Source organism: Aedes albopictus, chromosome 3 (assembly GCF_035046485.1).
Source record: "Aedes albopictus strain Foshan chromosome 3, AalbF5, whole genome shotgun sequence".
Lineage (NCBI taxonomy): Eukaryota > Metazoa > Arthropoda > Insecta > Diptera > Culicidae > Aedes > Aedes albopictus.
The window spans coordinates 309,244,408-310,155,377 of NC_085138.1; the positions used below are offsets into that span (position 1 = coordinate 309,244,408).

The 910,970-nt window shown below is 40.5% G+C and overlaps 10 protein-coding genes and 1 long non-coding RNA gene across 18 annotated transcripts in view; 5 read left to right on the forward strand and 6 right to left on the reverse strand.

Annotated features, from left to right (window-relative positions):
• Window positions 1-94,262: 94,262 nt before the first annotated feature.
• LOC134291461 (arginyl-tRNA--protein transferase 1-like) lies at window positions 94,263-97,228 on the forward strand. 2 transcript variants are annotated; one of them, XM_062859219.1, is made up of 6 exons: window positions 94,263-94,494; window positions 94,629-95,302; window positions 95,709-95,852; window positions 96,267-96,448; window positions 96,549-96,858; window positions 96,972-97,228. In XM_062859219.1, the coding sequence occupies exons 1-6, from the start codon at window positions 94,410-94,412 to the stop codon at window positions 97,068-97,070; spliced, it is 1,494 nt and encodes a 497-aa protein (XP_062715203.1). In that variant the 5' UTR covers window positions 94,263-94,409; the 3' UTR covers window positions 97,071-97,228. The 2 variants fall into 2 exon arrangements, with proteins under 2 accessions (XP_062715203.1, XP_062715202.1); XM_062859218.1 differs by lacking the exon at window positions 95,709-95,852 and adding an exon at window positions 95,954-96,103 and having other exon boundaries at window positions 94,265-94,494.
• A 5,639-nt stretch (window positions 97,229-102,867) lies between these two features.
• On the reverse strand, window positions 102,868-123,581 carry LOC134284127 (protein lin-54 homolog). The gene is made up of 6 exons (XM_062842431.1): window positions 123,041-123,581; window positions 122,745-122,893; window positions 120,453-121,510; window positions 119,707-120,222; window positions 104,437-104,582; window positions 102,868-103,449 (listed from the first exon to the last, which is right to left on the reverse strand). The coding sequence occupies exons 1-6, from the start codon at window positions 123,048-123,050 to the stop codon at window positions 102,941-102,943; spliced, it is 2,388 nt and encodes a 795-aa protein (XP_062698415.1). The 5' UTR covers window positions 123,051-123,581; the 3' UTR covers window positions 102,868-102,940.
• Window positions 123,582-127,298: 3,717 nt separating this feature from the next.
• LOC109431050 (zinc finger protein GLI4) lies at window positions 127,299-174,652 on the reverse strand. Its single transcript, XM_019707186.3, has 2 exons — window positions 173,722-174,652; window positions 127,299-129,394 (listed from the first exon to the last, which is right to left on the reverse strand). Exons 1-2 carry the CDS (start codon window positions 174,209-174,211, stop codon window positions 128,196-128,198), a joined length of 1,689 nt encoding a protein of 562 aa, XP_019562731.3. The 5' UTR covers window positions 174,212-174,652; the 3' UTR covers window positions 127,299-128,195.
• An 8,497-nt stretch (window positions 174,653-183,149) lies between these two features.
• Window positions 183,150-184,049, forward strand: LOC109407800 (pre-mRNA-splicing factor Syf2). The gene has a single exon (XM_019680960.3). It carries the CDS (start codon window positions 183,246-183,248, stop codon window positions 183,969-183,971), a length of 726 nt encoding a protein of 241 aa, XP_019536505.1. The 5' UTR covers window positions 183,150-183,245; the 3' UTR covers window positions 183,972-184,049.
• Window positions 184,050-186,811: 2,762 nt separating this feature from the next.
• Window positions 186,812-189,471, forward strand: LOC109431048 (activator of 90 kDa heat shock protein ATPase homolog 1). The gene is made up of 3 exons (XM_029865662.2): window positions 186,812-187,910; window positions 187,976-188,111; window positions 188,688-189,471. The coding sequence occupies exons 1-3, from the start codon at window positions 187,144-187,146 to the stop codon at window positions 188,820-188,822; spliced, it is 1,038 nt and encodes a 345-aa protein (XP_029721522.2). The 5' UTR covers window positions 186,812-187,143; the 3' UTR covers window positions 188,823-189,471.
• Window positions 189,472-222,943: 33,472 nt separating this feature from the next.
• LOC109431029 (muscarinic acetylcholine receptor DM1-like) lies at window positions 222,944-716,651 on the forward strand. 2 transcript variants are annotated; one of them, XM_062842432.1, is made up of 6 exons: window positions 222,944-224,822; window positions 306,356-311,595; window positions 573,657-574,630; window positions 688,369-688,546; window positions 712,036-712,223; window positions 712,424-716,651. In XM_062842432.1, exons 3-6 carry the CDS (start codon window positions 573,735-573,737, stop codon window positions 713,226-713,228), a joined length of 2,067 nt encoding a protein of 688 aa, XP_062698416.1. In that variant the 5' UTR covers window positions 222,944-224,822; window positions 306,356-311,595; window positions 573,657-573,734; the 3' UTR covers window positions 713,229-716,651. The 2 variants fall into 2 exon arrangements, with proteins under 2 accessions (XP_062698416.1, XP_062698417.1); XM_062842433.1 differs by having other exon boundaries at window positions 712,036-712,172.
• On the reverse strand, window positions 542,197-545,647 carry LOC134284125 (uncharacterized). The gene is made up of 2 exons (XM_062842429.1): window positions 545,515-545,647; window positions 542,197-545,397 (listed from the first exon to the last, which is right to left on the reverse strand). Exons 1-2 carry the CDS (start codon window positions 545,621-545,623, stop codon window positions 542,462-542,464), a joined length of 3,045 nt encoding a protein of 1,014 aa, XP_062698413.1. The 5' UTR covers window positions 545,624-545,647; the 3' UTR covers window positions 542,197-542,461.
• LOC134291463 (uncharacterized) lies at window positions 673,435-675,016 on the reverse strand. Its single transcript, XM_062859226.1, has 2 exons — window positions 673,680-675,016; window positions 673,435-673,581 (listed from the first exon to the last, which is right to left on the reverse strand). The coding sequence occupies exon 1, from the start codon at window positions 675,002-675,004 to the stop codon at window positions 673,736-673,738; it is 1,269 nt and encodes a 422-aa protein (XP_062715210.1). The 5' UTR covers window positions 675,005-675,016; the 3' UTR covers window positions 673,435-673,581; window positions 673,680-673,735.
• On the forward strand, window positions 692,107-694,197 carry LOC134284126 (uncharacterized). Its single transcript, XR_009995630.1, has 2 exons — window positions 692,107-693,693; window positions 693,780-694,197. It is a non-coding gene; the product is annotated as an uncharacterized LOC134284126 (long non-coding RNA).
• A 28,041-nt stretch (window positions 716,652-744,692) lies between the features above and the next one.
• On the reverse strand, window positions 744,693-764,941 carry LOC109407806 (uncharacterized). 3 transcript variants are annotated; one of them, XM_062842439.1, is made up of 4 exons: window positions 764,797-764,914; window positions 764,522-764,572; window positions 746,666-746,832; window positions 744,693-746,607 (listed from the first exon to the last, which is right to left on the reverse strand). In XM_062842439.1, exons 1-4 carry the CDS (start codon window positions 764,807-764,809, stop codon window positions 746,374-746,376), a joined length of 465 nt encoding a protein of 154 aa, XP_062698423.1. In that variant the 5' UTR covers window positions 764,810-764,914; the 3' UTR covers window positions 744,693-746,373. The 3 variants fall into 3 exon arrangements, with proteins under 3 accessions (XP_062698423.1, XP_062698424.1, XP_062698422.1); XM_062842440.1 differs by having other exon boundaries at window positions 764,522-764,569; window positions 764,797-764,913; XM_062842438.1 differs by having other exon boundaries at window positions 764,522-764,941.
• A 25,063-nt stretch (window positions 764,942-790,004) lies between these two features.
• The window catches only part of LOC109431043 (serum response factor homolog A), a 783,489-nt gene continuing 662,523 nt past the window's right edge, over window positions 790,005-910,970 (reverse strand). The window contains exons 2-5 of one of the 4 annotated variants that reach the window (XM_062842465.1): window positions 872,749-873,221; window positions 817,552-817,627; window positions 817,174-817,488; window positions 790,005-791,193 (exon numbers count right to left, since the gene is read on the reverse strand). In XM_062842465.1, the coding sequence (XP_062698449.1) occupies window positions 790,961-791,193; window positions 817,174-817,488; window positions 817,552-817,627; window positions 872,749-872,796 (672 nt within the window). In that variant the 5' untranslated portion in view covers window positions 872,797-873,221 and the 3' untranslated portion in view covers window positions 790,005-790,960. Of the gene's footprint in view, window positions 791,194-817,173; window positions 817,628-872,748; window positions 873,222-910,970 lie in introns of all 4 variants that reach the window. The other 3 variants (XM_062842463.1, XM_062842462.1, XM_062842461.1) reach the window with 3 other exon arrangements.

Here is a 910,970-nt window from a genome sequence, read left to right on the forward strand (position 1 = left end):
AAAAGTATTGCAACACTCAGTTTAATATTGCATCACCTTGCAACTTAAAAATAAGTAAATTCATGCTGCTATATATCAAAATCCTATATTTTGCAAAGATACAATCTTCAGAAAAGTTGTTCGGAAGTTCGTTGACATCATAAAGACAAAACAGTTAGGTTCGCAATTCTACCGCTAGGTGACGCTAGTGAGCATGTAAAAATGAGCATTTTTAAACAGCTCTATGACGTGCTCCCGATAAGAGAGAAGGTGCAAGTCTTCCGCAAAGTTGTTCAGAAGGTCATTTGCATCTGGGAGGGATACAGTTTAGTTCAAAGTTCTTCCGCTAGGTGAAGCTAGTGAGTATGTGAATTTGAACATGTTTAACAAGTTCTACTTCGCGATCCTGATAAGATAAAAAATAATAAACAATCCTGGATCATTTGAATATAAAATAAATCAGACCTAAATAAATTAAATTAGACCTGATTCACTAGAATATGAAGTGAATCACTAGAATATGAAGTAAATCGGACCTGAATCACTTGAATATGCAGTGAATCAGATCATAATTACCTGAATATGAGGTGGATCAGACCCGAATGACTTGAATATGATGTAAACCAAACCTAAATCACATTAATATGAAGTGATTTGGACTTGAATCACTTGAATATGAAGAAAATCAAAACTGAATCATTTGAACATGGAGAGCACCACACTTTTATTTATGAAGCAAACGACCATCCGAACCACTACCGAAGACTAGCCTTTTCTATCTTATATGGATCACAAAATAGAGCTGGTTAACCGTAGTGTGGCCAGCAAAAAAACACCCGTAGAATGCCGCCAGGGTACCCGGGTACCCACGAAACTGAAATGATCATATCTCCGTCAATTTTCTACCGATTTTAATTTTTTTGGCTCATTCGACTCACAAACTCATTATCTATCGATATAGTATTTGGTTAAACCGGTCCGATCACCGTGGGTGTCGGGAAATCCGGATTTCCGGGTTTATTTTTTATACAAAACAATGCTTGGAATTTTCGGTAGGTTAGTGGCGATATCGGTATCAATCATCCTAAAATTGCTTCAGCAAATAGTATCTGACCAGCCTGCAATTATAAAATGTGTTGACTTTATGGCTGAATTTTCGGATCAGGCTTCCCGTGGGGCCTGATGGGGCTGGCAATGGCCACTATACGGTATCCTAGGCTCAACAATGTGGGATTTAATATGGTGTAATGCTCCCGAAAATCCGGATTTTCCGAAAACTACAGTCATCCGATCGGCGCAACCACATATTTTCTAGATAGATAATGAGTTTCTGAGTTAAATGAGCCAAAAAAATTAAAATCGGTGAAAAATTGACGGAAATATGATCATTTCAGTTTCGTGGGTACCCGGGTACCCTGCCGGCATTCCACGTAATAAAAAAATAGCGGCCCCATCCCTCCGACCCTCCTTACTTGGAAATTCGGTCAACCCCGTTAATAGATATATATTCACGAGTTCTAAGATCTGGCAGAGTTTCAACTTCCTATTCTCAATAATCATAAAAATATCGAGAATTGAAATCGAAAAAAGTACCCGGCTACCCTGCTGGCAACATAAGGGTTAAAATGATTATCTTCACATACCTACTAGTACCACCTAGCGGCCGAATTGCGAACAAAACTGCATGTCTCTATGATATCGACGACTTTGAACCACTTTACCGAAGACTTGAACTTTTTATCTTATGGGGATCGCGAGATAGAGCTAATTAAAAGTGCTTATTTACACATACCACTAGAGACACCTAATGACAGAATAGCGAATCAAACTGATTGTCCTTATGATGTGAACAAACTTCTGAACCACTTTGCCACTTTGATCGTAAAAAAAAATTGGTTAAAACGCTCATTTCAGCTCGATTCATTCATTCCCTATGCTGAAATGCCCAAGGCAAATGACAATATTTTGCCATATCTTTTCGAAATATTAATCGATTTTCATAATTTTTGGAGGAAAGGTCTTTTATCCGAAAAGGTTTCAATGGACTTTGACACACAAAAAAAATAGGACAAACTCTTTCCCAACTTACTCTATGGCAGACAGCATTTGTTCTTGCGATACATTAATGTATTTCCTTAGAAATTTTCAGTGAAGCTCTTGAAAGTGCATAGTCGATTGCCCATAGAAGTTTTGGTATTGGGGATATCCTTGACTTATATTTAAATAAAATGTTTATACTTATTAGAAAATAGTTTTTGACTTTTGATTTGTTTTGAATCCGTATTTGATACCAGATCAAATCCTTGTACTGTTTATCTTGTAACTCATTGTGATGGTCAAAAATCCTTTCAAATTCGTCATATCATATATCTTAGGCATTTGTCTCTGATACCTATAAAAATAACTAACTGATTCTAAATGTTTTAACGTTATTCCCCTCCGTAAATGAATTTTCTCTAAACTTGATTGCCAGTTTTTGTTGCTGATTGAAAATTGGATATGTACCATGACGTTATCGCAATTTGCAACAAATGATCAATTTCAAATGTTACCTTTCATTACGGCAGACGAGCAGGACTTTGCCGGCTCCTAATTATCCGGAACATCGTAACCATTTTCTCCGGTTGCAAATCGCGATTTAATGTTTCCATAAAACCGGATACCTCAGCTCCATCGGGGCCTGCTCCTTTTGTTCATCATCAGCTCTCCCGCCTGTCACCCTCTACTTCGCATCACGTACATATGACAACCAATACTCTGTCACAGGCCGTAGCTCCACTTGCGGGAGCCCCGAAAGGACAAATCCAACGGATTCGCGTTCGGTTGTCGTTTTAATAACGGCAAGCAATAAAACCGAGGTAGTCCTTTTTACAGCCTTTTCCACGATATTTCATATTTTACTTCCAATTACTTCGGTTCCCTGCTTCAACAGTTTCAGCAGCCAGGAACGAAAAGAAAAAAACGACGATATTCCATTGTTAGTGGTGTCTTATGTCGACCCGGAGTTCGGTGTCGGGAATCGGTACTATATCTGCCATACACTGACTGCTGCAAAAAGGTTCCTTCGTCTGACCGAGCGAGTGAGCATCCTGGTGAATTTAAAGGCTAACCTAAAAAAACGGGAATAGCGCTCGACTTGAGTCAAGCATTCCCGGTGGTGTTATTTTTTACTCCGGTCGAGTGCCACCACTCCGTTCGAAATGACAATGCCCTCTATCGCTCTAGCTAACAACTACTAGGTGGTGTTAGACTGATTCGCAATATTGTAATAATTTAAAAAGTTGTCGTCCTATAGTTATCAGGCTAAAGACTACAATACGACATTCTATCTACAGTAGCGTTCGGCAATTTTGAATCGATGTTCGCAACATCGATGTTTTTGTTCAGATTAAACGATTTTTTGAATCGATGTTGAAGCCCCACGAAATCGACCGAATCGATTTTTTACATTCGATTTATCTTTCGATTCAAAAATATAAAATTTCTTGTTTTACCATTAAAAAATTTACATAAAGTCGAGGTAAAATGTACATGAAATCGAAGTACATAAAATCGAGGGTCCACTAAATCGAGGTGTACCTGTGTATCTCGGGTAATCTTGGGCAATCCCTCACAGGATTCTAAGTGAATCTTTCTTGGAGGAATCCTTCTTATGGACTAGAGAATCTCTTTCAGGGTTCTAGCGCAGCCTTCTCAGCATTCCCATCTTTTTTTTTTTTTTTTTGAGAATCCCTCTCAGGATTCTAGATGAATTTCTCTAATGTGGAAGATCCCCTCTTAGGAAGCCTTTCAATACTGCAGGCGAATTTCTCTCAGGGTTCTGGAAGAATCCGCCAGGGAGTTTTAGGAATATCCGTCTAAGCATTCTGGGAGAATCCCGAGAAAAAAATTCTCTCTGGATTCTGAGGCAATCCATGTTGGTAGAACCACGTGAGACACACGCATACTACTACACAAATCTCCTGTAAATTTTGTTTGCATCATTCAGGAACGTGTACACTAACAAACGTCAAAGCGATCGAACTCTAGCACCTCCGGCGGAAGGATCGCGGAAATCAAACGAAATTTAGATTTATCTCTAAATACATGTACCAAGGCATTTCGAAGAGTGTTACGTCTGTTTCTCTGTGATTCTAGGGAATCTATCTCTAGATTATAAGGGAATTCGTTTCAGGGTTTTGGGGTATTCCCTACCAAGGGTGATATCCCCTTCAGAATTATGAGTAATTTCTAGATGATCTGGGTTGATCCCTTTAAGAATTCTGGAAGACCCTCAGTTAGGATCCCAGTCAGAATTCGGAGGATTTTTTTAGCATTCTCAGGAACTCCTCTCAGAATTTTTGGAGAATCATACTCGGCATTCTCAGACTTGTGGCGAAATCCCTCTCTGAGTTCTGTGGTATCCTTCTCAGGATTCTGCGTAAGATCATTTTAAGATTCTGGGGGAATGTCACTAAGTAGGGATTCTGGGTGAATTTCTCTCAAGATTCTGGGGAATTTGTCTCATGATTCTGGAGAAATCCTTGGGATTCTGGGGCTATATTTTTCAAGATTCTAGGGCACTTTCTTTCAGAATTATCAATTATTGAAGTATCTCTCACGAGGTTCTGGACAGAGTTCTATAGAGAAATTGGGATTTTGAAGAATCCCTCATAAAGATTTTGTGACTCCTCTTAGGGTTCGGAAGAAAGCCTTCTCAGCATTTTACGAGAATTCCAATAGAATTCTGTTTTTTGTATTCTGATGCAGTTGCTCCCAGAAATCCCTTTCAAAATTCTGGGAAAATTCCTAACTTGATTGTAGGAAGATTCTGTTAAGATACTGACTGGTGTAATAATTTAAAGTATTCTAGAGTAGACCTGTTCACTTTGAAACTTTTTTTCTCCGATTCTCCGTGACACATCAAATTATCAATCCACATGCAAGAACAAGTCTTCAGTCCAAAATTGAGCTAAATTGATAAAGATTTAGAGGTGTATCAAATCGATTTTGTGTTTTTTTAGCCGTTTTCACAGAAATTTACTCAGAAATTCACAAAATTACTCCGAAAAGGTACCGGAGATACCGTTAGGATATAGTTGGGACAATACTCTACAACTTTGCCGATGACACTATGGTGTTTAAATTGCGTATTTCGAAGTAATTCAACAATTTTAGTTAAAAATCACGAAAAAACACGATATTTTTGCGATTTTACATATAAAAATCATGTAATTTTACATTATTTTACGTGACTAGCTTAATTAGCTATTACTCCAATGTGTAACGAACATTTCGTCCATACATCATTTTAGTGTAGGAATTCGTTTTCATTGACTAATTATCAAAAGTATGTCACGTTGATACTAAAAATCGCACAGAGTTACCAGCACGAATTAAAACAAAGTTACCCATGATTAAGACGTCATGCCTTCGTATTCTAATGTCTTTCGATTTAAGTATCACGCAATCTCCCAAAAAATAATGATCGGACCTGCCAATTAAGCCCATTCCAGGAGTAGCTAGATATTTGGTTTACTTGTTGACAATAAATCGTGTCGACGAGATCAGCTGGGCAAAATATTGAGCATCTGTTTGATAACGATCAATTTAGCTAAAACAATCCAATACGATGATGGAACTGCTTCTGGATGCAACATTTTTCAGACAACTGTGGGTGGAGCTTACTTGTATCTATCTACCCACAAATCAATACAACTACACGATGAAGGGAAACTTCAATCCTACTATGCACTCTACGGTTTCGAAACAAGGCTATGATGCCAAATTGCAATGGGATGCGGTGCGTAGTTTCATTAACTTATAGCTGGATCGAGACGCAAAAAAAAATCCTATTCCAGGACTCGAACCCTGAATCTTCGAATCGACAATCTCATGCTCAACCATCTGCACCAATTTGAAACTAATGCAGATGAAACAAAGAAGTGTAATGACGTTTTAATCATGGGTAACTTTGTTTCATTTTGTGCTGGCAACTCTGTACAATTTTTAGTATCAACGTGACATACTTTTGATAATTAGTCAATGAAAACGAATTCCTACACTAAAATGATGTATGGACGAAATGTTCGTAACACATTGGAGCAATAGCTCATTAAATTAGTCACGTAAAACAATAGGGGTACTCACTAAACAGATTAAATTGCTGCGTAAGCCATGATTTTCTGCTTATTTGAAATGTTTCATAATTTTGCGAATGAAATAATCAAAGCTTGCCTTGGTGATCGCGACGTTTAGTCAGTTTAATCAGTTTACGCTGTTAAGTGAATCCCCCTAATGTAAAATTACACGACTTTTACATGAAACATCGTAAAAATATTGTATTTTTTCATGATTTTTCAATTAAAATTGTTGAATAACTTTGAAATACGTAATTCAAAACACCGTAGTGTCTTCGGCAAAGTTGTAAAATATTGTTCTAACTATATTTTAACGGTATTTTTGGTACATTTTCGGTGCAATTTTCTGGATATTTGAGTACATTTTCGTGAAAATACTCGAAAAAACACAAAATCGATTTGATACACCTCTAAACCTTTATCAATTTGGCTCAATTTTGGACTGAAGCCTTGTTTTTGTATGTGGATTGATAATTTGATGTGACACGGGTAGGTAAAAAAAAGTGGACAGGTCTATTCTAGAGGAATCACTCTCAGAGTTCGGGGACAATTCCTTTCAGAAGTTTAGGGGAGTCCTTTAAAAGATTGGGCAATGCCTTTTAGGAATCTGCGGTAATTTTTCTGTTTTATGTGGGAATACCTTTCAGAATTCCATAGAATCCTTCTCAGGATGCTGGAGAAGTCCATTCTAGAAGTTTTCGTAATCCCTTACAGGGAGAATCCTCATCAGCTGTTCGAAAAAAAAAACCCTCTCAGGTTTCTAGATACATTTCTCTCAGGAATCTGGAAGAACCCCTCTTTAGATCCCTCTCAGGATTCTGGATGAATTACTCGTAGAATTTTAGAGAATACCTTTCGGGATTATGGCAGACTTATTCGCAGCATTCTAAACGATTTCACCCAGAATTTGAGGGAAATTCTGGGAGAATACTTAAAGGATTCTGGAGGAATACTTCTCAAGTTTCTGGGGGAATCCTGTCTTTCAGAATTCTGTGAGAGTATATCTCAGGTTTCTTTGGCAAACTCGCCCAGTATTTTGAGGGAACCTTTCTCAGAATTCTGGAATCCTTCTTAGGGTTCTAGGCTACGCTTTTTAGGATTCTGGGTCATTTCTTTTGAGCTTCTTGGGGAATTCATCTTAAAAATCCTAAAATCTTTTTTGTATCTTCCTCACAAATCTAGATGAATTAATCTCAAGAATGCGAAAGAAACGCTCTTGGAATTCCTCTCATGATTTAGGGAGGATTCATCTTAGGATTCTATGATAATCCTATTTACGAATCTGGAACATTTTGAGAGAATCCCAAGGAAAAGCTTCTCTTAGGATTCTGAGACTATCTATCACAGGGTTCTGGGAGAATACCTTTCGGGACTCTGAGACAGTCCGTCTCATAGATGTAAAGTAATCTCTCTCAGGATTCCTCAGGATTCCATAGAATTCAGAGTGAATCCCTTCCAAGATACCGGAAGAGTCTTGTTTTCTTTTCTAGATAATGTCGCTCAGGGTTCTGGTGTAATCATTTTCAGCATTCTGAAGAAATCTCTGTAATAACTCTAGAGGAACTCCTTTCAGAATTCTGGAGGAGTCTCTTTAATTATTCTAAGTTAAAGCGAGGCAGGCCAAGTCCCAGTTGGGACGTAGAGCCATAAAGAAACCTGTAGAAACCTCTAGAGGAATTTCCGGATAAATCTCTTAAGTAATTTGTGAAGGAATCCCTATTGCAATCGCCAAAGAAACCCCTAGAAAGACTCCTAAACAAGTCTCTGGACTAATTCCTAGAAGAATCATTAGAGCAGATCTTATTGAAATCTTTAATGAAAAATAACTGTCAGGATTTTAGATTAACTTCCTTCAGATATCCACGGAGGAATGTCTGAACAAAAGTTTAGGAGAATATCTGAAGCTATTCCTGGAGGAATCCTAGCAGCAATGCACATTGGGCAAAATCAAGCCCAAAGGTGGAAAAAATTAATAACTTCCTTACTACAAGACACTATGTGAGCATCAATGGCTTATTCGAAAGCAAATTTTCTCAAGAATTGGTTTGTGGATGATTCATGTACGGACAACTTCTCTGAAGCGAGTCATAGCGCCCGTTTTACCCCAGTTCCCCCTAAAATTTGTGAATTTCTGTTATTTTACGGCACTTGTTATGATTGGAATGATTATTTCGCTGGGATACCATCGCCCCACTCCCATTGAGTAACGTTACATACAAAAAGTTATTAAAATGTTGGAATTTTAGGGTGTTGTGGGGTCAATTAGGCAATGGTATATTTTCAAGGTAGAAATTCATTTTATATTTTTATTTATGATTTTTTACATGACAATAACTAAATAAATGATCGAACACACATGGTTTATTCCTAAAGAAACCATTTTTGGCGAGTTTGATCTCAAATTATTGGTTATATTTAAGTTCTCCCGCATTCAAATATGAGTAGTTCCCATCCTTATACCACCGATTCCAAACATTTCCAAACGATGAGCCATTGCTTATATACTCCAAAAATATCCTAAATGTTGTTTGCGCATAGCCCCATAGACGGGAGGTGACGGCATCATATAGTTTTAGAGCTTAGTTTACCCAAACTCCCCTATAAACTTATTTTTATTGCATTTAAATTAAAACAACTTTAACTTGAAACTTCTATGCATGATATGAGTTAATATTGATGAAGAGCTAACCAGTAATATCATTGCATCCTATGAAATTTGGAAATTTAGGGCACAATTGGGTTAAATGAAAAAAAAAAAAAGCAATCAAAATGACCATATAAGTTGACAAATAACTTGTTTGAAAGGTAATATCCATACGAGTTCATTAATGACTGATTGATGCACAGGTAGAACACATATAGCCGAAGCGCTAAACGCGCGAGTATTGAGCAAAACCATGCTGAGAGTGATGGGTTCGATTTTTTTGTCGATTCAGGGTTTGGCATTATTGAAATTCCCTTGACATAATGTCAAATGAACGACTGCATTTCCTCAAAATTGATGTGTGTATCAACATATTGACTTGATTTTTCGTATACGGATAATACTGGCCGTCAATTTTAATGTGGATTGATTAAAAATTGTATGAGGTATGTCGAAAAACAACCCGTGCAAAGAAAGAATTGAGTGTATGTAATGTAGGGTGCAAGACTTTTTGACAGGGTGTCCGATTTTGCACAGTACGTACAGCAAAGTATCTAGCCGAATACAAAAAAATCAAGTCAATACCAACATCTTAAGGAATTTATATCTAACCTGAAAAGTTTGGTTTTTTGTGCAATTGAACTTGATTAATTACTAAACTTTTCTTTTGCATTGACCATATCCATAACTGATCTTCGTTAGCGAACAATAGAGACTCACAAAAAGTATTGCAATAGTATTGAATCACCCTATCGAAGTGAATATCTCTAAAACCAGAACACCTACAAAAAAAACCGCTTTCAGAAAAGTTGTTGCCTTTGGGCTTCTGAATAACGTTGATTAAGACAGCATCTTTTTAAGGTATTGGAGATATCATGGTGAGTAAATGCGATACAATATTGTTGTAATACATTTTTTGAGTGTATACTTATGACGGGTAGTGTACTTGGCTAAGTGGAATAAGACTGTCATATTATTAGTGTATAGCAAACAAAATAAATACCTATTTGATGATTAAGTTGCTATTTTTTTTTTTTTTTTTTTTTTTTTTTTTTTTTTTTTTTTTTTTTTTTTTTTTTTTTTTTTTTTTTTACTTATTCGTTTATTTGGAAGGCTCGGGCGCCACATGGGCATAACTGAGCCGAAATCTTTTGTTTTTTTTACAATGGTTATACATTTTACAATTTATTACTGCCTTAAAACTATGTTAGTTTGGGAAGCCGAAGTACTCGCGGCTGTTTCGAGGTTAAGGATTGAAGAAAAAAAAATGGGAAGGACGGATTTATGGGTTTAAAACTAAATTATTTGCTAACTTATACTAAAACTTTGATGGGACAAATTGTCCATATCTGTAACGGAACCAAAAAGAAAGAACTTTATCGGTAGAAAACGACAAGAAGAGGACAAACGGAAGGGGGTGACGACAGACAGGGGCGAACAACAAAACCAAAAGGCGGACAACGAAAACAAGGAACGTACTACATCAAACTCTGACATCAACACGTTTCAAAAACTGGTAAATCAGGTTCATGTATTCCAAATCAAGTCCTGCCAACACTTCTCTAACGGGTTTCTGTTGTTTTCCTCGGACCCGGAGAATTTCATGTAGCTCAGATCTGACCTCACGATACTCATTGCATCCCCACACGACATGTTCGATATCCTGGTAAGCCACGCCACAGACACAGAGATTGCTTTCTGAGAGCCCAACACGGAAGGTATGTGCGTTCAACAAATAGTGGTTGGACATCAACCGACACATTACACGAATGAAATCGCGGCTCAAATCCAACCCTTTGAACCATGGCTTCTTCGACACCTGTGGAATGATGGAGTGCAACCATCTACCCATCTCTCCATCTCTTCATTTGTGTTGCCAGCTGATCAAGGTCTCCTGACGGGCCAATTCAAAAAATTCGTCGAAGGCGATTTGACGCTCATAAATATCGCCTTCGCTAGCGCCCACCTTAGCCAGAGAGTCCGCTTTCTCATTGCCCGGAATTGAGCAATGTGAAGGGACCCAAGCTATGGTGATGATGTATGAGCGTTTGGACAAAGCACTCAAGACTTGGCGTATTCCTTTCAGGAAGTACGCTGAGTGCTTCATCGGTTTCATTGACCGAACAGCCTCCAGAGAGCTTAGACTGTCGGTAAAAATGAAGAAGTGCTCAGGTGGGAGAGTGCGAATGTACTCTAAGGTGTAGTATATAGCCGCTAGCTCAGCAATATATACCGAACATGGCTTTTGAAGCATAAAGGTGGCGCTATGAAATTCGTTGTAGACACCGAATCCAGTCGAATCATCGGTTTTGGAACCATCTGTGAAGAACTGTCTGGCCCCGCTAACATGCCCGAACTTACTTGCAAAAATTTGTGGAATACCTATGGAACGAAAAGATTCCGGTATACCGGTGATCTCATCCTTCATAGAGAGATCAAAATCCACAGAGGAGCTGTCGAAGTCTGAGAAGTTGTCACGATTGGTGTTAACCGGAGATGGGCTTACCTCCAGCGTCATGTACCAGTAGTACACACTCATAAAACGAGTTTGGGGATTCTGTTCGAGCAGCTTTTCGAAGTTTTCTATGACTAACGGATTCACAACCTCGCATCGGATGAGGAACCGGAACGACAACTCCGCAAAGCGGTCTGTCAGAGGCTGTACACCAGCAAGTACCTCTAAACTCATTGTGTGAGTCGAGTTCATGCAACCTAACGCGATCCGAAGGCAACGGTACTGAACCCGTTGAAGCTTCAGCAAGTGTGTTTTCGCCGCGGATTGAAAACAGAAGCTACCGTATTCTAAAACTGATAGAATGGTTGTTTGGTACAGCCTGATCAGATCTTCCGGGTGTGCTCCCCACCATGTTCCGGTAATAGTTCGCATAAAGTTGATTCGTTTATGGCATTTCTGTATCAGATACACAATGTGCTTCCCCCAGGTGCATTTGGAGTCGAACCAGACGCCGAGGTATTGTGAAGACATGCTATGAGTGATTGTCTTACCCATCAGAACGAGCGGAAACTTTGCCGGTTTGTGTTTTTTAGAAAAGACAACCATCTCAGTTTTCTCCGGAGAGAACTCGATACCCAGCTTGAGAGCCCAAGTAGACAAATTGTCCAAAGTATCCTGTAGTGGTCCTTGCAGATCGACTGCTATTGATCCCGTTACAGAGACAACACAGTCATCCGCAAGCTGCCTTAACGTGCAGTTTTCCATGAGACAATCATCTATGTCTCTAACATAAAAGTTGTAAAGAAGGGGGCTTAGACATGAACCCTGGGGGAGGCTCATGTAGCTAATTCGTGAAACTGTCAAGTCACCATGAGCGAAACTCATCTGCTTCTCAAACAGCAAATTATACAAAAAGTTGTTAAGAATTGGGGAAAGGCCACAGTCGTGTAGTTTGTCGGAAAGAACATCGACACAAACTGAATCAAAAGCACCCTTAATATCCAAAAACACTGAGCCCATTTGCTGCTTTTGAGCAAAGGCAAGCTGAATTTCTGAAGAAAGCAACGCAAGACAGTCGTTCGTACCTTTGCCTCTGCGGAAACCAAACTGTGTGTCTGACAACATGCCATTCGATTCAACCCATTTGTCCAGTCGAAAGAGAATCATCTTCTCCAACAGCTTCCGTAGACAAGACAACATCGCGATTGGACGGTACGAATTATGATCCGACGCGGGTTTCCCGGGTTTTTGAACAGCTATCACCCTCACTTGTCTCCAATCATCCGGAACGATGTTGTTATCCAGGAACTGATTGAACAAGTTCAACAAGCGCCTCTTAGCGACGTCGGGGAGGTTTTTAAGCAAGTTGAACTTGATTCGATCCATTCCTGGAGCGGAATTGTTACATGAAAGAAGAGCAAGTGAGAATTCAATCATTGAAAACGGCCTATCCATGTCGTCCCTATCGTCGGAAACATCACGAATTATTCGCTCCACGGGCACGGAATCTGGACAAACTTTTTTTGCGAACTTGAGGATCCATCGAGGAGAGCTTTCTCGATCCTCGTTGACCGACGACGCGTTACGCATTCTTCTACCGACGTTCCAAAGAGTTCTCATCGAAGTCTCGCGCGACAAACCCTCGACGAACCGACGCCAGTAACCGCTTTTCTTCGCCTTGATCAAGTTCTTGAACTTGCTTTCAAGGGAAGCGAACCGCTTGAAGTTTTCGACCGAACCGCGTTTCCGAAACTCTTTGAACGCCGCGGATTTCTCGCGATATATTTCTGTACACTCACTATCCCACCACGGATTGGGGGGTTTCCTGCGAACCGACGGACCTGGCACTGGTCGACGTTGTGCCTGACGCGCACTACTGATGATCAGTTCTGATAGAAACTGATACTCTTCCCGCGGTGAAAGGACTTCTACCGATTGTTCACCGTCGATAATTGCTTCTGCGTACTTCTCCCAGTCAATGTGCTTGGTGAGATCGTAGGCGATGTCGATAGATGGAGGTTGATGTGACCCATTGGAAATAGAAACAACAATCGGCAGATGATCACTACCATGAGGATAACCTTCCATGTACACTCCAGCGATAGTGAGCTCGAACAGATTGAGAGGTCTAATCGGCTGTTTCTAGGGCTGCCATCTTGAGCTGGAGGTGCCACTCGTGTAACTTCTCCGGTATTCAAAATTGTCATGTTGAAGTCGTCGCAGAGGTCATATATCAACGTTGAACGGCTGTCATCGTACAGTTCCCCCCAGCCTGTACCATGGGAGTTGAAATCTCCCATGAGCAGCCGAGGCTCGGGCATAACCGAGCAGATGTGGGCGAGATCCCTGCGAAATATTGCAGTTCTCGGTGGAAGATATATGGAGGCAACACTGAGGGTTTTACCTCGGATAGTCACCTCACATGCGACGGCTTCAATGCCTGTCATCGGATGAAAATCGACTCTGTAAAATGAGTGCTGCTTCTTGATCCCTAGAAGCACCCCTCCGTAAGAGTCGGATCGATCAAGGCGAATGATATTATAATCGGGAAAAGGTAAGGTTACATCAGGTGTCAGCCATGTTTCGGATAGTGCAAAAACATCGCATTGTAAATTGTAAACTAAAAATTTAAAAACGTCTAATTTCGGTGTAATACTACGACAGTTCCAGTGTAGAACCGACATCGTATCTTCGACCTCGGTGGTTAAATTAGCCATCGAAAGATACGATTGTCGCATGGAGGGGCATTTTAGAAGCCAACTGCTTCAAAAGAGGGGTCACGCAAGGAAGAAGTCCTTTTACAATGTTCTTCACGGAGTCTGAAGCATTGAAGAAGCTGAGGATGATGTCTACAATGCCAGAGAGCGTAAACAATGGCGCACCCTGAGGTTGCTCCTGGTGCTCCGAATGCTGTCTTTCCGGTTGAGAATTCGAAAAACGTGGGACATCTGGGATTTTAGATGTTCCCGGGAGTGATGGAAAGTCTCGTTCGTCCTGGATTTTGAATCCCGGAGGGGAACGTTTTGTGGCTTTCTTACCACTCTTCAAATTTGTCATGGTGGGTTGGGGGTCGCTGCTAGGCAGATTCCGAGGTTTTTTGGTGGGTCTCTGGAGCCTCATCCGTTTCCTCGTTTCACCCTTGAAAACAAAGGGAACCCCGTCCCCGACCTCAGAGTCAGAGCCCTGATCATCGAGAGATAAAGACGAGTAGATGTTACGGGATTCAACGGTCGGGGCAGCTTTTTTCAGCATTTCGGCGTAGCTTCGCCGTGATCGCTGCTGCAACGATCGTTTTTGATGTTTTTTCTGCTGTATGTACCTTGGGCAATCAATCAGATCATGTGGACGGTCGCTGCCACAATAAACACACTTGGGCGGCGTTTTACACGCACCGTCCACATGTCTCTCCCCGCATGTTGCACAGCGAGGTTTATTGCTGCAGTACTGGGCGGTGTGGCCCAGCTGCTTGCAATTGATGCAATTCATTACCTTCGGTACATACAGCCTCACAGGAAGCCGAAGTTTGCCAATCACCAGCAGATCTGGTAATGCAGATCCGGAGAAGGTCACAGAAAATTCTTCAGATGGTGTGTAAACCTTCTTCTCGCCCTCCTGGGACACCGAATGCAGTTGCCGGCAATCCAGTATCTGGACAGGAGGAAGAGAAGGGTTATGGAAACGACCACAGCCTTGCATGATCGTTTCGCAGGTCAAAGATGCGTCGGCGACCTTCCCCGAAATCTCTATCGACGCGCTTGGTAGGTAAACGAAGTACTCAAGTGTAAACAACTCGCAGGCAACAATCTCATTAGCGTGTTTTCGGTCGCCTACTGTCACCCGAAGCTTAGCTGTACCGACCATGTCAATGGAGACAACGGAAGAATACCGCTTAGTCAGATCCTTGCTGATTTGAACGGTGTTCAAACGTTTGCCTTTAGGTCGGAAGAAAACAACATATGGCCCGCCAAAGTCGGGAGGGTAGGCCTTGAGGCGGGGGGACGTCGAAACAGATTTACTGTTGGTGTCCATTGCAGAAGCACCAGGGTGAAGGGAAACAAAGGGATTAGCATTTACATCGCCTTGTTGGCTTGAGCAGTCCGATGCCAATAACGAAGCTTCGTTGATGCGGTACGATGTTCCCCCGCCATCATCATCATCGCCCATTGTGGTAGCTAACTACCACCACGGGTCACTCAAAAATCTTAAACTACCACTATCACAGGGACGAGAAATAATCAAAAAACAAGGGACAAAATTAACCCTACAGGAAAAGTGAGAAAAAACTGCTTATGTACCAAATTAAATCTAATCAAAGAGTCAGTGGAGAGGGGGGAACAACGAGAGGTAACTTTATGTACTTATCTTTGTGCACTCTGTTTAGCCACAGGCTCGACGACGACAGGTCCAAGCGATCGGATGGCCCGCACAGGGAGGAAGCGAGGTGCTGCTGAGCGTCCGACGCTGCGCTGGTGTGCGGCGGTTGAACGCTCTCTGCTCTTCTCTCGGTGGGCTGCTGCTGTCGACGACGATGAGCTTGGGTACTCACTGGAAGAAGCCGATCACGGCCGCGCATCGGCGAGCGGCGCGGTGTGCGGGGGGTGCTGCACTGATGTGCTCGATAATCGGTCAATGCGCCACGTGATAAAATGAAAACGTGAACTTTACTTAAACTAAACGAACTTTTGCGGCAAAAATTGTGGCCTAGCCAACCGCACGCGTCCCACTAGGGATTTTCACTTCAACACTTGATCACTCGGAAAACTAGCACTGGAAAAAGCCACCGATCTGGATAGTATCGGGAGACAAACCAGACGAACGAAAAGTTGCGACTGTCTCGCACGAACGCTCGCCAAAGAGTGAAAGTTGCTATTTCGTTAACAAAAATATATCGAATGCATTTTGGAGACATTTTACTACAATGTGTTACTACTATAACCCCCATAAAGTCTATCGGCAAGCAGCAGTTTGCATATTCTCAAATTCACGCTACAGCTTTTCACCATGAAATGCTTGGAATGGTGAATAATGGAAGTGTGCGTATTGATTATAAATTTCTTCATCTTCAATATCAAAATTTTGAGAAATAAACAGCAGCATATTTTGCCCCATTATCCCCCAAACGTCCTATTTATATCATCTTTCATGCATACTCATTGGAATCAGAATGTTATAATATGAATGATATATTATATTAACTGCAATGGAACAATTTAACGCATATACTTTTAGGGAAATTTGGGTGAAACAGGCTTTACACCCCGCTGAAGCAATGTCGTAAGTACAAGAATCATTCGTATAGAAATTATCTGCCAAACAAGCTATTTATCAACTTATATGGTCATTCAAGCTTTTTGAATGTTTTTTTTTTTTCATTTAACCCCATTGTACCCTAAATTTCCAAATTTCATAGGATGCAGAGATATTACTGATTGGCTCTTCATCAATATTAACTCATATCATGCATAGAAGTTTCAAGTTAAAGTTGTTTTAATTTAAAAGCAATAAAAAATAAGTTTATAGGGGAGTTTGGGTAAACTAAGCTCTAAAACTATATGATGCCGTCACCTCCCGTCTATGGGGCTATGCGCAAACAACATTTAGGATATTTTTGGAGTATATAAGCAATGGCTCATTGTTTGGAAATGTTTGGAATCGGTGGTATAAGGATGGGAACTACTCATATTTGAATGCGGGAAAACTTAAATATAACCAATAATTTGAGAGCAAACTCGCCAAAAATGGTTTCTTTAGGAGTAAACCATGTGTGTTCGATCATTTATTTAGTTATTGTCTTGTAAAAAATCATAAATAAAAATATAAAATGAATTTCTACCTTGAAAATATACCATTGCCTAATTGACCCCACAACACCCTAAAATTCCAACATTTTAATAACTTTTTGTATGTAACGTTACTCAATGGGAGTGGGGCGATGGTATCCCAGCGAAATAATCATTCAAATCATAACAAGTGCCGTAAAATAACAGAAATTCACAAATTTTAGGGGGAACTGGGGTGAAACGGGCGCTATGACTCGATTCAGAGAAGTTGCCCGTACATGAATCATCCAATTCTTGAGTAAATTTGCTTTCGAATAAGCCATTGATGCTCACATAGTGTCTTGTATTAAGAAAGTTATTAATTTTTTCCACCTTTGGGCTTGATTTTGCCCAATGTGCAATGGTTTGAGACTTTCTACCATGAAATCCATGAGAATTCTAGGCAAATATTTCTAGCAGAATCTCTGCAGGGACTCCGAAAGAAATTACATGAGAAACTTATGAAACAATACTAAAAGATATTCCTGTTGCGACACTAGAGGAAATCCTGGAGGAATCCCAACGGCAAAGAAATTCTCGCCGAATCACCGGAAATATCACTGCAGGAATTTCTGAAGAAATCTTAATAAAAATTCCTGATCCTAAGAAAATTACTAGAAAACATCCTAGGTAAATCAGCGAAGTAATTAGCGAAGGAGTTATTGCAGAAATTCCTTCGGAAATGTCTGAATACATCCTTATTGAAGTTCCTGCAGATATTCCTGGAAAAAGTCCCGCAAGATGAAACGCAACAAGAACTAGGAAAATCCCTAGAGAATTTCCTGGATAAATACACGAAGTAGTTAAAGGACGAATTATTGGAACAATCCTTACTGAAATTTGTGAATACATCCCAGCTGGAGGAATCCCAACAGAAGTTCCAAAAGAGATCCCCAGAAAAACTTCTGAAGGTATTGCACTATTACAAGAGGGTCTTCAGGACATCGCACATTAGTACTGCCATGGACCAAAATTTAAAAAAAAATAATTAATGAATTTGTATAATATATATATAGATCAATTATGATTCCAAGAATGCAGAAAAGCCATTTTATAGTAGTTCTTGTTGCATATTTTGTCCGAGAGCGTGAGTACTGTATGAGTACGTGATAAATTACATGACTTTTGAGGTGTAAACCGTGTCTTAGAATAGCAAAACCAAGTAGACCTTCATGGTTTCCAATACAGAGTATCAGAATAGATGTTTATCTTTCAAGTTCAAAACACCCAAAAGAGAAACTGGATGGATTTGAACCAATAGGGATATGGGTGATAGGTACATAATTTTGCCAAAAGAGTATACATAATAAAGGCTCTATACTATTTCCCGGAAAGACATTTCCCGGAAACCCCATTTCCCGGAAAGACATTCTCCGGAATGCTCCATTTCCCGGAATACCCCATTTCCCGGAAAGGAAATTCAAGGAAAACCAGAGACTTCAGAAGATATTTTAGAATCTTTAAACATGATCTGGTTTTTTGTTTCTTATTACGACTAATTTTATCAGTAGATGATCAATTTCCAGAAAATCGAGCCTTAAAACAATTTTATATGTTTTTTTTTTCAAGATTGTAGAACTTAATAAATGAATGGAAATCAAATTCTCGTTTCAGTTCACTTAACAAAGTAGAGCCAGCATCGTTGTGAGCCGAATGGACATATTTTGACTGGCATTCAATAATAAATTGTTTTCCCTTTTCGTCAAAGGCTGTACTAGGTGCATTTATATAGTTGAACACTGCTAAATGCATAAGAGATTTTCCTTTCTTCAATTTACAGGCTGTTCTTTCTAACGATGTAACGTTACAGAATTGGTTCGCGCCCAATTTATTAATTCCATCTGGGTTTTGAGCGTCTTTAAAAATGGGTTGTTCCTTCGACCTGAAAGAACAACACATTTTTAAGAGAAGAAAAAATAGCAGATAGAGTTAATAGTTTGACCGCCAATCACATATGCAATGTTGTAACTAGAAAGAACAGCCTTTTAAATAAAAAAGGACAAATCTCCTATATAGAAAGCAGCACGTTCAAATAAAACACATGGTAATATTTTCCCTTCTTCTAGTTATAGGCTGTTCTTTCAAGGCCTGTTTTTCGATTGCTTTTGTTTCAATCTAGCACAATGAACATTTAGCGTAGTAATAATCTGGCCAAATGTAGTTTCGGTCTAATAAGCGACACCATTACCTCAGTTGTCATTTGAAAGGCCCTTACTGAAAGCTACATCTCAAGTGTAGTTGTGCAAATCGCCCTTAAACCAAATGAGTCATTGGGCAAAAAGTTGAAGTTGGGCTCTTGTCATTCACAGTTTTAAGGTTTAGTATCAAGAAGGTAAAGAACATATGGTCGGCGTTAAGTCAGAGGGGACCAAGTAACAAAATTGACGAAAATTAGTTTTTAAGGCATTTGATTAAGAATTACTTTAGCTACTTGGAACATTCACCCGATTTTCTTAATGTTACAATTAACGAGAGTTATGGCACAATTTTCTTTTGATTGAACTGCGAAAATCGATAATAGTGTGCAGTCAGAGTGGACCAAATGCTAGATGTCAACAGAATTGAAAAAATAAGTATTGGAAAAATCCAATAATCAAAATAGTTTATCATCAAAACATAACACGTTTCCAAATCGTATGACTCCCTAACGCATTTTCTGATGATTTTACAGATCATCGTGTTGAAGCATATTGTGGCCTTTCGCGTGCAGACAGAGTGGACCATGTGTCTCTAAGAAAAATAGTTGAAATTACCTTATTCTTCGTAATCCTTTCCAAATCAAAATATGTTTGTTTAGTAGCTGTTGGGCATCATATTGAAATTCTGTTATTCTGTTATAATCAACGCACCCCCGAGCCGTGGCCAATCTGCGTTGTTTCGCTGGGCGATACGTCTACCAGTAGACTTGTATCTGCCCTATGCTAAACCGATTAGCATATCAAGTCCTTTCCACTGATGAGTAGGCTCGAATGTCCCGCCCCTCCCTATAACCCATAGGGGGAAATAAGGAGTTTCCAGTTTCAAGTATTGTATTGATTATGACACCAACTCTTTCTATTCCTTGGTAAAAAAAAAAAAAAAAAAAAAAAAAAAAAAAAAAAAAAAAAAAAAAAAAAAAAAAAAAAAAAAAAAAAAAAAAAAATCACTAGACTTGTTTTATCAGACTACTATTAATAATGAACATAATTAAGATACAAGTTTGCATACACAATTGTAAAAGCAGTGTTAGATACTTTAAAGTGAATTGAAAAATGTAAATAAGATAAATTGTAAACTATTCCGCGGCGACACGAATGCTTCAACAGTGTCATAAATAAACGCGCAAACAAACAAATAAGTGATATTGAAGTATGCATATTACATTATCTATTAGCAAAGTCGTAGAAAGAGTTGGGCGCCTGATTATAAAATTGTTGTACTTATCTTGTGTGTTTCGGACAAGTCCCGTTTGTGTTGGCCATTGGGACACTTCTTGCTTCAAAACGGTCGTTTCTGGAATGGAAAGAGAATAATTGGCCGCACAACTCCGCAAATGGGCGGCCCGCACATATTAGTATAATGTTGCAATGATTGAAAATAGTAGAGTATAATTGTTAATCTATATGAATACTGCTACTAGTTCAGGTTTCTCACCCTCCACGATTCTCTAGATACTGTTATAGCGTGTTTGTTGTTAATTTGTTGATAAGTGAAGCCTCCAGTACTTCAAAATTCAATGTAGCGAAGATCTTGAGCGGATAGCATTCATTGATAATGATAGTGATTATTTTAATATAATATGGCTTAACAAAAATTACTATTCAATTATTTTAAATCGGATTCGTCAATAAAATTATTGTTCATAAAATAATTAACCATGCGAATATCGAACTACACAAACTAAAAAGTGTTATTATATTTTACCAATGATTTCATCCTAATCTTGACCCTAACATAGTTATGCGCTTAGTGGACAATTAACAAAAATAGTGTTGTTTCGACAATAGTCACATACTATGCCCTACGACATTGACGATTCTATTGTCTATGGCTCACCTATTTAGCGCCACCCAGCAGGGACTTGGTCTGGTACCCAATTCAGTATATCCGCTCCACGTAATGTACAGTACCTCTTTCGATTTGTGATATATTACGCGGAACATTACTCTCTTCATTCGGATAGCGGCTATGTAACCCATTGGATTAAAAACCTCCATCAAACATGAAGCGATTAATCGGAGACTGAAGACTCTATACCAAATTTGGCTCAGAGACAGGTAATCAGTGAAGTCAGTTTTTCTCGTTTGTCAGAGACGATTGATACGTATTAAGACAAACTTTCCACTGCATCTGCCAGCAATAATCGGTGATCGATCAACATTTCGAGTACCTACCCCAATTTACACAAGTATGCCAAGGATCACCGCTAATGCTTTACAATACAGTTGGAAAAACTAGAGCAACACCTGGCCACAATGATGCATAAAGCACTAAAGCGGACCGGAAGTTTCGGTGAGCCAGCCCCACCTAGCTGTTGGGCATCATATTGAAATGTACTAATACCCGTTTCATGAAGAAATAGATTTTACCGGTTATTTAAGAATTGTGTACTTGGTTCACTCTGTCTAAACGAATTTTTGAAAAACGCCGGTCTTCTGAATAAATTATTATGAACTGTGTAACTGCAATATTTAAAAAACGTACCGAACTATGAAAATACGTTCAAAAGTTGTTAGCTATTAAATGTTCAAGTTAAGAATTCTTAAATAGCTCATTAATGGACTACCCTTCACGTGATATTGAACTGTTGTACTTGGTTCACTCTGACTGAACATAAAAATTGAAAATGGTAATCAACAGTGTAATAACAGAAATATCAAATTTCAAACTTCTGCTCACATTTTACATCAATCCTATCAACTATTGTCCTACTTGTGCATTATTTTTTCATCAAATATGTACAAACTTGAGAGTGAACTGTAGTTGGTTGTAGATTTTCTAAAAATCGTTCAGTCAGAGTGGACTAAGTACAATAAATTACATAGAAATTTCTCGGTTTCAAGCTTTTTTTACGTTTTTTCGCGATAAATACAGAGCGATGCTTTGATGAATAGTTATTAAGATTTATGGCAAAAATTCAAGAATATCTGTTGAAAAACTCAAAACTTATAGAGTTGCAAACTTTTAAGTCGTTTTTCTAGAAATTAGATTAAAGACACATGGTCCTCTCTGACTTAACGCCGACCATATGAGAGAAACAATAAGAGAGTATAGAGTGAGAGCTACAGATAAATTTAATACAGTATACTCTTCTTTGAATTAGTCATTCAAGTTTAGACTTTCCCATTTTTGAAAATTTTCATTTCAACATTTTATTTTTGTGCGCGTCTGCTGTGTAGGTTTCAGAGGTGTTGTCGAAGGACGAGCCGACTTTTTCATTGCTTGAGCTAATATTGATTAAACTGCAATCCACCTATAGAGCTCGCAAATAGTATGTAAACTTTAAACCAAGAGTATGCAGGTTATAAACTATGCGAAAAATGCATCCGCTACCATTTTACATGACCTTAATATCATTCAATCAATCTTATTAGCCATCATATGATCAACTTTGAGTACGAGAATCATTCTGAGAGGTTTGTAGCTGCCAATATTTGTGTGCAGGATGTCTTAGAAGTTATCCGTTATTTTTTTTATAAAAATTGAATTACACTAATTATAACTAAACTACAAAAAGTATATATTTTATAGAAGCTGAAAATTTTGAGGAATTATTTCAAGAAAAAAAACTTTGAGAAAGTTTTAAGAAAGTTTAGCACTTCAGTTCTCGTAGCAGCAAAATAAATATAACACGTATTTTCGAATTTCGATGTCCTTCGTTCGATTACAGACTGCAATATGTTTTTCTTTATTTTGCACAAACATGTTTCATAAAATGTCTTATGAAAGATTAAATGAGATAAAATTTTGTAACAAAATATCATTATAAAAACTTCGTACAATCCATCCGATATTACGGATTTTGATTCGTTGTTTGCAAATTTCAAATTTCCAGTTTCTCGAAATCACGAGCTGGTCTATCGGACAGCGACCCGATCCGGGAGGCCATTATCATAGACCGTGCTCGCGCGATGATGTTACACTCGACAGCGTCTCAATTCATCCGTGAACCAATTTTGTCCTATTTTTCCTTTTTTTCCACCCGAAAAATACATTTACCACCAACAACGACGGGCGACTAACATGGGCTTCAAGTGGGGACTAAAACGACGAAGCTGACGACGGACGGCCATTGGTGGCCCGTCGAACGAATGCATTAAACTTGTCCATCTTATCAGAGTCAGGCGCGGCGAAATGCGCCTGCTTGCGCCTCACAGGCAATTGCAATGTCCCCTTTCCTCCAACACCCCCAACACTACATACTCTAACTAATGGGACCCAGCCGATTTCCACTTCGTTGCGCGAAAAAGTACTCCGTTTCCCTTCATTTACTTATTTACTTGTCAAAACTTTTTTCGTCGTCGCGAACCGTTCTCGCTTGACAGCTTCTGCTTCTTTCGCGTTCCAAGTTCGGGTCTTTCTCCTCTCCTGCTGCTAGCTGCTGCTACTCTATTGATATTATTTAATGAAGGATGTCGATTTAAGCGCTAGCTTCCGCTTGGGTTCGATGGGCTCCGCGCCGGTTGTTCGCTCTAGAATAGTGCAGCGGTATAGCGAAAATACGGGGGGTAAAATGCGTTTTCAATCTGTTTCTGGTTCTACCGATTAATATGCATGTAGAGAAAGTGAAAGTAGATTGAAAGAAGCAACCTGCGAGGAAAGCGACTGACCAGGGACTGAACCAAGGACCTTCTGCATACAAATCGGAAGTGGTAGGCATAAGACCATCAATCCTGTCTGTGAAAATGTACCTCTAGAATCCTCATGATAAAATAAAAATTGTGGATCGTTTAACCCTACTGTCCCCTACTCCTCCCTCGCAACCAAAACCATTTCGCTCCCACAACACATAACGCCCATCGACATCGGCCCTGCACCACAACCGGTCACGGTCAGAGAGAAAAGGCTAGATATTACACACACGTACCAAGTAAGCACATATTTGGAAGAGTTTACTGCTGCTGCCGCTGCTTACTGAGTGGTTTCGGCTGCCTGGCTGCATTCGGGTATTGCCGTCAGTACAGTGGCAGCGAGGGTGGGCAACAAATTTAACACCTTTATCGATGGAATATTGATTTTTACATGGTTGGAGTACCTACATGCAGCACGGGCACATTCGATTCGGCGGCTGCACCTATCACTAACCATATTTCAAGTGGGTCCTCGCGCCGTGTGTTGAGGAGGGCACACAAGTGGAACAATGTACTGAAGAGATGTGGCGGGACGGATATAGATGTCCAGAGAGGTAAGAAAGAATGACCTTTGCAATGATTGAGAATGTTACTGAAACTTAAGGAAAGAAGTTAAGCTTTTGCTTTTTCTTGTGGATTAGTTTTGAGTGTCATTATGATGTAATGCAATTCAAATCTGCTGTGGCAGATATGCGGATTAAAATATTTTAGGTCATCCGAACCGTCATGGAATTTAATCCTTCAAGACTACAACAACAATAATACTTGTTTGCGCAACAAACAATAGCATTGCATTACCTGACAGAATCAATGGATATCTCAAGGCCACTCCAGGATATTTTTAAAATTGTCCATGTCAGGATTGAACTCGATAACTGTTTGGAGGACTTTAGATTCTCATGAGTAGGTTATCTACCTGTTATGAAAAAATACCATAAAACCATCATGACTTCTTTTGTCGTAACATAGCTTCGACGTTGCAGTACTAAAAAGCAAAATTGTGCCATGAATCATGATCCACATACGCTAGAATCATGACTTAAGCCTTATTCATGAAACTACTACTGTCTGGGGGGTTTCTCATCAATTTTTTGACTTCTGTGATAACTCGAAAAACCACTGAATTTTCATTTCCTAGCTACATTTCACATTAATCACACTTTTTTCATTCAACTGTTGTGCAGCAGGCGACCATGTCATGAACTTGTATGCATAAGTAGCGAAGTCGTGTGCGAAATGCGACTGTGATAATAATGAATTTTGGCCGAGTTTAACTGGGTACAAGTGTCGCAATACTTGTCATTTATGGGTTCTACTGGCAAGATGTGACAAAACGAATCATAAAACATAACGTCATAAAGTTATGACGAATGTACCCTCGAATCATGACAAAAATTTATGAAATCATAAAGCATAAAAGTAGAAAATTGAGTCATATGCGTTATATCAGCAATATCGGTTGACTAACGGTACTGCGCCACCGTCACAGTCACGTTAGGCCGACCAATATCTTGTGGACAGGCAACGACTTGAAGTTGATCCGCACTCTAGATCACTATCATTGCAACAACTGATGCGATATTTTGGTGGTTTTAACCAAAAGTCATTTTTTATAATGCCTCAACATATAATACATGTTAATGTGTTCTACATATTCAAATATCATCCTGATAATTGAAGCATAAATTTTCAAAAGGACGTATCTAACTTTTTTACTAACCTGAGTAAATTCATGAACAATGTTGATGATCATTTCACTAAAATAGTTTTATATAAAAAGACTTTTCATAAGTTTTTTCGTGCTTTACGTCACCAGGGATATAGCACGCACTAGGTAAGAAACAAAACCTACTCATTCCATATCAGTTTCGCAATGAATTTTGACAAAAATATACATACACCGGGCTGGTTACAGATACGTCATGCCAGATACGTCGCTTTTGTATGGTGCCTGTTTGGTGTATCTGTTACTTTGGATTTTGGCTAGATACGTCGTTTGGGTTTCTCATATGTCAAAACGGTGTATCTATCAGCAAAGTTGTAAACATCAAAAAAGTTAGATACGTTCTTTCGAAAAATATACTTAGTTAAACAAATAAAGCAATAAATGATCAAACGATGATGTGGTCCCCACATGCAGCTGAAAACCCGGATTTGTTTACATTAGCGAGTTACGTCGGATTGAAAAGTTATGCTTGAATTAATTTCCAATTTTAAATGCATCAGTAATTCCTAACACCATCACAGTCAGTTCAATTGTGATGGAAGAAGTGACGACTCAAAACCAGAGTTGTTAATAGTCATCGGAGTTGAAGGAAAATCACTGACAACAATGGGTAATAACAAGTTTTCGTCACTGAGCCAGCACTGCTTGAATATTTTCGTTCAAACACTCTCAGTCAGTTTGGCACGGTAAAGGCTGGGTATGCTGTGCAATTCATATCCCATTGTGATCCACTAGCCTCTGCCCAGCAACTCCTATCCCTACCTCCTCGTGGTACCGACCGGAAACTATGTAAAACCTTAGGAAAGATCGGGTAACCAACCCCGGTGGGAACATTGGTCATAGACTGCCAGGGAAGGGGGGTTTGCTTCGGCAAACTTGAGCGTCTGTTCTTCAGGAGGAGCGGCTCACAACAGCGTCTGATCTCCATGTTAGGGGCGGCTGATCTACGTCCGAGTGCCAGGGAAGGACTCTAAGCTCAACTTTGAACTATGGTTCTCCGGAAAATAAGGGGTTGGTATCAGGCCCTACGAGCCAGCCGTAAAAAAAAACCATTGTAACGGAAAATCAGCAACAGAATAATACGAACCGAGACCAACGGCAACAATCCCAGCGAACAAAAAGGACTTGCGATTGGAAACTCGGTACGTGGAACTGCCGATCTCTCAACTTCATTGGGAGCACCCGCATTTTCGCCGATCTACTGAAGAACCGCGGGTTCGGCATCGTAGCGCTGCAGGAGGTGTGTTGGACAGGATCCATGGTGCGAACGTTTAGAGGTAATCATACCATCTACCAGAGCTGCGGCAACACACGCGAGCTGGGAACAGCTTTCATCGTGATGGGTGCTATGCAGAGGCGCGTGATCGGTTGGTGGCCGATCGACGAAAGGGCCGATTCTTCAACTTCAGCATAATAAACGTGCACAGCCCACACTCCGGAAGTACTGATGATGACAAGGACGCATTTTACGCACAGCTCGAGTACGATCGCTGCTCAAGCCACGACGTCAAGATCATCATAGGAGATTCAAACGCTCAGGTAGGCCAAGAGGAGGAATTCAGACCGACGATTGGTAAGTTCAGCGCCCACCAGCAGACGAACGAAAACGGCCTACGACTCATTGATTTCACCGTATCCAAAAATATGGCCATACGTAGCACCTTTTTCCAACACAGCCTCTCTTATCGTTACACCTGGAGATCACTACAGCAGACGGAATCTCAAATCGACCACGTTCTGATTGACGGACGGCACTTCTCCGACATAATCGACGTCAGGACCTATCGTGGCGCCAACATCGACTCCGACCACTATCTGGAGTGGAAGGAAGGGGTAATCTGCCCCATTCACAAGAAAGGCGACCATTTGGAATGAGAGAACTTCAGGGCGATCACTATTTTGAATGCTGCCTACAAAGTGCTATCCCAGATCATCTTCCGTCGTATGTCACCTAAAACGAATGAGTTCGTGGGAAGTTATCAAGCCGGCTTCATCGACGGCCGGTCTACAACCAAATCTTTACCGAACGGCAAATCCTCCAGAAATGCCGTGAATACCAGGTCCCAACGCATCACCTGTTCATCGACATCAAAGCGGCATACGACAGTATCGACCGCGCAGAGCTATGGAGAATCATGGACGAAAACGGCTTTCCTGGGAAGCTGACTAGACTGATTAAAGCAACGATGGACGGTGTGCAAAACAGCGTAAGGGTTTCGGGTGAACTAGCCAGTTCATTTGAATCTCGCCGGGGACTGCGACAAAGTGATGGACTCTCATGCCTACTCTTCAACATCGCTTCACAAAATCCGGACAATTGGTGTGCTATGCGGACGACATGGACATTATTGCCAGAACATTTGGAACGGTGGCAGAGCTGTACACCCGCCTGAAACGCGAAGCAGCACAGGTCGGACTGGTGGTGAATGCCTCAAAAATAAAGTACATGTTGGTAGGCGGAACCGAACACGACCAGATCCGTCTGGGTAGTAATGTTACGATAGACGGGGATACTTTCGAGGTGGTGGAGGAATTCGTCTACCTCGGATCCTTACTGACGGCTGACAACAACGTGAACCGTGAACTCCAGAAGAAACTGCGGTGGAAATAGATTCACCCACGCACCAAATGCACCATGTGCAAAACGCTAATAAGACCGGTGATCCTCTACGGGCAGGAGACATGGACCATGCTGGAGGAGGACGATCTTCGGCGGTGTGCAGGAAAACGGTGTGTGGCGGAGAAGGATGAACCACGAGCTCGCTGCACTTTACGGCGAACCCAGCATCCAGAAGGTGGCCAAAGCCGGAAGTATACGGTGGGCAGGGCATGTTGCAAGAATGCCGGACAACAAACAACCCTGCAAAGCTGGTGTTTGCAACTGATCCGGTTGGCACAAGAAGGCGTGGAGCGCAGAGAGCACGATGGAGGATGAACAAATTTAAAATACAACATGTATGTATGTATGTATGTATGTATGTATGTATGTATGTATGTATCAGAGGCGACGCGTGGTCTAATGGGGGACCTGTTCAACATTGGGAATAAATTCGAAATTGGTATTCGACACACTTCTGGAAGAGAGCTGGTATTTATGCAGTATTGAGAATTACAAAATTTGTACATATTTAATATGTATTCCAAAACTGAAAGTGGTGCACTTTCTGAATAATCACCAAATCTCAGATTTGTTGATGCCAAAATAAATTCGTGTCCGTTCGATCACCAACGTCAATCGTTTGAGCTTTTCATGGTACATACAGTCGGAAGAAAACTTTCGTCAAACAACAAAATATAGGAATTAATCCGTCACATGGCCATTATGTTGCTGTGCTGTCCGTTTGACATGATTGACGAAACATACAATCATCAAACTAAGTTAAAATTAAGAAAGATTCTGAGAAGAGTCTTGACCGATCTAATCCTTATGATCATCTGGGTTTATTTGGTTAAATTTTAAAGCCATTCAAAATTAGTTTTTCAGTTTAAAAATAAGAAACTGTGGTGCCATTAGTAAACTTACGCGTACAAATCCTTCCAATTTGAAACCAAACTATTACGGCACCGATTTATTCCATTCTTTTAGCTCACATCCAAAAAATACAAATATAAGAAACAAACAAACAGTGCTTCAATCTTTTGTTCTGAGTAGGATAAAAACGGTAGCATAATTCGTCGGTGGCATAATGCTTAATGAGGGAACCAATACCCTATTACAATTGAAAATAAACTGATCCAGCTATAGTTTTCTTGCCAAATATGATGTGCGCAGTCGCGAAACAGAATATAATTAAATGTATGTTGTCCAATCAATACAAACTAGATCGGCTAGGACATGTTTAATAAGAACTGCATTTATGTAGGTTACACAATGATCGCCAAATGAAAGCACAATCAGCTTCGTAGTAGGCACTTCCCAGCCAGCACGCTTGGTTGGTTGGTGCGCAAGCCACGCGCATTGAAAGCTAGCACTGATTACGGTGAGAAGCCTCTCTTTTTTCTTCGTTTTTCTCTCTCGTTCAAGCCGGTGGGTTGAACACGATGAGAGACACCGACGCCCGGCTGCATGCAAGTTTACCGCGCTTTTTTACGCAACACGGTAAGAGTGGCTCACACAGCGATATGCTGGTTTCGCAAAAATGGTTCTGTTGGAATTTAGTTGTCATCGTAGAGCGTTTTTTTGATTTTTGGACAAAAACATTACTACATTGATATAATATAACGATTTTTGTTGAAATCCGTTTTCTGCGGAAGCTCGGCGCAAGCATTGTCATGTGTGATTTAGAACTCAATCGTATGCAAATCATTTTTAGCGTTAAACAAAAACACGCACGAGAGCCTCGTAGCACTTGACAGCAAACGTTGTTCAAAGTCTCTCGTAGAACGGGTTGATCCCATACACTTACACCTCCAGTCGTATATGAACATCCGGCATATTGCAGTGTGTTGGGGCGTTTTTATATGAGAGCTAGTTCAACAGAAGAAGTTGAACACTACGGTGTGGTGTGCTTGTTTTGCTTCTCGTTCGCTTCACGGTGGGTGGCTGGGCGACTGTTTTCTAGTAGTGGGATGGATGGTACGGTTATCCCTCGATTTTGTGTTCCAACAGGGATGCATAATGTATTAAAATCTTGTAAAAATGTATATTTTTTTTTAGTTTCTGTGTTAATATAAAGATTAATCCACATAATTTAGGTTTAATTAAAATTGCAGGCTGGTAGAGTAAAATGATTCTAGATTATTTTCTTTCAAATCGAATACCTGTGCAATGAACAGGTTGAACACGCCGACGAGACGCCTCTGGTATGTATGTATATGAAAAAATGTAAAACACAAGCTGTAATAACCTAAACTGTTTAAATTATAATGCTACAGCAGCTCAAATGATAACCTTTGCGACAGTTTCAGATTCCTTTCTATCCAGACAAAGAGCATTTCTATAGAACATCTTTCTAATGTTCAACACTACTCAACCTGCATAATTTGAAGGATCAAAACATTGACAAAAACCATGCTTATGTGTATAGCGATGTGGAGTAACAGTGTAATGCGATACATGTCAGTGCCAGCTCACTTCAATATAATGCATTCTTCTTTCTCTCGGTTGTTTACATCTCATCAGGCTATAATTCTCGTTCACACATTCCGACGGTTCTCTTGCATTATGCAAGATATTAATTTTTGCCCAAACCGTTCAAGGAAGTACGTTTTAACTAGTGGTGTGAAATATTATCACCTTCACTTAGGATTCTTGAATTCTTCCCTGGTTCCAACGACTATCACGATAATAAATCCGAAAGCGCAGCAGAAGTATGATACAAGTTTAACTTTTGTCAATGTTGATGCGACTAGAACGGTGATGATCCACAATATTTGCTTTACATTTGTTGGTGTGAAGATGTGATACTAAAAAGTCAATCAATCCTCAAATTATTCAATTCCATATGCATATCATGTCATAGTAAGTAAAGCAACTGGGAGAATTATGTAGAAATGTTATATTCCAGCTTCACATAGCAGTACGGTGCCACTGAAAGGACGGTAAATACGAGATCCATCAAACTATCGCAGACGGGAGAGGTATACGGTTTATCATACCTAGTACTTATGAGAGTTGAGAATCAGCAATACAGTAAGAGCCTCAAAGCATATGCATGCGGGTTCAAAAACATGGCCGAAAAACAACGTTCATCCTTTCCTCTGGTTCTGATAAAGTAGACACCCGAAAAAGGGAGCAGAGAGCACATTTTCTAACAAATGAAAAGAACGTTTGGCATAATGCACTCGCATAGCTACACGTCGAACGGATAAGACTGCATTCTGTTGTTGTTTTTTTTATTTTTACCGTGGCAAAACGACGCCCATGATGATGGTTATGGATGCGCACTAAAACACAACTCCTGCTCGTCTCCTGTGTTGATATGAATGAAGACACAACGAGATCAAAAATTGCTGCAATGAACTACCACCTTCAACCCAGGCACATTGACGCACTATGGTGTATGGGCTGGACAAAAAATGAAAATAAACTAAATTTACAACAGTTTGACGGACCTACACTGACTCCACTTTGTTAAAGATTCCATCACTGCAAGTTAAAATCGCAATTCTCATAAATATCGTTTTGGAATGGGAAACTAATTTTGTCCATCTGATAACCCGAAAACCTCCAACACTGCGACGTCGTTGACGCTGGGGCCAAAGCGTTGTTGTTTCATTGTTGTTAGACAACGCAGCACAAGCGAACACGGACAAAATCATGACGGCGGGGGGCTCTCATCACACAAGCCGAGGAAGGTCGACTGAAAGAGAACCTCGAAGGATGAGGAGGAGGAATCCCACCCGGTGACTGCTTGCGCCTGGTCTGGTGCAGTGCAACAAACGATGCAGCCGAGGCGTCGTCGTCATCGGCGGCGGCGGTGGCGGCAGCGGCGTTGTCCGTGTGTGTAGGAACACAGGAAAGAAACATTTGAATTAAAGTAGAGAGATAATTGTTTCTACATGATTTCACACGATAAATGCGCGCTGGTTGCGTTACCGAGCCGGGCCAAGCCGGGCCTGGCATTAATCATATGCATGATGGTAGCAACAGAAAACGTGCCGGTGAACGCGGCGATGTGGTAGCAGGCAACAACGGAGGCAATGGCACCACCACCGTGTACTATACGCACACCGGATTTAACCGGCCGAAAAGTCAAACGGGAGACGATGGAAGTATTTTATCTCTTCTGTTGTATGTTTTGAACAAACCGTAAATGCTTGTAAAAATCGGTACGACACGTTAGTTGAATTGAGTGGGGTGAAACACGTTCAGATATAGGTGAACTACATGACCCGAACAGCGATAAGGAAAGCTTTTAGGAAGTGGAACCTGAATACTGTCTTTTGAGCGTTCGTAGCCTAACGTGTCTCATGATCCTTCTGATGGCTAACCACAACTTCCTACCACTTGACGATCAACGAGGATATAATTGTGTAGAAAAATGATGGTGCTACTCTTTGGCTATTGTCGTTTTCGTTGTTGAACATCGCTAGTGATTTGATCAGATCACAGTTGCAACCGCAACCCGACTCAGATTTGCATGTCTGGCTTCAGGCGTTTGCTCAAAGCAGCCGTCAATAACTAGCAGCCTTAGTCAAATCTTTTCTCTCTGTACTTTAGTGATACACTGATTCCAGTGCAGTGATAAAAAAGAAGAGGTTAGCGGCAAGGTTGTTAATCGATAAATTATCGTTATCACCGATAAAGATAACTGTGTTTAACGTTATCGCACACTGCGATGATGATAAATTATCGCAAGATTTATCGATGTTCGATAATTCAACGCTAGTTAACTGAAGTTAACTTTGTAAGTTTCGATCATAGCAATCTTCGTCGAATATGTTTGACATCAACATCGGAAAGGGTCATCATCGGACATTTCATCGAGCATCCACCAACGATTCCATCAAGAATTTTGCGCTATCCCATATTCCTGGCAGGATAATTCATTGGGAATTTGTCGTCATTTTGGGAATTTCTCCAGTGATTCCTTCGGGAAACCCACCTGGGAGTATTTCACTAGATTCCATCGCAAAATCAGCAACGGATACCATCGAAATCTACTGGCATGCAAATTCCCATGCCATCGAAAGTTCTGCCAGGGACATCTTTGGATAGTTCTCTAGCGATTCAATTCCGGGCATTCCTTCAAAAATTCAATTGGGAATTTCATCTGGAATCCCTCCAAGGATGGACAATATTTTCGAGGATTCCTTCGGCTGCAACCCATCACAAGATTAAACAACAGATTTTTCTTCCGGATGATTACATGTTGATACGTAGCAGATTACAATACGTTGACGTCCTTTAGATTATGATTTGGGAAGTTTTATTTGACTCACAAAGTAGCAGTAGCACAGGCAAGGTTTAGGACCGTGCACAGAAATGGCGCCAAGAAGGGGTTTTACTAACTTCTGCAAAAGGCGGAGACGCGCCTAGTGTATGACCCCCCCCCCCCCTGCTTAAGGTTCATTCTTAAGTCATATAGACGGATGGGAACATTTATTGACTAAATTAAAAAATCTACGCAAACGTTTTTGAAGAAGTAGGCCTTGCCAAGTAGGCCTTGAAAAGCTGACAGGCGCCCGTGGAGAAAAGTTTTCACCTCATTCTACACCAAGCTCTCCTACTGTTCACGTCTACTATTAATAAATCGTTACTTGTTACTGTTCAAGTCGGTGTTATCTGTTCAACCCAACCGCCCCAGTCCTTCCTATTACAATAGGTTATGGGCTCGTCAAAGGAAGGAATCCCGCAGCTGACCGGGCCGAATTACGAAAACTGGCGTTTCCGGGTCAAGCTACATTTGGATGCAGTGGAAGTTTCCTCGGTGCTAACGGGAGAAGCCCCAGCTGTAGGCGATGCGACAAGAGCGAAATGGGAGCAGACGGACAGGAAGGCCAAGTCGGTGCTGGTAGGATTCGTTGCGGATGAAATTCTCGAAGTTGTCCGGGAGAAGGAAACGGCGTCTGAAATGTGGAAGGCTCTGGAAGAAACCTTTGCGAAGCGGTCTGTTTCAAGCCAAACGTTGCTGAGGAAGCAGTTGGCCCGGCTGCGCAAGAAGGAGGGAACGTCCATGCGAGTCCATTTCAACGTGTTCGATGACCTAGTCCGGCAACTCAAGTCCGCTGGAGCCAAGATGGAGGAAGGTGATTTAGTAGCCCAATTATTCCTCACTCTGCCCGATAGCTATGATCCCCTGGTGACGGCACTCGAGAATCTGGCGGAGAAGGACCTGAAGCTGGAGACAGTCAAGCAGCGGCTGCTGGCTGAAGAAAGCAAGCGGGCAGACCGCCTGGATGACTCGGGTGAAGATATCGGAGCGGCGTTCGTAGGAGGTACTAAGAAGAACTCCTGGAAGAACCCAAAGAAGTTTGCTGGGAAGTGCCACCGGTGCGGAAAAACCGGGCATATGAAGAAAGACTGCCGTGTGAAGAAACCGGAAGGTAATGCAAACGCTGCTGTTGGTAGTAAGGCGGTCACGTTCATGGCAAACGGCGACGGTAAGAAGATCGAAGCTGGGAAGATCCGATTTTGCGTTGACTCGGGGTGCAGCGATCACCTCGTGAACGATGGGAGTCATCTGAAGTCCATGCGAAAATTGAAGGATCCATTCGTTATCGATGTGGCCAAGAACGATGTGACGCTGGTCGGAAAGTATGCCGGAGAAATAAAAGGTATGTCGAACAAAGGAATTGAATTCCATATTCAGAACGTTGTGCTCCTACCGGATTTGCGAGAAAACCTACTCTCGGTCAAGAAGCTCTCGCAGGCTGGAGTTGATGTTTTATTCACTGGTCGTGAAGGTCCTGATCGTGCAGAGTTCAGGAAGGACGGAAATCTGATTGGAGTGGCGTATCTTCGTGGCAACTTGTACCAGCTAGAATTGAACGTTGGATCGAAGGGTCAAGCCAACATCAGCGTGGCCGAAACGAGTAAGTTGTGGCATCGCCGCTTGGGACATGCAAGCCAACAAGCCATGAACACTCTCATGAAGCATGGAATGACCACCGGATTTGTTGAGAAGCTTGAAGGAATCGGATTCTGCGATACGTGTGTGATGGCAAAGCAATGTCGGGAACCGTTCGACGGCGTAAGGGAGCGTGGCACTCGTCCCCTGGAGCGAATCCATTCCGATGTGTGTGGCCCCATAGATCCGCCAGCCTGGGACGGATCGCGATACTTCGTATCGTTTATAGATGACTGGACACACTTTGCCGTAATCTACATGATCAAGCGCAAGTCAGAGGTATTTCGTTGTTTCAAGGATAATGAAGCTATGGCCACCACCCAGTGGCAGTCACGAATCAGCAAGCTCACAGTGGATCAAGGCCGTGAATATTTTTCGACTGAGCAACGGGACTACTACAAGAAGCGAGGCATTCAAGTTCAACCTACGGTGGCGTACTCCCCACAGCAAAACGGGGTTGCTGAACGATTCAACCGGACTTTGGTTGAGAAGGTAAGATCCATGCTCATAGATTCGAAGGTTCCGAAGAATATGTGGTCAGAAGCGGCCCTGACTGCGACGTATCTGCTGAATCGATGTTCTACGATGGGATTGGCCGGAAACGTAACTCCAGCCGAAAGATGGACGAGTGTGAAACCGGACCTCAGCAAGGTAAAGATTTTTGGATGCAAAGCAATGGCGTGGATCCCGGCTCAGCAGAGGAAGAAGTTGGACCCCAAGAGTCGCCAGACGATAATGATTGGTTATGCTCCGAATGGATACAGGCTTTGGGACAGAGCTGCAAGAAAACTTGTGATTGCAAGAGACGTCAAATTCAATGAAGAATGTTTTCCGTATGATGAGCAACCTGATGAAGCTAGCCAAGTTCCCCTGGTGATCCCTGCCCTGTGTGAGCCAGAAAGGGAAGCGTGCGATCCAATTGAAGAAGTTCCTCGTGAAGTAGCTGGTGACGACCCTGGTAACGAATCCGATGATGAAGCTATTTTTGAAGAGTTGGTAGAGGAAGAAAACCCTGGGGCGCTCCCTTCGCAACAAAGAAGTGACGACTGTCCAGAGTCAACCACTAGGCGCAGCGAACGGGAGCGCAGGCTCCCAGGTAAGTTATTAGATTTTCTAACGGGATTCAGAGCAACCTCTGCTGTAGGACTTTACGATACTTCAGATCCACCTCAATGCTACGATGAGATCGAGAACCGTGACGACCGGGACCACTGGCTGGCGGCGGTGCGTGATGAGCTGCAATCAATGGACAGCAACCAGGTATGGCGGCTAGTGAGATGTCTTGCTGGAGTGAAACCGTTACATCCAAAGTGGGTATTCTGCCGTAAAGAAGATGCTGATGGAAACCATGTGAGGCACAAGGCTAGACTAGCCGTAAAAGGATTCCTCCAGAAGCCCGGGCTCGATTATCATGAAACCTATGCCCCGGTAGCCAAGCTGACGACGATTCGAGTGGCTTTAGCTGTTGCGTTGCAGAGAGGACTAATCGTACACCAGATGGATGTGAAGACGGCTTTTCTGCACGGCGATCTTCAAGAGGACATTTATATGGCAGTACCTGACGGTGTCGAAGCGGATCCTGGAACAGTGTGCAAGCTACAGAAGTCGCTATACGGGTTGAAGCAGGCTCCCAAGTGCTGGAACGAGAAGCTGAACCAAATACTATTGAAGCTCGGATTCAAAAGATCACAGCATGACTATTGCTTGTATACCCGCGTCGACGAGAGGGGGAATGATGATGTCTACATAGTCATATACGTCGACGATTTGCTGATCATGGGAGCACGGATCAAAACGATAGAAGCTGTGAAGAAAAAGTTGTCCCAGTTTTTCAAGATGACGGATTGCGGCATGGTCCAACACTTCCTTGGAATGAAAATCGTTTATGACCAGGAGTCGGGCAAGATGAACTTTTCACAAGAAGCAAGTATAGACAAGGTTCTGAAGAAGTTTCAAATGCAAGATTGCAATCCAACAAGAACGCCGATGGAGAAAGGGCTTCAGCTCGTTCGCAGTAAAAGAGAAGCCATAGAAGAGCCGTACCGGGAAGTCTTAGGCAGTTTAATGTATATTATGATGTCAACTCGGCCGGACATTTGTTTCCCTCTTGGATATTTGGGACGATACCAGCAGCATCCTGAGCAAACCCACTGGACGGCGTTGAAGCGAGTGGTGCGGTACATGAAAGGCACCAAGGGAACGTTTTTGAAGTACCAACGGAACAAGGATACCGAGCCATTGGTTGGATTTGCCGATGCGGACTGGGCTACTGATACCTCGGATCGAAAGTCGGTGAGTGGATTCTTGTTTCAGGTCTACGGGAACACGGTATCGTGGTCAAGCAAGAAGCAGACGTCAGTGGCTACCTCGTCCAGTGAAGCTGAATACATAGCCTTGAGCGCGGGCGTAGCAGAAGCGATTTGGCTATCCGGACTCTTGGCTGACCTTGGCGTGAAGATTGCGAAACCTGTGACGATCTATGAGGACAACCGTGGGTGCATCGGGATGGCCCAAAATCTGGAGTGCAAACGGGCCAAACATATCGATATCAAGCATCACTTTATCCGTGACCACATCGCATCTGGACGCATATTGGTGGAACCCATTCGAACCGATGATCAGTTGGCAGACATTTTTACAAAAGCGTTGGACACCGGAAGATTCGAACATCTACGTCGGAACATTGGACTCCACGATCGAGAGGGGGTGAAGAAGTAGGCCTTGCCAAGTAGGCCTTGAAAAGCTGACAGGCGCCCGTGGAGAAAAGTTTTCACCTCATTCTACACCAAGCTCTCCTACTGTTCACGTCTACTATTAATAAATCGTTACTTGTTACTGTTCAAGTCGGTGTTATCTGTTCAACCCAACCGCCCCAGTCCTTCCTATTACAATAGTTTTTTTTACATGACTTTCGACAGTTAACTCGATAATTTTCGATAAATTATCGAAGATTCGATAACGATAACGATAATGTAACGCACTCTTTTTCGTTAACGACGGTTTATCGAAAAACTGTTATCGGGGTCGTAGTTGGCGATAAATTATCGACGATAATTCATCGTTTAACAACCTTGGTTAGCGGCACCATCCACGTCTTTGCAATCAATGGATCACTAAAATAACTAAAAGAGCCGCCATGGAATGAACAGATAGCGCCACCGCAGCCTTTTATGTTTGACATAACTCCACTGCTGTCACAGTGGTAATGTCCATATACGAAGGCGCCTCTGTTTAGATGCGGTGAAAGCTAGAAAATCTGCCTTCATTGATTTATTGTTAAAAAGGAAGGAATATTAGTAGGCAACCTTTTCTGTTTGGTAATCGCTTTTACCTCTGCATCTTCACAAAGGTCACTGTAGGTAAGGCTTGTTGGATCACAGGATTCACTTTGATAACACTAGTTTACAGCATTTTTGAACTCGGCAAGCTGATGATCATTTTTGGTGTAGAATCATGCCCTGAGTTCGAAAACGCGAAAGAAAAAAATTACAGTAGAGCGGAAATTTTTTCGACTTTCCATACAAGGTTGATGATTTGAAATCGATTTTTGTTCTATTTTTAAGCAAAGTCGCTCACTTCACACATCTTATTCTCCGCAATCAATGCTCCGATTGAGCTGATTTTTTTACTGTAAGTCGCCTACATATGATATGTCAAATAAACGTTTAGAAAGAATTTTTAAATTGTTTTTTTCCTATTGAAAAAAAAATACATTTCTTCATATATTTTTGGAAATTTGGCTAAAATTTAAGGAGATCGTCCGAGTTTTAGGCCAATATCTTGAATTTCATCAATCTGACGCAAAACCTGCATTCAGATGATCGAATGGTATTGTATTCAGCTTTTAATTTTTGGAAAAAGATTTGTAATTGGTTGAACAAAACGCAAGATATTTGAATTTTAGTAAATTCCGTATTTTTAAAAGTTGTAAAACGTGATATTGAGCTAAAACTCAAAAACCGCTCTACTAAAAATATTTTGAAGCACGGTTTCGAAATCAGTGCTAAATTGTACTTCAAAAACTTTGGTCGTTGACAGAAGTTCACGACTTTCGTTTTATTTTGTAAACTAGTGTAATTGATCAGACTATGCTAGACAATACTATAAATTTAGTTCTACTGCTGTTTTTGGTTGTGCTGTGATTGTGAAGAGTTTAGTCTTGTCTAGTTTGGGTAGTGACTACGGTGAGGATAGCTCAGATCAATCTTCAGCATAAAAGAACAGCAATTAGCAATCTTTGTAGATGTACGCTTACGCAAAATGATACAGCCCAAGTGGCTTTAGTTCAAGAACCTAACCAAAGTTAGGTTCTTGAACTAAAGTAAGTGGAATTTCTATCCAGATAACCTTAGGAACCCGATAATTGCTACTTTCAGTAAAAATGAATTGGCAAACTCGCGTGTCATGCTTCGAGCATGTGTGCTTGTCAACAACGCAATCGTTGCTCCACTCATCTCTGAACTAACCATTAGAGGTGTATGTGCTAGCTAGCACAAATAATGTATCTGTTGGAAACCTCAAAAGGAAATACGTCTATTGCTCGGTTTATTTACTGCATGATGAACCATTCCCTACGGATTCTTTCAGAAAAGTCATCGCATGCTGCACTTCAAAAGGCCTTCAGCTGATTGTTGATAGTGATGCTAATGCTCACCATATCATCTGGGGCAGCTCAGACATTACCTTGAGAGGTTCCTCTTCAATAATAGAATACTTAAGTAGTATAGAGCTTGTATTTAGCATAGGCAACCGCCTAACCTATCTAGGAGTATGTGCACAGGACGAAAGACTTCCGGCCCCTGACCTTCAAGAGATTGAGGAGGAGGTTGGCCGGTTGAAAAACAACAAAGCCGCTGGAGCAGATCAACTACCAAGCGAGCTTCTAAAATACGGTGGAGAAGCACTGGTGAGAGCACTACACTGGGTCATTACCAAGATTTGGGAGGAGGAAGTATTACCGGAGGAATGGATGGAAGGTATCGTGTGTCCCATCTACAAAAAGGGCGACAAGTTGGATTGCGGGAACTACCGCGCGATCACACTACTGAGCGCTGCCTACAAGATACTCTCTCAAGTTTTATGCCGCCGACTATCACCGATTGCAAGAGAGTTCGTGGGGCAATATCAGGCTGGATTTATGGGTGAACGCGCTACAACGGACCAGATGTTCGCCATCCGCCAGGTGTTGCAGAAATGCCGCGAATACAACGTGCCCACACATCACTTGTTCATCGATTTCAAATCGGCGTATGATACAATCGATCGAGAACAGCTATGGCAGATTATGCACGAATACGGATTCCCGGATAAACTGATACGGTTGATCAAGGCGACGATGGATCGAGTGATGTGCGTAGTTCGAGTATCAGGGACACTCTCGAGTCCCTTCGAATCTCGCAGAGGGTTACGGCAAGGTGATGGTCTTTCGTGCTTGCTGTTCAACATTGCTTTGGAGGGTGTAATAAGAAGAGCGGGGATAAACACGAGTGGGACGATTTTCACGAAGTCCGTTCAGCTGCTTGGCTTCGCCGATGATATTGATATTATTGCTCGTAAATTTGAGACGATGGCGGAAACGTACATCCGACTAAAGAGTGAAGCCAGGCAAATCGGATTAGTCATTAATGTGTCGAAGACAAAGTACATGATGGCAAAGGGCTCCAGGGAGGAATCAGCGCGCCCGCCACCCCGAATTTATATCGACGGTGATGAAATCGAGGCGGTTGAAGAATTCGTGTACTTGGGCTCACTGGTGACCGACGACAACGACACCAGCAGAGAAATTCAGAGGCGCATTGTGGCAGGGAATCGTGCCTACTTTGGACTCCGCAGAACTCTCTCTCTCTTCTTGGCGTAACGTCCTCATTGGGACAAAGCCTGCATCTCAGCTTAGTGTTCTATGAGCACTTCCACAGTTATTAACTGAGAGCTTCCTCTGCCAATGACCATTTTGCATGCGTATATCGTGTGGCAGGCACGAAGATACTCTATGCCCAAGGAAGTCAAGGAAATTTCCTTTACGAAAAGATCCTGGACCGACCGGGAATCGAACCCGTCACCCTCAGCATGGTCATGCTGAATATCCGTGCGTTTACCGCCTCGGCTATATGGGCCCTCCGCAGAACTCTACGATCGAATAAAGTTCGCCGTAACACGAAGTTAACCATCTACAAAACGTTGATTAGACCGGTCGTCCTCTATGGGCACGAAACATGGACCCTACGTGCAGAGGACCAACGCGCCCTTGGAGTTTTCGAACGGAAGGTGTTGCGTACCATCTACGGCGGAGTGCAGATGGAAGACGGGACTTGGAGAAGGCGAATGAACCACGAGCTGCATCAGCTGCTGGGAGAACCAACCATCGTCCATACCGCGAAAATCGGGAGGCTACGGTGGGCGGGTCACGTCATCAGGATGTCGGATAGCAACCCGACTAAAATGGTTCTCGAGAGTCATCCGACCGGTACAAGAAGACGTGGAGCGCAGCGAGCTAGGTGGGTCGACCAAGTGGAGGACGATCTGCGGACCCTACGCAGAGTGCGGAACTGGAGACAAACAGCCATGGACCGAGTGGAATGGAGGCGGCTACTATGTACAGCAGAGGCCACCCCGGCCTTAGCCTGACCGGTAAGGTAAGGTAACCGCCTAACCTTCATGGCATCTGCTAGACAGGAAGTGCTAGACATAACGCTCTGCTCTAGCAGAATCAGTCACGAGTCATGTGTCGCATCAAAAATCTCTATCTGATCACCACTACATATTTTTTGACTATTTAAATGTTACTTCGCGAACCTTGCGTTTCAGGAATCCTCCGTCAACTTCTTTACTTATTTGGTTGCAGCCAAATTTTATGGATGCTCAAAATCCATTGACACTCCAAGTGATTTAGATAATGCCGTTGGTACTACAACAGCCTTCATCATTGAAGCTTTTGAAGAAGTTTGCCCTCAGCGGTCTGTGAAGACCACAAGAGGAACCCCTTGGTGGAACTCTGATCTAGCGAAGCTCAGGAAACAATGTAGAAAGAGTTGGAACAGACGTCGTTCGGTTCAGTAGGAGGCTTTCAGGTCGACTCGCAAGGCCTACCAGAAAGCTCTTCGGCCTGCTAAACGATCCGGCTGGAGAAATCTTTGTACAAATGTTTCCAATTTGAGGGAAGTCAATCGGTTGAACAAAATCTTTTGAGAGTGTGAGTGCGCGTCCAATAGATTTGCGTGGATTTGCTGATGTTGATATTCTTCTTTGCGGCTGCGCACACGCATAACTCTAACGGCGCCCTTATGATTCTCTGGGTTCTGGTCGGAATATCATAACTCTAGAATCGATTGAGTGAGCAATAAATAGCTTTGTTCCTTTCAAATCTCCTGGAGCAGATGGAATACATTCTAGATTGCTTCAGAAGGGATTTGATTTTTCAAACATGTTTCAAAAAAAAAACTATAGTTTTGCTACAAGGTATATTCCAAAATGTCTTATATCTTTGCGGAATATTACACTAGTTTACAAAATAAAATGAAAGTCGTGAACTTCTGTCAACGACCAAAATTTTTGAAGCACAATTTAGCGCTGATTTCGAAACCTTGCTTCAAAAAATTTGAAGTAGAACAGCTTTTGAGTTTTAGCTCAATATCAAGTTTTACATATTTTAAAAATACGGAATTTACTAAAATTCAAGTATCTTGCGTTTTGCTCAACCAATTTTAAATCTTTTTCCATAAATTGAAAGCTGAATATAATACCATTCGATCATCTGAATGCAGGTTTTGCGTCAGATTGATGAAATTCAAGATATTGACAAGTTTTGGGGACGATCTCCTTGAAGTTTAGCAAAATTTCCAAAAATATATGGCGAAATGTATTTTTTCAACAGGAAAAAATCAATTTAAAAATTATTTCTCAACGTTTATTTGACATATCATATGTAGACGAGTTACAGTAAAAAAAATCAGCTCAATCGGATCATTGATTACGGAGAATGAGGTGTGTGAAATGAGCAACTTTGCTTAAAAATAGAACAACAAGCAATTTCAAATCATCAACCTTGTATGGAATGTCGAAAAAATTTCCGCTCTACTGTAATTTTTTTCCTACTCGTTTTCGAACTCAGGGCATGATTCTACACCAAAAATGATCATCAGCTTACCGAGTTCAAAAATGCTGTAAACTAGTGTTACCGTAAAGTTTATTCCGAAAGTGGATCGTGCGTCGTATGAAGAAGCAAAAGGTTTCAGACCTATCAGTCTGACCTCTTTCCTTCTAAAATGCTTAGAATGCATTGTGGACCATCACATCCGTGATGTTCATCTGGCCAACCAGGGTGTCCACTCATTAGTCAAAATAAAATTCTCTGAGTTTTCCAGGTTTTTCCAGGGAGGAATTTTAAAAGTTTATAATTCAAAAATTAGCACCAATTTTATAAAATTAACGCTGAATTCTTCCAAGAACTTTTCAGTTAAACTCTTTCGAAATTAAAACATAAATCGAAGAAATTTCTTTAGTATTTCCCCTGAAAATTTCTTTTAAAAAGAAACGACTTTCAAACATTTAACTTATTAGGTAAAAACCATTCAGAAGCAATTTCACAGATTATATGAACATTAAATTTCTTACGCAGTTTTCAATTGGACTCGCATGTCTGTTCTCTGTGCTGGTAGTGTAGAAATGTTGAGATTTCTAAATTTTATCCATAATTCTTTCCCGGATTGCTATCGCAATTTCATTCTTTCGAAGCTGGTCACAGAATTCTTCCCACGAGTTCTTTGCTGAATTTGTCGAAGGTTTTGGAGGTTTGTCGAAGTTTTTTTCTAGCTTTCTCCAATTTTTCATCAAGTTTTTTTACGTATTTACTCCCAATAATAGCTTTTTACAGTGCGTTTCCAGTGTTCTTGGGATATCTACCAGAGTTCCTCCCAGGATTTCAGCAGGAGTTTTCACGGGGTCTCTGTTGCAGTGCCTCCTAAGACTTACTCCAGATGTTTTTGTGAAATATTTCCAGAATTTCTAGCTGGATTTCTAACCTTCAAAACTGTATTCAAAGTGCCTTCAGTAATTTTTCTTAGTATGAGTTTTTTCTCGTGACTTTTGCGAGTTTTTTTGTAAAAGCACTTCCAGAGTTTCAGACATTTTTCTTGGATTTCCTCGCGAGATTTCGCCCGTAGTTTCTCCTGGGATTTCTCTTAGAGATATTCAGAGTGTCTTCTTCAAATTCCTTAATTTTTTGAGCCGGGATTACTCTCAGAACTATCAAAATGTATCAGTTTTTCTCAGGATTCCTTCCAAAGCTCCTCTCGAGATTTCTTCAATAACTCTTAGCGATGTTTTTCGCCTAGGAGACATTTCTAAAAACTCTGCAAGAACTGCGGGAGCAACTATCAAAGTAATTCCAAAATGAGCATCCAGAATTTCGGGACATTTTCTGTTGGGGGTTCCGAATAGAGCTCTGGGAGTAATCACGAGAAAATCTGTAAAACAAGTCTCAGGTGTATTACTGCAAAAAAATACGTTACGAGAAAAAGTTCTGGAAGAAATCCAAGAAGAACTTCATGAGAAATATTAGCTATAACTCCTGTAGATATCCCAGAAGCCACTCCGGAATCAAATTCGGAAGAGGAGAAGTGGAATTCCAGGGTGAATTTCGAAAAACTCTGAGAGATATACCAGGACCAACGCCGGAAGTAATCTTCTGAGAGAAGTCCCAGAAAAACTCAGAGAGAAATCTTTTGTGGCATTTCGAAACAAATCCAGCAAGACTTTTGGAAACATCCCAGTTGACACTCTAGTAGAAATCCAGAGAGAATCTCTGGAAGAAAGCTCACGGGAATTTCTTGAAAAAAAAATACAGGGGAAGCATAGGAAGAAATCTCGGGGGAAACACCTTAAGAAATCCTTGGAAAATCTCTATTAGAAATCGCTGGAATAAGGATCTTGTAGCAACTCTGGGAAAAAGTTCAAGAAGATCCCCTGGGGAAGTCCCAAGAGGAACACAGGAAGGAATCCCCGAGAAACCCCAAGATATACCCTTAGAGAAACTCTTGTGATTGGGGTAAAACGCAGGAGAAATTCTGAGAAAAATCGCACGAGGGGTTCTATGACCAATACCGCTAAGAAATTCTTGAAGGGAATTATGAAGGATCCCCGTAAAAAACGCCAGTATAAATCATCCCAATGTTTTTTTATTTTTTTATCGAAGTAAAATTTCCCTGAGTATTCAAGATATTTTCCGAGCATTCCTGTTAAATAAAATTTCCTGAGGATTCCCGGTTTTCCAGGTAGTAGATACCCTGCCAACGTGCCTCTCCATGTCAAACAACATGCCTCTCCAATCTGGAAAGTCTACTGTGACTCTTTTACACAAGGTTATTCACGATATTGAGATGTCATTCGCTCAAAAGCAATTCTGTTTAGGTGTTTCCATAGATATCAAGAATGATTTTAACAATGACCTTTCGATGCCATATTGGAAGCCGCACGGAATCATGGTATATCTCCAATGATTTCCAATTGGATTCACCAAATGCTAAAAACCAAAATCTCTTCTCGACATTGCGTCTAGATATTAGGAAATTGTGTGTTTGTGGATGTCCCCAAGGGGGAGTCTTAACGCCGCTTTTGTGGAATCTCGTAGCAGATACGCTACTGAGGCAACTCAATAATTACGGTTTTCCTACTTATGGTTCTGCCGACGACAACCTAACATTGTTAGTTGGTATGTGTATCATCACCCTTTTCGACCTGATGCAAAGCGCCCGTAAGGTAGTTGAGGGTCGGTGTCGCCAATATGGCCTTTCAGTTAATCCGAGTAAAACATCTATTGTTCTTTTTACGGAAAGGCGAAACCGTAATAAAGTTCGACCTTTGCGTCTCTTTGGTTCTGAAATCGATGTGACTGAACAGGTAAAGTACGTTGGAGTCATTCTTGATTCCAAGCTTTCCTGGACACCTGAGTTGAGTTCAGAGTCAAGAAAGCTTGTATGGGCTTAAGGAATTGCCGGCGAACCTTTGGTACAATTTGGGGTCTTAAACCCAAGTATATCAGATGGATTTACACAACTGTTGTTCGACCAATATTGATTTATGGATGTCTTGTGTGGTGGAAGAAAGGCGAAGTGAGAACGATCCAATCAAAATTAGGCCATCTACAAAGGATGTGTGCTTAATGGCGATATATGGAGCGTTCCCAAGGCAGTGCTCGAAGTTCGCTTTGAGTGACCATACGGAAAACAAGCGAAAGAGGACATTTAGACCAAATTCGGTTGAAAAAGGAGGACATTTGTATAAAAAGGAGGACACTTATTCAAGCAGCAGTAAATACAAAACAAATTTTCCATTAAAAAGTCACTTTTTTGTATTTGACTTATAATGCATTTAACTGACTAGCATTTTTTCAAGAGTATCCAGATTATTCAATAAGCTGAATCGGTCGGATCTGAATATTAATTGAAATCTTAAATGACAGCATTTCTAGTAAACCTACTGCTACTATTTTTAAAATGCATTTTATTTCTTATGTCCTTCTTCGAGCTGTCATTCTATTCTATTGAGTAATGATAGATAAATGAAAATTAAAACTACGTATGTGTTTATTTGATAAGCAAAACAAAAATATAGGAGCACAATAAAATTGTGTTATTTTCATAAAAATAATCTCTTTGAATTAGGCAAATAGCTTTATTTCAACCGTTAAACTACCCAATTATCTGTTTTCCGCTGTATAACAGTCGAATTGAAGCAGCAAACGTTGAATAATAAGTAAGCAATCTAGAACAAATCATAAACAAATTCACAGCTGCTATAAAACCATCTTATAGTCTAGTAGTTTTATAGTCCTGGAATGAAGAACTTTTCACTTGGAATAGTTTTACCAAAGATACTATAAAATCGTTGCTTTTACTGCACTCTATTCGAACTTCTGGAGGTTTGCCCAGGTTGATTACTATAATTTTATTAAAAGGAGGACATTCCCGAGGGAAAGGAGGACATTTTATTTTTGATCAAAAAGAAGGACATGTCCTCCTTTAGGATATCAGATGGTCACCCTTGTTAAGGCCCCTATAATCATAGTTGTAAAGGCGTGGGTATTAGTATGGTACACGCTTGTATGGAAAAAATAAATCCTCGCTCCAGTCGACTTTTTAGATCCCATTTAGGTCCCATATGAACTGTACAAAATTTCAGCGCAATCGGTGAAACTATAATTTAGCGCAAGCGGTTCAAAGTTTTCATAGGATTTACTATGGGAAAAGTTACACTTTCAGATAAAAAATCCCAGAGGGCGTCCCTTGTCTCCTCAATTCAAATCGATCAATGTTTCTTGTAGAAAAATCAATAATGAAACTTTCCTTCGAAGACCACAATACAGTTGGATGCTTGTGGAAAAAGTTATTGATTTATTACCGATTAGTGATCCAACGATCGGTTTTTTATTTTGTTTTATTAGCAGCACTGCTGCTGCTGTTGTTGCATGGGGTGGCGGGAGGCATCACCACCCCCAGAAACAGCAGCAGCCAAGGCAGCAGCTACAGTGCTGCTAATAAAACAAAACAAAAAGCCGTTCATTGGATCACTAATCGATAATAAATCAATAACTTTTTCCACAAGCATCCAATTGTTTTGCGGTCTTCGAAGGAAAGTTTCATTATTGATTTTTCTACAAGAAACATTGATCGATTTGAATTGAGGAGACAAGGGACGCCCTCTGGGATTTTTTATCTGAAAGTGTAACTTTTCCCATAGTAAATCCTATGAAAACTTTGAACCGCTTGCGCTAAATTATAGTTTCACCGATTGCACTGAAATTTTGCACAGTTCATATGGGACCTAAATGGGATCTAAAAAGTCAACTGGAGCGAGGATTTGATATTTGTCCCATACTAGTGGGTATTCAGTATGACCATGCTGAGGATTCCCGGTTAGTCCAAAGGAAATTTCCTTGACTTCCTTGGGCAAAGAGTATCTTCGTACCTGGCATACAATTTTTTTTCCTCATCTGTAGAGCCTTTTAACCACTGCGTCCTTTATTTAGGAATATTGTGGTATGACCCATATTTAATTTGGTGCTAGTCAAGTATCCTGTCACAATTGAGCTGTGATGGACAATGGTTGATGTAACACCTGATCCCAACTAGGCACAACTCGTTTTATAAAGTTTATTACCCTGTTGGGATTACTTCTCCAAATTTCCAAGGGCTCTACCGTATGCGTGATAATGTTTGCACCATCGTTAAATAAAATTCCAGTTTTACTTGTGAAGACAATGTATTGGTTTTATTTGCAGGCATTTAAGCTATAACTCATATCATAGTAGACTGTGAATAAAAAGTGTTGATTTTCTTAGTTTAACACTTGCATAATGACTAAGTGGCAACCTAGCTCGTGATTTGTCCACGCGCAAACGTCGAAAAGTATCCGTGGTAGAGTCAAAGTCAATATTAACAATTTTTGAATTTATTTTTTTATTTTGACATTGCCTAATGGTGTAGTCATTGACACACAAACAAAAGTTATGATAACTATTGATTCTGGAATTTGGTACGGATCGATAGTTTTTCGGAAATCGAAAAAAACGGAGGTTGCGTTCGAGCAAATTCAAGACTTTCTTATATGGCGCTACTCGTAGCTCCTGGATGCCATTGGTAACAATGTAAGTTTTTTTTCTATGGTCGAAGGATCATAAAGGCCACCGTAATTTTCCTTTTCGATATGCCATGCCGTTAAGTCGCTGATTTAGCGTTTCTTTGCCATTTTTCTCATTCAGCGCATATAATTCACCCAAATCTTATTTTTGGTGGCAGCGATAGCTTTCTTAATCCATGTTAACCTTGGACGACCAGTGGACACCTTCGGGAATAGTTGCCCTTGCTTTTTTTCGGTCTAAGATCGTTTGACGGTTCTCCTGAACACTCCTGAAATGTATTTTTTAACATTTGCGCGTGGACAAGTCCCGACTACCGCTGCTACCCCTTCATGGTGCAAACTTTAAACTTAAGAAATCGGATTTTTTTTACCCGCAACCTACTGTGATATGAGTTAGAGCTTACGTGCATGCAATAAAAACCAAGACATTGTGTGTACAGCTGACATGGGTACCTTATTTGTACGATGGTGCAAACATTATCACGCATACGGTAGAAACCCTTTACCAAATATCGCCAATCTGTGATGGTACAGCACTCCGCAGTTGCAGAGTAAATGCTCGGCAGTTTCGTTTTCCGTTTGACAGAAACGACACTCGGAGGATTGGATTTTTCCAATCTTACTTAGATGATATTTACTCGGGCAGTGGCCAGTCATCAGACCAGTAATTACCCTGAGATCTCTTTTGTTTAGATTCAGTATGGACCTGGCTTTTTCTGCACTGGGTTTTATGAACCTTTTTGCTTGCTTGGATGTATCCGTGGCATTCCAATTAGATTCTACCGTGGACATTTCCCAAGTTTTTAGTTTCATCCGAAGAGCACACTCAGGAACTCCACAGAAAGGTTCAGGGCCTACAAAGCTTGATGCCGCACCCTGTCTAGCTAAATTGTCGGCGTTTTCATTTCCCAGAATTCCACAATGCACAATGGTTTATTTTCCCATTTTCACGCTCTTAATTAATAGCTCGGAAGGTTGACGAGATAGAGCAATGGTGTCTTCGGCAAAGTTGACGGGAATGACCAGCGCCATCTTTTGACAGTTAGAGTTTTCGGATCAATCCCCCTAAAAGTGAGATACAAAATTATTTTTTTTAATTGTTGAGATAGAGGGTTGACGTCTTCGGCAAAGTTGTAGCATTTTTGATTACAAACAACTTTCCTGAAGACGTCAATGTTGTAATTTTTACTTCAATGGAGATAGAGGCCTGTGTTTGAAAGTTAACCCCAAAAACACGTTTTTTAAGTAAAACATACATTTGTTGAATTTTGAGACCTGTACAATGTTCTGCAAAGTTGCATGAATCAATAAAATACGCAACTTTGCCGAAGACATCAAAGCTGTAAGAATTAAACGAGACGAGTTATAGATGAATTTATGATTTTTTTCATCCACTTTTAGGGATAAATATCTTTCTTAGGGGCAAAAAGGTGCAGCTGAGGATACCCTTATCAGAAAGTACATCTATAGAGCTTTCAAATAAGGGCCAGTTTGTTCGTCCACGATCGTCTACTGAGGAGATATAGCCATAATAAAAAATCTCCTTACTACGATTTAATTGCAATCAAATCTACTTTGACAGAAAAATTCATGGCTACTATGATGAAATAAAAATTAAACCAACTTTCGTCTTATCTTAATAAAAGTTCATTGTGTTGACTTTCTTCATATAAAATTTCAAATTGCTTTACAGAAGAACTCTGTTGGCTCTGTGAGAGCGTATTAAACCCCGGTAAATCCTAATATTTTATTCAATGAATGGGATTTGTACTAAATAGTGGAAATCTTATAAAAAGGCAGTGGAAAACGTTTTTTAGAACAATTTTGGTATTTAAAACATTCAGGACTGTTGTGGAAATTCGCTTAGAGAAGACTATATATTATTTGATCATAGTAGCCATGAATTTTTCTGTCAACGTAGATTTGAATGAAGTTAAATCGTAGTAAGGACATTTTTTATTATGGTCATATCTCCTCAGTAGACGATCCTGGACGGACAAACTGACCCTTATTTGAAAGCTCTATAGATGTACTTTCTGATAAGGGTATCCTCAGCTGCACCTTTTTGCCCCTAAGAAAGATATTTATCCCTAAAAGTGGATGAAAAAAATCATAAGTTCATCTATAACTCGTCTCATTTAATTCTTACAGCTTTGATGTCTTCGGCAAAGTTGCGTATTTTATTGATACAACTTTGTAGAACATTATATGGGTCTAAAAATTCAACAAATGTATGTTTTACTTGAAAAACGTGTTTTTGGGGTTAACTTTCAAACACAGGCCTCTATCTCCATTGGAGTAATATTTACAACATTGACGTCTGCAGGAAAGTTGTTTAAAATTAAAAATGCTACAACTTTGCCGAAGACGTCAACCCTCTATCTCAACAATTAAAAAAAAAAAAATTGTATCTCACTTTTAGGGGGATTGATCTGAAAACTCTAACTGTCAAAAGATGGCGCTGGTCATTCCCGTCAACTTTGCCGAAGACACCATTGCTCTATCTCGTCAATCCTTCGAGCTATTAATTAAGAGCGTGAAAATGGGAAAATAAACCATTGTGCAATGACCGGGCACCCAGTATAAAGTTACCTCGTTCCTACTGGCCAATTGCTTCAAAGAAATAATGCATTCCCACACTAGCTTTGATTGACACGTGAAAGCTTTTAGCGCATTTAGAGCCGCCTGACTGTCCGAAAAAATACAGATCTTGGCAAACCTTTAATTTCTTTTCAGACAAATGTTGGCACACTCTAGAATGGCTTGAACTTCCGCTTGAAATACAGTGGGACTGCATCCCATTGGTATAGCCTTACTGATACCGGGGCCAAAAACACCAGCTCCAGTATTTTCCCCCATCTTGGACCCATCAGTATAAAATACAATAGAACCTGGACGTAAACTTGGCCCACCAGCATCCCAAACATAGCGACATGGTTTCACCACTTTGAAGGGAACATCATAGTTGGTCTTCGTTATCATCCAATCTTCTACTGTTTTATGTCCATGTTTAATTTGAAGTCTTTGATGATCCTCAAATGTCCAGCAAGATCCCCGTCTAGGACTTTATTGTAACGTATAAACTGCAGGGCACTTTTTGCCGCTTGTAGTTTAACAAATTGATGCAATGACAGTAAATTAAGAAGGGCATCCAAAGCAACTGATGGAGTGCTTTTCATTGCTCCAGTCATAGATATACATGCAAGTCTTTGTAACTTACTTAGCTTTTTTTGACAGGTTGCCTCATTTGTTTTGGGCCACCAAACAATTGAAGCATAAGTAATCTTAGGCCGGACTATTGCAGCATAGATCCAGTGAATCATGTTAGGTCTAAGACCCCAGGTTTTTCCTAAGGCTTTGCTGCAGACCCAAAGGGCATTGGTACCCTTGGTTAAAACATTGTTTAAATGAGAATTCCAATTCAGTCTTTTGTCCAAAGTTACCCCAAGATGTTTAACTTCTTCTGAGAACTGAATTTGAACTCCATCTAAAAAAGGTTCAGTAAGATTTATTTTTAACCTTCTAGTAAAAGGTACAATTACAGTTTTTGAAGGGTTTACGTTTAATCCCTCCTCTCGGCACCATTTGATGGTAACATTCAACGCAGATTGTAGCCGACTAGATATTGTGTCGTCATATTTTCCACGTATCAGAATAGCTACATCATCTGCGTATCCAATAACTTCAAAGCCTTGATTGATGAGTTTTTTAAGGAGTTCGTCCACTACCAAAGACCACAATAAGGGCGATAGTACTCCTCCTTGAGGACAGCCCTTCACAGATCTTACTGATAGTTGCGCACCTCCAAGAACGGAAGAAATCTCTCGATCTCTAAGCATCGATATTATCCATTCAATAATGCATTTATCCAAGCCCCTTGCTTCCATTGCAGAACGCATTGAGCTGTAGGATGCGTTATCAAATGCTCCTTCAATGTCGAGAAAAGTAACCACGGCAACCTTGGCTTGAAACGATTTCTCAATTTTGCCGACTAGCGACTGTAGCGCTGTTATAGTAGATTTGCCTGTTTGATAAGCAAATTGAAACTTGCTTAGAGGCATTTCTACTAAGCTGGTAGACTTGACAAAGTCATCCACTATTTTCTCCATGGTCTTTAACAGAACACAAGAAAGACTTATGGGTCTGAAGGCTTTTGGAGTTGTTTTGTCCCGTTTGCCAGCTTTTGGGATAAAAACAACACGAACCTTCCGCCATGCCTTAGGTATGTAAGCTAAAGTAATACTGGCTCTGAATATTTCGGTTAAGAGCGGACAAATCGCCTCTTTTCCATGTTGAAGTAAAGCTGGGAAAATTCCATCTTTCCCGGCATATTTGAAAGGTTGAAAAGAACTCAATGCCCATTCGACCCTCGACGGTGTGAAGATTTCACAAGCTTTTCGATAGGCATTGGTCGACCACGCATGTCTTGCCTTGTCCGAGTCCTGTTCTTCATCCGAATAAGGAATCGATCCTGGGAAGTGAGTTCTCATCATTACTTCCAATGTTTCAGAAGAATCAACAGTAAAACTGCCATCTTCCTTTTTAAGATTTCCAAGACCATTTGAATGGTCTTTCGAAAGGACTTTATGAAGCCTTGCAGCCGTAGGAGCGTTATTGATGTCTTCACATACCCGTCTCCAGTCCTTCCGTTTGGCTAGTCGCAATTCTCTGTTGTATTCTGTAAGGGCTTGTTTATACTGAACCCAATCAGATGTAACTTTTGCTCTATTTAACAACCGTCTTGATTTCTTCCTCAGATCTGCCAGCTTATCATTCCACCAAGGGACATCCCTGTTGGATGACCTCTCTCGGATTGGGCAACTAGCATGATATGATGAAATCATTTTATCAATAATCTCATCAGAGGCATTTTCCAACTGTGAAACAGACAAGATCTGCTCACCCTTATATGAATTTCCATTCATTAAATAAAAGCGATAGAGGTCCCAGTTAGTTTTCTTTGGGTTTCTATAGCTTTCAATTAAATTTGATCCGGCATACGATAGACACATGCAAAGTGGGCATTGCCAGAGAAAGCTCTCAGTTAAAAACTATAGAAGTGTTCATAGAACACTAAACTGAGAAGCAGGCTTTTCCCCAGTAGTGGGGACGTTACGCCAAAAAGAAGAAGTATAATAGCCAAGTATTATAAAACAGAACTCACCTCTTAATATGGACAACCGGCTTTCCGCTGTTGTCAATCTCCGTCTCCCACCTAGTGCCGCGCTTAGTAGGCAGCAGACAGAACGCACAAGAGATACGACCGCGACGGTGGTGAAGCTCACTTTCTGGATGCTCTTTGCACGCACGCGGAGGGCGTCGAATCTGGTGCGTCCGTTTACCGGAATGAATCTCAGCTCCCGGTGGCTCTAATAAGCACAACACCTCAACTGCTTCAGCCGGCTCGGATCAGAACGCAGAACGCGAAAGAACGCGACCACATACACGCACACCACTCGCGGCGAGAAACGAACAACACGCACTCCTCCCCTGGTTTCGTACGCACAATCCGGTGATGGGCTATGGTGGCCGGGAGCTCGCAAGTCGCGAAATGAAAAACCGCAGCAAATCAATCGGCTGATTGCGGGGTAGAGAGATCAATCTTCTTCTCGGCAGGGTCGCGCGGCTCTCGGAGGAACGCAATTTTATGTATATCTTCTGATCGATAGAATATGTATGTACACACGCACAAACCGGGAATCAATACTTGCGGCTCTAGCTTCGTAGCAACTATATAGAACTCTTCTTTCCAGCTTTCTCGCTATTCGAATTCGGTGTTGTTGTTTTTAGTTGAAAATGGAAACGAACTTCGTTGAAACAACAACAACAACAACACTATTTTGATTGCTTCTTGTTCTTGTTTCACTACTATTACCTTTGCTACTTTTCTTCGACTTTGATTCACTTTTTTCTCTTTTCTGATTCTTCACTGTCTGATCATGAGACTTGCTGATATTTTCTCACTTCTAGTCTATCTTTCATAGACTTTCAATGTCAAACTGTAACACTGTTCATTTTCTGCGGGTTGCCACAATTAGAATAGTTTATGATTTTTTTCTCCTTGAGATACAATGTTCTGCAACAAAATTCTACGATTCACTGAACATCGGACTTTTGCTGGGAATTTGGACGCCGGTTATCGGGAATCTGCAAAGAAGTTTAGTTGTCAATCAATGTAACACATATTGCAGGAATATTTGATAAGTAGTTATTTCTCAAATTTGTTTGCTAGGCCTGTTTCAACATGGTGATCTGAACCATCAACCAAGCTGATCTACTTCGGAGTCGTATGATAAAGTATCCACGTTTTTCAACGTATTTGTTCGTACCGTGCCATTCCCTAGTACCGTGACCTTAAGGATGCTCTTCACTTCAAAGAGCCCTGTAGAAGTCAATAATCCATGTTTCTTGATTTTTCAAACGCTATATTATTGCTCAATGTGTGTATTATGTATAATAAATATGACTAATGGAATTCCAAATGTTGTCCATTGTTAAAATCAAAATTGTAAAACATAGCATTGTTCCTAATACCGTGTATGAGAAACGCATACATTGGTGGTCCTTTGAATCATCGCTATATCAATTATACTAAGTTTATCTTAAAATAACCTGTGCGTCAAACGTTGCCTAGGGGTTTGTGCAATTGATTCATAAAGTAAAAAATATCAATAATATTTTCAGTTGGCAAGTTTAAGCCGAAACACGATATTTGGAACACAAAAGGAATCATGCCCTAATACCGTGTATTGGTACATTGCACTCACGTTCTGTAAATATTTTTAATTGCTTGTTTTTGTAAATATGTGCCACATTTATCACACCTAACGTGAAAAGGTTTAATATGCTCATGATTGAACTAGTTACTCAGTTAAAAAATAATACACTTAGTAAAATATCTGAGTTTTTTGTCAAATACACGGTATCAGGAAACACACGGTGTTATGGCAAGGCACGATATATGAGCTTCATGACTAATTTCATTCGATCTAAGGATTTCTCCAGCAACTTAAAGAATTTTCCCATAAAAATACCAAAAATGAACTCCTTTGAAAACCTCACGATTACTAAAATGAACTTTTGAAGGATTCCAATAATAGGGAACTTTAGAGGACTTTCAGAAGCAACTTCTGTAATATTTCCAAAAAAGCTCCTAAAACATTTCCAGAAGGAATTCCAGGAGAGGAGTTTCCAGAAGGCATTCTTGGAGGAATTCCAGAAGGAAATCTTGAAGCAGTTAAGAAATCAAGTTATAGAAGAATTCCAGAAGAAACTCTTGCAGTAATACCGAATCGAACTCCTGCTGTAAATCTAAGAGGAATTCCTACAGGAACCTCAGAAGCACCTCCGGAAAAATCTACTGGAAGAATCCCAGAAGAAGTTTATGAAGGAATGCCAGAAGGATTTAATTGAAGAATCCCAGATAACTCCTGATAGAATTTCAGAAGAAAAATTGAAGGAATCCCGTGAAGAAATTCTGGGGCTTGTTCTGGGGTAGGCCTAGAACAAACTCCTTCAGAAACCTTAAAATTAATTTATAAAGAAATGTTGTAAAACAATCGTCAAAGAATTCCCGTAGGAACTTCTGAAGAAGCTCCGGAGAAACTCTTGGAGGAACGTCAAAAGGAACAGTTGGGAAAATTTCAGTAGGGAATAAAGGAGAAAATTAAAAAGAATCTATTGGGCAAAACCCACAATGAATTCCTTTACAAATCCCAACTCTTGAAAAAATCCACAAAGAAACTCCAGGAAAAGAGACATCTTATTTAATACCAGAAGAAACCTGAGAAAATAGTATAAGCAACACATAGAAAATCCCAAGGATCAGCAAATCTTTTAGGTATCCTTAAGCTTGAGATTGATTTGACCATTGAATCCTCGCTCTAGTCGGCTTTTTGGACTTCAATTAGGTCCCATATGAACGGTGCATAATTTCAGCAGAAGCAGTGAAACTATATTTAGCGTTCCTGCGAAGACAGCAAAACGGTTACATGCCAGTGAAAAAAGTTATTTAATTACTACCTTCTAATGATCCGATGAATAGCTCACTGTGAATATACTTGAGTTCAATATATAGAGCAGAGGGAGAAAGTAAATAGAAAGGCACAAAGAAGAAGAAAAGGGACGTCACTGGGATTTAGGGGGCTATTTTATAACTCGAGTCGACCGTAATTTCATGTGACTCGATAGTTGTCGAATTATACAAAACGAGTTAGTCGATGGATGTCGAGTAAATAGTCTAGCACAACGAATGCTCGACTCACTAAAACGACTCGATGAAAACGGTCGGCCACTTGTCATCGCACAGTAATCAGTGCCTGCTGCGCACAGCGATCAGACAGCTGATGTGAAATTTTGAATTTTTACCAACAACATGGCTTTGTGCGCGTTGGGATTTTTTTTTGCATTTTATTAGTAAAACTACTCTAGAATATTCATTGGAATCCGTTTTAAGGTCTGAGGTCACGCTCCTCGTGAGAGAGAGAGGATTCTTCGATTTTGGGAACTTCAATCGTAATATCTCGAATATGAAGCCAAATATTACAATTTCCACAAGACAATCTCTTCAAAATATATTTTAGAATATTCAGTGAAAATTTCATGATCTTAGACTTAGCCAAATTTAAATTTATTAGAAAAGAGTAAACTGTTGTCAAAAGCTGTTTTCGCCACCTTGACACTTGTTTCTAATATTTGAAGTAGTTAGAGGCATTTGATCGCAAAATCGTCCCGACAATCTCTGAGGATATTTCTTATGATCATTTTAGTCCAAAAAAAAGTACGCTAACTATGGTACATTTTTAGTAGTCTACATTTCATTTCAGTAAAAATCTAAAAATTGTGATGAAACTTCTCTCATATGAGAGAAATTATTTTCTCATTTTCTCCGCTCGTAACAGACAAACAAGAGCACATGGAATTGTGGTGGGGTTCAGGGTTACCAGGATTGGTCATGCGCATAACACGCATAGTTGCATTTCTAACAATAATATTTACATATTACATATAGTTATTTATTTCGCTTTAGAATATTTTTCATCTTTCTAAAGTAACGACCAAAATGGAACTGAGCCTGCTTTAGTTTTCTATGAGAACTTCCTCGGTTATTGGTTGAGAGCTTACTTTGCCAATCGATCATTTTTCGTTTGTGAGGAATTCACTCTATAACCAAGGAAGTCCAGAATATATTATCCAATGAGAAAAGATCCTGGCTCGACCGAAAAAAGTTTTATTCCAATCTCGTACTTCGTTTAGCCAAAGATGGCAACCCTATGTTGCTCACAATGATGATCCTCTGTATGTTGCTCTGCGTTTGCTCCCACGGTGCGTTTAGTGGAACACGCTTTGACTGCTCGAATATATACCAAATACACAACTTACTAAAACTAAATAATATATCAAGTTCGTTAGAAGTCACTTATGATTTTCCTGTTCAGATACACTGAGCAATACCCTAAATTTATGCCCCATGGTATGTAGCCACTTCCAAATGTTAACCGAATTTTGTCATGCGTCAATCAATTTGGATAATATTTGAGTTCACAGAGCTTGCTCGAGGATTCTTGAAAAATTTGAGAGTATTCCTCGATTTTTTGTGATTAATTAGGAATTCTAATGAATATCGGAGTTTGCTGAACTTATTCAAGGATTCTTGAAGAATGTTAGGAGATTTCCTCGATTTTACGATAACTGAGAAATTCAGATGAATGTTTGAGTTCACTAAGCTTGCTCGCGGCTGCTTGAAGAGTTTTAGAGTATTACTCGATATTTTGTGATTATTTGGGAATTCTAATGAATATTTGAGTTTGCTGAGCTTATTCGAGGATTCTTGAAGAGTTTTAGAGTCCTCCTCGATATTTTATGATTATTTGGGAATTTTAATGAATATTTGAGTTTGCTGAGCTTATTCGAGGATTTTTGAAGAGTTTTAGAGTTTTCCTCGATATTTTATGATTATTTGGGAATTCTTATGAATATTTGAGTTTGCTTAGCTTATTCGAGGATTTTTGAAGAGTTTTAGAGTATTCTTTGATATTTTGTAATTATTTGGGAATTCTAATGAATATTTGAGTTTGCTGAGCTTATTCGAAGATTCTTGAAGAGTTTTAGAGTATTCCTCGATATTTTGTTATTATTTAGGAATACTTATGAATATCTGAGTTTGCTGAGCTTATTCAAGGATTCTTGAAGAATGTTAGGAGTTTTCCTCGATTTTACGATAACTGAGAAATTCAGATGAATGTTTGAGTTCACTAAGCTTGCTCGAGATTTCTTGAAGAGTTTCAGAGTATTCCTCGATATTATGCGATTATTCGGGAATTCTTATGAATATTTGAGTTTGCTGAGCTTATTCGAGGATTCTTGAAGAGTTTTAGAGTATTCCTCGATTTGTTGTTATTATTTGAGAACTCTACAGAATATTTGAGTTTGCTGAGCTAATTCGAGGATTCTTGAAGAGTTTTAGAGTATTCCTCGATATTTTATGATTATTTGGGAATTCTAATGAATATATGAGTTTGCTGAGCTTATTCGAGGATTCTCGAAGAGTTTTAGAGTATTCCTCGATTTGTTGTTATTATTTGGGAATTCTAATGAATATTTGAGTTTGCCGAGCTTATTCGAGGATTTTTGAAGAGTTTTAGAGTCTTCCTCGATATTTTATGATTATTTGGGAATTCTAATGAATATTTGAGTTTGCTGAGCTTAGTCGAGGATTTTTGAAGAGTTTTAGAGTATTCTTTGATATTTTGTGATTATTTGGGAATTCTAATGAATATTTGAGTTTGCTGAGCTTATTCGAGGATTCTTGAAGAGTTTTAGAGTATTCCTCGATATTTTGTTATTATTTAGGAATACTTATGAATATCTGAGTTTGCTGAGCTTATTCAAGGATTCTTGAAGAATGTTAGGAGTTTTCCTCGATTTTACGATAACTGAGAAATTCAGATGAATGTTTGAGTTCACTAAGCTTGCTCGCGGCTTCTTGAAGAGTTTTAGAGTATTCCTCGATATTATGTGATTATTTGGGAATTTTAATGAATATTTGAGTTTGCTGAGCTTATTCGAGGATTTTTGAAGAGTTTTAGAGTCTTCCTCGATATTTTATGATTATTTGGGAATTCTAATGAATATTTGAGTTTGCTGAGCTTATTCGAGGATTTTTGAAGAGTTTTAGAGTATTCTTTGATATTTTGTGATTATTTGGGAATTCTAATGAATATTTGAGTTTGCTGAGCTTATTCGAGGATTCTTGAAGAGTTTTAGAGTATTCCTCGATTTGTTGTTATTATTTGAGAACTCTACAGAATATTTGAGTTTGCTGAGCTAATTCGAGGATTCTTGAAGAGTTTTAGAGTATTCCTCGATATTTTATGATTATTTGGGAATTCTAATGAATATATGAGTTTGCTGAGCTTATTCGAGGATTCTTGAAGAGTTTTAGAGTATTCCTCGATTTGTTGTTATTATTTGGGAATTCTAATGAATATTTGAGTTTGCCGAGCTTATTCGAGGATTTTTGAAGAGTTTTAGAGTCTTCCTCGATATTTTATGATTATTTGGGAATTCTAATGAATATTTGAGTTTGCTGAGCTTATTCGAGGATTTTTGAAGAGTTTTAGAGTATTCTTTGATATTTTGTGATTATTTGGGAATTCTAATGAATATTTGAGTTTGCTGAGCTTATTCAAGGATTCTTGAAGAATGTTAGGAGATTTCCTCGATTTTACGATAACTGAGAAATTCAGATGAATGTTTGAGTTCACTAAGCTTGCTCGCGGCTGCTTGAAGAGTTTTAGAGTATTCCTCGATATTTTGTGATTATTTGGGAATTCTAATGAATATTTGAGTTTGCTGAGCTTATTCGAGGATTCTTGAAGAGTTTTAGAGTCCTCCTCGATATTTTATGATTATTTGGGAATTTTAATGAATATTTGAGTTTGCTGAGCTTATTCGAGGATTTTTGAAGAGTTTTAGAGTATTCTTTGATATTTTGTAATTATTTGGGAATTCTAATGAATATTTGAGTTTGCTGAGCTTATTCGAAGATTCTTGAAGAGTTTTAGAGTATTCCTCGATATTTTGTTATTATTTAGGAATACTTATGAATATCTGAGTTTGCTGAGCTTATTCAAGGATTCTTGAAGAATGTTAGGAGTTTTCCTCGATTTTACGATAACTGAGAAATTCAGATGAATGTTTGAGTTCACTAAGCTTGCTCGAGATTTTTTGAAGAGTTTCAGAGTATTCCTCGATATTATGCGATTATTCAGGAATTCTTATGAATATTTGAGTTTGCTGAGCTTATTCGAGGATTCTTGAAGAGTTTTAGAGTATTCCTCGATATTTTATGATTATTTGGGAATTCTAATGAATATTTGAGTTTGCTGAGCTTATTCGAGGATTTTTGAAGAGTTTTAGAGTCTTCCTCGATATTTTATGATTATTTGGGAATTCTAATGAATATTTGAGTTTGCTGAGCTTATTCGAGGATTCTTGAAGAGTTTTAGAGTATTCCTCGATTTGTTGTTATTATTTGGGAATTCTAATGAATATTTGAGTTTGCCGAGCTTATTCGAGGATTTTTGAAGAGTTTTAGAGTCTTCCTCGATATTTTATGATTATTTGGGAATTCTAATGAATATTTGAGTTTGCTGAGCTTATTCGAGGATTTTTGAAGAGTTTTAGAGTCTTCCTCGATATTTTATGATTATTTGGGAATTCTAATGAATATTTGAGTTTGCTGAGCTTATTCGAGGATTTTTGAAGAGTTTTAGAGTCTTCCTCGATATTTTATGATTATTTGGGAATTCTAATGAATATTTGAGTTTGCTGAGCTTATTCGAGGATTTTTGAAGAGTTTTAGAGTATTCTTTGATATTTTGTGATTATTTGGGAATTCTAATTAATATTTGAGTTTGCTGAGCTTATTCGAGGATTTTTGAAGAGTTTTAGAGTATTCCTCGATATTTTGTTATTATTTAGGAATACTTATGAATATCTGAGTTTGCTGAGCTTATTCAAGGATTCTTGAAGAATGTTAGGAGTTTTCCTCAATTTTACGATAACTGAGAAATTCAGATGAATGTTTGAGTTCACTAAGCTTGCTCGCGGCTTCTTGAAGAGTTTTAGAGTATTCCTCGATATTATGTGATTATTTGGGAATTCTAATGAATATTTGAGTTTGCTGAGCTTATTCGAGGATTCTTGAAGAGTTTTAGAGTATTCCTCGATATTTTGTGGTTATTTGGGAATTCTAATGAATATTTGAGTTTGCCGAGCTTATTCGAGGACTTTTGAAGAGTTTTAGAGTCTTCCTCGATATTTTATGATTATTTGGGAATTCTAATGAATATTTAAGTTTGCTGAGCTAATTCGAGGATTTTTGAAGAGTTTTAGAGTATTCCTCGATATTTTGTGATTTTTTGGGAATTCTAATGAATATTTGAGTTTGCTGAGCTTATTCGAGGATTCTTGAAGAGTTTTAGAGTATTCCTCGATATTTTGTGGTTATTTGGGAATTCTAATGAATATTTGAGTTTGCCGAGCTTATTCGAGGATTTTTGAAGAGTTTTAGAGTATTCTTTGATATTTTGTGATTATTTGGGAATTCTAATGAATATTTGAGTTTGCTGAGCTTATTCGAGGATTCTTGAAGATTTTTAGAGTATTCCTCGATATTTTGTGATTATTTGGGAATTCTAATGAATATTTGAGTTTGCTGAGCTTATTCGAGGATTTTTGAAGAGTTTTAGAGTATTCTTTGATATTTTGTGATTATTTGGGAATTCTAATGAATATTTGAGTTTGCTGAGCTTATTCGAGGATTTTTGAAGAGTTTTAGAGTATTCCTCGATATTTTGTTATTATTTAGGAATACTTATAAATATCTGAGTTTGCTGAGCTTATTCAAGGATTCTTGAAGAATGTTAGGAGTTTTCCTCGATTTTACGATAACTGAGAAATTCAGATGAATGTTTGAGTTCACTAAGCTTGCTCGCGGCTTCTTGAAGAGTTTTAGAGTATTCCTCGATATTATGTGATTATTTGGGAATTCTAATGAATATTTGAGTTTGCTGAGCTTATTCGAGGATTCTTGAAGAGTTTTAGAGTATTCCTCGATTTGTTGTATCTATTTGGGAACTATAATGAATATTTGAGTTTGCTGAGCTTATTCGAGGATTCTTGAAGAGTTTTAGAGTATTCCTCGATATTTTGTGGTTATTTGAGAATTCTAATGAATATTTGAGTTTGCTGAGCTTATTTGAGGATTCTTGAAGAATGTTAGGAGTTTTCCTCGATTTTACGATAACTGAGAAATTCAGATGAATGTTTGAGTTCACTGAGCTTGCTCGAGGCTTCTTGAAGAGTTTTAGAGTATTCCTCGATATTATGTGATTATTTGGGAATTTTAATGAATATTTGAGTTTGCTGAGCTTATTCGAGGATTTTTGAAGAGTTTTAGAGTATTCTTTGATATTTTGTGATTATTTGGGAATTCTAATGAATATTTGAGTTTGCTGAGCTTATTCGAGGATTCTTGAAGAGTTTTAGAGTATTCCTCGATTTGTTGTAATTATTTGGGAACTATAATGAATATTTGAATTTGCTGAGCTAATTCGAGGATTCTTGAAGAGTTTTAGAGTATTCCTCGATATTTTGTGATTATTTGGGAATTTTAATGAATATTTGAGTTTGCTGAGCTTATTCGAGCATTCTTGAAGAGTTTTAGAGTATTCCTCGATTTTTTGTTATTATTTGGGAATTCTAATGAATACTTGAGTTTTCTGAGCTTATTCGAGGATTCTTGCAGAGTTTTAGAGTATTCCTCGATATTTTGTGATTATTTAGGAATTCTAATGAATATTTGAGTTTGCTGAGCTTATTCGAGGATTATTGAAGAATGTTAGGAGTTTTCCTCGATTTTACGATAACTGATGAATTCAGATGAATATTTTTGAAGAATTTTAGAGTATTCCTCGAATTTTGTGATTATTTGGAAATACTAATGAATATCTGACTTAGCTAAGATTATTCGAGGATTATTGAAGAATTGAAGAGTATTCCTCGATATTATGTGGTTATTTAGGAATTTTAATGAATATCTGAATTGCTGAATATTCGAGGATTTTTGGAGAATTTGAGAGTATTCTTCGATTTATTGTGATTATTTGGGAATTCTAATGAATATCTGAGTTTACTCAGCTTAGCTTACTGAGGATTCTGGAAGAATGTTAGAGTTTTGCTCGGTTTTACGATAACTTAGGATTTCAGCCAAATATTTGAGATCACTGAGCTTACTCCAGGATTCTTGAAGAATTTGGGAATATTTCTCGATTTTTTGTGATTATTTAAGAATTCTAATGAATATTTGAGTTCAGTAAGCTTGCTCGAGAATTCTTGAATAATTTGCGAGTAATTCTTGATTTTTTTGTGATTATTTTGGAATTTTGATGATTATCTGAGTTTGCTGAGAATATTCGAGGGTTATTGACAAATTTTAGATAATTCCTCAATTTTACGATAACCGAGGAATTCAGATGAATATTTGTGTTCACTGAGCTTGCTCAAGGATTTTTAAAGAATTTGAGTGTATTTTTTGATTTCTTGTGATTATTTGGGAATTCTAATGAATACTTGAGTTCACTGAGCTTGCTCGCGGATTTTTGAAGAATTTGAGAGCATTCCTGCATTTTTTATGATAACTTAGGAATTGTAATGAATATCTGAGTTTGCTGAGATTGAATTCAAATAATTACCAGAATTCCCAGATCATCATAAAAATCAACAAATATTCCCAAATTCTTCAAGAACCCTCAAGCAAGTTCATTGAAATCAAATATTCAACAAAATTCCCAGATCATCATAAAAATCAACAAATATTCACGAATTCTTCATCAAACCCTCGAGTAAAATCATTCAACTCAACTATTCACCCAAATTCCCAGATCATCATAAAAAATTTACAAATATTCAAAAATACTTCAAGAACCCTCGAGTAAAATCATTCAACTCAACTTTTCACCGAAATTCCCAGGTCATCATAAAAATCAACAAATATTCACAAATACTTCAACAAACCCTCGAGAAAATCATTCAACTCAAGTATTCACCAAAATTCCCAGGTCATCATAAAAATCAACAAATATTCACAAATACTTCATGAACCCTCGAGCAAGCTCATTGAACTCAAATATTTACCAGAATTCCCAGGTCATTATAAAAATCAACAAATATTCACAAATACTTCAACAAACCCTCGAGTAAAATCATTCAACTCAACTATTCACCGAAATTCCCAGGTCATCATAAAAATCAACAAATATTCACAAATACTTCAAAAAACGGTCGAGCAGTCTGATTGAACCCAAATATTCACCAGAATTCCCAGGTCATCATAAAAATTAGCAAATATTCACGAATACTTCATGAACCCTCGAACAAGCTCACTGAACTCGAATATTCACCAGAATTCCCAGGTCATTATAAAAATCAACAAATATTCACAAATACTTCAACCAACCCTCGAGTAAAATCATTCAACTCAACTATTCACCGAAATTCCCAGGTCATTATAAAAATCAACAAATATTCACAAATACTTCAACAAACCCTCGAGTAAAATCATTCAACTCAACTATTCACTGAAATTCCCAGGACATCATAAAAATCATCAATTATTCACAAATACTTCAAAAACTCTCGAGCAAGCTCATTGAAATCAAATATACACCAGAATTCCCAGATCATCATAAAAATCAACAAATATTCATAAATACTTCATGAACCCTCGAGCAAGCTCATTGAACTCAAATATTTACCAGAATTCCCAGATCATCATAAAAATCCACAAATATTCACAAATACTTCAACAAACCCTCGAGAAAATCATTCAACTCAAGTATTCACCGTAATTCCCAGGTCATCATAAAAATTAACGAATATTCACAAATACTTCAAAAAACGGTCGAGCAGTCTGATTGAACCCAAATATTCACCGAAATTCCCAGGTCATCATAAAAATTAACAAATATTCACAAATACTTCATGATTCCTCGAGCAACCTCATTGAACTCAAATATTTACCAGAATTTCCAGGTCATCATAAAAATTAACAAATATTCACAAATACTTCATAAACCCTCGAGCAACCTCATTGAACTCAAATATTCACCAGAACTCCCAAGTCACCATAAAAATCAACAAATATTCACAAATTCGTCAAGAACCCTCGAGCAAGCTCATTTAACTCAAATATTCACCAGAATTCCCAGGTCATCATAAAAATTAACAAATATTCACAAATACTTCATGATTCCTCGAGCAACCTCATTGAACACAAATATTCACCAGAATTCCCAGATCATCATAAAAATCAACAAATATTCACAAATACTTCAACAAACCCTCGAGAAAATCATTCAACTCAAGTATTCACCGAAATTCCCAGGTCATCATAAAAATTAACAAATATTCACAAATACTTCATGAACCCTCGAGCAACCTCATTGAACTCAAATATTCACCAGAATTCCCAGATCATCATAAAAATCAACAAATATTCACAAATACTTCAAAAAACGGTTGAGCAGTCTGATTGAACCCAAATATTCACCAGAATTCCCAGGTCTTCATAAAAATCAACAAATATTCACAAATACTTCATGAACCCTCGAGCAACCTCATTGAACACAAATATTCACCAGAATTCCCAGGTCATCATAAAAAATAACAAATATTCACAAATACTTCATAAACCCTCGAGCAACCTCATTGAACTCAAATATTCACCAGAATTCCCAGGTCATCATAAAAATTAACAAATATTCACAAATTCGTCAAGAACCCTCGAGCAAGCTCATTGAACTCAAATATTCACCAGAATTCCCAGGTCATCATAAAAATTAACAAATATTCACAAATACTTCATGAACCCTCGAGCAACCTCATTGAACTCAAATATTCACCAGAATTCCCAGATCATCATAAAAATCTACAAATATTCACAAATACTTCAACAAACCCTCGAGAAAATCATTCAACTCAAGTATTCACCGAAATTCCCAGGTCATCATAAAAATTAACAATTATTCACAAATACTTCAAAAACTCTCGAGCAAGCTCATTGAAATCAAATATACACCAGAATTCCCAGATCATCATAAAAATCAACAAATATTCATAAATACTTCATGAACCCTCGAGCAAGCTCATTGAACTCAAATATTTACCAGAATTCCCAGATCATCATAAAAATCCACAAATATTCACAAATACTTCAACAAACCCTCGAGAAAATCATTGAACTCAAGTATTCACCAAAATTCCCAGGTCATCATAAAAATTAACGAATATTCACAAATACTTCAAAAAACGGTCGAGCAGTCTGATTGAACCCAAATATTCACCGAAATTCCCAGGTCATCATAAAAATTAACAAATATTCACAAATACTTCATGATTCCTCGAGCAACCTCATTGAACTCAAATATTTACCAGAATTTCCAGGTCATCATAATTCCCAGAATTCCCAGGTCATCATAAAAATTAACAAATATTCACAAATACTTCATGAACCCTCGAGCAACCTCATTGAACACAAATATTCACCAGAATTCCCAGGTCATCATAAAAATTAACAAATATTCACAAATACTTCAACAAACCCTCGAGAAAATTCAACTCAAGTATTCACCAAAATTCCCAGGTCATCATAAAAATCAACAAATATTCACAAATACTTCATGAACCCTCGAGCAAGCTCATTGAACTCAAATATTTACCAGAATTCCCAGGTCATTATAAAAATCAACAAATATTCACAAATACTTCAACAAACCCTCGAGTAAAATCATTCAACTCAACTATTCACCGAAATTCCCAGGTCATTATAAAAATCAACAAATATTCACAAATACTTCAACAAACCCTCGAGTAAAATCATTCAACTCAACTATTCACCGAAATTCCCAGGTCATCATAAAAATCAACAAATATTCACAAATACTTCAAAAAACGGTCGAGCAGTCTGATTGAACCCAAATATTCACCAGAATTCCCAGGTCATCATAAAAATTAACAAATATTCACAAATACTTCATGAACCCTCGAGCAACCTCATTGAACACAAATATTCACCAGAATTCCCAGGTCATCATAAAAATTAACAAATATTCACAAATACTTCATAAACCCTCGAGCAACCTCATTAAACTCAAATATTCACCAGAATTCCCAGATCATCATAAAAATCAACAAATATTCACAAATACTTCATGAACCCTCGAGCAACCTCATTGAACACAAATATTCACCAGAATTCCATACTAACTATCCTTGCCCTGATATTTTCATTACTTTTCATTACTATAAAGCAGCTTATTTTTCTTATTTTTTCTTTACCTAACGTATGTACACTGGAACACGGCCTGCTTCTCAGCTTACTGTTTTATGAGCCCTGCCACAGTTATCATTACAATTATTTTCTTCAGAATGTATGTTATTCAAATACGTCGAATACAACTATTCACTTGCTTGAATAATTATACAAAACTTACATATAAATGTTATAAGAAAACCTGATTACCAAGAGCCAAATAGAAACCAGAGTTATGATACTGATTCATGTCGTAACATTTTAGGGATTCCTTCCACACAATCTTGGCCACCCTGCCACCCTTGATCAGGCGGAAAAGTTTTCCTCTCTGAGAGAACTACAACGTGCTTCCTAAACGACAACACGTGACAATATCAATTTTTTAACGGACGAGCTTGACCTCAGACCTTAAACCCTCCATCAGTCGCGCCAAAAAGAGATACACGAGTGATCGCATCGGGTATTCAGTACACGGCATACGCTTTAAATTATGGTTGCAGTACTAAATAACATATTGGTGTATTAGGCAAAAATGTCCAGCTGGTTATGAGTGTTTGGTAGCTTGGTTGGTAGTGGACATGTAGAACCGACCAACCCGATCTGGTCCTGTCGCGAGTGTTGGAATGACCCCCGCGGAAACCTTGGCATTCAGTCAAGGCCGCCTTGGTCAGGACACCAGAGCTAGGCATGCGGCGGCTCTTTCTTGATGATTCATCATATCCATCATCTTAGCGAACCAACGGCCACCCTGGTGAACCCGTGGCCACCGGAATGTGCCCTGGATGAGCTAACTTGGAAGAAATTTTGACCATAGTGCCAAAACTAGGCATGCGAAGGCCCTATATTCACCATTTTTCATATATGTACACCATCTTATTATTCATAAAAAGGATTAATGACCTCCCTGGCCAACCCGTGGCCACCGGAATATGCTCTGGAGGAGCCTGCTCCGAGGACGCTTTAGCCATAGCGCCAGATCTTCTATCTTTTTATGTTAATCCTGTGTTTAGGTGATCAAAACCTGATTCTTCGCCTGCAGGCATCTAAAAAAAGTGAAACCAGGAATTGTGTCGGAATAAACCAATTACACTCAAGGAATTCCTCCAGAATTCCTCCAAAAATTTCTCTAGGAATTCCTACAGACTAGGAATTCCTACATAATTCCTCTAGAAATTCCTCCGGCAACTCCTCTGAGAATTCCTCTGGAAATTCCTCTAGGAATTCCTCTAGGAATTCCTCCAGGAATTGTTCTAGGAATTCCTTCAGGAACTCCTCTAGGAATTCCTCCAGAAACTCCTCTAGGAATTCCTCAAGGAACTCCTCTAGGAATTCCTCAAGAAACTCCTCTAGAAATTTCTCCAGGAATTCCTCCAGAAATTCCTCCAGGAATTCCGCCAGGAATTCCTCCAGGAATTCCTCCAGCAATTCCTCTAGGAATTCCTCCAGAAAATCCTCTAGGAATTCCTCCAGAAATTCCTCTAGGAATTCCTCCAGAAATTCCTCTAGGAATTCCTCCAGAAATCCCCCTAGGAATTCCTCCAGAAATTCCTCTAGGAATTCCCACAGAAATTCCTCTAGGAATTCCTCCAGGAATTCCTCTAGCAACTCCTCCAGGAATTCCTCCAGAAATTCCTCTACGAATTTCTCCAAAAATTCCTCTAGAAATTCCTTTTGGAATTTCTCCAGAAATTCCTCTAAGAGTTTCCCAGAAATTCCTCTGAGAATTTATCCAGAAATTCCTCAAGAAATTTCTCCAGAAATTGATCTAGGAATTTCTCCAGAAATTCCTCTACGAATTTCTCCAGAAATTCATCTAGGAATTTCTCCAGAAGTTCCTCTAGAAATAAAACCAGGAATTTCTCTAGGAATTTCTCCAGAAATTCCTCTAGGAAAATCTTCAGAAATTCCTCTAGAAATTTCCCCAGAAATTTCTCCAGAATTTCCTCTAGAAATTTCACCAGGAATTCCTCAAGGAATTTCTCCAGAAATTCCTCTACGAATTTCCCAGAAACTCCTCTAAGAATTCTCAGAAATTCCTCTACGAATTTCTCCAAAAATTCCTCTAGCAATTCCTTTTGGAATTTCTCCAGAAATTCCTCTAAGAGTTTCCCAGAAATTCCTCTGAGAATTTATCCAGAAATTCCTCAAGAAATTTCTCCAGAAATTGATCTAGGAATTTCTCCAGAAATTCCTCTACGAATTTCTCCAGAAATTCATCTAGGAATTTCTCCAGAAGTTCCTCTAGAAATTAAACCAGGAATTTCTCTAGGAATTTCTCCAGAAATTTCTCTAGGAAAATCTTCAGAAATTCCTCTAGAAATTTCCCCAGAAATTTCTCCAGAAATTCCTCTAGGAATTTCTCCAGAAATTCCTCTAGGAATTTTTCCAGAAATTCCTCTAAGAATTTCTCCAGAAATTCCTCTAGAAATTTCTCCAAAAATTCCTTTACAAATTTCCCCAGAAATTCCTCTAGAAATTTCACCAAGAATTCCTCAGGGAATTTCTCCAGAAAATCCTCCACGAATTTCCCACAAATTCCCCTAAGAATTTCCCACAAATTCCTCTAGGAATTTCTCCAAAAATTCATCTAGGAATTTCTCCAGAAGTTCCTCTAGAAATTTAACCAGGAATTCCTCTAGGAATTTCTCCAGAAATTCCTCTAGGAAAATCTTCAGAAATTCCTCTAGGAATTTCCTCAGAAATTTCTCCAGAAATTCCTCTAGGAACTTCTCCAGAAATTCCTTTAGGAATTTCTCCAGAAATTCAGGAATTTCTCCAGAAATTCAGGAATTTCTCCAAAAATTCCTCAAGAAATTTCTCCAGAAATTCCTCAAGAAATTTCTCCAGAAATTCCTCTAGGAATTTCTCCAGAAATTCCTCTAAGAATTTCCCAGATATTCCTCTGAGAATTCCTCAGATATTCCTCTGAGAATTATTCCAGAAATTCCCCAAGAAATTTCTGAAGAAATTCTTCTAGGAATTTCTCCAGAAATTCCTCTAGGAATTTCTCCAAAAAATTCCTCTAAGAATGTCTCCAAAATTCCTCCAGAATTCCTCAAGGAATTTCTCCAGAAATTCCTCTACGAATTTCCCAGAAACTCCTCTAAGAATTCTCAGAAATTCCTCTATGAATTTCTTCAAAAATGTCTCTAGGAATTTAACCAGGAATTTCTCTAGGAATTTCTCCAGAAATTTCGCTACGAATTTCCCAGAAATTCCTCTAGGAGTTTCCTCAGAAATTCCCTTGGGAATTTTTCCAGTAATTCCTCTGGGAATTGCCCCAGACATTCTTCTAGTCATTTCTCCAGAAATTCCTCTAGGAATTCCTCCAGAAATCTCTTTCGGTATTTCTCCAGCAATTCCTGTATAATATCCTCTAGGAATTACTCCAAAAATTCCTTTAGGAATTCCTCTAGTAATTCCTCCGGAAATTCCTCCAGGAATTCCTCCGAAAGTTCCTCTAGGAATTCCTCTGGAAATTTCGCTAGGAATTCTTCCGGAAATTCGTACAGTAATTTATCCACAAATTCCTCTAGGAATTCCTCCAGAACTCCTCAAGGAATTCCTCTTCTAAATCTTCTAGAGATTCCTCCCAAATTCCTCCAGAATTCTTCCAGAAATTCCTCCAGGAATTCCAACATCATTCCTCAAGGAATTCCTCCGTTAAATTCTCTAGGAATTCCTCCAAATATTCCTCTAGATATTCCTCTGGAAATTTCTCTGGAAAATTTTCTAGGAATTCCTCTGGAAATTTCTCTGGGAATTCCTCCTGGAATATCTCTAGGAATTCCCCTAGGAATTCCTCCAGAGGAATATTCGGAAGAATTCCTAGAGGAATTTCTGGAGAAATTCTGGATGAAATTCCTCCAGAAATTCCTCCGAGAATTCCTCCAGGAATTCCTCCAGAAGTTCCGCCGGAAATTTCTGCAGGAATTCCTCCGGAAATTCCTGCAGGAATTCCTCTTAAAATTCTTCAAGGAAGTCCTCCAGAAATTCCTCCAGAAATTCCTCTGGGCATTTCTCAAGAAATTCTTCTAGGAATTTCTCCGAAAATTCCTAGAGGAATTTCTAGAGAAATTCCAAGATGAATTTCTAGAGAAATTCCAAGATGAATTTCTGGAAGAGTTTCTAGAGGATTTTCTGAAGGAATTCCTAGAAGAATTCCTGGAGGAATTCCTAGAGGAATTCCTGGAGGAATTCCTTGAGGCATTCCTGGAGGAATTCCTAGAGGAATTCCTGGAGGAATTCCTAGAGGAATTGCTGGAGGAATTCCCAGAGGAATTGCCGGAGGAATTCCCAGAGGAATTCCTCCAGGATTTCCTCTAGGAATTCGTCCAGGAATTCCTCCGGAAATTTCTCCAGGAATTCCTCTTGAAATTCCTTCAGAAATTCCTCTAGAAATTCCTCCAGAAATTCATCTTTGAATTTCTCTAGAAATTCCTCCAGGAATTTTCGGAGAAATTCTTAGAAGAACTTCTGGAGAATTGCTTAGTGGAATTTCTGGAGGAATTTCCAGAGTAATTTCTGGAGGAATTTCCAGAGAAATTTCTGAAGAAATTCCTACTGGAATATCTGGAGGAATTACTGAAGGAATTTCAAAAGGCATTCCTTGAAGAATTTCTAGAGAAATTCCTGGAGGAATTTGTGGAGGAATTCCTGCAGGAATTTCCGGCGGAACTTCTGGAGGAATTCCTGGAAGAATTTCCGGAAGATTTCCTGAAGGAATTTTTAGAGGAATTCTCGGAAGAATTTCCGGAGGAATTTCTGGAGGAATTTCTGGAGGAATTTCCGGAGGAATTCCTGGAGGTTTTTCCGGAGGAATTCCTGGAGGAATTGCTGCAGGAAAATCCGGAGGTATTCCTCAAGGTATTTCTCCAAAAATTCCTCCAGGGTTTTGTCCAGATTTCCTCCAGAAATTTCTCAAGGAATTCTCCCGAATATTCCTCTGGAGGAATTCCTAGGGGTATATCTAGAGATATTCCAGGAGGAATTCCTAGAGAAATTTCCAAAGAAATTTCCAGAGGAATTCCTAGAGAAGTTTCCAGAGAAATTTCCAGAGGAATTTCTAGAGGAATTTTCAGAGGAATTCCTAGAGAATTTAACGGAGGAATTCCTTGACGAATTTTGTAGGAATTCCTGGAGGAATTTCTGGAAGAATTCTGAAGATCTCTAGAAGAATTTGAGGAGGGATTCCTTGAGGAATTCTGGAGGAATTCCTAGAGGAATATGTGGACAAATTACTGGAGGAATTTCCGGAGGAATTATACAGGCATTCCTAAAGGAATTGCTGGAGAAATACCGAAAGAAATTTCTGGAGGAATTCCTAGAGGAATTTCTGGAGAAATGACTAGAAGAATGTCTGGAACATCTCCTAGAGGAATTTCTGGGAAAATTCCTAAAGGAATTTCTGAGGAAATTCCTAGAGGAATTTCTAGAGGGTTTCCTGGTTAAATTTCTAGAGGAATTTCTGGATAAATTCCTAGAGGATTTTTTGGAGAAATTTCTCGAGGAATTTCTGAAGAAGAGGAATTGCTGGAGGAATTCCCAGAGGAATTGCTGGAGGAATTCCCAGAGGAATAGCTGGAGGAATTCCCAGAGGAATTGCCGGAGGAATTCCCAGAGGAATTCCTCCAGGATTTCCTCTAGGAATTCGTCCAGGAATTCCTCCGGAAATTTCTCCAGGAATTCCTCTTGAAATTCCTTCAGAAATTCCTCTAGAAATTCCTCCAGAAATTCATCTTTGAATTTCTCTAGAAATTCCTCCAGGAATTTTCGGAGAAATTCCTAGAAGAACTTCTGGAGAATTGCTTAGTGGAATTTCTGGAGGAATTTCCAGAGTAATTTCTGGAGGAATTTCCAGAGAAATTTCTGAAGAAATTCCTACTGGAATATCTGGAGGAATTACTGAAGGAATTTCAAAAGGCATTCCTTGAAGAATTTCTAGAGAAATTCCTGGAGGAATTTGTGGAGGAATTCCTGCAGGAATTTCCGGCGGAACTTCTGGAGGAATTCCTGGAAGAATTTCCGGAAGATTTCCTGAAGGAATTTTTAGAGGAATTCTCGGAAGAATTTCCGGAGGAATTTCTGGAGGAATTTCTGGAGGAATTTCCGGAGGAATTCCTGGAGGAATTGCTGCAGGAAAATCCGGAGGTATTCCTCAAGGTATTTCTCCAAAAATTCCTCCAGGGTTTTGTCCAGATTTCCTCCAGAAATTTCTCAAGGAATTCTCCCGAATATTCCTCTGGAGGAATTCCTAGGGGTATATCTAGAGATATTCCAGGAGGAATTCCTAGAGAAATTTCCAAAGAAATTTCCAGAGGAATTCCTAGAGAAGTCTCCAGAGAAATTTCCAGAGGAATTTCTAGAGGAATTTTCAGAGGAATTCCTAGAGAATTTAACGGAGGAATTCCTTGACGAATTTTGTAGGAATTCCTGGAGGAATTTCTGGAAGAATTCTGAAGAAATCTCTAGAAGAATTTGAGGAGGGATTCCTAGAGGAATTCTGGAGGAATTCCTAGAGGAATATGTGGACAAATTACTGGAGGAGTTTCCGGAGGAATTATACAGGCATTCCTAAAGGAATTGCTGGAGAAATACCGAAAGAAATTTCTGGAGGAATTCCTAGAGGAATTTCTGGAGAAATGACTAGAAGAATGTCTGGAACATCTCCCAGAGGAATTTCTGGGAAAATTCCTAAAGGAATTTCTGAGGAAATTCCTAGAGGAATTTCTAGAGGGTTTCCTGGTTAAATTTCTAGAGGAATTTCTGGATAAATTCCTAGAGGATTTTTTGGAGAAATTTCTCGAGGAATTTCTGAAGAAATTCCTAGAGGAATTTCTGGAGAAATTTCTGGAGGAATTTCTGGAGAAATTCCCAGAGGAATTTCTGGAGAAATTCCCAGAGAAATTTCTGGAGAAATTCCCAGAGGAATTTCTGGAGAAATTCCCAGAGAAATTTCTGGAGAAATTCCTAGAGGAATTTCTGGAGAAATTCCTTGAGGAATTTCTGGAGAAATTCCTAGAGGAATTTTGGGAGAAATTCCTAGAGGAATTTCTGGAGATATTCCTAGAGGAATTTCTGGAAAAAAATCCTAGAGGAATTTCTGAACAAATTCCTAGAGGAAGTCTGGAGATATTTTTGGATGAATTTCTGGTGAAATTTCTGGAGAAATTTCTGGAGAAATTCCTAGAGAAATTTCTGGAGAAATTCCTAGAGGAATTTCTGGAGAAATTCCTAGAGGAATTTCTGGAGAAATATCTTGGGGAATTTCTGCATAAATTCTTAGAGGAATTTCTGGGAAATTCTTAGAGGAATTTCGGGAGGGTTAAATTTCTTGGGGAATTTCTGGATAAATTCTTAGAGGAATTTCTGGGAAATTCTTAGAGAAATTTCTGTAGAAATTCCTAGTGGAATTCCTCGTGAAATTTCTAGAGGAATGTCTGGAGAAATTCCTAGAGGAATTTGTGGAGAAATTCCTAGAGGAATTTCTGAAAAAATTTCTTGAGGAATTCCTGGTGGAATTTTTAGAGAAATTTCTGGAGAAATTCGTAGAGGAATTTCTGGAGAAATTCTTAGAGGAATTTCTGGAGAAATTTCTTGGGGAATTTCTGGATAAATTCTTAGAGGAATTTCTGGGAAATTCTTAGAGAAATTTCTGGAGAAATTCCTAGAGGAATTCCTGGTTAAATTTCTAGAGGAATGTCTGGAGAAATTTGTAGAGGAATTTTTGGAGAAATTCCTAGAGGAATTTCTGGAGAAATTTCTCGAGGAATTTTTGAATGAATTCCTAGAGGAATTTTTGGAGAAATTTCTGGAGGAATTTCTGGAGAAATTTCTGGAGGAATTTCTGGAGAAATTCCTAGAGGAATTTCTGGAGAAATTTTTAGAGGAATTTCTGGAGAAATTACTACAAGAATTTTTGGAGAATTTTCAAAAGGAATTTCTGGAGAAATTCCTAGAGCAATTTCTGGAGAAATTCTTAGAGGAATTTCTGGATAAATTCCTAGAGGATTTTTTGGAGAAATTTCTCGAGGAATTTCTGAAGAAATTCCTAGAGGAATTTCTGGAGAAATTTCTGGAGGAATTTCTGGAGAAATTCCCAGAGGAATTTCTGGAGAAATTCCCAGAGAAATTTCTGGAGAAATTCCTAGAGGAATTTCTGAAGAAATTCCTTGAGGAATTTCTGTAGAAATTCCTAGAGGGATTTCTGGAGAAATTCCTAGAGGAATTTCTGGAGAAATTTCTAGAGGAATTTCTGAAGAAATTCCTAGAGGAAGTCTGGAGATATTTTTGGATGAATTTCTGGAGAAATTTCTGGAGAAATTTCTGGAGAAATTCCTAGAGAAATTTCTGGAGAAATTCCTAGAGGAATTTCTGGAGAAATTCCTAGAGGAATTTCTGGAGAAATATCTTGGGGAATTTCTGCATAAATTCTTAGAGGAATTTCTGGGAAATTCTTAGAGGAATTCCTGGTTAAATTTCTTGGGGAATTTCTGGATAAATTCTTAGAGGAATTTCTGGGAAATTCTTAGAGAAATTTCTGTAGAAATTCCTAGTGGAATTCCTCGTGAAATTTCTAGAGGAATGCCTGGAGAAATTCCTTGAGGAATTTGTGGAGAAATTCCTAGAGGAATTTCTGAAAAAATTTCTTGAGGAATTCCTGGTGGAATTTTTAGAGAAATTTCTGGAGAAATTCGTAGAGGAATTTCTGGAGAAATTCCTAAAGGAATTTCTGGAGAAATTCTTAGAGGAATTTCTGGAGAAATTTCTTGGGGAATTTCTGGATAAATTCTTAGAAGAATTTCTGGGAAATTCTTAGAGAAATTTCTGGAGAAATTCCTAGAGGAATTCCTGGTTAAATTTCTAGAGGAATGTCTGGAGAATTTTGTAGAGGAATTTTTGGAGAAATTTCTAGGGGAATTTCTGGAGAAATTTCTCGAGGAATTTTTGAATGAATTCCTAGAGGAATTTTTGGAGAAATTTCTGGAGGAATTTCTGGAGAAATTTCTGGAGGAATTTCTGGAGAAATTCCTAGAGGAATTTCTGGAGAAATTTTTAGAGGAATTTCTGGAGAAATTACTAGAAGAATTTTTGGAGAATTTTCAAAAGGAATTTCTGGAGAAATTCCTAGAGCAATTTCTGGAGAAATTCTTAGAGGAATTTCTGGAGAAATTCCTAGAGGAATTTCTGGAGAAATTCCTAGAGGAATTTTGGGAGAAATTCCTAGAGGAATTTCTGGAGATATTCCTAGAGGAATTTCTGGAAAAAAATCCTAGAGGAATTTCTGAACAAATTCCTAGAGGAATTTCTGAACATATTCCTAGAGGAATTTCTGGATAAATTCCTAGAGGATTTTCTGGACAAATTTCTAGAGGAATTTCTGGAGAAATTCCTGGAGGAATTTTTGGAGAAATTCTTAGAGGAATTTTTGGAGAAATTCCTAGAAATTCTGAAGGATTTCCTACTGGAATTTCTGGAGTAATTACTAGAGGAATTCCTGTAGGAATTCCCAAAGGAATTCCTGGAGAAATTCCTTGAAGAATTTCTAGAGGAATTCCTGGAGGAATTGCCGGAGGAATTCCTGGAGGAATTTTCGCTGGAATTCCTAGAGGAAATTCCGGAGGAATTCCTGGAGGAATTTCTGGAGGACCAGAAAGGAAAATTCATGAAAATAGAGCCGTCGCATGCGTAGTTCTGGCTCCATGGCCTGAACGTCCTCGAAACAGATTTCTCCAGGTCACATTCTTATGGCCACGGGATGACCACAGTCGCCTGGCCATTGGTCCTTTCTATGGATGATGGATGTCACAAAAGTTCAGCTTATTATATGTAGTGGCTTGATTGCCCTAACAGCGGGGAGGAAAAAAAAGTTAATTAACATAAACAATCAAGAAGATAGACCGTCGCATGCCTAGTTTTGGCGTTCACGAAGAAATCACCTTCAGGACGCATTTCGATTGGCCAGGGAGGACATTGGACCTTTTTACGGTAATCAAGATGATGGATATGAAAAAGCATGAAGATAGAGCCGTCGCATGCCTAAATTTGGCACCATGGTCCAAAGGTCCTCGGAACAGGTTCCTCCAGGATATATTTCAGTGGCCACGGGTTGGTAAGGAAGACCATTAGACCTTTTAATGGTTACTAAAATGATGGATATGAAAAATCATGAAGAAAGAGCCGTCGCATTTCTAGTTTTGACCGTATGGCCAAAACGTCCTCGAAATAGGCTTTTGTAGAGCACATTCCGGTGGCCATGGGTTGACCAATGGTTGGCCAGGGAGGCCATTTGACGTTTTACGGTGACCAAGAAGATGAATATAAAAAAAATCATGTAGACAGAGCCTTCGCATGCCTGGTTTTGGTGCCCTGACCGAAATGTTCCCGATCCAGGTGTAATTTCGATGCCCGCAACAGGACCAGATTGGGTTGGCCGGTTCCACATGACCACTACCAGACACGCATCACCCAGCTGGATATGTTTGCCGCAGACACCAACATTCAACGACGCGGCCGCTCGTAAAAAGCTTGTGTAAACAAAATTCCTCTCAAAACTGTCAAAATCGCGAATCGACCACAATGAGGTACAGATACAGGTGGCGCAGATAAACATTGCAAACCACTAGTTGTCTCTTTTGTTCTACCGCTGATCTTATGCAACTCAATTAGTGACGTCACTAATTGAGTTGCATTTGATCAGCGGTAGAACAAAAGAGACAACTAGTGGTTCGCAATGTTTATCTGCGCCACCTGTATCTGTACCTCATTGAATCGACCACTCTTCTGCTGTCGACTGTCGAGCTAGTCGGTTTCTGTGATCGCTTTTCTGCTCGACTCGACAGTGATAGCAGGCGACCCGATTTAATCGACTCGAGTTATAAAATATCCCCCTTAACCCAGAACCACAGACAAACAGACGTAACACTCTTCAAAACGGTTTGGCACATGCATTTAACGATCAATTCAAATTTCATTTGATTTGCGCGATCGTTCCACCAGAGGCGCTAGTGTTCGATCGCTTTGACTTTTGCCAGTGTACACGTTGCTGAATGATGCAAACGTTAATTACAGGCAATTTGTGTAGTAGATTGCGTATCAGCATAACGTCACATCAAAATACATCATGGCCGATAGTGTCGCACGCGGTACTACCAACAGGTGGCACTGTGCTCATGAAAATGACATCGGGCAAAAGTTTTTGATGAATTTCCTCTAAGAGTTACGTCTGTTTGTCTGCGCCACAACCTTCAGCATCGGTAGCCTCTAGACCACTAAGCCTGTTAGAAGCTCTTTTGATATCAAAACAAAAACACGTTATCGAATTTCAAATAAATTGGCTACTTTAGCGGTGTTGAGATAATTCTATATTCTGAATCTGCATGCCAAACTGAGCCGAAATCCACATTTTCATGAACTTTGGATCGGAAAAAAATCGCGACCATGATGCCGCTGATAATATCCCCTCCAGACAAGCAAGGCCTACTGAGTTTTTTACCAAACTATCACAGGACCTACGTTACCTAAGGGAATTCTAGATATATTTTTAGAGGAATCCCAGAAGGTATCCACTTTGGAATCCTAGAAGTTCTTCTGGCGAAATGCCAGGCGATAACACAGAAAAACTCCAATAGATAACATAAAGAAATCTCAAAATAAACTTCTTCAGGAATCGCCATAAAAATACATCATAAAAATTCTAAGCAACGACCAATAAGAATTCCAAGGAATGTAATCCCTGAAATATTTTTGGAGGATTTTCAGAAGAAGCCCTTGGAATAGTCTTAAAAAACTTCTAGAGGTATCGCTAAAGATAATCTAGATGAATCCAATGAGATTTCCTAAAGGTATCCAACGAGAATCTCTTGTATGAATCCCAGTAGGAATAATCGAAGAAACTCCTAGATGAATTCCCTGGAAACTCCAAGAAGAATCCCTGGAAGAGTGGAAGACCTTGGTGAAAAAGAAGAATTCTTGGTGAATTGTTTCATTTTCATTTCATTTTTCATTTTCATTTTGCAGCATTTGGTGGGGCAATGAGAGCGCAAGTCAGTCCAAAGCCGATGATAAGGAGGGGTAATGGCTGAATAGTCTTTGCTGACCACATAAACGCCATGGGATAGGAAAAGGGTATTTTGGTGTAGGATTAGGGTGTTGGTACAGACTTGACAATATCAATGCTATTCAGATGCAAAATGATTTTAAGGCTCAATAGTGAATTGCATACCTTCCAAAACAAAAAAAAAAAAACAGAAATCCACAAAATGCCAAACATGTCATAGAAAGAAAAAGCGCCCGATTGTTTATTTTGTCAATTATAATCAACGGAAACTTCTACCCTCTCCGACTCGCCAGTCACCCCGGAAAAAATGTCCCTTCAGTTCTGTATTATTACCAATTAAGCCTTTAATCGAATTGTCCGCATGGTCTTGTAGTACCCCTACTAGGTAAGAATCAGTCATTGCCATACATATTAAATGCTAGACATGACCCCATGGATAGCATTTGCATATGTAAAAGCTTTGCTAATGTGACTTTCCTATTAGGCAATTCTCTCATCTCAAGTTTGTCTTCAAAACCTTGTCAAGCTTAGAAAATTGAAGTTAATAATCAATACATTACAAGGTAAGAATTCACATAGAATGAGATCATTCATTCGCACTACAACACCATAGAAGATAATATCACATTGGCTGATTACAGTACAAATGCGAAAAACCTCCCTTTTCCCCCTATCCGCAACCCGGGAACGCGCCCTGTTGGATTTCGAAAGCCTCGGAGAATATTACAAACTTTCAATGGCATTCCTACATACTAACCCACATTGCCCATTCAGAGGTCTGACTGGGCCTATTACCCTCCCTCAGTTTGTAATATTCTCACCAACTTGGAATTATATTTTCCCGGCACATAAATGACTTCGACAATGTTCGCTATACTATGCAGCAGCATAATCAGTATAACTATATCAGATGACTTGAAGCACTGATTTTTACAGAATTGTGCCATTGATTATACATTCAGGTATTCCAATCATTACTGTAAAGCACATTGGTCACATGCCTGAAATCAAAGCTTCCTGGAAGATATAATCCAAGCCCAGGGAAAAAAAAGAATTCTTGGTGAATTCTTGCACATTTACTTTTCGGGCCATATGGGCCCCATTATAGCAATGATAGTTCATAATCTACCCCTATACAATATTCAATCGCTCTGTCTAACCTGCATTGAAACGCGTGATTGAACAACTGCGCGATTGCAACGAGCTGCCGAGCAGACAAAGAAAACTATCGAATTATCAGGAATCAGTGCAGGAACCGGCGGCTGAGCAACGCCGAAGATCAAGTACTGTGATGTGATGAACTAATGCACATCACCATCATCATCATCATCATGATCATGATCACATCCAGAAAAGAAAAAGATGATAAATTATACAAATACTCGCTCTCGCCGCAATTCACTTTACACTTGAAAGCGCAGAACGTATTGTATGTGATGTCTCTTTCCATTTCATATGTGCGGCCCGGCCATTCGTTGATGGAACCGGGTTGTCCGGTCACAGGAGAATATTCGTCACACTACTCTGCGACTTAGAAGGGCAGAAAAGCGAAAACATAGAGAACACGATCGCTTGTTTGTTGCTAGGAGGATACGCTGTACAATGTGTAGTAGGTATCAATCTCTTCTCCTAAATTCGATGGTAGGGAATCGCGCTACTTGGGCGGTGGCTTCTATATTCGTCTGTTTTCCACTATAACTCAGTCAATCTTGAACCAATTGACACAATTCTTGGAATGCGGTGAGATAGGTATAGTATCTACCCGTGTACAAAATTTCAAGTCAATCGGTTCAAAATTGACCGAGTTACAGTGGAAAACAGACGAAAATAACAGACGAAGAAAACCACCGCCCAAGTAGCGCGATACCCTATCTGCTTTTATCCGGAAATTCATCACGTCGAGAATGCTTCGTCATCGAAATCCGATCGGAAAGGATGATGTTTTAATATTCAGATAAACTATTTAAGATCAGTTATTCATAAGGATGGTCCCATAGCAATCTAGAGGGTATAGGAGAATCTTTGATTTGGTGTGTAAGTTTGAGATGTATAGGAAAACAGTAGTGTCCAAAATTGGTAAAAAAAATGTTACGTGATTTATAGATGCTCCCATAAGAATTCAGCATCCAAGTTGATTGACTACTAACAGTTAAGCAAATATGAATCTCCCCACTAAACTTGTTAAAAAAGTTAATTAGGAAAGGACAAGATCATCTTTAGGGTAGAAATTATCTTCGTCATATGCGCTAGTTCCCGTCGTATTAAATGAAAAATAGTTGCATAAATAACAAGTTGCAAAATGAAGATTTCTTCAGCTCGAGTCCAACGAGGCTTGCCGATACGACAAGTGCTGAGAGCATTGAGTTTTGTAACGAGTTGCATACCATTTTTTTTTTGGTATTGCGAAAAATGCTGTTTGAATGGGATTTTTAGGAAACATATTTCTACAGAATGAACTATGAATGAGTATCATTCCTCATCAACTATATTTAACTAAACTAGCACTCCTAGTAAACGTCGTACTGCCTGCCTAATATATTTTCTGACATCCATTTCCATACAGAAGTCCCTTGCAAAAAGGGTTGCAACAATGAAAGAATTTTGTAAATCCGAGGACCCGTTCTTACGACAAATTGTGACATACAAACGCCATTCCACTTTTGTTTATAGATGTGTATAGATATGTAGTTCTAGTTCATCCTGTTATTCTTTACACACGTGAAAATGCACTACAAATGAATGTTGATGACAGTGTCGAAAAGTTCTACTTTTCAACACAAGTATTGATTCATTTTAGAGATAAGGAAAAACATTGTTTGCAAAATCATAACTGCGTTTTCAGTTGCTTTACTGATAACCCTTGTTTTCGAGATCTTTGGTAGATTCCTTCGCTGGCCTTACCCAAAACAACAAATATACTAGTTGGATCACTTCTAAGATTTTTAGCCCAGTTATTCAATATGCATTGCTGATTCCTTGTCATTGGCGCCCAGGTAACCACTAAGCATTTGAATAAGCCGTGTATCAGCCCGTATTATGCATTTAAACTGCTTGCTGCCCTACATAAGCAGTTCGAATGCATAACTGCCTTGAGTTAGCATAAGCTGTGCTGCTCAAAAGCTTTTGGCTTTTAATTAGCATTTCAACTGCTTGAAGTGTTTTCACTTGGGAGCAATCAGAATGCTTTTCAACTGCTCTTTAAATGCTAGGAGCAAAAAGGTTGGGATATATGTTACGCATTTGGCAACACATGTTGCCTCTCTCTTACAGAGCCTATGCTTCTATTTACAAATTTGTACATCTTATTTGTTCCTTCATTTTCCCCTTCGCATCCAAAAGCACCAAAGAAAACATTACTGCAGCTGGATTGGATTGGGAACTTGTCCATCAAAAAATCACCAATTATTTATCATTTCATCGGAAAATGTGTGCCGAATAGGTGGATGCTTTGGTGGATCATAGGATTGTTTGAAAGAGGGAAGAATGAATCATATTCACCAGATATTTAAAAGAAGGGATCGTAATGCTCTGTCATAATGAAATAACTCAATGAAAACAAGTTTGGATGTTGAATCTGAAGTTGTTATCGAATCATTCTTTATATTGGCGATTAAATCAACGCACGCCACCGGAACAGCTTTAGCATCGTGGATCAGGAGCAACAGAATCAGAAGCAGATATGACTCATCAATCTCCGGATCGTAAGTTCAAACCTACATCACTACAAAAATCATCAAAAAAGTACCACTTAGCACCGGCTGAAATATGAAAGGACGATGAAGCGGGGAAGCAGGCTTAGAGAACGAGAAGCGGACGTCAATCTAATTTTGTTTTTTTTTTTGCTCGACGAAGCGTTACGCTTCTTTGACATTTCGTCACGACGTTCCTGAAGGGATAGCACTAAGACAGCCCGTTATTTTGCCAAAACCTGCTGTGAGGTAGCACTATAGGCGCATATACGGCTAGTAAGCATTAAACACCTTGTCGTAAAGGCTACTATAATGCCGAAGGAATGCTATTTTAAATGCTCACTGGTTACTTGGGCGGAGCCAGCATTTTCTTTCTTCTTACTCACTCTCCTAAACGTACACGAGAAAGAGAAAGCTGGAAGAGGAGGCAGTTTGCCCCCTCTTTCATCTCGCTCTTTCGCTTGCATGTTTGGGAGAGTGAGCAAGAAAAAAGAAAAAGCTGGCTCCGCTAATGTTCCTTGTAGGATGTTTGGTGCAGTGAATATCTATCGAGAGTTTAGGTAGACTTCTACCATCATTTTTGCGATTACCTGGGGGATTCCTTTTGAAAACAAGACTGAAGTAAATCAAAAACAAAATTGTTGGCGCCTCGGTATACTTTCCACTAGATTCGCCGTGGGCCTTTCTTGTTCTTAATTATTCATAAAACAGGTAATGAATTTCAAATTGAAAATAGACTTTTGGAAGTGACGCGGTGCACTTTTTTCAAGGCTTTGTGGTGCACCAAGTGCACCAAACCTCTGTATATGAATTAATTTGAAAGTTCCTCCAGGCAAAACCTAAAAATCAATAAATGATGTCACCGTAATTCTTAAACACATTCAAGACAAAAAATTGTTGAGCATACGTAATTTTTCACTTTGTGTGTGTTTTTGTGCAGTTCGTATGTGACAATTTAAAAAAAAATCCTTAAAATTCAAATTTCATCAAAAAGTAAATCGTGAATAACTCTTAAAGGGAAAGAAAAAAATGCCGTACTGTCTTTGGCCAAGTTTTTCCTCATAAAATTTCCTATCTTTTTTTTTTAAATTTGCATTAGATTTAGATACTTGGGTAAAATGCATAGTATATCGAAAAATGACAAATTTTAGTAAATTCTAAAATTCAGTATCAAAAAGTTACCTGCACATGTGTTGTGTATCTGTACACACAAATCTCAATATGAGATTGAGAAAAGTTCGCTGTGGGCACATGAAAATTCTTTGAGCTTGAGACTCGTGATGTTGGTGCACATCACATTAGCATTGCGAGTCTCAATCAGACGTCTCAATGAGATAGGCTTGAGATCACCTGTCAGTAACCAAAAACCGTTGAGTAAAAATTATTCCGGGAGAAAAGCCTGGAGATTCGTAACTGAGAGTCCTGAATCCTATATTACGTTATTTGTACTAATCTGTTATTGTATTTTGCAGTTGCATGCGCTGTTGCGAAAGTTCATTTCTTGCAGCTGTGGGACCGTTCATAAACCACGTAGACTTTTTGGGGGGAGGGGGGGTCTGGCCAAAGTCTACGCCCCATACAAATTTCAAAATGTTTGTATGGATAAAAGTCTACGAGGGGAGAGGGGGGTCTGAGATGACCAAAATTTGGTCTACGTGGTTTATGAACAGCCCCTGTAATCTGAGGTTACTGACATAACCGAGGTTAAATTGGTTAAATTTACTTAGCGCCGAAAATTCTATTTTCCATCAATATTCAATTCAATGTACTTAAATGTATTATACTCAAAATGCAATATACTTTTAGAATAGACGTTAACTATTCCAATAAATCTGTTACGACAATTTCATTCTTGAGAGTGTGGAAGAGTTTTGACACTTTTAATAAATGCCTAAATTTGCTGCTATTTATGCATTCGCATGGATTCCGGAAGTCAACCTGGACATTACAGTTTCAATTGTGGACTAGCGTCATTCAGTTGCTCAGGACATTGCGAGTGCTACGAAGTGAGAATTAAATTTTCAACTTTCGAAAGGCTGTTCTTTTCCATCGGGCTAAGAACTACCTAAGAACAACCTCATAAGTTCGACGGAAACCAAAACAATGACCAGGACACGGTCAGGCATCAGCCCGTTCGTGACCCGCTGAAGTTGGATTGAAGTCAATACAGCTTCGTTTAATTCCCGGCACTTGGATTTAGCCCATCTTCATCCTGACAAAAGTTCTTCGAGAAATTCCTCCGGAAGTGAATCTCCCACAAACTAACTCCTGAAAGAGCAGTTGAATGAATTCCCAAAAAGTATCCCTTGAAGGGACTGCATGAATCAGTTAAGAATGACGTTTGAAAAACATACAGAGAAGCTCCTGACAAAACTTGTTATTTCCAGAGGATTTTCCGCGGCAGTAATAACTTTAGGAACTCATACGATGGCTGGTGGAGCTACTGAAGGTCTTTTAACGGGAAGTTCTCTTTTAGAAATCATGGAGGAATTTATGAGGAAATCCAGCATTAAGAAAAAAGATATACATTATACATTAAGGGTCAAAGGTTTGAAGCACTTCCAAAAACGAATTTCTTAACCCGTTTGGCTTGAAACGAAAGATAGTGGTTACTAGAATTGTAGTCTGTAGAAATATTTGCGCCTTGGCCATTTTAGCACCAATGGCATTCAAACCTGATTACGAAAGGAAATCGCAAGGAGCATACATTCTATACATAAGCACGCTCGGATTGCTCAAATTTTATGATTTTCAATCTAGATTAGCAAAGTAAGGGACCAGTTATCCCGATATTCCGGAATCGATTTCGGTAGGAAATGAGAGGGGGCATTTCTACAGCAGCTTTTGTCGCCTGGTAGCTGAGCATTCATGATTTGTCTATCAAAATACCTATAGGAACTGCTTGGAGATTTCTTTAGAAATTTGTCCGATAATTTCTCTAGGGATATTTAGGTACTGCTCAAAGAATTATACCGAAAAATAACCTCTCGTGTAAATTTTATTACACAAAATTATTTTGGAATTATTGTCGAAAGGGCAATAAAGCAAAAACAAAAAACAAAAATTTCAACTGGAATTCTTTCGAAACAAAGATTCCTCAGGTAACTCGTTTAGAATGTATTTCTATAGAAATTTCTCCAGTATTTTCTCTAGAATCCTGCGATTTCTACGGGATTTGTTTTTTTTTTTACAGAAAAGCGGTTTTTGGAGGAGGAATGGATTCAGCAAGAATTCCTTCAAAGATTGCTGTTAACAAAATTCTATAGAAATCCCCCAAATGATTCTCTCAAGAAGTCCTCCAGGATTCTTCTTCCGTGGGATTTCTCCAGGAATTCCTCTACAAATTGCTCAAAAGATTCTTTCACGGGTATCTCTAGAAGATCCTTTAGATATTTCTCCAGCGATTCCTTAAAAAAATCATAAACAGAATCCTCTAGAAATTGCTTTACAGTTTCTTTCAGGTAGTTATACAGATATACCTCAATGTATTCATTCAGAAAGGTCTCCTCAAATTTTTCCAGGACAACTCCACATTTTTTTCACCGAAGTTAAATATAGGTATTCTGAAATAGATTTTGTTGTGGAAACTACCGATTCCATAGTAAAATTACTAACCGTACCTACGATTCTCAACCGACAACAAAATCTGTTAAGGTAGCTGAAATATGCTTGAAATTAGAATGCATTGTAGTAAATTCAACCAAAAGCATAGTCGTCTCAACAACAAAACATTGTTAATTTTTCCAGGACACGCATTTTACAACACAGTATGATTAAAAATAAAATGCTCATTTGTCAAATTAAGATTATTTTTGGTAATGTTAACTGCACTGCTAGTTAAGTTGACAGTGTTTTAGTGGAATTAACTGGAAAATGTTGTCGGTTGAGAATCATAGGTACGGTTAGTAATTTTTCTATGGAATCGGTAGTTTCCACAACAAAATTTATTTCAGTGTAGGCATTGATTAATACACTCAGCGAAGTAAACTACCGAAATTCATCAAAATACCTTATGAAATTTAACCATAACTGTAAAGTATGGATGATATAAGAATACCTTATGAAAATTTAACATGCTTATTATGACCTAATTACATAAGATAAACCTACACACTAAGATTCAGATGTTCCAGCTCAGTAATTTTTTCACTGAGTTCAGTATTTTTTCCATCTTTTTACTGAGTTTTCAACAGCAGATTTATTTCGGTACACTCGGTAATCGTATTTACCGTTCACCAGTAACGATATTTACCGTGCTTTAGTAACTTTTGACAGTTTGTGAGCTGAGCTCGGTAACTCATTTACAGAATATCCGCACCGAGCGTACCGAGTTAAATCTGCTGTTGAGAACTCAGTAAAAAGATGGGGAAAATACCGAGCTGATCTTAGTGTGTATGAAAAGAGCAGAAAAATTACAAAATGATGCAGACTGGAATCGATCCATGAACGTCGAGATCACTGAGCTCGTGCCCAACCCACGCGGCTATCGACGCTTGAGAATATCGTGTTGCTAAATGTGTATAAAAGCCAAACTGTGAGTCGATTCTGCGTCATAGACCGACCTTATAAAAATCGTTCTAGCCGTTATGAATTGTTTAAAGGCCATTTCATAAGTTAGACCTTATGATAATCTTAGGTTTATTTGCCTGAGTGTACTAATGACAGAACTGCCGACCATTCTGAAATGAACCATGGAGAAGAGAACATCGTTGGTTGATTACTTTCTACAACATCAGAAGTGGAACCACCAACGGTCTTCAGAATCAATTCTTTCATGAGAAACCAGTGAAGTGAAATCGAAAAAGCGAAATCCAATCTAGGGGTTGGGAATCTCGTCCGATACGGAGGAACTGCAAGAATTCTCGCGAAGCCTGAAAGACGGAAAGTTAAGTCGATTCAAATCTGCGTATTCCATTCTAGGGGATGGGATTTTCGCTAACGGAGAAGCTTTTGAGAACAATCCAAAGAAAGGAAGTGTAAGAGATAGAAAATTTACTCATAGAAACACTTTCAAGCCTTTGAAAAAATAACAAGTTGTTGCTAAAGAAGTCAACATTCTGGAGTGACCTTGGAGAACAGAACAGCGTTGTTTGATTTTTTTCTACAGATTCTTTCAGGAATTCCTCCAACGGGGATAGGGATACTCACCTGCAAAGAGTTACACTCACTTGAGTGTAGCTCTTTGCAAGTGAATATTTCTATGGAATTCCTCCAGAAATTCCACTAGATTTATTTGGAGAGCTTCTTCGAGGAATTTGTTCAGGAATTCCTCCAGAGATTCCATCAAACAATTCAATTGCTTCACAGCTTCCTCCGGAAGTGCCATCAGGGATTCCTTCTGGGATTCTTTCAACAAGTTCTCCTGAAATTCCTCAAGATGGACATTCCACCAGAAACGTTTCAGGAGCTCATCCAAGAATTTCTACAGGAATTTCTTCACGTAGGTATTTCGCCAAAGACAGCCACGGAAATTACTCCGCGGGCATGAAATCCAGACATTTGTTTAGAATTTTCTCCAAGGGTTCGTTCAGGAATTTCTTTAGAGATGATTCTCTCTGGAATTTCTTCTGGAATTCCTCTAGGAATTATTCCTTGGAATTTCTCCCCTGAAACGCTTAAGCTTAGAAGAATTTCCTTCAGCAATTGATGAACTTAAGTGAGATTTTTTTTTCAGGGTTTCGTCCAGAAATTCCTCTGGTGCTCCATCTGAAAATCATCCATAGATTTTCTCTGTATTTCCTTAAGACATTGTGACCAGCAATTATTCCTAAGCATTTCCCCAGGAATCCGTCCAAAAATTTCCCAAGAAACTGTATTTGGAATTGCTGTAGACTCAGTGTAGAGGTATGTATCCCCAAGAGTTCTTGCAAGGATTCCTACAGGAAATCCTTCGGGGATTCCTAATAAAATACCTTCAGGAATTCTTGTAGGAATCTACGAATTTATGCACGAATCATTCATAAGGTTTCTACAAAAAATCCTCTAGAAATTCCTTAGGGAATTCTGCCAGAGATTCCAGTAGAAATTTCACTAGATTCTTTCGAGAATTCCTAAGGAATTCTACCGAGAATCCTTGAGGGATTCCTTCAGTAATTTCTTCAAAAACTCTCAAGAATCTTCCTGAAATTTCCTTGAAAATTCCTGCAGGAATTTATTTACGAATTCCTCCTGAAATTAGGGAGTTTTTGCAGGAATTATTACACAGGTTTCTGCCAAAATTTCTGTAGAAATTCTGCCAGAGATTCCTACAGGATTTCTGCCAGAAATTCTTGCAGGAATTCTGCCGGAGACTCTTTCAAGAATTCCTACAGAGATTCTTTCGGAAGTTTATCCGCATTTTCTTGCAGTGATTCCTCTTAGAATTACTTCAAAAATTTCTCCAGGAGTTTCTTCTGAGGTTTTTGCAGGAATTCTCCACGTAAACTCTTAGAAATTCCTTAAGAAATTCCCCCAAAAATGATTTCTTGGAATTCATTCAGGAATTTGTGTGGAAATTGGAGTTCGCTGCATAAATTTCTTCGGAGTATTCTTCCAGGAATTCCTCCAAGGGAACTCCTCCAAGAATTATTCCTTGTCATTCCTCCAGGAATCCTACGGGACATTGTTCAACTAATTATTCTATGATTTCCTCCAGAGCCCCAGAGAGAGCCTTACGAGAATTCTTCTAAGGATTGAAAATCTCCCAGAAAATCTTTCTAAAATTTTTGTAGGGTTTTCTTCAGAAATTATTCCAAAAATTATTTCACCGATTGCTTCAGGGATTTTTGGCCATGAGTCCCTTGAGAAATTCCCAAGAAACTCTTCTTTGAATTGCTCCAGAGGTATTGCCATGACAGCCGTGTGCAGCATAGTAGTCCCATGTTTTATGGGAATCCCTATTAACATGGGACAACTATGCTGCACACGGCAGATGAGTTCTTGTAGATATGCTTTAAGTGACTTCTTGAGAAATCGCTTCAGGGATTCCCTCAAAAATTATTCAAGATTTAGCTCTGAAACTTCTGCAGGGCTTCCTACAAGAAATCCTCAGTGATTCCATCATAAATTCACCCTGAGATGTCTTCAAAAAACCCCCGAGATTTTTGCTAGGAATGCCTACAGAATCTGTTTCGGGGATTCCTTCAGAAGTTGAACCTTTTAATAAATTTCAAACTATCAAATTAATATTGAAAATATTTTGAATATTGGAGCAAAGCTTTGAATTGCTTTGTCTGTTGTGATTTCATCCGGAATTGAATCCAATTGAATTACAGAAAATAATCACAAATTTTATAAAGAATAAAGCAGGGAAATAATTATATTTTCACTTTGGAGCTAACCCGTCTCCAGTAACTTCTAAAATAATAGGACCCTCATAACGAACCCGGTTCCCATTCACATGTTACGCCAGAAACCGAAACACAAGCAAACAGACCGAGAAAGAGGATGGTGAAACAAGAAACAAGAAAATTACCCTCCACTGACTGTCGGTTACCTTTTTAGCTGGTGCTTCTTCTGCGTTTTCTGCTGCCGATGATGATTGCTGCAAGTATGACCAAGTCTCGAAAAAAATGCACCACTAAATGCCAGAGGACGACTTTTCCCCCACTGCACTGCACTTCAGGCGGACAATAGCCTAGATTGCTTCCACACTCTTCCCAGCAAAACACCCGGATTTCCAAAAGTCACCAACCCTTGGTAACGCAAAGCCGACCGCGGAAATCAATTTGTTCACTTTTTTTTTTCTCGAGTCGGAGGAAACTCTTCCGGGAAACGTTCACTGGAGAAACTGCGAATTTCACGAAAAATTCACCGGAACAACGACGGGACCGCGGATCGCGACGATACACCAATTCCAACACGGAAGGAGGAAAAAGTCGCTTCTTGTTCTCTCCACTGTATGTATATCTGGGGATGGCGACAACCGATGGCGATGATGATGATGGATTCCGTCGATCGCACAAAAGAAAATGAACCAACGTACTTCACAGTTCCCGAACGAAAGCTCGTCTAGCTGCGGCGGCTGGCCTCTCGGTTTTGGTGTTGGGAAAACTGCTTGCTTGCTGCGGAGCGGACAGAGAAAGGGAAAACAAGCAAAAAGTAAAACAACAATAATTTTCCCGTGCGTCAAACACAAACGTTTGACGCTTTGTTTGTGCGAGCTGTCAAACGGTGCCCGGTGGAAAATTGCATTCGTCTGATGCAAATGATTCGGTGGCTTGAGGTAGAAATAAGTTCGAAAAATTTGCTTGCGAAATAGTTTGCTTGTTTGCACTGAAAGAAAAACAGGTATTTTAATAATCCGAGCATAATTTTTCAAATCGACGTATCTAACTTTTTCACTGAGCTGAGTAAATTCATATATACACACTTAATCTTCTCTTCGCTGTTCGGTAAAATATGGCGCATTTAGTTCACCACTGGACTATCGCACTAGTTTTCACGAGTGCGAAAACGCTAATAAAAGTGCGCGATTGCATCAAATCAACTCGGTGTCGAGATAAGAACTGTAACACGAAAAAACTATAGACACTATACACGCAGAAAAATAAATTGTAAACACAATTGAATTCCAGTTCAAATCAACCGATTTTTCAGTTTACTATAGCGACAAGCTGATTTCTAGTTTAAACTGAACTTGTTCTATTGTTTGATAATACAAATATTTTCATTTGTCGAAATTTTTGACAGTTTGTTAAAATAAACAGAGATATGGTTTTTTAAACATGAAATAATGGATTGATTCAAACGACTGCACTTTTGCCACTAACAAACCCGGAATGTTATTGTGTAGGTGACGGCAGCAACTGCGGCAGCTCGGAAATCTATTTTTAGACCGTCGGTAAGCGGATGGGGAGGAGAACGACTAAAAAAGACAAAAAAGGCGAAACCGATCAACTTTTTGTGGATGCTGTCGTGAGTACTTGCGCGTTATTCATCACGGCCAAAGCTGCACTTGGAAGTTGGCGTGATGGATTTGCTGCACCTTCTTCGTTGTGCCGATGTTGGGGTAAGCATTTTATAGATGTGTGAGTGCTTTTGGACCATGTTTATGGTTTTTATTTTGTTGAAACAAATGAAATTTTTGACATTACATGAAATGATGGTAATCGGTTGTTTTTATTGATAAACTCTAAATGAAAACAATTAAATATAACTTTGGAATAAGTAAATTCTCAGTTTGAAAATCAACCATGCGTTTTATTGTTTTGAACAAGCGCCATTTTTCTGCGTGTAGATTCCATAGACTCGCGGAGGCGAAGACAACTGTAGCCAAACGAACTGTCAGTTCGTGTAGCCAAACGAGCATGACGTCACGATTTCAATAGCAACAATGGATTGCGTGACGTCATATTCGCTCGGTACACTCTAAATTCACGGCAAAACACACTGAAATCGTATTCCTCAACCATATCTCCGCGAGTCTATGGAATCTATAGTGTCTATAGAAAAAACTCAGTGAAAACAAGTACCGAACTATCGGTTCAAAGTATATAAATATGTACCAAGGTAAGAGATTCCCGTAAATGTCAAAAATGAGACTCACCAACACATCTGCGTTAGTTATGAAAAGTTGGTGTTTTTACACTAAAATGTCATTATTTCAGCAAAGTTTGTGAAGTTTTGTTAGTTTGGATGTTTCTAAATGCTGAAAAAATATGTTTAGAATCAATTAAAAAAAAATTTGTTACCGATTTTCAAATGGCGATATTTTCTGTTTTATTGCATGGAGGTCACATTTAATCCAGTCAGATGCAATTAAATAATAGCATCTAAGATAGGAGTGCTTAATTTCTTAAGAAAGTTTGCTAAATAGTGATGTGCCCATACAAATCAGCGCAAACTTCATAACTATTTTTTGCTTTTTTCCTTTTCTCACTAATCCGTGAATATTAGCGGGAATCTCTTACCTTGGTATTTAGATACTTTGCTATCGGTTAACACTAACTTTTACTGTACTGCCAGTAAGCACAAAATTTCAACGAATCAGAGCGTGGTCGCAGACGTCATAATCGAAAACTTTGGATCAGCTAGCAGCTAGCATCATCCAAATTTTGCGACTTCAGCCAAGACTTCAGCATCCTGCGGGAAAAGTACTTTTTAATACAAAATTCAGCGCCCTGGTCAGCGGCAAAGGTAGGTCTTCCCAGGTCTTCCTTCGGAACAGCTCGACGAGACTATTGTCATTCAAGCAAACAGACAACAAAAGGAAAGATTGTCCAGTTCCGGGTCTAGAAATCCCGAAAAACGATGGATGTATTTTTTTAATCTTCCCCAGCGCACTACGTCCGACGTTAGGTTTCACGAATGGGTTTGGAGTAAAATCGATTGTCGCGTCTGGGGAAACTTCGGGCTTCAACCGCGACGACAATGCCATCCGCCCATTTCAAAATCTACTCCTGATGCTTTGGAAATAATCCTCGTCGATAATTTTAGCAACACACAAGTCTGAACAAAAAAGTCATAACAAAAAACAAAACCATCGCAAAGGCGAATGTTTTCGAGTTTTCGTAAAAGTTTGCGAAAAGTTACCAAAAAACGTTGTAAATTTAGTTATTTCCCACGTAAATAGTAATCGTTATTAGCGAAAAATGTTCACAATACTGGATTTTTACGGGAAGCAATCGAACTACAGCTGTGGTTACTGTAAGCAACCCACGTCCTGCCAGTCCCACGGTGAGTATGAGGATTCTCAATGCTTCGCTTCATCTCAGTCCTTTGTCGTATGAATCATCATCCCTTTTCTGGATGTCGGCTTCTGCCCTTTTTGAGTACATTTTAGTTTGCTAATTCCCGATTTCCTTTTCCAGGAATGTGGGCCCACACCATGACTTGCCAGGACTACCAGGATCTGATTGACCGCGGTTGGCGTCGGTCCGGATGCTACTGCTACAAGCCGGAAATGAACACCACCTGCTGCCCGTCGTACACGATCAAGTGCGATGCGATGAACTTCCGGTTGAACAAATCGCACAAGAAGATCATCAAGCGGGTCAATAAGTTCCTCAAAGATGGCATCAAGGGGAAGGATGAAGACACGGCGGAGGGGTCGGACGGAGGAAGTCACGGTACTGCCGACGACGGTGGCTGTGGCGGAGATTTGGAAATGGGAGACGTGGCTCGTAATCCAAGGAAAGAACTAGATCTGAACAAAGTTAGAGTGCTGAAAGCGAAAGAAGACGAAGGCAGTGAGCCTCCACAGGATGTGGTTGATGGATTATGTTTGGCAAAGGACCCCACCGTTGGAAGCAGTTCCAATTTGTCCACCAGATCATCGACGGGTGGCGGAAGCGGACAGCCACCGAAGAAGGCGAAGCTGCTGCGGATCGAACGGAAGCGCGAGAAACTGATACAAAAGGGACTGAATGCGGAGGAGATTGAACAAAAGATGAAGGAGGCCAAGGGAAAGAACGTCGAGAAAAGTCTGGAGGATTTCCTCGACGAAGAACCGAAGGACGGCGAACAGGCAGCTCATCGGTTAAAGGTAAGTTTGTTATGTTGCTGATTTTCTTCTACTAGGTATTCAATTATGACAGGCAATCAACACCTAGGAATCCAGAGCGTTTTGAGGGAATGTCATCAACTTTCGGGTGCTGAACCACTTGTGCAGCGGCTATTTTGAGCTATTTTTTCGGTATACATAATTCACTCAATTTCAACAGAAAAATAAACTTTGTTATAGCAGCTGCTCATGGATGGTGGAATAAGTGTACCTACATGTTCTTTTATTTTCATGTTTTTAACAGAATATTTCACTAAGGTAACAATCTTTCCCCACCGTACTCTAATAAATAGTAGTTTCTTCTATAAACATTACTTGAACTAAAATTGTAAACTCGTATCTGCCATACAATGTAATGTTTATTTTGTTGTCTATTCTCCACTTCCAGGTAAAACTAGTACCATCTCACGAAGGAGCAACTGATTTGGTGTACGCTCTCTACTGTTCCTATCAGATGAAGATCCACAATGATCCTGCCTCGAAGCTGAAAATGGATCGTTATAAACGATTCCTAGTGAAATCTCCACTGAAGGTGATTAGTTGCCAACTAGCCTTTAAAATGATATTGCTTTGTTTTTCTTTCTTTCTTCCTCACTATTACTCCCTGTGAATCCATGAAAATCAAAACGCCAGCTCGTAACCGTCTGTACCAAAGCCAGTGAATTCAAACGAACTCTCGAAGCCTCTTTTGCCGTGTACAAGAAGTACCAAGCCCAGGTGCACAACGATCCACCCAAAATGATTGACGAATATCTGGACTTTCTGGTCAAGTCCCCGCTCCAGGTACGACTCATCGTCCCCGTCAAGGCTGCCTCTCCTACTTTCATTTTGTTGCAATTGTTTTCCTCCTACTGTCTGGTCTGGTCTAACATCAATTGGCTTTCCCTGCTAATGCATCGTTCTACATGGCGACCGTTATTCACTTCAATTTCATTTGCATTTTCAGTTTACTACGGGTTCAAACTCGCCAAACTGTGGCTTCGGATCGTTTCACCAGCAGTACTGGTTGGATGACCGCCTGATCGCCGTAGCAGTGATCGACGTTCTACCGAGTTGCGTCAGTTCGGTCTACTTTTTCTACGACCCCGAGTACAGATTTCTGTCCCTGGGTACATATGCATCCCTAAGGTATGTATCACTCGCTAAATAACACACACACCCGTATCTGAACGATCTAAGTTCACGTCAAAATCTCACTTCTATTCGCTGCTTTCGAACATCCCCACAGAGAACTTGCCTTTACGCGTAAACTGCACCAACACACGCCCAGTATTGCCAACTACTACATGGGATTCTACATTCACTCGTGCCCCAAGATGCGCTACAAGAGCAATCTGTATCCGTCGTATCTGCTGTGTCCGGAGGTGTACAGCTGGCATCCTTTGGATGCCCGAGTGAGGCAAAAGTTAGACCAAAGCAAGTACTCTCGACTAAACGAGGATCCCAAAGCCGTCGACGCGAATGCGATACAACCGGAAGACATCGAGGAAGTGCTCATTCTGCATGGCAGTTCCTATCGACGGTATTCTCTGTACATGGTAAGAAGCTAGGGAGCCCAAAAAGTTTGGAACCCATGCCACTTGGCCATTTTAGTCCCCGAATCAAAGTACTCAACGCACGTTTGAAAAAGGATGTATGTTTATGCTTTCAGAAAATGGTTGGCCTAAAGCACCCGGACGAAAACACGCGCACCTATGCTAAACTGGTTGGGAAAGTTTGCTCAGCGCGGATGCTCCTTTACGAAGGGTGAGGCGTCCCGAGTGAGTCTTGAGCCTGAACATTATCAAAAAAGCGTTGTAAGGAATCAGAATCTTCAATTTTACCGCGCTGTATTGCATGTGCTACTAGCAAACAATTCATTCGATACCGCTATTTATTATTATAAATATAATTGTATCGTTATCCGATGATGTTCAGCTTTCTTTTCATGTGATAATTTCACAATCATAAGAAAATAGGTATCCGTCGTTATACAGCTCTAAATGTAAGCCCAGATATAAGTGCTAGAAAATTGTCTTCTTCTACGGTATTTAACGGCGTAATCGGTACAATCTACGACTAACGAATGTCTTTCTGCTGATTGCATCGCTCCAACACGCGCGAAACGACGAACACTTTGGAAACCTTTTCTATGTATCAGCCAATACCTCAGCATGACCCGCCAAGGGTTCGACGCATTACCCGTGTCAACACTGCAGGAGATAGAAACAACCATCCGTAGCATAAAATCGAACAAGACGCCGGAGGTCGATCGCATATCAGCCGAGATGCTCAAAGCTGACCCCGTAGTATCCACACAACTGCTGCATCAATTATTATGGGAAACCGCGACATTTCCAATCGAAAACGCTTTCGACCGTCTCAATAACGGAAACATGTGAGAAGCCCTCAGGCGCAAGGGTGTCTCTGACAAAATCGTCGGCCCCATCGAAGCACAGTACAGGGCATTTTCGTGCAGAGTAGCTGCACGGTGTTTTGTCCGATTCCATCCGGGTCGTTGCTGGAGTGAGGCAAAGATGTGTACTATCATCGCTACTGTTCCTCATCGTAATCGACGAGATCCTGGTAGGTGCGATTGACCATGAACCAAATCGTGGATTGCTGTGGCAGCCCGCTACCATGGAACACCTAAATGACTTCTAATGACTAAAGACGTTGCTCTCCTAGCTCAACGGCGCTCTGATATGCAGAGCAAGCTCGATGATCTTGCCAATCGCTCCTTAGCGGCAGGTCTTACAATCAACGTCAACAAGACCAAATCGTTGGATGTACACACGGTCAACTCTTCCAGCTTTACGGTAGCTGGGCAATCAGTGGAGAATGTTGAAAGCTTGATGACGGCCAAATGACGGCCGATGGCGGTACCAAGATCGACATAGGTGCACGGATCAATAAGGCGAGGGCTGCTTTTGCGAGTTTCAGGAACGTATGGAAAAAACAACCAGATTAGTCGACGCACCAAAATCCGAATTTTCAACTCGAACATGAAAACTGTGCTGCAATACGCCAGTGAAACCTGGTGTGTATCAGTGGAGAACATTCAATATCTGCAGGTCTTCATCAAGAGATGCCTACGGTATGTAATTTGTGCCCTCACAATCGGAACTCCAACGTGGAACTCCATCGCCAATGTCATCAAAAGCCGATAGCGATAGAAATTCGGGAGCGAAAGTGGAAGTGGTCACACTCTACGCAGGGGCGTAGAGCAGCAGGACATCACAGTAGAGGCAAAGCCAGAGGCTCATGGCGCAGCCTAAACAACGAAAACAAGCAAGTCGACAGAAATATGACCTGGCCACAGGTCAAGGCGATGGCTGGCAATCACCCAGGATGGAGACACATAACATAAGTGGAACTCTGACTCAAAAAGTTGATGCCTTTTCGATTTCGTACACTGGTCTGCAGGGCATCGAAATGTCAAATGCGTTACAACATTATTGCTATACTATTTTTCAGCAAGTATACCATTTTTCATTGCTGCGAAGTAAAACAAAGACCTCATAGATCTTTACTGGCAGCACGTGGAGATCCAAAATAGGATATGAATTGCGCTGAAACCTTGTAAACGCAAGTCAAAAATACAGAGCTGTGAAAGACATTTTCCACGAGGTGAGTGTAATTTACATTCACCTCGTGGAGAGTTGCCTTCGCAACTCCCTCACGACTTCGGTATGCGTGTGCGACCCCTACTGTATTCGGCAAACTTTTAGACAAAACTACAAGGCAAAAGTCGTCCATACATCGTTTTTTGATTGCACGCTTCTGAGTTGAGAAAAAAGCAAGTGAGTGTAACTCATTGCAAGTGAGTGATCCCATCCTTCCGGATGATCCTAGATATATTTGGGAGTATAGGGGTAGGCGGGGCATTATGGACACCCTAAGGTTTTTGCCAACTTTACCTGGCAAGATGTCAAAAAAGTTTAGTTTTTTGATACATGTATCCTTTTAAAGTCTATTTAGCATCTATTCCATAAGAATGCTCACGAAGAAAAATGATTTATCCACTTTAAAAAATGTTACGAAAAATGTTAGTTTTTCATGACCGTCTTCAAGCATACGGGGCAGAATGGACACCCCCATGGGGCAATATGGACACCATGAGACTTTTACGAATTTCGTACATTATTTACACCTATAAAGTCATTTCATTACAAAACAACTATTTTGGTTGAATAATACGCCGAAGTAGTTCATTTTTGTTCAGTTAATTTAAATTCAGGCTGTTTTGGATAAAGCTTCGTTTTTGTCGTCATGTACAGCTGTGCCTAGAACAACTATTTTCCACTGCTGTCGTTTTTTGACCAATTTGTTTCACCCTATGTCTACTATAGTGAACATTTAACCGGAAATGTACCGAAATCGAAGAATTTGGTTGGTTTGTGATTTAGCTTATATTTTTCCTTTGCCGCTTCTTTCAAAAAGGTGAGTGTCCATTTTGCCCCGGCAGCAGAAGATGATGATGATGATGATGATTGTGTACCCACCATCAGCGCAAGGATTACCTATGGCTGCAGAGTCATACCTGAACGGAATGATCTACCTGATGGTTTGTTGTAGCAGGGTAAGCTAAATTCACTGGAGACCTTCGGAAAACAACATGATAATTGTTATCTCGTGACAAAGTCTGGCCACCCACGAACATTTGCCCGGAAACCAGTTCATTTAAATTCCTTAGGCTACCCCTCCGAAATCCCCATATATGTCATGTTCAAATATAAAAAGTAATAATAAGGAACGAACTCACCGGGTAATCCTGACCAGCTGGTTTTCTATGTTTGGCTTTGGTCTCAGCATGCAAACGGTCCAACCATATTCAGGGTCTGTTCCAATTGGCGAATTAAAATTAAGTTTTACTTAAATTTGACAGTTCGACACTTTAACTTGACAGTTCTCCTAAGGAAATAATTATCGAACTGTCAAGTTTAAGTAAAAATTAATTTTAATTCTCCAATTGAAACAGACCCTCAATGTGCACTCGTCCCCACCACTCGCTGATTCTCCGATCGTCCATCGAAGAATCCGAAAAAAACACATAAGCAAGAATACCCGACGCACTGAAAAACAATCTCTTGGATTTCCGAACTCGGAATAACGACGAACACGAGCACCACGATGCGGTCAATGTGGTCTCTTGCTACCGAGCCATCGTCGACCGTTTACACAAAGTGCGAACAAAAAACACAAAGAAAAATACGAAAACGCGGGAACGACGAAATGCGGCATGTTTCAGCCTCCGCGCCCTGCTTGTCACTTGCCCCGGCAGCAGAAGATATTTCCAAACTTGATTTTTGATATAATAAAGAAGAAAATATAAACATGTTAAGTATGTAGATACAGCAAAACTACTTGCATGTGTTCTAGAAATATCAGGTTTTAATCGACCTGCAATAAATTAATCACTAAATCTTATTTTAGATAGTGTGAAAATTATAATTTCCATGCACAAAAAACGGAGGACGCAACTTTTTCGTGTAAAATCAAGTATAATTTTAATTTCGAATGTTTCTTTCCTGAAACTACGTTTTAGACAAATGGACTATATTCTCCATTCATTAAAAGTTCAAAAAAGTTCGCATATTTCAAAATATTGAGGGTGTCCATTCTGCCCCGGGTGTCCATAATGCCCCGCCTACCCCTAACTTTCAGATTTTAAAGCAGCGTACGATTCAATGGAAATAAATTAGCTTTGACAGACAATGTCAGTACATGGTTTTCCGGCGAAACTAATATGGCTGACACGCGAAACACTGGATGGATCAAAATTAAGTATTCGGATCGACGAAGTCTACCTCGTTTGTGACCTTTGATGGATTGAAGTAGGGTGATGCTCTTTCAAACTTACAGTTTTACAGCGAGTGATTACAGGAGGTCGTGCATACTCGAGAAATAGCACTACCATCACACAGTCGCACATGCTTCTTGGCTTTGGGTACGATATTGATCTCATCGGCATAATGATCGTGCAGCAGTGGAGTAAGCTTATGCCCCTCTGAAGAGGAAGACAGCGAGGATAGATTTGGCGATAAACTCGACCAACACGGAGTAGATACATGATTGCGGATCGAGACAGAGACAAGCCCTGTGCTCAAGTAACCACGTTGTTGAAGCTATACGTACCTATTGTACCTATATATAAAGCGCATATATTGGCATGCATTGCCCTACAATAACCATTAAGGCTCAAGCATTCGTCATCATTTTTCGGAAAATAAAAAGCAGTTTTCTAGCTGCAAATCAAAACATCAAACAATGAAAATATATTCACTGCATTCTATTCCTCATGTGGAGTACAGTGAATATATTTTCATAGCAAAGACTTTTGTTTTGAACGAAAAAACTGCTTTCAAATGTTTGATGATGACGATGATTTCAATGACGAATTGTTCCACATTAAAGTTGAATCTAAGTGGCAAGTGGCGTCACTATTGCTGACTTGAGGCGAATCACGAGCTGTACAAAAATCGAATAATACAGGACAGACTCTAGTGGGCTGCACACTTTAGTACAAATGTCGAAAGACTGAATAGAGAAAATAATATTCAGCAGGGAATCGGGGTAGAGGTAGAGATCGGGGACTTCACGAGCGGTAAGCTCAGTTATAATATGCATCTCTTAAAAACTCTATTCAACTTCCAACTCCAAATCTATGAAGTGGTCCAAGTTCTTGAACATTTTCTCAAGTACATAGCTAATCAACTTTTGCTTTTCATTCACGCTGATCATAAGGATCTAGCCAGATGTCGTTTAATGGAAAGTTTTTCCAATCCCAGATATTTACGGCCGGTTATGCTGTTTTTTTTAGTAGGTATTAAAAGAAATTTTTAACATCATATTTAGTGGAATGAGTTCCTGAAAAACATTTTTTTTACAAAATTCCCTCGCATTTCGAACATGAACAGTGAATTTAAAACTCGTACTCACCTTGCCCCACTGATGGAAAAATACCACATTTATCCCTTCGTAGACATGGAATTTCTCTCTTAAAACCATCTCCTGTTTATCATTCTTCTTTTATTATCTTTTATTAACATTCTGTTTGTAGTGAGGTTAGCAGTAATTAATTATTATAGTCGAATACTTCGATACATACATTTATCTGTACACTTTCAACCAAAGCATATTGACTATGAAACGCATTTCGAATTGTTATTTTGTACACTATGTTATATACAACTCCAGATTTTGAAAAATCCTTATCAGCGTCCATCACTAAACTTTTTAGAAGAATTCACTTTTTGGTAATTTATCATAATTGCGAAACGTACAGCCATGCCGCTTTGTATAAAGCGGCTATTTCGACTAGCCTTAAAATACGCATGTTTATGTTGTATAAAAATATGAACAACAAAAGCAAAGGGAAATAAATATTACGTCTGGGTGAACCAGGATATCCACGAATCATTCTTTTAAATATTTATTGCTTACGCATAATGCTTTCTAGGACCAACTTTTGGTTCAACAACAACCAGCTACTCATTACGCGTGCCACCACAATGGCATCAGTAGTAATTAATTATTCTAATGCAATTAACTCTATATCAGTACCGTACAGTATTCACAATATTCTTTTAATGGGCTATTTTAAAGCATAAATATGTGCACTTACCAAGACAGCTAACTTTAGCTGTCCGATTTACTGGAAAACTCGATAATCTCCACCAGACAGCGACCGAACTCCTCCAGGATCATCCGCTCGGCCGTTCGAATGTTACATCCTCGCTTTTGACACTCGTCCGCTTGCGCAATCATGCATTGGACCGTTGCTTCGATAACGTCCGGAGTCATAAAATTGTACGGCTGCTTCGACGGTGGCAACTGTGTGAGATCAGGTTCGTCCGAATTGGTACGTTTTATGCCGGCAACTGCCACCGTTGCTGTTCCGGCCGATATCGATGGTTTGGTTTCGACAAATGCACCACCACCACCACCAACAGCTCCAATAGGTTTGATATCACTTGGTCCACCTAAAATCATGTCGGTTTGACTGACCTCTGCCATGCTGTCGTCGCCGGATAGATGCTCCAAGATACCTCCTGTTCCACCAGCAACGACTCCCCCCACGCTATCGACACCAGTCAGAGACGTTGCGTATTCGTACTCTTTTGCGTATTGCTCGGTGTTGCGACAACCTATAGGGCCACCGAGCGCGATAACAGAGATACACACGGGAGAGAATAAAAATAAAATAATAAAAAATGAAAACGTTTGAGCCTGGGCGGGCGATTCACTGATGTGCTGTTTAGACATAGGCAGCTTTAGAGGTGCGGTAATGGGGGATATGTTCAATATATTGCCTGGAGATAATCTAATGAAGTTCGTATGCATTGAAAAAATGTTATTCTAGAAAAACACTCCTTAGTCAATGATAAACATGATTTGAATTTTCGTAAACGTATAGTATTGACTCCAGGTGAACAAAAAAATTGTGCCGATACTCTCTAATCTGTGTAGGTAGAGTCTTGTACAATTTGGGCAGGTTTACCTATTTTCAGCACATGCCACTCAAACCATTTGATTTGAATTTTTTCTAGGGTTAGATACTGTATGTATCTCACCATGTGCCAAAAAAGCAAGTGCCCAAAATAGATACACCTGCCTAAATGACACAAGACCATATATATTCAAATTACTTGCATTCAGTACGTTGGAGCCGTCCATTAATTACGTAAGGGTTTATGGGGGGAGGGGGGGTTTGAAAAATCTTACGCGCCATACACAAATTTTTAGGTTCTCGTACAAAAAGTCTTACAAGGGGGGGAGGGGGTGTCGAAAAATCGCAAAAATTCCCTTACGTAATTAATGAACAGCCCCTTGCAATAATTATTGCATCCACATTCTACCCCCTCCCTTCTAGAAACGCCCGCGTGTAGACGGCTTTTGCTGTGTGCTTGTTTACACCGTTTGTGTATGCTCGCTCGCTCGCTCTATGCATACGCATAGCTAGCGCAGCGAGTGCTAAGTGTATAATAGGTAGATAGATAGCAAAGCGGTAGAGGCAATAACGATAGAATGCAGCAGCGCACGACACAAACTCAAAGATATGCTTTGCTTTCATTGTGCGTCGATAATTTAATAAAATAAAGATGCTGCAATCACAGCTGCAGCACCGCACTTACCTATGCACTTGCAGTTGGCCGAGCAGGCAATTTTCGCCTCGTAGCACTCACAGTAGTTCTTCAGGCAGCCGGACCGTTTGCAGTTGCAGCCCTTGGTATGCAGGCGAAGGGCGTCCTCGTCGGCACTGACGGCGCCGATTTTCGGCCTGGAAGCGACACGAAAAGATTTCATTTAGCACAAGTGAGACTCGGAAACGGTTAGCAGAGCAAGAGAAATGACGCGCTAATCACGTGGGCAAACAAATCGTTGACAAGTGAAACTGATGGGTTGAGATTGAAATTGGCTTACTTTGATGCGTTTTTTTGTATTGAAAAAGTGATTATTAGCCTGGGACAGAAAAACACTGTAATGTTTTATTCGATTAAAACATAAAGAAACATTTTATTTGCGATTATAATGGTTTTACATGTTCACACGCGTTGTTGTTCTGTCTTCAATCCGACTGTGTTATCCTTCTGTCAAAATATATAAACCTGACGACGAGGGGTGGCCGAATGGAACATACATATATCACACCCCCGCACTAAATCAATGTTACAAAATGTTTAATAAAAAGAAAGAAATTCTACCACGAATAAGAGTTCTGTAGGTATTGATGTAGAGTCTCAAATACTGAAATCTGAAAGAAATAGACTTGCGTTAGTCATTCATTTACTCAATACTCTGCCTACGTAGTCTCTAAATTTCCAGAAACCTCGTTCAAAACCCACTAATTCTAGTCCATCATCACTATTATCACTTACTCCCCCGTCCTCAACTATATCTGAACTTGGTCGATCAACTGACTCTGCCCCATTCTCTGTATCACATAAACCTGCCACCCTCGTTCCCCCACTATGCGGCTCCGGTATGAGTGGCGGATCCATGAAGGACTCTTGCGCTTCTTCGAAGCCCTCCTCCTCCAGAATCGGGTTTGACAGTTCAAGATCTTCACATCTCTCGGTGGGTATGCTCTCGACTTCCCGCGATCGCTTCACTGGTGCTCGGTAGCACCTCGTAACCGTCTGTCGCGTGACCGGTTCATGTTCCTTCATGCCTCTCGGAACCGGTTCTTGGTGCTCCGTTTCGTTCTGAACCACCTTATCCTCTCTTGTGTCTGGTATCATCTGGTTGACATGCCGCTTTATTTCTCTACCTGTAGCCCCCAGCTTCACTAGGTAGTTTCGTCGTCCAAATAACTTGATTACAACAGCCGGTTTCCACGTTGCTTTGTTGGGATTTGAGTAATCTCGAACCATTACCCTATCACCGCAGCCGAATACAGCTTCCCTGGAACCGCGGTACGTATGTATTTGGTCTGTCTGATGCTTCAGTATTTTCGATTTGACTTCCTTTTCCATCTTCGACATGGGTTTCGTTTTCGTCGGTTTTGCAAGGTTTAATGCTGTGCGCATTTGACGTCCTGTCATCATCTCAGCTGGCGAGACTCCTGTAGTACAGTGCCTTGCCGATCGGTATCCCATCAAGAAGTTTGCAACTACCTCTCTAATATTTCGCCTTCCTTCGGTCAGACTTTTCAAAAGTGATGCCTTGAATGTTTTCACTGCATTCTCTGCTTGGCCGTTGGTTGCTGGATGTCCCGGACTTGTTAAATGTAGTTGAATTCCGTTCGCGGCTAGAAAGTTCCTGAATTTTCCAGCTGTGAACTGAGTCCCATTGTCACAAACGATCTCATCCATGATCCCAAATCTGCTGATACAATCGATTAGCTTATCCAACACAAACTCTGTATCGCATTTGGTCGTAGGAAATACTTCCACCCATTTGGATAGCGCATCTACCACTATTAAAAAGCTCATACCGTTCACTGGGCCTGCAAAATCTAGGTGCACCCTACTCCAAACAGATTGGGGTGGTTTCCATGGAATCAATCTTGCTTTCTCAGGAGAAGGTTTGTTGGATAAACACGCTGAACAGTTTTTGATGTAGCTTTCCAATAGGGCACTGCATGAAATTCTCTCCTTCTCTTTCACTCTTACAGAAATTTTGTAAACAACAAGGCCAAGAAACGTCAAAATCCCATACAAAATCAAAACAGTGCAGTGCCCTATTCTTCATCTATGTTTGGCCACCACACAGAACTTCTCAATACCGACTTACTTTTGACAACTCCCAAATGTGACCGATGAAGTTGAGCAAACACAATTTTTCTTAAGCTGCTCGGGATGACTAACCTTATTCCCCGCATAACTAGCCCATTTTCCACGGAAAGTTCGTCTTTGAATCTTCGATAAGGACTATCCTTTTCAATTGGTTTGCCTGTTTTCAGGTTCTGTAGAACGATCGTCAATTCTTTGTCATCCTTCATCGCTTCGCGCACAACATCACAATTCACCATCTTTTCTTCGCCACTGTTCAAAAAGTTCAAAAAGCTATCATCCTCCTTCCAAAGCTTCCACGATTCGAATGGAACTCGTGACGGATAGTCTGCTATATTGTTCTGCGAGCTCACGTGTTCAATTTTATAGCTGAAGCCGGCCAGAAAATTTGCCCATCTTTGCATCCTACTCGCAGCGATTTGTGGTATTCCTTTTGTTGGGTTCAGAATTGACAAGAGGGGTTTGTGATCAGTCCTTATAGTGAAAGTGTTTCCGATCAAATAGTGGAAAAATTTGTTCAAACCATACACGATTGCCAAACCCTCGCGATCTATGACACTATAGTTCCGCTCCGCCGAGTGGAGAATTCTCGAAGCATAAGCTATCGGTCGTTCCCGCTCCTTTTCTTTCTGCAACAAGACAGCGGAAACTCCATTCATCGACGCATCGCATACCAACACAAGTTCTGCCTCTGGGTTGAAGTGAGCTAGCATAACATCTTGACAAATCTCCCTTTTAGCTTTCGCAAATGCTTCCACACACTCCTGCGTCCAAACAAACTTTTCGCCCTTTCGTAAAAGACGGTAAAGAGGACTCATCATCTCGGCCATACCATTTACAAACTTCGCATAATGGTTCACGAGTCCAGCAAAAGCGCGAACCTCTTGAACATTTTCTGGCTGTTTGGCTTCCTGAATAGCTTTGACTCGATCCTCGGTTTTACGAAGACCATCTGGTCCAATCACATGGCCCACGTATGTTACCTCACTCTTGAAAAATTGACACTTTGCCTGATTCAGTTTTAGTCCTGCCTTCTCCAAAACATCTAGTACTCTTGCCAGATTCGCCAAATGTTCCTCATCATCTTTCCCCGTCACCAACACATCATCCAAAAAATTTTGAACTCCAGGAATTCCACATAACAATTTCTCCAATTCTCGTTGTACTATTCCAGATGCAGGACGGACGCCGAATGGCAGCCTGTTCATTTTATAAACCCCCTTGTTGGTGGAAATCGCACACACTTCTCGAGATTCTTCGTCCAACAGAAATTGGTTGTAACATTTCGACAAGTCTAGCTTAGTGAACTTCTGACCACCGTTTAGCTTGCTAAAAACTTCTTCCACTGTTGGCAACGGGTGAATTACGTCTTTCACACTTTGATTAACCGTCGATTTGTAGTCACCACAGAGTCTTACACTACCGTCACCTTTGAGCACCGGCACCAATGGTGTTCCCCAACTCGAATTGTCACATTTGCTGATAATTCCGTCTTTCTCCATTTCATCCAACTCCGCTGATACTTTGTCCACAAGTCTATAAGCAACTGGCCTCGGTTTTCTAAACACTGGCTGCGCGTTTTCCTCCAACTCGATATTTACTGTACAATGTTTGTACGTGCCCAACCCCGGACTAAACATATCCCGATGACGAGCAATTAAACCTTGTAGACGCTCCTGAGTGGAGTACTCCTTACTGTTTAGAGAAAATATGCGCAGTTGGAACTGACTAACGAAATTTCTTCCCAGAAGAGGTGGTCCTCCGTTCTCTATCACGGCAATCGTCAGTGCACTCGATAATCCCCTATACTTAACCACTGGTTGCACGATACCCTCCACTGTGAGTTTTTCACCACTGTACCCCTTGAGTTGTATCGCTGTATTGCACAATTTGTACTGAAGGAAATGTTCACGATAAAAGGCCCACGAAACGACTGACACCGAGGCTCCTGTGTCAAGCTGCATCTCAAATTCTCTATCACCAATCTCGACAGTCAGCAACACTGGTGAATCAGATCCTTGTACCTCACTCACTGAGTAAACAGCACCAAAATTGCACTTACTGATAAAGTTTTGCTGCATCGTCACCTCATCCGACTCCTCATGGTCATCCTGTTCCTTCTGGTGACCCACGAAGAAATTCCGCTGCTGCGAACATGCTGCTTGCAGATGGCCGCGCTTGTGACATTTCTTGCACACGTACTCCTTAAAACGGCAATCGCGTCTGTAGTGACCTGGTTTGTTGCACGCCAAGCAGAGTCCCGTCGTCATTCCTCGTTTTGCTGCTCCTTGCTTACTATTCGGTCCTGACTTGGTTCGGTCGATCTGGAACACTCCTGTTGCTCTGGGAGAATCCGGCTCGTACTTTACTGCTATTTCGTACGCTCGTTCGAATGTCAACGACTCGTCTTCTTCGCAGATCCTATCGTACGCTTTACCTTGCAATCCGTCGATGAATTTCAGCAACAAACTGTGCTGCAGGTGGTTACCCATCTTGCAATTCGAGGCCAGGTTCTTCAAGCGAGCGGCCCAATCATTCAGCGACTCATCTTCTTCCCTCTTTGCACGCAAAAAATATCGCCGTTCCTTGTGTACTACTACCGGCGGTGTGAAATGTTTGGATAGTAGCGCACACAACTCGTCATACGTCTTCGAAGCTGGAGCATCCGGCGTACACTGATCACGAAGAAGCTTGTAGGTTTTGGCTTCGCAGTGGTTTATCAAAACCGCCCTTTTCATATCCGGCTGCACTCCGTTAGCAGCAAAATATTGCTCCAGCTGCTCCTTGTACAGCTCCCATTCCTCACTGCCGCAGTCGAAATTACGGAACGCTGGCCCTTGCGCCATCCTTTTTCCGTCGTTTTTCACTCGATTACGCGCGTTACGATCGACAACTCGTCGCCAATGTAATGTTTTATTCGATTAAAACATAAAGAAACATTTTATTTGCGATTATAATGGTTTTACATGTTCACACGCGTTGTTGTTCTGTCTTCAATCCGACTGTGTTATCCTTCTGTCAAAATATATAAACCTGACGACGAGGGGTGGCCGAATGGAACATACATATATCACAAACACATTTTACTCTTGTGCACTTTTTAGGATCCATTCTAGTCAACCATGCAATATTTCAGCTGGATCGGAGGTTTTTCGTCAGATTGATGAAATTCAAGATATTGACTATTTTAAGGGGCGATCTCCTTAATGTTTAGCAAAATTTCCAAAACTAGGGTATTGGTTCCCTTATTAAGCATGTGGTTCCCATTTTCATCCCACGAAAAACAAAGGATTGAAGCGCTGTTTGTTTTGTTTCTTATTTTTGTATTTTTTGTTAGTAGTGAGCACCCATGAAAACAAAAAGAACGGAGTCAATCGGTGCCGTAATCGCTTGTTTTCGAATAGGATGAAAATGGGAGCATGAGATTACTGATGGCACACATACCCTATATGAAAAAAAATATTTTTTTCAATAAAAAAATAAAAAAAATCTTTCTCAACGTTCATTCGTTTTATCATATATAGACGAGTTACAGTAAAAAAAATCAGCTCAATCGGAGCATTGATTACGTAGAATGAGATGAATGAAGTGAGCGACTTTGCTAAAAAAAAGAACAAAAATCGATTTCAAATCATCAACTTTGTGTGGAAAGTCGAAAAAATAATCCGCTCTACTGTAATTGTTTTCCTTCTCGTTTTCAAACTGAGGGCATGATACTATACCAAAAATGATCATCAGCTTACCGAGTTCAAAAATGCTGTAAACTAGTGTAATATATAGTTAGCTATAGTTTTTCATTTTTTTTTGTCGTATAATTGTGTACCGTAATCCGGGGTCAAATTGATCAATTCAATACAACTTTTGCGGTTAACATTAGTGACAATTCAAATATTGCCAAAAGAATTCCTGTAAAATCAGTACCCAGTGGATCTCCATGAAACCATGTGACAAAATATTGTTCAACTAGGGTGACAATGGGTATTATCGGCAGGTTTGTTCTCTTCGTCATGAGGGGTTTTTGTCAGCCAAATTGCCTGAAACTTGGCCATTTAATTCAGCTTAGTTGGGAAGAATTTTATATCAACTCTGAGTTCAATAGGTTTCAAAAAACACCCAAAGACGAAGAGAACAAAACGGCCGAGAATAGGTAATTTCCCCTAAATGAAATTTATAAAAATTAAAAAAAAAAATGAAGATGCCACTTTGGGGCGAAATTGATCAGTATACAATTAAGCATCGGTTAAAAAGAAAAAAATCCTTATCCGCTTAATTTTGCTCTTCTAAACCCGAATAACGCGTCAAAACGCTTACAACTAGTGAATTTGACACCTAAAATGAAACCTAAAGTTTGAAATTTCCCCCCTTAACGCCTAAAGGTAGGCAATTTTCTTTGAAATAAGTCATTTCTGTTACAATAAATTACTTTTTCGTCAAAAAAAGAACTTTTTTTAACATATTCATATTCAGAATAGCTTCATAACATTCCAACCAATGTTCCATAAAAATGTTAAAACAAAAAAGCACGGGTAGTCTTAGTGGCAATCGATTGTTTAGAAGCAATGATTTCAGCTAAGTGAGAAATACACTGCAAATTCATAAAAAAAATATGGCAAAACTAACTTTTTTTCTAAACAAATAAAAGTCTAAACTCATCTCTAGACATCTATGAACTAGATGCGGTAAGAAGTTTGAGATCATTGCGACGCTTAGAAGTTCCTGGTATGCAATTACAAATAATCAATTTCACCCCGCTGATCAATTTGACCCCGGTTTACGGTAGCAGTCTATTATGTAATTCAATGTTAACAAGGATTTACTAAAAAGAAAATCGCGTTAAGTACTGTTCCTTTGAATTCCACTAAGAATTTGCATCCTTTGGCAGATACGTATTTCGACCTCAACTGTAAGGTCGTCTTCAGTGTCTTGTACTTGACTCGAGTCAAGTACAAGACACTGAAGACGACTTTACAGTTGAGGTCGAAATACGTATCTGCCAAAGGATGCAAATTCTTAGTGGAATTCAAAGGAACAGTACTTAACGCGATTTTCTTTTTATTTACAGATATTCCCCTAACAAGCCCAGCTTAATCATCATCAAGGATTTACAATAAAAGATGTTTTTTGGGCTATGTATAATATTCTGGACACCAATTTGGCAAAAAGTCTTCAGGCATTAAAAAAAAGCAATGAAAAGTTAAATGATTCAAATGATCTATGGTGACTTAGGGTATTATCGGCAGGTTTGTTCTCATGGGGGGTTTTTGTCGGCCGAATTTCCTGAAACTTGGTCATATAATTCAGTTTGGTTGGAAAGGATTTGAGGCCAATTCTGAGTTCAACAGATTTCAAAAAACCAAAACCTTCCATGACGAAAAGAACAAAACTGTCGAAAATACAAAAGTTCCCCTATTTGTTATTTAACGAAAACACGACACTATCCAGCACTTTCGACAAAGCGAAGGGCCAGTAACAGAACCGAAAGGCTTTCTTCAAGAATTCTTTCGTAAACACCTCCTGAATATTTCCTTTTTAAATCAACTATTAAAAGAATTTCTTTCAAAAAAAAAAATATCGGGAATTTTTACCAATATTAGCATAGACTTAGTCCAAGGATTCCTTCAGGAATTGTCCCACGAATTACTTTAAGAATTACTTCAAAAATTATTCAACCCTTTCCCGACCAAGGTGTCTGTAGAGCATCAGAACTTTCAACCCTTTTATCTTTGAAACTAATGAAGTTTATTGAATGCTTTCAATTTTAAATCATTATTTCACATGTTATTCTCTATCTTATGGCATCAAACTAAGTATGCAAATTTGATGTTTTTGTTAAAGAAAATAGCCACGTGAACCTATTTTTTTTTTCGACAAAAAAATAATGACAAAGTTATCCATGGAATCAAATATTTTTTTTAAAATTTAGTTGTAGTTTTGAAACTCTAGAATTTCATTTTATTTGGACAGCTTACGTCTTTCCAAATCAGAGAACACCAAAACTATTAAAATATTTTTAGGGATGCAAATTATTTAAAAAAGTTTCAGTCCAGAGTTTTTAGTTCAGAGATTTGCTTTTTAAAATAAGGAAGAATCCTCGGTGAACTCCTAATGAAATCCATAGATTTCAAGAGAAAATTTCAGAAGAAATTGGCTAAAAAATCGTCCGGGTTTTCCGCTAGAGATATTCAAGAATTAAACAGGAAATTCTATTGGAAATGAAGTCAGAATTCCATCAGGAACTCCCTTTAAAATTTCTTCTGCATTTTCTATTATAATTTTCTCTTTCAGAGTTTTGTGGAAAATTATTTAGGGAGGTCACTAGAGCCACCCCTTGCAGTCTCGTTAGAACAAGTTATTGTTAATTATTCCTTCTTTATGGTGATAACATGCATCTTATCCTGAGGTTGCTGCAGGGATTCACTAGAAATTCTCTTTGGATTTCGCAAAACAAAAACTGCACCACCGATTGTGCTACAAATTTTACTAGAAATTTCATAATAATTTCAGCTATAAATTGTTCTTGAAATTTCTCTATGAAGAATGGCATGTATTTCAACTAAATCTGGAATCTTATGCCTCGAAAACACTCGTGAAAAACATGTTATATATTTTATGTTTTTTACGCTAGGATTTCAAATCTATTATGAATAAGTTTAGTGGATTTCAACATTTTTCCTAGCTCTGCTTACTGTTATGGATGCAAATTCTTCGCCAACGACATTAATATCTTCATTTACTTATTTGTAAGGACGATTATTTTTTTTTTTAGATTTTTTCAATGTTATATGGGCGAAAATATATGCTCTATCTAAAGGGCCCCCACAACACTGTGGCCCCGGGCCCCCACATTTGTAAATCCGGCCTTGACTGCATCTCATTGCAATTTGGCATCATAGCCTTGTTTCGAAACCGCAGAGTGCATAGTAAGAATGAAGTTTCCCTTCATCGTGTAATTGTGTTGATTTGTGGGTAGACACAGCTAATCGCGTTCGGTAATTTTTTATGTTTGCCCCAACCCGTCATAACACCCTTTTAAAAAACTTTGATTTTTAAAGAAAAATGCCTAAAACTTTTGAACCAAAAGAGATAACGACCATCTCAGCGCACGAAACGACGCGTCTTCAGTAACAAGTGTTTTTTGGACGACTTTGATGAAAAATCGAAACTGAAAGTTAACGCCAGAAAACCGGTTTTTCTTGATCACCCTAAGCTTATTCAGAAAAATACCTCTAGATCGGTCAATTTCAAAGCTACATAAAAGGTGTCTTCAGCAAACTTGCTCAAAATTAATAGATCTACAACCGCCTACAACTTTCCCGAAGAATGTATATAATTATTCTTGCAAATAAAAAATTTTGGTTCCCAATTGAAAATATGGAACACCCTAATTTTCGTGTATATTGAAAAGAAGGCCTTATTTTTAGGAACAACTTTGTAGAAGACCATATTAATCTACAAAATCATTTGAAGGCGCTGAATGCATCTTTCCGCGTAAATCTGTTTCGTGGACCATCGTGTGCATCGCAACAGAGGCAGGCTCAGAGACTCATGGCAGCCTCAACAAAATAAACTAAAACGTTATGGTCCCCTAACCCCTCAATGATGACCCATTTTTTAAAAAATAAATTAACATAATATTAACATATAAAATGTAAAATAACATATATATTAATAAGGATAGATCTCACCGAATGAAATTGTCCAAAACATTGTGCCAACTTTTTCAAATTGTATCCACATTTATTCAATGCATAACGCACACTAATCACAGTAAGCCGGACGTTTTGAACTGCTCAATGCTCTTCATGCTCTTCAATGCGTAATGCAACAACGAGCTGTTGACATGGCAACACTAGTTGCATCCCGGCAAAGAATGACGGTTCAATTTTCACCATTTTTTCAAATCCTTTCGTTTATCCCTTCAATTGACATAGACATTCACAAGACATTCGATAAAAATTCCTTCTTGTTGGTATGCATTCATTCACGATTTTGTCACTATAGGTAATATTTAAAAGCCGCAATTGGTCACATTCATGGTCATATCACGCCACTTAAAAACAGCTCCAACAACGCGTTACAACAGAAAAACCCAAAAACAAAAATATTCGATTAGGCACCGTTTCTCTTCTTTTTCAATTCACGTCGTCTTCCTGCACTAAAATTCAACACGCACCTGCCACTCCTGTAGCTTCAAAACGCATTTCCAGGTTATACCTACTCTGTTCGAAGCACTCCACGATTATATATTATGCAACCGTCATATAACGGTGATCGCGATAATTGACGACACTTTCCAAACTCGCACTATGTTCATTGCTATCTCTAGAAATGGCATACTTCAAGCAAATTCCGGCTTAACCCATATCCGCCCAGCGTCCTATTTATAGGACAGATGCCCCGAACGCCCAGCGTCCTATAAATAGGACAGTCCTTTGGATGTGAATATCTCCATAATTATGCAAAATTTTAGAATACTTTCTTCAGAGAAGATGTTCTCCACACCCATACCTTGCTCATAGTGGACAATATAGTATGTGACTGGTTCACTAGGTGGCGTAAACGATGCTGCAAAGAATGCATATTGTCACGATCTGTGAGCATCATTTTCAATGCGAAAAGAAAAGTTATTTCCATGGAATCTTGACAATGGTTAATAATTTACAGTTCATTTCTTCGGCAGAGTTGTTAATCACACATTCCTTAGGATGTGGAGGTGGTAGCAAGGATATTTAAATTCAAGATGGCGGCTTAGGTTCCAAGATGGCGGTCAAAACTCCAGAATATATGCTCTTTAACGACAATGCTGCTTCGGATACTATGTAATATGGGTATCTATCGATCGGGCTTCACAAGTAGAACTCAAAAATGAATATCCGACGCCATTTTGAAATCAAAGATGGCGGACCATATCCAATTTGGCGGCCATGAAATGGCAGTTTGATCTATAATACCATGCAATATGAGTATCTATCGATCGGGCTTGATGAGAAGAAGTCAAAAATCGTTATTTTACGCCATTTTGAAATCCAAGATGGCGGACCATATCCAATATGGCGGCCACGGAATGGTAGTTTGAGCTATGATACCATGCAATATGGGTATCGATCGATCGGGCATGATGAGTAGAAGTAAAAAAACAATATTTAACGCCATTTTGAAATCCAAGATGGCGGACCATATGGTAGTTTGATCTATAATACCATACAATAGGGGTATCGATCGATCGGGTTTCATGAGTAGAAGTCAAAATCGATATTTAGCCCTATTTCGAAATCAAAGATGGCGGATCATATCCAAGATGACGCCCATGGAATGGCAGTTTGAGCTATGATACCATGCAATATGGGTATCTATCGATCGGGCTTCATGAGTAGAACTCAAAAATGAATATCCGACACCATTTTGAAACCCAAGATGGTGGACCATACCCAAGTTAGTGGCCACGGAATGGTAGTTTGAGCTATAATACCATGCAATATGCGTATCTAAAGGGTAGATGGTAGGAAAGCGGGTGGGATAGAAGGTGAAGCAGATGGTCGGGTAGAGGGTTTGCGTGAATGATAGAGTAGAGGGAGTGGAGTAGAAGATCATAGAGACATCTCCTATGGTTCTTGCAGAAATGTCTGCTCAGCTTCTGGCCGGCATTCCTGTTATGATCTCTCTAACATATACATCAGGTATTCTTTACGGGATTCCTTCAGGAATAACTTCAGGGATTTCTGCCAGAATTGCTTTAGAAAATCCTGAAAGTATTCTTTCAGAAATTTTACCCAGCCGGGATCCTCGCTAGGGATTTATACAGCAATTCCTCCCGGGATTTCTTCCGTGATTATTTCAGGGATGACTACCAAGCCTTCAGTTGAGATTCCCTTAGAACTCTACCAGATATGACTCTCAGAATTCCTTCTGCATATCCTCCCGGGATTCATTCTGGGATTTCACATTATCTTTTCGATATAACTTGTCAGTGCCCAGAATAACAACAGAAATAAAATTCACATATTGTTCACGAATAAACAATCATGGAGTAGTACAAACATAAGTGGAGAAGCCGTGTCGAGTATATCTGGTTGAAATTTTATATCAAAACTTGGAATGATGATGAACCTGGTCGTGTTAGTAGAATACCTGTAAATACGAGACACCGAAGACGACCATATAGTTGAGGTCGAAATACGTATCTGTCAAAGGCGACAAAATAAATGGAACATTACTTAACACGATTTTCTTTTTTAAATATAAAAAAACTTCTGAAAAGTTTACGTATGGTGAGTACGTAAAGAGAGTTTGTGGGGTGCTGAAGGAAAAACTCAATTACTCTATTAGAAATCATTATCTGTGTAAAATCTAACTTCTAAAGTACTTTAACGTTTGCTTATGCCACACATAGTGAGCTCTCTTTATTTGATTTGTTGAAAAAAAAATGAGAAAAGTTGAACACTGCAGTCGAAACTACATGAAATTACAAGAACCATGCATTGCATACTTTTAGGCGTTTATCGGGTTATATTTCTGCCCCAATTTATAAGTCCTTTTTCTATTCTTTTTGAGTGGTTATCATCTCTCTCACTTGTTTAGAGCTGCATTTTATCTAAACGGATCAGAATATAACGATAGCGTAGAAGTTGTGCAGAAGTAGAACTCAAGAAAATTATCAGATATTGAGGACCTACAATGAAGAATTTTTTTGGAACTACACCATAGACTTCCATTTTTTTCATCAAATCATGCTTATTTTATTGGAACTTGACCTTTGATAGCAAATTTATTTGAAGATTTAAATTGTGAGACACCTTGGGCGTTAACGGGTTAATAACCTAATCTTTCACGTAAGAAACTAATTTCGGGTGGCATACTCCCGCCGAATCATGAATTTCACGGCGGCAGAGCATCTACTCTATACATGCGGAAGTACTTAAGTTTTTCAGCCGAGTCGAACACCAGCAAAAGCGCGACGTCCTACAAAATCCCTACAAACCAAATGCTCCATTGAAACTTCACTGATCTTCCTTTTCCTTGCCATTTCATCGGCCGAAACAAATACGGATCCGAAGAAAAACGTGACAGCCAACATTTTAATGACTTTATGTATGTAACGTTACTTAATGGAGTTGGGGTGATAGTATCCCAGTGAAAAAAATCGTTAAAATCTTAACCAATGCCGTATAATAGCAGAAACTCTCAAATTTCAGGGGGAACTGGGGTAAAACGGGCTCTATAACTCGCTCCAGAGTAGTTGCCCGTACATAAATCATCCACCAACCAATTCTTGAGAAAATTTGCTTTCGAATTAGACATAGGGTCTTGTATTAAGAAAGTTATGATTTTTTTCCACCTTTGGGCTTGATTTTACCCAATGTGCAACGGCTTGATACTGACTCGCACTCCAGAGCACTATCATAGCAACTGAACTGATATTTTGGCGATTGTAGTCAAAACTCAAAATGTTTAACGACCAACATACAAATCTTGTTATTCTAGTACCACACATTCAAATTTTCATCACTTTAGGTGTTTATTCTGATTTTTAAACGAATTTTAAAGATGGCCTATCAGTGATATCTACCCGCCATCGCAATCAGTCCAGTTGTGATGGGAAAAGAAAGGTGACGGTGACCCGGTGATTCAACAGAGCATACGCTGACTTGGATCGCAGTCAGCCTATCAAAATCGGCGGTTTGCCTACCATTGATAGTGACAGAGAGCAACTCTGGAAGGAAGTAATGACTGCAATCGTTTGTATGCACATCAGACCGATTATACCTCTTCGTCTGCACATACTCATGCGGATGTCGGAGTGTTGGTGAGATATGGTTGGCAGGGGCTTCACACATTGGTGCGTGGATTGTGGATTGTGGACGCATCAACCCTCGAAGCCCTCATCCACTTTTTGAAAGATGCCAACCTGTATCAACATATATAATATGTACTGTTTCTTAGCTCGTAGATAATTTTATTTGTGTAATTATGAATGCAAATATCGGTACAGAGATGAACTAGCCACCGGCTAAAAATCTCTATAATAAAGAAAAAAAAAATGTATAAGGTACACCGGGGCAAGTTGAAACGGGTGGGGCAAGATGAAACGCGAAGTTTTGAAATAGATTTCAATAAAAGTTGGAAATTTATCCTTCGCAATAAGATTGTTTGAATCAAAAACTATGTGTTATGGCAATCAAATTGTTTATCATCAATAGAAAACATCATGTTAACCCGCTGTTTCACCTTGCCCCACCCGTTTCAACTTGCCCCGGTGTACCTTATGTAAAGAGGAAGGAGAAAGTATATAGAAGGATACAAAATAGGAGGAAAGGGACAGGCCATGGATTGAACTCAAGACCTTCTTTCATTTTCATTATGCAGCATTTGGTGGAGCAATGGGAGCGCAAGTCAGGCCAAAGCCGATGATAAGGAGGGGTAATAGCTGAATAGTCTTTGCTGACCACACAAACGCTATGGGATCATAACAGTGCAGTGGCGTCGCGTAACCTCACTTTTTACCTGTGCACCGACCCTAAAACTTGCAATTGCAGGAGATTTATGATCAAAATCTTAATAGAAATGAGTGAAAGCAGTTATTCTCGTCATATTCTAATTATTACAAGCAAATTTGTTCAAAAAATTCAAGAATTTATACTTGGTGCACAGGTAAAAAGTGAGGTTACGCGACGCCACTGTAACAGTGTATTTTGGTATGGGAGTGTTGATACAGACTTGACAATATCAGTGCTATTCGGATGCAAAATACTTTTAAGGCTCAATAGTGAATATCATACCTTCCAAAATCAAAAAACAATCATCCACAAAATGACAAGCATGTCATAGAGAAAGGAGCGTCCGCTTGTTTATTTTGTTAATATTTAATAACAATCGGAGTTATTAGCTTCCACTGCCTATTTGCATGTGTATAACGTGTGACAAGCATGAAGAAACTCTATGCACAAGGAAGTCAATTAAATTTCCATTACGAAAAGTTCCTGGACCAACCGGAAATCGAATCCATCAACCTAAACATGGTTATGCTGAACACTTGGCTGATACATCTGATGATTATGCCAAATGGCTTCATGTCAAACGACTTTACATCAAATAGGGTATCCCCCTTGGTATCCACTATTTATATGATTCAAACATAAAAGCAAAATAATGTCAATGCCATTCAATACTTACTTGAACGCGCTGGGATTCCGTTCCAGCGTAGCCCGAATCGCCTTCTGCCGTTCCTCCTCGTTGTCCAGATTGTTGTAGCAATCCCGACAATTGCAGTTGTAGCAAAACTCCCCGTTCGCGAAACAATCACAGTACAGTTTCAAGCACTGCGACTTGGTACAATTGCACGGTCGCTTCTTGTAGGCTTCATCGGGGAACATTGTCCCCACCGCGGGCCCTTTCCGCGTTTCATCTTCCGATCCACTAACCGACTCGCGCTTGACGGAAATTATGGTGGGGTTGCTGCTATTAAGGGACGACGAACCGCTTAGACTGGGTTTAAGCTGATGGGACACACTATTGGCACTGGAGGGAACCATGACAATTTTCGTTTTGGACCCACCAGCCATTACGGTCGTTCCGCTCAGTTGGTTCAGCTGCGATGCCGTTAGATTGGTGACGGCTTCGGTGGATTTACCATCATCTTTGCGCACCACCGCAATATATCGAGTAGATTCCGGATCCCGTCGGAGAACGCTGTGAAAGAACGACAGTAATGTGTGAGTTTGAAGAAATTCTCGATATTTCAACCACTGATCATTTGATTTTTCGTATACCGTCTTGCCCTGCTGATTCGACTTCATTAACGGCATTATTTTCAAAACTGTATTAAATATCAGAGATATTCCCCACGATTGGTCGATCATTGTCGAAAAAACGGGTTATTACGGTACTAGACACTCTCGGAATGATTAAGTTCAACTTACCTAGACTGACTGCTGCTGGCAGACAGGACCCTTCTGACAACTGTTTGCGATCCCGAGGGCAGCACTCTGGTTTGTTGCCCAGACGGAGCAGCACGTACGGCCGTTACGTTCCCATTGCTGACGACATAGGTCTTGTTGTTCTGTACAATTATTTTCGAACCAGCTGGGGCAGCGGTGCCGGACTTGCTCATAACTTGAACCACCTTATGGCCGGAGGAGGACGCGCTGCCCGCAGAGCTGGAATTCTGGTTCAGGAATCTAACGTACTGGATACCTTTACCGGGGATATTTATTGCTTGAATTTGGCCAGTTTTTTGCCCCACTTGGATGGCACTTTGGGGCAGAACGACCTTTTGACTCGGTTTAGCGAGCGTTTCGATGCGTTGCACTTGGCCGGCCGTTGTGGTAGTTCCAGGAGATTGCTTCAGCCGAACAATTGTGGAATTGTTTGAAGTGGAGGCTCCCCCGGGGAGGACCTTGACTGGAGATTTGATTGCAGAAGAAATTCCGGTTGGTTTGGGCTTTTCCACTTGAACCATGTGTTTTTTGTTGTTGAGCAAGCCCAATTGATGAGCTTCGGCAACGGTGAGAGTTTTGGTGGTGGAAGTACCCGAAGGGCCCATTTTGGTGTGAATTACAACATGCGTTGCGGGCCTCGTAACGGTTTTGGGTCTGTTCAAAGCGCCACCTGCTGTCGTGGTGGAGGTCGCTGTTGCTGGGACGACCCGTCGGATCATGGTTTGAGTTTGAACTTTGGGCTGCATAACGACCCCACTCTCGCTTTTGACTAAATGATACGTAGATGTGGTGCTAGCGGCGGCAGTTGGTGATTTCGCATTGTTGAGTAACTTTACCGGCGCTGCTGTAGGCGTTGTTTGTTTCTGTATATAGACGACTTTTCCAGCAGCGTTTGTGGCTCTAACGAAATTTGCCGGTCTCGGGGCTATTCTTGTTAAAGTTGTTGGCGTAGCTATAGGTTTGTTGTTGATTACTCGTTTAACTGTTATATTAGGGCTTGTAATCATTGTTTTTGGTTGGGGTGGTTCTTCAAATGATTCCTGAAATTGAAAAAAAAAGATATTTCTATGTTTAGTAGACACATTCATTGAATTCAAGGTCTGAGCAACATCTCCACACACATGCCTCCTGGAGCCCTGAGTGTCTGTTCACCAGGTTAGAAGTGGTTCACAATAGCGTTTGCACAGAGAAACAAATGTCACACTCCGCTCACTTCCCATCGAATACCTTTTTAACGATTTATTCAAATATTCGGTAGTTGGCAATTGGCCACTAGCGGCATTGGTATAGTTTTTGCTTCTGTTTGACTTTTGCTCACTACCGCCACCTAGTGGTGGTCCGGCCAAGTACAGTACGATTAGCATTGGGCGGTTGGAAATGTTACGTCTGTTTCTATGTAGCGTTTGTTCCGGTTCAAAACCATGCATGCTATCAACTGCACAGAAATTTTTAAGAACTGATACAGCGTACACAGCGATTTGACCTTCCCATAAGTAAGGCCCTATCAGCCAGCACACAGAAGGTCAGGCCGTCATGGGACCTCCATCTGCTCGACCTTCCGAGGACAGCTTTCCAACGGATACAACCCAGTAGACCGACGCCACGACAGCAACGCTATCAGGATGTTCTCCCCGCTGCCACTTAATCGCTGTAAGGGGGGCACCGGTATGACCTACGTAGCCGACTCCGATCTCTTGGATCACCTCTTGTATAGCGTCTAAACAAGCTATGTGCCACCTAAACGAGTCCATGTGCCACCTCCTCTGTAGCACATGTTTACAAAGGTGCTTAAGGACAGACTTGATAGAGTCCCAAAATGGCCGACTTTGGCACCTCCTCACGATTTTGAGGGCATAAGTCTCTTCGTAAACAAAACCAACGCTTCCTATTCTAAGCATTATTACAAGTGACCAAGAACAGAATAACAAAATGCATTGTTGTTTAAAGCTTGCTTCTTGAGAATCATGCGTTTGAAACGAAGTTTTTCGACATATGCTAGACTATAACTCATAAGTTATATGGAGACAACTTATGAGAAAAATGCAAAAAAAATAAGTTTTTCAATTCTTCTCATACAAATGTCAATCGCAAACGCAATCACTCGCTCCCAAATTTTGCAAAGTTATTTTGAACACTAAAATAAATCGGAAAAGCTTTGTTCCAAAAAAGGGACCTTGTCCCAGTCTAGCATTCAAAGTCGTATGAAGGAGAGGGTTAAATACAGTATTTACCATATCACATCACATTATATGAACTTTTGCTGTAACGTCTCACCTCAGATTTGATGTAAACGGTCTCTTCCTCAATCTCTTCCTCGCCGCCAGAGTATTCCACTAAATCATCTGATCCAACCAAGGTTCCCTCGTCTAAAGAATCGATACCAAGCTCCTCCATTGTTTGATTATCGAACGTGTACTCCTCATCTGAAATCGTTAATTTCGTCAGTTTATTCAAATCGTATTGTTGAAATGCCTAGATTTCGAAAGTATTCAAAAATGAATGCACACGGAAATCACTCTTTCAATGCACTGTTTTGAAATCAAACTGCCATGACAGCATTGAATACTCACCAACTTCCATTTTTGCCAGTGCTAACGCCTTCCTAAGTTTGATATCAAGACGCACTCCAAAATAAACCGTTTGACGCAATGGATTCAATTACACAAGTTACACCATTCGGTTTCGATAAATTGCCTCCGGAATTCGGAATAACGTTGTCCGCGATCCTTCTGTCGCTCGGGACAGTCAGGAAAAACAAAAACACCCCCTGCAATTTCCTACTCCTTTTGGGCGGTCGATAGCAAGGCTCGCAGAACTCGCCGCGAATCCAACTGGAAAAATCTGTCAGCGCTTGGTGTAGTCGTTTTTTTCGGCCGAATTTTCCACTCCCGCAAATCGATGCCGTTTCACAATTCGAGTGGAGTTTTTCACTTTAACTTCAACCTAATGGCTGGGAATGACACTTTTTGCCTAATTTCAACGCTGTTTGGTGGCAATTTTAGCAAAAATTCATACTAGCAAATAAAAATTTCAAAATCAAATTTATATTTTCTTCGTTTTGCTGCGCTTTTGGCTCCTATTTCTTATTGGTAGAGCTGACAGATAACCAATGCTGCCAACCGCAGCAAGGGGAGCGTCCGCGTCTTGTTACGGCGCAGGGGCGTCGTCGTCAGACGTTTGCAGACGAATGACGGTAGGGTGGACCTTTGGGAAGTATCGTAGAATTTTGTCCGTGAAAACTCGCAGCTTTTATGGCATGAACTGCCTATGATCGCATAACTGTCCCATATGAATAGGGAACCCAGCAAATATGGGACTGATATGCGATCATAGGCAGTGAAGTACGCAGCACAGAAAAAAACTGTTGTGTAATATCACAAACGCATTTGTGGTTTGCGTGGAGTTTGTGGTAATATTACATCTGCTGCAACCCGATCAATACGTCGGTTGCATGAATATTACATCGGACGATGTACACATAAGAACAAAAGATTTTACATCAAAACGATGTAATCGTACATAGGACTCGTGATTATGTACATTAATTATTTAGTACATCGGAATGAATTATTTACATCGGGAGGGTTGCAGTTATTTTTTGCTGTCAGGGTTAGATAAGGAAAGAACTCAAGAAACAACATTAGTTTGACACTAATGAAAAATCCATCGAGTCAAACAAGATGTTTGACATTGGTTTCTTTTTGGACAAATATTTGACCCTGTGTACTATGGAACAAGTATACCCAAATAACAATTCAATACTGAATTATTGACTACTTATAACAATCGAAAAATCAGCATTTTTGACCATTTTTTTAGATCCCAAAGGAAACCTACTCTATTTTGCTCAATAACTCAAAAACGAGTAGAGATATCGCAATTCTAAGCACATTTTCAACCCCTTGCTTAGGGTCCTAAAATCACCGGTTTTAGTAGAATAGCGTATTTTGTCCCACACCATTTTTGACAACTTTAGGCCCCTTGAGGGACCACTCTAAGAGCCGATGCACACGAGCGGCGCGTCCACGCAGCGTGCACGCAAGTGCGTCCTGAGTTACACACAATCAAATGGGAGGATGCACACGAGAACGCAACGCTACCGCACCGCAACCGCGCCGCACCGTGTGCGGCACGCAATGTCAACGCATGCCCCACAGGAACGCTGCGGCGACGCAGCGTGAATTCACGCAGCGTCAATTAACGCTCGTGTGCATCGGCTCTTAGCCTTGAGATATGGACTTCAAATTTTGACAAGATCATTTTTTAGCTAAAGCGATCATTTTCCACTAACGAACTTATAACATTTTCATTTTTTTTTCAAAATAAGGGAGGGCCCATATAGCCGAGGCGGTAAACGCACGGGTATTCAGCATGACCATGCTGAGGGTGACGGGTTCGATTCCCGGTCGGTCCAGGATCTTTTCGTAAAGCAAATTTCCTTGACTTCCTTGGGCATAGAGTATCTTCGTGCCTGCCACACGATATACGCATGCAAAATGGTCATTGGCAGAGGAAGCTCTCAGTTAATAACTGTGGAAGTGCTCATAGAACACTAAGCTGAGAAGCAGGCTTTGTCCCAATGAGGACGTTACGCCAAGAAGAGAGAGAGAGAGAGAGAGAGAGAGAGAGGACGGCCTACTGGAGACCCCAATAACTGCATAAATTATCCGAAAATTCTCTCCAGAATTTCCATGAGATTACCTTCAGGAGTTCTTTAAGGGATTTTTTGTTTTCAGAAGACCCTTGGTGATCCTCCAAAAAATACGCGAGAATTCCTCCTGGAGATCCTCGGGAATTCCTTCAAGAAATCCTCGGGCATTCCTACAGGAGATGCTCAGGAATTCCTCTATCAGTTATTCTGGAGTACATGCTGGCAATTTCTACAGAAGTTCGCGAGAGTTTATCTTAGAGCTCCCAGGGAATTTCTTCAGGATTTCCCGGGAACTCCTCCAAAAGATTCTCGGAAAATATTTCTGGAGATTCTTGGGAATTCCTTCAGACGCTCCTCAGAAATTCCTCCAAATCACGGGAATTCCTCCAGAAGATCCTCGGGAATTCCTTTTGTAGTTTCTCAGGAATTCCTCCAGAAGTTCCTTGGTAACTCCTTCAGAAGTTCCTTGGGAATTCCTACATAAGTTTCCTGAGAATTTCTTCAGGAGTTTCCCGAGAATTCCACCAGGAGTTTCTCGGGAATTCCTCTAGGTGTTAATCGGGAAATCCTCCAGGAGTCCACCGGGAGCTCCTCTAGGAATAATTATTCTTCCATGAGTTCCTAGGGATTTTTATTATCTGTATTAACGAGAATTTTAACCCTAGGCTAGTTCATCTCGGAACCCACGCTTTACTTCTCTTTCGAAGGAGGAACTCACATTTCGTGAGTTTGTCGGGAGTGGGATTCGATGCCAGGTCCTCGGCGTGATAGTCAAGTGTTCTAACCATCACACCCGGTCCGCTCCAGGGAATTCTTATAGAAGATTTGTGGGAGTTCCTCCAAGAGTTTGTGGAGTTCCTCCAGAAGATCGTCGGGAATTCCTTCTAGAGATCTTCGAGAATTCTCCCGGGAATTCCTTAAAGAATTCATAGGAAATTCATCCATAATTTTCCAGAGAATTTTTCAAGAATTCCTTATAATTCTTTCGGGAGTTCATAGGACATTATGCCAGGAATTACTCGGGAATTCTGCCAGGAGTTCCTCGGAAATTGTGCTAGGAGTTCTTCGAAAATTCCTACAGACATTTGTAAGGAATTCCTCTACGACTTCATCGGGAATCCCTCCAGTAGATCCTCGAGAATTCCTGCAGGATTTCTTCCAGAATATTTTCGGAAATTCCTGTAGTATTTCCTCGGGAAATTCTCCCGGAGATCTTCGGGGATTTGCTCTAAGAGTTCCTCGGGAATCCCTCCAAGAGTTCCATGAAAATTTCTTCGGAGTTCCTCGAAGTTTTTTCGTCAGCTCCTTAGGAATTCCTTTAGGTTCCACAGTAAACTACTCCAGGAGTAAAGGAATTCCCGATGAAACCCTAAAGAAGAACTCCTAAAGGAATGCTCGAGAAGCTTCTGGAGGAATTCCCGAGGAACTCCAGGAGGAATTCCCGAGAATCTCTTGAAGAGATTTCCGAGGAACAGTAAGAAAAAACTTCGAGGAACTCGTGGAAGAATCTACGACGAACTCTTGGATAAATGTCCAAAGAACTTCTAGAAGAATTCCCGGGGATCTCCTGGAGAAATTCCCAAGGAACTCCTGGATAAATTTTCGAAAAATTCTTGGAGAAATTCCCGAGGAACTCCAGGAAGAATTCCCAAGGAACTGGAGGTAGAATTGCCGAGAAACTCCTGGAGGAATTTCGAGGAATGCAAGCAGGAATTTCCTAGGAGCTGCCGGAGAAGTTCCAGAGGATCTCTTTGAGGAATTTCCGAGGAACTCCTGAAGAAATTCTCAGCTAACTCCTGAAGGAATTTGCGAGAAACTCCTAGAGGAATTCTCCACTGATACACGCCAGGTTTTACTGGCGTACAACACCACAGGTTTCACGTTTGATTAAAACATTTGGATTTCGTCCCGTCCACATGAGAGATTCACTTCCCTTCTTGGGAACCAATTATCGCTGACTGGCTGTGGCGAAGCACACTGTAAGTTAAAATTAAGTGTCTTACTAGGTGGAATTCCTGAGGGTTCCCGATGTCTTTTCCGACAGTTTCAAATTCCCATCTGTTCATTTTGGAGTTCAAGAAGTTTCCAGCAACGATCGACAGTGTGAATATGAATTTAACCGGTCAAGGCATCCAATGGGCATTTCTTTCAAAAATAATACAGCAAAACGTAAGCGATTATTTTACATATTTTTCTTGGAACATATTCTCACTGAGCTTTTATAATAAAATATATATAGGTACGTCGTACACTTGTAATGGGACATGTTATTCTACAATTAGAAGACTTAAATCGCAACAATCAGCTTTCCATCTACATACAAAACACTGCCCTCCTGATTCGATCGGTAATAATCAATCCGTTTGGATCGCTCGTCAATTTCATAGCTTTCGGTTTCTTTGTCAAAAATCTCATAAAAAACAATAAATAGTTCTTTTCTCTCATCTGAAACTTTTTACTTTACGTGATATACATAGCGAAATATGTATATATAAATAAGCATTATCGGTAATTATGGTAAAAGGTTTGCTACCCACACGGAGTGGTAGCCTAACCATCTCTTTAGGCGCATCGTTATGTTAAAATTATACAGCGTGGGTGAGCGACAATTCTATCCGACCAAAAAAAAATAATAATAATTAAAAATCTATCAAAGCGAAACGATTAGGCGAGAAGAACTTAGAAATAAAGATACACAGACTCATCACAGGGCAAAGTTCACGGAGCACGTTCAGTATAGGTACATACCTACTTCTCCCCGCTTCCCTCATATAAATTTTCTTTGGATTATCTTACAATAGTAATTTTTAGTAACGGTTCGAAAGCTAAAACGTGGTTAGAAAAAAAAAAAGAGATTGAAGAGATCGAACTTTTTGTGCCGAAGCCTGCAACGGGAAACTGTACAATAGGAGACGGCAAATGTTTTCCAAGTGGTATCACATCTCCCGAAATGACCTTTCTCGGAATGCTGTATTCTGGATTAACACTTTCCGGAATGTACCAATTCTGAGAAATGTGATACCACCAGCCGTACCATATCGTGCCAAAGTTTTCACTTCGTAGACCCCTTCCGATTACTGGTAATTTCCGTAAGCCTCGGCGGCGAGGGTGAACGGGATGCTATGGTCGATATCTCCCGGCAGATGCGAAATCATCGGTATCCGGAGAAGAGGGTATCCTGCCGAAGTCACTGGAGGCGAACAGGATGACGACGACGACGATTCCGGAGACGTGATGGTGGACGAGGGTTCACTGGTGGTGTTTGTGGTGGGTAGAGCTTCCCCGGTGTACGGACCGAGGAATGTGCCGGAATCTTCGGTGGCTAGTTGCATCAGAGCTAGGGCGCCCTGCAGTTTGCGATTGGTTTCCTCCGGCCGGTGCTGTTGCGGCTGGACTTGAGGGATGATTGGCGATTGATCGTTGAGAGGACGAGCGCAGTCCTTGCTGGCTACCATCAGCACCGTTGGACGCATCTGGTTGGGATTGACGGTTATTGCCGGAGCGTTCGTCGTTTGTAAAATGGGGTTGCTGCTTTCCTGGTTCAGTTGCTGTTTCAGAGCGGCCGTCGAGGTAGTACTGGACAACACCTGCTGTGATATAATGCTTGGTTCTAGGGGTTTGGCCAAATCCTCTTGCCATGCATCTCGAAGCCACTTTTTCTTTGGATTGAACGTCGAACGCGCCGGAATTCCACCAGCCTCATCACCAGATTCATCCTCCTCCTGGCTGGTCGGTTCCTGCCACTGGATCAACTTGGGAATGTTTGGTTTGGTTTTAGCTGTTAGAGGGCTAGCCGTCAGTCCCATGCCGGCATTCATGTCCAACTCGCACATCAGTCCTTTGCGGCTCTTAAATGGCGACCGCGGCGTTATCGGCGACTGGAACCCATTCCCGTTGGCCACGTAATTCTCGTTATTCGTCGCTGAATCTGACTGATTCTCGTTCTCATTGTGGGTATTGTGATTCGGCCGCTTCGGTGTCTTCCGCGTTGGAGTACGATCTTCCCGTTCCAGCCGATACTTTTCCAGCCACTTGAGCACTTCGGCGTTCTGCTCCGGGACGGTTTGGATTACAAAGTCATCGCACCGTTTTAGGGTGTCGTACGGATGATCTGGGCAGTGTCGATTGGCATGAGTGAATCGCATCTGGCAGTTGGCCGCAGCGCAGATGAAGGGGCGTTCCCCGGTGTGCAACCGTTGGTGGGTTTTCAGCTGGCCACTCTGGGTGAAGGCTCGGGTGCAGCCCGGGTAATCGCACTGGTAGGGTCGTTCGCCTGCAATTGATGGAGAAGAATGAAAAGAATAAGTAAAATGTTAAGCTGATATGATCAACAATGCGCCATTCAAAAAATAAATGTGTTAAATCCACAAAAGTGTGAAAGCAAATTTAAGCTTTTTGGTTTACCACAAACTGAAATCTGCATATCTTATTCTACATTAGCTTAGCTTAGGGTGAGCTAGGCATCCGTAGAAAGCAGTTGATCACAGAAGATAACTAGAGAAAGATAAAGGAGCGAAAGAACGCGATAGAGCGAGCGAAAACACGAGGAGCCAAAGCCGTAGCCCGATACCGCTATTCACCTCACGAGAAGGAAGTGAAACGCTCATGTAGACGAAACAAAAGAGCGTGGGCGGACGGACTCCCTAGCCGACGAAGCCGAGAAAGCTGCAAACAACAGCGACATCCGTCTCATCTACGATGTTATTGACCGACCCGCATGACCAGTTGAAACATTGGTTCGAGCACTTTGGAAACCTCAGCATGATCCGCCAAGGGTTCGATGCATTACCTGTGTCAACACCGAAGCTCCATCAGTGCAGAAGATAGAACCAGCCTACCGTAGCATGAAAACGAACAGGGCTTCAGAGGTCGATTGCATATCAGATGAGATGCTCAAAGCTGACCCGTAGTATCAATTTGTGCATTATTCTGCAACATATGGGAAACCGCGACATTTCCGGCTGACTGAATGCAAGGCGTCTTAGTAAAGGTGCCCAAAAAGAATGACCTGACTGTATGCGATAATTGGCGGTGTATCTTGTTGCCGTGCATCGTTGTCAAATTCCTCTGCAAAGTGATCCTTGGCCGGATACAGGAGATGATTTACGCAACTCTCTAACGGCAACGAGCAGGATTCCGTGCCAGACGATCCTGTGTGGCCCATATTGTCACGCTCCGTATCATCCTGGAGCAAATCAATTAATTCCAAGGGTCTCTCTACCTGGTGTTCATTGATTACGAAACAGCTTCCGACCGTCTTAATCACGAAAACATGTGGGAAGCCCTCAGATGCAAGGGTGTCTCTGAGAAAATCAGCCGCCTTATTGAAGCACAATACAGGGCATTTTCGTGCGCACAACGGTGTCTTATCCAATCCCATCCGGGTCATTGCTGGAGTGAGGCAAGGATGTATACTATCACCGCTCCTGTTCCTCATGGTAATCGACAAGATCCTGGTCCGATATATTGGAACCCAAATAGCGGTCGATGGTGGCACCAAGATCGACATAGGTGCACGGATCAAGAAGGCGAGGGCTGCTTTTGCGAGATGATGGCTCATCATGTTCCTAGACAGGAAAAAAGCGAAGGATTATGATGTAGAACATCTACGTAACAAGAGGCCAGCGACTAACTGATGTTCTCCTCATAATGTCAAAGAGTTTTAACATGACCACTTCTCAGACTTCGGCAGTACCTCTGTGGATTTTGATCTCTTTATAAAGGATGTGATCACCGGTATACCAGAATCTTTTCGTTCCGTAGATATTCCACAATTTTTTGCAAGTAATTTTGTGCATATTAGTGATGACAGACAGTTCTTCACAGATGGTTCAAAAGCCGATGATTCGACTGGATTCGGTGTCTACAACGAATTTCATAGCACCACCTTCATGCTTCAAAAACCATGTTCTGTATACGTTGCGGAGCTAGAGGCTTAGAGTACATTATTAGCTCTCTTCCACCTGAGTATTACTTCATTTTTGCCGATAGTCTAAGCTCCCTGGAGGTTGTTCGGTCATTGAAACTGATGAATCACTCAGCGTACTTCCTAAATGGAATACGTCTAGTCCTAAGTGCTTTGTCTAAACGCTCATACACCATCACCATAGCTCGGGTCGCTTCACATTGCTCAATTCGGGGCAATGAGAAAGCGAACTCTCTGACTAAGGTGGCTTACCAGGATATCGAACATGTCGTGTGGGGATGCAATGAGTATCGTGAGGTCAGATCTGAGCTGCATGATATTCTCCGGGTCCGAGGAAAACAACAGAAACCTGATAAATATCGGTTTTTTTCTGGTTTTCTTGTAGAGCTAATCTAACCGCACAAGTTTTTCAAATGCCATATTCTGAGGTTGAGCTTCTAAAATGAGCTGGATGTGGTTGAATTTAGATGTGTCAAAATGACATTTTCAGCACTGCCCTAAACTAACATAGTATTTAAAGCAGTAAACAAAATAAAAAATTTAAAACCAATGTAATAAAATGAACAAATGATTTCGGCTCAGTTATGCCTATGTGGCGCCCAAGCCTTCCAAATAAACAAATAAGAAAAAACCGTACTTATACGTCTCGTTGAAAATGTGAATTGCGCCGTAGATTAGGCCGTAGATAAATAAAATTAAATATCTTTAAAAATCAATGTTGGAAGTTATTGTTCAACGAGGATAAGTAATTTTCATATTTACGGGTTTCTACGTGCTAAATTCTTTGTCACAAAAGAAGAAAACAGGAATAAGAGTGAAGCGAAGAGCTTGGGCAAAACACCGGTCTCATACGTTACGGACCAATGAACGCTTTTTTTTTACAACGAACAACTATCCCTTTTTTTATTCATTGACAATCTCCCGTTCGAAGAAAGTCGGCTTGGCTTGCCTACCAGAGAAAACGAAAATTTCGATTTAATCTAAAATCCGAAGGGCTTCAATTGCAGCTTATACCTGTTCAATCTATACTTTGGCCGCTATTGTATTCCACGTAGGATCCAGAATACAAAATCCGGCCGCTCTGGTCTCATTCTCCCGTGCGCCCTTTCGCTACTCTGAAAAGGCATCTCCCTATTTATTTCTTTAGCCTCCTTCCTAACCCCTACCAAGGAAGCTGGGGTTGCAAAAAATAATGAAAAATCTACATCCCTTTTAGGGTGAAAACTACCGGTGTGCCATGCACCTTTTACCTACCTACCTACCTATACCAGTTTTTAAAACGTCGTCATCGTCATGGAACACGTGCAAGGATATGCCCATATTGTTACTTCTTCTTGGCAATCTGTGTAACAAAAGCGATCCAGTTTGCGTTCCAAAGCGTAGAATGCGAACAACGTGTTTCCAAGATTTCCAACGTGAAACACCGGGAGTGTTCTTTGTCGGAATGTGGTGCGTCATGTTCGATCCTGTTAGATCGATGTTTGTGCCTAAATTTTCGCTTGAACTCGTCGAGGCATAGAGATGATAAGCCACAACACACCACCAAGAACTGCTCAGTTGTTTATGTTTGGGCGGCAAATTTTAGGGAACGGGTTTTTGGCGTGGCGCGCGCGAAAGCGCAAAGCAATCAACGCAGTGGCGGCGGTGGCGGAGGCGGAGGCGTCGAAGTCTTGAGGACGTGGACGAAAGCTTTTAAAAATTTAAATCGCTCTCAACACGCGCCCCATTTCAAGCTATGGGGTACCTGGGCAAAGGCTTTACCGTAACCGGGACGACGTGACCCGAATGCATGAGGACTGAGAAGGAGTTCAAATAACCCCGCTTCAGCTAGGTATGCATGAAACATTCAACCGGTTCTTCTGTTTTTGTGAAGAATCTTCTTGATTTCTTTGGTTTCAAACAATATACATATTTTCGAATAGGAATAGTCTTCCCATGGCTTAGTTATGATTTGAGTCTTATTTTGGAAGGCTAAAATTAGGATATCTACCTAGATTTTCTCTTTGCTTCCTGCTTCTAGTTTTAGTTTTGCGCAATCGGCCATTTACCTATACACAGCGTGCAGTTGTTATTTTCAGATTGTTTTTAGTGGACATTTGAATGGTAGATATATGAGGTTTGTCCTATTCTGTCCTAATAATATTTGATGATTAGGGTGACTTCCTTTTTTGCTTTTGTGAAAAAATAGGACAATCTTCGTAACTTAATCATGTACACTGCATTGGAAAAAACTGATTGATTTTTGTTACACAATAATGTTTAACCCGATTTTTTTTTTATCTTGATCTAAATATCATTTTTCGTCATTTTTAAAACCGAATGCACCATGTTTTAAAATTATTCTTAATTTGTGATTTTGTAAATTTTGGTTTTTGATTATTCTAATTTTTTTTTTTTGAACATTCCTACACTTTTATATATTTTCTGGAAGCCTATTTGGGATACCTTTTTTAACCGTTATGAGTCCGACAAACTTTTTGCTTTTTTCCACACCGTGCTTTTAAAATAGGCGCTGGGTACCCGGGTACCCTGTCGGCCACATAAGGGTTTAGACGAAAACACTTTGATATTTTGTGATTATTGTTGGAATATATATTTTTATTTTATTTTTCCATGAATAATTTTATTTTCCGTGTAATTCTAAGAAAAATCATTTTAGAGTGTATTCAACTACACCAAACTATTTTACTATAAGGTAATGATTGGGAAAAAAATTAAATATGGTTATCGTTGCGATGAAATATAAAATAAAGAAAGACATATGAAAAGTGGCCGAAACATCAATTTTTCAATGATTTAAAATGGTTTAAATAACTTAGGGTCTGTTCCAATTGGAGAATTAAAATTAATATTCACTTAAACTTGACAGTTCAATAATTATTTCCTTAGGAGAACTGTCAAGTTTAAGTGTCGAGCTGTCAAATTTATGTAAACAATAATTTTAATTCATTAATAAGGTAAAAGCTGTTTACTTTTCCACTGAATGCTTCCAGTTGGCGCCAGCAGTAAAAATTGCATACAAGAACTTTTATAGCATCTAGTTTCCAGCGCTGACAGCCCGGTGGCGACACCATCACTTGTATTCAATGCATCGTCTGTGCTACTCTCGGTTATCAACTATCTCAAATTTTCACCTCAAGCTCACGGAAGCATGGTAGTCAAGAACTGTCAAATCGTATGGAAAAATCGCGAAAAACGTTGATTGTTTGAAAACGGGATAGTTTTGTGGAAATTTAGTGAATAGAAATCAATAATGGTTTGAAATGGCAACGTTTTGTGTTTACTTCATGTTCCGGAACAGTTTCTTCACCGAGAACATTAGATTTCACTACCACACAAAAAAGTGCCATCTGTGATATTTTTAGCTTGGAATGTCGATCTATTTTAGCAGACCCTTAAAAAGACTCCAAAAGCCATTTGGAGATATACAGAACAGTCATCAATATCAGCCAAAAATATAAAAGTTTTGATTGTCCAGGAAAGAAACATACACAAAAATGACCAAACTATACCCGTCTGAAGGCAGGGTTGAGTATTAGAGAGTTAACGTTAGACTAAAAATCTTCGCCTGAATTCAGGAGAAACTCGAAAACTACAGAATGGCGAGACAAAAGTTCCTGCTTAAGGACAAACGTCTTGAAATCCCGCTTCAATAGTGCATCAGAACTTCAGACGCACAAATCTTAAGAAGCAAGCTTCAAACAACAGTGCATTTTATTATTCTGTTCTTGCTCACTTGTATTAAGCTTCAAATAAGAAGATCAGGTCTGCTGGTTTTGTTTACGAAGAAATTTGTGCGCTCGAAATCGTGAGTAGGGGCCAAAGTCGGCCATATTGGCGGCCATTTTAGGATTTTTACAAGTCTGTCCTTAATGTGTTTTTTTATTTCTGCTGATATTTCTTGAAGATATTCTGAAGAATTTTCCACGAAGTGAAAGTGTAGAAATTTCATTCGGAATTTTGAAGAATTTTTCGATATCTATTATTTGGTTTTATGTACTTAACAAACTTGCGAGCTATTTCAATAATAAGCAAATATTGACTAATTAACTACGGTCTGTGTTTCGTCAGAATAATACGATTGGGTTCTTGAGAGATTCTCTTCCTTAATTTGTGATGTAATTTATTGCGAATTCCTGACAAAATCCATAAATTATTTGAGAAAATCACAAGAGAAATTTGTTGAAATACACTAAGAAAAAATTGAATAAAATTTCGCCTGGGATTTACACCAAAGATTTTCTAGTAATTTCATAAGACATTGGCAATAAAGTCTAGTCAGAAAATTCAGGAAGCTATCCTGGTTTTGCACTAAAATTTCTTCTACAGTTTCTATTAGCATATTCGCAAGAAATAGCACTAAACAATGTTCATTGTTCCATGAAGTTTTTCCAGAAATTGGTTCCAGAATTAAGGCGAAACTGGAAGCATTTCCTCTTTTTTTGGTTTTTGATTTTTTATTAAATAACGAGCAATATTTCCAAAATCGGGTTTCGTACATATGTACTGCCCCACTCGCAAAATAGTCCCATATCAATAGGAAACCCAGCAAAGACGGGACTGTTATGCGAGTGGCGGCAGTGTACATGTGAGAAAACACAAAAAAAATCCTAATGAAAAATAAGTATTTTTTTATTTTTGCAAAAATCTTGTTCAAAAATGGTTTCTGCAAAAACGAAAAACACTAGGAAAAAATAATGATAATCCAGCAACTCCTCCAGAAATTGCACCAGGGATTCCGCTCGCAGGGCTGTTACAAAAGTGTCGATTTAGAAACCGCAAAATCCGCGCCTAGCCATTTGAAATCCGCACCGAGATCATCGAATCCGCGCCATACAAAACTTATGGTTTTGATTACTCAAATTCATAAAAAGCTAGAATTTTTCAGAAAAAATCAATGACTTTTGTTGGTGAAGAGCATTTATTTTGATAAATTGATTTTTAACTATTAGGCCGGAACAAATTTCATTTTCTTCTTTTGTCACTTTGCCCGTTGACTCGTCAAGGAGGGGTGAATGATAAAATTAAAGTGACCAGACGTCTATGACTTTGGATGACAACATCTAAATCATGAGCATGCTGCAAACATACTAGTTTTTTTTTAATTGGAATAACAAGTTTTGGATCAATAGTTGTTTGGTTGATTATCAATCAGGGTGTCTATTATTTTACGAAAAAGGAGCATTCTTGGCGAAACTTCTGAAATAATTTATAATCAACATTATGGTAGAAGTCCTGAAACCCCAAAATATCATTTGAGAGAATTGCAAGAAAATTTTCAGATTGTTTTTTTTTTTAATTCACGGAACTTTCTAAGTAAAGATACAAATGGAGTAATACAAGTGAAATTTATTGATTAATTTTATTCCCAAGGGTGATATTTATGGATAAGGAAACATTTCATAAATGAATGTCTGGCAAATGCTCTGTAATTTGAGGAAAAGATATGTAGAAATGTATTATTTCATTGGAAAATGAATGATAAGAGTTTCTGGCCATATAACACCCTTGAAAATTCGGTAAGAATTTTAGCAAGAATGTCCTCAGTTCTAGTTCCGAAAACTTCAAATTGTAAACACAATTGAATATTACTTCAAATCAACCGATTTTTCAGTTTGCTATAGCGACAAACTGATTTCTAGTTTAAACTGAACTGTTCCATTGTTTGATAATACAAATATTTTCATTTGCCGAAATTTTTGACAGTTTGTTAGAACAAACAGAAATTTTGTAGTTGCAACATAAAATAATAGATTGTTTTAAACGACTGCACTTTTGCCATCAACAAAGCCGGAAAGTGATTGTGTTGGTGACGGTAGCTCCTGCGGCAGCTCGAAAATCTATTTTTAGACACTCGGCAAGCGAATGGAAGCGAGAACGAATAAAAAAGGCAAAAAATCGAAACCGACTAACTTTTTGTGGATGCTGTCTTGAGTGCCTGCGCGTTATCCATCACGGCCAAAACTGCACTTGGAAGTGGGAGTGATGGATATGCTACACTTTCTTGGTTGTGGCGATGTTGGGGTAAGAATTTTAAAGATGTGTGAGTGCTTCCGGGCCATGTTTATGGTCCCCATTTTGTTGAAACAAATGAAGATTTTAACGCTAAATGGAATGATGGGAATTGGTTGTTTTGATAGATAAACTCTAAGTAAGAACAAAGAAATATAACTTAGGAATAAGTAAATGCTCAGTTTGAAGTGTTTTATTGTTTAAAACAGGTCTCATTTTTCTGCGTGTATAACGTTGAACATATGGATGTAGAAATCGTCCACGCGCCAGAGGCCGTTTTTTAAGGATATAATTTTATTTCAATTGCTTTCAATCACCTTCAACCAAATTTTATTTTCAAAATAGTACTTTTATGGCTGGATAAGGTCTTCAGGAGTTCGTTGGTTCGTCGGACAAGAACGAAAAAAATATTAACTTATAAATTAAGAGACATTTTCTGAAAATTAAATTACAGGTATGTTCCGTTTTTATCAACACGGTCCGCGATTTTCAGTTGACAAAAACGGAATAGTGATAAAAACGGAATAATTTTCTTTGACAAAATATTTTGCAACATTTTTATACAAATTGGACGATTTCCTGTAGAACACATTCCAAAAGTAAAAATGTACAGTTTATAATGAAATTTAATTGTTTTTGATGTCTTTTAGCACATCTTGGTTACACAGTTCAAATTACAGTTTTCTGACTGTGACGTCGGCAAGAGGTTTTCACCACCATCTTAAAAGATTCCTATGAAAGTTTCAACTAGGATACAACTTGATAATTCATGGGCTACAACTCGTAGCGGTGAGTCTACGCCGAATGAAGCATTCGCCTCCACTAGTCTCGTTCCTGGGCCAATCGTTTCCAGTCACCATAAACGTTTAGAGCCATTAGGTCCTCTTCAACTGCAAAAAGCCACCATGTGCGCGGCCTACCACGAAGCCGACGGCCCCTACACTGAGCCAACTCTCCTGATCACAGTTATATGTCAATCATATATTACTGCACTATTGGAATATCATATGAATCTGATATAAGGTTGAAAATGGGAAGTGAGAGTTATATGCGACGCATGTGGTATGACTCTCAGGTCACCATGATACTGTTATATGTCATGCATTTTGCTTCTATCATGCGGGCTGGGTGCGCCAATGTATATGCAACTCCAATAATATCCTTCTTATTTTGAAAAAAAGTTTCCTCGGCTGGAGCGGGAATCGAACTCACAACGCCTATATGACCGATGCCGCTAGCCGCACGACCACAAAGCTCACTTACTGGAATTGCGGAATTCTGCAAAACGTGTTCCACTTTATCTGCCAATGTTGCTTTTCTACCCGGCCAAAGTTATATGCACAGCTGATGTATCGATCGTGTTATGTGCATATAACTCCGATATGCGCAAGTGTCATTTAGTTTCATTAGAAGGCTTTTCAATCGGAACTGTTTTTGATATGATAGGTATAACGATTCATTTGAAGTGAACGTGTCAGACTAGGGGTAAAATGTATGTGTAGCGTCTGATGAAATAGGCTCTTAGAATTATTTCGGTGTACCTGGTTCTCTGCCGAATATGGGTTTAGCTTGTCGTTCCTTCGGCATACGAGCTACGTGCGCAGCCCACCGCAGCCTGCCATGTTTTATTCGCTTCACTAGGATACTTTAAGGATTCACTAGGATACTTTTAGAAAATCTTCAGGAAATTTTCTAAGCAATCACTTGTATTTTCTCCAGAATATTTTATTCTCCAAGAAGTTCCTCCAGAATTCTTGTAGGTTACCTTGTACCATGCCGCTTGTTTATCTTTTGGAATTCGATAGGGGGTCCTCCATAAATGACGTAGCATTTTTTAGACGATTTTTGACATCCCCTCTCTCATTGCTTATTTTCCCATACCTAAAACATGGCTCGTAGCATAAACCCCCTTCTCCTAAAACGCTACGTCATTTATGAACGGCCCCTAAGAATTTGTAGAGAAAAGAGGTTGTGCTCCTTATGATTTCTTCAGAAATTTCTTCTCGGATCAGCTTTGATGTCTCTTTTTAAATTTCTCCTGGAGTTTCTTTGGGGATCCCTTCAATCATTCCACCAGGAATTGGAATTTATTAACCATACTTAGGCATTATGTTGCGAACAGCTCGCTGACGTTGTGTACGGTTTGTGTCTTGAATGGCCCTAATGCACAAGGTGGGTTAAGAAAACCATTCTGGGATTTAACCTAGATCCTAGTTTTTCAATTCATCCAAGAGTTGCTTTGAAAATTCACCACGATTTTACTTTTGAAAGATGGGAGTTTTTCCGTTTCTTCAAAATTTCCTACGGGAATTCTTCCAAGACTGCTTCCTGAAATCCCACTAGGACTTTTTTCTGGTATTTCTCCAGGGGTTCTTTCTGGGATTCCTTCAACAGCAGTTTTTTCTAGAATTTCATCAGAAGTTCTATCTTGGATTCTTTTAAGATTTTCTCATGATATTTTTTGACTTTGTTTTGGTATTTATGCGTAATAGAAACATCTACACCTACTGGAACTTTCACAGATTTTCCAATACGATTCTATCTTTCATCTTTGTTATTTCCTCATGATTACTAGATGAACCAGCATTGAGCTGAAAATCTCGTTAATAAAGATAATATTGCAATAATAATTATCTCCGATTTCTTACTGCGTTTGCTGGGAATCTCCCAGAAGTTTGGTCCAGTAATCTTCCAGGAGTTCTTACCTAAAATCCCCCAGAAGTTTCTTCAGGGATGATGTTCTGTATAGAAATCTCCGGGGAGTTATTCCTGAGGATCCTCCAGAAGTTCCTTGTGGGAATCCTTGAGAAATTCCTTCTAGGAATCCTGTATAAATTCTTTCAAAAAATCAGCCAATTGTTCCTCGAGGAATATTTTCAGAATTCATGGAACTTCTGTAGGATTTTTTGATTTTTTATTTCTTCTTGGAATCCTTCAGGAGTTGCTGGAGAAATCCCCAGATCGTTTTCCAAGATCCTAGACTCCTCCTTCTTTGAGAAACTTATTTCTGAAAGATTTAACTCCTAATTCCCCTAAAGGAGCTTCAGAATTATTTCCTGACGGTTTTTAAGAAGAAATCCATTAAGGAATATAGAGGGGTACAAGAATAGCTAGTAGAAATTACTGAAGAAAATCAAAATTGCATTTTTGGAGCAAACGAAAGATGAAATCTTTATTTCACTTAAAAAGTCTTGTAAAAAAGATTGTAGTGTAAAAATTCAGGCAAGGACAGGCAAAGAAAGCCCTAAACTGTTCTCGAAGAACACTTGAAGTGCAGGCAAAGTTCCAGTTGGTACGTAGAGCTGTAAAGAAGAAGAATAATAAGAAAAAGAAGATAGGAGAAGAAGGATGTTCTTGGAGGAATACTCAGATGGACATCCTGGAGCAATCCTTGGAAGGGACATCAATTGTGCCCTAACACAACAGGCTAATGAAATAAAAAAAAGGTTCGATTATCTATGGTGATGTTTTTGCTATTGCCGGATAATCAAATCCGTCTTTTGATGGTTTTATATTCACACTCCATCTATTATTGATCTATCATAATTAGCAACTTTTGTTACACTTGTAAAATGATTGAACCATTTTACAAAGCGACATAATTGTTGATGATGATATTGATAATCACGTGTTACCTCCTGCCACCTCCTGTCAGACTTTCATTAATGAAATTGGCTCGGTTTAATTTTTGTATTGGACTATTGGTTTAATTTTTCTCATTTTCAAATAAGAAGGAAAATTATGCTTGAGAGAAAGCATGAATTAACATTATTTATAGCTGATTTTGAAATGTGTTGAAAGCTACTGTGGCGTATACGTCTTCTATGTCATCATTGGTAGTTGTTTCAAATTCATTCATTGTATTCATTGCATTCATGCATTGCCTCAAGATTAATGTTAAGCTTCAAATAACTCGTATTCGAGGGAACAAATTTGACCAAAAATTTAGTGTTGACAAAAACGGAATGAAATGTTGACGAAATCGGATAGTGACAAAAACGGATAGTGATAATAACGGATAGTGACAAAAACGGAACATACCTGTATTTGACAAATGATAATTTTTAGAAAATATTATGTTTTAAACATGAAATTGTTCTTAAGTACTTAGTATTTGTACCTAAGGTTTATATGCCTTCATCGACAAAAAATTGTTTTGTAAAATGTTCAAAAAGTGTTAAGTTTTTTATTAATTTATCTTAAATCCAGCTTTTCTTTTCTGGGTGTTTGAAGGTTTTCAGCAGGCTACCTTACCGGGGCCGCGCTGCCTACATTGCGTTGAAGGGGCTGCCTTCTTAGGTATAGCTGACGCAATACAGCATTTCATACTCAGCCGCTGGATGCCAGAACAGACGCTGTTTGAGCCGCACCTCCTTGGTGAACAGACGCTCGGGACGTACCTCCTCAATCTAGCTGAAGTCAGAAGGACAACAGTGCCCAGGCTGCACTACCAGCTAAGCACACAACTCTTAGCTGGCGGTCTTTGTCATCGTTTGACCCGTGGAAGCATGAGGTAGGAACTTGTGAGGACTAATTTATCTTAAATACGGTTTCTAATATGTAGCACCTTTTTTAGTTTTTGTTTCCTAAACATTTGAAATTATTTTTAAAATATTTTTCAAACATGGGCGTATTAAAGAGTACATATTTCTTCGTGGTTTACATGTGTTTAAAAGTTTTTATTTTAGTTCGTTTTGCTCTGAAAATTAGAGGAAAACATGATTTTGTCTAGAAATTGTTAACAGAAGGTGAATATTTTGACAAAAAAAAATAAAGATCCTGTATGTATCTAGCACTCCAAGCTAGAGACTATTAACTATGTTTTTACACAAGTACAAAAGTAACTCTAATTTGATTTTTTTTTCTAATTGCGTTGAGTTCCTTGTCTAAACGTTTAATGTAAGTGCATTTGAAAACCATTTCCGCAAAATCCGCGCCGAATTAGCAAATCGTGCGAAATCCGCGCGAAACGCAAAAACCGCGAAAAACGCAAAATTCGTGTCACCTGTAACAGCCCTGAAATTCTCTTTGGAGTCTTATTTACTTGACAGTATGCGGCAGTAAAAAATGCGAAAGGATTTTATTTTATTATTTCTGTAATTCCCCATGCAATTATAGCTTAAATTCCTACAAAAAATCCTGCTGTGAGTTTTTCTATGGGAATCCCTATTAACATGGGACAACTATGCTTCACAATTCACTGGATAAGTTTGAAGTTTGTTGAACACCGAACACGCAAGTTGTGTATTTTTCTTTCTCCATTCTGTGTCCGAATGTTTCGGTGTTTCCGGGTCTCTTCCTCCTTTCCAGTGAAGCGAGAAGTTAGGAATCGACGTTAGTGGTTCATAAATTCTTACAGGAATTCTGTCGGTATTCTTTCAGAAAGATGAAATGTACCAGGAAGACTTGCTGGGATTCCTCGGGAATCTCTGCAAAAATCCAGGAACGGAATACTCGGTTGGAAAGGTCTCTCATAAAGAATTTTCGATCAGGCAAAGGGGATTTGTTCAAAGATTTATCCATGGATTCCTCCAAGTGTTTTCCTCGACATTTCTTCGACGATTTCGCCTAGAGTACGTTCGAGAATTCTATGTGTGATTTCTACAGGCATTTTTCAAAAGATTTCTGCACCAATTCCGCTTAGAAATTCCCCTAGGATGCCTGCGCAAGGTTTTCTCCAAAAGTTGCTCATGTGGTACTTCTCCCAAGGATTCCTCTAGGAATTCCTGCTGGAATTTATCCAAAAATAGAAGTACTAGAATTGAAGTAATGAGCCGAAATTTTTGTATGGTGAGAAGGTCAATTTTCCGTTCTTGCAATTTAATAGTGGAAAAAGTGTAGGTATTATGATTCTTTGCCTTTTCTTTGATGCTGTTTGAGCAAAACTTTGGGTAACTGTGTTGTTTAAGTTGCAAGACATGGAGATAACAACAAAGTCTAAACATTCTTGTTGGCATACCTTTAGAGATTTTTGCAAGGATTAATTTTCATATTTTTCCTGTGATTCCTCCAAGGATTTCTTCAGAGATTTCTTTAAGAATTGCCATAGAAATTTCTCTCACGATTCTTCTAGAGATTTTTTTTCAAGGGTTTCATTAGAAACGTCCCAAACCCTAAAGATTTCTCTAGAAATTTTTGTTAGGGTTTCTCAAGCATTTTCGGCTGGGAATCATTGGTTGAATTTAGATATGTCGAAATGACATTTTCGGGGCCGGATCACAACGTCCGAGGCCATACAGTCCCGGACATTAGGTCGTGTTTTTTTTTTTGCGAAATAGCGTCCAAAAGTTAGGATGCGTCATAATATCCTATGTGCCTTCTTTCATTGGACTTCGTGGCGTATCTGCAAGTTCGGACGTTATGCCCCGAAAAAATGCGCCATAAAGTCCTGGGATGGCCTCGGACGTTATGATACTGCGCCGACATTTTCAGCACTGATTACGACATATGAATAGAACAAATTCAAACTGTCATTTTGGAAACTATACGAAAAAGTAGATTGCGGTCCGGGTTCCAAATGTCAGAAGTTCACTTTTGAATTTGCCCGACGTACGTCCGACGAACGGTTTAGGAGAAAAATCGATTTTCGCGTGTCAAAAATTCCGATTTCCAACTGCACGAACAATACAACGTCGAGAGTAACAAAGAAGTGTTCATTCTTAGACTACTTCTAGATAACAGCACATGCTAATTTTTGTTCTCTTACGACGGGGAATGATGTCAAGCCCGAAATAGACGTGAACTTGATGGGAACAGAATTCGAGGGACAATTCTCGGATACTTATTCAAAACGACGTATCAACATAGGATTTGCGTGTATTATACGTCGTTTTGAAAAAGTATCCGAGAATTATTCAATCTTATTATTTTAAGGAAATTGTAGTTCTTTCACAATAACTGTATACATGATATTGAAGCTAATTCATGAATTACTAATTGATACCAAATTGGCCATTAGGCATTAGGCGTGGTGCAAGAATAAACTCGATCATTATTGGTCGGTACTTTAGCTAGACGAGAATTAAATGAAAACCCTATCTTTTACTACCAAGTCAATAACAACTTTTAATCTAGAAATTAATTCCTGATCGGAAAACATTTTTGTTAGAAGTTTATGTCTTCCTATGTATCTACAAACAGCGCAAGGTAAGGTCTCTCATGGCACCTCCGTCCGGTATGCTTCTTTAGGGCACTTTCTGAAGTTAAAAACCAATTCAGCTGTTCCTGCGGTAATTTCCCTGGAAGGTTGATTTAATTTGGTAATTTCGCATCTGGTAACTCTCCAGCCATCAGAGTTTCCAATACGATATGCGTATGTTTCTTTTCACGAATGCCGGCACTCTACTCGCTGTTCCGAATGTATTGGTATTCCATTTTGGTCCCCTTCATTTTCGCCGGGCTTTACCTCGGCATTCGGCTCGGCCGGACCACGGGGCTAGAGAGGAGGGTTCAATAAAGAGTGGCACCGTAACATACGACGATGGATGACGAACACGACGAGGAAGAAGCAAGCAACAGGCTGTTGTTACTGCTGGCTGGCTGGCTGGTGTTTACGTCGATTCTTCAATCGGTCATTCTTCTACCACTCTTTTTCGTCTTCAGCAGCATACACACAGGCCGGGCCACATCGTGCAAATGCAGTAGATTCATTAAATGGCTTAAATCGCTCTCTTCTGGCCTCTGTTCCCTCCGTCCTCTACCACTCACACACGCACACACACGCTTCGCCTTGGTCCATGGTTGCCAAGTACAACACGAGTTCTCTATTTTCCTCTCGTCTTAACCTTCCGGCGGCGGCGTGGCGTGGCTTCGGGCTAGGATCTTGAATTGGTTGGCTTGGCTTTATCCCCCGTGCATGTTCGGGTTAATTTTTGCGCTTGTAATTTTGTTCTGTGCGGTTTCGCTGACCATAGGTTTTGTGGAGCTTTCCACGCTCTTGCTCTACCGCTCTTTCGGCTTATTAAATACATACATTGGCTTTAATTTACTCTTTCACTATGCGAATTTATTCTTACTTGTTCTACACCGTAGTCGTCTTTTCTGCCATGAATCGGCTTGTTTTATTGTTCCAACTGAAGCGAGGAAAATGCCCATACTAGCCTGACCATTCGCCCAGGAATCGTAGCAGAAATTATGGGTTTCTTTCAGAATAGCGAACTGTGTTGATAAGTGCAACTTGGCGCGATACGCGTCAGAAGTTGGTGGCTTAACAACTCTCAATCATGGCACAGTGATTCAATGAATAATTTAACAGCGCTCTTCCAGTCCGGTGATCCCGATTCACCCGTTGATCGGATTAACATCCCCTGCATTCACCGTGGTCACATTTTATAGAAAAAAAAAAACACGCATAACGTAACAAAAATTCAGCCACCAAACAACAACCGGGTATTTAACTGCTTTCGTGTCCCCGTTTTCTCTTACCCACTTCAAATCTAACAAGAAATATATGCGCGTATCTGGATTGGATGATGGAAAAGCCAAAGAGCCAACAACACAACTAGGAAGGCGCGCACAGAGAAGAAAACCGAAATTTCGCAACCCATCATTGGCAAATTAAAGCCGAGCGGATGTAAATGGAGATTGGAGTGAAATGGTAGAAGCTACGTTTCGGTGAAAGAAAGCGGACAGAAAGAGAGAAGCGGGGTAACGGAAGGAAAGGAACGTGAAAACACAGATCGCGTAAGCCTTGGCCAGAAAAAACGGTGCGAATGGTGCAGGTAGACCAAGGAAACGATTTTACCGGAGATGGAAATGGTTTCTAGAATGGTTGAGAGCCATTCCAGGGAATACTTGTTTCTTTTTTAAATTTAATTTGCAACGTTAAACCCCTTTTTGTTGAATACAAAACCTCAAAATTTAACATTACGTGAAATACTCAAAAATGCTGAACGATTTATAATCCTACTAGGGGTTTATGTAAATAAAATTGACTGAAAATTGGTTGTATAATTTAGCTTGGTTGGGAAAGAGTTGATGCCAACTTTATGTTCAACAGGTTTATCAAATTTTCCGTGACGCAGAGAACAAAACTGCCGAAAATACTTAAGTTCCCCTGTATAATTATCATGTAGTAAATATTTTGTAACAGGTATCGATATACAGGCGTACCTCGATAGTACGTACCCTCGATACTGCGTACCCTCGATAGTACGTACACCAAAATTTAGTTAATTTTTAATCTACAAAAATGAGTTCGAATCATTAGTAGACGTATAGCAGAGACTCCGATACTATGAATTTGTGTTATGCAGACTTCTATAACACGGATTTTGATTAATTAGTTTTAAAATGTAGCGAAATGGAAGGCATGAACGAATACGTTTGATGTAATGATTGCAGTATTCTTCGCTTTACAGAGATATTTTCTGCCAGTCATATTATCTAGCATCATTACTCTGGCGTTACATCCCAACTGGGGAGGACTGCTTCTCAGCTTAGTGGTCTATAAGCACTCGCACAGTTATTAACTAAACGCTTTCTTTATCAATAGAACGTTGTAATAAAATAAAAAGGCACATGATGGTTCTATTTTGTGTGGTAATAACAAAAACTAAATTTCTCGGCGATGAATTATCTACGATTACTTATCCAAACCATTGATTTCAGTTCACTTACTTGTTATTTTTTATTTCGTTTTCCAACAATTAACTTTTTTGCGATATGTATAAAATATTTGAAAGTTTTCCACGAGTATGTAGATTCAAACAACTTTGAGTATCGTAGGGCACTGCAACCGCGATTGCTAAGAAAAATGTTCTTAGTTTTTGACGTTTCGTGGCTTTGTTGTTTACGATTCGGACTTTGAAAAAAACTTCAGCTTACGGATTAAAAAAAAATTCGCCAGTTTATCATGAGTGGTTGGATTCAATTCAAAATATGGGATATGCGTGCGTGTGCTGTTTTATAACTTGATGGGTGGCATGGTGGCTCACCTCACGAAGTTTCTTCTGGGATTCCACAAGAATTCCATCCAGGACTTCCCTCGTGGTTTGTCCACAAATTTGTTCCAGAGCTTTCTTCTGGGATTACGTAAGCTCTTAATGAGATTCTTCCGGAAGTTAGTTTAGGATTCATTCAGAAGTTCCCTCTGGGGTTTTCCAGGAGTTTATTTTTTTCTGAGATTCCTTATGAGGTTCCGTCTGGAGTTCTGCCAAAGCTCTTGCTAGGATTCCAGGAAGTTTCCCGAGATTTTTCCAGAGATTCCTGGATTTCGATCAAACGATCAACGATCAAATCTGACTATGCATGTCAGAGGGCCCATATAGCCGAGGCGGTAAACGCACGGGTGTTCAGCATGACCATGCTGAGGGTGACGGGTTCGATTCCCGGTCGGTCCAGGATCTTTTCGTAAAGGAAATTTCCTTGACTTCCTTGGGCATAGAGTATTTTCGTGCCTGCCACACGATATACACATGCAAAATGGTCATTGGCAGAGGAAGCTCTCAGTTAATAACTGTGGAAGTGCTCATAGAACACTAAGCTGAGAAGCAGGCTTTGTCCCAGTGAGGACGTTACGCCAAGAAGAGAGAGAGATGTCAATGGATGCTACTCCGTGATTGATCTGAGCTGGTACCAATTGCACTGAGATCCAAATGAATAAGGGCTGGGACACTCCACTTATTCTCAAAGTTCAATTCTAGCAGCTCATACATTTTGGATCAATAACGGCGCCGGCCACGTCCTTATAGTCAGTTGGGAAGGGAAAGGAATGTTAGTGTGCTGGTTGTTGCTACTAAAGACCGAGATCACCTCTGCATCCCCACAATCAGCACGGAATGGGGTATTTGTTAGATGGAAAGGATGGGAGATCTGGGAGTCACCGTTGGGTCGGTGATGCGATCCATGGATAGGGGGTTATTTATAGTGTTCGTAAGATGATAGATTGTGTGGTGAATGAGGTGAATAAGGTCAAGCGGCACAGCACGCTTTGATTGCATAACTTGTAGGCGTTATATACACTGTGCTGTGAGTGGAAATTGGAAGGGAGGGAAACGACTTTTTTCCAATTCGTTTCTGGTTCTAGCGATGGCTATGAACATATGAATATACATGAGTTGTATATGTAGAGAAGTGAGAGAGAGAGAGGAAATGGGTAGAAAGATTCAAAGTAGGATGAAAGGGACGGGCCAGGGATTGAACCCATGACCTTCTGCATACGAATCAGAAGCGGTAGCCACTAGACCACCAAGCCCGTCTTTTTCCAGAGATTCCTGGATTTCTGTAGAAATTAATTCCGAGATTCCTTCAGCATTACTCCTTCTAGGATTACCTTAGTAATTTTTCCTGAAACTCTTCCAAGTATTCTTTCCGTGGTTCCTCCGCAAACTTATTCTAGAATCCCTCTAGGATTTATGTGATTCTTCAGGGAGCTATAACTAAGTTGCTTCTTCCTGTGTTTATTCAAGGAAATCCTACAGGAACTACATGAGGAATTCCATAAACAAAATACTACAAAGAATTCATAATAAACTCCAGGAGAATTTTCATTACAAACATCTGAAAGAATTCCAGAAGAGTCTGCAGGAATTCTTGAGGGAGCTCTTGGTAGAAACCTAAAAAGAGTCCCTAGATGATTCCTGGAAAGAGTTCTCGAAGAAATCCCGGAATCAGTTTCTGAAAGAAGAAGCTCTAAGAGGAATCCCTCAAGAAGTTCCTGAAAAATAATTCCTGACAGTCACCCAGTAGAAATTCCCGGAGGAATCCCGGAAGGAATTTCCGAAAGAATCCTGGAAAAATCCCAGAAAGATTACCTGGTGAAATTATTGTAGGAGTCCCAGAAGAAATACTTGATTCAGAAGTAGCTCCCGAAAAAAAAAACCGGAAGAAGTTCCTGGAGGGATCTCGGAGAGGCTTAGAGGAATACTGAATGAAGTTCTTGTCAGGGATCTTATAGGGTTTCTGGAAGGGTTTCAGAAGGAATTCCTGAAGAATTCCCAGAAGATACTCCGGGAAGAATCTTGTATGATATTCCAGGAATAAATCCTTACGGATTGTTGCAAGGAATTTTTGAAGAAATCTCGGTAAGAACTCCCACAAAAAATCTGGGTGACGTTGCTAGAATTTACAGGAATACCATCTGGAAGCCCAAAAGAGACATCCTAAAAGAAACTATTCGGAGAATCTCGGATGAAATTCCTGGAGGATTCCGGGGACTCCTTGAGAAATTCTGAAAGAAATCTCTTGAAGTTCGAAACGTAAACAAGAAGGTCACAAAACGTCAAAAAATTCTTTAGCCATCGCGGCTTGCATTGCCCTATAGGCTGTACTAATTCAATTATTGTTTCGCTTTCTGGCTTGCTTTAGGGATTTTTTCAAGATTCAAGTTTCTTTCAATTCCGAAATTCCTCTAGGTGTTGGTTCCGAGATTTCTCCAGGAATTCTTAATGAATTCTTCCAGGAGATTCTTCTGCGATTCCTATTAAGATTCCTGGGTCTCTTTCAGAGATTTCTCCAGAGATTCCTTCCGAAACTTCACCAAGAATTTCTTCTGTAATACTTTCGGGACTTCCAGGATTTCTTCAGGAATTTCTTTCAGAATACCTACAGGAATTTCGTTCCGGGATTTCTTCATGAATTTATTCCAAAATTCCTCCAGAAATGCATTCCGAGATTCCTACAGGAATTCTTTCTAAGATTCATCAAGTAATTGTTCCATGAATTCCTCCAAGAGTTCCGGGATTCCTTCAAGAGTCCCGGGATACCTCTAGGAATCCCTTCTCTTAAAAAAAAAATAAACTCTTAGAGGAGTCCTAGAAGGAGCGATGTTCAGAAGATTTTGAAAATATCACGGCAATAAATATTGCAGGAGAAAATACATTTAGAACGTTTCTATAATAAGATATAACTGATCTAGATCGATATGATTATATCTACACCAGTTTAGATGGTTCTAAAAGACAACTCAAATAAAATCAATATAAGTTCCCAGGGACGAGATGCCTCTACGAAGCATCCCCAGAGTGTGCCCAGAAGATTTTTCCAATAAAGATAGGATCCTAAACAAGCAAAATTACGTAATTAATAAACGGACCCTTAGGCCACATGTAATTATTTGGCAATCCTGGCGTTCTAGAAATAACATTCTTTGATTTAAAAATGAAATTAGAAATAAAAATTTGTGATTCGATAGTACGTACGTTTCGATAGTACGTACACTAAACGAAGCGGTGGTGTACGTACTATCGAGGTATGCCTGTACTGATACTACACAGCTGTCTGGGCTGATCGGGAAAAGAAATGATGATCCACTTCTTACGGTGGTGAGGCAGATTACTTGAGTGACTGTACTTACTTACTTAGACGGCATATATGTATAAGACATACGTAATAGTCCACTATTCAGGTGACCCATAATTCATGGTTTTATGCGACGCCTAGGAATGAATGGTTAGGAGGCTCTAATAAAAAACCTAATCGCAAACGGAATCTGTGCAGTACCAGGGCACCCACCACAGTATTATGCTCTTACTGTGCTAATCGAAGCAATGGCGCAGTGGACCTTGTATTCTTCGAGACAATCAGCTACCTTAGTCCCAAACTTGAGGCTGAATAAGGGCGAGATTATGAAGATATCATCAATTAGTTTCAATTTTCATTCAATTTCACCTTATGCCTATAAAGTTTCGCATTATGCGATTTACACATAAACGCCTCTGGAGACACCGACGTGGATTTATTACTGCTGTTATTTTTCGTGGTATGATTATAAAGAGTTCCATCTTGCCTAGTTTGGGTAGTAGCCCCAGCATATCAATCTTCAGCATAAAAGAACACCAACGTTCAATCTTTGCAGGCTTACGCAAAATGGGGCATCCCAAGAAGCTTTAGTCGAAGAACCTTACTCTCGTAAGGGCAATTTCTATCAAGGAAACCTTGTGAACCTGGTGTTTGCTATTTACAGCAAAAATAAAATACCAAATCCGCGTGTCATGCCTCGAGCATGTGTGCTTGTCAACAACGGAATCGATGCTGCACTCTTCTCTAAACTAATCACCAGAGATGTATGTGCTTTTTAAATTGATGTATCTGTTGGAAACCTCAGCAGAAAATACGTTTATTGTTCGGTTTATTCGGTTTATTTACCGCATGATGAACCATCCTCTATGGATGCTTTTAGGCAAGTCCTCGCATACTGCACTTCAAAAGGCCTTCCGCTAATTGTTGGCAGTGATGCTAATGCTCACCATATCGTCTAGGGCAGCTCAGACATTAACTCGAGAGGCTCCAGGTTGATGGAGTACTTAAGTAGTACAGATCTTGGATTACTTAGCGGTTGCCTGCCTAAACATCGTGGTATACGCCAGAAAGAAAGTGTGAGACTTTCCTCTATTAGAATTAGTCACGAGATGACCAATTGGCATGTGACAGATGAAGAATCTCCATCTGACCATCGCTACATCTTCTCAACACTTGAATGTTATTTAGCAAGGTTCGTTGCAGAAATCCCTGGTCAAACCAACTGAGATCTCTTTAACCCTAAAAGGGATACCTGGGGTCCATTGGACCCCAGGCGTCTTTCAGAGCTCGCCTTTGATGGAACACACTCAGCGAGGTGACAAAACTGAGGCCATGAAGGTATCCCTTTTAGGGTTAACGAATTGATTGCGGCAAAATTTCTTAGATACTCATCACTCCAAGTGATTTAGATGATGACGTTGATACTACAACGGCCTTCATCGTGGAATCTTTCGAAGAAGCTTGCCCTCTGCGATCTGTAAAAAATACCCTTTGGTGGAACTCTGACCTGGCGAAGCTCAGAAAACAATGTAGAAAGAGTTGGAACAGAATTAGATTCGGCTGGACCGGAGACTTTTAGGTCTGCTCGCAAGGCCTACCAGCTCTCCGATCTGCCTCACGATCCGGCTGGAAAAACCATTGTACAAATGTTTTCAGTTTGAGTGAAGTCAGTCGGTTGAACAAAATACTTGTAAAATCTAAAGTTTTCCGAGTGAACGAACTTCGTTTGCCAAATGGTGATTTCACTTCCTCTGATGAGGAAGTTTTGTAATGTTTATTCAGTACACCTGCAAAACAACTACTTGTTTGCAGTTTTGCTACATGGTATATTCCCAAATCTTGGTGGGATATTACGTGTACAAGCCAATTGGTTGTAAATGCTGGACCGAAGGTAATTTCTTCGCCGCAATAAAACGGCAATCACAAGGCCAGCAGTGTGTGGCTATTCGTGGGGGGGAATTTTCTTCTGCTATCTTCACTCTATTCTAGAGCACAGTTTAGCACTATCACAGCGCGGCGGTTATCGAATGTTTCACGGAATCTGCTTTCCCACTTTGTAACTAAAGTCGCGGATAAGCACTACTTTCGGACTTGGAACGATAGAACTTCGATTTTGGTTTAACACGCACGCTGTATATTCACAACCATAAGGCTCGGTAGGTTGGATTGAACTGAGGTTTATTGCTCAATATAACGATCGATCGCATCGATCGGTCGGGTGGCTATCTACCTACATATAGACAGTGGTCATCTTCTCTTCTCTCCTTTCTCTACTGGGCAATCATTGTATGCGAGTCTGACCATTGGTCACTACATCGGTAGTAAGTATATAGGAAATACATTCACAATTTGTTATTAGGGCGATCAGTTATTTGATAGAGCTCACGGAATTCAATTGGGGTTTACGTGGAGATTCTACATTCCGGCCACCTTTGAAATGGCCTATTTCAACACATTCGCACTACTTAAAACTCTAACACTGCTGCATCCAGTTGCTCAGGCGGGAGAGGATCGGTTCGACTCTCTGTTGACATCTTCGATCGGATTGTCGGGTTGTTGCGGATTGACGATCGAAGCTTGGATGATACGTGCTCGGCCGGAGTAACCAGTGTGCAGAGATAGAGTGCGATGACCTGATTGCAAATGATATGAGCCTCGAGCTAGTTTAGTACTGCTCTACTGATGATCTGCAACAGGTGTGTCGGACTGACTTGTATCGGTTCTGATGGGCAGCAGGGCAATCCGTGCGACGGGCCGCATGACGTTGTCTGAGGATGCAGTCTTCAGCGTGACCACTCTGACGATGCCGTCCTTCCCTGGATGGACCTTGACAATTTTGCCGAGGGGCCATTGAGCGGGCGGAAGGCAATCTTCTTTGACCACGACGAGTTGTCCAGGTTTGATGACAGTCGATAGTTTGCAGCCTTGAACAGCCCTGGACTGCAACTGCTGCAGGTATTCCGGGTACCATCGTGCCCAGATTCGTTGGAGGTGGCGCTGGGTTTGCTCGAAATGGTCGAGCCGGTTTTCGGGAACGTCGGTTAACGTTTTTTCGGGAACAGCTTGGAGATTGGAACCCACCAGGAAGTGACCAGGCGTCAGGGCTTCCAGGTCTGACGGTTCCGACGATAGTGGTGTGACAGGACGGGAGTTGAGGCACATTTCTACCTGAGCGAGCAAGGTGAGCATGTCCTCGTACGACAAACTGGAGTTGCCGATTTCCTTGAGGAGGTGGGTCTTCGCGGACTTCACTGCGGCCTCCCAGAGACCTCCGAAATGGGGGGCGCGAGGCGGGATAAACTTCCAGCGGATTTCGTTGTCTGCGCACCACGAGAGGATTTGGTTTCGATCTGTTTCGTCCAGCTTCAGCATACGGTACACTCGATGAAGGGCGTGTGATGCTCCCTTGAAGGTGGTCGCATTGTCGGAGTGGAGCTCGGAAATCTTTCCCCTTCGAGCCACCAGGCGGCGTAGTGCGGCAAGGAATGCAGCGGATGTCAGATCACTCACGAGCTCGATATGGACGGCCCGTGTGGAAAAGCAGATGAAGATGGCCACATACACTTTCGTTGGACCACGCTTCCTGACCGGTGACTTGACGTAAAGCGGTCCGCAGTAATCTACGCCACAGACGGAGAACGGGCGCGTTGGAGAAACGCGAGAAGCTGGCAGATCAGCGACGGATTGCTGGATTAGCTCCGGTTTGCTTCGAAAGCAGGTTATACACTGGTGGTAAACGCTTCTAGTTAGGTTTCGTCCGCCCAGGATCCAGAATCTCTGGCGAAGACTCGCCAGCATGAGTTGTGGACCAGCGTGGAGCAGAGTTCTGTGACATTGGACGGTGACTAGTCTGGCCAACGGATGCTTGGCACTGAGGACGATGGGGTGCTTGGCGCTTTCGGGTAGTTCGGCATTGCTGAGGCGTCCACCAACGCGGATCAATCCGAACTCATCGACGTAGGCCTTCAACCACTTCAACGGACTGGATTTGGATACGAGCACACCAGCGGACAGATCGGAGTGCTCATTGGGGAAACTTTCGCGTTGTGCCAAACGAACAATGATTCGATCAGCGGAGTGGAGCTCATCGGAGTTGAGTGGCTGAGGGGGCGTTAATTGGTTTCGGGGTGCAACCAGACTCGTTTGGTCTCGCCGGCGGGTGATTGCACGGTCTCGGAGGGTTTGGAGGTAACGTAAGCACCATGCAACGGTACGGCGGAGTTTGGAAAAACTGGAATACCTGGAGAACAACTCTTCGGCGAACGTGATCTGGACGGATGTCATGGCGACTACTGGAGCTTTACGGACTTCTTGGACGAATTCTGGAGGTTCTGCGGCAGGAAGAGCTCCGGCTGGCCATTGTTCTGGAGAAAGCTTCAGCCACGCCGGGCCAGTCCACCATCTTTCTTTGGTGAGTAGATCGGACGGGTCCAATCCTCGGGAAATGTCGTCAGCAGGATTGTCCGCACCTGCTACGTGGTTCCACTTGTCGATAGGAGTGGCTGCTTGAATTTGGCTCACACGGTTGGCTACGAACGTTTTCCAACGTCCGGGGGATGATCGAAGCCACTGGATTACTGTAGTGGAATCTGACCAAAAATAGGCGGGTGGGACGGTCTTGAGTGCCGAAGCGACTTTCTGGTACAACTGCGTGGAGAGATGGGCTGCGCACAGCTCCAGTCTTGCTATAGTATGGCGGGCAGCGAGGGGTGAAAGTTTCGACTTCGAGACTAGGAGTTTCACGCGCACTTCATGGGCGGATTGGGCGCGGACGTAGCAACACGTCCCGTAGGCCTTGTCGGACGCATCAGCAAAAAAGTGAAGCTCGATACTGACTGCGTCGCTGACGGAAGCAAATCGTGGGACTCTGACTTCACGGAGGAGATCAATGGTCGTGTGGAACTCTTTCCACTCTTGTTGCAGCTTCGGAGGTAGCGGTTGATCCCATTCGTAGCGCTCGTTGTTGGGAGTTTTTAGCGCCCATAACCGTTGCATGAACAGCTTTGCCTTGGTGACGGTGGGTCCCACTAGCCCCAGCGGGTCAAAGATTTGGGCTACGTAGGACATAACCTTGCGCTTGGTGAGAACGGGAGCTGGAAGGGGTAACTGGACCTTGAATCGAAATATGTCGCTTTCCGGTTCCCAAATAAGCCCAAGCGTGCTAACGGACTGCGGATCTTGGAGGTCATGCCACGGCTGTACTGATCGGTCTTCGGGAGGGATGTCTTCCAGTACTTCGACGGAGTTCGAAGCCCACTTCTTCATTGGCAGTCCTGCAGAGTCCAACATAGCGGAAACTTCTCGTCGAATGCGGATGGCGGACTCGACGTCGTCGGCGCCGGACAGGAAATCGTCGACGTAAAAATCCTTGGAGACTGGCTCTGCAGCGGAGGGGAACTGGTTGCCCGCATCACTCGCCAATTTTTGGAGAGTTTTCGTGGCGAGATAGGGGGCGGAAGCTGTGCCGTAAGTAACGGTCTGCAGCTGGTACGAGGCTATGGGCTGGGTCGCATCACTGCGCCATTTGATCCGCTGGAGGGGTTGGTCGTCGTCGTGGAGGCGAACTTGCCGGTACATTTTCTCGATGTCACCATTCAGGGCGATGCGGTGGAAGCAGAACCGAATAACGAGAGCTAGCAGATCATCTTGTACGACCGGACCGACGAGGAGGGTGTCGTTGAGGGAGTGGCCCGATGTCGTTTTACATGAGGCGTCAAATACTACCCTCGTCTTCGTGGTGGTGCTCGACAATTTAAAGACGGGGTGATGCGGAAGGTAGCAGTGCGGAATAGTGTTGTCTACCGGTTCGTCGAGCCGCTTCATATGCCCAAGGCGCTCGTATTCCTCCATGAACTGGTGATAGGCGGATTTTACATTGGAGTCTCGTTCGAGGCGACGTTCTAAACCGAGGAATCGGCGATCGGCAATGGATTCGGAATCTCCCAAAACGATCTCCGGATTGTCTGTTCTGGGAAGGCGGACGACGTATCGTCCCGCTGGATCTCTGGACGTGGTTGCAGCATAAAACTCCTCGCAAGCCTTCTCGGTCGTGGAGTGAACGGATTGTTTGGGAATTGTTTCGATCTCCCAAAAACGTTGGAGAGTGGAATCTAGCAGGGCATCAGTGCTAGACAGCTGACAGGCTACCGAATCCGTGGAATCTTGGGAAGTCGAACCACATAAAGTCCAACCGAAGCGCGTTTCGATGAGATACGGTAGGCCACGTCCTAGAGAAAGCTTCTTGCCAGTGTGCAGGTCCCAGTAGACTTCACCGCCGATGACGAGGTCGATTTTGTTCGGAACATGGAATTGCGGATCGGCTAACTCGACCTTTGGAAGCTTCCAAGACGAAAGCTTGACGTGGATGGTGGGCAAGTTGGTAGTAGGGTGGTCGATGACTAGGAATCGGAGCTGGGTGGAAAACGATCCAATTCGGGAACGGACTGTGGCGCTCACTGCTCGCTTCAACTTACAATGGGACTGGCCGATTCCGGCAACGGACACATCGGCCTCGGATTGGGGAATAGCAAGCAGATTAGCCAGCTCCGACGAGATGAAATTCGACATCGACCCGGAATCTAACAGAGCTCTGGCTTCAAATGACTTGCCATGAACATCGACGACGTGAAGAGCGACTGTCTGGAGGAGAACGGTACTGGCCTGGGATTGAACCGACATGCTTACTTGTTGGGAGGTGGAAGCCGGTCCTGGGGCCGTAGTGGATGGAACAGACAGCGCTTCGTGGGATTTCGACATCATAGCTGGGGCGGACGAACTTTTACCAGGCTGGGATGGATCGTGGAGCAACGTATGGTGCCGATCGCGACAGGAACGGCAGGAGAACTTCGAGGTGCAACTTCTGGCTTGGTGACCGGTTCGGAAACAGTTCCAGCATAGCTTGCGCTGGGAAACCAGATCTCTTCTCTGGCTGACGGGCATCTTGGCGAAGGATTGACACTGGAACAGAAAATGCCGGTCGGAACAGGCGAAGCAGGATGGGGCATTCGGCTTGGCATCGGAAGCAACCACGTTGGCTGCAAATTTGGATGGAAACTGCCTTTTCGGAGGGGGAACAACGCCGGCCACCTTTGCTGGAACCGGCTGGGAACGCTGGGAGATGTCGGATGCCACGGACTTCAGGATCCGTACTCGCTGATACAGGAACTCGACAAGATCGTTATATTTGACGTCTTCTTCTTGGCTGGTCTTTTCCTCCCACGCTCGGAGGGTTGATGGATCAAGCTTGTAGGACAATAGGTTGACTAGAGGAGTGTCCCAGTGTTGGACGGGTTCGTTCAGCTTTGCGAGAGCCTTCACATGCCGCTGAAACTCATCTACAAGCTCCTGGAGGCTGTCGGCGGACTCCTTTTTGACCGCCGGGAGGTCGTAAATACTACGGAAAAGCTGCTTTTTAAGAAAACGTCGGTTATCATACCTTTTTAGTAGAGCATCCCACACGGCAGCGTAGTTGTCGGCCTCGATGTCTACGCTCTCGAACGGCTTTCGTGCCTCGCCTTCGAGGGACTGGATCAGGTATTGCAGTTTCGCAACGGTGGGAATGTCTGCATTCGAGTGCACCATCGATGCGTAGGTGTCCCGAAAGGATAGCCACTTCGAGAAATCCCCGGAAAACTTGGGGAGATCTATCTGTGGCAGCCTAAGATGGAAGGTACCGTGAACTGGTGCTTCTGGCTGATGAACCGTCGCGTTGAGCACAGTTTGGTTGAGGTCTACTGCTCGATTGGACAGCAGAAAACCTTTCGCCGCACAATAACGACCTTCAAAAACCACTCTTTCTGCCAGATGTTCTTCAAGGCGCTCTGCCGTATCATGCTTCTCAATTTCACCTTGCACTTTTAGGAAGTCCCGGTACACTCTGTCCAGATTTTCGAGCCGTACCGGAATCTGGCAACTGTCACGATCTGCGTCGAAGTTCGTCACAAATTGTTCGACACTGTTACACGTCATGAGCAGGGCCTTTCGCACGATTCCCAAATCGGCCAGTTTCTTCTCCACTTTTTTGTCCGGCATTTTTGCACCGATCTAGAACGATCGCGGATCGAAAACGGTTTGCTCCTTCCCGACGCGGACGCAACGAATTTCTCCTTCCCGACGCGGACGAAACGATTTTGCTCCTTCCCGTTGCGGACGGACTACGCGGATTACGACACGGATCGGTGCAACACTGTCACTTGGTTCACTGCGGGTATCACCACCGCTGCCTTGCTGCCGAACAAGGACAATTTTACGCAATTTTGATTGCAACCGCACTTCAACTTTGTCCACTCTTCAAAAATGTTGGACCAGTCTAAGCCCAGCAGACTTTGCTTCTACCCAAGCCGCACTGACCCACAATGCCTTTCTAGGCGCCAATCCACACACTATTGTCCCCAACGGGGATCGTACAATTGCTAAGCAAAGCAATGGAGAGATGGCTATTCACTTTGCCCCAATCAATTGGAATCGGGCGCGCACAAAATTCCACACCGCACTTGGCGCAACCACAAGCCACGAATGGCGCAACTTCACGGCCTCTTTGCCGACTTTCGGAGTGGTCACTCTGACCAGAAAACTGCACTAAAGCCCCACACTGAACCTTCTGACCGGGGAGTCCTTCGATCCGGCTCGAAGGACCAAAATGTACAAGCCAATTGGTTGTAAATGCTGGACCGAAGGTAATTTCTTCGCCGCAATAAAACGGCAATCACAAGGCCAGCAGTGTGTGGCTATTCGTGGGGGGGAATTTTCTTCTGCTATCTTCACTCTATTCTAGAGCACAGTTTAGCACTATCACAGCGCGGCGGTTATCGAATGTTTCACGGAATCTGCTTTCCCACTTTGTAACTAAAGTCGCGGATAAGCACTACTTTCGGACTTGGAACGATAGAACTTCGATTTTGGTTTAACACGCACGCTGTATATTCACAACCATAAGGCTCGGTAGGTTGGATTGAACTGAGGTTTATTGCTCAATATAACGATCGATCGCATCGATCGGTCGGGTGGCTATCTACCTACATATAGACAGTGGTCATCTTCTCTTCTCTCCTTTCTCTACTGGGCAATCATTGTATGCGAGTCTGACCATTGGTCACTACATCGGTAGTAAGTATATAGGAAATACATTCACAATTTGTTATTAGGGCGATCAGTTATTTGATAGAGCTCACGGAATTCAATTGGGGTTTACGTGGAGATTCTACATTACGGTTTAGTTGATTTCGAAAGTGGGTCGTGCGTCGTATGAAAAAGCAAAGAGTTTCAGACCTATCAGCATCAGTTTGATATCTTTTCGTCTGAAATGCTTAGAACGCATTGCCAATCATCACATCCGTGATGTTCATATGGTCAACGTGCCTCTTCATGTGAACCAACATGCTTACCAATCTGGAAAGTCTACTGTGACTCTTTTACACAAAGTTGTTTACGATATCGAGAAGGCATTCGCTCAAAAGAAATCCTGCTTGGGTGTTTTCTTAGATATCGAGGGTGCCTTTGACAACGTGCCTTTCGATGCCATATTGGAAGCCGCACGGGGTCATGGTATATCTCCAATGATTTCCAATTGGATTCACCAAATGCTCAAAAACCGACATCTCTTCTCGACATTGCGTCAAGCGGCGATTAGGAAATTGAGTGTTTGTGGATGCCCCCAAGGGGGAGTCTTATCACCACTTTTGTGGAATCTCGTAGCAGATACGCTACAGTGCGAGAAATAAGTATAAAGACAGAGCCATTTTCCATACAAAATAATCATGTTTAGGGATCAAAATCTCTTTTTCTAGCGATTCGATTGTTGTGGAATTTTGTCTGCAACCTTAGAATAACTAGAATTTTGGCTATAAATAGAAATCATCATCCATGAAAACGTTTATATCGACTTTTAAGATTCAAATAAATATAAAGACACGTATTTCCATATAAAAATGTGTCTTTATATTTATTTGAATCTGGAAAGTCGATATAAACGTTTTCATGGATGATGATTTCTATTTCTAGCCAAAATTCTAGTTATTTTAAGGTTGCAAACAAAATTCCATAACAATCGAATCGCTAGAAAAAGAGATTTTGATCCCTAAACATGATTATTTTGTATGGAAAACGGCTCTGTCTTTATACTTATTTCTCGCACTGTATTGGGGCAATTCAATAATAGCGGTTTTCCTACTTATGGTTTTGCCGACGACTACCTAACATTGTTAGTCGGTATGTGCATCAGCACCCTTTTCGACTTGATGCAAAACGCTTTTCAGGTAGTTGAGGGTTGGTGTCGCCAATATGGCCTTTCGGTAAATCCGAGTAAAACATCTATTGTTCTTTTCACGGAAAAGCGAAACCGTAATGATGTTCGACCTTTACGTCTCTTTGATTTTGAAATCAATGTGACTGAACAGGTAAAGTACGTTGAAGTCATTCTTGATTCCAAGCTTTCCTGGACACCTCATGTTGAGTTCAAAATCAAGAAGGTTTGTATGGCCTTCGGGCAATACCGGCGAACCTTTGGTACAACTTGGGGTCTAAAACCCAAGTATATCAAATGGATTTACACAACTGTTGTTCGTCCAATATTGGCTTATGGATGTCTTGTGTGGTGGCAAAAGGGCGAAATGAGAACGGTTCAAGCAGTCCAAGGCGCTGTCTGGAGCGTTATCTTCAACTCCTACGGCAGCGCTCGAAATTCTCTTTGACGTTGCCCCACTACACATTCATCTCAAACAAGAAGCACTTTCTTGCACTTACCGTCTATGGGTACTCGGTTTACTAGAGGAAACTCCTGTAAACCGCAGATCAACACACACCTCGTTGTTTCCACTTTTGGTGAATTGGGACAAAGTTGTCCTTGCTCCAAATGATCTTACAATTTCTTGTAATTTTCCATATAGGACATTTTCCACGAAATTCCCTTCCCGGGAAGAGTGGACATCTGGTTATCTGGAGAGGAGTATTTCAGACGGCACCGTATGTTACACTGCTGGCTCCCTTCTCGAAGGTCGATCAGGTGCTGGTGTTTATTCCCGTGAGCTAAGGCTGTATCAGTCTTATTCACTCGGTAGACACTGCACCGTTTTTCAGGCCGAAATCTTTGCTCTTATGTGCGGAGTGCAATCAGCACTTCAGCAGCATGTAATGGGCAAAGTACCCAGACAACCAGTAAACGTATAAGATGTTGCATAAGATGATAAAGTGGAGGCCATATGCATGCATGCCTTCATTTAGGCGCATGTAAAATGTACGCATATCGCCTCCACTTTAGCATCTTATACAACAATTTTATACGATCACTGGTTGACTGGGTAATATACTTCTGTTCAGATAGGCAGGCTGCTATTAAAGCACTTGCTTCGGCCAACTCCAGATCGAAGATAATTATCCCTTGTCGAACTCAAATCGAGGAGCTGAATTCAGCCAGAGGCGTCTCGTCGGCGTGTTCAACCAGTTCATTGTACAGGTATTCGATTTGGAAGAAAATAATTAGGAATTGTTTCACCATCCCTTTGTCATTTTAAATTAACCTAAATTGTATGGATTTAATTTTATATTATCACAGAACTTGAAAAAAAATGTTTTTACAAGACTTCCATACATTGCATCTCCGTTGGAACAAAAAATCTGGTGCGTACCACCCATCCCACCACTATAAGACAGTCGTCCAACCACCCACCGTGAAGCGGCCGAGAAGCAAAACAAGCACACCGCACCGTAGTTCAACTTTTTCTGTTGAACAAGCTCTCATATATGAACGCCCCAACACACTGCAATAGGTCGGATGTTCGTATACGGCTGGAGGTGTAAATGTGTGAGATCAACCCGTTCTACAGGCGAATTTGAACAACGTTTGCTATCACATGCTGAGAGTCTCTCGTGCGCGTTTTTGTTTGACGCTAAAAATGATTCGCATAGGATTGAGTTTAAACTCATTTAAATCGCACATGACAATGCTTCCGCAGAAAACGGATTTCAGCAGAAAAACGTTTAATTACGTGAATGTCGTCATTTTCTTATCCCAAAATCAAAAAGCGCTCTATGATTACAACTTAATTCTAACAGAACCATTTTTGCTAAACCGACATACCGCTGTGTGAGCCACTCTTACCGTGTTGCGTCAAAAAGCGCGGTAAACTTGCATGCAGCTTGGCGTCGGTGTCTCTCATCGTGTTCAACCGTTCAACCCACCGGTTTGAACGAGAGAGAAAAAACGAAGGAAAAAGCGGAAAAAGAGAGTTTTTCTCACCGTAATGCTTTCAATGCGAGTGGCTTGCGCATCAACCAACCATGCGTACCTGCTGCTGAAGCTGAATGTGCTTTCATTTGGCGTGTTTTGCGTACATTATTCAGTGTTAAAATGCAATTTAATTAATTAGTTAAATTGTTATTAAACTTTTCCTAGCCGGGCTAGCTTGTATTGATCAACATATATTTAGTTATGTTCTGCTCCGCGAATGCGCTAAGAAAAAGCCACGCTTCAATATTTTTTGGCAAGAAATTTGAAGTGCTACCCATTTTCATTCTACACATCACTTGTTTTCTGATATAATGCGTTTAGGAGCGTAAGATTAGTAATGGTACTGAGACCCCAGTCCCTTAATTTTCAAACAGAACTGAAAAACTTACTTTGATCAGCTTTAACATTGAACCAAATTAACCCAGATGATTGTAAGGATTAGATTGAATAAGGTCTATTTCGGAATCTTTTTCATTATCTGGAAAAGTAGTTTTATGGTTGTATGTTTCGTTGATCACGTCAGACGGACATTCAAGCACCACAACATGGTGGCCATGCGAAGGATTTGTTGTTTGACAACAGCTTCCTTCCAGTAGTGGGAAGGGAAATAACCCCAAATTTTAAATATGTACCCGTATGTACCATGATAAGCTTAAACGATTGACGTCGGTAATCGAAAGGCCACGAATTCATTTTGACTCCAACAAATCTGCGATTATTCAGAAGAAAAGTGCACCACTTTCAGTTTTGAAATGCATTATAATATATAATTCTCATCTCTCATACCTGTTCTTCAACATAAGTGTACCAAATTCCAATTTTGAATATATCCTCAATGTTGAACAGGTCCCCTATTAGACCACGCGTCGCCTCTGAATTCAGCAAACGCTGTTCACCTTCTATGGGTACCTGGTCATTCTTCCATCGCTGAAAGTTAAATGGTTGATGAGTTAGCTCGCACTGCAGCATCAAATGACTTCATTTGCCTTATTGGCTAGCTATTCCGATATCGAAGTGTTGGGTTAAGCTTCGGATTGACACCTGGGCTGCCAGTCGGCACAAACAATATTGGAATAGTTTGGAGTCATGTCGTCATACAAAATTGTATTGTACTGAGCCATCTCCAGGAGTGGCGAAGTATCTAACAAATCTGTCTAAGCAGAGTTGCAGCATGCTGGTCAAAGCATTGACTGGCCACTACCGACTTAGCTATCACATTGCGAATATTCAGCAAGCTGATTCATTTCAAATTTCCCAAATGGAGGGCAACGTGCCTCTGGAGCCGACCTACTGATACCTAATACCTGATGAGCACTGTCATAGATATTAACTGAGAGCTTGCTCTGCCAATGATTATTCTGTATGTGTTATGTGTATCGTGTGGCAGGTGCGGATATATACACTTGGCTAACATACGAAAAGTTTGTAGATCGAGTGGGAATCGAATCCGTCCCCTTAAGAATTAAATTACTACTTCGATTTCACAACGTTTGTTGGATACCAAGCAACATGAATGCTGAGTTTGATCACTTGCTAAAGCGTTCAACACTGATCTCAATCTCAAGATGATAATTGCTACGCATTCCACTGACTCTGCGTTCAAAGTTAGAACTCATTTTACTCTGCCAATGACAGGAAATCCTACGAGATGTTTATATACCGCTCATTCACATACCCTCAATTTGCAGCCTCTGCGTACATACGCCGATGCGCATAACTCCGAGCCTCTGTGTTCGTCCGTGATCGGCGAGAAATTCGCCTAGGCAAAACCGAAATCATACACACAAGAGGGAAGCTTTTCAAGAAATTATAACACCCGAAAAGGCGAATTAAAAATACATGGAAAATAAACAATGAAATAAAAAAAACGTAGCAGTAGCAGCAACAACAACAACAACCATCCAGCAATCACAATTGGACTCATCAGAAGCCGAAAACTTATTTAAAAGCATCTACATGTGTGGTACCTACTCCGTCTTTTTCACGTTCGTCCGTTTTAGCTCGTTCGAAAACGTGGTATGAGGAGCGAGGGGCTTTTCCGTGAGTTGTTGCTATAGATTTTTTTTAACATAATCCGGCTAGTTGTAATGAGCTTTAATTGTCCGGTATTGTTTGAAATTATATCTCGCAAAGAAGTTTGTTATTGCAGATCAAGCTGAGTTTTTTTTAATAGTATAGTTTTGGAACGAACATTTGTTGCATAAAAGTTGTTACAAATAAGTGAAGTGAAAATCTAGTTGAATAATGTTCCGTTTAATTTCAACTAGGTATGTGTTGGAACTTGGCTGGAATCACGAGACACTGCAAACGAGGAGTTGAGATTGGAATGCGTATCTGCCATAGGATGCAAACATATAGTTGAAAATAAACGGTACAGTATTCAACTCTATTTCTTTCACGCCCAGGATTATCATCATCATTGTTACAAATAGAATGAGCTTTTCGAAATCAATTTTTCAATTGAAAATCGATATACACCCTCAGTGTACCAGTAGCCGCTCGTGTTCCAATAGCTGCTTACGAGAGTAGATATGAAGTTAACCTGAAACATAATGATTTTATCACGGATACTCAAAATATGCGCGCTGAATTACATTTGTACGAAGAAGATTGCACATATGAATGCCAATAAACATCAGTTTAATGACAGGTGAGCGGCTATTGGAACACTGGCTACTGGTACATTGACAGTAGTTGACTGTTATATAACAACTATTGAGATAATTAGTTAGAATTAGAACTACAGTAGCACAGATTCGACATAGTTGTGTCTAACATACATTTTCCAACCTTGAATAGATTTCAGCTAGGTTCAATAGTTACATTGTTCAGTAGTTTGGCAAGTCTTTAATTATGCTTTGCGTAGCGTTTACAGAGCGGAAACTAGCGATCTTCTCCAGTTCATAAGTTTTCGCTTCCTGTGTGCTTCTGACGAGCTTACTGCTATTGATCTCCTCGATCAGCTGGTATACTGTATTGGTGCGATCGTTCGGTTCTCTCGCCTAAACTAAAGTAAGACGGAAAATTTTGCCCAGAAAAAAGTGATTTCCTTTAGGTACCTCAACAGAAGATCGCTTCCTCTTTCTTCGACGTAAATGTTTCGCGTTGTCGTTGTTCTACAGCGCGGGTACACGACGAACCACGCGCCCGATCAACGGAGCTCAAGCTCTTTCTCATTCATCTACCGGCGAGGCAAGGCTGGTCCCAAGCCGTCGAGCAATGGGGATTTTAAAACCACTTTGGTTTGTCGATCGATAGCAAACCCGTGTGGGCCGGCACGGCATACTTCTTCTTGACGTAAGAAAAGTGGCTGACGGATGGACGCGCGAGAAGGAAATTATTCCATTCCGCGGAGCCATCATCATCATCATAGGCCTCAGCTCAGTCCCGAAAAAAAAGCATACAAACACATATATGAAGAACACGTACACAAACATAGGCAGTTCAGTGGAAGAGAAGCAGAAGACTACGACGTTAGGATCGTGTGGATATTAGCTGATTTTTAATAGCTACCGGTGTTACGCCGTCCGTCGATCGATGGCCCATCGCAGCAGATGGAGAAGTTCAGATGAGGACCCTAGAATAACATTTGATGTTGGCTTAAGTATAAAATAGTAACCGTGTATTTATTCCTCAAATATCAATGAAGTTAACGCATTTTGATATCCTCCTATAAAGTTCTCCAACGAAGAAAAAACTTCCGATCAATATGCCTTTGATCTTACCAACTTTGGATCAACATTTAAGATCTAAGGGGTCCGAATTTGTGACCCTTTTCGCGTGTAACTCCAGCACTTTCAGCGATCTTCTTTGGCGAATCTTTGTTGTTCAAATTTGAGCGGCTTTGCTGTGATCGTTGTTGCTGCGTGCGATCATCATCATCATTTTCGTTGTCGTTTGAATGTGTATATAGGAAAGCCTCTAACAAACAACAGTTGTTCTGGTGCCGGATCAGGGACGGCAATCATGATTGGCTTGGTGACGCGGCGCGAATACGATGCCGATGCGTTCGTTTGATGAGTGTTGTACGCGTATAAAGCGTGAGAAGGGTGGGAGCTTTTTAAATTAAAGGTGGTTTAAATTGATTTTTGGTGTTGATGTTGTTGCTGGTGAGCATGTGCTGATGGCGGTCGATGAAAGCTGAATGATTCGCTATAAATATTTTGCGAATGGAAAGCAGAATCGGGAACAAGTTGCAAACAGCGTAGCATGAACAGGGCCCATATAGCCACAGTTGTAAAGACGTGGGTATTCAGCTTTACCATACTGTGGATAAAGGGTTCGACTCCCTGTTCGACTTCCTTGGGCAGTATCTTTGCGCCTGTCACACGATATACACGGCATGCAAAATGGTCATTGGCAGAGGAAGTTCTCAGTTTATAACTGTGGAACGCTCATAGAATCCTAAGCAGAGAAGTAGGCTTTGTCCCAGTGGGGACGTTAAGCCAAGAAGAAGAACACACTATTTGCTGCTTCGAATTTAAAACGGGTGTTCAGGTCTGTCATTATTCTAAATGTTCTAGAAATGATGTCCATATGAAACGCAAAGCAGACAAACTAGCCGGTTTCCGTAAAAGTCGTACTTTTGGCTGTTAAATCCGGTGCAAAGTAAGAATCTGTTACTTTGTTATAGTTCCCGGTAAGATTCAAAGGAGCTGAACAGCTCTCCCGGAATCGTTCGACCTTTTTTGACTATCCTATTTTTGCAGGTACAAATAGTTTCAGGCCATTTAAAAAGTTGTAAGTTCAAGAAAGCCTCACAAAAAAAAAACAATAAAAAGAAAACGACCCTTGTGCAACGACAGGTCTCGGGATCGTTAGAAGGACCCATTCATCCATGAACCTAAGAAAAGAAAACCCACATCTTCTTGTGTTTTTACTTCTTCCGACTTACATATGTAGTAGGTAGGTAGGTAGTAGCAGGTAGCTATACATATGACCATCGTACGGGTAACCACCGATGATGACCGCAGCCGGACCAAACGAAGGAGGAAACGCAAAAAAAGAAGGAATCAACCGAAAACCGACCGTCGACCGACCATGTATTTACGACGAAAACCTACGGAAAAGACAACCAAGCCACTAAAAAGGAGGCGAAGTGTTGTCGAAAAGAAGCGAATAATTCCAAAAATTGGGGCCCCTCTATTTTGGCTTCCACCGCACCGTAGCGGCGATGAAGCAGGTGTTTAAAACCTGCTGCGGCTGGCCATCAGTAGTGCAGATGAGGGCAGCTTTTGTTCTTCGTCGGTCTGATATCAGGAGGCTTCGGTATCGGGAAGATTTTTTTCTGTTTTCGTGCATTTAATCAGCAATCAAGGTTGTGGGTACCGCTGTAATAAGTAGGGTTTCTATTGTGGATACCTGCAGAACATGTATACATACGACAAATGTTGTAAATTAACCCTTCAATAGTCGCCCGTTAAAAAAAAGCTCGAATGTTGTTCCATCTTTTCTGGAGTTCCTTCCAAGGAATTTCCAAGATTAATTAAGAGTTCTTTCTGGGATTTTCTCGAGAGTTTCTACAAAGATTTATCCTTCTAACAATTTCAACAGTATTTTTTACGGTGTTCCTCCAGAAGATTCATTTAGAAATTGCTTCCAAGATTCACTCCTTCATTTTAGAAATTCTTCAAAAGTTTCTTCTGAGATTTCTCTTTTTGAAAATTATTCAAGGTAGGTATTCTTTCCTGAATCAATCTAGAAATTTCTTCGGTGATTTCTCAAGGAGTTTCTTGCGGGATTTCTCTAGAAGTTTCTTCAGGGTTTTTTTTTCGAGATACTTATATCAAATCATATCGGGATTCCTACAAGAACTTCTTCAGGAGTTCCTTCCATATTTCCTCAGAATTTTCTCCGGAGTTACACCAGGAATTCATTGTGGGATCCCTCCAGGAATACGACTCCAAATTTCTTGCAGAATTTCTCCACAAGTTATTTCTGGGATTACTCCAAATACCGCAGCGCGATCCTTATGAATCTGCGCGCTGGACACGTTGAATTCCGATGTTCCAAGATAGATTTTGCTGATAAGGTGTCCATATAATAGAAGCGTTTTCAAGTATAGGACGCATCAGAGCACAATAGAGAGTTTTCCACAGTTCGGGGAACTTCCGTTGCTCAAACGATAAGTTGAATATACGACATAGAGGAGCTGCTAGAGCACCAATACTCTTTCGTAAAACCACAGCTGGTATTCCATCAGGTCCAGGTCAGGAGGAGCTCTTTAGTTTCCTAGAAGCGACGATGGTCATGTCCGTTGTAAACCTGAAGGTATCCAGATCAGCAACGTCTCTTGATCGATTTGAGACAGCAGTTTCCGCTTCTTCACATTCTAAGAAAACCGACGCAAAGTAGCTGGCAAATAATTCGCAGGAATCTTTCAATGAAGTTGATTCGGCATTATCTAGGAATACATTTTGCGGAATTGAAAAGTTTCTCCTTCTAGTATTCACAAAGCCCCAGAACCTTTTAGGATCTCTGCAAAAGCCAAACTGTACTCGTAGTACTTGTGACTTGTACAGGATTGCATACGAATCACTAGGCTTGTTGATTGTCCACTGAGCGATGCTTACGAGAAGCCTCTGTTTGGCGTGATTTCGTTTCAACCTTAGCAGTTCTGTTGTGCTCCAAACTGGGTTGACAGGTCGTCTTTTCACAGGAGGATTGTCACTGAGCCATGCACAGATAGTGTGGCAAAAACGCTCTACCATTTCATTCACATCGGCGACGGAAACGGCTCGTCATTTTCTACAAATTTCAAGCCCGTTTGTTGAGAAAATTCAAGAATTTACATTCGTTGAACAGGTAGATTTGAGGTTAGGGAATAGCCACTGAGGTTAACATCCGGAGGATACAAATAAAGTTGATAACGGACAACAAGACGGTTAGTACGGCGAGGGCATGACAAAATTTCAGTCTTTCTTCATATCTAGAATACAAGGCTTATACAATTATAAAGAAAAAGAGATGTAGTATTTTAGTACATATTCATCAAGTAGGCTAAGGTCAGAATTCAATTCACTACTAGTTGAGCTGTCAAGAAGAACGAAGACAACCCACCACAGACTTCTTTCGATATTCTTCTAGGAGTATATTCTGAAATTTCGACAGATTCTTCTGGGATTCGTCCGGAAGCTCATTCTGCTATTATCTCAGGTATTTTTAATAGTAACTACTAGCTTTCCCGGCAAACTTTGTCTTGCCAATCTTGTGGTGGATTGTCAGACTGCGCTCATTTAGCACCACACTCTAGATTGATTTCATTTCGATCATGTTGATTTTCTTCCCAGATCATCAAAAATCAGCACTTTTTCAATTTTCTTACTGTTTTTGATGATTTTTGTAACTTTTACTATTTATAAACACAGCCACCATGAGTACGAATCAAACCATGCAAGAGTCATCCTGATCGGTTCACCCGTTCGTGGGTTTTGTTGCCTCAAAGGAACTTCAAACTCATTTATATATATACTAGCTGTCCCGGCAAACTTTGTCTTGCCGTCTTGTGGTGGTTTGACAACTGTTGAGCTCAAAATAGCACCGCACTCTAGATTGATTTAATTTCGGTCGTGTTTTTTTCCCTTCCCAGCTCATGGGAAGTCAGTACTTTATTAATTTGGTTACTTTTCTAGTTGTTTTTCGTATCTTTTTGTACATAGACACAGCTACCAAGAATAGGAACCGAACAGTGCAAGAGTCATGCTGATCGGTCCACCCGTTCTTGAGTTTTGTTGCCTAAAAGGAACTTCAAACTCATTTTTATATATATAGATAGATAGATTCTCTATCAGTTTAGTTTTGTGGGCTTCGCGGCCGTGCGATCATAGGCGTCAGCCGTCTAGGTTTTTCGTAAGTCTCGGAGTGCAGGTTCGATTCCCGCTTCAGTCGGTGAAAACTTTTCGTCAAACGGAAAATTCTCCACTGCACCATTGGGTATTTCGTGTGCTGTCCGTTGTCTCATGTTTGTGATAGTTCAGTCTGTGCAACCTCTGGTTGAAGAAAGTGTAGTATTTTTTTATGAAATCCCTTTTTTGAGATTCAGTATGGAATTACTCCAGAATCTACGCAAGGAATTGTTCCATGAGTGTCTTTTAAATTGTTGCACGAGATTCTTGAGAAATTCTTCCAATGGTGGCTGGCGTTTTTGGATGAACAATTTTGCTCATGCTCCCTTATTTTTTTTACTTTATTTTTGAGGATTTTTCTGTATGGTTTTTTGAAGATTTCGATGAAAATATCACAAAAAATTAGAAATTACGACAGCACATCAATAGTTTTGAATAAAAACGGGTGGTACCGATTATCTTGGCTATTCTGATTGATATTTGTCAAGAACTCTTTCAAGAGCTAAAAATTCCTAATGAAATTTCATTGTAAATCTACCCAGATTTTTTTTACGAAATTCCGTTCAGGATTTATCTCTACGATTCTTCCTCGAATTCTTTCCCGGATTCCTGCTTGGATTTTTATCACAATTTCAACCCTATTTTTTTCGCAGTTTTTCACAGATTTCTTTTCGCGATTTCTGACTTGAATTTATCAAAGGTATTTTCTCTTTAGATTTTCCATATTTTTTCTGGCTTTATCCGGTTCTCCCAAGTCTTCGTCCAGAAGTTTTTAACGTATTTATTGCCATAAATAGTTCCTTCCGATATTTTTTTTCGGTGTTCATTCGGAATTTCGCAGACTAGTTTTCGGAATTTCATCCATTTCGGAGTTTTTACCAATATGCTTTCAGAATTTCTCGCTGGATTCCTCCGAAGAGCCTTCCAAAATGAATCCAAATTACCTTCAGGAATTTCTCTCAGTGGTTTTCCCGAATAACTTTCCAACAGTTTCTCTCGCGATTTTTGTGAGATTCTAGCAGAAGTTATTCCAGGGATTTCTTTCAAAGAGGTTTCCGATTATCTTTCTCTTGGAATTCCTCAGAAGATTTCTCTCCTTCCGGGATTTTTGTTGAAGATTTTCAGAGTTCCTTCCTGAATTTCCTTGGGTTTACGCATTCGACATTTTTCTAAGATGCCCCAGATTTTTCCAGGATTTCACCCGTTTAAATTCCTCTCAAGATTATAATAATAGGTCTTGCGGAGTTTCTCGCAAGATTTTCTCTTGATTTCTTCCGAAGTTTCTCCGGATATTTCTTACAGCGACTTTCGTAAATTATCCCAACCAACATTTCGAAAACAAAAACTTCTGGAAAAATACCAGCAAGTGCCATGGGAGCAAAAGAAATTTCGTGACAATTCCCGTCAGGGATTCCAGAAGGAGTTCTGAGAATAATCTCGTGAGAATCTGTAAAAAATAGGTTCAGGAGAATCAAAAAAGCTGGAAAAGGCTCGGGACCACGGAAAGAAATAACCGGGAGAAACACCGAGAGAAATCTCAAGTGAAACTTCAAAAGAAATCCCGCGAGAACCTTCACGAAATATCCCAACTAATAGTAGTAATCCGATCCGGGATTAGGTCTAGAATAGAGCTCACAGGAATTTATCAAAGAATTTGAAATATCCAGTACTTGAAAGAATCCTGGAAATGACAGATTTCGATCTGCCATTTTTCTTGTCTTTTAATGTTTGTAGTGTATCAGAAATACATTACCGACATTGAACGGCCAGGCTAGCGTTATTGGATAATACATAATGAAAAACGGGGACATCTCGTACCAACCGTCCCGTATGTTTACAAATAATATGGCTCCGTTTCGATGGAAGTGACTGTGCTAAGAAAGTTATTGTACACTCCATTGCTGCTTGGTCCTTTGGGGATGGAACATAGGAATTTACTCCTCATGCTCTGGTTCATTTGACCGCTCTCTGTGTGCGTTCGGTTTAACTTGCATGTAGTAAAAGCTCATGTTCGAAAAAAAGTAATCGCTGCATATTCATTCATACTGCAAATAATAAAGTTCGCTACTTTTTTATTCATACGAACAAATGTTTCGTTTTTAATCTGTGCATGATTTCTCTGAATATTAAAGATTCAGATATTCCCTGAACATTCCAGGGTTTTCCCTGTTAAATAAAATTCCCTTTCAGATTGCCTGCTTCCAGGTTTTTCCAAGTAGGAGACACCCTGTTTGACAGTTTACCACTTCAGTGGCATTCGTGTCTATTTCAACTAGGTATTTTATTTACACATGGAATTAGATTCCGTTATGTAGGTGGCCATTTTTGGTAAACTGTAAGAAAACTGCCCCATGTTGCGTGTTGTTCGCTAGGATTTCTAGTAGAGCCCAACCTTTCTTCTTCATTTCCCATGAATATCTCTACTCTAGTAAAGCCAACATCTTTGGAGTCGTCGGTGTAAAATTTTACGAATTCGCATTTTCGGTCAAGTAATTTTTCCATTTTCATGTTAAAAGCTTTGTGAATTTATTATGGAAACCATGTTCAGCCAACATCCTCAGAACAGCCTTCATATTACAGAACAATGATAAAGGAGATTAAGTGTTTTGTCGCTGTATTTCTTATTCTATTAAATGCAAGATTAGCATGAGACAGAATAGGACATTTCACTCCTGTAGACTTTTTTAGTTCCATTTTGGTCCCATATCAACTGTGCAAAATTTCAGCTCGATCGGAGAAACTATATTTTAGCGACAGCCATTTTAAGTTTTCATACAATTTACTATGAGGAAAATCACTTTTTTTTTTTAATATGAAATTCGGTGCACAACTATTAAAGTTTATAATTTGCTCCAGATTCACATGGAAATTTTTAAAGTTTTTTTCGATCACTTAAGAGATTTTGCTTGGCAGTTATCGAAAATCAAACTAAAAGTCCTTTCTACATTTTGCAGACCTGTTCTAATACAAAATATGATCGTTTTTCAAATTCTGATAAACCATTATTCATTTTTCAAGAGACATTTTTCCAATTATGTATTATAATACATTGCATTCACCAACCATTTTGTCTTTGCTTCAAATATCATCTTCAAAACCCTCAAAGATAAAATATAGAACAATAGTACCTATGCACTAAGTAGATGAGGAATCACGCTGGAAAGAACATTTAGAAAAGATATGCAACTTATTGCGCAATTATTAGCAAAGATAATTCAATTAGGATATCACACTGTTTTCGCGATCAGAGCATGTCAGCTACTGGGTCCACTATTGGTTAAAATACCCTACCCTTTTTCCGGGGCTTGAAATTCCTACGTATTAATACCAGTAAAAAAAAAGAAAACTGCAATTACCTGTGTGCGTTCGCAGGTGCGCTTGAAGGGATTTCTCCCTCGGGAAAACCCGATTGCAGTAGCGGCACTTGATGGCCGACGGAGAGATCGAGCCCTCCACCATTAGGGTGGTCAGCGCTTCGGATCTCGGTCGGCCCCGTTTGTTTTCCGACTTTTCCGCCGAGCTGCTGCCACTGCCGGAATGGTGCTTCCAGCTGCTGTTGTTGCTCCCATGGGAGGTGGTCGGCGTTCCCGCTAGGGACTTGGCCACGACCACATCCGGCGAGCTGCACGTCGACGGTGGACTGGTTAGCGTATCGTGGCCCGACATCGGCCAATATCCGCCGCCGTTAGGCCACTGATGCTGATGCTGTTGCTGCTGCTGCAGATGTTTATTATCACCCGGTGTTCCGTGTGGGAAGTGCGAACCCAGAACCGTTTGATTACTGGCAGGCGGAGGGCTGCCAAAGTAAGGCGAAGAAATGGTTTTGATTCGTTTCGGCGTATCCATCTTGTGCACTGGCTTATCCACTAACTCTTGATTCTTCTTTGCTCGATACCCCACAAACTTCTTCGCGAAATTCCCAAAACACGCACGAAAAAGCCGATTATCCTATCAATCACCACAAAATTCAACTTTATTCCAATTTAATCCAGTGTCGCGGTTCAGTTACTTTTCACTTCACACCCGATAGCTTGCTTTCCGCACTGAATTCCGACACAAACGCGCAGCGACAATACGAATTCAAACAAAAAGACGCCTTGGCTGGCATCCATTTAATTTTTTTTAAACCACATAGCTTGCACTCGACTCGACTCGACAGAGCACCGAAAACGCGTGATCTGCTTCGCTTCGCTTGCGATGAAACTCTGCGCAACAAGCTCGCGAAGCCCAGCTCAACAACACAACGGGAGATTATTTTGAATGAACACGAAGTTGCAGCAACAACAACTTCGGGTTATGCTTTGTCTGTGTGCGTGAGATGTTTTGGTTTCGCGCTCAAAAACGAAAGAGGATTTTTGACAAGAAAGCTGGCTTGAAATTGTGTTGCGAACGTACTCCTCACCGTACCGTCAAAAAGGCGAGCTTTAACCTGCCACACAAAAATCGATTAAATAAATGATCCGACCGAACTTCTGAAAAACGTCAAACAAAATCCAATCTCAACTTTAAAGGCACAAATTTGACGAAAGCATCGAATCACGCTGCATTAAAATTTGATTGTTCTGGCTTTGCTTACTTGCTAAGAGGCAGATAATCCAAATCGTCCAAATCAGGCATTTTGCTTACAACTTCTTAAGATTGGTGCTGTGGAAAACGTGGGTATACCCTATAGGGATCCAAGTCGGCCATTGTGCCAACCTTTTTTATACTCTGATCTTTAAAGACTAAGGTTATAAGTTCACAAATTAATATTTGACAAGTAAAGAACTAAAGAAACAACATCTGTTTGACACTAATGAAAATTCGATCGAGTCAAACGAGATGTTTGAGCATTTGGTTTTTTTTTTTTGACAAAATTTGACCCTTTGTACTGGGTTCTTTAGTGAGGTGTGCGGACTCAACTATTTTGGTCATTCAATTTGAGCACGTACGTTTTCTTCCAGTGCTCCCCGTTGTTGAGTTGCTTATCTCTATAGAGGTAATCACGTTCAAATGTATGCGTGCCTTTTTTGTAGATGTAGTTGTGAAACTGCGAGGAAAATATTTGCACTCTTGCCCCGGACGTTAGTTTTATCATTATTTACCCGTTTTACCCAATTCGATTGGGTAATATTTGCATATGCAATCTGAATAGCCTTTCAATCGCCGTGCACTTTTGTGAGAGGAAAAACTTGCGCTAGTGTTCGTGTGTTGAAATGTCACTTATCTCTATGGAGATTTATTTCAAAGTGCACGCATAAACTACTCCACACAAAGTTTAAACAGATGAATATCAGCAAAAGTTACAATCAAACAGAATCAAACGTATATATTCAGCTGATTTGGTCCTATATGGGCTTGGAAGAATTATTTGCAAATATTGGACAAGTTTTACACATAATTTTCAAATAAATAAACGTTAGAAGAACATTTTCGAATCTGATGGCAAAGTTTGTGTGTCATTTAACTTTTCACTTGTTTTAGCGTGACTAAGCAAACCAGGCACACTCTGATCATTCTGGAGGTTTGGCAGCAGCCTGGCTGCTGTCAAATTTCAGTTCGCAATCCTCAGCTAATACCTAGATTGAGTTTAAATATCTTAGGTTTAAATAAGGGCGAAAGTAAAAATGATCAGTTTCTCTGCATCGGCCCTCTTTTTTTACCCTTCTTACACCCATAAGAAGGGTATAAATACCGCTTGGAAAACCGACTTTCGATCCGAGGCCCGCAGGGCCGAGTCACATATACCAATCAACTCAGCTCGACGATTTGAGCAAATGTCTGTATGTGCGTGTGTGTGTATGTGTGTGTGTGTGTATGTATGTTACAAAAAAATGTCACTCACGTTTCTCAGCCGTCTGTTGACCGATTTGAGTTCTCTTGGAAGCAAATGAAAGCTACTACATCCTAGTAGAACGCTATTGAATTTTATTTTGATTGGACGTTCGGTTACCGAGATATCTTTCAAAGAGTGCTAGGGAGTAGTACAACTTAATTATTTTAGATATTTTTGACAAAGTGTATCACCATAAATTTCTCAGCCGTCTATCAACCGATTTGGGTTCTTAAGGCCCCAAACGAAAGCTACTACATCCTAGTAGAACGCTATTGATTTTTTTTTTTGATTGGACGTTCGGTTACCGCGATATCTTTCAAAGAGTGCTAGGGAGTAGTACAACTTAATTATTTTAGATATTTTTGACAAAGTGTATCACCATAAATTTCTCAGCCGTCTATCAACCGATTTAGGTTCTTAAGGCCCCAAACGAAAGCTACTACATCCTAATTATTGAATTTTTTTTTTGATTGGACGTTCGGTTACCGAGATATCTTTCAAAGAGTGCTAGGGAGTAGTACAACTTAATTATTTTAGATATTTTTGACAAAGTGTATCACCATAAATTTCTCAGCCGTCTATCAACCGAATCGGGTTCTTAAGGCTCGAAACGAAAGCTACTGCACCCTAGAAGAACGCTTTTGAATTTCATTCCGATTGGACATTTTGTTACCGAGATATCTTTCGGGGAGTACTTTGGAGTAATACAACTTAACTTTTTAAGAGGTCTTTGACAAAATGCTTCATAATAAATGAATCAGCCGTGTGTCAATCGATTTGAGTTCTCTCAGCATCAAATGAAAGCTACAGCATCCAAGTAGTATGCTACTAAATTTCATGCCGTTTGGACATTTTGTTTCTGAGATATCTTTCCACGAGTACTAAGGAGTAATGAAATTTACGCTTTTGAGAGATTTTTGATAAAATGTATCATAATACATTTCTCAGCCGTTTGTCAACAGATTTTTTATGATCATATTTGGTTACACAAGTTAGTTATACATGAAAATGCAATTGCATCAAATACATAAAAGCTACTATCTCTTTGTAATATTTGAGCTTAATAAACAGTAGCAAAAATATCACGGAATGTATGTAGGAAAAGCCTTTTTTTTATGATCACATTTGGTTTCTCAAGGAGCTCTGCATGAAAATGCAATTGCATCAAATACATAAAAGCTACTATCTCTTTGTAATATTTGAGCTTAATAAACAGTAGCAAAAATATCATTGAATGTATGTAGGAAAAGCCTTTTTTTGTATGATCAAATTTGGTTTCTCAAGGAGCTCTGCATGAAAATGCAATTGCATCAAATACATAAAAGCTACTATCTCTTTTTACCCTTCTTACACCCATAAGAAGGGTATAAATACCGCTTGGAAAACCGACTTTCGATCCGAGGCCCGCAGGGCCGAGTCACATATACCAATCAACTCAGCTCGACGAATTGAGCAAATGTCTGTATGTGCGTGTGTGTGTATGTGTGTGTGTGTGTGTGTGTGTGTGTATGTATGTTACAAAAAAATGTCACTCACGGTTCTCAGCCGTCTGTTGACCGATTTGAGTTCTCTTGGAAGCAAATGAAAGCTACTACATCCTAGTAGAACGCTATTGAATTTTATTTTGATAGGACGTTCGGTTACCGAGATATCTTTCAAAGAGTGCTAGGGAGTAGTACAACTTAATTATTTTAGATATTTTTGACAAAGTGTATCACCATAAATTTCTCAGCCGTCTATCAACCGATTTGGGTTCTTAAGGCCCCAAACGAAAGCTACTACATCCTAGTAGAACGCTATTGATTTTTTTTTTTATTGGACGTTCGATTACCGAGATATCTTTCAAAGAGTGCTAGGGAGTAGTACAACTTAATTATTTTAGATATTTTTGACAAAGTGTATCACCATAAATTTCTCAGCCGTCTATCAATCGAATCGGGTTCTTAAGGCTCGAAACGAAAGCTACTGCACCCTAGAAGAACGCTTTTGAATTTCATTCCGATTGGACATTTTGTAACCGAGATATCTTTCGGGGAGTACTTTGGAGTAATACAACTTAACTTTTTAAGAGGTCTTTGACAAAATGTTTCATAATAAATGAATCAGCCGTGTGTCAATCGATTTGAGTTCTCTCAGCATCAAATGAAAGCTACAGCATCCAAGTAGTATGCTATTAAATTTCATGCCGTTTGGACATTTTGTTTCTGAGATATCTTTCCACGAGTACTAAGGAGTAATGAAATTTACGCTTTTGAGAGATTTTTGATAAAATGTATCATAATACATTTCTCAGCCGTTTGTCAACAGATTTTTTATGATCATATTTGGTTACACAAGTTAGTTTTACATGAAAATGCAATTGCATCAAATACATAAAAGCTACTATCTCTTTGTAATATTTGAGCTTAATAAACAGTAGCAAAAATATCACGGAATGTATGTAGGAAAAGCCTTTTTACCCTTCTTACACCCATAAGAAGGGTATAAATACCGCTTGGAAAACCGACTTTCGATCCGAGGCCCGCAGGGCCGAGTCACATATACCAATCAACTCAGCTCGACGAATTGAGCAAATGTCTGTATGTGCGTGTGTGTGTATGTGTGTGTGTGTGTGTGTATGTATGTTACAAAAAATGTCACTCACGTTTCTCAGCCGTCTGTTGACCGATTTGAGTTCTCTTGGAAGCAAATGAAAGCTACTACATCCTAGTAGAACGCTATTGAATTTTATTTTGATTGGACGTTCGGTTACCGAGATATCTTTCAAAGAGTGCTAGGGAGTAGTACAACTTAATTATTTTAGATATTTTTGACAAAGTGTATCACCATAAATTTCTCAGCCGTCTATCAACCGATTTGGGTTCTTAAGGCCCCAAACGAAAGCTACTACATCCTAGTAGAACGCTATTGAATTTTTTTTTGATTGGACGTTCGGTTACCGCGATATCTTTCAAAGAGTGCTAGGGAGTAGTACAACTTAATTATTTTAGATATTTTTGACAAAGTGTATCACCATAAATTTCTCAGCCGTCTATCAACCGATTTAGGTTCTTAAGGCCCCAAACGAAAGCTACTACATCCTAGTAGAACGCTATTGAATTTTTTTTTTGATTGGACGTTCGGTTACCGAGATATCTTTCAAAGAGTGCTAGGGAGTAGTACAACTTAATTATTTTAGATATTTTTGACAAAGTGTATCACCATAAATTTCTCAGCCGTCTATCAACCGAATCGGGTTCTTAAGGCTCGAAACGAAAGCTACTGCACCCTAGAAGAACGCTTTTGAATTTCATTCCGATTGGACATTTTGTAACCGAGATATCTTTCGGGGAGTACTTTGGAGTAATACATTTTAACTTTTTAAGAGGTCTTTGACAAAATGCTTCATAATAAATGAATCAGCCGTGTGTCAATCGATTTGAGTTCTCTCAGCATCAAATGAAAGCTACAGTATCCAAGTAGTATGCTATTAAATTTCATGCCGTTTGGACATTTTGTTTCTGAGATATCTTTCCACGAGTACTAAGGAGTAATGAAATTTACGCTTTTGAGAGATTTTTGATAAAATGTATCATAATACATTTCTCAGCCGTTTGTCAACAGATTTTTTATGATCATATTTGGTTACACAAGTTAGTTATACATGAAAATGCAATTGCATCAAATACATAAAAGCTACTATCTCTTTGTAATATTTGAGCTTAATAAACAGTAGCAAAAATATCACGGAATGTATGTAGGAAAAGCCTTTTTACCCTTCTTACACCCATAAGAAGGGTATAAATATCGCTCGAAAAACCGACTTTCGATCCGAGGCCCGGAGGGCCGAGTCTCATATACCAATGAACTCAGCTCGACGAACTGAGCAAATGTCTGTATGTGTGTGTGTATGTGCGTTACAAAAAAAAGTCACGCACGTTTCTCAGTCGTCTTTCAACCGATTTGAGTTCTCTTGGAAGCAAATGAAAGCTACTACATCCTAGTAGAACGCTATTGAATTTTTTTTCGATTGGACGTTTGGTTACCGAGATATCTCTCGAAGAGTACTTATGAGTCATACTTCTAAACTTTTTAAGATTTTTGACCAAGTGTATCATAATAAATGTTTCGACCGTTTGTCAATCGATTTGGGTTCTCTTGACACCAAATGAAAGCTACAGCATCCTGGTAGATCGCCCAGAAATTTTATTTCGATTGGACATTTGGTTACAGAGATATCTTTCGAAGAGTACTTCAGATTTATACAACTAAACCTTTTGAGATTTTTGACCAAAAGTATCATAATAAATATCTTAGCCGTCTGTCAACCGATTTCGGTTATCCTGGCACCAAATAAAAGCTACAACATTCTAGTAGAACCCTATACAATTTCATTAGGATTGGACATTTGGTTACCGAGATATCTTTCAAAGAGTACTTGGGAGTAATACAGGTTAACTTTTTGAGAGATGTTTGACCAAGGGTAAGGGTACCATAATAAATATCTCAGCCGCCTGTCAACCGATTTGGGTTCTCTAAGCACCAAATGAAAGCTACAATATGCTTGTATAAGGCCCTGAAATTTTATTTCGATTCGACATTCGATTACTGAGATATCTTACGAAGAGTATTTCAATAAATTCTTTTTTTATTATATTCTCTTGTTATCGTGCATTTCTTTTTGACCAGTCTATGGGAAATTATTTTTCAATAAATGATGCTGACCTCATACAAAGTGTATACTAGCAGGTTATTGTTTTCAACAAAATTATAAATAACAAATTACAAATACACAGGAATTTTATGGAAACTAACAATATGTTTAATGAAAGCTTTGAAGAACCAGACAGCCAAAATAACTAGCTAATGCCAAAACTTATTAACTTAGTAGATATATCATTTTTGTCGTTTTTACACCATAATCATGAATACCAAGTACTTCGGAGCTAATTTAATTGACTGATTTAGACAAAGTGTATCTCGCTGATTTTCTTACCCATTTGTTAATCGATTCAAGATCTTTTAGCAGTTAATAAAAGATACAAAATTCCAGAATATGTAAGCTATTTTTTAAACATTCCATACAAGACTCTAGGAAGTGTCTGGCATTTCTGGTAGTTTAGTCCATGGTCCATGATGCTATTTTGGAAACCAATCCACTAGATGCCAAATCCACAATATTTTCTAGAACTTTTGGTCAATTCCACAAAACAAATATGTTAAATACAAATAATACAACAATAATTTTAATAAGTGTAAGAAGGGTTCTGTGCACCATAGGTGGATTAAATCGGGTTTTTCAAATTAATGTTGCAAGATGCAAGTATGGTTTCATGTTTTGCCCATAAAACGCTAGGTTGCGATGCAATTTTGCGTCCAAGTGTTAACAAGTCTACATTGAGTTAATATAAGGGCGAAGTAACATGAGCGAGTTCCCTTCACCGACTCTCTCTTCTTCAAATTAAAATGACAAGATGCAAGTATGGTTGCACTTTTTGGTCATAATTCGCTAGGTTGCTATGCAATCTAGCGTCTAAGTGTAAAAAAGTTCGATTGAATTTGCATCTTGTCACTTTAATTTGCAGAAGCGAGAGTCGATGATGAGAAATCGAGCATGTTATACCGCATTTAGTTCACCACTGGACTGCGCACTGAGTATTCATAAGTGTGAAAACGTAAATAAAACTGCGCGATTGCATCAAATCAAATTGATGTCTTCGGCGCACTATTTTCTTCGAAGTATGCTGAATAAGTGCTCTGAAGACACCTAGCCGATTGGATGCAATCGCGCACTTTTATTTGCATTTTCGCACTCGTGAAAACTAGTGCGATAGTCCAGTGGTGAACTAATGCGCTATACTTTCGCCTAACTTTCGCCCTTTATTTAAACTTAACTTAGAAGTTTAATCGAACCTGCAGGAACCCCCTCACCCCTCTAAGAATCTACGTAGTATATAAACAGATTTTAGGAGTGTTCATAATCTGCATGCCCCCTCGGCAGCAACCGATCTTCAACATCATTAAATATAACGAAACAATCATTACTGGCGTTCGATTTGAATGGGTCGAATCTACATAGGAATTACAGCAAACATACGACCTATTCAAATTGAACGCCAGATTATTCTGGAGCTCGATTTGAATAGGTCGTATGTGCTTTTGTCGATATAAAATTCGATCAGTTTATTTTAGTTATTGTAGCAATATGGAAAATATTTTTGAGACTTTTAATGATGGAATGGAAAGCTTATTTTGTGAGGATTCTGCTGTATGTATCAACTTTGTTCAATTTCAACGGTTTTCGCTACAATAAGCGAATCCAACTGATCGAATTTTTAATCGACGAAAGCACATACCTAGACTAACATTTGAAAAGGGCCTATCTGCTTTTTGTAAACAAACATGTTTTTGTCTCTGTTGGGCCCTTCTGCATCCACCCACGCACATCAGCACCCTTAACAGATAGCTTGGAAAACAATCTTTCTGATAAGGGTGTTGATGTGCGTGGGTGGATGCAGATGGGCCCTACAGAGACAAAAACATGTTTGTTTACGCAAAGCAGATAGGCCCTTTTCAAATGTTCGTCCAGATACGACCTATAGAGATAAGTGACATTTCAGCACACGAACACTAGCGCAAATTTTTCCTCACACAAAAGTGCACGCCGATTGAAAGGCTACTCAGATTGCATATGCAAATATTACCCAATCGATTTGGGTAAAACGGGTAAATAATGATAAAACTAACGTCCGGGGCAAGAGTGCAAATATTTTCCTCGCAGTTTCACAACTACATCTACAAAAAAGGCACGCATACATTTGAAGGTGATTACCTTTATTCAAATCGAGCTCCAGTATTGTTCTTCCATTTTGTAACGTGCGGTGTTTTGTAAAAGTTAGGCTAGAAATATCGATTTTTTTTAACTTTTACGAATCGACCAATACTAATCTGGATCGCGTTCGCATTATCTACGATTGACAGTTAATATGTTTTTGTTTTTATTTTAGTGGAAATCAACGACGGAGTTAGTTAATTATTCGGAATTTCCACGATTTTTACGTGATTTTCTTCAAATCGGCGATCGAGATGGCTTCAACGGTCGTGTCGGACTCTACGGATCAACCCACAGCATCAACGGCACCGAAAAGTTTTGCGGAAAAACATGCCGAACGGATGGAACGTCTGAAAAAACTTCACATGCAGCGGAATGAAGCCAGGAACTCCAACCACCAGGAAGTAATCGCCGAAGACGAACGGAAGAAGCTGCCAGCAAACTGGGAGGCAAGGAAACGGCAAGCAGATTGGCTTATCGACGATAGCAAGGCGAAGGCCGAAGCGGAAGCCAAAGGTTTGGACTACAATCGGGTGAAATTGATGAAGGTGTCGGCAGCGGAGGCGGAGCGCTTCGACAAGCTGAGAGCAAAGAAAAAGAACGCCGATCCGGGATTTTCCGATTACGAAGCTCAAACGGCCCGGCAGTACAATCGTCTGGTCAAGAACATGGAACCTAGGGATCTGGCCAAGTACGAAGAGCAGAAGGAAAAGTATGGCGATGCATTCTACGGGGGCCCAAATGTGGTGCTTCAAGGACTGCACAAGGACACTCCGGTGGCGATCGATAAGATGGTCAAAGATTTGGAGCAACAGATCGACAAGCGAAAGAAGTTCTCGCGCAGGAGGACACACAACGACGACGCAGACATTGATTACATCAACGAGAAAAATGCCCGGTTCAACAAGAAGCTGGAACGATTCTACGGGGAACATACGGCCGAGATCAAGCAGAACCTGGAACGGGGAACTGCTATTTAAGGGTGTGGGTGAGTTTTTACAATTAATTTTAATGATTATGGATAAATAAATGTGGTGAATATTTGCTTTGAAATAAAATTACATATTTAAAAATTGAAAGAAGACCTTGTAAGTAAAACGTATGCTCGTACAGTAGACGTTCGATAACTGTAACACGTTTCACTTACTGAATGAAATTCGATAACTGCAACAACTGACAGACGTCAAAGAACTGTCAGCAACTGCAAAATGCAGCCAATGTGCATTTCGACACTGATTTTTCATTTGGGCCTAACTGACATTTTCAAGTTCTCTTTATCGTTCCTCTCTTTGTGTTATCATAGAATGTGTTGCAGTTGAAACCCATTTTTCTCCATATCCGTCGGACCTAACTTCGGAAGTGGTGCGCTGTATAGCGGACCAGGTTTGCTATACAGCGCACCACTTCCGATGTTAGGTCCGACGCACGGATTTGGAGAAAAATCCAACTTCGCTAGTCGAAAACTCCGATTTTCAACTAAATTGGCTTCTTTAGCGGTGTTGAGATAATTCCATATTCTGAATCTGCATGCAAAACTGAGCCGAAATCCAAATTTTCATGAATTTTGGCGCCCGGGAACCTATTTAAAAATCAATTTGAAGTTTGTATGGGAGCGATTTGTCGAATCACCCCTCGTCGCATTTTGTACTGGGTGGAGCTGTCAAACAGTTACCCAGCTGTCAAAAGGTGATTTCAAAAAATATCTTTGAAATTGATTTTAGGTACCAAAATAAAGTTCTAAAAATCCGAAAAAAAAACATAGTGGCTCAGAAAAAGGTGCTCTTTCGTATAAAATAAAAAAATCGATACATTTTTCTTAATTTAAAAACCCAATTGAGAATATTGAGTTCAATTGAGTTTTCCAAAGATATTTTGGTTGAAATGCAAAGAAGACGACTACATGTTGCTATAGAAACAAAAAGAATAATTATTTTGTTTGTTTTGATGAAGTTATTAGCGAAAGAGAGAGTCGACGAAGAAAAATCAACCAAGTCAGTTAGGCCCTTATGAAAAATCATTGTCGATTTAAAAACATCGCGTTGCTGTTGACATTTCATTTTGACGGACAGCGGAGCGATAACTGCAAAATTGTTGCACTTAGCGGACTTGCAGGTAAAAAGCATTGCAGTTAAGCGTTTGCACCGATCGAACGTCCACTGTAATCAGCTGATTTTAAATGGTCTTCTGGTTATGCATATATGATTTCCGTAAAAGATTATTTTCAGAAAATCATGCCAAAAGAGTGAAGACAAAACAGGCCAAACATGTCTAAAGGTCCAATCAGCAGAAGAGAGGCTCTCTTTGGTTTCCCTCTCTTTCGTTAATATCTCAGCTGTTTATTTGTATTATGATTGTCTCCTTGCATTGAACGATGGTCGAAACAATCGTCTTTTGATTTGTACTGCACAAATAGTTGAAAAGTGTACCATTACATTGCAATAATTGAAAGAGAAAGTGGCTCTTTAAAGAGAGCCTCTCAAATGCAGATAGGACCTATTGAAATGTTTGGCCTGAAAAGTGCACACTCAGAAAAAATCTAAACTAAATAGTATAAATCCCACTCTAATTCCATTTCGCCTGGTTGACCCCAAGCTTAGTTTATATGCAGGCTATACTGGCCTAGTATAACTTTGATAAAAACAAATTTTAGTATAAGTTGTAAAAATTTATGCTAGTTTAACCTGGATTTATCGAGAATTTGCTTAGATTGCTGCTTTTTGTTTTCAATAGAAAAAATGAAAAAAAAAATTAAGAATAAATTAAATTGGCAAAATTTTATTTGAATAGATTTAGGAATAAATATTCAATATTTTCGGCAATCTTGGTAATCATTCGCCGGTTTCTCGCGCCCGGTGATGTCCAGTGTTCTGACCGTCCCCGTTGCGCTGCTTATCCATTAACACCAACAGCCGGCAGTGGTCCTATGATTCGCGGAATTTGTTTCCGCCGCGTCCGAGTTTTACTTGGCGTCGAAAAGGAACGTTTCCGGTTTGGACGGGGCTCAATTGCTTCTCGCTGCCCTACGTGGGGGTTCACCAGCACTGCCGCCACCGTTGCGGAATCCACCATCACGGAGAGAATCATCCATCGCAGTTTCCTTCGTGTCCACTGATGCCGTTACCTGTACCCGGAGCTGCACACGCAAACTGATGCTAGAACTAGTTCCACTTTTTGAAGTTTCCGGCGGGCGATGATGGGGAAGCAGCCTCGGAAGCAGCAACACATTCCCATCGTTGTGCATTCAGTGAAGGAATCTGTCTGGTTTTGCCCTGCTGAACGATGTGTCCTAGAAAACATTGAATTTCAACCTGTTGTCGTCCGGTAACAATATTATTGATTTCAACACTTACCTCTGCACCCGCGGACCATCCTTAGAAAAAGTTTTTCAACGGAAAATGCTGGAAAGCAGCTGGAGTCTTGGCTGAAGTGGAGTTTCCCAACATGGCTGATCTCGGGCTAATTAAAACGCGTGAAAAAATAGTCTCATCTAAATCTGGCTTAGTTTAAATTATTAAATGCCGTCAGTATACTTTTTAAACTGATATGTGTTTAAAGGCCGCGAATGACAAAAATGATTAAATTTTAAACAGATCAGGATTACCTACTATTATTTCGCACATTCCATAGAATCATTTCGGCTTGTAACCGTTTTTAATTGTTATGCTTGATATATTTTCCACTGGGTAGAGAAATGTCATCTTTTCGATCTTTTTCTTTTCGTCTGTTTTGACTTTTCGTATACTTTTCGTGAACGTGACTGACCAGTTTGACAGTTCGCGGGACCCCCAGCGACAGCGAGAATCGATTTCCCGAAAGTTGCCGAACAGTCTAGAATCATTCCTTGTTGAGGACAGCGGTGTTTTTCTTCCGTCGTCGTCTTTGATAGCAGCAGCAGCAGTCATTTTTGCAGAAAAAATCATTGAGCAAACATCGGCGTTAAAAATAACTTCCTTTTGGTGAAGTGGTGGTCCATTTGGGTGTATTCGAAATTCGAAAGGAAATTGCATCAAGAAAAACGAATTTGCTGGATTTTTTGGCTGTGATACGCCTGGAAAAGTGCCGTCGCCTGGTCTGCCAGACTAACCTCAAAAATTGATTTTTTTTTCTGGAAGATTTCGCCAGGTGAAATTTCTTGCGTTCCTCATCTGGAAAATGGCCAAGTGGGGCGAAGGAGACCCTCGTTGGATTGTTGAGGAGCGGCCCGATGCCACAAACGTCAACAACTGGCACTGGACAGAGAAAAACGCCACACCATGGTCCAAGGACAAGCTGAAAGCCCTGCTGCAGGACTTTGTCATCAGCAGTTCCGGACAGGAGTGCAAAATTGTGGAAATCGAGAAAATGGATGGCGAAGCCACGGCCAATAACCGAAAAGGGAAGCTCATATTCTTCTATGAGTGGAACATTGTTCTCAAATGGAAGGGCACCGTTGACGACGAGGACGTGGCCGGCAAGGTTTCCATCCCGAATCTTTCGGAGGAGAACGATGTAGACGAGGTGGAACTGACGGTTTCCGTGGACGAATCCAACAGTGCCTCGGAGAAGCTGAAAGTGTTCATGTACAACGTCGGACGGGACCAGCTGCGGAAGCAACTGGACACGTACATCAAAGAATTGAAGAGGGACTTTGCCAAAGGCCTTATTCTGCCAAAGAAGGGCACCGAGCAGGATGGGGCCAATGTGGTGAAGCCGGACAAGGAAACCGTCTATGCCAGCGGTTTCAACAAACAAAAAATCGAACTGCAAACTGTGATTAGCGAACCGAAGAACGTCGGCTGCAAGCTGGACGTGAAAACACTGGAAACCGTTGAGCGGTTTCAGTGCCAGGCGAACGAACTGTACGAGGCGCTCACCCGAACGGACATGGTGACCGCTTTTACGCGGGGTCACGTCAAACTGGATCTGTTCAAGGGTGGAGAGTAAGTTTGATGGAGATAATTCCGATTGGTAAGTTGTCAATTTTGATGTTATCTTCTTTTTCTAGGTTCGTACTATTTGGAGGAAACGTCAGCGGAAAGTATGATGAAATTATTCCAAACAAAAAGATAACTCAAACGTGGCGGTTGAAGCAGTGGCCTGCCGGACATTATTCTAACGTTGTGATGGAACTGGAGCAGAAGGTAAGCTGATAGATTAGCATTACGGATCACCCGTTCTGTGAGTAAAAGTCCTCCAAACAGGGAACCCCAATCTAAGTTGTCGATTCGTGATGAGGGATAAATGTTTGGGAGCCATGTAACTGCATGGTCAATGCTCATGTAGCTGCATGTAGATCATATAGCTTCATTCCTTCCCACTATCTAAAACTCCTTTGCGTGAGAGCCATAAAAATGCAAAGGTTGTCTCGGTTCCTTAGTAACAACGAATGTCACACTAACATTCCTATCCTTCCCAGATATCCGTAAGGACGTGACCGGCGCCGTTATTTGAATAATAAAGTAGTTTAGAATCCTTGAAGTTATGTCTATTGAGAATGATGCCTCACTGGGGCAAAGTCAGCTTCTAGTGTTATATAAACACTTCCACGTTTATTACCTGTAATTTTCATTACAAAAAGTTTATAAACTGAGAACCCTTCACTCTTAGCATGCTCTTGCTGATTTACCAACTAGTTTACTGCTTCGTCTGTGTAGCACCTGTTATCATCAGAAGTTGTAATTTACACAATTTCAACTTATCGCACCGTCTCGTTACAGGAGGACCACACCGAGCTGAAACTCACCCAAACACTCATCCCAACGGCCGAATTCGAGGCCACGAGGGCCAACTGGAACCGTTACTACTGGGACAGTATTCGATCCGCGTTCGGATTCGGTAGTTTTCTGTACTAACCACTACACCACCGAGTGCCGCCCGCCGGAAGTAAGTACTGACTGCTGAGTGAGCTGAACAAAAACAAACGAACGTAGGTCGGTGATCCGAGCAAAGTCATTCACACGGAGTAACACAACAACACAATTGTTTTTACACTAAACAAAGCATCAAAGTTAGAGGTCTATCAGCGTTTTTTGGGATCGTTGGAAAATTGAAAGTTTGCTAAAAAAAAAAATGGGGGAAAGATTGCTGTTCTTCTGGAATGATTCTAAACGCGCAGGACGGCGCTTCGAGGTTCGGATGGTTGTTCTTGACTTTCCCGGCTTCTTAAAATTCGGTACTTTAGCACGAATCGGCACAACGCAAGTGAAGTAGATTATTCTCCGTTTATTGTTTAGTTTACAACGTTAATTTATGACTTAGCAAAGCAGTAAAAAACTACTTTTAGTCTGGAAAGTAAAATTTGAATTCTTTTTTCTTTTGTCTTGCTGGTACAAACGGTCCGAGCGACTATAAGCCTTTTGCAGACTCTGATTGAGCGTTTTTGCGTTTTACAAACAAAGTGAGATAACCTAAACTCCTAGGATAATACCCAAACCTTAAGCGCTACGTTATTGTCGCTTCTTTGGAGAAAGAAAGTGAGAATAAACATTCGACAAAAGAAAACTAGATGATTCGTTTTATGAAAGAAATGCCACTACTTTTTAATCAATTGGGCCCGCGCTCTGAATGAATATATTACTAATGTTTGCGCTTACGGCACACAGTGGGACGAAATCAAAAAAAGTGGGACATGGGCATTTACTCAGAAACTATTTGAATTAGCGTTATGTGGTCTTCTACAATGTTTCTTCATTTTACAAGTACTTTATTTTGATGTAATAAAATTTTACTTAAGGGTGGTATACACTTAGATAAAAAAATTAACTTTTTTATTTTACGTCAAAATTGAAAAATGTCTAAGAAAATATTGTAGATAATGTATTCAGAAGAAACTTTGTCGAAGACCAAAAAATTCTATCTCGCAGTTTAATAAAGTTATAGGGCAAAAATGGTGTATATGTCCCTTAAAATTGATTTTTCGAAATATCTTATTAGAATGAATTTTCCCAGTTTTCCAATGTTCGGCAAAGTTGTAGATACTGCAAAAATACACATTTTTTCTGAAGACAGCAAATGGTTATCTTTTCGTTTAAAAGACTTAGGAATGTTTTTCTTACTTTTTTATACCAACTTTAGGGGGATAGATCATACAGAATAGCGGCTATTAGCAGCTAATTTCCACGCTATGTTTTGCATGAACTTACACCCTTTCGATACATATGCAAATCACAACGGGATCGAGCGGGATTCACTACACTTTTTCAAGTTATGTATCGTAAGATTTTAACACAAATACCCCACTTAAAAAACAGTATGTTTAAAAGATTTTTTCATTTTATTTTTTTTATTTTGCCTTTGATCTGCAAAGTTGTAGATGCTCAAAAATACACGGTTTTACCAAATAGAACAGATTGCAGAGCTCGATTATGTAAAAAACATCAAATCCTGAGAACTAATAGGAATAAAGACAAATTAAAAAAACAGTTATTTGGAGATAATATTTTTTCTACTACCGCGGTTGGCACAAGAAGGTGTAGATCACAGAGAGCACGATGGGCGGGCCAGGTGGAGCGTGACCTAGCGAGCATTAGGCGCGACCGAGGATGAGAGTGGCAGCCACAAACCGAGTATTGTGACGTACTATTGTTGATTATGTCTTGTCTTAAATGTGATGTTGAACAAATAAATGTATGTATGTATGTATCACTTTTCTCCTTAAAATCAACCTTAAACTAAACAGTAAACAGCTCTGACCTTTGAATATTAGATTGGTATGAAATCACTTTCAAAAATTACACTCTGACACTCACTGACTGACCTCGATATATCTAAAACCAAAACACGTACAAAAATACCGCCTCCAAAAAAGTTGTTGCTTATTTGGGCTGAATAACTTTGCTGAAGACAGCATCTTTGTAAGTCCTCAGGATTTGGAGATATTGAGGTCAGTCAATGTGATGCAATATTGCTGCAATATTTTTTGTAGGTCTATACTTATGCCGGGTAGTGTATTTCTATGTATCTACAACTTTACTAATCAAATACAAAATATAAAAAAAATGTTTTGAAATCATCTTTCAAACATACTGTTTGTTAAGTGGGGTATTTGTGTTAAAATCTCAAGATACATAAATTGAAAAAGTGTAGTGAATCCCGCTCGATCCCGTTATGTTTTGCATATGTATCGAAAGAGTGTAAGTTCATGCAAAACATAACGTGGAAATTAGCTGCTAATAGCCGCTATTCTGTATGATCTATCCCCCTAAAGTTGGTATAAAAAAGTAAGAAAAACATTCCTAAGTCTTTTAAACGAAAAGATAACCATTTGCTGTCTTCAGAAAAAATGTGTATTTTTGCAGTATCTACAACTTTGCCGAACATTGGAAAACTGGGAAAATTTATTCTAAAAAGATATTTCGAAAAATCGATTTTAAGGGACATATACACCATTTTTGCCCTATAACTTTGTTAAACTGCGAGATAGAATTTTTTGGTCTTCGACAAAGTTTCTTCTGAATACATTATCTACAATGTTTTCTTAGACAGTTTTCAATTTTTACGTAAAATAAAAAAGTTAATTTTTTTATCCAATTGTATACCACCCTTAAGTGAAATTTTATTACATCAAAATAAAGTACTTGTAAAATGGAGAAACATTGTAGAAGAACACATAACGCTAAATCCAATAGTTTCTGAGTAAATACCCATGTCCCACTTTTTTTGATTTCGTCCCACTGTGCGGCAGTGCGAATATAGATTCGGATCACTACTTAGTCGCTGCATGCATGCGCTCAAAACTTTCGACAGTTATTATTATGTTTCCAGTTCAAAACCGAATTAGCGACATTTTTTCTTTGACTTCCACTGCTTTTGCCTTTCGTTAAACACAATGTCGGAAGTGGGGCGCTGTATTGTACACCTGGTGCTCTATACAGCGCCCCACTTCCGACATTGTGTTTAACGCAAGGCAAAAGCAGCGGAAGTCAAAGAAAAAATGTCGCTAATTCGGTTTTGAACTGGAAACATAATACCACGCACGCGTCGAAGTCGGACGCCGCGGCTGAACATCGAGCAGCTGCGTAACGTAGAAGTGGCTCAAGACTACGCGCAGCAGCTAGCTGTGATGCAGCTGCACTTGAAGATGGCTGGAGGGACATGCTATCCGCCATAGGTATTACCTTGGCTACAGCATTAGGCATCGCGTCTCCGAATCACAGAAAAACGACTGGTACGACGGCGAATCTGGACAGTTGAAAAACGAGAAGAATGCTAACATGGGCGAGAAAGTTGTACGAGGGCGAATGTGGCACGTTATACATTGTTGGAAATAAAAACACATGCGAGGCTTTGTTCTCCAAACCCAGGCACTGACTGATATCGCTACCAGCTCAGTACCTACCTACCTTACCTTGTTGGCTACAAAGTAACTTTACTCCAATGCCGAGCGTATAGTAGAGCACCATTTTCGTCGGTCTTGGGCTTGGGCGATGTTCCTCCAGTTTCCCCGAACGTGTAGGGATCGTAGATCTTCTTCAACCGCGTGCAGCCTGCGAGTTCGCGGCCGCGCACGAAGTCGCCTACCTCTACCGGGTTCTCTGCTGAATTTTGTTTTCGCTATTCTTTCTTCCGACATTCGCACTACGTGTCCAGCTCACTGAAGTCTGCCGTATTTTATACGTTTCACAATATTCGCATCTTCGTACACTTGGTACAACTCGTGATTCATGCGTCTGTGCCACACTCCATTTTCTTGTTTCCCACCGAGAATTGCCCGCAGCACTTTGCGCTCAAAAACTCCAAAAGCTTTTCGGTCTACCTCCTTTAACGTCCACGCTTCGTGACCGTAGAGGGCAACCGGAAGAATGAGCGTCTTATACAGAGCGAATTTTGTTTGCTTTTGCAAGTTACGGGACCTAAGCTGGCTACGCAATCCGTAAAAGGGCCTATTCGCAGCTGCAATACGCCTTTTCACTTCACGGAAAACGTCATTGTCACATGTCACAAATAAACAAATTCTTCAACAACTTCAAACACTTCCCCATTAATCACTACCTCAACACTAACACCACTAGGCCTGCTTCTGTCTCTACCCGCTATCATGTACTTCGTCTTGGTAGAGTTAATCGCCAAGCCTATCCTCGCTGTCTCTCTCTTCAGAGGAGCATAAGCTTCCTCCACTGCCCTACGATCGATGCCGATGAGATCAATATCGTCCGCAAAACCGAGGAGCATGTGCGACCGTGTGATGATAGAGCCATTCCTCTGCACGCCTGACCTCCTAATCGCTCCTTCGAGTGCAATGTTGAACAATAAATTTGAAAGAGCATCCCTCTGCTTCAATCCATCCAAGGTCACAAACGACGTAGATACTTCGTCCGCGATCCGAATACTTGATTTTGATCCATCCAGCGTTGCGCGTATCAGCCTAATTAGTTTCGCCGGAAAACCATGTTCTGACCTTATCTGCCAAAGCTCATTTCTTTTCACTGAATCGTACGCTGCTTTAAAATCAATGAACAGGTGGTGAGTCTGCAAGTTATATTCCCGAAATTTATCTAGGATCATCCGCAGGCTAAACATTTGATCCGTCGTTGATCGGCCCTCACGAAAACCAGCCTGGTGTTTGCCGACGAAGGACTCCTCCAGAGGTCGCAGTCTGTTGAACAGGACACGCGACAGTATCTTATACGCCGAATTTAAAAGGGTAATCCCTATGTAATTGGCACACTCCAGTCTGTGCCCTTTCTTGTAGATTGGGCATATGAGGCCATCCAACCTACTAATGGGCAATTCTTCATCCTCCCAAATCTTTATAATAATCTGGTGGATTTATTGATGTAGCTGCTCGCTTCCGTGCTTAAGAAGTTCGACCGGGATTTCGTCCTTCCCAGCAGCCTTGCTGTTTTTCAGCTCCTTAATGGCCTTTTTAACCTCATCCCATGTTGAAGGTTCCACTGCTTGACTGTCATCCATTATGTTAATCCTGTTCCTGGGTGCTCCTTCGCTGCTACCATTCAACAAATCTTCGAAGTGCTCCTTCCACCTGGCTGCCACCATTGTTTTGTCTGTCAGCAAATTTCCTTGCCGGTCATTGCACATGGTGGGCACTGGCGCAGTCATTAAGACAAGACATAATCAATAAACCGCGCGCCATTGACAGTTGCATAAAACCTCCGCATATCGTTCCTGTCCATACTTTCATGCGCTTCAGCAATAACACTCTCTTCGTGTTGCCGTTTTTTCCTGCGGTGGATTCGTTTCTCTTCTGCTCTTGCAACCCTGTGCCGCTCTCTGTTCTGCCGGGTACCGGCGGCTAGCATTCGACTTCTGGCGGCATTCTTTTCGTTCGTCACTCGTTGGCAGTCCTCGTCAAACCAACCATTACGTTGGCGTCGCTGAGCAGTACCAATCACCTCTTGCGCTGTTGTCACTGCTTCGTGGATAATTCCTCATAAGCTGTTGACATCTCCAGATCCGTTGGTCTCTCCTATCCTCTCGTCTAGCTTCTGATGATACTGTGCAGCAACCCCTTCGGCTGACAAGCGCTGGATATTGAAACGCATCGTTCTGTTGTTTCTTGAACTCGTGACGCTGGATAATCGCGCCCGAAATTTAGCGGCTACAAGATAATGCTCAGTGTCTCTCCTTTATTCAATCTACAATTTATTTCCATTTACCTACCAGTTGATACCTAGCCCTTCACTGAGCTGTGTGATGCACCTCCAAGAATGTACCTACCATTCAACATAGATTAAAGTGACCAGATTTATTTTGCATTGATCCGGGACAGTTACAATTACAATAATACAATTTAAATAATACAAATTAAAAGTTTTTCAGTGCTTCAGTGACCGTATTTCCTAAAAAAAAAAAAAACAAAAAAATATATCAAAATACAGGTTGCAGACGTAACAAATAGAAGAGTAAAAAATTTGTAAATTTTCATACAATGCTGAATTATTTATGAACTTGATTGACACATTTATCAAATATAGATAGTGCAAAGCAAAGCTCCAAATTGAAAATGTACAATCAAAATTCTTAGGGAGATTTCTTTTGGTATTATTTTGGAGATGATCCTTGTGAATGAATTTACAACTTTTTTTGTTATTTTCTGACATTTATCTTTAAAAATTTCAACGTTTTTGTGATTTTCTGAAATTTATCATTAAAAATTTCAAGAGATTTTTTCTTTGAATGCATGAAGAGAGCAATTTCTGTTCAAAAATTGAAAGAAATTGCTGGAGGAATTTCAAGGGAAGAGCTTTGGACAAAATTGTAACTTTTCTCTGGAAATTCCTTTATGATTTCTGAAAAATACTCTGGGAAATTTATTGACGGATATCCTGGAGAAACCTTTAAAATGCATAAAAATCCCTGCAAAGAATAGCTAGTAAAAACATTGGAAATAAAATCTTAGGGATTCTTTTCAGGCATTTCTAGATAGAGAGCTGGAGGAGTTCTCGAAGGAACCCTTAAAAAAATTCTGGAAAAATCCTGTGAGAATTTCAAACAACTTTGCTCAAGAAAATCTTGATGGGACTATAGCAACGTTTCTCGAGAATTTTCAATAAGGATTTTTTTAGTATTTTGCTTGAAAATTCATATCTAACGCAGTTGCGCTTTTTTTATTGAAACTTTTCAGGCATAACTCAAAAAAAAATATCAAAATAATCTTTGGAAAATTCATGTTTGCTTAAAAATTTCTTCTATTTTTTACACGATTCCAGCAGCATTTGGCTGCTCTTGGGATTTTATCTGACGGGATCTGTATTATTCAAATAACGCCCTGAGGGTTGCTGTTGGGTGGGTGTATGCATCGATATCTGTGGGAATACTTTAAGGCATAGTTTCCCAAACTGTGAGTCGCGACCCCCTAGGGGGGTCGCCAGCCTTCATCCAGGGGGTCGCGAGGGACTGTAGAAAATTGTACTGAAACAGACAGCAAATGAGGAAATTTCTATGGTGGGTCGCGAAAAGTATATCTGCTGGCAATAGGGGGTCGCGAACCCTGAAAGTTTGGGAACCTATGCTTTAAGGAATATTTTTTGAAAAAAAAGGGTGATTGAACGTTCTGGCGAAACGTCTTTAAATTCACTTTCAGAGAGCAGAAGATTTGAACGAAATGCGTAAAAAATTAGCATTAAGGAAAGCTCACAAAAAAAAAAGAAATCAAACAAAATGAGCCACGTTGATTTATGAATAAATAAGTACATATTTTCTATTCTTTAGATTTTTTCGAAGTTTAATTTTAAGAAGAACAGAAGCAGTTCAAGAAAAACTTTTTTTAACGATTATTGAAATCCGGGACTTTTCCGGGACACTTTACAATGCGGGACGACTAGCATAAATGCGGGACTGTCCCGCACAATCCGGGACGTCTGGTCACTTTAACATAGATAGGTGCCTACTCTTCAACATCGCTCTGGAAAGTGTGATGCGACGAGCCGGGCTCAACAGCCGGGGAACGATTTTCACAAAATCCGGTCAATTTGTGTGCTTTGCGGACGACATGGACATTATCGCTAGAACATTTAGAACGGTGGCAGAGCTGTACAACCCGCCTGAAACGCGAAGCAGCAAAGGTCGGATTGGTGGTGAATGCCTCAAAAACAAAGTACATGCTGGTAGGCGGAACCGAACACGACCGGAACCGTCTGGGTAGTAATGTTACGATAGACGGGGATACTTTCGAGGTGGTGGAGGAATTCGTCTACCTCGGATCCTTACTGACGGCTGACAACAACGTGAGCCGTGAAATTCGAAGGCGCATCATCAGCAGAAGTCGGGCCTACTACGGGCTCCAGAAGAAACTGCGGTCGAAAAAGATTCACCCACGCACCAAATGCACCATGTACAAAACGCTAATAAGATAAGGTGATCCTCTACGGGCACGAGACATGGACCATGCTCGAGGAGGACCTACAAGCACTCGGAGTTTTCGATCTTCGGCGGTGTGGAGGAGAACGGTGTGTGGCGGCGAAGGGTGAACCATCGCTCGCTGCACTTTACGGCGAACCCAGCATCCAGAAGGTGGCCAACGCCGGAAGGATACGGTGGGCAGGGCATGTTGCAAGAATGCCGGACAACAACCCTGCAAAGCTGGTGTTTGCAACTGATCCGGTTGGCACAAGAAGGCGTGGAGCGCAGAGAGCACGATGGGCGGACCAGGTGGAGCGTGACTTGGCGAGCATTGGGCGCGACCGAGGATGGAGAGCGGCAGCCACAAACCGAGTATTGTGCCGTACTATTGTTGATTATGTCTTGTCTTAATGATGTTGAACAAATAAATGTATGTAGGTGCGTAACAGGCGGAACTCAGTCTTCCGGAGGAAGAAGCGCCAGCACGAAGAACTAGATCTCAGAGCGGTGGAGGAGCTCTACTGCACTAAGGACACACGAAAGTTCTACGAGAAGCTGAACCACTCGCGCAGAGGCTGGGCCACAAGCAGACATGTGCCGAGACAATCACGGGATTTTTTTCACAAGCGAGGTGGTCGAGAGGTGGCGGCTGCATTATGATGAGCACATCAATGGCGACGTTTTCAAGCACCGAAAATGGTGTGGATTCAGGAGGAAGTTAGCCGATTGAAAAACAACAAAGCTGCTGGAGCAGATCAACTACCAAGCGAGCTTTTAAATTACGGTGGAGAAGCACTGGTGAGAGCACTACACTGGGTCATTACCAAGATTTGGGAGGAGGAAGTATTACCGGAAGAATGAATTGAAAGTATCGTGTGTCCCATCTACAAAAAGGGCGACAAGTTGGATTGCGGGAACTACCGCGCGATCACAGTACTGAGCGCTGCCTACATGATACTCTCTCAAATTTTATGCCGCTGTCTATCACCGATTGCAGGAGAGTTCGTGGGGCAATATCAGGCTGGATTTATGGGTGAACGCGCTACAACGGACCAGATGTTCGCCATCCGCCAGGTGTTGCAGAAATGCCGCGAATACAACGTGCCCACACATCACTTGTTCATCGATATTTTAAAAGACACGCAGAGCCGTAGCGTAGCCCCACGACAATTGGTGGTTGTTAATTTTTTTAAGTTTGTAGTTATTCATTTTTTTTTTCCAAAATTTAATATAGTTGTCTTTTGGTGTTTCGAAAAAAAAAAAACAAATTGTCGCTCTTTTTTTTATTTTCTTAGAATAGGGGTAGGCGGGGCTATATGGACACCCATGCCAACTTTACCTGGTAAGATGTCAAAAAAGTTTAGTTTTTTGATACATGTATCCTTTTAAAGTCTATTTAGCATCTATTGCATAAGAATGCTCACGAAGAAAAACGATTTATCCACTTCAAAAAATGTTATGAAGAATATTAGTTTTTCATGACCGTCTTCAAGCATACGGAGCAGAATGGACACCCCCATGGGGCAATATGGACACCATGAGACTTTTACGAATTTCGTACATTATTTACACCTATAAAGTCATTTCATTACAAAACAACTATTATAGATGAATAATACGCCGCAGTAGTTCATTTTTGTTCAGTTAATTTAAATTCAGGCTGTTTTGGATAAAGCTTCGTTTTTGTCGGCATGTACAGCTGTGCCTAGAACAACTATTGTCCACTGCTGTCGTTTTTTGACCAATTTGTTTCACCCTATGTCTACTATATTGAACATTTAACCGAAAATATACTGAAATCGAAGAATTTGGTTGGTTTGTGATTTAGGTTATATTTTTCCCGTGCCGCTTCTTTCAAAAAGGTGAGTGTCCATTTTGCCCCGGCAGCAGTCGATATTTCCAAACTTGATTTTTGATATAATAAAGAAGAAAATATAAACATGTTTAGCATGTAGATACAGCAATACTACTTGCATGTGTTCTAGAAATATCAGGTTTTAATCGACCTGCAATAAATTAATCACTAAATCTTATTTGAGATGGTGTGAAAATTATAATTTCCATGCACAAAAAAGGAGGACGCAACTTTTTCGTGTAAAATCAAGTATAATTTTAATTTTGAATGTTTCTTTCCTAAAACTACGTTTTAGACAAATGGACTATATTCTCCATTCATTAATAATTCAAAAAAGTTCGCATATTTCAAAATATTGAGGGTGTCCATTCTGCCCCGGGTGTATTGTCCCGCCTACCTCTACTTTTCATTCGGGTTTTTCTTTTGGAGTTCAATGGATGTCACCCATTTTTTTTCCAAAATTATTTTCTCTTGAACGAATATAAGTGCAAACATATTTTGCATTTCAAGAACTTCACTAAGACCAACACAATAATGGGAATCGAAATAAATGATGAATACATTTCTTCAAGATATCTTACAGATTTTTTTCTTTTCTGGGTTTTTGTACAACTAAATATTGTTTAAAAAAAACTCAATTGATTTTCAGGAGTTTTCAGGAAACCTCATACGATTTATTTTACAAACTTTCAGCGATTAGCTCAATTGGTTTTACCAGAATTTTCCAATAACTTAACCAGAGGTTTCTTCTGAAGTTTTATGAAAATATTTCCCAGAAGATCTATAAGAAAATTTTCAGTAATCATTAGACAATAGACACGATAACCCAACAAACATTTTTTGCTGTATTAGGGTAGAATAAACCACTCTTAAGCAAAGCTTATCTTAAGAAACTGCTATACAGCTGGTTCTGTTCTTGAGAAATACCAGGAGGTATTCCCGAAGAAATGTCTATATGAGTTTTTGTTGGAATCTGTGGAAGAATTCCTGATGGAATTACTGAATCAAATTATGCAGGAATCTCTGAAGGAATTCTGCTGGAATATCCGGTTCATATGAAAATTCAGTAGACATTTCTGTAAGAATTTCCAACGGAATTTCTGTAGTAGAAAGGAATCTCTGCAGGATTTTGTATAAAAATTACTGAAGGGTTTCAAAGTTATCCTTATAGATATTTTTGTATGAATCTTCATGGGAAGAAAACTCTGGAAATTTTCTAAAGAAACTTATTTAAGATTTTCCAGGAGAAGCCCAGGAAAAAATGTTAAAAAGAAGTATTGAGACAGAGATAAATGAAAAATTATTGAAGGAATCTGTGGGTGTGGGGGAATTTCTGAGGCTATCCGTGAAGAAAATTTACAAATTGTTCACTGAAAGAGTTTTTGGAAGAATATCTGTTGAAACTCCTTGACATAACTAAGGTAAAATAATCTAAAAAAATCCTTAGACAAATATAAGGAGGAATCGTTTGACTAATTTTTGAAAAAAAAAATCTAGATAACTTCCTGAATTTCTAAAGGAATAAAATAAATACTTCAATGAATGCGAAGAAAATCATCGGAAGTAATCTCAAAACATCCCCATTGAGAATGTTTAGGAATTTTAAGAAAGAAACTAGAATTTTGAAAATGGTTTCTCTAAATAAAATAATAGATAAACTCCCTGCTAATATCATGATAAATGCTCAGAATAAACTGATTTTTTGAGAATACTGAAAAATGTAAAAAACATATTATCAATATCAAATATTATAAATAGTGAAATCTTGATAACATTCCAGAAAACATAAACATCATCCCGTTGAACACGAATGTTAACTCATCTGGTAAAGTATTCTTTATAATTAGCATCATCCAGTTTCCTTCTAGCCTTAGGTCTTTTCGGCGCCCCTCTGAGGTTGGCGCCCTTGGCGGGGGCCAACCTGGCCAACCCCACGCTACGGCTCTGAAGACACGGACACATTTCATGCATTCCAGTGAGCTTTGAAGCTCTTTGAAGGAAGCACGACACTAGACAACGGACTAGCATGCAACGCCCAGTGGCACAGCCGAAAACTTTTCCTGACAGCTGCGGCGGGAATCGAACCCGCGCTCCTCAGCACGATGCGACTAAAGGCTTGGTGACCTTAGCCGCACGACCACGAAGCCACAATTTCAAATCGACGTATGATACAATCGATCGAGGCCAGCTATGGGAGATTATGCACGAATACAGACTCCCGGATAACCTGATACGATTGATCAAGGCGACGATGGATCGAGTGATGTGCGTAGTTCGAGTATTAGGGACACTCTCAAGTCCCTTTGAATTTCGCAGAGGGCTACGGCAAGGTGTTGGTCTTTCGTGCTTGCTGTTCAACATTGCTTTAGAGGGTGTAATTAGGAGAGCGGGGATAAGCTCGAGTGGGACGATTTTCACGAAGTCCGTTCAGCTGCTTGGTTTCGCTGATGATGTTGATATTATAGCTCGTAAATTTGAGACGATAGCGGAAACGTACATCCGACTAAAGAGTGAAGCCAGGTGAATAGGATTAGGCATCGATGTGTCGTAGACAAAGTACATGATGGCAAAGGCCTCCTGGAGAGAATCAGCGCACCCGCCACCCCGAATTTCTTTCGACGGTGCTGAAATCGAGGCGGTAGATGAATTCGTGTACTTGGGCTCACTGGTGACCAAGCCGATAACGACAGCAGTCGAGAAATTCAGAGACGTATTGTGGCAGGAAATCGAGCTTACTTTGGATTCTCGAGAACTATACGATCGAACAAAGTTGTCCGCCATATAAAGTTACATATCTACAAAACGCTGATTAGACCGGTAGTCCTCTATGGGCACGAAACATGGGCTCTACGTGCAGAGGACCAACGCGTCCTTGGAGTTCTCAAATGGAAGGTGTTGCGTACCATCTACGAGGGAGTGCAGATGGAAGACGGGACTTGGAGAAGGCGAATGAACCACGAGCTGCATCAGCTGCCGAGAGAACCAACCATCGTCCATACCGCGAAAATCTGGAGGCTACGGTGGGTGGGTCACGTCATCTGGATGTCGGATAGCAACCCGACTAAAATGGTTCTCGAGAGCCATCCGACCGGTACAAGAAGACGTGGTGCGCAGCGAGCTAGGTGGGTTGACCAAGTGGAGGACGATCCGCGGATCCTTCGCAGAGCGCGGAACTGGAGACGCACAGCTATGGACCGAGTAGAATGGAGACGACACGGTACAGCAGGGGACACTCAGGCCTAAGTCTCACCGGTAAGGTAAGGTAAAAGTGTAAAACGAAATTGCTCAGACTCTTATGAACAAGAACAACCTTTGAATTTCCATGCAAGCGCCACAACGGATTCGAGAAATATGACCCCATCACAGGGAACGATTTCATTGATCTTAATTATGGAATAGACAATTTCTATGCAACTTTGTGAGCTTCACAAACACTTCATTATCAGCATGGAGAAAACGCCACCTAAATAAAATAAACAGATTGCACATCAAGAAAAACTTGTTTACTTTATTTAAAACTAACTCACCTCCATGCGACAGGTTTCAATGGCAAAAAGCCGTTTAGAGTATGAGAAGAGTTTCCTTCGTCAGTATCTCCCACGCGGCTACGCGTTGATGATCATGGATGGTGGCGGCGATGAGGATGATAAACCATCATCCTCCACCCCCTCAAGAAAACACACGGGAAAGGCGCTGTCCATAAACTACGTAGACTCATTTTGGGCAATCTCAGACCCCCCTCCCCCTCCGTAGACTTTTGTTCATACAAAATTTTCGAAATTTGTAGGGAGCGTAGACTTTGGCCAGACCCCCCCGTCCCCCCTAAGAGTCTACGTAGTTTATGGACAGGCCCAAAGAAAGATGATGGCAGAGCGGTGCGGTGGAGGAACGCTGTGCGCGGAGGAAGGGCAAAAAGGCATGACTTTATTCAAAAATTATGCATCACAACGAGGTCGGTTGCAGTCTCATCTTTTGCACTCATCTTATATCTCGGTGGTGTAACTGGGTGACACGCTGCTGACTGCTTGCCCTGCTGCAGCCAGGTGTCCATGTCCTATATCTTATACCTACTTTCAGCAGGTGATGTCGGGTAAGCACTTCTAAATACATTAAAGAAAACCATGGGAGAGAAAGACTAGCCAAATCGGGCGAAGGAGAACCCTGAAGAGCGATGAGCGATTCGTGGGTCTGGTGGAGGAACAGGTGGCTCTCTGGTGGCGTGAAAGGGTTCAAGGGGGTGGACGTTGGCGTTGGCATACCATCGTGCCATGCCGCCATGCCATTGCCAGGTGAGAAGGAAATCTTTACTTATTACATCGTTAAAGCAAACAGAAAGGAAATCTTCAGAGAGTGAGAGCCTCGCCATGATGATAGGGCAGGGTGCATTACGTCCACATTACCCACCGTTTGAAATGTTACCTTTAACTTATTTATATATCTATACTACTCAAGTACCGTGAATCGCGATGACATTGGGCCTAGGGGGTGATGTTTAGTATTTTATGCAATTCAGCATCATAATTTCTATTTTATATTACTCATTTTGGTATCATAATGACCGCTTTTCCGAACTTGTTCATTATGCAACTGAAATGAGTTGCGTAATGTAAAATAGTTGCATAATGTTTACAATGCATCTCTTTAGCACTATGAACATTATGCAACTCAAATGAGTTGTATAATGAAATGAATTATAAAACTAGTTATAAAATGTTGTATGGAACTCGTTGCAAAAATCGGTTTCTTCAGCACTCTTCATATTTATTCAACTCGGCAAGCCTTGTTGGATAAATGTACGACTCGTGCTGAAAAAATAAACTTTTTGCAACTCTTTACATAAATAACTATATTGTATGGTTTTTTATGCGGATCCGTACAAACCCTAAAGGCCGATTTCTTCACCCTGGCTGAAGCGTTGAACCAGGTTTAACTATATGGGTAAGCCTGGCTTACCGGTTAAGCCGAGGTGAAGAAGTTGACCCTAAGTGATTAATTGGAGTCATCAAAATGTACGTTACGCCAAAAGGGTCTGGTCTGGGAGTTTCAATTTGTCCTTTAAAATCTCAATTCTAAGCGTGACGTATACCATAACAAAACAGATGCTCTCATAAATAAAAATATTGTGTTTGCAATTTTGGTCCAATGTCACCCCCTACTGACGCTACCGTTTTGTGTAGGTAGGGAATTGTTGATCCTACGTCATTGTAGAAAAATGAAAAAAAATATGCGGTAGAATTTCAATTATTTCGCTACTTTCTAAAGTGATCAATGACGCGAATGACCGGCGAGGTTAAAGCGTCTTTAATAAAAAAAAAAAAAAAAAAAAAAAAAAGTGATCAAATTCACTCCTATGTGCGGCATACTGAAAGATAGATGAATTTAGGCGATGGGATTCGGTTTGTGGGGCGTGTTTGATGTACGCCGACGATGGTTGTGGCAAGAAGACTGTCTGAAATCGTTTGACTTGTATTAGATAAGTTGGTAATGAAATGTTTGCTGCTCGTACCGACACGGGCGGTTCTGCAAGGCAGTTGTTTCTGCAGTTGTAGGTACTGTTTGTTGGCTGATTGAATCATGACGCTGAAGCATAAACAAACTTACTGTTTCTTAACAGAAATGCTTCAGTTTTCCACTGCACTTTCCTAGAACCACCTTTCACATAGTGATTATGAACCACATGCTTGTGGTTGTGGAACGGGGTGCAACGGATCGCAGAACAAAAACAAAACAGTAAAAACGGTTACCATCAGTGTGTTTTTCAATGCCCACAGAAGTTCAAATCAAAAATGAACCCCGTTGGTTTGCATGACGTGTCGTTCAAACCAACGAGGGCAGACGGTACTTATTGAGAACAAGCAAACTTCACGAATTCTTCTAACTCTGCAATACATGGCAGTACATTTTTTTTTGCCACAAAGTGCCAATAGATAGGAATTATATGCCATATAGCATCATTAGCAATTTGTAAAACCAGCGAAGTGGAGGCGCATGGTTGTTTGTTTTTGTTCGTCAGAGCTTAGAGAACACTGTATGTCGCGCGCCGCGATTACAGCTCGCTGCAGTAAGGACACATTCTACGCGAGAAGCGTGTGCAATTTGAAGTCACGTATAAGAACAGGAAAAGGAAAAATATTAGGATCCCTCGTGGATCCAAGTCCAGCTTGAGCAGTAGATCAGCTGGTGACGAGGGCGATGAGATTGATAGAAGATGTGCGATTGTACAGATAGAAGGTTGTAATGATTTCTTGTCTTGTTGAGTGAATAAAAAATATTTAACAAGTTATCAAAATTTCCTATACTCTCATGTTTGGTACTGTACAGTGTACACCTAATTTAAATCACGAAGCGGCGTGATAGTCATTTTGTTCATTTTTATCCACAGTCTCTCTATTTATTGGACCGTCATTCGGCATCATAGCTAACAGAATGATGATGATGAAGTTTTACCATTCATTATAGGACGGTAATAACTTAACTCGACATTAGTTGGCTGTCCTGTCCACCCAATGTGAATATCATTTGATAATATTTCAGAATATGTAATCAACATTCCATTTTATCTGGTCTACCTATTTCTCAAACTTGCTTTAACGTTGAACAATTCGTCATTGAAATCATCGTCATCATCAAACATTTGAAAGCAGTTTTTTCGTCCAAAACAACAGTTTTTGCGATGAAAATGTATTCACAGTAATTCACATGACGAATGGAATGCAGTGAATACATTTTCATGGTCATTGTTTTGATCTAGAGCGAAAAAACTGCTTTTCATTTTCTGAAAAATGATGACGGATGCTTGAGCCTTAACGGATTTGGGATCACTTGGCAGCAAATAAATGTCAGAATTTATATGTACTGTGATTGTTATTTTTATCTCGAAAGAATATGTTGTTCATTTAACAAAAACGTTACAGAGACGGAGCGCAAAAAGTGAAATCTTCATTTAAATGGCTCAACTTTGGCTCTCCAGAACTCTTACATTTCTCAACCAAACAACAACAGTTGTGTTTCATTCGGAAAAATGATATGATAATGTCTTAGAACAGCACTTTGCTGATTACGTATTCTTTCATTACATTAAATTTACATTCAAAAATAACCCAAATGCACAATTAAAGGGTGGTACGGTCAAAATTTGATCACACCATTTTAACATTTTTTTAGCCTCTGCCCAGCAACTCCTATCCCTACATCCTCGAGATACCGACCGGAAACTATGAGCAACCTTAGGGAAGATCGGGTAACCAACCCCGGTGGGAACTTTGGTCGTAGTCTGACAGGGAAGGGGGGGGGGGGGTTGCTTCTGCAAACCTAAAAGTCTGTTCTCCAGAAGGAGCGGCTCACAACAGCGTCTGATCCCCATGTTAGGGGGCGGCTCTGAAGGACTCTGAGCTCAACTGTGCACTATATGGTCCTCTGGAAAGTTGGGGGTTGGTGTCAGGCCCTACGAGCCAGCCGTAAAAACCATCGTAACGGAAAATCAGCAACAGAATCATACGAACCGAGATTAACGGCAACTACCCCAGCGAACAAAAAGGACTTGCGATTGGAAACGCGGTACGTGGAACTGCCGATCTCTCAACTTCATTCGGAGCACCCGCGTACTCGCCGATATACTGAAGGACCGCGGGTTCGGCATCGTAGCGCTGTAGGAGGTGTGTTCGACAGGATCCATGGTGCGAACGTTTAGGAGGTACCTAAGAAACAGAGAAAGCTGAATAACAACTCTTATACAGCTAAAATGTTCTTCAACTTCAGCATAATAAACGTGCACAGCCCACACTCCGGAAGCACTGATGATGACAAGGACGTATTTTACGCGCAGCTCGAACGCGAGTACGATCGCTGCTCAAGCTACGACGTCAAGATCATCATAGGAGATTCAAACACACAGGTAGGCGAGGAGGAGGAATTCAGACCGACGATTGGTAAGTTCAGCGCCCACCAGCAGACGAACGAAAACGGCCTACGACTCATTGATTTCGCCGCCTCCAAAAATATGGCCATACGTAGCACCTTTTTCCAACACAGCCTTTCTTTTCGTTACATCTGGAGATCACCACAGCAGACGGAATCTCAAATCGACCTCGTTCTGATTGACGGACAGCACTTCTCCGACATTATCGACGTCAGGACCTATCGTGGCGCCAACTTCGACTCCGACCACTATCTGGTGATGGTCAAACTGCGCCCGAAACTCTCCGTCATCAACAATGTACGGTACCGGCGACCGCCACGGTACAACCTAGAAACAACCGGTTGTCGCCTCAGCATACGCGCAGAATCTCGAGGCCGCGTTGCCAGACGAGGGCGGGCTCGATGAGGCCCCTCTAGAGGACTGCTGGAGTACAGTGAAAGCAGACATCAACGACGCAGCCGAGAGCACCATCGGGTACGTGGAATGGAATCGACGGAACGAATGGTTCGCGAAGAGTGCAGAACGGTTTTGAAGCAGAAGAACGCAGCGCGGGCGGTAATGCTGCAGCAAGGGACTCGACAGAACGTAGAACGTTACAAACAGAAGTGGAAACAGCAGACCCGCCTCTTTCGGGAGAAAAAGCGCCGCCTGGAAAAGCGGAGTGTGAAGAAATGGAACTGCTGTGCCGTTCCCAAGAAACACGAAAGTTCTATCAAAAGCTCAACGCATCCAGCAACAGCTTCGTGCCGCAAGCCGAAATCTGCAGGGATAAGGACGGGAGCCTCCTGACGGACAAACATGAGGTGATCGAAAGGTGGAAGCAGCACTTCGAGGAGCACCTGAATGGCGAAGAGAATGTAGGCACGGAGGACCAAGGCAGCGGAGGAAATGACTATGTTGGTGCAGCAGAGGACGGGAACGAACCAACTCCCACGCTGAGGGAAGTTAAGGATGCCATTCACCAGCTCAAAAACAACAAAGCGGCTGGTAAGGACGGTATCGCAGCAGAACTCATCAAGATGGGCCCGAAAAAGTTGGCCACCGGTCTGCACCAGCTAGTAGTCAAGATCTGGGAAACCGAACAGCTACCGGAGGAGTGGAAGGAAGGGATAATCTGTCCCAGTGGAAGTCGTGCCTACCATGGGCTCCAGAAGAAACTGCGGTCATAAAAGATTCACCCTGCACCAAATGTATCATGTACAAGACGCTAATAATACCGGCGGTCCTCTACGGACACGAGACATGGACGATGCTCGAGGAGGACTCGGGGTTTCGAGTGACGCGTGCTAAGGACGATCTCCAAGAATGCTGAACAACAACCCTGCAAAGTTGGTGTTTTCTAACCATTCGGTTAGTACAAAAAGGCGTGGTGTGCAGGGAGCACGATGGGCGGACCAGGTGGAGCGTGATCTGGCAAGCGTTGGGCGTGACCGACGTTGTGGAACTGCAGCTGCAAATCGAGTGAGTATTATGGCGGCATATTGTTGATTCAGTGTTATCATGAATTTGATGTAGAACTAAATAAATGAAATGAACAGTGTCCGAAATTTAACATGAACACCCTTTAATAAAAACCCAAATGCATCCAATTCCGACTGCAGGAAACGTTAGTTGCCCTTTACAGCTTAATTCTAGCACCACTTCTTTATAGGTACTCGGATCGAACATCATGGAGGCGCATGGTAGTTTGTTTCCTTAACGATGAAGATTATGAAGAGCTAAGCTGCACTCATGCTCGCTCGAGTCGAGTGTGACAGGCGGAAGAAGCTTGTTGTTAAAAGTCCCCTTCAAAGTCAGCCTGCCAGTATCTACATGGCGAACGCGACCGGAATGGGTTGGGTTGTAAATGAAGCGTTAAATCTCGTATGTGGCATCGAGTGGGCCTCCACCTACAGAGAGATGAAAGCACCCTGCAGTGCTGTTCCCGATTACGACCCGACCTTCTTTCCAAGGAAAAGTAACTGGAGACCTGCACACATATCTAGCTACCCTACCTGTCGACAGCAGAGTGGGTGGTCAGGGTGAGCAAATCTTATGGATGCTGCCTTACTACCAGCCAGACGCAGACAGCCAACAGCAAGCTAAGGAAACACAGCTGGCAAATGGGTGATGGTGGGTTCCTGCAGGAGGGATGATTCTGGCGGGGATCATAAATATGGCTCCGACAAGCGAAACGCGAAAATTTGTTATGATAGCGGGTGGTACCCACTACTGCTCGGAATACCTGAAAGGTATTTGGACGAAGTTGAAGGCATTCCGTTTCGATCTCATGTTTTTATATCAGCGGATTATGTTTTATGTGTGGATTGTTACGCTATACCTGCAATCCAGACTATTTTTCACTCAATAAAACCTGTTTGGAATTTGCCAATTTGGCTACACATTGTTTAATCGTTCATCGTTATAGCATTATAATTTTATTGAGAATGTTTTTCATTCATTTTTTATGTTACGGATATTGAGAAATTATCATTTCTATCTTTTAGCAACCAAACTGGAAGTAATTCATCATTGCTCGTTGATGTACCTCACTGCGTTTGAGATTTATTTATCTCTCGAACTTCGATACAATGTCAGCCAGTTTTATATTTCATCTACAACCGACAGACGGTTGTGCTCTAGAAAGGCAGGTGAGCGTACAAACGTACTCACCAATAATTGATTTCAAGCGCAAAGTTTCGAAAAGGTCATCAATTTTGTCTAAATTTATCGATTCGACCTACACTCTGCGTTCAAGTATGGCACTAGCCCTCATCAATCGTGCAATTTGACGTTTGTCAGCGCAGAATTTCTAAGGTCAAGGGCATTTGATTTGTACATTCTTGTTGACATCAACGGCCAATGGAAACTGGAAAAAATAGTGCCTACGAAGTAGGCAATGAACCTAAATACGTAACAAATAGTGCACCTGGCAGTGAGCGGGTGAATTCGTCAGCTTAGCGCTGAGCTCTTGAGATTATGGTCAAGAACAACTTGAACCAAACTTATGTGTCTGTGACAGATTTTGGGCCCCGATATGCTTCAGCATGTCTCAATTTTATCTATACTTTATTTTTAGATTAAAATATGCGAATTTTGCGATTTATTTGAAAATTTCTCAAGCGAATATCCTTGAGTTTTTTCGGGAATTTCTTTGAAAAATTTTTCTGCATTTTTCTTCAGAATTCCTATGACAATTACTTTGGAAATTTGTTCACTAATTTCATTGAGAAGTCCTCCAGCATTTCGTATAGAAATATCTCTGGCATTGTCCTTAAAAACCCGTACGAAAAATATTTGAAAATTTCTCGAACGATGCTTTTGGGTAACCCTTCAGAAATTCTTTCAGCATATCATTTGAAAGATCATCCAGATTATTTTTTTGTGAATTCTTGCGGAAATTAATATTGAGATATCTTCTACGAATTCAATGGAATCTTTTCTTTTAGGATTTTTTTGGCAGCTTTCAAAAGCATTCGATCGGCATTTTTTTTTAATTTCTGGCAACTTCTATGGAAATTTCCTCAGCAATTCCATTGGGAATTTCTCAGGCAGTTTGTCGGATTTTTTTTCGGATTTTTTCTAGGACAATCCTATAAGCATTCCTTCGGAAGTTCTTTCGGCTATTTTTTTGAAAATCGTAATTCCTTTGTGAATTCTTCTGAAATTTCCAATGAAGATTTTCTGAATTTAGAAAGAAATAATATGATGAATTTCATGTGGGTCATGGGTCTCCAGTTAACCTAGTGGCTATGGATCGCCAATCCGGAAAGGGAAGTTCGATTCCCGTTCCGGTCGGGAAAATTTTCTCAACTCCCTGGGCATAGTGTATCATTGTACTTGCGATGGCAGGCAAAGAATGCCCTTCAAAGAACACTAAGTTGAAGCAAGGCAGGCCAAGTCCCAGTTGGGACGTAGAGCCATTAAGAAGAAGAAGAAGAAGAAGAAGAAGAAGAAGAAGAAGAAGAAGAGGAATATGATGAATTTCAGAGAGGGACTGCCGAAGGAATTCCCAAAGAATAATTGGAAAAGGATTTTTTAACATAATTTCCTGTAAAATTTCCAAAAAGATAGCGTTTAGAATTTATAGATAAATTGCCAAACATTCTCATGTAATGATGATTACTTTAAACTTTCAAAGCAGCAAAATAAGGGTGTTGCGATGAATGGCCCATATAGCCGAGGCGGTTAACGCACGGGTATTCAGCATGACCATGCTGAGGGTGACGGGTTCGATTCCCGTTCGGTCCAGGATCTTTTCGTAAAGGAAATTTCCTTGACTTCCTTGGGCATAGAGCAGTGGTGCTCAGGCTGGAGGATACCGCGGACCAAATTTGCAATTCGGGATCGACCTGCGGGCCGCATAAAACATCGATGCACAAAAACAATAAAAAGAACAATTCTAAAGCAATTTTATTAAAAATCTGAACTGTTCAAAACTTACGTAAGGGTCAAACTTTTTTAATCTATTGCCCTTAGTGAAGTTCAATTTAGATTCATAAGTTTGGTTGAGAAAAACGTTTGAGCTTCAAATTGAAATTCATACAAACAATTTAGAAGTTGCCTTGAAGCGAAGACGGCTAATAACAAGACAGACATCTACCCTCTTGCTCCATATACCTTGGAAGCTACAAGCACACTAGCGCCACGAACGACTTCAGGGAACAACATCATGAATAAGTGTGCATACGATGTTACCATTTCCGTGTACGTATTTGCATGTACACGCACACAATCATATTTTAATGTTCCTGTGAATCGTTGAGGGCGTTTCAACCATGTCGCCTAAAACAGGGTGGGAGCTGTCTGTCTTGTTATTAGCCGTCTTCGCTTGAAGCCACTTCAAGAACTTGTCAAGCAGCTTTTACAAGAATTTCTTTTGAATCGCTCCAAAAAGGTTTGCTGAAATTTTCTCCTGAAATTTCTTGTAGAGTTGCTCCAGAAGGTTTTCGAGAAATTTCTTGAAGTTTCTTTTAGTTTTTCTAGAATTCTCTTGGAACACCTCCAAGAACTACTCTTAGATTTGCCTTTGGAACTGCCCTGAAGTTACTTCAGGAATTCCTCCTTAATCGTTTCTAAGAATTTCTCCTAGAATAGCTTCCGGATTTTTCCGAAAATTTTCCAGGAGTTTCTTGAAGATTTTGATAAATTCTTCCCATAAGTCTCTTCTATAGTTGATGAAATACTTCATCATAAAATTTCTTCAAAAATTAGATTTTTAACAATTGTTTCCGGAAGTTTCTTTTGTGTCTTGATGCAGTTGGTCCTGAAATCTTGTTTGTAGTTACTCCTGAAAATTCTTTTTTTGTTGCTCGAGGAATTTATTCTAAAGTTGTTTAAGAAATTTCTGTTAGAGTGGCACCAGAACATTTTTCTAGGATATGCTCCTATAATTTCCATGCAGTATTGCCACAACTTTCTCAGGTTTATTTTCTCCAGGATGATTTGAGTTTCTCCATATATTTCGCTTAGAGTTGCTTAAAATGTTTCTCCAATAATGTTTCCTGGAGTTTCTCCAAAAATGTATCAAAAAGTTTCTCCAAAAGGGCACAGAAAACGCTTTATGAATCTCGCCTGAGATTTTTTTTCTTCAAGTTTGTTCAGGAGTTTCGCTTGGATAATTCAAATTGAATTCGCAAGTTTTGTTTCGAAAAATGTGTGGGTCGTATAATAGGAATTTAAACAAACAGTGAAAATCAAACAATATTGGCAACCAAGTTGAGATTTGTTGAGAATTTTGAGAAAAACTTCGTGCTTTGTGTTTTTATGTTCTTCGGAAAGGCGAAATGTGAAATATTTGCTCAGCGTTGCATTGACTGCGCTTAAAAACTGCAACTAATTTTTAAATTATTCAAGATTACATTTTTAACAAACTTTCATTTGATTCGTACCACTTTTACCTGAAAAAAAAACTATAAGCTAGCTTCGTGACTTAGCTGAAATGCCGAAATATTTCGGAGTTGCAATTTCGAATCTTACCAGAACGGTTTATTCTCTTTGTTTATTTATCATTTAATTTGTGTTCAACACTGTGAAAATTGATCAGCCTTTTTTTGCTTGTTTGATTTCTTAATAAATTTAACGATTTTTTTCAAATAATTTTTCCAATATTTCGATTCGTCTTAAAGTACTCCGCGGGCCGCATCTTAAGGCTTGGAGGGCCGCATGCGGCCCGCGGGCCACAGGATGAGCACCACTGGCATAGAGTATCTTCGTGCCTGCCACACGATATAAGGAGTGTATCGGAAATTAACTATAAACATTCAGGATGCTCTATCTCGAAGCATGTTTGGTCTTATCATTTCGGTTCTTCTATCAAATCTTCACAATACAGTCAAGTTTAGAACAGCCTGAAAAAAATTGAAAAATGTTTAGCATTATTGAAAATATTGTAGAATGAATACATCTCACAAATTAAAGTTTTGGACAAATTGTTGTTTTTTAAAGATTTTTCAGCGTTTCAATAACCTGTAGCGAATAAAACTTGTACGGCGAAAAATCCAAAAAATATTAATTATTGTTAGCAGTTATGTACACATAACATATCACCGAACACCATCTTAAAAAAAATATTTATGATCGAAAAACCCTCAACATTTAAATAATGACCTATTCTAAAAAAACACTATTTTTTTGTCGAACTTTGACAGTCTGTTTTTAATTTCTTCAAAGGTTATACAATTCCGTTCTCTACTAAAGCTACCTCGTCGTTAAGTTTAAAAACATTTTCAATTAAAAAAAATTGAATCATCAATTTGATGTATTTTTTATTTGCGTAATCGTGCTTTGAATGAGCATCAAAAAATAGGGTCCCTGAAAAATGACCTTTTTTCATTTTTAAAAATTGCGCTAAAATGGAATCGAATTTTTTCTTGAAAAAAATTTTTTACCTATATTATGAGCAATCTGGGAAAGAATATATTTGCGCTAATATATTTAAAAAAATCAAAAAAATTTCCATTTTTTCCGCAATTTCAAATTTTTAAGAGGTGTCCAAAATTTCAAGATCATGCGTTTAAACTTTGAGATTGATGACCATGTAAAATAATTATTTTTACAAAAGCAAAAGTGCCATTCCTTTTTCTGATGATTTATATAGAACCTCCAAAAATAAAATTATTTATAACTTGAATAAATTATTTTTTAGGATATTTTGAACATATATAGTTAATTTCCGATACAGTCCTTACGCATGCAAAATGGTCATTGGCAGAGGAAGCTCTCAGTTAATAACTGTGGAAGTGCTCATAGAACACTAAACTGAGAAGCAGGCTTTGTCCCAGTGAGGACGTTACGCCAAGAAGAAGAAGATGAATGCTGAAAGCGAATTGAAAATTAGTAATTTATTTAATAAGATTTTATAGTACTAAGCATTTCTACTTCTCACAACTACTCTTAATAAAAAAAAAATTTACACTTCGTTGAGTGGTAACCGAAAACACATATTTCCTGAATTATACATAATTTGTTGTGAAGATTATATAGTTCGAAACATTCAAATTTCTCACAATCGCTACAAGAAAGAGTACTTATACATAAATTTCTGAAGATTTTGTAGTTCTAAGTTTTCAAACTCTTACTATTATTCTGGAAAAAGTATTCTAATGAATACTTAATTGTCTATCAGCAATACAATATAGAGGTTGTCGTGATGAATGTGAAATTCAAACTAAAAATACAAATTTCTTGTATTACACGTAATTTTGTGAAGATTCAGTAGTTTTTAAAAATCAAACAAATTAAAATGGTCCTCACACGCACGTGACTGTTTTCATAAAATAATAAATACGCAAAGTCACAAACATGTAAAGTTTGAACCGAAAATACAAATGTCCTGTGTTATACGTAATTTTATGAAGATTTTATAGTCTTGACATTGAGCATCTCCAGATATAATTTTGCTTCACTAATACGGGCAGCTCAGCATCAACATATGTGTGGAAACCACTTTACATCTGGAGTGACTCCAGGAATACTGCGTTTTTCAAAGTACTTGCTCCGAGTTTTTGAGTTCTCAAAAATACAACTTTACAATGCCGCCGAAAACCCCCTAAAACACCCTCGGGCCCCCTGCAAAGCACATGAGGCTCTCCGAGTCCTTAAAACGCCCCGTTATGCCTATGAATCTTTCTCCCCTGAATCTTCCATCAAAAGCCCTCTGAAACTCCACATAGCATCACTTTAAATGTCCTTGCCACTCGCCCTTTTTATACTTCTTTTGAAGTATTAGCTCTCAAGTTAAAATTCACAAATATACAAATAATATGGCTACAGGGGGAAGGGTGACACTAGTTTTGCCAAGCCGAAATATCCCAAATAAAGCTGTAAAAAAAACGAAATGGTTTTACCGGATTTTTTCAGCAATTCTTCCAGAGAGGTTTTCTAAAAGTTTTTCAGAAAATTTTACGAGGAATCTCTTTAGAAATTAGTCTTAATGTTATATTTCACCGGAAATTTCTCCAAGTATTCCATTACAAAATCTTCCCTGGATTGCTTTTGAATTTTTTCAAGGATTCTAACAGGACATTTCCAGGCAATCCTTTACTAATTATTTCAGGGAATTTGGAAACTTTCTGCAGTGATTGTTTCAGACATTATTTCAAGGCTACCTTCAGAAGCTCTTTTAGAAAATATTCTATGGAGAATCCAAGAAAAAAAAAATTTGATTTTTTTCAGAAATTCTACTAGATGCTTCTCAAAAAAATCTCCATTGTCATTTTGAGAAAACTTCCAATTGATTTCCCCAGTAATTCTTACATTGCATTGAATCTTCAATCCCTCCACTGTTTCTTTTGGAAAAAGTATAGAATTAGTCTATCTTAAAATACACTTCAATAAAAACCAAAAATAAAAAATTTCTCCTCCGTTTCCTTGAAACAAATCTTCCAGAATTTATTTAACAAATTCTACAAGGACTTTCTCTACAAATTCCACTTGACATTCCTTCAGGAATTCTTCCAGGGATTCTACTACATATACAGGGTGTCTACTACCTGGAAAAACCTGGAAAACCGGGAATCCTCAGGGAATTTTATTTAACAGGGAAAAACCTGGAATACTCAGGGAATATCTTGAGTACTCAGGGAAATTTTACTCCGATAAAAAAAAAAACATTGGGTCGTATGAATAAGTAAAAATCCATATAGAAATTTCGCTACAAGGATTTTTTCCAGAAATTCCGTCAGGGTTTCTTTCTGGAACATCTTTAGAATTACCTCCTGGAATGTCTCTCAGGAATTCTTATAAAATTCCTTCCGCATTTTTGTCGCTGTTTTTCTTGGTATTCCATTTTGATTTTTTTCCGGAAAGGTATACTTTCGGATTCCTTCCAGGATTCCTGAACTCCAACCGATTTCTCCTGGCGTTTTTCACGGGGATTCTATTTCAAGAGATTTCTTTCATTTTTTTTCCTGTGATATCTTCAAACAATTGCTTTGGGCTTTCTTCGAGATGTTCTTCCTGGTCTCCTACAGGAATTTCTTAAAAGTTCTCGCGAGGTTTATTTTGATGTTTTACCTGGGATTTCTCTCGGAGTATCTCCTGGAACTTTTCTCAGAAGATTCCTTCCGATGTAGGTCGTAAGATGCCTCTCAGAGTTTTTTTTCTGAATTTACCTTGGATTTTTTTTCCAGAGTGCCTTCTGGGATTTCCACAGGAGTTATTGCTGATATTTCTCATTGAATTCTTCTCTTGCATTTTTTCAGAGCCAGGATGTTCCTTGTAGTTGTACCAGATTTCTGGCAGTGATCCACCTGAGATTTTTTTTTTACAGATATTCTCTGCATTATTCCCAAATTTCTTCCAGTAATCTTTACCAGAAATTATCCCGAGATTCTGGAAACTCCTTTAGGGATTTCTCCAAAAAATATTGCTGGGATTCTTCTACGGGTTTTCCTCAGAATGTCTCCTGAGATAACTTACGAAATACCTTATAGAAAGTTCCTGGAGAAATATTCAAGGGGATTCAAATAAAATCTTGCGAAAAAACTCCGCAAAGTGTTATTGAAGGAATCTCGACAGGAACTTCAGGAGAAACCGGAGATAAAATGAGACATCTCGAAAAAAAGTTCTAGGTAATAGTAATCCCGAGAAGAAATATTAAGGAGGAATTCTGAATACCTCATTATTATTATTATTACTATTTATTAACGACACTTTACCATTATTATGGCATTCGTGTCATTGAATACCTCATGGAATCCTGAAAGTAGCTACGGACTAAGTTCCGTGAGGAAAACAGGAGAAATATCTGAAAACTATCGGTAAAAATCCCGATATGGGATAGCTATCCCGGAAAACCATTAAAAAGACACGGACACTGGCTTCAGCCGTCGGCTGTACCGATTGAACGATACTTAACACGGAGCGGCTACGGATAAGAAGCTATTCTCGTGAAAAATTTCATCGCTTGGAGTGGGAATCGAACCCTCATCCATCCGGACTTTAACCGCATGGCTACGAGGCTCAACCAATGACATTCTTGAAAAAACTTTGAATAGTATTGGATGGATCTTCAGGAGGAATCCAGCGAGAATCTCTGGAAGTATATCGGAAAACTTTTGAAAGTAATATCGGGACGTACTCAAACAGATACCTCGTGAAAGAATCTTGCGGAAAGCCGCTCAGAATTCTTAAAAGATTTTTGAAGAGCAGGGGAACTTACGTATTTTCGGCAGTTTTGTTCTCTTTGTCATGGATTTTTTTTTGAAACCTATGTTTCAGCTGTTGAATTCAGAGTTGGCATCAAATCCTTCCCAACCAAGCTGAATATGATCAAGTTTCAGGCAATTTGGCCAACATAAATCCCTCATGACGAAGAGAACCAACCTGCCGATGATACCCTAAGTCACCCTTTATATAATTTTTAGAAAATTTGGATTATTTTTTGAATTATAAACTTTTAAAATTTTATCTGGAAAAACCTGGAAAACTCAGGGAATTTCATTTTGAGTTATAAGTAGACACCCTGATATAACATTTCCTCTGGGAATTCCTCAAGAAACTCCTCTATGGATTCCTAAAGATTTTTATTACAAGAACTCCTATAGAAAATCCTTAATGGATTGCTTCCGGAATTGCTTCATGGATAGTTAGTATTTTTTCTTTGGATTCTGTTTGAAATTTCTCTAGTGGTTTCTCAAAAAAAAATCATACAGAAACTCCCAAGTTTCTTTAGATGTTCCTTCTCAGATTCTTGCATGTTTGTTTTATTGATCGGAGCAGTAATTCCTGCAGAAATTAATACAGAGATTCCCTAATGAATTTCTCTGGATGGTCCTCTATGTATTTTCTTAGAATTTTTTTCAGACTTATTTTAGGAAATTATTGTTGGATACCTTTGGGAATTTCTGGTTGGATTCTTTCAGGAATTAATTTAAAAATTCCTCCAGAAATATTTTCTAGGAATTTCTACATGAATTTCTAGTGAAATTTGTACGTATATAATTTGATGTTTAACCGGATCGTCATTCCGAGTACGGGAGCGAAAAAACCATTTCGTGTGCAATTCCTTCGTTCGATGCTAGTCGGCAAGAGTCCACATTGCCCGCGTCATTGTGCTCATGTTGTTCATCGTCATTCTGAGTACGGGAGGGAAAAAACAGTTCGTATACAATCGCGTCGTACAATGCTAGTATCCGAGTGATTGTTTTTCAGTTCGTCGGGTATTCGCGTTTTTGTATTTTTTTTTTCGGTTTATCCTTCGCTGTACGACCGTAGAATCAGCGAGTGGTGTGAACGATTGAAAATTTAATATAGTTAGGACGGCATTTTAAACCATTTGGATGCTGAGACCGAAGGCAAACACAGAAAACCAGTTGAACAGGATTACCCGGTGAGTTCGTTCCTTATTGTTACCTTTTATATTTGAACACGATATATTTAAATACATGGGGTTTTCGGAGGGGTAGCTTAAGGAAGCTAAATTAACTGGTTAGCTCAAAGTTGTAAGATTTGCTCCAGATCTAAGCCCGGATTTGGACTCAGTGGTCCAAAATCCGTCGGAGACATATAAATTTGCTCTTGAGACTGACCAATAGTTAATATTTGTTTCGCTGTGGAATTAGTCCTCAAGTTAAAATTCAAAAATATAAAGAATAAACAAATTATGTAAGTCCAAGGATTTTTTTTTAGAAATTCCCCATTCATTCGATTTTTTTCTAAGGATTTCTTCAGAAATTCCCACAAACTTTGCTTCACGGAATAGGACAGATCAGTGAGTACTAGATTTGTAGTAATGAGCTGAATTAGAGTATGGTGAGAAGGTCAATTCTTCGTTTCTGCACTGAAATGGTGCAAAAAGCGTGGGTAGTATGAATCCTTGCCTAATTTGATGCTGTTTGAGCAAAACTTTGGGCAACAGTGTTGTTGGTTTCTCCATTTCTTGCAACATAAGCAACATAGTTATCTAAAGATTTGCTCAAACAGCATCAAATTAGGCAACAAATCATATCCACGTTTTTTGTACCATTTCATTGCAGAAACAGAGAGCTGATCTTCTCACCATACTAAAATTCAGCTCATTACGACAAATCTAGTACTACACCGAACGTGCCCCACAGGACTTGTTCGGAAGTTTTCTTCAGGGATTGCTGAAATTCCAGAGTGTTCCTTTAGAAATTTCACAATTAATTGTTGATGATGAACCTGGGCTTGTTAGGAGAATATCTGTAAGTAAAAAAAATAATCGTGTCAAGTACTGTTCCTTCGAATTCCGCTAATAATTTGCATCCTTTGACAGATACGTATTTCAACCTCAACTGTAAGGTCGTCTTCAGTGGCTTGTACTTGACTCGACTCAAGTACAAGACACTGAAGACGACCTTACAGTTGAGGTCGAAATACGTATCTGTGAAAGGATGCAAATTCTTAGTGAAATTCAAAGGAACAGCACTTAACACGATTTTCTTTTTACTTACAATTAATTGTTTAACCTTCGAGCGATCGCGCTGTTGTATTTTGTACAACACGCTGTCTCGCTTTTTGTATTCAGCATCAGCGTGATGCTGGTGACGGTAGCCAACCACGCGAATTACGGAAGGTTAAACATAATCACGGGTTGCTTAACAAATTCTTACATGACATTCTTCAGAAACAACTGAATGATAAAGAAATTCGTCCATGGATTCCTTCAGAATTTCCTTTAGGAATTTATTTTGACATTTCTCCAGGACATCTTTTAGAAAATCTCCCAAAGATTATATTCAGAAATTCTTCCGGGGGTCTTCCGGAAAAACTTCCATTTTTATCCTGAAATTCATCTAAGAATTGGTTTGATAAATTCCCAAGGATTCCTTTAGAAACTCCCATAGGAAATCCTTCGCGGATTCTTTTAATAAACTTTCCTACACAGAAAGAAATCATGTAAATTAAACAGCACGTAAACTAAGGATAGACTGAAAATTATACCAGAAACTTGAAAATTACAGCCATTTGCCGTGAGATGATGCAGTTCGCTCAGTAATCAGCCAATCACAATCATGCGTATTGTTTACAGATTTTGAGACATCTACGCTTGCAATTTACATGCAGTAACGTCAACGAGGACAGCCACGCTCAGTCGTCAGCCAATCGGAATGTTTTTTCGTCTGTCTCGATGCGGCGACGGCTCTCTCCCTATGAGGCCGCAGCGGTACAACAGTTTGTTCGTTTATGGTGGAACGTGCTTGTCTTCGATTATAATTACCGTCACTTCAGTTTAGTGTGACAGCCTAGAGGGATTAGGCGTGGATTCTCACTCGAAAGATCTGAGATCGATTCTCGTGTCGAGTTTTTTAAGATTCTCTGAAAACTCGGTGCTATAATTAGCACTTTCTCATCAATCTGCAGTGTAATTTAAAGATCACACATAAATTTCTATCGAACACGATGGAGGTCAATTTGTTACATTCAGTTCGTCATAAATTTACAGAGTTTGTTCGTACTGTGAATGGAAGAATTTCTGAAGGAATTTCTAGAAGAATTTTTGAAGGCCTTGCAGAAATTTCTCATGAAATTCACGTAATCCATGGAAGATTTGTTGAAGATATTTTCAAACAGAAATTTCGAGAAGAATCCCTAGTGAAGTTTCTGATGGAATCTTCGGAGGCATTTCTGAAGAAATCCCTGAAGAAAATTTCAGAATGAATTCCTCCGAAAATGTCTTTAGATTTGTTTTACAGAAATTGCTCTAGATGTTTCTCAAAAAAAAATCGAAAAATGTCATTTTGCGATAACTTCCCATTGATTTCTCCAGTAATTCATCCATTGATTTTTTTTCCTGTGTTGGGGTCATGATACCACTCCGACCATTTATTTGATCTATTGTGGGTGATCCTCTTTGTTTTTGCCGTACTGGAAGTATTCGTCCCTACTTAGAAGGGATTATCCTCCCAGTAGTTGGCGTGTCCATTGATCTATTGATTCCTTTATATAATCTTTAATCCCTTCACTTCTTCTTTTGAAAAATATTTCTAATCAGAATTCTTCAGAAATATCTACACCGTTTCCATTAAAAAAATCTTTCTGGGTTTCTTTAACAAATTCTTCATGGGATTTCTCTACAAACTCCACTTGACATTCCTTCAGAAATTCTTCCAGAGATTTTATTGTAATATTTTCCAAAAAAATCTTTAAAAATTCGTTTAAAGTTCTAAAAATTCGTAAACAAATGCATTCAATTTGGAAAAATTGCTTCTTTTTGCAAGTGAGAAAAGGCAGATTTAAAAAGTGCGAATTGGTTTGATCAGATTTTGTGCTTCTCAAGTTTGTTTGCAAAATTGCAATGGGATTTCTTGATGTTTCATCTTAAAAAGTTGTTCTAGAGACTCCTGGGAAATATTCGGGGATTCTTTCATAAACTCGTCTACGGACTCCTTCAAAAATTCCTCAAGAAATTTTTCTAGAGATTTCTTCAGATTTTTTTCCAAGGATCCCTTTAGAAAATCCTTCATGGATTGCTTCCGAAATTGCTTCATGGATATTTAGAAATTTTTCTTTGGATTCTGTTCGAAATTTCTCTAGTGGTTTCTCAAAAAAAGATCAAGAGTTCATACAGAAACTCCCAAGTTTCTAAGGAGATTTTTGAACAAATTCTAGCATATTTATTTATTGGTTGAAGCAGGAATTCCTGCAGAAGTTAATACAGAGATTTCCTAATGAATTTCTCAGATATCCATTACAAAACCTCCCAAGGATTGCTTTTGATTTTTTTTTCGATGATTCGAACAGGACATTTTTCAGGGATTCTTTTTCAGATTCTTTCAGGGATTCAATCGGAAACTTTCTTCAGTGATTTCTTCAGAACTTCCTCCAGGGCATCTTTCATAAATTTCTCTAGAGTTTGTTCTAGAAAATTATCCATGAATTATTTTACAAATTCCTCCGAAAATTTCTTTAGACTTTTTTCTGAAATTCCTCTGTATGTTTCTCAAAAAATCTCCATCCAATGTCATTTTGAGAAAACTTTCCATTGATTTCTCCAGTAATTCCTCCATTGATTCCTTTTGATGACCTTCAATCCCTTCACTGCTTCTTTTGAAAATATTTTTGTTCGGAATTCTTCAGAAATTTCTCCACCGTTTCCTTAAACCTTTTTCCAGGGCAGACACGAATGCCACTACCAAACGTGGTAAAGTGTCTTTAATAAATAATAATAATAATAATAATTTTTCCAGGGATTGTATTACAATATTTTCCAAAAAATTCTCAATTAATTCGTCCAAAGTTTTCTTAAGAAGCTGTTCTAGAGATTCATGAAAAAAAAAAATAATCGGGAATTCTTTCATAAAATAGTCATCAGAAATTCCTCTAGGAATTCTTCAAGAAACTCCCGTAGAGATTTTTCTCCAAGAACTCTTATAGAAAATCATTCATGGATTGCTTTCGAATTTTCTTCAGGGATACGTTGGATTCTGTTTGAAATTTCTCTGGTGGTTTCTAAAAAAATCAGAAGTTCAAACAGAAATTCCCGAATTTCTTTACAGATTTCTCCACAGATTCTCATAGATTTATTTTAGTGGTTCAAGCAGAAATTTCTCCAGGAATTCCTGCAAAAGTTAATACAGAGATTCCCTAATGAATTGCTCCGGATATTTATATATGTATTTCCTTAGAATTTTGTTTTCCAGACTTACCTTTATGAATTTCTCGTCGGATTCTTTCAAGAATTTATTTAGAATTTCTCTAGAATTGTTTTTTCTAAGAATTTCTACATGAATTTTACAGACAAATTTTACACCCGAGTCTCTCCTATTAGACGCTGCCACCCACTTTACGCCTAATAGGAGACCCGACTGTATTAGAGATTAATTTTTCGTCAAGAAACTCCGCCAGGAATTCTTTCAGATATCTCTCCAGAAATATACAAATTCCTTCAGAATTATATCCAGACTCAGTTATTTGGCATTTTCTTGAGTTATGATGAGCTATTTTTGAGTGGTGGTTAGATATTCTTTCGTTTAGAAGCAAAGTATTTATCATATTATTTTGCTATTTGACCGAGAAAGCATTACATAGCGTAACCAATATAATTTGGACTCCCATGTATTTTAGATCCTCTGGGTCCTATCAACAAGCTTTTCACAGCTTTCATGAAAAGATGACAACATTTTTTAGAATCGTTCGCAAGATTTCACTGCTATTCATGGAAAACCATCATTTCCTCACAGAAAGTATAATTATTTTTCTTGAAATTGAATTTAGTCAACATCGTCATCCGCGCGAGTGTCGTAAAATTTTTACAATAAGAGAATGTGGTACTGTGGGATTTTTCAGATGTATACAAAAACGGTCCCGTATAGACCCGTTTAGCATGACATCACTGCCCTTCTGGTATGGAAACCCCTGCAAAGTGCCTTGGTAAGTGTAACACTACCACCATCTTAAAATCTCACTTTTACAATATCAACATCTGAGTTTTGATTGGATCATGAGATACGGAAATTCACAGCGCCCTTCTCGGTGAGCTTTGTGGAATAACATTGCGAATGATGAGACGCGAAACCTGGCAATGATTTTCACCATCATCACTCAATTTGAATTTAGGCATCGAAAGCTTTCGCATAGGATATCGCGCTCTTCCGCTCTCCGGTTTGATGGCGCGTGCGTGACGCGCCCCGATTTCATTGAAAGAGGACTCGCTCACACACGTGCTCTTATGGGGATGGATGCTGGATGCTGTGTGCTGTGATGTCCTTTCGTTCGGTCGCGCGCTGGGTCCATGAATGGATGGATGGTGGCTGTGTTTTTTTTTTCTACAATGAAAGCTTGTGACAGGGGAGTCTGGAGAGATTTCCGAAAGCTGCTCTCAATTTAGGAGATTTTCGTTCTGGAACTGACGGACTGCTGGGTTGTTACTGCCGAGAGTGGAGCAGCTTCGATTAGTCCCGGACGAGACTTGGTTCAGATCTACTGTGCCAAAACCTGTGCAGCGCGGTGCGAGTGCGTTTTTTTGGGGACTTCCCTGCACGCCCTACCAGGGGCCACCCCGATAACCACACCGGTGTGCTTGGTGCCGTCGCGTCTCATCCCGTGTTCCTCCCCAGAGCAGATGCGTGCAGAAATCGTGACAAGAAGATGTAGTGCTGGGTACCTTGTGCTGCAGCTCTAGGAAAGCATTGCGTTACGTACATAACTATATGCGAAATTGGATTGGAAGTGGATTCCTGGATGGTCCATTCGTAGTAAGTGGGATTTACGTTCAAGTGGAAGGATACGTGAAGCACCTAGAAAAGCAAACACACAGTGAAATTGTAATGGATTTCTGGCTGGGTTGACTTGTGAAAATCTGTTGGAGCTAGAGTGAGGGTGGGACCCACATTACGGTGGTACATCACTCGGTGAATTAAGGAAGAAGAAAACTCAGAGTGACGGTAAAGACCAACGAGATATATCTTGGTGAATGTTTAATGTAGTGGAACAAAGTTGGCTCGTTTCTAGCTTTTTTTCCGGAAAATGTCTAGCAGTAAAAGCCAAAGTGAATGTGTGTAGAAGAGATTTTAACGAAATCGTGGTCTCATCCTTCTGTGAGACTCGTCCGTCACGGTAGGACGTCGGAGGTGTGCAGTGGGGATATTCTGGTGGAAAATAACAGTGAGAGTGAACAGAGGGTAAATTTGCTCAAAGTTTATGCTGAAAGAAGAAGCTGTAGATAAAACCCAAAGTGTGTGAATTATTTGCACACACTGCCCTTAATTACCAGAAAAGATGCCGAACCACAAGTGAGAAACTATCAGAGTATTCAACAAAAGGATTCCGGAAATGAATCGCCTGAGATTAAAGAACCGAAATCCTCGTCTGCTCCAGTCCGGATAATGAGTCAGTGTAAGTGTCAAGAGAGCTCTTCCAGCAAATTTAAAATCAATTCCCTCGATAAAGCACATCGATACACTGGCTGGCCAGCCACACATAGACAGATCTGTTATCTGCTAGCTTCCGTCGCGCGACGGGAACCCATCCTACCTCACTCGACGGAATGTCTGTGTCAACGGGAGGGCGGTTGACGTTCCTCACCGCAAACAGCACACTGCGAAGCTGTGAACGAACAGTCAGTGGTATCCTTTCCGTCATCGACCGACGCTTCGCATATCCTTTCGCATTCATCGCAGGCAATTTTTCCCATTTTGCACAAACACGCTTGTTTTACCTTGACCTCGATTTGTTAACCTTTGTAGTTAGACTTCGGCCGGAAAAGTAAGATGTTGTTGATTGTTGACTCGTTGGTTAATAGGGATAATGAATTTTCATGGTTCGATAAATAATGAAGAGCTACAGTAATGAAAGTAATGAAGACATGCATGACCATTGGCATCATTGGCAAAATCAGATACTTTACATCATATTTAGGGTTATTTACTTTTTTAATTCGTAACACTCTAAAACTGAAGTTTTTAGCACAAACAAACATACGTTTCACTCCACCCACTTCCCATCGTTTCCCTTTTTAACGGACTATTCAAATATTCCGTAGTTCGCAAATCTCTCCCTCATTGCTCTCGCATCGTTTTTGCTCCTGTTTGGCGATTGCTCAGCGTAATTAACAGTGGGTGATTAAGCTTTTGTGACGATGATTTTAATCGCATTTTGTTCCAAGTGATACGTCTATCTGTCTGTGTTTTAAGCTTATATATATATTTTTTGGAATAAACTTTTCATTTGACGGAAGCTATGCTTGAAATAATTAAAATTTACCAGAAATTCTCATTTTTCTTAAAAAAAAGCTTGTTCTTGACATTGTTTGATAGTTATCCATGTTTAAACAATTTTCTAAAGATACATTTTATTCACAACATTTGTAGGCAATAAAAATATCCGCAAAAGAACTTTAAAAGATTTGAAATTGGTCAAATAGTTGAAAAGTAACTGGGCCCTATAGCTAAAATTTTAAGTAAAATAGAAGAAAAAATAACAGAAATTAAAAAAAAATCACAATTTGCATGATTTTGAAAAGTAATGATGTCTAAAATATTAAAATAATTAAATATATTAAAGAAGACTATGAAAAAAAAAATAAAAAGATATATGCGAAAAGCTTGAACATCGATTAAACATGTTTTTATTACTCGAAAGCTCCACGTTTGCGTGTTTGCACCACCTCAAAATCTTAATATTTGTGACTCAAACTCCAAGGTTTCTCTTTCTATGTGCTTTGATTCCCATTTCAGTTTTCGAATTTATTTTAAAACAAGCCGTAAAGTACCTATGGAATAATTAAAATATATTTAAGCCGCTCTTTTAAAGCTGCGTCTATACTTTACTCATATGTTTATGCACCATGTTGGGATGTAAGTTCATTTGAATTTATTGCCTTTATTGTTATAGTGTGTCCTAAAATTGCAGGTTGTCCTCTGTGAAGACTGCAAGAGAGATACTCTTAAATAGAACTCTGATCTGTTCAAGCTCAAGAAACGATGCGATAAGAGAGGTTGTGACATACTTTTTTTTCGGTTGAATCAAAAGCTTTTAAGTGTTATGATGGCTTAAATACAAGAGAGTTCTCCGGTATTCTGAACAATCTGTCTGTAAAAAAATCTGTACATATCCTACCAGATTAAGCAAAGCCATTCAAAACATCTTCGGATAAATCAGTCTTTTTGTATAGTTACTAACCTCTAGCATCCGCTGAGTATTGTAGCTATACAGGGGATGGCCAAAATGTTTGGGATAGGCAACTTTTTTTTCTCTCACAAAAAAGTTCAACAAGCTATAACTTTTCATAGAGCGCATCAAAAAATCTCAAATTTTGACTGTTTATCAACCTATTATGTGGTCACCATTGGTACAAATTTGGGCTCGATTGATTAATATTTCGCAAAGTTAGAACCGTTCGCGTAAAACACCATTTTTCGGACAACTCATATCTCGGAAACCAGTGAACCGAATTGAATGAAATTTTGAACGTACACTAACAATATGCAAATGCTTCACAAACTATTAAAACATAGGTACTTTTTAAACGTTGAAAAATGTTATCATGGATTGACACTTTTTGGATTTTTCTCGAAAAAATGTATTTTTTTTACATCAATAGGGGTACTCACCAAACAGATTAAATTGCTACGTAAGCCATGATTTTCTGCTTATTTGAAATGTTTCATGATTTTGCGAATGAAATAATCAAAGATTGCCCTGGTGATCGCGACGTTTAATCAATTTAAGTGGTTTACGCTGTTTAGTGAATCCCCCTAATGTCAATAAATTTTAGTGTTGATATCCAAAGATTTTCCACTTCTGTTCTCAAGTTATCTCTGATCAGATATATTAGAGCCTATTAAGATTGAAGGAAGAACGCATTTAGTAATTTTTATGTGGTACTAGCTGGCCCGGCAAACTTTGTCTTGCCCATTTGCGGTGGTTTGACAACTGTTAAGGTCATTGCAGCACCGCACTCTAGATTGGTTTCATTATAAACTTGGATCGTATACGATCGAGTTGAATTTTTTTCCCAGCTCATAAAAAATCAGCACTTTATCAATTTTCTTACCTTTTTAGTTTATTTTCGTAACTTTTTCTACACATAAACAATGCCTCCATGAATACAAATCGAACCGTGCAAGAGTCATGTTGATCGGTTCGTCCGTTTGTGAGTTTTGTTGCCTCTATTGAACTTCGAACTCATTTTTATATATAACTAGCTGTCCCGGCAAACTCTGTCTTGCCAATCTTGTGGTGGTTTGACAGCTTTTGAGCTAATTTAAGCACCGCACTCTAGATTGGTTTGATTTCGATCATGTTAATTTTCTTCCCAGTTCATAAAAATCAGTACTTAATCAATTTTCTAACTTTTGGAGTTGATTTTCGTAACTTTTTATACATATAAACACAGCCACCATGGATACGAATCGAAACGTGCAAGGGTCATGCTGATCAGTTCGGCCAATCGTGAGTTTTGTTGCCTCAAAGGGGCTGCAAACTCATTTATATATATAAAGATTGTAAATTTGACTTATTTTCCTATATATGGGTAAAAATTTCAATCTGGTATAACTTAATTCGCCGTGAGAAAATATTACATTTTATAACGTCGTAATAAGTATAAATATATTGTTGATAAACGTTTAAAAATTCATTCAATTCGGTTCACTGGTTTCCGAGATATGACAGTTCAAAAATTGGTTGTCTAAATAATAGTGTTTTACCCGATCGGTTCTAACTTCGCGAAAAACTAATCAATCGAGCCCAAATTTGTACCAATGATGCACATATAATATGTTGACAAACAGTCAAAATTTGAGATTTTTTGATGCACTCTATGAAAAGTTACAGCATGTTGAATTTTTTTGTGACAGAAAAAAAGTTGCCTATCCCAAATATTTTGGCCATCCCCTGTAGAATCGATTTAGTGGGAATCTAAAAGCTCCATAAGCAAATGGGCTCTCTCCTATTGTTCTCTAGAGGGATTTGAGTATTTAAAACATATTTTGAATAACTACTCTTTTGTAGTTCTTCTATTGAGTATTTTTATGGCGTGATATTACTCTATAGTCTGAAGGAATTCCAGATCAGGTGAATGGGTTATACATGAATGTTCCAGTCGACCAAAAAAATTCAAGGACACCACAAAGTCCTCTAATAACGGTTTTGTTTTGGGTTTGTGCGTTCAGCCGTTTGACTGTGATCGTAGTCACGACTAACATAAGTTAATTTAACTTTGATAACACAGCGAAACAAAAATTAACTATTGGTCTGTCTCAAGAGCAAACTTATGTGTCTCCGACGGATTTTGGGCCGCTGAATCCGAATCTGGGCTCAGATTTGTTCCAGCACGTCACAATTTTGTGCTATACCTCCATTTATAGGGTAAAATATACGATGTTAGGCTTTTTGACTGTAATCCATTAAGCATGGAAATATTTTTTTGAGCAATTAAAAGGTAAATTGGCCAATTAACATTTGTCAGAGACACATAAGTTTGCTCTTGAGACAAAAAATGTTGCGCTGTGTGATTAGTGCTAATTTTTCATGTTCTCAAGCTGATTTTACACATTTAATATTGTGCTATGCGACGAGTTTGTATCGATATATTCTTAAAATGAAAAAGAAAAATAAATACATACATTTACAAAAATTACATTTACAAATTTACAAAACTGGAGCGGACCTGGTGTGATGGTTAGAACACTTGACTGTCACACCGAGGACCTGGGATCGAATCCCACTCCCAACAAACTCGCAAAATGTGAGTTCTTCCTTCGGAAGGGAAGTAAGGCGTGGGTCCCGATATGAACTAGCCTAGGGCTAAAAATCTCGTTAATACAGATAAAAAAATCCAACTTTTTTCCTTATTTTTACGCACCTCAACATATATAACCCCTTAACCTAGTTCAATCTTAAATTCTTAAAATGCATGGCCGATTAACACATCCACAATGTTCGTCTAGCTAACATGCCTATTCATGTGAACTTACACGCCTCTCAATTCAAACGTTGTTCGCCCTTGTTCAAACGTTGTTTTACTGAATTTCGAGGATGCTAGATAACGTACCTTTCAATGTCATATTGAAAGTCACATGGCGTCACAAGCTACCTCCAAACCTTCAATGATCTACGCTTATGCGTTTTACAGTGTCCTCTTCATGGCACTGATTAGGTTTTTACTTTTCAGCACTGTGTATAACTGAGAATTGGGTTGTTTAATGAATACAATTTGGGGTGTCGGGCTGAAAATCTCCCCGTTATAACATTAAGCAAGTCGCACTAATTCGTGGTTAACACAGTCTCAAGCCGCTGTTAAGAAAATTGCCTTCTTCCCGTCCGTTACCAAAGCAAAGAGATTTGCGACTAATGCGAGGTATGCACTTCAAATGGAATCGCTCAAGTAATTTTCGTTCAGTGCATTATTTTTCCGTGACCGGAATGGTCAAGCAATTTAACACAGCAAGCCCCATTTGATTTGACGTTTCGTTTCAGCTCCGTACTAGGATCCGGAATAAAGCGACGCTTTCTCATTTCTTGAGCGATTTCTTGCCTGAATTTTCCACGCATCGAAATAGGCCAAGAAATTTCTTGCGATCTGCGTACTACCCATAATAGGGAACTGCACGCCGCGGTTGCTAGGGAAAATTCTTTTAAGTCCTTGACGTTTCGTGGCCTTGTTGTTTACGATTTGGACTTAGAAAAATTTTGCTGGTTTTACTGAGGTGCACCCAGGTGGGCAGGGTGGCTTTGATTGAAATTATCAACGCGTGGTTCGTGGGTGGCGGAATGCGCGCGTTCGGGCTCCTACTTGCAAGATTATGAAACCTGACTTGACTACAGTTATGAAGTTCAGCAATTTGTAAGGCATGATTAGCTGATGTCAGGATGAATCATTGACCACATGGTCACCACTGGCCACTCCGGGAACTTCCGGGATGACCCGAAACAACCTGGAGAACCGGTGATAGGGGTCAATTACGTTTATTTAGCAAAACATGATGAAAAACACCACGGCTCTTTTTTTATGATTTTTCGTCAATTCACTTGTGACTGCATAGCAATACTGGCCATGGTTCCCATGTGCCACTTTCGAAACTTCCGGGATGCCCTGAAGAACCGACATTAGAGAATAATCATATTCTAACAGAAAAATGTGTCATGCGACGGATCTTTCTTCATGAATTTTCATAGATATGTTTGAGGTTGTATCGATGCTAGACATGGCCCCCATTATTGGCCACTTCTGGAACATCCAGGTACCCCGACGGAAACGACAACAAAAGCTAATTACGATCATACAACAAAACATGTAATGTGACCATCATGATTTTTAATTCCTATGTATGTGGTCGTATCAAAAGTGGCCACACTCTTGGTTGACCATTTCTGAAACTTTCTGGGGCGCCCTGAGGGAACCGATGGCCAGAATCAATTAGGTTCATTCAGCGACGGTTTCATCATGTTTTTCGAGAATATGCTTGTGGTTACTGCTAAAACTTAGAGAATGCCCTCAAGAGACTGATGGCATATTGAACAAACGCGTTCATATGACAAAATGTGGTGTGTAACGCATCTTGGCTAGGTCCAGAGAAATATCTGACAGGATAAAATAATGCCTGATGGAACTTCCGAAGGATTCCCTGGCGTAATTCCTGGAGGAATCCCTTTCAAAATGTTTGAAGGCATCCTCAACGGAATTTCTTGAGAAACGTCCGTCTGGGAATTCCTCCGGGTTCTCCTCCTCCAATTCTTCCAGGAGTTTCTCTAAGAGTTCATCCTAAATTGTTTCCTTAAGTAAGTATGAGAGTTTCTTCCAAAACATCTCCGGGAATTTCTTCTGTAATTCCGCACAAAGTCCTTCCTGGAACTCCTCTGGGAGTTTCTTCTTAAGTTCCTCTGGAATTCCCCCCGGCAGTCCCTTTTAAATTACACCAGGAGTTTCACGTAGAATTTCACTGTGAGTTTGTCATAATTTCCCCCGAGAGTTTATGCTGAAATTCTTCCACAGGCAGTTTCTCATGAAATTCCTCCGGGAATTTCCCCAGGAATTCCTACGGAAGATGCTTGTAGAATTTCTTTAGTTCATTCTAGAATATCTCTGGAAGTTCCTTCTGAAATTCCTCCGAGAGTTCATCCTGGAATTCTTCCGGGAGTTCACTCTGAAGTTCACGCGGAAACTCCAACGGTAGTTCGACCTAGAATTTATCTGTGAGTTCGCCATAGTATTCCTTCAGAGTACCATCCGGGAGTTTCCTCCTAGAATTCCTCTTGAAATTCCTCATGGAACTTCCTGGATCCCAAAAATGCTTCAGGAGTTTATCACAGAATTGCTCGGATGTTCCTCTTGAAAAACGTCCGGGAGTTCCTTCAGGAAATCTTCCGGAAGTTCCTCTGGAAGTTCGTCCTGCAATTTCTCCTAAAGTTGTTTCTGGAATTCTTTCTGGAAATTCTTCTGGAATCCTTCTAGGAGTATCTCTGGAGTTAATCTGAGAATTCCTCCCAAAATTCCTCCTTTCTTACCGAAATTTCTCTGAAGGGTCACTTTGAAACACCTTCTGAAATTCCCACAGGAGTTGCTCGTGAAATTTCTCATTAAATTTCACAGGGGACTCTACTTTTATTTCTTAGGGGGGTTTGCCTTAGAATATCTCTAGGAGTTTCTCCTAAAACTCTGCGACTTCCTATTGAAATTCCTTCTGGAGTTCCTCCTCCTCTGAGAGTTCACGCTGGAGCCCCTACGAGAGTTCATCCTAAAATCCTCCGGGAGTAAGTCATAGTATTACTTCGGATTCTCCACTTGAATACTCTCCACGAGTATCCTCCTGGTACCTCTATGAGAGTTCCTCGAAGATCCTGGAATTTCTCTATGAGTTCGTTATATTATGTCTTCGGATGTTCCTCTTGAATACCCTCCTGGAATTTCTTCGAGAGTTCCTCATGAAATGTTACCAGGAGTCCCTTCTGAAATTTCTCTAGGAATTCCTTCTGGCAGATCCTCCTGGAAATCATCAGATAGTTCCTCCTAGAATTCCTGCGGAAATCCTTTCGGTAGTTTCTCCTGAAACTACTTCGTGAGTTCATCCTAGAATTTCACAGGGAGTTTCTCATGATATTCCTGCGAGAGTTCATGCTGGAATTTCTTCGGAAGTTCCTTCTTGAGTTTCTTAGGTTATTTTTTTGAAATTCCTTCAGGATTTCCTCGAGGAATTCCTGCGGGAGCTGCTCGTGGAATTTCTCCTAGAAAGTCAACGGAAGTTTCTCCTGAAATTCCCACGGGAGTTTGACCTGGAATTTCCGTAGAAGTTCCCCTGGGATTTCCTCCCAAAATTCCTATGGCGATTTCTCCTAGAATTCCTTTGGTAGTCCTTCCTGTAATAGCATCGAGAGTTCGTAAGAGTATTTCTTTAAAATGTTCCTCTGATTGTTCGGATCCTGGTGGCCACTCTAGCTACACCAAAGTTAAGGAACTTCTGGGAGATTCCCTGGTCTTGTTCCTGGAGAAATCCCTATCAAAAGTCGTTAAAAATAATTTGTGGCGCTAGTGATTTCTGATAGATGCTGTGCCAGTTATTTTTCCAGAAGCTCCACCATGTATCATTCCATGAGTTTCGTAAAGGATTGTGCGTAGTGTTTCACCAGGGATTTTTCTGAAGATTCACTAGTAATTTATCTTGAATTCCACCACTGACTGCTCCAGAAGTTCAGCTAGAAGTTCTTCCAGAAATTTCTCCAACAGTTCCGGAGGGTATTCTTCGTGGTGTTTATCAGGGATTTTTCCTGGAAATCCATCAGGGGTTGCTCTTAGAGTGCTGCTTCATTCCCCCAACAGCGGGGGTAAAAAAAAGAGTACTGCAGGTGATTACTGCTGCAATTCCTCTCAAAATTTCTTTAGAAATTCCGCCATACAGGAACTCCGCTAAGAAATTCATACAGGAACTCCGCTAAGGACTCCTCTAAAATTTACGCAAATTACTGCTCTTGAATTCCATCTGGGTTTTTTTTTTTAAAGAGATTCATCTAGGAGTTCCGCAAGGGCAATGCACTGCATCTGAATTATCTCTGCCAGATATTTATTCAACAATTCCAACAGAGATTTCCTCAATATATTAGTCAGAGATTCCTCAAACATTTTGCCAGACGTTTCTCAAGAAATTCCGTTGAGGATGCCTTCAAACATTTTGAAAGGGATTCCTCCAGGAATTACGCCAGGGAATCCTCCGGAAGTTCCATCAGGCATTTCAAAGGAATGAAGGAATTTCAAAAGGATAACCTAAGAAACTCAAGAAGGAACTCCCGAAGAAATTCCAGCATAAACTCTCGCAGGAATATCATGAGAAACTCCCTGTGAAATTATAGGATGAACTCACGAAGTAGTTTCAGGAGGAACTACCGAAAGGATTTCCGCAGGAATTCTAGGAGGAACTATCTGATGATTTCCAGGAGGATCTGCCAGAAGGAATTCCTAGAGAAATTTCAGAAGGGACTCCTGGTAACATTTCATGAGGAACTCTCGAAGGAATTCCAGGAGGGTATTCAAGAGGAACATCCGAAGACATAATATAACGAACTCATAGAGAAATTCCAGGATCTTCGAACTCTCATAGAGGTACCAGGAGGATACTCGTGGAGAGTATTCAAGTGGAGAATCCGAAGTAATACTATGACTTACTCCCGGAGGATTTTAGGATGAACTCTCGTAGGGGCTCCAGCGTGAACTCTCAGAGGAGGAGGAACTCCAGAAGGAATTTCAATAGGAAGTCGCAGAGTTTTAGGAGAAACTCCTAGAGATATTCTAAGGCAAACCCCCCTAAGAAATAAAAGTAGAGTCCCCTGTGAAATTTAATGAGAAATTTCACGAGCAACTCCTGTGGGAATTTCAGAAGGTGTTTCAAAGTGACCCTTCAGAGAAATTTCGGTAAGAAAGGAGGAATTTTGGGAGGAATTCTCAGATTAACTCCAGAGATACTCCTAGAAGGATTCCAGAAGAATTTCCAGAAAGAATTCCAGAAACAACTTTAGGAGAAATTGCAGGACGAACTTCCAGAGGAACTTCCGGAAGATTTCCTGAAGGAACTCCCGGACGTTTTTCAAGAGGAACATCCGAGCAATTCTGTGATAAACTCCTGAAGCATTTTTGGGATCCAGGAAGTTCCATGAGGAATTTCAAGAGGAATTCTAGGAGGAAACTCCCGGATGGTACTCTGAAGGAATACTATGGCGAACTCACAGATAAATTCTAGGTCGAACTACCGTTGGAGTTTCCGCGTGAACTTCAGAGTGAACTCCCGGAAGAATTCCAGGATGAACTCTCGGAGGAATTTCAGAAGGAACTTCCAGAGATATTCTAGAATGAACTAAAGAAATTCTACAAGCATCTTCCGTAGGAATTCCTGGGGAAATTCCCGGAGGAATTTCATGAGAAACTGCCTGTGGAAGAATTTCAGCATAAACTCTCGGGGGAAATTATGACAAACTCACAGTGAAATTCTACGTGAAACTCCTGGTGTAATTTAAAAGGGACTGCCGGGGGGAATTCCAGAGGAACTTAAGAAGAAACTCCCAGAGGAGTTCCAGGAAGGACTTTGTGCGGAATTACAGAAGAAATTCCCGGAGAAGTTTTGGAAGAAACTCTCATACTTACTTAAGGAAACAATTTAGGATGAACTCTTAGAGAAACTCCTGGAAGAATTGGAGGAGGAGAACCCGGAGGAATTCCCAGACGGACGTTTCTCAAGAAATTCCGTTGAGGATGCCTTCAAACATTTTGAAAGGGATTCCTCCAGGAATTACGCCAGGGAATCCTTCGGAAGTTCCATCAGGCATTATTTTATCCTGTCAGATATTTCTCTGGACCTAGCCAAGATGCGTTACACACCACATTTTGTCATATGAACGCGTTTGTTCAATATGCCATCAGTCTCTTGAGGGCATTCTCTAAGTTTTAGCAGTAACCACAAGCATATTCTCGAAAAACATGATGAAACCGTCGCTGAATGAACCTAATTGATTCTGGCCATCGGTTCCCTCAGGGCGCCCCAGAAAGTTTCAGAAATGGTCAACCAAGAGTGTGGCCACTTTTGATACGACCACATACATAGGAATTAAAAATCATGATGGTCACATTACATGTTTTGTTGTATGATCGTAATTAGCTTTTGTTGTCGTTTCCGTCGGGGTACCTGGATGTTCCAGAAGTGGCCAATAATGGGGGCCATGTCTAGCATCGATACAACCTCAAACATATCTATGAAAATTCATGAAGAAAGATCCGTCGCATGACACATTTTTCTGTTAGAATATGATTATTCTCTAATGTCGGTTCTTCAGGGCATCCCGGAAGTTTCGAAAGTGGCACATGGGAACCATGGCCAGTATTGCTATGCAGTCACAAGTGAATTGACGAAAAATCATAAAAAAAGAGCCGTGGTGTTTTTCATCATGTTTTGCTAAATAAACGTAATTGACCCCTATCACCGGTTCTCCAGGTTGTTTCGGGTCATCCCGGAAGTTCCCGGAGTGGCCAGTGGTGACCATGTGGTCAATGATTCATCCTGACATCAGCTAATCATGCCTTACAAATTGCTGAACTTCATAACTGTAGTCAAGTCAGGTTTCATAATCTTGCAAGTAGGAGCCCGAACGCGCGCATTCCGCCACCCACGAACCACGCGTTGATAATTTCAATCAAAGCCACCCTGCCCACCTGGGTGCACCTCAGTAAAACCAGCAAAATTTTTCTAAGTCCAAATCGTAAACAACAAGGCCACGAAACGTCAAGGACTTAAAAGAATTTTCCCTAGCAACCGCGGCGTGCAGTTCCCTATTACTGACTCTAAGCCAAGATTGACGCAATCGACGCAATGGTCGTAATCAATATTGTTAATCGATAAATTATCGACAGCTGATAGCAAAGCCTGGACCCTTTCCCAACTTTCCCCCTACTAGGACCAATACTCACGATGGACTAGACGATGTCGTCAACTTGAGCAAAGTGTGTAGTAATTAGCATTGGGTCGTAGTAGTTTTTAAAAATACTGTTTTAAACTTTTCCCATCGCACTGGTGTTTTGATCGAATGGAAGCTCCAAAGATGATTTGATAATTGAACAATATTTCAATAATCGAAAATCTCCGAGGTCACTGGACAACATTCAGAGATAAAAAAGGGTGTCTATGTCTATGTTAACGCCTTCAGAGTACTATTCTTGAGAAATATACAAAGAGCAAAAAGAAAAAAAAGTGTGTCGTAGCTAATTTTTAAAGAAAAATTATTCGGAGACAGCTACCAGAGCTAGCGTTTTTAGCCGATATGGGCAACAAGTTTTTCTGACAGCTTCCCCAAACAATAATCAGATAATATCCTCAGTTATTTTATAATACATTCTGAAAATTATTTCAAGCTGATTACCAATAGTGTCAATAACCGATGTTAGTCATTGACAGCACCAGCATCATTTCCAAATAACTCTCATAAGGTACCCCGGGGCAAGTGAGAATCGGGGGCAAGTGTGACCTATAGCTAGTATTTTTTTTATTATTTATTTTTAAGATTAACATTCTTCATGGAAAACATAGGTATCACACCTACGGATACTTTGAATACAAAAAATGTTATTGTTCTAACCATAAAGAGATCATATACGTTATTGTTGTTCATATGTAATTTTCAATTCACTAGGTGAGATTAACGTGCTCTACTACATTCGTCGTTCAAAAATAGATTTGTTATTCTACAAATACTTTTTCGGTTTCAGGATAGTGTTTGGAGTTCTTGCAAATTATTTCAAGCGAAAAAACTGTATTTTATTTTTATTTATTGCCTGTAGTTTACTGCTCTCACTTGCCCCAGTGCATTTCGCTATCTGGGGCAAGTGGGACCTATGAGAATAAACAAACACAATTTTATGGGTTCATCTCGCCTTGTCCAGCCAAAGATGACATTAGCACGAAAGTCAATAAAAATTGACGCGTTAAGTAATCTACTGTTGAATTATACTTTATTACCTCTATTTAGATGATGAAATTCTTGTTAAAAAGGTAAAACCTTGGGTAAAACAAAAAAAAATCAAAAGCATACATTTATTATGTTTTTCTCTAAATATCTTCCATTATTTTTTCACTTAACGCTGCATAATTAATTCTTCTGAGCATTCAGGAACCGTCAATAAAAAAATTAAATAGGGAAATAGCCTTTTCAAAATTCATGATTAAAAAAAATATTTAAAAATCGTAAGATTATGTAAAGGAGAAGATATTGCTAAAAATCTCGAAAGCCCAGATTTACTATTGGCGAGATTCATCAACTATATTGATCTCAAGTTTCGAAATCTTTTGTCTCTTCACTTTACGGCGCTTTTTGTATAAAAAAAAAATCAATTTATTTTGCATGAGCTACTAGAGTTGATTCAAGTTTTCTTTTTCCGCAGCGATTTGTTATGTGTTACGTAATTTATGCACGATATCATAACCCTCTTCTTATATTAATCCCTAAACATAGTAATTCATATATGTAAGAGATTTATGACTTATGCTACCTTATTTGATGCAACTTATATTAGGCCCTTTGAACAAAAACTCTGAATAGGTCCCACTTGCCCCATGAAACGCAGTAAATGAAGATCTGCTACACTTTTCATTATATGCATAATATATGGAATGTAAAAATTTAGAAACAGTTTTAATGCACGTTAATAAGTACAAATATACCAACAACGTCTTTTGGGTCCATTGGAATTATTAAGGAATTTGTGTTCTGAAAGTTTTGGCATGACAAAACCAAATTAGCACTTTTTTAGGTCCCACTTGCCCCGGGGTACCTTACATGCTCTCATATTAGTGTTAGATAACACTTTTTGAGCTTCCATTCGATATTGTAAAGAAATTTGTCAAACTCTATTTGTCAAAATATAGTCAATAATGTATCAAATTGTGTTTCTAATTTCGCTAGTCGTCTTCTGCATATCTGTGATCATCTCAGTCCAAAGTAATATTATATTCATCGCAACCCTTCACAATGTCAACCGTCCTAAGTCCTAACTAAATTCCTGCTTTTTTGATCAGTGAAATAATACCGTCTAAGATATAAAAACAAAAAAGTTCAGTCAACTGATTTTTGTCAAAAATAAAAATGATAATGATTATTTGTCAACTTTTATAAATTCACAAAACCCATAAACATAAGAAATACAAATATAAACTCCTATAATCAGCAGTTTTATCTTTACCTAATCAGTCCAATTTTCTATTTGTAATGAATTTAATCTGTAAGGCTGTAAGTCAATTTATCCTAGCGTCCCCTGTCCTGTGTACTAACGAATTCAAGTAAAGAATGATGAGTGTAACGCAGAGACCTCCTCTACCCACTCTTGCGTTACGTTAAATTTAACAATTATTGTTAAATTTGAGAAAATTCAAAGAATGCAAAGATTAGGTCTATGCCAGCTGAATTATAATTTGTTTTTGACTTGTGATAAATGCACGACGGATACTCCTTTGGTTCCCATTAGCACTTACGGCGATTCCTTCACTTGCGCTTAACTCGTAAACTAGATATATCTAGCTCAAAGTCCAAGCGGTGGTGAATGAACTGGCGCTAAGGTGCTAATGGGTTAAGCCCTCCCATCGCGTCAAGATCGAATATCCAGGGGGAGGGTTAATCGATAAATTATCGTTATCGCCGTTAAAGTTAACGTGTTTTATCGTCGATAACTATAACGTCTTCAGGCGGAAGCGTCATCGGCGATACAGTTAACTGAGGAGATACAATTATGAAATATATATAATAGATCTGTTCGCTTTGAAACTTTTTTTCTCCGATTCTCCGTGACACATCAAATTATCAATCCACATGCAAAAACAAGTCTTCAGTCCAAAATTGAGCCAAATTGATAAAGATTTAAAGGTGTATCAAATCGATTTTGTGTTTTTTAGCCGTTTTCACAGAAATTTGCTCAGAAATTCTCAAAATTGCTCAGCTGGGCGAAATATTGAGCATCTGTTTGATAACGATCAATTTAGCTAAAACAATTCAATACGATGGTGGAACTGCTTCTGGATGCAACATTTTGGAGCTTGGTGGAGTGGAGCTTACTTGCTATCTATCTACCCACAAATCAACACAACTACACGATCAAGAGAAACTTCATTCTTACTATGCACTCTACGGTTTCGAAACAAGGCTATGATGCCAAATTGCAATGACATGCAGTGCGTAGTTTCATTAACTTATAGCTGGATCGTGACGCAAAACAATCTTATTCCAGGACTCGAACCTTGAATCTTCGAATCGACAATCTCATGCTCAACCATCTGCATCAATTCGAAACTGATGCAGATGAGACAAAGAATTGTAATGACGTTTTAATCATGGGTAACTTTGTTTTATTTTGTGCTGGCAACTCTGTACAATTTTTAGTATCAACGTGGCAAACTTTTAATAATTAGTCAATGAAAACAAATTCCTACACTAAAATGATGTATGGACGAAATGTTCGTAACACATTGGAGCAATAGCTCATTAAATTAGTCACGTAAAACAATGTAAAATTACATGACTTTTACATGAAAAATCGTAAAAATATTATATTTGTTCGTGATTTTTTAACGAAAACTGTTGAGTAACCTTGAAATACGCAATTTTAACACCGTAGTGTTTTCGGCAAAGTTGTAGAGTATTGTTCTAACTATATGTTAACGGTATTTTTGGTACCTTTTTGGTGCAAATTTCTGGATATTGGAGTACATTTTCGTGAAAATGCTCGAAAAAACACAAAATCGATTTGATACACCTCTAAACCTTTATCATTTTGGCTCATTTTTGGACTGAAGACTTGTTTTTGCATGTGGATTGATAATTTGATGTGACACGGGTAGGTAAGAAAAAGTGAACAGGTCTAATACATAACTGTGGAGGCTATTGACTCGGTAACGTTTCCGAAAAATTTGCTCCGCAAACTGTGCGTTGTTGTTGACATCACTAGGGTAACTAGATGTATCGCAAAATTATCGAAGGTGCGTTGATCTTCGCGTTGATTCATCGTTTGATTATCGTTATCGAGAGATTATCGGGCAACCTTCATCGTTATCGAAATTGCGTTAAGTTAACTGTCGATAATTTATCGGTTAACAACTTTGGTCGAGTTGTACTCACAATTGAAGAAATACTTGTTGAATTGGGTCCTTTGGGGGTATCCGGATTACTTCATAATCGAATTCTTCGCCTCAAAATTTTTGGAGTCCGGGAACTATTTTTAAAATGCATCTAAAGTTTGTATGGGGAAATTTTTTTGTTCGGGTCGAACTGTCATTTTATCGATTGAACTGTCATTCTATCCACGAAAATAAAAACTGTTTTGTTGATTTGGCCATCAAAACAAAGGTATTGGAATCCAACAAAATAACGCAATACTCAGAAAAATGCGCTCTTTTGATTAGGCTATAGAAAATAGCAATATTTTATTCATTAAACAACCTAATTGAATGAGGTTTTCAGCTACATTCTTTAAAAAATATTTTAGATATTTGAAAAACCATTTTGGAATTTCTAATGGTGATATTTCTAATAAATTTCCTTCATAATTTCTCGTGAATACCTGGGCAAGGACTCTTAATAGATGAAAGATCCTGGATACTTTTGAAATCAAGGCATAAATTTCCTAAATAGAGGAGTACGTGCCTCTGGAGATGACCTACTGATACCTGAAGGTGTGAATTAATGGATCTGCTGTTTTAGTGTAGTTAGGATTTTTTGAAGTTCGAAAATAGTACAAAAACACTAAGTTGATTTGACCTCCTAATTTCAATGGATTTAGCTGCAATCTTTATCAGTGTCTTCTTTTAATATGCCAATCAAAACATGGGGAGGGGATGGACTTGAGAATCAAAGAACATTTTTGAAAAAAAGAGGACGGGTCTATGGTAGACCCTACCTGATACGCGAAGTAGCAAAGTTTGGACTGGTGGTGAATGCGTTAAAAACAAAGTACATACTAGCAGACGGAGCCTTGGACGGAGCCGAACACAACCGGATTCGTTTAGGAACTAACGTTACTATAGATAAGAGTGAGGTTTTTGGAAAATTGAAATTATGTGACATCTAACATAGATCCACGATGAATATTACTCTTTTTTCCTAAAAGTCTTTCATATATCCTCATACATCTTCGAAGACATCATTTCAATCCAACAAACCGTTTCCGAGTAATAATATTTTTGAAAACATTTTCAGATACAAGCTCATACATGAGCAAAATTTCATTTGTATTGAAAAAAAGGTCGCGTCTACGCGATTCGTACGTTGAGCGAAAAAACGCTCTAAGTAGAAAAGAAATTATCAACCATGCGTCTCCATTTGGAGTCAACTGATGACCAAGGTCTGCAAATCTGCTCATTTCATCTTATTTTCCACGTGGACTGCATTGATCATGGGATTAAATAATTAATATTGGACCAGATAATAATTTTCTTGTATGATACTACTCCCAAAGAACAGTCAAGATCTGCTGAAAACAGCTGTAGTTGTACGAAACACATACTTACAGCAATATTATCACACATACCTTCAGCCACAGAACGAACAAAATGTGTGAGGAGAACAATTCACATTGCTATCAAACCAAGTATTAAACCTAACGCACATACCCAAACACTTACCCACTAGACAAAGTTGTGCCGCCTCCATGATAGTATTCATTATCAATTAGATTCCCCGAATATCGGGGGGAGGTCATAAATCGCTGAGTCTGGTTCGGTCGTACCTAGTCGTGAATCTTATTTCATGCCAAACCAACAACCCAGGCAGGAGGTCAAATTTACGAGTATCGTCTTTCGGTGGTCGTGAAGTAAAGCGTGTGCCATGACGACGAGGGCCGACTGATTTGCAACGATTTATATCACCTCCTGCTGCTGTGGTGCAGTCATCAGTGTCGTCGACATGACCGATGGACTAACAGTAGGAACTTTGATTGTCGATTTTTTTTCTGGCGACAGAGAGATCTTGACCTGCTTCATTTGTGATGTCTACTTTAGTAAACAGTAAGAAAATCAGCAGGAGCGTCTGATGATCCATATTCTGAAATTTTATTGCCCTCCTGAGATGACGGATTCCTACACAGCTCTGGACGTGAGTCGTCTCAGATTTTGGTATCGTTTTACGCTGTTGTTGTAGTAATTGCTTCGCGCTCCGACTCCGACGGCTGTCTGTATCCAATCCCGCAAACGGGGAGTCTGATGATGACTGTCACTCAGTTATACCAAAGTCTCGAAATCTCACGAAAGCTCTTTGCCAAATGTAAAGCTACGATTCTCACCATTTTTATCGGTTGGGTGAGAGAGCGAGAGCGTGAGATAAGAACCAAGTGAGCAACGTTTTTCCTCTATTTCCCATGATTTTGACAGATCTTAATACGGGATGGGTGAAGCCGAATGGGGGTGTACTGGGAAAATTCGGTGTTTTTCTCCAATACTCCTCACTTACTCCCTTCCACAGGGTGTGGGATGAAAACAAAAAATAAATTTTTGATAAATGAAAAATAGCAATGGCAGCAGATTCCGCACTTCAAAATCGGAATTTCGTTGCATAATTTGGCGCAATTTGTCATGGGAATGTCGTGCGTCTTGCGTCGGGAATACGATAGCTTTCAATTATGCTCGTTGCTCATTGCTTGCGAAGTCGAAAAAGTTTCGGGAGATTGTCATAATTGTTGTAATTTGATTTGCTGTTTGATTTACGCGCGATGGTGCCTTATTATGAAATGCAATTTGTCTTTGAAGCGCAGCACTTAGCATATCAAAGGATGAGTAATTCGCGATAATTAAATTTGTTTCTTTTCTGAAGTTTCATAAATATTGTTTTAGTTGTCCTATGTACCATAGATTCATTCGATCTGAATATGATACTTTCTCTTGGAAGTTCTACTTTCCCAACCAAAAGCTACAAATTCATATGAAGAGATTTTTTTCAGAAATGTTAGAACAAAACTGAGAAAGTAGCTCTAACGCAGAATGTTTCGTAGTGAGCAACTATATATCTGTTAGGGGCCATGCACAAATTACGTCACGCTTTTAGGAGGATGGGGGGTGGGGGTGTTAAACAACGTGACGACTCATACAAAAAGTTTTGAAGTCTCATACAAAAAGTGTGACTTAGAGAGGAGGGGATTGAAAATGGTCGATTTTTGCGTGACATAATTTGTGTAACACCCTTTAGGGTGGCCCACTCTCAAATGCAAAACATAAAGTTCGAAAGTTCAAATGCCAAGCCTTACCTTCTGAATAGATTGTTTTGGACTCCCAGAAGCTATGTTCAAAATTTTAGCGAAATCGATTAAGTCTAAGGGGGCGCTCAACGAGCTCGAAGTTTGAATGAGAAAACTTGTCCAAAAGTATGCGAAACCTTAAGTTTTTGATTTTTGCCGCTAAGTGGCGCTATAAGCGTTCAATTAATAAAAATTTTCATGTAGGTGACTATATGCAAAACAATTTTGTTGAAGGCCACGAAGTGATCCGACGCCTATTGACGCCTATTTTGCTCCACACCGCTTATTCGATACATTACCAGATTCTATGTTTTCGCCGAAAATTTGAGCTGAATTGGTTGAGAATTGAGAGTGTACAAGCCCTTCAAAGTTTGTATGGGAATTACTATGGGAAAACGTCATTTTTTATTCAACTGACCGTAGCATTTGCATAAGTGCCCTAGAGTGTTAGTTGACCTTTGATACTCCTGGGCTACTCTATCAGCTGAGGCGTTCCACGGAGTCATGTCAGTCGATCCTGAGCGACCATTTCAAAAATATCTGAAACTTTGCACAGTTTTTCAATTTCATCTAAATCGCCATTTTTCGATATCAAATTTTTATTTTGAATCACGACTAACTTTTCAAAAGGGTGTATGCGAAAATAGTTCAAAAATATTCTAAAAGCTGCACAGCAAAAACGGATTGTTCGATTGTTATGAATTTTTCAGCAAAGTTAGATAACTAAATGATGATTCCTAACAAAATATACACTGTGAAAAATTTATTTTTTTACTTTAAAAAAATATGATCTTTGTCACAAAAACTCAAATATCTCAAAACCCTATCTTTTTACCAACGTCAATTTTTTAGGGAAAATGGCCCATTATATCAGCTATCTACCATAAAATTTTGGTGATGGTAAACTGATAAACAAAAAAGTTATAACATTTCAAACATTTCACAGTTTTTACATTTAGTAACAAAAAAAAATTTTTTTTCTGTGTAAATTATTTCGAGAATTATATGTTGATGCTGATTTTATTGTTAAGGCTACCGCCTGAATTAAACAAGTTGTTTTCATGATATTTTTGTTTGATTATTCATAATTACTATAGTATCTATTTGAAACTTAGACGCGATCCAGTGTTGTGATCAAAAATATTGAGAGTGTCATACTTTTTATTGTACGTGACTGGTGAAAAGTTACCTTGATAGCGTTGAAAAGCTGTTGATCATAAGAAAAATGGAATTAAACTTATTTTTAAGACGAAAGCTGCATAATAAAAGTTTTATATATTCGCGTATACGTCTAGTTGATCTGCAAAAAAATTACCTCTTAGAGAACAGACTTTATGATCGGAAGAATGCGAGTAACTTCAACAACAACAAATGCATGAGAGGTACATACCACAGACAAACAGACGAAACGCCTAGAATAATATTCGTGAAAATCCATCGCCCAGTTCCCACTACCACCACCTGGTGGAAATGTTTCACGAAACACTGCGTTGTGCAATATCGTCATCAGAAGGCGCTAGTGTGAAACGTCAAACGCAAAGAAAAACGATGGGCACTCTTCTGGTTATGAAAGCCACAACCAAGATTCAAAATGATCGTTAAAGGCGTGGTCAATGAAAATTTCGTCAGTGTTACGTTTGTTTGTCTGTATACATACCATGACAATGCTCACGAAAAAGCAAAAAAAAATACTACCGCTATGGATATTAAAAATGTTATAGTAAATTTTTTCTTCAGCCAAGTAAACAACACCAAACTAGTCAGTTAAAACTAATAAGTGATTTTGTTTATTATAATCTAACGAACAACATGAACAATCGCTTTCTCAAAGGTCTTCAACTCAACGCTCTCTTGTAGACCGTTTGATGAAAAAAAAATGTTCAAAAGAGTTACGAAATCTCACCGAAAGCACCATAGATAAACTGGTTATGCCCAAATTGAATACAAATTTACGCATTTGCACGTCCTGCCGTCTAGACTTTGACAGACGAGCCATCTGTATATCATCGGTAAAGCAGGGCGCAGGAAGTTCGAAAACGACAACAACTGAGAAATTGCCAGAAGTGCTAAGTGCAGAGAGTCATGCCACCATACCATCAGCGACATTTGTTTAAACAATATAATCACGCCCCTTTTCAAAAATGCTTTGAAATATACTTCAACATCTATACCCATTTCAATATTTTTAACGTTGCAAAACACGCTTTCAACATTCATCTTGAAGAAGAGGGAAAACACTTGTCCTCAAATGTAACAGCAAATTAATGAATAAACGACTAATGTGCGGAGGGCGTGATAAAATCGGAACATTACTGTACATATAATATACATAATACATAATAAAAACAGCTTGTTTTACTCACGCAAGGCCATTAACAATAAAATCAGCATCAAACTGCGATTTCCGGCCGAAATAATTTACACTAAAAAAAATTATTACTAAATGTGAAAATTGTGAAATGTTTGAATTGTCAAAACTTTTTTGTTTATTAGTTTATTATCACCAAATTTTTATGGTAGATTGCTAATCTGCCGTAATTCTGCAAAGTGACGTAAGCGACATTGATAGTTTTGGCCCATTTTTTGGTTATTATGCATAAAACTCTTGCTCATCCTTTAAGTTTCTTTCCAAAGATGATAGATTACGATTAGATCTTGCATTCTAATACAGCAGGAATACCACAGTGTTATTCTCACCCCAGATATTATAAATAATATACCAAAAAATATCGAAATTTTGAATGGCGCTTACGTCACTTTTCAGAATTACTGCAGTAATACAATGGACCGGTTTCCTTAAAAAATTACGTTGGTAAAAAGATAGGGTTTTGAGATATTTGAGTTTTTGTGACAAAAATGATATTTTTTAATGTTAAAAAAATATTTTTTTTCACAGTGTATATTTTCTTAGAAATCACCATTTAGTTATCTAACTTTGCTGAACAATAAAATCAGCATCAAACTGCGATTTCTGACCGAAATAATTTACACAGAAAAAAATATTTACCAAATGTGAAAATAGTGAAATGTTTGAAATGTTATAACTTTTTTGTTTATTAGTTTACCATCACCAAATTTTTATGGTAGATTGTTAATACAATGGACCGTCTTTCCCAAAAAAATTACGATGGTAAAAAGATAGGGTTTTGAGATATTTGAGTTTTTGTGACAAAAATGATATTTTTTAATATTAAAAAAGATGTTTTTTCACAGTGTATATTTTCTTAGGAATCACCATTTAGTTATCTAACTTTGCTGAAAAATTCATAGCAATCGAACGAACCATTTTGGCTGTGCAGATTTTTGAATATTTTTGAACCATTTTCACATACACCCTTTTAAAAAGTTAGTCGTGATTCAAAATAAAAATTTGATATCGAAAAATGGCGATTTAAATGGAACTGAAAACTGTGCAAAGTTTCAGTTCAATAGAAAATCATGAATTAAAAAATTTCCTTAATTTTGATGCTGTTGCTTGGAATCGCTCAGCTACAACTTTGTCGAAGACCACATTTAAATCGGACGTCTTATTAATTAGTTATCGATTTTTATCCAATTGGAGAAACTTGAACAGTGATCGTTCAGCTTCCCAGCAGGCAACATTGCTGTACATGGCGCCAAAGATAGCACACATAAATCATGGCTACTATGTTTCAAGGCAAATTGCAGTGATGCCCGTCGAATAGCGTCCGATTTGAATGTGGTCTTCGGTAATTAGGAAATTTCCAAAAGTTCTTGGCAGTGATATTTTATCGGCGTAGCAGCTTTTTTGGAAATCAAAAGCTATTTTGTTTCAGTGTCCGACGTTTCGATGTATTCAATACCTTCTTCAAGGGTTCTTGGGATGACCGGTTATCGAACCTCCCAGGGACGTTTCAAGGGGTTTCAAAAGTTTTTTTTCTGGAGAGGCCTCGGGAGTCTAAGGGCGTTCAGGTGTATTTCAAAGGGATTATAGGTGTACCTTGATTTAGTGGACCCTCGATTGTATTAATTAAAGACCCTCGATTTTATGTACTTCGATTTTATGTACATTTTACCTTGATTTTATGTACCGTAAAATGGGGTAACTTTAATTGTTTTTCAGCAAATTTTCACAATATTTTTCCATGTAGCAGTATTTCCCCGAATTTTATATTTTTAAAACAAGTACTGGAGTATCAGTTATCAATTGCAATTGAAAGATTTGTTAATGTGAAATATTTTGGGTAACTTTTAGTTTTTCATATGAGCGATGATCAGATTTTCATTTTGGGGTAACTTTGGTAATGCCCTGAAAAACTCATCAAATCTTAAAAAAAACAACAGATTGAAATCTTATGTGTTTGAACATGATGAGAGAAGGGTTGTGCAATATATCAGATAGAATTTTTATATCAAAACATTGATTTTTTTTTACTAAATTCTGCATATAAAAATGAGTTTGTGGAGTACTGAGTGCAAAACACAATAAATTAAGCTATCTAAAATTATTATCTTTGTTATAATATATGCTTAACGGTACATCAACATATGATTACATGCTATTCATGGTGAGTTTTCTTTTTTTGGGTAGTTTTTTAATGTTTTTGTACGCGCCCAACGCGTGCAGAACAGAGAGGTACCATTCATCAATACTCAGCGACGTGCCTCCAACGAGGCGCTTTCTTACACAATGCACTTCGCATGGGCGGGGCCTAATTTGCAGCGTGCTCTGCGCTGACCGGTTGCCAAGACGATGGCAGGATCTATATAAACAATGGCAATTTTCATGTTTCTATCAGTATCAATAAATCCATTGACGCGTACGGATCGCACAAAAAGTGTTTTTCTCTAACCAGTGCCGAAAAGTGGTGGCTAGTTCGATCGAAGCGAGGATCGGCTGGCGTTATTCCCTTCCTTCCACCCCGAGACGGTGGCGAGTGTGTGTGTGCTCCTTGTTCCGAGTCGGCGCTGGCGTGCAGAGCGGTGGACGTGTTGGATCCTGTTCGTCGTCGTTTGGATTGTGGTTCGCTTCCATCGATCGAGGCGATTGATGTGCGGCGGTACGGCTGCACGGAGGCGTCGTCGTTGTAAGCTGTCGTGCTTGCTAATTGTGGGTGCCCGGGAGTTGACACCAAGAGTTATTCATCAATTTTCCCTTTTCCTCGTTCGGTGTCACTTCTGGCATCCGGTGGCAAGCAAGGCACGACGGTTTCGACGGCTAGCTGAATCGGGTGTTTCGGCATTCGAGCCGTGGTCCTTCGGCGGAGAGAACGACGCGCTGATGGCAGTGAAGTTCACTGCTGTCGGCACTTCATCGACGTCGGCTGGCGACCGTGGCGAGCACAGTCGTCGGTATCTGGTGGTTGCAACGAGCGCAGCTGTCAGCATCGAGTGTCGGTGGCTTGGGTAAGTCGTTGGTGCTGCAATATCAGGTGAGTGCAACGAACCTACCTCCAGTGAGTGTGTACCCAACATTTGGTCCGGACCGAGCCGGATAGAGCCAGTGAAGATACAGTCCATTGATATCTCTGAGAAAGTTGATTCCAATTTTGAGCGAGATCGTGTCTGTGTTCCCTCCATCCTCGAGAGTTCCGTGTTTCTAGTTAAGAGAGTTGTGTCCTTCCGAGTATTCGTGAGCGTTTCAACGAGGACTTTTTGTCAAGCGAGCTCGGGTTATCCGTGAATCGTAGTGCAGTGGTACCCAGAGAATGTGAAGTGTGAGAGTCCTATGATACAAACTGCAGTAAAAAAGCTTTGAAAGCCCTTTTAGTGAACTTTAGTGATTGGTTAAGCGAAAACGAACTATATTGAGAAGTTAAGTGATAGCCCAGTGTAGCAAGTGAGAGTGTGAGGACGATGGAGAGCTTGAAGCGGATGATCCACCAGCGCGGCCAGGTGCAGACGCAAGTGACAGCGATTGTTGGAAAGCTGTTGGAAGCTGCTGAAAACCCTGGGATGGTGAGCCCTTTTCAGTTGAAGGCATTTGAGAGGCAGCTGGAGCTGCATTACGCGGAGTATTTAGCGATGCATGATTTGGTCATGGATGAGTGTCCGAGTACACAATACGAGGATCAAGATAGGTCGTTCGATGAGTTTGATGAGCTGCATACGGACGCGCTAGTGAAGCTGAACCAGCTTAAGGATTTGTCCCGTGCCGAGCTGCGTAACAGCCCTAAGGAGATCGAGAGACGTCGTGGCCGAGTATTCGAGAGATCTGAGGTGAACAGTGTGCCAGTTTCCAGACCTTCAACGATGACAGAGACCAGTTCATCACCAAGAGTGTTCCACCCAGCGACAGCTAGTCCAATTGAGAAAGAGTGTGAGATCGGTGCAGGCCAGCATAGCAATCAAAAGTGTCCTTCCTTCTTGAGTGTGAGTGTGGATCAACGGATTTCCAAGGTGAAGCAATCCGGACTGTGTTTCGACTGCCAACGGAAGGGTAGCCAGATTGGAGCTTGTACATCGGAGGCGTCGTGTTCCAAGAGGCACCAATCGGAGTTGCATTTTGAGAAATCAACCCCACCAGAGCCAGATAAGCAAAGTCCCAGCGTAGCGTTCGAGAAGTCAGAGGTGAAAACGGTAGTAGAGTCTGCCGATCCAGAGGAACCTGTGCATGCAGCGTGCTCCAGTGTTCAGCATTATTCCAAACACGTGCTTTTGACGACGGCGTTGATGATTGTAGCTTCAGAGAGAGGAGGTGTCTATGAGGTGCGTAACGGTGTAGATTCCGAGTTTCAGATCACTTTGGTATCGGAGTCTGAAAAGAAGAAGAAGTTGCTGGGGCTGCTGAGGTGTCCTGCTGATTTGCCGGTTGTGGGAGTAGGAGGAGTCAAGTGTCAGGTTCGGCATTGTGTGAACATCACATTTACGCGAGCTTTGGACTGCTCGGGGACAATGAGCGTGACAGGAGAGATCCCATCCGTACCGGTGATCGTCCCAGAGTGGAGGATTCCCACCGATATCGTGTTAGCCGATCCAAAATTTAAGGAGCTGAGAAATGTGGACCTGTTCAAGCGGGCCATCTACGTGACGTGTGCCAGCAATGAGAGCCTTCTACGGGAGAGCTTACAGCGAAGCTTCAAACAAGTTGAGTTTGCGGATAATAAGGCATCAGAGAGTGAAGAGCAGGAGATTGCCGAACCCTTGTGTAGAACGTGCAAACGAGACGTGAATGAGCAAGTCGTCGACCAACCACAGTTTCGAGAGTTTGTCAATGAGCAAGGAGACTGCCAGGCGATAGCGATGAAAGAGTTCCTGTTGAGCCGTAGTGATCAGTCAAGCCGATCCAAGATGGAAGAATCGTGCCAAATCTTCGTGATGGTGTTCGAGGATGTCAACCATGTGATTCGTGAGAAAGACGATGTGGTCCACCGACCGACCAATCGCCCACGGCCTGCCGTACTGGAGCTTGCAAGTATCAGCACAGATGTGATTGACAGCGGAGTGAGGTCTGGTGAATGGTCCGCCAAGGATTGTCTAGTAATCGACCCAAGAGGAGGTCCGAATAAGATGCGAGAGAGTGTGGTTCAGAGGGAGGAAGAAGAAACAGGAGAGTCAGGAGCGTCGGGGAGTCCGTGGTGTGAGCGGTTCTTGTTCCGGAGGAGTCAAACCCCTATGCATTCCTACAAGAGGGTGACAAAGCCAAGCATCCAGCAGTTGATGAAGGAGTTGAGATGGAACGAGAGTCTTGAAGCCGGTTTGTTCCGACAATCACTGGTGCAGCTTCGCGAGATCGAACATCGGCTGTGGTCGGACGGTCAGGTTAAGCTTCTGTGGATGAGAGAGAGTCCGGATCCACTTCTGGAGAGAGGTCATTCTTTAGCTGAGGTTGGTCCTGGAAGTCTGGTGTATGAGGTATGCAGCAGAATTTTGCTGTATTGTTTCGACGCGTGGTGGAGCGATCACCCGAATCTACAGGCTGCCGACTGTGAGCTCCGGTACATTGAAGAAGCGGTGTTTGGTGATTTAGTGGAGTGTGGGCGTTCCCAACGAGTATCTGTGCAAGGTGCTTGGGACATGAAGAGACTATGTAGTGTGAACTGTTTGTGTTTTTGGGCTGAAAGAACAGTTGAGTATTCGTTATCGCTGATTTCAAGGGCAAAATGAACAAGAAGTGTGAAAGACGGGTACCATTATGCTATCGATGAGGGACGATCTACTGGGTCGAATATGGAGGTTTGGTTTTTTCGTTGCACTATACCCAGAAAGAGTGTGATCGCAGCTGCTGGCATGGATATGGAGACGTTTATCCGGCCACCAAGACCATTACCCATCACCAATTTCCACGAGCCAACGATTTCTGCTTTGGAATTACATTCCAACCGGCGGGAGTATGTACGCGCCCAACGCGTGCAGAACAGAGAGGTACCATTCATCAATACTCAGCGACGTGCCTCCAACGAGGCGCTTTCTTACACAATGCACTTCGCATGGGCGGGGCCTAATTTGCAGCGTGCTCTGCGCTGACCGGTTGCCAAGACGATGGCAGGATCTATATAAACAATGGCAATTTTCATGTTTCTATCAGTATCAATAAATCCATTGACGCGTACGGATCGCACAAAAAGTGTTTTTCTCTAACCAGTGCCGAAAAGTGGTGGCTAGTTCGATCGAAGCGAGGATCGGCTGGCGTTATTCCCTTCCTTCCACCCCGAGACGGTGGCGAGTGTGTGTGTGCTCCTTGTTCCGAGTCGGCGCTGGCGTGCAGAGCGGTGGACGTGTTGGATCCTGTTCGTCGTCGTTTGGATTGTGGTTCGCTTCCATCGATCGAGGCGATTGATGTGCGGCGGTACGGCTGCACGGAGGCGTCGTCGTTGTAAGCTGTCGTGCTTGCTAATTGTGGGTGCCCGGGAGTTGACACCAAGAGTTATTCATCAATTTTCCCTTTTCCTCGTTCGGTGTCACTTCTGGCATCCGGTGGCAAGCAAGGCACGACGGTTTCGACGGCTAGCTGAATCGGGTGTTTCGGCATTCGAGCCGTGGTCCTTCGGCGGAGAGAACGACGCGCTGATGGCAGTGAAGTTCACTGCTGTCGGCACTTCATCGACGTCGGCTGGCGACCGTGGCGAGCACAGTCGTCGGTATCTGGTGGTTGCAACGAGCGCAGCTGTCAGCATCGAGTGTCGGTGGCTTGGGTAAGTCGTTGGTGCTGCAATATCAGGTGAGTGCAACGAACCTACCTCCAGTGAGTGTGTACCCAACAGTTTTATTAACAAATTTTGAACAGCACATATTTATCTACATCAAATTACTAGGGCATTGCATACTTTTAGGCGCTTATCAATGTATGGAAATTAAAATCCCAATTTACAAAATTGCTTCCATTTCGTAAAAACACACTTCGTTAAGAGATTCAAGGCCAGATTCGGAATCTACTATGATGAATCTATCGAGAATAGGAGTTCATTCATTGAAAAAATTGTTGTAACGATACGAAGATTGTTTGAAGGGGTTGATAAACGAAAAAAATATTAACAATTTTTATTTGTTGTCCAAAAAGTTGTATAAAAACTAGGTTTTAATAAAAATACGTCTAAGATGAACTTTCATATGTATAGAATTGATTTACGTTTGCCTATTTCTTAACTGGTTGAGGGCATCATAGTTATAAGATAAACTATACAATGCCTGCCGCACTATCAAAGTTACCCGGATTATCAAAGATACCCCGTTTTACGGTACTTTTTTCAATGGGAAAATTTTTAATATCCAATTATAGTTTAAAAATTGCAGGTTGTATTATGATGCAGGGGTTTTCATCCTTTTGGCACGCGGAGCACTTCATATCAATATTTTATGGAGCACCCATCAGTAAATTGATTCCGAACTCCAACATTCCCAACATCCAAAAAATTCTAGTTTGATGAATCAAACCAAGTTCGAAAAAAGCTGATGATCTTGGCCATGAGGGTCAAAGCATACATTATGACATGCTTAGTTTTATATATTTACCTTAATCTCATACTTCCCTTTCTGACTTATTTTTGTATAAAATCTCGCTTTGTCGATGATCACGATGAGCGGAGCATATAAGGCGAATTTTTCACGGATCTCTTAGCAATGACAACATTTTCGGAGGATTCATGCAAACTACCCATACGCCAGACTTTCCCTTCAAGCTTTCTAACAAACTTCTTTCATGATTTCTTATGACTTTCTCACGTAGAATTATAACTTATACCTCATATTTTTGGTAGATGCCTTATACTATATTTGGCGTGTACTCCGCTTGTCTGAATTCCATAATTTGTAGCAAATGCCATAGAAAGGTCGTTGTAATGATTCGGCAGATTACTGCCTGGATGTGTGATAAATTATCTCCAGTGTTGTCATGGTAAAAGCAGAGCCAGTTAGTCAAGGTTACCCGATTTCAGCGCTCCTTCACTGGTACATTTCCATGGATGAGTTCCTGGAGGAATCTCTGATGGCACCACTTGGGCAATTCCTGAAGGAACTGATGAAACAACTTCTGAAAGAATCCATGGAGCAACTTTTGAATAAAGCCCTGCTGAAATTTCAGAAATGATTCTAGCTATATTGAAGAAATCTTTAAAAATGCTTCCAAAAGTATCGCTGAAGACATTTCGGAAGCAATATATATAAAAAAATCTGAAAAGAATTTCTGAAACAAAAAAGAGCAGGAATGTTTTAAGAATAATTTTATTTCATTTATTTAGTATTACATCAAATTCAAGATAAAACTGAATCAACAATATTTCTTCATAATACACGGTTCGTGGCTGCCGTTCTCCATCCATGGGTGGATTTTTTGAAGAAATTCCAGGAGGAATAGCTGAAGAAACTCCCGGAAACCCCTGGTGGAATACCTTATAAAACGTCTTGACATATTTTTGGAAAAAATAATCCTAGAGAAATCCCCTAATAAAAACCTTAAAGAATTCCTTGGAGATCCTATAAAGAAATTGCTAGAGGTACGCTAGAAGGAAATCCTGGAGGAATTCCTGAGAATGTACATACAATTCTGATGAAATCTCTTCCAGCCTTTTCGTTGAAATCGTTATAAGAATCTTCGAAAATTTTTGAAGAAAAAACTGGAGGAGTGCATTTTTTAAGACTTTCTTAAAAAAAATCATTTGAGTAATTTCTGGAAAAGAAATGTTTTGAAGGGATATCTAAAGGAACGTGAAGAAATTTTGGAAGTTTCATTAATAATCTCTTGTAGAATTTCTAAAGCAATGCTTGGAGAAAATTCTTTAGATAGCTTCTGAGAAAATTTTGAAGGAATTCTGAATTTCTGATTCTTAGTGTTATCAGTGAATCATTTTCAAAAAAATCCATGGAGTATTTTGGAAAAAGTTCATGGAAGGTTTTATGTAGACTGTTTCAGAAATTATAAATAAACTTTGTTTATTAAATGAAATGAACTGTTCTAATGATTTTTTTTCCAATTTCTCCATATTTTTATATTTCCTTCAATTGTCTTGATATTTCAAAGTCGAGTTCTCTAACAAATAACTTAATTTTTCAAATTTGCATTTGCACAAAGGTGTTTTTTTTAATGATTTCAACATTATTTATCACTAAATACCAAAAATTATCTAAATTTTTATCACATTCGCTTTCTCAACAAGTTGTCTAAGAAATGCCTTTATCAATATTTGGGGAAAATCGAAAAAGGCATTTCCACGACATTTTTTCGGAGATCAAGTTTCGTATTTTTTAAGGTTTTCCACTGAACATAAGAACTACCACACAGTTTCTTAGCTTTCCTGAACGCATTTAATCTAAACAAACTTATTTTTTCGGCTCATTCAATCCTTTAGATGGCAAATATTGTCATAGCATAAAAACGAATGCAGTAAGTAGTAATTAAGACATTCGTTTGCTTAACGTTTGTTACTACTGGTGTTGTTGAGAAATTTGAAACAAAAAAATGTGTTGAGAAGGCCCGAAATGGTGGTTCATGATCAAATGTTCCAGTAAAATTACTCTTACCAATCGAGAAATATCTTTTATTATCGATGCAGCAACTTTTATTGTGTTTGGAAATTAAATATTTTATCTGTGAGATTTTTTTCTTTTCTACTATGCTACATTTTTTAACAACTTTGTGCTACTGCAAATTTCAATTATCTTGTTTACAGAGCTCTAATTTTTAACTTTTACCAGAAACATCAACAAAATTTGTATTATTTGCTTCGTTAGCATGTTTACTATAAGAACTTAGAAGAAAAATTTTTGGGCATTGTGCTCAAATTGAAACGGAAGTTAATCGTTAGTGTATTTATAAATTCTGAAACAGTTTATAGATGAATGCTTTGGACGGTTTCTGATGAAAAATTCCATGAAAAAACTGAAGAAATTCGTAGATGAATTTCTGGAACAATCTGTGCAAGATGTTTTAAAAGGAATTCTAGAATATTTTAAAGGAATCCACGCAACATTTTTGAGAGCTGACCGTGCAAGTCTTTCTTGAGGAGTTTTTGAGAAAAAATATAGATGACATTCTAAAATCCCAGGGAACCCCTGGGAGAATTAGGAAGATCGTTTGAGAGAATGCTTAAAAAAATTTCAGAAGGATTTTTCGGAAAAAAGATCTAGAAAAGTTCTGGGAAAACATTCTGCAGAAACTCTTACACAACTTTCTTGTACAAACTTCTGGAGGAATTCTAAGTGAAATTTATGGACAAACTTGAAGCTACAGTGGAAATTTCTGGTGGACTCCTTCGAATAATTTTCAAAGCATCCCCAGTACATTTTTTGGTAACTTTTGAAACATTTTTTTTTATCTTTTGAAACAATTTCTGAAAATCTTGTGAATAGTTTCTGAAGGCATCGCTGAAAGTTTTGTTAATCATTAGGAGCCGTCCCGGATAAAAACTAACCATAGGGTATTTGGTGAAAACCATTCCTGTACCATACAGTGTACCAGCTACAATATAGTGTATTGTAATGGAATGGTTCGCTAAAAGCTTTGCACATTGGTAGCTATTATACATTTACATCCGATCTTTATGTAACAATATATTATACTGTTTTTCTTACGTTTGAACCATTCACTATTCCGAAACAATATTTTTCCGTGCATTTTTTATTTTTTATTCAGTTTATGATTTTTTCCGTGCTTTGTTTTGTTGATATCCGTGACATTTTTGTTGCAAAGGAAATGAAGGAGAAAAAAGTGAATAAGTTGAAACATCTATTTAAAGTCAATAAAATGTTTAAATAAAGTGGTAAACCAGGTGTCCTAAGGACTGCATATCCAAGAGATATGGTGGGCTAGGTATGTAGAGTGCGATGAGAGGAATACGAATGTAGGTCAACCCGGAAAGACGCAGGCCAGATTACCGTAAATCAGTGGATGAGTTCAACACTATTCTTTCTCTTCTTCTCTCATGTGAAATTGCCTTGTACAACAACCGAATTAAATGCGATTTATCTTTGACATTTTTAACATAAGGACTGGACTAGACACTGAAACGACTTCTGAAATAAGTTCGTCTTCACTTTTTAACCTAGTTGAATCGAACTTGACAGTTTTCTCATGAGTTGTTATGTACACATTTCATAGTTCAGTCAAATTGGAGCCTCAATATTGCAATAATGGTTAAGCACGCTGTAATGATACTTATGTACCTCGTCGCCCACTTCATGCAACTACATTAGTGGTCTAATAACACTTAGCGCGCTAGGCATACTTCCATCATGCCGCTCAAAGTGTTGCCAGAAATAATGCTTAGTTTGCAAAACCCGGTTATCTGGCTGGTGGGACATGGGAGCTTAAGCTTCAACTGTTAATGCAATCAGAGGCTACTCAGACTTAGACGAGTTTAGGTTAGTTTGGCTAGAACTGCCATTATCGAAGGAACATGACGAGATAATATAACATTATATGGTTTATCTAATGTAAAACAATACAACATAACAAAAGAGAACCATTCCAAAACCATGATTAAATTTATAACCAGTAGTGAAATTACAATTAAAAACAATATATTTACGGTACATTTTATTGTTTGAAACCATACGTGTACCATACAATGTACGGTATATTAAAGCCCACGTATCAGTATTTCGAACAATTCATTTACAATAAAATGTATGGTTTTGTAAAAAAATATATATGGAGAAAAATATTTTTTTATATTGTTACGATACTTAACAACCCGTATAGTATATTGTAAAAATCTCATTTACAATTCACTGTATGGTGTCTAACATTACATCTTATTGTTTTTGTATTTTTTATTTTTACAGTGGTGTTTATTGTAACAATATGGTTCTAAATAGTACTGTTACAATACAACATTCGGTTTTTCTACTGTATTTTTTATTCGGGGTAGTTATCAATATGACCCCGGTTATGAAACCAAGCATAACGGACGAATTCAAGGCCAGCGAGGTTGCGGCAGCAGTGGCGAAATTATTCGGCTCCAAAAGGTCAAAGGAATCTCTAGAGAAATTTTGTGAATATATAAATGTCTGGAAGAATTAAATGTCTCTGAACGAATTTTTGAAAGAATTTCTGCTCAAATTCATGGGTATTTTTGATAAAAAAAAATCTGAGGAATTTCAGAAGCAAATCATGCAGGATGCTTTGGAAGAATTTTTTGTGGAATCTATTGAATAGAAGGAATTTCTAAACAAATCCCTGAAGAAAAATTCCAAATGAATCCATGGAAGATTTGTTTTAAAGAATCGGCGAGGGAATACTCGTAGAAATTCCCGAAAAAAAAATTAGGAAAAATTTTTATAAGAATTTCTGAATACATTTTTGGTAGAATTTCTAAAGGAATCTCCAAATAATTCTTCAAACGGATGTCTAGAGAAATTGCTGAATAAATATCCAATGGAACTTCTGAAGTAATCCCTGAGTGAATTTCAAACAATCTCTGAAATGAGATGTGTTAAACTGATGGAAGAATTGCTGAAGCAATGCGTACCAGATTGCGTGAAAGATGTTTTGTGACACTTTTGGAGAAGAATAATCTGTAACATGATGATTTGATTTAAGAAGTTTTCTTCGGAGACCATCGTAATGAAGCTGAAAATTCTGGGTTCACTTATAAAAGTATGTAAAGGCTTTTTCCTAAGTATCTGCAGGGATCTGACTAAGAAAGATTCTTGATCCACCAGGGTTTCCTGCAGAAGTGCCTTCAATACCTGAAGAAACTCCTGGAAGAAACCCTGTATGGAGCTCCTCCATGAATCACTGAAGGCACTTCTGCATGAAACCCTGGTGGATCAAGAATCTTTCCTAGTCAGATCCCTGCAGAAACTCCAAGAAAAATCCTTGATTGGAATTTTAGAGAAATCCTAGAAGGAATTTCTGGGTGAATACCAGAAGGAATTCCAGGAGGAATCCCTGATGAAATTACAGGAAGAATCGCTGAAGAAATTCCAAGCGGATTCGCCAAAGCAATTCCAGAAGGAATCCCAGAGAGAATTCCAGAAGGAAACCTCGAAAGAATTCCAGGAGAAATCTCCGAAGGAATCTTGGAAGAATCTCCGAAGGAATTTCAGGAAGAATCTCCGATGGAATCCCCGGAAGTATTCCAGGAGAAATATACGATGGAATTCAGGAGAAATCTCCGAAGGAATTCCTGGAAAAATCTCCGAAGCAACTGCAAAAGGAACCTTCGAAAGAATTCCAGGAGGAATCCCCAAAGAAATTGCGGGAGGAATCCTTGAAAGAATGAAATAACAAACAGGAGGAATTCTTATAGAAACTCAATGGGAAATCCTCCAATGAAATCCAGAAGATATGTCTGATTATTAAAGACTAAATACATCCTTGATGGAACTTCTAGAAAGAAAAATCCCTGAAGGAGCTTCTGCAGAAATTCCGGAAGGAACTTCTGGAGAAATCTCTGATGCAACCGCTGAAAGCATCTAAAATTTTCAAAAGAACTCTAGGAGCGATCCCTAGAAGAACTCCTGGAAGAGTCACAGGAGCAACTTTTGGAGGCATCCTTGAAGGAACTCCTGAACTAATCTCTGAAGAAACTTCTAGAGAATTCCCTGAAAATCCTGGAGGCATCCTTCAATCCTCCTGCAGTAATCTCTGCAGGAAATTCTGGAGAGATCCATGAAGGAACTGCTGGAGAGATCTCTGAAGGCAAGAATGCTTTCAATCACCTGGCAATCGTTTAACTCAATTACCTATTACCTACTCACTCACCTATTGTTACTAAGCAATTGAATTTTTCAATCATTTATTACGAGTAGGTAACACTAGCGTTCGCACGCCGTAAATATGAGAGTTAAAACATGGTATTCTTGGCAATAATTGTAGGAAAAACACTATCCTACAAGTTTCCCGAATATCACATTGTAGTAGCAAGCAGTGCAGAAAATGTCAGTTCGACATGTCTAAATTCAACCACATCAGCTCATTTTAGAAGCTCAACCTGAGTACATGGCATATGAAAAACTTTTTTTTTTATCTGTATTATCGAGATTTTAGCCCTGGGCTAGTTCATCTCGGGACCCACGCTTTAGTTCCCTTCCGAAGGAAGAACTTTTTTGAATATTTATGGTAAATGTCACGGACTACCTTCGAAAAATACCAATTGATATTCACCATGGATATCAGGTATGTCAAAATGACATTTTCAGCACTGGTAACAAGCTTCTGAATTGAATTATAGAATAATGAGTTAAACGATTGTCAGATGAGTGAATGCATCCTTGTCTGAAGGAATCCCAGAAGGAACGCCAGTATTGGAATTTTAGAGGAATTCCTGAAGAAATTCAAGGAGGAATCTCTGGAGGACCTTCTGCACGATGAACTCCTGGAGGAATCTCTGATGCAACTTCTAGAAGCATTTCTGGATCCTCCTGGAGAATCTCTGTAGAACTACTGGTGATATCTCTAATCTTTGAAGGAACTCCTAGATTAATCCCTGAAGTGATTAGTTAGATTTGGAATAAGTTAAAAAATGCGTGTATTTCTAACACGCAGGTGAAAAATAAAGCCTGTAAAAATCGTAATTGCTATAGCAAGTGAAATTTTATATTATTATTATTCGTAATAGCTTAAATTTATTTTTTCAAATTAGAATGATAGTCTGTAGGGGAGACTGAGGAGACTTGATCCCTGGGGAGACCTGTTCCCCCCATATTTGCTCGGAATAAAAACATTTTTCTCCTAGCATAATTTTTCCAAAACTACTATGTTTTGGCTACAAGTGATTTCGATTGTACATTGCATTATTTTTTAACGGCTGATGGTTTGTTTGCAGTTCTTCAGAATTTTTTTATTCGATTCCGAAAAATTTCAATAACTTTGTGAAAATCGAACCAAATCGTGTCAAAATTTCACAGCACATAGTTTAAATAAAATACTTTAAAATTTATTTATCCAAATAAGGCTGTTGTTAACATATTTTAATTAATTCAGCTTAGTACACACAACAGTGACATGGGTAGACTTGATCCCTCGAGGATTACACACACATTATATAAGTGAAAAATAAAATTCTATTCGAAAGCCTCTATTTACTTGGAATTGTAGTCTATTCAATGATAAAATGTGTCAGATAATTATTACTTTAGTACAAACTAAGAAAGGGGGATCAAGTCTCCCCTTTTTGAAAATACGGCATATCCCTAAAAAGTTAATTAAATCTTACAATTTTAAACACTCCATATTCATCGAAAATACAAGAAAGCTCTTAAAGAAAATGAATAGGAAGACTCTGGAATTATTTTCCCTTTAAATAAACCATGTGCTCAAAGGGGGATCAAGTGTTACTCATTTTTGGAAAATACATCATAAGACATGCCTCCATAAAAACACAGTTTTGAACACTTTAACAATAATTCAAAGGCCTTCTGTTGTGTATTAACTTGCAATAGATGTTTACATGCCATTTTGTACGGAAATCGGATCTAGTTTTGTGTTTTTTCTTAAAGTTTCATGTAAATTAAGAAAAAGGGACCAAGTCTCCCTAGTCTCCCCTATACACAGTGTAGATACACAGAACACCTAGTTTAAGTGTCGATGAATGTAATAATTGTTTGAGATGATCATTTGTTGAATCCCGTTATAAATCGTCATGTACCAGATACATAGGAGGAATGAAGATTTTTTTCTCAGTGTAGAAAAAATGCAAATAATCATTAAACTTATTCATGTAACCGGCTCATCTCGCGAACCAACATCGTTCAGATGTAATTATTCTGCACATTTCCATGCCATATCACAAAGCATTTGGACGATTTATTCCACACGTCAAAGGGATGAAATTCATTACCACTCTTTTTTGCAATTCCTACGAAATGAATTTAGAATTAGTTCCTCTCTGAATGGTATAATTGCTACGTCCCATTGCCAGATTCGTATGCAAATTTTTCGGTGTTATTCAGGTTCACCACCTGACGACGCGATGATTTGACCGCGCCTGTTTGGTTGGTGGGCGATCCAGCCAGCCATCCAGCGGCTTGGCAGGGCAAGTCCAACAAAACTTTTTATGAATTACCTACGAATCCAGTGTAATGGAAATCTTGGCTAAAAGAAGGGATTGAAACTGTGCTGTACCTATCGCGCAGGTGAACAAAAAACTGGAATTAAAGGACGAACTTTATCACTGCATGTGCCAATTTCGAGACAGTTCAACTGCTAACCTTTCGGTTGTTTTCTCTGCAACAACGGTCTGTCGATTCATGGAAGGTTTTGCCTGGGAATATTTTCAGGCATTTGGAGTTTTTGAGTTGCTTGCTGTGTCTAAAATCGGATGAGCGTGGGCGAGCTTTTTGCTCTAGGGCATAAACTGGAATGTATTTTATATCAATTATGGTAAATTGTGGAATCTTCGAACAAAAATACAAACGTAAGAGAAACAAAACAAACAGAAGTGCTTCAATTCTCCATTTTAAGTACCTAGTATGAAAACGGAAGCACTTTGCTTAAAAAGGGAATCAATATCTTAGGTATAATTTAATTAAAAATTATTAGAATTTAACCAGACATATGCGGAACCACAATATCTTCTCTTTAATTTTTGTGGCACGTACGGAGCCTCCCATATAGAAGCCGCTGTAAGCGCATGGGTGTTCAGCATGACCATGCTCTGAGGGCGATTCCCGGTCGATCCAAGAACTCATGTAAAAAAGTCATAGGCAGACGAATCTCTCAGTTAGTAACTGTAGATGTGCTTGAGAAGCAGGCTTTGCCCCAGTTGGAAAGTTAGGCCGAGAAGCAGAGGAATACGGATCCTCCCATCATCGTGAAGCAACCTTCCTCACGCCTTCTATGTAGTCTTTGTACTCTCCGTTTGTGTTGTTCAGTAATTTTTTGCATCCAATACATTGGATACATCTATCTACACATGGGATCTTCCGGATCTACCGTTTCCATCGAATGTTCCTGGCACGTAATTTGTTTTTAATACCTCTGACACCAGCCAACCTTCCTCACACCAACAATAGAATAAAAATAAAGCATTGCAAAGACGGAAAAGATAACCGCCTATCATCCTTCGCTTTTATTTCGTTTCGCCCGAACTTGGATAAATTAAACCCGCACATACAATAGAAGGGATTTGGTTGTTTTTTTTTCTTAGGCGGTGTATTTCCCACAGTGGAAAACCGTTCATGCCGGTATTTGGCAGGTGGGATTGGAAAAAGGGTGTGAGCTACATATTTTATTTTTTTACTCTTTGTGCACATCGAACAAGGAAATTTGCTTGAAAATTGATTTTTAATAAAAAGGCTTGGTGCATTTTCATCATGGGAAAGTGTTGAGGGTCGGCTTAAGGGAGGTGTTTTTGCACGAGTAACAAGAAAATGGCAAACATAAAACAAATGAGCATAACATTTCATTGTAGTCGCGAAGGTTAGCAACCTAACTCAATGCTAAACAAAGCCCCATAATGTTTTCATGATAATTTAATTTGAACGTTATATATTTTTTAATCATGCCTCAACCTTTAAGCTCGCATTAAATTTCCAACAACGCATTTTCCCAAACAAATAAACACTCCGCAAAGCACACATTCGCATAATTAAGACATTCTTTTGACTTGCGGATTACCAAACAAATTGTGCGCCCACCAACCAGTCTCCCACCACACGACGGGCTGATGGCGAACATCGCGGGTGCGCGCGGTGGTGGGTTACCTACACACATGTCCAAAACTCTGCACAACAAACAACAAAACGCCTTCGTGAAATTCAACGAAAGTTTCTATTTTTGAAGCATCAAATCTGCTCACAGCCATGAAACCGCAGACTCCACCTAAACGTGAGCCAACGGCAACAACAACGCAACGGTGAGAGCCAGTGACGTTACGACTAAGCAGTACCTACCTACACTCCCGATCAAAAGTTTGGGGTCACCCCCTCAAAAACATGTCATTTTTATAGGCCCATATCTCCTCTAATTCAAAGCCCGAGGTCACATTCAAAAGATAATTAGTCAAAGTAACTTTGAACATGATTTATGTGAAACTTTTACAAAAAATTTTGTGTGTAAATTGAAGCTACCCGGATAAAAAATTACCATTTATCACATGGTAAATATTATTAACATATGACTGGTTTTATCGTTCACAATAAAACACATAGTAGATATATTGTTACTTTTTACAATAGAAATCAAACCCATATAGTTCGTACAATAAGTGAACATTAGCTTTATTAGTGACTAATTGATTCGATTGTTTTTCAATAGTTCTATTGACGATCTTGCGCCAAATACGACGCACAGGCAAATAAAATTGTCCCACCACAAAATATGCACACCGGTTTCAGCATACATTGGTTGATGTCGCCGCTACAGTTTTCCAGTAACGCAGCGTTATTTTGGGGTGGTGTTTCGACTAATCGGTTTGTTTATGCACTGTTTCCTTTGTTGTTGGATGTGTGAACATTGTGCTGTCAAAGATTGAAAATTTGCACGATCGTCGCGAAATCCTTGCAAAGCTCAATATAATAATTTAATGTTACTATCAGTAAAAATTAATTTAATTTGTTTTTAAATAGTTGCAAAAGTGCCTGCAAAGTTCTCATGGACTTCTTATTAAAAAAGAGTTTATTAGAATCATTGACAACACTTAAAAACAATTCGCAACAAATAAATAACAATAAATATTATTGTTGCTTGGATCATGTTTGTATAATCAAATACAAAATCACTTGACATATTTTCTATAGTTTTCGTTTAAAATTTGAATACAATAGATGTTTCGCTTAAGCTTCAACGACTGACAGATGTCAAGCCGTGTTGGCAGAGGAAGCTCTCAATGAATAACTGAGGAAGTACTTATAGAAAACTAGCTGAAATGAAAATCAGGTTTTAGCCAAGTGAGGATGTTACGACAAGAAAAAGATGAACAATGATTTTTCTAATGTTTTCCAATAAATTAAAGGAATCTAGTAAATAGTAAACTATCATTGATAACAATACAAATACAATTAGTTTAATGGGGTCAATTGAACCGATGCTAAAATAAACATGCAATAATATTTGTTGTTATGTAAACAGATTTCGCCTTTGAAAAACCAGAGAATTCATATTTCTCGCTAACATTTTTCCCCAGCATTTACAGATACTAATGGCCACATGAATTGTGATCGATTTATGGTATGGATCATCTGACTTGTGATATTTGGCAGTTATTTGAAAAGATTGAAGATAGATCTTGTCAACAGCTGCCAAGCAATACATACCAGACAGACATCAGAGTGTTTGATTCTTATCCTAAAATGTGCATATCATTCTGGCGGCCGTTAGTGCTCGTAAATGCTGGATATAAATGTTTGCGGAAAATATAAATTCTATGGATTTTCAAAAGCGAAAACTGCTTACAAACAACAACAAATATTATTGTATTTTTATTGTAACAACGATTCATTTGACGCCATTCAATTAATGGTATTTGTATTGTAAGAACAATGAAAAAACATTAAGATATATTGTTTTCTTTTGAAAATTGGCCTAAAAATGTCTCATAAAAACACAATACATTCTATTGTTTTTCGCGAAAAAGTGTATGAAAATTTTCTCAAAATTTTATGGTTAAGATACATAACGACCACCATTTTTTATTGTAAAAGTGCCATTTACCATTCGCCGAATGGTATAGAACAATAGGGATGATGGTGAGTGTGCTGTGTAAATTACAATACGTTTAATGGTGAATATTTTTCGAAAAAATGGTGTTGTAACAATAAAATTTATCGTATTTTTATGATATTTTTTATCAGGGTAAAGTTGCCAAATTGTCTAAAAAATGAATATAAGTTTACGGCAGTGTCGCTGGAAATTGGGTCGACCAAATTTTAAGATGAGTACGGTAAAATAAGCTATTTTATATTATCTTTCAACTGCTTTTTGACGAACTTGGCTAAAAAATCTAGGAAAAAAGTTATTAAGTAAATTAACTCTTGATGTCATCGACCAAAAGTTTGCGGTCACCCCTCAATATGATGTATCAGCCAAAAGTTTGAGGTCACTATCGTGAAACATGGAAAAGTGATTTGTTGATATCTTTGTCATGTTAAGTTCAATTTAAATTTATTTTGGCTTATTTCAAAGATAATTAACTATATTTACGTTTGATACCTTTAATTTAACGTATTCGACGATTTTAATATATAAAAATGTTATGGAAAATCAACGCATTTCACCACATTTCAAAAAATGAGGCAATTTAACGTTAAGTTTTAGTATGCAAATTTTAACATATATGTGTGGTTCAATGTCTGTGCAGTAAGTACCATTTATTATTTTTCAAGAAAGCAAAAAAGAATTAAAATTGAACGAAAGATGACAAAGATATCAACAAATCACTTTTCCATGTTTTACGATAGTGACCCCAAACTTTTGGCCGATACATCATTTTGAGGGGTGACCCCAAACTTTTCGTCGATGACATCCAGTGTTAATTTACTTAATAACTTTTTTCCTAGATTTTTTAGCTAAGTTCGATAAGGAGCAGCCAATAAAGCTAATAAAAAGTGGGTTAGATACATTACCGCTCTCATCTTAAAATTTGGTCGACCCAACTTCCAGCAACACTGCCGTAAACTTATATTCATTTTTTTAGACAATTTGGCAACTTTAGCTTTAATTTACACACAAAAATTTTTGTTAATATTTTACATAAATGATGTTCAAAGTTACTTTGACTTATTATTTTTTGAATGAGACCCCGGTTTTTTTTTTTTAAATCGGACGCAAATTGGCGGAGATATGGGCCTAAAAATTACATGTTTTTGAGGAGGTGACCCCAAACTTTTGATCGCGAGTGTACATACAAAGTTGAACATTTTCACCTGTCCTGTTTATCAGGCCCAACCAGTCAAGTCGAGAAACTGATTGGCCTGGGGCTGATGAAATTGAAGGCTTCTTTTAGCTAGGCTTGCTTGCTGTATTTGGAAAACGTAGGTAACTAACTGACAAAATGTGCCGCACGTGTTGACATTTATTAATTCAGAAGCAGTAATATGTTTAAGATACATTTGTGAACCGAATTTTTATTTCTAGTTAGTGTTTAGACATACGATGTTCTTTGTAGAGGCTCAATAATTATTAAAATGTTTGTTCCATCCTTAATTACATTTCTTTTTATTAATTTAGTGCACCATCTTAGCAAATATAATACTGAGACAACAGTCTACGGCTTACAACTCGGGAGACAACTGCTTATCTTCAACCTCGGGAACGTCTTGATATTAACCCATTAATGTCCAAGATGCCCCGGGTAGGGGTGAAATACTGACGATCAAAACATGATATTGGTTTGATTGATATAAGAGATAAAAGATCTGAAAATGTATATTTATCTATATACAGGGGATAGACAAAATGATCGGGACAGGCAAAACTTTCACTTTTCAACAAATGTTCAACTAGCTGTAACTTTTCGAAAACTGCATCAAATATTCTCAAATTTTTACTGTAAGTTCATCAACTAGTTGTGCAATAGTGGTCCAAATTTGGAAAAGATCGGGCTATTCTCTTTGAAGTTATAAAGATTCTTGAAAAAGGTATAATTATCCGATAGCCAACTTTGAGCTGTTATATCTCCGGATTCAATGAACCGAATGCAATGAAATTTTGACCATTTATGACTTATATTGAGCTATTAAAAACCTTTGACTTCAACATTGTTTCAAAAATCAAGATGCAACACATTTATATATAAACCAATTAGAGGTAAAACAAATTTACCTCTAATTGGTATAAATGTGTTTTGAAGGAAAGTAACAACATAGCCACCAATAAACTGAAAATATTATGGGATGCATAATAAAAAAAGACCAATTTACTGAAAAATCGTGAAATAAATGAAATCGTTATAACTTTTGCACTTGTTAAAAATTTCAAGTTGAGTTGAACGTTTTTCAGAGTTCATTGTATAAGTCATAAATAGTCAAAATTTCATTGCATTCGGTTCATTGAATCCGGAGATATAACAGCTCAAAGTTGGCTATTGTATAATTATACTTTTTTCAAGAATATTGATAACTTCGTGGAGAATAGTCCGATCTTTTCCAAATTTGGACCGCTGATACACAACTACTTAATGAACTTATAGTTACGAGAATATTTGATGCACTTTTCGAAAAGTTACAGCTACCGTCTACCCCCCTTGGTTTGACCGCATCTAATCTGAACACTTTTTAATTTGACCCCCGCTGATCTGCACATCGTTCAAACTAAAAATGGCTCAAACGTCATTCCGCTCATGGAACGGGGTGAAACGGAACGCAGAACCAAAACAAAACAGCAAAAAGGGTTACCATCAGTGTGTTTTTCGATATCTACAGGGTAACTAGAAGTTCAAATTAAAAATTAACCCCGTTGGTTTGCATGAGGTGTCGTTCAAACCAACGGGGGTAGACGGTAGTTCAACATTTTTTGAAAAGTGAAAATTTTGCCTGTCCCGATCATTTTGTCTATCCCCTGTATATATAAAAATGCAGTGGCATACGTATGGGACAGCGCACAACTTGCGAACGGAAGGTCCAATTTTAGTCGTCTTAGTTTTAATCTGTTAGTTTTCACCCAAGGAAGGTTTATGAGGCCAAAAACATGAAAAATTGAGAGTTTTCGAAAATCGATTTTCCATACCATTTTGAATGGGAACTTGAATTTGGCTAGGGACTTGAAACGTCAAAAAACGCAACAATGTCAAAATTTGATATTTTAAGATCAACAAAAAAGCTTGCTGTCATTGGTTAGATCTTACAAGATCTAAATATGATATGATGATGACGTTCCAGGAGTAGAATTTTAACACTATTTTCAGTTTATTTTTTATCTCTTATATCAATCAAACCAGTATCACTTTTCGTTCTTCATATCAAAATATGCGATTATTGAGCTCTTTTCCTCTACCTTTCATGGTGTAGTTAACAATAAATCTTCAACATCTGATAATGTTTCATGCTCTATTTTAGCACAACTTTTATACTATCGTTGTATTCTGATCCATATAGTTGCAATGCATCTATAATGAGCAAAAGAGAGGATAACTACTTAAGAATAATGAGAAAACGACTATAAGATGACACCAGGGTTCCAAAGATATCTAAGTGCAGCTAAGAGTCTATTTCTCTCTGTTTCTCTTACTCTCCTACTCTAATTTGCATGCTGGAGGAAGATTCCCTGTAGAATCGTAGGAGGAATCCCTGACAATCATAGAAGAAATCCCTGAAGTAATTTCGGACGAAATCCCATACAGAATCTCTGATGGGATCCTTAAAGAAATCATGGAAAAAATCCGGTTTTGGCAGAAATCCCTGAAAGAAGAATTGAAGATATCCCGGGAGGAATTATAAGTTCTTCGAGGAATGCCAATAAAACGGAAACAGTCTTTGAATGGATCCCAGCAGGATTCCTGTCACGAATACCTAATCTCGCCAAGATTCCCTGAAGGAATGCATGAACTTGAACATTTGAAAGAATCCTATCAAGATTTTCTAAAGCAATCACGGCAGAAATCCCGGAAGAATTCTCTAGAGGAATTTCGGGAGGAATACCTGGAAGAACCCTGAGAAGAATCTCGGTTGGAAGCTCAGCAGAAATCCCTGAAAGAATCACAGAAGTTATCCCGGGAGGAATTATTGGAAGTCCCGGGAAGAATCTTTCAAGGAATGCCAGCAGGAAAATCAGCACGTATACCTAAAGGAACTCTAATAGGATTATCTGAATAATTCTCCTGCGAAACATACCTGTTAAGTTTACCAGCAGGAATTCCTGAAAGAATCCTTTTAGGATTTTCCAAGGGAATCCCAGCAAAAATCCCTGAAATAATTCCCGAAGGAATCTCATAAAGAATACCTAATGGAATCTTCAGAGGAATCACGACAGGAATCCCGTCTAGAAGCTGAGCAGGAATCCTTGATAAAACCATAAAAGAAATCCAGGAAAATGTCCATGAAAAAACTCGAGCACAATTTTTGAAGGAATCTCATCAGGTATTAGGCCAGAATACTTAAGAGAGTCCCACCAATATTGCCTGAAGATATCTCGACAGAAATCTATATTCTTTCAATTTTCTAAGTATTCCTGATGGTTTCTCTAAAAAAATCACATCTCATCTACCCAAACCCTCTGCCAAACCGTCTATCCTACCGTCTGTCCTATCGTTTACCCTAGCCTTTAACCTAACCCTCTACTCAACGATATACCCTAACCATCTACTCTTCCCTAACCCTCTACTTTACCCTAACCCTCTACCCTATCTTTTCACCCAACCCTCTAACCTATCATCCATCCTACCCTCTGCCCTGCCGTCTACCCTAACCCTCTTCCCTACTCTTTTTCCTACCCTCTACCCTAACCCGCTACCTACCACAGATAGCAGACGTTCATGCTTACAATTGAAATGTGTGTAAACCCTTTCAACCGTAATTTTAATGAGGAAACCTTACTGGCAACCATTTTGAGATGGCGCAACGATCGCATTCATAGCGCTAGAGTGCAAATGACAAACGCAAGCTTAGCAGTCCCTGTCAGATAGCAATGACTGCAGCAATCCGTTGTTTAAATGAAAGCAGTGACCACCCAAGTAACAATTTCAATTCCTTTTAGATTTGATTATTTTTATGGAAGCTTTATCACAGCATGACCAATTCATGGAACATTTGTAGTTGTTTTTATCAAGAGAAAACAATCTTCGTTCGTTTGCGGTTTTTAAGTTGTCTTCAAGTTAATTTTGAAATTCGCGCATAAAACAACTGAATTTACAAGAGCATTAAATCTTATAATAAGTTTTAAGGCGTATTTGAAGTTATTTTCAACACATAACATCAACATATTTTATTAAAAGTTTATTCAAGTGCATTTCATCTGACTAATCCTCCTTTAAAAACTTCTTGAAGCCTTCTATTCTTGAGGTAGAGCCATTACTCTGGAACAAGAACTATGCGAAATAATAATAAGATAACGAACTATTTTTCAATCCATATAATGAATGTAACAAATTGGTTGAAAAACCGCGTTTCCATGCAAATATAAACACATAAACATGTTTGCTCACTGATAATTTAGCCATTCTTGTGCTAAAAAGTAATCTTGTCAACGAAATAATGATTTTACGGCCAATCAAAAATGCGAGTAGTTGGCTGCTGTCGTCCTGCCTTCAACCAGTTCCTCACACAGGCCACAGCTGTGCGAATCGAAAATGAAATGGGTACTTACTGTGACTCTGCTCAAGCTGATGCCAAATAGCGTAATTTTAGTAAGTTGCACTTCATTATTAATTGCAAAAATACAGGGAAACAAAATAGAATTGGCAAATATTGACGCGAAACACCGCGAAATGTACAGAGACAACTTTCTAGCATCGAAAACGTAAACAATCAATTGTCAAAGGCTGTTACTCTTGAATAAAACGAAAAAGTTTCATTTGAGACGAACAAATCTGCCTTAAGATCATAACTAGTCAAAACAATCTTCAATAAAGGCTGTAGCTTTCATGCAAGGTGACTTGGTTCCATCATTGTTTTGAGGGGCTTTGGATTAAAAGTAATAACAATTGATGGCGGCTGCATGAGTTTTGTTCGCATGGAACGGCAGCCATGTTTAGATAGAATTGAAAAAGTGGCGTAGCCTTTTGTTTTTATAGGAAATTTATATCTTCGTATATTAATGATTGATATTATTTTTGGGGCGCTTTGTTATTTTCGTATGTTTTGGGCGGCATATCAACGAAAAAGTGGGTATGGCACGGACAATTTTGATTCCCTGTCATCAATGATCTGTCAGGCAATTTTAATGCTTTAGTCATTTCAATTTGATTAAAATTGATTCGCAGTTCAATTAACATTTCATCCATGAAACAAAACTTGTTTGCATCTGCATAATGCTTAGGTAAAAGATTTCATTTATTATGCACTATTGACACTTTTGAGAAGGACAGCTAAAAGATCAACATGCCTCAAGCTATTCTTGTTAAAGTTTCATGAAGTTCTTATAATCAATCATCAGTGCAAGTACATAAATACAACTAGTTTCAAAGCAGTCTTCAAAAGCAGCTTTGAAGATCTCCTGAAGAGTGGGCCAGATTAGTCTTATGGATGTTTTATGCCTAATTTATCTCAGATTTGCAGAACAAAGAGCTTTATTGCTAAGTTTTATTATTCTATCTTAGAAATTTCTTCAGGATTGTCACAAAAGTATAATTGTTACTTGGGCAAGGTAGATGATTTTTACAGTTTTTACACAAAATTTTGTTCTCTAGGATAAATATCTGTCATCTGTGACCTTACCTTGCCAATACCACTTGATCTGCAAGCACTTGTGTGCAAATTTTACACACTTGCAAGCAAGCACTAGCAGATAGTTAGCCAGACAGACAGATAGAAAGACCAGAAAGACAATTCAAGGCTGTTCTAAACAAGTAATAATTACTTTCACGAACTGTGCTTGACCAGATAAACACCTTTTTTGAAAATAAAAAATAATCCTTTTGAACGGGGACTTGGACTTGAAACGTCAGAAAACGCAGTAGACAAGACAAAGTTTGCCGGAGACAGCTAGTTAGCAATAATTGTTAAGATTTCAGTGGAATACATTTATGTTACATTGGAAATGAAGCTCATAAATCGTGATAATCTCACGCAGTTCTACCAACAGGTGGCAGTGTTCTAATGAAAAAAGACAAAAATGTTTGATGAATTTCCTCTAAGTGTTACGTCTGTTTGTCTGTGGTGGGAATATTTGGCAAGGGGAAGAAGTCTGGACTCTAAAAATGGTGACCAAAATAATTAAGATGGTGCTCTAAAATCCAAGATGGCGGCTTGAAATCCAAGATGGTAGCTGATAAATGTCAATTTCTCATTATTAAAAATAAATAATTATAATTTACTCTATAGATTAACGGTTACGTAGTTTCAGGCTTCAAGAAACGAGTTTTATTATTCACTCGATGTTTCGACACGGGAATAGTGTCTGCCTCAGGGGTTAATAACGTTAATATTTATTTTCTCCCTGAGAAAGACATTATCTCCGTGTCGAAACGTCGGGTGAATAATTAAACTCGTTTTTAAGCCAAAGACTGCGTAGCCGTTAATCAATACAGTCAAGATTACAGTCGATATCTAACAGCATTATAATTTAATTAGTTCCGATTACAAGGCCGTTTGAACGACGCATTCCTACAAACGATAAGCATGATCACACTTTGACAGTTTCGCACATCTCTATATGTAGGATTACCAGCTGCCTTATTGTTCTTGAGCTGTTGAAAGGCGTCTTCAACTTCACTCAGTGAGGTATTTTGTTAGTTTCCGTAACGTTGCAGACATTGTTCATTTCTTCCACTGCCTTGATTCTTAATACCTGTGGTCTCTGCAGGTGTTTGTCGAAGTGCTGCTTCCAGTCTTCGATCACCTCGCGTTGGTCTGTCATGATGCTCCCAACCTTATCCCAGCAGATTTCGGCTTGCGACACGAAGCCGTTGATTAAAGTGAAGTTGAAGAATCGCCCCTTGTTCCTGAACATGCACATTCCTTTGTCGATCAGCCACCAACCGATCACGCATTACTGCGTATCGCCCATCACGATGAAAGCTGTTGCCAGCTGGCGTGTAGGTATGCGGGTGCTCCCGATTTAGTTGAGAGATCTGCAGTTTAACGTGCGATTGGAAGGCACGCCCTTTTTCCTCGCTGGTGTCTTTTTCATTTGTTTCAATCGAGGTCTTTGTTTGTATTACTCTGTCGCATAATTTTAATAAAAATGTGCTCAAATGTATAGGCTACAAATGAATTGTCTGTTAGAACTTTTAGTGTTTTAAATTATGTTAAAAACGTTTCGTTTTTTATTAACAAAATTCACTCTAGACCAACATGTGGAAGAAGCGGAGCAACGATTGCAGACGTCAGCTTCTTCCGTCTCACCTAGGCGTAATTGAATTTATTTATGGAAACTTTCCCCGTTAACGGATAGTAGGGAGTCAACTGTTACTGGTAAATGATTTCATGAATGATTAAAAGTACACCTTGGAGGGCCGAGTTGTTACGCCGTTCGTTTTATTAATAGCTGGCTGTGTCACGGTTATAAAAATAGCAAAAACATGCATAGCGGTGGGGTGCTTTGGGGGCAAAAACTGCATGCCCGCCTAAGGCGCTGCGCTATGGCTCCGATTATACTTAGGGAGGAGAAACAAATTCTCACAGCTTCAAGGGGGTGATAACTAGGAAATGTTTGGGAAATACTGCCTTTGATTGAGCCAAAAGTTTTTTGCCCAAAACTAAAGATAATCAAAAATATAGGGTAATATTGTTGAACGGTTAGTACCGGTATTTTGGTTTTCGTTTGTTTTTCCGTGCATAATTCCACTTAAGTTGAAAAATATCCAGTGAACGTCTAGATCTACTTATCCCTTATACTGCCCATTGAATTTGTATTCCCTTAAATTCCATTTTCTAAGAGAAAATAGAACATTTGTATGGGAAGTCTCTAACCCAAATGTTGAACGCTTCCTTAAGCTAGCTCATCCTAATGTTGGACGGTTCTCGCCAATTGTTGAACGGTTGAAGCTTTGTTCTTAATTGATGACGTATAACCCGACATCAACCTATCATTCACCTGTTTTTATTTTGGCCACCAAACCCAACATAGACACGACAGTTACCCGATGTGGGTCCAAAAGTGGTCCAACATTTGATAAAAATTGCCCCGACTTTGACCCGACATCCGATATTTTTTTCACCCTGGCGGATTTTTTCCGTTTTTTTTTGTGTTTTGTGCCCAGCTAGTCCGAGCTAGTGACAGTTCATTTAAATGACAAAGAATCGCACATTTGAAGAGAGCTCTAGTGGACTGAAATCGGTTTAAAGATAACTAGATGCAAAAATGGCTGAAAAGATTTGATTAGAAGCGAAAACGACAGAAGAAAAGTACGCCTTTTAAAGCCTCTGAAACTCTTCTGGAAACCCATGGGACCCACTCAACCCCCAAGAACACTCATGGAACGACCCTGAAATCCCTTGAAAACCTTTGGATTGCTCCTGAGCCTCCTGGAACGCCTTGAAATACTCCTGGGACCCCCTAACACTCTGAATTCCTCTTTGAACACCTCTGAAACGCCCTATTGAAAACCACTGGAATCTTTCTGAAGCCCACTGGAACACCCCTAGAACATCCCTGGAACGCCTTTGAAACCCCACGAAATGTACGGTTAGGTAAACTGAAAAAAAAATCTAGCAGTCATGCTAACATCGTAGGTTATGCCAGTGTTCAACAATTGGATCATGCATGCATAATGATAGTGTGATAAGAAAAATTTTTTTTTCAAATTAAATTACAATGAAAATGTGATTTTAAACAATGTTAAACTGGTAATGACATACTTCCAGTTCTTGTAACTATGGTGTGCCTTTGATATTTGTGGTCGATTTGCCCGCAAAGCTTAGTTCGTAACAGCAATTTCTTAAAATTAATCTTAAGAATTGTGCAGTTTGCGTGTCATCAGCGGTACAAAATTTTCAATCATTTTTTTTGACGAAAAATATGTATAATTTTGTAACTTAATTAGAGCAATATCGTGACCCACATGTATATGCATCTACATCATACGTTTACGTTGGATGAAAATTACTTAAGTAAGATTTATAATAAAATATTCAGAAACTGTTCAACATTTGGGTAGTGTTCAACAATTAGCGAATTACCCTATATAAATTTCTAAAACTCAAAAACCGGGTGCTAGCTAAACCTGTTTTTCCTAATTTGGATTGTGAAATAGGATTGCAAATAGAAATGCATATGTTTTGCGGAAAAGTATTCAAGAAAGGTACCGAATGAGCGGTTCCAAGCAACAGCATCAAAATTAAGGAAATTTTTTAATTCATGATTTTCTATTGAACTGAAACTTTGTACAGTTTTTCAGTTCCATCTAAATCGCCATTTTTCGATATCAAATTTTTATTTTGAATCACGACTAACTTTTCAAAAGGGTGTATGTGAAAATGGTTCAAAAATATTCAAAAACCTGCACAGCCAAAATGGTTCATTCGATTGCTATGAATTTTTCAACAAAGTTAGATAACTAAATGATGATTCCTAAGAAAATATACACTGTGAAAAAACATCTTTTTTAACATTAGAAAATATCATTTTTGTCACAAAAACTCAAATATCACAAAACCCTATCTTTTTACCAACGTAATTTTTTTAGGGAAGACGCTCCATTGTATTAGCAATCTACCATAAAAATTTGATGATGGTAAACTAATAAACAAAAAAGTTATAACATTTCAAACATTTCACAATTTTCACATTTGATAAATATTTTTTTCTGTGTAAATTATTTCGGTCAGAAATCGCAGTTTGATGTTGATTTTATTTTTCAGCAAAGTTAGATAACTAAATGGCGATTCCTAAGAAAATATACACTGTGAAAAAAAATCTTTTTTAACATTAAAAAATATCATTTTTGTCACAAAAACTCAAATATCTCAAAACCCTATCTTTTTACCAACGTATTTTTTTAGGGAAAACGGTCCATTGTATTAGCATAGCAATCTACCATAAAAATTTAGTGATGATAAACTAATAAACAAAAAAGTTATGACAATTCAAACATTTCACAATTTTCACATTTAGTAATAATTTTTTTTTAGTGTAAATTATTTCGGCCGGAAATCGCAGTTTGATGCTGATTTTATTGTTAATGGCCTTGCGTGAGTAAAACAAGCTGTTTTTATTATGTATTATGTATATTATATGTACAGTAATGTTCCGATTTTATCACGCCCTCCGCGCATTAGTCGTTTATTCATTAATTTGCTGTTACATTTGAGGACAAGTGATTTCCCTCTTCTTCAAGATGAATGTTGAAAGCGTGTTTTGCAACGTTAAAAATATTGCAATGGGTATAGATGTTGAAGTATATTTCAAAGCATTTTTGAAAAGGGGCGTGATTAAATTGTTTAAACAGATGTCGCTGATGGTACGGTGGTATGACTCTCTGCACTTAGTACTTCTGGAAATTTCTCAGTTGTTGTTGTTTTCGAACTTCCTGCGCCCTGCTTTACCGATGATATACAGATGGCTCGTTTGTCAAAGTCTATGGTGCTTTCGGTGAGATTTCGTAACTCTTTTGAACATTTTTTTTCATCAAACGGTCTACAAAAGAGAGCGTTGAGTTGAAGACCTTTGAGAAAGCGACTGTTCATGTTGTTCGTTAGATTACACTAGTTTACAGCATTTTTGAACTCGGTAAGCTGATGATCGTTTTTGGTGTAGAATCATGCCCTGAGTTCAAAAACGCGAAGGAAAAAAATTACAGTAGAGCGGAAATTTTTTCGACTTTCCATACAAGGTTGATGATTTGAAATCGATTTTTGATCTATTTTTAACAAAATTCGCTCACTTCACACATCTCATTCTCCAGAATCAATGCTCCGATTGAGCTGAATTATTTACTGTAACTCGCCTACATATGTTATGTCAAATGAAGGTTAAGAAAGAATTTTTAAATTGTTTTTTTCTTATTGAAAAAAATACATTTCTTCACATATTTTTGGAAAATTTGCGTCCCCAAAACTTGCCAATATCTTGACTTTGATCAATCTGACGCAAAACCTGGACTCAGATGATCAAATGGTATTATATTCAGCTTTAAATTTATGAAAAAAGATTTAAAATTGGTTGAACAAAACGCAAGATATTTGAATTTGATTAAATTCCATATTTTAAAAAATTGTAATACTCGACATTGAGTTGAAACTCAAAAACTGTTCTACTTTAAATTATTTTGAGCACGGTTTCGAAATCAGCGCTAAATTATGCTACAAAAATTTTGATCGTAGACAGAAGTTCACGACTTTCGTTTTATTTTGTGAACTAGTGTTATAATAAACAAAATCACTTATAAGTTTTATCTGACTAGTTTGGTGTTGTTTGCTTGGCTGAAGAAAAAAATTACTATAAAATTTTTAATATTTATAGTGGTAGTATTTTTTTGCTTTTTCGTGAGCATTGTCATGGTATGTATACAGACAAACAAACGTAACACTGACGAAATTGTCATTGACCACGCCTTTAACAATCATTTTGAATCTTGGTTGTGGCTTTCATAATCAGAAGAGTGCCCATCGTTTTTCTTTGCGTTTGACGTTTCACACTAGCGCCTTTTGATGACGATATTGCACAACGCAGTGTTTCGTAAAACATTTCCACCAGGTGTTGGTAGTGTGAACTGGGCGATGAATTTTCACGAAAATTGTTCTAGGCGTTTCGTCTGTTTGTCTGTGGTATGTACCTCTCATGCATTTGTTGCTGTTGAAGTTACTCTCATTCTTCCGATCATAAAGTCTGTTCTCTAAGAGGTATTTTTTTTTTTTTGCAGAAACTAGACGTATACGCGTATATAAAACTTATATTATACAGCTTTCGTCTTAAAAATAAGTTTAATTCCATTTTTCTTATAATTAACAGCTTTTCAACACTATCAAGGGATTTTTTCAGCAGTCGCGTACAATAAAAAGTATGACACTCTCAATATTTTTGATCACAACACTGGATCGCGTCTAAGTTTCAAATAGATACTATAGTAATTATGAATATTCAAACAAAAATATCATGAAAACAACTTGTTTAATTCAGGCGGTAGCCTTTACAATAAAATCAGCATCAAAATATAATTCTCAAAATAATTTACACAGAAAAAAAAATTTTTTTTGTTACTAAATGTAAAAATTGTGAAATGTTTGAAATGTCATAACTTTTTTGTTTATCAGTTTACCATCACCAAAATTTTATGGTAGATAGCTGATGTAATGAGCCATTTGCCCTAAAAAATTGACGTTGGTAAAAAGATAGGGTTTTGAGATATTTGAGTTTTTGTGACAAAGATCATATTTTTTTAAAGTAAAAAAATATTTTTTTACAGTGTATATTTTCTAAGGAATCATCATTTAGTTATCTAACTTTGCTGAAAAATTCATAACAATCGAACAATCCGTTTTTGCTGTACAGCTTTTAGAATATTTTTGAACTATTTTCGCATACACCCTTTTGAAAAGTTAGTCGTGAGTGAATATGAAGGTTTGATATTGAAAAATGGCGATTTAGATGAAATTGAAAAACTGTGCAAAGTTTCAGATATTTTTGAAATGGTCGCTCAGGATCGACTGACATGACTCCGTGGAATTCCTCGAATACGAAACGATACTGAAATACAATTTCATGCAATTCTGGACGTTCTCGTCGCCTGCCGGTCAGATTCAATTGTTCGTAGGAAGACAGGAAACACACAGACATCCCCCCTAGCCCCCATAGTCAAGCCCATTGAAAAGCACTCATCCCGTGGGGAGACCACCAGCACTGAAACAACGGAAGCTTTCAGCGGAATTAAAATTCTATCGGTACAAATCACTCTTTTGTTGAGCGAAGAAGTAGAAGCTGCGGCAAACCGGACCGTAATTCCAAAAGTGATTTTCTTGTCATCGTCAAACTCACTTCGTCTAACTCCTTCTTCCTGTTCTCTGTTGTGTGGCTTAGTTCGATAGAAGAAGGGGGCGGGTATGTCACGGTGTGAACAGGTTCTGCGGAAAGAAAACCAAGATTGTTCTCTTTGGCGGCGGAGGAGATCCGTGTGCTGGACCGCACACAAGGGAAGAGTCCGAAATCGAAGTCAGCGAGCCGTAAAAGTATCCATCCGCCCGCCGCGCCGGTCACTCGTCCTTCTTGCTTGCTGGGTGGGGGAGTACCCACTTCAGTTGCCTTCCGCTTGGCTGTTGGCAGCCGGGTGGCCCGCCATCAGAGTCGAAGCCATTCGAGACAAGAGCTCTCGTTTCAGCACAAAACATAACAATTTTCCTCAATGGGGTTCGTTCGGACTCTCGGTTGGTAACTCTCCCGGGTCAGGATTTTTTTACGTGGGCTCTCTTTGATAACCGCACGGTATTATGAGGGGACAGGTTTATGGTGGGGGTGGTTGGGCCGTGCTTACACCTTCGAGCGAAGCTACTTACGGTGAGAGAGCGAAAAATGGACGACAGGGAGCAGAGTAGGTAATAGCGCTGAAAAAGTCGGTCCCTGGCACACATTATCTCCAAGCAGTATTATCTGTTATGTCATAAAAAAGAGGAATGCGGAGTGAAATACCGTCGCACGTAGTCTCCGTAGAACGACAGCGCTACGTGTGGACCCATCGGAATCTGATGGTGGATAATTGAATATCAATATTTAACTGCTCTCAATCATCATAAAGCCAAGATTAGACGTCGAACCGTAGGTGACAGCACCTGATTGGATTGAAAATTATGGGAATGTTTTGCGAAGTTCACTTTTAAAAGAATGACCCTTTTCATTGAGATTAATGTTGATACAGGAATATGGTACAAAATGCACTGTTGTGATCACTATTATTGACAAGATATATTTACATAAGAAATCCTTCTACAAGTCTGGCCAGCAAAACCACGACAGGAACTATTTCAATTTTCCAACGTCTGGTTTTTTTTGCTTCCATTTAAGGATTTCTGGACATTTTATTATCTAGACATTCAGAATAGTGGATAAGTTAATCCCAAGCCCTATTCATTGGTTCTCTGTGCATTTTTGATTGCTCCGGCCAATCACGGAATAGCAACTACGAATTTTGCGGTTATCTATGCTCATGCTCATTCTATTGTGTATGTAGGTATTAATTTTCCCTTTTCATGCATAAAAAAAGTATTTGTATGGAATGGGCGAAGGCTAGATCAGAGGCAAAGACTAGTGCTGATGATTCCAAATTATAGGTGGATGCGGATGACTCTGGAAGTAAAAATTTATATTGAATTTCTGCCATAAAAGATCTTTATATAAATTCCGTTAGGGATTCTTTCTGGAACTTTTTTGGAGGGGGACTCCTAGGAAGCCTTCCAGGATATTTCAAAAGATTCCCTGTTTGCGACATTTTGCTTTAAAATCCACCTTAAATTCATCCTGAAGATTCTTCCAGATTCCTACCGGACTTTTCCTAAGATTCCAGAAATTTGTTTCCGGAATTCCTTCTTGAGAATCTTTCATCAGCGTTCCTGAATTTCGACAATTTCGCCAACTGTTTTTCACAGCTACCTTTCATAGTTATAGTCCCTTGCGTTTTTTCTTGCAGAGTTCTTCCTGCGTTTTGTCTGAGATTTTTTTTTGGGACTTTTCCGGAGTTTATCTTGGGATTTCTAAAGGAGCTTCTGGGAGGCTCACAAAGGAGTTTCTCCTATGGTTTCTGCAGGAATTTATCCCGGAAGTTCTTACAGAGGTTTACCGGGTGTTGCTCCCGGAGTCCCTCGTGAAATTTCTCTCGGAATTACAGGAGCATTTTCTTCAATTGTGTCTTTGTCGTCTAGGGTTCTCCCGAGATTCTCGCGGGATTTCTGTTGGACTTTAGTTTGTTCAGAACTTATCCTGAACATTCCCCCAAGATTTCATTTTGGGATTTCTACAGTGGTGGGTTTTTCAGTAGTTTATTCCCAGGGGGCGACACATCATAATAATGTATTTTTCCTTCTGCATCCGACACTTGGATATGTGATGTTCATCTTGCAGTAGAGTATTAAATAAGTGTAAAAGTAACGTGATGTGAGTTCTTTTCTATACGACAGTGAAAATTTTCCCTGCCCACGAAGAAGGTCAAGAAGCATGCTGACCCTGAGGTGTTGTTTAAGGGAGTCTCAGGAAAGCTTCCCTCTGAGCTTGTCGGCAGTTAGAAGTGAAAGAATTGGTCTCCCTTTAAAGAATGAAGAACTTAATATTTGCTTAGATTACTCGTTTTCGACGTTTTGACCCTTTCGACTTTTTGTCAACCGACGCTTTGTCATTCCATGTTTTATTTTTCGACGTTTTGTCCCTAAACCCCCTCGGTTTATCCAGGCTTGTCCTCGTTGAAATTGTTGTCCCAGGATTGGTGCCAGTGTTCTTCCCGTAATCCCTATCGATAATGTTGACTGGGTTTTTCAGGAGTTCTTCGGAGTATTTTTCTTGGAATATTTCCTAGTATAGCCTAGGAGATTTCTTGTAAGGAATTCCTGGGGAAAAATTAAAAAAAAACTCCGTTGGAATTACGCAAGGAGCTCCAAGAATGACATAATGGAGAAATTTTGAGTGGATTTTCGAAACATTTGAGACCAATTTTCGGAGCTGCTGGAACAGAAACCTGGTGCAATACTTCAATATAAACACAGAACATTCTTTCGGGAAACCCCTGTAAGAACTTCTGCAAAAGTCTCGTTAAAACCCCGTGAAAACTGTTAGGTAAAACGATTTCCCGGGAAAACACTAAGACAAATCTTTGTAGGAATTTGGAGAATATTTATCAAGGGTCTCCGGAAAGGAGACCCCGAGAACCTGAGGAAGAAATCCCAGGTAGCATTCCTGAAAAACTCCTGCGGAAATCTTAGGAGGAACTCTGGTAGAAATCCCAGGGGCAATTCTCAAAACTCCCGGAAGGATTAACGGAAAATCTCGGAGGGGCCCTTAAAGCCATTTCGGGGAAACCTCTGGAAGGGATCATTGGAGCAACTCCTGAAAAATTCGAAAATTCAGAAACTCCAATATACCTCCACGAACTCAAGGAAGAGCTCCTTGGAGAAATCGCGGGAAAACCCAATAAAATACCTTGTAAGAATTTGAACAAGAAATTGCTGTAAAAATTCAAGGAGAAATCACGGAAATAATTTAAGGAGTAATCCTGGATAGAGTTTCATGCGAAATCCTTAGATGAATCTTGGAACGAACTCTGAATGGATTTCCATGCTAATCCTCGAACAAATTTCTAAGAGAAGTCCAAATCACTGATTTTCGACTTCCTGAGTATGGTGTTTCCATTGTGCTTACCACACAATACACAAATTGATTCAATGACAGGCACAGAAAGCCCCTGACATCTAGAGTATACTTATTTATGTTTTTATGGCTTAGCGTCATGACATTTTATTTATGAACATAGTTGTAACTTTGTCGTTAATGGCACAAATTTCCCAAATAAAGGGGAACGTTCCAAGTAACAGTTTTGATTTTATCGAAGTTTTTTTTAGCGATTTCAAAACTCTAACCATAAAACCATTGATGCCGACTTGAAAATCCTCTCGAGCTCTTATATACCTGCTATGGCCCACGTTATGGCTAGTTGGCCCAGTCGATCTACGGGACTTCATATGCAAATCGGCTTAGGATTTCAGGTTGTATCATAGTTTTATCCCCGATACAACCTTCTATATAAATTCAACTTCTGAATTGTCAAATATTTGTTTTGCACTATCAATGTTCGATCGTGAGAATAAATTATGCTTGGATGTTTATCCAGCCATCAATTGGAAAGATCTAGAATTCAGATTTGTTTTCTTATTTAATACGTGTAGACAAAAAATAAGTGCGCTACACAAACAGTGCATTAATTGGAAGTCAAATGCATTTAATTTACTCACTGGAGGTGGGTGCAAAAAAGGTTTTTTCAACATAGCGGAGTTTCAAAGATATTATTTAATTTTTCTGAAAATTAAATGACGGAAACGTGTTGAATCGTTAAGTTTGATCTCAAGCTGATGTACGTGAAATCATAAAATTGAGTAATGATTTTTCTATATTTACATAAATTATCCCGGTTAGGAGACATATTTTTTCTGATAAAACTCTGTATTCCTGATGTTTTCTCCAATAGGGCTAACCCTCCTGAGATGGTTAAAAATGAGTTCATGATAGAACTAACGGTTTTATCACAGCATTTCTTGGTCTATGTTAAGGCCACGAAATCTTTTGTTGGTTGTAAGCATTGCCTCACAGTTTGTATATTTGTTTACAAAAAAATCTCTCCGACAAAAACCGCAAATGCAAGTTTTATTGAAATAGTACCTATATAATAAGTGATAAAACTAATTCATGACTACTTGCAAGTCTTTGATTGAAGATGTTTATAGCAGAATTTATATGATAGTTTTATGGAATGCCAAAGGTGCAACGTAAAAAACTACCACATAAAACTAATATAAAACAACTAGCTTTTTTCACGTGATCGTATAAAACCGGGATAAAACATAAATAAACCTTCAAGGCATGCTGATTGTTACTTGGAGTGCCTCTGGAGCCGACTTTTGTCGTAAGGCTGCTGACAAACATGACTTTATTCTTATGGGGACAGGTTGTATTGATAATGGTGATGGAAACCATCCTTTGCGTTATACACTGAAATCGCTCTTTATGGGCTGGCGTGCATAAATTATAAAGGGCATAAAAAGAAGGATTTTTTCCATAAATTTTGTCAGGGATCAATAAGGTCAGAAGAACACAGAGTCAAATATTTGACAAGGAAAAAACTCAAGAAACAACATTAGCTTGACACTAATGAAAATTCGATCGAGTCAAACAAGATGCTTGAGCATTGGTTTCTTTTTGGACAAATATTTGACCCTGTGTACTAACACTAACACTCTAACAGCTTAAGGAAACTTAGTTCGCGAGGACAGGTTTTGCTCCTTGGCGTTTACGATGCGGTCAAGGAAATTTCCAGAAAGTACTCAGAGAGAGTCCAAAAAAGGGGGTTCTAAGGGACTACAGGGGCGTTTCAGGGGATTTCAGAAGTCTTTAAGGGCGTTCCGAAAGGTTTCGTTGGCGTTTCAATGGTATTAAGAGGGATTCAATGACGTTTCAAGGGGCTTTAAAGGTGATTCAAGGGGATTTCAGGAACTTTTAAAAGGGCGTTACAAGGGTTTTCAGGGGAGTTTCCAGGCATTTCAGAGAGTTTCAGGGCGTTTAAGGATGTCACGAAAACCGATAATCGGTTCATTATATTTTTACTCTTGAAATTTTGACTTCGTCATATCTTATCGGCATTTTAAATCGATAACGGAGATTTCAAGAGCGTTTAAATGCGATAACTGAGGTTACAGAAGCTTTCTAGGCATTTCGGGGTGTTTCAAGGTTTTTTTTTCTGAAGAGGTCTCGGAAGCTTGTGAGCGTTTAAGGGTATTTCAAAGAAATTACGGGGAATACAGGAGCGTTCCAATACAGCGGCTTTTCGCTGATTGCAACTTGCTTACTTTGCAACAAACCAATGCCATTCTCTAATTGCAACATCATTTTAACACTAAAGTGCAGCAAAATGCATTGACATCATGAATGACAGCATATAAAATTATTTGACACTTGATTGCTTTTTAGTTGCAAAAATTAGTCAAATTTTGCAATTAGCGGACTTAAAACCAAAAAGCATTCCAACAAGCGGGATTGTAACGAACGAACGGCCGCTTTAATATTAAGCGCCCCAGAGACCAATTGGAGCCAGCTTGGAACCCTGTGAGAATCCCTAAACCTCCTGAAATGTACGGGTACTTCCTGAAACCCCCAAGACCCCCCCAAAATTCCCTGGAGACCCCTTGGAAGACTCTGAGACCCCCTAGAACAACACGGAAATCCCCTGAGACCTCATGAAACCCTCTGAGATCTTCTGAAATGACCCTGACTTCTGAGACTTCCAGGTACCCACTCAAAAACATGGGACCCCTAAAATGCCACGGAGACCTCCTGATGCGTCATTGAGATACCCTGGAACTTTAGTGAAACTTCTGCGATCTCTTAAAATGCCTCTGCAATACTCTGAAACGCCTCTGAGAACCTCTGGAACATTTCTGAAACTCCATGAGACCCCTTGAATCGTACGCTTCATGAGACCCCATGGAATCCTTCCGAGACCCCAGAAACGCCCCTGAGACCCCTTGAGATCCCCAGAGTCCCATGGAATCCCGTGAAACCTCCTGACACTCCCTTGAGAACAAGCTCATTAGAATGCCAAGATGGCCGCCACAATAATAGATTTTTGCACCTACTAATGATTTTGAGCGCACAAATATCACGTCGGAGCGAGCCAAGTAGTGAGCAAGAACAAAATAAAAATTATTCTATATTTAGAAGATTGGTTTTTGAGATTTGTGCATTTAAGATTGTGACTCAAAGGCGTTTGTCCTTGTTATCCCTGGAACCACTTGGAACCCCCTGAAACGTTCCGCTCCGTATCGTAATTGTTACATTTTCATTACTGATTCTGAATAACTCTTCTTCTTTTTTTGCTGGGCATAACAAAAGGTGCATAAAATAGTAATCATAGCTTCATGAATTTTGAAAACAGTCATGTATCCGGCAACTATTTTTTCTCGAGCTGAACCTTTTTCCATTTGAATCGGTAGGTGTTATCACTTGACCATACCATTGAAATACGGAAAATAATGATAAACTTTATCGTTGAGTAAACCATCAGTTTGAAAAAAAGTACATTGACAACATCTTCTCCAGGTGAAAAAAGTTCTGAGCCAGAAGGCTAGCGTCCTCGACAACATTCGCACTGAGTGTCCTTCTGCATTCACCACGCAATGACAATCCTTGTTATCGGGAAGAAAACATTTTCATTAACTTGTTTTCCCCAGAGTTTTGCTTTTTTGCGATGTTTCACATCAACTACTGTCTGTTGCACAAACGGATATGGAATTGGTACTCCGGAACTTACCGCTTGTTGACCATTTATAACACTCACTGTTCTGTACATCCAAAGAAGGGAGCCAGCCTGAAGGCAAATTCAGTTGGACTTGTTCCGGTCAGTCAGCGTTGTGCCGATTAGAGCAAATCAAAAGCCTAGGTATGGGTGCCACATGGCCCTGCTGAAATTAAGTCTGCTACGTGCCGCAGTAAACTGAGCGGAGGGGCCTTGACTAGTGGTGTGGTGCTGTGGTGAGTCTCCTAGTTCTAGCACAACATCATAGAGGTAATTGAAGCAGGAGTTACTCGTTTTCCGGAGGGGAGTTTCGATGTTAGGTGTTCCGGGAATCCATTGAATGAGGATTTACTTCGGAAAAGCTTCTAATTAGTGTTGGAAAGTGTGACCATTAGAATGCAAATTGAAATTCACTTGCGAAGGGCCCATTGTTGCTGCTGGGCTGTGACACTGTAATTAGGTGGAAATGAGCATTGATTCATAGAGTTATATTTTTCTCAATTTAGCTGTAAGTTGGCCAACACATTTGCAACATTGATTGGAAAACACAATGGATTCAATTCAAACCCAATTAAATCCAATCTACGTCAAATAAGTGAGCATTGTACAATAATCTGTTGGCTTTATAGCAAATACTTAGATTCAAATTTGTTGCCAAAACTTCATTGCGCGTTAAAGTTCTAACAATGTATATATCTTTCTGTTTATCAACACCCAAAAAAAAAGAACGAAATGGGCTGCATAATTTGAATTTTCGACCCAATTTTCCTCCAAAAAATCAACCACAAACAGACCACTAGAAAAACGATTCGCATAATAATAGACTGCCGGCAAATATTCGCCTCTTTTCTTGCGAACCAACCATTTGCTCTGCTTCTACAGCTCCGATTCAGTGGTGCTTACATGGAGGTTTCTCAGGATCCATCTCTTCGTACCGTACGACCATATGTATACTCAACCATTTACACTCCCGATCAAAAGTTTGGGGTCACCTCCTCAAAAACATGTCATTTTTTTAGGCCCATATCTTCGCCAATTTGTGTCCGATTTCAAAAACCTAGGTCACATTCAAAAGATGATAAGTCAAAGAAACTTTGAACATGATTGAAAAGAAACTTTTTCAAAAAAATATGTATGTAAACTTATCCCAAAAAAGCCAAATTTTCTAAAAAATAAATATAAACTTACGGCAGTGTCGCTGGAAATTGGGTCGACCAAATTTTAAGATGAGAGCGGTAATATGGCCCATTTTCTATTAGCTTTCAACTGCTTTTTACAGAACTTAGCTAAAAAATCTGGAAAAAAAAGTTATTAAGTAAATTATCCTTGATGTCATCGACCAAAAGTTTGGGGTTACCCTTCAAAATGATGTATCGGCCAAAAGTTTGGGGTCACTATCATAAAACATGGAAAAGTGATTTGTTGATATATTTGTCATCTTTCATTCAATTTTAATTCTTCTTGGCTTATTTGAAACACAATGAATAATACTTACTGCATAGAAATTGAACCACACATATTTGTTGAAATTTACATACTTAAACTTAATGTAAAGTTGCCTCATTTTTTGAAATGTGGTGAAATGTGTTAACTTTACATAACATTTTTATATACAAAAATCGTTAAATACGTTAAGTTAAAGACATCAAACGTAAATTTAGTTAATTATCTTTGAAATGAGCCAAAAATAATTAAAATTGAACTATAGATGACGAAGATATTACCAAATCACTTTTCCACGTTTTATGAAAGTGACCCCAAACTTGTGGCCGATGACATGTAGAGTTAATTTACTAAATAACTTTTTGCCTTTCTCGTACACTAAGTGTACTGGAAAGGCTATATGTTCACTCCAAAAATGACTTTTTGATAGAAGGCTCGGAGTATCGAGTCACATATACCAATCAACTCAGCTCGACGAATTGAGATGATGTCTGTATGTGTGTATGTATGTGTGTATGTGTGTGTGTATGTGTGTGTGTGTGTACAAATAAACTCACATCACTTTTTGGCAGTAAACCTCAACCGATTTTATCGACCGACGGTTCATTCGGCGGGGAATCTGGTCTTATTGTTTCCTATTGAAAATGGTTCGGATCGGTCCAGCCGTTCCGGAGTTATGGCCATTTAGGTGTTCCGGAACGGTACCCCAGGAAGGGACCAGATATGAAAACGCATCAAACCTATGCATGCGACATATCAAACCATGGCATTTTCGATAACCTGGTGAGCGGTAAGCAGAAAAATAGTCCAAGACCATATCTGAACCGGTAGTGTTCCGGAACCGTTTCCGGGTGTCCCGCCGGAAGTGGCCAAATATACAATTGAACCAAACCCATGCATGCGACACATCAAACCACGGCATTTTCGATGACCCGATGGACAATGAGCAGAAAAATCATCTCAGACCATATCTGAACCGGTAGTGTTCCGGAACCGGTAGTGTTCCGGAACCGGTAGTGTTCCGGAACCGGTTCTAGGCGATCCACTGGAAGTGGCCAAAAATACAATTGAACCAAATCCATGCATGCGACACGTCAAACCACGGCATTTTCGATGACCTGATGGACAATAAACAGGAAAACATTCCCAGACCATATCTGAACCGGTAGTGTTCCGGAACCGGTTCTAGGCGTCCCGCTGGAAGTGGCCAAATATACAAGTAAACCAAACCCATGCATGCGACACATACAACCACGGCATTTTCGATAACCTGATGAGCGGTAAGCAGGAAAATAGTCTCAGACCATAACTGAACCGGTAGTGTTCCGGAACCGGTTCTAGCCGTCCCGCTAGAAGTGGCCAAATATACAATTGAACCAAACCCATACATGCAACACATCAAATCACGGCATTTTCGATTACCTGATGGACAATGAGCAGGAAAATGATCTCAGACCGTATCTGAACCAGTAGTGTTCCAGAACCGGTTCCAAAGTTCCCGCCGAAGTGGTCAAATCTGAAAGAGAAACAAACCCGTGCATGCGTCACATCAAATAGCGGCTTTTTAGATTACCTAATGCAACCAGGCCAGCAAGTGTTTCGGAATCGGTTTTGAGTAGCCGGAAGAGGCCAAATATAAAAGTTAACCTAATCCAGGCATGTGACACATCAAATCGTGGCTTTTGCGATAACATGATGAACAGTTAGCCAGAAAATAGCCTTAGATCACACTAGAGACAACTGGTAGTGTTCCGGAATTGGTTCTGAGAGTCCCGTCGAAATTGTCAAACCCTGCATGTGACACCTTCAATTTGCAACGTTTTTGGTTAACCGATGAACAGTTAACAATACAATAATGTTAGACCATATTTGGTTCAGCCGGTAGTTATCCGGAATCAGATCCGGGTAGTAAAATGTAAAATTCAACCAAACCCATGGATGCGGTACATCAAATCACGACCAGTCTTGACGACATTCGACACTTTTTACTACCTTCATTTCGCTACCGCAGTCGTGTGTCAGCTTGCTTTGTTACATTCGTGCGCTACCGTTACCTCTTACACACAACACGAGCATTAGAACGAAGATCAATAAACATAAGAAAGGGCCAAATTAATGTCATCTGACACGATGACATTTGTCTCATTCTAGCTTTACGCATAGGTTTTCACCCAATTCCGATTATGAATGTTAATATTAGTTTATTCTTGCATGTTGTATTGAATGCGACACATAGATGGGCAATATATTATGGAAGAAGACAGGAATAACAAAAGCCGAACCGTCTCCTGATGCCGCTATCGTCGTGAAGTGCATTCGTTTGACATTTTTGTTTCGAACAGTAGTTTGATTGCTTGTGTTGCGAATGTCGGAGACAAAGGAGGACCAATATCGACGAAAAGGTTCAAATGACTGTGATCTCTAACAAGACTGATCACGACTAATCGACAACCTGATGGAAAAATAGGGTCAGACCACATTAGATTCCCGGTAGTGTTGCGGGTTCAGCTGTGGCTTCGAAAGTGATTAGAAGTAAAAGTGAATCAAACCCGATAAATCAAATCGCGGTGATTAGGTGAAGGTGAAGAATTAGCAATGAAATAATCTCAGACCATAATTGGTAGTGTCATGGAATCAGATCCGGGTATACCACCGGAAATTACCAAATATAAAAATGAACTAAATACATACGGCACATCAGATCGCAGATTTTTTGATAATCTCATGAACGGTTAGCAAGAAAATAGCCTTAGATCACATTACAGACTAGCTGTTGTGTAGCAGAACCAATGTTCATGTGAAAAATTAAATCGTGGCTTTGTTTAATGGCCTGATAAACGTTAGGTATGAACAACAGTGACGAATAGGTCTAAGTTCTCATATATGATAGAGAATAAAATATAGACAAATCTAAAGCGATCTCATCAAATCGTACCATTCCAGATTCCTAAGGTATAAATTTATAGCAGGATGGGTCAACGTTGAATGGAAATATAAGAATTTGATCGCGTCAACAGAAGATGGCGGCTGTTTTAATGAATTTTGAGCTCTAGAACTATGTAAAATAAGTGTATTTGGTATGGGAAATATGTTCGGAGTCCACCAGAGTATCCAAGATAGTGGTCCAAAATCCAAAGAATGCCGGTCTTCGTCCAAAACGGGTAACCAGAAAACCATAAACGATAAGCCAAAATTCAATACGGTGATTATTTTATGTAATTTTAGGTGCAGAATCCAAAAATGACCACCAGAACATCCAAGATGGTGTCTCAATGTGCAAGATGGCGCTTAGTTTAGTTGGGGTAGATATCCGGAGTCAAAAAATGATGACCGAAATTTTACGGCTTCATAACACTTGTTTGGTTTGAATTTTGGATAGTTGTCTTATATTTTCTGAATATTGGATGTTCTGCTAATATAAAATGTATCCATATTGAGTAGATTTAGCAAGCAGTTTCCATTTTATATTTATGTCAATGTCATCAACACGTCGCTTGAGTTTTGTTGAAAGGATATTTTAAAGCACGAGAAAGGCACCATCACCGCTAGGTGGATTAATTAGGGTTTTGACGTAGGACTACGTCTCTCTTTTCTATACCGGGTGTCATTCTAAATTTTCAGAAATCGGCCGCGTTACGTTTGAAGTGGAGATTTTGAGCGTTAATAACTCAGCCATTTCTCGTTGAATTTTCAAAATTTTGGCTCCAATCGATTGGAAATCTTTACACCAATTATGTCCAATAATAATATTTGCTGTTTTTCAATAACAAACTATTGAAAAATTGGGAAAAGTGAACCCATGTTTATTCCAGCCAATCACGATCGAGCACATTTTGGATGCTCCCGTCGAATATAAAAGCTACTGCTTCTTCGCATCTTCCCTCATTTGCCTTTGTCGTCTCGAGGTGAACGCATCGAACGAGAGCTGCCCACTTTCTTCGTTTGTGTTTTCGCTCATTATTCTTTGACGGCCGTGTCGGTTCGGTGTCGGTGGTTGTTGGCAAGGGTGCTGTTGCACATTCACCTTCTAACCGTCTAACGCGGCAGACCAAGGAAGTGTTTCAACATCGGATTGATCGACGGTGGTGGCAGAGGCAGCAGCAAAATCCGGAATCGCACCCACGGCAGCAAGCGGCGGGCCAATTTTCGACGGCTTCCAGCGAACAGCACGGAGAAATCCAACACGCATTGCGTGGCATGATGAATTGATTTCAGTTTCTTCCTAAAACCGTCCATAGTTCAAACGGTTCTTTGCAGGACCATCGAAAATGCTTTCTAGTGAGTTAATTCGATAAATTTCCTCCATCGACCGAAAAAGTGTGATCAAAACAAATAGTGAAAGATTGAATTCTTGGTGGTGGTTCAGCAACAGTGAAGGCGATCACTAATCTCATCCACGGCAGCAAGCGGCGGGCCAATTTTCGACGGCGTTCAGCATTCAGCACGGGGAAATCTAACACGCATTGCGTGGCATGATAAATTCATGTCAATTTTCTGTCTAAAATCGTCCAATATTCAAACGGTTCTTTTCAGGACCATAGAAAATTATTCCTCAAGAGTTGTGAATCAGATAATTATTTCATTCCATCGCTCGGTAGAAGTGTGGTGCAACCGAAAAGTGAAAAATTGTATGCTTGGTGGCCTCGCAACAATAATGATGCCGGCCACTAATGATTCCACCAGGAATTTAGCAACGTTTTATCATATCCAGACCATTTTTCGTGAAACATTGTTTAATTTAACCATTTTTCGAATTAAAATAATCTAAATCTTCCAATATTTTGGTTACTTTATTCGTTAAATGAAACTTTTCTCATTTCTCGGTTGATTAATCGTTTGATGCGTCTGGAGCATGAGGGGCGGGTCATGCAAACGAAATTAATTGAAAAGCCAGCCGAATGGGAGGAGCTTCATCTGCAAATCTAGGGGCATAAAACCTGTTCCCTTCGATTTCTTTCGTCATTATCGTTGGATCAGTCAGGCAGGGTAGATGTCACATTCACAGCTGAGCAGTGGCACATCAACCCAGCCGCAGCTCTCGGCTATCGTGCGGATAGCACCAGGAATCTCATCCATGGCAGAAAGCGGCGTACCAGTTTTCGGTGGCATCCTGTATTTAGCAAGGAGAAAACCAACACGCAATGCGTGACATGATGTTTTCATGCACTTTCGTTCCTAAAATCGTCAATTAATCAAACGGTCCTTTTCAGGACCACCGAAAATAATTCCTCAAGAGTTGTAAATCAGATAATTTCATTTCATTAATCGAGAAAAGTGTGGTTCAATCGAAAAATGAAAAATTGAATTCCGGCCACTAATCGTTCCACCCAGAATTTAGCAACGCATTGTCCTATCAGAACCAATTTTTCGTGAAACATTGGGGAGCGTCCAGAAATTACGTCACGTTTAAAGGGGGGGGGGGGGTCAGCAAAGTGTGACAACCCATACAAAAATTTCAGAGGTCCCATACAAAAAGTGTGACATAGGGATGAGGAGGGGTTGAAAATGACTAATTTTTGTGTGCCGTAATTTAAGGACGATCCCTTGTTTAATTCTTGCATTTTTCGAATTAAAATGAACGAAATCTTTTTATATTTTGGTTACTTTATTTGTTAAATGAAAATTTCTCTCATTTCTTGGTTGAAAATCGTTTGAAGCGTCCGAAGCATGCGGGGCGGGTCATGCAATCGAAATAAACTGGAAAGCCAGCCGAATGGGAGGAGCTTCATCTGCTAATCTAGGGGCATAAAAGCTGTTCCCTCTGATTTCTTTCGTCATTTTCATTGGATCAGTCAGGGAGGGTGGAGGTGGATATGACGTCCACGGCTGCGCAGCAGCACGTCAACTGCGACGAGTGATAGCACCAGAAATCTCATCCACTGATCACGGCTGCGGTGGGCCCGGCAATGGAAGCTACCTCCGCAGCTGGGTAGCTGCGCACCAACCCAGCGACGACTCTCGACTATCTATCTGATAGAACCAGGAATCTCATTCACGGCAGCAGGCGGATGCAGTTTTCGATGGCTTCCCGCATTCAGTGCGGATAATTTTCAATTGTCTTTCTAAAATCAACCGTTATTTGAACGGACCTTTTCAGGACCAGAGATAATTATTCCTTAAGAGTTATGAATCGGATAATTTTCGGATATATTTCAACGATCGGTAAAAGTGTAGTGCATTCGAAAAGTGAATGGTTGAATGCTTGGTGGCTCAGTAACAGCAAAATCGGTCACTAATCTTTCTACCCGAAATTTGGCAACGCGTTATCTTATTCGTACAATTGTACCTGAGACATTGTTTCTTTCTAATATTTATCGAACTAAAATGATCTTAACTATTCAATACTTCAATTAGTTTATCCGTTCGATTAGAAATTGTCTCAAAGAACGGTTGCAGTCGTTTGAAGCGTCTGACACAATGTGGGCGGGTCATGCAAACGGAACAAACTGGGAAACCCGCCGAATAGGAGGAGCTTCATCTGCTAATCTAGGGGCATAAAAGCTGTTTCCTTAGTTATCATTCGTCATTTTCCATGGATCAGTCAAGGACAGTGGAGATGCCACCTCCCAGCTAGGCAGCAGCACACCAACTCAGCGGTGACTCTCGGCTACCGTGGTGGCAGCACCAGGAATCTCACCCACGACAGCAAACGGCCGCATTCAGTATGGGTAAAATCGCATAGCGAGATGAATTCATGCAATGTCTTGCCAAAATCTTCCGTTTTATAAATGGTCTTTTCCAGGATCAGCGAAAATGGTTCCTCAAGAGTTATGATTCGGATAATTAATAGTGACAGACTGAAAGCTTGGTAGTTCAGTAATAGTGAAGTCGGCCACTAATATGTTCTTCCTGGATGAAAACAACGTATTGTCAAAAGAGTTTCACGTTAAACTTTCGTTGAAAAGATCTATCTAACGCCGTTCTATTATCTAATAATTTTATCCGCTCGATGGAAATTCTCTCGTAGAACAGTAATTTAACCATTTCTCTTCAAAACGAAATATCTCTTGAACTAGTCAACATCTTTCCAAGTAACCGAACCAGCTGAATAACAGCTTCTTGAGCTAAAGTTAGCTTAAGAGTGATTTGTTTTACTCTTATACAGCAAAAGTGTATGTTGGGTTGTGAATGCGTTCAGCGAAAGCGATCACACAACAACTTTACTCAACACATCAGTCCACCATTTGTATTATCATAACAACAAACATTGTATTATGGAAATATAAAAGTCGGAATCTCGTTCCAGCCTTTGTCCTACGTCAACATTGCGGTTATGTCTCAGACATAACCCACTCCTAGTTTTTTTTCTAGATTTTTTAGCTAAGTTCTGTAAAAAGCAGTTGAAAGCTAATAGGAAATGGGTTATATTACCGCTCTCATCTTAAAATTTGGTTGACCCAATTTCCAACGACACTGCCGCAAGTTTATATTATTTTTTTTAGAAAATTTGGCAACTTTGGGTTAAGTTTACATACACATTTTTTTTGAAAAAGTTTCTTTTAAATCATGTTCAAAGTTTCTTTGACTTATTATCTTTTGAATGTGACCTGGGGTTTTGAAATCGGACGCAAATCGGTGGAGATATGGGCCTAAAAAAATGACATGTTTTTGAGGGGGTGACCCCAAACTTTTGATCGGGAGTGTATTCCTACAGAATCACATTGCATGCGTTCTTATTCTATCGCATCGGTTAGAGGTTGACTGTGCTGTATGTTTAATGTGTTTGGAAAGTCGATGACATAAGCCGAGCACCAGTCAGTGTGCATGGAAATTTTCCTTCGGCTGGCTCTGTTGTTGGGTGTTGAGCTGGGTGGGTTTGTATGTTCGTTCCTGCTTTTCATTTGTTCGTTGGATGGCTGGCTGGTTGGCGGGTGGTTTCAATAGTAGGTGCTGCGAAGCCAAATGGAAGACGATCGAAAGCTCATTTAAATAATTCGATAAATCATCACCACTCACTCATGCCGCTGCTGCGGTAATGTAAGGAAAAGTACATACTGGTTGCTTGCTGTAGTTATCATTAGATAAAGATGGAAAGCAGACGATTTCAGATGTTTTGGAATCGTGTGTGATGATTTGTGATATTTGCTACGCAAGGGTGTGTTTATTTTTGGTTGTATACTTATGATTATGTACCTTTCTGCTTAAAAGACATCGACACGATTTTTTATTGGTTTGAATTCCTGTTTGTTTATATTGCTTATTTTGAATTATGTATATGAGTACTATATTTGTAACTTTGTTTTCTTTCTTATTTTCACTCTATTTACAATGTTAATTTATTTGGGGTTTATCCCTTCCTGATTGTATTTCTTACTTCTTTTGTCATTTTTATCTCCAGAACCAAGTGTAACATTCTCTATAGATTGTGATGGTAACTCATTTAGTTGTATAGCTTTGGAAACAGGAATCTGAATCTATGCATGATTTTTTCCCTTGTTACATTTCGTTTCATTTTTCATGAACACGATAATTCCACTGAACATCATTCCCACAATGTATTTGGCCTGGACGAAACGGTTTCCAAATCATGGGAAAGAAAGAAAATCCACCCGCCAGTAAGTGTATCGAATTCCATTCATCCTACCCAGTCAAGTTGTCCTTTCTTCCACCCGATTGAGCACACCGCTGAAATCATTGATAGGTTACCCCGTGAAACGTTGACCCGAACGATTCTGCCTATGCAAACCTGGGAGAGCACAGTTGGAGAAGATGAGCTTTGTGAACCCGAGTCGTTTGGCCGCGAGGTTCAGCAGATTATGATTACATAGCTACGTACAATCATCAATCTATCTACATTCATCTATACATCCACCCAAGTGGGTGAAGGAAGCTGATGATGCGGATGGTGGACATTGAGATATTCGATCCTTTTTTGCTTTGCCTTCACCATGCAGCAAAACCGCCAGACGGTTACAGTATCCAGCCATTTTATCGATTCGCCTAAACCGTTCAAGATATGGTTATGTGAAGATGCCCACAGCCGCATCGTCCCGTCGTCGCTAGAAAAAGGCTCACAAAAATGGCAACTTAATGTTGCAGCTGGTGCCACCGCGCACTGCCAAGACCAACAAGTTGAGAATGAATGAATATTTAAACTTGGCTCTCTTGTCATGAAACATGCATGGTCCTTCGGACCACGGTCAACTGCGCGTCCCTTGTCACTGCTGCTATTTGTCTCGTTGCACGAGTAGATGGGAATTTCATGATGTGGTTAAAATGGAACAACGGCGAGATGTCCAAGTGACACAGTAAAAAAAACAACATGAAAAGGTTTCAAAAATTTCACATAATTAGTGTTAACTTTTAACTTTTATGCAAAAATGTGAATGATCATAGTGCGAATGTATATAGCATGTCCCATACTACAACGAAAGTTTGAAAGTGTCTTTCATGATCGTTAATAATATTCAATTGATCAAAAAATTCGATCTCTTAGTATCAGTAAGTGGTAATATTATCAGCTTTGCGCCGAAAATATTAGAGTTAGAAAAACACTAATCTATAAGTTTGACGAATATCATATTTATGTATTGGGTTCTGAACTGCGTTATAGACAAATGCGCCAAACAATTGCCAAGTGATCAAAAACATTAGCAGTCACATCACTAAATCATATAAAACATCAGTTTGTGTCTACTTGCCGCTCGGGAAGTTTATGATGCATATGGAAAACTTAGGTCAAACGATAGACACTCATTTATTACTTAAAAAGGACAATTTAATGCATCATATGGTTTGGTTCATCAAACATTCGTTGTTCTACGGCATTAGTAATAGAGTGGGTTGCCCGTGTAGCTGCCGGCTTAGAATAGCACTACGGACCACCTGTTCCGGGGGTAAAAGTCCACCAAACAGGTAACCCCAATCCAAGGTGTCAGGCGACCCGTGCTGAGGGATGAATGGTTGAGGGGGTTTAAAAGATGCTCGATCTTTAACGGAGCCCGTAGCGTGGGTAGATCGCCTTTTTGGGTTGCGTTGCGGTGATAGATCTACCAAACCGAAATCTAGTGTCGTCCTATTTTTCAATTTTGGAATATGTGTTCTGGTTATTCAAGGAATTATAGTATTTAGTCCTTACTACTGATGTTTTGGTGACTTCCAGTTTTTGAATAAAACTGAGTTTACCAACTTTACTTTGCATATAGTTAAAAACCTCACCATCTGAGGCTAAACTCAATGCAAAGGAAATCAAATTGGGTTAGGGATCCATGTATGTACTAACTCTTCGAAGACTGGAAAGTGCTAGTACGCAAGGAACATACTAGAATCCTTATTACTGAACACATGTTCCATTATTGGAATGATATTGCTGCTAATGTTAAAACCCGGGTCCTAAACTTCCTACTGGGGAGAATTTAGCAGTAAAACAAGGGTGATGCTAGGTTTCCGATGCATGGCCAATATCAGTACTCTTGTTTTGTTTTCTAAGAAAACCAAACAAAAACTGTATCAAAATCGATACTTTATTGCCCCTCAATGGCAATTGAGTAATGCGACATGCACTACACTAAGGATACGGGTAATGTCACAATAGATCTAAAAACTGGTCGCAGTGACAAACCCGAACAGGAATAAAAAAAAATAAAAAAAATAGAGTGGGTCAACGTTGTATTGTAAATTTTAAATTTGATCTTATCAACTCGGATACAAAGCTTTTTCAATTCAGATTAGCGTCCAAAGCAACTGTGCAAAATTTGAGAGCAACTGGTTGCGTCCCCGTATTCCGCATTACGATTGACATTTCTATGGGATTTAGTATGGGGAAACTTACTTTGTCACATTTTTCTCTAAGGGGCTTATACTTTTCTTAAACTTTACTACCGATGATGTTTTTTTTTACTTAGCATTTATTTATTAAGCTCATTCGCACTAGGCATCACGGAGCCGTATAACTGTATTAATTAATTACATTTTAATTAAGTGTATATCCTTGTTCTATCAATTCATTAATCCTTCTGGTCTCCTCTTCAATATACTGTTGTCGAAGAACGGGGTCGTCGATGTGTGAATACGAACCACGTCGGTATCGCGATGGTGCGGGAGCGGGGGGAACATCAAAATCACCAACGTTGCTATCACTTTCGCTGGATAAGGATAGAGGCGGTGCGATACGTTTGGATGCGTTGGTACTAGCTGTGTCTGAGTCGACCGATCGCTGTCGCTTGGGATCTGGTTTATTGTTTTCATGTTTTTTGTTTTGCCCTTACCACTGATCTCCGGTTTGGAGAGAGATGGCCATTGTTTTTCAGCGAGCGTTGATGGAACTTATGCCTCGTTAGATTTTTTTCACTGCGCCGGCTGTTTGTTCGCTGTGGATGCTACCGCTTCAGAGCACCGCAGTTTTGGGTGATCTTTAACACCACAATTGCGGCAGGTGCGTGTTTGCGACGGATAAGAAACATACGTTGTTTCATCGGCCACCGTGATATATGATGGAATGGGTTGGGTCAGCTGCATACGTACCACACGTACTCCGTTGCTGAGTCCAGGAAAGTAGCTTCTCCAGACGTCGTTCCGTATGGAGATCACCTCGCCATACTGCTGCATATGGGTAGTGATCGTGTGGTTTTCGATCTCCTCCGGTAGGTCATGTAGACGAACGTCGACAGCGCAGCTATCGATGTAAATCGGCAGTGGAATTGGAAGTCGCTTCCCTTCACAATTCATTAAGTGCTTCAAGTGGTACTTTGATGTAATGTTGACTGCTGCTTCTTCACTTTGCATTGTCATATAAATAACATGCCGCACGATGTGGGGTTGGATGCTCTTTACTAGCGTCATATCCAACTCCAACTCACAATCCAAAAACTGTTTTAAATCGGCGATGCTTGGCCGTTTCGGAAGAACTGATGTGTCCAGCACAACACAATTTTTCCTTGCAAGCATGATGTTAGATTGAAATAAAACGTAAAAGAACCGAACGCGTGTGGTCTCGCTGAGAGATGGATAGCAACTGCCCCGATGATGTTGAAGTATAGCCTTGGGTGGGCTGAAAAACTTTGGAAGATCCCAAAGCGATCAAACCGTTGTTACACAAGTTATAGCGTTCAGATCGTCTGTTGGTGCTTAACATTTAACAATTCTAGACTCCCTCCCACTCTCACGTATCAACGTTTGTGTCAGTAGGAAAAAAAATTAAAAAAATATTGTGTGAAGCCAAACTTAGCGCAAGATCTCCTCCCGCTCCTTAGTATTACGTAAAATTCAAACGGCTCTAAACGACATTCTGCTCTAACTCAGTCAACTAATTTAATCGACTTAATGTGTTGACACTACTGAAAATTTGATCGAGTCAATCAATATGTTTGAGCTATGGTTTCATTCAAGGATGGGTATATTCGCCTCCATCGCCATTCATATTCACTCCTCTTTGTTGAAGCGAATCGAGAAAGATGCAGCAAGCCGATTGTCGTGATCAAACACGCAACCCCATCATCAGCGAGAAGCGAAGCGCAAGCTGTTTGACATGGATATTCGTTGCCGATCGTCGCAGTTTGGATCGCAAGCGAATGAATGAATGGCGAATGCTGGTGAGCGATCGAAGCGGCTATTATCATAATTAGAAGAGAATTTTTGCATGTAATGCATACGTTTTTAGTGTATTGTTGTTGAAATGCTAGATTAGCAAAGAAAATAATAAACATTGTTTGAAAACTTCAAATATTCGTACGCGCAATATCACTCACGAATCGCATCACCGCTCGATCGCTTGCGATGCGAATGTGGACGAATGTTTAAATTCCATGTGTGGCTTCCCACCGTTCGCCGGTGTTCGCTGTCGTCGCTGATAATAAGCAAACACACAAACTTAAGGTGAAACGGGATGCCGTGTTATTTTTCCTATCTTGCCTCTCTTTCTAACAATTTGCCTCGCGATTTTGAAGATGGTAATCTCGAGTTCTATCGCACTAAAGATGCTGAAAAACAATCAGCATATGCACTCCAAGTGAGCATACACAGTGATAGGTTTTTGTTGCAAAATATGAAGTAGAATCTGAGATTACCATCTTAGTAGCAACAGAGCAATGGCGGATATTTCCCCGACCGTCCCGTCCGCCCTTAAGCGACAAAGTAGAAAAGTAGAAATCAGGAACCCTGGTTTCATTTTTGATAAATGTTTGACCCTGTGTACTAACAGCTTAAGATATTGTGAGTGGAATTCTGTTTTATGTACTGTCAAAAAATATCAGCTTTAAAGTTCAATTTTAAAGTTTGTAGTTTTTTTTAGATTTTGTATTGTTTGGTATTTTCTCATTTGACAATGATTTGCTGATTACCAAAGATTTTTCATCAGGTTGAGTTTTTTTTTCCTTTTCTGTTTACCGTTCATCGATACCGGCAGTAATATAAAAACAAAACAACGGCAGCACCAATACCATCAGACGCCGCGCCAACGGCAGTCAAGCAGACGCTTGATGGTTTTCGCTTCCCCACGAAAATATTTATGAGCAGTCATGCTGAGGCGGGTGATTGCGAAAAATGTCAAATATTTTCAACTGCTAATAACTAACTTGTTTTAATAAATAATTTAAATCGATTTGCACAAATAGCTAGAGTACACTCCTAGCTTTGTGAGGCATGTAGGGTCAAGTGGGGTAAAATGCCATTTTTCAAACTTTCATCGTTTTCAATCATGATTAGCCTCATTTGTTAGGCTTTCAAAGTGGTAACAGCAACTAGACAATATTTGCTCGATACTTCAGCAAAAATATTCACTAAATTATTGCATTTTCATTGATTTTTAGCGATTTATAAAACTGATTCGTAAAACGGAAGTGGTGCAAAAAGACCATCTGCCATGGGGTAAGATGCCACTTCATGAAAACATTAAACAATTACGTCCATCAGTTTTCGGGCATTTCCGACTCCTTTTCCCCCCTATGTCCCGCTTTTTTCGTATACTCAATAAATGGAGTGTTACCCCCCTCCCCGCAAAATGATGATCGCAATATTTGAATGACCTCTAACATGGAAAGCGTAGACATCAACAACCATGCGTCTCCATGCGTGCCTCAATCTCGTTGGAAACACTTGACTGGTAATAAAATCAGCAGAAAACCTTAATTGCAAGGAAAACCGGAAGTTGCCAATTTTCATTGGGAAATCAAAAGATTTTTCGTGGGTTTCGTGGCCTAGCTTCTAGATGAATGTTCGATGCAAACATATCTTGACACCATTCACCAATAGTAATGATCAAGTCCCATTCAGGAATGATTTTATGAGTTGGGCCATTTTACCCCATCTTGGCATTTTGGGCTTTGTTCCCCTAAAGAAGTTTGTCTTGAAGCGGTTTGAAATGCAGAAAAATGCGAAAACGGGAGAAACAGAAATTTCTGTCGTCGTTGTGCTCCAGTACTGGCGCTCTCGCGCTTGGAAACCGTTTTGAGGAAGAAGGCTGCAGGAAAAAAAAAATGTTATAACATTTATTTTTCGAACAGTTGAGCTTGAAAATGCCCACACCGAATATACGAGTTTCCATCAAGAGATCAATGCCCTGTCTCCATCAGACAAACATGAGGACCAAGAAGAGTGTTAGCTCCAGTTTATGATCCTGTACGAGGTTCGAGCTGCTCGAGAGCTGGAACGAGAAGTTTGGTCATTATGAAGTTTGTATTTTTCGGCTTTCAGTCACAGAAAAGCGTTAATTAGATCATTGCCAACGTTTCGATCCTGTGGTTGGGATCTTCATCAGGGCTCGATGTGAATCAACTTGTTTTAGATTCGCATTGATCACACGGCGGAATGTCGTTATTTGTTCTGTACCTCACTTGATTCATTGGACCCTAACACCTCAATTGAAAAGGTGGGTGGGTATACAGCATTGGCGAATCTAGCTTTTTCTTTTTTCTCACTCATCCTCCTTGATGAACACGAGAAAGAGCGGGAAGCAAATGGGTGCCGCGCGAGAACTCCTTGAAAGGAGATGCCGATGGAGTGGTCTGGAGACGTTGCAGGACAGTGATTACCAGCGTGCATGGGACATCCTTGATGAAAGGTTTGGCAACAAGCGACTAATCCTGGAATCGCACCTTCTGGGCCTCTTAAACATGAAGATGGCCGAAAAGTCATCGAAGGACTTCCGGAGGCTCATCGATGAATGCACCCGCCACGTGGAGAACCTCAGCAAGCTTGGTCAACCGCTTTCAGGAATGTCGGAGCTGCTCGTGGTTACTATACTTACTCGCACATTGGATGACCAGACCCGTGAGTTGTGGGAAGCTTCAATTGACCAGAAGGAGCTTCCAGAATACGCGAGTTAACGTCGGAGCCAGCTGACTTGGCCGAATTTCATCGATCGTTTGCGACTGGGGCATGGAGCATCGTCAGCGGTAATCGAGTGTGGTCGATCGGACTCCGACCACGAGGTGCTGTGATGGCATTCTTGGCCACATCGGAATGAAGTGTAATTATAAGTAAAGCAGGGTTGAATAAAGTAGTCTTAGTTTAGTGTTTAAGTAAGTTGTGTCTTTTTTAAATAGAACTTCCCGAGGCCAAACTTCGAACTCGCGCAGACGATCGAATTCCTTAAGCAACGCTGTGTCATCCTGGAGAGGTGCGAGGATAGTTCAACCGCTTTATTTACGAAACCCAAGTTCTTCAACCGGGAGTCGCCTGGATTCAATTTTGTGCCTACAAAGTCATCCTATGCAGTTTTCGTGTCATCGACGTATGTGTGCGATTTATGTTCTGGATAGCACCAGAATCGTGCAGCAGCCGGAGCATACTTACCAGCAGTTCGTAAGGACATTACCTAAAGGTCACCAACAACCAGTAACCACTACAATTGAAACTACGTTCCAACGGGCGGGAGTATGTTCGCGAACATAATATGTACGTTTCCAACGAGGGCAGCATCATGCTATGCTGCGCGACCAACACCAACCATCGCATCGGAACCATTCTCGAGCATCATCACGAAGTACACACACTCACCCGAGCCGATGGAACAATAGCGAGCGACCAACAGCGAGAGAGTGAGTTCCGTGAGATCATACCGTAAGAGCAGCAGCGAACGCCGCCGCCGCAGACTTCGTCATCATCATCGTCATCATCGACTCTCGTCGCCCTGTATCCAGCATGGTGATGATGGTTCGTTTCACACACGTCACGTGGGTTCTCCGCGCGCGTAGAACCTTCCACGTGATTCGCGAATACTGGAAATAGAGTATATAAGCGCGACCCATTCGCGGTTGCAAGTCAGTTGAAAATAAATATCAAGTGAGAAAGTGCTTGGACAACGCGTAGTGAAGTGACCCAAGAGTAAATAGTTAGTAGTAAGAGAAATAAAGTAGTAAAAGTGATCCAGTGTTATTTCTTCCAAACCGAAGCCCCATTTCTCTACTGCTGTGCCATAGCCAAGGACAGTCCAGTGCTTCGCCTAAATTGCTGAACAGATATTTTCTGGCATTCAATCGGGAATTCCTTCACTGATTCTTCCTGGAATTCCTGTAGGGATTGCTGCTGGGAATGTTTATGGATTTTTTCCACGGTTTAATCTTTGGATTCTATCAGGAATTATTCCAGGATTCCTTTTAGGTTTTCTCCCGGGATTCCTTTAGAATTTCCTCTTAGAACTTCTTTCAAAGATTTTTGCTTATATTTTTACCTAGGGTTTTCTTTTGGGATCTCTCCTAAGATTAATTCAGTTGCCCTTTCAAATACTTTTCTTGGCGTTCTTCAACCCTCGATTGATGGCACAGTTGTATATTGTACAACACGATGGAAAAATCTTTCTTCTTGTACTCAGCATTAGCGTGTTGCTGGTGGTGGAATCAATGAATACCTTTATTGTCGAGACTTTCAGCCGGTGGCTGGTTCATCTCCGTAGTGAAAGGTTAAAAGATTTCTTCTGTGATTCCTTCCGACATTTTCCAATAGGTTCTATCAGTATTACTTCGGGGGTTCCTCTCGGGACTCCTTCCGGCATTCTTTCAAGTATTCCTCCCGAGACTCATTTATGGTTCCCTTCTGGTTTTAGAAGGATTTCTCCTTGGATTTTTTCAAATATTCTACCAGGGATTTTTCATTGTTACCTTCCAAGATTATTTTATGGATTTCTTCGGATTTTTTCTTGAATTCAATTCAACGATTTCAGCTGGGTTGCTTTCGAGCATTCTTGCATTGATCATTCCTGTGTTTTATTCAGGAATTTCTCCTGGGATTGCTTTCTCAGGAACCCTTCAATTTCTCTCGCGATTCTTGAACGGAATATTTTCGAGATAGCGGCAGGGCATTCTTCAAAATTCTTGCTGGGGTTTCTCCCGGGATTCCGTTCAGAATTCTTTCCGGGATTTGTTCAGGAATTTTTCCCGGGGTTCCTTCATTCTTTTTTCCCAGGATTTCCGCATTGATATCTCCAATATTTCCTTCCAGATTCATTCAAGAATTCTTCCCGGAAATCCTTTATGAATTGACCCGAGATTCTTCCAGCGATCTCTTCAGGGGCATCTTCAGGGACTCCTCCAGGATACCTTGGAAGATTCTTTCAGTGATTACTACCAGATTGATTTAGAGATTTCGTTTGGTGTTGATTTAGAGATTTCGTTTGGTGTTTATTTAGAGATTATTTCAGAATTTCTCCTGTGTTCTCTCAGGATTCCTTCCGGTACTTTTCCCGAGTTTCCTTCGCGAATTTTTATTTTTTTTTGAATGGTAGTTATTTCCTTTTCTCGTTTAGAGTTGTTTGTATCTATATACGGATGATAATGTAACAGTAGTGTAAAAGTTGTGCTGAAATAGTATTTGAGAAGATTAACAGATGTTGAGGATCTACATTGAAAATTTTTGTTTGGATCTGCACAATAGATTTAATTTTTTCCTGAAATCTTGTTTAATTTAGTGGAATTCAACTATTGATAACTAATTTATTTGAAGATTTTAAGTTGTGAGACAACTTGGGCGTTGACGGGCTAATATGCAAGGTATGCTGCAGGTATTCTATATTAGTTGTAAAAATATGTTTCCAGAAGTTTTCACCGTTGATATTTTAAGAGCTCTGAATCTTCATCTCTCAAATTTATCAAACATAATAGAATTTTACTTAGGAATTTAATATAGGGTTTATTGAAATTATACTGCAGATGCTCCAGTCACTTTTTCCGTCTATATATCATATGCATTTCCCTGATGTTGCAGAGTAAAACAACTTTAATGATGGTAGGATGCAGAAATCATTGAAGAAGGCTTCAACCTACACGAGAACTGAGATCTACAGTTTTCTAGGCTAAGTGCAATTTTAGTGTTTGTTAGTTTTTGGTACTGTTCTGAGAAGACATGAAAAGCACATTATTTTCAACCTAGGTATCTTCCCACAAACCATACGATCAAAACATGTTTTCGCTCCGGTTCCGTACAGCAAGTCAATTAACTTTTTATTTCCGGTTTTCCATTTCCAGGTCGCAAGCAAACGGAAGCATCACATCGGGGGGCAGTAAAACAGTTCCACGCGAGGCATTTAAAACCGTTTCCGGCAAACAGCTTAAGTTCTCTGGTAGAAGTAGACTAGGCACCGTAGAGATACTCAACTATTAAAAAAGCCCAGAGCCTCGTAAAACTGCAGCAGCAGTAAAGTGTTTTACCATCAGGATACAGATCGAAATGAATGCAATCAAAAGCGTTGGAGCACGTGGAAATGTCACTACGATGAATCGCAGTTAGTATTATTTGTATGGCAGCGGACAAAAACTAGGTTATGTTGTTCATAGAAAAAACCCATATGACTAGTAACGAGTGTTTCAACGATTCGCAGCAGAAGAATGGCAAAAATTGAAATACTGAGTGGTTGTGAGCGAAAAATTTCAACTGCTATCAATCAACTGAATATTGGATGGTGATAGGAACGCATTTTTTTTATTCTGAAAACGGTTATGGTTTTTTTGATCTCCGCATTCTGCGTCATGTTATTTCCATTGAAAACTAGGGGTGGGTAATGTCTGAGACATAACCGCATTGTTGACGTAGGACAAAGGCTGGCATGAGGTTCCGACTTTTATATATTGAAATGGGCCCTTTAATTTGAAGTCTTAAATCAGCTGATTTTTCGTGTCATTGTTGTCCGACCTTCGTAAATAAATGCATAACGAATTTATCACATAACGTCGGTTTCCTGCAATAGGGGCACAACTCAAAATATGTCATTTTTGAGATTTTGATGGCAAATGATGAAAAACTATGTAAAATTTCATCTCACAAAGACCCGTCCCAAAATTCGATGAGAAACGCGAGATTTGGGCATTTTCACCAATTTTCCGCAGTAAGGGCACAAATCAAAATCAGTCAATTTTTTCAATAGTCGTTGAAAAATAGTTGTCAAAAATTCATGAAACAGATAGTCCTTCAACCCTTTTTCAATGATACAACAATCAAAATTTGTTGACTTTTGTCAAATGATGAGAGAAATAAGTGAATTTGCAGGAGGTGCTTCATGATTGCCAATTTTCAAACGCTTATTCTGAAAATTCACATTTTTTGAGTTGTGCCCCTATTGCAGGAAACCGACGATAAAAGGCCTACACAATGTATGCTGGCAAAATTCAAATCGGCGGAGTGATGTGTTGTTACCTATGTGATCCATTTCACTCAACGCATTCATAAGATGTTAATTAGTTAAACCTTCCGTAACTCGCGCGGTTGGCCATCACTTGAGGGTTGAGTATTATTTTATTTTGAAGATAAATGTTCAACCGTAGTTTGAAAGAATTTTCGTCGAAAGGAAAGAATGATTATAATATTGAAAGGCGTTAAGCCATAGCTTCCCAAACATCATATTGCGATCGCAACAATCATTAAAATAACTAAAATTGCCGCTATGAAATGAACAGATGGAGCCACCGTAGCCATGTGTATTTGACACAACTCAATTGCTGTTAACGAAATTTTAGATAATTTTGATTGCAGTTTCATGAAATATTCTAGATTCAACAATACGTTGTATAGTTACGCGAACAACAATTAGAGGCCGGCTATACTGTTGCTAAGTTTTCAGTCTGTCGCTTTTAATTATCCGATTCATAACTCTGGAGAAATAATTTTCACTGGTCCTGAAAAGGACCTTTTAAATAACAGGAGATTTCGGCAAGACAATTGAAAATTATCCGCACTGAATGCTGGAAGCCATCGAAAACTGCCATCGCTTACTGCCGTGGATGAGATTCCTGGTTCTTCTTCTTCTTCTTCTTCTTCTTGGCGTAACGTCCTCACTGGGACAAAGCCTGCTTCTCAGCTTAGTGTTCTATGAGCACTTCCAAAGTAATTAACTGAGAGCTTCCTCTGCCAATGACCATTTTGCATGTGTATATCGTGTGGCAGGCACGAAGATACTCTATGCCCAAGGAAGTCAAGGAAATTTCCTTTACGAAAAGATCCTGGACCAACCGGGAATCGAACCCGTTACCCTCAGCATGGTCATGCTGAATACCCGTGCGTTTACCGCCTCGGCTATATGGGCCCTGTTCCATATAGCCTGAGATTCCTGGTTCCAGATTCTAGAGATTCCTGGTTCTATCAGCTAAATAGCCGAGAGTCATCGCAGGATTGGTGCGCAGCTGCGGAGGTGACATCCATTCCCTTTGACTGATTCAACGAAAATGACGGAAGAAAACAGAGGTCACTGCTTTTATTCCCCTTGATTAGTAGATTAGGCTCCTCCCATTTGGCTGGCTTTCCAGTTTATTTCGTTTGCATGACCCGCCCCGAATGCTCCAGACGCATCAAGCAACTAACCAACCGAGAAATGAGCAAACCACCAGCGGGTAACCAAACGATCAACTTTTAAGCGCAAACCGACATTCGGTTCTTCAGATTTGTGCTCTAGAAAATTCTAGGTGTGGCTTCGTCATATATTCACCTTCGAACATTTTCGAAAAATGTTTAAACTTAATTTTAATTAAACAATGTTTCACGCAAAATAGTTCGGATAGAATAATGCGTTGTTAAATTCCGGGTGGAACCATTAGGCCATTAGTGACCGGTTTCATCATTATTGCTGGGCCACCAAGTATTCAATCTTTCACTTCTCAATTGCACCACACTTTTCTCGTTCGATGGAATGAAATTAGCTGATTCACAAACTCTTAAGGAATAATTAACGGTGGTCCTGAACAAGACCGTTTGATTAATTGACGATTTTAGGAACGAAATGGCATGAATTCACCATGTCACGCAATGCGTGTTGGTTTTCTCCGTGCTGAATGATAAACGCCACCGAAAACTGGACCGCCGTGGATTACAATAATGACCAGTTTCACTATTGCTGGCAACGATGCTCTGTCTTTTGCTTTTTGGTTGCACTACATCTCGATCGATGTTGGAAATTATCCAATTAACTCTTGAGGAATCATTTTCGATGGTCCTGAAAAGGACCGGTTTGAATAATGGACGATTTTGATGCATTCACCATGGCATGCAATGCATGTTGGTTTTCGCTGCGGAGTGCGGAGAATGCTGGACGCCGTCGAAAATTGGCCCACCGCCGCTGCCATGGATGCGATTCCAAGTGCTATCATCAGCACGATATCCGAGAGTAGTCGCTGGGTTGTTGTGCTGCTGCCTTGCTGGAGGTGACATCCACCTCCAACCTCCTTGACTGATCCAACGAAAATGACGAAAGAAAACAGAGAACACTGCTTTTATACCCCTAGATTGGCAGATGAAGCTCCTCCCATTCGGCTGGCTTTTCAGTTAATTTCGTTTGCATGACCCGCCCCTTATGCTCCAGACGCATCAAACGATTAATCAACCGAGAAATGAGAAAATTTCCATTGAACGAATAATGTAACCAAAATATTAGATGATTTGGAAAATGTTAGAATTGAAACATTTTTCACGCAAAATGGTCCGGATATGATAATGCGTTGCCAAAGTCCGGGTGGAACAATTAGACGTCATAATTGTTGCTGGCTGAGTCACCAAGCATTCAAAATCATTCACTTTTCGGTTGTACTACACTTTTCCCGTTCGTTGGAATGGAATTATCCGATTCACAGCTCTTGAAAAATCATTTTCGATGGTCCTTAAATTAGGAGGAAAATTAAATGAATTCACTATGCCACTATGCGTGTTTGTTTTCTCCGCACTAAATGCTGAACGCCACCGAAAACTGGCCCGCCGCTTGCTGCCGTGCATGCGATTAATGACCGGCTTTGCTTTTGCTGAGAAACGCCGCTCTGTCCTTGCTTTGCACTAGGTTCACCTTTCTCGATCGAGGGTGGAAATTCATCCAATTAACTCTTGAGAAATCTTTTTCGATAGTCCTGAAAAGAACCGTTTGAATAATGGACGATTTTGATGAATTTACAATGCCACGCAATTCGTGTTGATTTTCTCCGCGCTCAACGCTAGACGCAATCGAAAACTGGCCCGCCGCTTGCTGTTGTGAATGAGATTCCTGGTGCTATCAGTACGATAGCCAAGTGTCGTCGCTGAGTCGATGTGCCGCTGCCCAGCTCGAGGTGTCACCTCGACGGTGGTCGAAATGGAACTGACGATCAGCTCTCGCATGATCGCATTCCTTCCTGCATCGTAGTTGCCCCCACGATGCGCACCAATCAGAGAGCGTTGGTATACTGAACGAGAAAATTTGTCCGCTACCCATATTTATAGATTTCAGCGATTTCAATGTCTAACTTTAAAACAACTTTTCAACTATTTATCAATGATTTTTAGGTTCACCGAATATTACAAATTGAACGCGGGAGTTTCATCTCTCGGATAACGGGATTTGTTTATCATTTCGTTCAGTGGGAAAGGTACTGTGAGCGTTTAAAATCTTTCACTCAAACGTAACGCTCTTGGTTTCATAAATTTTGAAATGACACCGGGTATAGAAAACAGAGACGTAGTCCTACGTCAAAAACCTCCATTGAGTGTAATTTAATCTGTAAATGATGGTGTACCCAGGTATTGAACTTTCCCCGGTAAAGTTGCGGTGATTGCATAAATTATGATCCAATGCAATTTTAATGAGTACCGAGAAGAGGAAAACTCGATTTTCATTCGATGAGTGGAAAAGAACTATCGTCGCCAGAGAATTGAAAACTGACATCGGTTTGCAGATTAGAATTGGATACCGGCGTTGTATCAACGGACGACCCTAGGACATAGGCAGTGCACTGGGAAGTTGTACGATGCATCCAGATCCACTGGCCACCGGATGGCGTAATAGTTGGAATCCAAACGGTGGTGGTGAACTCGTGATGACATTGACCGGTGGTGGTTGGAGAATTACGGGAGATAAATAATTTATAGCCGAATGCGAGTTGATGGACAGTGACGGACGAGAATATTTCTGTTGACCGGAAGCTGGCGATAATCGCGTGCGCGCGCGCTACCAATAACAGATTGGAACAAAAACTGCCAACGACAGCTGAAAATGACCAAGCCAAATTTCATTTTGGTCGCAGTCGGAAGTGAAGTGACATCCGCCGTCGTCGTGTGAACCGTTGTGAGTGTGAATGTGCGTCGCTTAGAGGCCGCATCAGAGAGGCTTCGGCTTGGAACGGTGGTGTGGTGGTCTGACTGTATCTGCTATCCGGATCGGAATTGGAGATTCATTGACAGTGGGGCATAATGGGTAGAGTACAGCCAAAATGGATCCACAACCACAGGGAGCAGTCACGTACGATTGTTATATGATAAGGTAAGTGGTGGCGCGTCCGCCGTGGTGAAGAGGAGCGTTGTTTTATTTTCTGGGTTGATTATGGTGGCTCTGCTAGCCGGAGGCTCGACAGCAAGGATTTATCGTTCTGTTGATTGAATTTATCCAAATGTGTGAAGTTCAATGAACCAGCAATGGTAGATATCAAATGATTTAAAGCTCGCTGGAAGAGGAAATGATGATGCCACAAATAGATATCCGACAGTTAAATTGGGTTTACATGGTAGTGGCATAACATGTAGTTCACAAATATATAATTCGTATTTAGAAATCGTTAATTAGGCTTCTTATTTCTCATCAGCGATTTAGGGACGCGGTGAAAATTCGTTGACCTGACCCCACAGGTTTTGTTTTAAAAAACAAAATCACATGTCATATAACATCTGAAACTTAGTTTTACTTAACAAATCCTTGTGTTTATCGTACATCATTTTTTCGTGATTTTATGTAGGTTCAGCCGCAGAAGTTTTCATATACCATATATTCAAGTTCAGATTCTGAAATGAGCTGGAGGTGGTTGAATTTTACTTGCCATATCGAACAGACTAAGGCTTGAGTGTCCGCTGCTGTACGTCTGCTGTTGAGTCGTCTACATTCTACTCGGTCCATGGCTGTGCGTCTCCAGTTTCGCACTCTGCGTAGGGTCCGCTAATCGTCCTCCACTTGATCGATCCACCTAGCTCGCTGCGCACCATGTCTTCTTGCACCGGAAAGATGGGTCTCGACAACTATTTTAATCGGATTGTTATCCAAAATCCTCATAACGTGACGTGTCTACTGTAGCCTCCTGGTTTTGGCGCTGTGGACGATGGCTGGTTCTCTCGCAGCTGCTGCAGCTCGTGGCTCATTTGCCTTCTCCAAGTCCCGTTTTCCATCTGCACTCCGCCGTAGATGGTACGCAACACCTTCCGTTCAAAAACTCCAAGGGCGTGTTGGTCCTCTGCACGTGGGGTCCATGTTTCGTGCCCATAGATGACTACCGGTCTAATCAGCGTTTTGTAGATACATAGTTAACTTAGTGTTACGGCGAACTTTATTCGGTTGTAGAGTTCTGCGGAGTCCAAAGTAAGCACGATTTCCAGCCACAATGCGCCTCTGAATTTCTCTGCTGGTGTTGTTGTCGGCGATCACCAGTGAGCCTAAGTACACGAATTCTTCAACCGCCTCGATTTCATCACCTTCGATATAAATTCGGGGTGGCGGGCGCGAAGATTCCTCCCTGGAGCCCTTTGCCATCATGTACTTTGTCTTCGACACATTAATGACTAACCCGATTCGCCTGGCTTGACTCTTTAGTCGGATGTACGTTTCCACCATCCTCTCAAATTTACGAGCAATAATATCAATATCATCAGCGAAACCAAGCAGCTGAACGGACTTCGTGAAAATCGTTTCATTTGGGTTTATCCTCGCTCTCCTAATTACACCCTCTAAAAGCAATGTTGAACAGCAATCACGAAAGACCATCACCTTGCCGTAACCCTCTGCGAGATTCGAAGGGACTCGAGAGTGCCCCTGATACTCGAACTACGCACATCACTCGATCCATCGTTGCCTTGATCAATTGTATCAGTTTATCCAAGAATCCGTATTCGTGCATAATCTGCCATAGATGATCTTGATCGATTGTATCATACGGCGATTAAAAATCGATGAACAAGTAATGTGTGGGCACGTTGTATTCGCGGCATTTCTGTAACACCTGGCGGATGGCGAACATCTGACCTGTTGTAGCGTGTTCACCCTGAATCCAGCCTGATATCGTCCCACGAACTCTCTTGCAATCGGTGATAGACCGCGGCATAAGATTTGAGAGAGTTTCTTGTAGGCAGCGCTCAGTAGAGTTATCGCACGATAGTTCCAGCAGTCCAACTTATCGCTCTTTTTGTTGATGGGACACACGATACCTCCAATCCATTGCTCCGGTAATACATCCTCCTCCCAAATCTTGGTAATGACCCACTTCAATGCTCTCACCAGTGTTTCGCCGCCATATTTTAGAAGCTCGCTTGGTAGTTGATCTGCTCCAGTGACTTTGATGTTTTTCAATCGTCCAACCTCCTCCTCCTCATTCTCTTGGAGGTTAGGAGCTGGGAATCTTTCGTCCTGCGCACGTACTCCTAAATCTGATACCACGCCACCCTTGGTGCTTGCAACGTCGCCATTGAGGTGCTCATTTGAATGCTGCCGCTACCTCTCGACCACCTCACGCTTGCTCGTAAGAAGATTCCCGTGATTGTCTTGGCACATGTCGGCTTGTGGCACAAAGCTTCTGCGCAAGCGGTTCAGCTTCTCGTAGAACTTCCATGTGTCCTTAGCGCGGTACAGCTCTTTGATCATCGCTTCGCAATCTCGTTCAACAGATGCTGTTTGATGCCAAACCTTTTTGGTCAGACCTGTGCGCCGCCGCGCCATGCCGCCGCCGCCGACACTTTTTGTCCCACGCCGACGCCGACCGAGGTATCGGCGGCGTGCCATACGCCGCTGTTTGTCACTCTGCCGATTTTCATTTTTCGCGCCGGTGCACACTGTTGCGGCTGGCCCAAAAACGTGATCGAAATTGTTTTGACCATGAAAACATGATTTTTGATCTTTGGTGTCTTCGGCAAAGTTTTTCTATAAAATAAGCCCTAATTTATGGAAACATCAGTTTTGTGATCAATCCCCCTAAAAGTGAGAAACGATTTCTATCTTTTTTATTTGTAAACTAAAAAAATATGTTTGCTCAGAGAAGTTGTAGACAATTTTACTAGAAACAACTTTGCCGAACATACAAAATTTCTATCTTTTGATTTGTATGTACATATGAGGCGTTTTTTATGAAGCACCCCTAAAAATCAGCTTATTGCTTATATAGTGATTCTGTGAAAACGTTTTTGCGTGTTCATGTGGAAAAATAATGTAAGAAAAGCACTGAGTACATTTTTTGATATGTTGATCTTTTTACAATAACACATTTTATTATGATAGTCATATCTTATATGTGAATTTTAATGTACAGGCGAAATCAGGCTAAAACTGGCTATATTTGCAATAGATAAAACTCGTTCCATATTTTCAAATGTGAAATTCCTTGTCTGCCAAAACGTGCGAAAGTTAACAAATGGGTATGTCAAACATAAGCATTTTTTAAAGTGAAATTTTCAATAACATGATACATATGAGAGATTGATATATACTTTCTTCGCAAAAGTTACGCGTTTTAATAAGGCAAAACATATGCTAGAACATTTGGAAATCGTGAAAAATTTATAGAAAAAGTTATAAGCAAAAAACTGATTTTTAGGGGTGCTATATAAAAAACGCCTCATATGTACATACTAGCGTGGTTCAAAAAATCGTTTTTGCTCCACACCGCTTATTCGATTTATAACCAGATCCTATGCCTTCTCACAAAATTTGAGCTCATTTGGTTGAAAATTGAGACTGCACAAGCCCTTCAAAGTTTGTATGGGAATTACTATGGAAAAACGATGTTTTTCATTCAATCGACCGTAACATTTCCCCAAGTGCCCAAGAGGGTTAGTTGACCCTTGGTACTCCTGGGCGACTCTATCAGCTACAACTTTCCCGAAGACTGCATTCAAATCGCATGCCTCATTAATTAGTTACCGATTTTTATCCAGAATCAAAATCTTTACTGATGATGGTTAAACTACTCGGTGGGCATCACTGCATTTTGCAGTGAAACATAGTAGCCATGATTTCAGTGTGCTATCTTTGGCGCCATATGCAGCAATGTTGCCTGCTAGGAAGCTGGAGGATCACTGTCTAAGTTTCTCCAGTTGGGTGCAAATCGATAACTAATTAATGAGGCGTCCGATTTGAATGCGGTCTTCGGCAAAGTTGTAGCTGATAGAGTAGCCTAGGAGTACCAAGGGCCAACTAACCCTCTGGGGCACTTGGGAAAATGTTACGGTCGATTGAATGAAAAACATCATTTCCCCATAGTAATTCCCATACAAACTTTGTGCAGTCTCAATTTTCAACCTAATGAGCTCAAATTTTGTGAGAAGGCATAGAATATGGTTATAAATCGAATAAGCGGTGTGGAGCAAAAACGATTTTTTGAACCACGCTAGTACATACAAATCAAAAGATAAAAATTTTGTATGTTCGGCAAAGTTGTTTCTAGTAAAATTGTCTACGACTTCTCTGAACAAACATATTTTTTTAGTTTACAAATGAAAAAGATAGAAATCGTTTCTCACTTTTAGGGGGATTGATCACAAAACTGATATTTCCATAAATTAGGGCTTTTTTTATAGAAAAACTTTGCCGAAGGCACCAAAGATCAAAAATCATGTTTTCATGGTCAAAACAATTTCTATCACGTTTTTATGCCATCCGCAACAGTGTGGCGGTGATCAGTGCACGAACAAAATTAAGTTTACATAAAGTTTAGATAAAAATATAAAAGATCAATTTTCTCATTAGATCATGAGCGAAAGCGAAAATCGACTATTCATATTTGGTTACTTTTGCAGTTATAGACGCTCGTCAAAACCATTCTCTAGAAGATTACCATGCGATTATCCAAAAACGTATCGCATTTTAGAAATAATACTATTATGAAAAAAAAAATCAGTCACTAAAGTCATGTCCTTGTGATATATAATTTGAAAACAGCACGTTCCAGCAATTTGAATTTGGTCATTAAACTTTGGTATGTAAGTGTTCTTGGTAAACGACTGGAATTATGTTGATCGGATGAATTTGGCACTCTCAGTCTTGAAAATCAAACGACGGGCAGAATAAAATAAATCGTTTGATTTTCAAGACTGAGAGTGCTAAATTCATTCGATTTGGTATGTAAGTTTATTTTTTTCTTTCTATTGTTTTAGACAAACTTTGCAGAAAACAGACTGAAGAAAATCAAATAGAATTTTTTCATAATTTACCATCCACATCTCTCCAGAAGTTTCTTTAAAGATTCTTCCAGAAGTATTCAGTGATTCCTCCAAAAGATCCACCAGGGATACCTCCAGAAAATTGTTCAGGGATGCCTCCAGAGGCATTTTCAGATTATCTCTCAGGAAGATCTCGACAGGTGTACCTTCAGGGAAAACTCCAGGAGTTCCTTCAGGATTCAGCGATGCCTTCTAGAGATACATCAGAGATTCATTTAGAAGATCCTTCAGGAATTCCCATAGGAGATTCTTAGAGATTAGTGCGAGAGTTCCTACAGGAATTTCTTTAGGGATTAGTCCGGGAGTTTCTTCAGAGATTCCCCCAGGAAATCCTCCAGGCAAGGGATTTGTTCTGACATTCTGTAGGGATCGCTCAAGGAGATCCTTCAGGGATCACTCCGGGAGTTTGTTCAGGAATCTCCCTAAAAACTTCAGGAGGGTTCAGGGATGAATCCAGGAGTTCATTAGCATTTCCTGCTCCTAAGCTCCAAGTTCCCTAAGCTATTTAAACAGGAATTCACTCAAGTATCCTTCCAGAAGTTCCTTCAGTGATTCTTTCAGGAGAATTCATAAATTCAGAAATTTATTCTGAGATTGTAATACAAGAGTTCTTTTTAAGATTCTTTCAGGATATCCTTCAGGATATCCTCGAGAAATTCCTTTAGGGATTCTTCCAGAAGTTCTTCCAGGGATCGCTCCTGCACAGAAAAAAATATGTAATTAAAATTCAGCGAGAAATCATGCACATAAAGGGAATGCTAGAGTTAGTGCATTTTTACATGAGATATAATGTAAAATTACATTACCATCGTGTAAATTTCCGCCAACCATCGCGTAAACCATCATGGACTCCAACCGGTTACGTGACTATTAGCGGAAATTTACACGATTGTAAGTATTTTTACATGATATTTCATGTAAATATGCACTAACTTTAGCACAGTCTTCAAAGATCATCATTGCGAGCGCGAGTTTTGAAAAGCATGCTTTGAAACCCATCCTTTCTTTGGGATCAATTCAAATCTTCGCATTTTATTGCTCCTGTGCTCACTTGATCGAAAATAATGCATCATTGATTCAAATCATTTGACCTTTATTGAACGCGTAGATGCGAAATGTTTGAAGTAAACAGGATAAATGTATGTCTTGATGTATGTACTATTTTGGACACCAAGATAACTGAATGAATGTTTTCCAACTCATTTGACCTCAGGGGCGTCAGTTGATCCGAATTAAATGCTGGGTATCCCTAAAAAGGATCAGCAAGGGACAAAATGCAAGTAAATGGATTGCCCCGCTGACACGCCAATCCTTAGGTATTGGAACGACAACATAACTAGACATAGACATCGGCTGTGCAGTGTGCACAGGCACACTGTTCCTTCACCAGTCCGCTTTTCAGAAATATAGTTTATTTTGTCATTGATGATTTGGGGAACTTCACGCCGATTCCACACCGAGTTGGTGCGGCGCCGTGTCGCACAGGCCTACTTTTAATGAACTATTGTTTTTGTGTCCAATATTTGAATCACTTGTAAGATGCCGGACCTGAATCTGGTTAAAACCCAAAATTTAATGTGTGTTGAGTGACGTGATGAAAACTGGCCAATTTACTGAACTAGAGTTACTTGTTTGGGATGTGAAATTAATTCTGGGATCATAGGAGCAACAAACTAAACTGTGTTCAGCCAAAGACCAATTTTAACATAGACTTTAGTAGAAGGGTTGGACCTTATCAGAAAGACCGATGTGGGTGCATTGGGTGCTGGAAGAAGCGATGGCGTTAGATAAAATCTATCGTCAGACAAGTTAAAGCGGAAGGGTTCCGGATTTTTTTTTAATCGTTCTAAATCTTGTTCGTTCGTTCGTGACATAATTGCAAGACAAATTACATGATTTATTGAATATACAATTTGTCAGATTTCAACTAGGAACTAAGCAATGAGCACTGTCGGTGGAAGTGAACGTCGCCTTGACATCTTTTCAAGCCATGCTTCATGACATCCGCTGTGAGATGCATATTCTGGAAATTAAAAAACAAATTAGAGTATCTTTACATTAAATATTAGAATTTAAGAAGAAATTAAATCCAAAATTCGACTACCACCGTAACGACTGACAGACAGATGACGACAAACATTTTCGCTCGCGGCAACCCTTTGTGAGCTCTGCTTGGAATGTGAGCCGTTGCTAGGCCTACCTTGCATGTTTGTTACCGCTCGTGGGCTCGTGGCTAGCCCTCCCAGTAGAAGGAGTCAACGAAAGATTTAGATCAATGATGCAGAATTTTCACGAAATGATAGGAGCAAATCAATGCATTGATGATTTGAGAAAGTGGGAGCATGCATTCTCTTGCTCCTGGTTTTTTGAATCAAAGCAACACAATGCAAAGGAAATTTTGAAGACTGTCTTTAGCATTCCTTTTATGTGCATGATTTCTCGCTGAGTTTTACATGAATATTTTTTTCTGTGTGGGGTTCTTTCAGATTGTAGATTGAGATTGGGATTTTTCCAGAAGGACTCACGGATTCCTCTAGAAGTTATAACAGAGATTTCTCCAGAAGCTCATTCAGGAATTCCTACAGGAGTTGTTTCAGCGATTTTTGTAGGAGTTGCTTCAAAAATTTCTTTAGGTTTATAATAAAGGCATATCTCCAGGATATTCTTGAGGGATCTTTCATGGAGTTTCTACCAGTATTCCCCTAGAATGGCCTTCTGAAGTTCCTCAAGGAATTCTTTAGGGGATACATCCTGCAAATTCTTTCCCCTTCCCGGGAAGATTCTCTTTGGGAGATTTCGCTGCAAATCCTTCGATGATTCCGTCTGGAAATCCTTCGGAGCTTCCTACCGGAATCCCTTCGGGAATTCCCCTTAAAATTCCTGCAGGAATTCTCCTGTAATTTCTTCGGGGATTTCTGCTGAATATCCTTCAGAGGTTCCCCTGGACTTCCTTCGAGGTTTCCTCTTGGAATCACTTCGGAGATTCATCCTAGAACTTCTCCTGGAATTCTTTCGGTGATTTCACTTGGATTTCCTTCGTGGATTCTTCCTATATTTTCTTTCTAGGTTTCCTCCTAGACTTCCTCCGAGGATTCCTCCTGGAATTTCTTCGGGGTTTCCTCCTGGAATTTCTTTTTCCCTTAGACTTTCTTTGAAGATTCCTCCTGCAATTACTTCGGGGATTCTTCCTGGAATTCCTTCGTGCATTCCTTCTAGAATTCGTTCGGGGAATCTTCCAGGGCTTCTTTCCAGGATTCTTCCAAGGATTCCTTCGGCGAATCCTCCAGGAATGCATTCGGGGATTTCTCCTAGAATTCCTTCCGGGATATTCCTCCTTGAATCCTTCAAAGATTCCTGGAATATATTCGGGGATTCCTTTTGAAATTTCTTCGGGGATCCCTTTTGGAATTCCTTCGGGGATTCCTCCTGGAATTAATGAGATTCCTCCTAGAATTCCTTCGGAGATTCCTGGAATCCTTCAGATATTCCTCCTTGAATTCTTTTGGGGATTCCTTTTGGAATTCCTTCGGGAATTCCTCCTAGAATTCCTTCGGGGATTTCTCCTGGAATTCCTATGAGGATTCCTCCTAGAACTCCTTCGGGAACTCCTCCTCAAATGCCTTCGTGGATTCCTCCTAAAATTCCTCTTGAAACTGATTCAGGGGATCCTCATAGAATTCCTTCGTGGATTTCTCCATAAGCTCTTCGAGGATTCGCCCTGGATATTTTTCAATGGATCCTCCTAGAAATCCTTTGAGGATTTCTTATCGAATTCCTTTAAAAATTCATTCATTCATTCATTCATGGATTCCACCTGAACTTCTTTCAGGGGTTCCTCTTAATATTTTGTCGTGGAATTTCTTTGATGATCCCTCTTAGAATTCTTTCGGAGATTCCTGCTCGAATTTCTTTAGAAATTTCTCATGGAATTCCTCTTGGAACTTTGGAATTTCTTTCTTGCATTGCATTGGTGATGTCTCCTAGAATTCCTCCGCAAATTCCTAATGGGATTCGGGGATTCTTCCTAGAATTCCTTCTTGAATTTACTCGAGGATTTCTCCTATGGAGGTTCTTCTTAAAATTCCTTCGGGATTTCCAATTGAAAAACCTTTGAGGATTTCGCTGGAATTTCTTCGGATATTCTTCCTGGAATTACTTCTGTGTTCCCTCCTTGGATTCCTGCAGGTATTTCTCCTGCAATTACTTCGGGGATTTCTTCGGTGATTCCTTCTGGAACTACTTCGAGGATTCCTCCTTTCTAGAGTTCCTTTGGGGATTTTTCCTGGAATTCCTTGGGCGATTTCTCCAGGACTCCCTTAGGCTTTTTTACTTGGAATTTCATGGTGATTCCTCTTCGAATTTCTTCGGATATTCCTCATGGAAATCCTTCGAAAATTCCTCCTGGAATTTCTTCGAAGATTCTTTCTAGGATTCTTTTAAGGATACCTCTTGGAATTCCTTCGGGGATTCCTTTTAGAATTCCTTCGGAGGTTTCTCCTGGGGGTCCTTCCTTCGAGGATTCCTATTAAAACTCCTTTGGGAATTCCTCCTAATGTTCCTTTTGGAATTGTTTCGGGATTCCCTCTTGGAGTTTCTTTGACGATTCCTCTTCGAATTTCTTGGGGAATTCTTTCTAGAATTCCTTTGGGGATTCCTGCTGGAGTTTCTTCGGGGATTCATTCTACAATTGCTTCGAGGATTCTTCATGGAATTATTTTGGCAATTTCTTCCAGAATTCTCTCAGGGATTTCTCCTGGAATTCCTTCGGAGATTCCTCCTGGATATTTTCCGTTTATTCCCCCTAGAAATCCATTGGGGGATTCTATTTCAAATTCCCTTGGAAATTCCCACTGGATTCTTTGTGTGATTGCTGCAAAGATTTGTGCTTGAATTTCATTGGGATTCCTCCTGGATATTTTTCGTTCATTCCTCCTAGAACTCCTTAAGGGATTCCTCCTCGAATTCCTTCAGAAATTCCCGCTGGAATTCCTTCGGGGATTCCTCCAGGTATGCATTTGGGCATTCCTGCTCTAATTCCCTTGAGATTCCTGTTTTTATGGGAAATTCTCTTTGAATTCCTTTGAGAATTCTTCCTGGATTTCCGTCTGAAATTCCTCGAAAATTCCAATCAGGGATTTCTTCAGAAGTTTCTGCGAGGATCTCTCTAAGAGAGATTTTTAAACAACCGGTTTCATACAACAGTTCCTGCAGCGATTAGTCCCGAAGTTTCTTCATGGATTCCTTCACATGTTTCTTGAGGGCTTCACCTGGATTTCCTTCTAAGATTCCTCCCTGAAATCATTCGGGGATTCGCAAGGGTAAATAGTGCGACCTAATTATCTAATTTGATAGCTTCTGAAGGTTCTAAGAAAACAAAAAAAAACTGTAGCGATGGAGTAATGCAACATGGACTACACCAAGAATACGGGTAATGTCATGATAGGTCTTATCACTGGCTGCAGTGATAAACTCGAACATAAATAAAAAAGTATTCATTCTAACGTAATAAGTTTTGTCATCAATAGTCATGAAAATGCTCAGACTACAAATTTTAGAGCCTCATGCAAATTTCTTTGCTCTACCAATGTTGATATTATGTTCAAATTTTGGTCACTCCGATTCACGCCGCCACCGCCGAAAGCTGCCACCGGCTAAAAATGGCCCTCCCGCCGCCGAGCAAAATATAGTCGGCGCACAGGTCTTCCTTGGTGAGCAGAGTAGACACTCGGGTCATACCTCCTCAATCTATCAGAAGTCAGAAATAAAAGATATCAAGAAGCCACACTTCGAATTTCCAAGAGCAAAAATTTGAAGAGCCAAATGACGGATTGCACTGAAAAGTTTATCGATTGGTCACCACCAGCGGCTGAGCAATCGATCAACTTTTCCGCGCTGTGCGACATTTGATTATTCAGATTTGTGCTTATGAAATTTAAGGGTTCAAGGTGATTGGCTTCGTTCTATAATCACCAGAAGGACATCAGTGCCCAGGCTGCTCTACCAGCCAAGCACACAACTCTTAGCTGGCGGTTTTTGTCATCGATTGACCCGTGGACCCGTGGGGGTCTCCAGTTAGCCCAGTGGTTAAGGCTATGGATCGCCAATCCGGAGACGGCGGGTTCGATTCCCGTTCCGGTCGGGAAAATTTTCTCGACTCCCTGGGCATAGTGTCATTGTGCTTGCCTCACAATATACAAATTCATGCAATGGCTGGCAAAGAAAGCCCTGTGGTTGAAGTACACACCGCTGGTGATCGATTTGTGCATAAAAATCTTATGATTTCTAAAATTGAGTTGGCCGAAACGTTATGTATAATTGAGTTTTAGGTGCGTTATCACCTAAAATTATCAACAATCGAAATAAATAAGATTCAACTGTGACTTAAACTCCAAAAAAGGAAATAGACGTTTCTGAGTCATTTTATTTATTTTTTCCTGGCAGATTCAATCATTAATGCAAAAAAAAAAAAACGATTGAAGAATTCAGAAATCGTACAGAAAACTTTTCCTGGAGCTTCTAAAACAGTTTATAATTATTAATTGACGAAACAGTTTGTCCTATCAGGAGAAAGATATGTTACTTCTACATCACAGTCCCGGTGGAGTTCACCTTTTCGAAAAATATGTAGATAGTTCTAACTCTGACCATGTTTAAATCTGTTTCAACTCCAACTACCAGGAGTGATACATCACACAAGCTTCTTTTGCATCCCACAGTAACATGTTCAAAGGAAAAAGCTCATCCATATGTCCGTTCATTTCCCTCGTGAGCAGTGAATCCGAGACTGAGGATATAGTTTGTTACACGGTTGCAAAAAAACATCTCTTTTATTTATGCAAGGCGAGCAAATCCCAAATTAGTCAACCCATTAGTCATCCGGGTGATGTGTCGGCTGTAGCCGGTTGTGCTTACTTGTGGGTATTTCTGCTTGATCTGCTTATTGTGCGTTTAGCACTAAATTGATTTCCGAAAAAACTTCATCGACTTCCGCTGCTTTTCCTATGCGTTAAACATAACGTCGGAAGTAGTGCGCTGTATAGAAAACCAGATTTACTGTACAGCGCACTACTTCCGACGTTATGTTTAACGCATAGGAAAGGCAGCGGAAGTCGATGAAGTTTTTTCGGAAATCAATTTAGTGCTAAACGCACAATATTGCAGTAGTGTTTGCTGCCTACCTATTTGAACACAACAAAAAGGCGAAATTGCCAGCAACAAGCTGCAAAAGTCGCCCGAATTGAAATATATTACTCATTTCAGCACACACCGCACGACACTTGTGGGCTAGAAATCTCTAAAACCAGAAAACATGCTGACAAGCATTTACTATAGCAAAGAAAGGCTATGCACATGAGAATGAAAAAAATATAGTCTATACTGTAGCATGTATGAAATGAAAATGAAATGTCACAAAGTAGAAGGAAAAAATCCAACAGCAATGAGAAATATCACATACATAGGGGGAATCGGTATAAAATACACCTTGGTGATATTTTTCTGTTTCTTGCATATGCGAACAATATAATAAAAGACTGCGCAATTTGAACTGTTCGGTGTTGATATCTGGTTACTCCAAACTTTTTTTTGCTACATAAAGATTAGGTTGGAACTTGGAACAAAAAAATGAAGTACAAAACACAGCAATGTCCATCTTTTATCTAAACATGGAATTAGTTTGGATAATGATCTATCATATATCCAAAGAAAAGCGACATTTCAATGCTTTACTTTACCTAACACGGTGTGTCTGGTAGAAGAAATTTATTACAAAAAAATAGGCATCGCTAATTTTTACGTTACGTGAAAGTTGACGCTTCTAGCTTTCATACAAGCCCAACATCGAAATATTCCATCGGGGGAACTTTTTCATACAAAAATTGGGTATGTTTGTTAAGTAGAAATAGGGATTAATTTGGAACCGTTCATTTTGTATGGGGAAAAACAGTATTCTGAAAAAGTTGTTCGAGATCCCTCGGTGGATTTTTTTGAGGGACCGTGCAAATGAAAGCTGAAAGCCTCTATTTTTGAATAGCGAAAAATTTGACGATGCCTATTTTTTGTTATAAACCTTTCCCATACACACGCCGTGCTAAGCGTTGGATTTTACCCAGATCCCTCCCACACTGCCACGTCCACGCCCGCGCCCGCGGCAACCACTGCACGCGTGGAGAACACCACGATGATGGCGAAAATGGTGGCGTTGACGCTTGTGTACGTGTGTTTGCACCACCGACCGACCGTTGCGCGTTGCTTGTGGGGAAATGGTTCATTTTTCTCAGAAGATCAAAACCATCTGGCGAATTTCTTTTTTCTTCTTCAATCTTCTACTGTTTTTCAAGCTTTTGCAAGTTTTGCTGTTGCGATTGTTGGTTTCTTCAAGGGGGATGCGAGATTTTGCTTGGAATATATGTAGAGGGGAATGCTGTGGCTTGCAAGAGTTGACACTACATACATGAAGCTACCAGCGGAAATTGAGTGGGATATTACTATCACAAGCTGGTTCATGAGCTTACGCAATGAAAATTTTTACCTTTTTTAGTATGAGCTATTTGCTAGTTTTTTTTTTTTCTTCAAGCAATGTTGTATCTTCCCATTGCTCAACATACACCTTAACAGGAGACCTAGGTAATATGGGATGGGTGACCGCCTCCTATAGGCAAAGTGGAAGGCGGGACTACACCCCGACCTACTAAACACATTCCCATTGCCGCCAAACTCTACGTGTCTCCGGGACCACCAAGAAGGCATTGTTTCTGTAAGTGGCTGTTGCAAATCTCACCATCAAGGATAGTTGCGTAGACATGCAGAAACGAACATCGAAGACACACTTATTGGTGAAATTTACCAAGGAAGCTGACGATTTGCCAACATCCCGGGTGGTCTTACCACTCTCTTTGTCCTCAGAAAGCGGACAGGGTCAACCACCACGCCTGCACCAACTGCTTTGCTATTATCAAGAACTGATACTGCGAGCACCGCGATTTGACCTTCTGAAAGCTAAGGCCCTATCAACTTTGCACACAGAAGCACTTGCCGACATGGAGCCTCTATCTGTTCCGGCCCTTACCGGGACCCTTTCCATCCGCAGGCTGGATTCGAGATCAGTTGACAGACGCTACGACAGCAACTCTTCCATGATGTTCTCCACGCGGCCATCGTTGTAAGGGTTCAGTTGGACCGCATAGCACCGAAATGACCTATGTAGCCGACTCCAAAGCCCTGGACCACTTCTTGTTTAGCTAATCCTCGAGTCCACGTGCCACGTCCTTTGTAGTTCCGAGACGATTTGGGTGATAGACGATGAACGGCCTTCCAGGTAAGCGTGTCCCACGCGTGCTTCTATTTGACCATGGAGACCAACCTGACAGTCCAACGTATGCCTCTTGTGCCGTGCATTTTGATACACTCTATGTCCTTCCCGATAAGGATACTGATTGGCATCATACCAGTGATGAAGCAGAGTTCATCGTGTGACACGATACGATACGCGCTCGCAACCCTCAGACACATCAGCCTATAAGTTCTATTCCAGCTTACCGGGTAGCTGGCGATAATTAACGCCGTGGCCCACGCCGGGCTGCGTAATGTCGTCAGCAAAGCCGACGCTCTCCACTCCTACCGGGAACTTTAGACTTAACACCTCGTCGTATATGACACCCCATTACATCGAACCCAGAATGAAACCTTGCGGGACTCTTGAGGCTATCCCAGACGCAGAATCGCATCGGCAATAGCCGCCCAACTGGCGCTATCCCGGGTAGAGCTTAATGGTAAAAGAATAGCAAATTTTACCATTAAAACAGAATGTTTGAATGGCAAAATGTGTTATTTGTTTGTTCGAAATAAGAGTTAAAATAACAAAAATAATAACAAAATTTTGGTAGCAGAAAAACTTAAAAATAACTTATTTTGCCATTGTAATAACAAAGTAATGGTAAAGCATGCGGATTAAATTGAAGAACAAAATAAGTTATTATTGAGATATTGATAACAAAATAAGATCCAAATTAACTGTTAACGGTGAATAACAAAATATGACATTTATGAGTTATTGATAACAGAATAAGAACAAATTTAACTGTTTATGTGGCGATCAAAATAATGGGAGGTTTAGTTGTTCAAATTCAATTTTAAAATAATGGTAGATTCAGTTATTACTTCAAAGTAGCAGAAGAAAGATAAAGAGCTATTTCTTTTTATTACTTCAATAAAATTTAATTTAAAATTTAATGTAAAAACAGTTTTATTTTGTGGAAATTAAAAACTCAAAACGAAACGAACTTAAAAATCAAATTCACTTTGATGAACGTAGCCACCGTTGCGTCGAAAAAGATAGATACGTCGTTTTACAAATTATACTTTTTAATTGTTTGAGTTCTAAATTAACATAAATTGATGTGCATCAAATAGAATCCATTGAGAATCAAACACACAGCTGAGAATCCGGATTTGTTAACTTTTGCGAGATACGTCGAATTGAAAAGTTATGCTTGAAATATACAATATAATAGTTGATGGTATATGAAGAGTAAAATATGTTATGGTGCCTAATGTTTATAAATAGTTTCTCACAATATCAAAATAATGGCAAATTTAGTTAGGAATGTAAATTATTTTATTGTTTTGATATTTTATACAATTCATTATAAAAGGTGCTAAATTGCAAGTTTTACCATGATAGTATTTTTTGTTATTGATGTGTTATTTAGCATTATTCATGAATAACATATCAATGACAAGATTTGCTATGATTGTATATTTTGCTATTGATTTGCCATTTTAAGTTTTTCATAATAACAGAAGAATGGCAAAACGAGATATGATGGCAAAACCAGTTATTATTTTGTCCTTTGTTTGCCATTAGCCTCTACCCGGGATTAAACGCGTTCCTTCCCGAGCAGAAGGGCATACCTTACAAATACCATGCGAAAAGTAACATGTGCTCTAATACCGAAAATTGTTATTGCTGCGGTGTTCTACGAAATGTTATGAGAACATCACAATAACAGTTGGGGGTATTTGTGCAGAGATTGGTATTGATGTAGTATTTATTGGTTTAGCAGTGAAAATAACCGAAGAACAAATTTGCTATTATGTCATGAAGTCATCGAATAAATGAAACATTTAATAACAAGAAATGTTATTAGTTTGTTATTCAATAACTTCAGGATAACAAATACAGCACTTGAAATTTTAGGTATGCATTCATTATTGAAATAACAAGTCTTGTTATTTCCTAGGTGTTATTTATACTAAATTTTGGTTATCCGTTTGTTTTTCCATTCTATTGAGGAGGATGAACTTTTCGAGCATCTTCCCCGCCGTGTCGATCAAGCATAGTGGTTTATATGCCGACGGTCCTCCAGGTGGTTTCCCCTCCTTTGGCAATAGAACCGGCTCTGCTTCTTCCATACTTATGGGAAAACTCCCTCGTCCAGGCATTTCTGCATAGCAGACCTGTACATCTCGGGAGCCTCTGCAATAGCTACTTTTGAGGCCAGGTTCGGAACTCCGTCCGGACCTGGGGCCTTACCTACGCTAAGGGACTTTGTTATCCCCGCAAGTTCCATATAGGTGATCCTTCCCTCATCGCCAGCCCCAGTCCCCATTGGTCCTACGAAAGGAGGCCAAGGACTAGGATCATGACGTGGAAAAAGCTCCTCGATGATCCGCTCCAACATCCCTGGAGATTGCTCTGTATTTGCCACTACACCTCTCGCCTTGGTCATCACGATCCTGTAGGCATCATCCTACGGATTCGCATAAGCACTCCGACAGAGACCCTCAAAGCCGGCCTTTTTGCTTGCCCTTGTCTCGATCTTCAGCGCGATCTCGATCTTTAGCAGCGACGAGCACCACCCGTCGTTCGTTTCGCTCTTCCTCAGTTCGTGCTCGCCGCATCCGCCGCCTAGCCCGTAGGCAGGCGCGGCGCAGATCCGCAATTGCTTGAGTCGACCAGTAAGCCAGTTGTCTTCCATTTCTAGGGTGGACTGCTCAGGCAGGGTCGCAGCGCTCGCACGCAAGAGCACCGCTTCCTGCTCGTCACCGTCAAACCAAGTGGGTTTCGCTCACGGCGGAACGCCTCCCCTAATAGCCCTTCATCGAAGCATGATGTCTTCCACCTGCGAGGGCTTGGCCTTGGCCTAGCCACCTCTTTCTCTACCTGCTGTCTGCTGTTATTGTAGCCGATGCTGTAGTGATGGGCTGCAAAACGGTGAGTCGATAAGGAGAGAGTCCAACATAGCTCTGATCCTCACAAGTTCATACTTCATGCTTCCACGGGTGAAACGATGATAAAGTCCGCCAACTAAGAGTTGTGTGGTGTGGTGTGATGCGGCTCGAACAGCGTCTGTTCTGGCATCCAGCGGCTAAATATCTAACGCTATATCGCGTAAGCTATACCTAAGGTGGCAGCCCCACCAACGCGATGTAGGCAGCGCGACCCCGGTAAGGTAGCCTGTCGAAGCCTTACACCACCACGAAAAATGAAGATAACACAAGAAAATGCGAAAGATACTTTCGGAAACCGACCCTGCAACGAAATAAGGACTATGATTGGAATCTCGGTACCTGGAACGTCAGGACCTTAAATGAACCTGGACGAGTGAGCCTTTTGGCTTCTGAATTGCAGAAAGTTGGTGTGTGTGTGTGTTGCTGCTATTCAGGAAGTGCGGTGGCCCAAATCTAGTGAACGTGAATTCAGGGCGGTGGGTCCCGTCGCCAACACATCATTCAAATATAACATCTATCACAGCGGCAGCGATAAAGCAGAACATGGGGTTTTTTTTTTTTTTTTTTTTTTTTTTTTTCGGGAACACTACCCGACGTTTATTTTCAATATCTAGAAAGTACAATATTTCTAAAAACTATATACAATTTCACAGTTTTACAATAGGTACATATATTTCTTAAACTGCAAACAAAATAGTTGCTTATTATTCCATCTTTTTACACTGATTTTCCGTATAAGATCTTCAACGGAGCCATTTGAGTAGTTTTTTGTACAGTAATTAATAGTTTCCGTAACTAACCACAACGCTGCTTTATATTTACAATTATTCGGTTTAATACCAAACTGCAATAAGTCCATCGCATCTGCTACATTAATTTTGAATTTTGACTTCAACACATTATTTAACCAGACCCATACTTTTCCAGATCCCGAACAAATCTTGATCCTATGATCAACAGTGTCGATTCTTCCACAAGAATCACAAGTTGGTGAATCAATCCCTCTCACTCTATGCTTGTATAGCTTTGAGTTGCATGGAATAATGTCCCTAAATACACAAAATAATGTTGATTTTGATTCACTGCATATAAAATTCTGGCTAAAGTTCTCATAAAAAGTTTCCCATTGAAAATTTTGATTTTTTTCCTGTTGCTTTATTTTAATATTTTGCTTCAAAATTAGGTAATCATAAATCTGTTTACTTGATTTCAAATTCTGTTCTTCAAGCGTGACCGAGAGTTTTATCCACTCTCGCGTATTTAAAGTTAAATTTTTGTTCATAGCTTGTTGTATCATAAAATTATCAATTTCCCCGTTTTGCCCGGATAACAAAATGTTTTTAATGAAAAGTGCCTTTGTTTTCGATTCCACACAAGTCAAAGAAAGACCGCCCTTGTAGATCGGCGCATACAACTCCTTTCGCTCCACTTTATAAAAAAATCCTTTCCATATAAAATCCCCACATTTCTTCCTCAGTTGTGCAATGTGTTTATTTTCTGGCGGAATAAGTTGCGCAACATACCACAATTTTGACAGTATGTAGGTATTCAAAATCCACACTTTTTGTACAATGTTCAGCCTTCTATTGTACTGTAGGGATAAACTGTAGTTAATATTTTCAATCAATTCAACGTAGTTCAAATCTACCATTTTCCTATAATCTTCGACAAAACGCACTCCCAAAATCTTCACGTCTCTGGCTTCGCTTATTAGCTGAGGACCAAGCGGACAATTGTTTAATCTTAAAAAGTGGGATTTACTGAAGTTTATTTTGATTTTTGAATATATGCTGAAATAATTTATCAGTTCCAACGCAATGCTGAACTCCTCATCATTTCTTATGAAAATGTTCAAATCATCAGCATATGCAACGATTCTAATGAAAATATTGTCAACTAGTACACCTTGAATATGTTTGTCAATCATTCTTAGCAAAGGTTCGATGTATAGGGCAAACAAAGCCATGCTCAAAGGGCATCCTTGTCGAACTGAACATTCGATAGAGAACGAATTTGTCAAAAATCCATTGAACAACACTTTAGAGCTCGCATTTTTATACAATTTTTCCAGACACTCAATAAATCTGTCGGGAAAAGCAAACTTTTTCAGAATCTCCCAGAGATACCGGTGATCCACTCGGTCAAAAGCCTTTTCCAGGTCCACGGACAGCAAGATCCCCTTGAATTTTCTAGACTTGTTTGCTTTTATGATAATATTTCTCAACAGTGATAAATTATTTACACATGAACTATTTTCAATGCTGGCTGATTGACCGGGCCCTAACAGTTTTTCCATCATAGGTTTTAACCGGTTAAATAGGATTTTTGTGAAAATTTTATAGTCATTATTGAGCATGCTTATGGGTCTTCTGTTAGCTAACTCTAAGTTATCGCCTTTTTTCGGAATCAAAGCTATTATTCCAGAAGTGAATAAACCAGGTGGATAGTCACCTCCAATAAGGTAAGAGTTGTATAACGATACCAAATCATTTTTCAGTAAATCAAAAAAGGTTACGTAAAACTCATAGTTGATTCCGTCTGGGCCAGGCGAACTGTTTTTAGATGCTTCATTAACTACTTGCTCAATTTCAGCAATTTCAATTGGTTTAACCAATTGCTGTCTATCATTTTCGTCCAGTTGTCTATTGAGATAATCTAAGGTGTTTCCGCAACCGCAATGTGAGTTGTCATTTTTATACTTCTCGGAAAAATATTCGAAAATTGCTTCTTTTAATCTTGCCGGATTTGAAGTAATCTCACCATTCAACTTCAATTTTAATAATTTGGAATTGGAAGATCTATTGATGAACGATGTAACGTGGAAAAATGATAGCTTTTCATCTGAGTGCAAAGAGTGTGCTTTTAACTTTTTTCTGAACCTATTCAGTCGTTTCTGTTCCAAGCTCATAAGTTTGGACTTCGCTAAAGTCAACTCTTCTCTCGCATCCAAATTTAAAGCTTGATATTGTGCTGCCTCGTTGAAGCACTTGTAGTAGAAACTTTTCTCACGAGTAATTTGCTGATTCAAGGCAAAAGATTCGCCTTTAAAAAATCTTTTTATCCCACTTTTCAAATCATTGTTCCACCAAAAACTGATGTGTTGAAACGAATTTCTGTTTCTTAGCTGAGCATAATATGTTTTAAATTTGTCTTGGATGTCTTCGATCGCTATGAGGCTTGAATTTATCTTCCAATATCCTCTGCCAAAAAAGTTCATATTTTTAACGTCTGTTATTTCTAACGTCATAACAACACTGAAGTGGTCGGAGAACGGAACTGCAATTGTTTCGATCTTCCTGACATTTTTGATGAACGCTTCTGAGCCATAAATTCGGTCAAGTCGGGATTTCGAATCTCCTCTTACAAAGGTAAAAACGCGATGCGAGTTTTTTGAAAGTTCAACGTCTAAAAGCTGAAGTTCGGCAATCATCTTCTTCAACCCATTGCAAATATTTTTTACGGCACCTGTCGAATCCTTCTTATCAGTTATGCAATTGAAATCTCCGAGAACCACGTTCTCTTTAAACTCGCCCAAATGAATCATCATTTCATCAGTGAACAGCAGATCCCTTTCTTTTTTATACTTTGACCCAGAGTGCGCGTAAACATCAATGTAATTTATCCCGTCGATCACTAAAGATGTGATCCGACCATTAGTGTTCATCACCAGGTTCGTGAACTGAATATTGGTGCGTATCAAAATCCCCGTACCTTTCCCATCTTCACTTATGTTTACCACCGCTGTATGTGTTGGCAGAAAGGAAAAATTTTCAAACGCTACCTCTTGCATGAACACAACGTCGAGATCGTTGTTCCACACAAACTCCTTTAGCAAGTGTTGTTTAACCCGACAGCTAATCGCATTCAAATTGATTGTAGCTATTTTTCTAATATACGGCATGATCACTCTACCAACGTTACGTTAACGAGTGCGCTGACTGACTGTACAGCGTGCAATGCAATTGAACAAAACGAAATCGTGCCCGGAGGGTTTACCACCACCGCACCGTGGTGAGTTCCCTCAAAAGCATTCACTAGAGTGACCACGTGAACCACTCCTGCTCGCACTCGATGAATTTCCTGTATGCTGTTTCTTTTTTCTCCCACGCCCCCTACCTTTACCCTTCTCCACGTCTGAGCTATCGTTTTCTGATGTTGATGCTGGTGGTCGTTTCACGCCGTTTTCCTCCGTGTGTGCGCGTGATGTATCACCCGTCTCCATCGAACTGATTTGGCCTCCGCTGCTAGTGTGCGTCACTTGCACATCGAGACCCTTTTGTCTCACCGATTCCTTTTCTACCGCCTGGCTTGCGGCCACGTTTTCAGCAGCCGCCTGATCTGTACTCGTTGTCATGATTTCGATTGTCTTTTCCTTTTCCGTTTCCTCCGGGCTCGTCTTCGAACTAGGGTGTTTCGGGACTTTGAATACCGTCATAGACGATGACGGTCCGCTTTCATTTACACTGGAACTCGTTGCTACTCGCAGATTCGCTGCCACCTGACTGTACAGTCGACTGTTGGCTGGACCAGAGACACCTTGTTCAGCCAGCTTGGGACAGTTGGCCTTATTATGTCCCTCCGCCTTGCAGAAGAAACACTTGTTTTTCAAACCTTCATAATAGAGCCTCGCGCGAAAGTGGCCGATGTACAAGTTCGCCGGGAGCTCTTTTTCAATTTCGATGTGCACTCCCCTCACGCCACTGAACACTTGGTAACCATATTCTGCAGGATACCTCTCGCGCACATGTTGCCGAATCCGTCCGAATTGACCAAGCACTGCCGCAATATCTTTGTCCTCCGTTTCAGGGGGCAAATTAAAGATTCGAACATACTTGAATTGTCTGCTCGCCATTTCGAGATGTATCCGTGTCTTTCCTCCATCCGCGTATTCGAACGAGTATTGCTCTTCCATGGTGCTGCTGAACCGATTGAAGCTGGTTTCATCGATGAATTTTACGTAGAACCGTTGGTCATTTTCATCTTTGTACACAGAGTGTACATCTGTAGCCGGAATTTTCAAGACGCGCATCAAGAACCGGAGGACATCCAAATGAATCGGCAGCTTTGCCGATTGCGCAAACACCAGTTTCATCGTGTTCTTTCTCGTTTCCATTTTATCTATTCGCTGAATAGATTCCGCTTTAACAAAAGAAAAAAAAATCACACAAAGTGTGAGCAAAACGTTTATAACTTGACCAGCACTGACGAGTACGTGTTCACTCTACCGCGTCCGAGTATAAACTGAGGTAGCCTGTCGAAGCCTTACACCACCACGAAAAATGAAGATAACACAAGAAAATGCGAAAGATACTTTCGGAAACCGACCCGGCAACGAAATAAGGACTATGATTGGAATCTCGGTACCTGGAACGTCAGGACCTTAAATGAACCTGGACGAGTGAGCCTTTTGGCTTCTGAATTGCAGAAAGTTGGTGTGTGTGTGTGTTGCTGCTATTCAGGAAGTGCGGTGGCCCAAATCTAGTGAACGTGAATTCAGGGCGGTGGGTCCCGTCGCCAACACATCATTCAAATATAACATCTATCACAGCGGCAGCGATAAAGCAGAACATGGGGTTGGATTCATAGTGATCGGAAAACAGATGAACCAAGTCATAAGGTGAAAGCCGATCAACGAGCGGATCTGTGTATTGAAGATTCGAGGCAAATTCTTCAACTACAGCCTGATCAATGTTTATGTGCCGACAAATGACAAAACCGATGACGTGAAGGATGCGTTTTACGAATACCTTGACAGAGCAATGGAGAATGCCCAAAACATGACGTTAATATTGTCATCGGTGACGCCAACGCGCAGGTCGGAAGAAAGGACTTTTTCCGTCCAATCATCGGTACGGAGAGCCTTCACTCCGTCACAAACGACAACGGCCTGAGATTAGTTAACTTTGCTGCTGCCAGGGGGATGGCCATTAATAGCACCTACTTTGTACGCAAGAATATCCACAAGCACACTTTGAGACACCCAAATGGCGAAGTTTGCAACCAAATCGACCATGTGCTGGTTAGTTAGTTTTTATTTTTAACCAAAATTTAGAAAGAGGGAAAAGCCCCTTTGAGTGATTTCTTTGACCATGTGCTGGTAGATGGCCGACACTTCTCGGACGTCATTGATGTTAGAACTTTTAGGGGTCCCAACATCGACTCAGATCACTACCTCGTAGTTAGTAAGATTCGAGCTCGGTTATCAACCGTGTCGGACTTGAAGAACCGGCGTTTCAACATTCAGCGTTTTTCAGCAGACGGTATGGTAGCTGACTATCACCAGATGCTGAACGAGCGGATAAGTGATAATCTCAACACTCTGTGGGAGTCTATCCACGGAGCGATGAGTACGGCAGCGCGGGAGGTGATAGGCACTGCTCAAAGACGACCAAGGAACGGGTGGTTCAACGAGGAGTGTCAGAGGGTAACGGATGAGAAGAATGCCGCCAGAAGCCGGATGCTGGTGTCTGGGACCCGGCAGAGCAGGGAGCGACATAGGGAAGCGAGGGCAGCCGAAAAACGAATTCACCACAGAAAGAAAAAACTCCATGAGGAAAATGTGATTGCTCAGGCGCAAGGAAGTATGGAGCAGAATGATATGCGGAGGTTTTACGAAACTGTCAATGGCGTGCGGAGAAAAACAGCACCTTCCATCGTCATGTGCAACGACCGTGAAGGAAACTTGCTGACAGACAAAACAATGGTGGCTGCCAGGTGGGAAGAGCACTTCGAGGAGTTGTTGAACGGTGGGAATGGAAGAGCGATAAACATAATTCGAATCGACGACGACGGACAACGCTAGACGAGGTCAAGACAGCCATTAGAGGGCTGAAGAACAATGAGGCTGCTGGGAAGGACGAACTCCCGGTCGAGCTTCTCAAGCACGGTAGTGAGCAGCTGACTACTGGTAGCCAGTAGTGTCTCTAGCAGGATTTGGCCCCTTTGGTAAAACGGCTTCCCCATTCCAGTCACCCGGTATAACCACCGGCTTTCGCCCTGTCAACACGGTCGTCATACAGTTTCAGCTTCTGCGTAAACTTCTCGGTCGACCACCGCGGAGGCGCTCAACAGCTACAGAAGAACTTGCCTACGGCAGAAAATCCCTAAATAAAAGAGAAGAAAAAAAAAACTACAGAAGAAGACCCCGTTCACATTGGCGAAGTACTAGACACCATATCCTAAACGGGGTATTTACCCGTAGTCCATATCGCTGCATTTTTCCAGATCCATCCGAGACCCAATTGCCGTTACCGGCGAGTGCTCGGCATGGGTTCGCTATGATGGCGATATCCTCTCAGAATCTGCCTGACAATGCAGGTGCTGGGCTGCGCCTCAGTGGTTCAGGTTTGTCAGCTGTGGTTCTTCTGAAGGCCGGGCACCTTGGACCACCCGTTGGGAACTTGTTGTTTACGGATTTCCCGGAACAAATCAAACGCGTGGGTGAACTCTTGCAGCCTTGTGCCTTAGAGCCTTCGCCGCTGCATCGCCTACAAATTTAGCTCTTTTCAGAGCCTTGGCAGTTCCATGACTTGTGTTCCAGACACCTGAAGCAAGCCTCCGGTGGCTCTTGCCAGGTTAGTTGACTAACTGACTTGAGCTACCCCTACTTTAACGGACTTGTTAGCATCCGCCACAGAAGCTGTATCATGGCCACCTGTGTTCCTGCCGGGCCCTTCCGCAGCCTAATGACTGAGGTGGTTACCTGCACTTCGTACTAATGCAGCAGTGCCGTGACGAGCTCTTCCGCGTCAGTGATCTTGTCTAAGTTTTTTTTACCTTCGGAGTCGCCACCGCTGCAAGAGCTCTTATTTCAACGCCCTCGCCAAGGACCTCTTCCGTCAGATTTTTGTAGGTGCGCTCCTTGTCGTGCTTGAGCTCGTGGATCATTTAACCTGTACAAGTACGTCAGCTCATCTTCTTTCTCTTCTTCCGCTCTACAATGATCCAGGGGGCGTCCTCTCCTTGACCCGCCCTAACTTGTGGTTGTTGAGGACCTATCAATGGTTGCAGCCCCCTGTTCCCTTCCATCCGGGACGGTCAGTCCTTTCAGGCCCACTCTTCCCAGCTTTCTGGAACGTCTGGTTGGGGTCAAACTTTTCGTTATTACTGCTGAATTTCTGGGCCAACGACAGCCTATACATGCGGGCGCCGCCTGGTAGCTTCCCATCTGACGGCTGCCTCACACGCTTCTGCGAATGCTTACCAAAAGCAATCGCTTCCGCCACACTTTTTGTGCTACCCGCGAAAGTAAAGGCTTTGGAAGCTTCGGCTTCATGGGTTCAGCTGCTGCCGCAGTTTCCATGATTTTTTCATGGTCTTGCCTGGTTGACTTTCGGAGCCTCAACAGGGCCTGCTTGAGGTCCTTGTTAGGCTTTGAGGATGTAGAGCTCATCAAGCTGCTGTGCAGCCACCTCCACCGCAGAGAGTCCATCTCGCTTTTTGTTGGTGACCCTCATCAACCACGCTCCACGTACTACGTGCGCAACTGATTCCTAACATCTCCGATCTCCTTAAAGGAGACTTTGCTAACCCACTCCTTACGAAGGGGTAAATCTTTCCACTACCGCTATCTACGCTACTATATATTTTTATTTGAATTATTGCTCATTGAATCCTACGAGTAGCACGAGAAAAGAGGTCCGCCGTGCCAGATCCCTTCTTTAACGCGGTAAGAAACACATTATTGTAGGAGGTACTCAGATACCCCACAGGTCCCGTTAACGATCGAGCATCTTTTTAACTCTCTCCATCATTCATTCTTCGGCACAGCCCGTTTGACACCTTGAATTGGGGTTACTGTTTGCGGGTTCTTACCACCGGAACAGATTATCTGTAGTTCTATACTTAGCCGGCAACTACACGGCTGACTCGCAGAAGGTGGAGTTCGTCAATTCCCAGGACTCTTGTCATCGCTGCCCCAATCTAGGTACTGTCCCTGAGGTGTTGTCTAAGTGCTGTCTAGGTCGCTGCCTCTATGTCGATCTAGGTGCTGTCTGCTGCCGCATTTGGCTACTATGTAAGATATTGGAAGCTTTCAACGTTCTCCACTTCGTTCGATTATGATGATGAACAGTAGCGGTGGTAGAATGCATCCATGCCTCACTGTAGACCTGGCTAAAGCCATGAGGTAGAATGAAGATGGCCCTATTGTTTGTCATTTACTGTGTGACCAGACCATAATGCGTTTCGTCAACTTAATGTAATCAAACAGTTAACAATTTCAATGTCCAAAATTTGAAGCCCTCTGGCTTTTCTTTCCAGCACGATACAAGAAAGGTCCAAAAACGAACATTTCAACCGAAAATCCTGACTGAAAAACACTGAGGTGGAAATTGTAACCTAGCGGTGTGCTAGGTTAGCGCTCCCAACCTCCCACCAAAAGGGATTTCTGTCGGAGATGCAAGTTACGTAAAAGCAAAAGCCGCTTCTGTTCCCAAAAAATACACCAACGCATAGGTATACATACGAACCACCGTCTGATTTTTTATCCCTTTTTTCCCATGTAGCGTTTTGCTGCGTTCGAATCGGAGCATCTAAAACTGTTGAAGCCACGTGTCCGACCAGCTTTTTCCATTTACTGTGAAGGGTGGTTGGTTGGTTGGTTGGTTGGTTGGTTGGTGGTGGTCCTGCTCGATGGTTTGGTTACTGGTTGCCGAGTTTCAGCTGCCAGAGATGTGTAACCTGGTACGACGATTTATGTGTGGGAAAGGTTATGCTGTTCGGATATACAGTGTCTCATGATTTTGGCAGTTACATTACAACTTCTGTCCACAGGAGGTTGACGGTGTAACGGAAATGGGGGCGATGGCAACCAGAGGATTGTTTACGAGTCACGGTTCAGGGAACCCATTACACAATTCAAAATGCTTGCTTATTCGGATCCCGACACGAGCAGAGATTTGATTGTTTTTATACCGAATATCTAGATATGATTTATGACGGCTGGTGATATGTCTCGACTCGCAACCTTCGCTTTGAAGTATGCTTTAGCGATATATCTTTGTATGGATTTCAATTACTTTGCTGTCTCATCCATGTCAGTAGAAATTCGTGGAAATAATAAATTGTGCTGATTTTTCGTTGTTTTTCCTACGATCATCAATTTCCGCGAAATGAAATTACGAAAGAAACAAAAAAATAACGCTCACTGATAGAACATGGCTCGGCCCGTAGCCTTTCCGTAGATTGAAAAACTTGCTAAAATAACGTTGGAAACTTGTGCGGTGCCCTACATCAAGGCAACTTTTACCCCGACGCCGCCAACACCACCCAAAATTTTCGGAAGCAACAATGGATCATGTTTTGCTTGGCATGATTACACGATGGAATACGAGGTTGGAAGGTTTGGTTCGCCCCAAGAACAAGAACTTTTGATCAAACTTAAAAGTTTTACCTCAGCTGACACACAGTCAGTGGGAAGCAGCTGCGAAAGAACCGCGGGTGCTTTGCTTGCCAAAACCGCATGTGGCGCCGGGCTTTGCTGTGTTCATTTTAGTGGTTCTCAAAGTACGCTCTACTTGGGAACAGGAAACTTAGCTTTAAGCTTAGTTTCCTGCTCCCAAATAGAGCGCTCCTGAAAATTCTTCCTTTTTCCGTAAGTAATTTTGACATTTGTTTAACTGACAGCATTTTTACGAAACGATGCTGCAAGAAGGATGTGAAGAAAGGGCCGAAAAGGTTGTTTTCGATTTGGACTTAGAGAAATTTCGTTCGTTTCCTCAGAAAATGTTGTTGAAATTGAAATGTACTTTTTCGCGCGCGCCTGTGGGGAAAATGATTCAATTTTGTTTGGGTGGCCTTCTGGGGAAAATCTAGATAGTGAGATTCCAACGGAGTTGCGAAGGAAAATGCCTGTGATGAGTCTTCTGGCACTCCGTACGAAGGTTTTTATTTGGGATTTCGCAGAAAATCCTTTTGAAATTCTTCCAGGTGTTCCAACGGAAAATACACCAGGAGTTCGCCGAGGATTCTCATAAAATGTTTCTGAAATTTTCATTAGAAGTTCTACAAAAAATCCCTCCATGTGTTCCTTTTAATGCTTTTCCCCCAGGATTTAATAGCATGGGATCTTCTAGGAGTTCCTTCAAGGTTTTCTCCAGAGGTGATTTCTAAGATTCTACCAGGAGTTTTTTCGAACCATCCTCCAATAATTTCAACCGGGATTTTTTTTTTCCGGGGTTCACCCAGACATTTTTCGGAGATTACCGCAACAATTCTTTTCAGGATTTCTCCAGGAATTGCTTATTTGATTTATCTGAGAAATCCTTCCTCCAGCAATTTCTCCTTCTTCCGGCATTCTTCCAGAAGCTCCTTCTAGGTCTCCTCTAGGAGTAACTTTATCAGTTCCTCTCCTAGTTACTTCTGATATATCTCTAGGATTTTCATTTAAGATTCCACCAGGAGTGGCATCAGGGAGATTTCTCCAATAATTTCTCCAGAGATTCCTCCGGAGATTCCTACTCCACTGGAGATTTCTCCAATAATTCCTTCAAAGATTCCTCCAGAAATTCCTACGGAGATTCCTCCGGAGATTACTCCAGGTATTCCTCCGGAGATTCCTCCAGGAATTCCTCCGGAAATTCCTCCAGGAATTCCTCCGAAGATTCCTCCAGGAATTCCTCCGGATATTCCTTATTTATTTATTTATTCATTTGGGTTTCAATCAACAGGCTTATGTAGCCCCAATGATTGTTTGCATTAAACTAACAAAATACAATACATTTTAATTATAACAATTAACACTTTGTAGTACAACATTCATCATAAATTTAGCATGAACTAACAATTACAATTACATAGCTTTATAAACAACTAAAATAACACAATTACAACGATAATCTACTTAGAATGCAGAAACTCAGTTGACATGGCTGAGTGGTCGCCAGGCTTCGTTAGAGCGCTCCTTGAACTCACGGCATCTTACTCCTTTGGGCCAGTTATAAACTTGAGGCGAGGGGTTCCAACGTTTCGAATTGATGACGAGCTTGTACGAAACAAAATCCAACGAAGACTTTTCCTTCCATGGTGAGACTAAACATTTTAGCGAGATTATGTCATCTTTCCCTAACGTGTTGATTATCATTCCTTTCACTTCGTCATCGGATACATCATTTGCAATGTTTGAAATGAACAGTGATTTATCAAGTTCCCGGTCGGTAGCTGCACTGGAGAACATTTTCGGTGACACGACTGACGAAGTTTGTACTCGCGAGCTCTCTGCTACAGGATGATCGCTTTCATCGGTCTGCTCAATTGGGTTTTTAAATTAAGAAAAATTTAATGATTTAATTGATTTTATACGAAAAGCACCTTTTTTTGAACCACCATGATTTTTTTCAGATTTTTAGAACTTCATTTTGGTACCTAAAATCGCTTTCGAAGAGATTTTTCGAAATCACCTTTTGACAGCTGGCCAACTGCTTGACAGCTCCGCCCAGTACAAAATGCGACGAGGGGTGATTCGACAAATCGCTCCCATACAAACTTCAAACTGATTTTTAAATAGATTCTCGGGCACCAAAATTCACGAAAATTTGGATTTCGGCTCAGTTTTGCATGCAGGTTCTAAATATGGAATTATCTCAACACCGCTAAAGAAGCCAATTGTAGACGGTGGCGTGCGAGGCGACGTGTCAAAAGATTCGATTCGTTGCACGATTGCATTCATCAATATTTGCATTTTTTTCATCTCATGCTTGATACATTCCAGTTCATTCTTATCCGGCTTCTCGTGATCCTGCATGTGTATGCGCGAGCATCTGGATTCGAACTCGTTACGGCATCTGTGGCATACCCAAAAAATGCTCTTGTTGAGGCAAGCAAGTTCCTCTTGACCAGAAAGTCCCACACAAACGGCATGATAGCGGATAGAGCGATTGCAAAACGCACTGCATGAAACGACTGGATCATTGTGTGTGTCGCTAGTATTGCATTCATGACAGGGCGTCGAATTCATAATGCGGTATTTCGATCCCTGCTAGACAATAACAAAAAAGCTGCTGCTATCTGTAGCTAACGCCGCACTCGAAACAGATGATAATAGATGCTTGTGAACAATAGCAGCGACGGAGCAATTTCTTGTGCCTTGCCTGGTGAAGTTTATCCCGATCGTGAATTATTTTGCAAATTAACGGACTTCGACGGCTTTTGGTTGCAAATAAAACTATCCATAAAAACAAACATCAGCTTATAATCACGACTGGATAGCACAACTACGAAAACAGTGACCAAAACACCTCTAAAATATGCTTTTATCACGAGCTTCCACAAAACAAACCACAGCAAACGAGCGAGCAACAACGCTTTTTGTTGCTGATTCCTCCAGGAATTGATGGAAGAATCTCCGGAAGAAATCCTGGAGGAATCCCGGAGGAATTCCTGGAATAATTTCCTGGGGGAATCTCCGGAGGAAGTTTTAAAAGAATATACGGAGGAATTCCTGAAGGAATCTCCGGAGGAATTATTGGAGGAATCTCCGGAGGAATTATTGGAGAAATCTCAGAAGAAATTTCTGGAGGAATTTCTCGAGGAACATTCGGAGAAATTTCGGGAGGAATCTCCGAAGAAATTTCTGAAGAAATTTCTTGAGGAATCCCCGGAGGAATTCCTTGAGGAATCTCCGGATGAATTCCTGGAGGAATCTCCGAGGGAATTCCTGCAGAAATCTCCGGAGAAATTCCTGAAGGAATCTCCGGAAATTATTGGAGGAATAATTGGAGAAATCTCAGAAGGAATTTCTGGGGATTTGCTCTAGAAGATCCTCTGGTGATTGATCCAGAAGTTCCTGAGGGGACTCCTCCGGGAAATTCCTCCAGGAACATCTCCGGGGATTCCCGGGAAAATCCTGCAGGAATTCTGGAAGAATTGAACGGGAATCCCAGAGGAACTCCTGGAACATTTCCCGGAGAATTCCTGGTGGAATTATTCGTGAACTTCTGGTGAAATTCTCGAAGTATTTTTAGATGAGTTCCTGAGAATTTTTAATTTAGAACGGACTTGAATGAAAAAAAAGGAAATAATATCCAATGCAGAAATCAATGTAGCAGCCAATTGAAAACCCCAAAATAAATTGAAAAAAATCCATTTGTAATTACAAAATTGCCAACAAAATAATAATCTCTCTCTCTCTTCTTGGCGTAACGTCCTCATTGGGACAAAGCCTGCTTCTCAGCTTAGTGTCCTATGAGCACTTCCACAGTTATTAACTTAACTTAACAAAATATATAATAATAAACTATAAAAGTTGCATGAACGAATCAAAAAGTGCATGATTAAATAAAAATTTCTCATAAATTATTGATTGTTGTGCAATAAAAAATGTAACAATTAAAAAAAAACTGAAGAAGAACTGTATTTTTTGCTCAAAACTATACGTCGAATTTCACGGGAAATCACTTGCTGTCCGAACTAGTTAACGCTCATCGGACTTTTTAAAAGGCTAACATCTTTGTTCGCATTTTACCCGGCAATTTTTTGCATCCGTTATTTTAATTTTTTTATTGACTGTTTCTGATTTTGTTATAGAAAATGGTCACTCTTTTAAGAGTCGTTTATAGTTTATCCAACCAATGTAGAAATTTGGAAAAATTTGGAGAAAATTAAGGCGTCTGCAAATATTTAATTTGTCATTGTGTCAATGACTCCATTTTCATTAGAAAAAATGTTTTCAAGCAACAACTTTTCAATACTTGAAAATATTATTTTTTCGTTTTTATTTTTTTCTTCCTTATTTATTTTTGTCCCCCTCGTACCCAATGAGAGGTCCTGGACATAAAAGAAAAATAATATTTGCATCGGCCTCATAAAGTACCCGAATCAAATTAAATTTTGAAATATATTTTCATAGGAATCTGCAAAATGTTCGAAAAAATGCAAACAAAATGAACGAAAGTTCTAATAACTCTAAAAAATTCAAGACTAAAAATTTTCTTAGAAATGCTCAAAAAATGTGATGGAACAAACCTTTTTCTGAAAATAAGCATGGATGAGGGATTTGGGATTTTTTTTTATTATCGTACAAATTGGGCCGAGGGGTATCAGATTTTCATGAAGATTTTTCCACAGGCTGGGCTCATGAATACATATATGAACAAAAAAAAAATGAGAAAAATTCAAGGTCGCCTATTTTCCCGGAAAACACAGGTGGAAATTCTTTGTTTTCCCCTGGCACTAACTTTGAAAAATCATAACTCAAGAACGAAGCATTATAGAAACAAAGTTTTTTTTAATGAAAATGAAATTTTCTCAGGAATCAAAAAAAAAATATGAAGTGGAAAAAGTTTTCCACAACATTTTCCACCATTGAGAAAATTCAAAAAGAAAAGCCGGAAAAACTATTCCCGAGCTCGCGGAAAATTTTCAAAAAAATATTTTTGAGAAGGTAATTTTATAAGCTTTGATCGCTGAAATTTTTGGAATGGACTTTTTTTTCTTTCTTTTTTCAATTTTATGAAAAATAACCATGTACGCATATATTATATGGTAATTTTTCACATAATTGGCCATAACTCAAGAACGAAAAACAAGTGCATTCCAAAAATTTTTGCCATCAAAGCTTATGAAACTATCTTCTCAAAAAATTTTTTTTTTTGAAAATTTCCCGCGAGTTCGGGCATAGTTTTTCAGGGTTTTCTTTATGAATTCCCTCAACGGTGGAAAATTTTGTGGAAAACTTTTTACTTTTCAAAGAAAATTTGCTCTCATTTTCTAAAAAAAAAACTTTGTTTCTACGATGCTTCGTTCTTGAGTTATGATTTTTCAAAGAAAAGGCTTATATGAAACATTTGGACATTTTTCAACAAAATTGGCCATAACTCAAAAACGAAAAAAAAGTGCATTCCAAAAATTTCAGCAATTAGTATTATAGGGTTATAATACCCAATCCCGCCTTTAGACGGGATATAGTTTGAACTTTTTTGTAATTTTTGTTTCGTGGAAAATCATTTTTTTATTTTTTTGGCTGATATTTAGGACTGTTCAGTATATCTTTAAATGGTTGTTGGTGTACTTTAGAGCGTATTTACATTTTATAAAAATCATTGAAAAATTGATTTTTAAGTCACCTTTTAGAAGTCATTGTTTATTTTGTAATGAATCGCTACAATATGTTAATTTAAAATTTTTCTCAAATCATTCTATCCTTGTTTAATAGTTTAAGAGTATCGAATACACTCTTAAATTATTTTCCTTAAAATTACACGGGAAATAAAATTTTCTGTGAAAAAAAATAAAATAATAATATTTTAACAATAATCATAAAATCTCAAAATGTTTTCATCTCAAAAAAACCGGTCACCAAATTGGCTTCCAGGAAAAATATAAAAGTGTGGGGATGTTCAAAAATAAAATTAGAAAAATCAAAAACTTAAATTCACGAAATCGAAAATTAAAAAGAATCATCTTCCAAAACATGTTTCAATCGATTTTAGATGACGAAAAATGATATTTAGATAAAATCAAAAAATTGGGTATTAGAGCGTTAAAGCTTATGAAATAACCTTCTCAAAAATTTTTTTTTAAATTTGTTTACGAGTTCATGCATTGTTTTCACGGCTTTTCTTTACGAATTTTCTCAACTGTGGAAAACTTTTTCCAGTTCGTATTTTTTTTATTTCTGAGAAAATTTGCTGGAATTTTCTAAAAAAATTGTTTCTATGATACTTCGTTCTTGAGTTATGATTTTGCAAAGTAAGAAGTGTCAGGCGAAAGCATAGAACTTGCACCTGAGTTTTGCGAAAAAATAGGCAACCCTGAAATTTTCTTATTTTTTTTGTTCATATATCCATGAGCCCTGCCTGTTAAAAAAGTTTTATGAAAATCTGGGACCCTTCGGCCCAATCCCGTACGGTAATAAAAAAAAATGCCCATTTCTAAAAAAAACTTCCAGGATGCACACATGAAAAATTACTGGAAAAAACTGAAATATTTTTTGTGGGCTTACCTCAAGGAAGCTTTGGACATTCTTATCAGAAATTTCATAAAAAGTTTCTAAAAAAATTCTCTTACAATTTCCAGCAAGGTGCTGGCAAAAGAATCCGTAAATATTAATATATGGACAATTTTTATAGTGTTTTTTTTTTCATAAATACTTTGAGTGAAATTTGTGGGAATATTTACGGGTTGATTATATACAATTTCTTGGGCTAAAAGTGTACCTTTTGAATTATCTAAAAGGTTAGTTCCAAGAGCAATCCATATATATTCTAGGAAAGATTTTGATAAGATTTTAACGAGTTTATAAATAAATGCCTAACTAATTTTTTTAATAATTTACTGACGGATATTACATTATGTTTGAAACGAAGAACAGAGGATAGTAAGTTAGTTCTAGTTGCCTCAAGGAAGTCATGACAAAATTCTCTCTGTAACTTGATGATTGCTTGATGATTGTAACTTGATGATTGCTGTGTACCTCAAATACCTTGTCGTTAAGGGCGTTTTGTCTGGTTTCGTTGGTTTTAGGAACGTTTCAAAGGGCTTTAAGGTGAATATATAACGAAGCCACCCCTAGAATTTTCAAAAGCACAAATCTGAAGAACCCAATGTCTGACCACGCTGAAAAGTTGATCGATTGGTCACCCGCTGGTGGTGACCAATCGATCAACTTTTCATCGCAATCCATCATTCGGTTCTTCAGATTTGTGCTCTTGAAAATTCTAGGGGTGGCTTCGTTATATATTCACCTTAAAGAGGGGAGAAGGGCGTGTATACTTCAGGTGCCTTTGAAAGGCATTACAAGGGATTTCAGGGGTGTTTCAAGGCATTGTAGAGAATTTCAGGGGATTTTAGGAACATTTTAGGGGAATTCCTAGAGGTTTATGAGCGTTTGATAGCCATTCCGGGTTTTTTTCAAGGGATTTTCAGGTTTGTTTTGGGGGGTTTCCGGAGCATTTTAATTCTCCTTGTTCATTAGGGTAATTTTTGACGCAAAACATACACTACGTCAGCGAGCTGTTCACAACGTGATGCATTGCGTTATGTTAAAATACACATTAATTATAAAAAAAAAACGTGATGCATTAGGAAAGTTAAAGGCGTTCCAAGGACTGTCAGGGTCATTAAAATTTATAATGTTGATCTCAATAGTATTTCGATGAGATTACGAAAGTTTCACGGGCGTTTCGAGTTATTTTATGTCAGGGTTGTATCAGGGGGTCTCTTTAAATCAAAGCGGTGTCAGAGGCATTTGGAATGCATTTGGGAGATTTCAAGGCAGAGATGCCAGATATACAGATTTTTCTGTATTATACAGATTTTTGACTTGCTATACAGACAAAATACAGGGTACAGAAAAATACAGATTTTTAAAATGTGATACAGATTTTTCCAGAAAGCATAAAATTTGAATTTATTTTCAATAAATCTAATGTAAACTTTATAAATTTTTGCTTCAACTTTGAGGAATTTAAAAAATGTACATTGTCACACATATTTTAGAAAAATAAATACCAGTTAAAATAAAAAAAAATCAAAAACTATTACATTTTTGTTAGTTTCTATTGAAATCTTGGACTCTCGGTGTCTGCTAAACCCTCAAATATGGCGATACAGAAAAATCCGTATTGATACAGATTTTTGAAATCTGGCATCTCTGTTTCAAGGGAATTTCAATGAGATTATGGAAGTATCAGAAACATTTCAAGGCATTTCAGGAACGTTTCAAAGCATGTCAAGGGATTTTGTGAAAAGGTTTCTTTTAAAAATCCTTTGAAATCAGCTGAATCCCTCAAAGTTTGCCTTGTCTAGGAAACCCCGTAAAATCCCCTTGGATCCCATGTAACGCGCCTGAGACCCTTCGAAACCCCCGAAAAGGTTTCCTTAACACCTCTGAAAACCGCTGAAACTCCTTCCTGAAATGCCTCCGAAATTTTCTAAAACGGCCGTGGACCTGCACCTGAGACTCTCCGAAACAAACGAAACGGTACATGTAACGCCTCTTAAACCCGCCAAAAATCCTCCGAAGCTTCCTTAAATGCCCCCGAAATTCCCCTGAAACCCCCTCAGACCCTATGTAACGCACATAAGACCCTTCAAAATCCCCGAAAGCGCCTGCGTAACAACTTTAAAATCCGCAAAAAATCCTCTCAAGCTTCCGGAAATACCTTCGATATCCTCTTAAAACCCCCCGGACCTCATGTAACGCACCTGAGACCCACTGGAACTTCTCTTTGACCCCCTTACATCCCTTGAAACACCTATGAGGGACTCTGGAATGCCTCCGGGAGGCCTCCGAATCCCCTTAAGTCTCCTGATAGGACCCGGAACCCCCTTAAACACATCTTAGACCTCCTGGTACCCTCTGAAACTCCTGGGGCCCCTTGAAATGCCCTTGAATTCTCCTGGCACCCCACTGAAATCCCTTAGGATCCCCCAAAAACGCCCTTGCAACCTCCCTTTACTCTCCTTATAAACGCCCCGTGGCCGTTGTTGCCATAGTTATCGTCATTATTATATTTCATTATGCACACTATTGGTTCAGAGTAGCTCTTCCTCTTTTTATGCAGAGTATTAAAAAGGTACATAGCTTTAAAGTGCATGAAAATAACCTGCATAAAAGATGTTTAAGTGTACTGTAATTGCGCTAACGCTAAGTTAACGATCAAACGATCAAATCTGACTATACATGTCAATGGTTGCTCCTCCGTGATTGATCTGAGCTGGTACCAATTGCACTGAGATCCAAATGAATAAAGGCTGAGACACTCCACTTATTCTCAAAGTGCAATTTCAGCAGCTCATACATTTTTGATCAATAACGGCGCCGGCCACGTCCTTACAGTCAGTTGGGAAGGGAAAAGAATGTTGGAGTATGCTGGTTGTTGTTACTAAAGACCGAGAGCACCACCTCTGCATGCCCACAACCAGCACGGACTGGGGTATTATTTGTTAGACGGAAAAGATGGGAGATCTGGGAGTCACCGTTGGGTCGGTGATGCGATCCATGGATTAGGGATGTTCGTAAGGTGATAGATTGTATGGTGAATACTATGAAGGACAAGCGGCACAGTTCGCTTTGGTTGCATAACTTGTAGGCGTTATTTACACTGTGCTGGGGAAGTTGGAAGGAAGGGAAACGATTTATTGCAATTTGTTTCTGGTTCTAGCAATGGCTATGAACATATGAATATACATGAGTTGTATATGTAGAGAAGAGAAGGAAAGAGAGCGAAAGCGGATAGAAAGATACTAAGTAGGATGAAAGGGACGGGCCAGGGATTAAACCCATGACCTTCAGCATACGAATCAGAAACGGTAGCCACTAGACCACCAAGCCCGTCTTGCGCTAACGCTAAGTTGTTCAAAATCTGGATGTTTCTCAAGGAAACATTTGATTATTATTAGCTTTATATTTTACTGGAATTTAAATTTTTGAAAAAGGTTTAATTTAGTTTCCGGAGCACTGTTGCACGGAGGAGTGTAGACCTCTGAAGGGGAGCATCCATTAAGTACGTCACGCTAAAATTGGGATTTTTCGACCCCCCCTCCCCCCTTCGTACGGGTTTTTCCTATACTTAATACATTGCTTGTCACACTTTCACAAACCCCCCCTCCCCCCTAGGACCGTGACGTACTTAATGGATGACCCCAAGAAGGAGAACGAATAGCTTATAATTCTTGGCGTGTTCTTAATTTTGCAGTATTTTTTCTTCTTCAATTCTTTCGATTATCCAAAGCGCACCTTGCAATAATCCCATTGTGGAACCCCTGTTCTACGCGCGATTCTGGCTGCCATGTGTTCAGAAAAAAAAAGCAACCGGAGAAACATTTCCTCACATGTGCAGCACACGTCCGTCCATCCATCCACGTGCACGGCTCGGCGGGCTGCCTCGACAAAGTAATTAGGGAAGTTTTCCTATATTGATCCACGTGTGAGTGAGCAGAGCATGTATGCATGTTCCTGTGGGTGTGCAGAGCCAGTATGTGCGCACTCACTACCGCCATCTGTCAGAGAGCTTCTGGCCTGACATGAGATTAATCTGTGGATGAACAATTTGTGTGCGCTTTGGTGCTTTGTGTTTTGTGCACTCGGTCGGCCCCGGTATAGAGTGTCTTCTCTAGGCCATTAGTGGGCTATTGTCGCTGCAGCTAAAACTTATGAACACCAAATTTTACTATACACTTTGACGAATAGTTAACCAAAATTAATTATATTCCTTAGATATTTTTTTTTAATTTGAGAAACTTGACATCTAGTTTATGTCAGATCGCGTTTCGAACGGGGTTACTGTTTGAAGAATATAATTTATTACTTACGCTTATTACTTTAAATTGATTTCTTATTATTTTTCTTATTCTTACAAAGATTGTAGTAATCTAATAACTCAGTAGCGTCCTGTGAAATAATTTCAAAACTTTGTATCGCACCCAGAACAGAAGAATAATCATTGATTCCCCACAGCAAATTCATCCTAGTTTCAACAGTTGCGACAGCACTACATTGTGTTGCCCACAGCACGGGTCCGTGGTCCGGAAGGGAGGTTACCATCCCTGGCCTGTGGTGTGCCTGTGACCCGAACTCTCTCTCGCCGTGTTCATGTGTTCATGTCCGTCCATGCATATGCAGATGAATAATAGATTATAATATGGTCTAAGTTTGATTATGAAATACGATGTACGGTTGGGGAATTTCGCTGCCTGTTAATAATGTTTCGCCGCTGTACCGAGAGAGAGGATGATCGTTGGTTGTTAGGAGAGGGCAGCAACTGCTGCTGCTGCGAGCTGTTTGAGAACACGCCAACTGAGGGGGTGGGGCTACTACTCGGGGAGTCATTAGGATTATATTAATGAACAGAATAAGCTGAGATTTAGTGCAGCATGTATGTTGATGCGAAACATCGCTTATTTTGTGCTTGAAAATTGTTTATAGCGTAGTTTTGCGTAACATTTACAGAGTTATGAGTTTGGATTCTGGCAACTAGCTTTCGAAATAGCAAAAGGATGTTTCGTATGAATTCAAACATGCCATCACTGCTCTTTATAATAGTAATATTACAATTTAAGTCCAAACATTGAACATCGTTGGTGAGGTGGGAGACATTGCATTAACCTTCGCGTATCCAACGTCTATTTCGGATGATTTTCGAATCTTGAATCAGCTATGAAAAACGCATTCCCGAACCGATTTTTTTGAAGTCAATTGCATTCGCTCCAGGTTTGTCCAAATTGTCAAGGACTACCATACGGAATTGGTTCACCCATCCGTTCCGGAGTTATTCCAGATTCCGTTGGGGTCATGACCGACCGGAAAATGACACATTAATGCATTTTACTCTGAATCTATAGTTATTTTGGAAATTTGCACATATTATACGCCAGAAATACAGAAACTATATAACTGCAAGGAACCATTGACTTGGAATGACATAATCAAGCAGTCTCATGAACCGGATATGTCCCGGGTGCCCCCAGGGATGTGGCCAAAGTGGCCATACTAGCAACATTGTCAGAATCATTCATGGGGCACCTCGAACTTCATGATTTGTCGAAACATAAAGGAAAATAGTCCTTCCATGCTCCTAAGACCCCTCGGGAACGGCCTGGCCATACCCGGAATGTTCCGGGTGCCCCCTAGGATGTGACAAAAGTGGCCATTTCCACAATGTTATCGAAATCAACCGTGCGACACCTCTAACTTCATGATTTGTTGAAACCTAAAGGAAAATAGCCCTTCTAGACCCTTATGGCCACTTGGGACTGGTCTGGCCATACCCGGAAGATTCCGGATGCCCTCATGGAAGTGGTCATTTCTCAAACATAGTCAAAATCAGCCGTGTGACACCTCAAACTTCATGATTTGTCGAAACATGAAGGATAATCGTTCTTTTAGGCTCTCATGACCCCTTAGAGTGGTTCTGGCCAGACCCAAAATATTCCGGATGTCCCCAGGAGAGTGGCCAAATTGTCCATTTCCGCAACGTTGATCAAATCAATCGTGCGGCACCTCAAATTTCATGGTTTGTCAAAATGTGAAAGAAAATAGTCCTTCTAAGCTCTTATGAGCCCTCGGGAACGACCTGGCCATACCCGGAATGTTCCGGGTGCCCCAGGGATGTGACAAAAGTGGCCATTTCCACATTGTTATCAAAATCAGCCGTGTGACACATCTAACTTCATGATTTGTTGAAACATAAAGGAAAACAGTCCTTCTAGGCCCTTATGGTCCCTTGAGACTGGTCTGGCCATACCCGAAATGTTCCGGATACCCTCGGGAAAGTGGTCATTTCTCAAACATTGTCAAAATCAGCCTTGTGACACCTCAAACATCATGATTTGTCGAAATATAAAGGATAACAGTCCATTTAGGTTCCCATGACTCCTTAGAGTGGTTCTGGCCACACCCGAAATGTTCCGGATGCCTCCAGGAAAGCGGTCAAAATGGCCATTTCCACAACGTTGGTGAAATCAATCGTGCGACACCTCAAACTTTATGATTTGTCCAAACATGGAGGGTCCTTCTAGGCTCTTATGACCCTTCGGAAACGACCTGGCCATACCCAGAATGTTCCGGGTGCCCCCAGGAATGTGACAAAAGTGGCAATTTCCATAACATTGCAAAATCATCCATGCCACACCTCAAACTTCATGATGTTAAAGCATAAAAAATAGTCCATCTAGGCCCTTATGGCCCCTTGGGGTGGGATTGGTCTGGCCACACCCGATCTATTCCGGAAGGCCGCAAGGAAGTGGTCATTTCTGAAACATTGTCAAAATCAGCCGTACGACACCTCAAATTTCATGATATGTCGAAACATGAAGGAAAGCAGTCCTTGTAGGTTCCCATGACGTCCAGGATACACCCGAAATGTTTCGGATGTCCTCACTCTTTCAACTTTGATCAAATCAATCGTACTACACCTCAAACTTCAAGATTTTCCGAAACGTGAAGGAAAATAGTACTTTCAGGCTCCCATGCTCCGCCATATCAACAATGTTATCAAAATTAACCGTGCGATTTCTAACTTCATAACTCGATGAAGCGATGAAGCCATTCTGGAGAACTTCAAGCATTTGAAACTTAACCCTAAATGTGCGAGATGCCATCTTTACAGTGCTGTAGTTTTTTTTCGAAAAATAAAATATAATAAAGAAGACTGAGAGCAATGAGTATTCGGGATCAATCTGGTTGCATAGAATATGCTTCGAAGAATTGACAAAAATGGTGATTACAATGTTGAGAGCATCAATCGTGAAATTGAGATATAAGATTTTTGAGACATGAATAGAATGTTGTATTTGAACATGCATGGTCTGAACTTTGATTATATTCAGGATGCCGGGTAAATTACATAACTTCAAAAATAATGTTAATTGTTAAACTTTTAAATTTTCATATTTCAACCGTTTGCAACATTCATTTTTCTTTGCTAGCCCAGCTGTTGCAACAAAATTTTTGCATAATTCCGCTTGTTCCATGTTCTCTACAAATTGCCTTGAGACATGAGGAACATTTAGTATGAATTTTCACATCCTTGGATCGGCATTAGTAAAAAACCTTTTTTTTTTTTTTTCGAACGGATATGAATCTGAAATCAGGATGCAAAACCCTCTCCTGAAAACCCTTATAAAGTTAGCACAACATCACATTAGTAGTATAAGAATGGGTTTAGCATGCAATGTTTGAACACTTATACCGTATTCAGTTCACCACTGGTCTGCGCACTTACTCTTCATAAGTGCGAAAACATAAATAAAAATGCGCGTTTGCATCAAATCAATTTGATGTCTTCGGCGCACTATTTCTACGATCTATGCTGAATAAGTGCTCTGAAGCCACGGAATTGATTTATTTGCGTTTTCACACTTGGGAAAACTAGTGCGATAGTCCAGTGGTGAACTAAATGCGCTATATAACAATTGGACAAATTATCATTACTCGAAAGCATAAAAAAGTCTTTGTCAACGGAAGATAGTTACCATACATTTCCTCATAACTTTTCAGATATGTTGTGGAGCCTCGTAGCCGTGCGGTTAGGGTCACCAAGCTTATAATCGCACCATACTATGGGGTGAGGGTTCGATTCCCGCTTCGGGCGTTGAAACTTTTTGTGAGAATAGTTTCTTCCCCGTTTCCACTGGTGCATGCTCCGTTGTCCGTTGTCTAATGTTAAGTTTAAAACAGTCCGTACAGCCGTAAGCTGAAGACGTTGTCCGTGTCTTTTTAAGCGGAAATTTTATCGATTACATTGCTTGACAAACCGAAAGGTTTTTATCGTTGTTTTGCGTGTTCAAGGGTCAACTCCTTTGCAAGCCAGTCCAGAAATTTACGTTTTCTGGTTTTATCGTTGCGGTAGTAATTAGGGTTGGCTGCTGTGAACAGAAAGTATGCATTCCATTCTGCGTTTACATGCGGCACCACCTTTCAACTTATTACAAACCAGAACCACATTCGGCTTTGGCGTCGATAGTCTAAGCGTCAAATAGTCTAAGGTCTTCAGGATGATTATTCTCATAGCACCATGCACTTTGAGATGTCGCAAAATTGATTTCGACACGTTGTGGTAAGGCGCTGTCCATAAACTACGTAGACTAAATTTTGGCAATCTCAGATCCCCCCTCCCTATCGTAGACTTTCGTCCATACAAAATTTTCGAAATTTGTATGGACCGTAGACTTTGACCAGACCCCCACGTCCCCCCTCCAAGTCTATGGAGTTTATGGACAGGCCATAATACCTAAGGTAATGTTATCCTCGACCATTTCTTCACGGGGCATACAGGACATTTCTAACAAACAAGGGATCAAGAATCACTATGTTCTTTTATGTTTGACAAATCGTGAAGGGCCCACCCGCACCCCTGCTATGCCATTGCCAGTGATTGCGCAAAGAATTGCGTCCAAAAATTTAAAGTTAATTTCTTCAGGTAATTCTGTAGGACTGTATGAAACATTTGCTTTGTAAATCAGAGATGACATGATCTAGGAATTATTATAGAAATTCATTCATTAACTCTTGAGAAATGGACAAACAACCACTATGGCGATAACTGGTACACTCAGCCTAGCTCCCTTAGACAGACTGCTGTTAGGTATAATCATCATAAATTTTCAAATCTAATCAGAACAGATATCCGTTCCGAATCATTCACTTCGAAGCCTTGAATATTTCACACCTTTGCATATTAAAACGAATGCAAAATTCATTTCCTCAAGTGAGATGGAAGGCCGGTATCTCAACTTCCATCAATCTGACTGCACCAGTCGGCCGGCCGGATATTTAGCGAGAGGAAAGGTAATTTTCCAGTAAGGGGGCGTTCATAAGTTAAGCCGAATTCCGGGAAGGGAAGGAACGGGGTTCAGTAAAATGTGATGACCCATACGAACATTTCTTAGGCCGATGAATATGGTGAGAAGGACAGTTGGGCTCGAAACATTCAATTTTGAGTAACGCCATTTAGGAACGTTTCCTTCGTAGATCCTGGCTTGCGCCCCGGTGAAAGCTATGTACCTTGCACCCAGTATTAAGACCGGGCGACAGTAGTTAAAACTCAATTAATTATTTACAAGCTACTGGTTAGCAAGCAGTTCACGAAGCAATTTGCTCGACGCGACATGATGTTCCTTTTGACTGGCGGCGGCTGGCTGGTTCTCCGTCGTCGTCGTCGTCGTCATCGTCATCGTCGTCGCAGACGCTTACAAAGTCACAAAAGCAACCACCACCGCCATCAGTTCCCAGGGTGATAAAGTAAATTTGCTCGAAAGCATTCTTCAAACAACGTGGCAACCGCGATACAACGCCACGTCGCCGCCGCCGATTTGGTTGGAACCTCTGATGAGCTTGCCTCCGGCGAAAAGCTTTCAAAGCCTTTGGTTGCTCGGTTAATACACGCGGTGGGGAAAAAGGGCTACAGCTACCAAAGAAGCCGGTAAGTATGTACCTAAAAGTACTTTTAGTTGTGGAAACGGTTGTTACATCTCCTTGGCTGGACGCAATGAACTGCTGCCCGAAGCTAATTAAAAATATATCACTTTGTACTTTGGGCTTTTCTGTTTGACACTCACTTTGATGTTGGCATTGTAGACTCCTGTAGATAGGAGGGGAATGATCTTGTGCTAGCTGGAATTCAGAGAAATCGTCAAAGTTTTTTATTCATCTTAACAGGATTGTGTTTGATTATTTTTCCGTGGGCTGCTATTGTGAACATGATTATTAGGGTGTAACGTTTTTCGAAGTTCTCAAAAATTTATGTTATGTTATGTTATGTTATGTACGAGAAATTGTCATGGTTTAATCATTTACCTGGTTACCACTCTGACTTCTCGACAAGACTGACGCAATCCTCCAACAGTCGAGCGTTGTCCTGGCCTCGTTTTTGCGACTGCTGAGGAATATGAAAGGACGGTTAGTTAGACATCTCTTCTAGACCACTTCTCAGGCCTAGGTGTCAAGGGGATATGGGTGTTGTTCTAGGTGTTGTTAGTGGAAGGGTACTCCAAAGGATGCGGTTGGTCAACGTTCAGGTACACCATTATTAGACTGCTCCGAAATAGTTATCTGCCCAAAACGTCCTGGTTTCCTCGTCATCTTAATGGCATTTATTCGTATTACTTGATTTTTCGGTTGAGAATCTGAAATATTACATAATATTAACATTGACGTCGAATAAGCTACATATTAGTGATACGCTTGCCACAGTTATATATTTTTACAATCTAATTTGCATCATACAATAAATTAACCTGAATCCTGCAGGAATAAATTATTGATTAGCAGCAAAATTGAAACAAAAATATTACATAAACATCAGAAAAGTGCATCAAACTTTGATCTTGAAATATTTGTAAACTACTGCCTGATTACTTTAGGCAGGAAAATTTCAAGATCAAAATTTGATTTGGTAGATCTTACGCCGCAACGCACCATTCTGAGGTGATCTACCCACGTTACGGGATATAAATATCATACAACTCCCTAGGTGGGCCAAAATACCTGCCCGGTGCAAAATACCTCCACTACCCTAATAATCTTTAGCTACTTCTACATTCTGCAGGTGTTCGATGTGACACCTATGTACCTGCCTAGATTTCTACAGGTGTTTCAACCAACACTATCGACTATCACAACATATACAAATACTTACTTACTTACTTTCAGTCCTGGGCACCCACGGTGATGCAGAGGGCCGAATTGAAAGATTTCCATCCTGGGCGATTGCCAGCCATCGCTTTGACCTGTGGCCAGGTCAAATTTCTGTCGACTTGCTTGATTTCGTTATTGAAACTGCGCCGCCATGAGCCTCTGGTTCTGCCTCTGCTGCGATGTCCTGTTGGGTTCCAGTCTAACGCTTGTTTGCAGATTTCGTTTCCGCCCCTGCGTAAAGTGTGGCCAACCCACTTCCACTTTCGCTCCCGGATTTCTATCGCTATCGGCTTTTGATGACATTGACGATGGAGCTCCACGTTGGAGATCCAATTGTGAGGCCACCATGCACGAATTATATACCGCAGGCATCTATTGATGAAGACCTGCAGCCGTTGAGTGTTCTCCACTGATACACACCAGGATTCACTGGCGTATAGCAGCACTGATTTCACGTTTGAGTTGAAAATTCGGATTTTGGTGCGTCGACTAATCCTAATTGCTTTTCCATACATTTCTTAAACTCGCAAAAGCAGCCCTCGACTTCTTGATCCGTGCACCTATGTCGATCTTGGTGCCGCCATCGGCCGCCATTTGGCTACCAAGATATTGGAAGCTTTCAATATTCTCCACTGATTGCCCAGCTACCGTAAAGCTGGGAGGGTTGATCGTGTTAACATCCAACGATTTGGTCTTGTTGACGTTGATGGTAATCGCTGAGGAGCGATTGGCAAGATCATCGAGCTTGCTCTGCATATCAGAGCCCCGTTGAGCTAGGAGAGCAACGTCATCAGCCAGTTCGAAGTCATTTAGGTGCTCCATAGTAATGGGTTGCCACAGCAATCCACGATTTGGTTCACGGTCAATCGCACCTACCAGGATCTCGTCGATTACGATCAGGAACAGTAGCGGTGATAGTATACATCCTTGCCTCACTCCAGCAACGACCCGGATGGGATCGGACAGAACACCGTTGTGCAGTACTCTGCACGAAAATGCTCTGTACTGTGCTTCAATGTGGCCGATGAGGGCTTCCCACATGTTTCCGTGATTGAGACGGTCGAAAGCTTTTTCGTAATCAATGCACACCATGTAGAGAGATTCTTGGAATTCATTGATTTGCTCCAGAATGATACGGAGCGTGACAATATGGTCCACACAGGATCGTCTGGCACGAAATCCTGCTTGCTGCCGTCGGAGAGTTGCGTCAATCTTCTCCTGTATCCGGTTAAGGATCACTTTGCAAAGGACTTTGAGAACGATACACTGTAACATGATGCCCCGCCAATTATCGCATACAGTCAGGTCACCCTTTTTGGGTACCTTTACTAAGATTTTTTTTTCTGTTCGGGTGAGCCACTGCGACCAGTATTTAGATCTTTTGTGGCATTACCCGTATCCTTAGTATTTAGTGCATGTCGTACTACTCCATTGTCATTGAGAGGCAATGAAGCATCGATTTCTGTACAGTTCCTGTTTTGTTATCCCAGAGGTGCAAGAAATCGATTGCGATGAAAAGGTCCCGTTATCATAGAGATTTTAATCTCAGTGAAAGAGCGCCCCTTTTCAAACACAATCCATTTGAACTCTGAGAAAAACAAAACGGTGGTACATACTGATATTTATCCATGCATCGGAACTCTAGCCCCATCCATGTCTTGCTTCTAGTTTAGTCCCAGGACAACAAAGAAAAACCCGGGACTTTAGGCTAGTTGCAAAACTCTGTCAAATTAGAGAATGTGTTCTGCAATAAGAATGCACGTGAGTCCTTGAATTACCAGAACATTACAGTCCTTGATAGGTTAGTACGCAATTAGATACGTAAAGCATGTTTGTTTTCCTAACATCAAGTGTAGTCTCGGGTTGGCAAAGTCCGATTCTTTAACTATCAGCAAGGCAGAATAAATGCAGTTTTAGAAACTGTCACCAGTAACAAGGACTTTGTACCATGAATCCATATTACCAAAACACATTACCCCAACTTGACAAACCGGATGTCACTAGGGTTCGGTTTGGTAGATCTTGAACCGTAACGCAACACAAAAATGCGATCTACCTACGTTACGGGCTCCGTTAAAGATCGAGCATATTTTAAACCCCCTTAACCATTCATCCATAAGCACGGGTCGCCTGACACCTTGGATTGGGGTTCCCTGTTTAGTGGACTTTTACCCCGGAACAGGTGGTCCGTAGTGTTATTCTTAGCCAATTGAGACAACCGCTACCGACACTACACAGCTATCTAGGCTGATCGGGAAAAGAAGTTAACATTGATGGTTTACTTCATATGGACCCGAACAGCCGGCACCTTTACTAAGATGCCTTGCATCCAGTCGGCCAGAAATGTCGCGGTTTCTCATATATTGCAGAATAATTGATGCGGTAGTTGTGCGGATACTACGGGGTCAGCTTTGAGCATCTCAGCTGATATGCGATCGACCCCTGGGGCCCTGTTCGATTTCATGCTACGGATGGCTGTTTCTATCTCCTGCACTGATGGAGCTTCGGTGTTGACACGGGTAATGCGTCAAACTCTTGGCGGATCATGCTGAGGTGTTGATGGCGTGACCGACACTTGAAAAAAGTTTCCAAAGTACCGTCAAGCAGGCTTGTCCGCACTGAACGCAAGAAAATTCTGCTCTTTTGATTTAAACCACTAAAACCATCGAATTTATGTAATCTTCCTATCGTACCCGATAGAAGGATGTTGAAATTACCTAAATTTCATTTTGAACTGTCAAAAAACCGCACTGCAGTGCCACACGGTGCGCGCAAAGAGAATTTCACCCGGGTGAATTCACCCCAGTGAATTTCTCTTTGCGCGCTCAGTGCGGCACTGCGGTGCGATTTTTTGACAGTTCGAAATGTCATTTAGGATATTCAAACATCCTTCTATCAGGTAGGATAAGAAGATTGCATAAACACGATGGTTTTTGTGGTTTAAATCAAAAGAGAAGAATTTTCATGCGCTCAGTGTGGACAAGCCTGCCGTCACCATTCACCGTGGATCTAAGAGGATTCGGGGCAAATAAGGGCTGTCATTTGACACCAGTCTTACAAACATTGTTGGTGCCGCTTTTAGTTGCCTTCATTATAGGTTAAAATTAAAGCAATATCCACAGAAGTAGAAAAAAATTCAAAATATTTGGTTATATAGTACGATTAGTAAAGGGTAGTAGGGTCGCCTAATTCCGTGGTAGGTCACCATTCACCGTGGTAGTAGGGACCCATTCACCGTGTATGAGAAATTTTATTCTACTTTGTTTAAAAATCATCAAAACAACCCAGCCAAGGGAATTTTCTTCGTTTAAATTCATTTCAAGTAATAACTTGCAAGATTTTATTAGAAAAACGAATATTCAAATTTTCAATTTTTTTTAGATATATGGGACAATATGGGGCACGGTGAACGGAGACCATTGATTTTTAGGGTACCCGTTTACCGTGCCTTTTTGTTTCAATTAAAAAGTACGAGTAATCGTAGTTTCTTGTTAAACTTACTTCCGTAATGCAAAATACATATCTGATATGTGAATTTAATTGCTTCTTGGTGGAATAAAAACGTTACTATATTTGGTTTATCGCTTAAATCACCTTAACGCAGTTTTCGTTTTTTCACTATGAATGCAGTGAACGAGCAGAAACCCGCCTCATGTAAACACACTTTAGTGTCAAAATGATACTTTTAAATGTTTCTAATGAGCGTTTTGACATGGTAACAATACATTAGTGTTGTAATGGTGAAATTGAAGGGAAATTGTCATATCATTCATTCATAATATGGAAATAATGAAAACATATTCTAAGGCACACGGTGAATGGAGCCCCCACGGTGAATGGCGCCTTGACGGTACTCTAACCAGCGTTTCAACTGGTCAGTCGGGTCGGTCAGTAACTGTCCAGACGTGTCTTTCATGGGCATCGTAGCATTTATCTTAGTCCCACTAAGGCGACGTGAAACATCGTAGAGGAGACGGATGTCGCCTGTGTTTGCGGCTTTCTCGCCTTCGTCGGTTAGGGAGTCTTTTGTCCCACGGTATTTTGTTCCGTCTACATGAGCGTTTCACTTCCTTCTCGAGAGCCGAATAGCGCTGACGGGCTACGGCTTTGGCTCCTCGTGTTTTCGCTCGCTCTATCGCGCCTCTGGCGTTCCTTCACTGCTCTATCTTCCTCCTGGTATCATCTGTGATCCATTGCTTTCTCCGGATGCGTAGCTCACCCAAATTATTCTCGCCGGTGGCGATGAAGACGTTCTTGATGGTGCTTCATTGATCTTCTACGCTTCCACCTTCTGGAATATTCGCAGCACGGTTCTCTAGCTCCTCGACGAAGGATTTTTTTCACCGCAGCGTTTTCCAGTCGATGTGTGTTGAACCGGCGCCCGTTTTTCTCCTCCTGTCGATGGATCCTAGCAATGCGCAGTCGGATCACGCCGATTAGGAGATGATGGTCGGACGCAATGTCGGCGCTACGTTTGTTCTGCACATCAAGAAGGCTCCGTCTCCAATTTGGGCTGATGCAGATGTGGTCGATTTGATTTTCCGTGACGGCATCACGGGAAACCCATGTCACTTTGAGCACTGGCCGGTGAGTAAAGAATGATCCCCCAATCACCATGTCATTGTGGTCACAAAACTCTGCAAACAGCTCTCCGTTTTCGCTCATCTCTCCCAGACCATGGCGTCCCATGACGTGCTCATAGTCACAACTCGGACGGAACCAAACTTCGCGTCGAAGGCGCCCATGAGGATCTTGTTATCACCTTTCGGAATCTTGTCCATGACAGCATTCAAATAACTGTAAAAGTTCTCTTTATCTTGCAATTCGGCAGCATCGGTTGGCGCGTAACATTGGATCATAGTGTTCTGAATCTGGCTACAATTATCCTCTTATTAATAGGTTCCCACTTCATGAGCGCAACGTGGGCGTGAGCACTGAGCAGGAAACCAACTCCACGGTGGCGAGGAGCGTGTTCGCAAAAAAAACTTCTTGCACTTCGCTGGAAATTCCTCTTAGGCTATATTTTGAATCAGGTTTGTTGTCATATTTCATCAAATAAAGGGTTCATAGGTTCTTGCTCAAGCAAATTCGAAATGATTAACCACCTCCACTTATTCTTCCGCTTCTTTGTCTTAATATCGCGTACCAAGAAAATCCCACGTCTTTGCCTTTCATCCCTCTAAGCCTTCCGACGCACACAATGGCGCGGGTAATAATTTTCCATTAATTTCTCAGCGCCATTATTTAATTTCTATGATAATGAGCCCGTCCATCAGTCAAGTGCAAGGCGAATCCATTTCAGGCCATGAACGGACCGCGCTCGCGGGTCATAAAACCGATGCCGGTGCTGTGGTGGTGGATGGGACATCCCATCGCCCGGAATATGTACCATCAGGTCAGCCAGTGCCAGCCAGTAGTAGTGGTTTACGACCAGGGCCATCGCAGCCCGCCGTCGTCATTAGACCAAGGCCACATGAGACAACCAAAGCATTGCCTGCCTGCTGCCTTCGGGCATTTATCAGCAACAGCCAGAGCCAGAGCGGTGCGGTGTCTTCATCATCATCAGCACCATCGCATCGCATCGTGGTCCGACATGATGTTACTGCTGTTGTGGCTCTGTTGGGCCAGCTGTTCTGCATCCACGAAGCGGAGCAGGAAGTGCTGGAATTCCACACCAAGTCACCAGCATGATGGTTAAGTGCAACCAGAACCGAATCAAACTAACACAGCGCTAGAGAGAGACCGTAGGGGTAGATGAATGGGGGTCTTTTGTGTTTGAAAGAATCAAGGATCACTTGGCCGGCCTCTTGCCAATGCTGTTGGATCTGGCTGCGTGCGACACGCCCAACAGAATAGTCATTAATTGTTGTCCTCGGTTGTTGGTCTTTATGAGAAGCTATGCGTGTGGATCAAAATGAGACAACCTAGGCATGTTTGTAGTACAGACAATTCATACACTGGCGATGTTCACCTAAATTACAAATTTATCGGTCGTTTTGAATTTGTTAAGTTGTAATCGTCATAAACAGTGACACCAAGAATTGCAACATATTCTAGGTTTTCAACGTGATTTAATAAAAATTATCAAAGTTATCTACTGTACCTCGGATGTTAGATTTAACCGTAAATGTCAAGTCTATTTGTCTGTGCCCCAGCAGTATAATCCGTTCATGCGTCCTCCAGGATCATGGCAGTGATGTGACACGCGTAAACTCTTCTATTTCCAGCTCTGCTTGCTACTCTTGCTCAAGAGCAGGAACAATAGAGGCGTGGTTGCAATAATTTAACCTTCCGAAGGTGCTCAAAAAAAGTTACGTTTAAGGTGTTCGGGTCATATTGACCCGGATTTGGTACAATGATTTCACAGTCATTTCTAAATAAAATAATAAAGTTTTTGTACTCAAAAATATCGTTAGGGCTTCAATTTTGTGGATCCGGCTCTAAACTAAGGTTCGGTTGGATGTGGCCACTTGGAACCGACGCCAGAGGGACCATGGTTTGGCCATTTCGCAGGAGGGTATTTTTCGCAATAAGTTATGCGAAATGCAGCTGATTTGAATGTTTGGAGCGCTAAATGCACCGGAAAAAGCAGCATCAAACTGCCTCAACCACTAAGCTAACTGACCAGATGAGTTTTGGCTATCAGGTGGCCACGGGACTAAATCTTGAGGCCTCGGAACGGCTTCCCGGAGACCCCCGATAGGTGACCATTTTACAAATATGGTGAATCCATGCCGTGCGACATATCAAAAGTTGCAGAATTTTATGGAGAATACATCAGTGACCATGTCAGAAGCCAGAAGCAAGACTGGCCACTTGGTGGTCCCGGAACCGATTCCCGGGACCCCTGAAATGTGGCCAATTCTCGCAGTTTATATGAGCTTGCCGTATGGCACATCGAAATTCGCAGAATTTCATTGACAATTCACCAGTCATCAAATCAGCAACTGAAGACAACATTGTCCGCTTGGTGATCTCAGAACCGGTTCCCAGGGCCGGTTCCAAGGCCCCCGGAAATGTGGTCGATTCTCGATATTTTTTTACTATGCCGTGCGACATATCTAAATTTACAGAATTTTGTTGCGAATATATCAGTGGCCACATCTGATACGAAAAGCAGGATTGGCCACTTAGTGGTCCTGGAACAGGTTCCCGGTAACCGGTTCCCAGGACTCCGAAAATGTGGCCAATTCTCGCAGTTTGTATGACCTTGCCGTATGGCACATCAAAATTCTCAGAACATCATGTGTAGGTAATTCATCAGTCATCAAACAAGCAACAGGAAACAATATTGTCCACTTGGTGGTCCCGGAGCAAGGACCCCCAAAGTGTGATCAATTCTCGAATTTTTTTTACCATGCCGTGCAAATTTTTCAGAATTTTGATGCGAATGTGTCAGTGCCCACATCAGGCACGAAAAGCAGGATTGGCCACTTAGTGGTCCCGGAACAGGTTCTCGGGACCGGTTTTCAAAACCCCGGAAATGTGGTCAATTCTTGAATTTTCCATAATCATGTTGTCTGATGCATCGAAATTTGCAGAATTTTGATGCGAATCCATCAGTGCTCACATCAGATATCAGAGGCAGGATTAGCCCCTTGGTGGTCCCGGAACCGGTTCCAGGACCCCGGAAATGTGGCCAATTCTCGCAGTTTGTAGGACCTTGCCATATGGCATATCGAAATTTGCAGAATTTCATGAATAATTCATTAGTCATCAAACCAGCAACTGAAAACAACATTGTTCGATAGGCGGTCCCGGAACCGGTTCCCAGGGCCGGTTCCGAGGACCCCGGAAATGAGGTGAGCCACTTGGAGGTTGCGGATCTGGTTCCGGAGGCTCCGGAAATGGTGTCAACTCTCACATTTTGTACGGCCATCCCATGTGGCACATCAAAACTCGCAGAATTTCATAGATAATTCATCAGTTATCAAACCAGCAACTGAAGATAACGTTATCCACCTGGTGGTTCCAGAACAGGTTCCCGGGACCGGTTTTCAAAATCCCGGAAATGTGATCAATTCATGCATTTTCTATGATCATATTGACTGATGTATCAAAATTTGCAGAATTTTGATGTTCACATCAGATATCAGAGGCAGGATTAGCCACTTGGTGGTCCCGGAACTGGTTCCCAGGACCCCGGAATTGTGGCCAATTTTCGCAGTTTGTATAACCTTCCCTGTTCCCTGTTCCCTGGCCCTGTTCCCTGGCCTCCTAGCATTATGCCAGTTCTCGCATTTTCAATAACCATGCCGTCCGATATACCACAATTTCCAGACTCTTTGGAGAATGCATAAGTTTTCGAGCCAGCTACGGGAAGTAACATGGTTCACTTGGTAGTCCCAGAATATGTGGACCCCGGATATGTAATAAATTATTTTATTGACTATGGTAATACCACAGAAAAACAGACGTAACACCTTGAACGATTTTCATGGAAATCCATCGCCCAGTTCACACTACCATCACCTGGTGGAAAAGTTGCACGAATCACTGTGTTGTGGAATATCGTCAACAGAAGGCGCTAATGTGAAACGTCAAACGCATAGAAAAACGATGCGCGCGCCTCTGGTTGTGAAAGCCACAACTATGAAAATTTGCCTATGTTCCCCTATGTTGTTTTGCCTATGTTCCCCTCGTTCTCCACATTGACCTGCAACCTGGAGCGCCATTCTCACCAAAAAATAGGACACTACCAACACTGAATATCCCGAGCAGCTATCTCATTGGTTCCTTGTGTGAGTGAAGCTGATTTGGCGATACTGGTGTAGCAACTGCTGGCGATTAATCAAGCTCAAGCTCATGGCACATCAAAATGTTCAGACTTTCATCAATATTCAGAATGTAAAAGAAAGTTAGCATGTTAGTACTACATGGAAATATTCGCCACGACCGGATCTAGACAGTAATGTAACGAAATACAGGGATACCTTCGAGGAGGTGGATAAATTCGTCTACATCGGATCTTTACTGACAGCTGTCAACAAAATTAGTCGTGCAATTCGAACGCGTACCATCAGTGTAAGTAGCTGCGGTCTAAAAGGTTCACTCACGCACCAAATGTACCATGAACAAAACGCCAATAGGACCGGTGGTCCTCTATGGACACGAGACACGGACCATGCTTGAGTGGAACCTGCAAGTATTTGGAGTTTCGATCGTTGCGTACTAATCTTCGGCGGTGTGAAGTGGCGGTAAAGGATGAATCACGAGCTCGTTGCACTGTACGGCGAACCCAGAATTCAGAAGGTGGACAAAGCCGGAAGTATACGATGAGCAGGCCATATTGCAAGAATGCTGGACAACAACCCTGCAAATTTGGTGATCGGGTTTGCACAAAAATTGACAACATTTCTCCGAGAACCGGTTCCGGGACCATCAGGTGGACAATGATGTTTCCAGTTGTTCGATAATTGATGAACTATCTATGAAATTACATATATTATATATAATATTATATATTATATATATAAGTCTCACGGCACATTCCAGGTGTCCAGGGAACCAGGTTTCGAACCATCTAGTGGCCAATTCTGTTTTTGGCATTCAACTTGGCCACTGATGTATTCGCATCAAAATTCTGCAACTCTTGATAGATCGGACAGCGTGATCAAAGACATTGCGGGAATTGAGCACTTTTCCGGGGTCCTGGTAATCGCTTCCGCGACTACTAGGTGGACAATGTTGTTTCCCGTAGTTTGCTTGAAAACTGATGAATTCATTATATAATTCTGAGAATTTTGATGTGCCGCACGAGATGGTCATACAAAATGCGAGAATTGGCCACATTCTCGGGGTCCTGGGAACAGGTTCCAGGACCACCAAGTGGCTAATTCTGCCTCTGATACCTGATGTGAGCATCCAAATTCTGCACATTTCGATGCATCGGACAGCATGATCATAGAAAATGCAATAATTGACCTCATTGCCGAGGTCTTGAGAACCGGTCCCAGGAACCTGTTCCGAAACCACCAGGTAGATAATGTTGTCTTCAGTTGCTGGTTTGATAACTGATGAATTATCTATGAAATTCTGAGAATTTTGATGTGCCACATGAGATGGTCATACACAATGCGAGAACTGGCCACATTTCCGGGGCCTCCGGATCCGGGTCCGGGACCTCCAAGTGGCCATTCCTGCTTTTCGTATCTGATGTGGCCACTGATATATTCGCATCGAAATTCTGAAAAATTCGCACGGCATGGTAATAAAATTCGAGAATTGATCACACTTTGGGGGTCCTTGGAAACGGGCCTGGGAACCGGCTCCGGGACCACCAAGTGGACAATGTTGTTTCCTGTTGCTTGTTTGATGACTGATGAATTACCGACACATGATGTTCTGAGAACTTTGATGTGCCATACGGCAAGGTCATACAAACTGTGAGAATTGGCCACATTTTCGGAGTCCTGGGAACCGGTTACTGGGAACCTGTTCCAGGACCACTAAGTGGCCAATCCTGCTTTTCGTATGAGATGTGGCCACTGATATATTCGCAACAAAATTCTGTTAATTTAGATATGTCGCACGGCATAGTAAAAAAATATCGAGAATCGACCACATTTCCGGGGGCCTTGGAACCGGCCCTGGGAACCGGTTCCGAGATCACCAAGCGGACAATGTTGTCTGCAGTTGCTGGTTTGATGACTGGTGAATTGTCAATGAAATTCTGCGAATTTCGATGTGCCATACGGCAAGCTCATATAAACTGTGAGAATTGGCCACATTTCCGGGGTCCCGGGAATCGGTTCCGGGACCACCAAGTGGCCAGTCTTGCTTCTGGCTTCTGACATGGTCATTGATGTATTCTCCATAAAATTCTGCAACTTTTGATATGTCGCACGGCATGGATTCACCATATTTGTAAAATGGTCACCTATCGGGGGTCTCCGGGAAGCCGTTCCGAGGCCTCAAGATTTAGTCCCGTGGCCACCTGATAGCCAAAACTCATCTGGTCAGTTAGCTTAGTGGTTGGGGCAGTTTGATGCTGCTTTTTCCGGTGCATTTAGCACTCCAAACATTCAAATCAGCTGCATTTCGCATAACTTATTGCGAAAAATACCCTCCTGCGAAATGGCCAAACCATGGTCCCTCTGGCGTCGGTTCCAAGTGGCCACATCCAACCGAACCTTAGTTTAGAGCCGGATCCACAAAATTGAAGCCCTAACGATATTTTTGAGTACAAAAACTTTATTATTTTATTGAGAAATGACTGTGAAATCGTTGTACCAAATCCGGGTCAATATGACCCGAACACCTTAAACGTAACTTTTTTTGTCCAGCCCTTCAGAAACGGCCAAAATTATCGGTCAAAATTTTAAAAATAAGTTTTTGGCAAAAGATTTAAAGTCACAAAGTTTCAAAGCCATAGCAAATCAGGATCAAAAGATATTGCGCCTGAAAAGTGCGATCCGGGTCATATTGACCCGAACACCGTAGCAAGGTTAAAACTTGATGCCTCGTCTAATACCACTTGGTGACGTGTATTAATAAGATACACACATGGTGTTGTATTTACGGATTGTGCTGCAAATAGAAGTGAGTGTATAAATACGACGGGTTGCATTGCAGCTCAAGGATGGCTAACACCATTCCAGAGAAGCATATCGCTGTGCTATGGTTTTACTGATATTTAGAAGCTATGGCTTTTAATTAAATGCTTTAAATTACTTTATGCAATTCAGTATTATAATTTCTATTTTATACAACTAATTTCGGCATCATAAAATTAAAATGAGTTGCATTATGAAAAATAGTTGCATAATGTTCATAATGCAACTGAAATGAGTTGCATTATGAAAGCCTCGTTGAATAAATGTATGACTCGTGGTGAAAAAAAATCAACTTTTTGCAACTAGTTTCAAACATAAATAACTATATTCGAACAGATTTAAAATCCAAATATGGCATTTAAGACCAAGCCCACTCATGGGCTCCATCAAGCGTTTTAACGTTAAGTAGAGCCCCGAACAAAGAAGCGAACCGCACCGGGCGCTGCTTATTAGGGCTCGAAAGCGAAAAGTTTACGTACGGTTCGTAGCAGGGTTTAGAATATAGAGACACGCAAAGTACGGTCTCTATCCGTAGGCTCGTGCGCTCTCTCGCGTTTAGCTCTCTGGGTAGCGTAAAGAGGAGACGAAAGAACATGAGTATGGATTTGTTGCCAGGTATATACATAGTTTCTAGAGAATGATTTTCTTGTTTTGTATAGGTAGGGATTTATTTTAGTTTGCATCAAATATTTGAAATTTTCAACCAATTAACCCTTCGTTACACGAATAACACAACAAATTGTCTGACATACAATTGTGATAGAGTGACAATACAAACGCAGAAAAATAATAGGTTTAAATTGACAAGCTTTGCGTAAGTATGTTATGAATAAAGTTTTCGCTCCTTCGCCAATTTTAGGATCATGCATATCGAAAATGTATTGATTTTCTCTTAAAAATAGTTACGATTGCTCATGATCGCACCTTTAGTTTTTGATTCGGCCGATCGTTTCGAAACTAATATTTGAAGAAATGTATATGTATATCTACGGCTGGTCCGATTTGGGTCGTCTAAGTTTTGTTCTGTTAGTTTTCACCCAAGGAAAGTTTATGAGGCCTAAAACATGGGAAAATTGAGAGTTTTTGAAAATCGGGTTTTCATACATTTTGAACGGGGATTTGGTCGCTTGGCTAGAGACTTGAAACGTCAAAAACGCAGTAGGCAAGACAAAGTTTGCCGGGGTTAGCTAGTAGATATATAGATAAACCACCCACTGATGACCACCATTTTCAAAAACAGCAATTAAACAAAACTCTTTTGCCTTTTTGAAATATACACGACAAAACGAAACGCGAGGCACAGCTCTTTCAAAGCGGGGGATCTCAGCCCGGAAAGTGAAGAAAGAAAACCTTGTGGTCACTTATTACCGTCAAATGGTATCTTTTCGGGTTAGAAAATACGCACATCTTCTCACTGGAATCTGCGACGGATGACGATAATTTTGAAACTTGTCGGAACGAACTTCGCAAGTTATTTATTTGGACATTTTTCTAAATGTGCGAAACTAAGCTTTACCTGCTGCGTAGAAAACCCGGCTCAAACATGTACGTGTTAAAACAGCAAAACTCACTGAATCTATATATATAAAAATGAGTTTGAAGTTCCTTTGAGGCAACAAAACTTACGAACGGGTGAACCGATCAGGATGACTCTTGCAGGGTTTGATTCGTATTCATGGTGGCTGTGTTTATAAGTAGTAAAAATTGTGAAATACATCTAAAAAAGTAAGAAAATTGATAAAAACCTGATTTTTTTATGAACTGGGAAGAAAATCAACACGATCGCAATAAAACCAATCTAGAGTGCCGTGCTGCAATGAACCCAACAGTTGTCAAACCACCACAGCATGGCAAGACAAAGTTTGCCGGGACAGCTAGTTAAATATAAATTTAAAAATATAAATTAAATAAACGAACGAGACATTAGGAAGAAAGTGTGCGAAATAGGTAACTTCACCGTCCACGCATCATTCCTCCCCTGTAAATTCGAGAAGTACCTTGCCGAAATAAAATATTCTGTACTCCAAGTATTTCAAAGAATCATCTTTGCGCGTAAATACAACGCAGTAGACCAGGCCGCTTTGATGCATGTGGTCGGCGTTAAGTCAGAGAGGACCATGTGTCTTTTACTTAATTTCTAGAAAAACGACTTTAAAGTTTGCAACTCTATAAGTTTTGAGTTTTTCAACAAATGCTCTTGAATTTTTGCCATAAATCTTAATAACTATTCATCACAGCATCGCTCTGGCTTGATCGCGAAAAAACGTAAAATAAAGCTTGAAACCGATAAATTGCTAAGTGATTGATTGTACTTAGTCCACTCTGATTGAACGGTTTTTGGAAAATCTTCAATCAACTACAGTTCACACTCAAGTTTTAACATATTTGATGAAAAAATAATGCACAAGTAGGACAACAGTTAATAGGAGTGTATAATGTGAGCAGGAAGTTTGAAATTTGATATTTCTGTCATTACACTGTTGATTACTATTTTCAATTTTTATGTTCAGTCAGAGTGGACCAAGTACAACACTTCAGTATCACATAAAGGGTAGTCAATTAATGAGCTTTTCAAGAATTCTTAACTTGAAAATTCAATAGCTAACAACTTTTGAATGTATTTTCATGGTTCGGTACGTTTTTGAAATATTGTAGTAACACAGTTCATAACAATTTATTCAGAGGACTGGCATTTTTCAAAAATTCGTTCAGACAGAGTGAACCAAGTACACAATTCTTAAATAATCGTTAAAATCAATTTCTTCATGAAACGGGTATTGGTACATTTCAATATGATGCCCAACAGCTACTAAACAAACATATTTTGATTTGGAAAGGATTACGAAGAATAAGGTAATTTCAACTATTTTTCTTAGAGACACATGGTCCACTCTGTCTGCATGCGAAATGCCATAATATGCTTCAACACGATTATCTGTAAAATATGATGTTGACCATAATAAAATGGAATTTTACGTGCTTTCTTGATCAATAATCATCCGAAAATGCGTGAGGGAGTCAGACGATTTGGAAACGTATCACATTTTGATGATAAACTATTTTATTTATTGGATTTTAACCAATTCATATTTTTTCAACTCTTTTGACATCAAGCATATGGTCCACTCTGACTGCACACTATTATCGATTTTTGCAGTTCAATCAAAAGAAAATTGTGCTATAACTCTCGTTAATTATAACATTAAGAAAATTGGGTGAATGTTTCAAGTAGCTTAAGTCATTCTTAATCAAATGCCCTAAAAATTTAATTTTCGTCAATTTTGTTACTTGGTCCCCTCTGACTTAACGCCGACCATGTGATCTCTGATATGCTGCAAGCATCAGTATTGACAAGAAAAGTAACACGATTGCTTTCCAGGGTGATTCCGCGTATGTATGAGATTAGTAGATAAGAGTAGTTACGATTTTTCAAAGATGCATTGACTGTACCTAACTCAACTCAGATATCATAGAAACACTACAGTTATTTCTTTTTGTAAAAACTAAATCATACCGATAAAAATCTTAAAAAATGTAGTCGAGCTGCCAAGCTTCACCAATTAAAATAGGCGGTGTACATGACTGCCATATTGTAGGTTCCTCGTTATAGAAAAAGCAAGGCGTTGGATGTTGAAATACAACAGTTGTTGTATAAAGTGCCAAAAAGGAGAGTGGGCTCATTATGTACTTTGACAAATACGCAGTCTACTTCAAGCGCATTGAATCTGCTTCCAACAAAATATTCATATACCAGCATCCAAAAGATCGCAATATATATTAAGATTTGCGAGTGATGCTTTGTAACTAAAAGGTTGTGACTGAGTATAGAATTAGCTGATGTTAAAATACACGTTAATGAAAAAAGGTTGCGCAAACTTATCGCAGACTGTTAGAAGACACTACTATGACCAGGATTCAAAAATCTTGACCTACGCGAAGTTATAAATGTGTTGGAAATGCAAGGGATGTAATTATTCAATAAACCTAATTATTAAAAAAGATGCCCATAATCTCAAATTCAGATAAATTTCTTGCGAGAAAGGCAACATGAATATTGAAGAGATGGATATTATTTTAGATAAAAATTCAACCTACAAGTCATACAGTAAGCAACAAACATATAATTTAAAAAAAGATTGCTTGACTTCCGGGATTAAATACAATCATAAATTATTGAGAAAATGATATCTTTAAACGCACCAAAACTGGTACAAATCTTCAAGGGAATTATTTATTTGAATTCAATTTTTACTAACAGTTTTCAGTCTTATCCAAAACCCCTTCTTTCAAAATATGAGCACAAATTATTACACTGCATTATTAGCACATTATGAGCACATTATTATACTGAATACAGAAGTGCAAAAAACCGATGGTACGGATAGAATAGAGACCACCGGTGCGCAAAGGCGACCGATCATTATTTTACTCACATGGAAACGAACGACCGGTGCGAAAATGGTTTGATAACGAAATTAAAAATCGTTAACGACGTGCTGTTGCGTGTGTAGTATGAAGCCCACGGGTGGGCTTGGTCTAAAGATTGATGTTAAATTCTCAAGGTGTGTAGATTCGAGAAATTGGACTTCGTCTTGTTAATCAAAAATTTTGCAACGGAATACCCGTAATTTTTTGTTTCGCCATCAGCGTGGCCATGAAACCTTGTATACAATTTTTTGGGTAAGAAAAACGCCTTTTGTATGCAGGTTCGCCATTTTGAATCTAGCCTTACTTATGAGAAGGGCCTATGAAAAATGCACATGATATCTTCAAAAAAGTGTATCTCGAAAACGGTTTGTCCGATCGGTTTGGTGTCTTCGGCGAAGCTTTAGACAATTGTTGGTGCTATATGGAAAAAATATGTATAGTAAAAAAAAGTTTGGTTTTTGTGTTTTGAACTAAAATATAGATTTTTCCTTAAAAGTTACATGTCAATAATTTTTTAATTATCCTCATGTTATAGCTGACTGAAAATGCTATCTAGTGCAGAGTGGGTTGTTCTGGAGAAAAATAGGTTACAATGAAAAATTAAAAAAATACGATTTTCAAAAAAGCTATTAATAAAAATCAAAAAAGTTTGTCACCCTAATTTTATGAAAGTACATCAAGTTTGCAAGCAAAAAGTACTTCGGTAACATTTTTTTTAAGATGCACCGTTCAGAAGATATTACTGATTTAATATTGATTTTTTTTACAACCTAATAAGTTTCAGCCCTTTTCGAATGTACTCCGTGTTTGTCCAGTTTCAAAAGTATTATTTTCGGAAAGATTGGAAAATTTTGAGTTAAAATGACACTTGACACAGCTTAAACATTTTATGTGGTGGGGCAGCAGTGACGGATGTCCTGGGGCCTGACGCACCCCCCCCCGCTTGCGAGTCAGCCGCGTAGTTGCCGGCTAAGAATAGGACTACTAACCCCAATTCAAGGTGTCAAGCGACCCGTGCCGAGGAATGAGTGATCGAGGGGGTGAAAAAGATGCTCGATCTTTAACGGAGCCTGTGGGGCACCTGGGCACCCCCCACAGTAAGCTGTCCCTTACCGCGTTAATGCAGAGCTCTGGCGTGGTGGACATTCTTTCTCGTGCGACTCGTGGGAATTAAATATGAGTACTAACGAACAAATTCAAAAACAAGGTGTAGCAGGTAGTAGTGGTGCGATCAACCCCTTCGCAAGAAGCGGGTTGATGCGGTCTCCAACAAGGAGAAGCGAGGAGTCAGGTGCTGGAAGCTGCTTACGCAGCTCGAGCGTGGGAGCTCCTGTCCACTCCACGGCAAGCCAGCCGGCGGAGGTCATGGACGGAGCATGGTTGCTGAGGGCCATCAGCCAAGTATCAGGAAAAGGACGGCCCGCATTGGAGGTAGCTGAGCAGCAGCTTGGCAAAATTATCGACTTCGCGACAACTAAGTCGAATATAAGCAAGGACCTGAAAACGGCCTTGCTTCGGCTTAAAGCGACTGTCGATGAGGCCAAGCAGGAGCACGCGGTCGCGTTGCTGGCTGCAGCAGCGGCGGAACCCGCAAAGGAGAAAGCGTCTAAGTTTACACAAACGGAGGCCTTCTCCTTCGCGGGTAGTCCGAAGAAAGTGGAAGCGAATGCTCGCGACAAAAGCGACAAGCATTCGCAGAAGCGGGCGAGGCAGCCGTCAGGTGAGGAGCTGTCTGGCGGCGCCCGCAAGGCCAGGCGTATAATAACCCCGAAAGCCGGTGGTAACGCTGGAATGTCGGACCCCAGCCAGGGTTCCCGGAAAGCTGGGAAGGGTGGGCCTGAAAAGGCCGCACAGTGGGACCATTCTGAAAAAAGACGATCAAAACCTCTAAGAGCCATTAGGTGACATTTTAGCATATGGGTGTCCTTGGAAGATATGTTCAGAAAAATCTTCTCTATTTTTATGCATATTCACTGTATGGTAAAACTGTAGGGTGAACCCGAGCAAAAAAATAGTTTTTCAAAATATTTTTTTAGAGGGTAGATGTCTTCAGCAAAGTTGTAGAACAAGTAATTTCAAGTAACTTTGTTGAAGGCACCATATAGCTTGGACTTCATTTTTGGGGGAAAATATGAAAGTTTTGAAAAACAACCTCAAAATCAGTTTTTTGAACTTTGCCATGATTATGTATATCGTAAAATTTCAACGCGATGTGTTCTACAAGTTTGTAGGTACTACTGAAATACACTATCTTGCCGAAGACACCAACTCTGTAAAATTGAAAATTGCTCCAGTAAACCAATTTTTTTGAATTTTTTTCACTATTTTCACTATTGAATATTTTTTGAATAGGCACTTTTTGGCAGCCCTGCTATCAAAATTTCAAAGCTTTATTATGTCCAGAATAGACCAAAAGTGACTTAACAATCGGGTCTGATAAGGCACTTTGATTTCTGATGCTATTTTAATAGTCATTTTTCAAAGAAAATATTCACAAATTTCATACAAATCATTTAATACAAACTGAAAACTCACGAATACTTTTCAACATTAATATTTGTTAATCCAAATTGTATTCTTGTTGAAATAGTCTACATTTCTAACACTGTGGTTGACTTTACATTGAATACCCGACAAAAAATATCGCTTTTTAAATTTTTAGATGAGTTTTTAACACCAATCAAAAACTGTGTTTGCTATTCTCATAAAAAAGGCGAATATATAATGAACGCCTCTACAAGTTTTGTGTTGAAAATAAAAAATAAAATAAAACGAGTGAAACATTGTTACATCACATTGAAATAGCCAGTATCTGTTAGCGATATTCGAGGTTGTAAATCTTTCGTCATGATGAAAATTCTTCACAGATATTTTATTGAATTTGGTTATGCTATTTGATGCTCTTTAAAATTTATTTTTTCCAGTTTTCAAGAACTGCATCCGTTAGGTCGATTCATGTCCTTGATGTTCAAAATTCCTTCGTCGTAGACATATTACCTTGGTTCAACCCTCGATGAATCCGCATCAAGATCACGGCTCGATTATCGATACTTTTCCGGAGGAGCCATTAGTTTTATGTTTATATTATAACGATTTTTTGAAAAGATAAAAAGGTTTTGTGCCTTTTATGAGAAAGATTTCGTAGATGAGGAAATCACTCAAAGAGGCTTTTCCCTCTTTCAAAATTTGTAGTTCAAAATAAATAACACTAACAATTGAAATAGCCTACACTCCCGTGCAAAAGTTTGGGGTCACCCCCTTAAAAACATGGAAATGTTTTTCGATCATATCTCAGTCATCTTTCATTTAATCCACTCGTTCTCAGGCTCTATCGAAAGATAATGAGTTAGATTTGATTCGTAGGTACTCTTCACAAATTTTATATGAAATTTTTAGTACAAAAAGTTTACCTAAACTTACGTGTTTTTCCTAAATCTGTACAAAAAATTGTTTTCCGTGTAATTCAAAATTGGGTCGACCAAATTTTAAAATTAAAGTTGCATTAGAACCCTATTTCTATCCTCTTTGAGAGCCATTCATTGGATTTTTGCGGAAAAAATCATATCATAATTTAAATTATCGAGTTAGGTTTACAAGTCACCGTGCAAAAGTTTGGGGTCACCTTCCAAATGAAGTCTGAGTCGGATTTTTGTTCAAATCGTCATTTTTTTTGGTGCATATTCAATTCTTTCTTTGATAGTTGAATGGCATAACTCATTATCTTTCGATAGAGCCTGAGAACGAGTGGATTGAATGAAAGATGACTGAGATATGACCGAAAAACATTTCTATGTTTTTGAGGGGGTGACCCCAAACTTTTGCACGGGAGTGTACATTTATTAAACTGTTTTTTTAATTCAGAATTAATACTCGGATGAACTAAAAATAATATCGAAAGGTTATATGAGATTTGTGAATGTTTTCTTTGAAAATGACTATTTAAATAGCATCAGATATCAAAGTGCCTTATCAGACCCGATTGTTAAGTCACTTTTGGTCTATTCTGGACATAATAAAGCTTTGAAATTTTGATAGCAGGGCTGCCAAAAAGTGCCTATTCAAAAAATATTCAATAGTGAAAATAGTGAAGAAAAATCAAAAAAATTGGTTTACTGGAGCAATTTTCAATTTTACAGAGTTGGTGTCTCCGGCAAGTTAGTGTATTTCAGTAGTACCTACAAACTTGTAGAACATATCGCGTTGAAATTTTACGATCTAATCATGGAAAAGTTCAAAAAACTGATTTTGAGGTTGTTTTTCAAAACTTTCATATTTTCCCCCAAAAATGAAGTCCAAGCTATATGGTGCCTTCAGCAAAGTTACTTGAAATTACTTGTTCTACAACTTTGCTGAAGACATCTACCCTCTAAAAAATATTTAAAAAAAAATATTTTTTTGCTCGGGTTCACCCTACAGTTTTACCATACAATGTATATGCACAAAAATAGAGAAGATTTTTCTGAACACATCTTTCAAAGACACCTATATGCTAAAATGTCATCTAACGGCTCTTAGAGGTTTTGATCGTCTTTTTTCAGAATGATCCCACTGTGGGCCGGCCCGTCCCGGAATGATGGGAACAAGGGGTTGCGACCAATGGTGGGCCCTCAGCAGCCACAGAGCAGGGCGATCCAAGGAGAGGACCCTCCTTGGACAAAGGTAGAGCGGAAGAGGAAGAAGAAGGGGAATCCGCAGGCAGAAGTGCAGGTCGCCAAGCCAAGGCGTAGGAAGGCAGGTGCCAGGCGCGAAAAAGGTGACGCTATCGTCATCAAGACCGAACAGTCGAAATACTCGGACGTCTTGAAGGCGATGAGGTGCGACGCCAAGCTCGAGGGTCTTGGAGCCGACGTACGCAGTATCAGACGTACTCGTACGGGCGAAATGATCCTGGAGCTTAAGCGCGAGAAGGATCACAAGGGCGCCGCCTACAAGAGGCTGGCAGAAGAGGTCCTTGGTGATGGAGTGGAGGTGAGGGCTCTTACGCATGAGGCGACTCTGAAGGTCAAAGACCTAGACGAGATCACCGAAGCGGAAGAGCTCGTCACGGCACTGCGGCAACAGTGCGATGTTCAGGTGGCCGCCACAGCCGTCAGGCTGCGGAAGGGGCCAGCAGGGACACAGATAGCTCTGGTTCAGCTACCTGTGGCGGACGTTAAAAAGTCCGTTAAAGTAGGGAGTATTAAGGTGGGCTGGTGTGTATGTCACCTGACATTCCACGAGCCACCTGAGGTTTGCTTCAGGCCCCGACAGGCGCAAACTGTGTAGGCGATGCGGCGCTGAAGGTCATAAGGCCCAAAGCTGCACGAGTCCGCCCATCTGCATGATCTGTACCGGGAAAACCTCGAAAAACAGATATGCGATGGGTGGTCCAGGGTGCCCGGCCTTTAAGAAAGCCGCAGTGAGCAACAAATCACAGTGCAGGTAACGCAGCTGAACCTGAACCACTGTGATGCGGCTCAGCAACTGCTTTGTCAGGCGGTTTCTGAGTGGGAGACGGATATCGCCATCATTTCGGACCCATACCGAGTACCCGCCGGCAACGGCAACTGGGCCTCGGATGGGACCAGGAAAATGGCGGCGATATGGACGACGGGTAAATACCCCGTGCAGGAGTTGGTGTCTACTACCTATGAGGGCTTCGTGGTCGCCAAAGTAAACGGGGTCTTCTTCTGTAGCTGTTATGCGCCTCCGCGGTGGCCGATCGAGCGGTTCACGCAAATGCTGGACCGCTTAACGACCGTGCTAACAGGGCGAAGGCCGGTGGTAATAGCGGGTGACTTTAATGCCTGGGCTGTGGAATGGGGAAGCCGTTTCACGAACCAGCGGGGTCAGATCCTGCTAGAAACACTGGCCATCTTAGATGTCGACTTGGCTAACGTCGGTACCAAGAGTACCTATAGTCGAAATGGAGCGGAGTCAATTATTGACGTGACCTTTTGTAGTCCTGGCCTAACAAGTAGTCCGAACTGGAGAGTAGATGATGGCTACACTCACAGCGACCACCTGGCGGTTCGCTACAGTATCGACTACAACAACAGCAGACAGCGGATAGAAGAAGAGGCGGCTAGGCCAAGGCCAAGCCCTCGTAGGTGGAAGACATCATACTTCGACGAAGAGGTATTTAGGGAAGCGCTCCGCCGTGAGCGAAACTTACTCGGTTTAGACGGCGACGAGCTGGTAGCGGTGCTCTCACGTGCGTGTGATGCGACCATGCCTAGGCGAGTCCACCCTAGAAATGGGAGGCCACCGGCTTACTGGTGGACCGACGCGATTGCGGACCTGCGCCGCGCCTGCCTACGGGCTAGGCGGCGGATGCAGCGAGCACGATCAGAGGAAGAGCGAAACGAACGGCGGGTGGTGTTCGCCGCTGCAAAAGCCGCGCTCAAGACCGAGATAAGAGCAAGCAAGAAGGCCTGCTTTGAGGGTCTCTGTCAGAGTGCCAATACGAACCCGTGGGGTGATGCCTACAGGATCGTTATGGCCAAGACGAGAGGTGTGATGGCTCCTACAGAGCAATCTCCAGAGATGTTGGAGGGGATCATTGGAGGACTTTTTCCGCGTCATGATCCTAGTCCTTGGCCTCCTTTCGTAGGACAGCCGGGGACTGGGGCTGGCGATGAGGAAAGGGTCACCGATGTGGAACTTGCGGGGATAGCTAAGTCCCTTAGCGTAGGTAAGGCCCCAGGTCCGGACGGAGTTCCGAACCTGGCCTTAAAAGTAGCTATTGCAGAAGCTCCCGAGTTGTTCAGGTCTGCTATGCAGAAATGCCTGGACGAGGGAGTTTTCCCAGAAGCTTGGAAGAGGCAGAGCCTGGTACTATTGCCAAAGGCGGGGAAACCACCCGGAGACCCGTCGGCATATAGACCAATATGCTTGATTGACACGGCGGGGAAGGTGCTCGAAAAGATCATCCTCAATAGAATGTTGAAGTTCACTGAGGGCGTAAATGGTCTCTCGAGCAACCAGTATGGCTTCCGGAAGGGGAGGTCCACCGTAGACGCTATCTTGTCGGTTACAAAAACCGCCGAGAAAGCACTCGAGCCTAAGAGGAGGGGAATTCGCTTCTGCGGGGTAGTGACTCTGGATGTAAGGAATGCATTTAATAGCGCCAGTTGGGCTGCTATTGCCGATGCGCTCCTGCGTCTGGGGATACCGGAGTACTTGTACAAGATTCTCGGAAGCTACTTCCAGAATCGCGTACTAGTTTACGACACGGAGGTGGGTCGGAAGTGCTTTCACATAACCTCAGGAGTCCCGCAAGGTTCCATCCTGGGTCCGGTGTTATGGAATGTCATGTACGACGAGGTGTTGAGGTTAGAGTACCCAGTGGGAGTGGTGATCGTTGGATTTGCCGACGATATTACGCTCGAAGTCTACGGTGAAACGATCGAGGAGGTGAAGTTGACTACCGACCACTCGATCAAAGTTGTGGAGGCGTGGATGCGGTCCAGAAAACTGGAGCTGGCTCACCACAAGACAGAGGTGACGGTTGTGAACAACATGCAGTCGGCGCAGCAGACGGAGATCAGTGTAGGAGAGTGCACTATCCTGTCGAAGCGCTCTGTCAAGCACTTGGGCGTGATGATCGACGATAAGCTTACCTTCGGTAGCCACGTCGACTATGCCTGTAAAAGAGCCTCCACAGCTATTGCGGCACTGTCCCGGATGATGTCCAATAGCTCAGCGGTGTACGCCAGTAAGCGCAAGCTTCTGGCTAGTGTTGCTACGTCCATACTTAGGTATGGCGGCCCGGCGTGGGGTACCGCGCTAAGTACTGAATGCTACCGACGGAAGCTGGAAAGTACTTACAGGCTTATGTGTCTGAGGGTTGCAAGCGCGTACCGTACCGTGTCACACGACGCTCTCTGTGTCATTACTGGTATGGTGCCCATCAGCATTCTTATCAGTGAGGATATGGAGTGCTTCGAAATGCGCGGCACAAGAGGCATACGCAAGACTGTCAGGATGGCCTCTATGGTCAAATGGCAGCGCGCGTGGGACAGTTCCACCAAAGGAAGGTGGACCCATAGGTTGATACCGAGGGTAGATAGTTGGATTAATAGGCGCCATGGGGAAGTTTCATTCCACCTGACACAGGTCCTTACAGGTCATGGTTGCTTCCGACAGTATCTACACCGTTTCGGGCATGCGGATTCTCCCGAATGCCCAGTGTGCAATGGTTTAGAGGAAACGGCGGAACACGTTTTGTTCGTGTGCCCGCGTTTCCGCACAATGCGTGACCGCATGCTTGCCACATGCGGGGAGGACACAACTCCGGACAACTTGGTCCAGAGAATGTGTAGGGATGAGATTAGCTGGAATGCCGTTTCAACGGCTATCACCCATATCGTCTGGGAGCTACAAAGGAGGTGGCGCGTGGACTCGGAGAATGGCTAGTCCAGATGCAGTACAAGAGGTGGTCCAGGGGTTCGAAGTCGGCTTCGTAGGTCATACCGGTGCCCTGCGGTCGAGATCGACCCTTACAGCGATTAAGTGGCCGCGGAGAGGAAGTCCCGGTAGCGGTGCTGTCGTGGCGTCAGTCTACTGGGTTGGATCTGAGCCCGCGGTTGGAAAGGGGTCCCCGGCAAGGGTCGGGGTAGGTGAGACCCTGCTGTCTGCAACCTACGGATGCAGCTGATAAGGCCTGAAGGGTAGTGATACCCTTGCCTTCAGCAGGTCAGATCGGGTTGCATGTGGGCATCAGTTCTTGATGCCCGCTCAGCAGTAGGGCGCGGGCGGGGTTGACCCTGCCCGCCTTCCGAGGACAAAGGGAGTGGCGAGGACCACTCGGGAAACTGGCTAAGCGCCAGCAGGCTACCGTGATGGACTCTCCAAAGCGAGTCATCGATGTTCGTTGCTGCTAGGCTACGGCAGCTAACCTTGAGGGTGCGATATGCACTAGCCCCTCTCTGAAGCAATACCTTCTTGGTGGTTCCGGAGAGACGTAGGGTTTGGCGACCATAGGAATGTGTTTTAGTGGGTCGAGGAGAGAGTAGTCCTGGCTTCTACCGGCATTGTAGAAGACGGCCTCAACCCCACACTACCCTAACCTTCCTGTTAGGGTGTCTGTTGAGCAGATTTATCCCCCTTTGGTTTAGAAGGAAAAAAAAAAACATTTTTGTGAAATTCTATGCCTTAAAAGTATTTGATTGTAAAATGTATATACCTGGAATGAATAAAGAGTGTGGCGGTTGTTGATTGAGGTATCAGTCGGCAGCCGTCTAGTTTGATGGAAGGTGACTACTGCGTTCTTTTTATTTATGATTAAGAAACGGTCATTGACGGAGCTAGCCTCGTTATGGCCAGCGTGGCCATAGTGGACTAGTTCCAACAAAGACCATGTTTACAATCACCAACTTTTCCAATCTTTCCGAAAAAAATACTTTTGAAACTGGAGAAACACGGAGTATATCCGAAAAGGGTCAAAACTGCATCTGAGCGGTTCCATATCATTTCAGCAACGAGTAATTTTCATATATCTTTATTTGGATGAAACCTTGCATACAAGTCTTTGGGGGAGAAAAACGCCGTTTTGCATACTTGGTTCGCCATTTTAAATCTAGCCTTACTTATGAGAAGGGCCTATGAAAAATGCACATGATATCTTCAAAAAAGTGTATCTCGAAAACGGTTTGTCCGATCGGTTTGGTGTCTTCGGCGAAGTTTTAGACAATTGTTGGTGCTATATGGAGAAAATATGCATGGTAAAAAAATATGTTTGGTTTTTGTGATTTGAACTAAAATAAAGTTTTTCCCTCAAAAGTGACATGTCAATATTTTTTTTATTATCCTTATGTTATAGCTGACTGAAAATGCTACCTAGTGCACAGTGGGTTGTTCTGGAGAAAAATAGGTTACAATGAAAAAAAAAATGTTTTAAAAAATTTCGGTTTTCAAAAAAAGCTATTAAGTAAAGTCAAAAAAGTTTGTCGCCCTAATTTTATGAAAGTACATCAAATTTGCAAGAAAAAAGTACTTCGGTAACATTTTTCTAAGATGCACCATTTAGAAGATATTACTAATTTAATATTGATTTTTTTGATAACTTAATAAGTTTTAGCCCTTTTCGGATGTACTCCGTGTTTCTCCAGTTTCAAAAGTATTTTTTTCGGAAAGATTGGAAAATTTTGAGTTAAAATGACACTGACAGCATTCTATGATTTATACCCGTGAGCTGTATAATAATGTCTGACTCGGTTCTGAATTCATCCAGTATCTACTAGGGAAAACCAAACAGTAAATGCAGAAAGGTTGCTAGAAGCATAGTGATTTCATAGTAATTTCAGCTAATAATCCAGTGTTTTTGAACTAGATCCAGTGTTGTTTGATAACATAATAATTGTAAAGGAAAGTGTAACACGTTTTGGTGCAAAGGTAAGTTTTAAATACACATTTTAATTATATGTGTTGTGATATTTTCGTTCAAAACTAACAATTGGAAAATATTTTCTATGTTACAGATTACAAAATGAGTAAAATCAGATGTATTCGTCCATTCAAAGACATTCAGTGTTCGAAAGAGCTGCGATATCTCACGGATGGTATCATCCAAAAACTGAAGTCAATTGGATTTTCCACACTGAACACCAAGGATTTTCGTATTTGTTCGTCTTGCCGTCTACATATTGATTCAAGAGCTCACCTCACCCAAAACGAAGAACAAAGCGTAGCCGGTGGCTCAAGGATGCCAACTGTTCAGACCATACCTGTTGTACCTGATTCCAGGCCAAAGAGATTTTGTTAGCGTTAAGACAGGAAATAAGAGATTAGCTGTTCAGAAAAGATTGTTAATGATGACATTAAGAGAAGCTTTTAATCGCTTTAATGAAGTGTACGTCAATGTAAAAATAGGGTTTTCATCATTTGCAAGCCTCCGGCCAAGGCAATGTAAACTATTGACTATCACAGGAACACATAATGTTTGCGTTTGCACTACGCATGAAAATGTCAATTTAATTCTACATAGCTTAAAAATATACAATGTCTTGAATGATCTTAAAACATTAACGAATAGATTACTTTGCGAAAATAAGACAACTCATTGCCATCTACGAAGATGTAAAAACTGCCCAGATACCTCAGTTTTAGAAGAAAGTTTATTGAAACAACTGGAAGAAAACTTTGTTGAAAAGCTTTCATTCGAACAATGGGTTACCACTGACAGATGTGATTTAGAAACTATTGTAAAGCAAACCGATGACTTTGTTACATTTTTCAGCTCAAAATTAGAAAGTTTGATTCCGCATGATTTTGTAAAAACCGAACAATCCAATTTTTTGAAAACTACAAAACAAAACTTGCAAGATGGTGAATTTTTGGCTATTTGTGACTTTTCTGAAAATTACAGCTTCGTTTTGCAGGATGAAGTTCAATCACACCATTGGAACGTGCAACAGGCCACAATCCATCCTTTCGTAATATATTATACTGAAAATAGGCAAATTAAACATTTTAGCTTCATTATAATTTCAGAAGAACTAAGACATGATTCAGTCGCTGTTAATTTGTTTATTGATAAAATGATGAACTTTTTACAAATTGATCAAAATAAAAACATGAAAAAAATTTATTTTATGTCAGATGGTGCTGCTTCACAGTATAAAAACCGAAAAAACTTTTCTAGCCTTTGTAAGTTTAAGTCAAAGTATGGTATTGACGCTGAATGGCATTTCTTCGCAACATCGCACGGAAAAGGTCCATGCGATGCTATTGGAGGTACGATAAAACGCATGGCTACCAGAGCAAGTTTAGCCAAAGAACGCGAACACCCGATAAAGACTGCAAGAGAGTTGTTTAATTGGGCAAACAAACGAAAAGAAGAAGAACTTACAAAGTTGTCATTTTGTTATTCTACTACAGAAGAATACGAAAATATGTCTTTGCAGCTAAATAATCAATATAATAATGCAAAAACAATTCAAGGAACTCAAAAATTCCACTCATTTCTTCCTCTATCAGAAAATACAATAAAGGCAAAGCTTTATTCAAACTGCCCTGACAATGATGCCAAAATATTCGATATTGTTAAGAAAGTTGTGTAAACAATAATTTAATAAAAATACAGGAATAAAAATAAACTGATGTACAAAGTATAATGTTATTTTTTATTGCGCACAAATACCACCCCTGAAAAATAAGCCTTATTCGCTCTTTTGAATCTTGCTAATTGAGGAGCTTGCGATATGCAAGAGTTGAATGCACATTTTCAACACAATACACCAAAAACCACTGGAAGAAATCATTGTTCCTGATAGTGGGATTTTGTAACTTGTTTTTCAAAATACTTTTAAGGCAGAGAATTTCACTCAAATCTTTAAGCTCTCAGTGTCATTTTAACTCAAAATTTTCCAATCTTTCCGAAAAAAATACTTTTGAAACTGGAGAAACACGGAGTAGGGTAATTCGCCAATTGTTGAACGGTTAGTACTGGTATTTTGGTTTTCGTTCGTTTTTCTGTGCATAATTCCACTTTAGTTGAAAAATATCAAGTGAACGTCTAGATCTACTCATCCCTTATACTGCTCATTGAATTTAAATTCCCTTAAATTCCATTTTCTAAGAGAAAATAGAACATTTGTATGGGAAGTCTGTAACCCAAATGTTGAACGCTTCCTTAAGCTAGCTCATCCTAATGTTGGACGGTTCTCGCCAATTGTTGAACGGTTGAAGCTTTGTTCGAAATTTTTTAAAACATTTTTTTTTCATTGTAACCTATTTTTCTCCAGAACAACCCACTGTGCACTAGGTAGCATTTTTAGTCAGCTATAACATAAGGATAATAAAAAAATATATTGACATGTCACTTTTGAGGGAAAAACTATATTCTAGTTCAAATCACAAAAACCAAACATATTTTTTTACCGTGCATATTTTCTCCATATAGCACCAACAATTGTCTAAAACTTCGCCGAAGACACCAAACCGATCGGACAAACCGTTTTCGAGATACACTTTTTTGAAGATATCATGTGCATTTTTCATAGGCCCTTCTCATAAGTAAGGCTAGATTAAAAATGGCGAACCAAGTATGCAAAACGGCGTTTTTGTTCCCCAAAAACTTGTATGCAAGGTTCCATGCAAATCAAAAAATACAAAAAATAAAAACTGGAAAAATTTCCCACTTGTTCGTGGAATCGCTCATCTTAAAAAATGTTACCAAAGTACTTTTTGCTTGCAAATTTGATGTACTTTCATAAAATTAGGGTGACAAACTTTTTTGACTTTTCTTAATAGCTTTTTTGAAAATCGTATTTTTTTTTTATTTTTTTTATCATTGCGGCCTATTTTTCTCCAGAACAACCCATTGTGCACTAGATAGCATTTTCAGTCAGCTATAACATGAGGATAATTAAAAAATTATTGACATGTAACTTTTAAGGAAAAATCTATATTTTAGTTCAAAACAAAACACCAAAACACCGAGGCCATTAAATATCAGTGTTTTATGATTTCCACAGTGTTGCATCACAACAACTATACTTTTTTTTAGTATTTTAACGAAAGTTTTACTATTTTTACATAACATATCAAAAAATCAGAAATGTCTTTCAAGTCGTTTTTTAGCCGCCTTTCTTTTGAAAATTTCAAGTTTTGTGCTTATATGCGTTTGGAACGATCGAATCTATGACAAAAGGTCGAAAAACAAAAGATCGAATGACAAAAGGTCGAATGGGACAAAAGGTTAAATAGACTAAAGACAAATTGGAAAAAATGAAAAAGTGATCAGAATTTGACAGAAAAACAACAACAAAAATTCCGATAAAACAAAACCAGTGATATCAACATTATTCAACAACTTCAAAAATAAAATCATAATTAAAAGATAGAAAAATGTCAACTAAAACTTGCAATAGCTTATATGTGGCAATTCATTACCGCATTCCAATTCGGTATGATTAAATGATAGAAAGTAATGTTATTCATTAAAGTTAATTGATGAAAACAATAGAAGGATGAATCATAGATTGAAATATTACACCGTTCAACACTAAATTTTGTTATGGGATGAGAAAAAAAATAACAGGGGTTTGGGACTCCAGAAGTGTCATAGTGAAAGATTTTTTTAAAAATATTGGACCGGGCCTTCACAGTTTAAGACCGAAGTTTGTATGGAGAACTTGGGATGTTCAATTGATATGCGCGTTAGAACGGGCAGTGCATATATTTAGGCGTTAGACAATAACGAAACAAACCTGAATACCGAAAACGCCTAAATATATGCACCATTCGTTCTTATGCGCGTGTCACTCAAGTTCTCCATACAACTTTCGGTCTTGAACTGTGAAGGATCGGTCCAATATTTTTCAAAAATTCTTTCACTATGGCACTTCTGGGGTCCCAAACCCATGTTATTTTTTTTCTAATTTTGTGAAATTTTGTCGAGCAGTGTTATCATTTGATAATCCAGCATGAACTCTTGTCATTACAGCAATTCAATAAAGCCAAACAGTCTATGAACTAGAGAAGGCCAAATCTCTAAGTATTATGTGAGCACACAGAATGATCTACCTATCAATTCAAGAGAAGATTATCACTAAGCACAAATGGGCAATATTTTTTTCTGCAGTTCAGTTAGAAAGAACAGCTATTGAATAAAAGAAAGCAAAACTTCTGATTGAAAAATAAGTACCTAAAGAGTCTCAATAATTATTTCAGTAATAAAGGTTAAAAGAAGAGCATATAAATAAAAGAAGAAAAATTCCTGAACAAAAAAAAAAAATAACTAAATTACCATTCAATACTACATTAAAACAGCTTGACAGCTTATGAACGAAAGAAGGAAAGAAGGAAAAGTTAGTGGCTGAATCGCATATGATTTCTAAAACATAACTATAATGTTTCTCTCAATGAGCGAAAACAAAGACTCATCAAATAATTTTGTCTTATAAGTGGGACGCACTAGCTGGTAATTTGGTCTACTGATTTTTTTGTTCATTCGTCTTTTTATCCATTCGACCTTTTGTCCAGTGCCGGATTTGGACTTCTGGAGACCCGGGGCAAACCCTATAAAGTGGGCCCCCAAAAACAACATTTTGGAGAAATACATTTACATTTTTTTTAAATCCTGTGTATTATCCGTATTTTTTCAATTACTCTACTGTTTTGTTCATTGAAATAACCAAATTTTCATTTGTTTTCAATTATATTGTTTGTATTATTGTTGTTGAAAATGTTCAGGCCAAATATTAAATCATTCTGATGTTTAAAAAAAAAAGCTTTCCCAGTTCTGCAATCCCTCAAAATTTTGACAAATTATTTAAGGACAGACTTGTTAGAATCCCAAAATGGCCCCCACAATGGCCGACTTTGGCACCTACTCGCGATTTCGAGGGCACAAATCTCTTCATTAACAAAACTAGTGCACCTGATCTTCTTATATTAAGCTTATTACAAGTGAGCAAGAACAGAATAATAAAATGCACTGTTGTTTGAAGCTTGCTTCTTTAGATCGTCTTGAGCATCTGAAGTTCTGATACACTGTTGAAGCGGGATTTCAAGACGTTTGTCCTTAAATAGATGAAAAATTAATCGTTTTTTTATGTTTTGACTAAAATAAAAAAAAAAAATCAGATTTACAACGTAAATGTCATATTGTTTGAAAAAAAAAATATCCAAATTTATGCATGTTTTCGAGCTTAGCGTTCAGTTGAAAACCTAAATACGTAAAGCAATTTTATTAGGAATTACAAAATTGTACGACTATTCCATGATTCAAATTGAATACAGATAGATCTCTTAGAGGCAACTGTAGTTATAAATACCAAAAAGTTCTGTGAAACCCAACATAAAGTTATGTAAAATGAAATGTTCCGAGATGTTTTTGGGCATAGTTTCCAAACTATCACCAGGAATCATTACATTCTGTTGCCCATAATAGCATCTCTGTCCTCAGCTAACTGATGCAGATGGGTGTTGAACAGTTGTTTCAAAATATAAATCGGAAGACATATGTATAGTGATTATAAAATTATTGATTAAATTGTGGAGGTTTTTGGTTCCGACTGTGATGGAATGTAATGTGAAATGAACTTTTCATTCTCTACAAAATACAAATGCTGGTATTTAATCTTGTCCGACGTTTCAGTCACATTTGGGACCTTCCTCAGAGACTCCAACATTCGTTCGATTGAACTTTATCTTTCTCGTACTCTATAGAGACGCTTCTGTGTAGTAATTTCAAGTTATTGCATTGAAAAATGTGTAGTTGTTCAATACTACACCATACATCATAAATTTTGGTTTTCGATTTATTCTCAAGTGAAAATTTAGTTAATTGTCAATCAATAAACTGGGTTTCCTTTAAGAACCCAATTCTAACTACCACAGGACATGTATAAAATATAAACGTCTATCATAGTGCCCTTCGTGTGGTTTCGTTGAAAACAAATACATAGTACTTCAAGATTTTCGGGGGCCCACCTAATTGGGGGGCCCGGGGCACTTGCCCCCTTTGCCCCCCTTAAATCCGGGCCTGCTTTTGTCCCATTCGACGTTTCGTCCATTCGACCTTTTGTCCATTCGATCTTTTATCCCATTTGACCTTTAGTCCATTCGACCTTTTGTCCCATTGGACCTTTTGTCCCTTCGACCTTTTGTCCATTCGACCTTCTGTCCTAAAGCCGGAATGATCATGCGTCTCCATCACTTTCAAAATGCCGTTTTCTTGAAGCGTTCCTCCAGCAGTTTCTTCTGGTAATGCATCAAACGTTTCTTCTGTGATTTTTCAGTTCTTTCTGAGATTTCTTGAGAAATTTATTGGAGTCTTTCATGGATTCCTCCAGAAGCTCCATCGAGAATTCCCTCAGGAGTTCTTTTACGAGTACCTCCTTGTGCTCCTTCTGGGACTTCTCCAAGATTGACCAGAAGTTGTTTCTGAGATTTATTCAAGAGTTCCTACAAAGATTCCTCTTTCTGGGCATTTCAACCGTGATTTCTTCCGTTGAAGTTCCTTTCAGAATTCACTTCTTCCTTTTATGATTTCTTTAAGAGCTTCTGGGATTTTCAAGAAATTACTTGAGTTTTCAGAGAACTTCCGGAGTGACTCTGGAAAACTTCAACGTTATTTTATATCAGTGATTCATATTTTCTCAGGGGACTATCCAGGGTTCCTTCATAAGCTCCCTCTGTGATACTTCTGATAGCTTTTTTCCCTGAAATTCCTGAAAAGTTTCTATCTGGGATGCAGCCAGGGGAACTATGAATCTTCCAGGAATTATTTTTGTGATACCTCCAGGAATTCCTGGAGATTTCTATAAAGGTTCTTTCAGGGAATGGGATTATCTTTGGAATGTCTACAGAAGTACTTTTTCCGAGATTCTCAGAAGGAAATACTGGAGAGCTGGAATCCCAGAAGAAAGTATGGGTGAAATTCATGAAGGAATTCTAGAAGGAGTTTCTGGAGTATTCCTGATAAAAGCTAAGGAAAAATCCCGCAAGAAATTCTAGGTGGAATGCAGGAAAGGAATCTCCTGGATCAATCCCCGAAAGAACTCTTGGAGACATCCCAGAAGGAACTCTTCGAGGAATTACAGAATGAACTATTTGAGGAATCCAGGAAAAAAAACTGTAATAATCCCGGGAGGAGTTCCTGAAGAAATCTCGGAATTTTCAAAGGTGGATTCTCAGAAGAAACTTCTTGAAAAATCCCAGTATACTATTGAAGGAATCCAAAAACGAAAGAGTGAATTCCGGAAGAAATCATGATTGGAATTCCATGAAGGATGAATTTTGAAGGATCTCTTGGATAAATCCCAGAAGCAACTTCTGGTCAATCTTGGAAAATTTTGAAGGAATCCTTAAAGAAACTTCGGGAGATATTCGTAAAGGAACTTTGAGGGAAGCCTCGGAGGATCTTCTGGAGGAATCCAAGACAGACTCTAAGAAACTCCTTGATGAATCTTAGAAATAGTCCCTTGAAAAATCACAGAAGAAACTTTTGAAGCATTATCAGAAGGAACTGCTAGAGGAAATCTTAAAAAAATAAATCATAAGAAACTTCTTGACCAATCCAATAAGAAACTTCTTGTTGATTCTCCGATTTAATTCCTGGAGGAAAACTAGAATAAACTGCCGGAGAAAATTTTAACAGTAACTCCTGGGGGTCCCTTGAAAAAATCTTAGAAAGAACTCTTAAACCAATCTCTGAAGGCACTTCTGGAGGAGTTCCAATAGGAGCTTCTGAATGAATCTTAGATAGAACTCTAGGAAGATTCTGAGAAGAAACTTCCGAGGAAAATCAGAAGGAATGTATGGAGAAATTCAGAAGGAACATCTGTAGGAATGCCACATAGGGGCTGTAGGGGCCCACATAGCCGAGGCGGTAAACGCACGGGTATTCAGCATGACCATGCTGAGGGTGACGGGTTCGATTCCCGGTCGGTCCAGGATCTTTTCGTGAAGGAAATTTCCTTGACTTCCTTGGGCATAGAGTATCTTCGTGCCTGCCACACGATATACACATGCAAAATGGTCATTGGCAGAGGAAGCTCTCAGTTAATAACTGTGGAAGTGCTCATAGAACACTAAGCTGAGAAGCAGGCTTTGTCCCAGTGAGGACGTTACGCCAAGAAGAGGAGAGGAGAGGAGGATCTGTAGGAATGCATGAATCAATTCTTGGAGGATTATCACTCTTCATCAGGCGAATTCGCTGGTATCATTTACCTAACTGAAGTTCACCCAGTAGCCCACTGCTGTGTGTTCATGAAAAAATAAACGGCATTTTTAAAGTGATGGAGCCGCATGGTCATTCCATACGTACACAGCAAAAAAAAATATAAAAATTTAATAGCACGTAAATTGAAGATCAACTGTAAATTGCGAGCATGTAAAGTCAACCGCTACAGATCAGACAGCATGTTTACAGATTTTAAAGCATATTCGCTAGAAACTTACATGCATCTGCTATAAATCATCCAAGCCACTCTCCGTCATCAGCTAATCGAACGGCTGCTTGCCTACTTGTATATGTATGTCGGTTATCCCCGTTATCTAGGTTATCCCAGTACTCTCTGAGAACACACAGACTTAGTGAACACACGACCGAAGAGAGTCGGCAATACGTTATTTATGGTAGAAGCTGTTTAACTTTGACTGTATGCTCTTCAACAAGTTGAGATAGCCAAGAATGCTCCGACGAAGGATCCGAGTTCGATTCTTGTTCGGAACTCGTTTTACTTTTCATGTTCTAACAGACACCTGCAATGTTATTTTGAGTTCACACAAGAATTTCCATCACATTTGACAGCGTCCTTTTGTTACATTCGATTCGTCATAATTTTACAGGTTTTGTTCGTACTGTGTATATAAGCACAAAAAATAAAATTTTCAAAAAGAGCAGCTCAAAAACGGAAAAGAATATAAAAACTTATATTTTGACCATTATTGCATATTAAAGTTAACTTACTTTGTTTCGCGATATTTCTTCTTAACTTTAGAACTAACAATCTTTTCATTCGTTTAATAGTTATTTATGTAACGAGTTGCAAAAAGTTGATTTTTTCAGCACGAGTCGTACATTTATCCAACGAGGCTTGCCGAGTTGGATAAATATGAAGAGTGCTGAAAAAGTCGAGTTTTGCAACGAGTTCCATACAAAATTTTATGCAATGATTTTTCCATAATGCAACTCAAATGAGTTGCATTATGAACATTATACAATTATTTTTCATTATGCAACTCATTTCAGTTGCATAATAAACTAGTTTGAAAAAAAAAATGCTCATTATGATACCGAAATGAGTTAAATAAAATATAAATTATGATGCAGAATTGCATAAAAAGATTTAAAATGGTCAATTGGTTTAAAAGTTATTACGAGTCTATTCTTTTTTCATTGAATGGCTGTAAAAATAAATACATATATTTAAGCATAGTACCTACTTTAATGCCTTGTAAGCTAAAACCATTTAAAACTTGTGGTGGTGTATAGAGTCATTATTAGTTGTCTAGTTCATTTATTCATTGCTCAATCGCGTGTAACGCTTTACGAAGCCGAAATTCATACTTTGTATTTATTTACATACAATTTTCTGACTTTCTGAGGTACTCAAGGTTAGTACTGGGAGGAGGCCAGGGTACTCGTGGCTGCTCGAGGTTAGTGGGTCACAAAATTTTAAGAAAAGGCATGGTGAGGATAAGGCATCAGGGTTCTCTGTAGCACATCCGGGAGGTATCTTGGCGTTTTGTGTTTTTGGGCTGGTCTTTTGTAGAAGCGCACAGTTTAGATAGGATAAATGGTTTTTACACTAGGTAGATTACCGAAAACCCACTAAAAAGAACTAAAATTGCAAAGCAGCCGAACGTGTCCCAACTCCATAGGGGGCTGTTCTGCTGCTCGCGTGGTCAGTGTTCGTCTTTTGCTCATTATCCGCACCAGCCTCCTTTGATCCAAATTAAACCAATGGAAAAACCCATTTTCACTCGATCCTCTCCGACAAAAGGCCCGCCGCGCGCTATGTTTACCCGCTGACTGGCGCATTTAGCGCTGACATGTCCAAATTGGTTATATGAATATTTTCGAGCACATACCTACTTTTTTCCCTCTCCGTCTCTGGGAGCTTTTTGTATCGGTCGGGACGGGATCTATTTCATTTGGAATGGTTTCTCGCGCTTTTTCCGTTGCTTGCTTTTGGTTTGTTCGCTTTTTATTTATATTTACCCGTTGTCCCCAGAGACCACCACGAGGATATGATGGCAATGTCGACGTCGTTGAACGCGTGCTGCGCTCAGCGGCAGAGACCAACAACAAACCACAACCGGGTGTTTGTGTAGGAGAAAATGGTTCAAAATGTCTCCAAATTATCAGAAAGGAAAAGATGAAAACATAACAGTTTAAAACCTACTAATCCGGTTATGGTAAAACCAGAAAGAAACCACCAAACAATCAGAGCCGACTCCAAAACAGATCTTACCAGTGAACAATACAATGCTCGTAAGTACAATGGATCACGGAATTCATTTGAAATTTTAAAAATGAATCCAAGTTGTCTATTAGCTTTAAAAATAATGTCGGTATAATGTCCCACGCTATGTCTGAACTAGCAGATTATGAAAGTTAAATGTACATCGGGTTTCTTTCCATAGAATATCAGAATTCATGCATATTATCATATGCAGAAGCTTTTAAAATATTTCATCGGGGAAATTTTGATTTTTTCATCTTTTTAGCTGTTTTTCATACAAATTTGTATAAAATTCTCATTTTCGGCCAATTTCCCTCCCATACAAAATGTATGGAAAAATTTTCACCGATAGAATATTTTGAAACCTTCTGCAAATGAAAATATAGCTTGAATACTGATGTTTGGTGGAAAGAAACCTGATGTACATTCGATTTTTATAATCTGCTGGTTCAGACATAGCGTGTGTCCGCGAAAAGTGAGTGCGTAGTCCAATGTAATACCCAAATCTTTGACTCGGCGAACACGTTCCAATTGAAGACCGACAATAGTGTAAGGAAACATTAAGGGCTTGGCCTTACGACTGTACGAAATAACGTTACATTTACTAATACTAAGAGTGAGATAATTCCTAAAGCACCATCCTTCGAACTTATCGATCAGTTTCTGTAGATTCCAGCAATCCTCGAGGCCTCTGATCACCATGAGGATCTTTACATCGTCTGCATAAAATAAGCGAAATCCAGGTGGAAGCAGCATTTCAGCTTCATTTATAAAAATGATGAAGAGCAATGGCCCAAGATTAGTCGCTTGTGGAACTCCGGATAAATTGGTGAAAACTGCAGATCGAGCGGATCCAATTTCAACACACAGTGCGCGGTCGGTGAGATATGAGCTAAACCAGCAGACGAAGGGCGATGACATACCGATTTTTTCAGCCTAGCTAGTAGAATGCCGTGATCTTCTCTGTCAAAGGCAGCTTTGAGATCGGTATGTACAGCATCTACTTGAAGTCCAGAATCCATATTACGGAGACAAGTTGTAACAAAGTCTACTAAATTTGTCGATACGGAGCGTTTAGGGAAAAATTCATGTTGATACTGGGATATATAGCTCTGGCAACTAGCAAAAAGTGAATCATTGATGATTATTTCAAAGACCTTAGAGCAAGCGCAAAACGATGTGATACCGCGATAATTTTCGACGTTTGATTTGTCTCCTTTTTTGAAAACCGGAAATATTACGGAATCTTTCCAAGCAGTGGGAAATTTGCACGGCTGCAAAGATGCATTGAAAAACACAGTCAGAGGGTGGATGAAAGCTTCAGCACATTTTACAATCAGGCTTGACGGAATGCCATTCGGACCCGCTGAGTAGGAAGTTATCAATTTTCCAATGACAGATTCGACATGACGGGATGTTATGCTAAAAGTGTTGAAATCGATTACGTATAATGGTGTGTCCTGAAGAGCATCAGAGATCTCCTGAGATGATGCTTATTCGTTTTTAAAAACTTGCTTAAATTGGGTAGCAAAGAGGTTGCATTTCTCAAGAGAGGTTCTTGTGGTTTCGTTGCCTAAAAACATTTCAACGGGAAGTCCATTTTGTTTTCTTTTTGAATCCACACCCAAGCAACACACATGTTATATAAAAGTTACGACAGCGCAAGTTTTGGTTGTATAGATGTTTATTTTACGTTATTTCAACACAATGTTAGAATTACGTAAAATAAACTTCTATACAACCAAAACTTGCGCTATCGTAACTCTATTATAACATGTGTGTTACTTGGGCAAATGGTCAGAAACGCTTGGGGTTACGAGGTAGATCTTCCTGTGTGCGAATCACATATCGTTTGTAGAGAAAACGATTGTACAATCGGCATCGCTGACTAGCTTTGTTGAACAGGGATGGAACCACTTACTTGTACGCAGATACGCCCATTTGCTATTCTCTCAGCTTAGAAGCCTGCAATCAAAAAACAGTGTGGAGTAATCAGGGCCGGATTTACAAATGTAGGGGCCCGGGGCCACAGTGCTGTGGGTGCCCTTTAGAGTTTAGACTACTAGCTGTCCCGGCAAACGTTGTCTTGTGGTGGTTTGAATACTGTTGAGCTCATAACGTCACCGCACTCTATATTGATTTAATTTTGATCATGCTGAATTTGTTCCCTATTCATAAAGAATCAGTATTTTTACAATCTTCATACCTTTTGAATGATTTTCGTAACTTTTTCTACATATAAACTCAGCCACCATGATTACGAATCAAGCCCTGCGAAATTCAAAGAGAATTTCTAGTGAATCCCGGGGCCCTGGTCCCCCTGCCTCCCCCCCTAAATCCGGCACTGGGAGTAATTTTACTTTGTAGTTTTATCTAAAAGTTTGTCGAACAAAGTAAGGGTCGCACACGTATACCAAAATCGTGGCAGAGCTATGAATGCAACTCTCCACGGAGTGAGTGTAATTTACATTCATCGTGTGGAGAGTCGCCTTCATTGCTCTCTTACGGCTTCAATATGCGTTTGCGACCCTTACTCTATTCGGCGAACTGTTAGATAAAACGGCAGGGTTAAAGTCCTACATTCATTGTTTTTTTTTTTGTTTCTGAGGCTTCTGAGCTGAGATAATAGCAAGTGAGTGTATCTGAGCACAAGTGAGTGTTTTTATCCCAGTATCTACGTAAAGCTTTTGAAAGCCGGTTTACGAATAGGCAGACGAGGCGGTACGCAGTCGATGATAGCACGATTTACTACTTCGTAGAAGAATTCTACTGCACTGTCGATGCAATCCGATGTTTTGATGAAACTCCAGTCAATTGCTTGAATCGCTGCGCTTAGAGCTACGTAGTCAGCACGTCGAAAATCCAACCCTGAAAGATCTGCAATGTCTTCGAAACGAACAGCTTGACTCAACTTCACAGAGACCTGCAATGCTGGGTGAGCTTGGTCGAGGGTAGTTAAGGTGAAGGTTGCTTGAGATCACAACAAATATACTGTCCCCTCTCGAAACATCCACCCAACCACCCACTCAAGATAAACAAATAAGGTGGTGCACATTGCACAATAAGTTGGACAAAATACACAAAAAAAATACTTCTACCAGTTTGAATTAATGCAACTAGGAAGCACAATTTGGACACATTTGAATTTTTGAATACTCATTATTGACTTTACCAGCTAATCGACATGATTTGTTATAAAAAAAAAAAACATATTTGGATCTATTTATAATTATCTTTTTGGCCAGTATTACTTACGTTCATCACACTATGCGCCGTTTATTTACGCTTTGATTTGACAGTTCTATCCTCTCTCCTCTCGAGACTCTACTCTCTTACCGCAGGCAACTACCGTGATACGGGGTGACGGTAGTCAATGTAAAGCAAATCGTATACAGCAATAAAAATCTGTTTCATCTTTATATCGCGCTTGAATGAATTTCAAGAACGACATTTTATTTATTTTTTAATGGATATGCATATAGACTATCCTTTTTCACTAAAATGTAGACAGTGGTTTGACTAATTTCACGCCGCGCTGTACAACAGCACTCAGTGTACGGTAGGCTTCTCAGTTCTAGCGAACCGCGTTCGAAGATGCATCGAATTTGAGACCACAAAAATGAAAATTTCGTGATTTTTCCACGTGAAACAAGCAATCAGACGAAAGAGGGGACAACTTTAAATATTCGATCAAGTTTCTAGAGTGCTGGGTGATTTGGAAGTGCCTTAAAAAGTGCTTTTTAGAATAGGTGTGTCGTGCCCGTCGGTGAAAAAAAAAGTGAGGTGCCAGCTACATATTTGCACGAAATTGTAAATTTATTGTAATGACACGATAAAAATGCTTCGCAACCTATATACAATTGAGTTACCTACCTTGAGTAGTAATCTCGGTAGGCTTTGAGCAGGTAGATAGCATTTTAATGATTTTTTGCATCAATATCCGTTCTCATCGAGCACTGTGGTGGGGGGAGAGAGGCTGGGAGGCAAGCGACGGCCATGCTGGCTGCCATTTTTGTACTCCAGCAACTATGTCCTTAATGGTTCGATGGCATCCGAGACAGCAGGCCCGGATTTAAGGGAGGGCAAAGGGGGCATATGCTCCGGGCCCCCGATTAGGGGGGCCCTCAAGAATCCTGAAGCACTACATATTTTGTTCAACAAAATTATATAAAATGCACTTCAACAGACGATTAAATTTTATACAGGTCGGACTCGTTTATCCGGAGTTGACTTCCAAAGCTTCTCAAACATACAGGGGATGGCCAAAATGTTTGGGATAGGCAACTTTTTTTTCTCTCACAAAAAAATCAACAAGCTATAACTTTTCAAAGAGCGCATCAAAAAATCTCAAATTTTGACTGTTTGTCAACCTATTATATGTGCATCATTGGTACAAATTTGGGCTCGATTGATTAATTTTTCGCAAAGTTAGAACCGTTCGCGTAAAACACTATTTTTCAGACAACTCATTTTTGAGGTGTCATATCTCGGAAACCAGTGAACCGAATTGAATGAAATTTTGAACGTACACTAACAATATGTAAATGCTTTACAAACTATTAAAACATAGGTACTTTTTAAGCGTTGAAAAAAGTTATCATGGATTGACACTTTTTGGATTTTTCTCGAAAAAATGTATTTTTTTTACATCAATGTCAATAAATTTAAGTGTTGATATCCAAAGATTTTCCACTTGTGTTCTCAAGTTATCTCTAATCAGATATATTAGCGCCTATTTAGATTGAAGGAAGAACACATTTAGTAATTTTTGTGTGGTATTGTCAATTTGACTTATTTTCCTCTATATGGGTAAAAATTTCAATCCATGATAACTTAATTCGCCGTGAGAAAATATTATATTTTATAACGTCGTATTAAGTATCAATATATTGTTGATAAACGTTAAAAAAATCATTCAATTCGGTTCACTGGTTTCCGAGATATGGCAGTTCAAAAATTAGTTGTCTAAATAATAGTGTTTTACGCGAACGGTTCTAACTTTGCGAAAAATTAATCAATCGAGGCCAAATTTGTACTTATGATGCACATATAATAGGTTGACAAACAGTCAAAATTTGAGATTTTTTGATGCACTCTATGAAAAGTTACAGCATGTTGATTTTTTTTTTGTGGGAGAAAAAAAGTTGCCTATCCCAAACATTTTGGCCATCCCCTGTATAACTCAGGAACGGAATTATTTATAACGTTGAAATTTTGACATTTTGTCAAGCTATATTTGATTAGTAATTAGTCAAAATTTCATCTTTGTACTACATTCCGTTCCTGAGATATATGTTTAGGAAGTTTCGGTATCCAACTCCGGATAATCGAGTTTGACCTGTAGATGTCCTAGAGCTGTTATAAATGGGGTTTTTTTAAGGCATTCAGATAATTTCATACCCTACATTTTCACTTGAAAAGTGTCATAATTTTTGATAATTTTATATCAAAATCCTATGCTTCATCATGTTTGGTGCAAACATATTTTGCTCTTTCGATTATAGTAGGGTATGAGTGCGATCATAATTCCACGCTCCCATATTCATCCTATTCGAAAACATGCGATTACGGCACCGATTGATTCCGTTCTTTTTGTTTTCATACTCACTTCTAACAAAAAATACAAAAATAAGAAACAAAACAAACAGGATTGAATCCTTTGTTTTTCGTAGGATGAAAATGGGAGCCACATGCTTAGGAAGTTGACCAGTACCCTATGTGACAGGAAAAAATGTGAAGGTGTTTTTCAACTTCAAACCTTTTTTTCATCTATTTAACGCTAAACAGTCTCTGTTTTCTGAAATTTTTTTGATTTTTTTTTCGTTTTTGTCACTACCTTTACAAGACAGCGCTTGAAACTCAAGACAATCAACGTTTTCAAACCATAATATCATCAAATGTATGTACTAATTTCAATTAAACCACATGGCTCTGGATTAGTATGGCTTGGGTTTTCATCTCATTATGTATATTTAAAAAATGTAGTAAACTATATTATCCATTTTGTCTAATGACAATTGGCGCGCAGTTTATTGATACTCACTTTTCCAACTTACAGTATTACAAGTTAGAAATCAAATATATTTATTTTTATTTTTATAGTTGACATATTCACAGTTTTGTTTTTAGGGGCCCACTTTATAAAGTTTGCCCCGGGCCTCCCGAAGCCAAAATCCGGCACTGCGAAACAGTACAATTACGAGGCTCATTCGCCAGCACGAGGTCGAGTAGTCCACCATAACAATTAGCCACATGGTTGATCTGGGTTAAGCCATGAAGACAGAATCCATTCAGCAAGGAAGAGCAGGCTGCAGACATGTTCGAGTTTATAGCATCTACTGAAGGCAATCCATCATCAGAAGTTGACCAAGTAAGACCGGATTGGTTGTAGTCTCCGAATTGCAGAATTTGGTCCGAGAGTGTAATGTTGAAAATAATCGTTCCTAACGAGCTAACGTGGTTATTGATGTCCAAGAGGTTGAATTTCCGGTCTGGTGGTAGATACACGCCAAGGTGAAAGCAACTAGAAGCGATTTTGATCCTAATCCACAGATGCTCAAGTGTATTGCAGACAATTGAAGGATCTAAGCAGCAAGACCGACGTGTGGAGACCGCGATAATTGAGTACTAGTTAATAATTGAGTACTAGTTCCGTTACTTTGAAATCGGGATGGAAAATATGTTTTGATTCGTAACTGAAATTAAAAAAAAAAACCCAGATTAATCCACCTAGTGGTGATAGTGCCTTTCTCGTCGAATATCTACTCAACATTTTTTCCGGCCATAAGCTGAAGTGTTCCTGAATACTGATAATTCTCTAGAACGGAATAAATCTCTTTTTCTTTTTTTGTCACAGTGCTCGTTAACTCGTCAATGCGGGGTGGAGTTGATAAATAATAAATGAATTTAATGAAAACATTTTTAAAAAATTAAGCAAAACCGCTTAACTCATCGGTTTTGATAAAAAAAAATCTGGAAGACTCTAATTTCACTTTAAAATTGAAAAAAATATTGGTTTACTTATTTGTGCACTTCTTCAAAATGTTGAATTCCGACCAAAATTTCCAAGGGGGACCCCTCTGGACTTAAGAGAAAATCAAAATTTGCATGAGTGTAATCAGTTTCGTACCTTTTAATTCCGCCCTATGTTGCCTATCCTTTGACAGATACGCGTATTTCGACTACCACTTGTAATCTTCCTCAGTGTCAGTTATCCAGTGGATAACTGACACTGAGGAAGATTACAAGTGGTAGTCGAAATACGCGTATCTGTCAAATGATAAGCAACATAGGGCGGAATTAAAAGGTACGAAACTGATTGCACTCATTCAAAGAGGGTATTCTGCTTAGAGGGTTCGAAAAGTCGGTACAAGGTCAAAATTTGCGTCAGCCTTATTCAGAAAAGCAAGAATTTTATCAAAGCCATAATTGAATTTAGAAACTTATTGATGGCCCATATTCCGACGCTATGTTAAACTTTTAGACCGAGCTGAAAATATCAATTCTCTCAGTTGACTGCTTGACCACCTTCACTAGCACTGGATGCCGATCATTATCAAGACATTTCGGAAAATTTTATTTTATTATCATTAGTTATAAGATTTATGTCAAATTTGACAAAAAAAGTGCAAGCAAGCGAAATTTCCCCTATTAAAGCCCATTCAAATTTCAACCGTGTTACAGAGCGCGAGGGCTCAACCAGTTGCATCAAAATTGTTCGCAGTAATTTTAGACGCAAAAGGGGATTGGTGCTATAAAATATAAATTTTTCCATACAACGTTGATCCATCCTACTGTATAATGACGCCTCAGGAATCTGAAATGATGTAATTTGACAAGATCGCTAAAATTTTTATCAAGATTTTGTTCTTTTACACATATTTATCGCTTGCATCAATTTTGTTCAGCTGCGTAATTTCAGCAATGGATCGAATCCTGATTCTGCAATACTGCTGGTAATCTTAAGTATGGTCAGAGACTATTTTCTTGCTGCCCGTTTATCCGGTTAACGAACTTTTTGAATGATTTGATGTTGTGCATGCATGGGTTTGGTTTAGTTTTTCAATTGGTCACTTCCGACGGGACACCTGGAACCGGTTCCGGAACACAACCGGTTTAGATACGGTATGAAACTATTTTCCTGCTTACCGTTCATCTGGTTATCGAAAAAGCCGCTCTTCGATGTGTCACATGCCTGGGTTTGGTTCACCTTTTTAATTGGCCACTTCCAGCAGGACATCCGGAACCGGTTCCGGAATACAATTAGGTCAGGTATGATCTGAAACTATTTTCTTGCGTATCGTTTATCTGGTTATCGAAAAAGCCGCTCTTTGATGTGTTGCATGCCTAGGTTTGATACACTTTTTCAATTGGCCACATCCGGCAGGACATCCGGAACAGGTTCCGGAACAGAACCGGATCAAACATGGTCTGAAATTATTTTCCTGCTTACCGTTCATCTGGTTATCGAAAAAGCCGCTCTTTGATGTGTCGCATGCCTGGGTTTGGTACACTTTTTTAATTGGCCACTTCCGGCAGGACATCCGGAACCGGTTCCAGAACACTACCGGTTAAAACATGGTCTGAAACTATTTTCCTGCTTACCGTTTATCTGGTTATCGAAAAAGCCGCTCTTCGATGTGTCACATGCCTGGGTTTGGTTCACCTTTTTAATTGGCCACTTCCAGCAGGACATCCGGAACCGGTTCCGGAATACAATTAGGTCAGGTATGGTCTGAAACTATATTCTTGCTTATCGTTTATCTATTTATCGAAAAAGCCGCTCTTTGATGTGTCGCATGCCTAGGTTTGATACACTTTTTTAATTGGCCACTTCCGGCAGGACATCCGGAACAGGTTCCGGAACAGAACCGGATCAAACATGGTCTGAAATTATTTTCCTGCTTACCGTTCATCTGGTTATCGAAAAAGCCGCTCTTTGATGTGTCGCATGCCTGGGTTTGGTTCACTTTTTTAACTGGCCTCTTCCGGCAGGACATCCGGAACCGGTTCCGGAACACTACCGGTTCAAACGAGGTTTGAAACTATTTTCCTGCTTACCGTTTATCTGGTTATCGAAAAAGCCGCTCTTTGACGTGTCGCATGCATGGGTTATGTTCACTTTCTTATTTGGTCACTTCCGGCGGGACACCCGGAACCGGTTCCGGAACACTACCGGTTCAGATATATTCGAAGACTATTTTCCTACTTCCCGTTCATCAGATTATCGAAAATGCCGTGGTTTGATGGGTCGCATGCATGGGTTTGTTGCATTTTCATATCTGGCCCCTTCCTGGGGTACCGGTCCGGAACACCTAAATGGCCATAACTCCGGAACGGCTGGACCGATCTGAACCATTTTCAATAGGAAACAATGGGACAATGTACCCCGTCGAATGAACCATCGGTCGTTGAAATCGGTTCATATTTACTATCTAAAAATGAGGTGACCTTTTTGTACACATACACACACACACATACATACACACACACACATACATACACACAGACATCATCTCAACTCGTCGAGCTGAGTCGATTGGTATATAACACTTGACCCCTCCGGGGGCTCTATCAATTTTTCGTTTTTGGAGTGAACATATAGCCTTTCGGTACACCTTGGTGTACGAGAAAGGCAAAAAACAAAAAGTGTTGAAAATACATCTTATATCTTTCGTATAAAGGTATTCCTTACAACTTACGAGATATTCTGCAAATTTCGATATACCCCATGGCATGGTCAAAAAATTCGAGAACTGACCACATTTCTGAGGTCCTCGGAACCGGTTCCAGGACCACCAAGTGGACAATGTTGACTTGTTGCTGGTTGATGACTGATGAATTTTCTATGAAATTTTGCGAATTTTGATGTGTCGGTCATACACACTGTGAGAATTGGCTACAATGCCGGGGTCCTGGGAACCTGTTCCGGGACCACCAAGTGGCCAATCCAGCTTCTGGCTTCTGACATAGTCACTGATGTATTCTCCAAAAAATTCTGCAACTTTTGATATGTCGCACGGCATGGATTCACCATATTTGTAAAATGTCCACCTATCGGGGGTCTCCGGGAAACCGTTCCGGGGCCTCAAGATTTAGTCCCGTGGCCACCTGATAGCCAAAACTCATCTGGTCAGTTGGTTTAGTGATTGCGACAGTTTGGTGCTGCTCTTTCCGGTGCATTTAAGTCTCCATGTATTCAAATCAGCTGCATTTTGCATAATTTATTGCGAAAAATCCGCTCTTGCGAAAATGGCCAAACCATGATCCCTTTGGCGTCGGTTCCATGTGACCACATCCAACCAAACCTTAGTTTTGAACCGGAACCACAAAATTTAAGCCCTAACAATAATTTTAAGTACAAATACTGTATTATTTTACTGGGAAATGACTGTGAAATCGTTGTACCAAATCCGGGTCAATGACCCGAACACCTTAAACGTAACTTTTTTTTTTGTCCAGCCCATGAGAAACGGTTAATATTATTGGTCAAAATTTTAAAGGTAAGTTTTTGCCAAAAGATTAAAAGTCACAAAGTTTCAACGCAATAGCAAATCAGGATCAAAAGATATTGTGCCTGAAATGTGTGATTTGGGTCATACTGACCCGAACACCGTAGGAAGGTTAACCACACAGCAAACAGTATTGAATTTTCAAACTTTACATCACGATTGACACGAAAACGATTTACCGCTGTCGCACTTATCGTTTTGCGATTGCGTTTAAACTTTTGGGCTAGTTCTTTCCGCAACGCAAAACAGATTATCATTATACTCAGAAATTGAGGGCGGATCGGTGAAAAGGAAACAAACTGGAATTCTTTAACACTGGAAGCCATTGCAATTGGCACCCCCTAGGAAAAAAACCTAAATACACCAATGATCGACGTCAACAAGACTAAATCGTTGGATATGAACACTCAATGGCTGCAGGTCTTCATCAATAGATGGATGCGGTATATTACTCGTACATGGAGGCCTTATATTTGGATCTTCAACGAGGAGCTCCATCGTCGATGCCATCAAAAATAGTAATATCACAGACAAACATACGTAACTCTTCGATCAATTTTTGATCCAGTAGGTGGTGGTATTGAGCACACGTCAAACTTGAACAAAAACGATGCGAGCTCAAATTTTTAAATAGTTCGATAAATAGATGTACGACAGCCGGGGAACGTGGCGTAGTGGCCACACGTTCACTTCATAGGTGGATGGTCATGGGTTTGATCCCAGTCCGACACTTGCAATTTTTCGTCAATTGCTCTTTCCCCCAGAGAGCGGCTGACACTTGACCCACTTCTGAGCATATCAGGCCAAACATTTCAATAGGTCCTATCTGCATTTGAGAGGCTCTCTTTGTTCAATTTCTCTTTCAATTATTGCAATGTAATGGCACACTTTTTCAACTATTTTTGCAGTACAAATCAAAAGACGATTGTTTTGACCATCGTTCAATGCAAGGAGACAATCATTATACAAAGAAACAGCTGAGATATTAACGAAAGAGAGGGAAACCAAAGAGAGCCTCTCTTCTGCAGATTGGACCTTTAGACATGTTTGGCCTGATATGCTCTAATATCCCGGATAGATATGTGATACGAGCACTCGTGTGTTAGACGTACAATGGTACGCAGTGTCAAGAAAATTGTAACAAGACTGACATGAACGGAGAGAATTTTCAGTGTGGCACTCATTTCAAGCGCAATGAATTAACTACATCGGCTGTTTTCCTACTCTCCGGCATCGACCAATGTGGCGCTAGCTTCTATGCGCGAAAAATCGCTAAAAGTAAATCGCAAAAATATTGTATGGCGAATACAATCTAAAGGAAAATTTCTCGACGTGGAACACATTATTCGAAAAAATATTTGGTAGTGGTTGTGCACAATGATGACCACTATTAAGGCTACCAAATATTTTTTCGGGAAAAGCTTTCTATTTCAAGTAATTCGAGTTTAGATGCATTTCGCCATACAGAATTAAATTGATTTACTCCTGCTGATCAACTGTGGCTGCGCGCAAAGCGGGTAGTCCATTGTACAGTGATTCCAGTATCACATGTGCGTCATTAATAACGGATCCGGAAACCCGATATACAGCTAACGGCAACACATAATCGGACTGAAAAAGAAACAAGAGCCACACATCAACATTCATGCTCATCACTGTACCATGGACAGGGTAGAAAAGTGACAGCAGCGCAAAGGCAGCCAGTTCGATATAGTCGAATTAGAATACATTTAGGCGCTGTACAAAGTGTAAATGCAGCTGACAGTTGGAATCGCTCACGCAATACCTTAGTGGACAAAAGAGCCGTAAATTAGGTAAAGTGACTGAAGAATAGGGAACGTCCATCTATTGCGCCACGCAAAAAACAACCATTTTCGACCCCTCCCCCCTCTGTCACATTTTTTGTATGGGATCTCTGAAATTTTTGTATGGGTCGTGACACTTTGCTGAACCGTCCTCCCCTTCAAAGCGTGACATAATTTATGGACGAAGGAAACTATAACAGTGTTACGTCTGTTTGTCTGTGTTAATTTTTAAGGGCGTTACGGATGGGAAACGGAAGTAAAAAGTTGTGAATTTCGGTGTATTGTAAACAGCAAGCTTTAGTGAGAGAATCACCCAAGTAACAATACGAACAATAATAATAATAAGCATGCCAGCTTAACAAGTGTTCTACGAAAGCGCCGACAGTTGAATAAGGGCATGTGTTGAAAGAAAGAGCCGATAAATATTTTAAACAGTTTAAATAGCATTTCTGTTCATCTGATTTAAGTAAATTGAACAACTGATCGAACAAAAGTTTAAGAAATGTTGTTTAGGAATTTCCATCTGTAGCCTAATAATGTTCTAATCATGTACGAAGACAAGCTGTTTCCGACGTATTAGATGCCATTATTCCACATATTATTCACAGAGGAACAAGTAGCTTATAAAAAAGGTTAACAAGAGTAGCTTAATCGTTCTGTTCAGCTGCTGATTAGCAGTCTCCTGAATTGCCATTGTTCGCTATGTTTGCAGCTGTTTAAAAATATTCATATGAGAAATATGTAAAATGAAACATCTGTTTGCTTATTTATTTATAGAGCGATATTGAAGAAACGTTTAAGAAACTTTTTACAGCATTTGTTCAATCAAATATAAAAAAATTGAAATTGTTGCCAAATTTTGATTGTGTTGTGGTGGAATAATTGTCGTAGAAAGCTTGAAAATTTGCTTTAATTGTTTCTAAAACTTTTATTAGACGATTATACAAAAATACATCATACAAATTGATTCAATAAACGTTGAAGAGAGGTTTCTGATATATTTGTAAATAGCAAACGGGTTGAACGTTGAAGAACAGCCGTATAATGAAGCAACATAAACATAACATAACATAACATTTACAATGCTTATAGAACGGCTGATGTTGAACAGATTCTCCATTTCTGGGCTAACAAGAGTTAAACAACAGTTTTATCTCAAATCAACCAAATATAGTTCGACTTAAGGCTTAACAACGTAGATTTGAGAAATATTTCTTAAACATATATTTGTTTCTTGGGCACGAAAAGAATCTTGGAAACACATTGCGGTCAAGAAGGCGAATGTTTAACTTATTGGGTGGGAAACTGTGATGCTGTTTCGATTTGCATCATTCTTCCCTACCCAAGACCGGTTGGGTCTCCTCTCGTTTTCCGGACAGCGAGCGCAGTTTTCATGATGACGAAAGATATCACGACGTGGCAGTAGCGGTCGGTGCGGTTGGCGGCGCTGGTCCTGACGGTGGCGGTGGCGGCACGGCGTATGGAAATGAAGCTTCGCGTGGAACGTGACAGCTGGGAAGAAATGCGAAAATATTGCTTTCGTGCCTGACGGGGCAAGTGTCCTGGCTGCCCCCTGCAGTGCCTTCGGTCTCGATTTGCGCTCGCGTTCCACGTCTGATGTTGGGGAGGGACTGCAACCGGATTGGGGCCTTTCATCGGGGCGGTTCTCATGCAAACGATGCAACTAAGCGATCCTTTGTCCATTTGCACTTGTTGTGTTTGTATCGTGTTATTTTAGGGGCGTCAAATTTATGACCTCTGTTCCGAGCGAAGAATTGTGTCCTTCCTCTCGCAATACAGGTTGCCAGCTTTTTTGCGTTGTGGTGGTGGAAATATACAATGTGAAAACTATGGGGAATGATCATTTCCAGTTTTTGTCATATCCCACGCCGGTGGATCTAAAATGAAAATGTGTGTACAGAGCTAGGAGTGGCATTTTGGACTCGGCGTTCTCGATGGAAAGTGTCATCCCTTATGAATTCCGGTGGATGATGCTATTTTGAGAGGAATCTCCGGGAACGGTCGGTGCTACGTCGGAATAAAATTTATTTTAATGCGAAAATGACGTTGAATTTATATTTAAATTGCGTTGTACCAATTTTCAGCAAGGATGGCGTTACGGTTGGCGGAGTAATTTCGGATGCAGATTATTATTGAATTAAACAATGGAGGCGGGGCCGGTAGGAATGGAAATATTGAAACAATGTAAAAGTCTGAAAGCTGTAGGTACCAGTTCAGTGCATAGATTGGATGAAGAAGCACAGCAAGATATGTATTTTAAATTTATACATAGAACTTAAAGGTCTCCATTTAGCCCATTGGTTACGCCTTCGGATCGACAATGCAGAGACGGCAGGTTAAATTCTCGGAATGTTTTATTGTGCTTAACATACTCTACAATAAATTGCTGCAGATTTAGAAAACCTTTAGATTGTGACAAGCACAATATAGTTGAAACGGCAAACGCGTGGGTATTCAGCAACACTTAGCTGAGGGTGATGGGCTCGATCCCCAATCCGTCCAGAAACTTTTCGTAATGGAGTTTTAGTTGACTACTAGACATGGAGTATTTTTGTGCTTGCCACACGATATACAAATTCAAAACTGGCCATTGTCAAAGCTAGTTCCTAGTTTAAAATTGCGAACAATTTCACAATTTCTATTACTTTCACCAAGAAAAAGGAGAAGCAAAACACAAAGAAAAACATACGTAGATGCTGGAGAACGTACACACTTAGAAATTCTGAAATTTCCATGAAACGGAATCACCAAAAAACGTAAATGTTTTCAAGACTGAATCACAAATTGAACTCAATTTTACGCGCATCATGTAAGTGCTGGTTGGTTAGCAAATCCGTTTCACTAGAAACGTAGAATTAGTATCACGTTCATCAGCCACCTTCCAACTCGGTGAAATAGCCGAGAGGTAAGAGATGTGGCTCACAATCAGCAGATCCGGAGTTCGAATCCCATGCATGACAATATTTTACTTTTCTATGTTTTATCTGTCAAATCGGTTCTAGCGATTGCTAGACGCTAAGAAAAATTAAGTTTTATTTTGGGGTGTCTTGAAAGACGTAAATTTACATGTTATAACCTCTAAATTTGTGTTTTTGAAGATGCTCGTATATGTCAGGTTCAGGACACTTAAAATTACATGATATTTTCTAGGTGTGTAGCTTAGAAATTATTCCGAGAAGCAGTCAAAACATGTCAAGAAAAAGCTACAAGATTAAAATGTGTGGCAATTTATGCAGTTCAAAAATCAGCTGAGCAATTATGCTGACGTTAGAACGGTTAGTGAAATTATATTCGTTGGAAAGTCTATACAATTTCTTTTCCCTCGCGTAGGTCATCCTCTCAAGGCTGAGTACATATAATATAGTTTAATGAAGCGTACTGTAGAGAACGGTACCATAGGGCAACGAGCAAGTACAACTATAGTGTAGTTCTCTGCGACAACCACCAGTGGGCAACATGGTAGTACAAGTCCACCGCACACTACCACTCAAACTGACAATGTGGACTACAATGGCGCAGTTTTTCTCCTACAAGTGACGGGAAAATGGCTTTTCATTCATTTAAACACGAACGTGACTGGAGTGTGAACTCGTCCGCTCGCTGCGCACTTCATCTCCCGCATGATGACATGGCAGCAGGCTGCACAGCTGAGCTGGTTGGGTTGGATTGCGGTTGGAGCCCGGTTGGCCACATGTTCTTTCCATTGCAACAACGCTTTGGGGGCACTCCGTTGACAATCTTATGCAGCGATTCTTAGACAGCGCGATGTGATTTTTTACACTTTCGGTGTATTTATAGCGCCCGGGGGCATAGAGCTCGTGCAATCTCCGGGTGGCATTGAAAGTCTGTCATGAGAGGATGTACTTGCGCTGCTGGAGCTGAGCAGTTTTGGAGTGCTAACCGGGATAATTTTGAACTCAAGGAGGGGTTTTGCGTGCTTTTTATAATAAAATTAGTTTATACACTAGGCACAGAAGTATTTCATACTTAATAAGAATATACTTACACGTTATTGCTGTCGAAGTAAATAACTCACTAGGGGTCCAGAGTAAGCACATTATGTAGCCCATATAGCTCAAGTGGTAAACCCGAAGCTATTCAGTACTGCCACACATTTAAAAACATGTAGCTTTGTGTCAAGCCGGAGCCGCCCGTGGCGTAGTGGCTACACTTTCACTTCATAAGTGGATGGTCATGAGTTCGATCCCAGCCCCGGCACTTGAATTTTTTCGTCAGTTGTTCTTCCTCCCGAGAGCGGTTGACACTTGAACCTCTTCTGAGCATATGCTCTAACGGGCCCAGAAACTTTGATATAGGCTAACGGCTACTCATAATGGACCTCCAATCGGACTGGAAAAGGAACAAGAGTCACATATCAACATTCTCGTGCTCATCATTCTGTGGGATATGGACTACCCTATTATTACCCTGATGATTGAGAGTTCATGTGAGAGTCGCTCGTGGATATCATATGTTACCTTTATCCACCCCTGCGTTTAACGATACTCTTGAGAGACAACCATCATCGGCTCTCACTCTCACATTCTCTCGCTCTCCGGTTTGGTCTACAGAGGCACGTGAATACACACGAAGTAGACTCTGCCTCTTTACTTCTCGGACCATCGGACGGACAGGACGTCAGTGTAAGTAGCTCCCCGAATACGCGGAACCTAACCCTCCGTTCTTCAGCCGAAGAATGGAAAGGTGACGCCACACATTCTACCTTGGATAGGGTAGAAAAGTGACAGCAGTGCAAAGTCAATCAGTTCGATATATGTAGTAGAATTAGAATAAAATACATTTAGGCGCTGTACTCATTGGTTTAACTCACTTTTCACAACTACTACAATTCTCAAGAACTTTTTTTTCGAAAATCATGAATATAAAATTTGAAAATCTTTAGCGCGATCAAAACTGCACTCAAGGAATTCAAAGGATCCACTACGATAAGTGATGATGATTAGTAAAGTAAAGTAGTGGTTTTCCTACAATTATTACCAAAGACGCCATATTCGCATTCACGCCGTGTAAGTGTTAGTAACACCTACTGATACTAAATGGCCGATTTTTTCGATCATTCAAACGATAACATAGTACTCAGTCATCATACGTCGTATGCATCACATAAAAAGTAGCCGTTCGAAAGAAAAACTTAAATTTGCCCTTTAAAAAGGGCGCTTCAACTTCCGCTATTCATGCAAATGAGTTCCAATTCATCACATTGAGATTTTTCTTTTTTTTTCTTTCTCTTTTCAGGTAACAAAATAAGTGCTTCTCGGTTTTAGTAGGTACCTACTTCGATTTATTTGATGTCGCTGAAACAATCCTTACAAGTTACACGACGCAGAAAATATCGAGACGTATGCAACATATTTCTAGTATGCTGCATGCTGGTATGGATTGGTCCTGTTTTTCCAATCTTTTGATCGGTAACTTTTCGTTTCCTAGTTAATGCAGCACTAGGCCATTGTGTCTGAATTTTCACAACGGTTCCATGACATTTACCGGAATAAACGGATCATTCCGTGAACTCATTTCGCCGAAATGTGTATCCGGAGAACTGTTCTCTATTCTATTTTATTATTTTATTCTAGTGCTTGCACAGCCAGTATTGAAAAGCATCCTGGAAATATCAAAACTTCTTTCGATATTTTCTTGTCAGCATTAATATTTGCAGCATGTCAGAGACGTGATACAAATATTATACGGCCAGGCCTACTGGGCAGAGGGTTGGAAGATAATTCAAAAACTTAAGGTGAATATATAACGAAGCCACCCCTCGAATTTACAAGAGCACAAATCTGAAGAACCAAATGTCTCACCACGCTGAAAAGTTGATCGATTGGTTACCCGCTAGTGGTGACCAATCGATCAACTTTTCAGCACAATCCATCATTTGGTTCTTCAGATTTGTGCTCTTGAAAATTCGAGGAGTGGCTTCGTTATATATTCACCTTAAGGCAATCAGGTTATCCACTTATGAATAACATGATTGACAAACCTTTTGAATTGAATGAAGGAAGAAACGGGGACAACCGTACCAACCGTTTCGTTTAGGGGTATGCTGCCCCTATTCGCATAACAGTCCCATGTTTGCTGGGTTTCCTATTCACATGGGACTGTTGTGTGAATGGGGGCAGTATGGTGTTTGGACAATCGTTGGGGGTGGTGCTGCTAAGAAGGTTAGTGCACACCCCGTTTTAGTTGACGTCTTTTCTCCTGGGATGGGGCACAGGCATTTCTCCATGTGTCCTGGCTTCAAAGCCTAGGCTTAAGCGCCATTACTCGCTCTCTGAAACGAGATAAAAATATAATGATCCCTTCCCCAAAAGTACAGAAAAATAATTTCTGAAATGAAAAGTTTATTAGCAGTAAACATTAAAACAGACGCAAACATAGGTTAAGTTATGTCACATCTTCATCCTGTTATGTTCAAATAATTCTGTCTGCTCTAATTACTGACTTATATTAGGCAGGAAAACAGCAAGATTCAAATTTAGGTTTAAATGTTATGAAGGATAGTGATTTTATATTTGGTTGTTTTATTTGTAACTAGCTGTCCCGGCAAACTTTGTCTTGCCAAGCTGTGATGGTTTGATAATTGTTGAGGTCATTGCGGCACAGCACTCTAGATTTGTTTTATTTCGATCATGTTGATTTTCTTCCCAGTTCATCGAAAACCAGTACTTTATCAGTGTTCTTACTTTCTTAGTTGATTTTTGTAATTTTTATTCCTTATAAACACAGCCATCATGAATACGAATCGAACCGTGCCAGAATCATGCTGATCGATTCACCCGTTCGTGAGTTTTGTTGCCTCAAAGGCACTTCGAACTCATTTTTATATATGTAGATAAATAGATAAATATAATCTGAACAATCTCACCCAAGTATGTCCTAGTTGGTGCGGATATCATCGCTGGAACATTTACCCAACTGTCCGCTTCAAATCCGTCACCATCTCTTATCAGGAGTAACATTTCTATTTTTAATCACATTTGATACCCGACTTGCATCATATTTTAAGGAGAAACATCAGAGAGTACAAATATAGCTGCTACAATGGCCGACCGGACCCCTACTCACGTTTTCAAGAGCACCAATCTTAAAAATTCGTAAACAAATGCGCTCGATTTGGGAAAGCTGCCTCTTTTTGCAAGTGAGCAAAGCCAGGATAAACAAATGCAGCTTGATTCGATGCTTCGTTTGTTAGATTTGTGCCTCTAAAGTTTGTATGCAAAATTGCAATGGGATTTTTTGATGTTTCACCATAAACTATCACGCTTTTCTCATTTGTAAAGTCATATTTTTCTTCTTATTCTTATTTTCAACACTACCACACACAACTCAAAAAGGTTTTCAATTTCACGAGCAAAACCAAATTAAATTTTCTTCATTATTCACGCACACCACCGGTGCACCGGTGCGATTGGCGCATATTCCAGATATGTAATGCTCTCTGGGGCCAACATGCCGGTTTGTGTATCCGGAAAACTGTTCTCGTTATAAACTGTTTCCAGAACTCACTAAATGTCTAAATTGGCACTGTTTGCTACACGAGTTTCTTAGAATGGCGCACTTTTTATGACATATTTCGCCTGTCATTACATGAATTAGTATATTATTTGGCAAGTACTATAAGGCACGGGAATCCAACCCGTCATACCTGTACTAGTATTAGACAACCTTGCCCACTAAATTAATTAGATATCTAATGCATCGAACATTATGAATTGTACTCTTCCCTGGAAGCTTGCGTCCTGGCTAGTACTGTAGATTACCCGTTGGACTCATGCTCCCCAGTGGGTAGGAGGGTCAACTCAACTTGCTCTTGGTTTACCCTCCGTTTTCTTTGTAGTCCAAGTATGATACGGGGAGACCGTGAAAGTAACGGAATCCCACTTGTCCGCCTCTACACATCCTTTCAACAATGTTGAGTGGTAGCCCGATCCTGTTGTGGTTCAGCGCTCGCGTGAGGTCCTCACTAGAGTGACTGGAAGGGAGAGTGGCGTCAGTGTCAAAATTGGAACAGCGATGATCTGTCAAATCCATACAAATTCCCGTTCCAAACGAGCAGGAGACCTGTCAAAATTGGAACATGACGCCACTCTCCCTTCCAGTCACTCTAGTCCTCACCAGTCAGCTGCGCATCCTCGGCGTCTCACACAGAAAAAAATATGTAATTAAAATTCAGCGAGAAATCATGCACATAAAGGGAATGCTAGAGATAGTGCACTTTTACATGAGATATAATGTAAAAATACATTACCATCGTGTAAATTTCCGTCAACCATCGCGTAAACCATCATGGACTCCAACCGGTTACGTGACTATTAGCGGAAATTTACACGATTGTAACGTAATTTTACATGATATCTCGTGTAAATATGCGCTAACTCTAGCATTCCCTTTATGTGCATGATTTCTCGCTGAATTTTACATTAATATTTTTTTCTGTGCACGCTGTTCCTGTTGAACCTCCTGTCGCCTGATTACAAAACAGTCACGGCGGCGCATATAAGGGTTGCACAGAAGTCACTGTGACTTACTGCGCAACCATTACCTGTGCTGCCGTAACTGTTTTGTGACCATGTATGTTCCTTTTCTGTAGGGTCCCCCTTAGAGCCGCTATCCCTCGCTGCAAATAAAGTAGTCGCCAATGATCCTGGTGGTTATCAATGCAAGATGGGGGAGGCCACCCGAGGGTTGGCCCAGGACCTCATGGCAACTGAACTCAGAGACCGATCAGCGTTCATCAGGAGTGTTCATATGACCTTAGGCAAGCCTCAGCTGGGTACATGTCAGGAACATACCTTAAGGCCACGCCACGGTTTTATGGGGCTCCGGGTCATTTGGCCGAATGCCGTTTGGCCGAATTCCGTTTGGCCGAAAAATGTATTATGAATTCAAGTGAGCATACCACTGATCTCCACATCAGTATAACTTGAAACAACAGCCTGTGATTTAAAGTAGGAAAAATCTCTGAGAAATAAAACAACAGTTTCAACGCCAACTTATTCCTCAATGGTAGAACTAGAAAGAATAGCCTATGATTAAAAGAAGGAAATATTTCTGATGATCATATTGGCAGCTAGTATGTTAAGGAGTGTATCGGAAAGTAGTTGAAAATGTTCAGGATGCTCTATCTCGAAGCTGGGTTGGTCTTTTCATTTCGGTTCTTCTATGAAATCTTCACAATATAGTTAAGTTTAGAACAGCTTGGAAAAATTTGGAAAATGTTTTGTATTATTGATAATATGGTTAAATGAATACATCTCACAAAATAAAAATCTGCACAAAATGCAATTTTGTTAAGATTTTTCAACATTTCAAAAATGTGTAGTGAATAAAATTTGTACGATAAAAAATCTGGAAAATATTGATGCTTGTTAACAGTTATGTACACATAACATATCATTCAACACTGACTTTCAAAATTCATATTTTTGATAGAAAAATCTCCTATATCTACAAAATGGTCCATTCCAAAAAACGTATATATTTTGGTCAAACTTTGAAGCTCTCCTTTTAATATCTTAAAAGGTTATATATTTCCATTTTTTGCTCTAACTTACTCGTCCATAAAATAGAAAACATACCCTATTTGAAAAAAAAATGCGAATTTTTCATTTTATGTATTTTTATTTGCGTAAACATGATTTGGAGAGGCATATAAAAAAGGGGTTCCTCAAAAATGGCCTTTTTTCGTTTTTAAGAATTGTGCTTAAATGCAGTGGAGATTTTTATTGAAAAAAATAATTTGCCTATATCATGAGGATTCTGAAGCTTATTATATTTGCACAAAAAAGTTAACAATTTTCGAACATTATCGAACTTTTTTCGCAATTTCAATTTTTAAGAAGGTGTGCAAAAATTTAAAAACATGTGTTCAGTAATCTAGGTTAAAACCCCAGTTAAAAGCACATTTTTAGAAAATTATTAAAGCCATTTCTTTTTTCAAGGATTTATACAGTATCTCCAAAAATAAAATTACTTAAAAGTTGTATTAAACTATTTTTGAGGCTATTGTAAACATTTTCAACTACTTTACGATACACTCCTTACCCGGAGTTTGTCTTCACCTCTGAATTTATTTGATCATAATTCGGCCAAACGGCATTCGACGAAACGACCCTTTCGGCCAGATGGCGTTCGGCAAAACTGAATTCGGCCAAATGACCGGACACCGATACAATTTCGTCGCTACTAGCTCACTTGTGCATAGTTACTTAAGCATGTACCATCTCAGTTACCTACTATAATTACAAAGTATGACCAGTATACCATAGTATGGAACTTACTGGTGTCGTTCCTGATGTGCCCGAGGCACTCCTAGCCAGTGTTGGTAAAAACTCAAATTCTCAATGCTTGAGTTGTTTCACGCGCGATTCTTGACTCGCCAAACTCACTGCCGAAAAAATCATGCATGAGTTGACTCGCGAATTCACTCATTGCGTTATTTCTTTGTTTTCTTATTATTTACATCGAAGTTTTTAGGATTGTATGATAGAACAAAAGCAAACCTATCGTACTACAACATTGGATGTCGTTCAAATTGATTTGGATTCGTTTTACAAGCAAACGAGATTTCGGCGCTTGACTCGTGAGAGAGAGATTTTGCATGAAAATCTCGCGCGTGAGAAAATGATTCAGAATCGCGCGCGAGTTTACTCACGCAGGAGCGGTTCATGAGTGAGCTTTGAGTGTGATTTTACCAACACTGCTCCTAGCTGGACTGCGTACTTTGGAAGCGATGCCATGTCGCTTATATAGAGTTGCTTCCGGATGTGTGGAATTTCTGAAGAGGCCCAGCAGAGCCAACATCTAGGCGTCCGCCATGCTTAGGCTTACTCTGCTTGAGCAATCCGTATGCCCCGGTGCTCGGTCACCTCCTGGTGCCAAAGATAGTAAGTCCACACTGGTGTGTGGATATGGTTCGCTAGGAAGACCCCTAGGCTGCCACCTGAATCATCGCTTATCTACGATATCAGGTATAGGCAGTAGAAGGCATTCAATTAATAAATGCGTCAACAAATTTGGCTGCATGGCAGCAACGCTCGTTCGTAGAGTAGTGGTGCCACTCCAGAAGAAAATATACCAGTTTTCCAGGACCTTATTCAAGGATTTCTTTCAGAAGTTCCGTCAGAAGATTTTACTGAAGTTAATTCATGGATTTCTGTAGTAATTCCTTCTGATATTTCTCATTGATTTTCATCTTGGATTCCTCAAGGACGTTCTTCAGATATGCCTCCAGGATTTTCCTTCAGGGGTTTCTCCTGGAGTTCATTCAGAAATTCCTCCAGAAAGTACTTCAATGATTCCTCCAGGAGTTTCTTCAGGATTGTCTTTAGCGATACTTGCCAGAATTTCATCAGCCAATCCTTTAGCAGTTGCTTCAGTGATTCGTCCAGGATTGTTTCTAGGAATTCCTAGAGATATTTTTCCTGGAATTCTTTAGGAAATTTTCTTTTGAAGATTTGGTGTATTTCTTATTTCTTGAAATATTTCTTCAGGAACTTCTTCATGGATTTTTCCACGGACTCTTCAGTGATTCCTGCAGATAAAGGCATTCATGATATATCCTGGAATTCTGTGTGGTTTTTTTTTTCGGAATTCCTAATCTTCCTTTTACATCACGTTGGCAGCAGCTCGCTAACGTAGTGTATGGTTTGGGTAAAAAACGATCCTAATGCCAAAGGAGGGTTAAGGGGTTTATTCATAAACTCCATCATGGATTCCTTCAGAAACTCATTAAGTGATTTCTCCAAGAGTTCTTCGGGTATCCCCCCCATTTTTTCAGGAATACGAAATTGCAAAAATTCCTCCTGGAATTTCATCAGAGTTTTTTTTTCCTGGAATCCCTTGAAGAATTTCTTCCGGAATTATTTATGAGATTTCTTTTGAAAATTTAGGATTTTTTTTCTCAAATTCCTTCAACGATTTCTGCTGGAATTCTTTGAGGGATTTTTCACGGAATTCCTTCAGAAATTCCTCCTGATTTTTGAGGGATTCCTTCAGAAATTGTTCCAGGAGTTTCTTCAGGGTTTCCTAATGAAGTTCATCCGTATCGCTGGATTAACTATCTTTTGTGATTTCTCTAGAAGTTTCAGCAGAGGTTCCTCCAGGAGTTCCTTCTGTGATTCTTTCAGCAGTTCCTTATGTATTTTTTCCTGAAATTCTTTCAGTGATTCATCCAGAAGTTTCACAGGAACCCCTTTAGGGATTCTCCCAAGAGCTTCTTTAGGAGTTCCTCCAAGAGCATTTTTTCCTGAATTATTGCAGCACCCTTTAGGAATTCCTTCTCGAGTACACTTAGGGATTCTTCTTTGAGGATTCCTCTAGAAGTCCCTGTAGGAATTCCTTTAGCTTCTTCGGGGTTTACCATGAGATTTGCTTCGGGATTTATTTAGGTAAAGTCAGTTTGCCTGTAGCATTTGGCCTTTGAACGATTTACCTCCTTTGCAGTGTACAGAAACAATTTCTGGCGCATACGGATACGTCTTTCGAACTACATATCCGAATAAACAGAATTTTCTGCACAATATCGCCGTACAGTTGCATAGCCTCGGCTTCCGTTAATTGCTTTGATTCCGAAGTTTCCGGAGCATAGGCCAGTACTTTCGTCGTCACTGGAATAAAAAAAATCGAACAGAATACTTTGAGAACTTCTTTGAATATATATAGTAACTTCGTGCCTGCCACACGATTTGCACCGGACGTTCAGTGAATAACTACGAAAGTGCTCATAGAAGAAGCTGAGAAGCAAGTTTTTTTCAGTTGAGACATTACATTACGTCAAGAAGAAGAGCAAGATTTGAAGAATTCATGTTCAATACATTCCGTACTACTGAAAATTTGCCTTTCTATGTGCTCTGTTCACGATATGAAGTATACTACTACCAACCGCCACCGGTAGGGATATAGTGCAGTATTTAACCAACGATGATGTGAACGCGCGGTATGAAAACGGGTAGGTATCAGAAATAAAAACGGTTTACTTTACTACTCACCGACTTACTACTGACTGGTGGGGATAGTCTAAGCTATTAGAGGGAATCACAAAACTTTGTAAACCAATGATTAAAAATCATTCTGATTAAACGTCACGATAACCAGGGCAATTTTTGATAATTGCATTCACAATTTCATGAAAATTTCAATAATCAGATAATCATAACTTACGAATTATTTATTTTGTTTAGTGAATCCCCTGATTGATTTACAATTACCAAATTTTCCATTGATTTTTAAATAAATATTCAATTTTCATTTATGCCCATGATTTTCTTTGGGAAACATTTTTTTGGAATATAAATAGTTGTTTAAAGTCGTGGGATTTAACATTTAACGTTAAAACTTTGTTTCAAAAAATGGCAATTCGGGCAAATGATGTTTTGGGAAAATGTTACAAAATCTCGGATGATGTGTTTTATATGTAGGTATGCATTATAGTTATTATGATAAATACCAGATATTTTCTCAGAAAGTATCGTAGTGCAAGTATATTTTGGTTAGACATGCTTATGTCAGAACACACCAAGGAACACACATATTTTCTCAACAACCAGGCGTAGAATGATTTAGTTAACACGTGTACTACAATCTAAATTTGTCATAACTAGTAATTTCTTGTTCTTATCTGCTGCAGGTAATCAAATGTCACACTTTGCGCTGCTAAACACCGCGTTGAAGTCTAAGTACGGAAACGCAAATGAGTAAAGATCTCAAGTTCAGACAGCAGCACCTCCACACCGTAATCAGCATCATCGTGTCGTCGTCGTCATCCACCAAGCCAAGCGCACACGCCAAACAGTAATTTAAAACATTCTAAAAAACACCCACCACCCATGCAACCGGGCGGGCGGCTTCTGAGAAGAGACACGGCTGCAGCGCAGCGTCGTCGTCGTCGTTGTCGTCGTCGTCAGTTTCGCGCGAGCACCGGAGAATGTCTTTGGTGTGCGCTTGTGCTTTTCTTACAATTCCGGGAATTTTGCATGCGATGGCAGCGAAATGCGGTGCGTGGTGCTCTCGTTTCGTATTCGGACCATTTCGCGAGAACTTGGCTTCAGTGGAACATCGATCGGTGTGTATGTGTGTGACGACAGTGTGCTTTGACTCCGGTGTTACCTAGAAAAACGTATGGTTTGGTGTGTGTTTGTGTGTGTCTGAAGAGATGGAAAATTGAGTTCTATTTTGGATGGTAAAGTCGGAGTATGGTGTAGTTCTAAGAAACTTAAAAGTGTTAGTTTTAATTAGGGCGGTAGGTAAATATTTTCTGCTTGAAAGTAAGTTCAATATTTGACTTAGTATCCATATAAAAACTTCCTTATCTCAACATGAATAATTTGGCTAAATTTCACTCAGTGTGATGTGTCAGTGTGGTATCATATAAATGGGATACATTCTTACAGGAATTTCATTTATTTAGGTTACATCAAATTCATGATAATACTGAATCAACAATTTGCCGCCATAATACTCGATTTGCAGCTGCAGCTCTCCAACGTTGGTCACGCCCAACACTCGCCAGATCACGTTCCACCTGGTCCGCCCATCGTGCTCTCTGCGCTCCACGCCTTCTTGTACCAACCGGATGGTTAGCAAACACCAACTTTGCAGGGTTGTTGTCCGGCATTCTTGCAACATGCCCTGCCCACCGTATCCTTCCGGCTTTGGCCACTTTCTGGATGCTGGGTTCGCCGTAAAGTGCAGCGAGCTCGTGGTTCATCCTTCTCCGCCACACACCGTTCTCCTGCACGCCGCCGAAAATCGTCCTTAGCACGCCTTGCTCGAAAACTCCGAGTGCTTGCAGGTCCTCCTCGAGTATCGTCCATGTCTCGTGTCCGTAGAAAACCACCGGTCTTATTAACGTGTTGTGCATGGTACATTTGGTGCGGGGATGAATCTTTTTTGACCGCAGTTTCTTCTGGAGCCCATAGAAGGCACCCCAAGTAACAATCAGCATGCTTTGAAGATTGATTCATGTTATATCCTGGTTTTTTAGGAGCATGTGAAAAAGTTAGTTGTTCTATACTAGTTTTATGTGGTAGTTTTTTACTTTGCACCTTTGGTATTTCATAAAACTATGATATAACTTCTGCTATAAACATCGTCATTTAAAGACTTGCAAGTGGTCATGAATTGGTTTTATCACTAATTATATGCCATTTTAATAAAACTTGCATTTGCGGTTGTTGTCGGAGAGATTTCTTTTTGTAAACAAATAAACAAAACTGTGAGGCACCGCTTAGAACCAACAAAAGATTTCGTGGCCGTATCATAGACCAAGAAATGCTGTGATAAGACCGTTAGTTCTATCATAAGCTCAGTTATGACCACCTTAAGAGGGTTAGCCCTATTGGAGAAATCATCAGGAACGCAGAGTTTTATCAGAAAAATATGTCGCCTAGCCTTGATAATTTATGTAAATACAGAGAACTCATTACTCAATTTTATGATTTCACGTATAGCGCTTAAGATCAAACTTAACGATTCAACACGTTTCCGTGATATTATTTTCAGAAAAAATCCATAATGTTTTTAAAACTCCTCTATGATGAAAAAACCATTTTCACGCCCAATTCCCCCGAGTATATTAAATGTATTTAACTTCCTATTAATGAAAAATTTGTGTGGCGCACTTATTTTTGTCATTATCACAGTCACATTCACCACAAATTACTCCTGGCATGTCTCCTAACACGAATGTCAATTCCAGATCGGCATCTTTCCAATTCATGGCTGGATAAACAACCAAGTATAATAATTTATTCTGACGATCGAACCTTGATAGAGAAAAATAATCAAAACAAATATTTGACAAGTCAGAATATGGTTTTATTTGGAAGGTTGATAAAACTATGATACAACCCGAAATCCTAAGCCGGTTTGCATACAAAGTCCTGTAGATCATAATAAGGCTGGGCCAAATAGCCAGATCGTGGACTTTTGGAGGCATAAAGAAGCTCGCGAGTATTTTCAAGTCGGCATCAATGGTTTTATGGTTAGGGTTTTTGAATCGCAAAAAAAATTTGATAAAATCAAAATTGTTACTTGGGACGGCTTCCACTGATGATGCGCCTTCGTTTACAGTTCTGCCACCATTCCAAACTCGTCGCATAACACCTTCCAGGGCGATGTTGAATAGTAGGCAGGAAAGTCCATCACCTTGCCGTAGTCCCCGTCGAGATTCGAATGAACTGGATAGTTCACCCGAAATTCTTATGCTGTTCTGCACACCGACCATTGTTGCTCTTATCAGTCTGGTAAAGCTTCCCGGGAAAGCTGTTCTCGTCCACGATTTTCCATAGCTCTGTGCGGTTGATACTGTCGTATGCCGCTTTGAAGTCGATGAACAGGTGGTGCGTTGGGACCAGGTATTCACGACATTTCTGGAGGATTTGCCGTACGGTGAAGATCTGGTCCGTTGTCGATGAAACCGGCTTGGTAACTTCCCACGAACTCATTTACTTTAGGTGAAAGAGGACGGAAGATGATCTGGAATAGCACTTTAAAGGCGGCATTCAAAATAGTGATCGCTCGAAAGTTCTCACACATTAACTTGTCGCCTTTCTTGTGGATGGGACAGATTATCCCTTCCTTGCTCTCGGCTGCGTCGTTGATGGCTGCTTTCACTGTACTCCAGCAGTCCTCTAGAGGGGCCTCATCGAGCTCGCCCTCATCTGGCAACGCGGCCTCGAGATTCTGCGCGTATGCTGAGGCGACATCCGGTTGCTTCAGTCGCTCTAGGTTGTACGGTGGCGGTCGCCGGTATCGTACATTGTTGATGACGGAGAGTTTTGGCAAATATACTATATTAACAATATAGGTCACTTCGTGTTTTCACATACAACGACATGGAGACGCCGTTTACGAATGATTACAGCACCACCTGTTGTCAGAAAAAGTCAATAATTGTATTTTGATCAATTTTTGTTTACCGTGCAAGGTGACATTTCTCGAAAAAAGATGTTAGGGGTGTCAAAGTTTTTTGTTCCCAAATAATCGGTTAATAAATAATCGATTTACAATATACACAAACAAAATAATATTTCATTAGATGACATCTACGAATACATCTGTAGAAGAATTTGAATGCTCCCTCATTGTAACGTCACCGTTTCACTACGAAATTTAAAGTTTTCACCCTCAAAATTAACTTATATTTTGTCCTGGTGGTTGCTATTTTCCTTTGACAATGGCTTTTAATATCATCTTTCTTAATGTCCATGCTGACATACATACATCGGATTGGATAGCTTACAAAAAACCGGAAGATCACCAACCAAGTGCACGTCAAATTTCTTGTGGCAGAGTGCAAAACATTGAATCCAAGGGTACACAAGCTAATGGACCGATGCACGAATTTAATAATTTCAACGTTTGAGCGTTCCGTGCTTACACAAAAAGAGTTCCGGGACCGGACCTGTGAATAGAACCCGCCAAATTTATTTTCGATTAATTTCGTTGTTCTTCCGAAGTGAGTTTATTCGAATACTGATTGTTTTATCCGGACCAATCGACTTTGTTGTTGGATGTGTGAACATTGTGCTGTCAAAGATTGAACATTTACACGATCGTCGCGAAATCCTTGTAAATGTCATTACAGTCCGGATTCGCTGGTTGGGTCACGACTGCGCCCCGATTAGCGAATCGTGTTCGTTCGTTGGAGCAACTGACAACTGATGAAAATGCTCTAGACACACGCAAGCGACGAGAAATACGTCACGAAACACTCACATACTCGCACAAACGTTCTGTATACAAGAGCTGCGATGCGACGGCGATCAAACGTCAAACTCGTTTTGACATCGATTTGGACATTGACAGCGTTTTTAGTTGGGTTTTACCCCAAACAGTGAACATTCAACCATCGAGACAGCCCATCTAACGAGCCTCCAACGAACGAATCGGCACTGTATTTTTAAATATACAGTTATGGCGTCATGGGCTTCTGGGTGAACTTCAGTTAGTAAAAATATTCTGGCAAATTCGCCTGCTGCAGAGTGATAATCCTCCATAAATTTAGTCAGGCAGTCCTTCAGATGTTCTTTCTGAATTCCTTCTGATTTTCTAACGTAAGTTCCTTCTCAGTTTTCTCTTTTCCTTTGCTAACCGGAAAAATCCGCATTTATCCGTTGCTAACCGTCGTTAACCGCGTCTAACTGCACCTGCGGCTCAGTTAGCAGCGATTAGCGACGGTTAGGAACGGATAAACATATACGGATTTTCCAATTAGAAAAGGATATGTCATTCTCCTTGGTTTCCTTCTAGAGTTTTTTTTTCTGAGATTCATTCAGGAGCTCTTTTTGAAATTCCTCCAAGTGTGCCTTCACAGATCGATTTAAAGTTTTTTTTTCTTAAATTTCTCCAGAGGTTCCTTCGAGGGACCCCCTGAGTTCCTACTGAAATTACTCCAGAAATTTCTTCTGATGTTTCTTAAAGAATTAATTCTATAGGGTATTGGTTCCCTTCTCAAGCATGTGGCTCCCATTTTCATCCTACGAAAAACAAAGGATTGAAGCGCTGTTTGTTTTGTTTCTGATTTTTGTATTTTTTGTTAGAAGTGAGCACCCATGAAAACAAAAAGAACGGAATCAATCGGTGCCGTAATTGCTTGTTTTCGAATAGGATGGATATGGGAGCGTGAGATTAATGATGGAACACATACCCTAGGAATCTTCAAGAATTCTCTTCTAGGATTCATCAAAAAGTTCCTTATAGGATTTCCTTATAGGAGTTTCTTGGAATCCTGCAGGAGCTCCTTCAACGATTCCCTCAGGAGTTGTTTTTTTCACGAATACCTCCCGGAGTTCCTTCTGGAATTCCTCCAAAATTTTCCAAGAACGACCAGAAGTTGTTTCAAGGATTTATCCAAAAGTTCCTTCAAAAATTCCTCCTTCTGGGAATTTCAACCGGGATTTCTACCAGTATTCTCCCAAAAGTTCCTTCTGGAATTCGCTCCATCCGTCGATTTTCACCGAGTCTTCTGGGATTTTTCAAGGAATTTCTTTTAAAATTCCGGAGAAATTCCAAAGTCACCTTGTAAAACTCTGACGCGATTTTATATGAACAATTTAATAAATATTTTTCGAGGGATCTTTCCAGGATTCCTTCAGAAGTTCCCTCTTTGAAGTATCAGAAATCCTCCAGCAATTATTTTCGAGATTCCTTCCGAGATTTCTATAAATTTGGAATGTCGTCAGAAGTACTTTTTTCCGGGAGTAATGAGTTGGTTTGTTGTATGGTGAGATGCTAAACTCTCCGTTTCTGCATTGAAACGGTGCAAACTCATGGGTATTATGATTCTTAGCCTAGTTTGATGCTGCTTGAGTAAAACTTTGGGGAACTATGTTGTTGAAGTTGCAATAAATGAGAATACAACAACACAGTTACACAAAGTTTTGCTCAAACAGCATCAAATCTTCCAAGCAGTCATAAAATCCTTCCTTTTTTGTTACCATTATTGCAGTTACCATTTTATTGCAGTAACGGAGAATTTACTTTCTCATTATAAAAAAATCAGCTTATCACTACAAATCTAGTATTTCACTGACTGCGTTTTATTTATGGAGATATGTTATCTCAGATAAAGGGCTGTTTGCAGTTCAGAAGGAATTTCTCGGCCTATCTTGAAAATCGGCCTATCATGGGAAATTCCTTGCCTGAATCGCCCAAGAAACCATTTTTCTTTCATCGCAGTACACAGTTGCGAAGAAATGACAATAGGGCACTGCATTGTTTTGATTTTGTATGGCATTGTGGTGTTTCTTGGCCTTGTTGTTTACAAAATTTCTGTAAGAGTGAAAGAGAAGGAATGAATTTCATGCAGTTCCCTATTCAAATGGCAGCCACCGTTGAAAGTTTCTGCCAGGAATCGCTCAAGAAGTTTTTTGAGCGATTCCTTTTGAACTCGAAGCTGCGCTTAAAAAAAATGTTGGAAGATGGAGGAAGAACGCTGGAACGCTTTCCCTGCAATTCCGAAAGAAGTTCCTAAAATAATTCCAGAATAATTTCTAGGATGAATCCCCCAAGAGCTTCTGGAAAAATCTTGGAGAAAAAAAAATCCAGAGTACAGTTCTTAAAGGGATCCCACAAGGAAATTCTTGTGTAATTTTTGGAGAAAATATCGTTCATAACTCGCTAACGGAAAGTTCGATTTGGGTCGTCTGTGTTTTAAGCCTGGAACACATAGCGTCCGTTCCGTCGAGGTTTGCGTTTTTTTGACAGTTTTCCCATGGGAAATGTGTCAAACTACTGTCACGCATACGCAAACGTATGCATTGTGTGGGGCACTTTAGTCTCTGTTAAGAACGTTTATCGGCTCAAATTTACTTCTCATCTGTAACTTCGCATGTCGCGCAAGTGGCGACTTCGATTTGGTGCTGCGACGATAATATACGCCAGAAATTGTTCAAGAAGAGAGAATGAGCCATTTTACGAAGTGACAACAATGTTGATGATGATATTGATTTTCACGGGTTGTTGGACGCTAGCTCCTGTCAAAATTCATTTATAAAATCGGCTCGTAAAATGGACTAGTAAATTTGTTCTAATTTGAGTAGTTGAAAAAAATCGATTAATGTTTAATCGATTATTTCAGAAGAAATGGGCATCCCCACCATGCAATGACAGTTCGACTGAATAAACGTCATTCGGATAGCGCATGCATTTAGTGTGTAGTAGTACCTCTTCTGACGCTTGGTGGCGCCACATTCACTTAAAAGGTGTCGCCAAAAAATCGAAAGAGTGACCTATATTGTTAATATAGTATATTTGGTTTTGGGCGCAGTTTGACCATCACCAGATAGTGGTCGGAGTCGATGTTGGCGCCACGATAGGTCTTGATGTCGATAATGAGCATGAGCATGAGCATGATTGACCGCCCGCGGTTGCTCCTCTGTTATTGCAAGGACAACTGCATTTACACAAAGAACCAACAGATGATGCTTGGGATTAGCTTTCTCTTCATTGTGTAAATGCTGGAATCCCAATACTTTTCAATAAGCAATACCAGCGCCGGCCGCGTCCGAATGCAGCTCAATTGAGGATAGGGAAGGAAGTGATGACGTGATTCTCGCTTAGGCCAATAACCGAAGAATTCTCTGCGTTACTACTAGAAATCACTAGGAGTTTGGACGGGGGAAATGGAGATGTGTTGAGGATTTTGTCGTGGTAAACGAATGTAATGTTTTGATTCGCGATTAATAATGCGCTCGCGAAGAAATAACCTTCTAAACCTTGGACGACGAACGCGATATTTTGTGCCTGAAAACTCACCCTACACAAGTTATTCATTCGCAACTAAGGAGAACACAATGCTAAACACCGACGCATCTGTAGTTTGCGTTTCCGCGCGAGACAATGCTGAACGCGATCAATTCACAAATATTAACAAAATAACACGAGATAAATAAATCAGAAAGATCTTACCGCATGGTTCGCCGTCTATCTTTTACCGACCCTCTCTTTTTCCAGAAATTCATGCAACCTTTATTTGAGTCAAAACATTTATTCATTTGGACTAAAATATTACAAATGTCGACACCGAAGATGACGAACCATTCAAATTTTTGTGTTCATGCAAAAAATGAAAGGAAATTATTATTTTTTTTTTTCTATTTCGTTTATTTGAGAGGCTCAACTGTTTACTTAAAACTCTACAGAGCCAATTACAATTTTAATAACATTTGTTATTCTATAAAACTTCAATGAAAATCAGTAGAACGTTCTACGAGCGACCTTTTTTCTTGGTAATGACCCAGAATTGGAGTTCGAACTCGCAAACTGTGCCCGCCGATCCTTCGCTGTCTTATTCTCGATGGCTTCCTTTATCGCATAGGCAGCTTCTTCCAACTTCTTCATGTTCTCCTTACGCCGTATTTCCTTTTCCGATGCTGATTCTGTCTCACAAATACTTGTATGTTGTTGTCCAGCTTCTTCCGTGTCGGTTGAGTGATCGAGGTATTCTTCGTCCAGGACTTCGATTACTCCATCATCTAGTGCTTCCGTTGACTGCTGTTCCCTTGGCTGTTCCGTTGATATTTCTTGGTTTCCAGATACGACCGCGGCATATGAGGTAGTCGGGTTTTCCTGCGTTTTACCGTTCTGCTTCCTCTTCCGAGGTTTCCATTGAGGGCAAGCATCTCTCCGATGCCCCGTCTTCGACACACAAAACATGTGTCCTTCAGCCCGTCGTAAAAAACTTTAGCATTCCGACCCACGACATCAATTGATGGGGGGATATCCTTTTCAACATTCATGTACACTCCTCTGACTCCTGTACACAAATGATCGAGGCCCAAATCCGTGGGAAATTTCTCCCGCACCACACGATCCACCTTTCCAAATGCTCCGAGAACCGACGACAGTTTATCATCTGGCAGTTCTGGCGGCAAATCAAATACACGAATGTACTGCGTATTGGTACCCGCCACAGCCATGCATATCTCAACCGATCTTCCACTTGTGTAAACGAAATTCTGTGGTTTCGCATTCTTCCGCAATGAGTCCATCAATAGCATCATGGGATGAAAACTTTATGAACACGGATCGCTCGTTGGCAGTTTTGTAAGCTGATTCCATCAGCATTACATCCGTCTCCAATTGTTTGATGAAGCCGGCAATTTCGAGCCACGAAGGTCGTGGGCTTCCCGCGGGGAATCGAAATTGGACGGTGTTTTCAATTATCACATCGCCCATACCGATATTTGGATGCCGTTCTAATAGCACCGAAAGCGTAACCGGCAAACGAAACGAGTGTGAATAACCGACAAACAAAAAGTATCTCTAAACGGCACGCGCCGATAACAAAGAAATTCCGCACAACAGAGCGCACATTTGCCTCCGCCTATACTTGACGACGGCTGCGATCGAACTGTGAAATTATTTATTATCAACTAAGTGTGCATTTGGAACTAAAGCCGACACATGACGTGACGAACTTTTCAATATTTGTTAGATAAATACACAAAAACCAGAGCTGCAGCATTTTCAGCTAAATGGCCTCGAAATTACACTGAACTGCTATAACAACACACGGGTACGACGATGTGCACATTCAAATTGTCGACAACAACGCGGCCGATCCGAATGAAAAAAGCGGCACTTCCTTTGCCTCCAAAAACACACTAAACCGCCTCGTACGAAGATGACCACGCACACAGGACGACGACGCGATGCAACGACGAACCAAGACGGACTCTCATGCAACCTTTACTATTGAGTCAAAACATTTATTCATTTTGACTAAAATATTACAAATGTCGACAAACCATTCAAATTTGTGTGTAAATGCAAAAATGAAAGAAACATATTTATTATCAACTGAATGTGCATTGGGTACTAACGCCGACACATGACGTGACGAACTTTTCAATATTTGTTAGATAAATACACAAAAACAAGAGCAGAATTGTATAAATCCTTTAGCATCAATTATTATGATAAAATGGAAAGAGCTCACCAATAAACATCCTTCGAAGTGTCCAAAGCGTATGTGCTACAGCATCTTCCACTAACTGGCCTCTTCTCCGAAATCACACTGAACCGCTACAACTACACACGGGTACGACGATGTGAACATTCAAATTGACGACGACGACGCAGCCGGTCCGAACAAAAAAAGGGGCTTTTTCATTTTGCCTTAAAAATCACACTAAACCGCCCCGTACGAAGATTAGCACAGCCAAATCGGCGACGACGACGACGCGGCAGGCCCAAATGAAAGAAATGGCCTCTTCACTTTGCCTCCAAAATCACGAAGATGAGCATAGTCAAAGTCAAATAGACGACGACGACGACGTACACGCAGATGATCCGAATGAAAACGCGGCCTGTACACTTTGCCTCCAAAAACTCACTAAATCGCCCCGTACGAAGATGAGCAGTCAAATAGACGACGACGTGCACGCGGACGATCCGAATGAAAATGCGGCCTGTACACTTTGCCTCCAAAAACTCACTAAACCTCCCCGTACGAAGATGATCACAGTCAAATAGACGACGACGACGACGCGCACGCGGACGATCCGAATGAAAACGCGGCCTGTACACTTTGCCTCCGATAGGTCTTGACGTCGATAATGTCGGAGAAGTGCCGTCCGTCAATCAGAACGTGGTCGATTTGAGATTCGGTCTGCTGTGGTGATCTCCAGGTGTAACGATAAGGGAGGCTGTGTTGGAAAAAGGTGCTACGTATGGCCATATTTTTGGAGGCGGCGAAATCAATGAGTCGTAGGCCGTTTTCGTTCGTTTGCTGGTGGGCGCTGAACTTACCAATCGTCGGTCTGAATTCCTCCTCCTGGCCTACCTGAGCGTTAAAATCTCCTATAATGATCTTGACGTCGTGGCTTGGGCAGCGATCGTACTCGCAATCGAGCTGCGCGTAAAATGCGTCCTTGTCATCATCAGTACTTCCGGAGTGTGGGCTGTGCACGTTTATTATGCTGAAGTTGAAGAATCGGCCCTTGATCCTCAACCTACACATTCTTTCGTCGATCGACCACCAACCGATCACGCCTGCATATCACCCATCACGATGAAAGCTGTTCCCAGCTCGCGTGTGTTGCCGCAGCTCTGGTAGATGGTATGATTACCTCTAAACGTTCGCACCATAGAGCCTGTCCAACACACCTCCTGCAGCGCTACGATGCCGAACCCGCGGTCCTTCAGTAGATCGGCGAGTATGCGGGTGCTCCCAATGAAGTTGAGAGATCGGCAGTTCCACGTACCGAGTTTCCAATCGAAAGTCCTTTTTGTTCGCTGGGGTCGTTGCCGTTGGTCTCGGTTCGTGTTATTCTGTTGCTGATTTTTCGTTACAATGGTTTTTTACGGCTGGCTCGTAGGGCCTGACACCAACCCCCTACTTTCCGGAGGACCATAGTGCACAGTTGAGCTTAGAGTCCTTCCCTGGCACTCGGACGTAGATCAGCCGCCCCTAACATGGGGATCAGACGCTGTTGTGAGCCGCTCCTCCTGGAGAACAGACGCTCAGGTTTGCCGAAGCAAACCCCCCTTCCCTGGCAGCCTATGAACAAAGTTCCCACCGGGGTTGGTTACCTGATCTTCCTTAAGGTTGCTCAGTTTCCGACCGGTACCACGAGGAGGTAGGGATGGAAGTTGCTGGGCAGAGGCTAGTGGATCACAATGGGATCTGAATGGCGCACCATACCCAGCCTTTACCTTGCCAATTTTTCCACAATTTGCTACATAAATTCTTCCTGTAAGTACTCCAGGATTTCCTACAGAAATTCTCGGAGGAATCCCTGGAAGAATATTTTCTTGTGGCATTTCTGAAGGTTTCCTGAAGAATCTAGGAGGTATTCATTAAGGAATTTCTCGAGGATTATTTGGATGAATTCTCGAAGGCATTTCTTGAAAAAAATCCATGGAGGTATTTCTAGGGCTTCTTGGAGGAACTTTTGACAGAAGTTTTAGAGCACTGGTGAAATTCTTGGGGAAATTCCTGTAGGCATTTTTGGAGGAATTTCTGGAGGTATTCCTGGAAGAATTCTTGGAGTAATCCCAGGAGTATTTTCTTGAGAAATTACTAATGGTATCCTGAATGATCCTGGAGGTATTCATGGAGGAATTTCTGGAGGGATTCTTGAAAAAAAAAAAAATCTTTAAAAATCACTGAGGGAATTCCAGGAAAAAAAATCTTTGAGGAATTCCTGAAGAAGTTCTTTGAGGATTTCCTGAAGTAATTTCAGTAGGAATGCATTGAACAATTTCTTCACGAATTCCTGGCGGAATTTCTGAGAGTGATCTCGGAATAATCCCTGGAGTATTTTTTGAAAGAGCCGCTGGAGGATTTCTAGCAGGTTTCTGGAGGAATTCTTTGAGGAATTTCTGGAGAAGTTCCTAGAGGGATTCTTGGAGAAATTCGAGAAATTTTCTTGAAATTTCTTGAAAAGTTTCTGGAGGAATTCTTGGAGGAATTATTGGTAGAAATTCTCGGATTTTTTGGAGGAGCTACATCGGTAAAGTAAAGAGATACAAAGTAGAACGTGTAGAGCTGTGGAGCGGACCTGGTGTGATGGTTAGAACATTTGACTATCACGCCGAGGACCTGGAATCGAATCCCACTCCCGACAAATTCACAAAATGTGGGTTCTTCCTTCGGAAGGGAAGTAAAGCGTGAGTCCCGAGATGAACTAGCCTAGGGCTAAAAATTTCGTTAATACAGTAAAAAAAAAACGTGTAGAGCTTGAGGGTATTAATTTTTAGGAATAGTGGATGACCTAGATCACCAAGTGAATGTTTCTGAGTTATCAGAATTACACTCTGAGACTCTAAGAGTAGTAGACTACATATTCCGCGAGTATTCGCTACAATAAAAATATCCTTTGGGAAGGGCCCATATAGCCGAGGCGGTAAACGCACGGGTATTCAGCATGACCATGCTGAGGGTGACGGGTTCGATTCCCGGTCGGTCCAGGATCTTTTCGTAAAGGAAATTTCCTTGACTTCCTTGGGCATAGAGTATCTTCGTGCCTGCCACACGATATACACATGCAAAATGGTCATTGGCAGAGGAAGCTCTCAGTTAAAAACTGTGGAAGTGCTCATTGAACACTAAGCTGAGAAGCAGGCTTTGTCCCAGTGAGGACGTTACGCCAAGAAGAAGAAGAAGAAGAAAAATATCCTTTGATTTACAGATGTTGCGTCCCATACTTAAAAATACATTGATTCCATTTGTATGCCAGTGGGCACCCAAACACATAGAGATATTGCAACAGACGCAATCGTGAAAGAATTATGCCGATAGAGGGAAGAGAAACGAGAGTAAAGCCTGTAGACATTGAAAGTCCTACAAAATAGTTTGGAAAGCCTGGAATATCCCATGAATGTACCAAAATCATTATAGTTATGCACTGAGGCGCCATCAGGAATTTACACTACATTCCACGAATATTTTTTTACAATTGGGTTTTTAAATTAAGAAAAATTTATTGATTTTTCGATTTTATACGAAAGAGCACCTTTTTCTGAGCCACTATGATTTTTTTCAGATTTTTAGAACCTTATTTTGGTACCTAAAATCAATTTCAAAGAAATTTTTTGAAATCACCTTTTGACAGCTGGGCAACTGTTTGACAGCTCCGCCCAGTACAAACTGCAACAAGGGGTGATTCGACAAATCGCTCCCATACAAACTTCAAATTGATTTTTAAATCGGTTCCCGGGCTCCGAAGTTCATGAAAATTTGGATTTCGGCTCAGTTTGACGTGCAGATTCAGAATATCGAATTATCTCAAAACCGTTAAAGAAGCCTATTAAAGCATGATACAGCTATTATAGAAATTGTAACCCAAACTTCAAAGTGTATTGGAGGCCAATCGTATTTCACGGAATGTACAACTTCAGCATTGCGTGGTCTAATGGACATCAACGGGACTATATTTCTTAAAAAGAGTAAATACAAACGATGGCTTGTGAGTGTAGAATTAGCATAAATTTTAACATATCAATAAAAACCAAAAAAAAATGATGGTAGATCCAGTAGATCTTAAGAAAATGAATTTCAGAGTAGTTTGGATAACCTAGATCACCCATTTCATGTACCATAGATTTTCTAGGGGTGCTTTGAGGCTTTTTGAGTAGCATTCATCGTGCATAAAAATTGGTTTAGAATGTTGGATTTGTGACACAAACTTTGGAGTACTTTTTAGGCTTTGGAATAGCTCTGGGATGAAAACTTAAACAATCTATGATGGATAGTAAAACACGACATGTCAAGGATCAGTCAAAACTATTGATGATTAGTAAAACGATGAAACGTGAGCAAAAAGCATACCATAAAGGAACGTATTTTTAGCTACCAGCAAAAGAGGTAGGGTGCAAAGGGGAGAAATACTATGTATTTCTTAGCACAACTATTCCCCTTGACTATAAAAAAGACTCCAAGGCAATAGTAGTTTACGCAACAAGGTGCAGATTGAAGATTTTTACGAGTTGTACATCTATCCAACGAGGCTTGCCGAGTTGGATAATTACGACGAGTACTGTAAAATCGAGCTCTGCACCGAGTTGCGTACAACGTTTTTTTTTGCAATTTCATAAATAACCGCTTGAGGATAGTTTTTCACAAAACTGTTTCATAAAGCTGTAGACTGATGTTCATAACTATGGCCATTAAGAAAGTCTGCTCATAGCAGGTTATACTGTGCAGTTGTCCTTTTTTTTTTTTTCAAAACTGCGTCCAGAAAGAGAAGAAGTTGATCATAACTGAAAACAGTGCTGTTATGGTTCACTACGCAACGCAAATCAGTGCTGTAATGAACCATTACAGCACTGCTAATTTGGGGTGGAAGAGTAGGCCTTTTCCTGGGAGATTTGCGCGAGGTGAAACAGCCTATTGCGATGAGAAATTGCAAAAAATGTTTAAAGACAAGGAAGGTATTCAATTCTACCAAAAAAGGATCGTCCCGGATGTTTACGGATTAACCCTTCAGGACGTGCGCCGTTGTGAAAAGTACAACACTAGCAAAAATTCTCGCTCGTTGTAAGCGCGAACGCGATGCAGCTTTATTTCAGGCACTTTGCACTTCAAACAGCAAACTTCCGGCAAAGAATCTTCCGAATCTAGGAGCTCTCACATCGCAGTTTACTTTTCGCGCCGATCAGCTCACTCCCAGCAAGGAATCTTCTGAATCTAACCTCATTCACGTCACTATTGGCTTTTTACGTCGAAAACATTGCTCTTAGTGAGTATCTCCTGAATATAATCGTACTCATGCTGCACTTCACTTTTCACGTCGAACAAATAATTTTTAACAGGGAATAAGGTACACCGGGGCAAGTTGAAACGGATGGGGCAAGATGAAACAGCGGGTTAACATGATGTTTTCTAATGATGATAAACAATTTGATTGCCTTAACACATAGTTTTTGATTCAAACAATCTTTTAGCGAAGGACAAATTTCCAAATTGTACTGAAATCTATTTCAAAACTTCCCGTTTCAACTTGCCCCGGTGAACCTTATTCTAAATCTAGTCACGCTGAAGTTCACTCCCGACAAGAAATCTGCATTCACGACAATGTTGACTTTTCTCGTCGAACAATAAACTCCCGGCAAGGAATTTCCAAAATATAGCTGCGAAGATACAGATACAGATTTCAACAAACTGGAATTTCGAATGAGAGTAATCGGTTTCGTACCTTTTAATTCCGCCCTAATTGCTTATCCTTTGACAGATACGCGTATTTCGACTACCACTTGTAATCTTCCTCAGTGTCAGTTATTCAGTGGAAGATTAAAAGTGGTAGTCGAAATACGCGTATCTGTCAAAGGATAAGCAATTAGGGCGGAATTAAAAGGTACGAAACTGATTACACTCATTCGAAGATCGTATTCTGCTTAGAGGGTTCGAAAAGTCGGTACAAGAAACTGGCAATGTCTGGACGTAGACAGCCTTTTCGCAAATCTTTGATTTAACGAAAACTTAATCAGAAAGCCGTAAAGTATTTGTCAAAGGCCATTCTAATTCGTATCTCTGTAATCGCGGTCTCTAATGCCACTAGAGCTTTGGCCAAATTGGTTTTTAACCACCGCTTTCCCAGCTTTAGAAAGGCGGCTTCGGCCAACAAGAGTAGCCGGTCCCCAAACCACCGCAATGCCCGGTTCTCGAAAGTCAAATCTCACACACTACGAAACCAAAATTAATGGCGTGGAAAGAGGCGACACAGGGCAAACTTCTAGCCAGGGGGCCAAGGAGACATTTACGATCTTATTTTTCTCCGCCAAACACCCGTCGGTCATTTTTCCCACATCGCATCGGAATGGCGGCGGCGGCGGACGGACAGCGCACTAGTTGAGTCCTTGCCAACAACGAACGTTGTTGCCATCTTCTTCATCAACATAATCATTGCCATTTGATGGGTCTCGGGCACTTGGTCCGGTATGCACAGCAAAAAAAGTATTACCATTTGTGTCATTTAAGCTGTTCATCGTCTTTATTGAGAAAACAACTTGTCGATGAATAAAAAAAACTTCGAATGAGATTCGAAGTCTTGTCCGTTAGATGCCCGGCTCCTCTATGTCATTTCACAAATTCACTTGAATTGTTAAGTTTTTCGAGTTATTTTTCTCTGTGCCTTCAGTCCGTCTCATGGAGCTTGCCAGGACACATAATCATGCTTCGAAACTGATATGCCATGGCTCTGCTGTTTGGGACCAACAAGGACGACGCCGACGACGACGGGAAAAGGGGCTGACATAATAATGTCCTTCAGATGGTTATTGGCTGCCGTCGTCCTCGTCGGGTTGACCCTGCCCCTGCCAAGAAGGTAACCACTTTTCAAGGGGCATGGATATGTCATACCAGGTGGAAAGCTCACCTGCTACGGCGACTTTCAACTTGTACTACTTCCATCTCATCAGCTTCATCGCATGACTTATTGCATCTGGTGGTTACGATGGATTGCGGTCGGAAATATAGGTTTAATGAAATTCTTAGAGCAACTTATGCAATTTGTATGATGGTTATCAGATTCAGTTTGGATTTGAGATGAATTTAAATTGAATTGGGAATGGATTCACTTTGAATTCAGATTGGCTTTGGATTCCATTAGGATTGAATTTGTGATTGAATCAGAATTCGAAATGGAATGTATGAAGGTTGGATTCAGACGACATTCTTGATCACCAATGTTCATTTGTCTTATCTCGCACTGGACAGATTCGCCCAACAATTTGTGCAATTTTCCAATGAATCCAAACACGAAGGCCACTAATATTCAGCTGACCATGAGACCATGGGCTGCAACTGGAATGCACATAATCAACAAAGGCTCCACAGGACTGCTGCACAGCACATGTAAAGCTAATATGAGAGAGAACCCTTCCGATAGCCTCGTCCGTACAACAAAGCCAAACCGCACCACCAATAGCTTACGCCCGGGGGACGACACTGACTGTGCTTCACCAATTAATTCGATATTGTTGAACTCGTAACATGCACTTATCATTCATTTCCAGATGACAGAACGCTGGCTGGCTGCACCATAAATCACGGCTCTCGCTTCCATGAGTTCCCACGTACTCTATAACCGAACGACGACCCACGGATGAGATGATGTTCTGGTGGTCGGTCGGTGGTGGGAACAAGGATGATGTTGTTGGTTGTCGCGGAGTAGGTTTGGATGTCGTGTCGTCGATGGAACGACAGCAGCCACCAAAGGCACGACGACGACGATGATGACAACAGCTGGCTTAGATTTGACACGTTTCACAGTGATCTGAACAAGAATCTATCTAATGGCAGAGGTCTTCAAAGGCGGCGTGCGGGAATTGTCGTTCTAATTTGCCTTCTAAAGCCGTTAGCGTCGTTGTCGTCATCGACGTGCCTGGGTGGGTCTGTCGACGTTTCGATGAAAAATTGATGCCGGCTTCCGGCTAAAAAATGGAGATGCCACGATGGGTGGTATAACGACACATTAGTTGGTTGTTTAGGGGATTGTAGGGTCTGACTCTGAGCATTAAGTATTGGGTTCGGGAGAACATAGCAAGCGTTGAGTTTGATAGGCAGTTAGACTCGGAGAGTGACAGCGAAAAGAACGATAATAAACATGTATGTCAAAGATTGGATATTATTCTAAACAGTAAGAACTTGGTATCCCTAAATATTCCGAGTACCTAGTATTCTACAGGGATGTTTTCATACTCAGCGAACTTTACCATGACCAACCCTTACTTGAACCCTTACTTACGGTTTTCCTGAGCAAAAATTTAGAAAATTTGTAGGCAAACATAGGGAAGTGGAATCATCTCGGCTGAGCTTCTATTTGGGGCATTTTTCTGCTAAAACGTAGTCAATTTTGAACGAATTGACAAATTGTTTGGAAGGCAGTGAGATACGTATAAAATCTAGCCGTGTACAAAATTTCAAGTCAATTGATTTTGAATTGACTGAGTTATAGCGAAAAATTACAAAAAGCCGCTGCCTTAGTGGCTCGGTACCCTATCTCCCTGCTTTTCTCATCAGATCTGTGTAATTTAGGGGTGGAGGTGGTAAGCCGGACAGGTGAGGAAAAATGGACATTTTCCATGGGTTTTGTAGGCGTTTATGGGGGTTTTCGAAGGTCTCACGCACGATACATGGGGTCCGAGGGGCTTAAGGGGGATTTTAGAGGCATTTCAGGAAATTTCAGAACATTTTCGGCGGGATTCAGAGGCATTACGAAAGCGTTACGGAGGAGTTCTCGGGGGTTACAGAGCCTCTCAAGTGCGTTACATAGGGTCCGAGGGGGTTTAAGGGGGGTGTGGGAGGCATTTCAGGAAATTTCAGAGCATTTTCGGCAAGATTCGGAGGCGTTACGGAGGAGTTTCCGTGGGTTTCGGACTGTTTCAGGTGCGTTACGTAAAGACCGAGGCGGTTTCAGGGGGATCTTGGAGGCGTTTCAGGAAGTTTCAGAGAATTTTAGAAACCTCATCACGATGTCTTTTGAAACGCTCCTGAAATAACCTTGAAACCCCCTGGTACGACCCTGACCCAAAAAGCCTCGAAACGCCAGGAGGAATTGCCCTTGAAGCCCCTTGCCCTGAACCCCCCTTAATACTATTGAAATGCCCCTGAGTTTCCCGTAATCCCATGAAATCTTGACAGAATGCCTTTGAAAGGATCCTTGAAACACCCCCTTAACCGTTATGTGGCCGGCAAACTTTTTGCTTTTTTCTACACCGTGTATTTTCAATGGGTGCTGGGTACCCGGGTACCCTGCCGGCCACATAAGGGTTAAAACGCCCTTGAAGTTCCATGGAACCCCCATTTTTGGGCTCTCTGGGAACTTTCTGAAAACCCCCTTAGCCCTACCTCAAACGCCCAAGAGCAAGACCTTTTCTCGCGAACTAGATTCCCTCCTAAAAGCCCAAACTTATTTTATGCACAAATTCCCCTGTTTTTATGCATATTTTAATTTATGCACATTTTTAATTTATGCACCCCCCATACCCCGTAACGTGGGTAGATCACCTTAGAATGGTGCGTTGCGGTGTAAGATCTACCAAATCAAATTTTGATCTTGATATTTACCGTATTTTTAAATATTCCAAGATCAAAGTTTGATGCTCTTTTCCTTGTGTTTTGTAGTATTTGTGCTAATTAACATTTTATTTCAGCAGTATCTAGGTAAATGTATCGTACGATATAAATAATATTTTTAAAATATGTAACTGTGGCGAGCGTATCACTAATATGTAGCTTATTCGACGTACGATGTTAATATTATTTTATATTTCAGATTATCAACCGAAGAATCTAGTAATTCAACCAAATGCCAACAAGATGACAATGATGAATTGGGCAGACAACTGATTCGAAGCAGTCTAACAATGGTGTGCCTGAACGTTAACCAAGCGTATCCTTTGGAGTTTACCCTGCCACTAACAACACCCAAATTCCCGTGACACCTACCCAGGTAACCACTAAGCATTTGAATAAGCCGTGTATCAGCCCGTATTACGCATTTAAACTGCTTGCTGCCCTACATAAGCAGTTCGAATGCATAGCTGCCTTGAGTTAGCATAAGCTGTGCTGCTCAAATGCTTTCGGCTGTTAATTAGCATTTCAACTGCTTGAAGTAGTTTCACTTGGGAGCATACAGAATGATTTTCAACTGCTCTTTAAATGCTAGGAGCAAAAAGGTTGGGAGATATGTTACGCATTTGGCAAGACATTTTGTCTCTCTCTTACAGAGCCTATGCTTCTGTTTACAAATTTGTGCATCTTATTAGTTTCTTCATTTTCCCCTACTCATCCAAAAGCACCAAAGAAAACATTACTGCAGCTGGATTGGATTGGGAACTTCATTTCGTCGGAAAATATGTGACGAATAGGTGGATGCTTTGGTGGATCATAGGATTGTTTGAAAGAGGGAAGAAACAATCTTATTCCACAGATATTTAAAAGAAGGGATCGTAATGCTCTACTAAAATGAAATATCTCAATGAAAACAAGTGTTGGATGTTGAATCTGAAGCTGTTATCCAATCATTCTTTATATCAACGCACGCCACCGGGACAGCTTTAGCATCGTGGATCAGGAGCAACAGATTCCGAAGCAGATATGATTAGTCAATCTCCGGATCGTAAGTTCAAACCTACATCACTACAAAAATCAGCAAAAAAAGTACCACCTAGCACCGGCTGGAATATGGAAGGACGATGAAGCGGGAAGCAGGCTGGGAGAACGAGAAGCAGACGTCAATCTATTTTTGTTTTTTTTTGCTCGACGAGGCGTTACGCTTCTTTGACATTTCGTCACGACGTTCCTGAAGGGATAGCACTAAGACAGCCCGTTATTTTGCCAAAACCTGCTGTGAGGTAGCACTATAAGCGCATATACGGCTAATTAGCATTAAACGCCTTGTCGTAAAGGCTACTATAATGCTGATGGAATGCTATTTTAAATGCTTACTGGTTACTTGGGTAGGCCTGAGAGATCGTAGAGTTGTCTACATTTTTCATAGGTGTCCAAAACTAACCATCCTTCCCCATTCCTCAGCAGTCGCAAGGACGTGGCCAGGACAGTGCTCGACTATTGGAGGATTGCGTCAGTCTTGTCTGGCCCATATAGCCGAGGCGGTAAACGCACGGGTATTCAGCATGACCATGCTGAGGGTGACGGGTTCGATTCCCGGTCGGTCCAGGATCTTTTCGTAAAGGAAATTTCCTTGACTTCCTTGGGCATAGAGTATCTTCGTGCCTGCCACACGATATACACATGCAAAATGGTCATTGGCAGAGGAAGCTCTCAGTTAATAACTGTGGAAGTGCTCATAGAACACTAAGCTGAGAAGCAGGCTTTGTCCCAGTGAGGACGTTACGCCAAGAAGAGAGAGTCAGTCTTGTCTAAGAGTCAGAGATTAGTCCCAAATTGTGCTTTGGTTCGGACGGGAAGGAAGCAACCCTTATAACAGTGGTCTAGGACTGTACCACCTACGAATTTGTGCGACTCGCTTAATGCTAATGCTAATGCTAATTTTTAATTTATGCACCCCCCAGCCATGTGCATTAATTGATTGCCATTTGGTTGGAAATAAACAGTTTTGTGGTGGTTGGCGAAAGGATCGTAGCATAGTAAGTCAATCAATACCCAAAAAGGTGGCTTTCACCACACGCACGAGAAAGATTACACGAACTTGCGAAATTGTGGAAACGACCGACTGATGGGCAGAATTTATCCCTCTACAATTGGCTTTTCGGTCCGGAAAATTATGAGCGGGGTGATTCTATTACATCCGACGTTTCGGCCCTTGGTTTGGGCCTTCTTCAGGGAGGTTATAGGGGTACCGCTACTTGTATGTCGCCGGTTGCTTGGCGTAGCGTTGTCGGATTTGGCAGATTTAGTCTTGTGTTGGCTATTTGTGGGTAGATGGTGAGGGTGTAGTTATTTAAACTTGGATTTACCACTGCGCCGAACACTAACATGGCGTCTAGACACTGAATACACTGAATGAGTATTCAGTGTCTAGACGCCATGTTAGTGTTCGGCGCAGTGGTAAATCCAAGTTTAAATAACTACACCCTCACCATCTACCCACAAATAGCCAACACAAGACTAAATCTGCCAAATCCGACAACGCTACGCCAAGCAACCGGCGACATACAAGTAGCGGTACCCCTATAACCTCCCTGAAGAAGGCCCAAACCAAGGGCCGAAACGTCGGATGTAATAGAATCACCCCGCTCATAATTTTCCGGACCGAAAAGCCAATTGTAGAGGGATAAATTCCGAACTTGCGAAACATGCTGAAAATCAATGTTTTCGGATCAAAAGTATGTGTGCTACTACATAACGCATTAGAAAGTGACCAAAAAAGGTTAAACTTTATAACGAGTGCCATCTGATATTTTCAATTTCTATTTAGTGTTGAACGCCATCGTAATACATTTGAGAGAAGTCGCTTTGATTTCATTCGATGCTTTTTATCCAAATATTTCAGCTGTCAATTACTAATTCCTATAGGGATCCCGGATCGTGTTATTTATGCTTGTTTTGTTTCCTGGAGGAATCCCCAGAGGAATTCCTGGAGGAATTCCTGGAGGAATCCCCGGGGGAATTCCTGGAGGAATCCCCGGGGGAATTCCTGGAGGAATCCCCGGGGGAATTCCTGGAGGAATCCCCGGGGGAATTCCTGGAGGAATCCCCGGGGGAATTCCTGGAGGAATCCCCGGGGGAATTCCTGGAGGAATCCCCGGGGGAATTCCTGGAGGAATCCCCGGGGGAATTCCTGGAGGAATCCCCGGGGGAATTCCTGGAGGAATCCCCGGGGGAATTCCTGGAGGAATCCCCGGGGGAATTCCTGGAGGAATCCCCGGGGGAATTCCTGGAGGAATCCCCGGGGGAATTCCTGGAGGAATCCCCGGGGGAATTCCTGGAGGAATCCCCGGGGGAATTCCTGGAGGAATCCCCGGGGGAATTCCTGGAGGAATCCCCGGGGGAATTCCTGGAGGAATCCCCGGAGGAATTCCTGGAGGAATCCCCGGGGGAATTCCTGGAGGAATCCCCGGGGGAATTCCTGGAGGAATCCCCGGGGGAATTCCTGGAGGAATCCCCGGGGGAATTCCTGGAGGAATCCCCGGGGGAATTCCTGGAGGAATCCCCGGGGGAATTCCTGGAGGAATCCCCGGGGGAATTCCTGGAGGAATCCCCGGGGGAATTCCTGGAGGAATCCCCGGGGGAATTCCTGGAGGAATCCCCGGGGGAATTCCTGGAGGAATCCCCGGGGGAATTCCTGGAGGAATCCCCGGGGGAATTCCTGGAGGAATCCCCGGGGGAATTCCTGGAGGAATCCCCGGGGGAATTCCTGGAGGAATCCCCGGGGGAATTCCTGGAGGAATCCCCGGGGGAATTCCTGGAGGAATCCCCGGGGGAATTCCTGGAGGAATCCCCGGGGGAATTCCTGGAGGAATCCCCGGGGGAATTCCTGGAGGAATCCCCGGGGGAATTCCTGGAGGAATCCCCGGGGGAATTCCTGGAGGAATCCCCGGGGGAATTCCTGGAGGAATCCCCGGGGGAATTCCTGGAGGAATCCCCGGGGGAATTCCTGGAGGAATCCCCGGGGGAATTCCTGGAGGAATCCCCGGGGGAATTCCTGGAGGAATCCCCGGGGGAATTCCTGGAGGAATCCCCGGGGGAATTCCTGGAGGAATCCCCGGGGGAATTCCTCCGGAGATTCCTCCAGGAATTCCTCCGGAGATTCCTCCAGGAATTCCTCCAGGAATTCCCCCGGGGATTCCTCCAGGAATTCCCCCGGGGATTCCTCCAGGAATTCCCCCGGGGATTCCTCCAGGAATTCCCCCGGGGATTCCTCCAGGAATTCCTCCGGGGATTCCTCCAGGAATTCCTCCGGGGATTTCTCCAGGAATTCCTCCGGGGATTCCTCCAGGAATTCCTCCGGCGATTCCTCCAGGAATTCCTCCGGGGATTCCTCCAGGAACTCCGCCGGGGATTCCTCCAGAAATTTCTCCCAGGAATTCTTCCAGAATGAACTTTTGGTGGAACCCAAGAAGAATGTCGGATGGAGTTCTTTGAGGGATCATAGAAAGAGCTTGTAGAATCACAGAAATCCTTAAAAAAGAAATCTGGAGAACTATGGATGAAATTTCTGGAGGAATCCCATGAAAACTTTCTGAGGTTACTTGAAAGAATTCAAGGAGGAATTTCGGGATGAATTCCTAGATAAATTTCGGTAGAATTTCTAGAGGAACCAAGGATATCCTAGAAGAATTGCAGTCCTTAAGAAAACCGGAAAGAATCTTTGGAGGAATCGCTTGAGTTTTTCCTAGACGAATCCTTGCAATAACTCCTGTAGGAATCTCATTTGGAACTTCTAAAGGAATCCTTAATAAATCACCGGAATAATCTTATAAAGAACTCCCTGACGATTCCAGAAGAATCTTCTGGAGGAGTTCTTGAATTTATTTGTGGACAATCCCCGACGGGATTTCTGGATCAATCCCGGATAGAATTTTTGGAGGGTACTATAATGGAATTACAGAAAGAGATGCGAAGGGGTGCCACCAGCAAGTCACACCAGCACACTTTCCCACGCATGCGAACCCCATATTTTGAATTCAAGCTTTAAATTGAATTGAAAGCTGATGAAACTTTTTCGAAAAGTCCAAATCGTAAACAACAAGGCCAAAAACGTCAAAGATTTTAGTTATATTTTTTTAAATGTGTGCTTGCTGTATTTATAGAATGAGATGTTCAATAAGACTTCTCACTATCGGTTGAATTAAATTAAATACAAATACAAATGTATATTTCCTTTCGCTTCTTGGAGACACCATGGTTGTACTGTATCTGGAACCGAATACGTTTAAGATTTCATTTTCCTACCCAAATAGACCAATTGAATGGAGAGTAAGAGCATCATACGAGAAAGCCTATTTCCGGCATGTTCCGGCGTCTTCTGATCGAATTCACATTTTTACCGTTTGCATAGAGGGTGTATGGGTGTGTGTGTAGCTGTGTGTGACGCCACAGCACACAAAAGTCAATGTAACCGGCTCCGTAGAACTACATGTTCCGTACCAGCCAGACATACAGCCAGCATTACAAACCACTTCTGCAACCATGAGGATAGGACGACACGATGTAAGCAAATGACATGCTGCATCCGACTGATAGTGTCCTTTCAACAGTCGGTCTCTCTTCACGGAATGTGGATTCAACACACTGACTGTAATATAAACACGGTATATGCTGGTTCCGGGTTTTCCCTGTAAATGTTTGGTGCTGCGTTGGATAGAATTGAGAGTACCTCCACGTCCATAAAAGGGAAGTTTGCTTCATTCGAAACCCTTCAAGTTTATGTAATTTTTAAATTCATTAACATGATCTTTTGAAGTATGCAAAATTAAATTTTAATTAGTTGTAGTGCATTTTTTACTTACATACACAGACAATCAACCTACTATTGTTTCTTGTACTGCATGGATAGCTGGAAATTCTCTCTTGGTAAAACTGTACACCTAGCACAGCCTACATTTACCGAAGCGAGTGCCCCATAAAGAAAGAAGTTGTTGCAGTTTCGTAACATGATTCCGTCGTCCGTCGGAAAGGGAAACCAATCCCCCACGTCCCCATCCCATTCGTTGTGCTGTTTTTCCTCCGTCCCTGTGTTTGTATGTCTCTGACAAACTCCAAAACCTAGCACAGCTATTGGAAACTGCATCTCTCGGTGGCGGTGGCGGCGACGTGGGCGGCTGGAAAAGTTACGGCCAACAGAAAAACAATGCCTTCGCTAATGAACAGTTTTATCGAGCGAGAAATGTTGGTCGGAAATGAATATTGGCATATCCATGGAAATGTGGTTGCTGCACGGGAACCGGAAAACTTCCTGCGATACGGCTGATGGTTTTTGTGTGGTTTATGTCTAGTGGCAAGACGGGGGTGCCTTTGGGTTCGACACTACATAGACGCAATTGAACTATACGATCTCAATTTAGAGGTTAAGCGATAAGCTGCAGATAGGGTGTTTTATATCAGACTTTAAAGAGGTGTGATTTTTTTATAATACAAGATTTTGTCTTTATTAACCTTCACGTACCCGACTCCGAACATCTCATTTTGAAAATGCTGGCATTTCATCAATTTTCATCCATTTTTTTGAAGTCACCCTCAATCGATCATAAATTGGTGCAAGTTTATTACACCCAAGTGGCCATGCAATATCCGGAACCATTCCGGAGATATTCCAGATTGTACTGGGGTCAGGGAGGGTGCTGAAATGGCTGAAAATGATTATTCCGTGTGTTATTGTGTTTGAACCATCGATTCTCAGTTGAATTTTCATTGCTAACAATAAAACACAACTGCAAAAATCAGATTTGAATAAGATGACCCATCCGGATAACCGTGACAGGTTCCGCGGGGGCCTTATTGGGGACACTTCTGGTTTTCATCCAACACATGCCGTGCGACATATCAAACTTCATGATTTCAAACGACTGAGTCAGAAACGATACCCTGAAGTCTGTATCAACTAATATGGCCACCCCGGAACATCTAAAATAGGTTCCACGGGGGTGACATTGGGGACATTTCTGGTTTGCAACAAAAACATGCCGTGCGACATATTAAACTTCATGATTTAAAGAGATTCGGGCAGAAAAAAATTGACTGAAGTATGTAGCAACTAATATGGCCGCTCCGGAACACTTGAAACAGGTTCCGCGGGAGCCTCTCAAACACAATAACACACGAAATAATCACTTTCAGCCATTTGGCAAAATAAAATCCCTGCCCCACCCCCTGACCCCAGTACAATCTGGAATATCTCCGGAATTGTTCCGGATATTACATGGGAACGTCCATAAATTACGCCACGCTTTGAGGGGGGAGGGGGGGGGGGTTCATCAAAGTGTGACGACAAAAAGTGTGACATAGGGGGGAGGGGGGTTTGGAAATGGTCAAGTTTTGCGTGACATAATTTATGGACGCTCCCCATGACCACTTGAGTGTAATAAACTTGCACCAATTTATGATCGATTAAGGGCGACTTCAAAAAAATAGGATGAAATTTGACGAAATGTCAGCATTTTCAAAACGAGTTGTCGAGGGGCGGGTATGTGAAGGTTAACGTGGATTTTTGCCCTAGGTGAGTTCGCCGCAAAAGACTACAAGATTTTCGAAAATTCAAGTTTTAAGTGTGCATTCCTATGAAAAATCTCCAAAGATATAAAAATAGGATGTACAGTAGGGTAGCCCACACTTATATGAAATACAAAAAATTTAAAAACGCCAAGTCTTACCTCCTGAATCGGTTGTTTTAGACTCCCAGAAGCTACGTTCAAAACTTGAGCAATATCAGTTAAGCCTAAGGAGGCGCTCAAAGTGCTTGAAGTTTGCAGCTTCAGCAGGTAGTTTGTAAAGCTTTGAATGCTCTATGGATAAGTAAAAAAAAAACTTTTGGTAAAAAGTGGGGACTGAAGCCGAAAGAGGTCCTTTGGATTTATACGGCAATTGTAAGACCCAGAGTTACCTATGCGTCACTGGTCTGGTGGCCAAAAACTAATGAAGGAATGGCTCAAAAGAAGTATTGTGAAGTATGTGAAGCACACCATCTAAAGCGCTAGACACTTTACTTCATTTACTTCCATTGCATCAATTTGTTCAAGTAGAAGCTGCAAAGAGTGTTTTGAATGTGAAAAGATCCACAAACCTCTTTGAAGGTGACCTGAAAGGACATCGTAGTATCTTGAAAATTGCATCATGTCAGATAGCCAAACAGCTCTGAATGCTCTGAAATCAGCATCGTGCACCTCTAAACATGTTTGGGAATGTAAACAATCACTCCAACAGTTAGCTTGCCGTAATCAGGTAAAACTGTTCTGGGTTCCAGGGCACTGTGGTATTGTAGAGAACGAGCAAGCCGATATGCTAGCAAGAATTGGTTCATCTGATCAATTCATAGGGCCAGAACAATTTCGTGGGATAGCGGGATGTACTCTCAGAATGTTTCTAAGTTTCTCATAGTTTTCTTGCTGGCCTGCTAGCAGGTCATTGTCCGAGCCGGTATCATCTGAAGCTAATTGGAAAACTTCAAGATGATCCATGTCGCTTTTGCGGCATAGATACAGAAGACTCGGAACATTTGTTATGCCGTTGTCCGGCCATTGTGATCAGAAGAATTAGGTCCTTCGACAAAGGGCTGATAGAACCCTTAGAGGTCTGGAGAACAAACCCTAATACGGTGGTACAATTCATTCGAAGTGTTGCACCGTGTTGGGATAACGCTTCCAGTCAAGGAGTGACGATTACTAATACCAATGGTAATGTGTCAACTTGACAAAGCTTAATAAAAATGGGGCATAGGTCACAATAGATCTATCAACAGGTCGCAGTGACTTAAATACCAAACAAGGAATTTTTTTTTGTTTTTATTTTTGTGTATTTTAACTAGTTGCTAATTCTACACTCAAACAAGGAATTAAAAAAAGTGCTTGAAGTTTGTATGGGAAAACGTGGTCAAATGTAGGGGTAGGCGGGGCAATATGGACACCCTAAGGTATTTGCCAACTTTACCTGGCAAGATGTCAAAAAAGTTTAGTTTTTTGATACATGTATCCTTTTAAAGTCTATTTAGCATCTATTGCATAAGAATGTTCACGAAGAAAAATGATTTATCCACTTCAAAAAATGTTTTGAAAAATGTTAGTTTTTCATGACCGTCTTCAAGCATACGGGGCAGAATGGACACCCCCATGGGGCAATATGGACACCATGAGACTTTTACGAATTTCGTACATTATTTACACCTACAAAGTCATTCCATTACAAAACAACTATTATGGATGAATAATACGCCGAAGTAGTTCATTTTTGTTCAGTTAATTAAAATTCAGGCTGTTTTGGATAAAGCTTCGTTTTTGTCGGCATGTACAGCTGTGCCTAAAACAACTATTTTCCACTTCTGTCGTTTTTTGACCAATTTCTTTCACCCTATGTCTACTATAGTGAACATATTACCGAAAATATACTGAAATCGAAGAATTTGGTTGGTTTGTGATTTAGGTTATATTTTTTTCTTGCCGCTTCTTGAGTGTCCATTTTGCCCCGTCAGCAGAAGATATTTCCAAACTTGAATTTTGATATAATAAAGAAGAAAATATAAACATGTTAAGCATGTAGATACAGCAAAACTACTTGCATGTGTTCTAGAAATATCAGGTTTTAATTGACCTGCAATAAATTAATCACTAAATCTTATTTTAGATGGTGTGAAAATTATAATTTCCATGCACAAAAAACGGAGGACGCAACTTTTTCGTGTAAAATCATGTATAATTTTAATTTCGAATGTTTATTTCCTGAAACTACGTTTTAGACAAGTGGACTATATTCTCCATTCATTAAAAGTTCAAAAAAGTTCGCATATTTCAAAATATTGACGGTGTCCATTCTGCCCCGGGTGTCCATATTGCCCCGCCTACCCCTATACATAAATCTTAAGTTTTCGATTTATGCCGCTACGTGGCGCTGTAAGCGTTTAATGATAAAACCCTTTGGTGTTATTGTAGGTGACTATATAACAGACAACTTTGTCGAAGACTGCAAAGTGATCCAACGCCTGTGAGTAGAATTATACTGTGGAAATCTCTAATAGCGGTTCCGGAACTGTCTAACCGCTCAGTAAATTGTTTCCGCCGCACCGACTTAAATCCACAAATTCCTCCCTCTTCCGTTCCTCGCTGACTGACTGAGCGTCCCAATAACACTCTAATCTTCGAACACTCAAAATATATAACTGCTTACTCAGTTTCAAGATGTATACACTGTAGCACGCAAATTGCGGCTAGAGTTTTCCCGTCTTCTGCTTCGTTCCCTGGCTCCGAAAACAGACGGCTTAAGCGCCACCTCCGAAGAGGACCGTCTGTCGAGTTTTGTTTGCCCGGCAAGAAACCCAACCTCAGGGCGGGTTTGTTTTATAAGAGACCAAATAGCGATTTAGGGACGATACAGAAAACTCAAAAGTACGGCTAATCGAGATATCTCACTTATAGAGGTCGCCTTAAGCGATTCTCAAAATATGGTTGATGCTAACCGTCGTTCTACCGACTCACAAAGACACCACTCACGAGTATCATCATTGGAAGAACTCACCAATTCAAATTTCCCTGTTAGCTTCGGACACGTGAGTGGAGAGACTGATTTCCCAGGCAGTCTACCCTGGCGTACAAAAATAACTAAAAAACAGGTAGAACGACGCGAACGTGAGAAATCTCGAAGACCAAAAAAACTGTTACATCTGGGAAAGCACTAACATTCTACAAAAACAGCATTTGAAGGTAACAAAAACTAACGAAACATTTATTCAAATTTGATAACCTAGGTTTATTAACGCATGTTCCTTTCCATGCTATCTCGCTTTTCCTTCTTCCTAGCTTTCCCTACGTGTGTGCGGTCTAAATTTGTTCCTAATCTGGTTCAATCGACGTTTATCGAAACGATTCTTCTCCGAGCTCGGTTAGTGTGTGGAGTATTCTAACGCATGCGCATGGTTAATTAGATTGGCTTTGTCCAAAGTATCTAAATACCCAAGGTAAGAGATTCCCGCAAATGTCAATAATGAGACTCACCAACACATCTGCGTTAGTTATGAAAAGTTGGCGTTTTTACACTAAAATGTCATTATTTCAGCAAAGTTTGTGAAGTTTAATTAGTTTGGATGTTTCTAAATGCTGAAAAAATATGTTTAGAACAAATTAAAAAATTTTTGTCATCGATTTTCAAATGGCGATATTTTCTGTTTTATAGCATGGAGGTCATTTTTAATTCAGTGAGATGCAATTAAATAACTGCTTCTATGATGGGAGTGCTTAATTTCTTAAGAAAGTTAGCTAAATAGTGATGCGCCCATACAAATCAGCGCAAATTTCATAACTATTTTTTGCTTTTTTCCTTTTCTCACTAATCCATGAATTTTAGCGGGAATCTCTTACCTTGGTATTTAGATACTTTGGGCTTTGTCTACTCACGGTACCTTTTTAGCTGCTCATCAATGCCGTCGACAAAACAGAAGCGACGGCGTGGCGGTCGACGGACGGCTTGGTAAAGAAGCACGCTATTCTTACCGCATCCTCCGGTGGTATTGCGCCGCTACCTCCAAATACGTGCGACGCGCGGCGGTTCGAAAAGTGCGCCTTTCTCGCTGCCGGTCGCTAAATGGACCGGATCACCGGCGCAGTTGCTTCTCGGTGTCGATGACGATGGGGGTCGTCGATGGCTTCGTCGGTAAGGTGACTACCACATGGCCGACGTAGAAAAACGTGGGTTTCGGCCGCCTCCGGTGGGTGAATGTTCTGATCACCGAAAAGTTGCTTGATGGCGTACTGACGATGGGGGTCGTCTGTGGCTCGGTGGGTACGGTGTCTACCTCATGAATACCGAACAAAAACGTGGTTTGGCCGCTCTGTCGGAACGGTTGTTCCCTTCCGGCTTTCTCCTCAAACCGGGATTTTTGACGCTGCGACGTGGGGTCGAGAGCGCGTTTGGCGAAAAAGGTGCGGTGTGCCGAGCTTTTGGCCGTGGATCGTTAGATCGAAATCCTGAATAAAAAGCCGTCGAACGGCTGTTCGACGCGTTTAACAAAAAGTTTACTCCACACAACAAAAAATATCAATTACCTTTTTCTATTCACTAACACGCACACACAAACTACTTGACCGCACTTAACCTTTGGCTTAGGTTATTGAACTGGCTAACTAACGGAAAGGAACAAAAGTAACATTAATTTAATCTAAAGACTTCTCACATTTTAAATCACATACTTAATTAAACACACCGCGACACAAGAACTTTAACACGCACTCTCGCCTCTTCCACGGTCCAGGTCAAAATGGACGAGTAGAAGTTCTGTAGGTCCTCAGATAAGGTCGGATCCCAAGACTTCGTGGCCGGAAATACGTAAAATTACCGAAGTAATTTTACGATCTTTTCAAACGACAATTCTCATCAACCACGAATGAGAACCGAATAAATTGCTATCTCTTTCACTTTCATACTCATCTGAATGATCTGTATCGCTCTATCTATTTTTAAATACCCGATCTATTTTTGACGAGAGAGTTCGGGCTTGAACATTGAACCTCGAGATTGTTCGGGTTTCGTGGTGTAGTGGATAGAACGGCAGGAATTGTATTTACATGTATTAGACTTGAGTGAAGGCGTCTTGCCTGCAAGTTGTATGCGGTTTTGAAGTGCATGTCATTTCGAATGGTGACATTGAATATCGCAAAACATTTATAGTGAACTTTGGAATTTAGTACATTTGACAATGAAAACAATAAATTTGAATAAAAAATAAATTAACACGGATAATAAATTAACATTGAAGAAACATGAAAATACAATTAATTTATTATACAATTTATGTACATTTTCTATACATTTTATATTATATATTGAATAAATCCTAAAATGATATTTACAAAAAAGTGACCATGCTACAACAACTTGCCTACCAGGGATGCCATATATACAGATTTATCTGTATTGTACAGATTTTTGAGCAAGAGGGACTATTTTATTTTTGTATGGGATACAGATTTTTTACACAAATTTTTGAAAATTGTGATACAGATTTTTCAAAAAATCATCTGCCATTCCTGCCTGCAAGGTACCACATCTTCTTTTTTCTATAAAATGTTTTTCATTTGGAATTTGCAGTTTTTTCCCTTGAACTTGTTTGTAATTTGGTAGTTAATAATCCTAGCGCAACGGCTCACCTCAGACCGAGTATGCCTATTAGCTTAATATTATATGAACACAAGCAAAGTTATACTGGGAGTCTTCTTTGCCAACTTGTCACTTTGCTTTCCATATCATGTGGCAAGCAAAATATTTCCGTCTCGAAATCTGTATGCCCAAAGAAGTCATGAATATTCTAATTACGAATAGATCTTGTATCGACCAGGGATCAAAACCGTCCTCTTCAGCATGGTCTCGCTGAATACCCGCGTTTTCACCAAATTGGCAATATGGACAACAGCCTCCAACTTTGTCGTATTCATTTATTATTTCCTAAATATTAGAATTTTTATACTTTTTTCTGTCAGGCTTTATTTTCCATAATCTTCTCCCTGTCTGCCTCCGGATTATTTTCTCTATTTACACATCCGGGTACTCGGCTGAACTTCCGGAACTGTGTTACATTTCCCTCGCTATATTTCTTCTGTGAATCATATTGAATCTTCTACTATCAATTTCTAATGCACCACTACTGGATTTTTCTGGTACTTTTCTGATGACTAGCTAGACCAGTTACGATTCATCTTTTCATTTTTATTATTTTTCTTATATAGGGTGCCTGTACCAATTAACAGGAAAAATATAGAAACGGAGCCAAAACTACTTTTAGTATTTATTAAAGCGTGTGCCAATGATAGGAACCTTGTACCAGTTATGGCTACATTTGTTAATTTCGGTTCCTTTTCGTACTATTTGCATGCATTCCTTAGGGGATTAGCCATAATTGGTACACTATGGCGAAAAAGGGTGCAAGGAACCCGAAAATTTAAGGAAAATGATTTATTCCTACCATAATTTGAGCAAAATGTGGAGTTTAAATGAGTGCAACCATCTTTTGTAAACGTGATCTGTTGTTCATATTTTTTTTCTTGTTGATTTACATCGTTAAAGGGTGAAAATCAACTATGGCGAATAATTGGTACTATAGCCATAATTGGAGCACTTACCCTACATTCAAACATATGTTACAATCAATTTTCGTCCATATATCGTAATTATTGGTTCATTGTCCTTTACAAATGTTACTGCTAATGAGAATATCAATTTTATTGACATTGCTTTCATTCACATCCTTTCCAAGCATTCAGAGAAGAATTCCTCCTAATCATTCCAAATTCATTTGATGTTTTCTAAATAAATTCTATCATCATTTTGCCAAAAAGATATCCATCACCTTAACCTTTTTTTGACTTCCTTTTTTTCACAATCTTGCGCAGTGCAAATTTCATATTGCAAATAGATTCGTTGTTGCTTTATTTTATTTCTCTCTCTACCTTCATTAACCTTCATCCAGCCAACGTACATTTTCCACCTTCGGAAAAGCACAAAAATAGTCATAACTTTTTTGTTTTTCGATGGATTTTGATGAAATTTTCACAACTTCCCGAAAAACTCTTCTAGTTTCTGATGCCGGGGACATGGGTACCTGGTCCACATGGTTCCGGAGTTATTCCGGATTGTCTTGGGGTACCAAAATTGGCCACATACTTTGCGCAAAATATATCTCAAGATCCCGATGAGATAGAAGTATAGTGTCTTCGGCGAATTTGTTCAGCAGGTTAAGAACTAACTGGCAACGGCGACTTTGATTCGTGATTCGGCCGCTAGGCGGCGCCAGTGTCAAAAATGTTCAAACCCTCATATCTCAGAAACCTGATAAGATAGAATGATACTGTCTTCGGCAAAATTCTTCAGCAAGCTCAGAACTATCTGATAGTAAAGTCTTTGGTTTGGGATTTATCCGCTAGGTGGCGCCTTGTGTCTGAAAAGTTCAAACACGTATATCTCGATACCCTAATGAGGTACAAGCATGCCGTTTTCAGCAAAGTTGATCAGCAGGCTAAGAACTATCTGGCAATGGTGTCTTTGGTTCGAGAATCGTCCGCTAGGTGGCGCCAGGGTAAAAAAATGTTCAAACTTCTATATCTCAGAATCCTGATAAGATAGAATGATGCCATCTTCAACAAAGTTCATCAGCAAGCTAAAAACTGTCTGATAGTTGAGTCTTTGATTTGTGATTTATTCGTTAGGTGGCACCGTGTGTATTATATTTAAACACGTGTGTCTCGTTACTGTTATATGCTAAAAACATGGCGTATTCTGTAAAATTGTTGGGCAGGTTGAGCACTATCCGAGAATGGTGACGCTAGGGGACACTAGCAATTAAAACATTCAAACAATTTTATCTCAAAAATCGGAAAACGTCCAGCAAACGAGACGGGCTTGGTGGCACGCTATGTCTGAACCAGCGGATTATAAAAATTGAATGTACATCGGGTTTCTTTCCATAAAACATCAGTATTCAAGCTATATTTTCATTTGCAGAAGGTTTCAAAATATTCTATCGGGGAAATTTTGATTTTTCCATCTTTTTGGCCGTTTTTCATACAAATTTGCTTGAAATCCTCATTTTCGGTCAATTTCTCTCTCATACAAAATGTATGAAAAAATTTTCACCGATAGAATATTTTGAAACCGGGTTACGTACAAAAGGCTGAAACACGAAAGGCTGAAGTAACAAAAGGCTGAATTACGAAAGGCTGAATCACAAAAGGCTGAAAATGTCAAAAGGCTGAAATAACATAAGGCTGAAATAATGATTCGACTAGTTTTCAAACGGCGAGCCTAAAGGCAGTCATACGAGCCTAAAGGCAACACTAACATCACAGACAAACAGACATAACACTCTAATTATTCATATCGTACACTGATATAACCCAAGTAACACACTTGTCACCGAAGAGTCACGGCGGCGCAGGTTTTTGTTACGCAGAAGTCACTGTGACTTACTTCTAACAAATAAACACTTACTTGCTAGAAGTGAGTCACAGTGACTTCTGCACAACAAAAACCTGCGCCGCCGTGACTCTTCGGTGACAAGAGTGTTACTTGGGAATGATCTTTATAAAAATTTGCTAGTTGGCCGACCCCTCAGCCCTGACACTCACATTGGTTTTGCTTGAGTTTTACATTTGACGCACACTACCTCTCATTGGTTGATGGTTCATTGGACGAACATGCTTCCGTTACTATGTTCGAAATCGGAAAGCGTTAGGACTGTTTTTCCGCGCTAAAGTATGCATTATTGATCGCCTACATAACTATGACAGTATTTCTCCAAAGAATAGCATATATTTAAAAGAAGGAAAAATCTCTGATCACATTGTTGGCAGCTGTAATGGCAACCAATCTCCATAACAGCATGACTCGAAAGAATAGCTCATGCTCAAAGAAGGAAAAATCTCCAATTGAAATACCATCAGTCATTTTTTGTGTTAGTTGGTATGCACTCTTCACTAAGCACATTCTATGACGAGGACTCATATATGTAGCCGATCTGGTTAGCGAACGAGTAGTCATGCTAAGGGTGATGGGTTCGATTCTCCCTCGGGCCAGAAACTTTTTGTAATGGAAAATTCCTTGACAACCGCGGGCATAAAGTATCTTCCTGTCTGTCACACGATATATGTACCAATGCAAAGTGGTCATTGGCAGAGAAGGCTCTCAATTAATAACTGTTGAAATGCGTATATAAGCTGAAAGCAGGCTTTGTCTCAGTTGGGACGTTACGTCAGAAAAAAAAGAAGAAGAAGTACTATAACTCATTTCCTGCATTTTTGCAATTTCAGCCTTTTGTGCATTCAGCCTTTTGAAATTCAGCCTTATGTTACTTTCAGCCTTTCGTGTTCAGCCTTTTGTGCATTCAGCCTTTTGAAATTCAGCCTTTTGTTAGCATCCCTTTGAAACCTTGTGCAAATGAAAATATAGCTTGAATACTGATGTTTTATGGAAAGAAACCCGATGTACATTCAATTTTTATAATCCGCTGGTTCAGACATAGCGTGGGTGGTCTAGTGGCTACCGCTTCTGATTCGTATGCAGAAGGTCATGGGTTCAATCCCTGGCCCGTCCTTTTCATCCTACTTTGTATCATTCTATCCACTTTCTCTCGCTCTTTCTTCTCTACATATACAACTCATGTATATTCATATGTTCATAGCCATCGCTAGAACCAGAAACGAATTGAAAAAAGTCGTTTCCCTCCCTTCCAACTTCCACTCACAGCACAGTGTATATATAACGCCTATAAGTTATGCAACCAAAGCGTGCTGTGCCGCTTGACCTTATTCACCTTATTCACCACACCAATCTATCACGAACACTATAAATAACCCTATCCATGGATCGCATAACCGACCCAACGGTGACTCCCAGATCTCCCATCCTTTCCGACGCACTCCGTGCGGGTTGTGGGGACGCAGAGTGCTCTCGGTATCTAGTAGCAACAACCAGTACACTCTAATGAAGCGCCCTGTACCGTCCAGGGGCTGCATTAAACACTACACGGAATGTGATATCTTTCATTTCATTACAGTCCGACACAGTTTTAATAAACTATATTGAAGTATCACAAACCCTCACTTATCTTATATTACAACGGTTCACTTTTTCTTATATTACCTTAACATTTTCTGTATTTCTTCACCGAACTACTAGAGACACTTCCAGCTTCTTCTTGACCCGACTACTCCGCCCTACCTACAGCCTTTATTTGGACAGTATCTAGAGGTGTCCCACATGGGAGCTCAAGACTTATCCGATGTGCTGCCTGCGTTAACGTTGTCACCGAACTCTCGATAACTGACTCTCAACAACTGACCCCGACTGAAGCCAAAGCCTCCGTATTTATAGCCTAAATTTCCTAGCAATACCCGAACCAGCTTGGGCGTGTCTAAAATTCCTACGATCATTCTCGTCTTGCCGAAGATGTCATGATAATTCCTAACAATGCCCGAACCAACTTGGGCGTATCCAAAACCCTACCAAATGAAAATACTAATAAGTCCAAAACCTAGACCTCTACCTATCCTACTTGTCCTCATCGTGATTAAAATCCTTCTCTTCTTGAAAACATCACGACTCTTCTATCTTGGGCGTATCCCAAGCCCTACCAAGAATATTAATATCAACGAAAAACTTAAATCTCCTAACCACGCCTGACTTGGGCGTGTTCGCACAAAACCTACTGAGAATCTTTACACCAAGGCCTACATCTTCTAGCCCCGCCTCACTTGAGCGTATACAAGGCTTGGGTGTGTGAAAGAATTGAACCAACCATCGACGTCATTATCACTCTCCCCATCATCATCATCGTCACCATCATCATCCTCATCGTCTTTGGAATTTGGCACCAAATTCTCCAAAAACAAAGCACCCGCTTTGTTATTGAAGTGTACCTTACTTGGACACAGTGAACCCTAGCCGGCCCCCGGCCGCGGATGTTGGTTGAAATTATACCCCCACATTCTTTTCTTTCAGTTCACTCGAAGTCAAAACAAATCGAGTGCAAAACAAGTCCGGCGCCGTATGCCGCCAATACGGTGTCTCAATTTCAGAACATTCCAGCTAAGGTTCACCTGAGTTCAGAACCTTACCCGGCCAATTCGGCGCCTTGATTTCGAAACAAAAATAAACAATCTTTGTTCCAGCGCGATCAATATGATGTCGCGGTTCTATATCATTCTTTCGGGTTTATTACCCATCGTTGTCCCAAGCGTAATTGAAATTGCATCACACCGACCGGACCTAACGCAGTGCAACACGATCGCACCCGGCCACCACCGGACGATGATGGGTTATAAAAACTAGGTCAGTAACGAATGGTGCGATTTTCGTTGCTTCCAATATGCCGCGCGTGAGGTAGGTAGACCCTACGATGAAAATTGAATCTAAAATCCCCCGGGCAGCTGTTGGGAATGTGGGGTGAAAATGCATTTTTGTTTCAGTTGAATTGACTTTGAATATCGGAGTGCGTGGGAATATTTAGGTCTATGCACTAACATTCCTTTCCCTTCCCAGCTGACTATAAGGACTTGGCCGGCGCCGTTATTGATCAAATATGCATGACCCAGATAACCACATATCGTATAAAGATGTTGATACGTAATCGCATTTCATTTTAGTGAAAGTCAACATCGTACAAATTGATTAACTTTGTTAGAAGAACGACACAACTAATTGCATAAAGATCATTATTGCGATTCGATAACGATGATTCACGTTGGAAATAAAATACATCATAAAAACCGCGATATGAAATCACTACAAGTACTAAGAATGAATAGCTCATATATCAAGGCTGAAGGGTTATATACGAAATCACAGCCTCTTAGTGAAAATTATAAGCCAAACGTACCGCGGCGATTATTACGATTGAAGTTTATCACGAACCATCACTGGCGAAGAAAGTTAGCGCACTGGATAAAATTCAGCCCCCTTTAAAAAATATGTACATTTGGGAGATGCAGGACACTCGGTAGTCGGGATCAATCCGAGTAAAAGTTAGCTGCATTCTTACACAATTGATGTAGCACACATTCTGCGAGCGAATTCGTATGTAGGAATTTGGTTCCTGCTTACCTTCTAATCAACAGCGCACCCTCAACAAGACTTTGCTCCAGGACGATGCACCTAGTGTTTTTTACAGCTAAACTTACACTTGCTTACACTTACTCGACACTTGCAGCGACCACTAGCAAGTGATGCACTTGCCCATCAATAATTTTGGGAGCAGAACGGACAACGACAATCAGATAATTTACTTTTCGCGGCGGCGGCGGCGGCGACGACGACGACGACGACTGGGTGCACGCGATGTAAATATTGTGTTGACAACAAAAGCTGCCGTAAATATCGCAATCTAAAATCGTTGCAAGTTGCATATAACTGACAGATCATATATGTTTGTATAACACAAGTATGGAAAGTATCGACCAAAATCGCAATAACTTAGAAAAATTTGCCTCCCAGTGAATGTGAACAAACAAGGCAAATGCAACGGGCTGAGAAGCTAAAGTTTATCTTGGTCAAAACTCGCACCTCATTCATGAATGTTAAGTTGGCAGGGTGGTATGGTGTCAGACTTATAATCTCAAGGTTCCATGTTCGAGGCTTGTTATAATATTTTATTTTTTTTTTGTAAATGGATATCGTATGTAAATCTTATAATGCCATTTTATATCAGCAGTCTTGGAAATCGTATTACTAATCGGAAGACGTCGAATAAAGTCATCTGAAGTACGTATATCGCCTCCACTTTGGTACGCATATAGCATTTTTGTGCACTTCATACGATTGAATTGGTTCATATAAGGCGATATATAACACAAATTATACAGATCAAAATGTTTACTGGGGAGCTGCTCAAATTGCACTTTGAGAATAAGTGGAATGTCCCAGCCCCTTATTCAGTTGGATCTCAGTGCAACTGGTACCAGTTCAGATCAATCACGGAGGAGCAACCATTGACATGTATAGTCAGAATTGATCGATCGTTGATCAAAATCGGAAAACGTCCAGCAAATTGTTCCGAAAGTTAAGAGGAAGTAAGACGTACAGTGTCGGACAAAACAATAAGACCACCACCCATTTTTCATACAAAATGGTCAAGTTTAACGATGTGATACTCGGTTTCCAGTGAACCGATTTGACTGAAATTTTGACAGTCACCATGCAGTTACGTGAATTTTGATTTGTATTTAATTGGTTGAGTTCTGTTCACTACATCAAAAGTTACAGATATACGAAGCAACAAAATAATAGGACCACTTTCAGATTGCCATTACCAAAGGATATATGTGAGTGTCTGATAGTTGATGATTGATAAGCAAGTACTAAAATTAAGGATGCCATTTAAACTTGGGGACGTTTATATTGAATTGACCACAAATAACCATCATAAAAAATTGATGTTAGAATTTTGTCGCACCGTATATCTGTAACTTTGAAAGTAGTGAACAGAACTCAATCAATTAAATACAAATCAAAATTCCCGCAATTTAATGTCGGCTGTCAAAATTTCAGCCAAATCGGTTTACTAGAAACCGAGTACCATATCGTCAAACTTGACCATTTTGTATGAAATAGGACCGGTGGTCTTATTGTTTTGTCCGACACTGTATCTGGCGTCCTTGGTTCTGATATTATTCGAAAGTTTCCGACTAATATTAAGAAAATACTTGTATGAACACCCTAATGAACAAGAAATATTCCATTTCCAGCATAGTTGCTCAGCAAGCTAAGAACCATTTGGCAGGATAGTAGACGGTCGAGTACGGTGGTACAAGAGGCAATACTCTAACACCGTCTTTGACCCCTTGCAGACAAGTTTTGTCACCCTACAATATTGCTTTTTTTGCTCCGTTTTTTCTTCCGGGAATGTCTCCGGGAATTTCTACAGGAACTCATTCGGGAATTTTTCCAGGAATTCCTCCAGAAATTTATCCAAGAATTCTACTGGGAATTCCCCAAGAACTTCCTCCAGCAATTTCTTCTGGAAATCTTTCGGGAATTCCTCTAGGACATCCTCCAGAAGTTCCTCCGGGAAATCCTCTAGGAAATCCTCCAGGAATTCCTCCGGGGATTCCTCCGGAAATTTCCCTAGGATTTCCTCTAGGACTCCCATCAGGAGTCGGCAATTTCTGCAGGAATTCTCCGGAGAATTTTTCCAGGAATTCCTCCGGATTTTTTTTTCCAAGATTTTCTCCGGAAATTTCACTGAGAATTTCCCCAAGAATTCGTCCATGAATGCCTCCGGGAATTCCTCCACGAACTCCTCCGGGATTTTTTTCAGGATTTCCTCCAGTATGTTATTTAGGAATTTCTCTAAGAATTTCTCTAGGATTTTTTCCAGGAATATATCCGGGAATTTTCTAAGGAAAACTTTCGGTTTTTATTCAAGAAAATTCTCTGGGAATTTCTCCAGGAATCTCTTCCGGAAGTCTTCCGTGATTTTATTTTCTCACAAATCCCTCTGAGAATTTCTCCCAGAATTCCTCTAGGACTTCCTTTACGAATACCTCCGGGAAATCATTCTGTAATTCCTCCGGCAATTTATCCAGGAAATCCTCCAGGAATTCTTTTGGGAATTTCTTCTGTAAATCTTCCCGAAAATCCTCCAGGAATTCCTCCGGGGACTCTTCTGAAATACCTCCGGGAATTTTTAAATGAAATCTTCGTGATTTTCTCAGGAAATCCTCTGGGAATTTCTCAAAGTATTCCACAAAAAATGCCTCTAGGATTTCATCCAGGAATTCTTTTGGATATTTCTCTAGGAATTCCTCCGGTAATTTCTTCAGCAATTCCTCTGGAAAACTCTTCAGGGAATCCTTCTTCCTGGTGGATTCCCCGACGGAATTTCCTGGACGAATCTCTGGAGGAATCCCCGGGAGAAATCATGAAGAAATATCCAAAATAATTCCTGGAAATAATCCCGGAAAAAGTCCTGCAGAAATAACTGAAGGAATGCTTGGGAATCACCGGAGAAATTGCTGATGGAAGTCATTGAAGAACTCCCGGAGAAATTCTTCAAGGGAGTCGTAAAGAAATTCCTAGTGGAATTCCAAGAAAAATTTTGGAAGGGTTTCCTGAAGAAATTCCTAGTGAAATTTCTGGAGAAATTCCAGGGAAAATTTCTAGAGACATCCGCGGAGGAATTTCCAGAGAAATTCCCGGCGGATTACCTGGAGAAAACAAAGAAGGAATTCCTGGAGAAATTCCCAGAGGAATTCCTGGAGAAGTTCGCAGAGCGTTTTCTGAAAAAGTCACGGAAGACTTCCTGAAGAAAGACTTCCTGGAGAAATTTTCAGTGGATTTTTTTTGAAAAAAAACGGAAGTGTTCCTGAAGAAATTTCTGGGGGAATTCCCGCAGGAATTCCTGGAAGAATTTTAGGAGGATTTCCCGGACAATTTCTTGAAGAAATTTCCGAAGCTATTCCCGGAAACATTCTCGGAGATATTCCTAGAGGAACTTCTAGAAAAATTCTCGGAGAAATCCAGTCTAGAGAAATTCTTTAAGGAATTTCTGAGAAAAATCTTGAATTCATGGAGTAATTTCCGGAGGAACTCATCGAGGTATTCCTGTGGAAATTCTCGGAGGAAATCCGGAGGAATTCTTGGAAAACTCCTGGAGAAATTCCCAGAAGGAGTTCTTGATATCCTAGAAGACATCCTGGAAAATTTTCCAGAAGAACTCCCGGAGAAATTCTTGGGAAAAAACCCGGAAGAGTTCCTGTAGAAATTCCCAGAGACATTCCCGGAACTAAACGGAGCAATACTGTGGGGTGACAAAATTTGTCTACAGGGGGTCAAAAATGGTGTAGCGATTAACCTAACGAATAAATCACGAATCAAAGACTCAACTATCAGACAGTTTTTAGCTTGCTGAAGAACTTTGTTGAAGACGGCATCATTCTATCTTATCAGGATTCTGAGATATAGAAGTTTGAACATTTTTTTACCCTGGCGACACCTAGCGGACGATTCTCGAACCAAAGACACCATTGCCAGATAGTTCTTAGCCTGCTGATCAACTTTGCTGAAAACGGCATGCTTGTACCTCAATAGGGTATCGAGATATACGTTAGCGTGGTTCAAAAAATCGTTTTTGCTCCACACCGCTTATTCGATTCCTCACCAGATTATATGCCTTCTCCCAAAATTTGAGCTCATTTGGTTGAAAATTGAGACTGCACAAGCCCTTCAAAGTTTGTATGGGAATTACTATGGGGAAACGATGTTTTTCATTCAACCCACCGTAGCTTTTCCCCAAGTGCCCTAGTGGGTTAATCGACCCTTGGTAATCCTAGGCTATTCTATCAGCTACAACTTTGCCGAAAACCGCATACAAATCGGACGCCTCATTAATTAGTTATCGATTTGTATCCAACTGGGCAAACTTTAACAGTGATCCTCCAGCCTCCCAGCAGGCAACATTGCTGCATATGGCGCCAAAGATAGCACACTGAAATCATGGCTACTATGTTTAACTGCAAAATGCAGTGATGCCCACCGAATAGTTTAATTATCATGAGTAAAGATTAGGATTCTGGATAAAAATCGATAACTAATTAATGAGGCGTTCGATTTGTATGCGGTTTTCGGCAAAGTTGTAGCTGATAGAATAGCCTAGGATTACGAAGGGTCGATTAACCCACTAGGGCACTTGGGGAAAAGCTACGGTGGATTGAATGAAAAATATCGTTTTTCCATAGTAATTCCCATACAAACTTTGAAGGGCTTGTGCAGTCTCAATTTTCAACCAAATGAGCTCAAATTTTGGGAGAAGGCATATAATCTGGATAGGAATCGAATAAGCGGTGTGGAGCAAAAACGATTTTTTGAACCACGCTAATATACGTGTTTGAATTTTTCAGACACAAGGTGCCACCTAGCGGATAAATCCCAAACCAAAGACTTTACTATCAGATAGTTCTGAGCTTGCTGAAGAATTTTGCCGAAGACAGCATCATTCTATCTTATCAGGTTTCTGAGATATGAGGGTTTGAACATTTTTGACACTGGCGCCGCCTAGCGGCCGAATCACGAATCAAAGTCGCCGTTGCCAGTTAGTTCTTAACCTGCTGAACAAATTCGCCGAAGACACTATACTTCTATCTCATCGGGATCTTGAGATATATTTTGCGCAAAGTATGTGGCCAATTTTGGTACCCCAAGACAATCCGGAATAACTTCGGAACCATGTGGACCAGGCACCCATGTCCCCGGGATCAGAAACTAGAAGAGTTTTTCGGGAAGTTGTGAAAATTTCATCAAAATCCATCGAAAAACAAAAAAGTTATGACTATTTTTGTGCTTTTCCGAAGGTGGAAAATGTACGTTGGCTGGATGAAGGTTAACGAGAATTTTAACTCGGGGCTAGTTCATATAGGGACCCATGCTTTACTTCCCTTCCGAAGGAAGAACTCACATTTTGAGAGTTTATTTAGAGTGAGATGCGATCCCAGGCCCTCAGAGTGATAATCACGGGCCTTAACAATCACGCCAGGTCCCATACGGTCTCCAGGACCAACATGCCGCTCTCCGGGAGCAGTGATATGCATTGCATCATCATCATTTCGGTCTCCGGGACCACTGCACATTTCTCTAAAATGCACAAGTCGCATCAGCTATCAAAACTCTTCACTGTTTACCGCCGCAACTGCCGTTTTTAGCGGCGTCGGTGGTGTAGTGGTAAGCGTGGTTGCCTCTCACCCCAGTCGGTCTAGGTTCAATCCTAGTCGACGCCGTCGGTATTTCTGAGACAAAAATATCTGATCACGCCTTCCCTCGGATAGGAAGTAAAGCCGTAGGTCCCGGCCCATGTGTTGATGGGTTCGATATGTAGGGTGTCAGGTGTGTGTGGATGTCTCCCTGACCGTCCGTGTTTAGGCTTAGTACCAGAAATAGGCGGACGTTAAACTAGAGCTGATGCCGAACGGTGTCGGCTCGCCAGAAATAAGAAGAAGAGAAGAACTGCCGTTTCCATCGTCTTCGTATTAAAACTCTCAAACAAAAATTACGGAAATCAGCACTACTGTGCATTTACCCACCAAAATATTCGAACTTTCACTATTGGCACCTCTTCCGCTTTTTCTTCGTGACCATTTGAAGGTTCGAAAGCAAGCCACTGGCTTATTCGACCTGACCTAACCTGCCCAGTCAATCTTCCAGCCACCAAACAATGTTGATTCCGACGCCGGTAAAGGTGCACATCGTAATCTCTTTCTAATCACCAATTCAATCGCCAATCCTCGTCGCCACTGTGGGAATCTCTAAGGTACCCCAATAGCGGTTCCGGAACTGTCTAACCGAACAGTAAATTGTTTCCGCCGCACCGACTTAAGTCCACAAATTCTTTCCTCTTCCGTTCCTCACTGACTGACTGAGCGTCCCAATAACACTCTAATCTTCGGACACTCAAAATATATAACTGCTTACCCAGTATCAAGATGTGTTCACCTTGCCTACCAGGTATGTATACCTGCAAGGTACCACAATACCATAGGCAGTGTGAGGCGAAGTATTGAGATTCCATTATTGATATTATTCCTTTATACTTACACTCCCGATCAAAAGTTTGGGGTCACCCCCTCAAAAACATGTCATTTTTTAGGCCCATATCTCTGCCAATTTGCGTCCGATTTCAAAACCCTAGGTTTCATTCAAAAGATAATAAGTCAAAGAAGCTTTTAACATGATTTAAAAAAAAATACTTTTTCAAAAAATTTTGTATGTAAACTTATCCCGAAGTTGCCAAATTTCCTAAAAAATGAATATAAACTAACGGCAGTGTCGCTGGAAATTGGGTCGACCAAATTTTAAAATGAGAGCGGTAATATGACCCATTTTCTATTAGCTTTCAACTGCTTTTTACAGAACTTAGATAAAAAATCAAGAAAAAAGTTATTAAGTAAAGTAACTCTTCATATCATCGACCAAAAGTTTGATGTATCAGCCAAAAGTTTGGGGTCACTTTCGTAAAACGTGGAAAAGTGATTTGGTGATATCTTCGTCATCTATAGTTCAATTTTGATTATTTTTGGCTCATTTCAAAGATAATTAACTAAATTTACGTTTGATGTCTTTAACTCAATATATTTAACGATTTTTGTATATAAAAATGTTATGTAAAGTTAACACATTTCACCACACTTCAAAAAATGAGGCAACCTTACGTTAAGTTTTAGTATGTAAATTTCAACAAATATGTGTGGTTCAATGTCTATGCAGTAAATATCATTCATTTGGTTTCAAATAAGCCAAGAAGAATTAAAATTGAATGAAAGATGACAAAGATATCAACAAATCACTATTCCATGTTTTACGATAGTGACCCCAAACTTTTGGCCGATGCATCAATTTGAGGGGTGACTCAAACTTTTGGTCCATGACATGAAGAGTTAATTTACTTAATAACTTTTTTTTCTAGATTTTTTAGCTAAATTCTGTAAAAAGCAGTTGAAAGCTAATATAAAATGGGTTATATTACCGCTCACATCTTAAAATTTGGTCGATCCAATTTCCAGCAACACTGCCGTAAGTTTAAATTCATTTTTTAGAAAATTTGGAAACTCTGGGTGAAGTTTACATACAAAATTTTCTGAAAAAGTGTTTTTTTTAAATCATGTTCAAAGTTTCTTTGACTTATTATCTTTTGAATGAGATCTATGATTTTGAAATCGGACGCAAATTAGCGAAGATATGGACCTTAAAAAATGACATGTTTTTGAGGGGGTGACCCCAAACTTTTGATCGGAAGTGTATGACATACAGGAATCACTGTACAATTGCGTTTGAAATGAGTGCTGTTAGGGCCAATCCCTGTTCACTCGCGACACTTGTTCGGTTAGCGGTAGAAAAGTAATAAAAAACGGTGATACACTAATCACTACGTATATTTAGCAATAATAACACCGTTGTTAATTAAGTGGACTGTATATTAACGCGTGACCACACGGTCGATCTGCGACAGTAATACCGATATCGGCGATGATCAGAATATAACTAAACTGTCTCACCGCAGCAGCCGCACAGGGATGCTGCGAGAGATTATCACTGCTCACGAGAATCTGCATAGGTGCAAATGATCGTGGTAACTCATGAGGGTATGCTACAGTGGCGGACAAATTAATTTTATACAATTCCTAACAAGTGCCATACTGAAAATTCTCTCAGTTCAAGTTAGTCTTGTCAAAATTTTCTTGACACTGCGTACCGTTGTACAGGAAACACACTCGTATCACATGTCTGTCCGGGGTATTACATGCACTGGAAAAACAATCATAATGTCTCTTCTTACTTTACCTAGGGCAATAGGCGTCGTATCACTTTGCGGTCTTCGACAAAGTTAGTTGGCATATATCTGCAACCTGTTTTCTCTGAATCCATCTAAAATCAAGAATTGCAGACTGAAAAAAACACTCCAAATATGCTTCCTACGAATCCGGGATGTGAAAGAATAAACAATGCATTACGATTACACAAATAATAATCAAGGATCTGCTAAATTGCACATAACATGCCAATCAAGCTCCAATATGTATCTATCTTATTGAAGTCAAGCCATGAATCAAGCAGCTCAATAGTAGTATGTACATCGATGGGTAATAGGAAAACCGACCTAGAGAGATAGAATCTGCGATAGTTTTTTTTTTATCATTTTGCTACTTTTCCGACAATTCCACGTCCGTATCGTGTACCATCACCTGAACCTGGTTCAGGTAGTTATGTCTGTCAGTTTGAGCTTGATTGAGCTTTTGTTTTAACGGGTCAGCTTTTTGCGTTTTGTCATCAACAGATAGCAACAGTGGCAGTGCACCGAGCAGCACAATGTTCGACTGGACTGTTATTTTTCAATTTGACAAATCGAGAATATTCTTTCAACGGGACGTAAATTTAGTTCTTCATTAGATTCGTGAAATGATTCCAAAAGTTCCGACAAATGGAAGACTTACCCGAAAATGTAATGGAAAAGGATAACTGCGTGTTGAACAACAATAAATTCATTTAGGGTCTGTTGGAAAGTATCTCCGTGAATCATCACCCAACACAGCTGGAGAAGCTAGCAACTATTTCTCATAGTTTGAAATTAGAACAAAACGAGAGAGCACAGAGGTCCGATATACTGGATCGAACAATGAAAATAGCCTCTGAGAGTGATTAAAATTGCTTTCCACAAAGAAAGCAATTCTAAACTTTTATCGGTTCAACGAAAAGGCAAATAGGATACTCATTGCTAACTTTTGATCGAAGAGGTTATATGAAAAAGAGATGATATGAAAAAGTCATACATATGTGGTTGAACTATATCGCTAGTTGGTATTTACCTTCATAATGATTCTCGTTTTCACTGATATGAGTAGAGTACCTATTTATATGACTCAACATTAACTCTGCTCACTAGTTCGTTGTCAGTAAGATTCGAGAGTGGATCATTCATTTATTTGGCGTTCCATTACAAATATACTTACCTTACCGATCAGGCTAAAGGCTGGGGTGGCCTATGCTGTACATAGTAGCCGTCTCCATTCTACTCGGTCCATGGCTGTTTGTCTCCAGTTCGGCACTCTGCGTAGGGTCCGCAGATCGTCCTCCACTTGGTCGACCCACCTAGCTCGCTGCGCACCACGTCTTCTTGTATCGGTCGGATGACTCTCGAGAATCATTTTAGTCGGGCTGCTATCCGACATCCTGATGACGTGACCCGCCCACCGTAGCCTCCCGATTTTCGCGGTATGGACGATGGTTGGTTCTCTCAGCAGCTGATGCAGCTCGTGGTTCATTCGCCTTCTCCAAGTCCCGTATTCCATCTGCACTCCGCCGTAGATGGTACGCAACACCTTCCGTTCGAAAACTCCAAGGGCGCGTTGGTCCTCTGCACGTAGGGTCCATGTTTCGTGCCCATAGAGGACGACCGGTCTAATCAGCGTTTTGTAGATGGTTAACTTCGTGTTACGGCGAACTTTATTCGATCGTAGAGTTCTGCGGAGTCCAAAGTAAGAACGATTTCCTGCCACAATGCGCCTCTGAATTTCTCTGCTGGTGTCGTTGTCGGTGGTGACCGGTGAGCCCAAGTACACGAATTCTTCAACCGCCTCGATTTCATCACCGTCGATATAAATTCGGGGTGGCGGGCGCGGTGATTCCTCCCTGGAGCCCTTTGCCATAATGTACTTTGTCTTCGACACATTAATGACTAATCCGATTCGCCTGACTTCACTCTTTAGTCGGATGTACGTTTCCGCCATCGTCTCAAATTTACGAGCAATAATATTAATATCATCAGCGAAACCAAGCAGCTGAATGGACTTCGTGAAAATCGTCCCACTCGTGTTTATCCCCGCTCTCCTTATTACACCCTCTAAAGCAATGTTGAACAGCAAGCACGAAAGACCATCACCTTGCCGTAACCCTCTGCGAGATTCGAAGGGACTCGAGAGTGTCCCTGATACTCGAACTACGCACATCACTCGATCCATCGTCGCCTTGATCAATCGTATCAGTTTATCCGGGAATCCGTATTCGTGCATAATCTGCCATAGCTGTTCTCGATCGATTGTATCATACGCCGATTTGAAATCGATGAAGAGGTGATGTGTGGGCACGTTGTATTCGTGGCATTTCGGCAACACCTGGCGGATGACGAACATCTGGTCCGTTGTAGTGCGTTCACCCATAAATCCAGTCTGATATTGCCCCACGAACTCTCTTGCAATCGGTGATAGACGGCGGCATAAAATTTGAGAGAGTATCTTGTAGGCAGAGCTCAGTAGTGTGATCGCGCGGTAGTTCCCGCAATCCAACTTGTCGCCCTTTTTGTAGATGGGACACACGATACCTTCCATCCATTCCTCCGGTAATACTTCCTCCTCCCAAATCTTGGTAATGACCCAGTGTAGTGCTCTTACCAGTGCTCCTCCACCGTACTTTAGAAGCTGACTTGGTAGTTGATCTGCTCCAGCGGCTTTGTTGTTTTTCAACCGGCCAACCTTCTCCTCAATCTCTTGGAGGTCAGGGGCCGGAAGTCTTTCGTCCTGTGCACATACTCCAAGATCTGTTACCACGCCACCTTCGGTACTTGCAACGTTGCCATTGAGGTGCTCATCGTAATGCTGCCGCCACCTCTCGACCACCTCACGCTCGCTCGTGAGAATATTCCCGTGATTATCTCGGCATATGTCGGCTTGTGGCACAAAGCCTCTCCGCGAGCGGTTCAGCTTCTCGTAGAACTTTCATGTGTTCTTAGCGCGGTACAGCTCTTCCATCGCTTCGCGTTCTCGTTCTTCCTGCTGGCGCTTCTTCATCCGGAAGACTGAGTTCTGGCTGTTCCGCGCCTGTCTGTAACGTGCCTCATTTGCTCCTGTACGGTTTTGCAGCATTCTCCCCATGCTGCATTCTTCTCGTTTTTCAACTGTTCACATTCGCCGTCGTACCAGTCGTTTCTGTGATTAGAAGTCGCGAAGCCTAGTGCTGTAGCCGAGGTACTACCTATGGCGGATCGGATGTTCCTCCAGTTATCTTCAAGTGTAGTTGCGCCAAGCTGCTCTTCCGTTGGTAGGGCCACTACTAACTGCTGCGCGTACTCTTGAGCCACTTCTACGTTACGCAGCTGCGCGGCGTTCGACTTCGACGCATGGTGATAACAGTCGAAAGTTTTGAGCGCATGCATACAGCGACTAAGTAGTGATCCGAATCTATATTCGCACTGCGGTATGTGCGGACGTTGGTTATATCCGAGAAGAATTTACCGTCGATTGGAACGTGGTCGATTTGGTTTTCTGTTTGATGGTCGGGTGATCTCCAGGTGGCTTTGTGGATATCTTTGCGGGGGAAGAAGGTGCTTCGGACTACCATACCACGGGAGGCTGCAAAGTTTACGCATCGCTGGCCGTTATCATTCGATACGGCGTGCATTACATGCTTCCTACATGCGCGTTCATGTCGCCGACAACGATTTTCACGTCACGCGGCGAGCAACCATCGTATGTTTGCTCTAACTACGCGTAGAACGCTTCTTTCTCGTCACCGGGTCTCCCTTCGTGTGGGCAGTGGACGTTGATGATGCTGTAGTTGAAGAAATGGCCCTTAACTCTCAACATGCACATCCTTGCGTTGATCGGCTGCCACCCGATCACACGTTGTCGCATCTTGCCCAACACTATAAATCCTGTTCCCAGTTCATTGGTGGTGCCACAGTTTTGGTAGAAGGTAGCCGCTCGATGCCCGCTTTTCCACACTTTCTGTCCAGTCCAACAAAGCTCCTGCAACGCCACGATGTCGAAGGTGCGGGGATATAGTTCGTCGTAAATTATCCTCTCACATCCGGCGAAACCTAGTGACTTACAATTTCATGTTCCAAGTTTCCAATCGTAGTCCTTATTTCGTCGCGTGGGTCTATGCCGATTGTATCGAGTCGTATTTTCTCCTATGTTATTCGCAATGGGGATTTTTACGGGTGGCTTATTGGGCCTACGCCAAAACTCCTGTCTCGCCGGAGGGCCATCGTGCCAGTTCTGTTTAACGTCCCAACCAACACTGGGACGACCACGCTGATGGGGCTACCACCTTGGATCTAGCTGGGCGTGGTGCAGCGTTTCTTACTCAGCCGCTGGATGCCAGAACAGACGCTGTTTGAGCCGCACTTCCTTGGTGAACAGACGCTCGGGTCGTACCTCCTCAATCTAGCTGAAGTCAGAAGGACAACTGTGCCCAGGCTGCACTACCAGCTAAGCAAAAAACTCTTAGCTGGCGGTCTTTGTCATCGCTTGAGCAGTGGAAGCATGAGGTAGGAACTTGTGAGGACCAGAGCTCTGTTGGGCGCTCTCCTTATCGACTCACCGTTTTGCAGCCTAGCAGCTGCCGGTGTACTCCGTAGAAAGCCAGAACAGTCATGAAATGCACCGCGCTGTAAGTGAAGCTGACTACGGTTACAGCGCCGTGCAATTGGCATAGGACAAGTACCAACTGAACTGCGATATCATGATCGTTGACGAGATGACCTAACGTGGAATGAAACTGTTCAAGCACATCGATGAGCAGTGCGGCATCAAACACGTGGCTGGTGGGCGATGATATCATTTCGGAAGCAGAAGGTTTCATGGTAGCCATCCAGGACCGGGTTATTGCCACGAAAAACAATCGGCGATTTAAATTGGATGCAGACTTAGAAGGCCGCTGTCCCTGTACTTAGGAAGTGCAATCAGTTAAAGAAGAGATCGAGTATGTTATTCAGCATTATCTCAATTATCGCAGCGATGTTGCCAAGATTGCGCACTAACAGCTTCCTGTGAAACACAATTTAGTTTCGATTGTTCTTTCGGCGACTAGTATTATCCTCAAATCTCCTCAAAAAAAAAAAAAAAAAAAAATGCGAGCGAGAGGGCTGGGAATCACACCAGTGAGCATTCGCTTATGAATCGAAACTGTTGCTACTACACCGGAGACCATGGCAATACTCACAAAGTGGTTTTCTAGCATTCGCAGTTCCTATGGCTAGTAGTCAAGTCATGCTTCAATACTGAAGGGAGCTCTACTTTCCTGCAAAATATATAACTCAATTCACAGCGCAACAAAAGCACTTGGGGCGTTAAAATGGACCCATTTGGGTTGTCACTAGCATTCGCAACGACGAAAACAGTACACGATGATCAGGGGATGGGTAATCTAATTCGATAATGAAAAAAAGCTTCTCGGTTGCTGTGCGTATATAGTACTAGATGATGCTGGAGGCTCGCCTTCCCTTCCATACCATCTATGAAACAACCAGCTGTGAAAATTCCGACAGAGATTCTATTTAGGTTGAGCAGGAGGGATCCCCTTTTAGGCAAGTGACCAAAACCAGACAGCTTAATTCGTAGTGACGGCTACTTTTGCAGTCACAACAACGAGAATATGTTCAGTTTCACAGCGAGGGACTTCCTACCATGCACGCGTCGAAAGATAAACAGCTCCAGAATGGCACAACGAAAAAAAGTTAATTATTCACAAAATTATGATTATTATTTATGCTGGGCGGGCGGGCACTTCCTGCTTGTGTTGCCCTCCTTCATATGCGGTTTTGTTGCTGCTTTTCTACCCAGCGGCATTTTTCCTGGAACCATCTGTAGAATGATTTTGTTTCGGTCAACTTATTTTGCTGTCGTCGGGATGGTTGCGGTTGGCGGTTGACGCTCGATCATGGCCAAGTTTATCGTTACATGTCTGGGAAGGGGAACCCATTTTCAAAGCAGCACTTATTTGAAATGGCACGTGTCTGAGCGACTGTGTGTTTTCTTTTTTATCGAACCATGGTTAATTTAATTTGGGGCACGCAAAATAATGAGAAAGAAAGCATGTATTTTTATAGCTTGTCTTTCGTGGAACACGATGAGGAATTAATTTATACCCCATGAATATGAAGTAGTGCTCGGAATGGCAGCATATTTTCAGCAATCTGGTTAATAGAACATTGACACGAAAATTGAAAAATGAATGGTTTTTTCGATTGATTGTAATTCGGTGTTTGGAATTCGGGAGCGCTGAGGTGGCAATTGCTGGCGGTAAGTTAATTGCAAGCCAAAGTGGAACTTCCGAAGCATTTCATTTTCGAGTTATGATGGTTCTAAGTACGCCCTCGGCAACATCATGCTTGGGCGTGCTGTCAACATGGGCGTAGCCAGAGGGGTGCAGGGAAGAGGCGTGCCCGTTCCCCTGGCCGCCTGATTTTTTAATCCGAGCCAACTCAAAGATTATCAATAATTAAGAATTCCAGAAAAAAATATCTCAAAAAATAAACTTTTATAAAAATTGAGGTTTTTAACAATTTCTCAGGCATTTCTCCAGGAATTAAACAAGGAATTCCATAATAAATTTTGTCAGCAATTCGTCCAAGAATTTCTCAAGAAAATACTTCAGGGATTCCTTCAGAAATTCTTCAAAGATTTTCTCTAGGAACACCTTCTGGAATTTCACCAGGAATTCCTCTAAGAAGTCTTCCAGATCATCCTCCAGGAACTGCTGAGCTTCTTGAGGGATTTTTTCACGAATTTCCCAGGAATTCCTTGAGAAATTCCTTCGGGGATTTCTTCAGAAATTCCTCCAGAAACTCCACGAAATGCTTTCAGAGATTTTCCCAGGGATTCCTCCAGAAAATTCTTTGAAGATTCATCCAGGAAATCCTCCAGAAGTTCCTGTAATACCTTCAGAAATTTTTCAGGAAATTCCTCTGGAGATTCCCCTAGAAGTTCATCCAGTAATTCTTTCAAGAATCATGGATTCCTCCAGCAATTCCCACAAGAATGCCTCTAGGAATTTCTCCAGGATTTTATCAAAAAAATTTCCAGAAACTCCACCAGGAATTACCCCAGGAATTTTCTTCAGGAAGTCCTTCAAATATTTCTCCAGGAATTGCTCCTGGAGATCCTTCAGAAATTATGTCAGCAATTCCTCTAGGGATTCCACCAGGAATATCTTCAGAGATTCCTCCAGAAATTTCTCAAGGATTCCTCCAGATAATCCTTCGAAGATTCCTCCTGGAAATCTTCCAGAAGTTCCTCCAAGGGTTCTTCTAGTTAATTCGCTAGGAAAACCTTCAGAAGCTCTTCCAGGAAATTCTCCAGGAATACCTTTAGGACTTTTTAAGGGATTTCTCTAGGTATTCCTGCATGAATTCCTCTGAAGATTCCTCCAGGGATTTCACAAATTTCTTCAGGGATTCCCTCAGCGTTTCTTATGGTTTTTTATTTTCAAAAATGTAAAAATAATAGAAATAGAAATATCCCAGAGTTTCTGCTAGAAATTCATCCAGTATTTTTTTTCAAAGAATTCCTCTAGAGATTCCTCAAACAATTCCCAGAGGAATGCCTATAGAAACTCCTCTAGATATTCCTCCAGGATTTTATCCAGGAATTTTCCAAGGAGCTTCTCCAGAAAATACCCAAGAAATTTCTACAGAAATTCCTCCAGGAATTGCTCCTGGACATCCTTCACAAATTATATCAACAATTCCTTCAGGAATTTCGCCAGGATTTTTTTTGGGATTTCTTCAGAGATTCTTTCAAGAAATTCCCCAGGAATATTTCCAGGAATTTTTCAGGAATTCTTCCAAACATTCTTCCAGAGATTCCTTCATGAATTGCTTCAGGAATTGCTTCAGGGATTCCTCCAGAGATTTCCCCACGAATATCTCCAGGGATATTCGCAGAGATTCCTCCAGGGAATCCTCTAGAAATTCCACGAAGGAGTTTTCCTTGAAATCCTCTTGGAATTTGTCAAGGGATTTTTTCAGAAATTTCCAGCAATTCCTCCCAGAAATCCCCTGGAGACTTCTTCAGGAATTCTTCTAGCGATTGCTCCAAGAATTCATCCCAAGAAATTTCTCCAGGAACTCCGGCTAGGTCTTATACTAGAATTCCCCCAGGAATTACACCCGGAAATTGTTCAGAGTTTCTCCAGGCATTTCTCCAGGATTCAAGCTAGAGATTTTTCCAGGAATTGCTTCGGGGATTCCTCCAGGAAAGTCCTTCAGGGATTTCTCCAAGAATTCCTCCAGGGAATTTTCCAGAAATTTATCTAGGTATTCCTCCTATAATTTATACAAGAGTTTCTCCAGATATACTTTCAAAAATTCTTCCAGGAGTTTCTCCGGGAATTTCACCGGGATTTTACACGGCTTTCTCCAGGCACCAGGGATTCATCCAGGTTTTACTTCAGGGATTTATCCAAGAAGTCTCCCAGGGATTGCTCTGGGAATCCCTCAAGTGCTTTCTTCAAAAATTCCTCTCAGTTTCTCTTCAAAAATTCATTCAGGAGTTCCTTCGGAAATATCAGAAATCCTTTAAACATCTTTTCAGGGATGTACCCATGAACTTCTACAGGATTACCTGATGTTTCATTTTAATTATTTCAAGAATTTGTGGAGGAATTCCTCCTGCGAATAGTTTTGGAAGATAATTTTAAAAGGACTCATACAGGAACCAGGAAATTCTAGGTTAGACTTCAAAAAAGTTCGTAATTTCCAAAAGATTTCAGCTTTATTTTGTTATGGAAGTTTGGAGAAATTTATAAAATAAAAATCAAAGCAAAATACTACACGAGTAAATAAAAATCCCTAATCTTCCAGACAAGGGCGTAGCCAGGGGGGGGGGGGGGACAGGGGGGCAGGAGGAGCAGGGGGGGCGTGGCCCCTCCCTGACCGAGCAACTATATTCTAACTTAACCGAAAAACTTAAATGATCGGATCTGTTTTTGACTAGTAAAATTCTCCTGCATCCTCGTATTTGTTTAATGTATGCAAGAATTCTTCGGAAATTCTTGGAGGAATATCTTCGAGAATTTCTGAGGGTATTCCTTCGGAAATACCTGGAGGAATTCCTTTGGAAATTCCTGAAGGAATTCCATCCAAAATTCCTGGATGAATACCTTCGCAAATTCCTGGTAGAATTCCATCGAAAATTCCTGAAGAAATTCCTTCGGAAATTCCTGAAGAAATTCCTTCGGAAATTCCTGGAGGAATTCCATCGGAAATTCATTGGACAGTTCCTTGGGAAAATCTTGGATGAATACCTTCGGAGATTCCTGGAGGAATTCTTTCAGAAATCCATGGAGAAATTCGTGAGGAAATCCTTAGGTGAATTCCTTACGAAATTCCTGGATAAAATAATTCCAAACTTCCTGGAGGAATTCTTTCGGAAATTGCTGGACGAATGTCATTGAAAATTCCTGGAGGAATTCCTTCGGAAAGTCGTGAAGGAACTTTTTCGGAAATACTTTTTGGGTTTTTTTTTTTGAAATTCTTGCAGGAATTCCTTCGGAAATTCCTAGCGGAATTCCTGGAGGAATTCCTTCGGAAATTCCAGGAGGAATTGCTTCGGAATTTCCTGCAGGAATTCTTTTAGAAATTTCGGGAGGAATTCCTTTGGAAATTGCTGGACGAATTCCTGGACGAATGTCATTGAAAATTCCTGGAGGAATTCCTTCGGAAAGTCGTAGAGAAACTTTTTCGGAAATACTTTTTGGATTTTTTTTGGAAATTCTTGCAGGAATTCCTTCGGAAATTCCTAGCGGAATTCCTGGAGGAATTCTTTCGGAAACTCCGGGAGGAATTCCTTCGGAAATTCTTGGACAAAATTCATTGGAAATTCCAGTAGGTCCTTCGGAAGTTCCTGCAATAATTTCTTCGGCAATTACTGGAAATTGCTGGACGAATTCTTTTGGAAATTCCTGAAGGAATTCCTTTGGAAATTCCTGGAGGAATTCCTTTAGCTATTCCTGGAGGATTTTTTTTTTCGGAAATTCTTTTTTGATTATTTTTTGGGAATTTCTGGAAGAATATCTTCGGAAATTCCAAGCAGAATTCCTTCGGAAAATCCTGAAGGAATTCTTTCGGAAATTCCGGGAGGAATTCCTTCGGAAATTCCATGAGGAATTCCTTGAAAAAAATCCTGGAGGAATTCTTTCAGAAATTTCGGGAGGAATTCCTTCGGAAATTTCTGGACGAATTCCTTTGGAGATTCCCGGAGGAATTCATTCGGAAATTCCAGGAGAAATTCCCTTAGGAATTCCTGGAGGAATTATTTCGGAAATTCCTGAAGGAATTCCATCGGAAATTGCTGGACGAATTCCATTGGAAATTCCTGGAGGAATTCCTTCCAAAATTCTTGGAGGAATCCCTTCGCAAAATCCTGGAAGAATTCCTTCGAAAATTTCTGGAGAAATTCCATCGGAAATTCCTGAAGGACTTCGTTCGGAAATTACTGGAGGAATTCCATCGAAAATTCCTTGGCGAGATCCTTCGGAAAATATTGGATGGATACTTTCGGAAATTTCTGGAGGAATTCTTTCAGAAATTTCGGGAGGAATTCCTTCGGAAATTGCTGGACGAATTCCTTTGGAGATTCCTGGAGGAATTCATTCGGAAATTCCAGAAGGAATTTCTTTAGGAATTCCTGGAGGGCTTCTTTCGGAAATTCCGGGAGGAATTGCTTCGGAAATTCCTGAAGCAATTTCTTGAAAAAATCCTGGAGGAATTCTTTAAAAAATTCCTGAAGGAATTCCTTCGGACATTCCTGAAGGAATTCGTTCGGAAATTCCTGAAGGAATTCCTTCGGAAATTTCTGGAGGAATTCATGCGGAAATTCTTTGAGGAGTTCCCTCGAAAAATCTTGGATGAATACCTCCGGAAATTTCTGGAGGAAATATTTTGGAAATCTATAGAGAAATTCCTGAGAAAATCCTTGGATGAATTCCTTACTACATTCCTGGAAAAACATCATTCTAAACTTCTTAGAGGAATGCGAGAATTACTGGACGAATTCCTTTGGAAATTTCAGGAGGAATTCCTTCGGAAATTGCTGGAATAATTTCTTCGGAAATTACTGGAAGAATTCCTTCGGAAATTCTTGGAGAATTTTTTTCGGAAAGTCTTTTTGGATTTTATTTTTGGAAATTCCAAGAGGAATTCCCTCGAAAATTCATGGTGGAATTCCATTACAAGTTCCGTTAGGAATTCCTTCAAAAATTCCTGGAGGAATTCTGTCGGAAATTGCGGGAGGAATTCCTTCGGAAATTGCTGGACGAATTCATTTGAAGATTCATGGAGGAATTCCTTTGGATATTCCTGGATGAATTCCTTTGGAAATTCCTCCGGAAATTCCTGGAGAAACTCTTTTGGAAATTCCTGAAGGATTTTTTTTTTGATATTCCAGGAAGAATTCCTTTAGAAATTCCAGGAGAAATTCTGTCAGAAATTCCTGGAAAAATTCCTATGGAAATTTCCAAAGGAGTTTCTCCATGAACTTCGGATGTAATTTTGCGTATTTCCGGGAGAATTCCTCCAGGCATTTCCGTGGCAATTCTTCCAGGAATTTCCGAGGGAAATCCTCCAGGAACTTTCGGAGAAATTTCTCCAGGAAACTTCGGAATAAATCCTCCACAAGTTTCAATAGGAAATACTCTAGGAATTTCCGAAGGAATCCCTCCAGGAATTTCCGAAGGAATTCTTCCAGGAATTTTCAAGGGAATTCCATGATTTTTCGAAGGAATTCCTCCATGAATTGCCGAACAAATTCCTCCAAGAATTTTGCCAAGGAATTTCTAAAGGATTTTCCGAAGGAATGCCGCCATGAATTTCCGATGGAATTCCTCCAGAAATTTTCCGACGGAATTCCTCTACGAATTTCCGAAGAAATTCCTCGAGGAATTTCCGGAGGAATTCCTCCAAGAATTTTCGAAGAAATTCTTCTAGGAATTTTCAAAGGAATTCCTTTTGGAATTTTTAAAGGATGTCCTCCTGGAATTCCCGAAGAAATTCCTCCATGAATGTCCGAAGGAATTCCTCCATGAATTTCCGAATGAATCCCTCCAGGAATTTTGCGAAGGAATTTTCCGAAGGAATTCCTACATGAATTTCCAAAGAAATTCCTCCAGAAATTTTCCGACGGAATCCCTCCATGAATTTCCGAAGAAATTCCACGAGGAATTTCCGGAAGAATTCCTCCAGGAAATACCGAAGGAATTCCTCCAGGAATTTTGCGAAGGAAATACTAAAGCATTTTCAGAAGGAGTTCCTCCATGAATTTCCGAAGGAATTGCTCCAGAAATTTTCCGAAGGAATTCATTCACGAATTTCTGAAGAAATTCATCCATGAATTGTCAAAGGAATTCCTCCAGGAATTTCCTGACAAATTCCTCCATGAATTTCCGGATGAATTTCTCCAGAAATTTCCGGAGGAAATCCTCCAGGAATTTCCGAAGGAGATCCTCCAGGATTTTTCAAAGAAATTCTTTCTGCAATTTCCGAAGAAATTCCTCCTGGAATTTCCGAAGGAATTCCTCCATAAATTTCCGAAGGAATTCTTTCATAAATTTCCGAAGGAATTCCTTCATTAATTTTCGAAGGAAATCTCCCAGCAATTTCCGAAGGAATTCCTCCTGGAATTTCCGAGGGAATTCCTGCAGTAATTTCCGGTAGAATTCCTCCAGGGATTTTCAAAGGAATTTCACCTGGAATTTTCCTGGAATTCCACCAGGAATTTTTGAAAGAATTTCTCCAGGAATTCCTTCACGAATTTCCGAAGGAGTTCCTCCATAAATTTCAGAAGGAATTCCTCGAGGACTTTTGCGAAGGAATCGCTCAAGGATTTTCTGAAGGAATTCCTCCACGAATTTCCGAAGGAATTCCTCCAGAAATTTCAGGAAGGAATTTCTCCAGGTATTTCCGAAGGAATTACTCCAGGAATTTCCGGAGAAATTCCTCCAGGAATTCCCGAAGGAAATCCTCCACGAATTCTCGAAGGAATTTTTGACGGTTGTCCTCAAAAAATTTCCTTAGGATTTTCTCACATAATCCCCAAACGTGTTTCTTAAGGAATGTTTCAAGAAGTTTCTCAAGTTTTCGTAGGAGTTTCGCAATACATTTTGGAAGGAATGAGGAATTTCCGAAGAAACTTCTCAAGGATCTTTCGCTGGAATTCCTTGAGGAATTTCGTAAAGATTTATAAAAAAAGCCGAAAAAAATCCTCAACGAACATATCAAACAATTTCTCACGAAATTTCCGAAGGTATTCCATAAGACATTTCAGACATATGTCAAAAAATTTCCAAACGAACTCCTTTAACAATTTCCGAATTTTCCTTATCAAGACATTTTCAAAGGAATTCTTCAAAGAATTTCCGAATGAGTTCCTCTAGGAAATAAAAAATCACAAAAAGCATTTCTTCAGGAATTTCCGAAATATTTTTTTAAGGAAGTTTTAAAAGATTTTAAAAAAAAAATCCTTATGGAATTTTTAGTGGGTTTTTTTCAATATTTTTGAAAAAAATGCTACAGGAATTTGGGAAGGAATTCTCACAGAAATTTCCGGATGAATTCTTCCAAGAATTTTTGAAGGTATTCCTCAAGGAGTTTTCGGAAGAATTCCTCGCGAAAACTCCGAAGGAGTTTCTCAAGGAGTTTTCTAAATCTATTTCAAAGAAATTCCTCAAGGAATTCCCGAAGAATCTTCCAAAGGAAATCGTATAAGAACTCTCGAAGGAATGTCTTATGGAATTTTTTAAGAAGCTTTAGAAATGAAGGAATTCCTCAAGAAATTTCTGAAGAATTTGTCAAGGAATTTCCGATGGAATTCGTCAAGGATTTTCGAAATAAATTTCTGAAATTATTTTTTAATTGATTCCTTTAAAAATTTCCGAATGCATTCCTCAAACAACTTCCAAAGATATTCCTCCAGGAATTTCTGAAGGAATTCCTTTAGAAATTTTCAAAGAATTTTTTTCGGCAATTCCGAAGGAATTCATTAAAGGATTTTTCGAAGAAATTTCTCCAAAAAATTCTTAGGGTATTCCTCAAGGAAAAGAATCTTAGTTTGATTGAAATTTTTGAAAGAATTCCCGGAGAAATTCTTAAAGTATTTTCTGGAGCTTCTCAAACGGATTTCTGGTGGAATTAAGAAAGATATTTGTAAAGAATTACTGGGGAAATTCTCAAAAGAATGCATGGTGAAATTCGTAATAAAACTTCTGGAGGAATTATTTAAGAAATTTCTGAAGGTCTCTCTCTCTCTCTTCTTGGCGTAACGTCCTCATTGGGACAAAGCCTGCTTCTCAGCTTAGTGTTCTATGAGCACTTCCACAGTTATTAACTGAGAGCTTCCTCTGCCAATGACCATTTTGCATGCGTATATCGTGTGGCAAGCACGAAGATACTCTATGCCCAAGGAAGTCAAGGAAATTTCCATTACGAAAAGATCCTGGACCGACCGGGAATCGAACCCGTCACCCTCAGCATGGTCATGCTGAATACCCGTGCGTTTACCGCCTCGGCTATATGGGCCCATTTCTGAAGGTATTCCCAACGGAATTACTGCAAGTTTTCCGAAGGTAATTTCTGCTGGAATATCTACATTAAAATATCCTGGAAAAATATTAAAGAAATTTCTGGAGAAACTGCTGGATAAATTCAAGTTCATGATGGCATTTGTTGAGAAATTCCTGAAGCAATATTCCTCAAGATTCCTCAAGATTCCTCAGGTTTATAATCATATATGATCCTTCCATTGAACTATTCCTGTTAATTACCCATATTTCATACTTTACTTTTATTTTTTATTAAATGATGAAGTATTTGAAATCCTTGTTACTGCAAAGTGGTTTTCAGTGAAAGGGTACTCGCCCCCCCTGGCCGAAAAGCTGGCTACGCCCTTGCTTCCAGAAATTGGTCATCGCTACCAGCATCACGGTGATTTGTGTAGATCAGGCGAGCTTTTTATAGCGTATTGAACAACATGCAATAGTTTGACAGCTGGAGGATTTATTAATGCTTTTCGAATATTCTGTTCTAAAATTCAATTCCATCGTGCTGCGTTTAGGTTTTAAAACTAAAAGGTACAAATTTGCTAAGGGTGCTTGCCGCCCCTCCCCCTGACCGAAAAGCGGGCTACGCCCTTGACTGTCAATTATTACCGAGTTGTATAAATTGAATGCCACGGAATGCCGTGGACATTTAATAGGGTACTTGTTCCCTTATTAAGGCGAAACTGGAAGCATTTCCTCATTATTTTGTTTTTTTGATTTTTTATAAAATAACGAAGCAATATTTTCAAAATCGGTTTCGTGCTTCGCTATTTTATGAAAAATCAAAAACCAAAAAGTGAGGAAATGGATCCAGTTTCGCCTGAAGCATGTGGCTCCCATTTTCATCCTATGTAAAACAAAGGATTGAAGCGCTGTTTGTTTTGTTTCTTATTTTTTGTATTTTTTCTTAGAAGTGACTTCCCATGAAAACAAAAAGAACGGAATCAATCGGTGCCGTAATCGCTTGTTTTCGAATAGGATGAATATGGGAGCGTGAGATTAATAATGGCCCACATACCCTATTAAATTGATAAATCCTTCCGGTCTGATTATTGTGCTACCCAAGCACAAGCTCCGTCCGGCAGTAAATGGCTCATCCCTTTAAACATGGACCTACGCTTTGCAGTGGATTTCATCAGTCATTAGCTATCGTCTAGGGATAAAAAAGTCTCCCCGTAAGCCATAACATTCCATCCTAGCAATTAATGCGGAATTTATCATTTAATTATCAGCTTATCTTCCGGTACCCATCATAATTACGCGATGCTCATCGTCACCACTTGGTTTAGTAGGGATATAAATTCACGAAATGGCGAGCAGGAGAGTATTGGTGAGTCTAATGAAAAGTTCGTGCCCACATGTAAGTTTATTGAAACCTCCAAAAACTCGAAGTTGACTAAAAAGATAAGACGGTTTGATCATAAAGCCTCCAGCTCGGCAGCTGCCAATGACTTGGGGTTTATTAAAAATCGCTCGCATCCTTCCGCATCGTATTTCCTGCGCCGTACCGATAGGACTGTCTGTCGAAGCCATCTTTCATGGCATGGCCTCGGTCTCTGTTTGTGAGGACACAGAATATAAGAAAATAAAAATCATCTCAGACTATACGGAAAATGATTATTTTTTTTTTCAGTCGGCTTTGTTTGGACTCACTGACCAAAAAGAGAAGCAAGAAGATTGTGATTTTCCGGCGCTCCAAAGATTTTTCTCTGTTAGTGCCGGAAAAGGCCTCTAGGCATTTGTGATGTTTTTCTTGGAAATGACGGAACAAAAGGAAGCGAGGCGCAAAATTTCGTTTGGCAATATTTAATCGATTAGGTATGGGCAAATCCGCAGTAAATACAGGCACTCCGGTAGCTATGAATTGCGTTCTAGCACGTTGTTGCTTTTCTCGTTTCGAGGGTAAGGTTGTGTCGTTTTAAGTCTGCTGACACGAGGCAGACAAATTTCTGGGAACTAGAAACATTGAAATACGGAACAACAGGCACAAAAGTGCATCGTCATGTTTTTATACCTGCAGGGAAATTAAATGAACTGGATTGTCCTCTTAAAAACTTTGCTTATGCCGTTATCTAAAGCGCCTATCGATGAACAGTGGGAAAAAATAGGTGTAAAACGCGAATAAAATCAATATCTTTGCTCGGAGTGGATGGCTCCTTCAGGAATTATTTCTGGTATTTTATTACAAATTCCTCAAAAGATTCACCCAAAAATTTCTTCAGAAATTCCTCAAGGATTTTTTCCATTCCTCTGGGAATTCGTGCAGGGATGAGTCTAAAAATTTCTCAAGAAATTCCGCTAGAAATTCCTTTAGAGGTTTCTCCAGGACTTCCTCTGAAGATTCTTTCAGAAATTTCTACAGGCATTTCTCTAGGATATCCTCCAGGGATCTTTCCAAGAATCCCTACAACATTCATCCAGGGTTTCCACAATGCATTCCTTCGGAACTCCTCCAGGTATTTCTCCAGAGATTCCAGTAATTGTTTCCGTGATTCTTCCAAGAATTCCACCAGAAATTTCTGCAAAAAACAATCCAGGAATTCTTTAACGGATTCCCATAAAAAAATTCAGATACTGCTACAGGAATTCCTCCAAAGATTTCTCTATGAATAACTTCAGGGAATCCTCCAAGAATTCCACCAAAAATTCTCCTAGGCATTCTTTCAGGGATTCCTCCTAGGATTCTTGCAGAGATTTCTCCAGGAATTTCTTCAGGGGTTCATTAAGGAATTTCACCAGTAATTAAACATGGGATGCCATCATAAATTAGGTAAGCATTTCATCCAAGAAATTCTTCAGGAAATCTTTCAGGGATTCCTTCAGAAATTTTTCAGAAACTTGTCTAGGAATACCTTCTGGATTTTATTTCAAGAATTCCTCCAAGAATTCTTCCGGTTTTTCCTCCAGGAATTGCTCCAGGAGTTCCGCTAAAAATTCACCCAGGAACTTTTTCAGGGATTTTCCAGGGATTTCTCCACGAATTTCTCCAAGGATCCTCCAGAAATTGTTCTAGAAATCCCTCCACGATTTTCTCAGGGGATTTTTTCAGAAATTTCTTCCAGAGCTCCTGTAGGGATTCCCCCAGAAAGTCATCCAGTAATTGTTGCAAAAATTCTTCCAGATATTCGTCCAGGAATTTCTTCAAGGATTCCTCCAGCAATTTCCAAAGGAAAATCTGAAGAAATTTCTCCAGGAATTCCTCCAGGTTTTTCCAGAAATTTCTCAAGGAACTCCTACTGGAATTCCTTCAGGAAGTCCTCCAGGAATTACTCCAAGAATTTCTTCAGGAATTCCTCCAGCAATTTCTCTAGGGATTGATCAAGGAATCGCTCCTGGACATCCTTCAGGAATTATGTCAACAATTTCTCCAGGATTTTTTTTTCTAGAAAAGCTTCTGAGGATTTTTCCAGAAAATCTTCTGAGGATTTTTCCAGAAAATCTTCCAGGAAACTCTTCAGGAATACCCTCAGGAACTTTTCAAGGATTTCTCCGCGAATTTCTTCTGAGATTCCTTCATGCATTGTTTCAGGGATTCCTCCAGGAAATTCTCCAGCAGTTCCTCTTAGGATTCTTCCAGCAAACCCTCTTGGGATTTCTTCAGAAATTCTTCCAGGAAATTTCATGGGGAATACCCTAAGAAATTTTCCAGGGATTCCTCCGGGTATTCCTACAGGAATTTCTATCAAGATTCCCCCAGGGACTTCCTTACAAATGAGGGGGTTAGAAGCAAAGGGGTGTAAGTGACAAAAACCTACTTTCTAGTAAATGAGGTTTAAAGTTTTTCATCAATTTTCAGCTCATACAAAATGTATGGAGTTTAAAAATTGACCCGATTTTCTCCGATTTTTTGTAATTTTTCTAATCATCGTAAAAATAATCTTAAAAACGTTCCAGAAAGCTCTATCAGGAATGCCTTCGAGGATTTTACCAGGAATACCTCCATAAATTCCACCAGGATTTTTAGAAATACATAGATAAATAATAGAATAGAAATAGAAATCTCCCAGAATTCCTCTAAAAATTCGTCCAGTTATTCTGTCAAGAATTCCTGTAGTGATTCCTCCAGGAAATCCATCATTGATTCCTCCAGAAATTCCCAGGCATACCTCCAGGATTTTATCCAGGAATTTCTCCAGGAACTCTCCCAGGAAATCCTCCAGGAATTACCACAGGAATTTCTTCAGAAATTCCTCCAGGAATTGCTCCTGGACATCCTTCAAAAAATATGTCAGGAATTCCTTTAGGCAATTCTCCAGGAAATTCTCCTGAGATTCTATCAGAAATTGCTTCAGGGATTCCTCCAGAGATTCCTCCATGAATTTTTCCAGGGATTTTCTCAGGGATTCCTCCAGCAGAATGCTTTCCTCTAAGAATGGTTTCAGGAAATTCTCTAGGGATTCATTCAGAAACTCTTCCAGGAAATTCTCCAGAAATACCTACGGGAATTTTCAGGGATTCCTTCAGGTATTTCTGCAGGAATTCCTCCGGGGATTTCTTCACAAATTTCTTCAAGGGTTCCCCCAGGGATTTCTTCAGGAATTCCATCGAGGATTTCTTCAGAAATGCCTCCAGAATTTCCGCTACAAATTCCTCTAGGAATTTCTCAAGGGATTTTTTTAGAAATAGAAAAATAACAGAAATCGCATAGAATTCCTCTGGAGAGTCCTCTAGATGTTCATCCAGTAATTCTTTCAAGAATTCCTCTAGAGATTCCTCCAGCAATTCCCACAGGAATACATCTAGAAATTCCTTCATTCATTATATTCATTATCCAGGAATATCTCCAGCAAATGTCCCAGAAATATTTTCGGAGATTCTTCCGGGAAATTCTCCAGGAATACTCTCAGGAATTTTTCAGGGATTCCCCCAGACATTCCTCCAGGAATTTCTCCAGAGATTCCTCCAGGGGTTTCTCCACGAATTTCTCCAGGGATATTCCCAGAGGTTTCAACAGGGAATCCTCCAGAAATTCATTTCAGGGGTTCTTCCAGAAAGTCCTCCTGGAAATTCTCAAGGAATTTTTTCAGAAATTTCTCCAGCAATTCCTCCCAGAGCTGCACTGGAGATTTTTCCAGGAATTTTTCAAGAGATTGCTTCAATAGTTCATCTTAGAAATGTCTCAAGGTATTTCTCCAGGAATTCCCGCTGGGTCTCATCCAAGAATTCCTCTAGGAATTAAGCCAGGAATTTGTTCAGAAGTTTCTCCAAGCATTCCTTCACGATTCTCTCTAGAGATTTTTTTCCAGGGATTGCCTCACGGATTCCTTCAGGAATTTCTCCAAGAATTCCTCCAAGGATTCCTTCTGAAGATTTCCTCTATGAATTCCTCAAGAGATTTCTTATGAAATTTTTTCTAGGCATTCTTCGCAGAATTCCTCCACGAATTTCTTCAGAATTTCCTCCAAGGAATCATCCAGAAATTTATCTAGGATTTCCTCATGAGATCTCTTCAGGAATTTCACTAGGTATTCATCCCATAATTTATCCAGGAATTTTTTTTTTTTTTTTTACTTATTCGTTTATTTGGAAGGCTCGGGCGCCACATGGGCATAACTGAGCCGAAATCTTTTGTTTTTTTACAATGGTTATACATTTTACAATTTATTACTGCCTTAAAACTATGTTAGTTTGGGAAGCCGAAGTACTCGCGGCTTTTTCGAGGTTAAGGATTGAAGAAAAAAAAAAATGGGAAGGACGGATTTATGGGTTTAAAACTAAATTATTTGCTAACTTATACTAAAACTTTGATGGGACAAATTGTCCATATCTGTAACGGAACCAAAAAGAAAGGACTTTATCGGTAGAAAACGACAAGAAGAGGACAAACGGAAGGGGGTGACGACAGACAGGGGCGAACAACAAAACCAAAAGGCGGACAACGAAAACAAGGAACGTACTACATCAAACTCTGACATCAACACGTTTCAAAAACTGGTAAATCAGGTTCATGTATTCCAAATCAAGTCCTGCCAACACTTCTCTAACGGGTTTCTGTTGTTTTCCTCGGACCCGGAGAATTTCATGCAGCTCAGATCTGACCTCACGATACTCATTGCATCCCCACACGACATGTTCGATATCCTGGTAAGCCACGCCACAGACACAGAGATTGCTTTCTGAGAGCCCAACACGGAAGGTATGTGCGTTCAACAAATAGTGGTTGGACATCAACCGACACATTACACGAATGAAATCGCGGCTCAAATCCAACCCTTTGAACCATGGCTTCTTCGACACCTGTGGAATGATGGAGTGCAACCATCTACCCATCTCTCCATCTCTCCATTTGTGTTGCCAGCTGATCAAGGTCTCCTGACGGGCCAATTCAAAAAATTCGTCGAAGGCGATTTGACGCTCATAAATATCGCCTTCGCTAGCGCCCACCTTAGCCAGAGAGTCCGCTTTCTCATTGCCCGGAATTGAGCAATGTGAAGGGACCCAAGCTATGGTGATGATGTATGAGCGTTTGGACAAAGCACTCAAGACTTGGCGTATTCCTTTCAGGAAGTACGCTGAGTGCTTCATCGGTTTCATTGACCGAACAGCCTCCAGAGAGCTTAGACTGTCGGTAAAAATGAAGTAGTGCTCAGGTGGGAGAGTGCGAATGTACTCTAAGGTGTAGTATATAGCCGCTAGCTCAGCAATATATACCGAACATGGCTTTTGAAGCATAAAGGTGGCGCTATGAAATTCGTTGTAGACACCGAATCCAGTCGAATCATCGGTTTTGGAACCATCTGTGAAGAACTGTCTGGCCCCGCTAACATGCCCGAACTTACTTGCAAAAATTTGTGGAATACCTATGGAACGAAAAGATTCCGGTATACCGGTGATCTCATCCTTCATAGAGAGATCAAAATCCACAGAGGAGCTGTCGAAGTCTGAGAAGTTGTCACGATTGGTGTTAACCGGAGATGGGCTTACCTCCAGCGTCATGTACCAGTAGTACACACTCATAAAACGAGTTTGGGGATTCTGTTCGAGCAGCTTTTCGAAGTTTTCTATGACCAACGGATTCACAACCTCGCATCGGATGAGGAACCGGAACGACAACTCCGCAAAGCGGTCTGTCAGAGGCTGTACACCAGCAAGTACCTCTAAACTCATTGTGTGAGTCGAGTTCATGCAACCTAACGCGATCCGAAGGCAACGGTACTGAACCCGTTGAATCTTCAGTAAGTGTGTTTTCGCCGCGGCTTGAAAACAGAAGCTACCGTATTCTAAAACCGATAGAATGGTTGTTTGGTACAGCCTGATCAGATCTTCCGGGTGTGCTCCCCACCATGTTCCGGTAATAGTTCGCATAAAGTTGATTCGTTTTTGGCATTTCTGTATCAGATACACAATGTGCTTCCCCCAGGTGCATTTGGAGTCGAACCAGACGCCGAGGTATTGTGAAGACATGCTATGAGTGATTGTCTTACCCATCAGAACGAGCGGAAACTTTGCCGGTTTGTGTTTTTTAGAAAAGACAACCATCTCAGTTTTCTCCGGAGAGAACTCGATACCCAGCTTGAGAGCCCAAGTAGACAAATTGTCCAAAGTATCCTGTAGTGGTCCTTGCAGATCGACTGCTATTGATCCCGTTACAGAGACAACACAGTCATCCGCAAGCTGCCTTAACGTGCAGTTTTTCATGAGACAATCATCTATGTCTCTAACATAAAAGTTGTAAAGAAGGGGGCTTAGACATGAACCCTGGGGGAGGCCCATGTAGCTAATTCGTGAAACTGTCAAGTCACCATGAGCGAAACTCATCTGCTTCTCAAACAGCAAATTATACAAAAAGTTGTTAAGAATTGGGGAAAGGCCACAGTCGTGTAGTTTGTCGGAAAGAACATCGACACAAACTGAATCAAAAGCACCCTTAATATCCAAAAACACTGAGCCCATTTGCTGCTTTTGAGCAAAGGCAAGCTGAATTGCTGAAGAAAGCAACGCAAGACAGTCGTTCGTACCTTTGCCTCTGCGGAAACCAAACTGTGTGTCTGACAACATGCCATTCGATTCAACCCATTTGTCCAGTCGAAAGAGAATCAACTTCTCCAACAGCTTCCGTAGACAAGACAACATCGCGATTGGACGGTACGAATTATGATCCGACGCGGGTTTCCCGGGTTTTTGAACAGCTATCACCCTCACTTGTCTCCAATCATCCGGAACGATGTTGTTATCCAGGAACTGATTGAACAAGTTCAACAAGCGCCTCTTAGCGACGTCGGGGAGGTTTTTAAGCAAGTTGAACTTGATTCGATCCATTCCTGGAGCGGAATTGTTACATGAAAGAAGAGCAAGTGAGAATTCAATCATTGAAAACGGCCTATCCATGTCGTCCCTATCGTCGGAAACATCACGAATTATTCGCTCCACGGGCACGGAATCTGGACAAACTTTTTTTGCGAACTTGAGGATCCATCGAGGAGAGCTTTCTCGATCCTCGTTGACCGACGACGCGTTACGCATTCTTCTACCGACGTTCCAAAGAGTTCTCATCGAAGTCTCGCGCGACAAACCCTCGACGAACCGACGCCAGTAACCGCTTTTCTTCGCCTTGATCAAGTTCTTGAACTTGCTTTCAAAGGAAGCGAACCGCTTGAAGTTTTCGACCGAACCGCGTTTCCGAAACTCTTTGAACGCCGCGGATTTCTCGCGATATATTTCTGTACACTCACTATCCCACCACGGATTGGGGGGTTTCCTGCGAACCGACGGACCTGGCACTGGTCGACGTTGTGCCTGACGCGCACTACTGATGATCAGTTCTGATAGAAACTGATACTCTTCCCGCGGTGGAAGGACTTCTACCGATTGTTCACCGTCGATAATTGCTTCTGCGTACTTCTCCCAGTCAATGTGCTTGGTGAGATCGTAGGCGATGTCGATAGATGGAGGTTGATGTGACCCATTGGAAATAGAAACAACAATCGGCAGATGATCACTACCATGAGGATCCTGGATAACCTTCCATGTACACTCCAGCGATAGTGAGCTTGAACAGATTGAGAGGTCTAATCGGCTGTTTCTAGGGCTGCCATCTTGAGCTGGAGGTGCCACTCGTGTAACTTCTCCGGTATTCAAAATTGTCATGTTGAAGTCGTCGCAGAGGTCGTATATCAACGTTGAACGGCTGTCATCGTACAGTTCCCCCCAGCCTGTACCATGGGAGTTGAAATCTCCCATGAGCAGCCGAGGCTCGGGCATAACCGAGCAGATGTGGGCGAGATCCCTGCGAAATATTGCAGTTCTCGGTGGAAGATATATGGAGGCAACACTGAGGGTTTTACCTCGGATAGTCACCTCACATGCGACGGCTTCAATGCCTGTCATCGGATGAAAATCGACTCTGTAAAATGAGTGCTGCTTCTTGATCCCTAGAAGCACCCCTCCGTAAGAGTCGGATCGATCAAGGCGAATGATATTATAATCGGGAAAAGGTAAGGTTACATCAGGTGTCAGCCATGTTTCGGATAGTGCAAAAACATCGCATTGTAAATTGTAAACTAAAAATTTAAAAACGTCTAATTTCGGTGTAATACTACGACAGTTCCAGTGTAGAACCGAAATCGTATCTTCGACCTCGGTGGTTAAATTAGCCATCGAAAGATACGATTGTCGCAAGGAGGGGCATTTTAGAAGCCAACTGCTTCAAAAGAGGGGTCACGCAAGGAAGAAGTCCTTTTACAATGTTCTTCACGGAGTCTGAAGCATTGAAGAAGCTGAGGATGATGTCTACAATGCCAGAGAGCGTAAACAATGGCGCACCCTGAGGTTGCTCCTGGTGCTCCGAATGCTGTCTTTCCGGTTGAGAATTCGAAAAACGTGGGACATCTGGGATTTTAGATGTTCCCGGGAGTGATGGAAAGTCTCGTTCGTCCTGGATTTTGAATCCCGGAGGGGAACGTTTTGTGGCTTTCTTACCACTCTTCAAATTTGTCATGGTGGGTTGGGGGTCGCTGCTAGGCAGATTCCGAGGTTTTTTGGTGGGTCTCTGGAGCCTCATCCGTTTCCTCGTTTCACCCTTGAAAACAAAGGGAACCCCGTCCCCGACCTCAGAGTCAGAGCCCTGATCATCGAGAGATAAAGACGAGTAGATGTTACGGGATTCAACGGTCGGGGCAGCTTTTTTCAGCATTTCGGCGTAGCTTCGCCGTGATCGCTGCTGCAACGATCGTTTTTGATGTTTTTTCTGCTGTATGTACCTTGGGCAATCAATCAGATCATGTGGACGGTCGCTGCCACAATAAACACACTTGGGCGGCGTTTTACACGCACCGTCCACATGTCTCTCCCCGCATGTTGCACAGCGAGGTTTATTGCTGCAGTACTGGGCGGTGTGGCCCAGCTGCTTGCAATTGATGCAATTCATTACCTTCGGTACATACAGCCTCACAGGTAGCCGAAGTTTGCCAATCACCAGCAGATCTGGTAATGCAGATCCGGAGAAGGTCACAGAAAATTCTTCAGATGGTGTGTAAACCTTCTTCTCGCCCTCCTGGGACACCGAATGCAGTTGCCGGCAATCCAGTATCTGGACAGGAGGAAGAGAAGGGTTATGGAAACGACCACAGCCTTGCATGATCGTTTCGCAGGTCAAAGATGCGTCGGCGACCTTCCCCGAAATCTCTATCGACGCGCTTGGTAGGTAAACGAAGTACTCAAGTGTAAACAACTCGCAGGCCACAATCTCATTAGCGTGTTTTCGGTCGCCTACTGTCACCCGAAGCTTAGCTGTACCGACCATGTCAATGGAGACAACGGAAGAATACCGCTTAGTCAGATCCTTGCTGATTTGAACGGTGTTCAAACGTTTGCCTTTGGGTCGGAAGAAAACAACATATGGCCCGCCAAAGTCGGGAGGGTAGGCCTTGAGGCGGGGGGACGTCGAAACAGATTTACTGTTGGTGTCCATTGCAGAAGCACCAGGGTGAAGGGAGACAAAGGGATTAGCATTTACATCGCCTTGTTGGCTCGAGCAGTCCGATGCCAATAACGAAGCTTCGTTGATGCGGTACGATGTTCCCCCGCCATCATCATCATCGCCCATTGTGGTAGCTAACTACCACCACGGGTCACTCAAAAATCTTAAACTACCACTATCACAGGGACGAGAAATAATCAAAAAACAAGGGACAAAATTAACGCTACAGGAAAAGTGAGAAAAAAACTGCTTATGTACCAAATTAAATCTAATCAAAGAGTCAGTGGAGAGGGGGGAACAACGAGAGGTAACTTTATGTACTTATCTTTGTGCACTCTGTTTAGCCACAGGCTCGACGACGACAGGTCCAAGCGATCGGATGGCCCGCACAGGGAGGAAGCGAGCTGCTGCTGAGCGCCCGTCGCTGCGCTGGTGTGCGGCGGTTGAACGCTCTCTGCTCTTCTCTCGGTGGGCTGCTGCTGTCGACGACGATGAGCTTGGGTACTCACTGGAAGAAGCCGATCATGGCCGCGCGAGCGGCGCGGTGTGCGGGGGGTGCTGCACTGATGTGCTCGATAATCGGTCAATGCGCCACGTGATAAAATGAAAACGTGAACTTTACTCAAACTAAACGAACTTTTGCGGCAAAAATTGTGGCCTTCCTTCGGAAGGGAAGTAAAGCGTGGGTCCCGCGATGAACTAGCCTAGGGCTAAAACTCTCGTTAATACAGATAAAAAAAAACCTTCACCTGATCCAGAAGCTCAAAGAATAGCTTCTGTACTAGTGCCTGATTTCTGGAAAACAATATGAATGTGGATAGCTTCAGCTGGTTACAATGATTCCTTGAAAACCATTGAGTGGGTCGGAAACTAAATCTTGATCCACACGGGAAAAGTGCTGTGCAAGCACTGCAAATATCAGCACCTCCCGTTCCTCCCACGCGCACCCCCATTCACTCATGCAAAAATGTTCTATGTAGTAACATTTAGTAGAGGGTAGCCAGCTCTATCTGTTGGTAGGAAAAGATTACAATAATAACTGTAAACATGCCCAGAAAGGACGGAAGTGGCCGAAGGCTAAAACCACCGCAGCGTTCTCTCGACATGGCGGTCTAGAAATGTCTAGTCCAGCATTGTCATCCACACAGTAGTTTGCTATTTATTCACAATTTATTGCATCACATTGCGATGTTTCTGCCATCTGTTTGCGATTAAGATGCTATTTCTGTTATACACATTGTACAGCACATGTCAGAGTTTTTTTTTTATCATGGCATGCTAGTTGAAAATTTTCTCCAAGACGGTATATTTCAGGATTAATATTTTCTAATACCGCTAATACTACTAATTTTTATCGAAGCTGTCCCGCCCCTAGGGCCTAGCCAACCGCACGCGTCCCACTAGGGATTTTCACTTCAACACTTGATCACTCGGAAAACTAGCACTGGAAAAAGCCACCGAACTGGATAGTATCGGGAGACAAACCGGACGAACGAAAAGTTGCGACTGTCTCGCACGAACGCTCGCCAAAGAGTGATCCAGGAATTTCTCCAGGTATATTTCCATAAATTCTTCCTGGGATTCTTTCGGAAATTGCTCCAGGGATTCCTTATGGCTTCGGCTAGGTATTCCTGTAGGAATTGCTCCATGGTTTCATCTAGGGTTTTCTTCGGAGATTTTTTCAGGAAGTCTTCCAGGGATTGCTGCGGGGATTGCTCAAGTGATTTCTTTTGAAATTCCTCTCAGGTTCTCTTCAATAGTTCATTTAGGAATTCCTTCGGAAATTTCAGAAGTCCTTCAATCGTCTTTCCAGGGATGTACCCAATAATTTCTTAAGGATTAACTGATGATTTATTTGATTTTTTTTTCAAGAATTTCTGAAGAAATTCCTCCTGCGAACAGAATGGGAAGATAATTCAAAAAGGACGCATATAGGAATCAGGAAAATCTTGGTTAGTCCTCAAAAGAGTTCGTAATTTCCAAAAGAATTCAGCTATAATTTGTTCTGAATGTTTTGTAGATATTAACAACAAATCAGAGCAAAATAATGCATGAGTAAATTAAAATTCCTTATCTTCTACAAATTGGTCACCGCTACCAGCACCACCTTTTTTTTTCTATCTGTATTAACGAGATTTTTAGCCCTGGGCTAGTTCATTTCGGGACCCACGCTTTACTTCCCTTCCGAAGGAAGAACTCACATTTTGCGAGTTTGTCGGGAGTGGGATTCGATCCCAGGTCCTCGGCGTGATAGTCAAGTGTTCTAACCATCACACCAGGTCCGCTCCACAGCACCACGTTGATTTGTGAAGATCAGTGAAACTTTGGACAGTTTTTCGCTATAACGCAGTCAATTGACACAATTTTTAGAACGCATTGATACGGATAGTTTGTAGCCATGCACACAATTAAAAGTCAATTGGTTTTGAATCGACTGAGTTATGTATAGCAAAAACTACCCAAAATATCAGCCCCTGCCCAAGATCAAGTGGCTCGGTACCCTATGTATTTTATTTGAAACTTTCCGTATTCGGCACTCAATCTATTTCGATCCTGCATATGCTAAGCAAAGTGGCAAAATTGTTTCCTTACTGTAACGCTCACCCACCTCACCAACGAACGATGTCACAGTATGTACCACCAACGCAACCTACTCGGTATGACCTCCGGGTCCAGGAATGTCTACTGCTTACACTTACTTTTCCGCTTTTATCCTTAAATTTAATTTATTAGCATAGTAAATGTGCTGCTAGTCTATTTTGCCTGCTCTGCTGCGCACTCGAGTCTCGGTGGTTAGGTGACCCAACACCACCATAGTTAGCAAGCAGCACTTCCCTAATGCATCTCGTTTATTATTCGTAATTTGCAGTTCCCACCGTCGTCGCACCGCACCGTGTCATCAGCCAGCAGCCAGCTGGGGAGTAACCGTCCTGGAACAGAAGCGCTTGTTATCTGCCTTCACACGCCCACGCTCAAACAAGTAGCGATGCTGGGCAGTTCTCCAGTATGACCGTTTTTTTTTTATTACGGCACTGCGATATGGATTGCAACGACAGCAGTACCGACACATTTTCCAACCCTGTGATCTCTCGCTTTTGCCACTTTTTCCATTTCATTACACCTAATTCGATTTCGCTGGTCGTCGTCGGTAGCCCTCGCAACTTTCTGAAACGCCCGCCCGCCCGATGAGTCCGACGCGTTGGCAACCGGGTGGGTTACAGGGAAATCAGCGTGTTACATCCCGCCGGACACATCTCGACTAGACGTGCTAGGTGCGAGCAAATTTTCACACGTCGATAAATGTACTTTTCCTTTATGAGTGTACAACAGAGAGTCCCTTCAAGTGCTTAGGCAAACCGAAAAGTTACCAGAGAGGTGTGAAAGGAAGGGGTATCTACACCAGGCCCGTACGCAGAAAAGGCGACAAGGGAGGGGTTTTATACTATTTTTGCAAAGAGCGGAGGGCGCCTAGTATATGGAACATCGGCAATGGAAGGGGTTTAACCCCCAAAATTCCTCCCTTGTGCACGGACTTGATCCACACCATTGACAAACGACGATCATTTAGATTGTAGTAATTGCCACTCAAAGTGCTTGCAAGATAATCACTTTCAAATAAATCGAATGACTCCTCCAGTGCAGTGTGGGGCAGTCTGTTAAATAACTCAATTCAACAATACGATTCTTCTCCAAGGAAGCAAGTCAAACAATTCGCAATGGAGCTGTCGCTACGTATCTACACTAAGTCCTCGGAAATAAAAGGGCGCTGTCCATAAACTACGTAAACTCATTTTTGGTCATCTCAGACCCCCCCTCTTCTTTCCCCCATCGTAGACTTTCGTCCATACAAAATTTGTATGGACTGTTGACTTTGGTCAAATCCCCCTCCCCCCCCCCCCCATTAGAGTCTACGTAGTTTATGGATAGGCCCAAGGGTATCAGTGTCCGAGAAGTTCTCTGATCTGGAAAGTATGACAGTCACCGATGTGATAAGTTAACTCAGGGGAAATGCTTCAAGCAATTGCACGTAATGATATTGTGGGGTGTGACAGTCGTAAACCAATAGCTGTCCATTAACCTTTTTTCTATAGATACATGTGGAAGTGCTCAAAGAACACTAAGTTGAAGCGAGGCAGGCCAAGTCCCAGTGGGAACGTAGAGCCATATAGAAGAAGAAGAAAAAGTTTTGGGCCAGTTTCTATATTTTTCCTGTAAAGTATGAAAACTTATCAATCATTTGACATATCGATGACATTCGACGGTCTTCTTCTTATTTTTGTAGAAATAGTTCTTCTTAGGTAGTGCGATAACTGGTACAGGCACCCTAAATACATTTACGACAAAGTTGTTTTTTATGCCAAATTCTTGGTTAAAGTCTTCAAAGAATTGCTATAAAAGTTGTGAAAATGCTGTTTTTTGTATGCAGAGATTGTTGCTTGTTGCCGTTCTTTTCAATGGGTTCTTTTCAACTACAAAACTACACTTCTCTAATTTTTTGATATGTTCCATAACAATATCTCTTCTTTCAAATGCTGGCAAGAAGTAGTTGATGATGATCTCTCGTTGGTGAGAAATTGAAACTGAAAAAGTTACAACTAGAAACACGGATTTTTTAAGTCAATTCAAAAAAGTTTCTCTAGTTCGGTCAAGGGAAAAGCTAAATAAAAACTAAAAGGTAAATTCAAACTTACCTTACCGACCAGGCTAAGGCCGGGGTGGCCTCTGCTGTACATAGTAGTCATCTCCATTCCATTCGGTTCATGGCTGTTTGTCTCCAGTTCCGCACTCTGCGTAGGGTCCGCAGATCGTCCTCCACTTGGTCGCCCCACCTAGCTCGCTGCGCTCCACGTTTTCTTGTACCGGTCGGATGACTCTCGAGAACCATTTTAGTCGGGTTGCTATCCGACATCCTGATGACGTGACCCGGCCACCGTAGCCTTCCGATTTTCGCGGTATGGACGATGGTTGGTTCTCTCAGCAGCTGATGCAGCTCGTGGTTCATTCGCCTTCTCGAAGTCCCGTCTTCCATCTGCACTCCGCCGTAGATGGTATGCAACACCTTCCGTTCGAAAACTCCAAGGGCGCGTTGGTCCTCTGCACGTAGGGTCCATGTTTCGTGTCCATAAAGGACGACCGGTCTTATCAGCGTTTTGTAGATAATTAACTTCGTGTTATGGTGAACTTTATTCTATCGTAGAGTTTTGCGGAGTCCAAAGTAAGCACGATTTTCTACCACAATGCGCCTCTGAAATTCTCTGCTGGTGTCGTTATCGGCGGTCACCAGTGAGCCCATGCATACGAATTCTTCAACCGCCTCGATATAAATTCGGGGTGGCGAGCGCGGAGATTCCTCCCTGGAGCCCTTTTACCATCATGTACTTTGTCTTCGACACATTAATGACTAATCCGAGTCACGTGGCTTCACTCTTTAGTCGGATGTACGTTTCCGCCATCGTATCAAATTTACGAGCAATGATATCAATATCATCAGCGAAACCAAGCAGCTGACCGGACTTAGTGAAAATCGTCCCACTCGTGTTTATCCCCGCCTTGATCAATCGTATCAGTTTATCCGGGAATCCGTATTCGTGCATAATCTGCCATAGCTGTTCTCGATCGATTGTATCATACGCCGATTTGAAATTGATGAACAAGTGATGTGTGGGCACGTTGTATTCGCGGCATTTCTGCAACACCTGGCGGATGGCGAACATCTGGTCCGTTGTAGCGCGTTCACCCATAAATTCAGTCTGATATTGCCCCACGAACTCTCTTGCAATCGGTGATAGACGGCGGCATAAAATTTGAGAGAGTATCTTGTAGGCAGCGCTCAGTAGTTCGATCGCGCGGTAGTTCCCGCAATCCAACTTGTCGCCCTTTTTGTAGATGGGACACACGATACCTTCCATCCATTCCTCCGGTAATACTTCCTCCTCCCAAATCTTGGTAATGACCCAGTGTAGTGCTCTCACCAGTGCTTCTCCACCGTATTTTAGAAGCTCGCTTGGTAGTTGATCTGCTCCAGCGGCTTTGTTGTTTACGCATCGCTGGCCGTTATCATTCGATACGGCGTGCAGACTGTTTCGCCCGATTACCGGTCTGTACTTTTTGTCGCCGACAACGATTTTCACGTCACGCGGCGAGCAACCATCGTATGTTTGCTCTAACTGCGCGAAGAACGCTTCTTTGTCGTCATCGGGTCTCCCTTCGTGTGGGCAGTGGACGTTGATGATGCTGTAGTTGAAGAAACGGCCCTTAACTCTCAACATGCACATCCTTGCGTTGATCGGCTGCCACCCGATCACACGTTGTCGCATCTTGCCCAACACTATAAATCCTGTTCGCAGTTCATTGGTGGTGCCACAGCATTGATAGAAGGTAGCCACTCGGTGCCCACACTTTCTGTCCAGTCCAACAAAGTTTCTGCAACGCCACGATGTCGAAGTTGCGGGTATGTAGTTCGTCGTAGATTATCCTGTTACATCCTGCGAAACCTAGTGACTTGCAATTCCATGTTCCAAGTTTCTAATCGTAGTCCTTATTTCGTCGCGTGGGTCTTTGCCGATTGTATCGAGTCGTATTTTCTCCTATGTTATTCGCAATGGGGATTTTTACAGGTGGCTTATTGGGCCTACGCCAACACTCCTGACTCGCCGGAGGGCCATCGTGCCAGTTCTGTTTAACGTCCCAACCAACACTGGGACGACCACGCTGATGGGGCTACCACCTTGGATCTAGCTGGGCGTGGTGCAGCGTTTCTTACTCAGCCGCTGGATGCCAGAACAGACGCTGTTTGAGCCGCACCTCCTTGGTGAACAGACACTCGGACCGTACCTCCTCAATCTAGCTGAAGTCAGAAGGAAAACAGTGCCCAGGCTGCACTACCAGCAAAGCACAAAACACTTAGCTGGCGGTCTTTGTCATCGCTTGACCCGTGGAAGCATGAGGTAGGAACTTGTGAGGACCAGAGCTATATTGGACGCTCTCCTTATCGACTCACCGTTTTGCAGCCCTACCTGTTTTACTTATTAATGATGAATTTATCGAATATGTAGATAGAGCTACAAACTTAGGAATTATATTTCAAAATAATCTTGAATGGAACTTTCAAGTTAATTCACAATGCGGTAAAATATATGCTGGTCTTCGCCACTTGAAACTTACTGCTTCAATGCTTCCGGTTACTACCAAGTTAAAGTTGTTCAAGTCGCTAATATTGCCTCATTTCGCGTATGGTCTTGAATTGATTTTAAATGTTACTGTTGCTAGTTATAATCGCCTTAGAGTTGCTCTGAACCACTGCGTACGATGGATTTATAATCTCAGTAGATATGCAAGTGTAACGCATTTACAGCGCCATCTTTTAAGCTGCTCTTTCTCTAACTATTTTAAACTACGCTGCTGGCTGTCACATTTTTTCGCCTCGGTGAAGTTTTAATTCTGTCGGCCATAGTTCTTGATTTATCATAATTTCGAAAGAAACGCATGAAGAAGTGTGTTAGTGATACAAAACATAATGTCTGTAATTAGTACGTGGCTCAGAGTTCGAAGGAAAGTTAATGTTAGAAAAATGATCGAGAAAAAAATATTCTCTAAAATAGGGGGAGCGGCTCAAGCTCTGGGGCGCTGACAATGATGCCAGTGGATAGCGTTCATTTAGTTGAAGTGGCGTGATAGCTTCCAGAGCTCAGCCGCTGCTGCAAGAGCAATTTGGATCATCTCCGCAAATTGATGTGGTTGTGTGAGCATATTGGGGTGATAAGTTCGTGGTCAGTGGTCGTGATCAGTAGCAGTCGCACTACATCGGAGGATTACGGGTGAGATTGTTCTGATTATATTTTTACAACAAAAATTCGGCCTGTCTCGAGGACGACATCATATTCATCTAATTCCATTTGTTTTGAGTTCGAAGAAACTCAATGATGCTGTAGAGCAAAAATCGGAAGTAGGGATTTGCATTTTATCACAATTGAACATTTACGCCATAAGAAGGGCATCATTTATTTAAGTTTTGAATAATTATTCCTAATACTTTCTGTTTCAGCGATAAAGGTAAATTATTTTATTGACGTATTTGTTGTGTTTTTCGCCCATTACATCTCATCCAAATTCCAACATAACTTAATCATCCTAAATTCCAGACCATCCCAGTTCCAAAATACTATTTCCATTCTATTTACGAGAGCGTCGGTGAGTCGCTGGCATCTCGATAAATAGATATCATCCCTTCCCTATTATCCCTTCCCATCCACATAACGTGTTTCTTATCGTTTCAGAGAGCAATCAATGGCGCTTAAGTCTAGGCTTGTTAGCCAGGACACATGGTCCAAATGCCTGTGCCCCATCCCGGAAGCATGGAGTGACAAAATTTCTTAGCTATGTCACTCCCAACGTTGGTGTTAAAAATCACTTACACTCACATCAACACATCAACATAATCAACTCAAATACACTTACACAATCTGAGTCTTGCCGCATCACTCGCTTATAGTGAATCCCCAATCAACCCTTTCCAAATATCCAACTCCTTGACACCTATGGGGGCGCCGGTGAGTCGCTGGCCTTTCATAAAGTAGGTGTCATATCATCACATCCTTTCCTATCCTCGTAACGGAGAAGATGGGCGTGGCCGGCAATGGAAGTTTTCATGTCTTTTTTACTTCAATCTCTGATTGGATAGCTGTTCCTTCCCAAATAGCATTCCATAAGCAATTAGAATAGGAGTATTAAAGTTTTAACATGACAACTTTCAGTATGCAATCTACGAATTACTCCGTTACAACGCAACGCAACGCAACGCTATTTTAAACTACGCTGCTATACTTCTTTGTTTAGAATAATTCATCATGGACTTCAATACCTAGCTGATAAGCTGCAACCTTTTAGGAGCAATCGTGTAAGACATTATGTTCAATTGCATCACAACTCGTCACACTATGGCAATACCTTTTTTGTACGTGCTATCATTCTATGGGATCAGCTTCCTAACGAAATTAAAGTTTTGCGAGCTGCAGCAAGTTTTCGTCGTGAGTGTTTGAGCTGGCTCAATGAGGGGAATTGAAGAGAACGAGGCAACTAATCAACAAAGTAGAGTATAGTTTAAATTTGTTTTTTTTTAACATTTATATTGAAATGAATTAGCTTGAGTATATGACAGTGGTTGAACAACATTAGGATACCGATTGTAGTATTTTATAAGGGTGAACCCTTACGCTACAAGTATTTATTATTTATTTGTTATTATTTATTTTATCACTATCTTCGTCATGGACGCACAGATTGTTTGATTATCCTATATTCCTAATACTATTCTTAAATTCTAATTTTGACATGTTGAAATCAAAGTTAACACTAACCACATTAAAAGCACTTAAGCACGCACAAAAAGGACTATTTTGACCATAATTTGTCCTATGCAGAGGAATTGTCAAAAGAGATGAGCTACGGAATCGTCGTGGTGGGACGTTCAACGGAATTTCACCAAGAAGAGCTGGACAATCAATATTTCCACTGAAGAGGTCGAAGACAAATAGCCGCTGAAGCTTCACTCTTCGCGCCGCTAACGTTTCCAAATTTATGAGCTGACAACGCTCCGGATAACTTGGGAGGCTAGCTGGATCTGTCCATGGAAGATGTCGTAATGCGAACCGCAAAAATTTACGTTGTACACGCTCAATCCTTAACATTTGCGTCGCATGATACGGTGTCCAGACAGGAGCCGCGTACTCCAGAATGCTTCGAACCAATGCGCAGAACAAAGTTTTAAGTGCGTAGACATCAGTGAACTCCGATGCATGTCAACGAATGAAGCCTAACGCTGACCATGCTTTAGCAGTGACTATTGAGATGTGCTCGTTGAACCTGACTTTTGAATCAATGAACACTCCGAGGTCGTTTATGGAATGAACACGCACAACTGGGGTTGATCCGATGGAATACTGGTTAGTAACCGAAGCGTGGCGGCGAGTAAAGGATATAACTTTGCATTTGCTTTCATTGATGAGCATTCCGTTGTCACCGCACCACACAAGTAGCGCGTCTAAATCTGCCTGCATTGCCACACAGTCTAACTGTGACATGATAACACGGAACAATTTCAGGTCATCGGCAAAAGACAACTTACCCGATGAAATCACCTGGTACAGGTCATTCACAAAAATAATAAACAATAAAGGGCCTAAAACGCTGCCTTGAGGCACTCCAGAGGGGATACCAAATTTGCAGGAGCGCACTGAATTGACAGAAACGCATGCTGAACGATCAGATAGATAAGAAAACAGCCATTTCGTCACCCAGTCGGGAAATCCAAGGTAGGTCATCTTTTCCACGATTAAGCAATGCGGAACCATGTCGAAAGCCTTCGCAAAATCTATGTAGATCGAATCGACTTGACTATAGGACTCCATCTCACGCGACAGTTGAGTGACATAACACATCAAGTTTGTGGTGGTCGACCGGTTCCGTACAAATCCATGCTGGCAATCGGACACGAGTGGCAAGGCGGCAGTGAATAGCACGTTGTGGACCAGTTTTTCGAGGACTTTACTCAAGCAGCATAATAGTGTGACCCCACGATAATTCTCGATACGATTGGAACTTCCTGATTTGTGGATTGGCACTATAACGCCGTTTTTCCACGCGGACGGGAACTTCATTTGGGAAAGCGAGCGGTTGAAAATGTCCGTAATTGGGACCGCAAGCGTATTAGCGCAGTTCCTAAACAATAAAGGAGGAAGACCGTCAGCGCCTGGTCCTTTTTTTGACGTCAAGATCTTCGAGAGCGCTGATAACTTCTTCAACAGATAGCCGCATAGCTGGAAGGCGGATGTCAAAAGACGGTAGGTTCGCAAATCTGTCATGACGTGACACTGGCGATACACGGGAGAACACAGATTCAAAAAATGTTGCGAAAAGGTCGGCTGCCTCTGCGCTAGTATAGGCTTTGCATCCTTTGTATTCCATATTCGTAGGTATGCGATTATTGGATCGCTGCCGCTTAATGAAGCTCCAGAAGGAAGAGGGGTCCTGCTTCACGCGGGATTGTATCTTTGCCAAATAACTATTGTACGAGAATTCCAGAAGAGAACTGTACCTGCCCTCCAGGTCACGGAGGAAGCTTCTGTCATCGGCAGATTTTGAGGTAAAGTAGCGCGTGCGTGCCTTCCGTAGAACGTTGCGGAGATTACGCAGCTCAGGAGTCCACCACGGTTTGCTGTAAAATGATTGTCGTGTGCGTGGAACGAAGTTGTCAAGGATCTCGAGAAGCTTGTCGTAGAAAGACGTTAGCGCTTCATCAACTGAACTATCAATATTTACCTCCCATGTGACAGAGGATAAAGAAGAGTTCAGCATAGCAAAGTCACAGCGGTGGAAGTTGAAGCTGGCAGATGCTGTTTCGTCGATTACTGTTGGCATATCACTCATAGCACTGAAAAGCACAACGAGCGGCTTGTGATAATTGTCGACCTTCATTAATGGAACTGGCGACTCGATGAACTCGAAATGATCCGGTTGATTAACGAACGCTAAGTCTAGAAGGTGACCGTCTACGTTGACTACGTTGTTGATTTGCAGCAGGCCTGTAGCTAATACCGATTCAACAAGTGTGATTTCTTGTTCGGACGATGCGTTCGATGGGACGTAGCCGTTGATATCTTCGTCCAGCTGCCAACTGAGATTAGGGAGATTGTAGTCTCCTAGCGACATCATGATATCCTGACCAGACATGTTGTCAGCAATCTGCTGAACCGTTAATGAATAGGCGGCGTATAAATCAGGGTTTGATCTCGGTGGAATGTAAACAGCTACGACGTAAAGCCAACAGTCATGCAGCCTAATTCGTACACCGACTTGTTCGACCACGAAACATTTACGCACTGCAAGTGAATTCTAACTGCGATAAGCACTCCTCCTCCTCTGAGGAACTGGCTTGACAGCTCGCTTCGATCACATCGAAAAATAGAAAATTCCGATGAGAGCTCAGAGTTGGCGATGTCTGGTCTAAGCCAAGTTTCCGTGAAAACGATGATATCAAAATCGCAACTTGACAATGCTAATCGAAGTTCCGAGGTTTTAGTGCGCAAACCTCTGACGTTCTGATAGTATACGGATAACGAAATTTGGCCACTTTCAGCAGCAGATGAGCAGCTTCGCAGTGGCTGATTCGCAGCAGAGGTAGATGCAGCATCACAACGAGAGCCGACGTCGGGTTGCCTAGCGTTGCTCTGATAATCGTTTGAGCTGCAAGCGGATGAGACATCAGCGAAAGGACTGTTTCTATTTCGTTCGTACTTGCCTGGGTGCAGCGGCTGGAAGACCTCTAATCCGTTTCCAGACACAGGGCCAGAGCGACTTGGATGGCAGGATACAACGGCATGATGAGGAGAAGAAACGGGCGCGACTGTGCTGGAGGGACTAGAGGCTTCCTCGGTACTTCGTTGCATGCGCCCTGGGTACGGAGATTGTAGCGAACGTTGCGTAGGGGGATCACTTGAATTTCCGATGCGATATATGGGTCCTTGAAACGTGGTATTGGAAGCGGAAGTATCTTCAACGCAGGAATGCGATCGATTTGATTCGTACTTGCCTTGATTCAGAGGCCGGAAGACCTCTAATCCGTTTCCAAACACAGGGCCAGAGCGACTTGGATGGCAGGAAACAACGGCGTGGCGAGGAACAGTAGGAACGGGCGCGACTGTGATGGAGGGACTAGAGGCTTCCTTGGTGCTTCGTTGCATGCGCTCTGGGAACGGAGATTGTGACGGTTGTGTTGCAAGACTACTCGAATATTCTATATGAGCTGGGTGCCCGTGGATGCGGCAACTGAAAGCGGAAGTATCTTCAGCGCGGATATATGTTTTATTTGATTCGTACTTGCCTGAGAATGTCGGGCGGGAGACCCCTAGTCCACTTCCAAACACAGGACCAGGGCGACTATGATGGCTGGAACACTTGAATTGACTACTTGAAACAGCAGGATTACACGCGACTGTGTTGGAAGGACTAGTGGCTCCCTGAAATGCGTTACAGCGTGCGCCCTGGTGTCAACACTCTGCGTTATTCGTGGAACGAGTAGCTTGAAGTGGCGTTACATCGTATGTAATCCGGTGAGACCACGATTGTAGGCGTTTGAGGAGCGAGGTCGGGCATCCAGTAATTTGATGAGCGATTGTCTTCGAACTCTCTAAAGAGAATTCATCTCGGCCAAGTGGATGGATCTAGAGCTGCCGATCGATACTTCGGGTCAACACCAACTTTGAAGGAGACAAAGTTAAGCGCATTCACGTCAGTTCCCCGTTTGACGAGCGGTATAGCCTTCACATCCTCACAATGTAGACAATCTCTGGTAACTTTCTCAACAGCATCTGCTTTGACTGAAGGATGCAGTCGCGAAAGGTAAATCCAGAATTTCGCGGTCGGTTGTGGTACTGTAGCGACGAACACTTCATCGGTTGCTTTTGTGCCCCCAAGAAGTGGCTTACTCGGTTGAGGATCATCATCAGTGCGGCGACGCTTGCGACTACGGCTTGGAGCGGGGGTGGGAAGCGATGGAGGTTGTAGCTCAAATCGACTAGTAAGCTGCGCAATCTGCTCAGTATGCTCCTCAAGTTTATTTTGCAGAGCAGCATACGCGGCTTCTTGATCCCGAAGCACTGAATTTATCGTTTCCCGAGTGACGAAACAACGTTACGGAAACGAATTATTTTCATCAACTTGCTGCATTCATCGCACATCCAATGCATGTTGGGAGCATCAGATGCTGCTTTGATTAAGTCCCTTTCCAAGGTCGTACATTTTACATGCACTACGTGGTCACAGAAACCCATGCACGAAACAACATCGTCGGTGCGTTTGATGGTCTTTGCACAACGGTCACAGGCGGAGGACATGTCGACGACGGTGATGAGCGCAAAGGCAACACGAAAACAAGCCAACACAGAGCCGAAAAACAGCAACAAACGGGTACTTGTTTAGAGTGTGCGAAGAAAACAATATGCACACGCAGATGAACACGTTGTTTACAGTCGATATGGTTGGAAAAAATGATAAATTTATCAAAATTCACAACAGTCCCGCGGTAGCTTTCACAACTATTCGATAGACAGGAACTTAAGACACAATACGAAACTGAATACTAAGTTTGTCAAACGATAAAACACTGGTAAAAAACGAATTTAAAACTGCGTCGAAGTGGAGCGTACTAAGACGGCGATTTTCGAATGACGTTTTTGACAAATAAATAAATAAATAAATAAAATAAATAGATTTTACCTAAATGGATTCGACCTAAATATGGAGGGGTACAGCTAAGAACCGAGAGTCAGTATTAATGTATTTGTAATGTAATGCTTAAAAATTGAATGAAATCTTATGTAAACCACCAGTAATTTAATCAAGTATGAATCCTGGAGCTCCACGAGAAATTCAACCAGAAACCCTACCAAGATTCAGAACAATACTTAAGAATTTGACCATTAATTTCTTTGGAAATTACTCATAAAATATCACCAAGACTTCTTCTTAGATTTCCTCCATGAATTTCTTCAGAAATCCATCCATGATTAACATCAATGGCCAAGTTTGGGATGATGTAACTATGGTTTTATTTGATGCATTGAGCTCAATTTTTGACACGGAACTACATATATATGCTGAATTTTACGAATAGGAAATACAAAATGTTTTCGTTTATAGGTCTGGGGTTTCAAAATGTGTAAAAGTAATCGGTCAGTGGTACCTCCTTGTTTTTCACGCGTGCCGCTGTTCGATCACTTTTGTACATTTTGAACGCAATGTCACGTCCAGACCTATGAACGAAAACATTGTGTATTTCTTATACGTAAAATTTAGCATATTTGTAGTTTCAAAAATTAGGCTCAATGTATCAAAGAAAACCATAGTAACATCATCTCAAACTTAACCATTTTATTTGAAAATCGGCGTTTGTCCGATCAATTATGCACCACAGTGTACAATAGTTGCTAAAGTTAGACAAGGGTGAAAAAATACTTATATATATGAAGTAGGAGGAAAGGGACATGCTAAAGGTGCTTACGAATAACAAAAGGTAGACGCAAGACTACTAAGTGTATCAATTAGATTACGGGGTGGGGGTATAATTATGCTTTAAAATAGAAATGATATGCATAACAATAACTGTTCATTATGAAAACATCAAGCCCTTCGCCGTTACACATCAATCCTATTCATATAGCATTAATTAACTCGGCAAAAGCTAATCCCTTTCAATAAATTATGTAGTGCAGCGTGCAGCAATTTCCTAGTGCTTCATCCTGCCGGTTTATGCCCTCAAAATGTCTTCTGTAGTGTCTATTCGGTGGAAAGCTTCGTGCACCATTATCGTAGTGTAGTGGGATTACCTAGTTGCACCCATCCAAATGCACATACGTGCCAGGTCAACCGGGGCCAATTTCAAGCTACGGCAGGCACCACTGCTACCCACCCTAACTTTAAAACGTCGATGGCAATGTTCATTAATCATTATTGAATTATTGAGCCGATCACACTGCTGCACTCGTGGTTTGCGTGAAAAAGCCCAATGGCGGGTTAATCCTTTTTCCTAAGGGAAAATGTTTTTCTTGTATTTTATAAAAGAACAAAAAAAATGAATTCCATGCGTGTCATAACGTTACCACTTTGAGGAAAATGACATGCAAATTATGGTAGCAGATGAAAAAAAAAGGATGATGGTAGCAGATATACTCGATAAAGGTTACCGTTTATGTAACCCTAGGGGATATAATTGCAGAATTATAGGTTAAAGTTCGGAGAATCTGCTATTAATAATGCGTTTTTTTCTGGTTTCGTTTCAGGTAACATACAACTGGATGCGAGTGACACGTTTTACGAGTGGTGAGTTTCAGCTCGTTTAAATTTTCCTGAGTTTCAGCAAAAATTAGCTTCATTTTGATGAATTAGCTCGCAACCATCGTCATAATTGGATGCTGTCGTCCGGTTTGAGTCAACGAATTTTCGCGGCTTTAGCGTAGAATGTGAACGGTTTGCGTGTGTCATCATAAAGGTAGCTCATTGTTAACATTTCGTTCAAATCCGGCCAATTTTCAGTTGATCCTATTTGTCGGGATTATGTTCACTCTTGCAATGAACGATGAGCTGCTGGGTGGTCGTAGCTACAGCGCTAGAGAGAGGACAGAGGATTGAAACTGATGACGTACAACCAGCAATTGTTGCTTGCTAAACGAAACCCCTTCATAATGAAATTGACCTCTGACCTTAGGCAAACTAAACTATCTGTTGTCATGCATTTGAAACTATAGTATACTTGAGTGTATCATGGTTCTACATACAATTTATAGAATGAACTCATTAATACGTAATTCAAATCAACTTTAAACTTTATCGCTAATCGAAGAATTTACGTAACGCATTTCCATTACTTATGCTAATTAACCACCGACCTCCTTCACGGCTCACCACGATGCGCTGATCGCTCTTCATCTATAACAGGATGAAGCTTTTATAGAAACAGTAATCCCCATTCACCGCATCAACTTAATGAGATAACAAAGGGAATTTCTATTACCACCGCACTTTCAATGAGTCACACGCGACGAACCACTTGCATCCACCGGAGACTGATGATGACGACGGCGACGGTGACGGCAAAGCACGGAGACATCATCAGCGCTCTCAACTCCATCTGCCGTGTCTTTGCATCTCTCAGCACGTCACCGCATCCGCATCCGCCAGTAGTGCACCAGCACACTACTGTTCGTGTGAAAGGATTTCCCATTTTCCTTCCTTGCTTCCCTTGAAATCATCACACCCACAGCCGCCCGCACAGCTCGATTGAATAGAGTAGTCGCCGAGGAACCTCACACCAGCAGCAGCAGCAGCTGCGCGCGTAGCACTTTCGTCTTGCATGTCGTTGCTGCAGGTCGCTGCCGGAGCACGTTATCGCAAAAGTGCAGCTCAGCTGCCACGGGTTCAGGGATATATTTTAATGGACCCTTGCCACGGACGGATTCCGCCTCGTGGATCGTGGTCCTCCGGGTTCCCCACATTCCCCCTCCTTAGGAAAAGTGCCATTTCAATTAACAATATCCGCTCACTCGAAGACGGAATCGATTGGCGAAAGCATAATCTGAAAGATAATGTTGAGCACGTTTACTCTGCGGAAGGTTCACAAAAAAATGAGTCGGGGTTTGGTTGCATTCAAAGTCCTTCCTTAAAAAGGCTGATTTAGAGCATACGGATGACTTGTTCGTTCCGTTGCAGCTTGCACGAAGCTAATCGGAGAAAGATGAACTGCTCATAGTTGATGTGCTCAAATTAATTAAGTCATAAAAAACTCACTTTTATCTCGCTTAGGAAAGTCAAAACTCGATGCAGTTGGCTCCACTGTTCTTTGGACAAGTTCTTCTGAAAATGGCAATACGAGCCGTTGCAAAAGCAGTGGCACTATGAAAAGCGCTGAGACACGATGGCAGCTGTATTATGCTCGTACAACATTGTTACCCTGTCATCTATCACAAAGACGTCGGCTGACGACAAGCTTCATCTTTCTCCAGAGAATAGAGTTACGAAATATACGTATGCAAATCAGCACCTGAGATTACTTCAAACGCACTGATAGTATTTCGTAGGTTTTCTACTACGAAAAAAACCTTCATTTTGTGCAATTCGCGTCGTACTTTCGCGCTGTGTACACAACAAACCATCTGTTGACGGAAGTTATATGCAACCTAAAGCAATTAAACTGTACTCATTAGTGCTACACCAAAAACAGATCTTCCAGTGCTATATTTTTACGTACACTTAAACTTCATATTATGCCATGGGCCAGGGGGTGCACACATAAAAAATGTGCATAAATTAACTCAGAGGAAACTTAGTTAGTAAGAACTGGTCTAGCTCCCAGGCATTTGAGATGAGGCCAAGGGGATTTTTAGGAAGCTACCTGAGACCCCAAAGAAAGGGGTTTCAAGGAGCTGCAGAAGCATTTCAGAGGGTTATTTTAGGGGATTTCAGGAGTCTTTTACGGGCGTTCCAACCGGTTGGGTACGCGTTTAAATGATAGTACACTAGAACTTCTTTTTATGCACATGGCTGGAACTGCATAAATTAAAAATGTGCATAAATTAAAAAAAAGACATAAAAAGAGGGAAAATTATGCATAAATTAAGCTTGGGCTTTAACTAGGGCTTTAATTAGAGAATCTAGTTCACAAGAACAGGTCTTGCTCCTGGGCAGATAAGATGGGGCTAAGGGGGTTTCCAGAAAGTTCCCAGAGAGCCCAAAAAGGGGGTTCCAAGGGGCTTCAGGGGCGTTTTAAGGGGTTGTTTCGGGGGATTTGAGGAGCTTTCTGAGGGTATTCTGTCAAGATTTTTTTCGTGTTTTCATGGGATTACGAGGAATTCTGAGGTATTTCAATAGTATTAAGTTGGTTTCAGGGGCGTTCCAAGGGGCTTTAGGGGCAATTCATGAGATCTCAGGAGCCTTTAAAGGGCGTTGCAAGAGGTTTGAGGGGCGTTTTAAGGTATTTCAGAGTTTGCTCTGAAACTTCTTAAAATGCCTCAAAAATCCCCCTTAAACTCCCCGGGGACCCCATGTAACGCACCCGAGAGGCTTCGAAACCCCTAAGAACTTCTCCGTAACGCTTTCGTAACGCCCCTGAATCCACCGAAAATTCTCTGACACGTCTTGAAATGCCTCCAAAATCCCCCTAAAACCCCCTCGGACCCCGTGTAACGCACCTGAAAGGCTCCGAACCTCCCGAAAACTCCTCCGTAACGCTTCCGTAACGCCTCTGAATCCCACCGAAGAGGCTCTGAAACGTCCTGAAATGCCTCCAAAATCCCCCTTAAACCCTCTCGGACCCCATGTAACGCACCTGAGAGGCTTCAAACCCCCGAAAACTTATCCGTAACGCTTTCGTAACGCCTCTTAATCTCGCAGAAAATGCTCTGAAACATCCTGAAATGCCTTCAAAATCCCCCTGAAACCCCCTCGGACCCCATGTAACGCACCTGAGAGGCCCCAAAGCCCCCGAAACTCCTCCGTAACGCTTTCGTAACGCCTCTTAATCACGCCGAAAATAGTCTGAAACATTCTGAAATGCCTCCAAAATACCCCTTAAACCCCCTCGGACCCCATGTAACGCACCTGAGAGGCCCCAAAGCCCCCGAAACTCCTCCGTAGTGCTTTCGTAACGCCTCTTAATCACGCCAAAAATGGTCTGAAACATTCTGAAATGCATCCAAAATGTCCCTTAAACCCCCTCAGACCCCATGTAACGCACCTGAGAGGCTTCGAACCCCACGAAAACTCCTCGTAACACTTAAGTAACGCCTCTGCATCCCGCCAAAATTGCTCAGAAACGTCTTGAAATGCCTCCAAAACCCCCCTCAAACTCCCTCGGACCCCATGTAACGCACCTGAGAAACTTCAAACACCCCAAAACTCCTCCGTAACGCTTCCATAACGCCTCTGAATCACGCCGAAAATAATCTGAAACATCCTAAAATGCCTCAAAAAATCCCCATAAACCAAAACCCCTAAAAGCGCCTCCGTAACACCTCTGAAACCAGCCTAAAAGTCTCTAAGACTTCCTGAAATAACTCCGAAACCCCCTTAAGACCCACTCGAACCCCATGTAACGCATATGAGACCTTCGGAAACACCCAAAAATGAACCTGTAACTTTGCTGTGCTCTCCTCTATAAACACCCCTTGGCCGCCGTTGCAATAGTTCCCGTCATTATGAAATATTCTTATGCACAATATTGGCTCTGAGTAGCTTTCCCTCTTTTTATGCAGGGCATAAAAAAGGTGCATAAATTAAGGACAAGGTATTTGGAGTACATTGCTCAAAATTTCTAAGGCACCGTTTTGTAGAACCGTTTAACGGATTTGGATGAAAATGCATCACGCTAATTGTTCAGTGGTTGTCAACAGCGTGATGCATTTTCATCCAAATCCGTTCAACGGTTCTAAAAAACGGTGCTCTAGAAATTTTGAGCAATGTACTCCAAATACTTTGTCCTTAAAAGTGCATAAAAATAACATGCATAAAAAGAGGTTTAAGTGTACAAGGACTTCAGGGGCGTTCCAATCGTATACCGGGGGTGTCAGGGATGTTTCGAGGGGGTTTAAAGGCGATTCAGGAAGTCTCAGGAGCAGGGATGAGATCACACATTTGCAAAAAGTTACATTCACTTGTTATTTTCTCAGTTCACAATCATTCTTATAAACAGTATTTGGAGGACTTGTATGTCGTAGTTATATCTGAATGTTTACTTAACAATGAAAGGGTCGCACTCACATAGTACAGCCGCGAGAGAGCTTTGAAGGCAACTTTCACGCCGTCTAGAGTTGTACATATTTGTTACATTTTGTTGTCTGCTACGTACATCCTTCAACAAAGTTTTAGGTTAAATAAATATGAAAAAGTCTTCTATAGGGTCTGGGACCATTTGGGCAGGAGCACCTATTTTGGGCACTTGCTGCTATAACTCAGTCAATTTTAAACCGATTGACTTGATATTTGAGACACGATCGATACGCACAGTATCTAGCTATGCGCAAAAATTCAGATCAATCGGTTTGAAATTGACTGAGTTAAAACAGTTAGTGCCCAAAATAGGTGCTTCTGCCCAACTGGTCCCAGACCCTACGTTGTATTTTGATAGTATGTTTCTGAACCAAGTCAACATAGCAATAAATGATCCTGGTTGCAAATAAACAATCCCATCCCTGCTCAGAAGCCTTTAAAGAAAGTTTTGAGGATTTTCAGGGACATTTCAAAGAGTTTCAGAAGGTTTCCGGGACGTGTCGAAGGTGCTTCGAGATGTTTTAAGGGTTGATAGTATTCCTGGAGCATTTCAAGGATTATCAGGGGCGTTTCAGGGTGGCTTCAGGGATCCTGGAATGCCTTCCATGGGATTTCAAAAGCATTTCATATTGATTACGGGGATTTTGATAGGATTATGAGATTTTCAGGGGCGTTTCGAGGAATTTCAGGGGTACTTCAAATGGGTTCTTAAGCTGAAACCTTCTGGAGCTCCAAAAAAATTCCCCTGAAACCACCGTGGACCCCTTGACACCAGGGATTGTTGGCATTCACAGTCCGTTGCGAAAAAAGCCAATGCTTCACACAATCTCAAGTGCTGGTCTCCCGTTTTTGCCGAGAGACAGCGATGTATGAGTGAGAGCTTTCGTAACTGTGCGAGAGACAAATCACAGCACTAGCTCTACGGAGAATCAAGTTTTATGTTCGTATGGGAGCGATTTGTCGAGTCACCCTTCGTCCCATTTTGTACTGGGCAGAGCTGTCAAGCAATTGCCCACTGCCCAGCTGTCAAAAGGTGATTTAAAAAAATATCTTTGAAATTGATTTTAGGTACCAAAATAAAGTTCTGAAAATGTGAATACAATTATAGTAGTTCAGAAAAAGGTGCTCTTTCGTATTAAATAAATTCAGTTTCCAAAATTTAAAAACCTAATTGTCGATGTTCTCGATGAGGTTGAAGTATTGAAGTTGTCAAGAACAGCCGTAAATCTTATATTTTCTAACTTAATAATTGCCTTAGTAAAAAGAATACAACACTCAATATTAGAGTGTATACAAGGTGCGTTGCACTCAAATTATGATTTTATCCCGCGGTGCATGGCGTAAGCCCAAAAAGTCAATTTAGCACGCGCAATGTTTCAACCTGAGCTCCACTAACCTAAACCGTCCCCATAAAACCCCCTCTGAGAGACCTCGGAACTCCCTTGAGACTCACTGAAGTGCATTGCCATCCCCTGAAACCCCGTGAAACTTCCTGGAACCCGACTAATAGCCCCTAAAACCCCTGAAGCGCCTCTGAGGACTCCTGGTAAACGCTTTTGAGACTTCCAATTACCCCCTGAAATTACTCTGGAACTTTCCTTAAAGTCCCTGGAATCCCCTCAAAAGCCCCTTGGAACACCTTGAAGCACTCCAAGAACCTATTGGTGCCCCATGAGACTTTTGGAAATGCCTCTGAGGCTACAAGGTATGTCTCTGAAATTCCCTTGGAACCCATGAAACGCTTCCGAGATCCCGACAAACTCTCTTGAAACCCAAATGGCACACTCCAGAGACCTCCAGTTAGCAACCTGGGACATCCCTGAAACCGTAGGACCCCTTAAAAAGCCCCTGAGACCCTCTGAAGTTCCCACAAATCTCCTGGTATCCCATAAGACCCGCGTGAAACGCCCCTGAGACCTCCAGGTACCTCCTGAAATTCTCTTGGACCCCCTGAAACCTCCTGGTACTCCCTGAGACCAGCCTAAAACTTTCCTGAGACCTCCAGTTACCGCCTGAAACTCCATTGGACCCACTGAAATGCCCATAGAACACCTTTGCAACCCCAGGAACATCCTTGATTCCTCTAAAGTGCTCTATTACCTGGAATAATCCCAGAAACTCCTAGGGAGTACCTGAAAAGCCCCTTTTTTTCCTTCTAAACCATAGGGGGATAATCTGCTCAACAGACACCCTAACAGAAGGTTAGGGTAGTGTAGGTCTGACAGGCCGTCTTCTACAACAAAAGTAAAATCCAGGACTACTCTCTCCTCGTACCCACTAAACCATTCCTATGGTCGCCAAACCCTACGTCTCTCCGGAACCACCAAGAAGGTATTGCTTCAGAGAGAGGCTAGTGCACATCGCACCCACAAGGTTAGCTGCGTAGCCTGCAGCAACGAACATCGATGACTCGCTTTGGAGGAGTCCATCACGGTAGCATGCTGGCGCTTAGCCAGTTTCCCGAGTGGTCCTCGCCACTCCCTTTGTCCTCGGAAGGCGGGCAGAGTCAACCCCGCCCGCGCCCTACTGCTGAGCGGACATCAAGAACTGATGCCCACATGCAACCCGATCTGACCTGCCCGCAAAGGAAGGGTATCACTACCCTTCAGGCCCTATCAGATGCATCCGTAGGTTGCTGACGGCAGGGTCTCCACCTGCCCCGACCCTTGCCGGGGACCCCTTTCCAACCGCGGGCTTGGATCCAACCCAGTAGACCGACGCCACGACAGCACCGCTACCGGGACTTCCTCTCCGCGGCCACTTAATCGCTGTAAGGGTCGATCTCGACCGCAGGGCACCGGTATGACCTACGAAGCCGACTCCGAACCCCTGGACTACCTCTTGTACTGCATCTGGACTAGCCATTCTCCGAGTCCACGCGCCACCTCCTCTGTAGTTCCCAGACGATATGGGTGATAGCCGTTGAAACGGCGTTCCAGCCAAACTCATCCCTACACATCCTCTGGACCAAGTTGTCCGGAGTTGTGTCCTCTCCGCATGTGGCAAGCATGCGGTCACGCATTGTGCGAAAACGCGGGCACACGAACAAAACGTGTTCCGCCGTTTCCTCTAAACCATTGCACACTGGGCATTTGGGAGAATCCGCATGCCCGAAACGGTGTAGATACTGTCGGAAGCAACCATGACCTGTAAGGACCTGTGTCAGGTGGAATGTAACTTCCCCATGGCGCCTATTAATCCAACTGTCTACCCTCGGTATCAACCTATGGGTCCACCTTCCTTTGGTGGAACTGTCCCACGCGCGCTGCCATTTGACCATAGAGGCCATCCTAGCAGTCCTGCGTATGCCTCTTGTGCCGCGCATTTCGAAGCACTCCATGTCCTCACTGATAAGAATGCTGATAGGCACCATACCAGTAATGACACAGAGAGCGGCGTGTGACACGGTACGGTACGCGCTCGCAACCCTCAGGCACATAAGCCTGTAAGTACTTTCCAGCTTCCGTCGGTAGCATTTAGTACTTAGCGCGGTGCCCCACGCCGGGCCGCCATACCTAAGTATGGACGTAGCAACACTAGCCAGAAGCTTGCGCTTACTGGCGTACACCGCAGAGCTATTGGACATCATCCGGGACAGTGCCGCAATAGCTGTGGAGGCTCTTTTACAGGCATAATCGACGTGGCTACCGAAGGTAAGCTTATTGTCGATCATCACGCCCAAGTGTTTGACGGAGCGCTTTGACAGGATAGTACACTCTCCTACACTGATCTCCGTCTGCTGCTCCGACTTCAACCGTCACCTCTGTCTTGTGGTGAGCCAGCTCCAGTTTCCTGGACCGCATCCACGCCTTCACAACCTTGATCGAGTGGTTGGTAGTCAACTTTACCTTCTCGATCGTTTCACCGTAGACTTCGAGCGTAATGTCGTCGGCAAATCCGACAATCACCACTCCCACTGGATACTCTAACCTCAACACCTCGTCGTACATGACATTCCATAACACCGGACCCAGGATGGAACCTTGCGGGACTCCTGAGGTTATGTGAAAGCACTTCCGACCCACCTCCGTGTCGTAGACTAGTATAGCCTAGCCCGTAGGCAGGCCTGAAAAGCCCCTAAGACCACTAAAGCGTATCCCTTTGAACCTCCAGGTACCCCATGAGAACGTCTGAAAATTGGTACCATCTGAGACCCTGATACGCCCTTGGAATGCACCTGAGATCTCTTGGTACACCCTGAAACCGCTTGAAATGCCTCTGAGACCCTCTAGAACTCCACTGGAACCCCTTAGACTCCTTGAAGTGCCCCATAAACTCTCCTGAGACTTTCTTATACACAGATTTTAAAGCATATTCGCTTTAAATTTACATGCATCTGCTATAAATCATGCCAGCCACTCTCCGTCATCAGCTAAACGAACGGCGGCTCGCAGTTGTGGCGATTTCCCCGTTGTCTCTCTCAGTACTCTCTGCAGCTGCCGAAGCATGTCGAGAAATCGTGCATTATGGTAGAAGCAGTTTAACTTTGACTGTCTACTACTCAACAAGCTGAGATAGCTGAGAGAGCTCGGGCGTGCTACTCACACCCTAAGAATCTGTGTGAAGAATTAGCTTAAGTTAAAATTCACAAATAAAAAGAAAAAAAAAACCAAGAATCTGAGTTCAATTCTCGCTCGGGGCTCAATTTTACTTTATATTTTCTAATAGATATCTGCAATGTAATTTTAAGATCGCACAAAAATTTCCATCATATATAGCGCATTTAGTTCACCACTGGACTATCGCACTAGTTTTCACGAGTGCGAAAACGCAAATAGAAGTGCGCGATTGCATCCAATCAACTTGGTGTCTTCAGAGCACTTATTCAGCATACATCGAAGAAATAGTGCGCCGAAGACATCAATTTGATTTGATGCAATTGCGCAGTTTTATTTACGTTTTCGCACTTATGAAGACTCAGTGTGCAGTCCAGAGGTAAACTAAATGCGGTATATGACGGAGTCCTTTGATTACATTCGATCCGTCATAATTTTACAGGGTTTTTTCGAACTGTGTGATCGGGGCGGTTGTGCGATAGTCGTGTTCGTTGTTGCATCGGCATAATTCTATCTCGCATCTTATAGAACAGATCTATGCAGGCATCGCAGATCCAGATGATGTTACACGACAGGGCGCACAAGTCGGTTTCGGTGACACCAACACAGGCGGCATGAAACGTTTTGGCACATTTACCTTCGCAAACTGTAACCAAATCACTGTTGTCGATAGAATGTGATCACTTCTCGCAGGTTTCAGCCATTATGGATGTCGAACTAGGCACACAATTTTTAGTAATTTGCGCAGAATGCTCGATACAGTCTGTCTGAATTTGCACTTCACTTAAATTTCCCGGCGCTTATGCTCAAACACGTTAGATTATCCGGTATTTTAGGCGGTCAAATATGCACTACTGGACGTTCGAAAACGGGGACCTCAAAACAATGCGACTACATAAGCACAGACGTTACTATGTATTACTGTTAATATAATGCTAATTAATTGCTTGTACGCATTTGGCTTATCAGCATCATTAATGCAATGCAAGGGCTTTTATGTTTTGAAAATGATGATAATACGCTAACCAAGGATCGGTAAATTCGCCTCACTCCATTCATATTCACTCCTCTTTGCTGAAGCGAATCGAGAAAGATGCAGCAAACGGATAGTCGTGATCAAACACGCAACCCCATCACCAGTGGGAAGCGATGCGCAAGCTGGTTGACATGGATATTCGTGGCCGATCGTCGCAGTTTGGATCGCAAGCGAATGAATGAATGGCGAATGGTGACGAATGCTGGTGAGCGATCGAAGCGGCTATTATCATAACTAGAAGAGAATTTCTGCATGTAATGCATACGTTTTTAGTGTATTGTTGTTGAAATGCTAGATTAGCAAAGAAAATAATAAACACTTTTTGAAAACTTCAAATATTCGTACGCGCAATATCACTCACGAATAGCATCACCTCTCCATCGCTTGTGATGCGAATGTGGACGAATGATTAAATTCCATGTATGGCTTCCCACCGTTTGCCGGTGTTTGCTGTCGTCGCTGACAAGCAAACACACAAACTAAAGCGAGAACCGCTCGCTGCTGACTGTATTCGAGTGTGGAAGAAGATGAAAAGTGGAAATCAGGAACCCTGACGCTAACATGCATTATCAGTGCTGAATCAACGCTTTTTTTCCTGTGTTGGGGACATGATACCACTGCGACCATTTATTTGATCTATAGTGGTGTGATCCTCTTTGTTTTTGCCGTACTGGAAGTATTCGTCCCTATTTAGAAGGGATTATCCTCCCAGTAGTTGGCGTGTGTCCCAATCAGGTACTATATTTCTAATGAAATTCAGCACCCTTTTGGGATTGCAGACCCATATTTCCCACGGCGCCAACAGGCCCTTATCAAGGTATTGGCAGCGCTTACGATAAAAAGCAGCACATTCGCACAGTAAATGCTCAGAGCTTTCGCTCTCTAATTTGCGAAACCGGCACTTATCATCTTACACTTTCCCAATTGTTTTGAGGTGAGATTTACAAGGACAGTGACCTGTAATTAACCCAGTAAAAGTACTTAAATCATGTTTATTCAGGTTTATTAACCTTAATGTTCTATTAGCATCCCGCAATATGAATCGTTTCGATTGACGACAATCCGGTGTACCAGCCCAGGTAAATTTCACTTTTTCCCTTTCTAAGTTCTTTAATTCCATTTTAAGGGCACAAGGGGCTATTCCGAAGAATGGCTTGGGCCCAGTAAACTGAGTGGATGACCCAATTTTTGCTAACTGATCAGCTTTTTCATTTCATTCTATTCCGCAATGACCAGGAACCCAAAAAAGATTGACCTTATTGCGACAGGACAATTGCTGCAGCAGCTTGGTACATTCCCACACTAGACTTGACGTAGGGCGGGTGGGGGTAAGACGGACCGGGTGGGTAAGACGGACCACTGACTAGTTCTGTCACTTAAGAGCTGAAATTTGGTTTTCTTTTACGATTAACTCAATCTTCTTATCAGTTGATGATTATTGAACCACTCCATCAGAGAATACATATGTCAAAAGTGCAAAAACTAAACAATTATTTACCTGGCTACACGCTTTTGTAATGGGATCTAATTTTGAGGCGGCAATAAATAAGCTTTTTTAACATTAAATTGCTAAGTTTTCGCATATTATTTTGAGTTTCCCAGTTGTTTTAAACTGTTCCGTCCTATACACAACGAAATTCAGGTAAATTTCATGGCTTATGGATAGCGATGGTGGAATAAATATTTTGCGTTGCGTGGGGGTAAGACGGTCCGCCTTGAGGGTGGGTAAGACAGATAGTGTTGGGGCTACTTTGATAGTGCCATGAGAAACACATTAAAACCCACACATTGTTCACATATTGAAATCTATGAAGTACAAAAATGATTGTGGAAGCCGTGTAAAGCATTTTATATTGATTTTTTGTTTAAAAAATCATTACATTTGAATTTTTGTTGTTGGAACAGTTTTCACTTCGTAAAATTACCAAACCATTGCATACTGTTAGGCGTTTACCAGTGTATGGATGTATTCAATTTACAAAATGGACTTTAATTTGCAAAAACATGTTTCTCTAAGAGATTCAAAGCCAAATTTAGATTCTACTATGATTAATCTACCGAATATAAACGGCCATGAACATCATTCAACACAATTAATGGCTTATTAGTTAATTTTCCAAACGTGTCCATCTTACCCACCCTACCGGTCCGTCTTACCCACACTGTTGAAAAACATACATTTGGAGATCACTTTTCAATTATCTCAAAAGTCATGGAAAACCAAATTTTATTGCAAAATCGACTTACAGACTGTAAAGCACCTTAGTTGAAGTAAATAGTATGGAGATAAAAATTTAATTATCTCATTGTTTACACTGTCAAAATAGAGTGTTTCCTAAGCATGTCCGTCTTACCCCCACTCCCTATATACTTTGGACTTCAACGCATTTAGCGGTGCTTTACTATCTGAACAAATACAAATGTTTGCATTTCTGTAGCGCCTTTTGAGACAGATGTCGGCACATTCCAAAACTGCATAAATTTCAGCTTGGAAAACTGTTGGCCAGGTTCCCAATGGTAATGACAGATTAACTCCAGGGCCAAATAGGGGTAGGCGGGGCATTATGGACACCCGGGGCAGAATGGACACCCTCAATATTTTGGAATATGCGAACTTTTTTGAACTTTTAAAGAATGGAGAATATAGTCCATTTGTCTAAAACTTAGTTTCAGGAAAGAAACATTCGAAATTAAAATTATACTTGATTTTACACGAAAAAGTTGCGTCCTCCGTTTTTTGTGCATGGAAATTATAATTTTCACACCATCTAAAATAAGGTTTAGTGATTAATTTATTGCAGGCCGATTAAAACCTGATATTTCTAGAACACATGCAAGTAGTTTTGCTGTATGCACATGCTTAACATGTTTATATTTTCTTCTTTATTATATCAAAAATCAAGTTTGGAAATATCTTCTGCTGCCGGGGCAAAATGGACACTCACCTTTTTGAAAAATGCGGCAAGGGAAAAATATAACCTAAATCACAAACCAATCAAATTCTTCGATTTCAGTATATTTTCGGTTAAAAGTTCACTATAGTAGACATAGGGTGAAACAAATTGGTCAAAAAACGACAGCAGCGGAAAATAGTTGTTCTAGGCACAGCTGTACATGCCGTCAAAAACGAAGCTTTATCCAAAACAGCCTGAAATTAAATTAACTGAACAAAAATTAACTACTTTGGCGTATTATTCATCCATAATAGTTGTTTCGTAATGAAATTACTTTATAGGTGTACATAATGTACGAAATTCGTAAAAGTCTCATGGTGTCCAAAATGCCCCATGGGGGTGTCCATTCTGCCCCGTATGCTTGAAGACGGTCATGAAAAACAAACATTTTTCATAACATTTTTTGAAGTGGATAAATGATTTTTCTTCGTGAGCATTCTTATGCAATAGATGCTAAATAGACTTTAAAAGGATACATGTATCAAAAAACTAAACTTTTTTGACATCTTGCCAGGTAAAATTGGCAAAAACCTTAGGGTGTCCATATTGCCCCGCCTACCCATACTCCTTTTTTTTTAGTTTTTATTTTTGTGTATAAACTTAGATGCTAATTCTACACTCACCAAATACTCCCGTCCCTACCATGTTATCCTGTTTTGACCCATCTGTGAAGAAAATGGTAGAGCCAGGTTGAAAGTGTGGTTCTCCTATTTCCTAATCCTGACGAGTCACATCAGGAACATAGAATAGATGATCGAAAAAGTTACGTTTCAACATATAATCTTCATTCCTTGAGTATATTGGATTTATTTTGAAAGTTTTTAATATGCTCATATGTCCCTTTAGATCACTTTCAGTGAATCTACAGGACCTTCTCAGCCTCAGAGCATTTTTAACCGCATCCATTTGTATATACTCATGTAATTGAGGAAGATTTAACATAGTGTCTAAAGCTTTAGACGGAGTGCTACGCATTGCCCCACATAGTGAAGCAGTAGCAAGTCTTTGAAGCTTGTTCAACTTTGTTTGAGTAGTGGCTTGTTTGGTTTTTTCCCACCAAATAATAGATGCTACGAAATAATCGGTTTCACAATGACCGTATAAATCCAAAGTATCATCTTTGGTTTTAAACCCCATTTTCTACCAAAAGTTCTCTTGCAGCCCCAGAAAGCATTTCTTGCTTTATCTAACTGTTGTTCAACATGTTTGTTCCAACAAAGCTTGCTATCTAAAATTACTCCTAAGTATTTAACCTCCGTACCAAGAGACAGCATAGTATCTCCTAGTTTTAGCTCTGTCATAGACATTTCGCGTCGTCTAGTAAACGGTACAATTGTTGTTTTTGTAGGATTGATATTTAGCCCTCATTTTTACACCACGTCAAAGTATAATTCAACGCTGCTTGCATTCGATCACAAATAATCTTATCAAATTTTCTACGAACAATAATGATAATATCATCCGCAAATCCAATTACTGATGCTGTAGTTTTACAAGAAGATCATCAACAACTAGAGACCAGAGGAGGGGAGAGATTAATCCCCCTTGGGGACAGCCCTGAACAGCTGTTACCTTTACAACTGTATCTCCAAGATGTGCTGATATTTCTCTTTTCGACAGCCTCTCTTCTATCCAATCAATAATACTTTGGGAGAACCCATGATTTCTCATTGAAGTTTTCATTGATGCAAAACTTGCATTGTCGAATGCTCCTTCTACATCCAAAAATGCTGCCAAGAGTATTTCTTTCGTGTCGAAGGTTTTTTCAACCTTAGTAACCAATGAATGAAGAGCTGATATTGTCGATTTGCCAGTCTGCAGCGCTTGAAAATTGAAGCGTTTTACCTCAGACGAATCAAAATTTGCTCTTCTTTGACCGGCGCTTTTCAACCCAAAGCGGTAGCAATATGCCTTCATGGGCTAACATGCTTCTGAAGCAAGTGGGAGCGGGAGTAATAAAAAATATGAGTGAGAGTGAGGAACGACGATTCAGCGCCGTGCGGCTCTCTGAATCTCTCTCTTCGCCGGTGTATACGCCAATGAATCTACTTGATTTTTATCTCGTTATTACAGTGCAAATGACATAAACTCGAATTAAATCGATTATAATAGTCACGTCCTTCATTCTCTTATGGACAAATTGATTGTTTTTACAAGTTTTGAGCAAAACATAAACTTGCTGAATCATTTACGCATCTTCACTGGTACGCATCTTGACTGGTAACGATTATTTCTCACTTGCTGCGGTGAGGAGCAAGTGAGAAATAATCGATACCAGTCAATATGCTTCACCAGCCAACCGACCGATGAGGAATAGTGGTCGCGGTTGGTGCGGTTTCTCTTTGCTCCCTGTGCGCGTTCGTTCGTAGGGATGGTTGGCGCTGATGGCTGATCGTACCATTCATATTCACTCAATTTCAAGCACTGCCAGTCTGATATGCGAATTGAGCTCTAGTTAAAGGTTTGTCCTTGAGTATCTCCACTTTAATGTACTCATCTATAAGTTTTTCCACTAGTTTTAAGAAAACAGATGTAAGACTAATTGGCCGAAATGATTTGGCGACGATTTGTCTTTTTTGTTATTCTTAGGTATACATACAACTCGAACTTGTCTCCATTTTGTAGGAATATACCTTAAGAGAAAGCTGCCTTTAAACAGCTTCATTAAAATTGGAATTACCTTGCTCTTTTGCAGATGTACAGGGAAAATTCCGTCTAAACCAGGAGATTTGAAGGGATCAAAAGAATCTAATGCCCATTCAATTCTAGTATATGTATGTAAATATATGATTTGCTAGATCTGTGGCCTCCGAATCGGACATTCCTGATCCGTTTGGTAAGCTACAGTAAGTGTTATTTTGATCTCTGGTTTGAACAGAGAGTGTAGGAAGAGATCCTGGAAAATGAGTTTTCATCATTAATTCCAGTGTTTCCTTTGAATTTACAGTGAAAGAACCATCTTTCTTTTTGAGTGTTCCAAGACCATTGGTAAGATCTTTAGAGAGCGCTTTTTGAAGTCTTGCCGTTTCAGGAGTACTTTCTATGCCTTCGCACATATGTCTCCAATTTTTCCGCTTTGATCTTCTTATTTCTATATTGTAGTTGTTAAGGCCTTTCTGTACATGGACCAATAAGAAATACGTTTAGCTCGATTGAATTGTTTCCGAGCATTTTTTCTAAGTTTTTCGAGTCTATCATTCCACCAGGGAACTTCTCTAGTGGTAGAGCGCACCTTTGCTGGACAGCTTTCGCTGTAAGCCTCTGTTATTAATGCAGTTAAGCAGTCTGCTGCTTTTTCAAGTTCATAAGATGTATCAATGTTGAAAGAAGTTAATTCATTTTGACGTTGTAATCGAGTACTGTAAAGTTCCCAATCTGTTTTTCGGGGATCTCTAAACGTTTCCCTTTGTAAATGCCTTGCACCGAATTCGAATAGAATTTGTCTATGATCTGACATGGATATTTCATCAGATACTTGCCATTTTTCTATACTGTTCGATAGTTTTGAATTCCAGAGAGTTAAATCTAATACTTCTTATAGCATTAATAAATGTAGGAGAATTACCCCAGTTACAAATGTCAATATTGTTTTGAGGTACATCTTCAACATCGCCAGGAAAATAAGCGCACGCTACATAAATTAATGCTTTTCCTTTCGCAGTTGGTACCTCTAGTAAAATTGCAGCAATGTCCCTTCCGATGAATTCTGTAATAGGTGTATATTTGACATTGCTGTTTACAAGAATTGCTCTTGTAAAAGCGCCACATCAATTTTGCGCTTCATAAACGTTTTACTTAAGATTGCTGAAGCTGCCTTTGCGTAATGAAGGTTTTCTTGAATAAACTTTATGCTTCTTTAAGTCATTGAGCTGTTTGTTTGTTTGTTTTAATGGTCCACAGGCAGTTTTCCGCCTTTGTTTTGTATTGTGTCTTGCGGGGCAGAATTTGGCGGTATACCAAAGAATCTCCCCCCCCCCCTTAGTAGAGTCCTGAAAAGAATCGATGGACGTTTTGGGGCATTTATCACTCTTATTTTCACACTTTGAAGAGCTGCAAAATACCTTTGTCGCCATCATTGCTTCCTTGCTTTCGATTCTGCAAGCTGGTTGGTTAGGGTCAGCCATTTCAGAGTCTTCTTCTTTTGTACCTTTTCCATGATCATGTATGGGCTGCACTTCGTTTGCCCTAATAGTTTCTCCGATAGGACCTTCCTCTGCGGCCGTTTGCTCACCTTCAGTGCCCTCTGCCTTCGAATTTCGTTTTCTTAAATAGGCCACTCCAAATTTGTAGTCTATTGTAAACTTGCAGTTTTCCAGAGACTTCAAGGAAACATCATCTACAGTGAAAACGAGTTCCACGTGATGTTGTTTTACCACGTATCTCTTAAGAACCCTCCAAGCATCAACTACAAGGCCTTCATTCTGGCTTTCCACAAAGGTGAGGATTTCGTCGTTTGTATCCTGTTCGCTTCGTGGGAAAAATCCTACTAATACTTCGGGCCTGGGTATATCTTTCTCCTCAACTGCAATAAGGCATGCATTCTCCCAAGGTTGGATTAGGGAAATTTTAGCCTTTAACCAATTGGCTGTTTCTTGGTTCTTGCAGATGACGATCATATGCCCTGGTCGGAACAAACAGTTGCCAAACTTTGGTTTAACTCGCTCCTTTCTTTGCGCAGCAACACTTTTCAGTATTTCATTTTGCGCCATCGTTAGTTGTTGAGTACTGAGTTCTATATTAGGAAAACCTTCAGGGAGAATGCCAATTCTAATATAGTTCGTCACCTCTGAGTATAACGGTTTATGAGGTCCACTGCCTACAGCTGCCTCTGAGTGACAAGCAGGGTGCGGAGACTGAAACATGCCGCATTTCGTCTCTACCGCGTTTTTGCATTTTTCATTGTGTTTTCGTTCGTACTTGAGTGGAACGCTGATGGAAGAGTGAACGGTCGTCAGTGACAAGCAGGGCGCGGAGGCTGAAACTAACCGCATTTCGTCGTTCCCGCGTTTTCGTATTTTTCTTTGTGTTTTTTGTTTGCACTTTGTGTAAACGATCGACGATGGCTCGGTGGCAAGAGACCACATTGCCCGCGTCGTGGTGCTCGTGTTCGTCGTTATTCCGAGTACGGAAATGCTAGTATCCAAGAGATTGTTTTTCAGTGCGTCGGGTATTCTCGCTTATGTATTTTTTTTTCGGATTCTTCGATGGACGATCGGAGAATCAGCGAGTGGTGTGAACGAGTGCACATTTAATATGGTTTGGACCGTTTGCATGCTGAGACCAAAGCCAAACATAGAAAACCAGCTGGTCAGGATTACCTGGTGAGTTCGTTCCATATTATTACTTTTTATATTTGAACATGACATATATGGGAATTTCGGAGGGGTAGCCTAAGGAAGTTAAATGAACTGGTTTCCGGGCAAATGTTCGTGGGGTGGCCAGACTTTGTCACGAGATAACAATTATCATGTTGTTTTCCGAAGGTCTCCAGTGAATTTAGCTTACCCTGCTACAACAAACCATCAGGTAGATCATTCCGTTCCGGAATGACTCTGCAGCCATAGGTAATCCTTGCGCTGATGGTGGGTACACAATCATCATCATCATCATCATCATCCACTGCCTACAGCTGCCTCTTTAGGATCTAGCGACAGGTTATCCTTTTTAGCTTGTTCTAGTCGACCTTGAATTGAGGACCTTACTTGATAAGTGTGTCCTCTATCAATCTGACTAGCAAGCCTTTTTGGAGGATTTGTGTCGCTAGAAGTAGATTCGCTCAGGTCAGCGTTCCTGCGACGTTTAATTGGATCGGGCTGAGGAACACGGAAAGGCTTCTCTGCTAAGACTCGGGCCTCATCGCGGCTATGCCCGTGATCAACAAGGTACCTAAACCTCTTTCTTCGAGCCAGAGGTTGTGGCAGAAGCATCTGGCTTCTTTTCCACTGTATTTTTACGAAGAGGTTCTTCAGCAGAATCCTTCACTATTGATGATGACAATAAAGTGACGTTTATTCCATCGTCGTAATCATCGTCATCTACAAACATATCTATCAATGCTTACAAGTACTAGCAATGCTTATGGTTATTTGGGTATGTCAATCAATTAACGACCATCGACCGTGCATAATGAAAACAACATACAATACATTTGAGCATAAATTAAGGATGTATTTAGGTTAAAACCAGTTCGGGCTACGGAGTTTGAACTACTTTCCTTGTATCCATCAACATTTTGTCTGTGAAGGTTCACAGTCGAGGACGAAAAATGGTCTACATTTACGATGTTTTCTGATGACATTTGTTATGCTGAGAAATTTAAATTTACCATGATAGTTTTTGTTGAAACAGTTACATTTTCGCCGATTGATAGTATGAAAAGTTCGAAAAATGGCCATCTTGTACTTGAAAATATTTTCTGTTTGTTGTGCTTCTTTTTGCTTAAACTATAAATATCCAATTAAGTCAATTGATTCACAATTCAATAGCTTTCACAATGTACACAAAAATACCAAACACACAATGTGGTGTCGTTTTTCATTGCAAAATCAACGGCCACTGTACCATACTTACATCGTACTTCGTTGCGGTGAGAGCAAACAGCCACACACCTTTCTGCCAAAATTTGTTACTTTTCAACTCGAAACCCACTTTCTCGTGTAAACCATGAACCATAACCAGCGTAACATTTCATGCACTGTACAATGGTTTCATTTTTCAAAACACCGCAGCATTCGCCCTATCTTTGAAAATGAAATTTCAGATAACGATGCTGTTCAGCGCGAAGAAAAAACACAGGTCCTAAATAAAATTTGCTTTTGCAGTATGCAGCGGCAATGAGAAAAAACACATGCAGTTTATTGTTTTCCCACTGATCTGCAGTAGTGGATACGCTCGACACTACATGGAATTGGTTTTATGAAAAAAGTTATTCCGTTTCGATATCCCGTTCGATTGGATAAATGGAATGTAATTTAATTTCGATTTCCCAGGTTGTTCGTGTTCTCGCGATTCAGACGGTGGATTTTTTTCTCTGGACATTTTGAAATCGACCGTTGGCGTTCAGTGAAAATACTGTGGTTGTAGTGTCGTTTCTGCCTTCGAGGTATGCTGCAAGAAAACTTTAAATATTTTTTTGATATTCCACATGTTTTGTAACATTTGAGTTTATCAGAATTATTTAATTATCTCCCTTTCAAATTGTTTCCTACGCGTAAACGAATCAATGCTTGAGTTTTAATTGGAATATAACCGCACGTTACTTGATGTAGATCAAGGAAGCTTCTCATACGGAGCTTACATAAATTGGCAGTGAGATTTCTCACCATTCATACTGACGTTACTACGCTCCCCGCATTCGTGCTTCATCCTACCTGTGTAGATTGAAACCATTCCCACGCAGTTGCTGTAGGTAATGCAATCATCACTCGCCATTGGCAGCACGGAAAATATCGCATTTCACATCCTTCTGATAAATCTCGAGAAGCTCTTCATGTTTCCCACTCGAAAACATCATCAACTTTTACACCCCCACGATAACGTGTATGTCCTTGTTATACATTGCAGTGGTTCCCTGGGAATTTTTATGTGACTTCAATCTAAGAAATAGATCGATTAGAAATTAAGCATCGTAAAATCCTTAAAACATTTTTTATTATTAGGTTTTTTATCAGCACAAAAATGCAGTATTTGAAGTTTATTCTTAGAAATTGACTCGATTGTTAGTTACTTTCATCGTAACGTAACAATTTTCCCGTAAAATCACCATTACCAACCACTCCGCAGCACAGCAGAAACAACCACAGTTCGATTCCATGGTTGAATGGTCTCCGTCATGCCGTTTCTACCGACTACAAGTAATATAATCACATCCATGATTGCGATACAACCTCATTAGAGTGTGCGAACTCGAAAATCGATCCTTGATTGCCTGTGCCTATCAACCGGGTCGAGGTGGCGGCAACCATTGCATTGTAGCCAACCCAACAGAGCGTCGGATGGATCTAATGGGTTGATGATGGTGGTGGCGGCCATTCTGTTGGGCTTGGTCACAGATTCCCGCGTTCCGGTAGGTACCTACCGACATTTGGAGCAAGGGTGCTCATTACGATTCCGTAGGGAGCCCCCTGGAATGCAGGGTGTTGATCACGATAATGGCACTGGGCTATGGGGAACTGTATGGTGTCTGATTGCAAGTTATTTGTTAGCTGTTACCCATGCGCTTTGACTGGGAAAACTTCCAATTCCAATGATGTAAGTTCAACAAAGGTAGATGGTAAGTTGTACTGCTTCTATCAGGCAGTCAGTGCGAGAGAAGAGTTTAGTAACCGCAGCACCGAGTCCCAGCCGAGATAATTGGTTTCGAATTTCAATCAAAACTCACAACATAGCACTGAACGGCGAATGTGCCGAGTCGACCTGCATTGATGGCGAAACTGTGCTTAGTAATAGAACTGCCATTTCATGACTACCTGTTATACAACAATGTGGTGTAAACTGACTGTATTGCAATAATAATGATTCATCCACACATCATCACATGCTGTACCTAAGAATTTTCAATTAACCTTCCATTTTGCTAGAAAATGGACTCTCACTAACTATGTACAACTTTTCTAACGCATTGTGTTTCTTTAACAATGTTGCTTTCTGCAAGCAACACAAGTAGTTTTTTGTTCGTTTGAATGCACCTCTCGAACTTTACTATGAAATTGGAGCCTAATTTCGTTTGATCAGCACATTTTATTGCCGCTTTAACAAAAGATATGTTGACAACAATGCCTGTCAGTGGGTTGCCAAAAATAGAAGCCCCTGCCCAAGTGACTAGGTTCCCTACAAAATGTAAGGAGATTCAAAATCAACCCAATTTTATCCGATTTATTGTAATTTTTCTAAACGATATAGAAACAATCTTCAAAAAGTTCTAAAAAACTAAAAATCTGAAGATTTTTAAAGAAAGTATCTTGTATGGCAGGCAATATATGGATGTTGCCTCAGAGAGACATTTTTATCATGTTTGGCAAGGATGGAATCATTCATTTACAATCATTTACATTCACCTGCTGTTAACTCCCTTCAGAAACCTAGCAGCAAAAATCAATGTATGGAACACTTTTTCATTTTTGTTTTACCTGAAACTTTGTTGAATAATATATTAGCGTAGAATCAGTAGTTAAGTCCCTAATAAATGACCACGTGGTTTATGGACAGCCCCTTTGCGGTATGCGGGACCATACTTAATATTTTGGTTAAATTTTCTGATGGAACCAAATGCAAAAAAAAAACTCGGGGCTAGTTCCTGTCTTCAGTTTAGATTCCCAAAAGGGATTTTTAGCAGAGTAATGGAGAATATTAGGGTAGAATGATCGAGGATGTAGGATGCTCTAGAAAAAGTTCTAAGAAAACATGGAAGCTCTCCCAGGATATGTCTCTAGAAAAAAAAAACATGAAAATCCCAGGAGAAATCGATTAAGACAAATTCGGTAGAAGGTTTGGTACGTGCAAAAGTTTCTTATTTCTTTTGCTGATAAGAAATTTCGTAAAATTCTATGTTCGTCCTTTTGTTTTTTATTTTTTGCCTTTCTCGTACACCAAGGTGTACCGGAAGGCTATACGTTCACTCCAAAAACGAAAATTTGATAGAGCCCCAGGGGGGGTCAAGTGTTATATACCAATCGACTCAGCTCGACGAGTTGAGATGATGTCTGTGTGTATGTATGTGTGTGTGTATGTATGTGTGTGTATGTATGTGTGTGTGTGTACAAAAAGGGCACCTCATTTTTAGATAGTAAATATGAACCGATTTCAACGACCGATGGTTCATTCGACGGGGTACATTGTTCCATTGTTTCCTATTGAAAATGGTTCAGATCGGTCCAGCCGTTCCGGAGTTATGACCATTTAGGTGTTCCGGACCGGTACCCCGGGAAGGGACCAGATATGAAAGTGCAACAAACCCATGCATGCGACCCATCAAACCACAGCATTTTCGATTATCTGATGAACGGGAAGTAGGAAAATAGTCTCTGACTATATCTGAACCAGTAGTGTTCCGGAACCGGTTCCGGGTGTCCCGCCGGAAGTGCCCAAATAAGAAAGTGAACATAATCCATGCATGCGACACGTCAAATAGCGGCTTTTTCGATAACCAGTTGAATGGTAAGCAGGAAAATAGTTTCAGACCATGTTTGAACCGGTAGTGTTCCGGAACCGGTTCCGGATGTCCTGTCGGAAGTGGCCAATTAAAAAAGTGAACCAAACCCAGGCATGCGACACATCAAAGAGCGGCTTTTTCGATGACTAGATGAACGGTAAGCAGGAAAATAGTTTCGAACCATGTTTGAACCGGTAGTATTCCGGAACCGGTTCCGGATGTCCTGCCGGAAGTGGCCAATTAAAAAAGTGTACCAAACCCAGGCATGCGACACATCAAAGAGCGGCTTTTTCGATAACCAGATGAACGGTAAGCAGGAAAATAGTTTCAGACCATGTTTGGTCCGGTTGTGTTCCGGATGTCCTGCCGGAAGTGGCCAATTAAAAAAGTGTACCAAACCTAGGCATGCGACACATCAAAAAGCGGCTTTTTCGATAATCAGATGAACCGTAAGCAGGAAAATAGTTTCAGACTACATATATCTGAACCGGTTGTGTTCCGCAACCGGTTCCAGGTGTCCCGCTGGAAGTGGTCAATTAAAAAAGTGAACAAAACCCATGCATCCGACACATCAAAAAGCAGCTTTTTCGATAACCAGATGAACGGTAAGCAAGAAAATAGTTTCAGACCATATCTGAACTAATTGTATTCCGGAACCGGTTCTGGATTTCCTGCCGGAAGTGGCCAATTAAAAAGGTGAACCAAACTCAGGCATGTGACACATCGAAGAGCGGCTTTTTCGATAACCAGATGAACAATGAACAGGAAAATAGTTTCATACCGTATCTAAACCGGTTTTGTTCCGGAACCGGTTTCAGGTGTCCCGTCGGAAGTGACCAATCAAAAAACTAAACCAAACCCATGCATGCGAAACATCAAATCATCAAAAATGTTTGATAACCAGATAAACGGGCAGCAAGAAAATAGTCTCTGACCACACTTAAGATTACCAGCAGTGTTGCAGAATCAGGATTGGATCCATTGCTGGAATTACGCAGGTGAACAAAATCGATGCAAGCGATTAATATGTGTAAAAGAACAAAATCTTGATAAAAATTTAAGCGATCTTGTCAAATTACACCATTTTAGATTCCTGAGGATCAACGTTGTATGGAAAAATTTATATTTTATAGCACCAATCCCCTTTTTCGTCTAAAATTACTGCGAACAATTTAGATGCAACTGGTTGAGCCCACGCGCTCTGTAACCCGGTTGAAATTTGAATGGGTTTAATATGGGAAATTTTGCATGCTTGCACTTTTTTTTGTCAAATTTTACATGAATCTCATAACTAATGATAATAAAATATAGGCTAAAGTGCGCAGAAAAAAAATTGCCGAAATGTCTTGATAATGATCGGCATCCAGTGCTAGTGAAGGTGGTCAAGCAGTCAACTGAGAGATTTGATATTTTTCAGCTCGGCCTATACGTTTAACATAGCGTCGGAATATGAGCCATCAATAAGTTTCCAAATTCAATTATGGCTTTGATAAAATTCTTGCTTTTCTGAATAAGGCTGACACAAATTTCGATTTTCTCTTAAGTCCAGAGGGGTCCCCCCTTGGAAATTTTGGTTGGAATTCAACATTTTGAAGAAGGGCACGAATAAATAAACCAATTAATTTCTCAATTTTAAAGTGAAATTAGAGTCTTCCAGAAGTTTTTTTTATCAAAACCGATGAGAATCGATTAAGCGGTTTCGCTTAATTGTTTAAGAATTTTATTAAATACAGGGGATGGCCAAAATGTTTGGATAGGCAACTTTTTTTTCTCTCACAAAAAGTTGAACTTTTTGGTGTTTTACCAGAACGGTTCTAACTTCGCGAAAAATTGATCAATCGAGCCCAAATTTGTACCAATGATGCACACATAGTAGGTTGACAAACAGTCAAAATTTGAGATTTTTTGATGCACTCTATGAAAAGTTACAGCATGTTGAATTTTTTTGTGGGAGAAAAAAAGTTGCCTATCCCAAACATTTTGGCCATCCCCTGTAAATACATTTATTATTTATCAGCTCCACCCATTGACCACCATTGACGAGTCAACGAGCACAGTGACAAAAGAAGAAAATGAGATTTATTCCGTTCTAGAGTATTCTCAGGATTCAGGAACACTTCGGCTTATGGCCGGAAAAAATGTTGAGTACATATTCGACGAGAAAGGCACTATGACCACTAGGTGGATTAATCTGGGTTTTTAAATCGTTAAATTTCTAAAATATGTTCAGGTGAAGACATCGTTGCAGGAGTTTGCTGCGGAATTCTTCAAGTATTTCAAGTGGGAACTATGGAAAGTAGGAATTCATACCGATATTTTTTGACGAATTTCTTCAAATACCTTCAGGTGTGAATTGAAAATGTCAAAAGGTTTTTGCCCTGGGCTGAAAGTCTCGTTAATAAAGATAATAATAATAAATCTCAAAAGGTTAGATGAGCACTACAAACTCTAACATTTCTGTGTGCGCATCCTACTTTTATACTTAATTTCGGCAAAAAAGACGTTTGTTAGCTGCAGCATGGATTTCATCAGATTATTCACCAACATACTCAGGGCTGGTGGTATTACGTGGGACTTTGTTTTTCTTCAACTGTTGTTACAGAATGTTCAGCCCTATGTTAGTTGATTTCGGAACCCATAGTCTCAAATCGAAAGACCTGAAGGTGGAATTCACATTTTACAAGTCTTTTGGGAGTGGTATTTGATCCCTAGCCCTCGGCGAAAAAGGCATACACTTTAACCATCACACCAGGTTCATTATTGTCCAAATCTATCTGGTAGAATTTTTGGCCATATATCTAGAGATGATTGTGTGTTATTTTTCGAATTTCAAGTTTGCGGATGCCTTCATATTTGATGAGTATGCACACATTTCTTAAGTATTCTTTTCAATTTCTACATGAGTTTTACTGGGCATTTTCTAATGAATTAAATCATCTATCAATTTTAGGTTTAGATTTAAGGCTTTCTCCAGAAGGTATGCCATTCAACAAAGCTTGAATGGTAAACATCTGGCTGACGTTTCCTTATCATTGCTTCAGGTTTCTGATAAACAATCGGCATGAGAGCATCTTATAGCATAGTCACATTATTGATGTGCTGTTGTTAAGTCAATGGAGCTATCTTATTGGGTTTTTGGTGTAATTATTCAAATTTTCAATATTAGGGTCTGGGACCATTTGGGCAGGAGCACTTATTTTGGGCACTTGCTGCTGTAACTCAGCCAATTTTGAACCGATTGACTTGATTTTTGAGATACGATCAGATACGCACAGTATCTAGCAGTGTGCAGAAATTCAAGTCAATCGGTTCGAAATTGATCGAGTTATAGCAGCAAGTGCCCAAAATAGGTGCTCCTGCCCAAATGGTCCCAGACCCTATGTCGCGAAAAATTGTTAAAAAATGAATGACACTGTAGCAAAAGAAGCAAGGGGATGACAATCTTTATGGAAATGCAATTCGCGCCACCGCAAACACGCAGTATCAATTCGCACAAAATTGATGTAACTGCAAAATTCCGCGGAACTTTTTCGAAAGTTTCGTTTCGTAAAATACCGAGTGAATTCGGATTTCGTATCGATCTCACGAAACATTTTTGAATTTCGTTTCGTTTCGTACCGCATCGTATCAGAAATTCTATATTTCGTTTCGTTTCGTTTCGCCTTGAAAAAATCCCATACCGCATACCCTTACTATGGGCTATGAAAACAACGTTTCACTGTTGATTTTTCCATTTGTTTCTTTTATTTACATGACTTTTTCGTTGACTACTTTTTGATGTGCACATTCTTTATGTTAGTTCAAGTGGTTAAGCATTAAAAACATATCGCCTAACTGAATTCCATGGAATTCCGCAAATTTTCGTATTCATAAGAAATTACTCATGAATTTAACAGGTCTTTCTACAGCAGTTTTTTCCCAAGAATATCCACCGAGCAATTGGTACAAACAGTTTTTGAAATAGAAATTTCTCTCAGGGATTCCCTTCACTGTTGCAAGATCTTTTGCCAGTATTTCTTCCGAGATGTATAAGACGGATTGCCAAAAATTACGCTTGCCGTTCCATTTCGCTTCCGTCAGAAACAAAAACCTCTTAGCGCTTTCACGAGTTTTTGCTCTTTGATATCAAATAAAAAAAAATAAACATGTTGCACAGACATTGATGCGCCGGTACGTGGCTGTCTCGAATCATTCGCTAAACTCCAACATGCTGCCGGCCAGTTTCCCATTGCTGCAAAGTCTGTCTGGCTGCCGGCAGAGTGCTCGACGTTGTGTAGGAGTCAGTATATCGGAAAAACTTCGGAAATGAGAAAGGAAGACTCGTCTCAATAAAGTTTAATTAAAAATTATCTCCCATTACCACTTGTCTGGGCGGGTGATGGTGTTGTGACTATACTCATACATAAGTACGGCGGCGATGAACGAATCTTCTAGTGTAACGGGACCACACCCCCCTCACTTTCAAAATTGCAACGGAACGCGTTTACTTAATTCGCACTCGCTGTCTTAAAGATATGTCATCATTTCAATAGATTCACCAACACTTGTTAACACTACACCACTTTATTCTTCTTCTTAACAAAAATAATGTCTTACAAGAAAAACCCGACTAACTGACTCATTGACTAAATGCACTGAAAACTGAAACACCTGCTAACAGCCTAAACTAAACTGACTACAGAAACTTCTAGGAAAAAAAATAATATGACGAGACCAGCAGTGGCAGCAGCCCCGATCCTTCGATCTGCAACCCTTTATATAGGGGTCCTCTCCCTAACCATCAACTCTTATTCTCCTGATCAAAGATTCTCCAGGACTCTCCCCATACCAAAGAGAAATTAATTTCCCAATGCCCCCATGCGTAATTGATTTTTAATTACGCTCCTTTCTAATATTTGCATCTCCCCCATCCGTGAGAGCAATTCTAATCTCTCCCCTACACGGATGATCAATTTTCCCTATGCCCCCCATTTCGCCATCTCACATCTGCGAGATTAATTGAGCCTCCAGATCGAATGGCCAATTTATTCTCACCTCTGAGATTCGGACCTCCCAACAACTCTCCCCAAAACAGAATACAGAAAGGCTAAATCTCCGACGCATCATAGCATCCCCCATCCACATTCTCACATCTGTGAGACCATACCAAAATTCTGAGGAGAGCGAAATTACTCGCGAATTCAATCTCAAAATTTCTTCCCTTAGTGGCTGAGTCATCAAGGGCCACACCAACCATCATCATCCCCGAACTTGATTTTTCATGAACGCACCGGGCGATCGTAAATTTATAGTGTTTACTTTTCTTCGTCACCCGTCTTAGTTTTACGATCACTCATGCGTTAGAGTTTTCACGCCTTCTAAGCATGGATGCGTGGACGGTCGTCCATAAACATAATTTTACGATCCAATTATGATCGTCGTCTGTGATTACCTTTCTCTTTCGGGGAAGGTTATGCATTTCCAAGTTTTTTCTTGTTGCAAAAACAATCAGATCATTCTTCTCAACCCATTTTACGATCATCCCTTCATTTCCATATCGGCTTGAGGTTGCTGCATAATCAGCAAAAATCCTCTGCGTGTGAAGTCTTGTATAATTTACGACCCGAAAGAAAAAACCTGTAGTTCTAGCCTCCCGTCGTTAGCGATCGGATTTCTAGGCAATTGTTTATTTCATCAAGACAACCCTGTAGGTACTTGAATTTCGTCACCCCGAATACAGGCAGAGAAGGCTTCAACATATGTTGAAAACCATGCCCAATGTTTATGCCATAAATTAAAAGCCGAGATCCCAAAATGTTGGTTTCCCTTTCTCGAGTCATTCTTGAATTCCTGACTCTTCTCCTTCTGGGCGCTTTCCGTCCGTGTTTCTAACAATTGGTGTCATTGTGCTCCACACATCGTGTGGGCTCAAGAAATCTTTTTCCTTTGGCATTCTTCATATCCCTTATTTCGTCATGAGCGAAAAATGCAAAATTGTTGCAATTGATTGGGGAAAAGGGTGACGTATGCCCCATTCCCGAAAAATGGCAAAAATTATCATCTTGGCAATAAATTGCTGAATCTCAATTCAGCGGTTTGTTGCATTCCCTTACTTTTCCCGCAAAAAAATTAAGAAATTTCTTAAAATTTCTTAATTTTTTAAAATGTTGGTCCTGTTTCTGGTCCTATGAGGTTTTTTCGTTTTTCGAATAAGAGTTGATTTACATACTGCTTTGCTTCTGCTTATAAATATTATATTTATAGTGCTCTTGTTTTGTTTCTATTGAATCTGATTCGATAATATCCTTGGCTGACCATTTTCTAGCTAATGTTAATCCTTACAAGTTTTAAAACTAGATTATTATTCTTCTTCTTTCCTAATATTTTTTTTTTATTTAACTAGACTCATACCTGTGATTCAAATGGCAACTGTTGACTCCGTATTCCGCTACCTCCTTCGCCTCGGAATTGTGATATAAATTACACTGCTTTTTGATGAATCTCGATGTCTCGATGTTGTTGATCATGGCTGAGTCTTTCAGTGAGTCATTAGGGCAAAAACCAAGCATCTCCTTCTCGTTGCGTCGTTGTGTTTTTCGCTGATTATCATTAACTGTTGTGCGATCCCCATACTGCTTCTTTGATTTCTTCTTATGGTTGATCTCATTTGTTACGATATTTTCTCCTTGTCTGGGACTTCAATTCTACGTGATTCTTGAAACTTCTGCTTATTTCTGTTTATACCATGAGAAAAATCTTGTGCCCACTTGCTTTAACAGCTGTTCCATTGAAAACAGGATGTTCACGCATACTGTCCTTTTGATTCCAATTAATAGTCTTAAAATCATTGTGATGAAAAACGTATTTTGTTGGTTGTGTTTTTTTTTTCGGTATATCGATAATTGGTTCTTGCTGCCTTAGGATGCTGTTGAAATTTGCGTATGTGACGACAGCTTGAAAAATGTGGCTTTTTCTGCTGAAATGTTTGTTGTATCTGTCGTTTATGAATTTAATGTCATCCTTCCTCTAATTGGTTGTGTTGTTGATACTTGTTCAGCTAAGAACATTTTGACTATTTCTTTGGCGGAAATTGTTCGTTGCTAGTGGCAATTGCAACTTTTGGAGTTATGCTACTGTTGAACCATCCTTTATTACATGCCAGCTACAAGAATCTTGATGTTTTCTCGCCCGAAAATTGGTATTACATGAAATGGTTGATGTGTTTGGAAAAAATCATCTGATTTGTTTTAAAGTATTTGCGATCATTTTTCGTCCCAAGAGGTTGAAAACCGCGTATTGACTCTTTCTGCAAGACTTTGCTTTGACTGTAGAAGATATGCTCCGTTGACCCTGATGTTTGATGTTTGATGCTCAGTTTACCCTTCTGACCAACCTAATCGACTCGCCAATCATGAACTCGTTGTTGATGCTGGAACTTTTCTTTCAATTACCGTACATCCCTGTTAATACGGTTCCAATGGCTCGTTGACCTCTGATTGATGATTTCTGGAACTTTTTCTTTCATATATCATACATCCATGTTTGTATGGTTGAAACTTGTTGCCTTTGAATTATTGTCTTATTATTCACACTTCCTAATGGCCTACGTTTTCTCTTGATTCTTATTCATCTAAAAGCTTCAAACGACTATTTTGGTTATTGATTATGAGCACTTTACAATTGATTTATTTTTATTGAACACACGTTTTAATGAATGGTTATGAAAAAAAATTTCCAACAAATTCCCTTAATTGACAAAAACCATGCTAATTGAAATTTTCATCCCCCAGCATAAATGGAAAAAAAATAATTCTCCAACATTTAAAATTGTTGGAAATAAAATAAATATCCCTTTCTTAAGATTTTTGTAAAATTCTTATTTAACACAGTTTATTAAAAAGTTTTCAACTTTAACATTTTTAACATTTAAAAATTACTTTCGCAAAAATAATCCCCACGTCCCTATATTTTTTTATGTGACGATATTTTCTAATTTTGTACTTTTCGGTAAAAGAGAACTTAGCTCTTACAATTGATCCTGAAAAAAAATATATATGTTGATGAGTCTGCTGATTTCTTACCCACATTCGTTCTTAAACATCCACTGCACGATCGCTTCTTCTTCATCCCGTGTTCGTCGCCTTTGATCTTTTACATCTATCTCTTCTCTAGAACGTGTTTGTTGTTTGTACTGTTGAATAAGAAAATTGTGCTTTTCTATGCATCTTCCTTCTGTAGATAAATAAACCATTTATTAGATTTTATTTTTGATTTTAGCACTTTTTCCTATTTTTCCCTTAATACATTGATTTCAGGCCATAAATTATCGATTCAATCATTGATGCATGTTCGAAGTAAATCTTTTTATATATTCTTGTTACTCTTATTATTCTTTTTTTTTTTTTTTTATTGAAAATATTTGGAATAGGCAAGATTGACAGTCTTTTTCTTATCTTTGGGGGCAATATTTGGCTGTATATTTTTTTTTTTTTTCATTCAAGAACTTCATCGTACTGTTACAGTACCGTACCTTGATGAAATCAAGAAGTTGTTTTTTTTTTCTGGCGATAACTGGGTATACTAAACCTTTACCATTGCGTATTCATTTGGAATTGTTTCTTGTTTCATGGTCATGTTATTCATTCAAGAACTATTTGTATCACTGGATACAGTACCTTGACGAATCAGGAATGTTTTAATTCCTGGTGGTAGCTTGGTTTACCAGACCAGACCATCTTTTTTTTTTTATTATTATTATTATTATTTTTTCTGGACCTTAGGTATTGCTCGGTTATTTTTTTTTCCATGGCTCATTTGATATTCATTCAAGAACTATTTGTATCATTGGATACAGTACCTTGATGAATCAGGAATGCCTCATTCCTGGTGGTAGCTTGGTTTACCAGACCCTGCCATTTTCGTTTATTCTTGTACTTATTCTCATTTTTCTTATATTTGTGGATGTTTCATGCTTCATGGCATGCTCATTTTATTTATTATTATTGTCTTATTCATTCAAGAACTTTTCAGTATCGTAAGATACAGTACCTTGATGAATCAGGAATGTTGTATTCCTGGTGGTAGCTTGGTTTACCAATCGTTTGTCATTCTGTACCTTGGCAATGTGGAAAAACAAAACTGTCCATTTTCGTACTTTTCATTCTCAAACAGCTCGTGTCTATACCCTGCGCATTCATTCTGGTGTGCACCAACCTTGTCCAATCATTTCTTCCAACAAACAAACTTAAATAATTTGATAAAACTTTTTCATGATTTAGAATGTGGCATCATGGTACAGAATGTTACTTCTATTCGGAAATATATTCCTCAGATTCATTTGATCTTAATTCAGTGTTTTTATATTCATCCACATCATAGGTCCAATTATCTATCATGAATTCTTTAACGTCAATTTCCGATGACAGTTCTTCTTGCCATATTAAATCTTCATCTTCATCTATATCCATTGGTATGCCTTGGTCGAATTGGTTTTTTTACGAATTAGCATTTTTCTGCTCTTCCAATTTTAACGGTGTCGTATCAGCCTCTGATTCTGAGTTTATATTTCGTTGTTCATTTTCTTGCCTTTCCAGATCTAAATTTTGATTATTTGAAATTTCATCGCATTGTGTAGCTTTTGATATGATTTTTTTAATTTGTCTGTCAATTTTGCCAACATGCTTTGGTACATTTATGATAGGAATTATTGATCCATTTTCAATAAATGCTTCCATAACTTCATCTACCTCTTTAAAAAAATTTACACATGCATCAATGTTTTTTATTCTGTTTGAACATTTCTTGCAAATTTTCCTAGTAACCATGTCACTAAGATACGATCCTTTCCCTAGATACCCCACAATCAGATTATTGAGTAATAAATCCGTTTGTATATCTATAAGGCCTCTTTTTTGTCTAAAACACAATCTACAAATGGATAACGCGTTCAAAGCAAATATGCGATCGGTTGGAGTACTCATTTTTTTTTAAAACACTTACCTGATAAATACCCTTTGTGGTGTACCTAAAAATGTTTTGTTTTTTTTTTTTGTTGGTTTTAATATTATTTATTTTTAATATTCTTGTATATATACAATATTTAGTTTTAATTAGATCAATGTCTTTGTTATTAACACGGAAAACAAATATTCCCAAATTAGAATCTTTATGTATTAGCTGTAGTAAAACTGAATAATATTGAGAGAGAAAATTATTATAGTTATAAAAATATATTATGATATACAGTTATTAATATAAATTTAGATAGTTATTTTGTGTTATAGTTAATAAAATTTTATATAAGAAAGTTAAACGATTATTATTATTAGTATTTATTTGGGACACTTTACCACCCCTGTGGCATTCGTGTCCGGAGTTAAATGATGGTTAAGGGTAAATAAATTATGTTAAACGATTAATGTATATATATTTGGTTTTTTTTTTTTTTTTTTTTTTTTTTTTTTTTTTTTTTTTTTTTTTTTTTTTTTTTTTTAATATAATATAGTTATTTCTGCAATTGTTTAGGATAAAGACGAACCAGCCAAGGGCTGAAAGTCTCTTTAATATTGCTGTGTGCCTTCAAAATGCAAATATCAAATGCGGGAGCACCAAATGCGGTAAGATTTTCTAACAAGTAACCCGATGTCAGCGGGAGCATTTGAAACCTAGGTTGGTGATATTGACTATGGTTGCTAAGTTGCCTTTGGTAACACTGTGTTACCGCGTTTGAAGCGCATTTGGGCACCGTTTGCATCTTGAACGCACACTGCAATAAAGACAAATCAGTCAATCAAATTATTTCTGCAACGATATTTTTATTATACAATTATCTTTCATTACGTAACTTACTTCAGTTTTACGCTATGGGTATGTCTATATTGGGTTAGATTTTCAAATTTTAAAATATGAATGCCTAATCGTTATATTTTCGCAAACGATTATTGTGTATTTTTTCTAATTTTTTTCCATTTTTTATTATTGTGGTTTGCTCACTCGGCAGGTCTACAACTTCATACGGGCCTTTCCACAATTCTTGCAGTTTTTTTCCTGCTCCAATTGGGTTGGTTTTTACTAAAACTAATTCTCCCCACATCGGCTGCCAATTATTAGTTTGTCGGTCGTAAATTTAGAAGCAACAAGATTTTCTTTGGCCTTGCCATGAACATTTTTGAAGTTTGCTTTCAATTCTTCCGAGTAGTCTGCATAATTTGGTTCATTGTTATTTGAACAATAAACTGAATTTGGGATTCTCGCTTTTCTCCCGTAAAGTAATTCATATGGGGAATAGCCTGTCGAAGAATTGATTGTCGTATTATACTCGAACGAAAAAAATGGTAGTAATTCGTCCCAAATTAACGGATTACTTACAATGTACTGTCTGAGGTAAATTTTCAATTCCCGGTTCGATCGTTCCACTAAATTAGCTTGTGGATGATATGCACTCGTGGTAATCTTTTTAATTTTTAAAATTTTGCACACATTTTTCATTAATGAACTTACAAAGTTTGAACCGTTATCGGTGACTAATTCTAATGGAGTACCGAAACGACAAATAAAATTTTCAACAAATGCTTTCGCAACTGTGTAACTTTCCTGATTTTTCATTGGCACCACTGTTAAAAATCTTGTCAAATCATCTTGTATTACTAAACCATACCTATTATTTTCTTCGGACACTGGTAAAACCACAATATCCATATAGATTTTCTGAAATGGTTCTTCTGAAGTTGTTGTAATTTTCATTGGTATTCGATTTGCCGGCCATATTTTATTTTTCTGGCATGAGTCGCATTGTCTAACATAGTTTTGAATATCTCTTTTCATATTTTCCCAAATAAATAATGGTCTTAAACGTTTAAGCATTCTTTCGCTTCCAACATGTCCTCCAAGTGGGGCATCATGGAATTCTTTCAGGACTGTTGCTCTATTTTCTGGTTCCACAAACATTCTGTCTGAATCAGAACTATACAAATGAAAAACTTTATTAAACTTTTTTGCAATATGGCATAATATGTCAAAATCTTGCGACGATTTTATTTTTCTGAAAGAGATTATTTGAATATTAGTACCAGAATTGGAAAAATCCACATTATTTCGTAGGATATTTCTCAAAGTATTGAATAACTTTCTAGATTCTAAAGCAGATTGTTTAGAACCATTTAGTATAATTCCCCATATCTTATCTTTTGGCATGGAAATTACTTCGCCTGAAAGAAAATCTTTAAATCCATGTGGTAGATCAATTAATTCCTGCAACTCTTTGAATGCAGTTCTGCTATTTAGAATTGCTATTGTAGCATCCACCTCGTTCAATTTCATTTTATTTTTATTAAATTTGAGCAAATTATAATCAACTTCTGAGTCAAAAATTTCTTCCTCATCTTTATTTTGCTCCACCTCTAATGAATCATCAAAATTAATATCAATGTTCATTAAGTCGTTAAATGCCGTATCATCGTCATTGCTTTGCATCTGGTTTTGATTTTGATTATCATCAGATTTTTCTTTGTCATCAGGCTTCTCTGCATCACATTTGTTTTCTGATAATTGTGTTGGAGGATGAACAATACTATTCTGGTTTTGGCATCTCTTTTGGAATCGTGTCAAAACTCCAATTAAATTAGACTCTTGTTTTGGTGCTTTTTCATCATTGTATTGTTGAGAATTGGTTTCCTTCTCAACTTTTGGCTGTTCAAGCCTGGATAAGAAATCTGCCACGACATTTTCTTTACCTTGCTTGTATCTGATTTCACAATTTAGTCCCTGGATTTTCAACCTTAGTTTAGAAAGGGTTGAAGAATTTTCTTTTAGTCTCCATATGGCAATTAATGGTCTATGATCCGTGTACACAATAAATTTTTGATTGAAAACAAAATGTTTAAAATATTCAATAGCCCATACAATTGCAAGCAATTCTTTTTCAATTATATAGTACCGAAGCTCGGCTCCAATTAATGCTCTACTCGCATAAGCAATTGGATGATCAGTTGTTTTCTCATTTGAGAGAACTGCTCCAATAGCATAGTCACTCGCATCTGTGGTAATAACGAAAGTATTCTGATAATTTGGACGCACTAATATTGGTTCCGATATTAAACATTCTTTTAACTGATTGAATGCTACATCACATTCGTCCGTCCATCTAAATTTTACATTTTTCTTAAGCAGATTGTTCAACGGTTTCCGCTTATCTGCCATATTAGGAATGAATTTTCCATAAAAATTTACCGTTCCTAAAAATGATCGAACACCTTTAATTGTTTTTGGTTTTTCCATCTTCTGAATAGTTTTAATATTCTCATCTGTAGGTCTAATTCCATTCTTATCAATGATATGGCCTAAGTATTTTATCTCTGTTTTGAGAATATTGCATTTCTCAGGCTCTATTTTCAAATTATTCCTTTTAAGAGCTTCTAGAACTTTACATAAATTCTCATTATGTTCCTGAATTGTTTTTCCAAAAATAACAATATCATCCAGATACACAAAAGCTTTGACTGGTTGAATTTCGTATAAAATTGTATTCATTAATTTTTGAAAAGTTGATGGACTGTTTTTCAAACCCATTGGCATGCGATTGAATTCAAAGTGTCCCTTAGATGTTGAAAATGCTGTTTTAGAAGCATCTTTTGGGTTAATAGGAATTTGATAGAATCCTGACTTAAGATCGATTGAAGAAAAATATTGGCTATCTCCAATGTTATCTAAAATTTCATTGATTAGTGGAATCGGAAACACATATTGTTTTGTTATCGTATTTAGTGCTCTGAAATCTACTACAATTCGATATCGCTTGTTACCATTAGCGTCATCCTTTTTGGGCACACATAAAACTGGAGCATTCCACGGACTCTTGCTTGGTTTGATTATCTTTAATTTCAGCATCTCATCAATTTGTTCATCAATGTGCCTTTTTGTGGACTCTGGCATTCTATATTGCCTTTTATTTATTGGTATATTCGTCGTTGTTTCTATTTCATGAGTTGCCATGTTCGTGTAAGTTAAGTCATCGCCTTCTATGAAAAACAGATTATTGTAGCGTTTTATGATACATTTGATTTCATCCAACAACCCATTGTTAAGGTGTTTCAAATCCACAATGCTTAGTATTTTGTTCATTCGTTCTTGACCTTTTAACATTTGGCAGCTTTTGTGTTCCAATAAATCATAATCTCTACCACTATCCAAATCCAATTCCCTTGTGACTTGATAATCCTCTTCTTCGTTTTGTAAATCCATGCTGTTAAAATTTTGGATTTTATAATTCTCATGTCTGCATTAAAATTTATTGCATTTCGCTTAGCCATTGTTTCCACTTCCGATTGCGTGTTGTTAAAGAAAGAGATTTCATTATTGCGATTATATTGACGATTTCTTAGATTGTCACTGATCAGTTCTTCCTGTTGGTTATTGCTGTCTCCACATTTTTTTAATGCAATATAGTCAAAATTTTGACTAACAAAGACAGTGTGCTGTTTTATGAAATCTGCACCAATTATTCCCGAAACTGGGAGATTTTCAACGACGTAAAATTTGGTATCAAAAACGGAATTTCCCACAAGTAGTTGCAGTTTTGCTGATCCTATCGATGAAATAGAAGTGTTACAAATACCTGTTATTAAGATTTTGTCCTTTCGATTTATGTTATAGACGCCGCACGCATACAAACACTTTTTTAAAATCAGGTTTCTGCATGCTCCTGTATCGAGAAGATAGTTTACATGACAATTTGGTCTGTTTAATGTGGCAATTTTCAAATGGAACTGCTTTTTTCTCGTAAAAATAATAGATAGAATTTCATAAGGCTGTTGAAATTCTGAAAGCATTTTTGCTTCATTATTTTGATCTCTTGATGTGTAAATGCTGGGGCCAACTGGCTCTTTGTTGTAATAATAATTGCGTTGAATTGGGTTGCGCCCGTTTCTAAATTTTCTTTGTGTATGGGGTTTTCGGACGCTTGTATTATTAAAAGCCCCATAAGTTAGTTTTTTTGATCATATCTTTGGTTTCCATATCTGCCATTATATGATCTATTAAAGTTTTGTGGATTGTATCTTCGTTCTTGATTTGCAGATGATAATTGTTGATAATTATTGTTTCGGTTTCGATTTTCATTTACTTCATTGCTAAAATTTCTAAAATTATTATTTTGTCTCAATTGATGGTATGAATTGTTATTAAAATTCACTTTAGAGTTCATGTTTCCTTGAAATCTGTTGTCGTTTCTAAGATTTTGTTGCGAATTATTGAAATTTCTTCGGAATGCATTAGATTCCATTTGTCCGTTCGTTCTCTGCCAAGGTTTACTGGTCTGATAATTCGAGGGATTCTGCCTCGAGTAATATTGACCCGAAAAATTAATGTTACGAAGCCTTTTTCCTATATCTTCCATTTGTTCACATTCAACAAATTCTTCTTCCAAAAACAGCAGAAGATCGGCAAAAGATGATCCGCGCTGTGTTTTAGCGAGCAGTTTGAGATGAGAGCTCCTTAGACCACTAAGAAAATGGATTTTCAAGCTTTTTTCCGCAAACGATGGTTGAAGTTGTCCTGGTGGTTCAATTGATCTTATTGCTTCCAGTATTTTGAAACCTCGTTCTTTGTAGCTTTTGAAAGATTCCTGAAACCCTTGTTCCAGTTTTTCAATTTTCTGCAATATTTCTTCTGCAGTAAGTTTTGCTGAAAATTCCCGAATTAAATTTCGTTTCACTTCCAACCAGGATGGGCCTTGAATTCGGCTTGTATATGCCGTTGCCTTTCTTTTCAATTTGAGTAGCACTATGTTTATGAGTGGTGCATGATTAGCATTGGCAGGAAATTGATTTGCAAAAAATTCAATCTGATACAAAAATGGATTCAATTCTTCAGGCGAACCATTGAATTCCGGAATGCACTGGAAAGCTAGTTGCATTGGAAAATGGTAATTAACTGCTGCAGAAATGCCTGGCTGAAGTGGTAAATTTGAGCTGCCTGCTGCAGAATTTGCTAATAAAACATGTTTGTATTTATCATTCAGTAAATTGGCAAAATCTTGATGTGAAATATTTTGTGGATTGTAATTTTTTTGTTCGCTAGGGCTATCAGTCTGTTTTGAATCCTCTTTATCTGTATGAGTCGAAATGTTAGATATTCCTTTTGCTCCTTCATTATCTTCATTATTTTGTACGTTTGTTTCAGATGTGACTTTTAATATTTTGTTGTTATTCAAAATCATCAACGCCTCCTCAACTTTTCCTTTCACTCTTTTATATTGTTCTGAATATTTAGTCTTTTGTGCTTCATCCATTTTATTAACATTCTTTTTGAAGATTTTATCAAATTCTTCAAACCATCCTGTAAAATAAGATATTTTTTCTTCCGTATTTTCGGCAGATCTTGGCCTGTTAATACTTTTCTTAATATTCGACAATTCTTCGGAAATAAAAGTTTCAATAGTCTCCATATTCGACATATTTGCAAATTTTTAAGATTCTTTTCGTGGAGAAAAAAAATAAGGGAAGATTAAAGCTTAGACAAAATACATAGATTAGATAAATTATTACTCACCAAAAGCAAACTAGTGATTGACGCATTTTAAACACTCACAGTAGTCCGTGTTTCTAATAAATAACAAGGATGTCACTTTATTACTTCAAATTGTTCTTACACAGTACAATTGTTCTTATACCAACTTAAAAAAATGTTTCTTGATTTGTTTTGAAAGTTTCTTCTTGATGAGTCTTTTACTTTAACGTGTTGTAAACTATTACCACTGTTGTTTTAATTGTACGTAGTCCGGTTTTTTTTATTATTTGCACAGTTTCGCACACCAATAAAAAGGTAAAACCACCTTGAAAGGCCTAAAGAGAGTTTAAAAAGAATTTATTCACTTTTTATTCGCGCCTAAACAGTTCCTTAAATTGCACAGTTTTGCACCAGTCAAAAATGACGCACCAAATTTCATCTAAATCTGAAATTCTTTTTCGCTGTCACCAACTGTAACGGGACCACACCCCCCTCACTTTCAAAATTGCAACGGAACGCGTTTACTTAATTCGCACTCGCTGTCTTAAAGATATGTCATCATTTCAATAGATTCACCAACACTTGTTAACACTACACCACTTTATTCTTCTTCTTAACAAAAATAATGTCTTACAAGAAAAACCCGACTAACTGACTCATTGACTAAATGCACTGAAAACTGAAACACCTGCTAACAGCCTAAACTAAACTGACTACAGAAACTTCTAGGAAAAAAAATAATATGACGAGACCAGCAGTGGCAGCAGCCCCGATCCTTCGATCTGCAACCCTTTATATAGGGGTCCTCTCCCTAACCATCAACTCTTATTCTCCTGATCAAAGATTCTCCAGGACTCTCCCCATACCAAAGAGAAATTAATTTCCCAATGCCCCCATGCGTAATTGATTTTTAATTACGCTCCTTTCTAATATTTGCATCTCCCCCATCCGTGAGAGCAATTCTAATCTCTCCCCTACACGGATGATCAATTTTCCCTATGCCCCCCATTTCGCCATCTCACATCTGCGAGATTAATTGAGCCTCCAGATCGAATGGCCAATTTATTCTCACCTCTGAGATTCGGACCTCCCAACAACTCTCCCCAAAACAGAATACAGAAAGGCTAAATCTCCGACGCATCATAGCATCCCCCATCCACATTCTCACATCTGTGAGACCATACCAAAATTCTGAGGAGAGCGAAATTACTCGCGAATTCAATCTCAAAATTTCTTCCCTTAGTGGCTGAGTCATCAAGGGCCACACCAACCATCATCATCCCCGAACTTGATTTTTCATGAACGCACCGGGCGATCGTAAATTTATAGTGTTTACTTTTCTTCGTCACCCGTCTTAGTTTTACGATCACTCATGCGTTAGAGTTTTCACGCCTTCTAAGCATGGATGCGTGGACGGTCGTCCATAAACATAATTTTACGATCCAATTATGATCGTCGTCTGTGATTACCTTTCTCTTTCGGGGAAGGTTATGCATTTCCAAGTTTTTTCTTGTTGCAAAAACAATCAGATCATTCTTCTCAACCCATTTTACGATCATCCCTTCATTTCCATATCGGCTTGAGGTTGCTGCATAATCAGCAAAAATCCTCTGCGTGTGAAGTCTTGTATAATTTACGACCCGAAAGAAAAAACCTGTAGTTCTAGCCTCCCGTCGTTAGCGATCGGATTTCTAGGCAATTGTTTATTTCATCAAGACAACCCTGTAGGTACTTGAATTTCGTCACCCCGAATACAGGCAGAGAAGGCTTCAACATATGTTGAAAACCATGCCCAATGTTTATGCCATAAATTAAAAGCCGAGATCCCAAAATGTTGGTTTCCCTTTCTCGAGTCATTCTTGAATTCCTGACTCTTCTCCTTCTGGGCGCTTTCCGTCCGTGTTTCTAACAATTGGTGTCATTGTGCTCCACACATCGTGTGGGCTCAAGAAATCTTTTTCCTTTGGCATTCTTCATATCCCTTATTTCGTCATGAGCGAAAAATGCAAAATTGTTGCAATTGATTGGGGAAAAGGGTGACGTATGCCCCATTCCCGAAAAATGGCAAAAATTATCATCTTGGCAATAAATTGCTGAATCTCAATTCAGCGGTTTGTTGCACTAGTGAGAACTGGAGGATGGGCATCTCTGTAGTAGGGTGGTTTTCGATAATTAGGTTAATCGAAAGAAGCGATCCAAATGCAAGGTAGCAGATCCCTAAAAATCGATGTGATCGATACAAAATTCTGTTTTTTTTTTTCGGAAAAAAATCAACATATTCAAAGACGACACTGGTTCCAACAGTGCCGGATGAACTTGCAATCGACAAGTAGCAGGTTCTGTTCGGAGCGCTGATGATTCTCGTTTCGATTTCCCGTTCTAAGGAACGGGCTTGCTGCGGAAAGCAATCTAGATGGGTGTGGCCGCTGCCAGTCAGTGCGGTATGATTGAAATTGATAAATCAAATTTCCGCTTGTTTGCTCCCGTATTGCTTATTTCTTTCTCGAAAAGAGGGAGCTTGTTCGAGAGGGGAAAGCATCCGTCGTAGTGGTAAGAGTGTACGAAGAATGTACGCCTTCTTTACGCAGAAACACTTGTACTGTTCAGAGTCCCTACACACAGTACAGTCTTTCAAGGAATCTTATTGAGTTGAGCTTTATGAGGATTTGTTTTGCGGTGAAAGCGGCGACTTTTATCAGGGAAGGAATTTCTCAGGAAATTGTGGTATATTTTTGGTAACTGATAATGTTACAAAGAAAATTTATGTGTTGATATTTTGCGAATCAGCAATTAAGGAATGGTGAAAATTGTAAGAATAGCAGCGATATGAGGGAAATTCTCAGAGGCATTCCCGGAGGAATTCCCAGAGGTATTACTGGAAGAATGATGGCATGCATTTCCCAAATGGAGGAGAACGCGCCTCTGGTGCCGAACTACCGATACCTCAAAGGAGTTTCCGGAGGAATTCCTAGAGGAACTTCCGGAGGAACTCCCAGAGGAATTTCCGGAGGAATTCCTAGAGAAATTTCCGGAGGAATTCCTAGAGGAATTTCTGGAGGAATTCCTAGAGGAATTTCCGGAGGTATTCCTAGAGGAATTTCCGGAGGTATTCCTAGAGGAATTTCCGGAGGTATTCCTAGAGGAATTTCCGGAGGAATTCCTAGAGGAATTTCCGGAGGAATTCCTAGAGGAATTTCCGGAGGTATTCCTAGAGGAATTTCCGGAGGTATTCCTAGAGGAATGTCCGGAGGAATTTCTAGAGGAATTTTCGGAGGTATTCCTAGAGGAATTTCCGGAGGTATTCGTAGAGGAATTTCCGGAGGAATTCCTTTGGGAATTTTCGAAGAAATTCTTAGGGGAATTTCCGAAGGCATTCCTAGAGGAATTTCCGGAGAAATTCCCTAAGGAATTTCTGGAGGAATTCCCAGAAAATTTTCGGATGAATTTGCGGAGGAATTCCTAGAGGATTTTCCGTAGGAATTTCTAGAGGAATTTCCGGAGGAATTCCTAGAGGAATTTCCGGAGGAATTCCTAGGGGAATTTCCGGAGGAATTCCTAGGGGAATTTCCGTAGGAATTCCTAGGAGAATTTCCGGAGGAATTCCTAGAGGAATTTCCGGAGGAATTCCTAGAGAAATTTCCGGAGGAATTCCAATTTACGGAGGAATTGTTAGAGGAATTTCTGGAGGAATTTCCGGAGAAATTCTTGGAGCAATTTCCGGAGGAATTCTTGGAACAATTTCCGGAGGAATTCCTGGAGCAATTTCCGGAGGAATTCCTGGAGCAATTCCCGGAGGAATTCCTGGAGCAATTTCCGGAGGAATTCCTAGGGGAATTTCCGGAGGAATTCCTAGGGGAATTTCCGGAGGAATTCCTAGGGGAATTTCCGTAGGAATTCCTAGGAGAATTTCCGGAGGTATTCCTAGAGGAATTTCCGGAGGAATTCCTAGAGAAATTTCCGGAGGAATTCCAATTTACGGAGGAATTGTTAGAGGAATTTCTGTAGGAATTTCCGGAGAAATTCTTGGAGCAATTTCCGGAGGAATTCCTGGAGAAATTCCTGGAGGAATTTCCGGAGGAATTTCCGGAGGAATTCCTGGAGGAATTTCCGGAGGAATTCCTGGAGGAATTTCCGGAAAAATTCCTGGGGGAATTTCCGGAGGAATTCCTGGGGGAATTTCCGGAGGAATTCCTGGGGGAATTTCCGGAGGAATTCCTGGAGGAATTTCCGGAGGAATTCCTGGAGCAATTTCCGGAGGAATTTCTGGAGCAATTTCCGGAGGAATTCCTGGAGTAATTTCCGGAGGAATTCCTGGAGCAATTTCCGGAGGAATTCCTGGAGGAATCTCCGGAGGCATTCCTGCAGGAATTTCCGGAGGAATTTCTGGAGGAATTTCCGGAGGAATTCCTGGAGAAATTTCCAGAGCAATTCCTGGAGGAATTTCCGGAGGAATTCCTGGAGGAATTTCCGGAGGAATTCCTGGAGGAATTTCCGGAGGAATTCCTGGAGGAATTTCCGGAGGAATTACTGGAGGAATTTTCGGAGGAATTCCTGGAGGAATTTCCCCAGGAATTCCTGGAGGAATTTCCCCAGGAATTCCTGGAGGAATTTCCGGAGGAATTCCTGGAGGAATTTCCGGAGGAATTCCTGGAGGAATTTCCGGAGGAATTCCTGGAGGAATTTCCGGAGGAATTCCTGGAGGAATTTCCGGAGGAATTCCTGGAGGAATTTCCGGAGGAATTCCTGGAGGAATTTCCGGAGGAATTCCTGGAGGAATTTCCGGAGGAATTCCTGGAGGAATTTCCGGAGGAATTCCTGGAGGAATTTCCGGAGGAATTCCTGGAGGAATTTCCGGAGGAATTCCTGGAGGAATTTCCGGAGGAATTCCTGGAGGAATTTCCGGAGGAATTCCTGGAGGAATTTCCGGAGGAATTCCTGGAGGAATTTCCGGAGGAATTCCTGGAGGAATTTCCGGAGGAATTCCTGGAGGAATTTCTGGAGGAATTCCTGGAGGAATTTCCGGAGGAATTCCTGGAGGAATTTCCGGAGGAATTCCTGGAGGAATTTCCGGAGGAATTCCTGGAGGAATTTCCGGAGGAATTCCTGGAGGAATTTCCGGAGGAATTCCTGGAGGAATTTCCGGAGGAATTCCTGGAGGAATTTCCGGAGGAATTCCTGGAGGAATTTCCGGAGGAATTCCTGGAGGAATTTCCGGAGGAATTCCTAGAGGAATTTCCGGATGAATTCCTAGAGGAATTTCCGGAGGAATTCCTAGAGGAATTTCCGAAGGAATTCCTAGAGGAATTTCCGGAGGAATTCCTAAAGGAATTTCCGGAGGAATTCCTAGAGGAATTTCCGGAGGAATTCCTAGAGAAATTTCTGGAGGAATTTCTAGAGGGATTTCCGGAGGGATTCCTAGAGGAATTTCCGGAGAAATTCCTAGAGGAATTTGCGGAGTAGATCCTAGAGGAATTTGTTGAGTAATTCCTAGAGGAATTTCCGGAGGAATTCCTAGAAGAATTTCTGGAGGAATTCCTAGAGGAATTTCCGGAGGAATTCCTAGAGGAATTTCCGGAGGAATTCCTAGAGGAATTTCCGGAGGAATTCCTAGAGGAATTTCCGGAGGAATTTCCGGAGGAATTCCTAGAGGAATTTCCGAAGGAATTCCTAGAGGAATTTCCGAAGGAATTCCTAGAGGAATTTCGGGAGGAATTCCTAGAGGAATTTCCGGAGGAATTCCTAGAGGAATTTCCGGAGGAATTCCTAGAGGAATTTCCGGAGGAATTCCTAGAGGAATTTCCGGAGGAATTCCTAGAGGAATTTCCGGAGGAATTCCTAGAGGAATTTCCGGAGGAATTCCTAGAGGAATTTCCGGAGGAATTCCTAGAGGAATTTCCGGAGGAATTCCTAGAGGAATTTCCGGAAGAATTCCTAGAGGAATTTCCGGAGGAATTCCTAGAGGAATTTCCGTAGGAATTCCTAGAGGAATTTCCGGAGGAATTCCTAGAGGAATTTCCGGAGGAATTCCTAGAGGAATTTCCGGAGGAATTCCTAGAGGAATTTCCGGAGGAATTCCTAGAGGAATTTCCGGAGGAATTCCTAGAGGAATTTCCGGAGGAATTCCTAGAGGAATTTCCGGAGGAATTCCTAGAGGAATTTCCGGAGGAATTCCTAGAGGAATTTCCGGAGGAATTCCTAGAGGAATTTCCGGAGGAATTCCTAGACTAATATCCGGAGGAGTTCCTAGAGGAATTTCCGGAGGGGTTCCTACGGGAATTTCCCTAGGGATTCCTACGGGAATTTCCGTAGGCAATGCTACGGGAATTCCCGAAGGAATTTTTAGAGGAATTTCCGGATGAATTCCTAGTGGAATTTCCGAAGGAATCCCTACGGAATTTCCGAAGGAATTCCTACGGGAACTTTCGAAGGAATGCCTTGAGAAATATCCAGAGGAATTCCTGGAGGAATTTCCGGAGGAATTCCTGGAGGAATTTCCGGAGGAATTCCTGGAGGAATTTCCGGAGGAATTCCTGGAGGAATTTCCGGAGGAATTCCTGGAGGATTTTCCGGAGGAATTCCTGGAGGATTTTCCGGAGAAATTCCTGGAGGAGTTTCCGGAGGAATTCCTAGAGGAATTTCCGGAGGAATTCCTAGAGGAATTTCCGGAGGAATTCCTAGAGGAATTTCCGGAGGAATTCCTAGAGGAATTTCCGGAGGAATTCCTGGAGGAATTTCCGGAGGAATTCCTGGAGGAATTTCCGGAGGAATTCCTGGAGGAATTTCCGGAGGAATTCCTGGAGGAATTTCCGGAGGAATTCCTGGAGGAATTTCCGGAGGAATTCCTGGAGGAATTTCCGGAGGAATTCCTGGAGGAATTTCCGGAGGAATTCCTGGAGGAATTTCCGGAGGAATTCCTGGAGGAATTTCCGGAGGAATTCCTGGAGGAATTTCCGGAGGAATTCCTGGAGGAATTTCCGGAGGAATTCCTGGAGGAATTTCCGGAGGAATTCCTGGAGGAATTTCCGGAGGAATTCCTGGAGGAATTTCCGGAGGAATTCCTGGAGGAATTTCCGGGGGAATTCCTGGAGGAATTTCCGGAGGAATTCCTGGAGGAATTTCCGGAGGAATTCCTGGAGGAATTTCCGGAGGAATTCCTGGAGGAATTTCCGGAGGAATTCCTGGAGGAATTTCCGGAGGAATTCCTGGAGGAATTTCCGGAGGAATTCCTGGAGGAATTTCCGGAGGAATTCCTGGAGGAATTTCCGGAGGAATTCCTGGAGGAATTTCCGGAGGAATTCCTGGAGGAATTTCCGGAGGAATTCCTGGAGGAATTTCCGGAGGAATTCCTGGGGGAATTTCCGGAGGAATTCCTGGAGGAATTTCCGGAGGAATTCCTGGAGGAATTTCCGGAGGAATTCCTGGGGGAATTTCCGGAGGAATTCCTAGAAGAATTTCCGGAGGAGTTCCTAGAGGAATTTCCGGAGGAGTTTCGAGAGGAATTTCCGGAGGAATTCCTGGAGGAATTTCCGAAGGAATTCCTGGAGGAATTTCAGGAGGAATTCCTGGAGGAATTTCAGGAGGAATTCCTGGAGGAATTTCCGGAGGAATCCCTGGAGGAATTTCCGGAGGAATTCCTGGAGGAATTTCCGGAGGAATTCCTAGAGGAATTTCCGGAGGAATTCCTAGAAGAATTTCCGGAGGAATTCCTAGAGGAATTTCCGGAGGAATTCCTAAAGGAATTTCCGGAGGAATTCTAAGAAAAATTTCCGGAGGAATTCATATAGCGGCATTTCCTTGAGGAATTTCCGGAGGAATTACTAGAGGAATTTCCGGAGGAATTCCTAGAGGAATTTCCGTAGGAATTCCAAGAGGAATTTCCGTAGGAATTCCTAGAGGAATTCCCGTAGGAATTCCTAGAAGAATTTCCGTAGGAATTCCTAGAGGAATTTCCGTAGGAATTCCTAGAGGAATTTCCGTAGGAATTCCTAGAGGAATTTCCGTAGGAATTCCTAGAGGAATTTCCGTAGGAATTCCTAGAGGAATTTCCGTAGGAATTCCTAGAGGAATTTCCGTAGGAATTCCTAGAGGAATTTCCGTAGGAATTCCTAGAGGAATTTCCGTAGGAATTCCTAGAGGAATTTCCGTAGGAATTCCTAGTGGAATTTCCGTAGGAATTCCTAGAGGAATTTCCGTAGGAATTCCTAGAGGAATTTCCGTAGGAATTCTCCTAGAGGAATTTCCGTAGGAATTCCTAGAGGAATTTCCGTAGGAATTCCTAGAGGAATTTCCGTAGGAATTCCTAGAGGAATTTCCGTAGGAATTCCTAGAGGAATTTCCGTAGGAATTCCTAGAGGAATTTCCGTAGGAATTCCTAGAGGAATTTCCGTAGGAATTCCTAGAGGAATTTCCGTAGGAATTCCTAGAGGAATTTCCGTAGGAATTTCTAGAGGAATTTCCGTAGGAATTCCTAGAGGAATTTCCGTAGGAATTCCTAGAGGAATTTCCGTATGAATTCCTAGAGGAATTTCCGTAGGAATTCCTAGAGGAATTTCCGTAAGAATTCCTAGAGGAATATCCGTAGGTATTCCTTGAGGAATTTTCGTAGGATTTCCTAGAGGAATTTCCGTGGGAATTCCTAGAATAATTTTCTCAGGAATTCCTAGAGAAATTTTCCTAGGAATTCCTGGAGGAATTTCCCTAGGATTTCCTAGAGGAATTTCCCTAGGAATTCATATAGAAATTTCCCTAGGAATTCCTAGAGGAATTTCCCTAGGAATTTTTAGAGGAATTAGCGTAGGGATTTCCGTAGGAATTCGTAGAGGGATTCCCGTAGGAACTCGTAGTGGAATTTCAGAAGGAATTCCCAGAAACTTCCGTAGGAATTCCTAGAGGAGTTTGCGGAAGAATTCCAAGAGAAAATCCGTGAGGAATGCCTAGAGGAATGCCTTGAGGAATTCCCTGAGGAATTTCTAGAGAAATTCACTAAGGATTACCCGGAGGAACTCCCAGGGGCCGTCCATATACCACGTGGACAGCTTGGAGGGGGGAGGGGGTTAGCGAAATGTCCACGCTTGTCCACGGAGAGGGGGGTAGGGGTTCGTAAAATGTCCACGTGGACAACATTGACATATAAATTAGGAAACAATTATCTACAAACGAAACAAATTATGACGCATTTTTTATGAGATTCTCTTCAACAGTTCTTTCATACATTTTATTTTATTTTTCATTGTCTTTTAGTTCTAAGTTACTTCTTCAAGGGAAAAAAAATCATGGAATTGGTTCACAGACTAATTTGTTTTAAATTATCAGAATTTCTAATTACTTAGTTTTCTTCATTGAGGAATATTCTGGAGATTTAAAATGGAGGGTAGACCATGCAAATGTTGGTGTTTCAGTCAGAAAATTTTCATTGAAGTTCTGTCTGGATTTTTCGAAGTTTCATATCAAATTTTTAAACTACTTTAAAGTTTAAAAATACATGTAGGGATTTGCAGGCTCATCTCAAAATAAAAATATTTGTAGGATGTTTTTATTGGATATTAAAGTCTGAACCTCAGCAATACAATATAGGGGCTGTAAATCATGTTTTTTTTTATAAGAACCTACGAAGATTATGTAACTTATCTCAACAAAAATCTGAGATTTAAAATTACCTTATCTCAACAAAACAATCAGACAATCATATATTGAACAAACATTCTTAAAAACATAGTCTTCAACCAGAGGCTGTACACACTAAACATTGAACAATCACTAACATTAGGCGATGGACGTTACACGAAAAATACCCAATAAAGAATTTTCCGTTTGACGAATATTTTTCACTAACTGGAGCAAGAATCGAGCCCACACTCTCACAAACATTAAGCTGAATAAAAAACAATGTTGAAAACTTGAAGGTACCTATTTTGTGCTACTTGTTTGTATTCTATGTAAAGCTATATAATACTTGTGTTTTATAAAGTTTTCGATTTTATTTATGACATTGTTTACGAAAAAACTATTAAAAAAAAACTTTTTAAAATCACCTTTTCCATTTATTTTAGAATTATGAGAAAAAAAACTTTTTTCGGATGTCCACGTGGACATTGGGGGAGGGGGGTAGGGGTCAATGAAAAGTCCACGCTTGTCCACGGGGAGGGGGGAGGGGGTCAAAAACCATGAATTTTCTGTCCACGTGGTATATGGACGCCCCCCCAGAGGAAATCCTGGAAGAATTTCCGAATAAATTTCCGGAGAAATTTCTGGAAGAATTCCCGGAGGAATTCCCGGTTGAATTCTTAGAGGAATTTCCAGGGAAATTTTCGAAGGAATTTTCGGAGGAAATTGCAGAAGAGTTCCCGAAGGAATTTCCGAAGAATTTCCCGGAGGATTCCTGGAATAATTCCCGGAATATCGGGGTAATTTTTTTTTCGTTTTCGTATTCAATGTTGTTAATGTGATCAAATTCATAAATCTGCTTTTCGATAAGAACTTACACGTTGCTGCAGATATGCTAACACGAATGGCAAAAAGTGCATGCACATTTCAATTATCGCACCAAACTTTCACTATAGTAAGAAGATTTATCAAGTAAATTTTCCCCATAAATCGTCGGCATGAAAGTTTTACATCTCTCGTCCGAATTGTTTGTCGTTCGTTTGGGAGGCGGATGAACGTGCGAGAGGGCACAAGGAAATGTAACGGAAAATGTCATCCCTGCTGCACTCTGCACTTGCACTAGGAGATGCAATGCAGTATCAAGAGCAAGCGTCGTGAAATATTGGACGCAAAGCCTCGGGAAACTTTTGCTCAGATTTTGTGTTTGACTATTGTCTCTTGAAGTGCAATCGCCCTGGGATGCGGGAATGATTCCTAGTTGGTAGTTTGACCGAATGTGGGAAGTGCTTTATGGTCGCGGTTAACCAGAGTAAGATTTGTTGGATGCAAATATCATTTGTGTTACAAAACAGTAATTGAAGTGCATCGCATACACCAATCAATAAAAAAAAAGAATCTTTCTAAATTGTTTTAAAGTTGATCAAATATAGACAAAACTTATTAGAACACAAAACAACAGTTTTGGCTTTGCTAAACTTTTTGAAGATTTAAATGTTCTTCTTCTTCTTCTTCTTCTTCTTTATGGCTCTATGCCCCCATTGGGACTTGGCCTGCCTCGCTTCAACTCAGTGTTCTTTGAGTACTTTAACAGTTCTTAATTTAAGGGCTTTCTTTGCCTGCCATTGCATGAATTTGTATATTGTGAGGCAGTACAATGATACGCTATGCTCAGGGAGTACTCTCCGTCTCCGGCTTGGCGATCCATAGCCTTAACCACTAGGCTTACTGGAGACCTCCTGAAGACATAGATGTGACCTTTTAACATACCATGTTTTTGAGCGGTTAACTCCAAATTTTTGATCAGGAGAAAGATGAAAACCGCCTTCATATGACAAACCTGATAGACGTTACATATGTTTCCTTATCAATAGAACCCTTTTTCAAACGTCAATCCTAGTTCCAATAAAAGTCTCACTCAACAATACCAGGCAGAAAGGGAAAATGTGTCAACAGAACCACGCGCCAAAGTTCGAAAACGAAACATGACATTTGAGCGAGCGATGTACCTACCTACGTGGAAAGCTGACTCGAACCAACAACGGAAATGAAATTTAGATCTCTTTCCTTTCTTCGTTTCAACTCAGCGACGACGACGATGCACCGACCGACGACGGGCGATCTGTGCAGAAGCAGCAGAAATCCAACTCGAGCGGTGGACCAGCCGGAATGTAAACTAAGCTATTTTGTATCGATAGCAAATCGAATATTTCCTTTCTTGCGCTGGAGTGAGCCTTAATGCTGAGCTAGACCCTGCCTTGCTTTTACCAACCGAAGAGTTTCGAATTCAATTCGAAAAGTTATCCGGGCGCAGGGTGATATCTACGTATAGCTAGCTAGCTAACTTTAAAGGAAAAGGGTCCGAACGTATTATGTAGCAGCTGGAGACGAAAGGAAATCAACGCCGGATGTTCGCCGCGTTGTGAATGGTGATGGGGAGTCATGCGGGTGGAAGTAGGAGGGCAGAGATGAGGTTTTTTTCTTTCTCAGACCATAAGGTGCTGTGACCAGTGCTGAAATAGTTATTTATGTAACGAGTTGCAAAAAGTTGATTTCTTCAGCACGAGTCGTACATTTATCCAACGAGGCTTGCCGAGTTGGATAAATACGAAGAGTGCTGAATTTCAATTTCATGCAATTTCATAAATTACCGCTTGTGGTTAGTTTTAACAAAACTTGCCCATCTAATTGCTCACTGATTTTCATAGCCTTGTTTAAGAAAATCTGATCATAGCAGGTAATACTGTGTAGTTGTCACAATTTTCAAAACTGCGCCCAGAAAGCGCCAAGAAGTTGATGAAACCTGAAAACAGTGCTGTAATGGTTCAATACGCAACGCAAATCAGTGCTGTAATGAACCATTACAGCAATGTTTATTTGGTGCGGGAAATTAGTCCTTTTCCTGTCAGATTTGCGTGAGGTAAAACAGCCTATTACGATGAGAAATTGCAAAAAAAAATTTATGCAATGATTATTTTTATAATGCAACTCATTTGAGTTGCATAATGTTCATAATGCAACTCAAATAAGTTGCATTATGTTCATTATACAACTATTTTTCATTATGCAACTCATTTCAGTTGCATAATGAACCAGTTCGAAAAAAATGGCCATTATGATACCAAAATGAGATAGATAAAATATAAATTATGATACTGAATTTCATAAATGTAATTTCGTCATATCCATGTTCAACCAACTACGGCTCATTTTAGAAGCTGAACCTAAGAATATGGTATTTGAAAAACTTGTGCGGCTAGACCAGTTCTACAAGAAAGTCATGGAAAAACAGTTATTTTTCGAACATTTAAGGTAAATGTCACGGACTACCATCCGAAAATCCAATTGATATTCACCATGAAAAGCATTTGGCATTTTTCTAAGACCTACCTGTAGTTCGTGACATTTACGTAAAACATTCAAAAACAGAGCATATTTTCCGTGACTTTCTTGTAGATCTGGTCTAGCCACACAAGTTTTAATATACCATATTCTCAGGTTCAGCTTCTAAAATGAGCTGTTGGTGGTTGAATATGTATATGACAAAATGACATTTTCAGCACTGGCTGTGACTGTGCACTAGGTTGTCCCAAAATTGCACATGGTCAAAAAGCTTGGGGGCTCACCCTGCAAATGATAGCTAAGGGTATTAGAAACAAACTTTTGTATGACGGCAACTTTCAGAAATGACGTTTAGAGGTCGCCCCGGTGAGATTTTTGAAAAATGGCCATTTTTCGTAATAAATTTCATACACATATTTTTAACCGTACAAATATTGGCAATACCCACTATTTTTATATTTTTTACAGCTTGATATGGATCCAAACTTCTTGGAAAAAATGATTAACGACATGTTTTGCAGGTAACTTTTTGATACTAAATTTTTGAATTTACTAAAATTTGTCATTTTTTGATATACTGTGAATTTTACCCATCATAAAAACTATCTGCACCTAATGCTAATTTTAAACATTTTCCATAAAAAGATAGGAAATTTTATGGGGAAAAACTTTGAGGAAGACAGCATTGCGTTTTTTCTATCCGTTTTAGAATTATTCACGATTTACTACTTGGTGAAATTTGAATTTTTAGGTATTTTTCTAAAAATGTCAAACAAGAACTTCTTAAAAAGACATACAAAGTAAAAAATCTCGTATGCTCAACAAGTTTTGCCTTGATTGTGTTTAGGAATTATGGTGGCATAATTAATTGAATTTTTGTCTCCGTTGACAAATCCATTTTCTTTGATACAGAAAGGTACCTACTAACGAGAAACTTTATCATTAGATACCATTTTGAGATGCCTCAGTAGGCCATGGCATTTTTAACGGTGATGTACTGACAACGGTTTATACGAGCATAATACACAATCAAACGCACGGCACATTTTCTATATCATTTAGAAGGTGATACATTCCGCATAACATGCCGATTTTGTTTTTCAATGATGCTATTCAAATCGTTCAAAGACATGAATAAAACGTTCTAGTAGTCCCTATCATTTTGATCAACATATAGGATGATAAAAATGACGTCATTTGTTTACGTCTGTTCGGGTTCGTTTGGAAGTTGACCATCAATGTTAACTTCTTTTCCCGATCAGCCTAGATAGCTGTGTAGTGTCGGTAGCGGTTGTCTCAATTGGCTAAGAATAACATTACGGATCGCCTGATCCAGTGGTAAGAGTCCACTAAACAGGTGACCCCTAATTCATGGTGTTATGCGGCTTTATGCTTACCGTGCCAAAGAATGAATGGTTAGGGGGGTCTAATAAAAACCTAACCACAAACGGAGCCTGTGGAGAGTTAGGGCGTCCTCCACAGTATTACGCCCTTACTGCGCTAACCGGAGCAATGGTGCAGTGGACCTTGCCTTTCTCCGAGATAATCAGTTGCCCTTCTTAAGTCTCAAATTTGAGGCTAAATAAGGGCGGGGTTATTCAAATGTTGTTAATTAGCTTACATTACTACCTATATGGGTTCGCTTATTGCGTTTTCGCCATTGGCGTTTTTCAATTGACACCGATTTGGTTCGTCGTTGATGTTTCCTTTTTGTGCTGTGATTGTGAAGAGTGTAATCCTGTCTAGTTTGGGTAGTGGCTACGGCAAGGAAACGTCAGATCAATTTTCAGCGTAAAAAGCGTATGTAGCCCAAGTGGATCTACTTCAAAAAGTTGATTTTCGTAGGGTAACTTCTGTATAGGTTACCTTGTGAACCCAGCTTTGCTTTTTTCATTATAGATGAAGTGTCGTGCCTCGAGCATGCTATATTTTAGAATAACGTTATCAGTATGTTTCAACCTTTCCTTGTGGATGCCTTCAAGCAAGCCTTGTTTTCAGCATCTTTTCGCTGATATTTGGCATCTGAAGTAGCTCAAACATTGATTTGAGATGCTTCAGTTTGATGGAATACTTAGGTAGTACGGTTCATGGTTAACTTAACATAGAATTGCACCTAACTCAACTCTGCATGAGCAGAATTTGTCATGAGTTGACTGATTGACATGTGTCAGATGAGGAATCTCCATTTGACATTCTTTGCACTTTTGAGTGTTCCTTCGCATACTTTGCGTATTCAGGCGTCCCTGCTCAACAAACTAGGGAACCTAATTGGTTGCGATCACATTTTATGGATAACTCGCTTCCATTGCTACTCCAAGAGAGTTTCATTGTGGTTTTGTTATTAAAACGCCCTTCATTGTGGTATACCATAACTACTGCTTTGAAAGAAGCTTGTCCTCTGCGGTCTGTGCGGACCGCAAGAGGTATTCCTGAATGGAACTCGGACCTGTTCAAGTTCTAAATATCTTCGGATAAACCAGTCTTTTGTATAGCTACGAACCTTTGCTTCTACCCCGAGAATTGTAGCTATAGAATCGATTTAGTGTGCACTAAAAAGCTCTGCTTACTTCAAATCTCCTGGACCAAATGGGGGTTTGTCCTATTTTTCTCCAGAGGGATTTGAGTTTTTCAAACATGTTTTGAACTCTTGTAGTTTTCTACTGGGTATTTTCATGGCGTGAAATTACTCTGTAGTTTTATCCCGAAAGGGTGCGTGCGTTGTAAAAAGAATGAATAAATTCCAGATTCATCTGGTTACCTCGTTCTTTCTGAAATGCTTGAAACGCATTGTCGATTATCACATCTGTGATGTTCGTCTGGCTAGCATACCTGTTCATGTGAACTCACATGTATCCCAATTTGGGATGTCCACAGTGACTCTTTTACACAAAGTTGTATACGTTTTCAAGAAAGCACTCGCTCAAACGTAGTTTTTGCTTGGGTGATTTCTTGAATATTGATGCTTTTGATGACGTGCCTTTCTATGTCATATTGAAAGTCGCATGACGTCGCAAGCTACCTCCAATGAGCTATAGGCTCTTTTTACGCTTATGCGTTTTACAGTGTCCTTTTCAGGGCACTGATTAACCCCGTTGAGGTATGGGCTATGAGCTCTCGTTGCGCTTAGGCGTTCATTCCCTCTTCTAGGGCACCCCTTCCTATTTCATCACCTTTCCCTTTCCCAATTCCCATCCCTTGTCCCAATCTCCCTCAGGTAAATGATGAAATAGGCTCATATGTATGGCGATGGCACAAATGTCCCAAATGGAGGATAACGTGCCTCTGGAGCCGGCCTTCTGATACCTGATGCTCAACAAGTTTTGCCTTGATTGTGTTTAGGAATTATGGTGGCATAATTTATTGAATTTTTGTTTCCGTTGACAAATCCATTTTCTTTGATACAGAAAGGTACTTACCTACTAACGAGAAACTTTATCATTAGATACCATTTTGAGATACCTCAGTAGGCCATGGCATTTTTAACGGTGATGTACTGACAATGGTTTATACGAGAATAATACACAATCAAATGCACGGCACATTTTCTATATTATTTAGAAGGTGATACATTCCGCAAAACATGCCGATTTTGTTTTTCAATGATGCTATTCAAATCGTTCAAAGACATGAATAAAACGTTCTAGTAGTCCCTATCATTTTGATCAACATATAGGATGATAAAAATGACGTCATTTGTTTACGTCCAAAACTGTTGTTTACCAATAATAGCCTACCTTGTCTTATTGTATGCCGTGTATGTATGTGTTATGGTAATCAAATTGTTCTAACCTTGGATAACATTACGTTAACTCACTGGTTCATCCCATCCCACCCGTTTCAAGTTGCCTCGGTGTATCTTATTTTCGGTGTTGATAAGATAGTTTAAGTCAGTAAATATAGAAAAGACATGCTCTGCTTTTTAGAATGTCTTGAATTGGAACTTAGTATCTTAAAATTGATAATCATACGTAAGGTGTTCGTAATCGCGATTTGAATTTGGTATGGATCAACGTATTCGCCTTTATTTATTTTGCCACTGTTTCCAGGGCTGTTTCATTGTCCAGGACTCATACGTCTTCGTGTAGAAAAATAATTGAGAATATCGACAGGAAAGTAAGTTAAACGTGAAAATATGGCTTACCATTTTGTGGAGAATATCTTTAAAAAATCAATAGAGTAAAGTGGGGCAAAAGTTCGAGTGGGGCAAGAGTTTCTTTTGAAGTTTTTGAGCTCAATTTAAATTATTTCTTTTGGGTGTCAAGGTTGTTCGAAGCCTTTTTGAAATAGAGTCTTTCACTCCAAAAATTATGAAAATTGATCAATATTTCGAAAAGTTATGATTAAATGTTGGTTTTTGATCAAAAAACTGTAATATGCGATGGTCCTTCCAACGCATGGAATGGAATTGTAATGAAATCGAATTCGATATTTTATTTTGGGGCGTAACTAGGTATATTTTGAAGATGCTTTAGCATGTATAACTTTTTGAAAAAAAGATTTGTAAATCATATTTTACACATAGTGGGACAAAAGTTCGAATTGTGGGGCAAAAGTTCGAGTCATGTGGCAACTCTAGGTAAAAAACTCAAATTCTGCAAAATGTCTATATTATCTCTAAAAATGATGGAATTAGTAAGAAAATTTGATCAGAGTTGAAAAAAATGTTGTTTTATCTGAATTTAGCGGAAAACTACTAATTTTTGGTGTAGTAAATTTAACCCTGATTTGGGTAAAATTCAGATCGAACTTTAAAGTGTATTCCAGTTCCAACATCAAATATTAATTGGTTTCAGATATTCCTATTATCAAAGTGTCAAAATAGTGTGCTATGGTTAGCAACATTCCACAAACACTAGATTCGAACTTTTGCCCCAGTGGTGGGGCAAGAGTTCGAATAAGAGACACACATACAAAAAGTATTGTAACTTAAAATTGAAAAGTCATTTGGCGTAACTTTGTTCAGCAAAGTTTTAGCTCATGGATGGTAGAATCACCAGATGGTATTCATTTATTTATGTCTGCTTTGGTTTTTTGAAAAATATTGAATTTTCAACTAGGGTCGAACTTTTGCCCCACCTTACTCTAGGCAGTGCGAAGCTTGTCAAAAGAGCTAGCTTTTAAGAAATCTTTGCTAGTTAATTTCTATATGAAGGGATTGAATAACAAAATAACAAAAAAATAAAAATCAATTAATGATGTCACCATAATTCCATAACACAATCAAGACAAAAACTTGTTGAGCATACGTGATTTTTTACTTTCTATGTGTTTTTAAGAAGTTCTTATGTGACATTTTTAGAAAAATACCTTAAAATTCAAATTTCACCAAATAGTAAATCGTGAATAACTCTAAAACGGATAGAAAAAACGCCATGCTGTCTTCGACAAAGTTTTTCCTCATAAAATTTCCTATCTTTTTATGGAAATTGTTTAAAATTAGCATTAGGTTTAGATACTTTTTATGATGGGTAAACCGAAAATGACAAATTTTAGTAAATTCAAAAATTCAGTTTCAAAATGTTACCTGCAAAACATGTCGTTAATCATTTTTTTCAAGAAGTTTGGATACAGCTTGATATGTGAAAAAAAATAAAAATAGTGGGTATTGCCAATTTACGTACGGTAAAAAAATATTTTTATGCAATTTATTACGAAAAATGGCCATTTTTCAAAAATCTCGCCGGGGCGACCTCTAAACGTCATTTCTGAAAGTTGCCGTCATACAAAAGTTTGTTTCTAACACCCTTAGCTATCATTTGCAGGGTGAGCCCTCAAGCTTTTTGACCGTGTGCAAATTTGGGACAACCTTACTGTGCACTATGAGAAATATCATAGTTAAGGTGATTAAAATTCAAAAGCATAATTCATATTTTGCTCATATATACGACGGGCTTAGTGGTCTAGTGGCTGCTGCTTCTTATTCGTATGCAGAAGGTCCTAGGTTCAATCACTGACTGACTCGTCCTTTCCTCCTACTTTGTCTCTTTCGATATACCGTAAAACGGGGTATCTTTGAAAATGCGACAGGCATTGTATAGTTTATCTTATAACTATGATTCCTTCAACCAGTTAAGAAAAAGGCAAACATTGTTCAATTCTATACATATGAAAGTTCATCTTAGACGTTTTTTTATTAAAACCTAGTTTATATAGAACTTTTTGGACAAAAAATTAAAATTGTTAATATTTTTGTCATTTATCAACCCCTTCAAACAATCTACTATACGACTTCGTTACAACTATTTTTTTCAATAAATGGACTCTTATTCTCGTTAGAATTATCATAGTAGATTCCAAATCTGGCCTTGAGTCTCTTAACGAAGTGTGTTTTTACGAAATGGAAATAACTTTGTAAATTGAGACAAAAATCCCCATACCTCGACAAATGCCTAAAAGTATGTAATACCCTTGTAATTTCATGTTGATAAATCTGTGTTGTTCAAAATTTGGTAATAAAACATTCAAAAACTACAAAAAAAAAAAAATAACCATGAATAGCATATAATCATATGTTGATGCACCGTTGAACATTTACTTTTACAAAGATAATGATTTTTGATAGCTAAATTCACTGTGTTTTTCACTCAGTACTTCGCGATGTTTTGTTATAAAATCTATCTGATATATTCCATAAGGCTTCTGTGATTTTTCAAGTTTTGATGTGTTTTTCAGGGTACTATCAAAGTTACCCCAAAATGAAAATTTGATTCTCGCTCATATGGAAAACTAAAAGTCACCCAAAATATTTAAGATTAATAAATCTTTCAATTGCAATTGATAATTGATACCCCAGTACTTGTTTTGAAAATATAAAACCAGGGAGAATACTGTTACATGGAGAAATATTAAGAAACTTCGCTAAAAACTATCAATGTTACCCCGTTTTACAGTACTTTCTCCTTTCTCTCTACATACACAACTCATATAGATTCACATTTTCATAGCCATCGCTAGAACAGAAACTGGTTGAAAAAGTTCAGAGTAATAAATGCGCATAATAGTAATTTCAACCGTTAGTCGTTTTTTAGTGTATACAGTGTCGGACAAAATAATAAGACCACCAGCAGATGAAAACTTCCGATAACTGCACCAACTGCCAATTCAAATTAAATTCATGCGACACCTGGCGGCGAGCACCAGCAACAACTTGACAGGTGATTGCGCATGCATTCCCGCATCGTAAATAAACAATCCAACTTCACTCGTCGAAAAACTGCGGTCAGTGCCAAATCCGTGCGACATAAAAATAAGACCTCCTCCTTGTTCTGACTTATTCCATAACAAATTTCGCTGATTCCTTGAGATTGATTGGTTGGTAAGATTTAATTACGTTACTTTGTCATAATTAAAACGACATTTGATTTTTTTATTTTGGTATTTTTACGATTATTTCTAAAATATATCAGAAATTGACCGGAAAAACATGGGTCGGAATTATCACTGCACGGATCAGCAACGGAAGTGGATCAAGCAGCAAGCCATGGCTAGAAAATCGCAGCGAGAGATTGCCGGGATACTAGGACGGTCAAAAACTTTTGTGTTCAATGCCATAAATACTGACAAAACACGGGTGTCATCGGGACGTCCCCGGAAGACTACAAGTAAGGATGACGGCCACATCAAACGGCTTTCTAACATCGATCCGTTCAAGTCGGCAACGAAGATTAGAGATGAGCTGGACTTATCCGTGAGCACCAGGACAGTTCAGAGACGGCTTGTCGAGAAGCAGCTCATCGGTCGAAGCCCCCGAAAAGTTCCGATGCTCACCCGAAAACACCTCCAAGCCAGAATCAAAATCGCGATGAATCATCTGGAGTGGGTTGGCCCCGAAAATGGGAAGAAATGGCGGAATATACTGTGGTCAGATTAAACAAAAGTTAATTTGATTGGTTCTGACGGAAAACGCTGGGTTCGACGACCGACGGATTGTGCATTCCGGCCACAGTACACAACTAAAACATTCAAGCACGGTGGTGGAAAAATCATGGTGTGGGGATGCTTCTCTTGGTACGGAATCGACCCAATTTTCTGGATCAAGAAGATCATGGACCAGTACCTCTACGCTGAGATCATGGAAACCGTTATGCTACCATATGCGGAGTGGGAAATGCCATTGAAATGGCAATTCATGCAGGACAATGATCCCAAACATACTGCCCGGATCGTTAAAAAATGGTTTGCGGACAACAACGTTGACGTCATGCAATGGCCGGCGCAGTCGCCCGATCTCAACCCAATCGAGAACCTTTGGCAGATCGTCAAGAAGTCCGTAAAACCAGCCAAATCCAAAAATAAAGAGGAACTGTGGGACAGAATCCAACAGGCCTGGTATGCCATTCCTGCCAGCACCTGCAGAACCTTGGTGGAGTCAATGCCGCGCAGAGTACGAGAAGTAATCCGTAACAATGGATACACTACCAAACACTGATGATAGCCGCTGTAGGAACCGGGTTTCTGAATGAATTTGTTACTGGTCTTATTTTATTGTCGCTTGTTTTCTTGACATAACAGTGCTTGAAAGGCAGTTTGGTTTGTTTCAACGTTTTTATAATTATGTTTATGTTCCGTATATTTGAGAAAGGCAATAAATTAAGTTTTTATTCACATAATACACAGTTTTAATGATAATTACACCTGGCAGCTCAACGAAACATGGTTCATGAGGAAGTGGTCTTATTATTTTGTCCGACACTGTATGTAGAGAGCAGGGAGAAAGTATAAAGAAAGATTTAAAGTAGGAGGAAAGGGTGGACGTTCCAGAGGTTGAACAAATCAGAAGCGGTATCCACTAAACCACTAAGTCAACCGTTTCTGTGTCCGAATTGAATTTTTAACCATATTCATAATAGGCAATAGCGCGATCAGCGGCTTCTTTTTCTTTATGGCTTAACGAACCCACTGGGACTTGGCCTGCCTCGCTTCAACTTAGTGTTCTTTAAGCATTTCCACAGATTTTGATTGAAAGGCTTTCTTTGCCTGCCATTGCATGAATTTGTATATTGTGAGGCAAACACAATGATACACTACCCGAACAGGAATGAATAACAGACACATAACTGGAGAATATCAAAATTAGGTATCATACCAAGACGAGGTATTGGTCGGTTATCCAGGTATTGAAAATAACTTGTTTTGGTATTTTGTAGGTATTGATACAATACCTCAATGATATTGGTATGGTGTTGAGGACTGCTTGAGGTATTATTCAATTATGGAAAAAACGCTATTTGTATGGAAAAATCGCCGATTATTATTTAGGTATTGCCATACCTGAAGTCATTATTCACGCGTTATGCACAGAATACACACAAGTTATTATTTTAGGTATTTTACCTCTTATGCAGGGCTACTTGATATCTCATTCAGGTTGTAGGTTTTCCATACCTCAGTTAGTAATTCTTCAGCTGTTTTCTCCTGCTCGGGTAAGGTCCACCGAGCAAGTTGAAACTGGTGGGGCAAAAAAAAAAATAAAAGCTTACTTATGTGAACTTTCAAGTTCCAAAATTATTTAAAAATAAATATGCTTAGAAGGTTAAAGAGCATCCTCCTACACGCTGCTTAGCTCATATAGTACCCTCTTATCTGAGCTCCTGGTTCGGATCAGGTACGTGAAGGCTATACGTGTTTCAACTCAATAAGTTCAAGACTAGGTTTTTTTTATCGTACTGGAATATTGTTATCAAGAACGATGATGATAATGATGTCCTAAGTTCATCAGCAAAAAAAGAGTAATCCGGGCCAGACTAGAACATTATTAATTAGCTTCTGTTTTCGATATAACAACCCTTTTCTCTTTCCTTTTAACCGGTGTCGACAAGGCCGCACAGAAAAAAAACACTTCTTAGGAGCAAAATAGAGAAACGTGGAAACCACGCGGTGGAGTCCGTTCTTTGTTTTGCCACTTCATGGGACTAGGGTTTTTTTTCCTTTTCGTTTGGATCAAGCTGACGGCGGTTTTCCGGAAATTTTCCGGAGGAAACCATGTCGGGCGGACACAATCAATGACCGCCATCAGGAACCTGTTTGGGAAAGGTAGGATATTGTTCACGGTACGTTGCGTTGCAAGTTTGTGCCGTGGGTCGCGAATTTAAGCGGAAGACTGTTAGGGGTTTCACGAGAAGAGTATTGGAACATCGCTTCTGGTGAAGAGATAATTAATACTGGAACATGTATTGAGACATTGAACCACCTCCATAATGTTCAAGTCAATTGACAGCAGTTATCAGTATTCCAGTACCCTGCCAAAAGACCTGTACGCGGAACGATGTTACATCATAGAAAAAAAGCAATAAAAGACTCAATTTCTGCCAATTTGATGACAAACGACAACGCTTTTATATTGACATTGACCACGTACCAGATGACGCAAGACGCATCTGCGCCCTCTCCCCCTCCATTCCTATCACTCGTCCATCACATCCCGTGGTGGAGCAAAAGAACCAGACCTTGAACCATTTTTCCGGGAAACGATGGCACTTCTTGGCCGCAGCAGCGAAGCAAAGACGGCGGAAAAAAGTCAAAGTGTTGATGGGAAAAGTTTCTTAATTTATTTTTCGCTACACTCCAGTTGCTGTGCTATCGGACATGTTTCCTCACGCTGCTGGTGTTGCTCCAGCTGCTTCGGGGAACACTACTTATTCCGATCGGATCCAGATGTTGGCAATGGGATAGTGATGGGTCTTTTTTTCTCATTGCGCCCATTATGGGCGACCAAAGGATGCTTTACGGCCCAAAGGTGGGCCACAAAAAGAGTTGACGGTCACGTTTGAATTCATTATCTCCTGTTTTTTTTGTAGTGGATGAAACGGAAGTTGTTCCTTTCTTGTAAATGGCTGAGCAACATATGATAGTATAATGACCGAGTATTCTTTTAGATTATTTACAACATGTTTTCAAATGGTACAAGTTTGAACAAAACTGGAGTATTGAACGATTCATCGATTGTGCTACTTCCAAGAGCATGGCCATTCGTAGCACCTTCAGGTTAAGGATGCCATTTACCTGCTCAAAACCAACAAAGCAGCTGGTAAGGCAGCTGAACTCATCAAGATGGGCCCAGAAAAGTTGGCCACCTGTCTGCATCGGCTGATAGTTAGGATATGGGAAACCGAACCGCTACGGGAGGAGTGGAAGGAAGGGGTTATCTGCCCCATTCACAAGAAAGGCGACCATTTGGAATGTGAGAACTCCAGGGCGATCACCTTTTTGAATGCTGCCTACAAAGTGCTTTCGTAGATCATCTTCCGTCGTCTGTCCCCTAAAACGAATGAGTTCGTGGGAAGTTATCAAGCCGGCTTCATCGATGGCCGGTCGACAACGGACCAGATCTTTACCGTACGGCAAATCCTCCAGAAATGCCGTGAATACCAGGTCCCAACGCACCACCTGTTCATCGACTTCAAGGCGGCATACGACAGTATCGACCGCGCAGAGCTATGGAGAATCATGGACGAAAACAGTTTTTCTGGGAAGCTGACTAGACTGATTAAAGCAAAGACGGACGGTGTGCAAAACTGCGTAAGGGTTTCGGGTGAACTATCCAGTTCATTCGAATCTCGCCGGGGACTGTGACAAGGTGATGGACTCTCATGCTTACTTTTCAACATCGCTCTGGAAGGTGTGATGCGACGAGCCGGGGAACGATTTTCACAAAATCCGGACATTTTGTGTGCTTTGCGGACGACATGGACATTATCGCCAGAATATTTGGAACGGTGGCAGAACTGTACACCCGCCTGAAACGCGAAGCAGCAAAGGTCGGACTGGTGGCGAATGCCTCAAAAACAAAGTACATGCTGGAAGGCGAAACCGCACAACCGGATCCGTCTGGGTAGTAATGTTACGATAGACGGGGATACTTTCGAGGTGATGGAGGAATTCATCTACCTCGAATCCTTACTGACGGCTGACAACAACGTGGGTCGTGAAATTCGGAGGCGCATCATCAGCGGAATCTACGGGCACTCGGAGTTTTTAGCGACGCGTTTTAAGGACGATCTTCGGTGGTGTGCAGGAGAACGGTGTGTGGCGGAGAAGGATGAATCACGAGCTCGCTACACTTTACGGCGAACCCAGCATCCAGAAAGTGGTCAAAGCCGGAAGAATAAGGTGGGCAAGGCATGTTGCAAGAATGCCGGACAACAACCCTGCAAAGCTGGTGTTTGCTACTGATGCGGTTGACACAAGAAGGCGTGGAGCGCAGAGAGCACGATGGGCGGACCAGGTGGAGCGTGACCTGGCGAGTATTGGGCGCGACCGAGGATGGGGAGCGGCAGCCACAAACCGAGTATTGTGACATAGGGTTTGTGTTCCATCAGTAATCTCACGCTCCCAATTCTTCCCAATCCTATTCGAAAACAAGCGATTACGGCACCGATTGATTCCGTTCTTTTTGTTTTCATGCGTGCTCACTCCTAACAAAAAATAAAAAATAAGAAACAAAACAAACAGCGCTTCATTCCTTTGTTTTTCGTAGGATGAAAATGGGAGCCACATGCTTAATAAGGGAACCAATACCCTACTATTGTTGATTATGTCTTGTCTTAAATGTAATGTTGAACAAATAAATGTATGTATGGATGCCTATGAATTGCTGAACAACTATGCTAAAGACCACACCTTCGCAGAAGTGAAGTATAATGCAGGATTTGGTACAGATGGGGTTTCAACCCTTTCAAAGCTGAAGTTGAATAGTTGATGTTTCCAACTGTAAAAATATTGGAATAAGAATGGCCACACTTTTAATCACACTAACTTACAACAAATTTTCAACACAGTTGCTTAAGAATCGAACTAATTATCCTTTTCTCCCTTTATCCCATTCCAGAACGCCGCTCCAGTCAGCGTTCACCGACGAACCGACCGACACCACCGGAAGCAGTAGTTTGCGTCCCACCAATCGGCGATGGCCTACTACGACACGAGGACGACGGTGGACAGTTTGCTGCTGTCCCGGTACAGCACCGTCACGAGCATTCCGGGTAGCACCGGAACGATGGCCTCTGTTGAGGACCTGTTCTTCAATTTCACCCCGACAGCGACGGCTTCGACATCGCTGGCGACGGCACTCGGCGGCAGTACAACCGGGAGCCCCGGAGGCAATGAAACCGAATCCATCGCGGAAATCGAACCCACCTACTCGCTGGTGCAGATCATCATCCTCGGCATCATCGCCACGGTGCTTAGTATACTGACGGTGGCCGGCAACGTGATGGTGATGATCTCGTTCAAGATCGACAAACAGCTACAAACAATCAGCAACTATTTTTTATTCTCGCTTGCCATTGCGGACTTTGCGATCGGACTGATCTCGATGCCACTGTTCTCGGTAACGACCCTACTGGGCTACTGGCCCCTGGGTCCCCACATATGTGACACGTGGCTAGCGTTGGACTACCTGGCGTCGAATGCGTCCGTGCTGAATCTGCTCATCATTAGCTTTGATAGGTACTTTAGCGTAACTAGGCCTCTAACATATCGAGCGAAGCGTACAACGACCCGGGCTGCGATCATGATCGGGGCCGCCTGGGGCATCAGTTTACTGCTGTGGCCTCCGTGGATCTACAGCTGGCCCTACATCGAGGGCAAGCGGACCGTACCGGAGAAGGAGTGCTACATCCAGTTCATCGAGACCAATCATTACATTACGTTTGGGACGGCCATCGCCGCTTTCTACGTACCGGTGACGGTTATGTGCTTCCTCTACTATCGGATATGGCGGGAAACGAAAAAGCGACAAAAGGACCTGAAGAACCTGACCGGGGACCGGAAGAAGGATTCCTCCAAGCGGTCCAACTCGAGGTAAGTGATTGTTTTCGGGTGGGGCAGAAAGGGGGGAGTGGGAGCGTTGTTTGAATAATTCAGTTCGTTCGGTTCACTCAAGCGGAAGCGATTCGCAATAAATGTAGAAATGGGTGCACTTTTGTGCTGGTTCTAGTCCAGGGGTTTTCAACTTGGATGAGTTCATAATCCAGCTGAATATTATATCTAGTGTGTTATCAAGTTTCTTAGCCTCCACTATTAATTTTATCTGTATTGTTTACAATAGTTTACATATAGCTACATCATATTAAAAAATCTGAGGAAAACGTGATTATGGATGTGAACTAAAATGAAAATGGAAATGAGTATGTTTCAAATTTGGAGTAGATTAAAAACCACTGATCCACCAGATAGTAACAGATTGCCTTCTGGGCAAGAATTGTTTTCTGTTCGTTTATTTTCCGCTCCGTGCCACCACAGCAATTGGTATCCTCGACTACCATAACCACTATCTCACCATAGTTGTTACTTGTTACATTTTAATGCGCCTCTTTGTTTTCAAATTGTAAAACACCCCAGATCGGGTGAATGCGGTGTTAAAAATGCGATAAAAATCGCTTTTATTTCCCAGAGGCTGCTGGTTGCACTCTTGTTGGACAAAACAACTATACCTACAAACACATCTAGCGGCTACAAAGTTTAGTTTTGTGCTACCAACTTGTTGGATCGGATGCAGGGCAGAGTTTATTCGGAACAAATATATTCCTAGCATAAATACTTGCTTCAGGTTTACTTGGTAGGGGATGGACCTGTGTGGCGTTGTTTGGCTTGTTTAGCTTGAAGTCATGCTCAGACAGGCGGAGCAAAGAATTCTCCGATATGCTTAGTCCGTAAATTGCTGAAAATTATGGGGGAAGAACTCAAGGTGGAATCTTTTATACTAATCTTGCTTAGTTATCGTATGAAGTGAATTATTGAAAGTCGCTGGATAAACAAATGGCCCAGAAAATTTTGAATAAGAGAAGCTCTCTGCGCAGATCAAATATTGCTTTTTGCCTTTCTCGTACATGAAGTATACTGGAAAGTCTATATGTTCACTCTAAAAAGTCTTTATGATGGAAGGCTCGGAGAGTTGAGTCACATATTTATACCAAGCGACTCAGCTTGACGAATGGAGGTGATGTTTGTGTGTGCTATGTTTTTGGCAGTAAACCTCAACCGATTTCGATGACCGAAGATTCATTCGACGGGGAATCCGGTCCCATTGTTTCCTATTTAAAATGGTTTGGATCTGTCCAGACGCTCCGGAGCTATTGCTATCTAGGTGTTCCGAGCTGATGCCCCAGAAAGAGGCTAAATATGAAAATACTGCAATCCCATGCATGCGACACATCCAAACGTGGCCTTTTCGATAACCTGATGAACGGTAAGCAGCACAATAGTCTCAGAAAGTATTTGAAGCGGTAGTGTTCCGGAACCGGTTCCGGGTGTCTCACCGGAAGTGGGCAAATATAAAAATAAACCAAACCCATGCATGCGACACACCACATCGCGGCTTTTTCGATAACCTGATGAATGGTTAGCAGGTAAGAGGTCTCAGACCACAGTAGAAACTGCCAGTAGGGTTCCGGAATCGGTTTCTGGTGACCTGCCGGAAGTGGTCATATATAAAAATTAACCAAACCGATGAACGATTAGCAAGAAAATAGTTTAAGACCACATTAAGGACAACTGTTAGTATTCCGGAACCGGTTCCAGGTGTCCTATCTGAAGTAGTCAAATGTAAATAAGAACCGAACCCATTCATGTGATACATCAAGTGGCTTTTAAGGTGAATATATAACGAAGCCACACCTCGAATTTTCAAGAGCACAAATCTGATGAACCGAATGTCGGTTTGCGCTGAAAAGTTGATCGATTGGTTACCCGCTGGTGGTGACCAAACGATCAATTTTTCAGCGAAAACCAACATTCGGTTCTTCAGATTTGTGCTCTTGAAAATTTGAGGTGTGGCTTCGTTATATATTCACCTTAAGAAAACCTGTTGAACGGTTAACAAAAAAAAATCAGATCATATTTGAGAAAACCAGTAGTGTCCCGGAAATGGTTCCGGGTGTCCCGCCGGAAGTGATCAAATGTAGAAGGCAACCAAACCCATACATGCGGCACATACATTAGCGGCTTTTTCGATAACCTGGAGAAAGGTCAGCAAGAAAATAGTCTCAGACCACATCTCAGACTGCAAGTAGTGTCCCGGAACCAAATATAAATGTGAACCAAACCTGTACATGCCACACATCAAATAGTAGGTACAGGTATCAGTAGGTCGGCTCCAGAGACACGTTCTACTCCATTTGGGAAATTTGTGCCATCGCTATGAACACGAGCCTATTCATCATTTACCTGCGGGAGAAGGGAAGGAAAAAAGGATGGGACAGGGGAAAGGACAGGTAAGGGAATAGGATCGTCATACACGCATAAGCGTACCACAGTGGGTTCACATAGCGTCCTGAAAAGGACGCTGTAATAACGCAAAAGCGTATCACAATGGGTTCAAACAGCGCCCTGAAAAATGCACTGTGATAACGCATAAAGCGTAAAGAGGGCCTATAGCTCTTTTCCACAGCGGGTCAAGAACAACAGAACGTCCTGAAGATTCAGATTTCTGAAGTCAGTTTCACTTAATAAGTGTTTTCCGAGTACTCGGAAATGCAGTTGCGCAACAACTGGACAGTTACATATCAAATGATACGAAGTTCCATAATCGGATTCACAGCTATCACATGCAAATGAATCAGCTTGCTGAATATTCGCCATATGATAGCTGAGTCGGCAGTGGCCAGTCAGTGCTTTGACCAGCATGCTGCAATTCTGCTTTTACAGATTAGTTAGATACTTCGCCACCCCTAGAGTGAGCCAATACAATACAATACAATTTGTTTGACGACACGACTCCAAACTATTTCAATACTGTTTGTGCTGAGTGGCAGCCCAGGTGTCAATCTGAAGCTTTACCCAACACTTGGATACTGGAATAGCTGGCTCAGGGCCAATGAAGTCATGTGATGTTTCAGTGCGAGCTAACTCATCAGCCAATTCATTTCCAGGTACTCATACAAGGTCATCGTATGCTGAATTCAGCTCCTCGATTTGAGTTCGACAAGCAATAACTAGCTTCGATCTTGAGTTGGCCGAAGCAAGTGCTTTAATAGCAGCTTGGCTATCTGAACATTAGTATATTACTTTGCCCATTACGTGCTGTTGAAGTGCTGATTGCACTCCGCACACAAGAGTAAAGATTTCGGCCCTAGTTTCGGCCTGAAGAACGGTACAGTGTCTACCAAGTGAGTAAGACTGATGCAGCCCTAGTTGCGAGAATAAGCACCAGCATCTGCTCGACCTTCGAGAAGGGAGCCATCAGTGTAACATACGATGCCATCTGAAATACTTCTCTCCAGATATCCAGATGTCCACTCTTCTCGGGAAGAGAATTTCGTGGAAAATGTCCTATATGGAAAATTACAAGCAATTGTAAGATCACTTGGAGCAAGGACTACTTTGTCCCAATTCATCAAAAGTGGAAACAACGAGGTGTGTGTTGAACTGCGGTTCACAGAATCACAGGAGTTTCGTCTAGTAAACCGAGTACCCATTGGCGGTAAGTGCAAGAAAGTGCTTCTTGTTTGAGATGAATGTGTAGTGGGGCAACGCCAAAGAGAACTTCGAGCGCTGCCGTGGGAGTTGAAGAGAACGCTCCAGACATCGCCATTAAGCACATCCTTTGGAGATGGCCTAATTTGATTGGACCATTCTCACTTCGCCCTTTTGCCACCACACAAGACATCCATAAGCCAATATTGGACGAACAACAGTTGTGTAAATCCTTTTGATATACTTGGGTTTTAGACCCCAAGTTGTACCAAAGGTTCGCTGGCATTTCCCGAAGGCCATACAAGCTTTCTTAATTCTGAACTCAACATGAGGTGTCCAGGAAAGCTTGGAATCAAGAATGACTCCAACGTACTTTACCTGTTCAGTCACATTGATTTCAGAATCAAAGAGACGCAAAGATCGAACACCATTACGGTTTCGCTTTTCCGTGAAAAGAACAATAGATGTTTTACTCGGATTTACCGTAAGGCCATATTGGCGACACCAACCCTCAACTACCTGAAAAAGCGTTTTGCATCAGGTCGAAAAGGGTGCTGATGCACATACCGACTAATAATGTTAGGTAGTCGTCGGCAAAACCATAATTAGGAAAACCGCTATTATTGAGTTGCCTCAAGAGCGTATCTGCTACGAGATTCCACAAAAGTGGTGATAAGACTCCCCCTTGGGGCATCCACAGACACTCAATTTCCTAATCACCACTTGACGCAATGTCGAGAAGAGATGTCGGTTTTTGAGCATTTGGTGAGTCCAATTGGAAATCATTGGAGATATACCATGACCCCGTGCGGCTTCCAATATGGCATCGAAAGGCACGTTGTCAAAGGCACCCTCGATATCTAAGAAAACACCCAAACAGGATTTCTTTTGAGCGAATGCCTTCTCGATATCGTAAACAACTTTGTGTAAAAGGGTCACAGTGGACTTTCCAGATTGGTAAGCATGTTGGTTCACATGAAGAGGCACATTGGCCAGATGAACATCACGGATGTGATGATCGACAATGCGTTTTAAGCATTTCAGAAGAAAAGAGGTCAAACTGATAGGTCTGAAACTCTTTGCTTCTTCATACGACGCACGACCCACTTTCGGAATAAGCTTTACCGTAATATCCCGCCAGGATTTAGGAATATACCCTGTAGCAAAACTACAAACATGTAGTTTTTTCAAAACATGTTTGAAATAATCAAATCCCTTCTGAAACAAAATCTGATAAAGCCTATCTGTCCCAGGAGATTTGAAAGGAGCAAAGCTATTTAGTGCCCATTTAATCGATTCTATAGTTATGATACTCCGAGCCGAAGCTAACGAATTATAACACAAGAAGACATCAGGTTTATCCGAAGATGTAATATCCACACATCCGGGGAAGTGAGTACCGAATAAACATTCCAAAACTTCCTCATCAGAGGAAGTGAAATCACCATTTGGCAAATGAAGTTCGTTCACTTAAAAATCCTTAGATTTTGCAAGGATTTTGTTCAACCGATTGGCTTCACTCAAACTGGAAACATTTGTACAAAAGTTTTTCCAGCCGGATCGTTCAGCAGACCGAAGAGCTTTCTGGTAGGCCTTGCGAGCCGACCTGAAAGCCTCCGATCCAGCTGAACGTCGTCTGTTCCAACTCTTTCTACATTGTTTCCTGACATTTACCAGATCAGAGTTCCACCAAGGGGTTAACTTGTGGTCTTCACAGACCGCAGAGGACAAGCTTCTTCAAAAGCTTCCATGTTGAAGGCCGTTGTAATATCAACGGCATCATCTAAATGACTTGGAGTGTCAATGGATGGTGTGTATCCATGAAATTTTGCTGCAACCAAATCGGTAAAGAGATCCCAGTTGTGTGATATTACAACGGCCTTCAACATGGAACGCGCTACAACGGACCAGATGTTCGCCATCCGCCAGGTGTTGCAGAAATGCCGCGAATACAACGTGCCCACACATCACTTGTTCATCGATTTCAAATCGGCGTATGATACAATCGATCGAGAACAGCTATGGCAGATTATGCACGAATACGGATTCCCGGATAAACTGATACGGTTGATCAAGGCGACGATGGATCGAGTGATGTGCGTAGTTCGAGTATCAGGGACACTCTCGAGTCCCTTCGAATCTCGCAGAGGGTTACGGCAAGGTGATGGTCTTTCGTGCTTGCTGTTCAACATTGCTTTGGAGGGTGTAATAAGAAGTGCGGGGATAAACACGAGTGGGACGATTTTCATGAAGTCCGTTCAGCTGCTTGGTTTCGCCGATGATATTGATATTATTGCTCGTAAATTTGAGACGATGGCGGAAACGTACATCCGACTAAAGAGGGAAGCCAGGCGAATCGGATTAGTCATTAATGTGTCGAAGACAAAGTACATGATGGCAAAGGGCTCCAGGGAGGAATCACCGCGCCCGCCACCCCGAATTCATATCGACGGTGATGAAATCGAGGCGGTTGAAGAATTCGTGTACTTGGGCTCACTGGTGACCGACGACAACGACACCAGCAGAGAAATTCAGAGGCGCATTGTGGCAGGAAATCGTGCCTACTTTGGACTCCGCAGAACTCTACGGTCGAATAAAGTTCGCCGTAAAACGAAGTTAACCATCTACAAAACGTTGATTAGACCGGTCGTCCTCTATGGGCACGAAACATTGACCCTACGTGCAGAGGACCAACGCGCCCTTGGAGTTTTCGAACGGAAGGTGTTGCGTACCATCTACGGCGGAGTGCAGATGGAAGACGGGACTTGATGGAAGACGGGAGAAGGCGAATGAACCACGAGCTGCATCAGCTGCTGGGAGAACCAACCATCGTCCATACCGCGAAAATCGGGAGGCTACGGTGGGCGGGTCACGTCATCAGGATGTCGGATAGCAACCCGACTAAAATGGTTCTCGAGAGTCATCCGACCGGTACAAGAAGACGTGGAGCGCAGCGAGCTAGGTGGGTCGACCAAGTGGAGGACGATCTGCGGACCCTACGCAGAGTGCGGAACTGGAGACAAACAGCCATGGACCGAGTGGAATGGAGACAGCTACTATGTACAGCAGAGGCCACCCCGGCCTTAGCCTGGCCGGTAAGGTTAGTAAGCGTTTACTAAACAAAAAAGTAAATGTGGCCATTCGTCTTAATTCTTGTATCTTGAAGTGTATCTTGTTGCATTGGTGCCATAAGGATGAAGAGAACGAAATTGAGGGTTTGAGCGTAAAAATAACAAGCCTGCTAGTAAGAAAACTTTTTTTCGGAGAAGAGGGAGAATGTGGGGTATGAACAAAGCTGAGTAGCATTCCCCATGCGTGTATTTCCCCTAGCAAGCATCAGTGACAGCCAGCACCATGACGGGGTCGTCGTCAGTGTGATGCTGCCCAATAACAATCACTCATTTTACAAGCACCTTTACGACGAATTGATTCAGCATGATGCTGAATAACATTTGGATAATTTTCAGGCACAACCTTTGTTCGGGTTTTGTTCACACAAATTTGGAGAAACTTTAAAGCATAGTGTTGTGTACCGACTGAACTGTTTGTTGTTTAATCGTTTTACAACTATATAGTAAAGCTGTTATTCAGCTTTAACAAAAATGATTAAAAATTTAAAAAATGCAAAAATTTTCAATTCCTCGAGAAGTTTATGATTGGAACTTAATGCTGTGAACAAATATTGTGAAATAATAACTACACATAAATTTACCTGAATCCAGATTCGAACTCGAGACCCGTCGATTGCCAGCCGCATGCCTTCCTATCTGCGCCATCCTAGAGATGATGAATTGCAGCGCTCAAATCAAAACATAAACTTCACGTGGTTTAATAATGATCAGACTTTGACTCCTATTCAGCAGTGGTGAATTAGCACAACATTATGGTTAACGACTGAACAACAGATTAATTCAGCTGTTGATCAGGAAAAAAACACGTGTTTTTCATCATGTACTCTGAGTCGAAGTATGATGAAACGAAAGCGCTTATGCGACTTGTGAAAAACACATTATACAGATACATGTCCTAATTTCTACATGTACTTAACAAGAAGCAGAAAAAAGTCTTGTTAAACTATGTTGTAAAGGAATTACTGCGAGTCGAATAAAAATCTTATTAAACGTTTGAAAAGTGTTTTAAATTATCATTGTTAATACCAATACGAAAAGTTGAACATTGGCTACTTTTTCAATTGAAATAGCATTTGTACAGTAATGTGTACAGCGTAATTTTAGTTCAGCTAAAATTACTATTATAAAGCAACAATTCAGCATGCATGCTTGTTTGCGGCTGGCGATTGTTTGTTGGGCTGCCTCATTGACGAGTGGACTGTTGGCGAAGCAAGTCGCCATCACCGTGAGGTTCCGTATTATGCCAAGTGATTCTACTGCAGTTTGCTAAGATGGCTGGGAATGGATTGTTCCAGTGAGTTGCCCGGCATTCACAAGTTGGTTGACCGGGGATTCCTGAAACGCAAAGTTTGCGAAGTAACATTCAAGTGTACAAAAAAGATGTAGCGATGGTCAGATAAAGATTCTTCATCTGACACATGCCAATTGGTCAGCTCGTGACTAATTCTGCTAGAGCAAAGCGTTATGTACAACACTTCCTCCTAGCGCAGTAAGGGCAAAATACTGTGTAGGGTGCCCTGGTACTTGATTTGGTTCCGGGTATAATTCCAGGCAGGCTCGGATTAAGGATTGTGGGGGCCCGGGGCCCGAACGGATATGGGGACCCTTTGGAGAGATGGGAAATTTTTTTTCTTTAGTTTCGAGCAGTACTTTTGCAATCCCATGAAAAAGGTACTCACACTCGCACGCAGGGTGCTGAAAGCGAGAGCTGACAGGGAAAAATTTCCTTTCAATTTTCTGTAGTTGAGTGTTTTCACCCGTGGTATAGGCGTATAGGGTTCTCACTCTCACAAGCCACCGCTTGAGATGAATGGCCTGTCAGCATGAGTGGTGTGTGTCCTTGGCCTCCTTTCGTAGGACAGCCGGGGACTGGGACTGGCGATGAGAAGAGGGTCACCGTTGTGTAACTTGCGGAGATAGCAAAGTCCCTTAGCGTGGGTAAGGCCCAGCCCTGTCGTCCTCCTTAGTCACGGTTAGTCGACGACTAAGGGGCTTTATTTTTAAGTCAAAAAAGATTTTTCTCAAAATAACCATGTAAAATGGTTAATGTGATTTTTACCACCATCCACGTGGTGCACATCTTTCAAAAAAATATCACTTCACTTCACTTCACGACCACCTTCTCAGGAAGCAAAATTTAATAAAACGTTATTTTTGACCATTTTGGGTGTTCAGTGTTAACGCCCTGACCGTACCAGATTGAGTATAAATGGGATTTGGCAATAGTCGGTACCCACGACCACCCCCTCAGGAAGCAAATTTTAATAAAACGTTATTTTTGACCATTTTGGGTGTTCAGTGTTAACGCCCTGACCGTACCAGATTGAGTGTAAATGGGATTTGGCAATAGTCGGTACCCACGACCACCCCCTCAGGGAGCAAAATTTAATAAAACGTTATTTTTGACCATTTTGGGTGTTCAGTGTTAACGCCCTGACCGTACCAGATTGAGTGTAAATGGGATTTGGCAATAGTCGGTACCCACGACCACCCCCTCAGGAAGCAAATTTTAATAAAACGTTATTTTTGACCATTTTGGGTGTTCAGTGTTAACGCCCTGACCGTACCAGATTGAGTGTAAATGGGATTTGGCAATAGTCGGTACCCACGACCACCCCCTCAGGGAGCAAAATTTAATAAAACGTTATTTTTGACCATTTTGGGTGTTCAGTGTTAACGCCCTGACCGTACCAGATTGAGTGTAAATGGGATTTGGCAATAGTCGGTACCCAAGACCACCCCCTCAGGTAGCAAAAAATAATAAAACGTCATTTGAGAGCATTTTGGGCAATTCAAATTGACAAAAAAATTTGATCAGCCCTGTCGTCCTCCTTAGTCACGGTTAGTCGACGACTAAGGGGCTTTATTTTTAAGTCAAAAAAGATTTTTCTCAAAATAACCATGTAAAATGGTTAATGTGATTTTTACCACCATCCACGTGGTGCACATCTTTCAAAAAAATATCACTTCACTTCACTTCACGACCACCTTCTCAGGAAGCAAAATTTAATAAAACGTTATTTTTGACCATTTTGGGTGTTCAGTGTTAACGCCCTGACCGTACCAGATTGAGTGTAAATGGGATTTGGCAATAGTCGGTACCCACGACCACCCCCTCAGGAAGCAAAATTTAATAAAACGTTATTTTTGACCATTTTGGGTGTTCAGTGTTAACGCCCTGACCGTACCAGATTGAGTGTAAATGGGATTTGGCAATAGTCGGTACCCACGACCACCCCCTCAGGGAGCAAAATTTAATAAAACGTTATTTTTGACCATTTTGGGTGTTCAGTGTTAACGCCCTGACCGTACCAGATTGAGTATAAATGGGATTTGGCAATAGTCGGTACCCACGACCACCCCCTCAGGAAGCAAAATTTAATAAAACGTTATTTTTGACCATTTTGGGTGTTCAGTGTTAACGCCCTGACCGTACCAGATTGAGTATAAATGGGATTTGGCAATAGTCGGTACCCACGACCACCCCCTCAGGAAGCAAATTTTAATAAAACGTTATTTTTGACCATTTTGGGTGTTCAGTGTTAACGCCCTGACCGTACCAGATTGAGTGTAAATGGGATTTGGCAATAGTCGGTACCCACGACCACCCCCTCAGGAAGCAAATTTTAATAAAACGTTATTTTTGACCATTTTGGGTGTTCAGTGTTAACGCCCTGACCGTACCAGATTGAGTGTAAATGGGATTTGGCAATAGTCGGTACCCACGACCACCCCCTCAGGGAGCAAAATTTAATAAAACGTTATTTTTGACCATTTTGGGTGTTCAGTGTTAACGCCCTGACCGTACCAGATTGAGTGTAAATGGGATTTGGCAATAGTCGGTACCCAAGACCACCCCCTCAGGTAGCAAAAAATAATAAAACGTCATTTGAGAGCATTTTGGGCAATTCAAATTGACAAAAAAATTTGATCAGCCCTGTCGTCCTCCTTAGTCACGGTTAGTCGACGACTAAGGGGCTTTATTTTTAAGTCAAAAAAGATTTTTCTCAAAATAACCATGTAAAATGGTTAATGTGATTTTTACCACCATCCACGTGGTGCACATCTTTCAAAAAAATATCACTTCACTTCACTTCACGACCACCTTCTCAGGAAGCAAAATTTAATAAAACGTTATTTTTGACCATTTTGGGTGTTCAGTGTTAACGCCCTGACCGTACCAGATTGAGTGTAAATGGGATTTGGCAATAGTCGGTACCCACGACCACCCCCTCAGGAAGCAAAATTTAATAAAACGTTATTTTTGACCATTTTGGGTGTTCAGTGTTAACGCCCTGACCGTACCAGATTGAGTGTAAATGGGATTTGGCAATAGTCGGTACCCACGACCACCCCCTCAGGGAGCAAAATTTAATAAAACGTTATTTTTGACCATTTTGGGTGTTCAGTGTTAACGCCCTGACCGTACCAGATTGAGTATAAATGGGATTTGGCAATAGTCGGTACCCACGACCACCCCCTCAGGAAGCAAAATTTAATAAAACGTTATTTTTGACCATTTTGGGTGTTCAGTGTTAACGCCCTGACCGTACCAGATTGAGTATAAATGGGATTTGGCAATAGTCGGTACCCACGACCACCCCCTCAGGAAGCAAATTTTAATAAAACGTTATTTTTGACCATTTTGGGTGTTCAGTGTTAACGCCCTGACCGTACCAGATTGAGTGTAAATGGGATTTGGCAATAGTCGGTACCCACGACCACCCCCTCAGGGAGCAAAATTTAATAAAACGTTATTTTTGACCATTTTGGGTGTTCAGTGTTAACGCCCTGACCGTACCAGATTGAGTGTAAATGGGATTTGGCAATAGTCGGTACCCACGACCACCCCCTCAGGAAGCAAATTTTAATAAAACGTTATTTTTGACCATTTTGGGTGTTCAGTGTTAACGCCCTGACCGTACCAGATTGAGTGTAAATGGGATTTGGCAATAGTCGGTACCCAAGACCACCCCCTCAGGTAGCAAAAAATAATAAAACGTCATTTGAGAGCATTTTGGGCAATTCAAATTGACAAAAAAATTTGATCAGCCCTGTCGTCCTCCTTAGTCACGGTTAGTCGACGACTAAGGGGCTTTATTTTTAAGTCAAAAAAGATTTTTCTCAAAATAACCATGTAAAATGGTTAATGTGATTTTTACCACCATCCACGTGGTGCACATCTTTCAAAAAAATATCACTTCACTTCACTTCACGACCACCTTCTCAGGAAGCAAAATTTAATAAAACGTTATTTTTGACCATTTTGGGTGTTCAGTGTTAACGCCCTGACCGTACCAGATTGAGTGTAAATGGGATTTGGCAATAGTCGGTACCCACGACCACCCCCTCAGGAAGCAAAATTTAATAAAACGTTATTTTTGACCATTTTGGGTGTTCAGTGTTAACGCCCTGACCGTACCAGATTGAGTGTAAATGGGATTTGGCAATAGTCGGTACCCACGACCACCCCCTCAGGGAGCAAAATTTAATAAAACGTTATTTTTGACCATTTTGGGTGTTCAGTGTTAACGCCCTGACCGTACCAGATTGAGTATAAATGGGATTTGGCAATAGTCGGTACCCACGACCACCCCCTCAGGAAGCAAAATTTAATAAAACGTTATTTTTGACCATTTTGGGTGTTCAGTGTTAACGCCCTGACCGTACCAGATTGAGTATAAATGGGATTTGGCAATAGTCGGTACCCACGACCACCCCCTCAGGAAGCAAATTTTAATAAAACGTTATTTTTGACCATTTTGGGTGTTCAGTGTTAACGCCCTGACCGTACCAGATTGAGTGTAAATGGGATTTGGCAATAGTCGGTACCCACGACCACCCCCTCAGGGAGCAAAATTTAATAAAACGTTATTTTTGACCATTTTGGGTGTTCAGTGTTAACGCCCTGACCGTACCAGATTGAGTGTAAATGGGATTTGGCAATAGTCGGTACCCACGACCACCCCCTCAGGAAGCAAATTTTAATAAAACGTTATTTTTGACCATTTTGGGTGTTCAGTGTTAACGCCCTGACCGTACCAGATTGAGTGTAAATGGGATTTGGCAATAGTCGGTACCCACGACCACCCCCTCAGGGAGCAAAATTTAATAAAACGTTATTTTTGACCATTTTGGGTGTTCAGTGTTAACGCCCTGACCGTACCAGATTGAGTGTAAATGGGATTTGGCAATAGTCGGTACCCAAGACCACCCCCTCAGGTAGCAAAAAATAATAAAACGTCATTTGAGAGCATTTTGGGCAATTCAAATTGACAAAAAAATTTGATCAGCCCTGTCGTCCTCCTTAGTCACGGTTAGTCGACGACTAAGGGGCTTTATTTTTAAGTCAAAAAAGATTTTTCTCAAAATAACCATGTAAAATGGTTAATGTGATTTTTACCACCATCCACGTGGTGCACATCTTTCAAAAAAATATCACTTCACTTCACTTCACGACCACCTTCTCAGGAAGCAAAATTTAATAAAACGTTATTTTTGACCATTTTGGGTGTTCAGTGTTAACGCCCTGACCGTACCAGATTGAGTGTAAATGGGATTTGGCAATAGTCGGTACCCACGACCACCCCCTCAGGAAGCAAAATTTAATAAAACGTTATTTTTGACCATTTTGGGTGTTCAGTGTTAACGCCCTGACCGTACCAGATTGAGTGTAAATGGGATTTGGCAATAGTCGGTACCCACGACCACCCCCTCAGGGAGCAAAATTTAATAAAACGTTATTTTTGACCATTTTGGGTGTTCAGTGTTAACGCCCTGACCGTACCAGATTGAGTATAAATGGGATTTGGCAATAGTCGGTACCCACGACCACCCCCTCAGGAAGCAAAATTTAATAAAACGTTATTTTTGACCATTTTGGGTGTTCAGTGTTAACGCCCTGACCGTACCAGATTGAGTATAAATGGGATTTGGCAATAGTCGGTACCCACGACCACCCCCTCAGGAAGCAAATTTTAATAAAACGTTATTTTTGACCATTTTGGGTGTTCAGTGTTAACGCCCTGACCGTACCAGATTGAGTGTAAATGGGATTTGGCAATAGTCGGTACCCACGACCACCCCCTCAGGGAGCAAAATTTAATAAAACGTTATTTTTGACCATTTTGGGTGTTCAGTGTTAACGCCCTGACCGTACCAGATTGAGTGTAAATGGGATTTGGCAATAGTCGGTACCCACGACCACCCCCTCAGGAAGCAAATTTTAATAAAACGTTATTTTTGACCATTTTGGGTGTTCAGTGTTAACGCCCTGACCGTACCAGATTGAGTGTAAATGGGATTTGGCAATAGTCGGTACCCACGACCACCCCCTCAGGGAGCAAAATTTAATAAAACGTTATTTTTGACCATTTTGGGTGTTCAGTGTTAACGCCCTGACCGTACCAGATTGAGTGTAAATGGGATTTGGCAATAGTCGGTACCCACGACCACCCCCTCAGGAAGCAAATTTTAATAAAACGTTATTTTTGACCATTTTGGGTGTTCAGTGTTAACGCCCTGACCGTACCAGATTGAGTGTAAATGGGATTTGGCAATAGTCGGTACCCACGACCACCCCCTCAGGGAGCAAAATTTAATAAAACGTTATTTTTGACCATTTTGGGTGTTCAGTGTTAACGCCCTGACCGTACCAGATTGAGTGTAAATGGGATTTGGCAATAGTCGGTACCCAAGACCACCCCCTCAGGTAGCAAAAAATAATAAAACGTCATTTGAGAGCATTTTGGGCAATTCAAATTGACAAAAAAATTTGATCAGCCCTGTCGTCCTCCTTAGTCACGGTTAGTCGACGACTAAGGGGCTTTATTTTTAAGTCAAAAAAGATTTTTCTCAAAATAACCATGTAAAATGGTTAATGTGATTTTTACCACCATCCACGTGGTGCACATCTTTCAAAAAAATATCACTTCACTTCACTTCACGACCACCTTCTCAGGAAGCAAAATTTAATAAAACGTTATTTTTGACCATTTTGGGTGTTCAGTGTTAACGCCCTGACCGTACCAGATTGAGTGTAAATGGGATTTGGCAATAGTCGGTACCCACGACCACCCCCTCAGGAAGCAAAATTTAATAAAACGTTATTTTTGACCATTTTGGGTGTTCAGTGTTAACGCCCTGACCGTACCAGATTGAGTGTAAATGGGATTTGGCAATAGTCGGTACCCACGACCACCCCCTCAGGGAGCAAAATTTAATAAAACGTTATTTTTGACCATTTTGGGTGTTCAGTGTTAACGCCCTGACCGTACCAGATTGAGTATAAATGGGATTTGGCAATAGTCGGTACCCACGACCACCCCCTCAGGAAGCAAAATTTAATAAAACGTTATTTTTGACCATTTTGGGTGTTCAGTGTTAACGCCCTGACCGTACCAGATTGAGTATAAATGGGATTTGGCAATAGTCGGTACCCACGACCACCCCCTCAGGAAGCAAATTTTAATAAAACGTTATTTTTGACCATTTTGGGTGTTCAGTGTTAACGCCCTGACCGTACCAGATTGAGTGTAAATGGGATTTGGCAATAGTCGGTACCCACGACCACCCCCTCAGGGAGCAAAATTTAATAAAACGTTATTTTTGACCATTTTGGGTGTTCAGTGTTAACGCCCTGACCGTACCAGATTGAGTGTAAATGGGATTTGGCAATAGTCGGTACCCACGACCACCCCCTCAGGAAGCAAATTTTAATAAAACGTTATTTTTGACCATTTTGGGTGTTCAGTGTTAACGCCCTGACCGTACCAGATTGAGTGTAAATGGGATTTGGCAATAGTCGGTACCCACGACCACCCCCTCAGGGAGCAAAATTTAATAAAACGTTATTTTTGACCATTTTGGGTGTTCAGTGTTAACGCCCTGACCGTACCAGATTGAGTGTAAATGGGATTTGGCAATAGTCGGTACCCACGACCACCCCCTCAGGAAGCAAATTTTAATAAAACGTTATTTTTGACCATTTTGGGTGTTCAGTGTTAACGCCCTGACCGTACCAGATTGAGTGTAAATGGGATTTGGCAATAGTCGGTACCCACGACCACCCCCTCAGGGAGCAAAATTTAATAAAACGTTATTTTTGACCATTTTGGGTGTTCAGTGTTAACGCCCTGACCGTACCAGATTGAGTGTAAATGGGATTTGGCAATAGTCGGTACCCAAGACCACCCCCTCAGGTAGCAAAAAATAATAAAACGTCATTTGAGAGCATTTTGGGCAATTCAAATTGACAAAAAAATTTGATCAGCCCTGTCGTCCTCCTTAGTCACGGTTAGTCGACGACTAAGGGGCTTTATTTTTAAGTCAAAAAAGATTTTTCTCAAAATAACCATGTAAAATGGTTAATGTGATTTTTACCACCATCCACGTGGTGCACATCTTTCAAAAAAATATCACTTCACTTCACTTCACGACCACCTTCTCAGGAAGCAAAATTTAATAAAACGTTATTTTTGACCATTTTGGGTGTTCAGTGTTAACGCCCTGACCGTACCAGATTGAGTGTAAATGGGATTTGGCAATAGTCGGTACCCACGACCACCCCCTCAGGAAGCAAAATTTAATAAAACGTTATTTTTGACCATTTTGGGTGTTCAGTGTTAACGCCCTGACCGTACCAGATTGAGTGTAAATGGGATTTGGCAATAGTCGGTACCCACGACCACCCCCTCAGGGAGCAAAATTTAATAAAACGTTATTTTTGACCATTTTGGGTGTTCAGTGTTAACGCCCTGACCGTACCAGATTGAGTATAAATGGGATTTGGCAATAGTCGGTACCCACGACCACCCCCTCAGGAAGCAAAATTTAATAAAACGTTATTTTTGACCATTTTGGGTGTTCAGTGTTAACGCCCTGACCGTACCAGATTGAGTATAAATGGGATTTGGCAATAGTCGGTACCCACGACCACCCCCTCAGGAAGCAAATTTTAATAAAACGTTATTTTTGACCATTTTGGGTGTTCAGTGTTAACGCCCTGACCGTACCAGATTGAGTGTAAATGGGATTTGGCAATAGTCGGTACCCACGACCACCCCCTCAGGGAGCAAAATTTAATAAAACGTTATTTTTGACCATTTTGGGTGTTCAGTGTTAACGCCCTGACCGTACCAGATTGAGTGTAAATGGGATTTGGCAATAGTCGGTACCCACGACCACCCCCTCAGGAAGCAAATTTTAATAAAACGTTATTTTTGACCATTTTGGGTGTTCAGTGTTAACGCCCTGACCGTACCAGATTGAGTGTAAATGGGATTTGGCAATAGTCGGTACCCACGACCACCCCCTCAGGGAGCAAAATTTAATAAAACGTTATTTTTGACCATTTTGGGTGTTCAGTGTTAACGCCCTGACCGTACCAGATTGAGTGTAAATGGGATTTGGCAATAGTCGGTACCCACGACCACCCCCTCAGGAAGCAAATTTTAATAAAACGTTATTTTTGACCATTTTGGGTGTTCAGTGTTAACGCCCTGACCGTACCAGATTGAGTGTAAATGGGATTTGGCAATAGTCGGTACCCACGACCACCCCCTCAGGGAGCAAAATTTAATAAAACGTTATTTTTGACCATTTTGGGTGTTCAGTGTTAACGCCCTGACCGTACCAGATTGAGTGTAAATGGGATTTGGCAATAGTCGGTACCCAAGACCACCCCCTCAGGTAGCAAAAAATAATAAAACGTCATTTGAGAGCATTTTGGGCAATTCAAATTGACAAAAAAATTTGATCAGCCCTGTCGTCCTCCTTAGTCACGGTTAGTCGACGACTAAGGGGCTTTATTTTTAAGTCAAAAAAGATTTTTCTCAAAATAACCATGTAAAATGGTTAATGTGATTTTTACCACCATCCACGTGGTGCACATCTTTCAAAAAAATATCACTTCACTTCACTTCACGACCACCTTCTCAGGAAGCAAAATTTAATAAAACGTTATTTTTGACCATTTTGGGTGTTCAGTGTTAACGCCCTGACCGTACCAGATTGAGTGTAAATGGGATTTGGCAATAGTCGGTACCCACGACCACCCCCTCAGGAAGCAAAATTTAATAAAACGTTATTTTTGACCATTTTGGGTGTTCAGTGTTAACGCCCTGACCGTACCAGATTGAGTATAAATGGGATTTGGCAATAGTCGGTACCCACGACCACCCCCTCAGGAAGCAAATTTTAATAAAACGTTATTTTTGACCATTTTGGGTGTTCAGTGTTAACGCCCTGACCGTACCAGATTGAGTGTAAATGGGATTTGGCAATAGTCGGTACCCACGACCACCCCCTCAGGGAGCAAAATTTAATAAAACGTTATTTTTGACCATTTTGGGTGTTCAGTGTTAACGCCCTGACCGTACCAGATTGAGTGTAAATGGGATTTGGCAATAGTCGGTACCCACGACCACCCCCTCAGGAAGCAAATTTTAATAAAACGTTATTTTTGACCATTTTGGGTGTTCAGTGTTAACGCCCTGACCGTACCAGATTGAGTGTAAATGGGATTTGGCAATAGTCGGTACCCACGACCACCCCCTCAGGGAGCAAAATTTAATAAAACGTTATTTTTGACCATTTTGGGTGTTCAGTGTTAACGCCCTGACCGTACCAGATTGAGTGTAAATGGGATTTGGCAATAGTCGGTACCCACGACCACCCCCTCAGGAAGCAAATTTTAATAAAACGTTATTTTTGACCATTTTGGGTGTTCAGTGTTAACGCCCTGACCGTACCAGATTGAGTGTAAATGGGATTTGGCAATAGTCGGTACCCACGACCACCCCCTCAGGGAGCAAAATTTAATAAAACGTTATTTTTGACCATTTTGGGTGTTCAGTGTTAACGCCCTGACCGTACCAGATTGAGTGTAAATGGGATTTGGCAATAGTCGGTACCCAAGACCACCCCCTCAGGTAGCAAAAAATAATAAAACGTCATTTGAGAGCATTTTGGGCAATTCAAATTGACAAAAAAATTTGATCAGCCCTGTCGTCCTCCTTAGTCACGGTTAGTCGACGACTAAGGGGCTTTATTTTTAAGTCAAAAAAGATTTTTCTCAAAATAACCATGTAAAATGGTTAATGTGATTTTTACCACCATCCACGTGGTGCACATCTTTCAAAAAAATATCACTTCACTTCACTTCACGACCACCTTCTCAGGAAGCAAAATTTAATAAAACGTTATTTTTGACCATTTTGGGTGTTCAGTGTTAACGCCCTGACCGTACCAGATTGAGTGTAAATGGGATTTGGCAATAGTCGGTACCCACGACCACCCCCTCAGGAAGCAAAATTTAATAAAACGTTATTTTTGACCATTTTGGGTGTTCAGTGTTAACGCCCTGACCGTACCAGATTGAGTGTAAATGGGATTTGGCAATAGTCGGTACCCACGACCACCCCCTCAGGGAGCAAAATTTAATAAAACGTTATTTTTGACCATTTTGGGTGTTCAGTGTTAACGCCCTGACCGTACCAGATTGAGTATAAATGGGATTTGGCAATAGTCGGTACCCACGACCACCCCCTCAGGAAGCAAAATTTAATAAAACGTTATTTTTGACCATTTTGGGTGTTCAGTGTTAACGCCCTGACCGTACCAGATTGAGTATAAATGGGATTTGGCAATAGTCGGTACCCACGACCACCCCCTCAGGAAGCAAATTTTAATAAAACGTTATTTTTGACCATTTTGGGTGTTCAGTGTTAACGCCCTGACCGTACCAGATTGAGTGTAAATGGGATTTGGCAATAGTCGGTACCCACGACCACCCCCTCAGGGAGCAAAATTTAATAAAACGTTATTTTTGACCATTTTGGGTGTTCAGTGTTAACGCCCTGACCGTACCAGATTGAGTGTAAATGGGATTTGGCAATAGTCGGTACCCACGACCACCCCCTCAGGAAGCAAATTTTAATAAAACGTTATTTTTGACCATTTTGGGTGTTCAGTGTTAACGCCCTGACCGTACCAGATTGAGTGTAAATGGGATTTGGCAATAGTCGGTACCCACGACCACCCCCTCAGGGAGCAAAATTTAATAAAACGTTATTTTTGACCATTTTGGGTGTTCAGTGTTAACGCCCTGACCGTACCAGATTGAGTGTAAATGGGATTTGGCAATAGTCGGTACCCAAGACCACCCCCTCAGGTAGCAAAAAATAATAAAACGTCATTTGAGAGCATTTTGGGCAATTCAAATTGACAAAAAAATTTGATCAGCCCTGTCGTCCTCCTTAGTCACGGTTAGTCGACGACTAAGGGGCTTTATTTTTAAGTCAAAAAAGATTTTTCTCAAAATAACCATGTAAAATGGTTAATGTGATTTTTACCACCATCCACGTGGTGCACATCTTTCAAAAAAATATCACTTCACTTCACTTCACGACCACCTTCTCAGGAAGCAAAATTTAATAAAACGTTATTTTTGACCATTTTGGGTGTTCAGTGTTAACGCCCTGACCGTACCAGATTGAGTGTAAATGGGATTTGGCAATAGTCGGTACCCACGACCACCCCCTCAGGAAGCAAAATTTAATAAAACGTTATTTTTGACCATTTTGGGTGTTCAGTGTTAACGCCCTGACCGTACCAGATTGAGTGTAAATGGGATTTGGCAATAGTCGGTACCCACGACCACCCCCTCAGGGAGCAAAATTTAATAAAACGTTATTTTTGACCATTTTGGGTGTTCAGTGTTAACGCCCTGACCGTACCAGATTGAGTATAAATGGGATTTGGCAATAGTCGGTACCCACGACCACCCCCTCAGGAAGCAAAATTTAATAAAACGTTATTTTTGACCATTTTGGGTGTTCAGTGTTAACGCCCTGACCGTACCAGATTGAGTATAAATGGGATTTGGCAATAGTCGGTACCCACGACCACCCCCTCAGGAAGCAAAATTTAATAAAACGTTATTTTTGACCATTTTGGGTGTTCAGTGTTAACGCCCTGGCCGTACCAGATTGAGTGTAAATGGGATTTGGCAATAGTCGGTACCCACGACCACCCCCTCAGGGAGCAAAATTTAATAAAACGTTATTTTTGACCATTTTGGGTGTTCAGTGTTAACGCCCTGACCGTACCAGATTGAGTGTAAATGGGATTTGGCAATAGTCGGTACCCACGACCACCCCCTCAGGAAGCAAATTTTAATAAAACGTTATTTTTGACCATTTTGGGTGTTCAGTGTTAACGCCCTGACCGTACCAGATTGAGTGTAAATGGGATTTGGCAATAGTCGGTACCCACGACCACCCCCTCAGGGAGCAAAATTTAATAAAACGTTATTTTTGACCATTTTGGGTGTTCAGTGTTAACGCCCTGACCGTACCAGATTGAGTGTAAATGGGATTTGGCAATAGTCGGTACCCACGACCACCCCCTCAGGAAGCAAATTTTAATAAAACGTTATTTTTGACCATTTTGGGTGTTCAGTGTTAACGCCCTGACCGTACCAGATTGAGTGTAAATGGGATTTGGCAATAGTCGGTACCCACGACCACCCCCTCAGGGAGCAAAATTTAATAAAACGTTATTTTTGACCATTTTGGGTGTTCAGTGTTAACGCCCTGACCGTACCAGATTGAGTGTAAATGGGATTTGGCAATAGTCGGTACCCACGACCACCCCCTCAGGGAGCAAAATTTAATAAAACGTTATTTTTGACCATTTTGGGTGTTCAGTGTTAACGCCCTGACCGTACCAGATTGAGTGTAAATGGGATTTGGCAATAGTCGGTACCCAAGACCACCCCCTCAGGTAGCAAAAAATAATAAAACGTCATTTGAGAGCATTTTGGGCAATTCAAATTGACAAAAAAATTTGATCAGCCCTGTCGTCCTCCTTAGTCACGGTTAGTCGACGACTAAGGGGCTTTATTTTTAAGTCAAAAAAGATTTTTCTCAAAATAACCATGTAAAATGGTTAATGTGATTTTTACCACCATCCACGTGGTGCACATCTTTCAAAAAAATATCACTTCACTTCACTTCACGACCACCTTCTCAGGAAGCAAAATTTAATAAAACGTTATTTTTGACCATTTTGGGTGTTCAGTGTTAACGCCCTGACCGTACCAGATTGAGTGTAAATGGGATTTGGCAATAGTCGGTACCCACGACCACCCCCTCAGGAAGCAAAATTTAATAAAACGTTATTTTTGACCATTTTGGGTGTTCAGTGTTAACGCCCTGACCGTACCAGATTGAGTGTAAATGGGATTTGGCAATAGTCGGTACCCACGACCACCCCCTCAGGGAGCAAAATTTAATAAAACGTTATTTTTGACCATTTTGGGTGTTCAGTGTTAACGCCCTGACCGTACCAGATTGAGTGTAAATGGGATTTGGCAATAGTCGGTACCCACGACCACCCCCTCAGGAAGCAAATTTTAATAAAACGTTATTTTTGACCATTTTGGGTGTTCAGTGTTAACGCCCTGACCGTACCAGATTGAGTGTAAATGGGATTTGGCAATAGTCGGTACCCACGACCACCCCCTCAGGGAGCAAAATTTAATAAAACGTTATTTTTGACCATTTTGGGTGTTCAGTGTTAACGCCCTGACCGTACCAGATTGAGTGTAAATGGGATTTGGCAATAGTCGGTACCCACGACCACCCCCTCAGGGAGCAAAATTTAATAAAACGTTATTTTTGACCATTTTGGGTGTTCAGTGTTAACGCCCTGACCGTACCAGATTGAGTGTAAATGGGATTTGGCAATAGTCGGTACCCAAGACCACCCCCTCAGGTAGCAAAAAATAATAAAACGTCATTTGAGAGCATTTTGGGCAATTCAAATTGACAAAAAAATTTGATCAGCCCTGTCGTCCTCCTTAGTCACGGTTAGTCGACGACTAAGGGGCTTTATTTTTAAGTCAAAAAAGATTTTTCTCAAAATAACCATGTAAAATGGTTAATGTGATTTTTACCACCATCCACGTGGTGCACATCTTTCAAAAAAATATCACTTCACTTCACTTCACGACCACCTTCTCAGGAAGCAAAATTTAATAAAACGTTATTTTTGACCATTTTGGGTGTTCAGTGTTAACGCCCTGACCGTACCAGATTGAGTGTAAATGGGATTTGGCAATAGTCGGTACCCACGACCACCCCCTCAGGAAGCAAAATTTAATAAAACGTTATTTTTGACCATTTTGGGTGTTCAGTGTTAACGCCCTGACCGTACCAGATTGAGTGTAAATGGGATTTGGCAATAGTCGGTACCCACGACCACCCCCTCAGGGAGCAAAATTTAATAAAACGTTATTTTTGACCATTTTGGGTGTTCAGTGTTAACGCCCTGACCGTACCAGATTGAGTGTAAATGGGATTTGGCAATAGTCGGTACCCACGACCACCCCCTCAGGAAGCAAATTTTAATAAAACGTTATTTTTGACCATTTTGGGTGTTCAGTGTTAACGCCCTGACCGTACCAGATTGAGTGTAAATGGGATTTGGCAATAGTCGGTACCCACGACCACCCCCTCAGGGAGCAAAATTTAATAAAACGTTATTTTTGACCATTTTGGGTGTTCAGTGTTAACGCCCTGACCGTACCAGATTGAGTGTAAATGGGATTTGGCAATAGTCGGTACCCAAGACCACCCCCTCAGGTAGCAAAAAATAATAAAACGTCATTTGAGAGCATTTTGGGCAATTCAAATTGACAAAAAAATTTGATCAGCCCTGTCGTCCTCCTTAGTCACGGTTAGTCGACGACTAAGGGGCTTTATTTTTAAGTCAAAAAAGATTTTTCTCAAAATAACCATGTAAAATGGTTAATGTGATTTTTACCACCATCCACGTGGTGCACATCTTTCAAAAAAATATCACTTCACTTCACTTCACGACCACCTTCTCAGGAAGCAAAATTTAATAAAACGTTATTTTTGACCATTTTGGGTGTTCAGTGTTAACGCCCTGACCGTACCAGATTGAGTGTAAATGGGATTTGGCAATAGTCGGTACCCACGACCACCCCCTCAGGAAGCAAAATTTAATAAAACGTTATTTTTGACCATTTTGGGTGTTCAGTGTTAACGCCCTGACCGTACCAGATTGAGTGTAAATGGGATTTGGCAATAGTCGGTACCCACGACCACCCCCTCAGGGAGCAAAATTTAATAAAACGTTATTTTTGACCATTTTGGGTGTTCAGTGTTAACGCCCTGACCGTACCAGATTGAGTGTAAATGGGATTTGGCAATAGTCGGTACCCACGACCACCCCCTCAGGGAGCAAAATTTAATAAAACGTTATTTTTGACCATTTTGGGTGTTCAGTGTTAACGCCCTGACCGTACCAGATTGAGTATAAATGGGATTTGGCAATAGTCGGTACCCACGACCACCCCCTCAGGAAGCAAAATTTAATAAAACGTTATTTTTGACCATTTTGGGTGTTCAGTGTTAACGCCCTGACCGTACCAGATTGAGTACAAATGGGATTTGGCAATAGTCGGTACCCACGACCACCCCCTCAGGAAGCAAATTTTAATAAAACGTTATTTTTGACCATTTTGGGTGTTCAGTGTTAACGCCCTGACCGTACCAGATTGAGTGTAAATGGGATTTGGCAAAAGTCGGTACCCACGACCACCCCCTCAGGAAGCAAATTTTAATAAAACGTTATTTTTGACCATTTTGGGTGTTCAGTGTTAACGCCCTGACCGTACCAGATTGAGTGTAAATGGGATTTGGCAATAGTCGGTACCCACGACCACCCCCTCAGGGAGCAAAATTTAATAAAACGTTATTTTTGACCATTTTGGGTGTTCAGTGTTAACGCCCTGACCGTACCAGATTGAGTGTAAATGGGATTTGGCAATAGTCGGTACCCACGACCACCCCCTCAGGAAGCAAATTTTAATAAAACGTTATTTTTGACCATTTTGGGTGTTCAGTGTTAACGCCCTGACCGTACCAGATTGAGTGTAAATGGGATTTGGCAATAGTCGGTACCCACGACCACCCCCTCAGGGAGCAAAATTTAATAAAACGTTATTTTTGACCATTTTGGGTGTTCAGTGTTAACGCCCTGACCGTACCAGATTGAGTGTAAATGGGATTTGGCAATAGTCGGTACCCAAGACCACCCCCTCAGGTAGCAAAAAATAATAAAACGTCATTTGAGAGCATTTTGGGCAATTCAAATTGACAAAAAAATTTGATCAGCCCTGTCGTCCTCCTTAGTCACGGTTAGTCGACGACTAAGGGGCTTTATTTTTAAGTCAAAAAAGATTTTTCTCAAAATAACCATGTAAAATGGTTAATGTGATTTTTACCACCATCCACGTGGTGCACATCTTTCAAAAAAATATCACTTCACTTCACTTCACGACCACCTTCTCAGGAAGCAAAATTTAATAAAACGTTATTTTTGACCATTTTGGGTGTTCAGTGTTAACGCCCTGACCGTACCAGATTGAGTGTAAATGGGATTTGGCAATAGTCGGTACCCACGACCACCCCCTCAGGAAGCAAAATTTAATAAAACGTTATTTTTGACCATTTTGGGTGTTCAGTGTTAACGCCCTGACCGTACCAGATTGAGTGTAAATGGGATTTGGCAATAGTCGGTACCCACGACCACCCCCTCAGGGAGCAAAATTTAATAAAACGTTATTTTTGACCATTTTGGGTGTTCAGTGTTAACGCCCTGACCGTACCAGATTGAGTATAAATGGGATTTGGCAATAGTCGGTACCCACGACCACCCCCTCAGGAAGCAAAATTTAATAAAACGTTATTTTTGACCATTTTGGGTGTTCAGTGTTAACGCCCTGACCGTACCAGATTGAGTATAAATGGGATTTGGCAATAGTCGGTACCCACGACCACCCCCTCAGGAAGCAAATTTTAATAAAACGTTATTTTTGACCATTTTGGGTGTTCAGTGTTAACGCCCTGACCGTACCAGATTGAGTGTAAATGGGATTTGGCAATAGTCGGTACCCACGACCACCCCCTCAGGGAGCAAAATTTAATAAAACGTTATTTTTGACCATTTTGGGTGTTCAGTGTTAACGCCCTGACCGTACCAGATTGAGTGTAAATGGGATTTGGCAATAGTCGGTACCCACGACCACCCCCTCAGGAAGCAAATTTTAATAAAACGTTATTTTTGACCATTTTGGGTGTTCAGTGTTAACGCCCTGACCGTACCAGATTGAGTGTAAATGGGATTTGGCAATAGTCGGTACCCACGACCACCCCCTCAGGGAGCAAAATTTAATAAAACGTTATTTTTGACCATTTTGGGTGTTCAGTGTTAACGCCCTGACCGTACCAGATTGAGTGTAAATGGGATTTGGCAATAGTCGGTACCCAAGACCACCCCCTCAGGTAGCAAAAAATAATAAAACGTCATTTGAGAGCATTTTGGGCAATTCAAATTGACAAAAAAATTTGATCAGCCCTGTCGTCCTCCTTAGTCACGGTTAGTCGACGACTAAGGGGCTTTATTTTTAAGTCAAAAAAGATTTTTCTCAAAATAACCATGTAAAATGGTTAATGTGATTTTTACCACCATCCACGTGGTGCACATCTTTCAAAAAAATATCACTTCACTTCACTTCACGACCACCTTCTCAGGAAGCAAAATTTAATAAAACGTTATTTTTGACCATTTTGGGTGTTCAGTGTTAACGCCCTGACCGTACCAGATTGAGTGTAAATGGGATTTGGCAATAGTCGGTACCCACGACCACCCCCTCAGGAAGCAAAATTTAATAAAACGTTATTTTTGACCATTTTGGGTGTTCAGTGTTAACGCCCTGACCGTACCAGATTGAGTGTAAATGGGATTTGGCAATAGTCGGTACCCACGACCACCCCCTCAGGGAGCAAAATTTAATAAAACGTTATTTTTGACCATTTTGGGTGTTCAGTGTTAACGCCCTGACCGTACCAGATTGAGTATAAATGGGATTTGGCAATAGTCGGTACCCACGACCACCCCCTCAGGAAGCAAAATTTAATAAAACGTTATTTTTGACCATTTTGGGTGTTCAGTGTTAACGCCCTGACCGTACCAGATTGAGTATAAATGGGATTTGGCAATAGTCGGTACCCACGACCACCCCCTCAGGAAGCAAATTTTAATAAAACGTTATTTTTGACCATTTTGGGTGTTCAGTGTTAACGCCCTGACCGTACCAGATTGAGTGTAAATGGGATTTGGCAATAGTCGGTACCCACGACCACCCCCTCAGGAAGCAAATTTTAATAAAACGTTATTTTTGACCATTTTGGGTGTTCAGTGTTAACGCCCTGACCGTACCAGATTGAGTGTAAATGGGATTTGGCAATAGTCGGTACCCACGACCACCCCCTCAGGGAGCAAAATTTAATAAAACGTTATTTTTGACCATTTTGGGTGTTCAGTGTTAACGCCCTGACCGTACCAGATTGAGTGTAAATGGGATTTGGCAATAGTCGGTACCCACGACCACCCCCTCAGGAAGCAAATTTTAATAAAACGTTATTTTTGACCATTTTGGGTGTTCAGTGTTAACGCCCTGACCGTACCAGATTGAGTGTAAATGGGATTTGGCAATAGTCGGTACCCACGACCACCCCCTCAGGGAGCAAAATTTAATAAAACGTTATTTTTGACCATTTTGGGTGTTCAGTGTTAACGCCCTGACCGTACCAGATTGAGTGTAAATGGGATTTGGCAATAGTCGGTACCCACGACCACCCCCTCAGGAAGCAAATTTTAATAAAACGTTATTTTTGACCATTTTGGGTGTTCAGTGTTAACGCCCTGACCGTACCAGATTGAGTGTAAATGGGATTTGGCAATAGTCGGTACCCACGACCACCCCCTCAGGGAGCAAAATTTAATAAAACGTTATTTTTGACCATTTTGGGTGTTCAGTGTTAACGCCCTGACCGTACCAGATTGAGTGTAAATGGGATTTGGCAATAGTCGGTACCCAAGACCACCCCCTCAGGTAGCAAAAAATAATAAAACGTCATTTGAGAGCATTTTGGGCAATTCAAATTGACAAAAAAATTTGATCAGCCCTGTCGTCCTCCTTAGTCACGGTTAGTCGACGACTAAGGGGCTTTATTTTTAAGTCAAAAAAGATTTTTCTCAAAATAACCATGTAAAATGGTTAATGTGATTTTTACCACCATCCACGTGGTGCACATCTTTCAAAAAAATATCACTTCACTTCACTTCACGACCACCTTCTCAGGAAGCAAAATTTAATAAAACGTTATTTTTGACCATTTTGGGTGTTCAGTGTTAACGCCCTGACCGTACCAGATTGAGTGTAAATGGGATTTGGCAATAGTCGGTACCCACGACCACCCCCTCAGGAAGCAAAATTTAATAAAACGTTATTTTTGACCATTTTGGGTGTTCAGTGTTAACGCCCTGACCGTACCAGATTGAGTGTAAATGGGATTTGGCAATAGTCGGTACCCACGACCACCCCCTCAGGAAGCAAATTTTAATAAAACGTTATTTTTGACCATTTTGGGTGTTCAGTGTTAACGCCCTGACCGTACCAGATTGAGTGTAAATGGGATTTGGCAATAGTCGGTACCCACGACCACCCCCTCAGGAAGCAAATTTTAATAAAACGTTATTTTTGACCATTTTGGGTGTTCAGTGTTAACGCCCTGACCGTACCAGATTGAGTGTAAATGGGATTTGGCAATAGTCGGTACCCACGACCACCCCCTCAGGGAGCAAAATTTAATAAAACGTTATTTTTGACCATTTTGGGTGTTCAGTGTTAACGCCCTGACCGTACCAGATTGAGTGTAAATGGGATTTGGCAATAGTCGGTACCCACGACCACCCCCTCAGGAAGCAAATTTTAATAAAACGTTATTTTTGACCATTTTGGGTGTTCAGTGTTAACGCCCTGACCGTACCAGATTGAGTGTAAATGGGATTTGGCAATAGTCGGTACCCACGACCACCCCCTCAGGGAGCAAAATTTAATAAAACGTTATTTTTGACCATTTTGGGTGTTCAGTGTTAACGCCCTGACCGTACCAGATTGAGTGTAAATGGGATTTGGCAATAGTCGGTACCCAAGACCACCCCCTCAGGTAGCAAAAAATAATAAAACGTCATTTGAGAGCATTTTGGGCAATTCAAATTGACAAAAAAATTTGATCAGCCCTGTCGTCCTCCTTAGTCACGGTTAGTCGACGACTAAGGGGCTTTATTTTTAAGTCAAAAAAGATTTTTCTCAAAATAACCATGTAAAATGGTTAATGTGATTTTTACCACCATCCACGTGGTGCACATCTTTCAAAAAAATATCACTTCACTTCACTTCACGACCACCTTCTCAGGAAGCAAAATTTAATAAAACGTTATTTTTGACCATTTTGGGTGTTCAGTGTTAACGCCCTGACCGTACCAGATTGAGTGTAAATGGGATTTGGCAATAGTCGGTACCCACGACCACCCCCTCAGGAAGCAAAATTTAATAAAACGTTATTTTTGACCATTTTGGGTGTTCAGTGTTAACGCCCTGACCGTACCAGATTGAGTGTAAATGGGATTTGGCAATAGTCGGTACCCACGACCACCCCCTCAGGGAGCAAAATTTAATAAAACGTTATTTTTGACCATTTTGGGTGTTCAGTGTTAACGCCCTGACCGTACCAGATTGAGTATAAATGGGATTTGGCAATAGTCGGTACCCACGACCACCCCCTCAGGAAGCAAAATTTAATAAAACGTTATTTTTGACCATTTTGGGTGTTCAGTGTTAACGCCCTGACCGTACCAGATTGAGTATAAATGGGATTTGGCAATAGTCGGTACCCACGACCACCCCCTCAGGAAGCAAATTTTAATAAAACGTTATTTTTGACCATTTTGGGTGTTCAGTGTTAACGCCCTGACCGTACCAGATTGAGTGTAAATGGGATTTGGCAATAGTCGGTACCCACGACCACCCCCTCAGGAAGCAAATTTTAATAAAACGTTATTTTTGACCATTTTGGGTGTTCAGTGTTAACGCCCTGACCGTACCAGATTGAGTGTAAATGGGATTTGGCAATAGTCGGTACCCACGACCACCCCCTCAGGGAGCAAAATTTAATAAAACGTTATTTTTGACCATTTTGGGTGTTCAGTGTTAACGCCCTGACCGTACCAGATTGAGTGTAAATGGGATTTGGCAATAGTCGGTACCCACGACCACCCCCTCAGGAAGCAAATTTTAATAAAACGTTATTTTTGACCATTTTGGGTGTTCAGTGTTAACGCCCTGACCGTACCAGATTGAGTGTAAATGGGATTTGGCAATAGTCGGTACCCACGACCACCCCCTCAGGGAGCAAAATTTAATAAAACGTTATTTTTGACCATTTTGGGTGTTCAGTGTTAACGCCCTGACCGTACCAGATTGAGTGTAAATGGGATTTGGCAATAGTCGGTACCCACGACCACCCCCTCAGGAAGCAAATTTTAATAAAACGTTATTTTTGACCATTTTGGGTGTTCAGTGTTAACGCCCTGACCGTACCAGATTGAGTGTAAATGGGATTTGGCAATAGTCGGTACCCACGACCACCCCCTCAGGGAGCAAAATTTAATAAAACGTTATTTTTGACCATTTTGGGTGTTCAGTGTTAACGCCCTGACCGTACCAGATTGAGTGTAAATGGGATTTGGCAATAGTCGGTACCCAAGACCACCCCCTCAGGTAGCAAAAAATAATAAAACGTCATTTGAGAGCATTTTGGGCAATTCAAATTGACAAAAAAATTTGATCAGCCCTGTCGTCCTCCTTAGTCACGGTTAGTCGACGACTAAGGGGCTTTATTTTTAAGTCAAAAAAGATTTTTCTCAAAATAACCATGTAAAATGGTTAATGTGATTTTTACCACCATCCACGTGGTGCACATCTTTCAAAAAAATATCACTTCACTTCACTGAACTGAACTGAAACATAAGTATATTATATATAGTAAAATCACACCCTGCGTACTCCCCATACATGCTCATGTTACGTTTGCGATACTGTCGCTTGATTGGATATATTTCTCTTTATCTTATAACATGTATACGGTTGATTTCTTGTGCATACATTTTGGCGTTTTAAATTCACCGAGAAAATTGTCTACTCAGTGACTGAGTTGGTCTTACTCTGAAATCACCACTGAGTAGAATTTTTTCTCGGTGTTTGTTTCTTCGTGGCCGTAATTTCCAATCAGAAAAAATGTGCACATTTGCATTGTTCCAGTTTATACAAGTCCGTGACAAATAAAAAAAAACAGTTGGAAACTGCAGCACACACTTATTCTGGGGTAATACGCACCAGTTAAGGAAGATGCGTCCAAATGCATATAAAAGGGCATTAATTTATTGTTTTATTGCATTTATTGCAAAAAACTTGCATTCTAAGCGATCTCAAACAAAACTTCAGCTTTAATATAGCTCAGCTTTGGAAAATAACGTTTTTTGTGAAGACCACCATTACGGCTTCGTATATGTATGCGGGGCAGTATGCACCCATGCTCGGGGTAAAATGCACTACAACAATGGGGCAAGACGCACCACAACATTGGGCAAAATGCACTGTCGAATTTATAAATCTTTTCCCTTTTTAGAGAAAATGCATGTTTTCTGAGGTTTTAAGACGAATAATAGCTCAATTTCGTTTTCGTTTACTTACAAAGCAATCATAGATATTATTACAGCTTGTTTTCTATAGGTGCGTTTTGCCCCATCACATGGAGTGCATATTGCCACAACCAAGAGTAAAAAATAAAATTGTTTAAAATATATAATTCACGTACATTACTGTTTAAGTTTTTCTTCTTACGCTTAGTATTACCACAGACAGACGTTCTAGCTCGAACAAATTTATTCAAATTTTCTATGTAATTTTTCACTAACGACACCTAGGCAACCGATTGCCACAGTGCAGTTGACAGTTTGAGAAACCACGTGCTTCCAGCCGCTTACTTACCACCCAATTCACCACCCACCGAAAAATAAAATCAAAACAAACACTGTCAAAATCATTCCGACATTTGCGTCACATTCACAAAGATTTTCCAATGCGAGTGAAGTTCATCCAAATGCAGTTTTATTCAAGCAAATCTATGTAAAAAAATGTAATAATGTATAAAATAGTTTTAAAGAGTCCTGTGCTAATTTGGGCAAAAGATTTTAGACATTATATAAAAGTTATTCACTCTGCACAAATTATGTGGAATTATTATTAGCGTGCAACACGTGCGGTCTTTTCCTGCCATCCGGCTGGAGGACGACCGTGGTGACAGTTGTTGGTCGAAACGCACATGTGAGGCAGCGATTGAGTATGAACGTCGCTAACGCCATCTGTTCGCTGATTGCCACTTGGAAATTTGTGGCGGCCATGTTTTTTACACAAGCTGTTGAGTCAAACTTGAACGTCTGTCTGCGGTATTACCCTCAATTAACTTAATAAATACAACAGCTTAAGGTATTTGGTCTGTTTTCACCATCAAATCGTCCGACAAACGATCGTGAAAATTACATCAGAAACCTGCTTTTTGATTTTATTCATTTTTCTCACTAAGTACGTAACGTAGATATGTAAAATTTTCCATGTGCTCTTTTATAAGGACGTTCTATTAGACTGACAAGGTTTCAAAGCTCCAAAACCAATAATTCCTGAAAAATCAAGGGGGTGCGTTTGCCTCGACAGTGCATATTACCCCAGATGCCCCCAAGCACAGTGCAACATATTTCTTGAACATTTGTTCAAGAAATGTTACACTAATTGACAATAATTGGGCAGTGTCAAAGTTCGTAATATTTATTCGGGTAAATAGTACGCAAATTTGGGCTGTTTTGGATAAAGCTGTGGCTTTGCCCGCATGTGCCTAAAACAATTTTGGCATTCGATTTGAATAGGTTGAATCTGCATAGAAATAACAGCACCTTTTCAGCGCCAGAATTATTTAAGAAATACTTAACTACCAATTACCGAAGTTAATGGCTTAAATTTTTACTCTCGATTCTGAACTGCTTGGCCAAAGTTTTGGAAGGTCTACTACATGACTTGGTGTACCCAGTAGTTCAACCTGCGATATCGAAATTTCAGCATGGATTCGTGAAAAAACGCTCGACCATATCGAACTTAATGGCATTCACCAGCACCGCTACCAACACCATCGAGAAGCGGCATCAAGTTGATACTATTTATGTTGACTTCTCCAAGGCTTTTGACAAGGTTCCACACGATCTCGCCGTCGCAAAGCTGAGAAAACTAGGGCTTCCTTCATGGATAGTCACCTGGATTGATTCGTATTTGTCCTCCAGAAAGACCTTTGTCAAGATCCGCAATACCAGATCCGACGTTTTTGATATTCCTTCGGGTGTACCACAAGGAAGCCTCTTAGGGCCTCTAATTTTCATTCTATTTATAAATGACGTGTGTGACCATTTGTGTTCCTGCAAGCTGTTGTATGCTGATGACCTAAAAATTTATCGCATAGTCAAATCAGTGCTGGATTGCTGTGCTCTTCAGTCTGATATTGACAGATTGACATCGTGGTGTCGAATGAATGGAATGCAGACAAATCCATCAAAATGCAAAGTCATCACCTACACCCGAAAACATGAACCGATACGGTTTGAGTACTCTATGGACTCTGCGATGCTGCAGAGAGTTTACTCCATCAAGGACCTTGGAATAACTCTAGATAGCAAACTGAAGTTTAATAAGCACATTTCCAAGACCAATGCCAAGGCCAATTCAATGCTTGGATTCTTGCGCCGTAATACCGCTGATTTCGATGACATCTACGCCCTAAAAGTATTGTATTGTTCGCTGGTTCGCAGCGGCCTTGAATATGGAGTTCAAATCTGGGTCCCGTATCGCGGTGTTCACGAACTACGAATCGAAAATGTTCAGAAACGGTTCGTCCGATTTGCATTACGCCGACTGCCCTGGATTGATGCCCGAAACCTACCACCGTATGAACACAAGTGCGTTCTAATTGGACTGCAGACTCTAACGGAACGACAAACTTTCCTGCGGAGAATGTTTATTTTTGACATGCTGACCAACCGCATCGACTGTAGCTGCTTGCTCCAAAGAATCAGTTTCCGTGCACCCAACCGAAAACTCCGCGTTGCTAGCCTTTTGTGGATTCCCGGACATAGAACTGATTATGGACGTAATAATCCTCTGGACAGGTCTTGTAAATTGTTTAATGCTGTTTATGACGAATTTGATTTTAAGGTTAGTATCAGGTATCAGGTATCAGAAATTCCTCCAAAATATTTAAAAAAATTCTCTTAGGGATTTCAGAAGGTATCTTCAGGAGTTTTTATGGGATTTCTAGAGACAATTCTACAATGACTGCTTAAAAATTCCTTGATTTTCAAATAATTCTTCAGCAATTCTTGTGATGTTTCTGGAAGAACTTCTGAATAATCACTGGAGGAATGTCTGAATAAATTCTCAAGGGATCTCTAAAAACGTCCCAGAAAATTTTTCTTATAGAACCACTAGAGCAATTTCTAGAAAAAAAAATCATTTTAAGTATTTTTTGCAGAAATCACTGAGGATATCTTGGAGAAACCCTGGGAAGAATTTCTGAAGCAATCCCTTAAGGATTTGTAAAGAAGTTTTTAGAAGAACTTCTGAAGTACTTTTTGGAAGAACTTTTGAAACAATCTCTTGCTGAAATTGCTGAAGAAATCTCTGAAATTCTGAAGAAGTCTCTGGAGACAAAAATATCTTTCCAAAGGAATTTCAAAAGGAAAGCCAGCAGAAATTTCTGAAAGTTATTCTGAGCAGTTCCGTGAACTCTCCTCCATAAGCGTAACTAGGCCATAGCTCTAGGGGGGGCCAAGGCCATGTCAATATAGATTTTTCATACTAAAAAGATACTATTCGCCTGTATTGCGCGATTTTTTATACGGAATGAATTATTCTGGACGGGGCCAGGCCCCCCCTGGCCACCCCCTATTTACGCCAATGCTCTCCTCTGAAGTGTCAGTACGTATTAGTACACTTCAGCGAAACTCCACACTCGGGGCAAGAGTAGTGAAGAAATCTTCAGTTGAACCCCTGCAGAAACCATAACAAATGCTTTTGAATCATTCTCCGGAAGAGCATTTGAAGAAATCCCAGGTAAATTCTTAATTATATTTATAGGAAAATTCCTGGAGAAATCATTTATTGAAATTGTTGGAGAATTTCCTGAAAGTACAGTGTCGTTTCGGTTTTATCACTAAACGTTTTAATCACTACTCGCCCAAATTCACGGTTTTCTGTTCGATTATATCACGATTTTCATTTCGTTTTTATCACACTTGTTTTAAAACATTCCGAAATCAATGTAAAATCAATACAGCATTGTCCAGTCCACCAAAATAGTTAAAAAGTATAAGCTACGACTTATACATTTTGCAGCTAAACGATTTTGGATAAAAAAAAATGCATTTATGTCTCGTTTCGCTAAATTCACGGTTTCGTTTTTATCAAGGTAAATTTTTTTTTGACCGTGATAAAACCGAAAAACCACTGTATTCCTGAAGAAATCTGTGAGCGAGTTTCAAAAAAAAAATCAAATACCTGAAGAAACTGCGTTGTGAAGCATCTGCAAATATCCCTAGAAAAAACTCTTGAGCTATTTATAAAGGAATTTCTGTTTAAATTCCTAGCAAATATTTATTTGCTTTATTTATCCTTAAAGAAAATGCCTTAAAGAAAAGTCTGAGGTAATGCAATATTTGGAGGGAATCCTGAAGGAATCTCTGTATGAACTCCTGCAGGAATCTCTTATCGTACAGATTCCTGGTAAAATCTATGGAGGATTTTTCAAGGAAAACCATGGGAAACTTTTCTAGAGGAGTTTTTGGGAAATTTCTAGAGGATCCTCTAACGACAACTCCGAAGGAATTTCTAAGGGAAATTCTGAAGCGATAAAAGGAAGATGATCTAAAGTACTTTCAAAAGAAATCTTTGAAAGATTTTCCGAATGTAATTCTTGGTGGATTTTTACAGAAATCCACGGAGTAATATCGGAAGGACTCCGGGGAAGATTTATTTCTGGTAGCCTGCAGATAACTTTGGAGAAAATTCTAAAGAAAACTAAGATTTTTTGAAGGAATCAATGCGGAAGGACAACATTTCGAAAAAAATGGCACAGGTAACTTTTCTTATATCTTCAGCCGTACACAATTTCGTAAAAAAATCACATGAGCTGTCACTAATGACAGTATAATAGACTCTATCGCCTTCCAAAATATTAAAGCTCCTTTTTTCTTTCACGACAAGGTATTGGAGCATAAACAAAATTTTAAATATCATGAAGGAAGTTTTTTTTTGTAAGCGCAACAATATCGAAAAAATCAATGAAATGATACTTATATACTTAAAAATGGAAGAAAAATTCCAAATTCCCAATTCCGTAAAAGAGTTTCTTCACACCTTCTCTGGAGCGCTAAATCTTTGATTATTACTAAAGGCAATTTTACACATGAAAAACCACATAAAGTGATATTTTTTTATATTTGGGAGAGTGGATGAAAAATATTTGATATCACAGTAGTTTTTACAGATATAAAAGTGTAAAACCATACAGGTGATTCAGAGTACATTTTAATATCATAAATGAGACTTTTTTACGCGTCTATAAGTGTAAAAAATGCAATATTGACAAAGTTAATTTTGCTGATATTTGAAAGGACGTAAATCATCTAAAATCACATAGGCAATTCTCCAATATTAGACAGAGCGCAAGAAAAAAAATCCAATTTCACAAAAGTTCATACAACTATTTGAGAGCAAAACAATAAAAAAACATTTTTTTCTTACATACCTAAACCAGGGCAGCGAACTTTTACGCAAGGGAGTGGTTTTGGGGGTTAACCCGTCATATTATCCAAGTTCCATATAGTAGGTGCCCCTCTGCATTTTATTGAAAATACGAAAAAAAATCCTCTTTTGCCGCCTTTTCTGAGCACTAAAATTTTCAAAATCACTAAGGCGATTTTCTCAAAAGCTGTTTCAGAAATTATAAATACACAAACGATAGACTGTCATTTCAATGTGAGCTTAATAATCAAAAAAGTTAGCTCTTATTATAGTAAACATTTTAACGAAGCAAATAATATCAACTTTGTTGATGTTGTTGTACAAGTAAAAAATAGAGCTCTGTAAATTATATGATTAAAATGTGAAGTTGCACAAACTGGTCAAAAAATGTAGCATAATGGGAAAGAAAAAAAAAAACGCGTAAAAAAAATATTCAACTTCCAAACACAATGAAAGTTACTGTATCGATAAGAAAGATATTTATAGATTGGTAAAAGAAATTTTCACTGGAATATTTGATCAAGAACCATCATTACAAATCTTCTTAATGAAAACAATTTTATTTGAAATTTCTCAACAACACGGGTAGCAACGAACGTTAAGCATACGAATGTCTTAACTACTGCTTATTGCATTTGTTTTTATGATATGACAAGCTTTGTCATCGGAAGGGTCGAATGAGCTAAAACAATAAAATAGTTCAAACTGAATGCGTTCAGAAAAGATAAGAAACTGTATGGTAGTTCTGATGTTCCCTCTTAGACCTTAAAAAATAAGAAATTTTATGTCAGAAAAAAATGTTGTGCAAACGTCTTTATCGATTTTTTCCAGGATGAACGCATTTCCTAGACAACTTATTATGAAAGCGAATATAATAAAAAGTAAGACAATTACTGGTATTTTGTGATACATTATGTTGAAATCATTACAAAAACACCTTTGTACCAATGCAAATTGGGCGAAAGAAGTTCATTGTTGGAGAAATCGACTGTTCTTCAACATATCATGTCAATTGGAAGGACATAAAAAATAGGAGCACAATTTGTTGCATTCTGGAAGAATTTGGCGAAAATCACCAGAACAGTTTATTTTATTCAATAAACAAAAAATATTTATAATTTCTTAAACAGTCTGTACATAAGGTGACGAAGGGTTTTATTAGCAAGTTTGTTCTCTTCGTCATGGGGCGTATTTGTCGGTCAGATTGCCTGAAATTTGGGCATGTAACTCAGCTTGGTTTGGAAGGATTCGAGGTCATCATTGAGTTCAACAGGTTTCAAAAAACCCTAAGACGAAGAAAATAAAACTGCCGAAAATACGTAAGTTCCCCAAGTTGTTTTTCTTATTTGCGAGGGCGCTCATACTCAAATCTATATAATTTGCCGCCATAATACCATATGTCCCAGTTGCAGCTATCCACCGTCAGCACCCTAGCCGCCCATCGTACTCTCGATATTCCAAGGATTTTTGAACCAAGCGAATCAGTAGCGCACACTAATTTCGCCGTGCTTTTTCGGCATTCTCAGAGTGCAACGAGCTCGTGGTTCATCTTTCGCCGCCACACACCGTTCTCCTGCATGCCGCCAAAGATCGTCCTTAGCACTTGTTGCGCAAAGATCCCAAGTGGTTGCAGGACCTCCTCGTCCTCGAGCATGGTCCAAGTCTCATGCCTGTATAGCTCCACTAATATTATTAGCACCGTTTATGGTACATTTGGTGCATATTTGTTGAACGCAGTTTCTTCCAAAGACATTCGTAGGAACGACTTCCACTGATGATGCGCCTTCGTATATTGTTCGACCGAGGTATACCACTTCCGCCCTATACCCAATATTATTATCAAAAAAAAAATTTAATAATTGCTATATTGTTAAGATATTGTATCGCTTTATATATTTCCTGTCAGCATACTATACACTTAAAATAGTAATTATTGTGTTTAGCAACATTTCTATCGGATTTGCAATCGCTGGCGCCCTTATCAACTGTGTTGTGTAGCAGCGCCCACCCCACCATCAAACGACTAAGAAGCTCGAATTTTACGACGACAGGGCTGGTAAGGCCCCAGGTCCGGACGGAGTTCCAAACCTGGCCATAAAAGTAGCTATTGCAAGGGCTCCCGAGATGTTCAGGTTTGCTATGCAGAAATTCCTGGACCAGCGGGTTTTCCCAGAAGTATGGAAGATGCAGATCCTGGTTCTTTTGCAAAGGTGGGAAAACCACTCGGAGATTTGTCGGCATATAGACCAATATGCTTGATCGACACAGCGGGGAAGGTGCTCCAGCTCCAGTCCTAATACTAATCATAGTAAACAAATCTGTTCGTGGCATACGAAAAAACATATTCAGTTAGATGACTGGATGGTTAAAGTTAATCGAATTTGGCATTGTTTCATGTGAGTAATGCACTTTTACTATAAAGCATTGAGTTGTTCTTCCAGCTTCCAGCTTCCTAAGGATATTCTCGTATTCCAATTACCTCGCAACCTCAAAACTAATGCTAACAACTGTCGCTATCTACATGTAAGTACACCGCGAAAAACTTCTCTTGGCTCTAGTAGCTAGAAACGGAAAGCATCCTTTTCCACTGACTGTATTCTATTCTATTCGAGAGAACCAACCCTCCTACACACATTCGCACGTGTTGTCATTGTCCGGAAATCCGCATCGGGTTCCGGCTTTCCGCTTCGTTTTACAATTTTACCGCGCGAGCACTGTCTACATCAAAAACTTTTCAATCGCTGCCGCTGGCTGTGCAACGTTGGTTGCTACTAGCTGTAGTGTTCCTCCTAGAAATGGTCCACATGTGAACAAAACCGGAGAGCGGCTATGTCAGTTTCCAACCGAATGTCCTTATCTCGTGACATGTCAACTCGCAATGGATGGATGCTGATGACTGGATGGATGGGTGAAACTTTGGGAGACAATCGTTCTCAGTCCCCGCTGGCAGTGTTCCGAGTTTCGGTTGCCAAGTTGGTTGGTGGCTTTGGTGAGGAACAAAGTATATGCTGTATATTGCCTTATGGGAAAAGGAGGTATGCAACAGTTTAATGATCCACAGTATCTTTGAGCACCGCACATTTTTGACAGTTAAAATAATTATCCATCCTTTTTGCCAGTTTAAAAAGAAGCATTCCTAATTTAAATGTGAAAACATGGATTTGGATCCTAGTTTGGATCCATAAACAAATAGTAATAAAAAATATCTGAAAATTTCACTCAAACCAGGACTGCTTCAGTCATAAGGTGCACCGGGGCAAGATGAAACGCAAAGTTTTGACATAGATTTCAATACAATTTGGAAATTTATCTTTTGTTAAAAGATTGTTTGAATCAAAAACTATGTTTTATGGCAAACAAATTGTTTATCATCATTAGAAAACATCATGTTAATCCGCTGTTTCATTTTGCCCCACCCGTTTCAACTTGCCCCGGTGTACCTTATGTAGTTTGGTATTGGTACATATTTGGATGTGTATGAGTATGATTTAGTTGTTTATTGATATAGCAATCTACGTTGTTAAAAATCATACTTATGGAATTATGGATACGTGTAACGTTCTTATTCATCTGCCGGGTACGTAATTCAACAACTGTTTTATTAGTCGAGCAGTTTCAAAGATTCAAAGTGGCTGGGTGAATCGTTGGGCAAGGCTTGTTGCGAAAATGCCAGTCAACAAAGTCGGTGTTTGCTAATCATCCGAATCGTACAAGAAGGCGTGGAGCGCAGAGAGCACGAAGATCGGACCAAATGGAGCGTGATTTGGCTAGCGTTGGGCGTGACCGACGTTGGAGCTGGGATGCCGATTCACGATGATTTCGTGAATATTCAACGCAGATGCTGTTCTAAACTTTGACAACATAAATAGAAAAGAAAAGCAACACCAGCAATAGTACACACGGATTTATTTTTGGCTCCCACTTAAGTTATACCTTTTATATAACTATTATCATAACTGTTGGTTTCGAATATTTAAATCAACATTGTGCAGTTTTTTAATGAATTAAATCTACTACACATATGAATGTTTTTGTACAATTCTAGAGTATTAATGGACAAATTTTTAGAGAATATCTCGAAGAAATATCTCAAGATATCATAAGCAAAAATGCCACATAATTTAATTTGGAAACATTGTCCTGAAACTGTTATGGAAAATTTTGCAGAAAATTCTAATGAAAGATTCGTACTACATTTCACTGAAGTCGCAATTGTGAAACCCACATGAGGTGGTGACTTTGTTTCCAGTAGCAGTTTCTAAGATCTTGTTTTAAATTAAATGTATTACTAAACTTCTTGTAGGTTTCATGATTTTTCGAGAAGAATTATTCAAATACTCCAAAAAGTTTGCATTCATTTAATTGTATAATTTTTTTTAGAAATTTAATATTGACACTTAAGTTTTTTTTTGGTAGTAGCGCTAAAATGCTTTAATAGAGAGCAACATACGGAGCTAAAAGAATAATTTCTTGAAAGTTCCTTCTTCTTGGGGTTATTTTCTTCTAAGAAAAGCAAATCTTCAAATTTTACAAAGGTGTAGAATTTCTCCATACAATTCTTTTTTTTTTTCAAAAAATCTTCCGACATACCAACAAAGATAGGGCCCATATAGCCGAGGCGGTAAACGCACGGGTATTCAGCATGACCATGCTGAGGGTGACGGGTTCGATTCCCGGTCGGTCCAGGATCTTTTCGTAAAGGAAATTTCCTTGACTTCCTTGGGCATAGAGTATCTTCGTGCCTGCCACACGATATACACATGCAAAATGGTCATTGGCAGAGGAAGCTCTCAGTTAATAACTGTGGAAGTGCTCATAGAACACTAAGCTGAGAAGCAGGCTTTGTCCCAGTGAGGACGTTACGCAAGAAGAGAGAGAGAGATACCAACAAAAAAAATGTTCACGTGTAGCTCTAAAAATTTTTTCAGATTTTTTCTATTTTTTTTTTATTTTTGTTTTTAGGATCTTTTCAATTCAATTCTGGAATTTCGATAGGAAACTGACCAAATAAATACCTCCTGTTTCCTTCAGGATTTGCCTGATTTTTTAAATTAACAATTCCAATGAATGTTTCCCAGATTTTATACAGGAATTTGTCAGTGGATTCTTAGGTTCCTTCATGGGAGCTTTCATTTAAGATATTGCTTTGAAAATAAACAAATGGTGAAAATAAAATTATATGCCTGGACCCAGACAACCAGTAATCGTTTAAGATGTTCCATAAGATGATAAAGTGGAGGCCATATGTGTGCATGCCTCCATTTAGGCGCATGTAAAATGTACGCATATCGCCTCCACTTCAACATCTTATTCAACATCTTATACGATCACTGGTTGACTGGGGAGCTAATCCTAGAGAGAAATTCTTAAATAATTATTTGATAAATTTTAAAAACAAAAACTTCAAGCAAGTCTTACAAATAAATCTGAAGAGGTCTTCCTAGGAGCATCAGAAGGATCGCAGAATAATTTTCAGAGAGAATTCTTGGTGGATTTTTGGAGAAATCCTCATAAGAATTTCTTAAGGAGTCGCGGAAGAAATTTCAGAAAGAGAGGCCTTTAGTGGAAGATTCCACCAAGACATTTCTCAGAAGATTTTTTGAAGAAATTTTTGGAGGAAATATTTTGAGCAAATCCATATGAAAGCTTGTATGGAATCCTCAGGATGTTATGGAGGAATTTCGTGGGGAATCCGGAATGAGCTTTTGGAAAGTTAACTTTTCAAGGAACTTCTTGGAGGAATTTCTTAAATATTCCTTGAAGCAATTTATGACGATTTTTTTAATGAATCTCTGGGAGAATTCTCACACAATTATAAAGTAATCCATACATTATATTTTGGAGAAGTTTCAAGATGAATGTTTTATAAATTTCCCGGGAAAGTTTATGCAGGAAACTTTGAAGGAACTAAAAAGATTTTGAAGGATGTTTTAAATTAATCTTCGGAAGATTTCTCTTTAAATAATATCGTCGGGGCAACTTCTGAAGGAATTCTTGACAAAAAAAATGGAGCAGTCTTCTAAAGAATTTGGGAGGTGGACCCTTACATTCAGACATTGAAAGAAATACACGCAAGAATTTGTGAAGCAATCTTAGAATGATTTTTTCAAGAAGAAATTGTTACAAAAAGTGTGATAGGTGAGCATGACTCTGGAGGATTCTTTGGAATTTTTGGAAAATCCTTGGATAAATTTCTGAAGGGTTCCTCGATCAATCACACGACACGACGCGGAAACAGGACATAACACTTTTTGTTCTTACAAATAACGAAAAAAGGATATAAATTTACCTTTTTTAACGACCGGTTTCGGGTTTGTTGTCACCCATCATCAGGACGATGTCCAACTGATTACTAAGTAAAACTAATACAGCTTCATACTTGGAACAGTATACGTCAAACACGTTGGTGGTGGGTCATTTAATTTTTCGTTTCGTCAAGTGGAATAGTGTAGATGTTATTGGAGCTTCGTCTTCATTCATCAACGGCTGCTCCGCAGTCGCAATGTACATCGACTCCCATGCGTTGAGGTGTGAGACTTTCCTCACACACTTTTTCAGTTTAGCGTGATCCCAGTTTACTGAATGGTTAAGTTCTGTTGTGTGTGCTGCTACGCTCGAATCATGGGCCCTCTGATTTTCAACCGCGTTTCTGTGTTCCCTCAGACGTGTTTTGAATTTTCGTCGAGTTTGCCCAATGTAAACAGCTGGGCAGCTTTTACATGGAATTTCGTAGATTCCGGACAGATCTTCCTTGGGAACTTTATCCTTCAGGGAGCAAAGACGGTCCTTCAGAGTATTACTACTTTTATAAACTGTTTTAAATCCATGGTGTTTTAGAGTTTTCTGGATTGTGTTAGTCACCTTCGGGTAGAAGGGTAAGCTAACCCTTTGAAGCTCTTCGCGATCTGGTTCCTCGATCACAGGAATTTATGTAGGGAATCGCGCCACTTGGGCGGTGGCATCTATATTCGTCTGTTTTCCACTATAAATCAGTCAAATTTAAACCAATTGACACAGCTTTTGGAATGTGGTGGGATAGGTATAGTATCTACCCGTGTACAACATTTCAAGTCAATCGGTTCAAAATTGGCTGAGTTATAGTGGAAAACAGACGAATATAGAAGCCACCGCCCAAGTGGCCCGATACCCTACAAATAATCGGTGAACTCTCAAGACGATTGTTTACAAGAACTCTCGGTGAATTTTCTTAAGAATTTTTTTAAGAATTCCTAATTTCTGCGAAAATTATTGGAGGAACGCCTGTAGATATTCTCGCGCAAATCGACTGAGAAATTTCATTACGTATCAACTGGAAATTTCTGCTGTAATTTTCAAACTAACTTTCCAATAAATTCTTAGAGAAATTTCTGAAAAAAAATCTGGAGAAATCCTCGAATTTCTTGAACTTAATTGCCAGAGACCTTCAGGGTATTTACTCGAGTAAAGCATAGATATTTTTTTTTGAAAGATTCTATTAATTCAAAAGATAAACATTGAAGATATTACTATTCCTAGCGCTATTCCTGGAGCGAACATTTTTGAGTACACCCTTGAGAAATTTCAGAAGAGGTCTCCTTAGCAATTCCAGAAGAAATCTAAGAATATTTTCTGAAATAAATGCTTCTAGGATTTTTTTAGAGGATTTGTCATAATCATTATTGGAATATAGACATTAAAAGGAATCTTCCTAAAGAACTGGCCGTAATAATTTCAGGAATCTAGAAATACTCTCATGGTAAATGTCTGAAGGATTTTTCAAAGAAATTGTTAAGCTTTTTATTTAAATCTGAGAGAAAGTTTCTAGAAGAAACATTTTAAGCCAGCCCCAGAAAAACTTGTAGGGGGGTTCTCAGGAATCTCTGAAGAGAGTTTTAGGGGAATCCGTGATTTAACTCCTGCTGAAGCAACGTTTTGAGGACTTCTGAGGAGCTTCTCGTAGAAATTTATTGGATATTCCTCGGGGATATTTATGCCCAATTTTTCGGATGTATTTTTGGGAGGTATATAACAAAACTTGTAGAGAAATCATCAGAGAAGTTTTAAGATGAAAGTTTCGATTTATCGGTAGAATTGATCGAGGGTTATGGATTATGCGAGAATGGACAAATCATCGAAGAAGTTTTTAATTTTATGTCGTTGGGGCCACTTCCGGAAAAATCATTAAAAGAGTTTCTGAAGACTGGAGGAGTTCTCACAAAAGAATTTGAGAAGAATACTTGTAGGCATTTTGGAACCAAACCCAGATAAATTTCTGAAGGAGAAATTGTTGGAGGAATCTCGAAATAAAATCTGAAGAATGAACACGGCTCTGGAGGATTCTTTGGAAGAAATTGATGATTGTTTAAGAGAATTTGGGGAAATCCTCTGAGAAATTTCTGATGAACTACTAAAATGTATCGTCGAAGATTTGTTTGAGGAATCTATGGGTAAATATTCGGCAAACTCTTATACACTTAATTTTAAATGCCGAATCTCGGTTTAACAATGCCGAGATTTGCACATCCGAGTTGTCAGTTAAATGTTTTCATGAGATCTCAGCTTATAAATGCCGAGAATCAGTATAACATGCCTTGTTGCCATCTGACACTTTGTTTGCTGAATCTCGGTTAAAATTCAGAAACCGAGAATTGCACAGCCGAGCTCGGGAAATAAAACTGTGTAGTTTAGAGGAGACCTCTGCGCTATGTGGCGGCTCCATACAAACAGGTGGCCAAAAATATTTTCGCGTCAATTTCATAATGTCTTGCTCTTATTCGTAAGGTTTATGCCTGAAAAATATAAAAAAAAAACATGTTGAACAGGTTCTTTTAATACGACAGTTTCAAACATCATGAAATTATAAGGGCATTGCATTTTAGGCGTTTAAGGATTTCTGTTACTATTTACAAAATGCATTCCAATTCGTGAAAACGCGCTTCGCGAGAGATCCAAGACCAGATTTAGACAGCACTATGATTGATCTACCGAGGAAAGTGGCCATGACAAACAAATTTTTCCTCAGATGTTTTTAATGGCCAATTTGGAAATTTTATATAGCAATATCTCAATCATCGCCGACAACTTGATTGGAATTGTAGAATAGCAGCTAGTAGCAGCCAAATTTGATTTCAATGTCTCCTAAACAAAGACATACAAGTAGTCTCGAAGCGAAACTTTTTTTTTGTATGGAACGGTTTGTATGGGGAAAATTTGATTTTTTCAATGTAGCACCAATTAACACTTTTACAATCAGGTTTATAAACAACCTTCAAGAATCTACTAGAAAGTTCAACTTTTTTAATTTAAGCCGAAGATATGCGAATTTGAACATTTAATTCATTTTATCAGAAAATGCCAATGGTCTCATTCAGCTGCCAATATCTCGATAAGTATAGGGATTAGCAAACTACAGTCAGGTTTTTTTACGCGGTCGCGTAAATGAAAACTCCATACATAAAAAAAATTCATCGTCTTATTTTTGCATGATCCGTCGAGAAATGGTGAAACTTTTTTTGAGAGTTTTTTTTACGCGGTACGTATCCCACGCTTAAAAAAAACCTGACTGTAATATTCTGGGGTTTACTGGTCCAAGTGGTGGACTTCCAACTATATGCTGAAAGTCTCTATAATAAAGTCTCTATAAATCAATCAATCAATCAATCAATCAATCAATCAATCAATCAACTTTCAACTACCGAAACTAAATCTGAAATTGAATAAAGTCGATTTTCGATTTTTGGCCACCTGAATCCCCTTTGTGCTCTGTGGAGTTTTTGAAGTAACTATTTAAAGAATCTAATATAATTTCTGGAGATATCCGGACAAATTCTCGGAGCAACTTTTATGAGAATCATCTTGAAATTTCCGCTGTTTTTCTAAAAATAACTTCTCAACGAATCCGTGAATAATTTCTTGAAAAATTCCTGAGAAATCTCCGAAAAAACTATTAAACAGAATTGCCGGAGGAATCTTCTGAGCATTAGATTGGATAAAACATATTTCACTATCCCTTGGAGCAGTGTCAAGTGCTCGACAATTTAAAGTATGGAAGTCTCGCTGAAATAGTCTTAGCTGTCCGAAGATAAGCATGGTAGTGGAATTAAAAGAAATTTGCTCGTCCTAGTTTTTTTTTTCATTATTCATAATTTTTCTTCTGCCAAAGTTCGTTTTTAGAGTTAAAACTAGAATTTAAAAAAAATACAAATTTCCAAAGATTTTTTGTTGAAAAAAATCAGAATGAAATGAAATTCTGGAACAGTCCATGGAAGAATTTTCAAACATAAATGGCGATTTCCCAGGAAGAATTACCGAAGGAATTAGAAAAAAATGAGTAGTCTTTAAAGAAATTCCTGAAAATATTTTCGAAAAAAAATAATTGGAAAACCTTGTAAAAATTCAAGAAGAAATCCTGGCAGACATTCTGGATAAATTTTCACTTAAATCTGGTGTAAAAAAATCGGAAGTAGTTCTTGGAGAAAACTCTGAAGAAATCTTGGAAGGCATTTTCGGAAATATCTATGGAACCTTGTTAAACTATTCGAGAAAATGTTCGAAAACTTAATGAGAGAATACTTAGATAAATTGATGAGGAAAAACTCAAATGAATACTTAAAAAATCTCTTTTTGCTGGAAAAGCCAAATTAATCAGTTGTTTGAGTGTTTCTGAAAAGTTATTTTTTTTGTTAATTCTTGAAAATTTTGTTTCGATTTACGGAATTGTTAATGATAATTACATTTAATTGAGATAGGTTTTACATGAATCGCTAGTAGAAACATTTCTATGTTTTCATGGCAATTTTAAAATACTCAATTCATTACAAAATCAAACCAATATGTCAGCTTATATTCACCGGAAACCACAACAACCACTGGAGTTTCCACTTGAATCGCATCGTGATTCTGAATGTATGATTGATTGATTAATTGATCTGAATGTAAAATTCACGAGTACTGGGGGATGTCTTATGTAGACTGTCTCTTAACCTTCACATACCCGCACCTTGACATCTCATTTTCAAAATGCTGGCATTTCGTCAATTTTCAGCCGATTTTTTTGAAGTCGCCCTGAATCGATCATAATTTGGTGCTAGTTTATTATACTCAAGTGGCCATGCAATATCCGGAACCATTCCGGAGATATTCCGGATTGTACTGGGGTCAGGGTGGGTGCCAAAATGGCAAAAAGTGATTATTTCGTGGGTTATTGTATTTGAATCATCAATTTTCAGCGTACTTTTTGTTGCGAGCAATGAAACACAACTGCAATAACCAGATTTGCATAAGTTGACCGATCCGGACCACCGTGACAGGTTCCGCGGGGGCCTCATTGGGGACACTTTTGGTTTTCAACCAAAACATGTCATGCGACGTATCAAACTCCATGATTTCGAGAGAATGAGACAGAAAAGGTACACTGAAGTATGTATCAACTGATATGGCCGCTCCGGAACACCTGGAACAGGTTCCGCGGGGGCCTCATTGGGGACACTTCTGTTTTTCAACCAAAACAAGTCGTGCGACGTATCAAACTTCCAGATTTCGAGAGAATGAGACAGAAAAAGTAGACTGAAGTATGTATCAACTCATATGGCCGCTCCGGAACACCTGGAACAGGTTCCGCGGGGGCCTCATTGGGGACACTACTGTTTTTCCAACCAAAACAAGTCGTGCGACGTATCAAACTTCATGATTTCGGGAGAATGAGACAGAAAAGGTAGACTGAAGTATGTATCAACTCATATGGCCGCTCCGGAACACCTGGAACAGGTTCCGCGGGGGCCTCATTAGGGACACTACTGTTTTTCCAACCAAAACAAGTCGTGCGACGTATCAAACTTCCAGATTTCGAGAGAATGGGACAGAAAAAGTAGACTGAAGTATGTATCAACTTATATGGCCGCTCCGGAACACCTGGAACAGGTTCCGCGGGGGCCTCATTGGGGACACTACTGTTTTTCCAACCAAAACAAGTCGTGCGACGTATCAAACTTCATGATTTCGGGAGAATGATACAGAAAAGGTAGACTGAAGTATGTATCAACTCATATGGCCGCTCCGGAACACCTGGAACAGGTTCCGTGGGGGCCTCTTTGGGGACACTTCTGTTTTTTAGCCAAAACAAGTCATGCGACGTATCAAACTTCCAGATTTCAAGAGAATGAGACAAAAAAAGTAGACTGAAGTATGTATCAACTCATATGGCTGCTCCGGAATACCTGCAACAGGTTCCGCGGGGGCCTCATTGGGGACACTACTGTTTTTCCAACCAAAACAAGTCGTGCGACGTATCAAACTTCCAGATTCCAAGAGAATGAGACAGAAAAAGTAGACTGAAGTATGTATCAACTCATATGGCCACTCCGGAACACCTGGAACAGGTTCCCACCCTGACCCCAGTACAATCCGGAATATCTCCGGAATGGTTCCGGATATTGCATGGCCACTTGAGTATAATAAACTAGCACCAAATTATGATCGATTGAGGGTGACTTCAAAAAAAATCGGCTGAAAATTGACGAAATGCCAGCATTTTGAAAATGAGATGTCAAGGTGCGGGTATGTGAAGGTTAACTGAAAACTACTTCAAATGTTTGGGTAACTTGAGGATAGAAAATGTGAAATTTTTAAAGTTTCTTATCCATGTATTTATTAGAATTTGTGCCAACAATTGAACTGTTTGTCTGACAAACCAAATTTATTTACTTTTTAGTTTTCTAAAGTCTTCACATAATTTGGAATGTCTTCAACAGGGATGCCATATATACAGATTTATCTGTATTATACATAGTTTTGAGCACCCGTACAGATTTCGTTTAATACGCAATACATATTTTTGAGCTAGAGGGGTCATTTCATTTTTGTATGGGATACAGATTTTTCACCCTTATTTTGTATGAGATACAGATTTTTGAAAAGTGCGATACAGATTTTTCAAAAAAATCATCTAGCATCCCTGGTCTTCGACGTGTTTTCAGAAAAAAAAAAGTCTTCAGAGAACTTGAAATGTCTTCCAATTGATGATATGTCTCCAAATCTGACTCTCCTGCGTTGCAGAGCTTCAGCTATAAATCTAGTATTATGGCGACAAATGGTTGATGCAATGTTAAATATCACGAATTTTATGTTAAACTCCATAAATGAATGCCTTCGTAACTCCAACTATTTAATAATCTGATATCCAACTCCAACAGACAATCGTCTGTAGTGTGAGAAGTATCACCACAAATCAACCATTTAGCATCCATGTTCCAATGTCTCGTTCCGTAACCCACCCTTGGTACTTGCAGTATCTCAAGGTATTGTGTAGGGATCTGCACACTTCCCAGGCTGATCACTAGGACGTGGAACATTGTCTTCGCCTGACCAAATTATACATTTTTCATTGGGGTGATGTGTATGCTATGACTTCAATCTACAGCCTGTCACTATCTTCCCCCTTCAAAGATGATGAAGCAACATGTCATGTCCGCGTCGCAGCAACAGCAGCAGTGGGAGGCCTCACGTCCTAAAGAAGAGGAACGACGTTTGTTTGTCAACGATTTTATTATGCTGTCGATAGTGACATTCAGAAGTTGCAGGCAAAACTGGAGCAAAAAGCTTTCCTTCGTTACCAACCCCCTTAAGTTATTGAGCGCTGGCGGACGCTGTGTTTTGCATCCCTCCCCAGGCTGTTAAGTCATTCAAATCGAAAGCGGGCAGATGGGAAACGAGGGAATCCTGCATCGTCTTCGGGGGGAAGCGAACGTTCAGAGCTTGGAAGATGAATCCATCGCATCGGACGGAGATGGTCAACATATGTGGAATCCTTTGGACACACAAATTTCCTATGAATAATAAGCATTCTGCCAGCACAAACACAATCGTTCGTAAACATTCTTGGGGTGATCGGGGAGGATAGTGGTGACTTGGAGGACGGAGGGTTTACTGAAGATTGGCAGCATAAAATGTTGACTGTGAGTCAAAGAAAGTTACGGACTTATCATAGCGTAAACGAGCAGAGTTTGACCGGGGATATTGAATACAAACAATCAACAGTTTGGTACGTGCAAGTTTATTTATTTTCCGGAAGATGGGAACGTGGTTTCTTGCTACAAAAAGTTACTTGAGTATGAGATAAAGCTCAGTAATAATAATTTTGATGTAAGAATAGAAATAATCTTTGTTCGTTTTATAATAATAGATAACTAAAATTTAAAACACGTAATATTAAAAATTTTCTCCAGATGTATCTCTATAATTACAAATTTATCTTTTATAAGATCTCACCAATAGCCCGCTTATCATACGATTTAATTATTTTGATACATTCTCAGCCAACCACATATCGTAAATCATTGTATGGAAAAAATTGTATATTTTCATATATTGAATCAGAATTGTATAATCATTTGTATATTTGTTGACAATGATTGCGTAAAATCGCATTTCATGCCAAATTAAATTTCAATCGCGATCGCACAGAATCGGATAGAATCGTGAAAAAAAAACATACATTCTTAGTGTCAAGCTGCAAGTTCGCTAAAATCGTATTATGATTTCTTTGAATCGTGGAAATCATCGCTTCACATCGTATATGAATCTGCTAAATCGAGCTTGCTACCTAAAGGTATGATGATAATCGGTGAAATCGTATACAACCATAACAATGTTGTATATTGATCGTTTGCGACACACTTGCGTCATATACGAAGTGAACGAAATCGTAGAATTCGTATATTCATTTTTACAGTCGCATATGATTGTTACTGCACTTTTAATAGTCGAATCTTAATCTCGGAAATCGTAAATGGTTTTGTTTACATATTTGTACGATGGAGAAAAAGAGTTTATGGTTGTTGTTTTCACATTCCAACCATGGTAGCAATAATTTCAACCAAATACAGTGATAGACATTCGTTTAGCCGAGGCCAAAAAAATTTCAAAAAAGTGTCAGGAAACTCATACAAAAGATTTTATGATAAAACTTTTTATCGTAGTGATAGTATATCTAGTACTGTTTTATAAAAATGTGATACATCACACTTACATATACACTGAAACAAAAACGAGCGTAAAAACCCTTCAAATGTCATTTTTTGCCTAGACATTCGTTTAGCCGAATTGTACAATTTTTAGAATTCCATAATAAAAAACTAACAAATTTCGAAAACTATACAACAAAATTATTTTGTATGGTGACCTGCATTATGTATCGACTTGTAAATCATGAATTAGATTGTTTTTGGAAGTGTTGCCATATTAATATTGCATGCATCTCATATAAATATGTCATAATATCGTAAATGTTTCCAAATTGATATTTGATGTAGTTATTTTTATCGGAAGTGATTCAAAAGAATCTAATGAAAGTTTAATGACCAAAGCAGGTTGAAAATTTACGAAAAACGATGTTTTTGGAAGAAAAAAATAACACAAACCATCAAAAAATCACGTATTTAAGTATTGTTTTGATGAAATATGATGGTTTCGCTTGCATAAATCACAGCGTTTACTACTATTACGTCTTCTAATAGCTCCCAATATCTTCTAGACTGTATTCTGGCTGGTATAACATACATTGGACGGCTCACATTTCGAGAAATGGCACCGAAAGTATTTAAATTTCTTTTTTTTAAACTACTTGTTTCATAATTTAGACATTCTTTTCAAATAAATCATGTTAAAAATGAATGTGGTTCACTACTAAGACTCATTTATAATATATTTATCCAGATTGAATGAAAAAAAGCCAATTGTTTGACCATATCTTGCATTTTTGTATGAGCATCAACTTTTAAATAGATAGGGTACAAACATTCTGATACTTCTTGCAGTTCTTTCTTTTAGAAGTCTTCTAACTCATTTGGTAATGCTAGTATCAAACAGATATACTCCACAGGCATTAGGGCGCGTCTTTATTTCAATGCAGAACTATATATTTTAGCTTTTATCAATCCCATTTTAAAGTTTTAACAACCAAAAACCAATATACTTAATTTTTTCATAACATTTTATGCAATAATTTGAACATTTCTAACAATAATTCTGTGCCATATTTTCAAAACTGCTAATCTAGCTTACGTTTGAGTGCTTACAGAAATCATTTTTCTTAAATAAATTTGTTTATCGTCGCTTCTCCTTATCGGGTCATTTTTTTAAATATTTCTCTGAATTTCACAAATAAATAAACTTTTAAGGTCAATTATCTTGCTAACACGTCATAAACTAAATGCCTTGGAGTATATGCTTGAAATATACTCACAAAATTGCAAAAAATCAATTGAAAACCAATTTTTCATTTACCTCGGCTAAACGAATGTCTAGGCAAAACATGACATTTGAAGGGTTTTTACCCTCGTTTTTGTTTCAGTGTATATGTAACTGTGATGTATCACATTTTTATAGAGCACTACTAGATATACTATCACTACGATAAAAAAGTTTTATCATAAAATCTTTTATATGAGTTTCCTGACACTTTTTTTGGTCTCGGCTAAACGAATGTCTATCACTGTATATATGGGTCATTCCACGCCAAGTGACCGACCGCTTGCAATCGACCATCACGGATTTGAACCAAATTTGGCTGAAACATTTGTTTAGATGGAAAAAGAAAAAATCCAAATTTTGGTGCCGATCGGATCACCCCTCGGTCCGTGGCAGCACCCCTCGTTTTGGCCGATATGAAAATTATCCTCTCTTTCTTTTATTTTTATCATTGAAACGATTGCACCTACACATTTTCGACCTTCGGCTTTTTTAAAGGAAATCGTTCATGGAATCCAGGAAAAATATTATTTTTTTAATACAGTATTGCCAGATATCATATTTTTCAATTTTAAAACTAAAAATCGATTTTTCTCAAAATACGTATATTTTGATTTTAAAAATTTTGATTCCATCGTGTTTATCAGACGTTTTTCTATCGAAAAAGCTTAAATCCCCAAAGTAATTTGCGTCGTTCCTGAAATATAGCGTTTTTAAGAAAAAATATTCATTTTTTCATATAAAGTATCATATAAAGTCAGGTGCAGTTTATAAATTTCATAAAAAAAAAACATTGTTTGATGCCATATAATCACGTTTTGTGCTGATTTGAACAACATCGAGTATAAAAAGGATTAAAAAATTGTGACAGTGCACCTTTTTTATTATACCATGAAACCTAACCTTCAAGTGTTTGACAATGTACAGGTTATTCTGAAAATGCGCACCATGTGTGTTGCAAGATGTGTGAGCAAGATAAAAACAATACACATCTTCTATAACGACCCTGTTGTTGACCTTTTCTTCACAGACAAACAGACGTAACACCTAGAAAAATTTTCGCGAAAATCCATCGCCTAGTTCACACTAGGTGAAACGTCTAACGCTTAGAAAAATGATGTGCGCACCTCTGGTTGTGAAAGCTACAACTATAAAGGTTTAAAAAGATCGTTAAAACCGCGGTCGTTGGAATTTTTTCCAATGTTACGTCTGTTTGTCTGTTTTTTTCTTGTTTATGGTCCTATCTGACAAAATGACCCGATAATTGACAGTTATTGTTAGTTTGATAGTTAGCAATAAAAAATTGGTTTATTGGAAAAGATGAGGATAAATTGTTAAAATATAAAATGTATCTATTGTGAAATTCATTTCAATTGTCATTTTATTCATTTCAACGATGTTGTAGATGGTTGCCACACATGTCATTTTTATTGTAAACATCTAATTCACACAAAAGCTTTCGTAAATAGATGACACCAAATAAAAACAAATGATTTTATACATAACGAGCACATTTGGCAACACTGCATGAGTGCATAGATGGCAACACAATTCATAATTGCTACTCCATGGCTAATCGCAGCGAACGATTGTCGCTATAGTTTGTGTGTTTGCTTATCAGCGACGACAGCAGCCACTTCGATCACTCACCAGCATTCTTCACCATTCGCCATTCATTCATTCGCTTGCGATCAAAACTGCGACGAACGGCAACGAGTATCCATGTCAAGCATACGCGCCAACTTGTGACGTAGTTGGGGGGGCGAGGCCTCTCAAAATCAACCAAATTCGTAAAATTTCGACGCAGTTCATCTAGTTTACGCATATTTACGTGAAAACTAGTGCATTGAGCTAAAAAAAAGTTGAATTTTGTCCAATTTTGGAGAGCTTCGACCCCCCACTCGGTCCCAAGTTGGCGCCTATGATGTCAAGCAACTTGCGCATGGCTTTCCACTGGTGATGGGATTGCGTGCTTGATCACGACAATCCGTTTGCTGCATCTTTCTCGATTCGATTCAGCAAAAAGGAGTGAATATGAATGGAGTGAGGCGAATATACTGATCCTTAATATGATACTATACATTGTCGATCTGGGAAGTGATTTATCGGAATTAACATTCGCGTACAACCGATCTCTTTTCCATGCAAAAAAAGCCTAAGAAAAGTAGGCTCTAGGGAGCAAAAGCCACTAATCCATTTCACTCAGAAATTTTTGTTCATTCTTCGCCACGAAGAACAAACAAAAACTCATACCATATGCAATCACATCAATAGACAACACAATACTCAACACTGTTCTTCACTTCTCTGCCTGGGACAATAAAGGACATGATCTATTATTCTGAAATCTAGTAAGAGTAAACGCAATACTAAGCGTCCCCGCACCTATTGTTTGCGTTTCCGCTAAATACTAGCTTACTTGACAACACTGCCGTAAAAATCAATCAAAAGATATTTTTACTGGGATTTTTATAAGGAGTTGGACCTTCGAATATAAAATAAAAATACTGAAGTCTGAGCTACCAGTTGCGCGACGATGCGTAGTATCTAATATTATCTAATTCCAAAGGATATCATACTTTATATTTTATCATATTCCATATTTTCAGGTTCAGCTTCTGAAATTAGCTGTGGGTCATTGAATGTAGTTATATCGAAATGACATTTTCAGCACTGTTGCTTATAAATACACTCATCAAATATTTTCCTTAATATATTTTACGTCGATGTTGCCAAATGTACTAAACCTAAATTAAAAAAAATACTTTTGGCTTGTTAATTAGATTTCACACTAATGTTCTAGTAAAATTAAGATTTCTACAATAAATATTACATATTTGGCAGCATTTCTGTTCAGATAATGTTAAAATATATGAAATTTATTTAGAATTGATGATCTCAATCTCAGATACATTTTTTTAGTTCAACAGGTTATGCTAGTCCATTACGATAGACTCATAATTGATGAACTGGCAACACTGTAACATTTTTTTAATCCTTTTTATACTTGATATTTTTCAAATCAACACAAAACGTCTTTGTATGGCATCGAACAATTTTTTTTGCGAAATTCATAAACTGCACCTGATTTTATATGATACTCTATATGAAAAAATGAATATTTTTTCTTAAAAACGCTATATCTTAGGAACGACGCAAATTACTTTGGGGAGTTAAGCTTTTTCGATAGAAAAACGTCTGATAAACACGATGGAATTAAAATTTTTAAAATCAAAATATACGTATTTTGAGAAAAATCGATTTTTAGTTTTAAAATTGAAAAATATGATATCTGGCAACACTGTACCAAAAAAATAATATTTTTTCTGGATTCCCTGAAGGATTTCCTTTAAAAAAGCCGAAGGTCGAAAATGTGTAGGTGCAATCGTTTCAATGATAAAAATAAAAGAAAGAGAGGATAATTTTCATATCGGCCAAAACGAGGGGTGCTGCCACGGACCGAGGGGTGATCCGATCGGCACCAAAATTTGGATTTTTTCTTTTTCCATCTAAACAAATGTTTCAGCCAAATTTGGTTCAAATCCGTGATGGTCGGTTGCAAGTTTTCACATTTTCTCGGTCACTTCATATGGAATGACCCATACTATTTATATACAGCAGATGACTTACAATAAGTGATGTATTTATTCCAACAACGATGTGTATTCCGGGCCTCTTGCACGGCACCACTTTTAGTGCCACTCAATGCACAACAACAACAATGTTCCCACCACAAGTCTCGCACCGTATCATGTTAATTTTTATTCGTTTCATGCCATTCACTTTGAACTCTCTTTCAACTTGGCAATATAGCCAATAGAGATAACGCGCAGTTCTCAATCGAAGGACCTAAGTTCGATTCCCACTGAACACCAATTTTTTTTTTATTTGAAAATCTTGAGTCGTATATTGGTACTATCAATCGTAATAAGATCATTCATAATCGTATATTTAGACGGATAAAATCGGCGAAATCGTAGATTTTTTTCGAGAAATCGTAAATTATGTTGGATGGAATCGCAGTAATCGTATATATCCCAAGTAACCATGACGCTGCATATAGAGCAATAATTTCGCTTTATAGTGTATTATATGACATGCGATGTAAAGTTGTTTTGTCATATAGATACCATTAAAGTAGGTTTAAAGTCGAAAGTGGCGCTACTATTGTTGATTTGAAGCAAGCTTTACTGTGGTGATTGCTAAAGCATAAAAAATGCTTGTACCATATAGCTAATGCAATGAAATAGTATGGAATGTATACTTAAGGCATCATGTCAACAAAAGAAAAAAAAAGTATTTTTTTCATTTTTCGGTCTATTTTTATCTTCTCATACCTGTTCCGATACTCTCACTCTGATGTTTTTTATTCTAATTCGGGAATTGAACCTAGATTGCTGAAACTGGACTGCGATGAAACTCGGACGCGCTAACGCTGTGCTACGACTACCATGCATTTTGCACCCGGAAAAATGTGCAACATAAAGTAACGTATACTCAGCTCGTGCTTTATTGATTTGTGTTTTCAGCAGCTCTAAGAAATTGTGCTAGGGTCTGAATCAGTTATCTTACTCTCCCAAATTCATTCGAAAACAAGCGATTGTAGAACCAATTGATTCCACAAACGAAGATAATATAAAGATATAAATTCTGCTCTTATTGTTTTCATACGTGCTCACTTCTACCATTTATTTTATGAAATCGGGGCACTATATGTTAATTAAGGATACCAACACCTCAACTCCACATAATTTTTGTTCCCTCGGCATCTGATTGTCTTTATGTCCCAACCAGAATTAAAAAAAAACATACACAATATAAATTTTCAGCAACATCTGAGCATGATAATCCAAGTTCTACGCAGCAATCCATGAAAATTAGGGTTTGTTTTTCTTTTCTTTTTAAATGGTTGTGTTTTTAAAAAGGTTGTACAGATTTTTTTTCGAACTGATGTTTTTTTCTGTTTACAACTATGAAAGCATTAGTTAAAGCATATATAAAGTAATAAATCCTTGCATTATTGATTGCCATAAAGCTTTTAACATGATAATGCAATGAAGAATTAAACAACGTCCCTATAGAACTATGCCGAACTGTCAAAATCCCATAATGCTTCAATGCTTTCATAATGTAGATTAAACGCTTTATTACTTGACAGGTGTAGAATAAAAGTTATCTCGCATTAGCTAAACTATAATACGATTGAATTAATGTTATGATATAATGCTTGTGGTTACTTGGGATGTTTCGATATGGCCTCCACTTTAGTATGTATATGCCTGTTTCGTGCATTGAATACGATTTCTTTGGTTCTATATATGTGTGACTATTTCAGTTGCAATTTCGATATAGCAACCAAATTGCTGGCTGGGATTTTCATGTACTTCTCCGAAATGTTGCATTTGAAGAATTGTAAATTGCTGACACGATAAACGTTGACAAAAACAACGTTCTAGCCTAGTCGAGTAAAGTTTCATTCAGTGAAGTGCCTGTCGAACCTGCACGTCCCATTATGCCGTGTGAGCCGGTAAAGTGCATTGCACTTTCTGTTGGTTGAATCGGACCTGAACCACCAATTGAACCACGTAACCAATCGTGCAAATTTATTATCTCCGGGCAGAATGTACAAATTTATTTAATTGAATTTTGTTTAATTATCTACGTGACACTCAAGGGTGCAATGTAACTCGGACCTCGGACTCCGCTCCGGTACGCGTACGCTCTCCGTAATCGCGTGGGTGGATGCAGTTTAGTTTAGCCACCCACCCATCGAAAAAGCAGGACCCCACTGCACTTGTGCAAGCTTTTGATGTAGGAAGTTGCATCCCCGGAATGGAAGTACTCAGCTGTTTCGAATTCCACGAATGGTCAAATTCTGCTATATATATTTGACCTGAGGGAATGTGCGGTAGAATTGCGCGGTGCGTAGTTGGAATGGGGATACGATATGTACACACCACATACACATGAATGTAAATGGATGAATTTTATCTACGATCTTGCGGGGCAAATAATCATGTGAGCCGGATGAGAGAGTCATACTGGGGTGTCATTCATGGGGATGAGATGGGTTTCTAATTAATTACTTCGAGAATTATACTATTCGGACGATGCTCTTGGATTAGATTTGCTCTGATCTAGATGAAAAAGATATACGGTTGAACAAAACACAGCACTACATACATATTTGAAATAATGTTGGGATATATTTCGTTCTCAAGATATGTATGCAGTATACCTCAACCCTTTATAAGGCAGTGACAACTCTATTGCTACCGACATTTTTTTTTGCTTGACAACAATTTGTATCACTCACTTACCCATGTATCCTAAGCACCCCTGGGGGATCATAGGACCAACGTAAAGGATCTGCATCATGGGCTTTGACCCTAGCTCAGGTTAGACTCCGATCGACTTCCTTGATTGCCTTGTTTAGGCTCCATCACTACGAGTTTCTGGGTCTGCCTCTGTCGTGATGTTTTGCTGGATTCCAATGCACTTACTGACTTTAAGTCCTGAGCATCAATGGTGGTGTAGAGGGCCGAATTGAAAGATCTTCATCCTGGGCGATTGCCAGCCATCATCGCCTTGATCTGTGGCCAGGTCAAATTTCTGTCGACTTTCTTTATTTCCTTTTTGAGGCTGCCCTGCCATCAGCCTCTGGGTCTGCCTCTGCTGCAATGTTCTGCAGGGTTCCAATCTAACGCTTGCTTGCAGATTTTGTTTCCGCCCATGCGTAGAGTGTGGTCGACCCACCTCCACTTTCGCACCCGAATTTCTGTCGCGATCGGCTTTTGATGCCATCGACAATGGAGCTCCACGTTGGAGATCCAATTGTGAGGCCACCATGCACGAATTATATACCGCAGGCATCTATTGATGAAGACCTGCAGCCGTTGCGTGTTCTCCACTGATACACACCAGGTTTCACTAGAGTATAGCAGCAAAGATTTTGGTGCGTCGACTAATCTGGTTGTTTTCCATACATTTCTTTAACTCGCAAAAGCAGCCCTCGCCTTCTTGATCCGTGCACCTATGTTGATCTTGATGCCACCATCGGCCACCATTTGGCTACCAAGACATTGGAAGCTTTCAACATTCTCCACTGATTGCCCAGCTATCGTAAAGCTGGAAGAATTGACCGTATTTACATCCTACGATTTGGTCTTGTTGACGTTGATGGTAAGACCTGCCGCCAATGATGCAAATTATCACCTTACGAATGCTCAATCAACTTATCAATTGTATTTTTATCGCTTGCGATTGAACTGTACACTGCTCAGCGATGATCAGAAGCAAAGAGGTGATAAAATGAACATGATGTAGGGTCTTTTACCATTTGAGCAGGTGTACCTATTTTGGGCACTTGCCGCTATAACTAAGTCAATTTCAAACCGATTGACTTTAAATTTTGTATAGAGTTAGGCACGTACAGTATCTAACTCTGTACAAAAATTCAAGTCAATCGGTTTGAAATTGACTTAGTTATAGCGGCAAGTGCCCAAAATAGGTACACCTGCCCAAATGGTACAAAACCTTAACTCACAAACGACTTTGCGCACATCTGTCAGTGCCGTCATATGCTCACCCGAACAGCCGAACAACACCGAATGGGTTGGTTTTAGAAGCTACGGCACGAACGCTCGACACGCACACAAAAGCAACATTCGCATGTACCGACACCACACCAATAACGTTTCCAGCCTACGATGCTTCGCGATAAACTGATCAAAAAGCATCGAAAGCGATGAAAAGGCAGGCTTGGCTGGAACGCAAAAGATCAATGGCGAAAAGGAGCAGCCAACAATGCTGATCAGCATCGAGTCTGTTCAAGTGCCATTCGTACGGGAGGTTGGTTTGATAAAGCGAGGAAGGGTGAAAACGTATTCGTTGTCGAAAGCGAATCGCATCATTTCGCGAATGTTTTCACCAAATAGCAAGCTTGGCTTCAAATGTCTTGAACGAGGACAGAAATCGTGGGACTGCATAGGTCCTGACAGGAGCAAGCTTTGCAGGCGTTGTGAAGGCCATAAGGTGCAAGGCTGCACAAACCCTCCTAGAGAATCCGTAAACAACAAGCACTCGAGGGTAGCCCAAGGTGCCCAAGGAGCTGTTTCTCGGGCCCTAAGGTGCCCTAACCGTTAAGGAGGACCCCGGCCTTGTCCTGGGCTCTTTCGATGTTCGTCAAGGAGGGAAGACTCCAGCGAGACGCGAAGATCGCACCATTACGACAAGCCGATCTACTACCGATCCACCAGCCATTTTTCGACCAACATTCCCCCACCTCAAGCGTCAATCCGTCGGCAGACAGGCGCTCGTCCATCGGCATCGAGTCTACGCAGAGCTCCTCCAAAAGCAGCAGTACCGGTACGTCCCCAAAACCCATAATAAAACTACCCACTCTACCGTTTAAACCACAATAGTTACACCCACACCACAGAAACAATAGACATCCGTCGATTTTCAGTAAATACTAGCTGTACCCGGCAAACGTTGTCTTGCCTACTGCCTTTTTTATATATATATATATATATATATATATATATATATATATATATATATATATATATATATATATATATATATATATATATATATATATATATAGATATATAGATCTTACTCTCCATTCAAATTTGCATACATTTCCCTTAATACAAGTATGGTGACAGTGTCTACACGTTGGTCGCGGAGCCCCTCCGATTTACCAATAGTAAGCCGACCTTGAGACCCAGTTCTAAGGATCGCTTAGTACTGCAGATTTACCGTGAGTTTTACCCGAGTAACATCTCCTAAAGAGCAACAAATTTTGATAGGCTACAGTGCAGGTATCGCAGCTTAACATGAACCCTCTAGGACAGGGGTTTTCAGACCTTTTGAATCGCGGTGCACTTTTTGAAAATAAATCGCTCCGCGGTGCACATGTTTATTATTGTTATAAAAGGCAACTTGTAAAAAAAACTCGTATTTTTCGTAGCGACTGCAGGTGCATACATTCGTCGTTAACATTTTTTTTCCAAATTGACTTTTCATTCGTTTAGCGGAGCATAGTGAAGTGACACAGCATTTCGATCGACTTGGAATATTTCTTGCTGAGAATATTTCTAACAAATCAAACAAGATCTTTATAAACGTTGAGTGAAATCCAGAAAAGTTTCCCAGTAAAATTCCTTCCAAGTTAGTGGCATTTTGTTTTCAGGGAATAAAAATGAGAACTTCGGATTTTGATGACCCCTGTATAATTTTTGATACACGTTTTCCCAAGACTTTAACTGGATATCTGAAAAATTCCTTGCAAGACACTTAGAAATTTCATTTTCAGAACTTTGGCATATTATTGCCAAGATTTTTGATAAATTCACTCTAAGCGCTATTGTCAATTCAGGCGAAGCTCCTTTGATAATCATAAAAACGTTGTCACTAAATTTTCGGTCAACCGATTTTTGGAGCAGTGAAAGATTTCTTCTCTGGTATTAGGCAAGGACTCAGAAATATTAGTAAGATTTCTTCTGAGTTATTTAATGAATTCCTTGAAAATTCCTTGTATGATACTTATGAGGAGAGTTTTTGTAGACTTGTTCCATGATTCTTCGCGTATATCCTCCAAGATTTTTGATGGATTCAATTCGGCGTGGGAATAAATTTACTCTCAATCCGTTGAAGCACCTTTCAATAGTTTAGCCATGGACCCCTTGTTTTAATGATTTCGAAAACAGGTAATCAATTTGAATATGCAAGAATTTTCTGAAGTGTCGCGGTGCACTTGTCATGGCTATGCGGTGCACCAAGTGCACCGCGGTGCACGATTTGAAAACCCCTGCTCTAGGATGCAGCCCGGTAACTACTGTATTAGGTAGACGCAGAGTGGAAACGAATACCGCTATCATAGCGGACCTATTCTGAGTATCCGTTGATAACGGCAACTGGGTTACGGATGGGTCCAAAATGGTGACGATATGGACGTGTAATAACCCCGTCCGTCCAGGAGTTGACTTCTGTATCTTATGAGGGCTTCGTTGTTGCCAAAGTTTTTTAGACGATATGCGTCTCCTCGGTGGTAGATTGAGCAGTTCACGCAGCTGCTGAACTTTTGATGGCTGAGCTGACAGGACAAAGGCCAGTAGTAATAGCAGATGTGGGTCCAGATCCTGCTGGAAACACTACTGGTCATGCTAAATGTTGATCTGACTGATGTCGGTACCGAACGGAGCAGAGTCGATCATCTACGTTACTTTTTGTAGTCCTGGCTCCTGGTGGTATCAGGAGGGTAGATGATGCGTACACTCATAGCGACCACCTGGCGGTCGCAACAGTATCGACTACTATAACAGCAGGCAGCGGACAGATGAAGGGATGGCTAGACGAAGGTCAAGTTCTCGCAAATGGACGACATCGTATTTCAAAGTCGAGGTAGTCAAGAAGGTGCTTTGCCGTGATCGAGTAATGAAGCAGTGATCATTTTGTGTAGTCTCCATGGATACTAAAGAGGATCATCGAGACGGGGCTGGGGCGGATGATAATGAGAGATTCCCTGTTTAGGGATTTGCAAGGAGGGGGTGGAAGCTCAGGTAAAATATTATCTCCTGGGCGCCCATTAAAACACCACCCCCGGCGAAGACTGCTATTTAGCACTGTAGTTGAAGGAAATGCCAATTCCGAACCCGTAGCTTCCGGGAAGGTAAGCCCAGCTCCCTGAGGGGATCTAAACGCTCAGGTACACAGTTAGAATTAAAATGTAAATTTAAGTTTATTTTCATGCACATAGTTGGAGCATGAAAATAAACTTAAAAATACATCGCGTTTGTAAATTTAAACGAACTCAAACCAAAGGATGGTCGTGTAAATTTAAATGACGTTTATTTTTACATAAACCACATCACGCGCCACTTGTGTTGTTTGGTTCCATTCCCAATCGTTCCTATGATTCAGAGGTTTTTCCTTCTTTCGGCGATCGGAGGCAGCAGAAATATAAACACATACTAGATCATGTCAAGAATCATCGAAAGTAGTTTATTGAATTGAAATGCTTTTTCCATTTTAACAACAATATTATCTCATATATGTAATCGGAAGTTAGCAAGTCAACACAACCGCAGTTTCACGCCGAGGTGGTGGTTATCGAGGATGACGGCGATGGCACTCTGCTGCGTTGCGGGTTGCTGGAATAACACAGGTTGTTTGTTAATTTTCAACCACAGTAGCTAAGTTCACGTACCACATTCGGTACCAACTTATTAAACTGAACTTACCTGCAGATCTGCGGTCGTTGAATCCATGTAATCGTAGCACTAAAACGAAGAATAGTCAAAAACTTGGACCAGCTTTTCTCCCACGATTTCTACGCGCCGGCCATTTCTTACTACTGGCGGTTGTGAATTTGATTTTACACGTTGATTGAAATTTGTGGTTTTATTCGTTGAAAATTAAATGCAAATAAATGTATTCTTAAGGAAGATGATGAATTTTGTATGCATTTTCGTGTTCCAAATATGTGCAGTTATTTTAACTCAATTTGAAATTCTTATCGTGTTTCAATCAATGTAAATTCCAATGCTTCGTGATTTACAAGCCATTGAAATTTCACCAGTTTTTGCTGTGTAGGCCAGGAGGAGGAATTCAGACCGACGATTGGAAAGTTCAGCGCCCACCAGCTGACGAACGAAAATGGCCTACGCCTCATCGATTTCGCGCCTCCAACAACATGGCCATTCGTAGCACCTTCTTCCAGCACAGCCTCCCGTATCGTTACACCTGAAGATCACCACAACAAACGGAATAGCAAATCGACCACGTTCTGATTGATGGACGGCACTTCTCCGACATTATCAACGTCAGAACCTATCGTGGCGCTAATATCGACTCTGATCACTACCTGGTGATGGTTAAACTGCGCCCAAAACTCTCCGTCATTAACAATGTATAGTATCGGCGGCCGCCCCAGTACGATCTAGAGCGACTGAAGCAACCTGATGTCGCCACCGCATACGCGCAGAATCTAGAGGCAGCGTTGCCGGACGAGGGTGTGCTCGATGTGGCCCCTCTAGAGGACTGCTGGAGTACAGTCAAAGTAGCCATCAACAACGCAGCCGAGAGCACTATCGGGTACGTAGAACAGAATTGACGAAACGATTGGTTCGACGGGGAGTGCAGTGTGATTCTGGAGGAGAAGGATGCAGCGCGGGTGGTAATGCTGCAGCATGGAACCCGACAGAATGTGGAGCGATACAGACAGAAGCGGAAGCAGCAGACCCGTCTCTTCCGGGAGAAAAAACGCCGCCTGGAAGAAGCGGAGTGCGAGGAAATGGAACTGCTGTGCCGTTCCCGCAACGGCTACGTGCTGCAAGCCGAAATTTGCAGGGATAAGGACGGGAGCCTCCTGACGGACAAACGTGAGGTGATCGAAAGGTGGAAGCAGCACTTCAACGAGCACCTGAATGGTGAAGAGAATGTAGGCACGGAGGACCAAGGCAGCGGAGGAAATGACTATGTTGGTGCAGCAGAGGACGGGAACGAATCAACTCCCACGCTGAGGAAAGTTAAGGATGCCATCCATCAGCTCAAAACCAACTAAGCGGCTGGTATGGACGGTATCGCAGCAGAACTCGTCAAGATGGGCCCGGAAAAGTTGGCCACCTGTCTGCACCAGTTTGAGACTAACTGAGGCTTACAAACTGCTCAATCGACCCAGTGGCTAAACCAAGACTCCCGGATAACTAGCTCAGTAGCATGAGACCCCTAGAGCTGGGTCTACAGGGTCGACATGCTACTGGGTAATTCGGAGGGGCTACGCGGAACAACGGGTGCAGAAACTATGGTATTTCTTTGGGCTATGACAGAGTGTGTGTGTATGGAGATATAAAGGCAAATTTATTGAAAGTTACTATGTTGGTACTAATCAATTTATTTGGGCTATGGCGGGTTGTGGTTGATGAAAATCGTTGGGTACGTACCGGTGTGCTGGCGAGCGCTCACTGACGGCTGACGGTTAGCCCGAGGAGCTCTCTCACGGTCGGTGAGTGTGACCAGAGAGCCTGGTCTTTTACTGTTAGGCGTAAACCGGTGAACCGATCTAGGCCGAATCGTGTGGACTGTGAGGGGCGATTCCGTGACAGTACCAAAATGGTAGTTCAAAAGGTCCTGTTGGAATGATCCGGAATAAAGGCACTGGTATCACAGAGACCATTTAATGTGGCATACCTGAATGAACTTAGGCTGGACTCAAGCACTATACTCGTTCACTGAACTTCTTACAAAAAGCCACTTTTAAATAAAACTCACTTGTGTCTCACACGAACGCCGAATTGAAAGTGATCATGGCGATCAGCTCAAGTCTTAAAATGCCCTCCAGTCCATGCCTTCCCTTACTTACCTTACCAGTCAGGCTAAGGCCGGGGTGGCCTCTGCTGTACATAGTAGCCGCCTCCATTCCACTCGGTCCATGGCTGTTTGTCTCCAGTTCCGCACTCTACGTAGGGTCCGCAGATCGTCCTCCACTTGGTCGACCCACCTAGCTCGCTGCGCTCCACGTCTTCTTGTACTGGTCGGATGATTCTCGAGAACCATTTTAGTCGGGTTGCTATCCGACATCCTGATGACGTGACCCGCCCACCGTAGCCTCCCGATTTTCGCGGTATGGACGATGGTTGGTTCTCCCAGCAGCTGATGCAGCTCGTGGTTCATTCGCCTTCTCCACGTCCCGTCTTCCATCTGCACTCCGCCGTAGATGGTACGCAACACCTTCCGTTCGAAAACTCCAAGGGCGCGTTGGTCCTCTGCACGTAGGGTCCATGTTTCGTGCCCATAGAGGACGACCGGTCTAATCAACGTTTTGTAGATGGTTAACTTCGTGTTACGGCGAACTTTATTCGATCGTAGAGTTCTGCGGAGTCCAAAGTAGGCACGATTTCCTGCCACAATGCGCCTCTGAATTTCTCTGCTGGTGTCGTTGTCGTCGGTCACCAGTGAGCCCAAGTACACGAATTCTTCAACCGCCTCGATTTCATCACCGTCGATATGAATTCGGGGTGGCGGGTGCGGTGATTCCTCCCTGGAGCCCTTTGCCATCATGTACTTTGTCTTCGACACATTAATGACTAATCCGATTCGCCTGGCTTCCCTCTTTAGTCGGATGTACGTTTCCGCCATCGTCTCAAATTTACGAGCAATAATATCAATATCATCGGCGAAACCAAGCAGCTGAACGGACTTCGTGAAAATCGTCCCACTCGTGTTTATTCCCGCTCTTCTTATTACACCCTCCAAAGCAATGTTGAACAGCAAGCACGAAAGACCATCACCTTGCCGTAACCCTCTGCGAGATTCGAAGGGACTCGAGAGTGTCCCTGATACTCGAACTACGCACATCACTCGATCCATCGTCGCCTTGATCAACCGTATCAGTTTATCCGGCAATCCGTATTCGTGCATAATCTGCCATAGCTGTTCTCGATCGATTGTATCATACGCCGATTTGAAATCGATGAACAAGTGATGTGTGGGCACGTTGTATTCGCGGCATTTCTGCAACACCTGGCGGATGGTGAACATCTGGTCCGTTGTAGCGCGTTCACCCATGAATCCAGCCTGATATTGCCCCACGAACTCTCTTGCAATCGGTGATAGACGGCGGCATAAAATTTGGGAGAGTATCTTGTAGGCAGCGCTCAGTAGTGTGATCGCGCGGTAGTTTCCGCAATCCAACTTGTCGCCCTTTTTGTAGATGGGACACACGATACCTTCCATCCATTCCTCCGGTAATACTTCCTCCTCCCAAATCTTGGTAATGACCCAGTGTAGTGCTCTCACCAGTGCTTCTCCACAGTATTTTAGAAGCTCGCTTGGTAGTTGATCTGCTCCAGCGGCTTTGTTGTTTTTCAACCGGCCAACCTCCTCCTCAATCTCTTGAAGGTCAGGGGCCGGAAGTCTTTCGTCCTGTGCACATACTCCTAGATCTGTTACCACGCCACCTTCGGTACTTGCAACGTCGCCATTGAGGTGCTCATCGTAATGCTGCCGCCACCTCTCGACCACCTCACGCTCGCTCGTGAGAATATTCCCGTGATTATCTCGGCACATGTCGGCTTGTGGCACAAAGCCTCTGCGCGAGCGGTTCAGCTTCTCGTAGAACTTTCGTGTGTCCTTAGCGCGGTACAGCTCTTCCATCGCTTCGCGATCTCGTTCTTCCTGCTGGCGCTTCTTCATCCGGAAGACTGAGTTCTGCCTGTTCCGCGCCTGTTTGTAACGTGCCTCATTCGCTCTCGTACGGTGTTGCAGCATTCTCGCCCATGCTGCATTCTTCTCGTTTTTCAACTGTTCACATTCGTTCACATTCACATTCTGTGATTCGGAGTCGCGAAGCCTAGTGCTGTAGCCGAGGTACTACCTATGGCGGATCGGATGTCCCTCCAGCCATCTTCAAGTGTAGCTGCGCCAAGCTGCTCTTCCGTTGGTAGGGCCACTGCTAACTGCTGCGCGTAGTCTTGAGCCACTTCTACGTTACGAAGTTGCTCGATGTTGAGCCGCGGCGTTCGACTTCGACGCGTGGTGATAACTGTCGAAAGTTTTGAGCGCATGCATACAGCGACTAAGTAGTGATCCGAATCTATATTCGCACTGCGGTATGTGCGGACGTTGGTTATATCCGAGAAGAATTTACCGTCGATTAGAACGTGGTCGATTTGGTTTTCTGTTTGGTGGTCGGGTGATCTCCAGGTGGCTTTGTGGATATCTTTGCGGGGAAAGAAGGTGCTTCGGACTACCATACCACGGGAGGCTGCAAAGTTTACACATCGCTGGCCGTTATCGTTCGATACGGCGTGCAGGCTGTTTCGCCCGATTACCGGTCTGTACATTTCCTCCCTTCCTACCTGCGCGTTCATGTCGCCGACAACGATTTTCACGTCACGCGGCGAGCAACCATCGTATGTTTGCTCTAATTGCGCGTAGAACGCTTCTTTCTCGTCATCGGGTCTCCCTTCGTGTGGGCAGTGGACGTTGATGATGCTGTAGTTGAAGAAACGGCCCTTAACTCTCAACATGCACATCCTTGCGTTGATCGGCTGCCACCCGATCACACGTTGTCGCATCTTGCCCAACACTATAAATCCTGTTCCCAGTTCATTGGTGGTGCCACAGCTTTGGTAGAAGGTAGCCGCTCGATGCCCGCTTTTCCACACTTTCTGTCCAGTCCAGCAAAGTTCCTGCAACGCCACGATGTCGAAGTTGCGGGGATGTAGTTCGTCGTAGATTATCCTGTCACATCCTGCGAAACCTAGTGACTTGCAATTCCATGTTCCAAGTTTCCAATCGTAGTCCTTATTTCGTCGCGTGGGTCTTTGCCGATTGTATCGAGTCGTATTTTCTCCTATGTTATTCGCAATGGGGATTTTTACGGGTGGCTTATTGGGCCTACGCCAACACTCCTGTCTCGCCGGAGGGCCATCGTGCCAGTTCTGTTTAACGTCCCAACCAACACTGGGACGACCACGCTGATGGGGCTACCACCTTGGATCTAGCTGGGCGTGGTGCAGCGTTTCTTACTCAGCCGCTGGATGCCAGAACAGACGCTGTTTGAGCCGCACCTCCTTGGTGAACAGACACTCGGATCGTACCTCCTCAATCTAGCTGAAGTCAGAAGGACAACAGTGCCCAGGCTGCGCTACCAGCTAAGCACACAACTCTTAGCTGGCGGTCTTTGTCATCGTTTGACCCGTGGAAGCATGAGGTAGGAACTTGTGAGGACCAGAGCTATATTGGACGCTCTCCTTATCGACTCACCGTTTTGCCTTCCCATTGTTCCTTAATCGTTACTCCATGTTTCCTATCCTTGGTAGCAGCACCACCCATTATGCTACCGGTTTACCTACTTTTACTGCCACAGTTGATTTTTGCCCGCCTCCCATTTTTGCCATAGTTTATTCAAATTACATTTAACATTTAGCTTACAACATATTTCTACTACCTAATACAGTTTACAATTTTAGTCTACCTCTAACCAATTCTATTTATTCCAAACACTATAGTTTCCTCAACAATACGCACAAATTAAAAATAATATTGGGATAATTGTAACTGAACGGTTACAAGTTAGAAGTCAAGATCTGGGAAACCGAACAGCTACCGGAGGAGTGGAAGGAAGGGATAATCTGTCCCATCCACAAGAAAGGCGACAAGTTAATGTGAGAGAACTTTCGAGCGATCACCATTTTGAATGCTGCCCCAAGTAACCATGACGCTGCATATAGAGCAATAATTTCGCTTTATAGTGTATTATATGACATGCGATGTAAAGTTGTTTTGTCATATAGATACCATTAAAGTAGGTTTAAAGTCGAAAGTGGCGCTACTATTGTTGATTTGAAGCAAGCTTTACTGTGGTGATTGCTAAAGCATAAAAAATGCTTGTACCATATAGCTAATGCAATGAAATAGTATGGAATGTATACTTAAGGCATCATGTCAACAAAAGAAAAAAAAAGTATTTTTTTCATTTTTCGGTCTATTTTTATCTTCTCATACCTGTTCCGATACTCTCACTCTGATGTTTTTTATTCTAATTCGGGAATTGAACCTAGATTGCTGAAACTGGACTGCGATGAAACTCGGACGCGCTAACGCTGTGCTACGACTACCATGCATTTTGCACCCGGAAAAATGTGCAACATAAAGTAACGTATACTCAGCTCGTGCTTTATTGATTTGTGTTTTCAGCAGCTCTAAGAAATTGTGCTAGGGTCTGAATCAGTTATCTTACTCTCCCAAATTCATTCGAAAACAAGCGATTGTAGAACCAATTGATTCCACAAACGAAGATAATATAAAGATATAAATTCTGCTCTTATTGTTTTCATACGTGCTCACTTCTACCATTTATTTTATGAAATCGGGGCACTATATGTTAATTAAGGAAACCAACACCTCAACTCCACATAATTTTTGTTCCCTCGGCATCTGATTGTCTTTATGTCCCAACCAGAATAAAAAAAAAACATACACAATATAAATTTTCAGCAACATCTGAGCATGATAATCCAAGTTCTACGCAGCAATCCATGAAAATTAGGGTTTGTTTTTCTTTTCTTTTTAAATGGTTGTGTTTTTAAAAAGGTTGTACAGATTTTTTTTCGAACTGATGTTTTTTTCTGTTTACAACTATGAAAGCATTAGTTAAAGCATATATAAAGTAATAAATCCTTGCATTATTGATTGCCATAAAGCTTTTAACATGGTAATGCAATGAAGCATTAAACAACGTCCCTATAGAACTATGCCGAACTGTCAAAATCCCCTAATGCTTCAATGCTTTCATAATGTAGATTAAACGCTTTATTACTTGACAGGTGTAGAATAAAAGTTATCTCGCATTAGCTAAACTATAATACGATTGAATTAATGTTATGATCAGTGCTGTCATGCTAAAATCAGAGCTGGTTACCCAAGTTTTCAAAATAGCTGCGCCCCTTATGATGCTACGCCCCCATATAAATAATTCATGCATTGCGCTCAATTTAACTATTTTGCTGTTCCCAAAATAAAGCAAACAAGACAATTTTCCCGCTCACAAAAAAGTGTTAGTCTTGGATGTTAAAATTGCGCTCATCTTATACCAAAAAAGGATAATAGATTTTTCAGTTCCCAAAATATAAAGTGGCTATCTCAGATTCGAAAACAGCTCTCATCGTAAATCAATAACAATGTGAAAATTCCTTCGCTTTTCAATGAGCTGCGATCTCAGTCGTAGAAATTCCCTCAAAATATATCATTAACAATGTAATATATGAAATTACGGATTTATATGATTTTGTTTGGACAAGTTCAATCATATTTGAAAAATAATAGTGTAATAGTTTTCAATTTATCAAATTTGTTGGTCGGAAAAAAATACATATCATAATTCAAAGATAAGTGGTGTAATAGCTGGAAACTTCATAAAATAAAAAAAACTAGTGGTGATATCAGATGAAAAACTTGCACTCATAATATCAAGTAAAATGTGACAAATTTTAATTCAATTTAACTATGTATATTCTATTTATACTAGAAAATTGCTCTCATCGCAAATTGATAAAAATGTGAGAATGTCTGTCTACCCATTTAAAATAAAGGATTTGCAATCTAAGATGATAAAATATCTTATCTAATTGAAAACATTGAGACAATTTTGAAGTACTTAAACAAAATAAACGAGTTTGAATGTTAGATGAGACCATTGCGCTCTTCATACATTAAAAACAGAACATTAATTTGTCGGCTCCCCAAAATAGAAGCGGCGATCGAGGCGGCGATCTTATATTCATAAAACTTCACTCATCGGATAGCCATATGAAACTTCGTCGCTCTTTATAATAAAAGAGTCGCGTACTTAGTTGGGAAAATATTGCTGTCATATTAAATAGATAATTTGAAAATTGCGCTCATCAAACATGTAAAAATGTTCGCTCTCCTCATAATATTAAAAAAAAACTGAAAACTGAAACGATTTCTGTTAACTGGCCAAAAGAGAAAAAACTTTCGCTAACTTAGAAAAATTTGACCTACCCTAATACGTTAACTACTTTGAATTACCCTAATGAACTAGATGTAACTTGTTTTCCTTTCCAAGTAAACTTACACTACCACAACTATAGACAACCTGTGTAACCCAGTCAGAACAGAAATAAAATGAGTCTATTGCAAACAGTAAAGCTGTTCGGGCGCGTTCTTTTGTTATTTCTCCCCGTCCGAATAATTCCCCGCGAGTTGGAAGTCCGCCATATTCGAAGTCCGCTGCGAAACCCTCGAAGGCCGGTTCCCGAGATTTGGTCGGTTGTGAGCTGTGACCGGGACCGGAAAAAAATCTGGATTTTACATGGTCCTTCGGCTCGGATTTTCGGTTCGGTCGTTTTCCCGGTATGCAAAAGTGCAAATCCGTCCGACTCGTGTTACTGTGAAATTACGCCAAGGATTGGCTGACACCGACAAGGTGTAGTGAAATTGAATCCTCCACATAAAATTGTGCGAGAAACGGTGAAAAAAGTGCGAAAGTGGCTAAAAATCGACGAAATTCGGTCGATATCCGAAATTGCGCAGTGAAATTTCTCGAAGCGCCACCGAAAGAAAAGAGAAGTTCAAGGGCGGCCATCTTGTGCCGAGAAATTTCCACGAGATTCAGCCAGGTTTCAGAGTGTGTGAGTGAAGGAGATCCAACTTGGATCACGAAGTACAGTGCCAGTGTATTGTGGGGAAAGAAAGCAGAAAAGATACGGCACTTGTGAGTGTCTTTAGTGGTGGCTACCCCGACCACTGCGGCTGAGTGGTACAGGCCATCCAAGTGAGAAGAGAATAGTGCGCCGTTCAGTTGTTGCTGTGTATTCCCCACGCAGACCGAGGATTATTTGCGTGAATGCTACCTGCGCCGCTGCTATGTGCGTCGGCGAGAGCAGAGCAAAGAGCGAACTGCCGTTCGTTTGCTCGCGCTTCATTTTCCACGCTGTTCCCGAGGATTCTCTGCCAGCCAGCCACAACAGGGATCGACTGCTGCTGCCGTCATTGAGTGAGTACCTACGCTGCTTCTTTATCATTGCACACGACTCGCGTCGTGGTTCGTTAACCCGTGCCGTTGTCGTCGGCGTCGGTGAGGTACGACTGTTCGTCGTCTCGTTTAGTCGGTTCGGTTGGTCGAGCCTATTGCAGGCACGGAAAGAAATTCGTTTCGTTTCGACTATCGCGTTGAACCACCGTAAAGACAATGATTAAGGTTGAGGGTGATAAGCAAGCAGATGTCCTGAGCAGGGTTCCTGATTTCCACTTTTTATCTTCTTCCACTTTTTATCTTCTTCCACATTCGAAGACAGTCAGCAGCGAACGGTTGTCGCTTTAGTTCGTGTGTATGCTTGTCAGCGACGACAGCAAACTCCGGCGAACGGTGAGAAGCCACACCTGGAAATTACTCATTCGTCAACATTCGCATCGCAAGCGAATGCGATTCGTGAGTGATGCGATTGATATTGTGCATACGAATATTTGATGTTTTCGAATTATTTTCTTTGCTAATCTAGCATTTCAACAACAATACAGTAAAAATGTACAGGGGATACTCAAAATAACTGGGACAGGTAAAATTTTCACTTTTCAAAAAATGTTCAATTCGCTGTAAATTTTTGAAAGGGCATCAAATATTCTCAAATTTTCACTGTAAGTTCATCAACTAGTTGTGGAGAATTCCCAGAAGAAATTCCTGGAGGAATCCTTGGAAGAATTTCTTGAGGATTAACTAAAAAAAATCAAGAGAAATCCCTGGAGGTATTCCTGGAATAACGCCTATAAGAATTCCTGGGGGAATCCCTGGAGGAGTTCCTGTAGGAATTCCTGGAGGATTTCCTGAGAAATTCCTGGAGGAATACCTAGAGGTATTTCTGGAGGAAATTCTGGAGGAATCTTTGGAGGAATCCCTGGAGGAAGCCCTAGATGAATTCCTGGAGGTATCCCTGGAGAAATCCCTGCAGGAATTCCTGGAGGAATACTTGGAAAAAATCCTGGAGGAACCCTGGAGAAATTCCTTAAGAAATCCCTGGAGAAATTCCTCGACGAATCGCTGGATGTATTCCTGGAGGAATCCCTGAACGAATTCCTTGAAGAAACCTTGGAGGAACTCCTGGAGCAATCCCTAGGGAAAATCCAGTAAGTATTCCTGGAGGATTTCCTGAGGACTTCCTTGAGGATTTCGTGAGGACTTCCTTAAGGATTTCCTGTAGGTATTTTTGGAGAAATTCCTGTAGGAATGCTTGAAGGAATCCCTGGAGGTATTTTTGAAAGAATTATGATAATTAGCTTTATTAAGGACAGGGCCCCTATAGCCACAGCTATAAAGGCGTGGGTATTCAGTATGACCAAGCTGAGGGTGACGGGTTCGATTCCCGGTCAGTCCAGGATCTTTTCGTAATGGAAATTTCCTTGGGCATAGAGTATCTTCGTGCCTGCCACACGATATACACATGCACAATGGTCATTGGCAGAGGAAGCTCTCAGTTAATAACTGTGGAAGTTCTCATAGAACACTAAGCTGAGTAGCAGGCTTTGTCCCAGTTGGGACTTTACGCCAAGAAGAGGAGGAGCTTTATTAAGGAAATTTTCAGCCCTTGGCTGGTCGATCTCCGGTTTTTTTGAAAGAATTCGTGCAGGATTTCTTGGAGGAAACCCTGGAGGAAGCTCTGGAGGAATTCCTGGAGGTATCCCTGGAGAAATTCATGAAAAAAAAAATCCTTGGAGGAATACTTGAAAAAAAAAAACCCTAGAGAAATTCGTTAAGGAATCCCTGGAGAAAATCCTGAAGGAATCGATGGATGTATTCCTGGAGAAATCCCTGGAGGAATTGTTTAAGGAAACTTTGGAGGAATTCCTGGATGAATTCCTTAAGGAGTCCTTGGAGGAATTCTTGGAGCAATCCCTGGAGAAATTCCTTGAGGAATCCCTGTAGGAATTAATGGAGGAATTTCTGGAAGATTCCCTAGAGAAATCCCTGGAGGAAAACCTGGAGGAATACGTGACGAAATTCCTGGAGGAATCCTGGAAAAATTATTTAAAGAATCCCTGGGGAAATTCCTGGTGGAATTTCTTAAGGTATACTTGGAGGAATCCCTGGAGCAATTCCTGGAGGTATTTCTGGAGGATCCCCTGGGGGAGCCCTTGGCGAAATTCCTGGAGGCGCCCTGGAGGAATTCCTTAAGGAATCCCTGGAGAAACTCCTGGAGGAATCCCTGGAGAAATTCCTGGTGGAATTCTTGGAGGTATTCCTGGAGGAATCCTTCAGGTATCAGTAGGTCGGCTCCAGAGGCACGTTCTCCTCCATTTGGGAATTTCCTGAGGAATTCCTGGAGGAATCTCTGCAGGTATTTTTTAGAGGAATCCTTGCAGGAATCCCTGGAGGAAGTCCAGGAGGAATCCCTGGAGGTATTTTTTGAAGAATTTCTGGAGGAATCCCTGGGGGAATCCCTGGAGGAAGCCCAGGAGAAATCCCTGGAGGTTATTTTTGGAGGAATCCCTGGATGAATCCTTGGAGGAATCCCTAGAGAAAGCCCTGGGGGAATTTTTTGAGGAATCCCTGAAGGAGTTTCTGGAGGAATCCTTGCATGAATTTTTTGAGGAATCCCTGGAGAAATTGCTGGGGGAACCATTGAGAAATTCTTGGAGAAATCCCAGACGAAACTCCTGGAGGAATCTTTGGAGAAATTTCTTCCGGAATCTCTGTAGGAAATCCTGGAGAAATGCCTGGGGGAATTCCTGGAAGAATCCCAGGAGGAATCCCTGAAGGTATTTCTGGAGGATAGCCTGGAGGAATTCCTTCAGGAACCCCTTGAGGCATTCCTGGAGGAATGTCTGGAGAAATTCCTGGAAGAATCCTTGGCAAGGGCGTAGCCAGGGGGGGGGGGGGGGCAGGGGAGGGCCGTGCCCCCCCCCTGACCGAGCAACTATATTCTAACTTTTTTAAATGTATGCAGGAATTCCTTCGGAAATTCTTGAAGGAATATCTTCGAAAATTTCTGAGGGTATTCCTTCAGAAATTCCTGAAGAAATTCCTTCGGAAATTCCTGAAGGATTCCTTCGGAAATTTCTGGAGCAATTCCTTCGGAAATTCCTGGAGGAATTCTTTCAGAAATCCATAGAGAAATTCGTGAGGAAATCCTTAGGTAAATTCCTTACGAAATTCCTGGACAAAATAATCCCAAACTTCCTGGAGGAATGCTTTTGGAAATTCTTGCAGCAATCCTTCGGAAATTCCAGGAGGAATTCTTTCGGAAATTCCTGGAGGAATTCTTTCAGAAATTTAGGGAGGAATTCCTTCGGAAATTGCTGGACGAATTCCTTTGGAATTCCAGGAGGAATTCCTTTAGGATTTCCTGGAGGAATTCTTTCGGAAATTCCGGGAAGAATTCCTTCGGAAATTGCTGGAGGATTTTTTTCGGAAATTCCTGCAATAATTTCTTCGGCAATTACTTGAGGAATTCCTTCGGAAATTGCTGGACGAATTCTTTTGGAAATTCCTGGAGGAATTTTTTCGGAAATTCTTTTTAGATTTTTTTTTTTTTGAAATTCCTGGTATTCCTCCGTCGGAAATTTCTAGCAGAATTCCTACGAAAAATCCTGAAGGAATTCTTTCGGAAATTCCGGGAGGAATTCCTTCGGAAATTGCTGGACGAATTCCTTTGGAGATTCCCGGAGGAATTCATTCGGAAATTCCAGGAGAAATTCCTTTAGGAATTCCTGGAGGAATTCTTTCGCAAATTCCTGAAGGAATTCCATCGGAAATTGCTGGATGAATTCCATTGAAAATTCCTGGAGGAATTCCTTCCAAAATTCCTGGAGGAATCCCTTCGCAAAATCCTGGAAGAATTCCTTCGGAAATTTCTGGAGAAATTCCATCGGAAATTCCTGAAGGACTTCGTTCGGAAATTACAGGAGGAATTCAATCGAAAATTCTTTGGCGAGGCACTTCGAAAAATCTTGGATTAATACTTTCGGAAATTTCTGGAGGAATTCTTTCAGAAATTCCGGGAGGAATTGCTTCGGAAATTCCTGAAGCAATTCTTTCAAAAAATCCTGGAGGAATTCCTAAAAAAATTCCAGAAGGAATTCCTTCCAAAATTCTTGGAGGAATCCCTTCACAAATTCCTGGAAGCATTCCTTCGGAATTTCCTGAAGGAGTTCCTTCGGAAATTCCTGAAGGAATTCGTTCAGAAATTCCTAGGGGAGTTCCCTCGAAAAATTTTGGATGAATACCTCCGGAAATTTCTGGAGGAATTCTTTCAGAAATCTATAGAGAAATTCCTGAGAAAATCCTTGGATGAATTCCTTAGGACATTCCTGAAAAAAAAAAATCATTCCAAACTTCTTAGAGTTATGCTTTTCATGACTCCTGGAGGAATTCCTTCGGAAATTACTGGACGAATTCCTTTGGGAATTCCAGGAGGAATTCCTTCGGAAATTGCTGGAGGATTTTTTTCGGAAATTCCTGCAATAATTTCTTCGGAAATTACTGGAAGAATTCCTTCGGAAATTCCTAGAGGTATTCTTTCGGAAATTCCTGGAGGAATTCCTTCAGAAATTCCTAGAGGTATTCCTTCGGAAATTCCTGGAGAAATTTTTTCGGAAAGTCTTTTTGGATTTTATTTTTGCAAATTCCAAGAGGAATTCCCTCGAAAATTCATGGAGGAATTCCTTCACAAATTCCGTTAGGAATTCCTTCAAAAATTCCTGGAGGAATTCTTTCGGAAATTCCGGGAGGAACTCCTTCGGAAATTGCTGGACGAATTCGTTTGATGATTCATGGAGGAAATCTTTTGGAAATTCATGCAGGAATTCTTTCGGAAATCCTTAGGGGAATTTCTTCGGAAATTCCTGGAGCAATCCTTCCGGAATCTCTTGGATGCATTCCTTCTGAAATTCGTGGAGCAATTATTTCGGAAATTCCTGGAGGAATTCCTTCGGAAATTCTTGGAGGAATTTCTTTAAAAATTCCCGGAGGAATTCCATTGGAAATTCCTGGAGGAATTCCTTTGGAAATTCCTTCGGAAATTCCTGGAAAAACTCTTTTGGAAATTTCTGAAGGATTTTTTTTAATTCCAGGAAGAATTCCTTCAGAAATTCCAGGAGAAATTCTGTCGGAAATTCCTGGAGAAATTCCATTGGAAATTTCCAAAGGAATGAATTTCCGATGTAATTCCACCAGGAATTTTGCGAAGGAATTCCTTCAGGACTTTCCAAATAAATTCTTCCATTTATTTCCAAGAGAATTCCTCCAGGAATTTCCGTTGCAATTCCTCCAGGAATTTCCCAGGGAAATCCTCCAGGAAATTTCGGAAAAATCCCTCCACAAATTTCTGGAGGAATTACTCTAGGAATTTCCTCAAGGGAATTCCTCTTGGAATTTTCAAAGGATTTCCTCCTGGAATTTCCGAAGGAATTCCTTCATGAATGTCCGAAGAAATTCTTCCATGAATTTCCGAAGGAATTCCTCCAGAAATTTTCCGACGGAATTCCTCTACGAATTTCCGAAGAAATTCCTCGAGAAAGGAATTCATCCAAGAATTTCCGATGAAATTCTTCTAGGAATTTTCAAAAGAATTCCTCTTGGAATTTTTAAAGGAAGTCCTCCTGAAATTTCCGAAGGAACTCCTCCATGAATTTCCGAAGGAATTCCTCCATGAATTTCCGAATGAATTCCTCCAGGAATTTTGCGAAGGAACTTCTAAAGAATTTTCCGAAGGAATTCCTACATGAATTTCCAAAGGAATTCCTCCAGAAATTTTCCGATGGAATCCCTTCACGAATTTCCGAAGAAATTTCTGAGAAATTTTTCCATGAATTTCCGGATGAATTTCTTCAGAAATTTCCGGAGGAAATCCTCCAGGAATTTCCAAAGGAGATCCTCCAGCAATTATCAAAGAAATTCCTTCTGCAATTTCCGAAGGAATTCCTCCTGGAATTTCCCAAGGAATTCCTTCATAAATTTCCGAAGGAATTCCTTCAGGAATTTCCGAAGGAAATCTTCCAGCAATTTCCGAAGGAATTCCTCCTGGAATTTCCGAGGGAATTTCTGCAGTAATTTCCGGTGGAATTTCTCCAGGGATTTTCAAAGGAATTTCACCTGGAATTTTCAAAGGATTTCCTGCCGGAATTTCCGAAGGAATTCTTTCATGAATTTCCGAAAGAATTCCACCGGGAATTTTCGAAAGAATTTCTCCAGGAATTCCTTCACGAATTTCGGAAGGAGTTCCTCCATAAATTTCAGAAGGAATTCCTCCAGGACTTTTGCGAAGGAATCGCTCAAGGATTTTCTGAAGGAATTCCTCCATGAATTTTCGAAGCAGTTCCTCCATAAATTTCAGGAAGGAATTTCTCCAAGTATTTCCGAAGGAATTCCTCCAGGAATTCCCGAAGGAAATCCTCTACGAATTCACGAAGGAATTCCTCCAAGAATTTCCGAGGGAATTCCTCCAGGATTTTCCCGAAGAATTCCTCCATGAGTTTCCCGAGGAGTTTGTCCAGGAATTTCCGTAGGAATTCCTCCAGGAATTTTCAAAGAAATTTCTCCTGGAATTTTCAAAGGATTTTCTCCTGAATTTCCGAGGGAATTCCTCTACGAATTTCCAAAGAAATCCCTCCCAGAATTTCCAAAGAAATTTCTTATGGATTCGCCTTGAAATACCTCCAAAAATTTCCGAATGAATACCTCCAAAAATTTTTGACGGTTGTCCTCAAAAAATTTCCTTAGGATTTTCTCACATAATCCCCAAACGTGTTTCTGAAGGAATGTTTGAAGAAGTTTCTCAAGTTTTCGTAGGAGTTCCGCAATACATTTTTGAAGGAATTTCTTGAGGAATTTCCGAAGAAACTTCTCAAGGATCTTTCGCTGGAATTCCTTGAGGAATTTCAAAAAGATTTATAAAAAAAACGAAAAAATTCCTCAACGAACTTATCAAACAATTTCTCACGAAATTTCCGAAGGTATTCCATAAGACATTTCAGACATATGTCAAAAAAAAAAATCCAAACGGACTCCTTTAACAATTTACGAATTTTCCTTATCAAGGCTTTTTTAAAGGAATTCGTCAAAGAATTTCCGAATGAGTTCCTCTAGGAAATAAAAAATCACAAAAAGCATTTCTTCAGGAATTTCCGAAATATTTTTTCAAGGAAGTTTTGAAAGATTTTTAAAGAAATTTCTTATGGAATTTCAGAAGGGATATCTCATGAGACTTTTAGTGGATTTTTTTCAATATTTTCGAAAGAATTGCTTCAGGAATTTGGGAAGGAATTCTCACAGAAATTTCCGGATGAATTCCTCCAAGAATTTTTGAAGGTTTTCTTCAAGGAATTTTCGGAAGAATTCCTCACGAAAACTCCGAAGGAGTTCCTCAAGGAATATTCTAAATCTATTTCAAAGAAATTCCTCAAGGAATTCCCGAAGAATCTTCTAAAGGAAATCGTAGAAGAACTCTCGACGTCCTATGGAATTTCTCAAGGAGCTTTAGAAATGAAGGAATTCCTCAAGAAATTTCTGAAGAATTTGTCAAGGAATTTCCGGTGGAATACCTCAAGGATTTTCGAAATAAATTCCTGAAATTATTTTTAATTGATTCCTTTAAAAATTTCTGAATGCATTCCTCTAGCAACTTCCAAAGATATTCCTCCAGGAATTCCCGAAGGAATTCCTTTAGAAATTTTCAAAGATTTTTTTTCCGGTAATTCCGAAGGAATTCATTAAATCACCATAAAACTACTGAAAGAAATACGAGCAGTGCAGCAAAAAGTTAATCTCAAATTTGTTTGGCCTGGTAAAAACGGTGATATTTACGTTAAACAAAACGAAAATTCAAAGCCTCGTGTTATTCAAAGCCATGAAGACTTTGCCTCGTTCATGGAAATGCTCGGAAAGTGATAGGGAATTTCATTTCATTTCAAATGTGTTTGTATTGATTTTAAAATATACATAATGGCGAATATAGTAAATTTATCTCATGATAATGTTGATGATTTCAATAAAAATGTGTCAAATCCAAATATGAAAAGTATTCGTTTTCTGCAATGGAATGTGAGAGGGCTCAATGTTGTTGGAAAGTTTGATGATGTATTGGAATTCATAGACAACGTATGTGTTCCTCTTGATGTTATCGTATTAGGTGAGACCATGTTGAAAGATGCGAACTGTTCTTTGTTAAATATGCGTGGTTTTAGTGCTATATTTTCATGTAGGGAAAATTCATCTGGAGGATTGGCTCTATTTATTAGGAATACAATTGATTTTCGAACTATCAAGAACGTATCTGTTGATGGTTTTCATCATATACATATTGAGTTAAAGCTTAATGGTATATTTTATGATGTCCATGGTGTTTACCGGCCTCCATCCTATGATTTTAATAGTTTCCATACTATGCTAGAAGCATGGCTTGCGGAAGCATCTCCAAGTCGCCCGTTACTTATCTTTGGGGACATAAATATACCAATGAACTTAGTAAATAATAATGTGGTCGTTAAATATAAAAATTTGTTAGAATGCTACGGTTGTCTCTGCACGAATACTCATGTTACTAGACCCCTGAGTAACAATATTTTGGACCATGTAGTATGCAAACTAGATAATGCCTCTTCCATACAAAATGATACCATTTATAGCGCAGTCAGTGATCATCTTCCTGTTCTAACTAGTCTAAGTTTACCAGCCGAAGTTAACCGAGTAGAACTCAGCCAAAACATAATTGATCATGGAAAAGTGAATGTCAATTTCTCTAACTATATTAACAGCATTGGTAGAATCGATGATGCTAATACATGCCTCGAAAACATAATTGAAAATTATAACAAAATTCTTCAGGATTGTACAACCGTAAGGAAAAAATCAGTTAATATCAAAGGTACGCAGTGCCCATGGTCATTAAACAAAATGACTATAACAGTAACAAAATTACTTTAAATTCGATGAACAACCAGACCACACTGATCCAGAGCCATGTAGTTTCACATACTAGATGAAATAAGTACATATATTTGATGATAATGTAGAGATAATTGAAAATTTTGTTTTATCAGATACGAAATTTAGCGACCTGTGTACTTTTCTGCGGTTTGAAAATTTTGATTGTCTTTAGCTTCAGGCGCCGCCCTCTAAAGGTTAGTGACCAAAATGGGGAAATTTTCAATTAACTTTCCAGAAAACTAGCCTATTAGAGATCATGAAACGTTGAAACATAGATTGGTTAACGTCAAATGGACGAAAACGAGGTTTGAAGTTGAAAAACACTTTCGCATTTTTTCCTGCCGCATACTGTATCTAAAGAAATTCAAACGGAATCCCACAGATCAATACATTAAGTCCATGCTAGATCATCTCTCTAAAAAAGTAGAAAAAACCAAAAGATCATGTAAAAGAGCTTATTACGAAAATATTTTGAACAACACCACTCACAGTAAGCTATGGAAGCATATCAATATTTTGTTTGGGCGCAATAGCAAACCCAAGCAATCCTTTTTAGTTGTGAATGAACGTCATATTATGGATGATAGGGAAAAATGTGAATTATTCAATGACTTCTTCTCAAATATTGGTGGAAGCCTTGCTAGCCAAATTCCTCATTCCGAAAGAAAAAATCCAATATTAAATGTTTATAGGGTACGTGAATCAATTTACTTGAGGCCGAGTACTCCGAATGAAATAGCTTGTGTCATATCTGCTTTGAAAACAAATAAAGCACCAGGTCCGGATAATATACCAACAAACGTAGTAAAAACTAATGCTCTTGCTTTCTCGCGTATATTGAACAACTGCTTCAACAAAATGGTAGAAACTGGTATATATCCAGATTGTCCAAAGTTGGCAAAGGTTACCCCTATCTTTAAATCAGGAGACCCAAGTTTACTTGATAATTACAGACCCATATCAACCCTCTCAGTCTTCAACAAAGTTTTTGAAAGATTGTTAGCAAACCGTTTGATTGATTTTTTTGAGAGAAACCAAGTTTTATATGCTTACCAATATGGTTTTCGGCAAGCATGTAGTACTGCTACTGCGATCACAGAACTAGTAGACTTTGTACTTCAAGAAATAGATTCTAAAAAAAATAGTAGGGGCGCTCTTTATAGATCTCAAAAAGGCCTTCGACACATTGAACCACGATATTCTACTCAAAAAGTTGTATGCTTACGGTATTAGAGGAATTGTGTTTGATCTATTTAAAAATTATTTAACCAACAGAAGACAATATGTTTGTCTAAATGGCTATAAAAGTGCTATTGGAGAGGTAAACAATGGAGTACCGCAGGGCAGCAACATTGGTCCATTACTATTTCTTGTTTATATTAATGACTTAGGGAACTTACCACTTAAGGGAGTGCCTAGGTTGTTCGCAGACGATACTGCATTGTTCTATCCTAGCAATAATCCGCAAACGGTAATTGACCACATGAATAGCGATCTCCAAAAATTAAAGTCGTACTTTTCGAATAATCTTTTGTCTTTAAATATCAAAAAAACCAAATATATGATTTTCAGATCTTCGAGAAAAATATTGCCAGAACATTTGGATCCTAAGCTACATGGTGACTCAATTGAAAAAGTTGATTCGTTTAAATATCTTGGTATTTTTTTAGACTCCAAATTCTCATGGGAAGTACAGATATCTCATATCGAAAGGAAAATTTCAAGTTTATGTGGTATCTTAAGCCGAGTTCAAGGTTTTGTGCCACGTCATGTTTCAATGAAATTTTACTATGCACATATTCATTCTCTTTTGCAATACATAATAACAGTATGGGGTCGGGCATGTAAATCTAGGCTAATGCGACTACAAGTCCTGCAAAACAGATGCCTTAAAATAATCTTCAGGTTACCTCATTTGTATCCAACATTTGATCTTTATGCAAATTTATTTCACAATATTTTGCCACTTTTGGGCCTATGTGAATTACAAACACTTCACATGGTTCATAAAATTAGACATAATAGTAGGACACATTCTAACATTGTTTTGAACACCATTCCACAAACTCGCACTACCAGGCAAGCTGGAAATCTGGCACTTATTCGGGCCGCATCGAATCAAGGGCAACGGCGTTTCTCATACGTAGGACCACTGAAATATAATGCCTTACCAAATGATTTGAAGCTTATCGTAAATTCAAACCTGTTTAAATTTAAAATCAAAAAGTACCTCAAAGGAAAAATCAATGATTTCTTACTCTAACCGTTCAGGCCATAACTATAACTTTAACTTTAACTTTATAATTTATAGTTGAAATTCTGTTATTCTCGTATTTTGTATTTAGTAGAAGTTATTAATGGATCCCTTAAAAGGAGATAATCTCCACTGGGTATCCAATTAATTTACTTTACCAATTTTCCCATCCATATGTAATTTATTTTTCGAATATCATAATAACTCAGCTCATGTTTATTGTTCCGTAATAAATTTTCGATTGTTGCCAGTTGCAGAAAAAAAAAAAAAAAGGATTTTTCGAAGAAATTTCTCCAAAAATTTCTTAGGGTATTCCTCTATTCTTAGTTTGATTGGAATTTTTGAAAGAATTCCCAGATAAATTCTTAAAGTATTTTCTGGAGCTTCTCAAACGGATTTCTGGTGGAATTAAAAATGATATTTGTAAAGAATTACTGGGGAAATTCTCAAAAGAATGCATGGTAAAATTCGTAATAAAACTTCTGGAGGAATTTTTGAAGAAATTTCTGAAGCTATTCTCAACGGAATTACTGCAAGTTTTTCGAAGGTAATTTCTGCTGGATAAATTCAAATTCATGATGTTATTTGTTAAAAAATTCCTGAAGCAATATCTTGAGGAATTCCTCAGGATTATAATCATATATGATTCTTCCATTGAACCATTCCTGTTAATCACCCATTTTTCATACTTCACTTTTATTTTTTTTAATGATGAAGTATTTGAACTCCTTGTTACTGCAAAGTGGTTTTCAGTGTAAGGATGCTTGCCCCCCCCCCCTGGCCGAAAAGCTGGCTACGCCCTTGATCCTTGGAGAAATTCTTGAAGGAACTCTAGAGAAATTCCTGAAGACATTCCTGGAGGAACCCTGGAGGTATTCCTGGTGGAATCGCTGCTGGAGTTCCTTGAGGAATCCTTGGAGGAATTACTGGGACAATTCCTTGAGAAATTCCTGAAACCCTGGAAGAATTCCTGGGGGAATGCCAGGAGGAATGCCTGGTGGGATTCCTGGAGGAATCCCTAGAGAAATTCCTGGAGGAATCCCTTGAGGAATTTCTGGATGATTCCCTGGTGGAATCCCTGGAGGTAGCCCTGGAGGAATTTTAATTCCTTAAAGAATCCCTAGATAAATTCCTGGAGAAGTTTCTTGAGGAATCCCTGCGGAAATTCCTGGAGGAATCCCTGGACGAATTCCTAAAGGTATCTCTGGAGGAATACTTGGAAGTATTTTTGGAGGAATTCCTGTAGAAATTTCTGGAGGAATCGCCGGAGAAATTCCTGGAGGAATCTCTTGAGGAATCGCTGGAGGAATGCTTGGACGATTTTCTGGCAGTTTCCCAGGAGGAATCCTTGGGGGTATTCTTGGAGGAATCTGTGGAAAAATTCCTGGAGGAATCCCTGGAGAAATTCCTAGAGGAATCTCTGGAGAAATTTTTGGAGGGATCTTCGGAGGAATTCCTGGAGGAATCCTTGCAGAAAAGAATGCGAATCTTCACAAGAATCAACGATTTTTTTTTCTCATAAATTCCGAATTTTTTCTCATTAGTTGCCGAAGAAACGTTCAAAATAATATACGAATATTTTCCCGAATTATGCCGAAAGAATCCCTCAACATAATGTAAGATGAATTTGCAAAGTAATTGCTGGAGAAATCCCTCAAAAAAAATTATGAAGGAATTTCTAAAAATTGCCTAAAATAAATTTCAAATTATTTTTCGGAAGAGTTTTTAAAGAAATTTTCAAAAGTAGGTATTTCTGAAAGGATTTTATAATAATTGCTGAAAACGTTGTCGCAGGAAAGTTGAAAATAATGTCTGGAAAATTCTGAAAATATTGAATAAATTCGCGGAAGAATTGCTTAATGAATTCCCAAATAAATTGCCAAAAGAATTATTGATGAATTTGGCAAAATAACTTTAAAACGATTTACGACAATATTTGTTAAATATTGCCGCAGGAATTTCAGAAATTGCTGTTGAAATAATTATATTATTTCCCGAAGAAACTTATAAAGGAACTACGAATAATTCCTCCAAATACTACCGCTGGAATTTCTATAAAAATTGCCAAATAAATTTCCCAAAAAAATATTTAAGCGTAGAATTAGCTTTAAGTTGAAATAACATAAAATAAAAACCAAAAATGATTTCGAGAATTTTGAATAAACTTCTAAAAAAATTCACAAATAAGTTTTCCGATCAAATTTAAATAAAACAATGTCGAAGAGAAAATAATTGTTCTTGGACTTTTTATGGGAATTTCCGAATTCCATACCATATTCATATTTATTATGGTTATAATAAGTGATTGCAGGCGACGAAAGGTACAAAACCCCTGGAATTCCGGCAGCTGTCTCCGATTGACCATCGCGGAAACCCTCCATACCGAGCTTGACGGTGTTCCCTCTGATGGTCACATTGTCCAAAAACCTCCGAATTCACCTCCAACACTCTTGATTTGCAAAATCATGATGTTGGATGTGTCGCAAGCCAGGTTTCGTAATTGTTCGGGAAAGGTCACTATTTCCGGGTAGCCCCAGGTTCCCGAAACATCCGGGATGGTGGTCAATATGTCCAAAAATTTCTGAATATTCCTCCCAAATACTTGATTTGCGACACTATGTAGAATGGGACATGACAAATGTGTTTTTTAGAATTAGGCTGACACAAATTTCGATTTTCTCTTATGTCACCACCCCCTCGGAAAATTTTGGTCGGAATCCAACATTTTGAGGGGGGACACAAATAAATTATTCGAAAAATTCAAACTTTTTATAGTGGAATCAAAGTCGTCGAAAAAATTTCTTAACAAATCCGATAAGTTTGATGATTTTGCCTAATTGTTTGGGTAATTTTGCATCAAATACGTTTATTATTTATCGTCCCCCCCTTTGACGAGTCAACGAGTAAAGTGACAAAAGAAGAAAATGAGATTTGTTCCAGCCTTATGCTATGCAAAATGTCAGGTGTCAGGAACTTGCGAAATGTGTCTCCTGAAGGCACCCCAAACGTGACCCAGAACATCCGAAACCAGAACCAGGTGTTGGGGCGTCGGCACTGGGTCTTAGAGCAGATCAAAAACAGGTTTGATTACGATCAGCTTAAACTACAAATTCTTTATTAATTATCATACACTTCAAGTTCATTTCACTACTTACAATCTTCAGTGATTCGCCGCCCTAATAGTTTCGGTTTCAAACCCGGTACAATTTCAAAATACTAATAAATACAGGATGCTTCAAGCACTTTCTTAGCAATATCGCTTTACTTTACCAATGCATTTCTTTCCTCCTTTACATGGAGCTTACAATGCACTGCATAGGGTAGCCAGTCGCATATATCACGCCAACATTCCCACCCCCGTAAATCTACATATTCTATGAAGTTTTACAATTAATTTTCATAAGCGAATTTTACTGGTTACCCTATTGAATTCTGTTCTGGTGCAGCAATGGGTGATGTAGTAATTTACATCTATCTATCCCACATTCGTACGCGCTCGGACAAACTCTAGTGGCATGACGATTGAGACAGCATCTACACAGTTTCAGCTCTCCTACCAGTCTCCAACGATGACCGACTTCGTGCGATTGAAACACATGGCAATCTTTCACGCGATGATTTTGAGTTCGACACACAAAACATTTGCTATTGTTTTCGGACTCTGAATTTGTTGTTGCGGTTTCGTCAGAGTCGTATCCACCGCTCCGTGTTCGATAGGTATGCGGTCTCGGTCCTACAAATGTTACTTCGCAAGCTGTTTCTACTACTTCGCTCATAAACTCATGCAAGGTTTTTATAGATGAGGATCCACGTTCTCGTCTGTACCGTACCCATTCTAACTGCATTTGTGCAGGCAGTTTGGCTTCCAGCTCCTGCAACAGTGTTGGGTTTTGCAGATGTGTCGTTTGATTCAACGCGGTGAGATGATCAAACAGATTTTGTATTGCCATACCGTAATCGATTATCGTTTCCATGCGCTCCATCTCTGGAGCCTCAATGGACTGAATTTTGTTTATCAAAGAATTGATTAATACTGTAGGCCGCCCATATAACATTTCTAATGTTTCAATGACTTTAGGTACCAGCTTTGGAAGAAGCAACCTGCTGCGTACATATTCTAATGCTTTGCCCTTGATACATCTCTGGAGCCTAACCAAATTCTCCGCATCACTATACCCGCAAGCCAAGGTAGTATTTTTATATTGGCTGTAGAACACCGGCCAGTCCTCTGGGTCGCCTGTAAATATTGGCAGGTCGGGTGATATGACTTGGCGGGCACATATTCGTTGATGTGTGAGTACACTACCACCAACTTGGATTGGTACTTTGTCGATAGACGAGTTGTACTCAAATGAAGCAGGAATACTATTTTGGCTGCTATGATCATCCTGAGATTCACTATCCACGTCCCGACGATTCTGATCCAACGCTTCCGTGAGGCATCCATCGCGGTCAACAGATATCATTTGTGAACGTAACAAGCTATAGCGTTTTCGTTCGAATTCCAGCTCAACAGCTTCACGGTCCGATATTGCTTTCATCTTAATGGCAAGCTCCCTTTGCATATGGTCCAGCTGTATCTTCATTATTTCGGACTCCGATATGTTCGGAACAAGTGGAGGTTCTTTCGGCAAAGTCTTGGCTCTCTTCTTATATGGCATTTTCTTCAGCTTATAGCAAATGCGATCGTAAGTTGAAGATTTTTAAGTTTGTTGCGGCGTCGGCACTGGGTCTTAGAGCAGATCAAAAACAGGTTTGATTACGATCAGCTTAAACTACAAATTCTTTATTAATTATCATACACTTCAAGTTCATTTCACTACTTACAATCTTCAGTGATTCGCCGCCCTAATAGTTTCGGTTTCAAACCCGGTACAATTTCAAAATACTAATAAATACAGGATGCTTCAAGCACTTTCTTAGCAATATCGCTTTACTTTACCAATGCATTTCTTTCCTCCTTTACATGGAGCTTACAATGCACTGCATAGGGTAGCCAGTCGCATATATCGCGTCAACACCAGGTAATCTCAATTTACTCAAACAATGCATTTGCAATAATAAAACGATAATTGAACACATTTGCAATCTTTTTCCATGTGTTTCTCACAAATAATCAGTGATAATAATCAGTTGGTCCATTTTTGACCCTATTTGACCCCCCTTCAATAACTCAAACCCCAAGAACCAAAAAACCATTTTGATATTTTTCCATGCAACTAGGGATGTAGCGCGGTCTTCATTCCAAATTTTGTAAATATCGGTTGAAAAATGAAGTCACGGCGATTTTCTGAAATTAAATTTCTAACTATGACCAAAACGGGTTAATCAAAGCTTTTTCTTTCGAGTAGCATTGTTGTGTAGCTTATGGCAGTTGAACTGTTAACTCTATGGTAGATTTTTTCCGTAATTACACTGATAAAGGTTTTACTAGCAACCAAACTGCATAGTTCATATGAGATTTTTCCTTCTTTTAAAAATAGGCTGTGCATTCGAATTACACTGTTACGAAATAGTGGACCTTCCTTTCTTAGTCAAGCATATGGAATCATGAAACACATGGGAACAAATGCCCCAAATGGAAGATAACGTGCCTCTTTAGCCGGCCTTCCAATGTATATGAGTAGACATATAACTAATAAACGAAAGAAAAAATTATCAAAACTAATGATCAATTTGTTCGCAGGGTGACTGTGTTATGAAAATAAACAAAAAACATTAGAAAAACTGTGAAATTCTTATAAGCTTTATAAGAAGACAGAAATTTAAAACCATCTCGATTAAACCAAGTGTCGTAGTGCAAGAGCCACAATTGAAATGGGCAATACAAGGTTTGCCGGATCAGCTAGTGAATACATAAAAATAAAGAATCAGGGAACAAAAACTGTGTGCTAAAGTTTCCAACTGGTTTTTTATTTGTCAAGGACATGTATAAATTGGAACAATGCAAATGTACACACATTTTTCTGATTGGAAATTATTGCCAAGGAAAACAAATTTTAAACGCCCAAATGTATGCACAAGAAATCAACCGTATACAAGTTATAAGAAAAAGTTAAACATTTTCAATCCAACGACAGTATCGCAAACGTAACATGGACATGCATGAGGAGTACACAGGGTGTGAATTTACCATATATAATATACTAATGTTTCAGTTCAGTTCAGTGAAGTGAAGTGATCTGAAAATTTTTGAAGATGTGCACCCAGCTGGTGGTAACAATAACATTACCCATTTCTTTGGGAATTTTGAAATAAAGCGTTTTTGGCTTTAAAATAAAACTCCTCAGCGTTAATGCCCTGAGGGGGCGGTCCAGAATGTCGAATTGTTTAAAAATCCATATTCACTAAAACTGATGTGGTCAGGGCGTTAACAGTGTGCACCCAAAATAACCAAAATTGGCATTTTATAATATTTCGCTTCCTGAGGGGGCGGTCCAGAATGTCGAATTGTTTAAAAATCCATATTCACTAAAACTGATGTGGTCAGGGCGTTAACAGTGTGCACCCAAAATAACCAAAATTGGCATTTTATAATATTTCGCTTCCTGAGGGGGCGGTCCAGAATGTCGAATTGTTTAAAAATCCATATTCACTAAAACTGATGTGGTCAGGGCGTTAACAGTGTGCACCCAAAATAACCAAAATTGGCATTTTATAATATTTCGCTTCCTGAGGGGGCGGTCCAGAATGTCGAATTGTTTAAAAATCCATATTCACTAAAACTGATGTGGTCAGGGCGTTAACAGTGTGCACCCAAAATAACCAAAATTGGCATTTTATAATATTTCGCTTCCTGAGGGGGGCGGTCCAGAATGTCGAATTGTTTAAAAATCCATATTCACTAAAACTGATGTGGTCAGGGCGTTAACAGTGTGCACCCAAAATAACCAAAATTGGCATTTTATAATATTTCGCTTCCTGAGGGGGCGGTCCAGAATGTCGAATCGTTTAAAAATCCATATTCACTAAAACTGATGTGGTCAGGGCGTTAACAGTGTGCACCCAAAATAACCAAAATTGGCATTTTATAATATTTCGCTTCCTGAGGGGGCGGTCCAGAATATCGAATTGTTTAAAAATCCATATTCACTAAAACTGATGTGGTCAGGGCGTTAACAGTGTGCACCCAAAATAACCAAAATTGTTATTTTATTATATTTTGCATCCTGAAAAAAAAAAATTGTTTTTGAACTGAAGAGCTGGTTACTCAGTGAGTAACTTGGAGTAACCACGATGACACCACTGGTTATGATATAATGCTTGTGGTTACTTGGGTGCCTACAAAGTGCTATCCCAGATCATCTTCTGTCGTCTTTCACCTAAAGTAAATGAGTTCGTGGGAAGTTACCAAGTCGGTTTTATCGACGGCCGGTGGACCAGATCTTCACCGTACGGCAAATCCTCCAGAAATGCCGTGAATACCAGGTTCCAACGCATCACCTGTTCATCGACTTTAAAGCGGCATACGACAATATCGACCGCACAGAGCTATGGAAAATCATGGACGAGAACAGCTTTCCCGGGGAGCTTACCAGACTGATAAGAGCAACGATGGACGGTGTGCAGAACGGCGTAAGGATTTCGGGTGAACTATTAAGTTCATTCGAATCTCGACGGGGACTACGACAAGGTGATGAACTTTCCTGCCTATTATTCAACATCGCCCTGGAAGGTGTTATGCAACGAGCCGGGTTTAACAGTCGGGGTACGATCTTCCCGAATACGGCCAACTTGTCTGTTTTGCGGATGACATGGATAATATATAAAAAAAAGACACGGACAACGTCTTCTCTTCAGCTTTCGGCTGTACAGACAGTTTTAAACTTAACATTAGACAACGGACAACGGAGCATGCACCAGTGGAAACGGGGAAGAAACTATTCTCACGAAAAGTTTCAACGCCCGCAGCGGGAATCGAACCCTCACCCCATAGCATGGTGCGATTATAAGCTTGGTGACCCTAACCGCACGGCTACGAGGCCCTACATTGCTAGAACATTTGGAACGGTGGCAGAACTGTACACCCGCCTGAAACGCGAAGCAGCAAAGTTCGGACTGGTGGTGAATGCGGCTAAGACAAAGTACATGCTGGTAGGTGGGACTGAGCTATATAGGACAAGCCTTGGCAGCAATGTTACGATGGACGGGGATACTTTCGAGGTGGTAGAAGAATTCGTCTACTTCGGTTCCTTGCTAACGGCTGACAATAACGTGAGCCGTGAAATACGAAGGCGCATCATCAATCGAAGTCGTGCCTACTATGGGCTCCAGAAGAAACTGCGATAAAAAAAGATTCACCCCCGCACCAAATGTACCATGTACAAAACTTCTTGGGTTTTCGGCTTGCAGTCTGAACAACAGAACTCAGACTGCAAGCCGAAAACCCAAGAAATCAAGCACCCAAATCAGTCGATATTCGTAACCATGTATAAGACGTTAATAAATAAGACCGGTGGTTCTCTACGGACACGAGACATGGACGATGCTCGAGGAGGAACTGCAAGCACTCGGAGTTTTCGAGCGACGCGTGCTAAGGACGATCTTCGGCGGCGTGCAGGAGAATGGTGTGTGGCGGAGAAGTATGAACCACGAGCTCGCTGCACTTTACGGCGAACCCAGCATCCAGAAAGTGGCCAAAGCTGGAAGGATATGATGGGCAGGGCATGTTGCAAGAATGCCGGACAACAACCCTGCAAAGTTGGTGTTTGCTAACCATCCGGTTGGTACAAGAAGGCGTGGAGCGCAGAGAGCACGATGGGCGGACCAGATGGAGCATGATCTGGAGAGTGTTGGACGTGACCGACGTTGGAGAGCTGCAGCTGCAAATCGAGTATTATGGCGGCAAATTGTTGATTCAGTATTATCATGAATTTGATGTTAACTAAATAAATGAATGAATGGATTTGCAAGGATTGGAAAAACAGTTGACGTAGATAAGGCTCTCGGTCCAGATGGAACCCTGAATCTAGCCTGATAAGTAGCAACTGCAATGGCTCCCGGAATCTTCAGATTTGCTATGCGGAGATGTCTGAACGAGGGTGTTTTCTATGAGTTTTAGAAGCTACAGAGCTATGTCTTATTGCCAAAGGTGGGGAAACAATCCGGGAAACTGAGGTGGTTTTGTGATCAACCAGAAATCGAAACATCAAGTAGCATTTTAGTGGGGACATTTTTTATTATGCGGAGAATCTGGTATATGAATAGGTTGCGATAGAGTGGATAGATGTCGCTGGGATGGTCCGTGACAGAAAGAGGCCTTACTTCCCGAGCGGAAGGGCATACCTTACAAATACCATGCGAAGAGCAACATGTGCTCTAATACCTAAAATTGTTATTGCTACGTTATTCTACAAAATCACAATAACAGTTGGAGGTATTTGTGCAGAGTTTGGTATTGATGTAGTACTTGTTGGATTAGCAGTGAAAATAGCCGAAGAACAATATTTGCTATTATATCATGAAGTCATCGAACAAATGAAACATTTAATAACAAGAAATGTTATTAGTTTGTTATTCAATAACTTTGGGATAACAAATACAGCACTTGAAATTTTAAGTATGCAATTATTATTGCAATAACAAGACTTGTTATTTTCTAGGTGTTATTTATACAAAATTTTGGTATTCGTTTTTGTTATTTTGCCTCTTGTTACCACCTAATGAAGGGCATGTCAAGATATGGTAGTATTTAAGATAAATACCATGATATGTTATTCGCTTGTTATTTTCTTCTGCTCAGGTTGCGGGAAGATCAAATTGTGAGCATGCAGTTCCTAGAGCTTATCAGTGCAGTTGAAATGCAGATGTGATATTGGCCATGCCCCACCTTCCAACGCCGTCCCAAGCAACACGACTTGTTTCAAAGCCAATAACAGCTACCTTGGTGCAATTTATTCACTGTCCGTACTAAAGACGATAGAGCACAATTGCTTCTTCTTTGTAACCCAAAAAGTGCAGATTCTGCATCGTTATGCAACTTGAATGAGAGGGCATGGTTAAAAAATAAAAAAGATTCTTTCCAGACTCGAACCATGGACATCAGGAGGATTAGCTTTATTCTCCTTACTTACTACATCAAAGGCTCTGTGAGAGAATTGCTGCTCAATACACCATAAAAGCTACAGAAGTTACTTGTTACTTCATTGCATCTTATTTGTCACAAATTGGAGAGCTGTCAAAATGAGAAGACGCGCAAGCTTTTCGCAACACATTTGGTACATAATCTGAACAAAAGGCACAAGTTTTTCGCAACATATTTGGTACATAATTTGAACAAACAATCCACAGTTAGATGTTGCATGACTGTAACTTAACACATTTTATGCAAGCTGACTGTTTTATCACTAGTGAGAAATATGTAAGCTACGCCTCCACGAATCGATGTCAAACACGAGATATTTGGTGATTTCTGTGAAACAAAGTCGAAACTTTACGAGAAATTAAATACAACTCAATTGGCAAGATGGAAGTTGCGCGTACTTTCAGTACAACTCATTTAGACCAAAGTTTATAAAGTCACAGTTTGGAAGATGTTGAAGGTGCTGCTTGAGGTATGAAGTGAGGAGGCCACTTAGGAAGTTGGAACCTTGTTGTCCTCTTAGAAGAGCGAGTCACAAAGTCCATAGCTGCCAGCAAGGCAACTAACCTTGAGGTTGTGAACTGAGCTAGCCTCCTTCCGAAGCAATACATTCTGGTGCATAGTCCAAAATAGTTACATCGAGTTCGTTGTAACAAAATGACCTCTATCGCTTTCAACCTAGCTTTCAAAACAATTCTCCATCAGAGTTTAAAATTACATGTTGGAGTTTGCTTACAACTTTGCGTGCAAGAAATTATTTTATGTAAAGGAAATAGAAATTGAAACGTTCTAATATTTACGTCAAGTGTTTTTTTAAAGATTTTCTTTCTGTGTGGTTCCAGAGAGGCGTTAGGTTAGGTGGCAATGGGTGCGGTTTAGAGTTAGGTCGGAAATTCGTCTGTCATCTTCGGCATCGTAGGTGATCCCAGTATTCCACCACCTAAACTTTCTCACACGGTCTGTAATCGTCATACCTTACAGAGAGGGGAATTCGTCTACTTCATTTTCTCACTAATAGGTAGATGGCAGTAACTTTTGATCTATCTAGCAAAGAAGAGTTCAATTTGCTTGAATTGTTTCGTTTTCCATATGAAAATCAGTTTTTATTCAATATATTTTTATGCGTCGATTTTTTCGCTATACTTTGTTCTGAGCACTTTCAGAGCATCCAAAAACTCACAATATTGTCGAAGACGCCAACTTTGCATCTCATCGATTTTAAGAGTTACAACTGATTTTCTATGTAAAAAAACCGTATATTTAAAATTCAATAGAAAGCTTCAAACAAAAAAGGTATTCTAAATTTTTTCACCATCAATAGAACAGAGTACGATCTTTTCAATGCAATTCGGCGATTGAAAATTCATTTGCTCCTTTTTGAGATATGACTTTTTGAAAAAAAGTGATTTTTTGAAGAAAAAAAAAAACAATATCTTTTTAACTATGAGAGGTAGAACATTGAGCTCTATGAAAAAAATATGCGTCATTGATAGTACTAAAAGTGCTCGGAACGAAGTTTTTACGAGAAACGAATGTATTAAAAGTTATGGCAAGAAAACTGAATTTCATGGATCACCCTAACATGATTCTTTTAAAAAAATATAAGTTAGGAATCATATGAGATAGAATAATGGTTTCTTCGGCAAACTTGCTCCAAATAAGTTCTTATACAACTTTGTAGAACATTTTGTAAACGTACATAACACTATTAAAAAGCAGATGTTTGGATCAGCTAAACTAGAGGGACCACCCTAATTTCACAATAATGAGAAAAAAGGTTGAAAAATATGAAGAAACTTTCTCAAAGACATCATGTATCTAAAACTTATGGTTTAGGCACAAACATTTTTGTCTTCGTAAATGCGGCTCTGGACCCATTGTGCACTGTGTGTGGACCAGATTAATCGTGATTCTTGTCAACCTAACCACCGTAGAATACTTTAGCGGGGACCAATCTCTCACAAGAGGCTTAAGTGAACCAACCTGATGATGAGAACTGGATCACGTATTCACATTATATTCGAACAAAAACACTCAAATCGCCCTATTCTGCCTTGGTTCTGAATGCTGTAAAACGTGCTTCTAGAAATTGGGGTCATAACATGAAATTATTCCTTTGCTGCACTACTTTTCTCGACATTTTGTGGTTTTTACGAGCAAGAATAAGGATCGAGACTGAAACCGCAAACTAAATTGACGAGGCACTACGATGATGGCATTACTACCAGGCAGACGACCCAGCCACGATGGTGTTTTCTCCTGATGTTACGTCCCCCGGAGAAGGCGACAAGCAACAAACAGGGTCCCGCATGGAATCATTATTTCAAACAAGATAGAGGAAGTCTTGTTTTGAAGCCATCATTTCGCTGCTACAAACTACACCGCACGTTGTTGTTGGGTTGGGATGAAGCACCGTAAAACTATACGAGTGCTCCCGCTAGGACCTTTGCGAATGATGTGAAACTGTGGTTCTGGGAGCACATTTTACCCTGCAGGGCATTCGGTTGTTGTTTATTTCTACGGTTTCGTTTGATTGTGGCTAAAAAATGCCTTCCTATTCTTGGTGGTTTGTATCATGAATGGGTATTACAACGAGATGGGGAAGCAAGATGCTTGGTTGATGTTCCATACTGGCAACTGGAAATAGGTTTTTCATTATGGTTAGTCACAATTTTAACGATCTTAATCTGATTATGGTCAATTGCACCAGCCGAGTCGGGGTCATGACTGATGCGATAATGTGAGCGAATTTCGCAGCAATACTACCTTTAACATCATTCTAAAACCTGTTTCAAAGTTTCTGATATCAGCAGGAACATTTCCTCCCTTTTACCTCCCTACCCTTAGAAACAGAGGAAAAATATGCAACCCGAACATCAATAAATAACAATCCGTTCGGAAGAGTTACAACCTCCTTTCCGACCACCCAGCCCGAGCAGCTAACTTTGGCCACTAAGAAACTTTCATGTCGCTTCCGGTGGTAGTGGTAGTGGTAACATACCACATGTTCAACGGTAAAAGCACATTGGCGATGCAGAATGCACAAGTTTCGAAGCAGAAAACTCATTTTTCTAGCTTTTTATTATCGCTTTCCAGCATTTTTACACTCACCGTACCCCGTGCACAGCCTTTTCTCGAATCTCCACCCGGGGGGTATACCACGGGAGAAGACACGGGAAAACACTGCTTGACAGACAAGGTTTTAAAGGGATTGTTTTTACTTGCTCGCCGCGCCAGTTGAAACGAGGAGGCAAATGGTGAGCGAATGCACGTGTTGTGTCCTCGGGCGAGATGTCAGTCGTTTGCCGGTACCAGTCAGTGGTGGTTGGAAGGCGGGGCTGGAAAGTGGATGAATCGATGGATGCGATTGACGGGTGGACGGGCAGATAGATTGAAGGATATATACTTCTAGGTATATCGGAACATAGGAAAGTGTACTGTCGTTTCTCAGTCAGTCCGGACTGCTGCAGGTGGGTCAGCAAATAATGGATGAGGTGAGGATACATTTGTTTGTGCACGGTCGAAGGAGATAAGTTTATGTGTGGTTTTGGTTTGCTGAAAGAAGAATGATTGAAAAACAAATAATGCCATTAAATTCCGAAGTATCTTGAATCTCTCAGAAAATTCCGTAAGTCATTTCTAAGAGATCTGCGCTAGGGATATTTCAAAGTCGTACTATCAGAAGGCGGGTTGCAAGACGGTGAGCCGATAAGGAGAGCGTCCAACATAGCTCTGGTCCTCACAAGTTCCTACCTTATGCTTCCACGGGTCAAGCGATGACAAAGACCGCCAGCTAAGAGTTGTGTGCTTAGCTGGTAGTGCAGCCTGGGCACTGTTGTCCTTCTGACTTCAGCTAGATTGAGGAGGTACGACCCGAGCGTCTGTTCACCAAGGAGGTGCGGCTCAAACAGCGTCTGTTCTGGCATCCAGCGGCTGAGTAGGAAACGCTGCACCACGCCCAGCTAGATCCAAGGTGGTAGCCCCATCAGCGTGGTCGTCCCAGTGGGACGGTGGTTGGGACGTTAAACAGAACTGGCACGATGGCCCTCCGGTGAGACAGTAGTGTTGGCGTAGGCCCAATGAGCCACCCGTAAAAATCCCCATTGCGAATAACATAGGAGAAAATACGACTCGATACAATCGGCAAAGACCCACGCCCACGCGACGAAATAAGGACTATGATTGGAAACTTGGAACATGGAATTGCAAGTCACTAGGTTTTCTCTTCTTATGGCTTTGATCACCGCTTACTTGATCTTGTTCGATTTTAATTGGTGTTTCTCGGTGATGATATTAAATTAAAATCGTAATTTGGTTTTACGTTTCAACCTACTTTTATTTTTCGGTCATCCTCAGAACTGTCATATAAAAGGAACAATAAACAATTTTTCACATTAATTACAATCACATAATTACAAACATTTACAATTTTCAAATTTCTAGACTAAACACTTACAATTTCCGCCGCGCCTGCGTTCTTTGGGGCGGCACACTTAATTCTAATTATCTATGTCATGTTCCGTCTCGGTGTCGTCTTGTTCGTCGTTGGTCGTCTTTCAGTTTGTGTATCAAGTTATTGTATGTGTTTGAGAACCCGTCTACGTCACGCTGTAAATTAACCGTCGTTTCTTTGTTTATCTTAATGTGAACTACCTCTGCTGCTAGTCTGCTCGCGTCATTGTTGATTCTCTCCAGAATTCTAGTTCGAGAGAAGTCAAAACGATGTCCGTTGTCTAGCGCGTGTTGGGTGAGTCCCGTAGCTGATGCGTTCGTGCGTACTGAGTTCTTGTGTTGCGCTATGCGCTTGTCAAGTGTTTGAGATGTCTGTCCAATATATTCCTTACGTTCGCATGCTCCACAAGGTATAGAATACACTACATTTGTCTGTTTTAATGGTGGTATAGTGTCTTTCAGTTTCGTAAAAATAGTGGTTTTTACCTTGTCGCATGGTTTGAAGGAAGCGGTGATGTCATGTTTTTTCAACGTCTTGCTCACCTTCTCGCTGAGACCCGGTACGTTTGGAATGGACACATATTTTTTTGGTTCCTCATTGCACTCCCTCTCTAATGTGTTGTACAACCGGTGTACCCGATCTCTCACCGTTCGTTGAATGAGATTCTCCGGGTAGTTGTTGTTGCGGAGAATGCTCTTTACCGTTCCAATGCTCTCCTGTCTTTGTCCGACGTCCGTGAGTTTGAGTGCTCGATCGACCAAAGCGATCATCGTGTTTACCTTGTGGGTATGCGGGCTTTCCGAGTTGTAGTCGAGGTAGCGCCCATCCTTCTGCTTGGGGAACCAGACCTTCTGGATTCGCTCTTCGTTTCTCGTGAGTGTGAGATCCAGAAAGCGAAGTGATCCATTCGTCTCCTCTTCTACGGTGAACCTCAGTTTCTCATCGATGGCGTTGAAATGCTCCACCACCTTCTCCACATCCTCCTTTCTCCCCATTAGGAAGCAATCATCGACGTACCTTCTGTACACTGTCAGTGGGATGTGTTTCTGCTCTAGTTTGGTCATGGCCTCCTGTTCCACCTTCTCCATGATTAGATTTGCTATCACTGGTGAAAGCGGGGAGCCCATGGGGACCCCCGTTGTTTGGGCATAGAATTTTCCGTCGTATTGGAAAAAGGATGCTTCGAGAACAGTTTTCATCGCCTGCTTGAAAATTTCCCATGGTATGGTGGTGTGTTCTTGAAGTTCTCCCCATTTTTCTTCCACCAGATCGTACACCTTCTCCACTGTAACATTTGTATAGAGGGACACCACATCTAGTGAGTACATGATATGGCCCTCTGGAACAACCACATGCGATATTTCTCCCGCGAAATCGAAGCTGTTGCGCACGTGATATGGTGTTTTTCCTACAAGCTTTCCCAACATTTCTGCTAGAAATTGTGCCATACGGTACGTCGCCGTTCCTATGGTTGACACAACTGGGCGGAGGGGTCTGTTCGGTTTGTGAATTTTCGGCAGACCATATATTCTAGGTGGGTGACAATTATAAACCTTAAGTTTGTTTTTTGTTAGTGTGTCGATGTGACCATCTTTCCACCATTTTTCTATAATCGTGTTGAGTTTCCTCAAGGTTTTGTTCGTTGGGTTATCGTTTAGGGGTTTATACGTGTTCGTGTCACTCACCATTTCCACCATTTTTTCACGATATTCCGAAGCGGACAACACCACAGTTTTGTTTCCCTTATCTGCTCTCGTGATGTACAGATCGGGATGCTCTTTCAGAAAGTTTCGGGTCCTTTTGACTTCCTTGAGTATCCAGTCGTTTTCCTTCGTCTTCGGTTGTCGCTGATAGTTGACGTAGTTCGACATGATCGTTGATACCTCCCCTCTGATTTCTTCCGCTTCGGGTTTCCGCTTGATCGCTGTTTCCACATCGGCTATGAACCTCACGTATGGGATTGTTCTTTTGTTCTGGATGTTGAAATTGGGCCCGAGGAGCAGAGTTCTTTCCACGAAGTCCGGTAATTCCGTCGTGGTCGTGTTTTCGATCCATTCGTGATTCCGATGTTGGTTCCGTATTTTCCCCATTTTGAGCGCCTCCAGTTTCTTTGTTTCCACAGATTTAGACTTGTTGTACGTGTTTCTTGCGCTCTTTTCCACCATCGCGACGATGTATTGGCAATCTTCGGTGTTCGTTGCTTCTTCAACCTTCCTTCTCAGGTGGTGTTTCGCGGTTTTGGTTCGTTCTAATGTTCTTTTTGTGTCCTGAATTGCCACGCTTATAATTTTTATTTTCTGTTTATGGACAAGTTTGTTCAATCTATCCATAGACACGGAATTCGCCAGATTTATGTGGAGTTTGTAGGTTTTGCAGGATGTGACAGGATAATTTACGACGAACTACATCCTCGCAACTTTGACATCGTGGCGTTGCAGAAGCTTTGTTGGACTGGACAGAAAGTGTGGAAAAGCGGGCATCGAGCGGCTACCTTCTACCAAAGCTATAGCACCACCAATGAACTGGGAACAGGATTTTTAGTATTATGCTAGATGCGACAACGTGGCATCGGGTGGCAGCCGATTAACGCAAGAATGTGTATGTTGAGAGTTAAGGGCCGTTTCTTCAACTACAGCATCATCAACGTCCACTGCCCACACGAAGGGAGACCTGATGACGAGTAAGAAGCGTTCTACGCGCAGTTAGAGCAAACATGCGGTGATTGCTCGCCGCGTGACGTGAAAATCGTTGTGGGCGACATGAACGCGCAGGTAGGAAGGGAGGAAATGTACATACCGGTAGTCGGGCGAAACAGCTTGCACGCCGTATCGAACGATAACGGCCAGCGATGCGTAAACTTTGCAGCCTCCCGTGGTATGGTTTTCCAAAGCATCTTCTTCTCCCGCAAAGTTATCCACAAAGCCACGTGGAGATCACCCGACCATCAAACAGAAAACCAAATCGACCACGTTCTAATCGACGGTAAATTCTTCTCGGATATAACCAATGTCCGCACATACCGCAGTGCGAATATAGATTCGGATCACTACTTATTCGCTGTATGCACACCGACGAACCGACGTGACAGTGGTGATTCAAAAGTGTCCCCCCCCCCAAATTTAACGGTCGACCACCGAAGCGAGCGATCGCTTCTGTCAAATCAGCGCAGACGCGAACCGTTTCTTATATGAACACACGGGGGTTCGGTGTCGAGCTATCAAATCATCGCGAGCTGTTATAGAGATGGCGATAGTGTTTGGCTATTTTTCATCATGGCGTCGCGGACAACAAATTTGAATTTATTTGTTCTAGCTGTCACGTCGGTTCGTCGGTGGTATGCATGCGCTCAAAACTTTTGACAGCTACCACCACGCGTCGAATTCGAAAAGCCGCGGCTCAACATCGAGCAGCTGCGTAACGTAGAAGTGGCTCAAGACTACGCGCAGCAGTTAGCAGTGGCCCTACCAACGGAAGAGCAGTTTGGCGCAGCTACACTTGAACATGGCAGGAGGGACATCCGATCAGCCACAGCACTAGGCTTCTCGACTCCGAATCACAGAAACAACTGGTACGACGGCGAATGTGAACAGTTGAAAAACGAGAAGAATGCAGCATGGGCGAGAATGCTGCAACACCGTACGAGAGCGAATGAGGCACGTTACAAACAGGCGCGGAACAGGCAGAACTCAGTCTTCCGGATGAAGAAGCGCCAGTAGGAAGAACGAGATCGCGAAGCGATGGAAGAGCTGTACCGCGCTAAGGACACACGAAAGTTCAACGAGAAGCTGAACCGCTCGCGCAGAGGCTTCGTGCCCCAAGCCAACATGTGCCGAGATAATCACGGGAATATTTTCACGAGCTAGTGTGAGGTAGTCGAGAGGTGGTGGCAGCATTACGATGAGCACCCCAATGGCGACGTTGCAAGCACCGAAGGTGGCGCGGTAACAGATCTAGGAGTACGTGTGCAGGACGAAAGATATCCAGCCCCTAACCTCCAAAAGATTAAAGAGGAGGTTAGCTGGTTGAAAAACAACAAAGCCGCTGGAGCAGATCAACTACCAAGCGAGTTACTAAAACACGATGGAGAAGCACTGGCGAGAGCACTACACTGGGTCATTACCAAGATCTGGGAGGAGAAAGTATTACCGGAGGAGTGGATGGAAGGTATCGTGTGTCCCATCTACAAAAAGGGCGACAAGTTGGATTGCGGGAACTATCGCGCGATCACACTACTGAGCGTTGCCTACAAGGCAGCGATGCCAGATGATTTTCTGTATTGCTCGTTCAAAAATCTGTATCCCATACAAAATTTGGGTGAAAAATCTGTATTCCATATAAACGCAATCTGTACTGAAGCTCGAAAATCTGTATAATACAGATAAATCTGTATATATGGCAACCCTGCTACAAGGTACTCTCTCAAATTTTATGCCGCCGTCTATCACCGATTGCAAGAGAGTTCGTGGGGCAATATCAGGCTGGATTCATGGGTGAACGCGCTACAACGGATCAGATGTTCGCCATCCACCAGGTGTTGTAGAAATGCCGCGAATACAACGTGCCCACACATCACTTGTTCATCGATTTCAAATCGGCGTATGATACAATCGATCGAGAACAACTATGGCAGATAATGCACGAATACGGATTCTTTTATAAACTGATACGGTTAATCAAGGCGACGATGGATTGAGTGATGTGCCTAGTTCGAGTATCAGGGACACTCTCGAGACCCTTCGAATGTCGCAGAGGGTTATGGCAAGGTGATGGTCCTTCGTGCTTGCTGTTCAACATTGCGTTAGAAGGTGTAATAAGGAGAGCGGGGATAAGCACGAGTGGGACGATTTTCACGAAGTCCGTTCAGCTGCTTGGTTTCGCTGATAATATTGATATCATAGCTCGTAAATTTGAGACGATGGTGGAAACGTACATCCGACTAAAAAGTGAAGCCAGGCGAATCGAATTAGTCATTAATGTGTCGAAGACAGCGTACATGATGGCAAAGGGCTCCAGGGAGGAATCTCCGCGCCCGCCACCCCGAATTTATATCGATGGTGATGAAATCGAGGCGGTTGAAGAATTCGTGTACTTGGGCTCACTGGTGACCGCCGACAATGACACCATCAGAGAAATTCAGAGGCGCATTGTGGCAGGAAATCGTGCTTACTTTGGACTCCGCAGAACTCTACGACCGAATGAAGTTCGCCGTAACATGAAGTTAACTATCTACAAAACGCTCATTAGACCGGTAGGCCTATATGGGCACGAAACATGGACCCTATGTGCAGAGGGCCAACGTGCCCTTGGAGTTTTCGAACGGAAGGTGTTGCGTACTAAGGGGTATGACTGGGTTTACGTAAAACTTGGTATTTTTCGGCTTGCAGTCACAGAAAAGCGTTGATTATTTTAGATCATTGCCAATGCGAAGGCAATGATCTAAAATAATCAACGCTTTTCTGTGACTGCAAGCCGAAAAATACCAGGTGTTGCGTACCATCTACGGCGGAGTGCAAATGGAAGACGGGACTTGAAGAAGGCGAAATAATCACGAACTGCATCAGCTGCTGAGAGAACCAACCATCGTCTACACCGCAAAAATCGGGAGGCTACGGTAGACGGGTCACGTCATCAGGATGTCGAATAACAGCCCGACTAAAATGGTTCTCGAGAGTCATCCGACCGGTACATGAAGACGTGATGCGCAGCGAGCTAGGTGGGTCTGCGCTACTACGTACAGCAGAGGCCACCCCGGCCTTAGTCTGATCGGTAAGGTAAGTAAGAAGCCCCCTTTAGCCTCATGGTTCGGTATTGAGACCACCAGGTACCTTCCTGAAACTCCTAAAGACCTCTCTAAATGCTCTAGAGACCACTTGGAACGCCCTTAAGTGTTCCTGAGACCCTCTGGGACGGCTCTGAGACTGTCTGGGACAACTCTGAGACCCTCTCCCAGAGACCCCATGAAACACCCTTGAAATGCTCCTGAGATCACAATTTACCGCCCTGAAACCACCTTAGATCCCCTGAAACGCTCCTGAGAGTCCTTGGAATCTCTTGAGATTCTTTGAGACGCCATTATGCCCCCTTGAACGCCCCTGAGACCTCTTGGTACTCCTTAAACGCCCCTGAGATCCATTGAAACTCCCCCCGGAACCACCTGAGACCCTTAGAAGCACTTCTGAGGCCCTATGGGAGCACCCTGACCACGTGAAACGCCCCTGAGACCCTTGTAATGCACCTGAGACCTTCTTGAGTCCCCTGAAATCCATGGAAACCCAGAGAGGACCCTGAAATCCCTTTAAACGCTCCTGAGACCTTCTGGTACTCCCTGAAACGCCATGGGACTGCCTTGAAACACCCCTGCATTCTTCTGGTATTCCATAGAAACCCCTTGGGACCCCCTGAAAACTCCCTTTGCTCTTCCCTGTAATCACCCCTTGGCCGCCATTTCCATTGTTACCGTTATTATTATATTTTCTTATGCACAGTATTCATAGGCGCCAACTTGTGACGTAGTTGGGGGGGCGAAGCTCTCCGAAATTGAACAATATTCAACTTTTTTCAGCTCAATGTACTAGTTTTCACGTGAATATGCCCAAACAAGAAAAATAGCGTCGATATTTTTCGAATTTCATTGATTTTGAGAGGCTTCGCCCCCCCAACTACGTCACAAGTTGGCGCGTATGACAGTATTGGTTCTGAGTAGCTATCCCTTTTTTATGCAGGACATCCACCCAAGCAGCACACATGTTACAAAGGAGTGTCGACAGCGCAGGTTTTTGGTTGGGCACGAGTCATTTTCAAGTTATTTTGCCTTTTGGTTAGAATTACACGAATATAACTCCTATACAACCAAAAACTTGCGCTGTCTACACTCCTTTGTGACTTGTGTGCTGCTTGGGCGAGGTGCATAAATCAAAAGTGCATAAACATAACCTCCATAATAAAAGGTTTTATTATGGAGGTTATGTCCAAGTAGGTCCTTTAACTATAGTTGTTGTCAGGCTTGTCCGCACTGAGCGCATGAAAATTCTGCTCTTTCGATTTACACCACCAAAGCCATCATATTGATGCAATCTTCCTATCTTACCTGATAGAAGGATGTCTGAATATCCTAAATGTCATTTCGAACTGTCAAAAAATCGCACCGCAGTGCTGCACTGAGCGCGCAAAGAGAAATTCACTGGGGTGAATTCTCTTTGCGCGCACAGTGTGACACTACGGTGCGATTTTTTGACAGTTCAAAATGACATTTAGGATATTTCAACATCCTTCTATCATGTAAAATAGGAAGATTGCTTAAATATGATGGTTTTGGTGGTGTAAATCAAAAGAGCAGAATTTTCATGCACTCAGTGCGGACAAGCCTGGTTGTTGTAGTTTATAAATTCAGAACTCCAAGTAAATTTCAATGACCAGAAATATCCTAATAATGTCTTTGGATGAAATTCGAGTTTCTAAGAGGTTCACGACTTCTATCAGAATGTGCAATATTATTATTTGTTGTTAATACGAGCAGAATTACTTCTGAAATTAGAATGGATGAGCTTCAGGACAGTTTGGAAGACCTAAAATACCCAATCTATATAAAAGAATTGTTGTATATTATAAAAATATGGATGAATGCAAACCATATCCAAATCTGATAAATTAATTATTGAGTCTCTATAAAATTATTTATGATCAAAATGTGTTAAGATGCCAATGAAGTGCTTTAAACCAAATAACTCACATTTTTCCCTTATAGAAGAGTCGATTAACAATCACTTTGCCGAAGAAGGACTTCACTTCTATCAATTGGATGGTTTTTCAGCCATTCTTGTTTTGGAACCTCTCTTTTCAGAAGAACATATGCGAAACTCTAATTCTGCTGCATATATTCCGACAATGTTTGAACTCTAGAACGAATCGATGACATTCGATGTTGCACATTTCCCAACAGCACGCGTCCTGGAAAAGTTCAAGTATCGCAATCAATCAATAGAATGTTTTATCAGTGAAATAACTCCCCGACAGTTGCCCCGATTGAATACCAAGTAAGCAATCCACCAAGTTTCCAAATATCAATTCCCAAATTTCATTCCTGGGAAGCCCACAGCAAATGCCAAAAGCCAACCTCCCTGCTGCGAGGACGATTGCACACGAACGGAATCCGTCACGGTGGCACCTGCCCGTACCACCTGCCATACCACCATCGACCACCGAACCAGCCGGGTGGTGGTAGAAGACACTAGAACGCTGGCTGATAGTGAAGCTGTGGAACTCTCACATTTACAATTATGATCACGTAAATCTTCTTTCTCGCTTCGCTATTTTCGCTGCCTGGCAGGCAGGCAGGCAGGCAGGTATCTGGCCAGGGTGGCACCGAACCGAGTCGACGTCGTTAGTGACACGACTCGAACCAGACTAGGTAGGTGGGTCACAGCTCTCGAGATTGTCAGGTTACTATACTATTGGCACGAAACTTGAGACGTTCGTTTTCTATTTTATTTTTTTTTTTCTGGGATCTGTTTTTTTGCACTTCTCAATTTTCCTGAACAAGTTCGATTGGGATTGAAGTAGAAGTTTGCAGGAGATTGATTCCCATGAAAGGCTGTGTTCGCAAGGTGGATAATGGGGAGGGGATGCATAGAGAATGTCCGAAGCAGACAATACCAATCAGTTCGCTTCGAAAGGTGTCAGCTGGAGCAGAAGTGAAATGGGAAAGTATGGAAACTAATTTCTAAAGTTATCGTGCATAAACTGACTTCAAAATGCTCTTCAGTCATAAGAACAAGCTGATGACTATTACTACCATCAATGCCCTCAGAATCAACCCCAAGAAGCAATTTTCAAAACAAAAAAAAAATCATTACTCCACGTCCACTGCATGTCAGTAAAGGCATCGTCAAGTGGTGTCTTGTCTCCCCAGCTGTGTACTATTTTCTCAAGTGGATTGTCAAGAGTGCATAATTAGGGCATGAAATTTCCCCAGCCTAAGCCCTCTTTCCGTCCCTCTTTGGATTAGGCACGAATTTGTCGGCCCATAAAAATAAACGAGAGACAACGACGACAAGGATGATGACGGCGGCGTACGGAATTGACGCTAGAGAGACATCGACATGACAAGACTCCGGAGGAGCTCAACAAACGCATTTCACGGAGATGAGTGGAGACGATCATCTTTGATGGGTGGAGAGGAGAGTTTAGGAGCATGGATGGCAAAAATGTTAATGGCGGTAATCCTAAAAGTAAATTTCTAAACTGAAGTTCATTGCTATCAATCACTCTCGGGTGACACCCATTGGCGGTGCTCCTCTTTGTTTCTAGGTTCACTTCTTCAAGAACGGCTCCTTGAAGCTATATGAAAGACAATTGATTTCTGCTCGTTCTAAAAGCATATGTAATACCAATGCTATATAATATTTCCTGGCAGAGTTAATAGTTGAAACAAATGTTTCCTTAGAATGTGAGGCATCCCTAGCGAAATTATGATTTTTCCCTTATTTTTCTTAATCTAAATCTATATGGAAAGCCAAGAATAGCTACTAAATACGATGAATCAATGACGTGCTGATATCACGGTTATACGAGTCGTTCATATTGACAGTTTATCATCTGAATTTGCATCCCGCCTTAAACAGTTTTGAACGAGAGCAAAAATTCCTTTCTTACCCGGAAATGTCATCCGACAAAATGGGCCCATCACTGTCAGAGTGGTTGTCATTTCCGCTTGTAGCCGCGATACCGAAACTCAATTCCAAACTCAGCCTGGCAACCAGTTTGCAGTTTCGCAAGCTCCCCCAGTTTCCATTCATCGTGTTTTTACTACGTCATATCCGTTCGTCGTCCGTCATCAACTCGTCGTCATCATAACCGAAGAACCGCACAGAAGAAGTTCCTCGGATGGTTTCTGTGAATTGATTTCATTCTTCGGCATCACTAGGGCACCGATGATTGTCTTATGACCGCCGGTTTCCCTTATCAAACCGACTGTCACTTTTTCCGACGGAAATAACAGACCCTTTATTCTGTACATTCGAATGCCTGCGAGTAAGTTATTTTGCGTATCGTGCTTCTGTTTGTAACGCTCCACGTTCTGTCGGGTCCCTTGGTTTGAAAAGTCCCAAAAAAATGACCACGTGGTTTATGGACAGCCCCTTAGATAAATTCTTCCTGGTGTTTCTTCAAAGTTTCCTTAAAAATATCGTTCCAGAAGAATTATTTTTACAGTTTCCTGCAGGAGTACATTTAGAAATTCTGGTAGGAATTTATCAATACATTTCTGCAGGAATTATTCCGCTAATTCCTTCCGAGATTTTTGCAAGAATTCCTTAATGGATGCCTTCAGTTTTTTTTTCCCAGCAATTCTTTCAGAAATTATTGGTGGAATGCTTCCAGAGGATCTTTTTTTCATGTTTTCAGATGGAATTCCATCAAAAATAACTCCAGAGATTCATAAACTCAATTATTTATTCAGAAATTTCTTCATATTTCTGATTTCCGATTTCTAAAAAAAAATCTTTCCTCAGTGCTTCCTTGAAGAAAATCCTCGGAACTTTGGTATAAAAAAAATCCACAGGACTGTCTCTCACATCTCGAGGAATTAATTGTACAAGAATTTTCGAAGATTTCGCATTTTGAGGGGGCAGATGAAAAAAAGATTATCATAATATCGGGTCTTGCTGAAAATTCCTCAACAAATCCGATGAGTTTTTAATATTTTTCAGAATAAATATTTTATGATTTTTATCCCCCCCCCCTCGTCCAACCATAGAGGGGCGGGACAAAAAGTGAAATAAATATTTGTAACCGCCTAATTTTTACGGAAATTATTTCAAAATTCCTGCAAGAGTTGGAAATACTTTCAAAATTTTGCCAAAAGTTTATCATGCAATTCTTTTCTTTTTTTCTATCCCAGGGGATTCCTCCAAAGATTATTCCAGGAATTCCTCCAGAGGTCCCTTGTCTCAGGGATTTCGGTCCAGGTATGGTTTCTGAAAATTTTCAATAGTCTTCTTGGAATAACCAGTAGAATAACTAGCCACAGAAGTCCAATGTCGCGGCTGTTCATGTGACTAACATCTAGTTTGCCACGGCCTTACAGCGTCAGCAGTGGTACTAGAAGTGTCAAGTTAATTTTGTTTACCAAAACAAAAGGTCCTCTACAAGATGGCCACTAAAAAATAGAAAATTATTGCAATTAACGTTATTAAAATAATTAAATAAGAAAAGTGACTACAGCGCCATTGGAGTTCTAGTGTATTTCTATTGAATAACCACAAGTATCTTCTGCAGTTCTTCTGGGATTCTGTCAAAAATCCGAAAGAACTCCTTTAGACATTCAAAAATTTCTCAAGTATTTATGAGAGAACTTCTGAAAAAATATCAGGAGGAATCTATGAAGAAAACACAGGAGATAGATAATTATGCCGGAATCCCAGGAACGGTTTCAACAAGAATCTTTGTTGGGATTTCTACAGGAGTTAGTTCAATCTTTGAACTAACTTCTGAATGCGGAGATGAACCAGCCTAGGGCTGAAAAACTCAATTATAGAGAAATTTGAAAATCCTGGTTTCTTGGAGAAGGAATCCCTAGAGAAACTTCTGATTTCCTCAAAAATAGTTTCTACAGGTCACCTGGATTTCTGTTGTAAACCCAGGAGACATTTTTAAAGGAATCCATAGAAAACTTTCATTAAGAATTCTTTGTAAAATTTCTTAAGGAATTCTCAAGGACTGAAGGAAGCCCTGGAGCAATTTCCCATAGATTCCTTGGACGACTGTTTATAAGATTTTGAGAATGAACAACAGGAGTTATTTTTGAAAATATCCATTGTGTAGTTCTGAAAGGAATCCATAGAAGATTTTCTAAAGGAATCTCTTTAGATGAACCCGCCTCGGGCTGAAAATTTCATAAATAAAGACTAAAAAATAAATCTCTGAAAGAAAATCTAGAGGAATCACTGGAAGAGTTGATAAAGGAAATTATGGCATTTTTTATGAATCCCAGTAAGATAACCTTAGTTTTAAATGGTATTTTGGAATCTCTTTTCAAGAAATCCTTTGTGATGTTTCTGAAGGAGTGTTGATAAAACTCATGGATGAGTTTCCGAAGCAACCCTGCAAGATTTTATAAAATTAACTTTCCAGAAATTTTTTGAGAAATATTTTATGAATTTTCTGAAGAAAATATGTGAATGGTTCCTTGATTAATTTATTGAAAAAAAAGTTAAGGGATTCCTTGAGAAATCCTTGAGAAAGGAATTGAAGAAATTTTCGAAGAACGCGACGCAAAACAGGGCACAACACTTGTAGTTCTTTCAAAACATTTAAAAGGGCATAAATTTAGCTTTTAAATTTACCGATTTCGGTCTCGACGTTGCCCATTGATAGGACGATGTCCGATTGTGACATTGACATGACGATGTAAGTCGGACACCGTCGGACATGTGAATAAGTATTTTTTAAGACCAAAAATCAGTTAACAGTTCGTCATTTTGACTTTAGCCTTACTTTTGATAAGGGCCTAAGCCGAAAATAATTATAAAAAAAACATATTTCAATAACTAAAAAAATACATTTCCGATTTTTTTCATATGTAACGTCAAATTTCCTGAATTTTTCTGACCATAAACAATTTTGAATTGTGTAGGTAGAGTATCCTAGAGATATTGGCAGAGGAATCTCTTAGCTGACAAACAGGCTTTGTTCTAGTACAGCAATACGCTTGAAAGAAGAAGAAAAAGAAAAAAAAGAAAAATAAGAAGGCAAGAAGAATAAGAATAAGAAGGTGAAGAAAAGAGAGAAAACGAAGAAGAAGAAGAAGAAGAAGAAGAAGAAGAAGAAGAAGAAGAAGAAGAGGAAGAAGAAAAAGACGAAGAAGAATAATGTAACGCTAGGCATAAACCCATTTTTCTCCTGATGTATTTTCATAATGCTAATCGAAATCAAATGCTGAAGTGTCCAAAAAAAATTAAGCATGTAGTTAGATGTAGTTTTCAGATTAATTGACCTGAAATGAATGTATGTGTTGAAATAGTTTAAGATTATATGCATAAAATCAAATCAAGAAGAAGATCTATTATAAGAAGAACTTGAAGACACTTTACGACTCTTTCAGATACTGTTCCCCAAATAGATGGCAAACATAAATAAACCACAAGATTGTTATGCTCCTTAGCGAGTGAAATTTCCAACATTCGGAACTGGTAGCAAAAAATATGGTATGACGTCATCCTTCAGCTGTGCGAACCATTACACCAAGTAAGTGAGCGAAGCATTAACCGGTGGTGAGTGGGTGGGCCGTTCAAGAAGCTCTTTCAACATGAGTTAAACGACCGTCTTCAGAGTCATCATCCTATTTTCGAACTGTCTATCTTTTTCTTCTTCGTTCGAGATTTACATCCCAATGAGGAAACAGGTTTTTTTTCTCAACCTTAGTGCTCTATGTGGTAGCTTCCACAAATGTGTTTGGCGTGCGAGCTTTCTTTACAAATTGGCCATTTTTGCATTGGTGTGGTAATTTGTGCCTTGTTATGCAATGTCATAACAATTCCCAACCCTTGGAAAGATTTTTGACTGGATAAGAACTTAAATCCCAGCCACCTTTAGCATGCTATTACTGCTTTGCCACCAGTGCTGTATGGGATCCGGAATGTCTGTCTACAGGCTGATGAACGGGGTGGGAGAATGTCTAACGTGGATTGTAGACGTTGTCCTAGTATTGTATCGTACCGTGTCTCCAAATGCCGTAGCCTCACGTGTTGGCCATATTTAGGCCCCTCTCGTCAGTCATCATCGCACGGATCATCCAAATCGAGTCCATCGCATCGTTTGGAAACGCGTGAGGTAAAGCAATAAACTACACGAGGATTTCCAAGTTATTTGAAATTCTTTGTCCGTGACGTTGAATGCCGGTCGTCTTCGTCGTCGTCGCATAACTGCCGCTGAACCGTACCAGTAAACTTCCATTGCTAACATTGTCGTCGCCGGAAAGTGAACGCTGATGCTGGATACCTACTCTAGTAAAACGTATTTTTTTTTTGTTTTCGCGTGCTTGGAGATGAGCAAAACGGAGAAATATTCCGATTTTCTCTTCTCCACTGGGCTTTGCTTCCGTTCGCTTTGGCGCGAGAGGAAACGAAGAGTTGTGTTCAGCCGGAGTCGGTACAATGCTGTTACGGTCTCCGTGTTTGTATGTGGGTGGACAATTTCCAGCCACGGTTTCCGTTTGTACTTGGCGAATGAGCGATGGTTCTGTTTTGTTTTCCAACCCAGCTGAACCCCACCCATCCTATGGAGGGTGTAGAGTAGATGCTTTTGAGCATGAATCTTGGTTTTAGATTTCTATCTCGTCGCAGCTGTCACGGATCGGGAGCGTTCGGGTGTGGGATGCGCTGAAGCTGGGTTGTTGTTTTATATGACGGATTTGGATGGTTTACTGCCCAACGATAGGAACGTTGTCGCTGATACACACACACACACATCTCTTTGTTCGTACTCTTTGTGCGGAATGTTATTGCACATGAAACCGGGTTCTTGCGAAAGCTTGTTTGTTCATGATTCAACAGTTTGAGAAATGACCGTATTTAATTTCGCTTCTTGACCAAATAGATTTTGATACCATCTCTAGATGGAGTTCGTCGTGCACTAGAGACGGTCATGGCGCACAAATCTAATGATCCATTTCTTTCTGTTTTCTCTTTGCTTGCAGTGATGAGAATACGGCGGTCAATCACTCGGGTGCGATAGCGCAACTGACCAACGCCGAACCGGACGGCTGGCGGAGGCCCCGGAGTGAGTCGTCCGCAGATGCGGAGAGTGTCTACATGACCAACGCGGTCATTTCGGACTCGGGCTACGGGCACGGGATGCTCTCGCGACGATCTAGTGTAAGTATCTATTGCCCATTTTATAACAAGGCAGTAACTCATGGAACGAGTTTCGACAAAATGCAATAATTATTATATTGACCTTACTGTTTGCGACGTTTACGGCTTCCACAGTTTCGAGCGCGTCCCCGAAACCAGTTTTATTGTAATGACTTATTTCGAGCAAACAAATATAATTTTCTGTGATAAATCAGATAACAACTTTTTTAATGCAAGCCATACTTAAACCATCAGATCTTCTTAGAATTCCTCTACAGCTCTGTGCGGTCGATATTGCTGTGTGCTGCCTTGAAGTTTATCAATAAGTGATGCATTGGGACCTGCACACGACATATCTGGAGGATTTGCCGTACAGTGAAGATCTTGTCCGCTGTGAACCGGCCTTAGATGAAGCCGCATTGATAACTTCCCACGAACTCATTCGTTTCAGGTGGCAGACGACAGAAGATGATCCGTGATAGCTCTTTGTGTATGTTGCTACGATCTGCCGGGTTTCATGCTGCAGCATGATCGTCCGCACTACGTTCTGTTCTGCCTTTTACATTTCGCTCTGCACTCCTCGTTGCACTATTCGTGCGGGGGACCCTCCATGTCCGAATCTGTGCAGTTATTACCTAGAGCACACACGACCTGACAGAAATTGTGTCAAGTGAAAGTTCACCTAGCTATGGGGTCTACTCGTCCATTTTGACGCGCTCGGTATGAGCCCTTGCTGGAGGAATCCCATTCGCTCGGCCACTTCAACATAGACGATGTGCTGACGAACCGTCGCACGCCTCTTATGCCACGTCGTTCGGAGCACTCTTCGTCCTTGGCCATCGCTAGTGCTATGGGCATCATGCCCGCTAGTACACATACCGCGTCCTTTGAGACCGTGCGGTATTCGCTGATCACCTTAAGCCATATCATCCTGTGGGTACTCTTGAGTTGCTTCGTGTTTGGGTTGACCACTAGCGCACTCGGCCATGCAGCGGCGCCATACCGTAGTATCGAGACCGCTACTGTCGCGAGCAGCTTACGCTTACTCCAGACTATTGCCGAGCTATTTGACATTATCTTTGACAATTCCATTATCGCCATGCTTGCCCTGTTGCAGCATATCGTCGATCATGACCCTCAACTGCTTCAGTGAGCGCTTGCAGTTGATCGTGCACCCGCCTGTGGAGACTACTGCCTGCTGCTCAGACTTGCGGTTGTTTACTACCTCCGTTTTGTAGTGCGCGAGTGCCAACTGTCTCGCGCTCATCCAGTCCTCAACTATGCCAATTGCGTGCGCTGTTGTCAGTTCCACTCCCTTTATCGACTCGTCGTATACCACAAGCGTGATATAATCGGAAAAGCCGACCAGCTTCACGCCCGGTGGAAGTTTGAGCCTCAATACGCCATCATACGCCGCGCTCCACAATACTGGGCCCAGGATGGTTCCCTGAGGAATTCTGGAAGTAGCTCTTCAGTATCTAACACAGGCTAACCAGGACTCCTTGCAAGCTGAAGTCTTCGTCTGATATCCCCGTCTTGTTGTTCCACTTGTCCACCTCGTGTCTTTATTTGATATCCCAGTCTTGTTGCTCCACTTGTCCACCTCGTGTCCCTTCGAAAATCTTCTGTATGGATCGTTACAGGTTGTATGTCCACTCTACGTTTGACCAGCAGCAATACGCCACACCAAGCTGTCACGTGTCAATGAAAAGTCCCATCACCCTATCCTTTCCTCAAATATTTTTGTTCCCCCTAACCTCGACCAAACCGCTAGTTTTTCGGTTTCCCAAAACTAACATAGTTTATAAGACGAAAACATGAAATTGTAAATAGTTTTAACTGGATTCGGCTCCGTTATGCCTGTTGGCGCTTGAGCCTTAAATAAATGATTAAGTAATAAAAAACCAGGATGATGTATGGTGCACTCGAGCCTAGCTATTTAGCACTGTAGTAAGAGGAAATGCCAATGCAGAACCCGTAGCTTCCGGGAAGGTAAGCCCAGCTTCCTGGGTTAGTAGGTTCGTGTCAGGCCCTGCGAGCCAGCCGTAAAAAAGACTAGCAGCGGAAAATCAAAAAGAGAAGAATGCGAACCAATACCAATGGCGACGACCACAGCTACGAAAAGGGACTTGCGATTGGAAGCTCGGTACGTGGAACAGCAGATCTCTCAACTTCATCGGGAGCACCCGCATACTCGCCGATATACTGAAGGACCGCGGGTTCGGAATCGTAGCGCTGCAGGAGATGTGTTGAACAGGATCCATGGTGCGAACGTTTAGAGGTAATCATACCATCTACCAGAGTTGCGGCAACACACGTGAGCAGAGAACAGCTTTTAGAGTGATGGGCGACATGCAGAGGCGCGTGATCGGTTGGTGGCCGATCGACGAAAGAATGTGCAGGTTGAGGATCACGGGCCGATTCTTCAACATCAGCACAATAAACGTGCACAGCCTACACTCCGGAAGTACTGATGATGACAAGGACGCATTTTACGCGCAGCTTGAAGGCGAGTACGATCGCTGCCCAAGCCACGACGTCAAGATCATCATAGGAGATTTGAACGCTCAGGTAGGCCAGGAGGAGGAATTCAGACCGACGATTGGTAAGTTCAGCGCCCACCAGCAGACGAACGAAAACGGCCTACGACTCATTGATTTCGCCGCCTCCAAAAATATGGCCATACGTAGCACCCTTTTCCAACACAGCCTCACTTATCGTTACACCTGGAGATCACCACAGCAGACGGAATCTCAAATCGACCACGTTCTGATTGACGGACGGCACTTCTCGGACATTATCGACGTCAGGACCTGGCGCCAACATCGACTCCGACCACTATCTGGAGATGGTCAAACTGCGCCCAAGATTCTCCGTCATCAGCAATGTACGGTACCGGCGACCGCCACGGTACAACCTAAAGCGACTGAAGCAACCGGATGCCGCCTCAGCATACGCGCAGAATCTCGAGGCCGCGTTGCCAGACGAGGGCGAGCTCGATGAGGCCCCTCTAGAGGACTGCTGGAATACAGTGGAAGCAGCCATCAACGACACAGCCGAGAGCACCATCGGGTACGTGGACCGGAATCGACGGAACGAATGGTTCGATGAAGAGTGCAGAACTTTTTTGGAGGAGAAGAACGCAGCGAGGGCGGTAATGCTGCATCAAGGGACTCGACAGAACGTGGAACGTCACAAACAGAAGTGGAAACAGCAGACCCACCTCTTTCGAGAGCGCCGCCTGGAAGAAGCGGAGTGTGAAGGAATAGAACTGCTGCGTCGGTCCTAAGAAACACGGAAGTTCTATCAGAAGCTCAACGCATCCCGCAACGGCTTCGTGCCGCGAGCCGAAATATGCAGGGATAAAGACGTAGGCCTCTTAACGGACGGACGTGAGGTGATCGAAAGGTGGAAGCAGCACTTAGATCAGCACCTGAACGGCGTTGAGAACGTAGGCACGGGAGCCCACGGCAACGGAAGAAACGACGACGCCAGTGCAGCGGAAGACGGAAATGAACCAACGCCCACGCTGAAGGAAGTTAAGGATGCCATTCACCAGCTCAAAACCAACAAAGCAGCTGAGCGGTTCCATATCATTTCAGCAACGAGTAATTTTCATATATCTTTATTTGGATGAAACCTTGCATACAAGTCTTTGGGGGAGAAAAACGCCGTTTTGCATACTTGGTTCGCCATTTTGAATCTAGCCTTACTTATGAGAAGGGCCTATGAAAAATGCACATGATATCTTTAAAAAATTGTATCTCGAAAACGGTTTGTCCGATCGGTTTGGTGTCTTCGGCGAAGTTTTAGACAATTGTTGGTGCTGATTTGAACTAAAATATAGATTTTCCCTCAAAAGCGACATGTCAATATTTTTTATTATCCTTATGTTATAGCTGACTGAAAATGCTACCTAGTGCACAGTGGGTTGTTCTGGAGAAAAATAGGTTACAATGAAAAAAAAAATGTTTTAAAAAATTACGGTTTTCAAAAAAAGCTATTAAGTAAAGTCAAAAAAGTTTGTCGCCCTAATTTTATGAAAGTACATCAAATTTGCAAGAAAAAAGTACTTCGGTAACATTTTTCTAAGATGCACCGTTTAGAAGATATTACTAATTTAATATTGATTTTTTTGATAACTTAATAAGTTTTAGCCCTTTTCGGATGTACTCCGTGTTTCTCCAGTTTCAAAAGTATTTTTTTCGGAAAGATTGGAAAATTTTGAGTTAAAATGACACTGACAGCTTAAAGATTTGAGTGAAATTCTCTGCCTTAGAAGTATTTTGAAACAAGTTACAAAATCCCACTATCAAGAACAATGATTTCTTCCAGTGGTTTTTATTGCCTTCTGCTGAAAACGTGCTAATAAGATATTATATTATTAGATACAGGTAATTAGATACCAGTTAGCTGTACTACGTACAGTTGGTGATTGTAAACATGGTCTTTGTTGGAACTAGTCCACCATGGCCACGCTGGCCCAGGCTTGTAAACATTCGACACTTTTCACTGCCTTCATTTCGTTGTCGCGGTCGGGTGTCAGCTTGCTTTATTTCATTCGAACGCGACCGCTACCTCTTACACACAACACAAGCGGCAGAACAAAGATCAATAAACAAAAAAGTGGATCAAATCAACGTAGTCTGACACGATGACATTAGTATAATTCCAGCTTTTCGCAAGATTTCAGCCAATTTTGATTAAAATTGGTATAATATTAGTATAATATTAGTCACCTTCCATCAAACTAGACGGCTGCCGACTGATACCTCAATCAACAACCGCCGCACTCTTTATTCATTCCAGGTATATACAATTTACAATCTTCTTCAATAACAATATACCTACGCCAGCAAATCTACCTCGCTCCAACTCTCCAAACTCGTACCTGACGATACCTGAGCGTTCAACTCTACCTATCTTCCAGCAGTCTTTACCCAGCATTCTATGATTTATACCCGTGAGCTGTATAATAATGTCTGACTCGGTTCTGAATTCATCCAGTATCTACTAGGGAAAACCAAACAGTAAATGCAGAAAGGTTGCTAGAAGCATAGTGATTTCATAGTAATTTCAGCTAATAATCCAGTGTTTTTGAACTAGATCCAGTGTTGTTTGATAACATAATAATTGTAAAGGAAAGTGTAACACGTTTTGGTGCAAAGGTAAGTTTTAAATACACATTTTAATTATATGTGTTGTGATATTTTCGTTCAAAACTAACAATTGGAAAATATTTTCTATGTTACAGATTACAAAATGAGTAAAATCAGATGTATTCGTCCATTCAAAGACATTCAGTGTTCGAAAGAGCTGCGATATCTCACGGATGGTATCATCCAAAAACTAAAGTCAATTGGATTTTCCAAGGTATCCACACTGAACACCAAGGATTTTCGTATTTGTTCGTCTTGCCGTCTACATATTGATTCAAGAGCTCACCTCACCCAAAACGAAGAACAAAGCGTAGCCGGTGGCTCAAGGATGCCAACTGTTCAGACCATACCTGTTGTACCTGATTCGCAAAGCTATGAAAGTTTGGTCACGATACCATCAGCGTCAACGCTAAGCACAATTCAATCAAATGAAGACTTCACGATGCCTGTAGACGTCGAAATATTCAACCGAGGAATAGCAGCTATTCGTGTTTCGCCTATAGATTTAGGTAAGGTTAAAAATGTTCACTATCCTGAAAAAAAGTGCGCTGAAATCGTCGAAGGTGTACGAAGAAATCTTTTTAAATTAGACGCTAAAACAGAAAAAGCAAACGAGTTTAATGAAGTCATAGAAAATATGAAAATTAAATTTTTAAATTCAGCCACAAGGCAAGAAAAACTATCAATTTTATCATTGTTACCAAAATCATGGTCAGTACAAAAAATTGTAGACGAATTTAAAACTAGTAGAAATATGGCATCAGATGCAAGAAAGGAAAAAATAATGTATTAGATTCATCTCAAGGTTCAAGCTCTGGAAAAGCTTTGAGTAATGAAACAAAAGAACTGGTTTTGATTTTTTTGAGGACGATGATATAAGCCGTGCAATGCCAGGCCAAAGAGATTTTGTTAGCGTAAAGACAGGAAATAAGAGATTAGCTGTTCAGAAAAGATTGTTAATGATGACATTAAGAGAAGCTTTTAATCGCTTTAATGAAGTGTACGTCAATGTAAAAATAGGGTTTTCATCATTTGCAAGCCTCCGGCCAAGGCAATGTAAACTATTGACTATCACAGGAACACATAATGTTTGCGTTTGCACTACGCATGAAAATGTCAATTTAATTCTACATAGCTTAAAAAAATACAATGTCTTGAATGATCTAAAAACATTAACGAATAGATTACTTTGCGAAAATAAGACAACTCACGGTGTGTTTATAGAGCAACTTTAAAACAAAAAAATAAGTAAGTCTGAAATTTTGCCCAGTGATACTTTGGGCCATTCCCTTCAATTTGCTGGGTCGGTGGAAAACATCCATCGGGGGGTCTAGAACAAAATTTTTTTTTGAAGGTTTTTCATGTAAAAACTGTTAAAAGTGCATATTGTAAATTATTGCATCTCCTACAAATAGTCACAACTTTTTTGTCTTTGAAGATAGAACCATAAAATTTTCAGGCGTTTCGAAGTAGTATGCGTAGATAACTGTGTGAAAATTTCATTGAAATATGTTGAATGGTTTTCAAGTAATAGCAAAACTATCAAACGCATTCTAAAATACTAAGCTTAGTAGCAAACGATCAACAAAATATCTATATTTTTTATACAATAATACATGAAAAATATTTTATTCCTAACACCTTGAGTCATTATGATGGCGGTACTGTGAAAACTTGTTTTTCAAATGATGAACAGATACATAGTCAAATACATGAAAGGAAAACACACACTGTCATTATGTAGCTTTTCACTAAAGTATTAATTATTTGTTTCAAGAACATGGTTTTGCTTATACATGTTCACAAGTACAAGTATGCCTCTATTACGAATCCTATAATAAACACAATTATCCTGATTGCTGAGCATGTCGGCCTTCCCTAAAAAAATATTTGAATGTTATTTGGTAGGCCAAGAAAAGCACTCGAGGAATGGTAAACATCTCTGTTTCGAAGAAAAAGTATAGGAACTAAATTATTTTGGAATTAATGTTTACAAGCTGAAAATTAAATAGTATTTCACCTTAGTCAATGAATAAAAACAAGTTAACTCTGTTAAACACCTCATAATAACATTGAAGTTGTGGGTATGAGTCCACATTAAACCAAGACAGGACACAATAACGAGAACTGAAATCAAAACAGAATTCAGTTGGGCAATATTCGATCAAGGGCAACTTTACGGTACTAAACATAGTTTCCGGATTATTCCACGATATTTGACATAGCTGTTGGACCTAAACTTAGGGTTGTCTTTAAATTTAATAGCAATATGATGCTTATTACTTATGCCACCATTTATTAACAAATGACTGATAATAAGTTCTGAAAGAAGAGTTAAAAGAACGGAGTACTTATTGAAAATGTTCCTACATTAGGCATGAAAATTAGGCTGTTCAGCATAAAGCCAAGGAAAAACAATTTGATAACAATGGTTTAAATAGTCTTATCGATTTACATATGATGTCTCAAAAATATTTTCTGTGGTTACCTCCAAGCATGAGGAAGAGTGATTGATCATTGTTAGGGCGTCGTTTACTAGTAGAATATTTTCAACATAAATCTATATCTTTCGAAAAAATAACACTCGGTTTTATTGTAATCCAAATTATTGCGCCACGCTCTCCTAAAGCCTTTTGCTTGCAATCTGATACTTGGATAAGACCTTAATCATTTAAAAAAAAATGGAAAAAATGAACACGTATACGCAAAACCGCGTTCTTGAGATAAATAATTAATACTTTAGTCAAAAGCTACATAATGGCAATGTGTGTGTTTTCCTTCCATGTATTTCACTATGTATCTGTTCATTATTTAATAATAAGTTTTCACAGTACATACCGCCATCATAATGACTCAAGGTCCTTAGAATTAAAAATTTTTCATGTATTATTATATAAAAAATATAGATATTTTGTTGGTCGTTTGCTACTAAGCTTAGTATTTTAGAATGCGTTTGATAGTTTTGCTATTATTTGAAAACCATTCAACATATTTTAATGAAATTTTCACACAGTTATCTACGCATACTACTTCGAAACGCCTGAAAATTTTATGCTTCTATCCTCAAAGACAAAAAAGTTGTGAATATTGGTAGGAGATGCAATGATTTACAATATGCGCTTTTAACTGTTTTTGCATGAAAAACCTTCAAAAAAAAATTTTGTTCTAGACCCCCCGATGGATGTTTTCAACCGACCTAGCAAATTGAAGGGAATGGCCCAAAGTATCACTGGGCAAAATTTCAGACTTACTTATTTTTTTATTATAAAGTTGTTCTACACAACACACCGTGAATATATTATACTGAAAATAGGCAAATTAAACATTTTAGCTTCATTATAATTTCAGAAGAACTAAGACATGATTCAGTCGCTGTTAATTTTTTTATTGATAAAATGATGAACTTTTTACAAATTGATCAAAATAAAAACATGAAAAAAATTTATTTTATGTCAGATGGTGCTGCTTCACAGTATAAAAACCGAAAAAACTTTTCTAGCCTTTGTAAGTTTAAGTCAAAGTATGGTATTGACGCTGAATGGCATTTCTTCGCAACATCGCACGGAAAAGGTCCATGCGATGCTATTGGAGGTACGATAAAACGCATGGCTACCAGAGCAAGTTTAGCCAAAGAACGCGAACACCCGATAAAGACTGCAAGAGAGTTGTTTAATTGGGCAAACAAACGAAAAGAAGAAGAACTTACAAAGTTGTCATTTTGTTATTCTACTACAGAAGAATACGAAAATATGTCTTTGCAGCTAAATAATCAATATAATAATGCAAAAACAATTCAAGGAACTCAAAAATTCCACTCATTTCTTCCTCTATCAGAAAATACAATAAAGGCAAAGCTTTATTCAAACTGCCCTGACAATGATGCCAAAATATTCGATATTGTTAAGAAAGTTGTGTAAACAATAATTTGATAAAAATACAGGAATAAAAATAAACTGATGTACAAAGTATAATGTTATTTTTTATTGCGCACAAATACCACCCCTGAAAAATAAGCCTTATTCGCTCTTTTGAATCTTGCTAATTGAGGAGCTTGCGATATGCAAGAGTTGAATGCACATTTTCAACACAATACACCAAAAACCACTGGAAGAAATCATTGTTCCTGATAGTGGGATTTTGTAACTTGTTTTTCATGATACTTTTAAGGCAGAGAATTTCACTCAAATCTTTAAGCTGTCAGTGTCATTTTAACTCAAAATTTTCCAATCTTTCCGAAAAAAATACTTTTGAAACTGGAGAAACACGGAGTACATTCGAAAAGGGCTAAAACTTATTAAGTTATCAAAAAAATCAATATTAAATTAGTAATATCTTCTAAACGGTGCATCTTAGAAAAATGTTACCGAAGTACTTTTTTCTTGCAAATTTGATGTACTTTCATAAAATTAGGGCGACAAACTTTTTTGACTTTACTTAATAGCTTTTTTTGAAAACCGTAATTTTTTAAAACATTTTTTTTTCATTGTAACCTATTTTTCTCCAGAACAACTCACTGTGCACTAGGTAGCATTTTCAGTCAGCTATAACATAAGGATAATAAAAAAAATATTGACATGTCACTTTGGAGGGAAAAACTATATTTTAGTTCAAATCACAAAAACCAAACATATTTTTCTACCGTGCATATTTTCTCCATATAGCACCAACAATTGTCTAAAACTTCGCCGAAGACACCAAACCGATCGGACAAACCGTTTTCGAGATACAATTTATGGAAGATATCATGTGCATTTTTCATAGGCCCTTCTCATAAGTAAGGCTAGATTAAAAATGGCGAACCAAGTATGCAAAACGGCGTTTTTGTTCCCCAAAAACTTGTTTGCAAGGTTCCATGCAAATCAAAAAATACAAAAAATAAAAACTGGAAAAATTTCCCACTTGTTCGTGGAATCGCTCAGCTGGTAAAAATGGTATCGCAGCTGAACTCATCAAGATGGGCCCAGAAAAGTTGGCCACCTGTCTGCATCGGCTGCTAGTCAGGATCTGGGAAACCGAACAGCTACCGAAGGAGTGGAAGGAAGGGGTAATCTGCCCCATTCGCAAGAAAGGCGACCATTTGGAATGTGAGAATTTCAGGGCGATCACTATTTAGAATGTTGCTTACAAAGTGCTATCCCAGATCATCTTCCGTCGTCTGTCACTTAAAACGAATGAATCCGTGGGAAGTTATCAAGCCGGCTTCATCGACGGCCGGTCGACAACGGACCAGATCTTTACCGTACGGCAAATCCTCCAGAAATGCCGTGAATAACAGGTCCCATTGCATCAGTTGTTCATCGACTTCAAAGCGACATACGACAGTATCGACCGCGCAGAGCCATGGAGAATCATGGACGAAAACGGCTTTCCTGGGAAGCTGACTAGACTGATTAAAGCAACGATGGACGGTGTTCAAAACTGCGTAAGGGTTTCGGGTGAACTATCCAGTTCATTCGAATCTCGCCGGGGACTGCGACAAGGTGACGGACTCTCATGCCACCTCTTCAACATCGCTCTGGAATGTGTGATGCGACGAGCCGGGCTCAACAACCGGGGTACGATTTTCACAAAATCCGGACAACTTGTGTGCTTTGCGGACGACATGGACATTATTGCCAGAACATTTGGAACGGTGGCAGAGCTGTACACCCGCCTGAAACGCGAAGCAGCATAGGTCGGACTGGTGGTGAATGCCTCAAAAACAAAGTACATGCTAGCAGGCGGAACCGAACACGACCGGATCCGTCTGGGTAGTAATGTTACGATAGACGGGGATACTTTCGAGGTGGTGGAGAAATTCGTCTACCTTGGATCCTTACTGACGGCTAACAACAACGTGAGCCGTGAAATTCGCAGGCGCATCATCAGTGGAAATCGGGCCTACTACGGGCTCCAGAAGAAACTGCGGTCGAAAAAGATTCACCTACGCACCAAATTCACCATGTACAAAACGCTAATAAGACCGGTGGTCCTCTACGGGCACGAGACATGGACCATGCTCGAGGAGGACCTGCAAGCACTCGGAATTTTCGAGCGACGCGTGCTAAGGACGATCTTCGGCGGTGTGCAGGAGAATGGTGTGTGGCGGAGAAGGATGAACCACGAGCTCGCTGCACTGTACGGCGAACTCAGCATCTAGAAGGTGGCCAAAGCCGGAAGAATAAGGTGGGCAGGGCATGTTGCAAGAATGCCGGACAACAACCCTGCAAAGCTGGTGTTTGCAACTGATCCGGTTGGCACAAGAAGGCGTGGAGCGCAGAGAGCACGATGGGCGGACCAGGTGGAGCGTGACTTGGCGAGCATCGGGCGCGACCGAGGATGGAGAGCGCCAGCCACAAACCGAGTATTGTGGCGTACTATTGTAGATTATGTCTTGTCTTAATGATGTGGAACAAATAAATGCATGTATGTATGCCGACGCCCTTGCCGACAATTTCGGTGAAGCTTCATGAACCAATCGGTACAGCGATTCATTCATCAGGCGCCATACCCGGCAGCTGCGACATCCATCACCAATTTTGTCGTACTTCCAGCTCATGGACAGAAGTTTAATCTCCCTTTCACGATGTACGAACTAATCTTCGTCCTTCCAAAGGCCACAGGCAATTCATCCGGCTTGGACGATGTCGCTTAGCCGATGCTCCGAAACGTCCCCCAGCTCGTCAAGCAGTTTCTCTTGGACACCATCAATAAAAAATGGCTGAACGATACCCTGCCCAGACGTTGGGGACACCGCATCGTTAACCCAACCCCAAATGGCTCGGGGCTCACAGATACTGTTGACAATTTTCGGCCAATCACCCTTACTAGCTGCGTTGCCAAAGTGGTGGAACGCCTGGTGAATCAACGTTTTGTTCATCATTTGGAAAACCACGCCTTCACGATATCGGGTAAATGATCAAGAAGCGACAGAACGTCTCCTCTCCGAATTTCCGATGCAATTATGTCTAGTCGGATTCTTTACGGTATTCAGCTTACCTGCCGAGCATTGGAAGAACTTTTAAAAGCCCTCAGTCCATCCTACAACGTTGCCGTCCGCATCGTATTCGACTTGCTGCCATCGACACCTGCCCTGGCGACCTGCGACGAGGCTAATATACTTCCGCTTAAACACAAACTTGCCCTGGCGACCGGCTGCCGAGCCGTCCGATATCTACAAAGTATGAAGGACAGAACCATTAGTTTTCTCGGACACCAAGCCAAGTGAATCTTGGAGGATGAGGGCATTCCTCGGCTTCCCGCGGTGGCCGATCTCTGTCAGGTCGGCCCTAGAAGTGAAACGAGTATCACCGGCTAGGAGGCCAATGCTCTGTTGTCTTCGCTGAGGCAACATCGGTTCAACAGGCTGTTGCTCGCGCCCGCTCCACTCCTCTACTCATTGTCTCGGACTCAGGCAGCGTGATCGACGGCTTTGGGACAGAAGGTCGAAGGACAAATGGTCGAAGGACAAAAGGTCGAAGGACAAAAGGTCGAATGGACAAAAGGTCGAATGGACAAAAGGTCGAATGGACAAAAGGTCGAATGGACAAAAGGTCGAATGGACAAAAGGTCGAATGGACAAAAGGTCGAATGGACAAAAGGTCGAATGGACGAAAGGTCGAATGGACAAAAGGTCGAATGGACAAAAGGTCGAATGGACAAAAGGTCGAATGGACAAAAGGTCGAATGGGCAAAAGGTCGAATGGACAAAAGGTCGAATGGACAAAAGGTCGAATGGACAAAAGGTCGAATGGACATAAGGTCGAAGGGACAAAAGGGCGAATGGGACAAAAGGTCGAATTTTAGTAGACCAATGGTATTTCTCGCTTATAAGACAAACATTTTTGAGAAGTCTTTGTTGCCGCTCATTGAAAGAAACATTGTAGTGCTGTTATAGAAATCATATGCATTTCAGTCACTAACAATTTCCATAGGAAATTTTTCCTTCTTTTGTTTGTAGGCTGTTCTTTCAAGTTCTGTTAATGTAGTATTTATTTAATGGCAATTTAGTTTAGTTTTTTGTTCAGGAATTTTTCCTTCTTAAATTTATAGGCTGTTCCTTTAACTTTTGTTAGTGAAATAATTATTGACTCCTTAGGGACTTAATTTTTCAATCAGAAATTTTGCCTTCTTCTTTTCAATATCTGTTCTTTTTAACTGTACTGCAGAAACATTCATTAACTACTTGTGCTTAGTGATCATCCCCTCTTGGATTGATAGGTAGACCCTAATAATTATACTGTATAAGTAAAGAATTTCATTTTGTTTGCTCATACAGGCGTTACGCCAAAAAATGAGAATTTTCGACCCCCCTCTCCCTGTCCTATACTAACTACATTGCTTGTTACACTTTTGCAAACCACCCTCCCCCTATAATCGTGACGTACTTCATGGATCACCCCTATAATACCCAGAGATTTGTCCTTTTCTAATTTATAGACTGCTTGACTTTATTTAATCGCATTAATGATAGGAATTTCAAATGAGAATATTCCGATCTATGATTCATCCTTCTTCAACCCATAGGCTGTTCTTTCAAAGAATCAGAGATGACATGCTCCTCAGTGCGAAACGTGTGAAGAGAAAACATACATTCTACACACGACTTTCAACGAGAGCGAGGGTGAATTACGCAACCTTTTTCACACACAAACCACTCGCTCACCCTCAAAATGAGTGCTCAAACAAATGTTACCACAAACATGTTTTTTCAGTTTCTGCGTGCACATTTTGTGCGCGCAGAAAATGTGCACACCAAAATTCGTGTTGAGAGCGCACTCAGTCGTGCTTCCAGTGCAATACTGTGTGTACCACAGGAGTATAAAAGTACTTGCTTGTCTAAGACATCTGTAGTGTGATGAATCGGCAAAGTTAAATAAACGTCCACGCGGATGTTTATATCATAACAATCAAACAGGCTATGCACTTTGTGTGGCCTGCTTAATCGTGCAACTAAGCACAACAGAATAAACCATACGCCACCGAGCGTTGGTCGGTTGCCACGAAAAGCAAATTGAATAAATCATTCTGGTTCCGAGCCCAACGGGTGTACACTTTACTCTGAAGAGAACGCCAAGTTTAGTACATGGCTACCTAAGACAGGTTTTTGCCTTCTCCGCAGCAAAAGTGTGAAAGTGATACAGTTCGGTAAAGTGTATTCCAATCACATTTGAAAATGGGTTGGTTTTCAAGTGACGAGATCGTCACTACGAATCAAATGGGACCCAGTGAAGAATACCATCAAACACAAGCGGTTGCGCTTTGCATTTTAATAGTTATCGCGGGTGCGTACGTGCTAATAAAACTACTACTGAAGTTGCACAAATCACACACGGAACGGCTGGCAGAAAGAGCCGCTCGACGAGCCGCTGCCCATCCAATCTAACAGTTATAAGGAAGTGTCGAACTTTACTGTACTGTGTGGAGTAGTTGAAATAAATAATAACATTTTTATTGGAAACATTAAGTGCAAGTGACTAAGTAACTATACAATGACGGAACACAAGATAAACAGTTTAGTGTTCACATTGTGTTACACACAAATGTACGAGGTGAAAACCAAGCTCGAAGCTAGAGCGTACCGAGGATTTTCAAAGGAAGAGCAACAAGCAACGCCCTATTCCAAGTAGCAGCAGCAGCAGCGATCTCCAACGGAATGCAAACGAACACCAGGAGTTCGATTGTGGAACTTCGAGATGACATAGTGGACATACTCATGTGGAAAATCGAACACTACTAGTGGCAGTGCAGACGAAGAAACAACATAACAAACGGGTCATCCGGCAACATGGAGCCGACCCCAACAAGGGCGCAACATGGAGCGACCCCAACGTAGCTTCGTCGTTGCTGCTGAGACTTGCAGATGATATACTAGCGTGAGTGATGATTTAATTTAATAGTTAAAAATAAATAAGTACCGAAACAATTTAGTTAAAATGGTGTATTCAAGTGGTGTTTGACATTGTAATATTCAAAAATGTGTGACTTACTGAAAGATCTTGTTTGAAAGTAAATTACCAAATCTCATAAATCCTGTACGAGAATTAATTATCCGGAAGCCTAACAGTGACCTCATCCGATTTTAAAAAGAAGAGAGTTAAATGGAAAAAAATGTTGTCAAAAATATAGAACAACTTGCACTTACTTTGAGAAATCTGAGGAAGGCACCAAACAGGAAATTTTTGAGGAAAACACTAGTAGACAAGTTAGTAAAGGCTCGTAATCTTTATGAAGCAAATTTATACCTCTTAGACGAATTCGAATGTTCTAATCAAAAAATCATCTTAAGAAAATCCAGAGATATTTTTAGTGAAATTAAAATTTTTATCGACGTGCGACTTGATAAGGCCAAACATCTCATACGTTTTAAAACAATTGTAAAACTTATCATTATTGTCGAAAAATTATACCGCAATAACAAGATGACAGCTCCGAAGGTGGACCTTAAACTTGGAACCGCAGTGGTCCAAGTTTATGATGGAAGCCAAGAAGGCCTGAGTCCATTTATTGACTCAGTTGGCTTATTCGTAGACACGGTCAAAGCGGAATTTGTAACGGCAACAGCAGCTCAAAAAACAGCCGCAGATGTTACCGTAAAAAAATTCGTGATGACCAGACTAATTGGAAAAGCGAGATCGGCCGTAGGCGAGAACCCGGCAGATCTCGATGAAATATTAAACCACTTAAAAAATAGATGCGGTCTGGCAACGTCTTCAGACGTATATGTTTCGAAATTAGGAGCATTGAAACAATCTGGTGATGTCAACAAATTCACCAAGGAGGTCGAAAATTTGACCTTCCTATTAGAAAAGGCTTACATCATGGAGCAAATTCCGGTTGATGTGGCGAACAAAATGGCAATAAAGCAAGGAGTGAAGGCTCTTAGTACCGGCGTTCGTAACCCCGATACGAGGCTCATTCTAAAAGCCGGACAATTTGCAACATTGTCCGCAGCAATAGAGAAAACACTGAGCAACGAGGCTACAACAGCAACACCTAATACTAACGCGATAATGTTCGCTTCACGCCGCGGACATAACAATCGCGGCAGAAATAATTTCAATATGAATCACTACGGACAACGCCACAACGATTATCGTGGAGGCAGAGGAGGATTCCATAGTGGTCGTGGTAGACGACCCTATGGATCTCCATCTCAGCGTGGAAGAGCATCTCACAGAGGCTTCCACCGCGGAAATATGCAACCACGCATATTTTACGCAGATGTTGGACACATGGTTCCACCTCAACAACAAAACTTGACAAACTCAGGACGCATATGTCCTAACCAACAGCAAATGCAACCACAGTACCAACCACAGGTACAGCAACCGCAACAGCCGCAGCAACATTTTTTAGGCCAACTACACAACTTTTAACCATCAACGCGTCAGCATCGAATTTCATAAAGGCACATGTCGAAATGACAAATTCGGTGTGTACCTTTATGATAGATTCAGGAGCTGACGTATCGGTGTTCAAAGCTAACAAAATTCTTGGAAGTCACCAAATCGATGTAAATAGAAAATGCAGTATCTCCGGAATTTCCGGTGAAAAAATTGAAACACTGGCAACAACAGTTACGGCATTGACATTTTCAAATACCCTCACATTGCATCACGAATTCCATTTAGTAGGAGACGAATTCCCAATATTCACCGATGGAATATTGGGAAGAGACTTTCTATCCTTGTATAAATGCACAATAAACTACGAATATTGGATTTTAAGTTTTAATTTTAACAATGCAGAAGTAAATGTAATGATTGAAGACAATTTCAATGAAGGTATAATAGTTCCGGAAAGATGCGAAGTAATTCGCAGAATTCCGAATGTACAGGTAGCCGAGGATTCTGTAGTGTGTTCACAGGAAATCCAAAATGGAGTTTTCTGTGGGAACACTTTAGTATCACCTAATGCTACATACGTTAAATTTATTAACACAACGAGTAAACCTGTGTTAATCCATAATTTTAAACCAGTAATTAAACCCCTCAATCAGTTTATAATAGCCAGCATCCAAAAAGGGGAAAACGACACAAATAAACGTATTGATAAGATTAAAAATAAAATTAAAATATCTGAAATTCCTTCATTTGTTAGGACCAAATTTGAAAAGGTCCTGGAGGAATTTAATGACATATTTGCACTAGATACAGACAACCTCACAACTAACAATTTCTACGAACAAAGCATCAACCTAACCGATAACGTGCCTGTGTATACTCCTAACTACAGAAGCATACACGCACAGAACGATGAAATTGACTCACAAGTTAAAAAACTTTTGGAAAACAATATTATCGAAAACTCTGTGTCGGCGTATAACTCACCAATATTATTGGTGCCGAAAAAGTCAAACACATCAGATAAGAAGTGGAGACTTGTAGTGGATTTCAGACAGTTAAACAAAAAGATTCTAGCTGACAGATTTTAATTACCCAGAATAGACACGATTCTAGACCAATTAGGCAGGGCCAAATATTTTAGTACATTGGATTTGATGGCAGGTTTCCATCAAATTCCTTTGAGCCCAGAGTCCCGCAAGTATACAGCGTTCTCTACACCTTCAGGGCACTATGCCTTCACCCGTTTACCATTTGGACTTAATGTGAGTCCAAATAGTTTTCAACGGATGATGACAATTGCTATGGCAGGTTTAACACCTGAGTGCGCGTTCGTGTACATAGACGATATTGTCGTAATAGGATGTTCAGCAGAGCATCACATCAAAAATTTGATAAATGTCTTTAAAAGATTGAGGCATTACAATCTAAAATTAAACCCCGAAAAATGTCAATTCTTCAAAACAGAAGTAACATATTTAGGACACAAAATTACAGATCAGGGAATTCTTCCTGATGACACAAAATTCGAAGTAATCAAAAACTACCCAATACCAACAAACGCGGATGAAACTCGCCGCTTCGTCGCGTTTTGTAACTATTACCGTAAGTTCGTACCGGATTTTGCTAGATTAGCCAAACCGTTAAATGACTTACTTAAAAAAAATTCAACTTTTGAATGGACAGATAACTGTCAATCAGCTTTCGAACAACTCCGTAATCACCTACTCTCACCACCTATATTAAGTTACCCTGACTTTTCGAAGAAATTCTATCTAACCACAGACGCCTCAAACGTAGGCTGTGGTGCAATACTATCACAAGTAATTGATGGACAAGACCTACCAATAGCTTACGCAAGTAAAGCTTTTAACTCGGCAGATTCCAAAAAACCTACGATTATGCAGGAAATGATCGCTATCCATTGGGCTATCGATTATTTCAAGCCATATTTGTATGGACGGAAGTTTATAGTACGAACAGATCACAGACCACTGGTGTTCCTTTTTGGTATGAAAGAGCCAACCAAAAAACTAACACAAATGCGTCTGGATCTCGAAGACTATGACTTTGAAATAGAACATATTAAAGGAACAAATAACGTAGGCGCCGATGCATTATCTAGATTAATGTCATCTGACGACCTAAAAAATAGAACAATACTCATGGTTAACACCAGATCCATGACTAAAAAGAAATCAGCTAAAGCCAAGGATGACGTTTCCACATACACGAAGCCTGATCAACTTCTAGTTAGCGAAGCTGTCATTTTAAAGGAAGCTCGAAATTCTTTTAAATTAACAACAAATCTCAGTAACAATATAATGGAATTCCAAATAAAAAGCGAGAATTATAAAAAGACGCATGCAGCAATACAATTCAATTACAAAAATGAAAGTCAGACACTCGAGTCTGCTCTTTCAAAATTGAATGAAGTTATGACAAATTTAAAGATAAAACAAATCGCCTTATCATTGAGCGATCCATTATTCTCGCAAATCACAGTAGAACAATTTAAATCAATTGCTACAAAAATTATAAATAGTTTTGAAATTTTACTCTTCAAACCTCCAAGACAAATAGAGTCAAAAATGGAAGTCGAAAAAATATTGCATGATTTTCATAATAGCTCAACTGGAGGCCACATAGGACAGCATAGATTGTACCTAAAACTACGAGATCTATTCCAATGGAGAGGAATGAAAGGTTCTATCGCAAAATTCATAAAGGCCTGTGAATTTTGCAGAAAGAACAACGTCAGTAAAAGAACAAAAGAAGCATCTATTATCACATCTACACCTCAGAAACCATTCGATGTGATCTCTATCGATACGGTCGGACCGTTACCCAAAACAAGCAGGAATAATCGTTACTGTATCACTTTACAATGTGACTTATCGAAATTCGTTATAATAATCCCTATACAGAATAAAGAATCTAATACTATTGCTCGTGCATTAGTAGAAGATTTTATCCTTAAATATGGTAACTTCTTGGAGCTAAGATCTGATAGAGGAACCGAATATTGCAACGAAGTTCTTCAGCAGATCAGCAAAATTTTAAATTTCAAACAAACCTTTTCAGCCGCCTATCATCCAGAGACGATCGGTGCATTGGAGAGAAATCACAGATGCCTAAACGAGTATCTGCGATCATTCTCAAATGAACACCATGACGACTGGGATGATTGGGTTGGTTTCTACACTTTTGTATACAATACAACTCCGCATACAGATTCTAATCTTACACCGTTCGAATTAGTCTATGGAAGGAAACCAAATTTACCGCAAGATCTGATGAACAACAGAACTATAGAACCAGTTTATAATATTGAGCAATACATGAATGAATTGAAATTTAAATTACAAAAAAGTCAAACTATAGCAAGGGAACATATGATCAAAGAGAAAATTCAAAGAACTGCTGACCTAAATATCAATCTAAACCCAATCGACGTCTCATTAGGAGATTTAGTCTACATAACCAAGGAAAACAGGAAAAAATTAGACTCGTTTTATACAGGACCATATAAAGTTATAGAAACTAAAAATAGCAACTGCGTCATAGAAGATCTTGCAAAAACAAAAAAAATAGAAGTTCATAAAAATAGATTAATAAAGATGAAAAAAAAAAAAAAAAAAAAAAAAAAAAAAAAAAAAAAAAAAAAAATGGGAAGGCAGCCAACTTATATTATAATTGTTTAAATAATTCCAGTACATCAAATATAAAATAACAGAACATTGTCAAACTATAAATTAATCATATTTTGTCAATTCAATTATAGTCATACGACGAAATTCATTGTAACCAATAATCTAAGCAAGCAACCGAACAACGCTCAAGGTCATGAAAATTCCAAATCCATTTTTCCCAAAATTAATACGAGTGTCTGAATCCTCACGCCACTCTTTTCCAAAAGGGGGAAGGTGTAGTGTGATGAATCGGCAAAGTTAAATAAACGTCCACGCGGATGTTTATATCATAACAATCAAACAGGCTATGCACTTTGTGTGGCCTGCTTAATCGTGCAACTAAGCACAACAGAATAAACCATACGCCACCGAGCGTTGGTCGGTTGCCACGAAAAGCAAATTGAATAAATCATTCTGGTTCCGAGCCCAACGGGTGTACACTTTACTCTGAAGAGAACGCCAAGTTTAGTACACATCACATAAATCACAGACAAAAAGATGTGACACTAACGAAATTTCAATCTCATATATCTCATGATCCTGATTACTTAGAAAGTTGGTGTCTTCGGCAAAGTTGTTTGACTGGTCAAGGACTAACCGATAATAAGATTTAGGATTCAAAATTCGACCACTAGGCGGTGCTAGTGAGCTAAAAAATTTTGTTTTTCATAAATATCAGGAAAAAGTGCCAAAATATGCAACTAGTGCCGCGTAGCTGTTGAAACTTGAACCAAACGGTAATTATTCTGAAAGCCCTTGATCTACCAAACCATATTGCCGAAGACGCCATCTTTCTACAAAATGAGGATGCTGAGATATGCGAAATTTAAAATTTGTTTGCTCTCTAGCGCCACCTAGTGGTAGAATTTTAAATCTTAAGTCTTATTATCGGTTAGCCCTTGACCAGCCAAACAACTTTGCCGAAGACACCAACTCTCTAAGTAATCAGGATCATGAGATATATGAGATTGAAATTTCGCTAGTGTCACATCTACTTGTCTGTGATTTATGTGATATCTTAGACAAGCAGATGCCACACTGACAAAATTTCCATCCCATATATCTCAGGAACCTGATTACTTAGAGAGTTGGTTTCTTCGGCAAAGTTGTTCAGCTAGTCAACCAAAATATTCATCAACTGTAAGTTCTTGACCAGCTTAAGACGTCTACTTGTCTCTGATATCACAGGATTTGATACCCCTTAGCGGGTTTTGGACTTACTGGCATACTTTCGGTTCACCAAATGCTCACACAACACTGACCCCTGCGTGACACTGTGCACTGAGTTCTGTTTTTTCTGCGTGCGCGCCGAAATTGCGCACTGGGATTATGATCTGCGGGCTCTCATTGCTCTCACGCAGCACTCTAATCACCCGCCCAAAAACTCTGCGTGAGAGAAATTATGTACATTTTATTGTGCGTTTTTTCTCTTTCTCTTTTGTAAGGTAAATGAAACTGAGAAGTTCAGTGAAAGATGAGCGTAAATGGGCACAATTTTTGCGTGACATGCCATGCAAGGAATATTATTTTCCATATTTAACCTTAACTTAACATCACTTTTCATCATTTATGGGCATCTATTTCGAATTGCAATGCGGTAAAAATTGCTGCATATAAGCTATTGCAAGTTTTAGAAGACACTTTCCTATTTTCCAACAATGATTGTTTTGAAGTTGTTGAATAATTTTTCTATCACTCGTTCTATTTTTTAATCGTCGTTTTTCTGTCGAATTCTGATCACTTTTTCATGTCTTCCAATTTGTCTTTAGTCTATTTAACCTCTTTACCCTTTTAGACCTTTTGTCCATTCGACCTTTTGTCCATTCGACCTTTTGTCCATTCGACCTTTTGTCCCATTCGACCTTTTGTCCATTCGACCTTTTGTCCATTCGACCTTTTGTCCATTCGACCTTTTGTCCATTCGACCTTTTGTCCATTCGACCTTTTGTCCATTCGACCTTTTGTCCATTCGACCTTTTGTCCATTCGACCTTTTGTCCATTCGACCTTTTGTCCTTCGACCTTTTGTCCTTCGACCTTATGTCTTTCGACCTTTTGTCATAGATTCCTTCGTTCCGCTTCTACTGATGAACACGCAGTGCGACTGGCGAAACACTCGTGTCGGTGTTTCAGTTTTGGTTGGGCACGGAGGTCGAGTGTTTCCGATTGTGTGAAACACCAAAGCAGTGAGCTCGGCCACAGTGCGTGGTAGCTTGGCTGCATCAGAGCCACTGAGTCAGAAGGGACGAGAAAGACAGAAAAGGAGCCGCCAAGTACTTCACGCTCGTCGTCGACCAGCAGCATTTGCAACTGGTGCTGGAGAATGAACGGCACCGAGCGCTTGAACTCGCACGAGTGTTTTGCATAATCGGAAACACTCGGGCTCCGTGTTACCCGAAGCGTCAAACACCGTGCCCAGTGCCTGAGCACCGCCACCGACACCGGTGTTGAGCCAGACATTGTGCGTGTTCGTTCTGAAACACGGAGAGCTAGGTGGTGGCTTGGCACCCACGGTGGTGTGTTTGAGTATCGACTCCTCGTGCAGTGCAGTGTTTGGACATGTCTGCGTCAAGTTACCCTTCTACTTTTTCTGAAGGATGCAAGGTTATATGACTAAATTTAGCCTTCAAGTAACCTATCCAACTTCAACAACCACATATTGAGCTATCTCGAAACCAACATTCCCGATGATGACCCAGCCTTCACAACGGATATTCTCAAGGAACTGATATAAACTGAAAACTCGATGACAGGCCAGCAGGGGAAAATGAGCACCCCAACGGAACCTAATAATAATCCAGGGAGTCTCAGGGGCACTTCAGAGGGTCTCAGGAGCGTTCCAGGGGGTCTCAAGGTGCCCTTAGGTGATCTCAGGGGGTCCTACGGGGCTTCAGAGGGGTATCCGGAGGTCTCAGGGGACGTTCAGGGTTTAGGGGGCTTTAGTGCGTCGCAGGAGTGATACAGGGGATTTCAGAAACATTCAAGCGAGTCCCAAGGAGTTTCAGAAGGTTACCTAGAGGTCCCAAAGGGGTGTTTCAGGGTGATTCAGGAGCGTTTCAGAGGCTTCAAGAGCGCCCCCCGGAGCGCTTCCGGAAGTCAAGGGGTTACAGGGTGTTTCCAGGGAGTTTCAAAAGCGCTCCAGAGAGTCTTTTGGGGTAAATTTAACCAGAACATCGTGATGTCATATAGAACGGGGTCAATCCAACTTTTCACCAATGGTATTTTGAGCCACGCTTTTACACATTACCTATTTGTAAAACAAGTTGATTTTTTCTCAATATTTGTACTTCGGAGTCAAGTTTTGAGCTTACTGAGCGAGAATCCTTCTTATTCCAGATAACCACCAACGGCCTACCGAAAAAGCCGACCACGTTCTTCGGCGGCATCAAGGAGTGGTGTATCGCGTGGTGGCACTCGGGCCGGGAGGATTCCGACGACTACGGGTACGACGCCGAGGAGCCTTCGGATCTAGGGTATGCAACACCTGTATCCATAGAAACTCCCTTACCAAGCTCAGTTACCAGGTAGACCACCCGTCCCGACCATACGGGGCGAAACTTGCTTCTTTATTATGATAATGTTTCTGCGGTGTTTTTTGATGTATACTTTTGACCTTTGTTTCTTTATAACTGTGTTTTATGTTTTGTTTTAGATGTCCCGTAACTTTCCATTTCATTGTTTGAACATTACTAATCACCTTCTCTCCACACCCTGAATCATACAGATGTACATCGTTGAACGTCATCCGCGATCCCTACGGGACCACGGGCCGGGGCAACGTGGTCAGCATGATACCGGACATTTCACCGACGCCGATGCGACCAACGTTGCCCCCGATGGCCCACCTACAGGACATGCACGGACCAAGAGATTCACGCTCACTACCGAACAGCAACCGGCTGGGTTCTCGCTCGGTTAGCCAGGACTCTGTATATACGATACTGATACGCTTGCCGCCGGAGGGTGGATCCGGTGACGAGCGGGCACCTTCGATCAAGATGATCCAGGACGACGTGCCAATGTCGATGACGGTTCCACCGAGGCGGCCGCTACCCTCCCGGGACTCGGACTACATCATCCCGGTGGGGCGGAGACAATCTACTGCCACGACGGACATCCGACTGCCGTTGACGACCAAAATCATTCCGAAGCCGCTGTCCAAGCAGCAGCAGATCCACCAAGCGAACATGCTCCAAACGGCACGGCAGGTGAAAAAGAAGAAGAAATCTCAGGAGAAGCGCCAGGAGACGAAGGCTGCCAAAACGCTGTCGGCCATTCTGTTGAGTTTCATCATCACGTGGACTCCGTACAACATCCTGGTGCTGCTGAAACCGCTAACGGCCTGCACCAGGTGTATACCGCAGGAATTGTGGGACTTTTTCTACGCCCTGTGCTACATCAACTCGACCATCAATCCGGTGTGCTACGCGCTATGCAACGCTTCGTTTCGGCGGACGTACGTGCGGATACTGACGTGCAAGTGGCACACCCGGAATCGAGAGGCCATGACCAGGGGGGTTTACAATTAGGCTTAAGTAGCGAAGAAGGGGGAGGGTTTTTTGTAATCCTAGGTTTGCCAATGAATTGAAAAATGGTTTGTTCTTTCGGTGTCATCTAAGAGGGAGCGCCAGGTGGATGAATCAGATGATGCTGAAAAGCAGCTGGTAGTAGAGGAGTTTGCTTGCTCGTATAAGGATGAATCTCATATATGGGATAATCAGTTCAATCCATCAATTATTCGGTGGCCCTGCACGTCAATGGATATTTGAAAATTCCCCATTCAACCCCACTGCGGGAAGTTCCGTTCAAGCGATAGTGATACCCTCATATCCATTCACTAATTGTTCACGGATTACCGACTCATTCTTCTTCACACTGTACTGGTGGCACGCACGTTGCGCGCAAAATAGAACCCGTTGCTGAAAGCCAACTGTCGATGATTGATACATATTGAATGGAAAATATGAATGGCACTCGGTGAGCCAATTTGATCCATCGTCGGTGCAATTCTCACACTGCACTGCTGACAGCGCGACGCTAATTGACACGTCAAAATGGCAGCCTTTCGAAGCATCATCAACCACGTACGTTGGCTGTTGAGTGATTGCGTGTAAATTGTGGCAAACCTAACATGTGCATGTGGAACGGACCTAAAATTCAAGCACCACAAACTAGAGATCCTTACATTGGGAGTCAGCCAGTCAAGGGACTCATTAATCCTAATTAACGGGATGGATTTGACCCCGACCGAGTTTGCGCGGAGTGTCCTTCCCTTTCCGTGTAATGCCATTATTTTTCGAAAGAAATGGGCGCTCTTTTGTCGTATTCCAGCATCATAGTTTAACGTGGAGGATTGGATAGCCAGTCTTAAACGATAGAATCACTTCTCTTCATTTGCTAGCGAATGGCAGAAAAGGATACTTTGTGTCTACAAAGCTGACACTGCATATTTCAAGCACGTTACCAACATTGTCTGGGACATAATTTCTTCTTCTTTTCCATGGTGTAATGTTCTCACTGCGACAAAGCCTGTTTCCCAGCAAATTTTCGAGAGCCACCCACCCATACTTTGGGTACTTTTCAGCCAAAATTTATATTATAAAAAAACCCGATAGAACATTTCGGCCTTAGCTCGAAATGAAGGAACAGACTCCTAGCTTTCGTTTGCTAGGCGACTTAGCGATACTGATTGTTTTCGAATAGTATTCTTCTTCCGACACCGTGGCACAGTGGTGCGAGGGCGGTCGAAACCTAAGAAATGAAAATGCTTTTCACGTAGATATTTCAACTGTAGAAATCCAAAATTTCAGATCGATTCATTGAAATTTGAATTTTTGATAGCTTCCTGAACGGACTGTGGTTTATGGCCTTAATACAAAATCTATAATGTTTATTCACAGCTATGCCAGTGTTCCGTGCTTTAATAAACGCATGAACTATAATAGTTGCTTTGAAGGCTTTGTTCGTAGATATGTGAAGATCATCTGTATGGCATTTAAGTTGTGAAAAAGCTGCCTAAAAATGAGTTATCCTTCGATATTCTTGAAAATTACCCATTTTTGAGTCAAAATTGATCTAAAACTATAGTAGGACGTGCGCGCCCACGATGTGGTTGTGCGATTTTGTAAGCCTAAGACCAGTGCTTTCGATTGGTGTATGATTTATTTTGCGAAAACTTGCGATAGATTTCATGATTTTCATATGTTTTTTAGGGTTTTGGGTAAGAGGTTTTGGCTGGCTTTTGCTCAGCAACGCACCACTGTGCGTGGTCGTATCGTTAATGTGTAAGTACCGTATTGAAGATTCCATTCTTAACTTACGTAATATCAGCGCTGGATGTGTTCTTATAACTGCAACTGGATAAAATAAGCAAATTAGCGATGACGTGTTACTCGTTTTAATGAAAGTCGTTGAGTTCTCTTCGTTCCACCGAGCAAACACTAGCAGTTTGTTTGTTTTATTTGGAAAAGTATTGTTTTAGAAAATCACATTGATAAGCGATAATGTATAGGATGTTACAACATATTTTTAAAGCGATGGCATTTTAATCGAAACCTTAGAAGTTTTTTCAATAGATTACTTCCTCTATGGAGCCACCATCACTTTACTTCACAGACAGAAATGTTGTCTGATCAATAAAGTTCTTCGTTCGCTACAAATGGCGTAAATGGTGGAAGCCTCCGGGAAGTGTAGAAACCTCAGCCCTCGATACTAACGAGATTCGTTATCAGTGGATGAAAGGCCTCATTTGATTGCCTAATTGGTTACATTATGTTGTGTAAAGACACATTTCTATTCTTCTTTAGGACCTCTCTCACTTCAAATGCAATAAATTATCGATATCTACAGGGTTTTCACTGAATCACAATGTTAAAACTGAACGACGAATAGGAATCGTGTGGTATTCGCAAACAGACCGCCAATCTTGCTACCATAAGCTCTAGACGTTTTCCACCAACAACAACTTGCTGCTACCCAACTGGATCGTTCAGTTACGCTAGTCCTAGAGCGAAAAATTTTGTCCACACACTAACCCAGGATTCATATCAGCGTACTCTGCACTTGAGGACCACAGTTGTTGAGGAAATTGTTCACTTTTCATCACACCCAGTTTGTCGCTAACGCCGAAATAGATGTTGGAAGGCTTGTCTGTATCCCTGGAACATCTCTAATTGTCGGCCTCATGTTGGTGCTGTATCCATTGAGCTCATCGGAAGTCTCGTGTTATTCAAAGGAATACCGAATGTTGGAATAGTAGGACATGCGATTACTACGTATGATTGTGTCACTCCATACCCTGACATAACAGGTATCGAGATGACTAAAGCTCTAGATGTTGCTTCTAACTGACGGTAGTGATCGACTTCAAATAATCCGCTTAACTGCTCAGATTCCATTAGTATTTGTGGTATTAAGGGATCTATACTTTTTTTTCCTCCCCTGTTAGGGAAATTAGCCCACTGCGTCCAATAAGTTAAACTTTTGTGGTTTTGATATTCGCATCTAGCAAAGGTTTTGAAGGATTTTATTAAATCTTCTTACATTAAAGAGCATCACCTTTCTGACTTCCAGTTTGCTTATCAATCTGATAAGTCAACGGTTACGGCACTTCATTCGCTAGTAACAAAGGTGGAGAAAAAGTTTTAAGCAATAGAACTAGCTATATGCGCCTTTTTAAATATAGCAGAAGAATTCAATAATGCCTCCTATTCTATACTTGAGCTATACTTGAAGAGAGTATCTCTAAATTACTTGAGAGTAATTGTAATAAAATGGCTGAACTAAGCTAAGCTGGGTGAACACTGACTAGGGGAACGCTTCGCCTTCCTTGAACATTTCGCTAAAGAAATGTGTTCGGCCTGCACATTTTTAGTAAACATCCATGCCGCACATGGCATGTGTTACATACACACATTTTTTAAATCAGCTTGTGTACTCACATGAGCATGTAGGGTCTTGTACCATTTGGGCAGGTGTACCTATTTTGGGCACTTACCGCTATAACTAAGTCAATTTCAAACCGATTGATTTGATATTTTGTATAGAGTTAGGCACGTACAGTATCTAACCCTGAACAAAAATTCAAATCAATCGGTTTAAAGTTGACTTAGTTATAGCGGCAAGCGCCCAAAATAGGTACACCTGCCCAAATGGTACAATACCCTATTTTGAAATAATTGCGATAACAGTCTTGTTGGGTTTATAAACCACCTTCAAATACCGAAAAATATTGATATTTTGCAAAAATGTGAAAGAACGAGCAATTTTAAAAAATGTAAAATTTTCTCTGTGCGGCATGGATGTTTACTGAAAATGAGTACTTTTAAATTCGAGAGAAACTGATGTCATATACGCAGGAACTTTTGTTCGTCTACTCGGTTAAGCGTTGGAGAGGTACTTCTTTAGGGATACGACTGAGGTTATGTACTAAACCAAGACGAACGTATGACTTTTCAAGTTAAGCAAAACTATTTTTGGCCAGAAAACCTTAAAGATTGAACCCTTGAAAAAGGTCCCAAACGGACCGAAACGTCGGGAATAATCAAAAACTAGTGTTTTCCTAGTGACTGCGAAGCCAAACCGGAACAGTTGGGGAGGTTCTTCATCTCGGCGTTCACCTGCTGTATCCAGAATCCAGAATAACGTCAAAACTATTGCTTTTGAGTATTTTATGTCTTTGGGTGCATCTGTCATCAAAATGAGTTAGATTATTAATTTATCTAAAAATGAGATAGAATTTTTTTATGCAAAACTTTGAGTTTGATATTTGGTTTCTTGGCCAAAGTTGTAGAACATAGAGTAATAAAAAACTTTTCCGAAAATACTAATAGCCCACGCTAAACTTACGATCCTAAGGAATAACATTAGGGGTACATTCACTTTTCATAATACTTTCCTTTGGACATAGCGTGTAGCTTGTAGCCTATGCATGCACACTACTGAGATATATATATATATATATATATATATATATATATATATATATATATATATATATATATATATATATATATATATATATATTTTAATTTGAAACTCCTAATTATACGTTTAGGTCATAACTTTAAATTGAGATTTTTTCAATATTTCATGCCCACAAAGTGGATTGGGTTCAAAAAATACACGTTTTTTGTCGAATACCACAAGTCTCTAACTTTTGAAGGGACAGCTATATTATCAATTTTTTTTAATTGGGTCAATTTTGACCTTAAGAATATCCAACTTTACGCAGGTAGTTTTTTGGCCGCTGAAAGTCATAGCTTTAAAGTATCACTTAAATATTGAAACTTTTGTATCGATTTTGTACCATTTTGTACTTTTCGAAGTAAGTATCTCGAATATATCACTTCTCCCGTTGAAAAATCATTTAAAAACCTATTTTAAACTTCTATTAAATACGAATGTATTTGTCACATTATGGACAGAACTTGGTGTCCAGGTTATTCAACCACCGGGAAATTTTGCAGGCAGTATTTTCGGTGCGACTCCGGTATCCTTTTGCTCATGGATTCCAGGAATTTTTCAGACTAGTTGGTTAAGCATATGGACCTCGATGATTCGGTACCTATCCGGTATCTATACTACTTACAATTTGGGCTTACAGTTCTTGTTGAGAACAGAGCTGGGCACCGACCTTTCAGCAGGGCAAAGGAAACACCTGGTTGTTTTTGCCGCATGCTATAAAGCTATAAACATTGTATTTAGTATAAACAAATTAACATGGTTGAATTACAATGCGCCCGTTCTGCTTCCTATTTACACAATGCTGTTTTGTGACTTGCTTGACAGAACGAAACAGAGAAACACGAAGAAACAATACATCTAGCAATACATGCACTAACTCATATAATTCCGACACTGTACAGGGGTTGGCAAGTCGCATTCTGACGTAACAGTTCTCGATCCAGCCCAACAAGTAGTAGTATATCTTCGTTCTTGGCGAGATTACGGAACTGTTTGCCTAAGCAAGGTTTCTGATGAGATGACAATCTATATCAAATAAGAAACCGTGCATAAATTACGTAATGCCTTTAAGGGTCAGGTATCAGAAGGCTGACTCCAGAGGTACGTTATCCGCCATTTGGGACATTTTTGCCATCATTATGATTCCAATAGTTCAATTATCTTACAAGAAAAAGAGGTGACGAAATAATTCAAAAAATACCAAAGGAAAAACTCCTTGAGGGGTTCCTGAAGAAACTTTTGTATAAATTTTGCAAAGATTCGACTGGGATTTTTGATAACTATGGGAGTTTTTCGGCTTTCAGTCACGGAAAAAGCGTTGATACTTCTATATCATTGGCAACGTTTCGATCCTTGGGTTGGGATCTTCCTCAGGGCTCGATCTTAAGATCGAGCTCCCATACTTTTGTATTAAGCTCTTGAGAAAACCCCTAATGTATGCATGGAGGATCTCCAACACGGATTAGCGAAGAAACATTTTGTTGTCATTGGAAGAACATTTTGGAAAAACTTTTAAATGAACACATTGAGGAACTCCAGCATAAATCTCTGAGAAAACTTCTAGTCCACCTCCGATAACTTAACTGATCAATTTCTAGTGAAATTTTGGAGGATTCAAGGAGACATATCGTGAGGAACTTTAATGGAACTTTTGGAGAAATACTAGTAAGAACCTAGAGGGGTCTCCACCTCCTAGTGGTTAAGGCTATGGATCGCCAATCCGGAGACGGCGGGTTCGATTCCCGTTCTGGGCGGGAAAATTTTCTCGACTCCCTGGGAATAGTGTATCATTGTATTGCCACACAATGTAGCAATTCATGCAATGGCAGGCAAAGAAAGCCCTTCAATTAATAACTGTGGAAGTGCTCTAAGAACACTAAGTTGAAGAGAGGTAGGCCAAGTTCCAGTGTGAACGTAGAGCCATGAAGAAGAAGAAGAAGAAGAAGAACCCGTGGGATAACTGCAAAATAAAACTCCTTTATCAACTCCCGGAGAAATTTATCGAATTCCTCATGTGAGAATACCTCACTAAATTACCGCTGAAATTTTTAGCAAACGTCATTAGGAAACTCTTGAAAAAACTTCAGCAGGAACCCGTAGAGGAAATCCAGAAAAACATATCTTGGTTTTCCAATGGAATCTGTAAAGAAAGTCACTGGTGAATGTGTAGTGGATCTCCAGCAAGAATAAGTGAAGAAGCTCCTTATGGTTATTGGAAGAACTTTTGAATGAACACCTTAAGGAACTCTAATATTAATCGCTGCAAAAACTTCTAGTTTTTTTTTTAGAGAAATCTTTAGACTTATTCCCGCGAAAATCCTTGAAAAGCTCATGTGAGAAGCACTTGAGATAAAATTCATGTAAGTTTTACAGGCGTTTGTTGAGGAACTTCAGAAGAATGCACTGAAATAGACTCAGGAGGAATTACTACAGAAATTTCAAACAAACTTCACGAGGAAACTCTTGAACAACTCCAGGAGGAACCCGTAGAAGAGATCTAGAAAAACATTTTACATGATCAACAGAAAGTATTCCTGGAGAAGTATAAAAGGGAATCCGTTGAACAATTTTAGAAGAAACTCGTGGATGAGCTCAAGGTGGAATTCCTGGAGAAGCTCTAAGAGAAATCCGTGCAGGGATTCCAAAACAAAAACAGATCCTTGGAGGAGTTTTAGTAGGACTCACTGCTGAGACGGCAAGACAAATCGTTAGAGAAACTTTGTAAAAAATACCTGGAAGAACTTCATTTGCAGGAATCGTTGCAGGAACTCCAAGGTCAATCTTTTCATAAATTGTGAGAGTAATCCTCGGATGAAACCAAACAGATATCCTCAGTGGAACTATTGGAATAAAAAAGAAGGAACTCCATTGGGATTTATTTTAAAAATAACGACAACCCAAGGAAGAACTTCAGAAATAGTTTCTCAATTTTGGCTCGCAAATCATACACTTTATGACGATACAATTACGACGATGTAACGATGCAATTGTGACGTTTGATCTAGCTGAATTTTAAAAATATCTGCTTCGGTGGCCTTCCGAGACTAGAATGGCTTCTACGAAGGTTCTCGCGGGGTTTCTTTTAGAAGACTTTTCACGGTTTTACTTCATGGATGCCTTCTCTCAGGTATTCTGAAATTTCTCCCAAGGTCCCAAGTTTTTTTTTCCTCAGGGTTTTTTAAGGCAGGCTTCCCAGATATTGCTTGTAGTTGTTTTTTTTTTAAGTTTCTTGCTGTGATCCTCCTGAGATTTCTGTTAGTTTATGGTCGAGATTACTCTCAGAATACTTCCCGATATACCTACCGGAAAATGTGCTGCGGTTCTTAAGGATTCACCCAGGGCCGGATCTAAGGGGGGGCCGGGGGGGCCCGGGCCCCGGGCCCCCACATTTTAGGGGCCCCCACAAAAACCTTTTTTGGTTGCCAACATTAACTTTATTCTTCATATTGCTCAAGTACTGTTCAAAAATAAAGAAAAATATGTTTGCTCATCTCTCCGAGGGGCCTCCACGTCCGTTCGGGCCCCGGGCCCCCACAATCCTTAATCCGGGCCTGGATTCACCTTTTGGGATTCGTTCAATAGTTACTCCCGCAGTCCTTGCCAAAATTTCCCAGAAGTTTTTCTTGGAATATCTCCCGGGATATAGTACGAAATATTTATAAGAAATTGACGGGAAACATCAAAAGAAATCCTGATGGAATCTCATGAGTAACTCAGGGAAGAACCATAGAATAATTCCCAAGAGGAGTTTCAGAAGAATATCCTATAAAAGACTTGGACATCGCAGAAAAGTTTCTGGTAATAATCCCGGGTGGAAAAGTAAGTGAAATTTGGAAAACTTTAGAAAAAAAAATCCTTGGAAGAAATCCTGAGAAGGAGTACAAGACATTCCGCGGAAAATTTTCAGGAAGGAACATTTGGAAGAAATCCCTGGAATTCTCAAAAAATCCAGGAATAAACTTTTTTAAGCAATTCCGGATATCCACTAACAGAAGTCCCTGAATAAACTTTCTGAAATTTTTTTTTGGAAGGATCTCCACGAGAAGCTCTGGGAGCAATACCGAGAATACAACCAGAGGAAATCCCGGGAGGTACTCCTGGAGGAACGTCGTGACAAAACTTCTGCAGAAATCCTGGGAGGAGCTTTGGAATAAAGAACAAGTCTCGTAATTCCGCAAGAAACTCTGGGAGTGACTCCTGGAAAATTTCTGGAGGGAATCTAAGGAGGAACGCCTGGAGAAATACATAAAGAGACTGTGGCAAAACTGCAGAAGAAAAACTCCTGGAAAAAATAAGGAAAAATTCAGGGAGAAATTTCGAAATAGTTCTACAACCAACTGCGAAAGAATTTAAAGAAAAAATGAGGTAAAAAGCGAAGAAGAATCACGGAAGGCATTCAAGAAAGAATCATGAATTTGGTTCATCTTTTTGCTGTGCTTCTATTTTGGCTAGTACTTCAAAACTTAGTAATGACCCAGTTCCATCATATTTTTCACTAAATATAGATTGAACTCTTTTATTGATTTGCCAAATCTGTTGACAACAGAATAAGAAGTTATGAAATTTAATCATAAGTGTCAACACCTCAACCATTTTTGAGCTTATAAAAAAGTGTCGATCACCGAATTGTAAGTGAAAAGGAAAACTTTCGTTCAGCCGTGTTCACCCACCGTTTCAATATAAGAGGAATTTACTTTTTTAATTAAATTACTACACATTCCCGGGAGATTTTCTTTCCTGCCCACGATTCTTCGTTGTCAGAGCTGTGCAGCGGATGCCAAAGAATTGCTCCACGTGTGGTTTACTTTATACCATCCGGCCTGTCACTACCACCGGTGCGGTGTGCTGACTGGCAATGGACAATGCTGCGGAGTTGACCATTACTGGGGTGATGGTCAGAGGGAGGACGGCGGATGGCGGCCAATGGGGTGGCTTTCGCCCATTCTTGTGTGTTCCTCTCGGCTTATCCGCCACGCCACCGTGCCCAGAGAGTCGCACCGAAAGAGATTTACTTCCGTCACGTGGTTAATTAAGATTAATGACTGCCATTTACGACGGATCAGGGAGATCCGATGGAAATTTGGCAGACGGGGGGAGATAAGTTTTTATTTCGTTCTGAGCGGTTAGTTCACACCGAAGTTATAATTGCTTCGTAAAATATTAACTTCTTTACCGTCCGCCGGCGGCTGCCGGCGGCCGACCGGGCCGAGGGGATAGCCTCACATTTTATTGATTCCGGACACGTGTCTGAACTTTAAACTAATCTGCAGCAACGCATTCATCCTTCGGAGCACATGACTGGCATTTCGTCGTTTCTTGGAACTTGTAGTCATCCCGCACATAGTCGACGAACAGAAAGGGCTCGCCCGGGTTGATTATATTAAGATCCCGGTTCCGTTGTTTGTGACTTCTTGGGTACCGACCGGCGACCATATTCGCAGAAACTCTACTATTCTGTACGGAATTTATTTGTCCTTGTTAGACTCAGACCCTTGGGGTTTGCCCAACACTAGCAGTGGCGCTCTTGTACGGCCATCCCACTATTGAAATTATTGTTAGACGAGTAGAAAACGCTTGTCACGTTCCCTCCTGCGAAAGTTACTGGGAACTTGTAATCTGGATCCAATTCTATAGAAACTATAATTGAGAGCTTCAGTGTCCTAAAAGCGTTTTGATAGGTTTTGATTAGTTTTGCTACCTGGTAATACAAACATAATTCATAATACATATTTGAATTCGAGCAAGCAAACGCATTCTACCGCCAATAAATGAAAATAGATCAAAACTAAAAATAAAAAGGAAAAACAATGTGAAACTCAAAAGTGAGATTAACGATAATTTCTAGTCTTATTGAAGAAGCAAAAAAAAAGCATAGAAAACAAAACAAAATGCGCAAATTAGTCTAAGCAAACGTGAGTGTGCAGCAGTGCGTAGCGCTGCATAGTTGTACTCTTCCTAGAACGTATGGTTATATATCATTTATCAGTGTAGGTAAATATTAGAAAGCAAATCATAGAGCAAAGTGAAATTTAATCCCTGACGAAAACATTGCTCCCCGTTCCGGAGAGAATACCTGTACTAGTAGACTAACCATAGAGATACTAACTGGGTAGGTAGCGATCGATTGACCGAGAAACCGTTGTAGGAATTTCGTATGGTTGACTTATTTGTCTAGTCTCAGACTGTTTTCCGTAAACTATACTTTTAAGGTTTTAGATTCATTTTATTGTTGCTATACTGAACTCATCTAACTAAAAGGCGATTGGTTGTTTTACGGCCTAAACACATTACTTCGTATCGTACTCATGAATTCAATCGCCTTCCATCTGTCAAATTTGCTGTAGCTCTTTCATGGTTCTTTTTTCAGTGTGAATTTTGTTTTTGTGTGCTTGTTCATTACTTTGCTTTGTTTGTTTTAGAATTGCGTTGTTTCTATTTATCAACAGTGTTATATAGAATAAAGCATTCAATCAACGTTAAAAAAAACTATTTGTGTAACTTCACAATTAACACTGAAGCCTTTCTACGTCCATTTCATTCTTTTGTTAGATTTACCGAAAAAATGAGATTTTTTTTCAGTGCGCAAAGCAGCGGAGCCTGAGATTGAAATCCAACTTGTTAAAGCTGGAAGACATACAGGGGATTGACAAAATGATCGGGACAGGCAAAATAATTAACTAGCTTTTCGAAAAGTGCATACAAATTCTCAAATTTTCACCTTATGTTGATGGTCCGAATTTGGAAAAAAAAATCGGGATATTGTTAGAGTCAGAAGTTATAAAAAAAAAATCTAGAAAAAGGCAAAATTATGCGATAGCCAACTTTGAATTGTATAACTCCGGATACAATGAACCAAAATGCAATGACATTTTAAGCGGAGTTATTGACAATTTTTCCCCTTATCGAACGCGACGATTTGAATCCGTCGCGGGTAAAACCATCGCCAGAGTCGTCGCCAGCCAATCAGCTGGCGGGAGTCTGACGTTTCTCCGATCTCACTAACACAAACAACAACAGAAGTGGTTTTTTATTCACCGCGATGATCCAGAAATGCCACCTGGAAGCTGGCAGTGCGTTTTGTTGTAAAGGCAACATTGGCCAATGTGTTCAAATCTCCCGTGCATAAAAAACTGTAAGAACTTTGTAACCGTCTTTTGTTCTCCCGTATATGGATAGGCTTGCAATAGGTTTCGTGAGATAAAATTTGGAGAGCTCAATACAATATGAGGGGCCCACAATCAAAGGGGTGTAAGTGACCATTTTGTCGATTTTGAGCTGAGCATATCATAAAATTCTTCAGATTTCAAGCTTTCAGGAACTTTTTTAAGATTGTTTCTACGATGATTGGAAAAATTACAATAAATCAGAGAAAATTGGGTTGATTTTGAAACCCCATACATTTTGTATGGGAAGAAAAATTGGTCAAAAACTTTAAACCTCATTTACTCGAAAGTGGGTTTTTGTCACTTACACCCCTTTGCTTCTAACCCCCTCATATAACAATTTAAATTTGGCTGTCGGATAATTATGCCTATTTTCTAGAATCTTTCTTTCTTCATTCAGACCGGTCTTTCCCAAATTTTAACCATCATTGTTGATCAACTAACAGTAAAAAAATAAGAATATTTGATGCACTTTTCGAAAAGTTTAGTGGAGCGGACCTGGTGTGATGGTTAGAACACTTGACTATCACGCCGAGGACCTGGGATCGAATCCCACTCCCAACAAACTCACAAAATGTGGGTTCTTCCTTCGGAAGGGAAGTAAAGCGTGGGACCCGAGATGAGCTAGCCTAGGGCTAAAAATCTCGTTAATACAGATAAACAATAATTCGAAAAGTTTCAACTAGTTGATCATTTTTCCAAGAGTGAAGATTTTGTCTGATCCGATTGTTTTGTCTATCCCCTGTATTTGTCACACGTCACAAATGTTTCAAATTTTTTATTCCTTTTTTAAATAAATTTGTCTGACCAACAGTATTCCGTTTTAGACTTTCTCAAAAAATATGACAGAAACTACTACTTCTCACTTATTAATGCTATGCAGCGCTCTTGTGTTTTGCTGTAAATATTAGTGCCAAACTTCAAACATCATGAACCAATGGCTCAGCTTTACAAAAACTAAAGCACTTGATTGTACATACTGAAATTTATTATCTTCCAGAAATTCATTCAGATCTCTCCTTGAATTGCTACTGAAATTTCTCCAGTGAATTCGTTTGGTATTCCTCCTGGAGTTCCTTCTGTTGTTTTATTTTTTTTTTCAAATAAACCTTATGAAACTACTTCAGAATTTGTACTACTATTCTGCTAAAAATTCCTCTGAAGATGCCAGAAGGAAATCTAATAGTAATACCAGTAGGAACTTATTTTAGAAAGATCTGAAAGAAAATTAAAAAAAAACCCTAATTAATCCACCTAGCGGTGATGGTGCCTTTCTCGTGCTTTAAAATATCCTTTCAACAAAACTCGAGCGACATGTTGATGACATTGACATGAATACAAAATGAAAACGACTTGCTAAATCTACTCAATATGGATACATTTTATATTAGCATAACATCCAATATTCAGAAAATATAATACAACGATCCAAAACTCAAACCAAACAAGTGTCATGAAGCCGCAAAATTTTGAAACGTCATTTTAGATTTTCCAGTCATCATTTTATGCCTCCGGATATCTACCCCAACTAAACTAACCGCCATCTTGAACATTGAGACACCATCTTGGATGTTCTGGTATTTATTTTTGGACTCTGCACCTACAATTACATAAAATAGTCGCCGTATTGAATTTTGGTATGTCGTTTATGATTTTCTGGTTACCAGTTTTGGAGGAAGACCGGCATTCTTCCCCATTCAAACTATAGTCATATTGCAGACCTTGTAAAACAGCGCACAGCTTGGGTTTTCTGGTAACAAATTTTGAATTCTGGGCATATTTTCATACAAAATATGCCCATAATGCAAGAATCAAAAATCCTATAAAATAGGCACTAACTTGAACACTGGGCCATTATCTTGGACTTTGGACCGTTATCTTGGATACTCTGGTGGACTCCGAACATATTTTCCATACCAAATACACTTATTTTTTGTAGTTTTAGAGCTCAAAATTCCTTAAAACAGCCACCATCTTCTGTTGACGCGATCAAATTTTTATTTTTCCACTCAACGTTGACCCATCCTGCTATAAATTTACATCTTAGGATTCTGAAATGGTACGATTTGATGAGATCGCTTTAGTTTTGTCTATATTTTGTTCTCATGTATGAGAACTTAGACCTATTCGTCACTGTTGTTCATACCTAATGTTTATCAGGCCATTACACAAAGCCACGATTTAATTTTTCACATGGACGTTGGTTCTGCTACACAACACTTAGTCTCTAATGTGATCTAAGGCTATTTTCTTGATAACCGTTCATTAGATTATCAAAAAATCTGCGATCTGATGTGTCGTATGTATGGGTTTGGTTCATTTTTATATTTGGTAATTTCCGGTGGGATAGCCGGATCTGATTCCATGAGTCATGGACCATGACTCTACCGGTTGTCCCAATTATGGTTTGAGAATATTTTATTGCTATTTATTCACCTTTACCTAATCACCGCGATTTGATATATCGCATGAATGGGTTTGCTTCACATTTACTTCTAACCACTTTCGAAGCCACAGCTGAACCCGCAACACTACCGGGAATCTAATGTGGTCTGACCCTATTTTTCCATCAGGTTGTCGATAAGTCGTGATCAGTCTTGTTAGAGATCACAGTCATTTGAACCTTTTCGTTGATATTCGGCCTCCTTTGTCTCTGACATTCGCAACACAAGCAATCAAACTACTGTTCGAAACAAAAATGTCAAACGAATGCACTTCACCACGATGCTCGTGTTGTGTGTAGGTAAGAGGTAACGATAGCGCACGAATGTAACAAAGCCGACTGACACCCGACTGCGGCAACGAAATGAAGGTAGTGAAAAGTGTCGAATGTTTACAAGACTGGTCGTGATTTGATGTACCGCATCCATGGGTTTGGTTAAATTTTACATTTTACTTCCCGGATCTGATTCCGGGTAACTACCGGCTGAACCAAATGTGGCCTAACATTATTGTCTTGTCAACTGCTCATCGGTTAACCAAAAACGCTGAAAATCGAAGGTGTCACATGCAGGGTTTGACAATTTCGATGGGACTCTCAGAACTAATTCCGGAACACTACCAGTTGTCTTTAGTGTGACGTAAGGCTATTTTCTAGCTAGCTGTTCATCAGGTTATCGCAAAAGCCACGATTTGATGTGTCACATGCCTGGCTTTGGTTTACTTTTTACATTTGGCCTCTTCCGGCCACTCAAAACCGATTCCGAAACACTTGCTGGCCGTTCATTAGGTAATCTAAAAAGCCGCTATATGATGTGACGCATGTACGGGTTTGTTTCTCTTTCAGATTTAACCACTTCGGCGGGAACCCCGGAACGGGTTCCGGAACACTACTGGTTCAGATATGGTCTGAGATGGTTTTCCTGCTCATTGTCCATCAGGTCATCAAAAATGCCGTGGTTTGATGTGTCGCATGTATGGGTTTGGTTCAATTGTATATTTGGCCACTTCCAGCGGGACGCCTAGAACCGGTTCCGGAACACTACCGGTTCAGATATGGTCTGAGATGGTTTTCCTGCTCATTGTCCATCAGGTCATCGAAAATGCCGTATTTTGATGCGTCGCATCTATGGGTTTGGTTCAATTGTATTTTGACCACTTCCATTGGAACGCCTAGAACCGGTTCCGGAACACTACCGGTTCAGATATGGTCTGAGAAGATTTTCCTGCTCATTGTTCATCAGGTCATCTAAAATGCCGTGGTTTGATGTGTCGCTTGCATGGGTTTGGTACAATTGTATATTTGACCACTTCCAGTGGGACGCCCAGAACCGGTTCGGGAACACTACCGGTTCAGATATGGTCTGAGACTATTTTTCTGCTTACCGCTCATCAGGTTATCGAAAATGCCGTGGTTTGATGTGTCGCATGCATAGGATTGATGCGTTTTCATATCTGATCCCTTCCTGGGGTACCGTTCCGGAACACCTAAATAGCCATAACTCCGGAACGGCTGGACCGATCCGAACCATTTTCAATAGGAAACAATGGGACCAGATTCTGCGTCGAATAAACCGTCGGTCATTAAAATCGGTTGAAGTTTACTGCCAAAAAGTGATGTGAGTTTTTTTGTACACACACACACATACACACACACATACATACACACATACATACACACATACAGACATCACCTCAATTCGTCGAGCTGAGTTGATTGGTATATGTGACTCGACCCTCCGAGCCTCCTATCAAAAAGTCATTTTTGGAGTGAACATATAGCCTTTCCAGTACGAGAAAGGCAAAAACACCTAAGAGGAATCTAAAAAGGAACTTCTGGAGCAATCCCAGATAAAATTTCGGAAGGATCACTGGAATTGAAAAAAAAACAAAAGGAGTTCCTGAATAGAAAATATCGGATTGAATTACTAAAATAAAACCAGTAGGATCTCCAGGATTAATCCTTGAAGTAACTCCTTCAGGAAAATAGAAAGGACCTTCCGCATCTCAGAGAAAAGTCCTGGAAAAGTCCAAGAAGAAACTCTGTAAGAAATGCTTGGAAGAGCACATTTCAATCCTACCAAAATGCTTGAAACAACCTTCAGTGTCTTTGTGCCGTGAATTCACGGAGTTTGAAAGGACATATCGGAAGGGAATGATCTACATGATGGTTTTTGTATCTGGGTAAGCTAAATTCACTGGAGACCTTCGAAAAACAACACGATGGTCGTTATCTCGTGATGAACGCTTGTACATAAATCAGTTTATTTAGCTTCCTTGGGCTTTCTATTTCAACGCGGGCAGGTTTTTTTTATTCAAACACAATTATTTTGTAGTATAGTACCGACGAAACTGAAGAATAAAGACTGAGTAGCCACTAAAAGTTCAAAGCTTGGAAGAATTTTGGGGGCGTTTCAAGGGCATTCCATGGTGGATTCAGAGGGGTTTTGATATAGTTTTAGGGTGTCTACAGCCCTTTCAGATACATTTAAAGGTGTTTCAGAGACGTTTCAGGGTGATTTCAGGGGTATCAGAAACCTTTTACTTGATAACAGGAGTTTTTTACTACTCGAGGCTCGTAGCACATTTCCCCATACCTAATACATAGCTCGTCACACAATCCCAGACTCCCCTGCACCCTTGAATGCTACGCCATTTATGGACGCTCCCTAAAAAGCGTAGTAGTACCCAGTATATGGAACAAGTGAGTGGTTTAACCCCAATACCTTTATGGTCTACCGGTACAGCGATGTCGGTGAGGGTATTCGCTTCATCCTTTTGTCGTGAACCACAATGTTGGGCCGATTGGCACGAGTGAGAACTTCGTTGTGCCGCTCGACGTAGGCTGATCCAGCTAACACTGATCAGCATGCAACGACATTACTCGATTGTTTCCCCTACTGAATTGCACTTCCTACAGCGGTCCTCCACGTCTTCGTGCAATATGTACTGCCGATAGTTCTTCGTTGCAATTACCCGGTCCTGGACGGCTACCTTTTGTTTCCGAGAAGAGGTCACCCCACACCAGCCATACACGTTTAACGCCGCTTTATCGATATGCTCGAGCTCCAGTTGATAAGGGCGGGGGGGGGGGGGGGGGGTGAGGGGGTTGGGGGTGGTCCCATGAAACTCCTTCTGCTTTCATGTTACGATCATCTCGTGAACGGTCTTGACGTCGCAGTTCAGCTGATAATCCTCCTGCTCCAGATGCAGTAACCGTGATCAGCTTTGTTAGACGCAGCGGATAATGCGTGGAAACGCGAAAACACTACCGGGAAACTCGGAAAATACCGCGGGAGGAAAAACGCAAGTGTTCCGTCGTCAAGCGATAAACATTTATTCCAATCGTAAACATACATACATTCTTTGGTTTACTTCTATTGTCATTGCCTTGGTAACGTGCACAAAACGGACTGTCAAAAACAGGCATCAATGAAATCAATGAAATTTATCGTAGCCAACATCTAACTGCCTTATACTCACATTCGTGCAAATTGAAACGAGCGTCTAATCAATAAACGCAGCTTTTGTTTGATGTTGTGAGCCACACACGAAATAACATTTACAATGCGTGTTTGTTGGGTTGCTTTATTGAACTAATCGCATGCTCCTCTTACCGTACATTAATATTAAAGCGAGTTTGAAGTGTTTTGTGATCATAAGAGGTGGAAAAAATGATTCCGAAAACTAATAAACAAACCAAAATAAACGTTAAACAAAAAATTGTTGTTGTTTTCGCATTTGACAGTGGGAGCTATTTACTAGCGCCCAGGACATCCTGTCTACCATGATTCCAATGCATTGATATAATAGACCGTGTCAGGGGCCTGGTCAAAAACATGCACAACATAGGTGTCGGGAATTAGGTCGACAGTAGGGGGTTCGGCAATCAGGTCGAATACCGGACGACCGTTGCATTTTCTCCAACACTTCTCCTCAACGGTTGGCTTTACCTTTGCTGAACCCCGCAGATCCCCAACTATCCACCAAAACAAAGTCGCTTCACTTTTCCGGACGTGCTAGTCACGGTGATGTCTGTCCTTGGTATCACTACCAAACCTTTTAACTTCTTCACCGTTCCGGCTCCAGCACATCCTGCATCGCAATTCCGGAAACACTTGACATTTCCTGCGACTCCTCCTCAACCGGACTGGATCCTTCGCAAACTAACACATTGCGTCATAGAAAACATCATTGTCGTCATCCGGATCACTCACAGCTACGCTTTCACTCGGCTTCACAGTCACAGTCACAGCTGATCCTTTCCGCGTTACAGCCACCTCATCCAGGCGGCTAACTTCTTCACACACTATTATCGAGGCTCGGTGTTTAAATTTCCGGTGTCGCCGAAGGTTCCCGTTGCTCCTTCCAACTACTTTCAGCGCATGCCGTCCTCAGTTGGTACAAACAACCTTGGCGATCTTCCTTCACAGTCACTTTACCGGCTGCATTCACGATGTCGCAATCGTTCTTCCGGAACACCACATGGACACCCTTCGACGTCAGCACTTTCACAGAAATCAGCCCACTCTTCATCGACGGGACGTACAACACCTTCTGTCACATCAACCGCGCCTCCGCACCCGTTACTTCCTTTGCAACACCGGACAATCTCGCTTCAGATGACCCTTCTTCTTGCAATAAAAACATCTCCACCTGGGAGGATCACGAGTGCTGAAACTTTTCAACGCTTTCAGTTCGCTGGGATTAGAGGTGTGCGCCGATTTTAAATTTGTCGGCGGCGGCGGTTTGCACTTTTTTGGCCGGCGGCGGCGGCGTGATCGGCGTGACGCCGAATGAATTTTCGGCGGCGGCGGCGGCGGCGTGAAACGGCGTGGCCATAATTTTTAATTTTTTGTTAACTCCGTTAATCAATATCAGTGTTTTTTTTGTAACTTATCATGTTGAAGATGCTATGACATGTTTATAGTTACGGTTTCTTTATTTTTTTTATTTTCACATATTTTTTGAAAATTTATTGAAATAATTGTTATGGTTAATCATGAATCTGTTGTTCAAAAAATTATCCAGAATGACCGCCTATAGGAATTCCCGGAAGAAATTCTAGACGAATTCCCGGTGGAACTTCTAGAGGAATTTCCAAATAAACTCTTAAAGGAATTTCCTGAGGAACTCGTAGAGACGTTCCTGTAGGTACATCTAGAGGGGTTCTCGGATGAACGAATTTACAAAAGAACATCTAAAAGAATTCCCTAATGAACTCTTAGAGGAAAGTTTAGGAAACTCCTGGAAGAATTCCGGAAACAAATCTTAGAAGAACTCGTGGAGAAATTGCCGGAGGAAATCTCAGTGGAATTTAGAGCAATTTTCAGAGGAATTCTTAGGGGAATTACCTGATGACCTCATAGAAGAATTCTCGGTGTAATTTACGGGCATTCGTTTTGCAACTCTCAGAAATACTTTTAGAGCAACTAGTAAAGTAATTGCCGGGAAATTCCGGAGGAACTCTTAGAGAAATTGTTAAAGAATTTCGGAAAGGAATTCAAGGAGGAAGTCGTAGAGAAATTACCAAAGATATTCCTAGATGAGTTTCCGGATAAACTCTTAAAAGATTTTTCGGAAGAATTTCTTGAGGAATTCTTAGCCGGATTTCTAGAGCAATTCCAGAAGAAATGCATAAAGTAATTCCCTGAGAAACTCATAGAGGAACTCGTAGAAGAATTCACGGAGGTACTCCTGAAGACATTGCCGGATGAACTCCCACATAAATTCCTGAGAGAAGTTCTAGACAAATTCTCGATAGAACTTCTAGAAGAAGTCCCAAGAAATTCGTGGAGAAATTCCCGGAAGAACTCGTAGAGGAATGCCCGGATGAACTCAGATATTTCTAGAGAAATTCCTGGGAGACCTCCTACAAGAACGTTCGGGGAAACTCCTGGATGTATTCCTGGAACTTTAAAGGAATTTCCGAAAGAACTTCTAGAGAAGCTTCCGGGGGAATTCTTAAAGGGATTTTCGAAGGAAACTCTTGTCATACCCAGTGCAACTTCTAGAACAAACTTATAGAGCAACTCGCTATGAACAACTCGGTGAAACTCGTAAAGGTGTTCCCGAAGATATTCGAATTCCCGGAAGTACTCCTAGACGAATTCCCGGAAGAACTTTAGAGAAAATCACGGTGAAACTCTTAGTGTGATTCCCGGAAAAAAAAATCGGTAAGGAATCCCCAAAGGAACTCGTAGAGAAATTCCCGGAGGAATTCCTGGAGGAAATCCTAGAGAAATTTAAAAAGGAACTTCTAGAGGAATGTTCGGAGAAACTTCTGGAATAATTTCTGGAAAATGTCTTACAGAAACTCTTGGAAGAATTCCAGGAGGAACTGCTACAGAACTTGCCGGAAGAACTTTCAGAAACTCCTAGAGGAATAACAACAGAAACTGTAATTTCTATGAACTCTTAAAGGAATTCCCGAATGAACTCGTTGAATAACTCGTGGAGGAATTCCCGGAGGTGCTCCTAGAGGAGTCTCAGTGAAACTTCTGTAACAATGCCCGGAAAAACTCCTAAAGGATGTCTCGGAGGAAACCCTCGGATTTCCCGAAGGACCTTCTAGAGTTCCCGGAGTTACTTTTAGCGGAATTCTCGGCGAAACTGCTAGAAGAATCCTCAAAAGAGTTGCTGGAGAAATTTCATCGCTTCTGGAGATGAACACGACAAAAATATTTTTTTTAGAATCACTAGCATTTTCTTTAATCTTCGGAATCCGTACATTCTTTCTTCAACCATCAGTTATCTTCAGGAACCCCGGGTATCTTTGTGAACTCGATTTAATTCAAAGGAGAAACTCTTTCACTTTCAAAACATCGTTGACGCGACATACAAAGCTTAGAATTTAGAACAGCTACCGGAGGAACTGAGTGTAATTTGATCTATTTTAGCGCTCCAAATTTTTAAACTAAAACAATGGACCACCGCTGAAAACGACCTAACAATGCTATGTATATTGTATACAGATGACTCCAATGAGTTGCTTGAAATATTGTAATGAAATAAATCAAGAAATAATATAACTCATCAATGCGTTTTTGAGATCGGCGTAGAAAATTGGAGCTCGGCGGCGTAAGCGGCGGCGCGCCGAAAAATAATCGGCGGCGGCGGCGTGAACCGAAAATCGGCGGCGGCGTCGGCGTGGCGCGGCGGCGCACACCTCTAGCTGGGATATTCACATTTCCCGGACCGCTCCTTCCGACGTTCGAACTCGTCTAGAAGTTTCGACTTCACTAACACTACCGTGAGATCCGCATCCGGCCTGCTTTGAGAGCAGTAACCTGTCTCGAATACGAATCCGGCAGGCTCCACAAAATCATTGCCACCTTCAGGGAATCATATAGCTTCTGTCCGGCTTGCCTCAGTTTGTCAAAAATTTCATCCGCTTCAAACAAATGGCACTCAAGGTCACCATCTTCCAGCAGATTGACACTACATAACCGCTTCAATAGCGAGACCCGGGAAGTAACCGTCACTTTTTCGTGGTACTACTTCAGATTGTTCGAAAAGTCCTTCGCACTAGCTGCCGCACGAATCAACCCGTACTGGTTTTCTTCGTTGCACAACACCATTGCCGCGCGGGCCTTTTTATCGTCTTTTTCCCACTGGCCGGGGTTTACAGGCTCTTGCTTCGGGGTATCAATCACATACCACAGTTCTTGCCGTGTGAGCAGCATCCCCATTCTGAATTTCCATGTTTGCCAGTTGCCAGTTGCTCAAAAAACGAAAAACATATCTTTCCCCTGAAGAAGACACCATCCAAAGTGTCGAAACGTCTGGTTAGATAACAACTCGTTTTGATGTATTAAGACTGCGTAGCCGTTAAATCCGATTCGCACAAAATACAGTCGATTCCCCCATCAATTTCTTTTAACGTTGATTGAACTGCATCCTTCTATAAACATGTGTAAGTAATTCGTTTTTGTGTCAGTCCTTTCTGTTTTCTGTTTGAAGTAACTTATGTTTACCAATCCATAAGTAGCATATTGTGTACTACTCATCCAAACTATCAAAAACGAACTCCCTGTAGTATCAACCCAACTCATAGCGCCCCAACCCCCCTAAATCCTCTAGTCTGTACTCTGTTGTAATGTTTAAGAACCAAAGCCGAAGAAGCCGATTGTAAAAATGAAAACGAAACGGATCGAACGGACATTACCAAACACACAAAAAACACACATTTGAAACATTGCTCACTGCTATTAGATTCCCCAGTTGGAGACAACAGTCCGAAGGAAGCGAAGTGGCTCAAAACCCTGAACAAATCTAGAACGAAAGTCAGTTGAACAGTTGCAAACACTGGGTGAAATAGGTAGACTTTAATTGTAAAAGTATTGAAACAAACCAAATGAAAAAAAAAAAAACTCAAGAAATCTCTCCCGAAACTCACTCTCTCTTTGTAGGATAGTAGCGAAACTTTGAAAATACGATTGAATCAAACTGAGTAGTCAAATGTACCCTAAACTAAATTGCGAATGGAAAATATGGAGCACAGAAAAGAAAAACGTGAAATCAATGTACAGAAATGTGGGGCATTCTGGTTCCGATTGAAGGAAATGGTGTGCGCGAGAGGGAAACGTTGGAAACATTGAATATATGCAGCATTAGAGGAATTTAGAGGAAATCCAACTCATCAACCAGTTAGAGACGATCGCTTAAACGTGTACTAGTAGCTTAAGAAATGATAACCTGTGTTCGTTTAGGTTCGATTTGTGTAACTTAGGTTCAAATTCGACGCAGTTGACGGTACATGGTGACCGATGGCTGATGGCTATCCTCACGATTCGCTTTCTTGCACGTTTTGTGGTTTTCCCAGTCAGCGTGTAGGATTCTTGCACGCAAGATATATTTTATAGCATACTGTATTGAATAGAACTCGGTGCGCTATAATTATGCATTCGTTAGGGTAAAATCAACACATTGCTCCAGAAAGATTAATCGTGCAGGGTAGCCGACCGCTCACGGGCACCGAGTAACGGTTTGTAACGCAATATGTAACGCTCATTCTCGCTCGTGAAATCGAAAATTGAATCTGATGCCGGGGTTCGTTTTCGGCTCAACAACAAAAGGCACTCACTTGAAGCAAGTGACGAAGTGGCTCATTCTTCTGCACGTTGATTTGAGAGTCGAGGTTCGCCCGTCGAGTAAACAAAAAAACTGGCAATCGAGGCGGCACAGAACTGGAATCATTGTTTTTATAATCAAGTGAAACAAACAGAAACTTATCATAAGCGGAATCGCAAGAGAAGTATTTATTATTCTGCAGACAATAATACAAGTAATTAAAAAACTACTTATAATTGTAACTGGCACACAAGCGATATTATGGCTAAGATAAACTATAAAAAAGAAATCCAAACAACTGCTAAACGTTTGAATGAAATACAAGAAAAATCGCTAAGCGTTTACCAATATAAAGAAGTATAACTAAGTTGTTGTTTGAAACGTTTTGTTCAACGAAGCCATTGTAATTTATCCACCACAGACACAGAGAACCTGGATCGAAAATATAGGCTAAGAGATGTAAGAATAACTTTGACTAGTCACACCGACACACAAAGTATCTTCTAAAAACAATGTAGTTTTGTAATGCAAATAGTGGACAAGTGTAAATTGAAGATCGCATCTCGCTTAGTGTAAGTCATTTCAAGAAAAAAAAAAACAGTTACGCGTAACTAGCAAAAATTAAAACTTGAACAAAACCAAAGCAAGTTCAAAAATTTGATTAGTTTTAAATTTGAAAACAGGGTGATTTGAATTTGACCGGAAAATCAAATATTGTGAGATCGACTTAGAGCAAGACACTATTTTTCGTGACTAGAAATCCTTAGAACCAAAATAATGTTGATGTAAAAGTTCGCTCACATGGGAAAAGCACTGATCCAGCTGTATTTATCAGTAAACGTTAGGAATACAATCTCAACCTCTTTCTAACCTGAAAATCTGTGTTCGCAAAAATGTCGAAGTAGCTTTTTATTTTCTCATCATTTTGGATCAAGTCATTAAACAATGGTATCAAGTCACAAACATCAACGTAACGAACGAAACGAACCCGAAACTAATACACTGAAACCCAATAGCAAATGCAAATCAAGAATCCACTACCCCAAACAAGTAAAAACAAACATACAATTGTATATTGAATCATATATAAGTGTTGACGTATAGCAAGTAACCAAAACAAAACAAAACATACAACCAAAATAACGCACATTTTGATGTATCATATTGAAAAGGAACGAAAACTGACGAGGATGCAACACCGCGTGTGTGTGCGTGCATGCGTGGCAAATCCGCGTAGAACCAGACAGCTATGAGATGAACCCGTGTCGTGCTGAAGCAGAGTAGAAACGAAGGCAGTTTTATGGAATTTACCAATATTTTTCATAGCAATTTGTATACTTATCGTGGTACTACCTGTAGAGAAGCGACCGGCTGACGAGGACAAAATGCACTTTTGGCTAAAAGGTGCAACAGTTGAGAAAGCTGGAGTGAATCAAATATTTATACATGAACACTTTGATGAATTGAGAGAAAGGGGGGAAAACAGATGACACAGCGTAGGAAAATGCATAATGATAAAGATCATATTTATTTACGCAAATTTATATGGTTAGGTTTTTCATATTTACAGGGAACGAAGAATTTAACGGAGATATAGACAGAGATGCATAGGAGTTGAGTTGGGTTAGTGAAGTGGCAAAGCACGCGAACAAAAGACCATATTTTGTATTATTAGGTAGAATTTGAATTGTTAGAAGACATCGTAATGCAGGTTTATAAAAAAGCGACGCATGTAGCATAGACAAACGGACAAAACGATGATTTTTTTTTAAATCTTCTTAGAATGTTTATTTCAAAGTGAGGTGTTTCCAGTCAATCATTTTCGATTTTGTGAGCTAGCTATCTTATGTCTACAATATTATTACATTCCACTTAAATTTTTTAAAATGAAAACAGGAAAAATGACGATTTTGACAGGCTACCAATTTTATGTTTGACCAAGGGTGAGTTCAATTATGGATGTATATCTTTCAAATTCTGATCAACAACAAGTTTATCCAATTTGACCGGATCTCGTGGTTTTGTCTCTTTGTATCGATGCACTGAAATATGTCTATGCTGCAACTATTTATTTCTTCATAAATTCATCTCTGCCAATCTAAATTTTGTCATTTCAGAGAAAAAGAAAACAATAAGTGAGATGTTCATGTTTTGGTTTTCCACAATTGCTAGCTTATCTATGATTATTATTAGAATATGTATTTTGTGTTGCCATCCTGAATATTTTTGTCATTATATCTGGGCTCTGGACATCTACATTCCCCTTGGTCGCTATTTTGGATTTTGAGATGCTATGTTGAATATACTAGTTGTCATATTTTAACTCCGGACATCTTCTCCATATCAAATGTACCCATATTGTACGGTTGTAGAGCCGCTTTTTCAATACTGGGCCGCCATCTTGGATTTTAGGTCACCATCCTAAATCTTGGGCTGACATCTTGGAATTTTTACTCTTCATTCATGGTTTCCGCACAAACTTCGTCAACCTCACTGAAGGTGACATTCGTAAACTTATCCAAGAACTCCTTTTCTTCCTCTACGGATTCTTTCAGAAAAAAAAATCTTCGCAGGTTTCAGAGGAATATACTGTTCGGGGGTTCTTCTAGAAATTCCACAAAATTCATGATTTTTTTGTAATTCTTGCAATGATAATTTCACAAATTGTTTCATCGTGAATATCATACAGGGATTCATTCGAAAATTCTTCATAATATTAATTCGAAACGTTATCCAAGCGTTTCCCTTTGAAAATCTTTTAGGGATACTTTTAGAAATTCTTTGGATTTTTGGAAAACCTACCTAGTTCATTCAGATATTTCTATAGGTAATCCTTCCGAATTTTATTTCCAATGGAAGATGCCTTCATGGATTATTTAATAAAATCTTCGATGATTCATTCGGAATTTTTTTCAGGGATTACAATAAAAATTCCTACAGAGATTCCTTTGAAAACTCCACTGGGAATTATTCCAGAAATTTCTCAGTTTTGGCCGAGGATTCCTTCAGAAATTCCTGTAGAAATTTATTTAGCCGTTCCTCCAAGGATTCTTTTGAAAAATCCTTCGGAGATTTGTTTAGAAATTCTTTCGGGGAGAGATCATAAACCCATTTTAAAAAATCTTCAAAAATGACTAATCAGATTCTTAAAAAAATGTCCTATAATCCATTAAAAATTATTCAAAGCTTGCTTCCAAACTTCTGCCAGGGATTTTCATCAAAACTCTGAAATTCTATCACACAATATTTCAGCGATTCTTTTAGAAATTTTTACAGTAATAATTTTAAAATTTTCTGGGATTTATATGGATATTTTCTTTGGGGATTTCTTCAATACCTCCTCTGGGGGTTCCTCTAGAAATATTCTGAGAAATTCTATTAGAAAAATATCCACCCTTACGAGATCCATCGGCGAATTTCATAAAAATATCTTACAGTGATTCAGTGGGTCTACAGTTAGCCTAGTGGTTAAGGCTTTGGATTGCTAATCCGGAGACGGCGGGTTCGATTCCCGTTCCGGTCGGGAAAATTTTTTCGACTTCCTGGGCATAGTTCATCATTGTACTTGCCTCACAATATACAAAATCTCAAGCATGGCAGGCAAAGAAAGCCCTTCAATTAATAACTGTGGAAGTTCTCAAATGAACACTAAGTTGGAGCAAGGCAGGCCAAGTCCAAGTGGGGACGTAGAGCCATAAAGAAGAAGAAGAAGAAGAAGAAGAAGAAGAAGATCTTACAGTGATTCTAAAAACAAATCTTCAATAGACTTCAAGGATTCATTATACACTCAAAACATATTTGCTGACTCGACGAAATGACGAAACAGTCGTGAGCTCAGCTCAATCGTTTATTGATATCCTAGCAAGAATGCCGTTTGTTAGCTGACTTTCAGCAAATCATTTTCCGAGTCATAGTAATGAACTGATATTTTTACTAATGACTCAGCTATGCAAATCTATTGCAAAAGAAACGAAAAATGCTAAATTAAGTGTGTGGGAAATTTTATTTGGCTATACTTCTAGAAATTCCACTACGGATTTATCCACAAAATTCAACATTTTTTTCAGAAATTCTTTCATCATGAATTTCATACTCCTTTATTTCTTTTATCCAGATAGTTCTCCAGGGATTCCTTCGGAAAATTCTTCTAAAATTCTGTAGAAGGGTTTTTACAAAACTTACCTAAATTTATTCAGACATTTCTACAAGAATTCCTCCCAAAATTTCTGAAACGAAGATGCCTCTGTGATATTTAAAAAAAAAATCTTCGACAATTTTTTCGCAAAATTTCTCCTGGGAGTACAATAGAACTTCCTCCAGGGATTTCTTAAAAAAATCCATTAGGAATTATGCCATTTCACAAGGAATCTGAAAATCAAGCTTCAGAAATTTCTTCATGATTTTTTGAGAATTCGGCCAGGGATTCCCTTTAGAAATTCCTGTTGAAATTTATTCAGACACTGCTTCAAGGATTTCTTTGGAAAGTGCTTCGGAGATTCTTTAGAAATTCTTCCGGGTGTTCACAAAAATCCAATTCAAAAAAAAATCTTAAAAATGCTGGCACAGATTCAAATCTGTTTCGGCATTTTTGAAGATTTTTTTCAAAAAATTCATCAGAGCTTGCTTCAGACCTTCTCCCAGGGATTCCTATTGAAATTTTGAATTAGCGTTAGCGTTAGTGTAGTTACGATATACTTCGTAGATTGGATACAAACAACATTCATGTACCGTTTGCTAATCTAGCCCGGGTTGCTTTTCGGAACAAGGCTTGGGCGTTAACTATGCTTCAATCTTATGCAAGAATGCCAAAAGCACAAATGTCATTATTCCCGGCCACGCCAATTGACATTTTGAATTTTTATCAAAAAGTCTTCCAGGGATTCTTTTAGAAAATCTTTCTGAGATTCATGTGGAAAATTTCTCCAGGGATTTCCTCAAAATCTTCCCTTGGTGTCGCTACAGAAATATTTCGAGAAATTCTTTTTGAAACATATACTTCCAAAATTTATCCTAGGCTTTATATTAAAAATCTTGGAAAGAAGAATTTCTGCTAGAATTTGTTTAGAATTTCTTACGAAGATTTCGTTTAAAAATTCCCCAGAGAATTCTTAAAGACAATTTTGCACAACATCTTTTTGGAATTCCTTTAGATTGCCAAATTTCCATTAACAATTTCTCCAAAAACTCATTTAGAAAGTTTATCATGGAATGCTTTGGAAATTGTTGCATGAATTCCTTTGGAAAATACTTCAAGGAGTGAATTTAACCCTCGAGCAGTCGTGTTTCCGGTCACCCTCATTGATACCACGCTCGAGCTGTGTACCACTCTCAGAATTTTCCACGAAATAAAAAAAATCCAAGAATGATTTAAGTTAATCTTGCATGAATTTTCCAACAAATGCATCCATGGTATTTTCCAGATATTTTTCAGGTGCTTTTAGAAATATCTTGATTCTTATTCTTCCAAAAAACTACAAAGCATCCCTCAAGAAATCTTCCAAAAAAATCTCCAAGATTTCTTTTAGAAAGGCTTTATTCTGATTTTTTTTTCAGCAATTCCTTTATGATTGCTTTAGAAATTCCTCTGGAGATTTTTCCAGAAATTTGTTCAAACATTACCTCACAGAGCCTTCCATTAATTCTCCCCAAAACAAATTCATGTATTCTTTTACATATTTATCCAATGTTTCATGGAGAAATTCTTTCATTGATAACCTCTCAAAATTTAGAGGATCCTCTAGCGGTTCTTCCAGATGTTCTTCCAGACACACTTTGAGAGATTCCCTTAGGAAATTCTTTAGATATTCCTTTAAGAAATGTTTGCTTCAGAATTTGCTTCAAAGATACCTTAAGAAAGTCCTAAGAAATCCCTCAAAAATTCATTCAGAATGTTTTCAGGGATTCGTACAGGCGTTCTTCCAAGGATTCTGAAGAAGATTACCCCAGTTCTGTAATTTTTCCAAAAAATCCTGCAGAAATTCATACAGATTTCTGTATGGATTTCTGCAGGATTTTTTGGAAAAAAAAATACAGAAAACACCACAGGAAATTGGCTGGGTATTCCTCTAAATAATTTGTTAGAAAGTCGTTTAGAAATTTCATTGAGTTCCTTCTGAAATAGAAAAAAAATTGCTCATGTATTTTGTTTAGGAATTTATCGGGGATTCCTTCAAAAATATCCCAAAAAAAGTTCTGTTCAGTAATCCACTGCGGGTTTCCCAAGGGGATTCTTCAGATATTTGTTCATAAATTTCTCCAAAAAATTTCCTGGAGGTCTCAGAAGTGGCCCAGTAGCATTATAAGGAATCTCTGGTCCGCTTCCAGGGGTCTCTGGGGCGTTCAGGGGATCTGAAGGGGTTTCCAGAAGTCCCAGGAAGACTCAAGGCTCCTAGAGAGTTTCAAGGGGGTACTAGGGGTTCACATGAGGGTTCCACGCGATCTTAGAGGGTCTCAAGGATATCTCAGTAGATATCAGGGACTCCCGGGGGTCTCAAGGCCCTCCAGGGGCATTTTAAGGAGCCTCATGGGCGCTTCAAAGGGTCCCAGAGAGTCGCTTGGGCGTTCCGGGGGTCTCAAGGACTTTTCAGTATGTGGCAGATAGTTTCAGGGGCCTCAGAGAGTTAGAGAGGTGTTTCAGGGATCTCAAGAGCATTTAAGAGTGTCTAAGAAGCATCTAAGGGGTTCCTAGGGGTTCTTATGACTTTATGGGGTCTCAGGGGCATTTCTGGTAATCCTTAAGAGGTTCAGGGGATATCTAGAAGTCTCAGGCACACAAGCATACCAAGAATTTCTTAAGATTTCAAGCCTTTTGGCACTTTTTGAAGATAATTTTTACGATGATTAGAAAAATTACAATAAATCTGAGAAACTAGTACTGTTTTTGAAACTCCATACATTTTGTATGGAATGAAAAATTTGTTGTAACTTTAAACCTCATTCACTCGAAAATATGTTTTTCTCACTTACATCCCTTTGCTTGTACCCCTTCAAATATGGCAAAAAATCACAAGGTTTTTATGAATTCCCTAAATATTGTCTATGTACATGCATGAGCGTTTCAGGAAGTATAAGAAGCGTTTCAAGGGATCTCAGGAGGTCTCAGGGGCATTTGAGATGGTCGCAGGGGGTTTCAGGGAGTTTCAAGGGGTCGCGTTCAAAAGAATTTAATGAGCGTTTCTGGAGGTCCCAGCAGCGTGTTCAGGAGGCTCAGAAGCATATCTGGAGGTCTTAGGAATGTTCCAAGGGGTACACTAAACGGTAAATATAATCATGCTTCATAGCCATCTCTGCTTGGGAGTTTTTCAAAGGGTCCTAGGTTGTCTTATAAGGGCTTTTTAGGTAATCCCAGGGGATTTCAGGGCGTACCTGGAGCTCTTAGGAGCGTTTCAGGGTGTCTCTTGGCGCTTAATATTATTGAATCGTTTCTAAAATTCCCACAATCACTTTGAAATACTCCCGAATGCTTTTGAGCTCCTGATACCCCTTAGGAAAAACCTTTGAAACCCTTGATACGCCCCTCAAGCCTCCACAAATCCATTGGAACGCCCTTGAAAACCACGTCACCATTTAGAATTGTCCCAGAAACTCTTTCGAACGCCTTTAAAAGGGTTCAGAGACCCACTTGAAGCGTCCCTGAAATTCTATCGAATGCCCCTAAACCCTCTCAAAACGTCAATAAAATTTTACTGAAACTCGTAGAAATTCTTTGAAATGTCTCTAAAATGCCTTGAAAAGCCCCTGAAACCCCTTGTAACGCCCTTTGAACATTGCTGAGACCTCCTGAATCGCCCTTAAAACCCCTTGAAACGTCTCGGAACTCTACGCAATACTATTGAAACGCTAACGAAACTTGTCAAAACGCTCTTAAAAGGCTACCAAAATACCTTCACCTGAAACGCCCTTGAAATCCTTGGAGCCTCTTTTATTGGGCTTTCTGGGGCTTTTTTTGTCAATAGGGTAGTGTACGTATTTTGGCCCGAGGCAGGTATTTTAGCCCACCTTGGGAGTTTCATTACTTTTATCAATAATCCCTACTAAATTTGGCAAATCATTATTGAATGTTCCAATAATAGTTTGAAAAGATTATGGAGAGATTATATGATAAATGTAATAAAATTTCCAAGGTGGGCCAAAATACGTCCACTACCCTAATACTTTGTTCTGAATACGTGTGTTATCTGTATCGATATCTCGTGCTCGATTCGAGTAACACAAATGTTCTAGCAAAATTGAAAAAGCATTTTATTTCCGAATATAGTCATATACGAGTTTAATAAACATTTATAGAGCATGTGTGTTACTCGGGGAGCTGCTTGAACTATTTTATCTCTTTATACTTATTTACTTGTTACTTTATTAAAGAAAAAACATTATTTCTAGGCATTGCCAAACTCAAAACATAGATCAACTCACTTACTTCACATTCAACAGATTTTTATCAACGACTAACAGACAAATAAAATGTCATACAATCGAAAGGAACAAATCTAAGCATAAAAGCTCCTGTAACTCCACCTAGTAGAACCAATAAATATTCAATAGAAGAATCAAACATTTCAACTCGAATTGTAGGTAACAAACACGTGTATAACATAAGTCAAGAAAAAAAAAATCGAAAATAGATCATCTGCTTTGACAGACTTCGATCAGGCAGATTCTAGCAACAAAGAACAACTGTACAGTAGATGTTCGATAGGTGCAACATGTTTCCGTTACAGTCACCGACTGTTGTCCAATAACTACACTAGGTGGCAGACGTCAAGGAGTTGTCACTTGCTGCAGAGGGCATGTAAAGTGCTTTCAAAAAGCGCCGTGCCATCTGTTTTGGCTTCAAAATTATTCCTGTTTAATGAACAAAATGGTGAGAACAGGATGCACCAACTTCGAGCAACTTCAATCTATCTCGTTGAACAGGATTGGTGAACTTGGTACACTTTCAGTTAGAAATCGTTGCGCTTATAGCGTTTGCACCGATCGAACATTTACTTATAGGGTTGAATACTGTCAGCAGTTGTTAGTTCCATATCCATCGTCGTTCATCAGCACATACAATCCTCAATGTCTCACTCACGCAAACCTCACATCTTCTCCACTCACGCATGCATGAATAGAATACTCACTCACCAGCGAATATATTTAGATGGATGTTTATAGGTATCAGATATTCCCAAATAACAAATCAGCTCTGACTTTTTTACAGTTGGAAAATCGCATACCACACCGATAGGAATTTCCGTTGGATGGATGGTATGCTAGAGGGTTACCACCAATCAACCGTATAGTAGAATCAGTCCAGAGCACTATGATAAACGGTGAAGCATTTTTACCCTTCGCTCTCGTGTCATTTTGATAAGAACACTAGCAAACGATCGACCGTTCGTTCGCACACTCCCAGACACACTCCTAACCTAAACGGAATTGGAATTACAGAGCAAATCAGGGCGGATGAACCCAAAAGTGAACACATGTAGGGGAAGAACAAGCTGGAAGCTTAAAAGTGAACGCGAACGGAATAAGCCTAACAAGCCAGCTCAGCCGGTATCCTAAACAAAAGAGAAAAAAATTAAACAAAAGTGAATTGAGATTATCATTATAGTATTTGTGAACGAATATTTTTTCCTTTCGTACGAGAGATTTTTCCTATGAATATAAATAAATGTGGTAAACAAGTCGAACCGTACAGTGCAGTGGGGGAAAGTACTGTACAAGCAACGGCAGCAGCCCGTGAGGACGAAACAAAGGAAAGCATTAAGGATTTTTTTGTGAAAATTGAGAGCATAGCAAAAGTGTACACAGAGTTAGAAAAAGAATAAAAATATGATACAATGTGGAAAATGTTTATTTTATAAAAGTATTATACGGGTATGCCAAAATATTATGATTATTATTGATTATTATGAAAAGTAAAAAAAAACTAGGTTCAAATGATCTATATATAAACAATTAAAAGTATATAATGAAAGTGAAAAGATTAATAAATGTATGTTTAATAAAAAGAGTATTCGTTTTATTCAACACATCCATTCTTCATTGATAATTAGCTTTCCTTTTGTTCCTCCTCTTGTGTATCACATTTTGTGTTTTCCTGTACGCCTTCTTCTTTTTCCACTTTGATCACATCTTCTTCATTCGATTCAACCTCTTTGACATCTTTTTTCTTAGCATCGCCCTCTTCTGGTTCGTCTTCTTCTCTGATGGCATTGATGTCACCGTTTTCATCGTTATCTGTCTTATCAATTATGGTAGTCTTCTGCACGCGACTCGCTAGGAACTACAAGATATTCAAATATAAGTACAACTAAGGTTAAATAAAAGAGCATCAATCGCACCTGCTGACGTCGGACCTCCGCCGTGGCCAACTTTCCTTCCAAATCTTCGATGCTGGGCGGAGTGGTTGAATGCTCTTCTAAACGTTTCAGCCTCAGCGGTGGATGTTTTTTGATGAGGCTGTCCGGATTCTCGTCATCCAGAGGGATCTCGAACGCTTCGGAGGGGGCTGGGTGTGGTAAGTAAAAAACGATAATATATGATCAAGGCGTTTTAGTTAGTATTGACGTAACACAACAATTTTTATCGCTCACATTTTTGCCGAATATTTTGAATCTGTGTAATAATCAAATTCGACATACTTGAAAGGACTTCCAACACACTGAAAACAATGCGTTGTCGCCTAGGCTTTACATATACAATAGATGCGTTGTGTTGATGGACATCTATTTAATTCATCCAAAAGAAGTGCGGCTTGTGGAAAAGACTACCTCAAAATTTTAAGCTGAACTTGAATTCAGGTTAGTCACTACATCTTCGATTCTTCTTGTAATGTAGTTGGTAACGCGTCTGTCTAGTCAGTAAGGCATTGTCCATTTGAAATCCGGACGCAGATAATCACTTATATCTTAGAGGTGGGTTAACGAACAGAAAAGGTAATACTCTGAAAACTTCAACTTAGTGTTCTTCGGAGCACTTTTATAGTTAGTAATTGAAGGGTTTTCTTTGTCTGCCATTGCATGAATTTGTATATAGTGCGGTAAGTACAATGATACACTATACCCAGGGGTTCGAGAAAATTTTCCCGATCGGAACGGGAATCGAACCCGCCGTTTCCGGATTGGCGATCCATAGCCTTAACCACTAGGCCAACTGGAGACCCTTTTTTGATAACACGATGATCGATTCGTAAGAACATAGCCTCAAACCATATTTTAGACACGCCAAAGCTTAATAAAAGTTTTCCTGCATATTTGTTTAGCGTTTAGCTTTTAACAACAGCAACATAAGTTGGTGCACAACATGATGCTTTATAGCTTCTCCAAATTTGTGTGAAACAAACCCGAACACAGGTTGTAAGTGAAAATAATTCGAATGTTATTCAACATTATGCTGAACTAATTCGTCATAATGGTGCCTGTTAAATGAGTGATTGTTAGTTGGGTGGTACACACCAGGGATGGTCACTAAGGATGGCCGAAGATGCGACTATTGGAGCGTTAAACGAACTCCTAGAAGGATTTTCTGAAGGATTTGATGCAACAATTTCCGAAGCAATCTATGGAAAACTTTCAACATGATTTCTTGGAGAAATTTATTATGGAAATCTAAAGGAATCCCAAGAAGATTTTGCGCAAAATAATATCTGGCTGAATTTTTTACAGACTCTCTAGAGATTTGGGGTTTATAAAGCAATTTCTTGAAATATTTCTGTAGCAGCACAAAGAGAAGTTGTTGACTAAATCACTGGAGAAATTTTCCAAATTAATCTCAGAAAATTTTTGAAAAATAATCCCTATAAAAATTTCTAATACAATCTCTGGAAAGTTCTTTGATATAAATTCAAAATTTCAACAGAATTCCCTGGGAGAAGGTCTGAAGTAAACTCTGAAGATTTTTTTGAAAGTATTCTACGAAGATTTAAATCTGTGAAGGCATTTTTAGGTTTTTTTTAAAATTGATTTTTGTGAACCTCCGGGAGAATTTCTAAACGAATCTCCGAAGGTTTTTGGAGAAGTGTCTGAAAAAATTTCTATAGGAATCTCTGGCTAAATTTCCACAAAATTCAAGAAGAATTTTTTTGTAACAATTCTTGTTTGATTTTCTGAGATTCTATGTGAAATGTCTGGCATGATTCCTTGTGGATTTTGAATAAATTGTCGGAGATTTTTTTTAAATACCATAAAGGCATCTTCTTTTGGAGAAATTTCAGGAAGAACTCCTGTAGAAATATCTGAATGTTCGATAAGCTTTGTAAACACTCTTCTGCAGAATTTCTAAAGGAATCTCTGAAGATTTTTCATAACAAGTAAAAAAAGTAAACTTTGTGGATGTATCCCTAGTGGAATTTCTAGAAAAAACGCTGAACAAAATTTCCCACACACTTAATTCAGATTGCCAGGACATCAGCATTTTTCCATTCTTTTGCCGAGATTCGCATAGCTGAGTTATCAGTAAGTATAACAGTTCATTTTTGAAGATTTGTTTTTAGAATCACTGTAAGATATTTATATGAAATTCGCAGATAGATCTCGTTAGGGTGGATATTTTTCTTAAAGGATTTCTCAGAATATCCCTGGCAGAAGTTCGGAAGCAAGCTCTGCATACTTTTTTAATGAATTATAGGACGATTTTTTGAAGAATCTGCTAAGTCATTTTTGATTTTTTTTAATGGGTTCATGATCTCCCCCCGAAAGAATTTCTAAACGAATCTTCGAAGGATTTTCTAAAACAATCCTTGAAGGAACAGCTAAATAAATTTCTACAGGAATTTCTGAAGGAATTCTTGGCCAAAATTGAGAAATTTCTGGAATAATTCCCAGTGGAGTTTTCAAAGGAATCTCTGGAGGATTTTTTTGTAATCCCTGAAGAAAATTCCTGAATGAATCATCGAAAAAAATTTTAATAACCCATGAAGGCATCTTCCATTGGCAAAAAAAAAATCGGAAGAACAACATAGCTCTGGTCCTCACAAGTTCCTACCTCATGCTTCCACGGGTCAAGCGATAACAAAGACCGCCAGCTAAGAGTTGTGTGCTTATTGTTAGCTTGTAGTGCAGCCTGGGCACTGTTGTCCTTCTGACTTCAGCTAGATTGAGGAGGTACGATTCGAGCGTTTGTTCACCAAGCTGGCATCCAGCGGCTGAGTAAGAAACGCTGCACCACGCCCAGCTAGATCCAAGGTGGTAGTCCCATTAGCGTGGTCGTCCCAGTGTTGGTTGGGACGTTAAACAGAACGGCACGATGGCCCTCCGGTGAGACAGGAGTGTTGGCGTAGGCCCAATAAGCCACCCATAAAAATCCCCATTGCAAATAACATAGGAGAAAATACGACTCGATACAATCGGCAAAGACCCACGCGACGAAATAAGGACTACGATTGGAAACTTGGAACATGGAATTGAAAGTCACTAGGTTTCGCAGGATGTGACAGGATAATTTACGACGAACTACATCCCCGCAACCGCAACTTCGAAATCGTGGCGTTTCAGGAACTTTGTTGGACTGGACAGAAAGTGTGGAAAAGCGGGCATCGGGCAGCTATCTTCTGCCTAAGTTGTGGCACCATCAACAAGAACAGGAGTCATAGTGTTGGGCAAGACGCGACAACGTGTGATCGGGTGGCATCCGATCATCGTAAGGATGTGCAGTGCATGTTGAGAGTAAAGGGCCGTTTATTCAACTACAGCATCATCAACGTGCGCTGTCCAGTGTCCACACGAAGGGAGAGCTGATGACGATAAAAAAGCGTTCTACGCGCAGTTAAAGCAAACATATGATGGTTGCTCGCTACGTGAAAATTGTTGTCGGCGACATGAACGCGCAGGTAGGAAGGGATGAAATGTACAGACCGGTAATCGGGCGAAACAGTCTGCACGCCGTATCGAATGATAACTGCCAACGATGCGAAAACTTTGCAGCCTCCCGTGGTATGGTTGTCCGAAGCACCTTTTTCTTCCACAAAGCCACCTGGAGATCACCCGACCAACAAACAGAAAATCAAATCGACCACGTTCTAATCGACGGTAAATTCTTCTCGGATATAACCAATGTCCGCACATACCGCAGTGCGAATATAGATTCGGATCACTACTTAGCCGCTGTAAGCATGCGCTCAAAACTTTCGAGGGTTATTACCACGTGTCGAAGTCGAACGCCGCGGCTCAACATAGAGCAGCTGCGTAACGTAAAAGTGGCTCAAGACTACGCGCAGCAGCTAGCAGTGGCCCTACCAACGGAAGAGCAGCTTGGCGCAGCTAAACTTGAAGATGGCTGGAGGGACATCAGATCCGCCATAGGTAGTACCTCGGCTTCAGCACTAGGCTTTGCGATTCCGAATCACAGAAACGACTGGTACGACGGCGAATGTGAACAGTTGAAAAACGAGAAGAATGCAGCATGGGCGAGAATGCTGCAACACCGTACGAGAGCGAATGAGGCACGTTATAGACAAGCACGGAACAAGCAGAACTCAGTCTTCCGGATGAAGATCGAGATCGCGAAGCGATGGAAGAGCTGTACCACGCTAAGGACACACGAAAGTTCTATGAGAAGCTGAACCGCTCGCGCAGATAGGCTTCGTGCCACAAGCCGACATGTGCCGAGATAATTACGGGAATATTCTCACGAGCGAGCGTGAGGTGGTCGACAGGTGGCGGCAGCATTACGATGAGCACCTCAATGGCGACGTTGCAAGTACCAAAGGTGGCGTGGTAACAGATTTAGGAGTATGTGCGCATTATGACAGATCCTAGCCCCAACCTCCAAGAGATTGAGGTAACCGGTTGAAAACAACAAAGCCGCTGGAGCAGATCAACTACTAAGCGAGTTACTAAAATACGCTGGAGAAGGTATCGTGCGTCTACAACAAGGGCGACAATTTGGATAGCGGGAAGTATCGCGCGATCACACTACCGAGCGCTGCGTACAAGATACTCTCTCAAATCTTATGCCGCCGTCTATCATCGATTACAAGACAGTTCTTAGGGCAATACCAGGCTGGATTCATGGGAGGATGCGCTACAACAAACCAAATGTTCGCCATTCGCCAGGTGTTGCAGAAATGCCGCGAATACAAAGTGCCCACACATCACTTGTTCATCGATTTTAAATTGGCGTATGATACAATCAACTGTTCAACATTGCTTTAGAAGGAATAATAAGGAGAGCACGTAAATTTGAGACGATGGCGGAAACGTACATCCGACTAAAGAGTGAAGCCAGACGAATCGGATTAGTTATTACATGTCGAAGACAAAGTACAGCATCATCTCCTTTAGCCGTATCCGGTATTCCAACAACTGTCCATATTCGATCGAGACAAGCTGTTGCGGAACAACACTCTTTGCTTCAATTGCTTTAGTTGTGGACATTGAGCGACAAAAAGTCCTTACCGATTCGTTTGTCGAAGGTGCAGTAGTAAACATCATACGATGGTTTGTTTTCGACCGCTTCTAGTGGATGGTGACAACGAAACACCTTCCGAGTGAACTACATCGTTGAGAAGCAGCACTTTTCATCAAGAATTCTGCATGATACGTCTGGCCTGATATCATCCAATACCAGACGAGAAAATAGGTTGTTCTGAAATTTACACCTTTTTGACTAATTTTTAGTCACAATTTAGGTTTAAATTTGGAAAAACAACTGCGTTTCGACTATTTTTTCAATGAATGGCCACTCATTCGCGGTAGATAGATCATAGTAGAATACAAATCTGATCTTGTATATCGTAACAAAATGTGTCAAACGGAATCAATTTAGTAAACTTGGACAGAGATCTCCATACACCGATAAACGCCTGAATATATGCAATGCACTAGTAATTTTATGTACACACTTAGAACTTCTGAATCACAAATTGGACTCAATTTTACGGGAATCATGTAAGTGCTGGTTGGTTGCGTTATATGTCAACAAATCTGTTTCACCAGAAACGTAGAATCAGTATCACGTTCATCAGCCACCTTCTGACTCAGTGAAATAGCCGAGAGATAAGAGTCGTGGCTCACGATCAGCAGATCTGGTGTTCGAATCCATGCATGACAATATTTTACTTTTCTATGTTTTGTCCGTCAAATTGGTTCTAGCGATTGCTAGACGCTAAAAAATCTGTTTTATTTGGGGGTGTTTTGAAAGACATAAATTTACATGTTATTTATTTATTTAATAAATTTACATGTTATAACCTCTAAATTTGTGTTTTTGAAGATGCTCGTATATGTCAGGTTCAGGACACTTAAAATTACATGATATTTTCTAGGTGTGTAGCTAAAACTGTTGTGTTCAAAATTTGTTTATAAATTCAAAAACAACTCAAATAGAGAGCTCACTATGCTTAGCAGGTAATCATATGTTGATGCACCGTAAAGAATATATTTTCACATAGATATTACAAATGAGTGTAATCAGTTTTGTACCTTTTGATTGCGCCCTATATTACTGATCCTTTGACAGACATGCAATATAGGGCGGAATTAAAAGGTACAAAACTGATTACACTCTTTCGTAGATGGTATTCTGCTTAGAGGGTTCGAAAAGTCGGTACAAAATAATTTTGAAATGAACTTCTTTTAAAACTTCCACGTTTCAACGTGCACTTTAATTCTTTCGTTGCTTGATGCATCATTCAAGGTTGAACCACGAGCCTGCTGCACTTTACGGCGGACCCAGCATCCCGAAGGTGGCCAAAGCCGGAAGGATAAGGTGCATAGTCCATCCCTTTGTATGTCGTTACAACAATACTTTAGCTCTAAATCAATATTGAATTCGGTAGACACGTTCATTTATATACTGTTTAGGATTGTTTTAAGTATAAATGCTTCAACTTTAATTTTGACAATAATATAGAGTAATTAAAATTGGCCCAATTTCACCCCTTCTGGGGCTGTCCATAAACCACGTGGTCATTTTTTTGGGACTTTTCAACACCCCCCCCCCCCCCGTGGTTATTAGTCCATACAAAATTTTTATTTGTCCATACAAATTGGTCATTGGCCGAACCCCCCCCCCCCCTCATGACCACGTGGTTTATGGACAGCCCCTCTAGGATCTAGGGGGTGACATTGGGCCAAACACTAAAAGTTAATCCAAATAGTTCAATGTGAGGAAATATCGCTTGCAAATCAAAACTACTGAATATATAGCTGCTTGCGCATAACCTATCAGTGCCTAGTCACTTTAAAATAACACCACAGATAAACAAACGTGAAAGTTTGACCACATTCATTGTAAACGATCATTGATTCATTACAATCCATTACAATCCCCTGGATATAACTCCAACTAGAATTCTCATAAAACAAAAGAAATATTTCATGTGTCTTACATTTTTGCCTTTCCCGTACACTAAGTGTACTGGAAAGGCTATATGTTCACTCCAAAAATGACTTTTCGATAGAAGGCTCGGAGGGACGTGACACATATACCAATCGACTCAGTGTGTGTGTGTATGTGTGAGTGTGTACAAAAAAACTCACATCACTTTTTGGCAGTAAACCTCAACCGGTTTTAATGACCGACGGATCATTCGACGCGGAATCTGGTCCCATTGTTTCCTATTGAAAATGGTTCGGATCGGTCCAGCCGTTCCGGAGTTATGGCCATTTAGGTGTTCCGGACCGGTACCCCAGGAAGGGACCAGATATGAAAGCGCTACAAACCCATCCATGCGACACATAAAACTACGGCATTTCCGATAATTTGATAAACGATAAGCAGAAAAATAGTCACGGCCATATCTGAACCGGTAGTGTCCCGGAATCGGTTCCGGGTGTCCAGCCGGAAGTGGCCAAACATGAAAGTGGACTAAACACATGCATGCGACATATCAAACTGCGGCTTTCTCGATAACCTGATGAACAGTAAGCAGGAAAACGTTCTCAGACCATATTGGAACCGATAGAGTTTCGGAACCGGTTGCAGATGTCCCGCCGGAGGTGGCCAAGTATAAAAGTTAATCAAACCCCTGCATGCGACATATCAAATAGTGGATTTTTTGATATCCTGATGAACAGTAAGCAGAAAAATATTCTCAGACCATGCCTGAACCGGTTGTGTTTCGGAACCGGTTCCGGGTGTCCGCCGGAAGTGGCCAAATATAAAATTGAACCAAAACTATGCATGCACATATCAAACCGCGGCTTTTTAGATAATCTGATTACTGTTGCAGGAAAGCATTCTTAAACCATATCGGAACCGATAGTGTTCCGGAACCGGTTCCAGATCCCAACTAACAATCACTCATTTAACAGGCACCATTATGACGAATTAGTTCAGCATAATGTTGAATAACATTTGAATTATGTTCACGTATAACCTATGTTCGGGTTTTGTTCACACAAATTTGGAGAAGTTATAAAGCATCATGTTGTGCACCAACTTAATTTTTTGTTGTTCAAAGCGTTTTACAAATGTACAGGAAAGTTGTTATTAAGCTTTGGCAAAAATGACTGGAAATAAATAAAATGCAAAAATGTTGAACTCTTCACGAGAGTAATTATTTGCTCTCATGTTGAGAACACCTATTATGAAATAAGAATTACATATGAAATTACCTAAATCCGGATTAGAACTCGAGACCTGTCGATTGCCAGCCGCATTCCTTCCTATCTGCGCCATCCTAGAGATGGTGAGATGCAGCACCCAAAGCAAAACATAATCTTCCCATGACTCAACAATGATCACTTCTGAACTTGTGTTCAGCAGTGGTGAATTAGCACAGCACGTGGTAATCAACTGAACAACGCCTTATACTTCAACAGCTGTTCAACTCAAAACACGTGTTTTCCATTCTGATTTCGCTGTCAGTATTTTCATCTCACGGTGAGAAAACTTGTATCGAATGCGACCAAAAAGTGTTGGTCCTTATTGAAGATATTGTTTCCAGACGAACTAATTGCGGTATGAATAAGTTTTCATTTTTATTATTAAATATCGTTTTTTAAAAATGTATGGCAATGTGTGGTGCGGTATGGTCTTGGACATGGTGCATTCACAGCATCTGTTCAGGTAATCTACTCATGCTCAGTCGAAGATCCGTTAATCATTTTTTTATTTATGCTTTTGTCATGGAATCTTGATATTATGTTCAATAAATAGTGCATGAGGATGTTTAGGGATACTAGAAATGTGTCGATTTCTGAATGCTGTTTGGTTATCTAGGTAACTGTGGTAACAATATTCAGTAAACATGACAGCACTGGAATATCAAATGCATCGATCCAAGCGTCTCGCACAATCGAACTACTGCGGAAGATGAAAAAATATAATAATCAAGGTACAAGATATCTTGTTACAGACTAATAATTATAAATAAATGCCTCATTTTTACGTTGATTTCGTTAATTCCATTATGTTTTATTTTATGTGATTCGTTTAAAATTTTGGTTTTTTAATAACTTGGTTGTCTAAACAGTTTTAGCCATGATTTATCCCATAATCCGAACAAAGTTCCGAGTCAAACTATGACGGGCTGAAGGCGTTTATTTGACAAGTGAAAAGCACATTGTTCAGGAGCATATGCTTATCGATACATCAGCTTAATAAGATGCAGACAAATGTTTTGTTAAACTATTTTGTTAAGGAATCAATTCTTGTCGAATAAATTTCTTGTTAAACTTTTGAAAAGTGTTTTAATTTATCATTGTTGATACCGATGAGGAAAGTCGAACATTGACTATTTTCTCAATTGAAAATTCATTTAAACAGTAATGTGAAGAGCAAAATTTTAGTTCAGCTATCATTACCATTATTAAGCTACAATTCAGCTAGTTTGCTTGTTTGTGACTTGCAATTCTAGACCAACATGTGAAAAGGGCGGATATCCAAAATGTTAGAATCGAGAAAAACGCTTGCAAAGTTTCACAATCTAAAACTAATTCCTATTTAACACTTTGTGCGTGTGTACTCAATCTTTTTCGTTGTTTTAGAAGAAAACACTATCCGCTTGGTGATTTTATGTCAAAAAGTACAAACAAGCGTTTTTCCTTGAAGAAAATGAATGAAATGAAAACTACGCCCAAATAAAAACTCATTGGTCATTACGCCCGACATGCTACGCCGCTTGGTCGCCAGCACTGGAATTACGCCTGGTCGATATTACCTAGAATCGATCGCTTTTGTTGTTACGCCCGAAGAAATTTTGTAACGAAGTTACTGGAATGCAATAGATTTTGAACCTAATCCACTGCAATAAATTGATTTTGAAGCTTTCTTAACTAAAAGTAACTAATTGAAGTTTATCTGACATTGGACCATGGAGGAGGAAGGAAATTGTCTCTTGACGTTGCCTACGATGAGTGGTAAAACAAACAATGAGTAAAATGCAATGGAAATCAGATTTCGATTGAAATCTATATTCTAGCACAACAACTCTTTACAGTTTATCTAGTATCGTACAGCAAATGAGGGAGTTGGCCCTGCCATTGTACATAATGCGCGTTGAAAAAAAAAATAGCTACAGTACCGATGGGGAAGCGCAGGCAGCATATTACGTTCCCAACAAGCCCGTGCACAACGGATGGGTTTTATGGGTTAAACTCCTCCCATTGCCGATACTCTATACACAAGGCCTCCTTCACCCTTTGGGGCTGTTCATAAACCACGTAGACCAAATTTTGGCCATCTCAGACACCCCCACACCCCCCCCCCCTCCCCCCTCGTAGACTTTTGTCCATACACAAATTTTGAAATTTGTATGGAGCGTAGACTTTGGTCAGACCCCCCCTCCCCCCAAAAAGTCTACGTGGTTTATGAACGGCCCCTTTGCTAAAATTGGGTAAAACCCCTCCTTTGTCGCCTTTTCTGTGCACGGGCCTGGTTCCCAATATCACCTTTTGCTGAATCTACCTGCTGTGACCTATGCCGGTCAATAGATTTGAGACCATTCGCTAACATTTTTATCACTGAAGCTTTACCAGCTGCATATCATCCAAATCTGGGTCCTTTGGAGAAAATATATCCTGAATAGACATTGAAGCCATATTATCGCCACTTATTGCAGTCAGTCAGCGACTTTATTGAATTTTGCGATGAAAAACGCACGATTTGATCTTGGGCGTAAGAACCATCTGTGCGCAACAAGAGCAATAAGTGCGCGGCGGATTTCCACTCAGACATTTTGATGGGCGCCGAAGCACGACGTAATGACGAAGGCTTTTCAATATCGGTGTAAGTAGTTAGGGGCGACTTTAATCAAAAGTGGGAGTAAAAGTTTTGTGTAAATTTGATTAATATGAATGGCGAGATGCTGTTCTCGACTGTTTATTCAACAGTGTTAACAATTTTGTGCATTTTTGTGCTTTTTTTCAAAGGCGCAAGATCATTGGCGGAACAACCAAATGAAGTGATCAAAATCAGATGTGGAAATCCGCCTTTATTAAAATTATTGTTTTCCAGAAGTGGAAACTCATTTTTGAGCTAACGTCAGGAAAAATCATATGTTTATAAGTTGTTTCATCAAATTATGCTGAAAAGTTATTTGTTTACATTTTGGCTCTTCCGCCCTTTTCAAATGTTGGTCTAGAATTGTTAGTTGGGATGTCCCGTCGGTGGTGGCCAAGTATAAAAATTAACTAAACCCATACATGCGACATATCAAATAGTGGCTTTTTTGTTATTTTCATGAACAGTAAGCAGGAAAATATTCTCAGAACGTATCTGAACCGGTAGTGACCGGAACCGGTTCTGGGTGTCCCGCCGGACATGGCCAAATATAAAAGTGAACCACACCCATGCATGCAACACATCAAATCACGGATTTTTAGGTATCTCGATTTGTCAAAAAATAAAAAGTTTCCGGCCATATTTGGGACAACCGATAGTGTTCCGCAACCGATTACGGGTGCGCCATAATTTTTTAGGTAACCTGATAAACGGCTAACATGAAAAAAAAAATCATAGACCATACTTTGGAATAGCAATAGTGTGCCGAAACCGGTTCCAGGTACCCCGACGAAAGTGGTCAAATGTAGAACGGAACCACAAAGAATACACGCAGCATATTTAATAACAGCTTCTTCGATAACGCGAAGAACGGTCAGCAAGAAAATAGTCTCAGGTCCCATTTAAGACTAACGGTAGTGTTCCGGAACCAGTTTCGAGTGTCTTGCAGGAACCGACGAAATGCATGCATGCATAACATCAATTCGCGACTTTTTAGGGAAACTGATTAGAGCGATTCCAAGCAACAGCATCAAAATTAAGGAAATTTTTTAATTCATGATTTTCTATTGAACTGAAACTTTGCACAGTTTTTCAGTTCCATCTAAATCGCCATTTTTCGATATCAAATTTTTATTTTGAATCACGACTAACTTTTCAAAAGGGTATATGTGAAAATGGTTCAAAAATATTCAAAAATCTGCACAGCCGAAATGGTTCGTTCGATTGCTATGAATTTTTCAGCAAAGTTAGATAATTAAATGGTGATTTCTAAGAAAATATACACTGTGAAAAAAAATCTTTTTTAATGCGAAAAAATATATTTTTTGCCACAAAAACTCAAATAACTCAAAACCCTATCTTTTTACCAACGTAATTTTTTTTAGGGAAGACGGTCCATTGTATTAGCAATTTACCATAAAAATTTGGTGATGGTAAACTAATAAACAAAAAAGTTATATCATTTCAAACATTTCACAATTTTCACATTTGGTAAATATTTTTTTCTGTGTAAATTATTTCGGTCAGAAATCGCAGTTTGATGCTGATTTTATTGTTCAGCAAAGTTAGATAGCTAAATGGTGATTCCTAAGTAAATATTCACTGTGAAAAAAAAAAATTTTTTTAACATGAAAAAATATCATTTTTGTCACAAAAACTCAAATATCTCAAAACCCTATCTTTTTACCAACGTAATTTTTTAGGGAAAACGGTCCATTGTATTAGCAATCTACCATAAAAAATTGGTGATGATAAACTAATAAACAAAAAAGTTATGACAATTCAAACATTTCACAATTTTCACATTTAGTAATATTTTTTTTAGTGTAAATTATTTCGGCCGGAAATCACAGTTTGTTGCTAATTTTATTGTTAATGGCCTTGCGTGAGTAAAACAAGCTGTTTTTATTATGTATTACGTATATTATATGTACAGTAATGTTCCGATTTTATCACGCCCTCCGCGCATTAGTCGTTCATTCATTAATTTGCTGTTACATTTGAGGATAAGTGTTTTCCCTCTTCTTCAAGATGAATGTGGAAAGCGTGTTTTGCAACGTTAAAAATATTGAACTGGGTATAGATGTTGAAGAATATTTCAAAGCATTTTTGGAAAGGGGCGTGATTAAATTGTTTAAACAGATGTCGCTGATGGTACGGTGGCATGACTCTCTGCACTTAGCACTTCTGGCAATTTCTCATTTGTTGTCGTTTTCTAACTTCCTGCGCCCTGCTTTACCGATGATATACAGATTGCTCGTTTGTCGAAGTTTAAATGGCAGGACGTGCAAATGCGTGAATTTGTATTCAATATGGACATTTGGGCATAACAAGTCCCTTTCAGTTTATCTATGGTGCTTTCGGTGAGATTTCGTAACTCTTTTGAACATTTGTTTTTCATCAAACGGTCTACAAGAGAGCGTTGAGTTGAGGACCTTTGAGAAAGCGACTGTTCATGTTGTTCGTTAGATTATAATAAACAAAATCATTTATTAGTTTTAACTGACTAGTTTGGTGTTGTTTGCTTGGCTGAAGAAAATAGTATTTTTTTTGCTTTTTCGTGAGCATTGTCATGGTATGTATACAGACAAACAAACGTAACACTGACGAAATTTTCATTGGCCACGCCTTTAACGATAATTATGAATCTTGGTTGTGGCTTTCATAACCAGATGAGCGCCCATCGTGTTTCTTTGCGTTTGACGTTTCACACTAAAGCCTGTTTCCGCAATAATCGGGACACAGAAGTACGGCAGTAGCTCTATAATAAATCGGTAAAATTGGCCGAAAACTTAACTGAGAACTCCTCGGTGTATGTTTATTATTTGTGCCAAATTTCATAAAAATCGATGCATTAGTTTTAACTGTGGGAGAAAAACAAACAGACGTGGTTTTAAGCATTTTGTACAATCATGACCAATTTTCATTCGCATACTAGATGGTTATTTTACGCTACAGTTCAAAGTTCTGTGGGGATAATTATGATATTTCGTTAGCAATTATGGAACTTATAGAGACACTTTCTTGCAAAATTTCATCAACATTAATCAATTAGTTTGAAAGCTACTGGTGTTGATAAAGGTGAGTGTTAGTGAAAATTTTTCGTGTTTCTCATGTGCCATGTTTGCCTATTCATATCTTTCGAATTTCTCTGCCAATTTTCATGAAATTTTCACAGAAGGTAGTAGATTATGTGTACATTATGCCTGCACAATTGGATTATTATTGGTATCGTACTTTCAATAGTACAATCGAAACAATAAAGATTGCTGGCCAATTGCTGTCTGAGGGGCTAAAATCACGTTCAGTCCCAAAACATGTTTCGGCTATAAAATTGTACATAGTGCATCGATTTGTTTGAAATTTTGCCTATGCAAGAAATATAAATTGAGAGGTTTGTGTTCAAAATTGTTGCCATTTACTTTGCCGAATTCAAAAGTAACAGCGCTGAAATTCAAAACTAGGGGCTGTACAAAATTCAATGGCACGCATTCTACTGTTTCATTGCTACAACAAAAAGTACTGCTCCGATTCACATGAAACTTTACAGGTGAAATTAACACGTCTTAAGATGCTTTTAGGCCAAATTTGAGCAATTTTAATGTATCTTTTGCAGAGCTACAGCCATATTTCTGTGTCCCGGTTATTGCGGATACAGGCTTTAGCGCCTTCTGATGACGATATTGCACAACGCAGTGTTTCGTGAAACATTTCCACCAGGTGGTGGTAGTGTGAACTGGGCGATGGATTTTCACGAAAATTGTTCTAGGCGTTTCATCTGTTTGTCTGTGGTATGTACCTCTCATGCATTTGTTGTTGTTGAAGTTACTCGCATTCTTCCGATCATAAAGTCTGTTCCCTAAGAGGTTATTTTTAAAAATAAGTTTAATTCCATTTTTCTTATAATCAACAGCTTTTCAACACTAGGGATATTTCACCAGTCACGTACAATAAAAAGTATGACACACTCAATATTTTTGATCACAACACTGGATCGCGTCCAAGTTTTAAATAAATACTATAGTAATTATGAATAATCAAACAAAAATATCATGAAAACAACTTGTTTAATTCAGGCGGTAGCCTTTACAATAAAATCAGCATCAAAATATAATTCTCGAAATAATTTACACAGAAAAAAATATTTTTTTTGTTACTAAATGTAAAAATTGTGAAATGTTTAAAATGTCATAACTTTTTTGTTTATCAGTTTACAATCACCAAAATTTTATGGTAGATAGCTGATATAATGGGCCATTTCCCCTAAAAAATTGACGTTGGTAAAAAGATAGGGTTTTGAGATATTTGAGTTTTTGTGACAAAGATCATATTTTCTTAAAGTAAAAAAATAATTTTTTTACAGTGTATATTTTCTAAGGAATCATCATTCAGTTATCTAACTTTGCTGAAAAATTCATAACAATCGAACAATCCGTTTTTGCTGTACAGCTTTTAGAATATTTTTGAACTATTTTCGCATACACCCTTTTGAAATGTTAGTCGTGAGTGAATATGAAGGTTTAATATCGAAAAATGGCAATTTAGATGAAATTGAAAAACTGTGCAAAGTTTCAGATATTTTTGAAATGGTCGCTCAGGATCGACTGACATGACTCCGTGGAATTCCTCATTAACAACTGGCATGAAACTAGTCTAAGACCACTTCAGGGACAATCGGTAAGTGGTAAAATGTGAACCAAAAATGGTTAGGAAAGTGGTAAAATGTGAAATTGAAACCAAACTCATGCATGTGGTACCATAAAACTACGCTAGTTCGACAATGATTGCTGTCAAAATACCTGGGTAAACTTTTAATTCGATAAACTAACTATATTTAGTTTTTGGTTAGATTGTAGGATTTGTTTTTGAATGCAAATCCTACAGATGGTGGTGTGGTGATACGAATTGATATCTTGTTCCTTTAACGATTGTTGGCTTCCGAAGTTCACTGCGGTTGATCACAAACGGATCAGGTGTCGGAAAGCACCAAATTTGAATTTCCGGAAGTAGCAGCTGCACGAGATGCCACTGCGGGTGTGAGTAACAATACAATAACGGATCATTCGTAATGCTCGTTAGCAATGAAATAGTCTCATCAGACTATATTTGGGAGACCCGGTAGTGCTCTGGAACCTGTTCCGATACCGCATCGAAAATTAAAGCCATCGAAGCTTAAAGCCTGGAACACATAGCGTCCGTTCCGTCGAGGTTTGCGTTTTTTTTTTAAGTTTTCCTTTGGGAAATGTGTCAAACTACTGTCACACACACGCAAACGTATGCATTGTGTGGGACACTTTACTAAATGTACAATGCGATACAATACATCACGGCTTATTTAATAACCTGAGGAACGGTTATCCCTCGAGCAGTCGCGTCTTCGACTACCTGCAGCGACACCGTGCTCACGCTGTGTACCACAAGCGTGCATTTTTCATGGTGCGTGTACTCAATACACGACGCGACCGCTTCCGGGTTAACTATAAAATAGGCTCATAACACATTGGAGACTGCCGGTAAACTTGCAAAACCGGCGTTTGGTACTTCGCCGGAACTACGAAAGTAAATAAAATCAATGGAAGCGATAAATATGTGTTAGAGAACAATTTCTTGACAAATTAAACCCACATACCGTCTACCCCCGTTGGTTTGACCGCATCTAATCTGAACACTTTTTAATTTGACCCCCTCTAATCTGCACATCGTTCAAATTAAAAATGGTTCAAACGTCATTCTGCTAATGGAACGGGGTGAAACGGAACGCAGAATCAAAACAAAACAACAAATAAGGCTGCCAGCAGTGTGTTTTTCCGTCGCCAACAAGGTTGCTAGAAGTTCAAACTAAAAAAGAACCCCGTTGGTTTGCATGAGATGTCGTTCAAACCAACGGGGGTAGACGGTACAAACAGACGCCTCACTATTCTTACTACCTATAGTTATTGTTTTCAACGGTCAATAAAATATAGCCTAAAATGTGCAGAAAAAGCTTTATCGAAGACCGCAAAGTGATCTATGATTATGTAAAAAGTTATATCTTAGCTTGTTAGTATCATCTTGATATAGATCAGCCTCCAGTGTTGGTAAAGGTGCTCAAGCAGTCAACTGAGAAGTCTGCTATTATTCAGCTCTGCTTATACGTTGAACATAATGTCGGACTATGTGCCATCAATAAGTTTTAAGTAAATTCAATGATGGCTTTGATAAAATGCTTGCTTTTCTTTAAAAAAAATATCAGAATTCAGGAACACTTTGACTTACGTCGACGGAAAGATCGTGAGAACATATTCGACGAGAAAGGCACTATCACCACTAGGTGGATTAATTTGGGTTTTTTTCTAAAACAAACGCCGTTTTATGCATAAAATAATGTGAATACTCGCAGTTGTAGGGCTTTCGTACTGTCTGCATTGCTTTTATATGGTCCAAAGTCACCCCCAAAATGAGTTATTTGCACTACAGCTCGAACTAATAAGTTGTTCATGCAAAATAGCATACAAAATCCAAGGAAACTTATATTACTTCTCAAAACAACTACCCAATATATCTAGAATACAGCAGTTCATTACATGTCTGATATTTAGCTGTTTTCTACTGGGCATTTTAAAACAACGATTTTGTACAGTACGCTTAACCATTATATTCACATCACGTTTTCTTAATGGAAAATTAACAAAATGTGACATTTTTCTACAGCGGATGATCAATGCAAGTTATATTTACCATATGGTATCAGCTTTTTGATAATCACTTTAATAAATGTTAGTATTTTGAGCGAAACATCTTTCTTGATTTTTGGCCCAAAGTTACCCTGACTCGCGGTATATTTCAAAGTTTAAGCAGCAAAATAAGAAAACAAAAGTGAGCGAAAGCACGACGATTTACCAACATCGACAATACTAATCTGGTAGATAACCGTCAAAGCCCAACTTCAGCAAACCATCTGAAGTGTGCCAAATCGATGAAAAGTCCTGGTTGAAACGGAATCCTCTAACAAATTTAAAACTATCCTGATACACGCATTTCACCCATTCACTCACGATATGAATTTTTCGTTCCATTCGAAGTTCCATCACCGTCCGAGGACACTGCTGCCACCGCCGAATTGGAAGGGCCACATCCCATCGTTTCGTGTCACCGACGGAAAAGCACACGAGTCAACGAAAAGCAACGTTAGAATAATCCTCAGCCTGATCACAACGTTAGATTTTTTTTCTATTCGAAAAGCTTGTTCGTTGGCTAATCCAACAAACAAATCACATTCATTAGAAGCGGTACTAAACGTGCTACACCAACAACGAACCCAAACAGTTACCGTTGTTTGACATGATTTTGATTTAATGTTCTTTCCTAGGGATTGACTCCAGCCCGCGACTGTTCCGGAACCCAGTCCAAGTCCGTTCGATTCGATCACCCACGCTAGACTGAATCCAGTGGATGGTTTCCGCTAAAGTGAAAGGACTTCCACCTTTCCCTTCAGGAGAGTGGGCGCACGGGGTGGATGAAGGATGTGTGACTATCCGCCGGTGTAATCATGCGCGGCTGTCGCTTTCCGTCAAGTTACAACTAGCCAGACGAAATTATCCTTTGAGGGGTGTGCTTTTTGACGTAGGACTACGTCTCTGTTTTCTATACCCGGTGTCATTTCAAAATTTATGAAACCAAGAGCGTTACGTTTGAGTGAAAGATTTTAAACGCTCACAGTATCTTTCCCACTGAATGAAATGATAAACAAATCCCGTTATCCGAGAGATGAAACTCCCACGTTCAATTTGTAATATTCGGTGAACCTAAAAATCATTGATAAATAGTTGAAAAGTTGTTTTAAAGTTAGACATTGAAATCGCTGAAATCTATAAATATGGGTAGCGGACTATTTTTCTCGTTCAGTCTACCAACGCTCTCTGATTGGTGCGCCTCGTGGGGGCAACTACCTACGATGCAGGAAGGAATGCGATCATGCGAGAGCTGTTCGTCAGTTCCATTTCGACCACCGTCGAGGTGACACCTCGAGCTGGGCAGCGGCGCATCGACTCAGCGACGACACTCGGCTATCGTACTGATAGCACCGGGAATCTCATTCAAAGCAGCAAGCGGCGGGCCAGTTTTCGATGGCGTCCAGCGTTGAGCGCGGAGAAAACCAACACGAATTGCGTGGCATTGTAAATTCATCAAAATCGTCCATTATTCAAACGGTCCTTTTCAGGACCATCGAAAATGATTTCTCAAGAGTTACAGTAGACGTTCGCTCGGTGCAAACGCTTTAACTGCAATGTCTTTTAACTGCAAGTTCGCTAAGTGCAACAAATTTGCAGTTATCGCACCGCCATCCGTCAAAATAAAATGTCAACAGTGATGCCATGATTTTCGCATGCACTTTTGCTGCAATGCGATGTTTTTCAAATGCACATTGGCTGCATTCTACAGCAACTGACAGTTCTTTGTCGTCTGTCAGTTGTTGCAGTTATCGAATTTCATCCGGTAAGTGAAACGTAAACATGTTGCAGTTATCGAACGTGTACTGTAATTGGATAAATTTCCACCCTCGATCGAGAAAGGTGTAGTGCAAAGCAAGGACAGAGCATCGTTTCTCAGCAAGAGTGAAGTCGGTCATTAATCGCATCCACGGCAGCAAGCGGGGGGCCAGTTTTCGACGGCGTTCAGCATTTAGTGCGGAGAAAACAAGCACGCATAGTGGCATAGTGAATTCATTTAATTTTCTTCCTAGAATTATTCATTATCCAAACGGTCCTTTTAAGGACCATTGAAAATGATTTTTCGAGAGCTGTGAATCGGATAATTTCATTCCAACGAACGGGAAAAGTGTAGTACAACCGAAAAGTGAATTATTGAATGCTTGGTGACTCAGTCAGCAACAATTATGACGCCTAATTGTTCCACCCGGACTTTGGCAACGCATTATCATATCCGGACCATTTTGCGTGAAAAATGTTTCAATTCTAACATTTTCCAAATTAAAATGATCTAAATCATCTAATATTTTGGTAACATTATCCGTTCAATGGAAATTTTCTCATTTCTCGGTTGAGTAATCGTTTGATGCGTCTGGAGCAAGAGGGGCGGGTCATGCAAACGAAATTAACTGAAAAGCCAGCCGAATGGGAGGTGCTTCATCTGCTAATCTAGGGGTATAAAAGCATTGTTCTCTGTTTTCTTTCGTCATTTTCGTTGGATCAGTCAAGGAGATTGGACCCAGCCAACCACAAATCGTAAATCATTGTGCGGAAAAAATCGTATATTTTCATATATTGAATCAGAATTGTATAATAATATGTATATTTGTTGACAATGATTGCGTAAAATCGCATTTCATGCGAAATCAAATTTCAATTGCGATTTAGTTTCATATAGTCGTCTCCGATCATAAAAGGTGCGAGATACTATCGGTAGGATCGCACAGAATCGGATAGAACCGTGAAAAAAAACATACATGCTTAGTGTCAAGCTGCAAGTTCGCTAGCATCCTATATATGATTTCTTTGAATCGTGGAAATCGTCGCTTCACATCGTATATGAATCTGCTAAATCGAGCTTGCTACCTAAAGGTATGATGAAAATCGGTGAAATCGTATACAACTATAACAATGTTGTATATTGATCGTTTGTGTCACACTTGCGTCGTATATGAAGTGAATGCAATCGTAGAAATCGTATATTCATTTTTACAGTCGCATATGATTGCTACTGTACTTTTAATAGTCGAATCTTAATCTCGGAAATCGTAAATGGTTTTGTTTACATATATGTATGATGGAGAAAAAGAAAAAATGGTATTCATCACAAATTTGTATTTTTGTTGTTGTTGACACATTCCAACCATGATAGCAATAATTTCAACCAAATATATAGGTTTTCATACTAGCAGATGGCTTACAATAAGTGATGTATAGATTCCAACAACGATGTGAATTCCAGGCCTCTTGCAGGGCATTACTTTTGGTGTCATTCAATGCACAACAACGCTCCCACCACAAGTCTCGCACCGTATGATGCTAATTTTTATTCGTTTCATGCCATTCACTTTGAACTCTCTATTTTCAACTTGGCGATATAGCCAATAGAGATAACGCGCAGTTCTCAATCAAAGGACCTAAGTTCGAATCCCACTGAACACCAATTGTTTTTTTTTTAATTTGAAAATCTTGAGTCGTATATTGGTACCCTCAACCGTAATAAGATCATGCATAATCGTATATTTAGACGAATAAAATCGGCGAAATCGTACAAATTTTTCGAGAAATCGTAAATTATGTTGGAAGGAATCGCAGCAATCGTATATATGTTTCGATATGGCCTCCACTTTAGTATGTATATGCCTGTTCCGTGCATTGAATACGATTTCTTTGGTGCTATATATGTGTGACTATTTCAGTTGCAATTTCGATATAGCAACGAAATTGCTGGCTGGGGAGGTGGATGTCACCTCCAGCAAGGCAGCAGCACAACAACCCAGCGACTACTCTCGGCTATCGTGCTGATGATAGCACTTGGAATCGCATCCATGGCAGCGGAGCGGTGGGCCAATTTTCGACGGCATCCAGCATTCTCCGCACTCCGCAGAGAAAACCAACACGCATTGCGTGGCATGGTGAATGAATCAAAATCGTCCATTATTCAAACCGGTCCTTTTCAGGACCATCGAAAATGATTCTTCAAGAGTTAATTGGATAATTTCCAACATCAATCGAGATGTAGTGCAACCAAAAAGCAAAAGACAGAGCATCGTTGCCAGCAATAGTGAAACTGGTCATTATTCTAATCTACGGCAGCAAGCGGCGGTCCAGTTTTCGGTGGCGTTTATCATTCAGCACGGAGAAAACCAACACGCATTGCGTGGCATGGTAAATTCATGCCATTTCGTTCCTAAACTCGTCAAATAATCAAACGGTCATGTTCAGGACCACCGTTAATTATTCCTTAAGAGTTTGTGAATCAGCTAATTTCATTCCTTCGAACGAGAAAAGTGTAGTGCAACTGAAAATTGAAAGATTGAATCCTTGGTGGCCCAGCAATAATGATGAAGCCGGTCACTAATGGCCTAATGGTTCCACCCGGAATTTAACAACGCATTATTCTATCCGGACTATGTTGCGTGAAACATTGTTTAATTAAAATTAATTTGAACATTTTTTGAATTAAACTGATCGAAATTATCCAATATTTTGGTTACTCTATCCGTTCAATGAAAATTTGCTCATTATTCTCGGTTGATTAGTTGCTTGATGCGTCTGGAGCATTCAAGGCGGGTCATGCAAACGAAATAACCTGCAAAGCCAGCCAAATGGGAGGAGCCTAATCTGCTAATCAAGGGGAATAAAAGCAGTGACCTCTGTTTTCTTCCGTTATTTTCGTTGGATCAGTCAAAGGGAGTGAATGTCACCTCCGCAGCTGCGCACCAATCCTGCGACGACTCTCGGCTATTTAGCTGATAGAACTAGGAATCCCAAGTAACAATTTTGGTTTTATGCATTACTCCAAGGGTGTTATAAAGCAACACTGATAAAACCCTGGTCACTGCAAATTAATCTTCAAAACCTCCACCAAAACCTCTTGTAGATCAGAATATGTCTAGTTGGCCCACCCTGGAGAAGGTTGTGAAATGTATGTATATACTCGCAATCAAAACAAAAAGGTAACACGATCATTGCTTTGAAGACCTTTTGAAAGCCAAATACAAACTGAAAATAAAACAACACGGCTTTTGTGATAGCCATGATAATGCCACTTTACCTAGATGAAAGCTGTTCTCACTAGAAAATGATTTTATCGTAACATTTTTGAATTCATAAATTTCATTCGGCTTTGACAGATTAGTTTCCATGAAAGAAAAACAAATGAAAACAAATCCACAAATTTTAACTCAAGTGTTTTCTCCTGTTTTCAAAGTGGAGTATTTATCAGCCAGTGCCTTTGTTCCATATGCGCAACGAGATTTACAGTGAAATATACATGAAAATATGTGAAATTCTAAGTACCCCCTCAAAATTCCTTAAATTTTAAATAATTTTGAAAATTAAAAAAAAAATCTCCCCGTGACAATGTTTATTAGAAAATATTTTTTTATATATTCGTGTGTTTGTGTGCTATTTGTGTGTTTCCAGATGTGGCATACATATTTTGATCACCTAAAGTTGCATCATAAAGTCAGCTAACAGTAGATCTCATTATTAGAATAAATAGCCAAAGAAAGTGAAACTAACATGGACGTGCTACAAACAAGTATTTTTCCTTAGCAATGTTGTTTTGCTTTTAAGAAGTCCGAAAAAAGAGCACAATATTTTGATTTGGCATTTATTGATGCCATACTGTTGTATTAAATGTCACTTGTAGATCGTTTAGTTATTTTTCTGCTTTTATGCTAACCAAGCAGCATTCAGCATTATTTTGACAGCTGAGGCAATGTTTTCATTTCATCCAGGGTTCAATTGAGATTGAGTAATTTCTTCTGTTCATTTTCTACTATTTTTATGGATTTGAACCGACCAAAAAGGCCGATCTGTGGATCGGTATACCTTATATTCCGTGAAAGCCGTGATTGACTACTTAATATTTTAATCGCTTTACCATCGTTCGTGTGTTTTCATGTGCCCAATTGGTTGATATGTAGGCTATTTGATGTGGTTCATTTGCGTCTGTATGTATGGCTATTGTACGTACTGGTACTGTGATGTCAAGTGCGCGGACCACTCGACGGGAACTTGTAATCAAGAATATGTATCGGAATGCTTCTCGTATAAATGATGCCGGTGGCGGTGATCTCCGACGGGCCGGCCGTAAGTATTTGACGATGGATGACATTGACTCAACACCTGTATGTTTCGATAGTGGAAAGCGGTGCATTTCATAATAAGGATGAAACACAATATTTCATAATATTGTTTTGAGAAAAGAACGCAAAGTTGTGCAGCAATATACCTAATTCTGGGCGTCTACATTAATTTGTTCGTATTTCTCGCTTAAAATGTGTTTTCCCAATGACAACATGTAAAAAATGAATACAGAGTGATGTATTTTATGAAACCTTTTTCCCAGGCCGGATAGCAATACATAATGCCATTTCCCCTGTGCTGAAACCGATTAACTTTAAAGTGGCTTTTGTAATAACAAAACAGTATTATGCAGTATTTTATCAAGGCAATTTTAAAATCATAATTTCCAGTTTTATTATGATGGCTTTATGAATGGCTAGAGAACCTCTTTCAATTAAACTTTAAATCCCAGCAACCTTTGACTTCATTGTTTGGCTGAGTATGGTTTAGAAAACATCTTGAGGAGCAGAAATAAAACTTGACAATTTTGCATCAATAAATGCACTATCTAAACAAATTAGCATGTCAACTGCTACAATAAAACCGTTATAAATACCAAGAAAAGCTAAAAGGTTGCTGATTTGTTACTTGGGATCTCATCCACGGCAGTAAGCGATGGCAGTTTTCGACGGCTTCCAGCATTCAGTGCGGATAATTTTCAATTGTCCTGCCGAAATCTTCTATTATTTAAAAGGTCCTTTTCAGGACCATCGAAAATGATTCCTCCAGAATTATGAATCGGATAATTAAAAGCGACAGACTGAAAACTTAGCAACAGTATAGCCGGCCTCTAATTGTTCTAATTGTTCTAGTATCTTATTCGGACAAATTGTGCCTGAAACATCGTTTCGTTCTAATATTTATCGAATTAAAATGATCTTAACTTTTCAATACTTCGGTTAGTTCATCCGTTCGATTAGAAATTGTCTCAAAGAACGGTTGATTAGTCGTTTAAAGCGTCTGACACAATGTGGGCGGGTCATGCAAACGTAATAAATTGGAAAGCCCGCCGAATGGAAGGAGCTTCATCTGCTAATCTAGGGGCATAACAGCTGTTTCCTCTGTTAACTTTCGTCATTTTCCTTGGATCAGTCAAGGAGAAGGGAGATGTCACCTCCCAGCTAGGCAGCTGCACACAAACTCAGCGATGACTCTCGGCTATCGTGGTGGCAGCACCAGAAATCTCATCCACGACAGCAAACGGCCGCATTCAGTATGGGTAAAATAAACTCGCATTGCGTGATGAATTTATGCAATAATATTGTCTTGCCAATATCTTCCGTTTTATAAACGGTCTTTTCCAGGATCAGCGAAAATGATTGCTCAAGAGTTATGATTCGGATAATCAAAAGCGACAGACTGAAAGCTTGGTAGTTCAGCAATAGTGAAGTCGGCCACTAATATGTTCGTCCTGGATGAAAACAACATATTGGCGAAAGAGTTTCACGTTAAACTTTAGTTGAAAAGATCTATCTAACGCCGTTCAATTATCTAATAATTTTATCCGCTCGATGAAAATTCTCTCGTAGAATAATAATTTGACCATTTCTCTTCAAAACGAAATAACTCTTGAACTAGTCAACATATTTTTCCAAGTAACCGAACCAGCTGAATAACAGCTTCTTCAGCTAAAGTTAGCTTAAGAGTGATTTGTTTTACTCTTATAAAGCGAAAATGTTTGTTGGGTTGTGAATGCGTTCAGCGAAAGCGATCACACGACAACTTTACTCAACACATCAGTTCTTCATTTGTATTATCCTAACAACAAACATTGTATTATCTATATATATAAAAATGAATTTCCGTCTGTCTGTCTGTCTGTCTGTCTGTCTGTCTGTCTGTCTGTCTGTCTGTCTGTCTGTCTGTCTGTCTGTCTGTCTGTCTGTCTGTCTGTCTGACCGCTATGCATTCGGAAACTACTGAACCGATCGGTGTGAAATTTTGTATGTGGGTACTGTTAGGGCCGGGGAAGGTTCTTAGCTTGGTGTGAGACCTCTCCGGTCTCTGGAACGGGGGGCTCCCATACAGATGACTTTGTGGGGGACGTCTCTACGGAGCTGCATGTCAAAAAACACAGTAGGCAGGCAGTACGACGTTAGCCGGGACAGCTATGTTTCAAAAGTGATTCTATTTAGAAACTAATTTGTTGATGTCGGAACCGCCTCAATGCCTCAATCAATCTGCTTAAAAGGGACATTAAAACCATTTTTTTTTGGCTTCGGATGTCAGTGACAAAGTCGGTCAAAGACAAAGCAATGGAGACGGACTGGATGTGCCAGCGTCCTGAAAATAACCCGCAGATTTGACACAGCCAAGGACGACCGCGAAGGGATTATCACCTTTGAGACCGACGTCTCTCTGAAGGCAAACGTAATGGAACGTAAAACTCGCTTTTGACCCCGGGCGAATCTTGCCGCTCCAGAAGGGGACGTTACTAGGCCCCAAGCAGCTGGTCTGAGCCGTGTCCGCTTCCGGGGTCGGCAAAGAGGGCCTCTTATGCTCCCGGGTACCAGGGCGTTGTAAGTGTGGGGAAGTTTGCGGATGTGGGTGGTCCTGAAAAGTGGCTACATTCACTTAGTACGTAGCAATTTTATTTCTATCTACTCTACAACAGGGGGTAATGCGACGTGACAGGTATCGTAGGTGGTAGCGTCGTGGCGTCGAGTGGTGCCCAGTAACTGGCACCACGTAGAACTTGACGGTCCGGCGAAGACGACGCTGGACTCCTCTGGACTCGAGACAGAATACATGATCTGGTGCTGTAGGTCGGACTTCTGGACAGCACGAGGCATGGATTCTTCCAGACAAACTATTTGCTAAAAGCCCAGAATGCAACGGGACTCCAGACGAACTTCAGGTGGCCAATTATTTCACGTAGCTGGAACACAAGAGTGGTAAAGGCTTCTGGTACAAAACCTTTCGGGATTATTTTAAAAATGACTCCAATCACTCTGCTTGGGATTCCTCCAGAAATTTCTTCGGGAATTGTTCCAGGATTACTCTGTGAATTCCTTCAGGGATTCGTCTAAAAATTCCTACAGGGATTCGTCCAGAAGTTCCCCTATAAACTCCGCTAGAAATTCCTCCAGGTATTCCCCTAGCATGTCCTCTAGATATTACACCAGGGAATCATCCAGGAACTTCTCCAAGAATTCTTTCAGGGAATTGACAAAGCATTCCTCCAGGGAGTCTTCCTGAAAGTTCTCCAGTGATTCTTCAAGAAAACCCTCCAGAAATTCCTCTAAGAATTCCTCTCAGGAGTTCCTTAGAAGATAGCACAAGGAATTTCTCTAGAGATTTCCCCAGAAATTCTCTCAGGTGTGTCTACTGGAATTCCTTCAGAAGCTCCTCCAGGCATTCTTCAGGAGTTCCTCTAGGGATTGCTCTTGGAATTTCTCCACAAATTCTTTAAGGAATTCCTCCAGGAATTCTTTCAGAAATACCTCCAGGCATTCCTCCAGGGATTTACAAGGGGATTTCTCCAGGGATTCCAGCCATTCCTTCTGGATTTAATTCTGGGACTTCTTCAGGAATGCTTTTGAGAATTCCACCAGGAATTACCCAATTTCTTAACCTTCCGTAACTCGCGCGGTTGTCTACCTGGGTCAGCACCACGCTAATGCTGAGTACAAAAAGCGCCATGTTTTCATCGTGTTCTACAAAATACAACAGCGCGATCGCTCGAGGGTTAATTAACTCCTTCAGATTTTTTTCCGGGAATTCTTCCAGGGTTTCCTAGAGGAGTTTTTCCAGTAATTTCTCCTCCAGGTATTGCTCCAAGGATTCCCCCAGAGATTTCACCAGGGATCCCTCCAGAAATCACACCAGCATTTCCTCCAGGAATTCCATCAGGAATTGGTCCAGGTATCTACCAGAAATCTCTTCTGGGATTCCTCTAAAGATTCTTCCAGAGATTCCTCCAGGAATTCCTTCGATAATTCCTCCATTAATTCATCCAGATGTTCTTCTAAGATTTTTTCATGGAATTCCTCCAAGCATTCCTCTGGAAATTACTAATGGAATTTCTGCAGGGATTCGTCCGGGAGTTCTTCTGGAGATTTCTCAAGGATTCCTCGAGGAATTCCTCCAGGTATTTTTCTAGAGATACCTCATGAAATTCCTGTAGAAATTCCACTAAGTATTCCTCGAGGATTTTTTTCCAGAAATTCTTTATAGGATTTCTCCAGGGATTCTACCTGAAAGTTTTCAGACAATTCTTCAAGAAAATCTTTCAAAAATCCCTCCAGGAGTTTATCTGAAGATTTCTCGAGGAATTTCTCTAGATATTCGTCCAGGAATTCGCACAGGCATGTCTCCAGGCATTCCTTCAGGAGCTTCTCTAGGGAATCCTCTAGGGATCGCTCTAGGAATTCCTTTAGGAATTCCTCCAGGTATTCCTCCAGGAATTCCTCCAGGGATTTTCATAGGGATTTTCATAGGGATTCCTTCAGAGATTCATCCAGGCATTTCTTCAGTATTTGATTTTGGGACTCCTCCAGGAATACCTTTATGAATTCCACCAGGATTTGCCCTAGAAATTACCTAAGGAACTACTGCAGAAATTACCTAAGGAATTCTTGCAGAATTTAATGCAGTAATTCGTTCAAATATTACAACAGCAATTTATTCAATAGGTAGATATTTTTGGGCCGTGGAAAATTCTTAGCTTGGTGTGAGACCTCTGCGGTTTCCGGAACGGGAGGTTTCCATACAGATAACTTTCAAGTCACACAGTTCAATTTTCTTTACGCACAAACTGCTAAAATGCACAACATACCTAAATGTTTCCTTCTTTTTATCGAAGGTTTTTCTTTCAAGTGGTGCTGTTGTGTAGTTTATAGCAGTTGAACTGTAAATTATATGGTCGAGTTGTCCGTTTAAGTTACATTGATAAAAAGTTGGTTAGCAACCAAAACACAAAACAGCATTCTTTATCTGAGACAAATGTTCCATTTGGATAACGTGCCTTTGGAGCCGGGTTTCTGATGTTTATACAAATGAGTTTACATACTCTTTGGAGCCATACAACTAAAAATTTTGTCTTCATGGTGGGTGGCGATGTTCATTGTAGAACAAGTTAAGAAAATGAACAAAAACATTGGAAAAACTGTGCAAGAGCAACAATTAAAATGGGCAATACATGGTTTGCCGGGTCAGCTAGTGGAAATATAAAAGTCAGAATCTCGTTCCAGCCTTTGTCCTACGTCAACATTGCGGTTATGTCTCAGACATTACCCACCCCTAGTTTTTTTTTGCCACCAGCATATGGGTAGGAACCTGCCGGGTGGATGCCGGCCGTCGTTAATGGAAATGGTTATTAATTGCCTGTTGGTCACCTTTCCGCGGTGCGGTGGCGGACTTATTTGCTTACTTTACTGCTGGTGGCACAAAGTTCGAAGGTCACCAGAAGACAGTTTTTGATTGAACGATAAATCATAGGTGAATAATTTGTGTATCGCTGACCGGAAAGAATGACGAGGTGTTTCGTATGAGTGGAATTATATGTTGGACATAATTCGCCGAAGCAAGTTTTTCGACCAGTTGAAGCTTGACTAATGGGAGTTTCTAAATCGTTGCTATCCGACAAGTTATCAGCAAAGTTGTTCGGAATAAAAAATGCTACAACTTGCTGAAGACGTCAACCCTCTGCTTCAACATATAAATTTTGTATCTCACTATTAGCGGGCTTGACCCGAAAACTCCAACTTTCAAAAGATGGCACTGGTCATGTCCATCCACATTGCCGAAGACACCATTACTTTATCTCCTCAATCCTACGAGCTATTAATTAAAGACTGAAAATGGGAAAATAATCCATAGTGTTATTGGTGGCGGTAATAAGGAAGAGCAAAATTAGATTCCAGGTGATCTCAGAGGTGATTCCGGCGGTCTCAGTGGGTTCCAGAGGGTCTCAGGGGAGTTTATAAGGGGCACCAGGAGATCTCAGGAGCATTTCGACATGGAACTTCATAGGCTTTCAAGGGGAAACCAAAAGATTTCATGGGAATACCAGAAGATCTAAGGGGCGTTTCAAGAGAGACCCAGAGCGTTTAAGGAGATGCCATGGGGTTTCAGGGTTGTCTCACGGCGTTTCAAGGAATCCCCTTAAGATCCCTTGAATCACCCCTGAGACCTTCTAGTAACCCTTGAAACACACTGGGACCTCCTCGACACTCCTTTGAGGACCTTTTTGTAACGCCCATGAGGCCTTTTTGAAATGACCCTGAGAGCTACGGGTACCCCCTGAATTCACCTGAATCGCCCTTTAAACCCTCTGGTTTGGAAAGTCCTGAGACCATTCGAAGCTCCCCTAAAATCGCAGAGATCCCTTGAAACATCTCTGAGACCTCTTAGTAGCCCACGAAACCCTATTAAACGCCTCTGAGACCCTCTGAAATACCGGTGAGCCTCTCTGGAATATCCTTGGAATTCTCTGAGACACTTTGAAGCAACCCTGAGACCCCCTGGAATCCCCCTAAGACCACTACCCTATAAGCGCTTCTGAGACCTCCTGGTACCTTTTGAAACCCCCTGAGACCTCCTTTACACAACTCTAAGAACTCCAGGGACCTTTTTGAACTGCCCCTGAGATCTGCTGGTACTCTCCGAGACAACCCTGAAAAACCCTGAAATGCACCGGAGGCCTCAAGGTTACTTCTGAAATAACCTTCGGACCCGTTTGAAACGCCTCTTAGACTCCTGGTTTTCCCTCAATCTCCTTGAAGCGCTCTTGAAACTCTCTGAAACTTCCCTGTTATCCCCTGAGACATTTATTCGAGCAGAAGAGCATACCTTACAAATACCGTACAAAGAGCAACCTGTGCTCTAATACCTCAAGTTGGTATTGCTATATATTCTTCGCAATGTTATGAGAACACCACAATAACAATTGGAGGTATTTGAGCAAAGTTAGGTATTGGTGTGGTATTGTTGATTTAGCTGGGAAAATAACTGAGGAACAAGATTTGTTATTACATCATGGAGCTATAGAAAAATGTTCAATCTAATAGCAAGAAATGTTATTACTTTGTTATTTAATACCTTCTAGATAAAAAATAGAGCACTTGAAATTTACGGTATGCATTTATTATTGAAATAACAAGACTTGTTATTTTTCAGGTGTTATTTATACAAAATTATGGTATTCATTTTAGCTATTTTGCATCCAATGGCCACTTAATGGAGGGCATACTGAGGTATAATGTTATTTAAGATTAATAGGGGGATTAGGGGCATAATGGACACCCGGGGCGAAATGGACACCCCTGTTTTTGCCGAAACCGTTGATTTTTATGTAAAACATTTAATGCATAAGTGTAAAGGAACAAGTCATTGTTCTATTTTTCAAAAGTACCATTTATATTCCTTTAAAATAATCAAACTATCATTGAAATTGAAGTATGTTTTTCATATGGTGGATTTCTTATAATTTTGAAGCAGCAGCTAATAAGGTATTACGAGTATTTGAGTGTGTCCACCATACAAACAAGTGAATTATTAGCTTATCTACATGTATACGCAGATTCAGCAATGCATGAAGTATTATATTTTTGATCAAAACTTACTCAAAATAGCAATATCAATGTTGTAGTCTATTCGGGGCGAAATGAACACTGGCAATTACTAATGGATGTATACGCGTTGCATACTGTTAATCGTTTTAGAGAGTTTGGAAAAAATCAATCCGATTATTTTAGCCTAAAATTTATTAAATTAACTTGGATGTGATGTAAACTCGTCTAAGATGGAGTATTTTATCCGTGGCGTTGATCTCCGTAGGAAAATTACTTAACTGGTCGATATTATTAATGATACAGCATAAAATATGCAGGGGTGTCCTTTATGCCCCGATGGGTGTCCATTTCGTCCCGTACCTTTCCTGCCAGCCCCAAAAAACACACGGTTTAAAATTCATTATTTCTTCACAATAATGACATTCTACCTGTTGTAACTGATTGAAATACGTAGGAAACAAGTTAAAGTTGTAAGCCAAATGATAATGTATTAAGGTTTTGTCTGTTATACAGGCCTAACATAGTCATTTGCTTAGGGTGTCCATTATGCCCCTAATCCCCCTACCCTGTTATTTTGTTGCTATTCTTTTCTGATAGGGCTCGAAGCGTCTTCAAGTCCCCCTGGAACCCCACTGAGACTCCCTGAAATGCCCCTGAAACCCCACTGTGACAACCCTGAAACCCCATGCAACGGGCCAGAGGCCCTCCTGCAACTTCACTGAGATCTCCTGAAACGCCCCTAAGATCCTCATGAACTTCTTTAAAACCTCCGAAAAAGCGTTCCTGAGGTCCCCTGGAAGCCCCCTGAAGCGCCTTTGAGACTCCCTGGTGCCATCTTGAAGCGTGCCTTGAGATTCCCTGGTAACCCCTACAACTCTCTTAAACGCCCCTGAGACCTTCTGGAACTACTCCTGATATCCCTTGAAGCGCCTCTGAAGTCACATGGAATCCCTTTCTTGATACATCCTCCTTCCCCCTGAAGCTCCTTGACACCGCTGCTACCTGCCTTTGCTCTCTCCTACAAACGTCCTCTAGCCGTAGATGCCATAGCTACCGTCATGACCTCGTAATCCCAATGGAGCACCAACGAAACTAGTTGAAACTCCTTTAAAAGGGTCCTGAAATCCCCTTGAAGGCTCCCGGATCCTCTGGAAACCCCCTTTTATTGGGATCTCTGGTAACTTCCTAGAAACTTCATGTCTCCATCTCAAATGCCCAGGTGCAAGACCTATTCTCGCGAACTAAGTTTCCTCATTACAGACTCCTCCTCCTCTTCTTGGCGTAACGTCCTCACTGGGACAAAGCCTGCTTCTCAGCTTAGTGTTCAATGAGCACTTCCACAGTTTTTAACTGAGAGCTTCCTCTGCCAATGACCATTTTGCATGCGTATATCGTGTGGCAGGCACGAAGATACTCTATGCTCAAGGAAGTCAAGGAAATTTCCTTTACGAAAAGATCCTGGACCGCCCGGGAATCGAACCCGTCATTCTCAGCATGGTCATGCTCATTACAGACTACTTTTTTTAATTCTTAATTACTTGTCCAGCTTTTTTTACCACTAGGGCACTACATAAGCGATTCCAATTAGCAGCTGCACATCCACTTTTTTACAGCGCCTAAATGTGTAATATAATGCTAGTATATTGAACTGGTTGCTTTTCGCGCTGCTTGCACTTTCTACTCTAACATGGTATAATGATGAGCACGAGGATGTTGTGTGTGGCTGCTGCTTGTTCCTTTTTTCAGTTCGTTTGGGGGGTCGTCCATAATGAGTTGACATTGGCCGATGTCCAAGTATCCGGGTCCGTTTGAGCCACGGGCTCAGAAGAGGGTCAGTGTCAGCTGCTCTCAGGGGTAAAGAGCAACTGACAAATGTGCCAGGGCTGGCATCGAACGAACTCACGGTCATCTGTTTATGAAGCACTTGCGCCACGGGCCCTGGCTCTCAACTTAATTTATGCACAATTTTCCCACTTTTAATGCTTTTTTTTGTATGTGCACATTTTAACTTACGCATATTCAGCCAGGTGCATAAAAATAGGATCCAGTGTAGTAAAAAAGTTCTTGAATTAACCAATGGAATCCACATTAGACTATTTGAGGACATGTGATAGCATTTTCTAAACTGAATTTAAAAGGTTATTCCTCCAATGATTAGCCCTTTCTAGTATGTGCCCTTTCTTTTAGATTAGACCACAGAGAACAGACATCTAAACTAGAACAAATTTTAACTCGAAAGCTGTGTAAGAACTCAAATATTTTTAGCGCAGACAACACAAGCGCCACCATACAGCAAGTTGCCACAATCAGTGGTGAGTATACATCTATATATAAAATGAATTTCTGTCTGTCTGTCTGTCTGACCGCTATGCATTCGGAAACTACTGAACCGATTGGCTTGAAATTTTGTATGCATGGAGGCATGGAGCCGGGGAAGGTTCTTAGCATAGTGTGAGAACCCTCCCCCTCTGAAAAGGGGGGCTCACATACAAATGAAACAGAAATGAGCTGAGAGAAAAGTTTAACTCTCAAAAGTAACAAAACCAATCTAGCATGCGGTGCTCCAGTAGCATTTCACCAAAGATGCTCCCAGGAACTCTTTTAAGGGTTCCTCCAGTAATTCCTCCTTGTATTATTTAAGGAGCTTTTCCAGGAATTGATTCAGTACTTCCCCCAGGAACTGCTTAGCGATTCTCTTAGTAATTCCTCTTGAAATTGCTTCCGGGATTCCTCCTGAAGTTTCTCCATAAACTCGTCTAAGGATTCCTCCCGAATTTTTTCAAGAACTCTATCTACGATTTCTTCAGGAATTATTTCTGGTATTCCTATACGAATTCCCTAGGAGATTCATCCACGAATTTCTTCAGGAATTCCTCTAGGAATTACTCCAGGAAATCCTTCAGGGATTCCTTCAGAAATTCTCCCAGGATTTTTTCTAGGAATACCTTCTGGAATTTTTCCAGAAATTCCGCCAAGAAATCTTCCAGTATTCCCTCCAGGAATTGCTACAGGCATTCCTCCAGAAATTGCACTAAAGACTTCTCCAAGAACTTTTTTAGTGGTTTTCCAGGGATTTCTGCAGACATTCGTTCGAGGATTTCTCCAGGAATTCCTCTAGAAATTTCTGTAGACATTCCTCCGTCAATTTATCAGGGTTTTTTTTTCAGAAATTTATCCCAGAGCTCCTCTAGAGATTCCCCCAGAAATTCATCCAGAAATTGTTGAAGGAATTCCTACAGAGATTCCTCCTGGAATTCGTTCAAGGATTCCGCCAGCAATTCCTCCAGGATTTTATCCAGGAATTTCTCCATGAACTATTCCAGGAAATTCTCCAGGAATTACCCCAAGAATTTCTTCAGGAATTCCTCCAGCAATTTCTCTAGGAATTGATCCAGGAATTGGTCCTGGACATCCTTCAGAAATTTTGTCAACCATTTCTCCAGGAATTTTTCCAGAAATTCTTCTGGGGATTTTTTCAAAAATTTTTCCAGGAAATTCTCCAGGAATACCCTTAGGAATTTTTCAGGGATTCTTCCAGGAAATCCTCCGAAGATTCCTCCAGGAAATCCTCCAGAAGCTTTTCTAAGGATTCTTGCTTAAAATCCTCTAGGGATTTCTTCAGAAATTCTTCCAGGAAATTCCTGGAGGAACACTATCAGTTATTTTTCAGGGATTTCCCCAGGGACTTCTTTACAAAATTCTTCCAGGATTCCCCCAAGGATTTTTTTCAGGAATTCCTTCGAGGACTTATTCAAGAATTTCTCCAGAAATTCCGTTAGAAATTCCTCCAGGATTTTCTCAAGGGATTTTTTCAGAAATAGAAAAATAATAGAAAAGAAACAGAAATTTCCCAGAACTCCTCTAGAAATTCATGCAGTAAGATTCCTCCAGCAGTTCCCAAAGGAGTACCTCTAAGAATTTCTCCAGGCATTCCTTCAGGATTTTATCCATGAATTTCTCCAGGAACTTCTCTAGGAATTACCCCAGGCATTTCGTCATGAAATCACCCAGGAATATTTCCAGGAATTGCTCCTGGACATCTTTCAGAAATTATGTCAGCAATTCCTCTAGGTATTTCTCCAGAGAATCCATCAAGAATTGCTTAAGGGATTCCTCCAGAGGTTTCTCGATGGGATCTCTTCAGGAAATTCTTTGAACATTCCTCCAGGAAAACCTGCGAAAGTTTCTCCAAGGATTCTTCCAGATTCCAGATTCCAGATTCTTCAGAAATTATTCTAAAATATTTTCCAAGAATTTTTCAGGGATTCCTCCAGAGATTCCTCCAGGGATTTCTTCACAAATTTCTTAAAGGAAGCTCCCAGGGATTCCTTCAGGAATTCCTTCGAGAATTTCTCCAGGAACTCCACCAGCAATTCCGCTCGAAATTCCACCAGGAATCTCTCAAGGGATTCTTTCAGAAATAGAAAACTAACAGAAATAGAAACAGAAATCTCTCAGAATTCTTCTGGAGATTCCTCTAGATATTTATTCAGTAATTCTTTCAAGAATTCCTCTAGAGATTCCTCCAGAAATTTTCACAGGAATACCACTATGAACTCCTCCATTTACTCCTCCGGGATGTAATCTAGGAATTTCCCCAGGAACTTTTCTTCCGGAATTCCTGGCTTTCTTCAAGAAATATGCCAGCAATTCGTCAAAGAATTTCTCCTGGAAGTCCTTTAGGGATTTCTTCAGAGATTCTTCCAGGAAATTATCCAGGAATACTTTCAGAAAATTTTCAGGGATTCCTCCAGCAATTCTCTCTCTCTCTCTCTTCTTGGCGTAACGTCCTCATTGGGACAATGCCTGCTTCTCAGCTTAGTGTTCTATGAGCACTTCCACAGTTATTAACTGAGAGCTTCCTCTGCCAATGACCATTTTGCATGCGTATATCGTATGGCAGGCACGAAGATACTCTATGCCCAAGGAAGTCAAGGAAATTTCCTTTACGAAAAGATCCTGGACCGACCGGGAATCGAACCCGTCACCCTCAGCATGGCCATGCTGAATACCCGTGCGTTTACCGCCTCGGCTATATGGGCCTCCAGCAATTACTTCAGGGATTTCTCCATGAATTTTTCGAGGGATCCCAGAGATTCAACCAGGGAATCCTCCAGAAATTCCTCCAAGGGTTCTTTCAGAAAATCCTCCTAGAATTTCTCAAGGGATTTTTCCCCAGGGATTGCTCCAAGAAGGCACCAAAAAAATGCTTAAGGACTTTCTCCAGGAATTCCTGCTGGGTCTAATCCATGAATTCCTCCAGGGATTACGCCAGGAATTTACTCAGAAGTTTCTACAGGCATTCTTCCAAGGATTCCTTCACAAATTTCTCGAAGATTTCCTCTAGCAATTTTTAAAGAGATTTTTTATGAAATTTTACTATGGATTCTGTTGCGACGCCGTGGTAGGTTTAAAAAATACGTTGAACAGGCCTAGTCTCAGCATAACAGCGTACACGCGGTTGTAGTGGTAGGATGCGATAGAATAGGGAAAAGGAAAAAAGGCTAGCAGAAATCTGTTTACTATTGAGCGGAAAGTAGCGTCATCGTGAATACTCGAAGTTAAATCGAACAAATTAGGTTCAGAAGTGCCGTTTGTTAGCAATAATATTGTGAATTATTTTGTGCCAGGAGGTCGAAAAGTTGGTGCGAATCACTACAAAAATCTCTTGGGTAAGCAATTGAAGTGCAGTGACCAATATAGGATTAGTAATGTTTACCAAAAAACTTCCTCAGCCTCGGTGGATTTGCTGCAGACACACAACAGCAGCCGGTAGGGCAAATAGGGGAGAAAGGTCCATTGTGGTACACTGTGAGTAGTAGCATGTAGAGAAAAGCTAAAAAAGACTTACCTGTTTCTTGAATTGTTTATGTATCCCATTGGTCAGGTTAGGGTGAAGGCGCCAAGTACGATCTCGGGATAAATCAGAGACGAAGTAGTGGGGAAGGAAACCACTTCTTGTAAGTATTAAGTTTAAGTTAGATTAGGAATATTATAATAATTCATTCAATAAATTTCAGTTTTGAGCGTTGCTGAAAACCAATCAGCTGCTGTGAAAAATTTGGTTTCCCTTCGGGAACATTCTCAAAAAAGAAGTGATACGAAGTGTCGCTGTGAGAAGTTCGTCCTACCCGCAAAATGAATTCTGATTCCGAATCCGTGAAGGACAAAATCGTCCAAAATCTCACGGAAACTTCGTGTGGGATATGCGGTGCCTCGATCTGTGACGAAATGATGGTTGAATGTGATGGATGTACGAGGTGTTTCCATATCCGATGCGTGGGTATCCAGTCAAGTAAACTACCCAAAAATTGGTACTGCCACAGCGAGGCCTGTCAGGAGAAAGCCCTGGAGTATCAAAAACGGAAGAAGCAGACTCGCAGTCGGAAGCAAACCGAAGAGTCTGACAAAGCCAGCGTCAACTCTCGCTCGGGGGCATCTATCGTTGAAACCAGAGTCAGAGCGCTAGAAGATCGTCAAAAGCGGCAGTTGGAAGAGCTGGAAGTGGAAATGCAGCTGCGGAAGAAGGAGCAGGAGATGCAGCGGGCGTTCGAAAAGAAGAAGATGGAGATGGAGCTGCAAATGAGTGCAGAGGAAGAAGAAGAAAGAGGTGCTTGGCAGGCGAAGATACTCCAGAAGAAGAGAGGCCAAATCCAGCGCATGAAAGCGAACCGGGAGTCGTTCGAGAAGCAGATGGCGGACTTGGACAAGGAGTTAGCGGGGCTCTCGGGCGGCAAGGTGCTAAAGCCAGCGTCAAAAAGCTTTGCGGATGTTATGTTTGTGAGTCCATCCGGCAAATCCAACCAAAACGCGTTGAAGCTGATGAAGGCGAACATCATGGAGTCCGTGGAAGACGACGAAGGTACCGAGGGCGAGAGTGAGGTTGACGAATACTGCGAAAATTCGGATCGGCACAGCCAGAGTTCCGATTCGTCTATGGGGGAGAAGGTCAAGAAAAATGTGTCGTTGAGAAACTGGAAGCAGGTCAACAGTGGAAGCCAAAACGGGCTGGGGCAACAGCAGCCCAGACCGACAAAGGCACAGCTCGCTGCCAGGCAGGGGCTAACGTACAAGCTCCCCAAATTTTCGGGCAAACCAGCACAGTGGCCACTGTTTTACGCCGCCTACAAAGCATCCAACGCAACATGTGGCTACATGAACCATGAAAATCTGATGCGGCTGCAGGAAGCGCTCGAAAATGATGCTCTCGAGTTGGTGAGCGGACAGCTTCTTCTTCCCGAAACAATCCCAAGGGTCATCGAGAAGCTGCGTCGCCATTACGGCCGTCCTGAGCAGCTTCTTGAAAGTCTGCTGGACAAAATCAATCGACTAGACCCTCCTCAACCGGACAGCCTGAAGAGTTTCATCCCATTCGGAAACACGGTGGAACAACTCTGCGACCATATGGAGGCGGCGGATATGCGGCAGCATCTCGTGAACCCGTTGCTGATCAAGTCACTGGTCGCAAAGCTACCGGATCGTGAAAAGCGCGAGTGGGTCCACTACCGTAGAGGACGTGGCGAAGTAACTTTGCGAACACTTACGGACTTCCTGATGGATATAGTAGCAGATGCTTGCGAAGCCAACGTCGACATGGAGTTTGAGCAGCTACACCAATCCATCACAATTCCTCAACCAGAGGAAAGTGAGGAGCACGCCGGACTTAACTGTCACAGCGTGACCACCAATTCAGCAGCAAATGTCAACAAGGAGAAGACCCACCGCAGAGAATTCCACAACTCGTCAATGCATCCGGTCAAAAATACGTTCGGATTAAGTGCAAACGACCATGCAAACTGCGCGGTCTTGTTCCGGATCGTGCCGGTACAGTTGCACTGTAAGGGAAAAAAAATTTCAGTGTTGGCGTTCCTGGACGAAGGTGCTTCCGTCACGCTGATGGAGCAAAAGCTCGCCGACCGTCTGGGCGCGGTCGGAGTACAAGAGCGATTGACCATCCGGTGGACAGGAGACGTTTCTAGAGTGGAGGATTCACGGCGGATGAGTCTGTGGACATCAAGTTCGAGTGCTAACGCCAGCGACAAAACGTTGCTGCACACCGTCCACACAGTCCAAAACCTGAACCTACCGCACCAGAAGCTAGTCTACGAGGAGATCGCTGCGCAGTACGCCCACTTGCGAGGACTTCCTATAGAGTCGTACGACGGTCAGCCACAACTGCTCATCGGTGCGAACAACATTCATTCGTTTGCTCCGATGGAAGCAAGGGTGGGAAATCCGATGGAACCGATCGCTGTTCGGACAAATCTCGGGTGGACAGTCTACGGCCCAAGATATTCGACCAGCGTGGCAGCCAGTAACTATCTGGGCTACCACCAGCAAATTATCAGTGTAGACCAGCATAAGCATCTCAAAAGCCGTTATGCGACGGAAGATATAATGAGAGCACTCTCTCAGGAAACAGATGAAGAGAAAGAACTCCAGCAAAGCCCGGAGCGCACCAACAAGCCGACCGGCGATTGCTTCGAAACTGAATTGCTCGGGAAAATAGATGATCTGCAAATTCCGGACAGTTATCCTAGGACACTGCCTACAAAGAAGCGCTTCGAGAAAAACCAGAAGCGATAGGGCAATTTCGCGGCTCCGCCAAAACAGAGGTTGGTAATCGAGGGGACAACAACAAAGCGCGTGTCGGTGCAGGAAGCATATTCTCGACGAGAAGAGCAGCCAAAAGCACAGAGGTCAGGCAGTTGGTCTGTATTGATGAACACGTGTAGCAGAAAGTGGAAGCGCCAATCGGGAAGTTCGCCAGAGAATATACAGCAACAACCCAAGTGCATCGATGAGCAAAATCCGCTCAAGTTGGGTGACTCTGAATTCGGGATTCACAGCGAAAATCGAAGGTCGTTGAAGCGAGAAGATGTAGAGGTAAATATGCAGAGCTCGGATGGACGAATCCGACAAGCACGCGTGAGTACCGCTGATGATACAACATCGAAACTTGACGTCGTTGAAAGGAACGGTAAATTCGAGAATACCGAATGGGCTGGGGTGTTGCGACGCCGTGGTAGGTTTAAAAAATACGTTGAACAGGCCTAGTCTCAGCATAACAGCGTACACGCGGTTGTAGTGGTAGGATGCGATAGAATAGGGAAAAGGAAAAAAGGCTAGCAGAAATCTGTTTACTATTGAGCGGAAAGTAGCGTCATCGTGAATACTCGAAGTTAAATCGAACAAATTAGGTTCAGAAGTGCCGTTTGTTAGCAATAATATTGTGAATTATTTTGTGCCAGGAGGTCGAAAAGTTGGTGCGAATCACTACAAAAATCTCTTGGGTAAGCAATTGAAGTGCAGTGACCAATATAGGATTAGTAATGTTTACCAAAAAACTTCCTCAGCCTCGGTGGATTTGCTGCAGACACACAACAGCAGCCGGTAGGGCAAATAGGGGAGAAAGGTCCATTGTGGTACACTGTGAGTAGTAGCATGTAGAGAAAAGCTAAAAAAGACTTACCTGTTTCTTGAATTGTTTATGTATCCCATTGGTCAGGTTAGGGTGAAGGCGCCAAGTACGATCTCGGGATAAATCAGAGACGAAGTAGTGGGGAAGGAAACCACTTCTTGTAAGTATTAAGTTTAAGTTAGATTAGGAATATTATAATAATTCATTCAATAAATTTCAGTTTTGAGCGTTGCTGAAAACCAATCAGCTGCTGTGAAAAATTTGGTTTCCCTTCGGGAACAGATTCCGCCCAGAATTCCTCCAGGAATTTCTCCAGAATTTCCTCCAAGAAATCCTCCAGAAATTTATCTAGGATTTCTACCAGGATTTCCTCATGAGATCTCTTCAGAAATTTCACTAAGTCCTTGCATAATTTATCCAGGAATTTGTATAGATTCTTACAGGGATTCCTTCAGGAATTCAATAATTCAAAAAATTCTTGAGGAATTTCTTCAGCGAAGAGTATTGGAAGATGATTTAAAATGGACGCATACAGGAACTAGGAAATTCTATATTAGTCCTCAAAGGAGTTCGTAATTTCCAAAAGAGATCAGCAATAATTGCTGATGAATGTTTTGTAGAGATTGACAAAAAATCAGAGCAAAATAATGCGCGGGTAAATACAAATCCTTAATCTTCCAGAAATTGGTCACCGCTACCAGCACCACGTTGATTTGTGCAGATCAGGCGAGCTTTTTTTAACGTATTGTACAAAATACAACAGCGTGGCTGCTGAAAGGTTAAACAAAGCTTTTAGAATATAATGTTATTATATTCAATTTCATCGTGTTGCGTTTAGTTATTAAAGCTAGTAGGTACATATTTACTAAGGGTGCTTGACCACCCCCCCCACCCCCCAAAAGCTGGCTACGCTCTATTTAATAACAGTGGAGGTGCTCAAAGAACGCTAAGTTGAAGAGAGGCAGGCCAAGTTCCAGTGGGAACGTAGAGCCAAAAAGAAAAAGAAGATTTTTTTTTATGGAATTCCGGAAGAGTATATGGAGGAACACCTAAGCTTCTGTAAATATTCCTGAGAATTGAAAATTTTTAAAAGAATTTTTGTAGAAGTTTCTAGGCATTATTTCTGAAAATTAAAAAAAAAATCGAATTCAACCAGATGTTTGAACATTGGCGTTTGGTCAAATATTTGACTCAGTGTTCTAACAGCTTTAGCAAGCTCGGTGTTCGTTTGGGAAGACTACTTGGTGGCCTGAATTCCCTAAAAAATTTAAGTAAAAAATCCTAAAAGTAACCTTGGAAGACATTTTGGGGAAATACATGTAGAAATATGTGGAGGAACTCCTGAAGGAATCTCTATATGAATTTCTGCTGGAATCTCTGGAGAATACCTGCTGGAATCACTGAAAAAAAAAACTTCGATGAACTTCTGGAGGAACTCCTGAAGAAATCCATTTGGAAATTTTCAATAGAATTCCTAGAGAAATCCCTTTGGAAACCTCTGGAGGAGTCTGTGAAAAAATATCTGTACTTGTTACTGAAGGAAACCCTGGAAGATTTTTTCTGCGGCCCGCAGCCATCTTGTAAAATTCAATTGTGGCATGCGAAGACAGCAAGTCTGAAGACCACTGTACTAAAGGAACCCCTTATACATATCTGAAGGAATTCCTGGAGAGTTTTGCCATAACTTTTCAGTACATTTTGATGTACGAGGAAGAAAAAATAGTTACATAAGATACTATATTTCTACAAACCGCGTTGAGTTCGTGCGATATTACTTTAATTGTGTGAATGAATTCTTCATACCCTGGCATGTCTGTGTCGTCGCGTGTGCGGCGCACATATCATAATTATGATAAATCCATCAGTCGAGTGGACGTGCGGATAATTTACACATGCAGCAGACATGTCGGAAGCAGGGAAAAATGTGCATCGACCCATATAGCGCACCGGCTCGGGCCGGAAGGATAACATCATATAAATACCAAATTAGTGCAGCAGAAAATCGATAAAGTGCTGCAATTACCTGACGACTGACACCACACTGACGGAGTGGATGGACAGGACACGTGCGATGTGTTGCTTCTGACCACGAACGATTATCAAAATTTCACGCCAAGAACACCTCGAGGTTCAATCCTCGTTTCGCCGGAATGTGGCCTCAAAATGAATGATTTATGAGCGGGGTTTACTAAATTTTGGTCAAATGAGTTGGACAAACATCGGAGCCGCCCTTGCCTATATGCTGACGCCCATAATTGACAATACAGTTTCGATTGAAGTGATTGATAACGCAGTTGTTTTGTTGGCCCAACATAGTGGAAAGTGGGTGGACGGTGTTTAAGTTAAATTACTTCGCTGTGCGTAGGATGTGTGCCGTATGAATTATTTACATACGCACCTGTTGATGACAGAGTGCTTTTTGGAGAGGTAGATATGGAAAGGTCTCCGACCGGAACCTATCGAAAAGGCTTCACAAAAATGGGGTTGATGGACAACTACAGGTGATGAATTTTTATTGGTGCTTGACATCAGAATAAGAGAAATAAAATGTTTGGTTCTTCTTCTTTTTCTTGGCGTAACGTCTCAACTGGTGCAAAGTCAGCTTAGTATTCTATGAGCACTTCCACAGGATCAATCTTATTTGCTTTGACCTGCTATTAAGCTCTTAGCAAGAACTCACATTTTAAACTTTTTCTTTAAACTTGTTCGGAGATTTAGAAAACTGATCTTATTTCTTTCCAATGATGTTGATTTCTCATAATTTTCAAAATTTTTATTATGAACGCTTATTTGGAGTATTACAATAAATTAAGAATTTGTATTACGATGAATAGAAAAGAATAGAGCTAGAAATGGAGCAACCGATGATTGTGGAAGCGGTTTTTACAAACATTTGTTGTTGTTGTTGTATTGTGGTGTCGGATCACCAAGTAGGACCAGGTTCTACAGTACAAACTTTGGTTCCCAAGTGAAATGTCTTAAAATCTAGAAAAGCTTGCAGTTTGAGGTGCACATGAATGATAATAAACGGTTGATGTGAAACCAAAATGACGACGCACATAAAAGCTAAAAGTAAACAATGAGACTGCTTTTTTGCATCGTACAAGACGATGCCGGATAGTTTAAAACTAAGACTTAAAGCTTATGGTACTAGTGTTAAAGAATCCTTATCTGCTAGGGTCAACTTCACGCTTTCAACAACTCGAATCTCATTCCGATTTTTTTTGTTTCTGTAATTATTGAAACTTTTGTAAGCATTCTCAGAAACCTCTCACTCTCCGTTAAAATGTAAATAGCAACTGGATAGGGGGTAAGAATTTGGCTTGGTGTAGTTTCATCTTCTAAGATGATCATCATGAAGATGTATTTAAGTACTTTTGGCCTGTTTTGCTGAATAAGTCTATTAAAAGCATTTAGTTTTGATTGTTTGTTAATACAGCGAGACAGCAAATGGTGCTGCATTTGTATATTAAAGTTTTTTGCTCTAAAGATATTAAATGATGCCAATTTAAATAAAAACGTAGTCTTTATTTGAACATTGCTAGTCAATTGTTGGCAAGTTTTCAATACATGTAACAGAAGAAAAACGAAAATTTCGGAAGCCTAACAAGCAATATGTTAAACAATTCAAATTCTATAAAAACAATCGATAAAGAAACCAGTAAAAGCGCATTAATGATTCAATTAGTTCTGTTAGAAAGCATAATCTTAAGCTCAATCATCGACTTCGGCTTTGATAGTGACGTCTTTGGATTGTGGCGGTCGTCTACCAGCCGAAGAAGTCGATGACGATGAAGCAGGAGACGCAGATGATCGGTTGTTGGAAGAGCTAGATTTGGCATTGACGGTCGGAGCTGGGTTGCTGTTGTTTCCGTTGGCATTTTTGGGATCCGGCTTGAGGGTGGACATGAGTGACAGAGGTATAGTGATGAATTGTTGGCCGCCATCTGTAATGGAAAAAGAGAAAAAAGTTAGTACATACTTCTCAACAGATAAAAAAATAGGTATCGATGACTCTGATTTTAGACAATTTTGTCTATATATAGGACAGCTTGATGAATTTGCACGCACAAAGAAAGTGCACTAGGCCTACAGGCTAGAACCACTCTGTAAAATAATATGTGTCACAAATTTATAAGTGCAAAATTTCCAGACCACACAAATATGTATAAGAGTAACACATTCACAAAGTTAGCTCTTGCGTCTACAAAATCGATAAAAGTTCAGTAATTCTTGCACTGCAATCTAGCAAATTTATTGGGGTTGTAAAATGGTGAGTCGAAAACCTGGGAGGAGCGGCCAACATACAGAGGATAGACAAAATGATCGGGACAGGTAAAATTTTCACTTTTCAAAAAATGTTCAACTAGCATCAAAGATTCTCAATTTTTTACTGTAAGTTCATCAACTAGTTGTGTATCAGTTGCAGTGGTCCAAATTTGGAAAAGATCGGGCCATTCTCCACAAAGTTATAAAGATTATTGAAAAAGGTAAAATTATCCGATAGCAAACTTTGAGCTGTTATATCTCGGGATTCAATGAACCGAATGCAATGAAATTTTGACCATTTATGACTTTTATACTTTTGGAGATGAACCAGTCTCAGGCTGAAAATCTGCTGAATAAAGCAATAATAATAATGACTTTTGTAATAGGCTATGATAAATCATTGACTTAACTCAAAATTCTTAACACGGAAGAAAATTATAACGATTAGATTATTTTTCTAATAAAACACCAATTCATTCAAAACATCAACATCGTTTCAAAATTCAAGCTGCAAATTATAGTTCATTTAATTTCCCTCTAATTGACTTATATATAAATGTGTTTTGAAGGAAAGTGACAACATAGCCGCCAATGAATTGAAGAAGTAATAGAAGGCATATTAAAAATAGACCAATTTAATAAAAAAAATGTGAAAAAAATAAAATTTCTATAACTTTTTCTCTTGTTAAAAATGTCAAGTTAAGTAAAATGTTTTGCAGAGCTCATTATATAAGTCATGAATGGTCAAAATTTCGTTGCAATCAGTTCATTGAATCCGAAGATATCACAGCTCAAAATTAGCTATCGGATAATTTTACCTTTTTCAAGAATCTTCTTAACTTCGTAGAGAATGGCCCGATCTTTTCCAAATTTGAACCACTGATACACATCTAGTTGACGAACTTACAGTAAAAATTTGAGAATATTTGATGCACTTTTCGAAAAGTTACAGCTAGTTGAATATTTTTTTGAAAAATGAAAATTTTACCTGTCTCGATCATTTTGTCCTTCCCTCCAGTAATACCTCCAACGCGTTCTTCAAAACTCCTTCATCAATACTTTCAGGGATTTCTCCAGGAATTCCTCCAAGAATACGTCTAAGGATTCCTCCAGAATTTATCTGCGGATTCCTCCGAGAATTCCTCTTAGGAGGATTCTTCCACGAATTCCTCAAATGACTGCTCCAAAAATTCTTCCAAAGATTACTCCAGGAGCTCTACCAAGGATTCCTCCGGGAATTCTTCCAAGAATTCCCCCAGAATTCCTCTTGGAATTCCTCTAAGGATTCCTCCAAAGATGTCTCCAGTAATTCTTTCAAGAATTTTCTCAGGAATTCCTCCAAAGATTCCTCCTAGCATTTCCTAATGCTTCATCCAAGAATTCTAAAGGTTTCTACAGGAATTCTTCCAAGGATTTCTCCTAGAATTTGTCCAAGGACTCCCCCAAGCATACCTCAGAGAATTTTTACAGAAAGTCATTGCTCCACGGATTCCTCAAAGGATTCCTACAACAAATCTTCCAAAGATTCCTCCAGCAGCTCTTCCAAAGATTCCCTCAGGAATTTCTCCTGAAATTCCTCCAAGGATTCCTCCAAGAATTCCTTCAGGTATTTATCCAAAGATCCTTCCAGGAATTTTTCCAAGGATTTCTCCAGGAATTTTAAATGGGACTTGTTCCGAAATTCTTACAAAGATTCCTCCAAGGATTTCTTCCAGAGATTTTCATGGAAATCTGTCAGATTCTTTCTGGAATTCTTCCAAGGATTCCTACAGGTCTGATTTCAGAAATTACTCAAGGAAGTCTTCCAAGGATTCATAAAGAAATTCTGCTAGGGATTCCTCCAGGTATTCTTCCAGGGTTGTTTCCAAGGATACTTCCAGAAGTTTATTTAATGATTTATTCAAATATAATTGCGAAGATTTATGAGAAACATTACATTTGAATGATTTTTTGATGATTTCTCCAGGATTTCCGTCAGAAAATCTCTGTAAAATTGGACCAGAAATTCTTTTAAGGATTGCTTCAGGTGCTCTTCCAATCATTCATCTATGAATTCTTACTTGGTTTTCTGAAGAAATTCTTCTGATGATATGTCGCGGCATTATTTATTTAATTTTACAGGAATTCTTTCATTTATTTCCCCAGAATAATTTTTGGAAAAAAACTTCAGTTTGGCTTAAATATTTTTCCTTGAATTGCTCGACTCTTTTGGACGTATCTTTGTATTCTTTCAATGGTTCCTGGAAGTAATCTTAAAAGTATGATTGAAAGAATTTCTGTAGGATTTTCAATTGATCTTTGAAACAAAAAAAATCGAGTTAAATACTGTTCCCTTTGATTTCAATTAAGTGTTTGTTTCCTGACAGATCTGTATTTCAACCTCAACTGTACGGTAGTCTTCCATGTCTGGTACTTGACTCGAGTCGACTTACGTATGTTTCAGTAACCCGCTTAGGTTTATCATCATGAATCTTTTGATGAATTTCCTGAGGAATCTTAGAAATAGCAGTCTTAGGAAGAATCTTTAATGGAATCTATGAAAAATGCTTCAGGGATCCCTGTGAAAATTCTTAGAGAAATATTTATGGACTAGAGACTAGAACTAAAAAAAAGCTACAGCATTTTTTTTAATGAACTTATGAAGCGATTCCGGTTGAGCGTTAAAAAATTTTGAAAAAGTTCTGTTAAAAAAAAAAAATAAAAATAAAAATTTAACAATATTCGTGGATGATTTTCTGAAGAAAATTTGGAAGAATTACAGAAGATTTCTTAGAGGTGTCCCTGATAATTTCTGAAAAAAAAATTGTTAAATTCTTGGTGAAGTCTTGAGAAGAATGCATGCACAAAACTTTGGAGTTAGTTGAAGACACTATTGCGAGAAATCCGGAAGAGTTGAAGAAAATCCAGCATGAGTTTTCAAATAAATTAATTGAAGAACTTTCGAGAGTGAATGAATTGCTTGCATGCTTGAAGAAATTCCTGAAAAAAAGCATGGAAGAATGCCTTGAAGATTTCCTGAAGGATTTTTTTCGAAATGATTGTCTACGAAATCCTCCAAGAGTTACTCTGTGGTTCGATGATCAGATACCCAAAAGGTGGTTCCTCGGGTTGAGGATCGACCCACTAAAACACATTCTCTCTCTCTTTTTTAACTTTGCAATACGCCCATTTGAGACGAGAAGGGGGGGGGGGGACCGTACATAAGTAATCTCTATTGGTTGGCGTTCCATCAGTTACTGCCTTAAGCTGTCCTCTCTCCCTAAAGGCTTGGGTCCTGGCTAGTACTTTAGACTACGCGTTGGACTCAAGTTCCTGGATAGAGAGGGAGGGAGGGGGTTTAACTCTACTTGATTGGTGATTGAATGACAGATTGAAATTTACTAATCCAATAAATAAAAGTTGATTTCAATAAAATATATATATCACCTCTAATGTCACGCACCCGATTCGAACCGGCAGCCGCAGCGTGAAAGCCCTAAGCTCTACTACATTACCACAACGATGATGAAGTGTACAGCGGGTGAGATCTGACTTGAATCAATTCTCTGTCAGCAGCTAGGCTTGCACACTTGTACAGTATTGAAGCTACGTGGCACTTGTCAAGAATCTGCAGTAGCGCCATGACAAGTCAGCAACCTACCACGCTGGAGGATCCGGTTCAAATCTACATAAAATCATTAAAATAAGGGTATGTATCATAATGAATGCAATTTGAATATAATTCATAACACCCAAACCAGAAACACTGCTTAGAAGGCTATCCAGCTGCCTTATGTGAACTTTCAAGTGCTAAAATTCCTCAAAAATTAAGCTGCTTAGAAGGCTACCGAGTAACCTCTAACAAGCTACTTAGCTCATAAAGTACCCTTCTATCTGATTTGGCTACTTGCACACAACCAGAGATCGGCATATTCTAATAAAATGCTGTAAAGGTCATACACAACGAATAGTAGGAAACCTTACATATACAATAATTGGTAGGTGACAATATACCAGACCAGTATTGACTCTCTGGAATCTGAAAAGTAAAACTTCAGATGCATGTGTGTGCCTTGCCTTGTCACACTGGTCTCTCATTATACTAGTTTACAAAATAAAACGAATGTCGTGAACTTCTGTCAACAACCAAAATTTTTGAAGTACAATTTAGCGCTGATTTTGAAACCGCACTTCAAAAATTTTAAGTAGAGCAGTTTTTGAGTTTTGGCTCAATTTCGAGTTTTACAAGTTTTTAAAATATGGAATTTACTAAAATTAAAATATCTTGCATTTTGTTCAACCAATTTCAAATATTTTTCCATAAATTAAAAGCTAAATACAATACCATTCGATCACCTGAATGCTCGTGTTTGCGTCAGATTGATGAAATTCAAGATATTGGCGAGTTTTTGGGACGATCTCCTTAAATTTTAGCAAAATTTCCAAAAATATTTGAAGAAAGGTATTTTTTTTTCAATGAGAAAAAAACAATCTAAAAATTCTTTCTCAATGTTCATATGACGTATCATATGTAGGCGAGTTACAGTAAAAAAATCAGCTCAATCGGAGCATTGGTTACGGAGAATGTGATGTGTCAAGTGAGCGACTTTTCTTAAAAATAGAACAAAAATCAATTTCAAATCATGAACCTTGTATGGAAAGTCGAAAAAAATTCCGCTCTACTGTAATTTTTTTCCTTCACGTTTTCGAACTCAGGGCATGATTCTACACCAAAAATGATCATCAGCTTACCGAGTTCAAAAATGCTGTAAACTAGTGTTATTTGTTCTTTTTAGGCACTGGCCTGGATAGGGGTGGCGGCATGACTGACCTGAACACATTTAAAATGCAATACGGGTACAGGCGAGTATTGAACCGAGAATTCACCAGGGAAACATCCAATACCCTGTGCTCAAACCAGCAAGGCCACAATAACACATGAATGAAAGAGAGGTTGAAAGCCATCATAAACAACACAACGACGACAAACACCTCTCTGTGTGCAAGTGGAATAAAAAAAAGGAAAACAATAGCCCATAAAGCCCAACGCGTCGTTTCTAAAGCAAAGCGAAAGCTATTTTCAGACGCGACCTGGTTTGTCTCGGTGTGGAAAGAAGTGTTAGTGGCATACCCAGATCGAAAAAAGAATGTAAAATTCTGTGACATATCATGCACATAATTGGAGCGTGGGATATCACAGAAGTTTACATGACATATCATGTAAAAGTAAAAAAATATCATGAAAACTTCCATTACATGTCATGTAATTCAGCATGACTCTGTGTGTTTACATGACATATAACACAAATTTACATGATATATCATGCAAACCATCATAACACTAAGTCTACATGACTAAATTGAAGTTTAGATGACATGTAAATCTCATTTTTTTTATCTGTGTAGAACCGTGTAGCCCTTCATAATACAACGAGCTAATGATGATTTCACACATTTCATGTATTGTTTTTTTACAGAAACTGGAAGAAATATCAATATGTATTAATGTAATAGAGCGATTCCAAGCAACAGCATCAAAATTAAGGAAAATTTTTAATTCATGATTTTCTATTGAACTTACATTGAACATCTCTAAATTTTTATTTAGAGCCACGACTAACTTTTCAAAAGGGTGTATGTGAAAATGGTTCAAAAATATTCAAAAATATGCACAGCAAAAACGGATTGTTCGATTGTTATGAATTTTTCAGCAAAGTTAGATAGCTAAATGGTGATTTCTAAGAAAATATACACTGTGAAAAAAAATCTATTTTATCATTGAAAAACATCATTTTTGTCACAAAAACTCAAATATCTCAAAACCCTATCTTTTTACCAACTTGAATTTTTTAGGGAAAACGGTCCATTGTATTAGCAATCTACCATAAAAATTTGGTGATGGTAAACTAATAAACAAAAAAGTTATAACATTTCAAAAATTTCACAATTTTTACATTTAGTAAAAAAAATTTTTCTGTGTAAATTATTTCGGCCGGGAATCGCGATTTGATGCTGATTTTATTGTTCAGCAAAGTTAGATAACTAAATGGCGATTCCTAAGGAAATATACACTGTGAAAAAAATCTTTTTTAACATTAAAAAATATCATTTTTGTCACAAAAACTCAAATATCTCAAAACCCTATCTTTTTACCAACGTAATTTTTTTAGAGAAAACGGTCCATTGTATTAGCAATCTACCATGAAAATAAACAAAAAAGTTATGACAATTCAAACATTTCACAATTTTCACATTTAGTAATAATTTTTTTTAGTGTAAATTATTTCGGCCGGAAATTGAAGCTTGATGCTGATTTTATTGTTAATGGCCTTGCGTGAGTAAAACAAGTTGTTTTTATTATATACTAGCTGTCCCGGCAAACGTTGTCTTGCCAAGCTGTGGCGGTTTGACAACTGTTGAGGTCATCGTAGCAACGCACTCTAGATTGATTTAATTTTGATCATGCTGCATTTGTTCCCGGCTCATAAAAAATCAGTATTTTAACAATTTTCATACTTTTTTAAATGATTTTCGTAACTTTTTCTGCATATAAACACAGCCACCATGAATTTGAATCAAACCATGCAAGAGTCGTCCTGATCGGTCCAGCCGTTCGTGAGTTTTATTGCCTCAAAGGAACTTTAAACTCATTTATATATATATATAGATTATATATACATATAATATAATATACTATGTACCGTAATGTTCCGATTTTATCACGCCCTCCGCGCATTAGTCGTTTATTCATTAATTTGCTGTTACATTTGAGGACAAGTGTTTTCCCTCTTCTTCAAGATGAATGTTGAAAGCGTGTTTTGCAACGTTAAAAATATTGAAATGGGTATAGATGTTGAAGAATATTACAGGGCATTTTTGAAAAAGGGCGTAATTAAATTGTTTAAACAGATGTCGCTGATGGCAATTTCTCAGTTGTTGTTGTTTTCGAACTTCCTGCGCCCTGCTTTACCGATGATATACAGATGGCTCGTTTGTTTGTTTTTTTTTGTACACATACACACACATACACACACACATACATACACACAGACATCACCTCAATTCGTCGAGCTTGTTATAGAGCGATTCCAAGCAACAGCATCAAAATTAAGGAAAAATTTTAATTCATGATTTTCTATTGAACTGAAACTTTGCACAGTTTTTCAGTTCCATCTAAATCGCCATTTTTCGATATCAAATTTTTATTTAGAGCCACGACTAACTTTTCAAAAGGGTGTATGTGAAAATGGTTCAAAAATATTCAAAAATATGCACAGCAAAAACGGATTGTTCGATTGTTATGAATTTTTCAGCAAAGTTAGATAGCTAAATGGTGATTTCTAAGAAAATATACACTGTGAAAAAAAATCTATTTTATCATTGAAAAACATCATTTTTGTCACAAAAACTCAAATATCTCAAAACCCTATCTTTTAACCAACTTCAATTTTTTAGGGAAAACGGTCCATTGTATTAGCAATCTACCATAAAAATTTGGTGATGGTAAACTAATAAACAAAAAAGTTATAACATTTCAAAAATTTCACAATTTTTACATTTAGTAAAAAAAATTTTTCTGTGTAAATTATTTCGGCCGGGAATCGCGATTTGATGCTGATTTTATTGTTCAGCAAAGTTAGATAACTAAATGGCGATTCCTAAGAAAATATACACTGTGAAAAAAATCTTTTTTAACATTAAAAAATATCATTTTTGTCACAAAAACTCAAATATCTCAAAACCCTATCTTTTTACCAACGTAATTTTTTAGAGAAAACGGTCCATTGTATTAGCAATCTACCATGAAAATAAACAAAAAAGTTATGACAATTCAAACATTTCACAATTTTCACATTTAGTAATAATTTTTTTTAGTGTAAATTATTTCGGCCGGAAATTGAAGTTTGATGCTGATTTTATTGTTAATGGCCTTGCGTGAGTAAAACAAGTTGTTTTTATTATATATTATATATACATATAATATAATATACTATGTACCGTAATGTTCCGATTTTATCACGCCCTCCGCGCATTAGTCGTTTATTCATTAATTTGCTGTTACATTTGAGGACAAGTGTTTTCCCTCTTCTTCAAGATGAATGTTGAAAGCGTGTTTTGCAACGTTAAAAATATTGAAATGGGTATAGATGTTGAAGAATATTACAGGACATTTTTGAAAAGGGGCGTAATTAAATTGTTTAAACAGATGTCGCTGATGGCAATTTCTCAGTTGTTGTCGTTTTCGAACTTCCTGCGCCCTGCTTTACCGATGATATACAGATGGCTCGTTTGTCAAATTCTAGACGGCAGGACGTGCAAATGCGTAATTTTGTACACAATGTGGACATTTGGGCATAACCAGTCTCTTTCAGTTTATCTATGGTGCTTTCGGTGAGATTTCGTAACTCTTTTGAACATTTTTTTTCATCAAACGGTCTACAAGAGAGCGTTGAGTTGAAGACCTTTGAGAAAGCGACTGTTCATCTTGTTCGTTAGATTATAATAAACAAAATCACTTATTAATTTTAACTTACTTGTTTGGTGTTGGTGGCTGAAGAAAAAAAAAATACTATACAATTTTTAATATTCATAGCGGTAGTATTTTTTTGTTTTTTTCGTGAGCATTGTCAGGTATGTATACAAACAAACAAACGTAACACTGGCGAAATTTTCATTGACCACGCCTTCAACGATCATTTTGAATCTTGGTTGTGGCTAACAAGAAGAGCGCCCATCGTTTTTCTTTGCGTTTGACGTTTCACACTAGCGCCTTCTGATGACGATATTGCACAACGCAGTGTTTCGTGAAACATTTCCACCAGGTGGTGATAGTGTGAACTGGGCGATGAATTTTCACTAAAATTGTTCTAGGCGTTTCGTCTGTTTGTCTGTGGTATGTACCTCTTATGCATTTGTTGTTGTTGAAGTTACTCGCATTCTTCCGATCATAAAGTCTGTTCTCTAAGAGGGATTTTTTTTGCGGATAAACTAGACGTATACGCGTATAAAAAACTTTTATTATACAGCTTTTGTCTTAAAAATAAATTCAATTCCATTTTTCTTATAATCAACAGCTTTTCAACACTATCAAGGGATTTTTTCACCAGTCACGTACAATAAAAAGTATGACAATCTCAATATTTTTGATCACAACACTGGATCGCGTCTAAGTTTCAAATAGATACTATAGTAATTACGAATAATCAAACTAAAGTATCATGAAAACAACTTGTTTAATTCAGGCGGTAGCCTTTACAATAAAATCAGCATCAAAATATAATTCTCGAAATAATTTACACAGAAAAAAATTTTTTTTTTGTTACTAAATGTAAAAATTGTGAAATGTTTGAAATGTCATAACTTTTTTGTTTATCAGTTTACCATCACCAAAATTTTATGGTAGATAGCTGATATAATGGGCCATTTCCTCTAAAAAATTGAAGTTGGTAAAAAGATAGGGTTTTGAGATATTTGAGTTTTTGTGACAAATATCATATTTTTTCAAAGTAGAAAAAGAAATTTTTTACAGTGTATATTTTCTAAGGAATCATCATTTAGTTATCTAACTTTGCTGAAAAATTTATAACAATCGAACAATCCGTTTTTGCTGTACAGCTTTTAGAATATTTTAGAACTATTTTCGCATACACCCTTTTGAAAAGTTAGTCGTGAGTGAATATGAAGGTTTAATATCAAAAAATGGCGATTTATATGAAATTGAAAAACTGTGCAAAGTTTCAGATATTTTTGAAATGGTCGCTCAGGATCGACTGACATGACTCCGTGGAATTCCTCAGTGGGAAGGATTAGTATTTTCTTTTCGTTTCAGAGGTAAGGCACTTAAGCCTAGGCATAAGGGCCATGGCATAAGGGGTAAACACCTGTGTCCCATCCCAGGATTCCAAGGACCAAGGAGTGACATTAACCTTCTTAGCAACGTCACTCCCACCGTTAATATTTCATACTCATGCTTCGTATACGGAGCGGTTGGTACGAGATGCCCCCGTTCTTTGATTTCAATAACAATAACAACGCTGCACAGTAGGCCTGGCCGCTTTCATGTTTGTAATACATCTCAGATGTGCTGCAAGGATTAATAATGACAAGACAAATGATGGAGTTGGTCGATTCCGGATTCCATCATTTTCCAGAATTCTTTCAATGAATGGCTGTGTATGTGTAGACTAGACTAGACTAGACTAGACTAGACTAGACTAGAAACTGGTAGAAATATCATGCCTCAATTTTTGGTAGGATTTCTTGTTTTGCGTGCCCCCGACAGAACTGGGAAATTATGAAGAAAATGTGTTCACTCATGCGCAATAAAGTATAGAACAGAACGATATGCGGAGGTTTTACGAAATTGTCAATTGCGTATGGAGAAAGCACCGAACGACGTTAATGAATGAAGGGGTGACAGACTGAATTTGACCTCCAACTCTGATCGAGGTCAAAGCAGCTATTAGAGACCTGAAGAACAACAAGGCAACTGTTTGTCAAGCTCCTATCCGAGCTTTTCAAGCACGGTAGTGAAGATAAAGGAACTGTTTGGATGGTTGGATGGTCTCATTTACCCTTTCTACAAGAAGGGATATCTACTGGAGTGCGTGCACTACAGAGGAATAACACTTCTAAATTCAGTATACAGGATTGCTTGCGGAGCTCTGTTTAACAGACTGAGGCCGATTGAGAATTCCTTCGTCGGCAAATATCTGATGGGTTTTCGTTAGGACCGATCAACGACCGATCAGATGTTCACCCTGCGGCAGATTCGTGCTAAATTTCGTGAGTACAACTTGCAGACCCATCATCTGTTAATTGATTGCAAGGTGGCGTGCAATTCAGTGAAGAGAAACGAGTTACGGCAGATTATGATCAAACATGGTTTTCCGGAAAAGATGCTTAGACTGATTCGTGCGGCGTTTGACCAGTCGAAATAAGGTGTAAGGGTTGCGGATGAAATTAAAAGACATTACACCGTCTTCGACCAGATGCCGCTCAGACTGAACATTACACTAACATAAGGCAACGGACAACATATATAACACCCAATGGCCCAGTGGAGAATTTTCCGTTTGACGAAAAGTATTCCCCGACTGGAGCGGAATCGAACCCGCACTCCGAGGCTTACGAGACACCTAAACGACTGACGCCACTAATAGCTCGGCCACGGAGCCAACAAGCCATTGTCACGTGGTCGCATATGCTTCTGGGCTTCGTCAACGATATCATCGGAATCGACCGTCGGGCGTTCATACCTTTTAAGAGGAAGATTGCGATGATTGATTAACACCACAAAGACCAAGTACATCATTCTTGGTGGTGAACGTCGATCTGGCCGTGGTAATGGTAATGAAGTGGTGCTAAATATTTAGCTTGCTGTTGTGGACGAATTTGTTTATCATGGTACTCTAGTGACATGCGATGACGATGTTACCCGTGAGGTGAGAAGAAGGATTGTGGCTGTAAATGGAGTCTTGTCGGTCTGTAACACCAGCTAAGGTGCCGAATAAAATACGGCAGGCTGTGGTGGGCTGGACACGTAGCTCGTATGCCGAAGGAATGACAAGCGAAAATAACATTCAGTAGCGAACCAGGAAGGGGCCTTCAGATTTGTGGAAGGCCGCGCACACTTTAGGTTTTTGCAGTTGAGGAGGCCCTAATGACTATAAACGTGCAGAGCGATTGAAAGCGATTGGCCCAGGACCGAGACCAGTGGAGACGAATGCTTTCGACGTACAATAGCCTAACAAGTATGTCGCTTTATAAAAAGCAACCTCCGACTAGACCAGGCCTGCCCAACCTTTAACGATCGCGGGCCATATTTTACACTCCACACCTGTTGACGGGCCAGAATTGAAATTTTATAATCCATACGTTTTCTTGAAACTTTTCTGAGCATTTCTTGCCAAGGCTATGGCTAATTCCTATAAATCCAAATTCGTTCAAATTCTGGAATAATTTTGGAGTTGGTGAAGATATTGTAAAAAATTGTCTTCATAAACGAAGATTCGTATTTTTTGTGTTGTCCCGAACTTGCCGGAATTTTGAGATTATAGCCACAAAAAAAAAATCTCAAAAATACACAAGAATTGTTATTGAATCTTCTATGAATTTAAGATTTTTTTTTCCTTCCGCTGTTGGAGAAAATTAAGCCATTGCGCACAATAAACTGAAGTTTTGAACCGAAATTCTGAAAATGAGTAGAATTACTCTGAGGTTACGCTGACATGTTTGTTTTTTAACCTTCCGTTAATCGCGCTGTTGAGAATTATCGACTATTACTTTGAAACCATCTTTTCTATCGATATCAACCGCAAATGTATTCTACAGGAATCTTATTTGGAATATTATAAGACCTTTTTGCCTTTCTCGTACACCAAGGTGTACCGAAAGGCTATATGTTCACTCCAAAAACGAAAATTTGATAGAGCCTCCGGAGGGGTCAAGTCTCATATACCAATCGACTCAGCTCGACGAATTGAGGTGATGTCTGTGTGAGTTTTTGCCTTTCTCGTACACTAAGTGTACTGGAAAGGCTATATGTTCACTCCAAAAATGACTTTTTGATAGAAGGCCCGGAGGGTCATGTCACATATACCAATAAACTCAGCTCGACGAATTGAGGTGATGTCTGTGTGTGTGTATGTATGTGTGTGTGTGTATGTGTGTGTGTGAGTATGTGTGTGTACAAAATAAACTCACACCACTTTTTGGCAGTAAACCTCAACCGATTTTTATGGCTCATTCGACGCGGAATCCGGTCCCATTGTTTCCTATTGAAAATGGTTCGGATCGGTTCAGCCGTTCCGGAGATATGGCCATTTAGGTGTTCCGGATCGGTAGCCCAGGGAGGGGTCAGATATGAAAATGCTACAAAACCATGCATGCGACAAATCAGACCGCGGCTTTTTCGATAACCTGATGAACGGTAAGCAGGAAAATACTCTTAGTCTATATCTGAACCAGTATTATTCCGGAATCGGTTCCGGATGTCCCGCCGGAGGTGGCCAAATATAAAAGTGAGCCAAATCCATGTATGCGACACATCAAATAGCGGCTTTTTCGATAACCTGATGAACAGTGAGCAGGAAAATAGCCTTTGACCCAGCAGAGACTACTGGTAGTGTTCCGGAACCGGTTCCGGGTGCCCCGCCGGAAGTGGCCAAATATAAAATTGAACCAAACCCATGCATGCGACACATCAAATCGCGTCTCTATAGATAACCTGATGAACGGTTAGCAATAAAATGGAATCAGACTATATTTAGGAAAACCAGTAGTATTCCGGAACCGGTTCCGTGTGTCCCGCCGGAAGTGGTCAAATGTAGATGGGAACCAAACCCATGCATGCGACACATTAAATAGCAGCTTTTTCGATAACCTGAAGAACGGTAAGCAGGAAAATAGCTTTATATCACAGCAGAGACTACCGGTAGTGTTCCGGAAACGGCTCCGGATGTTCCGCCGGAAGTGGTCAAATGTAGATAGGAAACAAACCCATGCATAAGACACATTAAATTGCAGCGTTTCCGATAATCTGAAGAACGGTAAGCAGGAAAATAGCCTTTAATCACAGCAGAGACTACCAGTTGTGTTCTGGAACCGGCTCCGGATGTCCCGCCGGAAGTGGTCCAATATTAAAGTGAACCAAACCTTTGACCAAACCCATGCATGCAACACATCAAACAGCGGCTTTTTCGATAACCTGGTGAACAGTAAGCAGGAAAATAGCCAGCAGAGACTACCGGTGGTGCTCTAGAACCAGTTCTGGATGTTCCGCCGGAAGTGGTCAAATGTACACACACACATTAGAGACTACCTGTAGAACCCGTTTTGTATGTCCCGGCAGAATGACCAAAATGTTAAATGAATCAAATCCATGCATGCACATCAATTTTCGGCTTTTCAGAAAACCTGTTCAACAGTTAGCAAGAGACTAGTCTCAGACCATATTTGAGACAATAGGTACGGTCTTGGAAGCGGTTCCGGCTATCTCACAGGAAGTAATAAAAACAGTGAAAGGAATCAATGCAAGCGATAAATATGTGTAAGAGAACAAAATCTTGACAAAACTGATGCAGGCTCATCAAATCACATCTTCTCATATTCCTGAGGTGTTAATATACAGTAGAGGTGTTAATATACAGTAGGGTTCCATGAGAAAATTGAAATTTAATCTCATCAACCTCGAGAAAAGTTTTTCAATCCCCTTTTGCGTCTAAAATTGCTGCGCAAAATTTTGATCCGACTGATTGCTCCTCGCGCTCTGTGATGTGGTTCTAATTTGAATTGGATCTGTACGAAAAATTTCACTTGCTTCCATTTTTTGGTCAAATTGTTTGAATCTAGTAACCAATGATAATAAAATATAGCCTGAAGTGTGCAGGAAAATGTTTATCAAAGACTGTACAGTGATTTTTTGTTGTGAAATAAATTATATTTGAGCTTGTTATTATCGTCTTGGTATTGATGGTATTCCAGTAATAGTTAAGGTGGTCACGCAGTCAACTAAGAGGTCTGATATTTTTCAGTTCTGCCTATACATTGAACATAACACCGGAAGTATGTGCCATCAGTAACTCGATGATGGCTTGGATTCTGGCTTTTATAAATAAATTATTAACAGGATTCAGGATGCTTACGTCGACGGAAAGATCATGAGTACATATTCGACGAGAAAGGCACTATCACCACTAGGTGGATTAATCCGGTTTTTGCCTTTCTCGTGCACCAAGGTGTACCGAAAGGCTATATGTTCACTCCAAAAACGAAAATTTGATAGAGCCTCCGGAGGGGTCAAGTCTTATATACCAATCGACTCAGCTTGACGAATTGAGGTGATGTCTGTGTGTGTGTATGTATGTGTGTGTGTGCGTATGTGTGTATGTGTACAAAAAAACTCACATCACTTTTTGGCAGTAAACCTCAACCGATTTTAATGACCGACGGTTCATTCGACGCGGAATCCGGTCCCATTGTTTCCTATTGAAAATGGTTCAGATCGGTCCAGCCGTTCCGGAGTTATGGCCATTTAGGTGTTCCGGACCGGTACCCCAGGAAGGGGCCAGATATGAAAACGCTACAAACCCATCCATGCGGCACACAAAACTACGGCATTTTCGATAACTTGATGAATGGTAGGCAGAAAAATAGTCTCAGACCATATCTGAATCATTAGTGTCCCGGAACCGGTTCCAGGTGTCCTGCCGGAAGTGGCCAAACATAAAAGTGAACTAAACCCATGCATGCGACATATCAAAACGCGGCTTTTTCGATAATGTGATGAACAGTAAGCAGGAAAACTTGCTCAGACCATATCGGGACCGGTAGTGTTCCGGAACCGGTTCCAAATGTCTCGCCGGAGGTGGCCAAGTATAAAAGTTAACCAAACCCATGCATGCGACATATCAAATAGTGACATTTTTGATATCCTGATGTACAGTAGCAGGATAATATTTTCAGACCATATCTGAACCGGTTGTGTTCCAGAACCGGTTCCGGGTGTCTCGTTGGAAATGGCCAATATAAAATTGAACTAAAACCATGCATGCGACATATCAAACTGCAGCTTTTTCGGTGACCTAATGAACAGTAAGCAAGAAAGCATTATCTGACCATATCGGAACCGGTTCCAGATGTCCCGCCGGAGGTGGCAAAGTATAAAAGTTAACCACGCCCATCCATGCAACATATCAAATAGTGGCTTTTTTATCCTAATGAACAGTAAGCAGGGAAATATTTTCAAAACATATCTGAATCGGTGGTGATCCGGAACCAGTTCCGGGTTTCCCGGCGGAAATGGCCAAATATAAAAGTGAACGAAACCCATGCAAGTGACACATCAAATCGCGGATTTTGAGGTATTTTGATTTGGCAAAAAAAAGTTTCCGGCCATATTGGGAACAACCGGTAGTGTTCCGCAACCGATTACGGTATCCCTATCGAAAGTGGTCAAATGTAATAGAGAACCAAACCCTTAAATTCGACACATTAAATGACTTTTAGGTAACCTGATGAACGGTTTACAAGAAAAAAAGTCATAGACCATACTTTGGAAAACCAATAGTGTGCTGAAACCGATTCCATGTGCCCCGACGGAAGTGGTCAAATATAGAACGGAACCAAACGCACACATTAAATAACGGCTTCTTAGATAACGCGAAGAACGATCAGCAATAAAATAGTCTCAGGTAACATTTACCGGTAGTGTTCCGGAACCAGATTCGAGTGCCTCACCGGAGCTGGTGAAATGCACAAATGAACCAAACCCATGCATGCATTACATCAATTTTCAACTTTTTAGGAAAACTGATTAACAATTTGCATGAAACTAGTCTAAGACCATATCAGGGACAATCAGTAAGTGGTAAAATGTGAACTGAAAGTGGTAAAATATGAAATTCGACAATGATTGCTGTCAAATTACCAGCGTAAACTTTTAATTCGATAAACAAACTCTATTTTAGTTTTGTTTAGATTGTATGATTTGTTTTTGAACACGAATCTTACAGATATTGTCGTGATACGAATTGATAGCATGTTAATTTTACGATTGTTGGCTTCCGAGGTTTACTGCGGTTGATCACCAAACGGATCAGGTGTCGGGAAACACCAAATTTGAACTTTCGGAAGAAGCAGCTGCACGAGGAGCCGCTGAGGGTGTGAGTAGCACCACAATATCGGATCATTCGTATTTACAGTCATACAATGAGCAGGGTACAAATTAAAAAGTGTCGTATTAAAGAGTGATGAATACGCGGGGTTTGACAGTACATCAAACAGCAGCTTTTGTGAAAATTTCTTCTTCTTTATGGCTCGACGTTCGCATTGGAACTTGGCCTGCCTCTCTTCAACTTAGTGTCCTTTAAAGCACTTCCACAGTTATTAATTAAAGGGTTTTCTTTGGCTGCCATTGCATGAATTTGTATATTGTGAGGCAAGTACAATGATACACTATGCCCAGGAAGTCCAGAAAATTTTCCCGATCGGAACGGGAATCGAACCCGCCGTTTCCGGATTGGCGATCCATAGGCTTAACCACTAGGCCAACTGGAGACCCTTTTTTGATAACACGATGATCGATTCGTAAGAACATAGCTTCAGACCATATTTTAGATAACCGGTAGTGTCCCGAAACCAGTTCTGGGTGTCCCACTGGAAGGGGTCAAATGTAAAAGTGATCTGTACCCATGCATAAGAAAAATCAAATCGTGTTTTTTTAGGTAACCTAATGAACGTTAGCAATGAAATGGTCTCAATATTTGGTAGGCCCGGTGGTGCTCCGGAACCTGTTCCAGTACCGTATCAAAAAAAAACAAATGTACCATGCGACACATCACATCACGGCTTTTAAAATAACCTGAGGAACGGTTAACTAGAAAATACCCACATACAAACAGACGTTTCACTATACTCACTACGTTCTTGTTTTCAACAGTCAGTCAAATATAACCTAGAATGTGCAGAAGAAACTTTATCGAAGACCGCAAAGTGATCTGTGATTGTGTAAAAAGTTATATCTTAGCTTGTTAGTATCGTTTTGATATTGATCAGCCCCCAGTGTTAGTGAAGGTGCTCAAGCATTCAACTGAGATATCTGATATTATTCAGCTCTGCTTATACATTGAACATAACGTCGGACTATGTGCCATCAATAGGTCTTAAGTCATTGCAATAATGGCTTTGATAAGATGCTTACTTTTTTTTTATTTTCAAATATCAGGATTCAGGAACACTTTGACTTACGTCGACGGAAAGGCCGTGAGAACATATACGACGAGAAAGGCATTATCACCACTAGGTGGATTAATTTGGGTTTTTTTTTTACTTCTTGGTGGTTAAGCCTTTATGCCTTCCCGACACGCGTTCGATAAGCATGACCAGTGCTACCGATTTCGTCCATCGCGTGCCAGTTCGTGAGGGACTCAGAACAGAGAAGAGAACTCTGAACCCTATGCCTCTAACCTCCACCAAGGTCTACAGTGCCTGCTTCCCCCGGATTCCACTACAAGCGACTACTTCGGGTGTTGTCTGTGTGTGTGTATGTGTGTGTGTGTATGTGTGTGTGTGTGTATGTGTGTGTACAAAAAAACTCACATCACTTTTTGGCAGTAAACCTCATCCGATTTCAATGACCGACGGTTCACTCGACGCGGAATCTGGTCCCATTGTTTCCTATTGAAAATGGTTCGGATCGGTTCAGCCGTTCCGGAGATATGGCCATTTAGGTGTTCCGGAACGGTACCCCAGGAAGGGACCAGATATGAAAATGCATCAAACCTATGCATGCGACACATCAAACCACGGCTTTTTCGATAACCTGATGAGCGGTAAGCAGAAAAATAGTCTAAGACCATATCTGAACCGGTAGTATTCCGGAACCGGTTCCGGGTGTCCCGCCGGAAGTGGCAAATATCAAAGTGAACCAAACCCATGCATGAGACACATCAAACCACGGCATTTTCGATAACCTGATGGATAATGAGCAGGAAAATAGTTTCAGACCATATCTGAACCGGTAGTGTTCCCAAACCGGTTCTGGGCGTCCCGCTGGAAGTGGTCAAATGTACAATTGTACCAAACCCATGCAAGCGACACACCAAACCACGGCATTTTAGATGACCTGATGGACAATGAGCAGGAAAATCATCTCAGACCATATCTGATCCGGTAGTGTTCCGGAACCGGTTCTAGTCGTCCCGCTGGAAGTGGCCAAATATACAAGTGAACCAAACCCATGCATGCGGCACATCAAACCACGGCATTTTCGATGACCTGATGGATAATGAGCAGGAAAATCATCTCAGACCATACCTGAACCGGTAGTGTTCCGGAACCGGTTCTAGGCGTCCCGCTGGAAGTGGCCAAATATACAATTGAACCAAACCCATGCAAGCGACACATCAAACCATGGCATTTTCGATGATCTGATGGACAATGAGCAGGAAAACCATCTCAGATCATATCTGAACCAGTAGTGTTCCGGAACCCGTTCCGGGGTTCCCGCCGAAGTGGTTAAATCTGAAAGAGAAACAAACCCGTACATGCGTCACATCAAATAGTGGCTTTTTAGATTACCTAATGAACGGCCAGCAAGTGTTTCGGAATCGGTTTTGAGTGGCCGGAAGAGGCCAAATGTAAAAGTGAACCAAATCCTGGCATGTGACACATCAAATCGTGGCTTTTGCGATAACCTGATGAACAGTTAGCTAGAAAATAGCCTTACGTCACTGGTAGTGGTCCGGAATTGGTTCAGAGAGTCCCGTCGAAATTGTCAAACCCTGCATGTGACACCTTCAATTTGCAGCGTTTTTGGTTAACCGATGAGCAGTTAACAAGACAATAATGTTAGACCATATTTGGTTCAGCCGGTAGTTACCCGGAATCAGATCCGGGTAGTAAAATGTAAAATTTAACCAACCCCATGGATGCGGTTCATCAAATCACGACCAGTCTTGTAAACATTCGACACTTTTTACTACCTTCATTTCGTTGCCGCAGTCGGGTGTCAGTCGGCTTTGTTACATTCGTGCGCTATCGTTACCTCTTACCTACACACAACACGAGCAGTAGAACGAAGACTGGTCACGACTTATCGACAACCTGATGGAAAAATAGGGTCAGACCACATTAGATTCCCGGTAGTGTTGCGGGTTCAGCTGTGGCTTCGAATGTGGTTAGAAGTAAAAGTGAAGCAAACCCATTCATGCGATATATCAAATCGCGGTGATTAGGTAAAGGTGAATGAATAGCAATAAAATATTCTCAGACCATAATTGGGACAACCGGTAGTGTTATGGTCCATGACTGGAATCAGATCCGGCTATCCCACAGGAAATTATCAAATATAAAAATGAACCAAACCCATACATATGACACATCAGGTCGCAGATTTTTTGATAATCTAATGAACGGTTAGCAAGAAAATAGCCTTAGATCACATTAGAGACTAGCTGTTGTGTAGCAGAACCAACGTTCATGTGAAAAATTAAATCGTGGCTTTGTTTAATGGCCTGATAAACATTAGGTATGAACAACAGTGACGAATATGGCGAATAGTTCTCATATATGAGAACAAAATATAGACAAAACTAAAGCGATCTCATCAAATCGTACCATTTCAGATTCCTAAGGTGTAAAGTTATAGCAGGATTGGTCAACGTTGAATGTAAAAATGAGAGTTTGATCGCGTAAACAGAAGATGGGGGCTGTTTTAAGGAATTTTGAGCTCCAAAACTATGTAAAACAAGTGTATTTGGTATGGGAAATATGTTTGGAGTCCACCAGAGTATCCAAAATAGCGGTCCAAAGTCCAAGATTCCAGTATTCAAGTTAGTGCCTATTCTATAGGATTTTTAATTCTTGCGTTATGGGCATATTTTGTATGAAAATATGTCCAGAATTCAAAATTTGTATCAGAAAACCCAAGCTGTGCGCTGTTTCACAAGGTCTGCAATATGACTATAGTTTGAATGGGGAAGAATGCCGGTTTCGTTCAAAACTGGTAACCAGAAAATCATAAACGACATGCCAAAATTCAATACGGCGACTATTTTACGTAATTTTAGGTGCAGAGTCCAAAAATGAATACCAGAACATCCAAGATGGTGTCTCAATGTTCAAGATGGCGGTTAGTTTAGTTGGGGTAGATATCCGGAGTCATAAAATGATGACCTAAAAATCTGAAATGACGTTTCAAAATTTTGCGGCTTCATGACACTTTTTTGGTTTGAGTTTTGGATCGTTGTCTTATATTTTCTGAATATTGGATGTTATGCTAATATAAAACGTATCCATATTGAGTAGATTTAGCAAGCAGTTTTCATTTTGTATTTATGTCAATGTCATCTACATGTCGCTCGAGTTTTGTTGAAAGGATATTTTGAAGCACGAGAAAGGCACCATCACAGCTAGGTGGATTAATTAGGGTTTTTGAAAACAGTTTAACTCCTTATAATGCGGAAAATTGAAAATCGCAATATGAAGAACGTACTATATTTAAGATAAGATAGACAGTTGAATGTGAATTAGTGTATTTCAAAATCTAAATGATCTAGAAATAAGGTGTTTTCGGCAAAGTTATTTGGGATATCAAGGGCCTTCGCGAGGTGATCTGAGAAATTCAGATTTCAACCGATAGGCGGCGCTAGTGAACATGTAATTTTTATATCCCATATAACTCAGGATCCTGAGTACTTAGAAAGATGATGTCTTCGGCAAAGTTGTTTGGTTGGTTAAACACTAACTGATGGAGAGCCGTTTGGTTTGAAACTCCACATCTAGGTGGCGCTAGTGGGCATTGAAATTTTATAATTCATACATCTCAGGACCCTGATTACATAGAAAAATGGTGTCTTCTGCAAAGTTGGTCAGTAGATTATACACTAACTGATGAAGACAAGTATGATGTGGAATTCCACATCCAGGTGGCGCAAGTGAGTACTCAAATATTACAACTCATATATCTCGGGATCCTGATTACTTAGAAAGATGATGACTTCAGCAAAGTTGTTTATTAGATCGAACACTAACTGATGGAGAGCCGTATGATTTGAAACTCCATATCTAGGTGGCGCTAGTGGGTATTCAAATTTTATAACTCATATGTCTCAGGACCCTGATCACTTAGAAAGATGGTGTCTTCTGATCTACCAACCAACCTTGCCAAAGATATCAACTTCCTAGGTAATCAGACTCGGAGATATATAAGATATAAAATTTGCATACTCATTAGCACCACTTTCTGGCGAAATATTGATTTCAACGACCCATCCAAATGCACTTAACCTATTTGACAACTTTGCCAAAACCACCATCTCTCTTCTAGTAACCAGGATCCTGAGAACTATTGCATATACATTTTTTATGTTCACTAGCGTCATCTAGTGGTGAAACTACGATTTAAACGGACAACTATCTGTAAGTTTTCAATCTTTTCAAGCCGACTTTCTAGCACGAGAGGTAACTTTTCCTCCATTTGGTCTTTGATCTAACAAACTTGCCGAAACAACAACTTTGCCGAAGACACCATCTTTCTGAGTAAAGTGGAGCTTCGTGGCCGTACGGTAAGCGTTACCAAGTGTGTAACCGCACCATGCTATCCAGTGGTGCATGTAATGTATGTTGTGTCCATGGTCTAGTGTTAAGTTCTGTTCAGTCTGTACAGCCTCTGGCTGAAGACGGTGTCCTGTGCCTTTTTAATCGGGATCCTGAGCTTCATGAGATTAAAAATTTACATGCTCACTAGCGCCTCCTAGTGGTGGCATTTAAAATCAAACTGTCACTCATCTATAAGACCTTGATATACCAAACATCTTTGCCGAAGACACTATCTTTCTAAGTAATGAGGGTCCAGAGATACATAATATATAATATTTACGTGCTCACTAGCGCCGCCAAGTGATGAAATTTCAAATTAAACTGCGAATCATCCGTAAGTACTTGACCTACCAAACAACTTTGTCGAAGACACCATCTTTCTAAGTTATCAGGTTCCCGAGATACATAGGATATAAAGTTTATTTGCTCACTAGCGCCACTTAGTGGTGGAATTTCCAATTAAACGGCCAATAATCTGTAAGCCGTTGACTTACCAAACAACTTTGCCGAAGACACCATCTTTCTAAGACATCAGGATCCTGAGATATAACATATAACATGATATTGCTCACTAGCGCCGCCTAGTCGACGTATTACGAATCAACTTTGTCAGCATCAAGTAGCCCATGAAATTTACAACAACTTTGCCAAAGACAGTCCTTTTCTAAACAATCAGGATCCTTAGATATTTCAGAATGTATGGGTGTTGTACAAAGTACAACGCGCGACTGCTCGCGTTACAAAAATTGGCGCGAGTACTGAAAGGTTAAATTGCAATGTGCAATGTCAGCCAGAATTCTGAAAAATTTGCAAACATTTCAAAGTTCATTGTGAAAATTTGAGGCCTCCCTTGGCCGAAATTCTTACAGAACTCAATATAACTGATTGAAAATCTTTGAAAATTTACCTAAAAATATATGTCAAACTTGTTTTGAAAATATAATTCATTGGAAAAAGGGAAACATTCAAAATAATTGCTCCACCGGCCAAAAGTCATAACTTTTCTTCATTCGTGCCGCGGGCCGCATGAAATGTCTTCGCGGGCCGGATGCGGCCCGCGGGCCGTACCACTATGGGGAAAGTGGTGGCCAAAAATCGAAAAATTGACTTGCTTTGAATGACGTGTCTTATATACCATTTGAGAGCCAGATAGTTCAAACCTAGATTCCCAAAATTTCAGCCCTCTGTGATGGAAACTCATTGCGCCACAGATATCAGACTTAGAAAAATAGTGAAAATTGTAGAAAAAATGCATTTTAAACAAATGCAGTTTTCTCAGTGAAAAAACGGTTCAATTTTGGATTTGAATCCACCGATGGAAATGTTATTGTCTGAACTTTAAAATGGGTGTGTTGTTGGGGTTACACGGTTAATTGAAATTGGTTAAAAATGAGAAATTATTGACAAAAACTACATTTTTTGCCTAAGTTGGTCTATATCTAACAAGCAGGGTCGAGCAGTCTCAAGAGACCGCCTCCACAGTTTAGTTTGAGGTCTATAGTGTCTGCGGAACGTGAATCCAGCTGCGGATAGCTGCGGATGAGCGTCATTTTGGCCCAAGCCCGAAAAATTGATTTTTTTAATTATTTTTTTGTTAACTATGATTATTGATTATGCGAGCACATACAAAAAATCGTACAAATCAGTGCTTCAAAGGTGGTACTGTTTGTTAGTTGTAAAATTAAGTCTTAAAAATGTTACACACTTAATTACTTTTATGTTAAAAATGGGTAAAAACTGATCGAAAATTATCGTTCCATACATAAACTGTATCGACCCATCTGGACTGAAATACTTCTTTTGTTCACGAAAATTTTGTTTATATTTTCAATACATATTTAGCAACAGGGAAAGAAACGCCACATCTTATATATTAATTTTACTAAAAACTACCTACTTGTACTTAAAAGATTAGGATAATATTTTCAATTTATAAGTTCGTTTTCAACCTCAACGCTAGCACGTGAATATAGCACAGTAGTTAATTCAACGCAAACAAATCTGAAAATAATTGTTTGTGGTAATATGGAACATAGGAGCATCGTGTTACCACAGACAAACAGACATATCACTTGGGACCAAATGCGATAAAGATCATCATCACGAAAATATAATCGTCCAATGTTAATTGCGTTAAAAAAGGAAACGATGAGAACTGCGTAGAGTAAGACGTCTGTTTATCTGTGGTGTTACTTTAAATCTAAAAAAATCTCAAATAGTCAATGCAACAAAAGTAATTGACTATATCAAGGCAAAATATAATTTTGATCTTGCTAAAGAAGAACGACTACAGTAGACGTTCGCTCTGTGCAAAAGCTTTAACTGCAAGTCCGCTAAGCGCAACAATTTTGCAGTTATCGCACCGCTATCCGTCATAATGAAATGTCAACAGCGATGCGATGTTTTTCTCATGCACTTTTGCTGCAATGTAATGTTTTTCAAATGCATATTGACTGCATTCTGCAGCAACTTACAGTTCTATGACATCTGCCAGTTTTTGCAGTTATCGAATTTCATTCGTTCAGTGAAACGCAAACATGTTGCAGTTATCGAACGTCTACTGTATTTCAAAATATTTTTACAATGCATAGCAAAAGGCTCACGAAAAAAAAAGCTTTGAAAAACAAAATAACGATTGGCGCGACACTTATTCGGAACTTGGAAACGATGTTATGTTTGGCGGTAATGTGGACACTATAGAAATAATGAAATAGACATAACGATTCAAATATGGTGATTTTGATTGGCCATGTTCTCAAAAATCGTGAAAGTGAATCTAAAATGTTTACTATTCCCAAAAAAATATGTGGAATGATATCACCTGAACAGAAAAATAAGTAGATATTGTTTGTGAATTTGATTAAGCTCTGTCTCTTGAAACTTAATTAATAAAATTTGTGATGGAAGTTTATCAATGAAAATGATGTTCTATTTAGCAGCAGCATATTCATTCCTGCAGTATAAAAAATGGAAACAAATCACCAACTTAGTTATTGATGTTGATATGTGTTCAGTAAAATAATAGAAGCATATTAAAAAAGTATCCTTTCGACGAGTTTGAACAAATATTACAGTAGGGGGGGGGGGGGGGGGGTGCGATGTGGTGGCAGATAAGTTGGGGGGGAGGCTCTTGGCAGATAAACAATTCTTTACCAAAATACATGATCGATAAAACAATACTCTTATATAAAATGGGAGGGGGTCAGATTTGCATCGTAGGGGGGGGGGGGAGGGGTGTGGTGCTTCTACCTCCACCTCTCCTGTTTTATCTTATGCATGGCAATCTTATTCTAGTTTTGATTTGCATTTGAACTGTCTCAAAAATTAAAAAGAAACGTTTAAGGTAATTGTTCAGGAATAAGTAGTTCCTAACTGGGTTAAATACTAGTTACAGCTTCCAGATGTGATGAAAATACATAAATTTGACTAATGTTATGCTAATCTTACTAGAATATTTCCAAAAAATGCGGAAAACCCAAAAAAATATTTTTGGCCACCACTTTGTATGGAGCCGCCCCATAGTGCGTACGTTGGGCAGCCCTGGACTAGACCAATGAGCTTGATAACATTTTACTCACCCTCGTTATGCAGCTGTATTTGTCCCGTTTGCAGCAGCCTAACCAGAACGTCCTGAGGTAGATTTGCCAATGCCGTTGCTGGATAGATTACATTGCTTGTCACTTGGGATTGTTGTTGTTGTTGCTGTTGCTGCTGCTGTTGTTGTTGCTGGTGTTGTTGGAGAGCCTGCTGCTGTTGTTTGTATTGCTGCTCGAGGATGGACAGTTTGCTGCTGTTGGCCGCTGCTTGGGCGGCCTGAGCCGCTTGAGCCGCCGTTGTTGCTACCGACGCAGATGGTGTTGAAGTTGACGTACTAGAAGACGACGTTTGTGGCGCTATACTAACACTGTGATTATTACTATTAATGATTGTTTCATTAGGTATTTTACTATTACTACAGCTAGGTCCAGGTGGCGAATCGGGAGGCGAGTAGTCCTCGGTATCGCTGCCGGACGACATCGGTGAACGATCATCCTGTAATGGACAGAGGAGAAAGAAGACGGATTAGTGCTAAATCAATTTGTCACGCGGGTGCAACGGAATTGCGCAATGTTTTATGGGTGCATGAAAAAGCCATACATCGACGGGTTGGGGATTAGCGTGTGCCAAAGGTGGATAAATTGCTTTTATCCAATTGCGGAGATAAGAGCCGTCATACACGCGTGTTTGAGCCATAATGGTGACCGTTTCATTGAGTGACGATCCTTCACAAGCCAATATGTTGGTACGAGACCATAAGACCATAAGTGCGGTAGAATCGTAAAAAAGTGGTCGGTATGTAAGCAGAGTAGCAGCATAAAAAGTATATCACTGCACATAATGCGATGCTCGGAAGCGGTAAGGAGTTGCAACGACCGACCCAACAATGGTCAGGTATTTCATTAATGAAATATTCAACCCCGATTTGGAAAGCCTGGGTAACCGATAGGATCCGAGCTGATCGATGATAAGGTGTAGATAGTTTTTTTTGCAGCTCGATGTTCTAAATATGGTCCAGGATCTGATTGGTCAATCTTGGAACTGTCGGTGTCCAGCGGATGCATTTATTAATGAGGCGAAAAGTTATGACGAGAAATGAAGCATTATGAGATGAGCTTTTCTTACGAACTACAGAATTGATTGCATTATGTGGCAGGGATGCTAGATGTTGAAAGGAATTATTTTATAAAACTATGTATATAGAAAATTACACCTAATTCAATTCAAATAAATAAATAAAAACAAAAAAAGGAATACATTAGCACTTCTCAACAAGAAGATCTTGCTTTCGAAGGAAGAACTTAGATTTTGTGAATTTTCTGGATGCGGAATACAGTCCTAGTCCCTCGGCGTGAAAGTCACGTGCTTCAACTATTACACCGCGTCTACTATGAAATTGTTTGAGAGTTACATTGGAGATAATAAACTATTTGAATTCTTAGTCACCAAAGCATGTATGATGATTTTTCTAGTCTTATCTCTGGACATACATCTATTAAGGAACTATTAGTACAATTTCAACGTTTTCCAATGCTTTCAGAAGTAATCAGCATTTTCAGTCCTCAGTTCAGTTCAGTCCTAATGCATAAAATCTGCCAACCCTGACTGAAGTTTCTTCCTTTGTGTCACAAATCGTTATCATCATTATCAGCAACGTCCATGTAACCACATCGCAGCGCAGTGCAGCTTCACTCGCGGTATGCAGTGGCCACCAGCTCCATTTAGGCATCGTCATCATCGGGGTCTCACCTACTTTGCATCACACTTTGGCAAAGCGAGAAGACGTGCGCCGGACGAACGTTGCTTGCTGCTGCGTTCGTTGATCCTCTCGATACGCGGAGAGTGCGGTGATGTGGTGGATGGGTGGACATTCGGACGAACGATTGCTCCACGGAATGATCCAAAATGGTGAATTGCTGCATTGCTGGTAGCATGCTGCTCCTGCTATTGCGCAGGAGCTGCAGCCCGTCAGTCTAGCAGTGACGAAAGCGCTTGATGGCATGGAACGAGGAGAAAGAGAGGATGTGGAGGGAAACAAGATATTCTCTACCGGTAGCCAAATTCACTCAACCATAAAATTAATTATTGTTCTACTGCATTTGTTTACTTATTTCATTTCCTCCAGGTATCTCTGATGGAATTTCTATGAGAATTCCTTCGGCAATTCATCCTTGCACACCTCTAGAAACTTTTACTATGATATTATATCGGGATTCCTAGAGACATTTCTGTTGGGATTCTTTCAGATGAAACTCCTGTATGAAGGTGAAGACGTGTTTCTGGAGGAATTCCAGAGTGAATGAGACATTTTTGCAGAAATCTTTGGAAAATATCTCTGGAGGAATTCCTAAATGAGTTTTTGGAGAAGTCTCTGGAAGAATCACTGAAAGAATTTCTGAAACATTCCCAGCCAAAGAATCCCAGCCAGAATGACAAGGGAAAACCAAAAAAAAAAACTTGGAAGGCCAACATTTTTTGGAAAAGTCCTAGCAGGAATTGCTCAAAGAATCCCATCTGGAATTCCTGGAGGAATCATTGGATAAAATCTTTGAGGGTATTCATGGAGAAACCACCGGAAGGACTTTTGGAAGGATACTAAGAAGATTTCCTTGTATGATCCCAGCAATCCTGAATGATCCTTCAAATCATAGTTAGAATTTGAAGAGAAATCGGAGGAGGAACTGATAGGAGAATCTCTACAAACAAATTTAGAGAAACCTCATCAGGAACTCCTGGAGGAATCCTAAAAAAAGATCCTTGAAGAAATACCTGGAAAAGGAAGAAAGAAGGAACACCGAGAGAAATTCCCGGACGAATCAGTATTCTAGTTGAGTCCATGATGGAGTCCTGGAAGGAATCGCAGGAAGATTGCACGGAAGAATTCTATCAAGAATGCCAGAAGAAATCCATAGAAGAGTGGAGGATTCCTAGCAAGTACTGCTGGAAGAATCGCAGGAGAAATTGTTTGATATATCTCAGCTGGAGTTGATTTTTGGAGCAAAGCCAGGACTTCTTATAGGAGTCACCGGAGGAACTTCTGGAAGTATCTCAGGAAGATTGCTTTGAAAAATCCCATCAATAACTCTTGAAGACATCTGTAGAGAAAACTCTGGTTGTTTTTCAAAGGAATTCGCAGACCGATATAGCGCCAAAAAGTCCCATAAACTCTAAACGAATTCATGGAGGTATAACATCACGAATTTTTCCCTTATGTTTAAATTCACAAATATAAATAAATTGAAAAAAATAAGAACTTCTGCAAGATTGCCAGAAGAAATTCTTGGAATTGCTTGAGAAATCCCTTTTGCAATTAATGGAGGAAGGCCAAGAGGATTTCCTGGAGGAATCCCATGATAAATTTCTGAAAGAATCCCTGGATAAAATCTCCGTGGAGATTCATGGATGAGTCTTTGGAGGAATCTCTAGATTCTAGAAGAATCACCAAACGGTTTTCTGGAAAAATCCAAGAAGATTTCCCGGTAGAATCCCAGCCAGAATTCAAAGAGAAAGCTCTAGAGGAATGCAAAGAAGAATTCCTGGAGGTACCACCGTTAGAATTTCTGGAGGATTCATAGCAAAAATTGCTGGAAGTTCCGCAGAAAGGATTGCTTGAGTATTCCCAGCTGGAAATTTTGGAGAAAAGTCAAAACGAGCTCCTGGAGGAATCCCTGAATCAAATATCTAAAGGAATTTCTGAACAAATCACCGAATGATATTCTGGAAGAGTTTCAGGATGATTGTCTTGAACAATCCCAGGAAGAATTCCCTGGAGAAATCCTAGGTAGAAATCCCAGGAAAAAATCCCTGGAGAAATCCCTAGAGGAAACCACAGAAGCATTCCTGGGGGTATGACAGAAAAAAATCCTGGAGGAATCCTGGGAAGAATTGCTTTAAGAAACACAGCAGGAATTGCTTAAGGAACTCCTGGAGGAAGATCAACTGTTCACAGAAGAATTCCATTTGAAATCTATGGAGGAATACTTGGATAAAATCTCTGGAGGAATTCGTGGATGAGACTCTGGAGAAATATCTAGAAGAATCGTCAAAGAATTTCTGTAAGAATCCCAAAAGGATTTACCGGAAGAATCCTAGCAAGAATGCTAGGAGAAATCTCTAGAGGAATGCATAGAAGAACTCCTGGAGGTACCACGGTTAGTGTTTCTTGAGGATTCCTAGTGAGAATTACTGGAATTGCTTGAGAAATCCCAGCTGGATGATTTTCCTGGGAAAAGGCCACGAGGAACTGATGGAGGAATCCAATGAAGGATTTATAGAGGATTCTTCAAATAAAATCAAGGAATTCTTGTAAGGAGCCACCGGAGAAACTTCTGAATGAATCTGGAATAATCCCAGCAAGAATTCCTGAAGGAAGCAAGCAATTGCATCACTTATGAAATTTCTGGAGAGAGACCAAGAGGAGGTTCTGGAGTAGTGGTAACATCGTAGTTACTCCAAGTTACTCACTGAGTAACCAGCTCTCAAGTTCAAACAAAAATATTTTTTCAACTCCCAGTATGAGCGCCCTCAGAAATATCTCTCTGCAGGTATTGACAGAAAAAAAAATGAAAAATTCCATGAAAAATGCCAAGGAATAAATTCTTGAGTAATTTTTGCAGAATATGTTGAGAGAATCTATGAAAATAAAATAAAAAAAGAATCATGAACCATGCAATGAATGAATACCTGAAGAAAACATTAGATAAACCCTTGAAGGAACTTCCAGAAGAAGAGATTTTTTTTAGAGAAATTTACAAATAAATGCCCAAGAAAACCCCTGAATAAATGTAGTAAGAACTAAAGGAACATCTGGAGAAATTCAAATTCTAATTTCTGAAAAAGTTTCTGAAAAAAATATGAATTTTAAAATAAAAAATCCTTTGAGGAATTTGTGAAAGAATCTTTGAATCTTTTTTAAAAATATCTCCTAGAATTGCATCTTCTGAAGAAACGTCTGGAGAAACCGCTGACGAAATTCCTAGTTAAACCTTTTGAGAAAGAAAATCTCAAGTGCAAATTCTGATAATGAAGGAATTGCTTCAGAAATATAAAAAAATAGAATCCCAGGAATAGACAATTTATTTTCATAGAAGTCCGTTGAAAAAAATTGAACATAAATCTGAAGGTATTTTGGAACAAATTTCTGAGAAAACCCGTAGACCTGTTTCAAGATTAATCTTTGGAGATATTTTTGGAGAAACTCCTAAATAAGTGCCAAGGAACATTCCTGTGGGAATTCATGAAAGAATATCTGAAGGAATCCCCGGAGAAATCCTCAAAGAAATCCGTGGACAGGGATGCGTTTTAAAAAGACACCAAGACGAGTCTTTAGAGGAATTCTTGCTAAAATCATTCTAAGAAATCCTGCGACAATCTTCTTTCTGTAAACAGGTCAGAACATTTTTGATAAATCCTCAAGAAACCCCGGAAGAAATTTCTGGCGGTGTCCCTGGAGGCAATCCTAAAGATTTTTTTAGAAATTTTAAGAAGAATTCTTGTAAAATTCATAAAAGGAATCCCAATGAGAATGTCTTTTCCGCGATAGTTACAGAAAAAGTCCGTGAAGTAATAGTGCATTGAAGGGATATCCCGGAAAAAAAATCTTCATTAGGCGCAATAATGAAGTCATTTCGTTGAGGGTATACCAGTATAGGGGGCGCTGAAACTTGGAAACTTTGAGTAACCAGCTCTGATTTTACCATGACAGAAACAGAACAGTGCTGGAGGTATTCCATGAGAAATTTTTAAAGGAATCCCTAGATTGAATCTTTAGAGGAATTTTTGGAAAAGTCCTTGGCGAAATCTCTTGAAGAATCACGAAGGCAAATAATCTCAAGAAGATACCCCGGAAGAATCCCAGCAAGAATGCTAGGAGAAACCTCTAGATGAATGTCTAGATGAAGAATTCCTGGAGGTACCTTAGTTTTTTTTTTATTCCTTGTTGGGTATCTAAGTCACTACGACCAGTTGATAGACTTTAGTTGGTAAGATTCCTAGCAAAAATTTCTGAATGAACAGCAGGAGATATTGCTTGAAGATTCCCAGCTGGAATTCCTGGAGAAAGGTCAAGACGAGCTCCTGGAGGAATTCTATGAGGAATTCAAAATAATGCTCAGCATTTTTTTTATAAAAACTAGTTCTGACTTCTGAGACAATCATATGTAGCACTATATCATTAATTCAAAAACAATGAAAGATTCGTGAAATTTCGTACTGCAAACAACATTTAGTTATTCTATTCAATTATTTGAAAATTCCTCTGGCAATTTCAATGGCAGTTCTCTCAGTAACGCCCTCGGGAATTTTTGTGACAATGACTTAAGTAGGATACCCTTCAGAAAATTTCTTGTGAAGTTTTTTTTTTCAAAGAATCTCTGAGCACATCCTTAAAAATTTCGTTAGTAATTCATTTGGAAACTGTTTGGAGAATTGTTTTAGTAATAAATTTGGAATTATCTTAGGAATTTCATAAGCAATCCCTTTGGAAGAAGTTACAAAAGTTTTTGCCAATAATTTAGGGAATTTCTTCAGTGGTTTTTTTTTATTGCTCCAGCAATTGTTTTTATATTTTTGTTTTACGCAGCATTCCCTTCGGCAATCCGTTTGAAAATACCTTCGGTTATACTTTCAACAATTTGGAGATTATGAGAGTATCTTCACCATTTCGTTTGAAATGTTTTCTCGGCAATTCATTTGGCATTCCCCATGTGCATATTTTCTGTAAATCTTTTGGGAGTTTCAACATCCATTGCCTTTCGGAATTCCGTCGGAATTTATTTTAGGTATCTTTCAGTAATCTTTTTGAAAAGTCTTTACCAAAGACATTCACATTTTTTTTGTTGTAAATTCCTTCCACAATTTCTATGAGTGACATAGAAATGGCACAAAATTGACCCAAATAGAGGATAATGTGCCTCTGGAGCCGGCCTTCTAATAGAAAGTTTCTTGGGAAAATCTTCAAACTTGGTTCAAAACTTTCTTCAGGAATTTCATCGTAGAAAATGTCGTAGAAAATGTCCCAGGCAAATATCTTTCAGCCTTTTCTGGGTATTTCTTTGAAAAAAATTCGACAATTCATTCAGAACTCTTTCGTTCGTTTTTTTTACTGTGACAGTTGCTTTGGCAGTTCCATTTACAAATTCCTTTTTCGGCTACTCTTTTGGAACAGTTGACAGCCGCTATTCGCATCGTTCGGACGTACTCATAACTTCTCCCGTGCTTCGTATCGGTTTAAAATGAGTGGTGTTCGAAAAAACACTCTTGTGATAGATTTTGGTGTTCTGCCGTCGCGTCCAGATGTTGGAAAAGTTCAACAATTTCTGGAACACGAAATTAAATTGAATCTCGTCGATGTCAAAAGTGTCCAGTTTCACAACACCCGAAAATGTGTGTTCGTTGAAATGGTGGATATGAGTACAGCGCAACGTTATGAAAGCGCTCATAATATCAAGCGCGTTTTTGTTTGTAAGGGCAAGCCCTTTAAAATCCCCGTGTATGTGGACAGTGAGGCAGTGAGTGTCCGTGTACATGATCTCCCCCCTTCCGTACCGCATACGACCGTCGGAAACTTTATGATGCGGTTCGGCGATGTGCTCTCAGTTCAAAGCGAACGTTGGAGGCACTATTTCTCGGGATTACCGATCGGAGTTCGAGTACTGCAGATGCGGATTAAACATCCCATACCCTCATTTCTAACGATCGCCAACGAGATCTGTTTCGTGGAGCATCCGAATCAAATCAGAACCTGTAGGCGATGCTCCCGTCCCGCACACCCGAGGCAGAAATGCGTAGAGGCAACCATTCCTGAAGGCACCGACAACAACCAACAAACAACAGCATCATCAGCAGCAGCAGCCGCCGCCGCAAACGATGAGCAAACCACAAGCAACAATACGTTCAGCGAGGCTGATTTCCCGCCGCTTCACACGGAACCCCAATCATCCCATTGTGCCAATGTCTCGTTCATCGAGCCAGCGCAATGTGCACTTGTCGAAAACAACAACCAACCAAACACCGTACCTACAGAGCCTGCGGTGGAAGCAGAACTTGTACACAACACGATCGAGATCGACGACGACGATGATGACGACGACGTAGACGCGAACGACAGCTCTTCCCCATACGAGGCCAATGATGGATCCAACAAGCGACGACTGTCAACAAAGCGTGGTAGAGAAAAAAAGAAAATTTGTGCTATTCTGGAATCACAAAGTAGCTGTGATTCCGTTGCTTCTCGTGTAAAAACTAAGAATAATCGGCCTCGTTAAGCCTTTGGGCGGGTTGGCCTGTTAATAAATTAATTGTTAAAAAAAAAAACTCTTTTGGAAATCGCAAATCCTTCATGAATTCTTTCTCATATTTTTTTATTTCCCTCATTATTTTAATTGACAATTCAAATGGAAATGTATGAGCAACTTCAAAAAAATAACTGAAGTAGTTCACTAAGAACTGCCGAAAGAATTTTCAAAGAGTATTGCGAAACAATTGTCGAAGAAATCCCAATATAATTGCCTCGGAAACTTCGAAATAGATGGCGGATAGATTTTTTTGCTAAATTGCTGTAGAAACTGCCGAGGCACTAGCAGTATAAAGTTCATTTGAATTATGAAAAAAATAAACAAAAATTTGAAGAAATTTTCAAAAAGTCTAAGTATAATGACAATGAAATTTCTAAAAGATTTACCGATGAAGTAGCCGGAAGAATAAATATAAATGCAATAAATTACAAAGGAAATACACAAGGATTTTTTTTAAATGCCAAAAAAAATCTTAAAAATGATGCCAAGAGAATTCTCAAAACAATATCCGAAAGAGTTTAAAATGGAATTACTGGAAAATCATTTAAATTAATAATGCCAGCCTTATCTAAAAAAATATTTTTTAGCTTCTGGGAATCCAAAACAACTGATTTAGGAGGTAAGACTTGCCATTTTTTGAAATTTTTGTTTTTCATTAAAGGGTGGGCCACCTTATTGTGGATGAATGATGAAAGTATGATAAAATATTTTTGAATGAAATAACAATGGCCATATTTTTTAAACAATGCTAAAGTGTAATGAACATATCCTTCAAGTTCTTGTAACGGCGGTTTGACTTTGATATTTTTGATCAGTTTGCGAGTAAGGCTTATTACGTAACAGCAATTTCCTAAAATTAATCTCAAGGATTGTGCAGTTTTTTTGTCATCGTCAGCAGTGCAACATTTTCACACAATTTTTTTTCATTTTGTAACTTGATTGGTGCAATATTATGGCACACAAGTAAACGCATCTACATCATTCGTTTTCACTGGGCGAGAATGGCTTCGGTTAGGTTTATAAGAAAATTATAAGAAACTGGTGGGTAGTTTTCAATAATTGACGAATCATCCCAGATATTACACATTTTAATGCTGAACCGTTTTGATAGCTTGAGTTTTCATTTCAATCTGTTGCGATGCAGATCATTGTTTTAATTGTCCCAAAACCCCTTTGTCCGATCTCTATTTTGATGTTACGGGGAAGGTGATCCGAATTTGGATGACGGTAGCAGATCGGTTTTATATTTTTTTTCTCTTCATCGAAACGATTCCCCCCACATATGGCATTGGAAAACATCATGTTTCGAGATGTCGGCAGGTGGAAATTGTCAGATCGAATGGTATGGGGCGAGGGGGAAGGGAGGGCACTTGAGGGGAAGCGCAGTGCGGTAGCATTGCCCACTGATAAGGCTCAAGGAACGCGGTTTGAAGACTTGATTTTCCATAATTTTCACAAAGACAAATTACAGATGCAGACATTTTCTCGTTCGATGCGTTGGGTTGGATGCTGTGCAACGACGGATCCTTTTTCGAACGAGTGAGTTTCATTGAGCATGGCGAACAAAAAGCTTCGAGCCGAACAAGGCTGAACCGCTGCTATCAGATGGGGTGAAGGAGACACGTGGTGAGCGATAGCCGGTATGGCACTTTGGGATTCGTCTTTTTTTTATTTTTCATAATTATGATGAATGCCTCATGCCATTCGCATAACTTTGGTTATAACATAAATTACAAAGAAAATCACAACAGGAAAATACGTTAGAAGCAATGAAACACTTTTTGAATATTTCTTCCAGTGTAAACAGTGCTGTACTCGTACTGACACTTCTTCAAACGTGTCTCATCGGAAGGGTGTACTTCACAACATCCCCATCAGCCAAAAGCCTCTTGTCAATGGCGAGACAGGGTGCAGCATTAGCCGGATTGATGCCACTACATCTACCGAATAAATTATCGGCAGCAGTTGGACAAACTATTGCCAGCAGGTCTAGCGCTGTCCCAAGATGCTGAACATTGGTGTATGAAGGGGTTGGATAGTCTTGCTTCGAATATGTTGGCAAATGTTACTTCATGATTGAATTACTAGTACATATGTATCTTCAGTCCAAACAGGAATTTAACAACGTAAAAAGGCTCCATTAATTTGTACAAATTTATCCAGACAGATAAATTATAAAAAAATCTACAGTTTAGTTGAGATTTGAGCTCAAAATCCTTGTACTTGATGAACATTCTTCTTCTTTTTCTTCTTGGCGTAACATCCCAACTGGGACTGCTGAATTGAGAACTTAGTGTTCTATGAGCCCTTCTACAGATATTGATTGAGAGCTTCCTCTGCCAATGACCTTTTCTCATGTTTATATCGTGTGGCAGGTACGTTCGCTTCAAAAAAGTTCCTGGACCGACCGGAAATCGAACCTGTCACCCCCAGCACGGTTATGTTGGACACCCACGCTTTCACAGCTGTGGGGCTATATGGGTCCTACAGTGTAGAGCCTAAACACGCCTACGTTCTCCACTCATCATTGTCGTCCCGATGTAGCCTGTCGTTAACGTTAAATCAATTGACGTTTGTCACAAAAGCACCTAGTCCCTTGGCGCAATAGCCTCAGAGATGATGAGTGGAAATGAAGAAGAAAAAACAAACAGGAAAAACGATCGACAAGAGAGACATTTCGTCTATCGCAGTCCGACTGCGACCCATGCTGAATCCCGCACCTGTCCGGTTACCCCCTTTTTGGGGATCCAACCAGCACGTTTTGACCATATCGGATCATTATCAGTACGTGGTGGAGGCCGCCACGATTGCTATCGGTTGAGTCGGTGATAAAATGTCGTTTTGTCATAAGGCACACCACAATGATAGAGAGACAGCCAAGCAAGGGCCGCTGACTCCGATATGGGAGGACTGATAGACAGAAGCTTACCTTGTCGTCATATCTTATCTGCTGAGGAATGCTCGCCTTGGAGATGCGCGATTCTCAGTGTGTGCTGATAAAGCCAGGTGGAACCGATCGATAAGCTCATGCTGTCATAAATAGATTGTCCATTGTGAGGGGTTTGGAGGCCAAGGAGAAGGTTCGCACTATGAACCAACATTCACATTTTTGCGACACGTGTGAGCCCTTGGCAAAAAAAAACAATTTTTGAACCTGAAGAAGGTAAATTCGGATCTAGGACTTGTATGTTTTTGCAGGAATTTCTGCTGGAATTCCTCCAAGTATTTCTAAGATTCCTCCAAGAATTCCTCCTGAGATTTTTTTTTCAGGATAATTTCCCTGAGACTCCTGCAGGACTTATCTAGGAATTTCTTCTGGGATTATTCAATGAATTGCTTCCAGGGTTTCTTCAGGCAATGCTCCAAATTTTTCAATTGAGTTTTACTCAGATTCCACATTGTATGCTTTCAAGATTTTTTTCATGGATTCGCACTGAAACTTCTTATTGGGTTCCTCCTGGGATTTCTTCTATTTAAGATAGCGCAAAAGAACAAGAAATTTTCATAGGATATCTCTGTTTTCAAAATATTCTCAAAACTACCTCATGACTTTTTTCCGAAGTTTCTCCAGAGCTCTTCTAGGATTTCTCTAGGATGTTAGCTAATAGTTTCACCTGGAGTTCTTCTGAGAATTGATTCCTTCACAAATTTCTGCGACCAAAAATTAGTAAGGATTTCAGATACATCCACCAGAAAGTTCTTCGAATGTTTCAGGGAAATTTCCAATTATTCCACCATCAAGCAATTCATTAAGAAGTCTCAAGAAATTTCACCCCATTCGTGCAAAGATTACTCCAGGATATTTACGAAGCATTTCTTCTGGGAATTATCTAAGGATTTCTCATGAATTTTCTTATGATTTTGACTCAAAAATTCTCTAGAAATTTGTTTAAGAATTCCATCAATAAAGTTCTGAAGAGTAATTTCCAAAGGTTTGTTCAGATATTTCAAGAATTTTCCTATAGGATTCTTCAAGCCATTTTTTCAGAAACTCTTCAAGAGCTCTACTCAGAAGCTCCTCCAAAAATGCCCATAAGAACTCTGCAGGAAATTTAATCAGGATTTTCCTTAGAATGCCATGAAGTATTTCAGAGATTCCTGCAGATATTTCACCATAATATCCATTAGAAAATGTCTCCAGGATTTTTTATTAGGAATACCCCCAATTTTTTTTTTCAAAAATATCCTTATTTTCCTTATTCTAGAAATTTTCTCCTTAATTCCCTTACCCGTTATCCTAGGAATTCTTTCTATTTTGGCCAGGGTTTCCTCAAGAAGTTCTCAAGATTTTTTTTCCAGGAATTCTTCTAGGAATTTTCCATGAAATAACTTTAAGAATTCTACACAGATTTTTCCATGATTCCTTTCAAAAATTAACCCAGTTACTTTTCCAAAAATTTCCTCAGGAATTCTGTCTGAAAATCCCTAAAGCTTCCTACAGAAATTTCTCAATGATTTCCAATAGGAAATTCCCTAAGGAATTTCCCAGAAATTCTTCCAGAATTTTCCCATGTACCCTTTTAGAAATTACCCCAGGAATTTCTAATGCATTTCCATAAGAAATTTTCTCGGTTTTTTTGAGTGAATTTACTCATGAGCTCCTCTGATAATCTACAAAGTTTTTTTACCACAGAAGTTTTCCTGAAATGCCTTCAAATATGCCGCAGAAATTCTTTGTGGAATTTCGTCAGGATTTACATTGGGAATTTCCAAAGATTTTTCTGAGATTCCCCAAGAATTCTTTCGGGAAGCTACCCAAGAATAACAACAAGAAATTTCCCAGGAAATTCTGTAGGATTTTATTTTCAAAAATTTCTTTAGGAGTTTCTCCAAGATTCTTTCAGGAATTTTCCAAGGATTTTTATTAGAAAATGTCCCTAGGAATTCTTTTAGAAATTTTCTAAGAAAATAATTCTGGAACTTTCCCAGAAATTTCCCTAAGAATGTCTAGAGAGATCCTTTCAGAAATTTCCATGAATTTATTTTGGAAAATGTACCTGGGAATTTTCTAGGAATTCTTCCAGAAATTTACCCTCAGTTATTTACGAACTACTCCAATATTTCCATTAGGAATTTTAGAAGAAGTTCTTTAATGAATTTTCCCATAAATTGATCCAAAAATTTTACCATGAATTTCCGCAAAAAATGTTCTATAAATTTTCCCAGGAAGTGCTCTAGAAACTCCACCAGGAATTCCACAACCAATTTTACAAGCATTTTCTTCAAGAGTTCTCTCCGTTATTCTCAGAGAACTTTTTCCAGAATTTTTATTAGAATTTCCGCAGGATTTTTATTACTTATTTCAAAAGGAATCCTTTTTTATTTTGGGCATGAAATCTGTCAAAGAGTTTTTACAAAATTCCTCCAAGAAATTTCCCTGGAATTCTTCTAGGAATATTCCCAGAAACACCTTCAAGAATTCTTCACAGATTCTTCGAGGACTTCCCTCAGGATTTCTTTCAAAAAATTACCCAGGAATTCTGTTGGAAATTCCCCAAAGCTTACTTCAGAAATTTTCCAATGATTTTCAATGGAAAATGCCCTAAGGAATTTCCCAGGAATTCTTCCAGAATTTCCTTATGTACTTCTTTAGCAATTTCCCCAAGAATTTTCAAAAGATTGTCTCTAGAGATTTTCTCGGATTTTTTTAAGGAAATTCACTCAAGAATTCCTCTGACAATTTGCCTAAGAATGCTTTCATAAGCTCAGGTGCTTCTCCAGGAATTTATTCAAAAATTCTGTCGAAAATTTCCTCAGGAATTTCAACCAGAAATGCTTTCAAATATTCACCAGAAATTCTTTCAGGAATTTCGTCAGGATTTCCATTGGAAATTTATTAAGAAATTCTCTCTGAGATTCCCCAGGAATTCTTTCGGGAAGTTTCCCAAGAAATTTTCCAGCTTTTTATAAGATATATTTTTTTTATAAATTCCTTCAAGAGTTCTTTCTAGATTTCTCAGAAAATCTCAGAACGAAAGCAGTTTAGGAATTTCCCCATAAATTTTCCCAAGAATGTCTAGAGAGATCCTTTCAGAATTTTCCCCTTGATTTATGTTTGAAAATGTACCTGGGAATTTCCAAGGATTTCTTTTAGAAGTTTCTCCAAGAATTTTTCCAGAAATTTTTCCTTCAGTGAACATTCTTGAAATTTCTCCAGGATTTCTATTAGGAATTTAAAAAAGCATTCTCTCGTAAATTTTCCCAGAATTTTTTTCAGGAATTCTGCAGAAAATATTTCATGAATTTCCCAGAAATTGCTCTAGGATATTTTCCAGGAATTTTACTATACATTTTAGAAACTTCCCTAGGAACTTCTTTCTATTCTAGAAAGATTTTCTTCATAAATTTTTCAAGAAATTTCTTCTGGAACTTTTTTAGGAATTTCAAAAATTTCTTCATAAATTTTCCTGGAATTCTTAAAGAAATTCCTCCAGAAATTTCTCCATAAATATTCCCAGTAATTCCTACAAGAATTCTACTGAAATTCCCTCGGGAATTTTCATTAAAAGTGCCTACCTAGAAATTATTTCACGAATTGCCATAAGAATAATCCTGCAGGATTTTCTCGAGGAATTCATTCAGGAATTCCTCCAGCAATTACTTCAGGAGCTCCTCTAGGAACTACTTCACAAATTTCCTTAGGAATTCTTCCAGGAAATTTCCCAGGGATTTTCCCAAGAATTTCCTTAGAAATTGTTTAAAAACATCTTTGAGATTCCTCCAGGAATTTCACCATTTTTTTGTTAGGAATTTAAAACGGAATTGTACATTAATTTCCCCAGTAATTCCTCCAAGATTTTCAATAAGAATTTCAAAAGAAATTATTTCAAAAAATGACTCAGGTATTCCACCAGAATATTTTCCAGGAAATGCTATAGGTATTTTCCCAAAAAAATCTTCACCACGAGAGTTTCATTTTAAAACTTCCCCAGGATTCCCGTAATCCTCATGTTTTCCCCTCGGGAATTCCTCTCGGAAATTTCCTCAGGAATTCTTTCAGAAATTTTCCCTGAAATTTCCACACAATTTCCTCCACGAACTTTTTCAGAAATACTCTTTTATTTTATTTATCTCAATTCTTATCTTTTATTTATCTCAAAATGCTCTCAAGAATTCCCAGAATTCTCCAGAAGTACCATCAGGAATTTATAACGAAATGCTTTCAGAAATTGTCGCAGAAATTCCTCTAGAAGTTTTCCTAGGAATTCCTCAATATAGTTTCGCCATGCATGTCCCAGGAGTTCCTCCAGGAATTTCTCCAAGAATTTATTCAGAAAACCCTCTAAGATTTATATCAGCAATACCTGTAGGAATTGTTTCAGATATTTCCAGAATTTCTCCACGAAATTTTGCATGAACTTCTCCAGGAATAACCTCAGAAATTTCCCAAAGATTTCTCCAGCATTTCCAGAACCAAAAGTCCGCAGGAAATCTTCAAGAAAGTTTTTTATAGGAATTTTCCCGGAAATTTCTGCAAACATTTCTGTAGAAACCTAAGAAAAGTATTGGAGATTTCCAAAAAGTTATTTCTAGTGGAAAATTCTGGATGAGTTAGGCCGTTAGATAGATAGATAGATAGATAGATAGATAGATAGATAGATAGATAGATAGATAGATAGATAGATAGATAGATAGATAGATAGATAGATAGATAGATAGATAGATAGATAGATAGATAGATAGATAGATAGATAGATAGATAGATAGATAGATAGATAGATAGATAGATAGATAGATAGATAGATAGATAGATAGATAGATAGATAGATAGATAGATAGATAGATAGATAGATAGATAGATAGATAGATAGATAGATAGATAGATAGATAGATAGATAGATAGATAGATAGATAGATAGATAGATAGATAGATAGATAGATAGATAGATAGATAGATAGATAGATAGATAGATAGATAGATAGATAGATAGATAGATAGATAGATAGATAGATAGATAGATAGATAGATAGATAGATAGATAGATAGATAGATAGATAGATAGATAGATAGATAGATAGATAGATAGATAGATAGATAGATAGATAGATAGATAGATAGATAGATAGATAGATAGATAGATAGATAGATAGATAGATAGATAGATAGATAGATAGATAGATAGATAGATAGATAGATAGATAGATAGATAGATAGATAGATAGATAGATAGATAGATAGATGACGTACTAATAACTATATAAGAAAAACTGATTTTCAACCTGTTCCAGGCTCTAGTAATGTGAATTAGAAGCGGTAACCACTGAACCATCAACTCCGTCGGAAAAGACTAGTAACTGAACTTAGCAAAAATTGCATTCAAATCAAAGATGGCACCCATTTGCCCATAAAACTCGTCAGTAAAACTTCGTAAATAAATCAGTATTTTTACATTTCAGAGCCATAGTGAACAAGTTGGGTTCCACACGGACCCAACCTCTTGCCACAATTTCTCCACGAAAGCTCTCTCTAGGCCTCTCGTGTAAAATTAATCTATTAATTATGAGTACCAAGAATCGCGGACTCGCGAGACTGGTTGGCATCACATGGAATGGCACATGAACCTCACTCCCAAACAGGGAGCCTCCTTGGCCTCAGCTCAGCTCTCCGGCGTGCTGTGCGGCGCGAAGGAATTCAAAATCAATGTTCGACAGCGGGAGAAATGTGCGTTTTTTCACATGGTCGTTTCCACATCGTGTTGCCCTGGTTTGAACCCGTCCATCAACATGCGCGCTGGTGCATCTTCACATAATTTATAAGCCTTATGACGGGGTGGAATGTGTGATCGACTGCGCGAGAAAATCCGGGTTCGTTCGATTTATGCTAGTGGGCCTTTCACCTGAGAGGTTCCAGTAGAGTGAAAAAATCAGTCCCCACCAGGGACTCAACATTCCAAACAATATCTCAATTACATTGCCACCCAAAAATTCACAGCAAGTGACATTTCGTTTGGCGTCGTGATGGGTGGTCTTTTTCCGCTGAAGAACAGCGCGCATTTCGTATTCATCGCAGCATGGGGCGATGAAGTGCGCAAACATGAGGGCATACTTGATTTTATGAGATTTTTTTTTCTCGAACATCACATACGTACTGAGCCCCGCTGGGAGGAAATTCCCTGTGGGAAGCTAGCACTGACTGCACTGTCTCGGAAATGTCATTGACATCGTTGCAAGGTTTTTTTCAAGATCGGTACATGGGTAAGTATTTGAGATCAGTTTAAAAGAAATGTGAATGATAGGAATTGTCTGGGACGGGCTTGGTGGTCTAGTACTTACAGCTTCAGGTCCGTATGCAGAAGGTCCTGGGTATAATCCCTGGCTCGTCCCTCCCATTACATGGTTTAGAGGCAAATGCTCCCCATTACAATTACAACTACAATTTTGAGCAGCCATCTTGAATTTTGGGACGTCATCTTGGGTATTATGGTCACCATTTTTGGACTTCGAACATTTTCTCCTTACCAAATACACCATTGCTTGATTTTTGAGACCGAAACTCCATAAAATAGCTGCCATTTTGAATTGTGGGCCGTGATCATTGGTTTTGAACCGCCATCTCGAATTTCTGAACTCTAGACCATACCAAATATTCCCATTTTGTATGGCCTAAGAGCCTAAAACTCATTAAAACAACTGCCATCTTTGATTTTGGGCCGCCATTTTGTATATTCTGGTAGCCATTTTTGGACTCCGAACATCTCTATGCGAAATATACCCATGCAATACATGTACAATCTAAAACTCACTAAAACAGCTGCCACCTTGAATTTAGAGCCACTATCTTGGATTTTGGGTCGCCATCTTGAATATTCTGGTTACCATTTCTGGACTTTGGACGTCTTCTCCATATCAAATATATCCATATTGCATGGCTTAAGAGCCTAAACCTCCTTCATCAACCTCCTTAACCTCCTTAAAACAAGCTGCAATTTTGAATTTTTGTTCGACATTTTGTATATTCCCCTTTTTGGTGTCCGGACATCTTCCCGAGCAGAAAAGAATAGCAACTGAATAACATATTTTGGTATTAATGCTAAATACAATCATACCTCGATAATATATTATGCCTTTCATTAGGTGGACATAAGAGGCAAAATAACAAAAACAAATACACTAAAACCTCTTTTTATGCACTTTTAATTTATGCACCTTTTTTATGCCCTGCATAAAAAGAGGGAAAGCTACTCAGAACCAATATTGTGCATAAGAATATTTAATAATGACAGGAACTATTGCAACGGCGACCGGGGGATGTTTACAGATGAGAGCAAAGAAAGGTTACAGGTTCGTTTTTGGGTGTTTCCAAAGGTCTCATGTGCGTTACATGGGGTCCGTCCGAGTGGGTCTTAAGGGGATTTCAGAGTCATTTCAGGAAACTCAGAGTATTTTGGGCTGGTTTGAAAGCCGTTACGGAGGCGTTTTTAGGGGTTTTGGTTTAGGAGGGTTTTTTTTAGACATTTCAAGATGTTTCATATCATTTTCGGAGTGATTCAGAGGCGTTACGGAAGCGTTACGGAGAAGTTTTCGGGGTGTTCGGAGCCTCTCAGGTGCGTTACATGGGGTCCGAGGGGGTTTAAGGGAGATTTTGGAGGCATTTTAAGACGTTTCAGACCATTTTCTGCGGAATTAAGAGGCGTTACAAAAGCGTTACAGAGGAGTTTTCGGGGTGTCCGGAGCCTCTCAGGTGCGTTACATGGGGTCCGAGGGGGTTTAAGGGAGATTTTGGAGGCATTTCAAGACGTTTCAGACCACTTTCGGCGTGATTCAGAAGCGTTACGGAAGCGTTACGGAAGAGTTTTCGGGGTGTTCGGAGCCTCTCAGGTGCATGGGGTCCGAGGAGGTTTAAGGGGGATTTTGGAGGCATTTTAAAATGTTTCAGACCATTTTCGGCGTGATTCAGAGGCGTTACGGAAGCGTTACGGAGGAGTTTTTGGGGTGTTCGGAGCCTCTCAGGTGCGTTACATGGGGTCCGAGGGGGTTTAAGGGAGGCTTTTCAAGACGTTTCAGAGCATTTTCAGCGGGATGCAGAGGTATTACTTAAGCGTTACGAGGAGTTTTCGTGGGGTTCGGAGCCTCTCAGGTGCGTAACATGGGGTCCGAAGGGATTTGAAAGGGATTTTGGAGGCATTTCAAGACGTTTCAGAGCATTTTCGGGGGATTCAGAAGCGTTACGGTAGCGTCACGGGGAAGTTCTCAGGGGTTTCGAAGCCTCTCAGGTGCGTTCCCAAGTAACAATTTCAATTCCTTTTAGATTTGATTATTTTTATGAAAGCTTCATCACAGCATGACCAATTCATGGAACATTTGTAGTTGTTTTTATCAAGAGAAAACAATCTACGTTCGTTTGCGGTTTTTAAGTTGTCTTCAAGTTTATTTTGAAATTCGCGCATAAAACAACAGAATTTACAGGAGCATTGAATCTTATAATAAGTTTTAAGGCGTATTTGAAGTTATTTTCAACACATAACATCAACATATTTTATTAAAAGTTTATGCTTCGTTTATTCAAGTGCATTACATCTCACTAATCCTACTTTAGAAACTTCTTGAAGCCTTCTATTCTTGAGCTAGAGCCATTACTCTGTAACAAGAACTATGCGAAATAATAATAAGACAACGAACTATTTTTCAATCCAAATAATGAATGTAACAAATTGGTTGAAAAACCGCGTTCTCATGCAAATATAAACACATAAACATGTTTGCTCACTGATAATTATAATTATAACTGATAATTATAATTTAGCCATTCTTGTGCTAAAAAGTAATCATGTCAACGAAAGAATGATTTTACGGCAAATCAAAAATGCGAGTAGCTGGCTGCTGTCGTCCTGCCTTCAATCAGTTCCTCACACAGGCCACAGCTATGCGAATCGAAACTGAAATGAGTACTTGCTATGACTCTGCTCAAGCTCATGCCAAATAGTGTAATTTTAGTAAGTTGCACTTCATTAGTAATTGCAAAAATACAGGGAAACAAAATATAATTTGCACATCTTGACGCGAAACACCGCGAAATGTACAGAGAAAACTTTCTAGCTTCGAAAACTTAAACAAACAATTGTCAAAGGCTGTTACTCTTGAATAAAACGAATAAGTTTCATTTAAAACGAACAAATCTGCCTTAAGATCATAACTAGTTAAAACAATCTTCAATAAAGGCTGTAGCTTTCATGCAAGGTGACTTGGTTCCATCATTGTTTTGAGAGGGTTTGGATTAAAGGTAATAACAATTGATGGCGGCTGCATGAGTTTTGTTCGCTTGGAACGGCAGCCATGTTTAGATAGAATTGTAAAAGTGGCATAGCCTTTTGTTTTTATAGGAAATTTATGTCTTCGTATATTAATGATTGATATTATTTTTGGGGCGCTTTGTTATTTTCGTATGTTTTGGGTGGCATATCAACGAAGAAGTGGGTATGGCACGGAAAATTTTGATTCCCTGTCATCAATGATTTGTCAGGCAATTTTAATGCTTTAGCCATTTCAATTTGATGAAAATTAATTTGCAGTTCAATTAACATTTCATCCATGAAACAAAACTTGTTTGCATCTGCATAATGCTTAGGTAAAAGATTTAATTTATTATGCACTGTTGACACTTTTGAGAAAAACACCTAAAAGATCAACATGCTTCAAACTATTCTTGTTAAAATTTCATGAAGTTCTTATAATAAATCATTAGTGCAAAAGTTCTTATAATAAATCATTAGTGCAAGTACATAAATACAACTAGTTTCAAAGCAGTCTTCAAAAACAGCTTTGAAGATCTCCTGAAGAGTGGGCCAGATTAGTCTTATGGATGTTTTTTGCCTATTTTATCTCAGATTTGCAGAACAAAGAGCTTTATTGCTAAGTTTTATTATTCTATCCTAGGTGGGATTTTTGAGGCATTTCAGGAAGTTTCAGAGCAGACTCTGAAATCCCTTAAATCTCCCCTCAAACCTCATGCAACGCCCTTTAAAGTCTCCTGAGATCCCTTGAATTGCCCCTAAAGCCCCTTGGAACGCCCGTGAAACCCACTTAATACTATTGAAATACCCCAGAATTCTCCGTAATCCCATGAAAAACACCAAAAAATCTTGACAGAACACCCTTGTAAGGCTCCTCAAATCCACCGAAACAACCCCTTAAAACGCCCCTGAAGCCCCTTGGAACCCCCTTTTTGGGCTCTCTGGGAACATTCTGGAAACCCCCTTAGCCCCACCTCATCTGCCCAGGAGCAAGATCTGTTCTCGCAAACTAGATTTTCTAATTAAAGCCCAAACTTAATTTATGCATAAATTTCCCTTTTTTTATGCCTTTTTTAAATTTATGCACATTTTTAATTTATGCAGTCCCAGCCATGTGCATAAAAAGAGGTTCCAGTGTACCTTAATTTTGTATGAAGAATACCTTGAAAATAACAAATATTGTTATTTCAATAGTGAATGCATACCTAAAATTTTAAGTGCTGTATTTGTTATCCAAAAGGTAGTAAATAACAGAATAATAACATTTTTTTTTGTTATTATATCGTGAATTGTTCGATAACTTCATGATGTAATAGCAGAACATGTTATTCAGTTATTTCGCTGTTAAATCAACAAATATCACATTATTACCAAACTCTGCTCAAATACCTCATATTGTTTGTGATTTCTCACAACATTTTGTTGAATAATAGAATAATAACAATTTTAGGTATTAGAACACACGTTGTTATTTGCTTGGTATTTGTAAGGTATTCCTTTCTGCTCGGGTTCTCTATGCCGAACATACCCGTATTGCTTGATTCTTTCATTACACAAAGCAACGATTTGTATTCCATCCATGTCTTCTGAAAGTTCAATAGACAGTATCAGATCAGTCGGAACAGCCTAGGTCATCCAAACTGTTCTTGAGTTTAGATTTTAAAGTCTACGCGTGTAACGGTATCTTCTTTTGTTATCCAAAGCTACTATTTGTAATCTACCATGCCCAATAAGTCTTCTGAAAGTTCAAAAAACAGTATCAAATCATACGGGATATCCTTGATTATCCAAACTGTTTTTGAGTTTAGATCCTAAAACCTATCGGTAACTTCTTTCATTATAAAAAGCTACTATTTGTAATCTTTTATGTCTAGTAAGTCTTCTGAAAGTTCAAAAGACAGTATCAGATCATTCGGGATATCCTATGTCATCCAAATTGTTCTTGAGTTTAAATCCTAGTGTCTACGGGTGTAACGGTAATTTCTTTCGTTATACAAAGCTACTTTTTGTTATCTATCATGTCCAGTAAGTCTTTTGAAAGATTTCTTTTATGTCATTTTCTGAAAAATGATGATAGATGCTTGAGCCTTAAAAATCCAGCATCTATAGCAATTGAAATTTCTGTTTTAGCTATATAGAGATATTTTTAAAACCTATTATACATACTGGAGCTCACAGAATACTATCAGAGACTATGACCTAGCTGCGGGATATTCTGATGTTCTGAATCATACACACTGTCCAGCAATATGGACTCTATACTCGAAGAGATAGCTTTCCAGTCTTGACAAAAATAAAAATACTGCTATTTTATCTAAACAACCCATTTCAGCACATTTTCGGTGCACTCGTACAGCTCATGCATTGTATCACACGCAATATGTGAACACGTCAAATGAAAGCTTTTTTATCGTAGAATCGACCAACCCAATAATATTCCGCAGTATTTTACATAAAATTATCAAATTTAAGTAATTCTTACTTGAAGAATGTTATCTTAAGTTGAACCATTTGTAATCTAAATTTGAACTAGTAAACGGGGGCGAGCTTCCAGTGTTGGTCGGCAGACTGCGCTAGTGGTTGTTTTGTTTACTCTTGGGGGATGAAAAACTCCAAATTTAGTTTCCAAGTTCCTGAATTGTTTAGAACATTCTTAGTTGAAATTCCACTGTCTAATGAAAAATAGTTATGGAAATTGGCAAATCCATGTGTTTTTCTATTGCACAGCACAAAATTGGCTGTTGTGGGACATGCTCGAGCCAGTAGTTCAAATTAAGATTAAAATTGGTTCAAATTATGATTACGATGGTTCAAATTAAGATTGAAATCATTGTTGACGAATAATCGAATTTTTCAATGAAATTCGGTGCAAATACAAACTTTTTACCACTAACAGAAAGCTTATACCCGTGGCTTTCATGTACATAAGATTTTGCCGTAATAATTTATTTCCATGTGGGAGAAAAAATCACTCAAAATTTACGCTACTTCGGAAAGCCGCAATTTGGTTCATCTTTTGATTACCTACCCTATATACAGTCGTTTCTGTGTTGGGGTCATAATGACCCCTCCGGCTCCATAGGGTTAAAACAGTTGTCATCTCGAATTTTGGGACACCATCTTGGATTTTGAGCCACCATTTTGCATATTATGGTCGTTATTTTTGGACACCGGGTATCTTCTCTTAATATACACGTATAGCATAGCTTTGATAATTTCCATATATATTTCGGTAATCATGTTAAAACTTACAAAATTTGGTGCAGTTTAATGTGTCGCATGATAGAATTTGGTTTTGTATTTGACCAATTCACCGGTGCTGGCCCGGATCACTAAGAAGGCCATATCTCCAGAACGCCTTGACCGATCCTCCCATTTTTAATAGCAAACAATGCGGTAAAATTCCGGCCAATGGGAACCCGGGTAGAGAAAAAGAGCTAGATAATAGCATATTATGAAATTGAGATCAAAATGTGATATTGGTTTGATTGATATAAGAGATAAAAGATCTCAAAATAATATCTAAAATTTACTCCTGGAACATCATCGTCAGATCATATTAAGATCTTGTAAGATCTAACCAATAGCAGCAAGCTATTCGATTGATATTGAAATATCATATTTTAATATTGTTCAGATGTTCCAGGAACATTTTTCAGACATTATTTTCAGATCTTTTATCTCTTATATCAATCAAACCAATATCGCCAGTTTTGATCGCCAGTACTTCACCTCTACCCGGGAAGTGAGTGAACTTGTTTTGGCGCACAGACATACATACACACTTACATGCAGCATCTCTATTCGTTGAATTGAGTTGATGTGGCTCGACTCTACGAGCCTTCAATAGTAAATTGTTTTTTTAATGAACACATAGCCTTTCGGTACACTTTGGTGTACGACAAAGGTAAAAAGTGGACCACTCTGTTCCTCAAACATTGAAATGTTCCAATGTAGTAACCAGAGCGTTAATGATTAGTCATAAATTTAATCGTGATTAATGATTAAGAATAATCAAAAATCATTAATCATAATCGCAAACAATCTCATTTAATCATTAATCATTAATCTTAATCACACTGATTTCACAATTTAATCATTAATCAGTAATCATGATCATAAGAAAAAAACATTAATCAATCATTAATCTTTCATCACCATAAATGATTCACCATATAAAATATATGATCCAATTAAGTTTTTAAATTAAGAAAAATGTATTGATTTTTTGATTTTATACGAAAGAGCTACTTTTTCTGAACCAGTATGTTTTTTTTAGATTTTTAGAACATTTTTTGGTACCTAAAATCAATTTCGAAGAGATGTTTCGAAATCACCTTTTGACAGCTGGGCATCTGCTTGACAGCTCCGCCCAGTACAAAATGCGTCGAGGGGTGATTTGACAAATCGTTCCCATACAAACTTCAAACTGATTTTTAAATAGGTTTCCGGGCACCAAAATTCATGAAAATTTGGATTTCGGCTCAGTTTTGCATGCAGATTCAGAATATGGAATTATTTCAACAACGCTAAAGAAGCCAATTAAAATTGGCTCAAATGCTGTTCTAAATAATATAATTTATGATTATTTTCCTAAAAATCCCCCAGATAGAGTTACCTTTTACTTTTTGAACTTCAAAAATATTTGGTACAACAAATATATTTTAATCATTTCCAGTTTTCTGTGTTTGATTAATCATGATTTTTAATCAATGAGCCACTTTTAATCATTAATCATAATCAATAATCACAGTTAAAATTAATTTTAATAATTAATCATAATCATTAATCATCTCAAAAATCAAATAAATCATTAATCATAAGCAATAATCACCGAAATTGGAATTTTAATCATCAATGATTAATCATGATTAAAATTTTTGTTAATCATGAACGCTCTGGTAGTAACCATGCATTTTTGCATGCAAAAAGGAAAAAAAAACTATGGAGCCGTAATCAATGCAGAGTGGCTAATCTCCACCAAGAATACAATGAATCTTACTAAAACAAACTTTTCAGGTAGCAGAGGCGTTCACCCAAAATAAATTTCTTTCAAATAGACTGAAAGAACTTTTCAGAACTATCATAAAACCAAAATGAAAAGATTCGTTGGTCAGTCGGTTTCCACGGTAGGGCGATGGAAGTGCGAGTGAAAAATCTGGGATCAGAATCGCGCTACAATATTCGTTGGTCAGTCGGTTTTCTCGGTAGGGCGATGGAAACGCGAGCACGAAATCCGGGATCAGTGGTCATCGTGATCAAATAAATCATAATCGTGATGAAGACCGCGACGTGTATTTCCATATAACTAGTGGATCATATCACCTAACAGAGGTGGCTCCTAGATCCACACCTTACCCTCCTACCCTACTAACCACCATTCCTTCCCGTGACAACTGTGGGGATGCTGTGGATTCCACGGTTTCTAGTAGCAACGGTTGTCGAACTAACATTCCTTCCCTTTCCTGATAACCGTAAGGACGTGGCCAGCGCCGTTATTGACTTTAAATAGCTGAGCTCTCGAATTGTGCACATTGAGAATGGTTAGCTAGTCCCAAGCTTTCACATTCATTGGCTCTCTGTGCAACTTCGATTGTTCTGGTCAATCACGGAGTAACAACTACGATGTGTACGGTTATCTTTGCTTTTTTGCTTGCTTTGCTTTGCTTTTGCTATCATAAAACCAAAATAAAAAGTTTAAGGTTTTATGACGCTTTACTTAATTTCTACAAGACTAATTGATCATCATAATGTTCCTTGAGACAGCAATTTGTGTAATTTATTGTGTGCCAACCTAAATTATGTGTTTTGTCCACTGAATCTCAGTTGTCTCGGATGTCGTCTTCTTCTTCTTCTTTATGGCCTGCGCTTCAACTTAGTGTTCTTTGAGCATTTCCACAATTATTAATTGAAGGGCTTTCTTTGCCTGCCATTGCATGAATTTGCATATTATGAGGCAAGTTTTGGGCTGCAAAACGGTGAGTCGATAAGAAGAGCGTCCAATATAGCTCTGGTCCTCACAAGTTCCTACCTCATGCTTCCACGGGTCAAGCGATGACAAAGACCGCCAGCTAAGAGTTGTGTGCTTAGCTGGTAGTGCAGCCTGGGCACTGTTGTCCTTCTGACTTCAGCTAGATTGAGAAGGTACGATCCGAGTGTCTGTTCACCAAGGAGGTGCGGCTCAAACAGCGTCTGTTCTGGCATCCAGCGGCTGAGTAAGAAACGCTGCACCACGCCCAGCTAGATCCAAGGTGGTAGCCCCATCTGCGTGGTCGTCCCAGTGTTGGTTGGGACGTTAAACAGAACTGACACGATGGCCCTCCGGCGAGACAGCAGTGTTGGCGTAGGCCCAATAAGCCACCCGTAAAAATCCCCATTGCGAATAACATAGGAGAAAATACGACTCGATACAATCGGCAAAGACCCACGCGATGAAATAAGGACTACGATTGGAAACTTGGAACATGGAATTGCAAGTCACTAGGTTTCGCAGGATGTGACAGGATAATCTACGACGAACTACATCCCCGCAACTTCGACATCGTGGCGTTGCAGGAACTTTGTTGGACTGGACAGAAAGTGTGGAAAAGCGGGCATCGAGCGGCTACCTTCTACCAAAGCTGTGGCACCACCAATGAACTGGGAACAGGATTTATAGTGTTGGGCAAGATGCGACAACGTGTGATCGGGTGGCAGCCGATCAACGCAAGGATGTGCATGTTGAGAGTTAAGGGCCGTTTCTTCAACTACAGCATCATAAACGTCCACTGCCCACACGAAGGGAGACTCGATGACGAGAAAGAAGCGATCTACGCGCAGTTAGAGCAAACATACGATGGTTGCTCGCCGCGTGACGTGAAAATCGTTGTCGGCGACATGAACGCGCAGGTAGGAAGGGAGGAAATGTACAGACCGGTAATCGGGCGAAACAGCCTGCACGCCATATCGAATGATAACGGCCAGCGATGCGTAAACTTTGCAGCCTCCCGCGGTATGGTAGTCCGAAGCACCTTCTTCCCCCGCAAAGATATCCACAAAGCCACCTGGAGATCACCCGACCATCAAACAGAAAACCAAATCGACCACGTTCTAATCGACGGTAAATTCTTCTCGGATATAACCAATGTCCACATACCGCAGTGCGAATATAGATTCGGATCACTACTGAGTCGCTGTATGCATGCGCTCAAAACTTTTGACAGTTATCACCAGGCGTCGAAGTCGAACGCCGCGGCTCAACATCGAGCAGCTGCGTAACGTAGAAGTGGCTCAAGACTACGCGCAGCAGCTAGCTGTGGTCCTACCAACGGAAGAGCAGCTTGGAGCAGCTACACTTGAAGATGACTGGAGGGACATCCGATCCGCCATAGGTAGTACCTCGGCTACAGCACTAGGCTTCGCGACTCCGAATCACAGAAACGACTGGTACGACGGCGAATGTGAACAGTTGAAAAACGAGAAGAATGCAGCATGGGCGAGAATGCTGCAACACCGTACGAGAGCGAATGAGGCACGTTACAAACAGGCGCGGAACAGGCAGAACTCAGTTTTCCGGATGAAGAAGCGCCAGCAGGAAGAACGAGATCGCGAAGCGATAGAAGAGCTGTACCGCGCTAAGGACACACGAAAGTTCTACGAGAAGCTGAACCGCTCGCGCAGAGGCTTTGTGCCACAAGCCGACATGTGCCGAGATAATCACGGGAATATTCTCACGAGCGAGCGTGAGGTGGTCGAGAGGTGGCGGCAGCATTACGATGAGCACCTCAATGGCGACGTTGCAAGTACCGAAGGTGGCGTGGTAACAGATCTAGGAGTATGTGCACAGGATGAAAGACTTCCAGCCCCTGACCTTCAAGATATTGAGGAGGAGGTTGGCCGGTTGAAAAACAACAAAGCCGCTGGAGCAGATCAACTACCAAGCGAGCTTCTAAAATACGGTGGAGAAGCACTGGTGAGAGCACTACACTGGGTCATTACCAAGATTTGGGAGGAGGAAGTATTACCGGAGGAATGGGTGGAAGGTATCGTGTGTCCCATCTACAAAAAGGGCGACAAGTTGGATTGCGGGAACTACCGCGCGATCACACTACTGAGCGCTGCCTACCAGATACTCTCTCAAATTTTATGCCGCCGTCTATCACCGATTGCAAGAGAGTTCGTGGGGCAATATCAGGCTGGATTTATGGGCGAACGCGCTACAACGGACCAGATGTTCGCCATCCGCCAAGTGTTGCAGAAATGCAGCGAATACAACGTGCCCACACATCACTTGTTCATCGATTTCAAATCGGCATATGATACAATCGATCGAGAACAGCTATGGCAGATTATGCACGAATACGGATTCCCGGATAAACTAACACGGTTGATCAAGGTGACGATGGATCGAGTGATATGCGTAGTTCGAGTATCAGGGACACTCTCGAGCCCCTTCGAATCTCGCAGAGGGTTACGGCAAGGTGATGGTCTTTCGTGCTTGCTGTTCAACATTGCTTTGGAGGGTGTAATAAGAAGAGCGGGGATAAACACGAGTGGGACGATTTTCACGAAGTCCGTTCAGCTGCTTGGTTTCGCCGATGATATTGATATTATTGCTCGTAAATTTGAGACGATGGCGGAATCGTACATCCGACTAAAGAGTGAAGCCAGGCGAATCGGATTAGTCATTAATGTGTCGAAGACAAAGTACATGATGGCAAAGGGCTCCAGGGAGGAATCACCGCGCCCGCCACCACGAATTCATATCGACGGTGATGAAATCGAGGCGGTTGAAGAATTCGTGTACTTGGGCTCACTAGTGACCGACGACAACGACACCAGCAGAGAAATTCAGAGGCGCATTGTGGCAGGAAATCGTGCCTACTTTGGACTCCGCAGAACTCTACGATCGAATAAAGTTCGCCGTAACACAAAGTTAACCTTCTACAAAACGTTGATTAGACCGGTCGTCCTCTATGGGCACGAAACATGGACCCTACGTGCAGAGGACCAACGCGCCCTTGGAGTTTTCGAACGGAAGGTGTTGCGTACCATCTACGGCGGAGTGCAGATGGAAGACGGGACTTGGAGAAGGCGAATGAACCACGAGCTGCATCAGCTGCTGGGAGAACCAACCATCGTCCACACCGCGAAAATCGGGAGGCTACGGTGGGTGGGTCACGTCATCAGGATGTCGGATAGCAACCCGACTAAAATGGTTCTCGAGAGTCATCCGACCGGTACAAGAAGACGTGGAGCGCAGCGAGCTAGGTGGGTCGACCAAGTGGAGGACGATCTGCGGACCCTACGCAGAGTGCGGAACTGGAGACAAACAGCCATGGACCGAGTGGAATGGAGGCGGCTACTATGTACAGCAGAGGCCACCCCGGCCTTAGCCTGACCGGTAAGTAAGTAAGTAAGTTTACAGCATTTTTGAACTCGGTAAGCCGATGATCATTTTTGGTGTAGAATCATGCCCTGAGCTCGAAAACGCGAAAGAAAAAAATTACAGTAGAGCGGAATTTTTTTCGACTTTCCATACAAGGTTGATGATTTGAAATCGATTTTTGTTTTATTTTTAAGCAAAGTCGCTCACTTCAAACATCTCATTCCCCGTAATCAATGCTGCGATTGAGCTGTAATTTTTACTGTAACTCGCCTACATATGATATGTCAAATAAACGTCGAGAAAGAATTTTTAAGTTGTTTTTTTTTTCTTATTGAAAAAAATACATTTCTACAAAAATTTTTGGGAATTTTGCTAAATTTTAGGAAGATCGTCCCTAAAACTCGCCAATATCTTGAATTTCATCAATCTGACGCAAAACCTATATTCAGATGATTGAATGGTATTGTATTCAGCTTTTAATTTATGGAAAAAGATTTAAAATTTTTTGAACAAAACGCAATATATTTGGATTTTAGTAAATTACATATTTCGAAAAGTTGCAAAACTCGATATTGAGCTAAAACTCAAAAACTGTTCTACTTAAATTTTTTTGAAGGTCAGTTTCAAAATCAACACTAAATTGTGCTTCAAAAACTTTGGTCGTTGACAGAAGTTCACGACTTTCGTTTTATTTTGTAAACTTGTGAAATCATTAATCATCTCAAAAATCAAATAAATCATTAATCATAAGCAATAATCACCGAAATTGGAATATTAATCATCAATGATTAATCATGATTAAAATTTTTGTTAATCATGAACGCTCTGGTAGTAACCATGCATTTTTGCATGCAGAAAGGTAAAAACTATGGAGCCGTAATCAGTTGTTAATAGTTTGAATCATCAGCTCCATAACACTGTTATTAATTTTGACCTACTTAAGGGTTACATGTCTTACCGAAGACTAGTCAAATTCATTACGTTCTTAAAAAAATGCAGAGTGGCTAATCTCCACCAAGAATACAATGAATCTTACTAAAACAAACTATTCAGGTAGCAGAAGCGTTCACCCAAAATAAATTTCTTTCAAATAGACTAGAAGAAGTTTTCAGAACTATCATAAAACCAAAATGAAAAGTTTAAGGTTTTATGACGCTTTACTTAATTTCTACAAGACTAATTGATCATCATAATGTTCCTTGAGACAGCAATTTGTATAATTTATTGTGTGCCAACCTAAATTATGTGTTTTGTCCACTGAATCTCAGTTGTCTCGGATGTCGTCTTCTTCTTCTTCTTTATGGCCTGCGCTTCAACTTAGTGTTCTTTGAGCATTTCCACAATTATTAATTGAAGGGCTTTCTTTGCCTGCCATTGCACAAATTTGCATATTATGAGGCAAGTTCAATGATACACTATGCCCAGGGAGTCGAGAAAATTTTCCCGACCGGAACGGGAATCGAACCCGCCATCTCCGGATTGGCGATCCATAGCCTTAACCACTAGGCTAACTGGAGATCCGGATGTCGTGTAAGTTAAAAATTTGCTAACAGCAACCAACCATTTTTTTCTCATCCCCCAGCTGGAAGGTGCGTTGTTTTAACAACTCTCTTTCTCTCTCTCTTCTTGGCGTAACGTCCTCATTAGGACAAAGCCTGCTGCTCAGCTTAGTGTTCTATGAGCACTTCCACAGTTTTTAACTGAGAGCTTCCTCTGCCAATGACCATTTTGCATGTGTATATCGTGTGGCAGGCACGAAGATACTCTATGCCCAAGTAGGTCAAGGAAATTTCCTCTACGAAAAGATCCTGGACCGACCGGGAATCGAACCCGTCACCCTCAGCATCGTCATGCTGCATATCCGTGCGATTACCGCCTCGGCTATATGGCCCCCATTGCGTTGGCTATGCCACCTTTTGGTTGAAATATCCAACAGATGTTTCATTCTCACATCTTAGCTTACACCATTCCACTAGTCCCAGAATGTGAAGTTGTAGGTAACTACGAAGGTATTTTAATAAAATAAAATATTGTTTTTGATATTTGTCTGTCTGGGGCTGTTCATAAACCACGTAGATCAAAATTTGGCCATCTCAGCCCCCCCTTCCCCTCGTAGACTTATGTCCATACAAAAATTTTGAAATTTGTATGGAGCGTAGACTTTGGCCAGACCCCCCTCCCCCCAAAAAGTCCTATTATTATTTATGTTACGCCCGATTCTTTTTACAATCGTCAGGAGATGTGGCAGCTTAATAAAGTCTGTTGGTGTAGGATAGAGACAGTAAGTTAAAAAATACATGGCAATAATCGAGCGTGGCACAATTTTAGGCATGCAAATACAATTTAGGTATTGCCTGGAAAAAGAATTCCAACGTTACGCTGACAATGTTAAATTTTGGCTTGCTCCTTTGTTCGAATTGAAGAATGTTCATTGGTTATGCTTGAAGATCTCTTTTAATTGTCCTCTACATTTGGATCTAATTATATGGTAGTGATTCGAAGTACACAGCCAAACACTGCATGGAATTCAAGTTATCTCATCAAATACTCCACTTCCTTCTCTGCTAGCCATCTTGGGGCAATGATCACATTGATCGACTTGATTTCGAATGCTTCTTCCGATTTCAAATGAGCTGCGGAATGTCAACCTCTCCTGTGATAAGGATGCCGATGCGTTGGCGTACCACAAATGATGGTCAGCTATGATCTGCAGAAATTCAGAAGAACTCCGAGAGTTCACCAACCTGCTTGTTTTTCACGAGAGCAAGGAAAAAAGTTCCCCAAACTCGAAATCTGACATTCCAATAAATAATCGAGATTTCATTTCCCATAAAACGCATCATTTCTCATTACGCACATCAAACCGTCGTCGTCGTAGTCGTCGTCGTTCCCGATATATCGAGGACTTTCATCGGCGCGTTTTTCTGCCCTTCGGGGCTCATTCCCGTCGATCATCAGCAATTCAGGGCATGTTCCCTGTCACTTTGCTGGAGCATCAGTCGGGATCGGTCCCTAATGTCCGCGTCCTCCTGTTTCGCTCCGGATTCTGGCGTAAGAGATACCCGTCCACGGGACCGGACCTGACTGATGATGGTCACTAACTGGGAAGCAATGTGTCTTGTAGTTGGCTGTTTTTGCCTATATCTGGTCCCGCATGTCCCCAGTTCGTCTGGAGGATGATGATGGGCCCCTGGCTAACAAACTGTGCGGCGGAGCGGGCGGTGGTGGGGAAAGCCGTGCCCGATCTCTCGCGATCTCTAAATGGTATCACGCCGAGTTGCTCTGGACGATACGGGGACCGAGGAGTGAAAAACGGTGAAATATTTTACTTATTTATATGTTTATTTGCACTGGTTTTGTTTTTCTCTTCTCCTGGTTCCGTACTGCCCAGCAGCAGCAGCAGCAAGAGTAAGGCAGTTTGATTTGTAACAAGTTCAGAATTTCTTTCGATTCGAGGTGCTTTTTGTTTTTCGCTTCTTGTTGCTGCTGTTGCCTTCCAGGAGGAATAATGTTCACGTTTACGATTGCCCCCGTGATACGCGCCAGCCGCCGCCACGAGGAGAGACTGTTTGGCTGCTCCAGTTTGGTCCGGGTTACCAGAGAGTGCAGCAGGAGCTGATGCGATGGTGGTGAAACTTTGCTGGTAACTTTGAGCTGCGAATGGTCTGAAACATCTCCAGAGTGCCAATGGGAAATGATGTAAAAAGTTTGCTCCATAGGTTGAACATGCGCAAATGCAACAATACTTGCACGTAGACTTGTTGTAAGTAGCCATGGGTAGGCTTGGGGCGTAGTTATGGGAGGGTTTACACATCCATTTTAGAAATTTTTTGGGTATACTACGGGCCTACGACTGGCTCCAGAAGAAGCTGCAGTTTAAAAAGATTCACCTACACTCCAAATGCACCATATCTTCTTCTTCTTCTTTATGGCTCTACGTTCCCACTGGAACTTGGCCTGCCTCTTTTCAACTTAGTGTTCTTTGCGCACATCCACAGTTATTAATTGAAGGGCTTTCTTTGCCTGCCTTTGTATTGATTTGTATATTGTGGGGCAAGGACAATGATACACTATGCCCAGGAAGTCGATAAAATTTCCCCGACCGGAACGGGAATCGAACCTCTGGATTGGCAATCCATAGCCTTAACCACTAGGTTGATTGGAGACCCAAATGCACCATATAAAAACGCCAATAAGACCGGTGGTCCTCTACGGACACGAGACATGGACCATGCTCGAGGAGGACCTGCAAGCACTCGGAGTTTTCAAACGACGCGTGCTAAGGACGATCTTTGGCGGTGTACGGGAGAACGGTGTGTGGCGGAGAAGGATGAATCACGAACTCGCTGCACTTTACGGCGAACCCAGCATCCAGAAGATGGCCAAAGCCGGAAGGTTACGATGGGCAGGGTATGTGGCGAGAATGCCGGCCAACAAACCTGTGAAGTTGGTGTTTGCTACTGATCCGCTTTGCACAAGAAGGCGTGGAGTGCAGAGAGCACAATAAGCTCACCAGGTGAAGCGTGACCTCGCGAGCATTGGGCGCGACTGAGGATGGAGAGCGGCACCTACAAACCGAGTATTGTGGCGTACTATTGTTGATTCTGTCTTGTCTTATATGGGATGTTGAGCAAATAAATGTACATATGCATGTATGTTAATGTATCTTGACACCTTTACTCGTGGAAGATCCTCCAAGATCTAGAGAATCTTTGCAAATTATGTTTGTGGGGGCGATCGACGGATTGGCAGAGTTATCCCTCTATGGTTGGCTTTTCGATCAGGTTAAATTATGAGCGGTGTGATACTGATAGGGGGACAACTTTGGAAATTATTTTTCAACAGAACTCTACTCCATGGATCTGTAGGACGTTACACTGCATCAGCAATGTGACAACAAGCCATTGATTACACTTGTTGATCTACAGACCATTACTCACGGAGGCTCTTGGAGGACCTAGAATATCTTTGGAGATTAGTTCTCTTTAGTTCAGTGCTCTATGGACCTGTAGAGTGATGCACCATATCAGTAATGTAAAAACTTGATTTCTTGGGTTTTCGGCTTGCAGTCTGAAAACAATAGCGTTGACTGATTTCAGATCATCGCCGACGTTTCGGTCCAGGTATGGGACCTTCCTCAGGGCTCGATACAACAATCAATCTGGATGGCCCAGAAGCGCAGCAGACAGCGTGACCCTTTACGACCCGATATTTTTTTGCTTTCTAAAAAGTTCTGTGACAGGTTGATTGTTGTATCGAGCCCTGAGGAAGGTCCCATACCTGGACCGAAACGTCGGCGATGATCTGAAATCAGTCAACGCAATTTTTTTCAGACTGCAGCCGAAACCCCAAGAAATCAAGCACCCAAATCAGTCGATATTCGTAACTAATGTAAGAACAATTCATTGATGACGCTTGTAGGTCTTGGGGCCTTTACTCTTGAAAGGACCTGGACCAGCTTTGAAAATTAGTTCCTTACAGAAAAATGGTTCATGGACCTCCCAGACAACAATCATATAAGATGTTACATAAGATGATAAAGTGGAGGCCATATGCGTACATGCCTCCATTTAGGGGCATGTAAAATGTACGCATTTCGCCTCCACTTTAGCATCCTTTAAAACCTCTTATACGATCACTGGTTGACTGGGCTGTAGGATGTTACAACATATCAGTAATTCAATAACAATCAACTGATTACGCTCATAGTTCTTAAGACCTTAGCTCGCTGGAGTTCTTGGAGGACCTAAACATCTTTGGAAATTAGTTCCTTATAGAAAAATGGTTCATGAATCTATAGGATGTTACAATATATCAGTAATGTAACAACAGTATATGGTTTATGTTTGTATATCTTAAGGCCTAAACTCGTAGGAGTTCTTAAAAAATAGTTTTCTACAGAACGATGCTTCATGAACCTGTAGAATGTTGCACCGTATCGGTCATGTAAGAACAATCCATTGATTGCGCTTGTAGGTCTTAACTCGCAGAAGCTCACGAAAGAGATAGCGCATTTTTGAAAACGAGTTCTCCTCAGCACAATGCTCAATGGACGTGTAGGATGTTGCACCATATCAGTAATGCAATAGCAAACCATTGAGTACATTTATATCAGAAATATAGCAAGAAACCATTTATTATGTTTGTAGATCTTCAAGCCTTAACGCGCGGAAGTTTTTGGAGGCTCTATGCCTATGGATTCTTGGATGTCCTATGGAGACGACTGTGCTCCATGGACCTGTAGAACGTTACACTGCATCAATAATGTAACAACAATCCATTGAATTTGCTTGTAGATCTTCAGGCCTTGACTCACGGAAGTTAGTGGATAACCTAGATTATCTTTGGAAATTAGATCTTTGCAGAACAACACTCCATAGACTTGTAGGGTGTTGCACCACAGAAGTAATATAACAACAATCCATCGATTACGCTCGTAGATATTGAAGCCTTTAAATACTTGCGGAATTTATCGACTTTGTGTATGAGGAAGGGGTCGACGTCGCTGTTATTATTCTACCTGGTCGAGCAAGCCTGGACAACACTCCATTATCGATGTGTGTTCCTCTTGAACATGGGAAACAACACCAACCAGCCGGTGACCCACTAGGCACTCATCTAGAACTACTTTCCGGTGGTGCACGGTAAATCAGCAGCGCGTCACCTGACGCAACAGCTTCCAGAAGCAAGTGAACGAGCACGGCGACTACGAGACCCAGGTCGGAACCATCGAGGACATCGACCAACAGATCCAGTGCAACGAGGAGGTGATCTTCGAGGCCCGGGAGCGATACGTTACGATATGAAACTCAGGTGAGCAACTCCCTAACGATTGATAGTCTATCAAAGACCTGAGTGGTCTACGCAACAACTTCCGCAGGCAGTATCAACGCACTACTGGTCTGTCTGCACTTAAAACCAAACCGAATTTCTTTGACCGAATTTCTAAAATTATTAAGGCCAGAATGGTGTACCTTATAAATAATGACTCTTCAAAAAAAAAAAAACCCTGATTAATCCACCTAGTGGTGATAGCGCCTTTCTCGTCGAATATGTACTCATGGTGTCGACGTAAGCCGAAGTGTTCCTGATTCCTGAGAATACTTTATTGAGAAAAGCAAGAATTTTATCAAAGCCATTATCGAATAGAAAAACTTATTGATGACGCATATTCCGACGTTATGTTCAACGTATAGGCAGAGCTTAAAAATATCAGAGCTCTCAGTTGACTGCTTGACCACCTTCACTGTCATTGGAGGTCAATCAATATGAAGACGATGATTACAAGCTAAGATATAACCTTTTTCACAATCACAGATCACTTTGGGGTCGTCGACAAAGTTTTTTCTGTACACTTCAGGCTATTTTTTATTATCGCTTTGTAATCAAATCCATGTAAAATTGAACCAAAAAAAATGCAAGCAAGTGAAATTTCCCAAACTAAATCCCAATAAAATTTCCACCACATTACAGAGCGCGAGGGCGCAACCAGTCACATCAGAATTTTGTGTAGTAACTTTAGACGCAAAAAGGGATTAAAAAAAATTGTTCAGGGTTGTTGCGATTAAATTTTAATTTTCCCATACAACGTTGACTGTAAGGATGAGTAGGAATCTGAAATGGTGTGATTTGATGAGTTCTGAGATCATTTTAGTTTTGTCATGATGAAGAGAACAATTGGCTTCTTTAGTGGTGTTGAGATAATTCCATATTCAGAATTTGCATGCAAAACTGAGCCGAAATCCTAATTTTCATGAATTTTAGTGCCCGGGAACCTATTTAAAAATCAGTTTGAAGTTTGTATGGGAGCGATTTGTCGAATCATCCCTCGTCGCATTTTGTACTGGGCGGAGCTGTCAAGCAGTTGGCCAGCTGTCAAAAGGTGATTTCGAAAAATCTCTTCGAAAGCGATTTCAGGTACCAAAATGAAGTTCTAAAAATCTGAAAAAAATCATGGTAGTTCAGAAAAAGGTGCGCTTTTGTATAAAATCAAAAAATCAATTCATTTTTCTTAATTTGAAAACCCAATTACACATATCTATCGCTTGCTATGATTTTGCTCACTTTCGTAGTTCCGGCAAAGCACCCAAAGTTGGTTCTGTAATACTGCTGGTAGTCTCTAATGTGGTATTAGCCTATTTTCTTGCTAACCGGTAATCAGGTTATCAAGAAAGCCGCGATTTGACGTGTGGCATGCATTAGTTTGATTAACTTTTGCAAATGGCCACTTCCGGCGGGACACCCAGAACCACAAACACTACCGGTAGTAACTTATGTAGTCTGCGCCTATTTTCTTACTAACCGTTCATCAGGTAATCGAAAAGGCCGTGATTTGATGCACCGAATGCATGAGTTTGGTTCAATTTTACATTTTACCACTTACGGTGGGACATCTGGAACCAGGACAGTACCAATTGACCCAAATATGGCATGAAACTAGTTTCCTCTAACTGTTTACCCGTTTTCCTAGAAAGCCACGAAATGATGTGTCACATGCATGGGTTTGGATCATTTTTACATTTTACCAATTCCAGCAGGACACCCGGAACCGGTTCTGGAACACTACCGGTAGTATTTAATGTGATCTGAGACTATTTTCTTGCTGATCGTTCTTCAGGTTATCGAGAAAGCCGCGATTTGATGTGTCGCGTGCATAGGTTTGCTCCACTTTAATATTTGGCCATTTCCGGCGGGACACCCGGAACCGATTCTGGAATACTACCGGTTCAGATATGGTCTGAGACTATTTTCCTGCATACCGTTAATAAGGTTATCGAAAAAACCGCTATTTGATGTGTCGCATGCATGGATTTGGTTCACTTTTTTATTTGGCCACTTCCGGCGGGGCACCCGGAACCGGTTCTGGAACACTACCGGTTCAGATATGTTCTGAGAGTATTTTCCTGCATACCATTCATCAGATTATGGAAAATGCCGCGGTTTTATGTGTCGCATGCATAGGGTTGTTGCATTTTCATATCTGGCCCCTTCCTGGGGTACCGGTCCGGAACACCTAAATGGCCATAACTCCGGAACGGCTGGAGCGATCCGAACCATTTTCAATAGGAAACAATGGGACTAGATTCCGCGTCGAATGAACCGTCGGTCATTAAAATCGGTTGAGGTTTACTGCCAAAAAGTGATGTGAGTTTTTTGTACACACACATACACACATACACACATACATACACACACACACACACACACACACACACACATACATACACACAGGCATCACCTCAATTCGTCGAGCTGAGTTGATTGGTATATGTGACTCGACCCTCCGGGCCTTCTTTCAAAAAGTCATTTTTGGAGTGAACATATAGCCTTTCCAGTACACTTAGTGTACGAGAAAGGCAAAAATCCGTTCTCCTCCACACTGTGGTCGGCCGTTCTGAAAGTTGACCAAAATATTGAAAAATGGCCCATCCTACCACTAACCTCATTAAATAAAACCGACACAGATCGCTTGATAATTCATGCAGAGAAGGCGTCTGGGATAACTGTCTGTCACTTTTTTAGCTCACACAATCTTGGACAAGACATTGTCAGTTCCCGTGAAGTTGTTGTCCCTGAACAGCTAAACAATCTTGATCAGATTTTTTTCAGAGGAGTTGGAAATCACTGCTGAGGAACTGTCGACCTATCTGAAGGCATCCAAGAACATGAACGCTCCAGGTTTCGACAACATCATGAACTTGGAACTCAAATATCTGTGTCACTAGTTCAACAAGATGATCGCGCCAATATTCAACCAAGGCTTAACTACTTCCTCTACGCTTGGAAGTCAGTCAAAGATAAGCTCATTCGGCAATCTGAGCTACCTGAGCCCCAATGGCCTTCTATCAAGACTTCTCTACAGAGCACCAACAGCTGACTCGAGACATCCTCAGGTGGAACAAGTATATCTTCAAAACACCCACCATGGCTCTTCTTGACGTCGAGAAAGTTTTCGACAACGTTTGGCATGATGGTCGAAGCTACACCAATATGTATAATCTTCCCAGCTACCTAGTTAAAACCATTCAACACTATTCGTCAAATCGAGCATTCAGAGTTTCAATCTACGGTACAGTCTCTGATTCGTAAGATGATGCCACCGAGACAGCCGTCAGGTGAAGAGCTGCCTGGCGGTGCCCGCAAGGCTAGGTGGATGCAGACCCGGCAGTAATGCCGACAATTCGGACCCCAGCCAGGCACCCCGGAAAGCTGGGAAGGGTGGGCCTGAAAAGGCTGGCCCGTCGCGGATGGCCCACAACAACCCCAGAGTAGGGCAAAACAAGGGGAGGACCCCCCCCTGGACGAAAGTCGAGCGGAAGAGCAAGAAGAGAAAAACCGCAAGTCGTGGAGATCAGGGACGCCAAACCAAAAAGGCGTAGAAGAGCAGGTGTCAAGCGCGTCAAAGGCAACGCGCTCGTCATCAAGACCGAACAGTCTAAGCACTCGAACGTCTTGAGGACGATGCGAAGGGACGTCAAGCTCGTGGATCTGGGAGCCGACGTGTGCAGTATAAGACGTACTCTAATGCCTCTGGAGCCGACCTAATGTTACTGGTGACATGATTCTAGAGTTCAATCGCGACAAGGAACGCTAGGGCGCCGCCTACAAAAGTCTGGTGGAAGAGGTCCTTGACGAAGGGGTCGAGGTTAGGGCTCTTACAGCAGAGGCGACTCTGAAGGTGAAGAACCTAGACGAGGTCACCGAAGCGCTCGTCACCGCACGGCAACAGTGCGAGATGCAGGTGGCCACCGTAGCAGTTCGACTGCGGATGGGGCCGGCAGGGACACAGGTAATCTTAGTACAGCTACCTGTGGTAGACGTAAAAAAGTTCGTTAAAGTAGGGAGGATAAAGGTTGGCTGGTGTGTATGTCACCTGACGTTCCACGAGCCACCGGAGTTTTGCTTTAGGTGTCTGGAACCAGGACACAAGTCATGGGAGTAAAAAGTGTTGGATGAACAGTGAGCGCCCCTTATAAACTGGCAACACTGCCACGATGAGCATTGCAGAAGTGTATGTTATTTGTTTTTATGTTATACCTCTTTAGTCAATAAGTAAACCTTCCGAGCGAAACACCAAATATACGATAGTCCTAAGTAACATCGCGCGTAGTCTTTTCTTTTGCGATCGTGTAATCTTTCTTTATTTCGGAGGTCGGCCAACAGGTAATGGGTCCAGTTGCGCGGCGCGAGTGAGAAGAAATTGCAGCGAATCGAAAAGAAATTAGAGAATATTTCTGTTGCTTGCTGGTGGTGTATTATCGTTCGGCGGCAGAATGGCGGAGGCGAAGATCCAGTTCGAGCGGCTCAACAATTTCAACTGGGCGAGTTGGAAGTTTCGTATGGAGCTGCTGCTGGTGCAGAGTGATTTATTAGAAATCGTGAAGGAGCAAAAACCGACCGACGTTCCTGTGGGATGGCTGGCGAAGGACGGCAAGGCAAGAGCGACTATCGGTTTGGCGTTGGACAACGACCAGTTGTGCCATGTTATGGGAGCAACCACCGCGTATGAAATGTGGGAGGCATTGAAGAGCTACCACGAGCGGGGCTCTTTGACCAACAAAATTTATGTGTTCCGTAAACTGTGTTCGCTAAAGTTGGAGGAAGGCGGTAACATGGCGAATCATTTGATGGAAGTTGCTGAGCTAGTGCATCGTTTAATTGCTCTTGGTGAGGGACTGCAGGAACACTGGATTGTAGCCATCATTTTGTCAAGCCTACCGGCTAGCTATGATGCAGTCATAACTGCTTTGGAGAGTCGTCCAGTGGAAGAGCTAAAACAGGACTACGTCAAGGGTAAGCTGCTCGACGAGTGGAAGCGGAAGAACGAAGGTATGGAATCCGACAAAGCGATGAAGGTTTCTACTCGTGGCCGGGAATCTCGTGTGAAAAATGGAAGCGGCGACAACAGTGACAGGAGAAGGAAGAAGTGCTATTGTTGCCAGCGGTTGGGCCATTTCTGGCGGGATTGCCCTAAATTGCATGTGAGTGATGACGACGATGAAGAAGAAGCGAAAGTATCCACAGTGCACACGAAGAATCGTCTACCGACCCACGATGAACGAAGAAACATTTGTTTTGCTGCTACTGGAGGAAAAGAACATGAAGCGAAGGATGCAAATGATGAAGATTGGTGTTTGGATTCCGGTTGCTCGATGCACTTGACTGGAAACGTAGAGCTTCTGGATGGATTAGTGGCCTGCAAAAGAAAAGTCGTAAGGGTACGGCAAAATTGACATTTAGTAGTGAAATCGACAAACGAATCATTCCGGTTGAAAATGTTTTTTTTTTGTTCCTGGATTAGCCGGTAATTTGTTATCTGTTTGTAAAATTGCGGAAAGAGGCTTTAGTGTGAGTTTTGAATCCAGAAAGTGCCTAATTGTGAAAGAAGGAGAGGTGATAGCAATAGGCAAAAGGAAGAAGAATGGATTGTATGTCGTTAATTAAAATGTATTTGTAGAAAGTTGTCCAGAAAGAAGTGGTGTGAGATAGGGAACATGTTTAGGGAGAAATGTTGCAGGAGGAGCGACAAAATGAACGGTAATGTGTAATAAAATGATTGTATTTGTAGACGATAGCAATGGAAGTCAATATAGAGTTATGACGGGGTTTACACTGAGGAGGAGTGTTGGATGAACAGTGAGCGCCCCTTATAAACTGGCAACACTGCAACGATGAGCATTGCAGAAGTGTATGTTATTTGTTTTTATGTTATACCTCTTTAGTCAATAAGTAAACCTTCCGAGCGAAACACCAAATATACGATAGTCCTAAGTAACATCGCGCGTAGTCTTTTCTTTTGCGATCGTGTAATCTTTCTTTATTTCGGAGATCGGCCAACAAAAAGGCCCTGACAGGCGTAAACAGTCGCTGCACGAGTCCACCCATTTGTATGAACTGTACCGAGAAACCCGTGATCAACAGGCATCCTACGGGTGGTTCAAGGTGCCTGGCCTTCAAGAAAGCCGCATTGAAAAAGTCACAGTGCAGGTAACGCAGCTGAACCTGAACCACTGTGACGCGACTGAGTAACTGCTTTGTCAGGTGGATTCTGAGTGGAATACGGACATCGCCATCATAGCGCCCATACCTAGTACCCACTAGCAACGGCAACTAGGTCTCGGATGGATCCAGATGGGCGGCGATATGGACGACGGCTAAATACCCCGTCCAGAAGTTGGTGTCAACTACCTATGAGGGCTTCGTGATCGCAAAAGTAAACGGGGTCTTCTTCTGTGGATGTTATGCGCCTCCGTGGCGTCGATCGAGCAGTTCACGCAAATGCTGGACTGTATGACGACCGTGCTGACCGGGCGAAGGCCAGTGTTAATAGCGGGTGACTTCTACGCCTGGGCCGTAGAATGGGAAAGCCGTTTAACGAAGCAGCGGGATCAGATCCTGCTAGAGACAATGGCCACAGCAGATGTCGGCCAGTCTAATGTCGGGACGACAGCTACACTCACAGCGATCACCTGGCGGTTTGCTACAGTATCGACTACAACAACAGCAGGTAGCGGGTAAAAGAAGAGGCGGCTAGGCCAAGGCCAAGCCCTCGCAGGTGGAAGACATCATACTTCGACGAAGAGGAATTTAGGGAGGCGCTCCGCCGTGAGCGAAATCTACTGCGACGAGCTGGTAGCGGTACTCTCACGTGCGTGAGATGCGACCATGCCTAGGCCAGTCCACCCTAAAAATGGTAGACCACCGGCTTACTGATGGCCTCAAGTGATTGCGGACCAGCGCCTACGAGCTAGGTGGCGGATGCAGCGAGCACGATCTGAAGAAGAGCGAAACGAACGGCGAGTGGTGTTCGCCGCTGCAAAAGCCGCGCTGAAGACCAAGATAAGGGCAAGCAAAAAGGGCTGCTTCGAGGGTCTCTGTCAGAGTGCCTATGCGAATCCGTGGGGTGATGCCTACAGAATCGTGATGGCCAAGACGAGAGGTGTAATGGCTCTTACAGAGCAATCTCCAGAGATGTTGGAGAAGATCATCAAGGAGCTTTTTCCGCGTTATGATCTTAGTCCTTGGCCTCCTTTTGTAGGATAGACGGGGACTGAGGTTGGCGATGAGAAACGGGTCACCGATGTAGATCTTGCAGAGATAGCAAAGTCCCTTAGCGTAGGAAAGGCCCCAGGTCCAGACGGAGTTCCGAACCTGGCCTTAAAAGAGGCTACCGAGATGTTCAGGTCTGCTATGCAGAAATGCCTGGACGAGGCAGTTTTTCCAGAAGTTTGGAAGAGGCAGAACTAGATTCTATTGCCAAAGGCAGGGAAAACCCGTAGACTCGTCGGCATAAAGACCTAAATATGATAACTCCGGAACCTGGTAACAAGTATAAGTTCATTTGGAACATTTAGAGAATCTGAAATCTTCATGAGCGGACACATTTCTGATGTAACCCCTCCCCAGTCACGCCCGTGAAGCGGGGGATGCATCTGCCTTGAGTCGTCCCAGGCATACCCGACCTCTTTCGACAGCCAACAGGCAGCCAATTCGCGAGTTTGTAATGTACACCACACACGGCATCAGCATTGTCGCGTAATGTTGCTGTTACCATTCTTTCCACATTTTCTCTTCCGCACATCTCCAAGCTAAGTCCATCCGAATCGCGTTGGACACTCACAAATTCCTCCCATTTGACCGAGAAGGCACAAAAATTCCTGTCCATCAACAAATCAACATCAACTATCACCAGTGGTGCAGTGGTCAGTCAGTGCAGTACCTACATGATGCGGTGGTGGAACAGTACCGAGCCGGGAGCCAGTCGTCGGTCATCGAGGTAACGAACTTTTCCATCCACAACTTGGGAAGGGTAAATCGCGGTGGAAAGATTTCAACAGTTTTACACGCTGCCATTGGCCATTGGCGTGTGATGGATTGGATCTGATTTAAAATGCAGAAATGTAGCTCAAATTACGGCGACACTTTTGTGGGGCTCTCGTCAAAGGAGGGTACAGCTGAATGCGCGATTCTTTTTTTTCTTGCGCTAAATTGACCACAATCTGTTCTAGAGGTAGTGCTTGCTAGAGGTCTAGAATCGATTTCTCGCCAGCGCACCGCGTTGGTTGGCTTTAAGAGTGAGCATACGAGCGAGCAATCAATGCTAGACGGCGGCGGGGGGATAATTATCATCAGAAGGAAAACTTTACATAGTCGTATTGCAGCACGGCCGGCACCACACGCTGGCTTTGACTGATGTGGGGTTGGGAAATGAAAACATTTTTGCTACATGGGTGTAATTACGCATCAATGTGGATTGTGGATTGTGGGCAATCAGACGGACGGTTGTTGGTAGATATGCAGCGCACGCGAGAATCGCTTGTTTGCGGAGAGGGAACGGCACGCCCGGTTATCGATTTGCTTCAGTGACCGACTGCAATTCAAAGCCAATGACGACGACAACGACAGGTTGTCAGTCAACCGTAGCTTGAGGCCATTTTGAATAAATTAAGGTAAGGTGGAAAAAACCTCGGCAAGTAATTATCGACGGCCATGTTTTCGAAAGATTGTATGTGCTCTCATACCCAAGGAGATTGTGAACTGCATTGATCGTATTCGTTGCAAAGTCGTCTGATATATTCCAATCTCTTATCAACGCGTGCAAAGGCTTTTATTTCAGTTCAAGTAATTCAACCACTACAATCAAACAGCGGATCCCTTGACTGAACATATCAAAATGCTTGCAGCACCCCAATTAATTTTTTAAACTAGCTTCATTGTCTTGTTTTTGCAACAAATCACAATTGTAACAGTTAGGAACCTGACGAACATTAGTAACTCAAGCGTCTGTACAGTGTACACCAAGGAGGTGCAGCTCAAACAGCTTCTGTTCTGGCATTCAGCGGTTGAGTATGAAATGCAGTATTGTTTCAGCTATACCAAAGGAGGCAGTCGCAATGGTTGGTTAGGTGAGGAGTGCCAACGAGTGACGAATGAGAAGAATGCCCCCGGAAGTTAAATGTTAATGGCCGCTACCCGGTTCAACAGGGAGTGATGCAGGGTGGCAAGAGTAGAAAAGGGGCCATCCATAAATATCGTGGTCATGTCAGGGGTGAGGAAAGGGTGGTTGAAAGACCAAGATCCATACAATTTGTTTTGTACAAATAAAAGACCACGCAGGAGGGGTTCGGAATATCCAGATAAATGATCACGTGGTTTATGTACAGCCCCAAAGAATCAAACAATAAACTGCAGCACGAAGACATTCTGATTGCTGAAACGCAGGAATGCATGGATGAAAACGGTATGCGAAGGTTTTATGCAACTGTCAATCGTGCACGGCACAAGACTGCGCTAGTAACCGGCTTGTGCAATGACCTGGAAGAATGCTCGGAAGATTCGTTGAACGGTAGAAATGAAGCCAGCACATGATGAGCATAACTGTTGACAGTTAAGCAGTGGAACCACCAATTTTAAATGAGATTATGAAGGCGTTTAATGAGCTGAAAAACAGCAAGAATTCTGGGAAGGACGAGATCTCGGTTAAACTTCTGAAGCACGAAAGCGAGCTGCTAGTTACATCCATGAATCTACCAGCTTGTTATAAAGATATAGAAGGATGAGCCCACCAGCAGGTTGGATTGCGTTGTATACCAAATCTACAAGAAAGGGCACCTTCTAGAGTGTGCGAATTACAGAGGGATGACAATTTTTAATTCGACGTATATACTATCACGTATCCTGCTTAACTTACGGATGCTCCTAGACAAATCACATCATTGAGCTTCGAGGCCATAATCACCCCGGTCTTTATAACATACTTTAACGTGACATACCATGCAACTGCGTCTCAAGGTCCTAGGAATATCAAAACACGAATCTCCGGTGACCCTTATTAGGCTGACACGCAATTTGCTGAATGTATCAAAGTTATGTGTTCGGCGTGCAAACGAAGGATCCGGCGGTTGAAAGTTCTGCCTACCGAGAGCAGTTCGCCAAGTCATTGGGCGACCTCGTCGAGGATGGCGGGAACGTAAAGGTCTTGCGCCAGAAAGCAACGATCGAATAGCGATACCTGGATGAAATCACAATAGTAGAGGAACTTGGTCGTGAACTGAAGACGCAATGCGAATTGGGAGAAGAGGTTCTAACCGATGTCAATTATTCACAGGTCCGGTTGAACGTATATGTTTGCCTGTATTTGTGGCCAAAGTGGAAGACGAAAGCCTTCGACAAGGACCTCTTCGTCGTGGCACTTCATGTGGATAGCGACACTTCAGACCTGGATGCGGTAGAGCTGACAAGAATGATTACAAGGGCATGCGACACTATAATGCCACGAAAACGGGAACCAAGGCACATTTTTGAAACGAGACATTCGGAACCCTCCGTGCTGCCTGTCTAAGAGCCAGAAGAAACTACCAAAGGGCAAGAAACCTCCTGCTTGAGGATTTCGTGGACGATATCGTCCTATCAGTAACAGGAAAGACACCAAAGGAGGTAGAAATGTTGGCGTCAGAATCGCACGTACCGCGTAGAAAAAACTCAGTTCAAAATTCAAAAAATCGCGTAAAAAAGTCTCATCATTTCTCGACGAAATGAAAAATAAATGAAAATCGCGTAAAAAATACCTGACTGTATAGCCCAGCACAAAACGGAGGTGCTATTGGCGAGCAACTGCAAAGCAGTACAGCGAGTGGAAATCTCCGTCGGAGAACACGCAATGGCGTCGAAGCGAGAACTGAAGCATCTGGGTGTGTTGATCGACGATCGGCTTAACTTTAACAGCCTACTACCACAGAGAACAGACATCCAGGCTAGAACAAATTTCATTCGGAAAATTGTGTAAGGATTTGAATCTTTACTTGAGTAAGGTTGCAAACCAATACACGATGACAACACTAACGCCACCAAACACCATATTGCCACAGTCAGTGGTGAATTGAAACATTGCAAGTGGTGAATTAAATTAGTATGGGAAATTGAGCGACTGCAGCGCCACGCTATTGCCACTTGTATTGCCGATTTCAATTGGCCGTTAAATTCCTTACACAGATTCGGAACTGTACTTGGATGTCTGTTCTCTGTGCTACTACGTTTGTGAAAAGGCGACGAAGGCTATTAAAGCACCGTCGAGAAATACAGTCGAGACTCTTATGTATAATATCACTGGTCGGGGGGCGCAATAGGAGTCCGCTTAATAGGAGACTAAGAGCTTATGGGATTTCGGCTTTTTGGGAGTGTGACCTATTATCTCGGGTGTGTTAAGAGTTAGTGCAATACTTTCTTCGGCAAAGTTTTAGGGCTTGATAAGATCTACCTTGTAGAACTTTGGTTCATATGATTAGTTTGCAACTTGGCCGCTAGAGGGACCATCCACAGTTTGAGGCTAAATTGCACTACAGGAACTATATCAGGTTGTCAAGCAAACGTTACGATATGCGACAGCTCAAGACTCTGATAATTTGGAAGGATAGCGTCTTCGGGAAAGTTGTTGGGTACGCCAATAACTTACTGACGATGAGTTGCGAAGTTCGAAATTCCTCCACTGGGCGGCGCTAGTGAGCAAGTAAATTTTCAAAACCTCATACACTGTGGTGCATAATTGATCGGACAAACGCCGATTTTCATATAAAATGGCCAAGTTTAAGATGCTGTAACTATGGTTTGCTTAGTTGGATTGAGCTCAATTTTTGACACGGAGCTACAAATATGCTGAATTTTGTGTAGGGAATCGCGCCACTTGGGCGGTGGCTTCTATATTCGTCTGTTTTCCACTATAACTCAGTCAAATTTGAACCAATTGACACAACTTTTGGAATGTGGTGACATAGGTATAGCATCTACCCGTGTACAACATTTCAAGTCAATTGGTTCAAAATTGACTGAGTTATAGTGGTAAACAGACGGATATAGAAGCCACCGCCCAAGTGGCGCGATACCCTATACAAAGTATAAAATGTTTTCGTTCACAGGTCTGGGCGTGGCAAGGCGTTGAAAATATTGCAAAAGTGATCGGACAGCGGTACCCCTTAGATTTACACGCGTGCCGCTGTCCGATCACTTTTGCAATTTTTTCAACGCCTTGCCACGCCCAGACCTGTGAACGAAAACATTTTATACTGTGTATACACAAAATTCAGCATATTTGTAGTTCCGTGTCAAAAATTGAGCTCAATCCATCAAAGCAAACCATAGTTACAGCATCTCAAACTTGGCTATTTTGTATGAAAATCAGCGTTTGTCCGATCAATTATGCACCACAGTGTATCTCAGAATCCCGATAACTTAGAAAGTTGGTGTCTTCGGCAAAGTTGATCAGTATGACATAAACTTACATAAAAATAAACACTTGTTTCGCAATTCTGTCACTAGGCGGCGCTAGTGAGCATGTAATTTTTCAAAACCTCATATCTAAGAATCCCGATAACTTAGAAAGTTGGTGTCTTTGGCAAAGTTGATCAGTATGACATAAACTTACATAATAATAAACACTTGTTCCGCAATTCTGCCACTAGGTGGCGTTTACCGGTTTTTTCGTCTTTTTTCAACTTTTTTTTGGGGTTTTTCGGCTTGGCAAAACTAGTGTCACTCCCCCCGATAACTTAGAAAGTAGGTATCTTCGGCAAAGTTGATCAGTATGACATAAACTTACATGAAAATAAACACTGGTTTTGCAATTCTGCCACTAGGTGGCGTTTACCGGTTTTTTTTCGTCTTTTTTCGACTTTTTTGGGGTTTTTCGGCTTGGCAAAACTAGTGTCGCTCCCTCCGATAACTTAGAAAGTTGGTATCTTTGGAAAAGTTGATCAGAATGACATAAACTTACTTAAAAATAAACACTTTTTTCGCAATTCTGCCACGAGGCGGCGCTAGTGAACATGCAAATTTTAGAAATCTCATAGTTCAGAATCCTGATAACTTAGAAAGTTGGTGTCTTCGGCAAAGTTGATCAGTATGACAAAAACTTACATAAAAATAAACATTTGTTTAAAAATTCTGCCTCTAGGCGGCGTTCACCGTTTTTTTTCGTATTTTTCGACTTTTTTGGGGTTTTCCGGCTCAGCAAAAGTAGTGCCGATAACTTAGAAATCAACTTTGCTGAAGACACCAACTTTCTAAGTTATCAGGATTCTAAGCTATGATATTTTACCTAAATTTGCATGTTCACTAGCGCCGCCTAGTGGCAGAATTGCGAAACAAGTGTTTATTTTTATGTAAGTTTATGACATACTGATCAACTTTGCCGAAGACACCAACTTTCTAAGTTATCGGTATACAGAGAAATGAGGTATTGAAAATTTACATGCTCATTAGCGCCGCCCAGTGGAAGAATTTCGAACTTCGCAACTCATCGTCAGTAAGTTTTTGGCGTACCCAACAACTTTCCCGAAGACACTATCCTTCCAAATTATCAGGGTCTTGAGCTATCGCATATCGTAACGTTTGCTTGACAACCTGATATGGTTTCTGTAGTGCAATTTAGCATTAAATTGTTGATGGTCCCTCTAGCGGCCAAGTTGCCAACTAATGAACCAAAATTCTAAATGGTAGATCTTATCAAGCCCTAAAACTTTGCCGAAGGAAGTATTGCACTAACTCTTAACACACCCGAGATAATAGGCCACACCCCCAAAAAGCCGAAATCCCATAAGCTCTTAGTCTCCTGTAACGCACACCCCTGTCTAGTAGGAGTTCGTTAAATAGGAGTCCGTTTAATAGGAATTCGTTTAGTAAGAGTCTCGACTGTAGGCCAAACTCCGGTGGTCCGAGCGAGCGCACGACTTCAATGGCAAAGTGGCAACAGGATTCATTTTCATTTATTTAGTTAACATCAAATTCATGATAATACTGAATCAACAATTTGCCGCCTAATACTCGATTTGCAGCTGCAGCTCTCCAACGTCGGTCACGCTAAACACTCGCCAGATCACGCTCCACCTGGTCCGCCCATCGTGCTCTCTGCGCTCCACGCCTTCTTGTACCAACCCGATGGTTAGCAAACAACAACTTTGCAGGGTTGTTGTCCAGCATTCTTGCAACATGCCCTGCCCATCGTATCCTTCCGGCTTTGGCCACCTTCTGGATGCTGGGTTCGCCGTAAAGTGTAGCGAGCTCGTGGTTCATCCTTCTCCGCCACACACCGTTCTCCTGCACACCTCCGAAGATCGTCCTTAGCACCCGTCGCTCGAAAACTCCGAGTGCTTGCAGGTCCTCCTCGAGCATCGTCCATGTCTCGTGTCCGTAGAGAACCACCGGTCTTATTAACGTCTTGTACATGGTACATTTGGTGCGGGGGTGAATCTTTTTTGACCGCAGTTTCATCTGGAGCCCATCGTAGGCACGACTTCCACTGATGATGCGCCTTCGTATTTTACGGCTCACGTTATTGTCAGCCATTAGCAAGGAACCGAGGTAGACGAATTCTTCTACCACCTCGAAAGTATCCCCGTCTATCGTAACATTGCTGCCAAGGCTTGTCCTGTTTCGCTCAGTCCCACCTACCAGCATGTACTTTGTCTTAACCGCATTCACCACCAGTCTGACCTTTGCTGCTTCACGTTTCAGGCGGGTGTACAGTTCTGCCACCGTTCCAAATGTTCTAGCAATAATATTCATGTCATTCGCAAAACGGACAAATTGGCCGGATTTCGTGAAGATCGTACCCCGGTTATTGAGCCCGGCTCGTCGCATAACACCTTCCAGGGCGATGTTGAATAGTAGGCAGGAAAGTCCATCGCCTTGTCGTAGTCCCTGGCGAGATTCGAATGAACTGGATAGTTCACCCGAAATCCTTACTCTGTTCTGCACACCGTCCATCGTTGCTCTTATCAGTCTGGTTAACTTCCCCGGGAAAGCTGTTCTCGTCCATAATTTTCCATAGCTCTGTGCGGTCGATACTGTCGTATGCCACTTTGAAGTCGATGAACAGGTGGTGCGTTGCGACCTGGTATTCACGGCATTTCTGGAGGATTTGCCGTACGGTGAAGATCTGGTCCGTTGTCGACCGGCCGTCGATGAAACCGGCTCCCGGCAACAGGATTGGGACACAAGTAACATATTTGTCACAGAAGAGTCACCGCGACGCAGGTTTTTGTTGCGCAGAAGTCACTGTGACTTACTTCTAGCAAGTAAGTATATATTTGTTAGAAGTTAGTCACAGTGGCTTCTGCGCAACAAAAACCTGCGCTGCCGTGACTCTTCTGTGACAAGTGCGTTACTTGGAGATTCCACGGAGAAAGGGAGATGGACCCACCGTCCCCAATTTGTCGACTTGGTGAACAGGAAGCATGGAGAAGTGAACTTCCATCTAACCCAGGTTTTATCATCACAGCTGCTTCAGGTACATCGGTTAGGCCATGCCACTTCGCCCTTCTGCCCGGAGTGCGAGAACGTGGAGGAGACACCGGAGCACGTAGTAATCATCTGTCCCATATTCTCGGCGGTAAGAAGATCGATGCCATAACCAAGCGTGGACAACATCGTCGACATGATGTGCAGCACTGAGGAGACGTGGAATGCGATCATCAGGGCAGTCACCAAAATGCTGACGGACTTGCAGAGGAAATGGAGGAGCGACCAGCAAGCTGGTATCGCTTGAAGAGGTAGCGAAATACGATCATAGATGTAATTTTCTGCAGCCCTGGTCTGATGAGAGCTATGAACTGTAAAGTAAGAGAGAAATGTGACCATCAAGCGATCCGGTACCATGTTGGCAGGATGCAGGTGAAGTCAAGTGGAATTCAACAAAACGAGCGGAGGTGGAAGACAAGCAGGAGAACAACTCATTGAACCTTATCGCAGACCATAGCTGATAGCGACTCTATCGCGATGCAACCAAGCCAAGGCTGGGAAATCCAAGAAACTGCCGACGCCCTGTCTGCTTATGCAATCCAACGATTGCTGGTTTGTGTGCACAATGCTTCCAGGCTAGAAATAGGATGCAGAGACCCAGCAATAACACTGAAAGGTAGGAAAAAAAGTTCCTCAATAGAGCAGCAAAAACAAGAAGGCCAACGAGAATCCGTGGGATGGCGCCAAGTGGAAGATAAACGGTTCTGCGGTATTACCGGACAGGTTCCAGAGGAGATGAAACCCATCATCGAATCACCACTTCTCCCGATGCATCAGCCGGGGCGATCTGGTCGTCCATACCGTACGTCGACCAGGATGTCCATGATGAAGAAATCAGGTTAACGAACGAAGAACTGATTGCGGTAGGAAAAGACTTGCCCACCGCAAATGCTCCAGAATTGGACGTAATTCCAAATGTAGCGTCCCGGGGCAGTTTCACCGACATCCGGAGACGACAAAAGTGAGTGCTACTACCGAAGTCAAAGTAAACCTCCCACCCGGTGATCGATCAGCTTTTAGGCCACTATGTCTGTTCGATAGTGTTGGTGAATATCCGAAGAGAGTGGCCCTTATCGGGCTCATGAAGTATACTAATCAGCTTCGTTGGCAACGTCACGCTGGAGGCCTGAAGGCAGTGAATCAATCGAAGAAGTGGAATTTACTACTGGCCACTCGATAGTAGTTGTAGAGGATACGATGAGCTCCAGGAAACTGAAATTGGCTGTCGGAGCGGCAGGGCCCATATAGCCGAGGCGGTAAACGCACGGGTATTCAGCATGACCATGCTGAGGGTGACGGGTTCGATTCCCGGTCGGTCCAGGATCTTTTCGTAAAGGAAATTTCCTTGACTTCCTTGGGCATAGAGTATCTTCGTGCCTGCCACACGATATACGCATGCAAAATGGTCATTGGCAGAGGAAGCTCTCAGTTAATAACTGTGGAAGTGCTCATAGAACACTAAGCTGAGAAGCAGGCTTTGTCCCAGTGAGGACGTTATGCCAAGAAGAGGAGAGAGGAGAGGAGCGGCAAGTGGTGATCAGTGTAGGCGATTGAACTATCACTTCGATGTGCTCCGTCAAACAATTTGGGGTGATGATCGACGATAAGCTTACCTTCGGTAGCCGCGATCATTATGTCTGCAAAAGAGCCTCCACAGCTGTAGTTCTCCGAGACAGTGGATGATGTCCTATAGCTCTGTGGTATATGCCAGCAAGCGCAAGCTTCTGGCTAGGTCACCTCGTCCATACTGAGGCATAGGGAGTCGGCTTGGAGCATGGCGCGAAATACCATCAACTACCGTGATAAGTTGGAATGTAGTGTAAAGTGGGGTAGGATGCCATTTTTCAACGATAAATCAAGACCAACAATTGAAAAGGCCTCATCAACATTGCGTAAATAAACACGTTTCCGTCGACTGGAGGCCTTCTGAGCTCCGCCCACGCATCTCACCACCATTAACAGGAAGCTTGAAGTTTGCGCTTTCTGTTAGTGGTGGTTAGGTGTGTGGGGGGAGCTCAGATGGCGCTAAGTCGAGGGAAACATGTAATAGCCTCATAAATAGCCTCATTTGTTAGGCATTCAAAGTGGTAAAAGTAAAATAACAATATTTACTTGATACTTCAGCAGAAACGTTCACGAAAGTAATGCATTTTCATTCGAAATTTAGCGATTTAAAAGACTAATTCGTAATACGGAAGTAGTGCAAAAAGAATATCTGCTATGGGGTAAGATGCCACTTCAAGAAAACATTGAAAAATGACGTCCAACTCTTGGCGGTTCTGGAGAGACGAAGGTTTTGGTATTGTTGTTTGGTGGGTCGAGGAGGGAGTAGCCCTGGATTTGATGGTAGAAGACGCTCCATAATTACACACTTCCTGGACCTCCCTGTTCGGTTTTCTGTTGAACAAATTATCCCCCATGGCTTTCTTGAAAAAAATAAAATAAAAGAGAACAGCTATTGTCAGCGCTGACGCCAACGTGGACAATTTCGTTGCAACACTACCAGTATGTATGAGTGTAATGTGGATAAGAAGGCTCAGCATGACACATGTTGGTCGCAATCGGCGAGAAAGTAACAGAAGCCGTAGGACTCAGCATGATGGGATGGCTAAAAGGCTCACAATTGTATGAGACTTGGCCTCCAGGACCTTGGATCGAAAGTGGGGTTTCCAAGCGGTATTTATACCCTTTCGATGGGTGTAAAATGGGCAAAAACAGTTCTTGCGAGGCTCTATTGAAACACCAACATGATCTAGATCCCGATAACCTGTCTTATCTCGTTTCGTATCTTGAAATCAATTTCTAAATTAGTGTCCGTATTCGCGATCACAAGAGTCCACAACGAACAGCGTTTCCCCATCGCAATCTTCCACCCTTACCCGCTCAGGCAAACGGTGATTTATTGCTCCTGGCCGACAATCGATTATCGAGATTGTCGCGACGACGACGACAGAGGAGAGCACCCATCAAATGTCCACATTTGGGCGTAACTTATGCGTGGTGCGCAATTCCTACAGCATGATGCCCTCTAAGTATTGCGGCAATAAATTTTATCAGTGCTGATCGACATATTCGTCGTCGCCGACCGATCGATCTTCCATAGCGTGGTGCGTTCTGTGTGGATAACTTTTCGTTCGTTTATGTAATCGTGCTCAGTGGCTTTGGAACATTGCGGGAGCATAATGTGCGCATAATGTTTTCATTAGTTTTTGACGTGGTTCGTTTGTAATGGGTTCTGACTGACTGGATGATGATGGTCATCATTTTCGATGGGACATTACTAATGAACATTGGGCTGGAAAAGTGAATCTGATTACCTTGGAGTGAAAGGATAATGCCACTATGAAACATGAATATGGAACCAAGCGGACAAGATCGACTCCACCAGCCCAAAACGAAACAAAAAAGCTTAAAAGTAACCAAAATTCGATTTACCTTATATATAACACGCATGAGGCTCAGAACAAACTTAAAACATATCATTTCATGCTTCGCGTTACATATGCACAGGGCTGGTTGGTGGCGCACGCGTCCACTGCACACACAATCAGAGGGGGCTCGACTGATTTCAACCTAAAGGTCGTGATCCTTCGGACAGTTCCCGTATCAACCCCCGCACACGGGTTGTTGATCTTGGCTGATGTTTTAGCTGAATTGTGACGATGTAGGGCTGTCCGTTGATTCCATTTTGGTGGAAATGTTGTCGATATGTTTGTTGTGTGGCAGGTTGTTGAGCGCGCGTTCATACTCCCCCAGCCTTGATCCTGTTGTGTGTGTTTTCCGTCTCGATAACTGTATGCATATATGTTTTAAATTCCGAGCTCCCAGCAGAGTGGGCCTGATTTGCATACAATTCAGAGGAAATCTAGATCGAAATCGAAATCGATCAATTTGCATGGGCACATGCACTGGAAAGAGCAGTAAGAAAAAAGAAGAGGAAGAAGAAGAATGAGATTTTTTCTGCGACGGGTTTAATAGTTCGTTCAGATGGTTGATGCTTTGGCTTAGCTGCGTGGTAGGGTGTGCCAAATTTCGTACTTAGTCAGGAAACTGCATGATAAATGGCTTATGCTCACGACGATGAAAAGCTGTTAAGCTTGAGATGAGTTCTGCGGACATTATAGGTCATTCAAAAACGTATGGCCCTTGAGATCCGAAGAAGTAGCCAAAACCAGTAGTAAGGTTTTGTAGCAATGGTATGCATTCACGGAGTTTATACAGTTGTGGGGAATTTGATTCGCCAGATATGCTTCGTCACCTAAGAACTCTCTAGCATACAGGCCTTCAGATATGCAGGATTATTCGTTGATATTCTTAATCTTTTCATTGGCGTTATTTACTTTATGATATACATACATCATAGTCTGATCTGCTCTGAACTAGAAAGAAGTTCTCCGGGGGTTCTTTGACATAGCAAATTCCATGGGATTTCGGTAGGACGTTATATCTACTGAGCTCTAAGAGCTCTGGCTGTTTCAGGACCTCTGAAGGCGCTTACAGCTACTGAATCCTTTTTAGACACCCTGAAATGCTTGTAAATAAAAGGCACAGAATGTTATTAATTGATGAATTTAAAAAAAAAATCGCCTTGTACTGGGATTTGAACTCTAGACCGGCGTTTCAACCAACTAAGCCACGGAACAAGTAATGATTGAAAGACAAGCTGACTCCGAAGCCACACCACGAACACTTCTTTTTCACAAATCCATCTCTCTTTCGACTTAGATGCCAATCGTTACTTCTCAAGTAACATTCTTTTGTCAAATAGATCAGAAGGGGTTCTTATAACCATCATAAAACTAACACGAAAGGTATTAGGTTTTATTACGGTTCTCAAAACCTCTACATGACTAATTGGTCATCAAATGTTTCTTGGGTTGTTCTGTGGCTTAGTTGGTTAAAGCGCTGGTCTAGCGAATTCAGACTCGTGGGTTCGAATCCCACCAGAACGTGATTTTTTCCACAAATTTCATCTCTCAATTTGTCAATTGACAGCATTATATACTTTCCAATAAGTTTTTCCAGTTTGTTTTATACCAGCAAATCTGATAAATGTCAGGAAAGGGCAATATATATCATTATACCCCTGAAATGCCCCTATGATTCCACTGCATCGCTTCTAAAACCCACTGAGACTCCTAGGAACCCCCTGAAATGTGTCTGAATTCAGCTGATACCCCCCAATCCCCTTTGATACCAATGTTACCCCCTAAAGCGACCTTGAGACCCCCAGACACGCCCCTGCAACTATAACTAAGACTCCTGAAACCCCTGTAACTGTAATTAGGACCCCTGAAACCCCCCTAAAATGGGCTTCATTTCTTCTGAGATCTCACGGAACGCTACTGAGATCCCTGAAACATCCTGAAACCACTTGCAACTATCCTGGGACCTCCTGAAACCCTCTGAAATCCCTTTTAATTCTCCTGAGACCCTCCCCCCTTTCGGTGCGCCTCTGAACCCCCTGAAGCTCATTGACATGTCGCTAAGATCCTATGAAACGTCCCGGAGACACCTTGGAACCTCTTTGGAACCTCCTGAGATCTGAAACAAGTCTGAAACCTCCTGGAACCGAGTACCCCGTATACGGATATACGGACGCTTAGCCCAAGTACATTGACCCTAGAGCGATCGCGCTGTTGTACTTTGTTCAACGCGTTGAAAAAATCTCGCTTTTTGTGTTCAACATTAGCGTGGTGCTAGCAGTGCTGGCTAATCGCTATGTGCCTATCGTACACAAAAATTTTACTTATGTCCGCCCAACGTCCGTTCTTATGCCTAACGTATTTATGTATTACGTCGCGTGGTCACCCGTAACCCCTTAAATGCCTCAGAAACTCCCTGAAACGTCCCTGAGACCCCCTGAAACCTTCGGAAATGTCCATGAATCATCGCAAGATCCCCCTGAATCCCCATGATACCCCTTGAAATTATTTTGAATCCCCTGAAGCTCCCCTGAGACCCCAGGAACACTCTCAAAATCACCTGAGACACCTCAATTTTCAGTGTAATTCAAAAAGTTTCAAAGAGGTTTTGTGGGGTTTTCATGGGGAAAACTTTAGGGACCATCTAGAAGGTGAAAGATTTCAGGAGATTTAAAAGATCTCTCTCTCTTTTCTTGGCGTAACGTCCTCATTGGGACAAAGCCTGCTTCTCAGCTTAGTGTTCTATGAGCACTTCCACAGTTATTAACTGATAGCTTCCTCTGCCAATGACCATTTTGCATGCGTATATCGTGTGGCAGGCACGAAGATACTCTATGCCCAAGGAAGTCAAGGAAATTTCCTTTACGAAAAGATCCTGGACCGACCGGGAATCGAACCCGTCACCCTCAGCATGGTCATGCTGAATACCCGTGCGTTTACCGCCACGGCTATATGGGCCCTTCAGATTTAAAAGATGTTTCAGGGATTTCAAGGATAAGGAGGTTACAGAGAAGTACTAGGGATTGCAGAGATATTTTTGGACGTTTTCGGGATTATCAGAAGTGTTTCTGGAAGGTGATTACAGAGGGTTTTTAGGAGTGATTTAGAGTTTTTAAGAGGTTCGTTTTAGTAGATTTTATGGGCGTTTCAAGGGCTCTCACTACCAAAGGGGATCTCAAGGGCGTTTCAGTGAACCTTTGAAAGCTTCTCGAGGCATCATGGGGTTCAGATGCGTTTCGGGGCATCTTAGGGGGTCTCATGGTCTCATGGGGATTGATGGAATTTCAGAAAAGGTCTGTAGAGGCGTTTCAGGTGTCTCGAAGGAGTCCAGAATATTTTCTAGGTCGTTCTAGAAAAGGTCCCAGGAAGTGAATTTCAGTCTTAGGTGATTTTAGGGGGCGTTTGAGGGCCGGTTCAGGAGCTGTCAAAGAGTTTCTGGGAGTTTCATGGGCCTTTAAGGGGACTTGATGGGGAGCATACCTCATTGGGCATAAAGACGTTTGGCATAACAGACGTTGGGCGTAATGAACGTTAGGTATAATGATTGTTTAAAAGAATGGGAAATTATATCTATCGTCTATTATGTGTCCAAACTAAGCATCACAAACGCATTCGGGGTCAGTCAATGGCGTTAGGACAGCAGCGATAAAACAGCCCGGCTCCAAAAAAAAACGCTTCCTAAGCCCACTGGAACCTTCACTGAAACTCTTGAAAACCTCCTTGACCCTATATCAAATCCTCAGTAGTAAGACATGGTCTAAGCTTTGATAAATCGTTTCTGCTAAGGAAGTTTAGAGAAATCTAAGGAGTTTCAGGCGATTTCAAGAATTTCAAGAAATTTCTGGAGTGGTTCTGGAGCTTAAACGAGTTTTAGGGGATGTCAGTGGAGTTTTAGGGTGGTCTATGTAACGAGTTCAGGAGGTTCACAGAGAATTTCAAATGAGGATGGGCTTCACAAAGAAGAATAGGAGTGTCAAAGGGTTTAACAGAGTTTTATGTAAGGTTTTGGGTATTCATGAAACTCTCAGGGGGTTTCTGAAGACATGTTGAAGAGGATTTCAAGGGGTTTTCGATTTTGAAAAAAATCAGGATGTTTTGAGTAGGCTTGGTAGAGGGTTAAGAGGTGTTCCAGGGAGTTTCAAGGGTATTCCTTGAGTGGTTCAGGACAGTTTCAGGAGATGCATGTGAAATTAGAGGATTTGATGAAAATACTACAAGGGATATTTGTGACGGTAAACCTGAGCGTGTTAGTGCAGTTCCTGTAGGTTAAAGAATATGAAGTAAAATACAGTTCCGTTTAACTCCGGAGAATTTCCAGAGATGATCAGTATTGCTGGTATGTTCGATGACCTGTACCCTAGAGAGTTATTAACCCTAAAAGGGATACCTTCATGGCCTCAGTTTCGTCACCTCGCTGAGTGTGTTCCATTAAAGACGAGCTCTGAAAAGCGCCTGGGGTCCAATGGACCCCAGGTATCCCTTTTAGGGTTAAGGATCCTAAATAGTTATTGACCAATAATGATTCGAATCCAGAGTTTAACAGTACAAACTTCTATCTCTGTATTTGTTAAATTAAGGGGTTACATACCTTGCGGGGATGAAAAAAAAAACATCAAATCTTGTGATTGCATAATCTGAAAGTATACTAGCTAGACAAGACACATTCCATATTTCATAAAGATTAGAGTGCTAGAACTAAAGGAACACCCTATTATTGTAGCGCGCACCTTTCGATTTGGTTTTAAGGTGGTTCTAAGAACCCCTTTTAGTCTATTCGACTAGGAAATGTTACTTGAATTTCATTTCAAATACATATCAGTTTCGAAGTTTCCTGACAAAGTTTGTTTGAGACACCCTACCGAGCAGATTATGTGGACAACTCTTGACGTAGACACGAACTGCTAAAGGATGAAGAAAGACGGACAGCAGACGGACGACAGGTACACCACAAGATCACAACCGTTTTAAAAGGCTCCCCGGAGCCACATATGAAGCCGTACCACCTTTTGACAAATGAATAAACAAATGATGCTTGCAACTACTTTTCCTTCTCTCTTTCCAATTATGTATGTCCCCTGCACAAACTAACTCATTCGAATTTTGATCCTTCTGGGCTGATGGATACCTACCACTGCACTGCAGTGCAACGCGGTGCACCCGGAGCGAATTGATTGACGCTGAAATGAAGGCGAACTTACACACACCCGTCGGATACGCAAATGTTACATGAAAGTTATGAAGCAGTACGGGCCAGACGATCGGACATTATGCTTTTGACGAGTGATATCAACGCAGGACACATGACAGCTATTGGCAGTAATGGGGTGGTCACTTTGCATACCGAGCGAGCGAGGGCACCTCTCGTGGAGAGAAGGTTGCCTGTAATTGACTGTAGGTAGTAACTGACGACGTTTCTATTTTTCGTGAAATGTCATCTAGAAGTTGATGCAGTGGAATGTATGTCGAATGGAGCGCATGATTTGCATGATGGGAGCCATATCGTCGGATTAAAACTATGTAGGTATTTCAAATATACTCTTGACAATTTAGACTAATGTAATTCAGGAAAGATACAAGAGATAGACAAAATGATCGGAACAGGAAACATTTTTACTTCACTGTTATCAACCAGTTGTGAGTTGTCAAATTCTATTATAATCAACAGCGTGATGCTCAGAAATACTGTAGGCTGATGGTATAAAGTTCAATTTATTGCTTGCTGAGAAGATTATAGAACACAAAAAAAATGAAAATATAAACATTCGAGTATACATTCTAGTTACACCTCAGATCAGTTATTACTTTTACCATAGGATTTCAGATTATTCTAAATTATTATAGATTCATAACCCGAGCTATAGCCAGACAAGAATGATTGAATTTTTTGTGCAGTTCTATATAGCTGCTAAATGTTTTAATAATTTGAAAACACCATAAGTGTGAAATCTTCTAATAAACTTTGAGGAATAGAAAATGAAAAACAAGTGATTTATTTGTGCAGAAGTGTTTGAACAACGCCACGAAGATATTAGTTTTAATAAGAAATATATAAATACGTATGTAATGCATTTGATGTTTCTGTATCAACTATAAATTCCTAATGCGTATACAACAGCACATTCAAGGCATTTATTTTGCTGTCATCAACAAAGTTCACAGCAATTTCCGTATCCTCCATAATAACGTCTGTATTCAAATGAGCTCACGGCAGATGGAAACCAAATCAATACTCTCGTCCATGCTTCTCCGGCATTGCGCCCAAGCCATACAATTGTCACAAATTACGATTTGCTTCGCATTCGCCCGCACGTATACGCGATATAATTAAATGGCGCCGAAGCACGCGGAACTTTGATCCGATTCGAATCCTTTCGGATTCTTATTAAAATTGTAGGGGTAATATCGTCGTTTATTTGATTGCGCACCGAGGGAACAATTGTTTTCGCAATTGCATAGTGCCACATACATAACTGCGACGCATGGCCAGGACCAGAGTGGCCAGATATAATTCTGAATTTCTACAAATGTGTAAATTGACATACACAAGCATGATTATTACGAAAAATATAATGAAGCACTACAAATGCACATTAAAATATAACATATTGGAGTGGAACACTACAAATGCGTAATAAATTGGGACATCAAACTTGGGCAAATACAACACAGAACATATATTTTGCCCTGTTACCCTAGTGGATAACAATTTCCGATGACAGGATGACGAGGTTTCATAAATTTTGTTGGTCCATCAGTCAATCCTGTAATCGTATTTTCTCCGGCAGGTTGCCTTTGGTTCACAGCATTAGTAACTTTCATAGTTCTGTTTTGTCTAGGAATTTCTAATCCTAAGGGGGCATCCCGGGTTTCATCACTAGAGTTCTATAACTTGAAGTCTGTGCCAGGGAAAGGTTTACATCTCTAGGACTTAATCACGGCCCGAAATGGCCTGAATGATGGCAATTGAAATAGGATTGCGGGCCTCTATTCTGCCAGAGCCCTATAAATGTGCATTAATTCTAGGGGAATATTTACAAGTTCAAATAGCACATTTAACACAAAAATAAAACTTGTAATATGTTTTCGAAATCAGTTGGAAACATATTTCCAAGTACTACCCACAAGAATTTTTCAATACACTGATGTTGCTCAACACTAAACACGTATGTTAAAAATATAAGCAACAAATTGGCATCCCTTCACTGCATCCTCCGTTGAAAGCAACTTTCCGCACACGGACCATTCATTTGCTATTTATTAAATGCAAATTGCGGAAAACTTGAATTGCAATTTGCGACAATGACAACAACGCCGGTGACAACGATGGCAAAGCCACACAGTGCACTGGCTGTAGCGCGTGTTTAAATTCGATCAATTCGCGAACAACAATCGAAGAAATTCACTTAGCCGGGTCGGAAATTACAGAGCGGTACGCTCTGGAAAGTGACTTTCCCGTTGAATAGAATCATTTCTCTTCGGCGCTGCAAGTGGTCTGTTTTCTGCGGTATTGTTGTGGAACAGGACAAACGCACCGGGGTTCGTAGCTCTTGGTGGTTGAAGTCTTTTGAATTGCGGTGGCCGTCGGCGGCACGATGCTCATGAACGGACATTTGTTATCAAATGCAAGTAGTGGTCTTTTCGCCAGATGCCTTACTAAATTACTTTCTTGACGCGTTTTATGCCGCTCGTGTTCGTAACAGAAAATGCGCACCAATCACCCTTGCCGTGCCAGTGATTCTCAACTATATTACACTAGCGCTCCAAATGACCACAGCAGTCACGCAGTTTTGTGGGACAGATCCCTTGTCCCAGCTCCGACTATCAAAGCTGCGGAATTCCTATCGGTAAACAAGTGCAGAAGGCATCATAAATCAGGATATTTTGCCGCAGTAGTTGGAGGATCGAGGATCTGAAGTTTACTGTGTATTCAGTGGCGGTGGCTTTTGTCAAGACGCTACGATTATGGACGCACTCGCAAGGAGACGGTGAAGGTCTCACACGCCCCAGTACACAAAAACCCGCGTGGATGCGACGTTTGGAGAACCGATTCGATACATTGCGGACCAAAATTGGTCGATTAATATAGTACAAGCCGGGGAATCGATCAACGAGGCTTATGTCGCTGAAATTGTGAAGCCCGCAGAACTCTGAGATCTCACAGGAATCAACATTACGGAGATCCTCGACACCTATGTACAGCGGTTGAGTGCTCTTGCGAAACGATTGCGGAGTTAGGGAGCGTCCATAAATTACGTCACGCTTTGGAGGGGGAGGGGGGGTTCAGCAAAGTGTGACAACCCATACAAAAAATTCAGAGGTCTCATACAAGAAGTGTGACATAGGGGGGAGGGGGTGTTGAAAATGGTAAATTTTAGCGTGACGTAATTAATGGACGTTCCCTTATGGAGAAATTCGAAGCGGAAAGAACAAAACCGGATGTTCAACATTAACGAAAAGAAAGATCTACAACTGCATCCAAAACAAAAAGCCTAATTATGAACAAGGTCTTCCGGAGATTTGTGACGTCACACAGTTCTGGGCCAATCTATGGGAGAACCCTGTCCAGCACAGGAACGATGGGATGTAGTTGACAGAAGAAAAGCGACAGTGTAATGGAGTTGGAGACATGACCGCGGTCGTAATTACCGCCCAGGGGATATGTGAGGCTACCCGGTATACCAAAAATTGGGCTGTACCAGGACCCGATTTCGTGCACAATTTTTGGTATAAAAAACTCACGACGATTCATGGGCGCAAGATGGAATGCTTCAACATGGTGCTAGATGACCTCACGCTTCTACCAGAGTTCATTACCAGAGGTATCACTTATCTTCTGCCGAAGGACAAAAACACAGCTGATCCAGCAAAGTACAGCCCAATAACGTGTCTTTCGAGTCTGTACTAGGTGCTGTCGTTGGTAATAGCGAGGAGGATACAATCCCACTGCGATGCCAACAACGTGATGACTGAGGAACAAAAAGGATGTCGCAAGAACACGCAAGGCAACAAAGATCAGGTCATTGTGGGTCAAGCCACCGAAAAGCAGAGGAACCTGAGCATGGCGTACATCGACTACAACAAGGCGTACGACTCAGTACCGCACTCGTATTTTCTCAAGGTACTGCAGTTGTACAAGGTAGACGGGAATGTCATCAGGCTGATGCAACACGCTTTGGGGATGTGGAGCACGCCCCTACAAATTACCGACGGAACAGCTGTGTTGCGGTCCAGAACTCTCAGCATCAGGAGGGATATTTCAAGGCGATACCTTTAGTCTGCTATGGTTCTGCCTTGCGATGAACTCCCTCAGCAGAGCACTCAACCAATGCAACTATGGCTACCAACTGAAAAATGGGGGAAGGAGTACAAGAATAACCCATACCTTCTTTATGGACGACCTTAAGCTGTACAGAGGCTGCATCAACTGTTGCAGCTTTTGACGGCGTTCAACAACGATGTCTGGATGGAGTTTGGAATTGACAAATGTTGGTCAGTCCATCTTCTCCGGGGTCAAGTAGTGGACGCCAGCTGTTGTCGCGTCAACGAACAGGAGGAGATTCAGAATATGGTCGAAGGCGAAGCGTACAATTACCTCGGCTTCCTGCAACTTAGAGGTATTCGCCACACAGCAATCAAGAAGGAACTGCAAGACAAGTTCTTGCATCGTATCAACTGTGTTCTGAGGAGCTCTCTGTCAGCCGCCAACAAAGTGAAGGCGATTAACACGTTTGCTGTGCCCTTGTTGACATACAGCTTTGGGGTGGTAAAGTGAACCAAGACTGACCGCATGTGCCATCCAAAGTCGTCCATCGAGAGAGTCGCCTTGCCACGCGCAGTAGGAGGAAGAGGCGTCACCAATATCCAGGCCTTGATCCAGGCACGATGTGTCTTGCAGATCCACCAGTTGCGGGCATTACCAGCTGAACTGCGACATCATGACCGTTGACGAGATGGTCGTAGCGTGGAAGCAGAAGGAGTTGCATGGGACGTACCCCCATCAACTGGAGCTCGAGCACATCCATAAGGCGGCATCGAACGCGTGGTTGGTGCGGGATGACCTCTTCTCGGAAACAGAAGGTTTCATAGTAGCCATCCACGACCGGGTTATTGCGACGAAGGATTACATAGTACACGAAGACGTGGAAGACCATTGTAGGAAGTATAATTCAGTAGGAGAAAAGATCGCGCAAGTCATTGCAGGCTGTTCAGTGTTAGCTGGATCAGCATATTTCGATCGTCACAACGAAGTTGCCCAGATTGTGCACCAACAGCTTGGTCGACAACTTGGTCGACAGATTTGTACCCTATTACAAGTACAATACCAGCCGGACCCGGTTCTGGAAAATAGTTGCATAAAGCTGTACTGGGATCGCGAGATCATTACGGACGTCCTCATCCGTGTCAACCGGTGCGACATTGCGATTTACGACAAAAGGATGAAGCGGGTAACCCACATCGACATCGCTGTACCGTTAGACCATAATGTCCAATCAACGTTCTCTGGCTAGATAATCAAGTACCACGACCTAGCGGATGAGAAGACTTCCGAAATCCTAGCACGGTCGCAAGAATCATCTCTACAAACACCACACAACAACTCCAAACCAGAACTGTCCGTCCATCGATTATGTCTGCCCCTTGACACTCGCTGTGACTCCGAAGCATACGACCACCATAACTAGATACAGCCGTTACCCTCTAGTAGCAAAACAGTTGGATTTGCTTCATCTGCTATCTCTGTTTTCGTTCCACATGTTAACAATCCGGATCCAGCGAGGTACTCCTATCAAACACCTCATTCTTGCACAATGACGACATAAGCAGCGATACGATCAGTACATGGCACGGTAAAGGCTGGGTATGTTGCACAATTCAGATACCATTATGATCCACTAGCCTCTGCTCAGCAGCTCCTATCCCTACCTCCTCGTGGTACCGGCCGGAAACTATGAGCAACCTTAGGGAAGCCAGCGGGTAACCAACCCCGGTGGGAACTTTGATCGTAAGCTGACAGGGAAGGGGGGTTTGCTTCGGAAAACCAGAGCGTCTGTTCTCCAGGAGGAGCGGCTCACAACAGCGTCTGATCCCCATGTTAGGAGCGACTGATCAACGTCTGAGTGCCAGGGAAGGACTCTAAGCTCAACTGTGCACTCTGGTCCTCCGGAAAGTAGGGAGCTGATGTCAGGCCCTACGACCCAGCCGTAAAAAAAACATTGTAACGGAAAATCAGCAACAGAATAATACGAACCGAGACCAACGGCAACGACCCCAGCGAACAAAAAGGACTTGCGATTGGAAACTCGGTACGTGGAACAGCCGATCTCTCAACTTCATTGGGAGCACCCGCATACTCGCAGATCCACTGAAGGACCGCGGGTTCGGCATCGTAGCGCTGCAGGAGGTGTGCTGGACAGGATCCATGGTGCAAACGTAATAATACCATCTATTTACTAGGGCTGCGGCAACACACGCGAGCTGGGAAAAGCTTTCATTGTGATGGGTGATATGCAGAGGCACGTGATCGGTTGGTGGCCGATCGACGAAAGAATGTGCAGGTTGAAGATCAAGGGACGATTCTTCAACTTCAGCATAATAAACGTGCACAGCCCCTACTCTGATGATGACAAGGATGCATTTTACGCGCAGCTCAAACGCGAGTACGATCGCTGCCCAAGGATTTAAACGCTCACGTAGGCCAGGAGGACGAATTCAGATCAACGATTGGAAAGCTCAGCGCCCACTAGCAGACGAACGAAACGGCCTACGACTAATTGATTTTGCCGCCTCCAAAAATATGGCCAAACGTAGCACCTTTTTCCAACACAGCCTCTCTTATCGTTACACCTGGATATCACCACAGCAGACAGAATCTCAAATCGACCACGTTCTGATTGACGGACGGCACTTTTCCGACATGTTTCACGTCAGGACCTATCGTGGCGCCAACATCGACTCCGACCACTGGTGATGGACAAACTGCGCCAAAAATTCTCCGTCATCAACAATGTACGGTACCGGCAACCGCCACGGTATAACCTAGAGCGACTGAAACAACTGAAGGTTGCTTCAGCATACACGCAGAATCTCGAGGCCGCGTTGCCAGACGAGGGCATGCTCGATGAGGCCCCTCTAGACGACTGCTGAAGTACAGTGAAAGCAGCAATCAACGACGCAGCCGAGAGCACCATCGGGTACGTGGAACGGAATCGACTGAACGAATGGTTCGACGAAGAGTGCAGAACGGTTTTGGAGGAGAACATCGCAGCGAGGGCGGTAATGCTGCAGCAAGAGATCCGACAGAACGTGGAACGTTACAAACAGATGCGTAAACAGCAGACCCACCTCTTTCGGGAGAGACAGTGCCGCCTGGAAGAAGCGGAGTGCGAATAAATGGAACTGCTGTGCCGTTCCCAAGAAACACGGAAGTTCTGACAGAAGCTCAACGGTTTCCGCAACGGCTTTGTGCCGCGAGCCGGAATATTCTGGAATAAGGACGGAGGCCTCTTGACGGACGGATGCGAGGTGATCGACAGGTGGAATCCGCACTTTGATGAGCACCTGAATGGCATGGAAAACGTACGCTAGCGCATCAAAGAACGGAAATGAGCAAACTCTCTCGCTGAGGGAAGTTAAGGATGCCATTCATCAGCTCAAAACCAGCAAAGCAGCTGGTAAGGATGGTATCGCAGCTGAACTCATCAAGATGGGCTCAGAAAAGTTGGCCACCTGTCTGCACCGGTTGCTAGTAAGGATCTGAGAAACCGAACAGCCACCGGAGGAGCGGAAGGAAGGGGTAATCTGCCCCATTCACAAGAAAGGTGACCAGTTGTAATGTGAGAACTTCAGGGCGATCACTATTTTGAATGCTGCCTACAAAGTGCTATCCCAGATCATCATCCGTCGGCTGTCACCTAAAACGAATGAGTTCGTGGGAAGTTATCAAGCCGACAAGGTGACGGACTCTCATAGACCCATGCCAACTCTTCAACATCGCTCTGGAAGGTGTGATGCGACGAGCCGGGCTCAACAGCCGGGGAACGAGTTTCACAAAATCCGGTTAATTTGTGTACTTTGCGGACTACATGGACATTATCGCCAGAACATTTGGAACCAAGTTTGGAACGGTGGCAGAGCTGTACACCCGCCTGAAACGCAGCAAAGGTTGGACTGGTGGGGAATGCCTCAAAAACAAAGTACATGCTGGTAGGCGGAACCGAATACGACCCGATCCGTCTAGGCAGTGTTTCGATTCCCCAATCTTTGCAGGTTCCAGCACTAGTTTAGTAACTTTCGTAGTTCTACCGGTACATCGAACTAGTTTTAATGGACCTTTGCAATTATTATTAGCTTTATTAGGGAGATTTTCAGCCCGAGGCTGGTTCATCTCCAAAACCTTTGCAATTATCGTTCGCCTACCAAATATAACTTTTTGTAATCTGATGTAAGCTTATCACCCACTCATACATCCAGTATTAAATAATTACTAGTTCAAACCGAAAATAACGATTTTTAAATTCACTCCGAAAATCCACGCTATTCTACAATCGATCTTGGTTTGTGATTGTTTTCATTTGTCCTCAACTATCTACTCTATTCGTTCACCCAGTATCCAAAGTTGTCACACTGCGGTAGACCGGTCACCATTACAAACCGTGCAGCCAGCTCAGTAGTTTTCTTCACAGATACGATAGACGGGAATACCGTCGAGGTGGCGGAGGAATTCGTCTACCTCGGATCCATACTGACGGCTGACAACAATGTGAGTCGTGAAATTCGAATTCGCAGCATCAGCGGATGTCGGGCCTACTACGGGTTCCATAAGAAGCTGCGGTCTAAAAACAATTACTCCCGCATCAAATGCACCACGCACAAAAAGCTAATAAGATCGGTGGTCCTCTACGATCACGAGGCATGGATCATACTCGAATAAGATCTGCAAGCACTCGGACTTTTCGAGCGACGCGTATCAAGGACGATCTTCGACGTTGTGCAGAAGAACGGTGTGTGGCGTAGAAGGATGAACCACAAGTTCACTGCCCTCTGTGGTGAACCCAGTATCCAGAAGGTTAACAAAACCGGAAGGATACGGGGGCAGGGCATGTTGCAAGAATGCCTGCAAAGTTGGTTTTCTCTACTGATCCGGTTGGCACAAGGAGGCGTGAAGCACACTACGGCCGGTTTCCATACAAGCTGGCGGCCAAAAATATTTTCCTGTGTATTTTTATTTGTTGGTTGATTACATGTTTCCATAAGTCAAAATATATATCCTGAGTGATTTTGAGCAATTTCTACGCTTGATTTTGAAAAGGGCGTATACCCTTTGCAGTGTATAATGGCCTTGACAATGGTTCAAAATCTGAATTCACAAGGAAATATGCATGTAATGCTTTCATTCAAATTTTTAGGTAAATACGATTTTCTCCAAAGTTTAGCCCTGTTTTTAACCTTCACAGTACCAGGTGCCAAGATCAAAAGTTTAAAAATCTGTAACTTTGTCAAATTTCATCCGATTTTGATGAAAATTTTACAGAAAATCACAAATGAGTTGAATTTCAGACATATGCTATGGAACCATAAAAGTTCACCGTTGTTCCGGATTTAGGCCGGAAAAACCTGGGGTACCCTAGGTACCGAAACAGGGACTTTTTGAGAAAAACACTCGAAAACGTGTTGAAATTCGCAACAAATCAATTAATTTTAAATCTTTATTCAAGCACACCTGTACATGCACGGTTCTGCGACAGTAGAACATGTTCCGGCCGCGTAACAGGCCGGAACCGGTTCCGGTAGGGACCCAAAGGGGACACTTTCTGAATTTCACAGATCCACATCGTTCGACGGCTCAAAATTAATGATTTCTCATGTTGATCTCAATAAACATAGTGCCGATGTCCAACAAAGGATCTGGCCACTTCCGGATATTCCGGAACCGGTTCCGGTAGGGACCCAAAGCGGACACTTTCTGAATTTCACAGATCCACATCGTTCGACGGCTTGAATTTCATGATTTTTTATCTAGAATCCAATAGCCATAGTGCCAATGATCAAAAAAAGTTTTGGCCACTTCCGGATATTCCGGAACCGGTTCCGGTAAGAACCAAAAGAGGACACTTTCTGAATTTCAAAGAACAACATCGTTCGACGGTTCAAAATTCATGATTTTTCGTCTGGATGCCAATAGACATAGTGCCGATGGCCAATAATTGATCTGGCCACTTCGTGGACATTCCGGAACCGGTTCCGGTAGGGACCCAAAGGGGACACTTTCTGAGTTTCACAGAACCACATCGTTCGACGGCTTAAAATTCATGATTTTTCATCTGGATGTCAATTGGCATAGTGCCGATGTTTGACAATGGTTCTGGCCACTTCCGGATATTCCGGAACCGGTTCCGGTAGGGACCCAAAGGGGATACTTTCTGAATTTCACAGAACCACATCGTTCGACGGCTTAAATTTCATGATTTTTTATCTAGAATCCAATAGCCATAGTACCAATGATCGAAAAATATTTTGGCCACTTCCGGGTGTTCCGGGACCTGTTCCGGTAGGGACCCAAAGAGAACATTTTCTGAATTTCAAAGAACCACATTGTTCGACGGTTCAAAATTCATGATTTTTCATGTGGATGTCAATAGACATAGTGCCGATGGCCAATAATTGATCTGGCCACTTCCGGATATTCCAGAACCGGTTCCGGTAGAGACCCAAAGGGGACACTTTTTGAGTTTCACAGAGCCACATCGTTCGACGGCTCAAACTTCGTGATGTTTTATCTAGAAACCAATAATCATAGCGCCAATGATCAAATATGGTTCGGACCACTTCCGCATATTCCGGAACCGGTTTCGGTAGGGACCCAAAGGGGGCATTTTCTGTATTTCACAAAACCACATCGTTCGACGGCTCAAAATTCATGATTATTTATCTTGATGTTAATAGGTATAGTGCCAATGGCGGACAATAGATCTGAGCACTTCAGAATATTCCGGGATTCCAATAAGAGCCCAAATAGAACACTATCAATAACTCCCTCGTTCGTTTAATCAAAATTCATGATTTTTTTTATCAAGAAGCTGATAGTCGCAGAGCCAATGATCAAAAATGGTTCTGGCCACTTCCGGATGTTGCGGAATCGGTTCCGCTAATGATCCATGAGGACACTTTCAGAATTTTACGTAACCCCATCGTGCAACAGCTCAAAATGCATGACTTTTCTTCCATTCATTAGTCATCCTAAGCAGCACATGTGTCACAGAAGAGCCACGCAGCGCAATTTTTGAAATCGACTTAGTTATAGCAGAACGTGCCCAAAATTATATCCTTTATTTGAAGAATCTTAAACCCTATAATGCGAGTGTATTTTTGTTAACAATAAATATAACAAATCGTTCAATAATCCGGTAGTTCAACTGTATCGATTATGCTGAAACTGCACCAGGTACTGATAATCAGGAGTCTCGTAACCTCACTTTTTACCTGTGCTACGATTTAGAAATCAGTCATTGCGGTGAATTTATGATCAATAACAATACGAAAAAAATTGAAATCATTATTTTACATCAAGCTAAACCTACTACAGCTCATTTATTCATAAAATAATTCCCTATGTAATTATAGATGGGATTCCTACAAAAAAAGCATCCATTCCAGCAGATATTTAAAAAAAAATTGTAATAAGTATAATCCAGATTTTTTTTTTTAATTTTAGAATCTAGCTTGATTAGTGAACCACTTGATAATTAAGTATTCTTGCGGAAATCATCTTGACAAATTACTGCAGGAATGCTGCTGGTATTTATTCAGGAATTTCTGGTGGAATGCACTTGGATGACCTGATGGAATTCTTTGGGAACAATCACAGGACTAATTTTACAATCACAGTACGGATTTGTATAGGAATATTTGGAGAAGCCTCTGGAGGAGCACTCTCATAAAGAATCTCCCATCAGGCATTTATGGAGACACGTCAAGTGGATTTTTTAAAGATTTTTCCATGGATTCCTTCAACAGATCTCCTTGGCATTTCTTCACGGATTTCTATAAGAATGTCTTCAGTATTTCTTCTAGGGAAGTTCCCTCTGTGATTTTTACTGACATTTTCCAAAAAATTTCAACACCAATTCCGCTTGGAAAATCTCAAGAATGTCTGTCTTCTTCATAAAAATCCTCATGTGATACCTGCAGAGATTTCCCCAAAAATTCCTCCAGGAGTTCCTCTCTTAGAGTTTATCTCTTAAAATTCTGGCTGGGATTCATGTTATATTTTATATGGGATTCATGCAGCAGCCACTACTGTAACTATGAATTCCAATAGAAATTCAGGCTGAGATTTTTTATAGGGATTTTTTCAGAATTTCTCTAAAACTCCTTCTATGAATATCTCTTCGTATTCTTGCTGGAAATCCCCTTCAGATTCGTTTGAGTTTGGCTTAGTTTCTGGAATATTCGGAAGGGGTCAAATCAATTATTGGCCATCGTGCTATGATATGCCTATTGATACTCAGATGAGAAATCATGTATTTTGAACCGTTGAATGATGAGGTTACGTAAAATTTGAAAGTGTTCCTTTTGGATCCCTACTGGCACAGGTTCTGGAACATCCGGTAGTGGCCAAAACCATGTTTAATCATTGGCTCTACGACTATTAGCTACTAGATCAAAAATCATGAATTTTGACAACATCGAACTAGAGGCTTACGTGAAATTCTGATAGTGTCCTCATTAGGTCCCTACCGAAACCATTCCTGGAATATCCGGAAGTGGCCAGATCCATTGTCCGCAGTCGGTATTATGCATATTGATATCCAGATGCAAAATTATGAACTTTGAGACGAACGATGTGGTTCTGTGAAATACAGAAAGTGTAGCTTTTGGGTCCCTACCGGCACCGGTTCCGGGATATCTGGAAGTGACCAGAACCAAGACTATTGGCTTCTAGATAAAAAAAAATCATGAAATTTGAGCCGTCGAACGATGTGGTTCTGTGAAATTCAGAAAGTATCCCCTTTGGGTCCCTACCGGAACCGGTTCCGGAATATCCGGAAGTGGCCAGAACCATTGTCGAACATCAGCACTATGCCTATTGACATCCAGATGAAAAATCATGAATTTTAAGCCGTCGAACGATGTGGTTCTGTGAAACTCAGAAAGTGTCTGCTTTGGGTCCCTACCGGAACCGGTTCCGGAATATTCAGGAAGTGGCTAGATCAATTATTGGCCATCGGCACTATGTCTATTGGCATCCAGACGAAAAATCATGAATTTTGAACCGTCGAACGATGTTGTTCTTTGAAATTCAGAAAGTGTCCTCTTTTGGTTCTTACCGGAACCGGTTCCGGAATATCCGGAAGTGGCCAAAACTTTTTTTGATCATTGGCACTATGGCTATTGGATTCTAGATAAAAAATCATGAAATTCAAGCCGTCGCACGATGTGGATCTGTGAAATTCAGAAAGTGTCCGCTTTGGGTCCCTACCGGAACCGGTTCCGGAATATCCGGAAGTGGCCAGATCCTTTGTTGGACATCGGCACTATGTTTATTGAGATCCACATGAAAAATAATGAATTTTGAGCTGTCGAACGATGTGGTTCTGTGAAATTCAGAAAGTGTCCCCTTTGGGTCCCTACCGGAACCGGTTCCGGCCAGTTACGCGGCCGGAACATGTTCTACTGTCGCAGAACCGTGCATGTACAGGTGTGCTTGAATAAAGATTTAAAATTAATTAATTTGTTGCGAATTTCAACACGTTTTCGAGTGTTTTTCTCAAAAAGTCCCTGTTTCGGTACCTAGGGTACCCCAGGTTTTTCCGGCCTAAATCCGGAACAACGGTGAACTTTTATGGTTCCATAGCATGTGTTTAAAATTCAACTCATTTGTGTTTTTCTGTAAAATTTTCATCAAAATCGGATGAAATTTGACAAAGTTACAGATTTTTAAACTTTTGATGTTGGCACCTGGTACTGTGAAGGTTAATATACATGACAATTAGGGTGGTCCACAAAAAAAAACTTTTTTTTTGTTTTTTTTTTATTCGTGAATTTTAACTTAAAAAACCTTTTTTAAATGAAGAAATAACTCTATACATTATTCGTCAAAGTTGAAAATCTTTGAATTCTAAACAAGTTTGCTAAAAAAGTTTTTTTTTTTTTTAAATTCACCGATTTAGACTGTTTTTCTCAACTTGCATAAGGTGGTTCAATAAAACCCGGTCTTCTTACATATTTTTTCTCAAATTTGCTGTCCTTCACAGCTATCTGAAAATGGGTCAGATTCGTTCATCGCACGGATAGATACATCGTGTAAGTTTTCGACTCGTGATCGTTTCCTTGCATGGTGGGTGCGATATTTCTTCAATTGTTTATGCTGGCATTCAGCTGCCTCCTCTGCCAGGATACCGAGAGGAGCCGGAGAATGAATTATTATTTCTCCAGCGTGAGCAAGAACTTTATGTACCGTGGCCGGAATCTTATACCAATTATAAAGATTTAGATAAAGTCGGTACGTTTCTTTGCAGTAGTGATCGAACGCTTCTGTATTGACCAGGTCCTGACAGTTAATGGTTATGAGAATATTAGCAAATCTCTCAACTAATCCCTTGTCGATGCCCAAAATACTCGCCAAAAGTTTAGTGTTCGAGAAAGCACGGCGGCAAACGTTTCCTGTAGTGCTGGTTCCAGATCCACCTGCTCTAGGTTGATCTACACGAATCCCAAACTTTTCATAGAGTTGAGCTGTTATGTATTTCTTCCTCTGTGAATACATCTCCTTCAATGGTTTGGTAACCTGCCATTAAAATATAGCAAAAGCAAAAAGAGAGCTAAATAACCAAAACGTTTTTAATTTAATCAACTATTTTATATACTATACCTGCCATTGCTTGAAATCCAGAGTGTGATTTTGGCGGCAAAGTGAAGAGACCGCTTTTTTCATTCGGGCCGGCCGCGTCGTCGTCGTCGTTGTCAATTTGAATGTGCACATCGTCGTGCCCGTGTATAGTTGTAGCGATTCAGTGTGATTTTGGAGAAGAGGCCAGTTAGTGGAAGATGCTGCAGCACATACGCACTGAACACTTCGAAGGATGTTTATTGGTGAGCTCGTTCCATTTTATCATAATAATTAATGCTCAAGGATGTTTAAAATTCCGCTCTGGTTTTTGTGTTTTTATCTAACAAATATTGAAAAGTTCGTCACGTCATGTGTCGGCGCTAGTTTTCAATGCACATTCAGTTGATAATAAATATTTTTCTTTCATTTTTTGCATTTACACAAACATTTGAATGGTTCGTCATCTTCGGTGTCGACATTTTAATATTTTAGTCATGATGAATGAATAAATGTTTTGACTCAAGTAAAGGTTGCATGAATCACATCACTTACCAAAGTGAATCCAAATCATGTGACTCTTCCCCTCCCCACTAACAAAAACTCCTTCCCGTGACAGTCGTGGAGAAAATGTGGTGATCTCGGTCTCTAGTAGCAACGTACGTCACACTAACATTCCTTTCCCTCCTCGATGACCGTAAGGACGTGGCCGGCGCCGTTATTGACTAATAAAGTCTGGAATGCTCGAACTGTGCACATTGAGAGCGGTAGCTACTCCCAAGCTCCGTTTGTTGGTTCCTTGTGCAATTTCGATTGTTCTGGTCAATCACGGAGTAGCAACTACGAATTGTACGGTCATCTATGCTCATGCTCATGCTCATGCTCATGTACCTGCCATTGCTTGAAATCCATTCTGTATGTAATATGCAGAAGGCACCCGAAAACCCGCAGCCAAGCGTGAAGTGGCGAAATTCCATAATGGAGGGACGCTTCTTTTGAAGTGTAGCCTTCTTCAAATTTCCTTCGATCGCTCATTACGTTAGGCGTGGCTCCACAGATTGGACAGTTTTGCATTGAAGATGTTTCCGTGATGTAACTCAAAACCTTTTCATCAATCATGCTCAACACGAATTTAAATTGAACGTGAATGTATTTGTCACCGACAACGATGATTTTTACAGGATTCAGTTCCAAAATTTCATTCTCGATCTCGCATTTTGTTTTCAGTATTATATGCTTACTTTCTTTCACAAAATCCAAGAAAATGGGTCTGCAAAATCTGATACTCTGAGGCATAGGGTTATACCAAAAAATATGTTTCTTGTCCTCGGTTATGCATAGCTGGATTGGAGTCATAGTGGAAGAAAAAATATCGTAATCGTCGTGACACCCTTCAGGCAAAGCTTGGTGATATTGGGAATACCCAGTCGATCCATCCATTCCCCAACTACACAAAAGAGTCAAATCTGTAGCTTCCAAGTCATTTGAATCCAGGTGTTTGGCTATATCTGTTTCGATCATTTTTACAATTCTTCTAGCAGTGTGGTTTACAAGCGCTTGCAGTTGAACCCTTATTTTTGATGAAGATTCTTCAATGAACTCGGCTGGAGGGGCACATAGCTTTTTGGTCTTCGCAATTACATCATAGCAAGGAAATCTTGAAGGGCATTCCCTATGTGTTCTGGTATACCCTGCTGTACTAAAACCTACATCAATAAAAAAAACTCCAAAGCCTCTTCAGGAGTCATCATTCCTTTCACATCCGATAACTGCAGGAACATTCTTGAGGCTTGGTCTTGATTTTTCAGCACGAGTCCAATAACTTTGACAAGATTCAAATCTCGCCGATTGTAAGCTGTTCTTCGAGCTATAAGTAATGCCTTTTCAGTGGAAGCGACTTTTGGGTCGATTTTTTCTTCGTCTATCTTGCGTCGCTTGCTTCTCACAGAAGAGTCCATGAACGATTTCGTTGGTCTTCCACGTTTAACATTGAGCTCTGATGCACTCTGTTCATTTTTGATAAATTCAGTCAAGCAAAAATCTGCTTTTAGCTAGCTTTCGAACGTGGAATTGAATCTATCTTTCACACGATGTACTGTTTGCCATTTGGATCGAAATTTACTTTCGAACTTGGTTATTTTATGAATAAGACGCAGATATTGTTCTTCTTTGATGGGATATTTATCACTAATAAATTTGAATATATTTTGGACATTTGTATTACAATCAAGACGACAATCTAGAAGATCTGCAATGTCTTTGTTTTTCATTACGCAAAGGACGAATACGGATTACCCTGTTCGGTATCACATAAAGAATTGTGTAATACATTATTTTTCACAATTTACAAGGTGGTGAAGTTAAACGAATTCCAAATTATGAGTTTTGTACTTACGTGACTAATTCACAAATGAAAAGTTTGATATTTAATGGCTGACCTGTTAAAATTACGAAATCTATTTATTATATGCAGCTATTATAACAATAATTGCTTACTTGTGAGATGGATCAACAGTTTCCTGAATGGTATGAATTTTGTTCACGAAACACTAGAGAATATTATTTGTATCCATATTGTTGAACCGAACAAGAAATGGCAATATGTATTTGACAGGAGAAAGTTTACAATAAAAAATCATAATAAATGTCGTTTCCATGGTAACGTAATATTACCGCTTACTGATATTGGATAATATTAAAGTGGAATATTTTTTTCTTTATAGCATAAAATTACTATAATACACACCTTTCACATACTATAAGATGTTAGAATCTTGTGGTTATTTTTATGTGTAAATTTTGTAATGAGCACATGAATTACATTGTTTCATATGTAATATTACTATGTCCATTAGTATGGGACAAACATCAAATTCTCGCTCCAGTCGACTTTTTTGATTTCATTTAGGTCCCATATGAACTGTGCAAAATTTCAGCGCAATCGGTGAAACTATAATTTAGCGCAAGCGGTTCAAAGTTTTCATAGGATTTGCTATGGGAAAAGTTACATTTTCAGATAAAAATTGCCAGAGGTCGCCCCTTGTCTCCTTAATTCAAATCGATCAACGCTTCTTGTAGGAAAATCATTTATGAAACTTTCCTTCGAAGACCGCAAAACAATTGGATGCTTGTGGAAAAAGTTATTGATTTATTACCGATTAGTGATCCAACGAACGGCTTTTTGTTTTGATTCATCAGCAGCACTGCTGCTGCCGTTGCTGCATGGGGTGGCGGGTGGCATCACCACCCCCAGAAACAGCAGCAGCCAAGGCAGCAGCTACAGTGCTGCTGATAAAACAAAACAAAAAGCCGTTCGTTGGATCACTAATCGGTAATAAATCAATAAATTTTTCCTCAAGCATCCAATTGTTTTGCGGTCTTCGAAGGAAAGTTTCATAAATGATTTTTCTACAAGAAGCGTTAATCGATTGGAATTAAGGAGACAAAGGGCGACCTCTAGGATTTTTGTTTGAAAGTGTAACTTTTTCCATAGTAAATCCTATGCAAACTTTGAACCGCTTGCGCTAAATTATAGTTTCACTGATTGCGCTGAAATTTTGTACAGTTCATATGGGACCAAAATGGGATCTAAAAAGTCGACTGGAGCGAGGATTTATTTTTTCCATACAAGCATGTCCCATACTAATGTTCATATATGAACATCGTTGAATGAGTAATAACAATATACTGTTTAGTATGAAACAGTGTCAACTCGAAATCGTACAGAAAACAATAAAAATGTTAAAATATTCAAACTGCTCTAACTTAAAAAAGTGCAAGTATGTGCAGCTAAAATCTTCAGCATATAAAGCACACATCTGAAACTATGCTTTAACGTGATCCACAGCCTGGGACAACTTGGGACAAAAAAGTACTTGATGTGTAAAAAAACCTTTTTTCCTGGTAATACAAACATTTTAATACAATTGTCATACATGCATACTTTAAGCAAAAAATTGTCCATCAAAATGTACTCATTAGAAAGCTTTTTTTACATTCTTGAGAATGAGGGTAAAAGATTTTAAATATCTTGGGTAAAAAAAAAGTTATAGTAATTTGAAGATATTCTCGTTTTTCACCAAAAAATACATATTTTCTTCAATATTTTGACTTAGGCACCTTATATCTTTGCGCTTAGAACTTGTTTTGCGCTAATATTTTGGAAATCTCTTAGTGAATATGTTTGCTATTGATTGGTTACCTGGACAAGACAATGTAAGCGAAAAGGTTTTTCGATTTTTGGCCGCCTGATTTGCCATAGTGAAGCGCAGAGAGCACGATGGGCGGACCAGATAAAGCATGACTTGGCGAGCATTGGGCGCGACCGAGGATGGAGAGCGACAGCTACAAGCCGAGTATTGTGGCGTACTATTGTTGATTATGTCTTGTCTCCAATGTGATGTTGATGTATGTAGGTATGTATGTGAGAAAGAAAAAAAATCGATCAACAGACTATGCAATTTCAAAAGTCACAAGCGGCTGAACGGTCGCAATTTGAAAACCACTGCTCACGCTGAACAGCTGCTTCCGTGAAATCGGGCGTGGGTGGCGCTACCAGCGAAAGATAATTACCTCTCTCGCAAACCGCGCACTCGCGCTCGTGCTGAGCTGATAAAGCGCCGTCGTCACCGTCTTCGTCGCTGAACTTGCAAATAAGTGCGCATTTTATTTGCATACCGCGGCGGAGGGGCTACAAATTGTGCACTCAAGAACAAATAACAATAACATTGCATTAGTACCTACATACTTTCCGAGGTAGATTGCTCTACCTGGTGTGGAACTAACTGCGACGGTGCTTATCTTAAGTGGCTGTAGAAATACGCCTTGAATGGGTCTTTTGCTTGGTGGAAAATTCGTCGGACATGACGCGGTGTTTGGAAATTATCTAAACGAGAATTGTCGGGCAATGTACACTTCTGTGGTGTTTTTTATAAATTTTCTAGATAACCAACAGTCGCTGTAACAGTGATGTCACTGTTTTGAATTGGAATGCCAAAGAATATCATAATTCTTATTACGTTTGAATCTAAGCAGGAAATTGTAGTTATACAGCTTTGTAAAATAGAAAGCTGGAAGGATTTTGTCTTTCAACATTAAAATTCTGAAATAATCATCATCCATTCATTCATTCATTGAAAGATATCTTCAGAAGAAACATTCCATTTAGTATCAATGAAATGCTCTCATCCTACATTATCAACCTCCGAAAAAGCTTCGAAAATTTACCGCAACAATTTTAATGTGCTCTGCTTTTGCCACCTGACACCCGCCGATTACTGGCACATGTAAACTCAAACCTTACATATCCCCCAAAAGGGATTTCGCACTGGATCCCCATTCTTGGCCAAAGTAGCGACTAAAATGCCATCAACCAAGTCGTGAAAAGTCCGCTTGCCTTAATAACGACCACGCAGCAGCACCATCGCATCGCCACATTGCCGAGTGAAGTTAACAGCTAATCAATGCGAATTTTATTACATTTCAATGATTCTGAAGAGCCCTCTTCTGATGAAGGCGCACTTGTTACTTGTTGCTTGCCCGCTGGAGACAAATATTTAAACTTTTCAATTAACATTGACAATAAAATGAGTCTGGTCGGTCTGGTCGTAACTGCACTTGCTGCATCCATCCATCGAGAGCGGCCAGTAGGGCTCTGGTTACGAACGATTGGAGGCGAAGAAAAGTTGCTTTCGCTGAAAATACTGAGCCAGCTACCGTTTCGGTATGGAGGGAAGCAAGTTTTCTTGGGCAGCCAAATTATTGCAAGCATAGTAAACGCTGTGCTTCAAGTCAAATGAAATTGCCCGCCTGATTTTTTTCAAGCTTTTTAAACAGTAACATCTTGATAGTTTTGAACTCGAAAGTTTTGAACTGATAAAAAGAAAGATATCCTTTTTTCATGTTCTGGAGAAAAACGTTTATTATAGTGTCCAAGGATTGCGATCACCCATTGCTCTGCCTAGTGGTAGCGGGTCGCGTGGATCCTGTCAATAGCGCAATAAATTATAACATTCATGTTGAAATTAATTAAAATTAAAGTTTGATGTCTCTACTATAATAGACACTAAAAATCAGACATGATTTTTCAAGGTATCCTTGTGAAAATGGTAGAAACTGTATTTTTTCTTGATTTCTTTCCTTCTAGTATAATACCAATTTTTTGTGTGTTGAATGGTATCATTATGGTCGCATAAACCCTTTCTTCAATTTAATGACCGCAAGCAAAGTCCTCACAGGTGGAAAGAAGTACCCCGTGCAAAGATGATCTTCTCGTTTTAATTTAATTACTTGGTTTTTCTTGCCATACCTACTACAGCCGGACGCACCGAACTCTCGACGGTTCAATAATATTTTACTCCGCGCGTTTATCAATCTCGAAAATTTATTTATAATGTACTTTTTGCAGTTAATTAATTAGTTTAATGATTACACTGGGGAGCAACGATGGACCGCAGCGCAGCCGGGGCAGTAAAGTTTTACGAGTCCACTTAGGTGACGGCGACGACGATGGAGCTTCGTAGCTTGCTGTTTGGTCGATAGGCGTCCTCCAAGGATCGGGACACGTGAAGCCTAAGTCATGTAATGTGGTGTGGTGTGGTATGGTGCGGATCGGATTGACTAGCTGTAGATGGCGTCGGGACAGCGATTATTGTGACGCCTCGCGCTATTTCAATAATTTGCATTAAAATTGCTGGCTGCACTTAAAGGTGAGTCAGAAGGAAAGTTGGGTTGGATGGCGCTGGCTTTTAGAACGCAGCAATGGGTGAAGCGACGTCGGGAAAGACGCGGGAAAGGGTTTTTGATGGCATACAGGAAATGTTTCGTTTGATCGTTCTCTCTCTCCGTGGCGTCTGTGTACAGATGGTGACAGCGGCAAGATTTATAGGAGTCGATATCTGGTGGTTATGCATATGCCTGCGTCACCAACATATTCGATGACATCGAGACAAATCGCTCGTTCTTCACCAATTGACAAATTTATGCGGAGCACGCGACATTCTTTTTTATTTTTTATGTGGTGTTTTTTCTTTTCTTCTTCAGATAATCGGAACAAATAGCAAATTTCTTGAGGAACATTTCAGTTTTAGTGTAAATACTCACGTATCAATGTAAGGAAATCTTTCAGTTTTTAATACTACGCTGATAATATTGTATACAATTCAGTATCAACATTTCTGCCGATTTCTCAATTTTTGCTTGGGGTAACAGACAAAGACATTTTTTTAAATTTGACTCTCCTAAGATGCAATGCTAGGCCACGATAGCGTTGTATACGTTCAGCGAGCTTGTCTGGGTCATATTGACCCCAATATTCTACTAGAGCCAAAGAAGAATAGAAAAATACTAATTAGAGTAGCGAATCACTTGGGCAGCGGCCGGTATTTTGGGTACTCTTCGCTATAACTCAGTCAATTCCAAACCAAACGGGTTAATCAAGTTCATGACAAAGCCATAATAAATAATGTTAAGAGCAGAAGGCACAGAAATTGAAGATGTATGTAATCTGCATTTAAAGGCGTTTCAAGGAGTTTAAGGGTTGTTTGAAAAGTAATCAGTACTACTTAATCGCTTAAAACACTTCTGAAATCTTCTGAAATCTTCGTAGACTCCTGAATCCCATTGAAGCATTCCACAACACCACTAAAAACTTCTTGAACCCTCTGAAACCAATGGATCAAGCCCGTGCACAAGGGGTTAACCCCTCCCATTGTCGATGTCCCTTATACTAGGCGCCCCTCCGCTCTTTGCCAAAATAAGGAAAAACCCCTACCTAGGTATCCACTCAATCGCCCTGTGATCCCCCTAGAATACCCTGTGAAACCCTGAAACAACTCTGAAACCTCCCTGATACTACCAGGAGGCTCTGATATCCTTTGGTAATTGAAAATCAATTAAAACCTCTACACTCTACAGGTCCCTAGAAACCTCCTGAAATCCCCCAAAACGCCTCAAAAATGATGCCCTGAAGCCCCCCTCTCCATCTTGCAAAAATTTATAAAACGCCTTTAAGACTCCTTAACCGGTATGTGGCCGGGAAACTTTTTGCTTTTTTCTACACCGTGTATTTTAAATGGGTGCTGGGTACCCGGGTACCCTGCCGGCCACATAAAGGGTTAAACTCTCTGAGACTCCTTGAAGCGCACCTTTTAAGGCCTTTTGAGGCCGTTGAAACGCCCCTAAATCCCAGAGAAACGCCCCTAAATCCCAGAGAAACGCCTCTGAGGGCCACTGGAATGTCTCTGTAAACACCCTAAAACTCCCTGGGAATCATTGATATGCCTCTGATACCCCGAAAAAACTCCGAGAACCCTGAAACACCCCGAGGCATCTTGAGACGTCTATGGAAACCCTCTAGAATCCCTTTAAACGCCTCTTAGACCTTCTGAAACACCCTGAAATCCCGTATAAAGCTCCTGAGCCCTCAGAAACCTCACAAAACGTCCCCTAAAACCTCTGAAATGCTTATAAGATCCCCTCTTAGGCTCCTTGAAACGCATCTCAAAACCCCAAACGCCTGTAAACCTGAAACACCTCTGAGACGAGGGACGTAACCCCTGAAGTCTCCTGAATTGTTCCTGAAATTATCTAAACCACTCTGAAACACCCCTAAAGCTCTACTCAAATCACCTGAAACTTTCAGGAACGCCCCTTAATCCTTGAAGCCTCTTTGAACTCCAGTTGATGTGTTTATTGATCATCTGTCGCACAAACCATTATCAGTCTGCAGTTGGTGCTGATTTGATTCTCGAATGGCAGCCAACTCAAAGCAGCTTTTCGATCTCTGGTAGGACTTAGCCAGTTATTGGAGTGTAGTATGATTGTAGATTGTACTTGTAATGTTAGGATATTCCAGATATCGGTTTATCTGGAATCAGTGTTTCAAAACCCTTACGGTAATAAAACGTGCTTCTACCGCGAGGAATACTCCGGGAGTTGTCCAGAAGGTTTTGTTAATTTCCTTAGACTTTTGTTGTATATACATAGGGTACGGTTTATGCATTCAATCCAATATAACTGCAAAAAGAAGTTTTTGCGACCTTAGGGACATCCATTTAGTACGTCACGCTAAAAATGGGAATTTTTAACCCCCTCCCCCCTTCGTACGGGTTTTTCTTATACTTAATACATTGCTTGTCACACTTTTCAGAACACCCCCCTCCCCCCTCTAAGCGTGACGTACTTTATGGATGCCCCCCTTCCGCTTATTTGACTGTTTTAAGTGACTGTACAGATTTTTTTTCTTATAATTCTTATTGTAAACAAGGCAAAGATTGTTTTGGAGTTCCTCGAAAAAAAATTAAGCCGATAGGCAATTGACCGTAATGACATATCTTTGAAATATAATCATGACTTCATTTCATTTATTTAGTTCAACATCAAATTCATGATAACACTGAATCAACAATTTGCCGACATAATACTCGATTTGCAGCTGCAGCTCTCCAACGTCGGTCGCGCCCAACGCTCGCCAGATCACGCTCCACCTGATCCGCCCATCGAGCTCTCTGCGCCCCACGCCTTCTTGTACCAACCCGATGGTTAGCAAACACCAACTTTGCAAGGTTGTTGTTCGACATTCTCGCAACATGCCCTGCCCACCGTATCCGTCCAACTTTAGCTTGTGGTTCATTCTTCTCCGCCACACACCGTTCTCCTGCACGCCATCGAAGATCGACCTTAGCACGCGTCGCTCGAAAACTCCGAGTGCTTGCAGGTCCTCCTTGAGCATCGTCCATGTCTCGTGTCCGTAGAGAACTACAAGGAAGCAAGGAACCGAGGTAGACGAATTCTTCTACCACCTCGAAAATATCCCCGTCTATCGTAACATCGCTGCCAAGGTTTGTCCTGTCTCGCTTAGTCCCACCTACCAGCATTAACTTTGTCTTAGCCGCATTCACCACCAGTCCGACCTTTGCTGCTTCACGTTTCAGGTGAGTGTACAGTTCTGCCACCGTTCCAAATGTTCTAGCAATAATATCCATGTCATCCGCAAAACAGACAAATTGGCTGGATTTCTTGAAGATCGTACCCCGGCTGTTTAGCCCGGCTCGTCGCATTACACCTTTCAGGGCGATGTTGAATAGTAGGCAGGAAAGTCCATCACCTTGTCGTAGTCCCCGTCGAGATTCGAATGAACTGGATAGTGCACCCGAAATCCTTACGCTGTTATGCACACCGTCCATCGTTGCTCTTATCAGTCTGGTAAGCTTCCCGGGAAAGCTGTTCTCGTCCATGATTTTCCATAGCTCTATGCGGTCGATATTGTCGTATGCCGCCTTGAAGTCGATGGACAGGTGGTGTGGACCTGGTCCTCCTCTCCTGGTGTGGACCTGGTATTCACGGCATTTCTGGAGGATTTGCCTTCCGTTGAAGATCTGGTCCGTTGTCGACCGGCCGTCGATGAAACCGGCTTGGTGACTTCCCACGAACTCATATATTTTTGGTGAAAGACGACGGAAGATGATCTGGGATAGCACTTTGTAGGCGGCATTCAAAATGGTGATTGCTCGAAAGTTCTCACACATTAACTTGTCGCCTTTCTTGTGGATGGGACCGGTTGTCCCTTGCTTCCACTCCTCCGTCAGCTTATCGGTTTCCCAGATCTTGACTACTAACTGGTGCAGACAGGTGGCCAACTTTTCCGGGCCCATCTTGATGAGTTCTGCTGCGATACCGTCCTTACCAACCGCTTTGTTGTTTTTGAGCTGGTGGATGTCATCCTTAACTTCCCTCAGCGTGGGAGTTGGTTCGTTCCCGTCCTCCGCTGCACCAACATAGCCATTTCCTCCGCTTCCTTGATCCCCCGTGCCTACATTCTCTTCGCCATTCAGGTGCTCGTCGAAGTGCTGCTTCCACCTTTCGATCACCTCACGTTTGTCCGTCAGGAGGCTCCCGTCCTTATCCCTGCAGATTTCGGCTTGCAGCACGTAGCCTTTGCGGGATGCGTAGAACTGACACAGCAATTCCATTTCCTCGCATTCCGTTTTTTCCAGGCGGCGCTTTTTCTCCCGGAAGAGACGGGTCTGCTGCTTCCGCTTCTGTCTGTATCGCTCCACATTCTGTCGGGTTCCATGCTGCAGCATGACCGCCCGCGCTGCGTCCTTCTTCTCCAGAACCACTCTGCACTCCTCGTCGAACTAATCGTTTCGTCGACTTCGTTCTACGTAGCCACGGCTGCGTTGTTGATTGCTGCTTTAACTGTACTTCAGCAGTCCTCTAGAGGGGCCACATCGAGCACACCAACGCTGCCTCGAGATTATGCGCATATGCGGTGGCGACATCCGGTTGCTTCAGTCGCTCTAGATCGTACCGGGGCGGCCTCCGGTACTGTACATTGTTAATAACGGAGAGTTTTGAGCGCAGTTTGACCATCACCAGGTAGTGATCAGAGTCGATATTAGCGCCACGATAGGTCCTGATGTCGATAATGTCGGATAAGTGCCGTCCATCAACCAGAACGTGGTCGATTTGCAATTCCGTTTGTTGTGGTGATCTCCAGGTGTAACGATACGGGAGGCTGTGCTGGAAGAAAGCGCTACGAATGGCCATGTTCTTGGAGGCGGCGAAGTCGATGAGGCGTAGGCCATTCTCGTTCGTCAGCTGGTGGGCGCTGAACTTTCCAATGGTCAGTTCAAATTCCTCCTCCTGGCCTACCTGAGCGTTTAGGTCTCCTATGACGATCTTGACGGCGTGGCTTGGGCAGCGGTCGTACTCGCGTTCGAGCTGCGCGTATAATGCGTCCGTGTCATCATCAGTACTTTCGGAGTGTAGGCTGTGCACAATTATTATGCTGATGTTGAAGAATTGGCCCTTGATCCTCAACCTGCACATTCTTTCGTCAATCGGCCACCAACCGATCACGCGCCTCTGCATGTCACCCATCACTATAAAAGCTGTTCCCAGCTTACGTGTGTTGCCGCAACTCTGGTAGATGATTTGATTACCTCTAAACCTTCGCACCATGGATCCTGCCCAACACACCTCCTGCAGCGCTACGATTCCGAATCCGCGGTCCTTCAGTATATCTGCGAGTATGCGGGTGCTCCCAATGAAGTTGAGAGATCTGCAGTTCCACGTACCGAACTTCCAATCGCAAGTTCCTTTTCGTCGCTGTGGTCGTCGCCATAGACGAGTGCACCGCCCGCTGAAAGTTCACTCGGGCTGCGAATTTTGACACCACAGCGGGGTCGACTCTCAACAACTTCTACCCAGCTGAAAATTTGTTTAATTTATTGCATCTAGTTTTCGCGATGAAGTTGCAAAAATATGGGCTAGTGCAAAAACTATAAGCATATGCATCACTTTAAATGTAAATTGATGTAAGAAATCAAAGAAAAACATTATCAGCGCAGTTTGGTGATGCATCTCCGAGTAGAAGTTGTTAAGAGTCGACCCCGCTGTGCTGTCAAAAAATTTCAGGCTCAGTGAACTTAATGTTCATCGGTGCACTCGTCTATTGGTATCGGTTCGCATTCTTCTCTAGTTGATTTTTCGGTGCTAGTCTTTTTTACGGCTGGCTCGCAGGGCCTGACGCCAACCCAGGGAGCTGGGCTTATCTTCCCGGAAACTACGGGTTCTGCATTGGCATTTCCTAAACAGTGCTAAATAGCTAGGCTCAAGCGCCAGTCTTCGCCGGGGGTAGTTGATTGATTGATTAATTGATTTGTCTTTATTCAAGAGACTTTCAGCCCTTGGCTGGCTCGTCTCTTTCCTAAAAAACACCGGGGTGGAATTTTTATGGGGGCCCAGGAGATAATATTTTACCTGAGCTTCCACCCCGAATCATGACTTAAAGTTCCAGTTTTACAAATATGAATATTTTTGTGAAAGACATCATGATGGTCACGAATGGGTTAGGTGATAAATCAATTCCAGTAGTACCGAGAAGCTCTCTGAATTCACAATAATCGAGACTTGTTTTTTTTTTGGTTCGTCCATGAATGACATAGCATCAGTGAAGAGAATTGTCAGACAAAAGAGGCACAAAACAAGCAACAAAGAAGGTGCGACGATTACTCTTTATCCCTACTGGTAACAGATAATGACATGATCTCGAAATTTTTTGTTGCAGACAAAACGGAAGCTGAATTTGTTGCGTACGTTTCAACCAGGGTTGAAAAAGTCACATTCAATTGAATGAAATTGTGCTGAACTGAATGCATCAGGCATTCATTTTCAGCTGCGCTGTGAGATACTTGAAAGTGAACACAGAAAAACTCAACTACTTTGTGGACGTAATGACTCCACCATCATCAACACACGCTCTGCGCTGATGGATGCTTCATGACAATAACGGCCGCATGAATCCGACTGGCCCATAAGCAAGCGTGGTGAATTTTCTCTTTTGAGTGCCAATGACAGGGAAAATGTTGTTATTGAATCTCGCCATCGCCACTATGTGAGCGACGAGATAATTTTTATTCTCTTCCCACCCGCCTTCGTGAAGGAAAGAGGCAGCAACGTCAGAAGCGGTGTGGTGAAAAGACAAAAACAAAAACTCACGTTCGTTGTATGCTTTCATTTTTTTGCAACCCTGGTTTCAACTCGTGAATAATCAATTATTGCCAACCCAAAGTCGAAACTAATTGATGATAGAGCTTCACCAGAGTTGCAGTGTTTACCGACTCGAAGTTATCGTTCGAAAATCGCAATGCAAGGCTTAAAAATCTGTAAACTCATGGTGTACGATGTTAATGCCATTATTTTCAAGTTGGGACAAACTTATGTCGCATGGGTTTGTTTGTCGCAACAAATACAGGTTGCGACATTGTCATTATTGTTGCGCGATGGTTGAATTTTGATTCACTGCGTCGCATTTTTTAAATGATTTTTGACTACCCCTTCCCCTTTGTAGCATATTTTCCTATATCTAATACTTGGCTCGAAGCATATTCGGAGACTCCCCCCATGACTCCCCCTCCCTCTTAAAACGCTACGTCATTTATAGACGACCCATTTTGAGTTATAAAACTTCGATATTTAAAATTCCATTGAAAGTGGTGCGTTCAAAAAATCCATGGCGGAATGGAAAGGTACAAAACTGATTACACTCATTCGAAGATAAAAACACACTTATTTTTCTTGGTGCAACGTCCCTACTAAGATAAAGTCTACTTCTCAGATTAGTGTTCTATGATCATCTCGACAGTTATTAATCTAGACCTTCCTCTGCAATTATGTACTGTTTTGCATGTGAATATCGTGTGGCAGGCACGAAGATACTCTATGCCCAAGGAAGTCATGGAAATTTCCTTTACGAAAAGATCCTGGACCGACCGGGAATCGAACCCGTCACCCTCAGCATGGTCATGCTGAATACCCGTGCGTTTACCGCCTCGGCTATATGAGCCCCATGCCCAAGGATGTGAAGGAAATTTCCACAATCACAAAATTCCTGTACCTATAGAGAGTCGGTCCCATCACCCCCAGTATGGTTATGATGGATACCCAAGCCATTACAGCTGTGACCATATAGGTCCATAAAACACATATTTACAACAAAACCATATAACGTATCTTGAAATTTTCTGGTTCTTGATTTTTTTTCTCCGTTAACAACTTCTATAGGACGAAGCAAACATGACAGATTTTGTGCAGATTTTTTTTTTCAACTGAACCGATATTGCCCTAAAGTTTTTTATGAATCGTTTTCAAAATTTGCTTAAAAATGTGTTTATTATCAACAAAATTGAACATTGACTAAAATCTGTTTCAATTACTGATGCCATTTCCAACCAAAAGCAATTATGAGTTTCAATTCCGCTGAATACATTGAACACAAACAAAGGTCGAAACAAAAAAAAAATGTCATCAATAAAAGAAGCAAACAGATACTTATCGCTTGATGGTAACATTGCCCGGAAGCCCATGGTGAAACACATCAGGTGAATCTCAATTGTTGATATTCGAAATTTGTAGCAATGTGCCAAACTTACCTAGAAAGAGAAAAAAACATTGTGATGTCTGAAATAATGTAACAGATTCTTTTTTCTATGGGTTATAGTAAACCTTATACATATAGCAGTACATTTCCAAACTAGTTTTAATTCATGGCAATTGCAAACTGTGACAAGGATGCAATTGCCTCGCTTCAACAAATTCTCTCCATCCATAAAATCCATACTTCCTCGCCAAAAAAACCAAAGACAACCAAGCATATTTGTACTCAATTTCCTGCCGTGTGTCATACCATAATCGCACCGGATTCGTGCATCACAACCCAGGGTTCTTCCCCGTGGCCGTACGTACATAAGTTAATGTATTCCAAGTCAATTAAATTAAATTAACCGAACCAATAGGAAATTATAAACGAATTTCAATTGAACTGGAAGCGGGGTAGCTACCGCGCGCACCGTAGAGTGCAATTACTTTCTCGGTTCGGTTCTTCCGAGTTCACTTACGGGAGCAATCATTGATTCAGCCTGCGCGTTCCAACAAAAGTCCCTTTCTTCCCCACGTGCTCCACGCGGCAGTCCCGCTGAAAGTCGCTTACTTTTTTAAATTTCTTTTAATAAATAAATTTAATTCAATTTAATTCTTATTATTCAATTTTTGCCCTCGTGCACCCAGCAGTAGTGGCTTACGCGAGAATCCGGTGACGGTGAAGGTTAGCTGACCAGAAGAAGACCGGGTGGTGGGAAGAAATGAAATCGTTTATTCTACTCCTACGCTCCTTATGGCGACCGTGAAGCCTCGCTAGCTGGGACCCAGCAGCGATGGAGCGAAGACCCCTCGCTTCGTTGTTGCCGTCACATGAAGTAGATTACTCCGCCTGGGCCGAGTGCAGGCCAATTGCACGGTTATAATGTGAATCGAATTGAATGTAGTACGTCGTACATATGGGTCCCAGAAGAGCGGGTCATCGATTCGCGAGGGGGCTGCTTCGCATGCATTGGGGTAGAACTGGAACCCAGGTGAAGGGGATTCGAGGATACGGCACTTATCGTTTTGTGCATATGCTCGCGCACTTTGGAGATTGCATGGAAATCGGTGACTGTTGGAAACATGATAGACCCTTAGAACGATAAGATATGAATATTTCTTTTGTGAATTGTGCTTTTGTGAATTTAAACCTTAAGGCGGACGCATTTCCACATTTTTTTAGTTCCTGATTTTTTTATTAAATAACGAACCAATATTTTCAAAATCGGTTTCCTTACACAGTTACAGGAAGGAACGAGCTATCTCCTGGATTTTTTCCAGTGTAAAACTTTAACCAATTTTTTAAAAATCATATTTTTTTTTGAAATTTCACTCAAAAATGGTTTCCTTAAAACTGAAAAACATTTTCCACCTGCAAGAAAATCAGAAGATAGCTTGATCCTTCCTCTAACTGTGTACGAAGACCGATTTTGAAAATATTGCTTCGTTATTTAATAAAAAATCAAAAACCAAAAAGTGAGGAAATGCTTTCAGTTTCGCCTTAAACTGAAATTAGAGGCTTTTCCGTTGAGATTTTTCCTAGGTGCATCTTCCGGAATTCAGACATCTTCCTGAAATCTTCTACATATATCTGGCATTTTTTTCCACAAATTTCTTTGTTTGCTTTATTGGCTTGGGTTTGTTCCTAAGTTCTCCCAGGAGTTCCATTTGAAAATTTCTCATTAATTCTTCCCACAACTATTCCAAAGACTTCTCCCAGAATTCTTCCAAGGATTGCTCTCGGGAGTCTTCGAGGAACTTGCCCTTGTTATTTTTTCAACGATTTCCTTCCGTCTACCATAGATTCTGGCCAGAATTACTTTAGATGAATATCTGAATATCTCCCAGATTCTTCAGGCAATTTCTAACAGAGTTTTTCATGGAATTCACAGAATTTTTCTCAGAATCCCTCTTAGATTCCTCTCAAAACTCAACCGGGAACTGTTCCAGTAATTCATACCGAAATTCTTCCTCGAATTCGTGCTGGAACTATTTCAGTATTTCTTTCCAAAAATCCCAATAAGACACCTTACGGAATACGAATACCTACAGAAATTTCTCTCGAAATTCTTTCTAACATTTCTCTTAGAATTCATCCAGGGTTTTCCCTCAATTTTTTTTTCTTAAATTTCCTGTTGCATTTTTAAGAAAGTTTCCTTTCAAAACATTTCTGCAACATTTTTCCCGAAATCTTTTTGAGGTTTTTTCTGAAGCTCTTCTAGTTTTTCCTTCCGGATCTCATTCCAAGGATTCTTACCGGAATCGTTTACAGATTTCTCGTCGAAATCTTTCTCAAGGATTTGACTCGGTATTTTTTGTAGAGATTTTATTTAAAATTTCGTCCAAGGATTTCTTCCGGAATTATTGTAAAGATTTTATTGACAATTCTCTTGGAATTTGTCGTTTTTGATACTCTTTCAGAGATTCATTTTGTACCTCTCTCAAGTATTCGACAGGGAATTATTCCAGAGATTTAACAAGAACTTCCATCTGGAATTCCTCCAAAGTTCTTTCAGAGACTTCCTTCAGATTTTTTCGAAGGCTCATTCCCGGAGTTCTTTCAAAATCATTTTAAAACTTATTACATGACAAATTTTAGAAAAATATTACTTGAAAAATATGTTTATTTTTATTTTTCAAGAATTGTTCCTATTCCTTTTTCCATTCTTTCAGACATTTGTCCCGAAAATCTTCCAGGTATTTATTCAAAAATTGTTTTAGAGATTTTTCTTGGAGCTTTGAAAAAATAATTTTCTTGTTTTGCCTTTCTCGTACACTAAGTGTACTGGAAAGGCTATATGTTCACTCCAAAAATGACTTTTTGATAGAAGCCCCGGAGGGTCGAGTCATATATACCAATCAACTCAGCTCGACGAATTGAGATGATGTCTGTGTGTGTGTATGTGTGTGTGTGTATGTGTGTGCGTGTGTGTGTGTGTGTGTATGTGTGAGTGTGTACAAAAAACTCACATCACTTTTTGGCAGTAAACCTCAACCGATTTCAATGACCGACGGTTCATTCGACGCGGAATCTGGTCCCATTGTTTCCTATTGAAAATGGTTCGGATCGGTCCAGCCGTTCCAGAGATATGACCATTTAGGTGTTCCGGAACGGTACCCCAGGAAGGGATCAGATATGAAAATGCATCAAACCTATGCATGCGACACATCAAACTATGGCATTTTCGATAACCTAATGAGCGGTAAGCAGAAAAATAGTCTAAGACCATATCTGAACCGGTAGTGTTCCGGAACCGGTTCTGGGTGTCCCGCCGGAAGTGGCCAAATATCAAAGTGAACCAAACCCATGCATGCGACACATCAAACCACGGTATTTTCGATAACCTGATGAGCGGTATGCAGGAAAATAGTCTCAGACCATATCTGAACCGGTAGTGTTCCCAAACCGGTTCTGGGTATCCCGTTGGATGTGGCCAAATATACAATTGAACCAAACCCATGCATGCGACACATCAAACCATGGC

Excerpts from the sequence above, each read along its gene's own strand:
- LOC134291461 (XM_062859218.1), top strand. The coding sequence starts at position 94,410 with ATGTTCACAATACTGGATTTTTACGGGAAGCAATCGAACTACAGCTGT. Across the intron at positions 94,495-94,628 it reads CACGTCCTGCCAGTCCCACG|GAATGTGGGCCCACACCATG; the intron begins GTGAGTATGAGG and ends TTCCTTTTCCAG. Across the intron at positions 96,449-96,548 it reads GGTACATATGCATCCCTAAG|AGAACTTGCCTTTACGCGTA; the intron begins GTATGTATCACT and ends ACATCCCCACAG.
- LOC134291463 (XM_062859226.1), bottom strand. The coding sequence starts at position 675,004 with ATGTACTCACTAGATGTGGTGTCCCTCTATACAAATGTTACAGTGGAG.
- LOC109407806 (XM_062842438.1), bottom strand. The coding sequence starts at position 764,606 with ATGGGATGTGGCCCTTCCAATTCGGCGGTGGCAGCAGTGTCCTCGGAC. Across the intron at positions 746,833-764,521 it reads TGGAACGAAAAATTCATATC|CCCCCTCCGAAGCGTTCGAG; the intron begins GTGAGTGAATGG and ends TACCACACCCAG. Across the intron at positions 746,608-746,665 it reads CGGAGGTCCGACGTCAGCAG|TTCCTAGCGAGTCGCGTGCA; the intron begins GTGCGATTGATG and ends AATATCTTGTAG.
- LOC109407800 (XM_019680960.3), top strand. The coding sequence starts at position 183,246 with ATGGCTTCAACGGTCGTGTCGGACTCTACGGATCAACCCACAGCATCA.
- LOC134284127 (XM_062842431.1), bottom strand. Across the intron at positions 121,511-122,744 it reads CCGTTTACATCAAATCTGAG|GAATCATTTGAAGAACCACC; the intron begins GTGAGACGTTAC and ends TTTCAATTTCAG. Across the intron at positions 103,450-104,436 it reads GGCCAACTGCAAGTGCATAG|GTTGTCGCAACACCGAGCAA; the intron begins GTAAGTGCGGTG and ends GTGGCCCTATAG.
- LOC109431029 (XM_062842432.1), top strand. The coding sequence starts at position 573,735 with ATGGCCTACTACGACACGAGGACGACGGTGGACAGTTTGCTGCTGTCC. Across the intron at positions 574,631-688,368 it reads TCCAAGCGGTCCAACTCGAG|TGATGAGAATACGGCGGTCA; the intron begins GTAAGTGATTGT and ends CTTTGCTTGCAG. Across the intron at positions 688,547-712,035 it reads TGCTCTCGCGACGATCTAGT|ATAACCACCAACGGCCTACC; the intron begins GTAAGTATCTAT and ends TTCTTATTCCAG.
- LOC134284125 (XM_062842429.1), bottom strand. The coding sequence starts at position 545,623 with ATGGATTTACAAAACGAAGAAGAGGATTATCAAGTCACAAGGGAATTG. Across the intron at positions 545,398-545,514 it reads AAGCTGCCAAATGTTAAAAG|GCGATGACTTAACTTACACG; the intron begins GTCAAGAACGAA and ends TTTTCATAGAAG.
- LOC109431048 (XM_029865662.2), top strand. The coding sequence starts at position 187,144 with ATGGCCAAGTGGGGCGAAGGAGACCCTCGTTGGATTGTTGAGGAGCGG. Across the intron at positions 187,911-187,975 it reads GATCTGTTCAAGGGTGGAGA|GTTCGTACTATTTGGAGGAA; the intron begins GTAAGTTTGATG and ends TTCTTTTTCTAG. Across the intron at positions 188,112-188,687 it reads TGATGGAACTGGAGCAGAAG|GAGGACCACACCGAGCTGAA; the intron begins GTAAGCTGATAG and ends GTCTCGTTACAG.
- LOC109431050 (XM_019707186.3), bottom strand. The coding sequence starts at position 174,211 with ATGGATACGCCGAAACGAATCAAAACCATTTCTTCGCCTTACTTTGGC. Across the intron at positions 129,395-173,721 it reads GCACCTGCGAACGCACACAG|GCGAACGACCCTACCAGTGC; the intron begins GTAATTGCAGTT and ends CATCAATTGCAG.